At 41.6% G+C, this 1,153,433-nt stretch overlaps 9 protein-coding genes and 1 long non-coding RNA gene across 86 annotated transcripts; 4 read left to right on the top strand and 6 right to left on the bottom strand.

Annotated features, from left to right (window-relative positions):
* Positions 1–58,642: 58,642 nt before the first annotated feature.
* Positions 58,643–80,264, top strand: LOC112059758 (uncharacterized). Of its 4 annotated transcripts, none has more exons than XR_010602053.1 (6): positions 58,643–58,677; positions 60,798–60,869; positions 62,187–62,368; positions 75,200–75,282; positions 76,353–76,588; positions 79,976–80,264. It is a non-coding gene; the product is annotated as an uncharacterized LOC112059758 (long non-coding RNA). The 4 variants fall into 4 exon arrangements; XR_002889034.3 differs by lacking the exon at positions 58,643–58,677 and adding an exon at positions 60,146–60,290; XR_010602054.1 differs by lacking the exon at positions 62,187–62,368.
* A 147,195-nt stretch (positions 80,265–227,459) lies between these two features.
* Positions 227,460–246,146, bottom strand: RNF212 (ring finger protein 212). The gene is made up of 6 exons (XM_065598522.1): positions 245,914–246,146; positions 242,250–242,311; positions 236,618–236,692; positions 233,108–233,164; positions 227,786–227,844; positions 227,460–227,463 (listed from the first exon to the last, which is right to left on the bottom strand). The coding sequence occupies exons 1-6, from the start codon at positions 246,023–246,025 to the stop codon at positions 227,460–227,462; spliced, it is 369 nt and encodes a 122-aa protein (XP_065454594.1). The 5' UTR covers positions 246,026–246,146.
* Positions 246,147–252,376: 6,230 nt separating this feature from the next.
* LOC101940367 (transmembrane emp24 domain-containing protein 11-like) lies at positions 252,377–260,893 on the bottom strand. The gene is made up of 5 exons (XM_005292426.5): positions 259,701–260,893; positions 258,399–258,499; positions 257,396–257,521; positions 255,727–255,873; positions 252,377–252,610 (listed from the first exon to the last, which is right to left on the bottom strand). Exons 1-5 carry the CDS (start codon positions 259,828–259,830, stop codon positions 252,461–252,463), a joined length of 654 nt encoding a protein of 217 aa, XP_005292483.1. The 5' UTR covers positions 259,831–260,893; the 3' UTR covers positions 252,377–252,460.
* A 5,314-nt stretch (positions 260,894–266,207) lies between these two features.
* Positions 266,208–359,253, bottom strand: SPON2 (spondin 2). 8 transcript variants are annotated; one of them, XM_005292424.5, is made up of 12 exons: positions 358,714–359,253; positions 326,947–327,071; positions 281,357–281,477; positions 280,974–281,141; positions 279,848–280,055; positions 273,460–273,523; positions 272,946–273,005; positions 272,546–272,772; positions 271,947–272,170; positions 271,425–271,616; positions 270,717–270,891; positions 266,208–267,304 (listed from the first exon to the last, which is right to left on the bottom strand). In XM_005292424.5, the coding sequence occupies exons 7-12, from the start codon at positions 272,960–272,962 to the stop codon at positions 267,126–267,128; spliced, it is 1,014 nt and encodes a 337-aa protein (XP_005292481.2). In that variant the 5' UTR covers positions 272,963–273,005; positions 273,460–273,523; positions 279,848–280,055; positions 280,974–281,141; positions 281,357–281,477; positions 326,947–327,071; positions 358,714–359,253; the 3' UTR covers positions 266,208–267,125. The 8 variants fall into 8 exon arrangements, with proteins under 8 accessions (XP_005292481.2, XP_065454420.1, XP_065454421.1 ...); XM_065598348.1 differs by lacking the exons at positions 280,974–281,141; positions 326,947–327,071 and adding exons at positions 308,351–308,656; positions 335,475–335,646 and having other exon boundaries at positions 358,714–358,764; XM_065598349.1 differs by lacking the exon at positions 272,946–273,005.
* Positions 359,254–455,722: 96,469 nt separating this feature from the next.
* Positions 455,723–872,402, bottom strand: CTBP1 (C-terminal binding protein 1). Of its 50 annotated transcripts, none has more exons than XM_065597190.1 (14): positions 872,356–872,402; positions 843,169–843,282; positions 804,498–804,596; positions 741,628–741,791; positions 512,286–512,376; positions 510,520–510,736; positions 506,018–506,172; positions 486,460–486,604; positions 479,168–479,374; positions 472,267–472,481; positions 467,804–467,934; positions 465,436–465,563; positions 462,645–462,762; positions 455,723–456,786 (listed from the first exon to the last, which is right to left on the bottom strand). In XM_065597190.1, the coding sequence occupies exons 6-14, from the start codon at positions 510,524–510,526 to the stop codon at positions 456,600–456,602; spliced, it is 1,293 nt and encodes a 430-aa protein (XP_065453262.1). In that variant the 5' UTR covers positions 510,527–510,736; positions 512,286–512,376; positions 741,628–741,791; positions 804,498–804,596; positions 843,169–843,282; positions 872,356–872,402; the 3' UTR covers positions 455,723–456,599. The 50 variants fall into 50 exon arrangements, with proteins under 50 accessions (XP_065453262.1, XP_065453266.1, XP_065453247.1 ...); XM_065597194.1 differs by lacking the exons at positions 804,498–804,596; positions 872,356–872,402 and adding exons at positions 635,298–635,365; positions 864,695–864,853 and having other exon boundaries at positions 455,723–456,783; XM_065597175.1 differs by lacking the exons at positions 510,520–510,736; positions 872,356–872,402 and adding exons at positions 635,298–635,365; positions 864,695–864,834.
* Positions 759,791–762,372, top strand: LOC135983806 (SRRM2 protein homolog rsr-2-like). Its single transcript, XM_065597165.1, has 2 exons — positions 759,791–760,723; positions 761,772–762,372. Exons 1-2 carry the CDS (start codon positions 760,177–760,179, stop codon positions 762,362–762,364), a joined length of 1,140 nt encoding a protein of 379 aa, XP_065453237.1. The 5' UTR covers positions 759,791–760,176; the 3' UTR covers positions 762,365–762,372.
* On the bottom strand, positions 855,493–857,880 carry LOC135984019 (uncharacterized). Its single transcript, XM_065598344.1, has 2 exons — positions 857,029–857,880; positions 855,493–856,102 (listed from the first exon to the last, which is right to left on the bottom strand). The coding sequence occupies exons 1-2, from the start codon at positions 857,429–857,431 to the stop codon at positions 855,648–855,650; spliced, it is 858 nt and encodes a 285-aa protein (XP_065454416.1). The 5' UTR covers positions 857,432–857,880; the 3' UTR covers positions 855,493–855,647.
* On the top strand, positions 872,283–989,244 carry MAEA (macrophage erythroblast attacher, E3 ubiquitin ligase). Of its 10 annotated transcripts, none has more exons than XM_065597210.1 (11): positions 873,102–873,257; positions 879,418–879,690; positions 898,203–898,385; positions 911,668–911,871; positions 955,971–956,093; positions 957,009–957,122; positions 959,140–959,216; positions 976,273–976,381; positions 986,519–986,652; positions 987,429–987,624; positions 988,037–989,244. In XM_065597210.1, the coding sequence occupies exons 3-11, from the start codon at positions 898,278–898,280 to the stop codon at positions 988,130–988,132; spliced, it is 1,161 nt and encodes a 386-aa protein (XP_065453282.1). In that variant the 5' UTR covers positions 873,102–873,257; positions 879,418–879,690; positions 898,203–898,277; the 3' UTR covers positions 988,133–989,244. The 10 variants fall into 10 exon arrangements, with proteins under 10 accessions (XP_005292464.1, XP_023962233.2, XP_023962234.2 ...); XM_065597211.1 differs by having other exon boundaries at positions 873,158–873,257; positions 879,462–879,690; XM_005292407.5 differs by lacking the exon at positions 879,418–879,690 and having other exon boundaries at positions 872,283–873,257.
* Positions 937,552–939,334, bottom strand: LOC135984018 (uncharacterized). Its single transcript, XM_065598343.1, has 2 exons — positions 938,657–939,334; positions 937,552–938,103 (listed from the first exon to the last, which is right to left on the bottom strand). Exons 1-2 carry the CDS (start codon positions 939,195–939,197, stop codon positions 937,634–937,636), a joined length of 1,011 nt encoding a protein of 336 aa, XP_065454415.1. The 5' UTR covers positions 939,198–939,334; the 3' UTR covers positions 937,552–937,633.
* Positions 989,245–1,037,253: 48,009 nt separating the features above from the next.
* UVSSA (UV stimulated scaffold protein A) lies at positions 1,037,254–1,129,549 on the top strand. Of its 9 annotated transcripts, none has more exons than XM_065597161.1 (16): positions 1,037,254–1,037,398; positions 1,039,486–1,039,592; positions 1,040,007–1,040,337; positions 1,049,332–1,049,452; positions 1,050,675–1,051,115; positions 1,052,260–1,052,369; positions 1,053,570–1,053,698; positions 1,073,224–1,073,281; positions 1,074,708–1,074,760; positions 1,077,793–1,077,895; positions 1,097,883–1,098,060; positions 1,100,208–1,100,360; positions 1,112,403–1,112,586; positions 1,113,330–1,113,441; positions 1,119,825–1,120,014; positions 1,129,150–1,129,549. In XM_065597161.1, the coding sequence occupies exons 2-16, from the start codon at positions 1,039,495–1,039,497 to the stop codon at positions 1,129,241–1,129,243; spliced, it is 2,355 nt and encodes a 784-aa protein (XP_065453233.1). In that variant the 5' UTR covers positions 1,037,254–1,037,398; positions 1,039,486–1,039,494; the 3' UTR covers positions 1,129,244–1,129,549. The 9 variants fall into 9 exon arrangements, 7 of the variants coding, with proteins under 7 accessions (XP_065453233.1, XP_005292462.2, XP_042711490.2 ...); XM_065597162.1 differs by having other exon boundaries at positions 1,037,311–1,037,398; positions 1,039,486–1,039,588; XR_010601625.1 differs by lacking the exons at positions 1,113,330–1,113,441; positions 1,119,825–1,120,014; positions 1,129,150–1,129,549 and adding exons at positions 1,100,744–1,101,609; positions 1,110,725–1,110,873 and having other exon boundaries at positions 1,112,403–1,112,476.
* Positions 1,129,550–1,153,433: the final 23,884 nt, after the last annotated feature.

Here is a 1,153,433-nt window from a genome sequence, read left to right as displayed (position 1 = left end):
GGGTTGGAAGAGGCCTCAGGAGGTCATCTGGTCCAACCCACTGCTTAAAGAAGGACCAACCCCAACTAAAGCATCCCAGCCAAGGCTTCTTGTGTCTTGCTTACAACACTCCTGCTAATACATCCCAGAATTTTGTTCGCTTTTTTTGCAACAGCGTTACACTGTTGACTCATATTTAGCTTGTTGTCCACTATGACCCTCCCAGATCCCTTTCCGCAGTACTCCTTCCTAGGCAGTCATTTCCCGTTTTGTATGTGTGCAACTGATTGTTCCTTCCTAAGTGGAATACTTTGCATTTGTCCTTATTGAATTTCATGCGATTTACTTCAGACCATTTCTCCAGTTTGTCCAGATTATTTTGAATTATAATTCTATCCTCCAAAGCACTTGCAACCACTCCCAGCTTGGTGTTGTCCGCAAACTTTATAAGTGTACTTTATATGGCATTATGTAAATCATTGATGAAAATATTGAACAGAACCAGACCCAGAACTGATCCCTGCGGGACCCCACTTGTTATGTCCTTCCAGCATGACTGTGAACTACTGATAACTACTCCCTGGGAATGGTTTTCCAACCAGTTTTGCACCCACCTTATAGTTACATCTAGGTTGCATTTCCAAAGTTTGTTTATGAGAAGATCATGCGAGACAGTATCAAAAGCTTTACTAAAGTCAAGATATACCATGTCTACCGCTTCCCCCCCATCCACAAGGCTTGTTATCCTGTCAATGAAAGCTATCAGGTTGGTTTGACAAAAAATGTTCTTGACAAATTCATGCTGACTGTTACTTATCACCTTATTATCTTCTAGATGTTTGCAAATTGATTGCTTAATTATTTGCTCCATTATCTTTCCAGGTACAGAAGTTAAGCTGACTGGTTTGTAATTCCCCGGGTTGTCCTTATTTCCCTTTTTATAGATTGGTACTATATTTGCCCTTTACCAGTCTTTTGGAATCTCTCCCGTCTTCCATGACTTTTCAAAGATAATCGCTAATGGCTCAGATATCTCCTCAGTCAGCTCCTTGAGTATTCTAGGATGTATTTCATCAGGCCCTACTAACTTGAAGACATCTAACTTGTCTATGACATTTTTAACTTGTTCTTTCCCTATTTTAGACTCTGATCCTACCTCATTTTCACTGGCATTCACTATGTTAGATGTCCAATCACTACCAACCTTCTTGGTAAAAACCAAAACAAAGAAGTCGTTAAGCACCTCTGCCATTTCCACATTTTCTGTTATTGTTTTCCCCCCCCCATCCCCATTGATTAACAGGCCTATGCTGTCCTTGCTCTTCCTCTTGCTTCTGTATTTTTAGAATATTTTCTTGTTATCCTTTATTGTCTCTAGCTAGTTTGATCTCGTTTTGTGTCTTGGCCTTTCTAATTTTGTCCCTACATACTTGTGTTATTTGTTTATATCCATCCTTTGTAATTTGACCTAGTTTCCACTTTTTGTAGGACTCTTTTTTGAGATCAGATCATTGAAGATCTCCTGGTTAATCCAGGGTGGTCTCCTGCCATACTTTCTATCTTTCCTACGCAGTGGGATAGTTTGCTTTTCTGCCCTTAATAATGTCTCACTTTCAATAAAGCTGCCTTCCACTTTCAAAATCTCAACCAGTTCCTCCCTATCTGTCAAAATCAAATCTAGAATAGCCTTTCCCCTAGTAACTTTCTCCACCTTCTGAAACAAAACATTGTGTCCAATACATTCCAAGAACTTGTTGGATAATCTGTGCACCTTTCACACTGGATGGTCCCCCCCAGCCTGGCTTTCTTTAAGTGGGAAATGCAGGCCACAGTCTCTGCAAATCCACACCACGATCTGGGTAGAGGCATCCATGGTCAGGTTGTCTGGCTGGATACAGGCGCAGGTGGAGGAGACAGGACCAGCATTGGCACTGGCAATGTGGACCTTCCTAACCACAGCAATTATATTATGACTCACTCCCTGTTTGCAGTCCCCTGTTCACTAGCATAGTAGTTTTAGATAAGAGCACACTTTCTTGTATCTCTTATTTATCAGACGGAAGTGCTCTGTTCCCATTGAGTTATTCCTGACACCACCTGGAGAGAAAGAAGTGAAGTTACTGCTGCTTTGGGTTCTGAAAAAACCCAGGTAACAGGATCAGTAACTGGTAAAAAGATAGGAAACAAAGGGTAGGAATAAGTAGTCAATTTTCATAATGGAGAGAGGTAAATAGTAGGTTCCCCCAAGAATCTGTACTGGGATCAGTGCTGTTTACCATATTCATAAATGATCTGGAAAAGGGGGTAAACCATGAGGTGGCAAAATTTGCAGATGTTACAAAATTAGTGAAGATAGTTAAGTCCAAAGCTGACTGTGAAGAGTTACAAGGGGATCTTACTAAACTGGGAGAGTGGCCGACAAAATGGCAGATAAAATTTAATGTTAATAAGCACATTGGGGAAAAAAATCCCAACTATCCATAGAAAATGATGGGGTCTAAATTAGCTTTTGCCATTCAATAAAGAGATCTTGGAGTCATTGCTGATAGTTCCCTGAAAACAACCACTCAATGTGCAGCTAACACATGTTAGTAAAAGCTAACAATGTTAGGAACCATTAGGAAAGGGCTAGAAAAAAAAAACAGAAAATATCATAATGCCACTATATAAATCCATTGTGTACCCACATCTTGAATACTGTGTGCAGTTCTGGTCACCTCATCTCAAAAAAAGACATTAGAATTGGAAAAGGTGCCGAGGGGGCAATGAAAATTATTTTGGGTATGAAATGGCTTCCATATGAGGAAAGGTTTAAAAGACTGGGACTGTTCAGTTTAGAAAATATATGACTCTGAGGGGATATGATAGAGGGCTATCAAATCATGAATGGTATGGAGAAATTGAATAGGGAAGTGTTATTTGCCCCTTCATATAATAGAACAACTATGGCATCACCCAATGAAATTAATAGGCAGCAGGTTTAAAACAAACAAAAAGAAATACATTGTCACACTATGCACACCCAACCTATGGAACTTGTTGCCGGGGATGTTGTGAAGGCCAGAAGTTTAGCTGGGTTCAAAAAAGATTTAGATAAGTTCATGGAGAACTGGTCTGTTGATGGTTTTTAGCTGAGACGGTCAAGGACACAACCCCATGCTCTGGGTGTCCCTAAATCCCCAACTGCAGAAACTGTGACTGGATGACAGAGACAGGATACTGACAGTGGCATTGGAACAGTTTTTATAGTGGGGCTGAGAGCCATTGAACAAAACTATATGCCCTGTGTATGATGGAAACCACTTCAAGCCAGGGGGTGCAACCACACCCCCAGCACTCCTAGTTCCAGAACCCGTGGATACTGGGCTACATGGACCATTGGTGTGCCTTATGGCTGCTCTTATGTTCTCATGACATCACTGCCAACAGCATTCCACACTTGTTTCCTTGACAAGCTACTATCACGTTCAAAAAACTACAGTCTGAAGAGGTAAGGGATTCCCCCCCATCTGAATAAGAGAGTGTGTGTGTGTGTGTGTGTGTGAGAGAGAGAGAGAGAATTAACACTGGATGAGTTATACCATCCTGACAAGTGCAAACATGTTCCATAAGCATTGTTAGCAGTCCAATGATATTTCATGGGCCCCCTTGCCCAGCAATAACTACATAAAACTGTTTGTGAATTCTAGATAAGATATTGCCACCATTTGAATGCTTTTGTGAGCGAGTGTACAAATTGATTTATAAAACTTGAAAAAATCATCCCAACTAACAATACACATTTTGAGAATCATTAACCCAAAACATTTGGAAGCAGGTTTGAATTGTATAAAATTGTTTAAATAAACAAAGGTAAATCCCCTCAGGAATGTCAGGCAACAAATAGTGGACAGATTTTGGCAGTAAACTGGCTGCTTCCCACAACTATGGATGACCAGTATTTCCAAGATGCATTTTTGGATTGTTACTCTTGTTGGAGGTACTTTTGTTTTGTTTTGTAGTTAAGCTTTATATTTGGAATCTGCTGAGGCCATGTATAAGAACATAAGAACGGCCATACTGGGTCAGACCAAAGGTCCATCTAGCTCAATATCCTGTCTTCCAACAGTGGCCAATGCCAGGTGCTTCAGATGGAATGAACAGAACAGATAATCATCAAGTGATCCAACAGTGATGTAATAGAAGGGAAACTATATATGGAAGGTAGAAGTATTTTTTCATGCAGTTTGAAATTTTCTACCAACTCTTGTTAGATTTTGGACATTCATAAGAAAATTAAAAGTCTCCTTAATAAACGCAAACAAGTGTTGGGGATGGGATAGGATAGATTTCTTATTTATTTTGCACCATGTAACAAGATGCAAAGCCTCAAATCTGACAGGGAGAGAGTGTAACTATGTTCAGTTCAATACTATTTTGTTATGACAAGCTATACATCTGCTAAGTGCAAAGGGAAACAGAATGTTAAGGCATCTGCCCAGGATACAGGCTGCACAGGTGTGCATTTACAATGATCTCTGATCTAGGGTCACCTTGCTGTCACTGCATCTTTCTTTTCTTTTCTCTCCTCTCAATATTATGCACTGGTTTTGCACATTTCCTTTTGACATAAAGACTATCCCTGACCCCAAAATTGCCATAAGTGTCCAATTTTATGGCAGGGATTGGCAAGGATTCCAGCACTTTTGCCATTGACCTCAATGGAGACAGAATTCCACCTTTGTTTCTTTTACAAGTTCTAGCTTACCCATGACACTGGACTCAGTTCCCCTGAAACATATTGTCCGTGAGGAAAGAATATAGGATGACAGAGCTGTTGAGACTCTACCTCTCTGAGTTTCAGAGGTTCCAGAAACCAATCCCACCCTGGGAAAAGGAGAAGAAGGCAGACTGTGAAAAGTTCCTGTCTTCACTTATGGAATGTGGGCTAAAGTAAGGCCATTTCAACTTGTCCTCTTGAATCCAGATCTATTAGGTCATTTTTCATTCACTCAGCCAGTTTACCTGATTTATCAGACTCCCATTTTAACATTTATTTGCTCCGTGTGGTCTTTTTTACTTTAAATTAAGATTCATACATATTTTATGGTGTTTTGAATATGTGAAGTCTTATGAGTTGTTATTATTAGGCCTGCCTGCCATTTTTTCTTTCAAAACTTTTTTGGACAAAAATTGGCTTTTACGTCAACACAAAAATTTAGACAGGAAACTGAAAACTGAAGAAAAAAAACATGTCCTGACAGGCAAAAAAATTCAATAAAACCAATACTTTTTTGCCCAGCTGGCTGAAAATTAACAGTTTCCAGTTGCCAAAATTTGTGCGGGGAGTATGGGGTTTTAGTTTTCCAAGGAAAATCTGAAAAACTTTGTAGAAAAATTGACAAATGATTTTTTTTCATTTTTGGTTAATTTTTTTGCAGAAAAAAATTCCTTACCACCTTTAATAAACTCTGGATTATTATGATTATTGTTTAGTTTATTATTAAGCTCGGCTTTAGATACCTTTTAAGGATCTCAGAAGTCTATGAATAGCACGTATATAGATAAAAATGTGTTACTCTATTTTTAGAGTAACACATTTTACTGCATTCATACTGTGAATGTTCTGCAACCACTGATTATTTAGAATCGGTGTCACTAGTGTTGCATGGCATTAGAAAGCATTTTTACTTTAGTCTATATTTTATATTATATATATGGGGATGTGTTGTTATATTTGTGATATTACATTTTTATATGGCTCGGTTAATCTACAATGAGTTGGGTTTTAGTTCCTTCTTTGTTTAAAAGATTGTGTGACTCAGGCATGAGTAAACTAGAATGCATTTTCTGGGCATGTTGAGGCTGAAAGAAATGCAACATGAACTAGAAAGAGGACTATTCCGCAGCCATTACAAATCAGCGGCCAAGTGTTTCACATGCAGAGAACTTAGGGTCTGGAGCTGAGTTGCAGGAGTCCTCACAATTCGTACGATGAGACTCTAAAGAGAACTGAGGAGACTCCTAAAACACTGAGAATTGGAACAACACGGACTGTGTAGTGTCCTAATCCAGCTTCAGGAAATTAAGGGCTCAGCTTGAAAAAACTGGGGAGAGCTTAGGTACAGGTGACACCAGAGCTCCCCTGCCACAGGGAAGCCCTCCTGGATTACTCACGGCTTGCAGCAAATATATATTTCAGAGATGAAAAGCTCCTTGCCTCATTAGCAATCCTCTGGGCTATCAAGTCTCCAAAGTCACTTATACCGATATGGAAATGATGGCAGTGTGCTGAAAGGATGGAATACAGATTAATTGAAAATCAATTGATCTTGTCTATGAAGGCAAAATAAGTGCAGCACAAGTTACAAGTACGCATATTTGGAATAGATTCCATACCCCATGTTCCACCGTTATCTCAAACCAAGAATTATAAGCATTATAACAAGGAGTTATAGTTGAGAGTTGAGGATTACAGTTTTCTCATGGACTGTTGTTCAAAACTCCACAGTGGGTAGAGCTTAACATAGTTCGTGATAATAACCAAGTATCACGTTGCCCTGAGCATAAAAAAATGACAGATTCTGGAGCAGGTGGGCAGCTTTAATTATATGGCTCCAAAGGGAATAAAAACTCTGATGGGTTTTAGTGTCTGTCTGATATGAGTCAGTCCACAGTAAAATTACTTGTACAGAGTTGATGAGAATAAAGTATTTTGGCCCATATTTGTCCTTCCACCGTCTCTTTCTGTCTGTCTGTGGCTGTGAGAACTGAGAAAACAAGATCTGTAGGAGGCACTGAGATGTAATCCCGTCAATGACTTTTGCACATGCCACAGACAAAAAGTCGGATCAGGGAAGTGCTTCAACAGCTGGGATTGCAACAGATGTTCTCCAGACAGCTCTGCTACATGAAGATGTAGTACAGCACACAGGTCATGTTACAGGGACAGAAAATTAAAAAAGAATGATTTTACATGCATGGCCGCTGACCCCTGGGAGCTGGCAACATGAGTGACACTGAACAGAACAGGCAGCTGAATCCCTTTCGAAGAAATCTTTACATCCATTTCTATTGGAATCTGTGTCTATATACTAGAAGATTAGTAAATAGCGCCAATGACATGACCTGCAGTACTGCTAACAAAAACACAATGCGAAATCTTCTCCCTATTTCTGGAATTTAGGGCCCTGATTCTATTATTCCAGGTCTGTGCTTGGGGTTTTTCACCTCCTTTTTACCCCCTAATTTTGGAGTTGTATAGGGGCACGAGCAGCCCCTGGTGTAAATTAGAGCAGCCTCAGGGCTGCTCTTATATTATTCCACTTCCAATTCCCCCCTGTTGGTCTAAGAATGAGAATAACCATAGTGCAGGGCACGCTGGCCACAGCTGTGATTGGGACTGGCATCAGGGTCAGTGTAGAGTCCTTACACCAGCATTTATACCAGCTGGAGAGGTCTGCCAAGGTTGTATTTTCATGGGGCCATTTTCTGCCCCCTTTAAGTCCCCTTTGCACTGCCAGAGTGGCATAAAAGGGGCAGAGAAAAACTGAGCATGTTGTCTAGATCTGGAGCCTTTTGAGGGCTGCCCCCCAAAACAGAATTAGATGATCATCGGGGAATTCCTCCCCCCACCATTCTTGAAGATAATGATGGATAGCTCTGCTGATTCCTCCTCCCATCCGTCCTGGTGGGAGCACGCAAGAGTCACGTTTGACAGGAGAGAGGACTCAGCATTGCTTGTTAACTGTGGGCCCAATCACTCTCTCCCAAAGGAGGCGGTTAAGTAGGAGGAGACCGTTGTGATGTTTCCCTCATGGAGTTTCCTCACAAAATATTCCAAGGTGGGGGGGAGGGGATTGGCAGAGCTGGGACTAGGCATAAGCAGGCTAAGCAATTGTTTAGGGCCCCAAGCAGCTCCAGGGGCCCCCCTATTCACCCTTTATTATGTGTTGCATGTGTGTGTGGAGGGGGAATCTTCCTACTTAGGGCCCCCAGTGGGCTAGCACAGCCTGGGGATTGTTCCATCATTTGAGGAGGGAGGGTGGAGAGGGAACCAACTGTGGGTCCAACCACTAAGCCCCATAGATCCTTTGGATGCCCAGGTCATGTCAAGGGAGCCACTGTGGCAGCTCTGGGTCCCTGGAAGCAGGGCCAGAGTTCCAATTAGACACAGTAGGCATGTGCCTCGGGACACCGGCATTCTAGGGGCACCTAAAAGTTAAAAGTGGGTTAAAAGTTCAAAAGTGAATACATACAGCTCCCCTGTGCATGGGTGGGCTCCTGGCACAAGTTGGTGGCTGCCCAGCATGTGGGGCTGGAGCAGGGTGAGCATCCGAGTCAGCCTGCCTGGGGGGATGCAGTGAGCCGTGGCTGGGTGGCTACTGTAGATGCTGGGAGCTGAAGGTCCACCCTGTGTCACGGAGGCAGAGGGAGAGGCATGGCTGGTGCCCCATTCATTTGCACGGGCAGAGCCGGAGCGCGGCTGCTGCGCTGTGATGCGGGCAGGATGGACGACACCCAGGGACCGCTCGCCGTGGGGAGAGATACAGTCCTCCCCTTGCGCCTTGCCTGGGGCGTGTGGGCTGGGCCCCAGCTTGAGGTGGGACCATCGTGTGTGGCGGAGGGTCTCGTTCCTTCCCAGGGAGGCTGTATTTATATTTCCTTTTGTTTAATTTCTTATGGAAAACATGAAGGCAACTGTAGGCGGGGGGGGGGGGGGGGGAAGGGACAGAGGGAGGGGCACTGAAGATGCTGCACCCAGGGGTGCATAAGGTTTAAATCCAACCTTGCCCAGAAGCCAGGGTCCCCTGAAACCAGGCTACCACTACTTCCCCAGATAGTAGTGTCCCTGGTATTCCCTCTGTATGGATTTCAGAGTAGCAGCCGTGTTAGTCTGTATCCGCAAAAAGAAGAACAGGAGTACTTGTGGCACCTTAGAGACTAACAGATTTATTAGAGCATTAATAAATCTGTTAGTCTCTAAGGTGCCACAAGTACTCCTGTTCCTCTGTATGGAGAGATTCCAGCTGTGGAGTGCAAGCTTCTTTGGGAGTTGAAGCCACATCTCTGAAATTTACTCAACACTCTGTAGGACAGGAACATTGGACTTGCCATATTGAATCAGACCCAAGTCCAGCTAGTACAATATCCTGTCTCTGACAGTGGTGTGCACCAGATGCTTCAGAAGATGGCAGAGGAATCCTGCAATAGGCAGTTGTTGAATAATCTGCCCCCCACCTAGGTTTCACCCTGGTCTCTAATAGTTAAAGATTGGTTGAATCTCTGAAGCACAAGGTTTAATATCCCTTCCAAAAATTGTAGTGTCAATAATTATAACTCTAGATATCCATGTAACTATCCAATCCCTTTTTTAATCTTATTACGGTCGTGGCTGCAACAATTTCCTGTGGCAAGGAGTTCTACAGTTACATCCTACACTGTGTGAAAACGTTATTTCCTTTTATCAGTTTTGAATTTCCCATCTTTTAATTTCATTGACTGTCCCTGTTTTTGTGTTATAAAACAGGTAGAACAGAAGCTCCTGATTTTCTCTAGACCACTTGTAACCTGCACACCTCCTGAGTGTGGTGTACTATCCCCTCTAGTAGCACTGAGACCACTTAAAGATTAATGAGTCTGCAACAGGCTGAGCTAACAGCCACATGATGTGGCTTCTAGCTCATGCATTTAGTTCTAGAGGTCCCAGGTTCAATCCCATCCACTGACGACCAGGGTCTGTCAGATTTACACACATTATTTTGTATACTTTATCTTGTTGCCTCATGTTTTTCTCTTCTTAAGGCAAACAATCCCAATCTTTTCAATCTCCCTCCATCTGAGAATTTTTCCAGCCCTTTGATTCTCATTACTCTACTCTGAACTCCGTCCAGGTCTGTAATGCACTTTTCCAGATGAGATGACCCAGTACTGCATACAATATTCCAGGTGAGGTTGCATGATGGATTTATATAATGTCATTATAATATTTTTTGGTATTACTCTATCCTGTTCCTTATGAATCCGAACATCTTGTTAGCTTTTTTACTACAGCTGTGCATTGAGCAGAGGTTTACATCAAGCTGTCTATAACGATCCCTTTCTGGGACTGACGCACTTAATTTAAAACATCAGGATAGCCGAGGGAGCCTGACTGAGACTGGCGCAGGGGCAGGAACAGGAACAGACACAGGCTGGGGCGGTCTGTCAGAACTGTCAGGCAGCTGGGAATTCTCCCAACTAGGTAGCAACATTGAGCAGACTGGACTGGTTGCTTCCATTTGAGGCCTATATAGTTGCCTAGGGGTCACCTGGTTAGGCCCTTGCTTGTGGATTGGCCGGCCCATGGTTAATTGGCATGGGCCTATCATAGGACTCACAGGTAATTACCTCAGAACTCTCCCCAGCTCAGGCTCAGGGATGAAATCACAAGAACTCTACTAGGCATGAGTGGTTTAAATTTTTCCCTACAACGTGTATTATTTACATCAGTCAACATTAAATTTCATTTACCATCATGTGGCCCATTCACCTGTTTAGGTCTCTCTGAGGTTCCTCACAGTCCTCTTTGGTCCTGACTAAATAACTCAATAACTTTGTGTCATCTGCAGCTTTTGTTACCTCACTACTCACCCTCCTTTCAAGATAAGAACTAGTGTAATTATTGTGGCTGTTCAGTGCTGGACTACACTGAGGTACCATATATCCCATCTGGGCCTAGTGACTTGCTGCATTTTGAAATATCAATTTGCTGCAGCACAACTTCTTCTGTCACCTTAGCTTCTGAGAGTGTCTCATCTTTGTTAGCAAGAAAGGGCAGTTCTGGAGTGAGAATCTTGTCAACATCTTCACTGGTGAAGACTGATGCAAATAAATCATTTTGCTTCTCAGCAGTGTCCTTATTTTCCCCATTTCCTCCTTTTAACTCTTGGTTATTCAACAAACTCACCTCTCCTTTCTTAGGCTTCCTGCTTCTGATAGACTGAAGAATCTCTTGGTTGTTTTTGCACCTTTAGCCATTTGAGCTTCAAACTCCATTTTGTCCCTTCTTATTTCCATCTTTCTTACTGCCTGCTGTAATTTATACCCCCATTTATTGGTTTCACTTGGGTCTAATTTTCACTAATTTTGGCAGATTTTTGTTGGTCTCATATAGCCTCTTGAACCTTGCATTTAGCCATAATGGTTTCCCCCTTTTCCTTCAGCGGTATACATGTCTTCTGAGATGTTACTATTGTGTTTCTAATACGCATCTAAGGATTTTGCTTCCTTTACTTTGAGCTTGCAGGCCTTTTTTTTTTTTTTTTTTACTAACCTTCTCATTTTATTGAGGTCTCTTTTTCTCAAATTTAGCATCACTACTTCAGTTGACTGCTGTGTGTTACTAAAAAGTAACTCAAGAATAGCCTCTCCTCTTGTGTGCTCTAAAACGAGCTGTTCCAAAAAGCAACCAATTAAGCGCTGAGAAATTATTTCTGTAAACTTTATCCCCTTGCACCATTGGACCAGTTTGTATGTGGATAGTTGAATTCCCCCATTATTATCATTCCACTGAATTTTGCTGCATCATTGATTTCTCTCACCATTGTGCCCTCAATTGCATTTTCTTGATCTGGTGGTCAGTAGACTAGCCCCAGGATAGGTGAGAAAAGATGGGTGCAGCACATTGGCTAGTGTGACCACATGTCCCGATTTTATAGGGACAGTTCCGATATTCAGGGATTTTTCTTATACAGGTGCCTATTACCCCTCCTCCCCCCGTCCTGATCTTGCACAATTGCTAACATTACCTACCTTATAATATCCATCCATTACATTCTGCTTCTGCCATGTGTACCACTCCAGCAGCAGCTGATCCTCTTGGCTCTTTTCTTGTTTGGTGCATAGAATAATTCACTAGCCTGCCTGTTAATTTTAACATGTTTCAACAATTTCCCCCCTTATTTGTTTAGGGTTTTTTAAGTTAAAGCACACTGCATATGAGGTCAGCACCATTAGGCAGTGAGAAGGTAGCACCTTGGTAGAGTGACTAGACAACCCGATTTTATAGGGATAGTCCCGATATTTGGGGCTTTGTCTTATATAGGCTCCTATCCACCACCCTCTGTCCCGATATTTCACACTTGCTATCTGGTCACCCTACACATTGGTATCTTATGTACTATTGCCAGTCTGATACACTTTAAAAAACAACAACCACCCAATAGTAAATGGAAATAGACTGCCTTGGCTAGTTAGGTAAATATATTAAGCAAGCATAAAAAACGTGAATTCTGTTAACTTGATGAAATGAGGTCACAGGCCCAGATGGATTCCATAACAGCACTTTCATTGCAAAGGGATTCCTTTACACATATTCCAAACATCCCCTCTAATATGAGGAAAGTGTGAACTGTCATGTCTTTACATGATATCACTCTTCTGCTAGCATTTAAATAATTAACCTACACCAAGAGATGATTGGAACTGGAGACATCAAGGTTCCTAATATAAGAGCCTCATTTTGTTGTGTCTCTTGGAGTACGTCAAATTAAGTTACCATAGCAACTTACCATTACTGAACTAACTAATTCCTGGAGTTGGTCAAATCATGAAACAAGTTCATAAATATATTCATGACTATATGGGTTGACTTCACATAACCACTGGGTATTTGTGAAAGTGTTTGCCGGTCCCAAGTGATTTATATATTTTAAGAAGAATAAATTATTCAGCTAAACATTAGCAAAGTCCACACTTGCAGTACAAATCACTTGTTGAAAGGGTTTCAGTCATCCAATCAGAACAGAACCAACACATATGACTTAGCTGACTAATCAGACACCACAAATAAGACAAGTGGCTACCTGTTACTGAACAATGATAATGAACAAACGAAGAAATCAGTTTACAAATGGCCCATAGGCTGAAAAGTGTATGTCCAAATTATTTGGTGAATACTTTTAAATAACAGATATATTTGCAAAAAATCAAGATTGATTCATGAACAGAAAAGAGGACAAAATGTGTACAAATGGCACAACATTTCTAGTGACTAATTCTGTTTTCTCTAGTAATTACAGTGCATTGAAACTTTATTTTAAATTTCAGATCTATATTTTAAACTCAGTACTATATTCTTTATTTCTCTTGCTTCTAAGTGGAGAAGGCCTTGTAAAAGGTCCTGTGTTGACAGTTCTGGGGTCTGGCTGAGTGAAGATTTTTTCCCAAGGGCCTAAAGGAAAGAGTGCAAAGTTGGAACCGCCAGCTGGACTTTAGAGGGGTCTTTAGAAATATTTCCCAACTGTCTGGTGGACACTGTCACTGAGGGCTTAGTTGAAGCAAACTAGCCCTGGAACTTTGTTAATTTTGGCTGAAACAAGACAAGAATTTGTTTCCTTGGGACCTAGGTTTACCCAAAAAGGGCATAGTTTAGCCTCTTAATGGGAAAGAATTGTTGATGTAAAAGGTCATCCCAGGTGGAACTTCTGCAGTTGTCACTTGCGGCTTTAGGAGCAGGCAGCTTTGTCTCTCTCTGGTTTTGTGTGATATCTTTCTTAATTTAAAAAAATAAAATTGTGTTACGCGGCTGCCTTCCAGAACGAATACTGTATGTTTTTTTTCATCTAACTTCTCTGTGTGTATGCCATGAACATAACAACTTCTGTTAGAGCTATGGCAGCTGGAGTCTATTTCGGCTCATGCGTCATTGCCAGAACAGTCAATGGAGTTCTGTTTGCAGTATCTCCAGAGTTGATGAGGTATAAGACAAGAAGAACCCATATTCCAAGTTGAATCTAGAAGACTGGTAGTTAGAAAAGCCATCACGATACTTGTAATCCAAGTGGATGAGAAGAGGGGTCACGGAGGGACAAGAAAAACCTCATCCTGCCGCTGCTACAGAGCCCCTTCACTAGAAAACGGCACTCTAAGGAGCTGGGAATATAGGCAGGGTTGTGTCACACCAGTGACCTTGAGATGAAAAGATCTACCAATCTCCCCTATATTTAATTATTTGAGTTGAATTAACTTATTTTGTTTAATCCAACCACATGACTTAATATGATGCCCAGGGAATGGTTCCCACCTGAGACAATCATGAGGAACTTTTTCTCCTCTGTTTCTGATGGGAGCTGGGAGCTGTACATTTACATTCCCTTGGCATTGGGCATGTTAGAGTTGTTTCCGTGTGAGTGGGAAGGTTCTTTCTCAATCATCCATTAGTGAGTAAAACTTACTCAGTAATATACCTCTAGCAGGGGCGGCTCTCTGTTTTTTGCCACCGCAAGCATGGCAGTCAGGTGGGCTTTGTCGGCATGTCTGTGGGCGGTCCGCGGTCATGTGGATTTGGCGGCGTTTCTGCAGGTGATCTGCCTGTCCTGCAGCTTCGGTGTACCCGCCACCGAAACAGCAGGACCGGCTGACCTCCTGCAGGCATACCACCGAAGGCCGCCTGACTGCCGCCCTCACATTGACCGACATACCACCCCCCGTGGCTTGCCGCCCCAGGCACGTGCTTGCTGCGCTGGTGCCTGGAGCCGCCCCTGACCTCTAGGCAAATTACCAAATGTCCCCACTTCTGCTTTGTGACAACAGGCCGAGGGAATTTCTCTCATGCAGCTAAGAGAATTTTGGAGGCCAGGATCTACATGATATTATAAACAAATCATCGTAAATGCAGCCAGATTTTCGGAGGCGTATCTGAACTGATCCTAAACCTCTTTGCAGCTTACACATCCCTGTAACCGTCAGCAGCAGTGACTGTGCTGCCAGTATTTTAACAAGAGACTCACACAACCTCATTCATCCCAACTCCCTGCAACCTGCAGTAAATCCAGTGGGTGAGGGGGCCTGGGCTTCCAGAGAGGAGCCCTGAGGGACTCGGGAATCTACTCATGTTGGCTTTTTCCCATTGAAAGCAAAGTGTTTTCTCACCACTGCCACCAAGGAGGGACGCCGCACCACTTGGCAAAGAAACTGAGGGCTGGTTTTCTTGATAAAAGCTGGAGTATTGCATCAGATTCTTCCAACTATAAAGAAGTTTGGATTTAAAGCTAGAGCCAAACTTCCTAGCTCAGGGCTATCTCTACTTGGGAGAAGGAAGATCCAATGTAGTGATGAGATTTAAAAACCCCTGAATGCAAAAGAGGATGATAATCAGAATGATTTTGGCCATGCTAGCAGCCTAGACAAGGTTGACAAACCAAAATTAAACATTTTGAATTGGGAATGTCTGAATGTTTATTTTTGACAGAAAACGCCACAATTTTTTGGTTCCAAAATTTCTGAATCAAACTTTTGGTTCCTCATAAGGTTTAATCCTGAGTAGGGATGAAAACAAATGTTGAAATATCAGAATTTCGCACTGGATAGAAATTCTGTTTTTCAATTAACTCTGCTAATCTTATGTGTATATACATAGATATATTCTCTTTGGAATCAAGGAACTAAGTGTAACAGTGTTTAGTTACTCTACATCAATGTCATGCAACTTGAATAACAGCATACGCTCTTTGACAAATTATCTCCAATGTTGCTACAGGCCAGCAAATAACATTCACCAACCAAAACTACAATGAAAATAGACATCCACGTTCCATAGACTGTGAGCACCTTGGAGCCAGGGCTGCCCAGGGGGGCAAGTGGGGCAATTTGCCCCAGGCCCTGCAGGGGCCCCCACGAGAGTTTTCCAGGGCCCCTGGAGCGGGGTCCTTCACTCGCTCCGGGGGCCCCGGAAAACTCTCACGGGGCCCTTGCCCCCGAAGCGAGTGAAGGACCCGCTGCGGAAGACCTGGAGCCGCTCCGGGTCTTCAGCGGCAATTCGGCGGTGGGGAGTCCTTCCGCCCTGGGACCCGCCGCCGAAGTGCCGGGTCTTCGGCAGCAATTCAGCGGCGGGGGCCCTCTGTCGCCAAAGACCCCAGGCCCCCTGAATCCTCTGGGCGGCCCTGCTTGGAGCAGGGACTGTTCTTCTTAAGTGTTTTGAAAATACTGTGCACATAGTGGGCACTGCTATAAATAAAATTAATAATAAATAATAATAATAATATGGTTTCACAGGATCTTATGAGTAAAGCACCTTTGCTGGGCCTTCTGCAAAATTAAGCTGAAACTTAATGTCCACAGAAAATGGTATTAGGAAACATGTCACCCAAATAACCAAAACGAAACCCTACAGATTATCTTCATAAATTCCAAGGCCAGAAAAGTCCATTACGATCATCTAATCTGATCGCCTGTGTAGCACATGCCATAGAATTTCACCCAGTAATTCCTGCATCAAGCTCATAATGCTACACAGTTATATGTAACATGCCAATAGAGAACATTTGCTTTGGGGGATGTCAGTGCTTATTGTTGTGTAATATTTATTACAGCTAGTCAGAAACTGGAATTTCTGTTCTGTGGGAAATGTTGACATTTTGAAATTTGTTCTGGAACAAAAAGTCAAAATTTTGAATTTTTTTGCGGAATGAAAATTCTGGACAATTTTGAATTGGAATATGGAAATTTCTTTTTGAAAATATCAAATCATTTCATTTTGCTAAAATAAAAACATTTCATTTTGATAATTTTGAAACATTATACTATAAAATATAATATTAAAATTAATTTAATAATACAAGTCAAAATGAAATGAAATGCTAAAGTCAAACTGAAACATTTAACTTTAGCTAAATAAAATGTTTTAACATCATCAAACTAAAAATGATAAAGTTAAATGATTTGTTTCTACACTGTGCCATCAAAAACCTCATTAAAACTGACATTTCCTGAGAAATGTTTTGCTTTAAGTGAAACTGAATTTCTGACAAAAAACTGTTTCATCAATTTTTTTTTTTAAAACCAGCTCCAATATGAATGTTGCAGAAGTTCCCTTTGCTCAGGTATAAATGACTACATGAGGTATAAGGCTGGACTGTATTTATTTTTCTGGTGCTAGTTCATACACTTATTTCTGTGCACTGGTGGAGAATAAATTACTGTTATTGACTGGTGAGAATTTGGGTGACAAAAATATAATGGTGTAGGACTGCTAGAGCAGGGGAAGGCATGGATCTGTGATTCCTAGTCAGGCTTCTAGGTCCAGAGCCTGCACATACACAGGAGAGTAGACCTATTGAGTTCAATGGGATTACTCACACGAGTAAAGTTATTTAACTGGGTCAGGGCCTCGCTGTTGTACACTAACGTCCCGATTCTCCTCTCTGGAACTTCATTTTCTAAACAGGGCTAATTCCCCTTGTCTTCAGTGGGCCAACTTATTCCTGATTTGAAACATTCTAGGTGAGAGGAAAATCGGGCCTCAAAACTGTGTGGGTTTGGTGGGGGTATATCAGGGTTATGGCATATCCATAATAAAACCCTGCTGGTCTGTGTGGATTTCTCCTGCAAGGCTTTCCTTTGATTAACAGTTGCATAGGTGCTGACTCTGTGGATGCACCAGGGCTGAAGCACCCACGGAAAAAAAATAGTGTGTGCTTAGCACTCACCGGCGGGCCCCACTGATCAGCTCTTCCCCCTCCCCCGAGCGTGCCTCCTGCCCACCAATGGACCCTGCCGATCAACTCCTGCCCTTCCCCCCCAGTGCCTCACCAAGGAGAGGGGGAGGAGCGGGGGCAGGAACAGGTGGAGTGAGGGCAGGACACGCTCTGGGGTGGGGGTGGAATGGGGTGGGAAGAGGCAGGATGGGGGTGGGGTCCTGGGGGAAGGGCTGGAGTGGGGGCAGGGCCTGAAGCGGAGCAGAGATCGAGCTGGGACAACTTCTACTTCCTTCATGGACATTTGCACATTTACTCCTGATGGTGTGCCCTTAAATGTTGGTCACTGGGGGGTAGATTACAGCTAAATTTCTCCTTTTCTCCCTTGATACAATATTCTGTTGAGACCTCCCCCCGACACACACACATACCTGCCTTGTGAAGTCCCCTGCTTAGAGGGACTCTTGTTTTCTGAATCCTTCCACTCCTGAATCCTTTATCTTTGTCTCAAATAAAATGCACAGCTCGCAGCAATCTGCACTGTACAGTGTGCGCTGCTCTACCTCAGTGCTCCATCCAGACTCCCTGGATTGTGGGGTCCCAGTCCCATGGACCCCAGGGCCACCCGGGGGGGGGGGAAGTGGGGCAATTTTCCCCAGGTCCCCACGAGAGTTTTCAGGGGCTCCCATGAGAGTTTTCGGCGAGTCTTTGGCGGCAGGTCCTTCAGTGCTGCCGAACACACCCGGAGCAAAGACCCGGAGCTTCTTCCACTCCGGGTCTGCGGCGGCAATTTGGCGGCAAGGGTTCCTTCTACTCCGGGTCTTCAGCGGCAATTCGGTGGCGAGGGCTCCTTCTGCTCTGGGTCTTCGGTGGCGGGTCCTTCACTTGCTCCGGGACCTGCCGCCGAAGTGCCCCGAAGACCCGGAGCGGAAGGACCCCCGCCGCCGAAGACCCCAGACCCCCTGAATCCTCTGGGTGGCCCTGACGGACCCTGCCTTAATCCTGCGCTGCTACTTGTAATGATCACTGCCAGAGCCCACCTGTTCATTACTCCCTCCCTCAGTTAGTGAAATGGCAGTTGTCTTGTTGACGAGATCCAGGTTGTTGTGAAATGCTTCAGGCCTAATGACATGTGCTTCCAATCATCAGCAAAGGAAGCAGGAACTGATATTTTCAAGCTGGATGAGCTAATTGTTCTAATCAACAAGTCCTTAAAGCAGGAGAGGTGCAGCTGTTCGGTGGTACTGTAACCCAGCCGTCTCACATGAGGACAGCAGTTAGCTCACAAAACACCACAGGAAACAATAACCAAGAGGCAAAGGAGCTAAAGCAATAAATGGAGCAACAGTGATGGTTTAAAGAGAAAGGCTTCCAGAATACAAAAGGAAGCCAGAGGAGACTCTGACTCCATTAGAGTTGTCTGGACTCACTGGTATGGCGTGGGAGTATCTCTGGCTTGGGGTGAAATCCTGACTCAGTTGAACTCAATGGCAAACCTCCCTTGATTTCAATAGGGCCAGGACTTCACCCCCAGACTCCAGTCTGAGATCTGCAGGAGCATACAGCTGTCTCATCACTGGCTGTTAACACAGAGCTGACATATTTGAATGCATCAGGTTTATTAAGCAACCTTGACTAATCTCTTCTAATTTCTCCCTGTCTCTTCATCATTCTCTGTATCGTGTCTTCCCTGCTGGCCCCTGTGCCCAGAAATCTCTTACCAAGCACTGCCTCTTGCCTCTTGCCTCCTTTAAAACTCACTTCTTTGTGCATTACAGCAACCCAATTGTTACCAAAAGTAAAAACAATTGCTGTGTTAGAATCTTCTCTGGGGTCTTCCAATGCATTTTGAGCTGCCCAACTATTTTATTGTCATTACATGAATTACAGTAGCAGCTGGATCAGACCCCGCTACATGAGGCTCTATGAAATACATAATGAAAGACAGGCCTTGCCTGAAAGAATTTAGAATCCACCTGCATGCATCATATTGCAAGACTGGGGTCCAATTTTGGAACACACACACACCTACTGAAGGGAGGATGAGGCTAACAGTAGTGGGACGGTAGTTACATAGATCAGCTACTAGCACCGTAAATTGGGTTTGTGCCATTTAAAGTGTTTTGTTTGTTGGCTTTGTTTTAATAATAAGATAGAAAGTCAGTGGATTATTTGTAATTTAGGAATACAATGATGCAGAGACTTCTGGAGCTGAGGCCTTATGCTTAGAACACAGGAGACCAAAAAGTAACACACAGCATCTGCACTGGGCAGGATGAATTCCATTCTGGAGAGGGGGGTGGCGTTATGGTGGTACCAGTCACAGACAGAGGAGAGGTGATTACCAGTTTCCATGGACACATTTCACTTCCTTTCGCTCTCTCTCTGTTCTCCCCATCTTCCCACCCTCATGGAATTTGATATCTCATATCTGGCCAGCTCTGCTGGGAGTTGATCTTCAGTCCGTTCCAAAAATGAGGCACCCACAGTGAATGATCATGTTTGAAAATCTCTACCACAATGAATGACTCAAAATTCACCCATGTCGTAACCTCCTTGACTTCAATGGGAATCCAGCGTGACTGAATTTGGCCCAGTGCATGTGATGCAAAGCAAAGATGTTTCTATTTTCTCATCTAAAAATATTAAAATTGAAGGCTATACATGCATTTTAAAAACACCTCTTTAATCCTTGCAGTTGAACTGCTCTGCTCTTGCATTGCAACTGAGAATTCAGAAAAAAGTATTTGACTGAATGAAAGAGAGGTGATTTGCATCATTAAGAAAAATAAGGGGGAGAAAATGTGTGATCTTCAGAAAAAACAACCTACATTGAATGCATCAAACAGTAAAAAGTTGACAAAAAAGGAGTGAATTAAAACTCTTAAGCCACACTTGAAATCACATACGCCTAAAAGTACATAGACAAATTCCTTCCTAACTTTTTTTATATATACATAATTAGTCTTCGGATATGCTTGCTGGAGTGAGCACATTTGTCCCAAGCTCAGGAAACAAATGGGATGATGTAATTGGTTTCTTTCAGTTCCCACTTCACTGCAACTCTACAATACCCTTGGACTTCAGAGGATTAAATTCCTTCCTTGGCATTGGTCCAGTTACTGGTCATTGCCATTTGTTGATTAGCCCAGCATTCCAGAAAACATTTTATCCCCTTCATTAACTCACAATTGACCAATCACATAAATCAGGTTAAGGAATCGTGGACCTGACTACAAAGACGGGCGAGATTCAAAGAAACAACAGATTAAAGAACAGGTTGATTTTGCTTTTATTGAAGGTCTCTATGCTTTAAATTTCACATAATGACCCCCTGCAAAAAAAAAAGAACATTAATTAAACCTGCTAGTCTTTTATTTACTTTTCAAAGGAAGCCAAAATCATTGTTTCTGCGGTAAAAGCACCTTCTTAAAAGCACACAGAAACCTGTTCATTTCCATTACATTTAGAAAATTGTTAATTTACAAATGGCTATATGTAAATGTCTGCGATGGCATTTTTATATGAATTAGCAAATAGCTATGTGGTGTATAGTAGTATTGCTATATGCAGGTGTGACGGGATGTGTACCCCTACCCAGGCCCTGAAGGAGTTATATTGGCTTGCGGGACCAATTAGAGAATCTGGCTGTACCTGAAGGGAGAGCAAGGCCTCACTGAACAAGAAACCCAGATGGAGACAAGCAGGCTGGATTATAAAGCCAGGAAGTTTGCAGCAGAAAGAGGCTGTAGGAAGAAAGTCAACAGTCCCTCTCTGGGAGCAGAGCAGAGGAGAAGTGAAAACCCAAGAGGGAGAATAAGCCCTGGGGTTCTAGCTCTGGAAGAAAGGTCCACCCCAGAGGAGTTGTGGGGAAAGGAAGCCTGAGAGGATGAGGTAGAAAGAAGCCCAGGGAAACAGCAGAAAGGGGTAGGAATGTGCAGATTCTTGGCTGTTTGTTATAGGGTCTCTGGGATGGAGCCCAGAGTAGAGGGTGGGCATGGGCTCCCCTACCATCCACTGGGAAGTGGTGCAGGAGTGTTGGAGACACCAGCCGGACAGTTGGTTCAGAGAGACCTTGTTTCCTTGGAGGGGGAGGACTATACAGTGACCTGGCAAGAGGGCTGAGTCACAAAGTGGGAATACCCTGAGTTGGGGGGGAGGGGGGCATCACAGGGGTAACTGAGGAAAGAGGGCAAGCCCTGATCTCCAGAACAGCCATAAGGAGGTGCCTCCTGCCGACAACAGGTCTGTATACAAAGGAAACATTTTAGAGATACAGGTGCATTGGTGCTGAGCTGTGCTCGATATAGGTATTGTTCACTATAAGCCAGATCCTGTGCCATTGGAGTCAATGGGAGTTGTGTACTTGATTTCACTGGAAGATCAGGCCCTATCTAAATAACAGCCTGCCATCTTTCTGGGTAACTTTCTTGAGTTTAGCTCCAACTTGTGGTCGTTTTTCCTTGACTGTTGCAAATAGCTCATTAGCTCAAGCCCAATGCTTCTCACACCAGACTTTGGTCTGATGATTTGAGCCATGATTTCATATCCTGTCTCTCTCACATACCCTACTTTTTTTGGCAACATTGTAATAGAGGTTTCACTTTAGAGCCATAATATCGTGATGCTGGTCCTTGCTGCTATTGTTGGTATCCTGAACAAATATATTTCCTTGTTCGATTTGGGGAAATATCTCCAAGAACATGAGAGGCGGGGTTTTAAATTGCACAGTCTCCCTAAGGTTCTCTCTTAAGTCTGTGTGTATATGTGACCAAAATGTCTGGATCTGTGGGTAGTCCCAGTAAATGCTCTGTAAAGGTGGGGTGTGATTGATGACCCATTTGCTCACATCCTTTCCAGCCAAAGTTCGGGATTGTTGGGGGTTACTAGGGTATGGAAGTGCATCATCACTTTCCTTTCATGGAGGTTTTTTTTATTTTTTTTTTAAACTAGGTACGTAGGAAGTTATAATGTACAAAGTCTGTTCTGTGTAAGTGACTAAGGCCCTATGAAAAGGAAAATGTTCTTACCATAATATTTTCTTTACCAACAAAGAGAAAATTAGAATTGAGAATTAGCCTAAGATCCTTGGGACTGCCTTTTACTTGTTCAGTGCAGATCAGGGGGAGGTGTGTAAAGTAGCTCCCTGATGCTGAAGTGGCTGGGCTGATGCTCAGGCACAAGTCTAAGCAGCCCTGTCACTAGTCCCCAAGAGGCTGGGTTGCCGGCTGGGGATTGCCGTAAGATAAAGATGCCCCAAATGTGCTCCTGGTTCCTCCAGCATGCTCCCTGTACCAGAGTGGGATGAGAGCCGAGATAAAATAGAACTCGGTCAGCTCAACAACACTCGGGGATTCCCCTACACATGGCCAGGATCCTCAGAGAGGGTTGGTGAAGTTGGCTTATGCCTGCCTTGCTTATGCCTGTTTTATGAGATTAACATGCAAATAATCATTTCAACCAGAGGAGAGCCAAAGGGGTCTCATTTGCAGTAGCTTTTCCCTCCCGGAGTTGGATTTTTAGCAAGGAGGGATCCAGTGGTGTCACATCAGGGATGAATAGCCCTGCCTGAGTTGTCACACAAGGTAGTGCTTTATAGTAGTTACAGCAGGAGAATGGCTGTTAGGACTGTTGGGTTCTCTGTGACACTGCTGCTGCTTGATGGTGTGAACGTGGTCAAGTCACTTAGCCTCTCTGTGCCTCAGTTATATGCATTTTACAGATGGATAAATAACACAATAATAAAGCTCATGCGTAGTGTGGTGGCCTAAGGGTATGGCCCACACTTTTGGTGATAGAGGTCCTGGGTTCATATCCCCAGGCAGCTGGGGGTACACTCTAGCTTATCAGCTTGATGCAGCAGTCAGTGGTTGAAATTGTTTGACCTGTGTTATGCCAGAGGTCAGACGAGATGATCACAATGGTCCTTTCTGGCTTTAAAATCTAGGAATACTCATTTCCCAAGCACAGAGTCCACCCTCCACGCAGGGGCTACCTGGCCTTTCTGCCCTCAGAGGGCTGTGAGGAAATCCACTCCTGATGTCTCACTGGGCTGCCCTTCCACCAATTTGAGAATGGGAATGCCACTCTAGAGAGGAAGCTCAGCTGATGGGACTGGAGAGGTAATCCAGGGCCTGGGAGAACACAAGTATAAGGCTTTAGCCTGGTGCTGTGCCTGGGGGTGGCTGCACCACACCTCTTCCAGCAAGACCAGCTGTGAGGTCCAGCTTCATGGGGGAAGAAGTCCTAAGCAACCACAGTGGGCACTTGGTGACATGGTAAAGGCAAGGACTCAACGCGGTGATCTTGTACTGCAGTCACGTGCTGGCCACCAGACAGGAGGAAGGAGGTAGCCCATCCCTGGGATGGAGTTTGGAAGGAGCAATTTGGGCTGCTATTTTGTTGAGTTACAGAAGAGTCTGATCCCGCTGTCAGCTTTAATTACTGGGCAAGGAGGCCCAACCAGAATCCACTAGGTAGGCCGCTTGTCTTTCTGGGGCTTCAGCCTAAACTGCCAGCTCTGTGCTGTCCACCATTTCCAAGGTGACGGTGCTTCTCTGCGCCATCCATCGCCTCAAAGCTGCTTCCTCTGCTACTCTGCGCTGTCCATTGAACATAATAATGGCCATACTGGGTCAGGTCAATAGTCCATCTAGCCCAGTATCCTGTCTTCTGACAGTAGCCAGTGCCAGATACTTCAGAGAGAACAAACAGGACAGGGCAATCCAAACAGGGTGATCCATCCCCTGTCGTCCTGTCCCAGCTTCTGGCAGTCAGCGGTTTAGGGACAACCAATGTATGGAGTTGTGTCCCTGACCATCCTGGCTAATAGCCATTGTTAGACATATCCTCCAGGAACTTATTTAATTTTTCAAAACATGCCCCGGCAACAAGTTCCACAGGTTGGCTGTGCACTGTGTGAAGAAGTACTTCCTAATATTTGTTTTAAGCCTGCTGCCTTTAATTTCATTGGGTGACCCCTAATTCTTGTGTTACGTACAGGGGTAAATAACACTTCCTTAATCACTTTCTCCACACCAGCCATGATTTTACAGAAATCTGTTATATTCCCCCTTAATAATCTCTTTTCTAAGATGAACAGTCTGTCTTTTTAATCTCTCCTCAGATGGAAACTGTTCCATACCCCTGTTCATTTTTGTTATCCTTCTCTGTACTTATTTAAGTTCTAATATATCTTTTTTTGAGATGGGGTGACAAAAACTGCATGCCGTATTCAATGTGTGGATATACCATAGATTTATATAGTGGCATTATGGTATTTTCTGTTTTATTCCTTACAGTTTCTAACTGTAACAGAGTTGGCACCCACCTTTCACAAGCACCCCACTCTGGTGTGTCCACTGTCTTTAAACCAGTCCAGCCCTGGTATGGGGCTGTATCCCCAGGACTTCCTCCCTGGAAACACTATCTTCCTGTGGCCCTCCCCGGGCTCAGTCCCCGCAGCCAGCCAGGAGCTCCTTCATTGCTCCTCTAGTCCCTACAAGCAAACTGTCTTTGGGTCAGTCCTAGCAGCCAGCTAGCCAGGAGCCTCTGGCTCCCCTGGTCCCTGCCCCCTCTTAGCTGTCTGTGATCCTGTTGCTTTTCCAGCCAAGCACACAGTCCTTCCTTCTCCAGCTCCAAGCAGCTACTAACTGCTGTTCTGGTCTGCAATTCCTTTTTATAGGGCCCTCCTGGCCCCTGATTAGCCATTCCAGCAGCCCCTCTGATTGGTTGCTTCCTCACAACCACTCTATGCTGTTTGGAGGACCTCTCCACTGCTCCTTTCCTGGGATAGGTGTGGAAGAACCCTGAGGCCTCCAGCAGAGGGCCTTTGGGCCTAGTCCACTCCATCGCTCTAACATTGTTAGCTTTTTTGACAGGTGTTGTCAGACAACTGTCCAGGATGACTCCAAGATCTTTCTTGTGTGGTAACAGCTAATTTAGACCCCACTGTTTTGAATTATTTTTTTCCAATGGGGATTACTTTGCATTTATCAACATTGGATTTCATCTGCTTTTTTTTTTTTTTTGCCCAGTCTCTCAGTTTTGAGATCCCTTTGTGACACTCCCCAGTGAGCTTTGGACTTAACTATCTTCCATAATTTTGTATTATCTGCAAACATTGCCACTTCACTGTTTACTCTTTTACAATCATTTATGAATATGTTGAAGAGCATTGGTCCCAATAAAGATCCTTGGGGGACCCTGCTATTTACCTCTCTCCCCTGTGGAAAACTGACCATTTATTCCTACCCTTTGTTTCCTATCTTTTAACCAGTTACTGATCCATGAGAGGAGCGTGCCTCTTATCCCAGAGCTGCTTACTTTGCTTAAGAGCCTTTGGTGAGCAACCTCATGAAAGGCTTTGTGAAAGCTCAAGTACACTACATTGACTGAATCACCCTTGTTCGCATGCTTGTTGACACCCGCAAAGAATTCTAATAGATTGGTGAGGCATGATTTCCATTTACAAAAGCCGTGTTGATTCTTCCCCCACAAACTGTGTATATTGATGTGTCTGACAATTCTGTTCTTTGCTACAGTTTCATCGTTAGGTTTACCAGAGTGTAATTGTCACGATTGACGCTGGAGACTCTTTAAAAAAATCAATGTTACATTATTCTGCCAGTCATCTTGTACAGAGGCTGACATACCCTAATTAGTGGTTTTGCAATTTCATATCTGAGTTCCTTCAGAACTCTCGGGTGATACCATCCAGTCCTGGTGACTTATTACTGTTGAATTTATCAATTTGTTTAAAAACCGCCAGTGTACTGACATCTCAATCTGGGACAATTCCTCAGATTTGTCACCAACCCTCCCCCTCCTCCCCCAATCCCCTCCCCCTCCAAAAAACAGGCTCAGGTATGGGAATATCCCTCGCATACTCTGTAGTGAAGACCGATGCAAAGAATTCATTTAGCTTCTCTGCAATGGCCTGGTCTTCCTTGAGTGCTCCTTTAGTACCTTGATTGTGCAGTGGCCCGCACTGATTCTTTGGCAGGCTTCCTTCTTCTGATGTACTTAAAAAATGCTGTTAGTTTTTGTGTCTTTTGCTAATTGCTCTTTGAATTCTTTTTTTGGCCTGCCTAATTATAGTTTTACACTTGACTTGCCAGAGTTATGCTCCTTTCTATTTTTCTCAGTAGGATTTCACTTCCCATTTTTTAAAAGATGTCTTTTTGTCTCTAACTGCCTCTTTGACGTTGGTTAGTCACGATGACATTTTTGTTCCTCTGACTGCCTTAAAGCTGCTGTTGTTCTGCACTGTCCACTGTTCTACAGCAGTCCCAGATCAGCTCTGAGGCAATGTCTACACTGCAGGCTTCTTGCAGTGGCATTCAGGGTATGGGTAGCTATTGGCTGCAGTGAAAAGCATGCTGCAGCCACAATGCTGTGTGTAGCTACATGGGTCAGTGAATGGCTCTGGTGGGGGAGACAGCGGGGAGCTGTCAGAGCCTTTCCCCTCTGCTGGACTCGTTCACTGTGGCAGGGAAAACCTCTGGCAGTTTCTCTTGCCTGCAGCCCAAAGGCTCTGGAGGCTCCTTGTTGCAGGACTCTCCCTGTGATGGGGAAAGACTCAAGCAGCAAGGAGGCAGGGGGACATTACACAGCTGAAAATAGCACTTCCCAGGCAAGCAAAGAGCCGTGTAGGGTACTTACAGGAGTAAGGAATGTCTTGACTCTACTTGCCTAAGCCATTCCTCACCATCTACACTGCTATTTATACCTATGCTGGGGGCATATAGTATACCCAACATGCTGCTGAAAGGAGCATGCTGTTTAGACATACTTTTCAGATGGAGCAGTGCTATGATAGACCCTTGACAGAGCCCTCATTGCAAGAAGTGCACTCCCCACAGATGATAAAGGCCTCTCTGCCCCAGCCCCCCTTTCCCCTTCATCTCAGTCCAGACTCCCTTACTCAACTGTGCCTGACAGCAGGGTGACCCTCGGCACATTTGCTGTCAATGGCTTGTCCTTGTACAGCTCTACCCCGATATAACGCTGTCCTCGGGAGCCAAAAAAATCTTACCGCGGTATAGGTGAAACCACATTATATCGAACTTGCTTTGATCCACCAGAGTGCGTAGCCCCTTCCCCCTCTTACCCCCGGAGCGCAGCTTTACTGCATTATATCCGAATTCATGTTATATCGGGGTAGAGGGTCAACTGCGTTATTTTTTTTTTGCCTCCAAACTCAACAATTAACTGAATTTTAATCAAAATGTCCTAAACCGTCATATAAAACTGAAATGCAAATAAATCCCAACTCATTCAGTCAATCCCCCCTTGCTCTGCAATAGATGCCGGCAGAGAGCTCCCTCACCAGTGCTGCTCTCACCCTTCTGCAGTTCTTTAGCTTCTTTGGGCTGCTCTTCTCTCACTTCAGCAACAGGTGACAATAGTGACCTTTGTTTTTTCTAAGGCTTCAGGCCTTAGGGCTTACATTGACTTTACACTAAATGCTGATTGATGTTTACTTAATCAATTATCAGAGGGGTAGCCGTGTTAGTCTGGATCTGTAAAAAGCAACAGAGGGTCCTGTGGCACCTTTAAGACTAACAGATTTATTGGAGCATAAGCTTTCGTGGGTGAATGCCCACTTCGTCCGATGTGGGCATTCGCCCACGAAAGCTTATGCTCCAATACATCTGTTAGTCTTAAAGGTGCCACAGGACCCTCTGTTGCTTATTACTTAATCAATGTTACTGATCTATATGTTAGGCCTTATTTCTTAGAACCGTGTGATTCTTCCCAAAAAACCTGAATGAAGGATTTGTGCTGGAAAACCCCTAAAATGTTCCCTTTTTTCCACCTCATTTCATTTCACCTCCCATTACCATTACCTTATGTCAGTTAGTGGTGCATAGGATGAAAACCCTTGGCGAGTTTATGGGTGAATGCATCCAAGAAGCTAGAACTTCTGGCCGTTCTTCTGGAAGGCCTTATGCCAAGCAGACATCTTGGATACATCTCTGCTTTTCTTCTTTTCAGTCTGGTAATCCAAGGTCAGCTGTACCATTTTCAGCTCCAGCTTTCGTATACTTGGGGATAGCAAGTCCCCAAGCATACTAAATCATAGAGGCCCACCAAATTCTATATCAGTTCTCACAACTATGTTGCAAGGGAGACATTCATCCCTGTTCAGAGGCCTCTGCACTACTTAAATCTTTAAAGTCCGGCTCAAGTGGTGCATAAATTTATGCTGGTCCTTTTGAACATGGGGCGATTTCCAACCCTTGTGTGTCCATTTGTAACAATTTTCAAATACTGCATATTCTTAATCAAGAAGTTATTATTTATTGAATAAGCCAATGTGTATGTGTATCACTGCCCTCTACTGGGTAGCATCTACTGGTTAGAAATGACAAAGGCCCTATGATTCTGCCCTTACTCAAGTGGTTGGGGGCATTTCCTTTTGAAGGAGGAGGATCTGAGTTGTAGTTCTATTGTTATCAGGAACTGAACAGCAACCAGGATGCGCAGCACTGTGATATCTTAATAATGAGAGAGTAACTTAATTATGTTGAAGAAACATTGCCACTAGGAAGAAAAATATACTGATTACTAGTAAGAGTTATCAATCTACTTAAATGGAAATCTTGAAGTTTCCACCCATTTCCCACATGTAAATTATGTAACAATAACACCCTGTTTCTCTATTAAAAGCACCCCAATAAGGTTAGATCCTTTCCACCAACATAAGACTTAGTAAAGGTCTGCCTTATCTCAGAAGTAAGGGCACTCTTATGACTCCAGTTAGTGAAAATTCACTGTCTAGCAGAACACAGCAAAAGCAGTAATACCTCTGAGCATGTCAGACTTGATTACAGAAAGAGAAACTGAATACACCGTCCACCTCTGGGGCCTGCAGCTGCTGCAAAATTGAAGATCTCTGAGGTGTCCCCCTGTGCGGGGTTCCCTTTGGAGATGGAGGATCCAGAAGGAATGTGTCTTATTGGTGGTAGCTGAAAAAAATGCTGAGTCTTCCCTTAGCCAAAAGCAACACTGTGAATGAAGAACAAAGGATGACATGTTGCACCTATTTCACCAGAGGTTCTCAAAGCGCCAAAATCCCACAGCAAAACACCTTCATAGTTTAGGGAAATGGGATTTGGAACCCAACAGCTGCCATACTGGATAAGACCTGTGTTCCGTCTAAGGTACTTATATGGCTCCCATTACCATAGTAACCAAGTGCCTACTAATATTCTTCTGGGGGTAGGGAACAACTGTTATTTCCATTTTAGGGGGAGAACTGAGGCACAGAGAGGCTAAAAGACCTGCCCAGATCACACACACACACAGGAAGTCTTTAGCAGCATAGGGAATGGAACCTGGGTTTCCTGAACCCCAGGTTAGCCCCCTAAGCACTAGGCCAGCCTTCCTTTCATGAAGTGGCCAATTTCAGCATCTTCTGAGGAAAGTGCAAGAAATCCTGCAGATGGCAGACCTGAGATCATCTGCCCCTCAGGCAAATTTTCTTCCTGACACCTGTTGGTTGGGGTTTGGGTTATGCCCGGAAGTATGAGGGTTTATACGGCCCTTCAAAACTCTAGAGCTTATATTTGCTTGTTTTGTGTTAATATTTATTAATTGTTATTTGGCAACAGCTCCCAACATAGCACCAGAAGCCATGTTTCCCCTTATACCCATACTGATGATTCAAATAAATGTTTTAAACGGAACAAGGCGGTGGGTGCACGGTGGAACATTCCTAGAAGGAAGTTTGAGAGTGTAGGAGGAAATTTCTCTTTCTGGTGCACTTCTTGGCTTAGGCAGCACAAAAGATTCTTACCCCAAACTGCACCTCGATACATATTTTTGTTGTATATAGGATGGATGGTCTTGTACGTAAATCACTGTCCTGGTGCTTGTGAGATCTACGTTCACTTCCTGGCTCTGCCAAAGACTTCCCGTGTGACCTTGGGCAAGTCCCTTAGTCCCTCAGTGTCCCAATATATAATAGGGAGGGTGGGTTAATAATACTTTTTCTATCCTTTTGTTTTGTCTATTTTAGATTGTAAGCTCTCTGGGGCCTCTAGCTGCTGCAGTATAAATACATACTAATATGTACACCAACCTACATTAAACTGAGGACTACTTTACCTATAGCCTCAAGGTCTTTGCTTCTTGCAAACACAGCTTTGCGGGGAGAGATTATCATCAAGTTCTCCATTTCTGTTTTAAAAATCTGCTTTATGCACATTTGTTCATGTCCATCTCTCATAAAAGGAAACACATTTCTCTTCCTGAAAGAGCAGATGAAAATACCCTCTTCTTCCACCCTACATAATCTGTTTATGTCCTTTTGCTCCCATGTGAAAGGGCATCGTGTACCCTGTTAAAGGCTAGTTTGGTTTATGTCCCTTGGCTCCTCTTCTTGAGGCAAGTGGCATCTTGGACTCAGCTGTATTCACTCCTTTGAAATTTGATGTGTCCCCTGGTCCTGTTGCCTGCTAGATAGAGTGGCTGTGGGCGGTACTTTAATGTTGATATCCCAATTGGTAATCACATGTATTTCAGGAATGCTCTGTAATACAACCTGTCTTATTGTTGCCAGCCAGAAGTTTCCATGAAGTCCATGGCTCCTTTCCCCTATATTGTTTACTCTTTTTTAGTGGGACATAATTACAAATCTGTGTGACCTAAGTATAAGAAGTCATTTGCTGTTCCAATGCTCCACTACAGACACTGAGCAGAAGTGAGGGACTTCTTGAAGGAGCAATTCCTCTTGCCATTCTATGCAGGCTGTCCTTATATATCCATTATTGCCTAGTGTATTACCCAAGGGCAAAGGTCTGACCAACATCTAAGCAGGCACAATGCCATCATAACAGATGGGCATAAATGGAGCAGCCAAGAAGCCATGTATGTGCATCAAATGTGTTTAAGAGCTGGATTCCCAGCCAGGAACGTCGGAGCAGCTGTCCATCCTTAGTTCACGTGCCTATAGTTTAGGGGATCTGCCATTGCTAATCCATCTTCAGAGCTGGTTTAACTTTCAAAAATTAAAAATAGCTTCCACTGCCATGGAAGGAGTGTTCAGTCTTGGCCCATTTAAATCAAGGGGGTTGGGTGCACACATGGGGGGGGGCAGGGTAAAGGAGAGATGTTAGCAAAAAGCATCAACCTCCATCCATCTTTCTGTGGTGGTTCACTGTGGAATTGCATGTGGGAACCTTATGTATCCTAACCAGCTCTGGGCAGGATGGACTAGGCTGGCTTGGGATCTACCATGAGGCCTTACACCAACTTCCATTCCATTGTGTGTGGGGGAGGTGTATGATGCTCCCGTTGAGATTCTGCCACCCTTACGCATGTTGAGTAGTCCCTATTCACCCCCATTGAAATTAATGGGAGTAGTCATGATTCAGGTACAAGTCCATGTACATGAGAATGCTTGAATCTGAAGGCGCCTCCCTCCCCCCACTTCCTTAATTAAAACTGTCTTATTGCTCAGTTGAGCCTCTTCTCACAGCATTTTACCACACCTTTGTGAACTAAGCATAGGGTTTGACATTCTTAGACCCCCTAGGAATGAAAGACTGACATCTCTTAGCTCAGCTCTTCATCCTTCAAAGAGATGTAGTTGCACCTCAGTGGTTTTGTATATAGTTTGCTTCTGGAAAACTTCAGGACGAAAGTTAAAAGGAACTGTAGATGTCAACTATTACCCCTCCTCTGTTCAGAGTGAAGGTGGAGTTTCTGTGAAAGATGTGCTACAAAAATGAAATTGTGTTCTACCTTCATTCCAAGGCCCTGTCTACACTACAACTTTAGACAGTTATTGACCTGCTTAGTTCTAAATACAGTGTGTCCACACACAACATGGTCAATTTAGTGATGATGGCAGCTAATTGTTTCAGCGGCCTAGCATGGCATGTGATTTTCTTTTTCTTACAAGTTTCTAACATTGGTAGTCTATGTAGCAAAATGTGTCTGTATAACTGAGTTGGCTAGTTCTCCTCCTCCCATCTTTCTGTGGGGTCGGACATCCCAGAGTGTATTGCTTCACGTGTTGCTGATGCTCTTTGTATATGTCCTCTGTATACTTTGGCTTCCTGAGGCAGGAGGACAATTGCCCAGATTTTCCCAGAAGGCAACCCTGGTAGTGCTCACTGACCAATGGGGTACCCCCTTGTGTCAGTGCAGGGTGTTGCTGCTAGTTTAGCTCCAGCATTTCCTGCAGGTTGCCTGCCTGCCTTTGGAGTTGGGGCTTCTGTGGCTCAGCCCGTCAGCCAAGCCGCATTCCAGAGTATCATAAACAAGTCCAAAGAGAAATCCCCATGAAACTGAATAATTCTTCTGCTCTCTCAGGTCTCTGAATCTTCTCTTCTCACAAACCCTATCTTAGGTCTCTCTCCCACAGGTCACTGACTCTGCTACCTGTGAGTTTTCCTCTTGTCTTCTCTGCAGTCTCTTCCTAGATCTTGCACACTTTTTTCCAGGACCTACCACAGGGCCCAGTCTTGTCCCTATGACTTTCCTTAATCTGCATACCCCAGGCCCTTCCAAGGAATTGAACTCCCTCCATCCCAGGTCTTCCCTCCATAACTGAGCTCTCTCAGTCTACTTATAAGACCTAGCTCTGCATCTTCTGGCCAGGAGGCTGTTAGTCAATCAGCCACCCACCAGGTGCCGAGCATGACTAATTGGGGTTTTATCCCTGACCGTGGAGGTGTTGGGGATTAAGCCAAGATACAGTGTTAGTTCCCAGCATGACTGATTCATAATGCAAAAAGTCTCTGAATATTTGAAGCACTTTGCACTACTGATTGTTACTCACTCGCACTGCTTATTTCATTTTGTCATTTTAACTCCTACCAATCTCAGCCAAATCTGCTTTTCTGCCTAGCTCACCATATTCCTCAGTGGATGAGTGTAAATATTCATGCCCAACCACTACACACACCTGCTTGTATAGCAATGACTATAAAAAGCAATGTAGAAATGCTGGAATATAATTTATGGAAGTACCTCATCTGACAGGGTCATTGTTACTGCACATTAAATAGTAATCAGCCACAAAAAAGGGGACATAACATGGACTAATAGATTATTGATCACTGCAGATTTACTGGAATCCCTACAAGGTGATCTTCAAAACTTTCTGTCATTGCTTGCAAAGCTCTGGCTTTACTACTATTAATTATTTCTACTGTGTTAGTGTTTAGGCACCCTGAACATGGATTAGGGCTACATTTTGCTAGACATTGTACCCACAAGTAACACAAAGACTCTCCCTACCCTGTAGAGCTTGCAGTGTAGAATGAGGACAATTCACAATAAGTGAGTAAGCAGACAAACAAAAGAGAAGAGGATGTGGAAGCAGTGTTGCCAACTCTTGTGATTTTATTACAAATCTCGGGCTAGTCAGTATTTTTCTTAATGCCCTAGCTCCTTGAGTCAAGTGATTACACAAGAACCACACTTTTGGTAATGGAGAAAAGCTTGAAAATGTGACCTAAATGTAGTCTAAAGTCGCAGAAATCAGAAAACAAATAAAAATAACCCAACATGTATTGCTTTTTGAAAAAAATCTCATGATTCCTAAGCCAACCTCATGATTTTGTGAGGACTGACTGATTATTATGAATGTTCGAGATTAGCAATATTAGGAATGACAAGGTAACAGCAGGGTTTCGGTATCCATAGGCAGTTACCAGGCTTGGCATTCTAGGTAATCTTCAGCTTTAAAGTCAATAGGAATTCCAACTTTGTGTCTGAGGGAAAGGTTTGTGTCATGATAACACAAGATAAGCCGTGGGTCTCAGGAACTTTCTTGCATTGTTCCAGTGCACGGAAAGCATAATGCTCCAATGAATAGCTTACAAGCCAAATTTTGCCCTGTTCTAGGAATACATTAACCAAAATACATGTTGTGTATTTGACCTCCTAGCACTCACCGACAAAGTTTACCTCATAGTTACTATTTTCCTAATAAATTCATTTTAAGGTTTGTTTTTCAAGCTCAAATGGAAAATCCCAAATTGTGTCATGACAAGAGTAAACACTCCTACATGTTTAAATGTTCTGTTTTCCACTACTCTGCTGCCAACATCTGGGGGTGCAGAAAAGAAACCCAAACAAGTTGAGTATGTTGAGAATGAACTAGGACAGTATTGTAGCCAGCTCACTGTGGCCTGTTGCTATGTGTTGTTACATTTATTCAGCTGTTGTCCCCAATCTATACACAAAGAATAGAAAATCAAAGCTTTCACTTTGATCAGTGAACACCATTATCTCTCCCCTGATGAGCTGCTGGAAGGCCTGTTATTTTAATGTTAGAAATGTAATTGGCTTATACAGTGCCAGATATACCATATGCAATTTAAGATGCCTTTGTATCCCGCACATCTGCATACTGAGTGCTTCTGAAACAAAGTAAACATTGTACTTGAAAAATATTAGTGATCATACATCATTTGAGTCTAGGCTTTCACAGTTCTGAACTCAGATTTGTATCTAGAAGAACGACAAAAGGCTTGGGAGAAAACTATTAGGGGCTGTAGTCTGATACTCAGAGCAGTGTAAATCTGTAGTATCCTTGTTGTGGAGAGATTCTGGATGTGTACTGGTCTAATTAAAATCGTAGTATAGCCTTAGGAGTGTATTTGTTGAGCGTGTTTCTACACTCACTCACACTTGCTTTACACACAGTTACTCCACTGACATCAGTAGTTACTCTTGATTTGCACGGTAATGAGAGGAAACTCAGACTCTCTGTATTTGGTCCTAATTTGGATTCTGCCCTATGAACTGGAATTGTAGTTCTCTGCTCCATCAGGGTGTGTGGCTGTGCCTGGCCATGTTTTCCTGGAACGGTCTGCTAACATCCAAGCTTTTATAATGAACACCTAGGGTAAAATCTTGGCACCATTGAAGTCAATGGCACAACTCCCATTAATTTCAATGGGAACAGGATTTCACCCAGGATAATTACCAACCAACACACATGTATGAAAATACTAACATAATCCAAAACACTGACATGATCCACACATGCAGGTGGAAATGAAAATCGCTTATTAAAACCAGAAAGAAAACCAAGGCGGCTTGAAAGGTTTGGTCAATATTTTCACGTGATGAGTGATTTTTGGGTGCCCAATTTGAGCTACTGTAAAAGGGCCTGGTGTTTTGGAGGATGGATTCTCATCACTTTCTGAAAATTTGGGGGCCTTTTACGGTGTCAAGTTGGGCACCCATAAATGGAGATATCCAAAATTACTAGTCCCTTCTGAAAATCTTGGAGCTTGTATCTGTCTTTGCCTGTTCGTTGAGAAAGCTTTGCAGGTCAATCTCCAGTCCTCCAAAAGGACCTCCTAGCCAAACATTAAACTTTCATTGGTATTTTTAGTCTCCGGTAACTGTAGTTAGGTTTTTATGTAGTACTGAATTACTTCTGCTGGGGACTAGAATTTTGAAGTATGTTACAGCATTGCAAGGATTTTGTATTTAAAAAGTTAACAAACAAAAAAAAAGTTCTCTGCAGGCTGCTCAGGAAAAGGTTTTATGAGTCAGTTTCGCACTTCTGGATTGTTGTCTGTTCTTTTTATTCAGTTAGTGACTCTGATTTGTGTCTGTGCATTTGGTCATGTTTTGTAAGACCGGAGTATTTAAGCAACAACATCAGCTTATTAACAGAAGAGGACTCACATTTTCCAAGAAAGAATGCCAAAGTTGGGCCTGCAACATTTGCAGGCAACTGGATTGTTGGCAATATACATGAGTGATAATTCATTGTGTTTCTGCAGCACCTTGTATCCCATGTAGGGATAGCAGAATATATCTGAACAATCACCAATCAAACCTCACAACAATCCGGTGGGGTAGTAGGTAGGGGTATATATTAATAAAATACAGGATTTCCTTCCCCACGTTGAAATGCAGCTGTCTCTGGGATGGAAATCAGCCATATTTTAACAGCATGCAACAACAATGCACGAAAGAGCTCAGAGCAGCAACTGTATTTCTTAAGCCTATTTTCCCGGATGCAGAGGATGACTGAAGCTGTGTGAAATTTCCATAAGCTGACTAGGCAGAAAGTAGGGTGCCTACTGGAAGGTGCTCTGCAATGCACACTTATACAGGACAGGAAATGCAATGCCTGCCTAGGCCTTCCCCATTCCCAGCTGCTCTCAGACAGAGAACCATGAACTTTGATCCTAGAACTCCATGAAGGAGAGAAGACCTTAAACCAGGGGTTGGCAACCTTTCAGAAGCGGTGTGCCGAGTCTTCATTTATACACTCTAATTTAAGGCTTCGCGTGCCAGTAATACATGTTAACGTTTTTAAGAAGGTTTCTCTATAAGTCTATATATTATATAACCAAACTACGGTTATATGTAAAGTAAACAAGGTTTTCAAAATGTTTCAGAAGCTTTATTTAAAATTAAATTAAAATGCAGATCTTATCAGTTTAGTGTGATCCTTGCCCTTGCTTTTCCTTGATGAGTTTTCCAATGTCTGGCACGTATTTGGATACTTTAAGCTGCACAAAGGCTTCTGAGTGATCAGTTGTTCACCGGCTGGCAGGAGGTCAGCGGCTGGAACCCCAGAGCGGCAGCTGAGGTGAGTGGAGCTGGAGGCCGGTAGGGCTGAGCAGGGCCGGAGGCCTGGACCCTGTCTGGCAGGGGACCTGTGCTGGAACTGTAACTGGAAGCAAGGTGAGTGCGGCTGCGGCGGGGACCCCGGCTGGCAAGGGGCCAGCAGCTGGAACCCCAGAGCAGCGACTGAGCGGCTCAGCCCGCCACCTCTCTGGGGTTCTGGCTGCCGGCTCCTGCCAGCCGGGGTCTCAGCCTGCTGCCAGCCTGGGGTTCCTTCACCCAGGAACCCCTGCCTTAAATGTTCAGGCTTTTTGCAACCCTGGACCTCCGTTTAGGATGTATGGGAAGAGCTCTTAAGGGTAATCATGACCCTAGACTTGCATAAAAGAGAAAAGAGTCTATCAGGCCAGTTTCAACGGATGGGGCAGGGATTGGAGGAAGTGGGGATGAAGGAGAAATTGCGACGGAGAGTCAGTGATAGCGAGGGGAGACTAAGAGCAAGGAATAGAAGAAGAGAAAAAATGAGGTGAAAAGGGGAAGTGGTACTTACATACAAGAGAGAGAAACCTTTAAAAAAAAGAAATAATAAAAAATTGCTAGACATCACAGCAATGCAGAGGCAGGAAAGAAGGATGGAGGGATACAAAAGAAAGGGAGAAACTGAGAGTAGTTGATATGAGGAGGAGACAGCAAGAGAGGGAGCAGTGTACCAAAGGGAAGAGAAAAAACAAAAAGGAATGGAGTCAGGGGAAAAGGAGGCGGGAAAACAAAAACGTACTGGAGAAATAATGAGAAGAGGTGCAGAAGGTGAACTGAGAGGAAAGTTACACCTCAATTACATTGAGAAGGTCAGAGTGAAAGGGCTGTCTTTCAAATAAAGGAACTAAAATAGCAAAAGCTAGGGATGACAGGTGATCATGTGGCCCATCCACCTACTGTATCTGTCCACCACATAATGTGTTTTCCCTGGTTGTCGGTTACATAAAGACATTTCTTCTAAATCCTCTTCTTTGCTCCCATCCATGAACTCTCATTATGGTTACCCTTTTAAACAGTGTAAATGAGTGTCAGGCTGCTTGACCCTGCAGGGAGGGACAGATCTGGTCTGCTGACTCACCCTACTGGCCAGATCAGGAGGGGCTCATTAGTTCCATTTAGGAATGTAAAAGACTAAAGGCCAAATCCTGGCCCCACTGAAGTCAATAAGAATTTTGCCATTTATTTTAATTGGCTCAGGATTTGGACCAAGATAGGAAAAAGACAGGAGGTCGTGTAGGGAGAAAGCCCAACTGTTACCCTCAGGAAGGAGCTAAGATTTGTTTTGTAGGAGCAGCTCTGCTCTATTACTTTGTTACCTTATCTAACTACATATTCACAAAGAGAGTGATTTTGGACACTATCCATCTTGTGTGTGTAAAGTTAGAATCAGGGTGGGGACCCTACCAGATGACACATAGTTTTCTGGTGTCCCCCAATTCTATGCACCTCAGGATTTAAGGTGTTTAAAGCCAGATTAGCTCTTCCTAAAACTCATGCCTCCATGACCCCTGGACATAGGGATTATCTATGATATTCAGAGCTGAATCTGCCTTCTCCAGTTTTTTGAGTAAGAACCAAAACCTTGAATCTGAAAATCAGGGAAGTCTGGCTCCAGAACCAGGTCCCAATTCTAAGGGGGAATTGGATAGACAGAGAGAGACTAATGACTTCCCCAGTGTCACACAGTAAATCAGTGGCAGAGCCAGCAGGACAATCCAGGTCCCCAGACTCCCAGTTCTGTGCCCTAACTAATAAACTCTCTGAGAATGCTTTGCAAAGCAGCACCATTAACAAAGCACATGTGATTTCTCACCTGGAAAACGAGATGGAAAAGGTAATGCAATGCACTGGGGAAGAGCTCACAAGAACATCCCTTATACGGGAAGATAGAAAATAATGACTGCAGTTGATGTGATGAGGGGATTAGATTGTGAGGATAATCTGTATATCACTATATGGAGACTTTGCTTCAATGGAAACTGCAAAGAATTATTGAACCAAACTGAATAAAGGCAACAACAACAACAAAAAAGTGCCAAGAAATAAGAAAGAAAGCTCATTTAATAAGACTAAACCCCTCTTCACCCCCGCCCCCCTCCACACACACATTTGCCACAAGGAATTTTAATTGATAAAGAGGCTTCCAAGTTCCAAAACAATTTTATTTGCACTGGTTAGTTTTTCAGGGAGCACATTCAGAAACATTAAAAGCAAGTCCATTTCATTACGATGCCTTAGTCTAATTATATTCTAAACAGAACACCCTTCGATCTGACTACCCAAAAGGGGCAGCTAAAACTGGATTTTTAAAAAATAGTTTTTCCATTTCAGAGAGCTATAAAAATAATGACACTGTTCAGTCCCTAATGAACACTAGCCAGAATTATGTGGCACAATCTCCTTTTCAGCTGAATGTACTTCCTGTTCCATAGTTTTAATGCTCTCTCTTTCTCAGTCTCTCCATTGGTCTCAGGGGACACCAGTTTACTACTTCCTCTAAAAGTGCCCAAAAGGAAATGTCCAGTAGAATTGAATTAATTATTTATTAATGATAACATCTGGGATTTTCCAAAAACGCTCTCATGATTTAGGAGTAGCCATGCCATGACTTGAAAATCTCACACAATAATATGACACTGATAATATATCATCATTTATATTGTAGTGGTGGTCAGGCCTGATTCTGGTAGGTAGTGAGCAGACACAAAGATAGACAATTCCTCCTTCAAAAGAGCTTACAATTCTCAGGCCCCAATCCTGCTCCAGACCCCATGCCCATGTGGAAACCTCCTTATTATGTCGAATCTTAATTGCTAGTGATGAGTGAGCTAGAAAGCACCCAGCTTAACTTTCAGATCCCTGGCTGAATTTGCAGGGCTGGCAAACAGAAAAGGTCTGTCTTGATTTGTAAACAGAGCAACTATGTTTTGAAAACAATAAAGAGAAAACAAATGTGTATCTCCACAGTGTTTCTTTTAGTCATTTTTCTAATTACAGTTAAGTAATAAGTAGCCCAAAATATCCTGCTTTAGTAATTATTTGAGAACTGGGAGCATAAATAATGATTTTCAAGTAACAGATCTTTTGCATCTGACAGAGCAGAATATATCCGTAATTGGTGCATGGCTCACAGCTGAGAAATGTTATCCCAGAATTGAAAGTTTGTCATTAAAACTGCACTTTGAGGCTTTTCCAATGTGTTCAGTATTGGCCTAACTCTGCCCAATGTAAGTTAATTGTAACACTCCCTTTGATTTCTATGGAGCAGAACTTAGCCAAGGCTAAGCAATTTTGAAACAGTTTATTTCAACGTACTTCATGTGTTTGTGAGGCAATGATGTTAAGACAGTAATCAGTATGTTCTGTAAAGTGTTACGTAGGTCTTTGGGTGTGTGTGTGTGTTAATTTAACCCCATCTGAACTGGCATGCCATAGGCATATGAATTGTGCTTGAACCCTGACTTGGAGCGAGTACTGTAGCAGTGAGGGTACATCCAATTCCATGTTGTCCATTTAACCTTTGAATGTTCTGGTGAAGCTTTCACATTATTTGTGTGTGTGTGTATGTGCGCGTGCGCAGCAGGGCTGCCCAGAGAAGGGGGCAAGTGGGGCAATTTGCCCCAGGCCCCGCAGGGGCCCCCACGAGTATGTTGGAGGCTCCCCCCGCCTCCGTCTGCCCCCATCCCCCGGCGTCTCAGCTGGTAAGGGGACGGGGCTGCGAGCTGCGGCCCAGCTGGAGCCAGGCCGCTGCAGCGCTGTCCGGGGCGGCTCCTGGACGTGGCGCACTGAGGCTCCGGGAGAGGGGGTAAGCGACATGGTAAGGGGCTGGGGCCGGGCACCCCCCTGACCCCCAGCCCAGCCCCTCTGAGCTGGATACCCCCCGACCCCATCCACCCCACAGCCCTGACCCCAGCTCTGAGCCCAGCCCCTCTGAGCCGGACATCCCCCCAACCCCATCCCCCCCACAGCCCAGACCCCCAGCTCCGAGCCCAGCCCCTCTGCGCTGGACCCCCCGACCCCATCCCCCCCACAGTCCTGACCCCCAGCTCCGAGCCCAGTCCCTCTGAGCTGGACACCCCCCTGACCCCATCCCCCCCCAGCTCCGAGCCCAGCCCCTCTGAGCCGGACGCCCCCCTGACCCCATCTCCCCACATCCCTGAGCCCAGCCCCTGTGAGCCGGACACCCCTCTGACCCCTTCCCCCCCCCAGCTCCGAGCCCAGCCCCTCTGAGCCGGACATCCCCCCGACCCCATCCCCCCCACAGCCCAGACCCCCAGCTCCGAGCCCAGCCCCTCTGAGCTGTACACCCCCCCTGACCCCATCTCCCCACAGCCCTGAGTTCAGCCCCTGTGAGCCGAGCACCCCCGAACCCAGAGCCCAGCTCCCCACCCAGCCGTGGGCAACAGCAGGACCACCCCCAGGCAGCGACAGCCCATTGGCACCAACCCTCACCATTACCCAGCAACAGCCCATTATGTAATTGCAAATGTATACATACCATTAAAGCAGTTAATGTTTTTAAATAATGTATTTTCAAATTATTACAAATTAATTTTTGAATGTATTTCACTAGTTATTTTTTACATTTCCAAATACATGTTACTATAGTATTGCAACTTTTTTTTATGGAAGGGCCCCCCGAAATTGCTTTGCCCCAGGCCCCCTGAATCCTCTGGGCGGCCCTGGCGTGCAGGGTTATCAAATATATTTGTTTCTCCAGGAGAAATTGAACCAAAGCCTCCATCATGTCATGCATGCCTCCCAATCTCATGGGAGCAAAGTTTTTATTGACCAGTTACCTAACTGAATTTGAATCAGTGACTTCAAGGTGGAAGACTCCATTGTGGGGCCAGCTACTGTAAATTGGTCCAGGTCCAGTGGATTTCATTACAAATTCCAGGGGTCTTCTAATTCCAAGAACTTTGATTTCCAGTGAAAACAGAATAATGGCACTCTTCATACTCGCTTTCTGCCTCAGCCAAAGATTGATACTAATTCATAGCTTTTGCTGGCACAAACCTTTACATTTTTCTTTTAATGTCAACATAACTCCTTTAGATCCCAACGATTTTAAAAATCTTCTTCTGTTCTGTGGACTACTCAGCAGACGAAAAAAAATGCGAGAGAGCTTTTTATAAGGCTTAACTTTGATTGTTAGCCACACTATTGTCAGTCTTTTTTGCCTTGTGGTAAGAACAAAATGTTGTTTTATCAGTATATTTTCCAGTGTATATTTTTTGGCAGGAATGTTAGTTTGTCTCTCTCACTCTCTTTTCCCCCCTCTCTTCTTTTTCAAGAAGCAGAGTTGTTGGACATGGAAAGGAATGCATCTGGCCTCCTGAGAAGAGAAACGCAGAAGGAAATCAGAATTTGAGTGAGTTTTGCAAGGAAGCCAACTCTATTTTGTGTCTATGCTTCCTTTCCAAAATTGCTAATGGTGAATTGTCCAAAACATGTCACTTACCAAAGAATATTGGCACGGGGAGAAAACAATGAGTTATCCTTCAGTAAAGATTAACTTTGCAATATCAATTCTTTGATCTAGTCCTTTGCATGACAAGTATATTCATTTATAAATCCATTTTAAAGAATCTGTGGGCTAAATTCATCCCTAGTCTAAGTCCACTGAAGCCACCAGTGTTACATCAGGGATAAAGTGAGCTGTGTGTTTTTCTTTAAGTTAATATGTATTGATGTTAGTAGTTATTATTTGTATTACAGTAGTGCCTAGAGACCCTAACAGAGTTCGAGGCCCCATGATGTAGATGCTGTACATACACATAGTAAGAGATAGTCCCTGTTTCAAAGACCTTAAAATCTAACTAGACAAAGGAGCAGAGAAAGGAACTACTATCCCCATTTTAAATGTGGGAAACCAAGGCTCAGAGAGGCTAGGGTCCAGAACCTCAAAGCTATTTAGTCACCTAACTCCTATATTGATTTCCATTGGAGTTAAGGATCTAAATATTTTTGAGGATCTGTCCTGATGGACTTTGCCCACAGTCACACAGGGAAGTCTGCAGTAGAGCTTAGAACTGAACCTACATCTGCAAACTTCCATGCCAGAGCCTTAGCTACATGTCCATCCTTCATCTCCCTTTTTACATCTCCATCACTGTTTCATTTCCATTATGTTATTGCTTTAAGGGTCAGATCCTGCTCTCAGTTACTTCAGATTTATACAAGTCTATCTAAGGGCAGAATTTGGCCCTAAATACATACCCTATTTAGTTATTGAAAATGGCACACTTCTCGGAATGACCTTGTACGTAATGCAGTATCAATAGCATCCTAGTTCTTCCAAGTCACACAAGATTATTTTCTAGGTACAAAACTTGGCTCCGTTGTGTTTACACCATAACTCCACAATAAAGGGACTATAAATTAATACTAAATGATTGTAGTAGACCAGTGGTTTTCAATCTGTGGTCTGAGGACCCTTCGGGGTCCGCAAACTATGTCTAAAGGGTCCACAAAAGGTTGTCATTACCATAAAAAAGTGGTTTTTAACCTGTGGTCCGTGGACCTCTGGGGGGGTCAGCAGCTTGTCTAAGATTTCCAAAGGGGTCCGCACCGCCATTCAAAATATTTTAGGGGTCTGCAAATGAAAAAAGGTTGAAAACCACTGTAGTAGATGAAGTACAGTTAGCAAAAATGAACTTCTTACAGTTATATGCCACCTGTACCATAGAATCTCTATGGATCAGGTGCTGGAACAATCTTTATGGTGGGGGTGCTGAGAGCCATTGAACCAAACTGCAAACCTCTGTATATAATGGAAACCACTTCATGCTATGCTACGGATAAGAACATAAGCCCAATAAGAATGGTCAGACCCAGTTTGGCCAGTGGTCCATCTAGCCCAGTATTCTATCTTCCGACACTGGCCAGTGCCAGATGCTTCAGAGGAAAGGAACAGAACAGGGCACTTTATCAAGTGATCCATCCTCTCTCATCCTGTCCCAGTTTCTGGCAGTCAGAGATTTAGGGACATCTGGAGCAAGGGGTTGTGTCCCTGATCATTTAGGCTAACAGCCATTTATGGACCTATCCTCCATTAACATATCTAATTTGGTTTTGAACCCAGTTGTAATTTTGGCCTTCACTGTATCCCCTGGCAATGAGTTCCAAAGGTTGGCTGTGCATTATGTGAAGAAGCTGCTTCTTGATTTCATTGGGTGACCCCCACCCGCTTCTTGTGTTATGTGAAGGGGTAAATAACATTTCCTTATTCACTTTCTCCACACCAGTCATGATTTGATAGACCTCTATCATATCCCTTCTTAGTTGTCTCTTTATCAAGCTGAATACTCCCAGTTTTTTTAATCTTCCCTCATATGGAAGCTGTTTCCTGCCTGTAATCATTTTTGTTGTCCTTTGTACTTTTTCCAATTATAATATATCTTTTTTGAGACGGGATGACCAGAACTGCACACAGTATTCAAGATGTGGGCGTATCATGGATTTAGATAGTGGCGTTCCGATATTTTCTGTTTCATTATCCCTCTCATAATGGTTCTTAACATTGTTACCTTTTTTGACGGCTGCTGCACACTGAGCAATGTTTTCAGAGAACTATCCATGATGACTTCAAGCTCTCTATCTTGAGTGGTAACAGCTAATCTTAGACCCCCGTCATTTTGTGTGTTTAGTTGGGATTATGTTTTCCAGTGTGCATTACTCTGCATTTAGCAACATTGAATCTCATCTGCCATTTTGTTGCCCCATCACCCAGTTTTGTGAGATCCCTTTGTAACTCTTCGCAGTCAGGACTTACTACACCTTCTTTACAAAGGGTAAGAAACAACTCCCTAATAGTGCAGCTCTCCATCTATAATCTAGTGCTGGGGGCAGAGGGCGTTGGAGGGTGGGGAGCATGATCATGCTCTTCTATGCCAGGACATCATCCCTATGAGGCAGTGTGTGCTGTCAACACTCCCTAGAACTCCCAGGGGCTGAATGTCAAACTATGGCTGTTTGGGTGTTGCACTGAGTCTCCCAACAGCCTCTCCCTGTCTAGCACACCAGTATTGGGCTGCAGTATTTAGCCTGTACTGTGGTTTACATAGAGAAATATCTATGGTGACAATGTGATCAAGAAAACATCAAGGAACTCAGGAGATAGACTTCATCACAGCCATATAAAAACTCCATCTGGCAATCTTTCTGGAAAGGTGGGGCCTGTTGAGCTCATTGTTGGATGAAAGAAATCAAAGAAGGCAGGTTCTCTAGGCAACTTATACCGCATTGTGTCAGTGAAAATTATCCAGATGGGTGCTTCTCTTGTAACTTTTTTAAAATCACGGAATACAGGGTCAGAAGGTCATCTAGTCCAACCCCCTGCTCAAAGCAGGACCCATCCCCAGACACATTTTTGCCCCAGATCCCTAATTGGCCCCTTCAAAGATTGAACTTACAACCCTTGGTTTAGCAGGCCAATGCTCAAACCACTGAGCTACCCCTCACCTGGGAATTGGAATATTTGATGGCAATATGATATAATCTTTATTGTCTTGGTGGATTTCTTATTGTTTCTTCAAAATAGTAAGCCGGGGTGCTTGGCCAAATGATTTATAAAAAAGTCTATGCTAGATAGACAGGAGAAAAGGATTGTGCTAATATTTTCATGGTATAAAAGATTTCTTTCAGCTATTACTATCATTTGTATTACAAGTGCACCTAGAGGCCCCATTCTTCAAGGCACTGTACTACATAGACATAGTAAGGGACAATCCTTACCCCCCAACAACTTACAATCTAAGTGGAGAAGACAAAGGGCAGGTGAAAGGCATTATTATTACTATTACGCACATTGTACAGATGGGGAACTGTAGCACAGAGAGATTGTGTCTTGGCCAAGGTCACAGCAGATGTCTGCCGCAGAACCGGAAACTGAACCCAGAGCTGAGTCCCAGGCCCATACTGCAACCGCAAGACCATCCTGCCTACCCAACAACATGTTTAATGCGGTTGCTGTTGCGGTCTCTATGCACACAGAGAGGGGGGAGGGAAAAGATACTTTAAGTCTACGTGACAGGTTTAGAGTAGTAGAAAAACAAAACAAGAAAGACCACCACCTTAAACCTGGGTAGTGAGCTGGGCAGAAAGTCTGATCACTGACTAAAAGATGGCTTACAGAGTCTATGACCTCTGTATGTCATTTATCTTCTAAAGCCCTGATTCTGCAAAGACTTACTCACATGCTTAACTTTATGCACGTGAATAGTTCCACTGAAGTCAATGGGAATATGTGTCTGCCAAAGCATGAGTGTAAGTCTTGACAGGATTGGGGCCCTAGGAGACCAAGGGATATCCTTAAATATGTACAACTTTTATATACAGATATACATTTGCATTTAAAAAAAACCCCACCTCTAATTGGATTTTAAGACCAGAAAGGACCATTATGACCATTCACTCTGACCTCCTACATACCACAGACCATAGACTTTCACCCAGTGACTCCTACATCAAGCCCCATAACAATAGACCAGGAAGCGTCAATTATCAAATGCATTTAAAACACTTTTCATTGTGAAGTAAAGGATTTTGTCATAATTTCCAATGACAAACAACTGAATATGAATTAAATTCCATGACACTTTTAAAAAAACTAAAACAATGACTTGACAAAGCTGTGACTTTTCCCCATTTTCTGCCATGACAACAAGCGGTGTCAACCCTTCCATTTCCCAGTGCCTCTTTCCAACTTAGGGGGATACATTCCAAGGTGGAAAACAGGAATAAATTATTTTGCTTCTTCCAGATCAGAGAGCTAACACTGGGGCCACTTTCACTGGTAGCAATGGCTTGTTCTTTTGCCTTTGGAACTATAGCATTGAACATTGTGGTGAGTAGGCTCTGACCTTTTCTGTTCAGTTGGGAGCAAGGAATGCAAACTTGTTCACTGTTTAATAAATACAGTAAGTGTTATTTTTTATGTGCCTTTTTCTTTATTGTCCAATAGCTAGAAATTGCAAGTGCTCAGGAATAGAAGCAAGGTTGTAGGGGAACCCAGTTCCCCTGGGCAAGCTGTCGTACACATGTACAGGAAATTGAATGCAGAAATTATTGCATACAAGGCTGTTAAAGAAGTGACAGGGTTATAAAACAGATCTTTCAACTGCCACCCATTATGAGCATTCCAATTGTAGAGGGTCACATTTTAATACAAATCTGCTGTCCCAAATTACATTTGTCTTTTCCCATAAACTAGATGTTGCCAAAGTTTTATAAGAAGGTATTGCTTCTCCTTGCCTTAACTCACTTATCTCCTTTCTGTATTCAAAAAAATAGAGAAAAACAAAACAGTGACTTTGGAGAATTTATGAGCTCTTAATGTTGTATCAGTGATGGGGCTTGTTTTCTTGGGTTGATGAAATGTGTGGAATTTTTTTTAAAGCACCTCGTTCTCCGAAAGTGGATAACATGGGACTGCATAAATAGAACACAGAATCGCATTAGGCTTAATGTGAATAATTTATGGTATTAATTTTTCCTCTCATAAGCTGATAGTCCACCCTCTGCCATGTGCAATAATAGCATACACTTAAGGTGAAATGACTCATTTCTAAATAATTGTGACAACAAACTGGTTAGATGATCGTATTCTTAGTTATTACAAGGCATTTTTAATATGCTTTCCTTGCTCCCTCTCTGCTGTTATTCTTATTTTCAAGGCAGCAGATGAAAAGATGTCTCAAGGCCATCTATGGAATTAGATTTGAGCTTACAGGCTAAGTAGGTAAGCAGAGTAACATTTAATTTAATTAGCTTTGAAACAGGTAAAGGGAAAACAAGCTCACAGCCCCATCAAAGAAATTGTATTTCAGAGGCATGTTAATTTGTGGAATCATCTTTCCAGAATTCATCTCGCTTTTGCTGCCAGCAAATCAATAGCCAACCTTAACACCAATTCAGATCTAAATTCCTTTTTTTACTTTAAGCCATAAATACTTAAAAAAAAAATACTGCAGCCCAATTTCTATACTGATAGTTAATGGCTTCATTTGAATAGTCATTATTCTTTGAGACTCAGTAAATCTAGAGGGAAAATGTAAAAGTTTTGTCTTTAAGTCAGCAAATTCAATTATTTCCAGTTTCAGATAGCATGGTTCATACAAACATTTAAGTCCATATCACAGGCAGTACATACTAATTACAATTCATACATTGCAGAGGCTTTTTATGTTATTTTGCAGAGTACTTTTGTGTAATCAGTCAATTAGAATTGTGACCAGAGATCCATATCAGCAACTGATTTTGAACTATATGACTGGTACACTTGAGATTTACATTTCATTCTTTCTGGCTAGGAAGCAATTATTTTATAGTACTATTTTCAGAGACGACACGCTGATTTCTTGACTATAAACACTTTAGTCAACCAAATAGTAACCGAAGAATTTCAACAAAGGGTTTTTTGTTTTGTTTTTTGTTTTAAATACATTCATCTACTAGAGTAATAGGAAATTCTTCCTTGCTGAATTCAATATGATTTTCAACAACATCATATGGTAGCAGAAATAATTGTTGAGATAAATAGTCAATAAATGACACCCAACTTATGGCACTATTGCTGGAAAAAACAATTCTTCAGACCCTCAGATGCTGTAATCAGATAGTTCTATATAAATGTAATTTTTAAAAGAATAGTAAGTTATAACAAAACATGAATCAGTTGCTATTTGTTTTAAATCCCTACATTTAGCAAGTCACATTTATAGCTGCAATTTTTAAAACATAGAAGCTAGAACAACTTCAGATGTTAGCATTATTTCACACTTATACCCATTCACTATGCTCCTTAGATCACATTTCACTAAGACCATTTGTCAGTATAAAATACTTTTGCTATTACTGATTATAGATTTTGAATGCAAATACATTCCCTACTGCTTACAATAGCAGTAATAGCTTTATTTATAGTTAACAGAGGCTGTTGTTGCCTTTAAAATACTCAAATATAACAAAAGTTGATTGAAGTTGATTCTATTTGGGATACATGTTAATGATTCAGCATTGAGTGTAGTTTTTGAATACACACGAGTTTAATAGTTGAGGAAGTGGCATGATCTAAACAGTCTGAACATGGTTCTGGAAGTCAAAAAAGCTAGTTCTGATTTTGACTGCCTCAGTTTCCCCATCCATAAAGCAGGGATAATACTTAACTACCTCCCAGGAGTGTTTGTGACAATTAACGTTTGTGATGCACTTTTATGTCTTCATATGGGAGGCAATATAGCAAGTGCTGAACATCTACGACTATAAAGATTTCCCTACAAGGTATCATTATTAATTGCAATTTTCACATCTCTTGCATGAGCATAAAACTGTAGCATGATTCATTTGCATGCCAGAAATAGCCAAACACTTCAGGTTCATTTCAGATATATGCATATTTGGCCATTCATCCAAATCCCATCGCCACATTCTACTGTGTTATGCTAGAGTAAAGCTAGAATAACGCAGATGGGAATCTGGCCCAAAGTCACAGGAAATTAGGTTGGAAATCTTACAAGTCTGACTTCTCTCACAAGCGTCCACCGGCTGGGAATACTGTGAGAATCGCCTTCTCTGGAGTATTTGGGCACTTTGGCTTCAGGTGCCTTGCAGAAACCAGGAGGTGTGCAGTCCCACGACAGTGAGTGGGTCTCTCTCAATCTCTCCTGTTGGTGCTGTTCCACTTTGTATAAATAATTAAATATTAATTGGGCCAAAGAAAAGAAAAGAAAAAAAAGCAAGAGTTAGATGCTATAGCCTGGTGATTAGGAGCACTCCCCTGGCATGTAGGAAAGTCAGGTTCAAGTCACTGCTCCAATGACTAATTATTTATACAAAGAGGAACAGCTTCTATAGCAGAGGTTGAGAAAGACCCACCCCAGAATACCTAGTAGCCTGGTGGTTAGCACACTGATGTGGGAGAGCTTGATTCAAGTCCCTGCTCCAAATCAGGCAGAGTGGGGATTGAAACATGGGCCTCCCACATCCCATCTGAGTGTCCTAATCACTGGGTATTCTGGGGTACACAGGCCGGCCCCAAGAATTCCCAACCTGCTCACCCCTGGCTGGTTTTCATGTGGGTCAGTTGTGCTTTGAGCAGTTACTGGATAGGCCCCTGCAGACATAAGCACCAACTGCATGGTTGCTCCAGGGCTGGAGGTGAGATAGACCGGGGAAGGCCGAGTCTGAGAATCCTGCCTGGGTTCAGGCATGAGTGAGGGCTCATAGCAGCTGGGGAAGAGTGGTATCAGGACTTAGGCACCCATGGTGATTTAGGTACTTCCAGGAGTAGGTGGCAGCTGAGCCGTGATTTTGAGAATATGAGTGGCACCAAATATTGGACTTAAGAGGCAGTTAGGCACATTAGAACCCTGGTGAATCTAGCCCATTGGCAATGTCTCACATTTGTGAAAACTGAGTGCTTATGAACAGTACCAGAGCTCCAGCAGCGGAGGCTGCATCAGTCATCCACAGACTAGGCCCGGCAAAAGCAGCAACAGTGCAAGCTTCCCTGCCAAGGTGCCTCAACCCTGATCTAGTGTAGAGGTGAGAAGGTTGTCTCGTCTCTGTAGCCAGCTCTCTGCCCACTCTGAAGAAATTGACAAAACAGGTGCCAATTGCAATGCTGGCTTTTCTGTCCACTGGGAGCTGAACGTACAGCACTCCCCTCCTTGTACTTCGCTCATCACACAGCAATTGGGCAATCACCATTTTTGGTCACTACTAGCTTGAGCTGCAGCTGCAGCCTAGAGGTTTGCGGCTCTCTGTTCCATTGCCAATCAGTTGAGCCCTTTGGAATCAAATCTGAAAACTCTCTGCTAGCGGCGTTTTAGCAAATCGCTTCAAATGGAATCATTTAGCCAAACTCACTGGCTGGTGTGACTCCACAGCCTTCAGAAGAGAGACCCCAGTTGTGAATTTGGCCCACTCAGTCAGTGCCCATTTATGGCTATCACGTTTTTCAGATACCACTGCCAAGGGTTAAAATGTTTACATGCCCCCAGAATTCAAATGGATTGGTTGCATGTCAAATGCCAGTGAGAGAGACAGCTGGAGTATCTAAATTGAGTGCTTTGATCTTACTATTTGTAAAAAAGAGATCATTTGGTTTCCCCAAGAAGCACAGACATTTAGAAGATCCATATACAACTCATGCAAGTATTTGATTAGCAACATTTTCTATTCACATTTAGATAGTTTGTATATAATGCTTACTAAATACATCTATCTATATCTATATGTGTGTGGTTATATGTATGCTCACTAATATACATATTTGCCTGTATATATAGAGACACACTAATCTGTTACGTTTATTTGCCAAAAACATTACAGAGGATTAAAGCTTTAAGATTATTTTGAATTTTGTGTTAACACCAATACTCTGAAGTCATCTCCTCTCACCATATGCAAATCCTTAGGTAACACGCTGAGTGTAACCTTAGGTATTCAATATTTTTAAGGAGATGCAGACATGAAAACACAGACTTCATTGTACTTTAATCAGGTCTGACACTGATTCAGAAGAGAAGAATTCTAAAATACGATATTGCACAGGGGAAATATTTCCATTCTTTACAGGAGAGGATTTTGTGGTTAGTCCACAGCACATTTGAAATAGATAGCAGATGTTTGTGACTTCAGGCGGTTAACTTTAGTCTTCCTGACGCACTATCCTTTGCTCATTGTGTCGGAATAAATAAATGTTTTTTGGTACCGGGAAGAAAACAGTTTATTTTAAACATATTAGAGAGTGATTGTATGTATCTGCAAATAAACAATAGTCAGTTCTCATATTGTTTAGTGACAGGTTTATGAAGAATGCCAATATTATAGTTAAAATAATAACCTCCAAGATGAAATAAACATACATTTAATTAAATGTGAGATGAATTGTACAGGAATCTTAACATTAGCATAATGACATTTCTGAGATGCAGTAATATAAAGGAATGTGGTGTTTACAGGGGCTTTCATAAACATGGTAAGAGCCTCTTTGCAATTGAATGATTGTTATTAACATGTAATATACTTCTTACAATGACTCGCTTAAAGAAAGCTTGATAGTACTCTATTTTAATAATTTTCCTTGGTGTCTATTTTCTCCATTAATTTGGAAGCAATATTATATTCAATGTATATCTTTGATGATCAGATTCAGTGAATGATCATTTGTTTCTGTAGTCCTGCTCATCAGCACATGAATTTAGCATCATGATCTCAGTGTCAGGTGGGCAAATATTTCTAGTTTTACATTATCATCAGACCATCCTCCAGCTAGGGTGGTGGAATCTCCTTCCTTAGAGGTTTTTAAGGTCAGGCTTGACAAAGCCCTGGCTGGGATGATTTAGTTGGTGTTGGTCCTGCTTTGAGCAGGGGGTTGGACTAGATGACCTCCTGAGGTCCCTTCCAACCCTGATAGTCTATGATTCTATGATTCTAGGGTTGTTATAAAGAACTGAGCACCTCAAAGTAAGCTTCCAAAAGCATCTCAACCAGCTTCTAAACATGTGGGAGGATCTTCGCATGTCCAGTTTTTGTGCACACAGCTTTCACAACTAAGCATAATTCACAAAGAGATCAAGTAATTAAATGACTGCATGGTCTCTGTACACGAAACTTGGGCATAAAAATATTAAAAAATGAAAATGTGATCAGAGGTGAAAGAAGGGCATAAGGGAGATTCACCAAAAACTGCATGTAGCTGTGGAAACTACAAAGGCCTAATTTAAAGCACAGAAACAGACATTTTCTTTTGTTGATAGTCCATCACTGACGATATTGTTGCCATTCTCATCTATGTTTTCTTTTATAAAACTGGTAACTGCATTTACAATGCCAGTTTTGAGCTCCCAAATAAAGGTCATGCTTTTCAAAGGTAACTAGTGATTTTGGGGACTTATCTCAAGATACCTTAATTTAGGTCTCTATTCAAATGTCTGTTTGTAATTGTGTGTCTTGAGTGATGCACGCAGTTTGGTAGACCCTGAGGCTGAGATTTGGAAAAGTGACCTGTGATTCGGGATGACCAACATGTTACACTTTAAGGGATCCAGCTGTTCAGAGGGCAAGTACTCAGCACCTTCTGAAAAATCAGGTGTCTCAAGTTTCAGATCCCCCCAAAATGGAGGCACCCCAAATCACTAGTCATTTTTTAAAACCTTGTCCACTGAGTTGGTGCATCCAATAAGTTCACTCCTTTAGTTGGTCATCAAAAAATTGGTACTTAGGCCTAGGTCCTCAAAGATACTTATGTGCCTAAGTCCAATTAAAATCAGTGGAAGTGATCTAAATCCTTCGAGACTCTGGGTTCAACTGTCTTTGGTTTCAAAGAAGGAAAGGCAGAGCAAGTTATTCTAATGCATTTATTAACGCACTGTGCTGCAAACAGTAAACTACATACATGATTTTCATACAAAGCAATGAACAGAGGGAAAAGTACCATAACAACGACTGCTGACTAACATGATGTGACACATCAAAGGCTCAAAATAGTACTTCCAGAAACATGTTATTCATTAAATCAGTGGTGCCTGCTATTACCATAGTCATAGGGGTGGGGGGAGGGAGGAGAGGGGAAATAGTGGTTTTCAGTTTAAAATGTTAAATTAGGTGGTTCTAGAATGTGGGGGAGGTTGGAGAATCTTTTTTTCCAGCCAGTTTATTCAGCTTGCACCTGCTTAAGTGCCATAAGAAGGGGTGAGTGGAGAGTCTGAGTAACAGAGCAGAGTTAAGGGTACTCACCCAATAAGTGGGACACTGTATTTTGTAGAATATTAGTGAGTCACATTTCCTCAAATCAGATCAGTGTTGAGTCCTGTCATGATGGGGTCTCAGACTAATTAAAGTGCTTTTTTCCTTGGCCACCAGTTCGGGCAACTGAATTTGAACCCTGCCATTGAATATTCATGAGAAAGAGCTGCATCACCACTGAGAACACCAACCTTCAACAATACTTTTCACCTCAGGAGCAGGTCCTTTTTAAGCCACCCTGTGTTAACTTAGTATTATTTGTTGGTTATACAGTGCCCCAAAGTGGTATTGTAGGGTATTTGGTAAGATGGGTCCTGGCCCCAAAGAGCTCACACCCTAATAAGACAGCATATGGACAAAAAGGAGCAGGGGAGAAGGATGCACCATTCCCAGTTATGTTCTCGCCCTGCAACCAGTCTTTGCAATGTTTCATTTTTTAAAATCTGTAGCATATATTGGCCCAGAACCCCAACTGATGTAAATCAGCTTAGCGCCATTCTCCAGTTTACACTCTTTGCCTCACTTTTGCTTGCTAACCCAATCCATATACCCTTCTCCAGTTGCTAAGACGAGTGACTTCTACCTTCAGGCCGTAGTTTTCTTATTGTTGCAACATGTTTCAGATCTGTTTCAGTGAAGTCTACAGAAGGTCACTATATATCTATGTTTATAAGCACACTTCATTTCTATTATTCATAGAATCATAGAATATCAGGGTTGGAAGGGACCTCAGGAGGTCATCTAGTCCAACCCCCTGCTCAAAGCCAGACCAATCCCCAACTAAATATTAGGCTTGATTAATTACCTTTTTTATTTTCCTCTCAGCTGCTCCCTCTGCATTAACACACGGTAAAAGCAGGAACATACTGTAGTAATGTCCAGCCTGGTGGCTCATGCCAGGGCCCATCTAGTCTGGCATGCTGGCTTCCAGGGTGGCCTATACCAAATGCTTCAGAGAATGTGGCCAGAAAGCCCATAACAGACAATTTTGAAATAACTTGCCCACATGACAAAATGTCTTCTTACTTGGGTCAGGTAATGATTGGTTTGTGCCCTGAAGCATGAGAGCCTATATCCTTCATTGATATTTTATCTATTGTCTCATTATCCAAATCAATGTTCAAGCCTTTTATGAACTTTTCTAAACTCCTAGCATGAGAAATTTCTTGCGGCAATGAGTTCTATTGGTTAACTACATGTTTTGGTTTTTAAAAATAGTCTTTCCTTCTTTTTTTTTTTTTTAGATTTTTTTTACTTTTTGGTTTCATAGAAAATTCCCTATTCTTGTACTGAGAGGTTAACTAGCAGCACCTGATTTAACTTCCCTGTACTCTTCATTAATTTGTATACACTATAATTCCAGTTATCTAAATTTCTTTTATCCCAAAAATCCTTGTTATCTGAATCCACAGTGTACACCAATGTAGCGCTATGTTAGTTAATCACATCCTTTTTACCCAAAATGCATGGTTATCCACAACTTTTGGACTTCCCCCTGACTAATTGGCAAAAAGAAAGTGGCGTTGTCCAGATGCTGAGCATACGCTATGCTAACACACAGCTCTGGTATATTTGACTTGGGCATGCAGTAAAACTGACTTTTGAACGTTATTTGGTCTTTGAGTCAATGATTCCCCTTCTGCTTTTAAACCCAGGGCCTTGAAATGGGACATTAACTGTTGTTAATAGGTCTGAATAAGCTTTGTGGGGTCAACCTCCAAGAACGTATTTGCCCCATCTTCCTTCCAGCCCCTCCCTGCCCATTGCTTTTAAGAACAGTGCTTGCATTGAATTCCTTTCCTTTAGATCTGTTCCTAGTCCCTTCCAGTAATCAATTGCCATCCTTTATCCTCCACCCCCCACCCCCATGCTGGCTTAACTCTGCTGGCTGGTGTGTTTGGGGTGGAGTATTACCAAAGCTCTGCTACTCCTGCCTCTCTCCTTGCCTATCTTCTTACAGTGAGGAGAGGACAGTGGTGGGAGCAGTGAAGGAACATAAAGGAGAATAAACCCCCCCCCCCCCATGGTCTGACATGCCTGCATAGTTTGATTTACAGCATAACCTTATGTGATGTTGCACTCATTCTGCCTCCGTTTCACCATTTGTAAAATGGAGTTAATGATATCAGGGTTTTGTTAAGGTAAATTCATTAATGCTTGTGAGATGCTACCGTGATGCATGCTATAGACATGCCTCTAAATCAATCAGTATTTTTTCCTGTTCTTAAATTGCCACTATTCCTCCTTTCACAATTGAAAATGGAGACTGGTTGCTTTATCATTTCTTTACAACATCCCCCCACCACCCCCATGAATGGATGTTTCAGGGCAGCGCTCTCTCTGGGACCCCATGTACAAATTCCACAAAAGGGATATCACTCCTAGTGCTATATTAGTTATACCAAATTGCAAAACACGGGTCCGGGGGGGGGGGGGGGGGGGGATTCTTTTCCTTTTGCTGCTAAAGCCTATCTGAATCCTGGCTCTGATCCTATTGAGACAGGGAGAAATGAAGTTAAGATCAGAATCTTTATAGCAGTGGCATATCTACGAATTTTATTTTATTTAGACTTATTAAGAGTCCTAATGCAAGCACTAAGCATCTGTTAAAGATAGCACCTAAGGATAACTATCCTTAAGATAAATGACATTACTGCCCAAAGCCATTTCACATGGGACTGCACCAATATCACAAATAACCCTCTAACCCAGTGGTGGGCAACCTGCTGGTGGGCCGCGAGACATTTTGTTGATGTTGACCATCCGCAGGTATGGCCCCCCGCAGCTCCCAGTGGCCGCGGTTCGCCGTTCTCAGCCAATGGGAGATGCGGGAAGCGGCGGGCCTCAGGGACGTGCTGGCTATTGCTTCCCGCAGCTCCCATTGATCAGGAACGGCGAACTGCAGCCAGTGGGAGCAGCGGGGGGGGGGGGGGGGGAGCAAGCCCACAGAGAGTCAACGTCAGCAAAATGTCTCGCAGCCCACAATCAGATTACCCTGATGGGCCACATGCAGTCCATGGGCCGCAGGTTGCCCACCACTGCTCTAACCCCTCATAGGCATATTAGCCACTGCTGACTACCCCCATTTCCCTCAACCTACTCCTCCCAGAAAGGCCTAGGAAATAGATAGGTCTTTCAGCAAAACCTAAAGAGCAACAAATCTGGACTGCTTGAAACTAAGGTGGGGGGATGAGTTCAGAGCCAAGGACCCCACCCAGAAAATTCCCTGCTGGCAGCTGTTGAACCAGGCGCTGTTGGCTGCAGGGCCTCCACTGAAGATAGTTGCCATGAGATCACATGGAGAGACAGGCAGTGATTCAACTAGCCAGCTTTACTGGTCAAACCCAATCCCAAGGGAGCATCACTGATTGCATTGCCGGCCCTAGACACTGCCCTTGTTGTGGGCTGCCCATGGAGATGTCTGTCATATCCCTTGTGCAAATGGTGTTTTATTTCTTGCCAAAACATGTTTCTCAGAGTACGGCTACAGCGCAATCAAGAGGCATGAGTGCAGCACATGTGTACATACCCGAGGTCGCTTTGATCTATCTACATCCAAGCTAGCAGCGTAGCATGGCAGCAGGGATAGCCGCATAGGCTAGTCTCCCGAACAGAACCCTGCCCAGGACCCGGGGTGCATATCTGAGCACCTCGCCCATGCCACCTCACTAGACTGCTGTTGTTACTTGAGCTGGGGTTAATCTAGACAGATCAAAGCTAGCGTGGGTAGGCCTAAACATGCTTCAGTCACACCGTCTATTTGCTGTGCAGACATATCCATAGACTTAATGTTATCTCATGCCAAAGGATTTGAAATGGACACAAGGTTTTGATCCTGAGCAGTGCTGAATCCCTTCTGCAAAGTACTGAACTTTGGTGGGTGATCAACATGACACAGAATCGGGCTCCTTGAGCCACAATTCTTCCTGCCCAGACCCTTCTGCTCATTGATAAAATGGTTCTTAAAGTCACTTCTACATACGCAGGTATTTAGTTTTTCGGATCTCGTCACCAAACACAGTAGCATGGTTCAGTGGGCAGAGCATGCGAGTCAAGTCAGGAGATCTGGGTTCTATTCACAACCCTGTCAGTGATCGGGGCAAGACACTTCATTTCTCTGTCTCCCCTCCCTCTTTGTTTAAATGAGGGCTCTTGAGGGCAGGGACTGCCTGTCACCATGTGCTACAATGAGACCCTAAATCTTGCTTGGGGGCTGTAGGTGCTACTATAACACAAATAATATTCCAGTATAATGTATTCCCTTCATCTGTATTGCACAACGTTTCTGGTGCTGCCCCTATCTAACTGTTCTCATTCGAAGCCAGTTGCAATAGTTTTCAACAGCAATCAGACCTTCTGGCCACATGTAAATGCATTTGAAAACGAGGTTTCATTTAAAGCAAAGCAAGATCACATTGCGATTTACTAACGGTGCTAGTTAAATAATTTATGTTTTACTGCACTTTATGCTTGTACTATATAGCCCAGGTAACTCCACTGACAAGACTTTGTTGCCTCACTGCCCAGAAATAATGATCTCAGACAAATGTATGTTCACTGTCAGCTGGGCTCTTTTTGGTTCACTTGACATGGTTTTGGCAGAAAAGACAGTCAATAAGCACCTACATCTGAGGTCATTGTTGCTATAAAAATTGCACATTCTGTATAATATCCACACCACGTTTTAAAGCTTTTAAAATGTTCTGTCTCATTACTGTGCTACTGTAGGGTTCAGAATAAATCCTATTTAAGCAGACTTCAAATATCTAATCGACACAGGATTTCATGCTGCTAAAGAATATTCATATCACATAATACAGCTGAAAAATTAATATTTCTTTTTAAAAATATTAAGCATCGTTTTTGTGTGTGTGTGTATACAGGATCTGGGCTAGGTCCTGCAGTCCTTACTCAGGTGAGTAATCCATTGAAATCAATATCTGGTCCACTGTATCTTTCATATTTTAGTGTTAAGGCAGTTGCAATTCTGGGGTTTGATTCTGTTCTCAATAATATGATTAGGAAGAGGAATTAAAGTTTTGGACTGTCAGGATTACTATAAAGTATAATAGAATAAAACAGCCATTCTAACAACTGTTTAGAAGAATGATATCCATTTTAAAACTGCATACTTTTGCACTTTTCATTACCAGATTGAATTTGGGAGAGAGGGGAAGAAGAGGGAAGAAAAATAAATGATAGGAAAGAAATGTACTCATAAAAATCTAATTTTCTATCAGTATTAACATAACATATTTTTAAATTACTCTTGGATTATGTGTTTGTTTTGTTTTTGCTTTAATGCTGTTGCATCTGACCCATTCTGTGGAAATTTGAGATTTTGAAAAAAATGTCTCACCCCACATAGGTATGAAAATCCAAAATTTTCATGGTTGCGAGAAGAAACCATTCATTTTGGGTCACTCAGAATGGTCCATTTAATTTTTGACCATTTTGTATAAAATAAAGTAGATTTTGAAATAAAAGTAATTTCAGAATGAAATATTCAAACTTTCAATTCTTATTTTGGGAAACTGGTTTTTTCCATTTTTTGTTCCAAAATGAAATTTCATCAAACATTTTGAGAAAAAATTTGGTTTAGTTGAAATGGTCTTTTCTGATGGAAAACTCAACCATCTGTATTCACAAGAGTAATCTTTGACATCACAAACTGGGAACAGAACCCAAGAGTAAAATCGTGACCCTGCCGAAGTCAATGACAAAACTACTATTGATTTCAGTGGGGCCACGATTTCACATCAAAAGTTATGATTTGACTTCTCTTCTCCTGCCTCAGGCGCACATCGAAGAATGAACTTTAAAATACTGGGTTTCTATTCCTGTGAATATGAATTATTTGCATGACTAAATATTTTCATGATTGCATCAGAATCCAGTTCAAGATCCAGTTTGCTCTTAATGGCTCCCGGTGGGATCTATAACTTTTTAAATGTGTTTTTAGGGACAGAACATTGACTTTAAAATGTATATTAATGGGATGATAATAAATGGAGCATCTGTAACAGGCATTGCAAAGACAGCATTCACTGGGCAATTTTTAAAGAATTATCTGTTGCAGTAATAATAGAAGGTTTCAGAGTAGCAGCCGTGTTAGTCTGTATCCGCAAAAAGAAGAACAGGAGGACTTGTGGCACCTTAGAGACTAACAAATTTATTAGAGCATAAGCTTTCGTGGACTACAGCCCACTTCTATAGACATGCTTTTCTGTCAAGTGCTATCTTTATTTACCATGATTATAAAAATATCGCTGAAATTTCAAAATTATCATAAGGACAACTTTTGATAAAAAAAAAGTTAAAAGATCAGTGGACAAAATTAATAGAACCAATCTGATACCGAGTACTGGTATATTCCCCTTAGGCATCTGTGAAGACAGAACTTATTCTACCGCACCAGAAATGTTTATCAAAACCCATGTTAATTGCCAAAATAGTGAGACTGCAAACTGAAAATCCTGATCATCCCTAACAGAGCTAACATATGATACCCATGTTCGACATAAATACGTGAGTACTCCTATTGAACTTGCTAAGACCACTCACGTACTGAAAGTTAGGTACGTAAATAAGTCGTTGGAGGATCAGAGCCTTAGAGTTGACAAAATGATCTTCCCAAGTAATCAACTAAAAAGAGTCCAGGATAGATTATCCTTATTTTAAATAAAATTATGAATATATGCAATGCCATAAAATGCTCATATTGCTAATGTGTAAAGTTTGTATTGCTTAATAGACTACTTTTATCTAGTACATGCACACCCACGTGTATATAAGTTGTACATCACACTCTTTTCTTAAACTTAAGTTTTACTGTAAATTAGACACTAATTCCTGTAACTTTTTTCTTTACATTGTATGTTAAATGTTACAGTTATTAAAAAAGTACACACAGAAGCAAACATACCATAATATAATAAATAATAACAATAATCAATCATGGAAAGATTAATTTGAATATTGCAAGCATCATTCTCAGCCAGTCAGTTTTCTTTTAAATTGTTTATATTTTTCAAGAAAATACAAACACTGCAATGGACATGAATAAATGAATACAACAATCAGCTACATCCGGACAAAGGAATGCAGGTATATACATGTTTTATGCTTTTAGTTTCTGATTTTTTTTCCTTTTAAATTTTGACACAAGATCTTATGAATTTTTTTTCTAAAATACTGAACTTGCTCTTCTAAAAAAAATTGATCCTTCATGATGGATGTAAAAAAAGATTGTCCTCTGACTACTTTTTGGCTTTTCTGATTGGCCACAGAAAACTAGTTTGATGACTATGAGTCGAATCTGAACAAGATAAAAAAGCTATCAGCTTCTCAATGAATATTTCTAAATGTACATGATTATTCAGAAAGCAACTACATTTGAAATCTTCATTAGGAATTGACAAGTATGTTTTTGGCACAATAATGCCTTTCTGGCTTATCAAGTAAAATGCTTGTTTGGTTTTCTGCTCCCTCTCTCTCTAATACCAGGCCCCTAGGAGTGCTAATGTTTTATAGGCTGTATTATTTCCATTACTGGTGCTTTGGACCAATTTTGGGGGATTTTATTTGGTATCATTTTAAGCGTGATTGATACAAGGTGAAGATCAATGAAAACAAATTCAAGGGCAAAAGTATGGGGTAGCAACATGTCCGCAAAACAAAAAATAAGACTCTGCAACAGCTGTGTGGTATCAGTTTTGCTCGATGCTGCAAAGACCTGGGGCATTACGCAAGCTGACAAGAAAAGATTTGATGCATTTGATAGCAGGTGTTTCGGAGGGATATGTAATGTCAAATGGCACCACTATGTTGGGAACATTGAGTTTCACAAGAGAACAAGAAAGAAGCATATTATATACCTCCTAACAAGGAAGTGAGACTTTAACAGACTGACCATCTAGCAAGCACGGAGCAAAGACGGAGAGTGAGAGGACTTACAGAATGGAGTCCCTTATCTGGGCTTCCAAGTGTATCCTAGGGCAGATCCACTGCTCATTGAAGTCAATGAAAAGCCTCCCTATCTTCTCTGCATCTATCTTGTTAGGCTGTAAGCTCTCTGGGGCAAGGACCATCTTAGTGTTAGCCCTGTTCTGTGCTGAGTACACAGCTGGCACATAAGAAATAATCATAAAAGAGGGAGGAAAAGAAACAATTTAAAAATGAAGGTCTGTGGCCCAATCCTGCAAACCCTTGCTCTCCAACAAACATGGAAATAATGGTTTGATGAAGCAGGCCCCTAGAGTTTGGCAAACGTGAACTTAAGCTGTGCAGGGAAAAGGAGTTAATGGCACACAAAGAGCCCATGTTAAGCCCATGTGACTCCACTGACTTCACTGAGGCTCCACAGATGTCAGCAAGAGAAAGATCTGACCCACAGTAACAATACCCTATTGTTTGCTTTCTCAGTATCTTCCCAGATGCAGATTTTGTGAATGAAAGATGAGGAGCATCTTTTTGAAACTGTTGCCTGAAGAGTTTCAGAGTAGAAGATAATTGAAAACAGATGGGCATGAGACGGTAGAGCCAGGCAATATGGACAAAGCGGACCTGTGCTACAGAAGCTCTAGCAGCTGTTATGACCCTTTAAGGTGCGAAAGAGGCTGTACTAATGTATGGACTACCAGCAAGTTACATTTGTTCATGACTGAATCAAGAAAAGGAAACGTACACCTTCCAAATAGTAATTAGAATCACATTCAAAAAGATCTATGTTGATTTCCCTATATCAAATGATATCGAAAATAGTTCACTGATCAAGCTCGGATTTTGCCTTTTCCTTTATTTATTTTAAAAACCTCTTGTTTCAGTTTTTTCAGTTGTCTAACATACCTCCAGCTGGCATAATATGTTATTGTTGTTTTCATTTGAAAACTCCTCAGATTTCAGTACAAATATTCAATTACTGCAGTAAGACTTTTAAGTGAAGCAATTGAATCTTTGTTAGCCATCAATTTCAATTGCTATTTCCTAGCTGGTATCTTTTTCTTTATTTTTATATGCAGAGCTCAGGACAGGCTCCCAGAAACAGACTTTCTTTGTTAAACTTTTAGTAATAAAAATGTTATTCGTCTGCTGTACTTTATAGCTCACTTTAAGAAAATCAGCGAAGGACAAGCGTACATGATTCATCAAATCATTAAACAGAAAATATTATAATAAAAATAAGAACATTCTTCCGCCCCCCCCCCCCCCAAAAAACATTTTAAATTGAAATGTCCTCAGCTTTGGACATACGCCAGAATAAGTGACAATAATCATTAAGGCAACTCAACTGGCCCATCAAACATTTGGTATTTGAAGGAGTTGAGCTCTTAGGTGCTTGTCACAAAGGAAAGATTCACACACGTGCTAGAAAAGAGACAAAACTGAAGTTTAGCAGAATCATGTGCTCGGGACTAGCAGACTGAGATCGGGGTAGGATTCACACCAGTTAGATTATTATGACAAAATTGATAATGGCATGGGGAAAACTCCCTTTTTGACTTTGAAAGGACCATACGCAATGCTTATGTGCTGTGCCTGAGAATCTATTCACAAACATAGAACGTAACCCCATTGCCTGATGCTGATAGATGCCACTAAATCTACAGTAGTTAAGAAAACCTAGTGGAGGCAGCTGTTTTATACTTAGCAAGTCTCCCATTAGAATGGAGTGGACAATTGTCTGTCTTTCACAGCCAAGGAGAGGGAATGAACTTGGTGCAGGTCAGGAAGCTGAATGGAGCGACGGCTTCTGAATTGCATTCTGATTGCACTGTGCCAAATAAAATATTTCACCTTTGTTCAGTTGGGTTGGGTATACAATGGATAGTCATATGTAACCCTACCTCAAAGGCATTTCAGGGAAACATATAATGTGGATTATAGCCTCTGATGTGATTTAGTAGTATATTATATCTCCCATGTTTACCTATAGTGGAATTGTGTCTCTAATAGAGAGAGGAAAACTAGAGGAGCAATTTTTTCATACAGGAGGGGCCTGATTCTGCACCATAAAGTCATTGGGACCTTTGCCATTGACTTCAGTGGGTGCAGAATCAAACCCTAACTGTATAAGTAAGACATTCTACTGTTTAACAAGAAATTGTGAAATGTTGAGTGGTTAATTAGGGTTGCAAGCTTTCTGATTGCAGAAAACCAAACAACCTTGCCTCGCTTCTGCCCTGAGGCCCCACCCCTCCCCCCCCTTCTCCAAGGCCCTGCTCACTTCATCCCCCCTCCCTCCCTTGCTTGGTCTCCCCCACCCTTGCTCATTCGCTCATTTTCACTGGGCTGGGGCAAGGGGCTGGGGTGTGGAAGGGGGTGAGGGCTCCTGCTGGGGTTGTGGGCTCTGGGATAGGCTCTCAACCTTTCCAGACTACTGTGTCCCTTTCAGGAGTCTGATTTGTCTTGCGTACCCCCAAATTTCACCTCACTTAAAAACTACTTGCTTACAAAATCAGACATAAAAATACAAAAGTGTCACAGCCCACTGTCACTGAAAATTGCTTGCTTTCTCATTTTTACCATATAATTATAAAATAAATCAATTGAAATATAAATATTGTACTTACATTTCAGTGTATAGTATATAGAGCAGTAGAAACAAGTCATTGTCTGTATGAAATTTTAGTGTGCTAAGTTCGCTAGTACTTTTTATGTAGTGTGTTGTAAAACTAGGCAAATATCTAGATGAGTTGATGTACTCCCTGGAAGCCCTCTGAGTACCCCCAGGAGTACATGTACCCCTGGTTGAGAACCACTGGCATAGGAGACAGCTATCTCTGCTATACGTCCACTGGGGAATGCAAATCAGGGGACGTGCAGTCAGTTTCCATTCCCTTTGTGCTGCCTGAACAGCACAAATGTCGCACAGTATACTAGAGAATATGACCCAGAGCCTTCTGAGCTTTCTTTCATTATTTACCTTAAATAGTGTCTGTGCGATAGGTGCTTCTGGGCAAGTTTAGCCCTTCATGGAATATTTGCACCCAGTGCTTTACATCTGAAAAATTTAGTAACTGTTTTCCTTACTCATATCATAGCTGTGCTAGCCATATTATTATTTATTTGTCTTATTGTAGCACCTAGAAGCACTCGTTATACCCCCAGGAATAGGTGGTGTAAAATACCGAACAAAAAGATGGTCCCTGCCCAATGAGCTAACCATTCAAGTATAAGACAAGATACAATAGATAGGGGAGTACAAGGAAACAATGGGGCATATTGGTAAGCATGATAGACAGTGATCTCAGAGCACCAGCAGCCTCTAGGTAAGCCTGACAACATTTTGGGGCAGAAGGTTCATAGGTCTATTTTTTTCATTCCTACGTGCTCTACTTTTACATCTCTTATTCAGCAAAAGTTTCGCCAGCAGCAGCACCTATCTGTGATCATCATGGTGGTAGTCTTGGGCAGACAGGTAAAACCCATTTCTGGAAAATGTCCATTAATTACATGTCATTTTGTATAGCAAGAGCATTGCAAAAATATTGTTTTGGAGGCTTTCATGGTCATCTGGTTCATAGGGTCAGCATGACATAGTGGACTAAGCATGGGATTTGAGGCCTAATTTTCCAATGTAGGGGCACAAATTTAGGCACCCAAGTGAGATCATATTGGCCATAACCAGCTGTGTCTCAGTTTTCTGATCTGTAAAAATACTTACCACCCATTATGGCTGCATAAAAGATTTACTGTGCTGCAGCTATCGAGTCAGAGAGGAGTGAAATCTCCATGGCAGTTTACTGGCTCTACCATGGCTACTCTGGCAAAGCAACCTATCAATACTTAATGGTAAGAATCCCTACTTCAACTGCGGAACTCATGATCACTGGATGTCATTGGGTATGTCTGCACTGCAATTAGACACCCTGTGCCAGCTGACTTGGGCTTGGGCAAAGGGGCTGTTTAAATGCCGTATAGACGGTTAGGCTCTGGCTACAGCCTGGGGTCTAGGACCATGTGAAGTGAGAGAGTCCCAGAGCCTGGGCTACAGCCCGAGCCTGAACATCTACACTGGAGTTAAACAGCCCCTTAGCCTGAGCCCGAGTCAGCTGGTATGGGCCAGCTGAGGGCGTCCAATTGTAGTATAGACATACCCATTGAGGCCAAGAATTGAGAGGATTCAAAGAAGGAATGGACTAGAATTGGTCAAAAATTTTCCACCTCAACATGTTTCTGCCAGGAAACCATTTCCTCACAATAAAAACTTTCTGTGGGAATGTGTTAATTTGGGAGGGAGGGGAGACATTTTTTGATAAGGGTCAAAACAATTTTTCATTCTGAAAATTTTATTCTATGTTATAAATTATAAAAGGAAAAAAAGGAAAAAAATCAGAAAAAAGCATTTTGATTGTATTTAAATGGAACATTTTGATTGACCCAAAACAATGATTTATTTACTGACTGAATTTTTGATTCATGGGAAATGTATTGGCTTTGTCCTGACCTGGAAAGAAAACAAATTTTGAGATGTCAGAATTTCTCATGGAATGGAAATCCCAACTTTCAACCAGCACGTGAACAGACATTAATAAGGATAATAAAGAATATGCAGTTATAACAGTAAATACTAAAAATAACAAAGTTTTGGAAGGGATTAAATCCTCATGCTTCAGGACTTCAGTCAACTTCTAACTCCTGGGGGCTAGGAGGAGACTTATTGCCTTGCAGGGGCTGTCTTACACCTTCTTCGGAAGCAGCTAATGCTTGCCACTGTCACTGACAGGGAGGATACTGGCAAGGCCGGCTCCAGGCACCAGCTAAGGAAGCAGGTGCTTGGGGTGGCCAATACAAAGGGGCGGCACGTCCGGGTCTTTGGTGGGAATTTGGCAGCGGGTCCCTCAGTCCCTCTCTTCCTCTTTGAGCTGCCGCCGAACTGGAAGACAGGGGGTGAAGGACCTGCCACTGAACTACTGCCGAAGAATGGAGTGGCGCGATTGAGCTGCCACCGAAGTGCCGCCGATTGGCTTTTTTTTTTTCTCGCCACTTGGGGCGGCAGAAAACCTGGAGCCGGCCCTGGATACTGGGGAACACCCTGAATCTGATCTAGTATGGCAATTTCTATGCTACTTTTAAGAGGAGTGTGAGGATTTAGTCAGAGGGCTTGATTCACCAGTGCAGATATTCCAGATTTTTTCAGCACATACTCAGTGGCTGGAAATTTGTCCAGAGAGGACAACTGGCAGTTTCAAGGCCCCCAAGAAGAGATAGGCAGAACTGGCCATGGAAGGGTGAGACCAAGACAGCCAGGGAACAGGTTGTCCTGTTTATCCCCTGGGCAATCTTGGCCACTGGGGATTCCTATTGAGTTGCACTCCCCAGTGGAGACCAGTTGTGCAAACAGCACCTGTCCTTGCCTGGTCTGAAGCCGTGTTGCTGGCGCATAGGATTTCTAGGCCCCTGCTGGCACAGACAGCTTGTCATTTGCATCCCCTGGAGTCAGTGGGCATAAATTAAGCCCAATGTTTGTACGGCACTTTGAAGATGTAAAAGGACGAAGGGCACAGCAAAACTAGAGTGAAACTGTATATGCAAGTATCGCTAACGTGCAAAATATTTGTGTGTGTGAAGAATCCTATGAAAAATTCCAGAAATTCAAAGAAATCTATCTGTATGTATGTTTCCATCCCTGCTGTGCTAATGTGAATCGGGAGTCATTCCATTGCCATTAACAGAGCTGCACTGGTGAGAGAATAGAATCAGGCACATAATTCACACAAATCATGTCTGAATCACGCAAATCACATCTCGATTAGAAACAGCTGTTTTTTTTCCAATGCTAGAGACCATCTAACATTTAAGGCTCTGGCTAGGTAAGTATCCTCTGGTACAAAGAAATAGCCGATGCTAAAAATTGCATTATGATCATATGAATTTCCTCTTCCTCAGACCCCACTGCTCCCTCCCCCAAGTCTAGTAGCTGGGCTTGGTACAGGAAGTTCTTGGCAGGGGCAGTGGAGTAGTATCAGAGCAGCAGGATGGCTGCTGCTGCTGCATTCCTGCAGCTACATCACCAGGACTGCAGTGACCAGCAGCTCGGCTTAATCATAGAAGATTAGGGTTGGAAGAGACCTCAGGACGTCATCTAGTCCAATCCCCTGCCCAAAGCAGGACCAACACCAACTAAATCATCCTAGCCAGGGCTTTGTCAAGCCAGGCCTTAAAAACCTCTAAGGAAGGAGATTCCACCACCTTCCTAGGTAACCCATTCCAGTGCTTCACCACCCTCCTAATGAAATAGTGTTTCCTAGTAGCCAACCTAAACCTCCCCCACTGCAACTTGAGACTATTGCTTCTTGTTCTGTCATCTGCCACCACTGAGAACAGCCTCTTTGGAACCCCCCCTTCAGGTAGTTGAAGGCTGCTATCAAATCCCCCCTCACTCTTCTCTTCTGCAGACTAAATAACCCCAGTTCCCTCAGCCTCTCCTCGTAAGTCATGTGCCTCAGCCCCCTAATCATTTCTGTTTCCCTCCCCTGGACTCTCTCCAATTTGTCCATATCCCTTCTGTAGTTGGGGACCAAAACTGGACTCAATACTGCAGGTGTGGCCTCAGCAGTGCCGAATAGAGGTAAATAATCACTTCCCTTGATATGCTGGCAATGCTCCTACTAATACAGCCCAATATGCCATTAGCCTTCTTGGCTACAAGGGCACACTGCTGACTCTCATCCAGCTTCTCGTCCACTGTAATCACCAGGTCCTTTTCTGCAGAACTGCTGCTTAGCCAATTGTTCCCCAGCCTGTAGCAGTGCATGGGATTCTTCCTTCCTAAGTGCAGGACTCTGCACTTGTCCTTGCTGAACCTCATAAGATTTCTTTTGGCCCAATCTTCTAATTTGTCTAGGTCACTCTGGACCCTAGACCTACCCCCCCAGCATACCTCTCTCTCCCCACAGTTTAGTGTCATCTGTGAACTTGCTGAGAGTGCAATTAATCCCATCATCCAGATCATTGGTAAAGATGTTGAACAAAACTGGCCCCAAGACCGACCCCTGGGGCACTCCACTTGATACCAGCTGCCAACTAGACATGGAGCCATTGATCACGACCCGTTGAGCCCGACAATCTAGCCAGCTTTCTAGCCACCTTATAGTCCATTCATCCAATCTATACTTTAACTTGCTGGCAAGAATACTGTGGGAGACCGTATCAAAAGCTTTGCTAAAGTCAAGATATATCACATCCACCGCTTTCCCCATATCCACAGAGCCAGTTATCTCATCATAGAAGGCAATCAGGTTGGTGAGGCATGACTTGCCCTTGGTGAAACCATGTTGACAGTTCCTGATCACCTTCCTGTCCTCCAAGTGCTTCAAAATGGATTCCTTGAGGACCTGCTCCATGATTTTGCCAGGGACTGAAGCGAGGCTGATCAGTCTGTAGTTCCCCAGGTTCTCTTTCTTCCCTTTTAAAAATATGGGCACTATATTTGCCTTTTTCCAATTGTCCGGGACCTCCCCAGATCGCCACGAATTTTCAAAGCTAATGGCCAGTGGCTCTGCAATCACATCAGCCAACTCCCTCAGCATCCTTGGATGCATTAGATCTGGACCCATTGACTTGCGCACATCCAGCTTTTCTAAATAGTTCTTAACCTGTTCTTTCATCACTGAGGCCTGCTCACCTCCTCCCAATACTGTGTTGCCCAGTGCAGCAGTCTGGGAGCTGCCCTTGTCTGTGAAGACTGAGGCAAAAAAAGCATTGATTATTTCAGCTTTTTCCACATCATCTGTCACTATGTTGCCTCTCCCATTCAGTAAAGGTCCCACACTTTCCCTGACCACCTTCTTGTTGCTAACATACCTGTAGAAACCCTTCTTGTTACCCTTCATAGCCCTTGCTAGCTGCAACTCCAATTGTGCCTTGGCCTTCCTGATTACACCCCTGCATGCTCTAGTAATATTTTTATACTTCTCCCTAGTCATCTGTCCAAATTTCCATTTCTTGTAAGCTTCCTTTTTGAGTTTAAGCTCACTGAAGATTCCACTGTTAAGCCAAGCTGGTTGCCTGCCATATTTGCTATTCTTTCTGCACTTCAGGATGGTTTGTTCCTGCACCCTCGATAAGGCTTCTTTAAAATACAGTCAGCTCTCCTGGACTCCTTGCCCCCTCATATTAGCTTCCAAGGGGATCCTGCCCATTAGTTGCCTAAGGGAGTCTAAGTCTGCTTTTCTGAAGTCCAGGGTCCCTATTTTGCTCCTCTCCTTTCTGCCTTGTGTCAGGATCCTGAACTCAACCATCTCATGGTCACTGCTGCCTACGTTGCCACCCACTTCTACTTCCCCTACTAATTCCTATCAAAAGCCTCCCAGCTCTTTCCCTTATCCATGCTACAAAAGGATATGGGAAAGACGTGTTCCTAGCATGCAGCAGGTACAGCCCCAGACACAGATGGGCTTCCCTCACATGTCCTACACCACATGGTTTGTTGCACCTGCGGATGATGGATCATCATTTGCCCCAGGCACAGGAAGCTGTCCCATGGGATTCTGAAGACTGGGCAGAAACTTTTAGTCTTAAAAATGCAGATGGGATTCTCAAAAGTGTTTAGTTGTGGCTTCCTTTTGCTCCCATTGAAAAGAATGGGAGTTTTCGCATTGGGCAGTTGGCCAACATTGCAGACTATTGAGAATTCCACCCGACAAATATACACTACTGCAGTCTTCTAAAAGGAAACCCTTCTTATTTTTCTCTTCATGGAACAACTTAATTAGGCATTTACTTCCACTGACATCAACGGTGCAGGATCGAAAAGAGAGCGAGACTTGGCATAACCATATTTTCCATTTTCACATTGCATTTTATTGACACAACGTGGGTGTCTTTCATATGATTCTACTCTAGAACTTCACTAACACCAATGACACCAGCATAAATAGGTTCTCTTTTTGTATCAGGAATATTGGGCATGGCATAAATCTTCATTTCTTAAACACAGATGTCTCCTCAGAAATAACCTCCAGTATGAAAACTAGAGTCCTATTTTAGGACTATGGGGCCCACTTAACATAGTATCTGAGTGTTTCACAATCTTCACCTCACAATATCCCTGTCCACTAGTTATTATCCCAATTTGACAGAGGGGGAACTGAAGCACAGAGAGACTAAATGATTTGCTCAAAGGAAATCTGTGGCCGAGCAGGGAATTGAACCTGGGCCTTCTAAGGTGCAGGCTCTAACCACGGGATGAGCCTTCCTCGTTTCAGCATAGATTTACCCATTCAGCGTAGCTTTTTAAAGATAAGTATTTCTTTAGAGCTAAGACTGTGCTCAGCCTTGTAGAAGGCTAAAAACAAAACAAGTCCTTGTCCTGAAGATTTTACAGCTTAAACATTTCATTATATGAGAATTTTCAAAGGAGCTGTAGTTTTTTAAATGAGATCCAAGGTGGCAACATCCAGGGATTCTGTACCTTGTCTGTATATCGTAGTTTAGAACAAATATCCATTTGTCTCTGTTTTCAAAAATACTATTAAAGCATCTGTATGTTTTACAACGATTCACTAGGCATTAGTGTTTTTACACGCTAAATGTTTTATGCTGCACAAAGCAAATGTTAAACCCATGCATGTATTAAGCATGTACATGGAATATGTACTGGGTGGCATAGAGGTTTTTATCAGCAAGTTTGGAGTAGGCACGTGACTCACAAGTGGTAATGTCATGAATAAGCAATGCAGGTTATCCCAAAAGTGTGCCAATAAAATGTAATAACACTTCATCATGCATTCTGTATATGCATGATATGTTACAGAAAAAAATATTTTAGGATTTTTTAAAAATTAGGACTATTTTTCATATTCCTCTGCTTATAAATCAAGGTGCCTTAATAGCCCTAAGTCTAATAGCACTGATCCTGGGGGCAGGGGAGGAGGGACAGGGAAATTGCTTTTTCTGAACATTAAAATATTACAATGTTAAATTCTGATAATATCAGAGCTAATGTAACCCTTCTGCCAGGTGAAGCCAGTAGCAGATAGGACTGGGTTCAATATCTTGGGGTTCCTTTCAATTGATACAACACAGAACCGGCTTGAGCCCCCACCCAGTAAGCTGAGAAAATTACACACCACTCCTGAGCACCTCTGAGAGGCAATACTTCCCCACTCGCCAGCACAGAGTCTGAGTGTAGAAAAGAAACTTTTAATAAAAGGAGGGAAGTAACTTGGCATAAATTTGGGAAAACACCACAAACAGGGTTCATAAACATAAACTATGAGCAAAAGACCCAACTTACTTGGGGGTTGACAGTGTCGTTTTCCCCTCAGGTTCTTAAGTCCAGCAACCCAAAAGTCCCTTTAGCGTGCCCGACCCTTCTCTGCACCCCAGTCATAGTTGCTGTCCTTGATCAGTGCATATTCAGAGTTCAAAGGTGCATGTGCAGAGATCACCTCCCACCCTGGATCAAGGTAAGGAGGCACCTTACTTGCTCCGCTGCTCGGGCACTCGTCCGCTGCCCCTCTCTGCCAGCCACCCTGCTGGCTACCTGCTGAGCCTCTCCATCAGCTGCCCTGCTGGCCACTCGTTCACCAGCCAATTGTCAGTCACCTTCTGCTGCCGCCCACCTCTCTGCTGTGACCTCTGCACATCAGTCTCTTAGTAATTTTCAGCTCTTTGCAGGCTGGGCAGAGACACTGCCCCATCTCAAGTGATTTCAGCTCTCAGTGATCAAGCTTTAAAATAACAAAAGAGGCTCCTAATGAAGCCTATTTAGCTCTTCTTTGAGGAGGAACAGGTCAAACCAATCCAGGGACTCCTAGGGAGAGTCCAAACATCTCCTGGCTAGAACATCTGTTCCCCCCCCCCCCCCTTACTTTCACAGGGCTCTGGCATTCAAGCCCCTGGCTTAACGAGGTCCTTTCAGCTGAAGGTGACCTCCCTCATTTGGGACAGGTTAAGCACAGTCCTGCTTTCCTCTGTTCCTACAATAATTACAACATTTTGGTAACAGCATTTCACTACCCCTGCATTCAGCACTAAAGTGATTTGTACCCAACACCAGCCAAAATTGATCACTTTGACACCACTCTATCTGCTGAATATCTAAGCAAAGAAAGAGCAAACTGTATTTACATAAACACACCCAACATTTCTCCCCTTCCCGACTAGCTGTCAGGAAAGCATTCATTCAGACCCTGCTTACACTAGCATGGCTAGAAGTTAGTGCTGAATCTCATGGGGAATCTGAGATTGTTCCTTTTTGTAACAGTAAAGGGCGTAGGCTATCCGAATGTAAAGGTGTGGCATTTTTATGTATAAACAAAAGCAGTCAATGTCTCGGGACTTAGTTTTGCCTTTATTGGACCTTGAGGCAGAGTGGATATGCAAGGGAGACATTTATGTGGCAGTTTGTTTATTCAATGGCAGGTATCCAAAGTCACTTGAGAGGTTAGATGATCAGTCCTGGAGTAGATAGATTAATGGCAAAACACAAGTGAAGCCAGCAAAGAGTGTTATAATAAATTCATTTCCCACTGGATAACACCATCATGTATGTGGAGTGTCTGTATATGGAGGAAGAGTGGGAAGAGAGAGCGGGGAAATGGTATGTACACCCTCCTGCCTGTGTTTTCAGAGCTGCAGTATAAAGTGAGCTGGTTTAAGAATTGCTAAAGTTTTTATAGCTCATACATTCTATTGGACTCTATGAAATCTGGTAGGTTAAACCGAAAATATTCGTGTAAGTGCTAAAAAAGACCTGACTAGCACATTTAGCACAATGGCACCCCCTCTTGCCAGCCATGAATTATACTGAGGCTGCTCTGAGAGAAGAATGCAGCTTCAAGAAGCATCTGTGCATCTGTCCAAGTGCATTGTCATGTTCTCCTCACTCTTGCTGCTCTCTTTCCAATAGTGGTTTTGTCCCAATTTTTTGTTTATTTGCCGTTTCCCCTCCCCAACGTTAGCGAACCTGTTTTGCTGTCTTAAGGATTGGATGCCTATACTGGCTGGAGAAGATGAGTTGCAGTTTCAGAAACCAAGTGGAGAGGGCAGGCGAGACCACGCACATCTAGACAATGCTCCTCTCTTAGTCCCATCTTGTCATTCCCAAAGGAATACCACTAGTTAGAACTACCACTGGGTCCAATCCTGCATGATGCGGATCATCTCCAGGGAGGTGTCATGCACTCTTCATTTTTGCAAAACAGAGGGCCATCAGCCCGTCTCAGGGGGTAATTGGCTCCTTACAGGACTGGGACGAATTCTGCTCACATACCACGATTTATTTTTTGTTATTAACAAGAGCTTGATTCATGAAATAAAATATACAACAAATCTGATTTTGATTCAGATTCTCTATGTGTCAATTAGTGTTCACACTAAAATACTGACCCCCTCTGAATCATCTGTATCACATAAACCCCCGCTGGAGTATTGCAAGTTTTAATTATAATTATCTTCATTTATATCCCTGTATTTGTAATTAAAACTGCTCAGTAATGTCGCCTAACTTAAGAGCTGGTGCACAATTACCTCTACTTGTCAGGATGGCCAAATAATGCTTTCTTCTTATTTGTAAGGAAATTGGAAATTCTGAGGATTTCCTCAACTTTTTCTGTGCTTAACATAAGGCCTTGGTGATAAGGATGACAAGGGAATATTTCAATAATGTTAATATTAAGGAATTAATTTACCTCTACAGCACATAGGAAACTAGACACACTTCTCATTAATGTTAATGAGGATGGTTTATGGTTGTCCCCATTTGCAGTCTGGAAAATATATCCCATGTATACCTACAGTATGACCTGGCCAAATAAATCTGAGAATGAAAAAATGGCTTTCATGCAGACTTTTTGCTTCCTTTGAATTTTTGTATTATCTAAACAAAAACAAACAAAATTAATAGATTCCAAGGCCAGAAGGGACCATTGTGATCATCTAGTGCAGGGTTCTCAAACTGTGAGTCGGGACTCAAAGTGGGTCATGATGCCATTTTAATAGGGTCGCCAGGGCTGGTGTTAGACATGCTGGGGCCTGGGACTAAAGCCCAATGGCTTCAGCTCTGAGTGGCTGGGCTCAGGTTATAGGCCCCACCCCTTGTAGGGCTGGACCCCTTGGGCTTTGGAGACACCCACCCACCTAGGGCAATGGAGCTCAGGCTTTGGCCTTCCCCACCAGGACAGTGGGACTCAGATTTTGGTGGTCTCAGGCTTTGGTCCCTCTTCCTGGGGTCATGTAGTAATTTTAGTTGTCAAAAGGGTGTCACGATGCAATGAAGATTGAGAACCCCTGATCTAGTGTGACATCCTGTATAACACGGGCCCTGGAACTTTCCCAAAGTAATTCCTGTTTGAACCAGAGCATAGCTTTGAGAAAGATATCCCAGCTTGATTTAAAGATTACCAGTAAGGACAATCCACCATGACCCTTGGTAAATTGTTCCAATGGTTAATTACTCTCTGTGTTAAAAACGTATGCCTTATTTCCAGGATAAAGTCGTCTAGCTTCAGCTTCCAACCATTGGTTTAAGTTTTACTGCTGAAGAGCCCATTATCAAGTTTTTGTTGCCCATGTAAGTATGTACAGATTACAATTAAGTCACCCCTTTACCTTCTCTTTTGTTAAGATAAATAGACTCAAGGAGCTCAATCTATCACTATATGGCATATTTTCTAGCCTTTCATCATTCTCATTACTCGTCTCCAAACCCTCTTATCAGCATCCTTCTTGAATTGTGGGCACCAGAACTGGCCACAATATTTCAACAGTGGTCACATCAGTGCTGAATATGGTAAAATAACCCCTCTACTTCTACTCAAGGTTGCCCTGTTTATGTATCCAAGAACTGAATTAGCCATTTTGGCCAGTGTCGCACTGGGAATTCATGTTCAGATTATCCACTATCACCCCAAATCTTTTTCAGAGTCACTGCTTCCCAGGATAGAGTCCCCCATCATGTAAGCATGGCCTACATTCTTTGTTCCTAGATGTATATACAGTAAAAGCTTTGTTATCCAGCATATTGGAGGAATAGGGGGGTGTCAGCAAGTCAAAAATTCCGGTTAAGAGGGAGGGAGTTTGGGTGTGGGAGGGGGCCCAGAGCAGAGGTTTGGGGTGCAGAAGGGAGTCCAGGGTGCTGGATATGGACAGTGCTCACCTTGGGCAGTTCTCCGGAAGCAGTGACATGTCCCTGCTGCTCCTCTGCCCACAGGTGCTGCCCCCGCAGCTCCCATTGGCCATGGTTCCTGGCCAATGGGAGCTGTGGAGGCAGCTCCCGGGGCGGGGGCAGCGCACAGAGCCACCATGGATGCTCTTAGCATTATTTGGCGGAGTCTAGAGTTGTGCTGAGAATGGAAATTCTGTTTGGCAGAGGATTGTGAAATTAGCTTTCATTTCAGTTCGGAGTGAAACTTGAAAACTTCAAAATTCACTGTGTGAAAGAAATTTTAAAAAAAATAATTCGGGGTCAGTCAAAACATCTCTTTTTTATATTGACCATTTTATTTTATGTATTATAATATAATTCAAAATTTAAAAACATTCTAAACAAAAAGTCACCTCCAAAGGGAAAAATCAAAGTGTTTCAGGAATAAAATGAGACTTTTTTGATGTTGCTGGAGCTTCTTCCCTTTTCCCTTACAGAATGAAATTGCAGCCAAAGATACCTGCTATATTATGACAGAATATGGTTCCATCAACATTTTCCCCAAGCAGGTGTAGCTTTGGGACCTACTTCTCATGTGCTGTGATGGATGTGATCAAGCCAGTTCATGTGCTGAGAAGGTCTTTCTAACATCTGTGGGGTCAATTTTGCATCAGAGCCAGAAGGGAATTGCTGTCATTTCCAGTACAGGGCAGGAAGGAAAAAGTCAGCACAGGTAACTATGACCTGACATTCTCATAAAAACAAAAACAAAAACACAACACTAGCGAAATATAGTCTAGATGAAATTACTATAAAGTGCGTGCTAAAACTGCTTGAAAGATCATATTCGAAGAGTAGTTGTGAACGGTTCATTGTCCTACTGGAAGGACATATCTAGTGGGATCCCCCAGGGATCTGTCCAGATTCCAGTACGATACAATAGTTTCATTAATGACTTGAATAGTGGAGTGCAAAGTATGGTTACAAAATTTGTGAATGATATCAAACTGGGAGGGACTGCAAGCAATTTGGAGGACAATATTAGAATTCAAAATCACCTTAACAAACAGGAGAATTGGTCTGAAATCAACAAGATGAAATTCAGTATAGACATGTGCAAAGTACTACACTTAAAAAGAAAAACAAAAAAAGCATAAATACAATTGGCTAGGCAATAGTATTGCAGAAAAGGATCTGGGAGTTATAGTGGATCACAAATTGAATACGAGTCAATGTGATGCAGTTGCAAAAAAAGGCACAAGTGTATGTAAGACAAAGGATATAATTGTCCTGCTCTACTTAGCCCTGGCGAGGCCTCAGCTGGAGTATTGTGTCCAGTTTCGGATGTCGCACTTTGCCTGCCACACTCCACAAATTGGAGAGTCTAGAAGAGAACAATTTAAATGATAAAAGCTTTAGAAAACTCGACCTAAGAGGGAAGGTTAAAAACACTGGGCATGTTTAGTCTTGAGAATGAAGACTAAAGGTGGGGGGACTTGACAATCTTCAAATACGTTGCAGGCTGTTATAAAGAGGGTAGTGATCAAGTGTTCTCCATGTCCACTGAAGGTGGAAAGCTTTTCCTAATATCTAACCTAACTAGAAGTATCAAAAGCACTGGAATAGGCTGCCAAGATATTCCTTGTCATTAGACAGGTTTCAGAGTAGCAGCCGTGTTAGTCTGTATCCGCATCTGAAGAAGTGGGCTGTAGTCCACGAAAGCTTATGCTCTAATAAATTTGTTAGTCTATAAAGTGCCACAAGTACTCCTGTTCTTGTCATTAGAGGGTTTTAAGAACAGGTGAGACAAACATGTGTCAGGGATGGTCTAGGTTTACTTGGTCCTGCCTCAGTGCAGGGGGCTGGACTAGATGACCTCTTGAGGTCCCTTCCAGCCCTACATTTTTGTGATTCTATTGCTCTATGTATGTGAGAAAAGGAGCTGTGTCAGGCAATGTTTTTTGGAGCCAGGAGTAGAGAGGCATGCAGCTGTGTGTGTGTGTGTGTGTGTGCGCGCGCACGCGCATGTGGGGGAGGTCTCCAAAGCATAGTGGGAAGAAAAGTACTAAGGCAAGGTTGAAGTGTCCTGAGATAATGCTGTGTCAGAGGAGAGGTTCATAATGCAGAAGGCAAGTGGGACTTTTCTATCATCTAAGCCAGCTCCATGCCAATGGCTCCCTACTGTAGACATACATGTAGTGCTTTGTTCAGGCTAGTTTTAAATGCCTAAGTGATGGAGCTCCTGCCATTTCTCTTGGGTCGCTACTCCAAAGCGTGATCAAGGAGGGTGATAGCAAAAAGGCAGCAGGATGGGAGGGAGGGGAAAAAAGTTAGTGCATGAGAGTTTTCTGCATGAGGAAGGAGGCAGTGGGAGGGAGCAGAGGTGGTGGCGGAGGGAGATTCAGCATGGGGAAGCTGGTTCTGGAGTGAGGAGGCATTGGGAGGGTAGAGGGAGCAGAGTGTCTGTACCTGGTGAGATGGGAGCAGGTGGAGTGGTTCTGCTCTGGGAGAGAGGCAATGAAGGAGGGAACAGATAGAATGGGTTCTGCCCTAAGTGGAAGGGCACAGATGGGTGTGTGCATGAGCATGCCTCTGATAAAGTCTCTTGTCAACAGTGGTTACTCAACTCTACCCCTCGCTGCTATATAGTTGTACACTATTGACTTGAAATGAAGCTCTGCCAATTGATACCAGCTGTGGGTCTCACCTACAGTCTGATCTGTCACTGCACAGTTAGTATCAGGGAAGGGAGAATGTCTTGCCTAGCTTTAAAGCACTGTGCTGAAACAGGAGCTGACACACATGAAACAGTAAAACTACTTACTTCCTACTGAGGTTAGAGGGGAAATAAGGGCTCCTAGCACCTCCCAGGATCAGGGTATTATGTGCTATGCATAATCAGATCAGAACAGGCATTGCAATGCTGTTGCCACTTAAAAACACAGGTCCATGGAGCAACTCCTATTTCCCCACAAGCTCACAAATATTTTGTTTAACAACAGAAATTCCCGGTGAGTGACAACCATGTTGGCAGGTCACAGGACCTGCTGTTGGGTTATATCATTGTTATGAAATTCATGCTGCTAAGGAACTTTGAGTTGCACTCCATACTGGGAATAGGCCAAATAATCTGTGACTCAAAACGTCTCTCCTCATGGATCACTGAGAACACAAGAGATTTGAGTTGCCCTGGTGGGCTAAACACAGACATGTCAAGATCTCACTAGCACCAAAATATTTGTTTTAACTATCTTGGGAGAGGAATAAGGGCCAATGAGCAACATCTACTGGGTGGACACATTGTTTCCCAGATGTTTCATTTCCTAATTTTATTATTAATTAAATGCAAATATGCACTGGAATTGAAAATAATGGGTATGAAGAACAGTGGGCCAGATTCTGATCTCAGTTACACCTGTGTAAATCCAGAGTAACTCCAGTGAAACCAGTTAAATTACTCCAGATTTGCACGGGTGCAACTGAGAGCAGAGTCTGGCCCATAATCTTGAGAGATGTTTGTCCAAACACAGCACAAACAGATACTTTTGGCTTAAATGACTCCTATTATGAGAACGAATCAGGAAAGAACAAAAGGAAAATCTCCTCGCTCACAGTCTGCACTGAGGTGAAAGTACAGCACATGTCATTAAATGTTTAGCATTCACTGCCAAAGATATCTTAATTAACTTGGTCCATACCTCTCCATCTCCCAAGGCCCAAATGTGGGACAAAGATATTTTATTACTACAGGAATCACAATACTGTATGGATTGATTCCTTTAGGATAAGTTACTATTTTAGTAACTGCAGTCTCATGCTTGTTTATTTCTGATGGAAATTATTATCAACAGTAAAACTGAGGGGGACACACCAAATTTGGGTGGAATGTAGGTAATGTTGGGACTAAAATGAATGTGCCCCCTTGAAATAAGGGGTATTTGAGAAATAGGATAATGGAACTGTCTTATGCAAAGACCAGGAGATAACACAAGGCTACAATAGCTAAGTAAGCAATGTTTAGTTTTTCATGCAACCCCCTGTTGTAATCCTATTCTATAGAAGAAACAGGATTAGAAACAATGAGACACAGAGCTCTAATAATAAATGTTTTTCCCTTCAGAGTTGCTGTTAATTCAGTGAAGAAACACTGCTGGAATACACAAAATGGACAGGGCATAGAATCTGGTTGCAGAGGGCATACGGTTATTTGAGTGTAAGGTACTGGACATGAGAGAGACTTAAGGCTCCATTTGTTATTCTTTTTAAATCGTTATGCCTAAATTAAGCAAATCCACTTTGTGTACACATTGTTACTTCTGGGGGAATTCTGTGTACAAAATTTTAAAGTTCTGCAACATTCTGCATATTTTATTTTTCAAAATAACACAATAAAGTCATGCTGGTTTCAATTATTTGGGTAATTTATTTCAAAATACCTGTCAGCAAGTATGTCTGTAACAATAATAAAAAAGATTCAATGTTTTTGACAAATAGATTCCTTACTTGGCATATTAATACAAAACTTTGAGTAATAATTCATTTAAACTACAATATAGAAATGCATTTTCCGCACCCTCAGCAGCAGTCCAAAGGCTTGGGGGAAATCAGGGGTAATGGAGGAGCTGAGACAGAGGGAAGTAACTGCTGGGAAGGAGCCTGGGAGTGAACCTGAAGCGTTGTTGCGTGTGGGTGGGATAGGTATGGAACAAGTTTTTTTTGGGGGGGGGGGGAAGAGATTGTTAGGGAGTTGGGGAGCCTACCACATGCAGACCTGGCTGACCCCTAGCCTCTTTCATTCAGTCAGGCACATCTGCACCATCCCCATGTGTCCCTGCACCCACTCCCCTGTGCCCATGTGGTCCTGCACCCCCACTCCCATTCAGTCCCTGCCCCAGTCTCTTCCCCCCCACTAGCCTTTCTGAACCCCAGTCTATGTGACCCCCCAGAAGCCCTGTGTGCCCTGCTGTGTCCCCCCCATGTCCCATGCCTCCTCACGGGGCCCCAGGAGCATGTTGCTGTGAGGAATGCAGCATCTCTTCCTCCCTAGCGGCTGCTGGCTGTTCTGTTCTGCCACCAAAGCTGTCCCTGGTGGGAAAAAGGCATAACTGCAGCGTCACACCAGCAGAATGTATTTTCTGCAGAGAAAAAAAATCTGTGGCGGACATGAATTCTGTGCATGCGCAGTGGTGCAGAATTCCCCCAGGAGTAACACATATACACATAAATAGAGTATATTTCACTGCAAAGTTTCAGTTCCGTTTTTTGGAGGGGGGTGAAAATAAAACAGATAGAGATGGGCTCAAACCAAAACCTCAGCTTCAAGAGTCCTAATCCAGATGTGAACTCCAGGGCTGGCCCCCTCTCTTTAATGCATTGAACTGAATGCCTGGAGCAGCACACCTCTGAACTTTGCAGGATATTTGCAGCCTGGAGTTAAACTGTAGCTCAGACCATCTCTTAATTTTCTATTCATCAAAGAAGGCAGAGTTGAAATCAAGTATAGTCAGGAATAAACCACAAACTTCCTAGAGTATGATTTCTAATGCAACTGGCAGATTTTATGTTCTCCTTTAAGGTGTGTGATGTGGCTAAGTGGTGGACTACATCCTCTAGATTTGTCAATCCAGTTTATTCTGGGAACACGAATTCCACTTGAAAAGTTAAACACAATTTAGAGGGGAGTTGAACATTTCAGAGGAAGGTTAAATGCCTCTGAATGGGCAAGGTATGACTGGCTTGTCAATGTGGGCTTTGGTTGAATACGTGGGTGGTCCTTTGCTGAGAGAGGGACTTGTGCCCACAGTTTAGGACTGAGCACCAGGGTTCTAATCCTGGCTCTGCTTCAGCTGTGTGACACTAGCAAGTCACTTAATTTCCCTATTTGCAAAGCTTATTCTCACCTATTTTATGGGGTAAGGTTAAACCCATTTATATTGGAAAGAGGCTTGGATGGAAGGGAAACAGAAGGGTAAAGTGTCACTTGGTTCAACACAGATATGAGTCAGTTTGCTTATCTCTGTGATGTTTAACCAAAGTTGCCAGGCAATCAAAATATGTCTCCTCTACATTGTGCTCTCCACTTTCCCTGCTGGAGAACATACTTTTTCCACTTTAACCAGACCAGACACAGCCCATATTTTCTTAACTCCTAAAATAAATCACCACCCTAAGTAACAGATGCTCCAATGCACGTAGAGATGAATACACGATGGAGACAACAGTCATTACACTCATAACCATGTTTCACCTGTCTAAGTGGAGACCACCTATAGCTTGTTAGCAGTATACGGAGCCATCAGTTTGGCCAAAGTTGACATGGTTGGACTTCATGACTTCTCAAGGTCTCTTCCAGCGTTATATAACATAGAATCTTATAAAAATTGACAAGTAATAAACTCCGACCAGATGCAAAGGATACTCAAGCAGCACATAAAGAATCTTTACATGTGGACACTGTTAGAACAACATACGGTGTCTAGTTCATTCACAATGTTAAGTTATCCCAAAGTGGAGCTGGTCAAATAACCGATTCACAAATATTTTTGTCCCTGATTTAGGAAATCACCTAATTAAATGCTTAATTCCATCCTGTTTCCAGGACTGCACAAGTATGTGCTTGAGTTCTGTCCTGAATCAGGGCCTTTATAAATACAACTGCTGCATTCAGTTCACTATTATTTTGTGGGGTCGTGTTGTGATTATTCAGACATGCCATGTTTGTGAAACTCTCTCAGATTATAGCACTAATTTTGTCCAAAAATATGTACTAGAAGGGTTTTTTTTAAATGCTTGCATCCATTAAGCCTCTAGTTTTAAAAGTTTTGTTCATCCAGAGAGAGAACAAAAGCAACACTGTGTGAGTTGACCAATCAATTACTACAAAGAAAGGATAGCTGAAAATGATTTGTCCAAATTATTTGATGAATACATATGAATAAACTCTTCGGTAGAACAATTCCTTTGAATAAAGTTCCCAAGTGAGTAACAACATCAGGATCAAGTGCCTAGTTTCTCTCTTTCTGCATAGCAATGATACTGCCATAATAATGTAAACTGATAGAAAGCTTTCTCCAGCCAAACACAATAAATAGCAAAGATGGGAACACAGCCTTCTTCCACCCAATTCACTTCCACTGAGGAATGCACTTTGAAAATGAATTGGGACATAATGCTAGCAAATGTCTAAACCACAGCTAATTAGATAGACAAGGTAGGTGAGATAATATCTTTTATGGGACCAACTTCTGTTGGTGAGACAAGCACAGCTATGACAACACTGCAGATAACCACAGGTAAGTCCCTTTTTTCTCTTTTTAAAAAGCAATCAAATTAAATGCATGATGACTACGTTAATTCAACTTTTTCTGGATGAGAGTAATTAAATGCAAATTACACATGTTACTATAATGGTGCGATTTTGCAGGTATATTCACAAAATAAATAAATGGTCAGAAAATGCTAAAGTTCAGGTTCTAACAGGACCATTAAGTAGGCCCTATTGCACATGGGTATCTTCCATGCCCGTTTTTCTGGATAAAGTGTAGTACTATTTCTACCATACACCGTGTTCCATCATCGGTGTGATGTGCAAGACAGCCAAGTTAGCACTGCTATTGGATTCATAACTTTGGTATTTATTGCCTTTTTCCGATTTCAGCTGCATAACCTTAGGAGTGCCTGCATATACATTTGGGCATTTGACAAAAAAATTGTTCAGGGACTACACATTGTCCTAGAGTAATTGAGACAATTATACAATTAATTACCATCAACAGTCAGTAGCCAAAGCCTTTGCCATGTGTCAAGAAACCTTAATATAAGGAGGCTTCACATACTTTGTGGTAGCCTGCAGAGGCCCTCAGGGGGGTGGCTTCAGGTAAAGTTTACCATTACTAGCAGACACCCCCCCCTTGTGCTAGCTCTCAATCAGGGCCGGCTCTACCATTTTTGCCGCACCAAGCAAAAAAAAAAAAAAAAAAAGCCGCCCGGACTGTGCCGCCCCAAGAATGGACGGAATGCCGCTCCTTAGCATGTGCCGCCCCAGGCACGTGTTTCCTCCTCTGGTGCCTGGAGCCGGCCCTGCTCTCAATAGCCTGCGCTCCTGCCCAATGGTACGGCATCAGTTCTGCTGCCTTTTGGACCCCAGGAGCCCTTGGACAGGGGAAAGGGTGGCTCTGAGACTAGCTCCCCAGTTTACCACAGAGGTACATTACTTCCAAGGGTTGTTACCTGAGCCAGTCGTGGGAGCTCATGCAAGGAAAATACTTAACACATTTCCACTGAACTTTATGTCCGCGCAACATAAGTAATAGCAAAAAATGTTTCCCAAGCCATTTCCTTAACTTTCGAGATACCTTGCATGTAAAACTTTGAACTTCAGTTGCAATCGCTCCAGTTTCCCTTGATCATGCAGTATTTAATTTGCATAACATCTTTTTATAGTATTTATTATTGTTTTGGCCCCATTCCGAAACTCTTGTGTTAATGCCACTTGAACATCAGTCTCCTGCATAACATTTCAGTCTTGGAAAACACATGGACCCCCCCACCCCCACCACCACCCAACCCCTTTCTGTCTCCATTTAAACTGCCTTATGATAATACTTGTAAAAAGATCTGATCAGCAGTTTTTCAGCCCACTCCTATTTAATATGAAAGAAATTAGTGGAAAACCTAAAGCCTGGAAGGAAATTTTCACTACTGTACAAAACAAGACATGAAACCTTTAACATAATATTTACACATATTATGTTAACCTTTCAGAAAGTATTTAAGATTTAGCACTGTTGCTTTTAGAGTCTCAAGACAGAGTTTTTCTGGGATTTATTTACACTTAATAAATCTGACCTTGAGGGAAAACTAGGCCTCTACTCTGGTTTTTGTTCCCTTTATATACTCATGTTTACAGACCAACTATGAATTTTTTTAATGTGTTTATAAAAATCTTTAGACTTTTCAATACACATCAGATGCGATTCATACTCCAATGTACAGTATTCTCCCCTCCCCCAGCCTTCAAGGTTGTTACACATTATATCAGTGGTGGCCCAGGATAGCATCTCTGAAGTTAAGAAAGCATCTCAATATGCCTGGTTTATGACATGGCGTTTTGCAAGGCACGATGGGGTGTTCACCCTACACCAGAGCCCTGAAAGGATTATGGTGGCTCAGAAGGGTCCAATTAATCTGATAGGCCACAACTGTGGGAGAGCCAGGGACTGAAAAGGCTAATTGATGGGCTTTGATACCCCAGAAGGGGAAACTGTACAGTTACCTGGACATTGGGCTGAGTCACGAAGAGAGAGCACCCCGAGTCCTGATGAGCAAGAAGAGCTGCAGGGCGAGCAAGTGATGGAAAGGGGCACCAGACCAGACGAGAGCTGATCCCCAGACCCAGCCACAAGGAGGCGTCCCAGTGGAATGAAACCTGCTACACATGGCCATTAGAAATGGTGTCCAAGCACCAAACATACCAGCCATTTATCAGAGAAGTTTCTTCTGCTCCCTCTCACAACAAGTGTCATGGAGTCAAGTGTGGGGCTGGGAAGGGAGACACCCATACATGATTCCAGGTTGAGCAGCGGAGGTGAAGAACGAATCTTAATTCACCATTCAGCAATGTCACCAGCCTTAGATTTGTCTTCCAGCAAGAGAATGGGAACAAAAAAGGTATAAAATCTCTCTGATGAAGAAAAAGGAAATCTTACAAAAAATGGATAAGCTATTTAGATTCCTGGATACCAAGGCCAGAAGGGGCCACCGTGATCATCTAGTTTGATGTCATGTCTGACACAGGCCATAGGACTTTCCCAAAACAATTTCGTTTGAACTAGAGCATATATTTTTTAAAATCCAAGCTTTATATAAAAAATTGCCAGTGATGGAGAATCAATCATGACCCCTTGGTAAACTGTTCCAATGGTTCATTATCCTCATTTATGTCTTATTTTCCATCTGAATTTGGCTTCCGGCCATTGGATAGTGTTATATCTTTGAAGAGCCAATTATCAAATACTTGTTGTCCATGTAGGTACGTACAGACTAATCAAGTTATTCCCTTAACCTTCTCTTTTAAGGTAAATAGATTGAGCTCTGTAATTCTATCACTATAAGGCATGTTTATTAATCCTTTAATCATTCTTGTGGCTCTTCTCTGAACCCTCTCCAATTTATCAACATCCATCTTGAATTGTGGACACCAGAACTGGACATAGTATCCCAGTAGCAGTCGTACCAGCACCAAACACAGAGGTAAAATAACCTTTCTACTGCTACTGGAGATACCCTGTTTATGCCTCCAAGGATCACGTAATCCCTTTTGTCTACAGTGTTGCCCTAAGAGCTACACTTAGAGATGATTATCCACCATGCCCGCCAAATCTTTTCCAGATTCACCACTTTCCAGGATGGAGGAAGAGCTCAGTCATGTATTCATAGATTTTAAGGTGAGATGGAACTATTATGATCATCTAGTCTGGCTTCCTGTATAACACAGGACAGAAAATTTTACCCAATGATTCCTAAGTTAAGTCCAATAACTTGTTGTTGAACTAAAACATCTCTCATGGAAAGACATCAGTCTTGGTTTAGAGACTTCATGTGATGGAGAGTCCTCCATGTTCCTTGGCAATCTGGTCCTGCCGTCAATGAGCCTGGTGTGAAATCCTGGCCCCACTGATGTCAATGGGAGTTTTTCCACCCAGTTCCATTGCAGCAGGATTTCACCCATGGTTCATTATGGACTTCACTCAGAATATTTTGGGATTATAAGTACACAAAAAGGGAGGTGGCTAAAAATCTTCAGAAATTTCAAGAGTGTAATGGGAAGTCATGTAAGTGATTTGGGAAAACATTCCCCAGTTTTTACTAACTCTGACACTAAGGAAGAGTGTGAATGCTCTGCAAAGGGCTGGGGATGGGCTCACTTTGCGCCTGATTCTGAATTCCTTGTGCAACCAAAAATCCCACTGCACAGTTGCAGAATTTGGTCTGAAATAGGAGTATGAGGCAGGATGTTAAGGCCCTGTTCTTCTGCCATTATTCCTTGGGCAGAGCTTCCATAAAGATCAATGGGAGTCTTTCACAAAGTTAGAGTGTAGAACTATTCTAGTGCCCAGAGACCTTCTGTTTGGAAAGCTTTCAATAGTGAGCTGACTAAATATAAATATGAAAAAACCACAACATTTTTACTCACCAAGATGTGTACCAAATCATTGCGCCATCTTACTTTGGTTGTGACCTAAAATGCATGGTGTCATTTAAGTGCAGTTACGAGTAGAAAAGTGACAAGCTCTTTTGTGACATGCTGCTCTCCCCACCTGATAAGGGACCTTCTGCAGTGGTTCTCCATTCATCCTGTACATAGTGATCAACGGCTTGATGTCTAGTTGGCAGCCGGTATCAAGCGGAGTGCCCCAGAGATTGGTCCTGGGGCTGGTTTTGGTCAACAAGAGCAGCAGTGGTGCCTGCAGCCGTACGCACATTACATATGGGTAGGCCCCTCCTCCACTGAGAGGGCCTCCAAACATGACTGGTGCTGTGATCACAATGCCACTCATTGAAACTTGGCCCGGCAGTGCCTCCGTCACATTTTCAGTTTAAGTGAGAGAGGTTCAGATGTGCGTACCATGTGAAAAATGTCTGGGGGTGCCCATGAAAAGAATATATGCCAAAATGTAAACAACATTTCTTTGTTCTGAAACAAGAAATCATTACAAGAGAAAAAAAATGTAGGGCCGCATTTATTTTTACTTATCTTAAAGAGTGTTGCCATTCCCAAAGCAGCCCTGATAGTGCTCCTTTCTCTAGAAAAGACTTGGTTCATTCTTTCTGCAAAATGTATCTCGTCAGCCTCAGTTAATTCATCATTGAGATTTAACAATAATCTCTGCCTTTCTTTCTAAAGATTCTCCATTTTTAACGGCTCTGTTATGTAATGTGCAGCAAGCCAGGAATATCTTGCAAACTTTTGGAAAGGTAGCACTGAAATGTTCCGCCAGGTTTATCTCGGCATCTAAACACCATTTTTTAAATGCCAAAGTTCTTTCAATTACTAATATCTGGTAATTGTTGAGAATCAGTGTAATTTATGCCCAAGAATGTTCAGGGCTGAGAAATTAGGAAAACTTGTCTATATTCCAGGGGATGTCAAGTGTCACTAAAAGAAGAAAAAAGACCGAGGTTTACACATGTCCAGGCACCCTGGGAAAGGTCTCATGCAAGAGAATTTGGAACAAATTTCTGACTCAAGAGAATGCATGGGAAGAGAGAGAGTAAAAGCTCATATCTCCAACAGTTTCTGTAAACAATCAGGAAATACCCAGTCTACGGTATCCATTATTGTTATTCATGTGTGCAAGCATCACAAGACACAGAAGATGACAGTCTCTGGTGGAAGGAGGTTACGGTCTAAGCAAAAAGACAACCCCAAATCCACGAGGAAACCTGGGGTGGGGTGGGGGGACAGGGGTATGTGGGGGGTCAATTTTAGAGCATTCCCTTTTCTCCCCACTCACTTTAATAAAACAGATGGGTGGGTTAGTGTACGTGGGGTTTAAGTTACTGAGTTTTGAGGAGGAAGGTGAAGAGAGAGGGTGGGCTTCTAGTTCACTGCAACAGCGGCCCGGGCATACACAGCAGCATGGAAGAAGGCAAGAAGATAACAGCAAGAAAAGGACGAGAAAAAGAGGTCAGAAGTGGGGTTTAATTAGGAGAGCGAAAGGGGCACAGGGTTAGGGTGACCAGATGTCCCGATTTTATTGGGACAGTCCCGATTTTGGGGTCTTTTTCTTATATAGGCTCCTATTACCCCCCAACCCCTGTCCCGATTTTTCACATTTGCTGTCTGGTCACCCTACACAGGGTAAGTATTAAGAAATGAAAGCAGAGAGATACAGGTGAGGGCAGAGTTGTGCAGAGGTTTGGAGGCAAACATCAGTTTCTCCTCAGGGATCAAGGACAGCCTGTCTTCACTCTCCACAACCTGACTTGCTGGTTTTAAATCTGAGCGCAGGGAGAAGCAGCCAGACTTGGTAGAGTTTTGAGGTCTTTAGAGAGAGAGTCGTTTGTCTGATCTCTCCTTCATACCTTCAGGGAAATAGCAGGAGATAGAAGCCTAACACAAGGCCAAGAAACAAAGTGAACATTAAGCTACACCAGGTGAGCTCAGTACGGGAGTTCAGGGAAAAGGAGGCTTAACAAAGTGTTGATCTGGCCTGGTAACACACGGGATTGGAGTGGGGAAACAGAGCGGATGTTGCATATGTTATTGGGCTCCATACAGGGATAACTGGGTAGCAATTAATGGCTTGCGACATACAGGTCAGGCTAAGTGATCTAATGGTCTCATCTTTTTTTTAACTCCATTGAAGTTAGATATCTGCTCCAATGACCAGGGGCCCAGAGCATATCTTGAGGAGATAACTGAGCGTGAATAGTGCAGCTAAGATATTAACCAGACCCACCCAACAGAGTGCGTAGACCAGTGCAGACAGACTGTGGATCAAGAGCTAATACTTGGCTATTTGACCAAAACTAGGATTGGCCTCCCAGGGCCTTGCCCCACTCCTAGGTTGCCAATGCTTGGGATGAAAGGTACCCGTACACAGAGATCCAAAGACATAGGCCAGGGGGCGGGGTTTGGAATGGTAGTTTGACACAAGTTGTCTCTCTGCTAGGTGGGGTTTAAAGGGTCACAGATCCAAGAGGTTAGATTTCAAAGACGCGAGCTGGATCATTCAGGACACATTTCAGTCCCACCCGAGGAAAACCCCATCTTCTTAGCCTCTTTCCTCACTTGTCCACCTCCTAAGTAGAGCTGCTGTAGGAAGCAGGCTGAGCTCCCGCCCCCTCTCCTCAGCAACCCAACACCATTCTCTCAGCAAGGTAGGGGGGAGAAAGGAGCAAAAAGACACCGGCAGCTCAGGTTAGACCTGCTCCCTCCTCTCCTTCCCATTAGCAACAGGAATGACTCCTCTGCTCTTCCCCTTTCCTCCTCCCTGCAACACCCCACCTGGGAAGTGGGGCAAGGAGACCCTGTTGCTGGCCCCCAGACTTGAGAGAGGGGTGTGAAGAACCCCAGGAGCTGCAGAGGTGAGGTTGGGGAGAGGTAGAACAGGTGGGGGTAGGGATGGGACTAATTTGAGGGTTGGGGAAGAATTAATTGCTGGCAAGTAACAGACAGATGTGGGGTGATGAGACCCTCTCCACACCTCCCTGACACACACACACACACACACACACACACACACACACACACACACACACACACACACACACACACACACACACACACTTGTTTCAGACCACTTTAATCACTGCTGCTAGGCACATGTCTAGGTATTATTTTCTACCCATTTTCAGAGTTAAGACACTTCTGAGTGAGTTGCTCTCAGATGTCACCCACTACTGGATACTCTATTGTGGGTTTTCAGTAAGTATAAATCTGGAGTAATTTTCACATTATTTACTAATTCTTCCCAGCGTGTCTGGAATTTCACTGTTTGCCACCTGCCTGCTAAAACGGTTTGAACGCTCTTTTTTGGTAGTGTCCTTTCTGGGTAGTTGCAGGTCTCTCCCATGTATATAAAATAGAACACAATGGATTAAATAGGGAGGGGAGATATTCAGGGTTCAACCACCTCAATCCCAGAAACCTAGGGCCCACTGGCAGCACACCGCTAATGGGACCCTACACAGAGCTTTAGGCTCCCCAACAGCCCAGCACAGAAATGTCATTATGGCGAGAGAGTTCGACAGTTCCAAAGGCTGTGGTTTGTGTCCTCCAATCTTAGGACAAAGGACAATTATAAACCTTTGCCCCGGCTGCTCTCTTTAATGTTTAGTTTATAATACCATTTTGCACTTCTATATGGATTTCCATGCAAGGATCTAAAAGTGCTTTGCAAACACTGATGCATTTAGATTCAGAATATATATGAAGGTCAGTAAACTTATCTGAGTTCTACAGAATGGGAAATCAAGGAACAGAGAGGTTAAATCATCAAGAGTCATACAAGCATCTGTTGGAAAGTCTGTAGTAGAACCCGATCACCTGTGTCCTAGTCATTTTTGTTGTTATACTGGGCTTGGGAAGGGCATCCTTGAACTACAGGCAGTGCCAAACCTTATTGTAGCCGGTGGGCATGATAGCTATCTTAAAGCAGTAATTAAATGCCCCCTCATTTAGTGATAGCTGAAACAATTGAAGCCACTGCCCAAATAATAGAATACCATGGCAAGGCTGGAGTAAGGGATGAAAGGTTTTCCCTGGGGACTGAATGTAAATTCAGGGGGTGTTGGTGGAGGTCGGTGTGAGTCAGAAGCAGCCAGAGGAAAGCAGAAAGCAGCAAAATGCTAGGAGGAAGAGAAGCACCCTGAGAGAAAGCCAAGAGAGCTTTATGGGCAGAGGGCTGGGTGAAGAGAAGCTGGGAAATGTGAGCATGGAAACTGTTTCCTGTTTGATTCCTACTCTGTTCAGGAAAACAGCACCCAATGTACATTCTTTGTAATTAAACAGGATTGCATCAAATAAATATTTAACTCCATCATCGATTTCTCACCCTAATAGAAACCACCAACAAAGCCCCTAGTATTGGCTAATCACTCAAGCTAGAAAGGGTAAACTATTTATATTACAACAGCACCTACAGGCTTCAATCAAGATCAGTGTCCCATTGTGCTAGGAACTGTACAAACACACAGTAAGAGACTGTCCCTCCCCAAAGAGGCTAAGTGGAGAAGGCAGGTGTACGGCAGGAAGAGAAATAGAGGCACAGAGATGAGGTGGTTGGCCCAAGGCCACCCTGCAAGTCAATGAGTAGGACCCAGGTCTTCTGAATCCCAGCCTAGTATTTTATTCATTAGACTATGCTGCCTCTTGAGCCCTCACCTCAATATTATCTCCCTATCTCCTAGGAAATCTATGCAAGTATATTAAAAACGGTTTGCAGATTTCTTTGCATTTTGCACACCATATTGATTGTGAAAGATAATAATTAAGAGGCTCATATTCGAGCACATTTTGAATTTTAAGCCCCTGCACTCATTCAGATGAAATAACAGGAATAGTTTGCAGTGAACTGTAGTGCAAATGCAATATGAAATGTGCCTTTATGCTGGAGACAATTTGACACATGATCCACTTACCATACATGCAGGTTCAAAAGAAATCTGTTCAGAATTGTGCCAAGTTCTGAAAGTATTTTTGATCAATGTGCTTTGGAATTCTGAAGAACATTAATTCCATATCCTATTCTCCAAAATGTCTGCTTTAGACACAATTTATGAGCATACTTGTCAGGATACATTTAAAACCCTTTAGATTCCCAAGTACAGGAATAAAACACATATCACTACCACCTTCCTTAACATATTAGGATATAAATCAAGTGAGAGAGTCAGGGTTTTCTTAACTAAGGAAAACCATTGCATTTAAAAAGAGAGTTAAGTACTTATTTATCAGTGTACAATGTCTCAAATTCCTTTCTGTCAAGAGCGATTTAAAGGGGATTGTCCTGAGGGGTTGAAATTAATGCACACTTAGCACTGGGAAGTTAAATCTACTTCTTTACTCTGTCTAGTTCTCATATGGAGCCTAAAAGGGTGGGGATCTATTGGCTTCTTGTCCAAACTATGTGAAAATGTCTTAGGAGAAAAAAATTGCTGATAAATTCAGATCATTTTTCCAATCTTCTTGTCTTACCCAGCCATCTATCATCTGTGCAGTTTAGGGTTATCTTAAAGTGCTCAGCCCCAGAGTATCTAGGGGCTGTATTTTATTGGAGATACTTCTTTATGCCCCCTGAAATGCAAGTTTTACTGATTAGCCAGGTTACACCAGACTGAAGGGAGGGTTGTCTTATAAGGTGGATGCATAACTGGTTGATCATACTCAAAGAGTACTTATCAATGGTTCACTGTCAAACTGGGAGGCCGTATCTAGTGGGTGTCTGTGAAAGGGTTCACTTTAATCAGGTGGCACCCCCTTGTGGCTGCTCTGGGGAAATCAGCTCTTGGCTGGTCTAATACCCTCTTCTGTTGGTTTACCAAGGAGCTAACCCCTCTCTCCCCCTCTTCAGGACTCAGCCTTCCGGCCAGGTCGCTATGTAGTACTCCTCTTCCAGGGTAACAAAGTATCTCCAGACCTGCTGTCCAGTAGGTGCTCCTGTGCCACTTCCCAGTGGGTGCTAGGGGAGCCCAGCCCTCCTTCCCTCCACCACTGAGTTCCATTCCAGGGATATGCAGTTATCAAGCATATCAAGCAGTTAAGATCTGCACAGTCCTACCCCTTGCTGCTCTTTCCCTGGGCTTCTTCCTACTCAGGTTCCTTTCCCCACAACTCCTCTGGGGTGGACCCTTCTTCCAGTACTAGAAGCCTGGGGCTTAGTCTCTCTTTTGGGTTTTCACTTCTCTTCCGCGTTGCTCCCAGAGAGGGAATGCAGACTTGCTCCCTACAGCCCCTTTCTGCTGCAAACTTCCTGGCTTTATAATCCAGCCTGCTCCACTCCAGCTGGACTTGTTCAATGAGGCCTGGCTCTCCCTCCAGGTACAGCCAGGTACTTTAATTGACCCCTCAGGCCCACATTAACCCCTTTAAGGCCTGTTTGGGATGCACACCCCATCACTGGAGTGAGTCCTGGGTCGGGTATTTTCATTAATGGCCTGGATAATATGCTTGTAAAATTTGAGGCTGACACCAAGCTGGGAGGAGTTGCAAGCACTTTAGAAGACAGGATTAGAATTCAAAATGACCACGACACATTGGAGAATTGGTCTGAAATCAACAAGATGAAATTCAATTAAAGTAAGTGCAAAGTATTAAATTTAGGAAGGAAAAGTCAAATGCACAAACACAAAATGGGGAATAACTGCCTACATGGTAGTACGGCTGAAAAGGATCTAAAGTATAGTGGATCACAAATTTAATAACTGAACAATGTGATGCAGTTGCTAAAAAAGCTAATATTCTGGGGTGTTTTAACAGGACAGCTATATGTAAGACTCTGGAGGCAATTATTCCATCCTACGTGGCACTGCTGAGGCCCCAACTAGAGCACTGTGTATAATTCTGTGTGCCACACTTTAGGAAAGATGTGGACAAATTGGAGAGAGTTCAGAAGAGAACAACATAAATGATAAAAGAAAACCTGACCTATGAGGACAGGTTTAAAAAAACTGGGTATGTTTGGTCTTGAGAAAAGACACCTGAGGGGGGACTTGATAACAGTCTTTAAATATGTTAGGAGGGTAATCAATTGTTATGCATGTCCACTGGAGGTAGGTCAAGAAGTAATGGGTTTAATCCCCAGCATGGGAGAATTTGGTTAGATATTAAGGAAAACTTTCCAACTATAAAAGTTAGTTAAGCTCTGAAATAGGCTTCTAAGAGAGGCTGTGGAATCCTCATCTCTGGAGATTTTTAAGAAGAGATTTGACAAATACCTGTCAGGGATGGTCTAGGTTTACTTGGTCTGAACTCAGGGCAGGTGAACGGACTTGATGACTTCTCAAGATCCCTTCCAGTCCTACATTTCTATGCTTCTATGACTCCACCTGTCCTTTGAGATTTTGAAACAGGAGACAATGGGAGTTAAGAACACAGCATCTGAAAGATCAGGCCTTATTAACTTTTGCACTTCATCTCCAACACACAGAAAAGAGCTTAGCTGTACCATTCCTTTTTTAGCTCCTTCGGTAGGTCTAATAGTACCATTCAGAAACAGAATGTTGCATTGCACGGAAGACCAAAATTCAGAGAAAGTGGAAAAACTGCACAGACACTTTAGGTCAGGTCTGCCTTCAGTTGTGATGGTGCAGCTCTATGGACTTCCTTAGTAAGTCATTGGGCCAAGCTGAAATCTGGTGTTAATCAGTTGCAACTCAAACAGAACAGAATTTGACTCTATCTTCAAGTCAACAGGGTCCAGTTCAGAGGAGATCACTCTGCCCAGAGCTTGTAAATCACGACATACCTTCAGATTGCTACAGAAACGATGATCATACTGCATATAGTTGTGACACTGAAAAGGAGGACAGTTTTCCTTGTCCATTGCCATGGATGCTTCAGTAGCAGTGCAACCCCCCTCTGAAGAGAACATTGGACAATTCAAGTTTCTGCTTACACTTAAACACCAAGTTTGCTTACCAGGCAGCAGATAGCATTCAAAGGGTCTTTTAACTGCTTCCGATGCCATGATGTTTCTGTGATCCTGTAGTTCCTGTTCAGTTTCCCCTTTCTTATTACTGAAGAGATGACACACCCCTATAAAGGAGAATCTCCCGAATGCCACCCGTTATGCATAGTAGCTTTACCTTTGCATGACCTGTGGGGAGTGTGGGGAGGTGCGGAATGCTAGACACTTGTTGATATCTGAATGAATTTATTATGAGCCATGGCAAAGTTTTTTTGCAGTTCCACAAGAGTCATCTATTCTGTTTCTTTTTCTCAAGGAGCCAGGCTGACAGCTCATTTGGCTTTGTAACTCTTTCATTACATATATGCAAGGTTTTTAAAAAATAAAAAATTCAAGCCCCTGCTCCTTTTTCTGTGATCCTGGGTCAGAATATGTTACAGGAGCATTAATGCCTGGAATTGAGTTGTACAGCGCATCAGTATCTACTCTCTTACTAATCACATGTGAACACAGATATTTATTTCTTGTGATCAAAGGTGAAAATTGGGCTATGAGTAGCATGTTGTCTCTTCTGTTAATCAAAGAGAATAAAGTGTGGGACCCTGAGCACATTCACGTGATTTTATTAAATAAATTCAGATGTATAGCAAGGTAGGGATTTCATTACTTGCAAGGTGAAATGATACTGTTTTCCCAACCTAAGCAGAATTCCCTGGAAAGAGTAGTTTTAAAAAGAGATAGGACAGACCACGGCCGGCTCCAGGCACCAGCACAGGAAGCAGGTGCTTGGGGCAGCCAATGGAAAGGGGTGGCACATTTGGGTCTTTGGCAGCAATTCGGCGGCGAGTCCCCCAGTCCCTTTCGGAGGGAACAACCTGCAGCCGAATTGACGCTGAAGAATGAAGCGGCAGCGGTAAAGCTGCCACTGAAGTGCCGCCAATCGCGGCTTCTTTTTTTCCCCCACTGCTTGAGGCGGCAAAAACACTGGAGCCGGACCTGGGACAGACCATCCAACCCAAGTCAGGATGGCTGGGAGAAAACCTGTACCTTCCACTCAAGTCTGAACTAGTCTGAACACCTTAACATCCCTTGTGGGGTATTCCTCAGGGGTTTTGCGGACATGGTCTTCCCAGAACCATGATACACCATGATCCCAGCAGCCACTTCGGCCCAGATTCACAAAGGTATTTTGCACCTAAGTCACATGGTTTTGATTGTGAGATGTGGAAATGGGGAGCAGTGGTTCTACAGCATGCTCTCTGCTCCCTCTTGAGTCCACAAAAATCACCTCTGTGTCAAGCCCAAGTGTTTGGGGCTCCTTAGCGCTGAAGAGAAGGCCAGGGGTGAGGAGATTTGGGACAGCGGAGCAGCTGTATTCTGGGGTATGGTCCTCTCTGAGCAGAGGCAATATTAGTTCATTCATTAGTTAATGAAACTTTAGACACTATTAAATCCTGCTTCGCAATGCATTTGGAGAGGGAGACCCACATTACAGCCTTGCTGCCATGAAGAAGTGGGGTGCTCGCCATCACTGAGCCAGCTCCCCACACAACGGTAACATCTGCACCCTCTCCCACATACACACAGAGTCCCTGAATCTCAAGTGTTCAGACACTGTCTTCTGCTTCCTTAATGGCTCCCCAAGCCCATCTTCTGAGGTGAGCAGTCAAGGAAGTTCTGTGAGGTTCACCTCACTGAGTCTGCATGACTTTGTTCCTTTCCCATAGCCTTTACCCCTATGGGAAAGTAAAACAAGACCCTATGTTAATGGTTTAAAGGGATATTGTCTGGTCAAATTTGGGTTTGCATAGAAAATAATTGTTTACAAACCCAGAATCTTTCCGAAAAGTTCCCTTAGAAGTTTAGATAAACAAGTAATAGAAAGAGAGAGGTTTTTTAAATAAATAACTATTCCCCAGCAATATTTGTGACCCAAACATTGCAGCCTTGTGCTAATGGCAGAGGGCCTGCAAGTGATCAGAACTAGTAAGAGACAGTGTCGGGCACAGCCTTAAAATTGGATATTTATACATGCTGCAGTTCGGGCAATGGTGCCCATCCCATTCTAAACAGAGAGTACTGCAATGGACCTATTCCCACTGAGCAAGGTTTGCAGAATCAGTTACCAAATCTAGCGCCCTAGGCTAGATAGAACATGACACGGCCCAGGGAGAGAAGATAATAGGCAAGGAGGTGGAAACAAGAGAGAGAATTACACAGGACAAGATCATGAGATTACTAATTTTTGCTTTGTATGCCTCATAGTATAGCTCCCAGGAGCATGATTTAGGTGCTGTGCAGAACAGACAGGCCCAGCCATGCCAGTGCCATATTTATTGTTATAACTTTATTTATTAAGTTAGCATGAGAGCATTTGTATACTGATTGACTCAGGACAAAACACTGATGGCTGTTTCTTTTCTGGATAATCATTCACACAGCGCATTCCTGACCCCAATGTTGTTATAAAAAGGAAGCTAAAAAGTGACTATGGATTTCCTTGACTAAATGATAAGTGCCAATGTGTCACTTTATAAAATCCTAACTTCATTCAAATTGGTTTCCTCAGGACTGACTCACTGCCATTTCCCTAAGCAACAGTCACAGCTGGATCCCAGTGCAATACTTCATAGTAATAATTGCATTTATTCTTGCTGTCAAGGAAACTCAATTGACGTTTTTTGGAAGCCCACCCTATTACCTTTGGCAGCTTGCAAAAGTCAATTTTATTCAACGAATTGCTCATGTGCACACTCTCAAAGGCCCCAGACTTACATTTTTCACTGGAAATCTCACAGTAATGGGTTGCCTTTATTCTTAGCATTCAGGAAACACATTTTAGAGTTTTCTGTTATAAAAAGCCCTGCTATTACCTGCCAAAGCCTGCAGAAGTAAATTATCTTCGCTCAGCTATGCATCTGCACACACTGCAGAGTGAGTGGAAAGAAAGATTCCAAGGATTCAATGAATGCATCCTAACACAAAGCTATCCCTACTCTCCTGTGGGTGCTGTGCATTTACCAGGGGGTCGGGGGAAAGCAAAGCTATGGGCCTGCCCTCCTCTGCACCGGCCTGTAGGGCAGCACTAGTTGATGGGAGGGGGAGCTGGCTACACACTATTAAAGCAGGTGCAGTAACAGGCACACGCATCCTGCCTGCCTGGGAACCCCATCAGATGAGCACGCACTGGGACGGAGAATGCCCCCCAGTGCTCAGCCAGTGGTTGGGTGGCTCCATGCTTCCTCTTACTATGGTCTGTCCCCAAAAAGCACCATCCAGCTCTATTCGATGTAGCACCTTCATACCCTCTAAAGGCTCAGTATCCCCACTTTAGAGGTCTCACCTAAGGATTCTTCCTCCCAACCCCCAGCGAGACTTCCTCCCGGTTCAACCTTCCCCTTCACATGCCCTCTGGCCTCTCTTCCTCACACCCCCACCTCTCAACCCAGAAACAGTCTTCCTTCTCTCCCACCACAACTTTAGTCTTTCAAGATTCCTCCCCATATTCCATGTGTTCTCTCTTTCCCACCTCCCTTATCTTCAGAGCATCTCCTTCCCAGACTGTCACCTCTCACCCTGGGTTTGGCCAGAGCGTCCACTGATTTTTACTACCTATCATCTCCTCAGCTCAGCCACCCTTCCCTAGGCTCTTTATCCTGGCAAGGCTTCCCTCTTCAAGCTTTGGTGTGTTCTGGCTGCCCATTCTATCCATCTCCCTCCCCATCCATCTCCAGCAATCCTTGCTATCCTCTCTCTCTCAGATGTGTGAGAGAGACAGTAGATATTCAAAAAACAAACAAACCAAACCAAACAAAAAACCAACAAGCCAAACCAAGAGTCCTTGTGGCACCTTAGAGACTAACAAATGTATTTGGCCATAAGCTTTCATGGGCTAGAACCCACTTCATCAGATGCATGAAGTGGAAAATACAGGAGCAGATATAAATACATGAAAGGATGGGAGTAGACGTACCAAGCGTGAGGTCAGTCAGTCATTACAAAACCTAAACCTATTTTCCCCAATACTAATTTCCCCCTACTGTTACTCACACCTTCTTGTCAACTGTCTGAAATGGACCATTTTACCACTTCAAAAGTTATCTTTCGCCCCTTCGTATCCTGCTGTTAAGTGAATTGTCTCGTTAGACTGATTCAGAGGAAGATTCAGAGCTCAGAACCGCTGACAACTTCCATGAATGGTTTTGCACTTGGGGGAGGAAATGGGCCTGATCGATGTGGTGCATACCAATGCCCCTAGATTCAGTTGTAATCCACCACTGGGCCACAGTCTTGGGTCTTTGTCTTACGTTACAGACAGTGCTTATGTAACCCACTAGGTTAGTATGGGGCCCTGGTCCCACCCTGTGCCTAATCAGCAGATGATGAAAGTCTGTTACAGCCCAGCTAGGGAGCTATGCCTCTTTATCTCAGATGTTGAGGTAAATCTTGGGTGTGGGTCAGCTAAGAGATAGCCATCACACATAGAATCCTAGAATATCAGGGTTGGAAGGGACCTCAGGCAGTCATCTAGTCCAACCCCCTGCTCAAAGCAGGACCAATTCCCAACCAAATCATCCCAGCCAGGGCTTTGTCAAGCCTGACCTTAAAAACCTCTAAGGAAGGAGATTCCACCACCTTCCTAGGTAACCCATTCCAGTGCTTCACCACCTTCCTAGTGAAAAAGTTTTTCCTAATATCCAACCTAAACCTCCCCCACTGCAACTTGAGACCACTACTCCTTGTTCTGTCATCAGGTACCACTGAGAACAGTCTAGATCCATCTCTTTGGAATCCCCTTTCAGGTATCAAATCCCCAAATCAAAGCAGCTATCAAATCCCCCCTCACTCTTCTCTTCTGCAGACTAAACAATCCCAGTTCCCTCAGCCTCTCCTCATAAATCATTTTTGTTGCCCTCCGCTGGACTCTTTCCAATTTTTCCACATCCTTCTTGTAGTGTGGGGCCCAAAACTGGACACAGTACTCCAGATGAGGCCTCACCAATGTCGAATAGAAGGGAATGATCACATCCCTTGATCTGCTGGCAATGCCCCTACTTATACAGCCCAAAATGCCATTAGTCTTCTCGGCAACAAGGGCACACTGTTGATTCATATCCAGCTTCTCGTCCACTGTAACCCCTAGGTCCTTTTCTGCAGAACTGCTTCTTAGCCATTCGGTCCCTAGTCTATAACAGTGAATGGGATTCTTCCATCCTAAGTGCAGGACTCTGCACTTGTCCTTGTTGAACCTCATCAGGTTTCTTTTGGCCCAATCCTCTAATTTGTCTAGGTCCCTCTGTATCCTATCCCTACCCTCTAGCGTATCTACCACTCCTCCCAGTTTAGTGTCATCTGCAAACTTGCTGAGAGTGCAGTCCACGTCATCCTCCAGTTCATTAATGAAGATATTGAACAAAACCGGCCCCAGGACCGACCCTTTGGGCACTCCGCTTGAAATCGGCTGCTAACTAGAAATGGAGCCATTGATCACTACCCGTTGAGCCCGATGATCTAGCCAGCTTTCTATCCACTTTATAGTCCATTCATCCAGCCCATACTTCTTTAACTTGCTGGCAAGAATTTTGTGGGAGACTATCAAAAGCTTTGCTAAAGTCAAGGAATAACACATCCACTGCTTTCCCCTCATCCACAGACCCAGTTATCTCATCAAAGAAGGCAATTAGGTTAGTCAGGCATGACTTGCCCTTGGTGAATCCATGCTGACTGTTCCTGATGACTTTTCTCTCCTCTAAGTGCTTCAGAATTGATTCCTTGAGAACCTGCTCCATGATTTATCCAGGGACTGAGGTGAGGCTGACTGGCCTGTAGTTCCCCAGATCATCCTCCTTCCCTTTTTTAAAGATGGGCACACCATTAGCCTTTTTCCAGTCATCTTGGACCTCCCCCGATCACCATGAGTTTTCAAAGACAATGTCCAATGGCTCTGCAATCACATCCGCCAACTCCTTTAGCACCCTCGGATGCAGCGCATCCGGCCCCATGGACTTGTGCTTGTCTAGTTTTTCTAAATAGTCCCGAACCACTTCTTTCTCCACAGAGGGCTGGTCACCTTCTCCCCATACTGTGCCGCCCAGTGCAGCAGTCTGGGAGCTGACCTTGTTTGTGAAAACAGAGGCAAAAAAATCATTGAGTACATTAGCTTTTTCCACATCCTCGGTCACTAGGTTGCCTCCCTCATTCAGTAAGGGGCCCACACTTTCCTTGACTTTCTTCTTGTTGCTAACATACCTGAAGAAACCCTTCTTGTTACTCTTAACATCTCTTGCTAGCTGCAACTCCAAGTGTGATTTGGCCTTCCTGATTTCACTCCTGCACGCCTGAGCAATATTTTTATACTCCTCCTTGGTCATTTGTCCAATCTTCCACTTCTTGTAAGCTTCTTTTTTGCGTTTAAGATCAGCAAGGATTTCACTGTTAAGCCAAGCTGGTCGCCTGCCATATTTACTGTTTTCTACACATCGTGATGGTTTTTTCCTGCAACCTCAATAAGGATTCTTTAAAATACAGCCATACAATTATCAAACTTCTCTTAGAACAGCATGGGGCCATTGGGCAGGTAGCACTATTCTATCCTATCTGAGAGGCCCGGACATTTCAGAGCAGGGGTCCATTAAGGGTGTGCAGTGAGTGAGTACCCCAGGCGGAGAAGATCTGTGTTAAATGACTAAGTTCAACTAGGACTGTTTCCCCATCCTCTCCCACACAGAATATTTCAGGCCAGACTCTGTCCACCTCCTGGGCAGCTGCTGCAGGAGAGGGGAAGTTAGATGGAGCTTGTGCCTCCCACAGTTGCTAGGCTGAACTGCAGCTCTCTTTCTCCTACTCTGTGGGGACTGCTTCTGCCTAGCACTGCTAGCCAGCCCAGAAGGGGCTTGGAGGGTTGGGAAGGAGGCAGATCCATGCCAGGCTCAGAAGGCAGTGCACTTCAGATGGGCAGAAGCCTGCTGGGGCTCTCAAGAGCTCGGGGGCAGTTTGCTTGCTAGAGAGTCAATGCCCCTAGGAGCTTCTTCTGCAGTGGCACAGCTCTATGCCCGTTGCGGCTTCAAGGCACAACTGGACCTTCAACCTCAGGCTAGCTAAGAAGCACAATTTTCCAATTAATTTACAATGAAAATTGTATGTGTGAGATCTTGTTCGGACTCCCATAGACCACGGGGCTTCTGTATATTTTACCTATTACCAGCCTGTAGAAAGATACCTGTTCACCTTCAGCAAAAGCCCAAAGGAACAAAAAGTAGAGTGTCCCATGCTGTGTGCATCTGCTAAGCAGGTAAGAGAATCTGAGCAATAAATTTTCAAAAATTCTTTCCTCCTTTGTGAGTCTTAACTAACTGGTTCTTTCTATTGCTGCCATTTCCTCAAAGCCATGGAAATTCATAGACAATATCCCATGACATTGCCAGTCCAAGTCTCATTTGCACGTGCAATCCATGGTATTTGCAGTGTCACAGTGAGGAAATACCAAGAGGAATTCACAGGAGGAAAGATTTTGAAGTTAATTTATATCTGTGTGGAATACCGCCCTTCACACAATCTGATCACTGGGGCATTTAAAACAGATTTCTGTGCTAACCCAAAATCAAATATGAACATTCAGTTTAACATTAATTGCCACCTTTTAGACACCAGAGAAAGATTGCTTAGACAAAATAGAACTACTCCACTGAAATAAATGTACACATCTAAAACTCATGGGGCTTCAATTTATGGCTCTATTGAGGAGACAGTTAACAGAAAGAGAACCTTTAATAAGATACAGAGAAAGATTACACATGACTTTTGACTCCTATTTGTAAAAGAAATTTGATTTGGTAGTTTTGAGCAACAAACTGTACTGGTTAAAGTGAGGGGTTAGCTTCACTCATGGAAAGTTTTATTTTGAAAAGAACAGAAATATGGTAATACACTGAGTCAATAAAGACATCTCAAGGCTGAGAACTGGCAACTGGCAATGTTTTTCCCCTGTAAAATGTTGCCTGGGGGAATTTAAAACGCATAATTCAAAATGACATACCTCTAGACCTTATTTTTTCTTAAAAGAGGAAAAGACATTATTTCCACAGAGTACATTTTTCCTCCCCTGAGTTGGCATAACCAGAAACAGAATTTCCTCAGAAAGAAAATATATCAAATATTTAAGATAAATATGAAAAGTTTTTTTAAGCAATCCATATGTTCTTGTGTAGCAGTCCATTATAAAGGAAGCTTCCTGCTTCCCCCAGAGGTCTGAAGGCACCTGGGAGAAATTAAATGGAAAACATACTGGTATTAGAAAATATTATCAAGTATCTTGGGAGAGCAATGCTGGGTTGCTCACTTTGCTTGAACCGGACCATTGAAAAATATTCCAAAGCTGCAGAAATGTTCCTCTCCCCTCTGTAGCTTTAAGTATTAGTATTATGGCAGTGATGGTTCTGGAGACTTTCCAAACGTATAGGAGAAAGTCCTTGCCCTGCAAAGCTTAAACAAGCCAACTGCTCGGTGACTAGTCAGTTCAATGAAAGCCAGTCTCACTTTCCCCAAAGCAAGCAGTTTTGAGGCAGACTTTGCAGAACACCCCTAGAAAAGGGTCACCTCCACAGATGTCCCCCACCCCCAATCCAATCCACAGATGCCCCTCGAGGGGGCCAGGGAGGAGAGACCCAGGCAGAGAGCTGTTAGTGTAGGATTATTCTCCCCTCTGGAGGCAGTGGATATCATGGATGGGGTTGGTATTGAGAGCAGCACTATCTTCTGCCCTAAGCTTGTGTCCCCTTCAGTGAGATGTGGCTGGCCAATGGCACCATAACACCTAAAGGAGCCATTCTGAAAGGGAAGCCCCAGAAGAACAGCATAAAATAGAGCAGTCCTCTGATGACTCCACAGCTACAGGAGTCCTTTCCCTGCCAATACCCAGCACCTGTACAGTTGGAGGAGATGCCTCCTGCCTCTCATGTAACTAAGTCACTCCCACCATGAGGAGGCAATTAGTTGTAAACTGCAATGGTCATCTCAGATGTTCCTGGCTCCTCTCTCCCTGTCAGTTTTTCCATGGGGGTGGGGGAAGGAGGAGTGAAATGGCCCTAAATTTGAAATGAAGGAACAGCAATGTTGCTGTTGGCTGGTCTGAGGAGATTCCTTCATGTCACACCCATGACCCTAATATTTTACGACAGCCAGAATCCAAGTATATCCTATTTGTATGCGGCTTTCATTTTTGCGTGTTTCTGCTCTTTTGGGGTGGATTTATGCCCCTGGTTCATTGAGATTCAAGATTAGAGGGTTTTTAAAAAAAATATTTGGGAATCTTTTTGGAAGACAGATGCTTGAAACGTAAGATTATTACTGACCAGACTTAACACAGGCAGTCACACATGTTGCTAAATCAAACTGCTGCTGGGAATGGGCGAGCTTTCTGAGACTTGTTTCCAATGGGACATAATGCTGGAAAAGTTTATCTAAAAATTCACCATTAAACTCAATCCTAGAAGTAAAAGGCGGACACACTATTAAATACAGTTGAAGCTGAGAGGAAGTGAGCGGGTGGAATAGGAGTTGAGATATTTTGCCTTCACTAGCTAATGCCCTTCTGACTGTCATTACAGCCAGAATGTTACCAGTACCATATCCTTCACTAGGTCTCAAAAAACAACATTTTTTTAAGGATAATCATGACTGAAAATTAAAGCTCTTTGGGGGAATAAAGAAAGGACTTCCAAGTAATAGAAAATGCTAAATCTGGAAATTTGTTTTTCATGGAAGTAGAAACCTGTAGTTTTATATTCCAAAATGTAATGAGTAGAATTTGGTTTCTACACATGGAATTGTGCCCCCAAATTAACAAATTCCAGACTAAATGCATATTCCAGAACTGAAGAGTGCTTTCTCCATCTGTAAAATGATAAGACAATAAATGCCATTACACAGTCAACATGTACTGTTGTGATAACTGAGCCTAAAAGTTTACCCTACGTTTAATTGTAAAAAGTATATGATCTTATGTATTATAAGAGGTTACAATAACCTAAAACAACAAATGTTGTAGGTCAAGTTGCTTTCAATAATGAATGTTATAAACAGGCACAAGAGAACCAGACAGAAAGACTAAAAGTTAGTCCAAAGGAAAAACAGGCCTTGTTGACATAATTCAAGGACTATGCTGAAACCATGTCTGGTTAAAAAAACAAAACAAAATAATTCATGTACCAAAATAAGTGTGTTGGATATTAGGTCTAATTGGTGGACAAAATAGTGAGGGAATGGGCTATTTCACCCATCACTCCCTATTTTGGTCCTTAAAGAAACAAATTTAGGAAGGAAAAAACAGAAGAACAGACAGAGATTACTGGAGAGAGTTTTACTATAATGGCTGTCACCCTCACCATCTCCTGAGAACCTGGACCTTGTTTGTCCTAGTCCTAAGCGTTGCCCTGACCAGACTGGGATAGCGAGAGGGACCCAGATGACATTGCCACGTCTACCAGCTCTGTCTGAATCCCAGCCACCACCTGGGATGAAATGGGATTGGACTTTAACAACAACAGCTCCAGACCATCTCATCTAACGTCTTCTCTTTTACCCCCAAAGGTCAGTTATCACCATTTTTGTTACCATCTAAGAGACTGTCAAACAAGGGGGTGGGGAGCTTCCTTCAAAAACTCTTTCTAGCTAAAGGGAAAGGGAACAAGGGGTGTTGTTAAAATGAAAGCCTTTTTTGATGCTTTACATTTCAACTGCTTTAATTGTTTTTCTTTCTTTTCCATATTGTTAAAAAAAGGTGAAAGATATTTAATGGTGTGTTTGCCGTGGTAAAAATAAGTAGGCAGAGGTCTCTGTATACCAAACAAACTATTTAACACTCTTTAATGCTGGACAGTGACTGGGTTATTTGAACACTTTTGGCTCATTTGTTTCATCTAAATACATACAATACCCACCGGTATTTTCTACTCTAGATAAGAAAATGTACTAATCTGGATGGTACTATATTTGTTAACTCAAACAGTGACCATTTTACTGACTGGTACTTAAGCAGTTCATGAACAGGAGATGTTAAGATTAGGAAGTGAAAGCCACTAAATAAAGGCTGATTTATAATTTGACCATTCAGCTAAGAGGGTTGCCTGACAAAAGACAGGAGTCTTGTGTCATGATCAGAAGTAAGAATTGGTCTAAGCCTGTTCTCTGGTGGTTGCCTAGTTTTCCTTTAGATGCAGCTGCCATGGAGAAGGGAAGAGGTGGTTTTAGAAGTAGCTCTCACTGCACCAGCCCAGGAGGGGAAAGTTATGCATATTGCTTACTTAAGTCGGGGAGGGGAAAGGTCCCAATCCTTCCCCTTTTAGTTTTAACAACCATCGTGCTAAGTGGATCAGTCCATTAAGGAATTTGAAGATAAGGATTGGAACTTTGAACTGAACTCAGGATTGATCAGCAGCCAAAATAAAGCACAGACTATTGGTGCTGTGTGTTCTTGTTGGTCTGCTCCACTTAGCATAGGAGCTGGTGAAACTTCCAAACTCTGTGGGTGAGACTGGTTCAGACTAAAGTGGCAAGTGTATGGATCAGTGTGGTTAGGTCCATATTTGAGATAAGGAGGCATAGTCTTGAACTTCCAAGAGCTTCTGGACACTACTACTACCTGGTCTTCCTTGAATAGGTGAAGGGTCCCTTATGACTGCAAGATTCCACACTACTTTGATATTTGAAGGCAGAGATGCCTCAGAGGCCAAGGTGATATTTCTTGCCTGTTTTTCCAGATGCTTCCCCTTTTCCTGCCAGCATTCCATTTGCCTTATCCAGCTGGAGCTTGATACAGTAATTTTTCATTTAGAGTGAAGTGTTCCTTTAGATCATGGAACAGCAGGGAGTCCAGTCTAGAAGAGAAGATGTAGAGCAAAATAGCTTTCTTTAGATCATGGAAGTAGTTTAAATACTAGAATCTGTTTGCTCCTGTAAGGCTTGATCTTGCAAGGTGATAGGATGCTTATTGGTTCTGAATAAGTCTGGCCAGAAATCAAGTCGGTTTTGGAAATTTTTTTGACGTTTCAAAAGTTGTTCTGATGCAGAACAAAAACGAGACCTTTTGAAATGTCACAAAAAGGCATGACAGACCAACCCACTACAGAATTGCCAATAGCCAGGTGATTAGGAAACAACTCACCTGGGATGCGGGAGACCCACATTCAGGACCCTGCTCCCAGTCAGGTAGAGCAGGGACTTGAATCTCCCACATCTGCAGGTGGGTCCCCTGATCACTAGATTGTCAACTATTCTGGGGCGAGGTGGTGTGGCGTGTGTCATTTTGACTAGAAATTCCATCTTGGACCTGAGATGTCTTCGACAAGACTTTTGTAGAAATTGCACAAAAATGTCTCTCTGTTTTGGGTTTGACGGTACATCATTTTAACTGAAAAAAGTTTCACCAATTTTTTTCCGGCTGCAGTTCCTACAGCCCTCAACTTCCACCAACTTCAGTCTCTCACAGAAGGGCTCAGCATGTTGTGTGATCTAGCCTCCAACTCTTACCCTTTAATAAAGGGCTATCAAAAAATGCTCTTCTCTCAGGGTAATGTTTCTCCTGCGTTTGTAACAGGAGTTTGTAACCTTCTGAGATGAAGCTTTGAGCTTCATGTGGAATTTCAGGACGGACTCTTTCTCTTGCATGAGATGGAATTCTTTTCATGGCAAGTTTTATCTCCCTTAAATGTTCCAGAAAAATATCAGTGTATTCTGCAGTGCTCAAACAATATGTATTTAAAATCCACCTTAATCTTCTTATGGCACTGATGAAAAATCAAGTGCTGCCTGGAAAGTGGAGGTGTTTTTTATAAGCTAGCCAAGTGCTAGCAAAGTCTTTGTTGGCCAAAGTAATCCAGGCAATCTTTTGCTTGCTGAAATGGTGGAAAAGAGATGCACAATTATCCCAATCTAGTATGGTTTCTTCCTGGCCAATCCCTAATCTGATTTTGCTACCGTTAGCCTGGGCTCCAGTCTGATTTGGCAGCTTCTCATGGGGTAATTCTCTCCTAGTCTATGTCCCCTCAGTTGGCTTTGGTTTATTTTCTCCTCTCTGCAGTGGCTCACCTCACAGAGTGCTGATTAAAAGGAAAGGGTATCTTCTCTTCTCATGGCAAAGTGCTCCAGAGAAGGGAGCTCCTTATGCTGGCTTAGACCTGAAGGACTTGAGAGGCTACAAGAACTCTGGAAGCTATAGCAATTAGAATAGGCAACAACAAATTCACCCCAAAAAGGGAAGATTAAACAACATTTACACATTGTTACAGTTGAAATAACACTGCAGCTAAGACAGCAACCACTTCAATGTTCCATACATGAGAATTAGTTTTAACAGCCATTCCGCTAAGTGGATCAGTCCAATATGGGCACTGAAGGCAAGGACTGGAACCGTGAGCTGAACCCAAGATTGATCAGCAGCCAAAGCAGAGCGTCAGTTCTGGTTCTGTGTGTTCTTGTTGGTCTGCTCCACTCAGGATAGGGGCTGTTGAAATGTCTGTAGTGTATGGATGACCTCTGATCATTCCATGAAGCTCTTCCTTTGCCAAGCAAAGCATGACACCCAAGTCCTGATTAACTCCCTTCGTCAGAGACTGGACCAGGTAGGCAGAATGATCTTAGCGCTGATCAGTTTCTAACCATGGCCCAGGATGTGCTGATGTTTCTGGGGGGAAAGCCAGTCCGGTGGCCCATGAAAGAGACTTGCCAGCCCTGGCAGCACTACTGTCTGGGTGCATTTTTCATGGCTGAAGGAAACTGAGGTTGCGCCAAATGTTTGACCTTTTAGAATGGCTACATCGTTCCTTTTCAGGATTTCTTTACTTTCCAACCCCTTCTCTCCCCGCTGGACAGCCTCCAAAAACAACCCTCCTGCAATGCTCTCCCACGTAAAACACAAAGAGCTCCTTTTACCAACCCGCTAGCTGTGCCGTGCAGAGCACAAAGAAATTAAACTAACAATGCAGCTATGAACTAGCCCATTAGAAGTCAGATTCGATGAAGGTTTTCTTTGATTCTGTCTTCAGATGTCGCTGCCACATCTCCCCTTGTGGAGCCCCCTGAATGCCTCAGTTTCTGACCATAGGTGATGTTGATTATGCCAGTACTTGAAGCAAGCGCTAAGTGAACTTTGACTGTCCCCCGGGTCTTTATAAAGAGAAGTTAACACACCCAGCTGCACAGCTTAGCCCAAAACACTCCCCGCCAGTGTGAAGTCAATATAGCATACACTTAGTTCTCCTTTTAAAATTACTTCTGCTGCCTCTTTGAAAGTGTTTCATTTAGATGTGATTTGTGCATATTAGGCAGGTTCACACAAGGATCACACTCTATTTGGGGAGTTCTCACAATTGTAAAGGGAATACCATAAATATCACAAATAATGGCAAAAACAGTAACTGGCACGATTTTAAGGACGTCCACTGAAATGCAAACTGGAATTTCTTATATATTCGTACATGTAGTAGGCTACAATAATAGTCTTCAGGTGGGTTGATTTCAGACCTCAATGAGATCTACAAAGCCATCCAAGTTTGAAACTACTGCACTGAATTTCTTTAAGATTTTGGATTCATAGATTCTAAGGCCAGAAGGGACCATTGTGCTTGTCTAGTCTGACTTCCTGATCCAGCTTCCCCAAAATAATTGCTAGAGCATATCGGGATGGGTTTGGGGGGGTAATAGGAGCTTATATAAGAAAAAGACTCCAAAATCGGGACTGTCCCTATAAAATCGGGACATCTGGTCACCCTAACCCAGACTATCGCCGCCTGTTTTCCCTCTCAGCAGTCACCCACAGGCTTATAGGCCAATGTGCTGCTCTTATACAGGAGCTTCAGTGCTATACCACCAGGAAGTGACTTATCCCTCCAGCTAAGCCATAGAGCTCAGCTCTTCCGGAGTGAAGAGTCCAAAGGAAACATTGACAAGTTTAGCACACCAGACTCTCGTCAGGCAATGCTTTTCCTCCAAGGTCTGTCCTCTTCTACAAGAGCCCCGCCCGTCCCGTGGGCACTAACTAATCCTTTTTTCCCTTTGACGACAGAGCTGGCTGTACCACCCCTCAAGGGGGCAGCACAGGCAGGAACCCTGGGGCCCCCTGAACTACCAGGCACATCCCTCAGGCAGCGGATAAGGGAACCCCATACATGGTACGCGTTGCTCTAAATATACTAAACAAGGGGCTGTGCCTTTATGGTTATAGTGGAGCAAACAACATGGCACTAGCGAGACAGCGGTGGGAGCACTGAGTTGCCTTGTGTTTCATGAGGCAGGAAAACATCTAATCTAAGTGAAATACACTCACCCACTTCTACAGGTTTCTAGCCTTGGGGCCCTAACTAATTAAGCTGTCCTCATTGTAGAGGTAATTGCCCAGACATTTCTTCCCAGGGCCCCTTCCTCTCCACCCAGGCCAGGCCCCCTCATTGGCACTTTCCTGGCTACTCCTCCACTCTTTCATGCAGTTTCCCCTCTATCCTCCCTAGAGTCCTCTCTGAGCCAGACAGGCTGCCCTTATAAACTCCCAGCAGGCCTGGCTCTTAGTCACATGCTCACCCTATCACATGACCTGTATACTCAGTCCCTTCACCTGGGAAGTTGGGCTAACTCTGGCACAGGTGAGGCTGAGTCCCAAATCCCTTAAAGGGCCAGCTCACCCTGAGACAGGTCAACATCTACCAACAGTTATTGCACTTACTTCTGGATGTGAGCATGGTGGAAACTGCAATACCTCAGACACCAAACTGCAGTAACTACGGTAAATGGGGACTCTGTAGCAGCCACCACAAGGTTATGTTTTTGCAGAACACCGCTGTCACGCGCACAGGCTAAATCCTATTTTTCACGGGTGGTGAACGTTTTAAAAAGAGGTCGTATTCTAGCTGGATCCCGCAATGAACAAGGAGGCAGCTGAGTTGTTTGAAGCTACCGATAATGTTGTTGCGCTTCTTTGAGAAAGCAGGCGGCACCATTTTGCAATTCTGGAGTTCTGGAAATGCGTGGAGGCCATTGAGAGTGCTGTAATTTTGACAGCTATGTATTAGGGTCTCATTAGCCCAGCAGAAGGGGATTTGAGGCAGTGACATAAATGGTATGGAACTGGCAGTAGACAGCCATAGAAAATGGAAGATAAGGGAAGCTGAGGATCAAGGATCACCCCACGGTTGCTATGGAGGACAATGGCTAAGGGCCGTTACTGTTTAAACAGTACATTTGTACTGGCACAGCGGACATCTCAAGTACAGCAATTGCATCTCTCTCTGCTTTCCAACCCCCTACCCTCCCCCTCCAATGATTATTTGTGACAGACTGTATAACAGGGGTCCAGCCCTGGGAGTGTGCAGACCCTCACACAGCTTCAAGGGCAGTTCTGCTCTGGCACACAGGGGAGTGCATGCTCTGTACCATCTATTAGGATGGTGCAATCTGCCTTCCTCAGTAGGAAAGGGGCCAGGGTAAGGACTAGTCTCTTCCCTGCCCTTTTGAGCTAATTTGTACCCCTGGGAGTATCTGAGGGAGCAGTCGCTGTGATCATCAAAGTGCAGAGAGTGCAAAGGGGTCTGGCCCCTGTGCTGTCCCCTCCCTTGCACACGTGCAAAGCCCAGACCTATCTTGCCCTTAGGTCTGGTTTTCTTTATAAAGTAAGGCGAGTGCTAGTGTATTGTAACAACCTGCGAGCACTCATAACATATATTAAAAGTAGGCACAGTCTATCTATAATGCTCTGTCTCCCTTATGTCAAAATACTTTAAAAGAATAAAAGGGAAACAAACTAGGAATCCATTTGTAATTTAACTCAAAATTCATCCATTTTTATAATAGTGTCATGTGGGCACCAGCTGGGCTAGGAGCCCAATAGCAGGTTTCCTTGATGATGGACAAGTAACACCCTTCAAAAAAAAAAAAAAAAAAAAACCTGTTAAATTAAAGCCTACTACTGTTTAAAAAGATCCTAGCTGGTTTGAAGTCTACAGATGTGCAAACCTCAAGTCATTTTCCATTCACCTACTTCGATTGATTAAAGCCTGCAGGTTTGTCAGTGTTTTGTGAAGTGCTCTGATACTAACCAGAGCAAGTCTTACAAAGTCACCCGTATGAAGTCTTGTTATTGGACAGCTAGAGACTGGAAAATAAGAGGGCACCTGCATTTTGTTCCTTCGCCAGTACTGTCAATAATTATTTAAAAATTGCTATTTTTTATTATTGTCAATGAGATCAAAACAAATTTTACATCAAGGTCTTGGGAACAAAGGAAACCCCATTTCTAGAGGAAAAATATTAGTGATCTTGCCCTAATAAAATATTTATATAGATTATTTCCAGTGCACATGAAACAGGGTTTCTGTAGAGTATTAACTACTGGAAGAAAAAATATCTAAAGAAAACAAAAGAAAAAAAATCCCCAAACCATCAGCCCTTAAGCAATTTTATTTTTAATAAATAATTCCCAGTGCCGAACCAATTAAAACCAGGCTACATGGATTTGGTGTGATCTGAACAAAGTTTGCATATTGCTAGATACAGTGAGTTGTTGGGTGGCAGCAGAGAACTGACTAGTGTTTTCACTAAATTATTTTATAATAGAACTGAGTGGAGAAGGAAGTTCTCATTCATGAAGGATTTTGAGATTTCGAAATCTGTCTTCATTCTGAATTGTAACAAAAACTGCGAATTTTGAAATTGTCTGTGAAGGAGAATTATGAAAAAAAAATCATTTCAGGTCAATCAAAACATTTTGTTTTGACAAAATCCTTTCACTTTTATTTGACCCTTTTTATAACGGAATACGAAATAAAAAAAAATACGTAGAAAGACAAGTTGTTTCAAAATGAGAAAAAAAAATCAAAATATTTTGTTCCAAAAATGTCACAGTGAGCTGTCTTGATATTGACAGAACTATTTAGTTCTGAATTACTTCCAAAATGAAATTTGGGCAAAATTGACCTGATTTTGTGAAGTATTTAGATTTCAGCAGAACTGCAAACTCCAGCAGAATACGGTTCTGTTGTAATTTCTCTGTGTTAGAGTGATGCAGTGTTTAAAGTAATTAACAATGTGGATAAGGCCACATTCAGTAAGGTGCTTAAAGCCCTGCCTAACTTCAAGCCCCATCGAAGTCAATGGGACTACTTTTGAGCTTAAAATTAGCGATGTGTTAAGTACCGTACTGAGTTGGGGCTTCAGGGTACGCCTATGCAGCCAAAGGGAAACAAAAACCCCACAGCACTAAGGCTACGTCTACACTATGGGGGGAGATTGATTTTAGATACGCAAATTCAGCTACGGGAATAGCGTAGCTGAATTCGACCTATCTGATCCGACTTACCCCGCTGTGAGGACGGCGGCAAATCGACCGCTGTGGCTCCCCCGTCGATGGTGCTTACTCCTACCTGGGCTGGTGGAGTACGCACGTCGATTCGGGGATCGATTATCGCGTCCCAACGAGACGTGATAAATGGATCCCCGAGAGATCGATTTCTACCCGCCGATCTGGGCGGGTAGTGAAGACAAGCCCTAAGTCTCAGAGCCTGGGTCAATTGACTCAGGCTCCTGGGACTTACGCTGCCAGGCTAAAAATAGCAGTGTAGATGTTTGGGCTCCGGCTGGAGCCCGGGGGCTCTGAAACCCAGCAAGTGTGGAGGATCTTGGAGCCTGTGATCCAGCTTGAGCCCAAATGTCTGCAGTGCTATTTTCAGCCCTGAAGCACAATCCTGAGTCAGTCTGTTGACCCGGGCTCTGAGAGTTGCTGCTGCAAGGATTTTTTGCTGTGTAGACATACCCTAAGACATCGGACGACGACTCCGGAGAGCTGGATTCTGTTCCTAGCTCTGACAGACTTCCTGCGTCACTTTTCAGGAGTGTAGATACTACAGTGACGAGAGCCACAGACAAGCCTATAGTTAAAAATAATGAAAATATTTAATATTCACTGAAGAGTGATAAAATTTAGGGGTCTGAGCACACCTATCTACATAGGTATGTAGCAAGATGTCCAAATATTAAGGTATAGTCTACCTAAATCTGAACATCAAGATCTTGAACCGGTTTAATGTTATTACTGTCCCTACGGACGTGTTAATGAAAACAGACCATAAGCCAGAACATTTTCAGGACCCAAACGATAATGCTATTGCTAAGACCCCAGTTTTCTCTTTGCTCAGAATATATTTCTGCGCTGAACCCTGATTCAAATTTGTAATAAAAACATCTCTGAATTTCCATGGGATTCAGTGAGTTCAAACTATGTGCCAGTAGTTCACTTCCTCAGCTTGTGTCATATCAATCCACAGAGAATCATTCCCCACACATTTAACACCTACAGTTTTATATTACTGTACAAGAAGTCAATGGGAGCACTATGCAGGCATCTGTGGGTAGAATCTAGACTTTAATGTTGACACCCTTCCTGTATCTGCAGATGGTTATCATATCAATGCTATAGTGATCCTTCACTCCAGCTATACATACAGCACCACATTTTAAAAAGTGGTCCCTCAATCTACAAGCACAGTTTTTAAGCATGGTCCATATATATATATATATTTATGTGTGTGTGTGTGTGTGTGTGAGTAGATATAATATATATAGATATATATATAGTATATCTACACACACACACACACACATAAATAAATAAAAACCACACATCCAGTGGGAATTTCCTTGTGTAAATCACACCTGATTTGCACACATTATGTTTGCCTGGAAAAAATTATGTGCACAAAATTGTAAGTGCAAATTTAGAAGCTGGGTTGAGACCACTTTGAAAGTGTGGGTCATGATCCTGCAAGTTCACATACATGTAAATAGTCCAAATGACTTCAGTAGAACTTTTAATGACTGGTCAGGTCAGTACTGGTTTGCAGGATTGGTCTCCTCTTGGCCACAATAATTAGGTATTTTACCTTTTTTGTAATCTTATTGTAGGTCAATCCACCAAACACTAACTCCTCTTTGATGTTTCTCTCTAGATCTCCTCCAATCTTTGCTGTCATATCAATACAGCCAAGTGACATGGGGAAATTGGGCTAGCTAGATCTATACTTCAGTACAGAAAGGATTGTCTTGCAGTTACAGCACTGGGGTTAGATTCCCAACTCTGCTACAGTCTTTGGGCAATTCACTTAGCCCAGCTCCTCAAAGGTATTTAGGCAGCTATGACAAATATCTTTAAGGGTCTCTATGCCTCAGTTGCCCATCTTTAAAATAAGAATAATACTTCTTTGCTCCCATCTTTTGTCTTGTCTATTTAAATGGCAAACTCTTCAGAGTAGGGACTGTCTCACTATGTGGCTGTACAGTGCCTAGCACAATGGAACCATAACCTTGTCTGGAACTTCTATATGTACCACCATAACACAAACACTAAATAATGATATTAATCCAAAGTAAGTAAATTTCCTCTGCTAACCTACTGGTATATGGAAAATACTAGACAGAAGTCTCCTTGATATTGCTTATTTTGTCATTTAGGAAAGTTCTCTTTAATTATTTTTTCTTGCTGAAAGAAAGTCAGAAGTGTGCCAGTTTTCCAAACATTCCTTGCTTGCAATTTGAAAATAGATCTCCCCAGACACACCGCATGTGGTGCATTCTCCGCCTCCTGTGCATGGCATTAAACACGCACCATTTTTCCAAAGAGAGTGCAAATTCTTAATTGTAACAGACTTTTCCAAAGCACAAACTACCTCCTGGCTAATTTCTTTCAGTGGCGTAGTTTATCACTATTCATATACAGCAGTCAGATCAGTGTCTGTTTCATTACTCAGCTGATTTCTCTAGTTAGTTCTCTAGCAGCAGGTGTCCAAAATACAGCTTTGTTTAGTTCTGTCAGTGTTTTAATAGACAGACAAGGCTGCCCTCTGCCCCATTTTTGAATATTGGAACTTAAGGTGCACTAGCTGAAAACTTTCACCCTCTCCCTTCAATATGTCTACAGACAGGAATTTTCAGTTTCTGTACGGTAAGAGAAAGAAAATGCTGTTCTTTTATAAAATAATCAATGGGGATTTCTATTTTGCTTCACTCACCGTAGAGGTCTCTATACCCAGAACTATGATCCTGTGATATAATCCTCTCCCCATCCCCCCCACTTCAACAAAGAAATAAATTAAAAATAAGAGGCCTTGCCCTTGAAGTTTCTGATCATCCATTGAACTTTTTTTTTTAATTACACTTCATTCCCAGATAGAAAACTCTCCTCTTCCATTTATTTTATTGATCCTGAACTGAATACAGTAGAATACCTGTGCAACTGTTCAAATATGTGCCAATACTCAGTCTGTACATGGCATCTGCATTATATTAGGCCAGCACCTGTGAATGGAAGTCAGCATGACATGAACCAAGAAAATCGTTTAAAGGAAGACAAATTCCCATTTGCTTTTCATTCACAGGTTTTAAGGCCAGAAGGGACGATTAGATTATCAAGTCTGACTTCCTGTATAACACAGATCATATGGTTACCCGTGTATTGAGCCCACTAACTTGTTTTTCAGTAATACACATCTTCCGGAAAGGCATCTAGTCTTGATTTGAAGACTTCAAGAGCCATTGCTTCTTGTTATGCCTTTCTTTGCTAGACTGAAGAGCCCTTTAGTGAAGATACTTTACACTAATTCAGTCATCTTCAATGTTCGTTTTGATACACTAAGGAGACGGAGCTTTTTCATCGTAAGGCATTGTTCTCCAGCCCTCAAATCATTTGTCTCTCTCTTTTCTGCTCCCTCGCCAATTATTAAGCATTCTGATTAAAATGTGAACACCAACTGGCCTCAGAATTGGAGTATTGGTCTCATCAAAGCTGTAAACATAGGTAAAAATCACCTCCCTCTGCCCACTCCCGTTTACACCTCCAAGGATTGCATCGACCCTTTTCGCCACAGCGGCTTTCTGGGACCTCATATGAAGCTGCAGTCTCAGATACAGTAACTAGCCATAAAACTAGAAGAATGGCAACATGTACCAGTGTACAATACTGTAGTTATACCAGAGTGATGTTAGCAGCAATTATACCTAATGTATGTGTGTCAGTGACGCAGTAGTTAGTGGCTTGTAGGTGTAATTAAATTGTTGGAGAGGTCTCAGAGCCACTGTAGTTAATGGCTTGTCAGTGTTTCCATTATAAAGTCTGAGTCTCTGGGTGTTTCAGATTACATCAAGAAGAAACATTCAGTATTTTGTTTGCCAGCCAGGATACAAATAGCTTTAGAGGCAGTAAATTAGCCTTCTGAGCCATTTTTGAATGTAAGAAACATTTTCCCAGTTATAGAAACTCTGGGAAGTTTCTGGGCATTTGTCTTACTAAAGAGTAATTGTCTCTGCTGAAAGACCAAGAGGAGAAGGGAATCTATGGCCTTTTTTATTACTTGGAAATGCATAAAGAATATTTTTGTTGTTCATTCCCCGCTTGATCAAGTCTTGTCTTCCCAAGTTTTGCTGGAGAGCTCCTTGGAGTTCCAGAGACCTGTAGGAAAGAGCGGTCTCAGCCCTTAATTGAAAGGCCAGGATGTAAAAATTTAACAAGGAGGCCTCTTCTCCCAGCTGTTTGAAATGTGTTTGAGTTAAATGATTGTTAACAAAAGCAAACAAAACTAGTTTAAATAAATCACTGGGGGGCGGGAGAATAGTGAAAAAAGAATAACTACATTCAAAATTGCAGGGAAACAGTCTTCACACAAACTTTTTTCTTATTGTTTTAGTAAGAAATAATTTTAATACCCTTTTATTAGGAAACCCTTTTTCTAAAGAAAGGATATAAGGGACGTTATGCAGTGTCTTTCACTCAGAAATGTTTGGTTTTAAGTGAAAATTAGAGTTACTAAGCCATACTTTGCTAGCAGTAGCTATCCCAGCATGTGCATGGTTACACTTCATACTTGAATGCATTCAGCTTCATGCCTAAGTCTCACCATGCACACAGAGCATGCGTGGACTGTTGTGACTTAATGCTGTATTATGTCTCTCTCTTTACTGGTGGCACCTTAAATGCATACTTCTCAAAATATCCAGGTGACAGCCAATGTTAAGTGACAACACTGCATGCTCTTATTTCAGAAATGCCATCATTTAGAGTCAATACTGTAGGAATGAGAGAAAAATATGGCAGGCCTCATCCATGGGTACAGAAGGGCCAAACAGAGAGAAGAGTTGGTCAATTCAGTTCTGATGCATTACTAGTTTGGTGCAAGTGTAGCTCCCTTTCAAGAATGGGAGTTAGTATTACAAAGAAGCGGAAAAAAACCCTTAAAAAAGCTGAAGGTAAATTAGCTGCACAGCTTACATTATCAATGGAAATCATATGACTAAATCCTTGCCCACCACACTGTCTGAAATAGACCCATACAAATTAAAGAACTGTCGAATTAGTTTGGCAACATCACTCTTTAATCCTCCCCAGCCCATTCTGATCTGTTAATTAGACACTGTTAGGTCTAATCCAGGTGTGTGCAGGGAATTAATTGGTGTTTAAGTGATCAGAATGCTGGCTCAGGTGTGGGGCCTGCTATCCTGCCCCTAAAGAACTTTCAAGCAAAACTCCTAATCATGCACTAGCATAGATCCCTGTACCCATTGTATGTGCCTCTGAAATTGATAAACGGGAACAAGAACCCTTGCTAGCAAATTCCAATGAGGGATCCAGGCCTACATAACATATGCAGGGCTGAGATGAATATAATCAGTAAATAAAAACGTTTCTGTAAATGTTATCTAGACTGCAGGTTCAAACGTCCTCTCACACACAGGGCTATCTACAGCACTTGATCTGAACGTACATTCCTATTTTACATGAATCAGGAAGCTCCAAGACCCCTAATGGTTATACTCGTCTGCAATATTCCATCTTGCAAAATACCAGTTGTCACTAAATATGTGCAGGAACTAACCAGCTAGTGGGATTTTCAAAAGCGCTCTGTGTCAGCCTGGCTCTGCTTCCACAGGAGTTAATGAAAGTTTTACAGGGGCAGCACTAGGGCAATGCTAAGTGTTTTTGAAAAATCCCATGCTTCATATCTACCATACAATAGGCCCTAGTCAAAGAAGTGTACCTTAAAGTAAGACATCTAAGCTGCCATGCTGTATCAGGATCAGAGATGACAGACTATCATATTGCAATGGTTAACATTTGTCAGTACGTGGTTTTGGGGAAGTTCACATACCCTTATGTTAAACTTTCTTTTCTGGTTTTCATTTACAGCATTTTCCCCTTTCAGATCTGCAATCCTGTATTTTATTGCTTCGATTTTAAGATTGTAGTCGTTTGTATATTCTGAGTCAAACTTTTAGGATATTATCAAAGGTGTTAACTATCGTTGGAAGGACATCCTTATTTAATTAATGATTGATTCTGTTACAACAGAGTAATCCACAAAGGTTTGGCCTTCCATATAATCGGATGTATTTTAAAACTGATTGTTCATTCACAATGAAAGTACAAAATAGATAAAGATATGAAAGCAAGTATATAGCATGACATTAACCAAAGCAGAAAATACAATTTAACTGGACTTTTACTTTAGCTTCCCACGTTGTTTTCAACTTTCCTTGTCTTCTGGATTGATGAAGTTTAAACAAATAGTTTAAAACTACACTAGTTTCCCTCCTTCTCCTCACCCCCATATCACAATCCATCTGTTTCTCCTAGTTCTACTTGACCTTTCAGTGAAGTTATATGGCCAAATTCACCTTGTCTCTAAGTCCATTGATTTCAGTGTTACACCAGGGATGAGTCTGGCCCTTTGTAACAGAGTTAGATGCCTCCTGAGCTCCCCCTGGTGGGGAGAGTTGGCTCTGCAGCACCCTGGTTCACTTTCCCCTCCTGGACTCCTTGATCACTCACAAAAAGCTTTTCTCTCTGCTCCATAAGATCCTTCCTGGCTTTATTGGCATAAAGTTCAAAATAAACAGAAAAGACTCTTCCCCCAACCTGATGCTGGGCAAAACCCCTCCTCCCTGAAGTACTGTCTTAGGATCTTCCCTGCAAGAATCTCCCTCCCAGGCCTTCCTGCCTGGAACTTGTCTGACATCTCAGTGTCTTCTTTGTTTTAGCAAAAAGCAACAAAGAGTCCTGTGGCACCTTATAGACTAACGGATGTATTGGAAAATAAGCTTTCGTGGGTGAATACCCACTTCGTCTGACACGTCTGTTAGTCTGTAAGGTGCCACAGGACTCTTTGTTGCTTTTTATAGATCCAGACTAACATGGCTACCCCTCTGAAATTTGTTTTAGCAGACCACTCCCAGCCTTTCCTACCTGGAGCAACTCACCTGGAGTCTCAGGGCCTTTGCTGCACAAGCCGCCCTCTCTCATTCTCCACAGTCTCACTACATCTTCCTCTGGCTCTGGCTTCCGGGCCCGAACTCTTCCACCTGGTCAAGGGTTTCCTGCAGGAGCCTCAGGTCACAACGGCCTCCTCTGGCTCTTTGTAGGGTGTCTACACTGCAGCCTCTTCATGTTTCCAGGCACACAGATATACCCAGCCTTCCCTATTGTCCACATTATATTAGGGAACATGCAAGATCCCAAGCTAGCTAGGGACAATGTAGGTATGCTCCTGGATGAGTGATCGAACCCTGTACCTGCCCATTTTGCAGTATGGATGCATCAATAGAGACCAGCTGTCTCTATCAGCCCCCATCAAGAGGCTGTTAATGAGGCACAGGTGTGCTAGACCCTATGACACCCTTTAACAATGAATTTCCAACATCACCATCATACCCCATACTCTTGTCATTATTTATGAGGTACTAGACTATGGCATCATAAACAGAAGACCATAATTTCACTGCAGGATAAAGTAGGGGATAGAGCTGATTGGAATATTTTAGACAGAGTGAAATGTCATCACAATAAGGTATTTTGTTGAAGTCAAAATATTTGATAGAGATATAGCAGTTTTGACAAGGTGTTGGTTGGGAAGGTTTTGAGGTCTAGGGCTCTCAGGAAACTTCTGACCAGGATGTAAGAGAGAGAACCTGAGCTTTTCAATTGGAAAACAGACATTTTGACAATTCTCTTTCATTCAGACATTTGAAAAGGTTTGGTTTTGTTCCAATGCAAAAGGAAAATCTCAGAAATTGTCATGAAACAAAATTGTCATCCTCTGGGCAGCTCCGGTAAGGGAGGCACGTTGGTGATGGAGGGCACATCTTCAGGCCAGCTTGCTCCCTTTAGAGAAAAAAACCCTGGGAAGAATCTTGGAGGGGAGAAAATGCTGTGAGTTTTGCCCACTGGGGGATTGCCTCCCCTTTGCCCCCCATTAGAAATGACTGTTCCATCACTTTTCACAGGGTATATGAGTTATTTTATAGATTTCCTTTGAAATTTGGAAGGGATAGTGTGTTTCATTTTGGGCCATTGGTCACCCATGAATCCCTGACACTGCAAGGAGCAATAGCTGGAAGATGAAGCTAGATAGAAATACAGGCACAAGTTTTTAGTACTGAGGGAATTAATAATTGGGAACGTAGCTAGTATAAGATTAATTCTCGATCACTTAGTCTTTACTCATAAAATTGGCATCTAAAAAAAATACGCTCTAGTTCAACCACCAGATATGGCTTGATTCAGGAACTAGTGGGTGAAATTCTATGCCCAGACTAGATCAGGGATTCTCACAACAAAAATTTTGGTGACCTCAGAATGTGGCCACCAACTCTTGCTGGTGGGCACTCTGACAAATTTTCCTAAAATACTTAATTAACTTTAGGAAAAACAAATAAATATGCACATATACATGTCCAAACCATTGTAATTTATTTATGTAGGGTTTTCGTTTTTTTGCAGACTCAATAATAAAAATAATGTACAGTTTTATTTTGGTGCCCCTGGCCCGCACTGCCTCCCCTGGCTTTCCCATCACCCGCTGGGCCCTGCTGCTTCTCTCCCCCAAATTGCCCTGCGCTTCCTTCCATGGCCTTGCATCCCAGGCTCATCCCACTCCTTGACTCTTGATCACAGCACCTGGTAAGGTCCACCCTGCTGAAGAGTGGAGAGAGAGAGTGTGAGTGTGGGTGGGTGCCCACCACTGGAGCCCTGAAGCTGGGGTGGGGTGGGGGAGAGGAGGAGGAGCAGGAGGGAACTGAAGCCTGCCCCTGGCTGCAGCAGGGAGGGGCCGCTGGTTTGCCCCCTCCCCCATCTCTGCCCAAGAGGCTGTTGTTGGCGCAGGAAAAACCCCTGGTGGCCACATGCAGCCTCAGAGGCCACATTTGAGAATTGCTGGACTAGATGATCATAATGGTGCCTTCTAGCTGCATAGTCTATGAAGTCCAATATGCCATGCTAAACATAATCTAGACAGAGTTCAGAGGCAAAGTGTCATTCTGCTTTTGTACAACCCGGTTTTTAGTCAGTTTTCAGCCATATTTACTACTTTCTGTATTTGGAGGCATTTAAAGAATAATAAATTTGAACTTACTGCATGTCGTACTTTATTCTACCAAGAGATCTATTGTTAAGGAACTTTATGAAAGATGTTCAGTGCATTAATAAGCTTTTTGTTGCAGACTGTGTTAACCGTTTAAATACCAGGAAAGAATTATTTGAACATGGAGTGAAAAATGTTGGTTTTTCCACACAATGTTATTTTCTGGAGATTTCCAGAGGAAAAGTGCTAAATGGCACAGTCCTCTGCTGGGATAGTACAGCTCTGCAACACATTCAACCCAGGGCTGTGTGCTAATCACTCAATGTAGCCCAGCGTGTCACACATTATTGATAAATAAAAGTCTAAATGGGATCTGATATCCAGGCTCATCAAAGGGAAAGCATTTTTAAAGAACATTACACCACAACAAAAGCATTCCCAGTAAAGTATCTGGCATTGGTGAATTGTTACAATTCATGCCGATTTCTCAGAGTGCAAGTTACTGAAGATAACATCTGAGAAGTGAAAACAAAACTTGAGTGCACCTGTGAAAAACCAGATTCCATTAGCAACTCCCTTATGAACTTCTATTCTGCTGGTTTGAACTCCTGGCAGTGATATTTTCTGATGATATGAGTAATGATGAAATGACAAACAAATTAAACCAACAGAGTCTCCATTTCATTTACAAAGCGCCTTTCCCATTATTTACCATTGCAAAGGAAACACAAGACCAAAACATCTGGTCCTGTAGCTGGGCTTCCAGCCAAAGCTTTAAAGTCTGCCACTGAGCTAAAACAACAGTCGCCTAATCTCAGCATTGTCCTTAGCCCTTTTAGTGCTCATCCTCCAAAGCTAGACCGAAGAAAGAAAACTTCTCTCAGTGTCTTTTCTTCAGGTGTGGTGCATGATACTGCAGCTGCATTCTGAGGAGGGGGCTGTGGCAGCTTGCTCACAAACCCACCACTTCCTAAAGGCAATGAAGACTCAAGCTGGGGAAGAGAGGTGCTCCCCTATCATACCTCACCGCATGCGGCTTTTTACGCATATACTGTTCTGTGCTTGCACACCACCATAGGAGTCATCAGTGCGAAGTCACAATTGATTTTGGAAAATCTGAAACTTTGTGAGCCCAGAGAAGAAAGAGACTGTGGAAAAGCCTGGAGCTTTCCCCACTGACCTGCATTAAGTTACCTCGAAACTTTCAAGCTTGGGAAGCTTTTTTTCTTAAAACTGGTATCTCAAAAGCTATCGACTCTCTGGCTATCAGGGATTAGGGAGATTTTCATGAGAGGCAGATTAACCCTCATTGACCTACTATGGGGTTTCTTGCACCTTCTTCTGAAGCACCTGGCCACAGTCAGAGAAAGGATATTGAACTGTATGGACCACTGGTTTTGATGCAGTCTGATAATTCCTATGTAGTAAAGACAGCGTAAAAGGGAGAGCCTGCTCACTGGGGGTGAGAGAATATCACAGCCCTTACTCTGCAGTGCCACGGTATAAGGACTTTCTTACTCCCCTGCTCAGGTTGTGACTCCAGCAGCAGGGCTCTCCCTCCCCTCAGGAAGATGCTTTTACCACTGAACTGGCCTTCATGGATCGCAGTCTAAGGTGCCCATCTCTACCCAGTCCTTGTACAGAGAGCAGAGGTGCCTCGCTCGCCCGTCTCCCCCCAGTCCTTGTACAGAGAGCAGAGGCACCTCACTCAGGCTTAGTTCATTGCTTTGTTGTTCCTGTGATTTTTCTAGATGCCCAAAAGTTAGGCATTGCAATGGTCAGCATTGCATTGCCTAAGTTCCTTTGTGACTCTAGCCCTTACAGTCTACCTGTAAAATAACACATAGGGGAAGCCCAAGGTTATGTAATATGCAGCAGTCACAGCACACCATTATTCAGTGTCCTGTGGTCATCACAGCATATGTGGGATTAAAGGACAGATTTGAAAATGGATAATTTAGTAGTCTTGCAGATTTTTTTTTTTTTTTACACGGATCTCCTTCCATGCATAAGGGGTAGCCCAGATAAGAGCACAAAGCTCCAAGGAGTGACCCAGGAAGCTCTGTCTACTAGCTTGTGAGAGCTGAATGGATTGTGGGGCAAAATGATTTGCACCAGGATTTAGCTTTTTATACTCAAAGCTGTTTTCCTAACTGAGCATGCCTGTATTTTTCCACCCTCCAGATGCCACAGCACCTGGAGAAGGACACAGTAGTGGCTCCTCTGAAAGTGATTCAGTGTTAAACCATGAATTTTCTGGGAAGAACTCACTGCTACATACTAGCAGGTCCTGCCACCCTGTTTCATGCACCCACACCACACCTGGGTTCTCATGATCAATTGTCTCTCAGGCACCTGAGTTGACACCACAGTAAACTGCTAACCTGATCCATAACAGCCTAAAATGGTGGAGGAACTGTGGGGAAGAGAGGTGGTTTCTCTTTTCATTAAAGAAAATACACAGCTCCCTGTGAGAGACAGTGATAGCAATGGAATTGCTGTTTAAGTGCCAGTAGCAATTACATTATTAAATAGTTTGTGTGTGACCGCTCTGAAAGGCATTTGTTTTGTTGCTGAACAAAAGAATGACATTCTGATTTCAACACTCTCTTTTAAACAGCTATTACCGCTCTGAATGCTGGGGAATATTTCTTAAATTAGGCATGCCACAGCAGATGTGGTAATGTCAGGCTCAGCTATGCTCACCTGTAAGCCATTTTGTGTAACTTCTTAGCAGACAATCGGAAGTGCCTTTGTCCCCCCAAGACTCATAGCTGACAAAATGAAGCTGAACACCTTGATAAGCTCAATGAAAGCTCTTTTCTTCTTCAAATAGAGAAAACCCAGGCAAGCCCTTTAAGAGAAGAAAGAAGAAAAAAGACCTTGGAATGGGAAATGGGTCTCATAGGCAGAAAATGCATTAGAGGCCTTTGTGTTGGTCTTTGGATGACAATGCTTAAAATGCTAAACTTGGCCTTTTCAAGAGCAGCCCGAGACTGCCAGGTCTGTTCTAAATAAGCCACATTTATGAGGCCAGTATGTCCAAAAGAAACACACTTCATAAAAGCAGAAAATGTGTAAGCCAGCTCCCAGCACAAAAAAAGAAAATCTCTATTACAAAGCTACTAGTATTCAGCCCCTGTATAAACACCATTATCAAAGACATATTGGTCTAAAAAAATAGTACGAAAAGGCAAGAATGCTAGCCAGTTATTTATACATGTTTCCATTCTTCCCAAAAGGAAAAACCACAAAGGTTCCCTTCGCTGGATGTGGAAACATATCTGATAAAGAGACGTTGGAGATGCTCAGCAGTGGGACATGCAGTTACTATTAATATATTAGCTTACTAAAAAGGTATAATTTTTTTTCCAAAGAAAGATCGTATGTGTTCTTCTGCTTCCTGCTCACAAGGGGCAAACAGCTCTCCACGCAGACCTCCAGCCTACAGTATATTGTGGTTTTTCTAATGCAGAGATTTAATTTGTTTTATTTGGCCTTTTCCTTTCAGGGATATAAATCCTAGTCCATCCTAAAGTTGCCCTTAAAAAAAGTCATAACTGAAGGCTCAGGGCTGTTTATGAGAAAAGATCTTGGCCCGGATTTTACCATCACAAAGGCACCCTTTGCTATCAGGCTATTGTCAGCATAATTTAAATAGACAAAAAGAAAATCTTTGTTTGAAATCTTATAAAGAAAGAAAAGCCCAGAAGGAAATATGTTATTCTTTGTGGGAAGAAAGTCCAAATCCTGTCCAAACTCCTTTTGTTTTGATCAGCTATACAGTTACATTGCTGCCAGGGAATGCAGAGAAAACATCCACGCTGTCTAGTTTTCTTGGATAAGAGTTTCACCTGTTTCCCTGGCACTGTAAATAATAATGTCATGCGTTCAAGTTTGGCCTGCTAATCCCCCAAAGTCAAAATGCATGCTTCTTCCTTATGGGAGGTCTAAATTAGACAAGCCATTTTATCAAGTTCCTAACTCACCAGGCCTCTCAGGGTAGGTCTACACGGGGATAAAAGACCTATAGCACAGGCACGGCTGGCCTGGATCAGCTCACTCCAGCTAGCAGGCCTCAGGCTGCTTGGCTATAAAATTGCAGTGATCCTCCCCCTTACGGGGTCCGAGAACCCAGGCTCCAGCCCGAGCCTGAACATCTTCATGGCAATTTTATTGTGCAGCCCAAGCCTGAGTCAGCTGACCCAGGGAGCCGTGGGTCTTTCATTGCAGTGTAGCTCTACCTCACCTGTCACGTCAGAGAATCTAAGTGTGTCTAGGGCCCAAGCTTGTCCATCATTCCCTACTACAGCCTCTAGCCTAGAGAGATCACTTTGTATTACTCATCCTCACCCTACCCCACTGCTAGTCAGTGTATGGGGAGCCCTGTGTTCAGCAAATCACTGAAACCTGAGACTCCCTGCTTCAGGAAGACTAGAGCTGCGAGAGCCCCAGGACGAAAGGTCTCCAAGGATGGGGAAAGGAAGAAAAGGAAGGAAAACACTGGAAATCCTCAGAATCCCACCCCATCTATAAGGGCACCACATAGTGTCGCTGTGGTGTTGTAACCACCAGGAACTTGACGGAGACATTCCATACATAGTGCCTGCTCCAAAGCCTATTAAGTCAATGGTAGTCTTTCCAATGACTTCAAGGGGCTTTGAGATAATCACCAGAGTGCTGGTTAAAGGCAACAAGAAGTGAAGTTCCATTTCTTTTATGTATGTGCTATTTCGGTTTGGAAACTTGCCCATGGTTTGTGTGGTATGATCTACAATATGCTACTGCTAACATTTTGGTTTTCTATAAAGGTAGGATTTCCATTTGTGTGTTCCTGTAAATATGGGCACTGAATAGTTGTCACAGGGAAGTATTTGCTAACATTCAGAAATACCTGTCTTTTATGTTCTCCGTTTGCACAGCACCTAGCACAATGGGGTCCTTGTCCATGACTGGGCTCCTAGGCTCTATGATAATACTAAGTAGTAGGATTCACTAAGACTCAGAAACAGAACAATAGCTGCATATTTTCTCTGCTAGGGAAACTAGCCCCCTGAAAGACCTTGTTGTAGTCGTTTTTACCCAGCAGCCACAGAACCCAGCACAAATACTCTTGCAGTAGAAAAAGAATTAGTGGGTGAAATTCACTTCAGCCTCATAAATCCAGCTGCATGAGAGTGTATGTTACTGGTAGGGCAAAATCTAACCCCAGCAGACAGGGGTGCATTGAATCTAACCCCAGCTGGGACAGGGGTGCATTGAAACCACCTTTTCCTCTCGCTACTACTACTCCAGTCTATGGGCTGAAACAATAGCTGCAGTCCCTCTTCGGTGCTTACCAGATGGTGGGGCTAGTCCTATTGGAACCATCCCGACCCCAACACTCATAGAGAAAGAGTCCCACCTTAATGTTTCAAAGGGTTTTGAACAGGCCCTTCAGACCAAGATAAAATACTTGGATAATATTGTGATGGGTGCAACATACATACCTAAATTAGAGAGAGAAATAATGATGCGACAGATTTAATTCTGGGTGGCTAGACAAATCTGTCTTTAATGTGCAAATCCTTTGCTATGGACATTGTCACACCACCAAATTACTTGTAGTATAATGACTAACTAATTGCTGGAGCACCACACGATGGTGATGTTTGCCCTTTTATCCCATTGAGGTATCTCTTGTTGTGAAGGGGTGTGAAGACTCCAGGTCGGCATTATACACAAGACAGTCAGTCACACACAAAAAAACCCTCAGATTAAATCTGATCTCAAGGACAAAGCTACAATTATTAGTACTCCTGTTTATAAGCGGACGGCTCTAATCTTTTCCTTACAACTTTCCTCCCCCATCTGTTATCCAGCAAGGCAGGGAAGTTGGGAGAAACTATGCAGATGGCTTTAGGGCAACCTACATTTTATACTAAGCAGCATTCTAGCCTGCTATATATTTCATGGCAACATAACAGGGACTTGCCCGCTTTTTCTAACCCATTCTGTCTGCTACTAAAAAGCGCAGTGTTTTTTGCTCTGAAATCCACAAGACAGCGTCTTTCTCTGCCTCCTCCCCTTAACTATGGGCTCCCTTGTGATGAAGGGTGCAACATTTAGTTCTAGTGCCAGAAGATTAAACTTTTGTCCTCTGGGTTTGATACTTGGACAGAGTCACAAAAGGAAATGAGTGCTAAGTGGCCACTGCATGCCAGGCTCTATTGAACGATCCTTCTCGTAACATATGCCAAGAGAGTAAACAAGGGGATATCTGGGGCTTTTGCACTGGGGAGCATTACATTTTCCTAAAACAAAGCTTCCTCAGCTTCACTGTAAGGCTTGACTCTTTAGAGAAGTGAGGCAATTCATGACAATTAAAAAAAAAAACAACAACCCACATATAGCATCCTTATATTCAGTGGGAAGGAAAAGGCAGGCAAGCAATAGTGGCAAGAGGCCCACAGGTGATATGAAACAGATTAACGGATGTGTCTGCAATGCAGTTGGGCAGTACAAAAGGACAGCACAATATTGGGCTGCAGTCACACAGACGTATCACGGAGCAGGGACACAATAGGACTGTACAAGATATTCACCTAGATTCTAGGAGCGAAATCCTGGCCATCGAAGGCAATGCCGCTTTGCCATTGATTCAATGAGGACAGAGTTTCACACCAGATGTCACCAGAAGCTGAGGTTTGTTATCCATCAGAATCAATGAACCACATCCCACGCTTGGAAAAAAGATCCCTGTCCTGGCCCCATAGAGTTTGCTAGGCCTATTGGACAGCCCAGAGGTTTTCCCTTCCCATTCACAATGCAAGTTTCCCCACCATATGCCACCTGGGCAAAGCACTAGGAAATATATCCTTGTAAACAATCCTGTACAGGCTGGTAGATGGACTACATGGCCTCAAGGGTCAGGCTAGCTGCAAAACAACAAGCCTGTTTCATCAAAAAGTTCAAGGTTTTGAAATTTGTCTTGATTCCGATGTGGAATGCGAATGACACCTTTCAAAAAATTTTATGAAAAGAATTGATTGTATAGTGCAGTGCCAGGGCATTTGGGAGAGCCAGGTTCAAATTTCTGCTCTGCCTGATTGAGGACTTGAACTATCCCCCAGGCTATTCTGTGTGTTCTCAGTCCAGAAATTCCCACCCTGGACCTCAGATACCTTCCCAAAGTTTTGTCAAAACAAATGCGTTTCCACAAAACATTTCGGTTTCAATGGAAGAAAGTTTTGTCCGGGAGAGGTCTGTAGGAGTGAGGCAACAACTGACATAAATCATTAGAATATCACAAGAAAGCCCATTCTCCTGAGATTTCCAGGCCAATTTAGCAGACCTTAAGATTCCAGTAAGTGTCTGAATTGAAATTTTAAAGGGGCACTCGCCTCACTAATCTCTAAATTGTGAGATGTACTTATCACCTGAACAAACTGTGGAACAAAAGTCCAGTTAACTTATTGCTGTAAAAGAAATAACCATGTGCCTTGTGTTAAAAAAATCCACAACAAACTCCCTCGCCTTTCTGTTATGGTTATGGGTATATGTAGAGCATCTTCACATCTGTGCCCTAGCTTGGAAAGCCACTGACTGATAACCCTGGGTACTGGGCTGATGGATGCTTTTTGCGGATACAGACTAACACGGCTGCTACTCTGAAACCTGTCATTATGCAAGGCACTGCATTTAGCCGTATGGAGTGGAAATCCATCAACCTCATGAAAAAACTCGTACAGATACAGACAGACCTCAATATATGTTCCATTCTATATGCATCCGAAGAAGTGGGCTGTAGTCCACGAAAGCTTATGCTCTAATAAATTTGTTAGGCTCTAAGGTGCCACAAGTACTCCTGTTCTTCTTCTTGATAAGACAGAGGTGTAACCCTCAGCCTATCAGTTTAACTTCTTTCTGACTGATAAGTGGAACAGCCAAACTGCAGAACCCATAAGCCTATGCAAGAGCACATTCTGGTCCCATTCACATTTAGCCAGTTAGAGGCATGTACTAATTGCTGAGTGGGTAAAAATAGTGATTGTTAAATACTGTAGTGATTAGTCTTTTCAAAGGCAAAGCACCATGAAAATTCATAAGGCACTCAGATGTTCTTGGAAGAATGCCTTGAGGTTTGCTCTGAAATAGGGATGTAAATCCACCTGCTTTTTGAAGTGCCCTTTGTAAACTGGATTTATTTTTCTAGGAAGCCATTGTTATGCTCTGCATAGGAAGCTCTGAGAATAAAGCCCTTGGTATTTCTTACCTCAAAGATTTTAACAGCACACTCCATCAAAGTAAATATTTGTAATTTAGTTATTTAGTACCATTGGTGGTTATGATGCCTTACAGATACACAGTCAGATTTTTTCCTTTAATTACACTCCAGCAATCTCCTTGAAGTCAGGGCTCTACAGGTATGACTGGGAGAAGTTTTTGACCCACATATTTTTAGGCATGTACCCATGTTACATATATTCACTAATGAAAAGAGATATCTTTCCCCCAGTTTCTGAAAAGCCCAACAAGTTGAGTCCAGTCTAATTTGCAAAGGATGGTCATCATTCAAATGTTATTCACTCACATGTTGTGATTTAAGATATCTGTTGTAAGGTGAGAGAAAGGATGGTCTTGTGGTTTGAGAAATGGACTGGGACTGAGAAAATCCAGAATTCCTGCTTCTGCTACAAGTTTTCTTTAGCAAGTCACTCTGTGCTTCAGTTCTGCATCTGTAAAATAGGGTCAATATTACTTCCTTTGTCTCTTGTCTATATAGATTGCAGATTGGTCGTTTAGGTATTAAGATTTTCTCTTATTGTGAGTTTGTACAGTGCCCAGCACAAAGGGGTCCAGATTAGAAATGAGTGAATAATGGATTTTTTTCAGTTTGGAGGCCAAACCAAAAAATCTGAAAAAATTTCAGTTTGGTTTGAACTGCAACTAGTTTCTTTCAAAATTTATGAAAAACTGAGTTTTTTCATTTCATTTTGGCCATTTTGGGGGGTTTCAGACTTTTTAACTTGACCAAATATAAAAATAAAGTGCCATTTCAAAATGAAAATTCAAAACAAAATATTTCAGAATAAAAAAACAACATAAAATGTTTTTAAATAGTTGAAAGAAAATGTTTCAACTTTCTCAAGGGGTTGGGGGTTTTGTTGTTGTTTTTTGGACAAAACTCTTCATTGACCTCAGGTTGAGTTTGAAAATAGTGTCAGAGTCCTGAAAAGTACATTTTTTGTCAAAACAAAAAAAAAACTACTTGCCGAAATCTTTTTGCCCAGCTCTCATTCTTATCTCAGTTTGGGCTTCTAGGCCCTACCACAATGCAAATATTGAATAAATAATTGCGCTGTTATCATTTGGTTGAATACAGTCCAATTTCTATTCTCAACTTATCTCCTTAATGCGTGGAATTCACACATCACCCCTAATTGAGATGAGAACAGACTTCGGTTCCCCATAAAGGTCATTTTAGATGATCTAATTTTTTAGCTCCCTGTCTGAGAAGATATTTCATTCTCTTTCTAATGGTGCAGCCTTTATCCACCAAGAAATAAAGATCACCAGTGTGCGAGCAGATTTTATATTCTATGAAACAATACGCTAAGACGGAATCATGACAGCTAATCCTTGTCATGCACAACTCTTAGTACAAGGAATGTCAGATTCTGAGGATATTGAACAATTACAAAAAATTGTTGGCAACGACATTCTTTGTTTTGAATGAGTGAAGTGCTAATTCCTTATAATAGAACTACCTGTCACGCTGCCACTCGGGAATTATATTCATGTTCCTCCTTCAAGCTTGCACTTATTTGGTAACATGGCAACCTTTATGGAAAATAGTATTTACACGTCTGGCAATTTAGCTGCAATGTTAATGAAGTGGGGAGAGGGAGCATGAAATGGGGAGGGAAGAGGGATGGAATGCAAGTGGCGTGACAAATTTTAAAATCTCAACATGAAAGGCTGTTTCCAAAACCATCTGCCAGGCTGCTGAGGTGATGAGTTTCTAAATGTAAGTCTTTTTTTTTTAAACACTCCATTGAACTATGGAGAAGGCTTTAGTGATCCATCACAGGCACAAGAAACAGAGTGAAAGACTGATTCACGCAGCCTCTTTTCTCTGATGTACTTCGTGCTGAGAATCCTGTCCCAGTCATTTGTTCCTCTGCAAAGTGGATCTAAAGGGTTACCAGATCAGACAATCCATGGTAGAAGCATACCTTCCCTGCACACCCCTGAGTATGCCTCAGACCTTCACTGAAAAGCTTTTTGATGCATGAGTGAGTGCAGGGCCGGCTCTAGGATTTTTGCCGCCCCAAGCAAAAACAATTTTGGCCGCGCCCCCCCCCCCCTGTTTTTTTCTTACCCCACCACCGGCCCTGCCTCAACTCTGCCCCTTCCCCAAATCCCCAGCCCTGCCTCCTCCCTCCAGGCTCTCAAGCCTAGGAGGGAGGGAGGGAGAGGGAGAAGTAGCGTGTGCGCTGCGGCCACTCGGGGTCTCCCCCTCCCTCCCAGGCTCTCAAACCTGGGAGGGAGGGGGAGATCCTGAGCGGCCGCAGCATGCAAAACAGCTGATTCGCGCGCCGCTGCTCCCCCTCCCTCCCAGGCTCTCAAACCCGGGAGGGAGGGGGAGATCCCGAGCGGCCGCAGCGCGCGAATCAACTGTTTCACGCGCCACGGCCGCTCGGGATCTCCCCCTCCCTCCCGGGTTTGAGAGCCTGGGAGGGAGGGCGAGCAGCGGCGCGCGAGTGGCAGCAGCGGAGGTGAGTTAGGGCGGCCGGGGCACATTTTTAGGGGCGGCATGGCCCGCGCCAGAATGCCGCCCCTAAAAATGTGCCGCCCCAAGCACCAGCTTGTTTTGCTGGTGCCTAGAGCCGGCCCTGAGTGAGTGAGATACCATTAAAAGTGGCCCTTGTAGTGATTCGCTCTAAGGAAAACACATATGGAGGAGGCAGCAGCACTTCGCCAGGTTTGGGACCCCTATTCAAAAGAGATTTTTCTTCCGGTACATTCCCCCCATATTATCAGAAGGCCACATTTATTCTTCAGAACAATTTTAATAGGTCTGGTCTTAAACCTGCACGTTAGACCCTTAAAGCCTGAGAACCAGGATATTACAGTTTCCACGCCTGTAAGATGTCCTTGGAAACACTTCACAGCTTTGGTGTTAAGAGCAAGACGTCTTAGGCCCCGATTCAGCAGGTACTTAGGCTGGTACCTATGAGCCGTCCCGTTCAAACTGAATTGGGGTCTTACATTGCAGGTAGAGATGGGTAGGAAGCCTTGGGAAATTAAAAAGTGTTTCGTAGGGTATCTATGTCCAAAATCTTTAAATTCTGTAATAATAATAAATTAATGGAGATATCCCATCTCCTAGAAATGGAAGGGACCTTGAAAGGTCATTGAGTCCAGCCCCCTCCCTTCACTGGCAGGACCAAGTACTAATTTTGCCACAGATCCCGAAGTGGCCCCCTCAAGTATTAAACTCACAACACTAGGTTTAGCAGAAACAACAAAGAGTCTGGTGGCACCTTAAAGACTAACAGATTTATTTGGGCATAAGCTTTCGTGAGTAAAAACCTCACTTCACGAAAGCTTATGCCCAAATAAATCTGTTAGTCTTTAAGGTGCCACCAGACTCTTTGTTGTTTTTGTAGATACAGACTAACACGGCTACCCCCTGATACTTGACAACATGCTAGGTTTAGCAGGCCAATGCTCAAACCACTGAGCTATCCCTCCCTCCATCCCAGCTAATGGACCCATTACTCTGAGTCCGGCCTTCTGCCAGAATGCACATATGTGTAGAAGGGGCACATTAACACAAGGTCGGCGAACTACTTGAAGGAAGCCATGATCTTTTCTTTTGAAATCTATTCATTGCTAGAATTCAGTAGAAATATTTTAAACTGAAAAGAAAAGGGAAAACATGTGCCTACCTGCTAAGGCACTACTTGTAGGGGTTCCAAAAAAACCCAAACCCCCCAAATAAAATAAATACGTTAAATGAAATAGATGATATGTTAAGATCTGAGATACAGTTTGTTAATCAGGAAGTTAGGAGTGGGAGAGAGTAATTTGCTCTTTCCCCTAAGACTATTAGAACACTGGATCAGTTGTTTTCTAAATTGGAGGTATTGTTTGGGGCTAATACTCCTTTACTGCGTGGGAGGAAGTCTATGGGTTTTCTTTAACCCCAAAAAACCACAATCCTAGTGAAAGTGTATGGGAATTTGCTTTCAATTCATAGGAGTTAATGACCAGACTAGCTAAGCATGACCCCAATGGCATCCAGGAGCCTGATAAAACATTGCAGAATTACTTGGTGACAGGTTTAACAGAACCCAGCCTTAGATAGTAGCTTAGGGGAAATGAGACTATGACCTTTTCTGAAGGTAAGCAGGAGACATTATGTGGGTAAGGGGAGAAAAACTCAAAGGTGAATGTCTGGCTTTGCGAATGGTTCATCTGCACCAGTGTATTGGGAGTGAGAAAGACTTGTGAAATGAAAAAGCAAAAGACTAGGTGGGCAGTGACTGGGTAAATTTGAAGTGATGTTTGTCAAAAATTGGAGAAGCTAAGGGGAGGATGTGGGAATGAAAAATGGTACCGAATGTTTCCCAAATATTAATAAGGGCCACATTTTCCTCTGATTTGCATTCCCAGGGTTTCATTCTCTTTTAACTTACACCAGTGTAAATCAGGTGTAACTCTATTGAAGTCAGTGAGAGAAGTGAAAGGAGAATCAGATCGCTAAGCTTTTACCCCTCTGCATCTTTAATACATATACTGTACTCTATTTGTGCATGGAACTTTCATGGTCGCTCTCTATATAACAGAAATGCAGAAAATACAGGAAACAGTTTCAATGCAGATTAGAGAGAATTTTGCCCTAAAGATGTATGTAGCCAGATTAAGTCTTTATTTATTTTTTCTCGTAACAGACTAAGTTAGGGCAATATTTTAAAAGGTATTTAGGTGCATAACACCCCTCAGTAATGAATGTGGTAGCAAGTAGTGTTAGGCCTACTCTTATTAAAGACAAGTTTCAGAGTAGCAGCCGTGTTAGTCTGTATCCGCAAAAAGAACAGGAGTACTTGTGGCACCTTAGAGACTAACAAATTTATTAGAGCATAAGCTTTCGTGGACTACAGCCCACTTCTTCGGATGCATATGAAGAAGTGGGCTGTAGTCCACGAAAGCTTATGCTCTAATAAATTTGTTAGTCTCTAAGGTGCCACAAGTACTCCTGTTCTTATTAAAGAGCTTCACAAATCACCTTGAAGAAGACCTAAGCAAATTTGCAGATTATATTAAACTAGAGAAATTGCAAACATCAGGGTGGACAAAGAAATAACTGAAATGGACTTCCGGAAAATAGAAACTTGAGCAAAGCAATAAGATTACACTTGGTATAATGCAAGTTAGTAGATCTGGGTGAAAATCTCAGTGCTGCCAGGAGGTCCAGCACAGAAGGCAGTTTTGGGGCTGTTTGAGGGGCCAAAACAGCCACTCCCAGAAATTAGAGCCATCCCAGGCTGCTTATGGACTACAACATAGCTCTGAATTGCCTTAGCTCCATGTAATCCAAGCCTGCCGCCGAGCTCCACACCAGCACATCTCCGACTCTGGCGCTCATACAGAGGGCAACAAAGGCCCAGCACGCATAAGCCAAGTAGATTCTTGGATACTTGCAGCACATTACAACTGTTATATGCTGCCAGAGCAGTGTATAGGGGCTGGAATGGGGGACAGTCTGTCATCTAGACGTAACAGAGAGACACCGATTTGTCTTGTGTGGTGGGGAGTAGAGAGATTGCTAATAAAGAGTAAAGCTAGCTTGTCCCAAGATTGCCAATCATTCTTCCTCCCTGCTGGATACTGTTTGACCAAGCTCTGTCACGGTGCCGCATTTCAATGGTTTCAATTCTGTCTGGAACCTGGCAATGCAAAAGATTTTCAAAAACAAAATGTAACAGAGAGAGGAAATAAAAAAAAATACAATGTTGTGGCCTTCCAGAAAGTTTAGGTTTGATTTGGGGTGAAGGTTTTTGGGAGGGCAGCAGGCAAGGGTGGGCAAGGTGATCAGGCCTGGGTCACTAAACCATCCTGTCCTGCTGATTGCACGTTGATCATATCACAACAAACACATTGTTCAGGGTTTCTGTAACCCTGGAGAAGAGAAGATATATAGCACACAGACGCCACAGGAAGAATGTAGCCTAATCAGAGTCAGACAGATTAGAGACAACAATAAAAAAATGAGTTCACTAAGGCAGATGTGTAAGACTGTCTCTGAAGCTGGGAGAACCAGACTAGCTCCTCTGGAGCCTATTGGTGCTCTGCCAGGGGATTCCTTAGACAGCAAACCACCACCTTTGTTGACCAGTGGCCCAGGGAATAGAAGCTCCCTAACTGTGGCAGAAACTCATGATCCAAGCTATGCATGGGCCAGCAATGGAAATGAATAGTTCCTTGTTTACATCAGTGAACAAAATAAAATGTGACTTTTTTTCCTTCCTCTGGAAGAAACTAAGAACATAAAGATGGCCAAATTGGGTCAGACCAAAGGTCCATCTAGATCAGTGTCCTACCTTCTGACAACGGCCAGTTCCAGATGCTTCAGAGGAAAAAACAGAAGAGGGCAATTATTGAGGGATCCAGCCCATCATCCAGTCCCAGCTTGTGGCAATCAGAGGCGTAGGGAGACCCAGAGCATGGGGTTGAATCCCTGACCATCATGCCTAATAGCCACTGATGAACTTATCTAATTCTTTTTTGAACCCAGTTACACTTTTGGCCTTCACAACATCCCGTGGCAAGGAATTCCACAGGTTGACTGCATTGTGTGAAGAATTCTTCCTTCTGTTTGTTTTAAACCTGCTGCATATTAATTTCATTGGGAAAACTCTTGGTTCTTATATTATGTGAAGGGGTAAATAACACTTCCTTATTCACTTTCTCCACACAACTGATGCTTATATAGACCTCTATCATATCCCCCCTCTTTTGTCTCTTTTGTAAGCTGAACAGTTGCAGCCTTTTTATCTCTCCTCATATGGAAGTTGTTTCATACCGCTCATGATTTTTGTCACCCTTTTCTGTAGTATTCCAGTTCTAATATATCTTTTTTGAGCAGGGACAACCAGAACTGCAATCAGTAATCAAGGTGATTTCCGTGGATTTATATGGTGGCATTAGGAAATTTTCTGTGTTAACTATCCCCTTCCTAATGGTTCCCAACATCGTTAGCTTTTTTGAATGCTGCTGCACATTGAGTGGATGTTTTCAGAGAACTATCCACAATCACTCCAAGATGTCTTTCTTGAGTGGTAACAGCTAATTTAGATCCCACCATTTTGTATGTATAGTTGGGATTATGTTCTCCAAAGTGCATTACCTTGCATTTATCAACATTGAATTTAATCTGCAATTTTCTTGCCCAGTCACCCAGTTTTGTGAGATTCCTGTGTAATTGTTCACAGTCAGCTTTGGACTTAACTATCTTAAGTAATTTTGTATCATCTGCAAACTTTGCCACCTCACTTTTTACCCCTTTTTCCAGATCATTTATGACTATATTGAACAACACTGGTTCCAGTACAGAGCTTGGGGAACCCTGGCATTTACCCCTCTCCACTATTCCTACCCTTTTAACTAGTTACTGATCCATGAGAGGATCTTCCTTCTCATCCCATGATGCCCTACTTTGCTTAACCACCTTTGTTGAGGGACCTTGTCAAATACTCTCTGCAAGTCCAAGTACACTATATCCACTGGATCACCCTTGTTCACATGTTTGTTGATCCCCTTAAAGAATTCTAGTATACTGATGAGGCATGATTCCCATTACAAAAGCCATGTCGATTCTTCCCCATCATGTCATTTTCATATGTGCGCCTGATAATTCTGTTCTTTACTATATTTTCAACCAATTTGCCTGGTTCTGAATTTAGGCTTACCAGCCTGTAATTGTCAGGATCATCTCTGGAGCCTTTTTTAAAAATTGGTGTCACATTAGCTATCTGGCACTCATCTGGTACAGCGGCTGATTTAAGCAATATGTTACAGAACACAATTAGTAGTTCTGCAATTTCACATTTTCTTTTTAGTAGTTCTGCAATTTCCTTTAGAACGCTTGGGTGAATGACATCTGGTCATGATGACTTATAACTGTTTAATTTATCATTTGAGTTAATTGGGGCCATTTAAACCAGCCAAAACAAACTTCACATTCAAAAAGTCTTGTCTGGTCTTATAGGGTTTTGATTCTTTCCCTTGGTTTTTTAGATAAGTTGAAAGAGGAAAAACAAATGTTGCCTCTCTGTCCCCAGCTCTCCCACACACAATGGGAATGGTATTACAGCTCTGACATATCCTGGAGGGCAGTATGAAAAGCTTCATTCTACTCTTTATCTCAGTGTAGGACATCATTACCCAGCGAAATACAATACCTCTACACTTACACCTGAAACACAATCTACCCCCTCCTTTCTCTCTCTCTCCCCCTTTTACTTGGAGCTGCTACTCCCTTGCTCCTTTATGTAGGATATTACTTTCACCGTCTGCAGCAGGGAAGACATCAGCTGTTATCTTCCAGCTGATAAAGATCTTTATTTGCTCCTGATGGATTGGAATTGAAGAAAAAAGTTCCTTCTATGGAAGATATGAATAGTAGAGCAAGAACACTGTGAATAGCGCCAATCTAGATGAAGCTATGTATCTCAACATCAGGAAACATGAGTGTGATAGTCTCTGAGATTTTTTGATCACCTGTCAGGCGTCTACATTTGTCTACATTTTTTCTCCAGTGAAAATATGTAATTATCACCTGTGCCACATCTTTTCTGGTCTAAGATCTGGTGTCAGCTTTAAGTGCAGGCTTTGGGCAGAATGTGGATAATAAAGATGAAGATCTATTAATCCTGAAAACCCAGCTGTATTCCACAATGTTTTCTCTTATGAGCTCTTTCCCCTCCTTTCAGTGGGCCCAGTCTTGCCAGGTGTCCAGTGCCCCTGGCATGATGCTGTGCCTCCCCACATCCACTGGTGGGCATTAAGGGCATTCACTCAGCATCTGTCAGAAGGCACTCTTTTTTTTTTTTAAATAAATGGAGATATCCTATCTCCTAGAACTGGAAGGGACCTTGAAAGGTCATTGAGTCCAGCCCCCTGTCTTCACTAGCAGGACCAAGTACTAATTTTGCCCCAGATCCCTAAGTGGCCCCCTCAAGGATTGAACTCACAACCCTGGGTTTAGCAGGCCAAGGCTCAAACTACTGAACTATCCCTCTCCCCCCCTGCACCTTGTAGAATCAGGCCCCTTAATAGACCAAATCTGACTGGTTGCTGAGTACTACAGCTCCTAGCAAAACCAATGGGCTAAGTGCTCAGAGGTATGGGGCACTGAAGTGATGGGAGTTATGGGTACTTGGCAGATGCTCAGCTTTGCCTCATGGGAATAAAGGGCTTCATTCAGGACCCCATTCAAGGAAGCACTTAAGTATAGTCTTAACTTTAAGCATGTACTTAAGCCCCATTGACGTTACAATTATTATGTGTATCGTGGTTGTGCCTCCCTGGATTTGAATGAGACATGGGTTCTCCTATTTCTCCACAATATAGTCCCCATTTTAGCAGAGAGATTGCCAATGGGAGAGCTGACATCCATGAGATGATCTTACCCAGATCATCTTCCCCCCCGCATCATATTACGTCTCTGTGGCAACAACAGCAATTACGTATGCAGAAAAGTAGTATTAGGAAAATATTTGATATATTTTTATTTTCCTATGTGCTTTAACAGCTGCACACCAGTCTGAGCGTTAACTCCATGAGAACAGCCATCACTGAGGACCACCAGCAAGGACGAAGCTTTGGGAACCACAAGGATAAGGCACTGCACTATTGCCCCAGCAGCTGTTGAGTAGATACACACAGACAGATGGACAAGTTCACTTTGGCAGCTCTCTGTGCATCCGTTCAAACACAAAGTATCTCATCTGCTGATAAAGGCTGATGTCTACAGAGTTTGAATTTCAGGGGACCATAGCGAGGGGGTAATATTTCCCACGGAAATATTCTGAAAAAGTGGCTTCCGCTGACAAATGAGCTTAGTTCATGCAGACTCAGCTGGCTGCACAGGACTCATCGCACGTACAGCGCACCTAGGTGTTGGTGACCACACTGAGGCCAAGCAGAGACCTCTTGGAAAACTTGACTGCAAGCCTATAAAACACTCCTCAGCTGCAGCGTTCATCACGGTTGTACTGGGCGGCCTTTGGTGTTTTTCTAAAAGACACTCCTGAGAGCTAAGCACTCCTCCGTGCTGTGGCTTTGTTGGCTGTCACAGTCATGCTGGCTGATCTTGATCACTGAGCAGCCCCCTTTTGCTGACAATCTGTTGGCTGACTATAGTTGCAGTGATGGGCGATGTTGAACATTGAGCAACCCCATTGCTGCTGCTCTGTTGGCCACCACAGTTGACATCAGCCTGTCACTGCCAGAGCAGCTGTAGGCAGGGGTGAAAGTAACTTACAGGACTTACCGGTACTGCCGGAGTCCTGAGGGGGGCATGACCTCAACCGGAAGAGGCGGGGCCTCTCAAGATTTAAAGGCCCTGGGGCACCGACTGTGGCTGGGAGCCCCAGGGCCTTTAAATTAACCCGGGGCTCCCAGCTGCAGAGGTGGCTGGGAGCCCCCAGGGCTCAGGGGCAAATTAAAGGGCGCTGGGCTCCAGCCACCGCAGAGCTCCGGGCCCTTTAAATCCCGGCTCCAGCCCGGCTGCCGGAGCTGCGGGGGGGATTTAAAGGGCTCGGGGCTCCCCACAGCGGCGGGGAGTCCAGAGCCCTTTAAATCCGCGCCGCGGAAGCCAGTGCGGTCCGGCATGGCGTACTGGCTCTTGCCGGTACGCCGGACCAGACTGTACCGGCTTACTTTCACCTCTGGCTGTAGGGATGAAAGCATATTACAATCTGGATTGCATTGTATTAGACGAAGGGATATAATCCTCGCAAATTAGACCGCAGCACGCTGACAGCTGAGCAAGCGCTCTGGTGGTGATTTTCTGGGTGCAGTCAGAGCAGCAACCACTCTGCTGCCCAAGCTAAATGCACTGTCTGAAAAGCATGAAAGCTAACAAGGAAGCACTGTCTAAAGTCAGCAGTGAAAAATCACTTCTCAAACAAAAACTCCCATCAATACAATAAGTGCCTGATTTGCTGCCCCAAGCCTCCACTTGTGCGTGCACAAAATTCAGTGCACACCTATACGTTTCCACACGTTACAGGTGCAAACACGTGAATAATTCCAGCCTCCACACAGAAACATAGGACTAACCACTGTGAATTAGATATTTCTGAGGGTACAAATGCTCCATGTAATCTGCAGTGATCTATCTCATCTGCTGTCCTACCTGCCTCTGAAAGTGCCCCGTACCAGGTGCTTTAGAAGAAGAGACAAGAAACCCTGTGAACAATTGTGGAATCACCTGCTCATACAGGAAGTTTTGCCCCATTCCCAGTCATTCAGTGCTTGATTTATTCCCTGAAGTTTTTATTCCTCATATTATGTTAGGTAAGTTTTTAAAATAACTGGACATGTTCTCATTACGGATTAAATGGACAATCCTTGTGATAGTGAGTTCCACAGTCTAATTCTACATCAGGTAAAAACAATTTTCTGTGTAGCAATTTGAAAATGGCTGCCTTTCAATTTCACTGAATGGCCCCTTGTTACTGTGTTATGCATATGTGCTAGAATTTGGACGTACTAAAACCCAGTTATCCTAATTGTTACTGCTACACGTGCAAGACTTACACTTGTGCATTCAGGCCTTGGAACTGTTCAAGGAGCTTGGCTGAAAACTTGGCTCTACAACAATACAAGATTTGGCTCTTACCACGATTTAATTCTGTAGAATCTTCTCTATATTTTCCTTTGGTTCCTCTGTCACTGTCCCTCTCCCCTTCTCTCCTCCCTCCCCCAATCACACTTTGGCTGGCCCTCTAATGGTAGTTGGGCTCAGACATACCTGATTAGCTACAGGCTCCACCCCCACCCACTCCTGATCAGCTCGATGATTTCTTTTGAAGGGCTGAGAAAACTCAGTTTGAGGTTGGAAGCAGAGGCAGGCTGGCTCCCACTCCTGTGAAAGGCCCTGAAGCAGGGTCCGGAAGGAGCCTGGGAGTCAGAGCTCTATCCCAGAGACAGAGGGAGTGAGACTGTGAGAGGGACTCAAGGAAAGCAGCTGAGGAGTCAGTCTGTCCCAGAGAGGAGAGACAAGGGAGCCCAGAAGGTGGGCTGAAGAGGAGCCCAACTGGGGATGTGTAATAACGGACTTACAAAATTACCCTAATTATAAGCTTGACTGGAAGCAGTGAGCACAAGTTCATACGATGTCACAATAACTTATAACAACTGTTGATGGGGAAAAAGTGCAAAAGGGAGACACACTGGATTAGTCCAAACAAGATGGCCTACTGATAGAACTCGAGGACTGTGTTCAGATCCTGCCTGGTAAACAAGAAAAGTGGGGGACCACAAATCAGTGAACCAAACTTGGTGTGTTGGAAATTAGGCCTAACTGGCACAGAAAATGAGGGGGAGGGCTATTCCACTTACCACTCCCTTTTGTGGTCCGTAAAAGAAAATACTTTTTATGTGAGGAAGGGGAAATCAAGACGTTGCAGTCTGCCAACAACCACTGCAGTGTGCTTTACCATCATGGCTGCCACCCGCACCGTCTTCTAGGACCCAGGATCTACCATAACACGGTGGGCCTTCATTGTCCTCATCCCGAGAGATGTCCTGACCAGATCGGGCCACCATACCCACCTACTTTGGCTAAATCCCAACCACCACCCTACTCTGCTCCCATATATCCTTTTCCTTCTCCGCCTTATTTCTTCTCTTTCCTCTCCCTATTCCTCTATCTAATAAGAGTCTAGCTTAACTGGCCAAGACTACATTTTGCAATACTGCTATAAACCAGAGAGGCAGCTAAAAAAGCAATGCCCTCAACTGCCTGATACTGGTACAAATTTGTCAGGTCTAAGAGTGTGTTCCATGCTTGCATTTCTCGAGTTGTGGGGTCTCAAGTGAGTCCTTTGGTATAACTTACATTGCTCAGGAGTGTGAATAATCTACACCCCATGAGCGATGTAATTATACCGACCTAAGCGCCGGTGTAGACAGCGCTATGTTGGTTGGAGAGTTTCTCCCGCCGACATAGCTACTGCCTTTTGCAGAGGCAGGAGTTAAGCTGACGGGTGAGTTCTCCCATCATCTTAAGAGCGTGTCCATCACAAGCGCCACAGCGGCAGGTCTGCATTGGTGCAGCTGCGCCTCTGTAAGTGCTGTTGTGTAGATGTAGCCTGAGAGTCCACACCAGAGACAGAAGCCACATTTTCCAGCTTTGCTATTCTTCCCTCGCCCGGTGTGTGCGCTCGTCTTCTTTTGTCTTTTAGAAAATGGTATCAGACTTTAACAGCAGCTTCGGCACAGCTCAAATAACCTCTTTTCTTTTCTCCAAAAAGGAGAGTCATTACCATTTTTAAATACCGTCTAAAAAGACTGTCAAATGGGGACAGGATAGGTGGGAATTGGAAAAGAGGGTGCCCTTTTAAAAACTCTCCCCAGCAACAGGGAAAGGAAACAAAAGAGGTTGTTAAAATAAAAGCCTTATTTAACAAATACTTTGCCTTTCAAATCTTTAGCGTTTTGGAGGTATCTTTAATAAAAGGTTAAAAGGCTGTCTAGCGGTGTTTCTCCCAGGGTACTAAGCAGGCAGAGGTTTCTGGATACCAAATCTGGACCCTTGTTTAAAACTGTTTAATGTTAGACAGGTTCAGTGTCATGTTAACACTCGTGACCCTTTGGGCCCATTTAGTCAACTGAAATGAATACAAGAGGTGAAAAGAACCTTCTGTTTGTTTGGGACTTTTTGCTGGGTCTGTTACCCTGAAAGAGGATTGATATCAGAGTGACCCAGCCAGAAGGCTGAGTCATGTTAACCCCTGGGGGAGACAGAAAACCCTGGGCAGGAGTCAGGGAACACATGCAGTGCCAGGCTTAGCCAGCAGGGAGTGCTACAGAGTAGACATGCCCCATGCCACTCCTTTATGTAGATTTTCCCCGAACTCCATGCAGTTGTGCAACAGCAGCTTCTGTTGGCACTGTTAGAAAAATGTCAAGTAAATAGGGTAAAAAACTAAACAATAATAATTTTGCTTCTGGCCTTGCTTTTAGTTTAAACAGGCTAAATAAGCAAGCAAAAAAATGTAAGTGAAAGCACAAGGCTGCCTGCCCCTTTTCCTTCCCCCCGTAGCTGGTAGCCTTGAAGATAAGGGGCTAATCGAGCAAGGGGTTGCTATGGTAACCAAGCAGCTGGAGGGGTGGGGAGGGTGTAAGAAGGAGATGCAAGGTCTGCAAAATAGTAACGATGGCCAAAAGTAACCCCGCTCTTTACCCCTCCCATCAGGTACAAAAGAGGTGGTCTTGTCGACCCCAGACTCAAGACCGCCCAGAACTGAACATGACCATATATTGGAAGAGGTGGTACCAGGAAAGGAGCACTACAAGTATAATTAGGTTTGCCAAGAAGAGGGGGGGTGAAAGAGGGAGCTCCATCGGCATTTGGAGATAGGGGTCAGGAGAAGAAGGGGGTTCTATCAGCGTATAGAATAATCGTTGGGGAAGGGGAAAAGGAAAACTCTATCAGCATATAGAAATAGCCCAACTGGTGTGAAGGGCTTCGAAATATGCTTGCTTGTTTAGCCCCAATAAACCCATCAAATTGCCTGCAGATTGGACTCTGGACTGTTATTTTCCGACAAACTGTGTCTGGGAATTAAGAGGGAGGAGGGAGCTGGACCCCCCACCAACATTTTGGTGCCGTGACTCGGATACACTTCGCTGAATGGGTAAGTAATACGGTAGCAGCCTGGTAAGTCCCCCGCGTCAACTGTTCGCGCAGCTGTTTGACGTGGGTATGGAGGGCTCTTGTGAAGAGAGTTGCAATTTCTTGCAAGCTAAAATAACGAAATTTTAAACAAATACATACAAAAAAATCAGGGTCTATACCAGGTACAGGGGTCAACCTAAAATAAAATAAAAGATTTAAGACAGTAGATCCAGGGTGTTCTTTTGCTGGCACTAGCTTACCTGTAGAGCATCTAGAAAACAAAAGAACCATTTCCCAGCTCGGTGGTGGGGACAGATTATTGCTTAAAAAAATACCCCTTCCTTTTGCACATTTTTTTGGCTTAAAAGCCAGGGTTCTCCCCACGTGCTCAGTTAGTCTTAGCAAAAAATTTAGGGTGGATAAGCCTTAAAAGCTGTTTTTAAATTTTTACCCACCATGGATTAAGAGCTTTGAGTTGATTTTTTTTTTAATTCCATTTTGTGGCATGTGATGGATTTTTACTCCAGTGGAAAGCAATGCAGACTATGAGGTGAGATGCTTCAGTCCTTACGATCAACTCTGTGCTAAAGCTAACGTTACAAAGATGGACAAGGCAGTTTAAACAATTCCTTGCCACAAACTCAGTAGCAATGTGACGATTACAAGCACAAAGATCAGTGAGAGAGCAGTCCTCTTGTGAATGTTGGAGGGCAATTACCCTGACCAAGAAATGGCTTGACCTGAGACATATATAAGCCTGAGCCATGGAGTGGCGACTAGCACTGGCAGTGTTGGAAATTTTTCATGCAGAAAGTTTTCCAGCAGAGGGATACAGCTCCATTGAAACTGAAGTTTTTTGTGCAGAAAAACAAATTGACAAAAATAATTGGTTTCCCTCATAGGAAGTTTTTAAACAAAGTGTTTCAACTGTAAATACATTTTTTAAAAAACCCACAAAAACAAACACAATGAAGTGACATTTTGAATAGGAATAACAATTTGAAGTCAAAAGGGATCCTAGCATAAAATGATGTTCATTTGGCTTATTTTTATTACAGAGGAGTCTATATTACAGCTTGGTGAGTCTGCCTGCTGGAAATCTGGCAAGAGTAGCTAGCCAGAAATTAGTTTCATTGCACATGATCAATCAGTTGTGCATTTTTAACTTTCAGGCCACTAGCCTCAATTCTTTCTTCCACATTTATTTTGGAAGCTGTACAAATAAGTTCAAAGAAAATTACAGGAACCACAGGTTATGGAAATGAAAATGGCACCTAATAGAGTATTCAGGGTCAAAAGCCATCCGTCAGACCAACTTATAAAAAGGAATCTGAAAATTGTCTTTATCCCGGGGGCAATAGGACTTTTCACCATAAAACCAAGTTGTGTACTGAACCAAACTCACACAAATTATATGTTTTCATAGACCTCCCAGATCACTGTAAGGCACATTTCTCACATCCAACCAGGCATATCGGGGAAAGCAGAGCAAGGAAATTCGGAATCATCTGCAAACGTTTATGATACTGGAGAGGAGTTTCTACCCATGGAAAATTCTGTTGAAGAGTCAGAATTTTGTAAATGCAGTGGAGCCTTTTGCAATACTGGGATGCTTCTTGGAGCAGCCAGGGCAAAGAGTCTCCTTGTTACAACCTGCCTCCATCACGAGGGGAGGTCTTACCGTGCCAGCTGGGTGTTAGGGAGTGAACACATTGAGACCGTCAGCCCCTCAAACACTCTCCTCTGGGATGAATCATGAACAAACTATGCAGTCTCTCCAAAGATCCCATTTTTTCCTCAAACATACTGAAACCTTTATTGTTGTTTTTGTGAATAACCCAACAGAATGCCCAATGTGACATAAAAAAAGGAAGTATTGACAATTACAGTGCAAGTCCCACACAACCAGTAGAAACAGGTTCAAATTAGAATTACTAATTTCGTTAACGTATACAATGTATGTCCTGATCCAAAGTCACCTGAAGTCAATGGAAAGTCACTTAATACCAATAAGGCACTTGGGCTGTGTACCAAAAAAATAATTCAATAATTAAAAACTCATGGACCAGGCCCAATGGCCCAGCTACAGAGCATTCCCCACTCCCACCCCTTACCCCAACTAGAAGGGAACAACTGATAGAAAAAAAGGAGAATTTCTACAAATGATCAGGGACAAAATGTGTGAAATTGGAAAGAATTTCAGGCCTGGGGCCTTACATTTTCACCTGTCCTGAGGTATTTCCTGCCCTGCAAAGTGAATGCTGTTGAACAGCATTGATTTCCTATAGAAAGATCCTGCCCTTTCTCCACGAGATGTGGAATTAAGACAAATAAACTGTACGATAAACAGCTTCAAACATTTCTGGGGACTAGGTGAGCATTTCAGCCCTGATCCACAAAGAGACTTAGGTGTGCCAACGCTCAGCATCACAATGCCTAACTTTTGGCACCTAGAAAAGTCACAGGAACAACACTGTGATGCACAAAGCCTGAGTTAGGCACCTAGGCTCCCTGTACAATGAATGGGCAGAGCTAGATGCCTTAGACGATGATCCACATAAGCCAGCATGCTAGGCCATGAACCACCTAAGGTAGCCAATGGGAGATGCTGGTGAGAGAGCTGAGTCCTCCTTACAGATAGAAGAGGTGAAGTGACCTGCTCAGCGAATTAATGAGAGAATTAGGTATAAAACTAACAAGTCCCTGACATCCAGTCCTGTATTCAGTCACTGGGCCATACAGACCACATTCAGGTGCTAAAAACAGACACAGGGGGCCGAAGGTCTTCCTCAAGCAGGAAGCACCAGTAACAAAGCCTACTACTCAGAAGGCCCAGTTCATTTTGTCCTTCAGGACAGCAGCACCCCTTCAATCACAGTGCTGCAGCGTCACAGCACTGCTTGTAGTGGAGACATACCCTCAGGTTATGAAATTGAAATGAGTGACAGTAAAAACTACAGCTGAGATTTTCAAAGCTGCCTAGGCTATGCAATTCCCATTAACACCAGTGTGGTAGGTGATAATTGCTACATTCTAATAAGACGAGCCCTTTGCTACATGCTTATAATGGAGTCAAACTTCACTGGACTTTCACTCCACTAATAGTGAAGTACATTGAAACAATGTAGGGTTTTCACTCCATTTCACTGCATGCAAAGTTTGAGTATAACTAGGTTCGCTACAAGTGTTGCCAGCTCTCATGTCTTTATCTAAACTCTCTGTATACTACTATATCACGTTCCATAGTCCAATATGTTGGCATAACGGGGGCAAAAATCTATTAGCAGGGATTGGAATCAAGCAGAGAGCTGCAGGTTAATTATTACTGACTCACTAGAGCATGTGTGGCTCATTAGACTCCAGCCTGAATATTAGGAAGGTGGGAAAAGCCCATGGAAAGAGATGCTAGGGTCTGGGGCAGGGCCAATGGGACAGCAGCACTAGCAGCAACCAAGCCTGGGAGAAGGATTAGCTTGGGGTTTATATCATGTTATTTTTGAATTAGTGTTTTGTTAATAAAACCAAGCCCCAAAGGGGATGACTGACTTTTTACAATGAGGGTAAAGTTTGTTTGGAACTACAAGGAGACTCCACCAGCTTACAGTTATAATATAATATATGGAGATATACCTATCTCATAGAGCTGGAAGGGACCTCAAAAGGACATTGAGTTCAGCCCCCTGCCTTCACTAGCAGGACCAAGTACTGATTTTTGCCTCAGGTCCCTAAGTGGCCCCCTCAAGGATTAAACTCACAATCCTGGGTTTAGCAGGCCAATGCTCGAACCACTGGCATAACCTAGGCTATTTGCACTCTTCTCTAACCTAGTTGAGCCTTTATGTACCCTAGTCATGATCTTCTGTAACCCGGGCATGACCTTTGAAACCTCAAATTCCTTGTATAACTTCTTTTTTCTTATATTTGTGTCTCTCTTTTAAAACCAGCTGTGTCTTTTCACCAGCAGTGGAGCTTTTCAGCAATGCAACATTATGTAAACATGCATTGATACATCCTCCAAACTTTGTTTTATCAACAAAAGATCAAAAGTACTCACTGCAACCATCAAAGCAACCTAGACTTTCTTGGTGAAAGCAGCCAAGCTCTTTCTTTTAATTGCCCAATAGCAAACATAAGGGGATTTTTCTTTCTTTTACAGTTAAAAATAAGTCAGGAACAGGAGGGCAGTGGTTTAAATGATCTCTTAATCAAATCTGTTCATGTAGGTGGATGTATTTCAAACCTTCCCCGCATTCCAAGCCGGAAGTCAATACTTCAAGCTTTCCCCCCACCGTCTTCCCCCCGCTAAGAAAAGATCTTTATCTTTACAATGGAAACAAATCTTTTCTTTAAAATGTTTCAATAGGCCTTGATTCTGTAAAACAAGCCACTTCTCTGACAGGTGCTTTGATTTCACAGAGTAAGCACGCTAAATAAAAGGGCAGACAAACATCACAGCTGCTTGAGCAAAAGTACCAGGTACAGTTCAGCACATACAACATGTACCTAGCAGTATGGGGGCAGGTTTCTCCTTACTTTGCTTTTTAAAATCTCACTAGTTTGTTGTCTCTCACATATAAAAATTGCCTCGTTTCTTCCCATTTAGGAATTTACTTGACCAGAGTTATCTCCATTTGCTTTCTCAAAGTCTCAGGATGGAACTAAGCACAACTGTCAAAGCTGGCCCCACATCCAGAATCTGAAGTTGTTCAGGTCATGTCCAAGGTTTGCTGAGCTACAGTCTGTTTATTCATCTACTTTCCCCAGCTTAAGCAGCTGCAAAGTGAAACTAAAATCTAATCAAGTTACCAATTTGCCATGCCCAAGAACATTGCCTGCTAAGATAGTCCGAGGGGCATCACCCCTTTTATTAATAACAAGTTACTTTGCAGAGAACAGCAGCGAGATCTAACAAGCCATTTTCCAATCACACTGATTGCTTTAGTTTGAATGTTGCTTCCCTTTCCCCTCCCTTCTTGTACCTCCTTTGAGGCAGGAACTCTATCTTCCTATGTGTTTGTACAGCACTTAATACATTTTTGGGTGCTACTGTGATATAAATAATATTATAAACAGGGCTGCTCAGCAGATATTGATTTGCAATATGAGGGGGAAATCCCTCCCTATGATGTAGCGGGGTGGTATGATAGAAAGAAGTCATGGGGTCTCTACAGCTTTCCATCAGTGCATCCTCACAATAGCCAGGCAGGAAACACAACCACCATAGCACTAAATGAAAGGTCCAGCTAGCAGAATGACCAGCTCCCTATAGTCCTAAGAGAGTGTGGTTTGCTAGTTTGGGCGCTGATCAATTAAGCCCAGACACTGCCCCACTGCAAATGCTGTGATTACTGGGAGGGGGCACAGCCGCTGTTGTCCAACATGTTCCTTTTGGGACCTACGCAGAGTCCCCTCCCTCACACTGGCAGGATGATTTGGGGACTTTGTCACGACTAGCACTGCTCTGCCGTGCAGCCATATTTCATAAAGAGTAATATTTGCCCTTAGAGTGGTATAGACGGGGGAAGGGCTCTCGCTTGTGAAGTAAATGCCAGTCAGCTCAGCTGACCTGAATAATTCTACAGCACACTGGTGTATCTGTGATCTTAAAACCATGTCTCTATTTACAGGGACACGGAGAGGGTGTATTTTCAGTGGATGGAATCACACTGCAGACATTTTCTCTACTTGGATTTTGGCATAAAGGTGGGTACAGCAAAAGAAAAAGCCGAGGGTACAGAAATTTGTTTCTACTATTGTAGTGCCCTGGGGAGAGGTTAGAAAAATATTTGATGTCTGTGAAATCATTTGAAACAGTTCATTACAGTGCAGCACTTGACATTCTACTTACATTTAACACCTTTAAACACAGTTTTAACTGGATTTGCTTGCGTGCACATTTTTAATTACTTGCCTCTCGGCTTGCTGGTTATGGGCAACATTATTCGTGCTAGACCTCGGCCCAATCCAGCATTCTTTGAGCACTTCAGTGGGAGTTTAGAGTGCTCAGAGAATATAAGGATCAAGCCCACTGTCCATAGGGAACAGAACAATTAATATTGTTGCACATGCTGTAAACCAAAAGCCATCGGCTAAATTAATTCTTGGGTGTAACTCCATTGGAATTACACCAGGAATTAATTTGGACTGCTACATCTCCCCTAGTTATGCCATAGGCTCCCCTTTTGGTACTAGGGTGACCAGATGTCCTGATTTTATACGGACAGTCCCGATTTTGGGGGCTTTTTCCTACATAGGCTCCTATTATCCCCCACCCCCGTCCCGATTTTTCACACTTGCCCTCTAGTCACCCTATTTGGTACATTCATAGAGCTGTCAGTGTTCTGTATATTCTCGCTGCCAAAAGCACTCCTTTACAGAAGCATTTTACCATACATCCTGCAGAAAATATTTCTGCAGTGCTGTAATATGTAAAATATATGAAACACTCAATCTAGAAACAGTGGGATCTATCAAAGTCAGATCAGACAGTGACTTGTTCATTCTGCAACACATGTGTGAGCCATTGCTTTAACACGGCACAGAACAAGTCACTTTCAACTCTGTCAGCGTACCAAAAAGAACAGACAAATGCAGTACCGGGGCTGAAGCTGAAAGGATTGGCTACCCTGGGTTTCATTTGCTTGCACATCTGACAAAATGAATTTTAGGCCAGCTGGAATTGCCGGGGAAGCAAGCTGTGTAACTTCAGGGGGGATGATGCTACTATCCCGAGAGACATTTTGGGTGGTAGTTTTATACGGGCTCCAGATCTGCCCTTTATTTAAATGAAAACGGTCTCATATTTTTTCTTGCTGTTAACAATTTGTACATCTTTATTTTTACTCTTCATCTTTTACTGTACCCCAGTACTTTCCATTCCACCAGTGATGCCAGTTTTGATGTCCGATTCACCTTGTTCTCCCATTCCTTTCTCTATGCTTCTCCATTCCCTTGTTGCATTCTCTAACTTGTTCTTCATTTCTTCTTCCCTGCCATCCACTACATAGGGAATGCCTTGCCCATCCCAGTTCACTAAACTTCCTCCCTCTCCTCACTGAAGTCCCTCCTTCGAGATTCCCAGTGTGTCCTGTCTTACAGAATCATAGAAATGTAGGGTTGGAGGGGATCTCAGGAGATCATCAAGTGCAGCCCCTTGCACTGAGGCATGACCAAGGAAACCTAGACCATCCCTGACAGGTGTTTGTCTAACCTCTTCTTAACAACTTCCAGTGATAGGGATTCCACAACTTCCCTTGGAAGCCTATTCCAGAGCTTAACTATCCTTATAGTTAGAAAGGATTCCCTAATATATAATCTAAAATTCTCTTGCTGATGATTAAGATCATTAGTTCTTCTCCTACTGTCAGTGGATATGGAGAATAATTGATTGCCTTGTTCTGTACAACAGCCTGTAAGATATTTGAAGACTGTTATCAGGTCCCTCCTCAGCCTTCTTTTCTCGAAATTAACATGCCCTAGTTTTTTAACCTTTCCTCATAGAGCTGTTTTTTTAACCCTTTTATCATTTTTTGTCATTTTCTTCTAGACTCTCTCCAAATCTGTCTACATCTTTCTTAAAGTGAAGCACCTGGAACCGTACAATGCTCCAGCTGAGGCCTGACCAGTGCCAAGTAGAGAAGGACACTTATCTCCCACCTCGTACACACAGCACTCCTGTTAATACAGCTGTAAAGGGGTACACTCGCTGCAGGTGCACCTCCTTGTGGCCAAGTGGGGTGTAGTGGCTCTCTCCCTGTATGGTGCCCCCTGCTGACAGTTGCTCCAGCACTGCAGTGGTCTCTTCTTCTTCCTGCAACTTGGCCTTCCAGCTGGGCCATGCTTTAGTTCACCCCTTCTGGAGTATCAGAGAGTCCAACCAAGCTATGACCTTACTGCAGATCTTTTGTCTGTCTCTGGGCTCTGTGGTCCTTACATCTTTTATCTCAGGGGGTTTCACCCCATCTTCCTTAGTGGTAGGGGAACTCCAGCCCTCCCTCTACTCTGGGTTCCAGCCCAGGGACCCGGTAGCTGGCAGCCAAGGTCTGCTCTATTAGGTTCCTTGCTGCCTCCATGGACTGCTTCCTACCTCTTCTGTCCCCCAGAGATTGACTGCAGACTCTCTACCAGCAGCCCCCTTGCTTTGTCTTCGTTTGGTTTTTGGCACAGCGACCTCATCCCACAAGGCTACGACTGCCACTTCCTTCATTCAATTTTTAGTCTCCCCCACCCCCCATATTTTTTTTTTAAATAGCCTTTCACTCACTTTAGTATCCTTAAGGAAAACCCCCCTTTCTGCTGCAACCCTCCTGGCTTTATAATCACCACCCAGCCATTCCCCAGCTGGGCCTCATTATCAGTTAAACCCGGCTTTCTCTCAGGCCCATGTTAACCCCTTCCAGGCCAGTGTGGGGTAGACACCCAATAACAATACCCCTTAATGATATTAGCCTTTTTAGCAACCACTTCATATTATTGAATCATATTTACTTTGTGATTCACTATAACCCCCAGATTTTTTTTAAAAGTGCTGCTGCCTATCCAGTTATTCCCCATTCTATAGTTGTGAATTTGATTTTTGCTTCCTAAGAGTAGTCCCTTCCACTTGTTTTTATTGAATTTCATCTGGTTGATTTCAGACCAATTCACCTATCATTTGTCAAGCTCATTTTGAAATCTAATCCTGTCCTCCGAAGTGCATGCGACCCTGCCAGCTTAATGTTATCCACAAGTTTTATAAGCAGACTTTCCGCTACATATTTCAAGTCATTAATGAAAATATTGACTAGTACCAGACCCAGAACTGATCCCTGCAAGACCACAGATGACTGGTGCCTCCTCATACTGGGAGGGCCCACAATCTAAAGGGGAGGACATGTGATCACTCCACATGTCCTCTGTCCAGTGACAGCCCCACCAACCTCTGCCCAGTCTGGGGATGCCATGCTCTCCCCATTCCTTTTCTCCCTGTGCCTCCCCCCCGCACATTTGGCCACTCTCCCTGGTGGGATGGAGCTGCTTCTGCCTGAGAGAGCCTGGCTGGGAGGCAGCGGCAGCCTGCTCCCTGAATGGGCTCGGCTGCCAGGGACAGGGGCCAAGTATGCAGGGGGCTTGGCCTATGTCCCCGGCAGCAGGGCCTGGGTCGGGGCTGGCCTTCTGCAGCCCCAGCTGCTGGGGGCAGGGGCTGAGTAAGCCAGATGCCCCACCCATTTCTGGCTCGCTCATCCCCTGTCCCTAGCAGCCAAGCCCGTTTAGGGAGCGGACTGCCGCTGCTTCCCAGCCAGGTGTCTCAGGCAGAAGCAGTTCTGTCCCGCTACCCACCCTGCTTAGGGTTACCATTCGTCCGGATTTACCCGGACATGTCCTCCTTTTTGTGCTAAAAATAGCGTCCGTGGGGAATTTGTAAAGCACTCACAATGTCCGGGATTTCCCCCTCCCCCGGCAGAGCAGAGTGAGCGGCTGGGAGGGCTGCAGGGAAGTCCCGGGCTGGACGCAGGAGCAGCTGTAGAGGAGCCGGATCCGCCCTGCATTCTGAGCCGGCAGCTCCCTTGCAGCCCAGTCCGGCAGCACTGTGCAGGGCCAGGGACCGGGTTTTGTTGTGCAGGGCCAGGGACCGGGTTTTGTTGTGCTGGGGAGCTCAGCCATGTGTCCGGCTCGGCTGCACAGAGCCCAACACTCTGTTCTGAGCAGCAGGGTAAGGAGGTCAGGGGGCAGGAAGGTTCTGGAGGTGGCAGTCAAGAAACGGGGGGGGGCTTTTTGGGGGGAGTGGAGAAAGTTTTGGGCAGTCAGGGTACAGGTAGGGGGTAGGGTCCTGAGGGGCAGTTGGGGGGGGGTCTTAGGAGGGGGCAGTTAGGGGACAAGGAACAGGGAGTCTTAGGTAGGGGGTGGGGTTCTGGAGGGCAGTTAGGAGCAGGGGTCCCAGGAGGGGGCAGTCAGGGGACAAGGAGCAGGGGGGGAGTGTTTGGGAGTTCTGGGGGGGGGCTGTCAGGTGGCAGGGGTGGGGAGATGGATCGGAGCAGTCAGGGGACAGGGAGCAGAGGGGTTTAGATGGGTTGGGAGTTCTGGGGGGGGGGCTGTCAGGGGGTGGGGAGTGGTTGGATGGGGCGTGGGAGTCCCAGGGGTCTGTCTGGGGGTGGGGGTGTGGATAAGGGTTGGGGCAGTCAGGGGACAAGAGGCAGGGAGGCTTAGATAGGGAGTGGAGTCCTGGGGGGCAGTTAGGGGCAGGGGTCCCAGGAGGGGGCAGTCAGGGGACAAGGAACGGGGGGAGGATTGGGGGTTCTGGGGGGGCGGGAAGTGGGAGGGGCAGGGGCGGGGCTAGGGCGGGGCTCCTCCCGTCCTCTTTTTTTCTTGCTGAAATATGGTAACCCTAACCCTGCTGCCAGGGCGAGCAGCTGAATGGGCCGAGGAGGAGGCACAGAGGGAGAAGGACAAAGCGCCTCTCTCTTTCCCACCCCTGGCAGGCCACTCTGGGGGGAGGGGGAGACTTGACCTTCCATGCCCCCCAAACGTCGCCTCTGCCTTGAGAAAGCCACTTCACTTCTCTGTGTCTGTTTCCCCTCACATCCTTTTTTAATCTATATAAAGTATAAACTCTTGTATTCTCTCTTACTCTGTGTTTGTACAGCACCTAGCACAATGGGACCTGATCTCCACTGGGATACCTAAACACTGCTGCAATACAAGTTGTAAATAATGCAGATTTTTTTTAATGTACCTAGGGAGACCAATTTATTATTTCTTTACAACTCAGCCAACCACCTGACAAGAAAAAAAAATGGGGAAGAGGCTCATTTACATCTGTTGTCTGCACCCACAGCCCATGTGTTTGAGAAAAAATGATGCTTCTTGTTATATCACTCTGAAATAAATGTTCAGCTGCATTTTGGAGAATGTCTAGAAATTGGCAGAAACACTGTGTGGGAATGAAACTGAACTACATTGAAGGCTTCCTATGTATGGCCTCTTTCCACTTTCTCTTTCAGACTCTCTATGTTAAAGAGAAAACAGCCTGGTCAAGTTCTTTAGGACCACTACTACTTTAGGTAAAGAAGTGGCTATTGACACGTCCTTTAATTTCCACAAATATGGGCGAGTTACCTGTAAATCTGCTAGAAGAGAACATCTAAATGGATTCTTAGTCTTGTGCTTCAAGTCTAAATTTTGCTGGAACTCTGCAAGCCTGTGAAGCATTCTGATCCTTTGAAGTACCTGTAGGTGCCTTATACACAGACCAACAACTAGAATCTTAGACCCACCTCAAACATTCAGTTTCTGTTGATATGTAACCCTTCTGCCCATCTAAGTTGGCAGCAACAAGGGCCGGGTTCTGTATCTAGGGGTTCCGTTTCAATAACGCAATGCAAAACCGGCTCGAGCCCCCACCCAGTGACCTGGGACAATTACATACCACCCCCTGGGTGCCTCTAAGAGGCAATACTTCCCCTCTCGCAAGCACGGAGTCTGAGTGTAACAGAAAATGTTTAATAACATGAGGTAAACGACATCAGCATTAAATTGGGAAAACACCACAAACAGGATTCATAACACAAACCATGAGCAAAAAACCCACCCCAGCAAATTGGGCTGTGTCCTTTCCCTTGGGTTCTTGAAACCAGCGACCCAAGGATCACCAAAGTCCCAAAAGTCCAAGAACCCCCCAAAGTCTCTGTCCCTGGTCAGTGCAGCCCCAGAGTTCGGGGGGGGGGGCACGCAGGGTGTTAAGGGGCACCTTACGTGATCCGAGGCCGACGGGGTTCCGCCGCAGCCTTCACCACGAGCCGCTCCACTCCACCAGCTGTCCCGTGAGCTGCTCCCGCCGTCCCACGAACTGCTCTGGCAGCTGCTCCACTCTGCTCACCGAGCTGTGAGCCGCTCAGCTCATCTGCTCCACTTCAGCCATCCCTTGGGCTGCTCCCACAAGGCTCCGCTCTGCTAGCTGCTCAGCAATATAGCTTCAGGCTCCCCCACTAGTTAACACAGCCTCAGTGATCTCAGTTCTTCTGTGATTTCAGCTCTTAGCAATTTCAACACATAGTAGGGGAGCCCCAGTGCTAGTGCACCATTGGCCCAAAGTGAATTCAGCTCAGCAGTCTGTAACTAGACTTGTAATGGAATCAAAGTTAGCTCTGATATTCAACAGTGGAGAGAGGAGAAGGTAGTGCAATTGGTGTTTCAACCCCTCAGAGAGGGGCCCATACCATCAGGTACAAATACCTGTCCCCATCCTCTCTCTATTCACTGGGTTTTGTAACCCATGCCCCTTGTCAAGCAAGTGCTACTTAGGTAATGGTGAAGGACTCACTCAGTCCTTCTGTCATACAACAGTTTCACTGGCCTTGATTCACAGAATCAGGGTAACAAAACTTTATTCTTCTGCCCCAATAACAGAGAAAACTGGGGATCCCACACCAGCCAAAGTAACCACTTTGAGTTGCTGTTGTTTTATGCCAGGCGAGTGGGTGTGCCTATGCAAACAAGATCAGCCCCTTGAGTTCTTTTCCACACTCGCCATAATTCACCACCAGATGTCAGGGTAGAGCTCATCCTGACTCTGCTTACAGATATAATGCAGAGGCAGTGACTAGCTTTTCTTGAGAAAACTATGCAGAGATAAACAAATGCGTATTCGCTACAGGAAAAATAAATACACAAAGAGAATTCTCCCAATTCAGATGGGGCTCTGTCTTCTGAAAAGCAGCAGCTCGGGCCTCCACAAACTGCTACAACTCTGCATCAAACTTGGCCTGAAGGGACTACTTCTAGGGGCAAGAGGTTTGTCAATCTTAATAACTCTGCTGGGACTGCTAATAAGAGTGTCACCTATGAGATGTGGACAACTGTTAATCAGGAATTGACTGAGGCAATAAGCTACTAAACAGCCGTCAGATAGTAACAACTTTCAGTTAGTATCAGTCTGGGTTGGATTTGACTATATCATTCTGTTGTCTTTTGTCTTCTACTTAAGATATGTCTACACTATGAAATTAGGTTGATTTTATAGAAGTTGCTTTTTAGAAATCAATTTTACACAGTCGATTGCGTGTGTCCACACTAAGCGCATTAAGTCGGCGGAGTGCGTCCTCACTACCATGGCTAACATCGACTTACGGAGCAGTGCACTGTGGGTAGCTATCCCATAGTTCCCACAGTCTCCGCCACCCATTGGAATTCTGGATTAAGCTCCCAGTGCCTGATGCAGCAAAAACATTGTCGCGGGTGGTTTTGGGTACATGTCATCAATCGCCCCTCCCTCCGTGAAAGCAACAGCAGACAATCGTTTCACGACTTTTGTCCTGGGTTACCCGTGCAGACGCCATACCACGGCAAGCGTGGAACCCGCTCAGCTCACCGTCACCGCAGTTGTTGTATCAGAGAGGCTTTGAAAACCAGTTTCATGACTGGCCAGACAGGGCCGGCCTTAGCAAGAGCGGGGCCCGATTCCTGGGGGCGGGGCTTGCCGGCAAGCCCCGCCCCCAGGAATCAGGCCACGCTCGGGCCAGGGTCGCGGGATTTGGATCCAGGCTGGAGCCGCTGGGGCCGAGTCTGGGGGTGCTCGGCCAGCACCGCTTGGCCAGCACCGCTCGGCCGGGGCCGGGCCGGAGTCGCTCGGCCGGGAACAGGGACGGCACTCCGGGGCCTGAGCCAGAGCCACCGGGGCCGGGGCTGCTCGGGCCGGGGCCAGAGCCGCTCGGGCCGGGGCCAGGGTGCTCGACCGGCGCCGGGACCGGGCCGGAGCCGTGGGGCCGGGCTGGTGCGCTCAACCGGAACCGGGGCCGGTGCCAGAGCCTCTGGTGGTGCTTGGCTGGGGCCGGACTGGGCCGTGTCGCGCTGCGCCTCCCCGGAGCCCTCCTCGCGCCCCCCCCGCCCCAGCTTACCTGCTGCTGCCCGCCTGCCCCTGCTTCTTTTCAGACTTCCCACGAACATCTGATTCGCGGGAAGCAGGGGAGGGGGAGGATCAGGGGTGCAGAGCGTTCAGAGGAGGGGAGAATGGGGAAGTGAGCTAGGAGTGGGGGCGGGGTGGACCGCTGCGGGGCTCTCTTAGGCACGGGGCCTGATTCAGATGAATTGGCTGAATTGGCCTAAAACCGGCCCTGTGGCCAGGCTTCGGTGTGACAGTTGTGTGTGTTTCTTCTTGATGCAAACCTGTCCCTTTTGTTGATTTTAATTCCCTGTAAGCCAACCACCCTCCCCACTTTGAAATAAAGTAACTATTGTTTGGAAACCATGCATTCTTTCTTTATTAATTAAAAAAAAAAAAAAAGAGAGATAACGGACAAGGTAGCCTGGGTGGTGTGGGTGGGGAGAGGGAAGGACAAGGCCATATTGTTTATTGTAGCCACGCTAAAAATCAAACTGTTTGAATGACAGCCTTCTGTTGCTTGGGCCATCCTCTGCAGTGGAGTGGCTGGGTGCCCGGAGCCTCTCCCCCCCCACACCCACCCCCGCGTTCTTGGGCATCTGGGTGAGAAGGCTATAGAACATGGGGAGGAGGGTAGGCGGTTATTCAGTGGATGCAGTGGGGGTCTGTGCTCTTGTTGGCTTTCCTGCAGCTTCAACAGACACTTCATCATGTCCATTTGCTCCCCTATTAGCCTCAGCATCTCGTCCTGCCTCCGTTCTTTGCACTCATTTAATTCTTTCCTGGCCTCTGCCACTGAATTAAGCTATGCCCTATCAGTGTGGGAGGACTGCATGAGCTTGGAAAACATGTCATCGCGAGTGCGTTTTTTTCACCTTCTAATCTGCGATAAGCTCAGGGACGGAGATGATGTGGGGGGAGGGGTGGGGGTGTAGAAACATTCTACGCTCTACGATTCTGGGGGGACTGCATGGTCACCTGTGCTGCTGAGTTTGCCATGCTGACCAAACAGGAAATGAAATTCAAAAGTTCCCGGGGCTTTTCCTGTGTACCTAGCTAGTGCATCGCAGTTCAAAGTGCTGTCCAGAGCGGTCACAATGGAGCACTCTAGGATAGCTCCCGAAGGCCAATACTGTCGATTTGCATCTGCACTACCCCAAATTTGACCCAGCAAAGTCGATTTTAGCGCTACTCCCCTCGCCGGGGAAGATTACAGAAGTTGATTTTAAGTGCCCTTTAGGTCGACGGAATGGGGTTGGTTGTGTGGACGCAGTCATTTTTAAATCGACCTAACGCGGCTAAATTTCACCTAACCCCGTTGTGTAGATCAGGCCTTGTAAACTCTATGGGGCAGGGACCACCTTTTAGGTCTGTGTTTGTACAGCACCTTGCGTAATAGTCTACTACTCCATGACTAGGGCTTCTACATACTACAGAAATACTAATAAATAATTAGCAATAAACAAAATACTGTTCTCAGTCTCCTCAAATAGGATAGCTCAGGGAAGAGTTTATAGGACTTGTTCAAGGTATCACACACAGAAAGCTCAGGGCAGAGCTGGGTGACAAAACATACCGTTCTGACATCACATCCCTGCTCACACCATCTTTTAAAAAAGTACACATCTATGTTATGCAACAATCTATCCTACTGGAGATTCCTATGCTTCAGGCAGGAGGAAATGGAGGGCCAAGCCTTGGAGTCAATGGGAATTGCAGATACTCAACAACACTCAAGATCTGGCTCAGGGTGCATCAAAACAGTGACATACCCAGTCTTCCCTGAGATAGTCCAGCCTGACCTCCGCAGTGTCCAGAAAGTCATGTTGGCTTACTCATGAAATGGCATCCGTGCCAGTCTTGGAGATGCCAGTGAAATCCAGTGATTATAGAAAGTCCTCTAGGAGTGAATAGGTATAAGAACCAAAAGGAGTCTTTAGGAATTATTGTAAAAACCAACAAGATTTAATATTGGGAGTGAAATCCTTTCTAGAGGAAGTTTTAAAAATTCTATAGAAAGGATGTCATTCTTTATTAAATTCCACTGCCTGATTTAAACCTTTTCTAGAATTTTACAGAGTGTTATATCCTATCTGTGGAATTCTGTAGAAAGGTTATCGCTTGCAATTAATTTCTGTAGGTCTAACCCATTTTTCCTTTGTTAGGTCAAACAACAGTTATGATGGAGTTACTATGGGAAAATGATGTTTGTGAAAAAAGTTAAAGGGTGATTATGACAGTCTGTATCACTATGTTCACCCTTTTTGCAAGATTAGGATAAACTTTGTACAAAGTATGTTGTGTGAGGTATCATTTGAAAACTCATAATTTGCTGATCATTATTGTCCTGGTAAAATATGTGTTGTGACATTGTATGTAAAGTTATGAGATTCTACTATATAACATTACTGAGACATGTTCCAAGTTTAGAAAAGCAGGCACAAACCAGTTCCTCAGAGACAAAAGGCAAAACTGACGCCTCAGCCAGATGTCAACAAAATCAAATGGACTATCACCTGGTTAAGTGGCCATTCCTTGGCAGGAAAAAGGGTGTGAGCAAGAAATGTACATTTTGGCAAAGAAACAGCTGAGGGTTCCCGTCCCAACAGACTTTCTGACTCCTGAACCTCATCTGGAGATAATTAAAAAAAAAAAACCTATAAGAAAGGGAAAAGACAGCCCAAAATACTCCTCCCTTTCTCTCTGCCCATGGCATCAACAACACCTGAAAGACAAGAAAATTATACTGAACTGGGGGATGGGTCCTGGCTGAAAGGAATCCAGACTGCTGATAAAGCATGTGGTGAGCGAAAGCTTTTCCTTTTTTAATTCATTTAGCTTGCTAAGTTAGGTGCTAGTAGCATTTTACCTTTTATTTTCTTACAACCAATTCTAACCTTTATGCCTCATTACTTGTAATCACTTAAAATCTTTCTGTAGTTTATAAACTTGGTTTTTTGTTTGATCTAAACCAGTGTGTTTGGATTGAAGTGTTTGGGCAACTCCATTTGAGTTAACAAGATTTGTGCACATCATTTTCTGTTAACGAGACGATGAACTTTATATGAGCCTGTATTGTCCAGGACAGAGCTGGGCAGTACAAGATGCACATTTCTGGGGGAAAGTCTGAGACCGGGAGTTTGCTGGTGTTGCCCTACAAAGTAGCACTCATTCGAGCTAGCTGGGAGTGATTTACATGCTGGAGGCTGTGTGAGAGCTGACCACGAGTGGTTGCTCTCACAGCAAAGAAGTATAAGAGGCACCCCAAATTGGAGAATTGAGGGGACACAGCTGTCCATGTGTCTAGATTATCCCCTGGGTAATGTCACAGTGACCACGCAAATGATTCATTTTAGGATGCTTTGTGTCTCTCACTAGCAAAAAAGCAGATTGCGGGGGAGAGAAGAGGCGGAAGAAGTAATACCGCTGGTGAATATCACATTTCTTCATTAGAATTTAACAAACAGAATTAATGACAAGTTCAGCATGATGACTGGACACACACTGGACATTTTTTCTTGTCATGGGGCTCTCAGTACTATCACCAGCTACTATTATTATTTTCTCAGTATTATCACCAGCTACTATTATTGCTTTCTTCATCTAGTCTAGTTTAAGAATTCATTACCATTTTGGAATGGGTCTCTAATCTCACATCAGCAGGACATGGCCTTCTGCTTCTGCACACAAGGAAAACCTTTGTCTATTATTTCTTTGTTCCTTGGTCAGAATGAGTGCACTTAGGGAAAGGTAATCAGAATATTCCTAGATGCCTTAAATACTTTGACATGGTTTTGCTCTTTATGGTTGAAGAACAAGGAAAACAGAGAGACTAAGAAAGGGATAGTGCATATTATGAAAGAGGCATATTAAGAATGGTTTTCTTTGCTTCTAGATTGCATCAGGAAATCAATCCCCAAAGTGATCATTGAGCGTGACAATGGAAGTGTATATATATATATACACAATATATATTAATGGAATGGCAGCTGGTGGCCTTGTACAGAAGCAGATGCTTTCCAACAGTCTCCAGATGGCACTTATGCACCCTCTGCCAAACAGTATGTTTTATCAATTGCACCAAAGAAAGTGAACCTGTCATCATTCAAGTCACTCATACAGGGTTTCCTTTCACTGTCCTGGAATCATATGACTTCATTTCAGATGGGCAACAGTAAGAAAGCCACCATGCAAAGAGCAACTGATTTCGATCAGTCACAGTGGAATGGTTTGAACTCCTTTACTTTAGTTCCCTTGAAGTGGTGGCACAGTGAGTGAATGGAAGAGCTAGCAGTCCATTCAGAGTAACGTGAAAGGTAATTTGCTGTATCTTGCCATTCAGATAAGAATAAAAGAACGGCCGTACTGGGTCAAACCAATGGTCCATCTAGCCCAGTATCCTGTCTTACAATAGTGGCCAGATACTTCAGAGGAACAAACAGGGCAATTATCAAGATAAGGATAAAAGATGAAATTCAGTCTTGGCATAAGTGCATACATCTTCTATTGATTTAAATAAGTGCATGCAGTTTGGGGAGAGGTGAGAGTGAGCGAATATATGAGTGAGTGCTTCTGAGGAGTTTGGAGATAGCATCTGAATAATGGAGGGGGGGCATGGATCAGCATTCATGGCACGCTCCCCGTCAGTACCCAGCCCAGGTCGGGGAAGCTAATGATCTAACCGGCAGACCAAATTCCATGATGAATCCTGGTCATGTGCCAGCTGAGGCACATCGTATATATGCTAAGAAGAAAAAGAAGAAGAAGAAGTAATGAAGTGTAAAGAGGTAGTGAATGTGAGTGATGGTGCTTTCTGGTTTGTGAGGGGAAAAAAAGGGTAGGATTGATGGGAGACTTGAGAGAACAGGAAAGATGGGAAACATATACTACAAAATCACAAAGTATTCAAAACCATTTCACCCACTAGCCATGATATCGCTTAAGCAAAAGGAAGATATTAGTGCACAGCTCAAAACTAGTAAGTAGGTAAAATTTTTCTTGAATTACACTGTGGTACTCTGTACCTCAAAGCAGCACCTTGGAACCTCCATATTCACCCCGTCATATAATTATGATATATTTCATAAAAGGCATGACATGTAAGATATAATATAAAAGGCTATGGTCTGCTGAAACTCATTATTCTGTCAAAATATGTATATCATCAGTGTGTAGGAAGTTATGAGATTTTGCTGTATGGTTGTTACTGAAATATGTTGTAAGCTTGTGAGTTGTCTACTGCCAGTTCTCCAGTGACAACAAAGGAGGTGATCCACTCTCAAGAGGGTGTTGACCATTAATCAGCAAAGGAGTTGTAAACAAGGGGTTTACAAAGCTGTAAGAGAGCTGCACAAGCATCACATACTGGGGGATTGCTCAGCTCTGTGACTCAGGAAAGCCCACCAGGACATATCTGGACTAGTGTTTTCCAGGCACCTGGACTAAGGATATAAAATAGGGGACAGTGGCATCATGCCTTTACCTTTCTCCTCCCTCAGCTATGCTGGAAGCAACAAGAATACTGGGAAGACAAAGACTTGAACTGAGGAGACAAGTCCCAGGATTAAAGGGGAACTATATTAAGAACTATAACCTACTTGCAACATCCAGTGCAATGAGAAAAACTGCTTGATCTGAATACTGCCTAGCCTAATAAGGTTTAAGATTTAAACTTTGCACTTACCTTTTATTTTCTTTGGTAACTATCTCTGACCTTTTGTGCCTACCACTTATAATCACTTAAAATTTATCTTTCTGTAGTTAATAAATCTGTTTTATATTTTACCTCAAACAGTGTGTTTTGGTTGAAGTGCTTGGGAAATCTCAGCTCAGTTTACAAAGGCTGGTGTGTGTCCTTTCCACATTGAGGGAGGAGCGGACTGGGTAAAAAACGTACCTGGGTCAGGCTTGATAAGTACAAGACGGTACAGTTCTGGGGTGCAAGGCTGGGGGTTTGGGAGATTTGCTGGTGCCTTTCTCTGAGTGATTCATGATTCAGCAATTTAGCTGAGTGTGGGGCTCCACATGCTATTGTGCTGAGTGATAACAGTGCCTGGAGGGGTTTGCTGCTTGTCACTATATTAACATTGTGAGAGAGAACCCAGGCTGGAGAGTTAAGGGAGCACGGCAGTATCCCAGTCCCAGGTTGTTCCCTGGGGATCCCATCACATACACAAAAAAGGGGTTTTGTTTTATTTTCTTACTGAAACACTATAAAATCTTGTAGAAAATAAGAAACTCATTAACCAAATGGCCAAGACTACATGGCTTAGAAGAACAGTGATAGGCTTTGTAATGTGTATAGCGAAGGTCATGGGATAATGTCTTGAATGTCTCTGGTGACAGTACTAATCACGATGCATTATTAATGATCATTTATTTGGATTGGATAACATGAAAATTTCCAGTGGACCCACTCTTGGTAAGGACTCCATTGTACTGGGTTCTGTACAAACACATGGTAGGACGAGATTCCAAAGAGCTTACAATCTAAATAGACAAGATAGACAAAAGGTTGGCTCAGGGTGAAAGACAAACAAGGAACTCTGGTGAAGGAAGTGGCATCAGTGAACAGAATTTATCAAGGACAAAGGTTAGGAACTGTGAGGAGTGGAAAAGGGACAGCTAGAGGTTGAGAGCCAAAAGGCAGGAGCAAGGGTGCAGTATATGATAGCTACAGGAAGCAGGAAGAGAGAGGAAAGACTGAGTGTGTGTTGCTCAAAAGAAAAGAATAAGTGAAGGGGTGGGGAGAAGGGAGCAACTGGAAGTGGCAGGAGGGGAGAAGCCTGATGCCCAACCCTTGTTCCATTAGGGATGATTTGGTGGAGAAGGGGACAGGATGACAGCTGCAGAAATGGAGTCAGGAGTGGGGAGATCCAGGTTTCAGTGAGAGCCAGCAGATGGAGAGATGGGAGAAAGACATGAAAAGGCTGTGGATGGAGATGGACCCAGCATTCCAGAGGGAGGAAGAGAAGAGGAGGGGGATGGGATTGGTGATGTGAAGGGAAAAGCTATTGGGACAGGTGGAAAGGAGGGAGATGGAGAGAGGGCCAAGATTGGACGAGATATCGCCCAAGGATGATGCAGAAGTAGGATAGATATTTGAGGGATGAGCTGGGTCGGGGAGGAGGGATGAGAGGGAAAAGAAGGTGCTCAGATACCAATGTAGTGGGAATAATATAAAAATAATTGAATAGAGTAGGCAGAGTGGAGGGAACAATGAATGAGGAAAGAATAAAAAAGCTGGTGGGGAGGGAGAAGAGGAAGGAGACAGTGATAGAAATGTTCTGTGATGAGCACAATGGAAGGGTACTGGCAACCTGTTATCCAAATAGTATCAGAAAAACAGGAAATTAAAAAAAAAAAAAAGGCAGTGAATACAGCAACAAACCAGCAAATGATTGTAAAGCAATTTAAATAATGGGTTTAAACAGGCAAATGGTTATCTAAGTAGCCAGAAAAAGCATATTAATCTTAAAAGCACAGAAGCACATTAAAGACTGTTTCTCAGCAGGAATCATAGGAAAATAGGCCAGTTGTGTTTTAATGAACCAGCCACAGGGAGCCTTTCATAAAATATAAAATAGAAATGTTGTAAGAGTATCTAAAATAAAAATGTACACAGAGTATAGTGCCTTTTATTTGCAAATGACCTAAATGATTATGTGCAATATTTGGCCATCTCCATAGTAAGTGCTGCATTATGGTTATAGGAACATGATGCCTTGGTATGGGGGGAAAAATTCTCCGAATGTAATTACAAATTCATGTAACATGTCCTAAAAATACCCCCCCCCCCAAACCTCTTTGCCAAACAAAACAAGAGAAGATATTTGCCTTTGACTGGATATTGACCTATCAAATGTTCCTTCTCTTTCCCTCGCCTTTTTGATTTTTTCCCAACCATCTCCACAAGACTCATTCTTTCTGGTGATTACAATGGAGTGAAGGAAAGGTGCTTTTGGGGCGGGTGGGAGGTAGGGGCGTCGTACACCCCAGAATCCAAATGTAGTTAACTATGGTGTGATTCTCTTTTACACCACTCTGGCAGCATTAAGGGGCCTCAAGAGTGTAAACATATTTATGCTCACTTTAAGGTCCCTTTAACACTGCCAGAGGAGTGTAAAGGGGCCGTAATGTAAATGAGAATCAGAGTCAGAGAGTTTAGTATTTAAATTCTTTCAGAGTATCCAGAATGTCTTCGATAATGCCTCACTTACATGGATAGGGTGGAAGTCAAACTTAAAACATTTCTTCCTTTTTTTAAAGAGTCTATCCATCTGAAAGAGAGGCTTAAAATGGGGAATGTCACTAGAACCAGTGACCGCGCTCCAAATTCACCAGTACACTATCTGCCTTGTATTGCTGCAGTGATGCAAAGCACCTGAAACCCTGGCTTAAAAATTAAGACCAGTAAATCTGGTCACTCAAATGTATCCACTGTAGCTGGGCTGTGAAAGCTAATTCAAACCAGCTGGGGTCTCCCTACACTGGACACTTTTCGCCTCTTAAATCTGTTTTACACTGCTGTAAGTCTGTTGATTTCGATGAATTTATTCTCAGTTTACATCATTGCAAGCGGAGTGCAGTATAAGGTGTATAATAAAGCTCTACTATTATTCCCTGTAGGAGATATGTTTCCATCGGAACAGCAACCCGATGCCCGAATACTCAGTAAGAAACCAGGTTAAATTGACAAATATAGAATGCTATACCTCTGAATTTGAAGGAAGTGAATTTTGTGGCTAACTAGTGACCCCAATGATTGGTTAAGAAAGAGGGTTGATGCATATTGGAGTAACATCCAATCCTCAGTCAGGAGAAAGGAAGGCCATGATGAGTGAGCTGGATGTCTGAAGGAAAAACATTTGGTATCTCCTTATATATGGATAACAGCTCCCATATTGCTAAAATTGTGATTCCAGTAAGTAAGCGTCCAGTTTGTGTTTTGCTTTGGTACATGTTTCCTCAGTAAAATAACTTTGCTTAATAACTGTTAAATATTATATTACTTTACTGCTATGGTGGCAGGGCTAGTTGCACCTCCGTCCCCTTTCTTTTCTTGTCTCTCTGAGTACACCCGTTCAGGTTTTAGGCTTTGGGTCTCTACCCATCCTGAGGTGGAATTCCACAATTCTCCTACCCTTAGACTATGACGTGCATCAACATAAAAGGGCACTCACCTCTTTGAGAGGTTGGGTGTGGTACCAGTGTCCTTTTCTTTACCTTATTGCCCCCAGGAGGCTGCCGGCCAACCGTAGCAGGTCTTCAGTGACGTGATACTCCAACCAAGCCATAAAGTTTGAATTAATCCCTTCTGGGGTATTAAAGAGTCCAATAAAAAGACAATCTATTTGCCCACAGTTGGGTCTTCAGCCCCAGCCCTAACCATTTTAATGCAGCCATTTGTTCAGGCTCCAAAATAAGCCCTGTCCCCTTCTTGGTGTTTACATCACTTTACGTGTGTCCAGTAGGGGAACCCAGTCTACACACTATTTCAGGTTCCAACCAAGGGACCCTTTAAACAGCAGCTACATATTACTCAACTGCGCTTCTCTGCAGCTATTTCCTTGGGCCTCTTCCCACCAGGTCCTTTTATCTCCAGCCCTCTCTCAGGAACAATGTACGCAGGTCCTTCTCTCTCTACAGTCCCAGCCAGCCATAAACTGTGTCTAAATGTTGGGCACCTTTGGCGAGGGAGAAGCACCCTTCTTCCCCTCTCTGATCCCAAACAGGAACTGAACTCCTAAGGCCAGGCAGCTCCTTTTATCTGTCCCAGCATTTCTAGCCTCTCTAGCCCTTGGAGGACCAGGTCTCTGTGGTTTCCCAAAATGGCTGATCCAGAGAGTCCTCTTTAAGCAATCAGGGAGGACTCATATTCTCTGCTAATTTCCTCTCAACTCATTACTTCTTGGGGTAGAGCGGTTGGCCTGTAGCGTCCCTAGTAGGGAGCTGCAGAGGCAGAATGCACCCCATCACAATCCACTGTTCTTAACCTGGAGTTCCAACTGAGTTGTGATTTTTCCCTTGGGAAGTCTGTGCCAAGAGGTACATAGTGAACAAACAGCCTTCTTAAAACAAACTGTTGTTTATTTAGCCGTAGGAACAAACAGTTAGTGAAAAAAGGACTTCAAAACCAACTAGAAGCATGTCTATCTTACCTAGAGTTCAACCATATCAATATGGTGACTTGTGCAGGCCTATCTTCTCCAGCCACCTCCAGCAGATTCCTGTGTCCAAGTCTCATTCCCGCCCCCGCATTGACTCCCTCTCCTGCTGTGACAGTGTTCTTTAAGCCCTGATATGGTTCTTTGTTGTCCTGTGTTTGGGGATCTGCTCATAACCAGTTTTTAGGTAGGTCAGCGACAGAGACAGAATCATCAAAGCTAACAGTTCTGGCATTGTCCCATAAGAATTCAAAGTGTTTGCTGATATGTGGCTATCTTGAGCCATTCTTCTCCTTCCTGCCTGTATTTCAGACAGATCTCTAATGAGTTAAACCAGTATGTTCCTACTGTAAACATCCGAATAACCAGCTCAACGTACAGTATCAATATATAATCACAGGGCAGCTCCAAATCCATCACAGTCACATTTCAATATTGTTTTTGTCGTGAAATGTCTAGTCATGAAATAATTTGTTTAAATATTAAAGCTTCTTACATTTTATTTATTTGCATTTCTAAGGACAGACAAAAAGGGGTCCTATCCTGAGGTCTAGGGGCTCTGGATGTCTATTTAAAAATACAGTCAATAAAACCTATAGACAAAAGCCAGCAGTAACCCCAACCATGCAGTGGTAAGTAACCTAACCTTATAGCAAAGGAGAAATGAGGAAGCAGGCCCACTCCTAACTATTGGACCTCAAGTAACAAGCCTTTCCCTGATCCTAAAATATCAGCTTTACCACATGCCCAGAAGATCAAGAAATATTTGCTCTCTTAGACCAAGGGAAGAAGGTCCCAAATCAGTGGGTTTTCACAGAGAAAGCTGTCAGCAGCCCCTTTGTCTTTTCTTCTTATTTTTTATTTATTAGCAGATCTAATACATTGTTACAAAAACATTTTTATAAATCTAACTTTACAATTCCACCAGTAATAGTCTTGGTGCCTATACAAGTTCCAAAATATAAACTGGCCTTCAGAAATCTGTAATACTAGGGTGATGGCCAACTAGTAAGGTCCTTAGTATTCAAAGAAAGTTCTCCGATTGTGTGGTGAGGAATGATTCTTTCCCAGAAGATTCAAGGTTTCTAGGTAAGTATCCATTTTCCTTTGACATTTTCTAAACAAAGCGTTTCAATTTTTTTACTTGAAATAACTTTTCATTTTGAAATTTTCTTCAATGTTATTAAATTCAAAATATTAAAAAATGCTCCGCATTTAAATGGAATGTTCTGTTTTGGGTTGACTGAAACTTTTCATTTGGCCCCCCAACATTTTTTTTTATTTTTCAATTTGCCAGAAATATCATTTTCAGTTTGACCCAAATGATTTTTTAAAAATTTTCAACAAATTGAATTCACAGAGCTCTAAACATTAATGTTTGGTAGCACCACTTCCCCTTTGGCCAACGTCATTGTAGAGTGGCCTGTTTGACACTTGGCTTGCCTCTTCTCTTTTCCATTGTGGGAGCGCTAAATTGAATCCTCTCTGTCTGCTAATCTCAGCTGTGGTAGTATGGAACAAGGAGAGAGGCAGTCTCTCCAGAAGACACCTCCAAGTTTATTTAGGGCTTTTACAGGTCAAAATCAGCACCTTAAACTCCATCCACAATGCAGATCACAAAACATAGTATGTGCATCTGACTAGATGTCCCATTTAACAGCAGGTTGCTGCATTCTGCACCAGCTTCAGTTTCTGAATAGTTCATGAATGTAGCTTCAAGAATAGTTCATTGAATTATCTAGTCTTGAGGTGATAAAGGTGTCACTGATTTACAGGGTCTGGTCTATGCCCCAGCCTTTAACCAGTCCCTTGGGAGTGTCCCTTTTAGTGTGCCAGACCCCAAAGATCCACACAATTCCACAGAGGCAGGGCTGTGGCTTCCATGACTCTGAAACTGAGCCTTCGGGCGCCAGCAATCCCTGTCCCTCTCCATGGCTCCCTGCAGCCAGTCTAGCCAAGACTGACTCCTGTGGGAGACTTGTTCAAACTCTTCAGGATGCAATGCTCTCAGTGAGTATTTGCAGCAACACCAGGCAGCCTTTTCAAAACAAGGTATTATTAATCACCTGGCATACAAAATCTGAAAGTCCTTAGGGTAGCATAAAGAAGCAGAGGATAGAACTGAGTTCAGGCTGGCGTAAGGTTTAGGAACCATCTTTGCTTCCTCTCTCTGGGTATGTCTACATTGCGAAGTTGTCAACAAAACTTTTGTCTTTCATGGGTACTTAAAAAAGCCCCCTCGTGAAAGACAATAGTTTTGCTGATGCAAGTGGCAGTGTGAACACGGCTTTGTCGGCAGGAGCGCTCTCCTGCGACAAAGCTAACGCTGCTTGTGGGGCTGGAAGTATTTTGTCGGTAAAGGTGCCGACAAAGTACTGACCAAGAGCTTTTACACATTCTGATTTCTAGCGACAAGGCTGTGTCAACATAGCCTTGTCGCTAAAAGCTGCGTGGTGTAGACAAGCCCAGAGTCTCTGTCAGTTTTTCTGTCAGTCTCAGGCTGGTGGGCCCTGTGTCTCAGAGCTCAGCTCTTAAAACAGCCTCCTGAAACCTTTCCCCTCCAGTCCGGGGGCTTTTATTCTGTTTCCTTGAAGAGAGATGGGGGGAAATCTTTGGACTGTGGGTCACTAGGTGTGAATGTCTCAGCCCTGCGGGTTTCCAATGTCTCTTCTGGATCCTCCATTTACTTGTGTAGACTTTATTCAGTTTGTTAATGACTCTGGTCTCCAACTAGGCTGGTATGTGAATATAATACCTCATCCCTTCCCTTTATGCTCAGTACATAGCAATGTAAAGCACAGAGGGAAACTGAGGTATGCATAAGAATCATAAAAACATTATCAAAATTCCCACGTTCCTCACAAAAGGCATGAATCTCTCACCAGAGAGTGAAGTTCTCATCAGAGAGAAAAGGCTGCAATCTCCTGGCATGATTAAAATGAAAAGTTGTTCTGGTTACTGCTAAAAATTGACCATCAAACAATAATTGTGAATTAAAAAGGAATGAATCAATCTCTATATTATCTGTATCACATCTGTGTGTGCGTTTGTTTTAGACAGCAAATCTTGTATGTCATAGTTATGTTACATAAAAACATCTATTGAGCCAATTAAATGTTTTCAGTTAAGTGAAAGGATGTAATATTCTTTCTGTGAAAACCAAGAGGCCTTTCCTGAGGATGGCATAATCCTTTCATGAACAAAATGTCCAAAAATGCAGCTGTTTTCATTGTACTGAATAGCAAATTTCACCCTGGATCACATGTACAAATACATGCAAATATATTTTTCACTTGCAAATACTCACAATGTGGTAGTTTTGCACAGCTCTGAGTTCCTTTCCTCCATCCTCTCTGTTGCAGCTGAACTAATAATCTTGTGGAACTAGGTATGATTAACACTTCATAAAGCTAATTTAAATGTGTTTCTTGTATCACCTTTAAGGACTGGAGGTATCTTTGCCTATAAGTAACGATTTTGTATTTTTTACCAAATACAGGGCTGTGCAAATATGTTTGTAGGTAGCTAATGGTACAGCGCTGCTTTTAGCTGGACTATGAGACTCTTTCTCATTATTATTGTAAATCTAAAAGGCAGCAGAGTACACAACACCCTCAAACTAAACCCTTGACCAAGCAAGGCATCAGAATTGGGCCCCAAATCATTATGGGTCTGCTCCTGCCCCCACTGAATTTAAAGGGAGCAGGATTATGCCCAGTAGGTTTGTTTTCACTGCCCCTGCATCAACAGTAGAGACGGAGTCCTTTACGTTTTATAGCTTTTTATTTTTAGCTTTACTATTGGGTTCCTATTTTTCTATATGTTGCTATCAACACTACTTTTGTGCAAGACAAGGAAAGAAGTAACAGCCAAGAGCTGCTAATTCAGGAGCAGTTTGCAATTTCTAATTGTAAAACAGTCTGTCTTTTTTCCTGGCAATATTAGTGTTTTGTGATTTTACATATACTTGAAATATCCCATGCACATGCACAGAAATGCATCTTGTTCCATGATCCACCTTCAAATTGAGATTTGCCATAAATGTGAAGTAAAACTGTTCCACACAAGTGAATAAAGCACAAACACAATTGCAGCAATGTGTTTCTTACATTTTTCTGGCAAATTATAGAGGTCTGCTTATCAAATTTATGATGTTCTGCTCCTGTAATAAATAATCTATGAAACCATTAAAACTCTGTTTCTCATATGTCATTTACTATGGATAGACAGAACACATGTGCAAACATAATCTCCTTCACAAAGCCAGATACTGTATATAAAACTTCATGGCTTTCATTGTTATCTGTTTATAGTATTCACTGAACCCAGGGAGTTAAACTGTTTGATACATATTTGAGGCCTTGAAAAAAATTGGTTTTCTCCAAGTAGACACAGTCTACCAAGTTCAAATAAGTTATCCTTTAAACAGATTCATTTGAGTTTTGACACAATACCTCTTCTCATCAGATCTTCACTTGGAGCCTACATACCTGCTAACTCCTTGTCACAAAAGCAAGCACACGAAACAAAACCACACACACTAGATTTTTAATTTGCATGACATTATATACATTTGCATAAAGTGCTCCCTGTTGGTGACGGAGTTCCAGCTTCTCCCAAAATGCCAAATAATTCTGTTCCCCTCCAGCCTCATATCTGCCCATCCCCTACACCCATGTCAGTTAATTATGCACCTCTAGCACTCCTATCACCTAACCAATTTTACATCATCTAGCTCTCATATGAACTGTGCACCCCCATAAATAAACAAGGCAGACAAAGGATGAAAAAATGAGGAACAGCGAGATTAATTGACTTTCCCAAGGTTACATTGGGAGCCTGTGGTAGAGCCAGCAATAGAAGCCAGATTGCTTGAGTCCCAGTGCAATCCACAAACCATAAGACCAACCTTCCTCTCTGCAGTAAATACTGATGCTTTTTCAAATATTCATTAATTCAACCAACAAGAATGTTGCTCTTTCTGCCAGCAAACACCATGTCTCACAGCAAAAATCAGCAAAATTGCACTCTGAACAAAAATTGGCCATTTTCTCCATACCAAGTTGCTGTCTCTCTCATGAAAGTTGCACTTCATTGTCATGAAAAACATATCTTCTTCTCTTGACCACATTAAATTATGAATTTTCACTGGCGAGAATATTTTTACCCAGCTCTATTTTTGACCAAGGTAGGAAGAAAGTCCTGTGGTATAAAAGCCTTCTAAAATCATAATACTCACTAACTAATCCCTTGCTACATCAATCCAACTATTTTCCTTGGAGGGAAACAAACATTCTTGCAAGTACAACAGATGACATATGAAATGATAAAAGTGCCCACTGGGTAAATGAAAGATCTCCTTTCTTCTCTGTAACGTGCAGCTTTATAAGTCTAATGTGAAGCTCCGTACTATGCCAGATACATTTGGAAAATATCCCAAGTATAATTTTGAAACTCTGCCTATTTAAAAGTTTTGGCAACTTTAATAATTGCTTACAAAAGCTTCAGCAAAATTGCCATTTTCATGAGGCTTGCTCTGCCAAGAAGTGACAAAGGCAGCCCATGCCATCAGTTTACATCCTCCTGTATTTAATTTAATACTGTGAGCCAAACTTATAGCAATCAATATTGTTTTACCAGGCTAAAAATAAGTAGCAGGTCACTCTTGGGGTAACTCTACTGAAAAGAGTTACACATAGCGTAAATCTGACCCAATGTCTTTTGGCCATGAAAAAAGACAGGAAAAATCCAACTCCATATACAATTAATGCAACCAGTTTATGGCAAAGTTTATGATTTTTCCACACATATATTACAGCTAACTGACAACTAAGTACAGTTGTGAAACATTGTGAAGATAGCTGGAATCAAATGTTTGGGATAAGACCAATTAATAAAGAGATCATCTGTGCTCATATCATGTTCCTGCTGAATGCCCCCATCATATAGTAGCTAAAACAAATCAAACCAGGGATTAAAGGATTCCTTTCCTTAGCACCCCAAGTAAACATAAAAATTTCCCCCATATGGATTGCTGATGCAAAGATGCCAATTGTGGTGATGGCTTCTGTGTTGTCTGTCTATGCATTAAGAACTGCACTGAGGCCACTAAGGCTATATCTACAACAGGGATAAAAAACCTGCGGCTGGCCGGGGTCAGCTAACTTGGGCTCACGGGGCTTAGGCTTCAGGGCTGAAAAATCATTTGGACTGAAGCCCAAGCTCTGGGACCTACGAGGGTGGTGGGTCCCAGAGCTCAGACTGCAGCCCAGGCCCAAATGTTTACAGGGATATTTTTTCAGATATGGAGCCTGAGCCCAAGTCCTGATCCGGGCCAGCCACAGCTGCGCGGGTCTTTTATCCCTGTGTAGATGTACCCTAAGTCACTTCTCATAGGCCCTGAACAGCAACCCTTTGATCACTGCCAACCTATAAACACATTGGCAACAGTGTCTAGAAGTAAAAGACTTCATTTCCTGAAGCATAGCCTCTGAAACATCCGGCTACTAGGGTTTTTTTTTTATGTTCCTGCTCCAAAGCTGTTTGTAGTGACAATTAATTTAGATACTTTAAGTAATGATTTAGTCCAGTTCACAAACCTATTTTTTGAATATCACTTAAAAAAAAAAAATAAAAAAGGAAGAGAGAGCTCCACTGCAATTTATTATTATTTTTCAACATCTAGAGATTCAGTCAAGGTTTTCAAGTATGGGTTATAGGAGATGATATAGTCAGATTGTTACCAGGTTTGCCTGTTGCTTTGGGGTACACTCATTTATTAGGGTTACTCTCCTGAGGAGGGTTCCTGTCATTCTATCAATGTACTGCTTGTGTCACTGGTGTTTTCATACAGAGCTCTACTTCTCCCTGCTGCAAGTTCCCTCCCAATGGAGCTATCCTGCAGGACCTCGGTTCCCCAGGGCTGGGTTCGTCCAGCCCCAGAATCAGACGAACACACACACACATTAACACAGTGCGTCTGAATGGACCGGGTCAATCAGCACGCCCAAGCTGACCCCTTATATGCCCCTGGACTCAGCAGGCTGGGTCAAGCAGCACTTCCAAGCTGCCACCCTCCTATGCCCCAGGTTCAGCACACCCCTATCCCCACTTCCACGTTACAATTGTTCTGGTAGTAACCCACTTGATGAGCAAACCCCACAGGATTTTTGGGCGCTGCAGGGATCTTTAGCTTAGGTAAGAGGAGCATTGCTGCAGAGCAAATGGGGAAGCCAAATGGGGAAGCCAAAACCACAAAATGGGGGAGGGGGGGAAAGCAACCAGCTTAACCATCAAAGTTATTTATTGCCAGGTAATAACCATACAAGGGGAGCCAAACAAACAAAACAGTTACAATATTAAATCTAGCTTAAATTTGATTACAAAAGCCAGGTTTAGAAAACTATACCTGATCACACAAGTCAGGGTTGGAAAAATATACCTAGAGTAGAAAAAAACACAAGAGAGAGAGAGTTGGGTTCTCACCACTCCATGAAACTTCAACTGGTTGGGGTTCCCAGGTTGTGGTGGCAGCCAAGGGTCTGAAGTGCTGGAGCCAGGCAGAGACCACAGCATGATCCGTCAGGAGAAGATGAAGTCCCAATGGAATTGATGCAGACTTTGGATCCAGGCATCAGAACACTTACTTGAGCATGGGTAGGGATTTTTGGAGGGAAACAACAATGGTTCAAGGGAGAACACTAGATTTGTTTATGGGTAAACTTATGGCTCAAGGCAGTATACCAAAGTTGTTTTGTTCAGGCTAGACAATAGGAACTGATAATTCCTGGTCAGGGCCGGCTCCAGCTTTTCTGCTGCTCCCCCCCAAAAAGAAGATGAGTGGCGGCACTTCGGCGGCAGCTAAATCGCGCCACTTCTTTGGTGGCAGTTCGGCGGGGGGGTCCTCCTTCTCTTCTTCCTCGATGGTAATTCGGCGGCAGTTCACAGAGGAAGAGAGGGAATGAGGGACCCGCCGCCGAATTGCTGCTGAAGACCCGGACGTGCCGCCCCGATACCAGACGGAGTGCTGCCCCTTTGAATTGGCTGCCCCAAGTACCTGCTTCCTACGCTGGTGCCTGGAGCCGGCCCTGTTCCTGGTTATGGGTGGTGTTCATTCGAGGGAGTTCACAATGCAATTAGGCAGCTTCACTATTTTGGATACCAATAAAGGATTTATTACTAGAATTGGTCTGAGCTGGGTATGTGAAGGCGTAGGTTCATTAACATCTGGAGCAAAGATTCCCCATCATGCAGTGCTTCCCTGCTTTTCTGGTCCCAAAGTTCAGTGCAGTTCTTGCCTTGGAATCTCCGTTCATCATTCTGTATGCTAATGGAGATGCCTTCCTGTCCCATCTTCGAAGCAGGAGGAGGGGCCTTCATGAGTCAGACAGGCTGGATACTGCGCCCTGGTTCCCCAAGAATACAGAGCTGACAGGTAACAAGACTGCATGTCAGAATACTTAGGCCCAGGTTCAGTGCTTCATTTGTGAAATTTTTAGAGGGTGTGGAACCACAGAATAGTAACAAACCTGGAGACTAAGACAAATAATTATGATATTTAGCGGGTAATGTAATGAAAACCATGGATATATAGAAGAGGGGAAAATAAATTCTGTAAGATTTTATTGAATACATGTAGCATTCGGAAACAGATAATTTGTGGGGTGTAGCGAGGTAAATTTCCCTGGTTTCTCCTCAAATAGATAAAAATCACTCTCCACATTTTGAGAGTGAAATCTAGAGGTACAATTGATATTCTTCAAGATTCAAAGACATTTTTGGCTTCACTGGTTGATTGCAGAAGTCTCTTTAGACATGATGGTACTTGGCTAAGAAACTTATTTCAATAAGGTGTTAGCCCTCAGAGCAAAATGCCTTATAAACTCTCCTGCTTTTTGCAGTTTCATATACTACTTGCTCAGAAACTAGTTGTGACCTTTTCTATCTGTCTAATTGTGATGGATATGACACAGTGGATTAACGCAATAATTTTCCATCTTTGGGATCATGAGTTAAGTTATTAATGTTTCACTCCTTGTACCTATCACTAAACCGACACAGAATTTTGCCCAATTGATTATGGCTGGCTATTTTTATGCAAAGACCAGAAACAATAAGCAGGGAAGTACTATACTGAGTAACTGAGCTCCATTGGCACTGCTAGTTTTTTACTACTATGGACTATCATATTAATGAATATCCTCCCACCCCAAACTCACACATTGGGCCATCTTCTATTCTGTCTCTCTGCTGTAATTCTAGAGTACTCCCATGGATTTAACTGGAGTTACTTACTTTGGATTTACATCCATTTAACTCTATCAGAATCTAGCCAACTGTCAGCGGGTTTGCTCAGACTATAAAAGAGGGCAGAATCTGGCCTACTATCTAACAGTCTGTTTTTTAATTAGACAACTCTCAGCCTCTCTGTATTACAAAGAATATACTGTGCTTATTGATCAAACTCTTAGAATGTCTTACTTTTTTAAAACAAGACCCTCTTTCCTGGCGTGTCTGATTCTTAGGAGCCAGTATGAAACTAAGCTTGGACATTAATACATGTTGCCAGTATTTTCTCCCCATATAATGCCCAGGTTCAGAAAGAGTTTAGAGATTTAATTTGCCTTGCTCAGCTCATATTACAGTTAAACTGGTTCCATCAGTGCATCACGTTCCATGCGTAAAATGGTTTAGGGTTTAAATTTAAAATTCGAATGAGCATCAGAAATCACAACATTCCATATCTCAGACTAGATTAGTTCAAACTTTGCTGGGCAATGAATACAGGAACATAGCAATTTCCATACTCTTGGCCAGAACTGCCAATGGACCATCTAGTTCTGCATCGTGTCTCTGATAGTAGTTAATGCTAGCTGCTTCAGAGGAATGTGCAAGAAATCCTGCAGTAGAAGTTATGCAATAACCTGTCTCCAGGGAAAGTTCCTTCCTAACCCCCAATTAATTAGAGATTAGTTTACGCCCCAAAGCATGAATGTTTATATTCCTTCCAAAACTTTTTTTAAAAAAATTCTTACTACTATAACTTAGATATTTGTGTTACCCATATGTACCCTTTCCCCCCTAGTGGTGGTCTCCAGGCTCTCTTCTTTTCATATCTCCCTGACTATTAACTGGCGTAACCATGTGCAGTAATAGAGAGACAAGATGGACCAATAAAAGACATTACCTCACCCACCTTGTCTCTCTAATATCTTGGGAATAAAAACACTGCATACAACAACGTACAATATGCATATGATATGTTAGTACTACCACGTTCTTCCTACTTGCACTGACACAACAAGTCCTTCTTCTGAATAATCTTCTATCACTTGTTAATTGCTGCTAATTGTACTTTTTTCCTTACTCTATTGTACACCAACAGACCTTAATACACAACTTTAGTGTCTGGGCCCATCACCTTTCTTATACCACCACTCCCCAGTGACTGGAAGGGTGGCTGTTAGCAGTGGCAATGAATGGGAGAATCAGATAGAGGTTTTTTGGGGAGGAAAGATACTAAGGCTAATGTCTACACTACACAACTTTTAGTGACATGGCTGTGTCGCCACAGCCGTGTTGCTAAAAGTTGAGCAGTGTAGCTACTGTTCGTCAGCTCGCTTGCTGACAAAAAACTCCTACCAACGGGTAGAGTTTGCGTTCATAGAATCATAGAATCATAGAATATCAGGGTTAGAAGGAACCTCAGGAGGTCATCTAGTCCAACCCCCTGCTCAAAGCAGGACCACTGCCGACAACGCACTGTTCACACTGGCGCTTGTCATGGCAAAACTTTTGTCTTTTGAGGGAGGGAGGGTTAACATCTCTGAAAGACAAACATTTTGTTGTTCAATTGCCAGTGTAGACATAGCCTAAGTTTATTTGTGCAGAATGGTGTTGGGAAAGACAGTGTGAGGAAGCAACATTTGCCAACCAATACTTAAAAAGTGAAGTGCATGTTACTGATAATGTTGATAATAAACACCTCTTTTTGTATATAGCAATGCAAAGGTCAATTAAAATCCATTCATCTTAATACCCTTGACACAGCTGCCAGACCTAACATTTCTAACATCCATAAGCAAGTAAATCTATATCGAATAAGCATGTCACAGCCTCATAATACAAAATGAAGTTTAAGCTAAAGCAAGTTTAATTTAAAACAACAATGGGCAAAACTGCTGCAATTACGTTTAATATAATATTTATTTATTATCACTAGTTAGATCCTAACCAATATCCATATTTAGCAGGCACAGAATGTCAGCTTGAACTTTAATAAACTTTCAGGGACTGACTCATCGGTGGATTTATCCCAGTGTAAAACTGGAGTAACACAGCCATGAATCAGCCATCATTCCATATTATGGGCCAGGCCCTCAGCTTGTGTAAATCTGAGTAGCTGCAGAGACTTCACAGTCGCTATAATGATTTATACCAGCTGAGGGCCTGGCCCTTTATCTTTTACTTAATTCAAAGTAGACATCAGACATTGTCCCAAAGTGGATTTTACAGTAGGGTGACCAGACAGCAAGTGTGAAAAATCGGGACAGGGGGTGGGTGGTAATAGGAGACTGTATAAGAAAAAGACCCAAAAATCGGGACTGTCCCTATAAAATCGGGACATCTGGTCACCCTAATTTTACAGTGTGATTCTCTGCTAAACGAAGGTCTAAAGGTCTTTAATTTTCAACTTGTGTTCAGTCGCTTACATGACTGATCAGCACTGGGAACTATTTCACAATAAATAAACAGATTTTGTTGGGTTTGTTACGTCAAAAAATACAAAATCTCCCTCAGATGATGATAAGAGTACACCTATTACAACGAATGACATTTAATATCTAGAATGACACAGCCGCGAATACAGGGAATATCCTATCTACCAGATGGCTAAAGGGTGCTACTGACATGAAATTAGACACATGTGCCAGCTTTGCAAAAAAGAACACTTTGTTTCTGCTTGGCCTTGGCACACTTTTAACCCTGGCTAATTTAACATTAAAGCTACACTGGTTGTCTCAGTTCCACATTGTTAAAGCCAGCTGGATATGCCAAAAACTGCAAAGAGAGAAAACTTTTGCCTAAACAAATAATACTGTCACTTAGCATAAAGACTTAATCTTGTTAATGAGCAACAGGTAAGGCGACTACCCTGACTGAATAAATTTTCCAGAGACAATTACATTTAACATATTGCATGCTGATATCCAATAGAAGATGTGCACTGAAATCTTAACTTCACTATTACGCAATAATTCGTACTTAGCTTATGTTTTTCCTTTACACTGATTATAGCAGTCACAGGACATTTACGTAACCATGTATCAAAATGGCATGGGGGTCACTATAGTTAAGGTTGCGTCATGATCTCTGTTTAAACGTCAACATTTCAAGTCCGCTAAAATTAATATGCTGAGTCAGATTTCTTTGAAATTAGTTGTGTCTCAGGAAGGTTCAGAATAGGGTTAATAACCCACATTTGGAGTCATTTGAGCCATGGGTTCCAGAGATGTAAGCCCCACATAAAATAGCCATTTAAAAAAAAATTCTACATGGTGGGGTCCTGGTGTTTTTTTGTTTGTTTCCCCAAAGCTGGAGATAGCACTATTGAGGTGCTGTGGGTTAAAATGGCATTAATCCGCTGAGTTTTATCTAAGGTATTGCGTGGCACTCATTAAATCTTTGGGGGATCCAAACAGAGAATGGTATTAAAGAAAATGTACACTTCTACACTCTGCATACTCCAATACAGAAAAACAGCTAGATGGTTTCCATTGCCACCATTTTATATGCTTTAAAGCTTGACTCTTGCAAGTGCTCTACAATCTGAACAGTTAATTTGATTGATTTGAAATTTGGTGTGCCTCATGGGGATGCAAGGTTGCATTGTTGAGTCAAATTTGGCATCATTTGACTAAGGGGTTCCTGAGTTACAGATCCTCTCCCCCCAAAAACAATTTCCATCTACTACCTTGTACTGTTAAACCGAGAGGTCCTAATGACTGGATGAATCTTGATTGCTGTAAGCTCACTCTTCAACATAACTAAGGACAAGTTAATCACACAACACCACCTAAGAGAAAGGAGTTTTGGACTCATGTTGGCTGGATGTTGCTACAATTTGTGAGTCATGGGTGACACATTTTATTTTGGTGTGAATGTAATCAAAGTCTTTAGTGGAAAATAATTAGACACGTGAATGCTTCCTGGGAGGGGAGGGATGATCAGTGGACAAATAAAGGTTTGGGGATGCAGTGAGAGAAGGCGGATTTATAGGGGGATGGATATAGAGGACGTGAGAGAGGGTAGGGGCTCAGGTAAGGGAGACATGGCACACCTCAGCTCTGCCAGGTCACCCCGGCCACCATGCATTCCACAGCTTTGTCAGTGCACCCCACTCTCCAGTTCTGCTAATGCTCCCCAACCCCTATACACTCCCCAGATCTGTCAGTGCACCCCAACTATCCTGTACTCCAAGTACCCTGCAGCCCCAGCACTGCCAGTGTATCCCAACCACTCTGCACCACAACTTGCCTGCATCTCCAGCTCTGCCAATGTACCCCAATCTGCCTGCACCCCTTAGCTCTGCCAATGGACCCCAACTGTTCACCCCAGCCCCTGCACCCCAACCTTCATGCACCCCATAGCTCTGCCAGTGCACCCCAGCCCCATGGCAGTTAATGCAGAATTAAGGTTGCTTGGTGGTATGTCATACCCTTGAGGAACATTTTGTTGAGCAATGTCTGAATGTCTGAAATCCAGGAAAGACAGTTAAAGTTGCCCATACAAACTCATCTCTGCCCTCTTTTGGCAATACATCCCGTTAACTTTACTCTGCTAATCCCACAGTTGCTGAAATGCACATCTTCTTCATCTCCTATTACAACACATTCACTCTCACCTACAGGATTCCATCTAATACCATTAAAGAACAAAAAGGAAAAAATAAAGCTTGCCCACACCACCTTCCCTCTGTTCCCCTGGAGCTGAGAGTAGCCTGTGAGAACTATTTGAATACACTTCAGGTGTAGTCAGTGTGGCCTTGTCTACACTATGAGTTTAGATTGAATTTAGCAGCATTACATCGAATTAACCCTGCACCCGTCCACACAATGAAGCCATTTACTTCGACATAAAAGGCTTTTAAAATTGATTTCTGTACTCCTCTCCAACGAGGGGAGTAGCACTGAAATTGACATTGCCAGTTCAAATTAGAGTTAGTGTGGATGAAATTCAAAGGAATTGGCCACCAGGAGCTATCCCACAATGCACCATTGTGACCACTCTGGACAGCAATCTGAACTTGGATGCACTTGCCAGGTAGACAGGAAAAGCCCCGTGAACTTTTGAATTTCATTTCCTGTTTGCCCAGCGTGGAGAGCACAGGTGACCACGCAGAGTTCATCAGCACAGGTAACCATGCAGGCCGATAATCGAAAAAGAGCACCAGCATGGACCATACGGGAGATACTGGATCTGATCGCTATATGGGGAGAGGATTCCGTGCTAGCAGAACTACGTTCCAAAAGACAAAATGCCAAAACATTTGAAAAAATCTCCAAGGGCATGATGGAGAGAGGCCACAATAGGGACTCGTATCAGTGCTGCGTGAAAGTTAAGGAGCTCAGACAAGCGTACCAGAAAACCAAAGAAGCAAATGGAAGGTCCAGGGGAGAGCCGCAAACATGCCGCTTCTACGCTGAGCTGCATGCAATTCTAGGGGGGGCCGCCACCACTACCCCACCCCTGACCGTGGATTCTGAGGAGGCGGTACTCTCAGCCATGCCTGAGGATTCTGCGGACGGGGAAGATAAGGATGAGGACGAGCTTGCAGAGAGCACACAGCACTCTGTTCTCCCCAACAGCCAGGATCTTTTTCTCAGCCTGACTGAAGTACCCTCCCAACCCTTCCAAGGTGGTATCCCAGACCATGAACCTGTGGAAGGGACCTCAGGTGAGTGTACCTTTGTAAGTATAAAACATGGTTTAAAAGCAAGTGGTTTTTAATGATTAATTTGCCCTGAGGACTTGGGATGCATTCGCAGCCAATACAGCTACTGGAAAAGTCTGGGTAAAGCGATCATCCCAGAGAATTGGATGGGTGGTGGTGGGGTTTAATTTGGTTTCTGCTGCTGCACGTTAACAGGAAAACCGCAGCACTCAACGGGCTTTGCTTGGTATGGGAAAGGAGGGTGCTGCTTTAATGAAGGTTGCAGAAGCCGAAACACAATGGCTTACCATGGCCACATGCAAGCCGAATTCTGTTGCCCAGCCCTGCGTCTGTGATCTCTAACACCAAAGCTGCAGGCACTCAATATAAGATGCAAAATGCGACCTTGTACCGAAATCACATGTGCTATGTAATGTGAATAGTGTTGTTCACCGTGAAAGAGTATAAGCATTGTTCTGTAAAATGTATCTTTTTAAATACTCCTCTCCCTTTTTTCCCTCCCTCCCGCAGCTGCAAATTTTTCAAGCCTCCCTCCTCCGTCCCAAAGGCTATCTGAGATAAGGCGGCGAAAAAAACACATGCGAGACGGAATGTTCTCGGAAATCATGCAATCGATCCGCAATGAAAGAGCTCATCTGAATGAGTGGAATTACATGGTATCAAAGTACAGGAAAGATGCCAGCAAATGTGAGGACAGAAGGGACAAATGTGAGGACAGGAGGGACGAACGTGAAGAGAGGAGGGACACTCGAGATGAGAGGTGGCGACAGGAAGATCAGAGGAGGCAGGATGCAACACTGGGGCTACTGCGGGATCAAACGGACATGCTCCCGCATCTGGTGGAGCTTCAGGAACGGCAACAGGATCACAGAGTGCCACTGCAGCCCCTGTATAACTGCCCTCCCCAAGTTCCATAGCCTCCTCATTCAGACGTATAAGAACGCGGGGGGAGGGAGGCTCCGTGCACCCTGCCACTCCACCCCAGTGGACAGCCCAAGCAAAAGGCTGTCAATATTTTGAACTTTTGAAGTGGCCTTTTCCTTCCCTCCTCTCCTCCTCCCAAACCTCATCCGGGCTACCTTGTCAGTTCTCTCCCTCTTTTTATAATCAATTAATAAATAATACATGATTTTTAAACTATAGTGACTTTATTTCCTTTGAAAGCAAGCTGTGATCGAAGGGGGAGGGTGGGTTGCTTACAGGGAATGAGTCAAGCAAGGGGGCAGGTTTTCATCAAGGAGAAACAAAGAGAACTTTCACACCGTAGCCTGGCCAGTCATGAAACTGGTTTTCAAAGCTTCTCTGATGTGCAGCACTTCCTGGTATGCTCTTCTAATCGCCCTGGTGTCTGGCTGCGCGTAATCAGCGGCCAGGCGATTTGCCTCAACCTCCCACCCCGCCATAAAGCTCTCCCCCTTACTCTCACAGAGATTGTGGAGCACACAGCAAGCAGCAATAACAATGGGAATATTGGTTTGGCTGAGGTCTGAGCGAGTCAGTAAAGTGTGCCAGCGACCCTTTAAACATCCAAATGCACATTCTACCCCCATTCTGCACTTGCTCAGCCTGTAGTTGAACAGCTCCTGACTCCTGTCCAGGCTGCCTGTGTATGGCTTCATGAGCCATGGCATTAAGGGGTAGGCTGGGTCCCCAAGGATAACTATAGGCATTTCAGCATCCCCAATGGTTATTTTCTGGTCTGGGAAGTAAATCCCTTGCTGCAGCCATTTAAACAGATTAGTGTTCCTGAAGACGCAAGCGTCATGAATCCTTCCCGGCCATCCCACGTTGATGTTGGTGAAACGTCCCTTGTGATCCACCAGTGCTTGCAACACCATTGAAAAGTACCCCTTGCGGTTTATGTACTGGCTGCCTGGTGCTCCGGTGCCAAGACAGGGATATGGGTTCCATCTATCGCCCCGCCACAGTTAGGGAATCCCATTGCAGCAAAGCCATCTACTATGACCTGCACATTTCCCAGAGTCACTACCTTTGGTAGCAGCAGCTCAGTGATTGCATTGGCTATTTGCATCACAGCAACCCTCACAGTAAATTTGCCCACTCCAAATTGATTCCCGACTGACCGGTAGCTGTCTGGCATTGCAAACTCCCACTGGGCTATTGCCACTCACTTTTCAACTGTGAGGGCTGCTCTCATCTTGATATTCTGGCACTTCAGGGTAGGGGAAAGCAAGTCACAAAGTCCCATGAAAGTGCCCTTACGCATGCGAAAGTTACGCAGCCACTGGGAATCGTCCCAGACCTGCAACACTATGCAGTCCCACCAGTCTGTGCTTGTTTCCCGGGCCCAGAATCGGCGTTCCACAGCTATAACCTGCCCCATTAACAGCATGATCTACAAAGGACCGGGGCCCACGGTTTGAGAGAATTCTGTGTCCATGTCCTCATCACTCTCGTCGCCACACTGCTGTAGCTGCCTCCTCCTCACCTGGTTTTTCAGGTCCTGGTTCAGCATAGGGTTACCATATTTGAACATTGAAAAAAGAGGACACTCCATGGGGCCCCGGCCCCGCCCCAACTCCGCCCCTTCCCCTCCCCCGGTCCCACCCCTTTCCCCACCCCCGGCCCCGCCCAACTCCGCCCCTTCCCTGTCCCCATTCCAACCCCTTCCCCAAAGTCTCCGCCCCCTCCCCTGAGCACCCCACATTCCCCCTCCTCCCTCCCAGCCACACGAAACAGCTGCACCAATTCTAAAGTCAGGCACTCCACTAGTATAGACTCCCATGACTTTAATGAAGCTGCTCAGTGGAGGATCTGCCCCGGCGCTCAGTTTTTGGGAGCGGTCAGGACACGCAGCTCACACTGTTCTGTTTCCCAGCTCCCCAGATGCCTTGGAGCACCCAGTTCTCCTCCCTGCCCGGTAAAATCCCGGACATTTTGAGCTATTTAATTCTTTAATTCTAAAACGTAATTCTTTATATGTAGTGAACTTTGTATTTTCGTTTTGGCATTGTGTTTGCTCCTAGGATCAGGGGCAGCCAGGGTCTCCACGTGCTGGGCCCGCCACAAGCCAAGCTCAGAGGCTCCCATTGGCTGGGAAAAGCTCCAATGGGAGCTGTCGGAGCCAGCCCCTGCAAGCCCTGCCCCCACAGCTCTGATTGGGCAGGTATTTCGCAGTGATCCACCACACTGCTGTGTCTCATCACATATGGGGAGCTGAGTGCCATACAGCACACCCCAGCCCCAGGAGCTCTGATCCACTTGCAGGCAAGGCAGCCCGATGCCCATCGCAGCCAGAGCTCTGATCCCTCTGCACACTCCTGCCTTTTTCACACTGCCCTCCCCTCCTCCCCCACCACAGTCAGTGCTTTTTGGCGACTCCCCGGAGCAGTTCCCCCAGCGCTGCCCCCCACCTGTGCAATCAGCGGCGCATGGTACTCCCAGCTTTGCTGGCATCCCTGGCTTACCTTAGAGCAGGCTCTGGTGACTGCTGCTGCTCCCTGACTCTTCGGCTCTCTTTAAGAGCCAAGCTGCCCTAGTGCTACCGGCTTCAGGCACTTCTCCTACCTGGGCTCTAGCTGAGCTGCTCCTGCCAGCTCAGACTGTAAGAGCCGAGCTGCTGGCTTCTGGCAGCCCTCCCCTACCTCAGGACCCAGAGCTGGCTGGACACATCCCTTCCCCAGCTCAAGCCGAGCTGCTCGGCTCCGCCCCCTCAGACTTACAGAGCAGAGCTGCAGGAGCCAGCGTTACCGGCTTCAGGCAGCACCCCCCCTGCCTCGGGACCTTGCACCGTGGGAGCAGCTCAGCTGGAGCCGGGTAGGAGAAGTGCCTGGCTGGGGGCTCGGGGTCCGGAGGCGGGGGGGGGGTGCTGCCTGAAGCCAGTAGCGCTTGCTCGGGCAGCTTGGCTCTGTAAATCTGAGAGAGGAGGCGTGGAGCAGAGCCACAGGGGGAGAGGAAGTGCCGGCCATTTTCCCGGACATGTGTGGCTTTTCAGCAATTCCCCCCGGACGGGGGTTTGATTGCTGAAAAGCCGGACATGTCCGGGAAAAAGAGGACGTATGGTAACCCTAGTTCAGCATAAACTGCACGATAATGTGCGAGGTGTTTACAATGTTCATGACTGCTGTCTTGAGCTGAGCGGGCTCCATGCTTGCTGTGGTATGGCGTCTGCACAGTTCACCCAGGAAAAAAGGCGCGAAATGGTTGTCTCCTGTTGCTTTCACGGAGGGAGGGGTGAGGCTGTACCCAGAACCACCAGCGACAATGTTTTTTGCTCCATCAGGCATTGGGGTCTCAACCCAGAATTCCAATGGGTGGGGGAGACTGCGGGAACTATGGGATAGCTGTGGGATAGCTACCCACAGTGCAACCCTCTGGAAGTCGACGCTAGCCTCGGTACATGGACGCACACCGCCGAATTAATGTGCTTAGTGTGGCCGCATGCACTCGACTTTGTACAATCTGTTGCCAAAAATCGAATTCTGTAAATTCGGAGTAATCCAGTAGTGTAGACATACCCTGTGTTAGGTGTACCTACAGTAAACGGTGGAGGCAGTAGCTGGGTCTGCTTGGTAAAGGTGTGTTTGTGATACGAGGATGTGTGGATTACTTTCGCATGTGTGATAGCTACGATTATGATATGAGGAGATTAATATTTTGCATCCTCTGATGTGCGTGAGCAAAGGAAAGAGCTGCGTGTCTAGTTGCAGGCTCCAGTACGGAGCATTTAAAGGTGGAAATGTGCAGGTTATATAATTATCAGGGCACAGGAGTTTTTCAGCAACTGTGCGTTAATGTGGGGTTTTTTTGCCATTTAATCTATAGTAGAAACTGTTCCAGTTTATAACAGGATTTGCAGTTTGGGTTCTAAGATGAACCAGAACTCAGGTTCAGATTCCATGATGTCAAAATCTTGTAATTTGTTCTAATGAGATTTCAGTCTAAATGGTGGAAAACTTGCAAGATCAGCTGAGTTTATATGATTCTGCCACCTGGAATATTGGAAATCTCACAGGATCATCTGTTTTTGCATGATTTCTTCTATCCTGGGCTTCGAATGAATTGGATCTGAAAATCAAACTCCTTATGGTTTTGGGTTTGGCCTGGAACCAGAACTGTAGGGATGAGTTAAGATGTGAGGTGTATAAAAGGAAAATTCTTCAAAACATATAGTTTGTGGAAAAGCTCTGCTCCATCTTATTTTTAAATAGGAGGCATTATGTAAAACTATCACTGAAAATGAGGTACAGTAGGTAAGTAACATTATTTCAGCTTCTTAGATCAGAATTTGTAGTAGCATATGAACACAGTTTTAGATTTAACAGCTTAAATGTAGGAAACTTATTACTGAAAAGCTACTTGTTTTAATTGTATATTATTTTTATTTTTTCTTATTTGTATAGAACCAGCAATATCGTATGTGTGTAACACCTTCAAAAGATGAACTTGGGATCTTAAATTCATAATCTTTAGTGGACTCAAAAGAGACACTGATTTTATGTCTCATTAACAACCTGAACTACTAACCCCCCTTTGTTCTATGACTGCAGAGATGTTAATTGCCCACTTCATCTCGAAAGGTCTCTTGCAATATGTGTTAACTCCTTATGATTAATAATCTGTTCCACCTTGTATTTAGCTGTGGCTTTCTGATTACCTTTCCCAGACCTGAAGAAGAGTTCTGTCGGGCCCAAAAGCTTGTCTCTTTCACAAACAGAAGTTGGTCCAATAAAAGACATTACCTCCTCTACTTTGTCTCCTACAGATGTATAGGAAGTAGTGGCAGATTAGCCACTGGGCCAACGGAGCCCATGCCCAATTGGAGGGTCCCGGAAAAATGGGTGCCCCTGTGCCCCAACATGCTCCACCCACACGGCACTTCTGCTTGGGAGCTTGCCTCGCTCTACCCATTTGAGGAGCAGGGTCAGGTGCAAAGGCTTGCCCCACTCCCTGGGAGTGGCAAGAGCACCGGGCAGCAGAGCAGGGCAAGCCCCCACACCCCGACCCCGCTTCTCGGCTGGAGTGCCAGGGTGAGGAGCAGTGTGTGTGGGGGGGGACTGCAGGCAGAAGGGGAGAGAGATCTCCTGCCAACATAACACTGTGCACATTAGCACTTATGGAATATTCACACCCCCGAGCAACATAAATTTTGCCGACATAGGCAGTGGTGTAGACATAGCTGTAATTTCCCTCACTTTTTGAGGTGAGGGATGAAGAAGAAGAGATAGAATATGTGTGAAAGAGGTATCCATAGGCTACGTCTACACTACCACTTATGTTAGTATAACTTATGTCACTCAAGAGTGTGAATAAGTCACCGCCCTGAGCAACATACGTTATACCAATCTAAGCGCAAGTGCAGACAGGTCTAGATAATACTTAATCCTGCCATGAGTGCAGGGGACTGGACTAAATGACCTCTCGAGGTACCTACCAGTCCTATGATTGTATGACAGTGCTACGTTGGTGGGAGAGCTTCTCCTGCCAACATAGCTACCAGCACTCATTGGGGGTGAATTCATTAAGCTGATGGGAGATCTCTCTCCTGTCGGCTTAGAGCAGCTACACTAGAGAGTTTACAGTGGCGCAGCTGCATCTGTGAAGCCATAGCCATAGAGGAGAAGGCAGCTTGAGGCACCCGGCCTACAACTTCTATCAGTTAATTTTCCAAATATAATTTTTCAGTTCTTAGAAAAAAATAATTTTTTAGCTGAAAACCAATAACATTCTGGATATGGGATATTGAGTTTTTTTCACAAAAAGTAAAACAAAACAAAACAAAACAAAACAACCCCACAGCAAACAGATCCTTTTCCCCCAAGAAATTCATTTACTCAATATTCCAGTTTCTGTTGAAAAACAGTTTCACTTCACTTCCTTAGCACCTTTGAAATCCCTGCTCTAATTAACATTTTTAATTGCAGTTCATTTTAAAGTAATAATTAACAATAGCAGTTAAAAAAAGTGAAATAGAGATACGTGGGATCTAAGTGTATATGACAGAATAGGGCCCTAAGTAGTGTAGATGGTTGGCACCTCAAGAAAGGATGTTCTACTGCTACACCTTAATCTAATTTTCTTCTAGCCTAACTAAGTCATTTTGACAAAATTACAGTAGATCACTCTTTACCCAAGTAATCAGAACCAGATTATAAAGACATAAAGATATAATCAGACTTTTTGGAAACATTTCAAATGTAAGCTCCATTAGCTACCAACTCACAAATGTTTGTTATCTCTCTTGTTATAAGAACCCAGTTGCCAGAAAATTGGTTAATTATAAAATTATCTGGCAAGATGTATACATACATATCTGGCTAGATGCCAAAGTCCACAGTGTTCTTAGATGCAACTAAAACGGACTCCCATGGTTCACTCAAAAGTGACCTCTACAGAAATTAATGTTTTGGATATTATAACACATTTTTGTTGTTCTTTAGTAAAAATAATCATTAAGAAGCAAATAAATATACACCAAGCATTTCTGCCCAAAGAGTTCACATTGAGTAAAATTCACCCTTTGCAGAAAGCCAGTACAAAGTCTATGCAGAGAACCAGCACAAGGCCCATGCACAACTTTTGTCCCACTGAATCTCTATTTTGAGGCTTGCATGGGAATGAAGTGGTGCATATGCCTTTTGCTAGCATTCTTTCCTTGAGTAAATTTCATTTTCTAGGTATCAGATGCTCACCTGGCATTAATTAACAAATCTTTATTGACTTTAATTAAGCTACACTAATTCTCACCATCTAGCCCCGAGTGTTTAATAGCATAATTTAAGTGGTTGGTCTTGTATTCTTTGCTCAGCCAGAATGTTCACTCTCTTGGGCACATGTAGAATTCAGGACTGACTTCTATGTAAAACTGGACAAAACACAGAAGAAATTGTAAATGATCAGTCCAGGGAAAATATATAAGTAGTATGGTGACGTTTCATCAGAAGTGATCAAAGCAGTAAGATGATGTTATATCTGGCATGTTTAATAAATTGAATACCCATTAAGTAATCATTTAGGTAAAGCAGAAGAATACTGATTAGCATTTCATGAAAACAACTCTGAAAGTATTCTACTTAAACTTTTGTTTTTTATTCATGATCTTAATTAAACTTTTTGGAAACAGGCAGTATTTATGATTTTTGGAAACTAAATGAAACACAGCAGGGATCCCAGTTTATTGCCTACAAAACTATTACCCTTTTAAATGTTCTGACAGGCACAACTAGGTCTTATAAAAGCTATTTCCCTCCCTCACCACCTCTCAACTTTCTGTTACCATTTTAACAACCAATTTAAAAGACTTGCAATTACCTCAACAACACATTTTTAGAAGGCCGATTTTCTAACTGATTTTCCTTCAATTTATTGTCAAGAAAATTGTTACTATGTGAGCTACAGTTTCAATTGGCAGACCTATGTATCTGTAGTGTTTACTTTACAGCTTACAAGTTGATGAATAATGTTTGTAAGTTTGTCATCATCTATTGCGAGAAGATTTTTAAGGAGAGAAATATTTTAGAAAAGAAAATTGACACAAATAAAGAGTGGCTGAGTTGTAATTTAGTGAAATGTTTGTGCATATGAACACTAGTTATGAAGCCATCCTTTGGTCTGGTTTACAGTACCTGAATGGCTGAAAGTGTTTTCACTACTTAAATGCTGCAACAATTAGTAGTAGGGCTTAGAAAGCCTCTCTTGAATGCTGGGGAAAGAGGCGCAAAGGGGTTTTAGGCACCACAACACAGGAATGCAAAAGAGGCATGGGCGGAAATGGCATTCTGCTTCACACACAAATCTCTGCAAAGTTTTCAAAACAGCTGCCTTTCCACTGGCTAGACTGTGAACTCTTTACTCAGTGAAACCAATGGGTCTAGTTGAGAGTAACTGCTCATCAAATCAAGGAAAGCATTCATAGTTTGGATCCTTATTAGTATTCTAAAAAGTTTGTGGCGTGGGCAGAGAGATCTTGTGACCATGGGCATATCTCTTCTGCTCCCCTACCCTAAAATGCAATCTCAGGTATGCCACAGTCATGTTGTTCAAATAGTTATTCCAGCACACTTGCAGAAGCAAGTGAAGAGATATGCCTGCAGTGGCCACTAGTGAACAGGATGGGGATGATGGATACCAGTTGTTCAGGTGTTTGTCTTAAACATACATACATCTTCGGCCCTGAAACTGCAAATGCATGAAGTATTTGAAAAACAAAAATATTTAATTTTACTGTGTTTATTTTATAATCCAACCTTTTCTGTCAAATGTGAGGACTGCATGTTATTATTTCATGTCAGATTCACTGACATGAGAATAAAAATGAGAAGATAAAAGGAATACCATTAAGTATGCATATATCCATGTAAAAGGTTTCCCTACATTTCATTCACATACTTCCTACAACAGCTAGAAAAAAAATGAAAACTGATAAAAGAGCAATTAAAATGCATATTTCATGAATACAGACTCTAAAGTTTTCTTTAAATAATTTCACTCAAAGAGTGCTGTGTCAAAGAACTGACATTGTTATAGACTGGTAATTTAGCACTGAAAACATAGTGTGAGTATTCAATATACTGCACTATAGCCACTTACCTTATTACTTTAGAGTTGCAGTTGCACCAAAAGCAGAGAATATGAAGGAAGCATACAACTGGCAAAATGGTCCCCTCCCCAAAACACACAGATAAGAGACCCTGTATCTAAGAAAATATGCAAACCAAAGTACAATATTAAAGGCTAGAACCTTGCTAATTCACACTTCACTAATCTGTGCACCCTATAATTCTCACACACTCAAAACTCTTCCCACGTCTCAGGAAAAAATTAATAAGTGTACTATAGTGTCATACCATTACTAAGGCTTTGTTGTGTTTACAAAATATATGCCATCCATGCACATGAATTGTTACCAGAAATAATGAAAACTAAACTACACTTGTGAAAAAAGCACAAAGTTCTAGATATGTTGAGGTGCATTACCCTTGCTTTTTAACTATGCCCATTTATTCAATAATTTGCAAAAATCAGTGATTTGCAATAGGTCTCCTGGCCATTAGTGAGAATTAGAAAGGGTCTCCTGTTCAGGGGTATATGGGAAGATGGAGAAAACTATTCCAGAGCTCAAATGACATCAGAAAGTTTGGTGTTTTCATGTGAAACTCTCTTTGAGCTACAAAATACCCAATTACATCTCCACTTGCGTGGGTGCAATTCAGGGGTAAAAGTAAGTTAAAGGACTTACTGGTACGCCAGAGTTCTGAGCAGGGCTGTGGCCTCAACCGGAAGAGGCGGGGCCTTTAAATCAAGACTTAAAGGCTCCGGCTGTGGCTGGGATCCCCAGGGCCTTTAAATTACCCCCAGAGCTACCAGCTGCAGAGGTGGCTGGGAGCCTCGGGGCTCAGGGGCAATTTAAAGGGCCCGGGGCTCTGGCCGCTGCTACCGCAGCGGAGCTCCGGGTCCTTTAAATCATCACCAGAGCCCTGCCACTGCTACCCCAGGGCTCCAGCACCGGGGCCCAGGAGGCGATTTAAAGGGCCCTGGGCTCTAGCCGCTGCAGGGAGCCCCGGGCCCTTTAACTTACCAGCCTGGGGAAGCCAGTCCAGTCCGTCACGGCTTACTGGCTCTTGCCGGTACTCCATACTTTAAATAACTGGCTTACTTTCACCCTGGTGCAATTCCAACAGATGTCACTTGGAGCAGCACTCAAATAACTGAGGGCAGATTGGGGCCAGAAGTATTTCTTGTTACATCAGATGCCTGATAGGACACAGACATTAACGTGAAAATATCAAATACAGTTAAAAAGTCAACATTGCTACATATAATGAGAAATAACCACAGTATCTGATACCACAGTGTGGCTGGCAACCATTACAACCATTTTATGCCTGAAAAAGAAGAACTGGTACTACTGCCCTGATAAAGAGCAAGTGTGAAACCACAGAAAAATCTCTTTTCTATGGAATGGATGAACAGTCCCACACATGGGCAGAAGACGGGATTAAAAAATCAATGTGATAATCCCAAAGCATATAAAAACCAAAGTTCATGGCCTATGTGGATGGCCTCCAACTAGTCTCTGAATCACTGAAACCATCTTTCTTTCACCCTGGGAACTAAAAGGACCTGACATAGACAAATGGACTATTTTATTTGGGAGCCCCTTGGAACCATAATTCTCCAGGGATGATAAGATTTAGAAGGTTGAAAGTACTCAAAGTAGAGTAAAAAGTTTCTCTGACCTGAATATTATCAGTCAATAGCTTCTCCTTTTAGGAACTCTCCTGTTGCCAAGAGGATTAAGGGAAGCCAAAATTATTTCCTGGCCTTGGCCAGGGTGAATGGTGGGAGGGGATTTATTAGGAGACAGCTTCTGTTTAAGTCTCTACAGGAATAGGAGGCCAGGGCTAAAGGAACACAATGCTGATTTGCAGGTAGAGTACTTTCAGCCCGTTTTATCCATGCTGGCCTGGGGAAGAAACAAAATAGAGTTCTGTCTCAGAAACCATGGAAGGAGTGAACTACTGAACTGCACTTCTTCTGATCAGAGACAGATTAAGTACTAGCTGAGAAAGGGAGTGTTATGAATGGATGGTGCCCAAAAATGCTGCATCCTGTTTAGTTACTCTCTTTTGTCAATCTTGTGAAGAGATCTGACTGGCAGAACCTGAGAGTACAGAAATAAGCAGTGGCAATTTGGCATCTTAATCAGCTTGATTGTACAAAATGCTACTTGGCAAGTGTTAACTCACAGACTAAACATTTGTCTGCTGCAGACTTCCCCTCTATTGCAAAGTAATAAATAATTGAGAGGATGCCTTATATGGTTTAAGAGTGTCATCTTGTGAGAAAGGTAAGTGAGAAAACTACACAGGGAATCTCAAGTAACTTGGTGCAGACACTGCAAATAACTGCTATACTTGTAACACAAGCAGTAACCCCAATGACATTTATTACCTCATGATATTCCAATCTAATTTGTTATAAAAATAATACTCGTTTTTTTGTTTACATGTATTTAAAACACCCTCGGTTTATTGGAACTTTCCACCAAGCGAAAATGGATAAGCACCCTATCATTCCTTCCCAAGAGAGTGGGTAAAAGGGGAGGAAAACTCCATAACCTTCTTCTTACAGAGTTTACTCCCCCATTTTTCTATTCGGGGAACATGGATCCCCTAAGATCACTGGGAGGTCTGGTTCCAGGCTGGCTCTGTGACATCCTTGGCCCCACTCCCTAGCAGTGCTCAGTGTACCCATGCTGTCAAGTATCAGGCAGTTGGTAGCTGCTCCTGAGAAGCGGAATCTGCCTTAAAGGAAGATTTCCCAGTACAGAAGACATGAAAAGATAGCACAGCCAGGGGCCATATTATTTTTGTGTGTGTCACTCTGGGGGGTTGATGGGGACTGCCTAGCCTGGCCACTCCCCCCACAGATCCACAGACCCATGAACAGACTGCTATGGAAAAGATTCTGTGGATCTCTGGATCACAACTAGGCCCTAAGTTTGGTTTTGCTCTGAAAAGTGACCCTCTAAAACTGGCATTGTGCAGCTCCACATGTATCATCTGTCAGCAAGCTCCAGATCAAATTTTCTCGGTTAACAAGTAAAAAAGTGCTTTTTTCTAACAGTCAACCTTGCAAACTCTACCTGAGATTGAAAACTCAAGCAGTGTTTTTTTCTGGCTTCTGCATCCTCTACAGTACTAAAGTAATTTAGTTAACTATTCTGCTGATAATATGCAAGGCAGAATAGAGTCTTGCAGCTGCATGACTAACAGGGAGAAATATGGTAAAACTATAGATTTATCAGTAAAGAAGCAGATATGCTTTCCATACATATAGAGTTCAGATCTGTTGATTACAGGTTACTCACCTGTAACAAGTTTTTTCAGATAAAAGCTTGTACAACTCCACTTGGGTACACATGCACTCTCCATACTTTGCCAGGATCTTTCAGTAAGCTTTAGCTCTTGGCGCTGTGTATATGCTTCCTCCTATTACCAGATATTTGTGGCATTGCTTGTTTGGACCTGAGAGTGTATAAAGAGGTGTGGCGCTATCAGTTCCACTACCTGAAAGTCCATTACCTAGACTGGTATGGGGGATAGGGCAGGTCATGTGGATCTGCACATGAAATCAACTAAAAGGCCCTCCGGATACAGGGGAGTAACCTGTTCCTCTCTACTGAGTATTGCCTGAACAGATCCTCATTTCTTTCTTTGTTTCACCCACATTACATCTTGTCTTAAGCTAAAGGCCAGCCTTTTAAAGGATTAGGACCCCTAGAAAGGCAGATAGATGCCTAGTGGGATTTTCAACAGCACTTAGGGCCAGGTTCTCTTGAAATCAATGGAAGTTGGGCCAGATGTTTACAGGTATTTAGGTGCCTAAAGATGCAGTAGGCACCTTGTGGGATTTTCAAAAGTGCTCGGCATCTAGTCCCCATTGATTTCAATAGGACTTAGGCAACTAGGCAATTTTCAAAATTTCATTCCTACTGCATCTTAAGGTACCTAAATGCCTTTAAAAAAATCTGGCCCTCAGATCTTAAACTCTTTGGGGGAACGGTCATTTACTATATATCTGTACACTGCCTAGTACAATGGGGCTATTGGTATAACTGTACAAATAAATACAAATAATAAATATTATGCAAAGGGCACGATTTGAAGCTTTTTACTAGGGCTGCCGATTAATCGCAGTTAATTCACATGATTAACTCAAAAAATTAATTGTGATTAATCGCAGTTTTAATTACACTGTTAAACTGTAGAATACCAATTGAAATTTATTAAATATTTTGGATGTTTTTCTACATTTTCATAGATATTGTATTCTGTGTTGTAAATGCAATCAAAGGATATATTATTTTTGATTAAAAATATTTACACTGTAAAAATGATAAAAGAAATAGTATTTTTCAAGTCACCTCATACAAGTACTGTAGTGCAATCTCTTTGTCGTGAACGTGCAACTTACAAATGTAGATTTTTTTTGTTACATAACTGCATTCAAAAACAAAACAATGGAAAACTTCAGAACCTACAAGTCCACTCAGTCCTACTTCTTGTTCAGCCAATTGCTAAGATGAACAACTTTGTTTACATTTACAGGCCCTCTTCTTACAATGCTGCCCTCTTCTTATTTATAATGTCACCAGAAAGTGAGAACAGACATTTTGCATGGCACTTTTGTAGCCAGCATTACAAGATATTTACGTGCCAGATATGCTAAATATTTGTATGCCCATTCATGCTTCGGCCACCATTCCAGAGGACATGTTTCCATGCTAATGACGCTCGTTAAAAAATAATGCATTAATTAAATTTGTGACTGAACTCCTTGGGGGAGAATTGTATGTCCCCTACTCTGTTTTACTCACATTCTACCATACATTTCATGTTGTAGCAGTCTCGGATGATGACCCAGCACATGTTGTTCATTTTAAGAAAACTTTCACTGCAGATTTAACAAAACACAAAGAAGGTACCAATGTGAGATTTCTAAAGATAGCTACAGCACTCGACCCAAGGTTTAAGAATCTGAAGTGTCTTCCAAAATCTGAGAGGGACGAGGTGTGGAGCATGCTTTCAGAAGTCTTAAAAGAGCAATGCTCCAATGAGGAAACTACAGAACCTGAACCACCAAAAAAGAAAATCAAATTCTGCAGGTGGCATCTGACTCAGATAATGAAAATGAACATGCATTGGTCCGCACTGGTTTGGATTGTTATCGAGCAGAACCTGTCATCAGCATGGATGCATGTCCCCTGGAATGGTGGTTGAAGCATGAAGGGACATATGAATCTTTAGCACATCTGGCCCTTAAATACCTTGCAACGCCAGCTACAACAGTGTCATGAGAACACCTGTTCTCACTTTCAAGTGACATTGTGAACAAGAGGTGGTCAGCATTATCTCCTGCAAATGTAAACAAACTTGTTTGTCTGAGCGATTGGTTGAACAAGAAGTAGGACTGAATAGACTTGCATGCTCTAAAATTTTACATTTTATTTTTGAAGGCAGGTTTTTTGGTACATAATTCTACATTTGTAAGTTCAACTATCATGATAAAGAGATTGCACTATAGTACCTGTATTAGGTGAACTGAAAAATACTATTTCTTTTGTTTTTTTACAGTGCAAATACTTGTAATCAAAAATAAATATAAAGTGAGCACTGTGCACTTTGTATTCTGTGTTGTAATTGAAATCAATATATTTGAAAAGGTAGAAAACATCCAAAAATATTTAAATAAATGGCATTCTATTATTGTTTAAAAGTGTGATTAATCGTGATTAATTTTTTTAATCGCTTGACAGCCCTAATTTTTACCTTACTGGATTGTTCCACTCTTCAAGTTTTGATGGGAAGTGCCTGTGGCATCATCAAAACTAAAAATAATGTAAAAAATAATCAATAGTTGAACTTTACACTCTACCCTAAACTATACTACAGTAAATGAAGGAAGAAAATACACACAATAAGATGTGGGATTGAGAGAAAGCAGGAAGAGGAAGCTAGGGAGCTGGGGAGGTTCTGATCAGATGCTGCTGTCTTTCAAAGAAACTGAAGGACAGGGTAGGGTTGTGGCTCTTGAGATCCACTTGCGCTCACACCTTTGTTTGAGTATCTCAAATAGGGTGACCAGACAGCAAGGGTGAAAAATCGGGACGGGGGTGGGGGGTAATAGGAGCCTATATAAGAAAAAGACCCAAAAATCGGGACTGTCCCTATAAAATCGGGACATCTGGTCACCCTAATCTCAAATAAGTATGAGACTTCAGGGGATTGCCCAGGCAAGTCAAGCTTTTTCTTTTGTGCAGGGAGCAGCTAAAATCCTGGATGCAAGGCATAGGGAAGTGTTGGTACCAAGAGTAGCACTATATAATGGTGGGTGTAAAAAAGAGTGCTTTTTTTCTTTTGCAGCTGATTGATTGGTTGGCCGACTAAATTTGCTCCTGTTTAAATAGTTGTTGTTTAAATGTTGCTGGGTATATTGTGCTGTTTTAAGATTCACTTTTAAGATTTACTTACATCAAAATAAATACACATCCAAAAGGAGTTGGAGTGAGGTTAGGGCCATGCCTCAGATACCCCGTCCTATATTTAGTAGCGCTGGAAAGAGTGCACGTTACACTCCTTTGAAAAAGTAGTGGTGCCACCTCAGGCCTGGTCTATACTGGGGTGGGGTGGGGGGGGATTGATCTAAGTTATGCAACTTCAGCTATGTGAATAACGTAGCTGAAGTCGAAGTACTTAGATCTACTTACCACAGTGTCTTCACTGCGGTAGGTCGACTGCTGACGCTCCCTTGTCAACTCTGCCTACGCTTCTCGCTCTGGTGGCGTACCGGACTTGAAGGGAGAATGCTCGGCGGTCGATTTATCGTGTCTTCAGTAGTTGCGATAAATTGACCCTCGCTGGATCGATCCCTCAGGAGGTAAGTGTAGACATGCCCTCAGAGTGCTCACAACTGCCACTGGAGGTTCCTATGGCTAGTACAGTACATTTTCACACACACATGATTGCAACTGATAACTGAAACTCAAAAAGACACAATTTAGCCCTTTTGTATAATTTGTATTTAAGTAAGGAATAAAGAGCTGAAATACATAGGATTGTAGCTAAACGGGTCAGACAAAAAACTCTTAGGTCATTCAGGCCGACCCCTGCATTTTTCAGGACTATACACTACATCATTCCCACCAACATCTTATCTCATGTATTCTTGAATATCCACAGTGATGGTTCCTTGACCCTATCCCCTGGGAGTCTACTCCATTGCCAAATTATTCTGTTAAGAATGTTTTCCTATATCTAGCCTAAATATTTCTCTCCTGCAGGTCATTGCTCCTTGCCCTACCAGTGTCACTAATTCTCTGCTTCCATTACTATTATTACCTTTAAGGTATTTGAAGACTATAGATCATGCTCTCTCAGAGTATTTTTTCTGAATTTAATTATAGTTCCTTCAGTCTCTTCTTGTGTGTTTTATCTTCAAAGCCTTGTATCATTGTGTTGCCTTTCTTTGTATGATTTCTAGCTTTTTTTTAAACATTCCCTGAACTGAGAGGACCAGAACACTTCACAGCTTTTATACTAGCAAGCCATGAATTGCCTACAAAAATCTGATGACTGAAATTATTTTGTTTAAAGGTAATTTAGCACCCTCTGGTGTACCGTTGCTCTATTGCAAATTTCATTTTAGATGAAGGAGAGTGAAATCTCCAGAGCAACAATACTGTATAAGTTTTCATGTTAATGTTTGTGAACCAATAGTTATGGGTGGTTCAGCAGTTTTATTATTTATGTTTGTATTCAGGAACTTATGGCTCATTGGAAAACTGCTCAGGACTGCAACATGTGGCTAAAAGTTAAACTTCCATTGACTTCAATAGGAGATGCTTAAATATGAGCGTAGTGTTTTGACCTTTGAGTACAGTGTATTACAGAAAACACCTTCTTTTTTTTTTAAAGAAATTCTCTTTCAAATATTTTAATCATTTTTGTGTTGTACAATGCTAAAAAAAACACTAACAAAAAATGACAACATGGGAAGTTAACCAATATAAGATACTCCTTTTTTTCTTTGCTTAGGTCACACATGGTTTCCATTTAAGAAAATTATTTTTGCAAGTAATTAGTCTGTACTGTAAATTAGATCCACTATGATGATGATGTTGTTTTAAATTTCATATGATCTAGTTATAAACTCTTGCTGTAGGTTTCAGGGTTGGATTGGCAGCCACCAAGTGGACTACTAGATAATAGCTTTTGACCAACTTACAATATTGAGCAATTTGCAGCAGAACCAAAAATAATATGAGCATCCCATTTATTCCCAAATCCCTATCAACGTCAATGTAAAAAAAAAATTCCCAAAACCTTACCCCAATCAGTGTTTTGACTTTGAAAAGAGAGACGTTCCAGGGACTCCATGAAGTCCAACAGGAACTTAGCTATTGCTATTGACTTTACGTAGAAGGCACCCAGATACTTCAGGATGGGCAGCAGTATAAAACCCTAAGATAGATACTACCTTAGTAAGGGACCACAGGCATATTTTCCCCTGTTAAAGTATTTTGAAAATATCCTATGCTTGCCACTTGGTGCAATATGGCACATTTCATTGAGTAAATTACTTTTCAGAAGTATAACTAAGCTCGAGAGATAAATTCAAACTGTGTGGGTGAGCATTCCTATAGAAGTTATGCTGCTACCTGGGAAAAGGAGTGAGGAAAGAGAGGACCTCAGGCTGCCTCCTGCAGGCTGTGTGTGTGTTGGGAAGGGGAACTTCATGTTGCGCACCAAAAGTTTTGCTGCTGCCTGAGGGGAAGAGGAGGATCACAGGCCTTCCTCACTACGTGCTGCCTTTTACCAAGTGGGGGCCAAAGAACTCTGAAGGGTAAGAACATTCACTAAAGGAAACCAGTAGGACTGTAGTGCTACCATTCAAAAGGTAGAGGGGGACAAGCTCGGTTGAGGCACAGTTTAGTTAGTTTACTTTTATAATGAAAAATGACTATGTAAATATGGTACCTTCCTACTCACAATCTGCTCCCTGTGTGTATTCAGAGTCACAGCTGCTTATTTTAATGACAGAAAGTTTTTACTACTTTTAATTACTGCTCTGCAGAATCAACAGGTCTAAGAGTGAACTGGATTCTTTCCAGGTGTGTTCAACATCAACAAAACTGCCAACTAAGTTCCATTTGAAGAGCCAACTGTGCAATGTCATTGTGTTCCGTTCTGCCCTCAGTTGCATCTGTGCAATTCCACAGAAAGCAATGAAGTTCAAAAGTTATAACAAAGGGCAGAATTTGGCTTTCAGAAGCCAGAAAGAACACAGCTTGACTTTCAGATCCTGGGATGAGTTTTCAGTGAGATGAGATGGCAGTTCAGAAAAATGTATTTTACTTGTCATCTGAACTAATCTGATATGGAAATCATTGAGACCTATTTAGTATGGAAGCTTGCAATGACATTTTTATAACTTCACCTCTCAGAGGTATTGTAAGCAGAGTGGAAGGATGTACATTAATTGTCATTGTTTTAATGTTAATATCTTTCTAAATCATTCACCTTGGGATAAAATTCTGCCTGAAGGTGAATAATTTGGGAATCTTGTCTGCTATTTGAGTTAGAGAAGAGTGGGGACAAAACTTTCTACTGTAAAATAAATAAAGTAACATAATATTAACCACACATTTCTAAACATGTCTGCAATAGAAATATCTCAAATGTGTAGCTTGAAACTTGCTATGGACATAAGCCTCAAAGAAGCCTTTGCTTGGTTTGAAAAAAATGGTTTTTTTTTAATGTATCAGTTATGAGCAATAGAAAATTGTGTATTGAATTGAAATGGGCTGACCCAGATGTGCTTAAAATTGGATGCTGTCAAAGTTGGAATTGAGATTTTTATTCAAACCAGGGTAGCAGTTTGGATCCAAATTCAGACCAAGCATCTGAACTAAAATGGTGGAAATTTCATAAGAACAGTTGTTCTTCCAAGACCAAAAGCTGTTCTCAAAAGACCTCTATCATCCAGGCACCCTGCTGGTCTCCAGACCCCCATTCATTATTGCTGTGTTAGGTAGCAGACAGACCTCCAGTCTCTTCATGGGAGTACCTGCTGCTCTTCCCCCACTTTACTCTCTGTCTGGCAAGTGGGGAGTGCCAACCAAATCCAGTGGTGGACTTTGTGGAGTATTGAATCTCTTACTTCATTATACTCATGGGCACAGCAGTATCTGCCAGAATTTAAAATCCCAGAAAACTTGTGCATTTCTCTAGTGGAAGCCAACAGTGGTTTTTTGAATAGGAATCAAGATCTGGTATCCTGGATTCAAATACCACCAAAGATTAAGATGTTAGGATCTGGAGTTTTGATCTAGACCCATCTCTAATACAGAGCATGCACACAATAGTGTATATATGCACAATCATTTAAACAAATATGCACTTTGCAGCTACTCGTATACATGGCTAGTTTGAAGTACTTTAAAGAAGTTCTTATTGAATATGCAGTCATGTTAGTCTTGATGCCTGGTTACAAAAGCGTGAATATTTATGCAATAAATTTTTGGTCAAAGATTTTAAGAACAGTAAAAAAATTTCCATTTCCATTTAAAAGAACTGTGGGTGTTAATTAGCACTATTATTTTAAGAGTGCTTTTACCAAGGTGACCAGTTTGTTGTTTTATTCCAATATTACATTTTATAGAAATTACATGTACTCTCCGATGTACACAAACTAGTGGAGGGTTTCTCCAGATGCTTATTGAACAATACAGATTGCAGACATTTGCTTATCTTTCTATTGAACGTCCTCCAAGATTAGTAGATCCTATAATAAGGAAGATTTAAAAATAAAAAGGTATAAATATTTTTACATAAAGTTAAAGAATCATTGCATGCACTTGTTTAAGTGCTTTTAGAAATCTATTTTGTTAAGAAAAATAAGAATAAAAGAATCAAAAATGAAAAATGAAAAATCATTATAAATATTAATAAAAAACAACCATAAAGGACCACATGTTGCTGTGAGTTTTGACAAAGCTGTTTCTATGTATGCAAGTGCAAATATGGTAAGTGATTTTACAGGGAACATGAAAATGAGTCAGTGTACTTGTGAATAGGATTGAGCCCCATACTTAGAATTAGGATTCTAATTGTTTAAAAGACACTAGGGTAAGACTCATCTCAGTTATACTGGTGTAAATTCAGAGAAACCCTATTACACTACATTTAAATTACTGGATTTACACCAGAAACTGAGATCAGACCCTTGTTCCTATGGTTGAAGCTCAAGATATCTTTCCATTATTACAAGTCCAGTTTTCTACCCAATCCTCTATCACCCATTTTTCCTGAATCCATCAAATGCATATGTCATTTCACAAGCCAGATCATAGTCCACGGAAGACATTTCTGGGGCAAATTGCATAATACTTTTGGAAGATATGGGGGTTCAAAAATTAAGGTCAACTTAATTTCTCTTTCTTTCTTTTTGGCTTGTCATATTTCCAAAACTGCTTGGCCTACAAACTCCAAATTTTTCTGTCTGTTGGTCTTGGGACAGAATGGTGCTTCTTACTAGCTTTGGGAAGGAAGCTTGCAATTTTACATCAGAATTGCAATTTTGGGATATATCATAAATAGGGCTGTCGAGCGATTAAAAAAATTAATTGTGATTAATCATGCGATTAAAAAAATTAATCACGATTAATCACACTGTTAAACAATAATAGAATACCATTTATTTAAATATTTTTGGATGTTTTCTACATTTTCAAATGTATTGATTTCAATTACAACACAAGTATCAGAGGGGTAGCCGTGTTAGTCTGGATCTGTAAAAAGCAACAGAGAGTCCTGTGGCACCTTTAAGACTAACAGATGTATTGGAGCATAAGCTTTCGTGGGTGAATGCCCACTTCATCGGATGCACGCATCTGATGAAGTGGGCATTCACCCACGAAAGCTTATGCTCCAATACATCTGTTAGTCTTAAAGGTGCCACAGGACTCTCAATTACAACACAGAATACAAAGTGTACAGTGTTCACTTTATATTTATTTTTATTACATATATTTGCACTGTAAAAAAAAAGTATATTTCAATTCACCAAATACAAGTACTGTAGTGCAATCTCTTTATAATGAAAGTTGAAGTTACAAATGTAGAATTATGTACAAAAAATAACTGCATTCAAAAACAAAACAATGTAAAACTTTAGAACCTACAAGTCCACTCAATCCTACTTCAGCCAATTGCTCAGACAAACAAGTTTAGTTACAATTTGCAGGAGAAAATGCTGCCCACTTCTTGTTTACAATGTCACCTGAAAGTGAGAACAGGTGTTTGCATGGCACTGTTGTAGCTGGCATCGCAAGATATTTATGTGCCAGATGTGGTAAAGATTCATATGTCCCTGCATGCTTAAACCACCATTCCAGAATATGTGTGTCCATGCTGATGACAGGTTCTGCTCGATAACAATCCAAAGCAGAGCTGTTCATTTTCATCATCTAAGTCAGATGCCACCAGCAGAAGGTTGATTTTCTTTTTTGGTAATTCGGGTTCTGTAGTTTCCGCATCGGAGTGTTGCTCTTTAACGACATCTGAAAGCATTCTCCACACCTTGTCCCTCTCAGATTTTTGAAGGCACTTCAGATTCTTAAACATTCGGTCGAGTCCTGTATCTATTCTTAGAAATCTCACATTGGTACCTTCTTTGCGTTTTGTCAAATCTGCTGGGAAAGTGTTCTTAAAACAAACATGTGCTGGGTCATCATCCGAGATTGCTATAACATGAAATATATGGCAGAATGTGGGTAAAACAGAACAGGAGACATACAATTCTCCCCCAAGGAATTCAGTCACAAATTTAATTAACGTGTTATTTTTTTAAAGAGCATCATCAGCATGGAAGCATAACCTCTGGAATGGTGGCCGAAGCATGAAGGGGCATATGAATGTTTAGCACCAACGCCGCCTACTAAAGTGTCATGCGAACTCCTTCTCTAACTTTCAGGTGTTTTTGAGTGCAGTTATGAAACCAAAAAAACCCTACATTTGTAATTTACACTTTCACAATAAAGAGATTGCACTACAATACTTGTATGAGGTGAATTGAAAAATACTATTTCTTTTGTTTATCATTTTTACAGTGCAAATATTTGTAATACAAAATAATATAAAGTGAGCACTGTACACTTTGTATTCTGTGTTGTAATAGAAATCAGTGTAATTGAAAATGTAGAAAAACATCCAAAAATATTTAATAAATTTCAATTGGTATTCTATTGTTTAACAGCACAATTAATCGCAAAAAAATTTTTTAATCAAAGTTAATTTTTTGGAGTTAATTGCGTGAGTTAACTACAATTAATTGACAACTCTAATCATAAAGTTTTCATGGGAGATGTGCACTTTCATCCATGAAGAATTAACACTGAAGTCCTCATGGAACTCCTACCTTGGCTGTACAAAGCTTGTGGGCTAGCTTCTGTGCAGGTACTCCAGCTATCTTTATGATGCATTCAGTACTTTTTATGCTAAAGTGACTCTCACTTCCTGCAGTCACTGCTGAGTGTTTATGTGGGTGATGATGAGTGTTGGGCCCACAGTGAGGGTGAAGTTGAGGTAGGAATTCTGGCAAATGAGGGCACAGTGCTGTGATGGAAATGCTTAGCGATTGGGGAAGGTGATAATATAATGAAAGTAGCAATCAAGACAATTGCTATTAGATGGCCAGGAATATCAATATACATTAAATGCACATAACTGCTCTCTGTTTCCTTCCCTTCAAACTTATTGAGATACAGGACATGTAATTAAAATGCAATAAATATAAAAAATAAAATGTGATAATGTAAAATTTATGTCTTTTCTTGCATCTTCTCTTCCATTTCTTTCTTTCTGGTTTCAGTCTATCCCTCATATATGTCCGAGCTTCTTCTTTCTCTTTTTGTTCTTTGAAAAACAGCATTTCCTTTCCTCTAATTTTGTCTTTTCCTTCAATTCCCTGTTTTACTCAAATGATCTGTTACAGTGTCCATTCTTCTTTAATTCCTTTCATCCTGTCCCTCTTATCCAACCCCACTCACTGTTTTGTACCCCCTTTACTATTTTTCCACCTAGATCTTTCTTTTTTTCTTCAATCCCCACTTCTCTCCATATTTTCTTTCTCCCCTGAGTGTCATCACTTCTCTCTCTTCCATCTCTGGACTCCTTTCTTCCTTCTTTCTCTTACCTGCTAATTATTCTACCCCATCCTTTCTGAATTCCTTCTAGTCTTCCTGCTTAGTCCCAGGGGCTCTCATTCATCAGCTCCTCCACTAGTTCTCTCCAGCTTCTATCCAGACCACTACCAGTTCATTTCTTCCTTGACTCTCAGGATCTACTGGTTTCTTTTCCACACAGTTCCTCTTCCTCCTCAGGACTTCTCAACTGCCCCTCACTCTCCAACAACATCCTATCCATCCTTCCAACTACTACCTACAGCACCTTCATTACAGATGCTTCCTCAGTTTATCCCCACCACTACTGTTCATTCCTGCACTAAAAGAATCTCTCTACATATGCCAGACATTCCTAAATTCATTGTTCAAGGTTCACAGCTGAAACCCTCCTGTCTCTTCAGGGTTCCCATTCAGCCCCACATTTAATACCTTTGTCCTTCCAGGGCCTCTAGTTCATCTCTTCAGAACACTCCTTCTACCACATTTGTATCTCCAGTTCACCTGGTTCATTCCTTTTCCCCAGATCCTATAGAACTACTTCCAGGATACCCCCTTATCTGCTCTGTTTTCTTTCCCTAGTCTTTACCATCACTGAAACTTTGGAGGAGGGAAGGTTTTGATGTTACCACTGGTGATGTTGGGAAAGAGGTGGGTGGGGTGAATGGAGGTGCCAGAGCTGACACCAGCTTCCCCCTGCTACTATCTGGGTGCCAGCTGCAGAAGGACCATAAACAGGCTCATGTTGCCCAGCATCTGAAGCCCCAATAACCCCTAGAGGTAGGGTGACCGGATAGCAACTGTGAAAAAATGGGATGGGGTGGGGGGTAATAGGTGCCTATATAAGAAAAAGTCCCCAAAAATTGGACTGTCCCTTTAAAAACAGGACATCTGGTCACCCTACCTAGATGCCAAGTGCATGCTATTTATGAAAACTAAACTGCAGCCAAATAGAACCACTCGCTCTTGCATGTTTATCATCTGCATCTACAGTTTCTTCAAGAAGGCAAGGCCACCGCTACTGTTGATTTCAAGACTTTCAGAGCATGCCTACACTGCAATTAAACATCTGCGGCTGACTTGGCTCATGGGGTTCAGGTTGCAGGGGTATAAACTTGAGGTGTAGGTGTTTGGATTTGGGCTGCAGGCTGAGCTCTGGGAGTGGGAATAGCTCCAGAGCCTGGACTCCAGCCCAAACCCAAATGTCTACACTGCAATTTTATAACCCCACAGCGAGCCCAAGTCAGCTGACATGGGCTAGCTACGGGGCTTAAGGTAGACCTACATTCAAATAACATTACATTTTTTAAAACCTCTCAGGGTATTTGCCAAAAAGATCAGTGGTAGTAACTTCTTATTCAAGTTTTTTGCCTCGGAATAATTACAGATTTCAAGGGATTAACTAAGGGGAAAAGAAGTACATTAAAGTTGCCATCACAATAGTGATTACTAAATTATTATATATGTAAGCAGAGTCAGGATGAGCTCTACCCTGACATCTGGTGGTGAATTATGGCGAGGGTGGAAAAGAACTCCAGGGGCTGATCTTGTTTGCATAGGCACACCCACTCGCCTGGCATGAAACCACAGCAACTCAAAGTGGTTACTTTGGCTGGTGTGGGATCCCCAGTTTCTCTGTTATTGGGGCAGGAAGAATAAAGTTTTGTTACCCTGATTCTGTGAATCAAGGCCAGTGGAACTGTTGTATGACAGAAGGACTGAGTGAGTCATTCACCATTACCTAAGTAGCATTTGCTTGTCAAGGGGCATGGGTTACAAAACCCAGTGAATGGAGAGAGGATGGGGACAGGTATTTGTACCTGATGGTGTGGCCCCCTCCCCAAAGGGGTTGAAACACCAATTGCACTACCTCCTCTCTCCACTGTTGAATGTCAGAGCTAACTTTGATTGCCTTAGGAGTCTAGTTACAGACTGCTGAGCTAAGTTTGCTTTGAGCCAATAGTGCACCAGCACTGGGGCTCCCCTACTACTAGCTGAAATCACAAAAGAGCTGAAATCACAAAAGAGCTAAAGCTATTTAAGAGCTGAGATCACTGAGGCTGTGTTAACTAGTGGGGGAGCCTGAAGCTATATAGCTAAGCTAACTTAGCTTAGCGGGGAGTGAGCGGAGCGGAGCGGCTGGAGGAGCAGCGAGCAGAGCAGAGCCTTGTGGGAGCGGCCCAAGGGACGGCTGGAGCGGAGTGGAGCGGCTCACAGGTCGGTGAGCGGAGCGGTGCAGCTCACAGGTCGGTGAGCGGAGCGGAGTGGCTCACAGGTCGGTGAGCGGAGCGGAGCGGAGCAGCGCGGCTCACAGGTCGGTGAGCGAAGCGAAGCGAAGCGGAGCAGCTGCCAGAGCAGTTCGTGGGACTGCGGGTGGAGTGGAGCAGTTCGTGGTGAAGGCTGCAGTGGAACCCCACGGAGAAGCAGCCGGTTGGCCTCGGATCACGTAAGGTGCCCCTTAACACCCTGCTCACCCCCCCGCCTTGAACTCTGGGGCTGCACTGATCATGGACAGAGACTTTGGGGGGTTGTCGGACTTTTGGGACTTTTGGGATTCTTGGGTTGCTGGACCCAAGAGACTTTGGGATTGGTGGACTTTTGGGACTTTGGTGATTCTTGGGTCGCTGGTTTCAAGAACCAACGGGAGAGGACACGGCCCAATTTGCTGGGGTGGGTCTTCGCTCATGGTTTGGTCTAAAAACTCTAGTTGTGGTGTTTTTTCCATTTAATGCTGATGTTGTTTACCTCATGTTATTAAACATTTTCTGTTACACTCAGACTCCGTGCTTGCGAGAGGGGAAGTATTGCCTCTTAGAGGTGCCCAGGGGGTGGTATGTAATTGTCCCAGGTCACTGGGTGGGGGCTCGAGCCGGTTTTGCATTGCGTTATTGAAACGGAACCCCTAGATACAGAACCCGGCCCTTGTTGCTGCCAACTTAGATGGGCAGAAGGGTTACATTTTTGGGGGCTCGTCCGGGATCCCCTGGGTCAGTACCCCTCGCAAGCACCTGTTGAGTGTTCCCCTGCATTGGGAAAAAAAAAATTGTGGTTATATTTTGAGGAAATTACTGTTTGTATAATGGCTAATATGTCGGGTTTGTTGGGCCCCGGCCCTGCAGCCTCTAGCTCAGGGGCCACAGCCTCAGCCAATGATTGGACAAAAGCACTGGGGCAAATATTGGAAAAGGTTGTGTTGTCCCATGCTAGGTCAAACTCTTGTCGTGAGTTGAGGTTATTTGCTGGGGCAGAGGAGTTCGAACCCTGGTTGGAGCATACCACTGAAATGCTGCAGGAGTGGGCCGTACCTGATGCAGAAAAGCGAAGATGTCTGATAGAGAGCCTTAGTGGCCCAGCATTAGATGTGATTCGCACCCTGAAGCTCATTGACCCTGGGGTCAGTGTGAAGGACTGCCTAGAGGCCCTTGATCATACCTTTGGGAGTGTAGAGGGCCCTGAAGACAGTTACTGTAAGTTCCTTAATTCCCGACAGCAAATTGGCGAGAAGATTTCAGCCTATATACAGAGGCTGGAAAGACTGCTTCAGAGAGCTGTCATGAGGGGTGCAGTGACTGCTGAACAGATGGATCGGACCAGACTGGCTCAAATTGTAAGAGGAGCTCAGTATCAGAATTCGATTCTACTCCATCTCCGGCTAAGAGAACGACGGGAACATCCCCCAAGTTATTCCCAGCTGATAAAGGAGGTCAGAGAAGAGGAAGAAAGGCAGGCTGCCAGCGAGTTTTGGGAAGCCCAAACATTGGAGCCAGCCGGCACAACACCACTGCAAATGGCCAGTGTACTGATGGTGAGCACCACAGAGGAACTTGCCCAACAAGTGCAGGTCCTGACAGAACGGATAGCTGAACTGCAAAGCACCATTGACCAAGCTAAGACTTCCGGGAATAAGGAGCCTCTGACCGTGGCAATGGAGAAGTCAGCATTTAGAGCCACCATCCCATCTGGGCGAAGAGGGAAAGGACAATTCTTCTGCTACCGATGTGGTCAGGATGGACACAGTGCTGCCAAGTGCCATAATGAAGAAAACCCCTCCTTAGTGTATGGAAAGCTGAGGATCAGTTGGGAGAGATCCGGTAGCTGCCAGAGAGTCCAGGGACGGGGACCACCCAGGCCCGCAGGATTTGAAGATTCCCCCAGAAAAGACTGTCCAGCTGGGATCCCCGCAGGACTGATAGGGCCTCGAGCAGAGGTCATGGTGAAGATTGAAGGGGTGGAGTGTAAAGCCGTGCTTGACACTGGATCTCAAGTGACTATTATATTTCAGTCATTCTACCAACAAATGCTTAGGCACCTGCCTATACAGCCACTGACTGGCGTTGGTCTGTGTGGCCTCAGCATGGATGAATACCCCTACCAAGGGTATGTCATAGTGCACCTGGAATTCCCAGAGGAGGTTGCTGGGGTAAGAGAAGAGGTGGACACAGCTGCATTAATATGCCCTGACCCTAAAGGGACCTCTGATGTGTCTGTGCTGATAGGGACCAACTCCAGTCTCTTCAAGGTGCTCGCGGATTACTGCAGACGACGGGCTGGGGACCAGTACCTGAATACCCTGATGATCCATACGCTTTGTGCTGAAGCCTATAGGAAGATTGAGGGTGCTAAAAAGGAGACATCTGAGCTACCGATTGGGGCGCTGAAGTACATGGGCACAACCCCGTTAGTAGTGCCTGCAAGGACGGAGCAAGAAGTGCTTGTCATGAGTACTCGGCTGAAAGGCAGTAAAGGGGCATTAGCAATGGTAGAGCAGCCGGTTGAAGGAGAGCTCCCGGAAGGACTGCTGGTCCCCAGTGGAGTCATAACCCTACCTGCTGAAGCCCAGGAAAAGGTGACTATACTGATTGCTAATGAAACAAGTCGAGATGTTGTTGTGAAGCAAGGACAAAAGATAGCGGATCTCTTTGAGCCTGAATCAATTGTAAAACCCCAGTGTGAGACTCAAGTTCCGCCAATAGACCCTGCAAAGTTTGACTTTGGAGATTCACCGTTGTCCGAGGAGTGGAAAGATCGCCTGAGGAGGAAACTTTGTGAAAGATCCAAGGTGTTCTCATTGCATGAGTGGGATGTGGGATGTGCAAAAGGAGTAGAGCACAACATCAGACTACATGACTCTCGACCTTTCAGGGAGAGATCTAGGAGGATTGCCCTCTCCGAGATGGAAGATGTGCGACAACATCTTCAGGAGCTGGCTGCGAATGGCATCATTACAGAGTCCCGCAGCCCATATGCCTCACCCATTGTGGTGGTCCGTAAAAAGAATGGGAAAATCCGGATGTGTATTGACTACCGCACCCTAAACCGCCGTACTGTGGTTGACCAGTACACAATGCCTCGAGTCCAAGATGCCTTAGACTGTTTGCTGGGAAGCCAGTGGTTCTCTGTGTTGGATCTTCGGAGTGGATACTACCAGATCCCTCTGGGTGAAGCAGATAAGGAGAAGACAGCCTTCATCTGCCCATTAGGGTTTTATCAGTTTGAACGCATGCCCCAAGGGATCTCTGGAGCACCTGCCACATTTCAACGTCTTATGGAGAAAGTTGTGGGAGACATGAATTTACTGCAAGTGTTAGTTTATTTGGATGACCTGATAGTGTTTGGAAGAACCTTGGAGGAGCATGAAGAAAGACTTCTTAAAGTGCTTGATAGGTTAGAGGATTATGGTTTGAAGCTTTCAATTGACAAATGCCAGTTCTGCAGGACCTCAGTGAAGTATGTGGGTCACATCGTGTCCCAAGAGGGTGTGAGTACTGATCCCGATAAAATAGAAGCCCTCACTACATGGCCATGTCCAAGTAACTACAGAGAACTCAAGACCTTTCTTGGGTTTAGTGGCTACTATCGCAGATTTGTGAAAAACTATGCTACGATTGTAAAACCTCTGAATGATCTTACCAGGGGATACCAGTCCAGCAGGAACAAATCTAAGACCAAGAATAAGGGAAGGTCCCCAAAGCCTCCTGTGCAGAGACACTATGGCCCCTTCGAACCATTTGGGCCACGGTGGGATGAGAGATGTGAAAGGGCTTTTCGAGAAATCATTACTTGCCTAACTCATGCTCCAGTCCTAGTCTTTGCTGACCCAAGCAAGCCATTTATCCTGCATACTGATGCCAGTTTGGAGGGTCTGGGAGCAGTACTGTACCAGGAAGTGGAAGGAAGACGTAAACCTGTAGCCTTTGCCAGCCGAGGACTGTCTGATAGTGAAACTCGCTATCCCACCCACAAGCTGGAGTTCTTGGCCTTGAAATGGGCCATCACTGAGAAATTTCGAGACTACTTATATGGTGCTCAGTTCCAGGTGTGGACAGACAACAACCCACTGACCTATGTGTTAACAAGTGCTAAGCTGGATGCTACAGGGCAAAGATGGGTGGCCGCTTTGGCTAGCTATGACTTCAGCATTCAATACCGATCAGGGAGAAGCAATGTAGATGCAGATGCATTGTCCAGGCGTCCACAGGCACCAGGAGTTGCTGTGATACCCACAGATGGAGTGAGGGCTATTTGCAGTGTGAGTCGCCGGGAGCCAGAGTCCCATGAGAGTCTTCATGGATGTGCTGCTGAAGCTTTGGGCCTGCCCCCTGAATGCGTGCCTTCTGCTTCAGTGAACTATATTGCGTTGGACCAATCTCCTTTGCCCATGCTCAATGCGGCTGACTGGCAGGAAGCCCAGCTGCAAGATATTGGCATTCGTGATACACTACTTGCCAAAAGGGAGGGGCGAAGCCCAGCTGTGGTTGTCCCACCTAACCCGGAGGGTAAACTACTATTGAGAGAATGGACCAAACTAAAACTGATTCAGGGAGTGCTACATCGAGTGACCACAGACCCTTTACAAAAGCAACGAGCACAGCTAGTGCTGCCAAAAGAGTACAGAGCCCTGGCCATGAGGGCCCTGCATGATGACTTTGGACATTTAGGGATGGAGAGGACCCTGGAACTTCTTCGTAGTAGATTCTATTGGCCTCGGATGGCTGAAGATGTTCGCAGGAAATGTGAGACCTGCGCTCGATGTGTTCAAAGGAAAACTCTGCCCACGAGGGCTGCATATCTCAAGAACATCACCAGCACCAAACCTTTGGAACTGGTATGCATCGATTTCTTGTCTTTAGAAGTAGACAAGAGGAATATTGGGAACATTCTAGTAGTGACTGACCATTATACACGATATGCGCAGGCATATCCCACGCGTGATCAGAGGGCCACCACGGTTGCTCGAGTACTGTGGGAGAAATATTTCTCAGTTTATGGATTTCCAGCCCGGATACACTCGGATCAGGGGCGGGACTTTGAGAGTCATCTTCTGAAGGAGGTGCTGAGGATAGCGGGAATTAAGAAGTCTAGAACAACGCCTTATCACCCGCAAGGTGATCCTCAGCCAGAGAGGTTCAACCGAACCCTATTAGATATGTTGGGGACTTTGCGACCAGAGCAGAAAGCAACCTGGAGCCAACATGTTGCATATCTGGTGCACGCCTACAATGCCACAAAGAATGATGCTACAGGAGTCACCCCATATCTCTTAATGTTTGGACGAGAACCAAGATTACCCATAGACCTGTGCTTTGGTGTATCAGAGGATGGAGATAGCTATGAAACTCATCAGCAATATGTATCCCGACTGAGAGAAAAGCTGCGGGATGCTTATCACTTAGCTACATCTGCGGCTCGGAAGAACGCCGACCGCAACAAACATCGATATGATGCTAGGGTACGTCTGCAAGAACTCCAGCCGGGGGACAGAGTTCTGCTGCGAAATTTGGGTATTGCTGGCAAACACAAGATAGCCGACAGATGGAAGGCAATACCTTACTTGGTGATGGAAAAGCTAGGAGACCTGCCGGTCTACAAGATCAAACCTGAAGAGGGTTCAGGGCAGACAAAGACAGTGCATAGAAACCTTTTGCTCCCTGTGGGGGAATTGGTAGGCACCCCGTATGAGATGGGCCACAACAGGGCAACTGGGCAGAACGAAGGTGCTGGACCAAAGCCGCCCTCCAACGTGGACAGCCAGCCCCCTGCAGCTAACCTACCCCCATGCAGCACATCTGAGAGTGAGTCTGAGGAGGAAGACACAACCATGGTGTACCCTGGGATGGAGACAAGATTTCAGTCTCGATCGGCTGAATCAACAGAGAGCTCCTCTTCTTCCACCCTAAACCCCATGGCAGAAGTATTTAGGCCCATTCCTGACACCCCTGAGCCACTGGTGGGACCCCCATGTGATGACACACCCAGGTTATTGGACAGTGGAGACATACAGGTGGAGGATGTCCTGGGCACCTTGGACCCTCCACTGTTAGAACTAGAAATGCAGGGGCCTATGCCAGTAGCCGAGGGACCCTCAAAGGAAACCTCTCCATCCATCGGTCAAGAGGCTGTCCCGCCCACCACGGCAACAGAGATTCTCAATAGACGAGACAGGGTAATAAGACCAGTAAAACGGTTGACTTATGATGCACCTGGGGTAACTAGTGAGGAACCAATATGTTTAGCACACAGGCTTGTGGAAGCTAGAGTGGGCTATCTGAGGCCCTTTGGAGGGAACCAGTGAGTTGTTATAATAGGGAGTGTGATTTGTCGGGACGACAAATTTTCGGCTGGGGGGAGGATGTAAGCAGAGTCAGGATGAGCTCTACCCTGACATCTGGTGGTGAATTATGGCGAGGGTGGAAAAGAACTCCAGGGGCTGATCTTGTTTGCATAGGCACACCCACTCGCCTGGCATGAAACCACAGCAACTCAAAGTGGTTACTTTGGCTGGTGTGGGATCCCCAGTTTCTCTGTTATTGGGGCAGGAAGAATAAAGTTTTGTTACCCTGATTCTGTGAATCAAGGCCAGTGGAACTGTTGTATGACAGAAGGACTGAGTGAGTCATTCACCATTACCTAAGTAGCATTTGCTTGTCAAGGGGCATGGGTTACAAAACCCAGTGAATGGAGAGAGGATGGGGACAGGTATTTGTACCTGATGGTGTGGCCCCCTCCCCAAAGGGGTTGAAACACCAATTGCACTACCTCCTCTCTCCACTGTTGAATGTCAGAGCTAACTTTGATTGCCTTAGGAGTCTAGTTACAGACTGCTGAGCTAAGTTTGCTTTGAGCCAATAGTGCACCAGCACTGGGGCTCCCCTACTACTAGCTGAAATCACAAAAGAGCTGAAATCACAAAAGAGCTAAAGCTATTTAAGAGCTGAGATCACTGAGGCTGTGTTAACTAGTGGGGGAGCCTGAAGCTATATAGCTAAGCTAACTTAGCTTAGCGGGGAGTGAGCGGAGCGGAGCGGCTGGAGGAGCAGCGAGCAGAGCAGAGCCTTGTGGGAGCGGCCCAAGGGACGGCTGGAGCGGAGTGGAGCGGCTCACAGGTCGGTGAGCGGAGCGGTGCAGCTCACAGGTCGGTGAGCGGAGCGGAGTGGCTCACAGGTCGGTGAGCGGAGCGGAGCGGAGCAGCGCGGCTCACAGGTCGGTGAGCGAAGCGAAGCGAAGCGGAGCAGCTGCCAGAGCAGTTCGTGGGACTGCGGGTGGAGTGGAGCAGTTCGTGGTGAAGGCTGCAGTGGAACCCCACGGAGAAGCAGCCGGTTGGCCTCGGATCACGTAAGGTGCCCCTTAACACCCTGCTCACCCCCCCGCCTTGAACTCTGGGGCTGCACTGATCATGGACAGAGACTTTGGGGGGTTGTCGGACTTTTGGGACTTTTGGGATTCTTGGGTTGCTGGACCCAAGAGACTTTGGGATTGGTGGACTTTTGGGACTTTGGTGATTCTTGGGTCGCTGGTTTCAAGAACCAACGGGAGAGGACACGGCCCAATTTGCTGGGGTGGGTCTTCGCTCATGGTTTGGTCTAAAAACTCTAGTTGTGGTGTTTTTTCCATTTAATGCTGATGTTGTTTACCTCATGTTATTAAACATTTTCTGTTACACTCAGACTCCGTGCTTGCGAGAGGGGAAGTATTGCCTCTTAGAGGTGCCCAGGGGGTGGTATGTAATTGTCCCAGGTCACTGGGTGGGGGCTCGAGCCGGTTTTGCATTGCGTTATTGAAACGGAACCCCTAGATACAGAACCCGGCCCTTGTTGCTGCCAACTTAGTTGGGCAGAAGGGTTACATATAGATTGAATTTTTCAAAACTGGGACTTTGCTTAAAAGCAAATATTAAAATTATTAGATTTAAGCTTTTCTATATCTTTATTATATTATTATTATACAAATTAAAACAAAAGGTATATTGATATTATACCCCAAATTTTCCAAAATTATAACTTGTGCATTGCATAATCAATAATTTATATTGTACCTTGAAAACTTTTCAAGGCAAATAATTTCATTTTGATAATTCATAGAATTTACTTGCCTACATGTTGCCTCTGTAGAAGACTGGAGATGGTGATTGGATGTCTTGTTACAGATGTCTGTGAGGAAGGTGGTGTACATGCATACAACTGAGGAGTTCTGAAACCAGAAGTATCCCATAAGCCTATTCTAGTACTTTGTGAGCCAGATGATGAAGTAAACGAATGTCCGTTATGTGGTATTCTTACTGGTGTTGACCTGTTAATGCAATCAGTGCAGTGAAAAGATCTGAGGCATTTTTATACTTCAATAGATTTCAAAAATTGTTGAAGAAATTCTCAAAGTTTATATTTGAAAGGAAAAATGTATTATCAGTTATTGCACACCACACGTGTATTATTTATCAGAATGTTAGACTGTTAGGTGACTTTTTTTCAAACAACTGAAAGACAAGACAAGGGAGAAAGTGATGAAACAGGAAAAAAGGACATTTTTATATTTGTATTATGTATTTTAAAATCAATCTGAAAATGTATAATAATATGAAATTAATTGGTAGCAGGTTTAAAACAAACATAAGGAAGTACTTCTTCACACAACACACCTCCAAAAGTATAACTGGGTTCATAAAAGAATTAGACAAGTTCATGGAGGATAGGTCCATCAATGGCTATTAGCCAAGATAGTCATCCTCTGGGTGTCCTCCAAGCCTCTGACTGCCAGAAGCTGGACTGGATGACAAGTAATAGATCACTTGATAATGCCCTGTTCCGTTCATTCCCTCTGAAGCATCTGGTACCAGCCATTGTGGGAAGACTGGGCTTCCCAGTCTTCCCAATACTGGGCTAGATGGACCATTGATCTAATCCAGTATGGCCATTTTTCTGTTCTTATGATTCAAAACTGTGAATGCAATGCACTTGCATGGTCTGGAACCATATCACATTGTTCTGTGATTTCCACAGTTCATGCAAGTTAAAAAAATGAGTCTTGTCAATATTTGGATGAGAAACTTCAAAGTGAGATGTAGGTGCTGCAGGAAGTGGTTCAGGTGATCCAGTGGGTAGCACTGGTCTCTCTGAGTAATTACAGAAGCCATATCCCAAGTATAATGAATGCAATATTGTGCTGGTGGAAGTGTTGCCTTTCAGATGAGACATAAAGCAAAGCTTTTGGCCACTTTGTTTACATTAGAGACAGATTTTTGTGTGCAAATACCATGACTGCAGGTGCAAAGAGCTATATATGCTCTAACCGCCTGTGCAAATTTTGGAACCCATAGTTTCAAAATCAGGTCCTCTAACAAGAATAAAAACGTGTATAAATTACAGTTAGCTTGCACAATGTCTTTTCTTTTTTGGAAAGGCAAAATACACAATACAGCCTTTACATTACATAGATTTATTATGAGGAAAAGCAAGATTTAATTTCATTCTCTTTACAAAAACTGTAACATCTTGAAAAGCATAAGCTGTATCTAATTACCTTAGAGATCCTGCTATGCTATTTTGACTTGCTGTTAGTCCCAATGATTGACAACCTTTATAAGAAACACTACCTATAATGAACAATTGATTTAAAAACAATATTAAAAATTAAGTACACGCTTTACTGAAGGTATCCTTTTTGGAGACAAAGGTAAGAATCTTAGTTTATATACTTTGGGCCAAATTCACCACAGGTTTATGCCAGGTGGAGAGCTCTGATGACAAAAAGTGAAGGATAGAGCTAGGCAGGTTGTGGCTGCAGAAAGTGACCACAACTAGTATATGTATGAGGGAGTAACATAGTCTTAAAATTGCGTAGAGCTGTGTGAATAGCTAATTTTTCACTTCACTAACTATACCAAAATTTAAAACAAAATTTTATTTCAGTTGACCCCAAACAATTTTTTTTGGAGTTTTTCAATAAATAAAAAAAAGTGTAAGGGTTTTTTTCAACTGAAATAATCTGACAAATTCTACATCCATTTGTGAAATGCTGATCAACCCAACTCTAAATATTTTGGTAAAAAGAGGTTTTGGCTGAAAAAATTGGCCCAACTCTTTTGTTAGTTTCTTTTTCCTGTTGTTGTTAATTAAAATATTAAAATAGCATCCACCGAACTGCTTCAATTCTCCAATTATTGTTTCTCTCTTTCACCCATCCTTTCTTAAGAAGCTTTCTTTAGTTTACCAATAAATTACTTTCTGTATTAATAATCAATTTTGTAAGCACTATGCCTATTGTACCAGCTTGCTTTGATTCACTGAACTTTGTCAACTGCAAACCTTTGTTTTCTTTGGGCTGAATACTGAAAAGTGCAAAGCATTTAATTGTATTGATATTAGAGGCAGTGCTAGCCCATTAGGGGCTCTAAACAGGAATACTCCCTCCCCCCCCAAAAAACAAATAATAAAAAGCGAATAGGGCTCCCCTTGAGCTGCTCAGGGCCCTAAGCAATTGCTTAGCGTGCTCATGCCTAGCACTGACTCTGATTTACATTTATGCTCAGTTTTATTATTTAATTCATTTCATGCATTTATTTATATTTAAACATCATGACAAAATGCTTATCCAAAGCTCTAGACATACAAACATCTTGAAAGGAAAAATGTAGCTTCGGAGGATCTGGACATTTAAATAAAATATGAAATAGATGATAAAATCATTAATGATTACTGATAAGTAGAAATAAAAGAATGTGTATTACAATTACAAAATCGTGTGTACTGCACACAAACTAAGGACTCAATCCGGCAAGGTGCTGAACAATCTAGCCCTGATCCTGTGAAACACTTAAGCATGTAAAAAGCAACAGAGGGTCCTGTGGCACCTTTGAGACTAACAGAAGTACTGGGAGCATAAGCTTTCGTGGGTAAGAACCTCACTTCTTCAGATGCAAGTCTTGCATCTGAAGAAGTGAGGTTCTTACCCACGAAAGCTTATGCTCCCAGTACTTCTGTTAGTCTCAAAGGTGCCACAGGACCCTCTGTTGCTTTTTACAGATTCAGACTAACACGGCTACCCCTCTGATACTTAAGCATGTGCAGAACTTTAAACATATGAGGAATGCCATTGTAGCTCTGGGAGTCTTCGCCTTTGCTCCAGCTTTTTTACATCATGTAAAATGGCTAGAGGAGCGAAAAGGGCCCCTAAAAAATCTATATCCAGCTGGTGGAGGATTACCCTGGTGCAGGAACTGCAGAACCCAGCCCTACGGCTGCCTCCTGAGGACTCCCCCACAAGCTGTGGTATAAGGAAGCATGCTGGGGATAAGACTGGAGGTGAGATGGGCATGCTGGAGATGGGTCTATAGTACATAGCACTGCAGAAGATCTGGGAAACATAGTACACCCCAGGAAGGTTTCCATAACATGGACATGCCTCCAGGGTTGTCCAGTTTACCTCAGGGACCTCTCCAATGCCCAACCCCAGAACAACCCAGTATTGGGAAGGTGCAAAGGTGACTTAAAGCCACCAGAGCCATTCCCCATTCTCACCCTACCTTTGTGCTAGGAGAAATCAACTCTTATGAAGCTTCCAATTTGGACTTTCTTACTTTCATTACCAAGCTTCATTTTTTCCTTTTCACATCAAATATCTGTACTAAGACAATGTTAATCTGTAATAACTAATAAGACAGTGAACTAATCAAGTAAAAGGCTGTGCATGCACCACAAGTAAATCACTTCTGTTTCTGAGCATTACATTAGTTTAATTTTTCTGCAACTATTAACAATGGTTGTTTAGCAAACATTACTTAGTTTAAGGGAGGTCACCCACTGGCCAGAAAAGATAAGTACTGAGCAGACCACTTCATTTCTGCTTCTTAACTAGCTCCTTCTTACTGGACTGATATCTCCACAATACCTTCCTTACAGGCTCAAATCAGCAATCCATTCCTATTCAACAAATCACTCAAGCATGTATTTAACTTTACACATATGCTTTAAACTAAGCATTATAGATATATAATACATTATGTCTAGTCAGGTACTTAAAAAACAAAAAATCTTACCCATACGTCCATCATGAGGTGGGCTTATCAATGACAGTCTTGTTGGACCAGTCACTGTCTCAGGCTAAGTGCATGGAAAGGTATTAATAATAGAATAATACATGTGCTATTTATTAATGCACTTTAACAATAAATTATAGATTCTATAAAACATTAAGGTAAAACATGTAAACTATTTTGATAAATATTGCTCAAATGTGAGACTACGCTTCATGCATAGTGACTTAATGCATAATGGTATGGGTGTATGCATCATTCATGTAGTTTGAATATAGTGCAGCACATATATATGCTGCCTTCATTTTCAAAATGATGCCCATTCATAGTGATTTCTATTTCCCCTCCATGCCTCATTTCTCTACTCAGTAGCCCTCTCAGAATCCTTTTCTGGCAACCAGCATTTACAGTAATTCAAAAAAATAGCTCTTTTCAACTGGGCATCAGAGATATTTTCATTTGACATATATGGCTATAAAGCAAAAATTCTCATCAAAATACTTAAGGATAAAAAAATTACAAGACTGTTCAGACCTTATGTAAGATAAGAACAAGGAAAGATTGGAGGCTAGTGCCACTACAGCAAAAAGTTAAGGTTGTCTGGGTGCCTTAACTGTGCCTTTGCATCCTTTAAAATGTTGAGATTTCTTTTAAGTGTAACCTTACCTCTAAAGTTCCTGCATAAGGACGATTGAGGATGCTTACAACATTCTTGTAATGTTAACATATTGGGATTCATTTCAGAACAGATTTCAAGCATTTTGCTATATAACTTGGCAATGGCATGATGTGGCTAAATCCCTATTTTTTGTATTCAAAGGATGGACTATTAGGATATGTCTACACTAGGGGATTAATCCGAATTTATATAATTCGAATTTTGGAAACAGATTGTATAAAGTCGAATGTATGCGGCCACACTAAGCACATTAATTTGGCGGTGTGCGTCCATATACCTAGCGTCGATTTCCGGAGCGTTCCACTGTGGGTAGCTATCCATAGCTATCCCATAGTTCCCACGGTCTCCTCCGCCCCCCCTAGAATTGCATGCAGCTCAGCGTAGAAGCGGCATGTTTGCGGCTCTCCCCTGGACCTTCCATTTGCTTCTTTGGTTTTCTGGTACGCTTGTCTGAGCTCCTTAACTTTCACGCAGCACTGATATGAGTTCCTATTGTGGCCTCTCTCCATCATGCCCTTGGAGATTTTTTCAAAAGTTTTGGCATTTCGTCTTTTTGAACGAAGTTCTGCTAGCACTGAATCCTCTCCCCATATAGCGATCAGATCCAGTACCTCCTGTATGGTCCATGCTGGTGCTCTTTTTCGATTATCGGCCTGCATGGTTATCTGTGCTGATGAGCTCTCTGTGGTCACCTATGCTCTCCTGTGCTGGGCAAACAGGAAATGAAATTCAAATGTTCGCGGGGCTTTTCCTGTCTACCTGGCCAGTGCATCCAAGTTCATATTGCTGTCCAGAGCAGTCACAATGGTGCACTGTGGGATAGCTCCCGGAGGCCAATACCATTGAATTGCGGCCACACTAACCCTAATTCGAAATGACAATATCGATTTTGGCACTACTCCGCTCATTGGGGAGGAGTACAGAAATCGATTTTAAGAGCCCTTTATTTCGAAATAAATGGCTTTGTTGTGTGGACAGGTGCAGGGTTAATTCGATTTAACGCTGCTAAATTCGAATTAAACTCATAGTGTAGACCAGTCCTTAGAAACTAACTGCTAGAATTTAACAACTAGTGCTTCAGAAAAACATCCTTGTTCTGAAAAACATGCAAGCACTTAAACATGCTGTGATAAATGAAGAGGGGTGGGGGAGGTAGCTCCCTTTTATGGACACCCAGCCAGCCAGTTAGCTATAACATTCTTCTTGGTAGCTGTTCTCTACTTGCTTTACCTGTAAAGGGTTAAAAAGTCTGACTGCGTGCATAGGAGAGCATTCTGCATTCTCCTGGAGAGCAAGGACACGGCTGGAACAATGCTGTAAGAGCTTGCGCCAGGTATGAAAAATCATCAAATCATACCTAGAAACTACTCATTTGAAACCTCAGATATGTAAGTAGATCAGGAAATGTCTAGAAAGACGTGATTAGGTTTATCTCTTTTCATAGAATCATAGAAGATTAGGGTTGGAAGAGACCTCAGCAGGTCATCTAGTCCAACCCCCTGATCAAAGCAGGACCAACACCAACTAAATCATCCCAGACAGGGCTTTGTCAAGCCGGGCCTTAAAAAACCGCTAAGGATGGAGATTCCACCACCTCCCTAGGTAACCCATTCCACTGCTTCACCAACCTGCTAGTAAAATAGTGTTTCCTAATATCCAACCTTGACCTCCCACACTGCAACTTGAGACCATTGCTCCTTTTTCTGTCATCTGCCACCACTGAGAACAGCAGAGCTCCATTCTCTTTGAAACCCCCCTTCAGATAGTTGAAGGCTGCTATCAAATCCCCCTCATTCTTCTCTTCTGCACACTAAACAAGCCCAGTTCCTTCAGCCTGTCATGTGCCCCAAGCCCCTGATCATTTTCATTGCCCTCCGCTGGACTCTCTCCAATTTGTCCACATCTTTTCCATAGCGGGGGCCCCAGAACTGGATGCAATAGTCCAGATGTGGCCTCAGCAATGCCGAATAGAGGGGAAAATAACTTCCCTTGATCTGCTGGCAATGCTCCTAATGCTCCCAATATGCAGTTAGCCTTCTTGGCAACAGGAGCACACAGCTGACTCATACGCAGCTCCTTATCCATTGTAATCCCCAGGTCCTTTTCTGCAGAACTGCTGCTTAGCCAGTTGTTCTCCAGCCTGTAGCGGTGCATGGGATTCTTCCTTCCTTAGCGAAGGACTCTGCACTTGTCCATATTGAACCTCATCAGATTTCTCTTGGCCCAATCCTCCAATTTGTCTATGTCACTCTGGACCCTATCCCTACCCTCCAGCATATCTACCTCTCCCCCCAGCTTAGTGTCATCTGCTAACTTGCTGAGGGTGCAATCCATCCCATCGTCCAGATCATTAATAAAGATGTTGAACAAAACCGGCCCCAGGACCGACCCCTGGGGAACTCCACCTGATATCAGCTGCCAACTAGACATCGAGACGTTGATCACTACCCGTTGAGCCCGACAATCTAGCCAGCTTTCTATCCACCTTATAGTCCATTCATCCAATCCATACTTTTTTAACTTGCTGGCTAGAATACTGTGGGAGACAGCATCAAAAGCTTTGCTAAAGTCAAGATATATCACGTCCACCACTTTCCCCATATCCACAGAGCCAGTTATCTCATCATAGAAGGCAATCAGGTGGTCAAGCATGACTTGCCCTTGGTGAATCCATGTTGACTGTTCCTGATTTTTATTTCTTTATGGCTTGTGGAATCAGCCTTGACACATGCTTAAAAATAAGCATGTACTCAAGCGTTTTCCTGAATCAGGGCCTGGGAGTTTAAAAGTTGCTTTATACAATGATTATCAGAATATAGGAGAACTAAGGTTTGTATACATAGAAATGAACTCACTTTCCTCATTGGGGAAGGTACAGAGTCAACCTCCATGGATTCTATCCTAATAATGCAAAATAAATGTGCATGTTGTAATAATAAATAACAAATGTATTCTAATTAAAATAATATTAGTGAAAATTATATGTTATATCCTCACATTCATGAATGACAAAAAATATATTATTGCAGTATTTATTTTATTATTTTAGTTAATATAAATAAATTCATTTACTGCTCCTTCATTTGTATAGACAATAATATTATTCTGAAATATGAATAAAACGTGTTGTTTTAAATGGTATCAGTTACAGGTTATGAGATCTGCTCTGCTGTGAAAACATTAAAGACAGTGTGGGGTTTGCACAGAAGTAAGTCCATAAAGAATTTGGCTTTAAATTATATAGAGATTGAAATGAAAATATAGGTAGGAATTATGATCCCAATTCAGCATGGCTTAAGTACATGCCTAACTTTAAAGATGTGAGTAGATCCACTGAAATCAATGAAATTACTCAGATGCTTATTGTTGGGCATATGCTTTAATACATTGCAGAACTGAGACCTATACCAGTAATACAACAATATTTAGTATTTAACAGATTAAACTAATTGCATCCAGAATTCATTGGCTACTGTACCATAAATAGCTGTCGTTCTCATCAACTCGTTAGTCTCACTACTGAGGAGAGACTAGATACTAAAATTAGAATATATATTAGTGTTTGGGCTCATAGCCAACAGGACATATACTCTTCTAAAGTAATAACACAAAGTAAATATAAGAGGCTTTGGACAAATACTAATTTTATACCTCTCATTGTTATTAAGGTTTTCTGTGATAATTCATGGATCTGTACCTACATTTCTGAGGTTGATGGGCAGTTGGGATGAAGTGTGTATGGAGAATATCCAGTCTGTTTTGCTGAAGGAACTAAAGTAATTAAACTGAATGTTAGAGCACTGTTACAAGCAATGGTACATATTTAATAATTAATGTTTTAAATTAATACTTCTCTTACTGGAAATGGGATTTCTAACTGTAGAGGAAACTGACGGTTGAGTAGTTTGTTGGGGAGGCCTCATGCTAAATGCAAAACAAAAGTTACAATAGACATAAATTAAACAAAAAATATGTTTGAGTTATATAACTACCATCTATTGCTCTTTTAACATGCCAAAGTTGCTCATAAAAATGCATATGATTAGCTATAAAGTCTATTGTATGTGTATTATATTGTCCACACCAATCCCTCTATGCATAGCAATATCTACTTATGGTAACATCTGGCAGACTATCTTATTAAAAGGCCCAATATTATTAATGTACAAGTAATTACAATTAACTCTGCAACCTTAGTTTTGTGAATTTCCTTAGTCTTTCTAAATAAAGTTTTCAAGAAAAAATATTGACCTGCATGTGTTTATTCATTAACATATCATCCTGCATATGGGATGCAGGAGGCTCTGATGTTTGTGTTTCCACTGGAATCCTTGTTGAGAACAGAAGCTTTATTCAGAAAACCATAAATCACATGGAAAACTTGCCGGGCCCATCAGACTTTTTGCAAACATTTCTAGTTAACAAGGTGAAGTTTTAAAAATTGACATTAAAGTCCACATCATACAAAAATGCTTGTCTCATAGTACAGCAAGTAATTTTCAAATGTACATCCATTCAGATCTGAGTCATTACCTGGAACAAACATAAAATATGGACAGCAAAAAAATGTTAACTTCTTAGAATACTTATTGATTTGAATGTTAAAATAAGAAGCTTGTTTCCTGTCATGTCATGTTCATGTGGGAAGAGGTAGGATAACAGAAAACATCATTCATTCATTTCTAGAAAGTTAAATAATAAATTCATCTACTCACAGAAGTATGTATCATAGGAGACAGAGGCAAATAAGCATGATTCTTTTTGTATTTTAATTTATATAACTTCTTGTTAAACATGCGGTATTCCAAATACAAAGCATACTTCAAACTTATCTTTGCTATGCTAAGCCTCTTACCATTGAATCTGATGTATCTGTTGTGTTGCTTTCTTAAGAGATTCTTCTAATTTTGCAATCTATGACATAATCAAAGACTTATAGAAATTCCATTTGTGCGAAACACAGTTTGATTGTCAAACACATACTTTTATAGAGAGTTTACTGATTGAATCACATTTATTCTTAGATACTATTGCCATACCAGTACACGGAAAGAGTCAGCATAGTAGTGGGTATATGGATCTATTTTATTTCTGAAGATCTACATGTCCATGTTTTTTGACTGACAAACTTAAATTTTGATTCTAGAATGCACTGACATGTTACAAAGCTCTGGTAAAGTGATACTGAGAAGAGAGTTTAAAGGAAGTTTGTTTCTATCTTTCTTCTCATTTTTGTCCCTGATATAAAAGTGGAGTGAATAAGAATGAAAATAAATGAAAAACCCCAATATAAAAGTGTTATCACAGATTTCCTGAGATCTGAAATGCAATTAGCTTTTTAGAGTCCTTCTTTGTACTTTGACTTGATTCAAAAAGAATTTTCAAGAGATACAATAGATTGTATTACACACACAAAATACATTAAAAGAACATTAAGATTTGCAAAGTCAAGCACTCTAAAGGTCACAACTCTGCTAATGAATCATGTGCATGTAAATATGATATTTTTTTCAGTTTGCTTTTGTAGATATCTAGGAAATCAAACATTCATACAAAAACGATGATAAAAGAACATTATTAAGGCAGAGGCCTATGGAAAAATAGTATCAGGTTAGTTGTATCAGGTTAGTCACAGAGAGACAGAGGAAAAATGGACATGAGCAACAATAACAATTGTATTGGTAAAAAAGGAATGTAGAGTGTCTCCAGTATTCGGTAAAGATGTGCGGCAGCATTCTTCACACAGCACCACTTAGCAATTAAACATTATAATGCAGTGTAAGCTTTCCACCACAACTACCCTTATTTTTTTCTTTTTCTGCTTTTTAACAATTTTAAAACCATGAAACTATTTTTTAAAACCAACTTCAAATTTCAACATGTGGCCATCTGCTATTTCCTGTCCATTCTTAAATCATACTGTTTGTTTTAACTATACGGTCAGAATGGGTAACAACTTGGTGACTAAGATGCCTTTTATTTGCAGCGGTTGTCTCTGGCAGTTCTGGACTAGGTGAATCATCTCCTTCTGGTTCTGCATCTGCAGCTTGTAGAGTTTGCGCAGTTGATTGTTCAAACTCTGGAACGAACTGAAGATGTTGATAGTTTCTGTTGAACGCCTCACTATCTTCTCAATAGAGTATGCCAGGGGTCGGCAACCTTCGGCATGCGGCCCATCAGGGTAATCTGCTTGCGGGCCGCAAGACATTTTGTTTACATTGACCATCCGCAGGCCTGGTCCCCCTGCAGCTCCCAATGGCTGCAGTTTGCCATTCCCGGCCAATGGGAGCTGCTGGAAGCTGCAAGCAGCAGGGACATGCTGGCCGCCGGTTCCCAAAGCTCCCATTGGCTGGGAACTTTGAACCACGGACACTGGCAGCTGCCGGGAGGCCATGCCTGAGGACAGTTAACATAAACAAAACGTCTCGCAGTCCGCCAGCGGATTACCTTGATGGGCCGCTTGCCGAAGGTTGCCGACCCCTGGCATAGACTAAAACCAGGGCCGGCACTTCCACTAGGCGACTCTAGGCGGTCGCCTAGGGCGGCAGGATTTGGGGGGCGGCATTTTGCCATCCCCGGCAGCAATTCGGCGGCGGGGGTCCTTCCGTGCTGCGTCTTCGGGGCGCTTCGGCGGCGGGTCCTTCACTCACTCCAGGACCCGCCGCCGAAACGCCCCGAAGACGCGGAGCGGAAGGACCCTCGCCGCCGAATGCTCTGAGGAGGAGCGCTGCCACCTAGGGCGGCAAAAACCCTGGCGCCGCTCCTGACTAAGACCCTAAACTGCATCTCCCCATTCGCCTTGTGGAGTTCAGCTGGGATGCGAAATCATGCACACTGTTCCTTCCAATATGATGGTCTGTCAAAGAGGAAGCTTTCTCATGCATGAGGAATTATGATGAAATTCTGCAGTTTCTATTGTTCCTCTGACACCACGTCAGCTTAATCACACAGAGACAGAGAAAAATGGATACTAGCAACAACAACTTTATTGTAAAAAAAAATAATGTAGACCGTCTCCAGACTTGAGCACTCAGAGAAGATGTGCTGCAGTAATCTTCAAACAGCACCACCTAGTGACTAAGCATGATAATGAAGTTTAAGCTTTCCATCACAATCACGTAATTAAAGAGTCTATCATAGTGCATATGCATAAATAGGTTGAATTAAGGTTGTACAAACAAACTTAATTCTGGCATTTCCTAACTTTGGAGTGTTTGACTTGCAAACTTAATGATGATCTTTTAACATAGTTTTTTGAATATAATTTCCCAGGTTTCTATAAAAGCAAACTGAAAAAAACCTCTGCCCATTGAGCTAATGGAATAACTGGTAGCAATAGCAGGTTATCCTCTGTGACACCCTATACCCCATGTGACACCCTGTACCTCTTTTATATGGTTATTATGATATGTTTTGTAGAAAGTATGCCTTGTGAAGTATCATTTAAAAACCCATAATCTGCTGAACATCATCATACTATTAAGATGTGTGTAACATCCCTGCATTTACAATTATGAGATTTTTACTATATGATTATTACTGAAATGTATTGTAGTATTGGGTGACTCCCACAAACCATTTTCTCAGAGAAAAAGGCACACTGGAAAGCCAGCAAGGTGCTAAAGAGCCATTGCCTCTTCAATCAGACATTCCCTGTCGGGGGAGGGAGGTGTGAACAAGAAATTTACAATTAATCTGAAGGACATCTTGGAGTTCACGTACACAATGGAACTGCCTGGCCCTATGACCCAGCAAGGATTTTTCCAGCACAAAAGAGTTGGAGTATAAGAAGGGGAAAAATTCCTCTAGTCACCTCTCGTCTCTCCAGCTTATATCACTCTACTTATATCATCAATGAATACCCGAAGAACACTGAAGTAAGGGGAGTGGTCACAGGCTGAAAGAAAATCCAGCCTGTGAACTGAGAACTGTGAACTGAGAATTGCTTGCACCATCTGGTGGTCCTCAGAGTTATTCTGAATAGCCCTGAGAGACTTTTGGGAAACTGGCAGATTACATCATCTCTGCTGCCATTTGGAATTATAGACAGTGACTCACCTGTCCATATATTATACCTGCTTTGACCTCTCAATAACTCTCATTTCCTTTTCTTAGCTAATAAACCTTTAGTTAGTTTACTATTTAGAAAAACTGGATGAGCATGGGGAAGTCCATGGGGCCAGATATGCTGCATCCAAGGGAGCTAAAGGAGTTGGCGGATGTGATTGCAGAGCCATTGGCCATTATATTTGAAAACTCATGGCGATTGGGGGTGGTCCCGGATGACTGGAAAAAGGCTAATGTAGTCCCCATCTTTTAAAAAGGGAAGAAGAAATATCCAGGGAACTACAGGCCAGTCAGCCTCACCTCAGTCCCTGGAAAAATCATGCAGCAGGTCCTCAAGGAATCAATTCTGAAGCACTTAGAGGAGAGGAAAGTCATCAGGAACAGTCAGCATGGATTCACCAAGGGCAAGTCATGCCTGACTAACCTAATTGCCTTCTATGATGAGATAACTGGCTCTGTGGATGAGGGGAAAGCAGTGGATGTGTTATTCCTTGACTTTAGCAAAGCTTTTGATACAGTCTGCCACAGTATTCTTGCCGGCAAGTTAAAGAAGTATGGGCTGGATGAATGGACTATAAGGTGGATAGAAAGCTGGCTAGATCATCGGGCTCAACGGGTAGTGATCAATGGCTCCATGTCTAGTTGGCAGCTGGTATCAAGCGGAGTGCCCCAAGGGTCGTTCCTGGGGCCGGTTTTGTTCAATATCTTCATTAATGATCTGGAGGATGGTGTGGACTGCACTCTCAGCAAGTTTGCAGATGACACTAAACTGGGAAGAGTGGTAGATAAGCTGGAGGGTAGGGATAGGATACAGCGGGACCTAGACAAATTAGAGGATTGGGCCAAAAGAAACCTGATGAGGTTCAACAAGGGCAAGTGCAGAATCCTGCACTTAGGACGGAAGAATCACATGCACTGCTACAGACTAGGGACCGAATGGCTATGAAACAGTTCTGCAGAAAAGGACCTAGGGGTTACGGTGGACGAGAAGCGGGATATGAGTCGACAGTGTGCCCTTGTTGCCAAGAAGGCTAATGGCATTTTGGGCTGTGTAAGTAGGGGCATTGCCAGCATGATCGTTCCCCTCTATTTGACATTGGTGAGGCCTCATCTGGAGTACTGTGTCCAGTTTTGGGCCCCACACTACAAGAAGGAGGTGGAAAAATTGGAAAGAGTCCAGCGGAAGGCAACAAAAATGATTAGGGGGCTGGAGCACATGACTTATAAGGAGAGGCTGAGGGAACTGGGATTGTTTAGTCTGCAGAAGAGAAGAATGAGGGAGGGATTTGATAGCTGCTTTCAACTACCTGAAAGGGGGTTCCAAAGAGGATGGATCTAGACTGTTCTCAGGGGTACCAGATGACAGAACAAGGAGTAATGGTCTCAAGTTACATTGGGGGAGGTTTAGGTTGGATATTAGGAAAAAACTTTTTCACTAGGAGGGTGGTGAAGCACTGGAATGGGTTACCTAGGGAGGTGGTGGAATCTCCTTCCTTAGAGGTTTTTAAGATCAGGCTTGACAAAGCACTGGCTGGGATGATTTAGTTGGGAATTGATCCTGCTTTGAGCAGAGGGTTGGACTAGATGAGCTCCTGAGGTCCCTTCCAACCCCGAGATTCTATGATTCTACTATAAAATTGGCTACCAGCATTGTCTTTGGTGTAAGATCTAGGGTACCAACTGATCTGGGTAAAGTGATTTATCTCTTGGGACTGGAAGCAACTTGACTGCGGTGTGATTTTTCATGTAAGTAACCATTTCATCACAATGTCCAGTTTGTTTAAGTGGCAAGGTAGACTGGAGAGTCTCAGGAGTCTGTGACTCCATGGTAAGACTAATATAGTGAGCCAGCAGTTCACATTTGTTACTGGCTTGGTAAAATCTAATTATAGACTACACCACCAGTTTGGGGTGTCTGTCCTGTTTTCTGACAATCTACCCTGAGGTAGGCATTCATGGTTGTGAATCACTCCAGACACCATGACAGGTGCTAACACCCCCCCTCTTAATAAGTACGAAAGTCCAATCAAAATTTGTTTTCTAAATATAAACCAAAGAAATAAGGCACACAAAACAATCCTCCTTCCCACCCAAAGTCAAGCTTAGTTACCTTTCCTCTGTAGTATGCTAATAAGCGTCTTCTGTGTTTTTCTTGAAATTCTGAAATCTAAAAATAAAATTTGTGAATAATGGTTTTCAACTAATCATATGGACAAGTTGGGGGTGGGATAGCTCAGTGGTTTGAGCATTGGCCTGCTAAACCCAGGGTTGTGAGTTCAATCTTTGAGGGGGCTACTTAGGGATCTGGGGCAAAATCAGTACTTGGTCCTGCTAGTGAAGGCAGGGGGCTGGACTCAATGACCTTTCAGGGTCCCTTCCAGCTCTATGAGATAGGTATATCTCCATATTATATTATAAAGTTGAAATCGCTTCAGTTATAGTACATTTCTACAACATGAAGGAAAAAGAAACTGAAGTAATTCCCATTTTTTTATTTTTATATGTTTTTATATATCATTTAGGTTCAGAGCCAATAAAAACACTCTCCAGTTATACACCAGGGTGGCAACTAAAAACTTGTAAAATGTATATGTTTGAATCTGGAGTGGCCTGCCTAGGGGATGGTGGACTTATTTTATTGAGTTTGTTTTTTAAGACCATGTTCAATGACAAGGGAGAAAAAGAGGAAGTGTAGTTTTCCTCCAGTGTTTGCCCAACATTTAATCAATATAGAGTTAAACACAAACACAAATAAAATGGCAATATAAAACATACTATGTCTTATTGGCTATTATAGCTTGTCTTGTAAAAACATATTCTGTTAATTAAAAATATAGTCCGAGTGTGACACATGACTAGAAAGGGTTTAACATCCTGCAAAATAAATAACCCTCAAAAGACATGTGGGAAGATAATGTTTGTGTTTTTGTATATTTACATATGTATGAGTAAGGTCGACAATGTAATCAACAGTCCCCGTCTTTGCTGTATTCTGATAATACAGAGATCAAAAGAACATCCTATCATTTAAATGAATTGTGAACATGGTATATATCAGTATTCGTCTCTCTTTAAAATGTACTGTGAATGGTGGAGGAACAAGTAAATGGCCATAAGTTAATTTGTATAGCCAAGAACCAGTGATGGACCTCCTTCAAAGTCATCCTAATTACCTTTTGTTCCCTGAGGAACTCCAACTTGTCAAAAGACATGAAATTGTAAAAAAGATCTTTGGGTCCTGATTCTGTCATCTCAGATCTGCTTAGGCTTCATCAGGGGAAGTTTGAGTTGCAAGGCTGAGGTCCCAGTTATGCTGCTCCACCCTGAATATGATATTTGGACTTTGGACTATAACCTATGAACTATTTCTAAAAGAACTCTTTGCAACTACAAATCTTACCATCTCTGCTATGAATCTGCACTTAAATGAATTGAACTCATTTCTGTATGTATATTGATCTTTTAACCATCATCTCTCTTTTTTGTTTTTTAATAAAGCTTAGTTTAGTTAATAAGAATTGGCTTTAGTGTGTATTTGGGTAAGAGATGGAATATTCAATAACCTCGGAGGTAATGTGTCTGATCCTTTGGGAGTAGCAGAACCTTTTATTTTATATGATGAAATAAGATTTTCAGAAATTGTCATATTTGACTTAGGTACCTGGATGGAGGCCTGAGGCTGGATCACTTTAAGGGAACTATGTTGTTTGGACTTCTGAGTAACCAGTGAGGTAATAAAGAAGCTGTTTTATGATGGTTGGGTAAATCTAAGTATTGGAATATCCACCAGCTTTTTGGGGATTGTCTGCCCCATTCTTTGCAGTTCACCCTAATTGAGTGACCATAGCTGGCCCCCATTAGGATCCTGGTCACAGTGAGACATCCTACTTAGTTGTTAATACTACGTTAGTAAGTAGTAACTCTTGCTGAAATCAAAAAATAATTTCAAACTACTTGGAAACTGGCATATTGTGGCAAATCTCACTAATATGAAGTAGCAGAGTATAAATTTACACACAATAGTTACACTTGGGTTAAACACATAATATATTTTTCCAGCAGCTGGAAAACTAGGCCATGCCAGGTATTTGTTGTTTTTGCTTTCAGAACTCATTGAAAGGCAGTAAAAAGAACACAACCTAGCAGTGAATTTCACAATTCACAATATTTTATTTGGGGTTTGACAAATCCGATTGTCAAAATACTAATGTGGCTAGGATGTGATCTGTAATGGTCAGTGCAGACAACACTTCTATTGTAAGTGGAAATGTATCTTTATCTTAGGTTTAAGTTGTCTTATTTGTATATTATGTTGTTGTCATAGCTGTGGGGGAGGGGCGGCTAGGAGGAAGTTCAGTCCTGTCTCTATGTGCTTGAGTTGTTACTTGCAGTGTTCCAATAAATACTTTTATTTCTATAAGCAAATATTACAATGCCTAGTCTGTGAGGCCAGGCTCACGGTGGGAATGGGTGTAAGATAAACTGTTAACTGTACATATCAGCTGGGCTGGAAGAGAAACAAGTGACTCTCTATATGCTAATTTCTTGTGGCCATGTCAAAATGGCATGAGGTGTTTTGGCAGTAAAGTATTAGGCACAGGAAAAAAACAAAGGCTTGGGTTGCTGATCAAATGTTACTGATAAAGAGGCTGTGAATATAAAATAGAGGAGAAGCAAGAATAACCAACCTCTCTGTGCCCCTTACAGGGAAAAAAGAAATATATTGTACAATAAAAAACAGAATTCTAATATATTCGCATCTGGGACTTAGTACCCAAGCCATGTGCCATGTCCTAAATGAAACTTGGATTTTGTCACATGAAACTGTTCATTTTCTGGGAAATTAAGAAAGCTAAGAGTTTACTGGAAACTATTGAACAGACATCTGAATAACTGTCTTTTGATTCTAACTGTAGTCTTGAAAATTTCTGAATGGATTCTGAATTGTGCACATTGAAACAGTTTCTATAGACTATTCATCTAGACAACATCCAAATGCTCACATGAGTTTCTACATCATATTTTCCTTTCCCCTCCCTTTGAAACATTTTGTGGATTGTATTTTTTTTTAGCCATAGCATGTGGTGCCAACAGTGATTTAAATTTACTTGTTTAATTTCTGATATAGTCAATATTTGATACTTTTTCATTGCAAATATTTATGCATCATTAAAATAACAAGTAGTGATAATTAGTATGAGATTAAGACACAAACAGTAGCCCTGATGCTTTCTTAAGCACCTTGGAACTGTGTACTGGAGAAAGAAAATGTGGAAGTTGAACTATTCATACAATTTTTCCCTTTACACGGAAGTTAATAGAAGCTGCAAATGGTTAGCACTTTGAAAATCAGGCCATAATGAGTTGGTCAGTCCAAAAATGCCAAAAAACACAAAACGGGAACAAAAATCAACTAGCTAAACGAACAAAAAAACAGAGAAAAGAAATGAGGAAAACTGGAACTGCTAGACCTACAACTATACTGACAATGAGGAAAAAATAGGTTAGGAATGAAGATAAGTCAGTTTCTAAAAAAGAAAAAAAGCACACACACAAAAAATCTGGATTCTGATTGACAGATGGCAACCAAATCTTGCAAAACAAATCTCATAGGACTCACCTGTGTAATTTCTCTTGAATATTTTTTGCATAACATATCTAATCCCATAAACAGTGACTGAATTTCAGGATTTGTCTGCAGAGAAAGAGTAACTAAATGTTACCAAAATAAATGTCTACAATATAGCATTGTAATTTTTTAAAAGACAGAATTAGTGGCTGAAGAAAATGTAGTGGATATCATATTTAGGGTAAAATTTTCAAAAGTGCCTTTATGACTAAGGAACTTAGGTTCCATTTTCAAAAGTGACTTATGTACTTAGGAGCCTAAATTTCATTGACTTTTAATAAGGCACTTTTGAAAATGTTACCCTGTGTACTTAGAAAAACTTTAAAATACAGCATTACATTAAATGTTCCATAAACTGATTGATTGAACGGTTGTACATGGATAATAAATGGTAATGCAACAAGTTGTAGGGTGGTATCCAGTAGGAAGATGCAGAGATTAAGTCTGGTTTCATTCAGTATCTTTTTAATAATCTGGAAGAATTTTTAATAATATATTTAAACACTATAGATAATCTATTAAACAAATGTGCTTCATATATCTAAGAGTGAAAATTTAAAAGTGAACATTCATGGAGAGTAATATATGAAGAAGTGACAGTTTTCTTATCCTGGTATTTTATAAGTGAGGCCCCTAATATAACACAATGGTTTGCTGAAATTTTTAAATATGCTGCATAATTGTGTTCCATATTTTAAGCGCTCATTCAAAAAGTAAATACCTCGATATAGTGGCAAAGAAAACCCTTCCTAATTGGAACTGAGTTTAAAACTGATGTCTGAAGAGCCTGAAACAAGAATTCTGAGAGAAGCGTGAGATATTTTCATTCATCTGTAAAGGGTGCTGACTCTGAAGCCGAAGGACAAATGGTCTACATAGCCATATGAACTATTTCAGAGCTGAGAATTTCAGCAGAAATTACAAGCTAATGTGACTATCAACTATTGTTGGATGCAGTAGCATACATTAAACATTTTATAGTGGGACAGCTACTTGCTGAGGTGGGTAACTTCTCCACCAAATTTTAAGTCAGCTCTGCCCCCAAAAAGTTGGAAAATTTGAGTTCTATCCATTCCCCAGGAAGAAAATCTCAGCTGCCTCCTGAATGCCCAAAAGAAAAAAGCCACCTCTCATAGTTACTTTGGTGCCAAAATCCCCAGCTGTTCCCTACTCCATTATGAAACCTCCTGAGTTTTACTAAAAAATGTCTACAGTGCAATTAAGTATTTTCTCTTAAGAAAATGTGGTGCATTTTAAAATTTGGGGGTAGTGTATAATAAACTGAACTTAATATCAAAATAAATAATACACTATGATAGCTTTCTCTGAAATGTTTCTGGTTCTGTGTTCAGGGACAACTAGACAGAATTTCAATTCATGGATGAATAGATAATGTAAAGAAGTGGGACTGTAAATTTATTAGCTGTTGTGACTTTTTAGGGGAGAGACTAGTCTGTACAGAAACATAATGGAATGACAAATATAAGTGGGATAATGGAGCACTTGCCTATCAAATATAAATGAAAGACAGACTAGATTGTTGAGGCTGGTAAGTAGTGCTATTCAAGAAAGATTTAATAGACTCTGAGATATAATTTCTTTGATAAAATTTTCTTTCCTGAAGCTTCTGCTGGGGCAGTGCCCCTCCACATTGCCTTCTAACATAATGACATGGTTGACCTCCTATTATTTTACCATGTAAATTATGAAGCAGTTATCTAGTTCTCATTGAGTGAATATTTTGTATACCTATATAAATATAAACTAATGCACTCTAACCTATCTTTTATTCAAACTGAAACCCGTGCTAGCAAATCTCAGTGACCTTTATTCACCAATATAAGAAAATAAAATTTCATCCAGTGAGCAACCATCATATTCATACAAGTGCAGTATGCATATTTAAAATGTATTTTATGGATAAGCTATCAAATTTATTTAAGGTTCTAGCAAAGAGAGAGAGGTTCTTGAATTCATGCTAGAAATCTATTAAATGAAGAACTCCACTAGGAAGAGATTTACAAACCATCAAAAATAAGGGTTTGTAACAAATGTTTAGATTATTATTGTATAAAGCAATATAAGATGTTTTTATAATATCCCAAAATAATAAACACTGAGGCTTTGATTCAGCAAAGTACTTAAGCCTGTTCTGAAATAACGACCAGTTTGGTGACTGAAGTACAAAAATAGTAGAAATATAAAGCTATAATGACAACCATGCACTAACTGAAAAATGTGACCCTTCAATTACCCCAAATAAATAATGTAATGAGGAGTTTTAGCACATTTATAGGGCCCTATCCTGATTTCACTGAAGTCAGTTGGGAGTTTTGCCCTTAGTATCAATGGGGTCAGCATCATACCCATAAAACTTACTAGCCATTTTTCCTCTCAGGTCCCTAAATTATGGAGCTCAACCATTTTTTTGTGTGTGTGGATGCTTAATTATCATTCCCATTGATTTACTTAAGCAAGGCTTACTGATCACCACTAGTACCTTTTTAAACGATACAGTAATTAGCTACCTTTCAGTCCTCCAATATAGTAGCAGGTTTTAATGAAACAGTTAATCCTTTTGTTAACTGCTCAGCCACTACACTCTTGAATTCCTTTAGAATGCTTGATGTTTTCCATCCAGTTCTGGTGATGTGTTCCAATTTAAGATTGAAATCCTGGCCCTACTGACTTCAATGGCAAAACTCCCATGGATTGCAATGGAGCCAGAATTCACTATAATTTATCAGTTTGTTGACATCTCAATCTCTGACAGTGATTCATTGATTTACGTGAAAATAGTGGGTGTGACCTGGGCATGTAAATCCCAACATCATTTGTGGTGAAACTGATGCTAAGAAATAATGAAACTTCTCTGCAATGTTCTGCCCATCTTAATTACTCCCTGGTAGTCCAGCAGACCCATGGATTCCTACTTATAATATATTTTTTTAAAACCATTCTTATTTGTTCTTATGTTTTGGTTATTTGCTGTTCAAATTCTTAGGCTTCTTAATCTCCATTTTATATGTTACCTGCCAGAGTCTGTCTCCTTCTGCTGGCTTCAGTTGGGCTGAATATCCATTTTTGAAAGATAACTGTTTTGCTCTAACAACATTTTGTGCTTTGCCATCTAATTATGCACCCTTTTTTTTTGGTCTGTATATGCATGCCTACTCTAACTCTATTTTTGGTATGCTTAAATAGCCTCCATACTAAGTCTAAGGATTTTTGTTTTTGTCTTTAGGGTCTTTTTCATTAGCTTCCTCAGTTAAACCATTTTGAAAGTTCAGTATCATTATGTTGAACTTAATTATCTTGCGATCAGCTATTATAATGAGCCTTAGTGATTCATCTGTTGTTATTCCTTGGCCTGATTCTTGTGTGTTGCTTAGGACTATGTCAAGAAAAGTCTCTCCTCCTGTTATAGAGGACAGTACTAAAACTATTATCATATATTTAAATTCTTATGACTTGAGTTTTATATTCATACATATTCTACTCAAAACAAATACATTTTAGTTCAATAGATTTTATATTATTTTTGGTATAATGGTACTTCCCCCACCTCTACAACCTAATCTATCCTTATTGTATGACTTAGACCTTAATAATAGAGTATTCCATAGCATAGGCTTTTGTTTGTCATGCCACCAAGATTCAGAAATGCCTAGGTCATAAAGATCTTCTTCAATTGCCAGACAGTGTAGTTTACTTATTATTTCCCTTTAAGCTTCAGACATTGATGTTGATATAGATATCTACACACATTTAGGGTGGGGTTTTCAAAAGCACTTAGTGTTGGCTTAATTCTGCCCCACTGAAGTCAATGGGAGTATTAGCATTTCTAAGTATTTTTGAAAATCACACCCTTCGAATTTTTTATTCTGGCTAAGTGCCAGATTGCTTTATCTGACACCCTATTACTTTTCTGTAATGTGCCTCTGTGATATCATCCTGCCCTTCCTCCAGTTCAGCAGTATTTTTCATTCTATATTTTATTCATAAATACAGAGTATTATTGGTTTCAGAGTTGCAGCTGTGTTAATCTGTATTCACAAAAAGAACAGGAGTACTTGTGGCACCTTAGAAACTAACAAATTTATTTGAGCATAAGCTTTCGTGGGCTACAGCCCACTTCATCGGATGCATGCGGTGGAAAATACAGTAGGAAGATATATATATATACACACACAGACAGAACATGAAACAATGGGTGTTACCATACACACTATAAGGAGAGTGATCAGTTAAGGTGAGCTATTATCAGCAGGAAAGAAAAAAAGAACTGTTTGTAGTGGTAATGAAAATGGCCCATTTCCAGCAATTGACAAGAAGATGTGAGGAACTATAGGGGGCCATTTTCTGTGTGTGTATCTATCTCTCTCTCTCTCTCTCTCTATATATATATATTCCTACTGTATTTTCCACCGCATGCATGCGATGAAGTGGGCTGTAGCTCACGAAAGCTTATGCTCAAATAAATTTGTTAGTCTCTAAGGTGCCACAAGTACTCCTGTTCTTTGTATTATTGACATACTTAGTAGATGTATGTTAACCTGTTGTTAAATACTTCTAGGGATACTAAACCCTACTACAAGGCCCAGCAATGTAATACTGATTTCAGCCCAACTCTGCCTCTGTTCCAGGGCCATGATTGCCATATGGGCTTGTAGGAATGCTGTTTTCACTAAGCATGTTCATGATGTCCCCCTTACCCTCAGAAGGAAGGTGTTCCCTTTACCTGGCTGGCAGTTACTCAGGCGAAAATATAAAGTGCCTCCACAACCCAAATATGAATTAGCTAATGAGAAGGTGGTGTCTAGGCAGGAAGAGGAAGGATTAACTTTTCAACCCCATCTTAACAAAAATAGGAAGTGGGAGGCTGCACAGTCCTCTGGTGAGTGAGGGCAAGAACCCCTATGAATACTTCTATTCAGCTCTATCCCCACAAAGGAAAATAATACAGGGTTGAGTGGATTATTAAAAAAGGGAAGGTTTAGGGTGACTAGATGGCAAGGGTGAAAAGTCAGGACGAGGGTGGTGGATAATTGGCTCCCATATAAGACAAAGCCCCAAATATTGGGACTGTCCCTATAAAATCGGGACATCTGGTCACACTAGGAAGGCTAGACCTAATACCCATATATCTAAACACTGCTTGGACTGTACATGAGTTTTTCCTTCAATCCAAGAGCCAGAGTAACTGGTGCAGGTTGCACACTTTTTGTGGAGGGCAAAAAGGCCACACTCAGTACCGTGAACTGTAGTGCACAGGAGGACAGGGTTAATTTACCCGAAATCTGATAATAACATGGAACTTTCTACTTTTTGACAATCACCTCTAACCTTTTACTTTAGTCACCAACTTGCTTCTTGAAGAAGTTGTACTGATTTGCTGCTGACTTCTGGGGTGTACACACGCCAGGCTATATATAGTTGTGTCTGAAGAAATCCATAAATGTACCCTATATAGTAACAGAGCATCTATGACTACTGTCAAAACGTTTGTGAATGTCCATGTACAGCTGACAAACAAAAGGAAAGTATATTGTAATGAAATAACTCTACTGTTAAGGAAACTACAAATTAGTATAAAACAAATATTATGAAAGCCTTAGTTTACCTTTTTAGAAAGAAATATTGTACGGCAAGGAGCTCTACAAATCAAACATTCATCTTTTTTGCCTGTAAAATAAAAATGAATGTCATAGGAGTGTATGTCATACAGCATATGCAACTTGTTTTGATGCTTAGACCTTGTTTGTATCAAGAATCAAAGAGGCTGTACATAATTGCAAATAAAATCATATAAAGAGTTTGATTTTTCAAAAATGTGAACACACAGTTGCACAGGGAAAAATGTGCAATGGCTCCCAGGCCTGAATCCTACAGACACTTATGTATGCAAGCAACTTTATGCACAAGAGTAGTCTCACTGAATCCTGTTGTTTGAGTACTTCTGTTGACTTAAATGAGACTACTCACATGCTTAAATTTAAGTTCATGCTTAAATGATTTGATGGATGAGAACTAACCAGAGGTATGACTTTAAGATATTTTGGGCCCAATTCTGCCCCCACTGAACTCAGTGGGTGAAATTTGTGAAGTCTTGACTTCAATAGAATTTCACCCTTTGTGTTTTTTTTTTGTCAGTGACTTCAATATAAGCAGGATCAGACTTTATTCCTGAGCATAAAAGTAACCATTTTCTAAAATATGTCTTTATTATTTGAAACACATTAACAATTATTCTAAATAGATACACACAATCATAATATTTAAATACACTCATTATCTTCCTTGATAGTTGACTAGATATGTCTTATGTATTTATACAATAGCTATTTGCTTACTGCCTAACATGTTGAGTATCAATGTTTATAATGATGTTTGGAGACGAAGAACACTGTAAAAATGGTATTATAACAGGTAGAAATAGTATCTGAATTCACATCAGTAAAAACCTACACTCTATCAATTTTCTTCTCACTCAGACTTTATTAAGAAGGGACAGATGTGAGACACATTTTAGTTACGTTCAGTTACTGGGGCTGCACTTTGGGCACCTTCCTCTTAAACAAAGCCACTGATTACACCAGGTGCCACCAGACTCCTTGTTGTTTTTGTAGATACAGACTAACACGGCTACCCCCTGATACTTGATTACACTAGCTAATTCTTGAAGAATTTCTTTAATTTTTGATATATGAATTTTTGTTTTTTTCATAAACCCTCAGAAAAACCAAAACTGTTGAAATGACATCACAGTCTGACAAGGAAAGAGAAGAAATGCCATATTTTGTGTCTGTCTGATAATCAATAGGGGTGGCATCCACGAAGGTACTTCAGTGCCTAAACGTCAGACTTTGGTGCCTAAATCCCAGTTTTGGCTTTTGTACAATTCATAGGCACCTAAATTCATTCAGTGCCTAAGTTTTTCAGAGTAAACATTTTCTAGGCACCTATATTTCAGAGTCTGGGCATATGCACTAATGCCTCCCTCTATCTGTCCAGCAGTCTATGTGCTGCCTAAGCTCCAGAGCAATTTGCAAAGCCGGGGAAAACAGGTGCACACAGAGACCATTGACTGGATGGGGTTCCGTTCAAAATGCATACAAAGGACAAGATGGTGCCTGCCTTATAATGTTTAGCCCAGTGGCTAGAGCACTCAGCTAGGATATGGGAGACCTACAGTCAATTCCCCCTTCTCTGCCAGCTGGGGAGAAAGGGAGGGTTTGAATAGGTGCCCCTATTCAAATCCACTGTGGAACATGCTCTAACCACTGAGATATGACATATTCTGATGTGGATGACTCCCTCATATTCTCTTGTTGAAGCAGTGGCACTATTGGATAAATAATGAAAGAGTGTCTGGAGCCAGGGCCTCCCACATACCATGTGGGTGCCCCAACCACTGGACAAGAGAGACATTCCCATGCTCTCTCTCTGGCCCAATGACTATTCCACTGTGAATAAATACTTAAAACATAATTGGGCCATTTTGTGTGGCGCGAGGTGCCTAACTCATTCCCTCAAAGAGGCTTAGGTGCCTAAGCTGCCTCACTCCACGTGGTGTGTACCAATTAATGGACCACTAAGCAGAAACAGGCATCTCCCTGCAACCTGGACTTTTATGCCTATCTCGGAGAGAGGAGCAGGGCCTAGCACACAACTTTCTGGTTAACTTCTCCCATTGGCTAACTTAGGCAGCTCCTTGCCTACTCTGCTGGCTTTTGTGAATTCCATTCTGAAGTGTCTCTCTCTCCCCATTTATTGTAGAAGGAGCCTAAGCACCTAACTCAGCTTTATGGATCACAGAGTTGCTCCTGTGATTTTCTAGACACGTAAGCGTTAGCTGCTGTGACACTGAGTGTTGCAGCGCCTAAATCCCCTTGTGAATCCCACTTTACGAGCTTGATATTTCCAAGAGAAATCTGCCTCCCCTATGCTTCTGCCACAGCTCCTAAATATATATTGTAAGGCTTCCAAAATGTAGCTGATAGGCCAGATGCATAACATGGAGGTCTAAAAATATTGCAGGAACTCCCCCTTTTTAAAACGTCCTGCAGCTCTCAAACAGTAACGATTTAAATGAGGAAAATTTATAATAATAATATTGTAGTGGGGTTTAAAATGTCTGAAGCAACTAGTAAAATCTATCTTATAATGTAAATCCCACATGTTGAAATCTGTTCTAAAATTAAAGCAAAATGAAACAGTGCTTCAGAGTGAATGAAACAGTGCATGTCTGCACCTTAATCTGAATCAGCCAGTGAATGTGGGGACCATATCTGTCTTGCCTCAGACTTTTTACTAAAGCCTCAGATTTTGGGATGCATAAGGCATGATTCCAAAGTATCAAGACCTTGACTAACACTATAGTCAGATAAGGAGTTCTTTAATTCAATTTTTTAAAATTTTAATTTAGAAAACATGTAATATTTGTTTTAACGATACCTAGGGTAAGAAATTTATGTTAGGTGATTTAAAAAAAAAGGAAACTCTCAGGCTTTTCAATTTTATTGGACAAACACCATGCAGCCCAATGATCTTTTGATTATATGAAGGCGGAGGTTGCGGGGGGGAAAGGGGAAGGAGGGATGCGCACAGTCTCCTCATAAAAAGACCTAGTGGCTAGTCTGCTCTGTTTCATACTGATTAAGCTCACACTGCCCTTCAGCCACAAGCTAAGGCTGGGTCTACACTACCTGCCTGAATCGGCGGGTAGAAATCGACCTCTCGGGGATCGATTTATCGCGCCCCATCGGGACGCGACAATCGATCCCCGAATCGAAGCTCTTACTCCACCAGCGGAGGTGGGAGTAAGCGCCGTCGACGGGAAGCCGCAGAGGTCGATTTTGCCGCCGTCCTCACAGTGGGGTAAGTCGGCTGCGATACGTCGAATTCAGCTACGCCATTCATGTAGCTGAATTTGCGTATCTTAAATCGACTCCCCCCTGTAGTGTAGATGTAGCCTAATTTGCTAGTGTGGCCAGCATAGGTGCTGGAACTAGGGGTGCTACTGCACCTCCTGGCTTGAAGTGGTTTCCATTATATACAGAGTTTACAATTTGGTTCAATGGCTCCCAGCACCCCCACTATACACATTGTTCCAGGACCCCGATGGCCAGTCGGAAATATCGCACAGCTCTTGATGTGACCCTGATGGGTTGACGCACCACCAGACCTGCCACCCTCTGCCACCCTCGCTCCCTGCCTGAGCCCTTAGGCCAGGGAGCTGCATGGCCTGGGACAGGGCACGTCTCCCTCTCGTGATAGGCCGTTACCTTTCTGAAGACACGGCTCACAAATAACATGGCCGCAATTGGTGAGGCTGAACCTTGGCGTGGCCGTTCGGGGCTGTCGGAAACACACGTTGCAGAACACCAGGGCAGCCATCTTAATGGGGGAGCTGGGGCACTAATGTGCCCGGAGAGCCCAACCACGATGGAGGCTGTCTCGTCTCCTGGCCTTCCAGCCGCTGCAGGCAGCATTTGGCAGCTGCACCCGGAGCGGTGGCAGTTCGGGTTTGGAAGTGAGTGGCAGTTATGAGGGGAGGGAATTCCAGCTGCCAGTCACCCGCCCCTCCCCCACCCAGAGGGCAGTGAGCGTGTGAGGGGAGATTCACTAACCCCACCCCCCCAAGAGGGCAGTGAGCATGTGTGGGGGAGAGTCACCCCCCCCAAGAGGGAAGTGAGCATGTGTGGGGGAGATTCACCCCCCCCCAAGAGGGCAGTGAGCGTGTGTGAGGGGGGATTCACCCACCCCTCCCCCGCAAGAGGGCAGTGAACATGTGTGTGTGGGATTCACCCACCCCTCCCCCCCAAGAGGGCAGTGAGTATGTGTGGGGGAGATTCACCCCTCCCCCCCAAGAGGGAAGTGAGCATGTGTGGGGGAGATTCACCCCCCCCCCCAAGAGGGCAGTGAGCATGTGTGAGGGGGAATTCACCCACCCCTCCCCCCCAAGAGGGCAGTGAGCATGTGTGGGGGAGATTCACCCCCTCCCAAGAGGGCAGTGAGCATGTGTGGGGGAGATTCACCCCCTCCCAAGAGGGCAGTGAGCATGTGTGAGGGGGAATTCACCCGCCCCTCCCCCACAAGAGGGCAGTGAGCATGTGCGGGGGATTCACCAACCCCACCCCGCCAAGAGGGCAGTGAGCATGTGAGGGGGGATTCACCAACCCCGCCCCCCAAGAGGCTGGTGATCATGTGGGGGGGGGTTCACCCGCCCTTCCCCAACCAAGAGGCCGGTGAACATGTTAGGGGGGAGTCACCCATCCCTCCCCCACAAGAGGGTGGTGAGCATATGTGTGTGTGATTCACCCACACCTCCCCCCCAAGAGGGCAATGAGCATAAGAGGGTTTTTTTCCCTCACTCCCAACAAGGTGGTGAGCAGATGGGGGGATTCACTCACCTCCCCCCACAACAGGATGGTCAGGGGGAATTTACCTGACCTTGCCACCCCACAGGGGCGGAGATCCGGGTGAGGGGCAAAGATTTTCCCACCCTGCTCCTAGCATCCAACAGTGGTGAGAGGGGCAGGATTTATCCACTCCTCTCCCCTAACAGGGCGATGAGGTGGGATGGATTTACTCACCTATGCCTGACTACCAGGTTGTTTATATATATACATTGCCATCTGATGGCATATCAGAACAATAGCATCCATAGCATCCCCGATATCATTCATAAGTTTGTGGGTTCAATAAGATTGTTAATATTAGAGCTGGTCAAAAATTTTCCAACAGAACAGTTTTCAATTAAATCAAAACATTTTGCTGGAATGTATCAATTTCATCTACATTTTTGGGTAATTATCAAAATGTTTTGTTTCTATAATGGCAAAACATTTTATTCATGTAAATTTGAAATATTTCATTTTGACTTAATCATCATCTCATTTGACTTTATTGTTTCCACTATAGTATAATATAGCTGAGATGAACATTTTCTGACCATATTAAAATGAAATGCTCTGATAAAGTCAAAACAAAATATTTTGGAATCTATCATTTTGTGAATAATTCTGAGACTTTGACTTTTCATCGCTATTTGGAATAAATCCAAATTTCAAAATCTCAATTTCCCACAGAATGGAAATTCTGTTTTTTTTTTGTTTTGTTTTTTACTAACTCTAGTTAAAAGGTACCACAGATTGTTTCCTGTGTGCAGCTCTTAACAGAGATGAGCACGCAAATACTGATTTTGTCCATACATGACCAGATAAACAAATAACCACGTACTGGCACAAATGTATTCCTTCTATTACAAATCAGGCTTAAATGATATTCAAGAATCATTCTCTTTTACCTGCTAGAATCCGAGCTCAGGTTCCTTCTGCAGCTGATGATATCATTAACAGTTAAATCATGCTAAGAAAGGCACTTCACTGGTCTGCTCAGCTGCACGTGTTGTTGATATTATCAGCATATGCATGGGAAACACAGATCCCAGAACTGAGGTCCTGGAATGTATGAGACAAAAAAATAATTACTTTTAGAATACCTTTCTTAATTTTCAGAATAGTGGTGGAAACTGTTAGTGATTTATGATCAGTTAAGTGCATTCTAAACAGTTATATGTATTCCTTTTTCATTTGTATTAATGGTGAAAAGACAACAAAAATAAAAATTCCTGCAACTCACAGTTCCAAAAGTGCTTTTTTAAGGAATATTTTGTATTATGAAAAAAGACATCATTCATTGCATCTATTTACTTAATTTTATTAAGCACCTACTGATTTACATCTTTCAATAACTGCATTTCAAAAATACAATGTTAGAAACTCCCCGGTGATGTGTAACAATAGAACAATCAGTTCGGGTTGGACTAGATGACCTCCTGATGTCCCTTCCAACCCTGATATCTATGATTCTATGATCAGTTGCATCTGGCAACTCTTTTAAAAGGAAAAATATTAGAATGTTCAGCTAATTAAGCAATCTAAATAGCTGAATATAGGTAGTATTTTATAATAGAATTTTATCTAGACAAACTTGTTAAATCAATAGATGGGTACAATAATCACAACTAGAGATAGCCAGAAAATGGTAAAACTTTTCCATGAAAATGTTTTTTAATTTTTGAGGATTTTTTTAAAGTAAAAATTGATTTTAGGGTTTTTTTACATTGAGGAAAACAAAGGCATTTTTGGTTGAAAAAAATTTCAATGGAAAATTTTCAACCATCTCTAATCACTACTCTAAATGCTGCTCTGAATATAAGATAGAGAAATGTGAGAACCATAAACTTATCAGGAAGAATTGGTCAGGCTTTTAGGTTGACCTGCTGCTATCCAGCGTAGGCTCTCAAAGGTTTGGATCCATGTTGCTTATTGAAAGAAACATGATTCAGTATCAATTTCTAAATCTTATTAAAAATCTTAAATTAAAATAGAATCAAGAAAACATGTCACCAAAGCCAAGATATTAGTAATACTAAACTAAACTAAGAATAAGACACTATCATATCATAATCTAATCAAGCCAGGTAGTCTCAATATTGGACTGAAGTTAAATCATCAAATTAATGCCAGAGATGTAATCAATCCTTATATAACTTTTAAGAGGGAGGCTAATTGTCCATTTATTTATAAATCCCAAAGAAGGAATTTTACTAATGTCAGTCAAATCAATAATTTGAATCTGGCTAAATAGCTTAATACAGAAACCAAATTATTATCTAATGTTTGAACCACAACCTTAGAGCCAATTATAAAACTTCCTTCTTAACCTTCAGTTAGTATGCTGTGTCTAGACCAGTGGTTCTCAAACTGTGGGTCGAGACCCCAAAGTGGGTCATAGGCCTATTTTAATGGGGTCTCCAGGGCTGGCTTAGACTTGCTAGGATTCAGGGTCAAAGCCCAAGCCCGAGGGCTTCAGCCCTGGGCAGCGGGGCTAAGGTTACAGGCCCCCTACCTGGGGCTGAAGCCCTTGGGCTTCGGCTTTGGCCCCCCCAGTCTGGGGCAGTCAGACTTTGGCTTTGCCCCCCTCCCTGGGGTGGCAGGGCTCAGGCGGGCTCAGACTTCAGTCCCCCCTCTTGTGGTCCTATAGTAATTTTTGTTTTCAGAAGGGGTTCGCGGTTTAATGAAGTTTGAGAACTCCTGGCAACCTTTTCTCATCCAACCAAGTATTATAATATACACTTTAACAGAACACTCAATAATAAACCAATGTTTAACAATCGTGTTTACCAGAAATTACTGATGGTAATCCTAATGGCTCTAGACTTCTAAACACAGAACAAATTTCAATGAGTGTCTTTATAAGACAATATTTAGAGCTCTTTAACCTGGAGAATGTTTCTTTCTGGCACCTTCCCTGTGTGGGCTTTATAAGTACTCTCATACACACAGCTCTCAGCAAATGGATTTTTTTTGGTTTGGGGGCTGGACCAAAAGTTTGAAACACATCCCCGCCCACCTGAAAAAAAACAGGTTTCATTTAAACCCCCAATTTAAAAAAAAAATTTCATTGAAGCGAAACACACAGAAAAAACTTGAATTTAAAATCAACCAAAATGTTTTGAGTTGACCCAAAACAAAATCTTTTGGGTTTTTTGATTTGTTTCTAGTTGACTGAAACATTTGGGTTTACACAAAATGATTGATTTTCATAAGTTTTTCATTTTGATTTGACTTTACAGGTGGTTTTCACCTTTTTTGTGTGGGTGTGTTGTTTTAAAACTGGTGAAATTTAAAAATTAAAAAAAAAAAGAATTTAAAACATAAAATTGACTCATTAATCAAAACTATTAATTGAATTTGACCCGAATTAGGCAAATAGTTTCAGATCATCCCCCCCAAAATTAATTTTTATGTTGCAAAACAATTAATAAAAAAAAAATTGCCTAGCTCTACACACATATGTGTGCACACAACCACACTTTTATTTTCACATGCTAAAAATAAAGGATGGAACAGCTCCCGGAGAATTATAAACAAAAGACTAAACAATACAAAAGGATGAAATATGATACATAAAATTATAGAGGAGTTGTGTTTTCTGGACTTTCATTGTGTAGAAGCTGGAACTGCAGACAAGTTGCCAAATGGTGATGTTCTGCTGGCATAGCACTTCGCACTAGTAGACCTTCTTCGGGTGCAGGGAGAGACTGGTCAAAGGTAGAAATAGCCTGTTTGTCATAACTTCCTCTCTCTCTAAGCTGATCAGTTCTGGAGACTCTGGAACATGAGTTTTTCCTCAGATGGCTCATTGATCTGAAAGTTGAGGCTTCTTGGCCTGACCTTTGATTCTTACGGTTTACAAATTTCTCTCACTCATTTTTCAGTACCTACCTTCAAAGTCTATGGACAAATCAGGGGTGCGGCCTACCTGGGACCCATGCAACTTGGTCTTATCAAGTCTGAATTAGGACATAATTAGCAAGCATCAATTTAGAAAAGTCCTGCTTAAATCACCAGTTTTAAAAATATTTAGTATATTCCATATCCCACAGACTTAGTCTGGGGCCCCTCCCAAAACATAAAAAATTCAGACTCATAGACTGCTTGGATTAAATGTTTTTTAAAAGATTGTATGGGACACATTTTTAAAGCTATTTAGGTACCTAAAGATGCAGATACTCGGATTTTCAAAAGTACCTAGATCCCTAATTCCCATTGATTTCAGAAGATAAACTGTCTGGCCTCTAACCATTGATTTCAATGGGAGTTAGGTTAATATGAATTAGGTTCCTATTAGTTCCTGCTAGTAGGGTCTACATGAGGGCAGACACATTGCACACTGCCGTTCATACCCCCTGTCCCCCGTAGTGCACTGTGGGGCTATGTACACAAGCCCAAAAGCTTGACAAAGAAAAATTACTTTAAAGCTGATCAGGATGAAACCCATTTGAAATATATAACTTTAAATTTTATATAAGGTCTATATGTCCTTACAAGCTATTTTCTTCACAGAAGGAAATAGGACATAGGTTAGTAAGGAAGTAAGTTGCTAAGTGTTTGCTGTGATAGGAGATGCACACCACACGTCTTCTGCTTTTAAATCAAATTCTCCATAAACTATAACTAAATAAAACTTGTCAAATTATAGAAGCAACTCTCTCAACCCATCTGTTAATCCAATTGGAGGGGAACTACATGATTAAGTCATACACTGCAACGCTCCTGATAAATCCACTATGATCAGTACTCAAAAGTAACATCTGTGGCCTCTTAATTAAAATAAAAATAGCTTTCCAACAAAGAAAAACACCGAAGAACTGAAACTGTATCAATAATCTTACATATAAAGTTGACAGTCACAAATCTAGGGATTGCCAGGAATTCTATAATCCAGTCAGACTGAGTAGGATAGTTCTCACCTGTGATAATTTACGTAACTATTCAAGATTATTTGGAGTGTTTATGCAAAACTGCCAACTGGCAGGATGGACTGCCAACTGTATACCATTAGATGTATATATGTATGGTGCTATTCAGATTAAGATATAAACTAAATCTTTAGAAGGAAGTGGGGGAACTACAGTTGGGATTCTGCCAAAAGAAATGGGAGGAGAGACCCAACAGTGTGAATCTGATAGGGGAGCAGGAGGTGGGAGTGGTAATTATTGAGAATGGGAGGCATGAGTGATGCTTGAGAAGAGTATATTGACAATTTCCTCCCCTCCCCTCAATTCATGTACTTCATATTTTCTTGTAATATTTTTCTTACCAGAGGATTACTGTACTACTTGAAAACTAGTTTAATTTCACCTTTTTATGTTAATAAGACATCAAAAATAGTGCATATTTTTGCATTTTGTGCTTTATTAATGTAGACATTATGCATTATATGTTGAATAATTTAGAAGTATATTCACTTCTATCAGTCTTAAACAAGCTTTTTAGCTATAAAGAAATCTTTAAGACATTTCATTTGCCAGACTCCAACTAAGATAAGGATTAATGTTTGTGCAAGAGCCCACCACAGGATATTGCTGTTTGTTTCTTCACTTGTCAATCGAAAGTACTCCTCACGTTCCTGTTGAAAAGAGGGAAAAGGCATAATTATTTGATTTAAAAAAATCTAAGTACAGTATTTGATGCAGCTACCTGGTATCAAGGCACATGTTGTCTGTCCACATACTGGAGAGAATGAACCAAGCCCTATACGATGTTCTCTTCTTAACTATAATCAATTTGATGAAAATAAGAGTTTGAACTTCTTATCCATATTACTTTCAGGGTTGCAAATCACAATTTGAGCACTGAACAACAGGTTATGTAAGGTTGGCTTTTGTGCTGCAGTGAAAGTGTGAGCAGAAGTTTCATATGGTCACAGGTTGGGCTGAGCATTAGGTATAGTTTTTTAAGCACATGCATACTTCCTACTGAAGTCAATGGGACTGAAACACATTCATAATGTTAAACATATGCTTACGTGCTCTCCTGAACAGGGATGGACTTAAGCACAGACTTAATTTTTTCCCTGAATTGGAGCCACAATAAGGCACTTAGGGACCATATATTTAAAGGTATTTATGCATCTGAAGAAGCAACTAGGTGCCTGGAACTAGATTCACAAAAGGGACTGAGTTTTGCAACACTGCAATCTGACCCTTCAATCCAAATTTCCTTCTCTGGGACTTGCTCCAGCTCCTGTTAAAGACAATGACAAAACTCGATTGATTTCAAAGGTATTGGATCATATCCTGGGCTTTATTCCTACTACTAAATTGGAGTAACTTGCATACAACTCCACGCTCATGACTGCAGGATTGAGTTGCTATTTCCATCCTAATAGACTTGGTTTTTTACCTTGTATGTGCATATGCACAGCTCTGCACATGTGCCATGCAGGATCAAGCTCAGAAAGTCTCATGGGGCTTCCTTAATTACTTTTTCTTCTATTTTAGAGAGAATTGTTCTAAATAGAAAAATTAGAACAAACTGCAAAAATCCAGCATTGTTATGCTTAATGAGCTTATAGCTGGCACAGGCACAAAGATTTCAATAATTTATTCAATAATATGCAATGTATAGTAATAACACTCATAGAATTCATTCCTGCATTGCAAACATTCTTCATAGATATTGATCCTACAAATAGTGCATGTGTGCAAAATCGTTCACATCTGTGTTGTTAGAATTGGGGTTTATGATGCTAAGCACCACAGTTAGCATTGTAGTTCCTATTATTAGCAAAAATTACTACTATGCATGCTCAAACAGCTTTTTTACCATTGCAGCTCACATTTATTTATTTCATTATTTTATTTATATACAACTAGATCTTGTAAGTGTCCTCCTTTTCCATCCATATTAGGATTGTTGAAACCATGGCTCAGACATGGACAAGGGAGAACAGTTGCTCTCCTGATACTTTCTCCCTTGCAAGCAACTGGTCAGAGATGTATAGAGTAGGCATAGCTAAATGCTATAATCTAACCCATATTTATTTAATTTTTGTGAAAATAATCATAGAATATCAGAGTGGGAAGGGACCTCAGAAGGTCATCTAGTCCAACCCCCTGCTCAAAGCAGGACCAATCCCCAGACAGATTTTTTGCCCCAGATCCCTAAATGGCCCCCTCAAGGATTGAACTCATAAGCCTGGGTTTAGCAGGCCAATGCTCAAACCACTGAGCTATCCCTGTGAAGAGGAGTGAAACTGAAATTACCATTCTTGTGCTCTGTTAAAAGTGTCTACAAATTGCTGTTACAGATGGAAAAGGGTTAATGTAGTGCCCATCTTTAAAAAAAAAAAAAGGGAAGAAGGAGGATCCAGGGAACTACAGGCCAGTCAGCCTCACCTCAGTCCCTGGAAAAATCATGGAGCAGGTCCTCAAGGAATCAATTCTGAAGCACTTAGAAGAGAGGAAAGTCATCAGGAACAGTCAGCATGGATTCACCAAGGGCAAGTCATGCCTGACTAACCTAATTGCCTTCTATGAGGAAATAACGGAGTCTGTGGATGAGGGGAAAGCAGTGGATGTGTTATTCCTTGACTTTAGCAAAGCTTTTGATACGGTCTCCCACAGTATTCTTGCCGGCAAGTTAAAGAAGTATGGGCTGGATGAATGGACTATAAGGTGGATAGAAAGCTGGCTAGATCATGGGGCTCAACGGGTAGTGATCAATGGCTCCATGTCTAGTTGGCAGCTGGTTTCAAGCGGAGTGCCCCAAGGGTCAGTCCTGGGGCCGGTTTTGTTCAATATCTTCATTAATGAACTGGAGGATGGCGTGGACTCCACTCTCAGCAAGTTTGCAGATGACACTAAACTGGGAGGAGTGGTATATACGCTGGAGGGTAGAGATAGGATACAGAGGGACCTAGACAAATTAGAGGATTGGGCCAAAAGAAATCGAATGAGGTTCAACAAGGACAAGTGCAGAGTCCTGCACTTAGGATGGAAGAGTCCCATGCACTGCTACAGACTATGGCCCGAATGGCTAGGCAGCAGTTCTGCAGAATGGTTTACCTAGGAAGGTGGTGGAATCTCCTTCCTTAGAGGTTTTTAAGGTCAGGCTTGACAAAGCCCTGGCTGGGATGATTTAGTTGGGAATTGGTCCTGCTTTGAGCAGAGGGTTGGACTAGATGACCTCCTGAGGACCCTTCCAACCCTGATATTCTATGATTCTATGGAAGGATTTTACTCAGTCCTTCTAAAACAAATTCACTTTTAGGTTGAGATTAAGTATTGAGAATCTCAGCCCAAAATAGAATTTACTACAAAGTTATGATCATGTGAAAATAGAGTTTAAATTAAAATTTGATGCACATACAACCTGAATTATAGCATTATGACCAGCAAAACTAAAATTAACCAAATGATTTAATTAGTGGAAAGTACTGTAGAGTAAAACTGAGGATTATATAAAGATTAATTAATAATTAATTCTTAGCTTATATACTATATTTTGCTTTATAGCTGCAAAGTGTTTTACAAACCTTAATTAATATGTATTGTTCAGTTTTAAGTAATAACTTACATACGGTGGTCCACTTTAGTTAAATATTAATAGTACTTTTAATAACATTTAATTAAAAATAATACTACAACTAAATATTGTAATATGCCACCCAACATTTTACTTTCCAAATCCAGATGTTTCCATGCATTATTCTTTCATATTTCTATTAGGGAACAAACATACTCTGTGATAGTTTTGTTCTTTGGATATGTGATGAATTTGCTCAATTAGATGTCCGAGTCTAAAGTTAACTTCATTAACTTTGTCCTTGGCTTGAGCGATAGCTTCATCAAGAAAATGCTCTCCAACTCTAATGTCCAAGTGGATACGCTATGAACACAATAACAACAATTATTAGTCCCATGAATTTATAAAAAAAAAAAGTCGTCAGAAACAAAGCGAGGCATAAATAACAAAGGTTTCTTTTTAGCCTTCTTTATAGGAATGGTATTTAACTTATTTATAGATGTCCTTACTAAAGAGATAAGATATTTAAAATGTATATATTTCAAGGTTTTAATCTTTAATTACACAAATTTACATACTTTGTTATTAATGTTGTATTTTATACTAATGCTATTGATTCAACCAGTGTGAACTATTTATTATACTGTGTCCAACAAAGGGGAAAAAATGAACATGCTTAGGGCTACCCACTCTAATTAAAAATTGATACCATTTTCAATCCTTTTTTTTAATACTCTTCCCACTTAGGTTGTAGCTGAAGCAAAGTCAGAAACAGAGGCCTTGGCTACACTTACCGGCAAGTTCGACGGCTGGAAATCGAACTTCTGGGTTCGACTTATCGCGTCTAGTCTGGACGCGATAAGTCGAACCCGGAAGTGCTCGCCGTCGACTGCGGTACTCCAGCTCGCCGAGAGGAGTACCGCGGAGTCGACGGGGGAGCCTGCCTGCCGAGTGTGGACCAAGGTAAGTTTGAACTAATTCGAAATAAGGTACTTCGAACTTCAGCTACGTTATTCACGTAGCTGAAGTTGCGTACCTTAGTTCGAATTAGGGGGGGTAGTGTAGACCAAGCCAGAGATAATGAGAATCAGTCCTAGGTCTTCCACCTGGCATACTATAGCACTTCCAGTAGGTTATTAAATATGCTTCTAAAGGCAATTTTCTCCAGTTACTTCCAAAGTTTAGCTTGGTTTATAATGATATAAAGAACAATACATATATAATTCATGTGTGGCTCTCTCCCATAGATTTTAACTCTTTAAAGTTTATAGAGGTATTGCTCAAAGACACGGGAGCGACAGAAATGTAATAGCTTTCAGATAAGTAAGCTTTTGTACCTGCATCTGTGTTGATAAATCTTTCCCCTTATAACATTTCATCATATTAATCAGGACTTTGAAGCTTTACATAATCAAGGTGCTGTACAAATATTAATTAATCTGCACTGTATTAGACTGACTGTGCCCTGACTCTTTGGATATGAAAGGAAATTCTGTTTCATCTCTTCATCTTCTGAGCTCCAGCATTATCTTTTTCAGTCACTAGGAAATGTCATATATTGGCTAATGAGTCATTTGCCAATCTCTGAGATAATTCATCAAAGCAAGATTCTTCTGGTTTCAAACACTGACCACAACCAAAATAATACAGAATGTTCTCCACTGAATTCAGGAGGTCCAAAGGTCCACCTACATGGAATTGCTTTGCAAGATCAAAGAGCAACATTGGACACATGGATCCACTGAGATACTTTCATAATCCTTTCACTCTTGTCATAAATTATGCTCCTAGACCTCTATACTGTATGTCCATTTGTCTTCCAGAGCCTGTGGTTTAGATACGACAGATATCATCATTAAAAAGAATATTCAAGAAATACTCTTACCAGTTTACTTCCTCCAAATGAGATAAGCTTTGTGGAGTTAGACTGCAAACAGATATTATGCTCCCCAGGTAAGTGTGACGTAAAAGAGAATGTTCCTTGTGGACCATACAATTTTGACAACAGTAGCTGTAATGTGTTAAGTATATTTTTTTAATTTATGAACCACAGATATTAACATAAAAATAAAATGCTATGTATCATACCTCAGAATATTTTAATATTTAAAACTTAATATAAATTATATTATATTATTAATATAAATACAATTAACCTAACTTTCACATTTTATTAAGGGAATAAAAACTAGAAAAAAATGTGGTCTACACTGAGAACTAAAAACTTATCTATAGACACTAAACTAAAGTCAAAATTTTCAAAAATGGGTGTTTAAGTGTAGCTTCCAAGTCCTTACTTTGGCACATAAATAAGTATCCTGATTTTCAGAAGTGTTGAACACCCAATGCAATGAAGGCAGTTGTTGTGAATTGCTGATATATGCATCCTGATGGTTAAGCTAATATTTTTGGTTTAATTTATCATCTCCTTCCTTTCTCCATACACAGCTACTGGCTTTACTATGTTGCTTCAGTAGTCAATACAAAACCACATTGTCTGTATGTAAAATATTGTTTTTTCAACTATATTTTAAGTATTCTTTGATGGCAAGCTTTTCCAAATCTAGATTTAACGCAAAAAGCATTGCCAGATTAAATAAATAAAAGACGACTAAAATCAAGGCACTAAACCCATATAGATACATGAATAAATGGCCTGGATTTCAAAAGTACTGATTACCCTTCTTCTCTTATTGACCTTAATGAAACCAACATGTGCTCTGCACTTTTGAGAATCAGACCACTTATTTAGCTGCTTAAATATGGATTAAGGAACCAAATTTTAGGCACCTATTTTTTTAAATATTGTCCATTCCCCTTAGATAGTATGACCTTCCAGTTCCAAGAGTCAGTACAAATTTCTCCAAAATGTGAATAATAAGTTTTACCTCCTTAGTAGGAGTTGTAATGGTCACAAACATTCCCAAACCAGGCGCAGATTCAAGAAACCTGTGTTCATGTATGTCCCATTGCTGTACCTTGTAACTCCCTGAGAAGACAGATACAAATCTGTTAATTACAAGTTAGTATATTAAATATCTTTCACTTTTTCATTTTACATCAAGTCACTATAAAAACAAAATTAAGTACAAGATAACTTACATATTTAATAGAATTATGATTTTTTCCAGTTCACCATATAATTAGATTGTGGCATTTTGCACCACAATGGAGTGAGCAAGAAGTTACAAACCAGTGAAAGAAAAGTGACAATTTATTATCATTGCCTTGCATGCTCTGGCCTGGTTAGCAAGCCATGGCACATGGCAAATAGTCCCAAAAGTTCAGGTATCCATTACTCAAATTACGTTTTTATGATTGTCTTTCATGCAGCCCCTAGCACTTGTGAACAACAAGCGATCAGCTCTTTGATGGTTCCCTGGCAGTCTTGCATATTTCTCCTTCTCAAATAAGGGCTTTTTGCTTTCTCATTATCTGGGAAGATTTTAATGAACTCAGTATAAAACACTTAGTGGAATGGTCCTTTTTTTTTAGCAGGTCTTGAATGAGGTCCTGACCACTGGTAAACAGAAAATGCAGATCTCACATTGGTGGGGGAGAGTGGCAAAACTGTGCTATAATAGGAGCCCTGGGAGTAATGGTTGACTAAACCAGAATTCCTCCGAGAAAGCACATACTGCAATGGCATCTCCAGCACTGTAGAAATAGGTGCCTTTTGTGCTTTCCATCTTAGCTCAGCCAGCTCTTCTGGTCTGTGCAGAGGACTCTTGTAGCAACCTGCATGGAACTTGGAGGGACGAGCACAGGAGATAGAAGGGAAGAGTTTGGAGAAGGCATCAGGAAGCCATTCTGTGTGCACATAGCTTGAATGCTAGCTGCTGTCACAGCAATTCTGTAACTAATTCTCTTAATAAAGAGCCAGTTTAGATTCAGAAACATGGAGTCCTCTCATGTTATTACTCAGCATGCAGTACACGACACAACTGTAACACTCATGGCTAGCATGGAGCAGTGGCTATAGTGCAATTCCATATTGTGACTGGCACTCATTTTGGGAGTAAAGAAGGAAATGCTCTTTGTGCCCTGCTCACCACACCACCACTCATTCACCTAAGCAAGGCCAGCCACAGGGCTTTGGCATTATATATCAGGCTATCAGCATTAGAACTTCATAGATTAACATTTTAAATATTAAACACATTGACCATCATGTAGCAACATCTACCTACCAGTAATCAAGGTATCACTTGGAATGTCTTCTATTATGCATTTCTCCTCTCTTTCCCCTGAATGAAAATACAAAGCAGGTGAGACAGCAACCCAGAAGCTCAAAAGAATTCCTATTAAGTGGCTCTTCATGATTTTGGTGTATCCTTTTGGAAATGATTAGTTAGAAATGAGCACAGCTCTGTGCTCACTCCTTGTTTGCTGTTTATCAGTGTGGTTTTGGGAAAAAATGTGAGAAAAGACATCTGGCAGTTACTTCAGTTATTTATATATGTGTATGCGCTACCGAATGAGATAAGTAAAAGATAATTTGTGAAGTCTGTCCTACCATGAAAGGAGCAAAATTTTATTCGTAGCTCAGATATATGAAGTTTTATTGGACTAATTTATAATTCTTTGTGTGTGTGTGTGTGTGTGTGTGCACACGCACGCACTCTCTCTCACACACACACACACACGGACTACATTAGGACTGAAAGTGCCACAATGGGAAAATGCAATACTTCATGTTTTTCTGAGTTGTATGCTTTTAGTGTGTTTGTCAGCCTTGACAGTTACTGCTGGGTTTTGGTCCAACAGGTCAGCTGAGTATTCTTTGTGTGTGTATTTAAAAATAAAATCCAGCAAAGCTGCTTTCATAGTCAATAAGATGGCCAGGATCACTAAGTAGTGGAATGTTCCTATCAATGGATGTTGTCATTATGAGAAATCAAAATTGTTTGGGGAGGGGTGTAAATAAATTAAATTTCTCTCTTGCTCCTAAGTTCAACAAACAAGAGAAAAATAAAGATTAAAATAAACTAGTCTCTGCTTCCAATTCCAGCATCACTGCACTGTCTGGGATAATTTCTGTCTATTGAGTTGCCTGGCAACATCTCAAAGTTTTGCTGTGTTATTATTTCTGTTCATCTGTCAAAAGGGATCTCTGTTGTGTATGTGCTAGTGACCAAAAATGCCTTTTTTCAAGGAAAGGTCTCCTTCTATGGCACAGGATCATTCAAGAAAAACAGTATTTTCCATGGAAAGGATGTATTTTGCAGTGCCTGTTGCACCCTCCTCCTTGTGTTTCCTCCCAGTATCCCATTTCCCCACTTACCTCCAGGCTTAGGTCATCATCCCCGGGCGAACCTATTTTAAAGCCCTCCTCACTAGGTTAGCAAGTCTGCCTGCGAAGATGCTCTTCCCTCTCTTCATTAGGTGGATTCCATCTCTTCCTAGCAATCCTTCTTGCTGGAACAACTTCCCATGGTCGAAGAATCCAAAGCCCTCTCTCCGACATCACCTGTGTAACCACACATTTACCTTGACAATTCAACGGTCCCTACCTGGGCTTTTTCCTTCAACAGGGAGGATGGACATGAACATGACTTGTGCCTCAAAATCCTTTATCCCTCTTCCCAGAGCCACAGTGACCTGCTCAAGGACATTCTTTGTAGTATCATTGGCGCCTACATGGAGGAGTAGGAAGGGGGAGTGGTCCTCGCAGACACTCCATCACATCCTGAATTCTAGCTCCAGGCAAGCAGCACACTTCTCAAGTTTCCCAGTCTGGACGGCAGATGGATGACTCCATCTCCCTTAGGAGGGAGTCCTCGACCACCACCACCTGTCTCCTCCTCTTGGGAGTGGTGGTTATAGAACCACCATCCCTAGGACAATGCATCCCATGCCTTCCAGTCAATGTGGTCTCCTTCTGATCCCTTCCCTCAAATGACTCTTCCAAATCATTCTCCGCCATAGTACCTGTGCAGAGAACCCGAAAAAAGTTTCTTACCTCTATCTGCACCGGGGATACATGGGTTCTCCTCTTTCTCCTTCTGGAGATCACATGCTGTCAATTTTCTTCCCCATTCTGCACTGCCCTCTCAGATTCTGTGCCTGCAATACCAAATGCTGCATTGCCCTCTCAGATTCTGTGCCTACAATACCAAATGCTGACTTCTATCCAGAAAATCTTCATTTTCTCTGATGCAATGCAGGGTTGATACTTGGGTCTCTAGTCCTTTAACCTTCTCTTCCAATATGGAGACCAGCTTGCACTTCGTACAGGCGAAGTTGCTTCTATCCTCTGGGAGAAAGACAAACATGGCACATCCTGTGCAGGTTACAACCACTGATCGCTCACTATCCATAATGTCTTTCTTCTAAGAGCCTCTTCAGATGTTATATTTACTGCTCACAGAAGCCTGAAAGGCGAAAACATCCCAGCGAACTCCCATGCGAACTCCGTTTGCCTATCCTCTGTTCACCGCTTACTCGGTTTGCAACTGGCTGCTTTTTTATCAGGCTGCTGGGTCATAGCACTTGGCCCAGCTCAAAGCCTTCCCTCCAATCAACCATTCAAGGCCCACCTGGAACAAAGCACTCCCAATTCACACTTTTCAAACAAACAAACAATCACATGATCAAACAGTCACACTTTTCAAACAAACACATGGTCAAACAGTCCCTGAAACTAGCTCCAATCAAACAAATGGTCACAGCAGACAGACACTCGGCTATTCACCCCACCAGCTCACAACACAGCCCTCCTAATGCAGCACTCACCATAGTACAAGAGCCCCTTCCAGTAGTTGGTTCACTCATGTTCTCCCCAAGCGGACAATTGTGCACTGGACACACACATTTTGGTACATTTATGATAGAGAAGATAAGGAAAAAACATGCCTTGCATTTAGAGTGGAAGGTGGTGAGGCTTGTGATGGCCCTCAGTTCCTATTGGAGTTCCTTCCCTAGTCTTTGCCCAGATCCAAGAAAGCTCTGTCTCCTGCACAGACAAGCTTTATCTTTATTGCAGAAAGTTCCATTGTGCCAGAGGAGTGAAATTGTCGATCACATCCTCATCCCGGAGCTTTAGTCAGTCTTTTAGTTACTGTTGGCCCAGACCACTGAGCCCCTTGCAGATGAAGACTGAGACCTTGCACTTGATATGATATTCCATGAGAAGACAATGTAGGGAGTGGAGGACGAGACAGTAGCCAGTGTTGCTGAGCAGACATGGTGCACTAAAGCACTAAAGGCTTCATTCCCAAGTATATTGCATTGCTGTAGTCCAGCCAAGAGGTGACAAACATGTGAGTAACTGTGATTAGGTCATCGTTTGCCAGGATGGGACAGAATCTCCTAGCAACTAGAGATGGGACAAAGTGTCAGTCGTGGATGCTGCTGTGTGAGATCTTAATATCAGTGAGGAATCCAGGAACATTTCTAAGCTACAGACTAAATTGGCCTATAGCGAGGGAGTACCATCAACCAAAGGAGACACTCCACTGTGGTTGCAAACCTTTAAAAATGCTTTCCTCTGCCTATTAGCATAACCTCTGTCTTGCTTGGGTTCAGCTTCAACCTGTTGGGTTTTTTCCATGAGCTGATGTTGTTCAAATTGTGGGCCATCTTGGTGGTAGTGGTATCATATATTGTGAAAGACAAGCAGTGTATCATCTGCATATTGCTGGCACTTGGCATCTTACCAGTTCACTCTGTGCCTGTATGTAGCTGAATAGAACAAAGACAGAGTTGATCCTTTTGAGACTCCACAAGTGAGGGGTCTAATAATAGAGGTGTAGTTTCTTATCAAAGCTGCAGAGAAGTTCAGGAGGATCAGAGTCTGTCCTCTGCATTGGCTGCAGGAGATCATCCATCAGTTCCACTAAAGCCTGGCCTGGATCTAGATTGTGCCATAAGGTGAGGTGAGGAAAGAACAACTACCAGGTATACTGTAAACCCAGAGTAGTTTTCTGAGGCATATGGCGTTTCCTTCCTTCACTGTGCCAGCCCTTAATTTCCAGGAAAGGACACCTATCCATAGAATTTTTTGCAGCCTTTGTCACAATCTGCAGATGACACACGTGGATATCTTTGTGATGCCCCAGTATCACAGTGTCCTCTACAGTTTCCACAAGGTGAGCCACAAGATTCTGGGAGATTCAAGTGCTTTCATAGTTGACTTGCAAGGATACATTTGTTTCACAATAGCTGCTTCAATCGTTAATAGACAAATACAGGCATTTACCTCAGGATTCCCACCGCCTGTCTCAAGGGACTATCCTTCATCCTGATTTGGGGACACAAACAGCAAGTATGTGAAAAGCAAAACCTTCAACACAGCAGATTTACCATACAAATAAGTGACCATATCCTGCAGGCTAGGAAACCTGGTTATAAATGCACCCTTATGGCCAAGATTGAGTCTGCTCAACAGGCAACTCCGGCCAACAAAAGGCATGTGCAGGAACGCATCAGGGAAACTCTTCCCCAGCCCAGGAGCACCTGTTCCACATCCCCTGGTGTAAACACACATACCAGCATAGTACAATGAATATAGGAAAAGCAAATATTATTTACAGAAGGATGATTGGAGCAAAACAACGTGAGGGAAGATAGGGGGAGTGGTAAAACAGTGTTATATCCAAACACAAGGCTCCACAGGTCCAGTGGTACCACAATACAAAAGGACAGACACCAAGCAATGTGTCTACACTCAGAGTCCAGGAACCCTGGGCAGAGTTCCAGTATGGCAGTGAGTATTGGGTGCTCCTGCTGGTCTTCGGCGCCAGTAACCTTTCAACAATAAACCTCTCCGGTCCCTTTTCTGCCGCTCTCTGCAAAGCCACACAGAGCGACAGCCTCCCCACTTAGCTAGCGACAGCCTCCCTCCTTATGTCCAATGCAAGGTCACATGCCCCAGTACTCATGGCCCCATCCAGTTCTGGGCAATTGTGATACTGATTCCAGCTCCGGTTTGTCCGTCTCAAGTGATTCTTCCTTACCATGGTGCTCCTCCTGGCTCCTGTCCTGGGGCATCCCTGGTTGGTCACTCTGTCCCGCCCAGGCTTCGGGCTGGTTCTTGGCTGCTTCACTATGTGAGGGCCTGCTTGATATAGTCCTTCTCTCTGTAGCTACAGACAGACCTACCCTGTCACTTTATCTCTCTCCACACCCCTGGAACAACCAGCACTTCCTCTTGCTACAACAATCAGCACTCCCTCTGCCTCAGGACAAGGTTTTAAAGGGGCCATGCTCTCTAAACCCCAAGAGGGTTACATAAATGTCATAATGGAAGCGGTGGTTGAGTGCTTTTGAAAAAACAGCCCCAATTTGCGGATGCTGAGTACTTGAAAAATCTGCCCTTTATTATATATTTCATGTTGTCATAAGTTACAGCTGTTGCCATGAGATCCCGTGGAAAATATTACAAGTTCCTTCTTATCCTCTCACTCCTAGTGTTTGTAACCATCACATATTATGTTTTAACTTAGGGTTCTATCATCAGTCCAGTAACATGGACTAGTAATAGGATTTGGAGCCTTTGGCCGTTTATCAGTCAACAGTTCAAATTCTGTCCAGGCCACTAATAGGAATGATGCTGGAGGCTGAATTCATCCCTTGCAGCGACATGGCTGTCTCACAGAGCAAGATGACCCATTGAAATGGGGCAAAGAGCAATGAGAATGGATTGGGGAAGGGGCAAGGGAACAGAATAAAAGCAGAGAGCATACTTCACGTGTATATTTTAATACATTTTAAAGTTGTTCTGATACCCTGGTGATGGATGTAATTGTTTATCTAGGTATTTATACAGTTAAATAAAATAAAAACCAAAAACAGAAAATAAGGAAGACTTCTGTATAGAAAATAAAGAAAGAATGGAAAAGGACATAAAAGTAATACAGAATGTGGAGAGACCTGAGAAAAGTTCCTTTCTCTCCAAAATCAGGATATTTGAGAGCTAATGAACCTGTAAGAATGTGGACACAGGAGGAACATGGAGAAAAAGAAGATGTTATAAACAAGAATAAGTGAAACAAGGGGGATGGAGGACAGGAGAGTGATAATCAGAAGAATGCAAGGCATCAAGAAATGACAAAAGTTTGTTTGTTTTTTTTAAATACTTAGCTGTATTCAACTGGAGCCGAGTGTTTGTTTTAATTGTTTATTCAGTGTTTGGAGGACCAGTATGTACTATGCTGATAAAAGTTCTAATTTCTTCAGGACTCGTCAGGATCCTCATCTGAGTCCTATAAAAAAAAAGTGTCAGAACTTTTAAGTGTTCCTGTACCTAAAGAGAATGCAGTGTGCTGTGTCCCTTTTAGTATACAAAAATGGTTTTCATAGATGGCATGTTTCAGAATGAACCTGCCCGGCCCCATCCAAGATCTTTCTTGTTCATATCTGTGCCTTTCTTATTTTTGTATATTTTCTAGGACAGTGCACTGTAGACCTATAAACACCAACTAGCTTAAAAGTTTTCTGTTGAACTCTTATATTTCAAAAATCCTTTCCCTATGTTATAACTAAAAACTCTGCATAACCCACGTGCTATCATTTTTTCAACCAATTAGCTATTTGAGTAACAAAATTCAGTCTGGAACAGTTTTTGATATATTATGCTTTGTGAAATCCATACATAATTCTGTTTTGAGTCATTTAAAAACAAATCTATAATTTCTCATTTATGCCTCAAAATTTTGTGATTTTTACATAAACAAATAATTCACATCCACATATGCTTTTAGAGAAACATGGACACATTTATTTCATACATGTAGAAAATGGTATAACTTATAGTCAGCTGAACAGACTTTACAATTTTTCACCAGTTATTTCCCAGTCAGTTTATTTGTGTAGGGATCCACACCAAAGATCAGTCAGTTTTTAAATCTGGAAAACTGATTCAACTCAACTGAGTTCAGTGGCTCCCCATTAGTATCCAGACTTTTGAGTGCTTATATGAAGCTTCTGAGCTGAGTAGTTTTGTAGTTGGCATTTTTCCAATGTCTGAGGAAAAACAAACCTCTCGCTCTGCATGCATAGGATTCAAGACAAGTTTACGCAGTTATTTTATTGTCCTAACTATGTTACAATATCTGGTCACTCTGGTTTATATAAGTGTTTTCCAAAGAAGTGTACTCAATTAAACATGATAAAAGAAGTCAACATTAATGCCAATAAATTATAATAAAACATAATTTACAGCAACATAATAATTAGCTTTACAGATATAAATAAACAAATTTAAATCTACAAATTCTAATATTTAAGAATGTATGTGATAATCTAGATTGTACTCAAAAGATTTGTTAACATAAATGAACTGTGCAGTATGTCCAAAATTTTCTTTCCTGCCACTAGATGGTACTGCAAGAACTTACACAATATTTGTAGAAAGGAATGGGTTCCGTGGATTTTGTTTTGTTTTCCCTGTAAATGATCAAAAACTGTTGGACTAAAATTAAGTAATTAAAAAAAGTCTTGATATCAAACAATAGAATCAGCATCCAGTCTAATTAAACATTTCAATAAAACATTACAACATACCTGAATTATAAGGAATAGTGACTGACATGGAGTATAGATTCAACTAAATCTAACCTTAATTTAAATGATCTAAATTATCGTCTATTCTTTATTCCATTGGAAAGGAGATTTCAGACACAATTGTCTGGTTCACATTCTGTTTCTTCATCCAGGTTTGGACAAGGAGTTCCATTATTGGCAGGTTGAAGGCGTACATAACGAGTTCTGGTTTTGGTCCCTATCTTTCCACAAGTACCTCTGCAAAGACCCCAGGAAGACCACAGTGAAATCTCACAGTCCAATGGTGTTTCTGTAACATATATAAGAAGAGGTGATTTGACAGAAATATGTGCTTAAGGCAAACACATAGTTGGTAAAATGTACAAAACTATTAGCAAATTGTCCTTACTTATATAAATATAAGGCTGATGTTTGTTTTGATACATGAAGAATTTACTATCAGTTACATTACTGATAATATTAAAAAGATCTACTTGAAAAAACAGAATTAACATGATTTTAATTTTACATTCCTTTAATAAAAGCCATATGTTGTCTAGTAAATAAAGACATCGGTTTTCAGCTCCTGAAAAGGTAGACTTTTTTACTGTCATGTAGAGGTTGTTTGAGGTACTGCATTAGTTATGGTATAATACTTATTTAGTTGAGAATTTAAAATGTTCTTTTCATGGAAAACTTTAAAATGAGCATGCTCTGAAAATAGAATTGTATTTTATTGTCATCTCATTACTAATAACTCATTTGCCCTTGCATGGCTTGCTGGATAATACCAGGATTAAGATTTTTATCAAGTTTATTTATATACTCTGGGACTTCTTTGTATATATTGTTCCTATTCATTTCATTTTCTGTTTAAGTCCTATTCTATTCTTCCTCATCAGTAAAGAAAATGCTAATTCTTTTTATGACTAAATCTTCTTGTAGTTAGTTTTTGGCAAGAAAAGGTAAAGCACCTTTTATACACACAGTCTTCCCTTTGCCAATAAAATAAATTGTATAACTAAAAGCTTTTTAATACTAATATCCTTTACATTTACTACAACCAAATAAATCAGAAATTCTGTAAAGTAATATATACATATATACAGAATATATATATGAATGATATGTAAGTTATAAAATTCGTAAAGAAAATAGACAGATACTCTCTCCCTCTGCAGTTAGGAGGAAATATGTCTGTAGTCGCGGATCTCTATAGACCTTGAGTGGATGGGGAACATGGTTTGACCTTTGGTAATTAAATCTTTCCTTATGCCTGTGGAGTAAGTTTTTTATATGGATTAAGTTACTGGTATATACACAAAGTGGAGACTTCTGACTAGGAATGTCCAACAAATGCTTTACTTACAATGAATTGCTGTGATTCAGTCTGTGTTGCTCTTATTTTATAATATCTCCTGAATTACTAACATTTTTAATGGAGTAGAAAAATGGACTTGTATAGAAAGCTTAAAAGAACTAAATGTTTAGTTTGTCTAAACAATGACTATTATCTCATCAAATGTATTACAAATATATTACATAACCTGTTATAGTTTGCTACTATTTACAGCAGTGGTTCTCAAACTTTTGTACTGGTGACCCCTTTCACACAGCAAGCCTCTGAGTGCGACCCCCCCCTTATAAATTAAAAACACTTTTAAAATATATTTAGCACTATTATAAATGCTGGAGACGAAGTGGGGTTTGGGGTGGAGGCTGACAACTCGCAACCCCCCATGTAATAACCTCATGACCCCCTGAGGGGTCCAGACCCTCAGTTTGAGAACCCTGTTTTACAGTATCTGCTATGGGGATGCCCAGTATTGGAACACTTGAGGGTGGGGGCGGGGGGTTTAACCTACACTGAGGCACATTAATTAACTTTGTGGGGAAGTTAATACAGCATGTTGCTCTAGTTAGAATGTCCAGTTACTCACATTTATGGGGAATTAAATAAAAATTAAATATTAATTAAATAAATAGTCTCTAAAAATACCATATTGTGACTTCCAACTCTTGGATCTTAAGCTTTCAGGACAAGACAAACCCGTCTGTCTTAGGCTAGGGAGCTGAGACCCAAGAATGAGAATCCTGCATGATATCTTCAAAGTAGCATACTAAGGACCCAGTTCAGGAAGCACTTACATACGTTTTAAAGACCATCCCTAATAAGGAAAGCACTTCAGTACATCTTGAGCTCCTTTCCTGAACTGGGGCTAGAGTAAATAGTAATCCCTTCTCAAATGTTGTGGAGGAAAGGATATTATTCTATATGTGATTTGTGTCACCCAATTTGAATGATGGATGATCAGCTCTTGTTTACTAAGAAAACATTTTTTAAACTAGAAATCTGCTTGTTTTAAATGTACAAGTCAGGCCTTATTAACCATGGGGAAGGTAAGTTTTCTTTATTTATTAATTGTGAGGAAATTTGTGAAGCCCACCTTATGGTCCAAACTCCTGGCACAGAGCCAAAGCCAGAGAAATAGACTCTCCAGTCCCAGTCTGAAGCAGCTGGCATGCACTTGGGCCGTGGTTGCTACTACAGAATATGCAGGGAGTGTGTCTCATGGATCTCTCCTGTGCAGGATTTTGGTCTCTGCACAACTTTCTTAAGAAGTGCTCCACGTTCCCCTTTTCTATGATCCTGTACAGAGAGTCACCAGAGGGTGCATAGAGTAAGCCTGCACAGGGCTCTCTACCATCTGTCCTCTTTCCTCCAATCAGAGGGGATGTAGCATTTATGCTGAGTTTGAAGCTTAGAATTTGTCACTAAGACTGGGTCAAATCAGTGCTATGAACCTTCACTTACATGAGCACTATTATTCACAGACGGTTTAAAAAAAGAATGCTGTGGTGGGATAAATATATTATTGTTTGAAATTAAATCTTGGCTTCACATGAGCATTTCAATAAAAATTTCAAACTCTCCTCGGGTACCTTGTTCTGTAGGTATCAGTTGCCATCATAATTCTACTCAAGCTGGTGAATTTTGTTTTCTTATTTCATATCACTATCAAAATACTTCTTACCAAGGAGAATATAGTAAATATAATCGTTTTGCGCCATTATGTAAGAACTCACAGGAAGGAAGCACTTTCTTTAGGATTTGCACAGGATTTGGGGAGCTGAGAGTCTGACAGAGTATCCCTTTCACACAGGACTGGTGGTTCTGTGGAAGTTCTATGGCTTGAATAAGACATGTGGATCTAACCCAAATCTGCGGATCCCTGGCCAGACATGAAGGCTTCCCCTCTCCCTCCCCCCATGTTTCTTTCGGTATCCTCTTCCTATGACATTTGAACTAGTTTATTGCCTTTACTGTTATTGTGGTCTCTGGTCTCTGTCACAGAGGGCCCAATTCTAATCTCACCTACGCTATGTTTACACTTGTGTAACTCCATTGGCTTTGGTAGAATGACTCCCAATTTATGCAGGTGTAAGTGATATTAGAATTAGATCCAGAGTACAGAGGAATAGTTAATGCTGTTCCACAAGGAAAAGGGTACAAAGAAATATAATGATCAGCTGCTTTTTGACTGGGCATGCCCCCGTTTTCTCTGCAGTTGCTGAAGCCTGTAGCAGGAATATTCCACATAACCCTATTCTCTTCCACAAGGCCTGCCAGATTTGAAGTTTTCTAAAATTTTGCTTCTCTTCTTTGCTGCTCAGTGAATGGGAACAAAAGGATCTAGTTGATCAAAGTACTAACCACTTACCTGAGACAGAGTCATCTATTTCATTGCCTACCGCAGTCAGGTTAGGCTGAGGACCAGGAAGACCCAGCTGGTTTCTTTTAAGTTTTACAATGGTTACTCGAGCAATAGGTGGCAAACTTTTTAGCTTGGGATAATAAAATGAGTTTGCTGGGTGACTTGGAGAGGAACAAGTGATCTATGAATTAAAAATAAAAGGAAGTTTATAGAAATAATATTGCCATGTTAGTAAGGATAGAAATTTTAAACAGAATATCATGTCTTAATTATATTCCTGGGCAAGTAAAACTCATATGAATTGGGGGTGCACAGTCTTTATCCACCCGAGAACCACAAAAAAGCTGTGATTTCTTGTCATGAAGATAATCCCACTAACTTTTGTGGAAGGATTCTGGGACTGAGATCACACAAGAAATTGTGACTATTTTTGGATGGAGATACTGGATGGAGGGTAGTCAGCATGCACAATAATGCTTGGAGCAGGTTGATGGAGGAGACAAGAAGTTGTAGGTAGGGAATGCTGGCAGTGGCAAGGATACAGACTGGGGAATAATGGGTGCTGTAGTAGATGTGGTATTGTTATAAGGGGTCACAGAGGGTGCTGTAGTAGATGTGGTATTGTTATAAGGGGTCACAGAGGGTGGTGCTTCAGCTTCTCTATTCTTTCCCACTCCCGCAAGCACTATATGTATACAACATACACACACTTACCTCTGTAACAGTATCCTGTGGAATAGTGGCAAAGTTTGGTGAGGAAAATGTGAAACCACTGTCTGTTCCAGCATCATATGGAAAAAGTTCTACTGTTTCTTGTTCTTTCCAATGATCTCCCTCACATAGATTTAGACTGTCAACACCCACAAACCAATCAGGGCTGGGCACAATTCGTACAACAAAAGAAACCTAGGAAGTGAAAGAAAAACATCATAATAATTAACAATCACCTGCCAGTCTCTACAGGCTTGGATAGCAGGAACTTCAGGGTCCGATTTCTAGTATAACAATGGGTCAAACATATTTCTGACTATTTTATTTGAGGGTTTCTAAAAGAACATATTCCAGTATGCTTTTTTATTTGATTTTATGTTCATAAAGTTCTTTAAAACTGGATTATCTTAGCAATTCCTTGCATTATAGTGGTAGCTATCAGTGGCATTTCAAATATCTCCTTTTGCATCCTACTGGCATAAAACTAGTAAGCAACCCTTAAAATGAAAATGTAAATGTACGTACTAAGGAGTGTCTTGAATGTGCTTCTAATTCCGCGAAGGTTTGTCCTGTACCACTGGAAATGGCAGGAGCTGAGAAGATTCCATGCACACTTTGAATTTTTTCTCCAGCTGCTTCTATTTCCTTCATTAATGTCCATGCTTCACCCTTTTCAGCAAAATCACGCACACCATTGCTGGCATATTCATCCTTTTTCCACATGTTATAGTCAGAACTATGGGTAACACCTATTTAAGGGAACACATTGCTCAATATAAAAGTCTGTTTTGGATTATCGTAATTGCTGCAGTTTCTCTGTTTTATTTCTGATGTGGAACAATTTGGGTATTTACCTTTAGGATTTTCTAAAACATTTAGCTTATCACTGTTTACTTCAGCCGTAGCCGATTGAAAATTGAAGCCAATTGAAAACCGTTGTAGATTCTGTAAGTATTTTGGATGCTGCAAGTTCTGTATGTTATTGTTTATCTGTCAAGCAACATTAGTTTTGACTTTCATTTTACTAAAGGGAATTCTCAATAAATTCAAATAAAGAACAAAAAAAAGTAATCACAACTGTAGAGAGTTTTATCTGGTCTTGACACTGTGCACATTTCACTTACCTAGCAAGGAAGACCACTGTGCTGGAGGCCTATAAAGGGGATACTGCTTAGGGAAAGCAGCCTGACTCCATTTCCCTACAAAGACTATGCTGTACTTAGCAACTTCCTCTGCTGTGCAAACAGAATCATCACCCACAGGCAGACAGCTGGTATAGCCTAAAATTGTTATAAGCAGTGTCCAGATAACTTTACAGGAACTGCAGCCAAGCATCAGGTTTTCCATTTCCCTACACATGGAAAGAAAAAAAAGTGTCCATGTTAGCCTTATTAGTCACTGTAGATTCAAAACTGAATAACTGTAACCCAATGAAATGTAATATAGCGTAAGTTTTGAACTAGAAGAAAATACACATCCAATGCATTTAAAAACTTAATGCATCTAAGAACATATAGGACTTACAGAGTTGAAGTTTCCATGCAGTATGTTACAAAGCTGTAACTCTATCTCTGACAACTGTTTCTAATGGAAAATAAAAAAATATCTTAAACGTGTTCATGGTAATGAGTTTGAGGAAACATGTTTTTGATTTTCTTTTAAAATCTTATTAGAATCTTGAATTAATTTAGACTAGTAAATGCTTCTGTAAAAACATTAATGATACATGTATTATTTTAAAGATAAAATTAAATTTAAAAAGCATGGAGAAGTAACATAAAAGTTGAAGCAGAATTTTTAGAACAGATTTAAAGTCAAATACATTACAAATATAATTCATTACTTTGCGATCATATGTGCTATGAAAAACATTTAAAAATTAACATAATTGCAAACATCCTTGCATCAGACTGAAACTCAGTTATTTAAAATCCCGCTTTTTAAATGCTTTTGTCCTTAGAGAAAACTGCATAAACATAATTGAAACACTAATAGTTGTATAATACAGTAATTCATTAAAAGAGTTTTGAGTACTCACTAAATGTTTCCTCTGGAGCTCAGATACGGTGAGAGCACCTGCTTTTGCTGGCAGCTGAGCTGTTCTGCAAGAGAGGACAGTAGGAGTCTTGCTATTTATGCCTGAAGAGGGTCCCTTTGGTCCAACAGTTATCGTAACCTTTAGACTTTCCAGTTTAACAAAATGAATTCCATACTGTAGCTTGATTTTTTTTTATGCACTACCAGAATCTCCTGGAAGCCAGTTACTTCAGGTTGCTATTGGAAAATTGTGATGCTGACTAGACACAGAATGTTTTTTAAAATTATCTTAGATTATTACCCACAACTCAGGTTTTCCGGGGACTGTATAGTTCTCTGCACATCTTATTAATGCTTCTAAGCTATAAAAATGAACGGAGTCCAAAACTAAAATTGTTCTGGTGGAAATGCTTTAAATGAGAAGCATATTTCCTTGTACGTTTTATTGTCTGACAGATGCTCCTTCCAAACATTTACAGAGAGTGCTCTCACTCTCACATACCATATGTACATGTTCAAATAAGAAGGTGAAAACAGCTAAACAAATCTAGGGAAAGAGACTTAAATCATTTTATATAGTCACACATATCTACCCTGCAAATATGGATTAATTTAAAATAGAACAGTATATATCTTTGTTGTCAACAATACTGTACACTGTATGATGAAAAGGCTCTAATATTTTGGTTTATTTGGAAGGTGTGGTTTTTGGAAGCTTCTTTGAGATTTTTCTTAGCTGTCTCCCCTTTAAAGTAAAAAATCCTAGATAACCATCTTAGTAGTAGTTAAATCATATATATTATTTAATGAAGTACTTACACTCACATCACTAAATGTATTTGTTTTCTATGCAAAAAGCTATAGATACCAGGGACAGTTAAGTTAAACAGCTAATACTCATTTTTAATTCTTTCCCCACTGCCTTTCCAAATGCCCTTAGGAAAAAAGGGTTTGTTAGAATGCCTGGAAGTGTGACTGATCAAGAGTCAAGTACACATCATGAAAAATGACCTGCCAGGAGACCTTCCCATTTAAATTGTGGGGTATCTAGCTTGAGCATGTCCTCTGATCACAAGCATTAGAGCATGGGACAAAGGCAATTATTCCTCAGGTAGCAAAACCCCAGTTATTATGGGTTTATAGGTTAAACCCTGCATTTTATATTCTGAAAGGAGGCTTGCAGACAGCCAGTTTTAGCTTAAAGGCACTACTAAAATTAGGGATAGATTGCCCCTTCCATGGGAAGTGGGAAGGAAAACTGAGATTTGTGTCATGAAGTTTACCTAGATTATTCTGCCTGGGGAGTGGGGTTTATAATGAGGCAGCTGAACAGAGGAGGTGTCAGCCACCAGTACCCACAATTCCTGAATATGTAGATGGATTTCATGAAATTCACTGGAGGCTAGGGCCATCTGTCCATGGTGTGATCCAAGGACCTCTTGATGCTGACTGGCAGAGGGCACAGAGGTGCATAAGGGTTACAAGGATCCCCTGGATCTGGTATTTACATTCCAGTTCACCAGTGGGTGTCATGTAAGGTTCTTCTTCGATTGATTGCAAATGTGTATTCCACAAAGGTGTGCACATGCCTAGTGCGCCAAAAGCCAGAGAACTTTGCTGAGCAGTATCCGTTGGGGCAACACACATGCCCTTGGAACCCCATAACCTCTCCCATGGCTATTTAAGGGCCACACCACTCCAATTCCCCTCAGTTCTTTCTCACCACCAGAGCATTCTATGTGGTATAGAACCATAGGATTGGAAGGGACCTTGAGAGGTCATCTAGTCCAGTCCCCTGCACTCATGGCAGGACTAAGTATTATCTAGACCATCCCTGACAAGTGTGTGTCTAACCTGCTCTTAAAAATCTCCAATGATGGAGATTCCACAACCTTCTTGGGCAATTTATTCTAGTGCTTAGCTCATGCTTTGCTATCACAGTACTTTTTCTGTGAATGCATGTGCATAGTTATAGAAAGTTACAGTAGTACCCTTAGTATTTAGTTAGTAGTAATTTAGTTAAGGAGAATTTAGCTTGGTGCAATGCCCTCGCCAGGTTTTAAGCACTGCCTGTTGTGTGGGGTGGTTAACCCTAAACACTCGGTACTTATTGTGCCTTGGAGATCCTATGCCCAGTCCAGAGCAAGGTCAACAAACTCTTTGGTAATCTTGCCTCCCAAGCTGCCCAGGCTGGAGACACAGACTGATGTTGCTCCATCTGAACTGGTTCATCCTGAACCGTTGTTCAGCAGCAGGTATTGATGCAGGAGATCCGATTGGCTCTATTTTCTTCCTCTTCTTCCTCACCAGATGATTCCACAGTGCTGGATTTGTTTTCTCCTGTGTCTGAGGATTGTAAGTGTTGTCAAGAACTCGTGAGGCAAATGGCTACAGGGCATTCAGGATGAGTTTGTTCAGTAGAATAGCCATAAATTGGTGGACATTATTCAACTTTCGGCACCAGGGAGGGTAGCTCTCTCTATAAATAAACCTATTTTGGAACCCACAAAAGCCTTGTGGCATACCCCAGCTTCCTTACCTCCTATAGCGAACCATTCAGGTAAGTGGTACTATGTCCCCATGCAGGGGTATCAGTGTTTTAAGTCCCATTTGGCTCCTAACTCTCTTCTTGTAACAGTGGCAAATGAGAGGTTGTGAAAAGGGAGGTATAAGTTGACACCTAAAGAAGTCTAAGGGGTTAGATTTAATGAGAAGGAAGATTTATTTTATCTCCTCACTATAGATGTGCATTGCTAATCAACGGCCTAATCAATAATAATACGTATTATCAACATATGACTTTGTCAACTGGGATGCGGTGTCCAAATTTACATATAAATTGCCAGAATCCTCCAGGGAAGAGTTTAAAGCCTTAATTGTGAAAGATCATCTAGTTGTTAAGACCTCACTGCAATCAGCACTGGATGTGCTGGACACTTCCTCCAGAACTATGGCCTCACCGGTAACAATGAGAAGAGCCTCTAGGCAGGGCCAGTTAGACAGGCAGAACTGCAGAGTCTCAATGCATGTAGGGAGGAGGGGTTTAGATTTATTAGGAACTGGGGAACTTTTGGGAAAGGGGGAGCCTATACAGGAAAGATGGGCTCCACCTAAACCAAAATGGAACCAGACTGCTGGCACTTAACATTAAAAAGGTTGTAGAGCAGTTTTTAAACTAAGGTCTGGGGGAAAGCCGAATGGTGCGGAGGAGCACATGGTTTGGACATCCCTTAGGAGAGGGATAGAGAATCTCTATGTCCTAGTGAGGACGAGAGGATGGAAAATGATAAAATACAGGCAGGATCTGATCAGAAACAGTCAAATAAAAAAGAGTCCCATTCAATTACATCGTGTAATGGCAGACAGCTAAAAGGAGACAAGTTTTTAAAGTGTTTATATACTAATGCTAGAAGTCTAAATAAGAAAATGGGTGAACTAGAGTGCCTCGTATTAAATGAGGATATCGATATAATAGGCATCACAGAAACTTGGTGGAATGAGGATAATCAATGGGATACAGTAATACCAGGGTAAAAAATATATTGGAAGGACAGAACAGGTTGTGCTGGTGGGGGAGAGGCATATGTGAAAAAAGCATAGAATCAAATGAAGTAAAAATAATAAATGAATCAAACTGTACAATAGAATCTCTATGGATAGAAATTCCATGCTCTAATAATAATATAGCAGTAGGGATATATACTGAGCACCTGACCAGGATGGTGATAGTTACTGTGAAATGCTCAGGGAGATCAGGGAGAATATTAAAATAAAAAACTCAATAATAATAATGGGGGATTTCAATTATCCCCATATTGACTGGGTACACGTCACCTCAGGACGGGATGCAGAGATAAAGTTTCTTGACACCTTAAATGACTGCTTCTTGGAGCAGCTGGTCCTGGAACCCACCAGAGGAGAGGCAATTCTTGATTGATTCCTAAGTGGAGCACAGGATCTGGTCCAAGAGGTGACTATAGCTGGATCGCTTGGTAATAGTGACCATAATATAATTAAATTTAAAATCCCTGTGGCAGGAAAAACACCACAGCAGCCCAGCACTGTAGCATTTAATTTCAGAAAGGGAAACTACACAAAAATGAGTAGGTTAGTTAAACAGAAATTAAAGGGTATAGTGCCAAAAGTGAAATCTCTGCAAGCTGCGTGGAAACTTTTTTAAAGACACCATAATAGAGGCTCAAGTTAAATGTATACCCCAAATTAAAAAATATAGTAAGAGAACCAAAAAAAGAGCCACTGTGGCTAAACAACAACATAAAAGAAGCAGTGAGAGGCAAAAAGGCATCCTTTAAAAAGTGGAAGTTAAATCCTAGTGAGGAAAGTAGAAAGGAGCATAAACACCAGCAAATGAAGTGTAAAAATATAATTAGGAAGGCCAAAAAAGAATTTGAGGAACAGTTAGCCAAAGACTCAAAAAGTAATAGCATTTTTTTTAAAGTACATCAGAAGCAGAAAGCTTGCTAAACAGCCAGTAGGGCCGTTGGATGATCGAGGTGCTAAAGGAGCACTCAAGGATGATAAGGCCACTGAGGAGAAACTAAATGAATTCTTTGCATAGTTCTTCACAGCTGAGGGTGTGAGGGAGATTCTCAAACCTGAGCCATTCTTTTTAGGTGACAGATCTGAGGAACTGTCCCAGACTGAGGTATCATTAGAGGGGTTTTGGAACAAATTGATAAATTAAATATCAATAAGTCATCAAGACTCAAATGTGAAATTGCAGAACTACTAATTGTAGTCTGTAACCTATCATTTAAATCAGCTTCTGTACCAGATGACTGGAGGATAGCTAATGTGACGCCAGTTTTTAAAAAGGGCTCCAGAGGTGATCCTGGCCATTACAGGCCTGTAAACCTGACTTCAGTACCAGGCAAACTGGTTGAAACTATAATAAAGAACAATATTGTCAGACATATAGATGAACATAATTTGTTGAGGAAGAGTCAACATGGTTTTAGTAAATGGAAATCAAGCCTCACCAATCTACTATAATTCTTTAAGGAGGTCAACAAGCCTGGGGACCAAGAGGATCGAGTGGATATGGTGTACTTAGATTTTCAGAAAGCCTTTGATAAGGTCCCTCAACAAAGGCTCTTATGCAAAGTAAGCTGCCACGGAGTAAGAGGGAAGGTGCTCTCATGGATCGGTAACTGGTTAAAAGATAGGCAACAAAGGGTAGGTATAAATGGTCAGTTTTCAGAATGGAGAGAGGTAAATAGTGGTGTCCCCCAGGGGTCTGTTCTGGGACCAGTCCTATTCAACATATTCATAAATGATCTGGAAAAAGGGGTAAACAGTGAGGTGCAAAATTTGCAGATGATACAAAATTACTAAAGATAGTTAAGACCCAGGCATACTGCGAAGAGCAAAAGGATCTCTCAAATCTGGATGACTGGGCAACAAAATGGCAGATGAAATTTAATGCTGATAAATGCAAAGTAATGCACATTGGAAAGCATAATACCAACTATACATATAAAATTATGGTGTCTAAATTAGCTGTTACCACTCAAGAAAGAGATCTTGGAGTCATTGTGGATAGTTCTCTGAAAACATCCACTCAATGTGCAGCGGCAGTCAAAAAAGCAAACAGAATGTTGGGAAAAATTAAGAAAGGGATAGATAATAGGACAGAAAATATCATGTTGCCTCTATATAAATCCATGGTATGCCCACATCTTGAATACTGTGTGCAGATGTGGTCACCCCATCTCATAAAAGATATATTGGAATTGGAAAATCCAGTTCAGTAAAGGGCAACAAAAATGATTAGGGGTATGGAATGGCTTCCGCATGAGGAGAGATTAAGAAGACTGGGACTTTTCAGCTTGGAAAAGAAACTGCTAAGGGGAGATATGATTGAAGTCCATAAAATCATGATTGGTGTAGAGAAAGCAGATAAGGAAGTGTTGTTTTCTACTTCTCATAACACAAGAACTAAGGGTCAAATTAATAGGCAGCAGGTTTAAAACAAATAAAAGGAAGTATTTCTTCACACAATGCACAGTCAACCTGTGGAACTCCTTGCCAGAGGATGCTGTGAAGGCCAAGACCATAACAGGGTTCAAAAAAGAACTAGATAAATTCATGGAGGATAGGTTCATTAATGGCTATTAGCCAGGATGGGCAGGGATGGTGTCCCTAGCCTCTGTTTGCCAAAAGCTGGGAATGAGCAACAGGGGATGGATCACTTGATGATTACCTGTTCTGTTCATTCCCTCTGGGGCACCTGGCACTGACCACTGTGGGAAGACAGAATACTGGGCTAGATGGACTTTTGGTCTGACCCAGTAGGGTCATTCTTATGTTCTTATGTTACAGAAATCTGCCATAGCTCCCAAGGTTCAACAAAGTATAGAGGACTTTACCTTCGATGGTCAGTTCTTGTTTTCCAAAAAGACTAATGAGATGCTGCATTCCTTTAAGGACTCTCCAGCCACTGTTTGTTCATTGGGGGTTATACCAGAAGTTAAGAGTCATCATTATGGAGCTCAGCAACAGCAGCAGCAATACTGTCAATATTCCCAGCAGTACTTCAGGCAGATGGCTTATCCTGCTAGGCAGCAACACTTCTCCCTGAGGAGACACAAGACACAAAGGAGAAGGCCCTCTGGTTCCAACTTCAACCAACAACCACCTCATCCTCCATCAGCTTTGGACAAGCTGCCAATGTGACTCTCCTCTCAAGGGCAGCATACCAGTCGTCAACTTCCTGACCATATTGCCTCCATTTGGGAACAGGCTGTCCCACTTCTACAGTACTTGGGAAACAATAACCACAGACAAATGGGTCCTAAGAACTGTGATCAGGGGATGTGATCCAATTCTTGTCCATCTCCTGCTTCCCACTCCTCTACCCTGTCCCTTTTCAGGAACCCCTCTCATGAGTCACTGCTTTGTCAGCAGATTCAGACTCTGAGATTCAGGATCCATAGAAGAAGTTACCCTTCAGTTTTGGGAAAAGGGAGTCTACTCATGTTATTTCCTGTTCCCCAAGTCCAAGGGAGGGCTGAGACCTATTCTTGGCCACTGGGGTATCAACAAGTACATCAAATATCAGATTCAGTATGGTAACACTAGCTACAATCCTCCCTGCATTGGATCAAAATGACTGGTTTGCCATCCTCAATCTGAGAATTCCTACTTCCACATGGTGATTCTCCCAAGCCACATGAAGTTTCTTATAATGGCAGATCAACATTATCAATACACAGTCCTCTGCCCCATGCATATTTACCAAATTCATGACTGCAGCCATAGCCTATCTCAGGAGAATGAGGATTCATGTCTTCCCATACCTGGATGATTGGTTAGTGAGGGCAAGTTTGAAGACCAAGTCCTTAAACTTCATTTCATGCTGAATCTCATCAATTTGTTGGGACTGATTTTGAACAGGGGAAAGTCAACAGAAAAAAACTGAGTTCATTGGGGCCATACTAGACTACAAGTTGGAGAGCTTTTCCCCTGCACAAGTGATTCCAAACAATTAATCACCTGTGTCTGTCCCTCCAATCTCATCATTCATGTGTGCCTGGGCATAAGCGTTTATTTAGTCCACCATGGGAGATCCACTTCAAAGCTGGTTAAAATCTGTCTGTCTATCTCTGGAGTTCCCAGTCATTGGACAGCTTTGTCTGAGTGCCACTGGTGATCCTGGAGTCCCTAGGGGGATGGACAGATCAAAACAATGTATGATAGGATATATCCTTTGCCCATCCTCCACCGATCAAGACTACAGTTACTGATATCTCCACAATAGGTTGGAGACTGCATCTAGAGACTTTGAAAGCTCACTTCAAGCAGCTTTGTCAAGAAGCAATAAAGTTGTGGCTTTTTTTGCATCAAGGAATGCATTATTCTCATGGCTGCCCACTTACCAGGGGCCAGAATCAGTTGGCTGATCACTTCAGCAGGAATTTCTCCCAGAATCATGAGTAGCCCCTGAAGTGCAGTGTTCTGAGGCCCATCTTCCGAGAATGGGACATTCTGTCTGTTTACCTGTTTGCAATAAAAAACAAGAAAAAAAAAAAAAAGAAGTGCCATCAATTTTGGTCACAAGCAAGTCTCAGTCCAGGCTCTTTAACCAACACCGTCCATCTGAATTGAGGATCAGCACTGCTATATGCCTTCCCCCCACAATCTGCTCATACTGCAAGTTATTCTCAAACTGAAGCAGATTATTCCAAACAGATACTCATTGTGCCAGCTTGGCAAAGACAATGTTGGTTCTCCAAATGTCATAGTCTAACTGTTCGGCCTTCCACACCTCTTCCCCTCCTTCCTGACTCAACACCATGATCAGACACCCAACACTGAACACTCTGTACCTCATGGCATGGAATCTGTGTGTTTAGATGAGGAGGAAGGTTGATGTTCAGAAGCACTTCAATTAGTCCAATTTAATAGTAGAAAACCCGCTACTATCTCTCTCTATTCTGCCAAGTGGAAGTGTTTTTTAGTTTGGTCCAGTCTCAGGGAATTCAGCCAATGCTAGCCTGCATTCAGGACATTTTGGATTACCTGATACATTTTAAATCCTCAAATCTGTCTCTCAGCTTGTTGAGGGTCCACTTAGCAGCCATCTTGGCATTCCATCCTCCAATCCAAGGGAAGTCAATTTCTTTTAACTCCATGGTAGTCCAAGTTCTAAAAAGTATTGTCCATATCTTTCCACCTGTGAAAGTTCAATTGTGGGACCTCAACACTGTACTAACTGCCCTCATCAGACCTCTATTTGGCCTCAAGCAAGTTGTTCTCTGTCCTTTTTTCCAAAAGACAGCTTTTCTTCTTGCCATAATATCCACAAGGAGAGTAAGCAAACTGCAGGCTCTAACAGCAGGGGCTCCACATACACAGTTTTTCATAGACAAAGAAATAGATAAGTTCATGGAAGATAGGTCCATCAAAGAACAGTGACTGAGGTTAGAGCACAGATGGAGACTCATGGCCCCCCAGAAATGACAATTGACATACATCAAGAAGGCTGGTTGTAGGCTCTGGTACTGATGCAGGTACCATTGAGACCAGCTCCAACTAAGATATTAGACACTCTACCTTAGAGACAGCCTCAAACTTTATTGGTATCAATGACACCAGAAGTCTATGCAGTAGTATGAGATTTCCTTTGCCTTTTGGTTCTGGACTCCCTTTTGCTGCAACAGGATTTGACTGGGATTACATTGGTGCTACAGTTGGTATCACAGCCAGATGACCTTCTGGCACCATCAACATTGCATGCAGCATCCCCAGCACCTAAGAGTCTTCCTGCACTGACCTTTTCTTTTAAGCAAACAGTACTACTTGGGACTTAACTGATCAAAATCTCCTTCTGTACTGAAATATAGACCTATCTTTATTGATTGGTCATCTACAGCATTAACTGGGGATGGATTCTTCTCTCAAGTACTGGAAAGACTTGCAGGGGGACTTCTTCCCACTGTTCACCATCTCTTCACACCTCCACCTTCTATAGTTTCAAGGCCTTCTCCCTAGTCATTCTTATGCTGAGTGAGGAAGGTTTCCCCTTACCCAACCTGTACTGTGAAGGTTTGGGGACACACTAAAAAGGCTTTCAGGAAGGGTTAAAATCTGCAGGATTTATGATCCCTTTCTTACTCTCCGCCTGCACTCTATAACAAAATGGTCACTCAGGCAAAACTATAACTACTTCAAATACCTATTTTTTTCCACCTGACTGTGACTGGGTGCCTGGAATAGGGCTCATAATAATCACGCGGTTGCCAATCCTTTAGTTATTAAAAACTAAAGGTTTAATAAGAAAAAAGAAAAAAGAAAAGAAAAGAGAATTATAATATACATACAAGTGATTGCAAGTCATATACATACAAGTGATTGCAAAGTCCTTATATCAGGTTTGTAGCAGAGATGGAATAAACTGGTAGTTTGCAAAAGTCTCTCCGAAATCACCCAAACAAATTGGGGGTCATCAGTCCTTGTTAAAAATCCAGTCCAGAGAAATGAAGACCAAATGGAGATGTCTCAGGTGCCTTAAGTCTACAGCCCATTGTGAAGAGTTACTTGTCCAAGATGGAGTCCAGTGTGACATGAGCATATAACATGTCCATAGATAGTTTACTGAATTACAGGGGGTGGCCATTGGCCTCCTCAGAGTCTGAAGCATCTACAGGAAGACCTACTGTGTGGCTGTATTCCCTCTAAGCTGCGCGGTCACACACCCACCCAGGAGTGAATGTAGTGCTGCACACTTGGTTAGCAGAGCCATGCACAGCGGCGTGTTCAGGTGCCCCTCACCATGCAGCTCTTCAGCCACGTTGCTCCTGCCCTCTGCCTTGCAGCCCCTGGCAAGCTGCTCCCAGGGTCCTCCTGCTTGCTGTACAGAGTGGCGAGAAGGAGGGGCGCTGATGTCAGTATCCCCCTCCATACCTCAACCTACCCATGTACCCCATCTCTGCAGAGTTGGGGAGAGGGGCCAGGGATCAGATGTTGTGGTCTGAGCCTTCTGGTGTGTGAGTGCTTTAAAAAGACAGCACACGGTCTCTCATAGACTTCCCCAGCAGCCAGCACACACACAAACTGTTTCTGTCTCTGACAAACACATACACGCAGTCTCTGACTCACACACACACAGACACACTCTCTTTCACCCTCACCTCCCAACACATACTTGTATTATTGTTGTTACTTCTTGGTACTTCCTGCAATTTCATAATTTTATTTCTCTCTTATGCTTAAATTTAATTCTTTGAGTAGCGAATTCTAAAATGCCTAACCAGTCCTGGCTGGAGTAATTATCCCTATGGTAACTTTTAAAAATATACATTATATCTAGGTTTTTTGTTGCTACTGGTGGTGCACATCTGCACATTACTTCGATATTGGTGCATGTAACAAAATTCATTCCGCACATGGATGGAAAAAATTAGAGGGAACACTGCTGGGTGCGATGAGTTTCTTCAATGGTCCATTGTTAGAGTGAAGTGTTCTTAATGGGACATCAGCACATAACTGTCTAGCCTGGGTGTAAATCTACTTGGCGGGGGGGTGGGAGGCGGGAGTGTCACCCAGGAATACAACACATGTGTAAGATACAAGCATATAGCCAATATTCATAATTTCAGATACAATGATGATACATGCATATGCACAGGATAATCATACTTAGCAAATCATAACTTTTCCATCGACACCTTATATGACATATTTTGTACACGATTTGTTGTAAGTGTATAACAGTGGTAGAAACGATACATCTTTCTTATACACAGCATCACGCTGGCAACCGACGTTTGGTCAATCAGAGGAAAACTCATCCAGCATTCGGTTGTTAGGAAACTGCTGACTATAGAGTCCCTGTGTCTTATTCCCTTGAATAATAATTGGGCTAGACACAATCAGACTTTCTAGCTTTGTGAAAGGATCTCTCTCACAATGCTTAATTCAGCAATCCATAGTTGCAGAAAATTGTGGATTTCTACTCAAGACTAGGGTTTACTATTCATGGCTGGAAAGCCACGTGTGCCAAATTTCTGTAGGTCAGCAGCTGGAGAAGAAAATTTCTGTGGGATCAGAACCTATGCTTGCATTCCTTCTTCAATTTTTATGCCCAGTTAAAGAGCAGCTGAAGCCTCGTGGAAATCTTTGGAAAAAATCTTCCATTTAGAAATCCTTTTGCCTGTATATAATATTTTCTTGTTTTTTTCTTTCCTCTTCTGCATCAGAAAAGTATTTTGTTTCTTAAACTGATGTCTCCCTCCAGCATACCTATCTTCCATCCATATCCAGCCCTCTTTTTACCCTGAGTTCTTGAGAGCAAGAGAGTAGACACACGAGGAGTTTAAGGTTTATTTCAATACAGGACTATGCCTAGTGTTTTAGCTTACATGTGACCATGCACAGCTTCTGCTCAGTCAATGGTGGTGGAGAGCAGCAATGTTGCAGTTCCTGCTGTCCACACAAGGTTTTGCAAGGTCAGTGTTGGAAAATACATAATCAACTGATGTGTGGATAATTTGTGACTTTGCTGTAAGAAACATTTTAACTCTAGTCATAATTTTAATTCTAAACCATTGGGTTATTTTTACAAACCTAAAATAGCAACAAAACAAGAAAATAGCTTAAAATATCCAGGATAGCTTTGTAAGAATAGCCAATATCGTGTTTAGTCAGTGTTTCAACTATCAATTTATACAATATGGAAAAAAATGTGTGAACACAGTAAGGCCAATTCTGCCCTCAGTTACCTGGCTGCAGATCACATTAAAGGGTGCAAACTCTACTTTGATCAAAGTAAGCTGAACCTATGAAATGGAGGGCATAGTTGTACCCCTTATGTAAGAAGCAACAGGAGGAATGACATAAATAGTGATGATGACACTTATTATATGATGAAAATAAGGAAACAGGGATTAAATTAGATCTGCCATTTCTTAGGTTTGTTTGCTTGCTAACATCCAAAGCAATAGAATGAGAAATCCCCTTGGCTTTTATCCATATTCCTGAACTATTGTCACCTATTAAATATTTACAATAAGATCATCCAGTTTGCTGCTAAAGAATGTGTGCGCATCCTTGAATATGCACAAGCTGTTTTAATAAGCCTATAAATATCTAGCATTTCTCATCTTCCAATAGAAATATCAATCTGAACTACTTCAGAGCATTTATACACCCATACCTTCTCTTGTAGTTACCATGGATACACATACTACTATGGATACTCAACAATGCCAAAAGGTTTACATTCAATCGGAGTCCTTCAGTCTGAGTTAAACAGTAAAACCTCAATAGGAGTGAAGTACGCAGCAGAATATTTTTGTATGAAAAATAGTGGTGTAGTACTAGAGCCTTCTAAGAAGCACATCACATGAAAAGGAGATCCTGCGTTATGTTGTGATGACCTAGAAAAACTCTGAAATGAACTGAACATTTAGATGGCTCCAAAGATGAAGGCTAAAGCTTACAGAGCTGAGTGAAGACCAATGGGACGCTATCGCCATAGTTTTTAATTTGCTGTGTTTGAAAGACTAGAAGCGATGTGTTTTGCACAGTTCACTGAAGAAAAAAAGATTTGGACAGAATTCAGAGTGTTTTGCATTGAAATTTAATTAAAATAATTTGACAGGATACTCAAAATAGCATACATCCACATAATGTAAACATGATCTAAAGATTAATACATTATTTCATGTCCATAATTTCTAGGTTGCACTTGGCAAACAGCATGGTATAAGGAAAATTTATTCCTTTTATTTTATTTGTTTTATTCCACTATAGTAGCTTTTGCATTCACTGAGCCAGTTAAAGAGGGTAATTGTTTGGCTTTTCATCTGCATCATTTTACATTTTTTTAAAGTTTAGTTTTCCTTGTTCAGCTTTTTCCCTCCACCCTTTTCTCACATTCTCATCTTGCTAATGGATTTTCCTTCTTTCTAATCCTCAGATGTTTGTAAGTTCACTAGTTGAATCTAAGGCAGGAACGTCATTTCATGAGGTGCATCAGAGATAATACTCTACAAAATAGTCTGGGGGAAAAAAGATAATTCAAAATGAGTTTGTGGTGAGAGATAACAGGGCAGAAAACAACAGTAAGATCATTCACACAGTGAAAAGTTGCTGAAGTTAAGGTATTTTTGTAGAAAACTTCTGTTTCGTCTTCTAAAAACTTCTTTGTTGAAATGGAGTAAGCCTCTGGTGTTACATGTTGTACCTCCTTTTTGCTAGTGAACCTTTTTGCAGGGATAAGTAGGCATTAGATAATACCACTTATACACGAAATATGCTATTTATTAAAATATGCCAGTCCTTTATCTCTTTGGCACCACTCCACAAGACTACCAAAGCTAATCTATATTGCTAATCCACTCATTACCACAACATATTTCACTGTTGAACATCTCTTGCTTTACAGGCTAATTAAGTTTGTTGCCATCACTTTTTAAAGCCAGGCTTAAATAGTATTATAGAAGAGAGGGATCAATATTAAAAAAATCAAATCAGTTTCAGACCTGAAATAATAATGCACCATGGAAAATTAACTGGCTCTTTCATAGGCTCAGGATCTGGATACAGATCTAATCCATGCATAAAAGGGGTTTTATGCACCACTGTATACTGACCCTCCTGTACCTGTTTAAGAATCAAAATCAATACAGAATAGAGGGTGAACCTGGAGTGGGGAAGGTTGGGCCAGTAACAGGGGATCACACGTTTTTCCTCGCTAGCTCTATGGAGATTACTCAGAAAAGGTAGTTCAGCTGTAGTCTATATTACATTTCTCTTAAGCCCTCTCCACACCAAGGAATGTCCCTTCAAGAGTGATTCTGGGGATTGTCATTACCAGAGGATGGCTTGCAAAGGGGGCCTGACTTGCCAAGGAGATCAGAGAGTTTAACAGAGACATAATTTTCTAGGATTATGCTTTAGGAGGATCTCAAACTACTTTGTCCTCAGGGGAAGGGGTGGGGCGAGAGGGGAACCATAGCCCATTCTGTGGACATAAATTCCATCCCCTCAGAATGGTTTGTGGAAAACCTCATGAGGAAATTTTCTTCACACCAGCATCCCCCATAGGTATTTTCATGGGACTGGATGACCAGGGCATCTTAACATGCTGTAACATCAGCTTCTTTCATATTGATATTCATAAAAATTGAGAGGACTGGTAACAATATCCCATTGGATGTTTTAGATTGGAATAGTCTGCCAATGGTAGTCACATCATTTAAGACATTAAAACTGGACTAAACAAAGTCCTGGAGCATATAAGAATATTAAAAAAAAAAAAAGAAAGAAAAAAAACTTCAGGCATCAGACAAAGTCCATTAATTTTGTACGTGGGAGGTTCTTGTTGGGAGTTTAGGTTCAGATACTGCATACATATATATTTTTGTCATCACTGCGTTACTTGGATATGAAAATGATCCAATATACATTGAGAAAAGTTAGAGCATTTGTTAATTCTGAACAGAGAGACCAGTTGAATAAGACAGTGGAGGAACTGTGATATGCCATATATTCAAAAGCATAAGAAGGTCTTAGAAGTGGTAAAGAAGAGGAGCAACTACAGTGTTGTGTAACAGAAACTAAATATTGTTTCTAATCTTCGTCTAGCATCTCAAGCTAAAACAACTTGCGCTTCTTCAGAAAAAAATTATTGGAGAAATTTTTCCAACTGCTCTTTGCTTCCCAACAAAACTCAGGGGACTGCGAAAGAAGAAGTCATATTTTCTAAGTAATGATTTATGCCAGGCATTTATTGCCAGTTTTTTTTGTTTTTTGAAAAAACAATGTTTAATTCTGAAATGGAAGAAAAAGTGGACTATCCATTAAAGCAATAGGCTGCATAATTCCTTGTAACTGTTGTTATTGTACTTTCAGTGTAGCTGTAATCATGTTGGTCCAAGGAAGAGAGAGATAAGGTAGGCAAGGTAATATCTTTTACTGGACTACCTTATACCTTTCACCAACAGAAGCTGGTCCAGTAAAAGATATTACCTTGCTTATCTTGTCTCTCTCATTATTGTATTATTACATATTTCGTAAGCACCAATAGTACAAAATACTGACAATTTTGACTTTGATTTTAAGATGGCATTGCCTAGTAGTGATAAAAACTGAATTTACCAAAGTAGTTTATGATTAATTGTATTTTCTCTGTGAGTTATATATATTGCAATTAGAAACTGATGTTAATTTAAATTCCAAATTAAGCTTCCAGTGCTGCAGGAATTAGTTCTGATAACTTACCAAGTAGTTCTTACTTCTGAGTGATTTCTGAATCAATGTGCCTGTCTGGTGCTGGACTAGATTCTATATTCAGTTACGGTGATATAAATATAGTTATTTTAGTAGAGGTGCCCGAGGATTACAGCAACGTAACTGGTCAGAATCTGGCCTGCTGTCTTTCACATGACATGTAAAACTGAGATCCTGACTTCTTTTGTCAGTAAAGATTCCATATCACTTTTCTGCATAGTAGACACATCATATATCAGTTGTCCTGGCCAAACTGTAATTTAGATAATATTCTACCTCTGAGTTCCTCCTTCAGATTCAATTAAAGAAGATATTATTTTTTTACTTCCTGACCTAACCTGGCGGACACACTGTTAAACTACTATTGCATTTCACTTTAGAGGTCGCTGCATTTTAGTGGTTGGGCAATGTAGTCCCTACCACTTATATCCCTAACATGCATGTTGTGAAGCTTAACTAACAAATGTTTGGAATTCAGTTGTAAGCATCTCGGTCCCAGGATATTAGAGAGACAAGGTGGATGAGGTAATATCTTTTATTGGACCAACTTCTGTTGGTGAGAGAGAGAAACTTTCAAGCCACAAAGAGCTCTTCTTTAGTTCTAGGGATATGTCTACACTACCCGCTGGATCAGTGGATCCCCGAGTGCTCCCCCGTCGATTCCTGTACTCCATCTCGGTGAGAGGCGCAGGCGGAGTCAACGGGGCGCGGCAGCAGTCGACTCACCGCGGTGAAGACACCACGGTAAGTCGATCTTCAGTTATTCACGTAGCTGAAGTTGCGTAACTTAGATCGATTCCCCCCCTCCCCCAGTGTAGACCAGGCCTAGGAAAGGTATTCCAAGCGTCACAGCTACATGCAAGATGGAACAGATTGTTTAGCGTAACTAGTTAGCACATAACTCTGATAGACACTAAAAATCATGGACTGAACAGAGACACTGGATTTATGGCTTATTACAACAATCTAACCCTCTAATCCCCCTTTTTGTCCTATGACTGAAGAGGTATTAATGGGTCACTCTACCTTGAATGATCCATTAGAACATGTACTAACTACTTATGCTAAACAATATGTTCCATCTTGCATTTAGTTGTGACCCTTGGAATACCTTTCCCAGACCTGAAGAAGAGCTCTGTGTGGCTCGAAAGTGTACCTCGCCCACCTTGTCTTTCTAAATGTTTGGAAAGCACTTTGAGATCCTTGAATGAAAAGAATAACTAGAAACAAAAAAGTATTAATATTTAATAACTGCTAAGGTTGGATAGGCACAAAGACTGGATAAAGAGACTTCAGTGATGATTCCCACTGCCCTCTTCCTCAACCCTCGCCGCCCTAGTTAGCCGTGTGGATTATAATAGGTACCAAAATCTCTTGTATGTAATTGGCACGCCTCTAGTATTTAGATGAATGTAGAGCAGTATGAAAATGCCCGAGTGCCTAAAATACCTGAAATTTGTCAACCAAATAAATAGCCTAGTTTTCAGGGATAGTGAGCACTCAAAACTGCAACTAAAATAAATCTGGGTTTTGTGTATACGTGGAATGTAGGACCAAGCCCTTTGCTTTTTTGTTTTTTTTTAAGATAAAGTAACCTAAATGGTAAACAATTTTCTAATTCTTCTTAACAAATTTTGTAGGGGGGGAAAAACCACCAGGAAAATCAACTTATCTATGGCACAATGTAATGTGACATGATGTGAAAAACAATTTTTCCTTTTTTTCAAGAATTCCTGAAGAATCCTGTCTCCTTATAAGAGGCCTTGCTAGTCACTACCAATTGAACTCAGTCTTCTCTCAGCATGTCCTCCTTTTCACTTTGGCCAGGGCCGGCTCCAGGCACCAGCTTCTCAAGCAGGTGCTTGGGGTGGCCGCTCCGGAGAGGGGCGGCACGTCCAGGTGTTCGGCAGCAATTCGGCGGACGGTCCCTCACTCTGCCTGGGAGCGAAGGACCTCCCGCCGAATTGCCGCCATCGCGATCACGCCTTTTTTTTTTTTTTTTTTGGCTGCTTGGGGCGGCCAAAACCCTGGAGCCGGCCCTGACTTTGGCTATGTAGAAAACTGGGTCAAGCATTTGCTTTCCCTGTTGTTCCAATCCAGAGGCCAATGTCTTTAAAATATCTGAAAACTGACTTTGGCATTTCTTTTGGCTAAACAGCTTTCAGTGGATTAGACTAAGTATGGAAGCACCCTGACTTTTTCCCTATTACTCCCCTAGGGAAGAGTCAGAAATACCAGGACACAAACAGCAGAATAATTTCAAAATGTATTGATTCTTCAAGCTGTAGAGCAACCCCAGCAGCAACATCAATGTTTCTACGCGAATAGCTATTCCAATAGTTATACAAATAGCGTTACATAAAAATACACATTTCCTTGTCTGTACAACCAAGTCGCCCTTCCAAGATCGCCCATCAAGTACAGGAAGCTGCATTCAGTGCTACTTATATGGAAATGGTTGTGCTTGATATGATTTTTTCCCCATCATAATAAAGTTAATTAACGTGCCACTTACATCTGTGAAAATGATAGTGTGCTAAATCCACGTGTGACTCTGCAAAGTAATTTGTACGTAAAAGTAGGTATGTTGTGTCACTAAGCTGAGCCCAATATCACAGATGTAACTGCATAGTTTGGAATTATTTACATACTTCCTTTGCCAGGCACTTTGGCAACACCATCAGTTTTTGGGAGTCAGACTGCCAGGGTGAATCTGAATGAACCACTCATTGCCAACCACTCTGTGGGTACCAAGCAGCTCCCCATCATCTGCAAACACCTTGGGACATACCTTGAACTGGGATAAGCAGAAGAAAAGTATTAGGCAGCTTTGCAGTTTCCAAAATAGCTGGCAAAAATTTGAAGTACCAATATGGTCTATAGGCATACAAGGGATCAATCAAATATAATAATTCTGCAGAGCAGAAGGTTGTGCATCTTTAAGGGAGCCAGGAATCTGGAACTCCATCCTCTCTTTTTTTTGACTGTGTGCAATCAGGCTGTCTGCCATACATTTAAAGTTGGAGGGGAGAGAGATGGTTAGGCTCTGCATCTGTGGCTACCTAAAGAGATGGGGGGCAATATTATATTGATGCATAGGTACGCAATATTCAACACTGTTACTGTAACTCATACATTTACTTTGCTGAGATTTCAGTAGAATTCTATGGGGGCACAAGTTAGAAGAGGTTTTGGCCCATTATGTGACTGGGAGTCTGCATGTGAATTTGTAATGTAGAACCACTACAAACTAGTTACATGATGAACGGAGTGAAAGATACAGTTTGTTATTTGTCTGTGGTTTTGCCCATTATGTATTAGGTTCTTTCCAGACAGGCAAAATGTTAAAAGTCCTTGCCCCAAAGAGCTAACATTCTGAAGATAGACAAACAAATAGAAGTTAGTGGTAATGGGAAACATGAGAGTATGCTATTAAATCTCTGTCTCTGACCGATATCATTGCAAGTTAGAACAACTTGTAGAATTTACCCAGCAAAGTGTCTTTCCAGGATCCCTTATCTATTATAGCAGCTGCCCGTCTCCTGCTACAGAATCCAGCGCATAGCAAGCCTGACCATCTAAATTACATCATGAAGTTTTTATTAGTATTAGTTATCTTTATTTCTGAAGTGCTTTAGATGTACATGGTACTTTACAAATACAAGGTCTTTGCCCCAAAGAGCTCATAATTTAAGGGTCAGACCGTGTGAGGTATAAGGCACCCTCAAGTTCTAGTGAAGACTGAATTAAGGGCACCCAGCACCACCAGATAGGCTCTGTGTTAGACAATATACAAAAGAATGGATGGATATTTTAACATCTGTTGTTGATGTTTGGTACAATTCCTGTAGTCACTTCTTACAAGATTTTATAAAATAATTATCTGCCTAGTTTCAAACCTTAGCGCCCAAAGCCATACCATCTGAGTGCCTCACACTATAAAGACATAATGGCGATCTCTCGATCTCTCTCTTCCTTCTACGGAGATAAATAATTTTTTAAAATATAAAATGTGTGAGTGAGCTGATGTATGTACTATTGGAGGATAACTCGAAGAGCTGGGTTTGAAATTTAATTCTGAATGCAGTAGGGGTGGAGGAACAGTTTACTCATTACAACTCTGTCGGTTCAGTCTGAGAGGAAGGACCTGCTCCTGAACCATTTAAGTGCATTTCTGTTCATTCTTGCAGCCTCTTGAAGGCAGAACAGGTATTTGATGATCAATTCCTCTGAATGGGACAGACAGTTCCAGCAGGATGCACTTCCATTGTGGACACTAAAGAACAGGTGCCCTCTCTGTATCTTGCCTGGTCTGAAACCTGTTTAGGAGCGATCCAGGCTGTTGGATGTAGATGGTGGTGTTGAAGAATATTTTTAGCTAGCTTCTCATTTAATTTGCTTCGATGGTTGGAAACTGGGTGATAGTTTGCAAGGTTACTGGTATCAAGTGGCAATTTCTTTAATATAATTCAGATTATTGAGTGTTTTAAAATGAGAATTAGATTTCCCTCTTCAAAGGAGTTGTGCGGTCCAAAGGTTTGATTGTCATGAGTATGGGATAGCCATGTTATTTACAAATGGCAAAGCAATAGTAAACACTTAACCTTGAAAATTCTGAGTTTCAACTATTTTTCTCCCTTTGCAGATGGGAGGCAATTTGGCCCCATGTTAGGAAAAGAATGACAGCAAGATTAATAGAGCCTCCAAATCTGGAAGACTTAAAAAATTGAATGAAAGGATTTGTTTTAAAACATGGAAAAATTAGATATGCCAAACTGACTGATATCTAGGAAATGTTAGAAGATTAAACAAAGTAAAATATGAGTTTAATTATCAATTATAAAGGAAGAACATGTATTTTTTACTTTAAATACATTTTTTATGAGATGGGACTAATATGGAATATTCGTTTTGAATCTTGTAAATCACATGCCAGGCTACACTAATGAGGCAGATGGGAGGCATATTAACTACTGTACTTACCCTAAAAGAATGGGTGAGGTGTTCTGTAACTTTCCGAGAAAACACTAAGGGGAAACAATTTTAAAATCCCATCTGCTCTAATTTATATATTCTGACTAACGGGCATTGGAGAAACTTCTAATGATATCAGAAATCATTGTGGCATCTGGAAAATCTCTAGAAACAGATTAATTTTCTAGAGTTGATGTAAGCATATCTCCCATATTAGCCATGCTATTTTGTGCAAGTCATCATTATATGTATTCTCGGTAGAAAATGTATATTAAAATACTGGTATAATGCTAGTAGTTTATATTTAGCAAAGCAAAAAGTAGAAAAGGCTGTCAGTTAAAAAAAAATCCTTGCATGAAGGAACATAGCAAGATAGTGTAAACTCCTAGTAATGGTAATTGGGATCATAACTGCGGGCTTTGAAATAGAAACAAGAAAAATTTGATATAACTAGAGAAGGAAATTATTTTTTACTTCTAAAATCCCTCTAGATACTTTGTATTCATCTGCTGAAGATCTACGCTATGATTTTAATTTAAGTACTTCAGCATCTGCTGTTTGTATCCTCTATGTCTAAAATCCTGGCATGATATTCCGGTGCATGAAAAGTTTATTAGGGCACTGCTGTAAACTCAATGTTGTTTTCAGCTATAAATTCTTCTGCTGAGGTCTCGTGAGTAGATACTGACATATAGCCATTATTTTCATCTGTCAATATTAACCAATGTGTCTGAGGAAGTGGGTGGGTGAGGGGGAAACCTAATGGCACTCATACTGCTGCAGCAGATAACTCAGAGATACGTGCTTGATTTTGTCTTTACAATGTTAATAGAGTTTATTTCATACACACAGTATTATATATATAGTATAATAAATTTGTTAGTCTCTAAGGTACCACAAGTACTCCTGTTCTTTTTGCGGATACAGACTAACACGGCTGCTACTCTGAAACCAGTATTATATCTGTAGATTCTGGAACAGATACGTTGGTGAGGTGACACAACACGATCCCATTATTCAGGTTAGAAATTTTGTTCCGCTGACACAGTAATTCACATTGATGTGTGACATCTCTTGCAAGTTGTCATTAAATTAGAATGTTGACATGAGTTAATGTGATAGCATGAAATAATCAGCTTTGCTCTCTCCTAATTATTTGGGGTCCTTGAAGTATTCACCCTTTTATTCTGAGGCAGTTTTCCTCTTTATAATCTCAGTCTCTTTCAACTCATCACATATGAGTAGGTTTACATTTAATTTAATCTGACTCACATACATTCAGAAACAGAAGATGACATTTTTAGTTTCCATTTTCTCGAACAATAAACTATTTAAAAAGCAAGAAAGAGAGGCAAAAGAGTGGGTGGAAAGCAAGAAAGTAGAGGAGAGAAGAATCACTTGTTTCCTCTCAAATCTAGTTCCTAGAAAATCAGAATATTTGCTATAAGACTCCTAAGGTAGGACCAGATTTTCAAAGTTGGACATGTGTTTGCTGTTTTTGTGTTCTTCAAAGCAGACTAAGATTTCTATGGCATCTAATAAATCCATTATTTAATTAGAATGTTAACCCTTCCTTTCCAGCTGGTTGGGGAAGATATTATAGTCAACCCACCCACATCTTTTCAGACCAAAAAAACAAAACAAACCCACACACATTGGCAGGCCTTGTAAGGTGATAAGCTGTTCTTAAAAGCAACTAGAGCCTGATTAAGCCACATGTGTTGATGTGTCATTCCTAGGCTACACTCTAGCCAATCCACAAGTCAAGAGCTGGTCTGGTGACTCTCAGGGCAGGGATATAAGCCTCACAGAAGAAACAGCAGCTCAGTCTGCTGAACATCACTTCCTGGTCTGGAATTGTCCCATGCTTGTTAGTGGTAACAGACTCCACAAGCCCTAGCCGGCTCCAGCTTTGCTCTTGCTCCAGTCCTGCTCCTGGTCCAGCCTTGTTCCAAAAGCACATTGGGCTCCTGATTCTGGTTCTGACCCCCCATCCCAAGCTCCAGCTACTAGGCCTGACCTTCTCTAACACGGTTTCTAAAAGACTTAGCTTTGTAGACAAGGAAACGAAAACCCCACTCCCCTTCTTGGGGAGTAATCCAATGTTTTAAAGAGCAGTAGAGTGGAAAGATGGTACAGTGGTTAGGGTTTCAGCCTGGGTCTTAGATCAGAGAATCAAACATCAGTCTTCCATCACAGATTTAGGGCCAGATTCTCAAAGGTATTTAGGTACCTGAAGATGCAGCTAGGTGCCTAGGTGAATTTTCAAAAGTGCCTAAACAGGTTGATTTAATTGATTTTTATGGGAAGTGGTCATTTAACCTGCTTAAATGCTTTTGAAAGTCCCATTAGGTGCCTAAACACCTTTGGGAATGTAGCCCTTAATCTCTGGGCCTTAGCTCCAGGTTCATTGAACTTTACAGAATACTCAACCTCAATAACTTGAGTAAAATTAAGATGTTAGTACTTCCCTATCTCAGAAGCATGTTGTGAGGATAAATGCATTAGATTGAGTAATGGGGGCAATATAAGTACCTAGAGACAGTTTATGCATACATAAATCTTGATTAAATATAGGCCAAAGCCTAAAATTGCATGCATGATTTGCTAATGAAGTTATAATTGTCTGTGCTAATTAAGCAATCAGTTGCATGTCCATCTTTTGATAATAAATTCTAGTATATCTTGCTAATCAATGGTATATTAGCTAATAAAACCTAGAATTTCTGACTTATGGTCCCATGTAAAAACTGCTACACCAAACTGCTTCCAAAATGCGACTGTACATTTCAAGAGACTGCTCCCTTTGCTTAGATTTATATCTGAACTTGTTTATAGCCTCACTGACGTATGTTCACAGAATCATAGAAATGTGCGGGTGGAAAGGACCTTTAGAGGTCAGCTAGTCCAGCCCGCTACACTGAGGCAGGACGAAGTATACCTAGACCATCCCTGAAGGTTGTTTCTCTAAACCAGGGGTCCCCAACGCGGTGCCTGCAGGCGCCATGGCTAAGTCTAAGTCTAAGTGCGCCTGCGTACTGGCCGGTGGACGAGCATCCGCCAAAATGCTGCCGACAAGCAGCGTCATCCAGAGGCGTCGACAGAGACATTTCAGCAGTGACGCCTCTGGATGACGCTGCTTGTCGGCGGCAACACCTATTGACATTGCCGCTTGTCGACGGCATTTCGGTGGATGCTCTTCCGCTGCCACGGTTCTCCGTGGATCATCGTCTGGCCACTGCTCTAACCTGTTCTTAAAGCCCGCAATGATGGAGATTCCACAATCTGATTTAGAAGCTTATTCCAATGCTTAACTATCCATATCGTTTTTCCTAATACCTAACCCAACTCTTCTTCCTGCAGATTAATCTGATTACTTGTTGTCCAATCTTCAGTGGACATGGAGAACAACTGGTCACTGTCCTCTTTATAACGGGCCTTAATATAGGTAAAGGCTAATCAGGTGCCTCCACGATCTTCTTTCCTTAAGAATAAACATGCCCAGGTGTTTTAGCCTTTCCTCATAGGCCAGATTTTCTAAAACTTAACATGTGTGTTGCTTTTTTCAATTTGTCCACATCTTTCCTAAAGTGTGGCACCTCTAACTGAACACATTACTACAGTGGAGCCCTCACCACTGCTGGGTAAAGCAGGACAATTATCTCCCTTGTTTTAAGACATTCCCATTAGTACACTCCACTATATTTTCAGCCTTTTTAGTAACTGCATCACATTGTTGACTCGTATTCGATTTGTGATCCACTATAGCTCCCAGATCCTTTTTCAGCAGTACTACTGCCTAGACAGTTATTCCCCAGTGTGTAGTTGTGAGTTTGATTTTTCTTTCCCAACTGTAGTACTTTGCATTTGTCTTTATTGATTTTCATCTTGTTGATTTCAGATGTCTTTTCCAATTGGTCAGGGTTATTTTGAATTCTAATCCTGCCCTCCAGAGTGCTTGCAACATCTCCTAGCTTGGTATCATCCACAAATTTTATATGCATAATCTCGACTCCATCATTCAAGTCATAAAAATATTGACTAGTACCAAAGCCCCGTGGGATCCCACTAGACACATCCTCTCAGTTTGACAGCAAACCATTAATAACTACTCTTTTAGTATGGTCTTTCGATCAGTCGTGTGCATCCACCTTATAGTAATTTCATCTAGACCATGTTTCCCTAGTTTGCATATGAAAATATCACATGGGACAGTGTCAAAAGCCTAACTAAAAATTAAGATATCACCTCTACAGCTTCCCCTTATCCACTAGGCCAGTAACCCCATCAAAGAAGGAAATTAGGTTGGTTTGGCATGACTTTTCTTGGCAAATTCATGTTAGCTATTCTTTATAACCCTATTATCCTCTAGGTCGGAGCTTAAAAACTGATTGTTTAACAATTTGTTCCAGTATCTTTCCAGGTATCGACTGATATATAATTCCCCAGGTCCTTTGCGTTCCCCTTTCTAAAGATAGGTACTATGTTTGCTCAGTCCTCTGGGACCTCACCTATCCTCCATGAATTCTCAAAGGTAATCATTTATGGATCTGAGATCGTTTCAGCTGCTTCTTTAAGTACCATAGGGTGCATTTCATCAGGCCATGCTGACTTGAATACATCTAATTTATCTAAATATTCTTTAACCTGTTCTTTCTCTATTTTGGCTTGCTTTCCTTTCCCCTTGATGTTAATAATAATTGTGTTAAATATCTGGTCACAATTTACCTTTTTAGTGAAGGCAAACAAAATAGGCATTAAACACCTGAGCCTTCTTGATGTCTGTAGAACTGGAAAAATAAGTCAGATTAACATGGTTAAAAAGTTGCGTCTTATTTCCACTTTGAATGTTTCTAACTTCATCTTCCAGCCACTTGCTATTTTTATGCCTTTGCCTAAAAGATTGAGCCCCTAATATCAGAATTTAGCTTTGTGGTATAAGATAAGACGTGAGAGAGAATGATCACAAATGTTAGTCATGTTGCTTAATGCTGTTCTGGAAGGTGTTCAGATAATATGGTGATGAGGGCAATATAAGAACCTACAAAAATAGACTATTACCTTAGGTTTACCTAGTTCACTGCATTTAGCTGTATTATAGACAGAAATATTAAGTAAATTGTAGTACAAAAGAAATTTTAAAAAGTAGTATTTTATAACAAAACAGTATTCTTTTAAGTGAATTCTTCTGTGTTCTAATAGTTCAACATCACTGAAAAAAATGCAAGTAAATATAAATTTTGTCCTGAAAACAAAGTGTGTGGTTGTCAGTTTTTTTTTTTTTTTTTTTGGTTTTTGCTAACACATCATAAACTCATCTTAACAACTGGGATTCCCAGCAATTAGCCTACTGGAGTAAATACAGCTGCCAAAGCAAAATTATGTCTAGAATTCCAAATACACAAAATTAACCCATCAATGGATGATGTATTGGAATTAATGAAACAGTATGTGGTTTTCAAACTCTGTGGAAAATTAACCAATTTTTTATCGCAAAGCTAAATCTGAAGAATTTAAACTTTTTTCCAATAAATCAACTTATTTAAATAGCTACAATTTGTATAGAAAGAGGATGTATTTGTATAGAATACTGTTTTTTAAAAACAACATTTCTATTTCATAGGTGGTTTGGGGATTAGCACACAGAATAGACGAAAGATGATATTCTTCTACAAGAGGCATCTCAACATACAAACGTAATATTCATAGCCCAGAATCCCCCCACACACACACACACAAAAAAGTTGTCATTAAGTCCAATTTAAGGATACATTCTTTGATCCAAATGAAAGATTTCAGTAGATTGTGGCCTAACCATGATTTGGAGTCTTTATTTTTGTGTGTGGAGCACAAGTTTACCCTGAGGGGGAAAAAACAGCAAGATGTTTCTCATTAGAAAAGCCTCATGGTTACTGCCGCAGCTGCAGCTCTGGTTTCATTCCAGAGTTTGAACTCCCAAGAGACACAGTAAAGAACAGCTATGGCCCAAATGTTATCACATCCTAAATACAAAATCGACACAGGAAGAAGGAAGAAGTTTGATTTCTTCACTAGAAGAAAATCTTCATTTCAGGAAAATAAACAAGGTTATACAGTTAAACCACTGTTAAATAAAACAAGTTTCTAAAAAAAAAAAATGGAACTTTTCAAGATTTTGAAAGTTTCAGATTTTTCCATTCATTCCAGTTGTGGGATGCATTTCCTATATCAGGCTCTCTACTTCCAAACAGGAGACCCAGGCTGATTCAGTACTATATCAGCAAAATGTCAGCTACCACTAAGAGACAGTTACAACTGTTCAATTCTTTTTTACTACAGAACCCATACATAAACAACCCACATCTATAGATACCCCAGGTGTATGTACATGTCCCCCCCACCAAAAAAACAGTGGTTATATCCATGATCCATGTTATAAATTATAGAACAAAATGATAAAATGTATTTATCATGAACTTTTAACCACCTCATCTGTATTCTGCCCACTAATCCATCTCTCCTCAGACTACTAACAAGCCAAACCTCCGAACACTTCAAACAGTCAGGAAGCCTCCACTGGTGGGGGTCTGTGGGACCCAGACTGAAACATAAAGGTGATTTACAGAAAGAAAATAATTGAATAATTGGGCTCAGGAGATTTCGGTTTGAAAGGGTTTTGTTCTGGGATGAAGACCATGGTCAACAATGCCACTCCTACTCCTATGACATAGTGAAATTTTCTATCATAAGGATAAAGTTTGTCTACACAAGAGACAGTTTTCTCGGGGATTGTCTGAGACTGTGGAACAAACTCCTACAGGTTCTAAGGACCATCACAGACTTTGCCAAGCACAGGACTCACTTATTCTAACTTGCCTTCTCTAAGCTAAAAACATAAGCCCCTGTGGCACCTCTCTTCCAAAAATACCCCCCAAGAAAAGTACTTATGTATATTGAGGGGAAAGGTACTAGCCAAAAATAGGTCCATAAGATATTGAAAATAGCTCAGATTGAGCATCCTTTAAAATCGGTCTTCAGTAAGAAAAAAATTGTAGAAATGATCCAGCAATCAGCTTCTGTATATTTTGGTTTGATTGTCTTTCCACTTTTCCATTTCTATTACAGGTTTTCATGGTTGCCACAAATCTCTCTCTAATGTATTTTGTCTTGTTCTGCTAAGCCTGCCACTTCTATTCTTTATATGACTGAGTCAATCATTCTAGAGTCAGTGCCTCCTAAAACCATCAGAAGAGCACCCCCCTTGCAAATGGTTGATGTCAGTCCCTTATAACACTACAAAGGTGGCATTAAATCTGTTATAACTAAACACTTAGGCAGAATTGGTAATTAACAGACAGCAGACTAGACTGTTTGTACAGCACCTAGCACAATGGGGGTCGTAATTTATGACTAGGGCTCCTAGTTGCTACAATAATACGAATCTGGATCTTAGTTTCACCTGACTTCAATCAACCTACACCAAAGTAACCAAGTTCAGAATCTGGCCCAATCTTTTTGATCAGAAAAGAGAACCTTCATGGAAAGTAGAACAACTGGTCTTAGACTGGTTCTAGTGATGCTCTCCTGATCAAATGTAACTGTGAAGAGATAAATCTGCTGTACATTATTGCTGCAGGTAGTAATTTGTTTTGAACTCAAAGACAGCAGCAAAGAGATTTTGTATATGTTGTATAGCAATTAAAATATTGAAACAAATTTTTAAAAGCATACATCCAATGAAACCTAGAGAGAGAAAAAAGTCTCTCATGTACTTAATGCATCAAAATAACTCCAAATGTATTGTGTCAGAAATTAACTGTTCTCCTTCATAAATGCCCAGAGCAAGGAGAAAACATCACCATTACATGTTATACTATTTAAATGAATATGTATAATCCATACTGTGTACTCCAATCATTTAATTTTTTTACTGATGTAATTGTAAAATATGTTCCTCTTGCAGTCTTAAATGGGAATGGAACAGATGGTAAAACTTGATTAAGGAGTAATTTGTCCATTACTCCTTGGACAAGGAGTCTATGTTGCCAATGATTCCTCACTCTAACAGTATCTCATTACAAAGCGATTATGATTTGGTGGGATAGACTGAAAGGTAGTAGACCTTGAGGAAAAGTTTACGATCCTAGGGAATTCACTGTGGCAAAGTTCAACACAGCAGGGCTCCTCTATATTAGATTTCTGAGAAATCAAGAACAATCAAGAGAGATTTACGCTAAGATTTGCTGCCTTTTCTGACTTTCCAGAGTTGCTTGACAGAAAGAATATTCACATACAAACAATATACCGGTATGTCACACACAGTAATAAATATGGAAGTGTAACTCAGCATGAGTATCTTTGGACAGAAATCTCTGAGCTTTTTAGAAAGTTTCACTGGCCCTTAACTGTTTTTCATTGTGGCATAATTGCCTTTTTTTAAACACTATAAAGATTTTATAAATTACTTGTTAGAAGTATGTTTAAGAGGTGTATAACAATATTTTGGTTTTCGTTGTTGTACCATTCTATATTATTAGACATTACAGTAAATTTGAGTTTATCTTCAGTAAATGTGGATGTTTTCTAACAACATAAGAATGGAGATGCACATTCTTTTTGTGTAAATATAGCTGCAAGTCCAAAGGATCTATCCTTGGACTAATCTAAAGATATTTTTAATGATCCTGGAAAGAGGGATGAACGAGGAGGCGGCAAAATGTGCAGATGACAGAACTGAGATTAAAGACTGTGAGGGAATTGGCAAAACTAATTGCACAACGGCAGATGAAATTCACTGCTGACAAAGCCAAAGTAATACACATTGAAAGGCATCATTTGACTTACTCATATACCTTACTGAGTTCTAAATTAATTATTTCAGTTCAGAGAAAAGACTCATGTTATGTGGACAGCTCAATAAACTTCTGTTCAATGCAGAGTGATGGGTTAAAAAAAAAACCACACCACACAATCAAACCAAACAATAAGGATACATAAAGAATGGTATAGAACAGGGATTGGCAACCTTTGGTCTGCGGCCCGCCAGGGTAAGCACCCTGGCAGGCCGGACTGGTTTGTTTACCTGCCGCGTCTGCAGGTTCAGCCAATCGCGACTCCCACTGGCTGCGGTTCGCCGCTCCAGGCCAATGCGGGCGGCGGGAAGCGGTGGCCAGCACATCCCTTGGCCCGCGCCACTTCCCGCAGCCCCCATTCGCCTGGGACGGCGAACTGCAGCCAGTGGGAGCCGCGATCAGTCAAACCTGTGGACATGGCAGGTAAACAAGGTTGCCAATCCCTGGTATAGAAAATAAGAACATTATAATGGCAATATATAAATTGATGATATCCCCTCACCTAGAATATTGTGTTCAGATCTGGTCACCAAATCTCAGAAAAGGAATGGCAGCAATAGGTAGGTAGTGAAAATTATTAGAACAGTGGTTCTCAAACTTTTGTACTGGTGACCCCTTTCACTGGAAAAAAGTTTAAATTCTTCAGATTTAGCTTTGCGATAAAAAATTGGTTAATTTTCCACAGAGTTTGAAAACCACATACCCCTTTGCACAAGCCTCTGAGTGCAACCCGCCCCTTATCAATTAAACACTTTTTTATACATTTAACACCATTATAAATGCTGGAGGCAAAACAGGGTTTGGGGTGGAGGCTGACAGCTCGCGACTCTCCATGTAGTAACCTATTGACCCCCTGAGGGTTCCCGACCCCCAGTTTGAGAACCCCTGGATTAGAAGCATGAAGACTACTGTATGATGAGAGATTAAAAGCATGAAGATTTAATTTAGAGAGTAGATATGATAAAACGTTGTCATTTAATGGTGTAGAGAAGGTAAATCTGGTGCTCCTACTTACTGTCTCATAATACTACAACAAGGAGGCATCCAATGAAACTGAAAGGCAGAAAGTTAACTGATAAGAGATTTATTTACATTAACCTGAGGAATTCACTGCCACAAGATATCATTGAGATTAAGAATTTAGCAGGATTGAGAACAGGATTAGACTTTTATAATGATAATGAGACTATCCCTGGTTACACTGGGTAGGATGACTTATGTAAGGGCTATAAATCCTCACAACATAAATCAGCCACTAATTACACTGCTCTACAGCCAAAATGCTTCTGAAATAAATGTAGTCAAACTTTACTAATTCTGGGTCACTGAGAACGAAAATGATGCTTAAAATTGTTGATTGGCTCTAGTTTTCAAGATATGCTATTGGGTCAGTATATACGACCTTTGACTTGGGAATGGCAGAGGATAAGTGAGTTATAAAGGGAAGGGATCTCAATTTAAACCAGAAATGACTAAAATACATCTTTGACTGGATCTATGAATAAATCTATGACTGGGTTTGGACAGTACTTGCTTTTTAGGCAAAACAATGAATGATGCAATCTGAAGCTGGTATTGCGTCATACATGATATGAATTGCATCATGTTATTCCTAGAAGTCATGGATGATGCAATCATAACGAAGCTTACATCACTCTGCTGAACAAATTGCCCTACATCAGCTCTAGAAATCATACAGTGTCGTGCTCTCTTATTTGTCAGTGTTTGATTTTGCAAAGGGACACATTTCTGTTTAGCCAAAGTGAGCAGAGATGCCTCATACTTGTGTGAACAGCGCAGATAACTTCTGCTATGTTTGTGGTGAAGTGCCTTTTGCATCACAAAAGCGCAGTATAACCACTATGGTTAAGAAAGCCTATCACCTTTATTTTGGCTGCAAAATTGGAGATCAGGACAAGAGGTGGGCCCCACACATATGCTGCAACACTTGTGCAACAAATCTTCGCCAGTGGTTGAACAGGAAAAGGAAATCTATGCCTTCTGCAGTGCCAATGATTTGGAGAGAGCCAACAGATCATACCAGCAATTGTTACTTCTGCATGGTGCCTCCAGTTGGGAAAGGTGTGTCAAAGAAGAAAAAGTGGACTGTGCATTATCCAAACATTCCATCAGTTATACGCCCAGTACCCTACGGAGAAGGACTGCCAGTTCCTGATGCACCAGAATCATTCTCACTTGAGTCAGACAAGGAAGAGGAAGAGGAAGAGGATGAAACTTCTGGTCCTGAACCATCAGTGTCACAGGACCCACATTTTCTCCCATCCTCCTCCTCTGAACCACACCTCATAACACAAGGTGAACTGAATGACCTTGTCAGGGATTAGGAGTAAGAGTAAGGCAGAGCTGTTGGGCTCCAGACTACAGCAGTGGAATCTCCTGGCAGGTGATGTTAGGGTTTTCATGTTCCGTGACCGTCAAAAGGATCTTGTCCCATTCTTCTTCATGGAAGGTGATCTTGTAGCCTGCAGCAACATCGATGGTGTGATGGCAGCCCTCAACATCATTCACGATCCAGATGAGTGGAGACTGTTCATTGATTCATCGAAGACAAGTCTTAAAGCTGTTTTACTGCATAATGGCAATGTTTTGCCATCAATTCCAGTTGGTCATGCAGTCCATAGGAAGGAAACCTATGACAACATGAAACAACCTTTTGAGGTGCATAAACTATGACCAACATCAGTGGCAGCTTTGTGGCGATTTGAAGGTTGTTGTTCTCTTGCTTGGTCTGCAGACTGGATACACAAAGTACTGCTGTTTTCTCTGCAAATGGGATAGTCGTGCAAGAGATTCCCACTACATCAAGAAAGATTGGCCACTCCGACAGTCATTGGAGCCTGGGAGGAAAAGTGTTCAGCATCCACCACTTGTTGAATCAAGGAAGATTTTGTTACCACCCTTACACATCAAGCTGGGTCTGATGAAGAACTTTGTCAAGGCCATTGACAAAACACAAGCAGCTTTCAAGTACCTCTGTGGAAAATTTCCAAGGTTAAGTGAAGCTAAGATAAAGGAAGATGTCTTTGTTGATCCTCAGATTCATGAACTTCTTTGAGATGATGCATTTGACCATGCACTACGTGGCAAGGAAAAGACGGCATGGAAAGCCCTCCAGTTAGTGGCAATAAATTTTCTCGGAAACAACAAGGCAGACAACTACAGGTTGTTGGTGGAAAACTTCCTCAAGGCATACAAAAGCCTTGGTTGCAACATATCACTAAAGATACATTTTTTGCACTCTCATCTAGATTTTTTTCCACCGAACTGTGGAGCAGTGAGCGACGAGCATGGCGAGCGATTTCACCGGGACATTGCAACAATGGAGAAACGCTATCAGAGCAAATGGAGCCCATCAGTGCTTGCAGACTATTGCTGGACAGTGACAAGAGATGCTCCATTTAATGAATACAAGAGACAAGCCAAGAAGTGCTGAGTAGACACTGAATAGGACTAAACTATGTACATAATAGCTTTTTGCCTTTTGTTTCATTATAAATTTTATTTATAGAACCCTTTTGTTGATTTTTAAAGTGCTACATAAACAGGACAGGTGAAATATTATCATGTAAAGCAACCATAAACACATGAAAAGAGCTAGGTTTACAATTTATGATTAAAACTCTACTATCTACACAATATACATAGACATAAAATGTAAAAACTTAAATATCTTAGAAACAGTAGCCAATCAGTTGTTTTAATTGTCATATTTGAATTCAACACATCAAAATACATAATAAATAACACATTTTATCTCTGAAGCAGACGACTTCTCAAAAATTGTAGACCAGTGTTACAGAGGTTAGAGACACTTCCTTCATGCATAGGTTATTCCACAATTTTCTATTATAGAGATCCTTGCACCTTTCTCTGAAGTAACTGGTACTCTCCTCCCAGCCCTCCCTACTTTGTCACCATTGATCATCCCACCAACCTCCCTGCCATTCCAGCCTAGAATCTGGGCACCATCTCTGGTCCCTTTGTGTCTCTTGACCCACACATCCAATGCAAGCTTTACTGCCCCCTCCCCTCTTGTTGGCTCATATTACTTGTATAACGTAGACCAGAGGTTCTCAACCTTTTTCTTTCTGAGGCCCCCCCAACATGCTATAAAAACTCCACGGCCCACCTGTGTCAAAACAACTGTTTTTCTGCATATAAAAGCCAGGGCTGGCATTAGGAGTAGGAAGTAGGGCAACTGCCCAAAGCCCCATGCTACAGGCCTCCCCCATGAAGCTACATATCTTAGGCTTCACCTTCAGCCCTGAGTGGTGGGGCTCAGATCCCCAGACTTCAACCCTATGCAGTGGGGCTTTGGCTTTCTGCCCTGGGCCCCAGAGAATCTATTGCTGGCCCTGCTTGGCGGACCCTCGGAAGCCTGCTCATGGCCCTCCCAGGTGGCTCCGTACCCCTGGTTGAGAACCACTGGTTTAGACCACAGAAAAAGTACATGTATGATAGAAAAAGAAGTTGCAAAGAAGAGATTATGAAAATTGTCAAATTTATTTCAGGAGCCCCTACTGACAATCTCCAGAGGAAACCCTATCTTGTCTGAATATTTTCAAAGAGGCCTCCTCTTCTTCTAAGACACAACACTTCTAAGAAAGGGCTAAGAAATTTCCAAAACTTCTAAGGCAGTTTCCAATGAAGATAAAATATTCTAGAACTGGGCTATTGGTGGTTATGTGAAGTCTAATTTGCTAGCAATATAACAGTGCTTACTTTATGCTGCATAAGTAAGTTAATTTACTTTTCAAAATGTGGAAATTAAAAAGTAGTGTTTGATTTAGAAACTCAGACATACATACTACTAACTTCCAGAGGGAAAAAATATCAAATGAAAATTTCATCTAGAGAGCTACACATATGTTCTAAAAATTTGACATTAAATACTTTTCTTTTTAGATTTCATTGGAACTAAAAGGCTGATTACTTGGTCTGTGGAAAATTGGACTAGCATTAGAAAATATACTGTAGGGAACAATCCTGCATTGGCAGAGGATTGACAAGATATCTTCCTGGGGCTTTTCCATCTTTGTTTATTATGACACTTGCCAACCTATGTAACTTTTCAGCCCTGTGCCAAAGTTCAACTAATTGTGTTCAGATATTCCCTATTTGTGAAAATACAGGAAAAGCACAACTATGCAAAAGTGGAGAAAGGAAAGTTAATTTAAAATCGCCCTATTTCTGACATAAGACAGAGGTCTGCATTTACTGTTATTTTGTCCGTTTTACTCCTTCCTCCATGCAAAAGTTGGCTGAGCAAGATCATTTTGGCTTATGGATACTTTTTCAGCATGCACTCACCTGATGACAATGGAAAGATTTCGAACTGTGAAAAGTTTCCCAGCATTTAGCAGAATGAATCATGGAATCCAATATATTAGAGATGGAAAAGACCTCTTAGTTTCTCTGTTCCCTCCCTTTTGGCTGCAGGATTGCTCCTTGCGATGTATGGTCAGATCCTCGGGTACCCTGGGGCTGCTTCACACTGCACCCCCAGCAGCATCTGGCAACAGTGCCATGATAGAAGAGGGCCAAGGATATTCTCTCATTCCCTCTCCTAAAGGCTTTGTTCAGTCAAATGTCCTCTGAAGGCCAATGAGAGTTTTGCTTGAGTGATGTGAGAGAAATAACATATGTCAGGTAAAACAATAAAAAAAAGTCACAATACTTTCTTTCTTGCAGATCTTTACTGAACTGAGGCCAATATTAGCCATTTGTCTGCCCAACACTCAAACATTTTACAGTTCAAGAGTAAAAAATTAAAATAAAAATTTAAAATCCCTTTTGGGAGGGGTTGACGGAAAGCTCTCAAATATTGTTCTTTTGATGCTGTTCTGCAGATGTTTTCCATTTCAAACTTTGTCTACAAACATTTGTTTATTAAAATTGATGTTGTTACCTAACTGGCTTGTACTTAAAGCCACTGCAAAATAAATGTTTTTAAAAAGTCCCACTTAGGAAAGATGCTATGAATCATTTTCATTTTTGCTAGTTCCAAAGTGTGTCACAATTTCTTTAACAGTGCAAGAATCTCTGAATTACTTCCAGATTTTCATATTAATATCTCTGGAATCATCTGGAGTTCATCACAAATGGGTCTGTTTCTAGTATTAATGGTAACTTTTCAAAACATGCTTTATACATGGCATGTGGGTGCTTGATTGGAGCATTCTGCTTCTCAGATCAGCCTCATTATCTAAACCAAACCAAATTCTAAAGGGTCCAGAGCTTCCTCTCTGAGTCTGGTATGTCCATGAAAAGCTGACCATCAACCAATATAGAGTTATAGTTTTTCTACATATCAAGCGGCAGTAATATTTCATTTCCTGAGACACCGTACGCTGCAAGAAAAAAAAAAGCTACTATTGTCAGTGAAAAAGCTAACAATGGAATGTTTGCCTCCTAGTGCAGGTTAGACTATTTTGTTCTATTAATCATGCAATAAAAATGTATACAGAATATTTTGAGCCAAACTGTAGCCTTCTGTGTAAAAATCCATAGTGTAGGCAAAAGTAAGCATAGCATCCGTGGCATCAAGGCCACTGAAGTTCCTCTAATCATTTCATCCAGATTGGGTGGTTTAGTTGGGAAAGTGGCCCTCCTAGCCTGTGGATGTCCCAGGATTCAATGGGAAATTCTGCACATTTCAGGGTATCAGAAGAGCTCTAGTACATTAGAAGGATAGCCCCATGCCTCTGCACAACTTATTCCCCTAACAGCCTGGCTGCCTCTGAAGTTATGCTCCCATTGGTTTCCCCACTCATGTCTAGCCCAAACTCTGCTTCAGGGGACAGTCTGAGAGCATAAGACAAGAGTCCACAGAAGTTGAAGCTGACAGTATCGATATGATCTCACACAGGTTTGATGACAACAATCTCACAATCTCTGCATTTGGAAGAGGAAGAGGTCATGAAGTTTCCTTGCTCTACAACAACTAAGGGAGCTTTTCCTCCTTGATTGCCCATCTAAAGCAAGGGGTTCCTATCACTATTGAAAAGGTGTTCTTAACTCCTCCTCTAACCAGCACTATGGGAGAATCTGCCCAGAAGGTCTCTTCTCCATGTTTAGGCGACCTTTTTAAGAACTTTTCTTGGCTGGCTGTGAGTGTGATCCCTGCAAGAAGTTTCCATGCCTTGGACATTCAGGGATGTTGGCTGCCTCTCTTAATGTCATTTCCAAGGTTTGGGTGGAACAAAGTCTGACTTCACCCCAGGCAAGCAGAAAGGAGAAGCACACAAGAGGCTATATTAGGCTTTATGTGGCCACCCCTTGGAACTTCCCCTTCAGAATAGGAAGCTGCTGCTGCAGACCAGAAGGTGACAGAACCCCCATGGGGTAGCACCTGCAAAAGCATCCGTGGGCTCACAAGAGCATAATGGAATAAAAGGCTGCTTACTTAACAAGCAGCAATGTCTGAAAACAACCTCAACTAGGGATCCAGTGAAAAACTGCCCTCCGGGTTTTTAAGAAGCACCAATTGTTTGCTTCAACCCACCTCACAGAGCAGGTCTTTCACTACTCCCCTTTCTACTCACCTACTAGTGGCCAATTCTGTCTTCACACAATCTGAGCCCTATTTGCATGAGAGCCTTCTCAATTATAGCCCAATTGCAGTAAAAGCATTTTGATTTTTGGACTAGATTCATATGGGGATTTAGGGCATGTAAGAGGAGCCGGACTCACCCCTGCGGCGCCTCCTGCTGGTTAAGCAGTTTGTCCAGCGTCTGGAGCGCCCTCTGCAGGCCGGTGATCCGCCTGTCCTCTTCTGGCACCCGTGTCCCTCCCAGGACCCGGTGCCCCTATTACTGGGATGCTGCTCCCTAGCAGTACCCCACAGATCTGGGTCTCCCCTCCCTGGGAAACCCCCACCCACTATCCCCACCTTGCCTCAGCACTAGGCCACTCATCATTGGCAAGGTTGGGTTGGACCTGCTGCCTTGGCCTAGCCCTGGGCTGCCCTCTGCAACCCCCAGTACCCCTTGGCCTTCTACTAGGCCGCAGCCTGGGGCTTTCCAGGCTGGAGCTCCCCAGCTCCTCAGCCTTTCCCCAGCCCTGCTCCACTCAGGTACCCTGTCTCCCCGCAGTCAGGCCTTTTTCTCTCTGAAGGCAGAGAGAGAGAGAGAGACTGCTGAGCTCCTGGCTCCCAGCCTTTTTGTACAGGACAGCTGAGGCCTAATTGGGGCATGGCCCAGCTGCAGTAGCTGCTTCTCCCTGCACCAGCCTTCTCCCAGGGCTGTTTCAAACCCCTTTCAGGCAGGAGCGGGGGTCCACCCCGCTACAGGACACCATCCACAAAACCAAGGATCAGGCAGTGTTGGTGGCCTCCTTTCCCTGCTCTCTTCTCTCCCAGATGAATGTCCTATCCACCATATTATTGGCTATTTTAAGGTAGGTCTGTCTCACGTTGAATCAATTCAGCTTTATAGAACATACTTGAACAGTCATTGGGCCTGAGAGAGAATGACTCTACAGCCTAGTAGCTAGGGCACTCATCTGAGAGGAAGTACACCTGGCTTCCAGCCCCTGCTCCAGATTCAAACCTGGGTCTCCAACATCCCTGGTGAATGGCCTAACCACAGAGCTTTTGGGCATAAGGGCATCTTCTCCATTTTGTAAGTGCCACTTAAATCCCCATGTGAATTTAGTCTGAAAAAAAAATCAAAAGGCTTTGTTTTGATAATGTCCAAATGATGTGTTCCAAACAAAAGAATAAATTTCTGAAAGGTCAAAATGAATCATTTCAACATTCCTGAATTTTTTCCAGCTGAAACAATACAACAAAATCAACATGAATTCACAAAATGTTTTCTTCTTCTTCTTCTTCTTCTTCAACACTTAGCTGAACAGTCAGCCATAATGATAGTTTGCCATTTGGTCTGTTCCTGTGTGGCCGCAAGGACTTGAAGGGCTGAAAGTCCAATGTTGGAACAGACTTGATGCACCCATGTAATAGGGCGCCTGCCTCTGGGCCGCCTCCACTCCTAGGTCGGTGGAATTGTATCCCAGATGGCGACAGACAAAATGTTTTGGTCAACCAAAATATGCAATTTTCGGTGGCTAAAAAAAAGTTGGTCAAAATATTTTGCCCACCTCTATTCATAATCTCCTGCAAATATAATTATCTCCATTTTACAAAGAGGTTGTGACTGTCCCAAGTCACATAACCTAACAAAAGAACAAACCACAGATCTCCTAACTCCCATTCAGTGCGCTAGCTGCTAGTCCATATTCTTCATGGGCTATTCTCAGACAAAGGTATCTGCTAGTATGGACATTACAGATACCTTCCTTACAGAAATTTCTTCTGTTAGGAAAGTGAGCAAGTTGGGACCTCTGTCAATGAAGGAAGTATCTTCAATTTGTCTTGCAGAAGATGGTATTTAGTTAAGATCCTGACTTTGTATACAACCAGAAAACAAAAAGTTCCACTTAAACAATTTCTCTCTCTCCCTAATATTTGTTTCAAGACCAAATATTGTTAGAAAAACAGCCAGTTTTATCATCTATCTACACTGGACCAATGAGTGGAGAACATCAGATACTTATACCTCCAAGGGTCTCAAAAATGTTTGAGAGACTCCAGTACTAATGCTGTCAATGAATCATATCAAACATATGGCAAACATTCGAAGCATTCATTATAGGATCCCTCATAGGATCTTCAAAATATATTCTGCAAGAGGCTCCTGAAAACCTTACGTCTTTGCACATTGGATTTGCACCACATCCACTGGAGATTTCCAATTCTTTCAACACATACTACATAACTGACAATCTCCTCAACCAGTGTAGTCTTTAGTCATTCTGGCTGCCATTGATCCAAACTAAGCAAGGAAACAAAAATTGGAGAAAGTAAATTATTACACTCCATTTTCATTTCTCCCAGTTGGGTTTATGTTGCCATACATTTAATATTTGTTCCCTCTGTAAGAATTGGCTCTTACTACTGGATACATCCCTTGAGTATTGTCCAGGTCAGTGGATGACTGGCAACAAGAAAAAAAAAAAGGTTTCTTTACCTATAATTTTTAATTTCATAATGAAAAGCCTGCAGTGGGTCTGAAAAGCCCCTCACTATATAAAAAGCTGTTATAAAATTAAGTTTGTCTGTTATACCTTAAACCTATTAATCTAATAATCTTTAATGGTCCTTTTGTTTCTATCTAGTTTCAATAATCTTCAATGGTTGTTTTTTATTTTATTTTTTTTACCTAGTTTTTGTAGTTTCAACTTTGGAATTCAGCAAAGCCTTTCTGAGCTGAAAGGAAGGGGAGGAAAATTTTTAAAAGCCAAATTGCCTCCACTGTGATGGAATGAGTAGGTCTAGTGCCGAGAGATGTCCAGACCACTGGATGTCCACCACTATGAAAAACATAAATAGGCGATTCCCCCCTCCCCACTTCTTTACCCATCTCTCATGTAGAGAAAGCGACAGAATTACATAAAAACTGGTACCTCCCTGCAGATACAACAAAGGAAAACCAAGGAGTTTATCTTGTTTAATTCACATTTGACATCAATGAACTGGTATTTGAGAGTACACATTAAAGAGCACCATTTACAAATGATACCAGTATAGCTCAACTCCGAAAGCAAAGGACCCCGTGAGTCCAAAGAAGGCTTGAAAAGTTTGTTTCCTTCTTATTTAACTATCATCTTGTAATATAAACTAAACTGCTTTGTGACTCAAAATTACAGTAAGAGCCACTGGTTAAGAATCCAAGATTTGCACAACACCCAGAATTCAGACAACATATTTTTTCAAAGATGTAACCATATTTCTTTAACTTAAATGTCTGGTCATAAACACAACTTGGCATCACTAGCGTACCATAGACTATGTTACCTTTTTATCTTCAATTCATATTTTAAATATACAAGATAAATCTAGGCACCAAATCCCTGTTGCACTTTTATTCTGACCCAATAAAAAAAACTGAATCAATTGATTAAAGCTGGAAACAGATATTCTGACCTCAACATAATTAAAACACCCTGCAAGTTATACAGCGCAAGACCTGTTGGCTCTAGCCAGCGCTTATTAAACATATTCTGTTCTTTCCATAAAACTATAACTTAATTCTCTGCCTATGGTTTCAATTTGTTCAACAGTCAGTATCAATTGCCAGCATTATTTTTCATTTTGCATGAGGAAAATATAGTTGAATTTCATGTCAAGCAAAATTGTCGAGTTTTTTATTCTTTTAAATCCTTTACCCCATTCTTTCCAGTGGAGCTGCAGTTTTTCCTTTCATGGTGCCAAGTTAGTGCCACTCCAAATACAGGCTTCTTTTTATTACAGTTTTTATGTACAATAATGTCTCTTCGGCACAGCAATAATCCCCCCGTGCCCCAAGGGAGAAGATTGCAGAAATATCATCCTAAACTATCTTGCTCTCTGCTTCATGAAGTGCAGGACTAATGAAGATCAGGAGGTCAGCATCTGTCTGGGGCCACCAGAACCAGCCATTGTGACTCCCCTAATCTAAATCTCTTGATCCTGCACGGTGCTGAGCTCTCTGGCCCTGAGCTAGCAAAACCTTTAAGTAATCCATTGGAGTCAATGGGACTACTCAAGTGCTGAAAATTAAGCATGTTCTTAAGTACTTTGTTGGATTATGGACAGATGTACACAGAGTATGACAGGACTGAGACCTGGATGATTTGTTTCTCTCTTCTATAGCAGGACAGCTGACAAGTTGCCACCAGTTCTGCACATTACCACAATGTTGGCATCAGAGGAAGATTTGCTGCTTTAGGGAGAAAACCCAAGGTGAAAATATAGTCAGAGGAAATCTATTTTAAAAAGTTACAGATGAAAGAAAACACTGGGTGATCTTTTACTATGTCTAACTAGTGATAGGCCCATCCTACAAGTTCAGGTCCAAATTCAAGCTCTCTCAAAATTCAAGGCATTTAGAGCTGAGATTTCGGTTTTTCCCATTTTAGAGATTAATGCCAGCTCCAAAGTTATGGTCCAAATATGAAAGTTCCCAAAGAATGGTGTTTGGTTATAATTTTATAAAAAAGCTACAAATCCAGATTCTGAGTAAACACCCTATCTTTATATTCGTTTTCCTTATTCAACAATCTGATTGCTCATTGTCACTGAGCTGGCTGTGAATGTGTCACCCTGTAATTTGGGGTATTTTTCAAGGCAAGATACCCGAGGTACAAATATAAAGCCCATAAACCACCAGTTGGAAAATATATCCTTTGGCCCACATATAATTAGTGATTTGAAGGAATGAACATAGAATGTGGAAAAAGGAATTCCGGAGTTCTAATTCTGACTGATATTAACTTGCTGGGAGGCCCTTCATTACTTTGTCTCAGTTCCCCCATCTGAGCATGGGACAAGGTCTTCTGTAAACAAAAACTTAATTAACTGACAAATATGGCAAGAAAAAATTTGACATACAAGTGAAAAGTAACTACAGGCCTGATCCTGGCAAAACACAGGTCCTGATTTTCCACTTCTTGCCACCTTAGGTTATCACATTTGTGCAAAGTTGGTGTACTCATAATGGTTGTATTTTACACTCACTCTGCACAGATGTAAGTGACTACACCAGGTTCAAGGCAGTGGAGAATCAGGTAATATAGTTCTAGGTTTATACTTCAAGTTTGATACAGAGCATTTGAAAGTTCCCCTCATCACACATGAGAAACCACTTTAATGACTGAATATGTGTGATGCTTATTAGTTCAGTATACTATATGCATTTTTGCTGACTAAAGGCTTGATCCTGTCCTCATTGAAGGCATTGGCAAAGCTCCCCTTGACTTTAACGGTGCAAAATCAGGAGCAGGTTTTAAGTTGCTTGTAGAGGTTAAAATTTTTTTTATTTTATATACAGAGAGAGAAAAAAACACTTGTACACATACACAGACACCTCCACAACACAGGGGAATTTGGTTTTCTAATTTCTAGTTCTTTTTCACTACTGTGCTGAGCTGTCATACCTAACATCGTCATTTGGCAGGATCCTGGCAGGAAAGCTAAGTCATATTTTCCAACACATTTCCTGGATCCTGATTTTAGAAAAATTATTGATATACTGTGAAAAGATGAAGCTCCTCTTTCTACAACTGGATTTGCCATTAACAGCTAATGTCTACAGCAAACCGATGAATGACCTTTCTTGTTTGTTTTTAAGAAAGGAAACTGATCTTTACATAGCTCAGAGTAAGACATTCAAAACAGAATGGGACAGAAAAGTTAAAATATTCCATCTGGGGAAGTTTCCTGAAACATCCTGGGGCTGACTCTTTTGCCTGGCACCTTGTGACATCACTTACACCAATGCAAAGTGGGTTAAAATGCTACTGTTCTTACTGGTACTTCATTGGCACTGCATCTCACTGTGATTTCCCAGCAGTCTGACTGGAGTCCAGCACCTGTGGCTAACCTTTCTCCCCAGGCTCTAACAGCCTATAACCAGTTACCAACCAGCCTCCACAAAGCAAAGTCCATTTATTCTTCAGGCAAAAGCATCACAAAGAAAACATATAAAACAACAAACAGACCTACCCAAATGCTAAAAGCTTACTAGAGGTCCCCCCCCCATCTCCAACACAGGACTCTAGTAGGGGGTCAAACTTTCAAACCTCTCAACCAGGTTTGCTTTTTTTGACTAGAAGTTCATGTCAGGGGTGATGGGGATGCTCTACTCACCACTGGACAGCACTGCCAACTGGAGGTTCTGGGGATTACTTTGGTCTGGCCAACACCCCTTCCAAGAATTACACCCTGGAAGTTTCTCCTCTGCAGTCCCTCTCACTCCAGGAATCGCAGTGTTCTCTTCATGACTCAGCTCTCCGGCTAGGTCACTATTGTGGTTTTTCCTTTTAGGGGGAGTGTATCAAGGTTCCCACTCTCCAGCAGTCTTCCATTTCACTGCCTCACAGTGGCACTCTCTCAGTGGCTGGCAGGGGAACGTGAGTCCACCCTCTACTCAGGTTCTGGCTCATGGACCCTCTATACAGCAGCCGAGGTCATAGAATCATAGAAGATTAGGGTTGGTGGAGACCTCAGGAGGTCATCTAGTCAAAGCAGGGCCAACCCCAATTAAATCATCCCAGCCAGGGCTTTGTCAAGCCGGGTCTTAAAAACTTCTCAGGATGGAGATTCCACCACCACCCTAGGTAAGCCATTCCAGTGCTTCACCACCCTGCTAGTGAAAAAGTTTTTCCTAATATCCAACCTAGACCTTCTGCACTGCAACTTGAGACTCATAGACTCATAGACTCATAGACTTTAAGGTCAGAAGGGACCATTATGATCATCTGGTCTGACCCCCTGCATGCTGCAGGCCACAAAACCGTCCCTACCCTTTCCTTGACTCTGCTGATGAAGTCCCCAAATCCTGTGTCTTAGTGACTTCAATTGGCAGAGAACCCTCCTGCTAGAGATCCCTGCCCCATGCTGCGGAGGAAGGCGAAAAACCTCCAGGGCCTCAGCCAATCTACCCTGGAGGAAAATTCCTTCCCGACCATTGCTCCTTGTTCTGTCCTCTGCCACCATTGACAACAGCCTAGCTCCATCCTCTTTGGAAACCCCCTTAAGGTAGTTGAAGGCTGCTATCAAATCCCCCCTCACTCTTCTCTTCTGCAGCCTGAAAAAGCCCAGTTCCCTCAGCCTCTCCTCGTAAGTCATGTGCCCCAACCCCCAAATCATTTTAGTTGATCTCCACTGGACACTCTCCAATTTGTCCACATCCTTTCTGTAGTGGGGGGGGGGAGCAAAACTGGAAGCAGTATTCCAGATGTGGCCTCACCAGTGCAGAATAGAGGGGAATAATCACTTCCCTCGATCTGTTTGCAATGCTCCTACTAATGCAGCCAAATATGCTATTAGCCTTCTTGGCAACAAGGGCACGCTGTTGACTCATATCCAGCTTCTCATCCACTGTAATCCCCAGGTCCTTTTCTGCAGAACTGTTACTTAACCAGTCGGTCCCCAGCCTTTAGCAGTGCATGGGATTCTTCCATCCTAAATGCAGTACTCTGCACTTGTCCTTGTTGAACCTCATCCAATTTCTTTTGGCCCAATCCTCCAATTTGTCTAGGTCACTCTGGACCATAACCCTCCAGCGTATCTACCTCTCCCCCCAGCTTAGTGTCATCCACAAACTTGCTGAGGGTGCAATCCATCCCATCATCCAGATCATTAATGAAGACGTTGAATAAAACTGCCCCCAGGCCAGATCTCTTGGGCACTCCACTTGATACTGGCTGCCAGCTAGACATCGAGCCATTGATCACTACCGTTGAGCCTGACAATCTAGCCAGCTTTCTATAGACCTTATAGTCCATTCATCCAATTCAATGCTGGCAAGAATACTGTGGGAGACCATATCAAAAGCTTTGCTAAAGTCAAGGTATATCATGTTCACCACTTTCCCCATATCCACAGAGACAGTTATCTCATCATAGAAGGCAATTAGGTTAGCCAGGCATGACTTGCCCTTGGTGAATCCATTTGACTGTTCCTGATCACCTTCCTCTCCTCTAAGTGCTTCAAAATGGATTCCTTGAGGACCGGCTCCATGATTTTTCCAGGGACAGAGGTGAGGCTGACCAGTCTGTAGTTCCCCAAATTCTCCTTCTTCCCTTTTTTAAAGATGGGCACTATATTTGCCTTTTTCCAATCGTCTGGGACCTCCCCCATTCACCATGAGTTTTCAAAGATAATGGCCAATGGCTCTGCAATCACATCAGCCAACTCCCTCAGCACCCTTGGATGCATTGCATCAGGCCCCATGGACTTCGGCATATCCAGCTTTTCCAAATAGTCCTTAACTAGTTCTTTCACTACTGAGGGCTGCTCACCTCCTCCCCATACTATGCTGCCCAGTGCAGCAGTTTGGGAGCTGACTTTGTCTGCAAAGACCAAGGCAAAAAAAGCATTGAGTACTTCAGCTTTTTCCACATCATCTGTCACTAGGTTGCCTCCCCCATTCAGTAAGGTTCCCACGCTTTCCCTGACCTTCTTCTTGTTGCTAGAAATCCTTCTTGTTTCCCTTCATATCCCTTGCTAGCTGCAACTCCAATTGTGCTTTGGCCTTCCTGATTACACCCCAGCATGCTCGAGAAATATTTTTATACTCCTCCCTAGTCATCTGTCCAAGTTTCCACTTCTTGCAAGCTTCCTTTTTGTGTATAAGCTCACTAAAGATTTCTCTGTTAAGCCAAGCTGGTCGCCTGCCATATTTGCTATTCTTTCTGCTCATCAGGGTGGTTTGTTCCTGCACCCTCAATAAGGCTTCTTTAAAATACAGCCAGCTCTCCTGGACTCTTTTCCCCCTCATATTAGCATCCCAGGGGATCCTGCCCATCAGTTCTCTGAGGGAGTCAAAGTCTGCTTTTCTGAAGTCCAGGGTCTGTATTCTGCTGCTTTCCTTTCTTCCTTTTGTCAGAATCTTTAATTCGACCATCTCATAGCCACTGCTGTCCAGGTTGCCACCCACTTCTACTTCCCCTACCAATTGTTCTCTGGTTGTGAGCAGCAGATCAAGAAGAGCATGGCCCCTAGTTTGTTCCTCTAGCACTTGCACCAGGAAGTTGTCCCCAACAGTCTCCAAAAACTTCCTGGATTGTCTGTGCATTGCTGTATTGCTCTCCATTCCTTGCACCTTGCTACTTGCTACCGTTCCGTGAACCTCTTCCATACTGTCTAGCTCTGCCCATTCCTTGTGGTTTGCCAGTCTTCTAACTCCCCACCCCCTTCTAGGGAGCAATTGTAGGCTACCTGTCCCTGTAACCTCCAAGGAGAGATTGCAGACTTTCTCAGCAGCCCCCTCAGCTGTCAATTTCCTGCTTTTATAAGTCCAGCCCAGCTCAGTCTCCTCAGCTGGACTCTCTCACTCAGTCAGGGGATTACTTAGCCACCTGATTCCTCCCGGCTGTGGCCTGCTGGGTTAATTAGACCTCTTTTTAGTCTTCATTAACCCTTTCAGGGCAAGTGTAAAGTGAACATCCCATCACAAGCAGGTCAGCTGTTTCTTTACACAGTTTGCGTCTTTGATCTCTGACCTCCTGTAACAGGTAACTTAGTCAATGCCTCCTCTCCTTCAAAGACTGGGCTGAATAACCATTTTTGGAAGATTTGCATTATCCACTCCCCCCTCCCACTTGGAACTCCCCAGGAAACAAGCTCAGCAAGCCAGAACTCCTGAAAACATATTTAACACTTAATATTGTTACAAAAGTTCATGACCGTCTGGCACATTTCAATATCATACTCTTTTGAAGATCTCACACATCCCAGGTATCATCTCTCTCACGAATCACATTTTTGGCTTTAAGAAGAAGGGAGGAGGGAGGGATATTATGAATTATGGGGGAGATTTTCAAAAGCATGAAGTGCACTTAGGTGCTCAACTTCCATTAAATATCAGTAAGAGTTGGACACATCTCCCATTTGTGCCTTTGAAAATCTTCCCTTATCCTTTGTGGATTTACTGTACATCTTCAAGTGGTTCAATATTTAAATGGATAGATAGTTGATCTATATGGATCAAAATCCACTTGATTAGAATGCAAAAGTGCCATATGAGCTTTAATGCTTAACAGTGATCAAGTCAGTCTTACTCTCACTTGAAAGATGGCACCTCCAACAACACAGTGCCTCTGGCATCTTGACAGAGCATCCAAACAGATTAACCTGGGTCACTGAACAATACTAGAGAGGGAACAGTTTGTTGTTATAGCAAAGGGAAACATTTAAAAGTAAAAAAACAGAGATTCCATTATAATAAATTAGCCATAATGGGCCAAATTCATCTTTTAGCACAATTTCACTGAAATTAGAGATAAATTTAATCCAGTGTTAATTTCTTCAATGAACTAGATAGGAGGAAAAAAGGCAATGCCAACCCTGTTAACTAAACATCCATTTGTGCCTAGTAATTTCTAGAGATTGTCCAAAACACAGTTTATCCTTGAGAATATATTCCTCTAGTAACGCTGCCAAGAACTTCCAGAGCATGGATTATCAGCTTTGGATGTGGGTATAATTTATGCACCTAGGGCCCCATTCCTGCACCTCCGGAGATCAATGGGAATTTTGTCATTGATTTTAATGAAAGTACAAGTAGGCCCCATGCTTTTGTGAAGATGAACTTGTTGTACTATTCACAAATTGGTATTCTTTTACAGTTATGCCAGATGGCTTCTGTTCTTTCCCTACAGAACTGTCCCCTTTTCAAATGGCTATTACAGTCTTCAGCCATATGCTGGATAAGATTCCTGCAGTGCACTAAATCAACTATATGTTGATTACTTTCATTTTCACACTGGTTGCACGCTGGAGATACATAATGCATTTTCCCATTCAATTTACAACTTGTTAATGTCCAGATCCTGTACAGAACTTTGTAAACACAAAAAGCAACTGTTGTTCAGATCTCGTCACTAATGACTTTCCCATCTGTTGGCTGCTGGTCAAGCACAGCTTGAACAGTACTTTGCACAATATGTGGAGAGCACAAACAACATCCGTTAACTATCTTTTGTAACTCAGACATTATATTTTTGTCAAGATATATAGCCCTTCCAAAAATCCAGGTTCACAGAATGATCTGCTACCTTGTCTATCTTACGCTGTATGTAAACAGCAAGGATTTACAAGAGAATGCCTCAAAAGAAGTTTAAAGAAACAAATAGTCAAGAGCAGCTTGAAATCTTTTTATGGCTCACACATACCATTGCATGGTAATGTATTTGTGAAATTCCTACAGAAATTACTCAGCTGAGGTAAATGGTATGTCATAAAATATTGAGCACAAAATTGCCCAAGCCAAAGAAAATGTTTTAGCCTGCAAAATTCTGAGCACCCTTGCACCAATCTAGCAAAGAGCATTCTTAGCTTTAAACACAAGTAGGGTCCAGAATGTTCAATATCTTGAAGGACCAAGTCCATAAAGAGAAAGGGTCGGATAAAGTCCCTGACGGGGAAGTTATGGAATATCCAGAGCCAAGAAACAGACAGCTTAATGATGAAATTTTCTTTACTTCCCCCCCTACTAATAAATCACTGAGACATGTTTGCTGCACACAATGTAAAACAGGTACATTTTATCTTTTAAATTTCACACACTCACACCCCTTCTTCTTGCTTTAAGTGTTGAATATTTGACAAAACATTTTAACTTTGTACCATGCATGCAAAAAACTCCTCTCTCACACAGCAACGGACTCTACCTCAGGAGAACAGACCTGGAAATGTTTGTTTTGTTTTTAAGGGTTTGGGGTTTTTTGGGAGGAGGTTAATTAGGTAGATTTTGCAACACAGGAAGCAGGAAGGGTGAGAATATGGGTTAGCAAAGTAAAACCTTGTTTGTTTGCTTTTAACCGATATTGTGAAATTATGAATCCAGGATATTGGTGTTTTTTTTTTCCTGAAAGTCCAAGAAGTCAGAACTCATCCACTTGGCACAACTATGACTTTAAAAAAAATGTTTGCTTTGACTTGAAAAGATCAGTGTTTGATGGACAGAGAGAGGAGTTAGCAGGGTTGGATTAAAACACAAATAGAAACTAGATGTGATATAACCAAGTAGCTGTAATCAGTGCATTCAGGGCCTGATCCAAAACTCATTGGAGTCAATGGGCAGGTGGGATGGCTGAGGAATGCAAGGTGATATTTTCCACTCCATAGAGGAGTTGTGTGTGCATTCAGAGACGTTTAGTACCTACTCCCTTGTTTAGAAGGAAAATACTTTTAGATCCACTATATGAAATGCAAGCTACCCTAAACCTATCCTCCATGAACTTATCTAGTTTTTTTTTTTAAACTCTCTTATAGTTTTGGCCTTCACAACATCATCTGGCAAAGAGCTCCACAGGTTGACTGTGCGTTGTATGAAGAAATACTTCCTTTTGTTTGTTTTAAACCAGCTGCCTATTCATTTCAGTGTGCCCCCTAGTTACATGAAGGAGTGTGTTACATGAAGGAGTAAATAACACTTTCTTATTCACTTTCTCCACACAAGTCAATATTTTATAGACCTTTAGCATATCCCCTCTTTTCCAAAGTCACAGATTTTGTAAACTCTTCTCATAAGGAAGCTGTTCTATACCACTAATCATTTTTGTTGCCCTTCTCTGTATCTTTTCCAATTCCAATATATATATCAATATATTCAATATATATATATTGGAATTGGAAAAGATACAGAGAAGGGCAACAAAAATGATATATATATATTTTGAGATGGGCAACTAGATCTGCACTTAGTATTCAAGATATGGGCATTTCATGGATTTATATGGATGTATTATGATATGTTCTGTCTTATTTATCCCTTTTCTAATGGTTCCTAACACTGTTAGCTTTTTTGACTGCTGCTTCACATGGAGTGGGTGTTTTCAGTGTGCAAAGAAAGGGAGGACACTGTGGCCTGTTTAAAGTTCATAATTAACTCATTTGGTTACGTCTTGTTACATAAATTCTATCTTAGGGTTTTCTATAGTCCCCACCCATGTAGTATTTAAGTACTTCCCAGGTAAATTACATCTGCAGGGCAATGTCCCTCCCTAGTGGACTTCATGAGTCTGCTACTTTTCTCACTTCCCTGGTATTGAAGTACCTACATCTTTAATTATATAGCTCTAGCATGGATTTTACAGGCCTGTTAGTGATAGGTCACTTTTATAGAGAAAAAGGGATACGTCAACCAGATACACCTATTTTCCTCTTCTCATTTCAGCTAATTTCTATTCATTTTTAGGAAAGCTCTTTGGATCCATTCAGGGATTATTTTTGCAGCTACTTGACCTTTTGGAACAATTTTAAGACAAGGCTCAGCATAGCGGAACCGAGTGAGGGAGAATCACAAAAATTCCCTTCTCTGCCCGCTTCATCCAGGGTCCTCCAGATCTACTCCCAGGTTAAATTATAGCAGCCCGATGAAAATCCCAAAGGGTCTAGTTCAGGGATCGGCAACCTTTTGCACGCGGTGGCCAGCACATCCCTTGGCCCACGCCACTTCCTGCAGCCCTCGTTGGCTTGGAATGGCGAACCACAGCCAGGGGAAGCTGTGATCAGCCAAACCTTTGGACGTTATAGGTAAACAAACTGTCCTGGCCCACCAGCGGATTTCCCTGACGGGCTACGTGCCAAAGGTTGACAATCCTTGGTCTAGTTCATGGCAGTTAGTACATCCCTGTCCAACTGACCACTTCCACTTCTTTAGACTGTATATCCAAAATGTATCAATTTACACCATTATTTATACCCTTCCAAATAGAATCATAGAAGTGTAGGACTGGAAGGGAACTCAATAGGTCATCTAGTCCAGTCTCCTGCGTGGACAGGACTAAGTATTGTCTATACCATCCCTGACAGATGTTTGTGGAATTTCCATCATTGGAAGATTTTAAAAGCAAGTTAGACAATCTCTCTAGGTAATTTGTTCTAGTGCTTAACTACCCTTACAGTTAGGAATATTTTCCTAATGTGTAGACTAAATCTCCCTTACTGCAATTTAAACCCATTACTTCTTGTTCTGTTCTAAGTGGATAAGGAGAACAATTTATCACCCTCCTCTTTAAAACAACCTTTTACATACTTGAAGACTGTTATCGCATCTCCCCTCAGTCTTCTGTTCTCCAGACTAAACAAATCCAATTTTTTCAATCTTTCCTCATAGGTCATGTTTTTCTTCAGTTATTTTTGTTGCTTTTCACTTGCCTTTTTCCAATTTGTCCACATCTTTCCCGACATGTGGTGCCAAGAAAAGGACACCAAATTGAGGCCTTATCAGTGCTGGGTAGAGTGAAAGACTTACTTCTTGTGTCTTGCTTATAACACTCCTGCTAATACATCGCTTTTTTTGAAACGGCATTATATTGCTGACTCATATTTAGTTTGTGATCCACTATAACACCCATATCCTTTTCTGCAGTGCCCCATTACCATAATATCCCAAGAAACAAGAAACAAAATCAAAACAAACCAACAGTCTCCACGTGTGCTTTCCCTCACTACTTCCTTTGAAGCAGTCAAGGACCTTTGCTTTCTTCTGCTATTGCTTTGGAAATTCCCAGTTGAGTAAAAGTTTCAACAGAGAAATCTACAGTAGTTTAGATCAATCTTGCTCAGACAAAAGCCTATCATTGTAGCAGGGCTAAGGTTTAAAACACTTTTCTATGCTCACTGCAGTCTACTCCTCCTAACAGATTAGCCAGGTTACAAGCATACTTCCGCTCTAGTTCTGACATCCCATACTACTCCCAAGAATGTACCTACACCACCTTATGATTTTCAGTCTATTTCTTTTTCCTTCTCCATATATTACAGATACAAAATGAGCTCAAGCCATAATATTTGGCGCATCCCTTTGTTCAGAGGTTTTCAAAGATGCTCAAATACCATGGTGGTGATGCATAAGATAGATACAAACAAATGTAGTTTGTTGTTGAGTACCTGGAGATACTCAGTACAAGAGCATCAGTTCAACCTGAGTGGCAGTCAAGCTGGTAGTGTCTGATATGGCGTGGAAGTTACGTACTGTCAATCCAGAGTTAGGAGGTTTCCATATGTTCTGTTGCCCTTTTAATTGGTATTCTTTTTCTGGAACGTTCGGAGTCTTAATTTATGACTCTAGCCACAGCCAGTTTCTTTAAATGTAACACCCTTGCATAATAGCCTCTTTTCATAGTTTACTGCTGTTTTATTTGCATCTCCTGGAAGAATGCCATTTAATAATATTTTTAAACCACCCCTAGGAAGAGAATCTACTGCCCTCAAGGCACCTCACTGAAGTTTGGAAAGAGAACCCAAGAGTTCCAGCTACACCCCAGTACAACATAAAGCACTTTCTTTTATGGGGTCCACATTACAAAATACACACCAGGCCTGTTTGCTGGCATATTTTTAATTATCCTTTTTCTATTTCTGAGATGTTTGTGTTGCTATTTTGCCCCTGACACCACTCTGAGGTTTCTCCATTAAAATCCAGAGGCAGAGTGGGAAGCAGGCTGGATCCATAAATATTGCAGGATTACCTCATCTAGCTCAGGCAAGCTCTTGAAACCTCACAAAGCAGCCTTCTTTCAACAGTTGTTTCTCTTCCCCCCCAGTTCTTACAGTAACAATGGCACGTATTTAGCATCCTACTGTCACTTTTCTGTGCCTGTTTCCTGTCCTTTTTCTGATTCGTCTAAATAGACTCTAATTTTTTTGTATTTGTACAGAACCTAGCACAGTGGGGTCTTGAACTCAGTTGGGCCTCTGAGTGCTATCATAATGCAAATAATAAATAAACAAAATAATAATAATAATTAATGTTGCAAATTAAAGTACACATTCTCTTTAGGAACTGACAATTTGCTGCCTGCACAAGGTATTTTTGGGCCATTTGGCCCAATTTTTACTCCTGGTTGTGAATTCTCCTATTAACATGGATTTGCAGCTCATGGGAAAGAAAGCTTAGACCGTGTAGCAAATACATAGTCTTCCTCCAGGGAGCAGTGCCTGCAGATCATCCTTCCCTCACTTGCATTCTTGCTGAGACCCATATTTAGTACAGAGGTATTTGACTTGTGTGCAATAACAGTCTGGATAATTGTGGTTGTGAGGGGTTTTTTGTTTTTGGGAAGTCAGTAAACATCAAGTGCAGTTCCCATCACACACATAAGAAATATAAACTAGACTCTATCTGGAAAATATCATTCTGACTGCATTTAAAACAGAAAAATCATGTCACGATGATTCATTGCAACATAATGACTTAAAGTGAATAAGTTGATAATGTGCAAGCAAAAATAATGTATTATCCACATATTGCACCAGCTAAGAGCTTGTAGGTATCATGTGCCATTGAGACCCAGCTCATATATGCCATGCTGCATGTACTGGGAGATATTCTATACATACAGAGACTGCCTACCTTCTCCTGAATCCAGCCATGGGCTCTGTTGGTGGCTTAGCTATGTGGTAGGAATGTCTGCCCCTTTCCTTGGTCCAACCCCAACTGAGTTGTAGGGCTCTCTGCTTTTATACTTCTGGAACTTCCTGCAAAGAGGGTGGGGTTAGCTGTGCCAAACAAGGTGATTTAACCCCCTTTGTACCAGGGTGAGGCCTACAAGCCCCCATGCCCTTCTGCATACAGGCTGTAGTTCTGTCTGGCACTCAAGAGAGCCTCATGAGGGACAGGGTGAAGACATACATGTAAAGGCCACGCAGGTTCTGACCCACAGTCAGGATTCAGATTCATTTTTATTCATCTTTTAAGTGAGCATCCAGCTCATGAAAGGTCCCGATTGGCAGCCATCAAGGCTTTAGGGTATGAACTATGAGTGGTGATTCCTACCCATGTAGAAGTAACCATGGTGGCGCTGCTTGAACTAGCACCTAAAAATAGCAGTTTGTCAGCAGCAGCATAGGTGGCCACTTGAGCTCACCACCCAAAGTACAAACCCACCCGACTCCCCAGCTATGTTCTCAGGTGGCTAGCCACCGCCCATGCTGCTGTGGATGCACTACTGTTGATAGGCACCAGCTGGCAGAGAGCTAGTTATCTTAGGTTAACATCTATGAGAGCTGGGAGTCACACCTCCCAGCTCAAACATAGACATAACCTAAGGCTACATCTACACTACAGGGGGGAGTCGATTTAAGATACGCAAATTCAGCTACATGAATAGCGTAGCTGAATTCGACATATTGCAGCCAACTCACCCCGCTGTGAGGACGGCGGCAAAATCGACCTCTGCGGCTTCCCGTCGACGGCGCTTACTCCCACCTCCGCTGGTGGAGTAAGAGCGTCAATTCGGGGATCGATTGTCGCGTCCCGACGGGACGCAATAAATCGATCCCCGAGAGGTCGATTTCTACCCGCCGATTCAGGCGGGTAGTGTAGACCCAGCCTCAGGCACTGGAACAGGTAGCATATGGACAGAGTTAATACGTGCGTTCCCGGCACTGCCCTAATATCAACATATTCCAGTCTCAGTAACACCAATGCAAATGTACAGTAAACTTCAACAGTTTTACTCTGAATTGACATGGCATCACCTGTCCCAGTGTATCTCAATCCTGTTCTTGTAGGATCAGTACATGAGAGGCAAGAGAACTTTGCTTTCAGTGCCTGTTCAAACCTTGAACTCTATGTTGAGATCAACAGTGCTCGTTATGTTGAGGGCACCTCTCTACAAGGAAATAAACTGAGGTCATCAACTCGTTCCACATAGGCTAGAAAAGAGATGTCATTTGATAATGATTTTGAAACAATATTGAGCAGCAATGAATTCAAACAAGCAACATTGGGGATAAATTATGAGGTCACTTACTCCAGTGTAAAGACAGAGTTATCACACGCAGTTACTGTACCTTGACACTGGAGTAAATGACATCAGAATCTGGCCCTAACGATAAAAAGCTACATAATGTATCCCATTACTAACTGCCCTCGGCCAACCAGGTCCTCTATTTTTCCTGCTCTTTATGATATATGAACTTTCATTGTTTATTTTACATTTCAATGGACAAACTGAGAAAACATTTCTGAAACTCTTCCAGACTTTATGACAAATGCAGAGATTAATATGTAACCCTATGAAAATGGAAATAATGATGCTTTTCCTTCACTTCAGATGTAAAGTTCTACATAACAAAGTATAATTATTGTTATGAATCAACTGCGCAGATGTCACAGGGATAACACAATAAAGTTAATCCATTTTAACTTTGTAATAATCATAGTTTACAGAAATGTTTCTGTGTAGTTAACCACCAAACTCCAGGAGTGGGATTTCAATAAAGTGCCTGACCAAGTTAGGTGTACATCTCCCACTGAAAAAAAAAAATCAATGAGAATTGGGTGCCTAACTCCTTTAGGCACTTCTGAAAAATCTCAATTTATATTAATTGTATTCTATAAAAGTACTATATAATGGACATGGGTGTAAGAGGAACAGAATGTCTCTCAATACACTAGAGCATTAAAAAACAGCTGGTGAGAGTGCCACATTGCCCTTTGAAAGGATAACATACCCTACTGTGAGATATTGGATGAAAGATTCCATAACATCAATGGATGGATTATTGCAGAATACAAATTCCAGTATTCTGCTGGCATGTACAACATACTCCACCCCCAAAAGGATGCAGAAGTGTAAGGAGATGTCCTGAAATGGTTCAAATCCTTCCTTTACCTCAGCAGCAGAATCCCTCCAGTCTCAATCCTCTACCCCAGCGAAACTCAAACTGATGCTTGAGAGATACAAGTGGATCTTTAATGTATTTCCTGTGGCTCTTTGCAGAACAGGATATTAAAACACCACATGATTTACTTATTAACCAGTCTAAGTTATTAACCAATCAGGATGCTTTTACTATGTCATTAACCAATTGAAGTTGATAAAATAATACCTAGTCAGTTATTTTGCTGTGAGAATGTATATAGATAGATGGATAGTAAATGAAACAATACATTCACGCTACTGTGGCTTTTTCGAGATCTGAGAATCACTGATCTACGCCGTATTATTCAACATGTGTATTAAGCCATTGCAAGAGGTATTGAGACAACATGAGATGGGATTGAAGTGCCAGCAGCAGATGTATAGCTCTCTGTCTCTTTTACATCATATGAAAACAGCACCATCTCCCAGATTTCTCAGTGACTAGCCAAAATCATAGAATCATAGAATATCAGGATTGGAAGGGACCTCAGGAGGTCATCTAGTCCAACCCCCTGCTCAAAGCAGGACCAATTCCCAACTAAATCATCCCAGCCAGGGATTTGTCAAGCCTGACCTTAAAAACCTCTAAGGAAGGAGACTCCACCGCCTCCCTAGGTAACCCATTCCAGTGCTTCACCACCCTCCTAGTGAAAAAGTTTTTCCTAATATCCAACCTAAACCTCCCCCACTGCAACTTGAGACCATTACTCCTTGTTCTGTCTGCTACCACTGAGAACAGTCTAGATCCATCTTCTTTGGAACCCCCTTTCAGGTAAAAAGAAGAACAGGAGTACTTGTGGCACCTTAGACTAACAAATTTATTAGAGCACAAATTTATTAGAGCATCCGAAGAAGTGGGCTGTAGTCCACGAAAGCTTATGCTCTAATAAATTTGTTAGTCTCTAAGGTGCCACAAGTACTCCTGTTCTTCTTTTTGCGGATACAGACTAACACGGCTGCTACTCTGAAACCTTTCAGGTAGTTGAAAGCAGCTATCAAATCCCCCCTCATTCTTCTCTTCTGCAGAATAAACCATCCCAGTTCCCTCAGCCTCTCCTCATAAGTTATGTGCTCCAGCCCCCTAATCATTTTTGTTGCCCTCCGCTGGACTCTTTCCAATTTTTCCACATCCTTCTTGTAGTGTGGGGCCCAAAACTGGACACAGTACTCTAGATGAGGCCTCACCAATGTCGAATAGAGGGGAATGATCACATCCCTCGATCTGCTGGCAATGCCCCTACTTATACAGCCCAAAATACCGTTAGCCTTCTTGGCAGCAAGGGCACACTGACTCATATCCAGCTTCTCGTCCACTGTAACCCCTAGGTCCTTGTCAAGGCTGTATCCCCACTTTGAACTTTAGGGTACAAATGTAGGGGCCTGCATGAAAACTTCTAAGCTTAACTACCAGCTTAGCTCTGGTCCGCTGCCACCATCCCAAGGCTAATTTCCTTCCCTGTGTAGCCTTGAGAGACCTTCACCAATTCCCTGGTGAATACAGATCCAAACCCCTTGGATCTTAAAACAAGGAGAAATTAACCATCCCCCCTTCTTTCTCCCACCAACTCCTGGTGAATACAGTTCCAACCCCCCTGGGATCTAAAACAAGGAAAAAATCAATCAGGTTCTTAAAAAGAAGGTTTTTAATTAAAGAAAAAGGTAAAAATCATCTCTGTAAAATCAGTATGGAAAATAACTTTACAGGGTAATCAAACTTAAAGAGCTCAGAGGACTCCCCTCTAGTCTTAGGTTCAAAGTACAGCAAACAAAGATAAACACTCTAGTAAAAGGTACATTTACAAGTTGAGAAAACAAAGGAAAACTAAGACGCCTTGCCTCGCTATTTACTTACAAGTTTGAAATAGGAGAGACTTGTTTAGAAAGAGTTGGAGAACCTGGATTGATGTCTGGTCCCTCTCAGTCCCAAGAGCGAACGAACTCCCAAACAAAGAGCACAAACAAAAGCCTCCCCCCCGCCCCAAGATTTGAAAGTATCTTGTCCCCTTATTGGTCCTTTGGGTCAGATGCCAGCCAGGTTACCTTAGCTTCTTAACCCTTTACAGGGAAAAGGATTTTGGAGTTTCTGGCCAGGATGTATTTTATAGTACTGTACACAGGACAGCTGTTACCCTTCCCTTTATAGTTATGACAGTCCTTTTCTGCAGAACTGCTTCCTAGCCATTTGGTCCCTAGTCTGTAACAGTGCATGGGATTCTTCCGTCCTAAGTGCAGGACTCTGCACTTGTCCTTGTTGAACCTCATCAGATTTCTTTTGGCCCAATCGTCTAATTTGTCTAGGTCCTTCTGTATCCTATCCCTACCCTCCAGCGTATCTACCACTCCTCCCAGTTTAGTATCATCTGCAAATTTGCTGAGAATGCAGTCCACGCCATCCTCCAGATCATTAATGAAGATATTGAACAAAACCAGCCCCAGGACCAACCCTTGGAGCACTCCGCTTGAAACCGGCTGCCAACTAGACATGGAGCCATTGATCACTATCCGTTGAGCCCGACAATCTAGCCAGCTTTCTAGCCACCTTTATAATCCATTCATCCAGCCCATACTTCTTTAACTTGCCGGCAAGAATACTGTGGGAGACCATATCAAAAGCTTTGCTAAAGTCAAGGAATAACACATCCACTGCTTTCCCCTCATCCACAGAGCCAGTTATCTCATCATAGAAGGCAATTAGGTTAGTCAGGCATGACTTGACCTTGGTGAATCCATGCTGACTGCTCCTGATCACTTTTTCTCCTCTAAGTGCTTCAGAATTGATTCCTTGAGGACCTGCTCCATGATTTTTCCAAGGACTGAGGTGAGGCTGACTGGCCTGTAGTTCCCCGGTTCCTCCTCCTTCCCCTTTTTAAAGATGGGCATTACATTAGCCTTTTTCCAGTCATCCTGGACCTCCCCCGATCGCCATGAGTTTTCAAAGATAATGGCCAATGGCTCTGCAATCACATCCGCCAACTCCTTTAGCACCCTCGGATGCAGCACATCCAGCCTCATGAACTTGTGCTCGTCCAGTTTTTCTAAATAGTCCCAAACCACTTCTTTCTCCAGAGGGCTGCTCACCTCCTCTCCATACTGTGCTGCCCAGTGCAGCAGTCTCGGAGCTGACCTTGTTTTTGAAGACAGAGGCAAAAAAAGCATTGAGTACATTAGCTTTTTCCACATCCTCTGTCACTAGGTTGCCTCCCTCATTCAGCAAGGGGCCCACACTTTCCTTGACTTTCTTCTTGTTGCTAACATATCTGAAGAAGCCCTTCTTGTTACTCTTAACATCCCTTGCTAGCTGCAACTCCAATTGTGATTTGGCCTTCCTGATTTCACTCCTGTATGCCTGAGCAATATTTTTAAACTCCTCCCTGGTCATTTGTCCAATCTTCCATTTCTTGTAAGCTTTTTTTTTCCATTTAAGATCAGCAAGGATTTCACTGTTAAGCCAAGCTGATCACCTGCCATATTTGCTATTCTTTCTACACATCGGGATGGTTTGTTCCTGCAACCTCAATAAGGATTCTTTAAAATACAGTCAGCTCTCCTGGACTCCTTTCCCCCTCATGTTATTCTCCCAGGGGATCCTGCCCATCAGTTCCCTGAGGGAGTCAAAGTCTGCTTTTCTAAAGTCCAGGGTCCGTATTCTGCTACTCTCCCCTTTCTTCCTTGTGTCAGGATCCTGAACTCAACCATCTCATGGTCACTGCCTCCCAGGTTCCCATCCACTTTTGCTTCCCCTACTAATTCTTCCCTGTTTGTGAGCAGTAGGTCTAGAAGAGCTCTGCCCCTAGTTTGTTTCTCCAGCACTTGCACCAGGAAATTGTCCCCTACACTTTCCAAAAAATTCCTGGATTGTCTGCACGTGGACTAATAATATCTGGCTAAAGCTGAACCCAGACAACACTGAGGGAATGCTAGTAAGAAGAAAGCCTTCAAAATAATTTTCCTCATCCGTATCACCAGGGCCGGCTCCAGGTACCAGAGTAGCAAGCAGGTGCCTGGGGTGGCCAATGAAGAGAGGGGCGGCACATCCGGCTGTTCGGTGGCAATTCGGCAGCGGGGCCGTCAGTCCCTCTCGGAGCGAAGGACCTGCCGCTGAATTGCCGCCGATCGCGATCACAGTTTTTTTTTTTTTTTGGTGTGTGCTTGGGGCGACAAAAACGTTAGAGCCAGCCCTGCATATCACCTCCTAGTTTTTAAGGCAACTGTCCTCAGATTGATAAGTTGATCTATAGCCTTGATGTCCTTTTGGACTCCTTAATGCTACTGGAATCTCAAATAGGGACAATAGCAAAAAAACAGACTTCCTTCTGAGACTGGACTGAAGATCTCACCTATTATACCAGTCACAGACCCATCCACAGTGATCCACACATTCGTGACATCAGCTCCGGGCTTTGTTATTGCAATTCTAACCCACAAAAAGCTCCAAGTGTTTATTTTTAAAAAGGCAACCTCCCATATGTTTAGCAGCACAAGTTATGGTAAGCACCACCTTGGTGCTTCACTCTACACCAGCTCGTCACTGAATACAGAGGCCTGGATCAAAGTCTCTGCCTTGATATTCAAGGCCCTTCATAGATTTTACCCTACCTACCTGAGATATCTGCTCTCCTCTCAAAGGACAGCTACATTCCAGTGGAACCATGAAACTATTGGCCACTAAGGGAAACTTCATAAGCAGAAACAGAACTTTCACAGGGACTGGACCAGTCCCGTGGAACTGACTCCTACAAGAGATAAGCAAGTGAACCTCACCAGATTGAAAATACACACAAACAACACTATTCAATAATGAAGCTATTTCTAAGAAAGAAAGAAATACTTGGCAGGTAGTGGGATACTATGGTGACTGGGGATATCTAGGTAGGTGGTCATATAGGGCCACAATTTTCTCTTTCTGCTCAGATGTGCTAGATGCAGGAATAAGGAGATTACAAAGATAGTTTTTAGACACACAGGTTAGGCTATGTTAGCACATATGTGAATAAATGTGCTAGTTATTCCCAGGGCACCACCCTAGTCCGGGATGTACCCAAAGGGCCAGTTTTCCCATTTACACCTCTGAGTATAATAAAGGGAACAGGGGAGACTGAATAATCAAGCCCCACAGTATCAACTTAGATGATATCTAAAAGCATTTAAGAAAACAAACTCCTTTTAGCAACTTGCGCTTAGATGGTCCATAACAAAGCTGAGTCAAAAGTTATAAAAATACAAATCTTTCTTACAAATGCCCTCTCTTCTGAGTCACCTTTTTTTATTTTACTGTGCTGGGATTGTTTTATGATCCTTTGTGTTCCAGTTGTTGCAGGCTAGTGGGCTGACAAGAACTGTGCCCCATTTATGCATAGGAAACTTTGTAAGAATTTCTGCCTCGTAGCTGCCCCTGTCTTCACTTTCTTCTGAGGGCAGCTCTCCAGCATATTCAAGTGAACACCATGATTTGCACAATGAGTAACTGAAAAACCTAACAATGACTGGTAATAGGCAATGCTCAAGGAGGTCAGGAGCTTGTTTTTTTTTTTAATTACTCCTTTTTTTTGGCTGCTTAGTTGTTTTGCTTTACTTTTTCCTCTTCTGTGGTTTTGACTTCTATTGAAGTAAGAGTTTCCTTCTCTTTTCTTGGATGCTGAGATGGAGGCGGTCTGATTCCAGAGAGAAGAGATTGAGTTCTGCATCTCCATGAACTCCAGTTAGTTTAGGGTTAAAAAACAAAATGAGGAGCGGAGAGGCCCAGTTGCAACATTTGTATTAGAAAAATAATTTTACATTCTCAAAAAGTCAAGGGGAAAAGTATAAATACTATTTTATTTGTAATAGGACTATACTTTACAAATGGCTTGGTTAAAATCAGGGACAGTTGAGGTCAAAGTCAAGGCCAGCTGAGTTCTGTTTCAGCTGCTCACAGGCTTGGATGTGTTGGGAGGTACTGTCACTCAGCAAGGGGCAGCAGCCTTGTGGGATAGCACCAGATAAGTCAACTGAACTGTTGCTGCTCCAGCACTTCCTTGCATTTTTTGTCTACACTAGAATAATACAGTGAGAGTGGGCAGGAAAACAGTGCTTGGCCTTGCTCAGAGCAAAAGCAACCCATAACACTTGTGAACAGCTGCAAGCAGGTGTGTATAGACATGGTATGTTACAGGTTTACTAGGAGGTTAGAATGGTGCTGGAAACACAAAATGCTGTCATGTAGTCAGACAAGGTCTCACAAGACAAACTCTACCTCTGTCCAGCAGAAGAATTAGGATGGAAATCTGTGAGCGCTCATGGCCTTTTCAGCCCTTTACATGGGTAATCCCTGCATGGGGGAATCTGGAACCCTTAAGGCATGCCCCAAGTAAGCAACATGAAAGATTTCCAGGGAGAGACCTCTGGGCTAGCAAAGCAGAATCCTTCTGTGGAGTAAAAATAAGATTTGGGAAATAATATTTGGGAATAATAAGAAATCTCAAAACACAGCCTACATTTTATTTTAACTGTAGTTTAGCTTCATCTACGTATACTCATTGACTGCAGGGAGCAATGGACAACCATTTTCCAGAAGTTTCATAACCTGCAGTTTTTAACTCAAAATATTGACATATTTCCATTTAAGATAGGTAACTGCCATGGAGGTGTGAAAGACTAGACACCAATATTTGAGATTTTAAATCCAGCATTTGTAGTAACTTGACTTTGGCATTTAAAAGAATTTGTTTATGTGATTAATTACTCAAGCTAAACAAGATGACAAAGGTTTCATATAAGTAACAGAATCTAAATAAGCTTATTCAGCTTATTTTACTGTGTGTTTAGCTGATGTTCTCTTTTGTTATCATTCAGTAGTAGTAGATGCTTTATCATCTTCAGGTTTGGTGTGGAATCTAGGGGGACAATGTAAAATAATACACTTTCCAGTTGCTTTAGTATGATTTATTTTCCTTAACATAGGATAAGTTTGAAAGCACCCAAGCGTTTTATTTGTTACACTATACGCACCAAGGATCATAATCCCTCCTTTTCTTCCACACTTCTGGCACTTCAGAGGGCCAATATGGTCTAGTGGAATGAGCACAGGACTAGGAAACCCTGTTTATAATCCTGCAGCTGCCTGGGACTTGCGTTTAAACTGTAGGTAAGTAACATTAGGCCCAACACGGTGAGGTGCTGAAGCCCTCAGCTCCTACTGAAGAAAATGGAAATTGGTGCTCAACAAGTTGCAGAATCAAGCCTTTAAGCTGCCCATGTTTCCGTTTCTCCATCTGTAAAATGGAGATAATTATACTCACCTCCTTTGAAAGGTGCTTTGGTGTTTACTGATGGAAAGTGCCATATAAGAACAAGAAATGTTGAATTATTAGTATCCATAAAGCACTTTGCAGGTGTAAATTACTCATTATAATTGGCTCAGATTATCCCTCAGAGATGCACAGATGTGGAGAACTCTACACACATGGATTTCACCACTCCCACACAGGAAGAGGGCTCAGTCACCTCCACAGAACTTTCCCTTCCCCTTCTGACCCTCTGGTGTCCAGGCTATGGGCAGGGGTGGGGAGCACACACATTATCCCTTCCACTGCCCCTGTGGAACTGAATCAGAAAAGATAATATGGCTTCAGACTGTATTATTTCCATGGAACTACTCCCTTCTCCTCACCCCATCTGCATCCTGAAGCAGCAGCTGCCAAGGAGAGTCCCCTGTAGCAACTGACTTCTGCAAGGGAAGGTGGAGGCTAGAAATGGTGTGGATACACAGACGTACCATCTGGATGACCCTGGCCACCTACATTTATACATTGGTATCTACAAGCTTTGGGGACAGAGTCTGTGGCATTTTCCACAATGAGGTAAACCCCAGCCCCTGACAAGATGATGATTTGGAGGATGCTCACAGATATTTCCTTCCCTAGAAACTCCCCCCGCCCATGGGTTTTGTTGTAGGAGGGGGTGATCTAGACCATTCTTATTATGCCAATGTGAAGAATTCACAATGAAATTCAAAAGGCTCAAAATCTGAGCTTTTCCCACCCTTTTACTACTTTGCACATTTGTGAGTAAGATTTATTACCTCTTGATGAAGATAGACTCCCTCTCCATGTAGGCCTTGGTTTTGAAAACTTAGACACTCAGGGGGTGACCTGCTGCTGTTTTTGATGGGCCCAGGTTGGGAGCTACAGCAGCAAAGCATTGTGAGGCACCCAAGACTGCAGGGCAGGTGGACACAACCACTCACTGATCTGGATTGCACCCCAGAATGCGATAGCCTCTTATTTACTTTGTTCCCTTTACGCAGTTTCCTACAGGATGGATTCAACACATGCAGTACCTTTTTCTTGATGCAGCTTGTTCTTTCATGAAGTCATAAACTCTGTTTGCATTCACTGCTGCCCATCTGCTGTCAGATGCGGACTGCATTGCGCCATTTAAGTAGATTAACTTTCTTGAGATGGACCTTACTACAAGTCCCTTTTCCAGCTGGATACAATAATCAGGTTGACTTACACTAGCCAACAAGAAGTTTAATCCTCAATTCCTACATCTTCCATAAATCTGTCTACAGAGAGCCACTGCTAGAAATTCTTTGTAGTTTGTCATATTTTATAAAATCCGTTGAGCCTGCCCCTAGTGTTTTGACTTTTTGTGAAGAACAGAGACTCTCTTGAGGGAAAATTTGAACCTTGGCATTTATCTTTCCATGCATTCAGATAAGCAGTTGTGAAAGCTTCTCTCACAGGAATATCATTCCAAGGAGATATTTGCTTTCTCTGGACTGACAAATTTGACAGCTAAATATTGATATAATCGTGCAGTGTTAGTCAGCTGGAAGTCTGTCTGCAAACAGGGCCTAGTCCTATCTCATAATAACGGCCATACTGGGTCAGACCAAAGATCCGTTTAGGCCAGTAGCCTGTCTTCCGACAGTGGCCAATGCCAGGTGCCCCAGAGGGAATGAACAGAACAGGTTATCATCAAGTGATCCATCCCCTGTCACCCATTCCCAGCTTCTGGCAAAGAGAGGCTAGAGATACCATCCTTGTCCATCCTGGCTAGTAGCCATTAATGGACCTATCCTCCATGAATTTATCTAATTCTTTTTTGAACCTATTATAGTCTTGGCCTTCACAACATCCTCTGGAAAAGGGTTCCACAGACTGACTGTGCGCTGTGTGGAAAAAATACTTCCTTTTGTTTGTTTTAAACCTGCTGCCTATTAATTTCATTTGGTGGCCCCTAGTTCTTGTGTTATGAGAAATAGTAAACAACACTTCTTTATCTACTTTCTCTACACCATGACCTTGTCATGACCATGTCATGATTTTATAGACCTCAATCGTATCCCCCCCCTTAGTTGTCTCTTTTCCAAGCTGAAAAGTACCAGTTTTATTAATATCTTCTCATACGGAAGCCATTCCATACCCCTAATCATTTTTGTTGCCCTTTTCTGAATCTTTTCCAGTTCCAATATATCTTTTTTGAGATTGGGCAACCACATCTGCACTCAGTATTCAAGATGTGGGCGTACCTGATATTTTCTGTCTTATTATCTATCCCTTTCTTAATGATTCCCAACATTCTGTTCACTTTTTTGACTGCCGCTGCACATTGAGTGGATGTTTTCAGAGAACTATCCACAGTGACTCTAAGATCTCTTTCTTGAGTGGTAACAGCTAATTTAGACCCAATCATTTTGTATGTATAGTTGGGATTATGTTTTTCAATGTGCATTACTTTGCATTTATCAACATTGAATTTCATCTGCCATTTTGTTGCCCAATCACCCAGATTTGAGAGATCCGTTTGTAGCTCTTCTCAGTCTGCTTGGGACTTAGCTATCTTAAGTAGTTTTGTATCATCTGCAAATTTTGCCACCTCAACTCAGACAAATGTCCCACTGAAGTAAATGGGAAGCAATGTATTTTATTGCACCAGCTTCTGTTGGTAAAAGAGACATACTTCTGAGTTCCACAGAGCTCTTCCTCAGGTCTGGGAAAGGTAACTAGAGTGTTGGTGTGTTCTGGTCTGTGGGGCTTGTCTGAAGACCAGAAGAGGGGGGTTCAGGAAAGATTTGTTTCAGAATGTGGTCCCCTTCAAGTATGGGTTGGAATTGTTTGATGATACCCCATTTAGGGGGTTCCAGTATGGGGTGGTAGGTGACAACTAGGGATCTGTTGTCAGTGGGTTTTTTCCCCTGTATTGAAGCAAGTTCTCTCAGGATATTTCAATGGCCCATCCATGATGCAATCTACTTCTCTGGTGGAGTGTCCTGTTTGGTGAAAGGCAGTTTTGAGTGTGTTAAGGTGTATATTCTGGATTTTCTCTTCAGAGCATATTCTGTGGTATCTGAGTGCCTGGCTGTAGATATCAGAATTCTTGGTGTTTTTGGGGTGGTTACAGGATCTATGAAGGTAGGTGTGGTGATCCATTGTTTTTTTGTATATGGTAGTCTGTAGGGTTATATTGTTGAAGCTGATTATGGTATCCTGAAGTTGATGCTGTGTGGGAGTGTTTTAGAGAGTTTGATGGATGGGTGGTGGTTGTTGAAGTTATGACGGGTACTTAGGTTGTCTGTCTAGAGGATGAAAATATCGATATAGCTCAGATATATCACTGGTTTTGTGTTGCATTTTTCCAGAAATTATTCCTCAAGGAGGCCCATGAAGAGGTTGGCATATTTATTTTGAATGGTTTCTTGCAAAATGTGTTACTGAACAATCTGTTCCATCTTGTATTTACCTTTCCCAGACCTGAAGAAAAGCTCTGTGGAGATCAAAAGCTTGTCTCTTTCACCACCATAATAAAAGATTACCCCACTCACCTTGTCTCTTTCATTTCATGGGCCCAACACAGCTACAACAAATACTGCAAAAAAAAGATAAGCAGAAGAGACAATGGCAGGACCGGCTCCAGGCACCAGCATAGCAAGCAGGTGACTGGGGCGGCCAATGAAGAGGAGGGTGGCATGTCCGGCCGCAATTCGGCAGCGGGGCCGTCACTCCCTCTCAGAGCGAAGGACCGGCCGCCGAATTGCCACCGATTGTGGCTTTTTTTTTTTTTTTTTGTGCTTGGGGCGGCAAAAACGCTAGAGCCGGCCCTGGACAATGGGAGGGATTTTCAAAAGCACTTAAGAGTACAAGTGACATTGAAGGTCCCATTAGAAACTTGTGATCCTGAGTCAGTTAACCACTTTGAAAATCTTTTCCATTTTTCAGCTCTAGATTGGATTCAGTTTCAGGCTAGAATTCAAAGTCAGAGGCCAAGAATGAATCAGATGTAGGATTCAGGCTTCCATTCAATTGCACTGAAATCTTGCAAACTGTACTTGTAAAAATTTGGCTCAAAGTGACAGAAATCCTGTGAGATCGGATGTTTTGGCACTATTTTAGCCATCTGGGGAGAAGGCTGTTCTTGTCTGCGCCCAGAAAGACACAAGTGATCTTTTCTGGTTCTGAGCGTGTGATGGAACCAAAATAATAGGGACTGGAGGTTTTCTTTTTGGTGGGGGCAGGGTGAAAATGAAAATGAACCAGGGATTCAAATCCAGACCTCCCTGAAAATTGATGGATTTAATAAGATTCAAGGTACTGACCCATCTCAAGTGAATAATGATTGCAGAGTCAGGTGCAGACATTCTAGAAGTTCTATCCCAAAACCTTAATGTTACTTTTGCCTGAGAAAGTATCAGGGGATGCTATGCATCCGAAGAAGTGAGGTTTTTACTCACGAAAGCTTATGCCCAAATAAATCTGTTAGTCTTTAAGGTGCCACCAGACTCCTTGCCTGAGAAAGGAATGAGTAGGAACTCTGGGATTTGGCCCTTGAAGTTCATCAATAAACTCTTCTAAAAGGTATTTGAGCTTAAAATACAGTAAAAGGGAAATAATGCATAAAGTGCACTGACCTCTTTTTGATAATCCTGAATACACATCCGGTGCACGAATCAATAATTCAGCACAACAATAATCAAAGAAAGGTAACAACAAGGAGAGTTGCAGGGGTGGGGGCACAGGACCTAGCCATGCAAGACTTTGCTCACTTTTATCATCGCCACACAACATACATAGTTAAACAACTGAGCTACAGACTTTAAAAAAATGCCATTTCTTTTGGAACTAAACTTAAAGAGCAAAACAAAAACATCACGACCTTAGTAGCTAATCCCTATTCAGCCTGGCTCTTTCCCTTCATTCTGTTAGATGGTATTGATTTCTCTAGCTCTGGTTTAGATATTTAGGTATTTTCCACAAGACAGCTTTCCTTCTCATATTTTTTTAATTTTGCCTGTCATAGGCACTTTTTTCTTGTTAACGTCAACTTTTGTATTTAAATAGGAAAATATATTGTCAAATTAATCCAAAAAACAGAACTCTGTGGATCACAAAACTGCTATAAACCTCATACCATTATTTACTCTCCAAACAGACTTCAGCCTTATTAAACAGAAGCCATAAATTATCTTTTCAAATACAAAAAGAAGGTTGTTCTTCACATAAAATTGAAGCCTGATCAGGATTACTGCATTACACCTGAGACAGATGATTTTAATTACACCTCAGCCAGTGAAAGACAGGTCACTTCTTCAATCATTCCTTTAGATCCAGCATGCCCTCTGGATGCGTTAACTGAATGAAGTAGTTCGCGGAGAGGGGGGAGAGGGGAAATCGGAGCATGATTATTTTCTCCTCTGTCAGTAAGGCTGTAATCCAATGCCTACTGAAATCTTTGAGTCTCTTTCCATGGGCTCTGGATGAGGCCCTAAATCAGCAGCACATCTCAATGGGCTGTGTTTATCTGAAAGGAAGCTATAGGGGTTGCACATTACATCAGCTCAGGAAAAGCCCTGGAGTTTAGGGGTGCACAGTTCACAGGCACCAACAGAAGTAAAAGAAGGAAGAGATCCCTCCCTCGCTTGTGTAGTCATCTATCAGCACTTAGCTATCCTGTCCTATGTGCTTATACAGTTCCCATTGCATCTGAGCCCTTCACAATCTTGGCATATACTTGTAATACTCCTGTGAGGTAGATAGTTACCCCTTTGCCAAATGGGGACAAAGGAAGAAAGAGATTAAAGGCTAGATTTTTAAGATGTAATGAGGCACCTAAAGATTCATGTAGGCACCCAGTGGAATTTGCAGGCATTAGAGATCTAGCTGCATCTTTAGATGCCTAGATACCTTTAAAAATCTATTTGTAGATCATTTGCTCAAAGGTCACATGCAGTCAGTGGCAGAGCAGGGAATCCCCAATACTAGGCTAGCACCCTAACCACTGACCCATCCTCCCTCTGAAGGCAAAAGGAACCTTAAAAACCAATACTTCAGATTGAGTGGAACCCTATATTCCACTAGGCAGCCTGAAGAGGAACAAAGGAGAGGGATTAACTCAAAAGATGTTCTAAACCTGCAGAAGGTAGGGAACAGAACCAATTGGGTATTCTCTCTCCATCCTAGGTCTTGCGATCACCCCTGCAAACCTACTGTGAGTGGAACTGGGGAGCAGCTACTGTCCACAACAGACACTTCTCAAGATTCCCATGGATTCTTTCCCCTTCTCCCCCAAAATCCATGCAGGAGTTAATGACGCTAAAAGCAATATTAACTCCCGAAAAATCCTCTCCACTGCTTCTGGTTCTCATACGCAGGGGATGCAGTCATCAAATCACAGCACCACCTCTGGAGGGAAGGCCTACAAACCAGTGACCTGAGGTAGTCATTAGGACAGTCCTATAGATACTGGGAAACCGTGTAGCATGAGGAAAATGGTCTCAAGGCTGATAACCTTTCACTCTAAGGGGATCTCTACAGATAGCCATCATGCCAGTACCACAGATGCTTTCATTTCGTTTTTCCATTCCCATGAAGGTCACATAGGACCTGTGGTATCTCTCACCCTCGCTACAGAAGTATTTATTCCAATATACTGTCTAGGGCTTTGTATAGTCTACTTTTAAATGGCTCAAGCAGAAGGAATATATTGTTGATATTGTCATTAAGTAAATGTTCCCAGTATTCAGCTGCATTTTCCTCTGTTTAATTTTATTACTCCTATTTCCATTACTGCCTTTTACCAACCTAATTCTTGGTGCATACTTGTAGACTATGATGTCCTCCCACCATTTAGCCAAGTGTTTTTAGGCTGAGTGTACTTTAGCCAAACCCAAGATAGGGCTGGATTGAGCAACCTTTCATGCATTACTTCCTGGGACTGGCAACTATTTGAACGTTATTTTTTTGTGAAAGAGGCTTTTGTTTAAAACTTTTTAAAGAGACAACAGATGTTGAACCAGCATGCTTATGTTGAGGACTTCACCCAGTTGTGGTTGAATAAAAAATACTTTTTTTTTTTAATGAACTCACGAATGGCTTTTTGGAGATGGTGCCTGAGGACACCCACCCACAAAGGGACCATGTAATTAAATACAAAGCTTATTTGTGTATTGAACGTGCTAGATATGATATTCAAATGTGCAATCACATATTTCCATCAGCTGCTGGGTCTCTTCATTATGCTGAGTGCAGGCAGCTCAAATTCACTCAGTTAATATGGTGACCTTTAGGATACAGAATGCCAGCCATGTCCAGCATTTATCATTTTAATAAAATTGAATGGATCATGGCCCAAATATTAAAAAATGTTAAATTAATAAATATGTAGGGAGCTAAATCCATATGTACGCACCTAAATACTGTCAAAGTGGATTGATTTTCCAAGGTGCTGAGCACTTGCAACTCCCATGCACCTTTGAAATTCAAGCACCTTTATTTAGGTGCATAGCTTTAGACATCCAAGAGTGAAAATTTTGACCTAATCATCCATTACTGTAGAGTATGGAACAGTGACACAGATCAGTCTCTGGCAGTACCATAGTGGTTGCAAATCTAGTCTTGATCTGCAGTCTGACAATGCAGTTATACAATTGTCCTATTCTCAGCTTCAGGGTTCAGTTTTCAAAAGTCCCACTTTCAAAAGAGACAGGCATTTAGGAGCTTCAGTCCCATTGTGTTATGATGTGACTTGGGCTCTTAAGTGCCTATGTCTGTTTTGAAAATGGGATTTAAGCACTCCCAAAAGCACACAAGACCCTAGGTGGTTGTGAAAATTTTACTCCAAATCTCTATTCAGTTGTTAGGGCTAGTGTTGTGTTACATGGTTGTGAGAGTCATCTTGTGAATTGTAGAGTTGGGGGAGATTTACTGAACAGTTATAATTTTTGCCATTTTCCCTCTGATTTTTGTATCCTTTACCATTACAAACCATTCACCTAGTTATAATACTACCACTCTTCAAAACTAAGGGTAATATCTGTTATGCAGATGTCATAACACAATCCCACAGTTAAAGATAAACCAATGTAATGCATTAATGATTTAAATTACCGCATAGGAGCCTAACACCAGATTCTAAATGCTGAGATACCATCTACTATATACTGTGGAGTTCGGGGCCTGATCCAATTCCCATTGAAATTAATGGAAAGTTGGTTTCAATAGGAGTTGGATCAGGCCCTAACTGAATAAGTCAGCATACATCCTCTTTATATAGATGCAGGTGTTTTAGCTATTGATGATTAGAGGATTGTACTACACATCATTTACTAAGGTAACACTGGTCTACAATTTTTGAGAAGTCGTCTGCTTCAGAGATAAAATGTGCTATTTATTATGTATTTTGATGTGCTGAATTCAAATATGACAATTAAAACAACTGATTGGCTACTGGTTCTAAGATATTTAAGTTTTTACATTTTATGTCTATGTATATTGTGTAGATAGTAGAGTTTTAATCATAAATTGTAAACCTAGGTCTTTTCACGTGTTTATGGTTGCTTTACATGATAATATTTCACCTGTCCTGTTTATGTAACACTTTAAAAATCAGCAAAAGGGTTTTATAAATAAAATTTATTATGAAACAAAAGGCAAAAAAATCTATTATGTACATAGTTTAGTCCTATTCAGTGTCTACTCGGCGCTTCTTAGCTTGTCTCTTGTATTCATTAAATGGAGCATCTCTTGTCACTGTCCAGCAATAGTCTGCAAGCATTGATGGGCTCCATTTGCCCTGATAGCGTTTCTCCATTGTTGCAATGTCCTGGTGAAATCGCTCGCCGTGCTCGTCGCTCACTGCTCCGCAGTTCGGTGGAAAAAAATCTAGATGAGAGTGCAAAAAATGTATCTTTAGTGACATGTTGCAACCAAGGCTTTTGTATGCCTTGAGGAGGTTTTCCACCAACAACCTGTAGTTGTCTGCCTTGTTGTTTCCGAGAAAATTTATTGCCACTAACTGGAAGGCTTTCCATGCCATCTTTTCCTTGCCACGCAGTGCATGGTCAAATGCATCATCTCGAAGAAGTCCACGAATCTGAGGACCAACAAAGACACCTTCCTTTATTTTAGCTTCCCTTAACCTTGGAAATTTTCCACGGAGGTACTTGAAAGCTGCTTGTGTTTTGTCAATGGCCTTGACAAAGTTCTTCATCAGACCCAGCTTGATGTGTAAGGGTGGTAACAAAATCTTCCTTGATTCAACAAGTGGTAGATGCTGAACACTTTTCCTCCCAGGCTCCAATGACTGTCGGAGTGGCCAATCTTTCTTGATGTAGTGGGAATTTCTTGCACAATTATCCCATTCACAGGGAAAACAGCAGTACTTTGTGTCTCCAGTCTGCAGACCAAGCAAGAGAGCAACAACCTTCAAATCGCCACAAAGCTGCCACTGATGTTGGTCATAGTTTATGCACCTCAAAAGTTGTTTCATGTTGTCATAGGTTTCCTTCCTATGGACTGCATGACCAACTGGAATTGATGGCAAAACATTGCCATTATGCAGTAAAACAGCTTTAAGACTCGCCTTCGATGAATCAATGAACAGTCTCCACTCATCTGGATCGTGAACGATGTTGAGGGTTGCCATCACACCATCGATGTTGTTGCAGGCTACAAGATCACCTTCCATGAAGAAGAATGGGACAAGATCCTTTTGACGGTCACGGAACATGGAAACCCTAACATCACTTGCCAGGAGATTCCACTGCTGTAGTCTGGAGCCCAACAGCTCTGCCTTACTCTTGGGTAGTTCCAAATCCCTGACAAGATCATTCAGTTCACCTTGTGTTATGAGGTGTGGTTCAGAGGAGGAGGATGGGAGAAAATGTGGGTCCTGTGACATTGATGGTTCAGGACCAGAAGTTTCATCCTCTTTCTCGTCTGACTCAAGTGAGAATGATTCTGGTGCATCAGGAACCGGCAGTCCTTCTCCGTGGGGTACTGGGCGTATAGCTGATGGAATGTTTGGATAATGCACAGTCCACTTTTTCTTCTTTGACACACCTTTCCCAACTGGAGGCACCATGCAGAAGTAACAAATGCTGGTATGATCTGTTGGCCCTCTCCAAATCATTGGCACTGCAAAAGGCATAGATTTCCTTTTCCTGTTCAACCACTGGCGAAGATTTGTTGCACAAGTGTTGCAGCATATGTGTGGGACCCACCTCTTGTCCTGATCTCCAATTTTGCAGCCAAAATAAAGGTGATAGGCTTTCTTAACCATAGTGGTTTTACTGCGCTTTTGTGATGCAAAAATCACTTCACCACAAACATAGCAGAAGTTATCTGCACTGTTCACACAAGTACGAGGCATCTCTGCTCACTTTGGCTAAACAGAAATGTGTCCCTTTGCAAAATCAAACACTGACAAATAAGAGAGCATGACACTTTATGATTTCTAGAGCTGATATAGGGCAATTTGTTCAGCAGAGTGATGTAAGCTTCGTTATGATTGCATCATCCATGACTTCTAGGAATAACATGATGCAATTCATATCATGTATGACGCAATACCAGCTTCAGATTGCATTATTCATTGTTTTGCCTAAAAAGCAAGTACTGTCCAAACCCAGTCATAGATTTATTCATAGATCCAGTCAAAGATGTATTTTAGTCATTTCTGGTTTAAATTGAGATCCCTTCCCTTTATAACTCACTTATCCTCTGCCATTCCCAAGTCAAGAGTCGTATATACTGACCCAATAGCATATCTTGAAAACTAGAGCCAATCAACAATTTTAAGCATCATTTTCGTTCTCAGTGACCCAGAATTAGTAAAGTTTGACTACATTTATTTCAGAAGCATTTTGGCTGTAGAGCAGTGTAATTAGACAATTTACTTGCTACCAGCAACTGAAATCATCATCATAAGCCTAATTAGAACTAGTTCTTAGCATTAAATTGTAGACCATTTGGTCTGATTTTTAAGGTAGCTCTCAATCTAGCCTCGGATATTGCCAGCACAATTCTCTGCCTGTAATGAAACGTGGGTGCAAAATTTCTGGTGCAATTATTTACATCCCAATTGCATGCACTTAGAAGTTCAGCAGCTTGATTTGCAGAGGCAAATAGACACCTGTAGTCCTGATTCCAAGTCCCTTAATCTAAGCCCCAGACCATACTTTGTAACCTGCAAGGAACATTGTCAAGAAGATGGTAATGGTCTTTTTGTTAGAAGATGCTATTCCTTCTCTTGTCAAGGCAATGAAGCATCTTAAAAAGCTTAAATCTGGACTTCAAGGACCAGGGTGCAAGTAATGCTGTAATTTCTCCAGCCAAAATGAAGGCTGTGGAAGTCTTTCCACGGATTTTCATGAGAGTTGGATCAAGCCATAAATACAACACATATCCATACACCACGAATGACAAGGAGGCTAAAAGATTTTGAGATCTTAAAGAAAGCTGTGCTGATGATGCTATGGAGCCAATTACCTAATGAACTGAAGTCTGTACTGGACTGAACGTTTCTATGAAACTTCTCCCATTTATTGGACTATAGTATACTTTCTGATTCAGGACCCATCCTTTAGACATGTTGATTTGTGTGTCCTGTATGTTTTGCTGGCATTTTTCTTGCAACTCTGTTCAGAAACAATGATCCTAATATTCTCTCTTTTTTTAAAACTTTTGATTCTCTGTTTAAAATGACTGCTGCTTTGGGGGCCGTTGCTGCCTTGGAATCTGTACTTCTTGTGAGATGATGTATTGCTATTTTTGTTCCTTATTTCCTGTTGTGCTGGAGGATTTGTTTATGTATGGGGATTTGTTCCTGGGCACTGGATGGGGATTTAGTCTATTGAAGGAATATTTTCTGGAGTTGAGTGATATGTCGTTTAGCCATATTTCAAGCTTCCAGATTTCGAGCTTCTGCTTTTTACATAACTGACAGCTTTTTCAAATCTAGCTGTTGTTGATAAGTGTACTATGATGTTTTATGATGTATCTTTGCTCTGCCTGGTTCCCTTATGATATTAATCTTTTATGTGCCTCCCCTTGTGTCCTTGCTGGGCAGGACATTGGCAAAAAGGTAAGTGGGTCTTCTGTAATACTTTATTGATTTATAGTTAGTGAGCGAAAGGATTATATTCTTATAATTGAAGACTCTGTTTTGAGTCTGATACTTACATACAAACTCACAAACTGGCAATTTATACAAGCTGAGGATCTGCTCCATGCTGCTTTTGAAGTATATGCATTGAAGATTCTGTTTATTCACTATTTGACAACATAGCGCATGCCTTTAAAACTGGTTATGATTTCACATAAATAAAAACCATGGCTATGGACAAATATGGGGGGAAACTTTCAAAAGCAGATAGAGTATTTTTAAAAACAGCTGCTTGGAGCTTTAAAACTACTCAATTACCCCTTAGCTGTAGCAAAAGTTAAAGAAAAGAAACTGGCTGAAAAGGTGTTGCATCATGGACTCACCATGAGTAATAGTAACATTAAAAAAAATCAGTATCTCTTTTCTATTTAACCAAACATCAAATACCTAAATCAGAGGTTAGTACTTGTGAACATCCCTTGAAAATTCAAAATACATAAAATTATCCTCTTCAGAAAACAAAGAATAATAATAGACCCATGCACTTGACCATGGTTTTTTTTTAGAAGTATCATTTAATTCTATGGTGTCCTTGGTAAAGTCAGCAGTCCTCTATGCAGTCCTAAATTTGATCTAGCAGGAGCATAGATAAGATGATCCAATGTGTCTTTTCCTCTCTCTAAATACAATAATTATTATGTGAATATAATATTGATATATACACATACACAGACTTTATTTTGTAAAGGAACTAATGTTTGGCCAATTTTTCAAGAGCACATATCAGTAATATCCCAAACATATCAAACTGAGAGCTGAAGTGGGTAGTGACTGAAAGATAAGGCATTCAGAGCATGTAAAATTAACTAAACAAAAACGTTATGTATGACTCTAAGTAATGTTATTCTTTTTTCCTAACCCTTAAATAGAGTTACTAAATGATATTTCCAAATTTAGTTACGATATTTACAAATGGACTAAAGTGCACAATTACAGAGGGACACTGGCTAGGAATAAGGGGAGAAGCACATAATTTAAATTCATATTGGTGCCAGCACAGAGCAAATTAACTCAGTGTTCAAAGTTTATTACTGGGGTATTTTTGGTCAAGGGGAATTCTCTTCTTTCCCTACGAGACAAGTCCAGAGAAAGCGTATTTTAATAACATCCTCCAATTCTGCCATTCAAGACTTCAGTAAGCAGTCAGGACAAGTTGTCCTTTCTTTTTAAAATGCTAGGAAATAAATATGTAGCTGAGTTTTGCTGGGAAAGTGATTTTCAAAATAGTTTGTATGGACTTCTCAGTTTTTAAAAACAATTTAAAAAAAGAATTAGTAGGTGTACCCTGAAATATATGGTTCTTACTAGAGGTCACTTAGAATCAACAGCACTGACCCCTTAACAAAAGCATCTTAAGGTATGACAAAGTTAATCATGGGATTGTCAGTTTTTATAACTAAAATCAGGAGGAGCATTTTCTAAAGATTGTCATTCTGGAGTCAGTTGTCTTATTATTCTCAAAAGAGTTCTCTCATCCTGGGAGCTTTCCAACATCTAAGTACTTTGCTGTATAGTATCTGTCACATTGCATCCATCCCCCTGTATCTGAGTAGAGAACCATTGTACAACTGTAGGTTTCAGAGTAGCAGCCGTGTTAGTCTGTATCCGCAAAAAGAACAGGAGTACTTGTGGCACCTTAGAGACTAACAAATTTATTAGAGCATAAGCTTTCGTGGACTACAGCCCACTTCTGAAGACATGCCAAGTAGTAAGTAACCCCAAGAAAATCAGATGGATGATCATGATTTATAGAAAATTAAAGAATTATTTTTGGCAGAAGCATACTGAAGCCTGTATAAAACTGATCTGCGCAGGGGAAGGATGAGTTCAGAGAGTAACGTCAATCCAGAGAATCACAGTTGGATGAAGACAAGCTACTGGCTTAGCAAGATTTTGATTGAAAAAAAAAAACAGCAAGGAAATATGTAGATATTGCTAGATTCCATAGGGTCTGATTCTCTGTTACACTAAGGATGCGTCTACACTGCAATTGAGAGGTGCATTTGCAGCACTCGTGGGCATACCCAGCATGGGTGGTGGTTTGGGCTAGCTGTCCAAGTACAACCTGCATACTCGAGCGTAACCTGTGCCGCTGCCCATGCTGTCACAGCTACCCTGCTATTTTTAGTGAGCTAGTTCCATCAAAGCTACACGTGCTGCCCTCACCCTTCCTGATTGCAGTTTCGTGTGTTTAGAATTGCATCATTTCTGTGACGAAATGTATAGAATTCAAGCCAAACAAACAAGTGAGAACCAATAAGGTCAATCTGCAGGCCTGTGGGTACTTTTTATTTCTCGGTCTTTGCTTGGGAGGAAAATTCCCTACCAAATGACCTTTGGGCTCCAAAGCAACATAGTTAGCTTAACTTTTCATGTTATGGTGCTAGTATTTACGGGCTAAAACAGAGCATTCACAAACAGAATGCCTGGGTTCTTTTCCAAAGGCAGTATGGGCCCTTGGGAAAGTCACTTAGGCCAAAATATTAAATCTCAGGAGTCTAATGCTAGGGCCCTAAATCCATATTTTGGGGATTAAATAAGGGTCCTGCATTTTTCAGAGGTGCCAAGCACCCAAACCTCCCACTGAAGCAACTGATCGTCTCTTTGATAAACTCTGCTGGAATTGTGGATGCTCAGAATCTCTATAAATAAAGAACCCTTGTTTAGGTGTCTGACTTTAGACCCCCAATGGCTTACTTTCTCTGTCCCTCTATTTGTATCTATAAAATGGAAATACATTTTAAAACTAAGTGAGATGAATATATTATATTATATAAGAGATTAATTAGGGATCTAAACCTGAAAAAAAGGGGTGGGAGATTAAAACTTTTAAGTCTGCCCTGTAGCGACACTTGAGGGGGGAAATGTATAAGAGAAGGGGAAAAGCGAATGTGTCTTTAAAAATAAGTTAACTAATTAGGGACGACAAACACTAAAATTTCTTAATCATAATTGTATAATTATTGCAGAATTAAGGTTGTCTGGGTGGGTGCCTTAAATGAAATTTTGACCACATGGAAATCAATGAGAGTTTTGCCATTCAGTAGGGTCAGGATTTCACCCATACATACTTTAACATGTTTGGATTTTTTTTTTTAAATGCAAACTTAACTGTGAATATCCTGGGTTTGTAATACTCAGTTTGAGTATAGTTACAACATTCCTTTAATTTCTTTAACCTGAAATTACTGATATGGACTCTAAAAATTAACTCAATTTTAAAGTGTTTTTTTTCTTTTGGATATGTGTGTAAATTGCTTGATCCTGAGCTCTTAGAAACTTGTTGATTAAATGTAATCCATTTCATTTGCATAGTATGTGTGAAACATTGCTGCCTGGTTATCAGCTATCGGTCCCTTGTTTCCAGGCTTGTTTTTGTCACTATAGTTCCTATATTTAGAGTTGCATGTTTTTTTTCTTTCAACAGTTCTCTATATATCTCATTTTGCAGATTGTTTTCACCAAGATCATGAATAACTAGGTATATGATAGTCTGTTTTATAACCTGTAATCAGAACTGAAAATCATAATGATGTTGTTTGCACTATTATAGTTTAAGATTGCATCAGTCTTTCCATTTTAAGACTCTACTTTTAAGGACTGATACCTTGGACACTGGTTTTACATTGGTGCCAAATATTTTTGCAAATTTTCAACAAGAAAGAATGTTTAATTTTTAAAGTTGAAACAGTTCCATGATCTCAGGGAAAAAAACCTCTCTCCTGTAACAAAAAAATGTCTGTGATTTTACACCTCTTACTGAACTAATCATACTTTAGCCAAGGAAGGTTAGATGGGATTCCTTTCAAAACCCTGTAGTGCTGGTCCTGTGGGAGATGAAAGGATTAACTAGAGAGTGACTGAAAGTACTTCCTTTTCATGGGAGCATAACGTGTTGCCTCCGAATAGCTCCAAGGTTTTTCCTGCCCTGAGGAACAAAAGAATCAAACCTCAATCTTTCATGTTGAAGAGCATTAATGATAGGACCACTGTCTCACATACACTGTCATCTGAAATGTTCTAGGCCTTGGGCCGGATTCATACCAGGGTCGTCTTCTAGCAGAGCTTCTGGCAGAAGACCCCAGTAGCAGGAAACCCTCCAGGAGAGGAGGTTGCATGGGTGTAGAGTGACCAGATAGCAAGTGTAAAAAATCAGGACAGGGGATGGGGGTAATAGATGCCTATATAAGAAAAAGCCCCCCAAAATCAGGACTGTCCCTATAAAATCGGGACATCTGGTCACCCTACATGGGTGAAATGCAGCAACAACTCCAATCTGCTGGGGCTGGAGTGCTAAAGGGATGGCAAGGCCTGAAAAGAAAACCTGGTAGGGTGTCTAAGAGATGTTGAGAGGTAGCCCTGCATCAGCACATCTTCCACTTGTGGGACATCTATGCAATCTAGATTGTAAATCGAAGTTGCCCTCCCAGCAAACCATTAACCAGAAAATGTTGGAAGCAGCACTGCCTGTCTTCTCCTGTTCCTTCTATGCCTTTAGCAGAATAGATCCACAGTATAATTTCACTAAAAGTAAGCCCCCCAAACTCCCAAGCCTTGTGTCATTTGCCTAGTAGGCTTATTTAAATTCAGCCCATAAGCAGCAAGGCCACAAACAAAGACCAGCTTCTATCCTTTCAACTAACCCTCTCCCTCTGCAATGCTGCTGATATTGATGATCTCACCACTTAGCCTTCAGCTATTCTTGACCTTTCAGATGTTTGCTGTGCTTTACGCCATTCTAACTAGTTTAAAGCAGGGGTCCCCAACGCAGTGCCCGCGGGCACCATGGCGCCCGCCGTGGCGTCTAAGTGCGCCCGCCTACTGGCCGGCGGACGAGCATCCGCCGAAATGCCGCCAAGAAGCAGCAGCATCCAGAGGCGGCGCTGCCGATTTTCGGCAGCATTTCGGCGGTGACGCCTATTGACATTGCCGCTTGCCGGCAGCATTTTGGCGGATGCTCGTCCGCCGCCACAGTCCTCCGTGGCTCGTCGTCTGGCACCTGCCAGACGAAAAAGGTTGTGGACCACTGGTTTAAAGTATCCAAAAGTTAAAATGGTTGGTAGGGCACCAGCCTGAGGCTCGGGAGGCATAGTTTCAATTTCCTGCTCCACCCCAGACTTCCTGTAAAATGAGGACAATAGCACTGTCCTACCTCAGCAGGTCATTGTGAGGATTAAATACATTACATTCTGAGGCTCTCAAATAATGCAGTAACAGGGGCCATATAAGTGTGATAGATATAAATCTCATCTGAAGCTTCATCCAAACTGCATGAGCCCCTTGGGTTGGAAAATTAGGCAGAAACCTTGTGAGAATAGACTTTCTCCTGAGATTTCCAGCATTTTTACTTCTGGTACCAGATGGAAATACAACAAGACAGACTCTTGATATTTCAGCACTTCCAATTCTGGTCCCGCCTGGACAGAGAGTATGACAGTTCTTGCTTTTTTCCAATCAATGTGACCATCTCTCCTCACCACTTTAATGAAATACTTGGTTTATAAAGCCCACATGATTTTTATAAAGGAAGTAATGATGCTGCTATGTAACACGTGAGTTTGCCCACGGAGAGAGCCATATCCGGATGTCAATTTTTATGCACATTCCCACTGAATGCAATGACAGTAAAAGCACAAATCAGTCAGTAGCAGAATACTGCATAACCTTCTATGGATTTTCTCCAACTCTCTGTGTAGCATGACTGAAGTTAACATATAGGGAACATCTACTGCGTTTGAACTAGATACCTTAGAACTAGGTTCTTTAGAAATGCAGACACACAGAATGGGAATGGGAGTTGCAAGTAGTTTATAGCCCTACAGCTGTAACACTGCTTAATGTAACGGATCAGTTAGAGCACTAATAAAGATGACAGATAGATGCAGATGCAGTGGGCCAGATGCAGTGGGCCAGATGCAGATGCAGTAGGCCAGATGCACCAGAACAATACTGTATTTTTGCTATATTTGTTTGGTTTGTGAAAATCTGGGGCCTGATTCTCCTCTCTCTAAGTTTTACAGTGATGAGATTGTCAAATGGGGCAGATCCTCAGGTAGGGTTACCATATTTCAGCAAGCAAAAAAGAGGATGGGAGGAGCCCCGCCCTAGCCCCGCCCCTGCCCCTCCCACTTCCCGCCCCCCCAGAACCCCCAACCCTCCCCCCGTTCCTTGTCCTCTGACTGCCCCCTCCTGGGACCCCTGCCCCTAACTGCCCCCCAGGACTCCACCCCCTATCTAAGCCTCCCTGCCTCTTGTCCCCTGACTGCCCCAACCCTTATCCACACCCCCACCCCCAGACAGACCCCTGGGACTCCCACGCCCCATCCAACCACTCCCCACCCCCTGACAGCCCCCCCCCCAGAACTCCCAACCCATCTAAACCCCTCTGCTCCCTGTCCCCTGACTGCTCCGATCCCTCTCCCCACTCCTGCCCCCTGACAGCTCCCCCCCAGAACTCCCAGCCCCCAACCCCCCCGCTCCTTGTCCCCTAACTGCCCCCTCCTAAGACCCCTCCCAACTGCCCCCCAGGACCCTACCCCCTACCTGTACCCTGACTGCCCAAAACTTTCTCCACTCCCCCCAAAAAGCCCCCCCTGAACTCCCGACCCCCCCCATTTCTTGACTGCCCCCTCCAGAACCTCCCTGCCCCTTCTCCTGTCCTCTGGCCCCCTTACCCCGCCGCTCAGAACAGGGTGTTGGGCTCTGTGCGAGCCGGACACGTGGCTGCGCTCCCCAGCACAACAAAACCCGGTCCCTGGCCCTGCACAGTGCTGCCGGAGCCGGGCTGCAGGAGAGAGCTGCCGGCTCAGAATGCAGGGAGGGAGGGAGGGAGGGGGGGAGGAGCTCCCCTACAGCTGCTCTGGAGTCCAGCCCGTGACTTTCCTGCAGCCCTCCCAGCCGCTCGCTCTGCTCTGCCGGGGAGGGGGGAAATCCCGGACATTTTGAGTGATTTACAAATTTCCCCCGGACGCTATTTTTAGCACAAAAAGGAGGACATGTCCGGGTAAATCCGGACGAATGGTAACCCTACCTCAGGTACAAGCCAGTCACTTTGCACTGCTCCAGGGGTGCACCTCAACCCTAAAGCCAGCAGATACAGCCCCTTCAGATTTGTCTTGTGTAGGTGGGTCCTCAGGCAGCTTAGAGCTGCCATAACAGTTCGTGTACCGCACTTCTCCCTGTCCTCTGTAACAGGTTCTTGGGTTTCTTAGTAGCTAGCACAGGTGGTAGCAGCCTCGTGTGTTTGCTTCATCCTACACCAGCAATGCAGGGCACTAGAGACAGTGTTGACACGCGCGAGATTGATGCGAGTGATTTAGGTGATGAACTGAAAGCCCTTTCAAGATACATTTCAGCAGGATCAATTCCAAAGGCTGTTCTGGAATATATGTGCACAAATAAGATGACCACCCTCTTTCCAAATGCTTTTGTTGCTCTGCGCATACTTCTAACACTTCCTGTAACAGCTGCCAGTGGAGAACCTAGCTTCTCCAAGCTGAAGTTAATAAAAACACATCTACGCTCCACAATGACAAAGGCGAGGCTGGTCAGCCTTGCAACCATCTCAATAGAGCATAAGCTGGCCCAGACTGTGGACCTCCAGGAAGCAGTTCAAATCTTTGGAACCAAGAAGGCCTGGAAAGCACCACTTTGATTATTCAAACAGATAAAAATGCCAGTGTTTACTATGCAGACAAGAAAAGTTAAATTTGCTGTTCAGGCGTTTGAAAGTTAGAAGTGTTACTTAACAACTTAAAATGCCTTGTTCAAAAATTTTAGTTCTCCTTTATTGGGGTAGGTAGCAGAGCAGTACCATCAGAGGAGAAGAACAGGACAAAGGCAGAATTGAGACCTTTCAAAGTTTTGGCCCAAGCGAGGGAGCATGGGGACGTCATTTGAGCTCCCTGCCTCAGGTACCAAAATGTTGTGGGCCGGCCCTGAATACCACCCGCACAGGAGATGCCTCCACACCCTACGAATCACAGAAAGGATCTCTGGCACCACAGTTGAAGTAGGCTGGGGGTCAGGCCAGAAGATCCACAGAATCACTTTGGCAGTGCTCCAGTAAACTCCTGACTCCATGCAACTGGTGCAGAGGCACTGTGGCCACTCTTCCAGCTCCTAGACTGGAGTAGCTACTCTAAGGGACTGTGCAGCAGCCCTGCACTCTAATTCTGGATTGGACTTGGCTAGCTGCACTGCACTCCGCGTGAATAGATCGTGAGCACTGGGGCTGTATGCAGATGGTGTTGATTTCACCCTAAAATAAAGAATACTCGCCTGAGTAAAGCTTTGCAGAGAAAGGCCCTTAATAAGAGTCTTTTTTTTTTTCTTCGCAAACTTTACACGTGAAACCCTTGGGAAGGTGACCCAATCTAAGCAGAGAGCTCAGAAACATTTGGGGATAGATTCTGTACTTCCCCTGTAGTTTATTGGTGAATTAATTCTAATATATTCAAATTACATCATGAAGTGTAATGTAAAAATATTTCACAAAGGGTATCTTAACAGGGAGTGAAAATCTAATGAACAGTAGTAATTCAGAGAAGGAACCCTCGGTCTATCTCCTGTTTATTTGGAAACATTCTTGCCTTAAAAACCCATAAATATATTAGTGTTTTTATGGCTCAAAATCTTTATTTTGAAGATTTTTATTATTCTCTTACAATAAACGTAGATTTACAAATGTTTTAAGCTAAAATGGATCATTTACTACCAACGGTGCTTCAGGCACATCATTGATTAATCCAAGTGTGATAAAACAACCTTGTTTTTATTATTCTCTTAAAGTCTGAGTAAAATCTGCATACTTGGAAACAATGAAGCAATATCTTGGTCCAGAGCTATTGGAGTATGAATTATTCAAGTCTAGTTTTTTTTCTTTTACATTCATGAATCCCCAGAATGCTTTTATAAAATATATTAGTGCGAGCCGTGTTTTTAATTATTAAAGACAAAACAAATCAGAAGGCGCTGTATATGTGGAAGGGGGTCAATGTTTTATTTGTCTTCATTTTAGAAGAAGTATGAATCTCCTTTGAAGTAAGTTATTCAATATTTGCAGTATATTTTAAAGTTGTGGTCCACTGAGAAAGAGTACAGTTTTCATAGCAATGTTCCTCATTTCAAATCAGTTTTGCAAACAAACCTCTTCTTACATCCTGTTAGACTGGAAATACCCAAGATATACCCATTCAAGAGCAGCACTGGCAACTTACCAGAAGCCTGTGGGCCACAACTCATTTTGAATAAATGCAGCCAACTGCCAGAGTAGAAATCTTATGTGCATGTGTTCTCCAGAACAAGGTTCTCGCAGCTAAATTAAGTTAAATTCTTAACTTGATTGCACAGACATTTATGAACAGGTCCATAGCCTTAACTGCTGCAAAATGGCATAGGAATGCACTAGAGGTACTTTGTAGAACAGGTCAAAAAAAGCAAACACACACAACAATCAATCTACTCCTGGATCCTATTATTTGTACTTAGTGCCTTCTCCAGCAATACCTATACAGCTTAGTGGTGCTTTCGATCAACCCCAGGGATTGAACTGAGAAAACATGGTTCAGTGGCTAGAGCACTGGAAATTCAGAAAACCTGGCTTCTATTTCTGGCTCTGCCACTGAACTGCTGTGGGACCTCAGGCAAATCACTGCATCTATTGTACCTCTGTCTCTCTTCCACCCTCCTGTCTATTTAGATTGTAAATTTCTTCAGGGCAGACAACATTTCTTACTATGTGATTGTTCTAGGCACTATGCAATCAGACCTCAGTCTTGGGTGGGATTCTACTGTAATGATAACAAAGACAGATTTTTGAAAAATTCATCATCTTCTGCCCGTAACCATTTCACTTCTTGCCTTTTTGCTCCTTAAAGTATGCTTGTTTTCCTTACCCATAATTTAGCACTTAATACAAGAGTGACACTCATTTAGTCAGGATGCTACTGCATGCATGGGGCTATGATCATAAGCATACATAACATCAGTTAAAATACACCACCTTTTCTGTAATAAAGGGAAAGAACATAACAGGAGTTAATACTTACCAGATGGAGGGCAGGGAGCTGCAGCACGCAGCAGTCAGTCACAAAATGGCTGCAGTTTCTTGGTTCTGCTCATTTTAAAGGGGCAGCCCCAGAAAGACATGCTGGAGAAAAGGATCCTGTAAAAAGACAACTAACTGAGAAGAGGTAGATCCAGATCCACAAGGGGATTCGGTATTACTACACCTAACTTTTAGGTGCCCTGAAAATCACGGGACTCCACAAACCCTGGGTCTGGCGCTTAGGCTCCCTATACAATACATGGAGAGAGATACGTATCTGAGAATGGGATGCACAAAAGCCAGAACACTAGGTGAGCAGTCACCTACGCTAGTCAATAGGAGCCACCATCAAAGAGGGGTGTGTCTTAAGTAGGATTGCCAACCCTCCTGGTTTCGCTGGGAGTCTCCCCGAATTGGGCATTATCTCCTGGAGGCTACTGAAGCCAAACTGGGAGATTTTAGGCTGCTAAAGTCCAGTGGCACAGCAGGTCTAAGGCAGGTTCCCTGCCTGCACTGGCCTGAAAGCGGCCCCCACACCCTGGGGGGCCAGGGGTCTCCCCGCCTCGAGCACAGATTCCGCAGTTCCCATTGGCCAGGAACTGCGGCCAATGGGAGCTGTGGGGACAGTGCCTGCAGGCAGGGGCAGTGCGCAGAGACTCCTGTCCCCCATGGGGGGGCCACAGGTGAAAGTGTGAGAGTGGGGGAAAGCGAGCAACGGAGGGAAGGGGGACGGAGGGAGGGGGCGGAGCCTCAGAAAAGGGGCAGGGCTTCAGGGAAGGAACGGGGCAGGAGGCGGAGCAAGGGTGTTTGGGTTTGTGTGATTAGACAGTTGGCAACCCTAGCCTAAGCCCCTTCTCTCTCTCAGAGTTAGGCCAAGTCTACACTAAAAAGTTAGGATGAGCCAGCTACGTCACTCAGAGGTATGAAAAATCCACCCTCCTCAGTGATGTAGTTAAACTGACCTAACCCCCAGTTTAGACACTGCTTGGTCAACAGAAGAATTCTTCTTCACCACTCGGGGAGGTGGATTAACTACAGTGACAGGAGGACCCCTCCCATCGCTGTAGTGGGAGTCTACACTGAAGTGCTACAGTGGTGCCACTGTAGTGTTTTAAGTGTAGACATAGCCTTCGTCTCACCTAAGTCTAGCCTGCACCTATCTCTACTTGCAATCCCCAGCTGGGAACTCGCTCCTGTAGGCAGGTACCTAAGCTGTTCTTGCAAGAATGCTAACACTAACATGGCACAAAACAGAGATGAGTCTCTCCGGTTGCATCTCCATGAATGTGGAAATAAGCTTGGTTTTGAAGTGCCCCTGTAACAGATAGGGCAATTTTTTTTTTACCTTAAACGTAATTCAGCTAGGTTTTTCAAGGATAAGTATCTTTGGGGTCCATTGTTCTAAATGCGAAGTTTATGTATTATTGTGGGCCGAGATTGTATATAACCTGGCTAGGATGGATATGTGATGTAAGGCCTGGACGATTAAAGGACATTGTGCTTGGGCAAGGCCATGATGTGGACTTTATGAAGTGCTAAATGTTCATATCTTGTTATATTGTAATAGTTTGTGAAGTTATTCTTATATTTAGGTATCCAGTGACTTAAATATATTACAGAGATCAAAATGCAGTAGAGGATATGAAAGGAACTACCAGAGGAAAAAAACAACCAGTTGTGTATTTACAGGTATGCTCCAACACAAAGTAACATCCAGGGGTCTGAAGATCATTTTCAAGTGCTTTTGATGGGATCTGGTATATGATGTAAATTCAGTTTTCCTATTGGACTATCTAAACTTTGTATACTAGGACAAAGACAAAGGCAAAACAAAGCCACAACCTTTATGAGCATTCCCTAGTAGCTTGGGGTTAGAATGTGTCTTCCTCTCCTTTGAGCAGCCTTAAGACAAGGACTTTTCCAGAGCATGGAAGTGGAACAACCATAGCTCTGAGCCATCATTTGACCCTGCAACCCTAGCCCCTCCCCCGAGCCCTTTGACTGGAGCAACAGAGTTATGTGTAGCGAAGATCCAAAGTGGAGCCAAGATCAAGAAGTGGGACAGAGCAGAGGACAAGCTCCTCTCTGAATTATCATCCCTGGATGACCTAATGGGCATCCAGCCTTCCATAATAAGCTACAGGGTATGAGTCAGACTCTGGCTATTGGGAGGGAGGAGGAAACATTACCTGGGAGCAGGATATCCTATTGCAGAGTTCATTCCTTTGCTCCAATAGAAATGGCCACTCCTGAAGACAGGACACTGGACTAGATGGACTATTTGTCTGATCCAGTCCAGCAATTCCTGGTAGGCATGCTCAGAGGCCACATCGAACTACACGGTGGGGGGAGGAAGCCCACCTCCTACCTAACATTTAGCTCAGTGGTTGGCTCTCATCAGGATGTCAAAGGCCTCCCCCTTCTGCCTGATAAGAACAATAGACTTGAACAGGGCTCTATCACCTCTTAGGGGAGTGCTCTAACTACTGGGATAGGCAGGGGTGGAGCTTCTTCAGTCTCTCCCAATAGAGTTGTTCCACTTTAATTAAATATTAAGAGAGAGTAAATGAGAACTCTATAGCGCAGTGGCTAGGTTCCTCACCTGAGAGGTAGCAGATCCCTGTTCAGATCCCTTCACCTCATCAAGCAAAGGGGGGACCTGAACCAAATCCCAGGTGAGTGCTCTAACCAGTGGGCTAAAGGTTATAAGAGAGGTCCTCTTCCTCTATTCTCTCCTCTTCTGCCTCCAACTGTTTTGTGTGGATGTAAGTGCCTCTGAGCACAGGCCTCAGGCCCCACCCCCCTGTTAGGAGGAGCAGCACTCCATTCGTGGATCACTAAGCAGAGACTGGCACCTCCCTGTAGCCCAGATATCGGTGCGATCTCCAAGAGAGGGGCAGGGCTGAGGACACACCCCTCTTCTTGGCATCTCCCAGTGGTTAGCTTAGACAGCTTCCCCCCTAGCATGCTGCTTTGTGGATCCCATTCTTAAGCACCTCTCTCTCCCCATTCCTTGTACAGAGAGCCTGGGCACTTAACTCAGGCTTTGTGAATCACGGTGTTGTTCCTGTGATTTTCTAGGCACCTAAAAGTTAGGCGGTCTGACGCAGAGCACCGCAACGCCAAGTCCCTTTGTGAATCCAGGCCTACCTGTCAAGAGTTATTTTAATGTTCTGTTCCAATTATTTTATTCCTTTTAGCCCAAATAATCATTTTCTCTGATGGGGAGTCATGCATTACAGTTTGTGAATATATTATTATTAAACACCAGTAAAAAGATTGAATGTTGCCTGCTTTTAAGGTATTTATTTAACAGGAGCAGGAGACAGATATCCGATCAATGAGTACCATCCATACCCATCACCACGGTATGGGAGTGCTATTATCCTATGAGAATGTTCTCGTCACTTGTCTCTCTCCTGACTACTAATTCTCCTGACCTTACTCACATTTAGTACTCAGGAAGGAAACCTGTTGAGTAAGTGTGATGGGGTGGACTAGGCCCAAAGGCCCGCTGCTGGAGGCCTCGGTGTTCTGCCATACTCATCCCAGGAAAGGAGCAGTGGAGAGGTCCTGCAAGCAGGCTAGAGTGGCTGGAGGGGGAAGCAGGCAATCAGGGCCCAGGACGGCCATACAAAAGGAGCTGCAGAACAGAGCAGCAGTTAGTAGCTGCTTGGAGCTGGAGAAGGAAGGACTGTGTGCTTAGCTGGAAAAGCAGCAGGATCGCGGACAGCTAACTGGGGGCAGAGACAGGGACAGGGACATGGACTAAGGGAGCATTGAGGGAGCTCCTGACTGGCTGTGGGGACTGAGTAGGGATTGAGTCTGCGGAGGGCTGAAGGAAAAGAGTGTCTCCAGGGAGGAAGCCCTGGAGATATGGCCCCATACCAGAGCTGGACTGGTTTATAGATTGTGGACACACCCAACCAGAGGGGGCTTTCGTGAGAGGTGGGTGCTGACCCTGTTGCAGTAAGGGTGTCAGAATCAGGCCCCTAAGAGAATATTGTCATAGGATAATGGCACTCAGATAGAACATAACAAGCTTAACCTCTATGTGGGCCTTATAAAAAGATATCAAAACTAGAAATCCTGTCATTGACTTCAATGGGTGCATTTTCTGAGTCTGAATGATTGTGCGTCAAATTCCACAGTCCTTAACTGAGCACAACTCCCATTAAATTCAAGGGAGTGTTGCTTGATTAAGACAAGGAAAAATTTACTCTTAAGAAGTAAATCTTAAGCCAGTCCAGCCTTCTAATAAGGAGGAATATTCCCTAATACCAGCTTCATTTGTGGAAAATATCAATTATTTTGTACCATACCTTAAAAATAATCCATATTGCTCTTGACTTACACTGAAACTAGTAAGGGAAACCTCCATTTGTTCATTTTATCAGGGCTTGGGTAGCCTACCTGTATAAAAAGCAGGTGGCTAATTAAACAAAAAAACAACCCTAAGCCCAGCATGGAATTTCCTCCCGTTTATTTATTGATTAAACCATCTCATCTCAATTCAAGGAAGGAAGACAATTGACCATTCAGGTCCATCTCTTGATTAATCCTTTCACATTTAGCTTTACAAATTACTAGCACTTTAAACTGTAGGCTTGAACGGTCTCATGCAAAAATTTGGCAGCTGTTGGGTTGCAAAGATTATAACTACAGGAAAGTTATTCCAGCAAGAATTTTTTTTAATTGAAAAGTGATTTAAATATAGCATTATGGTCTGGGGATATATAATCTTTCCAGCTACCAAATCTATGAGCTAACATGACTTACTTTATCAAGTTTAAATCAGTATGAAATTGATTAAATGACCTGGCAAATTTTGTTGCTCAGCTTGGGAGAAGAAAAGCCCAGTGCAATGTTTCAACAGCTGTTTCATTGCTTGCCCATTACTTAACACATAACTACAGCTGTTTGTATGGTTAGGCAAGATACAGATATTGTTTTAAGTTATGATTATAACTGGTAAATAGGTTTTGACTAAGGGTATGAAAGCAGCAACATTATTTTGTGTTTAAATGTTTTTTGATTGGGACAAACAGTCAGTTATCTAGCCAATGAACCATGAATAACTTGCCTGTGTACCATACGGTTAACAGCTGAAAGACAGGTGTTATAAAAATATACTGTGAGAGAAACACAGTAGTGAATTGACTAGGTGACCAGATGCCAAGAATTCCAGGGTTCTGATCCTAACACCAACTTTCTAGTGTTCTTGGGCAAGGTACTTAGTCTATGATTTTCAGAGGTGATGAGCACCCACAACTACAACTGACTTCAGGCACACAGTTGACAGCTCAGTAACTCTCCTTAACTTCTCTGCTTGTTTCCCTGTCTATACAAGGGGAGAGGAGTTACCAATAGTAAATCTTCGCAAAAACTCCCATGAGTAATTAATGAATTAGTATATTCAGCTGGTTCTGCTAGTTTTGATACTATAGTCTAACCATACTACTATAAAACCTGTACAAGTCCCAATTTTCAGAGGTTTATAACTCAAATTAATATACTAATGCCAATGTATTTAAAATTCTCATGAATTGTTCTGATGAGAGGTACTGAATCTCCTAACTAAACAATCTGTGCAAGGCCAAACTTTCAAATACTGATGCCAAAGTTGTGGTCACAAGCACTAAATAAATAGTTGCTCATGCAGTTACCCATTTCACAGACAAGGGCAGCTCCCAGACTGCAGCACTGGGCAGTACAGTATGGGGAGGAGTTGTGCAGCCGTCAGTGGTGAAAGAACAGGTTAAGGACTATTCAGAAAAGCTGGACATGCACAAGTCCCTGGGGCCTGATGCAAGGCATCCAAGGGTGCTGAGGGAGTTGGCTGATGTGATTGCAGAGCCATTGGCCATTATCTTTGAAAACTCATGGCCATTGGGGGAGGTCCCGCATGATTGGAAAAAGGCAAATATAGTGCCCATTTTTTAAAAAGGTGTCATAACTATAAAGGGAAGGGTAACCGCTCTCCTGGCTACAGTACTATAAAATCCCTCCTTGCCAGAGACTCCAAAATCCTTTTCCCTGTAAAGGGTTAAGAAGCTCAGGTAACCTGGCTGACACCTGACCCAAAGGACCAATAAGGGGACAAGATACTTTCAAATCTTGGGGTGGGGGGGGGAAGGCTTTTGTTTGTGCTCTTTGTTTGGGAAGTTGTTCGCTCTTGGGACAGAGGGACCAGACATCAATCCAGGTTCTCCAAATCTTTCTGAACAAGTCTCTCATATTTCAAACTTGTAAGTAAACAGCCAGGCAAGGCGTGTTAGTTTATCTTTGTTTTCTCAACTTGTAAATGTACCTTTTGCTAGAGTGTTTATCTCCGTTTGCTGTACTTTGAACCTAAGGCTAGAGGGGGTCCTCTGAGCTCTTTAAGTTTGATTACCCTGTAAAGTTATTTTCCATACTGATTTTACAGAGATGATTTTTACCTTTTTCTTTAATTAAAAGCCTTCTTTTTAAGAACCTGATTGATTTTTCCTTGTTTTTAAATCCAAGGGGTTTGGATCTTGATCCACCAGGAGTTGGTGGGAGAAAGGAAGGGGATGGTTAATTTCTCCTTGTTTTAAGATCCAAGGGGTTTGGATCTGTATTCACCAGGGAATTGGTGAAGGTCTCTCAAGGCTACCCAGGGAAGGGAATTAGCTTTGGGATGGTGGCAGCGGACCAGATCTAAGCTGGTAGTTAAGCTTAGAAGTTTTTATGCAGGCCCCCACATTTGTACCCTAAAGTTCAGAGTGGGGAAGCAGCCTTGACAAAAGGGAAGGAGGATAATCTGGGGAACTATAGACTGGTCAGCGTCACCTCAGTCCCTGGAAAAATCATGGAGCAGGTCCTCAAGGAATCCACTTTGAAGCACATGGAGGAGAGGAAGATGAGGAAGGAACAGTCATCATGGATTCACCAAGGGTAAGTCATGCCTCACCAACCTGATTGCCTTCTATGATGAGATAACTGGCTCTGTGGATATGGGGAAAGCGGTGGACGTGACATACCTTGACTTTAGCAAAGCTTTTGATACGGTCTCCCACAGCATTCTTGCCAGCAAGTTAAAGTATGGATTGGATGAATGGACTATAAGGTGGATAGAAATCTGTCTAGATCATAGGGCTCAATGGGTAGTGATCAACAGCTCAATGTCTAGTTGGCAGCCGGTGTCAAGCGGAGTCCCCCAGGGGTCGGTTTTGTTCAACATCTTCATTAATGAACTGGATAATGGGATGGATTGCACCCTCAGCAAGTTCGCAGATGACACTAATCTGGGGGGAGAGGTAGATATGCTAGAGGGTAGAGATAGGGTCCAGAGTAACCTAGACAAATTGGAGGTTTGGGTTAAAAGAAATCTGATGAGGTTCAACAAGGACAAGTGCAGAGTCCTGCACTTAGGACAAAAGAATCCCATGCACTGCTACAGGCTGGGGACTGACTGACTAAGTGGCAGTTCTGCAGAAAAGGATCTGGGGATTACAGTGGACGAGAAGCTGGATATGAGTCAACAGTGTGCCCTTGTTGCCAAGAAGGCTAATAGAATATTGGGCTGCATTAGTAGGAGTATTGCCAGTAGATCGAGGGAAGTGATTATTCCCCTCTATTGGGCACTGGTGAGGCCACAGCTGGAGTATTCGTCCAGTTTTGGGTCCCCCACTACAGAAAGGATGTGGACAAATTGGAGAGAGTTCAGTGGAGATCAACTAAAATGATTAGGGGGTTGGGGCACATGACTTACGAGGTGAGGCTGAGGGAGCTGGGCTTATTTAGTCTGCAGAAGAGAAGAGTGAGGGGAGATTTGATAGCTGCTTTCAACTACCTGAAGGGGTGTTCCAAAGAGGATAGAGCTAGGCTGTTCTCAGTGGTGGCAGATGACAGAACAAGGAGCAACAGTCTCAAGTTGCAGTGTGGGAGGTCTAGGTTGGATATTAGGAAACACTATTTCACTAGGAGGGTGGTGAAGCACTGGAATGGGTTACCTAGGGAGGTGGTGGAATCTCCATCCTTAGAAGTTTAAGGCCAGGCTTGGCAAAGCCTTGGCTGGGATGATTTAGTTAGGGTTGGTCCTGCTTTGAGCAGGGGGTTGGACTAGATGACCTCCTGAGGTCGCTTCCAACCTTAGTCTTCTGTGATTCTATGATTTCAGCACACAAAGATTGTACATTCACATTTTACAGGCTCAACCTATATTGCTCGCCATTAAAACATCAGCCTTTGCAACATTTACTACCCAGCAATTTATGAAAAGACAGAATTATCCCAATATGTAGAATAGGAAAGTGAACACTGGCAAATCTTTACTATTTAATGAATGAGTCACTGACTGACAGCACATTGGAAAATTAGGCCAATGTAGAGTAGAACTAGGAGGAAATATTTGTAATCAAATATGGGGGAAAATATGTTGAAGGCAGGGCTGCCCAGAGGGGGGGGCAAGTGGGGCAATTTGCCCCAGGCCCCGCAGGGGCCCCCATGAGAATATAGTATTCTCCAGTATTGCAACTTTTTTTTTTAATGGAAGGGGCCCCCGAAATTGCTTTGCCCCAGGCCCCCTGAATCCTCTGGGCGGCCCTGGTTGAAGGGGAGCATGGGGGAGGGAGGGAGGGAGAGAATCAGATTTAAGATCTTTTCTCTCCTAAAATGCATTGTAAGAGATTTAAGAGACAAACAGTACATTAAGTTGGCTGACATTTTGAAAGCTGCAACCTCAGCACACTGCTTCAAGTTTCCTGCTGACCTTCGCACTTTTTTATTCTTTGAAACACGTCTATGATTCAGTGCAATAGATTTTAATATACAGACACCAGAGCAAAATGTTTCAAACATTCATCAGTATGAATAACTGCTGCTCGCTAGTTCTAGAACACTCACTTTTCACATTATAATGAACAATCGCTTTCACTCTAGATTGCTACCGTCCATTCAGAATATTTATTTATAATAAGTGACGTCAGAGCCTACAAAGGGATTTCCCCCCCCCCCCATAAGAGAGTACCATTTTAGATTGAAATTTTGACTTACTGCACCAAAACAAAAGATAAGTTGGGTGGGGGAGATTTTTGATCACTTTAATGAGTTAAATGAAATTAAAAATTGAAAAAATATAACTTTTGGTTAGACCCTGTTGAGAGGGACACATCACATTCCGTGGAAAGCTCCCATTTTATTGGCTCTCAGTCTGGTTTGGGTCAGTCTCATTCACTGGGAATAAATAAACTAGTTCAGTGAGGAGGAAAACAATGCTACCTCCACTCTTACATAGACCTAGTTGTGTCTTTATTGAATTTTCCAGAGGGAGTCTCTTTTTGTGTGTGGAAGTTTTTTTAAATACACAAACATTTGTCAGCACATGCAAGGAGATGCTCTTTGGAGCAGGTAGTGTGTCTCCCCTCTGCATGTGTACAGCACCTAACACTGTGGGGTCACAATCCTGAGGCATCTAGGTGCTTCTACAGATTATTTATTTAATAATCAAAAGGAATGCACCTTTTGGTGATGTCAGCATTGGATAGAGAGAGATGCCAAACCAGAAACTCTTTATACAACCTCTTCCCAAATTTTGGTGGGGAGGGAGCTGTGATTCAATAGCACCCCCTGTCTGAACTAGCTCTGTTCTTGGATTTTCAAACACACAACTATCTAGAATTTCATAATTATAAAAACAAAAAACCTACCAAGTAGCCAGTTCTATCCAGAGGTTTCATGCAGGATTTTATGTAGTATTGGTCCAGTCCTGCTCACACCGCCATGCAATTGTTTTGACTTCCATGGACTTGCAAAGAGTATGAGAGCAGAACTGATCCCTAAGGTGGTAACTTGTAGTCATGTAAAATGGTTGGTGCCCAGTTCATTGCCAGCTCAAGCACCCATAACAAAGTGCTGAGGTTCGTCCTCTAGTTAGTTACAAAAAAACAAAAAAAAAACCACCCCAGAATACACTGTTTAACCTGATGTGCATTCACACTCCATTACTGGATTCATTTCTTAAGGCAGATACTGACACTCAAAAACAGTGCAAGCATGTAATTGGAATAAGGAATTGATCCAAATGAGAGATGCAAGGCACTTCACAGCTGCCATCGTGCATAAATCATAGAATCACAGAAATGGAAGGGACCTTGAGAGGTCATCTAGTCCAGTCCCCTGCACTCAAGGCAGGACTAAGTATTATCTAGACCATCCCTGACGGGCGTTTGTCTAACCTGCTCTTAAAAATCTCCAATGATGGAGATTCCACAACCTCCCTAGGCAACTTATTCCAGCACTTAACCACCCTGACAGTTAGGAAGTTTTTCCTAATGTCCAATCTAAACCACCCTTGCTGCAATTTAAGCCCACTGCTTCTTTTCCTATCCTCAGAGGTTAAGAAGGACATTTTTTCTCCCTCCTCCTTGTAACAACCTTTTATGTATAGTAACTCCTCCTCTCCAGCGGCCAGAGAAAAGTGGCACTTTCCCCTTCCAAGCCAGCTGGAGAGAAGTGGCGCTTTGAAGGGGAAAGCGCCCCTTCTCTCTGGCTGCTGGCTGCGCGGCTTCCCCTGCTCCTCCTGAGTGCTCTGGCCCGAGCTCACAGGGCCGCATTCCAAAAGGGGATTTAGAGCTGCAGGCCAGGGCCCTGGGGCCCCCTTAACCCAGGGCCCTGAAGCCCCTAAAGACCCTGCATTCCGGGTGGCCCTGCCCACCGGGGAGAGGGGGGGCAGCTTTCCCGCTCGCTCGCTCCCTTCCTTCCAGAAAGTCCTAAGTGCTGCCAAACAGCTGTTTGGCGGCAGGGGAAGCACTGGGATGGAGGATTATAGGGTGAGGAGGCGGAGAAGAGGAACTTGTGCAATGCTCCCTTGTAAAGTCAGCCAAACGTCGTTATAAGGGAGCATTGCCAACTTTAAACGAGTATGTTCCCTAATGGAGCAGCAACGTAACTTCGAAACAATGTTAAGCAGGAGGACGTTAAGTGAGGAGTTACTGTACTTGAAAACTGTTATGTCCCCTCTCAATCTTCTCTTCTCCAGACTAAACAAACCCAATTTTTTCAATCTTCCCTCATAGGTCATGTTTTCTAGACCTTTAATCATTCTTGTTGCTCTTCTCTGGACTTTCTCCAATTTGTCCACATCTTTCCTGAAATGTGGCACCCAGAACTGGACACAATACTCCGGTTGAAACCTAATCAGCGCAGAGAAGAGCGGAAGAATTACTTCTCGTGTCTTGCTTACAACACTCCTGCTAATACATCCCAGAATGATGTTTGCTTTTTTTTGCAACAGTGTTACACTGTTGACTTATATTAAGCTTGTGGTCCACTATGACCCCCCAGACCCTTTTCCACAGTACTCCTTCCTAGGCAGTCATTTCCCATTGTGTATGTGTGCAACTGATTGTTCCTTCCTAAATAAAGTACTTCGCATTTGTCCTTATTGAGTTTCATTCTATTCATTTCAGACCACTTCTCTAGTCTGTCCAGATCATTTTTAATCCTATCCTACAAAGGCTGCACTTGCAACCCTTCCCAGCTTGGTATCATCCACAAACTTTATAAGTGTAGTCTCTATGCCATTATCTAAATCATTGATGAAGATATTGAACAGAACCGAACCCAGAAACGATCCCTGGGGGACCCCACTCATTATGCCCTTCCAGCATGACTGTGAACCACTGATAACTACTCGCTGGGATTGATTTTCCAGCCAGTTATGCACCCACCTTATAGTAGCTACATCTAGGTTATATTTCCTTAGTTTGTTTATGAGAAGGTCATGCAAGAGAGTATCAAAAGCCTTACTAAATACCAAGGTCCACCTGTGCTCTACCACAGCCAGGATGGTTCTAGCTTCAGGGGAGAAATGTCTCCTTTCCAGCATCTCTCAGAGTAGCCTTTTTTACAATGCAATATCGGGAATGTTGTATAGAAGACAGAGTACAGACTGGATATAGGCATTCATGGCCAAATACATTAGAATGCACAGACTTATTTGCAGAATTCCCTGAAAATGATGGTCAATACTGAAAATTGTTCTCTGTAGGAAGATCCTTAATTTGCCAAGAGTTCCACTGACTACAGGATGCAGAATCAGGGTCCATTTTTGAAACTCCTTCTAGTGGCTGCAGTGATAGGAACTACAGCAGACTCCTCCTGAAGTAAGAGAATCTCACAGAAGACTTTTCTGTTCCAGTTTCTCAACACACAGAGAAAAAAAATAAAGATCAGCTACAGGGAGCAGCAGCCTATGTTCACTGAGTCAAACATTCCAGGCTATATCCCTGCTCTCTGGAGAGAATCATTCACACAGAGAAGATTAGTGAAAAGGATTAGCATGCAGCAGGATTATCCACACACACAGTTTAGTCAACTAATAAAACACTATCTTTGTGTTTGCTGCCTCTCAGCCTGTAGGTTTCTCAAATCCTCGTATTTATCCCTTTAAGCACCACCATACTTTGTGGAATGCAGAATACACAAATGACAGATACATTTGCAACTGATCTCATGTTTGTGTCATCTCCAATCAGCCACAAGATGTCAGTGCTGTAGAACATTATTATTCTTATATGTGAAGGAGCATCTGTCTATGTTGCTTTGGGTAGCTGTCAGTGCTCCGTTGTACTTGTAAGAGTCAGTGAGTATACCCATGCCATAACAGTGTGGGACAGTAAATGAGATTGTGCTGCCCAATGCAGTTTGTTATTCAATAATATTTTTAAAAATGCAACACTTTGCAGCACTCTCCTAGAGTGAAGCAAAAGTTATTCTAGCCACTTTCACAGCCCCTAAAACAACTCATGGAAAACTTGAACTAGGCAGACATCAAATGTGTAAGATACTGCTAAGTATGCATCAGCAAAAAAAAATTCCAAAATTACACAGCACGCCATTTTATGATAAAAAACGTAGATGATCCAAACAAAGAAGCCACCATTCTGGAGCTACTACTTCTCAGCTAATTAGGAAATTAGTATAGAAGACCACAAGCTACTAGAGTTTGACAGTAGCCATACCAAACCTATTAAGTACCTACTTAGGTATAATAATGTCACACCAAGTTTTGCATATAACCTGGCTAACCTCTGACTCCTACTTGTTTACAAATAGGTTTGTATAGGCGCCGACTCCATGGGTGCTCCAAGGCTGGGACAGAGTGGGGGGGGGGGGGTCCAGCATGCTCCCCCACCACCTGGGAAATTACAAAGTCAGCACCTAGGCTTGCATCACCAAATACCAACTTGACTTCCAGGCACCAATGTAGCAATGCACTTTTACATCACTATGGTAATTCCTGTTTGCGTGATTTGCTTGTGTAAGTTCACATGTGTCCTGTATACCTGTTTATGTAAATTTACCTGTATAATTTTGGGGATATTATCTCTGCCTTCCTCTAACTAATTCATTTGATTCAAAAGGAAATGGTCGAATGAGTATTTTTTAATATGTTTTCACAGAATGCAGCAGAAGGTATCAGATACAAGGTATCAGACTAAGAAAACAGTTTGGAGAACTAAGAAATCTAAAGGCAGCATGTGCATGGTGAGGCTAGAGGAAACAACAAAATCCACAGATGCGGTAGGTGACTGGAGAGTCCTAGAGGCATAACAGACCACAGCTCTATCAATAATGAAGGATGCAAGGAACAAGAATCAGTCAATATGGCTTACCATGGCCTGACTCAAAGATGCGAAGGTTATAACTGACTCTCCACATTCTTGTTTGACTTTAAGGATCCTTCTGCAATAACTTCTATGAATTTAACAGAAAATAAGAACCTGCCTATACCTTAGCCAATGTCAGGATCCTAATAAGGACAGTCAGGACCAAGGGTCAGAGCCAGGTCAAAGCCGAGGCTGGGAGTAGCAGAGGAGTTGAGCATCAGGTTCCAGGCCAGGGTCAATACCAATGGTCAAAGTCCAAGTCTGGTTTCAAGATCTTGAGCAGGGGGCAAAGTCCAAATAAGCCAAGATCAAAGCCAGGAATTTGCAAGCAGGAAAGGCAATAGCAACTACAGGAAATCCATCCCTTGTGTTTATACAAGGCAGGGAGCTAATCAGGAGCTGTGAGACGGCTGCCTGTCAAACCCCTTGAGGTAGAACTTCCCATAGTCTGTGTCCACAGCAGGTCATGGAAAGTAGCACACAAGTTGGTTATGGATGGCTGCCTGGAGATATTAGCTGCCTGGCAGCTCTACAGGCCTTGGTTCTAGACCTGCAGGACCTTGCAGCTCAATCTTTCAGATTGGTGACCCCTTATTTGAAGTAAACACCTTTCATGACTTCCTGATGCCACCATTGCACCCTTCCCCCTCCCCCCCCCCCAAAAAAAAGTCTGATAGTGTTGAACTAGCTTCTCTAAGTGTTGCTCTTTCTGGGGCCTTCTCAGGATAAGTGCGATGCAATATATTCTGGGATGTTCTGGACCTGCAACATCTGAAAGCATCTAGCCAGCCTAGCAAAAACAGATACACCTGTTGACACCGTACAGTAGAGACCTTAGAGAGGAAGAAGTTGGGGGTCAGGAAAACTCCTGCCAAAACTTCAAGGTGTGAGGGAGTGAACAGGGGTTATTTGGTCCAGCCTATGTGCACATAAAGGGCAAATATCAGTCTGAGAATGCAGAGTCCTATGAATGGAGAGATTCAGAAACTATTTGAGGAAGGGTAGCCAGGGATGGAGGGGGGAAGGATCTAGTTGGCTTTGAAAATGAATAGGACGTGGATACAGATTACTGGCTTATAAGGTTTTATGCTCCCAGAGGCCAGACTCTGACCTGAGTTACACCAGTGTAAAGATGAAGCAGCCCCATTCAAGTTAGTACTAGTGTAAGTGAGATCAGAATCTGGCACCCTGTATTTTTCTCTCTCTTAGGTCTGCATGGTTTTTTGGTGAGCCGTGTCTTTTTTATTGCTCCAGGGTTTGGGGAGGTTCTTTTTTAGAAAAAGAAAAATCTAATTTAGATTTTAAATTATAAAAGGGCAAACTGACTGCATTGCTTAATTCAGTTTCACATGCAATAACCTTTCAAATGGTGCTTGAAAGTCAAGTCAAATTTCAATATAAATGATATTGCCGGGTTAACATTAATGTGCGAGACACGGCCCTTTATGTTTCACTATCATCCCCTTGAATGTGTTGAACAGTCATTTTAATAGAATCATAAAAATCTTCATTTTCCTCTTTGTAGACTTAACCAAGGCCAAGCGCAGTACAAGAGGTACGCTTCAGTCTCACTCATAGGGCCTGTGATTATTTCAACACCTCATTTCTTGATGCTCTTGTGTATGCAAATTACAGGACTGCTAAATGTTTTTTAGAAATAGTTTTACGTAAATACTGTCTAAATGAGCTTTTTCCTTGCTTATTTCTTCAAATAAATATATCAGCATTAGGGACCATAGGCAAAAAAAAGAAGGATTCTGTTAAAGCTATGTATGACAATCTGACTTTAAGTGAACCGTTAGTGCCATGAATTAAACAAGGACCTTGGAAAGGTAGTTCAATGCTTATCAGTTTGTGATACACGCTTGCCTTTTTATAAGAGAGATTTAAGTCCCAAAAGAATTTTTTGGGGGGGGGGGAGAGCTATAAATGACTGAAAATAGGGGGGTAGAGTGGAAGTGTCATCTCAGCCTTAACCATTGTGATGCTTCAGTCAAGAAAGGAATATATTGAAATTGCAATGAAGGGCAAAATGAGATGCAAGAAAGCAGGTGGAAGGGAGAGCCAAGCTCAGTTAAGCAGCCTCAGTGGCAGTGGGCCTGATTCTTTGTTACCCTGCACCTTGTGAAGTTATTTACAGCAAAGCATGGGGGGGAGTAACACTGCCATTGTGAGGTGGTAGCATTTTATAGCCTCTTTGCACTCACTTTGCCATGATGCATACAGCTACCGGAGGTGCAGGGCAATGGAGAATCAGGCCCACGCTGTTCCCAGCTGGATGATGAGAGGCAGTCCCTTGGGAAGGGATAGCTCAGTGGTTTGAGCATTGGCCTGCTAAATCCAGAGTTGTGAGTTCAATCCTTAGGGGACCACCTAGGGATCTGGAGCAAAATCAGTACTTGGTCCTGCTAGTGAAGGCAGGGGGCTGGACTCAATGACCTTTCAGGATCCCTTCCAGTTCTATAAGATAGGTATAGGTCTCCATATTTTTTTTTATTTTTTAACCCTCTGACTAATTAACAAGCAGTATCGAGCAGTGCGGAAGGGAATCTGTCTCATCTATTCTTCCAAAGCCAAAAATCACAAGCTTTCACATCAACCTCACCTAAATACACACTGTTCTGTAGCCCAAAGACTGAGTTTTAAAGTCACTGACATACCAATATATTTCCATATAAATTATGATCCATCCAAGTGCTCAGGCTAGCTGTGGAGGTAGGAGCAGGTTTCTAACATCCTTCCTGAACTTCTGTTCCCACTCAAAAAAAAACAAACAAAAAAAAACTTGCAGTGACTGAAATATCTCTACAGAATAAATGCATCACTCACACAATTCTTTGTTCTATATACAAGCAAGCTGTGACTACCTAGGCAGAATGTTTGTGATTACTAAGTACTGTAGTAGTCAAACAAATTGGATTAATTTGAAAAACAGCTTTCTTGTCCTAAATACATGACTGCAACATTTCTTGCCATCTGGGCAACTGTTTGGAGTATTAATCAGCAAGCAAGAAATCTAGGTGTTATACAGACACATTCAACCCTCTGATACGCATGCATAACTCCCATTGATCTCAGTGAGAGTTACATGGGTGCATATTTGAATTGCATATTTGTCAGAATTGAATCCAGAAACAAGCCACGCCAGTTATCACTCACTTTATTGTGCCACACCAATACTCATCCCTTTGCCGATGCTATGGATACTTCACATGGTACCATACAGCTTCTCCTTGAGTTGAGCCTGTGGTTTCCAATTGCCTCCTGAGGGTTCCTACTTCCCTCACAAGCTTAAAGGATGAGTCTCCATGTCGTCATCTCCCTGAATTTTCATCTATTGCTTGCTCAGCTACACACACCTGTTTCTGTCTCACCATCAGGACTTAATGCTCTCGCTAAAAGGAGTAGCAGAGCTTAGCCTTCTTAAAAGCATGATAACTTTATGAAGGGAAAAGAGCCATCATACTGATTTGCCAGTATTCTCCATGAAATTCAGTCTTCAATTCTTTGTACTGTTGCAACACCATAATTAAGGTTGATTTCTGAAGGGAGTTAAAGGTCTGTTTTAGACAAGTGCAGGTAGCTATACCTATTAAGATTGCACAACACTTTCCATTATAAGATCCTGGGTTTTTATATCTACCAATGTGACATATGCCATCATGTGCCAACAATGCCCCTTTGCCATATACATTGGCCAAATGGGACAGTCTCTACACAAAAGAATAAATGAACACAAATCAGACATCAAGAATTATAACATTAAAAAACTGTCAGAGAACACTTCAATCTGCCTGCACACTCAATAACAGACTTAAAAGTGGCAATTCTTCAACAAAAAAACTTCAAACACAGACTCCAACGAGAAACTGCAGAACTGGAATTAATTTGCAAACTGGACACCATCAATTTAGGCTTGAATAAAGACTGGGAGTGGATGGGTCGCTACAAAACCTAATTCCCCCATACTAATTTCCCCCTACTGTTACTCACACCTTCTTGTCAACTGTTTGAAATGGGCCATGCTGATTACATTGCCCTCATTACCACTACAAAAGTGATTTTTCCTCCCTTGGTATTCTACTGTTGAGAATAGCCCACTTCCACTTTAATTGAATTGTCTCATTAGCACTGACCCCCCCACTTGGTAAGGCAACTCCCATCTTTTCATGTACTGCGTATATATACCTGTCTACTCTATTTTCCACTCCATGCATCTGATGAAATGGGTTTTACCCCACGAAAGCTTATGCCTAAATAAATTTGTTAGTCTCTAAGGTGCCACAAGGACTCCTCGTTGTTTGCTGATACAGACTAAACACGGCTATGACTCTGAAACCTGGGGTTTTTTGTTGCTTGTAAGTGCCAAACTTTAATTGTTGGAGCTGAAACTTTCCAGGCCAGGTGTCTGCCTTGGACTGATTGTTTTTTCCCCAGAAAACAAAGCAAAAACAGTTCAGCTGTTTCTAAGAACACGGTTAGGGGAAAATATGTTGTCTTGCCCATGTTAAAAATATTCTATCAATCATTTAATTGAGAAACTCTAAAAAGCAGGAACTTGCCCTGGGTTTATTGATGTGCCTTTTGCTGTCCCTGTGAAAACCTATCCAAATTTGGCCAAGTTATGAGCTTCTGAAAAATCTCAGCTTGCACGCTGTGAGTACAGACATGTTAGCGTCAGACAGCTAAACTGTCCAGAAATTCTGTAGGCACTGAGCACCATATCACCATTTGTAATTTTATATATATATCTCGATTATGTAGCTTCAGAGATTTCTCTGGTGGCATCTCTTTTGCGTTTCCTTCACAAGTATTCCGAAAAGCTGAAGTACTCCTGGTTGCCCTAGGTGATTCGCTCAGTCAACATACCTCTTCTATAAAGAGGTGACCCAACTGAACACATTGTGCTTTAATGAGGTCTAACTAGCCAGTGCTTCATTTACATGAGTAACCAAACTGATTCTTCAGATTTTTAGCCTATCCCTCTGTTAGTTCATACCAGTGGCCTGTCTGCAATGGTTGCAATAAAGAATGCAACCAGTGGGTGGATAGCTTTAAGGATCCTTCTGCAATAACCGTTAAATCTCTTTCCAGAAGATTCTCTGTTTAATGTGTGTTCTCTATGCAACTTAATTAATTTTGTTTCTACATTACACTGCAATTTTTCTTACCACTTAGTCTTGTGAAGTAACCACTACAGCATGCTACCACTATTTGACATCTTACAAAACTTAAAATGAAACTCAAGAGCGCACACAAGTCATTTGGTGCTATATAACCTTTGACTAACCAAGTGGTTTTGTGTCTTATGGAAGGCCCATGTTTACCACAGCCTTAAATATAGAAAATGTGACTTCTTGTAGCAATCAAACAAATTCCTCCTTCAGAATAAGGCTACATCTACAGTTGGTGCTAGGGAGGGTATTCCCAGTTCTTGCAGACATAGGCGGGGTAGCTCTGCTCAAGCTATTGCTGCAGTAGCATGGGCCATGGCAAGTGATGGTGTGGGCTAGCCACCCCAAGTACAAACCTGCCCAGACTCCTTGGGTACATTCATGGGGCAGCTGCCTCATGCTTCTGCTGCTACCACAGCGACACTACTCTTTTTTTTAGCAAGTAGAGCGAGTGCGGGCACTTCTAAGTGGGCAGGGAATCACCCCTCTCCTCCAAATGGAGCCATAGTCAGTCAAAGGCCAGGTTCGGGGCCTGAATTTTTGGGTGCCCAACCTTAAAAGTTTCCAGAAAGCGCTAAGCATCCACCCTTTGAAAATCATGCTTCTTTAAAGTATCTCAAGATGAGCAACCAAAAGTGCTAATCGCTTTTGAAAACACTGGCAAAATATACAGGAAAAAAATTTAGGTTGGCCATCTGACCTGGGGGTCAAAAAAGGCAAATAATATGTAATATAATATTCTATAAGTCACTGGTGTGCCCTCACCTGGAACATTATTTTCATTAAAAAAAGAAGAACAGGAGTACTTGTGGCACTTTAGCGACTAACAAATTTATTAGAGCATAAGCTTTCGTGGACTACAGCCCACTTCTTCGGATGCATATAGAATGGAACATATATTCTATATGCATCCGAAGAAGTGGGCTGTAGTCCACGAAAGCTTATGCTCTAATAAATTTGTTAGTCTCTAAGGTGCCACAAGTACTCCTGTTCTTCTTTTTGCGGATACAGACTAACACGGCTGCTACTCTGAAACCTGTCATTATTTTCATTGCTGGTCCTCACTCAAAAAAGGATACAGTAAAACTTGGAAGGTCCAGTAAAAAAAGGGCATTGAAAATTAATAGCAGCCTGGAAACCCTTCCATAGGAAAAAAAAAGTTACAGAAATAGGTCTTAAGTTAGGAAGGAGAAAAATAAGAGGTGACAGGATAGAAGTATATAAAACAAATGAACAGTTTAGAGAAGATAGATTGTATCACCTGTTTATCTATTTCTAGAATACCAGGACAAAAGGACTCCAATTACATTTAAATGAAATAAAAATGATTCAAAGACATAACTGACACAATGTGTAATTCACTTGTGGAACTTGCTGCTATGAGATGTCATGAAGGCCAAGAGTTCAGCATCATTCAAAAAAGGACTAGACATTTACAAATAAGAATATCTGCAGTTCCACTAACTGGGATAAAAATGGATAAAGGAGATCAATTCCCAAGCTTTAGAACAAAAATCTATCACCGATTGCCTGGGACCATGAAGGAATTTCTTCTTAGGCAAATTATTTAAAAGACTAATTGGACACTCCTCTAGAAAAAATGTACTACTCGTAACAAGCCTGCATTGGTAAGGTGGATAGACCAGCCCATTTAGTAGGTCTTTTTTCTCTCTCTCCACTCTCCATGACAAACAGCTCTCTAAGTACACTTAATCCTGACTCAGTGCAGGGATGGACTGGATGACCTCTTAAGGTCCCTTCCAGCCCTACATTTCTATGGTAGCAAGGTGAAGCTGCTGTAATGTCCTGTATTGTACAGCGGCTCCCTTAGTCGACTACTAAATAAGATAATACAAAGTCATATTTCCATGTTTTGATATGTGCATACCCCATTCTTTATGCCAAGTTTCTCCATGTTATTTTGCAATATTTAGTGTTTTATACAAACAGCTATAATATACATTAGTAAAATATTCATAGAGTTTAGAGATAAAAAAGTCTGTTGGGTATAGTTAGTCTGTCAGTCAACGCAGGATTTTTCCCAATAGTATATTTTCTAGTGCCTTTTCCATAGGCAAGTGTCTAGCATCTTGACTCAGGGCATCCTCTGGCTTCAATCCCAGTGAAAGGAATGGGAAATTGAAGCCATTTTGAATGGGGAGAAGAGTTCATGAGTTTGGTGCCAGAAATTAGATGATGGAGAGAAACCTCTTAAAAAGTCAGCGTGACAAGTGATGTCTTGGATGAAACTGGGCGTTACTCTTGGGGACCTCCAGGCTGAGAGAGACATGTAACACGCTGACTAGTTGATTCCTCTGTCTACAGGAAGTAGGCAAACTCATCCCCAAGCATCTGAGGTCCAAACCAGTTTGAATCCTGGACAAGCCCCCACTTCCATGACAGCCAACATCTTACCCGAAACATCTGGGATTGAATCGAGGAACTTTAGAGCCACACACTGTACAGCATGTGACGAGAAGTAAGAATGTGAATGGACTTGTTTTCATAAAATGGAAGGAGGCACTATGGAGTACAGTAAGCACCTTGAAAACGCTGATATTCTGCACGCTGTCATATTTGCCTACCCTGTCATTTGCACATTTCCCTGAGAAATGCTGCACATAATTTGGTAAATATGAACTACTACAGGTGGAAAATTACAGTTTTAATTGCTTGAATTGTATATACAATGCACACACAAATCACCTGGCATGTAACTAGAAGTCTGCAAAAACCTGAGTTCCATGGGTTAATCATTCACACTGTGGGGGTAGCACAGGAGTATTTTTAAGATTGCCACAGCATATGGGAATTTCCCATGTGCATTTCCTGCAGGTTTCCAAGAAATAGCCTCTCTGTTTGGCTCAGATGATTTCGCAGTTGTTTACATAAATCCCATATGAAATGTCAGGGTCACATTTTTCAGCAAAGTCAAAGAAAATAATTTGTCATTCTGCTGTCTGAGCACACACCAGTCCAATTCCAGCATTAGCCAACTTGCTTTACTTGTTTGTTTTGTGGGGTATTGTACTATATGGCAAAAAAAAAAAAGCTAAAACTTTGCTTGGTTAAATCATTGTGCAATCTTTTGTACCCAACAGCCTAATAGAGTGTGTCGAAGGCATGAAATAAAAAAATTAGCTTCACATCTTCTAAGGAGGGATTGTTTTCTACCTTTTAAGTTTATTTTTCTGTTATTCATAAGTAATACGGCAGAACCACTGAGAACTCAAAGAAATAAATACAGCAGATGCAATGGTTCTTTAAGTCCATTCGCAAATTGCAATTAAAAGGCCTTTTTGGGGAGGTGCCTTATCATAGAATATTAGGGTTGGAAGAGACCTCAGGAGGTCATTTAGTCCAACTCCTTGCTCAAAGCAGGACCAATCTCAAGTAAATCATCCCAGCCAGGGCTTTGTCAAGCTGGGCCTTAAAAACCTCTAAGGATGGAGATTCCACCACCTCCCTGGGTAACCCATTCCAGTGCTTCACCACCCTCCTAGTGAAATAGTGTTTCCTAATATCCAATCTAGACCTCCCACACTGAAACTTGAGACTATTGCTCCTTGTTCTGTCATCTGCCACCACTGAGAACAGCCTAGCTCCATCCTCTTTGGAAACCCCCTTCAGGTAGTTGAAGGCTGCTATCAAATCCCCCCCTCACTCTTCTCTTCTGCAGACTAAACAATCCCAGTTCCCTCAGCCTCTCCTCATAAGACATGTGCCCCAACTCCCTAATCATTTTAGTTGCCCTCCGCAACTCTCCAATTTGTCCACATCCTTTCTGTAGTGGGGGGGGGGGGGAAACTGGACGCAATATTCCAGATGTGGCCTCACCAGTGCCAAATAGAGGGGAATAATCACTTCCCTCAATCTGCTTGCAATGCTCCTACTAATGCAGCCCAATATACCTATACCTATCTCATAGAGCTGGAAGGGACCCCGAGAGGTCATCAAGTCCAGCCCCCTGCCTTCACTAGCAGGACCAAGTACTGATTTTCCCCAGATCCCTAAGTGGCCCCCTCAAGGATTGAACTCACAACCCTGGGTTTAGCAGGCCAATGCTCAAACCACTGAGCTATCCCTCCCCCCCTGCTATTAGCCTTCTTGGCTACAAGGGCACACTGTTGACTCATATCCAGCTTCTCATCCACTGTAGTCCCCAGGTCCTTTTCTGCAGAAGTGCTGCTTAGCCAGTCAGTCCCCAGCCTGTAGCAGTGCATGGGATTCTTCCTTCCTAAGTGCAGGACTCTGCACTTGTCTTTGTTGAACCTCAATCAAAAAGATTTCTTTTGGCCCAATCCTCCAATTTGTCTAGGTCACTCTGACCTTAATCCTACCCTCCAGCACAGGGCCGGCTTTAGGAAGTGCGGGGCCCGATTCAAATACCCGGCGGCGGTCCGGGTCTTTGGTGGCACTTCGGCGATGGGTCCTTCACTCGCTCTGGGTCTTCCGTGGCACTGAAGGACCCGGCGCCGAAGTGCTGCCGAAGATCTGGACCGCTGCCGGGTGAGTAAAAATTAAAAAGTTAGGCGCTCTTCTTTATGGCGCGGGGCCCTCTTAGGCACGGGGCCCGATTTGGGGGAATCGGCCTAAAACCGGCCCTACCTCTACCTCTCCCCCCAGTTTAGTGTCATCCGCAAATGTGCAGAGGGTGCAATCCATCCCATCATCCAGATCATTAATGAAGATGTTGAACAAAACCGTCCCCAGGACCAACCCCTGGGTCACTCCGCTTGATACCGGTTGCCAACCAGACATCGAGCCGTTGATCACTACCCGCTGAGCCTGACAATCTAGCCAGCTTTCTATTCATCTTATAGTCCATTCATCCAATCCATACTTCTTTAACTTACTGGCAAAAATACTGTGGGAGACCATATCAAAAGCTTTGCTAAAGTCAAGATATATCACGTCCACCACTTTCCCCATATCCACAGAGCCAGTTATCTCACCATAGAAGGCAATCAGGGTGGTCAGGCATGACTTGCCCTTGATGAATCCATGTTGACTGTTCCTGATCACCTTCCTCTCTTCCAAGTGCTTCCAAATGGATTCCTTGAGGACCTGCTCCATGATTTTCTTATCTCCCACTGAAGTCAATAGTGAGAAATAGTGACCAACCCTGGAGTCAGTAGCAATTGAGTCAAGCACCCCACTGCCCTAGGTTTCCTTAAAGGGCTGATTAGTGTCTTTCTGCCAGTTAGACAGCCTGTTTCAGCAGGCAATCTCTTCCTGGTGTTGACATGTTTGCCGAACTTGCCTTCTAAGCCTGTTAATAAAATAGCATTTTAAATTATGGTAACATCTTCATGAAAAGTGAGTTGGCTGCCCATTTAATGACTGATCCTCCTTTCTGTGCACTTCACTGGGGAACAGTTGTCCTGCATCTTATCCCAAATTTATATCAAAGTGCCATCTGAACACCTCCTAAAATCAGACCATTAATTGCCTGGTATTTTGGTATTTTTTTCTGGAAGCTTTCTCACCAGGCAGATGCCAGGGCTCAGATGGCAAAAGGGCTTTGAATTTTTATTTGGATGGGACTAAATTATTTAGAAAGCCATCTTAGCTATTTTAGTAGCCTTTGGAGAGGAGTGTAAACAGAATGCCATTTCTACTCTGTACCTGTCAGAGAGACTTAAACTGTGCTTAGAGATATATTGAGTGAAATCCTGGCCTTATGTAAGTCAACGGGTTTTGATGATACACACAGCCTTTTTCTAACACTGTTTTAAGAAAGATTCCTGAATATCTTCAGGGGCCACATCCCCCAAGAGAAACTATACAATGGCCACAATTTTGAAGAACGACAGTTAATATGTACTTCCATTCCAAGAACTTGCAGAGCACAGTATAGCTGATTGCCACAACCCACGTATACAATGAGATTTTCTTTCAAAATTACAAGAGGGCACCTGGAGATTTTACATACTATGAGCAAATGCTGAATTTTGTTTCAGTCATCTAGATGACTCTACCTTGACAGCAGAGAGCATAGCATTACAGAGTCCCTTCCTGTTTTTTTTCTTGCTGACACAGGTTGGCGCCAATGCAGTTCTGAGAGCTGGCTCAGAATCACTTGTAAAAAATAAACCTCTGTCTCAATAAATTATTTAAAACAAAAACTCTAGAAATATGACAAGTGGGTAACAGATGGTATAACTGACGGTCAGACTTTAAGGAAGCAAAGAGACCAGAATGTATCCTGCTGTCATGTGTTACACTCTCAGATAGCCTAAGTACTCAGGACAGATATTGCAACCCCATGCAGTATCTTTGAGGACCATTGTACTACATTTATGAATGATGGATGGATGATTATGGGGAAGATTTACCACAGCTCCTCCAGGAACCAAAAGTAGTGTGTGGGGGGTAGGGAGGGAGGTGGCGGAGGGGGGGAGGGAGGGACAGATAGTTGCAAGTCATTGAGACTAAAGAACTCTAGGGAGATTTGCATAGACAGGTTCAAACTGGGCTTTCCAGAGACTCAAAGAAAGGGCTTTTGGTATGAAAATGGGGCCTTCTTTCCAGTTCAGCAAATGATCATGAACTCCTTCTCCAAGAAGAACAGGAGTACTTGTGGCACCTTAGAGACTAACAAATTTATTAGAGCATAAGCTTTCGTGGACTACAGCCCACTTCTTCGGATGTAGTGGGCTGTAGTCTACGAAAGCTTATGCTCTAATACATTTGTTAGTCTCTAAGGTGCCACAAGTACTCCTGTTCTTTTTGCGGATACAGACTAACACGGCTGCTACTTTGAATCGTTCTCCAAGGGTCCCCAATCTTGCTGAAGGGTTGCTAGGACTTTGGCCTAATAGGACACCAATACAAGGATGGGTGACGCCTGGCAAGCTTTTACACTGGGAGCTTTAACCCAGATTTCATGCCTGGGAATGTTTGTTGGGGCTTCACAACATGGGGTTTAACTGTAGTCTTAGCAATCCCAGTCTCTCTCCAGTCAATGAATGTCTCCCTATTCACTACTACTTTCCTCTGCCACTGGGATCAGAGGGATCTGCACCCAGGAGGGTGCAGCATCACAAGTGGGTGATGCTTTAAGGTGTGAATGGCTTGGCCATTGGTGGATTGGCTAAGTGACTCCAATTCCCTCCCATCAGAGATGCAGTTATACAGTTAATTCCATGAGGCTGGGGTGGAGCTGGCCTTTCCAGCCCTGTACTGGTCCTCAGTGGTCAGAGTGGACAATCCCAACTGGCTACAGATGGGACACCACTTTTCCCCACTCACCCTGGGATTTCTCAGAGTTGGCTTCCTTCCCCCCGTCCTCTGATCCCATTCCAACCTTATCAGATTTTCTGTCAAACCCAGGCCAACTATCCACATAATGGTTTATTAACCATGATTTTAGGCCAGGGTGACAGAATTTATAGTATTGTTCTAAACCCATTAATTCATAGGCCTCATTGACCATGGTAACCCCCCAACCAATTCCCCATTTTCTTATGTAACCCCTAATTTGGGATGACACCACAGCATAGGTCAAATTCTCTGAAACATCCTCCCATACACTTCAGGGGTCAATTTAAACTTTTGCGACAAAGCTTGTTTACACAGCCTATAGTCTTTATGGTCCTGTCTTTCCATATGGGTGAAAATGTTTAATGTCTTCATCCCCAACAGTAGTGGAGCCAAATATCGTACCATGTTCTCCTGCCCCACCTTGTTTAATCCACACCCCATTTCAAAAGCATTTAGAAACACATCCATGTCATCCCCTTCCCTAAAGCAAGGAAATAATTTGGAGTCTATACCACCTCCCAGGACAGACACAGGGGGTCTGGCTCCACCTATCAAATTAGGGTTTTGCTGGCTGGCACAGTATCTCCAAATCAAGCTAATACTGACTGTGACATTGTCTGATTAAAATATGACCATTATAGTTAATTGTTGCAACCACTGTTATATATTTGCACTAAATCTTGTACAAAATGTGGCATGTAAGATGTCTATGAAAAGGTTATGATTTGCTGGTTATTATGCTATTTGTACGCATGTATCAGTTTTGTATTTGAAGTTATGAGTATTGGCCTCTTTTCTGCCCCAGCCTCTTTTCTGCTCCAGCCTATGGACTATGAACGTATATTAATGGAAGCATTCTAACCAAGGAATTGAGGACCTTCCAATGATTTGGAAGCAGCCAGAGAATTGACTTAAGCCAGCAGTTTATTCCATCACTGCTACAAGCCTGAACCAAGAACTTTGCAATTATTGTATGTATTTGATTCCTTTAACAAATTTTAACTCTCACCTTTCTTTCTTTCTTTCTTTCTTTCTTTCTTTCTTTCTTTGAATAAACCTTTAGATTTAAAGCATTGGCATCAGTGTGATTTTTGGCTAAGATCTAAGTTATATATTGACCTGAGTGTGTGACTTGTCCTTTGGGATCAGAAGAACCTTTTATTTGAAGAGATGGGTTTTAAAGAACTACACATCTCTAAGTCTCGTGTTTTCGGTGGTAATACAAGGACTGGAATGCCCAAGGAAACTGCTTTTATGACTTCTTGTTAGCCAGTGTGGTGAAGCAGAAGTTTACTTTTGTTGCTGGTTTGGTATATCCTATGGGGGATTAGCCACCAGTCTTGGGGCGTATCTGCCCTATTTATCAGCAGTTTGTCCTGAATTTGGCACTCTCAGTTGTGGCCCACTGAGGCACAGAAAATCTCCAGGCATGACTACTGAACAGCTTTAAATGTTACTCTCATTGCTTGTCGCACTCTCTTGCCTCATGCTGATGCTGTTTCTCCCAGTCCGCTTCCTCTCACTTCTGGCCCACAAGCATCTGGGCTTCCAGATACAGGCTGTCCCTCTCCATCTGCAGCTTCTCTGGCTCTGTCTGTGGATCTGTCCATGGACTCTGCTGCAGTCAAGCATTCAATCTGGAGGGCGCATGGGTGCTGCCTCTGTCAGCCTCTTCCCTGCACAGAGGCATCTCCAAGATTTCTCCCACCTCCTGTTCTCTCTGCCAGTGGGCTGGATGTTCCCTGTGATCCTGGACCATCATTCCTTTTCTGGTCCTTAGAGTACAGCAGATCAACCAGCTGGACCTTCGTCTGCTCCTCAGTGTGGAGCTGACTTTCTCTGCATATCTCAACCAGCTGACTTCTTTTCGTCTTTTCATAACTCATTTTCCCCTGTCTCTCTTTTCATTATTCCTTTCCCAAAGAGGCTATGAGACACTTCTCTCTGTGCCTTTCCCTTCTACAGTACTTGCTTTCAATGCTTTGGGACTTCACTGGAAAGTTCCCACTGACAGATCACATGTGCTGCCACCATATATGTCAGAGTTTCAGGGCTAACTTCACCTTTGCCCTCTCCCTCCCCTTAGCCCCCCTTGGTCTTCCTCTCAAGCACCCATTTAAAGTTCCAGGCTCCCACTCCAGCCATCACCTCTCTCAGGCAGAGACTCATGTCTGTCTTGCTCCAATCTGAGGGTTTAGGTCCCTCTACACCTAACTGTGATTTCCCCAGTAGATCTGACCTTACAAGATGTCCCCCATCAGTCTTAGGGGCCCCAGTAGGCCAACGTCCCTTCAGCAGGATTAGAGCCCCTTAGACAAAGGGTTTGTCTATTTGCCAGATCAGAAAGAATGCCCATGTTAGTTCAAACTCTGCCTTCTTATACCAAAAGCCTTTTCTTTGTTTGAGTCCCTGGAAAACCCAGTTTGAACCAGTCTATGCAGACCTCTTTGGGGGGTGGTATTTCCCCAGAGTTGTTTAGTCTCAGTGACTTGCCTTAATCACCTCCCACTGTTTTTAGCTCCTGGAGCAGCTGTGGTAACGCTTGCCAATGGAATAGAATGCAATCATACATAAACCATTCATAAATTGAATACAATAGTCCCCAAAGATAACGCATGGTGTTGCAATATCTGTCACTCATACTAACTGAAGAATTTGATTATAATAAGATCGCCTTCCTTATCTGAAAAGAATATACATACACTGTAAGTGCATACTTATCCCCCCTTTCCAGGGATTGACTCTTTTGGTAACTTAAATAAATCACAACATGAATCTCAGTCTAAACTTTCTCCCAAGCTTGGCAGTTCTTCAGGTTTTCCCTGCATGCCCTGTCTGCCCTAGACAATAGTTCATTCTGCCCTCAGAACGGGCCCTATTCCCTCTAAGAGCTAATGAATGAGTATGACTCAGTAGTATTTACACTGCACCTTCATTGTAGGGTTTGAGGTCCTAATTATAGGATGACTCAGAAGAACCCATAATCAAATGTTTAGATAATATTCCTGTTAAATTCCTTTCCCTCCCTCCTCCTACCACATTTCTCTCGCTTTCCATAGCTGTGATTTTTAAGATACTATTACAGTCTGCCCTACTACAGGTCCCCCTATTATTTCAAAACACTACCTCACCCAATATTCAGCCATTTAGTTAACAATTAGCCAGATTTATTTTTCAATCAGTAGTATTCTGTACCAGATCTCCTAAAAATACCTGAGGTGTCTCTGCTGTTTGTTCTGAACGCTATTAAATATGAATCCCTTCATACCAAGTCTTGCAGTGTTGAAACTGCTTGGACACATGAACATATCATTCAAGCACACTGCCATCATTTATAAGCCTTTTGAAGATCAAAGAGTCATGTCTAGCCTTTGAAGCTTGCCTCTTTTAAATCTAGCTTCAACATTATTGAAGAAGTCTTTCAAAATCTCTGGTTTTATTTCAGACCTTTGTGACTCTCTCTCCCCATCCCCACAACCCTAGTTCCAACTTTGGGGTGGCCACTACACTTAAATGCAGTGGAATCCTACCACAATGGCTCCTAGGCTTTATGGTAGATGTCTTTCTGTTCAGTCCCAGTGATCAGCCAAAGCTGCTGGATACCACGGAACTGTACGGGTTCGCAGTGGGGTAGGAGTTATGAAAGGGCAACACAAGGTTCCGTATGAACGGCTTTAGCACATGCCTGCCACAAGATGCTCTACTCACTGCTGGGTGGCACCTCCTTCTGGTGATTCTTGGGATTAGCTCCAGCATCCCCCTTCTTCTCTTCCACCATTGCCACTCTCCCTCCTGCCCATGGAATCACAGTACAGCCCTTTTGTGACTCAGCCCTCCAGCCGGGTCACTCTGTGTTTTTCCCTTCTGGGGGAGTCTGTCAAAATCCCTCTGCACCAGCAGCACTAGGCAGTCTTCACACCAGCCGCCCGGACTACATCACTGCCGCAGTGACTTGGGCATTCTTCCCATTCGCTGCCCCTAGCAATATCACTCTGTAGCAGCTGGTAGGGGAACCCAGGCCCACCGTCTACTCTGGGTTCCAGGCCAGGACCCTACAACAAGCAGTTACGGTCTGTGACTACCCCAAACTTCCTGCTCTCGCCCTGGATGACTTCCTACCGTGCTTCTCCAAGCTTTTCATTCTCCAGCCTTCCTAGTCAGACAACCCTTTCTCACTGGGTTCCTATCCCCTTTCCTTCTCCCTTACCTCAGGGAGCGAGAATCTGCAGGCTTTCCCCCTGCTGCCTCCTCATTGTTGCCAGCAGCCTGGCTTTATAGGAGCCCTGCCTATTCCCTCACAGGTGAGCTTCCTTCAAATTAGCATGCCTAAATCTTCCCCATGTGCAGCTTAATTGGCTGACTGGACTCACCTGGCCTAATTCAACTCTCTCAGGGTCCCTGTGGGGAGCACACCCCATCACAGTGCCTTATGGATCCCAGTCAAAAAGGAAATTCAAGAGGAGGTGAAAGGCCTCAACAAAGTTTTTGGGGAGATGTTAATTATTATTTTGGAGAGACGGCAGTATGCAGTATGGAAAGGCAGTTTTTCCTCCCTGCTTTTCTGCTTTCTAGATAAATCCAAATATGAATCTGATCTGAAGCATGGTTTCCAACACGCTGGAAAATAAAACCAGTCTCTGACGTAGTGATATTTCGGCCCGACTACAACGCATGGTCCTAAGTAACAGTCCTTTTCAGGCTGCATGGAATGAAACACAAAGACACACATTTAGCATTCTACAGCTTCAGGAAATGCCAAGTCCTTAGAATCCAAAAAGTGAACTGCAATTTAAACAATAAGAAATCATAACCACAAAGTAATGACCAAAAAAACACAAAACTAATGAAATAATACATTCTCCTCATATCTCATTAACTCTGCAGTGAAAAGTGCTATTAGACAATAATCCTAATTACATGTACAAACTTCTCTCTCCTTGGAATACAAATGGGAATTCAAACCAATTTAACAATATGCCTGACACCGTGAACGAGAGAATAGTCCCATCTATTTACATCTTGTATAAAACAGAACTGTGCTTTACAACAGTGTTTTTGTTAGTGCCTGAACAACTGGTAAACTCCCCACGGCTGCTTCCTTAAGAAAAGTCAGATGTATATAAATTCAGCAGTGCAGACAAGCCAATAGTCAGCAAATGCAATAGCAGAACTATTATCTATTTTCAAAAGACAATATAGAAGAAGCATTTTTTAATTCGTATGATTCCATTATTAAAAAACAATTGAAAAGGCACAGGTGGCTCAGTATTATCCCTTTGAGAAAACACTCGCTTATGCAGAAGCTCTCTGCCAGGCGGAAATTCTCTCAGACTCAGGCCTGGTCCACACTAACCCCCCATTTCGAACTAAGGTATGCAAATTCAGCTACGTTAATAACGTAGCTGAATTCGAAGTACCCTAGTTCGAACTTACCGCGGGTCCAGACACAGCAGGCAGGCTCCCCCGTCGATGCCGCGTACTCCTCTCGCCGAGCTGGAGTACCGGCGTCAACGGCGACCACTTCCGGGATCGATCCCAGAAGATCGATCTCTTACTGCCAGACCCGGAGGTAAGTGTAGACCTACCCTCAGTTACAAAGGACATAGACATACAGTGACTGGAGCACTTCTCCCTCCAAACAATTAAACAACAAAACCAACTGTGAAAAGCTCTGGGAGTCTGAGACCCCTGTCCCCATCCTCCATGGTAAATAAAGGATAAGTAATAACCTTAGCATAAAGACAACATTTCACACTACAGCATAGCCTGTAAATAGGAATTATACGAATCTCTCTGAATTCTTATGGATCCCACAGTTTAATGCTGTACAATGTGATTCTGAAAGATTAAGAGAGAGTAATTATTCTCTGTGATAAGGCCTCAGAGAGAAACTGTCTACACTACGTGGGAAAGTCGATCTAAGCTACACAATTTAAGTGACTTTAGTAGCGTATCTCAAGTCGACGTAGCTTAGATCTACTTACTGTGGGGTCCACACTATGCTATGTCAACGGGAGACTCCCCTTAGTCTTCTCGTTCTGGTGGAGTAGAGGAATTGACGGGCAAATGATCTGCGGTCGGTTTAGTGGGTCGATCCCCCAGTAAGTGTAGACAAGCCCTGGGGTGCTTTGCTTTACAAATGCTGTAAGAACTGCTTGTCTCTCAATACCTGGAGTAAACTACTTGCCACAGCCTACAACTCATTGCATCACATAGTACAAGGCTACCAAAGAATTAAGATTCTAGCACTATATGAAGTCTACTCTCACACCAGGTAATTGTCAAGGGGGGGCAGGGTGTGTGTGTGTGTGTGTGTGTGGTAGTAGTAGTAGTAGTAGTAGTAGTAGTAAATTTCAGAAAATCTCGAGGCATGACTACTGAATAGCTTTAAATATTACAGAGGAATTGCTTATGGGATAGCTCAGTGGTTTGAGCATTGGCCTGCTAAACCCAGAGTTGTGAGCTCAATCCTTGAGGGGGCCACTTAGGGATCTGGGGCAAAATCAGTACTTGGTCCTGCTACTGTAGGCAGGGGGCTGGACTCAATGACCTTTCAGGCTCCCTTCCAGTTGTATGAAATAGATATATCTCCATATATTAACCCTTCTGCCAGGTGATGCTAGCAGCAACCAGCGGAGTGGGTTCAATATCTAGGCGTTCCTTTTCAACAATATAGAACAGACTCGAGCCCCAGCCCAGTAACCTGGGAAAATTACACACCACCCCTGGGTACCTTTGAGAGGCAATACTTCCCCACTCGCATGCACAGAGGCTGAGTGTAGAAAAGAAACTTTTAATGAAAGGAGAGAAGTCACCTGACATTAATTACGGAAGATGCCACTAGCAGTATTCATAAACAAAAAATTGTGAGCAGGACACCCATCCCAGAGTGCGTGGGGCAGTGTCTTCTGCCTCATGTTTTGAGTTCTACAACCAAAAGTTCCTTTTCTGTGCTCCTCTCTGTTCCCTCACCATACCCCACTCACCGTGGTTGTCCTTGGACAGTGAGGACCCAGGGTTCAGAGGTGCATCTGTGTGAGTTCACCTCCCACCCAGGGAAGAAGGCACCTTGCTTGCTCCGCCATCTGAGCACTTGCTCTGGCTGGCCACCCCGCCAGCCGCTTGTTCTGTTAACCACCTCGCCAGCTGCTCGTTCGCCGACTGTCAGTCACCTTCCACTGCCACCTGCCTACAATCATTTGAGACAAGAAGAACCAGATGGCACTTCCTCTGGAGACCATCAGAATAGTGCCATTAATTGCAGGCGGGGTCATGGGTCATCATGGTCCTGAATCTTGCAACTTGTTAGGCATATGAACATCCCCATTGAAATCAATGCCTAGCCAGGCTGCGGCCTGTCAATTTCAGTTTCTGTGAGCAGGGGAAGTTTATTCGGTCAGGGATTCCTTCTCCTGATTGTCCTGCTGCCCATCTCTCCATGGCCTGCTGACTTCAGGGGGAAAAGCCTTTTGTGGCAATAGACTGGAATGCTGAATGGTGCTTCTTCAGCTTGTGCTATGAGCACTCTCTTTAAAACTCCCACTGCTGGACATGGAAGCTGGTTTGATATGAGGAGAGGAAAGACCCTATTTGGACACAGACTGGCTAACCTAGTGAGGAGGGCTTTAAACTAGGTTCGACGGGGACAGGTGAGCAAAGCCCACAGGTAAGTGGGGAACATGGAGACCGGGGAGATGGGTCGGAAACGAGAGGGAGTGTGGGCTATATTGTCAGAGAGAAAGGAGGGTCAGAACAAAACTGGGAGGAAAGATCAAACCAGTATCTTAGATGCCTATATACAAATGCGAGAAGTATGGGGAATAAGCAGGAAGAACTGGAAGTGCTAATAAATAAATACAACTATGACATTGTTGGCATCACTGAAACTTGGTGGGATAATACACATGATTGGAATGTTGGTGTGGATGGGTACAGCTTGCTCAGGAAGGATAGACAGGGGAAAAAGGGAGGAGGTGTTGCCTTATATATTAAAAATGTTCACACTTGGACTGAGGTAGAGATGGACATAGGAGACGGAAGTGTTGAGAGTCTCTGGGTTAGGCTAAAAGGAGTAAAAAACAAGGGAGATGTCATGCTAGGAGTCTACTACAGGCCACCTAACCAGGTGGAAGAGGTGGATGAGGCTTTTTTTAAGCAACTAACAAAATCATCTAAAGCGCAAGATTTGGTGGTGATGGGGGACTTCAACTATCCGGATATATGTTGGGAAAATAACACAGCGGGGCACAGACTATCCAACAAATTCTTGGACTGCATTGGAGACAACTTTTTATTTCAGAAGGTTGAAAAAGCTACTGGGGGAAAGCTGTTCTAGACTTGATTTTAACAAATAGGGAGGAACTCGTTGAGAATTTGAAAGTAGAAGGCAGCCTGGGTGAAAGTGATCATGAAATCATAGAGTTTGCAATTCTAAGGAAGGGTAGAAGGGAGAACAGCAAAATAGAGACAATGGATTTCAGGAAGGCAGATTTTGGTAAGCTCAGAGAGCTGATAGGTAAGGTCCCATGGGAATCAAGACTGAGGGGAAAAACAACTGAGGAGAGTTGGCAGTTTTTCAAAGGGACACTATTAAGGGCCCAAAAGCAAGCTATTCCGCTGATTAGGAAAGATAGAAAATGTGGCAAAAGACCACCTTGGCTTAACCACGAGATCTTGCATGATCTAAAAAATAAAAAGGAGTCATATAAAAAATGGAAATTAGGACAGATTACAAAGGATGAATATAGGCAAACAACACAGGAATGCAGGGGCAAGATTAGAAAGGCAAAGGCACAAAATGAGCTCAAACTAGCTACGGGAATAAAGGGAAACAAGAAGACTTTTTATCAATACATTAGAAGCAAGAGGAAGACCAAAGACAGGGTAGGCCCACTGCTTAGTGAAGAGGGAGAAACAGTAACAGGAAACTTGGAAATGGCAGAGATGCTTAATGACTTCTTTGTTTCGGTCTTCACAGAGAAGTCTGAAGGAATGCCTAACATAGTGAATGCTAATGGGAAGGGGGTAGGTTTAGCAGATAAAATAAAAAAAGAACAAGTTAAAAATCACTTAGAAAAGTTAGATGCCTGCAAGTCACCAGGGCCTGATGAAATGCATCCTAGAATACTCAATGAGATAATAGAGGCGGTATCTGAGCCTCTAGCTATTATCTTTGGAAAATCATGGGAGACGGGAGAGATTCCAGAAGACTGGAAAAGGGCAAATATAGTGCCCATCTATAAAAAGGGAAATAAAAACAACCCAGGAAACTACAGACCAGTTAGTTTAACTTGTGTGCCAGGGAAGATAATGGAGCAAGTAATTAAGGAAATCATCTGCAAACACTTGGAAGGTGGTAAGGTGATAGGGAACAGCCAGCATGGATTTGTGAAGAACAAATCATGTCAAACCAATCTGATACCGTAGCTTTCTTTGATAGGATAACGAGCCTTGTGGATAAGGGTGAAGCTGTGGATGTGGTATACCTAGACTTTAGTAAGGCATTTGATACAGTCTCACATGATATTCTTATCGATAAACTAGGCAAATACAATTTAGATGGGGCTACTATAAGGTGGGTGCATAACTGGCTGGATAACCGTACTCAGAGAGTTGTTATTAATGGTTCCCAATCCTACTGGAAAGGCATAACGAGTGGGGTTCCGCAGGGGTCTGTTTTGGGACCGGCGCTGTTCAATATCTTCATCAACGACTTAGATATTGGCATAGAAAGTACGCTTATTAAGTTTGCAGATGATACCAAACTGGGAGGGATTGCAACTGCTTTGGAGGACAGGGTCATAATTCAAAATGATCTGGACAAATTGGAGAAATGGGCTGAGGTAAACAGGATGAAGTTTAACAAAGACAAATGCAAAGTGCTCCACTTATGAAGGAAAAATTAGTTTCACACATACAGAATGGGAAGAGACTGTCTAGGAAGGAGTACGGCAGAAAGGGATCTAGGGGTTATAGTGGACCACAAGCTAAATATGAGTCAACAGTGTGATGCTGTTGCAAAAAAAGCAAACACGATTCTGGGATGTATTAACAGGTGTGTTGTGAGCAAGACACGAGAAGTCATTCTTCCGCTCTACTCTGCTCTGGTTAGGCCTCAGCTGGAGTATTGTGTCCAGTTCTGGGCACCGCATTTTAAAAAAGATGTGGAGAAATTGGAGCGGGTCCAGAGAAGAGCAACAAGAATGATTAAAGGTCTTGAGAACATGACCTATGAAGGAAGGCTGAAAGAATTGGGTTTGTTTAGTTTGGAAAAGAGAAGACTGAGAGGGGACATGATAGCATTTTTCAGGTATTTAAAAGGGTGTCATAAGGAGGAGGGAGAAAACTTGTTCACCTTAGCCTCTAAGGATAGAACCAGAAGCAATGGATTTAAACTGCAGCAAGGGAGGTCTAGATTGGACATTAGGAAAAAGTTCCTAACTGTCAGGGTGGTTAAACACTGGAATAAATTGCCTAGGGAGGTTGTGGAATCTCCATCTCTGGAGATATTTAAGAGTAGGTTAGATAAATGTCTATCAGGGATGGTCTAGACAGTATTTGGTCCTGCCATGCGGGCAGGGGACTGGACTCGATGACCTGTTGAGGTCCCTTCCAGTCCTAGAATCTATGAATCTATGATATGTGGAAGAGAAGTTATCCCTGCACTTACTTTTTGCTATGGGGATGCATCAGAATTGCAGATTTATTCTCTTTTCACTCTTCTGGAGTTTATTTTTCCTGGCTCAGAACACATATCTGAAAAGTATACGGGGACTGTATTTTATTGTACAGAGGCCTGGTCTACACTACAGGGTTAGGTCAATGTAAGCTGCCTTGCGTTGACCTAGCTGTGGAAGTGTCTTCACTGAAATTTGTCTCCCACCCACGTAAGCATCTCTCTACGGCGATTTAGTAACACCACCTCCCCCTGCAGCATAGAATCACAGTTGATGTAATTAGCTCGACGCAGTGTCAGTGCAGACACTACATTGCTTACATTGATTGTTACGGACTTTCAAGAGCCATCCCCCAATGCCCCACACTGACAATGCAATCAGTACAAGTGCTCCTGGCAAGGACACGCTCCACCGACACAAAGACCCAAGTGTGCACGCACACCCAAGCGATTTAATAACTGCCGTGGCTGTATGCTGACGTAAGTTAGGTCAACTTAATTTTGTAGTTTAGACATGGCCTTAGACACTACAGTAGATGTGGCACCTGGAGAGAATGGCTAAAGGATCACCAAGGTGGCTTGTGCCTAGGAAAGGTAGCTTTTGAAATATCTTAAATTAATCTGCTGAGACACTTTAGGATAGACTAGATTTTCTTTCTAAGATTCTAACTTAGATTAATATCCTGCCATGGGAGGAGAACAGAAAGTTTAAAAAAATATTTTAAATAACTTCCCTTGGAGCCACAAATGAGTATAATCTCCCAATATATTGTCAAAATATCTATCTAAAGTACTTATGACAGGTTTCAGAGTAGCAGCCATGTTGGTCTATATCAGCAAAAAGAACAGAAGTACTTGTGGCACCTTAGAGACTAACAAATGTATTTGAGCATAAGCTTTCGTGGGCTACAGCCCACTTCATCAGATGCATAGAATGGACAGACTCAAACGAGAAGCTGCTGAACTTGAATTAATATGCAAACTAGATACCATTAACTTAGGTTTGAACAGAGACTGGGAATGGCTCGGTCATTACAGTAATTGAATCTATTTCCCCATGTTAAAGTATCCTCACACCTTTGTGTCAACTGTCCGAAATGGGCCATCTTGATTATCACTTCAAAAGTTTTTCTCCCCTGCTGATAATAGCTTCTCTTAATTAATTAGCCTCTTACAGTTGGTATGGGTACTTCCCCCTTTTCATGTTCTCTGTATGCATAAATATCTTCTTACTGTATGTTCCATTCTATGCATCCGATGAAGTGGGCTCTAGCCCATGAAAGCTTATGCTCAAATAAATTTGTTAGTCTCTAAAGTACTTATGTTGTTCCTATTACTGTAGTGGCTGAGCACTTCACACTCTTCAATGTTTTTATCCTCACAAATCTCCATGAGCTCGGACAGTGCTATTAGCCCCATTTTACAGATGGGGAACTGAGGCACAGACACACTAAGGGTAGCCCAGGTTCTTACCTGGGTGTTGCCTCAAGTTTCCTCCCATCCACACACTAAAACTTCTCACAAAAGCTTTCACACCGGGCTAGCTGGCCTGGCAAGGGAGTGGGTTAAAGCCTGGCTGGTAATTTGCCTTTGTTGCAGTGAGGTCGCAAGCTAAACCACTTGAGTGCAATCCTCCAGTGCCTCCCCACAATTCCATTCCTGTGCCCAGGACAGACAACTTCTCCCACAATTCACCTGGAAAGAATCTTAGAGCAAAACAACTAACTGCAGCATAAAGAACCATGGGATGTGTCCCAATAATCCTAGTAACACACACGAGCCAATCACCTGGGCTAGCTCCACAGAAAAGGCATACCCTAAGTGACTTGGCCAAGGTCACACAGAAAGGCTGTGGCAAACCAGGGGACTAAAGCTGGCTCTACCGAGCCCTAGGTGAGTGGCATAATGTTCCCTTTAATGACAACTATTTTATGGCTTAAGCCAGCATGGGAAAACTATCATGAAAACTAATCAGCCTCTACTCACCCATCTTAAAATGATAATAATAATGATAATTGTTGATGGTTCAGATGATTGGTCAAGAGGACAAATGAAATTGTGTAATGCTGATTTAAGTGATTTTTTTAAAAAAATGATTGTGGGATTTTGTCATGGGATCTTTTAATTTTCTGCCTTTTGGGGACAGTAATTCCCTTAAAGAGAATCACCTCAAGGTCAGGCACATCCAAGTCTGCTTTCGACACCCTCCACCACACACTCTTCCACACACTTGTGGCTATTAATAAGTGCTAGTCATTTGGTGATGAACCAGAATGTTTCTGATTTGGAGAGAGAAGTCGTCTTCACAGGTACTGCTAAAACTACAGACTTTTCCTGAGACTAACTCAGGTACTTGGAACATAAGAACAGCCGTACTGGGTCAGACCAAAGGTCCATCTAGCCCAGTATCCTGTCTACCAACAGTGGCCAATGCCAGGTGCCCCAGGTGGACCTAACAGGCAATGATCAAGTGATCTCTCTCCTGTCATCCATCTCCATCCTCTGACAAACAGAGGCTAGGGACACCATTCCTTACCCATCCTGGCTAATAGCCACTAATGGACTTAACCACCATGAATTTATCCAGTTCTCTTTTAAACGCTGTTATATTCCTAGCCTTCACAACCTCCTCAGGTAAGGAGTTCCACAAGTTGACTGTGCGCTGCGTGAAGAAGAACTTCCCTGTATTTGTTCCAAACCTGCTGCCCAACAACTTCATCTGGTGACCCCCAGTTCTTGTATTATGGGAATAAGTAAACCACTCTTCCCTATCCACTTTCTCCACATCACTCATGACCCTATATATCTCTATCATATCCCTCCTTAGTCTCCTCTTTTCCAAGCTGAAAAGTCCCAGCCTCTCTAATCTCTCCCCATATGGGACCCGTTCCAAACCCCTAATCATTTTAGTTGCCCTTTTCTGAACCTTCTCCAGTGCCAGTTTATTTTTATTTTTTTAGATGAGGAGACCACATCTGCACACAGTACTCGAGATATGGGTGTACCATCGACTTACATAAGGGCAATAATACATTCTCTGTTTTATTCTCTATCCCCCTTTTTAATGATTCCCAACATCCTGTTTGCTTTTTTGACCGCCTCAAATGATATATTATTCTTATTTGCTACAAGTTGTTAGACAAGAGACTAATGTTGGATATTGGCACACAGTATGGGCCTTATTCAGGAAGATACTTAAGCACATGCCTAACTTTAAACATATGAGGAGCCCATGCTGAAGTTCCTTCCTGATTGGGAGTCACAGAATGAAATGTGTGGTTCACATTTTGGAATTGCTTAGCACTAAGCCCTGTGAACAGAAACTGCTGATTTTAGCCCAGTTCAATAGCTTTCTATAAAATAGGGCAGTGACAAACGGCAGGAATTAGAATGACTAAGACGTGAAATAAAACAGCCTTTCAATACTAATGGAAAAATCCCAGCTAGATGTTAAGAAAACATTTTTAAATTTGGGAGGCTGGGATGATTTTACCTAAAGAAGTAATCAAAGCTCCCTCACTAGATATGGTAACGAAAATGTTAGGTATAACACAGGTAGATCTGTAGTTCCCAGCATGTCCTCTGGACAGACGTCCTAAGCACCCGCATAGATTTCCACCACAACTTCAACAACCACCACCCATCTATCAAACTCTTTCTCATCAACTTCCTGGACACCACAATCAGCTTCAACAATGGATCCCTACAGGCAACCAGATACAAGAAGGACACCAACCACACATTCTTAGCTGTCACCTACCACCCCACACTGGAACTCATATGAAGTATTATCAAAAAATTCAAACCCCACATTCTGAAGAAAAAAAAAATCTTTCCTGAACCCACTCTTCAGGCTTTCAAACAACCCACCAGCCTTGCCAAGCCCATCATCAGAAGTAAACTCCCCACAGACCAGGACACACCAACTCAAAGTGGCACCAGACTCTGCCATAACAACACATACAAAACCTGCAGGCATGTCTCCATATTTGGGGTCGGGAAGGAATTTTCCTCCGGGGTAGATTGGCAGAGGCCCTGGAGGTTTTTCGCCTTCCTCCACAGCATGGGGCAGGGGTCGCTTGCTGGAGGATTCTGAGCGACTAGAAGTCTTTAAATAATGATTTGGGAGTTCTACAGCTAAGTCAAGGGAGAGAATTCTTCCAGGAGTGGGTGGGTCAGGTTTTGTGGCCCGCATCATGCGGGAGGTCAGACTAGATGATCATAATGGTCCCTTCTGATCTTAGAGTCTATGAGTCTCCAGGTCTATGATGATCAATGTCCTCACAATACACCTTTCAAGATCCATGGGTCCTACACATGCCTATGACAACATGTGATGTACCTCATCCCGATCATCAAATACCCCAACAACAATAACTAGGTCGGTGAAATTAGAAAATTGCTATGCTCTTGAATGAACTCACACAGAAAAATAACAGACAAAAATCACACTCTCTCACATGGGTAAACACTTTTCACAAAACTATAACTCCATATCTGACCTGTCAGTCCTAGTCCTCAAAGGAAACCTGCACAACACCTTCAAAAGATGAGCAGTGGAACTTAAATTCATAATTCTGCAAGACACTAAGTGCTTGTCTACACTACTGTTTATGTCGATATAACTTACATTGCTCAGAGGTGTGAAAAAGCCACTCCCCTGACTGATGCAAGTTACACCAACCTAAGCACCGGTGTGGACAGTGCTATGTCGGCAGGAGACGCTATCCCGCTGACATAGCTACTGCCTTGCATGGAGGTGGAGTTATGCCAATTGCAGAGTTCTCTCCTGCCAGCATAGAGCGTCTTCACCAAGTGTGCACCAATGAAGTGCTTCTAGTGTAGACTAGCCCTAAATATCATGGTCTCTACAACCATATGTAACCTACTAACCTTCCTTTGTCCTATGACTGTAGAGGTGTTAATTGCCCACTTCATTTCAAGTGGTTTCTTGCAACATGAATTAACCCCTGATACATTTAACAATCCCACCTTGTATTTAGCTGTGACACTTTGATTACCTTTTTCCAGACCTGAAGAGTTCTGTGTAGCTCAAAAGCTTGTGTCTCTCACCAACAGAAGTTGGTCCAATAAAAGATATTACCTCTCCCATCTTATCTCTTTAGAATCAGGAGAAGTTAGGTGCCTAATGTGCTTAGTTTTGGGAGGGGGGGTGGGTGTTTAAATCCCACAGGGCATCTATCTGCATCTTGAAGTGCCGAAACACCTTTGGAAACCAGGTGCTACGCCTTGATCTTACGCTCATTGAAATCCATGGCAAAGCGCCCACTGACTTTAAATAGTGCAGGATCAGGACCTAAGATCCTGGAATTCTCTGCCTTCTATTCAGCTCTGCCTGCTTTAATCAGACATGGAGGTTGGGATGTTCTATACTCCATTCTTGAGACCCTGTGTATAGAATCATATAATAGTAGGACTGGAAGGGACCTCGAGGAGTCATCTTGTATCTGTGTGTATCTTCAAGCCTAAAGATTTTTAAAAATGCTTTCATTGGTTTGCATTAGAAGGTAGACGGTAGGATTAATAGTTGTTCTTCAAAGCTATAAACTGCCTGGTGTGTTTTCTCAGACTCTGAGCCATGAGTTACTGCTGTAATTAGATCCAGAAGGAGAGACCATAATAACATTCTGACTTGATTTCCACTGGCAGAGCATTGATTAAAAGAGCTACATAATAAATGAAAGGCATTTCAGAATTGCACTGTTGATATCTGTAATTTTTTTATAATTAGAAAAGCCTACCAAAAATTGTATATTATAATTACATGCATTATTAATCCTGTTCTGTTATAATAAGAATTATTCTATGATTACAGGTTGCAGAGAGTTTTTCTGTAATTTTTTAAAAAAGGCACTGCAGTTTGGGTTACACTACAAAGCCTTTTTACAGCGCAGATAAATTGGGCCATATTTTTTTCAAACTAATGCAAACCAAATGATCTATAAGTTCAAGATAGGCAAATTCAAAGAGGAACAAACAATTGAGGGGTAATGTTTTTGCCTGTTAGAAGTCTGCTGTGTAAGAAAAATAATGTTCAAATAGCCTCTTTTATATGTTGCTTCTGAACAAAAGTCTTAAATACCTAACAGGCAAAGAGGGTAAAACAGGGCATTTAATGACATTTTTGAACAATTTGGGGTTAGCTTCTTTTGAGTAAAGTCACCTACATACAGGATTTTATTCCTGAAAAAAAACTATTATACTGTAAGTTTATTTAATATATAATTTTTTCAGCCCAATTCACCATGAATAGGAATACTGTACTTAATTTAGACTACACAAAGATTCTCAGATTATTTACTGACAAAACATCCAGGAACACACATTAGACTGTGATTTTTGGTTAGGCCCATGTTTTTCAGGGACCACGGCAAACCTCAAAGGTAAATTACAAGTTATATGAAGCATAATGATCAGTTACTTACACAAGTAGTCCCACTGGTGTCCATTGAATACTCCTATGAGTAACTGGTCGCCAGTGTAAATAAAGGGGTTGCAATCAGGCTTTAAGTGATTTATCTCAGTTCTGATTTATTACTAGTCTAATTCATTGTGGCTTGATATAGCAGATAAGACCCAGGCTCCATCATTTTTTCCCCAATTCTCTGTCCCTGCATTGTTAGATGAAGGGTAATTCTAAGTAACATTTTAGGGGAACACTATCAGAACAGCTTATACCCAGTCTCTCTTTTGCTGACATAAAAATATTTATATAAATGTGATACAAATGGCAATACTTTCATCTTTAATATCTGGGGTTTTTTACCCACTATTTAATTATAGTAACAAAAGTTGATGGTATACATTGCCCTTAAAAAAAAAAAACTTAAAAACTAGAGGCTTGGTGTAGTACCTCTGCTCTAAAGGTCATGTACATTTTTTGTGAGAATTCAGGAGGATCTCACATACTACTTTTGGTAGATTTATTATGTGAAGCCCATTCAAGTGGATTTTACTGCCTCCACTAAAGGGTGATTCAGGTTTGAACGAAGTGGAATGACCAGATTGAGACTAAGTACAGAAACAGACATGGAAATGGAAGCAGAGTCATTTGCCGTGTCAAAAGCACCGTGAACCTTCCCAAGTAGCACCCACAAGCTTATCTCTACTACCACCACCCAAATTAAACAACCAACACCAAGCAAGAAAACACCTACTCAGCCAGAGCCAAGCATCTTAATCAGTTCTAACAAAGGCAAAGCAACAAAGAGCTATTTGTTATTAGCCACAAACCTATCCAGAATCAGAGGGGTAGCCATGTTAGTCTGAATCTGTAAAAAGCAACAGAGGGCCCTGTGGCACCTTTAAGACTAACAGAAGTATTGGGAGCATAAGCTTTCGTGGGTAAGAACCTCACTTCTTCAGATGCAAGTAATGGAAATTTCCAGAGGCAGGTATAAATCAGTATGGAGATAACAAGGTTAGTTCAATCAGGGAGGGTGAGGTGCTCTGCTAGCAGTTGACGTGTGAACACCAAGGGAGGAGAAACTGCTTCTGTAGTTGGATAGCCATTCACAGTCTTTGTTTAATCCTGATCTGACGGTGTCAAATTTACAAATGAACTGGAGCTCAGCAGTTTCTCTTTGGAGTCTGGTCTGAAGTTTTTTTGCTGTAAGATGGCTACCTTTACATCTGCTATTGTGTGGCCAGGGAGGTTGAAGTGTTCTCCTACAGGTTTTTGTATATTGCCAATCTTGATATCTGACTTGTGTCCATTTATCCTCTTGCGTAGTGACTGTCCAGTTTGGCAGCAAACAGAAAAACATAAAGAAAGAGCTCTCCAACCTGGAGACTTTCATAAATAACCAACCCTCCACACAAATGGACTTTACTAAAATAAGACAGGAGATCTACATTACACACTTCACCTCTCTACAAAGGAAAAAGGACCGTAAGCAGTCTAAAATCCTACCTGCCACATGGGGCCACAATAGGGGTACCCCTAACTCACCCAGCAATATCATCAATGTATCCAGCTACACACTCAACCCAGCAGAATAGTTGGTCCTATCTCAGGGACTCTCTTTTTGCCCCAGCACCCCCACGAACATGATACAGTTCTGCGGTGATCTGGAAGCCTACTTTCGCCGCCTCCGACTCAAAGAATACTTTCAAGATAACACTGAACAGCGCACTGATACACAGATACCCTCCCACCAACAACACAGGAAGAAGAACTCCACATGGACTCCTCCTGAGGGTCGAAATGACAGTCTGGACCTATACATAGAATGCTTCCGCCGATGTGCACAGGCAGAAATTGTGGAAAAACAACATCGCTTGCCTCATAACCTAAGTCATGCAGAACGCAATGCCATCCACAGCCTCAGAAACCACCCTGACATTATCATCAAAGGAGGTGCTGTTGTCATCATGAACAGGTCTGACTACCAGAAGGAGGCTGCCAGACAACTCTCCAATACCAAATTCTACAGGCCACTTTCCTCAGATCCCACTGAGGAATACACTAAGAAACTGCACCATCTACTCAGGACACTCCCTACACTAACACAGGAACAAATCAACATACCCTTAGAGCCCCGACCGGGGTTATTCTATCTACTACCCAAGATCCACAAACCTGGAAATCCTGGACGCCCCATCATCTCGGGCATTGGCACTCTCACTGAAGGACTGTCTGGATATGTGGACTCCCTACTCAGACCCTACGCCACCAGCACTCCCAGCTATCTCCGTGACACCACAGATTTCCTGAGAAAACTACAATGCATTGGTGACCTCCCAGAAAACACCATCCTAGCCACCATGGATGTAGAGTCTCTCTACACAAACATCCCACACACAGATGGAATACAAGCTGTCAGGAACAGTATCCCTGATGATGACACAGCACAGCTTGTTGCTGAGCTCTGTGACTTTATCCTCACACACAATTATTTCAAATTTGGTGACAATATATACCTCCAGACCAGTGGCAATGATCCCTCACTTTCACAGACCTTGGGAGGCCGGCCAGCCCTCGCCCACACACAACGCGCCAACCTTAAGCATATTCTCACCAGCAACCACGCACCACACCATAACTCCTCTAACTCAGGAACCAACCCATGCAACAAACCTCGATGCCAACTCTGCTCACATATCTACACCAGCAACACCATCACAGGACCTAACCAGATCAGCTACAACATCACTGGCTCATTCACCTGCACGTCCACCAATGTTATATATGCCATCATGTGCCAGCAATGCCCCTCTGCTATGTACATTGGCCAAACTGGACAGTCACTACGCAAAAGGATAAATGGACACAAGTCAGATATCAGGAATGGCAATATACAAAAACCTGTAGGAGAACACTTCAACCTCCCTGGCCACACAATAGCAGATGTAAAGGTAGCCATCTTACAGCAAAAAAACTTCAGGACCAGACTCCAAAGAGAAACTGCTGAGCTCCAGTTCATTTGTAAATTTGACACCATCAGATCAGGATTAAACAAAGACTGTGAATGGCTATCCAACTGTAGAAGCAGTTTCTCCCCCCTTGGTGTTCACACCTCAACTGCTAGCAGAGCACCTCACCCTCCCTGATTGAACTAATCTCGTTATCTCCATACTGATTTATACCTGCCTCTGGAAATTTCCATTACTTGCATCTGAAGAAGTGAGGTTCTTACCCACGAAAGCTTATGCTCCCAATACTTCTGTTAGTCTTAAAGGTGCCACAGGACCCTCTGTTGCTATCCAGAATCGTTTGCTGTCAGAACATGTGGCAGCAGGAGGTCTGGAAGTGGAAAGGACAGTCAAATGCAAAGCTGTAATTTTCTCATCCCTGATGCTATTATGCATCATAATAATTTTGCCTTACTGGGAATGTCACTAGTACACTAGGAACCTCAGCATTAGTTCTTCCAGAACTAACACCAACCTGACAGGACCACCCAAAACTAGCTATTACCAGAAAAGCTCCAATTTGGCTCCTGCAAGTAGGATGTCGTTCAGAGGATTAAAAACAATGGTTATAGGTGGTTCTGAATTCATTCCAGGCAGTGAGTGTTGATTCTGGCAGGCATTGACTGACTCATGCTTGGTTCCACCCTGACTCTATGCATTGCAATTTAGGGTTTTGTTCTAGCTGGTTACAGAGGATTTTGAATGGCTACCAGCTGGTTAATGGTTTTTCTGCCTTGGTTACATTTGGATAAAGATTTTCACCTCTTGGTTACAGATAATGGAAAGTGGTTTTTCTTAATGCAGACCAGGCTGGATCATGTTGTTTTCATCGTGAGAGAAAAGGCATTCTGGTAAGTTATAGGAAGGTTTCATGAGTTTATAGGCTATTTCCATTTTAGCTCAACTCTTTACTCCACCCTATTAAAAACACGTAAATGCCCAAGCTGGTGCTACCATACTAATCTGTTGATTTCATTCTTCACCACCCCCTTCCCTGCAGAGTCAGTGAACATGCTTTTTTTAAAAAAAAAAATTTGTTTGAAGCAGCTTTGCCAAGCAAATTTCCTTTCTGGGACAGACAGTCCACCACATTTGGCCTGCACCCCTGTTCCTCCCATGTCTATCTTCACTAGAGCACGTCAGGAATTTTGCAATCAAATAGAAATGCTAATTCATCAAAACCAAAACTTTTTGTGGAAAAGGATGAGTTTTGAGAAAACTTTTGCTGGGAAGGATTCTCGGGTCCAGGATGACATTTCTGGTCACAACCAGAGAGAGACAATAAGAGAGAGCTCAGAACAGACAATAATTTGGTGGTTAGAGTACTTGCTGGGTCCAATCTGGAGTAGAGATTTGAACCTGGTTCTCTCACACCCCACTGGAGCACCCTAAACACTAGTCTGTTACCTGTTCTGGGGTGAGAGGGGATCTGGTTTTCATTTTTTTATGAAAAAATTTGAATGGACTCAGTTTTGTCCTGATGCAGAACAGGATTTTTTTTGAAATCTCAAAAATTTAATAGGACAGAAAAACCATTTCCCACACAGCTCTAATCTTCACTCCTACTTGGACAATCCTCTGATGGGAGTAAAGGAACTCATTTTTAAGGTCCTGATCCAAAGCCCATTAAAGTCGATGGAAAAGACTCCCAGTGATTTCAGTGGGGGCTGGAATAGTCTTTAAAGTGATCATGAATGAAGCATGGAGAACTTCCTGTGAACTCCCTTGGATGAATATACTGCCTAATAACGGGTACAGAGAAGTCCTGAAACGCCTCATATCAATCTCTTTATGTACACTCTGGAAGCAGAGGACAGACTGAAAGGTAATATTTTATAATAGAAGTATTTCCATAAGCAAACCAAAGAAATTTCAGGTAAAAGGGCCTGGTGAGAATCTTCTGCCAACTAACTTCAGCATTAGATGGTCACTTGCAGAGACTGCAGTGCCAATAGAATGCTAACGTGTCCATCTGAATTTCATCTTCTTTATTGACTTGTTCAGACTCTTGAAATCCAAGACAGCTTCAGCTACTCCTGACATTTTCCTTGCTATGGAATAGAACCCTGAGCACATTTCACCGTGAGGAAAACATTCTAGGTCCCTGAGCTCTTGCAGTTGAGAGTGTCCCTTCAGAACAGTTTGATGATTCTTGTCATCCCTAAGCATTAGAAAGGGAATGAAGAAACAATGTGCAGGAGATATCCTGTTCCCTAGGTTTAATTCTGGAGTGGAAGGTGGCGTTGCATCAATTTTATGATCTAGGCTTCTTTCTGGTTTTTCACCTCTAGGTCTTGCCCTTTAAATAAACTGAGCCCCTTCTCTGGTATCTTTATTGGCAGTGGGAATGTAAAGCACTTCTAACCTTGTCTGAGGACTGGTAGCCCTTCCTGTATTTTGCTACAATGGGGAGTGAACATTTTTGTTTGTCTGTATTATCAGCCCCCACCTTACCAAGCTCCCTGAACAGAAGATTTGCATTCCATAGTTATCCCATGTCCACTTGGTTTGCACATTTGAAACCTATATTCTCTACCAATGTTCCTATTATGAACAAGAGACTAGGGTCCCACTATATGGGGGAACATTATAGCTCATTTCACTAGGAAGTCTGATTTGATATTATCCCAGGACTTAGGGGTGTTTTCATCAAAGACCCTGTGCAGATTAATGGGGTGAGTTTCCAGAGTCCAGAAAGCATGCTTTGCTGATGTGCTCCTGGGCACTGACGAGCAGCCTGAATTGTTTACATTTTCTTTTCCTCATAACTGGTATCAATACTGCAGTTTGAGCTCTAAAAGATTCTCTCATTCTTAAAGTAAGGCTAAGGCCTTGTCTACACTACCAAGTTTTGTTGACAAAAACTGCCTTTTGTCGACCAAACAATGAATATGTACATACTGTGATGCAACTTTTGTTGGGAAAAATGCCCATTTTTGGCAACAAAATACAACCACCCAGATGAGAGACATACATCTTTTTCCTCTAAATTTTTCTTGACAAAGTGCCAGTGTAGACACCACGCTTGATTTCATCACTTTAATTGGCCTCCAGGAGGTGTCCCACAATGCCCATCCTGACCGCTCTGGTCAGCAGTTTCAACTCCACTGCCCTGCAGCCAGGTAAACAACCATCCTCCTCTCCCCCTTAGAAGCCCCAGGAATTTTTGAAATTCCATTTCCTGCTGGCTTGGCATGGAGAGGTCTCATCGCATCTTCCCAGGTGACCATTGCTGGTTATCGCGCCAAATAAACGCTCTCCCACTTGGACCACTGCTGAGCTGTTGGATCTGATCAGTATATGGGGAGAGGAGGCTGCGCAGTCACAGCTGCACTTGAGCTGTAGGAATTGGGATACCTACAGGCACATTTCTCAAGGCTTGTGTGAAAAGCATAAGCGTGCGCAGCCCATTTCATTAGGGTGTGCACCAAGGGAGCCCCACCCTAGCCCCGCTCCTGCCCTGCCCCCATCCACTCCCTCCTATTTCCTGCCCCCTGACTTCCCCCCTCAGAACCCCCAACCCCCCCGCTCCTTGTCCCCTGACTGCCCCCTCCTGGGACCCCTGCCCTAACTGCCCCTCAAGGCCTCCACCCCCAACCTAAGCCTCCCTGCTCCTTGTCCCCTGACTGCCCCGACCCTTATCCACACCCCCGCCCCCAGACAGACCCCCAGGACTCCCACGCCTATCCAACTGCTACCCACCCCGAGAGGACCCCCAGAACTCCTGACCCGTACAACCCCCTGCTCCCTGCCTCCCCCAACCCCTCTCCACACCCCTGCCTCCTGACAGCCGCCCCTCAGAACTCCTGACTCATCCAACCCCCCCCCAGTTCCTTGTCCCCTGACCAACCCCTCCAGAGACCCCTCCCACTAACTGCCCCCCAGGACCCTCCTTGCTCCCTGTCCCCTGACTGCCCTGACCCCTATCCACCCCCCATCCCCTGAGAGACCCCGGGACTCCCATGCCCCATCCAATTCCCCCTGCTCCCTGATTGCCCCCTCCAGAGATCCCCCCGGGATCCCACCCCCTATCCAACTCACCCTGTCTCCTGACTGCCCCCACCCCTTATCCAATCCCCCTGGCCCCGGACCCCTTACCATGAGATGAGGCTCCTAGCCTCCCTACAGAGCCAAACACTGCCCCACGGGAGCGCACAGCCCCGGCCCCCAGAGTGCTAGGTGTGCGGCGGCATGGCTCCAGGGGAGGGGGGAGTGTGTCTGACTCCTCGTGGAGCCCCGGCCCCCAGAGCGCTGCGCGCGGCGGCATAGTTCCAGGGGAGGGGGGAGCATGTCTGCCTCACCATGGAGCCAAACGCTGCCCCATGAGAGTGCGCAGCCCCGGCCCCCAGAGTGCTGCGCGCGTGGCAGCATAGCTCCAGGGGAAGGGGGAAGGCGGGGGAGGGGCCGGCGACTTGCTGCGTTCGGCCGGGCGCTCCGGCCCGGGAGTGCGGACCCCACAGCTTACCGCGCCAGGGAGTGGAGCCATTTGCCCACCCCTGCATTACCCGGCACACCCCGTGCGCATGCCTATGGTGAAAAGGGCTATGATCGGGACACGCTGCAGTACAGAGCGAAGATAAAGGAGCTGAGGCAGGCTACCATAAGGCAAGGGAGGCAAACTGTTGCTCCGGTGCTTAACTTAAGACCAGTCACTTCCAGTGGTGAGCTGGAGCCGGTTCGCACCAGTTCGCAAGAACCGGTTGTTAAATATAGAAGCCGGTGTAGAACCGGTTGTAAAGGGGCCGGCAGGTGGGCAAACTCTGGTCCGCAGGCCACATCCGGCCCATGGGACCGTCCTGTCCGAACTCCCAGCTGGGGAGGCTCCCCCGCTTCCCCTCCCCCTCGCAGAGCCCCAGCGCACCGCGGCGCCAGCACTCTGGGCAGCTCTGCAGCTCCTGCTGCTTTGAGCAGCATGGTAAGGGGGCTGAGCCGGGGCTGGGAGAAGGGGTTGGATAAAGGGCAGGGAGCGGTTGGAGGGGGCGGAGATTCTGGGGGGGCAGTCAGGGGATGGGGAACCCGGGGGGGGGGGGGTGGGTAGGCATGGGAGTTATGGGGGTCTGTCGAGGTGGTGGTGGATGGGGTTGGGGCGGTCAGGGGATGGGGAGTGGGGTGAGGTCCTGGGGGCAGCTAGGGTGGGGGGGGTCTCAGGAGGGGGCGGCCAGGGGACAAGGAGCAGGGGGGGTTGTGAGTTCTGAGGGGAGCAGTCAGGGGCAGGAATTGGGTTGGGGTCGGATGGAGGGGAGAGAGACAGGCACGTGGGGCTTGTACTCACCACGCAGTTTCCTACCGGGTCTTTGGCGGCGGGGGGCGGGGTCTTCACTCGCTCCAGGTGAAGGACCTGCCGCTGAAATGCCGCCGAAAACCCGGAGTGAGTGAAGGGTCCCCCCACCGCCAAAGTGCCACCGAGTACCTGGTAGGGAACTGGTTATTAGGATTTTGGGAGCTCATCACTCGTCAGTTCTATAAGGAGCTGGATGCTATCCTCAGTGGCGACCCCTCCTCCACCACCAAGAGCCCCTTGGATACTTTGGCAGGCCTGGAGGTGGCAGAAAGAGGACCTAAGCCGGAGGACAAAGTTATGGATGAAGAGGTGTAGTTAAACAACGAGGCGTAGCTCCCAGCAGGGTCACCCAGTGGGGCAGGCAGCCAGGAACTGTTCTCCATTCCAGAAGGGTCTAGCCAGTTTCAGCAGTTGCTCTCCAGCAAGCAAGAAGCAGGAGAGGAGATGCCTACTAAGTGGCTTGTGGTTTGTGTAGTGGGAGGTGGGTTCAGGGTATAGAAATGTGGAAGGCTGGCTGTGTTTCTGTGAGTTGCACATTTCCCTGGGTAGCTAATCGGTACGGCGGAACAAGGTGTTGATGCGTGACGAGATCTCACGGGAATCCTCCACTGCAGACTGTGGGTGGGCAAAGGTATGAACTCATGTGTCTGGTAAATGCCAGGAATATCAGCATCCACTCGAAACAAAGTCATTGCGGACCCAGACTGCCTATCGATACCAGTGTGGGAAGATAGGACATTTCAGCAAGAATGCCATTGTCTTCATTCCAGACAACAGATTTGTCAAGACACTTTCCCTAACACTCCTGTCCTGAGCATGGATTATTTCAGTACAATCTCACAGCATTAATCAACTGTTTTGCTCCCGTATGCTGACATTTGTACCCCGGGGGACATGTTGCACTCTACTGACACTAGATACTAGTCAAGCCATGACAATTCTGCCTGAATTGCTGACCTAAAATGGCTTCTATCATTTCTAAGACGTGCCCTTGGATCCCTTCTAGGGCATAGCTAGCAATATCTGAACAACCTTGGAAAGCGATCCTTGTGCTGACTTGTCTTAAGACGCTGCTGATTGTATGATATTTGCTGTATAGCTGCAAAATTATGGTGCAAGCCAATATACCCGTTCTTTGAATACATTTTTTCCTTTGTTTTAAGCCTTCAGATTATTAATGACTGTGGTTCTTCCACTCCTGACCCTATTATTTGACCCCCTATCCCCACTGTGACAAGCTGTGCTGAGCCTGACACGTTGGGCTGTGCATCTCCATTCATACATAAGGTAAAATTCAGTAGGAATCTAGGTCTTCTTACCGCAGAAGCTCAGACATTCTTCTTTGTCTGTGAGTTGTCCCAAATGCTACAAAACCAGACAAACAGGAAACAGATATATGCCATCATGTAAATATATACAGAATTCCAGCAGGGTCTTTTGTAAGAATTGGTAAAAAGAGATTTATCAAAGGAAAAAAGGTCCAGCTAAATGTAGTGATCAGCTCTGACTGTGGGGAGAAAGGCCCATTCACACCAGAACGTGAAAATACGGCACACCTTACACCTCTACATTAGGAACAGAGCATCCATGTTCTTGAAGGACTGGACTATGATGCTTAGAGGTTGTCCTGTAACACAGGACTACACCATTAGAACAGAAAAACACATGCCAAGAGACTGTGAATGGATATGCATTACTACATTAATATTGGGCCTAATGTAGCTTGTCATGCTCACAGGAGATGTCCCATTGACTTCATTGAGTAATGCAAGCAGGATTTGGCCCATTACATTTGCTGTATTGTGATGTTTTAATATATTTACAGTCTATAAGCATCTACATGGGGAAGAGACTTCAGATCATACAGGGCTCTTCAATCCGGCAGAGAAAGGCATAAAGAGAACCAGTGGTAGGAAGCCGAAGCTAGATAAATTCAGATTAAAAATAAAGCATAAATTATTCACAATGAGTTTAATTAACTCTTGGAATAACTTTTCAACAGGAATAGTGGGTTCTACATCACTTGAAGACTGTAGCTCAAGACAGCATATCTGTCTCAAATATGTATTGTATCTCAAACACAAACATGTATTATATCTCAAACAGAAGTTATGGGCTTAATGCAGAAATGACTGGGTGAATCCATGAGGCCAGACTAGATGATCACAATGGTTCCTTCTTGCCTTAAAATCCATAAATCTATGAAATCACTGAACATTAGAAACTATAATTTTGGTTAATTCATACATATACACTCAGAAGCAGCATTAGCGCATTGGGGTCCCTAAACCATTGTTTAGTCTGCTTATGTCTAGAGCTACCACTGCCAATACTCGTTTTATGACACTGACACCTATAAAATTTAACGGCTGGTGCACGATTCTTTTATTTCTGCTAAGAGAAGTTCATTATTTCATTGGGAGAAATAGATGATGTAATTTACCTTGCAAGTTACTAAAACTTAACTCTGCTTGTGGGTGGATGCATGCTTATGTGTTGGCATGCTAATGAGATTATGAAGTACAAATCTTGTTGTTCATTAGAAAGTCCTGGAATAAAGTGATTATTTTAGCTGAATGGTGCTGATCTTTCCTGATTATTGAACATGACTCCTGCTTTTCTTTCTGAATAAAATGATCCCATTTATGGATCTGGAGACCCAGGAAGCAGGAAACTATTGGCTTATTTAATTAGGCAGCCTGATCCCAATAATTTTACTCCCTGGCTCAGAGTTGGTATGTTAATCAAGGACACAATGTAAATTAATTTTCCATTCAAACAAACTATCAGAAATGATATGTGACAGTTGCCTGAAAATCATCAACAACAGGAGATTTTTTTTTAAAAGAGATTTAGAGCTCCTCAGGCTCTCTCAGACAGAGAGGATTTATTGAGAGACGCCCTCAGCAAGCAAAGGCGTTAATGTGGCTGCTAACAGCCTCCGATTACACAGGGTGCCCTTAGCAGAAATAATATTGTCAAAGAAATATAGATGGCAGCTTTCTTCTGCCATAACCGAGCCTCTAATAAGAATGTGAAGTCTACTAATCTCCCTCCCTCGGAAGTTTCAAGTATTTTAATGGTACACAAGTAGGGGAAGAACAATGTGACAACTGAAATGTGCCACTCAACACCCTTTGTGAAAGGAGACTATACCACTGTAAGCAGAATTCCTGTTGACAGATAAGATAGGGATGCCTCCAGAATTGCACACCTTGAAGAAGGAGGGAGTAATTCTAGACAGAGCTCAGCATATTCCTTAGTTTACTGAGGTAGTGGAGACGCAGTCTCCTTAACCTCTCTGATTTATTGTTGTGGATGTGACAGCGTCATAGGAGTTGGTTTAATTGTTGGGAACTGTCTATAATCATGAAAACAGGCTCACAACGTTGGTGTCACAGGACATGCACATGTGAAGATGTGCCAAATGCTGAAGAGCTTTAGCTTGACAGGGTTGAGGAAACATCAGTTGGCAGGAGGCTTTGGGAGGAAGAGGAGAGGGATTCCATCTCCATGTTCTATTATGGATATACACAACATGCCAATATGGTCTGCAATCACAGCTATGGCTGGGAGCAGGGCTTAGGGCGCCAAGATTTGGGGGCGCCAAAAAGCGGTGCCCCCATTTTTTTTACAGCGTTCCTCCCCAAGCGCGCGATAGCCGCTCCACTTCTCCTACCTCCCAGGCTTGCAGAACCAATCAGCTATTTGGTGCCGCAAGCCTGGGAGGAGAATTAGAGCAGGGGCGGCGTGCTCGGGGAGGAGGCGGAGCAGAGGTGAGCCGGGGTGGAGAGGTGCCGCACGGCTCCCCGGGCTGGGTGGGGTGGGGAGCTGCCGTGGGGGTGCCTCAGGGTGGGGGAGGAGCTGTCGCAGGGCTCCCCACCCCAGCTCACCTCTGCTATGCCCCCTCCCCAAGCACGCCATCGCTGCTCCACTTCTCCCGCCTCCCAGGTTTGCGGCGCCAATAAGCTGTTTGCGGCGCCAATCAGCTGTTTGGCACCACAAGCCTGGGAGGGGAGGAGAATTAAAGTGGGGGCGGCATGGTCAGGGAGGAGGCGGAGCAGAGGTGAGCTGGGGTGGGGAGCTGCCGCAGGCGGGGGGCACCTCAGGGCGGGGGGGGGGGGGAAGTTGCCGGGGGGGGGGAGCGCCTCAGGATGGGGGGGGCAGGGAGTTGCCACAGGGCTGGGGGGGGAACTTCCTTGCACTGGCCCTGGCTGGTAGTGTCTTTTTCATGTGAGGCTGGTGAGAAAGCTGTGACCAGTCCTCTAGGATGCAGTTCCTTGCCACAGTGACCCACATCATTGTCATCTCTGGGCTGGAAAATGCTCTTATTGTGTGTGCCTTTGGGGGAGCGGAAATCTAGAAGCTGATGCAGAATGCATGATCATGAAATGTTTCTTGAGTAGAATCGGTCAATGTTTTAAGATAATGGGGGTGTCCTATGCACTGCACTGGCTTCTAACTTACTTCTGGATGAAGTTCAAGGTGTTAACCATGAGCATCTTTGAAGCCCTAAATGTTTTGGGATACAGTTTTCTGAGCTCTTCTCTCACTATGTCCCACCACAGAAGCTGGGATCTACTGGATCTCTCCCAACAATACTGTTCAGGAGAAGCCACAGGAGATTCTGAGCCCTTCCCTATGGAACCAGGCTCCCCACACAGTCCATTAGACCCTGATTCCAATGACCATCAGGGCACAATTCAAGGCTTATCTGTTCAAATAAGCTTTTGACTGCTTGGCATTTATCACCCACCAATTCAGTGTCTTTTTGTACATTCTGTGTCTCCCCCCCCCCCCATAGCACCTCTAGTGATCAGGGGTTAAAATAAACAAGCAACAAATGTCAGTATTATCTTTGCATTGTAGAGTTCAATAGATATCTTCATCTTTATGGCTTTGCCACCGGTATATGTGGTCTTTGCTTCACTGATCTTGTCATCCCTTACTATTTGACGAGAGAATGTAATGGAGTAGAGTGCCTTCAAAAGCAAAAGGGGTCAACCCTGCAAACCTGATACTTACACGAGTAAAGGCTGATCATATGAGAAAACAACGATAGGAGCATGTCTTTACTTTATTCCTTTTGAGCTTCTTATAGTTCAGTTACAGAAAGAACGCGAGGGGAAAAAATAACAAGACAAACAAATATAGATCTACAGCTCAGCGTTCACATTCTCTTGTTAACAAGTTTACTTTCTTTTCCTAACTCAATAGTGGCAGTGGCCAGTCCCCCACTTAGTTAACCCAGCGATGATCCATAAATCAGATGAAAGGAAAGCGATTTTTCTAAATCAAACACAGGGAGGATGATGTGATTACAGTTGAGCAAATATTTGTTCCGATTGTTATAGGAGGCCCAGGTATATTTCACAGAACAAAGCCTTCATGGGCTGAGAAAATGCAATTCACTGAAACTTACTGGCTGTCTCCTGTGCATACTACTTACTCCCCACTGAATGGAATCAAACCTGCTTGAGCATTTATGATTGTCTTGCCCTCTGGTGGGCAGTGAATCCTTATATTACTACAGCAAACAGAGATTCTCCTTTAGTTCAGGTGGTAGGTGCCTGACTTTTGGGGGGAAGAAGATCCAGAATTCTGATCTCGATATTGGGCATAGTGTGGTATTGCTGATGCCCCTAGGGTCTGATCATGTTTACACACACGTATCATTGAAGTGCACACCATATGGGATAGTACACTTCACATGTATATCTAAGTACTTCTATGGCCCTCATTGCCACAGTGCCAGAATGACTGGCTTAGGTCTTTCTTTTACAGGACATCACTTACATAATTTGAGGAAATGGACAAAACTGAGGAAATGTGCTGTCTGGGAGAGTACGTCCTTTAAGCAGTGCATGTAAACTTCTCAAAACCACTGAATTTGGAACAACTGAGCCACATTATCCTCACACACATCAATATGCCCATAAGAAAACAGCAGGGAAAATTTCATTTTGTAAGTTTTACCTTAATGAAACATTTAATTAATGGGGCCTTGGAAACATCAGTGAGTGCAGCATGCAGTACTATGCTAGCTGTGTGGAACAGGTCCCTGGAGGCATATTGGTCAAGAGCCACATAGGTACTTAAGCACCTAAATCTGGGGTTTAGACACTTAAGTATGGGGTTCAGACACCTAAGTGCAAGTTTTAGGCTCTACTGCAATTCACAAAACTCCTGCAAAACCTTACAGGCACCAAAACTCACTTGGTGCCTGTGTTTTCAAGGTAGAAATCCCTTAGATGCCTAAGTTACTGCCTCTGGGCTTGGGCCTTGTGGCCACCCTCTAGACCTCCAGGTGTCTAAGCTCCACAGCAACCCACGCCTAGGAGGAAAATAGGCATTCACCTGCCTGCCTCAGGTGCTGCACCTGATCCAGGAGACATGCTGAGTGGCTGCCTATTGGACAAGGTCCCCTTCAAAATCTGGCAGGAGGATGAGATGCTATATTTGGTGCCCACCTACCCGACTTTTAGGCCAGTGGTTAGAACTCTTACGTGGCATGTGGGATACAGGTTCAATCCCCCCCCACCCCACCTGAGGAGAAGAGAGGATTTGAACAGGGTTCTCCCACACATCTCAAGAGAGTGCTCTAACCACTGAGCAATGGGATATTCTGATGTGGGGACTAAAGAGTCATTGGAACAGAAGGACTGGGTTCTGGTGATTTCTGTCCTCCCACGTGGGTGCCTTAACCACCAGGCTTTAGAGTCACTCTCACTCTCTGGCCCAATGACGGAATAGCTTCAGCAGAAGAGACTGAGGGATCCCAGGTCAGAATATCCCATAGCGCCATGGTTACAGACCCCACCCCTCTCAGGCAGTGAACCTGGGTCCCCCACATCCAATGCGCTAAAAGTTATAAGGTGACAACCACACCCCGGTCTTGTGTGGAGTTACGTTGGAGCCTAAATTATTCTCACAAGAAAAAGCTGAGGTGTCTAAGGGCTAGTCTACACTGGCAATGCTAAAGTGCTGATGTGGCAGCGCTGTAACGTGCCTGGTGTGGTTGTTACGCAGCGCTCTAAAAAAACCACCTCAACAAGGGGCACGGCTCCCAGTGCTGGGCACGGTTTACACTGGCACTTTACAGCGCTGCAACTTGCTGCGCTCCGGGTTTTTTTTTTCACACTGCTGAGTGAGAAAGTTGGAGTGCTGTTAATTGCCAGTGTAGACAAGCCCTAAGCCTTCTGACTCCAACAGAAGGGTTTCCATTCATGGATTGCTAAGCAGAGATCAGCACCTATCTCTGGGAGGGGGCTTAGGATACACCCCTCCCAGAAATATATCCCACTGGCTAATGTAGATGGCTCCCTGGCTACCATGCTGGCTTTTGTAGATCACATTGAAAGGCACCTATCTCTTCCCATTCACCGTATAGGGAGTCTAGGTGCCAAACTTGGGCTTTGTGGATCACAGCATTGGAACATCTAACTTTCAGGCACTTAAAAGTTAGGTGTTGCAATGCTCAGAGTCATAAACCAGAGCTTCTTTGTGGATTCCAAGTCATTGTACCTATATTCCATGCGCTGCATTGGCTTCCCCCGGGCACAATTCATAAATTCATAGATTCTAGGACTGGAAGGGACCTTGAGAGGTCATCGAGTCCAGTCCCCTGCCCGCATGGCAGGACCAAATACTGTCTAGACGTTGGTTTTGATCTCTGAAGCCCCGTATGTAGAACCCTGCATGGAGACAAAATTTGTATCCGCATCCGATCCGTGATCTGCAAAAATGGTCCGTGGATATCCGCAGATTTGCGGGCCTCTATCTGTATGGTTTTGCAGATGATTACATGAGAAACTGCAAATCATCTAACGCGCTCTTGGCCAAAAGTACAGATTTAACCTTTGAGGATGGGAGGTGGGATGTTCTCAATGGAAAATCCCCAGGTTTGGACATTGCTATGTCAGGCACCCTTCCAGAGCGCCATTTGTTGGACTCCAGTCCATAGTGTGAGGCTCATCGTTTCAGCCAAGAATTTCCTCTCCTGAACTAAAGTAGTGTATGATATTTTCCACTGGCAGGGACAGTGAACAGGGTGACGAAACTACTGCAGCCCATAGTGGGCAAATGTAGACCGATATTTTGTATCTAAAGCACCTGGGCTATTATATAAATGCAGACGAGTTGTGTAATTCTTCTGTGCATCAGTTCAGATATCTCTAAAATTGGAATGAAAAATACTTCCCCTCCCTCTCAGGGATGTTGAGAGACTCATGTTGTTACTATCTATAAAACACTATGAGATCATTTGTTAGAAGGTGCTAGAAATGCAAAACAATGAGGATGGTAATAATAATAATAATAATAATAATAATAAACAGTGCCATCAAGAATATCAAGACAATACACAAAGTCTGAAAGCTAAGAATCTATAGGATTTGGCTTTATCATGACAACTTCCTAAATAAAGATTTACTTTATTCCCTTCCTCCACTGTTGGTCAATAGGGCAGGAACTCAAGAAGCTAGAAAACACACTTTTCAAGCAAAGGTACACCATAAAAAAAATTAAATATCCAAAAGTCAAGAAACAATGGGGAAGATTATTTCCATGAATTGATGTTATAAAATAACACTTGTTTTTCTGAATAAAGTTAAAATCAGTAATTAAATCAAACTGTTGCAGACCAAATGCTCTGATTGCCAATTCAGGTCCATCGAGCCAAATGCAGAAAGACTGGGCTAAAATTGTGTTACAAATATTAACTATTGTAACACATCTATGACCACTTAGGAGCTGATGGTTATGATGGAGCTACATTACCACAGATAGTCTGGAGTTTCATAATGACAGCAAGGATAGAGGATCTCAGTTCTAACTCAGAAAGCACAGGCCCTGACCATTAGAGATGAAAGAAAATCTTCTTCAGCTTTTAGCAGTATGGAAACTATGACACAATGGAGCAGTTCTGAGTCTGTCCTCTAAAAGGAAGTAGCAAACAACCAAACACATTAGCCACTTCATCTCACTTTCAGTGATTCCCAAATATTAAATTTAATTGATGGCAAAGAAATTACAATGTAACTATGGCCAGTTTTCAGTACTGCACTCTCCTTTGATACAAGCTCTGGCCCCAATCCTGCAAACACCTGAGCACATACTCAGTGTTAAGGATGAACAGTGCCATTGAGGTCAGACACACCACTCAGGTGAGCAGAGTTAAGCATGTGCATAAGTGTCTGCTAGAACTGAGGCTTAAACACTAATCCTGCAGGATTTGTTACAATAGTTAATATTTGTAAAACAACAGCTGTAAAAATAGATTAAAATTATTTGTTAACATTCTAAAAACAGCTTTAATGGAAGCTGCAAGTAAGGACATTTTCCTCTCATTTTCTATCTTTTTTTTTATGTCAGTCTCCAGCACAACAATTTATTATACAAGCAGATTAGGTCTAGTATGCATCTGTTGCATAGATGGTTTTGAATAACTGCCTAGCTGCCCTATTTACATCCATTACATACATCCATGCTGCAGACAAAGCAGGGTTACCCATGAAAAATTGCTCTTCTGATTACTTAGACCTTTCAAGACTAATTCTCAAACTCATACATTTCAACTAGTGAAACAGATGTTACAAAAATTAATAGATGGGTTTAATGATAGATAGATAGATAGATAGATAGATAGATAGATAGATAGATAGATAGATAGATAGATAGATAGATAGATAGATAGATAATCAAAAAAGTAGGATACAGCAGTTTAGATCAGTCACCATCACCTTTCAGTACATTTTCCAGACATACCTCCAAACACCTCTCCGCTCTGGAGAAGTTCAAATCCAGATCTGCATTTTGCAGCTGACCCCATACTCTGTAAGAGTCCAAAACCACTGTGAGTTTTCAGAAAGTGCACATGAGCATCTGCACCTAAACTATGCACTTCAAGTTCATCGCTAATATTTTCTATTGTTTTGCCCATCCTAGGGGAGTTTGGGCTTCTTCTATTTCCCTTGGGAGACTCACCCTCACTCTTCTAGGTCATACCGCATGCAAGTTTTCATTAGCAGTTAATTCGGTTTCATCATTGCTTCAGGGCAAACATCTGCTTGACCATCTCTGCAGGTACAACTAACTGGGCCTGCAGGGTGGAATCAGACCCTAGATTGCTTATAAACTGTGTAGATAATTTCTGAGCCATTAGAGATGTGATAAATGAAGGGGGTGGGGGGTAGCTCCCATGTGGGCTAGCTCCCATGTGGGCTGACACCCACCCAGCCAGTTAGCTATAAAATCCCTGTTAGTAGCTGTTCTCTACTTGCTTTACCTGTAAAGGGTTAAAAAAGCCCATAGGTAAAAGGAAGGGAGTGGGCACCTGACCAAAAGAGCCAATGGGAGGGCTAGAACTTTTTAAAATTGGGAAAAAAAATTTCCTTTCTCTGTCTGTCTGTTGTTCTCTGGAGAGAAGAGAGACAGAGCAGAGACAGGGCTGGACTATGCTGTAAGAGCTTTAAGCCAGGTATGGAAAACCATCAGATCACACCTAGAACTACTCATTTAAACCCCAGATACATACGTAGATCAGGGAATGTCTAGGAAGATGCAATTAGGGTTCGCGCTCTTATTTCTTATTGGCTTGTGTAGTCCTCTGTGCTAACCCCCAAATGCTTTTGTTTTGCTTGCAACCATTAAGCTGGACCTCAAGAAAACCATTCTTCATGCTTAATTATTATATTTGCTCCTTTTAAATCTAGAAATAACCTCAGTGCCAGATGTATTTTCTTTCTTTTTGTTTTTAATAAAATTTACCTTTTTTAAGAACAGGATTCGTTTTTTTGTGTCCTAAGAGGTTTGTGCATATGCTGTTTAATTAGCTGGTGGCAACAGCTGATTTCCTTGGTTTTTCTTTCTCAGCTCTTCCGCGGAGTGGGGGGGGTGTGTGAAAAAGCTTGAGGGTACCCCACAGGAAGAAATTCCCAAGTGTGCCTTTCTGGGTTCTCTAAAAAGGGGTTTTTTTTGCACTTGGGTGGTGGCAGCATCTACTCATCCAAGGTCAGAGAAAAGCTGTAACCTTGGGAGTTTAATACCAGCCTGGAGTGGCCAGTATTAATTTTTTTTTTTAATTCTTGCAGGCCCCCATCTTCTTCACTCAAAGTGCCAGAGTGGGGAATTAGCCTTGATAAGAGTCAATATTGTTGTTTCTCATTCTCTACAACAGGAGGAGGAATTTTTTTTAAAATACTACTTTAAAGTAAATTAAAGCTACAATAATAATTAGGGCTGTCAATTAATTGCAGTTAACTCACGCAATTAACAAAAAAATTAATCACGCTTAATCGCACTATTAAACAATGGAATACCAATTGAAATCTATTAAATATTTTTCGATGTTTTTCTACATTTTCAAATACATTGATTTCTATTAGAACACAGAACACAAAGTGCACAGTGCTCACTTTATTTTATTTTTATTACAAATATTTGTACTGTAAAAATGATAAACAAAAGTACTGTTGTGCAATCTCTTTATGTGAAAGTGTAACTTACAAATGTAAATTTGTTGTTGTTGTTACATAACTGCACTCAAAAACAAAATGATGTAAAACTTTGGAGCCTACAAGTCCACTCTGTCTTAGCAATTGGCTGAACAAGAAGTAGGACTAACAAGTTTGTTTACATTTACGGGAGATACTGCTGCCTGCTTCTTATTTACAATGTCACCTGAAAGCGAGAACAGGTGTTCACATGGCACTTTTGTAGCTGGTGTTTCAAGGTATTTATGTGCCAGATATGCTAAACATTTGTATGCCCTTTCATGCTTCAGCCACCATTCCATAGGACTGCTTCCATGCTGAGGATGCTCGTTAAAAAAATAATGCATTCATTAAATTTGTGACTGAACTCCTTGGGGGAGAATATGTCTCCTGTTCTGTTTTACCCACATTCTGCCCTATATTTCATGTTATAGCAGTCTTGGATGATGATCCAACACATGTTCGTTTTAGGAACACTTTCACAGCAGATTTGACAAAACGCAAAGAAGGTACCAATGTGAGACTTTTGAAAATAGCTGCAGCATTCAACCCACGGTTTTATTGGAGTATAAGCTTTCATGGGTGAATGCCCGCTTCACCCACGAAAGCTTATGCTCCAATACATCTGTTAGTCGTAAAGGTGCCACAGGACTCTCTGTTGCTTTTTACAGATCCAGACTAACACAGCTACCCCTCGGATACTTGAACCCACGGTTTAAGAATCTGAAATGCCTTCCAAAATCTGACAGCGATGAGGTGTGGCGCATGCATCAGAAGTTTTAAAAAAGCAACACTCAGATGCGAAAACTACAGAACCCAAACCACCAAAAAAGAAAATCAACCTTCTGCTGGTGGCATCTGACTCAGATGATGAAAATGAACATGCGTCGATCCACTCTGCTTTGGATCATTATCGAGCAGAACCCATCATCAGCATGGACTCATGTCCCCTGGAATGGTGGTTGAAGCATGAGGGGACATATGAATCTTTAGCGCATCTGGCACGTAAATATCTTGCGAGGCTGGCTACAACAATGCCGTGTGAATACCTATTCTCACTTTCAGGAGACATTGTAAACAAGACATGGGCAGCATTATCTCCTGCAAATTGTAACCAAACTTGATTGACTGAAGTAGGACTGAGTGGACTTGTAGGCTCTAAAGTTTTACATTGTTTTATTTTTGAATGCGGTTATTTTTTTGTACATAATTCTACATTTGTAAGTTCAACTTTCATGACAAAGAGATTGCACTACAGTACTTGTATCAGGTGAATTAAAAATACTATTTCTTTTGTTTTTTACAGTGCAAATATTTGTAATCCAAATAAATAGAAAGTGAGCACAGTACACATTGTATTCTGTGTTGTAATTGAAATAAATATATTTGAAAATGTAGAAAACATCCAAAAATATTTAAATAAATGGTATTCTATTATTGTTTAACAGCATGATTAATCGTGATTCCTTTTTTTAAATCGCACAATTAATCACGATTACTTTTTTTAATAGCTTGACTGCCCTAATAATACATTCAAATGATAAATTGAAAATAACATCTGTGCAGAATTTCAACACCCAAAAGCATGGAAATTCAGAGTTAAGACTGAATCTCTGTACCCAGGTATTGAAGGGACTTTAACCAGTGACAGGTGCTGTCTATGGAACACAGCAAGTTAGAGAGACAAAGCTATGAGTTAAAGAGACTATTTCAATCTTATCTTAATTTTATGAGTTTTAATCTGATCTTTAATGTTATCAATGTTATTGTTTATGGTTTAATTAGATATAGCTACAAGTAGTCAAGCGAATAGCTAGTGTCACATTTTCTGACCTCAAGACTGGAAAGTTACTATAGCATCTAATTCAATGGCAGAGCCAGGATTCTACCTATACGTTCAAAAAGGCTGCAGGTTAGTATACTCTTCCATGTTTACAAATCTGCCCAACATCTGTACAGCTGGTAATACCCTGAGATGTTTACATTCTGAAGTTTTAAAACTGATTTTTCCCCCTCTTTTCTAAAATCACATCTAGCAGCCGTCAATTTGATAGTTTCAATATTTTTCCTTGTTTGTTAAGGTTGCATTAATTTGCATGGGCTGTTACGATTCAATCTGCACCAAATTGATAATGCCACCTAATGGTTTGAATTTACATGCAAATAATACAAGCATCAAAGGTTATCCAGGAGTTTGAAACATCAGAAATAATCACCGTGCACTGAATAAGATCCTATGAATAATGCAGGGGCTCCAACATCCTAGTCATGGGAGCCTTTAAGATCTACATACACCAGTCTCTTCTCTGGAATTATAAGTTACAATAAAAATACTCTGTAAGGCACCACGTTTAAAGCACATGAAGGCTGCTGTCTAGTAAGTTTATTTAACTTATTTGCATATAATATTGCTTTTCCTCTCAGCAACTGTTGCACTGAAGCGTAGATAGGTCATGCTAAAACCGTAGCTTTTGGTAAACAAACAAACAAAAATGTGATAACTACTTAATTAACATTCCCCTCCCTCCCAAATCTGTAATCATCTGAGGGGAAAAATACAACAAACACCACACATACACACACTCCAATATTAACAATTTTCATAAAAAATATTTTTTTTTTAAAAAAGTCCATTTTTCAACAACCATCTTTTCATTTTTAAAATGTTGACCAGCTCTATTATTAACCCCACTTAATGTGGAATGAGGGTAGATCACAAGTTAGGCCCCCTACTGTCTATCAGAGGCCATCCTTTGCCTAGTATAAATGCTGGCCTCCAAAATTTCCCATCAGTTCTCTCCTGAATGCATTAGGTGCAGGAGCTATGCTACATTGGTGCTCTCTCCAATTCTTCTCTGATACTCATCAGATACTCTTTCATGCTCACAACCCTGCCTTCCAATGAGGTCCTGTTCAGTGCCCTATAGAGTTTCAGAGGGCCTTTCCTTGAGTACTCAGGTACATTTCTGCAATGCTTTGGAACCTGTATTTCTCAATGCTTTAACCTCCATTTGCTTTGATTAAGTACTTTGATGCCTATTTTCTCAATAGTTCAGCACCTGCCTTGGTTTTTTAGCTCCCCTTTTCTTGGTGGTCTTGCAACTCACCGGTGGATGTACATGACAGGTTCCCCTCTGTGCTGATCAACAAAGGATAGCTCAGTGGTTTGAGCATTGGCCTGCTAAACCCAAGATTGTGAGTTCAATCCTTGAGGGGGCCACTTAGGGATCTGTGGCAAAAATCAGTACTTGGTCCTGCTAGTGAAGGCAGGGGGCTGGACTCAATGACTTTTCAGGGTCCCTTCCTGTTCTAGGAGATGGGTATATCTCCATATATTATTATTACAGCCCCCAGCTACTGACGTTTGATTCTTTAGCACAAGCTATAGCAGTTTATGCTTCAAGCTCCACAAGTCTCTGGTTCAATGCCCAGTGGGTGGGTTGTGAGTGCAGCTCTCCCCCTTTGATGCCTAGCATTCCAGAACCTGGTTTTGTTTGGTCTGTACTGAGCCACAAGTGATATATTTAGAGATTGGCTCAAACTGCAAAATTCAGAACCAGATCTTAAACTAGCAAATCGGGGGGAATTTGGTCCCGGGTATTGATTGAGCCCCATCTCTAAATATATTTATTATAACAGATAAAGCAGGATCTTGTTTGAATAGACAGGAAATCAAGAATTAAGGTTGAAGCCTTGGTCCCTGATTCCCATTAAAAGAAAACAGGTAGCGTGGTGAAAGAGAGCATTTCAGCCTGCATGTAGCAATGTCCTTCAAAAGCTTCTTTATATCAAGACATTTACAATTATTTCTGTGCAGAATTTAGGCATTAATTTAAAGAAAAAATCATTCACAAATTATTATAAAATAGCCATATTATGGGAACAGCCAGATTGTAATGACTCATTCAGAACACACTGTTATATCCATACATTCAGACATTCAATAGCAGAGACAAATTGTGGCTTGGGGGTTTACAGAGGCATTCTGACAGCGATGGCAGCAGATTACAAAATTCATCCTTTAGACATCAAATACCCAATTACCAACATCATCAGCATCATCATGCGTGCTTTGAACAACAAAGGAGGAGTTGCTGTACATCATTTTTCATTTCTTGATAGATGAAGAATGATATGGTAATGCATGTTGCAACTGAATGCATTGATCTCAGTCATTCATAAACAAAACATCATGTTAAACAACCAGGGTGGTGGTTATAGTGGGAGAGCAGGGAACTCACCAAATCTTTGCATCCACACACATTATTGGTCTTTGCACGGATGTGTGTGTATGTGCCAGTGCAGACATGGATACAGAGAGTATGTGCATAATGTGTGTTTATGCAACAGGAGTGCATGTATATCTCCATGCTAAAGCCAGGGAAGTGTTGAAGGAACTGCTAACACCAGCGTGCTGAAATTAATCAGATGCTACAGTCCTAGTTCTGTCTTACCTTTTCTAAAATACTGAATTACCTGAGTTAACACAGGGGTTGGCAACCTTCGGCATGCGGCCCATCAGGGTAATCCGCTGGTGGGCCATGAGACATTTTGTTTACATTGACCATCCACAGGCACGGCCCCCCGCAGCTCCTAGTGGCCGCGGTTCACCGTTCCCAGCCAATGAGAGCTGTGGGAAGCAGCGTGGGCCACAGGGACGTGCTGGCCACTGCTTCCTGCAGCTCCCATTGGCCAGGAATGGCGAACTGCAGCCACTGGGCGCTGCGGGGGGGCCGTGCCTGTGGACGGTCAATGTAAACAAAATGTCTTAAGGCCCACCAGCAGATTACCCTGATGGGCCACGTGCCAAAGGTTGCCGACACCTGAGGTAACCTATTGAGCAAAGCAAACTAGAATAGTCATTTCAAATGAGACAAAGTTAAAAGGTTCATTGGGGAAAGGAGATTTAACAACAAAATAAAGGAAAATGAAGAAAATAACCAAGATTGTCAAGCTGTCTGAGGCAGGGAACATCTTTTTATTCTGTGTTTGTACAGTGCCTATAGGGTGACCAGATGTCCCATTTTATAGGGACAGTCCCAATTTTGGGGTCTTTTTCTTATATAGGCTCCTATTACCTCTCCCCACCCCACCGCCCGTCCCAATTTTTCACATTTGCTGCCTGGTTACTCTAAGTGCCTAGCACAATGCGATCCAGGGCCATTCCTGGAGCTTCGAGGCACTTCAGTAATACAAATAATAAAGGGCTAAACTGTAGCTGTGTCACAAGTACTGAGCAAGAAGCAGTGTCTAGCAGCACTGTCCCAGGAGCAGATTTACAGAATGGGGAGTAATAGCTCAGCAGAAGCTGCTGCTCTCCCTCTCTCCCTGCTACCTAGGATACGTATAGCCAGCCGGAAGCAGTGAAGGGGCTACTGGCACCACTTTTAATTTCCTGGGCATGTGCATTAGTTGAGCCTGAATCTGCTCTAACATGGGAGGAGTTTACAACAGATCCGAAATAATTAACACATAAAAGGAAGCAAACGAAACATAAAAGCAGCAAACACAGAGTCAGGGCATGACAGACCCAAACATGCATGAATGGATTAAATGAACAAAAAAAGTAACAATTTAAGGAATTAAAATCATCCACTGCAAAGAACTCCCAAAGCATAAGAATGTTCATAATTGAAAACTCTAAATAATTGTAATGAGCTTTACCTCCCTGAAAGATAGTACATTTTGTGATTTGAATTAAAAAACTACATTTTATTTTTTACATTTATTTTAGAAACTAACTGGTGACAAAACAGGGAAGACAGTTAAATAGAAGCAATACTTGAACGTAAAGGTGGGTTCTCCTGCCCTGAATGTGTTTAATTTATTGCAGTGGAACAAAACTGCTTCATTTTAAACAGTTAGGTGAGATCTGCGCAGACTTGATACTGACTATTAAGGCCCTGAGTCTGTAATTGGATTGTCTCTTTGAACCCCCACACCAGTACGAAGCCCAGTGACTCCAATGGGATTCTATACAGATAGGAGGTTTTGCCAACACCGATCTGATAGCAAGGTTAAGAGCTAAAATGTTTGAGAAAAGTAGACATTTTAGTAGCTCATGAATTAATTATTTAAAAGTTCCAACTTGGTAACAGAAAACCAAGAAATGACACATGCTTTCACTGCGAATGCACAATAAATGGTTCCAAGAGCACTTTGGTTAGCAGCAAAACAAGCAGCTGACTTGCACTAAAGTAACAAAGTGGATGGGTAAGGTGGCAAATATACTAGAATGCCCCACAGAGGACAGAGCACTTAACAGCATTGCCCTAGTTCCCATTATTTAGTCTAAACCTTGCTAACTGTGGCTGAAAATGAATTTGAAGTAGTTACAAAGGCAGCTGAAAGCTCCGTTTACTTCCTTCTGGGTGTCTATATAGACAGTTACACGTAATTCCAACTAAGTGTTCATACTCCACCTCTGCATAACTGCAAGGGTCAGCAAAGAGACAGACTATTTTTGAGCAGATGCTGCCTTGCTTACACTGAGAAACACCTTATTCCCTCTGAAACGTGGCGGAATCAGGCCCTTATAGATTACAGAATGCCTGTAAGTTACACAAGACAGTTACACAGGGCAAATGACATGGAAACCATAAGTGAGGATGGAATGATTTGCTTCATCTGAATAATGGTTAAAACAATACTAGAAGTTTATCTCATTAGCAAGTAGATGCTAATTCTCTGACACTTTTACATGACAGTTGGGATGTTTCTGAGAGGTATAGGCCCAGTTTTCCCAGGTGATTAGTGATTTTGGATGGCCCATTGACATAACTTTAAATGGTGTGATTTCTAAGAGGTTGAGTGCTGGGCACTTTCTGAAATTCAAATCCCTTTAAAGTATGTTAACAGGGGCACCCAAAATCACTAGTCACTTTTAAAAGCCATTGCTACCCTGTTTCCCCGAAAATAAGACAGTGTCTTATATTAATTTTTGCTCCCAAAGATGCGCTAGGTCTTATTTTCAGGGGATGTCTTATTTTTCAATGAAGAAGAATACGGTACACATTTTTTTGCCTTATTATCGGGGAGGTCTTATTATCGGGGGGATGCCTTATATTACAACGAGAGGCAAAACTGTAAGTAGGCCTTATTTTCGGAGGATGTCTTATTTTCGGGGAAACAGGGTAGTAACTCTTATGGCTGCATATGAGCTAGTGTTAAAGAAACAGATATGCAGGTCACAGAAATTCAAACACGGCAGTGACTGCTCTGCACATGAACAATGCTCAGTATGTATTTCAGTATGTGCAGGGAAAACGGCGTGCTAACCAAAAAAGTGCAAACAGAGGTTACACTCTTGACAAACACTGGCATCTGGATTTTGGAATAATTGCAAAGGGTAGCCGGGTAAGTTTCAAATGAGAAAGTCTGAACCGTCTCCACAACTGTGGGTGTGAAAGTTCCAAGTGAAACTGGACTTTTCTGAACTTCTGTCTGAATTCTCCAGGGGGGAGAGGGTGGGAATGACAAGATGATGATTGTGGCTTCCTGATGCTGCTCTGCTTGGCCTCGCTATAAATTAAGGTTGCTAAGGGCAACTTTAACTTATACCACTAGCATAAATGTTCCTGGACGTTATGCCAGTTAAGAACTAAGCATTGTGGAGCACCTCGTTCACCACATCCCCTCCCTTTAACATGCACCACGCACATCTCCTTTGACCCACTGTCTCTCGTTATGCTGGGCAGTGCAGCCCCAGTGGAAAGGCAGGCGGGTGATGGCATAGGCACAGAAGACAGCATAGCTGCCCTACACAGGAGAAATTCTCCCGGGGATTCTCTGCTGGTTTGAATTCTCTTTTCCCTGGTTACACAGCGCCAGGTGAGCTAAGCAGACCCAAGAATCCAGCCCCTTGTGTTGTATACATGCCTGACTCTTTCAGAATGGCTGGAGGTGTCGAGGGAAAAGGGGGAGATGACAGTGTGAAAAGTGAGCCACCAGATCTACTACCCCCCATAGTAAAAAGCAACAGAGAGTCCTGTGGCACCTTTAAGACTAACAGATGTATTGGAGCATAAGCTTTCGTGGGTGAATGCCCACTTCATCGGATGCATAACCCCCACTATCCAGGAAACATTTACTTGTTCATACCAATAGTTCAACAAGAATACTCCATCCCTATGTCGGGAAGGTATATGTATTACCTGAGGGAAGGAATAGGAGGAAGTCATTGGTCATGTGACTGATGTGAATGCTACAATTGCTGTACATACTTATCTACTTCAACACCGCAAAAACAGAGAGCTTAGCAGAAAGTAGCTTTGTTGGCAGACACTTTTGATGCACCAGCAGTTACAGATTTCCCACACAGGCAAGTAATCAGGGTGAGGCAGACAGCATCACAGGAAAGTGCTTTTATATGCTACAGATAAAGACTCTGACTGAAAGGTTTACTTGATAGGAATGTGGGGGGGGGGGGCCGGGGGGAAAGGAGGGAGGTGACAGCACTGAGAAAGTTATCTCAGTTTCAAAGTATAGCCCAAAAGCTGTGTTCGAGCAGAGTCTATCTGTGCTGGCCATACCCTGTCAACCGTGGTCTAGATATACCCTCACTTTGTACAGATGACAGACCAGGAGTAAAACTTTCAAGAGCACCTAAGTCATTTAGGAACTTAAGCCCCATTCTCCACAGTGGTAACTACAGCCCTTTGTGTTGTATACATGCCTGAGTAGTTATCAGTGGTTCATAGTCATGCTGGAAGGGCATCAGTTCTGGATCCAGTTCTGTTCAATATCTTCATCAGTGATTTAGATAATGGCATAGAGAGGACACTTGTAAAGTTTGCGGACGATACCAAACTGGGAGGGTTGCAAGTGCTTTGGAGGATAGGATTAAAATTCAAAATGATCTGGACAAACTGGAGAAATGGTCTGAAGTAAATAGGATGAAATTTAATAAGGACAAATGCAAAGTACTCCACTTAGGAAGGAACAACCAGTTCGAGTGTAGATGTCCCGCACGCTCACGGCGCTGTGCATGTGACAGAATGGCACTGGCACTATTCATTGCTGTCTGCAGAGGATTTTTTGTTTAATACCAATAAAAATGTGCTACTGCCAATCAGCCAGAAACCTCAGCCATTGTGCACTCCTACAACCAGGCTGAGCACCCAGAAGGTCCCTGTCTCTTCCGAGAACCAGTGGCATGTACTAGGCCCTTTCCAGCACCGTGTATGGAGGGGAAACAACTCTCTTCACCCAGGACAGGTGCTAAGACAGTTACCTCAGAGTCCTTCAAAGTGAGAATTCAGATTTCTTCTTGCCAAAGTCCTCCACAGTAGGTAAACCCAGCTAAACAATGCCCAAATGCAAGGTCAAGCAGAGACCTTTGCATCTCAGGACATTCCCCTCCAAACTGCAGAATGTTCTCTGACTTTCTCTGTCCTAAGCTGATTCGCTGTTTGCTCCAACCCTCCCCCGGTCCTTCAGTCTCTTAACCCCAGCTTCCCTCCACATCTGCTCATCTTACCATCTTCTCCGCTGCCCTGACCTCCTCTCCCCTTTCCTCCACTTTCCATTTAGTGATCCCCTCCTATGTAACATCCCCCACCTAAAGAAGTTGTGGAACTAATGTGACATTTGCCGTTAGCCCATTGTTCATTCTGCTTGCATGTTCTGCCCCTTCCCCTACGCTGTCTTCATCATTTATACTGTCTCATTGTTTCCTTGTCCTTCCCCATCTGTCTATATCCATCTGTTGTTTCTTGTCTTATACTTAGATTGTAAGCTTTTGGGGATGGGGACTGTGTGTTCTGTGTTGTACAGCACCTACCACCACAGGGTCCTGGTCCATGACTGTTAGGTACTATGATACCACAAAGAATAATAATAAAATAAAAATCCATTCATCTTAATTAAAAGTAGAGTTCTGACATGCGACATAAAAGAAAAATCACAACACAAGTGATATTTATAAATATATCTGATCACTAACTATTAGCAAAATGCTCTAGACAGGCACAAAACATAGGTTACAAAGTACAGCTATGTATCAGCGGGGTAGCCGTGTTAGTCTGGATCTGTAAAAAGCGACAAAGAGTCCTGTGGCACCTTATAGACTAACAGACATATTGGAGCATAAGCTTTCGTTGGTGAATACCCGCTTCGTCAGACGCACTCCACTACATGCGTCTGACGAAGTGGGTATTCACCCATGAAAGCTTATGCTCCAATATGTCTGTTAGTCTATAAGGTGCCAAAGTACAGCTCTATCACTTGTAGCATAACTAAACTATAGCTGAACAAAGCTAGTGTTGCTCAGTCTAAAGGCGGACAGACATCTTAAGTTTTCAGAATCTCTGAAAGTCTAGAGCAAGAGAAACCTCTGTAAATTAAAATAGTTTTCCTTCGATGTGGTGATAAAAAGGTCAGTCATATTTCATTGTGATATGACATCATTGTTCTCAACAGTAATTCAAAGCTTTTCTTCTTGTTGCACCACTAAATTTAACTTTCCATGTAACACAGGCCCCAATCCTGCAATGCTTTAAATACATGCTTAGTTTTACGCACGTCAGGAGTCCCACTGACTTCAGCAGGGCTTCTCAAGTGTGTGAAGACATGCACATGCATTACCCATGGCAGAATCTGGGCCACATTGATTTTGGCTAGCTTCTTACTTCTCTTCTTGTTGCCGTTTTTTCAAGAATATCGATGTGCATTTAGTACAAATATTTTCCCTACACCCGCAAAAGAATCCCAATTAAGGAAAGCCACCAGTTCACATAAAATCATACTAGAAAGACAAGGTGGATGAGATATCATCTTTTACTGGACCAACTTCTGTTGGTGAGAGAGACAAACTTCAGCTCTGAAGAAGAGCTCCGTGTAAACTCGAAAGCTTGTCTCTCTCACCAACAGAAGTTGGTCCAATGAAAGATATTACCTCACCCACCACGTGTGTCTAATATCCTGGGACCAACACTGCTACAACACTAAATACATAAGATCACTCTAGCTTTACTGATTCTTCTGAAACCCTATTTTGAGGTAACGTTCCTTTACCATAACAAATGGCAGTACTATAATTCTTTTGTGGGCTGTTATACAGCATAATTTATAGACTATTCTATAAACCCACAGAGATTTCTATGCCAGGTCAAACTCACTTATTCCAGGAGGCAAGGTGAACTTTCCTCATTATCTATCAGGGCTGATATAGTAAGAGAACAACAATATGAATAAAGAAGAACAGGAGGACTTGTGGCACCTTAGAGACTAACAAATTTATTAGAGCATAAGCTTTCGTGGACTACAGCCCACTTCTTCGGATGCATCCGAAGAAGTGGGCTGTAGTCCACGAAAGCTTATGCTCTAATAAATTTGTTAGTCTCTAAGGTGCCACAAGTCCTCCTGTTCTTCTTTTTGCGGATACAAACTAACACGGCTGCTACTCTGAAACTTAACAATATGAATGTAACATAGGATAAAAAAAATCAATTCTACTGATTGAACATTTAGATAAACAAGGGCTGGGAATCTGGAGAGTTTATGCAAAGGAAATCTCTCTCCTGAAGAGCCTGTAAACTCTGCAGACATAAGCTATGATGAACTTTAGTGCATTTAACATTTTTTTCCACAGATAACTTGATATGCTCAAGTAAAACACTAGGGACCAGATAGAACTTTCACCAAACCAAAAGTTTTGATTAACTAGGGTCTGGATAATCATAGTTCCCTTGCAGTGGCATGGTTGTTGCCTACATGAATTAGGGTAGCTTTCTATCTTCCTACCCATGCCTGATTTACATTACAAATGAAGATTATTCTTGAAAATATCCCCAGGAATTACTTTTGTGAGAGTCAAACAAGTCCATGTTAGAACACTTGATTCAAATTCAAAACGTCTGCACAAAATTGGAGGATTCGGTTTCAGCCCTGGATGTCTCAGATTTGTGTTTACACTCACCTTGAATTTTAAACAATAAAAATCTTCAAGCATCTCTAATTAACCAAAAGTTATTGGGTACAATACAGAAGCTGCAGTGTGAAATTCTATGTCCTGCGTTATGTAGGAAGTCATAATTGTCCTTCTGGCCTTAAAAATCTATGAATCGATGAGCACCAAGGAGATGCAGCATAAAAGGGCAGCAGCAAGTTAAACCTCCATCAGACTTATAACATTTACACGTATGTTGCTGTTCAAACAAGCCAAAATGGAAAATGAAGTATTGAAGCACTACTGTATAAATGAGACAGTGCTGAAAATAAAACAAACCATCAAATCTGTGAGATCCTTAGCTAAGGGAGTAAGTACACCGAACGCATGGGACCTAAGGCTGTGTCTAGACTTCTCTGCAAACAGGCTGGAAATCCCACAATGCAAGTTCCAAATAAATGAGTGGTTTTATCATATTTGGATCTGAAAAGTACTGTTCACTAGTGACTCCTCGCTTCCGGCCTATTTTAGGTACGCGGTGTGGAACCAAACGCACATGCAGATTGCTAGGTGCTGTGCCATTTTAAGTGTTTTGTCAAACAGTAGTGTTGCATAGGCTGAGCTGTTACAGAAAACCATCCAATATATACTGTGGTGGAGTAAGAAAAACAACTTGGTGCAGTAGGTGTTCTAAATTAGGTTCTCAATGTCTATTCAATAGATGTATCCCAAAAATAGTAAAAATTTCCAAAAACGTGTCACTCTGGGACATTAAATTATATTTACTAAAGGTCAATATGACACCAGGCCAGATAGACTCCATCTTAGACTTTTGATGGTGGTAACAGAGTATATAGGGGAACCTTTAACAGAAGATACTTATCAGATCTGACCTCTGGAAAATCCTCTTGCAAACTGGGATGCTAGAGGTTCGACATCCTCCCTCACATACCAAAGAATGCCACAAGAGGCAGGTTATATTTAGATGTAGACTAATACAAACAGGCACTCATTGCCTACATCTGTGAGTGCATTTATGTTCTAAAATAATAATTAATCACAGTTTAATGTCATATGGTCAGCAACATGAAGCGTTACTGGATAAGGCTACATGTTAGTCACGTGTATTTTTAGTAAAAGTCACAGACAGGTCACAGGCAGTAAACAAAAATTCATGGCCTGTGACCTGTCTGTGACTTTTACTATATACCCCTAATTAAAACTTGGGTAGGGGGCCACATGTGCTCTTGGGGTGGTGGCCTGGGTGTGCCGTGGGTGCTGGGGAGGGTGGGCAGCGGCACGCAGCCTGGGACCCCTGCTGGTGACGGGGGGAGGGGAGGAAGAAGGAGGGGCTGGCAGGGGCTCCCTATCTGGCTCCGCATGTCCCTGCAACTCCTAGGTGGCGGAGGGCCCAGGGGACTCCGCACGCTGCACCCGCCACAAGTGCTGGCTGCACAGTTCCCATTGGTCGGGAACCGCAGCCCCCCGGCCCCTCTGCCTAGGCCAGGAGCTGCAGGGCCATGCCTGTGGGAACTGGGGAGCCCCTCACCCCGAGGTAAATGCCCCCCCACACACACACCCTGCAGCCCTGTCCCTAGCCCCGAGCCAGCACGGGCCGCTGCAGAAGTCACGGAGGGCATGGAAAGTCACAGAATCCGTGACTTCCGTGACAGACTCACAGCCTTATTAATGGATGATACACAAATTTATAACTGCCATGTGCCACAATAAAGAGCTCAGACTCAAAAGCCAATCCTCAAGCAATTACCCACTCAACACACAAAACCATAAAACCCTTCACAGTCAACCCATCCTATGTAGAGAGAACTGAGCAAAGAAATGGGTCTTAAATCCTACCTTAAAGTCATCAATCTCAGGCACAGGCTGAATGACAAGGAAAGTGAGTCAAGGAGACTCCACTAGGAATGTCCTCTCTCATTCCACCTGCAGAGGTCAAATTTAGGGACTGTTAACAGAAGCTACCCAGCTATCTGAACTGTTGGGTGCACACATTGGGAGAGACTGTCTCTCAAGGTATGTCTTCGCAGAAGAATTAACTTGAGTGACCAGCATCCAGGTTAGCCTTGCCAGGTTGTGAGCAGCCAGACTGCAAAACCAGACTCGAGTTACTGTATCCTTACTGCTGCTCATGTGTTGCTGGAACTCCATATCCTATGGCTCTTTATACTGTAGTAAGAGTAGATATTCTATTCTTTTCCATTGAGTTGGGGAAGAACTTGCCTGTCCTTCTGAGCACACAGAGAGAATTGTGGGAAGACATTGGAGAATTATCAGCACCGGAGTGATTTAACCTGTAACCTCACTGCAACACAAGCAGTTCACCAGCCCAATTGAAAGTGGAACCTGGACTGTAAACCTTACTGCAGAGAGAGAGAGAGAGAGAGAGAGTGAGTGTGTCCACACTATATATGGGTTACGTAGGGAGGTGGTGGAATCTCCTTCCTTAGAGGTTTTTAAGGCCCGGCTTGACAAAGCCCTGGCTGGGATGATTTAGTTGGGGATTGGTCCTGTTTTGAGCAGAGGGTTGGTCTAGATGACCTCCTGAGGTCCCTTCCAACCCTGATATTCTAAGATTCTATATAAAATTGCACTTAAAAGCAAATGGGAAGCCACTTTAACATTCTGAAAACGTGTATGGTTTTCTCACCTGAGTTAGAGATGTGAAGGTCTCTACTAGCTGATGTTCCATGGCAGACTTCAAAGGGAGCTCTCAAGTGGATCTCATTGCAGTGGCCCAACTGTGATCTTCATCTGTCAGCGAACCTCAGCAAAAGACAAGACTCAGAGGCTGAGATGATGCACTTATAGGAAAGGCAGCTCCATTATTAGTCACAGACATAGCTCAGTCCCCAATCTGACTGCACCTGCTCTGAAAGGGTTCCCTTAGCAGGATCCTCGAGAATACACGGGCATAGAGAACAAAGGTGAGGTCTACATCTGAGTGTAATGATCATAACCTATCGGCCAGAGGTGGATGGAAGAGGAAGTGTCAGGCAACCTGGAGGAGAATGGTTTAGCTTAGTGGCCAGAGCAGGCACCAGGAACCAAGTGTTGGAATCAGGAACCAGAACCATGGGTCAAGAACTGGAGCAAGCAGGGCAGGAGTCAATGAGGGGTTCAAGGCAGGGATAGGACAGAGGCAAGGCTGGGTGGCAGGGAGGAGCAGCAGGAACAAGGCAACACAGGAGCAGTCATAGGGGTGGGCATGAACACTGAGCAGCCAATGAGCTGCTACTGGCCTACTGCCCCTCCAGCCAATCAGGTGGGATGACCAATCAGGCAGCCCGCTGCAGGCCATCTGTACTGATGAGGCTGCCTGGAGGCTAGGCCCTGATTCCTGACAGAAAGCTCTTGGCCACCACTACTACTTATTCTTCTGGGCGTAGGTCCAAAATAATCTGTGGATTGCAAACCTCTGTGACAAAGGACTAGCACAAACCCCCAGACATTGAAAACTCCTCAGAGTCTTCTCCCTACCCACCAGCATCTCCTGGGTCAGTTAGCTTCAGCTACTTCCCCATACCCGGCCCCCTCTCTCATTCTATTCTTGACAGACAAATATTTCAATATAAACACTCTCATGGGACCATCGCCAACACCACACAATTAAATCAAACCCCGTGGGCTGCTGTACTGAGGTTCATTCTAACAATCAACTGCACTCTTCTGCCAACCATGCAGACAAGGAAAAGCTGGGTGGCTCCACAAATAGGACACCTAATACATCCGTTGGGGCAGCAGCCTTGTCTTCCTATGTGTGAACTATCCAGTGCACCCATGCGTCCAGCTACTTAAGTGTGTACAGGGTTAATTCCATTGAATAACACCGACTTCCTTAAAAAGAAACTGCCTTCCTGTAGGCCAGACAAACTCTTTAGTTGCTGGGATTGTCTAGTGAACAATACATAGTGGCTCTAGTAGTCCTAAAAAATGACCTATTGCCATGAGACTGGAACACATCATAATGGCCAATCTTTGGCAAATATGCATGCCACGTTCCATGTCATGATATGGTGGTAAAAACCTTGCAATCTTGTCTTCACTGATGTTCCCAATGGTGCAGCTGAACCAACGTTAACACCAGAAGGAATTTTACATTAAAGTTTCCTTGTATAGACAAGGCCTAGGAGTGTTGCTATTGACTTCAGAAGAAGCAGGATTTAGTCCACCAGTTGGATCATACTAATGTCCTGATACTGCAAGGGAATTCATCCAGCTAATTCAGCTCCTAATGGCCGATGCCCTTTGTAGGATAGGAGCCTACGCAGCATAGTTCCATTTTGCATTACAAATCAGTGTTTCTACAGAACCATATTTATAAACTATCAGAACCAGTGCCTTCTTCGGTTATATCATGTCTGACTTTAAATCCTCTAGCAGTTCCTAAGAGATTTGCTTTGCCATGGTAGCTATTGGACAGGGGACTGACTCTGCTGTGGGCACTGCTGCAAAGTAAATTAATTTAAGCAGGCCTAGTGGTAATTCAACGCTGAAAGAGAAATCAGTCACCTGTAAACATCTCACACTGCTACTCCTCTGAATTTTGAGTTGTGTGTATGTGTGTGCATGCGCACACAACTGTCTTGTTAAACTCTCAGGTAACTATAGTATAGTGTATATATCTTTATCAATACACAACTATATTTTCTTCTTTCAAAATTCTTTACCTTTAAAATACACTTTCTTGTGGTATTTGGAACAGCACCTGATGCCAGTAAAAAGGCTACAGTGTGAAACTTCTGTGGACATGCCAAGTGCGAACTAACTTCCTGCCAGGAAAAGTTCTAGGAAAGTAAATTTTAGACAATGTTATCAGTGCCTGCCAATGCTCAGTTCTAATATTTCTGTCAAGTGCAACAGGCTTATGTTAATTTTACTATGTTCTATCAGATTTACATACCTTGCCTACTAGATTCCTCCTTTGGAGAATCCTGCATGATACTGATTTATTTTAACCTCTGTTCTGTGGCATATTTTTATTTCTATATTTGGCATGTTTGTAAGGAGAAAGAATCATCTATGGGTTTATGGGCATGGAACACCCACTAAAATATTCATTTGGAAAGTTACAATGTGTATTTTATTGGTCTGTTTAGTTAAGTGTCAAATACCATGTTTTCCTCTTTGTAGGCATATAATTTCTTGCCTAGTTTAATAAAACCATTTATATTCATCTTTACCGATTCCACTATCATTTTTCCTTCCTCAGCAAAGTGTATAATACAAACACTTTCATTGTGTGTTTGATCTATGCTATTTACCCGGATCTATTTATCATTACGATGCGTCACTATATTATAAAACATTCAGGCCCATTTATCAACACGACTAAGCTTCTGCCATGTACGTTTCCTCAAGGGAAATAAAGCAACAACAAATATTTTAATGCAGCTCACTTAACAGTGCAAATAATTATAATTACAAAATCCTTAAGCGTGCTTCTTCCATAAGTGGCACTTTTTGCTTAAAATTGCTTTCACAAATGTTGTCAAATTAATACTTTCTATTAATACAAGGAGGCTGCATTAATTGGAAGAAACTAAGTTAGCCTATTTCTTAATGTTTTTACCTGGATAATCTCTTGAGAACATTAGGGCCTTATTTGTGAACTCATTGCTATACTATTGCTAATAATACATGTTAAAAGAAGGATATGTTTATAAATAGTTTATATAGGGTTATCATCATATCATTAATTCAAGTCCTGCGGCAATGGGGGTGTGGCGAAGCGACAGGTGGAGATGACCACTGGAAGTCGTAGCCACAATCCTGAACGTAGGTGGCCTTGGGACTAGTGGCTGTTCAGTGCCGTCCTGGGGCAGCAGAGAAGTTTGGCAGCATCCTAGGCAATTGAGCAGCCCTTTTTAGGATAGCACTGCTCACCCTTTTTAAGGAAAGGGGCTAGAAAAGGTTCCCTAAACATTGCCTGCCCATAATATCTGACCAGACTACCATGGCTGGCAGATCATCCTTCAGCGGTCGAAAAACAATAAAGAAGAAAAGACTCACCCTAGGAGAGTGGAATATCCACACCCTTATTGACGGAGGCGATGCACGAAGGACTGAGAGAAGAACAGCTCTTGTCTCCAGAGAACATGTCCGCTCTAACATTGATATTGCAGCACTGAGTGAGACTAGACTGGCCAGAGAAGGTTCCATCAGTGAGCTAGGAGGCGATTACACTTTCTTTTGGAAAGGAAAAGCAGTGGATGAAAACAGGATCCATGGATTTGCCATAAGAACATCACTCCTGAAACAGCTTCCTGACCTCCCTGTTGGCCTGAATGAAGAGTTCATGAAACTTTGATTTCCCCTGAATCGTTTACGGCATATCACTCTCATCAACGCCTATGCACCTACACTGACCAGCACAGAGGAAAACAAGGAGCAATTCTACTCTGACCTGGACTCCATCATCAGAACAAGCCCTGCATATGACAAACTCATCCTGCTGGGAGACTTTAACACTAGAGTTGGTAGAGACAGCAGTGACTGGAGAGGTGTGATAGGATGACATGGAGTGGGAAAGATGAACAGCAATGGACTCCTCTTGGGTAAATGCGCAGAACACAGTCTGTTCATCACTAACACCATCTTTAGGCAAAATGATAAATATAAAACAACATGGATGCACCCACGGTCCAAACAATGGCCCTGATATACTATGTTATCACCCGCCAATGAGACATCCGTGATGTCAGAATTACCAGAGCCATGCGTGGTGCAGAATGCTGGACAGATCACAGATTGGTAAGAGATTGGTAAGATTGCTGAACCTACATATAGTCCCTTCACAGCGCAAGCACCCGAAACTTAATAGAACAGCCTTCAACATAGCAAAGCTCAAGCATGCCCACTATCAGGTGCAGTTTCAGCAGTCACTTGATGACAGGCTTTTTTCCTGCCCACCAATCAGAACATTGGAACCAGTTTAAACATGATTATTGACACAGCTAAATCAGTGCTGGGGCCAAATAAAAGTGTACACCAGATTGGTTCAACAAGAACAATGAGGACATTTTCAAACTCCTAAGTGACAAGCATAAAGCATTTGTTGAATGGCAGAATGAACTCACTTCCATCTCAAAGAAAGATAGGGTTAAGTATCTACAGAGTAAGGCCCAGTCTGAACTAAGGAGGATGCAGGATGAGTGGTGGGAGGGGAAAGCTGCAGAAGTCAGCAGCTGCAGAAGTTAGCCAGCAGCAGGCTGGCTAACCTAGTGAGGAGGGCTTTAAACTAGGTTCACCGGGGGAAGGAGACCAAAGCCCTGAGGTAAGTGGGGAAATGGGATCCTGGGAGGAAGCACAAGCAGGAGAGCGCAAGAGGGGAGGACTCCTGTCTCATGCTGAGAAAGAGGGACGATCAATGAGTTATCTTAAGTGCCTATACACAAATGCAAGAAGCCTGGGAAATAAGCAGGGAGAACTGGAAGTCCTGGCACAGTCAGGGAATTATGATGTGATTGGAATAACAGAGACTTGGTGGGATAACTCACATGACTGGAGTACTGTCATGGATGGATATAAACTGTTCAGGAAGGACAGGCAGGGCAGAAAAGGTGGGGGAGTTGCGTTGTATGTAAGAGAGGAGTATGACTGCTCAGAGCTCCGGTATGAAACTGCAGAAAAACCTGAGAGTCTCTGGATAAAGTTGAGAAGTGTGAGCAACAAGGGTGATGTCGTGGTTGGAGTCTGCTATAGACCACCAGACCAGGGGGATGAGGTGGACGAGGCTTTCTTCTGGCAACTAGCAGAAGTTGCTAGATCGCAGGCCCTGGTTCTCATGGGAGACTTTAATCTCCCTGATATCTGCTGGGAGAGCAATACAGCGGTGCACAGGCAATCCAGGAAATTTTTGGATAGTGTAGGGGACAATTTCCTGGTGCAAGTGCTGGAGGAACCAATTAGGGGCAAAGCTTTTCTTGACCTGCTACTCACAAACAGGGAAGAACTAGTAGGGGAAGCAAAAGTGGATGGGAACCTGGGAGGCAGTGACCATGAGATGGTCGAGTTCAGGATCCTGACACAAGGAAGAAAGGAGAGCAGCAGAATACGGACCCTGGACTTCAGAAAAGCAGACTTTGACTCCCTCAGGGAACAGATGGGCAGGATCCCCTGGGAGAATAACATGAAGGGCAAAGGGTTCCAGGAGAGCTGGCTGTATTTTAAAGAATCCTTATTGAGGTTGCAGGAACAAACCATCCCGATGTGTAGAAAGAATAGTAAATATGGCAGGCGACCAGCTTGCCTAAACAGTGAAATCCTTGCTGATCTTAAACGCAAAAAAGAAGCTTACAAGAAGTGGAAGATTGGACAAATGACCAGGGAGGAGTATAAAAATATTGCTCAGGCGTGCAGGAATGAAATCAGGAAGGCCAAATCACACTTGGAGTTGCAGTTAGCAAGAGATGTTAAGAGTAACAAGAAGGGTTTCTTCAGGTATGTTAGCAACAAGAAGAAAATCAAGGAAAGTGTGGGCCCCTTACTGAATAAGGGAGGCAACCTAGTGACCGAGGATGTGGAAAAAGCTAATGTACTCAATGATTTTTTTGCCTCTGTCTTCACGCACAAGGTCAGCTCCCAGATTGCTGCACTGGGCAGTACAGCATGGGGAGAAGGTGACCAACCCTCTGTGGAGAAAGAAGTGGTTCGGGACTATTTAGAAAAACTGGATGTGCACAAGTCCATGGGGCCGGATGCGCTGCATCCGAGGGTGCTAAAGGAGTTGGCGGGTGAGATTGCAGAGCCATTAGCCATTATTTTTGAAAACTCATGGCGATCGGGGGAGGTCCCAGATGACTGGAAAAAGGCTAATGTAGTGCCCATCTTTAAAAAAGGGAAGAAGGAGGATCCGGGGAACTACAGGCCAGTCAGCTTCACCTCAGTCCCTGGAAAAATCATGGAGCAGGTCCTCAAGGAATCAATTATGAAACATTTAGAGGAGAGGAAAGTGATCAGGAACAGTCAGCATGGATTCACGAAGGGGAAGTCGTGCCTGACTAACCTAATTGCCTTCTATGATGAGATAACTGGCTCTGTGGATGAGGGGAAAGCAGTGGATGTGTTATTCCTTGACTTTAGCAAAGCTTTTGATACGGTCTCCCACAGTATTCTTGCCGCCAAGTTAAAGAAGTATAGGCTGGATGAATGGACTGTAAGGTGGATAGAAAGCTGGCTAGATCGTCGGGCTCAACGGGTAGTGATCAATGGCTCCATGTCTAGTTGGCAGCCGGTTTCAAGCGGAGTGCCCCAAGGGTCGGTCCTGGGGCCGGTTTTGTTTAATATCTTAATTAATGACCTGGAGGATGGTGTGGACTGCACTCTCAGCAAGTTTGCAGATGACACTAAACTAGGAGGCGTGGTAGATACACTAGAGGGTAGGGATCGGATACAGAGGGACCTAGACAAATTAGAGGATTGGGCCGAAAAAAACCTGATGAGGTTCAACAAGGACAAGTGCAGAGTCCTGCACTTAGGATGGAAGAATCCCATGCACTGCTACAGACTAGGGACCGAATGGCTAGGTAGCAGTTCTGCAGAAAAGGACCTAGGGGTCACAGTGGACGAGAAGCTGGATATGAGTCAACAGTGTGCTCTTGTTGCCAAGAAGGCTAACGGCATTTTGGGCTGTATAAGTAGAGGCATTGCCAGCAGATCGAGGGACGTGATCGTTCCCCTTTATTCGACATTGGTGAGGCCTCATCTGGAATACTGTGTCCAGTTTTGGGCCCCACACTACAAGAAGGATGTGGAAAAATTGGAAAGAGTCCAGCGGAGGGCAACAAAAATGATTAGGGGTCTGGAGCACATGACTTATGAGGAGAGGCTGAGGGAACTGGGATTGTTTAGTCTCCAGAAGAGAAGAATGAGGGGGGATTTGATAGCAGCCTACCTGAAGGGGGGTTCCAAAGAGGATGGAGCTCGGCTGTTCTCAGTGGTGGCAGATGACAGAACAAGGAGCAATGGTCTCAAGTTGCAGTGGGGGAGGTCCAGGTTGGATATCAGGAAAAACGATTTCACTAGGAGGGTGGTGAAACACTGGAATGCGTTACCTAGGGAGGTGGTGGAGTCTCCTTCCTTGGAGGTTTTTAAGGCCTGGCTTGACAAAGCCCTGGCTGGGATGATTTAGCTGGGAATTGGTCCTGCTTTGAGCAGGGGGTTGGACTAGATGACCTCTTGAGGTCCCTTCCAACTCTAATATTCTATGATTCTAAGTCCAGCATTACGCAGATACAAACAATGCAAAGATGTTCTTTGACTCTCTCAAAGCAGTCTACGGATCATCTAAATCAGGGACTGCCCCCTTGAAGTCGGCAGATGGCATAACCCTCATCGAAGACAAGGAGGGAATCGTACAGAGATGGATTGAATACTGCAGTAGTCTACTGAATAGACCATCCACTGTTGATCGGCGTGTCCTTGACCATTTACCTGTATAACCCATCAAAGAGGATCTCAATCTCTCTCCATCATTTGAGGAAGTTATAAAAGCCATCAAACAACTCTGGAAAAGCCTCTGGAAAGGATGGTATCCCAGCAGAATTGTATAAAGGAGCAGGCTCAAAAGCTACTGAGGTGTTTCATGACATCCTGAGTAGCATTTAGGAGGAAGAAGAAATGCCACAAGACTTCAAAGATGCTATTATTGTATCACTGTTCAAAAACAAAGGCAGCAAAGCTGACTGCGGAAACTACAGAGGCATTGCTCTCCTCTGTATAGCAGGCAAAAATACCAGCTTGCATTCTACTGAACAGACTCATTGCAAACCTATCTGAGGAAAAGTGCAGTGTGGTTTCAGACCAGGTCGTAGCACTATGGACATGATCTTTGTCATAAGGCAGGTCCAGGAAAAATGTTTAGAGCAGAACATGAAAACTGCATACAGGCTCATCAACTTGACCAAAGCTTTTGATACGATCAACAGAGAGGATCTATGGGCTATTCAACATAAACTGGGCTGCCCAAGAAGGCTCATACAAATCATCTGTCTGTTCCATGACCATATGACAGTGCAAGTACTGACCATTGGTGACTTTTCTGATGCATTTGAAATCTCGAATGAAGTGAAACAAGGCTGCGTACTTGCTCAAGTGCTGTTCAACTTGTTCTTTGCTTGTGTTCTCAGCCATGCAACAAGGGACTTGGATCAGGGGATATACATCCGCTACCAACTCAATGGCTCCCTCTTCGATCTTCCAAGACTCAATGCTAAGACCAAAACACTGGAGAGGCTTCTCATCGAGGCACTTTTTGCAGATGACTACGCCTTGATGGCTCATAGACAAGACAACCTTCAGGTCATCATTTGGTAGATTTTCTGAAGCATCCCAGCTCTTTGGCCTCACCATCAGTCTTGGGAAGACAGAGGTCTTGTTCCATGAAGGCGCCACTCCAGGGGGCTCCACAGCCGACCTGGTGGGAGCTTCTAGGGGAAAAGCTTCCTGATGACCATGCATGCGGCATGTGCACACCTGATTGGAATGGATGTGAACAAGCACTTGAAGAACCACCACTCCCTTCCCAAGAGAAACCCCAGCAGTGGAAGAAGTACTGAATGTGCTATTGAAAGCCACTCTGGATACTGTCCAGAGGGTGAGAGTTTCATGTCTCAGAGCTTGATGAAAGACAGGTAGAGGTGTGTCTCTGAGAAAAGTGCAGCAGTTGGATGTGAGCCACCTGGCCTAGGGCCTTTAGCAAGATATCACATGCATTGCAGCCCCGATCTTTCTCTGTTGTTCTCTTTATGATGCCTGAGATCAGCAAAGCCTCATCTAGTTCACAGGAGAGCAGAGGAAGGCCATGAGCAGCGTGAGTGGATAGGTGAGAATGAGGAGAGAGGCTAGGCTAGGCCATACTCACTGAAGCAAAGGCAGTTCAGGTAAGGGAGAGCCAATCAACAAGTCTGCTGCCGCCGCTGAAAGTAGAGGAGGAAAATTAGAAATTTCAGTTGAGGTCCCCTTGAAGCTTTTAGAAAAGAGAAATGTTTCTCCGCCTGTTATTATGGACATACAGGTTAATATTATTTAACTCTGAGGATACAGCACGTGTCTCCTACATGTTGTATTGTCTGGTTGCACTGATAAATATTCACCCCTGCAGCAAGATAGTATTTTAAACAGTTTTGAATCAGTGAGGACAGCTGCCAGCTGACAGTTTTATGGGTCATGCCATTTTGATTGCAGTGGTTCCTCAAACAGTGTCATTCATTCAAATATCCTTTTCTTTCTGCAGCTCTGTAGAAGGCTGCACCCCAATCTATTGGGTATGGATTTGGCCACGGTGATCCATGCATTTGTGACCAGTAGGATATAGTCAATATTGCAGTGCACTGGACTTAGAAAAACATAATGATTGGCCGAGCTACCTGAGGGCCTGCTTGACTCTCCAAACACTCTTGACCTCCCTGTCTGTTACAGTCCTCTCAAGCTATAGAATGGTGACAAGGCTTTCTCCGCAACTGGCCCAGCATTGTAGAACTAACCGCTGAGAGATATCAGACTGGCCATGGATCACAGCATGTTCAGAATGGAATGTGACACTTACCTCTTTGGCTTCATGGCACAATCTTTTATAAAGGGACTTCTCCAGGTGAATGGAAAAGAAGGAAACAGTGATCTGTACATGTAGAACTGGTACAATTTTTTAAGCACTTGGGCATCAGAGTGATGAGCTCAGTATAAGATGGAGAGAGAGAGAGGTAGGTTAGCAAGGAGGGAGGAAAAAAAAGAAAAGATGGGAAAAGAACGGGGGTAACAAAAGATATAGAAAATAGTTAGACTGTGGCATGGTCTTTCGAGTGACATGGTAGGTGCCTTTAACCTGAGACATTTCAAATTGCACTAGAAAATATCCAGTAGTGAACAATCTTACACTGTCAGGTGAATGGGCTGCGTAAACTATATGCAGACTTAGAAACTACTCATCCACTTGCTCAGGACAAGGGATTTCTCTCATTTCATTTGGTTTATAATTTGGTTTTGCAGACAGGGCACTAAGATTCTGTTTTGGCTCTTCACTGACCTGCTGTCTGACACTGGGCTGGTCATTTCACCTCTCTGTGCCTCAGTTTACCTCAGTCCATTTATCTGTCTTGTCGTCTTAAACTGTAATATGTTCAGAGCAGGGCCTGTCTCTCCTTATTCGTTTGTACAGCACCTATCACAATCTTGGGTTGGGGGCCCATAAACACTACTATAATACAAATAAACAACAATAAAAGATCATCGTTGAAAGAACAAGCAAGTAAACTTTGTGAATGGGCTAGCAAGTTTTAATGACAATCTCACAAGGCTCTCCTAATAAATCTTTTCTCTCTAATTTCTATCTATCCCTTTATACAAAGAAGCTGAATTCCCATGCTGAAATAATCTTAGCAAGATTTTAACTCCCACATATCTGAATGGCTGATATGTAATTAGAAATGAGGATATTCAGAGAAATTCTAACTGCATATACTATGTAGGTAGTACCTAGATATGCCAGGACATCTTGTAAAACTACTATTTATGGGGTAGCATAAACAGTTATATACCCATCACATCTAAATGATTGAACTAGTTATAGTTTTACGCAAAGTGTCTGTTTTGCCACCTAGTGGTTACTATTGAGAAATTAATTGTGTTCGTACCTCCATCATTCCACTTCTGGACACAGACAAACACAGATAACCTGCTAAATCTGTAAGATTTTGGAGATCAGGAAAACATGAAACAGTCAATGAGCAGCAATTAGAGAAAAATTACAGTTAAAACGAACTATAACATTTAAAACATACACAGCACTTAAACACAGCACAGAAGTTCCAGTGTTAGCAGATCAGAGCCTGAATACAGCCACAGGTTAAAACAGTCACTAATCTCAAAGGTGGGAATTTTAGAAAGCAAGGATTCAGCATTCTGAATTTGTACCTGTTCTAACTAGCAAAGAGCTGCCTGAAACAGAGTTTAGATCATGCCTCATAGTGAAGCCAAAGTTTTGGGGCTGCATTCAGCTGTGGTTCAGAAGACTCAGATTTCAGAGTCTGGTTTCGATGAACACTAGCACGCAGAGCCTGCTGCACCAAGAGCGAGAAGCCAAGCGTAGCTTTCTCTGGTTTGTTACTTTTTACAGCACCATTGACTGACATCTCCTGCCCCTAGAACAAGTGCAGCGGAAACACAAGCTTTCTTTCCTACCACTGACCTCAACATTGAGAGATGGGTGCCCAATTGTGGTGATGTGGACACCTGTCTACTAAGAGATGGGGACAAATTAGTTTCCCATCAACAACTGGTTCCGAGATCCTGCATTCCTAATGCAACGTTTCTCAACGGCAAGGCCTTAAAATGCTGTCACTTTAAACCTCTAGACATCCAGCTGAGAAGCAGCTAGTCCAAACCCCTGCTACAGTAACAAAATGTCCATGTATAGTCCAAACTCCCAAAGAATCAACCTATTTCTTGGCTCAACCCTTTCCTGGGGTTCCACACTACTTTTCTCCATCTCTAGGATCAAGCACTCTCCTGCCCAACCAGTCTGCCTGAGGCTCTAGCCTCCAAGAGTCTCTGGTGCTTCAGCCCTTCACAGGAGCCAGCCTACCAATCTGCTCCTTGTAGTTTCTTCACCAGCCTAAACACTCTAGTTATAAGGCCCAGGTGTCTGTTGAGTTATCGCCTGTTTCTTTTAGTCCTGTCCTCTCTGGCCACCCAGGTGAAGAAAAAGTCACCCCATCACATGAGAGTAATTATTTATCCTAGGTGGCTGTTCTCTAGCATTTGGAATTTTTAATAGATATTGGGGTATTTTCAAATGTGCTAGGTGATTTAGGCACCTAAGTGCCAAAGTCATTTAGCAGCCTTTGTCCCATTGATTTCCAATGAGTCTTAGGCCCTTAGTGCCAAATTTTTAAAAGCATCTAGAAGATGCAGATAGGTGCCAAGTAGAATTTTCAGAAGCACCTATAACAGGGTAGGTGCCTAACTTCCATTGGTTTCATTGAATGTCCCATTGAAATGGGAACTTAGGCTCCAAAGATGAGTACTGGCTGAAAGTTACCCTCAAATGGCTATTCAGTGAACTATGTGAACAAAGATATTGGTGTCAGTCTAGACCTTAATTTACAGCTGTTCACATCACAAATACATGATAAACCGTTAACAACTGGTACCTTTGCTGACTGTTGATCAGATCCCTCCAGGTCAGGAATGAAACATTGTTGGGATCAGAACAGTGTAGGAAATCTTGCACTGCTGCCACCAGAACTGGACATAATATATGGAGATAGTTCTTCAGTCTCTAATGTTAGTTATATATAGCTCCTTAACACAAGTGAAGTCTTCATTTAAAAGAGAATGACTGTATTGGCATTATAAACTCATTTCAGGTAGCCTGTAAAAACTCAGAATGTGGAATGCATGCAGCAATCCAAAATGGACACAACAAGTCTCCCTTATAGAGTTTCCTTATTTTTCTGTGGGGCTGAACTTCTATCTACCACATTAGTTACTTGCTACAAAGCTGTGCCTCTATATATTGGATTTACCGGGGGGGAATTAGCCGAAAAGCCAAACTGTGTGGATCAATGTTTTTTTTGTATCTCTGTACTCCCTCAGCCTATGCTTCCTACAGCCTGGATGGGATTCAGTGACCAAAACGATTGTTCTGTGGAAAAAAGGCAACTCCCCAAACCTTGAATGCTGGCTCTCTATTTTTTTAGGGTACCTTTAAATCTATGCTACCGTAGATGCATTTAAAAATATAAAATTTTTCCTGTTTTGGTTTCTCGAGCTGAGATTGTCAAGTTAGTATTTTCCAACCACTTTTTGTCCTTTTGCGATTGAATTTGAAAGACTAGGACAGAGAAGCAGTTAAATAATATTTTGTAGGTACCATAAATTTTCAAGGGCTTGGCCTGCTCAAAGAATAATCTATAGTGTCTTGGAAGTGTTTCAGTGGATTGCCTTGCATTATCTAGACCATATTTTACTTTGTATAGTGTCCTTGATGTGCGGTGTCACAAAACGCTTTACAGAGAGAGTGTCAGCAGAAACAAAGGCAAAGAAAGTTTCAGAGATTAAAGAGACAAAGTTCTACAAGGAAGGTTTGGGGGAGAAAGTTCCACAATGATATGCGTGATTCCAAACTCACAAGAGGCTGGATATGTGATCAGCGTGCTAGCGTGCAGAGAGCTCAGGGAGAGTTGAAAACCAGGTCAATACTGAATTGAATTTAGAGATGGACACTCAACAATGAATGTGATCTATAGGAATACTTTTCAATGACAACGAGTATTCTGATTACAGCATTCCAGGTCTCCGGAAAATCAGGGAGAAATTATTTCAGAATAGTATGAGAGAGAGAATTGCAATAGCTGAGGCACGACGTGATTGAAGAGAGATACAGTAGGGTCAAGGTAAGGATGAATTCTTTTAACGGTGCATGGGTAGTGATAGGCAGATGAATAATCAAGGGAGATATGAGTAAGAAAAAGGCTGAGGTCAAGGATAAAGTCACTACTTCTGGTACTTAAGCACATGCTTAACTCCAAATCAATGGGACTGAAACATATGCTGAAGTGCTTAACAGAATCAGGGCCAAAGTGATAATGGAGTCAGTCATAAGATAAAGAGGGCTTTTTAAAGTTTTTGAAGCTTGCATGACTTTGCAGGAAGTTCTGGTTAGCTGAGTAAATAACAGTCAATACAGGCATGTAGATGAGAGATATAGATATCAGCAATGAATCAGGAGAGATAAATTGTATGATTTTGTTTGCAGGTGAATAACCACAGTTAAAGCTAGATTCCAGATGAGAAGAAGGCCACAAACAAAAGACACTATAAACCAGAAAGAACGCTTGACACAGTGCATTTGGGGAAGAAGGAAAAGACGCCGGAGAGGCGGCTTGATTACGATGTGTAAGTACATTCTCTGTGAGAAAATATTCAAGACTGATGGCCTTTCCGAGAGGCAGGCTTTAGTCACAGAGAAGTTATTGGGCTCAATATAGTGGTAACTGGGTGAATGCAATGGCTTATGATATGCAGGTCAGACTAGATGATCTGATAGTCCCTTCTGGCCTTAACATTATATGAAAAATACCATGTGCCAGAAAACTTTTCAAATTAGCAGAGAAAGGCCAAACAAGAACCAATAGCTGAAATCTGAAGCTGGACAAATTTAAAATTGGATGGAGGGCACAGATTTTTAATAGGCAAGGCAAGTAACCACTGGAATAAACTACGACGGGAAGTGGTAGATTCTTCATCTCTTGATGTCATCAGATCAAGACAGGATGCCTTTCTGGCAGATATACTTTAGTCAAATACAAGTTATTGGGCTCAGTGCAGGAGTAATTGGGTGAAATTCAATGGCCTGTGTTATACAGGTCAGGCTTCATTATTTAATAATTAGCTCCCTTCTGACTTTAAAATCTATGACTGAATCTATGATCAGCATGAGAGGTAGGAGTTGGCGGAATAGAATAGATGACTGGCAGTGCCATCTTTTTACTCAAGAAAGAGAGAGTATTGAAATATCTATTAAACATGAGAAGAAAAAGGGATCGTTGACAGAGGTAAGGAATAAGCTGTTAAGCACTCAGAGTTGGGAAGTCCCCGGGGTATGAAAAGCACTCTTGAATCATTCAAGGTGGGAGTGCGGGATCAGAAAGTAACAGAACAACACTTCCTCCAAAACTTTGTTGAGGAAATGAAGCCCTGAAGTTGGTTATTATACATCAGGGTGTTTAGACTGTTAGCCCAGTAGCTACTGATGTTTGTAAAATAAATTTGTATTTTGTATTCTATAAAGAACAGGAAATAAGTAATTCAAAGATTTAAAAAAAAGCTAAAACCCAGGAAGCTTGAGGGTCTCTAGCTCACAGATAATTTACAATTCAACAACAAGCTAAAGTAACACATATTAGTATAAAAGAACTGAGCATTTAATTGGAAAAGGAAAGTCTTACACATTGCATGCATCAGTGGAGTTGCTTAGTCTCTGATCCTGAAAACACCTTCTGCACAAGCTCAGTTTTAAACATAGAATCACAGAACTGGAAGGGACCTCGAGAGATAATCTAGTCCAGTCCCCTTCACTCATGGCAGGACTAAGTACTATCTAAACCAACCTGACAGGTGTTTGTCTAACCTGCTCTTAAAAATCTCCGATGATGGAGATTCCACAACCTCCCTAGACAATTTATTCCAGTGTTTAACGAACCTGACAGTTAGGAAGTTTTTCCTAATGTCCAACCTAAACCTCCCTTGCTGCAATAAGCCCATTGTTTCTTGTTCTAGCCTCAGAGGTTAAAAAGAACAATTCTTTCCCTCCTCCTTGTAACAACCTTTTATGTACTTGAAAACCGTTATCACATTCCCCGCTCAGTCTTCTTTTCTCCAGACTGAAAAAACCCAATTGTCTCAATCTTCCGTCATAGGACATGTTTTCTAGACCTTTAAATCATTTTTGTTGATCTTCTCTGGACTTTCTCCAATTTGTCCACATCTTTCCTGAAATGTGGCACCCAGAACAGGACACAAAATTCCAGTTGAGGCCTAATCAACGCTGAGTAGAGCAGAAGAATTACTTCTCATGTCCTGCTTACAACACTCCTGCTAATACATCCCAGAATCACGTTTGCTTTTTATGCAACAATGTTACACTGTTGACTCATATTTAGCTTCTGATCCACTATGACCCTTCCACAGTATTTCTTCCTAGGAAGTCATTTCCCATTTTATATGTGTGCAACTGATTGTTCCTTCCTAAGTGGAGTACTTTGCATTTGTCCTTATTGAATTTCATCCAATTTGACCATTTGAATTTTAAATCTATCTTCTAAAGCACTTGCAACCCCTCCGAGCTTGGTATTGTGCGCAAACTTTATAAGTGTTCTCTCTATACCATTAACTAAATCATTGAGTATTCCCATCAAAGCCAATGGACCACATATATGCTTGCTGTCAAGCACAAGAATATTTGCAAATCTGGGATTTAATTTCTCCCTGCTGGGGATTAACTGCATGCTCTACACAAACTCTTTCCCCTGCTCTATATATTGTTGCCTTAATTTCTCTTTTGTTGGTCTATCTACTGATTCACTGGGAAAAAATAACTTGACTGGTCTAAGCTGCATCTGAACACATGGCCAATGGAGGTGTAAGATAGGGGCAAGTCTTGGTATCCCAAGGCTATCACCCTGACTGGGCCGGTCTGTGATTTAGTGCCCCCCAAAGTTATATATTTACTTTACTTTCATATATGCCAAAGCAACACTTGGAGATTTACAAAGATTATTCCTGAACATGAACTATTGGATTCGAAAACCAAAATCCTACTCACATCATAAGGCCCTGTGTGATTTTCTGCAAGTTCTTAGCCAGGAGACTAGCTGGAATTGTCTGTGCTGCAGTAACTTGCAGTATTACCTCTGTGCTTTCTTGTGAGGGTGTAGAAATGAGCTTGTTATTGCCATGGTAAACAGGCAGTGAAATCTTGGCCCCACTGATTTCAAAAGCAAAACTCCCATTGACTTCAATGGGACCAGGATTTCACTTTCTGACTTTTGATTTTCTCTACTCAACATTGTGGATAGTTCTCTGAAAACATCCACTCAATGTGCAGCAGCAGTCAAAAAAAGCAAAGAGAATGTTGGGAATCATTAAGAAAGGGATAGATAATAAGACAGAAAAATATCATATTGCCTCTATATAAATCCATGGTATGCCCAGATCTTGAATACTGTGTGCAGATGTGGTCACCCATCTAAAAAAAAAAAAAAAAAGACATATTGGAGTTGGAAAAGGTTCAGAAAAGGGCGACAAAAATGATTAGGGAATGGAACAGCTACCATATGAGGAGAGATTAATAAGACTGGGACTCTTCCCACAGTATTCTTGCCGCCAAGTTAAAGAAGTATGGGCTGGATGAATGGACTGTAAGGTGGATAGAAAGCTGGCCAGATCGTCGGGCTCAACGGGTAGTGATCAATGGCTCCATGTCTAGTTGGCAGCCGGTTTCAAGCGGAGTGCCCCAAGGGTCGGTCCTGGGGCCGGTTTTGTTTAATATCTTTATTAATGATCTGGAGGATGGTGTGGACTGCACTCTCAGCAAGTTTGCAGATGACACTAAACTAGGAGGCGTGGTAGATACACTAGAGGGTAGGGATCGGATACAGAGGGACCTAGACAAATTAGAGGATTGGGCCGAAAAAAACCTGATGAGGTTCAACAAGGACAAGTGCAGAGTCCTGCACTTAGGACGGAAAATCCCATGCACTGCTACAGACTAGGGACCGAATGGCTAGGTAGCAGTTCTGCAGAAAAGGACCTAGGGGTCACAGTGGACGAGAAGCTGGATATGAGTCAACAGTGTGCTCTTGTTGCCAAGAAGGCTAACGGCATTTTGGGCTGTATAAGTAGGGGCATTGCCAGCAGATCGAGGGACGTGATCGTTCCCCTTTATTCGACATTGGTGAGGCCTCATCTGGAATACTGTGTCCAGTTTTGGGCCCCACACTACAAGAAGGATGTGGAAAAATTGGAAAGAGTCCAGCGGAGGGCAACAAAAAATGATTAGGGGTCTGGAGCACATGACTTATGAGGAGAGGCTGAGGGAACTGGGATTGTTTAGTCTCCAGAAGAGAAGAATGAGGGGGGATTTGATAGCAGCCTTCAACTACCTGAAGGGGGGTTCCAAAGAGGATGGAGCTCGGCTGTTCTCAGTGGTGGCAGATGACAGAACAAGGAGCAATGGTCTCAAGTTGCAGTGGGGGAGGTCCAGGTTGGATATCAGGAAAAACTATTTCACTAGGAGGGTGGTGAAACACTGGAATGCGTTACCTAGGGAGGTGGTGGAGTCTCCTTCCTTGGAGGTTTTTAAGGCCCGGCTTGACAAAGCCCTGGCTGGGATGATTTAGCTGGTAATTGGTCCTGCTTTGAGCAGGGGGTTGGACTAGATGACCTCTTGAGGTCCCTTCCAACTCTGATATTCTATGATTCTATGAAAGGAGATGACTAAAGCAGGATACGATAGAGGTCTATAAAATCTTGAATAGTGTGGAGAAAGTGAATAAGGAAGTGTTATTTACTCCATCTCATAACACAAGAATTAGGGGTCATCAAATGAAATTTATAGGCAGCAGGTTTAAAACAAACAAAAGGAAGTATTTTTTCACACAATGCACAGTCAACCTGTGGAACTCTTTGCCAGAGGATGTTGTGAAGGCCAAGACTATAATAGGGTTAAAAAAAAGAACTAGGTAAGGTTCATGGAAGATAGGTCCATCAATGGCTATTAGCCAGGATGGGCAGGGATGGTGTCAGAAGCTGGGAATGGGCAACAGGGGAGGGATCACTTGATGATTATCTGTTCTGTTCATTCCCTCTGGGGCACCTGGTACTGGCCACTGTTGGAAGACAGGATGCTGGGCTAGATGGACCTTTGGTCTGACCCAGTATGGCTGTTCTTATGTTCTTACATGTTTGCAGAGAATAAGGCTCCATAAATAAAACAGATATGGTTTAAGGAAGATTACTTTTAAGATTTGCTTCCTACCATTCTGAGTTTGCTTCCTGCAGTAGCTAAAAACAAAAGCATACAAGATAAGAGGACACCTGAAAACAATATCGAAGTAAAGGCCAAGTGGCTCCACCCAAAATCCAACATACCTTAAAATGGTTCTGCAGTTTTGAAGGACGTATCGGCAGGGTTTTCAATGTAATTTTGTCATGCCACACCTTTCCATGATCATAGAGTAAAAGAAACCAAACAACACACAGTGTTTATGTAGAACTTCCACAAAAGAAGTTTATTATTTTGTTACTCTTGGGCCCCCTCTGCTGTCTCAACAGCATAATAAATATTGTTACCATACTGTAGCTGATGATGCTGGTGCACAAAACGAGGAAGTAAATCAAAAGCTATCTTAATTTCAAACTTCATTAGAAACACAGGGTAAAGATCAACATTTATGAAATGGAAAGGGGAAAAATGGCATGGAAAGAATTTTTATTTTTCAAGCTCCCAAGAGGGTATTACAAACAATGGAGAACAAAGTAAAGCTAGAAATGAAATACTTGACAGCATCCTTTAAAAAATTACATCTAAGAAACCTAATAAAAGTTGAATAAACAGTTACTAGAAATAAAAATTTTTACACATATGATATTTGTCTGGGATTTTTATTTCTTTAAAATAATTCATACAAATGGTTACAGTCACAAACATGATTTTAACCAAAAATATTGCTAGCCTACCACATTACCAGGAAGGAATCAATGTAGGCAATGAAATGCTGCTACTTTTCAGTAGTCTAGTGCCTTTTTCGCAAACCACCAATAATATATACTTTAACTGGTGACAAAAAGCACAATGCTTGTTTATACAAAACCTTTTTTTTCCTCAAAATCTCTTTGCAATGTTGTCTTCATTTTGAAATAAGGGAATTCATGCCAAAATAAGGAGAAACTGTTTTTTCTTTTGTTTACTAAATCATTCTAAAAAATAAGACAAGCAGGTAGAAAAAACAATGCACTGTGTGGCGTAGAAAGAAAAATGGGAAAAATTCATTGTCCTGAGAAGTTTGCCAACTGCCTCATTTTTGGGCATGTTTTAACATATAAAAGAAAGGATTTTAATCTCAAAATTGGTTTGTTGAATGCCTCCCTTATGTGTTTTTTCCTTGTTGACAGCTAAGCAAAACAAACCCTTTTTAATGTTCTAAAAACTGTACACAGACAAGTACATTCATGATATAATTAACTACTAACTTCTCTTGCTTAACAAAGAACCCATAGGACACAGAAACAGTGAATCAGTCCACTGGACAGGGACAAACTACAATTTATACGGAGGAAAAAACGTTTCCGAATCTTCTTTTTGTCTCCCACCTTTTCCTTGTATACTGTATATTGGACCAGTTTCTAAAACAATTATTGTCTCCTCCTGTAAGTTCATGGTTTTGCCTTTATTCAAAATCCAGATTTTTTCCATACACTCTCTGAAGTTGAAATCTCCAATGTTGGGAATGCTGTTTTCTTAGGCTACAATTGGTCACTTGGGTGGTCTCTATCAGCTTCTGGTTTGACTGTTTGGCCGGGGGAAGGAGCATGTGGTGGATGGGCCACAGCAGGAAGGCCGTGTGATAAAGACATGGGGTTGGGAACTATTCCTTCTACTGCCGTAGGTATGCCAGCTGGAGCCACGCTTACAACACCTGGGGGATACCTGCTAAGAGAGGAAAATGAGAACAATTAAAATTCAGAGATGGCTGATGGCAAAGCCCACCTGGCCCAGGAATTGTGCCATCTTCAAGGAGAATGGCAACGATTTTTGTTTTGTGTATGTAAAGCTCAGGATGATGGCATCATATGCAGGTGTTGTTAATAAGATAATCAACGCTTTACTTTAACCAGATTAGAAATGGGAATTTGCTAATCCCTTCAGATTCCTGGCTTGCTGGTTCATCTGACAGCATGAGTGACAACATACGTATCAAAAACAATAATGGAAAGATCCATTCCGCTCTGACGTTATGATCCTCACCCTTCACAGTCACTGGGAGTCTTACCATTGACTTCATTGGGTGCCATGACCCTATCTCCTTATTTTCCTTTCGTCATGGCTTGTCTGAATTTCTCCTTTGGGACTGAAGCATACCAAAGGATTCTTTTGTAAAGTTTTGAAATCAGTTGAATGGGTTTCAAGATCATGTGAATCTGAAACAATGTCTTTCTTTTAAAATAAACGTACAAACTTAGCCAGCTAGGACTGTGTTATAAAACACGGTGGAATATCTTAGCCTATGAGTAGCCTCATTTAAACGAATGGGACTACTCATGGAGTAAGGCTCTATTCAGTCTAAGGGTGGCAAAATCAGGCCCTAAAAACTTGATTTGGTTTTTGAACTTCAAACTTGCTAGAGACCTTCGGTATGTGGGAAGGAATGGGGGTCCCAAATAAAGAACTGTGAAAAGTTCTTCAGTGCTGTTACTTTTTATGGACAAGCATCAAGGTTAAATATTGTAGAGGTCTGGAAGAGATGAACATTTTCAGTCTGGTTTTATGGTGGCTGTGATATTATCAGGACACCGAACATGGTGAATCTGCAGCTCATGATCTCTAGATTCTGTGCTGCTGACATTTAAACAACAGCTATATATGTCTAGCCTCTTTTGTGAGGTTACCAAAAAAATGTTATTCTTCAGCCAAATGCCTACGATTCACCTTTAGGGGTTATCTCATACCAGCCACGTATTGTATCCTATAATTCTCTCTCCCACTCCAATCATAAAAACATGCACTTGTCTTTTGTTGTCTTCAACTAGCATTTTGTTACCCAAGGGCCTTAATGCTTATTTTAAAAGCAGCCACATAATCTGCAGGCCTATTACTCATTTAGACTTAAAAGGCAGGAATTACAACTGGAGCCTATTGAAACTTTTCTAAATATCAGGGTGGAATTTGGCTCCACTGGCCAGCAAACTCAGAGGAGGGGAAGCAGAATGCAAGCAGCTTTTCTACTTCATCACCTGAATCCCATAGAAGATTCCCATCACAAACACCATACAACTAAAGCTCTGAATGGCTTTTGCGGAGGACATGGTAGGCCAGGAAGTTATCATCTGTTGCCCTGGTCACTTTGGTGGAGGCTTCCATAGATGATAATGTTGTTCCTAATGTTGGGATATCTGTTGATTTAGAGGATCATACCATCTGTAGGCCAACAAATTTAATTCCTCATCCCCCACTCACACCCAACAGGGTACCTTCCATGGAACTCTGCAAGTGTTAATTTACAGAGCGCTACTCTGCCCCTCCAGAGAGTTTATTCTAGAACTAATTGGCAACTGCAAATGAAATTAGTTCCTACTTTCAGTACTGCAATTTGAATCTTATTAAGTCAAATTTGCTTCAAAGCCTATGAATACCTTACAACTGGGTACTGTTTTATTTATTCATATTTAATTTTGAAAAGGGTTTATTCAATTGTGTTTTGTACAAAAAGTAAAATACATACCATGAGAGGACAATAATTCTCAAATTAAAAGACACCCCCAACATAGCAGCCCTTGCAACAAAGGTTCTCCAGCTTCCAACATCAACCCCTCACAATCTGCCGATTCCTCAAATACTCATGGAAATACACTGTCCTGTCAACATGCCCACTCAGTCAACAAATCTGGTCTCGACAAATCAGGAAGGGAGCAAATTCCAAAGTTGTGTTCTCTTCACAGAAAATTTCCTTCCAGAAAGCCTCTACCATTTAAACCATATAGGTTCTAGGTCAGGAGTCTCTACTAATCACAGCTTTGTTATGAACTTGGTTTGTTTCAAACTCTGTGGAGAAAATCATGCATTGCCTGCAGAATATCACATCACCTTTAGTGTTTGCACAGTAATCCCAAATAATACTGGGTAATAAACTGTCCTGTGATCCAAATTCTGACCTTCAACCCCTCTTACCAGAAAAATGTTTCCTATAAATCTAACATCCAAGAGTCATACAATTACTCTTTTGTCCTGAATCTAAACTGTGCATTATATCAACCAAAATACTGATAACATGTCTCTTTGCTGATGCTACACTTTGCCTCACTAATACTGCTCCTGTACCCTCAATTTATTTTGCCATGATCTTTTGATAAATTCTGTCTCGTTACTTTATTTCCCCTGATTTAACTATAACAGGGTTATTCCAACCTTTTAATCAATCTTACCTTTAAACACATGCCATGTAAATTCAGCAGTCATTTTATATATGCATCTGGCATTTGTAGCCCTCTTTGCTTCACTGTTTCATTCTCTCTTACACTGTTAATCAGCAGATGCATTCTATCCAGAGCTTTACAGTCCCTCTCTCCCAACCCTTCACCTCTGGCATCAATAATCCAAAAAACAAGCCAGGTAATTGTGTCAAACTAATCTAATTGCCCCAGCAGAACCAAGATGTAGCTAATCTCACCTCTGTCAATCTGCTCCCCGCCACATAGCACTTTATACCAAAATCTCTAACCTTCTGACCTGGGATTAACAATCAACTGCTGATCCATTTTCAGTTTAATCCACTTTATTATTATTTACATTGTAGTAGCACCTAGAGGCCCCAGGCTTATTGTGCTAGGTGCTGTAAAAACACGTGACAAGAGAATGTCTCCATCCCAAAGCGTTTATAATCTAAGTAAAGATTCTCTCTTCCAGGCAGAGTGTGTGAATCACGCTTTAAATACTCTTTAACATGCTATTCATTGTATAATTTATTCCAGTATAGGTCACAACAATATCTAAAGTATGGTTATGCTATTCTTGTCTTGTATCTGTTTGAAGGCAGAAGACATTTCAACATCTGTAAACTGCATGATTTCTGTCTCTACTGTGGGCCATGTCAATGTATCTGGCTGTATCTTGCACTTTGTGTCACAGTAAGCAGAGGTGTATTATTTAATAAGTAGTCCAATAATGAATATACAACAATAATACACCGCAGTGTATGCCTCTACTTTACCTGAGAACTCAGACTATTACATATAGGTTGGTTCCTTCCCATTTCTCTTGCATAATTCATCAAACTTCTCGGAACATCATTAATCTTTGCTTCTGGAAGAGTAACTACAGTCCTCTTTGCCTGACCTTCTTAACAGACCAACTATTCATGTTTAGCATACAATAAATGAGAGATTTCTTTTCTGCAGGATATTATGACTTTCAAAAGGCATTTGATCTGGATTATGTTCAGCTGGTAATCGCTGAATGTTCTTATTTGCTTGTAATAACAACAGATTTGATTCACTTAGGAGTTCTATCCCTTATCACTATTCAAATAATGATATTTCCAGGATTAAATGTTCTTGTTAGTTTTAGTCCACCATATTTGCATTTTATACATATAAATGATCATCCACATTCTTATCCACATGTTTTTTAGCACATCTGAAAAATCATGCTCCTAGTGAAAGACTGCACAACTCAACTGGCTGAATGAAAGTCTCACACTGGAAAAAGAAGATAAGACAGAAATACTTGTTTCAAACCACCAATTTAACTTTTGTGTTAAAAGCAGCATGGAATTTAAAACTAGCAAGGACTGTTACTGAAATTAATTATTTCATAAAGTCTCAGTTTCAAATCCATATGTTTTTGTATCACCATAACCAATATGGAAATTGTTCCCATTGGCATTTCTTAAAGAATATCCTACATTGGTTTGTACAGATACGATTGATCAAGTAATTTCAGAAACCTTCCTCCAAATTAAGAAATTGTACAGTACTTTCTTCTCAATCACTCAGTAGTATTGCCCTCTCTACTGAATTTAGCAAATCTTAACTAAATGCAAAAGCTGTTTGTATTTATGGAAATATTACAAATTTTCCTTTGAAACTGGCAAATGAAGTTGTGAAATGTTTTAAATTTTTACCACGCGTTTGAAGAAAAAAAAATGAATGCATGAACTCTCAATTTTCCTGTTCCTAAAAATATTACTCCAATTAAATACATATTAAAGCTCTGTTCCTGTCAAGTCTTATGAATGTGCTTAACTATCCTCTAAACGAAATTATTCCATGCATACAGTTACACCTATGCTTAATTTTCTGTCGAGGCAAGTAAAAATAGCTTTATTCTTTGATATGTTGTATTCTTGTACTTAGAGCAATGGATAGGCACATTTAACAAAAATAAATAAATTACAAATTGTTCTGATCTGTATGTATATATCAAGATTTTGATCGAAACAAAGTTAATATTTTCCTTGAAGCACAGAATACTTGCCAATATATAGATGATGGCATTGGACCCTGAGACCTGGTTCCTGAAGGTATTTAGGTACGTAGGTCCCAATGGATTTCAAATACCTATCTATCTTTCAGGACATGGTCCTGTCAGCCCAAAGCTACATTCTGATTAGTCACTTGGATATTTCGGATGATGTTACAACTGTGCTGGTGTACAGCTAGGGCTTCATCACTGACACACACAGACATACACACACAACATCCCTTCACTCATTATGAGGGAGGGAAAATGCTGATAGGGAGGGCAAAGAAAATAAACAGCCCTTGGAGCATGTGGGAGGAAAGGAAGCTGGGGAAAGATAAGGAAAAAAAGTGAAGGACTGAAGGAGAATTATGACAGTTTTGAACTGCCCCCTCCCTCAAGACACTGCTTCACAGCAGCAGTTTCGTGACCTTGTAAACCACTTTCAACCCAATTCATAGTGTAAAATCTAAACTAGGAGTTGCAAGACTGGGCATCTGCTTTTTATAAAAGTAAATAGCTTGAAATTGGTTTGGAGCCATGAACAGCCACTGTTAAGGCATCAGCAGATAAAGAGACGGAAAAAAGCCGTCAAAACAGTCCCAGGAATTTACAAAAGAGATAAACTAAGCAAACAATAGAGATATTCAAAATGGTAGTGAAATAATATTTATAAACTTCTGCCTATTTTATCTTATCAAGGTACTATGAACTACTACTTACAGCGGGAGGATATACTGACTAGTCCCAAAAATGCTTTGCAAAGAACATTTAAAAAATAAATGAAATGTACAATTAAGACAACACTCTCTCCATATACGATTATAATAGCAAAGAGCTACTCCAGAAAGTGCATTGGTGGGCTTTTTATACACATCTTAAGGGGTTAAAAGCAACTAAGATGTGTACCAATAGCTTATTAACGTAACCCTGCTGTGGCTTACAGCCATATTACCACCTTCAGCAAAATGAACATTAGCTTCCACTGAACTGATTGCAGCCAGTCAAGATTACTTCCCTTTCACATACCATCTGCCCTGTTCCAAACATTGGCATTGGTGCCTTCTGAAGAGGTAATGAATAGAAGCATACTGACTCATTTCATCACTGATTTCAGTCAATCATAATCATGTATGTAGCAATTATATAGTAATAAAAATCTCTCTCTCTCTCGCTCTATATACACACACACACACACACACACACACACACACACAGGTCTAATCCAACAATAATTTCACAAAACCCTTTTATTAAATGGTGACTTTTCTTTAAGCTGGAATAGTTGTCTCTGAGATAAAGAGACATTTCCTTTTCTATTTAAGTATCCTTACCTGTATGCAGCACCATTAAGCTCTGGATGAACAACTCCTGGATCCATGCTGGCCCAGGGTGTAGCTGCAGTCAAATGATCTTTGTTAACACAGTTTTTCAGGCTGTCTGGAATACGACCTAGAGAATGGGTAGGAAATATATCCATGTTTTATTTCATGTTGTATCATGTATACTAAATAATAAAGTTTAAGTATACGATATGGTATAAATAACAACACATATTATAAATCTCTGGGTTGCTTTTGATTACTCTCTCCCACATCCAGCCTCTTGCTAAATCCTGTCACTCTTTTACCTGTGTCATCTCTAAAGTCCATCCTTCCTAAATTGCAAAAACCTGTATCCATATTCTGACTGTCCTTCGGCTCTAACACTGCAGTCTTCTTCTCTCAGTCTCTGACCTTTTCTTCCTGCATCTGTCCCGGTAATAGCGAACATACACTTCTGAAAATCTGGGATGAAATCATACTTCCATTGCAGTCAATGGGAGTTTTGCCATGGACTTGAAAGGAATCAGAATTTCACCCCGGCCTCTTATTTACCCTCTTTCTTACTCAAATTCCTCCTTAAATATCCATAGCACATTTTCATCTCTCAGTCGCCAAGTATTTCCTACATCTCTAAAGGAAAATTTAAGCACATCTGATGATTGCTCTCTCTAACCACTTCCTTCAGCATATTTGCTTAGACTTCATGCAGCCTTCAAGTTACAACTCTTCAGCTTTTTAGGGCCAGATGTAACATTAACTGAAGAAAATGGAAAGACTCCTCCCAAATCATTTCAATGAGTGCTGTATCAGATTCTTGAACATCAGTTTTGGGATGATCTTGGTTCCCTGCTGTAAAGTAGATGTTACTAATCCCGCTCCCATTGAAGTAAATGATTGTATTTCCATTGACTTTAATGGGACCTGGACTGGATCCTGTCTCTTTTTTTTTTTGGCACCTATCCTGCATGCATCCTCCTTTTGGGGAATTCTGAGACAAAAGATTCATTTAATTTCATATATTGATCTTTTCCAATCAATAGATTAGCCTGGCTGCCATTTAGACATCAGTCCCCTTTGCTAACATTTATTTTGGACTGTAGTTTATTTTAAATGTATTTTGCAATCTTCTTTCGACTTGTGACTTTGACTTTTCTGTGTCACACTCCCTTTTTTCAGAGCTGATCTACATTCATGTTCTGTGGGCGTTAGGTTTTTTTCCTTACCCATGCTTATTCCTTTGTACTTTTTTCTACAGCACAACGACACTAGTATTTTTTTTTTCAAATCTGAATGTGTTTATCTTCAGATGGCACGCATATTACTGAGACATGCAGTCATTTATTATATGGTCTTTTTCCAATTATTCTCTCTCTCTCTCCCCCTCCCATGGCTTTCATCTACTCAATTTCACCCCATACTTTCTGTATCTTTTCTACACTTGTTCTGCTGAAATCCAATGTCTTCTCAACACCCTAATGTTGGCTTCATTTTAATCTTACTACAAACGATGTGCAAAAGGTTAAAGTGACAACAGCTTTAATATAAATCAATGCTTTCTAACTTTGATATTACAACCATCCTGTTCCAGAGCCTTTCCCATGCACATTTGTGTGTGGGCTATTGTAAACTTTTAATATATGACCACCTGGTTCCTCTGTTTAGCTAACTGATTCATATCCCATACCCCAGACCTAAGAACGACTGCCACCACCAATGCTGTCTCACTGATTGGCCATCCTAGAAATGTAAGGTGGTTTGCACATCCTATCCCAGAGATCAAGAATGTAACTCTTATGCAAAAAACCCAACCTCCATTAATTTATGGCACTAGAATCCCCGCCAGCAGAGTTTCCTGAATTGCACAGAAATGTGTTGGCACTCAACCACTGTGCAAGTGAAATAGATGGGTCTTAATATCTGCAGAGCACTCAAATCTGAACTGCACAGAGACAAAAAAAATTACTAAATTCTAAAGAACTGACAGCAGTGATTAGTGAAACCTTTTCCAGCACACAAAACGCCACCGTTTATTTTGGACTCTATGGGATTCAAATTGAAACCAAGTTGCCCAAACTTCTCCTTATTTTATTAGTATTTCGTATTGAAGGTTTGACAGATTTTTCCTATATAAACAGTTAACATTTACATGGTTTGCTGTGATACTGGAGTTATTAGGAACTCAGAGTTGAAGTGATTTTTTTATCCTCGAAAATTACCCCTTCAGATGCTGGAATCCAAGATGCATTTAAATACAGACTTGGATGAATTGTGGAAGGTAGAGAGAAGCCAAGAGAGAATAGAACAAAAGAAACAGCACCGATGATGGTAAGTGTCAGAGGACAGCTAAGAAAGGCTACAAAAGGGTGGCTTCAGACCTGAAGAAAAACCATGGAAAAGGTCACTAGACACCTCCAGCAAGAAAAAGAGGGTGATTTTGGTGACAGGGTACACTCTAAATCATTTGGAAAAATAATTAGGGCTGTCAATTAACGGCAGTTAACTCAACCGATTAACTCAAAACAAATTAATTCGATTAAAAAATTAATTGCAACTATTTTTTTTAATTGACTGCCCTAAAAATAATTATTTCCTGTCTCATTACTTCTGTTTATTACTGCAATGTACCAAAACAATTAGTAGCGCTGGGCAGAGTTGGTGGGCAACTCCTCCTTGCTTGAAGAGGTAAAGAAAACCCAGTTTGGCCCACCTTAATTTCGAAAACTCCAACAAAGAGAAAAATCGATATATTTGTTTAATCAAGAAAATATTCAGTGAAGGAACAAGTATGGGAAGTGAGTACCTGTGATAGCCCTACGGATCTCTCGTGCTGCTTCCTCCCGCATCTCAATTGAAGCTTGTTCACTGTACCAGGCTGCATGTGGGGTACAGATCAGGTTTGGTGCATCCTTCAATGGACCCTGACTAAAGCTAAATGAAATTTTAAAACAAGATCAAATGACAAAAATACACGTTTGGGGGGGAATGGGGAATGAGGGGATTTTTGCATATTTTTAGAATTAACAGCTACAACCACAGGATGAACTGTACCAATACTTTTGGGGTGGATTTGTTTTTAATTTTACAGTTAATTTGATATATTTCTAGTTGTGTAAGTAACAACTATTCTCCTTGGACTCAAGGGGTGGCATAAAAGAAAAAGCAGCACTAGATTCTGTCCAGTGCCACTCACACTCAGATAGAGAAAAGGATACGGTGAGCCCAACCCCAACATCGGTTCAAGAAATGACTCAATTTGGGTCCATTATGACAAAATTTATCATCATTTGTACACCCCTAAACAAAGCTTTGTTTCTTTAAAGAGACACTGTTAGCTTGAAATCTATTCAATTAAAAAAAAAGGAGTTGAAATTAGTTCCAGGTAATACACTTGTCTGTATCCCCCTGACAATTTTTTCCTATTTCACATGTTCCTGTTTTTAATTAGTTTCTCTCTCCTGTTGCAGTGTGAAAAACCCACCTAACAATACTAGAGATGGACTAACTGACTGACTATCCAGGGGAAGCAATGAAACCGACTATACAAAAAGTGCTGTCAAATGTACAAACTAAAACGGAGAAAATAGTGACACTTTCCCCCTCCAATTTCTTTCAGTTATAATAATCTTGAAGTGTTACTTGCAACAAGAGGAGAGTAAATATTTTTAGAGAGAAGTCTGCTCTCAGAGTTGGCAGAAATTCTTAAAGTGACAGACTTCATCTCTAGTTTAAAATACCTGCCAAAACTTTCTCCAATATAATATTTGCACAACAACGGTTAGTCTCTACGGACTAAATGTTGTCCTCAGACAACACACACTGAAGCCCAAGGAAACTATGGCCCTGATCTTGCACTTAAATCTATGTTGATGGACCCCTGAACCTATAGGGACTCCCCACTCTAGTCAATGGGGCTTCTTGTGGGTGCAAGGATTTGCTTGTGCAGATCTGATGGCAGGAATGGGGATATTTGAAAGCAGAATTTTGCCCCATGGATATTAGACTGTGGTTTTGCTCACGGTATTGCTCTGTTGTAATGGTTACACTTAGAAGTAAACAAATGCAGGGCCAGAATAAGAATTTTTTTTTTTGGTGTGGCATCCTGTATACTACAGATGCAAAGACTACACAGGGAAGGACCCTTTATCACCATTTGTAAAAGGGTTCTCTCAGATGTCTCAGACATCTGATGAGAGGAAAATCACAAACCAGATGTCTCTATAACCTATCCTCAAGTCCTGAATCTGTTCCTCTTCAAAGAGTTATGAGGATTGTAGAAGTTTAAACCATCTAATAAGAAATACAGGCTTCTTCCTGTCTGCATCCAGCAACTGCACGATTGTCAGTTCCTAGGTTTAATCCATTGCAAACCACTCTCAAACTCAGAGGTCAGGCTCAGGACTCATAGAAAGACTGTAATGGTATTTTCTGTGTTTAAATCATACCACCAAAACTACTAACTGGAGACACTGGTACATTTGTGGCTGCAACTGTGGACTTCCTAATGGTATTCAGCAAACTAAATAGAGTGTCACCAACTCTACTAATGGTAGCAAAAATATCTGGACTCTGGTCATCTCTCTCAATTCCACAAACTTGCCTGCTTATAATTCTCAGGTACCCAGTAGAGAGAATCTGGATGGATACGAAATCTATGCAAGGAGGTGTCAAGGTCACACCCATACACCTTCATAAAAGGATAGTTTTTCCAAAAAAATCTCAATTCCCCCCACCTTACTGAAGAGTACTTATACCACCACTAACTTTCCTCTGGCAGGGAGAGCTGGCCAGGCCTTCCTCCTATCAATGACAGGAGAGGAGTGTGTTCTTTTCCAGGCCGTGAGGCACAAGGCCATGCCCAGCCTTTGAACTTGGGTTCTTGGTGCAGGGCAGTGCATTTCACTACTGAATTACCCCCCATTACATTTTTTTAAATCTTGTATTTAACTTTTTTTCTGCTCCCTCCTGACTGTGTACAAAAGCTCCATCTGCATTTGCATTAATCCAGAGCTGCACAGATGCATATTGCTTTACTAAGGAGGATTCAACTACTAGGTGGAAGGAACGCTTCTTTGCTTCATTGCTGTTGGATGCATCATGCACTAATACTTAAAAATAAGAAAGTGAACAAAATATAAAAAAAAATAAAAATAAAAAAAAAGGAAAAGCACCTGAATGGTTCTGACTCATGTACATCTAAGGCTGCCCCTCGTATCCTTCCTTCCTTCAGGGCCTGTGCAAGTGCTTTTTCGTCTACTAACCCACCTCGAGCTGTGTTGACCAGGAAAGCCCCTTGTCTCATCTAGGGAAAGTTAAAAACAAGGATGATGAAATAAAAATAAATGAAATAAAATCGTTGTGGCATTATTATTTACTCAAAGGAAGCATCCATTACAACAAAGGCTATTCAACTGGATTAACCTATCACCAGTTATCTTCCCTTTCCATTGGAAAGTACCACAAAATTTGATGCTTCAAATGTAAAATAATATTTCACAGCACTTATAACGTTTTGTTTCTTATAAGTAGGGTGTCTTGTAACAGAACCAATGCTTTACATACTGTGCAGTACACGACCAGAAGAAGTAAACATGCAAATGAAGCTGACAGATTGTTTTATTTTATTTTTTTATTTCACTGTGAAATTGTACGAGACGGAAGCTATTGCACACTGCTAAACAAAATCACATTTTGTGGGTTTTAAACTTTTATGCAAATGAAAGGCTAAATGGATCTTTTAGAAAACTCAATGATTTTGCATCTTCCAAGACTTTTTGATTTAGTTAACAAGATGTAGAAGATTTATACTTTATTTACTGCTGATACTTAAACTCACTTCCCCCTCCCCATGAGACTTTTCAAATCAAGACCCAGGAAATTCTTGTTTTATTCAATTAAAAGGCACTGGAATGGTATTGGCTGGGAATGCTGTGAGCTTTGGCAAGAGGCTATAAACTGCGTTGCTCAGATTAGCATTATGGTCCTCCACACTCAGTCTCAGCTACAAGACTTCATGTCATAATGTAATCGCAACATGAACACAAAATGGAGATTTAAATTAGAAAGATGATAGCCTAGAATGAAGGTGGGAATAAAGACTTCAGGGTCTCAGGTCAATCAACACCAATACTTAAGGATCCATAGCATGTGTCCCATACATAGGCCCCAACCCTGCAAATATTACTTCTGGGGGAATTCTGTGCCAAAATATTAAAAATTCTACACCACTAAAATTTAAAGTTCTGCGCACAATATTTTAAATTCTGTAAAATTCTGCATGTTTTATTTGTCAAAATACGCAATATAATCATCCTGGTTTCAATTATTTTAGTAATTTATTTAAACTACAATACAATGGATGGAGAATGGGAGTGGGGAGCATTGGAGGAAATCTCCAAACCCCCTCTAATAGTAATATAGCTAGGTTTGACCCTTTAATTCTAGTTATTAGTCAAAAAATATATGCAGCCATATGCTCAGTGTTACATCACAGGCAACTGAAGAGCAAGTGAGGGCTGAGGAATCAAAGTAACAATTTATATTAGCTACTGACCATCTCCAGAAATGTCAGCAGCAAACAGTTCATGGAGCACATTTTGATCCGACATTTTTTCAGTCCAAAAATTTAGACCAGCTCTAATCACTAAAGCATCTATAAGCATTTATGATGCCATTCTGTCCTTTACACCACTTAGCAATGTAAAGGAGCCTTAAAACTTTTACACTGTTTTAAACTCCTGGGGGGAATTCGCTAAGAACAGTGGGAACAATTCACTATGCAGGCAGGCTGCTAGATTCTGCTCTGCCTGAGGGGGACAGAGCCTGCCCCACAACTACCTCCTCAGAAACACACCAAAGCCCTGCCCTTCCACACCGAGCATGTTGCAATAGCAAGTGAGAGGGACAGATACGTGACTGCCCAACCCCACCGCCCCGGCAGTGATTTATGTCTCTACCGGCTGGTCCAGGTGCCCGAACTGACATGCCTGCATTGACTGAGAGGGGTGCATGACCATTCTTGCAGTTTCCCTTTGTTTCCCCATCAGAAGTCAATGACATAGAATTGCCCCCAGGAACAAAACATTTCCATGCATCAAAATGAGCACGGTAGAAGTGTTTGCAGGATAGGAGTCATTAATAAGGATGGGTGCCCAAGTCCCCATCTTGAGCTGATCCCATCATCACAAAAACAACAAAAAACGATTTTTGAATAATGAATGAACTTTAAAAACTTATTCTAAACGCGCAAAGGATTTTTACAGGATCATCAGTTGCTCTTTTGCAACTAACACCACCTGGGCTTGAAATGCCAAACTGATGCACAGTAGGAGTATTTAAAGGAAAAAGAGCAAGGGAAGGAATCTCCTCAAAGTCGTTTGATAGGATGGTTGGAAACAAAACAGCTAAGATTTACGCGTATCTGGTAAGATCCTAACAGAATTCACGTACTATATTGGCCAATCCACTCGCTCGAACCATGGTCTGACCCCTCTCACCAGCAGTCTTTTAGCCCTGCAGGGGGACATCTACGGATTCCAGGGAAGCATACGTGTGCACTGCCCACTTCAGCACTCACATAAAGTGACAGGACGCATTTGGCCTTAAGTATCGTGTAGAACATTTATATATCCTCTAAAGAGCTTGGAAATTTTAATCATAGTGGATACCACCCAAATCCCTTTTCCATCCACAAAAACCTTCCTTGACTTTTCATCTCCAGTGCTATTTATACAGCTGTAAAGCTAGTAGTAAGATAAATCAAAACCAAACAGAATGTGGATGTATAATTGTATTCTAGAGGGAGTGAGCTACGTGAGTCACAGTCAACTGCAATGGTAGTTGCAGATTAGGAATGCCTCTTTTCAGCTATCCTAAATTAATCCTGTGTATAATAATTGCAGTCACAAGAGATATTGCAATAAATAAAATGTCTCCTTTACAAATTTGTAATGTGATGAACAGGTAAAGATGATTTCTGCTTCAGGAAAAGAACATTGAGCACTCATTGCCCTGGACTCAGTTTACTTGAGCTACACAGGAGATGGAAGGCCAAATGTGCTGGCTGGGCAATACACCAAATAATTTAGAGGCTAAGTCAGCCTAACAAGGAAAGAGAGGCTCCTTCCTAAACTTTTCAAAGAGATTTCAAGGATATTCAATTTAAAAGATCCATTAACATGCAGTTCAGGTTGCAACTTTCCCCTTTGTGCATATATAAATGAGACCTTTTCATTATATTAACACACAACACTGCATAATGTGGCATATTTTATCATTGAAGACATATAGGCCAACTATGGCATATGTAGGTATAAAAATGATAGCTAATTTGATAATTTATATATATAAAAATTAAGTCAACTGTCTTCTAGATTTCAGTGGTTCTCCATGTGGATGCAGGGGTTTGCCCGCACAGAGCTTCTTAACATACTAGGACCTTTCTGCTCAGTATTATATGATAATGTAATGAAAGAGTAATCATAATGTACATGAGTGTAGTATAAGAATCTATACTGAACAGAACAAAAGTCTAGAATGAAGACGTGACAGAGGACAGCTTTCTTTGCTCCCTTCACACTGAATTTCCTAGCTTTTGCGAGTTTTAAACTCAGATGATCTTCTATTTGGATTTTTCTACATAGAGTCAATTGTCCAATTAAAGTATCTATTATTACATCTCATTAACATTAGGGCATGATCCTATGAGATGTCGAGCATCCTCAACTCATACTGAAATCCCAATGAAGTCCATGGGAATAGCAGGTATTTGGTATTTCTCAGAAGCCAAACAATCATCATTTTAATTCAGTAGAGATATCTTTCATAGAACTTTTATGTGTTATCAAATTCATACAATAAATGTATAAAGAGCACCAACAATGCAAAATGAATGTACAGGATTTCTTAGTTCAAATTACCATTTTTACTTATATAATTGCCACACTCATACATTAAAAAAAGCTACACCTTTTAAAATACATTATATATACCAAGGTTCGAGGCAGCAAATAAATATTGAATGCAAAAACCAAAATGTTTACCTTCTGAATTTCTCCAAAACAGAACAATTGCTGCAGTTCTACATTTGGATATGGTTTATGTATTTAGTAATTTTAGAATGCTTCATCCCAAGACCAAATCCATTTTATATATTATTTTCCCCAAATAACCTACTACTGTAGTGTGAGCAATTATCAGGGAAACATTCTGCAACTATTAGGAATTAACACAAGGGGTCGCCAGTTAGTCATGATCCTTAAGTTAGGGATACAGAAACTCAAACTGTAATTGAAGTATAAAAGTGAAGTGCAACTTTTGTTACTAATATAAAGAGGATGTATGTACCTGAAGATACAACAGAAGTGCTTTTAAATACATGTCAATGAATCGAGCAAGCATAACACACTATTTCCACAAAAGAGAAATTAGCAAGTAAAATGAATGAAAAATAACACTGTATAAGATATCATCTATTTCTTAACCAAATATAAACCTGCTTAACAAAACAGTGAAATAGCAGATGGAAGAGAAAATTAATACAGATCTGAATTTGCATGTTTACATGGAGAAACTTTACAGTTTGCAGAAAATCAGTAATTATAAAACTACACCCAACCTACATTTGGATAGTTACCTGTTTAATGGTGAAGTCATTAATAAGATGATGATTGTGTTCATTCAAGTTGCAGTGCAGGGTTACACAGTCACTGTGAAATAGCAGGTCCTGTAAAGTGCTCACCCGCTGCAGTCCAAGAGCACGTTCAATGCCATCTGAGAGGTATGGGTCATAAAAAAGAACACTAAAGCCAAAGGCCTTTGCACGTAGTGCTACTGCTTGCCCAACACGTCCTAGAATGACACAGACATACAAACAAAAGAGAATGTTTCTGGTAGGAAGTGGCATACTTGTATAATTATTGTTACAAAACATGTATGTGGTGCTGTAAACTTACATGGGATTTTACAGAACATAGAAAAGAGACATCCCATGTCCCATTAGAAATTCTCATTACATAGCTTTATATTTAAGGATTAGTTTATGCCATCCCTGACCAAAACAAAGCAACAAGACTGCTCCATAAATATAAAAAAAAATGGCAAGCTGTAATGCCAAAAGCTGGAATGTATGGGATCTATGGGAACCTGGATCTGCTTAACAGGTGGCACCATTTGCTGGACGTGCTGATGACAAATCACTGATGTTCCGGACTGTTCCCTGCAGTGTAATTGTTGCCATGCCAGTCCCAGGATATGAGAGAGACAAGATGGGTGAGGTAATACCTAAAGAAGAGCTCTGTGTAGCTCGAAAGCTTGTCTCTCTCACCAACAGAAGATGGTCCAATAAAAGATATTACCTCACCCACCTTACCCTGCAAAGTACTCATTTTTGCCCATGTCTGCACAGTCAGTCAGTTCTAATAAAAAGTTGTTAAGTGAATGTTTGCAATCTGAGTTAATACGAAATAATTTCTTTAAAGTTCCCTCTCTGCCTGAATTTATGACACACTACACATCAAGCTGTGACAACATGATTATTTCAGAAACAGTTCAATACTGAAAACATTCACATTTTTGCGATTGCTATTAGCAGATGAGTCTACCCTCCCAACTTGGTTTTCGGTTTATGCAGTCTTTAAAATTCTTTCAGCTCACCTGACTTGCCCCTGTCCCTGCCCCCAGCCCCACATGCACTTTCTGAGATGGTACTTTCCACTTTTACATCCTTCTTGATGATGGACTTATTCTGTAATGCCTACAAGAAACCTGCCATAGGTCTTTTATTTGTTCATTATTGATATAGCTAAACCATAAACAAAGAAGCTCCATCATAACATGCACTAGTCCTGTTAAGTAGCTGCAGTGATCATCTTGTGTTTAATATCTGTACTGCATAGTGTCTAGAAGCCCCACCGTGGTAGGCACTGTACACTCATCTATAATGAAAAGACAGTCCCTAGCCTAAAATCAACTCCTAATCTAAATACAATCTACCATATTGCCTTAGTTCTCCCTCATTTACCCTTTCTTACCTCTCTTATTATTTCCTTAAGTCATGTTTTAAGTTGGTTTGAGGAAAGGATCCCACCTTGCATGTGTACTGGGAGGTCCTCATCTCACTTATTATAACACACCGATAAGTAATATAAAGCAAGGTCATGGGACTGGCATGTGCTGTGTGAAGAGAGTTTGGGAATACGAATTTTTGAAGAAATACAACTATTTGTACTGTACTGTACTTTATACTCAGCTATCAGGCTTGTTGAGAATTTGAGACATCAGGATATTTCAGAAGTATCAGAATCACCAGACTCACCAGGAAAGCCAATGCTCAGCCTCAAAAATATCAACGGAAAGTTTTATTTTGTAACATCTGTGTCTACTCAAAATGCAACAGAATAAGATAGGAAAATCCCATGTCTTTCCAACTGTGTTTTAAGGGATTTCCCAGTGTTCTTCAGTTTCTTTTTGAAAAAAACAAGAAGCCACAAAAGGAGGTTTCTTCTTGACCATTTAACCTGAACACAGTAATTCTGGAATGTCTGGTGATGGATACATTTAGAATATTGAGCAGTCAGTCAATATCACTGGTGCTGTATGCTTTTCCCTGGGGACTTCTACTTTAGACAAAGTCTTCAAAACATATTGAAATAAAAGACTGTGTATACTAGTTGTTTGCTTTGAGGATCTGTTTATAATGCTTAATATGCAGCAAGGGAGATTTAGGTTGGATATTAGGAAAAACTTTCTAACTATATGGGCAATTCAGCTCTGGAATAGGTTTCCAAGGGAGGTTGTGAAATCGCAATCATTGGAGGCTTTTCAGAACAGGTTGGACAAGCACCAGTCAGCAATGATCTAGGTTTACTTGTTCCTGCCACAGCACAAGGAGAATAAGATGACTTCTGGAGGTCCCTTCCAGCCCTACATTTCTCTGATTCTTTGAAAATCAGAAATATCGCAAACTTCTAGTATAATTAAAATATTTTCAAGATTCAGGAATAGCTCAAGTGTACATCAGTGTACATAATCTGTGAACAGTAATTTCATAAAGAACAAAGTGTATTACATATGCTATCTTCCTGTACCTCTCTTAGGAATACATTATGGGTAGGTCTATTGGAATGGATTGACCAGTTTAAAACTGAAACCTTCTGTTCGTTACAACCAATCTTGGTGTATAGACTAATATAGTAGAGCCTTCTAATGCATGTGGGGAGCTTCCCACTGAAATCACTGAGAGCCACATGTACGTGTGTGAGGGAAGAAACTGGCCAACAATGATTTAATGGGAGAAAAGTTTGCTGTAACTGATGGTCCAGATTTAACCATAATCTCCGTACAAGGAACAGACTGCATCATGAATTGGCCAGGAGTTTAAGAATGTAAGAGCAGCCACACTGGGTCAGACCAATGATTCATCTAGCCCAGTATCCAGTCTTCTGACAATATCCGCTGCCAAATGCTTCAGAGGAAATGCATAGAACAGGGCAATTATCAAGTGATCCATCCCCTCTGATCCATCCCTAACTTCTGGCAGTCAGAGGTTTAGAGACACCCAGAACATGGGACTGTGACCCAACCATCTTGACTAATAGTGATGGATAGACCTATCTTCCATGACCTTATCAAATTCTTTTTTTGAACCCAGTTATAATTTTGGCCTTCACAACATCCCCTGACAAAGAGTTCCACAGGTTGACTGTGTTGTGTGAAGAAGTTCTTCCTTTTGTTTGTTTTAAACTTGTTGCCTATTAATTTCCTTGGGTTTACTTTTGAAATTACTGTCAAACAACACACCACAACTCTACAGCCTGCAACAGCTTTCCTTCCTATCCTGAAAATGTTTCTAATAAATAAGTCTAGTTTAAAGAAATTACCACAAGGGTTAGTTCAAACTGTACATCAACATTTCATTAGTAACAAAATGATAAGTATAGACAGCACGGGTGACATTCTGTTCCCCCACCCCTTGTTCTACTAGCCCCTTATACTCGAGAGAAGTGGAGTGTTATTGAGGGGTGTGGTATTTGCAGTACGCAGATAATGCTAACTGTATATTGCCATCTTGTCTGACATTGGCAATGCAACTCAGCACCTCAGACAACATCTAGCTGAGACTGAGGCATTGGTGAAAGCAAGCTGTCTGAAGCTGAATCCTGACAAGACTAAGAGGATGATGGAAAGCAGGAAGCAGCCATCGGTAATATCGTCCCCTTTGATTGAGGGCGTGCATCTGCTGCTGGTCACCAGGGTTTGCAACTAACGGGTGATTTCAGACTCCCGGTTACAGCTAAATGATAACTGTAGCAGTAACCAGATTGGCTTTCTATTAATCCAAGTACTTCTATGCTCATCTTCAAGAATATCTAAATGCTTTTACCATCTGTAGCTGGCCAGGAGGTTGTGACCTGTTCTTTCAGATACAAGCCTAGCTACTGTTATTCATACCTTTGTCACCTCAAGATTAGATTATTTTAACATATTCTATATGGGGCTACATCTTAAAACCATTCAGAGACTGAAGCTGATGCAGAATGTAGCACCTCACTTATTAAGTGGGATATCGCATGCGCACACATACACACCATAATATAGTGTATATTATATGACAACATATACGAATACTCTGGAATCTGCAATGATTGCCAGTTGGTCTCTGGGTAAAGTAACAAAGAAATAAGGTAACACAGAAAGCTTGAAATAATGTGGTATTATTTATGTAGCATTCAAAGGATGCTACACACTTTCTAATGACACAGAGAAACAAAAACCCAGGCCTGAGAAAATTACAGTCTGAACAAACAACAAGCAGATGAGAAATGGGATGCAAGAGAAGCAAATGATTGAGCAAAACAGTGTTGTTCAGTAAACTTTTTGCTTGTTTTACTTCTCTCATTATCCCTACAAGCTGAGGGAGGGTGGAGACTGGTTAATAGGCCTTGTGGAAGAAGTGAGTTTAGAAGAGGGATATGAAGAAGTGCAGCGGGAGGCTTAGCAGAGTGAGAGTGAAGGGGTCAGAAGTAGGGAGTTTGTATGAAAGAAGGCACAGAGAAAAGAGAGGGTGAAGGAAATGAAAAGGCCAGTGAGTGATGCAGGTTGGCCAGATCAGAGGGGGTGGAAGAGATTGGTTTGGGCTTTGGAAGGACTGACTATGTGGAGAGCCAAAAGGCAGGCAGGAGCTAGTCTTAGAGCTCTTTGGAAGTGAGAATAAGGAAGGGCATTTCTTGTGAAGAAGGCAAGAAGAAGTCAGTGAAAGGATGTTAAGAGACCCTGGACATGGTAAATGTGGCAGACACGTCGTATTATCCATACAGGACATCTTTGGAATGATTGAAGGTTGAGCTAAGATGATGGTAGTTAGGGTGACCAGATGTCCCAATTTGATAGGGACAGTCCCGATATTCAGGGCTTTGTCTTATATAAGCGCCTATCACCCCTCACCCTGTCCCGATTTTTCACACTTGCTAGCTGATCACCCTAATGATAGTGGAAAGATATAGCAGTGGTTGAAGACAGGGATGAATATGGACAAAAGTGAAGAAGACATTTTGGAGATGTAGAGAAAAAATTCAGCAGGATTTAGCAATGGCATCAAGGTGGCACGGAAGTAGGAGAAGTTGGGACTAATTTATTTTACATGTGCAGCATTTTCTATAACAGCCTTTCATGATTCAGCAGTTGTGATGTCAACACATTTCAGTAATAAACTGAAACAAAACCAAAACGGAGACAAAACCAACTAGGACTGGAACTGACAGCTATGATAAGCAGCATCTTCTGCAGAACACACGGTACCTTAAGGCCAATATGCTGGTGAACAAGTTTTAGATTAAAATATATTTGCAAACTAGTGACAGATAACTCTTTCATAGAATAAAAAATGTAGGGCTGGAAGGAACCTTGACAGGTCATCAAATCCAGACCTCTGCATTGAGGCAGGACCAAGTAAACTTAGACCATCCCTTGCAGGTATTTGTCCAACCTGTTTGGGTTTTGTTTTTTTTTTAACCTCAATTATGAGGATTCCACAACCTCCGTTGGAAGCCTATTCAAGAACTTAACTATCCTTATAGTGAGAAAGATTTTCCTAATATCTAATTTAAATCTACTTCGCTGCAGATTAAGCCATTTACTTCTTGTTCTACCTTCAGTGGACATGTAGAACAATTGATCAGCGTTCTCTTTATAAAAGCCTGCAACATATTTGAAGACTTATAAGGTCCCCCCTCAATTTTCTTTTCTCAAGACTAAACACACCCAGTTTTTTTAACACCTTTCCTCTCAAGTCAAGTTTCCTAAACCTTTTATCATTTTTGTTGCTCTCCTCTCCCCAATTTGTCCACATCCTGCCTGAAGTGTGGTGCCCAGAACTGGACACAGTATTTCAGCTGAAGCCTCCCCAGTGACAAGAATAATTCCTCCCATGTCTTACATACGATGCTTCTGTTAATACCCCTAAATGATATTAGCCTTTGTCGCAACTGCATCACATTGTTGACTCAAACTCAATTTGTGATCTACTATAACCCCCAGATCCTTTTCAGCAGTATTACACCTAGCCAGTTATTCCCCATTTTGTAGTTGCATATTTAATATTTCCTTCCTCAGTCTAGTACTTTGCACTTGTTTTCAATGAATTTCATCTTGTTGATTTCAGACCAATTTTCTAATTTGCCAAGGTCACTTTGAATTCTAATCCAATCCGACAAAGAGCTTGCAACCCCTCCCAGCTTTGTCTCATCTGCACTTTTTATAAGCATACTCTGTACTCCATTATCCAATTCACTAATGAAAATATTTTATGAATCTTGCAGGACCCTTTCTGGTATGTTAAAGATAACTGTAGGAGGGAAAAAAGTAACGCTGAAATAAGCCCAAATGGAGTATTGGACAGCAAGTTAAATAGGATTATGCAACGTAATACGGCACCAAATAAGGCTAATCTGATATTGGGATAATTAGGCAGAGGCCTCGTGATGGAACAGGGAAGTTATATGATTTATATGATTCTGCAGCACCTGTGTGTCTGATTCTCAGAACGATGTAGAGAAATTCAGGGTTAGAACAACAACAAAATTAGATAGGTTGTTGGATGGACTGACTAGGTGGAAATATTAAGTGATGATTTAGGAAGGGGAACAAAGTAACCACCTATAAATATTTGAAAGTTATAAAAATCAAGGATGGAGAAGTACTATTCACCATGATACAATGGAGTATGATTAGAAGTAATGGGATGAAATTAAAGAAGAGAAAGATTAAAACTATCAGGAGAAAACTATTAGATTTTGAAGTAGTCTTCTAAGGTAAACAGAGGAAGCCCCATGAGTTGGGGACATTTATAATTTTTATTTAGCATGGGTATTACTTGTTCAGCATACAAGCTTGGACAAAGCGAATATTCTGCAAGGAGCAATCCTGCACTGCAGGGGATGGCTTAAATGACTCATCTTTTCCATCTTCAATTTCCACAATTCCATCACAATGGGTAAAAAAAACCCTGAAAATCAACTGTCTACTCAGAGTCAACATACCTAATCCAATAATGCCCAAGGTTTCCCCTCTAATCCTGGCAGCTCCAGAAGCAACTTCCCGAATCTGCTCAACACTCTGTACTCTTGTTCCTTCTCGCAAGGCCTGGTGAAGCCAGGTGGTTCGCCTGTAAAGGTTCAGGATGTGGCACATTGTAGAATCTGCTGTCTCTTCTACTGATGCAGCTGGCACATTACATACCGCAATTCCTGAAAGAAAAAGGTTATACATTTACTGAATATGTCACACACTCTTTTTTCCCCCCTCACTCAAAAGTCACCCTAGAGTTTACGGAATAAATTATTCTAGAGTCAAGGATATTGTAGATTTACAAATATTTACAATTGATATTTTCACATGCTGTTTGTATGAACATCAGAGTTCATGGCTTGAATGATAGTGGCAGGACTTGTTACAATACATAATTAAAGTGTGCAAAAAGCTGGTTTTGGAATTCGTCACTATTTAATATGTTTTAAACTTTACAGGAGTAATGAAGAGATGCACTAAAAAAATTCCAAAAGGAAAGTTGCAAAAGGGATATTGTCTGGTAGTTCAGTCCCCAAAACCACTACTAATAGAAACATATTTATGACATTTCAAAAGTTTTCACAAAAACAAAAATTCTTTGAATGTAAACATCTCTGTGCAAAAGTGCAGCATCTGGTTAATGCATGACAGCACGCAAGTGCAGCTATGTAATCTATTTCCATTATCAAACCTATTTGTTAAATGTATGATTTTTAATCTTTTTTTTTTTTTTTTTGAGGAGGCTAGTTAAATGGAAATTAAAAGGTACAGTTTCCAAAAGTGAAATGTCTGCAAGCAGCAGGGAAACGTTGTAAAAACACCATAATAGAAGCTCAACTAAATATATACCCCAAATTAAAAACCTGCCACCATGGATAAACAACAGAGTAAACAAAGTGGCTAGAGGCAAAAAGACATCCTTTAAAATTGGAAGTGAAATCCTACTGAGGAAAATAGAAGGGAACATAAACACTGGCAAGTCAAGTGTAAAAGTATAATTAGGCAGGGCAAAAAACAATTTGAAGAGCAACTAGCCAAAGACTCAAAAACTAACAGCAATTTTTTAAGTACACCAGATGCAGGAATCCTGCCAACCAACTAATGGGACCACTGGACGATCAAGGTGCTAAAGGGGCACTCAAGGTAAGTCTGGCCATTGTGGAGAAGCTAAATGAATTCTTGGCATTAGTCTTCACTGCAGAGGATGTGAGGAAGATTTCCACACCTGAGCCATTCATTTTAGGTGACAAATCTGAGGAACTGTCCCAGACTGAGGGGTCATTAGAGGAGGTTTTGGAACAAATTGATAAATTAATCAGTAATAAGTCACCAGGACCAGACGATAGTCACCCAAGAGTTTTGAAGGAACTCAAATATGAAACTGCAGAGCTATTAACTAACTGTGGTGTGTAAATCAGCTTCTGTACCAGATGAGGAGGAGATCTAATGTGACACCAATTTTTTAAAAAGGCTCCAGAAGCAATCCTGGCAATTACAGGCTGGTAAGTTTAACTTCAGTACCTTGCAAATTGGCTGACTCTATTGTAAAGAACAGAATGATCAGATACATACATGAACACGATTTGCTGGGGAAGAGTCAATATGGCTTTTGTAAAGGGAAATCACATCTCACCAATTTATAAAAATTCTTTGGGGGTGTCAACAATTGTGGACAAGTGTGACCTAGTTTATATAGTGTACTTGGACTTTCAGAAAGCTTTTGACAAGGTCCCTCATCAAAGGCTCTTAAGCAAAGAAAGCTGTCATGGGATAAGAGGGAAGATCTTCTCATGGATCAGTAACTGGTTAAAAAAAAAAGTAGGAAACAAAGGGTCGGAATACATGGTCAGTTTTCGGCATGGAGAGAGGGGTAAATAGTGATGTCCCCCAGGGATCTGTACTGGGACCAGTGACATTCAACATATTCATCAATGGTCCGGAAGAAGGGGTAAACAGTGAGGTAGCAAAATCCGCAGACTATACAAAACTACTCAAACAAGTTATGTCTAAAGCAGACTGCAAAAAAGTTACAAATGGATCTCACAAAACTGGGTGACTGGCAACAAAATGGCAGAAGAAATTCAATGTTGATAAATGCAAAATAATGCATATTGAAAAACATAATCCCAACTATACATAGAAAATGATAGGGTCTAACTTAGCTATTACCACTCAAAAAAGATTTTTGAGTCACTGTGGATAGTTTTCTGAAAACGTCCGCTCAATAGGCAGTGGCAGTCAAAAAAAGCTAATATAATATTAGGAACGGGATAGATAAGACAGAAAATATCACAATACCACTATATATATCCATGGTATCCTCAAACCTGGAATACTTCATGCAGTTCTATGAGGAGAGATTAAAAAGACTGGGACTTTTCAACTTGGACAAGAGACAACTAAGATGGGCTATGATAGAGGTCTATAAAGTTGTGAACGGTGAGGAGAAAGCAAATAAGGAAGTGTTATTTACTCCTTCACATAACAAAAACAAGGGGTCACTCCATGAAATTAGTAAGCAGCAGGTTTAAAACGAACAAAAGGAAGTACTTCTTTACACAATGCACAATCAACCTGTGAACTCGTTGCTAGTGGATGCTGTGAAGGCCAAAACTATAATGGCGTTCAAAAAAGAATTAGAAACATTCATGGAGGATATGTGCATTAACAGCTGTTAGCCAAGCTGATCAGGGATGCAACCCCATGCTCTGGGTGTCCCTAGCCTCTCATTGTCAGAAACTGGGAATGAGCGACAGGGGATGGATCACTTGATGATTACCTGTTCTGTTCATTCCCTCTGGGGCACCTGGCATTGGCCATTGTTGGAAGACAGGATACTGGACTAGGTGGACCATTGGTCTGACCCATTATAGATGTTCTTATGTTCTTTTCATACTGAGAAATCCATATTAAGGCCTGATCTTACAAACAGTTATGCCCATGAGTAGTCTCGTTAAGCTCAATGGGACTAATTCGTGTGTAAGTGTATGGAGGACCAGGACAGTATGTTTATTTATGGCCTCTCAATATATTTTTGCTGGAGATATTTTATTAGCTATATAACATGGACATCGTGCTATGTGTTTATATTAGCCAAGGCAAAGTCAAGACATGTGCCTTGCACTGGCAACAAAAGAGGTGAGGTTTGTGCTGGTTCTTAAACGGCATTAGTTAGACTCATAGAAGGTTAGGGTTGGAAGAGACCTCAGGAGGTCATCTAGTCCAACCCCCTGCTCAAAGCAGGGCTAACCCTAACTAACAACTGAATCATCCCAGCCAGGGCTTTGTCAAGCCCTGTTATACAAGAAAGCTTTGTTTATATAAACTAATGAAGATCTCAAACTATTTTAGAAATATTAGTGAAAGCTCACCAGGCCCCTTCTGGGGAGGTATGATTATATCCACTTCATACATGGGTAAAGTGAGAGACAGAAAAGAATGGCTTACTCAAGACTGCACAACTAGTGAGTGGAATTGCTGTGAACAGAAACAGGAGCCCTGACCCTCAGTCCCCAAGCTATCCAGTAAAGACACACCCTACCTAAATCTTCATATAGAGGTGCTGAGACTGCTCCTACAAGGTGTTTGAAGATAATAGGAGTTTATGGTGCTAAGCACCTGGCAATAGCTGGTCTGTAGTGAGCAGGACATGGAGGCAAGAAGGTGAGAGAAAGTGAGAGAGAGACTCCTGCTGACTTCAACAGAAGTCAGATTGGGCACCAGAGATTGAATCCAAAATCCTTTGTGATCAATGGCAGTTATTCCCCAAAATGGAATAGACCCCAGGTGAGTTGGCTTTGCCACTATGGACACATTTGCCACCTTGCAAGAGTTTTCCAGACAATAATTTCCTTGCAGTACTCAATATATGCTTCATAGTTAAGAAAATAACTTTTTTTCTGCAATAACCCTAGCGAATGTTGTTTACTTTAAAAAGCTTTTGTCCTGCTTAAATGTTGCCTCTTCTCAGCTACTTCCACGTACGGTATGTTCAGTGACCAGATAGCAAATGTGAAAAATCAGGACAGAGGGTGAGGGGATCTTATATAAGAAAAAGCACCAAATATCGGGACTGTCCCTATAAAATCAGGACATCTGGTCACCCTAACTGTATGCGCCCTTTCTATTTACCAGCTGTGACTCCTGACAAAATTTGTGTTCAGACTGCTGATGATTCCTGTTATACATTTCAATGGAGATGAATAAGTACTTTTTTCTTCAACAACTAGTAGGGCATTTTTCACTGTAGATATTTGTACATAAATAAAAATTAAATAAGCTGCTTCAGCTAACAAAGGACCATCCACTTTGGCTTGAGGGAATAATGACAACCTAGCTTTAATATTATGAACGTCACATCTTATGAAGCAAGAGAGACAGAACAATATTCTCTTCAATAATAGGAACAATGTCACTAATTTGATAAATTATCATCTCAAACCCTATTTATCTACAGTGTAAATCCAAATTTATTTATTCTGCTGGCTTGCACCTTTATTGACTTTTGAGATCAATAAAAAAAAACCTATATCAGGTTGGCCGCATAACTATTTTTCCTTTCAGTGCTGTGCGGAATCATCTGCTGAGTCACTGCTCTTAGATTTATTATGATAAAACAGCTTCCTTTGCTGGCATATCATTCTTGGCATCCTGCTAGCACGAACTGGAGTATGAATCCCAACATTGTAAAGGAAAGAGGCAAAATGAGTACCCTTGTTTAACTGGAGGATAAAATTACGTTAAACATATCATATTAAATGGCTTTATTTGGTTATACAAGAAAAAAGTGCCGTTTTCATGGAACAAAAATACAAATTCATAAACATATATTTTAATGCCCAGCATCTACCAAACACTGCTTTCTACAGAGTTAGAAATGTTTCATGACATGTCTGAAGAAAGAAACAAGGAACTACCACTCACCTTTCAGCTTGCTGGAACTTTCCTTGCACATCGTACAGTTGTCCCTAGAAGGCTGTAGGGAGAAGGGTCAAGTAACCTTTCACCTAAGTTCTAGAGTTTCTTTTTCCCTTCTCCCACCTCTAAATAGTTTACTACATATAGGCAGTTGAAATAAGGAGCAGCAACAGGAGGAGAAGAACAAGGAGAAAGTGGACAAGCACAAGACTTACCAAAGAGGAACAAGGGTATGGCCTTCCCACTGAGAAAACAGTACTATATTATTATTATTATTAGGTGGGTGGGTGCAGAATAGCTTCTGTGATTTCTTTGACACACTTTTCCCCCACACTGATCTCAGTGGTCTGGTTTACACACACACACACCCCTAGAAAGCCCAAGACTAGTTGGCTCCAGCCAAAGCCCCAGCCCTATTTGCCTTCTATAGGCTCATTCCTACCTCCCTGATTACATCATCTCCTCTCAGGTTTTTCTCAGCACATAAGCAGGAACTCACAAGCTTGTGGAAAAAGTCAGATTTTTTCAAGTTTTTCCATGGGAAACTCTTGGTTCCACCTTTTTTGTGAAATATACATCAACCAAAAATGGCAGCAGTAAAAAAATTCTCATGTGATCTCCACTAAGTAGGCTTCTGATAAAATACCTGGCATTTACAACAGATTATTCTGAATATTGTTGCTACTACCACAAGACCTTACTTCCACTGCACATTTCATCAGCAGATGAAAGTGGTTTACAAACAGTAATTAACTCTCCCATCACCTCTATGAGGTATGTATTATTTATACCAGTTCTGCAGAGGGGGAACTGAGTGACAGGTAGGTTAAGTGATTTTGCAAGTAATGGTAAGTCAGTAGTTGAATTCCAGTCACTAGCTCTAGCCAGATGGAGCTTAAAAATCAGACTTTCAACTTTCATCCAGTTTTTACTGACTAAAAAGCAAAACCGACAGTCATTTCATTGGGAGGGGACAATTTTATTCACTGAAGATAGGCATGGATCAATACCCTGGATCCTAATTTTATAGCTTAAATGAGTCTAATCAGAGCCTCAGACTTGAATGCTTAGAAATATTGCAATTTAGCATTTAGATCTGAATCAGAACATTCCCAAAGTCTGGGATGTTCAAGTTTGGACAGTTACAGATAGGTTTGAGTTGTGAACTTGTAACCCAGCAAGGATGCCTGCCTGCATGTACAGATCATATTCTTGCCTGGAGTCCCATTTGCTTCAGTAGGATTCTGCACATGTAGAAACTTTTGCAGGACTGGGGTCTTAATTGTGAACCCAGAGTTAGGGTTTGGACCTAGTATTTTGCTTCAGGCCCACCTCTATGATGTAAGATTACAAACGAACATGTCTGTGTTCATCACAATGCATATGTCTAACCTCGTTAATGGAGGTTCAAGGTAGGCACCAAAGGGAGAACAGCCCCCTAAGCATCTTCAGATCTAACCTGCTCCTGAGGCATTTGTCACACTAGAAAAAAATCTATTGTAACTATGCCTAACCTGTAAAAAAAAAATAGAAGCCAAGGAAACTGGTGGCTCACTCTTATTTACTAACAAACAACCCAGTACTACAACCACTTACTACTTCAGTGGGACTGACACTACAATAAGTACTACACGAAGTAGTAAATGTTTGCAGGACCTAGTCAAAAGAGACAGGAAGAAAATCATCAGGTAATTTGTTCCCAGTTTATTCAGAAAAATTGAAGAAATAACCTGGAAACTTGTAATTTGAGAATATAGCTTTGTTTTTGACTGTTGTGAATCAAATAACAGTTCAAATCAGATTGCAGCTTTTGAATAATGGGAGAGTGAAGATCCTCTCCCCAAAATTCTCCAGTGGTTTAGTTTATTTTTCATGTAATTACAACTGATTCTTTGATAAAACTGATATGCCTGATTTGCCTACCAGGAAAAGCTTCTGAACTAGATCTTACAGTCCAAAACACAGGTACTAGACCATAGGTAATGTTTCATTTTATTTTTAGTATGCCATAATACTGACAGAATTATACATTGTGACTGGATAACAGTCTGTAGCAATTTAAATAGAAAGTCTCCTGTTTACAGTTTTTAAAAAAGTCTGCTCTTAGTCTTGAAATGTGTCTTGAATAGGCAGACTGCCATCCTGTCACAAATACATTATCAGTTAATTAACTAATGCTAATATCACCATAATGATTCTTGAACACTTTGATGAGAAAATTATACAGCTTATATATTATGTTAGCACAAATTATACAGCAAATGTTGATGCAAAGACTTAGATGCTATCACATTTCTGGAGGCAACTATAACATGTTCAAATAAAACAGTGTCTTTAATAATCATACCTAAATCCCCAGCAGATTTGATGTCAATGTTATCAAAACCACTGCCAATTCGGACAATTATTCGAAGTGCTTTGAATTTCTCCAGGTCTTCTCGTGTTAAAGTGATAGTGTGATACATCAGTGCACCCACTGCTTCATTTAGTACCTAGAATTTAAAAAAATAAAAATAAAAAAAAAAGAACAAACCTTGCTTCATGTAATCTGATTTTTTTTCCTTTTCATTGCATTTGGGTTTCATCATGTATTAAAATTTGGCAGGTCTGAAGGACTCTGTAATAATTACAAAAAATCAGTTTTATTTTTAAAAACTTTTCTCTGAATATTTTCAAGCATTTTGGTAGCCATATCTTTTTTCACTATAAAATTCTGCAAAAGGGATATGCTTATTAGGAGTCCTAGTGATTTTGATGGTATATCCAAGTACTTTCCGGATCGCAAACCAATACAAGCACACAATTTAAAGACTCAGAGGACACAGGTTGGACACCACTACATTATATCTGGGCCTGTTCAGGCTACTGTATGGCAGTAGGGGGGAGACTGACTGGGGGGCTGGGAAAAGTGAGAGACATTCTTTATGGAACAAGCGGCCTTTTGTTTAAACCAGTGAGCTCTGTGCGTGTGTGTATTTATTTACCAGCCATGTGGTGGTAGCATCAATGTAACAAACAGGTGTGCAAGTGACTAATCTTTTTGTATTTTATTTTTAAAGTTCAGGACTCTCCTAGAGCTACGGACAATTGGGCAGGAAAACGCGAAGTCAGATGGTGATCACCAGTAACTGTATATTATTTCACACTAACTTACTTTCTTGATGATGTTAACACTCTTTGCACCTAGTATGCCATAAGATTAAAATAAACCATTAAAAATCATGATTAAGGAGGAAAATATTGAGCTCTCAAAAAGCAAACTAGAGAACTCTGAATTTAGACAAAGAACTCCTGTGCTAATGTTAGTTATTAAAACTATTCCTGGTTGTTGGATTTCACCTAAATAAAGCTCATCTGAAGTGCATTACAAACCGTATAGTTACTAATGCAAAAAGACTAGTTACTAAGGAAGGGTCTTATGCTTTGAGAATACATGTAGAAAATACATTTAGTGAAGGAGCTCACCCATTACTGAAATTACTTACATTCATAGAAAGAAGGCGAAAAGGTTGCAAATTGCACTAAAAACGAAAAGACATGGTTTTTCTACTTTTATATATAAAATATGTAAAAGATGAAATTATAATACAAAATAAACACAGAAGGCTTTAACAAAAAACAAAACAACAACAACCACCACCACCTTTAGAAAAATCAGCCATGCTGCAAAGAGCTGACTAACTTAACTAGAGCATGCATGCCAACATATATCTGTAAAGTACCATTGGGACGATGGTGATGGGTGCATTAGAACTAGATTAGTATAGCATAGCATATTATAGTATAAAGTCTGTTCTGACTGTTTTTCAGCATTTCCTGTTGTCGTAGAAATTCCTGTCCGTTCCAGCTAATAATTTTATTTCCCTGTAAAGGGGTTTCTATACGCTGTAATGTTCAGCTAAAGAAAATGAAGCTTATTCTAGGTACTGTAACATGCAGCACGAATAGTCAAAGACAAACTGATGTAATTTTAATACAAAAACATCAGCTAGTGTCAATGTCAGTAAGATAGACAGATATAAAATATAAAGCTGGAATTTCACATAAGGTCAAATGGGGCAGTCAGAGTATTTTCTCTCTTGCTCTCTAACATGGGCTTTTTTAACTCCCTAAACTAGAAATGTGTAAAAATAGCATGGCTCCAGAAATGAAAGTGGATATAAAAAATGAAATGGCCCAAATGGTACCAATTAAGTATATGTCCATCTGCAGTCATTCTTGCTTCCATCGGATATTTTATCCTGCCACTGTGCTTTTTCAAATAGAAAGGGTTTGTTATAAAAGGTCAGGTATAGGACCTTCTGCTACCTGCCCTCTATTATAGGCCAGTATTTATTTATTTATTTCCCTTTCGTGGCTGACACACCAATTTACCTCCATTAGAAGCTGTAGCAAACTGCCTGCTTCAAAGTCATTGTGACATTCCTCTTTGGACTGGCTCATACGGTTTGCAATCAGAACTGGACAGCCAGGTCTTTCAGCTCCTCCTCCTCTTCCCCACAAAGACTGCACCAGCATCAAAATGTATTAAGTCCTCACAGGCCTTAACAGAATCTGTGCCACAGATGTGGTGGACATTTATGTTTTAAAGACCTTTTCAAATACTGACTTGAGTGCTGACTGTCACAGAGTGTGGGGGAGTCAGGGCCCTGCACCCCCAATTCCTGCGATTCACCGTGACTCTCAGCCAGCCAGTAAAACAGAAGGTTTATTAGATGACAGGAACACAGTCCCAAACAGAGCTTGTAGGTACAACTAGGACCCCTCAATCAAGTACCCAGAGGGGTAGGGAGCTTATCCCTCAGCTTTGGGGTTCCCTCTGTTTCCCCAGCCACTTCAAAACGAAAACCCCTCCAGCAGTCTCCTTCAGCCACTGCCCCCGGCTCCACCCCCGGCCTTTGTCCAGTTTCCCGGGCAAAAGGTGTCACCTGGCCCCAATCTCCCCCTGGGCTCAAGTTACATGCTCAGGTATCCTCACCCCGGTATCCCATCACCAATGCAGACAGTCTCAAAACTCCCACGCAACATTCCCAGGTCAACCCGACCCACTCCCTACTCCGTCACACTGACTACTTAGGGCTACAATTCCTCTTCGTTTTCCTAATTATTTGTAATTATACTTTAGCACTGAACTATCACAGCCGTTCTGGGTAACATCAGATGTTCACCACCATAAGAGCTTTCCTTTGTAAGTTTTTTGAGGGGAGATAACCCTTAATGCCTCCCATTTATACAAAAATCTAACAGCCTTAGCATAACGTGCTAAAAGCTTCAAATAACCAGGTTGGGAGCAGCATTCTGACTGACTCTGTGGATGAGGGGAAAGCAGTGGATGTGTTATTCCTTGACTTTAGCAAAGCTTTTGATACGGTCTCCCACAGTATTCTTGCCACCAAGTTAAAGAAGTATGGGATGGATGAATGGACTATAAGATGGATAGAAAGCTGGCTAGATCGTCGGGCTCAACGGGTAGTGATCAACGGCTCCATGTCTAGCTGGCAGCCGGTTTCAAGTGGAGTGCCCCAGTGGTTGGTCCTGGGGCCGGTTTTGTTCAATATCTTCATTAATGATCTGGAGGATGGTGTGGATTGCACTCTCAGCAAGTTTGCAGATGACACTAAACTGGGAGGAGTGGTAGATATGCTGGAGGGTAGGGATAGGATACAGAGGGACCTTGCCAAATTAGAGGATTGGGCCAAAAGAAACCTGATGAGGTTCAACAAGGACAAGTGCAGAGTCCTACACTTAGGACAGAAGAATCCCAGGCACTGTTACAGACTAGGGACCGAATGGCTAGGAAGCAGTTCTGCAGAAAAGGACCTAGGGGTTACAGTGGATGAGAAGCTATATATGAGTCAAAAGTGTGCCCTTGTTGCCAAGAAGGCTAACGGCTTTTTGGGCTGTATAAGTAGGGGCATTGCCAGCAGATCGAGGGACGTGATCATTCCCCTCTATTCGACATTGGTGAGGCCTCATCTGGAGTACTGTGTCCCCTTTTTGGGCCCCACACTACAAGAAGGATGTGGAAAAATTGGAAAGAGTCCAGCGGAGGGCAACAAAAATGATTAGGGGGCTGGAGCACATGACTTATGAGGGGAGGCTGAGGGAACTGGGATTGTTTAGTCTGCAGAAGAGAAGAATGAAGGGGGATTTGATAGCTGCTTTCAACTATCTGAAAGGGGGTCCAAAGAGGATGGATCTATACTGTTTTCAGTGGTAGCAGGTGACAGAACAAGGAGTAATGTTCTCAACTTGCAGTGGGGGAGGTTTAGGTCGGATATTAGGAAAAACTTTTTCACTATGAGGGTGGTGAAGCACTGGAATGGGTTACCTAGGGAGGTGGTGGAATCTCCTTCCTTAGAGGTTTTTAAGGTCAGGCTTGACAAAGCCCTGGCTGGGATGATTTAGTTGGGAATTGGTCCTGCTTTGAGCAGGGGGTTGGACTAGATGACCTCCTGAGGTCCCTTCCAACCCTGATATTCTATGATTCTATGATTCAGGACGTAATGTAAACCTCAACCCTTATTTTTCTTTGTCTGGTGCTCATATATTGCTGGATTCTGCTCAAACCCCATTGTAGTCAGCAGAAAGATTCCCATTGGCTTCAATGGGCTTTGGATCAGACCCAGAGTACAGAGTGAGAATACAATCAGCTAGGGCTCATCAGACAACCCAGGACTTCATCTGAGCCATATTACAGGGATAAGACAAATACTTTTCTTTTTTTGCAATGTTTTTTCAAATGATTATTTTATACTTTTTGGGATATAAACTAATATTAAAAATACTGTTAAAGCATCACCAGAGAGTAATGCATTTAACCTGGTCCTACAGGCTGTAACCATGTTAAAGCAGCATTCCAAGATTGATGTGATATTGACAGTATAGCTTTCAGTGGACACTAGGGGTTTCACAAAGAAAGAGAAAAAAGGAAGATTTACATTTTTAATGGGCAGAGTGCTCCAGATCTTGCCCTGGTTATTTGTGGCATCAGTATATTTATTCTACAGTTATTTGATTTGGGTATTTGTTATTTGTAGGTTGCATTTAATTCAAAATTTATGATCAGCAATCTGTAATATACAGCAAGACTACAACAAAACATGTAAAGCAACTGTAATGGCCAGCAGAGTGACCTCACCGCACATTAAGTGGCGGAGGCCGTTTTCTGGATTGCTGGAAAAGGTGTGTGCCCCTTTAAGGGCGAGAGAGTCAGGGAGTGGCTTTCTGCTACAGCTGCAGACCAGCTCAGTGTGGGGATGCTGCAGCTGCATGGATCTACTTAGCCCCTCTCCCCAGGTGACCGGAAAAAAGGGGGGACTATATAGGTCCACGCAGCTGCAAGAAAAGCCCTCTTGTACCTGGACCAGGCAGAGCAGCACCCACCCTCCTATGCTTGGAAGCGGTGAAATACCAGGTTTGGTCAGGATCCACAGAGGGCAATGCACTCGTCATTCCTTTTACAGGGTGGGAGGGGGTTGGGAAAGAATTTCCCCCTCACCATCAGTTTAGGCAAGCGGAAGTGTGTGTGTGTGTGGCGGGGGGTCGCTTTCCACACAGCAGGTTCGGGGGGACTTAGTTGGGTGAACAGGAATAGGCTATGATGTCACAACTCATTATGTAAACATGGACAGATGTCCAGTGCAGGAACTCCATAGGGACGGGATACAGGGATGAGATCAAATGAGTTGGTAAAGGATTTAAAGGAGGTATTCTTTAAAGGAGCAGAAACGGGGTGGTGGTGTTCGGGGCTCCTATGACTAGTACGGCAGGGAGCCAACCCCACCCTTTAGATTCCCCCTTAACCCTCTTCCCCCTTAATCGGGGGAGGGTAGTGGGGAAGGGGGATGGAGCTGCAGGTTGGCTGGGGTCCACGATGGGAAAGGGGGGGATGGCTGATGGAAGCCCCCTGGGTGTTTATTGAAATGATTATGGAATTACCTGCACTGTACACTTTTATCTGCCGGGTACTTCCAGATATTTAAGAATAAAGTTGCGGCCTAATTAAACCACATCCAGTGTCTCCTGTCCTTCCAGCATATCTGGACAATGGCGCAATAGCTCTGAATAAACTTAACATTACAAAAACTGTCAAGAAGCACTACCCATGCAAGCAGGACCTGATAGATTACCAAAAAACCTGTTCGTTTGTGTTGCCTTTTTATGGTTTCAGTTTCTCAACAAAAAACTAACATCTGAATGTTGATTTCAAATATAGACCTCTGCAGTGCATTTCACTGCCAATAATCCACTTGCCCAATGGTATAACTTTATGCGGTAAGGACCTAAACTAATGCTCACTGACTTCTATTGATTAGTGGCACTACCTTAGGACCTAAAAATCGTTACACTTAATTCAAACTATATGCACATATATACACCCCCGCACAACACACATTATGTTATATATAACATTAAAAGAAGTCTGCCTTTACGCTTTCATGTTTACAACATAGTAAAGACTTAAAATTTCTATTTCTATGGTAGATTTAAAAAAACAAACAAAAAAAAACCCACCAAAACAATTTGCCTAAATTAAACAGGGCTGGCCTTACCATGAGGTGAACTGAGGCAGCCGCCTCAGGTGCCAGACTCTGGGCGGGGGGGGGGGGGGGGGAAGGGGAGGGAAGAAGGGGTGCCACTAGGACCCAGAGTGTAGAAAATTGTGTCTGCTGCTGGTGGATATGTACTCTCTCTGCTCTAGATGCACAGAGATGGTGGAGTGCTGTGCTGGAGGAAGGAGGGCACAAGAGACATAACAGGCAGGCAGGAGAAAAGGTGAGAGGGAATAACAGAAAGCAGCAGGAGCTGCAGGGGGAGGGAGAGAGAGAGAGGAGGAGCCTCTTATGAACCTCTCTAGCACCCCCAGGAGCCTGGACAGATTAACACCAGCTTCTCAGGGAGCTTCCTGTTTCTTGCTGCTTCCCTGAACGTACTTGAGGAGAACAGGCAGTCAACTGAAGTAGTAGGAGCCAGTTAGGCCCTTAAGATGCTGATATCTTCCCTCACTCAGGCCCTGCTATCAGCCTGCTTATTTGTCCCCTTCAATTGAGTGTTGAGAGCCACTATAGCTGGCACAGAACAGCAGTCATGAGTGAAAGAAGAAAACGCCCCCCTGGGGCTGCATTCAGAAAAAGCAAGAAAGCAAAGGAAGCTTTTCTATCTAAGGAGGAAGGAGCTCTCTTGAGATACATAGACACAAATGTTACCGGTGAGCCTTCCAGCCCCAGTGAGGATGTGTGTGGTGAGGAGAGGCCTGATTTTCCAGTCAGAGTGCGGGTGACCTGGCAGCTACTGCAGCATCCATATCTCCATCTCAAATGGATGTAACCATGCACATTCCTGAAGAAAAGTGTACATCAGAGAAGAGTGTGATGGAGGCGCAAGAAACAGCTGCTGCTGAGTTTAGTTCCTTAAGGCTAGATGATACAGGACTATGGACCCACTTGAGCAGTAACCTGAGGGACTTCCTTTTACTGCATGGACCACAGCATGTGAAAAACTTCATGTTCCCCAAAGACAATGAAAATAGAAGTTTCCATCAAACACATTACTGCCGTGAAATCCCCAATGGTGACAAAGTGGAAAGGCCATGGCTTATATACTCAAAAACCCAGAATGCTGCATACTGTTTTTGTTGCAAACTCTCCCATCCTAATGTTCGAGCCACAGTGGGTTCTACAGGAACAAAGAACTGGAAAAATCTGGCTAGAAATCTGGTATGCCATGAGAAGGCAGCAAATCACCAGAGAGCATTCCATAGGTGGAAAGAGCTTGAGATGAGACTAAGGTTAAAGGCCACCATAGATGATCAGCATCAAGAGAAGATTGCATCAGAGTCTCTTTACTGGCAAAATGTTCTGAAAAGGCTCATTGCCATTGTGAGACTGCTTACTACCCAAAACCTAGCACTGCGTGGCACTTCAGATCAGCTGTATGTGCCAAACAATGGAAACTTCCTTAAAATTGTGGAGCTGATGGTGGAGTTTGATGCTGTACTCCAGGAGCATCTAAGAAGAGTCATCACCCAAGAAATGTAGACACACCACTACCTTGGAAAAACAATTCAAAATGAGATCATACAGTTACTGGCAACTAAAGTCAAACAGAAGACTGTGGCAGATCTGAAGTCAGCAAGATATTACTCTGTTATTCTGGACTGCACGCCTGACATCAGCCATATGGAACAAATGATTTTCATGGTGTGTTTTGTAACAACAACAGAACCTAGTGAAAATGTCCCTGCAGTGGTGACTGTCAGAGAGCATTTTCTAGAATTTATTGACACTGATGATACTACAGGAGCTGGTATGACAAATGTGCTTCTTAAAAAGCTGGAAGATACAGGAATTGTGATAGCTGACATGAGAGGTCAGGACTACTATAATGGTGCCAACATAAGAAGAAAGAACAGAGGAGTGCAGACATGGATCCGAGAGTTAAACCTCGAGCTTTTTTTGTCCCATACAGTTCTCATTCATTGAACTTGGTGGGCAGCGATGCAGCATCAGTTTCCAGTGAGGCTGCTGAATTTTTAAATGTAATTCAAAGTATTTATGTATTTTTCTCCACATCAATTCATCGATGGCAAATTTTGAAGCAACATCTGGGAACATCCTCTCCGACACTGAAACCACTGAGTGCCACACGATGGGAAAGTTGAGTAGAGGCGATAAAGCCTATCAAACACCAAATTGGAAAGATAGATGGTGCCATAGTTGCCATTATGGAGGATAATGCTATGTCAGGAACTGTTTGTGGGAGAACAGTGGCAGAGGGAAATGGAATCATCAGAAACATACATAACTTCAAATTTCTGTGTGGCTTAGTGTTGTGGCACGACATACTGTTTGAAATAAATGTTGATAGCAAGACACTCCAAGATGTTGACCTTGATATATCTGGAGCAATGGAACAACTGGACAAAGCAAAGTCATACCTACAGTCTTATGGGTCAGATGAGGGATCAACTCCAAAGGCTGTTCCAGAATATATGTGCACAAATAAGATGACCACCCTCTTTCCACATGCTTTTGTTGCTCTGCACATACTTCTAATGCTTCCTGTAACAGTTGCCAGTGGAGAACCTGCCTTCTCCAAGCTGAAGTTAATAAAAACACATCTACGCTCCACAATGACACAGGAGAGGCTGGTCCTTGCAACCATCTCAATAGAGCATGAGCTGGCCCAGACTGTGGACCTTCAGCAAGAAGCAGTTCAAACCTTTGCAACCAAGAAGGAACAAAAAGCACCACTTTGATTATTCAAACAGATAAAAAAATCCAGTGTTTACTATGTAGACAAGAAAAGTTACATTCGCTGTTCAAGCGTTTGAAAGTGTTACTTAAAATTTTTGAACAAGGCATTTAAAGTTGTTAGTTCTCCTTTATTGGGGTAGGTAGCAGAACAGTACCATGAGAGGAGTAGAAAGGGAAGGAGGCAGAATTGAAACCTTTCGAAGTTTTGGCCCATGCGAGGGGGTATGGAGGCATTATTTGAGCTCCCCGCCTCAGGTGCCAAAATGTTGTGGGCCGGCACTGAAATTAAACCACTGCTTCAATCCCAGAAATAATTGACAGTCCATGCAACTGCTTTATCACTGTAGTCAATCTTAAATCACAGTCTCTTAGTACACTTTTCCCTTAGTACACTTTCTCTAGTGTTTAAAATAAAAAAAGCCCTCAGTTTTTAAGGAAACTTCTTTTCAGGCTACATAGTTTGTATGCATGGATTCACTTGTGTTTTCTATTAATAAATCTAGAATTATTTAACATTTAAACTCAGTCTATTAGAAATGCAAGCTGGATTGAAACCATCTTCACTGGAAGATTCATTATGCCATGAATGTCACTGACAATAACATAGCAACACAGTAAGCATAGTCTTAAAAAAATAAAATAAATAAAAAAATAAACAGAGATGCAGAAAAGAGAAATCATCATCATAATCACAAGCATTTTTGAAGCACAAGTGATCCATCGCTAGTATGGTATTGAAAGGAGCAGTGAGATGCTTGCTGATAACCAACTACATTACAGACTCTAAGCTGTCTGCAAGGTTGATATCTTGCTTCTTGGGCATGGCAGCAATTTTAAGAGTTAACTTTTTACACTGGCAGTCTGCCCTGGTGCACAGTGTTTCACAAGATCTGCAATGTTAGCACATGCGAATGTGACTGCGGCTAGAATATAGGGGTCACTTGCTGTTGGGATGCACCACATAACTAGGGTGACCAGATATCCCAATTTTATAGGGACAGTCCTGATATTTGGGGCTCTTTTTAACATGAGCTCCTATTATCTCTCACCCCCGTCCCATTTTTTCACACTTGCTATCTGGTAACCCTACACATAACACCTGATCGGACTAGATTTACTAAACTTACTTATAACTGTTAAAAATCTTTCATTAGGGGCCTGATCCAAAGCCCAATGAAGTGAATTTAAAGGCTCCCATGAACTTCAGTGGGCTCTGGATCAGATCCAAGGTGAAAATTCATCCAGCAATATAGATAGAGGTCATGGAAGATCCCCAATATAGCAAAATCAGAGGTTCCACTTTGGTCCAGATATGGAGACTTGACTCCAAGCCCTCCCTGTGGGTTGGAGGGTGGTTTCCAACCCCCTAAGCTATTTTCTCACCCTTAAGGTGCCAAAGGGCTCATTTCCCCTTGAGGGACTGACACAAAACTTTTAAATATGTCAGGTTTCAAAATAAATCCACTCTTCCTGCTCCATTTTTAAAAACCATTATGCTTTCTTTGTTTGCTAATTTCTAAAGTATTTATGGCTCAAAGAAGGGTCAGCTACCACTCGGCTCATATTCTTCTAGTTTTTAATCCTGCAGTAAAATTATACTACGGTATCTGTGATATCAAAGTAAACAACAATGATGTTATAAATGCAAGATTATGGCTTCAATGTAGAATCAAAGCGAAGAAGCTAGCGGTGGAGTAAAATGCTTTTATTCATACACGAATATAAGATAAAGAGCAAATCAAAGAAAAATCATTTATCAGGTCCTCAAGGAATCCATCGCAAAGCACTTGGAGGAGAGGAAGATGATCAGGAACAGTCAACATGGATTCATCAAGGGCAAGTCATGCCTGACCAACCTGATTGATTTCTATGATGAGATAAATGGCTCTGTGGATATGGGGAGAGCGGTGGACATGATATACCTTGACTTTAGGAAAGCTTTTGATACGGTCTCCCATAGTATTCTTGCCAGCAAGTTAAAGAAGTATGAATTGGGTGAATGGACTATAACGTGGATAGAAAGCTGGCTAGATGGTCAGGCTCAATGGGTAGTGATCAACAGCTCAATGTCTAGTTGGCAGCCGGTATCAAGCGGAGTGCCCCAGGGGTCAGTCCTGGGGCTGGTTTTGTTCAACATCTTTATTAATTATCTGGATGATGGGGTGGATTGCACCCTCTGCAAGTTCACGGATGGCACTAAGGGGTGGGGGGGGGAGAGATACCATAGAGGGTAGGGATAGGGTCCAGAGTGACCTAGACAAATTGGAGAATTGGGCCAAAAGAAATCTGATGAGGTTCAACAAGGACAACTGCAGAGTCCTGTACTTAGGATGGAAGAATCCCATGCACTGCTACAGGCGGGGGACTGACTAAGCAGCAGTTCTGCAGAAAAGGACCTGGTGATTACAGTGGATGAGAAGCTGGATATGAATAAACAGTGTGCCCTTGTTGCCAAGAAGGCTAATGGCATATTGGGCTGCATTAGTAGGAGCACTGCCAGGAGATCGAAGGAAGTGATTATTCCCTTCTATTCAGCATTGGTGAGGCCACATCTAGAGTATTGGTCCAGCTTTGGGCTCTCAACTACAGAAGGGATGTGGACAAAATTGGAGCGAGTCCAGCGGAGGGCAACGAAAATGATCAGGGTGGTGGGGGACATGACTTATGAGGAGAGGCTGAGGGAACTGGGCTTATTTAGTCTGCAGAAGAAAAGAGTGAGGGGGGATTTGATAGCTGCCTTTAAACTATCTGAAGGTGGGTTCCAAAGAGGATGCAGCTAGGCTGTTCTCAGTGGTGGTAGATGACAGAACAAGGAGCAACAGTCTCAAGTTGCAGTGGGGGAGGTCTAGGTTGGATATTAGGAAAAACTATTTCATTAGGAGGGTGGTGAAGCACTGGAATGGGTTACTTAGGGAGGTGGTGGAATCTCCATCCTTAAAGGTTTTTAAGGCCTGGCTTGACAAAGCCCTGGCTGGGATGATTTAGTTGGAGTTGGTCCTGCTTTGAGCAGGGGGTTGAACGAGATGACCTCCTGAGGTCTCCGCCAAACCTAATCTTCTATGATTCTATGACACAGTAGAATAATACTAGCAACATCTAGTTTTGTATTGTATATTGTTTAAATGTTTGCTCCACTATGAAAGCTCTCCTTTGAGATAATTTTAGCTCAACTCATAAGAAATTTTTTTTTTTTAAATTTCTACCTTGAAAACAATCATTACATATTTCTGAGTCCTATAAAAATGGAATTCAACTGAATGTTAACCTTTTAAACTTCTTGAGCTTTTACATTAAACCAAAAATAGGAAATGTAACATTTTGGTAAGTGACTTTATTTTGTGCTTTTGACTGGAGCAGTGAGATGCAACAGTTGCTTTCAGCAAGATTTTGATGCTTGAATTGTATGCTATGTGATATAATAAAAGTCTCCTTTCCAAGGGAGCATGCAACTCTTATTAACTTTACTGAGAATTATGTGCATACATTATAAGGAAAACCAGAAGTGATTTGGTTATTTGATTTTCAGCATAGCAGTCCAGTGAGTCAAAAAATCCAATATCTAGTAGCCTATCTACTGATAATGCATAGTTAAAAGAAAGTGAAGAAGTGTATGCAGTTTGAACTGAATCCTGAACCTCAGTCCAGAATATAAACTTTGTTTGTAAAATGTGATAAATCAGTCCTTACTGCTGCCCTCCCACCTTCCTTTTTGTGACCTGAAAATTTGTGGGGATGACTTAATTTCCATCTCTTTTTGCTTGGCCTAGATTGTTTTTCTAGTTTCATATCTCACATGCTCTGAGGGCTTCCCTTTGGCACTACAAAAAGCACCCTGAGCTGTAGACTGTAACACACTGATTGGGAAGCCCAAGAACAGTAAAAAAAGTTGAACTCAGGGAGTTCTAGGCACCACAAAAGCACAAGGGATCGGCTTGACTCTGTAATTCTTTTAACAGGTGCACAAGACAAATCGTGAAAGTGGCTGGTAACAGAGAACTCAGAGATGTCATGTATGCCAGAAAAGGGATATAAATGGCAAACAGAACTGAACGGGAAGGGGGATCTTGGAACTGGGAGAGAAGGGACAGGTTGCAGGTCTACAGAACAGGTCGGACGGAGGGTGTACTGCAACTGTGAAGGAAAGGGATATTGCATGAGCCTGGAGTATAAGAATGTGAGCAATGTAGCCTTCTGTGTGGTAGAAGAGAGGGGAGAAAGGGGAAGAATGCTGAATGACCCAGGTAGGAGATAGGGAAGCTCAGAGATTCAGGTAATGTTTTGAAAGAATCTTTGGATGCTTGGATATTTGGATAACCAAACCCAAAGTATTTTAAGTTAACGCACCACAAATTATATTCAGGGAAATCACCTACTCCAGGGATGGAGAAAACCTGGCAGTTTAATGGAGATTGCGGTCGAATACAGGTGGAGCAGTGTTATATTTTGTACCTTTGGGAACACTTTGAGATGGTTTCATTAGCGCAGAGACTACCTAAAAGGCATATTTCGCTGCATAAAGAAATTAGACAATTATTTACTGGGAATAAGAGCAATAAAAGTTCTGTAACAGATTTGTTTAATGAGCAATAGCTTAAAATCATTTTTACATCTGAGTGTGACTGAACGGAGCCTCCCTAATTGGATGCAAGGACTCTAGGTCCCAATTATCACACACTCCATATTACTTGGTTTGAATAAAACACTGCCTTTGGCAAAAGCATGCTGCTTAACTCCACACAGTCATTGTTTAGACAAGACTTTGTTCTCTGTACAGGTGAGAAAAATCAACATTTACAATAACATGCAACTCCAAAATCAATGTTTAAACATGCTGACTGACGGTCTTCCCAGCAGCAGTGATCCATGATGGTTAGTGAACATAGGGTAAAAAACTGAAACAGAAAATTCCGGTTTGCTGTTCTGCCATATATATGTATCTTAACAATCTCTGAACAAACGTAATGAGTTTTCCAACCCCACATTGCAGCTGTGCTTTAAAAAAAGCCTTGGCACACGGTCAGTAAATGTGGCATATTTTTCAGGAGGTGTGAAGCCTCCACTACTTCACAATCCTACCTGTCCTCTCAGGCCCGCCTACAGCAATTCCAGGCCCCAGGGGCAGGGCCATCCCTAGGACGGTGTGAGGCCCGGGGCAGAACTGACGTATCGGTCACTTCTGGGACCGACCACGCTGGCCGATCGTGCACCCTGCAGGGCCCAGAGAGTTTGCCCCGATTCGCCGCACCCTGGGATGGCTCTGCCCAGGGCAGAACAGCCAATGGGCCCCCTAGATAGGCCTGACATTTGGGCGGTGCTGCGCCTGCGCTGGCTGGTGCCCAGCGAGCTGCTGCCAGCTGCGCTGCTGGGCACACCCTTCTGGCACGGACAGGGCTTCCACATGGCCGCCCAGCTGCCTTCGCTGCCGCCAGTACCACCCCGCACGCGCCTAGGAGTCTTGCAGCCCACCCGGGCGATTTAAAAAGGCCCGGGACTCCCAGCCGCTGCCGCGATAGCAGCAGCTGCGAGTCCCGAGCCCTTTTAAATCGCCCGGGTCCCTCAGCAATTGTCCCCTTTGTCCCCATCCCATTCCCCTCTCCCCAGTTGGCAGCCCTGTGTCCTCCAAAGTAGCAACCATGGGGGTTTGTGGGCCAGTGTTTTGAACATGAGAGTTTTGAAGTATCAGGAACACAGAGTTCTAATACCAGCTCATACACTTGTGGTCTTGAACTAGGCACTTAAACTAAAGTACAGAAGTTATCTGTAAAATGGGAATGATAATACCCACAACCTCATACCGGTGTTGTGAGGATTACTTAGATTATGTAAAGTGACCTGTCCAAGAGAAGCACTATAGAAGAACTATTTTCAATCATTACAGTTGAAAACTACTAGATTTGAAACTTTTTTCTGGTTTGAGAGGTTTTTCCTATATTAGTGTATGGGGAATAACAGGAGAATGGGTAAAGTCTGGTAATGTTTGCCCATTGTTTATTATTAACATCCCACTTTCCCCACCTACAGACTGCCCTCCAATCCTGTTGCTTCTCCCTATCTGCTCTAAAATCTTCCCCTCACACTGTTACACCTCTGATCTTCACCCTGCTTTCATAGCAGACCGTTATATCTTTCAAAAAAACAAGTAATATATGAAACAGAAAATCTGTTTTTATTTAGAAAAATGCTTTTTTTGAGATCAGTAAATTACTCCCTTTTCCCTGGGTTTCTATTATCTCTCCCTCTTCCTTCCTTTCCTCCATACCCTAAAATGGTCTTCTTTAGCATCAGGGTACGGTAGATGTGAAAAAATACATAATTTGAACAACAGAATAATTTAGTGGCGCAGAGTGACAGTTGTTAGTATGGCCAGAAATCTGAATTTAAAGCGTGAAACTATTATTGACCTGTTCAGCAAATCACCTTGTAATTTTCTTTATTTTAAGACTGTTTTTTTTAAATGGAAATACTGAAATATTGTGTTACATTTAAGATATAAACTTCATAGGCAACATTAACTCCATCCTAATATTGTGCTGTGTGAGAATTTAGTTTTTAAACATTGTGAGAGAAATATTTTTTGTTTGTAAATCATCATGCACAAATATAGCGTAATGTAAATAACAATATGGATACTTTAGAGAACAATTCTGAGAGGTGCTGAGCTCCCTCTTGTCCCACTGAAGACAATGGAAATAAAGGATGCTCCACACCATGCAGTACTGGGCTCTTAATAAGTGACACAATTAATTTCAGTGTTCCTATGGAGCTTCAAATTGGGATTTGTTACATAAATTCATTCTGTGATCCTGAGTACTAGAAAATCCAAAATGTGAACTTTGACCTTTCCATCAGAGGTCACCAAAGGTCGAGACTCTTCATCAGATTTCAGTCACCGAAGTGCCCTTTTCAAGCTATAATTTGAAACAAGTGCCCCTTTCAGCTACGATTTTGAACTTCTGAATGCTCATTCCGTCTGGACCACAGATTAGAACAAATACATTTGATATTTCTCTGAAAGGTCATCAGTCCAACAATTTATACAAATTTCTTCTGTGAGGTGTTTTTGTGGGGTAGGAGACTTCCAATTTGGAGAAATTAAGGGCATTATAGGTCAATGATTCTATTGATTGGATTTTAGTTAAGAAATCACTTGAAGGTACGAGGGCTGCAGGTGCCAACATAAACAACCACGTCCACCTGAAGGGTGGACTGTTATCTAGAAAAAAAAAATCAATCTAAAGAATATTTATGTTCTTTGCCCATCACATCTCCTCCTAGCTCCTTATCAGTTGGATCCAGCTATTACTCATATTAACCTCCTATGAAGATGGCTTGAGGTAGGACACAAAAATGAGGAGCTTAGAACAACTTTTTAAGGACAATTTAAAATAAATGTAAAGCAATATGCATTTCGGTGTGTTTTAAATATGGATGTACATAAAAACAGAAAACCCCCAAACTTGGTCAGATTAAAATATATATATTTTTAAATTAAAGAATAAGAAATGGCCTTATATATGTTACAATTAATATCTTAGATCCTTAAAAATTAAATACAATTTAAAAATGTAAATACATTTTAAATATTTATGATGTTGTTTTATTCTTCTGCATTTCTCAAATCATCCAAAGAAGAAGAATGGTAAATCTCACATTTGTTTCTAGTAGTTTCTAGTCAATTACACTTTTAGGTTCTCATGTACTTGCACAGTGTTGAAATGTCTGAATTGAAAACACTACCTAGAAATATTTATTTGTTTCAATGGGAATTAAAAAGAATCATGACTTCATTTTTGTTTGCCTTAGGTTTTTGTAAAATGTGATTATTGTTGCAAAACCAAAGCTTATTACAAAACCTAAATTCTGGGACATATTTAAGTTGATATTGTCCCTTAAATTACCAAGAGGAGACATTTCTTCCAAAACATTATTGATTCTCCATAAGTGGAGGGGGGGAGAGGGGGAGAGGGAGAGAGTGTACTAAGGGCCTAATCCAATGACCACTCAAGTAAATAGAAAAACTCCCATGGACTTTAATGGGCATTGGTCAGGACTAAAAATTCAGCAGCTCGGACCCTTAACTTATAATTTATAATCTTTTATTAAAAGATAGCTCCTCCAGAAGCATGATTTTTTTAAAGTGGCTTCTACTCTGTGGGAAATCAACTGCGTATTGAAGAAAGGATATTCAGAAAAGTGAAATGTGGTCTACTTTTTAGAGTGAGGAATTTATTTCTCTTTCTTCTCTCCATATTAAGATTACTTTATATCTCAAAATAAATAAAAATCAAATCAATCAATGGGAACTGAGTCAGAGAAACTAAGACAACATTGATAGCGCAGGAAAACAATATTTAAGATCATTCCTGATAATGGTTCTGACAAAAGTGGACTATGGTACAATGACTTTTAAAAGCAAGACAGGAAGTCCAAGAATCCACAACAGAGATATCCACAGAGGAACTATTTATGCAATTGAGGAGTATGCAGCCATTCCTCTGTTGAACATTTCCATAAGAAAAAAAAGAAAAGAACATTTCCCTTAAACATGATAAGAACGAGGAATACAAGTCTGCACTGTTGATAAGACACAAAAAATTCTTTAGACTTCTCTATATAGTAGCAAAACAGCTAGTACCACTATGTTTAAGGATATCATCAAGCTTTCCTTTATAAATTCTAATTTTCAAGAGTTTAAAACAACAAAAATCATTTTTTGGATAGAAATCTGATTGCTAAAGAAATAATGAGCACAACAGTTGGTTGATTTGATTATACCAGAAAGGCACTGCATAAAATAGGAGTCATTCACTTAATAACTGAAAGGAAACAATTATTGTTTGTACTTTCAAGAGCTCTCTTTAATATACAGCCACCTGAGGAAGGATTAGGTCTTTCTGACATATAAAAGTTCTCACCTTTTAAAGGTAAAGTTAATTGTTCAGTTACGGTTTCAGTTTCTGTCTAACATTTGAAAAAAGAGCCATTAACTGTCACATAATATTACAATTATTCGACAGGGACAAGACCAATAATAAATTTGCAAAAGAGCATGAACATTAGCTCAATTCAATACACAGACTGAATCCCTAACATTTGGGACATATTCAGCCACATATCGCTCCATCTGCATCAGGGAGCAGAGCTCACTGCAGCGGACGCAGAAACACTTGCTTAGCTGCGCAGACCTGGACTGTCCATCAAGTTAGCGTGTGAGCCTGCACTAGCCTGCCATTACACCTCCTTCTGACCTTCAGGGGGCAAGGAAGGAAGATATCCTTGTGGGGTGAATCCCTGTTTCCTCATCTAGTTCTCCTCTGCTACCATGCTCATTGTATACGGTACCGATTTTTGGTAGCTGGAAGACAAGTTTTCCTTAGTTCCCAAGTTGGCAATATTGGACATCTAAGGCCCTGGTCTGTTAGTGAGTAGCAAGAGTAGCAGGGTTTATCCCCATCCTCTTGCTACTGAAATAGATGAGTGAGGTGCTTCCTCCCCTAGAAAATGCCAGGGAGCTTGGGTGGGGAGCAGGCCTTACCATGACACCAGTCCCCCAAGAAGGAATACAGGCATACAAGACAGGTGATGGCCCCAGATAATGGTCTCTTAATAAACCTGGAAAGCCTCCCTTCCCCTCCCCAGGCTGTTTCGCAGGTTCTTGAACTTTCGGGGGAGGCCAGTTAAGTGGCTGATAGGAATGTCTGAATTGGAATAGCAGCTTATTCACCCAACCCCAATACTAATGAACCTTTTGCTAAAATTTGTTTCAGCAATTATTTACTGCAGTGTAAATTCTCAGTACATGAGGCACCCACCCAAAGCTTGAGGAGACCTATGGCTGAGAGGGGAATCTTTATTGCTTTGTAAGTTCTCCGTTTATATGCTATAATACTAGTCCTTACAATATACATACTGTTTCTCAGTTACTGTAATTCTTTCTCTGAATGAAATTTTACTACATGTAGTGGATGGATACAAGGCCAATGTCCCATCTAAGGCACAGTGCCCAGGGCTATATTTCTCGGTGTTTGAATAAAGGTTTCCGAGGGAAACGGTGGGGGCGACGGACCTGTCTGGTTTTAAGATTAAGTTAGATAAGTTTATGGAGGGAATGGTTTAATGGTAAAACATAGTAGCCAAGGAAAACCAAGCAATGGTACGTAAATAGTATAATGGCCAACAGGGGTCAGACTAGAGACTCTTGCCTACATGCTTGGGGTCTTACTGATCGCCATATTTGGGGTCGGGAAGGAATTTTCCTCCAGGGTAAATTGGCTGAGCCTCTGGAGGTTTTTCGCCTTCCTCCGCAGCATGGGGCAGGGATCACTAGCAGGAGGGTCTCTGGCAATTGAAGTAACTAAAACACAGGATTGGGGACTTCAACGGCAGAGTCCAGGGAAGGGTTTTGTGGCCTGCAGCATGCAGGGGGTCAGACCAGATGATCATAATGGTCCCTTCTGACCTTAAAGTCTATGAGTCTATGAGTATTTTTCTCTCCGTTTCCCCTCTATATGAAGTTTGCCTAATTCCTGACCAATTTGGGTATCTTTTCAATTGTTAAGCAAAATAGTGTAACTTACATGTTCTCTTGTAACTGTAAGAACACTTATATTATACTTGCCAACCAGGAGTGTGATTGAAATGTTTTACCTTTTCATGAATTTCTTGTGTGGACTGAGCATCACAAAATGCCACTGTGGCTACATCCTTCAGAATAGGCATTTCTACTGTACAATCCCTGCCATCCAGCAAAGCTACCAAAGGGCGTGGGTGCATGGGCCCATTCATGATCGGAGGTCGAATGCCTACAATGAAATAGAGAAACAGGATTATTTATAAATCAAGAAAATGCAATTTTAAAAAACAAATGAAAGTTAACCTCTATATTTGTATGATGGCAAATAAAGATTTCAAGAGATAAAAGCCATTAAATCAGGAACCGACTTATTCTCAGCAGCAAACAATAAAATAAAGAAAACAAGAAAATGCTGGAAAGCAGCCACTTGATAGGTTTGCGTGGCTACATTCTGAGGCCATCTAGTAAAAGTACTAGAGCAGCCTCAAGATCCTCGGCCCTGAACTGCAAAAGACTGAAAACAACAAGGAAAAAGTACAGTCATTTGCTAAAGACAGGCCCTCGCTACACTACTGAGTAGTATCTGTACAAATCTTGGGTTAGGTGTCACGCTGACAGATTTCACAACTTTGCAATCTTGAAATAGCATGACAAAAATATTCTGCAAGCCTGTGACAGTGAATCTGATAGAATAACGTAACATGCATTCAGTTCACTGAGCATTCAGTTTATGTTTACAGATAATGATTTGCCGAGACTGAAATCACACTGAGAAATGATTAATTCAACCCTGTGTGATTTGCTGAAGATCCAATGTAAAAATTCATAATGCTGACCTAAAGAGTTCTTTTTTAAAATTTATGAATTTCCTAAAATTCTTCTGTGCGATTTGTCAAAATAAATGCATCAGTACTTGTTTTTTTTCCTAAAACAAAACCAATAGCAGTACTTATGAACAACGGTATGATAACAAAGAAATATACATATTGAGGGGTGGGGGAACGAATGAGTTAAGGATGCAGCCTTCATTTTCAAGATTCCAAGACGCTAGAAACAAAAAAAAAAAAATATTGAAGAAACATCATGAAAACACTTTGCAAATCTTTTTAATGGCATAGAAATTATAAGTATGCAAACCCAAACATTGAATCTATCTCCCCTTGTAAGTATTCTCACACTTCTTATCAAACTTCTGTACTGGGCTAGCTTGATTATCACTTCAAAAGTTTTTTTTCTCTCACTTAATTGGCCTCTCAGAGTTGGTAAGACAACTCCCACCTGTTCATGCTCTCTGTATGTGTGTGTATATATATATATCCTCAATATATGTTCCATTCTATATGCATCCAAAGAAGTGGGCAGTAGCCCACGAAAGCTTATGCTCTAATAAATTGGTTAGTCTCTAAGGTGCCACAAGTACTCCTGTTCTAATTGAGGAAAGATTCCTGTAACCTTCAATAATATTAAACCATTACATTTATAGGAAAATGACTCTCTCCAAGAGACAAGGAAAAATGAATCCCAGAGGTAGGGAATACTGTAATCTTTTCCCCCAACAGTACATACGGTTTGAACTACTGCAAGAGAAGCAGTCTTGAAATTCCTCATGTATCCATTATAATTTCTGTACATTTGTTGTAGTATGAATTTTATATGCTTTGCATTCGCTAAACAATTGCTCTCTTGCACTAGTTTTAAGACTGAGGGGGGAATGAGGGTCCCTGCCCCCTCCACGTCTGCACAGGTTACTTACTTCATGGGGCAGAGTGTGGGGGGCTCAGCAGCCTCTGTGGGACTGCTATTCTGTCTACTGTACAGGTGGGTGGAGAACAGGGGGAGCCCTGGCTATCCCGTGGAAAGGTGCTGGCCAAAAGAACCAAGTTGCTGTGGAGGGGGATCTACCATTGGCCCATACCAATAGTGGATTACTTCCCCACTAGTGCTGAAGTGCCGAATGGGAGTGGGGGAAACCAGTCAACAAATGGTGACTCAAAATCACAATTCATTCTCTGGTCTGTTCCTGGGGCAGTGCGGCTACTTGTTGCCCCTTACTCGGCAGCTTGTAAATATACAGTCTAGTCCTACAGTATGATTTCATATTTAAGCCATTTATTTACTTGCTCAAAGAGTTTTACCTTTGAAGAAAAAAAGTATTAAAGTCAGCAACATTTAAATCCACTTAATACTCTTTCCAATTATTCCTATATTCATGCTTTTTTAGATGGCACGAAAACCCTTGAGAGGCATCTAGAAATAACTCTTGGCTTCAATTTAAATATTACTAGATATTTTTGTCCTCTTTTCAAAAGCAAACAGCAGCAGGATCTCTCAACCTTAGAGCAGGAGGGCAATGGATTTTTACAAACCCCTTCATATCTGGTCACCACTTAAATCTGTTTGGTCCCATTGCCTTCCCAACAGACTGGTCATGCCAATGGAGTTGTATGATTATATGGCAGTCCAACATCTTGACAGATGAAAGGAGGTGCGACAAAGTTGCTCTGATAGTGGTGCTTAGCAATGGAGTAGGAAAAGAAAATGGAGTAGCACTGTGTTATTCACAGAATAGGAGAGATGGCAAGGCATCCACCAGCAGTGGCGCTCTGTGGATGAGATATTAATGAAAACCCTTCTCTCAAGAAAGGACCAACCATATCAATTTTCATTATTGATTACAGTGGGTCTCCTCCTTGGTAAGACAGCAGGGTTCTATTTAGTGATATTTCTGGCAAAAACCACCAAGTATTTCAGTGCTCATTTTAATATACATGTACTTGGATCAGCTTCAAAAATTAAGTATGATTGAAACAAAATGTAGACCTTTTCTTTTTGGCTCTTCTTGAATCATGAATCTAGGACAGCCTAACACTCATTTGCACCATCCACAAAGGACCATGTGTTATCCTTGATATTGGTAGTATTTTCTTACAAATACATCACATGCTAGTGCATGACAAAGAACGTGAACCCGACACGAATATATAATTCAACACCACAAATTTACTTCCACTACCCTGACAACTGCTGATCCTTTTTGGGAACTTCACTGAAAGTCCCCACTGTAAATGCACCTGGAACGCTGCCATGCTTTCAAAGTAAAGTAACTTACAGAATCACTGCTGTTATTCTGATATGTAACCCAAAGTGTAATAAAGTACAATTACACTTTGAAAAGGAACTGTAAAAATAATAATTGTGGGATTCCAAGTTTATTGCCTCTCTTATCAACTGGTCATGTAACGAGTAAAAGCTGTTTTTTCTAACCACCAGTCCAGCAAACCTATCCTGGGTCTGAGAGACAAATTGGATTCTTTTTGGCTCATGCCTCATCACCAGTAATAAAGATACTTGCAACTGGAACTTTGGACCAAAACTACTGATGATGAACAAGCCAATATATATAACTCAGAGGATCCCTCTAAAGCATGTCTCTCTCATCAACAGAATCTGGTCCAATAAAAGATATTATCCCATCCACCTTGTCCCTCTAATAGTTTTGCAACACTAATATGAAAGTAATAAAATTTATTTTTGTCAGTAGGACAGCAGATATGACTCTGAATAAACACAGAGAGCAGAATGGTTGAGTAAGAAAATGCCAATTTTTCAGTCACTTTCCAGACAAAGCCAATCTTAGAGTTCACAAAATACTTAACTGCTAACGCAATAGAAAACCACTTTTTAAAATAAGGATTCCTCCAAAAGGGGATCATTAAAAAAAATACACATGGGGCCTGGTTCTGTTTTCATTTATGTCAGTGTAACTCCATGGATTGTAACTGAGTTATGCCTGTTTAACATTGGCATAAGTGATATACCAGACTCAGGCCCAAGATATAAAAGGAAAGGTAACAAAAATAACTTGAAGCACACTTCTACTCTACAGAACTTCAGACTGGGTGTAGCCAGTAGTGCCCTCAGAGTTTAAGTCTAACTTGTGACCTTGACCATGAACACACAGCTAATCCTTTGTTTGCCAAAATCCTCCCTAAATTTCAGGCTAGATTTCCTGTTGCACAACTTCTCAGCATAAATACCATATCACTGAACTACAGACAATAACTCAAACACTTAAGTGAATTTACAGTAATTTCATCTCAATGGCAGTGACAATTTAAAGTTTACATTTGAAAAACATGGTTTCACTATGAATCAGAGTCTTCTGAACAAGAAACCATTTCTTCCATCATTCGGGTGCTTTCTGTCTATTTCTTATCTAGAAATGTCATGGTCTGCCATGTATCTGGTCTCTGCAGCAAGCCCTCAGAGTGTCAGGATAAAGAAATGAGTAGTCAAGAGCAATAGTTTCCGTGCTTGTATTAAAATAAAACATTCAACTTAATGCCAAAAAAAAGAATGTGGATAAATGGGATTCTTCAACCACAAATACTAAACTCCAATTTAAGAGCCAATTTTGCTTGGTTGGCTTTTCCAGGTATAGGATATATCATAATACAGGTAGAAGAACTTTCAAACCATCTATCTCCAGATCACAGCAGCTTCACAATGTATGATCAAAAAAAAAAAAAAAATCTCAGTTTATCCTAACTCCAAACTTTCAGGAACCCCTACCAACCTGACATTTCTTAATCTGAGCTTGATTTCCAGGGTCATGAATTCGATTTCTCAATGCTTTACAATCTTCAGTATTCTCAGGGAAAATAGCATCCTGTCACTTGATCCTCATTTCCATGTCTTTAATTTTTCTTGCGGTCTCCTGTAATCTTGAACCAAAGCTTTTAAACTTCTTATCCACTGCAACCTCTGTAGCCTGGATCGTGTTCAAATTTTTACTAAAAATTAAACACAAAAAATACATTAAAACAACATTAAGGGTCTGACTCATACTCACAAAAGCGAGGAAATTCAAAGTTGAAGCTTCTCACTGCATCCTTACTCTTCCCCCTTTCACTTCTAGTTTTCCATCACCCCTGCTGTGCGCTGCCATCATCCATTAACATTCCACTGAAATCAATGGAATGTTAAGACATACATGGAACATTCAGCAGCACAGCAGGTGCACTGTAAATGGACATACCTGGAATGTTCAGAGCAGTCATGTGACAAACTTTTTGCCTAGGTGTTGTAAGGTTCTGAGGACAGTTTGTGATCTCCTGTACTATATGGTGCTGGAAAAGCCAGACACAGTGGTGTGCATTAAAGATGGAGTGAGAAGACTTAACTCTGAATTTGCTGGTTTTGGTGGGTATAAGTCAGGCCCTTAATGTTATCTAATGTATTTAAGAAAAAAAGTCTACTGCTAACAGCTCTAAATTCAACAGGCCTCAATCCAGCAATCACTGACACAAGTCTGTCTTGTCAATACATCAGATCATTGAGGCCAAAGTTTCAGCACCACTACAAGACAATTGTGTCAACAACTGTTCATGTTCTACTGAAATAAAAGAGAAATAATACCATAGTACAATATGCATACCCATGCACAGTCACTACACGTGAAGAGTAACTATTACATATGGACACATAACAGTGTCTTTTACAACTGAATATTAGGATGATTATTTAAAAAAAACAAAAAAACCCCATTCAAATCTAGTGTGAAGCCAGTTTTCAATTGCAGAATCTGACACAGGGTCAACCTACTACACAAGCAATGTGAGTGATTGCTTGGTTCTTCACACAGACTTGGGGATTAATGACCTGATCACCCGCTCTGGCACTAAGTTTGGAGGGGAAGGCATCTCACGCCCAATTCCCCTCATTCCCCTGGTAGTTGTGCCCTACAAATCAGCCATCCAGCCCTTACATGAATCCACAGCATTTATTTTTCTTATTCTCTGGTAACTTAACAAATGGATAAGCCACCCAAAATTTGTTAAACAAAAATCCGAACACACACACACATACACACACACACACACACACACCATCATTCTTGAACGAAGACCTTGTACACCAATTTTCAGCAAGGGCTTTTGGGTGACATAAAATGAAAGGTAGACGTAAACGTTGATGCTAAAATGAAAAATTCTCTGGGTCCTGGACAGACCATCTGTATTTTAGTCACTGATCCTTTATTTTAAGCACTTTCTCAGCAACTATCATATATAAAAAAAAAAAAACAACCCTAAGTAAAGTAGTCAGAGTACACAAATAAAGGAAGATGTCTAATCAGGTTATCATTTGCAGCCATTCATTGGCATTTAAAAACAACATAGAAGAAATAGAAGAAAAACAGCTATTAAGATTAACAATATTATTTTTACATTTGTCTGCCATTGTTTAATGTAACTACAAGAATCATTAATTTTTGTCAAAAAAAGCATCGACGTTAAAATGAAAGGGACACTGTCAGGTTTGTAGGCCCGAGATTTGACCTACCTTTCATTTTCTTATATCTGTTTGCAAAGTCCATGTAATTCTTTAAATGTGTTTTTCTTTTTTCAAAACAAATGCTTCAATTCTCTTTTTTCTGAAAAATATATCAATGCCAAAAAGCACAACACTCATGAGTAACCCTATAATAACAAACCAGAATGCAAGTGAAAAGGGGGACGGGGAAGGCACTGGGAAGGAGAGTTTTCATTCTCAAGCTTCCAGGGGGATATGATGAATAAGTATGTAAAACAATTATTTTATTATGAAAACTCCCTTGACAATGTCCTTTTAAAAGAACGTTTCCTATTACACTTGTCTTTTAAAACGTCAAAGTGGTTTTAATTTTAAACAATAAAACAAACTATTGAACACTCCCCCCCCAACTCCCAATTAAATTAATAGTTAAAGAACACCACACTATCAAGACATGCTGGGCAGCCAGGTAACTCATGAGCTTGTATCTGTAACCTGTGCACCTAGTTCCCTATTCCCTTTTGTTTCATCTCACTTTTTTCCATCTAAAATGTAAATTCTTAAGGGTAGGGAATGTGTCTAATTTTTCTGTGAAATATCTAGAAGACTTGTGGGCATTATAATAACAAAACCCTTGGTAACTTCATTCCTTTCCTTAATTAATCTAAAAATGAACAAAAAAAATACATCTTATAATATGACTACAGAGTTGTCATAAATTAGGTTTGCTAATAGGCCATTCGTTTTAAAATGAGTAGAAAAATCCGAAATTTTACAATTCTCATTTGTGGTCTCGCAAGACTAACTTGTAGGAAAATTAGAAATTTTGGAATTTATTTTGGGGCCACATCAGTATGTGTTTGTAGGACATGTTCTTACATGATCCTGTTGCATTCTGATAAACCAAATTCAGAGAACAGGTAAATGGCAATGTACTTACAAATTACATACTGCCTGTAAACTGGTCAAAGAACTGGGTGTAAGAGAGAAAGAGGAAAAGTAGACTACCATGCACCATGTTGATATTCAGGGATACGTAAAGTGCATGTAATTTACATACCATGAAATCCTGGCCCAGTTGAAGTTAATGGCAAAACTCCCATTGATTTCAGAGGGGACAGGATGCTAGAAAGGAGGTTTATCGAGGAAAGTAGCAAATAGAAATACCTAAGAGGAGGCAGTAGTGAGCCCCACAAATTTCCACTAGCTGGCAGATGAACTCTTCATTTAATTTCAATGGAAGTTCAGAGATGTAACTAGTATATAGGGACATAAGGGCCAGATAAAAAATTTATTGAAATTGATGCAAAGAATTCCATTCTCTTCAATGGGGTTTGGGTCCATCCCTAGAAATGCAGATGCAGCAAAGTACTTAAGCACTTGCTTCACTTTAACCATGTGAGTAAGTCCCCCTGAAGTCAATGGGGCTATTCACCTGCTTAATAAAAAAAACACATGCTGAAGTGCTTTGATGGAGCAGTGCCTAGGGTCAGGAGTAACAGTGATCTATGGATACGAATGTACTCCGCTTTCTGTTTACCAAATTTGGGTAAAAATCAAGTACTTTTGTAAAAAACATAACAGACCCAAAAGGTGTGGTTTCTGGATCAGTGCTCACCTGATGATGTGCAAAGCAGTCACACATACTTGTCCTACATCCTCTCGTTAATTGTTTTGCCTGATACACACCCCATTCCTTCTCATTGGCATGTATGTTACATTCATTTTACGTTACTTTACCACTTACACCCAATATATAGCCAATGACACCAAAATGTATATCATTGCAATATTTGGCCCAGTGATTTTTATGGGATTGGGATTCACATATACCACAACTGGATTTTGCCCTGTGTGAGGAAGTCCCACCAGCACTCAGTCAGGCAGTGTTAAACCAGGAAGATGCAAAGGATCTAATAACAGGACACTATGTGACTACATGACACATTTTTCCTGTTGGGCAAATCCAAACAAGACGACTCAGTGGTCCTTCTTAAATAGACAATATTTCCACACAGTTACCAGACAACAGTGGCTGTGTCACTATGGACACAAAAACTTCAGGCAAACTTGTCACAGGGTAGAACAAAAAATTAATTCCCTCAACTGTTCAACATATTTTGCAACCCTTAAGCAGAAGTAATGGTTATGTAAATAGGAACAAAATAATGGCCTGACAAAATAGTCTATTCATTAAACATTTACTTCAAACAGCCACATGAAATCCGGCTGGCACCACCTTCACATCTGTCACAAAAATCACACATGTTAATGTCTCTGTGCTATGTATGCTATGATGATATTCCCAAAGTTAACTAGAGCTTTTCAAAACAAACCTTGAAACAATACGAATCACACCTTTGTAATGTCAAATTAATGAATGGCAATAACACAATGTGTGACTGTAGAGAATGTTTTAATTGTATTATCATGGTGAAATAACCCAACATGCTCAGAAACAATTACATGAAAGAGGCCGTATCAAAAATAATAATAAAAGCACGGTAAACCAGCTAACTATAGTGTATGCTAAGTGCCAACATTTTGGAGCTGCCATTTTGAAATGACAGGAACTTAAAAGCAGGCCTCATAAAAGCAAAACTATTTCAAGGACAGAGCTTTTCATGGACATGCAGGTTTCAATACCAAATCACAGTAAAGACTTTGTTAGGTTTTATCATTGACGTGAAAAGAAAAGGAGGGAAGAGAAGGACATTAGAGATGTTTGACATTTGTTATTTTGATATGGTTGGATATTTGCAATAATGAGGTATTTGCAGAATAAGGTATTCAATTTGTGAAACTGAAGCTTTCTACATTTGTGGCCATAGTCTCACTAACTATAGATTCATAGACTGCAAGGCCAGAAGGGATCATTGTGATCACCTAGTCTGAGCTTCTGCATAACGCAGGCAACGGAACTTCCCCTAGAACTAGCAACATATACACTCTACAACTGGAGCTTTTACTTCCATAAACCCCCAAAACTTTCCAATCACCCTGATGGAAAAGCTAGAGACCTATGAAAGCACTTTCTGTTCCAGAGTCACAACTAAATTTCCTATGTACATTCCATGGGTCCCACCTCCCTTCTCCCTTCATGCTTTGAATTAATAAACTATTAGGATCTAGAGGAAGACAGAAAAACAAGTTGCCTGTTCATTTTAATAATTATTATTATTTGCTGTTTGTTAATTACTGAGTGTGCTCAATTCTGCACAAGTCCCAAATATCAAGACAGAAGAACCTGCCCTGGAGAATTTACAATTCAAAAGACAGAGGAGCGGACTTCAATGGAACTATGATAATTCAGTTTACATCAGCTGAGGATTTGCTACTAAAAGGCAAGATGCATTGGAAGGCCCAGAGAAAGGGACTGCTTTTGATTATTTGACCTCCCTACATCAGCCTATTTGTCTTTTCATTTTGGGTCTGGTAGAAGAAGTGGGTCTTTGCGGAAGTCAGGTGGTGAAACTAGTTTTACAGACTAGTTGCAAACACTATTGCAAGATGAAGTCAGATGGTTTGCCTCCTTCACGCAGTTTTAATTTTAGGGCCACACTGGAGCTGGACATGCACTGCTGTATATAGGATTGGAGAGGCAGAAGAGTGCCAGGAGCCCTTCACTTGCATCTCTATACGGGGCCATTGCAGTGCCTTCCTTAAGCATGGATAGAATAGTGCAACTACTAGCCATCTCAAAACTTGGAGTGCAGCAAGGGCAGGATCAGGTCTCTGACTGACCAGAAGAGGCTGGCTGGACATAGGTGGAAGGAGAAAATGCATATTGCTTCCCACCTACAGGTGGTGGAGCTGGTCTGGCAGAGTATAATCCGAGGGAGTTCTAGGAGGAATTCTGGCTAAAGTCTTCCAAATTTCTTACTTGCTACATGAGCTGCAGGGTGGCTCTGCAACACCCACTCCTGCAAGGGTTGTGGCTTAAGTCACAATCTTGTTTATAACTAGCAGGAAACAGGGCTGAAACATAGGCACCGCAATGAAAAAATTAGCAGGCTTTAAATGGCTTTAAATTTGGTCTTTATTTTCTCTGTAGTCATGGTCACTTTCTAATTACTGATTAATTAAAGTGTCCCAAAATAAAGAATTCAACAAGAACACCATGCCACATGACCCAGCAACATCCCTGAGAAGCTCCAAATGCAAGCATTGTATCCCTTGTATGAATCTATTGCCACTTTCCTGTAAGTGGAATACCTCTGCAGTAGGCTCAGAAACTGCATATTTTTATATTATATTATAAAAAAATTAAAAACCCACCCTTTATTTTAAAATATGTTGTTTTATAGAGGACACGGTGGGAAGTGCACTTTCAGATGGTGGCACTAAGGGAAGTGGGCGTATCTTTCTTTTTTAAAGGTTAGGCAACTCCTACTGACATGAACAAGAAAAACAATCTGCTTCAACAATTGTACTAAGAGCAAAATGATTAACTCTCCTAGTCGTTCCAACTGCAATCTATATTATGCCAAGATATATCAAGGCACTTTACCAAAGGAGTATCGGGAATCTCAGAAGCAGAACCTTTCATCTCTAGGAACGTGGTTCAAATCTGACCCAGGCTGGAGAAGCATGGCTGAGTTTCTCTATGAAGTGAGAAGAGCTGGTGGTCTCAGTCTAGCTCTTAGTGGCAACTGCCCATATCACAAAACAAACAAGTAGCACTGTCCTCTACCATGGTGGTTATCAACCAGGGGTCCAGGCTTCGGGGGGGTCTGCCAACCAGGGCCAGTGTTAGACTCACTGGGGCCCAAGGCAGAAAGCTAAAGTCCCACCATATGGGGCTGAAGCCCAGGGCCCTGAGCCCTTCCACGTGGGACTGATGTTGAGGCCTGAGCAACTTGGCTTCCTGGGGGCCTCCCGTGGTATAAAGCCCCAGGTAATTGCACTGCTTGCTACCCCCTAATGACAGGCCTGGTTTTTATCTGCAGAAAATTAGTTGTTGTGACACAAGTGGGCTTTGGGAGTTTTTTATAGCAGGTTGGGGAGGGGGGGGGGAATTAGAAAGAAAAAGGTTGAGAACCCTCGCTCTACCACAACACCACAATTAGCACCCACTGCTGGCAATTGATGAAGACTGGGTGGTCATGTAAAGTGAATTTAGGATGCAACATACTCAGGTACCTTTGTCTTTTGATTTGTTGGTAAAACACCATATAAACTTGAGCAACTGTGCAAATGAATAGAAAATAATAAACCTTTCCCTCCCTCTAAAGGCTATTCCCTCCAGAAAAGTAGTAAGGCATATTATGGGGGCAACACAAGGAAGTTTTCATTACCACTCTGTGTGCTGCAGGTATTTTGTGAATAGAAGATGTCAGTTTATAGAGCTGTCAACCCAGCAGCTCTCATGAGAACTAATTACCCAATATTTTAAAGACACCACCGAAGATGCATGACAACATTTCACAATCCCGTCTGTAATGATGATTATTCTCCTTTGTGCTTCTCTCTGTGTATATTAGGTATTGGACAGGGATACTGTATCAGGCAGGGTAATCAAGGTGGGGCCAAACATCAAAGGCTGCTCCACCCCGCATCCCAAACACGAAAAGCAATTTCTACAACAGCACACCTGTACTTTGACCTAGAACGTTAAGAGGCACTCCTTGTTTTTCTTATCAAAAATGCTGAGAAAAAACAAAATATGGGGCTTTGGCAAACCAAATCAGTTTTACCATGTTGAGGGGTTTTTTTTAGATTAGCTGAATACACTGAAAAATAATACTGAACTCTTTTACATTTTGAACACTTAACTCTCATCAATGTCTTTAAAATGTCACTTCTTAAGATTTTGTTTTTAGGAAAGCTTTTGTTGTGATTCATCCCCCCTTCAGCTAAATTCACACAGATATTTGTGGCAGCAATCCTCCCAGTGAAAAAATAATGACTCTTTTTGGGGATGGGGGAAGGGAAAAGAAACAAAAATCTCTCCCCAAAGATTTGCAACTAAAACTTTGAAAAATCCCCAGGCATTTAAAAAGATCACTGTCATTAGAAACCTCCACTCAATACAGTATTAAGGCTTCTGTAAATGAGGACAATAAACTCTCTCAAATTACACTGCATTATGCTCTTCTGCATGCCAAAGCAACTCCATCAACACTGATCCAGTACAAGGGGCTCTAATCTTTAAAGCTCCTTTAATTCCCCCCCCCTGAAGACAGTGACCTCTTTGCTCTTCTCTGTTAATATTAGGAAAATAGTTGATGATTATTACAAACCAGAGGATAGCTCAGTCTTAAAAAAAAGAAAAAAAAATCTAAGAATCTGAAGGATAAAGGAATCAAAGACATCTTCCATCCAATATATTCCGTAGGCTAACTCATGCTAGCTGAGCCAAATCTTCAGTACACAGAATTTTTTAAAAGATGTTCATTCTGAAGGTAAGCAAACAGGATGTATAAAAATGACTAGTTCACTGAGACTGGGCCAGCAACAACAGTGTAACAGCCAAATAAAACAGGCAGTTTACGGCAACAGCTTGGTTTAGATTACCAAGTTACATTTAATCACAATATAATAAATCATACCATGATGTGAGATAAATGTTCTAGTGAGTTTTTCTTCACATGCAGTTTAGAGTTTCAGTTATGAAGGGGCTGGTCCCAGCACCACAGTTAAAGTTGTGTTGGAAAGTACAGTTAAAGTGGGGACGTATTCCCATGATTTGATGAAAGAAGCTAAATACTTCCTTCTCACACATACCACTTTCTAAAGGGTTCTAGATGTGATTTTTGTGAATGTTTTAAGTGTTTCCACTGACTTGGTTAAAAAAGTTGGAAGTATTCAAAAATTACCTATTTTTGAATTTTTTTTCCACTGGCTTTTTGATGTTTCTTGTAATTCTTGATGTTCTCACATGGTTAAAAATGGTTAAAACATAGAAACTTCCCTAATGGGACTAGTCACATGTGTAAAAATACTTTGTCTGCAGGATAGGGGCCTTGCATTGTAAGCTTCTTAGGCCACAGATCATGTATTTACTTATTTCTGTGAAGTGCCTAGGACATTTCTTGGTGTTTAAAAACCCAACAGTCGGGGAAAATCATATAAAATGGGTTACCGAGGGCTTGTCTACACAGTGGAATAATGCGCTCTCCTGGGGTGTGATTTCTAAAAACCATCAGCATGTTGCACATCCCTTGGTCTGTGCAGAACCTGCAGGTGCACGCTAAAGGTTCCCTAGTGTGCTTTAACATAGCACTATTTCACACAGCACTGCATTGAAGTGCACCTGCAGGGTTTACATAGACCAATTAATGCACATTACCCCACCAGGTAGACAAGCCCTGATTCTACTCAAATCAATTACAACAGAAGATCCATTTCTGGACAATGTGAACAATAAGCCTTTTCTCTTTCATATCCTGAATTGCTTGATAAATTAAAATTACAGCTATAATATTGTATATTCTTGTTTTTGAGCCAGAAATTGGTTGTATTTTAATCCTGCTGGAACATGAAAACTATCTAATTTGATTCAGAAAATGTTGAAAAACAAATCCAATCTTACAATCCCTAACAAATGGAAGCTAAACTGTCAGTCACCAGTATCATTCTGACATCTTCCAGTCATTGTTTATCTTAAAAAAATAAACTTATTAAAGCCTCTGTGTCTACCAATCTGCAGGCAAACACTTAGGAAATCTGCCCACAGCATACATGTGCGTCATATAAATGTCATCTCCCCCTCTCTAATTGAAACTTCTGCCTCCTCAGTGACAGCATAAACCTTCTGCAGAATTAGAAAGGTTATGAAAAACAGAGGGCAAACAAAAACTGACCTTAATGACCTCCCTTCAAAATAAAGAACAGATTGGGTAGTAACTAGGTAGGATGCTAGATTGATGTTACTAATTTCTTCCCTGTAGTTGCAAAAAAGGCATTTTCCAAAGTAAGAAATTGTAATTGCTCTTCTGCTGTATGCCTACATGATATGCTTCTCTGAAGCCAAGAACAAAATGTGGGTAGCAGGAAAAACAACAATGAAGTACTCCAAAAGTTGCATAAAAAAAAAAAAAAATTGGCCATTGCTTTTCCAAAAAACAAACTGCTGGCGCATGTACTCAAAAAAGTTTGGAATCTTTTGGTTATTTTCCAAAGGTGACCAAACCCCCACCAATTTAATGGAAATAAAATCAAATCAGACCATTTGATACATATTTTTTAGTATTCTAAAAGAGCCACAGCATCAAGGAAGATTTTGGACAGCAAATGCAGCAGCTTCCCTCCCCTTGAAATTTCAGGAAAAGGGGAAGGGGGAAGAAAAGGCCACTTGGTTGGCCAATACAAGTGAATAATTGTCAGAAAATTCCCCCAATTCGGAAAGTATTATTGCCATCTTCCATAACAAACAAGAAGATGGTGAGGATAATCCTGCTGGCGAGGTCCAGGAGGAAGAGCAGCAGACCTTCTTCACTAATTTAATTTTCCATATCACTTTGGACGTTCAGCCTATGATTAACTGAGAGAACAACTGAAAAGTAACTGAATCAGTTCAGGTGTTTTCATGGTGGCAATTTACAAAGGAAGAGGGAAAAAGCTCTAAAGTAAGTTAGTACGGCAGCTTTCTAGCATTAGCTACATGCAATGGCTTTACGCTTACTATTAAGTATTTGCCTTTCGTTTGAGACAACAAATATCCCCCCTCACCCAGAGTAAACTCTGAGCCAGTTTTAACTCCTGTAGTGTTTTCCCCATGGACTTTGACCAGATAGATTAACCTTTAAATTCTTTATGTCCCAAACAACTTAGATATGGGTGAAGAGCTATTACCCATCGTTTAACCTGTAGTGTGAAAACTAAAGAATCTTGAAAATACCTATGGATTACCTTTCTTGGAGAAATTTTTACATCTGTGGAGTAACTCAGGGGAGAAGATGCTCATTTAACAAGGACTGTAGTAAAGGAACTGAGATGGAACACAGAATTTACAGTGGAAATCCCTGATAATGTGGTAGTATTGTCCAATTGCTAAATGCTTCTGGAAGCATATTTCACTTCACTGTTCTTATATCTTTGAAGCACCAGTTAATCTTACCCAGGATTAGCATTTTTGGTTGTGATAACGAATATAATGTATTGTGAATACTGATCCTTTTTGGCCTCTCGCCACTGAGCTATTTCTCATTGCTAGACTAGCAATCACTTTGGACTGGAAGGCTTCCACTAATATTCCATTCACTAAATGCACTTTCAAGTCCTGGAAGCTCATCATAATAAAAAATGATATCTTTTATACAAAACTGTAACAGGGGAACTCCTCATTAAACGTATGCAGCACTTATGCCTACAGGACAACCAGGACAGGGCCCCATTCTGTTAGGTACTTTACAAACAGAGAAAATGACAGTCCTGGCCCTAATACAATCTAAAATATATGGAATATCCAAAACCTATAGAAGTCAGTAGACTTCACAAATTTTCCCCCTTAATAGCATAATCTCTCTTCTGGTAAATATAAAAAGCAATATTAAAGTTATGTTTTTACACATCTGTTCTCTGGGCAGCCTCCAGAGTTCTGTTATAAGCAATGCTATATAATGTGAATCTTTTATCACATGCCTATATTTAACTTACTTAAATTAAAAAAGATTAAAAATGGAACTAAAGAATAAAAAGAGCAATTTTTGTGTCAAAAGTTACCTGGAGGAGAAGGTGGTTGGTGGCTTAGTACTATCAGTCTCGATCCTGTAGTTACTGCAGTCCATGGGAGTGTTCTTATGGATATCAATGAATGCAGGATCAGACCCTGTCTTTCAGATCTAGGTACTTCAGTTCAAGTAAGTAACATGTAATATTATTTTGGTGATTTTATCCTAATCTTTGGTAGGCATCTGCATCATAAAACTACAACAGACTTGACATGACTGGCAGCTGCTGCTCAAAAGAAGTCCAGAAATATAAGGAGTATTTCTCATCAGAATTGAAGTGCATTGGGAGAATTTTGTGGGTAAAACTTGTACATATCTTGCTTGAACTATGTATAGATAGTGTATCATTCCCTCCCTTTCACAAGCATTATATCAACTGGAATATATTTAAAGACATATTTTTAAATAAATAAAACATACAGCACAGACTACTGGATTTAGAATTTGATGACACATTCATGGAACCTACTTTTGTAAATATGTGGCCAACGCCATGCAGAATACAGTGACATCCATGCAAGAGGTACACTACACAACGAGGACGACAAGATTCCTACAGCACTTCAAATTCGCTCCTTCACATTTTACCCCCAAAGAAGTGAAAGCTTCGCCACTACAGCAAACTTAAATATAAATGAAGCCCTAGAAAACACACTGTATTATTTGGAACACCAGCAAGATACTTCCAGGGTGGAGGGAGGGAAGTAATTTACACCAACCAAGAAAGGGGTGCATCTTATCTGCCCCCGTACCCAGTTAGCTCCACTGGCCAGTGCATTGTGAGGGGAAGGGTGGAGCCTGTCCCTGACTGCTTCTCACTCTTTTCTACCTGCCCACCTGTGACTTGCTCACAGGGAGGAAGGGGGAGGAGGAGGAGGAAGGGGGAGCAGTGGGATGCAGTCAGTCACACAGGAAGTTGCAAGATCTAACTTCTTTTCACAGTCACATTAGTGCTAGTGAAAAACTCTAGTTTATAAAATGCTGTGAGCAAAAAAAAAAAAAAAAGGGGGGTTGGGGGGAAGGTTCTTCCAAGTTTCTTCTGTGACTTCTATCTTTTAGCTCTAGCAAAGCCAATTTCAAAGAACGTAATGGAAGGCTCAGAAAGGTCTCAGAAGAAAGATCTAGTATGAAATAAACTAGTATTTTTATTTGGATGCTACAGGGTCCTAAATAGCCCATATTCCTTTCAAGTTATTTAAAAAGAACATTAAAACATGTAAATTGGGGACTTTTTTCTCTATTGTTTTTCTGCACCTTGATAAGTGTAATGATATGAGGGGAGGGAGATATGGCTAGGCAGAAATGAACCCCATGGTTGTAGTGTAATACCAAGGAACTAGTAAAAAAAAATGGATATAATAAAGAGTAATAATCATACAGTACTTTTATTGCAATCTGCCAAAATTTTAAATAGACATATCATGTGTTAACTAACTGGGCTGAATAGCATGAAATTCAGTTTACACTAATCAGCAAAAGGGGAGGAGAGAATGAAATAAGTGGGACGTGCATTTTGTTTTATAGTACAATAATGCTCCTAAGTCAGACCACCGGATTGGTTATTACATGTGTAAATCGGAGTGGAATATCTATATTATCCAGCAAATGCATTCATTTTCTGATCATTCAGTGAGTGACCTTTATGAACCTGTTACTCAAATAATTCACTTGAACGTTGAAATGGAGTGGGCCAGTGTGAATTCTTATTCCAAGAAGCTTATGCAGTTCTTCAGCCAGTGTCTGTGACTCTCTCATACATTAGAATGAGGCTAAATTTCGCCATACAGAAAGTATGCTTAACTCCACTAAAGACAACAGAGTTGCACCAGGCTGAATTTGTACCTAGACGTTTATATGACCTACCTCTAAAACAATGCCAATTCAAACAAAACTAATGAATGGCTTTTTGTCCAGCTTAATCTTAACAATCTGTAGATATGAATAAACAAATATCACTGATGTCTGCAAAACGTGATACAAGTGACATCAAAAATGCCATTCCAGACAACTTAAAGTTAAGTGGAAGGAAGTAAACTGGGTACCACCCACTGTGGGAGGTAATGTAAATAGTCTGACTTGATTTCGGGAACTAGCGATCATCATTCCATTTGCAAGAGGAATGAACTATTCCCTATTTTCTCCAGTATCCTGATTGTCTGATGGTGAAATCTATTTGTTTTTCCTGAGAAGCAGTCGCTGAAGTGTTCCACAGTCAAGTCAGAAAAGACATTGCTGCAGTAATCATCACAAAAAGCCTGTAACACGAGTTCGCTAATGGCCATAAATAAGGTATTTTTGGGAACCGCCTTTGATTTTGCCAAGAACCTAGAAGCCTATTTGGTACAAACAACCAATCATGATCATAGTAAAATACTACAGCCTCAATGAAGTGTCTCTGCATAGGACCCAGTAAGTCTTTGCTAGAGAAGAAAATGTAGCCTCAAAGTTTTTTTTTTTTTTTAACTAAATAAGTAAATATACTATGTACTAATTTTCAATGCAGTATCTCTGCATAACTAGAAAGCTCCATGTGCTTTCTGGGTTTAAACTAATTAAAGGGGGAAAAAACGACCCACACATCCTTCCAGTTAGTTATTCATATTAATTGTTTTATACTGTACACTAATACAGTAACCACTCTGAAGAGTATTAACCTCTAATATTTTAGTCTTTTAAAACAAATATGATAATTTTCAAGGACAGAGGGAAAGGTAATTTTATATAGCACTGCAGAGCATGCATACATTAACAATGGAGAAATGATGAAGAATTTACAGGGCTTCTATTTTCACATTCAAAAAAACAAAGAAGTAACAAGACAGTAAAAGGAAAACACCTATAAAACAGCACCACAAACAAACGTTTTCCGTGCCAGTGGAGCACAGAAATGTATAGAAGTCAACAAAAAGTAACCTGGAAGTAACCTACTTTTTATTTTTATATATATACATATATATATAAACAACACACTGCCAATCAAAATGCTCATAATTCATAACTATTTTACAATAACAGAAGAGGACTTGACTACAATGCAATTTAAGGCATGTGTGGTATATGACTAATGGCACTTTTCCACTAAAGTACTTTTAAAAGTTGCCATTTTCTAGTACAAAGGAAAATATCATATTGAACAACTAAACTAAAAAAGCATTGAAGATTAACATCGACTGGACTAATTCTTACTGAGAGTTTTTACTTGCTAGACATGTAAGAATAAAATTGTTATTCAGTGCTTACAAAAATACCACACCCTGCACGTGTTATTCATTGAGATTTTATTTTTCTACCTCACATACATCCTTACTTTTCCCCCTTATTCATGTTGAGAAGTACCTTACTCGGCAATTAATCAATAGGGTAACTCACAAAGTAAGCTGGTACTCTACTGAGTAAGTGTAGCAAAATTAGGTCTGCTATGAGTTGTCTAAAAATTATTAAATGACAAAACTGTAGCATTTCAAAGCCACAGCTTTTCTCTGTTACCCAAGGTAAGGAAGAGAGAATGTTAAAAAATTATAATTAAGATGTGGAATTATAAAATTATATCATGTAGATGGATTAATAGGTTTTCAGTTTGCATATTGGTAAAAAGGCACTACTACTTGGTGTGTTACAAGGAAAAAAATATTTAAAAGTTCATTCATAATTTAGAAGCACAGTACAGTGTATATAAAATAACTTTAGTTATTTTAAACAATGTTAAATGGAAATGGATGCCAAAGATCTAAGAGAAGCAAATTTCATGGTAACACTGACATTTATAAGCAATACAGCAAGATGATTCAAATGTTTGGTCTCTACAGCCCAGAGAAATGAATAAATAAAAGCCACCAAATAAAAGATCCATAAAACTTGCATTATAAATTAACACAAAGTAAAGACAGAATATTAAATTTGTTTCCTATTGCCCTCTTAATTTCTTTTATCAAGTAAACAGCATAATAACTCTTTCCCCCCCTTTCTATTTAGTTCTTGAGAACATATTAAAAGATATTACATCGAAAACTGGAGGAAAATTACAGTCGTAGAAGTGGCAGCTGGGATTTCCCAACATTCACCACTAATGCATTTTGCATGTATTTGTATTTTATTTTTATGTCTGCATTTTGCATGAATATTAAATGTCAAAAAACTCCAAATGCCGGCACTAATTCAAAGCAGGTTACTATACACACACTCAAATGAACATACAGATAGTTAGTGTGTGTGCACACATGCATACACATTAAAATGCGCACACACACACACACCTATTGCAGATGAGAATTCAAAGTTTATATAATATAAAGTATTCTTAGATCCATTTACTACTTTAATCCATGCACATCAATGGATAGAAGGCACTAATTACAGTCCTACCCCAAAATGCATATTTAATGAAAGATCGGGAGGGGGGAGAGGGGGAGATTACAAATGACTTTTTGCCCCTGGTAATTTATAATGTTGTAGACTTGTGTTAGCCAATGACATTTCCTTGTTTTCCCCTCATCAGCAACACCTCTAAAAATATTTTCATGGAAAGAGTTCGACTTTTTGGCATAAATGGACAATGTGCCAAAGACCTGATCCCAAGATGACTGAAGCCATTAGGGAGTCTTTCTATTAACCCCAGTGGGCTTTGGATCAGGCCCCAGATGACTGATGCATACTGTAGGTTCACAACTTTGTGTGTTTGAAATTCACTATAAGCCATTTTCTTTTCAATCTTCAACTGTAAGGACAGTCCATAACCAACTAATCAAACTCCTCTGAGGGGTTGGAGGTACCTGAAAAATGACACTTTAATTCGGGAGGTGGCGTCACCCCTACAGCCTGACCCTGTCATTATGAAAACTAATCATGTGAGGTGGTACACCGCACCCCCTATAATATCAGCAATTTGCTATCTAGGGCCCTGATTTTGCAAAGACCTCCACACATACTCAATTGTATACATTCTGAGCAGTGCTACTGAAGTGAATGGTGCTACTCACATGGGTAAAGTTAAGCATGAGCGCAAGTCTTTGCAGAATCAGGGCCTAAAATTGTATCCATTTGTGCAGTATTATTCCAAGAGTTCAATGTGAAATGGAAAAAGGAACAACTTTGTTTCTGATTTCCTATTAAACATATTAATATTTTAAAGCAAATCTACTACTTGAGATAGTACTGGAAAATCAGATCTATTATTTAGTACAGAACAGGAACAGCACAAGCGGCAACTAAGTACCGGGTAAGCCTCTACACACTTCCTTGCCAATATGAAAGGACCACTTGTGCCAGGTGAGTGAGGTGTAAAGGTAGTTCAGCTTCTCAGCAATCTCTTTCCTGAGATTGAATCTACTATTGCAGGGATAGGCAACCTAGGGCACGCGTGCCGAAGGTGGCACGGGAGCTGATTTTCAGTGGCACTCACACTGCCTGAAGCTTCTTAAACATTTTATTTACTTTACATACAACGATAGTTTAGTTATATATTATAGAGACTTAGAAAGAGACCTTCTAAAAACATTAAAATGTATTACTGGCACACGAAACCTTAAATTAGAATGAATAAATGAAGACTCGGCACACCACTTCTGAAAGGCTGCCGACCCCTGTACTATTGTAAAGACACCTATCTACTTGGTTTTTGACTGACAGCACTAACCAACTCATATCACATTGTACTTCAAGCAATCAGCAGACTATATTGTTTTCTCACTCGGTATCACTTTGGGCAGGATCTGAACCACTGACAGATATAAAAAGTTCCATAATATTTACATATAAATACCACATACTAAAGAAATAAGAAACAACGGCAACCGTGCAGTAACTGGGAAGGCAAACAGCACAATTATACGTTCAGCAATAGTTCTCAAAGAGCCTTTGATAGTAGAATCTATTTGTATAACTGAAAGAAAGAATGTTGGCCAGCATATGGACGATATCACATAGAAAAGGTATTGTGGAAGCTCTCACTTTCTACTGGCCAACCTCCAGATGAAGATATAAAGAACTTCAGTTGCAATGTTTTAGCCAAATGACAAATATTCTCCAATTATTTGCACTACAATTTCAGCATTAGGTATACACTGAAGATTTTATTTGGGACTTGAACCATTTGTTTATGGCACAGAGGTAACTGGACGACCAAGTGTGTTGTATTAAAATAAATTAAATGGTCTCAAGCTATTACCAAAAAGACTTTAGCCTACTTCACAAAACCATTATAGCCTCTGAAAAAAACAGCACTGGTTTAGCAGTGATGCTTCTGCCATTGATAGCAGCATGTACTGGACAATCTGGAGTAGTAAACAACATTCAAGAGTCGTCTTCTTGATTTCAGCTACCAGATACTGTGCCATGACACGGATCTGATAAAGGGTGGGACAAAAAAGCTCCTGTTGGAAGCCTGATGTTTTTCTCTGTGTTCTGTCATGCGATCAATGAGGGGGAATTGTGTCCTGTTACAGATCCGATTCCTAAATTGGCCTTCATGTGCCCCTCTGCAGGAAGCAAAGCACAGGAGGAAGCCAGACGCAGGAGCAGTGTGGAATGGAGAAGATCCTAAAACTAAATCCCCCTCCCCTCTTTAGACAGAAGCTATTTCTCGGGCCATTTTCCATCTGGTACTGATAAAGTAGCTCTTTACTTAACAGTCATCTCAAAGTCTTGAATGCTCATACAATGTGCGCACTCACACTACAAGAAATTATGTTCTCTCCTTCCCTTCCAGAGTTCAACTGTTAAGTAAAATTAGCATGTCTCCCAGTCCAAATTTTTGCATCTCAGCAGGCTTAAGAGTACTCAGAACTAGCAAAACAGGGTTGTAGTGCAGTCTAGTGACTTTACCATTAGTTTGTTGGTTCCCTTGCAGATTTGTCTTGGCAGCTTAATTGATGAGGTTCTACTTCCTGGTTTGAACATAGAGATCTTACCACCAAAATTTAAAGAGACGGCACTACAATGGTAGAAAGCAGGTTTTCAGTTTGACTTGTGTGTGTATATTATTTAGAACAGAATGCTCCGTCCATGCTAGGGCATAACTATTAGGTCAGACCACAGCCTCACTTTTTGCAAACTGTATTTATTTTATATTAATTTAGATTTTTAAAAAAGTCAGTCAGTCATATGCAGGCTCTGAGCACAAATCAGATACAAATTGCAATTAGTTCACCCCCTCTACTAAGCAGCAGTTCTAAATACAATCATCCTCAATTTGTTTGCCAACACTACCTTTTCCCCCCATCTCTCATCAGTGGCAGGCCAAAAGAGCCATGAAGCACTCCACCTCATTATCCACCTTCAAATCCCTCCTCAAAACTCTCTTTGGCCATGATACCTACAAAAAACTTGACAGCAGTTAGGCTGCTGGTGTACTGTCACCAATATTGTCTCAATTTTCCTTGTACTCCTCCATCTGCCTGTATCCATCTGCCGTCTTTTGGCTCATCATAGATTGTAAGCTCATTTGGGCAGGGACTGTCTTTTTGTTCAGTGTTTGTACAGCTCCTAGCACAATGCTGTCTGGTCCATGCCTAGGGCTCCTTGGTGATATGGTAACACAAAATAAATAAATAATTCACTGAAAGGCAGCAAATGTGACTATTTCAGAACAGGTGCAAGAGATATTCCAGAACCCCAGAGTTCACACAGAGAACGCCCTGCCAGCTTTGTACTGTATCCAGGGGAATCTAGCAACACCACCACTGATGTCAATTGTGGCAGCATATCACAGCACATTTCACAGGGATTCAAGGTAGGCTCATGTTTCACAGTTAGACTGGGCTGGTCATGTGTTGAGAGTGGACGACACCATGCCCAAGCAGTTGCTGTATGGTGAACTGAAAGTGAGCAACCATATCTGAGGCAGCCAAAAGAAGTGCTTCAGGGCCACACTGAAGCACAACTTGAAGCATGCAACATTGATGATGACAACTGGAAGTCATCAGGAACAGAGAGATCACGCTGGTGAGAAACAGTCAACAATGGGGTTACAGTAACTCCCCACTTAACGTCCTCTCGCTTAACGTTGTTTTGATCTTACGTCCCTGCTCAATTACAGAACATGCGCCATTTAAAGTTGTGCAATGCTTCGCTATAACATCATTTGTCTGCCTGCTTTGTCCACAGGTCCCCTATGCCCCCCCACAGTACCACCTGCCCACCGGCAGACCCTGCGGATCAGCGCCTTCCCTCTCCTCCCTCCCGTGGCAATCAGCTGGCTTGCAGTGTTCAGGAGGGAGGTGGGAGGAGCAAGGACTTGGCACGCAGGCTCTCCCTTCCTCCCCCGCCCTACTGAATGCTGCAAACGAGCTGATTGCCATTGGCAGGAGTCAGGGGAGGGAGGCGGAGCCTGCGTGCCGAGTCCTTGCTCCTCCCCGCCCCCTGAACGTGGGTGGGCCGAGTGTTGAGCCCAGTGGCGTAGCCAGGTTCTAAGTACAGGGGGAGCAAATCTAAAAAAGGCACCCCCCCTGGCTCCTCCTCTGGTCATGCCCCCCTGGGCTGCTCCTCCAGCCGCTCCACCCCCCCCCCCCTTGGCTGGCTCCTCCAGCCACGCTGCGTTGTGCGCCTCCCCCCCACCCCCATGGCTCCTCCGGCTATGCTGCGGCCATGCTGCACCCCCCCCTCAGAGGGACTCGGTCCGGGAGGGGGGGGCAGGCGCGGGGAAGGGGTGGCGGGCGGGGGCTGCTCGCTTCTACCAGGGGCTGGGGGGAGCGGAGCAATGGGGTGGGCAGCAGCTGGTGAGATCCCCTCTCCCCGGCAGCTTCCTGCTTCCCTCGGCCAGAGCAGCCCAGCATTAGCAAGGGGCGGGGTATTGCTAATGTTGAGCTGCCCAGACCGAGGGAAGCAGGAAGCTGCCAGGGAGAGGGGATCTACCCGCCAGCTGCGGAGCACTTGGCCGCCGAGCCCTGAGCTACCTCAGGAGGCGGCCGTGGCAATGTTGGGGCCGCGCTAAGCGTGGGGCACGATGGCAGAGGAGCCGGCCCCTTCGCTCCTTCGGCCGCGCCCGCTGCCCCCCCCCAATGGCTCCTCCGGAGTCCGGCCGTGCTACCCGCCCCCCCTTGCCTGCAGGAGCCCAACGCCGGCCCGGCAGGCGCCGCTTTTGAAAAATTTGCTGAGGGGAAGCGGCTTCTTCCCCTGAACCCCCCTAGCTACGCTCCTGGTTGAGCCCCCTGCCCCTGGTGCTTGCAGACTTGGGGAAGCTGCTGCTGCCCAACATGCTTCTCCTAGCCTACAGCACCTTCAGCCTCCTTGTCTGCCTAATTGTCTCCAGTGCCAGTGGGCTGTGCCTGGGTGGAGTAAGGCGGGGGTACCTCCCAACTATAGTACTGTACGGCAAAAAAATAATTTCCCTGGAACCTAACCCCCCCATTTACATTCATTCTTAAGGGGAAATTGGATTCGCTTAACATCATTTCACTTAAAGTCACATTTTTCAGGAACATAACTACAACGTTATGTGAGGAGTTACTGTACTCAGCTCGAGATTACTCACCATATGGATCTTGAGGCACAGAGGCAGAGTTGTAAACATGGGCAGATTCAGTGGGCACAGGCTGTAATCCCTTCCTCGATATCAAGCTACGTATGTGCTCAATGCAGAAAGGACTGTCACTCATGCCTCAGCCTACTTAGACACAATTGTATTCACAAGACAGAATACCGTCATCAATTTTATCTTCAGTCATGAAGGACAACAACAACAAAATCAAAAAGAGGCAGTCTCAAGTAGCCCAACCCCAAGAAACTGAAGGCTTGATTTTGATTGAGGGGGCGCATAAGTTAGTCAATGAAAAGAAGTAAAGAAGTAATCACCTTAGGTCTTGTCTACACAAGAAAGATGCACCAGTTAAACACAAAATATGTTAAACTTGTTTTACTTAAGCTGGTGCAACCTCCTGTGTGTGTATACTTACTTTGGTTCCTCACTCAGCATCTCACAGGATCAGGCTCAAAGTCTGCTAGGAAAGGTGAAGATGTGACTGCTTTGGTTTCAAGAGTGGTTGATTTTGGTTTAGCTTAGACTGATTCCTAATCAATTTAAGGTCAACTGATTTAAGTCTGGTTTAAACTGAAATAAGAGAGTCGACACAGGGGTTCACACGGGATTAACTAAAACAGTTTGAAATCAAACCTTTAGTTAAATAAGTGCAACCTTCTCATGCACACAAGGCCTTAGACCTGGGCTGAGACCGTCACAACACCTGAATAGAGTTACTCATTTACTGATGACAGGAAAAAATAATCAGGACTTAATACTGCATTTGAAATATTTTCAAATGTACATTTGAGAAGAAATCAATTATGCTAACTTTAAGACCCTATTTCTGGATAAAAAAAATGCATCCCAAAAAGAACCACAGTATATTTAAGTAATACTAGCACAGGTAGTGGTACAGATTTAACTAATACTGTACAAACTTTACTTTGCCCACAATACAGGCAAAAGCTCTCTTTTATGTGCTTTTCTTCCTTCTTTCCATTTAGTGAACACAAAAGAATATTGTCCCCCTTCCAACAAACAAAACACCACTTTTCCTAACAGAGCCATACTGCTCAGTGTGTTCAGAAACAGACAGATTAAGAGGCTTAAAGTAGGCCAAGAGAGATGACACTCACAACGTTATTAAACCAAAAGTGAAGCTGTATGATGTTCACGGTATTTTAGGCGCTAATCCTTTCCAGCTGTCCATTTACAATGCACTGTAATGTTTAGATTATTTGTGTGTGTCCGTAAGAAACCGAGGCCAGTGGTTTAGGAGTCTCTATAGGATCCCAAATTCTATACCTAAACGAGGGACCAGTTCCTCAGTCCACAGATAGTGGGCCAAATTCATCCCTGGTGTAATTTCAACAAAATCAATGGAGTTACCCCTGGAATAACTTAGCATGCCTGATCCTGTGCGGTGCTGAGTGTCCTCTATTCTCAGTGACTTCACTGGGAGTGGAAGGCACTCAGCATCTCACAGGATCAGGCTCAAAGACTGCTAGAAAAGGTGAAGATGTGACTGCTCTTCACGGTCGCACCAAGGCCAATACCCAGGCTTGTCAAGCAGCTCTGTCAACTGAATGGACAGAGCAAGCAGCTAGGGTTTACATCTTGGACGGCTGCAAGATGATCATGTGATGGAGTGGGTTAAAAATGGTGTGTGTGTGGCTGGTGTAGAAGAAAAGATAATATTTAGCGCTGAAAGGAACTCCACTTGGATATAAGGGGCTCAAACATGCACCCCTTGAACAAAGAGATGGTGAGAGAGAGTCTGGTCAGAGAACTAACAAGGATAAACAACATGCACTACTCACAGCGAACAGCAACCTATTATGAAAGTTTCAAAAATTTTTAATACTGTGGGAAACTAAAACTCCCCTGCAGTACCCTCGTCATAGCTAATTTGTGATTTCCTGTACTCACAGTACTAACAGCACAATAGAGCCTCTATTGTGAGCCTCCTCCTGCAAGCATTCAAAAAAAGCAATACATTCTTTTTATCTAGACAGTGGAGTCTCATATACATTCTGCTCTACCCAGCTAAAAGGTTATTTTCTTAGATGTTGCTTTTGCGCGTAATAAAATCTGCCATCTAGTTGCATCACGTTCAAAAACGGCACAGGACAAGCAGCAATGGTGTTTTAGGAGCCAAACTGCTGACTATGAAGCTCAGCAAAGGAGGCTTAAGCAGCTACATAAGGATTAGGGGAAGAACAGGAGAGGTTTCTAAATGGAGAACTGTCCCAAAATTTAACACACTGAGATGAACTTCAAAACAGCAAAGCCACTGAGGGGGGTGGAGAATCATTGAGAATCCCCTCATGGAACCAATGAACAAAAGTTACAGTAATATTAATTATGCATGGGCACAGAGGGGAGACTATGCCCTTTAGCATACAAGTTATCGAAAATATTATTAAGAACCTAGGCTTTGGGCCACCAGTTTTTGTAAAAACATTTTGAATACGATTACAGAATAATACTGGATGTTTCTGAAGAATCCCAAAGTACATTAGAAACAAACATACAAAATTGCTTCAAAAACCAGTAAAACATAGCTATAGGAGGGAAACAGAGCTCACTATAAAACAGTTTAGGACAGACAGTGAAGACTACCTTAAGGGGTAATTTTAGATTGGCAGAATATAATTGCCGGAGTTAGAATTTAGCCAGGGCTAACATGCCAAACAAAATATGCCACGGGATCTTTGGCCAAGACCTTAATTTTATGTCTCCTCCAGAAAGCATTTTGGTAAGAGGGAGAACGATGCAGCTAGCATATTCCAACCAGCACAGGAATGCACACATGCAACACCAAACTGACGTCAACCAGTGAAATAATTTCTTTCAATCCTGCTCATTTTAGGAACAGGAAAAATCAACATGAGAAAAGCTGTGATACACGTTAATGCTATTCAGCAAAGTACAAGAAGCACATTAAGATGTTCAGTAGACCACAAATGTGAAAATGCTCATTATCTGGGTGAAAATGAACAGTTTAACATATCTGGTACAACACATTAAAGAGAAAAAAAAAACATTTAAAGATCAGTTTAAGAGTTTGGTGACTGGCTTGTAGTTATCTCTACCAAACACTTTTGTCCTGCATGACTCTGCAAAGATTAAGGCTACATACTGAACAAGGCCACACATCTAATGAAACATGACTCATCTGGTAACTCTGATGAAGTGCTATACACTACAGTTTCAGGTGGGAGACATTTTCTTTTTTCATTATGAGGTTGTTGCCCTGTGAACGTGTAAAGACACAAAGGTATTTTTGTACCACTCATATTACAAATATCGGGCCAATTCTAAAAGTTCACATTCAGACAAAACTGCCATGGAAGCCAACCGGAATTTTGCCTGGGAACAGTGTGATTTCAAACGAAGTAAGGACATTTGGATTTGGACCAATAGCAATGCTGCCACTGGCTGCCGCCCCTAGCTGCACCCTGTGACTCTAACGGGAGTCACAGAAAGTGCAGTGCGAGGAAATGCTGCCTCAGGCAGCGTTCACTTTCGGCAAATTCTCCTGTAGATCAGCCACGATCTGGCTGGAGAACATACGTTTTAGTGTAGCTCCTTCCTGGTTCATTTGTTCAAACTCTGGCTCACTCATAGGCCACAGGGACATTTTGCAGAGGGAGGAAAAGTGGCTACATATAGCAGGGGATGGAAACTTCCTGCACAGCTGCTTCTCTTCTGGGCCTGGCCCCACCTGGCTTTTTTTTTTTTTTTTTTTTTTTTTTTTTTTAACATTATCTCCCCTGCACACCAGACAGTCTGTGCAGTGGTTACCAGATAGGCCACTGCTTGTTTGTTGTATTTTCCCCTCCAATTATAGGGCAAGATTATGCACAGCCTCTGCACACACGTGCAATGTGGGGAAGAGATTGCAAGCACCCTTGCTCCTTTGTGCCTGCTTCATATGGCTAGGCAGACTAGTGCTTACGCTTAGGGAGCCATGCAGCCTTAGCATAACCGTTGACACTAACCTCTTCTAAAGCGGGGCCACGCCTGAGCTGGCCTAATGCAGAGGGTAATGGAAGGTGCACCTCCCTTTCAGAACAGTGATCCTGCTCACGTGGCAGTGTCCTGAATTAGGCACAATGCCTCCACGAGCTCCTTCCAGAGTGGTGTACAATCATGCACCACCCCACCACAGGGCCAGGTACAAATGCTACAGTTTGCCCAGAATCTTTAAATAAATATTGGGGCTCTTTAGGAGGCCTGTTACTGTACATCCCACAACAACAAAAACCGTATTGTGAACAGGAACTGCGAATCCTGACTCAGTAAAGCAAGAATTTTATTTCGTGCATTTCATATTTTCACATCAGAACCCACACATAAAAGACATGAACAAATACTAATAAGTGACCATTCTCAGAATGAATTCTGTGAGAGGCGCAGAGTCAGAAAGCATGAACAACCTTCATTCCACACTTATGTAACTTTGCCAGGGGGGAATATAACAAGTTGAAAGTGATTTGGGTACTGACAAGGGACACCCACTGACCTGTGCATATAGCTGTTTTAAAAGACTACAACCCATTCCATAAAATATCTAAAACCAAATAAAATTGCAGAACCACGACTTAACTTATACTTAAACACTAAAAAAACAACCCCCATACCCCATGTATTACAGAAGTAAAAGCTTCCTTTGAAAAAATTTGAGTTTAAAACCATTGTAAATGTCAGTGCTCTCAGCCAATGTTAATCTCATTCTTTTACCAAAAACATTTTGACTAAGTACTGAATATTTAATTTGTTTTTTTTTAAGCTTTCCCCTGTCTCATAGTCCTGGCAATCCTGCTTTTTACAAACTTCTGACCTTGATGCCTCACATCATAGTCACCATCTTCCTAGCTAAGGATGACTGGATTTAAGACTCCAAAGTCTAGGAGGAGAGGGGTCACAAGGGAACAAAGTAAATATTTCCATGTCCTCCTGAAGAGGCCTGATTGAGTACCTTTTATTTTATGCTACTACTTGCTCGAGGCAATAAAATTTTCCTTGTTAAGTATCAGAAATGTGCATCAAAATATGGGAAGTGTTATACACAAAATTAGAAAAACCAATTATATCTATTAGACACTAACTGGATAATTGCCAGTTGGAATTATACAAGAAACATGATGATTTCAGGTAAGATACTAAAAATGTTTTTTAAGGGAGACAAATGAGTTTTCCTCATAAATAAATTATTACTCTATTATAGCAAACAAATTTATGTTTCACATCAAAAATAGTTAAACTTTTCATTTTACTTAAGTTCTTGGGAAAATGTGGTAGGTTTCTTATAAAAAGGGACTTGTATAGATTTTCATTTCTTTACCTTACTAGTTATCGTATTTCTTTACGAGAACAGTCACCTTTTTTGTAGGTGCTGGTTATTGTGGCAAAAACTTCATCACACCTAGGGAAAGGTCTTGATTCAGACCCCTTTTTGGTCCAGTGGCACAAAGAGGGCTGAATCTGCCCCTCCAGAATACTCCATTTGCAGAGGCTAATTTAACAGCTCTATGCAAATTCCCACCCAGCCCAGGATGTATAGGGTGAGCTGGGGCAGGAGGGAATGTGGCCAAAGCACAATTCACTCCAGCTATTCTCGGACAGTGTAATAGCTCATAGAGGGCAGTCAGAGGAGTCCTGGGGCTGTTTTAAATTGTGCTGGGGACTGTGCAGGTCCCTGGCCAGGACCAGAATTAGGGAGGCTCAAAAGTGGTTTAACCAAATTAAGTGCAGTAAAGCAGTACCAAAGATTCTGGCCTCCAATCTTTACAACCCCCTAAGCAAAGTGTTAAATCTAGAACAAGCTCTAGCCTCCAACCTGCTCACAGTTTGAGATTTCCTTAGTTTTGCTCCCATCAGATGCTGTCATCACAATGTTGTACATCACTTTAAGCCAGGAGAAATTCAGATGGTAATGGACTCCTAATTCACTCCCTGTACATTAGTCACTTAAGAGGGTGGGATGAGACTATTTTGGAATGAACAAAAATTCAGTTGAAAATATTACTTCTAGAACTGAACACACACACACACACAAAAACACAACTCACAAACAATCTATAGCATCCTACTGTTACTTTAAGTTGCTAATTATGTTAGTAAGAGTCAGTTTATATTTTTTATGTTTTGACAATCTGAAAATGGCTAGTTTTATAATGATATGTAAAGAATTTCTGCTACACATTTCTAGTCGGACTACACACAAAAATTAGCTTAAATTGCCATCTTTGTTTTTGAGTTGGTAAGAGAGGAGGAATATGAAAGTAACCATGAATTTTCTCCTATCCCTCAGTGATGTATGCTCGACACCCTCATCTCTACAGTATGAATTTAGTTAATAGACTGTGCGTATAAGTGTATAGCAGGGAGATAAGGAGAAAGAGGTCTGGCCTATAATTTTTATCCTAACCTTACATTCTAGGCCACCTTTTATTCAATGTCACTCCATCCCGACTTTCTCATTAAATAAATAATTACAGGGACCAGGCCGTTAGGCAGTCTTAGATGAAACTGCAATGTTGCTATGGGATTTGAAAGCCTGACACACACTATAGCCCAGAGACTAAGAGTATCATCTCATCAATGTTCCCAGCTGGCCCGAGAAGCAAAAGCCCCTAATATTGCTCTTGAATCCAGGTCTCTAATTGTAATCCACCCAGAGTTCCTTGAAGAAACGCAGCTATTACAAATTAATAGTGGGTAAGAAAGACAAAATGGAAACTAGCAACTGTAGCCCAAAATATTCAGATGACTTTGAATGAACAGGGAATAGCGCTTTTCATAGAAGAAAGAGAGAGAAAGGCCAATCTTTGTGTGTCTTTTCTTAAATACAACTGAAGTCAATGTATTATCACATGCTCACTGGTCATTCAAAATATCTAATTAACAACCTAATAATATTTCATTCCCTAACAGCCATATAAACACATTTTAGGAAAACACTGAAGTTTTCCCAAAGGGTATAATCCTGGCTAATTATCTAATTGCTGTAGATGTTCTTAGTTGACAGAGATGGATTGAAACCATGTTTAAGAATGTTGGAATGCATGATACAGTATCCATATGATAACACATTATGGTGGCAACCTAATTCTAATCTCTTTAATGAGATTTTTGAGCTAAATACTGTGACTGTTGCGTTCACATTATAAATAAAACTATAACTCTAAGAAATACAGATTAGTATATTAAAGCATCAGGCATTCTGAACAGGGAATAGCGACAATTACTCTTCGATGGTGCAAAGACCAAAGTTTAAAACAAAAAAAGGGTAACAGTCAAACTAACATATGTAAGGACATTCTGAATTTAATTTGTCACATTATTAACAACTCAGGTATCATAGCACATATGGCATGTCACATCTCCAGCAGTTCTAACACTGAATGTTTGCATGCTGCAGTTATCCCAATCTACATACCACAAGATTGAATTTAAAAATCCACAAAACAAAGTTTATTTCAAAATAGTAGCTTCAGTAACTGAATTATGCTAGTAAGTGTAACTATATTTTTAGGATTAATTTGTTATCTGCTAATTCATTTATCAAAACAGAGGTCACCTAAGCTACTGTAAAGAGTCACAGGATTTTATTAGAAGAGGTACAAACAACAGACTCCATACATTGGGCCAAATTATGCTATTTGTTCCACCAGTAGAAATGCCGTGTAATTCTATTACTCTATCACTCCAGATTTACACCAGTATAAATTAGAAAAGGTTCTGGCTCCCTGACTTTATTTCTACTATTTGTGTGTGTATATATAGACACACACACACATATATAAATACATACATACAGTGGTTAACTGCAAAGAGGTAGCTTCTGTCTGGATGGCCAAAGTAACAAATTATATAATATTTAGATTATATTTAAAAACATCACAAATAAACTGGTGTAATTTTGTTGCCATGAGGTGGTGGAGGTAAATAAAAAGCAATATTATTACAAATAAAAGTTAGCAGTTGGTGTTACTAATTTTACACAGATACTATGAGGAGGTTTAGGTTACGGCACAAATATGCCACTAAATTAGACCAAAAATACAGAACAAGCAGGTATATTGTGAAAATATTCTCTCTACCGGTGTAACTTTCTCCATATTAAGCTTATTTTATTCTGCTTTTATTATTTACTAGGTAAGCTAAGATATTCAGCAGACGCATTTAATGAGCTGATCTTTCCATCTAAAGCAGTAATGATTTATATATGACTTGTGTTTATTAGTGTTTTCTGGTTCCCTTTCTGCAGGAATATAATAATGAGATTGAAGTATTAAAATACATGGACCTGACTGCTTGCAAAGAGACTAGAATTCTAAATAAACATACTTACATTTTCTGAGATCCAGGGAAAGGAATCTCTGTGATGCATTAGAATCACACACATACATCCCAAATACTGTAATTCGTTTTAATTCACTGAAAAAAAAGTACACATTCACTACAGTCCTATTAAGCCCCATTAATTTAAATGAGGCTAAAAGGGTGATTACCTCGTGGCTGTTCCACGAAGGACTAAAAGCAAACATTCTTCTTAATAAGGGCAAGAGTTGTTAAAATATACACTGAAGTTCAATGATTTAATTTAAGCCACAACAGGTGAAATTTTTAAAAGTACTACTAGTAATGTCTAAGGCTACATACAGTCTGCTTCACTATCAAGAGTGCAAAGGCAGCCATCTGATTTTAAAAATATTTAAAAAAAACAAAAGAAACACAACAGACAATCAAATCTACACAACAAATGAAGTTATTATTTTTGTTCTATAGCTTTCTCTTTGGGAATCACTCGCTGTTAGATTCTATATTTTGTTGTTGCTGATTTAAACAACATCTAACAGTTTTCAGATTAACAGAAAAATGTTAAGCAGGCAATTTGAAGCAAATACTGTAACATCACCCCATGCATATGATCTGTCTTTACCCTCAACAGCAGCAGCAAGCCATAAATGCATTTGCTAGCATTTTTTTTTTTTTAAGGAACTCAGATTTGTGGAGGAAAGCCTTACCTTACAAATAAATAACCTGCCCTCACACTTAGCAAAGTCATTTCAACATTCAGGCCGTAAACAGTTTTTTTACAGTAATAAAATGCTTTTTAACTTCCTGTTGATTGAAAAATTAGCACAGCCTTTTCTACATGGCATTTTACCTGCATTCTACTGCAGTTCAAAGCCAAGACACTGTTTAATCTCTGAGCATGTGTAGGGTGAAAAAACGAATTAAAATCATGGATATAGATTTAAGGCTATTTTAGTGCAGACTTTTTTTTCCCCTACGGGTGAAATATATCAACAGCCAAGTTCGAGTCCCTTAACTAGGCTTCACCGAGTCTGCTGTTTAGATTTTTATTTTTTTTTTTTTAAATCTCTCGATTCCAGCAGTTACTAGGCAAAGTTGCTCGACAGACAATGTCTGGCCATCCGCACCTCTCATTACAAATAACCGTATATTCGCTAACAAGTCTAGATTAAAAAAAAAAATCACTCACACACAAAGCGAGCAGGCAGCGAAGGGAGGGGGATGGGAGGGGAAGAAGCAAAGCGAGCCTTTATGTCCACACATACATCGATGCCTCTTTAAAGCAATCTCGCCGAGGCAAGCTGAACAAAATAGACAGTGAAATCGTTACCTAGAGGCAAGCCCTTGTTTAGTAAATGAGAACTTCCCATTGAGATAGCTGTCCAGTCTCCCTACAAAGAGAACTTCAGTCCAGTATCACCAAAAAAAAAAAAATCCTAAGCATATGGCGGCTACTTCTATTTTCCCCCGAACTAACACACAGACACACACAGACACACACACACAGCCTCAGCGCTGCTGTCTCTGGAAGTGGGAGAGGCACAGGCAGGCGGAGCTTAGGACAGACAAAACTAATCTCTTGTTTCCAAGCACGGAAGTGCAATCAAAAGGAAACGGACGGGAGGGAGAAAGCGAAAATACTAAAGTGCTGCTGTCCCTCTGTCAATTTAAAAACAAAAGCAATCGGGGAACACATTTTCACAGTTGCTTATTAGCAACAGACAGGAAAACACACACACACACACACACAGAGGGAACCTGGAATTACTTTTATAGCATAGCAAAACTGAGTTATACTATATTTTAGCAACTGAGCTGTTTGCAAAGTTTCACAGCATAACTATATGCTGTGCTTTCGCTTTACACCCACAGAACAAGTTCTGATTAATGCCTTTTTATATTCTTGCATTTTATTATGCAATTTGGTTGAGGATTTCTCCCCCTCCCCTATACAGGAAGGATGATTTTAAAATAAATAATTTCTTATTTTCTAAGGGCCCCACCCTAATGGAAAACAAGAATAAATGTATCTTAGCTCATAGACCCCTTTCAGTGGCTCACACTGAAAATAATTAGGGCCCAGTTCTGCCTTCAGTTACCTTGGGGGACATCAATTGACTGAAATGGGAATGCACCAGTGTGAGGGCAGCATTTTGACAAAAAGTATCTTAGGAGCCAAATCCTGCCATTCTTCACTATCAAGCATATTCCACTAATTCTAAAATGCCCACTTAATCGCTGTGCTTTGTATGTCCCCTTTCTGTGTCTGGTCCACACAGAACGTGGGTCTGTTACAGCTGTCATCTGGAGATCCTGGCTCTTCAGCTCAAGCTTTATGAATGTATTTTCATGCTGCCCTTGTGAGATGAGGGGCTACTGTCCCCATTTTACAGATGGGGAAGTGAGGCACAGAAAGATTAAAGTAAAAAGTATCCACTAACATTAGTGCTCAATTTGAGACACCTAGCACCTCATTTTTCAGGGTACTTAGCTTTATATAGCACTGTATATGCTCAAAGTACACCTCTCACTGAGTGCTCAGCCCTTCTGCAAATCAGACACCAGGGTCTTAAATCGGACAACCAGAAAATTAAGAACACATGATTAGTGACTACCTGTGAAAAGTTTGGTTTAAGTAATTTGAGTGGCATCATATAGGAAATCTGTGGCAAAGGCATGGACAGAATACCAATTCTCTAAAGCAGCATTCAACTACCTTGATCATGAGACCACCCTTCATTTTTCTGCAGTCCCCTGCCTTCATTCACTACACACCTTCCAGCTTCCACAACAAATGAGACAGGGGTCCAACAGACAACAGTCTCCTTTGCTACACAACACTAGTTCAATCCAAGAGCAGGTGCTTCCTTATAAATGAATGAAACAGATGTACTGTGGAAAAAAAATACTATGTGATCCTATAATTAAAGACTGTATTATAATGCATACTACATGGGGCTGAATTAAGGCTGCACAGGGAATTTATCTGTTAAAATCTAGGAAGACTCTACTGATCATGTATGAAGTGCTGACACAAAGGCCATCCCACCTGCCAAATTTCCTGCTACATAGCTTTCCAAATAAAAAGTTGTTGGACTTTTTTAACATTGGCAAAACAGAGAAATATTTTCCCCTATACTTGCTCTCAGAAACTGCTGAACCATTTTGACTGATTTTTTTTCTTTCAAAAATGCCCAAGGCAGACACTCCGCATGTAAAATTTCAGCCCAAATGGTTAAAGTTTGCCAAAGTTGTAAGCAACTGAAAACAGGGTGTTATAATGGGAAGCATCAGGGGACCTTAACAACAAGTGGTGCTACCAGCCCTGACTTTAATAATAATGATGATAGAAGTTAGTGGAGTCTATGAGGTAATGCAGAGGCACAGGGTTTCTGGAAAGATTCTGGAGGATGCACATCTTGGAAGAATCAAATGCATTACCCATGATGAAATAAATCTAGCAGAAACTTTAGTAGCTGGAAATTGCAGAATTCCAGTCCTCAGATGAGGAAAAAACCCACAAACCTGATGAATTTGACCAGTGCCCTATACATCACATTACATCTATTACAACAACGTACATTTATGTAATATTTTCTCCAATATTATGGTTCATAAATTAATCTGCTGTATACATTAGGCAAAGTTTTTTGTATTTTAAATTTTCTTCCCTTGTTAATTAAAGTTTCAAGAAAATATAAAGAACTCCACTAACTTGCAGACACAATAATAAACTCAAAATGAAAACTGTCCAATATTCATCATGTCTTCCTTACCACAAAGTTGCAATCAGCAGAATTCATAATTAAAATATATCTAAGCAAGGAAAATGTTACCAATTAAATATTATTTTCTTCATGAAAGAAGCTTAGGAGGAGGATGGAAAACTAAAGATTTTGTAAAGATCTACTGCCTGGCTGGGTCAGCTGACTTGCATAATGCAGTACACACTAAACTGTATGTGGAAGGGATCTATGAAGAATACAATTAACTAGCATAATGGCCGTGCACTTGCAGGCCTAATCATTTACTTGGACCGGAGCTGTAACCATGGATCTATCTGATTCATAAATAGCTACCACCTTTTCTGGAGTCCTTTCCTTTTTTCTGCCTACAAGTCAGAAAGTAGAGTCTATTATTTTAATCATTTTACAAACTTTAATTACACTATCAATTTAGCTCAGATTTCAAAATGCTTAATGTTTCAGTCAAGAACAAATGCTAGAAATGGAAACATTTTCTTTTAACAGAAAGCTCTGACAAATTAAAACTGACCACGGTATCGCTTTCCAAAAATAAACCACCAGGTTTGTATCTGCAGTACATAGAGCACTGTAAACAGGCTTGAGAAACCAGTTTCTGGAGTACTGTATTTTTTTTCCCCTCTGACAAGTGTGCACGCACACACAAAAAACAGGTTGCAGATTTTACCAACTGAAGGTAACAATCTACATTTTAAAGGTATGGAAAGGAAGAGGACAATGTGTCAGGATTTGATTGGATTAAAATATAACTTTAGTTCTAGTGTTTGTGTGTCTGTATATAATATATATATATAATCACACACACACACTTGCAATTGCGGGTCTGATCCTGCGATTAAAGTCTATTGCAAGCTTCCATTGGCTTCAATAGAAGCAGGATCAGACCATTAATTATCCAAGAAAGTTCAACTCCGATCCAGCCTCTGGGTTTCAGTGAGGAAAATTCATTCATTAAGAGGAAGTGAGTTTGCTGTATTTATCTCTGCCTGCTGTGTTATTCCATGTCAGTTGAATTAATCAAAGTTACTCCATCTCCTCCTATGTGATTTAATACTTTTCTGGGATGATCATTATGATATCATTACTGCACCTTTAAACCTTAGGCTCCTGGGTGATTTCCTGCCACTGGGAAAGGGATAGACAAGATTACAGCCCTTTGTGACCACCTTCAATGCTTTGGAATGGTTTCATTGTACTTAGATGCCATGGTAATAGGTATATTAGAAGTACCTAACACAAATAGTCAGAAGTACCTATTAGATAGTTGTCATAGTAATTTACTGTGCGTTGGTAATAATAACACAGCAAACCAGATGTCCAGATCATGCTCCTACACACTCGGGGGGCTGGAAACTTTGTGTGGTTCCTTCCACAGAATTTCCTCTGCATTCTTGTGTCCCCATAGAAAAAAGCGAGGGACCAGCCTCCAAATGCTTTGGATCTCAGGAAACTGTTGGGAGCACAAGTGAAGCACCTAGCCTTCCATAGCAGGCCCTTGCATCTCAGCCCCAACTCCCTGGTAGTTTGGCTCTGCCCAGGCCCTGCCAGGTGGTTCCTGTCTCAGGGCATTCTCCAGTGAGGAGGGGAGCTCTACTAACTTTCCTCCTGCAGCACTGGGGGCCGGTGGGAGCTCAGCAGAAATGGATGATATGCATTCTCCAGTGAGCCCAATCCCAACTATCTCCCATTTGTCTATCACTAGGGCACAATCTGGGCCTGAGTTATTCATGTGGGGTTTGAAAAATATATTTCTAGTGGTTGGTTGTTTTATTGACATTTGTGCATGTTAATAAATGGCAGAATAATGAAAATATTGAAGCAATATATATCAGTTTACAGCTATAGTAAGTTGCAACATGAAGAGTACATATATTACTGTTGCAACACTAAAATTACAGCATGATTAAGTAAGTACTCTGCAAAAATACAAGCAGGCATTGCCAGACAGGTGTATTTATCTGTTACAGGAGTCTCTCTGATTGCCAATATGGGCATGAAGATAACTTGAGGAATAATTAATAGCACAATCAACATCAGAAGTAGAATTAGAATTCAATAATATTTTTACCAGGGAAACATGAGAAACAGATACAGCCAAGACCATTTTCTCAGTGGGGTTGCACAACTGGGCAAATGTTCTGAAGTGGAACTGTTGTTTCAGGGAGGGGAGTGTGGTACAAAATATTATGACAAGGGGAGTGCTCTAAGTGAGGATAAGTTGGCATGAGGAACAGATGGAGTATTCAATAACAGGAGGTTATTAATACTACAGTTTGGTATTCTCTACACTACTTCACGAAGGGACTCATGCGCTTGCTCTTTTCTTTTTGTTTGTAGGCAGACTAACAAATTACATGGATTGTAAGTAATGCTGTACTTTTTCCCCACAGAAAAATTTGCCTTTCTATTTCATGGAGGAAAATTTCATATTTCACAGGAAAACACTGAGGACCAGATCCTCTGTTGGTGTAAATCAGCATAATTTCGTTGGTTTCAATAGAGCTATGCTGATTTAAAACTTTTGAAGATTAGAACCTAAATTTTGTAGACACATTTTAATGGCCAGCATCAAATAAAGAATAATGTACTAGAAATGTTGGGAGGGATAGCTCAGTGGTTTGAGCATTGGCCTGCTAAACCCAAGGTTGTTAATTCAATCCTTGGGGGTGGGGGGCACTTAGGGATCTGGAGCAAAAACAGTACTTGGTTCTGCCTAGTGAAGGCAGGGGGGCTTGACTTGCATGACCTTTCAAGGTCCCTTCCAGTTCTAGGAGAAAGGATATCTCCATTAATTTAATTTAAAAGCATCAGGACATACCTGAAAAGAGAAACAAAGACACCTCACCACCTTTTAAGTTATTAGAGCTTTACTTTATTAATAATCATGTTTTTTTCCTGAGGACTTGTGGGGAGGGAGGGTCAGATACTTTTTTTTCCTCTTTCTTTCTCTCTTTTTTTTTTTTGCAGCTGAAACAAGAAGCCAGTGTTTTCTTTTCTCTCTTATACTGGTCTCAGTGGTCTGGTTGTAGGCTCACTATGAGCGAAACCAAGAGCAGACCAGCTGACTCCAAACCGGGCTCCATACACCTTACCTTGTATACGCTCACTGAGCCTTCAATCACAGTTGCATCTCTCAGACTATAATCAGCACATGCCCAATATATGAGAAATGTCCACAAAATTTAACATTTTCTGTGAAATCTTTGATGATTATAGAAATAGTATTTTGCAGTAGTGCATTCTGATATGGTAGTCCTATGACATTTATTCAATGGTAGATCTATTTAACAACATATTTAACTATATTTCAATACTGAGTGGTGTTGGATTTTCCAGGTCACCAAAATCAGTTTCTTTGCTTCTTAAGAGTCAGCTTTTCTTGCACAATGAGTACATATGCGGTAGGGGGATAATATATTGTTTAAGAGAAGTATATCTGTTAAGAGTTGTATGTTTCAATTAAGCACTAGACATTCCGCAGGAATAGACCTAATCACAAGGGCATGACCTTGGGGTATTCACAAATTAGAACACACAAGTGTGCTTTCTCAGAAGGTAGCGGAAGGAGGAAGTTTTATGTATTGTATTTTAGCAGTGATCCAACATATTCTGTGATTAATTTTAATATGAAGAATGGGGTTCTACAATGTTTTTAGTTTCTGTGATGGGATTTATTTCAGATATTCCTGCCCCATGTTGCACTAACATACAAACTTTCCTTATTCTACTGTATCAGTGCTGGGTATTTCATACAGGCCTCACTTTGCCTCACTATAAAACTTGCACTGTTCAGATGAATTTTAATGTTTCAGTCATTTTAAGACTGTCACAAAATTTTGAAATCATGGAATTTACAATTAACATTTGAATTAAATATCATAACTTTTATGGGTAATAATTCATGACAATACCATGGGGATATCTAATATGCACTTCCTCCAGAAACAGAATGCTGTTGGGTAAAGCAGGGCTCAAATGTAGTCTTGTAAACAAACTAAACTAACTAAAAGGCTTGAAAACATAATATTAATAGAAATTATGTAATGAGATTTTAAAAAATTATTTCAAGCAATTACACTGGTCTACAATTTTTGAGAAGTCGTCTGCTTTAGGGATAAAATGTGCTATTTATTATGTATTTTGATGTGCTGAATTCAAATATGACAATTAAAACAACTGATTGGCTACTGTTTCTAATATATTTAAGTTTTTACATTTTATGTTTATGTATATTGTGTAGATAGTAGAGTTTTAATCATAAATTGTAAACCTAGGTCTTTTCATGTGTTTATGGTTGCTTTACATGATAATATTTCACCTGTCCTGTTTAGGTAACACTTTAAAAATCAGCAAAAGGGTTATATAAATAAAATTTATTATGAAACCAAAGGCAAAAAACTATTAAGTGTCTACTCGGCGCTTCTTGGCTTGTCTCTTGTATTCATTAAATAGAGCATCTCTTGTCACTGTCCAGCAATAGTCTGCAAGCATTGATGGGCTCCATTTGCCCTGATAGCGTTTCTCCATTGTTGCAAAGTCCTGGTGAAATCGCTCGCCGTGCTCGTCGCTCACTGCTCCGCAGTTTGGTGGAAAAAAATCTAGATGAGTGTGCAAAAAATGTATCTTTAGTGACATGTTGCAACCAAGGCTTTTGTATGCCTTGAGGAGGTTTTCCACCAACAACCTGTAGTTGTCTGCCTTGTTGTTTCCGAGAAAATTTATTGCCATTAACTGGAAGGCTTCCCATGCCGTCTTTTCCTTGCTACGCAGTGCATAGTCAAATGCATCATCTCGAAGAAGTTCACGAATCTGAGGACCAACAAAGACACCTTCCTTTATCTTAGCTTCCCTTAACCTTGGAAATTTTCCACGGAGGAACTTGAAAGCTGCTTGTGTTTTGTCAATGGCCTTGACAAAGTTCTTCATCTGACCCAGCTTGATGTGTAAGGGTGGTAGCAAAATCTTCCTTGATTCAACAAGTGGTGGATGCTGAACATTTTTCCTCCCAGGCTCCAATGACTGTCGGAGTGGCCAATCTTTCTTGATGTAGTGGGAATCTCTTGCACGACTATCCCATTCGCAGAGAAAACAGCAGTACTTTGCGTATCCAGTCTGCAGTCCAAGCAAGAGAGCAACAACCTTCAAATCACCACAAAGCTGCCACTGATGTTGGTCATAGTTTATGCACCTCAAAAGTTGTTTCATGTTGTCATAGGTTTCCTTCCTATAGACTGCATGACCAACTGGAATTGATGGCAAAACATTGCCATTATGCATGCAATAAAACAACTTTAAGACTCATCTTCGATGAATCAATGAACAGTCTCCACTCATCTGGATCGTGAACGATGTTGAGGGCTGCCATCACACATCGATGTTGTTGCAGGCTACAAGATCACCTTCCATGAAGAAGAACGGGACAAGATCCTTTTGACGGTCACGGAACATGGAAACCCTAACATCACCTGCCAGGAGATTCCACTGCTGTAGTCTGGAGCCCAACAGCTCTGCCTTACTCTTGGGTAGTTCCAAATCCCTGACAAGGTCATTCAGTTCACCTTGTGTTATGAGGTGTGGTTCAGAGGAGGAGGATGGGAGAAAATGTGGGTCCTGTGACATTGATGGTTCAGGACCAGAAGTTTCATCCTCTTCCTCTTCCTCGTCTGACTCAAGTGAGAATGATTCTGGTGCATCAGGAACTGGCAGTCCTTCTCCGTGGGATACTGGAGGTATAGCTGATGGAATGTTTGGATAATGCACAGTCCACTTTTTCTTCTTTGACACACCTTTCCCAACTGGAGGCACCATGCAGAAGTAACAATTGCTGGTATGATCTGTTGGCTCTCTCCAAATCATTGGCACTGCAAAAGGCATAGATTTCCTTTTCCTGTTCAACCACTGGCGAAGATTTGTTGCACAAGTGTTGCAGCATATGTGTGGGGCCCACCTCTTGTCCTGATCTCCAATTTTGCAGCTAAAAGAAAGGTGATAGGCTTTCTTAACCAGAGTGGTTATACTGCGCTTCTGTGATGCAAAAGTCACTTCACCACAAACATAGCAGAAGTTATCTGCACTGTTCACACAAGTATGAGGCATCTCTGCCCACTTTAGCTAAACAGAAATGTGTCCCTTTGCAAAATCAAACACTGACAAATAAGAGAGCACGACACTGTATGATTTCTAGAGCTGATACAGGGCAATTTGTTCAGCAGAGTGATGTAAGCTTCATTATGTTTGCATCATCCATGACTTCTAGGAATAACATGATGTATTTCATATCATGTATGATGCAATACCAGCTTCAGATTGCATCATTCATTGTTTTGCCTAAAAAGCAAGTACTGTCCAAACCCAGTCATAGATTTATTCATAGATCCAGTCAAAGATGTATTTTAGTCATTTCTGGTTTAAACTGAGATCCCTTCCCTTTATAACTCACTTATCCTCCGCCATTCCCAAGTCAAGGGCGTATATACTGACCCAATAGCATATTTTGAAAACTAGAGCCAATCAACAATTTTAAGCATCATTTTTGTTCTAAGTGACCCAGAATTAGTAAAGTTTGACTACATTTATTTCAGAAGCATTTTGGCTGTAGAGCAGTGTTATTTGTGATTCAAGCATTTCCCTAACAGTATTAATCCCAACATTGGGAAAACTGTCCTAATGCATAAAATCAGAAAGTAAAACAGGTTATTAATAAAAGTAAAATTGATTGGTCTATTTTCATTGTTCAAGCTGAGTGAAATGCAAAAAAGGTAAAGTAACAGTATAAATGGTGAAAGTTAAAAATATAATTTCAATAATCAAAGATACTATATGCAATACAAGTAGGACAGTTATTTAAAACTATGATTTTAATATGGCCATGTCTCTTTAAAAATTACATTTCTCCCCCCCCCCCCCAAGCCAAAAATCAATTTTCTTGAGATTCTTTGATCTCTAACCTAACCCAATGGAATTTAATGGTTTTCAATACCTTTCTTACTACACCCATAGGAAATTGGAAGCTGTCCCATTTGGATTATATGTGCTAACTCTAGTGACATCTAAAGAATAGAAGACAACTTCCTCTGATGGGGAGAGTTTCCAACAGGAGGAAGTTAAGATTTTCTTAACATGAAAGTTAACATGAAAGGGGAAGACCACTTGGGGGAGCAATTCTCGAATGGTTCTGGGGATGAATTTGTAAGGGGAAAAATGAAGGAAGAATCAATTACTAAGGCCACTGACTCTTAAAGAGAGTTGTTGGCAATAAGAAAAGTCAATTTAGGGGTCAGATAATATAGAGGGATCTTGGCTAACTATAGAAAAGGAGGCTCAATGAATTCTCAAAAACAGATTAAAATTCCATTTAAGATGAAGTTCAGTTGTCTTAATTTAGTATTGGCAAATCATCCAGGTAATGGAAAATGTGGATTCTTTCCCTTCTCAAAGATGCAACAAATATGGCCAAGATCAGTAAATACTCTGGGGACTCTTCTGGAAATATGAATTGCCAATACAGAAATGGAAAAGTTTGTGATGTGCTGGATGAATGAAGAAATGGAGTTAAGTTTCCTTTACACCAATAATCACAAAAGACTGTGATATGACATTAAGTGTATTGCTAGATTAAAGGTCTCCAACCTCAATCTTGCCCTCTTCATAAAAAAGAGTTAAAAACACAGGGTCAGGATGGGATTAAATCACCCACATTTATTGATTACCATGGAGTAACAGGAATCAATTCACTGGGTAAACTCACCCAAGGGTACAGAGTATATAGCGCCAATCAAGAGGAGTTTGTGAACTATCTCCAAGAAGGCTTATGTTCTGGTTGATGAAGAAGAGAAGTCATGGCTGAGGGGGAGAAGAAAACTATAGAGCACTGTGATTGGATGACATCCATTGCCCATCTGTTCATAGTGGAACAAGTCCAGACCTGAAGATACAATTGCAGCCTGCCCCATATGACTGAGTCCCTTCTGGACCGGCAAAGCTTCTTTGGGACTTGGCATTATTTGAGGCAGAGGAGAAATAGCATTTTCAACTATACCTATGTCCAGAACTGAAGTACCCTATGGAATTTAAAGAGTTAAAGGTATTTGTAGCCTAGTGCTATCCCTGGAAGGTTTGTATCTGTGAGAGGACCAAATTTTATCCCTCTGCTGACAGAGAAACTGGAGCTTGTTCAAATCTCTATGAATTGCAGAGACAGCAGACTGAGGCTGTTGGTGCCAGCGAAGCCCTTAAAGAAACAGGTTTAGGAATTAAAAGGGAAAAAAAGCCTAGGATGGACCCAGAGTCATGTGGGTCTGACCGCCATCCAGCTGTCCAGTCCAAGATTGAAATCTCATATTCGAAAATTCTGTTATATATAATGAAAGAAAATGATACTTTAACAAAATGAATTGCCACTACATTTACTTCCATAGAGGAAGATTCTGGCATGTTAGCATTGAACAGTAGTTTACTTCTCAAATATGACATCAGTGGGATTACTCAGCGTAAGTATGGTTGACAGATCCAGTCCCACACTGATTTGTTTTCAATGTGTGATTTCTTTTTAAAATGACAACAGTGTAAAACAGATGTTCTTTGTTATGATGTACTCCATATACACAGAAATAGCAAGTAAAATGACAAAGGCACAATGAAAAATTGAACCCATTTGAAGAGACTAAAAAAATCCAGAAGGTTTGTAATGAGCTATAACAACTCTAGAACCTCTACCTCTTTGAATTCAGTTCAGGTTGATAGTAGCTAGGGTGACCAGACAGCAAATGTGAAAAATTGGGACGGGGTGGGGGATGGGGTAATAGGAGCCTGTATAAGAAAAAGACCCCAAAATCAGGACTGTCCCTATAAAAATCAGGACATCTGGTCACCCTAGTAGTAGCAGAAAGAGTTACTATCTAATGGCTGTTCAGGGGCCTATGTGAAATGAGTAAGTGGCCTCAAGGAAGTTTCTATTGGGGTGTGTCTACAACTTTGTTGGTAGTCTCAGCAGAAGCTGAGGACTCAGGGGACCTGGAGGACGAAATTTAGAAATATGTAAGTGGTGCAACTTAGTTTTTCTTATACTAACTTAGACTTCAGCCTACTTATGTCCACTAATACTCTTAAAGTTTAGGGTAACCAAATTCATATGGCAAGGAGCCAGAAGAAGGTAAAAGTTATAGTAGAGTACAAACAAGGCCGGCTCCAGCGTTTTTGCCGCCCCAAGCAGCGGGGGGAGGGGGGAGAAAGAAAAAAAAGCCGCGATCAGCGGCACTTCGGTGGCAGCTCTACTGCCGCCGCTTCATTCTTTTCGGTGGCAGGTCCTTCCCTCCGAGAGGGACTGAGGGACCCGCCGCCGAATTGCCGAAGAGCCGGATGTGCCGCCCCTTTCCGTTGGCCGCCCCAAGCCCCTGCTTGCTGCACGGGTGCCTGGAGCCAGCCCTGAGTATGAAATATATCCAACTGAAACTTCAGTTTGACTTTGAGGAGGCAGAATGTAACTCTCCAATATGGAATATACATATATATGATACTGGGGCTAACTCCTCTACCCTGGTGAAAAGTACTTGGGATTCTTGCTGATCACATATAATCAAAATCTTGATTTTTCATCGCCTCTAGGAAAATAGCTTCTCCAACAAAACAGTGCCCTTATGACCAACAGCATTTCCAGCAACACGGTACTAACACTAAGTGGCTGCCAACTACTGAATCACCGCACCACTTCCTGAAACTCCCTGGGTTTTCTTTGGCATTCTCCTTTTGAAGCACTGACTGATCAAGTCCAACCCAAAGCTGAAATAATGATTAGATCACAACCTAAATCTGTATGGATGCAGAATACGGTCTGTGACTTCGCAGCTACTGTTATTAACTCAAATATTACAGTAGACATAGCATTTGTATTTGCAGATTAGGTATATATTTGACACTGTGACATCAGTGTGTTTTGGTTATTTAAAATGACAATGAAACCCATCCAGAGATAATTACATAATTATTTCAAGTACTGTATTTAGTGAGCTACAGTAGAAATGAGTACTGAAATCTGATAGCACAGAAGTGCTTTACTAATTCATATCATTTTTTCTGTGCCTCTTTTAAAAAACTATTCATAGATTATTATACACAAGAGTGAACATAATTTATAAAGAGAATTCTGAATTGCCCACTCCCCTGGGCCTAAATAAATAAATAGGAAAACTACACGGAGGCAAAAATAATAGCAAAAAGCAGCATATGATAAAAGTCCAGTCTACAGTTATAACAGATGAGGAGATTTAATATTTCACAGATATGCATACACACCTATTATTGTCTACATACACACACATTACATAGTGTGTGTATACATATACCAGCATAACATATACATCTACAACATTATGCACACATACATGCCTCGCTCCGCCCCCAGGTATTCATTTAGCTAGTAGTCATGCATTCCAAGGGAAGATATTTTCTTGGGGCATCTATCTTTCCTTTCCTTTCTTTTTTAATAACAGGAACAAGTGAAAGTAGAATCTTGTGTGCCTTTTTACCCACTCATCCCTGGACAGCAGCCTTGATTGCTGAAAAGGAAGCTAAGAGAAATCCTTATTGCTATGCAATGCCTCTAAGAAACAATTACAAACTAAAAGAAAATCCATTTATACAATCATTTACAAGATGGTACTGTAGCTTTGTGTCCTCCACGTATATTGAAAATGTTAGCTTTGAATTTTTGAATAATGTAATGAAAGAACTAACTAGGCTGCTGTCCTACACAGCCCTACAAACACAGGGATTGACCTTGCCGTTCTTACTTAGGTCGAGTAATGTCTTATTATGAAAGTAGGTTTCAGAGTGGTAGCCGTGTTAGTCTGTATCAGCAAAAAGAAGGAGGAGTACTTGTGGCACCTTATAGAGAATCGGTGATCACTGATACCAATTTGTTTACTAGTAGTATTTATTGCCAAATACTCTATAGTACTTTGCATTAGACAAAGTCAGTGCATGAAGCGTATCACTGCAGTATGTTCAGGGCCGGCTCTAGCGTTTTTGCCGCCCCAAGCAGGGAGAAAAAAAAAAAAGTCGCGATTGCGATCGGCGGCAATTCGGCAGCAGCTCTAGCACCGCTTCATTCTATGGCGGCAATTCGGCGGGAGGTCCTTTGCTCCCAGAGGGAGTGATGGGCCGAACTGCCGGACCTGCCGCCCCCCTCTTCATTGGCCGCCCCAAGCACCTGCTTGCTATGCTGGTGCCGGCCCTGAGTATGTTAAAAGTAAGGAACACTTTTTTTATCTTAACTTTATTACTGTTTAAACTCTACAAGGGCCTGTCTTCACAAAGCAAAGAAACAGCTGCAGGGATACTGATTTCATGAAGTTATTTGCTGAATGGTTGTCCTTGCAGTGGTTTAGCTCATCTACACAGCAACACCATATTTGACAGAACTGTTTTGTTGCATCCACAGGCAGTGTACCTTATAATCACTGTTGTACGAGTGCCTTCTGGACTCGTGAAACTGCTGTCTCATAATGCCCAGAACTGTTGGTGATAACAGGAACTTTGGAGCATTTTTCAAAAATTAGGCACTGCAGTGTGGGATGGATTTTGAAGAGTTTGTGGAACCGGAGCAACACTTGTGGTTTCCTATACACACTGGGGGAAAAAAACACTAGAGAGTGCACCATTCAGCAAGACCTAGGCTAAAGACTCAATTCCAGGTGTTGCAAAACTAACACTTGCAAAATGCCTGAAACAACTATTGTTTGTGGATGCAAGGTTTTGTACAAGTGTTGCAAGATGAAAGTGTTCCAAACAATGGTTTCTTATAATAGTTTTCCGCTTAGTGTGGAGAGCTCTCAATAGAAATTTAATACTAGAGTTAAAATCTAATATTCTAAATATACCTAATGTCTGGCCTGCTGTAAACAAAAAGCTGTAAAATAAATACCAAAAATAGTAATATGCCCTTTAAAATTAATTTTAAATCAAGGAATGGTCTTAACTTCTAAATACAGGTGTAATGACTGAACCATGCTATTTATCTTCCTGCTTACATTTTCTTCATTTACTTCATCACTATAGACCTGACTTATTTTAATATACATGCTGTCTATAAAGCAATAGAGTATATATTACTTTCTACTTGATCACTATAGGGCTGTATCCATTTGAAATGTTGCATGGCAGGTCATAAATATACATTATTAAAACAATTAGTATCAGTGGCACTAATGCCACTAACACAGTAGTGAGCAAGTCAGTATTTGAAAGATTTTACTTTAACAACCTGTTCTACAAAACATCTTAGAGCTCATTAGCTTTTACCTCTAATACCGTTCCTTTCCTATCCCAAATTCTGAGGTGCTATCCTGGCCCTATGTACTCCTCAGTCCAGAAGAACTGAAAACCTATTGATTTGAGAATCACTTTGTCAATTTGTATTAGTTTGTTCACCAAACTGCGGGATCACAGTAAATGCTTGTACAGCATGATAGGAGCAGCAAAGTTCAGGCAACCAGACGTGCATGCATAAGAAGGAAATACTAGTTTGTCTTTGGGAACAGGGTTGTAATGTTTTTAATTAAAATGATTTGATATGCATGTTACACATTGTGAATAGTACAAGGTACCTTACAGATATAATGGCTACCTTATAGAGAAGTGTAATTTGGTTGCATTTTTGGTAGACAATATAATCTACTGAATCATAATAATAAATAAATGTATGTAACTAACATATACATGACTATATTAGCTCTTTCTGCAATGCAGGAGGAGACCTGGAAACAAGAGAGAACAGTTTGAATATGCTTGTACTGTGCTGATCTCTAACTAAAGTGGCTTCTGAGACCCATGACCCAGAAAGGTTAAAGTTTATGTCTTTCCCAGAGGCTGCACCTACATGATTAACATTACAGAGCAACCTACATCAGAAAGAACTATAACAAGAGAAGACTAAGCAATAATTCATGGAGATAATAAATGGGTTGTATAAGAAAAAAAACTATTCATTTCAAATAGAGTAGTTTGATCAATTTACCTTTTATGTTTGCTCCACAACTCCCTTCTCAATTTTTTTAGTGGTTTGAGAAGAAAAAGGAGGATTTTTTTTTTTTGCATGTGTGCGCACTCTTTTAAAATCAAAACCAGAGCCAAGGACTTTCAATCTAGTCCTGAACCTCTCCCGAAAAGAGATTTCCAATTGTGCTGAAATCTATGGAGGTTTTGTGATGTGGACAGATGTCTACCAGGCACTAGGTTGAGGTCAGCTAACTCATCTCATTTATGACCCAAGTCTGATTTGAGTCTAGTCTCCAGACTCTAAAGGTCTGGGCAATTACCCTCTGCCTCACCTAACTCCTTAATTTCTTTCTCTTTAAAAAAATTGAAAGGGGAAAAATACAAATAAATCATTTGCTTCACACAAAATTACCCGGAATGTTTTCCTAATCAACACACACTTCTGCAACACAGGGCTGACATGATGCTCATAGAACAGAGATATTTTTGGTGATTCATCAGAATTATTTCTCACAATATATTCTCTGGGTTTTGCATGTAATCTGACACTTAAAAGGTAATTGTCTATTATTTCCCAAACATCTAGCCACAAAGATAGCAAGTATTCATACATAAAACACATTCCAAAAGCAATTTTACTATATTAATTGAATTAAACTGCTGTACGTTGTATATATTTTATATAAACTATATTCTCAATAAATATTTTTCAACTACTTATTTCTTTAAACATCCAAAGTTAGATGCCATTTTGATCTGATATCATTTATACTGCTAGAGGAAAAGATAAAATTGGGTCTAGCAAAGCTGGAGGCAAAATACTACAAAGGATGACAAATATTCCTGGTGTATACATCAGTGGAACAACTGACTCCTAAGGGCACTGACTACACACTGCTGGGCACAGAATGGATTCAGAGGAGACTCCATATTCCTTTGTTAGAATCAGTTCATGTAAGATCTGCAACATTCAACCAGCACATTTTACAACCATAGCTTTCTGCCCTAATCTCCCCTCACCACTTCCCCCCCAAAATAAAACCTGCCAAAGATGCATGAGTGAAATGTTTGCACAATGTGGCTATTTTTTAAAAATAGCAGTTTAAGCTGCTGTATTGATTTTTAATACTAAATTTTCTGAATCTTTTCCCTTTTGGTGTGCTGCAGGGTAGTCTAAATTTCTACATATCTCAATCCAATGTTTTGTCACCAATGTTTCCTTTCAGTTCTAAAAAAAAAAAAAAAAGGTTCTGGACAGGCTCATTAGTAGCTTCCATTTGCCCTGTGGAAAAATCAGGAAAATGTGTCACTGTGCATTATTGTATTGTCTCCATAGATCAAGATTTCTCTTAGTACTTTTAAAATTCCACTAACGGGAACAATTGCTTTGAGCATTTGCTACTTTGCCCGGTATACTGTAATCAAGTAGGACACTAGAATGAACTAATATTAACATGGTGTATTTCACATTGGTTTTTTATTCTTTTCTAACTATGACTGGGGAAAGAAACGCACTGAACAATTTTTAAGAACAAAATTACATATTACACACAGCATATAGATAACACTGGAGGGAACTGTAAGATGTAAGGCTATGCAAGCATCAAGGGATTTAGTTATCATCAAGGTAACTACAAAAAGGAATTACAAGTGGCTTGTGGTATCCGAAGTCTAAGATAGAGCTTTAGATTACAGTTCTCCTGCACTGTATTCTTACACACTGAATAAGAATAAATTACAATTCCATAGTCTGTTTATGTATATACAGTTGTTTATTTCCAGTGTAGAAGGACTGCTTTATGCAGAAAATAAAAAAAATCCTAAATTGTGATTTTTCTCGAGAGAGAGTTCACGCCAAACGCCGCCAGATAGAATTAGGAATAAACTTTCTGCACGGGCAGGTTAGTCAGAAGTGCCCACTAAACTCTTTCTTGCACCTGCCTCTGAAATATCTGATACTGGTCAGCGTCAAAGACAGGCTACTGGCCTAGATGGGTCACTGGTCAGATTTGGTGTGCAAACTCCTGGTTCCTAAATTCCTTCCTTCGTAGATAGATGAAATGTAGAAGTTTTTCAGCTGCAATGTGAGTTCCGGTTCTGCAGGTGTCCAACCAAACCCAAGTATCTTGGTATTTTATTTGCATTTATATCTGTCAAGGACTTTTGTTGCTTCAGGGAACCACTTATGGAGTTCAAAGTAATACGAATACTTGTATTTGATATTCCAAAGTAGTCAAAGCTGGACATTATCAATGAGTTGATCGTCATGGCCTGGTCTGCATGCTGCTGAGCCTCAGGTGGAAGTTCTGGTAACCATTTCTTACGGGTATGTAGAAGATGTGATGAATCCAGAAGGATTTTAGAGATACATACCATCTCGCCATTTGGGGCACAGATGGTTTCAGTTGAGGGTGATGATATGCTGTTAGTTAATTCTTCAAATGCCAACATCATTGTCATTTTGCTTGGGTTTAGCGCCGCCATCTTTCCTTCATCCAAATTATCCTCTTACTTATGCACTGGAAAACACCTGGGAGCTTGTGCAGCTTTTATTGGATGTTTAGAACTAGGTATTTTCCAACCATTTCTGGCATTTAATTTCTGACATTGACGTTAATGACTCTGTCCACATATCTATTCAAGTGATATCATCATAGGACCTAATCACATCAGCCATACCATCAGGGGCTCCTTCACCTGCACATCTACCAATGTGATATATGCCATCATGTGCCAGCAATGCCCCTCTGCCATGTACATTGCCCAAACCAGACAGTCTCTATGCAAAAGAATTAATGGACACAAATCTGACATCAGGAATCATAATACTCAAAAACCAGTGGGAGAACACTTTAACCTGTCTGGCCATTCAATGACAGACCTGCGGGTGGCTATCTTACAACAGAAAACCTTCAAAAACAGACTCCAACGAGAGACTGCTGAGCTGGAATTGATATGCAAACTAGATACAATCAACTCAGGACTGAATAAGGACTGGGAATGGCTGAGCCATTACAAACATTGAATCTATCTCCCCTTGTAAGTATTCTCACACTTCTTATCAAACTGTCTGTACTGGGCTAGCTTGATTATCACTTCAAAAAAAATTTTTTTTCTCTTACTTAATTGGCCTCTCAGAGTTGGTAAGACAACTCCCACCTGTTCATGCTCTCTGTATGTGTGTATATATATCTCCTCAATATATGTTCCACTCTATATGCATCCGAAGAAGTGGGCAGTAGCCCACGAAAGCTTATGCTCTAATAAATTTGTTAGTCTCTAAGGTGCCACAAGTACTCCTGTTCTTTTTGTTAATGACTCTCACGATCTCCTCCTCTGGATTTGCATCAGGGTTGAATAGGACTGGGAGGGGGAAAGGAGATGCTGGAGAGCTCTATTGGTGAAAGCTCTTGTGATGGAGATAAGGCTGCTCATCATTAGGAGAAAAGGGTAATATTGTGGAACTCAGGAGAGCTGTGTTCAGCTCCTGCCTCTGACATAGTTTTTCACTGTAACCTTAGGTCAATCACATGAATTCTCTGTGCCTTGGTTCCCCACCTGTAAAATGAGAATAACATTTTCTGACCTCAAAGGCGTGTCTAAGGGTATTTGGGGGTGAGAGGGGCAGACGATGTACCTTTGATAGGGTTTCCTTCTTCTTCCTCCCTGTCTGGTGAATTCTTAGTAGTCCAGCAGGTCTTCCATTTATTCCATGTCTTTTACTACTGTGAAGTCCCACAGATTTGCAAGCATACAAGACTAACACCCACCTTAATGGAATTACTATGTTTTGGAAACATCAGCTAGAGCAGCCTCATGTATCCAAAAACTTATGGCTCTTGTAGCAGACTCACTGATGAGTTTCATATGGGTAAAATAACCCGTTTTTATATTACAAGAACTAGTAGATAAATCTGAGCATAAGGGAAACAATTTCTAAAGATCTAGGTTTGGGAACTAAAACATTCTCTTCTCACTGTGTACTTTGGCCCAGATCCTGCACATAGGTGACTTTATGCACTGAAAATGGTCTCGTAAGTCAAGGATCAGACCCTCTGTTTCTTCCTACTATTCTTGGTTTTTTGTCACTTCATAAGCGCTAAAACGACCCCACGTTTAGCACATGTCCCCTCTCTCAACCGTCTACAAAAACATTCCTTTCATGAATCCTTATGTTAAACTCAACTCCAAAATAGCCTCCCCAACTTCTCACAGTTGAACTGTTTACTCCTATGAACTGAATATTGGAATTTGATGATTACTTCCTGGGGGCAAGGAACTTATGTTTTTGTGATCTGCAAAGTGCTGTGTGCACTAACAGTGCTGTATGTTTAATACTGTAGTTCTGAGACATGGAGCAAGGCACAAATGATGGGTTGGTCCACGGTCATTCACAATCAATTCTATTTATGATGAAAACAGCAGTTTTTTGTATTCTGTATTTTAGTGGGCTGTATTTTGTAGGCTAGAAAATAAACATTTATTCTTTAAGGATCAAACCCCGAGCCCATTGAATTCAATAGAAGTTTTGCCATTAACTTCAGTGCGAATAGGGCTTGACCCTGACATATAAACATAGAAAATCTGCTGTGAAATTTTGAAATTATTTACTGTTTAAAATAACAATAATTAATTCAAGCTAACTTCAGCTTCTCAGATGTGAATAAAAAGATGTAAGAACAGCCTACAGAAAATAAAACAAAAATCATTATCCAGACAAGTTTTTTTCAGTCTGTAAAAATTAAGAGACTAAGGGGATTTTAATTAAGCATGTAATAAATAGGAATGCACAGCATAGGTCTGTGTGCCAAAATGAACTCTAATTCACTGTTGCATTAGAAGGTTGAAAGATTTTCAGTAATATAAATCCATATTTTATTAACATGTTTGTTGTAGCTCAAGGAATAAAATATAGCCTCTTAAAATGAAGTTTTAAATCAATGTACTGTATATTAACTGTTGGACTATTTTAAAATTTACAATTGCAGATAATTACAACAATCTGATGACATAAATTGTCCAGGCTAAATTATCCCGCTACAATTGAGCTACTTGTAGGGGGCAGTGCAGAGGCACACCACCTCCCCAGATGCTCCTGGGGCAACATACTTTTAGGAGCAGAGTGGCAGCTGTGCAGACCTAAAATTGGGTGCAGCCAGGGGTGAAAGTAACTTAAAGGACTTACCAGTACGCCGGAGTCCTGAGCAGGGGTGTGGCCTCAGCCAGAAGAGGCGTGGCCTCAACAGGAAGAGGCGGGCCCTTTAAATCCCCGCCCGAGCCCGGCTGCTGGAGCTCCGGTGGCTCTTTAAAGGGCCCGGGACTCCCCGCAGCGGCTGGAGCCCTGGGCCCTTTAAATCACTGTTGTGGAAGCCGGTCCAGTCCGGCACTCCATACTGGCTCTTGCCGGTATGCCATACCGGCTTACTTTCACCTCTGGGTGCAGCACACATGCAGCTTCACAGACCAGCATAGAGGGAGGATGGGATCATAGTTCTGACCCTTCCTCACCCTCTTCTTCTTGTTTCACATTTTACCAGTTAAAATTAACCCAATGCCAGTTAAATTTGATGACTGTTAAAGAAGCTCAGTGGATTTATTTGGCTAAGAAAACAAGTTCTTCATTAGTTGCGTTTACATCCCCGTCCTACAACATATTCAGATTAAGGAGTTACTTTTAACAGTTATCCATGCTTAATACTTCAGAGATGCAAGGTTAACCACTTCTCATTAGCACAAAGGTGGTACAGATGCTTTCTAGGTCTTCTCTTGACTGGAGATTGATCTAGAGATCTGACTAATAATGTACCAAATTCAGATGTGACTTACAAATTCAGTCTTTCAGAAGGAATTTGGAATGACTCACAAATATAGATTTTGGACAGCCCCCCAAAAATCTTAAAACTACTGTTTATTAGTGCATAACTAGGTTTTTGTGCTGAATATCATGAGTAATCACATATGCTTTAATTTCTTAGTGTTAATTAAACTGGTACATGCTAAAACAATCTATTCTGATTTGACCATATTTATTGATATATTGCATCTTTCTAAATCTCACTTTTGTAATGAAAGCTATTACTTACATGATGGACCAGATCCTCAACTGACGTAAATGTGCCCATTTACATTAGCTGCAACGTTATCCCTACGTATTTGCATATAAGCCAAAATTGATGCCAAAGCAAGGCAACTTTGGGTGGAAGTATGAGAAGGATCCCATTAGATGCAAGTTAAAGAGAAGACCACCAGTCCTACTCCAGCTCATGACAAACCAGCTACTCACACTCATTCTTCAAAGCTTTTTGAAATGTTGGAAAAGGTTAGTATAAAAGGTAAAACTATTCTCACATAACTTTAACTTCTTTGACCAGCATATATTAGCAAATCTATTGACTGACCTCTCTGACCTTCGTAACAGCACAGATATTATATGTTCACAGAGATTAATTCTTCACCAGTGTGAACATGGAAAATTGTATAAAGATTGGGAGTGTGGATTTTATCTGATGTATGCTCATTGAGGGAGAGGGGGAGGCCTACTTCAATCTTGAGCTGGTGAGTGCAGAAGACAGGGGTGGGATGAACAGGGCAGTCTGTAGGCAGGTCATTGTTTTTGTGAAGTGCTTATGTTAGAATTAGTGTTGATGATTTACATGGCATTCATACACGAGTGCATGCAGTAATCAATATATGCTGTATAGAGATGCCTTAAATTCAATGACTTTCAAGCCATGTTTTTCAATAAATAATCCACTATGTTTTTCAAAATGTGTAATGTGACTTGTTTCCTAGATTTATGTATCTGATTAAATATTATACCAAAAATTGATTGCTCATATGTCTCTCATAATGAAAACTCATTTTGTCTTGCATCTTTCATTGCTAACCTTCATACATCATAACCTTTCATTTACTAAAGATCAAGTAACTAATTAAAAAATTGGATGCTCACAGATTTTTTTCACAAGTTCTGTATTTCTAGCCTGTTGGAAAACATGGGCAATTTTAGTCTAGTGATCTATTTCTAGATTTCATACAGAAAAAGAAAAAGGTTATTGTTACAAGATGTACTTTAGCAAAGTTTATAAACATCTACTGCCGTGCTTTGAGGAAAGGATGTTAGAGCCTATCCAAAGGGAAATTATGGCTAGTAAGAAGCGTGTTGGTGTCCAAAAACCAACTGGATAGCTGTTTAGGTCTCTTTTTAAAATCGGTTACCCTATATTTAACAATACAATTTAACCATTTTGTTACAGATATTCACATAGCAATACCTGTTGTGATTCTTCCATACATGACACAATCTGGTAGACATACAGAATTTAGCAGTATTTCCTAAAGCATCTCTATTAGCAAGTATGGAAATATCATGATTCACTGGTATATTTTCAAAAAAGCACTTTTTGGAAAGCTTCATTATATACTGATTCACATACATGACATATTTTGCTCAACACCTGTACAGATACAATGAGAAAGTACATTGCACTTTAAAATTTGCTCCATGGAAGCCTTCTTTTTCATGTTAAACAATCATTTTTAAACCAAGGGTGTGCAGCATTATGTACGTAACCTTATATTGAAAAACTTAAGTGGAAGTCTGAAGTGTGATTATATAGTTTAAACAATTCAATATTCCTATAAAATGAAGATCAGTTTAAATTACGCTAATAGTCATTAACATAGCTGACATCTTAATAGAGATCAATTTTAATCAGTTTAAATAAGAATGTAACTCATGTATTGCATTTTATCTGGCATTAAATAAAAACTAAAAACTATTACAAATGAAAAATGTGGCTGTGTGATTATCAAATGTTTTCACACAAATAATGTCTGGAAGTGTTAAAGTAGAGATGGCATAGTTATAACTGTGATGGCACTTTCATTCCTAATCCCTATTTTTAGATATAATAGAATTAAAAAATAATTGTTTTGTATTAAATGTGTTTGCACTTTATCTTCTCAGCCCCCACGGATCAAACTGCAGTTCTGTCACCTAAAAGAAGACAGGATCTAGGTAGGTTCCTATAGGGTTCTGAATGGAAGAAGAAACAAAGACCAGAATGGCACTAAATCTGGGGTATTTTTAAATTTGCAATTAGCATATCTATAAGTTGTCAGGATGGATGGCTCTGTTATTTAAGCTTCTGTCTCTTTTACATGAAAAGGATAAAAGTGTGACTTTGCCATTTAAAATTGTAATGAAGTGCTTTTAAAGGTGTTACCTAAAATCATTAGGAAAGCAAAAAAGGATGCTAAGAGATATGAATGTATGATCTTTGTTTTATCCATCCTGAACCACAATAAAAGGATTCATTTGAAATGGGCCCCAAGGTTGCTATAATTTTGGAAAGACAGAATTTTACTATAAACCAATAGAAGAAAAAATATATAATTATTTTAACTTTCCACAGGACAGAAGATGTTTAATCAGGAACTTATTATATATGTTGTTTCAAAGTTAGTAAGATGATCCCCTGATGTACATTTAAAGTAACTTCAAAGGATAAAATGGATTAATTAAATGCTAATATGTACTTTGACATTTATTGCAAAAAGATGCACCTGGGAGAGAGAGAGAAAAAAAAATCTCCCTACTTCAAGGAACCCATCCCTAGGTTACACTTCTGATAGGCAGGAGATGCAAGAAATCAGTTTAAGTGATGGAGTTAATCAGGTAACTTTTTCTCTTTGAAATGAGCCTCAGAGCCAGTTTTGAGGGTCTAACTGTGGATTCCTGTTAAAGCATGTATGTTTCTAACTATATTTATTTAATGCTTTCTCTCTATTCTGCAATTTGCCAATATCTCTGATTTCTTTATTTAAAGCACCTGCCTGTAGTTTGAGGCATTGTTATACAATTAAAAGACACAGACATCTAGACAAAAACTCTATATGATAAGGGTTAATGCACCTTACATAATGGTCTACCCATCATCAACATAAATATAAATTAAAAACAATAGCACAAACGCACACTAAACTCCTCCACTCCTTCTCTAAAAGCTCGAGAAAAGAATATGAGCTTTAAAGCATAGCCTGGATTTGTTAATCTTTAGGGTTTGTCAGACCAGGGAAGGGAGCAAGTTCCAGAGTCCAGGGCAATGCCCTGTTGCTAGCTAGCCTTTTCCCCTTTCATACCAGAAGTCTATTAGCTCACCTGGTTACAGCTGCCGATATCACCAGGAAAGACAGGCAATATCTCATGTAAATATAGCCCGAACAATTTAGGGCTTTATAGGTTAACATATATACGGTTATATTTAAGCTAAACTGAAATAATATAACTTAGGGAACCCAACTCTATATTTCCACACTTTCTCCCATTCCTTTTAAAAATGTAACCTTAACTTTGAAGTGTTATCCTGAAGTAGAGAAAGCAGAAAAAGGCTTTAGATACATAAACATCATCATCAAATGCACATAACCTACTGAGGATTGTTGTGCCAGCCAGAGTGACCATGATTGATGGCATCATACCAGGTGTAGAGTGAAGTTCCCATATCTGGCTCAATTCTGCAAATTCATGAATCTCTGTGGCAGCCCCAGAGGTGATGCCAGGCAAGATTAGGGACCGACAGGAATGAGATTGGCTTGTAGTTGCCACACTCAATGTGAGCTCCTTTACCTTTACACGGATGCCATCTTTCCATTCTGTTGGTACTCTGCCAAATGCCCACACTTTTAAAAACATTTAATGCAGGCCAATGCTCACTGGTTCCAAGGCACCTGTAAGCAGCTCAGATGCAATACCATCAGGTCTAGCAGCATGTCGATTCATTATCTTTTGGATGGCCTTTCATACATCCTCGAGTAATGGAGGCTCAGTGATTGTCCCTGGGTCTGCAGCTGTACAGTTTGCCAGATCATGTAGCTCTGGACAGTCATCATCAGATGCATGGTTCAGCAAGCTTTCATAATGTGCCTTCCATCTGTACAGGACCTCATCCATTAATGAGCAGGGAGAGTCGTCTGGTTTCATGATGGGAAAGGCTGTTTATGGTCGCCAACCAGGCATGTGGTAGCTCTGTAGGCAAGATGTAGATTGTTGTGCTTTAGGCCATCATCTGCTTTGATGGCTAAGGAATTTATGTAAATCTCAGAGTCACATTTTGCCATTGCCTGGAAAATGTCTTTCAACCTTTTACATTGTTGGACATTTTCTGCTTGCATACTTTTGCCTTTTTTGGTAATACAGCAAAGGCCTCTTCAGAAAGTCAAGGTTTGTTGCATAAGCTGATTGGTTCAGCGGCAGTGTGTGATATAGTATTACATATACCATTGTAGGCAATTTCCACGTCCTCTGACAGGGTACTGAGGGCACATATGTAATCTTTGATGGCCGGTGTGTATTTCATAGCTTTAACAAGATCCTTTGAAAGACGCTGGGCATTTTACTGTTGGTGGACATCTGGCTTGCAAAGAGTTGGAAGATGCAGTGAGAGCTGAGTGACAACTAGTCTATGGTCTGAATTTGTTGATGCTTCTGCACTGCGAAAGACACAATGAGATTTCATTGTGCAATGATTTCTGATGAGGATGTGCTCAATTTCTTCCATGGCATGTCCACTGTTTGAAACCCAGGTTGTGTGATGGTTATTGAGGACCCCATAATAGACAAATCCTTGGCAGCACACAAGGTCAGAAGCCAAGTGTCACTGTTATTTGGGGAATCCAAACCAAAAGGACCTGTCACACCTTGTTCGATCACTGTCAGCCACAGCATTGACATTTCAGAGCACTAGCAGCATGTCATGTGACACTGACTAGATTTCTGCTGCTAGCTGGTGATAGAATGAATCCTTTTCCACAGATGATGGATCTTCTGTTGGCACGTAAGCTACAACAGATGAGTGGAAGCTGAGCATAAAGTGTGAGGAGATAAGGTTCCAGGTGGTAAGATCTGTGCTAGAAATTGTCTAATAACCAGTGTAACACCCTGAAGTCTGGATGACCAGAATGGAGGAAGGTTGCTCCTTCCGCAGTGACTTAATCACTTTGTGTCTCGCAAGCCTCGGTGATGCCAGCAGTTACCATCTTGTTGCAGGGGAGTTCTTTGAGAAAGGCAGTCTTGTATCCAATGCCATTTCGGACTAACACATTCCACACAATACAGAACACACTTCTGAGGTCTGGTTTGGACTTCCTGTGAGTTGGGGCTATGAAAGCTGCACCTTCCCTGAGGGAGTTTGGGGTGATGCCTATCATATCCCACCCTTAAAGCAAAATTCTCTCTCAAGTCTAGGATTACAAAAAACAGAGGAATGAGTTCTATGCAACCACAGAGCAATATGAGAAAATATACCCTTAGATGTTCAAGGAGATCCGGTAAACTGTCTGATTTTGAACCAAGAAATTTCTTCATATAGAAGCCCATTTCATGTTGAAATTGAAGAAATCTTTGTGTTACTAATAAAAAAAATCCATCTCATTCAATAAGAAGCTACTATTTACTTGTGCTTGGGGTTAAAACATATAAGGAATGCAGATTTCCAGAAAGTAAATGTTTTGCCTTTTGTTGAGTAATTGAGGTACTCGGATGTTGAAAATGAGATTTTAAGCTTCTGATAGGTCTTTCTGATATTATTGTTATATTATCATCAATTAATTGTATTGCAGTTGAGCCTCAAGACCCAATTATGATCAGACCCCATTGTGCTAGTAGTGTGATCAAACACAAGAGGATGTTGGCCCTCCCTGTCTCAAAGAGCTTACAATTTAAAAAGCCAAGATACACAAAGAGAGAGAAAGAATGAAACATACAAACAAAATGATCATGTGATAATAGACATATCTAATTAGTTCATGGTGTGGGTTTTTTATTTTATTGTTTGTTTTAATATAATTGCACCTCAGCTTACCCTTCTACTTAGCCATTATTAGTTCCTTTTTTGTTTTAAAAAAATATTCTGTCTCTTCTCCCTTCCCTCTTTCAAATGACCTGTCTCTTCAAGGGTACCCTAAGCAAAAGTTCCCTCTACGTCATTTCCCCTTAGCTCTTCCCTCCCCACAAACTGAGTCAAAAACATCCAACCTATCAGAATAATGGAAGAGAAAACTGACAATGAAGTCCTCTAAGGCTTGGTCTACACTAAACCCCCAAATCGAACTAAGGTACGCAACTTCAGCTATGTGAATAACGTAGCTGAAGTTCAAAGTACCTTAGTTCGAACTTACCTCGGTCCACACGCGGCAGGCAGGCTCCCCCATCGACTCCGCGGTACTCCTCTCGTCGAGCTGGAGTACCGCAGTCGACGGCGAGCACTTCCGGGTTCGACTTATCGCGTCCAGACAAGACGCGATAAGTCGAACCCAGAAGTTCGATTGCCAGCTGCCGAACTAGCGGCTGGGTATAGACGTACCCTAAGCTTCTGCAAGTCCCACTTCAACAGGTTCCCTTGGGGAGGGTGCATTGAACCCATCAACCTCTACAGCTACTGTGTTCCCCTATCAAGTACACCTCCAGCATGTCCCATATGGTCACTCTGTCCTCCCAATTTCCTAGGAAGTATGTTGCCACGGCATTACCCCAGCTGGGATGAAGGGCTACTCTATACTCCTAAAGACTAAAGAGTCTTCATGACCACCTCTTCCATTATCCACCTCTTCACATTTTCCAGGCTACCCTGCCCCCATAATATTCCACATGGACTAATGCATATTAACATTATCTAAATATCATTATTAACATTGCCTAGATATTTGAGCTATATATACCCATTACAGGGTTCTAAATTAACTGTAATAACCCCGGAAAGGAACCTGGGTATCATTGTAGTCAGCTCAATGAATACATCTGTTAAATATGCAAATACAGTCAAAAAAGCAAACACTATGATAGGATGCATAAGGAATAAGATAAAGAATAATACAGAAAATATTATACAAATTAACTGTACACGCTAACGTGGAAGAAATGTACTGTACTGATCACCCTATATCAAAAAGGATATTGCAGAATTGGTAGGGGATCAGAGAAAGGTAAAAGAATAATTAGGGGAGTGGAAAAACTCTCATGAAGAGAAACTGAAAAGATTCAGAATGTTTATCGTAAAAAAGTATAAGAGGGGACATGATAAAAGTATGTAAAATAATGAATGGTATCAAGAAGGTAGATCAGGAGCTTCTGTTCTCCATGTTTCACAACACAAAAACAAGAAGACATTCAATCAAACCGAAAGGCAGCAAATTCAAAACTGATCAAAGGCAATTCATACTCCTAGACTGTATAACCCATTGTCACAGGATGTTGTTGAGACAGATAACTTAGTAAGATTCAAAGAGTAAATAGATGTTTATATGGATAACAAGAGTGTCCAGAGATGTAACAGTTCATTATTAAGTATTATTATTATTTGTACTGTGGTAGCACCTTGTTGCAGCCTTGGACTAGTACTCTACTGTGTTAGGAGTTGAACAGACAGACCAAAAAAAGATCCCGGTCTCAGAGAATTTACAATCTAAATAGTTAATGCAAAAATAAATGAATAAAATAAAATAAATTGTTTTGATGGGATAAAAACCTCATGCTTCAACCAATCTCTAGGGATTAGGATGAGACCTTCATGGGACAGATTATTCTACAATTGCCTACTGCAGGATTTTCCTTTGAAGCATCTAGTGCTACCCACGGTCGGAGACAGGATACTGGATCAAATGGACTATAAGTCTGATCTAGACTGGCAATACCTATGTTCCTATGTTAGCAAAGTTATCTGCTTTTATGACAGAGCATGCTTTGTGGAATAGACAGACACAGACTAGACATACCAAGCCTGGAATTATCATTCCAAAAGGAAATAATACTGCACAGTGGATAAAGTGAGACAGAAAGTTAGTTTTAAATAAATGCAATGTTTAGGTAATAAAAAATACAAATTCAATCAATGCAGAGTGGCCTATCCCCAAGGATGTTTAAACAGGTATTTTATCATTGTCATAGAAAGCAGAAGCATTGCATTTTAATTGCTAATTGCTATCACCAGATAAAGCACTTTTTCCAATAACTGAAAGCACAAGTGTAATGATTAAAATGTACTTAATCTCACTAAGTACCAAATGCATTCAAATATACTGAAGTAATTTTTATTTCTAAACAATTTACTAAAGATATTTGGTAAAGGGCAATATCTGAGTAATCCATACTTTATGCTGTAGGTCAGAGGTGGGCAAACTATGGCGCACGGGCCACATCTGGCCCGCAGGACCATTCTGCCCGGCCCTTGAGCTCCCAGCTGGGGAGGCTAGCCCCCGGCCCCTCCCCCACAGCCTCAGCTCACCGTGCCGCCAGCGCTCTGGGCAGCAGGACTGCAAGCTTCTACCAGGCAGCATAGCAGTGTGGCTGGTTCTGGCCGCGTGGCATGGCTGGCAGTCCTGATGCTCTGAGTGGCATAGTAAAGGGGCGGGGAGCGAGGGGGTTGGATAAGGGGCAGAGGGTCCTGGGGGCAGTCAGGGGACGGGGAACAGGGTGGGTTGGATAGGCGTGGGAGTCCCTGAGGGCTGTCAGGGGGCGGGGATGTGGGTAGGGGTCGGGGCAGTCGGGACAGGGGGGTTCGATAGGGGGTAGGGTCCCAGGGGTGCAGTTAGGGGTGGGGGGTTCCGGGAAGGGGCGTTCAGGGGACAAGGAGCAGGGGGGGTTGGATGAGTCAGAGGTTCTGAGGGGGGCAGTTAGGGGGCAGAAGGCGGAGGGGGTAGGGGCCAGGCTGTTTGGGGAGGCACAGCCTTCCCTACCCGGCCCTCGATACAGTTTCGGAACCCCAATGTGGCCCTCGGGCCAAAATGTTTGCCCACCCTGCCGTAGGTTGTGTTTTCATTCTTACTGTATCAAAGAGGAAACCTGGGAATTAAATTCACAAGATATACAATATGGTTCTTTCTAAATAGAACCCCCCACACACTATTTCCCTTTTAATGTTTCCAAAGTAAAGATGATGCTTGTTTAACACTTCCACCAAACAGCACACCTTTCTGAAAGTAAAGTATCTAAAATCCCATAGTCATGGATGGCAGTACTTTGTTGTGTTACTTGTGAGAACAAGAAATGATCAATCTCTATAAATGCTTTTGCTGAATTTTGCAGCATAAACAGACATATTCTATGATGTATGGCAGATCATAAAAACATAAGAATGGCTATACGGCAGCAGACTAATCATCCATCTAGCCCACTATCTTGTTTTCTGACAGCAGCCACTGCCAGATGCTTCAGAAAGAATGAACAGAACAGGGCAATTTCAAGTGATGCATCCCCAGTTGTCCAGTCCCAGCTTCTGGCAGTTGGAGGTTTAGGAAAATCCAGAGCATGGGGTTACATCCCTGACCATCCTGGCTAAGAGCCATTGATGGATCTATCCTCCATGAACTTATCTAATTCTTTTTTGAAACCAGTTATACTTTTGGCTTCACAACATCATATGGCAATGAGTTCCACAGATTAACTGTGCGCTATGTGAAGTTGTACTTCCTTATGATTATTTTAAACCTGTTCCCTATTAATTTCACGAGGTGATCCCTAGTTCTTGTGTGATGTGAAGAGGTAAATAATTCCCTATTCACTTTCTCTGCACTATTCATGATTTTATACACCCTTAGTCATCTCTTTTCTAAGCTGATCAATCTCTCTCTCCTCATATGGAAGCTCTTCCAGACCCCTAATCATTTTTGTTACCCTTCTCTGCATCTTTTCCAATTCTAATATACCTTTTTTGAGATGGGTCAAACAGAACTGCATGCAGTATTCAAGGTGTGGGTGTACCACAGATTTATATAGTGGCATTATATGTTCTGTTTTATTATCTATCCTTTTTCTAATGGTTGCTAACATTCTATTAGCTTTTGTGACTGCTGCTGCAAATTGAGCAGACATTTTCAGAGAAATATCCATGATGACTCTAAGATCTCATTCTTGAGTGGTAACAGCTAATTTAGACCCCATCATTTTGTATGTTTACTTGGAATTATGTTTTCCAATGTGCATTACTTTGTACGTATGAACACTGAACATCATATTTAAATATATTTTATCTTGGAGTAAATAAATATTACATTGAAATATAGTCACTGCTACTGACTAACACAAAATGCAGGTGGACAGATGAAATGTAGTTCAACTGCCTGGATATACCATAAAATATTCTTAAATAAATTCAGGGCCTGAATCTTGACTAGCCTATATGTAGTTTACAATTTATATCATTTCAAAGTAAGCTACAATAAACGTCATATTTAAACTATGGTTGATCTAATTTTAGTCTTGAGGGTAAAGTCATTTTATTAACCTCACGGTTATATTATAGTTATAATTAGAATACAATCAGAGTAAATCTTTTCAAAAACCAAAGTACTAACTTCAATCTATTTTTAAAAACAAACGACCAGGATGCATACAAAACAGTATCAGAAAACACTTCCCCTAACATCAAACAAGGTTTGAGAAAAGAGTTCCTAGTTCCATATCTAATCCTTGTGTGCTACCCAGATCTACGAAAGAAGAGGTTACTGACCTTGTGCAGTAACTGGAGTTCTTCGAGATGCGTATCGCTGGTGGTGCTCCAATCAGCTGGTGGTGCACCTTTGATCAGAGATTTTTGGTAGCCTGCACATCATGCGCCCCACTCATCCACATGCCCTGCACCAAGGTTATATGGGGCTGCATGGGCGAATCGCCTTCTCCACCACAAAGGGAGACTTTGAAGCAGAGGGGAAGGAGGGCGGATAGTGAAGCACCCATAAGGACACACATATCAAAGACTTCCACTTACTGCACAAGGTGAGTAACCTCTCCTCCTCCTTCAAGGAGTGTCCTGTGGGTGCCCCACTTCAGGTGAATCCTGAAGCAGTACCCTCATTAAGGAAGTGGAAGGTTTGGAGCAGAGTCCAATAAAGAAGAGACAACTGCACTGCCTAAAGAAGCATCTGATCTTGCCGCAGGTATCAAAGTGTAATGATTAGAAAAAGCATGAACAAATGATTGTCAGTGAAAATGAGGTAGGATCAGAGGCTAAAATAGGAAAAGAACAAGTTAAAAATTACTTAGACAAGATAGATGTCTTCAAGTCACCAGGGCCTGATGAAATGCATCCTAGGAAAACCCAGGGAATTACAGACCATTCAGCTTAACTTCTGTACCCAGAAAGATAATGAAGCAAATAATTAAGCAATCAGTTTGCAAACATCTAGAAGATAATAAGGTGATAAGTAACAGTCAGCATGGATTTGTCAAGAACAAATCGTGTCAAACCAACCTGATAGCTCTCTTTGACAGGGTAACAAGCCTTGTGGATGGGGGGGAAGCGGTAGATGTGGTATATCTTGACTTTAGTAAAGTTTTTGATACTGTCTCACATGACCTTCTCATAAACAAATTAGGGAAATGCAACTTAGCTAGAACTACCAGCAGGTGGGTGGAAAACTGGTTGGAAAACCATTCCCAGAGAGTAGTTATCAGTGATTCACAGTTATGCTGGAAGGGCATAATGAGTGGGGTCCCGCAGGGATCGGTTCTGGGTCCAATTCTGTTCAACATCTTCATCAGTGATTTAGATAATGGCATAGAGAGGACACTTATAAAGTTTATGGATGATACCAAGCTGGGAGGGGTTGCAAGTCCTTTGGAGGATAGGATTAAAATTCAAAATGATCTGGACAAACTGGAGAAATGGTCTGAAGTAAATAGGATGAAATTCAACAAGGACAAATGCAAAGTACTCCATTTAGGAAGGAACAATCAGTTAGAATCATAGAATATCAGGATTGGAAGGGACCTCAGGAGGTTTTCTAGTCCAACCCCCTGCTCAAAGTAGGACCAACCCCCAGACAGATTTTTGCTCTAGATCCCTAAATGGCCTCCTCAAGAATTGAACTCACAACACTGGGGATAGCAGGCCAATGCTCAAACCACTGAGCTATCCCTCCCTCCCTCCTATGTGTATGTTGCACACATACAAAATGGGAAATGACTGCCTAAGAAGGAGTACTGCAGAAAGGGATCTGGGGGTCATAGTGCACCATAAGCTAAATATGAGTCAACTGTGTAACACTGCTGCCAAAAAAGCGAACGTCATTTTGGGCTTTATTAGCAGGAGTGTTGTAAGCAAGACACAAGAAGTAATTCTTCCGCTCTACTCCGCGCTAATTAGGCCTCAATTGGAGTTTTGTGTCCGGTTCTGGGCACCACATTTCAGGAAAGATGTGGACAAATTGGAGAAAGTCCAGAGAAGAGCAACAGAAATGATTAACGGTCTAGAAAACATGATCTATGAGGGAAGTTTGAAAAAATTGGGGTTGTTTAGTTTGGAAAAGAGAAGACTGAGAGGGGACATGATAACAATTTTCAAGTACATAAAAGGTTGGTACAAGGAGGGGGGATACAAATTCTTCTTCTTAACCTCTGAGGATAGGACAAGAAGCAATGGGCTTAAATTGTAGCTAGGGAAGTTTAGGTTGGACATTAGGAAAAATTTCCTGTCAGGGTGGTTAAGCATTGGAATGAATTGCCCAGGGAGGTTGTGGAATCTCCATCATTGGAGATTTTTAAGAGCAGGTTAGACACCTGTCAGGGATGATCTAGATAATATTTAGTCCTGTCATGAGTGCAGGGCTCTGGACTAGATGACTTCTCAAGGTCTCTTCCAGCCCTATGATTCTATGATCAAACTGATGCTCCACAGATGTCTGCAATTGGTATATCCTTAAATAAGGCTATAGACGTAGATAGTGCCATTGTGCTATGTGATTTTACTCTTGAAGGGTGCTGAACATGAGTTTTGTCATAATCAATATTTATACAACCAGAGATCCATTTTGATAACCTTTGTTTAGAAATTAACAAACCCTTGTTTCTGTCTGAAATGGATACAAACAGTCCAGGAGATCTTCTAAATGGTTTGGTCCTACTTAGGTAGAAGGCTAATGCCCTCCTGTCACTAGGGTATGGAGTATGGTTTCTTGAATATTCCAGTGCTATTTTGGGGGAAAAACTGGGAGATGAATGGTTTGATTAATATGAAATTCTGAGAACACCTTAGGTAAAAATCTTGGATGTGCTGTAACACCATTAAGGCCCCAAATTGTCCCACCCTTCAGGCAGAAGTGATTGCTACCAGGAAGGCTGTCTTCATTTATAAATTAATGAAGAACACATAGCTAGTTGCTCAAAAGGAAGTTTCATAAGGCAATTAAGTATATAAGGTTCAAATCCCATCTTGGAGTGGGATTTCTGATTTGTGATAAAGCCCTTATGAATCTTGCTGTAGTTGGGTGAGCGAAGAGTGAACACTCCCCTATGTGTATGTGAAAAGCTGCTATTGTTGCTAAGTGAACCCTAATAGGATTCATAGAAAGAACCAATGTTTTCAGTTCCAATAGGTAATCCAATAGCCTGGGAAGAGGAGAGTGAGTCAGCAAAATCTGATGACTGTTACACCAAAGTTAATATTGTTTCCATTTCTGGAGGTAAGTATTTAATAAAACGTGTTGTACCTCCAGGGCCGGCCCCAAGCAGCCAAAAAAAAAAAAAAAAGCTGCGATTGCAATCACGATCTACGGCAGCAATTCAGTGGGAGGTCCTTCGCTCCGAGCGGGAGTGAGGGACCGTCCGCCAAATTGCCACCAAACAGCTGGACGTGCCGCCCCTCTCCGAAGTGGCCGCCCCAAGCACCTGCTTGGTAAGCTGGTGCCTGGAGCTGGCCCAGTGCACCTCTAAGAAGCAAGAAATCTCTATTTCCAAGAACCATCGAGGACCCATGCTTGGAGCCTCAGAATCTGCAGGTTGTGGTGAAGTGTTTAACTAGCATTCTGGGTCAACAGACAAGGACTGATGAGAAGCCTCAACAAAGGGTGAGAGGTGAGTCTGATCAAATAGGGGTACAAGCCCGGTCTTGGCCATGTTGACGCAATCAGTATGACTCTGGTTTGATCTCATTGAGAACCTTAACAGTAATGGTGTTGGTGGATACACAAAGAGGAAATCTTTTCATCCATGAGATGAGGAACGCATCTCCTATGGATTGGAGTTGAGCCCCCGCATTGAGCAACACTGGACACATTTTGTGTTGGCTGCCATGGAAAACAGCTATCATCCACCACTGGGAACCCCCAGGCTAAGAATGTCTTGTAGAGGACTCTGGAGTTCAGTTCCTATTCATAATTTTAAAAGAAATGTCTGCTGAGGCTGTGTTCAATCGTGTTCGAACTCAGTACCAAGACTGTCTTAGATTACTGACTCCTCTTCAACTAAGGTCACTGTAACCTTCTTGTGAGACGGTGATGAAGAGCTTCTTGGAGTTTACTTCTTACCACCTTCTGCTTAGAAACAGATGTAGATGAGGAGTTCAATATCACAGAGTACTTGGTACCACCCACCTCTCTAATAATCTCTAGTAACTTAGATGTTGATGTAGGCGGGGCACTAGCTAAACTGGGAGTTCTGGGAGTGTGTACAGAGGGGTCCTCTGCTTCTGGGTGCAAAACTGGATGTAAAGCTTGCTCCATCATTAGGAGTTTAAACTTAATTTCTCTATTTTGGGGGGGGATCCCTATCTTTTCAGGAAGTGCAGAGCTTTCACTTATGGGGCATTTGAGTATCACCCAGACACAGCAGAGGCACTGGGAGTGTCCATCACTTACTAGAATAGCCTCAGGACAGGAGAGGCACCTCTTGAATCCTGTGGCGCCTGGCATTCCCAAGCAAAACTAATGAAAATTTAACCCCTAGAAGGGGAAATCTCTGAACTATTTAACTATCTCAGTGAATAAAAAGCTGGGGGGGGGGGGGTTGTTTGCTTTTCAAGAAAGAAAAAACAAAAGGAACAATTGTTCCAACAACTATAATGCTATAAAAACTAACTATAAGGTCACTATCTGAGAAAAAGTTATATATTTGAGAACAGGAACACAATACGCTCCGTCTTGGGACAAAGGCAGTTAAGAAGGAACTGAGAGGGGCTCTCCTGCAAGCTCAGCGCAGGGCACGAGAATATGTGGGGCATATGCACAGGCCAAACTGATCAAAGGTGGAGCTCCCAAAGGGACACTACTCAAAGAACCACCTTTGCTATCAACTTTGTTTCTGTTATACATCTTCAATGCTACTTTTACTATTGGATTTTCAATTTGTCTTAATGGTCTGTGCTGTAAGTAATCAATATACCACTAGAAGGAGTAAAACACAGCATTTCGAAGGCAAGCAGCAATCGGATTGACATCATCAACATGAGGATGTTATAGATTAAATTATAACAATTTTTAAAAAGCTGAAAGGGTATAAGCTGAAAAGACTAAAAACTAAGGGAAAGGAAAAGTAACGTCAAGAGAATGTGTAAAAAAAGTGTACAAATATTGTGAGAATACAAGCTTGACTTATAAAGGATTTCAGATACCCTCTATTAAAGAGCAGTACAACATAATTCAAAGTTATTATAATATCTGCACAGTTACACCAGGTTCCTGATTACTTTGAGACAACAAAGTAGCTATATGTGAAAGGAAACTGTACTTCAACTCACAGGTGCCGGCTTCCTCTGGGCCCCGGGGGTGCTCAACCCTCCTGCTCTGCCCCAGGCCCCACCACTGCCCCGCCTCTTCCCACCCAGTTCCACTCCCTCCCCCAGCACATCCCATCCCCACTCCTCCTCCCGCCCAGCGCCTCCTGCATACCACGGAACAGCTGATCACGGCAGCGCAGAAGGTGCTGAGGGGGAGGGAGAGGAGTTGATCAGCAGGGCCGCTGGTGGACAGGAGGCACTGGGAAGGATGGGGGGAGCTGGCTGCCAGTGGGTGCTAAGCACCCACTGATTTTTTTCCCGTGGGTGCTCCAGCCCTGGTTTATGATTTCTTTACTGTATGTAAAAATCCTTCCTGTAGGTCTTTTATGTGATGTATATTATTAATAAGTTTTCACTCTACTACTGCATAAACAACCTACCAGAGAACAATAATTAGTCCTAAATTGCTCCAACTCAGCCACCTCTTCCTAACTTGGCCCTGAAAGAAGCCCAAGGACAAATGAAATGAAGGACAAATCTGTACCATAACAAGCTTACAAAACCTTTTTTTGATCAAACAGACTAGCCCTCCTTGAGGTAACTATTTTGAGGATACAAAAATAAGTACTATGTCCATCCTAGACATGAAAATGGAGGTACAAATATGGTTTGAATACTATAGTACAGCTGAACATCCATGAAGTTCTTCTTCAAAGTTTCTCTGCTGGTACAGAAAAAAAATCATTACGATTGCAATGTAATAATTTAGGCTGAAAGAAAGATTGACCTTGGGGAAAAACCTAATGCACTTTTACAATGGGGAAATTTCCCAGAAAGTTTTGTGGGATAAGAATCTATACTCAAGGCAGCCTGCAGCTCTTCACTTTCATTGCTCTGGAACAAGAATAATCGTAAGAGAGTGACTTTGTTTAATGGAAAATTAAGGATGACATCTGCTTAAAGGTTGAAAGGAACAAAATGAAAGGTGAGCTGTGTAGGAATTTAACAATATACACACACACACACACACACTTACACTTTAACAGAGGCACTCATATAACATCATACTGGCTATCTTCCAGTGCTTCTTCAGGGTTTCATGGTTAATGTGCACAGCCCATTTGACACAAGCAGGAATGGCTGTGCTGCTGAACCCCAATGTAAGCGATTTTTAAACCAAATATAAATCTCTAAAATTAAAAGAGAATAAGAACTCCTCTTCACTATGTATCATTGCAAAACAAAACAGATTGGCAGCTGGCACTTAGCTACTCTGATTCCAGTTCTGGGGAACCCACAAAGCTAATCTTATTTATTTGTTAGTCAGCAACTACATGAACCAGTGGAACTAAATGTCCTCAACAACAAACTGAAACATGAACACTTCTAAATATCAGGGTTTTACAGCTGTTCATTTTTTTTTTTTTTACTTCCATCATTGCTCTAGAGTCTGTCTGAGCCAGTCCTTGGCACAATTCAGTGCAGAGGTTGGCTTATTTGAGGCAAGAGATGACGAACAGTTTTCGGCATCCTGAGCAATGAGATAATAGGCTTGGCATTAATAGTTGGTTTCATAGATGGCAAGCGTACAGAGCAGGGAGATACTATTGCTGCTCTTCCATATTTTTGCCTTTTTCTCCCGGTAGGAAAGAACTCTAAAGAAGCTATTTTATTGTATTCACCTGCTTGGCTTGGTATGATAATTAACAAGTTCATATGATGAGAATTACTTCCAAGTATGCATGCACTGTGAAATGTATTTGAAAATACTGTTTAACACTAATGTTGATATTTCTGAGCCTCTTCTGGTAGTGGGCCATCCTGCTGAAAAGTGAAATTTATGACACAAAACACTGAGTTCATTCAGCATAAATGGCTGTAGATTCATTTTTAACCTCTTTCAATACTGTCTTAAAATAATCAGAAGGGTAATTTTTAAAAGTTACAGTGTAAAAATTTTGTTTATATATTTACATATTTGTTATTCTGCTTTGAAGCCAAAATTAAAACAGGATGAAAACTGGCTTACTGTGTTTTGTATTGAGGTTGTGGGACAATTTTGTTGACTATTTTGAATAGTGCTCAGGAAAAGGTAATAATATGTTAGAGCGAAGACACAGTATAACTACTATATTTACTATTGGTAAAAAACATAATACAGCCCAGAATCGCTCTTTTCTAAGGAGGATTGCAAGACATAAATCAATATTACCAAGGTGGGAGTTTTAGAAATGCATAAATAGACAAACAGATTTTATCTCAGCTTCATAAAGGTTTGTGTATCATTTCATTGTTAAGAAAAGAAATTTTAATTTTACCAGCGAGCCACAGACTTTAACCAGCAGCTAAACCGACATTGCTGAGGCAAGTAGGCTTGAAATAAGATCTACTCATTTTGTGGCTGTGGATGTGTATCATGCAGTTCATTTTCGTGTCTGAAAGATACAGGAATGTGCAAGAATCCTCTGGGCAAATGCAGGCTTCTCAGAGGTTTATATGCCCTAATGTTTCACAGGCATGGAGCTTCCATGTAGTATAAAAAGTATAAGGGTGCTCATGTCGTATATCTGCAAGTGAAAACAAATTTGGCAATCTGCATTTATTGCTGGCAAGTTGCCCAGCTGAGAAATAATATACATTAAACATTCTCCAAACAGTCTATTAATTATTATTGGTATTCTAGCAGTGACTAGAGGTTCTAGCTCTCATGAGAGCCCCGTTGTGCTAGACACTGTACAAACACAGCCAGAGAGACAGTTACACTGTTCAATCAAAACACATAAGACAGGAAGGGAAAAGAGGCATGGAGAGGTGAAGTGACTTGACCAAAATCACACAGCTGGTCAGTGGTCAAATTGAGAATGGAAACCAGATCTCCAGAGTCCTAGACCAATGCCCTATCCATCAGACTCCCCAACCAATGATGCTGAACAGGAAACTTGGATTCTCAGATCAGAGGTCTGGGGTCTATGCTGGTGAGGCACTACCAGCTGAACTATCCAGGCCTTACTCTTGCACATTGGAAGGACCCTTATATATGGAAGGAAACGTATTTTTACAATGAAAGGGAAAGTGTCAAGTGCCCTTTTAGTCAGTTTAAATAATTACTAATGGTACACAATTCCTATAGAAAACTTTGATTAATGGTAAAACAAAACAATTTCCTTGGAATAAAATGTGAGGAGAAAAATTACTGTTTTGTATTTTTGGGACCAAATGTAAAGGCCAGGCTTTTGGGGATTTTCTTCAGGGGTAGAATTTTTCCACCTATATGTGGAAATTACTTCTACTCCATCAGAGGAACAGTGGTAATGTTTCTTTTTAATTTACAAAAACAACAAGGAGTCTGGTGGCACCTTAAAGACTAACAGATTTATTTGGGCATAAGCTTTCGTGGGTAAAAACCTCACTTCTTCAGATGCAAGATGCTGTATCTGAAGAAGTGAGGTTTTTACCCACGAAAGCTTATGCCCAAATAAATCTGTTAGTCTTTAAGGTGCCACCAGACTCCTTGTTGTTTTCGTAGATACAGACTAACACGGCTACCCCCTGATTCTTTTTAATTTCTTATTCTTAACCTTTTAACCACCCATGAAAATCTTTCACCCATAGTTTGCAAAAGTCACCCAGTCAAATGTCCGAGACATTCTAGATTGGGAGTGAGCAATACCAGAGAGCAATGTCAGACAGTTTGGGTTGGGCGCTTTTAGCCAATTTTTGTTTACTGTTCTCACATGCAGACAGTTTGGGGTTAATAGCCTGCAACTGAGAAACACGGATTGCTGTGAGCACAGCTCATTATATTTACGGAGCTGCCTTTTGAGACCACACCACTGAAATTATTGGATTCCAACTTGGCGCAGATTTGGAATTCTGCAAGGCATTTAGCTATGGAAAAGGTATTGGGATCAAGAGATAAAATATTGTTGGCTGTGACACTGAAGTTCTTAATTCCAGCTTGAAAAACGGAGGATATGGAACAGCATTTGCAAAAGAAGCCAGATAAGCTGGTTTTCAAAGAGTCTCTGCAAGTACACATCAGAGACACTTCTGCTCAGCCCAGAAGTATCTTTCTGCAATTCAGCACCATTCCTCTGCCTGATGGGACAAAAAGTATCAATGCAGTGCGTATATACGTTGTTTCATAGGTATCAGGGTACATACTTGTGGGAAGAAATAAACACAACTGCGTTCCTTTAAAAAAAAAATCTACCAATGTAAAGGAGAAAGATAGGAAGAAATAGCTATTGCTTCCATCAAACACCACTAATTTAACAGCCCAACTCATACAAACTTTTAAAAAGTATATGGGGTATAGAAACACACCGTATATATTTAGGATATTTTTTACATTGAAAGCACCTTTTATGCCCAACCATCATAGAAATCGGACTCAAAGTGCTGCAGTGCTGCTGTCCATGCAGCAGATCAATTAAGAAAACTGATTACCTTGGGAAAAGAGGTATAGCATGGTAATAAAGTTTTTTCTTTTGTAATTTATGAAAGCATGCTCCAACTGATGGAAAATTATAATGGCTCTGAGGAGAGCAGCAAATCTCAGCAGTGTAAGAGCCCAAGGAAATCAGGTTTCATAATATTGAACAAAATCAAGAATTGGTATGTCCAAATGGAAAAAATCTACTGACTTCTAATATGATCTCAAGTAGAACCATATGATGTTAGATTTTTTTTCACCCAATACACAGAACTTTCTCTATGTCATTTCCAGAAAATGCAGGCAATCTACACTGGTCACCTTCATCAGCGGTTTTTATTTTTTGCTCTAAAGAGCACATTCCATTATGCGTGCCTGAGAAAAACAAAGCAAGCATTAAGGGTTGGTGCAGTACTTTAACCATGTATTAATAGTCATTAATTTCTCTTAATTTACCCTATTTAATCTCATCAGAAACGCCTTTAAAAATAAAAATACCTATTGAACTCTGTACAAAATTGCTCACATAAAACTGTAAATCTGCCGATAAAAACATCTAACTCACATGACTGATTCATGAAATGATTCTGTGGAATAGGTACAGAATTATACTGCAAGTTTTAACACCTTTCAATTAATAGTCAAATATGTAGCAAAGGAAGGATGAACATTAATAATCTACTTCAAGAAAAGAAAATTTATAGTGCATGTACACACAGAGAGCTAGCAAGATATAAAAAGTAAATGTGTTCAAGTGATACACACACTAAATAACTGCCAATAAAGTGTCTACTTGGGAATGCTTTTTAATAATGTTTCGTCACCTGTATCTGAATGCTCTGCAAAGAAGAGAAACTGACACCAGTATTGAAGATTAGGAGTACATCTACTCTGACTAGGTAATTTTGACAACTGGATATTCTCTCTTTCTTGTCTTCCACAAATTATCCATCTCCTACAATTGATGTGATTTGGCATCTACTGTGATTAGCTTAGTGGTCTACCTGACTTCTCAGCCACTCATCTAATGGCCTACAGTCCCCTACAGGCCCTCCGAGCACAATTTACAACTTTTTTGGTTTGTTTGTTTGGACAGGGACTCCCTTTTTGCCCTCACCAATAATATTTCAGAGGCATGATAAAAGCCTAATAAAAGTTATTTAATTCTTCCAACAAACTTTCGGTAAGAATGTGACCATCTAGGACTAATGTGAATGGGTTAGTGGTGGAAGCTCAAAGGAGTAAGTCACAAAATAAAGAAGTAAAGCATTAACTTGAGAATCTGGTAAGTTTGGGAGGTAGGAGGACACATTTGAACTGCAAACATGGAATGTGTTTGAGGCCAAGAAATCAAGTTGACACTTTTTTTTTTAAAGTTCAATTGTTTATCTCTTAAGAGTCTCCCAAAAAGAGTCTACAACTTTATATTATTATATGTCTGAACAATAGGTTGAATAACAGTGAAATTAATTAAACTTAATAAAAATTTTCTAGGTTACAGTTATAAGCAGATAAAAACTATACAACCTGAAAGAACTATAACAACGTTCTATACTTGAATTTAAAGTAGGGGAAGAACTATAGCACAAGACAAAAGTCTCTTTACCTAGCAGAATCTGAAGAGAAAAAATAGATGAAAAAATGCCCTGTTTTCCTGTTTGTGTCATAGTAAATGTCCACAGAGAAAGCAAAACATCTGCCTTCAGATCCCTTTGTGATCAGACTGTATGGTTTCTAGTTTCATCTGAACGGTGTGAAAGGATTTCAGACTTGACAGTGTCTAGGCATGGGTGTGTTTTAAAGAAAATGTGTCAGACCTGTCCATAGGGACTAAAATCACCTTCTGCCTTCTTTACCATGAAAACTGAGCCTCACCGGCAGCTCTAACTCCCCACACACTGTCCCCTAATCACACAAAAAGGAGGTAGGTTGCCTTCCACAGCAGGGGACCTTTCCAAGACATACAGGTGTTTTAAACACACAGTGATAATATGTTACAAAAGTTCTAGGAGGCCAGGCCATTAATGTCAAAAATAGATTTTAAAGAGAAAATGTTTTGGAGGCTAATTTTCTGAGACATTTTGATTAACGGCAAAGATGCCCCAGAGCTAGGATAGAGAGGTGAATGGGAACAGGGTTGAAATCTTTAGATGAATTTCTGATGTATTTGAAAGGTCACATCAATGGTATAAAAACAATATTTTTAATACAATGCTAGTAAACATTTGCTAACTAATATTACACAAAAAGAACAATACCAAAAAAAATCCCCAATACGCTGAAGGACTGGATGGGCCAGAGTATTGGAAATTGTATTGGTTACAGAGCCAAGGTCCACAGTGCAAATCTGATGTAGGCTGCTAGCATACCGAAGTCATTCCATTAGCGTATAGGAGGGATGTTTAGAGGCCTGTATTAAACCAGCTGTTTGTATTTTTGTGGCCTCAGTTCAATTCCTAGTTGATGGATACCTGCATCACTGGAATGTTTTGAGGTTCAATCCAGACCAGTAAGCGATTGTGTCACCACCTGCCCTGTAACCTTGGGTGTCTCTGTGGTGTTCAGTCTTAGTTCAGAGCCCTGACACCAGTAGCATGGTCACAGCATCACCCTGGCTTCCACCAGTCTTGGTTACTCCTTGTAAGATGACCCCAACATCCTCCAGTCCTGAATTTCCCCCAAACTGTCTGCCCCGTAGTGTCCAGCCCTTCCCTGGCTTGCTCACAGAAGTAAAGTTTACTGTTCCTTTAAGGAGACAGTAAACAGCAGCTCATTAGTTTAAATGGAGTTTGACAAACATTCTTATTACAATCAAAGCACTATGTTGGTTTATTTTAAAAGTAAAGCAAATTTATCACTGAAGAAGGCATAGATTGATGTGATATCAGGCATAAAGACAGAAAGGGTTATAAGCAAGCAAAACCAAAAATATTCTCCTAACATTAAATCCTGATTTAACAAACTGAAGTCTTGTTCAAAAAAGCAGCATTTCTCTCCAAGTCTCTTTTCCAGAAGTGGCTGATCAGCCTTTCTATCTAAGAACCTTTACAGAGTCCAAAGAGCTTGCTTTTTTTGTCTCTTCAGGTAGAAGGATAACTTAGGGGCTTACACCCCCTCTTCCTTACAGACCAGTAAACCTTTGAAATGTATTCTCAAATAAAGTTTCTTTTCTCCTGCTGACAAGACATGCCGTGTCGTATGGTGAAGCCTTCATGCTGGTTCCTCCCGCACTGGTGATAGTTGAGTGGTTATCTCCCTCCCTCGTTAGCTTGATGGCTTTGTTCACCTTTTATGTTAATACATTTTCAGTGTCTCTCGATTTATCTCGGAGACACATTCAAGCAGGTAGAGCCATATTCCTTTCTCTAGGGCGAGGTGCCTGATGTCCTGCCTAGCACACACTTTAAGAACATAATATCAGCACATTTGTAATTATGCATATGTTGCCTGTACATAAGCCATAAAATATTAATGATCAGTGAGTTGCAAGTTTTCCAGTGACACATTACATGCCATCCTTTCAGTAAATATCACAACAACAGTGGGCCAATTATCACTGGAGTGCTCGGACGGTCACAGTCACAAGAATCACCGTCACAATTAGCTCTGTGCACTAGTTGGCAGTCTCAACAGGACTGAATGGGAATGGAGACTGAATTACCTTCCACTCTTAGTGGTCCTGCCAGATCAGTGTTGAGATACAAGGGAGGGGAGGAGAAGTAGGAGTTACAGTGGACGAGAAGCTGGATATGAGTCGACAGTGTGCCCTTGTTGCCAAGAAGGCTAACAGCTTTTTGGGCTGTATAAGTAGGGGCATTGCCAGCAGATCGAGAGATGTGATCATTCCCCTCTATTCGGCATTGGTAAGGCCTCACCTGGAGAACTGTGTCCAGTTTTGGGCCCCACACTACAAGAAGGATATGGAAAAATTGGAAAGAGTCCAGCAGAGAGCAACAAAAATGATTAGGGGGCTGGAGCGCATGACTTATGAGGAGAGGCTGAGGGAACTGGGCTTATTCAGTCTGCAGAAGAGAAGAATGAGGGGGGATTTGATAGCTGCTTTCAACTACCTGAAAGGGGGTTCCAAAGAGGATGGATCTAGACTGTTTTCAGTGGTGCCAGATGACAGAACAAGGAGTAATGGTCTCAAGTTGCAGTGGGGGATGTCCAGGTTGGATATTAGGAAACACTATTTCACTAGGAGGGTGGTGAAGCACTGGAATGGGTTACCTAGGGAGGTGGTAGAATCTTCTTCCTTAGAGGTTTTTAAGGTCAGGCTTGACAAAGCCCTGGCTGTGATGATGTCCTGCTTTGAGCAGGGGATTGGTCCTGCTTTGAGCAGGGGGTTGGACTAGATGACCTCCTGAGGTCCCTTCCAACCCTGATATTCTATGATTCTAAGTAGCTTGCATTGTTCTTTCTTGGACTGTAATAACTCTGTGGATAAAGTGAAGATTCCAGGCTCTAGAACTGACAACCCCCAGCACTAAATTCAATTTTAATTTTTATAAAACAACAAAATGAAGGTGTCATTAACTTGTGATTAAAAGAATGAAAAGATCTTCAACTACGATAGAAAACTGCCTCTTTTATAAAAACAACAAGGAGTCTGGTGGCACCTTAAAGACTAACAGATTTATTTGGGCATAAGTTTTCGTGAGTAAAAACCTCACTTCTTCGGATGCATAGAGTGCATACTTGCCTCTTTTATATAACCCTACCAAGTCCCAGTTTAGTTATTAACCTAGGATTTGTCCACATGATCACTTAGTTCACAGCACGCTGGGATGCAAATCTACCCTGCAGTAAGTATCCATGTGGACCCTGCTGCTGCACACTAAAAGTTCCCTCATGCATTTTAATCTACTCCCATTTCAAAGCAAGGTAGATCAAAGCGCACTAGGGAATTTTCAGTGCACAGCAGTAGGCTCCGCGTGGACACTTAGTGCACAGCAGGCTACTGTGGAGTAGATTTACACCCCAGCTTGCTGCGAACTAAGTGTTCACGTAGACAAGCCCTTGTTATTAAACAAAATAGCTGACCATATACATAAGTACTAAAAGAGAGAAGGAGAAGTGTGATGGTCTTCAAATACCAGAACAGCCTATCATAGCAATGAATCGGTAGAAGGCAGGTAAACAAGGGACGGAACAGTACTAGGAAAGCTCATGAACTCAAGGTACAGGTTATTGTTATTATATGAGACAGTGAATTCAGGTCAGAGATGGCGAGAACAGAGAAAATCTGCCTACAAAAGGAGATGTAATAGAGCTCTCCTGGCAAGATCCTTCAGTCTTCTTCATGTGATTGGAGAAGTTCCTTGGCTTTGTCAGAATCCTGTATCTGCTGGCCAGTTCAATACTAATGCAGAAGACTTGGTAAGAATGAGCTCTTTGAGGGCAAAAAGCCCCACTCGCCTTTCTTATCTGTGGCGTAGTGGTCCATCACAGACAAAAAGAACCCGTTCCTCTATACTGGTGGTACTGGAGCACAGAAAGTATTTCATACTTTTTCATTTTGTACTTTTTTTTCTTAACATTATCCTGTTTTGGTAAAAGTGAATGGTTAATTTTGGGAAGGATGAGAAATGGTGAGAACACAGGGCTGTTGGTATGCTGTGCCACCATTTAATTAAATTATATTTTTCTTTTCGATGAAACAGCACAAAAGTAACTTTGAAAATGAGGCCGCACACCTGCATTTAATTTTCCAATACATATTTACTCTCAAAATTCCATGCATGTGAAATATCACTGTGCCTCCATGAACAACAACTGTTATGTAGGTGATGTACATCCTTTCCAGCTTGTTTTAGCCTATCACCACATGGGCTGACCTTTTCCAACATGTGAAAAGATTGGGAGAGATCATGCAGCATCACAGGCACCAGTGCCACTGATGTGCTGATGACATCTTCATCTATATCTTTTTTTCAGAGGACACAACCAAACACTGTTATGGAGATGCCCTGCCCAAACATGTATTTATTGAAGCCAGTAAATGGCTCTGCACCAGTGGCATATAAAGCCACAAATATTCACACTTCAAAATGTTAAATATGATAAGATAGGGCTTGTAGACATATACAATGTATGTATTATAAGTTCTCCCACAAAGATCTACCCTCAATGCATGTGTCTCTAATGCTTTATTTCTTAGGATTAGGGTCTTCCAAGTAAAGGGGCTTTCTGGGTTTTTTTTTTTGTTTTTAGTTGCTTTCCTTTTTGTTTGTTGTTAACTAAACTACCCTCTCCAAGTTTAGGTTTGCACACACCACGCTGGCTCAGTGGAAATTAAGTCACAAACAAAGAATTTCTGGTCAAATGTGAGAATTTTGTGGGGAGCAGGATGGTTTGGGTATGGGTGTGTTTTCATACATTTCCCAAAATATCTTTTGATCCACACTGTTTAATAAATACAACTCAGACATTTTAAAGTCCCTAAATTATGTATTACAACCAGATTTGAACTTTAAATTTAACAACAGAGTACAGCAGAGTCAACTATTTTTAAGGTTGAAATATTTCATATTGGGGTGTTCTACCACATTAAAAAACAATAAAAGCTATGCAGCTAATTATCTACAGAGGTAACAAAACTGTTAAACTGCACACAGATGTTGAGCTGCACTAAAAGGATAGTTATTTTGCCAAAATCACTGCCAAATTAAAGTTCCTATTTGGAAACTTTCACACACTTGTGTCTGGTGCAGCTGCAGCTGTTTAATTGCACATAACTTTTGTTTTCCCCTTTCTGATTGTTATTCAAATAACATTAAAGTGCAATTACAGCAGAATGAGAATAACTGGTCTCTTAAAAGTTCAAATTGTGGAAGAACTGTTTTAATTTAATTCAATAAAGTATTAGAATGATGAAATAGATGTATACGTTTGTATGCACAAAAAATGTTCTCTTTATACACATGTATGTACATACAATACAATACACCTACTACATATACACTAGGGACAATTTTCAAACTTGGATGCCTAAATTTAGACATCTGAAAAAGGTCCTGATTTTCCAAGATGCTGATCAGACATGGATCCCACTGAGTAAATGGCAGACACAGATGCTGAGCAATGTACCTCTGAAAATCAGGCCAATTTGATTTGCCTCACATTAGAAACCTAATCACTCAATCCTGCAAAGATTTAAGCATGTGATTACACACATAACTAATCCTACTGGACTGGATTCTCTCTTACGAAAAGGACCTTTTAGCAGTGTAAATATGTAAATTATATTGAAAATATATTGCTGTGTAAATGAGAGTCACAAGTGTACAATCACTCATGCCCTTAAATAGGAAGTTTTAAAATGTTGTCCTGTACCCTTTAGAAAAGTTAAAATAGTAATACAGATAAAAAAACCTAATGGATTTATGAGACTTTCAACCATGTGCTGATATCAACAGAAGAATATTTCAATAGAATTTTTAACACTTTGAGATGATATAACCATATAAATGTGAAACATTTATGTTTTACAGTGCTGGTAAACAGAAGTGGAATACTGATGCATGATTTCAGTATTAAAAATTTTCATGATGTTATGCTTTAAAATTGTAACATCTCACTATACAAAAAATAGAAAAGCAAAAGATATTTAGCTACCTATATTCTTAAATTTAGGAAGTAAAATTATCCCTTTAAAGGAAGATTTCTTTCTCAGGGCCATTATTTTAAAGCAATTTCATAAAAGACAGAAGGGTTGTTTGGGGTTTTTTTGCTTTTTTAATCTGAGCATCATTATCTGTATAACCCAGTACAGTTTTGAGAGATTGGACCTATTAATGGACCTTTTCTATTCAAATGCAAATACAAATAGAATCAAGTACAAAATTTGAGTTTATTCAATTTTAGTCGATTCTGCTATTTTCGGTATTTTGTATGCAACAGGGCAACAAGAGAGACAGTGCTGTTGCATCTGAGAGATACTCACACGTTCGTATCTAATTTGCAAGATTTTCTAAATGATTACCCAGAGAGTTATTATTAATTACAGACAGAGGACCCAATCATGCAAATGCTTACGCACATGAGTTGTCCCACTGAACACAAGGGGGCTGCTCCCTTGCACATTTATAAGTGTCAGAGCCATGTATAAGTATTTGGGCACCAGTCTGAAGCATACCAAATCAGCCCTCCCCACTCCCCACCTCCACCCTCAGTAACAAGCTTTCTACATCATCCACCTATATTTTCAAATACTGTAACCCTAAGCAGATATTTCTTAATTTTCTTTTCAGTGCAAAGTGGGGATTCCTCTACATTATCAACTCTTTTATGGCAGGGCTACAAGCTGTACCTCATTGCATATTTCCATTCCTATGGTTCTGCTTCCCAATTTATGTTGAAACATATTATCCTTAGTCTTAAAGCTTTACAACCTAAACAAAAAAAATTTTTTTTAGAAGCCAGCTTGGTTTGGGTATCTTTCTAGTCCCTTCAGTATACACAGTAAAACGCAGTATCAGAGAATCTGTCATATAGATCAGAACATTGGTCAGTCTAGTCCATGTCCTTCTCTGGAAGTGACCAACCACATGACATTTTAGAGGCAAGAGAACTCTAATATTCTCCATGGAAGAAAAAAAAATCATTCCTGACCCACCTGGTCAGTCATCTTATATCATAAAGCCTGAGGTTTTTGATTACTCCTATTATATTAGTTTCCATAGCTACGTTAGTCGTCATTAAACTACCCAGCTCTTTCTATCTGGCCACCTGTGAAGTAGCCAGATTGTAACTACAATGCATATAGTCCCCTATTTCAAGGGGAATATTAATGCTTTTTGGTTGAAATGGAAACTTACCTTACATTAACTGGCTCTTCTAGAGGTTTTGTCCATATTTTATATATATATTTATATTTATATATTCCACTCTTGGTATGCATGTGCCCTATGTGCTCAAGTTCGGATTCTTTTACCCTACAGTGTCTGTTGGAGCCATACTTCCATCCAGAGTGTCCTCAGGCCTCCCACCCACGTGCATAAGTGGTCGGACAATCCCAAACATCCCTCAGTTCCTTTGCCAATACAGAATCTAAGTATTAAAAGACTCCATAGTAGCAGGAAAGGAGTGTGGGCCATGGACTATATATATGGACAACCCATCTTGAAGAAACGCAGTTACTAGAAGATAAGCAACTGTTTCTTCTTGCGTGTGTGTGTGTGTGTAAATATATGTATATATATGTATTCACACACACACACACACACACACACACACACACACACACACACACACACACACACCAGACTTGGTGACTCACAAGCAGTGACATAGATCACAGGAGGGGAGTACTAGGATTGTAATACAGCTTTGCCAAAATGATCATCAGACCTTGCTGCCTCCACTTCAGTGTTGGGTAAAAATAGGTACTAAACCCCCATGATGCTGCCCAATAAATTTCTAAGAATCGAACACTTCTCAAAGAACCGGTAGAAGCTGCTTGAGCCCTGGTGGAGTGGCCTGTAACTTTCAACGGTGGGTCTAGCCTAGCTATCTCGTAGTATAATTCAATGCAAGTAACATGTAGCTATATAGCCTGACCCTTTACACTCAATCTGTATATGCTACAAATAACACAGGGGACATACTGAAAGGCTCAGTTCTATCTAGATAGAAGGATAGCAGCCTAAACACATTGAAGGTGTGAAATTTAGCTTCCCCTCTGTTGGGGAAAGAAGACAGGCAAGAACTTAGGGTGAGGATTCAAGATCACACTGTATATACAAAATATAGTTTACAGAGCTCCCAACAAAAAGAACAGGAGTACTTGTGGCACCTTAGAGACTAACAAATTTATTAGAGCATAAGCTTTCGTGGACTACAGCCCACTTCTTCGGATGCATGCTCCCAACATGAGTGCTTGTATTTCTCACCTTTCTAGCAGATGTTATTTGTACCTGAAAGGCTGTTTTGATGGCTACATGGAAAAGGGAACATAGAGCTAGGGGCTGGATGACACATATGGGCTCAAAGGGTAGATCCATCAACCCTGTCAGCACTAAGTTGATACTGCAGGAAGGGGGAGGCATTCTGATTGAAAGGCCGTATACAGGTGTTCTTCTCCAGAGTTCTAGCTGCCTTAGGGTGTGTGATCCTGAATTCTTTAACAACAAGTAGTTGGTATCTCAGGAATCTAAACATCAGTTGGAGATAATGGATGTTGCTGGATCCACATAGTAAATCTCTTCAACTTGTCAGCGTATGTATGCCTAGTGGAGTCCTTTCTAATGAGGATAAGCATTTTCTGAACCTTTGAAGATTACATGTTGAGGGAAAAGAAATCAGATTGGGTGTCAGTGTCTCTTTCAGAGCTCTGAGGCCTAGGGTAGTAATAAGTGTGCCCTAGACTCCCTCTCAGAAAGATAGGGATCAAATTACCTAGACTCTGGGGAATGTGTTGGTGATCCCTCTGTTGTCAGGAGGAGAAACTCTCTTGATGGAGCAGTTCTAGTTGGAGTGCCAGGTAAAAGCTCAGTGTGAGCTCTAACTGACAACACTGATGAGCTTGGTACTGCGCAGGAGGTAACTGGAGGTACAGTGGGTGGAACTTTTACCACCAGTAACAGAGTTCACTTTGGTACTGCACAGTGAAATATACCAGCACCATAAAGGATCTCGGTACTGAGAACGCTGGAACTGTGGGCAGATGAACGGAAGGCACTGGTATGTTGGTACTGGATGACACATGAAGCTCTGAATGAGTTAGTACTGAGACAAGGTGACTGGTTCCTGTGGGGGCACCAGAAGGACCCTTCTTGGGCCCTAAGCTACTCTTTTCTTTAGCAGAGTGAGGGAATTTCTCTCAGAGTTAGGACCCAGCCAGGGTGACATGGATCTACCTGCCTGAGAGAAGCAGTGCTCCTTTCAACCCGACCTCAGAAGTTGTACTAGTTGAAGAGGAGGATTTCTCAGAGATATGACCCTCAAATCTACAAGCTCACAGGAACACTTTTTAAAGGATCTGAAGAACCGACTATTGGTATCTCTAGTAAAAACCACTTTCTCTTTTGCCTTTGGTGTTCTCTTTGACAACTTGCAAATGGCACAAGAATGTGCCCCTTACTAAGGTACAATAAACATCAGAAGTACCACCATGCAGCGGCATTACTGCCTCACAAGGACAGTTTTTAAAACCTACAGACTTTTGTTCTGCGATAAGAACTCAATCTGCTACCAGTAAAGTCTCGCCAAAATAAATAACTAAAAAAGGAAACACTGTGAAACACACTGTGACTAAAGACTAATTAGTAATTAAGCGACTATCAAAAGCTATTTACTACTATTTACACAAGAAAAGGAGATTGCACAGTGAACAAGAAACTCAGACACTGCTTAGGTTCCGACTCCTAGGAACAAGCAATAAGAACTAACTAAAGGAAGGTTGGGGTTACCTTGCCCTGTTTCCTTGAGTGGGAGACGCATGGACACTCAGGGTACAACACTAACAGATTTATCCAGTAACATACAGCATATCCTTAGTCAGAATAATAATAGATTTTAACTCCAGATTTCTTCACCAATTATACATACCGTATAGCACAACATTCAATGTAATCTTTATAATGAGTAAGTTTAAGGTATTTATAGTACCATAACTGTTACGGAAGATTTTCAGAATCCAAACCAGTGGTAATTAACTGATTTGGGGGATTTTGGGGGTATCAGGAATAAATTAATGGGGATAGCTTTTTTGTTTAATAAATTATTAACACATAAAATCTATCCTTCATAAACATGGATGGATTTTAAACTTTGTATTTGTGACAAATTTTTAAGATCTTAGAACTCTAGGCAGGATATATTGTTCCTTAAAAGAAAGGAAAAAGCCTCTAAAACAAGCACACCAAGAGATAATTGCCTATTTTAATACAACTAAGGGGCATATTAATTCTTTTACTGTAATAGGGGTTATAAAAATACTATTCTATGCATTTTAATGCTGCCATCACTGTAGCAGAACAGTATTTTCCCAGCGTTGCTCTGCATTGTTGTTTCAACCTCAGAAAACAGATGAAAAATACTGAATCTTAGCCAAAAGCTGAATACACCATTATCTCCTTTTGCACAGCTGCATACACATATCGTAGTCTAGAGTGGTGTTTTCTACCATTTTGTTTAGGGCTACAAAAAATATCCTAAAGGCACAGACAACCTGGAACTTTGCTCAAAGATGCATGAAACTAAATTCCTTTTCAAGACATATAACTACTTTATAATGCCACATTACCATACTTGTAGTTAATAACAGACGGCTGAACTCTGAAATATTATTGTTAGTTTTTGTTCTCTGCTCATTCCAGTTAGTTTAGCCAACCCCTGAAATTGTTAATCTTCAATTTTAATTTTTTTCAAACAAGATAAATAAATGAATAAAATGGACATTAATTCAAGCTAAATTTGTAATGTAATTCATCGTTTTCTGCATAAATATCTACATAATGTCATAATGAATATTACCATAATGGAATTAATGATCTACTACTGTGCTCACTACAGTATTGGTCAGTATCAAACATTTTCAAACTGAAATAACATTAAAATATTCAATGTATCTTTAATAAGTAACAAAATTGTCACTAGTTAAACCATCTACTTTCATTCACCAAAACCTGCATTATCGTGAGTTTTTAATAGTTTATTCTTCTTGGTGTTTGTATTGTAAATACCAGTACTAGGATTAGGCATAGGACAGGAAGTTGGGAGATATGGCTTCTGTTCCCAACTTTCTTTCTGACTCACTGTGCTGTCTTGGGCAAGTCAATGAACCAGTCTGTTTCAGTTTCCCTATATGTAAAATAAGGCAGTAATAGTTATCTACCTACTTCACAGGGTGGTTAATTAGCATTTATAAAGTGCTATATGAATTCTATGTACTGTTATTAAAAAGGATAGAAGAAATGATTATATATTGGATTCTGGTTATTAGCAATCCTTATCATCAACATTTTCCCAAGAACCAATCCCATCCCACTGACTTTCATGTTAACAGAATTTGGATATTAGCAACTGGAATACCGTTTATTGACAACTTTATTAGAAGAGAGGTTCCACTTGTAATGAATTTGCTGGCTCTGAATCCAAGGCAGGACATGAATACTCATGCACATCTCCAAGACTACAGTGCACAGACTACTGCTGTACATGCTTTATGCTTTACAGCTAACAGAATGGTAAGAACCATTAAGAAAGGGATAAATAATAAGACAGAAAATATAATGTTGCTATATAAATCCATAGTATGCCCACCAAAAGACTGGGAATGCTCATCTTAGAAATGAGACAACTAAGGGGGATATGATAGAGGTCTATAAAATCATGACTGGTGTGAATAGGGAAGTGTTATTTACCCCTTCACGTAACATACTAACCAATGATCTCCCAATTAAATTAATAGGCTTTAGGTTTACAAAAAAAACACAATGCACAGTCAACCTGTGCAACTCTCTGCCAGCGGGTATTGTGAAGGCCAAAAGTATAACTGAGTTAAAAAAATAATTAGATAAGTTCATGGAGAATAAGATGGTCAGAGGAACAACCCCACGCTCTGGGTGTTCCTAAGCCACTGTCTGCCATAAGCTGGGACTCGATGACACAGTATGGATCACCTGATAATTGCCCCATTCTGTTCTTTCCCTCTGAAGCATCTGGCAGTGGCCACTGTCATAAAAGACAGGAGATTGGGCTAGGTGGGCCACTGGCCTGACCTGGTATGGCCACTTTTGTGTTCTTATGCATGTGCTTTATTCAGCATTCATAACACACTGAAGACTGTGCTGCACAGTTGTGCATCTTTCCTGTATGTCATGTCTTCCAAACATACGGACCTGTCTCTTGCCAATAAAATTCGACTTCTGGTCCCTACATGAGCCCGGTGCTAAGCAAGTACAAGTAGCTGACAACTTTGATATCTCAAAATCTGTTCTTTTGCACATTCTAAAGAATAGCGATGACATTTTGAAGGAGTACAAGATCAGCACAAGTGGAGGCTGCAAGCATCAGTGTGAATGCAAGGAGATGGACACTGGTGAAGCCCTGTGGCTCCAGTTTCAGCATAAGCTTGGCCAAAGTGGTCTTCTCTCTAGGCCTATGCTGAATAAAGAATGACTCCTAGCTGGCAGCAGAGCAGGGGAAGAAGTTCAACTTTTCAGACGTTGGCTCAGTCAATGGGAAGTCCAACACACTATGGTTCAACATATGGAACGCAGCAAGAAGCAAGATGCTGATCTTCTGGTAGAGGCTGAATGGAAGGTGGAAATCCTACCCAGCATTCTAGATGAGTTTCACCTGTGTGACATCTTCTGTGTTGACAAGACTGCTCGCATATACTGGGGCTTTCTGGACAGAGGCCTTGGTATGCTGAGGTGAAGAGTTTGCACAAGGCAAAAAAGCTATGTACCATATTTACATTGTTGTGGTGTGCAAAAATGGATGGCACGTGAGAAATGGCCTCTTATGGTTATCTGAAAGAGTGAGAGCCCTCACTGTTTCCCTACAGAACACCCAAAACTGTCTGATCTACAGGAACTCTGATAATGCTTGGATGACTAGTCATTGTTTCAAGAATGGCAGAAGAATTGGACCAGAAAGTTGCACCTACAAGACGGTCATACATGCCTGTTGATTGACAAATGTCCAGTCCATTCATTCAATGCAGAGCAGTTGCACAGTTGGTTGAATTTTTTCCCTCCCAACACAACGTCACTCATGCAGCTGACAGATATGGATGTCATTAAAAACTTAAAAGGCAACTACTGTGCTCATCTGAATGTCTATATCATTGCCTCTCTCGATGCTGATGCACACCTTTGAGTGCTGGATGTTTCAAAAACCACAATATTCCTTGATGTACTCCATCTCGCTAAGGAATCTTGAGGCACTGTTCTCCCCCAGACTGTTAACAACTGCTTCAGAAAGAGAGGGTTTATTCTACCACAGACAGTGCTGGGCTGATGGACATCAACGTCCTGGCCAACATTGCCATTCCTGATAATCTGACAGCAGAGGGATTTGAGGTCATTGTTGAGTTTGATGGTCATGTGAAGACAGCAGGTGAGCTCACTGATGTGGAAATCTAAGATAGCCATGGCTGCTGATCACCCCCAGGTCGAAGAGCCACATGCAGATAGTGAATCAGCTGAGGAACCCAAAGTGCAAGAAGAGTTTCATGCCATGGACATTTTCCACAAGATATGCCAGAATTGTGGCTTTGAAATTGGCTACAAAGCTGTGTGCAAAATTGATAGGGATTTACAGCTGAAGGTGCTTTGCCCTTTGCTTACTGTAAGGACAACTGTAGTATATCGTTGCATAATTGTAGAACTATATATATCTATATGGGCTGTCAAGCAATTTAAAAAATTCATTGCAATTAATCGTGCGATTAAAAAAAATAATCATGATTAATCATGGTATTAAACAATAGAATATTTATTTAATAGAATATTTAAATATTTTTGGATGTTTTCTACATTTTCAAATATATTGATTTCAATTACAACACAGAATACAAAGTGTACAGTGCTCACTTTATATTTGATTTCAAATATTTGCACTGTAAAAAAACAAAAGAAATAGTATTTTTCAATTCACTTAATACAAGTACTGTAGTGCAATCTCTTTATCATGAAAGTTAAACTTACAAATGTAGACTTATGTACCAAAAAACCCTACATTCAAAAATAAAATATAAAACTTTAGAGTCTACAAGTCCAATCAGTCCAACTTCTTGTTCAGCCAATCACTCAGATAAGCAAGTTTGTTTACATTTGCAGAAGATAATGGTGCCTGCTTCTTGCTTACGTCACCTGAAAGTGAGAACAGTTGTTTGCATTGCACTGTTGTAGCTGGCGTCGCAAGATATTTACATGCCAGATGTGCTAAAGGTTCATATGTCCCTTGATGCTTCAACCACCATTCCAGAGGACACACGTCCATGCTGATGACGGGTTCTGCTCAATAACAATCCAAAGCAGGGTGGACTGACGCATGTCCAGCTGGGTCAGATGCCACCAGCAGAAGGTAGATTTTCTTTTTTGGTGGTTTGGGTTCTGTAGTTTCTGCATCGAAGTGTTGCTCTTTTAAGACTTCTGAAAGCATGTGCCACACCTCATCCCTCTCAGATTTTGGAACGCACTTCAGATTCTTAAATCTTGGGTCGAGTGCTGTAGTTATCTTTAGAAATCTCACACTGGTACCTTCTTTGCATTTTGTCAGATTTGCAGTGAAAGTGTTCTTAAAATGAACAACATGTACTGGCTCATCATCCGAGATGGCTATAACATGAAATATATGGCAGAATGTGGGTAAAACAGAGCAGGAGACATACAATTCTCCCCCAAGGAGTTCAGTCACACATTTAATTAACACTTTTTTTTTAAAAAAAAAGAGCATCATCAGCATGGAAGCATGTTCTCTGGAACGATGGCTGAAGCATGAACAGGCATATGAATCTTTAGCACATCTGGCACGTAAATATCTTCCGACACCAGCTACAACAGTGCCATGCGAATACCTGTTGTCACTTTCAAGTGACATTATAATTAAGATGTGGGCAGCATTATCTCCTGTAAATGTAAACAAGCTTGTTTCTCTGAGAGATTGCATGAACAAGAAGTAGGACTTAGTGGATTTGGAAGCTCTAAAGTTTTACATAACTGCACTCAAGAACAAAACAATGTAACAAAAAAACCTACATTTGTAAGTTGCACTTTCATGATAAAGAGATTGCACCATAGCATTTGTATGAGGTGAATTGAAAAATACTATTTATTTTATCTGTCATTTTTACAATGCAAATATTTGTAATAAAAAGTAATAAAGTGAGCACTGTACATGTTGTATTCTGTGTTGTAATTGAAATCAATATATTTAAAGATGTAGAAAAACATCCAAAAATATTTAATACATTTCAATTGGTATTCTATTGTTTAACAGTGTGATTAATTTTTTAATTGTGATAAATTTTTTGGGTTAATCGTGTGAGTTAACTGCAATTAATCAACAGCCCTAATACACACACATTTCCTTTTTGTTTTATACATGTGTCATGTAAGCAACTGACTGGGAGAGAGCATAGAGTCTGAATGTGAACAGAATTTACCATATTTCAGCAATTACACAGGGTTAGCTTATGTATTAAAGGAAACTAATTATTGTTTGTTTGGATGTTTATTTTTGTAATACTGTATCTTACAAAAATGAAATACATAAATGTATTTCAATGCCATGCTTCTAACACTACAGTATATTGTTGTTCCACACTGATACATCTATCTACACACACACGCGCGCGCGCGCGCAAACACACAAACAAATAGGGGGGCTTTTTGCTTATTGGTTTATTCGCTTATTGAGTAATGGCAACATTTTGCTGGGAAGCAAGATGTTGCTAATAACTGGCATCCACTGTATTATATCAGCTTGGATTACTGTTAAATTGTGGGAGAAAGGCCATTGTATTTTACTGATGAAGATGGAACAAGAAAACTACAATGAGATAAAGAGAAGATGCTGTACAATCATTTTTAACTGTTACACGCAAAGTCCTTATTATTTCTAAGTACTAATACTATGCCATAGAAGTGTAACTATCTTTTGTAAGAGAGTCTTAAACACTTTAATACCATCAATGAAGTAATCCTCACAACACTCATGTGAGGTGCATATATAATTATATATATATTTTTACAGATGGGTAAACTGATGTATAGATACCAAATTTGGTGCAACTCTTGTATGGTATTCCATGTAAATTCTTTAATGAGCTAATTTGTGTATTTTCCAATAATTTGTATATACCTGTAAATTTTAGTTTAAAAAATATGTTGATTTTATGATAGTGAAGGGCATAGGCTTGACAGTCCTGGTGAACTAAGTCCTCTGTTTATCTACAGAGCAGTAGCAGGGCAAGTTTCCCCCACACACTCTGTTATTGGCATGTCTTACCCTGAGCTTGGGGAGTGGTGAGGGTGGAGAGGGGAAGGTCTCCCTCTAGGAGAAACAGGGCTAAACTCAATCTTCCTGGTCCATACTGTCCTTAAGTGTCTTTGGAGAATCTACTAATTAGCTCAGAGCTTATGGTGAGTTTGTGATATAGGAGCTGGAAATGAGAGTTACTCAACTCACCTCATACAGAGACCACTAAACATCCATTAGATGGGGACAACTTTAATCCCTAATGAGCTGGGCTGGATTCAAACTGGTGAAAGACTTTGTAGCTCATTAGAAATGTCATGAGGCAACCAGTTTCCATAAAAAGTCATATATTAGGGGGTTCAGTGTATATTAAATATGGAAAATCCCAGATCCTGTTTCTAGCCGCTTGATTGTACTCACGTGTTACATTTTTTATTATTTTATTTTACACGAGAGAATGAGAAAGGGGCTGTAACAATCACAAATACGTATTTCATTTAACAAATTTTTGCTCTGTCTGACAAGAAATAAAGGTAGTTATTTGTATATCTGTATAAGAAATAAGAAGGCATGTGGCACAATCATCACGTGACCCATAGAGTAATGGTTCTTTGTCCACTAAATACTAGTTTTACTCATGTACCTAAGTTTTAAATATTTTATGGATTTTTCATTACATATTATCCAACACTTATGATATACTTAAGTTTACACATAAATAGTTCAATGGGAGTTAGGGGAAGTTAAATTGACTTGGTTATTACATGCCCATCAGCAGGTGTACTTGGGCACATTTAAAAATAATTAATAATGCGTGCAGTATGGACTAAAATATTACCCACTTCAGTACCCATCCTTCACCAAAACTCTTTAATTAAACAACAACAAATTCCCATGCCCCAAAAACAACACATCCCCTTCTCAAGATTAAATATATTGGTCTTGCACATCATGTTGAAGGTAGTCATACTCAGGCTTTGGTAAGCCACAAAAGGAAGAAAATTCCAAAGCAGTTACTAATATATTTACAATTTATATTTATATCTGTATGAAAAAAATTGATTTAGTACCTGCAAACTGATCATCACTGGTCTATATAAAAACGTTTTACTGTTACCCTTCTCATCCTCTCTCTCTCTATTTTATTTAACACTCATTGCCTCTGGTCTTAAACTGAAGTCTCAACCCTTCAAACACTTATGACATACTTAAATTTACAGATGAATAGTTCAATGGAAGTCAGTGGGAATATTCATCTACATCTAGTTCAGCACAAGCAAGGTGAATTGATTTAAATCAGCAATTTTCATCATATTTTACATTTGCATTTTTCAGTTATTTTTCTAAAGAAAGGTTGATTCTAATTGGTTGGTAACCATTAAAACATGGTTATAATTAAATATAATCCTCACACTAAATGTGGTGCTTCTTTTTGCTAACCAGGAGGATACATTATATCTGTACACCTTTATTTAATCAATTATATAGCTTAACTTAAATGTATTCAGATCCTTAAAATTTTTACATTTTTTATTATGTTAGAAAATGGTGAATGATTCAGATCTTATTTATAAGATGGTTAATTTTTCACTTCTAATTTATGTAATGCTGTATTTGGGTGGAAATTCAAATTCAATTTAAAATGCCCAAAACAGCATCTTTATTTTAGTTTAGTTTAATAGAACTACTTTAAATGTGCTAGATACATAAGCAAAAAAGTTTATCAAAACATGTTTTGGATTTAAAATTAACTGACTTATTAAACAAAGGAAGTATTAACAGTAGTTAGTGAATTGAACTGATTGCTTCTGATCACTATGTCCTTCAGGATTTTAGAACTGGTAGATCTCATCCTCTGACACCATATTTTTATTCATAGTTTGGAAGAGGAAATCAGGCTTTCTGCTTTTTCAATTCCCAATTGCTTTCTTAACTTTCAATGAAATAGAGAGACATTGGACTGAACTAGATGAATAAACTGCTGAAGTAGTGGCCTGCAGAAGAGGCTACTACTGTCAAAAACTCATTCAGCACTTCAACAAACTCTGGCTCCAGGTGCTTAGCCAACGACTCAAGCCACTAAGCTGGTGGAACTTTCTTTAAAACTTGGCAACAAACATAAAATGATTAGTGTATATATATATATATTTTGGATTTAATTTTAATATAGATAAGTTTGAGCCTTAACATAGGTTCACAACACTGGTATTCGCAAGAAAAATCTCTACTATATGTAGTATGTTAATATTCTTTACCATGTCAATATTATCCTCTTTAGTAGAGATTTTTCTATACTATACAGTACAAGAGAGAAAACCAAACTCAGGCTCAAAGGAAAGCACTGGTTTCCACAGTGAAATATTTCTGTTTATTATCAGGGTTTACCAACAAAAGGGCCTCCAGTTATTCATGTTCAAACACCTTCATTCAGTGGATTACATCAAAATTTCTTTTCAGATATCTATAGAATATGATCATGGGTTACTTGAAACACTATTGCATCCATTTAAGTGGTCTCTGATGTGCTTTTACAGCTGTAGGCTAAAACAGATATTAACATTAAACAACTGGTTCAAATTACAGAAGGAAACTTAAATAAAACCTACCACACCTTTGTTCTCACTTCTGAAGGTAGGCTGGCTTTTATTCCAATACATGTTGTATTTTCTGGTTGTCCCTTCTGATTTAATTGGGAATATCACATCACTCCATTTTAGTTAAACAGTTTTTATGTCAATGGTTGAAAATCTGCTGCAAAAATCTATCAGTTGCCACAAAACTGTGCTCCAAAATTTAAACTTTCCCTTAAGATAAAATTAGGTTTCTAGCCCTAAAGTCAAGAATGTTAACTATTTTGCTGCTGATCCTTTTAGCAACAATATACAGCTAATGTGCTTATTCCTCTGAGGCTAATTCAAGTCCCTTATCTGAAACCAGTAACTTTGGACCTGGCTCCATCAGAGACCACCTCTCTATTCATGACCAGTGAAGACAGCAGCACTCTGAGACAACATAGCTAGCAGTACTCAGGCCAAAGGCTGAAAGAGCCCAAGATAGGACGTTCTTCGTCAATGATCCTGTCTATGGAAAGGCTGACTAGAAGAGATAAGAATGACCACAGGCCAAAACTGGTTTCAGAGCATGACAGAATACTGACCGTTTTGCAGAAATCTACCTGAAATAAAGACACGCAATTACATTAATAGGGAGGAAGAGAGGAAGAGAAGCTGCCTAACCTAAGAGAAAAGAGCACAGACTACTAAATTTTAATTACTGTATTAGGTGCTCAGGCGTTAGTGTGATCTGTGTCCCAGAAATACCTCAGATAGAATCAGATCCATGACGATCACGGCCCACTATGAGCAGACGAGGCCTCAGAATTAAGACGTGGGCTGAAGCCAGGTGGCTGTGCTCGGGGAGCAGCCAGGGCTCTCTGAGATATCAGTGAGAGGTTACTGTCCAACGGGAGAACCAGGTTGCATAGTCCAGGATGCAGGTAGGTTCAGCAGCTAGATGTCAGTCTCGGGGAAGGCAGTAGATGAGCAGACAAGGCGCCTGGACAGGCAAGTAAGTAGTGGGCAGACCAAGAGACAGGCTTGGCTAAACAGGTTTCAGGCAGGTCAGAAGACTGGCTTGGGTGAACAGGAGTTTGGTCCCAAAGGAGGGTGGGGCCTGGACAGCAATAGGCCTAAGACTAGCTGCTCAAACAAGGAGTGTGGCAAAACCAAAAAGCTTTATTATACCAAGTTCTGCCCAAGCAGCAGTCTGCTGCTGGTCAGCTGATCCTGCTGAGTCAATACATGTAGATCCTGTTTGTAGGGTATAAACTGTAGTTTAGAGATTTGACCTTGCACATGGTGGCACAGAGTGTAACCTGGTGGACCCGGGTTTGAAATCTATAGCACCTAACCATTTTGCTTCAGTCCATTATAGATAGTGGTCCATCTTGGGAATTCATATCTAGGTTTAGTCTCTAATCATCCGTGGCACTTAGGGTCTTCATTTACACCTATACAATGTATATCTAGAATACAACTATTCTGAGCTGGTTAGATATTACACCCATTTTGCACAGGTATGAATTACCACACAAGTTGCAAGAAAATGGAGAAATAGATGTGTGTTATTTTGATTTGGGGTTTTAGTTCCAGCTCATCTCTAGTAATGTCTCTCTCTCTGTGTTTTATTTTTTTTAAAAAATGATACACTTAAATGGACAGGATCAGAGCAGAGATTTAAAATAGAAATGTTTACCAGAACTGAAAGATTTCAGAATGAAGCAACCATTTACCTGAAAGAATGTTATATGCCAAGTCTGTCCACAGACAAATTATTTTTCCTGGTAGGTGGGATGGTTTAAGAAACTTCAGGTTGTTTTCTGCGCAGACTATGAGCAACAGTCTTTAACTAAGGAGTGGATCTCTTTTCAACCCCGTGTCTATTTCTGAGAGCAGTAATGAAGGAACTTTGACTTTACAAAGTGCCTTGGCCTTTCAACTTATTTCTAGACTGTTTAAAGGCACCTGGGGTTCCAGCCTCAATCAAGTATCCCATGCAGAGACTAGCACCTTTTAGGAATATCTGTTTGTTCTTATGGTCAAATCCCTTTAAGAGATTACTGTCCTCAATACATCAATTGGGTGACTTTGGTATCTAAAGGACAACATTGTATTTCTAGATTAGCTGAAAACTAAGCTCTTGTTGAAGAAGGAAGTAAATCAGACCTTTGATGCAGAGTCTGACCTATAAGACAATCTGCAGGCATAAAATTAATAGACAGCACAGTGCTTGGACTGACTCAGAGAAATTCACCCCTGTACGGATGACTAGCACAAGCCCTATACACTACTTAAATACCCTTAAGACATACTTTTGAGGGCTTAAGTGGTACATTTGTACCCCTTCCATAGAGCAGGTGACTTTTCAACCTCAGAGAGCACTTTTGGTGGACAGAGCACACACAGAGACCTCAATCTTGCAAACATTTACATGTGTATAATTTAAGCGTGTGAGTAGTCTCGCTCAGGTCATGCATAATGACTGTTGCCAATATATGATGGACATATACGAACACCCATTATTACAGGTACGGCTGGTTGCACCGCCTATTGTTAAAGTCACCATACACTTCCCAATATAAGATCCTGTTTTCAGTTGCTTAAAATTTTGCCAAACTTTATCTGTTGGGCTGTAATTTTCCATGTCATTCCCCCCCCCTCCTCCGCCCCCCGAAACCTTCAGACAAAAGAGTTAGCCTCATTCTTGGAAATAGCTCATGGAAAAATACATTGTTTTGCAACATTAAAAAATTCTGGCTACCTTTTCTTTGAGAAGCTCTACCACCCCCATGCTTGGAAGAAGTAAACTAAAATTTGGCAGAGACAAAGCCTTCTTGTCAGGGACGTGCCTTTTGCTGTTCATGTGAAAACCATCCCAAATTTGGTCACATCATAAACCTCAGAAAAATCTCAGTTTGCACATGCTCCGTAGAGATTTAAAATCTAGCAGTTAAAATCTCTGAAGTTTCCATGATCACTGAGCATGCTCCAGTCTGTTGTGCCTCCTTATGCTGACCAGACAGCACATCCACCATCCCCACTGAGCAAGTTTCATCCCCCTCACAGCTCCTACATGTGTTTGGACTGAGCATGTACCATCCACACAGAACAATTCACCATGCTCCACCTCAGGGCAACAAGAGCTCAGATTATTAATTATTATTAAATCAAACTTTTCACATGTGGTCACTAATTGTATGTTCTTCATTTTTTGGGTATCTGACTTCAGACTCTGGGGTCTGATTTGCAGAAGTGCTGAGCACTCACAGTGCAACTGAAGCTAATGGGAGCTGTACTTTAAAAATATAATACACTAGTCATACCGATTTTGAGGACAGTTTATACTATTGGGTCTTCATATGGCTCCATAGACCAATTCTGGAAGAATAACATTTATCTCACTGATCACAAAGCTATTTGCCTGGTTGTGTTGCTTAAGCTGTGTGTTGTTTCCATACCCGCTGCTGTGCTTCCAGCTGCACAATGTGGTTCTTCTCAAAATCATGAACACCTACCCTTATGGCATAGTGCCATTTGATGCAGTCAGTCACCAGTTGCTCGAAAGTTGAGTGAGAAATATTTGTCTCATGCAGATTTTGTTTCAGAGTATCTTTGAAGTGTTTCATCTGCTCTCCACTCTTATGGTTGCCAGAACTTAAATTCAGAATATAGAATCTGTTTTGATAGACGGGTCTCAGGCATAGAAATTATATGTCTAATCCATCTGAGTTGGGTGCAAATCAAATGAGTCTTGCTACCGTGAACCAGCTTTTGCCATAACTTCCATGTTGAACACCCACAGTCCTGCCATTTGATTCCCAGCAGTCATCGTAAGTGTTGCAAATGGAAACTGTCAAGATTTTTAATGTGCCATTGATAATAAGTCCATGTTTCACATCTGCAGAGCAATGTCATGAGGACAACAGTATTGTAAACTAAACTTTTTTTGTTTTGTTTACAGACAGATTCTGTGTTGCTTCCAGGTTTGGTTATAAAGGCAACCATATGCGGAGCTAGCTTTCTTAATTCGTGCATCCACTTCGTGATTCAAATATCAAGTGCTATAGAATGATAAGTGCTCTGAAAAAATAAGGTCTCGGCATCTCAAATTGGGCACCCAAAATTAGTGGATACTTTTGATTTTAATGTCTCTATTCCTCAGCTCCCTATCTGTGCATTAACCACTCAAATATTTTTTTAAATTGAAATTTAAAATAATGTGCCATAGTCTAATAGCAACAAGCCACGCTGGGGTCTATGTAAAAGTGTTACACTTCTTAGGTGGTTTATGGCATGAAGGCCATATGCCTAGTAGTAACACATTAGCACAATCAAGGATCAGGGTGCCATTATGCTAAGCGTTGTAAAAGCATGTAACAAAAGCAGTCCCTACACCAGAAAGCTTACAATGTAAGTTTATGACAAGACGCAAAGGGTAGATAAAATAGGCAAACCGGAGTCAGAAGATGAGGGGAAAATAAAATGAGCAGGATGTGCAAAATAAGTTGCAGTCTCTCAGCTCATCACCTGCCATTGCCATAGTTTACTAATGCAAACCTTGCTGTGTATTATTGTTATAACGGGATTCATAGGATGTAGCTTAATTGAGGAAGTAATGCGTTTGCTAGAATGATCGTCATTTGGCACTTTACTTCTATTCTTACACAATAGCCAGTAATTTATGAATAGGGATTATCACCATTTTATTAGGCAGTCTGATTTTCTGAGAATACAATGGAAGGGAGGGGTTCCTTTTATTTTTTAATCAAAGTTAGAATTTTATTTTAAAACTATCTTAAAAGTATGAACACATTTAGGGAGAGTCTGGTCTAATACAGGCTGAAGATTCTGATATTTTTGTGAAAGTATGTGTGTGCACAGGGGAGCAAGGAGGAGGGGTGTGTGTGAAGAGAACTGAGGATGAAGACATAGAAAAAAGTTTTTCATAACTGATTGCAAGTTCATGTAGAGGTACAAAAGAGCATCACTGAGAACTTTAAAGATTATAAACAAATTCTACAAGAGGGACTTAACTTCCTTGGAGATGGAGAGGTTACTTACTTTGTACAGTAACTGGAGCAATTTGAAATGTGTATCCCTATGGGTGCTTCGTTTCAGGAGCACATGCGCCCCATGTGCCTTTGATTGGGGGGTTTCAGTAGCAGTGCCCATTCAGCCTGCACGTGAGTTCCAGGCCTCCTTGTGCCCTGTACTGAGGATATAGACCGTGCAAGTGAACAGCCCCCATTTCCTTCTCTGCCACAAAGTCCCAGGAGACTGACCTGCAAGTTTGTACCAGGGCATGGTGTTTTAGAAAGCGTGAACTGATGCCCAAGTTGCAACTTTGCAAATTTCAGCATCTGGCATGTTTTTCAACAGCACCTTGGAGGTAGATTGAGATCTGGTAGAGTGGGCAGTTACTCCAAAAGTAGGCTGAACATTAGCAGTCTCGTAACAATTTAGAATACACCTGGAAACCCATTTTGAAAGTTTTGTGAGGAAATTGAGGATCCTTTTGATCTGTCCACAGAGGAAAAACTGTCTCAGATTTTCTAAATGGTTTCATTCTGTCCGGATTGAAGACTAGCATTCTTCTCATACCCAGAGAATGAAGGGCATATTCTTCCTGGATTGGTGTGGGTTAGGGAAAGACAGCAAGAAAATGTATGACCCAGTTAATGCAGAAATCAGATGATAATTTTACATAGAAATTTGCGATGTGGTTGTAACAATACCTTTTCCTTTAAAAAGACTGTAAAGAGGGAATCTGCCATTAACACCTCTAATTCTCCAACCATTTTGGCAGAAGAGATCAGGGCCGGCTCTAGGATTTTTGCCGCCCAAAGCAAAAACAAATTTTTTTTTGGCCGCCCCACCCCCTTATTTAATTACCCCACCCCCGGGCCCCGCCTCAACTCCGCCCCTTCCCCAAATCCCCAGCCCTGCCTCCTCCCCCACAGGCTCTCAAGCCTAGGAGGGAGGGAGGGACGGGGAGAAGTGGCGCCGCGCCGCAGCCACTCGGAGTCTCCCCCTCCCTCCCAGGTTTGAGAGCCTGGGAGGGAGGGGTAGACTCCGAGTGGCTGCGGCGCGGGCGCCGCTTCTCCCCCTCCCTCCCAGGCTCTCAAGTCTGGGAGGGAGGGGGAGCAGCGGTGCGCGAAACGGCCGCTCGGGATCTCCCCCTCCCTCCCAGGTTTGAGAGCCTGGGAGGGAGGGGGAGACTCCGAGTGGCCGCAGCGCGCGAAACAGCCACTCGGGATCTCCCCCTCCCTCCCAGGTTTGAGAGCCTAGGAGGGAGGGGGAGACCCCGAGCCGCTGCGAGGCGCGAAATAGCTGATTCGCGCGCCGCTGCTCCCCCTCCCTCCCAGGTTTGAGAGCCTGGGAGGGAGGGCGAGTAGCGGCGCGCGAATCAGCTGTTTCGCGCGCCGTGGCAGCAACAGCGGAGCTGAGCTAGGGCGGCCGGGGCACATTTTTAGGGGCGGCATTCTGGCACCGGCCATGCCGCCCCTAAAAATGTGCCGCCCCAAGCACCAGCTTGTTTTGCTGGTGCCTAGAGCCGGCCCTGAAGTGATGGTCACCAAGAATGCCATTTTCATAGGCAAAGAACATTTAATTTATGGTTTAAATTGAGGCTTGTTCGTGAGGCAATTAAGGACCAAGTTCAAAATCTAAATTGAAGTAGGTCCTCTTATTTGTGGAAATAGCTTAATCAGTCCCTCAATGAACCTTGCCCCTGTGAGATAAGCAAACCCTGAAAATCCCTCCAGAGGTAAATGGAAGGCTGAGATTGCTGTCAGATGAACTTTGACAGAAGGCCTTGTCTTCTTCATTCCAACAGGTAATCAAGAACAGGTACGTGAAAATTCTGGTGCACAAATTAGTGATGAAATCTCCTCTACTTTTGAAGATGACTAGCTCTAGTAGAGACCTTTCTGCTGTTTAATATGAATTGTTGTACCTCTGTCAAGCAGGAAACCTCTATCTCCAACAAACATTAAGGAGCAAAGCTCTGAGTTGAAGCAGGCCCAGGTTGGGATGGAGAATCTGGCCAGACTACAGGATAACAGATGGCAAGTAGCTGGGCGTAGTAAAGGCAGGAGCAAAGCATGACGAATCAGGTAAGGATACCATACTTGTCTTGGCCAAGTTGGTGCATTTAGAAAGACCCCAGTTTTATCCTGCTTGATCTTGTTCAATACCTTCAGGAGCAGTGTCATCAGAAGACATGCACAGAGATGGCTAAGAAGTGAGAAGGATATTGATGACCCAAAGCCCTTCTAGAGCAGAATTTCCTGCACTTTGCAATAGCTGTTAGCAGAAAGAAGTCCACCTCTGGGAACTTCCAGGTTAGGAAACTATGCTGGAGAGTCCAAGATTGGAATTTCCACTTGCAATCCAAACATGCAGGCAACACTCTCTATCATGACTTCAACAGATTGTACATTTTCTTTCCTTCATCAAGAACCACAGACATTGCTCACTGCTCTTACTTCCAGAAGGTTGCTGTGGAGGAGAGATTCTTGGGCTGACAATTTGCCCTGAGTAGTGTGTATCCCTAGATATGCTTCCCCCCCTCCAACCACCTACAAAGGATACATCTGAAGTTATGGTGACAGCTGGAGGAACTGGGTGAAGGGGAGTCCTGCACATACTTTGGATGGGTCCTTCCACCAAATGAACAATTCCAGTACTCAAAGAGGAATAGATGCCATTATGAGGGTTCTCAGGGTATCCTGAGAGTCACCTTGTTACCTCTCGCCCGCCACCTCCATCATGAGGGAGATTGCTTGTGCTTAACTGGGTTTCAGCTCCCCAACGCCACCAACCTGTGAGCCACCCAAACATTCTCCTATGGGCAACACCAGCCCTTGCTTTGCTTTGCAGGTGAACAATAGGTGCACCCCAGTCCCCAAGTGTTCCCCTGTGATATCCAGCCTCTGATATTAACTACTGTAGTGGGGTGGACACCCGCTCCTGCCCTGAGGGGTTGGAAAAGCCCTGCAGAGGGCTGGGGCAGGGAAAGGTAAAACCCTGGCTGATTGGGGGAAGTGGCTGCAGCTGGGCCACACCCTAATCAGAGCTCAGCTGGCCTGTATAAAGAGGCTGGGAGCCAGGAGCTCTAGAGTCTCTCTCTGCCTTCAGAGAGAGAAGGGCCTGGCTGCAGGGCGCTAGACACAGAGTACCTGGGTGGAGCAGGGCTGGGGAGCTCTGGCCTGGAAAGCCCCAGGCTGAGGCCTAGGAGAAGGCTAAGGGGTACTGGGGGTTGCAGAGGGCAGCCCAGGGCTAGGCCAAGGCAGCAGGTCCAAACCCAACCTTGCTGATGATGAGTGGCCTATACTGCAGTCTGCCCCAGAGAGTGGGGGCTAGTTGGTGACTGGCAGTGGCCTTATCCTGAGGTGAGGTGGGGATAGTGGGAGGGGGTTCCCCTGGGAGGGGAGACCTAGCGTGTGTGGGTATTGCCAGGGGGCAGCACCCAGAGTAAGGGGCACTGGGGTCCAGGGAGAGACACAGGTGCCAGAAGAGGACAAGGTAGATCACCGGCCTGCAGAGGGCGTTCCAGAGGCTGGTGAGCTAATTCCCTGGATGACCAGCAGGAGGCGCCGCAGGGGTGAGTCCGCTCCTCTACAACTACCCATAGAATTACCAAGTTAGCTGTCCCCAAGGGACTAGCGTACACACCAGATTGTATGATTCAACTCAGGATCAGCATCTTGCTTAACATCACAGCACTTATATATAGTGAAAAGGATAAATTTATTACCAAAAATTCCTGACAGTGAGTCAGGATGATGGAAACAAAAGGTTAATCATAACATGCTTTCTAGAGATGAAACTTAACTATTAGGTTTATCTCCTGTCTTATAAAGTTTCTCTCACCCAAAGCCTTTTGCAGCATCTTCAGCCAAGGCTGGTTGTGATCCCACTTCCATGAATGTAAACACACTGCCCATTTTCTTCCTAGGTCCAGGATAAAGGAATGTTTTCTTTGCTTTCTATTTATATCCTCAAAGGTATCTGTCGGTTCTTAAAGTCAAGATAACCACCTGCAGCTTATTTTTCCTGTCTACTGCTTTCCTGTTGATTTCACATCTTTGTTGACTTGATGTGTAAGTGGATATCCATTGTGTTAGCTTACAATGCTTAATTTACTTCTCCACAGGGAGACAGGTGAATAAACACCTCATCTGATAGAAAACCTTTTAGTCAACCATGCCTTGATACAGACTTTAAAACATATTTTCAGTATATATACACATAACTACTTACATAGTACCTGTACCTACATTTCATATTATTAAGGATTAGTACAACCCTAGCTTTCACTTAAGACCTCTCTAGTGAACCAGAATGCACATAACAGCATCAAGATATTCTTGTAGCCCCTTTCCCAGTTGGCATTAAGGATTCTTGGGTTAAAACCATCTTGTCTAAACTCTGTTTGTTCAGAGCATAAACGGTTCTGAGCCATTCCTGGCAGCAGTGAAGCTGTAACCTGGAATGTTGTGTTACAAAGGTACAAGCTGCCACATGCCTTACTTAGAAAGAGGGCTGGCGCAACCCATTAGGTGACCTAGATGGTTGCCTAGGGTGCTACAATTTGGGGTCCGGTGACCGCGGCGGTATTTCGGCAGCGGGACCTTCTGCCGCCTCTGTGGGGGGTGGCATTTTGGGCAGGACCTTCCGCCGCCTAGGGCAGCAGAAAAGCTGGCGGCGCTCCTGGCTAGAAACTGTCTATGTTTGTGGGCTTATTTCAGTTTTTGAAATTGTTTGTTAGTGTTGTAAGCCTGTATATGGGGCGGTAAGGTCTGACTGTTATGGCACCCAGAGAAGCCTCTATGAAGTCTAAGTGGACTTTTTGATGGTGAGCTGAAGACCTAACCTGTGGAAGAGGGAACTTTGTTGTAAGGAGTCGCCTTTAAACAGCCAGTCACTGAGATATGGAATGACAATCATACCCACTTGATGAAGGGGTCAATTCAGGATGATGCTATGTTGCCATGCTCTTTGATGACCTCGACAACCAGGGAATTATGTGGCGGGTTTGCAAATAATTTAGTGTTCTTAGCTGTAATTTAATACTTTTTATTGGCATGTTTACATGTCGATGGTGCTGTTGCCAGGGACTCGATGGTCTTGGCAGGTTCCAGTAGAGCCTTGTTCACTGGCAAGGCCACATGAGCAGAGGCTGTTGTACTTCAAGTGTCTAAGAGCTTATGATGTCACTTTTGGATCTCCTTTAAGGGGATCTGGAATGAGTCAGCAATTCATTTTATCATCTCCTGAAACGGTTTAAAGCCATCAACCAGAGAAGATGGGGGAGGCATTATCACCTCATCTGGTGAGGATGAGGAGCTGTTAGTTTACAGAGTGACCTCCTTGTCTGCCCTTGCCTCTTGCTCCTCAAAAGACTCCTCCAATCACTGAGGCTCTTGATGAGGGAAAGCTGGAACAGGAGACACCTCACCTCAATGATGCCCACAAGAAAGGCCAGGAACTCTTGAAAATTGATGACAGGCAGCCCATAGGTCCTGATGGGGGCTATAAGTCAGAGGTGGTGGCATGCAATGCTGCATATGTAAACTGGAAGGGGACTTCACACCCTTGGATCTTCTCTCTCCGTAAAGGTATCAGGGGAGATGTCACTATGTTGGTAGACAGGACAACCTTGCACAGAGATCTTGGAACCTGAACAAAGATCCTCATCATAGCCTAAAGGAGAAGCTCTGCCTGGCTCAGAAGGTACCAGAGAAATAAATGGTTCCAGGAAGAGATCCAGTTAGGTGATCTCAGTACCAACAGCCATTCAATATCCATTAACAAGGGAGACTCTGGCTGATCTGAGATGAACAAATCTCTTGAGAATCTAAATTCTTGTGGTAGTGGATGGATTCATGCCGAGAAGGGGCAAGGTTCTGTGGTCAGTATGGAGGATGGCATTTATTTAGATAGTTCCTAAATGGTCCCAGTATGGTGGATGTTGTTGATACCGAGGATGTCGACTGCTTCAAAAGGTACTGAAATAGTGAAACCCATCTACTTAGACTTTTAGTGATATCAATGTAGTGAGAGCTGCTTACGTAGGTACCAGAGGTAATATAGAAAGACTGAACCCTCTGTGAAGCTTTCTTAAAGCAGAGTGGTAGAGATATCTACTGTCTGGGAATGTGTCTAGACAACTTAGGTACAGAAGTATGCTTGGTGGCCTTGGCTCCTCAAAGTCTTAGAAACACCCCTGGTACTGGAGAAGCCTGGAGCCTCAGCAGTACTCCTAAGTGGAGTACTTTACATTGGTCCGTATTGAATTTCATTCTACTTTCTTCAGACCATTTCTCTAGTTTGTCCAGATCATTTTGAATTTTAATCCTGTTCTCTAGAGCACTTGCAACTCCCCCCCAACTTGGTATAATCTGCAAACTTTATAAGTGTACTCTTTGCATTATCTAAATCCTTGATGAAGATATTGAACAGAACCGGAACCAGGACCAATCCCTGTGGAACCCCACTTGATATGCCCTTTATATGCCCTTCCAGCTTAACTGTGAAACACTGATATCTACTCTCTGGGAATGGTTTTCCAATCAGTTATTCACCAACCTTATAGTAGCTCCAGCTAGGTTGTGTTTCCCTAATTTGTTTATGAGAAGGTCATGCAAGACAGTATCAAAAACCTTACTAAAGTCAAGATATACCACATCTACTGCTTCCCTCCCCATCCACAAGGCTTGTTACCCTTTCAAAGAAAGCTATTCGGTTGGTTTGACACAATTTCTTCTTGACAAATCTATGCTGACTCTTACTTATCACATTATTATATTCTAGGTGTTTGCAAATTGATTGCTTAATTATTTCTTCCATTATCTTTCCAGGTACTGAAGTTAAGCTGACTGGTCTGCAATTCCTCGGATTGTCCCTTTACATAGATTGGCACTACATTTGCCCTTTTTCAGTCCTCTGGAATCTCTCCCATTTTCCATGACTTTTTGAAGATAATCGCTAATGGCTCAGATATCTTCTCAGTCAGCTCCTTGACTATTCTAGGATGTATTTCATCAGACTGGTGACTTGAAGACATCTAACTTGTCTAAGTAATTTTTAACTTGTTCTTTCCGTATTTTAGCCTCTGATCCTGTCTCATTTTCATTGGCATTCACTATATTAGATGTCCAACCGCTACTAACCTTTTTGGTGAAAACAAACAAAATTAATTTAACACTTCTGCCATTTCCATATTTTTTTGGTTATTGTTTCCCCCATCCCTCATTAAGTAATGTGTTTCTCCTCGACTTCCTCTTGTTTCTAATGTATTTGTAGAATGTTTTCTTGTTACCTTTTATGTCTCTAGCTAGTTTAATCTCATTTTGTGCCTTGGCCTTTCTAAATTTGTTCCTACACCTGCTTGTGGTGTTTGTTTATATTCATCCTTTGTAATTTGACCTAGTTTCCATTTTGGTGGACTCTTGTTTGAGTTTCATATCACTGAAGATCTCCTGTTTAAGCCAGCTTTGTCTCTTGACATACTTGTTATCTTTCCTACACAGTGGGATAGCTTGCTCTTGAGCCTTTAATAATGTCTCCTGAAAAAAACTGAGAACTTTCTTGAATTGTTTTCCCCTTAGACTTTCTACCCATGGGATCTTCCCTACCAGCTTCCTGAGTTTTCTAAAGTCTGCCTTCTTGAAATCCATTATCTTTATTGTGCTGTGTTCCCATTCCTTAGAATCATGAACTTTCACCCAAGCTGTCTTCCACTTTCAAATTCTCAACCAGTTACTCCATAGTTGTCAAAATCAAATCTAGAACAGCCTCTCCCCTAGATGTTGTCTCCAACACATTCCAATAACTTGTTGGATATTCCAGTCATATGTTTTTCCCAAGTGTCTGTGATGCCAACTATGTCATAGTTGTGTTTATTAACTAGCATTTCTAGTTCTTCCTGCTTATTCCCCATACGTCTCAGATTTGTATCAGACATCTAAGATACTGGGATACTGAAGCAGGCTCCTTATTAAGAGAACTCAAACTTCTCTTCTTGGGAATGTTCCTCGTACCTTCTGAAGTCTTATCCCACAAAGATCTGGGCAAGTGCAGTATCGATATTGATGGGTCAATGTGGTCACTTGGAGGCCGATGTATGGGGCATACTTTAGCCTGGATCTAAGGCTGGGCGAAAGGAGCGCTCCATCCCAATAAGCCTAAGTCCAATATCCCCCCCCCCCCCACAGCTCTGCTTTTAAAGGCTGAGCCAATGTTGCATGCTTCCCCCTGACAGTGAATGCAGTGGAAATGTCATCACTGACCTGGATGAACTTCTGTTGGTGAGAGAGACAACAGAAGTTGGTCGAATAAAAGATATTACCTCACCCACCATGTCTCTCTAATACCCTGGGATCGACACAGCTACACTGCATATATGATAGATTCCTGGCAGACGAGGCAGTGCTTGAGTCCAGGGGATCATGGCATACCATGGCAATGAGGAGGTTGTCCCTTGAGGAGAACCCCTCAGGCAAGGGGAATGATGGGAGAAGGGTTAATAAAAGACCTTTAAAGAAACTATAAAATATATATCATTAAAAGAGGAAAGCTAAATAACTGCACTAAACTAAAACTAAAGAACCCTAAGGCTAAGCTACAACCAATGCTAGAAGCTGGCATTCCACCTCAGGTAGACATAGTTGAGAAGGAGCTGGGGTGGCTCATCCGCACAGCTCTCTATATCCTTGTTACAGGGCATGAGGAGGTCTCGAGTGCATGCGTTGGCTGAAAATTTCCAATCAAAACCATATTGGAGCATGAGCATCTGAACGGGCGCACTCATAGGGGTGATACTTGAACAACTGAGTTTTCTGATGTCAGCAACAAAAACGTGGACTTCAAGAAGTTTCGTAGTATTTGATAGGTTTACACCCTCCCCCCATTCAGTGTTTCAAAGTATTTAATATTCTAAAATATTGTAGAATATAATAAAACTTTTCAATATTTAGACTTTGATAGTCCAACCTTTTCAAATTGATTTAAGAATTTACATTACCTTAACTAATAGAGTAGGTTATCAGATGAACTGGCTGCTGGGATACAGACTCTGGGTATGGATATAGTCCTATTCCTTTTTGAAAGGGGTAAGAAATACTGCTCTGCCAAATTTAGAATCAATATTTTTAAAAATACATGGTTAACTTAGCCTTGTTATACAGTTCACCCATGTCCACCACTTGTATACAGATCATAACAAAACACAGACACATACACAGGTAAATATAAAGAAATAAGAATTAAACATTAATTTTAATCTTAAATGCGTCCATTTCTAAATGGTCAGTGAGAATAATGGTTAAATTTCTTTTTAAGAGTAAAGTAAGCCATTTTCTGGAAACATATTGCCCGATCTTAATGTACTAATTTTACAGATTTTTTTTCATTTGTATAATTTTGATTACCTTCACATTATTCATTTTCTACTTTGAGGCCATGCAAACACATTAAATGGTACAGTGTTCTAGGAAAGTATATTGGGGGGAAAAAACAGTCAAAATTAGGTTATTTGGTAAGAATACAGAATGTGGCATGTGACAGGATAATAACACAATTAGTCCCTCTTTCTGCTGCTTTTTTAAAAGATAGAAAATAGGCTTGATTTAGAAGAGCGTTACGATAATGCATCATACTGCAGGTACAGATTTTCTGAACACTAATTGTAAATAATGAGGAAGGCATCTATAATGAATCAAGTCTGTTTCTGTTTTCCCCTACATTTCTTTTATACCTACAAAGTGAGTTGGGGGGGGAGGAGTATGGGGAAGAGGTAGGAGTGGATGGATGCCTACTGAAAACATTTTGATTTATTCAAAGTCCAAAAGTTAAATGACAGTGTCAATCTAGGTATTTTGAACTTGCCCTCAGACCTAACTCACATAATTATGATGTGACTTTTTTCAAGCTTGGTTTATTTGCAATAACTATTCAGTTGGTGAAAAATGTTCATGGTATCTTTAGTACATTTTTGTAAAGAGAGAAAACCCTATGTTTGGCTTTCCAAGTCACTGATATTTTCATTTACACACATACTTAAAATATTTCCCTTGAGTTTTGGTTTTTGCTATTTGGGACTCTTTTTATTTGAGAACTCAGAGAAATGGCAATTAGCTTCAGATCTAAATGAATAATGCATTTACATTTCAGATATGTATGACAATTCATTTCTTCAAGTAAAAACTGGATTATTTTCTGTCCCCCATTTCTAACCTCTGCAAATAGTTTTGCACTCATTTAAATCCTGAACACAATTGAGTATATGACTAGAGACCCAGGTTAAAACAATAAGATTTGCTTAGGGATACAAAACACTTTGATCTGAATTTTTGTCCTGGGCTGCACTACTAATTGCTTTTGGACTTTGCAAGATGACTGGAATGTCAGTATACTAAGGTTCTTTTCTCGGTGTTATTAACGAGAAAAATATTTTTTATTCTGACCATAACTCCAAATGTGCTGTGATTTTTACCACAGGGCTTTTAAAACATTTTTAAATTTTGAAAATATGGAACTTAAGCAAACTTACATTGCTTATAGAAAAAATAATAATTTTTTAAATAGGAGGAGTTTGCTCATGTGGACTGTAATAATATTCTTGCCTTTGGTTTGGCAATGACTGCTAATATGAAGAGGTTTTTTTCTACTATTTCTATCTAACATCCCTGTGCTAGATCTCCTTCCCACAAAACAACTCATTGGCTTAAACCTACAGAAAAAAAACTGTAATAATTGGCACTTACCAGAAAGTCAATAGATCCCTTAAATATTTCCATGAGTGTATACATTTGTTACACATGTGTGACTTTACTCATGTAAGTGTTGCCAGGATCAGGTCCTTGGCTTATTCATAAAAAAAAGGCTTAGGCAGTAATGTATCCAGTCAAGCACACACTCACAAACTTTACATTTTCCCTTACAAAAATCCTTTTCTTCTCTCTATACATGTCACTAAGGCCTTGTCTACACTAGGAGGATAATGCAGACATAGTTATACCGATACAGTTAACTGGCAAAACCTTCTTTGTGTGGATGCAGTTATACCTAGGGTGACCATATTTCCCTAAACTGAAAACGGGATGAGCTGCTTGGCATCACTGCTCATCCCCCACGGCCACACAAACATCCCTCCATACCCCCAATTGAGCCAAGTAGCAGAGATGGGGGCAAGGAGGAAGAGGAATGGATCTGGGCTGGGATCTGGGCAGCACAGCACAGTGTGATTGTGTGAGTATGAGTACATTTGGGCTCAGAGCCAGGAGGTGAAGCTATTGGACTACGATCCAGTTAGCAGTGTGATGATGCCCCTTTGGGGGTTGGGATAGCAGAGGGGCAGGGAAGGAGACTCCAGAGATACCACCTGGATAGGTGGGGGAAGGCCAGGATGAAGGGCTGCCATTTCAGATTTTGGTATGGGGGAGGAGCTGACTGAGGAATTTGAATTAGATCTCTGAACATGCTGCCCTCTGATTGGGCTGCAGAGTGAGCACGTGACATCCCATCACTCCCTGATTGGAAGAGTAGAACATAGCGGAGCCACATTCACCAGGTTCCTGTCCTCCTTCCCCAAACATCACCACGGCACCACTCACCCCCTGCCCCCCAACATTCCTCTGCACCCTCTGGGAGGGGGAGGGCGTGTCCCACTTTTTTGGCAAAACTGAGCATTTGTCCCATTTCCTGTGACAATCTTGGACTCTCTAGCATAGTTTCCATTTCCTGTGACAAACGCCCAGTTTTGCCAAAAAAATCACAATGTCAGGGACAGGGCTTAAAAAGGGGACTGTTCCTGTCAAAACGGGACATATGGTCTCCCTAGTTACACCACAGTGTATAAGTGTCCTTTTACTGGTAAAGAAATCACACCCTAACTGCCATGGCTATATTGGAGTAACTTTTAAGGATACGCGAATTTTAGGCTTGGTTTGTATTAAGGAGAACTCAGCTTCCTTTAGAGTTCAATTAGTACTGGTGTCTGAACAGGTCACCGTGTAACCCAACGTAAAGCAACCTGATCATCCTCTTCTAAGAGACTAAAATACACTGGGCCTGACTGATCCTGAGCGGATGAAAATTTTCCAAACCTCATTAACTTCAATAGAACTAAGCTAATTTATACCTCCTGAGGATTTTTTCTATTGCATCTTCCATTGCTTAAGAAATATCATACCTGATCAGATCAATGGCCCATCTAGTCCAGTATCCCATCCCTGACAATGCCCAGCTGCTTCAGAGGAAAGTGCACTTAGCCTCATAATGGAATAGAATGAACTACCCATTCAGATAGAGGTTGGCTTATGGCCGGAACCATGAGGTTTTATATTCCTTCTAGATCCACCAGATCATCAAGTGAGAGAGACTGAGATCTGGGCCTGATATTTCACCTTCTAGAACAAAGGGCAAGCACTGGGACACCAGGCTTGCCAACCTTTAATTAGTTTCAAACATGATGATAATTCTTTCACACATAAGGATAATCAGTTCTGTTCCCATAATACATATAAGGAATGTGCTACAAGGTATGTTTTTTTTAGTGTAATAACAAATGCCAGAGTACAGTATTCTCCTCTGCCTGAAGAAAGGAGGATATAAGCATTATAGTTTTCAATTGAAAATCAGTACTAAAAAAGTACACAAAGCAAAGTGTAGTAGACTTTTTCCTGCAATTAAGCATAGAGGTCTGCTCAGGCCTAATTTTAAATTCCGACCTGAACCCGACCAGCCAATCCAAATCCAACCTGAGCCCAAGTGTTGAGTTGTCTTCAGACTCAACCTAACATGAACCCAGCACTTCCCCCCAAAACCTCCGTCATTGCCACCTCCTCACCGGTGCACGGCCTGACAGGGGTTTTCCACTCCCCATGCCTTATGGTCACAATCATTCTCTGGTTGCCTCCTGCCGGACTGGTTGATGCAGCGGTGACTGCGTGCCCCGCTCCTGCCTGCTGCTGCTGCCTTGCTGCACTGCGGAGTGAGCACGTAGATGAGTTGCACTGTCTTTCAACCCACAGCACACAGAACGAGGAGGCAGCAGCAGCTGGCAGGAACAGGGCATGCAGCCCCCACCGTAGTGACCCCCCGAGAGTGTGTTGGGTTGTTTTCAGACCCAGCTTCAAGCCCACACTTGTGGTTGGGTCCCCTTGGGTTCAGGTCAGGTTGCAAGGCTCTAGTTAAGGTAACAGTATTTCAAAGATAACAAAGATAAGATAACATGACCCACTGTAGGGAGCAGCAAAGAAATTGGGGGGAGGGATAGCGCAGTGGTTTGAGCATTGGCCTGCTAAACGCAGGGTTGTAAGTTCAATCCTTGAGGGGGCCATCTGGGGCAAAATCAGTACTTGGTCCTGCTAGTGGAGGCAGGGGGCTGGACTTGATGACCTTTCAAGGTCCCTTCCAGTTCTAGGAGATAGGATATCTCCATTTATTATTATTATTATTAAGCACACAAAATGCACAAATAATTAGCAGGTGTTTGTGCAGCACCTAGCACAGTGGGGTATTATTTTGTTATAAATATTAACTAATAAAAACACTGAAGGTAAAATCCTGACTCTACTGAAATCAATGTAGGTGTTCTTGCTGACTTCAACAGGGCCAGAATTACACCATGAATATATATGCAATATATATAGGTCTTTTTTCTCCATTCTTAATTGAAGATGCATAACTGTTAAAATTAAGGCCTGCCCACTTAGCCATTGAGGTTTTCAGTGTCTGTCTTCTTACCACCCTTGTATATGAACACTTTGTAATCTATAATGTATTTACAATCATAACGCTCCTCTGAAGTAGGAAAGTGTTATCCCCATTTTATATGTACAGAACAGAGGCAAAAAAACTCAGTGACTTGACCAAGGTCACATGGGAAGTCTGTGGCACAGTGGGGAATCAGACCTGGAGTCTCAGAAGTTCCAGACTAGCGGTCTAACCATCAGACCTTCCTTCCTCTCAATGAATTGAGGGAAATAGAAAATCATTAGAAAAATAACACATTCCAAAAGCAGAAAATGGTCAAAAAAAGAATCAACTGGCTAAGCAGTCACCCAAACAGGAACAAAATAAGAGTGTTACTGGGCCATCTAGAGACTTACAGACATTCAGTAGTGCTCTGGGTACAAAAAAGCAGGCATACTCCACAAGACCCAGGAAGAAAAAACTTTTCCATGCAAGAAGCAAAACCTAGTGATGTAAAATGTGAGAAATTAATTCCTATACTACTTATTATGCATTAGAATCATAGAATCATAGAATATCAGGGTTGGAAGGGACCTCAGGAGGTCATCTCGTCCAACCCCCTGCTCAAAGCAGGACCAATTCCCAACTAAATCATCCCAGCCAGGGCTTTGTCAAGCCGGGCCTTAAAAACCTCCAAGGAAGGAGACTCCACCACCTCCCTAGGTAACAAATTCCAGTGCTTCACCGCCCTCCTAATGAAATAGTGTTTCCTAATATCCAACCTGGACATCCCCCACTGCAACTTGAGACCATTGCTCTTTGTTCTGTCATCTGCCACCACTGAGAACAGCCAAGCTCCATCCTCTTTGGAACCCCCTTCAGGTAGTTGAAGGCTGCTATCAAATCCCCCCTCATTCTTCTCTTCTGCAGACTAAACAATCCCAGTTCCCTCAGCCGCTCCTCATAAGTCATGTGCTCCAGACCCCTAATCATTTTTGTTGCCCTCCGCTGGACTCTTTCCAATTTTTCCACATCCTTCTTGTAGTGTGAGGCCCAAAACTGGACACAGTATTCCAGATGAGGCCTCACCAATGTCGAATAAAGGGGAACGATCACGTTCCTCGATCTACTGGCATTAGTGTCTTTCTGTTACTTGCTACAATGCTATTGCACTTCACTATTGCATGATCATCTTAACACACTCTTTTGCCTTAATTACTTTGTTTCAGTTTATCAAATATACTTTTGGTTTCACTTTTGCAGTCTAGTCATCAGAGCCATCTAGCATACTTCAGAGTGGAGCTTCTGGTGTAGATTTCAACAATGGAGATGTGGAGGAAATGGTAGTTTTATTCAATTAATAAGCAATTAAAGTGCTTATTTTGTATATTTTAATTGAATTCTAATTCCCATTCAAGTGCAACTTGACACAAATCATGAGTAAAGGTTAACTTGTCTAGTAAATAAGAAATACATCATTCTCCATTTTCTAAAAAATGTAGAAATTAAGCATCTGAATAAAAATACATTAGGCAATATAACTGCATAAATAAGCGTGCATGGTTACAGTGCATCCCTGTGGCTGGCAAAAAGAAGTGCAAATTTACTGTAAAGGCTAGTTGTAAATACTCAAATCAACGTGTTCTAAGACTTATACCAACCAACGGGAATGAACCTTTCTTTGAGAAAATAACCAAAACAGTACAAACAGAAAACATAATTAAATTATTTAAATCCAGTTTTCCTGCTTGCTGATTTCAATTAATCCACCCTGATTTCATCAGATAAAAAGTATGTTTTCTAGCACTAATCATGTAATGTAAATATATGGATTTGTACCATAAATAAAACATTGTGTAATAGTGTCTCTTAAAATAAGCTTTATTGTTCTTTTCATACTGCCATCCTTTCTTTATTTTTAAATGCAAGTGAACACCCTAGCTATGTATGTGCAGAAGGATATGATGAAATAGGGAGTTACTAGCTGTGCCTTTTAGCTATGAATTTAGGTGGGTAAACTTGTGCAAAGTGCTTAAGCAAGACACGTATATGATAGGAAGAACAATCCGAGTGAGGAATTAGGACCAGTTTTCTCAAATCCAGTTGCAGAGCTCAAGGAAGTGAATGCCATCTTGCAAAAAAACGAGTTTAGTATACCTTAGGTATGTGGATGGACAAGTCTATGTAGTAACATGACTATCACTCATTTTCATTTGTTAAAAAGTGACTAGTGATTTTGAGTATCCAACCTGAGATATCTTAAAAGGCCCTTGTTAAAAAGTGCTGAGTACCCATCCTCTGAAAATCATGTCCCTTTAAGTTGTCTCAGATTGCACACCCAGAAGTGCACGCACCCCAAATTATTCTTCTTCCTTAAAAACATTGGCCCATATGCAAATCTTAACACTGTGTAAATAACACTGCATTCTTCACCAGCCAATAGTGCTATTAGACTGAATTAAGAGACAGTCCACTATAAAGTCATTGTAAAGAAATATTTATCATTCCATATTGATTAGTTCTTTTAATGAACACTATAAAAACATTTGCCCATTCTTACAATACTTCACTAGAGATTTTTGAAGTCACCTTATTCTATTCCAACTGACAATAAATCTGTTGTTCCCCTAACTCAACTCAGATGGTTTCTACGACAAACAAGACTCTTGTCCACAATTCAGTTAGACACATTCAATACACAGTCTGAAATAGCTCATTCTAGAGAAAAAAAACAACTTCATTTCTACTAAGAATACATACTCATTTCTTATGTCAGAAAGAAGACTGGTATATAATTTAGTACATATTGCAAAAAACCCACTACTCGTAAATATTGTTTTTTTCTTCAAAATAATCTTGGCATTCTGAGCTACAGAGGCTGATGATTTGTCTAGTTGTAACATCTGTCATTTCAAGAAAACGAGTGTTTATAGTAAAATAAACTTCTCTAAACACACTTTACCTGATGTACAGTGGATTTTTTTCAGGATAATCAATTCACAAGTATGTGTGTCTCCCCATCTATGCAAATTAGAAGCTGGATTGGGCAGTGAGAACTAAAGGATACCTAAATACACAAGAATACATTTACAAAACAATGCAAGATGACTTAGATGTGCAAGAACCAGTATCTTCAATGGGTTTGTGAAGCTAAATCAATAGGCACCACTTAGAAAATATAACTCTCAATGAGGAGTTTGAGTAATACAACTACCAAACTACCTCACTGTATCTTAGATCTTTTGTTTTCATATAAACTACAAAGACAAATCCTGATTATATGTGGGACTATATCTTGATTATTTATTAGCAGTCTGCTTCACCCTATATGCATGGATTAGGTCCCTATTAGGTTTTATTCTTATTAGGTAAAATTAATGTATTTGGTGTAAGCCAAATAGAAAAAAATGAGACCATTTTAAAATTGCCTAAGGTCACTTCATGGGCAAAACAATGTATTTAAACTGAAGAGATGACAACATGTTTAATATGACTCTATAGAAATTGCTTCCCTGATGACAATACATTAAAATCCTCATTGAATATTCATAGAATTTTTGACAAGACTGAATGACATATAATCCTAGCCTCGGTAAGCATTGACTTGATATTCTAACTGTCTTAGAATAGATGCCACACTAACCAGGTCATCTTTGCATTTCTTACAAAGCCAGAAACAGCTGTACAAAAAACAATTCAGTTTCCAGTTTTTAATATCACGTTAAGCTGACACAAACAAAATAGCAGGAAGAAAAAACCACATTAAAAACTTCACTATGTATGTGAGAAGGGGGGACGGAAGGAACACATTGTTTATCATAACTGTAAAATGATAGACCAGAATAGTAATAATTTATTTATAGTATGGCAACAGAGAATTAGAAAAATAGCAAAAAGGATCCTTGAAATGACTTTCACTTATTGAAGTATGACCTGTGCATGATAAATAGGTAAGCAGAGTTTAAATGATGTGAAATGTGTCAATTCAGAATGCATTAGGATGCCATTAAGAGACAGGAACTTAGACATAGGAAAAATATTAAGATGGATAGATCACTTAGCAAGAATAGGACAGAGAAGAATTTAGTTAAGATATTGAAAAAACAATTTAATACTGATACCCCTGTAGATCTTGTGAGATTTTTCGCTCAAGAAGAAGTCTGTTATTTCTTTGTCTACTATTCTATTGACTCCTCTAAATTATAATTACCTAGCTGCTTCTGACAGAAAACAATAACCTTTCTCTTGAGACTAATACTTTTCCATTATACACACGTAAAGTAAAAGTCTTGTTTGTTAAGCAAATAAGAAAATTAATTGCAGAGAAGTCTACCTATGGTATTGTTGGAGTTTGATGAATACTGTGCTTCAATCACATACAAACTGTTTTGCAATTGGCAATTTTATAATGCAAATAGTGGTTTCTAATACAGGCTTTATGTTTTCATTCCAACGTCACACAAACTTTATAATGTAATTTAATAGATTTTTGGGTAGACCATAGTAGCAAAGCACTTATCTGTAAAATGACATTCTGTGCTCCCCTTATTTTTGCTGAGTCACACAGGTGCTGAATCCATAGGTGCTCCAGGGCTGGAGCACCCATGCATGGAAAAAAACTGTTGGGTGTCGCCAAACAGCTGATCAGAGCTCAGGGAGGAGCTTGGGGGAGGTGGAGAGCAGCGAGTGCAAGTGGGCAGGGGCGGAGTGGGGGCAGGGCCTTGGGGCAGAGCGGGGGTGGAGCACCTCCAGGGAAAAGTAAAACTCAGCGCCTATGCTGAGTCGTAACTTATTCCATGAATAGTCCCACTGAAATAAATGGGACAAAAACCTGTGCAGTAAGGTACTATGGAACTGTAAGGGTGGCAGAATCTAGCACCAAGTCTCCAAAACAGCAAATTACATAAAACCACTCATGATGGGTAGCATTTAAAATATACTGCCCTTCTGTTAAGCCTGGAAACAAACATTTTAAAATAATTGGACAAAAATATAAGATGGTATTACAGAATAACATATATAGGCTCAAATGGCACTGTACAATAAGTGGAACAGTGGCAAGGTTCAAAACATCAAATTGATATTATTTTGCATGTGAGCCTTGCACTGGCATCTGGTTAACAACTCTTGCCAATTTTCCCAGCCCCATGTTTAAAGCTAGTTTTGACAGAAGTCCTCAGTTGTCTATCTTCATTTTAGGACCTACCATTTACCTGTTTTCACACTATTGCATTCTCACATTTATTTGCCATCAAGGCACCTTATCTATGGCTACCATGCAGAAACTAGTAATAATCCAGAAACAGCCTGGCAGAATGTATGCCAAGAGTCTAGCGTGGCTAGCAATTCTCATCAAATCCATCATTTCCACAAAGCCTATAAACATGACAGGCAACAGTCTAGAGATTATTCTTGAATCTGGGCCTCCAAAGTGCCAGCCTGCTTCAATGCCAAACAAGCCTGCTGATCAAGAAGTATTTGCATACTTAATAGTTTTCCCGGTCCAAACAGCTTACAAGAAATTTTTTCATTCCTTCTGAACATTAAAAAAATTGTTTTAATCTACAGTGAAGAAACATTTGGAATTAGAGGGAATTTTGTGAAGCTAGTGCTCTTCCCCATGCATATAGGTAATATAGCTTTATTAAAAATGTGACACTCAAAAGAAATATTTAAAAATTATTCAAGGTGAGTCTTCTGGGTCTCTGTAAAAGCTATGTATAATTTCAAGATGAAAATCTGAAATGGTTCGGCCTCAGAAAAATTATGGGCCACATCCCCGGGTGGCGTAGGATTGGTATTGCTCTAATCTGAGACAGGATTTGTAGGGCTCTATATACAGGTTCTTACACGACACCCATCATAGTAATATTTGGGCCTCTGAGTGCTTTTTGTAATATATATTTCACTATTTGCTTTTGGTATACTTTGAAAATACAAATAGGTTGATGATGGTAAGGTAAACATCAGCCATTAGTTTAGAATATAAAGAAAATATTTTTAAAAAGCACTGACTGACTAACTCTCGCATTATACACCATCTTAAATAGCTGATATCTTCTGACCAGGAGCGGATTTACCATGAAACAAACCGTTCGGTGGCACAGGGCCCCCAACGACAGGGAGGCCCCCAAAATGCAGGACAAATCTCATCTGACAACCTGCCCCCAAGTCCCAGCCGGCAGCGCAGCAGGGCTCAGGCAGGCTGCCTGCACACCGGGGTTGGTGGCCCTACGCCGTTCCTGGAAGCGGCCGGCTGTTGGCATGTCTGTGTGCCCCTGGTGTGGGGGAGGTGGCTCCACGCACTGCCTCCACCCTGGGCAGTGCACGGAGATCCACTGCCCCCCTCCCCCTAAGGGGTGTGCAGAAATGTGCCAGCAGCAGGGCTAAGGCGGCTCCCGACCTGCTCTGCCTCTCTCCCTCTGCACCACTCCCGAAAGTGGACAGCATGTCCCTGTGCCCCCTGAGGGGGGGAGGAATGTCTCTCCCCCCCATCCCCCTCCTGCACCCCTGCCCCAGCCCAAAGGCCGCACCCAAACTCCCTCCCAGAGCCCGACCCCTCACGCACCCAAACTCCCTGCCCCAGCTGAGAGCCCACACCCCTCACCCCCTCCCACACTCCAACTCCTTGCCTCAGCCCAGAGCCCGCACCCAAACTGTCTCCCAGAGCCCAACCCCCACACCTCCTCCTGCACCCCAACCCCCTGCCCCAATCAAGGTACCTCACGTTATTTTCATTTACGTCCCATGACTTATAATATAGGAGGAGGAGGAAGAAAAAAAGAATGAAAAAATGAGGGGTCGGGGGGAGATAAGAGCAAATGTTATTTTTTTGGCTGGGTCTCGAGGGGGGCCCCTCGAAAATGAAGCTGCATACAGGCCCCACTAACTCTAAATCTGCCACTGCTTCTGACCTGTCCTTGGTTAGGCTGACCTACATGAAATTTGATTCCAACAATGCATTAATTTCCTGCTGAACACAGCATTGCCTTCAATAGGGAAAATCTATTTAATAAATGGACACTGACAACTCTGCTTTAGGCTTAGAACAGTTTTTTAAATTAACTTCGGAATTTAAATTCCAACTTGACAAGAGAAAAAAACTGATTTTAATTCAAGTTTGGTTTCGGAATGAATAAGCATTATTCTGTTTGGTAGGATCCACTAAAACAAACACTCACATTTTCCTCAAACCAGTAAATGGCACATTTTTTAAAAAAAAATCTCTTTTATAAAGTAAGCAAAGTCGGTTGTCACATTACTTGTTAAGAATAAAGTTACTCATCATAGTTTCCGTGGCAGTGGAAGCAATAGTTAAGGCTGAGTTCCATTCAATATTGTCATCTTCTCAAATTGCTGGGGCTGAAATTTCTCCATGCTTGTATTATGGGCTGGATTCTGTCTGCTGATAAAGCTTATTTTGTATTACAGTAAACAGGGAATTAACGCAAAAATTAATCACTTTAAAATTAAGACAGACAATGAGTATGGCTTTATGGCTGTCAGTATATGCTAACTACTTATGCTAAACAATCTGTTCCACCTTGCATTTTGCTGTGACGCTGGGAGTACCTCTCTCAGATCTGAAGAGCTCTGTGTGACTTGAAAGCTTCTCTCTCTCTCTCTCTCTCTCTCTCTCTCTCTCCCCCCAACAGAAGTTGGTCCAATAAATGATATTATCTCACCCACCTTGTCTCTGTAATATCCTGGGACTGACATGGCTATAATTACACTGCATACTTCAGAGAAAGACAGTTGAGGACCCCTGGGGGAGATGGTTCTATTATCATACAAATTCACTTTATTCTGACCCATGGGGATGCAAAGGAGAGCTGACACCTAGGTAGGTTTAAAGAGTTTTTGAAATGCTGAAGGAATTGAAAAGACAAATCTTGATTGGATGGTGCATGTATATGTGTTACATTATAATGTCTTCAATGTCTCTAATATTGGGAAAGGGACAGAGATTAGATATTGCATCTACATAAACAGAATGTTATGAATAGAATTTATGACTCCATAGAAAACATGCACCTACTATGGTAATGTAAGAGTCATATACAACACTTCAAAGTAATGTCAAAGATCGTTAGGTATATAAATCACGAATGAGAGAAAGGAGGATGACACAGAAGTGCGCACATTGATTAGAGATGGGCTTCTGAGAGATGGTGATTCTAACAGAAGGTGAGTGGGAACTAACCTGAAGATGGAATGACATGAACCGCTGAGCTTGAAGATGTAAGTAGTTACTAATTAAATCATGCTGATGATACACAGACAGTAGTTAAACCTGTAACTAACTGCAACTAATTTAGCCACACTGTTGCCCAGAGTTAGACTAGAAATACTTTTATATGGTATATTTTTTATTTAATCTGTTTTTCTCTGTTGTCTAATAAACTTTTCTTAAAGAGCTGTTTGACCTTGGGCTGTTTTAATGATAAATTTACTGTGGTGCATTCTAATGTGAGGTAGAGGGGACTCTGGACCTAAGCATTAAGCTTGGCTTCTGAAAGGCACAGACCAGGCTCCTACTCCATAAAGACTCTGGCTCCAGCTCTGGTTTCAGTCAGCCAAAAGTACAGAAAAAGCCTACAGAAAACAGATGAGAGGTGAGCGTGAGGAGCTAAAGTGAGAGCTTGTTCTCAACTCAACGAAAGGTTTTTGGAAAGTTTGAGTAGAATCGTTTCAATTTTTTTTTTTTAATTATGAGTGAAAATAAAATAGAATACATTCCACCTGAAATTGTGTTTACCCAACTAAAAATGGCTCAGTTTACAAATCTTACACTTGATTTGTTTTATAGAACTTGCTAAAGAAGGAACTAAAAATCCAGTTTAATCTTTAGAAAACAGGTCTGAGATTTTTAAAGTACTGAATATTTTCTATTTAGTCTTTCACAAGAACCTTAACATAGAGTATGTGGAACACTGCACAGAGAATCAGGCCTGAGACGGGCCTTCCTCAGGTAAGGAATACTATGTTAAAGATGCCTTTGCATTTCTTACATCTTCTTACTTCTTTATTACATAAAAATAGGGAAATTAAAAAACAAAAATTAACACAACATTAAGGTGCCTGTGACAGGGTGGACTGTCCCCGCACTGGAACTGAGAGTTAACCCTTCCCTGCTGGCAGAGGAAGCCACGTCCCTGAGGCTCTGCTGGGCATGCTCCAACCGGGAGTTAAGCATAAAAGCCTGCAGAACTGCTCAGTCAGGGCTGGTGAAGAAGGACACACAGCAGAAGCTCCAGCCCAGGAGCAGTTGCAACCCTTACAGGAGAGAGCTGAAGAGCCAGGAAGCGGGCCCAGAGACTGGCGCTGTTGGAACCCCAGGGAGCACCAGGTGCTGAGGAACCTGAAGACCCTGATGCCACAGGGACTGCTACGTTTGGAGGACTGATAGGAAGTGACCCAGGGAAGGGAGTGGTATCTCCCACCACTCCTAGGGCAGCGTGTTGCGGTAGGATTCCCCGCTGACCCGTGGCAGATCACGCCATCACTGACAGGGCCCTGGGTCGGAGCCCGGTGAAGATGAGTGGGCCCGGGCTCTCCTACTGGGGGTCTCTAAACCCGTACCCCCTTTTTTGTCATGACATAGTTCACTGACCCCTCTCTCACCCCAAAAGAGATAGACGAACTCCGGCCGCTGGGCCACGCTATCCTACGAGGGGAAAAGAATTGAGAGAGACTCTGGCCCTGGGGCCCCACTGCTTTAGGAGCACACTATAGGGACTCCAGCCACTAGGCCGCGCTATCCTACCCAGGGAGGTGGATTTGAGAGACTCTGGCCATTGGGCCATACAGCCCTGACTACCGGGGAGGTAGTAAGACCGACATAGATGCAGGAAGGCGGGGTTAACCTCACTCCCCCTTGAATCAAAGAAAAACACAGAAAAAAATTTTTAAGGATAAAAACTGTTTATAGAGCACCAATTGTTGCAGCCTATGGCAGATTCTTTTGGGGGACTTGGATGTGTTCTTCTATCCTTAATACAAAACACAGATTTCCCTTTAGCTAAATACAATCTTTGGTTTTTTAATTTGAATTACCCTGATTTACAAACAAACAAAATTGGTTTAAATTACAATAAAAGTTTGTGAATGATGTGAATTCAAGAAATAATTTATGAAGATTAAAAAAACCTCTTGAAATCTAAGAGCTTATTTTCAGCACAGGAATAATTCAGCCACATTTTACATATATAGTATTTTCTAGTTATACTTCTATTGTTCACTGTAAATCTTTAAACACTATATTACTAACAAGCACCAGTTGTGCTAGTATAGGAGTTAACATTGCAGAGCCAGAAGTTTGTCTGCTTCATTTCTAAGCCTTAAAAAGCAGCATGAATTTTGTGTTTATATAACAAATATTGTGTTATTACATTAGCAAAGTTTGTCACTTATACAATGTGAAAAAGTAACTACAGTAATAGATTTAAGGTAATTTTAGCATCTGAGTTAAAATTTGTTGTACGGAAGAATGAAGTTTAGACATTTCCCTCCCTCCCCGCAAAAAATAATAATAATAAAATAAAAAATCATCTTCCTCATTTGCTTATACTGAAAACTAGGAATGACTTTTCTTTGGTGGAAGTGGTAGATTACTGCATGTCTAATAATTCATCTTCAGTGCTTGTCCATGTGCAGCAAACATAGATTTGACTTCCTTTTTTTATGAGGGGCTTAAAATCCATGCAACAATACATTAGAAATATATTAAGGGACTAAAACTAGCTGGGTATTAAGCGGTTTTCAAAAAAAGAAAGGATAAACATTTCACTATTATGCACGGACAAGCACTGAAAATGGTAATGCCATACAGTTAAAGTTTTAAACACTGTCTTTAACACACAGCAGATACTTAGATGTCCATTTTCCATTATTTGCACCTGACTGTTTTTAACCCACAATTTTGCCAATGCAAACAAACACAGGTATACGTTGAGGGACCAGATTGAGAACTGTGAAAGTTTGGCTCTTAACATTCAAGAAAAAAAAAATCTATATTTGCTTTATTTTCTCTTGGTAAGTGATGTCATCTTTTTTGAAATATGAGAAAGCATTTTGAATAGTGTAAAATAAATACTGTTACCTAAATTCTGTTTATGTTGATGCAATATCTAATCGCTGTCCCAAGAAACACCCTTTTCCTGCAGTAATACCAACATGAGGGGCCAAAGTGTGTGTGTGTGTATTTGTGTCTCTCACACACACACACACACACACACACACACACACACACACACAGCGTGCCCGAGATAATGCACTTCACTTAGGGCTGGTCTTTACTACAGGGAGATCGACGCTGCTGAAATTGATTTAGCAGGTCTAGTGAAGAACCACTAAATCAATGGCAGAGTGCTCTCTGGTCAACCCCAGTACTCCAGCTTCCCGAGAAGATTAAGGTAAGTGGACAGAAGAGCATCTCCTGTCAACGCAGCGCACTGAAGACAACCTAAGTCAACCTAAGCTATGTCGACTCCAGGAAGCCACAACTCATCTCAATCATGCAGATTTGTGGGGCTTCATAGAAAAGGGAATCCCATTCCATGCAGACATATGCATCTTTCTGCAGGAATGGCAGTTCTGTTAATCCCCTGCCATGCTGCTATTGGATGGGTCCACCTGTGGCTGGTCAGTGGCAACTTTAAAGGGAGACAATACAGCTCCACTGTATTATCTTTTGTCACAACATTCACAATGAAATCCTCAAACTCTCCAGGATCAATACCTTGGAAAAGGGGTTCACACCTACTCCACTCCCTCCCTGAACCATGCAGTTGGGAAATAGGAGGCCCAACTCACTTTGGCACCTGTAGCCTTTTCCTCTGGAGGCCTGAGACAGTAACTGGTTAGTGACGCAAAAACAGCTTTAAGACAAAGTATAGTTCAATCTTTCACTCAAAGATTGAATAGTTAAAACCACAAAGGAAACAGGCAGGCTGACGCCAAGAGATCCCATAGGGTTTCCATCTCTGACTGAAGCTATTCCAGGTGATTCCTCCCTCCCCCTCCCCAACATGACAATGTCATTTTCTTAAATTATCCCATTAAAATCTCCCAGCTTGCTTTCAATAGTCACTGGGAGATCCATGCAAATTCCGGGAGACTCCAGGCCAATCTTGGATGGTTGGCATCCCTAAGTCAAACTGTGGTTGGACCGCATGCTTCCACTCAGAGTGATGTACAGGAAACCAGGCCTGTCAACTGAGGGGTGCACTCAAGAAGAACAAAAAGGATTCTGTGGTGCAGCTCACCCAGTAACTATGATAGGTGGTGATCCTCCTGAGTGTACTTGATACTACAGCCTTAGCAATTTACACTCATAATATCCCGTATAATTCTGGCTATAAAATTGTCAAAGAGATGGAAACCATGAAGCTTGACAGACAACATGCTCAACAGTATCTTCTTTCTTTCTTTATCCTCCTTCAACTTCAAGTGCATAGGGCAGCTATCAGTTTTCAACATTTATTGCAGTCTTGTGCTGGTCTGCTCAGACTTGTGTGTGTCATGTTGATGAATTTGGCTTTTTTCTCTATTCTGCATAATGTTTCTCTCTGTCGCCCTCTTTCTCTCTTCCTAGGTGATGTCCACATTATCACTTGATGTGGAGTCATGTTGGTGGCATCCTTAAAGTATGTTCTAAATATGTCTGTCATTGTCTTTTTACCACGTTTGGTGCTTTAGTTTGGTTTGCTCTACTTAGTAGACATATGTATAGTATTTGCAGCATATAACCTGATACAATTCCAGTAATCTAGAGGATTCATATCAGTCATGAGGTGTTCACAGCACATTTTCACAGTCAAGCAAATGGATCACAACATACTTATTAAGTAGTAGTAATTGAATTATCTGTTCTGTTTGAGTCAGTGCCCAAGGAAGGTGCTACAGATAATCATTGACATTGGTGGTAAGTATTTGAAACTTGAAAAGATCAGGGACAAGCATTAATAGAATCTCACATCATCTAGAAAGCTATCTGGTAAATCTACTGTAGGGGACAAGACTGGATTCTCTCATTTTCTTTGGCAGTGCTACTGATTATATTCAGGAAGAATCTCTTATAGGGAAAACAGTACAAAACTTCCCAGGGCAAATCAGTATGCTCAGCTTTACACACATCACATTAGTGATTTAGTAACATTTGTTTATACACCACAAAGATCCCTGCAAGCAGCTGCATGAAACATCAGATGAGCAAAGTATAACAGTGTCTAAAGTCTATTCTCTAAATTTGATGTTAGTTCAGTCTGTAAAAGACTGGATGCAGAAGATGTTGCAGTTTTATATTTGAATCTGCTAGACAGGAAACTCCTACAGTTTGCCTTGGTTATGGACTTGAAGATCTAATATGTCTTTTCTGTTTCTTTCTCTTATAAGCCAACATTTTAAAAGTCAAATGAAATGCCTATGAATTTTTATTATTCAAGCTGCCAAAGAAGGAGAGAGAAACATCTTCAATCTTTTGGCAGTGTCCACTGCATTAACTGTCAGGATAGAATAACCACCAATCAAGAATACAAGTTCACTGGGAAATGTATTTAGACACTAATAAAATAAAAACATTTAAGGGGATTTAAAGGCAATCAAAGACCATCTCCCCATAGCAGGCTTAAAAAAAATCTCAAATATTCTACAGTAGCTAATGGACAAAGCATAATGGCAGGCAAGTTTAGTTGTGTTATGAAAACACTGACCTTCCATTCAACTACCAAAGACAAACCACCATCAGAGACGGGATTCAAAGACTGAGATCATGGAAGCACTACAGAAGAGAAAAATATAAATCAGTCAGGGAAAATTCAAGTTCAAATCATTACACAGACTCTAGTTTTTAAATGTCCTCACTTTCCCATCCTTTTTATCAACACAGGAGACTAGCTTAAGTAAACAGAAATCTTAGTCCTGATAAAACAAATTACTTGTGTCTTCTTCACCAAGCATGAGCTATTATGAAGATGTCTTCCTTTAGTCCAATAGGCCTTTTACTTCTATGCTCTCTTAACTTTGTAGCCTTGTCTACATTAGAGAACTTTTACAAAAATGTGCTATTACTGGAGAGAATCCTGAAGAAAGCAACAAAAACAAAAATAAAAGCTTTAGAAAACCTGACCTATAAGGAAAGGATTAAAAAACTGGGTATGTTTAGTTTTGAAAAAAAGACGACCCAACAAGTCTTCAAATCTGATAAAAAGAGCTGTTATAAAGATGAGTTGCTCTCCATGCTCACTTAATCTGCATCAGATTTGAGTTAGATATTAGGAAGACTTTCTAACTCGTGTTAGATATTTAAGCTGTGGAATAGGCCTCAAATCAGATTGTGGAATCCCTATCATTGGCGATTTTTAACAACATGTTGAACAAATACCTTCCAATGGTTTTCAACCTGTGGGTATCTGCAGACTATGTTTAAGATTTCCAAAGGAGTCCACACTGCCTTTTGACATTTTTCAGGGGTCAGCAAATAGAAAAAAAAAATTGAAAACCAGTGGTCTAGATCTATTTGGCCCTGCCTCAGTGTAGGGGGCTGGATTTGATGACGTCTAAGGGTTCCTTCCAGCCCTACATTTCTGATTCTGTTTACTCCCATGTCAGCTCCATCAATGTATACATGATTAGAACTCCTACTGTAGGTGCTACTCCAGGTCCCAGAGATGTGTTCAGCATTGTGTCAACTGGAAGTAGGTCGGGAAGAGTCAACTGTGGGTCAGAAGATGAGAACTTTGTCTCGCCATCATCCAGATCAGTAATATTTGAAGTAGGGTAGAAGAGCTAGCAGTTTCTCATGATTAATGGCCATGCTGACTCCTAAGACAGACTCCTAGACATGGGATTGTGATCCCTACTGGAACTTTAAGTTGCTGTCAGGATATGATGCTCCTCACTTGGATTTACTTGGGAAGCAAAAAGGGCAGAGTTCAGCCACTTCAAAGAAGCTAATTAGGTCTGATTCAACAAGGATGCCATCTCTGGTACAAAAATATCTACCCTGTTCCTAATTGTGGGTTGGAAGCTCCTTTGCTCAGAGGAAACTGCTTTGTTATCTGAACATCTTTCTGAAATGAGACATTTAAGTGATCTCCAACATATATGGCTCCACGAAGAGCCAGAGAAAGCCTCAAAATCAGAGTGAAAATTCTCAGCTTGTTCAAGCATGATTAGAAAGAGCAGGTAACAGAGACATGTAATAATTTTCTGCATGCGACACCTATGGGCATTTCTTTCTGGTAGAACCCATCACAGCTCAGTGGATAAATAATGTAAACACGATAAGTTGCCATAAATGGTTCAAATATACAAAAGAGAAAGATGGCAGAGCAATTTCACCCTGACTTACTCCAGCAGAGGAAGGAAGCAACACTGCCCTGTGGAGGAAAAGGGAAAAAGTTAGCCAGCAGGTGGGTGCCAAAAAGCTCTATTCTCATTGGCTGGTATCTGCCTATGAAACATACAGAGGATGAAATAACTCAACACTCTTCACTAGTTTAGTGGGTCACAGAAGGCAAACAAACATACTCACTCCAAACTTAGACCCTTTCCAACAAACCTTCACTGACACATTTTTAAACTATGAATTGTATGTACTATTCCAGGTTTATTTTTAATAAACATTAACACAGTTTTCTGAGATACTCTATGATGATACCTGCAAATCTATATTCTGTAGTACAAATTAAAACTACTTCTCAAGCATAAGATTGGGATTCTAATGCATAAACTGAATGAATTTTAATTCATGGCTAATTAAGTGAAATTTAATTCATAATTCATTTCATTTTAACTCACAAATTCTCACTCATAAAGAGAAAGTGTGCACCTGACTCCCATATTGCAAGTCAATATTGTTAATCCCTCAGGAAATCACCACTCAAAATCTCCTTTGTCTTGTCTATGCTACAGGGCCTACAGCAGTACAGCTACAGTGCCACAGCTATGCTGCGCTAACCCCATAGTGTAGACGCAGCTTACAGCAACCAAAGTGGTTTTTCCAATCACTGTGGGTAATCCACCTTCTCAAGCCATGGTAGTTAGGTCAATAGAAGCATTCTTCCATTGACCTAACTGCATCTATGCCAAGGGTAGGTCAGAATAGTTGTGTCATTCAGGAATATAGTTATGTTGATCTAAATTTTAAGTGTAGACCAGGCTGTACGGTAAAAGTGTCTACGTAAATAGATTTTAGGAGTAACATCTGCATAAGACCGAAGCATGTTTCCAAACAGTTGTCAATGTGCTAATTCCTTAAGAACCAAAGGAAACGGATATTCAGGTCGTTTAGTCAGCTAGGCTATTTTAATATTTCTAGCAATAATTCTGAAGTTGTGAACCTGAATATTTGAAGCATGTATAAAGACATAGAAGCTGCTAAGAAAATCAGGTTCGACTTTGGCTAACAAGTCTTATACTGAAAAAACCACACAAGGTGGTAGATGTGTGTGTGTGTGTGTGTGTGTGTGTGTGTGTGTGTATGTAGGTGAGAGGGATTTCTTTCCTTCTTTATGAATGACCTGACGAGCCCTCCACTGAATGAACAGTGATCTCAAGTAGCAGGTTTGAGTTACTATAAATGGGCATTGTGTATTGTATATAAACAACCATTTTTGTAGATTTTTATATTTACAATACTGTCAGTGAATATTTAAAAGAAAGTTTGGGCAGCTTGCATATTCATTTATGTTATCTTGGAGCAACATTTATAATTAACTTTCCTTAAAACCCTGATGTTATTGGTTTCACCATATTATTCCCAAACCACACTGTACAATCAAGAAGTAGAAGCTGGGCTGGGAAAAGATTTTCCAGCTATGAGTCCTATGAATAAAAATTAATTAATTAATACTTTTCACTTAGAATCATAGAATATCAGGGTTGGAAGGGACCTCAGGAGGTCATCTAGTCCAACCCCCTGCTCAAAGCAGGACCAATCCCCAACTAAATCATCCCAGCCAGGGCTTTGTCAAGCCTGACCTTAAAAACCTCTAAGAAAGGAGATTCCACCGCCTCCCTAGGTTACCCATTCCAGTGCTTCACCACCATCCTAGTGAAAAAGTTTTTCTTAATATCCAACCTAAACCTCCCCCACTGCAACTTGAGACCATTACTCCTTGTTCTGTCATCTGGTACCCCTGAGAACAGTCTAGATCCATCCTCTTTGGAATCTTCTTTCAGGTAGTTGAAAGCAGCTATCAAATCCCCTCTAATTCTTCTCTTCTGCAGACTAAACAATCCCAGTTCCCTCAGCCTCGCCTCATAAATCATGTGCTCCAGCCCCATAATTACTTTTGTTGCCCTCCTCAATTTTTCCACATCCTTCTTGTAGGGTGGGGCCCAAAACTGGACACAGTACTCCAGATGAGGCCTCACCAGTGCTGAATAGAGGGGAATGATCATGTCCCTCAGTCTGCTGGCAATGCCCCTACTTATACAGCCCAAAATGCTGTTAGCTTTCTTGGCAACAAGGGCACACTGCTGACCCATATCCAGCTTCTTGTCCACTGTAATCCCTAGGTCCTTTTCTGCAGAATTGCTGCCTAGCCATTCGGTCCCTAGTCTGTAGCAGTGCGTCGGATTCTTCCATCCTAAGTGCAGGACTCTGCACTTGTCCTTCTTGACCCTCATCAGATGTCTTTTGGCCCAATCCTCTAATTTATCTAGGTCCCTCTGTATCCTATCCTTACCCTCCAGCAAATCTACCACTCCTCCCAGTTTAGTGTCATCTGCTAACATGCTGAGGGTGCAGTCCACTCCATCCTCCAGATATTTAATGAAGCTATTGAACAAAACTGGCTCCAGGACCGACCCTTGGGGCACTCCGCTTGATACCGGCTGCCAACTAGATATGGAGCCATTGATCACTACCCGTTGAGCCCGATGATCTAGCCAGCTTTCTATCCACTTTATAGTCCATTCATCCAGCTCGTACTTCTTTAACTTACTGGCAAGAATACTCTGGGAGACCATATCAAAAGCTTTGCTAAAGTCAAGGAATAACACGTCCACTGCTTTCTCCTCATCCACAGAGCCAGTTATCTCGTCATAGAAGGCAATTAGGTTAGTCAGGCATGAGTCGCCCTTGGTAAACCCATGCTGACTGTTCCTGATCACTTTCCTCTCCTTCAAGTACTTCAGAATTGATTCCTTGAGGACCTGCTCCATGCTTGTTCCAGGGACTGAGGTGAGACTGACTGGCCTGTAGTTCCCCGGATCCTCCTTCTTCCCTTTTTTAAAGATGGGCACTACATTCGCCTTTTTCCAGTCATTCGAGACCTCCCCCCATCGCCATGAGTTTTCAAAGATAATGGCCAATGGCTCTGCAATCACATCCACCAAATCCTTTAGTACCCTCGGATGCAGCGCATCCGGCCCCCCTGGGCTTGTGCTCGTCCAGATTTTCTAAATAGTCCTGAACCACTTCTTTATCCACAGAGGGCTGGTCACCTTCTCCCCATGCTGTGCTGCCCAATGCAGAAGTCTGGGAGCTAATCTTGTTCGTGAAGACAGAGGTAAAAAAGCATTGAGTACATTAGTTTTTCCACATCCTCTGTCACTAGGTTGCTTCCCTCATTCAGTAAGGGGTCCACACTTTCCTTGACCACCTTCTTGTTGCTAACATACCTGAAGAAACCCTTCTTGTTACTCTTAACATCTCTTGCTAGCTGCAACACCAAGTGTGATTTCGCCTCCCTGATTTCACTCCTGCATGCCTGAGCAATATTTTTATACTCCTCCCTGGTCATTTGTCCAATCTTCCACTTCTTGTAAGCTTCTTTTTTGTGTTTAAGATCAGCAAGGATTTCACTGTTAAGCCAAGCTGGTCACCTGCCATATTTATTATTCTTTCTACACATCGGGATGGTTTGTTCCTGCAACTTCAATAAGGATTCTTTAAAATACAGCCAGCTCTCCTGGACTCCTTTCCCCCTCATGTTATTTTCCCAGGGGATCCTGCCCATCAGTTCCCTGAGGGAGTCAAAGTCTGCTTTTCTGAAGTCCAGGGTCCGTAATCTGCTGCTCTCCTTTCTTCCTTGTGTCAGGATCCTGAACTCAACCATCTCATGGTCACTGCCTCCCAGGTTCCCAGCCACTTTTGCTTCCCCTACTAATTCTTCCCTGTTTGTGAGCAGCAGGTTAAGAAGAGCTCTGCCTCTAGTTGGTTCCTCCAGAACTTACACCAGGAAATTGTTCCCTTCACTTTTCAAAAAACTTCCTGGATTGTCTGTGCACTGCTGTATTGCTCTCCGAGCAGATATCTATGTCATCCACACTTTATAAGTATTAGACTTTTAATCATACCGATTGGGAAACTGGTAATTTGAATTGCTCACAATCACAGAGGAAGTCTGTGGCAAAGCTAGGAACAGAACTCAGATCTTCTGACCCACTGTTGTGCATTTTGACTAACAGATGATTTTTTCCCCTCATCTCTGGCAGGAAACTAAGAAATGACAGTCTGTAATTCTTATTTCCAGTTTGGTTCTTCTGCCATTTCCCCCCAGGCACAAGATTTTAGAGGGAGCAGATTGGATCTGCTCCATTTCCCCATGTCTCCAACTCACCGGGTATAGTGGCTTGGGAATTTCTGGTTTAATTTTGGGATTACATCTGATCCATATAAAAAAAAATCTCCACAAATTTGGCATAACTTCACAAGACTGGCAGTTTCTTCTCAAGAAAGTTCTAGAACTAAGAATAGTTATTTTAGCTAAGGGCTATTAGCCACTGATGAGCGAAGTGAGGAAGGTTGGACAGCACCTGCCTCCATTATGCATTGATTTGAGCACAATGCCATCAAAGCAGCTCACTTTCTTCATTACCAAACCCTGAATAAAATATTTTATACAATTTTTTTTACGTTTCGAGAGAGTAATCCCTGTGATTGTTTCAGGGAAGATTATATATTAGAGGGCTGGCAGCTAAGGAGACAAGATATGCTATAACAAGGAACATAGAAAAATATTTAAGTACAGAATAGCATTTCTTTTTTAAATTTTTTATTTATGAAACCACTATTGCATACCGCAATATTTTGCTAAGTCTGACATGATTTTTTAGATAAGATGCTCAGTCTAAAAGTTACAGCACTTGTGCATTATAGGGCACTTTGGAACTTCAGAAACTAAAAGTACCTCTACCCTGACATAACACGACCTGATATAACACAAATTCGGATATAACGCGGTAAAGCAGCGCTCCGGGGAGGGAGGGGGGGGCTGCACACTCCGATGGATCAAAGCAAGTTCGATATAACCTAGTTTCACCTATAACGCGGTAAGATTTTTTGGCTCCCGAAGACAGTGTTATATTGGGGTAGAGATGTAGTAGTCATTAAAGATAAAAATCTCCAAGCAAATAATATATCAACAGCTATATTTCTTTCTAATATGATTAAAATCTTTACAGGCACCATATTTTCAAATTTCTATGCAAATATATGGAAGTAAAATGAACCTCATGTGCATAAATGCTAGTATTTTACATTTGACAGATTTCCATGTTTAAAGTTCTTTAAAAGTAGGTGCTTCTTTTAAAGTATTTTACGCTGCTTAGAGTAGTATCATTACCAATTTCATATATTTTGAGAGAGAAGAGAAATAGACAAGGTGCTATTTTTCATATATAGTGTATATGTAAGTTCTTTGGGGGCAGCGACTCTCACTCTCTCTCTTTATATACATAGACGTGTATAAGCTTGGTTGCTCAGGCAGCCCTGGCTTGAGGGAAGCCTGACCAAATTCACAGTAGTGCCCCAGAATCTGGAGCTGATGTTATTTTGGTTATATTGATCTGCCCCCAAAAAGTTAGTCTAATTCAGATGAATATGATCAAAATAATCTCAGTACCACAGCTCCAGCTTCTGGAGGCAGCACTGTGAATGGGGTCAGTCTACCCTCAAGCTAAGGATGCCTGTGCCACCAAGCTCTGATCAAAGGGTGAGAGCCACTGGAAGCCTTGGTGAGCATGTTTTTCTTATCCACGGTCTTCAAGACAGAGTGAGATGTGTGAGGGGTTTCCACCGCTTCTTCACCAGCAGTTCCAAATTAGGTTGCAAGAGTACAGCAACCCTGTTAGGCAGCACCAGCTATTTTCCCATAGGAGCCCTTGAAAGAACTTCATGCTTCCAGGAGATGGACCAGGCTAGTAGTGGAAAGAAAATATATGGAATACTCAGTTGGGTTACTCTTTGAGAATGGAAACTGCTCGTTCTAACACATTTTTTCATTTTTTGTTGTTACAGTACATTCTTTTTGATGTTTTTAATTTTGCCTGGACAGACTCACTACTTCTGAACTCTGAAGCTGAAAAAGCAAACTGCCAAATCATAAGCATATCTGGTAAAGAGGCTTTGTAAATTCAATGTCGCTTTATTTAGCTTGGATTACGCCTACATTTCATCATTTAACTGAGAATGCATTATGTTCATTAAAAAAATCTCCATACAACACATACATAATGTTAAAAAAAAAAAAAAAAAAACCAACAACAATGACTGATCACCCACTAGCTGACAAGTATGTTAGTTCTTGTGAGTTAAAATGAGAATGTGTGTTTCAGGACTGTTTGCTTAAATGTAATTTGAGTTGCACAGCAATTTTTACCACTGTGATTCTCACATATGGTACAAAGAGTATCCTGCTAAGTATTGTAAAATGTGTAATTACTTGAGTTAATGTTGATTTAACTTCTATTTTAATGTTCAGAATCTCAAATTAAGGTATCTGGAAAAATTAAAAAAAAAAAAAAAAAAAACTTCAGTGATGTGTTTCTCATTAATGGACTAAAAATTGCAACAAGTCCTTAATAGCTGCTTAAGCACTTGCAATGACTCAGTTAACTACAGAATAACATAGATGACAAAAATCGGTGGAAAAGGAATCTTTCCAAATATACAATACTTGGGAAGCCTGACAGTCAAAGAAATTGCCAACACTCTTTAGGAAAGCTGAATCCAAGAAAGAAAAACTGAGGCATTAACACAATCCAGATAACATTATTCTCTAGAGTCTTTGTAGGGATATCCTTTCACTCAGTTAGCAGAAGCTCAAAAAGAAAAAACAGAGTAACAGAAAGGACTCTAAGTTCCAAAAGTTCCAAATGGAAGGAAGGCTGATAAAAGATAAGAACATACGAACGGTCATACTGGGTCAGACCAATGGTCCATCTTGCCCAGTATCCTGTCTTCAAATAGTGCCAAATGCCAGGTGATTTAGAGGGAAATGAACAGAACAGGTAATTATTAATGATCCTTCCCCTGCCCATTCCCAGCTTCTGGCAAACAGAGGCTAGGGACATTTCAGAACATGGTTTTGTATCCCTTCCCATCTTGGCTAATAGCCATTGATAGATCTGTCCTCCATGAACTTATCTAGTTCTTTTTTGAACCCTTTTAAGTTTCCTTTGAAAAAAAAAATTTTTTTTTGGTATGTTGGTGGTGGTGATTGCTTTTGTTTTTGTTTGATTTTTCCTTTTGCTCCTCTAGGAGATTCTTAGACACAAGAGTCCTCTATTTGCAGGCCCCAATGCCAGGGTTTCACAAACTGTTGGAATGAACAAAGAGTAGTGTTTAGAATAGAAGATTACAAGCAATATCTGATCATACTTTATGTCCATGAGATAAAATCTTTATACACAGGACATGTAGAAAGTGATCAGTATGTAAACAGTTGTGAAGGAATATCAAAGAGTAAACATACACAATTAGTAACAAAGATGGGATAACTGAAGGCCCAAAAGCATTTAAAAAACCCATACAGAACTTTCCATCTCCTCTCAGGAAATGAATTAAGCATGGAGACTAGCTTTTCCAACTGTATGCAAGGAATAGCATTATCATACCTTTGCATAACAGACCCTTATTCAAGGCACAGAAAGAAAGTCAAGAACAAATTCTATACATAAAAAGGTCATATTAAAAACAGTCTTTCCTGAAACATATGAAAGGATTAGTGTAACAGCTGGCTCCTTCCAAAATATGAGGATTCATCAGACAGTTTACTCAACCAGCTGAAATGGAGAAATTATCCCGTGTCAACCCTCAGGTTTCTTAGTGCACTGTATACTACAGAAACATTTGTACTAACTGAATTCCCCAGTCAGGTTTAATATTTCAGTGACAACAGCCATCAATATGGGAAATTCACCAACATTCAGTCATCAACCAGATGCTGAAAATAATAGAATTCTTTATTTGCCTAAACCGTTATATTCTATACAACTTAAATTGTATGATTAAATGTCAGAACATTTTTAAGCAAGGTGGTGGGGTGGCGGCAGAGGGGGAAAATTCTAAGGTTTTAAATGCTAATAGTTGCAATTCCAACCTTTAAATCATATAACCACAAAGAACAATGTTGCAGATTACTGATAAGGTAGGTTAAAAACGTTGATTACGTTTGCCATATATTGCAAACCACAGTAAAAGCAGCAACTGACAGGATTGTTGATGAATCTCTTTTACATGTACTGATTCATGCTGTGTGGGTATGATTTTCTATTTCCTTTACTAAAATGATCTCTCTTGCTTTCTCTCTCTCTGTGTATGTACCGAACTAGCAACACCAACCCACCACCACATCTTTTTCTTCTGTCCACAGGTATTTCTTTTGTAGTAACAACCTTATCCTATGAGTGACTGAAATACAATTCTTAAATTAAACACAACAACCTGCAGCAAAGAATCAAAGAATTCTTCCCCTCCCATCTACAAGGATATTATTTGCAGTCAAGGACGAGGCGTGCCATAGTGTGATGCATGTAATAAAATAAAGTGTTTATAATAGTATCACATTATACATATATAATTACAGGACAGCTGCATTTCTCTCCTCTTTCTGATCTTGCCCTTACCAGTCTCAGTGTGGAACCTGTGTACACTACTTCATTCATATCAACCACTTATCGACCTGAAGGATGAACTGGCTTTAGGGCACCTACACTTCTTCCCTTCAGAAACCTGCAGTCAGTGATAAATGACCAACCGCTTTCTTAAAACAAAACTGTTTTATTTAATGGCTTGAACAAAGCATTAGATAAAAAGACATTTTAACACAACAGACAACACGTTTATTTAATTCATAGACTTCAGGGCCAGAAGGAACTAGTAGATCACCAAGTCTGACCAGCCATATCTCTCAGGCTATTAAATTTCACCCAGTTACTCCTGTACCGAGCCCAATACTTTGCACCTGACTAAAGCATAACTTGTCAAAGTATATCTTCCAGAAAGGCATCCAGTCTTGATCTAAAGACATCAAGAGTTAGAGAATCTACCACGTCCCCTAGTAGATTGTTCCAGTGTTCAATCAGCCTCACTATTAAACATTGATACCTAATTTCTAAATTAAATTTAGCTGGCTTCATTGGTTCTAGTTATTCCACTCTGCTGGATAAAAGAGTACTTTATTAAAGTAACTGGCATTTTCTCTGCAAAGAACCAAAGAATGAATGCCTGTAAATGGTTGGCAATCACGTAGTCACCAAAAGGTTTGGTACTGTGATAAGATTGTCAATGATGGACATTGACTGAACATCCAGTTAGACCATCTTAAGGAACTAGCCAGATGTCCATTGGGGTAGTGCTCATTTGCAAGGAGGCTATATCCTTTTGAGATTTGCCTTGATGATTTCTCCTCAAGAAGGTATTCACACACTGTCATCAAGTAACCTCTCAGTCTTCTTTTTGATAAACTAAACAGATTGAGCTCTTTAAGTCTCTCATTGTAAAGCATTTTCTTCCGCTCTTGTTCTGCATGTTCTCCAATTTTGGAACTTCCTTTTTAATAAGTGGAAACCCAGAACTGTAACAGTATTCTTGTACCTCACCAGTCATGCAGAGAGGTAAAATCATCTCCCTACTCCTATTTATTATTCATCTGTTTATACATCTAAGGATCGCATTGGCCCTTTTTGCCATAGCATCACACTGGAAGATCATATTCAGTTGCTTGCCCTCTGTAGCCCCTAAATCTTTTCCAGGATACAGTCCGCCATTCTGTAGGTATCACCTGTATTCCTTGTTCCTAGATGTAATCGCCTCTAATCCTACACTTTCCTACAAACAGAATTAGATAATTAAGTTACAGGAACTGAACATGAGCAACATTCTCCTAGCAAGTCCAGATCCTCCGGTGTGGGTGTGTGTTTGTGGCCCTCTAAATCTGTTTCCTTTTTGTTCAGACTGGACTGGGCCCTCTCCAGAAGCATTAAATCTACTCGCTTTGTCACTGTCTCTTAATGACCCTTAAGTTTAAAATGTTAGGTGACCATTACAAAGGGCCATTTCTCTCTTTCCCAAGGTAGATAAGCTCTGCTATCCTGACAGATCCCTAAAATGAAATATCCACCCCTTTGTACTCCAAACACACCATCTTAGTGACAGATCCAGATACAATATTACTAATGATTAAAGAGCACCCCAACATTCGTCACAAATACACATCAATTCTGTTCAGTACTAGAGGGCAGTCATTTTATATATGGAAGATTGCAGCCTTTAAGCCTCTTAATTAACATGGCTAATGATCAAATATCACCCCTTGAATAGCAGGGTTTTTTTCCAGTTAATATTATTTTTGCCATCTCAAGGTACATTAACTGGAAAATTGGCATAATTTATTATCATTCTAACAACAGAAAATGTGCCAAATTTAGCATAAGGGTTTTCCCAGACATATATCTTCATTGACTCAGAGTCTACTTTTCTGCTATGCATTCAATCTTCACAAAACATTTCATAACTTTTAAATTTTCCTGCTGTCTGCAAAGACAAAACAAGGGGTAAATGATTACCCACTTTTTCTATTTGAACAGAAGTGTTCCAAACAACAAATTGCACAAAGATAAAACTCAGTATACAAACAGATTTTACAATAAGTTCTATGAAATCTACCAAATTATGCTACTGTAAACGTCATCTGTCATTGGAACAAAGATATAAAGCTGTAAATGACTACTTTCAAAATTATAAAATTACAAATTTCAAAATGCAGTTTGTTTCATATGACTGAAGTACAATATTAATCCAAACTCTGATAACAGATATCCTACCAATTTTTTTATTTGTTTTACTGTATTTTTGTTTTGTTTAACACATGAAGGTGCCTTCGAATGGCACTGATCTGCATTTCTAGATAAATTCCCCTTGTTCTGTAATTTACCTACATAACCTCTGAAAACCCTGTAGTAGTGCATAGTAATATTTGATTTTTAAATTGACGGTTGGGCTCAGGATTCTGTACTCTCTCTAATTGCCTAGGTTCAACAAAGTAAGATATATTGGTCTGAGCTTGTACATTGTGGAAATCTGTACACGGTCATGAACCCGGAAAAACTGATTTTACACACCTTCCATGGGCTTCCTCAGTGCAGAAACCAGATTAGATGTAAAAGTGCCTCCTTTCCTGGTGTAAATAGCTACCTCAGAGTAATTTGCAGTTCACTACGTAGATATAAGTTCACTGAAATGTCATGTTTATTTCTTTCTATACATCTAGGTGTTTTCACTTTGCCATCTCAACAACACCGTCCAAAGCAGTATCCAGTGACGAGACTGCAAAACACTCCTGCGTCTGCTGCTGAACCTCTCTCTTATGGTGGTAAATAGCAACAAAGCTGAGACTCATTCATATTGGGGTTTGCTGCAGCAATTTTAATGTCTATATATTTTATATATTTGAAGAACAAAAACATTTTGCCAACAATTGTTTTAAAAAGGTGGCCTAAAAAGGTCACATGGCTAAGATTTTTAAAATACATGAAGAAAAAATGTTTAATATTTTGAGCAAATTATCTCTACTTAACACCCTCCCCTCCCTTTTCCCCTCCCCCCTCCCAGAATTAATAATATTAATTGAAATGGGTCAGAAATGCTGGCTGATTAAACCCATAATATGCAGTGATATCAGTGGAGTCTTTTGTGCAGCACTCCACTTACATTTAAGTCTTTTAAAAATAAATAATTGCTTGCTCAACTCTCACTGTGGCCCAAGAACCCCTTAATGCCAACTGCTATTAGGTGAATAGGGTTACAGGAATGTCCTGATTCTGAACTACATTCTGGTTCAACAAGTCTGTCAAGTGAGGTCTTAAAATGAAAGTCAGGGGTCACACTATCATGAATAATATTTTGACATGTATGTACCGATACTTCATAAAGAGTTATGTGTATATACTGAAAATACGTTCTTAGAGTCTGCATCAAGGTACGAGTCACCAGCAGAGGCGAAATAACAGGTTTTCTGTCTGTCTCTCTGTTGGGACGTAAATTAAGCATTGTTCGCTAACAGAATGGATGCCCATTTACAAACAAAGACAATGAAGGGATGTGAAGTAGCACATAGGAAAAAAAGGCATGGGTGGTTACACTGTCTGAGTGCAAAAAATGAATTTTGCGGCTATAAGAAGCAGCCAAAGATGACACTCCCTCATCCTGCACCTAAGAAATAAACGAGCAATGCATGTACAATGGGATCTCAGCCAGCCAGCTGCAAAAGATGTTGGATGAGAAATTTCTTCAGACAGGAGATTAACCTTTTAGTTAAATTTATTCTCTAGAAAACATGTGATTTTGTTTTATACGTGACCATTTGGTTTCCAGTAGCCTTACTCACGATCATTTAAACCTTTGACAATACACTTAGTCTTGTTTTCACTACAAATATACCTAAGTGCTGTGATATATGCAAAGTGCTGATCCAGAGCTGAAGCTTACACACTGATTAATTTGGGGGACAGCAGACCTGGTATTTCCAAGAGTGGTTGGTGAATAAGGGACTGGACACTACAGGGGATTGCTTCAAAGGGATTCAGGGGCTGGGGTGCATATACTGTTAACCTGCAAGGCAAAGTGAGGACTGGCAAAGCCCAGAGAAGAGTGCTTGAGTGACTAAAAGGCTGATGGTGTTAGGAAGCTGACACCCAGATTAGCACAAGCAAAATTCCATCATGATGAAGGCAGGCAGTAACAAAGTGACTCATTAGATCCCCACTCAGAAAACTTTAGCAAAAGATGTTGAGAACAAACACAGTGTCTGAGCCAGACTAAAAAAATTCATCACATCAATATACTATCAGAACCTTTGTAGCTCTTTTAGGCACTGGTTTAGCAGTTGATCCTTATTCACCAAAACAAGCACTTGTTTAAGTCCCACTGAAGTTAAGCATGTGCTCAAGTGCTTTGCTGAGTTCTGGCCTTAGAAAATACTCCCTTTTAGGATTACCATATATTTGCATTCACTGCTCAAACATAAATAATACCTCTGATTAGACCATATTAATAACAGTTGTTTAATACACAATATTCTAAGACCAGCATACACAGTTTATCACTAACATTACTTGGTTTTCCACCCAAAATATCCCTGGTTAAATCTGAATTTTAAAAATTGTGTGATTTTCTGTACAGAAGTCAAATACTACTACTGGGAAACAATCACATTAAAAAAGGAAAGAAGACATGCATGTAATAAACTAAAGCTAGTACTTGAGGCAACTATTTTTATTACAATTTAGCTGTTTGCTGTCACTACTGTCCCTGATGCCCATGGAAAGTGACAAGTACCACTTTCAAACCTTAAGGGGAACAAAAAGGAAAGTTTTCTCCTACTAATCTTTCCAACAAATGTAAATACTCTATTGTACTGCAAATAATTCTCCTCTGTGTGTATAGCTTAACCTCCATGAATAGAGAAATGGTGTTAAGATACGGAAATGCTACCATGAATCAATAAAGCTAAACTATTTTCTTTCCAGATTCCTTTAAAGTAAAACTTCTAAATGACTTGATATTTTGTAGGAGATTTCCTTATATTCATTGAGTAGTTTTTAGATTTTTACCCTAACATGTTACTGACTAAAAATTACAATACAATTAAGCCTGATGAAAATAGAGAAAAGGATCATCTCTTTATTGATTATACAGCTTATAAACATACATGCATTTATTGAATGGAGTTTAGATTTTGTGGAGAACTATTATCCCTCAGGTTTAAAAAGTGAGCAACAAAAGACTAATGCCAAAAGCCATAATAAGAGACTATCACTATCTACCACAAGTAACTTTCAGTTCTAGTCATTATCTTGTTTCAAGTTCAATATAAACATCTATAAACTGTGATTGAAATTACCTGTTTGATGATGCTCAAAAGAGAAACCCAGTTAAAAAAAAATCAACTTGTTACAGCAGGGATAAAATACCTTAGAAGAAGCCTAGCTCAGTACATTTCAATAATGGTGCACATAATGTAGAGCAGTGGTCCCCAAACTTTTGAGGGTCACATCCCCTCCTTACTTAGGTGGAGGGGTAGAGCTAGGGCTGGGCCAAGGTGGGAGCAGAGCTGCAGCTGGGCCTGCAGCCAAATGCAGATCCGCTCCTGGCCCTGCCCCCAGCCTGGACCTTGGGCCAGGAATGTAGCTATGGCCAGTGGCCGAGGCTGAGGACAGGGTGAGGCCCGGGAATGTGGCTGGGTGTAGGATTGAAGCAGAGCTGGGGGTGGCGAGAGGCTGGGTGGCGCTCCCTCCCCACCCCTCCTTGGGAGCTGGCCAGGGCCCCGCCACACCCCAATCCCCGGATGTTCCTCCTAGGGTGACCAGACGTCCCGGATTTTATCGGGACTGTCCCGATATTTGCTTGTTTGTCCCGCGTCCCGACCAATGTTAGGTCGGGCCGCTGGACAAACAAGCAAAGGCTCCCGCGCACAGGCAGAGCCACGCCCTCCTCCCCACCCCAACTCCGCCCACTCATCCCATTGGATCCCTCCCCAAATCCCCAGCCCCACCCCCTCACTTCCGTATTGGATCCCTCCCCAAATCCCCGCCCCCAGCCCTGCCCCCTCACTTCCAGATTGGATCCCTCCCCAAATCCCCGTCTCTTCCCCAAGCACGCCATTCCTCCTCCCTCCGCAAGCGCTGGAGGGAGGCCCAGGAGACGCAGGAGAGCGCGGAGTCGGGCTGAGTGTGAGTCCGGCCTGGCCCCAAGTGCAGGCAGGACTCAGGCGGGGCGGTACCTGGAGGAGGAGCAGGGAGGTGGCCCGCAGGGCCAGGCGGTGGCTGTTCTCCCCACCTGGGCAGCGGCAGGAGGAAGCGGCTGCTGGCCAAGCACGTGGCACTCGGTGGCTGCGGCTCTGGCTCTGGCGCCCGGGGAGCCAACCCCCCGAGCCCTGGCCTGCTGCGGCGACCCAGCAGCGCACACGCTGCGCCCAACCCCTGGCCAGTCACGTCTGGGCTGGCTGCTCAGCTGGTGCAATCCCGCAGGCGGCCCCGGGGCGGAGGCAGCGACAGCCTGGTTCATTCCCTGCGGGACCCGAGCGGGACGGGGGGCTGGGGCCTGCTCCGGGGCCGCCCGCGGGATTGCACCGGGGGGAGGGGGTGCTCCGGCGGTTTTTTTTTTTTCCCCTCCTCCCCCCGCCTCCCAATATTTCAGTTTTGACATCTGGTCACCCTAGTTCCTCCACGCCCCCCTAGTGGGACATGCCACACAGTTTGGGGACCTCTGGCGTAGAGCATTAAAACACAATTTTACATCATAACTGTACAGAACAATTTAATTCCAGAAGAGTACATTACATTAAAATATCCAATAAATATTGAGAAATCTATCAAACCTGCACTCACATTTATAACAGCTGAACAAGTGCAATTATTGTGTTACTATTGACCCCCAAGTGAAAGAAGAATGAAAAACAATTTCAAAGTGCATCATTGAGTAACCCCCCCTCTTCAGCAATATAGTGACCATCTACAATCTCAAAAATAAACATAAATTAAGCAACAGAGGGTCCTGTGGCACCTTTAAGACTAACAGATGTATTGGAGCATAAGCTTTCGTGGGGGAATACCCACTTCGTCAGATGCAGTGGGTCTGACGAAGTGGGTATTCCCCCACGAAAGCTTATGCTCCAATACATCTGTTAGTCTTAAAGGTGCCACAGGACTCTCTGTTGCTTTTTACAGATCCAGACTAACACGGCTACCCCTCTGATACATATAAATTAAAAGTTTCATGTGAAATAGAGATTTTATACCTCAGTTAGATACACTGAACTTCCCATCATGTGAGCTTTCAGAATACTGCACTGGGCAGGCTGTGAAGGCAGCTTTAAAAAAAATAAAGGGGAGTGGGGAAAGAGATTGTATAACCCACTGGGATAAATGCACGATACAAGCTCCCCTCTGTGCTGATCCTCAGCGGATATGAGTTATTGCAGTCCTCAGCGACAGAGCCACGGGTCTTTAGCTCAAGCTGTAGCCACTCATGATTTCACCTCTGGAGGTTCCTGGTTGAATCTTGGTGTGCTACCCAAGATGGCATCCATCATATTTGCACCTTCTTTTACTTCTTTATGATGTATAAAGAAGGCCTGAAAGCTTTTGTTTACAATGTATTTTTTCTTTTTGTTGATGTCAGCTGTGTCATTTATTCTTCCCTTTTTTCTGGAAAACTTCTTGGATAGCTCAGATATATGGATTGGGAACTTCCTCATCCTTTAAAAGAAGGGGCTGGGATACTGAATATTTAAGAGAGAGAGCTTTTGCCCCCTAATTGTTTGAGTTTAATATACATATTAATTACAACAAACAAAGAGCTTTGAACAGACTAACTAAAAATGACTTTCCCTGAATTAATCAGGTTTTACTTGCACAGTGTCTTCTGTTTTCATAAACATACTTCTCCTTTGGTTGTGCATATATAGTCTCCCAGGAAAACAGGAGAAACAAAATACGAATTTTACATATAAGAAAGCAAACAATTTTTCCTTATAACCAACAAAACCATCCAGACCACCTTTACAACATTAGGCATTAATCCACTTTTTTCTCCTTTGCAGATGATCTTTTTAAAACTACAATCAACTCATGACAGAAAGAGAATTCTGCATAAGAATGGAAACAGAAGCCTTGACTCAGCTACTTTGTGCCCACACATGACACTCTAATTTGAGGATCTAAGAACACAGCAGGTTAGATTCACAGTAAGTGGGCACATATGGTTGGTGCTAAGGCTATAATCTAATTACAAAATCAAAACACCCAGGCTACATACACAATATCATATACAGTGTTGCTGGGGATCTTCTAGACAGCTATATGTGCATCAGTTCTTACTGTCATGGGGTGTGGCTGCTTCATAGTGCCCTCTTGCCAGCTGAATGTGGCTCTGACAGCGCTCCCTGCACTCAGTTTCCTTCCCTGAGGTGCGTCTCCTCGGTTATTCACACACCTGTCTGTGCTGAGACATGGCTTAGAACTCCAGACAACTCACAAACAAACCGAACCCCTTCCAGGATAGCAAGGAGTCCAAAATAAAAAATCCCAACAGAAAGGTTTTTCTGCCCGTTAGGGTTTTCTATTCAGCTCGCCCTCTGAGCCCAGTTCCAAGCCCCTTTCTGGTGTACCTGCAAGAGTCTGTCTGTCTGGTATGGAGCATTGGGCCATCAGGCTGGTTCCCTTAGAGCAGTGGTTCCCAAACTGGGGTTCGTGAACCCCTGGGAGTTCACAAAATGTTACAGGGGGTTCTCAAGAAAAAATTCCCTAATGGCGGACAGAGCTGTCCTTAGGGACCCTGGGCAGTATGGGGCCAGCAGCCCAGAGCCCCTGGACTTCCAAGAGCTAAGCAGATCAAAGCAAGCATGTCTACCACACTGAGGAGATTTAAACTTCAAGACTCCTTATAAGAAATGGAAAGGGAGGTGGATATTTTTTGCTGTTTTTAAAATTAAATAGGCAGCTAGTATTGTTTTTAAAATTATTATGAAGAACAAGTTTAAGCTTTGTTGTAACGTGCGCTGTTTGCCTGGACCGCTCAAGACCTGAATGCTTGTGTAGGAGGAACTCTTTGAGTTGGCTTCTTAAATACCTTCCTGCTGTTTCACATCTGATACTCCTTGAAGAAACGTAGGAGCCTTGTCTTATAACAGGCTTATTCAAAGTGATACAAGCTACGAAGTGAGATATTGGAAGAGTGTTGCTGTTTTCATAACGTAATAAAAATACTGTAATGATAAATAATAATTAAAAATAAATAGTGTGTAATAAGCATGTCATAAAACAAATTTTATATTTCAAAGATCACTGCTTTCGTAATTTATACTCAGGTAAAGGAGAAAATCCCTGGAAATAGTCATTTTTAGGAGGGGGTTCGCGAGACTTGACACTTTATTGAAAGGGGTTCACAGGTTGTTAAAGTTTGGGAACCACTGCCTTAGAGTATCATTCTTCACCCCTGCTGGGCTCTGCTCCTTATCTTCTTCCCAGCCCTGGTATAGAGCACCTGTGTCCCCAGGCTAGTTCCCCATGAGTACCCAGTCTCCTACAATCCCCAGCTCAGGACCTTCTACAGAAGCAGACCTGCTCCCTATGGTACTACTGGCAAACTGATCTCTCTCAGCCCCATTATAAGCCCCAGGTGTCTCGTAAGCAATCACCTGGCCCCTCATGGCCCTGCCCCCTCAGCCTGGAAAGCAGCTGATTATGACATTGGTGTGACTGGCTCCATCTCCCCTTAAAGGGGCCAGTCACCCTATAACACGTACAACACGACGGACCTGAGAAACTGTAACAGTCACAACTCAGTTTTCTCAATTAACACCTCAATATTAACATTATTAGAGTTACTATTGTCTGTGCTTCATTATTGTTATGCAAAGGATCCCAAAACACAAAGATAGAAAAATTATACTGTAGCTGCCCTAGACTTCATTACCATTAATAATTATTTTATAGCACCAAAAAGCATGCTTGGTGCTTAATGTACATCAAATACACGAATGTAGACAATTATTTTTACATATGTCCTTGAACTTTTATTCCATTTTTTAAAATATCAGAATTTGTAAGTCTTGTCTAAATAGTGCTTAATAAGTATATTTAATCCCAAATGCAGTTTTGCATATTGATATGTGATTTCTTTGAAACTATACTTGACTCCATTTTAAATTTTAAATTTGCTCCTCCTTCCCAATCTCCAATCTTTACTAAGCAGCAATAACATGGATACAACTATATCCGTGTGATTAGGACGCAGTAGCTAAGGTTACATTAGCATTGCCATTGCATATACACCTTCTTTCAGGGGACCGCAACTGAGGCCCACAAAATTTGTTCTGGTTTGAAATTTGGCATGCAAGATCCCATCTTGGAAATGCGGTTTTCATTTAGTTCCTTCTTAAAAATCATAGAGGTGAAATGAGAAATGTAGCTCAGTTTAAAATGTATTTATATTAAATTATGAAACAAAGCTTTTATTAGAAAAAAAAAACAAAAAGTGGCAATTAAATTTTTGTTTGTTTGTTTGTTCGTTCCAGTTCAGGTGGCAGCTAGGGGATTTCTCATGACTGCAGCCTCTTTTTTTCTGTTCCATCCCTTTATATATCTTTTGCACAACGTGGGAATCCTTTGTCCTTCTCTGGGTTCCCACCCCTCCTTCTCAATGGAAAAGCAACAGGCTAAGGATGGATTCCAGTTCAGGTAACATGATCACATGTCACTGTAAGACTTCATTACCCACTTGCCAGCACACAGGTATACAGGAAGACTTACAAGTAAACAGAGCCATCTACAATCAATTGTCCTGGTTAATGGGAGCCATCAAAATTCCAAACAACCATTAATAGCCCACACTTTGCATAATTACAATAGGTCCTCAGAGTTATATTTCATATTTCTAGTTTCAGAGACAAGAAAGATACATACATAAAAATAGGATGACCACACTCAGTAGATTATAAACTTTGTAATACCTTACAAGAGACCTTTTGCATGAAGCATATTCCAGTTACATTATATTCACACTCATTAGCAAATTTTCATAAAATCATATACAGTGCAACGTCACACCCAGTCCTGTGTTTGAATTGAAGTAACTGTTAACTCCAGTTAATTTGGCAAGGTGCTGGGTATTGTCCTTTTAAAGGAGAAAGGGAACCTTATTACAGCAGCAACACATTTTAAGGCACCCAGGATTACAGGACATGCAATGACAACCTTTCAATAATCTGGATTGCATTCCAAAACCTGATATCTATCCTTGTGGATTCAGCTGCAGGGCTGTGGCCTTATAAATATAGAAACAGTACATACTGGACACACAAATGGAATCACTTTACTCACCACTGAAGTGCTGCCACCTTGGTTTATAACAAAATAAAAATCAACGAGACAAAACCATAGACATAGTTTGACTTCTATATTTGGGGGAAAGGGGGACAGCTCCAGCCAGGACACCAGGGCTGCATGGGGAGGGGGGGCAAATTCTGTGCCTGCCCAAGGCTTACAGTTTGGAGAGGCAATGCCCCCCATGTCCCTGGCAAACTACACTCATGGATAGAACACAAAGAACAATATTGTCAGTATTTGATAGAAGTCAGCAAATTCAACTTAAAGCTTATCTTCATCTGGTAACTAAAGGGCACAAATGGATGCCTAGAGGATGCATGGAATATGGAACATTCACTGTGAAATTTATGTCTTCTCTTTGTGTCATAAATGTAATGTTACCAATATGTACTCTTTTGTATTTGATATTAAATATTTAAAGTTTGTCTAAAATGGGAGGTAACTGTTTAAGGGGGAGGAGGTTTGAGTTTTCCAGTTTCTTAGCTTACAGGTGTTAGGTAATTATACTGTTAGGTCACATTATACTGATGGCATTTAGGATTTATTTTAAAGCTAGTGTCAATGGTGCCTAGAATATTTCCATAAATCTAAATTTAAAAAAATGAACATATGTACACAGTAGTCAAAAGAAGAAGTCAACATTAGACAACAGTTACCATACAGTGGCATCAGGGACTGTAAAATGTATTTCTTACCTGTCAATTTATTTTCTATAAAATCAGGAAAGGAGCACTGGACTCTTTGCTCTGCAGGGAAATAATATTTCCTGGTAGAGAGGGAGACTAACTCTGATATATCCAATGCTGTGGAAAGGTTACACTGGAAAATGTTAATTTTTTTTTAAATGGTGACCACTGTAACTTTTAGTTAATGAAAATATTAAGCAATTGATTTATAACTCCATGCCTCAGTTTCATTTGCCTTCATATTTTCTCACCTCTTGAGCCTAAATCTGAGAGGAGAGTAAGAGGACTTCCGTATTGGCAATGCCACCTACTAATATCTTGCCTTTTTAGTGGTGGAAAGTCTGTGAAGAGCTTTACTTCAGGGTCTGCTTTCCTGTGACATACACAACTGATAAATTGATGATTAATAGAAATGATCTGACTCAACTTTCCTCAAGATTGTACATAGCTCTTAAAAACAGTTAAATAGTGACAAAAGAGCTACCACAGAATGCATCTGCTTATACAAGCATTGAACTTACTAGCCACTTTGCAATTCTCAACTGGCATTTACAACTCGCTTTATAAACACGAGAAACAAAATGCAATCAGGGAAAGAAAAAAATCTGTCTCTAAACATCTCTGTTTTTTTTCCATTTTACAGAAAATATCCATATCTGAGTGTAGTTTCTCTCCACATATAGCAATACTAGGTGTAATAAGATGGTCACTACTGCCCCACTTTGAAAACATAATAAAAAAATCCTGAATGGGGTCTCCATCCAGAGCAACAGAGAGGCCAAGTGCATGAAGTAGCACTGCTTTATTGACTGGCAGTGAAAATGAAATAGCATCACCATGGAAACTCATTTACTACCTCCTTCCTCAAGACAACAAGCAATAGCTCAGATGAGATATTTTAGGAAATCTATAAAAAGAGAAAATTGTGTTCTGTACTTTCCAGTTATTTAAAATGTGTCAGCAAAGTATGTTTTCAGGAAATGTGTGGATATCAGTTTCTTTCACAAAGTGAAAAATAATTTTATCACAATACAATAAAGACTTCTGGTGAATGTCTGACATCAATGATTGTTCTGAAGTTTTAACTTCACACTTTGAAATTAGTCTTAACTACTCTCTAACAGTGCTCTAGAAAACAGTGAGTTTTTGAAACTTTTTCTTAATGAGATAAAGATGACCATTTAAAGGGATACTGACAAATTAAAATCAAATTAATTTTAAAAAGTGTTATAATAATTCAGATGTTATACCAATTCCTTACTCCCCTGACCAATTTTTGTCATGTTTTCCATATACCACTTGTTCCTCTGTGTCAAACCCACACAAACAAAAGGGGAATCTGACTGTACAGAAGCAACAAGGAAACTGACTTAACAAAGCACACAAACTGGGGGAAAATAGAGATTTTTTTTCCATTAATCTCTTTTAGTCAGGATAACCTAAATGTTATTTGCAACAGTAGTATATGTAACATCTTCAGAAATAATTAGATATTTTTGAAGTTGACTGTTTCCCTTTAATGGAAAATAACTATATTTTCAGTGAAGATCTCATGTTTACACATAAATCTCTTTTAAGTAATAGATTAAATACAGTATGAAGCTATTCAAACTGTAAGGCATATTATTTACAATAAGTGAAGGTTTCTGAATTAAAATCGCATATTAATTAATCCACATATTACAGCAAACAGAAATTCCTGTAGAAAACCTCAAAAACTATTAAACTGATTTGATTTTCATAACATCACCTCATATCAGCTACGAACATAACCTAAAGCAGTTCCAGCTGCTTTACATACACTTGAATAATTATTGAAACTTACATGTTTGACGCACCCCTGAAGGGTCCCAGTTGTATTGTAAATGTTTTTATTTTGGTTGGCAGAAGTCACTATGCACTCACTAATTTAGTATCAGCTTTAATAATAATAATCTCACTAGCATATCAAACAACCCATATTGCTGCATATCCCCAAGGAAGGCAATGGCTGTGGGAATCCAGTTAATCAGTTACCATCTCATGTTTTCTTAACTCTCTTCAGATTAGGGGACTGCAGTAAGAAAGCATTCTTAGCACTGACCCAGGTGCACCTGAAATTGGGCCATTTACCAGTATTAAATATCACAGAGATTTCCTGGAATAGCAGTCAGCAGTGAAAAATCACTATTCACCATAAAAATGGTTTAACTATTTAGGTATCATTTCCAAAGAGAACAAACACTTTAGGGATTGATGATGAAGTTTCTTAACATTAGGTACAGCAGGTTATGGAAACAGACAGCTACTAATTTTTCTTTTTACAGCCTGAAGTTGAATATTTATTTTCACAATACAGCCTTGTTACCATTCACCATTCAATAGGTATGTATGTTTTATAAGTATCAGAGGTTCTCAATTTTTTATCTATTTTCATAACGCGGACACCTTCCAAGTGGTGAGATTGTCTCCAGAGTTCCTCCCCTTCCTTTCATGACCACATAGTGCATCTCCCCTCCCAACTTCCCATGATCTTATTTATGTATACACATAATCTTACACAGTGATATATATGCCCCTGCTTACTCCACAGACCCCACTGGCCACGTTTCCTCTCCAGCAAAGGAACTCTGCAGTGCTGTGCAGCATTGTGGCATTTATGAGGTTCCTGGAGTCAAGCTCCTTTCTCTCCACTATTCAGAACTCTCCTGACCACTTCCCCCCTCCCCCCCACCAACCACTCCCTGTGCTTCCCCCTACCATTGCTCAAATCCCTACCCTCATCCAAGCTCCCTGCATCCGCTGCCCCAGACTCGACTCCTCTCTTTTCTTCTGAAGGTTTCCTCTTCTATCCAGCCCTGCTCCCATGACATGATCCCCAGTTTCAAGCTTCCTCACCCCCCTCTTTTTCCCCCGCAGTGACTTGACTTCTCCCACTCCCTTTCTGCAAATCACAGTTTCTACTATTATCTTTACTATTCTCCTGCCCTTAGCCCCAGTTCTGAATACCAGCTAGATGGTGGTCGCTATCAAGCTCCACCTCACCATTATAAGCCATGTTACCTTTATCCCTGATTCCAACTGCCTTGTTCCAAAGCCAGCCTCATTTGGCTTCTGCGTGCTCCCTTGCAGGAGCTAGTGCTTACAGCAGGTGTGCAGGAAGCATGATGGTCCGGAGTTATGGAGCAGGCACTGCAGAAAAATATCTTGCCGAATTGAGGATCTACGTTTTTGGTCTGATTTGGAACAAAGCCCAAAACTTTCAAAATCAAAACATTTTGTTTTCAAAATTTCAAAACAAAGCTTTGCCAGGTAGGCTGACAGGGAGCCTAAAAACCCTGGCTGAGCCAGGTCCTTAGTACCACATCAACAGTACTGGGATCTTGAACAAAACTAGACCAAGCCAGAGAGATTGAAGACCTTGGTGCTACAATATCAGTGCCAGGACCCAGGGCCGGCTCCAGGCACCAGCCGACCAAACACGTGCTTGGGGCGGCACCTTGGGGCAGGGCAGGGCGGTGCTCGAATTTTTATTTATTTTTATTTTTATCTTTTGGATTCGGCGGCGCGGTACTCGGAGGGGGGGTGGGGCTTCGGGCGGCGTAGTGCTCGGAGAGGAGCGGGGGCTTCGGGCGGCGTGGTGCTCGGAGGGGGTGGGGCTTCAGGCGGTATGGTGCTCGGAGGGGGGCGGGGCTTCGGGCGGCACGGCACTGGGGGGGTGGGGCTTCGGGTTGCGTGGTGCTGGGGGGGCGGGGATTTCGGCGGCGCTCGCGGAGGGGGTACGGTGGGGCGGCGCTCTTCTTTTTTGCCTGGGGCGGCAAAAAAGTTAGAGCCGGCCCTGCCAGAACCTCAGCCAGATAAGACTGGGGACATGAATGTTGCTTAAGCCAGGCATATATCCACACAGACTGGAAGATATCAGAGTTGATGCTGAACTTACACATTACTGGGCTTAACTGACTGGGCCTGAAGAGTCTCCCCCTTCAGTAGCAGAGTGTGAAGCGGCCAACCTGGTCCTGAGGACAATCCAGACAACACCTGAGTCTGATGGGTATCATTGCTTCTTTTGTTTTCTACCTAAAATACTCTGTACTAACTGTCAGTCTAACTAAACAAAAATAGCCCCTGAAAGGGCAGAAGAAAAAGAAAAAAAACAATGAGAGAAATGTCGAGAAGACTGAGAGAGATCCAAGCTCACTGTAACTTTGGTGATTAACAAGGGACCTGAAGGGCAGTGAGTCGGTTCCCCTTTTACACTCTTGGGATCCTTTATAAGGGGTGGGGGTGAGTGCTCTGATTCTGCAGCTCAACACCAGGAGGTACTGATCCTAGAAATCGGACTACACAGAGGCCACATGAACAACAGGCAAGTAATATGTAATTGACCAAACAAGTATATAGAAAAAATAATGAGTTTTTGCAATTTTGCAAAACACTCAACATTTAAGGAAATATTTTCCCTGAAACACACAATGCTTTTTTTTTTAATTTGTTCCAACCAGAGATTGCTACCCAGAAATTTTAAATGTAACTTCAGTTTACTGAAGTACAAAATACCACATATTTTGATAGCTAAAAGGCTAATATTTACATTAAAGTGTATCTTAGCTCTTCTGCATCCAATTTCAGAGGAAAAATAATGGCAAAATATGGATTAACCATTTCCCTCCACTTTATATTTTTACATTAAATAGTTAAATTTAATCATATTCAACTCCTGTCATCCCCATTAGGCAGGAAGACAAGTCTGAGAACACCTCCGACTCCTACTAACAGAGAATGTCAACACCTCCTTTGATGAGTGGAATCTACTATCCTCCCCAAAACATACAATAGCATGATTAGTACTAAAGACATCACAAATTACCTCCCAGTACTTAACCTTTTTTAATCAAGAAGCTAACAAAAAACAGCTTCCAATGATACTATCAGCTACTAGTATTCTGGAACCTTCTCAGTAAAGCATGCACAGAGAATATATGTTGCTCTGATAGATGGCTTCCTCTTGTCCATATACAGGGGAATGCTATCCATACACATTCTGCTGTCTGTCTCTGAAATCTAATACCATTCATCACCAATTTCTCCTCTTCTCCTTACAAGAGACTGCAGGGGTGAAAAGAAATAACCTTCAACAGCTTAGGTACTTCCTCTCAGACCACAATTAGAAAGTCATTATGGTGAACTGTAACTCTATCTCCAAACCCCTCATTTTGGAATTCCACAAGACTAAACCATTTTCTCTCCCAACATTATTCAACGTCTTTATGAAACTACAGAGTGAGTTGATGAGATAGCAAGAGCTGAAGTGCCAGCAGTACAGCTCAGTGCTGTCTGTGCACAGCTCCTTTGTATGAACCACAAATAGTACCTTCTCCCAGCTCTCAATGCCTAGTCAAAATTAGTATGTTGATGAAAAGCAGCTGGCTAAAGCTCATCCTTGCACGACTAAAATAATGCTGTTAGGAACAAAGAAGCACTTTGAAATTTGCCTTCTTTACTCCAATGTCATCTGCCCTCACATTGTTAAGTAGGTCAACAGCCATGGGGGCCCTTTACGACTCATGGATCCTACTGAATACCCCATGAGCTCTGGTAGCAAAAACTACTTACAGTTATCTGTGACTAGCCAGAAGATTGTGTCCCATCTTACTGGTCAGAGACCAGTGATCCATGCATCTGTTACTTCTAGGATTCTTTTTTTTTTTTTCAATTCATTTTATTGAGGAATGGAAGCCACAACCTCAAAAACCTCCACCTGAAAAAAAATGCAGCAGTCCATCTAGTTACCAAAACAGATCACTGTAAATTCATCACCACAGTGATCCATTCTCTACCATAGGACCCTATGGAAAACTGAGTCCAATTCAAGGTCTCTAACCTGATATACAGAGCCCTCCATGGGACTATCAGTGCTGCTATGAGATTGCCTATTCCTCTGCCGCCATGACTTCTGAGACAGCTACTGGAGTAAGTAAACTATCAACCAGTAGAGGGGAACTCATGGGTGTGGAAGACAGAACCTTCACAGGAACTGGTCCTAAACCATAGAACTTACTACTGCAAGATATAAGAGTGACTACAAACCGCACTGCTTTCAGAAGTAAATGCAAAGCTCATTTCTTCAACGTAGTTCTCCCTCAAGTTGTTCTCAATGCACAATCTACACAGAGGATACAACACGTACTCAGACAAATGAAGCAGGAACAAAAGACACTATAAACTAATCAAGCCATTACTCCTACATAATTGGCCTCTCAGAGTTGGTAAGACAACTGCCACCTGTTCATGCTCTCTGTATGTGAGTATATATATCTCCTCAATATATGTTCCATTCTATATGCTTCCGAAGAAGTGGGCTGTAGCCCACAAAAGCTTATGCTCTAATGAATTTGTTAGTCTCTAAGGTGCCACAAGTACTCCTGTTCTTTTTGCGGATACAGACTAACATGGCTGCTACTCTGAAACTTAAGAAGAGACAGGTCATTCAAGAGACACTCAGAGTTTATGGCAATAAGGGTCTTGTCGATAAATAGATAACCACAGCAAAAGCTCTCCTGCATGTAAAGCAACTATCTATTCAGGGAAAAAGCCATCTTTATTAGATGCAGGTCACTAAACATTCACACAAATCCCCAACATCATCACCCCATATGGTCTATGAGTTACTACATTTCCTGCATCAATTAGTAATACAGTAATTGACCTTTGTGGATCTGGACTCTACTGCTTTGGGACTTGTCAGACTGATGATTTAGTTGGAGATTGATCCTGCTTTGAGCAGGGGGTTGGACTAGATGACCCCCTGAAGTCCCTTCAAACCCTGATATTCTATGATTCTATGATTTGATGGACAATGGAGTCCCTTCCCCTCAGCCAATCAGATCATGCTGGGAGTGGAACTCAAGACAGGAGCCATCTTGCCAGGACTGGACAGTGAGGCAACATCTGTGGTACTTGGCAGAGCCGGCTCCAGCATTTTTGCCGCCCCCAAGCAGCGGGGGGGCGGGATGGAGGAAGCTGTGATCGGCGGCACCTCAGCGGCAGCTCTGCCGCTGCTGCTTCATTCTTCGGCAGCAATTCGGCGGCAGGTCCTTCCCTTCCGGAGGGACTGAAGAGCCCACCGCCGAATTGCCGCCGAAGAGCCAGACGTGCCACCCCTTTCCATTGGCTGCCCCAAGCACCTGCTTGCTGCGCTGGTGCCTGGAGCCGGCACTGGTGCTGGGGGAGCGAGGGAAGCTCCTGGGATCTGACTAGAGGAAGGAAAGACTGAGTATGGAGTCTTTCACCTGGGAGACAGAAAGGCACTGGGTGAAGAGATGACAGAGACCCAGTACACCATGGTTGGAGTGAATGTAAGACTGACTTTTACACAGACTCTCACCTCCTTGCTCTATGCCCCTTAGTGGTCACTCTAAACATTCATATAACACAACACAGCCGAGGAAAGGTAAAGCCTGTGTGAGGCCTGTAAGGAGTCTGGGGGAAAAGGCCAGAAGAAGCAGTGCGGAAAGGGAGTGTTGATGAGGAATCTTAGTGGAACCCAGTTAACAACCAGAGGTAGCCGGGTTAGGGTTCAAGAAGGCTTGGGACCCAGAAGTGAGCCCTCCTCCATAGGATTGTAGCAGGCACTGGCTCCAGTAGTGCCAATTCCAAGTGCTCAAAAATCATGAGAGTCAGGCCACCCAAAATCATAAAGATTTTTTTAACTGTTTATAAGCCTTTAGGGTGAACTTGGGTCCCATTGTCAAGGTTTTCTCTGCAACTATGCGAGCTAGAAACTTATTTTAAAAAACCTCCTGAGATTCTCACATAATCAGACGATTCCAGGCGCTGAGGCTTTAAGAAAAGGACCACATAATTTGAGACTTGAGATAAAAATCACACGTTGGTAACATGTTTGTTTAAAGTTCCAGCCTGCAGAGTGGAAAGCCTGGGGCGTAGTTATAATTTTGTTAATTGTGTTATTCTCTAAAAAGGTTAACTATGTGTTTTCAATGCTGTTTAATGTAATACCTTTTATTGAATTACCCAGTGTTCCCAGTAGCCCTTTTCTAACCAGCTCTCTGCCAGATTGGGAGTAAAGTTCCTTGTTGGTTTGTTTTGTGACCCCTGCGTGTGAGTCTCAATCTTGTGTGAACCCACCAAGTGTTAAATGCCCACATGGCTCTAGTACTTGGTGCACCTTCAGTGCTTGCCTCTGGAGAGTTTGTGCTAGTGTAGGTCATGGCTACTGACTCAAACCAATGTTGTGTGCACCACTGCTCATGCAGATTGCAGCTTATGCCGTCCAAGATAAGAGGGCGGAAGGGGTCAGTTAAAATACTTTCCTTTCTTATATTCCTCATCCATGACTTAAAAGATTTATCCATCAACTGTTGCACTTTACTAATTTCAGATTTCTGTTTCAGAGCTGACCAATTCTCACCACTCTTCTGCCTGTACTAACAGTATACCTGCCATTCTAAAACCTTCGCTATTTAAACTGGCATCAGGTAAATCAATTATACTTGTAGAAATAGTGATCTAAAAAATTCTTAACCTGGACTTAAATTGTGCCATTCAATAAAAAACTACAGAAAATACAGTTTGCCTTGCTAGCTAACTAGTTTGTTGCCACTGTTTTGTTTTAAGAACATCTTGCACATTTGTTTTTCCTCCATTAGCTCCTGTTTCCTAGCATATCCTTCTGGACTATGACTCGAGACAGCAATTTTTTTGACTCCAGATTCCAGTTCTTTTCCCTGCTCTATCTAGATAACTGAGGGTTATATCAGTCCCCTTCTCATAGTAAGGCTTCCTGGTCTGTTTTTGTTTCCCTAGTTAGACTAGTATGCCCTCTGTGCAACAATTGGCCTCCTACTTCCAAAACAGCAATTGAAAATCTCAGGGCAGTCATCTCCTAGAGCCCACTAATCACAAACTCCACCGTGTCTCTCTTACCCAGATGCCGCCTTTCTGAGTAGCAGAAACAGCACTAGACCAGCTCACAAAAGAGCCTCTCTTCATAGTTATTCTGTGATTTTTCCTCAAGGAGAGATGAAGAAGAAAACTTCCAAGCTGCTTGTCTGCCTGAACTTGTTCTCCCTTTTTTCATATGGGTGTAAAAACGCCTGCTTTTTTAAAAAGGATCTTGATCCAATTCTCTGGGTGGCCACAATACTATTCACAAAGCTGTACTGACATAATCAATGGTACTGGTGAATAAACAAAGTTGTTTTGTCATTATATGGCACTGTATAAGTTGAAGCCATAATTGGTAAAGACAGGCATGTTAATTTCTGCCCCATTCAAAACACAAGGGGGGAAGAAAAATCAATGTTTGGCAATTGCAAGAACACAAAGTCAGTAGATGAAATAGCATTTTTTCAATCTTCTAAACCAGCATTACAAACAATAGAGAATAAAAGTAAACAACTTTAAAACATTTTACTGTTCATTTAAGTGCTCAATTTAGACAGACTACTTAATCTAAATAATATTTAATATTACAATAATGCTCCATTGCCCTCAAAATGTATTAAGACTATTAAATATGCATGTGAAGCAGTAGCTCATGCTGGTGTATATCCAACATGAACTTTTTAAAATGTACTTCCATCCTTTCTACTTTAAGGAACAAAGATATTTAATAAATAGGTCAAATTTACAATCACCAACAATCATGAGAAATGCTGCAATAATTTGTATTCACTATTTTTATAATAGCTTACTATTAAGTTTGCCATAAAAGGTTTTCCACCTCTATAAGGAACATAGGTATGATAAAAAATATTCCAGTGCACTGGAAGTGAGCATACAGAAAACTCACTAGCCATCTGAACACCAGTTTTCTTCCTATTCTTGGTATGCATCAGTGCTCCAACACAGCAACTACTGCCCAGTAAAGTGCCTCAAAATTATACAGCACCTGTAGAGCAGCCCAATACCTTAAAACAACAGAATTTAGAGAAAATCTGCTACTTCTTCCATTTTCATACACAATTAAGTTTAAAAGTTAAACATCAAACTTTGGTTTCCTATCGATAGGAGTAAAAAGAGCACACATGCTAATTTAGAATTAGGACCCATTTCAGTGTTATTTACATTTGCATTTTATCAATTTTATTTATTTTCCATCAGAAACTATAGTCAGATAGTCCTTGAAAATTAAATGGACTGGATTATATAATTTCTTCTCTCCTATCTATCCTTTACCATGGGATTCCCAAAGACCTCTGATGTCCCAAAGACCCCCTCTCACCTAACCACCTAAGAGGCTAATAGGCTGGTTGTAATAGGATGTACATATGAAAGGATGAAATCTTGTGCCTAAAAATCAAGTCAGTTCATCATCAATTCTCCATTAATCCCTTATAGCCAACTTGTTATTATTCATAGGACGTAAATTACCCCCCCCCCCTTTCCAACTACACGTATATTGGGAACCCCAGCCCATATTAGTGGCCTACATTTTGACTACTTTATCTAACCTCCAGATGTCCTTGCAAAAATACCAACCAACCAAAACAAAACACAAAAAAACTTGCCACTAGAGGTTGCTAATATATTCCTTAGATTGCAGAATCCAGAAAAAATGAATGGATTTACTGAACTAACAATGCACTGAATTAGATGGAAAGCCTCAATAACTACAAGTATAAATTCCATATTCCACTTCTCTGAAAAACTTTGAAAGCAAGACTTAACAGAAAATGCGTGTTGCTCTTTTACTATTTCCACAAAACTCAAGTGAGAAGCAAAATTTATGACTAGGAAAATTATAAAATGTGTTTTAACTTGTGAAGGCTTGGAGCAAGAGACAGAGAAAGTTAGGTCAAATCTTGGATAAAATCTCATAGACAAACTGCTTTTCTACATGGGGACATAAGGAGATCAATGACTCTAAAAGAGGACAAAAATGTGAAGACACTCATTTACCTTACCATGTTTAATAGGAATTCTAACACAGACAACTACATTGTTTTTAGTACTGGGACAGCTTTCTGACAGATTCCTTCTAAAAATATTAAATAAAACCTAAAAACAATAGCAAAATAAAACACTTCTTTCTTCAAGAGCACCAAAAGTAAAAGATTTGAGTAAATACTGCAATAGATCCATATCAAAGTTCTCTTTATATGGTTTAACAGTGAGCACTATTGTGTAGGGGAAAAGTGTTAAAAGTTGGGAATGTTCATTATATTCATTTAATTTAGATCTGAGTAACAGTTATGCCTGTAGGACAGAAACAAACCAAATGGAAAAGGAGAAAATGGAATAATGTATAGGGATTAAAATATGCTTTGGTGCCTTAATCAATTGACTCCTGTAGGGATCTTTTCAGGCTTTGAGAAAGTATGAACCAGCCCTCTGCACCACACTTACCAAAATAACCTGTTGCTAGTAAACTCCAAAAGGATTAGGTGAAGTTGCCACAACTCCAATTTCTCTAGGAAAGACTGTTCTCTAAGACTTCTATTGTTATGACAACATGGTTTGCTGAAAAATAAAAAAGTACTTTGCACTTATTTTAGTGCTTTACATTTTCAAAGCAGGGAAACTGAGGCCCAGTGGGGTTTGTTGATTTACAAAAAGCCACACTGTGAGTCAATGGCAAAGTAAGGATTAGAAGTCAGGCATTCTTGTCTGTCAGCCCCATGCCCATTTCTCTAGACCACACTGCTTTTCAAATACATAATAAGATGTTTATTGCAGCCTAACCAAAGTTTCTTGAATATCTGTTGAGTCAATGTCTGTTTCCTGTATGCTGTTGGATGTTTATATAAGACAGTATTGCTTTTAATCTCTATGTATTTGCTTTATACATGCCTTGAAAACCAGTATACGTGCCTTAAGAAAACGAGCATTTTTTTCCCCACAAAATGAATCACTTGCCTTATGCCACTGATTTCTATGTCTGTGTTACTGCAACAGAAATGGTGGAAAAACATCATTCTTAAAGGTGTGACCTTGTCCATTTCGATTCTTTTAAATCAACATGGGGATTTTGAAATTTCAGTTATCCAAAACAGAAGATAAACTTGTCATTTTTTTCTTAGGCTTCTTAGGTTGGGAAGCAGGTGTGAAAGGAATGAACTGGTAATGAAAATGATGTCCATTACAATAAGTTACAAGAAAAAGTTCATGAAATTGGAGTCCTAAAACAAGAAAGAACTTGTGCCTTCTAAAACCATGAAGAAATCCCTTCAGTGAAAAGATCAGGTTTTTAGCTTCCATTTTTAAATACTGAGAAACTTCCTTTGCTTTTTCTCAGTGGCAGAAACTGAACAGAAACAAAATAAAAAAACATGTAAACCTTCTAATATTATGAACCTTTCCTTTAAAAATAAATTGCAGTTCTTTTTATTGTTGTATGTAATGCTGTTCTTGGCCAAAAGAAAATGGAAAATTAATTATCAATATTCCTCAATCTTTCTTCCCCTCTGGGTTCAAAGGAAGAACCTATTAAAGAAGCACCCATTAAAGCTCTCAAAAACACCTCCGGTTTGATTTCCACCATTCCACTCCACTGAAACTGCTCTCAAAATACTAAATGACCTCTTCTTGTGCCTCTACTACATCCTCATCTGCACACGTACAAAATGGAAAATGACTGCCTAGGAAGGAGTACTGTGGACAGGGATCTGGGGGTCATAGTAGACCACAAGCTAAATATGAGTCAACAGTGTAACGCTGTTGCAAAAAAGGCAAACATTATTCTGGGATGTATTAGCAGGAGTGTTGCAAGCAAGACACAAGAAGTAATTCTTCCGCTCTGCTCCACGCTGATTAGGCCTCAACTGGAGTATTGTGTCCAGTTCTGGGCACCACATTTGAGGAAAGATGTGGACAAATTGGAGAAAGTCCAGAGGAGAGCAACAAAAATGATTAAAGGTCTAGAAAACATGACCTATATGGAAAGACTGAAAAAAATGGGTTTGTTTAATCTGGAGAAGAGAAGACTGAGAGGGGACATGATAACAGTTTTCAAGTACATAAAAGGTTGTTACAAGGAGGAGGGAGAAAAAATGTTCTCTTTAGCCTCTGAGGATAGGTCAAGAAGCAATGGGCTTCAATTGCAGCAAGGGCGGTTTAGGTTGGACATTAGGAAAAACGTCCTGTCAGAGTGGTTAAGAACTGGAATAAATTGCCAAGGAGATTGTGGAATCTCCATCGTTGGAGATTTTTAAGAGTAGATTAGAACTAGACTAGAAGACCTCTCAAGTTCCCTTCCAGTCTGACGATTCTATGATTCTATGATTCTATGATCCTAAAACTTTCAGTGGCCGTTGAGACCACTGACCACTCTCTACTTCTTGAAATACTGTCCTTCATTGCCTTTCAAGGCTCTGTCCTTGCCTAGTTTGCTTTTTACCTCTCTGATCATTCCTGCTTTGTCTTCATTGGTCCTCCTCTTCCTCTCTCCTTTCAGTGGGCATCCCCCAATGCTCAGATCTTGATACCCTGTTCTTCTGTCTCTGCACCCTGTCCCTAGATATTCTCCACAAGCAAAATATGATATGCTTATCATCTTTATGCCAACAACTTGCAAATCACCTCTCCCCTAAAGATGTCTCCCTCCATCCAATCCCACATCATGGCCTGTCTTTCTGTCACCTCTTTGTTGATGTCCAGCTGGCATATTAAACTTAATATGGGCAAAATTGAGCTTTTTATCTGTCCCACAAAACTTTTACCTCTCCCAAATTTCTCTGCTAATATGGATAACACCACCATTCTCCTAGTCATTCACACCCATAAGGAAGGCCCTGTGTAAATCATGTTGTTGTTGTTCTTTTTTAAGTCATGGCAGCATCACAGGCATGAGAGAGAAAATAAAATTAACAGTCCCACAGTTCCCACAAGAGCTTTGCTCACAAATAAGATGGAAGAGCCCTGGCACTTTAAGGGAATTCACTTCTAGACCCTTGACAAATCCCTCAACAATGAATTCTAAAACCTTTAAAATCAAACATCTAGTGATCTCAAAACATTTATTTAACCAAAATGTACCATATTCTGAGCATAGCTGTAAAGGAAAACTGAGTTTCATTCTTTCCCAAGCAGTCACAATCCTATAGAACTCTTCTAAAGTCAGCCTGTCTCTTTGACTTTCCATGCAAACGAGGGTTGGACACCACAAAACTAGGTCCAAAGTAGGGAAGAAGCCTCAGACGGGGTTTAACTGTCATGCCCTAATGTCTGACAACCTGCAGATTCTGGACCTGAAAAGGACTACTAGAACCTCTTCTACCTGATTCTGCTGAATTTTCAAGACTTTAATGAAAGAAATGAATATACCCCACAACACCAAGCAATAATGTATTACAACCCACAGCCAGATGTAGATGCAAAAGCATTAATTCTCAAGCTATCTGGGTGCAAATCAAATAATACATGTCTTCCTCAGGTGTCTGCACATGCAGGAGAACACCTGCAGATTTCGCTCCCATTCCAAGTCAAGATGATTCTGTCTGGTGAGTCAGTCAGCCCATGTCCTGGCTTTCTTCTGTACACAAATAGACCATAATCAGCAATGATTTATCTCCAGCAAGGAACACAGCTCAACAGTCACTGTGAGCAGCTGACTGCCTCTGAAAGTTCCTTGCTTGGTTAGATAAGTCATTCTCTCATAGACTCATAGACGTTAAGGTCAGAAGGGACCATTATGATCATCTAGTCTGACCTCCCGCATGATGCAGGCCACAAAAGCTGACCCAACCCCTTTCCCTTGACTCTGTTGTTGAAGTCCCCAAATTCTGTGATTTAAAGACTTCAAGTCGCAGAGAATCCTCCAGCTAGCGACCCCCGCCCCATGCTGCGGAGGAAGGCGAAAAACCTCCAGGGCCTTTGCCAATCTACCCTGGAGGAAAATTCCTTCCCGACCCCAAATATGGCGATCAGTAGAACCCCGAGCATGTAGGCAAGATTCTCCAGCCAGACCCTCATTAGCCACTGATACTATTTACCAGCGATGGCATGCTGTTGATTTGACTAAAATCACGTTATCCCATTCCCTCCATAAACTTATCTAGCTTCTCTTTCCCGAGGCCCAGTCCCCAGCCATTGTGTATCTCTGTTGTCATAGTGGGCCAGAATATGCTGCTCCAACAGACTGACCAAGAAGGATGGGCCAAATTTCACTAGAAATTCCAAAAAGCTGAAGTTCAGGCACTTCTTCCTTAGAGAAAGCAAATCTTCAAACAGAAAAACAAACAAAAAACAAAACAAAAACAATTTGGGTGGTAATATAAGCAGAGGATGTTGGGGTTATAAAATCCATGTACAGAGGGTATCAAAATCCTGGATCAACCAGTTCAAGACAGGACAAAGTGTGCCAATAATTATGAAAAAAGAACTACAGGTGTCTTAGGCGCATTCTGAATCATGGCACCAGTGCAGTCCACAAAGTATCCCTACATCATGATCATCTGAGACTAACCATTTGGCGCCATCGGGAAAAAGGCAATAAAATCAAAGAACATGAAAACTATCTTAGGAGAGCTTAAACAGACAATACAATGGGTCCCTGTGGAGCCTCCCATCGGTGCTACTGCTATGTTTACTCCTCATGATCCAGTGCAGTGAGTTTTGGAGAATGAGCTTTGTATACCCAGAGCTCTGTGAAAATAAATGGAGGCCCTTAAATCAGAAGTTCTTAAACAGAGCCTGAAGACTGTAGGCACGTCACAAGGTGCCGTCTCCTCTTCCTTATTTCCAGATATTAAAAATTGATTAGTACACAGGCAAAAATTCATTAAGTACTTTCCTCCTAATGTACATATTAATGTTCCATGTAAGCAATATTGACATAGGGATGTTATGGGATCACCAATAGAAAAGATGGTCAGCATGATCACAAATGGGAGAGCAAGTGGACCACAAGACAGTCTCTTTAATATGGGATCACCACTACAAAAAAAAGAAGGAGAACTTTTATCATAAGAAATCTGATCTCGCTCTTTGTCTGCCAGAGCCCTGGTCAGGGTACATCACAAGTTGCTGACCTGGTCCTGTTCAACAGAAGATTTTGATCCACCATTCCCCTAACCATTCCAACAACAGCACAGACACACTGCACTGGACTAGTTCTGCAATTCTTGATACATTATCTGTTCCTTTACTCCACCACCTGTTGTATTTCCATTTTAACTCCACTCCCACCTGGTTGGCATGGCTAGGTAGAAGACCCCATTGCACACTCAATCTTGACATTCAACAGGGGACTCCCAATTGAGTGGCTTCCCAGAATTTCCTTAAATTGGTCTTCTTTATTGTGGTACCTCTCATCCCCAAAGCAACCAGGTTAAATTGCTGTTGTCCATCAGCCTGACCCACTTAACTGAAATACAGAATCTGGGGTGGATTAAGAAGAGGAGGGAAGCTGCATGCTTTGCTTCCTGGTTAACTCCTCTCTCCACTATTTTTCTCTTCCTTTCCTTTCTTCTCTATTCTTCTTTTCTTTCTTTCTGCAAAAAGCGTGATCAGATTAGGGAAAAGGAAAGCTGGATAGGCCTGAGCTGAATTGCTCCATGCTTCCACAAGTGAGGAGGTAAAATGATTGGGAATAAGGCTGTGGAGCTCTGTAGTTTTTATTTTCCAAAGGTAACTGTAGGTCTTTTTTCCCCCTACGTGAATCATGATAAGAGGAGACATAACTTAGAGTAAAAACTTCTGTAGGATTTGGGTAAGGTTGAAAAAGGAGTGACATGCAACAGCAATTATTTGAAGAGTGAGAAGCAAATTCTAAAAATAAAAAAAGTAAAACAATGTGTACTATTGATTCTTCCCAGAAGTGAATTGTTGTATTTGAACAGACTGCATTAAATCTGCTATTTATTTTTTCACATATTAGTCAGTGTAGAGACTTCATGTGAAATTCATAAATAAAAATGTCATATATACAGTGGTGCATACCAGCTTACAGATCGGTTAGAGTGTGTGCTTTTAAAATAAAGAGAAAGGGCATTTAGCGCTGCCTCATGAAGCATGAAAGGGAATCTGAAAGGAATAAAAAAGTGTGACCTTAATACAGTAACTTACTGTGTTATGGATGCTCTTGTCTAAAAATTCACGGACATTCCCACTTTAAAAAAAATTAAAACAGTTTTTAAATGACAAAAATGGACAAAAATTATGAAAAAATGGACTAAATTCTGCCATATATTTCAGAATTGTGTTCACATCTAATTCAGCTAAGAAAGGCCCTTAGTAATGAATACATATTAGGTATACCTTCAAATGTACATATAGAGCTTAGGCTCTCAGATAGAGTTCTTCTTGATGCAGTGTTGGAAGCCATTTCCTTGGTATTCAGGCATTAAGCACCGTGGAAGAGGCTGCCAGAAAAAAAAATCCCTCACCACTATTTGTAATATGGCTAGTAACCCTTTCACCTATCACTCTTCTAAAAAGCAACTCTGGAATCTGAATTGTTTAGCTGTCAAATTATGGCTCCTGAGATATAATGTTGCAACAGTACAAGTATATAAAGAGAGTATGTTTTAAAAATAAGGTCTTCGTTTTTTTCTGTTTGTTGTGACCTTGAGCAACCAAGAACTACATTTATTAAAATCCTTTGGTGCTGCTAATATGCAGAAGCTAAACAGGTGATACACATGGACTTCTAACTTTCACCTTTCCCACTACCAACCAAACCTAGTAATAAAAGTTTGTGTTTTTTAAACTGTTACTTAAAAAAAAAAACAGTGTCCTTCAGTAAATGGTCTTTCCATCCCAGTAAGCTTTCAAAAGGAGTTGGGATCACTTTTATTTATTTGGTGATATGCTGAAAAAGATATGGAAAATAAGCAGCATATAAATAAAATTACTATTTGCCCAAGGTCCCTACTTGCTAATCAGTTACTCAACTTTCTATCTCCTGCCAGGTTGCTGGGATTTTTAATGATTTTCCACAGTAAACTGACTTTTTTTCTGAATACTTTGGTTTCCCAAGGAGCAATGATCCTGAACTTTTGGGGTTGCAGTGACCCAGACGGCCATGGAAGAACTAAAATTGACCCCTATATGTTCTATTCAGAAAATGAATAGTACTTTAAACAGGATCATTTAGAAAGACTGAGGAATTTTTAAATTAGTCTCTGAAAAATCTTAATGTTGGTCAGCTAGATAAGACAACAAAAATCCTCTCCCCCCCAACTTGTTCTATTTCAAAACACAGGTCCAGATCCTTTGTTTACAAATTAAGTCTCATAGCCAGGATATCCCACAAAGGGAAATCAGGCATTTCACATCCATATATAATACTTTATAAATTTTCTTTATTAAAAGGACACATATATACATATTATATACACATACAAACTTACAAATGAAAGGAATGCAAGCAGCCATGAAAAAAATGAAAATTGCTGTAACAGAAGCAAATTCAGCCTTCCCACAGGACAGAGTCTACACTAAAAACATAACACACAGAAGAATAAACCCCAACCATCTGGAGTTCAACTCAGTAGGCAGATGCTGAGGAAAATACATACAAAATATAAGCTACCCATAAAGAGCCAAACTAACCTAGGTGCTAATCCAAAAAAAGGAATAAAACAATTTGAAATGAACTATAATCTTTGAATCAGTCTTCTACTACTTTGTGAAGAGGGGGAAAACAGAAGGGAGTGGAAAGAACAGCAAAATGAACAGTGATTTAGTTGAATTTATCAAGCTTTTTGCAATGGACTCTGTTGAAGCTTTATGGGAAGCAATACGTTTCCATAAATCTAAACTGGGCTCTTTTCTTTACAAAATTAGCTTCAAAATTAGCTACAAGTCTATTTCAACATGTTATTTCTTTAAAATCACTACAACGAGACTTGCCGCCCCCACAGTCTATCAAAGGGGTGGAGAATTTTATATGGAAGAAAAACATTTCTAAAATTATAAAGAGAAACAACAGTTGCTAGTTAGTTATTGTGATTCTCATAAGCATGTTAAATTCCTTGATGTTCTGAAATTTGACACTTTGTAGCACTAAAAATTTATGTAAGCAAACTTTAAAAGAATATTATTGAAACAAGCAGTTATTTGCCATCTCTTTTCATTATACAACATTAGAAGTTGGATACTATAGAAGATTTAACTGTATTATATACAAAAGCAGCGCCACACCACTGAGCACTTCATTAATTAAAAGCCAGAAAAGGAAGTTTGCTAAACGAAGCAAATGTTCTTATCGCTTCTATCTATATTCATTAAAACTGACAGGAAACCAAATATCACCATCTGTCTACTTGCAATAAAGACACTAAAAACAGCTTCAGGCTAACAGAATAACATAAAACAAAGTATAAAACTGCAGACTTTAAAGTTTCATTTGTAAATGGATGAGAGAGAAACTGACTTTGAGTTGGGGAGGGAGAATGAGGGGACAAGGAGGCATTTTGCACAACACTGATAAAGGATTAAATATTTTAGAGTATGTTCCACTGCTAGTCTAAAGCTCTGCTAGGTCAAGTATGAACTTAATACTTGCTTGATATTTGTCATTGAGATCACTGGTTCGGGAGAAAGACAAGCGTTATATATTAGCTCATCTGCCCATTTAGAGACAACCTCTAGCAAAAACATGCCTGAAATTATATTAGACGCATATGAACTGTAAAATTTCTCCTATCTGAAAGCTAGAACAGACCCAGATAATACATTTTTGTAATTTTGTTAGGTACTGACACCTTATGTTACAGTTACAAGATAAGAAGGTACAATTTATGAAATTATTCATGTTTTTGATATCATTGTGATGCAGTAGCTCGGTAAAGAAACTGAAATATGATTTTATGAAAGCAAAAGAGGATCACAAAGGTAGTGACTTATATTAGAGCAAAATACGGCTCACACCAGCAGCCACAGAGGTCAACAGAAGGTCATTGCTTTAAGGTAGTTTACAGCAGTTGTATACTTCCTACATTCTGGTAATTGCCTTTTTTGGCACTGTAGGAGAGAAAAGGAAAAATAAATAGATGGTAATAAGATATTTAATGAAGGAAATGAAAATAAACTACTGCTAGTATTTTAAACACTCGTATTTCAAAAACCATAGCTACATATTGTTAATTCTGACAATGCTCTGTCTGCATTTTCCATAGCAATGAAAATGACTTTCATTCAGTCTCAAACTTGCATTAAATATTACCTCTATATACACATTTAAAGACTAAAATGATTAAAATAATGTAAAGTTGATGCACACAACAAAAGCAGGGAAATTCATTTTTAAGACCGCCATTCAGTCTTCAAATCAGCACCTGTTGTGCCTAGGTATTGAAGCACATATAGCACATTGTGCTCAGATTTCTGTAGTACCTAGAACTGACATAACTGATTGGGGTGGGAAAGGAGGAGTAATGGAGTAAAGAGCAACGAGTTTTACTATTATGTCTCTCAAGCCTAATATTATTGTAAATTATTTTTGTGGTTTAATTTTCTCAAGTAATTCATACATTCAAAAAAAGAAGAAAAGGCTCTCATTAATATCCTATGAGACTAAAGGCTACTTTCTGATACAATTTCATTGGACCAATTACAGTTCTTCCACTGTTCCATTTTAACAGCACTAATAGAGCCATTAAGAGCTCAATGGAAGTATGAGAGACATTTCAAGGTGCCAGAAGTACAGTAGTATGCATGTTTAGTAAAGAAACCACTAAGAAATTATACATCATAATAAAGTCTTTGCTTTACAGTAATACCTTACACCCAATGTGCAAATGCATAATCTATTTTCCCCTCAGATTCAGGAATTTTCCTTTGAAAATGCATTGACTCCATGAGTAGTAGCAACAATAAAATTCTTTCACTCAGATTGTAACAACATATGTGTAAATGGAAGGGTGAATACTTTCATGTTAAGAACAGAATATACAGACAATACATTTATTAAGTCAGCTTTAAAAGGCTGAAGCTGGTGGATGTTTGTTAATGTGAGGATTTTGTATAATATCCCAATAAACAGAAGAGAGTATTGTTATTGTAATTAAAAAAAAATACGCATAGTGTTTTCAGTGGACTTGTTCTACCAACCTATGGCTAAGAATTTACACAGTAAAAATAGTGAACACATATTCCAGAATACTATCCCTTAAAATATTTTATTTTATTCTTATACACTTCTTTAGAGCTCAGATATTTTTAATAATTTTAATGTGAGAGAGAAGGGGGAGAGGGGAAGCCTGTGTGCCAAGTCATTGCTCCTCCCCTCTCCCTCCCCTGCCTCCTGCCCACAGCAATCAGCGTTCAGAAGGGAAGGGAGAGAGGGAGGGAGGAAAGAGGAGCGAGGACGCAGCGTGCAAAGTAAAGGGGAGGAGGTGGGGGGGAGAAGAGGCGGGTCAAGGGTGGGGGCTTGGAGGAAGGCGTGGAGTGGATGGGCCAGGGGTTGAGGCCCCTGCCACAGCAAAGTCAGTGCCTGTGCTTACAAGAACAGAAAGAGGAGCAGCCGGAAAATCCATCCTCTTCCACTCTCTGACTCCACCACCTCAACCAAGCTTCATACTCAGCGGTGATGATTGCAGTATTAAACTGTTTCTTTAAAATTGTTTAAAACTTATACCTGTATTAAATTGCTTGTTTAAAATGTATATAATGCCTTTTCGTCTGGCAAAAAAAAAATTCCCTGGAACCGAACCCCCACCATTTACATTATGGGGAAATTGGATTTGCTTAACATCGTTTCACTTAAAGTCACATTTTTCAGGAACATAACTACAACGTTAAGTGAGGAGCTACTGTATAAGTCAAGAGACAACAGATGGATACTGACAGACTGGGGAGTACAAGGAGTCAGCATGATAGGCAGTGGTCTCGGTGCACCAGCAGTTACTACAACATTTTAAGCTTTCAAATTACTCCCTTCCACCTATTTTCTTCCCAGCTTCTTATTCATTTATTTTTATTTCCCGCTACTCTATACGCTGATATGTCACCTCCTCAGTCTTTTTCAGATGCCTGTTTTCCTTCAGTCTTATTTTTCTATATTGCGCAATAATCTTTCCCTCTTTCCTCTTCTCTCCTGGTCTCCCACGTCCATTCCTTTCTTTCCCGTGTTTTCGTGCTTCCCTTCACATTTCAGTCTCTTCCTTCTTTCACCTTCCCATCAACCCTGGTGGTAGAAAGAAGAGGGAAGCAATGGAGCGGGGAGTGTGTTTTTGGAGTGGGTAGTACAGAAGTAGCAGTTAGTGTTAGGTTTCATAGCATTGCTCCTGATAATTATGGCACCACTGCATAACTGTCCTAACACGGCTACCCCTCTGATACTTGTCCTAATAGAAGTCTGAGTTTAGCAGCCATTAAAACAAGTGTTTCTGTTTAGGTGTAAGGAAATCAGTGAGAAATATGAAAATATGAAAATTGTAGAAACCTGGATTTTATCATACCTGCAATTATTCCAACAGTTTTAGTTTTGTGGGAATATTTATGCCTGTTTTATGCAGGAGGTCACACAAGATCATTACAGTGGTCTCTTCTGGCCTTATGATCTATGAATGTGTAACAGTCTCCCTCTTTCATCATCCATACATTAGGTTACTATGTGCATGTCTTTGTTCTGGTGAAAGTGGGAATCAAATGTGTCACCTCAGAGGGAAGTAAAGCACTCTGATTTGGGGTTTCTTTAAGAGTCATAGGTCATCATAGGGTTTAGGGAGCCTCAGAATAAATACACATATCCAGCTGACAACAGAGACAGCTTGAGCCAATACCGTCTCTGTGTGGATGGGTAGAAAAGCATCCTTCCTATTAGCATAACGAAATATAATTTTCTTTATTCCCAAGGAAACATTTATAATTGAACATATTAAACATGTAAATACTTTCCTAATGTTTAATTATTTTCAACAGAAACAGAATGGATAGTTAGTGATTTTATCTGCTGACAGATTTAGCCTATTGATAACCATTTTGAACACTCATTCTCAAAATATAGTGTCCGTGGCTGCTGAACAATTAATTTACAAGGTAAACTGTTTGGGAAATTACTATTGCTTGATCCATTAAAGGATCTAGCATTTATTTAATTAAGATTCCAAGGAACCTCAGCAGAAAGTTTCCTCAAAAGGTACATTCAGTTCTACTTGCCAAAGTCTTTGCACTCTGCATCCAGCCTTAGAGTCTAGGTTTAAGTAACACCCTGCTTTTCTGCTCTAGTACCACACAACAAGTCAGATCTCACCAAACTCATATGGAAAACGGCCTACACTGATGATGCCCAAAGGACTCAACTGAACATTCTCAAAAAGAACGTTGATACCTATGGCAACACTCCCAGAAGCTGACTCTTGCAGCTCATTTTATCTAAAGACACACACATGCTTCTGTGTTATGGCCTGTGCTTCAGTAAGAAAATTTTGGTGGCTCTGGCATATGAGGGCTGAACTCAAGAGAGTAAATTTTTTTCCCTACATCACAAGATTGTATTTATCTTTTAGGCAGTATGCCTAGCTACAATACCTGTTTGTCTTGAATGTATAACCTATTTCAAGAGTTTAACAGTTAGACAACAAGCACCACAGACAAAAAACAAAAAACAAAAAAACCACACACACACACACACACACACACATACAGGCATAGTACATAGGTACAATACTGCACTAAATTCTTTTGAACGCAATGTTCCCATGTAGGAATATTGCAACAAACGTTTATCATGAGCTTCTGAGACGTTAAATCAACTCTGAGCTGGATTAACTCTTTGCCCCTAGAAATGCGCTTTTCTCAGCATGTATTCTGAAGGGAACAATGGAATGTGCCAGAACTGCTGGCAACAAGCAATTAACTGAATGGGGGGGGGGGAACAGTGGGGAAAAAAAATCAGAGAGACAGTTTTTGGCCCACAAGAATCATGTGAACTGGTGTATGTGTGAGTGGGTAGAAATTGTTTAAATGAAGTCTCTGCTGACATCTTGGTTATTGAATGGTTACCTATAGTATGAGACACATGAAGATTTTGCATGACTTAGCAAACTATAGTAAAAATTTAGGGGAATGGGAAGGAAACCTGATGCTTGGTCTTCAGTTTAAGAGTATGGTACTAATATATCACAATGGAACTCAGACGTTATCGTTAATAATCTCCATAAATAGGTACTAGAAGCTAGGAAGATACAAAAGCTATACTTCACAGGAGATAAAACTAATTTCAAATAGTAATTTGACACTTTTTACAAACATATGTCAAAACACAAGCAATAGAGTTTAAAATGTAAAGATATATAATATATATTAAAAGAATAGACAAGACAGCCCCTTCACTGATTTCCCTTGCCCCATCATGTTGCCCAGGGGCCTCAATAGCATATGGACATATTTGGCAGAGTGGCTCCACTGGGATCCAAATGGAGTTGCTGGGGGCCAGAGATGTAGAGATACGGGACTTTTGGGTGGCTTTAACCAGTAACAGATCTTGAACAGGCCGTGGAGCTTACTCCATGGAGGTGCCAGGCAAACTCCACTCCCACTTATCCTGATGGGACACTGTGGGAAGGATCTCCCCAAGAAAATCCCTCTAGGAATTTTTGCCCCAAAGCTCCTTCCTTACCATGGGAGGGGATAATCTAAGTGTCATGTTTTCAATCTGAAATGTAAGGGGAGGGAGGCCTGAGGCCAATATTTAGAGGGTAAAGTTGTGCCATAACTGCTTCTATTTATTTTAATGAAGGAGGACAACAAAGGAAGGAAAAATTTCAGGCAGTCACATGACTATCTAATTTTCCTGCTGCTAATGTCTATCAATTATTTTCAGGTTGCTATTCTTAGTACCATTTCTAATAAACTATAACAAAAGGCAAAAATTATCAGCTCTTCCGTGCCTCAAGAGATGTTAATACTCTTTGTCCATGAATAATTTTACAAATATTCATCATACCCTTAGAACATATAGCAGTGTGGTCACAGTCTAGAAACATCCTCAAGCAGATGCTCTTTATCTGTATAAAATAGTGTTGGAACAGCCACACCTCAGTTTGTTGACTGAAATTATAATCTGTAGCTTTTATTTTCACAAGTATCTAGTCTATCAGGGTGGGCGAAGGAAAGTTTTATTTTCCACAGCATCCCACAGCAAGATACTCATGTAACACTCTAGAAATCTTGCCAAGAATTCTTTTTTATGTTTGCAGCTATGATGTTGTTGTCAAAACATTGACCTGTAAAATAATATATTAGTAAGAAGAGAAATAATAAAATACAGGGTGGATTGATTTAAACCAAAATAATTTAAAATACCAATTGTAATCATTATTTAAATAACCAAGCCGGAAATCTTGATTTAAGTTATTATTTTAATCATGTTTTGCATTTGTAGTTTTTAGTTATTTTCCTAAAAAAGGTTGATTCTCAATGGTTGATATAATTTAGTAGTTCTTTTTGCTAACCAGTAGGCTATAGTATAGTTACACACATTTATTTAAGCAATTATATATCTTTACATTTTTATTATATTAAGAAATAGTGAATGACACATTTCTTATCTACTAGATTATGATGATTATTAATTTTTTACTCATGATTTGTGTCAAGATGAGTTTGGCTGTAACTGAAATTGAATTCAAAATACACAAAAACAGCATTTTAATTTTTTTTATCAGTTAGCTAAAACTACCTTAACTGTGCTGAATGCATAAGAAAAAGAAGTAAGTTTATCAAAACATTTTTTCCATTTACGGCTAAATCATTTATTAAACGAAGACATATTATCTGTATCAGAGGGGTAGCCGTATTAGTCTGGATCTGTAAAAAGTGACAAAGACTCTTTGTTGCATATTATCTGTAGTTAATTAAATGAACTAATTGTTTCTGGTCACTAAGTCCTTTGATATTTTAGAACTAGTAGATCTCATCCTCAACTCGCAATCAGTTTCTCAACTTTGAATGAACTAGTCATTGCACTGAACTAGTTGAATAAACTGAAATGAAGAAAATATTCTCTCTGCACCTGCAAAAGAAGCTACTGATGTCAAAAACTGATTCAAGCCTCCAAGAAATTCTGGTTCCAGGTGCTAGACAATAACTTTCTCTAACATTTTGGCTGCAAATATGTATGGCTTGAATCCTTTTTTTGTTTTGTTTAATTACAATGTTAGTAGAGCATAGTTAGTATAGAATCATAGAATATCAGGGTTGGAAAGGACCTCAGGAGGTCATCTAATCCAACCCCCAGCTCAAAGCAGGACCAATCCCCAGACAGATTTTTGCCCCAGATCCCTAAATGGCCCCCTCAAAGACTGAATTTACAACCCTGGGTTTAGTAGGCCAATGCTCAAACCCCTGAGCTATCCCTCCCCCCACCTTAATCTAGGTTGCCATCATTTCAAATTAAATTTTAAACTAGTTTTATTTTTATAAAGAAAAATCTATTTAATACAAAAAATCCCATTAAAATAAAAAATTCTTTTTAATTCTTTTAAAAAATTCACTGATTTTTCTCCACCGTTACAAATGATTCAGGAAAGGTTGCTCACTAAAATAAGAGTTCTCCCAGTTGAAAAGCAGTATTCTGTATTCTTTAGTGATTTAGACAATATTGTGTCTTCAAAAATAAACAAGGCTAACAGTTTCACAGCCCAAAAAGAATCAACTCATTAACAACTACATAGGACCTCACAGCTGAGGAGCTCAAAGTATACCAGAAACATTAAATAAGATATATAATACTCCTTTGTATTCTGATTATTCCCATGTTACAAATGGGTAAATTGATGCAGAGGGTGGTTAAATGACTTGCCCAAAGTCACATAGCAAGTCAATGGTAGAGCTGGAATTTAACTCAAAAGGTTTTACTCTTTTTCCCGTGTTTTAGCCAACAAACTAAACTGCCTCACACATAACATATGATGAAACTTCATTATAATGATGACTATATGTTGGACATAATTTTTAAGTTTGACACATCAATTAACAATAATTTTCAAATATCAATACAACTAGCAATAAAAAACAACTAGCAATAAAACCCGCCTGTCAATAGTCAATGGAATACTAGACTAAATATCTGAATATTTTTTTCCTACCCCCTTTCATCGTGATATAGTGAATATAATTTTTATGTTATTTCAGCTGCTAAAATCCCAAAGTAAAGATAACACATAGATCCAAATACTCCCACCCTTTCACTGGCGAGAACCTTGCTCTATGAGAGTATCCTCCTTAATTCCACTATGAGTAAGGGTGACAGAAACTGTCTCACAGTATCCAGCAGTAAGCACCTAGATCCAACAAAGAAACTAATCTGGGAAACTCTCCTCAGTGTTCAAACTGATACCGTTCCTTTAGCTTTCCTCTGCTTATATACTATATTGTGAAAATCCTGTTGCTTAGCTACTATGACAACAGCAGCAAGCAATAGAACACAAATGAAAAAATAAGTCAATAACCATGGGTTATAAGATGTTCTGGGTTTGAGCAAAATATCTAATTCATTATGGAATATTCACTAAAAACAATTAAGAAAACATTTAATTGGATGTTTAAGCAGTCAAAAGTCAGGAAATAAAGTTAAGCCTATACCTGCAACTGTAACATCACTCCTTCGGTGTATATATTATACCATAGACTTTAATTTTGTGATCACATAGTATTTTTTTCAAATTATACAATGTATCATACATATTTTTCATGCTTGAATAATGATCAAGTATATGGACAATGTAAATTAATTTAGGTTGCTTGTGCATAACAAAATAATGTAATTATTACCCTATATTATTTTATTTAATCTGTAGCGTGCTGTGCAAGTACTGTTTACCATGTATAAGTCACAAAAATGACTCATGTACAGATGCTACACATGTTATTTAAGTACGTATGTTGCAACTGCATCCACAGGCTTCAGTCAGGCTCAGGCCCCAAGCATTATACAACACATACGAAGATATGGTCCCTGTCCCAAAGAGTTTACAATCTAAGACAAGTGGCATATGTAGGGTGAGAATAGAGGGATACAATCAAATATATACAATTTTATAAACATATATACATTTACAATTTTGTAACTTATTATAAATATGCAAAATGCCAACTACCCCCATCTGCCCTGAAGCCTAGCACTCATTAATCGGTTGACTGATGATCAGCACCATTGCAAAGGTGGATGTAGAGGAGAGATCTGAATTAGGAGATGGTAGTGGCCTTACAGATAATTCCAACTATGGAATTTATCTAGTTGGATATCATTGGAATGCCTGACCTTGAACAGTTTAGGAGTTCCTTAGGAAAAAGACCTTCTCCTCTGAACACAAGCATCTGCACAATGCCAGAACAGGGCCTCTGTTCCACTGGAGCTTATAGATGCAGACCTGCTAAAGACTGTGGGAACAGGACTTCCTGCACTCTTTAGCAGGCAGTGGTAGATTAAAACATGGGCCCATGGGGCCCTGGCAAATTTGGGGACCCCTGCTGGAGTGCTGGATAGGGTTACCATATTTCAACAAGCAAAAAAGAGGACGGGAGGAGCCCCGCCCTAGCCCCGCCCCTGCCCCTCCCACTTCCCGCCCCCCCAGAACCCCCAACCCTCCCCCCGTTCCTTGTCCCCTGACTGCCCCCTCCTGGGACCCCTGCCCCTAACTGCCCCCCAGGACTCCACTCCCTATCTAAGCCTCCTTGCCTCTTGTCCCCTGACTGCCCCAACCCTTATCCACACCCCCACCCCCAGACAGACCCCTGGGACTCCCACGCCCCATCCAACCACTCCCCACCCCCTGACAGCCCCCCCCAGAACTCCCAACCCATCTAAACCCCTCTGCTCCCTGTCCCCTGACTGCTCCGATCCCTCTCCCCACTCCTGCCCCCTGACAGCTCCCCCCCAGAACTCCCAGCCCCCTACCCCCCGCTCCTTGTCCCCTGACTGCCCCCTCCTGGGACCCCTGCTCCTAACTGCCCTCCAGAACCCCACCCCCTACCTAAGACTCCCTGTTCCTTGTCCCCTAACTGCCCCCTCCTAAGACCCCCCCAACTGCCCCCCAGGACCCTACCCCCTACCTGTACCCTGACTGCCCAAAACTTTCTCCACTCCCCTCCAAAAGCCCCCCCCCCGTTTCTTGACTGCCCCCTCCAGAACCTCCCTGGCCCCCTTACCCTGCTGCTCAGAACAGGGTGTTGGGCTCTGTGCCAGCCGGACACATGGCTGAGCTCCCCAGCACAACAAAACCCGGTCCCTGGCCCTGCACAGGGCTGCGGGACCGGGCTGCAGGAGGAGGAGCTGCCGGCCGGCTCAGAATGCAGGGAGGGGGGGGTGGGAGGAGGAAGCTGCTCCGGAGTCCAGCCCAGGACTTTCCTGCAGCCCTCCCAGCCGCTCGCTCTGCTCTGCCGGAGGAGGGGGGAAATCCCGGACATTGTGAGTGCTTTACAAATTCCCCCCGGACGCTATTTTTAGCACACAAAAGGAGGACATGTCCGGGTAAATCCGGACGAATGGTAACCCTAGTGCTGGAACCTGAGTAGAAGTGGAGGGCCAGAACGGTGGCCCCGCCCCCTGCTCCTCCTCTTCCCTCTGCGGCCCCCGGCCAGGCCAGAAGTTGGAGCTAGGTGATTGTAAGAGCTGCCTAGGGAGCCCTGGTCACTGGACCTTCCACCTGCCTGGGGTGGGAGACTGGGAGGCCCAAGAACAGTCCCTGGCCTGTGTCCCCGCCCCCCAGGACAGGCTATCCAGGGCAGGTGGAGGATCCAGAGCTGCCTCCAGCAGCCCAGGCTCCCTGGGCATCATCTCTTAACATGGCCCAGCTCCAGCTTCTGGCCTAGCCAAGGGGCAGAGTCTCTGGGGGGAGAGGAGGAGCAGGAGGCAGGGCTCCATGGCAAAGGAGGAGTGAGGGACCCAAAAGTTCTTTCTGACCAGGGCCTCAATAAATCTTAATCCACCTCTGTAGCAGGTCAGCAACTATGAAGACTATGAGGAGAGGGCATGGGGTAGAGGGAAGATGCAAGGCCAGTCAGGGATCAGGGATCTTCTGGGGCCTGAAGGATCAACTAATATTGAAACTGAATTCATATTGGAAAATATATACATCAACTACATCAAGTTTTCTACAACATGAAAATCGTTACACATACGATGAATAAAAATTTTCTTGCAACTTGGTTTTAATTCCCCTGGCTCCCCAAACTTCAAATCACCTCCATACATGCCAAGGTATACCACTCCTGCCATAATGCTCGTGCTTTGCAAACTAAGCAATCACAGAGAGAACCACTAGTCCCAAAAGTTTCTTAAACACAGTACATTGTGACAAGAGGAGTGTAAAAATCCTTCTACTCTCAGACTATTTCTTTACTTAAAACAAATCTGGCAGCAGAAAAATCTGCACATTGTACTTCATAATAAACTAGCAGCAAGTGATGTAGGGGTTAGTGACAACATTAACACATTACTACTAAATGAAATGGGAAAATCACAAATCTTTAAAAACTCTTCATCATCCTTGTTTTCAGTGGTCACTGAAAGTATGCATTTAAAATACGGAATGCAACTACTGAATTAGGTTACTACTTCGGTGACAAGAATACTGTACGCTAACATTATAACTTCATATTTAAATATACATAATTTTTTAATTGACATTGCAGCTAAAGGTTAAAGTTATCAATATGTGGCATGATAGTACAAACAGAAACAAGTATCTCATAGAAATAATTTACCTAGCAACATCTCTAGCAAGAAAACACTATACAACACATGGTTTGAATTTAAACACACAAACACACACACAATTAAAGCTCTGATCCTCCAAACACTTAAATCTGATGTAGTAACTTGAATCATGTGAGTAGTTCAATGAGACAATTTGTGATTAAAGTTATGCATGTGCTTAGGCCCGGATCCTGCAAGGACCTCTGCCGGGGCAGACCTTTGCACCTGCATGCAACTCTTTGAAAGTCCTGGAGCCTGCTATTATCCAGCTATTATAATAAAGAAAAATTACCAAGATTGTAAAATTGGCTGAGAACATCATTATTTTAATCTGTGGAAAACAAAAACAAAACAAAAAAAATCCAACCACAACAACGACTAAAAATCTCTATTCTCATGTTTGATCATTTGGAGAACTAGCTCTCCAATTAACTTTTTCCTTTTAGTTACTTTACAAAAGGAGGGAAAAGATTCTCTCTCATCTGGAAAATAAAGGAAATAGTTCACATTTAACAACAACTATAAGTAAACAGAGGGCTCAATAGCAGGCTAGCCAGGGGCACAGAGGAAGAGGCCTCAGGCTGCTACTCTGCTCCGGGAGCATCCAGTTCCCCTGCTGTAAATTGCACTGGGACTATACCTGGGGCAACACATGCCGGCGGGGATGTTGTGGGAGGGAGCAAGACTCTGTCCCTTCCCCTCACCTGTGCCTCAGGGGCAGGAGCAGCGCCAGGGTTTTTGGCGCCCTAGACGGGGGTTCTTCCGCACTCCCAGTCGTCGTCGGCAATTCTGCGGCAGGGGGGGTCCTTCCCCGCTCCTGGTCTTCGGGGCACTTCGGCAGTGGGTCCCGGAGCGAGTGAAGGACCCGCCACAGAATTGCCGCCGAAGACCCGGAGCGTGGAAGGACCCCCCGCTGCCGAATTGCCGCCAAGGGCGGCAAAATGCTGCCCCCCCCAATCCTGGTGCCCTAGGCAACCGCCTAGGTCGCCTAAATGGAAGCTCTGGCCTTGCTGAGGGGGAGGGGGGGAAATATCAGCTCTGCAGAGCCTGCATCCCTCTCCTGTGCTGCTGCCCATGATGTAGGTAGCTAGTGTGATGCTGCCATGATAACCTGGCCACAGTTTGGCTTAAAATGATTAGAATTCCATCATTTTCTATTTGCATTCAAAAATCCTCAACACAGATATATAATTCCATGTACTATTATTCTTGTTGTTCTATGAAGAAATTTTGAAAGGTTTACTTTATATAAGTATATAGCCAAAATCAATGTCCATGCACATTAAAAACTGGTAAGAAGATTATATTTAGTATATATAATCTTTTTAACACTTTAACTAATGAAACAGTTGTATTTTCTTTGAAAGCATGTGATATATGCATAAATATCAGATTAAAGAAATATAATTGGTTCTATTAAATAAAATATTTCATTCAGAATAAAAGAGAGACTTTATATGAAACCAGCTGAATTGCTTATGTATACAAATGGTCATGATCACTTAGCTATAATAGGCTATTAACATTTCCACCTTTATATAAAATCAATTGGAAATACGTAATTTCAGAAAAAATAATTGAACTTGCATTATATTCACTGGTGGGAGGATATTGCCCTTTCCTTTGCATTTGTGGACAGCCCTCTTGCAGTGGAATGGGTGCAGTTTGTGTTACTTATTATTAAGATTTTGAGACCCCATACAGGGAACATGCAGCCCTCTATACATTCTGGCTTCCTGTGTAGCAGCGCACAGCTGAGACTGGGTGATAGGCTAGGAACAGTGGATTTGCAGCAGTGCAGATCCTCTGGCTACTTCCCACACGCTGCTTGTGGCAGGGAGCAAAAATGTAGATTCTGGTCCTGCTCTGAGGCTGGACTGTGGCTCCAGCCTCAGAGCAGGAAGATGAGTGCTTCCTCCCCAGCACCGGAGTAACTCTCTAGTGTTTGGGCCAGGATGTGGGCCAATTTAAGGTTTTAGGCCTAGAATAAACACTAAATAACTAGGGGTGAAATTTTGACTACAGTTAAATCAATGGCAAATCTCCCATTCACATCAATGGAGCCAGGATTTTACCCTAGATATCTAATTTAACATGGACACTTTAAAGGCCAGATTCTCCTGATTTCAGTATAAGTTTTGCCTAAGAAAGATGTTCAAGTTCTGGTCCTTAACCTTAAATCAGACACTTGGTGGCTTAACATTTGCTGTGATTTACCTGTGTCATATCGAAGTCAATTCGTGAATGTAATGCAACTTCAACTATTATCTAGTGCTTGGGAATACTACTGAGTGTGGGAGTTTTGCCTGAATAAGGAATGCAGAATTGAGACATTTACTGAACAGAATACATTTTGAGGATACTCAGTTAGCCTACTGTAAGCTTTCACATTATCCCAATCGTGCAAGATAAAACTAAAATGCTGAAAAAATTACTATGCCATAAAATATTTGGGAACTTGTTCATTCCTAAAAAGTACCAAGATCAGAAGTAACCTTCCTAAAATTAGACATATTAGGGAAGCTTAAAGGTTAAAACTTTCAATGAAAAAAAAAAACATTTATTCCTCTGAAATGCATGCGGAAAAAACACAGTATAAACAGATGCCTGCAAGTTTACCAAGCAATTCCCCAGAAAGGAATGACAAGACCAGAAACATGATACAAAAGAAAATAAATGCAATACTTTCCCTCAAACTATAAAACAAGAGTATTTGCAACAGGTCAGGAAAAAATCAGCAAATATAAAAAATAATCCTACTCTCTTTTAACTTCATTTTTATTGTTTAATTTAAATAAAGGTAAAATAAAACACGTTCAGATGATGAAACACAAACAAGTTCATTTCTAACTAACTATAAGTTGCTGTCTGATATTGCAGAAAAAGTATGAAATTGTGAAACCAATTTTCAACAGTTAATGGATTTTGCTTTTCCAGCAAAGAATCTGATGATCTAATTAGATTCTAAGTTATTGTTTGTAAATAAAACGTACAAACCTCAGTTTTTAAATGATTAGATAAATGCACAGCACTGATAAACTCAGCCTTCATAAAGTTGATTTTGGTCAATTTTCTACCACTTAATGCTGCGTTTGGTATCAATAACACATAATGAAGAATATACATAAAATTCAAATCCCAGTTGCAATCTCTCCTCAGGACACTAGTACAAAGCTGAACCAAATCAAATGAAAACAGTTTTGTTTCAAAAATAGTGACAATTGCAGCCCAAATAAAAACAATTTTATCAAAGCTCTGCTTTTTGGCATTTCACATTTTAACAATGTGTGCTCTGAACAAGGAGGAAGAAATCAGCTCCTGTTATCATTTTTGCGTGGGGCTGTCCCAGTCCTGCCCTCGAGGCAAGCTCTCTGCACAAACTTCTGCTAAACAATAGCCTTTGTATATCCTCATATGGACATTTACATAAAGGGTTTCTATTCATACAACAAAGAATCCCTTCAAAAATCGATGCATTTCCAAACATATGAAAAATATTTATGATCTCTGCTTCACAACAATAGAACAAATCAGGATGTGTCATTTTATGCTGATAAACCTGTGCCTCAGAGTTCAGAAAAGCAGAAAATAACAGCTCAATCCCGGCACAGCTTGTGCTTATTAAATATACAAGCCACCCCCTTTTCATCCTCTTATAACACACTGGCAGGAGAACTGCCCAGCGTGGGATCAGAGGCACCCCACCCTAGGCTTTTCACATCATAAAAATGAATCCAGCCTCATTATGACAGTCAAGGGAGACTATTTAATATTTGCTGCTGATTATGTAGATGAAAGAATGAAAGCAAAATGAAAGATGATACAAACCTTGCATCCCCACCTTCAGTTTTTCAACCAGAATATGCTAGTGCTTGTGAAAATATGAAGCAAAGAGGCTCAAGACCAATCAGTGTATACAGGCATTCCAAGTTAGCCAATCACAAGCACTTACCATTGGATGTTAGCCAACCATATCATAGCTCATTACTCAGTCAGACAGCAAAAGGCTGGGGGAGGGGAAATAATAATAATAAAAAACCCTTTCAGAGATGGCTAATATAATATAAACTAGTCAAGATTAAGAAATAAAGGCTTGTCTTTGTGTTACACAGTAAGATTCCTTTTTGTCTGAGAGAAGCAGTCAGAATGCTATTTTGCATTTTCTAAAATTTAAATGATAAATTAAAACTTTAAGAGGCCCTGCTGCAATTGCATTACCTCTGTACAGAAAGGGACTGAAAATGAACACTGATTTCCATTTAGTGTCAGAAAAGGTAAATATTTAGAAGAGTCCAAAATGTTACTCCAAATTAAAAAAAAGAAAAAAAAAGAAAGCTTAATCCTAATAAAATACAGGATCATAAAGGAGAAACAGAGTGGCTGTTTACCAACAATTTTTTTCACATATCAAAATGTATACAACACATAAAGATTCTAACAGATCATGTATTCATATTGTGAACCCAACTTGGCCTTTTGAAAAAAAAAAACCACGTTATAACCACACAACTACATTTTGGCACGTTAAGATTTACATTACCTTACTATGTGGAAAATTACCTTATTTATGTGGAAAATTCTAAAGCAAATGTAAATTATCCTCTTAATCAGTAAGCCAAATCCAACAACTTTAGAAAAAATAACTGCATTATCCCATCAATATTCTCCTTTTGATTGTTATAAATTAGACACTAACCTTTAAAAAGTCCCATCTCTTTAAAAAGTCATTCGCTAATATCTAGTTCTAAAAATAAACTATTGAGTCCACACAGCTTACTATCGGTAAATCTTAAAACCAGAAGGCTAACTATCATAAATGGGTAAATAGAAAAGCTCATACTGTTTCTTTGTGCTTCACAGACCCCAAACTTTCATAGGTGTGAAATTAACAAAAAAGAATGAGCAAACTGGAGTGTCTCCTTTATGATGCAACCCTTCTTTCCATCTCTCTCCCCAAAAAATAAAAATCATATTTGTTGCAAACTCTTGCTTAAACAGGCCATGTTATTCATTTGTTCATAGTGTTTTCAGAAGTACTGATGACAATCTACTTTAGAAAGCTTTTCTTTTACAAATCAAGAAAGACATATTTCTAAGGTGCCCCAACAGCCAAGAACTCTGTGTTGCTAGTAACTGCTGACAGGCAACCAATAATAGTGACAAATTATACATTCATGGCATCTGCAACAATCGATAAACTGACTCACCAAATTAATAAAATATAGATCACAAAGCATACATTTTTATTAAAGAATAATTTCATGATAACCAAGTAATGTGGATGCTTCCAAGCATAAGATTTAATTACATGCTGAGCAAATCTGGCATTTTGTGATAAACTGCAAAAATAGTCTTTGCAACAGCAACTGGGAAAGAACATTGCTGACATAGTCTATAAACATGTTTTATAAAGCACAAACCAATATAAAAAAAATCACTGAATGGTGGTTACAGAATCCTCTACCATATCCACAATAATAATTACTTTTTAGAGTTCCCTTGTTCTATAATTTATTTTTGCTAACATCTTGTTGATTTTTGTGTTTAAAATAATTTTTAAAATTATTACCTACCAAGGGGCATTATTATACTTCAAATAAATTCTTAACGAATCAGACTTCTTAACAGGGATCATTACTGGGACATACACTTTCTCTAGTATAATTATTATAATGAGAATACATATTTCATAGATTCCAAGGCCAGAAGGGACTATTGTGATCAACTAGTCTGACCTCCTGTATAACACAGGGCCATAGAACTTCCCCCAAAATAATCCCTACAGCATCTCTCTTAGAAAAACATCCAATCCTGATTTTAAAATGGTCAGTGATGGAAAATACACCATGACCCTTGGTAAATTGTTCCAATGGTAATTACTCTCACTATTGAAAATGTACTCCTTATTTCCATTCTGAATTTGACTAACTTCCAGCCATTGGATCATGCTAGATTAAAGAGCTCGTTATTAAATATTTGTTCCCAATGTAGATACCTATAGATTATGATCAAGTCATCCCTTACCCTTCTCTTTGTTAAACAAAATAGATTGAGCTCTTTGAGTCTCTCATTATAAAGCATGTTTTCCAGTCTTTCAGTCATTCTTATGACTCTTCTGTGAACCCTCTCCAATTTATCAGCAGCCTTCTTAAATTGTGGGCACAGAATTCTGGCAGCAGTCAAACCAGTGACAAATACAGAGATAAAATAACCTCTCTACTCCTACTCTAGGATCCCCAGTTTATGCATCTCAGGATTGCATCACCCTTTTTGGCAACAGCATCACACTGGGAGCCCATGCTCAGCTGATTATCCACCACAACACCAAATCTTTTTCAGTCCCTCATCCTGTAAATATGGCTTACATACTTTGTTCCTAGATGTACAGATTTACATTTAGCTGTATTAAAAAAAGCATATTATTTGCTTGAGCCCAGTTTACTAAGTGATCCAGATCTCTCTGCATCAGCGACTGTCCTCTTCATTATTCAACACTTCCCCAATTCGTGGGTCATCTATAAACATTATCTGTGATGATTTTATGTTTTCTTCCAGGTCCTTGATAAAAGTGTTAAATAGTGTATGGCCAAGAACCGATTCCTGCAAGACTTCACTAGAAACACACTTGTTCAATGATGATTCCCTGTTTACAATTACATTTTGAGACCTAGCAGTTAACCAGTTTTTAATCTATGTAATGTGTGCCACATGAATTTTTTATCATTCTAGTTTTTACTCAAAATAAGGATTGGGAATGGCTGAGCCATTACAAACATTGAATCTATCTCCCCTTGTAAGTATTCTCACACTTCTTATCAAACTGTCTGTACTGGGCTATCTTGATTATCACTTCAAAAGTTTTTTTCTCTTACTGAATTGGCCTCTCAGAGTTGGTAAGACAACTCCCACCTGTTCATGCTCTCTGTATGTGTGTCTACATGTCTCCTCAATATATATTCCATTCTATATGCATCCGAAGAAGTGGGCTGTAGTCCACGAAAGCTTATGCTCTAATAAATTTGTTAGTCTCTAAGGTGCCACAAGTACTCCTGTTCTTTTTGCGGATACAGACTAACAAGGCTGCTACTCTGAAACCACTCAAAATATTGTGCAGTACCAAGTCAAACACTGTACAAAAATCTAAATATATTACGTCAACATTATCAGCTTTATCCCCCAAACGTGATTTTTTTTTTGGTGAGATTACAAGTTAGTTTGACAAGATCTATTTTCCAAAAACCCATGTTGATTTGCATTAATTACATTTTAGTTCTGTATTAATCAAGTCCCATATCAACTGCTCCATTATCTTGCCCATGATCAATGTCAGGCTGATGGGCCTCTAATTACCCTTTTTAAAAATTGACACAGCATTAGCTTTCTTCCAGTCTTCTGGAACTTCCCCAGTGCTCCAAGACTTATTAAAAATCAACATTAGTGGTCCAGTGAGTTCAAAACTCTTGGATGCAAGTTATCTGGAAACGCTGATTTAAAAATGTGAAACTTCATAGCTTATGTTTAACATCCTCCAGAGAGACCAGTGGAATATAAGTAATTTTATCACCATTTGATGAGACTAAATCTGTTTTTTCTCCAAATACAGAACAGAAATACTTATTGAACAGTTCTGCCTTTTCTAAATTATTATTGATAATACTACCATTTTCACCTAGTAATTGACCAATACAATTGTCAGGATTTTTTGTTTTTATTTTTATTTTATTTCTGATATATGTTTTAAAATCCTTTAATTATCCTTAGCTGCTGGCCACAGATTTCTCCTTGTGTCCCTTTGTTTCCCTTATCAACTTTCTACAATTCTTAACTTCTGATTTATATTCATTACTATCAAATTCCCATTTCTTCCATTTGTTATATATTATTTTTATAGCTGCTTTCTCTTCCCATCTAAACCAGGTCAGTTTTTTAACCAGTATGGCCTTCTTCCTGAATTGGGGGATTGTACCTTTTTGGGTCTCTAGTAAAGTTTTCTTAAATAATTCCCAATTAACATTTTTTTAATTAAATGCTTCCTTCCAGCTGATTTGTCTCAGAATTGTTTTCAGTTTTGTGAAACTGGCAATATTGAAGCACAGAATCTTTTTACACATTGAAATTCAACATGTAGCAACACTACCCACTTTATAGTAGGAAGTAAAGATGACAATAGCTTCAGCATCACATCTAGGGTTACCATATCTAATAAATAAAAAAAGAGGACCCTCCACGGGCCCTGGCCCCGCCCATTTCCCCACCCTAGCCCCGCCCCAACTCCGCCCCTTCCCCACCCTAACTCCACCCCCTCCTCCCTCCCACTCCCAGCCATGGGGAAAGGGCTGACCCAGCGCTACCAGCTTCACGGTTTGCCAGGCAGCCCCCAGACCCTGCGCCCCTGGCCGGCGCTTCCCCAGCACAGCTGGAGCCCGGGAGGGGAAGCGTCCAGCCGGGGGCGCAGGGTTTGGAGGCTGCCCGGCAAACCGTGAAGCCGGAGGCGCTCGGGCTTTGGGCAACCCCTATGCCTCCGGACCCTGCGCCCCCAGCCGGGCACTTCCCCTCCCGGGCTCCGGCGGCGCAGGGTCCGGAGGCACGGGGGCTGCCCGAAGCCGGTAGCGCTGGCTCGGGCAGCTCGGCTTTTAAAGTCTGAGAGGGGAGGAGCGGAGCAGCTCAGCTGGAGCCCGGGAAGGGAAGTGCCTGGCCGGCGGCTCGGGGTCCGGAGGCGGGGGGGCTGCCCGAAGCCGGTAGCGCTGGCTCGAGCAGCTCGGCTCTTAAAGTCTGAGAGGGGAGGAGCGGAGCAGAGCAGCCGCAGGAGGGGAAGTGCCCGGCCGGCATTTTCCCGGACATGTTTGGCTTTTCGGCAATTCCCCCCGGACGGGGGTTTGATTGCCGAAAAGCAGGACACGTCCGGGAAAAACCGGACGTATGGTAACCCTAATCACATCTGAAGTTTGTTCGGCTACAACTGTTTTGTCACATAAACCCCCAGCACAAACTCAAATCAACAGTTATTTAATGTATAAAATGTCTACAATGCAGACTGATGTCTGTGGGACTTTCCAGCAACTATAATTCTTCAATGTAGGCTCTGATACTTTGAACACTTATGTACATGCTTAATTTTAAACACATGAATAGTTCTATTGAAATCACAATTGGGCCCTTAAACAGGCTTCATCCAAAGTTAGAAATCCTCTTCTAACTTTAAATCCAAATCAAAGACTGTTTTTAATGCTCCTGTTTATAAATATCTGAAGATTATCTGTGTAGTGTCCTGAATCTGGGTGTGACAAATGGATTTTTTGTTATTGTACTATAGCCAACCAGATGGATGGTACTTCTTTTCATTAATAATGAAATGACCATATTTTCATAGATGTTTAAGGCCAGAAGTGACACATCTAGTCTGACCTCTTGCATGACACAGGCTGTAGAATTTCACATAGTAATTCCTGCATCTAGCCCATAATTTGTAATGTGTACTCTGACTGCAATGGAACTCTGAAAATCCTAGTTGTCCCCTCTTAGTAACAGTATCTCAAGAAATAAAACATTTAAAACATTGGAACTCCTGTGGTGTGAGCATTACCAAATAAATCTATTGCTTGATCTTATTGTTGTTACTCTTATTCTCTCTTCCCCATGCCAATGCTAATAATCAATCTACAACCTATGCCTTGGCCTCTGATTCTACTATGGGTAGACCCCTGCATCTAAAGAGAGCCCCACTGACTTTAATAAAGCTGTGTGGGTGGATGCAGGGGTACCCCAAATAAAATAGCTTCCAGGAGTAGGACCTTAAAAAGCATGATTTGTACATAGGCATGCATACTATGCTCATTATTGTGAGTTTGGAGAAATTTATGGCAGAAATCCTGTCTTTTATTTATCTGTTAAAGCAGCACATTTATAGTGTTACATAAATAACAAAGTAATTCAGATGACTTTGTGAACAATATCTGGAATAGTGCACACTATTTTTTCTTATTTATTTGTATTGTGGTAGTGCCTAAAACGACAATCAAGGAGTGGCACAATCACTGTGCTATGATCTACCTGTACACATGTAACAAATGGACTGTCCTCTCCCAAAAGAGCCCACAATCTAACAGGTGACTACAACAAGCTGATGCTGGGGGCGGGGGGGGGGGGGGGAGAAGGGAAGGGAGAACAAGGCAACAGTGAGACTATTATGATTAATGCAAACAGCAGCAGTTACGGTCTTAATAAGCAGGACACATGACCCCTGCCTGCCTTACAGTACTTTGAGAATGACCACACCACACATTAACCAGGGGGCTGTTGTCTGACTTGCTGGAGGAAGGTGTGTACCCTTTTAAGAGAGACACGGAGTGATTTTTGCAGCAGCTGCAGAGTAGGCTGTGGGCACATTGATCCATCCCCCTGAGGTGACCTGAAGAAAAGGGAGGTTATATAAATACATGCTGGGCAAGAGACGCCCTCTCTTACCTGGAGCAAGCAGAACATACCCACCCTCCCATCCATGGAAGTGGTGAAATATTAGTTTGGTCAGGATCTACTGTGGGCAATGCACTAGTTGCTCCTTTCTCAGGGGGTTGGGAAGGAATATTTCCCTCACCCCCAGATTGGCCAAGGCAAGGGGAGGTCATCCTCCCCACAGCAGGTTTAGGGGGGCTTAGTTGAGGCAAACATGGACTGGAGTTACGCTATGGTGTCACAACTCATTATATTGATGTGGGGCAGATGTCCAGTGCAGGTACTCCATAGGGTAAAGGATTGGTAAATGGATTGGTAAAGGATTTAAAGGAGGCATTTGTTAAAGGAGTGGAAATAGCAACATTCAGGGCTCGTACATCTGGCACAGTAGAAAGCCAACCCCCCACTCTTTTATAGCTCTTTTATTCCCTCTCACTCAAGGGAATGGTAAGGTCCCACGCAGTGGGTGGACTGGGGGCCAAGATGGGAAATGAGGAGGGCTGATGGAAGCCCCCTGGCTATATATTGAAATGATTATGGAATTACCTGTACTGTACATTTTTATCTACTAAGTATTTCCAGACAGTTAATAATAACGTTGTGGCTTAATTAAGCCACATCCAATGTCTCTTGTCTATTTTCTGGCATAGCAGGATAATGAAAACATAATTGTTAGGAGAGAAAATATATTAATGTCTCTCCACACAGATTTTAGATGGTGACAGAATTCATAACCCTATGAAATAGTCTCAAGACCTTCTGATCCCAGGCCCATGAGAAAACACTATTCATAAAGTCAAAATCTGTTGTATTCAGTGGGTGTATGGAAGAGTTAAAAAGATTCATCCTTTACTTAAAATGCAAGTTTGGGGTAGAATATACTCATCATTTTGTAAAACTGCCAATGCCAATGACATTCCTTCTTTACTGCTATAATCTTCATCAAAATCTGAAAATATGCATGGTTAACATAGCAGATATTGCAGGGGTGCCATTTTCACATCAGATGGGAAAAAAGACTCCAAAAAATATATATGAATCAAAAAACAACTGATGTTATACTGAAGTTTAATGAACTCATTTAATAAACCACAAGTTTAATCAGAACAGCAATTGATAAACATAGTAACATTCTAGAAATAACAGGGGAGATATGGCCTATATACTAGTCTAAATTTCCTTCTCTATTCTTTCAAAGAGACATTTATGCTTGCAATTGCATTAAAACATTCCACATATTCGTTACCTTCCAATTTTAAGATATTTAATCCATTGGGAAACAGAAGTATGTTTAACAAATTTATTAGAGCATAAGCTTTCGTGGACTACAGCCCACTACTTCGGATGCATACGTGGGCTGTAGTCCACGAAAGCTTATGCTCTAATAAATTTGTTAGTCTCTAAGGTGCCACAAGTACTCCTGTTCTTCTTTTTGAGGATACAGACTAACACGGCTGCTACTCTGAAAGAAGTATGTTTGGGGAAGGGGCTACCTTTTTGTTTTGTGCATATATTGCAATGGGATCCTGGTCCACAACTAGGACTCGTAGGAGCTATGGTAATACTAATATTTAATAAATAATAATATAAATAAATAATAATCATAATGAGGTCTTGCTTTCCACCCCAGGACACAAAAGACAAGATGGTGGATATGCAATGGCTAGTCTCTGGCATTTGGCTTTAACCCATATTTCTGGCTAACATCCTTAGAAGAAGAAAAAAAGATGCCTGCATTTTGCGCAAAACTAAAGGTAAAGTCTTTTGCACAGAATGATATAAACTGTAAGGTAAACTTATGTACCTAACTCATAATGCAACAGCTCTGAATAATCTCATCTAGACAGGAGAGCAAAGATACATATGCCCAAATTCAGCCCTAGTACAAATGGGTACAGTTATCACTGAAGTCAACAGGAGTTTCACCCACGGACTCCAAGGCTGAATTTGGCCCCTTACTTACAAAATCATGGAGCATTCCAACCCAGATCTTCATAAGTAACATGTTGTTAAGGTCTTTGTATTATTCTCAACTTTTGATTCTGCTGCATGGGTTCATTAATTTTCAGAGGCAAGCGATACACTATACCTCAGTTACCTGCACTTCTCTTTGATTGCTTCCTGTAGTTTATAAAGCAGATGTCTGTAATTCTCTCCAACAGTATACAATACCTTTTAGGAGGCCTGAATTAACTCATATTTAACTTGGCATTCCAGAAAATTGACAACACTTGTATCTGCTGACAGCTGATCTGTAGCTTATTTGGAACTGGATAATCTTGGTATTTCAAAGAACTGACTGTAGTTTAGTAATCAGGACTTCACTGATAAAGGCAGAAAAGGCTTACTACTGTATACAGCATATCTGCCTTTGGCACTTTATATTTCTTGAAATTCCTAAAACCAGTTCTGTTAAAAAAAAGTAAAGCGTTCTTAGAAGCATTGCCAATATGAAGGCTTTAACCATAGTGTTCTGCTTGTACCTGTCTGTCTCTTCATAGAATGATCAAGCAGAATCTCTTTAAAGCAGTTCAAGAGAGTCCTTGAGGTTCAGGATCTAAGAAAAGCAGTTCTGAGGGCAATCACAAACACACTCAGTGAACAGCTTGCCCCAAGGGACAGATCCTAGGTTTGAGTAGTCCAGTGTGGACAAGTACTTATTGCCAAAAATATGGGTTTTCTGGGTAAGGATGGCCAGTGACCTCAGGGCTTTATGTTTAGGTCTATCCTTTAATATGCTACATTTAAATTTAGAAACAATTTATTGTATGGAGCCTGAATTTTTCATTCTGAACAGTTTTGCAGGCCCTAGTCTGACACGCATATTCAAGCCTAACTAATGGCAAAGTTAATCAATCTTCAGATGGATGTTTTGCTTTCAAGCTGGCTGAAGTAGGGCAAATAGTTACAGTTCAAACGAAATAAACTGTGAATTTTGACACTACCCAGCAAAACTGGTCTGCTGTATTGATATTTGTGAACTTTGTATAGTTTTGTATGTGTTGAAGTTGGATAAGTGAAGAGACTGCTGGCCAATGCGGAGGCTTTAGACAATAAATCATCAGCAGATCAGACAGCTTTAGAACTGTGTGTGTGTGTGTGTGTGTGTGTGTGTGTGTGTGTGTGTGTGTGTGTACACGTACATGTAACCTTAACAGGAAAAATGTTTAATTCTACCAAATTTTAATGTACACTATTTCAATATCAACAATAGTCTTAAAACAACATTATGGGTCTATCTTAAAGCTACAAAAGAAATTATATCCAGAGATGTTTCATTTTCAGTTCTTGTTATGCCTAGGCGAGGAGCTACCAGATAGTTACAAACAGTGGATAATATTAAACATTACCACATCAATTACAAAATAACTGAATTCTGAACTTCATTTACACCTATAAATACTCAACTTTATTTTATTTATTGTATACAGTAATGCTCAGGGATGTTAAATTTAATTATATTATGGTCACTATTACCAAGTGGCTCAGCTACATCAATGATTCTCAATCTATTTACCATTGGCCACATATGCAGCTCTCTCTGTGTTATGTGGGCCGCATCCACACAATATATATTCTACCTGTATGGCCCTGAGGATATCACATGGACCACAGCTGTGTGCTGATTGCTCTGAGCTACATTCACCTCTTGAATCAGATCCTGTCCTCCAATTAGGACTAAATCAAGAATTGCCTCTCCTCTTGTGAGACTTCCAGGACTAGCTGATCCAAGAATCAGTCATGTATGGTGTCAAGAAACTTTCTCTCCGTATCCCGTCCTGAGGTGACATGTACCCAGTCAATAGGGGATAGTTGAAATTCCCCATGATTATTGAGGTTTTTATTTTTATAGTCTCCCTAATCTCTCTGTTCATTTCTCAATCACCATCCTGGTCAGGTGGTTGGTAGTATATCCCTACCATTATATTATTATTCAAGCATGGAATTTCTATCCATAGAGATTCTATGGTACAGTTCAGTTCATTTAATATTTTTGCTACATTTGCTTTCTTTAACATATAGAGCCACTCCCCCATCAGTATAACATATTCTGTCATTCCAACATATATTGTATCCTGGTATTACCATGTCCCATTGATTATCAAGTTTCTGTGATACCTATTATATCAATATCATTATTTAATATGAGGCATTCTAGTTCACCCATCTTAGTATTTAGACTTCTATCATTTGTATATAAGCACATATAAAATTTGTCACTTTTTAGTGGTCTACCACTATGTGATGTAGTGGAATGGAACTCTTTCATTTGACTGTTTCTCATCAGATCCTACCTGCACTTTATCATCTTCCATCCTGTCCTCCTAATTAGGATATAGAGAATGCCCATTAATAGATCCTCCCCTAAGGGATGTCTCTGTCCGAACTGCCTGCTCCTTGGCAACTGTCAGCTTTCCCCCAACACTTAGTTAAAAAGCTCCTCTATGATTTTTTTAAATTTTACATGCCAGCAATCTGGTTCTGTTTTGGTTTAGGTGGAGCCCATCCTTCCTGTATAGGCGCCACCTTTCCCAAACAGTTACACTTTCCTCTTCCTATCAAACAAAGCACTAGAGAAAAGACTGACTAAAAGTATTAGCATGATGTTTCCATGAAAGTGATCTCCAGTTAAATACTTATGTTGATATTTGCATTGTTGTCATTTGTGTTTCAGTGTTAACAACCATTGGGATGAAGAAGAGCAGTTCATGTATCTCAGAGACTTGATCTGTTTGCAGTCTCAATAAAACACTGTATAAGTGTAATTTGGATCACATTCCAAAGGTTTTTCTGTGTATGGAGTATGTGTGCAGGTGTCTGGGTTGGAGATGTACAATCATAAGGGTTAGAAACTTACTTTTAAACATATATACAAAACTTTAAATTCTGCAGACATTTTGGGGGCCAACAGGGAAGTATTGAAATAGTGTTGTGACTCACCTCAAGTTCTCAATATTTGTACAATAGTGACAAGACACTGCAAAAAAATTCATGTTTTTGAGGACATATTTATAGTCCTTTAGGATAAAAGATTTCTAAGTGCAACAATCTAAAACTGTTGTTCCAAAGTCACCTTTTTAATACTACACACACCACTCCCACTGGTTCCTACACACTTCTCTTCTCCTCCATCTGCTGAATGAAAGATCAGTCGATGAGGAAGAGCAGCCTCCATTGTGTCTGAAGCCTTTCACAGCACTTATAGTACTTGGATTATTTTGACAGTATGGTTAACTTTTATTTAACACAGAAGGAAAAGTCAACTGAGTTTAAGAAAACAGTTAAGCAGTCTAAGTAGCAAGAGATGATCTCTGTAGTTCTCAGAACAGATAGACATCTTACAGACAAGCAAACTATTATAAAGAAATAGTCACTTCCAGATTAAACTAGTTCTGACTAGTTCAAACTAGAGTCTCAAGGTGCAAAGTAAACAACTTTGCCTTTTCAATAACCCTAGCACTTCTAGCAAAGTAATAGAACAAACACATGCCATTCAAAACAATGATATTAATAGTTTATATTTCTGCAGAACCTTACTTCTGATAAGCTCAAAAGAGCTTTAAAAACAATTAAATTTGTGACCTAAGAAACTATTTGTATTCCTGTTTGATAGGTGAGGAGACTGAAGCACAGAGCGATTGAATTGCCTAGGGTAATACAGAAAGGTACTGTCAGAGCAGAGATTAGAACCCAAATCTCCTGATTCTAAATCACATAAATTCCAGAACTAATATTGTGAAGAGCACATACCTCAGTTTCCAATAACCATTTCAATACAGTAAGCTACCCACAAGTCAGAACAAGAGACAGCAAGATAAACATAGGATTTAACAATAAAAGCTATATTACAAATAAAGGAAGAGGAAAAAAGGATTAAAGTTAGTGTTTTCTTTAACACCAACAGGCTACAGGTACATCAGACAACCAACTGGATGTGCTCAAGGAAGGTGGCTCTAGTTCAGTCTCTTCTCTAAACATGCATACAACTTGTATTACTGTAAAATACATTAAATGTAGGTTATTACATAATGTCCATATGTAACACTGTGATATTGACATGGGTGATTCTAGGACAGGTTATAACAGAATTGCTTTTAATTTTATTATTATGAAATGGATTTATGCAATTAGAAAATATTATTGTGTCATTGTGACATATTTTCCAAGAAAAATGTATGAGGCTAACAAAATGAATGTACTTTTAAAAAAGGGAGGGGAAAAAAGAAAAAAATATTCAATATGCCAAGATGACTCTGCTATGAAATTTTATGGCGTCATAATGGGAGAATATAATTCTATCATGTAACATCAGGCAATCCAAACCTACACTGTGGAAAAGTTGGTGATTAAGGGGATTCTCATGAATTTTCCTGTATACTATGAAATTGAAGCTTTCACTTCAAAAACATGTTTCCAGCCCTTCTGTTTGCAAAACAGATTTCATGACATATACTGATGCACGGCTGTCTTAAATCTGAAGCCAAAAAGACTGAAGCAATAATACCTCCTGAGATGTAAACCTCCTACACTCATTAACCACTTTTCTGCTAGATACATGTGAAAAGATAAAATGCCCCTTCAGATCTTCTGGATACTACTACTACTTTTGTTTTGTTTCCTTGGGCATTTTTTGCTAGAGTTTCTTGAACACACACTATCACTAATCAAAGACAAAAGAGAAAATGTTTTTTAAAAAGGTGAAAGATTTAAATAAAGTGACTCTCTGAGTGTGCACATTTTATAAAAATGGGATGGCACAGGTGACCGTGGGATTCCAACTTTGGAGAATCTGGAAGGGATGGAGAAAAGAGATAGAAACAAGGAGCAAGAGAATAGATAGACATAAGATACTAATGTTGTATGAAAACAAGGGAGTGTGATTTTGAATTAGTTTACTGCTACCGTTGCAATACTGATACTATCCATTGAGAAATCGTATTTAATGCAGATTATATTGTTAAAAATATAGGGAATTATTGAAAAATATAATCACTTTTAATTAAGGCAGGGAATAGAAAGCAGATGGATGGATAGCCTTATTGCTGACTTTTCAGGAAAACATAAACAACATTTAAAATGCCAGCAAACTTCATTGTGACCTTGGTGCATGGGAAAAAAAAAAGGTAAATGTAGATGTAATAGAGTCAACTTACCTTTGAAATGCTGAGGGACATGAGAGAAAATTGGAAACATAACAAACTAGAGAGTTTTTTTTCCAGAGCTCAAGTCTTAAAAAAAGAAATGCTGGAAGACAATTCCAATGCTATCATTCATACGGTACTGGAAGTACCTTATTCCAGCTCCCCAAAAAAGTGCTGGAATGACAATCTAGTCCCCCCAAAAGTGCCAGAATGGCATTCCAGAGCATTCCAGCATGACTCAAGCCCTGTATTTTCCCATCCCAATTACTGTAACATACCATTGGCTATTATACTTGGAAAAGGGACAGAGATTAATTCACTTCTTAAGGCAGTAGGACAAAATGCAAATAACTATTATGTTAACATCATATTTTCTTATTTCCCTCCTATAACTGCAAGGGTTTGGGGCCTATGTGGGTGAGGGTAGAGAGTCTTAGACCAAGGCATGGAACTAGGTCTAATTCATTTTTTATTTAATTTGATCTTTTCTCAATCTTTCTAATGTATACTTTAATTGATTTAAGAAACGTATGGATCTTAGACTATTTATGGGACACACTACTACAGTCTAGCATTTGAAAAGGAAAAAGATCCCCCTATTTCAGAGGAAAAGATATGAATGGGGAATCTGTGTTTAAGCCACACTCAGATTCTCAGTCAAATGCATGAACCAAGAAGTTCACCCTCTAAAAGTGCTCTGGCTGCAGTCAATCCCTAACCTTGAGTAGTGTCTGTGGTCTTTGCAGGGTGACGGTGACAGAAAGAGAGTCTATAAAGATGATAAAGGTTCTCCTACCTGGAATGTGGTAATAGTTTGGCTGCAGCTTTCTGGTCATATTCAAATTTGAAGAAGAGAGACTTTGGTTCACGTTTTCACTTTATTTAAATACAACCCAAAAGTGTAATTGGTGCTTTACAAACATATAATAGATTAGTTCCTTGTCTCAAAGTGATTACTGTACAATCTAGATAGTTAACATACTGACACAGGAATAGGAGAATGGATGAAACTTAAGATTTTCTCCCCTTTCACTTCTTATTCTCCGTTTTACATTTTTTAAACAGCATCATATGTTCGATATGTATTTAAATCTGTTTTCTCCCTTTCATAGTTTAATTAACTCAAACATTTTTTCCCCTCTTATTCTTCATTGATTCACGGTGTATGCAGCACCTCACCAATCTTGGAAGGTCCGGCCTCACAGGAAGTCCTATTGGAATGCCCAAGGCATGCAGTTGCCTGATTGGCTCACACCCATTACTTAAGCCAGGAAGTGGCTGGGGTGCACTGTCCAAGCAGTCGCACAGCATCTATGTCGCTACTGCGTCAGACCTTGCTCTCGCCTGTCTCCACCAATCTTCATCCAGTCCCTGTTCCTGGTTCCTGTTCTGCTCCCAACCTGTTCTTGGTCCCCACCTCGCTTCTGCCCTTGCCCTCAGCTCCTGCCTTGTTCCTGCTTTGTGCCTGATCCTCGCTTCATCTCTAGCTCCTGACCCTATGCTCTGCTTCTGACCATTGATTGCCAGTTCCAGTTCTGACCTTGGCTCGTCTCTTTGCTACCGTTGCCAACTTGACTTCCGACCACTAGGCCTAAACATCACTGCTCTGACCGCTAGGCATGATTGCCTATGCCTAGGTTTCTAACTCTTTGTGACCTTTAGTGTTTCTCCCAGCTTTCTCTTCACACTGCTCTTCTGATAGACACCTCCTTCCTTTGCCATCCTTTGCCCTTCAAAAATGAACAACTGTCCCTGGAACAGGAGCTCTGCTGACACAAGTGGAGTCTCTGGGCAGATTCCTGAGGCGGTGACACAAGGTTACCATGTTGTTCCTTCTGCCATTACCAGTTTCATCCTCCTAGGAGTTTCAGGGATTCTTTCATAGGCCTCCTCTGGGAAGCTGGTACTGGCTCCTGGCACCGCGGTGCTTAGTAATTGGGTGATCTTGGGACTCGATTTTCCAGCTGAATTTGGGCCCAGTGGAGGGGTTGGCTGACTTGATTTCTCGTTTCTTTTGTTTCCTACTGCCTCATTATTAACTCTTGAATCAACTGCTTCCTCTTTGAAGATGCCTGCTAGTTTAGTGAGCCATCTGGGCGGCCTTTTAGATTTGGAAATATCCTTGTATTTCCAGTTAACTCTGATTGATCTTGTATCCTTGAATTTCCATTTGGAATTCAAAGCTGTATAATTTGCCTACATTTGAAACTACAATTTTGGTTCATGATTCAGTCATTTCCCATCTTGATTACAGCAATGGGCTTCTTTCTAGGCACCTCCCCCAAATATCGACAATCTACGAAAAAGTCCACCTTATTTATCACTACTCTCCTGAAATTTACATTCACCTACTATTTATTCAATTACATTGGTTTCCATTGAAACCAAGGCTTAACTTCAATACATTATTGCCAACTTAAACTTTTAAATCCTTGAAACTTTGACACTTCTCTCATAATTTACATGTGGCCACCTGCATCTCTTTATGTTTTCCATCTTTACCATCTGCCTTCTGCTCACATGGCACCCATCTTGTGGAATTCCTTACTCTGTGATATTCAATAAGCTTATAATATAAAAAGAATGGTTACTTAACTTACAGTAGTTATAATTCTTTGAGATGTGTTGTCCACATGGATTCCACTATCAATGTGCATGTACCCCATAAGTGAGAGATCATGTTCTTTTGGCCAGCAGTGTTCATTAGGACCATGCCTGGACTGTGGTGACTGCCTTGTCAGGTGAATAGGAAAAAATTGCCATTAGAATCAGAAGACATTCCATCTCCTCTTGCTGTTCTTCCTCACTGTTGCATTCCTGTTGGTGCCTACTGCCTCATTTGTGGGATTAGGATAAATGACCCTCTTGAATAAATCCACGGTGGCTTCTAGGGGAGTGAGATCTAACACTTGACGGGGGGGAGGTACAAGGAAGTTTCCTAGATGAGTGCATACCCAAGGGAGCCCAAAATGGTCAGAATCTGGAGACTATGGGGATAGAAACCAAGAAGAATGTTCCCCACAAGATCCCTGAGGTCTGTGCCCATAAGAGCAATCCCCGAAATGTTCATCTCGAACAGAGGAGCTACCTATCAGATGTCTTGCGGCTCTCTCAAAATTCACTCACAACTTTAATAGGAGAGCTTGTCAGTATCACCATAGTATTAATAATTGGTAGAGAGGCAGTAGTACTTATAATGACAGATAAAGAGAGTAAGGGTAACTTCAGTTGTGTGGTCCCTGAGAGATTACTTGGTACAGAGAATGTCTTGGACACCGAGAAAGTCAGTGCCATAAACATCTGGACCACTGAGACTGACATCTGACTCATGGGCCAGTGAGGTTATCGGTATCCAGTGTGCCAGTGCCAACATTGGTACCAAGGAGCTGGTACCAGGGGAAGTGGGGACTATGGATTCAGGTGGCACAGTGGGTATTCTGTGACTAGCCAGAGCCAAAAGGCATCAAAGGAACCTGATCTGGACCAAGGATTACCTTTCAGCTGAGTGGCACGAGCTGATACAAAGACATGATGGGTCTTCTGACTAGACACTAGAGAGGATGACTTTTGTGTATGCTCACTCCAGGAGTGATGCTCCTGTAACAAATACAGCAATTTCCTGTAATATCACTGGGAGAGCTTATTGAATTAACTTTAAGTATATTTAGTATATTTAAGTATATTAAATAAATGTTTTATGTATTATTGTGGGCCGGGATTGTATGTAACCTGTCTCTAGGTGGGTAGATAGGATCTGAATCCCAGGAAGTGTTATGAACTTTAAAGTACTATCTTGAACAATGTATCAGACAAGAGTGGGCTTTTGGGACAAACATTGTCAAATGGTTTGCCTGGGGAATCGCTAGTAATAGGTGAATGCAAATTCTCCACCTCTTGCTAAAACCCAGCCTTTTGAAGCTGTACCCTGAGGAAATGACCATTGTTTGTTAATTACATGTTCCCAAAAATCTACATATCAAAAGACACAAACCATACAAGGAACTACTTCTTCTGGTTCTGAACTAAGGCTGTTATATACTTGTAACCATAGAAAAATCCCTCGGTGGGGTTTGAAGGATTGACTTCTACCAGAACCTTTCTTGGAGTTGGAAAGTGATCTCTGGTAAGCATATTAGCATTCATATAGGTTCTTTTATTGTTTTAATATGTTTTTTCTGTAATGCTTTCTCCTTAAGAATAAATGTACTTGCTTAGAAAGTGCTGTGTGGTAACTTAGCTGCAGGCAAGTAAGCTGTTTATAGCCTTCAAAGAAAAATCAGTGCACAGACACTGACCTGTCTAAGCTTTCTGGCTTGCTTGGAATATCACAGTGCAGGCAGGGAATTATGCAGTGTAAAAAATCCTCTCCGAGAGAGAGAGAGAGAGGAGAGAGAGAGAGAGACGTGATTCTTTACCCAAGAGAGATGATGGCTGAGGAGTGAGGAACCTAGACTGAGTGCCCTAAAGGGACTTTGGAGAGAGACTACAGTTGCCCTGAGCTGTTACAGCTCCTTCCTCACCCTTTCTGGTGACAGCTCAGTGTTGCAGATCTTGACTGTTTTGTTAGACTCAGTAATTGAGGGATTCAAGCTTTCTGATGAAGAATGAGCTTGGGATGTCACTGTACAACTGCAGTTCACACGAACTCAAGTTGAAAGTGACTGAGCAGGCTTGGCAGGATTTTTAGCCTCGGGCTCTGAAGAGACACTCAATGAACACTCTAAAAAAAAAAAGGAGAGAGAGAGCGCGCGCGCTTGGAATGGGTTTTCCGAGTCCTTTTCGAAAAGGAATGGCAATTGAACATGTGATCCTCACTGAGGCAGAAGAGACACCTGAAGTGTCCAACACTGAGCAAAATAGCAACCTCGTAAGAGGGATAAGAACATAAGAATGGCCATACTGGGTCAGACCAAAGGTCCATCCAGCCCAGTATCCTGTCTACCAACAGTGGCCAATGCCAGATGCCCCAGAGGGAGTGAATCTAACCGGTAATGATCAAGTGATCTCTCTCCTGCCACCCATCTCCACCCTCTGACAAACAGAGACTAGGGACACCATTCCTTACCCATCCTGGCTAATAGCCATTAATGGACTTAACCTCCATGAATTTATCTAATTCTCTTTTAAACCCTGTTATAGTCTTAGCCTTCACAACCTCCTCAGGCAAGGAATTCCACAGGTTGACTGTGTGCTGTGTGAAGAAGAACTTCCTTTTATTTGTTTTAAATCTGCTGCCCATTCATTTCATTTGGTGGCCCCTAGTTCTTATATTATGGGAACAAGTAAATAACTTTTCCTTATTCACTTTCTCCACACCACTCATGATTTTATATACCTCTATCATATCCCCTCTTAGTCTCCTCTTTTCCAAGCTGAAAAGTCCTAGCCTCTTTAATCTCTCCTCATATGGGACCCGTTCCAAACCCCCTAATCATTTTAGTTTCCCTTCTCTGAACCTTTTCTAATGCCAGTATATCTTTTTTGAAATGAGGATACCACATCTGTACGCAGTATTCAAGATGTGAGCGTACCATGGATTTATATAAGAGCAATAAGATATTCTCCGTCTTATTCTCTATCACTTTTTTAATGATTCCTAACATCCTGTTTGCTTTTTTGACTGCTGCTGTACACTGCGTGGATGTCTTCAGAGAACTATCCACGATGACTCCAAGATCTCTTTCCTGATTAGTTGTAGCTAAATTAGCCCCCATCATATTGTATATATAGTTGGGGTTATTTTTTCCAACGTGCATTACTTTACATTTATCCACATTACATTTCATTTGCCATTTTGTTGCCCAATCACTTAGTTTTGTGAGATCTTTTTTGAAGTTGTTCACAGTCTGCTTTGGTCTTAACTATCTTGAGCAGTTTAGTATCATCTGCAAACTTTGCCACCTCACTGTTTACCCCTTTCTCCAGATCATTTATGAATAAATTGAATAGGATTGTCCTAGGACTGACCCTTGGGGAACACCACTAGTTACCCCTCTCCATTCTGAAAATACCATTTATTCCTACTCTTTGTTCATGGTCTTTTAACCAGTTCTCAATCCATGAAAGGATCTTTCCTCTTATCCCATGACAACTTAATTTACATGAGAGCCTTTGGTGAAGGACCTTGTCAAAGGCTTTCTGGAAATCTAAGTACACTATGTCCACTGGATCTCCCCTGTCCACATGTTTGTTGACCCCTTCAAAGAACTCTAATAGATTAGTAAGACATGATTTCCCTTTACAGGAACCATGTTGACTTTTGCCCAACAATTTATGTTCTTCTATGTGTCTGACAATTTTATTCTTTACTATTGTTTCAACTAATTTGCCCGGAACTGACGTTAGACTTACCAGTTTGTAATTGCCGGGATCACCTCTAGAGCCCTTTTTAAATATTGGCGTTACATTAGCTATCTTCCAGTCATTGGGTACAGAAGCTGATTTAAAGGACATTGATTGTCCTCACTCCACCAGGTTTCTGTGATGCCTATTATATCAATATCCTCCTTTAACATGAGACACTCTAGTTCACCCATCTTATTATTTAGACTTCTAGCATTTTAAATCCTGGGGATTTAGTCTCAGCCATAGAGTCTAAGTATTTGTTACCAGGGATAACTTCTAATCTAATAGCTAACAATAATAAATTAGGATTTTATATAACAGGCATAAATAAAAACTAGTAACGACAATAACTAATAAACTAGCATAACAACTAATCACACAGGATGCAGGGAAAACATTCACTGCAGGGGTTCTGTCTTGCTGCTACAGGCAGTAAAAAAGGAACTAAGGGAAGGTTAGGCTTGCTCTGTCCTTTATGTTGAAGGCGAAGGACAGGTGGTGAGGACATCCAGGGTGGAGTGACAGCGCTAAATGATACTATGGGTCAAAAGAGTCCAATCTCATGCCCATGGGGCACATGTTGACACATCACTCACAGAACCTGTAAATTTAAAACTTAAAAATTCTTTGAGTGGGTCAACAAACATGTGGACAAGGGTGATCCAATCAATGCAGTGTACTTTCACTTCCAGAAAGATTTTGACAAGGTACCTCACTAAAGGCTCTTAAGCAAAGTAAGCAGTCATGGGATAAGAGGGAATGTCTTCTCATGGATCTGGTTAATTGGTTAAAAGACATGAAACAAAGAGTAGAAATGGTCAGTTTTCAGAATGGAGAGAAGTAAAGAGTGGGGTGCCCCAAGAATCTGTACCGGGACCAGTGCTGTTCAACATATTCACAAATGATCTGGAAAGCAGAGTAAACAGTAAGGTGGCAAGGTTTGCAGACAGTACAAAAATACTCAAAATTGTTAAATCCAAAGCAGACAAAGGGATCTCACAAAATTGGGTGACTGGGAAACAAAATGTCAGACGAAATACAATGTTGATAAATGCAAAGTAATGCACACTGGAAAACATAATTCCAACTATACATACAAAATGATGGGGTCTAAATTAGCTGTTACCACTGAAGAAAGATTTTGGAGTCATTAGGGATAGTTCTCCGAAAACATCCACTCAATGTGCAGTGGGAGTCAAAAGAGCTAACAGAATGTAAGGAACTATTAGGAAAGGGATAGATAATAAGACAGTAAATACCAGAACGCCACTATATAAATCCATGGTATACCCGCACCTTGAATACTGTGTGCAGTTGTGATTGTCCCCGCTCAAAAAAGATATATTAGAATTGGAAAAAGTACGGAGTAGGGCAACAAAAACTATTAGGAGTACAGAACAGCTTCCATCTGAGGAGAGATTAAAAAGAATGGGACTGTTCATCTTAGAAAAAGCGGGGGCATATGATAGAAGTCTGTAAATAAATAAAATAAATTAATGGAGATAGCCTGTCTCCTAGAACTGGAAGGGATCTTGAAAGATCATCGAGTCCAGCCCCCTGCCTTCACTAGCAGGACCAAGTACTGATTTTGCCCCAGATCCCTAAGTGGCCCCCTCAAGGATTGAGCTCACAACCCTGGGTTTAGCAGGCCAATGCTCAAACCACTGAGATCATGAATGGTGTGGAGAGTGAATAAAGAAGTGTTATTTATCTCTTCACATAACATAAGAATCAGGGATCACCCACTGAAATTAATAGGCAGTAGGTTTAAAACAAACAGAAGGAAGTACTTCTTCACACAACGCATAGTCAACCTGTGGAACTTCTTGTGAGAGGATGGTTGTGAAGGCCAAAAGTGTAACTGGGTTCAAAAAAGAATTAGATAAGTTCATGGAGGATAGGTCCATCAAATGGCTATTAGCCAAGATAGTCAGGGACGAACCCCATGCTTGGGTGTTCGTAAGCCTCTGCCTTGCAGATACTGGGAGTGGACGACAGGGAATGGATCACTTGATAATTGCCTTGTTCTGTTCATTCCCTATGAAGCATCTGGCATTGGCTACTGTTGGAAGACAGAATACTGTACTGGTCTTGATGGACCTTTGGTTTACCCAGTATGGCCATTCTTAAATAAGTACTTTATAGCCTTAAAATGAATAAATTCATTTTTCAACTATAAATGGAAACAACTGCTCTTTAATTAACTCTCAGAATCAATTAAAACATATCCCAATTGTAACATCAGAGACTTTAAATAATTTACCACTGGATTCAGGAGAGATAGCAAGGAATCTTGATACACTACTTGACTGCAAACATACTTTAATACAGCACATTTCAGCAACAGTAAAAAAAAATCAAGTCATCATCTCAGAAGTCTTGCCTAAATTAAGATACATCTCTAACACTTGAGGCTCTGAAAATCAGGTTCTTGTTTTTATTTCTTCTTGACTATACTGAGGTAATGCCCTTTCAGCAGACGAGGTTGATATATATTTATTGACAGCATCCAAGATTGTTAAAAATTCAGATTAAAACAGTGATCAGTGAAACAAAGAAATACAATGCTATAATCCCTTTCACTGAGCTATTTGTTGAGAACATAATTAAATTACAAATATGTATTTTGACATTTAAATATATTCCATCATTGAGCTCTGGACTATATTATGTATTTGCTATGTATGTTACAAGATGAAGGTTTGCTCTCTGTTCCCAAAAGCAGACATGGTTGGATCTTATCTCATTATGTGCCAGTACTCTGGAACCCACTGCCACTTTGTGCATGAGTGAGACAGACTAACTTGCTATCAATTTTTAAACAAAGTTAAGACTTATTTGTTCTCCAAACCACTTGGTTAAATATTTCATGCTAATTGGTATGTAGTTGTGTACTGTGATCTCAGAATTTGTCTTCATGTTATTTGGTTTTACTGTATTTTTCGCACAGTGCTTCAAAGCACTGAAGAACAGACCATAGACCAATCCAAGAAAGAGGGATTATTTAACAATAACTTTTTCTTTGAGAGTGCCACCTCTGCCTACTCCCACTTGTGGGATATGGTATCTCTGGCAGCAAGCTGCAGATTTTGTCAAGCAAGGATTGTCTGTTGGGCCCATTCAGGCCCTCATGGAAGATGCTGATGGTATAAAAGCAGGAGTGGTCCCAAATATGCTTCAGTTCCTTCCCTAATTTTGTGATTCTTTATTTGAGATTCCAAATACGTGGGGAGGGTGGACAAGGAGTGTGAACATGCAGAGGCAACATTCTCGAAGAACAACACTTACTGGTAAGTAACCCGTCTTTCTTCTTTGAGTGGCCTCTACATATTCCCACTTGTAGAATATTAGCAAACAATACAAAGTTGGAAGTGGGCTGAGCTGTTGTAGGTGAACAAGGACTGCGAAACTGACAAAATGAGCATTAGATGTAGATGCAGGTCAAGAGAATATGGTAAGTGACCACCATTTCACTATCCCACATGGGACTTCGGTGAGGGACATTTAAAAAAAAAATACATATAGACCTAAAAGCTTTCAAGTCCTGTGAAAAAGATAGAATGCCTGGAATAGATGCTTCCTTCAGGTTACCTAAATACCTTTTGATATATGTAGATGAGTAGACAGCTGACAAGTCTTAACAAGGATATAAAAGTGATTTATGGAAATATAGACAGGTTAGTGGTCTGTTTGAGAAGACAATGGAGATGACTTGAGCTTGGGGATGAGGATTGAGGGCACTGACCAAGTCACATTTCCCATATGGACTACCATTCATAGAGGATTAGTCATTTGGTCTGTTTATCACCAAGTCCAGGCAGCAGCTACGGTTGTCAAAAATTTTCTCTTCTCAGCTGTGTGGTACAAATTATATTCTGAAAGGTCCGAAGAGCTTTGAGAAACAAAACTCCAATCCCAATTCAAAAAAGATATATGGACCAGAGGGAATAGTCCCTGGTAAACTAAATGAATACATCCCACAAATGGTACTCACAAAACAATCGAGTATAGATATCCAGATTCCTTCAGTGCAGTAAAGCAGTTACCTCAAGAGACTCTAGTGGTACATGGAGTAATCGATCCATAAACTACTAGGGTACTGCAAGGTGAGAAACGACTGTTGCCCCCAGCATGTGAGGGTGGAAGCTGAAATCACAACCCCTGCCACTTAGCAGAACTCATAACATGGTCCTAGAAGCCAGGGTGTTCAGGATTCTGTGGAGATTCTGACTCCAACCTGAAAACAAAGATCCAGTAATCTGGAAGTTGTTCTAACGTCAGACCTAGGATGTTTGAACAAACTACCAAGACTAATTTACACTTATGGCAACATCTGCAGATGGATCTCCTGAACCAATGGACTAGAAGGAGTAGAGATGAATTCCTGATTCTAGTCAAGAAAAAAGACGTTGTCAATTACACTGACAATACTTCCTTTGTAACTGGTGTCATAGACATGACCTGAAAAAAAAAAAGTTATCATCCAGTTACACTGTTAAGGAAACTGTAGAGCAAAATCTATACACAGACATGAATGCTCTGATGTCTGAGACAGAGACGGTCAGGATAGCAGTATTCTCTCTCTCTCTCTATTTGTTTTTAAATGATGGTTTAAAAGCAAAGTATCTTATGATATTTGTGGCTAACTGGACTAATGCAACAGAACTGGGATTTGTCCTGTGAAAGGAGCTGATATAATGACAAAGTCACCTCATGGATAGCAGTTTTCATAGGCTGTGTTTGAGGAATAGCACTTTTGCAACTTCCTGGTGGTATCCAGGGTTGTGAGGCATCTCGTACCACTTGCCCTTAGCTTCAGGAAGCCTCATCTGTGTCTGCTTTGGGCCAGCTCCCCAACTCCACCAACCACAGGCAACAAGCACTCCCCTCAACCTCACAGGCCTTCATGTTGTTTTACACATTTGTGACTGGCATACCTCAAAACTCGAGCTGTCTGAGCATCTCCCTGGAGTGTCCAACCGCTAGTCCATTGGACACTTACAGTGTTCACAGCTTGCCAGTTCCACCTTAGATCATCATTTTGCTTTACACACAGCACTTCTACATGCTTGTAGAGAAATTAAGTATAAGTTTTTTTAACAAAGCATAGATGGTCAAGTAATAGCAAGTATTGGAAGCAAGTGGTTACATATAAAATAAAATCATGACATGCATTCTAGAGCCAAGATTTAATTAACCAGTTACTCTCATGTCTAACCAAGTATTGCTCACCCAAAACCCTTACAGCACTTTACAGCCAAGCTGCCTAAGACCCTCTTTTCACGAGACAAACACGCTGTCAGCTTGCCTTCTCAGTGTAGGACCCTGTGTATATAACAGAACAATCCTTTGTGTTTATGAATAATCAGGACATCCCCTGCCATTTATTTCACAATCTCTTATTTTGCCTGTGGCAAACAGGCATACATTGTGAGGCATACAATACACAAATAACCAGGCAGGGAGAGAGATGTCTGTTACCTCCTGCATGAAAGGAACATTTCTGAGGTATGTCACCTCCTGGTGACCTCCCTTAAGTCATATTTTTTTAGTTTAGATACATAACTCCTTAAATATTATCCATGCAGACATTTTGCAATGGTTATGATGACCAGTAGGCTGTGGGGTCTTCGTAGAGACCTCACTCCACCCTTTGGTGAACTATTATGCATATATCCGACCCACAAAATCCCTATGCACCCCCTGTGCCCTCTTCCAGTTGGCATCAAGGGATTCCTGGATCACATCACTACACATCAACAACTTCAAAGAATTAGCCTTTTTAATCTCAGTTGGGACTGCTAGATTTGCAAGTTAAGTGCTTTCCCATTGGGCACTGTCACTACACAAGTGGTCAGGTTCAGGTAAATTCATGGAAAAATCATGGAGCAGGTCCTCAAGGAATCTATTTGGAAGCACTTGGAGGAGAGGAAGGTAATCAGGAACAGTCAACATGGATTCACCAAGGCAAGTCATGCCTGACCAACCTCGTTGCCTTCTATAATGAGATAACTGGCTCTGTGGATATGGGGAAAGCGGTGGGAGTGATATACCTTGACTTTAGCAAAGCTTTTGATACAGTCTCCCACAGTATTCTTGCCAGCAAGTTAAAGAAGTATGGATTGGATGAATGGACTATAAGATGAATAGAAAGCTGGCTAGACTGTTGGGCTCAAAGGGTAGTGATCAATGGCTCGATGTCTAGTTGGCAGCTGGTATCAAGCAGAGTGACCCAGGGGTCTTGGGGCTGGTTTTGGTCAACATCTTCATTAATGATCTGGATGATGGGATGGATTGCACCCTCAACAAGTTTGCTGATGACACTAGTTGCGGGGGAGAGGTAGATAAGGTGGAGGGTAGGGATAGGATACAGAGTGATCTGGACAAATTGGAGGATTGGGCCAAAAGAAATCGGATGAGGTTCAACAAGGACAAGTGCAGAGTCCTGCACTTAGGACGGAAGAATCCCATTCACTTGTACAGGCTGGGGACCGACTGGATGAGAAGCTGAATATGAATCAACAGTGTGCCCTTGTTGCCAAGAAGGCTGACGACATGTTGAGCTGCATTAGTAGGAGTATTACCAGCAGATCAAGGGAAGTGATTATTTCCCTCTATTCGGCACTGGTGAGGCCGCATCTGGAGTATTGTGTCCAGTTCTGGGCCCCCTCCTACAGAAGGGATGTGGACAAATTGGAGAGAGTCCAGGGGAGGGCAACAGAAATGATTAGGGGGCTGGGGCACATGACTGATGAGGAGAGATTGAGGGAACTGTGCTTATTTAGTCTGCAGAAGAGAAGAGTGAGGGGGGATTTGATAGCAGCCTTCAACTACCTGAAGTGGGGCTCCAAAGAGGTTGGATCTAGGCTGTTCTCAGTGGTGGCAGATGACAGAACAAGGAGCAATGGTCTGAAGTTGCAGTGGGGGACGTCTAGGTTGGATATTAGGAAAAACTATTTCACTAGGAGGGTGGTGAAGCACTGGAATGGGTTACCTAGAGAGGTTTTTAAGGCCCAGCTGATTGCCGATAGGTAGAACAAGTCTGCAGGTCCAGTGATCCAGCATTAGCAGATGATAGTGGAACAGACTCCAAGAAAACTGTTTATGGCCTGTCTTCAAAAACAAGGCATTAACCAGTATTTAGATCCTAGATGTCTTAAATGAAGAATAGCCTTGTATGATTTCCAAGTCAATAAGTGGTGCAGCACTGAATGAGTCTCATTATATAGTGGGTTTTGTTAATCAGCACCTGGGAATAGGTTTCCAAGATTTCAGTGGTAAGGATGTCTCAGCACCCAAAGGCACCTAGGTTAAAGAACCCAGCTGAAGGGTTTCAGAGCCAATAAAGGCTATTCTGAAGTTTCTATTAGGAACCCCAGCATGGAAAAGTGAACATTCCTACTGATTTTGTCCAGTAGGAATCTGATAAAATCAGCACTAAACCCAGTACAATCCTGTGGGACCTGGGAGGCTCAGCTCAGAGTTAGTTATACCAGAATTTCAGGGCCAAATTAGGTTGACTTGGAGGATCTGGAGACTTTGGTATTGAATCGAGCAACCAAAATGGACCCCGGGACCTCAGCACCACATTGATGATGCCAGGACCTCTGCACCAAATTTAGCTCTATCTGGGGGAACCTGGGGACATCAGTGCCAGAACCTCAGTGCCAAATCAAGCCAACCTGAGGACCTGGTTCTGCTTTGACAATGCTGGGACATTGGGACCAAATTTACATCTACCCAATGATACCAGGGATCTTGGTGCCAAATTTTGGGAATCCTAGGATCTCAGCAATATTGTTTTGACAATGCCAAATTTGGCCGACTTGCAGACTTCAGGGCTGCTTTGACCATGCCAGGACTTTGGAACTCATGAGAAAGACAAAGCTGAAAGTGCCGAATTAGGTGAACCCAAGGGGAATCCAAAGCCCTGAGTGCTGACTTAGGCAAACATGGGAGGAAATGAAAGCCCTACACACTGAACTCACCCCAACAGAATTGGGGATCTGAATTCTGGTTTAGCTGGGCACAGAGTCATTAAGACTACCAGGTATCCAAAATACCAGACTTACACATTGCCAGATTGAGTAGACAGGGTCTGCAGAGCCACCTCCACCAGTAGGGATATATGAGTAGCCCTCCCACTCCTATGGGTCATCCAGATCATACCCATGCCTGACTCTTATTTTTCTCACTGAAGAAAGCCTGTGTTGTTTAACTAACAAGAAAAAAAAGGCTAACAGGGCAAAATAAAAGAAATAAGCCAATGAGGAAAGCTTGAGGACACTGTGTGTAATTCAAGCTTGCTGCACCTTCAGTGGTTAAAAAGGAACTAAAGGGTGATGGGAGCCACTCCCCCTTTTATACCACCAGAATCTTCCTTGGGGAGAACCAAATGGCAAAAAGAGACATTGCTTGCTAGAAATAGTCCACAGCTCAACACTAGAGGCACCATATCCCCCAGGTGGGAATGTGCAGGAGCCACTCAACAAACACAACTTGCCTTCTATCTATCCAGTACTTATATATGGCCAGGTCTACACTAACCCCCTAATTCGAACTAAGGTACGGAACTTCAGCTACGTGAATAATGTAGCTGAAGTTCGAAGTACCTTAGTTCGAACTTACCTTGGTCCACACTCGGCAGGCAGGCTCCCCCGTCGACTCCGCGGTACTCCTCTCGCCGAGCTGGAGTACCGCAGTCGACGGCGAGCACTTCCGGGTTCGACTTATCGCGTCCAGACTAGACGCGATAAGTCGAACCCAGAAGTTCGATCGCTCGCCGCCGAACTACCGGGTAAGTGTAGCCAAGGCCTAGGTCTCATCAGTGTAGTACCTGAGTCTCTTCAAACCCACGTTCTTCTTTATCTATCTAAGGAACTTACTGACACAAGTGATACAACATCAGAATTGTAGATTGGCCAGTAATTTTCCATTAGTTAAATATTGGTGTATGCTTCCCACTGCTTTGTACAATGAGATAATATTTGCTCTTCAGTGGTTAACTGGTTCTTTACTCTAGGATTACTCCTCGTTTACATTCTGAAATTAATCTTCCAGTGACTATTTATAAAATCTTATCAGTAACTGTCATATCGCATTAAAAGAAGACCCTATTATCAAAATGTGAAACTCTTCTAATTCTGTACATGTACTAGCATTAACCATTTGCATAAAAAAGGTTAACATTAAATTTTCTCATTTTTTAAACAAAACTGAGATATGCAAATTATAAGACAAAACCATGCCAAGTTTAAAAATCTGAAGTCTGCATTAAATCATAGGTGAGAAATTACATTAATTTTTCATATGCCAACACTATTATAAAGAAGTAATAAACATTCTACATATTGTATATGATCCTCAGAATTCTTCTCAGTACCAAATATTTTCTTTAATGGAATGATTGTCCATGCCAAGATGGGATAGCATCAAAAACAGAATCTGAATAAACTCTGGGCTCAAGCTCTTTGAGCCAATGAAGAATGAGCATGTCAGTGTTCAGCATTGCTATTAATCTCTATAGAGGGATGGAGAATACTCATCACATTATTGCATAAGCATGGCCGTCCCTCTCCTCTGGCCTAAAACAACTGATTAGGGAGTTTGCATATTCCATTCTTCCTGATGCAACTGAATGCAGACTGGTGACATTTTTGCATGGGGAGGAGCATAAACAATCTCTGAGTAAATCCAATCTGGGGGAAATTGTTAAGGATGACTGACAGTTTGAGTTCTGATTTCAAAGGACAGGGAAAGAGGGCCACCATTAAAGTAGAATTAAAAAAACGAAAAGGGTTTTGATGTCAGATAGCTCGTTCTGAAAGAAAAAAAAGAGGGTGGGGCGGAAACCACAAAAAGCTACTATATGCTGAGTAGCAAAGGAAGAAGGAAAGGAAAGTGTGTATTTCAGAAATGCAAATATTTTAATATTTCAGGAAGGCAGTTATGAAAACTGAAAGGATGTATTATATATAACTGAAATATACATCTGTGAACCACAAAAATTACTATGCTCAAAATAATAGTTAAATAGTTACGATCACCAACCATAAGGTTTCAATTTAACTGTCATGCAATTCAACTGCTCAATATTAAGGTGTCAAACCTTTAAAAATTATTCTTAATGAGGGATGCAAAAATCATCATGAGTTCAGAATGTACATTTCTACAAAAATACGTAGGCAGTGTAATTTTGTTTCTTTTTTCCTCTCTTAAAAGTGTATACATTTAAGGAAATGTATTGCTTATGAAAAGTGCTGAATTAACAGTCATGGAAAATGAAGTCCTCTTTATAGTTACAAAGGTAGAGCACATGCCGTGGTAGTTCAGGACCCCATACACTGCCATTTTAATGTGTTTTAACCCTGACACAGAAGGACTGAATTAAGGAGGCAAAGGGTAGCTTAGTCTCCACGCCCACTAACTCTTGGCCTCTGTTAACACTACTACTAACATTACCAAGGGTTTTTTGGTGTGTGTGTGTGTTTTTTTTTAATATATGTGTACATTTGTAAAACAGTTCTAGAAGTCTTCACAAGAACAGATTCCAGATGAATGATTATTATATTAGTCACTATGTGAATTAATGTCAAAGTTTGGTTACTTTAGACAAAGATAAGAAAGTTATCTGAAAAGAATGCCAGACATACTACAGTAAGGTACCTATACATAAAAGTGTGCCGGGGGGTGGGGGGGGAAGAGACATAAATTCCACAAAATATATGTTGCATTTCTATGCTGCAGATACTAAGGCAAAGCCAAAGAAGCCAATCATATTGAATCTATTCCACATCTCATCACCAGCCAGAGATTCCAGCTGGCAGGAGCAGCTAAGGAAGCAGCCAAAGCAGGGTCTGCTGTGCTGGAGAGGAGGGGGTAAAATGGAGCCCAGCCAGAGATACTCATTGGACACAGAACTGTGCAGGGGACACACTCCACACACATTCTGGGGAAACTAGGACCCAGGTGGCATCCCAGTCCCCTCCCCCGCCCTCAATGTAGTCTTGGCAAAAACAGCAGAGAGGAACCAGCCGGAGAACCCAGTCTTATGCAGACTGGCTCTTTGCTCCAACCCTCTCCCTTCCTCACAGTCTCTTCACCTTAGCTTCACTTCACACCTGCCTTTCTTTTCCCCTGCCCTGTCCCTCTGACCCTGTCCCTTTAATGTCTCCTCTTGCCTTTGCTTTTCTTTCCATTTACCTAATGCCCTCCTAAATAAATCCACCCAGATAAATAAATACATATATAAAATAAATAAATTAAATATCAGCGGAACTCATTATGTTCACAACATGCACACAGAGAAATTAAATTAAAAAAATCTTAAAACACTCTTGCTGGAAGGTTGCAATGTAATCCTTTTTTATTTCTTAGAATTCAGAATAACACACAAAGACCAAAAACAGAGAGAGAGAGAAAGGAGGCTGCTCCCTAAAACAGAGAGGTACCTTACGCTCTGAGTGGCTCTCTACAAAGTGACTGTGCTTAACCCAGAACACACGCCTCTCTAAGGAGTACCCTAGCCTGCAAGCAGGATTAGGAAAATCCTTGAAATTTATCAGTAACAGCTTGTAGTTTTTACACAGTTTTTAATACACCACAGAACTAACATAACATCTGCTATCATCACATTGTTCATTCTGCTTGTGTATTATCCTTTTCCCCCACCCTGCATCTATCTTGTCTATTTAGATTGTAAGCTCTTAATGGAAGGGACTATATACTACTCTGTGTTTGAATAGTGCCTAGCACAATGGGATCTCACTCTTGGTTGGTCCTTAAGCACGACCATAGTAATCATGATTAATAATAACAATAATCACAACTCTCTGTAGTTCCTCCATTACACCATAGAGTGACGTATTAAACCTTTTAGGCCCCTAAAGTCACTTAACTTACCAGTTGTTTCTCCAATCTCATTTCCCTAACTGTTCTTCAGATGACCAGTGCAAAAGAAAAGCTTCAGGATTTAAAAAACAAACAAAACAACCAACCTATAACTGCAATGTGTTATGTATCTGAGTAAAGACATTGAAAAAATCTGCAGTCTCAGAGCATGCAAAAATATATTTATGTGAGGGCACACACAACACTTCCCACAGAGACAGAGTTTACAAAAAGAATATTGAGGAATAAGTGATTTGGGGGAGTGGTGAAAGTCTAAAAGGGTGGCAATAACTTTAACTTTCAATTTTTATAGCTCCATTTGTCTGCCCAAAAGCTCTCACTAATGTCTTCTCCCTGTGGTATGATCCCCGGTTCAATACGGTATGTCGACAATTACAGTATTTTAAACCTTTCCCATTGGCAAGTCCCACACTGATGAAACTATTGCAATCACTGTCCTGGATTTGCAACAGCACCTCTCTTACCTGTTAACCAGATCTGCAGATGTCCAGTTTAAGGATGATTTCATATGAACTATCAATTTCCAGTGTCTTAATGAAAGTATCATCACAGGAGAAATTAACTCCGTACACTAATCCCCCAACGTTAAAAATTGTGCCATCTTAGAGAGTTCTAGTAATATGGTTCATGTAACCGTATTAGAAAAGCATTAAAATCAACAGAGGGATATTATTTGTTTAGTAACAGCACTTATTCTACATCTACAGAACATTCTAACAACCAACTAAAAGACACTTATTTCAACTTTGATTACTACTGCCTTAAAAAAAAGGCTTCATTAGTAAAACTACTGTGAGAAGAAATAGTTGTGCAACATCTTTTATTGATGCAGTTTATAATCATCATCAGTTAGAAACTTAATGGTTCTATATTTAAACCAAAAGGAAGGATGATATTCTATATTAATATAACCAACTCACTGTCCAAGAGAGCTGTTTAAATTACTATGTGACTTCAAATATGCTGTCAGTTTAATCAGTAATGTTACTGTTATATCCTGTAGCAAACTCTCAGGGATAAAAGAATCCATGTCCTTTACGCATGATAAAACCTAGTGACACAGCAAAATATTGCTACTGCAGTGTCCTCAAGGTATGCCCTTTGAAGAGTCCTATACTGCTTGCTCACAAGTGCTGCAATAATCCATTAAGTAAAAATCATTTACATGCACAAACCAGCCTAACTGCTGAATCATGAAGGAAGCATACAATAATGACATTTTATAGCTTTTTAGCATAACTGTGGCATTATTTTCTTTCAAATTTTCTATGTAAATACATTTCATTTATTTCTTAAAACAGCAACAATAGTCCCGTGAATAACCAACTATTACTTCTAAATGTTATTATCAATAATACAGTAATAATAGCAGCGTATATTTTGCATATTCCTAGCACTTTCCATCCTGTTCTAAAATCATTTTATAAACATTAATGAATTAAGCCCACAAAGTAGGAAAGTATTTTCCTCATTTTATATCTGGGTCTGTAAACACAGTTAGTTAATTCTGTCCAAGTCTCTGAATCCAAGTCCTGTGCTCTAACCACAGAATCCTCCTTCCCCTTTATATCAGATCAGTATGGATGTGTTAACAAATACACTCACTTCTGGGGCTTCAGAGCTGAGCCCAAAGGTCCACACTGCTGCTTTTAGTGCTGTAGTGTGAGCTCTGCCATCATGAGTCTGTAGACGCACGCTCTGAGACATGTTGCCATGGATTATTATATTGCAACACCTAAAATGTCTTTTTAAACTACCTCAAGGGTGCCTTGAGCAAATGGATAGGTGCCCTTTTTAGCAATTCTATACATCTAAATAAATAATTTAAGATGACCTTCCTTGGATAGTTTCCATTTCTATCACCTTTAAATGAGATTGTCAATAGTGAATGTAGCATTATGGGGGATGACTTTTATATAATGCCATTTTAACATTTTTTTGTTTATTTTTATCCTATTTTTAATTCCGCCTAAAATTGTTCTCCATTTTACTACTACTGCATATTGAGCAGAATTCTTCATTAAGTTTACAGGAAGTATGTATCAATGTGTACAAAGCAGTTGAAAATATTTCTTCCACTGTGCACTAAATTGCATCTATTTGGGCAGAATTCTTTAGTTTTAAAAAGATTTTTCTGCCAGTACCAACTGTGTTAATGAAACTTCTTCAAATGGCTTACAGATCTTAAAGTATCTACACCAAGAAGCCATAATTTTGCCAATATCTGCAGTTGCTTCTGAACATATTTGACCAGTGTTACTAGCAGCCGCTTAGATCCCGCCATTGTTAATATTTCGTACGTTAACAGGGTCCTGTACAAAACCAGCATTAGACAACTATAACTCCCTTATAACCTCTGTGAAGATCAAATTAGAACAACTTTGAAATTTGTTGGGTGGAAACCCTAACATTAAAATATAAATGAGTCAATGGCTCCAGTTTGGACTTAATATTAAAATACCCTCGCTAGACTTTCTTCATACACATTTAAAAATAATGGTATTATAGGACGTCTACAAAATGTACGGTGTTAGAATTACAAATAAAGACGCATATTTGATATATCTGGTACAGGGGGACTCTTTGTGCATATGTTTGAAAGTACCTGGATTAACATTCTGGCCCTATTGAAGTCAACAGTAGAACACTCAATGGGGCCAAGATTTTACTCATGGCCTCAATGAGGTCAGGGTAGATGTATATGCTATAAGTAATACTACCCTTTGGATGAGTATTCTATTGACACCAAACCCATTTTCATTAGAAACAAATCCCTAATGTTTGAAACTATCAGAAGCTCCTACAAACTTGTTTGACTGACAAAAAAAAAATGGAACAGCCATTATTGGAAAGCACCAAAAGCTTTCCAGAGGAGTAGAGAGAATAATATGCTACGAATGCCAAGAACATGTTAATGTCTTGAGTTCGCTCTTCTACACTGTTCTGCTTCATTCTTGCTTTCCTGGCTCTCCCTTTCTCTGAGTCTTCAGACTTTCTCAGTAGAATCATGTCCCCCCAAATTTGCTATGTAATCCTGTTTTTTAAATAAATCAATTTACTTTAAAATCTGCAGTGAAAGCATCTGTGCAGTTTTTTATGGGTTTTGTGGGGACTAAGCTTTCATGTAATAAAAATAAAGATGCCATCTTGTGCAATTAATCCAGGTGTGAATTTACATCTTTTTCTAATCCATTCAAACCTCTACACACATTATTCAATGAGGTGTTCTCTTCTAAACCAATTTGGGACCATATAAATGCTGGCATTTTTAAGCTTGGACAATCTAAATTACTGTCTACAGCAGACTTTGAACTATGTTAAAAAACCCTGGGTGCCTATAATGTCCCAATTAGACTACCGCTAAAACTATTTGATAATATAAAGCAAGCTCTCTTAGTATATAAGATATATTTGCAGTCCAATTATAACTTCAAAATTATACTGAATGGGGCAAATACCCAACAGAAACCCTCGTACGTGCTGGAACTAAGGGTGCTGCCGCATCCCCTGGCTTGAAGTGGTTTTCTTCATATACAGGGTTTATAGTTTGGTTCAATTGCTCTCAGCACCCCCACTACAAAAATAGTTCCAGCACCCCGTGGAAACCCTGCAGTTCTGTACACAAGTTCTCCTAAATCATTTCTTTACCTGTTCCATTTATTTTATAAGTGAATTGCTGCTCTAAAAGGAGGAAGGAAGACAAATGTTTTTTGGGGGCAGGGAGGGAGCCATATAAGGACAATGGAACTGACTGGCTTGAATTGGAGAGGGAGGGTGGATGAGGGGAATTTAATGTGTTTAATTTAAATGAATGAATGAATGAAGATATGAGCCTATGAACACACTGATCACTTTGCTTTTATGTTGTACCTCTTTCCCCTAACCTTCACCTGCCTTTGTCTTTTTAGCAGACTACCTTTATACAATAAACTGTACAAAATACAGACTCTCACCAAAGACAAAATTAATGATAAAAAATTAGAAGTAGAACTGAGAGTTGTTACAAACCACATAAGAAACTCTGAGAGGAACAACTATGCAATCAGTGTGACAAAAGAGATTGAAATAGAACATTTTCTATTCCAACATACACAGGAGTGTGAGAAAGAGGCTTCCTAACTAGTCCAGGAAGAAGGAGGGGGTGGTAGAAACAGCACCAAGATATGTAGCAAATTGCCAATAAATCAGAAATAGACTGAACGATAGACTAAAGGATGAATCAAACATATTACAGTGAAGCCTAAATAAGGCAGATACATCATATATTGTATCATCCTCAAACAGATGCTCTAAGGAACACCTTTTAAACTCTGGCAACACTTGTATAGATTGTCATGTCAGAGTTTTGAATTTAAAAACAGAATTTGTCCTCTGTTTAGATACAGTTAAAGCTAAACTAAATTCAGACATGGTTTGGCTGATCACTGCAGCCAGAGCCAAACACTTAAAACTATTTCAAAACCACCTTTGAGTATGAAGTGAACAATAATTGTTTATATGTATAACAATTTATACTTACATAGAGCCTTTAATCCCAAGGGATTCCAAAGCTCTTGACAAATTATATAGTCATCATATAACACCACTGAAATGCAGCCACCTCTGCAATGGAGGGCTGTAGTCAAGTGGTAGTAAGCAGCACACTGAAAAACAGTAGGAGGACGCAGACACCTTTGGTGCAGGACACGAAGGAAAACAGTTACATGCTTACAGTAAGTTTTGTGGGATCTTTAAAGTCCACCCAGAGCAGAAATTAACTTTGTGTTTAAGGTATTATCAGAAATACACATACACACTGACAGATAACTTGTATATACTCGATCATAAGCCGGTCGTTTATAAGCCGACCCTATAATTCAGGAGTAAGTAATTCAATGGATAAGTAAAAATGGAAAATTTTTATAACCTGTTCATAAGCCGACCCTATAATTCAGGGGTCAGCAAACTTTGGCTCCTGGGCCATCAGGATAAGCCGCTGGAGGGCCGAGATGGTTTGTTTACCTCAAGTGTCCGCAGGCACGGAGGTAAACCTAAGTAAACAAAGTGTCCCGGTGCGCCAGCTACTTACCCTGATGGGCCGGGACAGCAACTGGTGGGGACATTTTTTGGGAGGGAGAAGTCAGGGGAGAAACCCTGGTGACCACCCCCCACATGATCCCATCCCATGCCTTCCCACCTTATCTGGGGAGGGTCAGGGGAGAATGTCTCTGACCTGGCTGGAGCTGCTCCGGCAGGCTGGCCAGCGCGGCTGCAACCTGCTCCGGCAGACCAGACCAGGCGGCGTGGCTGCAGCATGTTCCAGTGGGCTGGGCCGGGCGGCACAGCCACAGCTTGCTCTGGCAGGCTGGGCGGCGCGGCCACAGCCTGCTCTGTGGGGCAGGGCCGAGCAGCACGGCTGCAGCCTGCCAGCCCCGGAGCAGCAGCTGTTTCAGAGTCTGGGGGGAGAGCAGCATGGCCAGAAGCAGAGACACACTGGCCCCGCCTCTTCTCTTCTGTTTCTGCTGGCTGTTAGGGTTACCATATCTCATAAATAAAAAAAGAGGACCCTCCACGGGCCATGGCCCCGCCCATTTCCCCACCCCTAGCCCCGCCCCAACTCCGCCCCTTCCCCCACCCTAACTCCGCCCCCTCCTCCCTCCCACTCCCAGCCAGGGGGAAAGGGCTGCCCCAGTGCTACCAGCATCACGGTTTCCCGGGCAGCCCCCAGACCCTGCGTCCCCAGCCGGCGCTTCCCCAGCGCAGCTGGTGCCCGGGAGGGGAAGCGCCCAGCCGGGGGCGCAGGGTCTGGAGGCTGCCCAGCAAACCGTGAAGCCGGTAGCGCTCGGGCTTTGGGCAGCCCCTATGCCTCCGGACCCTGTGCCCCCAGCCGGGCACTTCCCCTCCGGGGCTCCGGCGGCTCTGCGTAACTTACACTGTATAAGTTACACAGAGCCAAAGAGGAGCAGAGCCTCCGCAGCTGGAGGCTCTGCTCCTCTTAGGCTCTGTTTAAGAGCCGGGCTGCCCCAGCGCTACCGGCTTTGGGCAGCCCCCGTGCCTCCGGACCCTGCGCCGCCGGAGCCCGGGAGTGGAAGTGTCCGGCTGGGGGCGCAGGGTCCGGAGGCAAGGGGGCTGCCCGAAGCCGGTAGCTCTCGGGCAGCCCGGCTCTTAAACAGAGCCTCCAGCGGCTGGGGCTCTGTGTAACTGACACTGTGTCAGTTACACACAGCCCCGGCAGCTAGAGGCTCCAGCCCCCGCGGCTCTATTTAAGAGCCGGGCTGCCCGAGCGCTACCGGCTTCGGGCAGCCCCGTGCCTGGAGACCCTGCGCCGCCGGAGCCCGGGAGGGGAAGTGCCCGGCTGGGGGCGCAGGGTCTGGAGGCAGGGGGGCTGCCCGAAGCCGGTAGCGCTCAGGCAGCCCGGCTCTTAAACAGAGCCGCGGGGGCTGGAGCCTCCAGCCGCCGGGGCTGTGTGTAACTGACACAGTGTCAGTTACACAGAGCCCCAGCCGCTGGAGGCTCTGTTTAAGAACCGGGCTGCCCGAGAGCTACCGGCTTCGGGCAGCCCCGTGCCTGGAGACCCTGCGCCCCCAGCCGGGCACTTCCCCTCCCGGGCTCCGGCGGCGCAGGGTCTCCAGGTACGGGGCTGCCCGAAGCCGGTAGCATTCAGGCAGCCGGGCTCTTAAACAGAGCCGCCATTTTCCCAGACATGTTCCACTTTTTGGCAATTCCCCCCGGACGGGGGTTTGACTGCCGAAAAGCCGGACATGTCCGGGAAAAAGAGGACGTATGGTAACCCTACTGGCTGTGCTGCCTCTCCTTGCTCCCTCTGTTGGGGGGAGGGGCTGTGTCCCACCTTTCCCTCTCTATACCCGTTCATAAGCCGACCCCCTTCTCTGGTGCTTCCCTTTTTTAATAAAAAAATTCGGCTTATGAACAAGTATATACGATATGAAGTATTCCATGTATTTGCTTTGGAAAGGTGAAGGACTGAGGTAATTCAACCAGTGTTTGAATCTCTGGTTCCAGGTACTCCAAAGCTGATGTTTAGACAGTTATATTATAGCCTCAGGCTACCATATGATATATTCTCATATCTAACTGTGATTTATTAAATATATATCACAACAGGATTTGACTCCTACTTTCACTGGGTAAAAAACAGATATTTGGCTAGTAATCTTCAATTTATCATGATAAAAAGTTTTCAAAATCTGATTTTAAATGTAAAAAACAAAACCTTAATAACTTGATTGCGTGTTTTAAAAACAGTTTTCTTAAATAAGCATCTTTATTTTTTGTGTACAGCTGAGACGCTCCTACTAGTGAATTTTGAAAGCATTCCAAAACAGTGCAACTTATTTGTTCAAACTTTTAAAATGAGGCATGTTACATGGGTGTATACGTACATACACGCACGTGTCATACACACACAACCTTAGGTAATACAGTTATGGTGTATGTTTTAAAGCAAAAATTTGAAAGATACTCGCATCTAGCACCTGGAGAAATAAACATTACAACCTGGAGCACATCATTGTATGATAGCGTGTGTAGAGTGGTTGCACTTAAAATGCTTCTTCTGTTTTGAATGATAGTGGCAGCTCCAGTGGTATTCCTCATCTCCAGGAAAGAGAATCTCTCTCAAACCTGTAGAATCCTTCAAAGAGGAATAAACTTCTCAAGTGCCAACACAGTGTGTATCTTTGTATATATGCATGCCAAATACACAGAGAACAAGTGCCTCATTTATACTTTCACACACTTATTCTTTTTAAAGTATATATATAGAACTGTTAGGGAACAAGATTCTACTCTTCTCAACATGCCAAGCTAAATCTGAAATAAAAAAACAGATACAAAACCAATGCTTAATGTAGTTAGTATCTATTTACTAAGCAGGATTTTGTTATGTCAGGGTGTTCTCTGCTCGTAGACCTTTGTTTGGCTAACTAGATATCCTGACAAAGGAGGGCCAAACACAGCCCCTTCCATAGCTAAATCAATGACTGGGGATGCTCAACAGTCATGAAATATGGCCACTCACCCAGGATCTGAATTCACATAACCTGCACTGTGTTGCTATTAGGCTGTTAAGCCATTCCAGGAATTTTATACTTTTATTTTGCCGTGACTAAGAACAGAACATGTTTAAAAATGACATGACTAACAGTAGAAGCTGGTGACATCTGAAAGTGGGCAGGCTTATTCCGAGGCTTGTGCAGACCACTGAAGCACAAGGCAGACATTGCCTACCCTGCCTGCTCTTGATAAGCGCTCTTTGTTATTCAGCTATTAGAAAGTACGAAACTAAAATAGCAGAATGGGCTAATGATGTTGGGTACATTTCTAAGAACAGCAGCATTTGCCATTTGCTTGAAGCTTTTGTTGTTACTGTTTTCATTCCTTTTTTTTTTTTTTAACATCACAGCCTAATTCTAAAATGCTTCCCCACTCTCCACTTATGCATCTGTTACAAATTTTCTGATTGTTCCTAATCCAAGTTTCCTAGCAATAGTTATATCACTTTGCAAGGAGGTGCCAAGTCCACCATGCTGTCAGGAATGCAGCATTATTTACATTGGGACCAGGACTGAACCCACTGAATGACAAGCACCAGAAACAAGGGTACAAATAATAAACCAGGAAAGAGTGGTAAAGTGTTTCTACATAGATCACAGGTAAGGAAAAAATTAAATTTGCTGTTAGGTAACAGACAGCTTCAGCTTGGGTTCACACATGGTAAGTTACCCATAGAGAGAACCACAGATGGGACAGTCCACAAAGTTAGGCGATTGCATCTTGATATGGTTATCACACATCTTGCCTGGGTCATTCCTTACCCCTGGCAGCATGTAGAACCACAGGCCGATATGAACATAGGCTCAAATCAGTGTTGCTTTCACAGCATTAGTGTTTTCTCTTTTCCCAGCTAAAAGTTTATAGGACTATGGTTTGTAAACAACGTTGTGATCTTTAGCTGAAAAGAACTACATAAATGTCAGTCAGTCTAAAAGAGTGGTTCTCAACCAGGGACCCTGGAGGTACTCATTGGTTTTCCCGGGGGTATTCAACTCATCTAGATATTGGCCTAGTTTTACAACAGGCTACATAAAAAGCAATAGCGAAGTCAGTACAAACTAAAATTTCATACAGACAATGTCTTATTTATACTGCTCTAGATACTATACACTGAAATGTAAGTACAATATTTATATTCCAATTGATTTATTTTATAATTATATAGTAAAAATGAGAATGTAAGCAATATTTCAGTAATAGTATGCTGTGACACTTGTATTTTTATGTCTGATTTTGTAAGCAAGTAATTTTTAAATGAGGTGAAACTTGGGGATACCCAAGACAAATCAGATTCCTGAAAGGAGTATAGCAGACTGGAAAGGTTGAGAACTACTGGTATAAAAAACAAATTTTTTAGTAAAATTAATGCAAAAAAAGAGACACGTGATACTAAAATCACGACTTTTTAAGAAACACTAAGCGGTGTGGGAATAAGATAATTATAAGATAATTTTTGGTGCTTAAGGGAATAATAAGATTAAATTGAACAAAACAAAATTTAGGCTGGACATTCGGAAAAAAAATCAGCAATAATGGTCAATTAGACACAGGTGTCCAAGCGGAAGTGGTCGATGCCCCATTTGTCCACCACCAAGAAAAATGCATAAAACAATCAGAAACGTTCTCTAGGCCAGGGAATAATCCCAAAATGTCAGGGGGACGAACTAGTGGGCAGGAATGTCAGTTTCTATTAATGCAACACCAAAACACGTCTCAGAATAAAAGATCAAATAACAGATATAGCCAAAAAAGCCACTTTTTCCTCCTACATTTGGCTAGAATAGTGGGTCCTTTTTCTTTCTGATGGATGTTACTACCATATCATTCCTTTGTCACCTTGCTGTAATGAGCACAGCAAGGGGTGCACAAATGTATCATTCAGGAACTCAACTACTGCAGAATACTACTGCATGATTGTTGATTAGCGTATCAGTCTGGGAGCACACAAAATTGGTGCTCCCTTAACACGAATGATAGGGAGATGCTGACAGGAAATCTTCCATGAGGGGTCCTCACCTAGGGAATACACTCCAAAGCTCTTGGATTTTTTTAACCTTCTGGACATGCAGCAAAGCTTGTTTTTTCTTACAGACATTTTGGGGAGGATGGAGGTCTATAGAAGGAGGGGCTGAGACTGAAGCATGATGTGGCAGGGGAGTGTCTTGAAATATTGCTGTGTATTATTATTAATTATTTCTCTTACACCAGTACCCACAGGCTCTAATCAAGGATCAGGACCCCATTATGGGATGCACTACCACTGGCATTGAACAAACTGGTAATAAGAAGACAGTCCCTGCTCCAGAGGGTTCACAATCCAGATTTATAAAAAAAGGTGCAACAGGTGAATTAGAGAGACAAATGGGATTGGAGGTGCAGCTGAGAAGACAAGGTAATGATAAAACAAGCATATATTGCATCATGTGCAATGGCCTCAGGTTGCCCACCATTCTCAGGTAGCATGTTCTGTAGGCATCATAGACGAAGTAGCCTTGTGTAGAAAGTTTCTGCTTTTTCTATTGTGAGTCTACAAATTGGTACGTGTATAAGTGGAAGTTTGTATCAAAATATTTTAGCAATAAAATTTAGATTTTTATTACTGTCTTTTAATATTGGGAAGTGCATAGAGCTGTGGAGGAGATGTGCCAGGCCAACAGAATAAAATGAATAAATAAATAAAATCTAAGCCTATCTTAAATTGACTGAACTTCTAAGCAGCAGTTTTGTGCTATCCTAGGAAATATCTGGAAAACTATTTAACGCAAATTAATAATAACATTTCAAAATCATAAAGACATACCCATAATATAGATACACCTCTACCCCGATATAACATGACCCGATATAACATGAATTTGGATATAACGCGGTAAAGCACCGCTCTGGGGGGAGGGGGTTGCGAACTCTGGTGGATCAAAGCAAGTTTGATACAACACGGTTTTACCTATAATGCGGTAAGATTTTTTGGCTCCCAAGGACAGCGTTATATCGGGGTAGAGGTGTACTTCTAACACCTTTCACAATTTTTTTCTGGGTTAGTAGAGGTAAGGGAAATATATATATATATATATATGAAAACACACACACACACACACACTTTTTTAATTGACTGTGTGGGGGCGGGAATTTCCACTGCAAACTTCAGATAGTTCAGAGGATGCAGGAGCTGTCATGCTAAGATTCCCATTCACAGAGGCACAATGCTAAGGTTGTAGGTGTCAGTATGATATACAAGGTGGTTTGCTATTCAATACAGTTATGCAGGCAGCATCTTTATGTGAGCTTCTGTGGTTGTCTTTGAAACTCATAGGTGCAAAAGAAATAAAGTGGAGAGGAAAAGGGAGAAAACCTACCATCAGCTCTATAATCCAAAAACAGTAATCTATGAAAATATGCCATTTAAGTGTAGGCACTAAGTGGGTTGCTAGGCTGCCAAGAACTGCCAAGCAACAAATCACAGCATGTACAGTTTAAGACAATCTTATAACAGAGTGTGCTAGGCATGTTTTATTGTTAAGAAATCAATAATCTAAGTTGCGATAATCAAGTGCAAAATATGATCATATTTTTCCCAGGGGGGAAAAAAAGTAATAAATCATGATTAGTGCATTTTCTAAGTAAAATTCATACCTATTCTTCAATCCGCTATAAAATCAAATGAATTTCAATATTAATGAACAAAGCCACTCACACTGCACAACATGTAATTAAAATTCCTACTACTTCTATTCGAGCTCCCTCTATTCACTGCCCCACCAAATTATTAAAACAAAGCAGTTACTATGGTAACTAATTCATTCTTTGCATTATTATCCTGTTTCTAAACATCACAGCCTCACCAGTCTGACTTACATGCCCTAAATTCCAGTTTGATATTCTGAACTTTTGTGGTGATTGTCAGAAAAGCCTTTTAGGATCTATGCATTCATGCAGACAAGGATAGCTAGAGTGCAGCTGCTTTTGTTTATTGCAAGCAGAAATAACTGTTACTAAATTATTTGAGTTTGATAAATTGATCGTGCTCGCATGCAAGTGCCGAACAACACTTAGGGAACAACCATGGGAGTTTGCAGAGCACTAAACAGAAAGAGGCAAACATGACCATCTGCAGGTTAGATAAACTGGAAAAAAATAAAAAGTGCAGCTGGCACATGTTGTGGAAACTAAATAACACCTGCCTAAGTGGTATTTGATACCCAGAAAACACATGGGTCTGATTGGTTCAATCTTCACAAAAAAAGAAAAGAGTGAGTCAATGAAGAATGAGAAACAGTAATAAAATTTCAGGGGAAAATATTTTATTGGCACTTTAATAAAATTCCGTTATTTAAATGTATACAAGAGGCTAAAACTAAAGATCTTGATAGTGTGGCACTGTGATCAATCATGCTTACACTTATTCTTTTAAATTCATGATAAGTGCAGTGTTAATTTATATTTCTTTCTGTTCTGTCATCAAATATTTAAAATGTCTGCCCAAAAAAATCTGATAGGTTTAGAGGAAATCAGTCTTTCCCCTTCTTCCCTCTTCTATTCACATCTGTACTTTTTTGGTTTCTTAATGTGGTTATTTAGCATGTCTCCAAGTATTCACAGAGTCACCAATTTAAAAGTCTCCAGTGCTAAAGCTATCTTTGCTACTGTTGTAACTCATCTATGTCAGGTACTTTTGAGAAACATGCTTATTTGGCCTACAATGGGTGTTCAATGTACATAATATATAAACTGATTGATACACATACACAATCTTTGCGCTTCATTTTTTCTTTAAAACTTTTGTAACCTAAACCAACAATTTGAATGTTTCAGTAAAAGAGAAATCTTCTCAGAATATGCAATGTTCATTTAGGTTTTTTCCTTTAATGTTTTTTCTGTTTTGTTGTTAAAACAATACTTTTCTTTTCATTAAGGGACGCTGTTCAGCACCATTTAGGGCAAAATGGCCATTTAAGCCAATTTTCTTTTCATACTAGTAGCAATGCAACTTGTAATAAGTTAGCAACATCGTAATAGCTTAACTATTTGCAAATTCTAAATCTCTCTTTAGGTGGCACTTAATGAAGATTCAAATTAGAAAACCGATTTACAGAAGCAATCTTAATCCAAAAGGATGATGAAACCATCTTTCTCTGTGAAATGTGACTACATACTGCATATTAAGAACACAATCGAAAATCATGTGCTCATGCACATAAACAGTACCATTATATATATAACGTTTTGACTGGGGAGAAAGAAGAGAGTGAGGGAAGGTAAATGCTCACTAATGAACAAACTAAAACTATTTTACCATTCTGTTCTCAGCCTACTCATACTAATAGCATACTCATTGTACTAAGAATTCCAAAATATGCTTTACCTGAGTTTATTGCTCTTAACCTCTTTGCTGCAATCTGAATTCAACTGGGCATTTTATGATTTTTTTATTTTGTCTAAGTTTATTGACAACATACTTACAGATTCCTATGGGGAAATGAATCTAGCAAAACAGTTTGGAATTGCTCCAAAGTGTTCTGAAAGTAGTGTGACATCAGAATGGAAAAAACTATTAGTTTAAACAGTTTACTTTTAGAGTGGCCTGAACCTGAAACTGGGTTATTCATTGAAAATTGAGATTGGATTATCTACAGAAAATTCAGATTGCCTCAAACATCTTCATTAGTTACAGTCGAAGGATTTGATGGCTATTCTACAGGGAAAGATTTCTGCAGCTTTTACTGTCTGATTTCCAATTTAATTTGTATTAGGTTGCTGGGGGAAATGGAAATTTTTCCAGTTCCGAATTTTTACTTATTTATTAACTAAGGATATTTAAGTTTACAAGATGGCATTTTTCTGTAGGTCAATTGGTACTTCTCATGGAGGAGCGACTTTCACTTGGAAAAAACAATAAAATATTAGGGATCTTCTAGCTCCCTCTGCTGCCCTAATCTTTCAATAAAGCTTCCACAGTCAATCACACAACTAAACATTCCACTGTAATGCTTTCAGGAAAATGACTTTTACTAAATATGCAACGCAAATTCACAAGACTAATATCTGTTAGTGTGTAACACCGTGACCACTTTCTAATATGAAGTTTTAATCTAACTTGCAAATTGTCTATACATTTTGTTTTTTCATTTCTTTTATAATAATCTGTGTGAATTTACAAACTAGAAACCTAGTCAGTACACACATTAAATAACTATCTTGATTCCATAAAACCTATTCTTATTCCACAGAATATAAAAGTGTTCAAGTGATCAAAACTGATTTAAGAAAAGGTGGAAAAGTAAATGAAGTAAATTGTATAGTATATTTCCTTTTTCAAAATTGTATTTATTTATTTTGGTATCTTACTGTACAAATTTTGGCAATTCTGCTTTGATTTGAGGTGGAGCATATATAAAAGGAATTCCCTAAGAAAAATATCTGCAAATTTACCATTATTCCATCATTAATACATATTAATTTACACTCATTTAAGGCTGGGTGCTTCCTCAGCTACACACAGTAAATAAAGTAATTGCCATAAGCAAACATTTTCAAATTTGGAGGCCTCAAATTGGGCAGCTAGGTGCATACTGGGTAACCTAAATAAGTGGGCTGTTTTTCAAAAGCGCTGACCATCTGCGGCTTCTGTAGAAGTGAATAGGAGGTGTGAACACCCAGCACCTCTGAAAAATCATCCCGCTTTAAATAATGTATCTAGTTATGTATTTAGGTGCCTAATTTTAGACAACCAAGTTAAACTATATGAACAAATCTGATTTTTGATAATCATAGAGGCATCTCTCTCTCTCTCATTAATGTGGACAAAGATACTGGCCTAGGTCCTAGTTTCACATCTTATTTTCTGAACTGGAAAAATAATATATGCAGTTCAAATAGGCTCCATCAGTGGTTAGTTTTTAGAGACTATTTGGTATTTGGCAAGTCTGATGCTTATTACTCACAAGGAAGGTGCCACACACTGTTCCTATAGATGCATAATAAAAAAGCCTGGATAGGGCATGTTTTCAACTTCAGGTGCCCATCATTCAAGAAGAGTATTGATAAATTGCAGCGCGTTCAACGAAGAGCCACAGGAATTATTACAAGGAGTGGGAAATATGCCTTATGGTGACAGACACAAGGACCTCAATCTATTTAGCATAACAAAGAGTACCTTAAAGGGAGACTTGATTACAGTATATAGGCAACTACATGGGGAACAAATATTTAATAAAGGGCTCTTCAGTCTAGCAGAGAAAGAGCTAACATGATCCAGAGGCGAAAGATGAAATTACACAAATTCGGACTGGAAGTAAGGCAAATTTATAACAGTGAGAGTACTTAACCACTGAAACAATTTATCCAGGGTCATGGTGGATTCTGCATCACTGATCATTTATAAATCAAGATTGGATGTTTTTCTAAAAGATCTGCTCTTGAAATTCTTCTGAGAAAGTTCTATGGCCTGTGTTATACAGAGGTCAGATTAGATTATCACAATAGTCCCTTCTGGCCTTGTAATCTATCAATCTATGAACCAGGCTCCAGGCAAGAGACCCAGAGACTACAGATCCCCTCTCCCAGACCCAGGCACCTCCAGCTGCCTCCCACCGTGGTCTGTTGAGTTCCCAGCAAGCTAAACATAGCTTGACAAAATTGGCATATCATTGTGACACTCCAGCAATGGACAGTAAACTACAGACAGTTTTAGAATGTAAGCAAATATACTGCACTGTTTACAGTTGTTACAATATGCAGTACAATAATAGCCTAATTAGAGCTAACTAGCCTTCAAGAAGCCAAGAAACATACTTCAAATTTTCCAAATTACACAAAAATGAACATATTTTATTTTTGCACTGTGACACTCTTCCAACTGTTTTGCCAAATGTATACTATTTTCAACTATTCCGTTCAGACACCAGTTTCATGGGAAAGGGGGACAAAGGACAATATAATTGGTAATTAATTAATCGTTCACATTCTTAAATGCCCATTTATCTTCTAGGAAGAAACTGCTAAATGTTACCTCACAATTCTTTAGGTGCTGACTCACCTTACAGGTTTCCAACACAGGGTACTCAGACTGCACACAGTTATACATGCATGTCTAAATAGCACTCATAATTACAATGCGGTGGGTGAAAGGCTAGAGTTTATCTTTAATTCTTTGGCATTTTCAAGCGACAATATTCCAGTTCTGTCATTTAGAGATATATCAGTAATTTATAAAACAGCATATAAGCTTGAATGACCAGGTTCATATTAATGTTTTGAAAAGTTATTCAAAAGAACATGGCATGCCATCTTACAAATTGTGAGCATCTAATTTTGAAAATCAGGCCCACAAAATTAAATCCACTGTTGTCCCTCCCCCAAAACTACTTTTTGTCACATACAAATCTACAACTAGAACACTACTATTCTGTCATTTTAGAGAACATTTCTTCTCTAAGTACTAGCTGACACCAATGCAAAAGAACATTAAAATTAGCATGTTACAAAAACAACTTTTGAAATGCCACATAGCTACAACAGCAATAACTAGAGACATTATCCTGCACTTAAGTGGATTTGACAGTGAAAAATAAATAAGAGTTTAAAAAATATTGTGAAAATGTCAGACATTTAGAAATAAATATAATAGAGAAAACAAATAAGCACATTGGAACTGATAAGGAAGAAGGCTGACAATGAAGATGAACAATCTTTAAACAGCTGTGTAACAACAGTTTCTTGCACTCTGTAAAACATCTTTACACATTTTTGTAAAATGTTAAATATTTAAGTAGTTCTATAGAATGCCAGCATGTCCCTGACAAAAATGTAAACTCTGTGCATTTAGCTACTGAATCCTAATAAGGCCACATTTACTTTCTCTTCTGTTCCACTATTCACTATAATTCACAAAATCGCATGGATAGCGAACATCACATAGAAAATTCAACTCACAAATATGATCCATTGACAAAATACAACTCTGATGTTTTGAAAAGCAAAACTGAATTTCTGTAACCATAAAGCTGTGGGAAACTACTTGTGCCTCAAAGAGAGGTTAACATTTTTAATATAAAAATTCAAGCATCCCTAGTCTTTTTGGATTTTTCGGTTTATAGATATTTCATATAAAAACACTGCACAAATTTTCTCCAAACCTATTTTGATGTGAATCAAAAAGCACAAAACACCAGTGTAGTCTCAGACATTATACAAGAATAAATTATTTGTGGCATGAGATAGACTGACTGATCCAATTTACTAAAATCCTTCCAAATGACAGGCTGGCTCTTTTTTCTAGTACTGATCATTTTAAATATATTTCACATCCTGTGCTATCTGAAGAATCAGACAGTTTCTTGAATTTATTGGAATTTAACCTGTAGAAGAACATGAAAGAAACCACCCTCCTTAACAAGCATGTCTTAGCACACATAAGTAAAAAGAACCTTCTGGTTCACATTATAAGATCTATCCTTTTGCAAGGTTTGTACAGAATTTACTAAAATATCAAGCTGGGAATGGACTGCCTTTAATGCACAACAATAACATTGGAGCTCTAGCACTAGATTTGTCTTCTATGGCTTTCATCTCAAAAGAATAGTTGTGCACAGTTATGATCATCTCAGCCCGTGATTGTGAGTCTATCATGAAAAACCCACACTCAATCAAAAAGAAGTTTAATTACTGTAAGAAACACAGTTCCAACCCCCAGCAAGATCATTAATTCAAAAAATTGGTTAACGCAGTCACATAGATTGCAGTGTCTAACCTTCAAATATACGATCTAGGCGTTGCCGCTTCACTTTGTGTTTGTCCATAAGAGACATGAGAGTTGAAGTTCAGAGAATGTTACCACGCAGTTTGCTGCCAAACTCTTCAAGAATCAGCCACAAATACAATTATTGCTGTATGTTTTTCAAAATGTCTGATCGCCTGCAAAGAGAAAGACATATCTGAAACTACAAAATGCAGGTAAACATACTCAGATTTTTCATCTTATTTCAAAATTAGTGATCTAAATATAAATTTAGACAGGTCAGAAAACATACAAGATTCTTAAAATACATTAGATAACTTAATATTTCAAAATAACCTTACTTTTGCAACATGTATAAATTGTAAGTGTACAAATAAAAGCTTAAAAACTCAGGATGGGAAGAGTTCACAGAAAGACACCTCCTCTTTTACTCTCATTTGGTTGCCTAGTATGCATTTTTACCCACCTAATACACACTCTTTCTGTTCACATCTAGGATCGATAATTTATTTTAAAGCATTTACAGGTCAGTCCAGTCACTCATAGGTACATATTTCCCAACCAATTAATGAAATTACTATTTTCAATGCCCACTCGCAATGCTGAGCATAGGCATTCCATGTGATAACATTTATAACAAGTGAGGACATGACCCTTTCATGCTTTGACCTTTTAAATCTTACAATAAAAGGGTAAATCAGAGTTCAATCCATAGAGACTTAAGGAACCAATTTTAGGGCATATTAAATAAGAGGAAATGCAGCACAATGACAATGCAGAATGCCAAATTCTGTATCAACTCAAATGGCAATTAAGTGCCAACTTTATGAATGATCAGATAAATTATCTGGCAACTAACATAACTATCCACTTTTAAAATTCTGTGTAACGGAGTAAGATATGCAAATAAGAACAATAATACTCAAATATTTGTAAGGTTGTTGTAGCTGTGTTGGTCCCAAGATATGAGAGAGACAAGGAAGGTGAGGTATTATCTTTTAGTGCACTAACATCTATTTGTGTAAGGTACAAGCTCCTGAGCGACACACAGATCTTCTTCAGAACTGGGGAAGGAAATCAGAGAGTTCAGACAACTCTGATTTCCTTCCCCAGACCTGAAGAAGAGCTCTGTGTAGTTCAAAAGTGTATACCTTTCACCTGCAGAAGTCAGTCTAATAAAAGATATTACTTCACCTAACTTGTTCCTCTCAGTACTTAGATATAACTACATGTAATGAGTCGGTGTGGCTCCCCGCCGCCCCGGAGGAGGAAGAGCCCATCCGGAGGCCGGAGTGGGCGGAGCTAGGGAGCTCTGAGCTCGCCCCTCAGGGGGTCAGGCGGTGACCCGGAAGTATAAAGGCTGGCCCTCAGAATTCAGTCAGGCCCCAGCCGCCGGAGAGACCAGACATCTCCAGCCTAGCTCGGGGCTGGGAAACCTCCGCGGCCCGGGGCGGCCGCCAGGAGCCGCCGGGCCTGCCCTGCGCCCGCTACCCGGAGGAGCCGCCGGACTTGCCGAATGATCCCTGGCCTGACGAACCCATGGTCCAGCATCTCCCCGAGGCAGACACAAGCCCCCAGGTAGGCCCCGAGGGGGAGTGTGAAAGTAGCCCGGGAGCAGCCGACCGTCTGGCTGCAGCACTGCCAGAGCCTATGTCAGTGTATTGCAGCCAGGATCCCCACTGACGCAGCAGCGGGCCTTCTGCCGCTGCTAGGGCCCCGGGCTGGGACGCAGTGGAGTGGGAGGGCCTGCGTCCCCCTGCCACCCAACCCGTGGGTGGCAGTCTCCCCCTCTCCCAGGCCTGTTGAGGCTTAGGCCTACTATTGTTGCTCAGCCCTGACTGAGGGTCTGAGCTCCTGACTCAGCGCTGGTTGCCCCGCCCTGACCTAGGGCCTGGGCTTAAATACTGCTGCTTGCTGCTCAGCCCTGACTGAGGGCCTGAGCCCTGACATAGTATTGGTGCCCGCCCTGAGCCAGGGTCGGGCTTACTGTGTCTTCCAGGATTGCAAGGGCTGCCGAGGGAGACTCTGCAGCCGGACAAAGTACCTAAGCACCAGTGGGTAGTGAGCCGGTGTGGCTCCCCGCCGCCCGGATTGGGTCGAGCCCCGGCAAACTCTTGTACACTACATCTTTCTGTTTCTGTGACATTGCAACAACAGTCTGCATCTTAAGCCAAATCACACAGACCAGAAAAGACAAGAGGTTAAAATACCTTAACAAAATATAATCAACATGCTACATTCCATGAAATTCATATGAATAAACAGAAAAAGGAAAAGTATGAGAGGTTGACTATACAGAGTGTGATAATGCTCTCACTTTGATTCCCGCTTTCAAATACTAAAGAACACATCAAGTGCCAAGGTTACAGAACATTATGTCAAGAGCATAACACAGCCAATTAGTTAATGATTAGACCTTTTCCTGCTTCTTTATATTACTTACCCAACAGCTTTGAACACTGTTGGATAGCATTACAGTCGTCTTGAGAATTAATTATTCTAGAAATAAATCTATCTGCTCACTGCTTTCTAAAGGTAAAACTTATTTTTAAAAGCATAAAGCTATTGTGCATATTTCATAAACTAGTCATATGAAGAGTTCATGAAATTGGAGACAAGTAATAAAATAAAGTGAATTACTTTAAACGTAAGAAATTACACTTATTTGAATTAAAACAAGCACAGGCATTTATCCAAGATGTTCTGAGTACATCTAGACTGTAACAAATCTACTTTATTAGTTATTAATTATTATTATATTCAGTCCTTTGCTTTCACATAAAACAATTTCAGGAATAAGTGTGCCTATCATCCTCCTTGCTCAATTTCTATCCCCTTCTCCACATTCCTCCAATGGTTTCCTCTTGCTTTGACATCAGATTCATGTTCCTTGTCCTGTATTGAACAAATGCATAACACATTCCAATTCCAACCTGAGGTGAAATCCCACCATGTATATTATGGGTGATGTAATGTCCATGAAGAGTGTTGGAGCCCAAATGTAAGAATAAGTCAAGTCTTATTTCCAACGCTATCCAGTGTTTTGGAAAGGGTTTTTTTTTTTTCATTTTATATCCCAAATGGAATAAAATAATATTGATTATTTCTCTTATGTGCGGGATTCAGCATTCTTAAATAACGGGTGTGACTGTATCAGTGACTGCATGTCTGGGCATTACACCAAATCCAACTGAGCCAGCAATCTGCAGTAGGTCTACAGGCTTTGAAAGAAGCAACTGCAAGAAAAGCAGCTTAAATTACTCATGTGATGAAGTATCCATTATCCTATTTATTTGGGCCATCCAGCACAATACTAAACTTTTAAAAAAAATTGTAGATCTTTTATGTCAATAAACTACAGATACATAGAAAAAACATTTCATTTTGTCCCCAATGCCAGCATAAGCAATCATAAAGCCAATGTAACTGATTATAAGAGGCTCTCTCCCATGTAGAAGGTGGATCCTCTGGTGGTGTAAAGTTAGCATAAGGGCTCTTTTCCCAATCCACTCCTTCCTGCTGACAGAACAGACTTGTCTGGGGGTTCCCTACAATCTCTGAATCCTAAACTGCTGCATTGGCTCACTGGGGCTGTTAGCAGCTGACATAATTTGGTACAGCTCTCAGGCTGCTATAATTTATGCCAGGGTACCAAGATGACACAACAGGCTCACTACTGGGGGAGTGCAGCAGCCACCTTTGCATCCTGCCCTGAACTGTGCTGTATGCTCCACACCCTGAGTTAGGGATATAGGCCACAAACCATGACCCTAATCCACTGTAATATCATATCCATATATACTGTGCACACAAGATGTGGGACCTGGATTTCACATGTAAAATGTAAAGCAAATAAGATATGAAACTTTGAGAAAAAACACACTTTTATTATTAAAACCACTTCAACACACCTTAAAGCTTAAGGAAGGTGAAACTGTAAATGAGAAACATGGAAACATAAATGACCCAGTACCAGAGTGTTAGGCAACACAAAACAATCAGACTTACATGAACTCTATGTCTCAGGTTTCATAACAGGGGACTTGGAAACCTGACCCCAGCTTTGCCAGAGCTAACAGAAGCCAGGTATGCCAACCTGTAGCCAAAGCTGTGGAATATTGTGGCTGAAAGTATGGTTGAGCTGTATTACCTGCTCCACACACACCCTCTAGGGGCACCAGCCTCCTTCCCCATATCCTCCCCAAATGGGCTGTGAGAAGCAAAGAAGAATCTCCTCAGGGCAGATCCCGCCCACAGGAACAGACAGGACTTCCCTAGGAGCAGTGAGTCAGGATAGACCTAGCTAGGCAAATAACTAACAAACAAATATTTTAAAAGAAAAACTACAATAAATAAGATGCAATTCTTTAACAGTAAGGGTAATTAAGCATTGGAACAATTACCACGGTAAGTGGTAAATTCTCCATAACTTGGAGTCTTTAAATCAAAATTAAAATATCTTTTTAAAATATATGCGCTTTGGTTCAACCACAAGTTTCTGTGCTACACAAAAATCACTGGGTGAAATTCTATGGCCTGTGTTATGCAGGAGGTCAGATTAGATGATATAATGGTCCCTTCTAGCCTAAAAATCTTAGAATCTGTTTATCTGTGAAAATGTGCATCTTACTGATCAATTTGCTCGTATATTGCATCTTTTTCCCTTGGCCTTTGTCTTTCTTGTCTATTTAGACTCTCGAGTCTTTGGAGCAGAGATGGTGTCTTTTTTGTGTGTGTAGTCATAGCACAATGGGGTACTGATCCTGATTGGCACCTCTGGGAACTACCACAATACAAATAAATAATACATTTTAAAATCCTACGGATCTTTACCATGCTTAAAATCTTGCCTTAAATTTATACCTTTTTATGAATCATCCTATGTAGGATCACAGGCCTCGTGTTTAAAATATTTAAAATTTTAAATATTTTCTTTAATTTTTATCTTGAGTGGTTCTTCAACAAACAAAAATAAATCCACTGGCCATGGCAGAAACAAAAATAATTTCCTGCAAATATCAGCCATGGCTAGATGTTTAGTCATTCTGATAATTTCTATCATTTACTTAACTTCCCACCTTATGAACACCTATATACCTAGTCCACAATGTATTCTTTGTTATGTTTAGCTATCCACAAAAAGGTTTTTCTTCTGTAGTCACTCTATGTAAGAACCCGAATGACAATAGTAAAAACAGACCATCTGTAACCCGTGATCTACAGTTGATGCTGGTTGAAAGTGTTACCCAGCTGTTTTCTCTCTTGCAGCGGATCCGGTACTTTAAAAAAATATATCTAAATCATCATGTTAATACTAGTAGTTTTTCTTCCACATGTAATTAAATCATATTGGCTCATTTGTTTTTATAGGTAACAAGTTGTCACACGTTTTTAAAAAAACGTTTTGATTAAAATTAAATGCTCACGTTAACAACATAGTTATAATTCTACACCACTGCCCGAGAATGTAAAACATAATGAGACTAACACACAAAAAACATGACATGGGAAGCATTTTCAGGCAAAACAAAGTTTTATTATTAAGAGTGCATCAGTTACTGCAATTACTAAACCACAACATAAATAACTGAATTCGAGAAATTAACAAAAGATGCAAGCCATATTGTCTAATGAATTAAGACTCATACCACAAAACACTAAATAGTATTTAATAGTAGTACGTTTCTGTAGTTCAGTATTACAAGACAAAGAGTGGATTCGAAATGACCCATGTCTACACTGGAGCTTGATGTGTAATTACTAGCTTGGTTAGACATACCTATGCTAGCTCTGATTGAGCTTGTGCGCTAAAAATAAAAGTGTAGCCTTGGCAGCATGAGCTGCAAGATGGGCTGGCCACTCCAAGTACATGCCTACGGTCTTGGATGGAATTGTACCCAGAGTGGCTAGCCCATCCGGTTGCTCTTGCACAAAATATATCAGTGTAGCTATGGAAGCACTCACTTGATCAGAGCTAGCATGGGTACGTTTACTTGAGCTCAAAATTACACCTCCAGCTCCAGTGTAGACACTTCAGGAACCATATTTACAAGAATTTGATACAGAAAGACATTTAGGGTTTCAGCAGGAGTGCTGCATCAAAAAAAATAGTCTAAATTTTAATTTGGTAAAGATTTCTGGAGATTTCAAATATGCAATGTTGGAAAACAATATAAGGAGCTTTTCTTTCTCTTTCAATTTAAGCAGTGATTCTGGTGTTTACAAACATTTTTCTAATAAGACAGGGCACTAGGAATTGTAACCTAGTGCGCCCTGCAAAAGATTTTTACTCATGCTTAGACTTAGATGGAGTATAATATACTCATGCTTAGACTCAGATGGAGATTTAGTTGGATACAACATTTTAGAGGGAAGGGACAAGCAACCCATAAATTGGAATTTATTGCATTTAGGGTGTAATAACAAGCCTCTGAAATCCAGAGTGGTCCTGTACTGTGCTCCTTGTGTTTGGAGAAAAAAAGTAAAGATTCTGAGAATGGAATCTAGCCTAATAAGAATCTGAAGTAGAGGAGAAGAACTCCAGTTACTGTACAAGGTAAGTAACCAGACCTCCTTCTTCGAGTGATGGTCCCTTTGGGTATTAAACTCAAGGTGACTCACAAGCAGTATTTAATAAGGAGGAGGGCACAAAGAACCATATTGCATCACAGATTTAGCGGGTCTGGTGAAGACACGCTAAGTCGATGGGAGAGCACTCTCCCATCAACGTCTGTAATCCACCTCCCTGAGAGGCAGAAGCTATGTCAACAGAAGAGCATATCCCATCGACATATCACGGTGTAGACCACACTATATGTCAACCTTAATTACATTGACTTCAGTTATGAAACTTACATAACTGAATTAGCGTAACTTAGATCAACTTACAGAATTAGTGTAGAGCAGCCCTAAGATTGGATAGGCTTCTGAAGTCAATGGGCAAGGATCCATAGGTGATGGTTATATTGGCACTAATGACACTGTGTCGTGGGATCTCTCATAGGTAATGGATAACTTACGGGAACTTGGAAGAGTGTTGAAGAATGTCCAAGTGAACTTCTCTGAGATCCTTCCTATCCAATGAGAGAAGGAAGACAGAAGATTCTGGAAGAGAATTGTTTACTAGCTAGGGGTTTAGTTTTGTGGAACACTGGTCCACCTTCTATGGAGATAGGGAGTTGTATAGTCTGGATAGGTTCAAGATCAGTAGAAGGGGAATCAATCTTCTCAGGGACATGCTGGCTAAAGTAGTCAGGAGGGCATTAAACTAACAACAAAAGGGGAGGGTAAAAAGAGGGAAGATATATGCACTTATTTACCAAAAAATAGCGATAATGAGAACAAACTTAATCAAGGAACCAAAGGACACGAAGAGAATTCTTGAATTGCCCATACACCAATACTAGGAGCCCAGGTAACAAACAAGAGCAATTGGAATTGATCATTTATGAGCATAACTTCAATCTAGTTGGTATTACTGAAACTTGGTAGGAAGGGTCACCTGAGTGAAATGTTAAAAATCAATGGTTATAACCTATTTAGGAAAGAAAGTGTGCAAAATGGGAGGAAGAGTGGTGTTACCTATTTCCAAGTCATTGATAACTCAGAAGAAAATTATCTTGAAGGCTTATGGATCAAGATAAAACACAAGATGGGGTACTAGTTGGTGTCTGATACAGACCACCAAATCCCACCAGGGAACAGGATGACGGGCACCTTACGCATCTATCTATAATGCGCGGGGGGGAAAAGCTGCGTGATCACGGGAGACTTCGATTTGAATGACATATGCCAGAGGTTTCATGCTGCCACTACTAAAACATCTTTGGAATTTCTAATTATAGATGACAATTTCCTAAGTCAAAAAGTGTTGCAACCAACATGGGAGAATTCTCTATTAGTCCTCACCGTGTCAGATAAAGAGGAACTGATCACAGATCTTAAAATTAATGGTAGCTAAGATACAAGTGACTATGACCTGATCACATTTATAATGTGCAAACAGAATAAAATCCAGGTGAGTAATATATACACTTGGTGTTTTAAAAGGGCCAGTTTCTGAAAGATGAAGAAAATTATGAACCAACTCAGCTGGAAGGAAGAATTTTAATCATAAAAATGTGAATAATTTGGAAATGGTTAAGAACATTATTCTACATGCCCATAAAGGTACTATCTCACCATCGAGGAAGAAGGACATATTGGTTAAAAAAAAAACCATCCTGATTTAGATAAGAAGTGAAGGCAGCTATAAAAATAATATATATAACAAATGGAAAAAAGAGAAATGAGTAGTAATGAATATAAATCAGTAGCTTAGTAATTGTAGAAAATTGATAAGGAAAGCAAAAGGACACAAGGAGAACTCCATAGCCACTGAATTAAGGACAATAAAGAGGAGTTTTAAGCATATTAAGAACAAAAAGAATCCTAAGAATGGTACTGGTCCATTATTATAAATAATAGAATTAACAATAATGCAGAAAAAAACAGAATTGTCCAATATATATTTCTATTTCTGTATTTGGGGTCCCATATTGAGGTAGATTTCAGCACTAGAGGAAATGTTCTGACAAGCTCCTTCAGAAACCTTACTGTAGTTGGATGGGGAAAGACTTGTTCGCCAGAGGATGAAAGGTGCTAAGTGCACTCACAAGGAACTGAGAGACAACTCTAACATTTTCAGAGAGAGGTGTAGCCCAGAATAATAGGGATCTCAGAACCCTCCGGGGATAATTGATGATGCTGAAACTATATACCAGGGTGGCCAAACTTACTGGCCCTCCGAGGCACATACAACAATCTTCAGAAGTTTGAGAGCCCTGAGAACCCCCCTCCCTGCTGGGCAGAAGTCCCTACTGTACCATCCTGCTGCAAGGCAGAGGTCCTGAGCTTCTTTCCCCCCACCCCCAGTCTGGTAGGTGGAGAACGGGGGGACACGGTGTGATGAACTGGGACTGTTCTTACTGTGGTCTTTGAATGCTGACAGGGGAGTGTGGCTAGGATAGTCTGCATTGGGGGATGGGAGACTGACCGATGGAGAATACCTGAGCATGTAACATGAGAACCCAGGAAGGGGTTAGAGGCCAGCCTTTGCCCGGGAAACTGAACAAAGGCTGAAGGAGTTAGAGGACACCTTTGCCCGGGAAACTGAACAAAGGCTGAGGGAGGGGTCGCTGAAGGCAGAGTTTCAGGAGCTGGCTGGAGAGCTGGCTGGAGAGCTGGTCAGACGGGGCTCTGACCTCGCAAGGGGACTGGGGCGCCCTGGGACCCCAAGATGGACCTAACTGAGGGGGGTCCTGTTGTCTGTGCCTGCAAGACCGGTCTTGGACTGTATTCCTGTCGTCTAAATAAACCTTCTGCTTTACTGGCTGGCTGAGAGTCATGGTGAATCGCAGGAAGCCGGGGGTGCAGGGCCTTGTGTCCCCCCACACTCCGAGACACACGGGGGCTGTGCAAGCCACACTTTAATGGTAAAAGAGCAGCATGTGGCTCACGAGCCACAGTTTGGCCACCCCTGCCATATACAGTAACTCTTCAATTTTGCTGTATAGCATTTTCTCAAGAAGTTTTTTCTGCTATTGCTAAGGATGGACTAATACAGCCTCTGAGCATGCTCTCCCAGTCTGTCATCCATCCAAATAGCAAGCTGCTAGATGCAGAAATGCTGGTTTGGGATGGAGGATCTTGCCCCTGTCCTGCGTCGATAGGCCTGGTAAGAGCTGAATTCGGACGCATGGATGCAAGGAGGATACCAGTGAAACAAAGCCACATGGGAGCCAGGAGGATCACTGACACTGCCTTGTTTGATTTTTCTCAGGACCTGTGGTAAGAAAGGAATGGGAAGGAATATGTACATTAGTGATTCTGACCATTGTATTAAAAATGTGTCCCCTCTGGAGTTGTGGCCCAGAGCTGCACAGTAAATCAGATGTTTCTTGTTTTCGTGAGGCTCAAAGAGATCCCATGACAGGAATCCCCATTGCTGAAAAATGCACCATACCACCAACTTGTGTAGTTCCCACTCATGGTCTCTGGAGAAATGCCTGCTGAGGCTATCTGCCAGAGTCTTCTGCACTTCTGGAAAGTGTACTGCAGAGAGGGTAACCTGGTGATGTATGCACCAATTCCAGAGATTGACTGCCTCTATGCAAAGCAGGGTGGACTTTGTCCTTTCCTGTTTGTTGATATATTAAACTGTTCTCATATTGTCTGACATGACTTGAATGTGCAGGGTTCAGATAAACAGCAGGAACCATTTGCAAACTTCGGGCACTGCATGTAGTTCTAGCAGGTTTATGGGTAACTTTGATTCTAATGAGGTCCACATACCCTGTGCTGTGTAGAGCCAGATGGGCTCATCAACCTGGCAGGGAGGCATCTGTAAATTAATCTTTTCATGGGTGAGCAGGGGATGAAGGGAACACCTACATACATTGCCTTCATGTCTTCCCACTAGATAAGTAAAATCATAATTCTGTGGTTGAGCAAGACCCCCTTGTCCAAGACTGGGCTTGCTTGGCACACACACGGACCACAACTACACCTGTAAACTTTGTGGATGAAATTTTGCAAATGATTTCACATCGGTACATGAGGCTGTCTGTTGTCTAAGGGATATCTATGTGGAAATAAGCATCCTTCAAATCGGGAGCTGTAAATCCGTCACTTTTGTTTAGCAATAGGATTATAGAGGCCAGGGTGATCATTCGGAACCTCAGTCAGCAGAAGAAGCCATTCAGCTGTCTGAGATCTAGTATGGGCCTCCAGTCTCCTTAGAAATGAGGAAATATCTTGAGTAAAATCCTTTTCCCCTGTGGTGGAATGGTACCAACTCTATAGCTCCCAGGTGAAGCAGGGAGTCTATTTCCTGTCGGAGCATCCTCTCATGAGCGGGGTCCCTGAAGGAGGATAGGAAAGGGAGTTTTGGAGGGAGGGAGGATGGAGAGGAACTGTTGTATAGCTGGTGGTGGTGATTTGCAAACCCATCTGTCTGATGTTATATGATGCCATGCTGTAGAAAATTAGCTAGGTGGCCACCAGAAGGAGGTCCTGCAATTATCCATAGTTGTCCGGTCAGGTAACAGTGAGGCTGGCATGACTACTTCAGTTGGTAAGGTCAATGATAACCCTGCAAGAGCTAATGGTTCCACTCAGTCAGGTTGTTCCTCTTCCTGAGTGGGTTCAGGTTCTTCCCCACACAGGGATACATATCACAACTTGTGTTCTGCCTGTCTGTATTCAGGATGTCTCATATATGGATCCCAGGGATAATGTGGTAGTCCCTGGGAGAAGATACCATTGGTCCTGAGCTTGGTAGTCTCTCCTGTTGGACTGGGAAGTACCCAGGAGATCTTACAGCCTTGGTTAGGGCTGACTTCCCACCTTGATAAGGCCAGTGAAGCCATCCCACTGATCCCAGATTCACTGGAGAAGTATGGTGGCCTCTGTCAATGGAGTACGAGCAGTGGTCTTACTATGCATTGGTTAGTAGACACTACCAATGCCAAACTAATGTGTGGGGATCTGTCTGGCTAAGACCGGATTCAAAAAGTATTGGCGATTCCAGGTCTGCTTAGATTAGAAGATCTTCTGGGATAGTGTATCTGTCCTCTGTTGCAAACAGAGCTTCTGTCCTCTAGTGATACTAGCAGTGCTGGTTTTAGGCAAAACAGCAGTTCTCAGTACCAATGACTCCTTTTCCATGAGAACACGTATCATCAGTGTAGGTGGTGTCCACTTGCTCCTTTCCCTTGCAAAGGAGGGCCCTCCTCCTTCAGCAGTTCATGGTCTTAGAACTCTCTTAGCTCTCAGTGCCAAGGAACTGGTACCACGCTCCTGACTTCAAAGGCGACGAGGAAGAAGTCGTCATCTTCTTAGATGAGGAGTTAGCGGAGGATTTTTTATGTTTTTTTTCTTATAAGAGTGTTCACCTTCACCCTCCTCATGTCTGCCCTGTTTGCTAGAGGTCCTTAACTCTGCTCTCTATGTTCCAAGAACTGGAGACAATTGTTGTCAAACAGGCACTCCTGTGTGTCTCTGCCCACTGTACAGGGCAAGGGGGGCTGGGGGAAGCTGACAGACTGGGGTTGGACTGTGGTCTCATCAAACAATCCACTAGGAAACTTCTAAGTCTGAACTCACAGGTGGATGGGTTTGGCAAGGGAAAGACCAGCAGATATTATACTTGGAGGAGATATGAGCTTCCCTGAGACAATACAGAGAAGTGCAATGGGCAGGCCCAGGGGCAGACCACACAGATCTTGTATTTGGGGATCTTGGGCATACTAGGCACCCTGTAGGGGCAGAAGTCCTTTGTTCCTAACACTTACTCTAACGTATTGAAAAAAATGTCTACGAAAGGGTACAACTATTTCCACTAGAAAACAAAGAATGCTAGCTAAAGCTGTGGACACTGGAGAAGTTCTGTCCCAGTACATGGGTGGTAGACAGGAAGTGGAAAGGTGGTCGGTCTGCACCTCCCCTTATACCTTCAGCTCAGAGCACAAGGCGAAGAAGGGCACAGCTAGCAAACATCTTCTGGTCTCAGGAACATGGAGTACATACATGCCTTCAGTGGAATACACAAAGAAGAACTAAGTGTTAAGAGAAAAAAAATGGTAGTTGCATTGGTCTAAGGAATCTAAAGTATTCCGAAGTAATGCAATCCCCATTATTCAAAACAGCTCGATCTAGAGGACTTGATTACAAAATATCTCTCCAGGAAAATTAATTGAACCCTTTCTGATTTAGAATACAGGATCTTTTTTATCAAATTCTTTGCTAGTACAGAATAGAAAGAGTACACAAACAAGTGTTATTACTGAAAAACTGAAACACCACTGGTACAATTAGTAGGCCAATAATGATGGACCCCCTCCTTCTCCTTTTCTAATGCAATTGTTTGAAATCAAATGCACCATTCTTGATAGTTGGGGGGGGGGAGGAGAATTTTTATCTCTAGCTTGTACCCAATGGCCACAATCAACAGATTCCCAAAGCCACTTTGGATAGGTCCAGTAGGTCAGTATGGAAAAGTCAAAAAGTTTCAAAGGCCTGAGATAAATGTCTTTTATGTTAATTTAGCCCTTCTGCCCGTCAGAGTTGGCAGCAACAAGGGCCGGGTTCAGTATCTAGGGGTACTGCAATAAGACAATGCAAAAGCAGATTAAGCCCCCACCCAGTGACCTGGGACAATTACATACCACGCCCCTGGGCACCACTAAGAGGCAATACTTCCCCTCTGACAAGCGCAGAGTCTGAGTGTAGCAAAAGCCTTTTAATAAAGGAAGGAAACAATGCGGCATTATGTTGGGGAAACAGGATTCATAACACAAACCACAAAAGACCCACCCCCAGGTAAGTTTGGCAGTGTCCTTTTCCCCTTAGGGTCTTAAGTCCAGCAACCCAAAAGTCACCCCCACACACACAGTTTCTGTCCTTGGACAGTGCAACCCCAGAGTTCAGAAGTTCATCTGCAGAGTTTACCTCCCAGCCTGGGTGGAAGGGGGGGGAGGTATGGGGGCACCTTACATGCTCCACTGCTCGGGTCAATGGCCGATTGCCATGCCTCTCTGTGGGGTTCTGCTACAGTCTTCACCACCAGCTGCACCTCTCCACCAGTTGGCCGTGCCGTTCTGCCAGCAATCCTGCTAGCCACTCCTCTCTGCTAGCCATTCACCAATATGTCTTCAGGGCCCCTCCACTTAACACAGCTCTCTGTGATTTCAACTGTTAGTAGGGGAGCCTCAGTCCTGGTGCACTCAGAACCACTATCCCAAAGTAGGTCTAATGTTTAGACTAGGTATCAGTGATTTCAGCTCTGCAGCATGTGACAAGACTCCTAATGGAGTCAAAATTAGCTCTGTTATTACACACTGGAGAGAGAAGACGTCAGAGTGGGGTTTGGGGCCCACACTACCAGTTACAAATACCTGTCCCAGCCTATCTCAATTCACTGGGCTTTGGAAGCCATGTCCCTTGCCTTAGTTGAGGGTGAGTCCCTCAGTCATAAAATGCCAAGTACAGTTCTACTGTCCTTGATTCATATAACCAGGATAACAACACTTTATTACTCCTGCCCCAAAAACAAAGAGACTGGGGATCCCACAGCAGCCAAAGTGATCGTTTTGGCAAGTAGTCCCATCATGCTAAGCAGGGTGGGTGTGCCCATGCAAACAAGATCAGCCCCTGAAGTCCTTTTCCACAGCTCACCACCAGATGGCAGGGTAGAGCTCATTCTGACTCTGCTTACATTAAAAAGAGCTCTACAACTGTAATTTCAAGATTCTGCATTTCTGATGTCAATAATGGACAGTAAATATGAAGTTTGTATAGAACAAAAGAACTTTGGGTCTGAAACGAGCAATGCTTTCTCATAATGGGAGATAGTGAAGAGGTATCCTTCTATAGTTCACTGAAATTATACATGATGCATTACATTCAACAAATGTAATAGCAATCTAAAATTAAATGTACCATTTAAATTATTAAAAATTGATATTAATATTACAACAAAATTAATATTTTGGTGCCTGAAATCTGATTTCTAAATTCTAAACATTAATGCATTTTTATATAGTGTTTATTCATTATTTATTATTATTATTATTAGGGGTTCCGAAAGAAACAATTTTTAAAAAAAATCTAGTAAAGCACCTCAAAATAGAGGAAAACAAAGAATGCTTGTGCCATCTAAAAGCTAACAGAATTTTACTAGCGTATTTCTCAAAAATGTGGTGATCTCAAGACTGCTAACACAATTTAACATTAAATATTTTGTTCTTAAATTTTCCAGAAAGGCCCATTTAATTATTGTAGTCTCTTTTGAAAACACTACAGTAAGCTTTCCCATAAAATCAAGTCAAGCCATAGTATAAATTTATCACACTTCTTATTATGTACTGAACATTTTTCATGTGAAACTTTCGGTAAGGCATAAGTAAGGCAAAACAAGGCATAGTGAACAGAATAAGCAACTGATATCTGCTGCTGAAGAGGAAGTGTTCAAACCAGACTTTTGTAAGAAACTGGAAGGGACAAAGACTACAATCCTGCCTTGCCCAAAAAGCATAATGTTGCCAAAACACACACGTGTTTTATGTATGTGTATCAAGCAGCAAAAGACATTGTAGTTAAGCAACTTTCCCTTACCATTAGATGTCACTACAGTCAAAGAGAAGCTATGCAAGAAGCTTCAGCAAACCTCAGGATCAATAAATTAGTTACAATCAAAACTAAAACCTAATGAAATGCAGAACTGTAATACCGAAGTAGATATATGCATATATGTGGAAAAAGATGACTATCTTATAATGAGATAGTATAAAGAACAACTACAATTAAGGGGAAAAATAATGATCAATATAAACTTCCTTTTTATGGTAACCATAACCTTTGTTTCTATAACAAATAGTAAAATGGCATTATTAGCTCCAGATCTGTCATGAGCGCATGATAACATTACCTGCAATTGTGAAGATGATAGATTTTGCATGTTCTTTTTGTCATTCCTGTGGGCCTTACTTAAGGCTCTTTTTCATAAGAGCCGTGTTAATTCTGGACTGTAGGACTGCACTCATCATCTAATGCAAATGTATGGCTATAAAAGCACCATACAAAGAGAAATACCAATAACTGAAATATATACATCACTTGAGCAAAATGTCCATTTGGCCAGCCTATACATTTTTAACTTAAAAAAATAAAGTATAAATGGCTGAGAAATAGTCCAGATATTCTTACCCTCAATTAGTATTTCAATAAATTATTTATTAGATCCTGCACAACCATTTCCGAGCAAATGGCAGGGGAGTAGTTCCATCCTTACTGCCACACAGACTGGACAGAACCTAACATTTTTGGATTGAAGAAGCTAAACCCAGCTCTGCCACTCGCTTACTGTTAGACCTTGGACAAGATCTCTCCTTTCCTCATTTTACCCACTGGTAAAATAACCAAATATGTATAATATTGATCTATCAGAGACCAGTATTGCAATGGTTAATTAATGTTGTATAAAGCACTAGAAGAGTCTCAGATGAAAATCATAAAAAAAAGTGATACAAGTGAATTGTAAGAGTAGCAGCAAGGAAAGCTGAGCAAAGGGTTAAATAAATCACTTCTATATTTTTTAAAGTTTGAAATACAAGAAAATTAAATTGAAATGAGACCATTCTCCTCACAATTGTTCTTGAAAATGTTGAAGAAAAAAAATAATATTCCATCACCTCTGTTGAATTAGATAAAGGCAGACAGTAACTCTGTAAATGTTCTAATACCAATAACTGATATCTTGGTAATCCTGAAGGATGATCTCAGACGATATTATTGAAATTAAACATTCTCTTCAAAACTTGAAAGAGTAGATTCGCAAGACTTGGATGATATGAATCAAGAAGCTAATATAAAAAATGGATGAAAAAAACATTCAAAAAATATAAATGGTAACAAAAAACACTGGGTAAGCAGGCTGGAGTACACAGACCATATTCCTGGTTTTAGCAAAGAAAGGGTTAATGGCCTACTGGGAAGAGCCACAAGTGTTTAAATTTCTGACATAAACAGTCAGAAGGGAGTGAGACCAGCAGGAAGAAAGGGAAGATCTTCCTTTATCTAAAGAGGTCAGTTGAAAAGAAAAAAGAAAAGTGGGAGGAGTGGAGAGAGGAAGACGATATGTACTAGGGAAAGATCCTTCTTCCTCCCAGCTGTTCCCAGCCCCTGCTCAGTGTCTTTGTAAACAGTGCAAGCAGTTGTGGCCCTAAGCTAACGGCCTTTACCCAGGTTAGCCCTTTACCTGTCACAACCCATAGATAGGATCTGCATGCCCTTTCACAGACAAACAGAAAAAATAGGTCCAGAAGAAATATTAAAATATTGAACTTTCCAGTGGAAGTAAAATTAGAGAATCCTCAGATTTAATAAAAAAAGCACTGCTCAAAGTGCTGGACCTTCTCCCAAATTTAGTAGGATTTGAAAGGGCATAAGTCGCTGGCACCTACACTGACATCATAGTTAATTGCAAGGATATTTATTATGCATTTGTCAGCCATCAGAATTAAAAGTGGCAAGCAAATTTGATTACAGGGTCAGCTTGTAACATTGAGCAACAGCATTTCCAGATAATTTTTCTATGACCCCCAATGTGATAGAACGTACCTGTGTCCACACCCTACTGTAATAATCTTTGTATAAAGCATGCATTGTAAGATATGATCTGAAAACTCATAATTTGCTGGTCAATACTGTTCTGATAAAATATGTGTGGCAACATTGTACATGAAGTTATGGGATTCCACTGAATGATGATCTTAACACATGTTCCAAACGGAAGATGGCAAACAGGTCTGTCTCAAATAGGGTGACCAGACAGCAAGTGTGAAAAATCGGGACAGGTGGTGTGTGTGTGTGGGGGGGTAATAGAAACCTATATAAGAAAAAGACCCAAAAATCGGGACTGTCCCTATAAAATCGGGACATCTGGTCACCCTAGTCTCAAACAAAGGAATGTGTGCTCTGCCTAATTTACATTTAAGCAGTAAACAGAGTCAACAAGAAGGGAAACAGAAGTTCCAATAGGTGAAGAAGAGCAGCAGGGAAGATCTTTTCCTTTAGACTCTCTGTCTCCTGAATCTCAGCTAAAAATGTTTTTCAAGAGTGGGAGTGACACTATAAAAATAGGGACAAACACCGCAAGGAACCCCTCCCCTCTCTCTTTGTCCATTAATTCACTGCATGAGAAGGGAAATAGGAAGAAGTCATTAAACAGAAGAAGGGGTCCTGGCCAGTAAGACAGTGGAGAGCATGTGGTGAGAAAAACTGCTTTGAATTTAACATAGTTTGTTAAGTTAGGCATTATCTGTGTTTTATCTTTATTTTTCTTGTAATCGTTTCTGACTTTTATGCCTCATCACTTAATCTCTCTCTTTTTAGTTAATAAATTTGTTTTATTGTTTTATCTAATTGAGTGTGTTTAAATTCAAGTGTTTTGGAAACTCCTTTTGGGATAGCAAAATGTGTGCATATTATTTCCACTAATGAAATAAAGGACCTATATACATTTGTATTATCTAGGAGAGGGCTGGGTAATACAGGACACACATTTCCGAGGGGAGGGGTAATCTGGAGCCTGGAGTGTGTTGTGGTCACCCTGCGGTATAATTCAGGCTGGTGAGAGTCTAGGGCCTGGTCTACACTACGACTTTAATTCGGATTTATCAGCTTTAATTCGAATTAACCCTGTAACCGTCCACACAACGACGCCATTTAATTCGATGTAAAGGGCCCTTTAAATCGATTTCTGTACTCCACCCCAACGAGCGGAGTAGCGCCAAAATCGATTTTAGCAATTCGAATTAGGGTTAGTGTGGCCGCAATTCGATGGTATTGGCCTCCGGGAGCTATCCCACAGTGCATCATTGTGACCGCTCTGGACAGCAATCCGAACTCGGATGCACTGGCCAGGTAGACAGGAAAAGCCCCGCGAACATTTGAACTTCATTTCCTGTTTGCCCAGCGTGGAGAGCACAGGTGACCACAGATACCTCATCAGCACAGGTAACCATGCAGGCTGATAATCGAAAAAGAGCACCAGCATGGACCGTGAGGGAGGTACTGGATCTGATCGCTGTATGGGGAGAGGATTCAGTGCTTGCAGAACTTCGTTCTAAAAGACGAAATGCAAAAACTTTTGAAAAAATTTCCAAGGGCATGATGGAGAGAGGCCACAATAGGGACTCTGAGCAGTGCCGCGTGAAGGTCAAGGAGCTCAGACAAGCCTATCAAAAAACAAAGGAGGCAAACGGTCGCTCCGGGTCAGAGCCGCGGACATGCCGCTACTACGCCGAGCTGCATGCAATTCTAGGGGGGGCTGCCACCACTACCCCACCTTTGTTCGTGGATTCTGGGTCGGGGATAGTCTCGACGCCTGAGGATTCTGCCGATGGGGTAGAGGAGGAGGAGGAGGAGGAGGAGGAGGATGAGCTTGCAGAGAGCACACAGCACTCCATTCTCCCCAACAGCCAGGATCTTTTTATCACCCTGACTGAAGTACCCTCCCAAGCCTCCCAAGCCAGTACCCAAGACTCTGACCCCATGGAAGGGACCTCAGGTGAGTTTACCTTTTAAAATATAAAACTTGTTTTAAAAGCAAACGGTTTTTAATGATTACTTTGTCTGACTTTGCATTCGCGGTCAGTTCAGCTACTGGAAAAGTCTGTAGCTACTGGAAAAGTCTGTTAACGTGTATGGGGATGGAGCGGAAATCCTCCAGGGACATCTCCATGAAGCTCTCCTGGAGGTACTCCGAAAGCCTTGCCAGAAGGTTTCTGGGCAGTGCATCCTTATTCCCTCCTCCATGGTAGGACACTTGACCACGCCATGCTTGCAGCAAGTAATCTGGTATCATTGCCTGACAAAGCCTGGCAGCGTATGGTCCCGGTGTTTGCTGGCATTCAAGCAACATCCGTTCTTTATCTTGTTGTGTAATCCTCAGGAGAGTGATATCACTCCTGGTAACCTGGTTGAAATACGGGAACTTAATTAAGGGGACAGAGGTGGCCGTTCCTACTGGGCTGTTTGCCTGTGGCGGAAAATAAATCCTTCCCTGCAGTTAGCCAAGCGCAGATGGGAAATTGGCCCTGAGTTTTTCGCGTTTGGCTAGCAGGGATCTTCCCTGTTACCAGCCACGCGGTGGGGGGAGGGGTACCGTGATCATCCCAGAGAATTCATGGCGAGGGGGGGGGGGGGGTTAGTTTGTTTTCTGGTGCTGCTGAATGTTAACAGAAAAACCGCAGCACTCTACTTGCCTGAAGGGGCCCAGACAAGCCCCACCACACTGCCCCCCCCCCAACTGGCTGAGATTGGCCAGGCTTCTGCAGCACTCTACAAGCTATGCTTTGTATGTGGGAAAGGAGGGTGCAGAAGCTGTAAAACAATGGCTTACCATGGCCGCATGCAAGCCGAATTCTGTTGCCCAGACCTGTGATCTCTAGCAGCAAAGCCACAGGCACTCAGCATTAAGAGGCAAAATGCGACCTTGCACAGAAATCACATGTGCTATGTAATGTGAACAGTGTTGGTCACCGTGAAAGAGTATAAGCATTGTTCTGCAAAATGTAGCTTTTAAAACAATTCTCTCTTTTTTCCCCTCCCTACAGCAGCTGCAAATTCCTCAAGCCTCCCTCCTCCATCCCGAAGGTTATCACAGATAAGGCGTCGTAAGAAGAAGACGCGGGAGGACATGTTTTCTGAAATTATGCAATCCAGCAGGAGTGACAGAGCTCATCTGAATGAGTGGAAGGAAACAGTTTCAAAGTATAGGAAAGAAGTCAGTGATCGTGAGGACAGGAGGGACCAACGTGAGGAGAGGAGGGACCAACGTGAGGAGAGGAGAGATGATCGAGATGAGAGATGGCGGCAGGAAGACCAGAGGATGAAGGATGCAACGCTGGGGCTGCTCCGGCGTCTGGTGGAGGTTCAGGAACGGCTGCTGGAAAACAGACTGCCGCTTCAGCCCCTGTTCCACCCTCCCCCCTCCCCATGTTCCGTATCCTCCTCACCCAGACGTGTAAGAACGCGGGGGGGGGAGGCTCCGTACACCTTCCCATTCCACCCCAGTAGACAGCCCAAGCAAAAGGCTGTCATTTTTTTAACCTTTTCTTTGTGGCTTTTTCCTTCCCAGCAATCCTCCTCCCAAATACCACCCGGGTTCCCTCCCTCTTTTTCTAATCTATTAATAAATAATAAATGATTTTTAAATGATAGTGACTTTATTTGGTTTGAAAGAAAGCTGGGGGAAGGGGCAGGGTGGGTTCCTTACAGAAAATCAGTCAGTAAAGGGGGAGGGTTTTCATGAAGGAGAAACAAACAGATATTTCACACGGTAGCCTGGCCAGCCATGAAACTGGTTTTCAAAGCTTCTCTGATGCACAGCGCTTCATGGTGTGATCTTCTAATCGCCCTGGTGTCTGGCTGCGCGTAATCAGCAGCCAGGCGATTTGCCTCAGCCTCCCACCCCGCCATAAAGGTCTCCCCCTTACTTTCACAGAGATTGTGGAGCACACAGCAAGCAGAAATAACAATGGGGAGATTTCTTTGGCTGAGGTCAGAGCGAGTCAATAATGAACGCCAGCGACCTTTTAAACGGCCAAATGCACATTCTACCACCATTCTGCACTTGCTTAGCCTGTAGTTAAACAGCTCCTGACTCCTGTCCAGGCTGCCTGTGTATGGCTTCATAAGCCATGGCATTAAGGGGTAGGCTGGGTCCCCAAGAATAACTATGGGCATTTCAACATCCCCAACGGTTATTTTCTGGTCCGGAAAGTAAGTCCCTTGCTGCAGCCCTTTAAACAGAGTAGTGTTCCTGAAGACGCGAGCGTCATGAACCCTTCCCGCCCAGCCCGCGTTGATGTTGGTGAAACGTCCCTTGTGATCCACAAGTGCTTGCAGCACCATTGAAAAGTACCCCTTGCGGTTTATGTACTCGGTGGCTTGGTGCTCCGGTGCCAAGATAGGGATATGGGTTCCGTCTATTGCCCCACCACAGTTAGGGAATCCCATTGCAGCAAAACCATCCACTATCGCCTGCACATTTCCCAGAGTCACTAACTTTCGTAGCAGCACCTGAGTGATTGCTTTGGCTACTTGCATCACAGCAGCCCCCACAGTAGATTTGCCCACTCCAAATTGATTCCCGACTGACCGGTAGCTGTCTGGCGTTGCAAGCTTCCACAGGGCTATCGCCACGCGCTTCTCAACTGTGAGGGCTGCTCTCATCTTGGTATTCTGGCGTTTCAGGGCAGGGGACAGCAAGTCAAAGTTCCATGAAAGTGCCCTTACGCATGCGAAAGTTCCGCAGCCACTGGGAATCGTCCCAGACCTGCAACACTATGCGGTCCCACCAGTCTGTGCTTGTTTCCCTTGCCCAGAATCGGCGTTCCATAGATAGAATCTGCCCCATTAACAACATGATCTCCAAAGCACCGGGGCCTGTGGTTTCACTGAATTCTGTGTCCGTGTCCATGTCCTCATCATGCTTGTCGCTGAGCTGCCGCCGCCGCTGCCTCCTCTCCTCGTTTTTCTGGTCCTGGCTGAGCATAAACTCCACGAGAACGCGCGAGGTGTTTGCAATATTCATGAGTGCTGTCTTGACCTCAGCGGGCTCCATGCTTGCCGTGGTATGGAGTCTGCAGTGTTCACCCACCCAGGAAAAAAGGCGCGAAAATGGTTGTCTGCCGTCCGTTGCTTTCATGCAGGGAGGGAGGGAGGGAGGAAGTGAGGCTGTACCCAGAACCACCTGCGACGATGTTTTTTGTCCCATCAGGCACTGGGATCTTAACCCACAATCCCAATGGGCGCGGGAGACTGCGGGAACTATGGGACAGCTATGGAATTGCTACCCACAGTGCAACGGTGCAGAAATCGACGCTAGCCCCGGTACTTGGACGCACACCACCGAATTACTGTGCTAGTGTGGCCGCACTCATTTCGACTTTATACAACCTGTTTCTCAAATCCGAATTATCTAAATTCGGATTAATCCCGTAGTGTAGACATACCCTAGGTGTGATTGGCAGGCTGCAGTACACACATACAAAGATATAGCTGAGAGTGATTTGCATGCTGAAGGCTGTTTGTGAACAATCCAGACTAGAAGCAAGAGCAGCAAAGCACTGTAAAGGGCACCCCAGGGTGGAGGGCAGGGTGACACAGCTACTCATTAGTTTAAATTGTACCCTGGGTATGTCACAGCCAGGTCTTGACAATCCTTGCAAATGTTGTGCAGTGAGGCTCAACTATGTTAGGATCACATGCTTTATACAAAGTTTCCTTGAACAGCACACCATTTCAAAGCTTTACGGGCCAAATAAGCTGAATTCCATTACTAGGGTGAATATTAAAAATATGGGTCAATTTAAAAGTAGTCAACATGAATTTTATAAAATGTAACAGTGAACTTTGCTAGCATACACACCAAGCTTTTAATTTTCTTTTCTCTCTCATTATTGCACTATGATCAGTTGTTGACAAATTAAAAGCCAACACAAAAGACTGCAAATATTTTAAGGAAAAATGTCATGAGTTCCATGCTTACTTTAAAAAATATTCTACCCTTTCATATAATGTTAAAAGTCATTTTCTCCAAACTTAACCCCCAACTAGACTCCTATGAAAAGTTTCCACAGTGTACAAAATCTTGTTAAATATAATTGATTGTTAAGGTAAATTTTTTTTTAAAAAATCAATAGTATGAAAGTAATGAAGTTACTGTTCTAAAATTGTTGATTAAAAGAAAAGTTTAGAATACGTATTTTTTTTTCTCTAACTTGGAAAGTTTTTTGTGTGTTAAATCCAACTTATAGTAGTGAAGAATAACATTTCTCTCATTTAAGAAAACTCACAGGATTCTATTTTTATGTTTAAGCTGTTATTAACATTAGGGTGTCTTGTATGTCTTCACTACCAGCCGGATCGGCGGGCAGCGAGCGATCCAGCGGGGATCGGTTTATCGCATCTAGTCTAGATACGATAAATAGATCCCCGAGTGCTCTCCCGTCGACTCCTGTACTCCAGCTTGGCAAAAGGCGCAGGCAGAGTTGACAGGGGAGCAGCAGCAGTCAACTCACCGTAGTGAAGACACCGCGGTAAGTTGATCCAAGTACGTCGACTTCAGCTACGTTGTTCACGTAGCTGAAATTGCTTAATTTAGATCGATTCCCCCCCACCCAGTGTAGACTTAGTGTGGACGTGATATATCTTGACCTTAGCAAAGCTCTTGATAAAGTCTCCCACAGTATTCTTGCCAGAAAGTTAAAAAAGTATAGGTTGGATGAATGGACTATAAGGTGGATTGAAAGCTGGCTAGATCGTCGGACTCAACGGGTAGTGATCAATGGCTCGATGTCTAGTTGGCATCCAGTATCAAGTGTAGTGCCCCAGGGGTCTGTCCTGGGGCCCGTTTTGTTCAACATCTTCATTAATGATCTGGATGATGGGATGGATTGCACCCTCAGCAAGTTCGCGGATGACACTAAGCTGGGGGGAGAGGTAGATATGCTGGAGGGTAGGGATAGGGTCCAGGGTGACCTAGTCAAATTGAAGGATTGGGCTAAAAGAAATCTGATGAGGTTCAACAAGGACAAGCGCATAGTCCTGTACTTAGGACGGAAGAATCCCATGCACTGCTACAGGCTGGGGACTGACTCGTTAAGTGGCAATTCTACAGAAAAGGACCTGGGGATCACAGTGGACGAGAAGCTAGCTATGAGTCAACAGTGTGCCCTTGTTGCCAAACAGGCTAACAGCATATTGGGCTGCATTAGTAGGAGCATTGCCAGCATATCGAGGGAAGTGATTATTCCCCTCTATTCGGCACTGGTAAGGCCACATCTGGAGTACTGCGTCCAGTTTTGGGCCCCCCACTACAGAAAGGATGTGGACAAATTGGAGAGAGTCCAGCGGAGGGCAATGAAAATGATTAGGGGGCTGGGGCACATGATTTATGAGGAAAGGCTGAGGGAACTGGGATTATTTAGTCTGCAGAAGAGGAGAGTGAGGGTGGATTTGATAGCAGCCTTCAACTGTCTTAAGGGGGTTTCCAAAGAGGATGGAGCTAGGCTGTTCTCAGTGGTGGCAGATGACAAAACAAGGAACAACGTGATGGTCTCAAGTTGCAGTGGGGAGGTCGAGGTTGGATATTAGGAAAAACTATTTCACTAGGACGGTAGTGAAGCCCTGGAATGGGTTATCTAGGGAGGTGGTGGAATCTCCATCCTTAGAGGTTTTTAAGGCCCAGCTTGACAAAGCCCTGGATAGGATGATTTAGTTGGGGTTGATCCTGCTTTGAGCAGGGGGTTGGACTATATGACTTTCTGAGGTCTCTTCCAACCCTAGTCTTCTAGGATTCTATGTTTGTTGGTCAGTAAACCAGGAGCAGATCCATGTTGCTTGAGAAGTCTTCCTGAATATCCATGGTCTTTTCAGCAAAGTAGGATGATAGATCTTTGCAGTTATCAACTTGGATAGGAATTTAGGATGGGATTTAGCAGCCTTAAGGGACGCTGATAAGAAAATTCTGCAGAGACGAGGTGCCAGAAGAAGGAATAGCAAAATAAAAAAGTGTTCGTATCTGGGGCAGGATCTGCTTCAGTCCACAGGGTGCCATCCTTTTATCTTTTCTTAGAAGGAGCCACCATGTTGAAAAATAATATTGAGAGGAGAAGCAAGAATTGCCTCTGGTGAGTGGGCTGCTGCAGGGGATGCCAAAATCCTGCCAAGCACATTGGCCAGACTACCTGACTGAGCAGAGGGAATAAGCAGCAGCCCATTAGTTCCAGACTAAGGGGAGCTCAAGCAGAAAGCAAACCATTTGCACAATACACAGCAGAATAATTAAATTTGTATGGTATTTTAAGTCCATATAGTCCAAGTATTACTACAATGCCTAGTGGGACAGGTTAATGTATTTGTTGCATAAAGGTCAGATTTTTATAGAAAATATGGACGTTTAAACTGTTAGATCAACTGGAAGGTTAGGCAACAATAAGAGGAAGCTAAAACTGCAGTGTCTTTGACAGCCTATTAGTTTATTTGTTTATGTTTTGGTGGATTAAAAACTTTTTGAAGATATCATCAGACATTTTGTTTTAAGTACAAGGTATGCATTCTTCTAGGTCAAGATTTCTGTATCACAGTCATCTGTAAGACTGTCATGGGCTCTTATATTTATTTACAACAATAAGCTTCAAAACAATGGGTCCAATTCACAAACCAAATAAACCAACCGCATCAAGATAGACATTCTTCTCTCTGCAGGGCATCCTAAATTCTTTGTTTTTCTTTTCCACCTGCTCTAAATGTATCATTATTATTTTGCAGCTATCTCAGATAATGTGATTGGTTTCTTCTACTACTAACAAAACAAACACAGTAAAAAGCAATCACCTTGCTCCCTTTACTGTCTCCAGGCAGCATAAAGCAAAAGTAAAGAATACTATCACCAAAAACATTAGAGAAGACAGAAGAAAAAAAAACAAAGGAGCTGAAATGTGCAGTTTCCTATTTATCTCAAGACCACAGTGCAGGCCAAGATTAAGGCTGCAGTGCCAGGTAGGGTTGCCAACTTTCTAATCCCACAAAACCGAACACCCTAGCCCTGCTCCTTCCCTGGGACCATGCCCCCTTCCCCACACCTTCCCCGAGGCCCTGCCTCCCTCGGTGGCTTGCTCTCCCCCACCCCACTGTGCTGGGGCAGGAGTTTGAGGTGCAGGAGAGGGTGAGGGCTCTAACTGGGCGTGCAGGCTCTGGGGTGGGGCCAGAAATGAGGAGTGCAGAAGGGGGCTGCAGGTTGAGGCAGGGGGTTGCGGTACAGGGGGGGTGAGGGCTCCATCTGGGGGTGCAGGCTCTGGGGTGGGGTTGGGGTGTTTGGGGTGCAGGAGGGGGCTCCAGTCTGGGGGTGGGTCAGAGGGGTTCAGGGTTTGGAAGGGGGCTCTGGGATGGGGCAGGGGCTGAGGGTTCCATCTGGGGGTGCAGGGTTTTGAGTGGGACCAGGGATGAGGGGTTGGGGTGCAGGAGGGGGCTCCAGTTTTGGGGGCTGCAGATTGAGGCAGGGGGTTGGGGTGAAGGGAGATGAGGGCTCCATCTGGGGGTGGGGGCTCTGGGGTGGGGCCAGGGATGAGGGGTTTGGGGTGCAGGAGGGGACTCCAGGCTGGGGGGTGGGGCAGAGAGCAAAGCCTTGTGTGGCCCCCCGCCTAGAAGTCTGATCTGTTGGCCGCTTCCAGGGTGCAGCACGGAGCCAGGACAAGTAGGGACTAGCCTGCCTGAGGTCTGTAGCACTTCCGACCGGACTTTTAACAGCCCAGTCGGCAGTGCTGACCGGAGCTTCCGGTCGAAAACCGGACGCCTGGTCACCCTAGTGCCAGGACAGAGGATGCTGCTCTGCGTGATTGGTGCCACCTCATTTGCCAGGGCTTTTTTTTTTTTTTAATCAAAAATGATGGAGCAGTCACTAAATTTACCATGACTGCTCCATGATGTAAACACTGTAGATCTCCATGAAGACAATCCTACTGCTCCTACTAAAAATGGAATTGGAGAGATCCCAGTTCTGCAGTTTACAAGATAACAATGTCTCCATATTTAACTTTGCTGTTTGTACAGCAAGCCATTGCCACACTACATGAGAGAGAATTGAGTCTGACACCGTGGAAACACATTCCACTTCAAATGAACTTTTTAGCCATTTTGTTCAGGAGACCAGAACCACAATTCCTCTTCAAAATGTCATGATGGCTTAACATCCGCAACTCCATGAACTGTCTCACTCACTTACTGTGTTGTCTAGAGTTACCTGAGTGACTGGTGAATGCATAAGGTCAAGAGGGCCAAATGTTTACAGCATTATAACAGAAACCAGAGGCTTGCAAGAAGGCTGGAGCAGCTTTACTGCACTGCATTTTCTGTGTGGAGTGCAGTGAGAAGTGCAGGCTCACCAGCAAGCCAAAACACCTTTGCTGAGATTTCCTGACTGAAAAATATGTGAAATAAATTCATAGAACATATAAAGTGTCGAGTGAAAAAAGATCCAACTTAGAACTCAACCTGTCATCATTCCAGCCAGCAAGAAGGAGCTACTTCTCCTGTGGCAGACAGGAAACAACTGATCAGTAGCAGTCCGTAAGCTGTTGAAAGCAATGGCATCAGCATTTTATTTTGTATTCCTTTTTCTATCTGCTGCAAGAGAAGCTCAAACCAATTTGTCCAGGCTAGCATAATGGGACATTGAAGAAACTTTCTCTTCTAATGTTCACACTTTCTCCTTCACTGGCATTAAAATGTAACATTGCAGCCTTAACTTTACACACTGGACAATAGGCATACAACTCCGACCAACATAAAAGCTTTTTCAGTAGTTGAGTAGTTAGCCAAACTGCTGAAAACTAATGCAATACCAGTTTTGCCCTACAAAAAACTAAGGAGTATATATGTGTCAGTCAGCGAGCCTCTATTGGCTTTAATCCTGGGATTGTGAATTTGCTCCAACACTATTTCTAGCTGAAATTCTATACACTCTAAAATCGGTTTAATCCAATTGCATTTCACATGTGCTAATTCAATTGATATCATAAGGATAATTATCACACTTACATTCTGAAGCAGTTCTAACCTGCATTTCCAATCCATATGATCAAGCGTCTGGCTTTCATCAATTACTATTTGTTTGTTGTCTTGCCCAGTATGAAAGAAGCCAAAAATAATTCTATGGCTGCAAAATGTTTTTTGACTATACAGTTCAAAAACCAAAGTTAACTGGCATCTACAGTCAGTCACATTGTAGGAGTTACATATACGTCAAAAGAATCAAGACTTGATGGAGAGAACGTGTATACATCACTGTCCTATATTGAAAAATTGACAACGATATGCACTTTAAAGATATAAATTCTGAGTATTACATACCAGAATAAGCTAACTTGAAAATAAATTAATAAAAAGTTATAAAAACTGGGTATCCCAGAAAGTATGGATATTAAGACATTAATGGATGTTTATACTAATTGGTCGTTATTGGGCTGTTTTTGCCTGATGATTTTATTTCTCCAGTAGTAGCTAAGAGAGTGTCCACAAAGAATAAAAATTCTAAAACCTTTCCTCCAGACACTTCTAATATTGTTTGAGAGCAGCCTTCTCTATATAGAATAAATTTTGAAATAAACAAGATTAGGAGTTTTGTGTTCCGAGACTGGTTCCATTGATACCCTTACCATTCTAAAACAAAGGAAAAATTGTGCTCAGGATAAATGAAGTCTTAAAACAGATTAAAACATCTGCTCAAGTTCTACCTGGTCTGAGGTATTTTTAAAAGTCTATTTAAAGTTCCAAAGAATTACCCTTAAACAGGGAGTAAAATGCAGAATTCTCAGATAATTCAAAATTCAACAACAGATGGCACAAAATATTAGTGATTCAGTTATTTGATGTTGGCATTTGGTCAGTTCTTCGCTTATTATGGACTTTTAATTCTGATTTAATTAATTAATTTTCTTAGTAAAATTATAGGGTCCTATTGGTGCAGGAATTAGAAAATGCATGGATAGATGGGGTTTTATATCATATCATACTCACCATTTATCTATGTAAGATTTTGAGAAGAGACTCCAGGCTGAGAGTGTTTGCCATATTCCTTTAGGCCCCAATCTTAATCCCACTGATTTCAACAGATATAGGATGAGCCTTTATTAAGCAAGTACTTAATGGTGGTATGCTAGGGAGTTGAAAATTTTAACAGGTTAAGACCTCAAAAGACATATGGGATCTGATTAGGATACTTGCCAGCAGATTGGGATAAATCGCAATAAATTTACTGGGGGAGGGGGGGCCACACCCTGAGAATTAACTCTTTTTGGTGTAATATTAATAGCATTTTATGTTCAATCTGTATAAATAATATCCAAGGCTACCCTAAAAGCTAGAAAGTCAACTGGAAAACAGCAGTTAGAACTATGACAAGAGTTCTTTATTTCCTCCCCTTTCTCCCCCCATCCAAACATGTCTTCTCAAAAGGTGCTGTTCTGTAAAAGAATGCTAGAGGATAGTCAATTCTTGTAAGCTCTTATCAAATGACACTGACAATGCATATACTTAATAATGAATTACTATTTAGAATAATTCTTCAAACACCTTCAATCTAAAATCCAATTTGTAATCTGATGCTTTAAATTTATTTAAAAATACACAAGCAAAAAAACAGTACATGAATTTAAGTATGTATAAAGTGAAGAGAAATGAAAAATTCAGTTATGTTTTGGGCAAACTTGACAATGTCTCTTAAAAGGAGAGTTCCAATGATTTTTAATTTTTGTTAATGGGTATGAGATTTCAAATCACTAATACAATACCCGTGTAGACTTAAAAATTGCCAGAAAATACATCTGAACGATTAGCTGAAAAAGTTGCCAAATCTTAATATAAAACCTTCAGGGTTCTTTATTTCCCCTGCTGCAGCTGATGACATTACTAACATCAAGCAGTGTAAAGAACACAGCTGTGCTCTGCTTTAGATGTTATTTATGTCATCAACTCTGTCAGGGGACACACAGCACCCTGAAGGCCTAAAAATAACTCTTGGAAAGTCTTTCAATTAATCTATCAAGGTATGTATTGGCAATTTAAGTCTACACTTGTATTCTGTGTGAGACAGAAAATCAACCTTTTTAGAATTAATGCTTTTTAAAGAAACGTTTCTGTTCATGTTTCTATTTGAGTTCTAATTCTGCAACAGAGAACCATCACTGATAAGTGATGTAAGATAATCGAGAAATATATCGGTCAGATTCATGGTAATATAAACTAGTTTTCCTTCATTTCTTCTCCCAAACTGTTGTGTAAAATAACTCTGCCACTTTTTGCCCCTGTCAGCACTTTAGAGGTTGTTATTTCTGTGATGATACAAATGATGCCCATATTATAGTGGAGCAATTGCTATTGTTTTTAAAGCTGCATAATCATTCCCATGAAAACAGGGTTAGAATTTATTCATAACTTTTTGAAATTGACCAGTGATGTTTTACAATTCTTTTATTAGGTTCCCAATTTAAGACAATTACAGTCACCTGATTTTCAGAATGCACCGAATACCCATCCTCTAAAAATCTGACCTTGGTGTCTCAAGTTGGGCATATCACGGATCACTTTTGAAAATTTAGGTAATTGATGTCTGCCACAAAATGAGTATTTTGGAAAGTTTGAGCAACAAGGAAAGGGAGAAATATGCACTTTTCTTATTGTAAGTGTTTTTGCAACCTTTTTTTGATTTAATTTAATTTAAATAATATGTTCAAAAAAAATCACAGTTTGTTCATAAACAGTTTACTTTAAATGAGGATTTCTCACTAAGTTTGCAAAGCACATAGCTGAAGAGAACCAGACTATATCTATATGCATAGATTATTTAACTGTACACTGAAAACAGAGAACATGGACAATGACTGAAGAAGCCATTGTAAAAGTCACTGCAAACTTGACAAGTTATCCAGGGGCTTTCCACTGGTGTGCTACCAAATAGTTCCAGATTATGCAATTTATTTTTTCATTTTTATAGACTTTCACTCTGGCCCTCTGGACATATGCATTATGATAGTCTCTTTAATTGCATGAGCATGTATTTTTCAAATACACAATCTAAATAATATTTTTTCTTACAACCTGAGATACATTGAGAATCTTTTTTATCATCATCAAGCTGCTGGATGGCATATGGCTCTTGGGGCCACAGTTCCTGAATTCAAGTCCCTGAGGTGCCATGCCTGGGGGACTGAAAATTATTTTTTCTTTTACAGGGCTACTAGCCTAGTGGATGGGGGAAAGCAGTAGATGTGATATATCTTGATTTTAGTAAGGCTTTTGACAATCCCGCATGATATTCTCATAAGCAAACGAGCAAAATATGGTCTAGATCAGATGAAATTACTAAAATGTGGATGCACAAGTGGTTGAAAGATCATACTCAAAGAGTAGTTATCAATGGTTCACTGTCAAACTGGGTCTGGTACTATTCAATTCTTTCATTAATGACTTGGATAATGGAGTGGAGAGTATGCTTATCAAATTTGAGGATGACCCCAAGCTGGGAGAGGTTGCAAATACTTCAGGGATTGCAATTCAAAATGACCTTGACAAATTACAGAATTTCTCTGACATCAACAAGATGAAATTCAATAAAGGCAAGTGTGAAGTACTACATATAGAAAGGAAAAAACAAATGCACATCTACAAAATGAAGAATAACTGGCTAGGCTGGTAATACTGCTGAAAAGGAAATGAGGATTATAGTGGACCAAAATTGAATATGAGTCAATGATTGATGCAGTTGCAAAAAAAGGCTAATATTATTCAAAGGTGTATTAAAAGGAGTGTCGTATGTAAGACATGGGACATAACTGTCCCACTCTAGTTGGCACTGGTGTGGCCCCAGGTGGAATACTGTGTCCAATTCTGGGCACCACATCTTAGAAAATATATGAACAAATTGGAAAGAGTCCAGAGTAGAAAAACAAAAACTATTAAAGGTTTAGAAAACCTGACCTATGAGGAAAGGTTAAAAAAATGGGCATGTTTAATCTTGAAAAGAGAAGATTTAGTGGGAACTTGATAACAGTCTTCTAATATGCTAAAGACTGTTATAAAGAAGATAGTGATCAATTGTTCTCCATGTCCACTGAAAGCAGGACAAGAAGTAATGGGCTTAATCTGCAGCAAGGGAGATTTAGGTTAGATAGAAAGTTTTTTCTAACTATAAGGGTAGTTAAGCTCTAGAACAGACTTCCAAGGAAGGTTGTGGAATCCCTGTCATTGGAGGTTTTTAAGAACAGGTTAAACAAACACCTGTCAGAGATGGTCTAGGTTTATTTGGTCTTGCCTCAGTGGAGTGGACTGGACTTGATGACCTCTCAAGCCCTTGTAACCCTACACTGCTTTGATTTTTATTATTAGTTCTGGAAACACTATTTTTCATTCTCCTAATGATCCTGTACCTTTAGTGACTTAGACTTTTTATAATAAGTTCTTTTCTCTTCAATGTATTTAAATAATTTAGTGTGCAGCATATACTATACCCTTTCATATTCAATCAGTCTTGCTTAGGCGTATTTCAAGCAAGGAAGCAGTTAACAATGAAGGTAACGCAACTGCAAACCCACATGTATACATACAGCATCAAATTATCATCAGTATTCTTCTATATTGTTATATAAAATCGGGAGTATGATGATTACTTACAATTTACTATGCATTTTTCAGATAAATCACTTTGATGGATTCTGTCTGGCCTACACAGAGTACAGCACAGTACAACATAGGCAAATCCATGCACAAGATTGTAGAAAAATGCTATATGCAGCGTTGTTGTAGTCATCTTAGTCCCAGGATATGAGAGAGACAAGGTAGATAAGGTAATATTTTTAATTGGACCAATTTCTGATGGTGAGAGAGATAAGCTTTCGAGATTAAGAAAAATGCTGTGGCACTGTTATCTGAGAAACAATATTTGGTCCTTGTAATTAAATACTGCATCATAATACATATACAGAAGAGTAATAATCATGAAGATAAAACTACCAGAATTAAACGTGTTTCGCTTCTCTTTAACAAAATCTTATAAAAAATACACACCTTTGCAAACCAAATAGCTAGCAAGTTTGACAATTTTGAAGTAAAGAACAAAAGAATAAGAATAGGGTAGATAGTAGATGTGCTAACAAATGGATGCATATAAACCTTATATGCAATTCTGAATTATGTAAGCTAGGACATACTTTTCACTGCATATCCTAATGACTAAAATAGCTGTGGCATGAATTAATAATAGGAGTCTATAAAGGTTGAATTGATACTGACATCTGGCTATTACTACTATAAATGACAGATTAATGGACAAAGGCATGAGATCCCCAAAGTCTTTTTAGATATTTAATTACAAAGGAAGTAACTCCAATTACCAATAATCATATTAATTAGCACAGTTAAAAATCCCATTGAGCAGTAAATGATTTCACAGGAAATTTTGGCTATAACAATGACAAGTTAAGTAATAACTTACACTGCTGCTAGCACAGAATAAGTGATTTAATGATCTACATAGAAAGTTTTATTGTACCGAGATCAATATCTGACCCCTATTATAGACTAAAAGCCATGCCTAAAACCAATTATAAGAACCATTGTTGGGAGTCTCCATTACCAAGATACTTCCTCCTAAATTGTCACTCAATAACAATTAAATAGATAATGTAAAAACGTTTATTATTTCCGCCTCCCAAGAGCATTACGACTGTTGATATTTAATGTTGTTTAAATCAACAGCAAATCTTTAGTGCTTGACTTTTTGGGTGATGGAGAAGAAGACAAGACTTTCTTTGTTAGAATCTCTTTCCACATTGAACTTTGCCTTAAAAATAATTCAATGAGCAAGAGTATTAACTAACAATTTGCTATTTCCTTTACAATAAATGTGATAATTCAACAAAGAATGCAATGAAGATATATAACTTCTTTCCAAGCCAGGTACTTACAAAAGAGCAAGCACCTCCCCATTTCAAAATGTAAACTCCATCTAATTCCATTTATACCTTGCAATACTAATCAGCTAGAAGACTAAGTGATAAAAGATAATGGTTTTAACCTAGTGGTCTAATCCCTCCCCCTCCATTTCTCTCAAACAGCAACACTAACAGGAGTAATAATCTAGCGCGTCCATTAAACCCATCTTCCTCCAAAATTCTTGCAAAAACAAGGAGTTATTACTTGAAAAGGCAGGAACAGGGGAACTAACCAATCCTATCCCAACTGCAGAACTACAGAGGCAATTAGGTGGGTCCACGGAGTGGGTAATCTGTGTCACAAAAATCTGATTTCCATGTAAGAAATTACTCTAACCATACATTCACCAACCAGATTGGAAGAGCTCTGTACAATGGCACCACTTCAATCATCAACAAACAAAACAGTGAAAGAAAGGGGGGAAATTGTTACTCCCCTTCTCATAACCGTTATTCTTTGAAATGTATTGTGTATGTCCATTACGCTGTAGGTGTATGTGTGCCATGTATGCCAGTGCCAGAGGGTTTTCCCTAGTGGTAGCCACAGAGGTGCCCCCTGCCAACCTCCTTCTGCTCACTAATGAGGGTAGAAAAGTCAGAGTCACCCCACCTCTTCTTCAATTCTTTTGCACCAGAACCAATAGTAGACTCCAATGCATCAGGGAAAAAGGGTGAGTCATGTAATGTACATATGCAATACATCTCAAAGAGTAGTTACAAGAAGGTAAGTAACCATTTTTCTTCTTCAAGTGCTTGCATATGTCCAATACATTGTAGGTGACACCCGAACTGTTACTCCAGAAGCACAGAGTCTTATCGGAAGAGTGACTGTATGGCTGCCTTCCCTATATCCTCTCTCGATGCAGTGGACAGTATGTAATACCTAGTGAATGTATGAATCAAAGACTGCTCTACAGATGGCCATAACTGGGACACGTGCCACAAATGCTGCTGATGTTGAATGTGAGTTTGTCAGGAGCTGTTACTCCTTTGTCAGCATAACACATTGCAATGCAGATGGTGTTCAATTTTAAGACCCTCTGCATTGTGATCAGAATGCCTCTCATATGTTCTGCATAAGAAACAAAGAGCCCGAAAGCCACCCAAAAAGGCTTTGTCTTATCCAGATAAAAAGCTAATGCTCAATGAATGTCTAAGGTGTAGAGCCTCTGCTTGTGCACATGTAGTTTTGGGAAGAAAAATGGTAGGTAGATAGACTGATTCAAGTGGAAATCAGAAACCACCTTTGAGAGGAATTTGGGTTGTGGTCTCAGCTGAACCTCATCCTTGTAGAAAACTGTGTATGGTGGATCAGTATCCAATCCATTCAGTTCTCCCACCCTCCTGGAGCAGGTGATGCCCACTAAAAAGACTACAAAACTACTAAAGATAGCTAAGACCCAGGCCGACTGCAAAGAGCTACAAAAGGATCTCTCAAAAGAGGGTGACTGGGCAACAAAATGGCAGATGAAATTTAATGTTGATAAATGCAAAGTAATGCACATTGGAAAGCATAATCCCAACTATACATATAAAATGATGGGGTCTAAATTAGCTGTTACCACTAAAGAAAGATCTTGGAGGCACTGTGGATAGTTCTCTGAAAACATCTACTCAATGTGCAGCGGCAGTCAAAAAAGCGAAAAGAATGCTGGGAATAATTAAGAAAGGGATAGATAATAGGATAGAAAATATCGTGTTGTCTCTATATAAATCCATGGTAGGCCACATCTTGAATAGTGTGTTTAGATGTAGTCGCCCCATCTCAAAAAAATTGTATTGGAACTGGAAAAGGTTCAGAAAAGGGCAACAAAAATGATTAGGGGTATGGAACGGCTTCCGTATGAGGAGCGATTAATAAGACTGGAACTTTTCAGCTTGGAAAAGAGATGGCTAAAGGGAGATATGATTGAGATCTATAAAATCATGATTGGTGTAGAGAAAGTAGATATGGAAATGTTGTTTACTACTTCTCATAATACAAGAACTAGGGATCACCAAATGAAATTAATAGGCAGCAGGTTTAAAACAAATAAAAGGAAGTATTTCTTCACACAACACACAGTCAACCTGTTGAACTCCTTGCCAGAGGATGTTGTGAAGGCAAAGACTATAAAAGGGTTCAAAAAAGAACTAGATAAATTTATGGAGGATAGGTCCATCAATGGCTATTAGCCAGGATGGGCAGGAATGGTGTCCCTAGCTTCTGTTTGCCAGAAGCTGGGAATGAGTGACAGGGGATGGATCACTTAATGATTACCTGTTCTATTCATTCCATCTGGGGCACCTGGCACTGGCCACTGTTGGAAGATAGGATACTGGGCTAGATGGACCCTTGGTCTGACCCAGTAGGGCCATTCTCATGTTCTTTTTCTGACAGGTATAGAAACAAGAACAATGCTAAAGGCTCAACAGGAGGGGCCATAAGAGCAGACAATGCCAGATTGGCAGGCAGAAATAATCTATCAAGACCTTTCTGAAACCTGGTCATAACTGGGTGAGTGAAAATAGTTTTATCGTTTGTGAGGGTGAGACAGAGCCCAGTCTACCTGAAGACAGAGAGCAGTGGTCCAGGGAGAGGACAGGCCCACTCTGCCCAGAAAGGAGTGGTGATTGGCCCCTAAAATGCAGAAGATAGTGATGGGGTCACCCACATGAGCTATCACCACAAGCAGGGGTGGACCCAGTGTGAGGAGTGAGCCACCATGCAGTGACAGGGCCACGAGGGGACCCCATTTGAGGTGTATTTAGGCCCCTAGATTGCCTTTGTCTAGTCCTGATTACTAGTACTACTTATTCTCAAACAAACTACAGGAAGATGTAAATTATACATTAATTTAATTATCAGATTATGCCAAATTAGGAGTTACTGTAAACAGTGGAGGACAGTGGAATACTATAGAATTATCTATAGCATTTAAAGGATCAAGAAAATGCTAATTAGACAAAATTCAATTTAGATAAATGCACGTAGGGACTAGTAATATCAGGAAACAGGATATATTATCGGATAAAGAACTAATACAGTGAAAGATCTGGTATGATAGATTCAAGCTTGTAGTAAGTATCAGGGGGTAGCCGTGTTAGTCTGTATCTACAAAAACAACAAGGAGTCTGGTGGCACCTTAAAGACTAACAGATTTATTTGGGCATAAGCTTTCGTGAGTAAAAACCTCACTTCTTCGGATGCATCCGAAGAAGTGAGGTTTTTACTCACGAAAGCTTATGCCCAAATAAATCTGTTAGTCTTTAAGGTTGTAGTAAGATATTCTGACAGGGGTGTTGCCTGATTTTAGGAGACTAATATTATTAATTTGGATAGTATGGGTTATAGGCTCGCCAATTAATTTGATTAGAAAATAATAAGGTTTTTGTTCCAGAATCAGACTACACAGAGGTTGCAAGGGCCCTTGGGAGTCTGACAAGGAGACTTACACTGAGACAAATGTAGCCTTAAAGACTTATGGAATAGTACTCAAATAGTAAACAAATGGTCAAATAATTAGAGTTATAAATGCAATACTATTATTCTAAAGGTACATGTGATATTATATACTATAAAACTTTTGATTAATATACTTACACCCTTTCTTGATAACCTGCTGGTAGGAGACAAAGGACCAGCCTCACCTCTGGCATGCCAAGAGGGTTTTAGTTCAGGTTCCTCAATTTCTGAATGGGAGGTGCAGAGCTTAGGAGAAGCTACAGACTTAAGAACTATTGAAGCTAACTTAGAGTTCTACTTAACTAACTGACAAACTTACAATTAAGAACTAACAGACTAATAAACAAAGAAGCCTTGAAACTTAGAAGTTTTAGAACTCAGAAGCTTAGCAAAACTGGAACTTAGAAGCCTCCTTGGCATGGTGGGTTACCCCTCTTATAGAGCTTGAGTACCTGAGCCTGCCTTCAATTTCCAAACTTAGTTTTCTCACCCACAAAATGTTAGGGTACACTTACTCCATAGGTTGGTATGTTTGTACATATTGATGACATATACATACATATCAATAACATTAGCTTATTTTTACATCTGTTATTTTTGTCCTAACTGGTTCTTTCTGTTCTTTCCTTGTGGTGTACCTGTTAAGTTTACAGAGGGTATGAACTTAGGAAGCCCCCGATGCCAACCTGCTTCAATGCATCCTTTATTTATTTATTTATGTTAAAGGTTACAGCCACATATGGACCTTATGCTTTAGCTCATCACCACCTATTTAGGTGAAAGATCCTAAAGATATGTATGCTAACTTTGCTACGTGGGTAAAAGGTCCCTGACATATGTATGCTAACTTTGCCTTAGCTCAACATACAGGATGTGGCCTATAGGTCCCTTGTGTTACAGCCAAACTACTTTAATATAAAACTATTATAATAAAACAAACAATCAAACCCATAAGAAAATAAGAAACCTATAAGAAAAGATATATAGGTAAGCAAGCAGGCTAGCCCTATAGGCTACAGGAGGAGGGAACCACCACCTCCCACCCAAATAGCATAATTGAAAGATATACATAATTGAAAGAGACCTGTATAAGGCAAGAAAGATAATAATAATATCCCTCTATACAGTAATCTGATAAAACTCAATTTGGGGTTAAGCTGGGGATAATGGCATAAAACGGGGAACAACTATTGCCCTAATCCTACCATTGATCTATTCACAAAATGCCCAAGGACTTTACTGGGACTTTCATACACTGAACAATATTAGGGACAAGCTCAAAATAGAAGTGTGACAGGTTGAATCACAGAACCCCACCTTGGGAGCTGCCAACTGATGTGCCAAGACTATTTCTGCCCCTGGCTTTCCCTGCCAGCTCGGGACCCCAGCACCCTGTCTTGTTGAGCCAAACACGCCTGTCTGCTCCAACACAGACCCAGAGTCTGAATTACTTGCCCCAAAGCTGCAGACTTGACTGCAAGCAGCTAACAGAAGTGTTCTTATCTTTAACACTCAGATGCCCAACTCCCAATGGGGTCTAAAACCCAAATAAATCAGTTTTACCCTGTATAAAGCTTATACAGGGTAAACTCATAAATTGTTTGCCCTCTATAACACTGATAGAGAGATATGCGTAGCTGTTTGCTCCCACCAGGTATTAACACATACTCTGAGTTAATTAATAAGTAAAAAGTGATTTTATTAAATACAGAAAGTAGGATTTAAGTGGTTCTAAGTAGTAACAGACAGAAGAAAGTGAGTTACCAAGCAAAATAAAATAAAACAAAACACGCAAATCTAAGTCTAATATACAATTGAGTACAGATAATATCTCACCCTGAAAGATGTTTCAATACATTTCTTTCACAGACTGGATGCCTTCCTACTCTGGGCACAATCCTTTCCCTGGTACAGCCCTTGTTCCAGCTCAGGTGGTAGCTAGGGGATTCTTCATGATGGCTCACCCCTTGTTCTGTTCCACCCATTTATATATCTTTGCATAAGGCGGGAATCCTTTGTCCCTCTCTGGGTTCCCATCCCCTCCTTCTCAATGGAAAGACACCAGGTTAAAGATGGATTCCAGTTCAGGTGACATGATCACATGTCACTAAGACTTCATTACCCACTTGCCAGCACACACGTATACAGGAAGACTTACAGATAAAACAGAGCTGCAGTCAATTGTCCTGGTTAATGGGAGTCATCAAGATTCCAAACCACCATTAATGGCCCACATTTTGCATAATTACAATAGGCCCTCAGAGTTATATTTCATATTTCTAGTTTCAGATTCAAGAGTGGTACATTTATACAAATAGGATGATCACACTCAGTAGATTATAAGCTCTGTAATGATACCTTACAAGAGACCTTTTGCATGAAGCATATTCCAGTTACATTAGCGTATTTTAATAAAATCATATAGAGTGCAACCTCACAAGAAGAACAATGATAAATTAGATGGCTGTCAACTACTGGCTACAAAGATAAAAAGACTGTAGGGTATGACATCTGAAGAGATATGAAATGAACTTAATATGCAAGTTCAGAGAAAAGAAGATGAGGATAAAATAACCACATTCACATGCTTGAAAAGTAACAAAAAATGAAAGGCATTATTTACATTGGTTAACAGAGCAGCACTCTGGCCAAGATTTCCAAAATGATGATTGATTTTGGGTGCCCAACATGTGACAATGTAAAGTGACCTGATAATCAGAAAATGGGTGTGCTCAGCACTTTCTGAAAACCAGGCCCATTTGGCAGATCTTAAATTGGGTACCCAAATACGGAGGATCCAATGAAATCACTAGTCACTCACATTTGAAAATCTTGGTCTTAATTCTAGAGAGGAAAAATTAAGTTAATACATCAAGGGAATAATTTTATTAGTAAAGTCAAATAAACAATATAATGGTTTGCCAAAGGAAGTAAGGCAACATCATTAGAGGACATAAAAGTAGACTAGACAGACATATCAGGGTTTAGTATAGAACACTGCTACACTAATGAAGGATGATGTGCCAGATGACCCAAGAGGCCATTTCCAATCTTATCACTAGTATTTTTAACATCAGAATTGGTAATTCCAATTTGTAAATAAAGGGCATGCTCAGTACACTGCCATCCTTTAGCTTACACAGAAGGGGGTTTGGCCAGTTGCATTCTTGAGTATCCCAATCCCAAAATCTGTGTTACCCCACATCTGCATATGGAGAGGAATGAGCGAAGGACTGCAGGGTTGAGCATTGTTATCTCGGAAACTTGTGGGGAACATGGAGAAATGGTAATGGAGCCCCAAGCTGTATTTACTTTTGTGTGGAGTCACTCTTTGCAGAAGACCACCTTCCCACTTTAAAAGGAAAGTCTGGAGACAGCCATCTGACAGCCAGAAGAGCAGTGGCTCCAAAGTTAGCAAAACCTCACCGCCCTGAATTATGAAGAAACCCCATGAAAGAAAAGTGATGAATTCTATCCCTCTAGTCCCTTCCCACAGATTTTCTATGAGGTGGAGGACCTCCTCCCTCCCCCACCCACCCACCCACGGCATCCAGGAAACTTTATGCAAGAAAACTATTAATATGATATTAATGTTCTAAAGTTAAGTGCCAAAAGTCAGAAAATGTGAAAATTAAGGTTGATTGTATCTTGGCTTTCCCCTTTTGGGCATACACTTTGTGCTAGTTACATGATTACAGTTTATGTACAATGCAGGTATGAATCTAATATCATGCAATATATATATTGTATTTCCATTATTTCTTGAGAAATAGTTTGATCACAAAATTGAAGCCTACAGCACAATGCATAAGTATATGCAAGGGACAAAGTTAAGATGTTTTAAACCTTTATTTTTTGACTTTCCTGACTTCCGATTACTTAAAATATGCCAATTGAATATAAGGTGCATATGCTGAAAAACTGGTGCCTAAATTTTGGATCCTAAATTTACATTTCTGCAACTAAATAAGTAAACTTACAAAATAACTTTAAAAATCAGTTTCTGATTTAGGTGGATAATATTTTTAAAAAATATTGTTCTAAGATTTTTACATTTAATAATAAAAACTAACCCTCATATCACACTTTTAATCCTCAAAGCACTTTATAAATATTAATTAATCTTCATAAAACCCTTGTGAAGCAGGTAAGTATTATTACCCATTTTTCACTGATGAGGAAATGGATGAAGAGAGATTAGGCAATTACCAGTGCTGTAGAGGAGTCAGTGTTGAAATACCAGAGCAAGGATTAGAATTTAGGGAGTTCCTGCATTCCAGCACTGTAGTCACATCAACAGAGAGGACCTCTCTTCAGAAAAGTTGTCTGCTCCTTTATGGGAGTAGCACAGCTACCAGAAACTTCCTATTTAAATGACATGTCTACGCCTTCCTTGTTTATTTAATCAGATTATTAGGTCCTGTGTGTGGAATATTTTTCATGTGCAGACCTAGATCTAGTTTATCTTTGGAATTTGACAACACCGTCTTCCCTCCCAGTATTTTAAAATTTGGATTTCACAAATTTTGGGACTAAACTTTCCTCTTTTGCTCCCACTCTACAAACTTTATTTCAAATGTGCATCTTAAATTTTGTATCTTGCTTATGTGAATCTCAAATAAAAATTAGTACACAGTAAAATAATTAGTATATTGAAACTAGATTTATAGACAGACAGAACTGCACTGTAACACAAGAATATGTAAGTTCAGTCCTGGGGAACACTGAAATTTAAAGTGTTCTGAGACAGTATGAGACTTGCAACTTGCTGATTATCAGATCAAAATCCACAAACTTGGAAAAACAGGATGACTTGGATACATGCTGGTTTAAAAATATGCATATCAGATTTCTATGTTAAAGCTCTAATTGAAACTAACTGAAACTAGAAGATCAGTTTTAACCACAACTCCCCGAAGGGGAGGATTATTTTGTGCAATATCACTTTCTAATGAAATGAAAGAAAATGAGAGAGCAAAATAAAGGTGTGTGAGGTGGACAAAGGAAGTTAGTTTTTCTTTGTTGAACTTACGCAAGTTACACTTGCAAGGAAAAATCTTTATCACTATATAAAAATTTGCAGCATATGATATTATAAACAGAAAACAGAAAAAAGTACTATAATTAAAAAGAGTGAAAATAATTTATGCCAATATAATCAACTTATCAAACTGGAATTAATGAATATCTACTGTGAATGAATACGCCACATAACAGTTCTTGGAAAATCAAGTGTGCCATTTAAATAGTTTAATAGAGTGTTGAACAGAAAATCAATTACAACGACCTAGAAACAACAGGCTGCATCATCAGGAACAACTAGAAAGAAATAAAATGTATTACAATTAAACGATAGATAAGTCTAAAAGTTAAAAAACTGTAAACTCTTAATATAAATTTTAAAACTCTGGGTAAGGTTTTTTAAAACACCTAAAAAAGCCTAAGTACCATTTTCAAAAGCTACTTAGGCACCCAGGCGTCAGTCTCATACACAGTCAATTAGACTTAGGCACTTTTGAAAATTTTGTCCTCTATAATTTATATTATTTAAATGCAGGAACATTATTTGAATCTAACGTTATTACACCATTTGCTTTATACGAGCACATATACCGTTGTTCCAGCATAGTCATCTGCCCCTCAAAACACTGCCCAGTAACCAAACAGTCACCAACCAAAAGGCAAAAAGTGTTAATTAGGCTGTTTCGATATCCGTGCTGAATTAGCACTATCCAGCCTCATATTTCCTTTCTGTGAGCAACTGTTTCTCAAACTATTCTGTTAATGAGTTTACTTTGATAAATTAAGATTTTAGCTTAAAGAAATGCTTTCAAGAACAATTTTTAGTCTTTTTAGTGCTAAAGTATGCAAACTCAAACCAAGACTTTAATTTATGAATACATCTGTCCAACAGTTAGGGAAATGTGTAAATGTATTATGCAAAATATCATAACAGAATAAAAAGCCAAAACAATGAATGAAGAATTAAATGGGGAAAAAGTTTCTCCATTTCTATTGGATAATAAAAAAGTAAAATTTAAAATGAAGGCACAATTATGAGCTTGAGACGAGCAAGGGCCTTCTTTCAGTGGTGCCCAAACTTTTCCTGTCGCCCTCCCACCTTACCAGTAAAGAAATCTGTCCCTCTCTCCCCACCCCTTTACTGCCCAGATGGGTCAGCAGAGGAGCTTGGGCTGAAGGCAAAGAGGAGCTGGGGCAGAGTGGGGCTGGCGCTCTCTCCCCACCCCCCCTGTGGAGTCTGGCTTGGGCCTTGCTGCCCCCCTCAAACATTGGGGGGCACGCCCCACAGTTTGGGGCAGGAGCGGCGCCAGGTTTTTGCCGCCCTAGGCAGGGGGTCCTTCCGCGCTCCCGGTCTTCGGCGGCAATTCTGCAACAGGGGGGTCCTTCCGCGCTCCCAGTCTTCGGGGCACTTCGGCGGCGAGTCCCGGAGCGAGTGAAGGACCTGCCGCAGAATTGTCGCTGAAGACCCGGAACACGGAAGGACCCCCCACCGCAGAATTGCCGCCGAGGAAGGCAAAATGACGCCCCCCAAATCCTGATGCCCTAGGCGACCGCCTAGGTCACCTAAATGGAAGTGCCGGCCCTGGTTTGGGGTCTACTGGCCTATTTCAATAATACCATAAACTGCATTAGAGAGAGTTCTGTAAAACAGTGCAAAGTAGGAAAAGCATCAATATACACTATAATTTCAGGGGAATCAGAGATCCCGTACAATATCAGAGGCAAACCAGGTGATTAATCTAGGGAGAGTCTCCTCCATCTCCGGCTCAGTGCTTCCCCCTCTGGCGGTGGGGTGTCTGGAGTAAATCAGCCCTGCTCCAGAAAGTGTTCATTTTCCCACTTGGGGTTTATTTGTCAATATTATCCAGGTAGGCCTCACGGCAGGCCCAAGGAGTACTCCTCCACCAAACAAAAGAAACAAATTCCCAACACAAATCAAAGAGGAATACCTATTCTTACTCCCTGGGGGAGGGGGGGCGTCAATGGTAGCTATGTTATTAGCCCCAGGGTGGCAGTCCTTCCCCTGAACAGGCAGTCAGGTAGCATCCCCCACCCTCCCGGAGAAGCCTCTCTCTCTGCTGCCACTAGCCCTGCAGCAACTTGTCTCTCTTCCTCTGCTCTCACCAGAGGAGGGGTTTTTAAGGTCTCAGGAAGCCTTTATTTGGACTCACATGTCCTTGAGTTGACCTGAGGTAATCCCTTTTCAGCTTATAGGGGAAAGGGACTTTAATCATGCTCTAAGTAAAACGTTCAGATAAACGTTATTAACATTAAACATGATAAACTTGGTAAAGAAATATTAAAGGTAAATTCCACATTTGGGAGAGGTTAGAAATAATGTTTATTACTGAAAATAAGGGTTAACAATGAAAATATAGTTACACCACGTTAAAGAGACACTGATACCTCACTGAAAATCTGAAAAAGTCTATTAGAAAAGATCCTGCATATTTATAATTTCAGGCGAATGAGAGGACAGCTTTCCCTTTCAAAAAATAATACTTGCATGGAAAAAAGCCCTCTGTTGATTCCAAGATCATCATTCCTGTTTATTCCAAACCTGAAATTATAATGCAGTTTGTGACTTCAAAATAACCTCTGGAGCATCTAATTGTGAAGTTACACACCGAACATTTTGGCATCAAGTTTAGCATAAGAATTAGGAGCAGATGAACCCTTAAAGGGTGAAGACATTTTCATGCAAAATTTCCCTTGTTATAAAAACATCAGAAAAGAGTTTTAAAATATACGTAGTATATAGAATAGATTTGGTACCTATTAAAATATGTACAGCATATTTTATATATATTCATTGCATAAGGTATAGTTAAGATTCTAAATATACATTCATTTAAAGAAATTTTAATTGGAGCCCACTTTCCAGTTGTATAGGAGTCATCATGTATACATGTAATATTTTGGTGTTGATGCTCAGAAAATATATATATAGTAGGTAATGTGGCAGCATATGTAACTTCTGTGCATTTAGTATCTTCATGGATTTAAGACCACAAATATAATGTATTTTAACTTAAGTTACTTTTTAAACTTAATTTCCTTGGTGTGTAAAAGAAAACAATTGATTGCATATTCAAATAAACATACCACATATATTTAGTTGACTGCAATGTGGGCAAGTGCCTATCACTCTGTTAATCTGAAACTCACACTGCACAAAGTCTGTACGTAGCAAGTGATATTTTGAAAAATAGATTATTTAAAAATAATCTAAATACAAAAAGAGTATCAGAATATCCCTTTGCTGGGAAACAAACAAACCGACCAGTTACCTACCGTTCCGTAACTGTTTTTCTTTGAGATGTGTTGCACATGTCCATTCTGCTGTAGGTGGGTGCATGCCTCGTGCACAGTCAAAGAACTTTTTCCCTCAGTGATGCTCATCGGGGAGGGGAGGGACAGGAGACTTGAGCACCCTGCAACGAGCTGCTGAGTCCGCCGCATCCAAACTGTCATGAACAGCTGTCCTTGCCAGCAGCTTCACTCTCATGGTAGAGGAGGGTAACTCCTGCCTGGAATCCGCCAGTAGCCTGTCCTTAAACTTTAAGATGTTTTCCAACAGAGTGAAGTTGTACAAACTTAGGAGGACTTGTTGGTTAGCAATCCTAAGCGGTAGGCCTTCTGCCAAACAAAGCTTATAACCAAACAAGTACAGCCTTTTTGATTCCCTTATTCTTCAGAACTGATGCTTTGTGCCCCTGCCTCTCCTGCTCACTAGCTATTGTCATCACCAAAGAGCACAGGGGCTAGGTGAGGGTAGAGGTGTTCAAAGCCCTTAGAAGGGACACTATCTCCTCTCTGCCCATTTTGCTGTAGGTGGGAGGAAAGAAGGCGTCTGCCGAAGTGTTTTAACCAGTCCTCCAATTGCTTCATTAATTGGAAGTGCTACTCTGGAGGTGCAGCAGATGTTAAGATGTCCACTAGCTTGTGGGATTTCTTACGGACCTCCTCCACTTGAATGTCTACAACCCAGGCTGCACTTTTAAGGAATTCTTGGTGAGCCTTGTAATCCTCTGGCAGTGTAAAATCGCTAACCATCTCTCCAGCCTCATCTGGTGCTAAAGATGAAGACACACCAGTATGCTGAGGCAATGGTTGATCTGTCTCTTGTGGAGAAGGAGATGTTTGAGCAATTTCCAGTTGCTTGGTCCCAGTACCATGCATCAAGGAAGGTTATGTGTGGTACCACTGATCCTGGTGCACCCTCAAAGAAGCCAACTCGGATGTGGAGAGGTCCTAGTAGTGGGGGGGAGGGACACCTTGCGGCATCCAGAACAGCCACTGATATGGTGGTAGGGAGCCCCATGGTTGTGCAGGCTATTGCCCATTACAATGTGCCCACAGCTGGAGCTATTGACATGGCTCAGATGGAGGACACAAAAGACCCAACCTCAGAATCTGATGAAGATGGCTGAGTCCTGTGACAACAGTGGAACAGAACCCATGGGGACAGGACACAGATAAGGCAAACCCAGAGATGGCAGTACTGGGATTGTTAATGGTGGCTTGCCCCTGAAAAGTACCAGCCTCCTACACACCAGAAGTGGCATCAGTAGTACTGCATGTTCCTGTGGGGCTGGTGTAAGGACTACAGTTGCCAGTACTGACTGAAACCCTTCCTGCACTGCCAGTGACACTTGTACCAAAAGATTGAGTAGATCTCTAGTAGCAGCGTAAGCTTGCGGAGTCATCAGTACTAGAACTGGATCCTGAGTTTGGTGAATAGAAACTTCAGTGTTGGCCTCCACATGCTTGGCAGACATTCCGGAGTCAATGAACCCTCTTTGCTTTCCCTCCGAGTCCCTTGCAGAGGCCTTGCTTTTAGCTGGCCTCAGTACCGAATGTCTTGCTGGGTGAGGTACCATGTCTTTGGGAGATCAGTGTCTCTTCTTTGGTACCAGAGACATCGAACATGGAGCCGAAGACATCTCAGGAGGCACACTCTGCACTGATGGTACCCCGTTCAGTGTGTGCTCTGAACCCGACAGGTCCAATGGATAACCCTTGCTGCTGTACCTTTTTTGGAGCACGGCTTAAATCCTCTACTAACGTGACACTTATCACTGATGTGGGACTCCCTCAAATATTTTAGGCAGCTGGTGTGTGGATCACAGACTGGCATCAGTCTAGCACATGACCTGCTGGACTTGAACCCCGGGTGAGCTCAAATGTACCAGTGCTCTAATCTAATTTGGTCCAAAATGGACCTAACAGCTAAAAACTTAACAATAATGATATACTAAATCTGACTAAGTACTAAACAAGAAACAGACTATATACAAAGGATGAGGGAGATACCTTTGTGACACAATAAGTGGAAGTGCTCCAACCATCACTGGCAGCAAAAAAGAACTGAGAGGGGTTGGGTGCAGCTCCATCCTGTTATACTGGCATGTAAGGGTGCACTGTGATAGAGGGTGCTCAAGCCATCCCAATGGGGACCACTGAGGGAAAAAGTTCTGCAACAGCTGTGCATGAGGCATGCATGCCTCTACAGTGGAATGGACACTTGCAATCATTTGAAGAAGAACATTATTTTCCCACAAAGAGCTCACTGAGAAAATAGCTCAATGAAATTTTACCAAACAAAAAGAAACTTCATCTTTTTGACGGAGAATAAGCATGAGAAGCTGCAGTCAAAGGACAATTAAAGCAAGTTATAAACACCTAACTAGCAGCTTATAAAGGAATCGCCTGCTCAACTGTAACTATAATAATGCTAACACAACACTATAATCAGTGGAAGACCACATCTTAACGAAGAGATTGTCTCAGGGATTCCTCCTCTCCTGTTAGCAATTGTGCAGACCACCTGCCCTCCCATTCATGATCGAACAATTTTTCCCTACGGTAACTGAAATTCTTCAAGATGAGCTGTCCACACAGATTGCAGTCTTGGTGTGTATAGGCCCCATGTAGGCAAGATAAAAAAGGCATTCCAGAAAACATCTAGCCATTGTGTATCGAGTGGGAAAAAATCTTTTCCAACCCCTGCAGGTGGCCAGCTGAAGCCCTGGAACATGAAATTTGATTACAATCATTAGTTTAATGCAGAGCTGCAAGTGTTATGAGCATGTTGAGGCAATGCAGGCAATCCCATTTTCCTTTGCCATGAAAGAGTGGGATGAATCACAGAGTGGGATCCATAAACCCACAGACCCCAAGGATAGAAGAGGCCACCCCAACCATCCAACCCAACCACATACACAGCCTCCAGAGCCTCTCAGAAAAGCTGGAACAAATATTATTTGGAAAGATATTTGACCTTGTATATCAGTCTGGTCAAATGTTTACTTTTGTAGCAAGATGTCTTGAACTACAGCAGAACAACTCCTTCATGTGCCTGTCATCCAGTCAACATCCAGGGTGTCAAGTGCAGGATTCAGCCACTGGTCTGTGAGACCAAGTCAAGCAGGATGGGAACATAAAAATGCCCATACTGGGTCAGACCAATGATCCATCCAGCCCAGTATCCTGTCTTCCAACAGTGGCCAATGCCAAGTGCTTCAGAGGGAATGAACAGAACAGGTAATCATCAAGTGATTCATCCCTTGTCGCCCGCTCCCAGCTTCTGGCAAATGGGAAAGGTGTTTGGCCTCCTTACCAACAGATTCAGTAAATCCAAACACCAGAATGGTCTGGCCCATGCTGGGACTATCATGATGATGCAGATGGCATCTTGTCTCAGTTTCCTCACCACCCTGAATATAGGTGGAAAGGCACACATCAGACTGGGAGTCCATGGAATGATGAATGTTTAGTTTCTTCCGGAGCAAAACCTCTGGCATTTTTTGTAGTAACATGTCAGAAACGGGTCCACTTGTGGAAACCTACATCTGAAAAAGATGCTGTGGAGGACTGGTCTTCAGGGACCATTCATGATTCTTAGAAAAGTATCTGATGGAGTCGGTTCATGAAGGTATTCTGTAGCCCAAGAAGGTGAAGGACCACTAGTGTGACCTGACAACAGATGATGACAACAATGGCTCATGTTGATGTCAATGTATGTGACATATGTGCAAGATCAGACCAATTTGAAAACCGCAAACATGGTTACAAGATTGCAGGCTATTGTATCCTTATTTGGCGTTGTTCAGGTTTTTCACATAAGTTGTTAATGTGCCTTGCCTCAAAGCAGTTAAAGGCGACAAGACAAATCTGCTACCACCGTGCTTTGCCATGGGCTATTGCTTCCCAGTTGCTAGGGTCAACCTGACATGCTTTCAAGTTTGACTTCCGCATACCTTTAATGTTTGTACTGGCCACCATGAGAATGGGTGCCTGGCTTTAGCGGACCATAAAATGTGACCTTGAGAAGCCTCAATTCGGCCATATGGATAAGACGCCCACACCAATGCTACTGAGCTTTTACAAGCATGATTTGAATGCCAGACAACTGACAACCATTAAGGATTTTCATATTGGTAATCTTGTTCCATCACTTGAGCCTGCAAACACACTGAAGACAGTGCATACAGAGATGATCAGATTTCCTAATGTGGCAGAGATATGTTGTCCATGTCTCACAACCACATAGAAGCACTGTAAGCATGACTGCCCAACAGACATTTAGCATAGTGCTTATTTTGATTCCCTATCATTCCACAGGATGTATGACGGAACTTCAAATGCAGAGGAGGCCTTGGCTATGTGATGAGTAATCTCACCATCAGTTATGGCATTCTGTGACAGCATACTCCCTAGGTAGCAAAACTTCTCCATGGATTTGAGGAGCGTTGTTGATCTTAATAATTGGGCAGACTTCTGCATCCCCCGGTACAGGTTGATACAGTACTTCAGTTTTCTTTAGGCTAACTGTGAAACCAAAATGATTGACTACACAAGTCACAATAAATTAAATGTCATCAATTGAGTGAGCAACCAGTGGACAGTCATCAACAAATAAAAGCTCCTCAATAAGTAAATCTGCCACATTCATGTGAGCACAGAAGTATTGCAGATTTAACAACTTCTCATCTGTACGCCACTGGATATATACCCCTAGGTCAAGGTCATGAAATGCATCCAGAAGTATAGCTGAAAAAAGATGGAAAAGAGTATAGGAGCCAGCGTGCAACTTTGTTTGGTGCCATGGTGACCAGAAAGGAGACATCTCGCCATTTTTCACCAATCTGGTCATCATCCCATCATGGAAGGAACAAATGACAGAAAAGCTTTGCAGGGCATCCAAAGATGAACAAAAGTTTCCAGAGTCTGATTTACAGAACCAAAAGCTTTAGCTGAGTCAATGAACACCATATAAAGACCACACCTTTGCTCCCAGTACTTTTCCTGAAGCTGACATGCTGTGAAGATAACATCGATAGTGCCCCATGCAGACCAAACTCCACATTGAGATTCAAGGAGAATGGTTTCCACAAGATAAGTGGAAAGTCTATTCAATACAGCCCATGCAAGGATTTTCCCAGTCACAGAGAGTAGGGAAATGCCACAGTGATTATCACAGTTTCCCCTATCATCCTTATGTTTATAAATGTGGACAATGTTGGCATTCTTGAAATCCCGTGGCAATAACTCTTGCTCCCAGATAATGAGCAAGAGTCATGTAAGGTGCCCTGCAGTGTGGTAGAAACCTCTGTTGGAATGCCATCTGGTCCAAGTGCTGTCTCTTATGACATCGGCTTGATTGCTGTTAGTCTCATATAAAGGTGAGAGCTAATGAAAGTTTTTTTTAAAATGGGTGTTGTGGAAGACCTTTAATTGCTTCCTCAGAAGGGTGACTAGAAAGCGAACTGAAATGTTCCATCCGTCAGTCAACTATTTCTTTTTTGTCAGAGCTGAGTGTGCATTAGGGGTTATACTGCTGCATCTGGAGCCATACGCAGCACAGAGGCCAGCAAAAAAGCTTTTGCTGCTTTGTGGTCTGCTGCCAATATTAACTCCCCTGCTTTTCTTTCCTTCCACTGGGTTTTCATTTACCAAAGTCTGGTCTGAGCCATCTGTTTTGCTTGATGATATGCAGCCCTCCTAGCTGCTGAAGCCTTGTCCGCTCTGTAGGCTCGATGGCTAGCACACAGTGAGTTCTACAGCTGACATATTTTGGGAACATTCTCATCAAATCAGTCCTGATGTTTCCTCTTAAAGCCAAGAACTTTAGTAGCCATATTATATGTCATGTCCGAAAAATGCTTCCAAGCTGTCTCAACATCCAATGAGGCTTCTGTAACTCGGTGGGGGAGGGGGGGGGAGGAAGGAACGAGGGGGGAGAATTCTTCCATGAGTTTTGTTGTAATTCAGACTGTTTGTCACAGTTTTCATGCTTGAAATATTGATTTTCTTCACCGGCTTAAGCTGCTGTCTATGTTGCTTGAGAGCAATACAGACGGACATTTGACTTTTCACAGAGCTTTGGTCTAACAAGCAGTCAGGCCTCTCATGATGAAAATGAGCCTGACATCCCTGAGATTTCTTTGCCATCCACTATCAATCATCTGCCAGTGTTTTTAACAAAGGTATATACAGGTTGTCTTATATCAGCTGGACTGTTGAAACATGTGTTGGTGATAACTAGGCTGTACACAGTGCATTTGGAAAGTAGTAGCAAGCCGTTTGAATTTGCATTACCAACTTTGTGACAACTTATCACATTGCCCCACGATGCACAGTCACAACCAATCCTGGCTTTGAAATCACCTAAAGTGATCAGCTTATCATTACATAAGACTGATCTGATAATGTATCAAAGGGTTTGATGGAAGTCCTCCTTACCTTCATCTGGATGGATCATTCTGCACATGCGCTGATGACAGAAGCAAAAGAACCTTTAACAAGGCCAGTGTGGAGAAGCATAAGCCTGTCATAAGTGACTCAAGTTTGAAGGCAATTGAAGAGCGGATGGAAAACCCCTCATCAGAGCATCAGTGTTCATCCTCAGATTTGCCAGTTCAGTAGAAGGTGTAACCAGCACCCACTTCTTTTAGCTGTGACTAAACCTTGTCTCACAGAGTGCAGCAATGTCTACATCGTACCATGCCAATACTCTACCAAATATAGCAGTTCTACACTCAGGTCCATCACTTCTTTCAAGGAAACATTCCAAGTTGCAAAATTTATTTGGATCTTCTTTATATTTAGACCACAGAAAAAGCGGGATGACCATTCATGTGCAGCACTCAGACAGGTTTGGGTGAAGCAAGCTTTATTTTGGGGACCTTTCTCCACCCCATTCCCCATCGGACGAAAGCAGTGCTGTCCTTACATAGGACTGCTCTGACACCTACAAAGGATACAAACATGGCCTCTGCTCCAGCCTACTATGAATCACCATCACTCCAAGGCTGCCGCTGTGCAGATTCTAACTAAGGACTTCCAGTAGCAACCTTTGCCTGTCCCCTATCACCACAAATCTTGGGTTCAGAGGCTGCAGAGCCAGTGTTGCAGTGCTGAATCATCTTCACTGTGACTGGATTATATTGGTAACATATACACCAACCACAAAGATGTATGGCTTCCTGGCAGAATGGAGAGAATTTGGATCCCCCTCACCTGTTCAACAGTGCATCACTGGGGCGTCGTCTGCAAGCACTTTTGTCAGAGCCTGAATGACGGGCAGAAAAGTCCCGCACGCAAGCCAAACAGCTCTGAGTTCCAGCACATTTATGAATAGTATAGCCTCCAGAGGGAACCATTTTCCTTGAATTCCCAAGTAGTCAAAATGCACTCCCTAGCATTGCATAGAAGTGTCCATCACTAGAGTCCTTGTGTGATGTATAAACCTTCCACCAGTTGCACAGGAGTTAAAGAATTGTTGTGGGCTGGCCCTGCTCCTCTGGACCTGTCATCAGGGGTGGAGTAAGGGTGTAAAAGCAGGAAGTTCCAGACAGTTGCTGGGCAGATCTGGGAGAAAGTGGACTGCAGTTCTACAGCTCCCAAGAGAGACTCCAGGAACACTTAAGGGAAACTACCCTCAAAGTCCCACTGATCCGACAGGGAGACAGCAGACTCCAGTATACTGGCTAGTAGGTTTGTCAAGCCCCAGTGCAAGCTGTTAAGTGGTCAGTACTGCTATCCTCAACCCATCCCAGAGACAGGGAATCCAGATTATATTGAAACACAGTTAAGACTTTTCTGCTCAGTTTAGTATCTCTGAGATTCTTGTTTATACAGACTGAGGCACCCCGTGGGTTTTGCAGCACCCAGACAGCAGGAGGTGTTACCCCTGAGATAAAGGGAAGGGTTTTTTTAAGTTACACTCATGGGTGGCCTAAGCAAGATGGACTTGGACAAGCTACTGTCCAAGTGGCTGATAGAAAGAAGAATCAAATGAAGAACTTCAGCAAGAAAGTACTAATTCATGCACATTTGAAGGTAAATGGTTATTGTGTGAGATGATCAGATATCAAAGACTCTAAATGCGATCCTCTCTCCCCAACAATCAAAGAAAGAGCCCCATGGGTGGTGACTGTGCCAGTCTGTTTTCTGTGAGAAGAAGCTATAAATATGGGTTGAGGGAAAGATCCTGCATTTCTGGACTGTTTGTACTCTTAGTGGGAAGGGTACTGAATCCAAAGCAAAGATCTCCGAAGACAATCTGGGAATAGTGAGGAGAGTTTGGGGAAACTGGCAATTTATTACATCTCTGCCACCATCTGGAATTATAGACTGTGACTCACCTGTACATATATTTTACCTGCTTTAACCTCTCAATAACATTTACTTTTCTTAGCTAATAAATCTATAGTTAGTTTACTACAGAATTGGTTACCAGTGTTGTCTTTGGTGTGAGATCTAGAATGCAACTCAACCTGGGTGAGTGACTGGTTTCTTGTGACTCGGAGTAACCTGGGATATTTGTTGATTTTTGGTATAAATGACCATTTATCACTAAGTCCAATTTGTCTGGGTAACAAGATAGACTAGAGCAGGGGTGGCCAACCTGTGGCTCTGGAGCCACATGCAGCTCTTCAGAAGTTAATATGCAGCTGCTTGTATAGGCACCAACTCCGAGACTGGAGCTACAGGCACCAACTTTCCAATGTGCTGGGGGGTGCTCACTACTCAACCCCTGGCTCTGCTGCAGGTCCTGCCCCCACTCCACCCCTTCCCGCCCCCTCCCCTGAGCCTGCCATGCCCTGCTCCTCCCCTCCCCCTTCCCTCCAGAGCCTCCTGCATGCCACGAAACAGCTGATCAGGAGGTGCGGTGAGGGAGGGTGAGGTGCTGATCGGCAGGGCTGCCAGTGGGCAGGAGGTGCTGGGAGTGGGGCGGAGGGGAGGGGAGGCTGATGGGAGGCTGCTGACGTATTACTGTGGCTCTTTGGCAATGTACATTGGTAAATTCTGGCTCCTGCTCAGGCTCAGGTTGGCCACCCCTGGACTAGAGAGTCTAAGGGGACTGTCTGTGGCTACCTGGTAAGAGACTTATGATCCAGAAGTTCACATTTGGTACGGCTTAGTGAAATTCAATTATAGAACACACCACCAATTTGGGATGTCTGCTCTGGGGTAGGAACTCATGGTCATGAACCACTCCAGACAGCATGACACATGTGTTTGTGGAATAGTTCACGCACATCCTACTGTTAGGGGAAAGGCCTAGGTGTTAAAACATTGCCCAGAGATGTTAGCGGAAGGGGTCCACCTCATGGAAAAATATATGGCTACAGATGCCCTACAGACAGCATCCTGCAGCAATAAATTAAAAACCAGATGACCTGACCAAACAGAACCTGGCACTGTTAGTGGAGACACACCAGCTCAGCATGGGCCCCTAGAAAAAAAAAATTACAACCCTGGGCTCTGATAGGAAAATCCTGCAAGTCTTTAAAGATGAGAAAACTTTACAACCCGATCAAAGGGCACAAGTACAACAACTTGTGGAATTGTTCCCTACAACGCTCTTGTCTGGTCCAGAAAAAGTCCCACTTGATCCCCCATCACATTGGAACAGAACTAGGACAAAAGGGGAGGGAAAACCATCACCTCTTACCCGGAAAATGTGGGATGTTGTCCATCAGGAACTTCAAGCAATGTTAGCTCTGGGAGACATAAAGGTGTCCTACAATGAGTGGAGGACCCCCACTATCCTCGTCCCTAAGACAGACAGGGTGGTGCACTTCTGTATCAATTTCTGCAAAGTCAATGTGGTATCTAAATTGGATGCCTACCCGCTGCCCAGGGTGGATGAGTTGATGGAGCAGGTAGGGGTGGCTGAGTACATATCTGCCCTCAGTCTTACCACAGGGTACTGGCAGATCCTCCTGATGCCAGACTTCAGAGAAAAAACAGTTTTTTTCTATACCATTCAGATTGTACCAGTTCCATACCATGCTGTTCAGGCTGCATGGAGCAACTGCAACCATCAAGCTCTGGAAGGATAAAAACTTGCAACCCAATGGGCAATATGCCACAGCCTATCTGGATGACATTGTCATCTATAGCCAAAGTTGGGAGGTACACTTGGTGGCAGTACTTCAATCCTTCGTGAATGCCGAACAGCCAATCTCATCAAATGCAAAATAGAAACTGTGAAACTACGTACTCTGGGTAAGTAGTAGGAGGCAGCCAGCTGGGACCCTGGTGGACAAGGTCCACACTTTGATGACCTGCCCTACTCCTTTGACAAAAAAACAAATGTGACGATTCCTGGGATTAGCCAAATTCTACTGATGTTTTGTACCAGGATTTGCCACCATTGGATCCCTCTTGACAGAGTTCATAAAAGATGGAGACCCCAGGAAAATTCAGTGGAAGGAAACATGTGACAGGGCCTTTAAGACACTTAGAGTGCCCATGCAGAGAACTGATCCTTTTTAATATAGATTTTTAAAGTAGTTCCTGTTACAAACTGGTGCCTCAGATACTGACTTGGGGGAAGTGCTTTCTGTGACACACTGTACCCCAGGTAATACCCTGTACCCCCATATTCACAACTTGTATATGGTTAATGATCTATTTTGCACAAAGTATGCCTTGTGAGGTATCATTCAAAAGTCATAATCTGCTGAACATCATGGTCTTATTTAAAGATGTGTATCAACATTGTATATGAAGTTATGAGATTTTGCTATATGTTTGTTACTGAAACATGTTGTAATTCTGGGGAATGCCCACAGCCTCGCACCTCACTGTCAACAAAGGACTGACCACAGGTGTTAGAAAACTATTAGCTACTGAAGCAACCATTTGCCATCAGGGAGAACTGTAAACAAAAAAATTTGCATTTCATCCTCAAAACATCTCAAACATCATGTACGCAGAAGGTGTGAACAAGAAATGTACAATTCACCTGGAAGACACTTTGAATCTCACGTACACCACAAACTGATTTGTCTGCACCCCAGCAGGGGGGTAATCCTCAAAGAGGAGAAGGAGGGTATAAAATAAGAGACAATGGCTTCCCCATGACCTCTCCTTCCCATCTCTACTCATGGGAGCAAGATCATTTGAACAACAAAGAACCATCATTGAACTGGGGTGGATGTTCCTAACTGGAATACTTTCCCATTAGCGTGGACTGCTGAAATTTTTTGTGTGAGACACACCTTTTTGCTTTCAAATCATATTCAACTTGGCAAAGTTTAGGAATTAGATTGCAGTTTTATCCTTTTATTTTCTTTTGTAACCAATTTTGACTTTTAGGCTTATATTACTTAGTAATTTTAAGTGATTCTTTCTCTACTTAAAAAACTTGTTTTAATGTTTTATCTAAACCAGTTTGGTTTTGGTTGAAGCATCTGGGGAATCTCTACTCACGTTAACCAAGGCTGTAACAATAATTTTCTTTGATAAAATGACAGACTAATTAATGAACTTGCTCTGTGCAGCAGTGTGCTGGATGGTGCAAGATGCACATTTCTGGGATGCAAGCTTGGGACCGAGGGACATGCGTGCATCCACCTGTGTCTATTCATGTATTCAGCTGGTGGCTGAGAGTGAACAGAGATTGGAGGGATTTGCTGTTCACTAGCAAGTCATTCTAAAAGACAACCTAGGCTAGAGAGCTAAAGGGGACACAGTAATACAACAGTTCAGGTTTCACCCTAGGGGATGACACAGTCTCTCAAAAGTTCAATAGGGAGGACTATCCAATACTATATATCAGTAGGAAGCTATTTTTCCAGACAGAAAACATACTCAGTCATAGAAAAACAGGTTCTAGCTGTGAGACGGGCAATGGACTCCTTTCACTACTACTTATTGCGAAATCCCTTTTAATTACTGACCATGCAACACTCCAATGGTTGAAAGCAATGAAGGAGACAACCTTCAAATAATTCATTGGTGTCTGTCACAACCCTACAAGTTCCAGGTGTATGACCCAGCCAAACCCATCAGTATACAGAATTTTCTTCTCCTGCAAGAGGGGACACACCCCTGCATGACTCTGTTACCCCGATCCTGATGGGGAGGGTGCATGATGGGTTGTATAAACACCACGGCGGTGACAAAAGAGTTAAAGAGCTGCTGTGGACAGGGCTGGCTCTGCCCCTCCAGCTCTGTCAATCATGCCAGGGGTGGAGCAAGATAGGAAGTTCCAGACAGTTGCTGGGCAGAGAGAGAATATAGCAGCTCTGTGATTTCCAAGAGGAACTTCTGGAAAGCTTCAGAGAAACTGCCCTCAAAAAAGTCACACACTGATCCTACAATGAGACAGCAGCCTCTGGTACACTGACTGGGTAGGGTTGGTTCAACAAACTCCAATGCGAGCTGTTACGTGGTCAGTACCACTATCCTCAATATCTTCCGTGGTTAGGGAATCTGAGACTATACTGAAAGGACTTGGTGACAGGAAGCCAGAAGCCCCTCCCCTTCCAATAATTTAGTATAACTGAGACTCCTGTTTATGCAGATGGAGGCACCCTATGGGTTTTGCAGGGCCAGCCACCAGGAGGCGCCTGTCAAAAACCTGAGAACTGAGACATCTTGTCAGTAGTGATACTGAGAAGGGCACTTCGCTGCATTCCAGGATTGGATCCACCTGCCAATTAAATGAGGAATAGGACTTCTTGAGGAATTGTGATTAAGGGGTCCATGCTGTACCTGGTGGTCAGATACAATGATTTCAGCTGTTCTTGCAAAGGTCAAAGGTGAAGTCTGACATGTTGCATGACATAAGTGCATGTCACTATATGCACCATGACTCTGAGGTAAGTCCTTACTAGTGTGGTGGGATGAGCCTGGAATAGCCTAATGAAGTCCATCATAGTCAGGAACCTCTGTTGAGGTAGGTATGCTTTTGCTGACTTGTAATCTAATATAGTTCCAATTAACTGTATATTCTGAGTTGGAGTCAATGTAGATTTTTCTCTGCTGACTCTGAGACCCAGTGTGGCAAAGATACTTTTGTGTCTTTTGAGGGGAGTTAGACATTTGCTGTCAGGATTTTATCCATACCACCCTGTCATCAACACCGAGATGCACCTGGATTCCTGGCCTCCTCAGGTGGGCACCCACCACTGCCAACATTTTGGTAAACACTCATGGGGCCATAAATATTCACCACTTGTGGGGAATAGTAAAGCTATGGTTGATAGAGGTAGTGAGGCAGAGGACATATAGGTAGGCAGCAGGAGGGGGCAGGTTCCCTCTGACTCCCAATTTATCCGTCAAGGATTCCCCCCTTAACTCTGCCAGACTCCCACTGTTCCATCCATGGGGGTGAATGGATACATTCCAGGGAGGAAGTTCTGCTCTGTCCTTCTGAAAGGGAAGGAAGAAAATGAAAGCACCTCTTCCAGCAGACAGGCAGTTCTGTCAGGCACACCTTGTCATGGCACCAGTACCAGGGGTGGTTTGGTAATGACCTCCTGTAGCTGCTCTGGTATTGTCCCCACTGAAAGGTGTCTGGACATCCTGAAATGCAGAGATGCCAATGTACAGAGCCCTCAAACTACCTAGGGCAAGATCTCAACTCAGTACAGATGAGCTTTTCGGTTCTAAAGTGCTAGTTCTTGGCAGTGAGGTACTCAATATCAGAGCTCCCAGTACCACAGGGATGGTGACAATAGCAACCAGTGCTTAGCTGTTGGCACCAGAAGCAGAGCGGTGCTTGGTGTAAGAAGAAACTGTCAGTGATAGTTTGGCTTTTGGTGCAGGTGTATCAGGGCAGGATTCTACTTTCAGGCTTTTCGAAGCATGAGCCTTGGGGAATCTTTCTGTCCCTTGTGACAAGAGAGGGAACAGTGCCTGTCCTGGTCCCTGGAGCAGTGTTCCTTGCAGTCCCTTTTTAAAGATGTCAGCAAGATGGCTGATGACTGGGCTTGTTAGAGGTTACCCCAAAGTTTGGGTGGTATCTCAGCTCACCAAGGCACTCAATGTGTGGGATGGGTCCAGTACCTGGAGCTTCTCAGAGGATCTGTAAGGGTTTGATTAGGCATGCATGGACCTCTTCAGGAGAAACAGTTTCAAGTTTTTCTACCTTTCTTTTTGAGTTCTTCTGGAGAAGCACTTGCAAATCAAATACTGCTCTGGGGCATGGCCCTCTCCTAGGCATAGGGCATGGCTATCACTCACTGGCATCATTGTGTTGGAAGAGGGACAAATCTCAAACCCCAGCTATTTAGTGTAGGCCATTTTAAGTTCTTGTAGAGGAGCAGTCCTTGTACAGGGGGCACATATAGGAATAAGGAAAACCTATGACTACTCTAAGTTTAGAAGTTTGGGGTTTTTTTATATGCCAACAGGCAATGAAAATTTACCTTACTAAGATTAAGCTATTAACAATAACTAATCCTAACTATAGAACTGCATCAGCTAAGGCCTGGTCTACCCTTACAAATTAGATTGACCTGCTACATTGCTCGAGGCTGTGAAAAATTTCACGCCCTGAGCATCATAGTTAGGTCAACCTAACCCCCCCCATGTAGTTGTGGCTAGGCTGATGGAAGAATTCTTCCGTCAGCCTAGCTACTGCCTCTTGGAGGGATGAATTAACTACGGTGATGGAAACCCCCCTTCCATCAATGCAGGAAGCATCTGCACTATGGCACTACAGCAGCACAGCTGCAGTACCATAGCCAGGCTGCTGTAAGGCAGACTAGTCCTAATTCAGTGGTTCTCAACCAGGGGTACACAGAAGTCTTCCAGAGGGTATATCAACTCATCTAGACGTTTGCCCAGTTTTACAACAGGCTACATAAAAAGCACTAGCGAAGTCAGTACAAACTAAAATTTCATATGGATAATGACATTTATTTTGCTCTATTTACAAAGATTGGGGGACTGGTAAATAGTAAAGGATGACAGGCCAATACTACAAACAATCTAGATTGCTTGATAAGCTGGTGTAAGGAAACAACATACTTTTCAATATGTCCAAACGTAAGGCCGTACTTCTAGAAACAAAGAATGTAGGCCATACTTACAAGATGGAGGGGACTAATCAGGGAAGTAGGGACATTGAAAAGATTTGGGAGTCATAGTGGATAATCAGCTGAACACAAGCTCCCAGTGCAATACTCTGACCAAAAGGGCAAATATATCTTCAAATGCATAAACAGGAAAATATCATGCCAGAGTGGAAAGGTTATATTACCTCTGTATGTAGCACTGGTGCAACCACTACTAGGATACTGTGTCCAGTTCTGGTTTTCACAATTCAAAAAGGATGTGAATACCTTGGAGAAGATTCAGAAATGAGCCACAAGAATGAATAGAAGGTTGGAAAAAAACGTGCCTTATAGTGAGACTCAAGGGGGTCTACCTATGTAGCTTAAAGAAAAGATTAATGGGTGATTAACGGGTAGTCTGTAAGAACCTATGGAACAGCAATTTGATAATAGACGGTGTCACAGCCTTACTAGAGCTCCCACAGCTGGACACTAACCAGGCAACTGTGGTTTGGGTCCCACCACATTGTCCCATGTGTTCTTAAGCTTTACATCATCTGAGTAGGCTGTAGCACTGTCTCTTTCCTTGATCTCTCTAGCACACTTCCTAGGCACAGGCTCTGTCTGTTTTCCATCATGGAAATGGAATCCTGTGGTCCAGCTGTCCTAGGCACCCAGGTCCAGTGCTGTGTCCCCCCCAGCCACACTCCCCAGTAGCGTAAGCACATCCCCTCTGGAGCTCTAACCTTGTAGGCACTGTGGGTTTACAGTTAGCCTCTTCAGAGACATGTGATTGTGGAAGCAAACAGGCTTTGCAAAGGGCTCTAAAAACCAATCACTCTACTTTAGCTAGCATACAAATACACACACCTAGACAATTTCCTATGGTTACACTAAAGCAGTTTTACTAAGGAAATGTATATAATGGATTTATTGTGGTCTTTCAGTTGTGTATGTGAGCATGGGTTACACCTGCATTTGGCATGATGGTTGCAGAAGATTATTAAATTAAGATCACTATTAGATGAAGATCAGCCAATCAGCTTCATTACTAACGGTCAAACGGCACTGCTTTTACATGGCATGAGAAGTTTTTAAACCAGAATGAAAACTTACATTTTAAAGTTACATGTTTAATATTTAATTTTCTAGCACGAAGATTTATCCTTTTTACATTACCTCCACTGTACATTTCCCAAAAAGGAATCATCTGACAGTCATATTTAATTTTGTCTCTTCACACATTAAAGGATTTCATTTAAACCAACTAAATACATCTGCACTTCTTTGTGCAGAGGGCAGGGGGGTGGGAAGCAGGAAATACAACCTTAGCTCTTAATCCATGAGCCCCAGTAATTACACTTATATGAGAGTATTTTTCAAAAATAAATAAAATAATGGACACCTGTACTCCAGTCTGTCCAAGCAGTGTTTTTTTTAATTCAGAATATTTTATATTCAGCAGTTGCTAAATACATTACAGTATATACTGTATTGTATATATACATACCATACAAAATAATTTGTAACTCTTCTCAAGGGGTCATTATACTCATCCTGCCATTTCACTTCAGAAATGACAAACTATCTGGCTGTATCCCTGCAAAAGGAGTTTTATCTATTAATAGTATGATTATACAGAAATGATTTTAATGTATTTACATCATTAGCCTTTGTGTAAAGCCGATCTTTTAAGCCTCAGGAATAAGGCTAGTTCTGTGTCAGCATATACGCTCCCACAACAAAATATTAAATTCAAAACTAAACAACATTGTTAAAACAAGTATTAGAAGAAATGAGTTGAAAGATTATGTTTCATCCATAAAAATCTTAGTTCAACTGGAAAAATTTCAAGAATAGCTTTAGAAAAGAAAAGTTTGGTACAAAGGAAGAAAATATGATTAAACAAAGAGAATGGGAAAATAAAAATAAGGGAGGAGGATAGTGTAATGGAAGGTCAGGTGCACTAAAAAGTAACTAAGTGGATCTCAGGGTAAAGTATTGTTTGGTACTCACCAAAGGCCAAAAAAGCACCCCTCAAAGACAAAAGGGGTGATTTTGAGAGAATAGTTGTGTGGTAATTTTATGTGGTTTGTATGAAGCAGATCAAGAATGCTGGAAGAGAAAAGAGTAACATGAAACTCCAAATGTGTAAAAAAAAAAAAAAAAAAAAAAAAAAAAAAAAAAAACACACAACACAACACACAAACCACACACAAGAAAACACCAAATTAAACCCCCCAAAAGTAAAACATGAGAATATCTACTGTGAAGTCTATCATTTAAATTGATTCCTATATATGCTGGTTTATATAATGTAGTACTAATCAAAAATATCAAACTGACATAATTAGCACAAGAGAGCAATAAAACAAATCAAATTAATTCTAAAACTAAGTATTAAAGAAGAAAGTCTTCAAATGTGAATTAAAACGATCACACAAATATGACAGGTAATGCTGGGTAAAAAGTTACATCAAGCTAGTTCAGGGCCCAATCTCAATTCTTATTCAGGCAAGATACACAGTGACATTATACTAATAAATACAGATTCAGGTTCAGAGGTGCTGTACTTAGAAAATGCAAGTAGAAAAACTAAGCCTAATGAAGGATATAAAATATTAGAAAGATTACAGATCTGAACAAAATCCTGCCCAAAATAATAAAATTACTTTACTAATAAAAAAAAGGAAAGACACAAATCCAAGTTGGAGATCTGGTTAATATGTTTTCTTGCCACCTTAAACTGAGTAAATATTAATTTGCTATTGTGATCTAAAGTATCCTTCAAATATTGTATACCACACACTCAATGCCACAAAATTTGTGTTGAGCACTTTAAGACATTAAATTTCAATATTTATAAAAATAAATTTAGCAAATGTAGCAATAATACTTCTAAATTACAGAACAAAGTAGCAGAATCACCACCAATTTATAAGGCAAACAAAGAGATCCCACTGGAGAAATTTGTTGTAGATTGAGAGGACAAAGAGACGGATATCATTTGGTAACGGATGCTTTCAGCACCTAAAAATACATCTCTGTCTTAAAAGTTACAATCAATTAACACTGATGATACCTATGGCTTTGAGAACCAAAGCTAGTAAAAACATAACTCATCTCAAAGCCAAAGCAACTCTCAAAGAACCAACATCAGTCATTATGAAAAATCAGTTCTTAGAGCACGTACTTGCAGTTAAATGATTATAAATTATGTAAAAGGTTTGGGGTCTTTTACAGTTTAATATGAAGACAATATGTAAAATTAGAGAAAAAACTGACACATTCCACATACAATAAACTCTAGGGTTCTACCTACTTCGACTGTAAACCCTCCAAGACCGAGACCACTCTACTTTCTGTGTTTGCGGATCACCCAGCACAATGGGACCAGTGACTAATCAAACACCAGTTCTCATTTCCTCTTTAATCTTTTGACTTCTCCCCTTGTGTCCACTGGCTGCAGTCTTGTGGGGAGAAGGAGAGGTGTAACTTCTAGAAACTCTTTATACTTCACCACCTCTCCTTAGAGGTTATGGGGCTCTCCTCCCCTCAAGGAGGTCTATACACAATTACTCATACAGCCATAATCTTAACAAAAACAGATTTACTAAAAAGAAAGAGAAAATGGAATGACAAGAAAAGAAACCGTTTGCTTAACAAATCTAGACTTATACTTCTCATAAGCTAAACTAGATAAAGCACTCTTCTTAACTGAGTTGCAGAGACAAAAAAGAAATGTGACTAGATAACATCCCTTGCAAGCAATCCCCTTGGACTACTCTTTTGTCAGCCTGTCAGCATCACTTAGTGTCCAGAGAGCAACTCTCTTGCTGTGTCCTATACCCAATTTTCAAGTCCCTGTGACTGGGACAGCTCACATGTTCAGACATACAATTCCTGGCCACCCATGCATGCCTTGTGTGATATAATCCATTAACAAATCAGGATGAGGTTTGATTAAAATTTACATGCAGGATCTTTTCCTGTTTAGGAGAAAAGCCACATGATTAGTGCCTCCTAATAACCTCTGGGAGTTTCCGCCGCCTTTCGGTCTCCGAGGCTGGTATGTCAAAAGACCTAGTGATTTCCATTTGTTTTGGTTAAGTATGGTGAGCAACTTTTGATCTGTACCATTGTTCTTTTCTATAGATGTTATCTCACACACTCAATCTGAATACTCTCAGTCTCCATCTCTGCTGAACAGAGATAAATGAATTTTTTAAAGGGTCACTTCAAAGTTTATTAATTTACCTTACCATAAAATGTAAATTATTGACAATCCTTAGATCCTCTTGTCAAAGTCACCACTCCCAATTACGGCCTTTGCACTATGACAATATAAATATGCATTACTATTGACTGAACATTAAAGATCCCATAGTACTTTTTAATTAGACAACAGGTTAAGGCACATCTATACTACATGTGGAAGCTTCTTCACTGGAGGTTTTCAAAAGGAGGCTGGATAGTCATCTGTCTTGGATGACTTAGACACAACAAATCCTGCATCTGGAGCCCCACCAGTTGGGGCTGACAGCCAGAGCCGGGCAGCGGAACTACAGCTGCCAGCCCCGCCAGGTGGCAGCCCAGGGGCTGACAGTTGGAACACTCAATGTAATGTCCACACTGACACTGCATCGACCTAACTACACCAACCTAAGCACTATACCTCTTGTGGAGGTGGAGTTAAGTTGGTGTGGTCGGTGATTTACATCGGCGGGAGTAACATTGTAGTGTAGACACTTACAGAATTAGGTCAATGTAAGCTGTCTTACGTTGAGATAATTCTGTAGTGTAGATCAGGCTTAAGTCTTGATTTCCTTGACCAAATTTTTCTATCCCTCCTCCTACATTGAATGCAGTATGTTGTACTTTGGCTTATAATGTGACTAGAACCCTCTGCTCCAGAGGAAGCTGCAGTACTTCAAGTCTGTGCACTTGAAGCAACTATCACTGTGGTATCTAAGAACCAAAAACCAAATGAAGCAAGTCCCAGGAACCAGGAATAGAAAAGCAACAGCCATATCAGCAGTAGCATACCTTCATGGTCTCCTGGAAGCGAATGATATTGTCAGATTCTGACTTATTAAATTTCAGCAGCGGACTCTATTTTCTGTTCACTGATTGGCTATTTGCTATTATCTCCTCCTGTCCCATAACTCCTAGCCCTCTTCTCTCTGCCTACCAAGCTCTTCACTAATCTTCCCCCCACTAAAATATAAATAATTTTAATTGAAGGTCCAATACAAAATGCAGATTGTAGAGGATTTTTGGAATCTGAGAAAATAAGGCACCTTATAAATTAAAATGATTGGAAAAAAGGGGCTCTTTTACCTCTCAAAATTTCACATATGATTTGCCTAGGTTAATCCCCCAACTTTTATGATTTTTAAATGTTTACTCTCTTTCTCCTTACCACCTAACTTGGTAACAATAGGAAAAAATTCTCTGAGATGCTTCTAACATGGTCCCGTTCTGCTCTTATTGACTTTAACGGCATAGCACTGGACCCTATCTCACTTTTACATCTACACAAATTTCTATTGTCCAACTGCAGTTAATTAAAACTGGTATATCCACCCTTGGGTCAGACTGACTCAAGGTGTCCCAGAAAGAGAGGTGTTTCCACCAGGAGGACAGAAGGTAATGTTGTTGCTGCTCTCTGAAGGCTTCCACAGGGTCCAGGGGAGCAGCTTTAAGTTCTTTCAGGGGCTTCCCAGGAGTGCCATTCAGAGAGGCTGCTCAGGTGATATGCTGAACCAGTGCATCTCCTGACTGGCCTGGACACTTTTAGGACTGTACTGGACCTCTGCACCCCCCACGGCAGCCATAATCTTGCCTTGCCCAGTGAACTTTCCACATTGAGGGCACTGCAGAAGCTCTTGTAGCCCTGGACAGAATCTGGCCCTTCTTAAAAGGATTAAGAGTATGTTAAGTCAATCATACATGATCAAATGCAAATATACTGAATGAATTTCTAGTGGGATAGACTGGTTTCCATGTGTGTACACCAAAACAACAAACTTATGCCAAACATTCACCTCAAGACGTTTCCACCCCCTTTTTCACTAATGTTTTCGCAAAAGAAGTGTAAAGAAATTAATATATTATGTTTAAAATACATATTTTGATCAATTTCAATTTCATCACAATATATTTAAAAAAACAAAATGTGCTTCTCTGCAGTTGGCGAGTATAAAAACATCCTTAACAAAAATGAAATATGGTCAGATCTTGTAGTCTTTAGTCTTGCACAACTCACACTGAAGATAAGGGAAGTTCTAATTGAGTAAAATCTCATAATCAGATCCTTCATCTGATTATTTGGGGCTCAAGTTTGCCACACTTACATTGACTAGTACCTTATTCCATGAGTAGATACACATATTTCAATTCGACTTTGAATGGAGAAAGTACTTGATGTGAGTAAGACTGGCAGATTTCGGCCTTATTATTTGATAACAATTCTCTAACAATTATTCCCAAGATTCTGCTGGTTCCTAGAGATATAGTATTTAATAGAGATTGCCTCATGGACACCTCCCTTCCTATTGGGAATCATGCAAACCATCTCCTCTCCCAATGGTAATCATGTAACCTCCTTACGTCAGCTACAGCAGTTTCTTACATGGAAAAGTAATAGGAGGAAAGTATGTTTATAACTTTAGTGATAAGTGTTCACTCATTTTTGGTAAAAGTTAAACCATACCATTGTTTTTGTTTTTTATTATATCTCCCTGTCCCATCTATTCTGTTTTTACCAGGTGGAAACAAAGTCGAGATTCAGCACTATGCGATCAGCCAGCTTTCTGCAGACCAGTTGAAAAACACCATATCAGTTATTCCCATTTCTTCCTATCATAAACTATTGTGTAGCATTGCTGGGCACTGTGAAACAACTACTGCATTTCACTTCAGAAATGCCTGTACTTAAATTCTGGCAAAGTGATTCATTTCTCTGGATGGATGGATATATTTAGTTCAACCTTGCAAAATAGTCATGAAATTTTATTAGCTAGAGCATAAAATCTACTTGCCCTCCTCTACCATGATGAAAAAATAAAATGATAATTTATTCTCCCTCATGAAAATACAATTATTCACCTCAAGCAAGCAGAATTTTGCAAGGCCAGTTTAGAAGTGCCCAATACATACAGGTCTCCAAGAGTGATGTTCACCCACTATGGTTAGTTCCATTAACATCAACAAAACTATATACATAAGTAATGTTCACACATCTAACTAAATGTTGCAGAACCAGGGCTATAGTTTATATATAATATTTTGCACAAGGTTTGAGAATAAATTCAAATTCTGTGGAATGATGTAATTAGGATCCAACTCACAAGAGACCTGTATGTTTTAATTGTAGCTTCAGGCAGTTGGAAAAAAACATAATGCCCCAAAATTATGACCCAGTTCTTCAAAAGAGCGTATGCCAAAAATGGACATAACCATTGACTCACATGAGCAAGAAATAGGTTTTGTGGTCTGTGTATATGCATACAAAAACGCGCAACCAATTATGAAGATTCGGCCCATTTCACCTGTACATTTATCTTACTGGCACCAGTTATATCGGTGTTTACTTGAATCTTTCCAAATATATTTTCATCTCCCTGTTACAAATTACTTTGCACTATATTTACTTTAAAAGAAGGAAAAAAACTACCCAAGATACTTCAAACAACATTTGTGCTGAGAAATTCTCTCTGATTTAGGCTAGTCCTTATCATAGATGTCAGAGGTAGAAAAGACCTATTAAGTCATCCTAATACAGAACTATTCCCTAGAGTGTATTCAATTGTGATTCATCCCATTGCCTCTTGTTTCTGGATGTAATAAAAGGGTTGTAAGTACAAGCTGCAAATGTGCAATATAGCATACAATACACATTTTGGAATTATTGGACCAAAATGTTAAGCAGTGCAGTACCACAACCAAAACGCAACATAAAATGGAGCAAAATCCTGTATATTTTTTACTTTTAATCTCTATTGTATATCTTTTCCCATTTTATCTTTCTTGAAAAAGAATTTACAGATTAAATGTTAGATTTATTTGCAACATATAGCTTTATATTTGGTACTCCAGAGTTACACCTCAGGATCATGTTTGTTTTCCACTGACCTCAATTCTTATTTAAATTTTATATGTGGATTACCACAGTCTAAAGTGTAATAAATAATAATAGTGTAATAATGTCTATTTAACTTATATTTCATGTGTTTAAGTTTTGGTTTCTGACCTCATATGTAATTTAATATTTTATATATGCACACACACACACACACGTGTAGCACCTAGCACATATTTGAAGTTATATCAATAACAATAAGTAACTTGTCCACATCTACAGATAAAAATATTCTGGTATTTGTAAGGAGAAATCAGTGTATATAGCAATGTATAATAGGTGTTTCTAGAAAACGTCAGGTTCATAATTTTTCTACAGAAAATAACTGTAAATTTTAACATTTGTCAAAGTTTCTTCTTTAGGAACTCTACCCAGAATATGCTGCTCTTATACTCTAATGGTGAGATTTTTCAATGTGTTTAAGGAAGTTAGGCGCTACTGAAAGTCAATGGGACTCTAGCACCTTATTCTCTTAAATGCTTTTGAAATTCTCATCTAAAGTTATTAGTAGTACATATTTTAATCTTTAGCTACATACAAAGTGAAGGCACTCTCATACATTTCTTCCTTCTCCCTCTATTGAGTTACTAAACTAAATAAATAACTATATTTGTCAAAAAAAAGCACAGAACACAATAAACCATAGTAATGGACAATTAATGCCCATCTGTAAAAATATACTATAGCTCCATACTATGAGAGGGTAACCAAGAACAGGATTTACATTTCTGTGCTTTGCAATATCTGAGTCCTAATATAACTTCAGTTATCACTAAATGTACTTAGGATTACCTAAATAAAGTCAATAAGAACTTTCATAACCATAAGATAAACTTCCTCCACATTCAATGGTTAGCAATATTCACTAGGTCCACAATTTTACTCTCTTACAGGCAGTAAACAGAATAAACACAAGTTACATTTTATTCTGCTTTATCATCACCAATTTCATTTGATGTAAAATGGCAAAACTGCACATTTGAAAAACAAACATTAAGAAGCTATTGTGCTGTTATATCATTTTGTGTTTTTTATTTCCTCATTGTTTATTGCTAGGGACATTAGATTATGTCATCACAAAAACCTGTAACTTAAAGTGGAACATAATATAGCAGGGAAAAATGAATACAAGAAACAATACGACTGCTTCTATGAACATATTACTAGTGATGAAAAAAATGGGAAGAAAAATGCAGAAGATATATATGGAAATAGATCTTATATTTAATAAGTTGCCCATGAGGCATCATTAGGTGTTTAAATAATAAAGCTTAGATAAAAGGTTAGAAATGATAGTTAAACATTTTTTTAGTTCATACTGCTGGCCCTATTTACTTTTTGTACCCATTTTGTTTCTCTATGTTGGTTCTCAGCTGTAATTATATTATCCCCAGTCATGCTGAGACATTACATTTTTGGGCACTACAGAAAAATGTAAGATAAACAGGTTGTTCTAGTTTGTTGTTTAACTATTTTTGCTACTGGTGTTATTTCCACTAGACTAGCATAGTGGATGGATCATTCAGCAAGAAATCAGTTAACATGTTAACATCAGGAGCATGACTTCAATGCGCTTTGGATCATGCTCTATGGTAATAGTTGTCCTGGTATTCTTCTTAGTACGTCTACAACCTCAACGTTTAGGCCCCATTGGGAGTTGGGCATCTGAGTGCTAAAGACAAGCACACTTCTGTGAGCTGTTTTCAGGTAAACTTGCAGCTTTGGGGCAAGTAATTCAGACCCTGGGTCTGTGTTGGAGCAGACGGGAGTGTCTGGCTCAGCAAGACAGGGTGCTGGAGTCCTGAGCTGGCAGGGAAAACAGGAATAGAAGTAGTCTTGGTACACTAGGTGGAAGCTCCCAAGGGGGTTTCTGTGATCCAACCCGTCACAACTACATTTCAGCATATTTGCCCAAGAAGGCGGATTGTCCCTACTAATACAGCTAAGGGATACAGTTTATTCTACAAATTTGCTACAGTTCACCTTTAGAATTGGCTTTTATTGCAGACACCTAATAAACCACAAATTTTGACCCCTGACCATTCACGATTCTTGATTCTCGGTTTTCCAAGCAGATGCCATTGTCTCATTCCTAATAAATAAAGACCCTGTGTAAATCAGTTTCACACACTACATGAAAATCGTGAAATTAGCCTGATACTGTGATTTTCTTCCAACAGCAGGAAGGCAGAATTGCGCTAATCCAGATGCTAAATCATGGTATTGGGCTAATTCAGCTGCTCCGCGGCAGGCAGGAAGTGTGTCTCACCACATGTCGCCAGCTGTCTAGATCAGCCTGGGGCAGGGATCAGGACCCAGCTAACTCTGTTGCCTCTTGTCTGGCAAGTGCAGAGAGGGTAGCACTGACAACATGTGGCAATTAGGAACCCCAGCCCAGCCCTCCCAACCCCACAGCAGCCCCTGGCAGGCCCAGAGGACAGATTGCAGGAGTTAAGACCAAGATCTGCCACCTGGAGCATGAGCAAGTGTGTGATGGGGCCCTACCACGGTGAAGGGAATCAGGCAGGGAGTATGAAGGGGGAAGAAATTCATTGTTCATGGTCTCTCCTCTATCCCACTGTTGGTGGCAGAGCCACCTCACACACCTGCTTGTGCTCAAACTGGCAGATCCTAGTATCAACTCCTGCAGTATTTCCCTGCTCTCCCTGCAGACCAGTCAGAAAACAGAAGCAGCAGCAGCCTTGGCCAGAGGTGGGCTGGAAGGATTGAGTGGGCAAAAGGAGAGGAAGAGTAGCATTCTATGCCAAAGAAGGCATCAACTGTTTCTGAGTCATTGATAACTCAGAAGAAAATGACCTTGAATGCTTATAGATCAATGTCCTAACAAATAAAGCACAAGATGGGGTATTTGTAGGCATCTGCCACAGACCATCAAGTCACACTAGGGAATAGAATGACTGGTGCCGTAAGCACCTATCTATAATGTGTAGGGGAAAAAAAGCTGCATGATCATGTCAGACTTCAGTCAGAGTGACACATTCTGGAGGTCTCATGCTGCCAGTAGTCAAAATCCTTGGAATTTTTAAATATTACACATGACAATTTCCTATCTCAAAATATGTTGAATCCAACAAATGGGAATTCTGTATTAGACCTTGTCTTAACTGATCACAGAAATTATTGGTAGCTTAGGTGCAAGTGATCATGACTTGATCACATTTATACTGTGTGTCACTTTCAGGTGACATTATAAATAAGAAGCTAGCAGCATTATCTCCCATAAATGTGAACTAACTTGTTTGTCTTAACGATTGGCTGAACAAGAAGTAGGACTGGGTGGACCTGTAGGCTCTAAAGTTTAACATTGCTTTGGTTTTGTGTTCAGCTTTGTAACAAAACAAAACACAAAACTATATTTGTAAGTTGCACTTTCACGATAAAGAGATTGCACTACAGTACTTGTATGAGGTGAATTGAAAAATACTATTTTTGTTTTTTTACAGTGCTAATATTTGTAATAAAAAATAGTGAGTCTTGTACCCTTTGTATTCTGTGTTGTAATTGAAATCAACATATTTGAAAATGTAGAAAACATCCAAAATATTTAAATAAATAGCATTCTATTATTGTTTAACAGCACAATTAATTGTGCAATTAATCACGATTAATTTTGACAGCCCTAATTTTATTATTAAAAAAAATACAAAGAAGGGCTATTTCTTTTCCATTTAGCTGTTTCTTCCAAATCCTCCTGCACAAATCCAGACAAGAGAGTTACTTCCTTGTACTAATATGTGTGGGCTAATACAATAAGGTATTTAATTCAACAGCCTTATATTGGTAAATGATAATACAAACAACTGCAAGACAATGTCTAATCGTCTAATATTAACTAGACGTAAAACTCAAACAAAAACAGAAGTGGAATTTTGGCCTGAAAAAATAGATTAGATAGACGGATAGATATAGATAACAGGTAAGATATTTCCCTTCGCCAAGTTTCCCTAAATCAGCCAAGACAAGTGAAATTTCATATCAATGAGTAGTAAAAGCAGGCCTTGAAAAATCCACTTGCCCAGTGCAAGAAGAAATCTTCCATAGGCAAGTGCTTCTTTATGTATGGTTTTTAATTTAAAAAAACACAACAAATCAAAAAAGGTTTTGAGCTCTATGGTTGAGAAAAATACCTTTCAAATGTGAACCAAAAATAACCTTTACACTTCTTCTCAAGTCTGCAGAGGAACAGCTTAATTGCTACCGTTCTTAGGGGGTTGGAGGGCAACTGCTACTGTTAGGGTACCCAATGTACAAGGGGCAGCCTGGTATTGTTTGAAGCAGGATGCCCTAGCAGAGGGCTGTCCTCCCACCCCTTCCACCATCTGAAGTAGGGGAGGCTATGAAAGTTACTGCTATTTGGAGCAGGGACCCTGGCGAGACCAACTATCCCAGGAGAAGGCTTTGTATGGGAAAGGACTTCTGACATCCCAGAAAAGGATTCTGGGGGATGCTGCCTCTCAGCAGAATGGTCTGTTGAGGGGTGGCAGTATGGACATTCACACACAGGGCCCTCTACCGGGGTGGCAGGAGGGGCCCACATGCAGAGTCGTCTCTGCCAGGGTGGCAAAAGGGGTCCAACTCAGACTTCTATGCCTGGTGAGGTAGTGTTGGCAGGGGCAGGCAGACCAACACTTGTGGTCTTCAGGCTGGCCAGAGCCTCCCTAAACTAGAGCCCACTCTTCCCTCATTTTGGGCAGACTGGGATCTGGTTCTGGAGGAGGCAATCCTCGGTCTGCTCTTTTCTTCCGCCCCAGCAGAGGGCTCCTTTTGTGGGCCCAGTATAAATTGATTTATTAGGGAGGGGGATGTTCAGTATTATTTGATAGGAATGGTGCAGAATTAATTGATTTATTGGACTCTGGTAGCTTTGCATACATTGATTTTTTTTAAGGGGATAGGGACAGCCTAGCATTAGATATTGATGGAATGGGCAGCATTACGTTATTGAGAGAGAATGAGGGGAGGAAAGGGGGAATTAATTGGGAAGTAAGAGTCCAACCACTGGTAGACTTGGGTTTTAGGATCCAAGTAGTGGGGAGTACCTGACTAGCAGAAGACTGGTGGTCCTGGCTCAGGTTTAGGGTGTGCCTTGGGGACCTAATGTATTTTGGTCTGAGAAGCCCAGCCTCATCATATTCCCCCAAGCAGGATCGGAGTATCCACATTTCTCCTGAATATTTTTTTAAACTTAGAAGCAGTTATATTATTTCACTTGAACAATAAAACTATGTAACAAAAGCTGAATGATAGAACAGCTAAGAGCTTGCCTGACCCAGTTCTGCAGTGGTCGGTCCTACTTTCCCAAATACCAATCGATTCCCCTTTTCAGAAGTACCCTCACCTTACGAGCGCCTCCAATTTCAGCACTGACAAAACTACATCATAGAACAAAATGAAAGGGAAACAAGGCATAAAACACTGATTGCTCTGACTATTATATTTTCCTTCTACAGTGTCTTTCATCAGGGGATCTCAAAATGCTTTACAAATATGAATTAAGCCTTCACAACCACATGAGTTAAGTAAGATTGGAGAGATCAACTGAACAACAACTGAAATGCAATCACTTATGGGGTGAATTGAGCAGCACAGCACACTGTACAACAGTATGGAAATAGTTAAATATTCGTTTGCATAGTCAGGTCATTTACTTGCGGGGGAGGGGGGCGCACCCAGATTCTATTCCCCGCTCCATAAATATTTACACAAAGTAAGACACCTTCATCAGGAGAAATTGAGAGAGTTCCACCCCAGCACACTCTATAGTCCAGTGATTAGGACACTCACCTGCAATGGGGAAAATCCACACTTAGATCCCTACTCCAAATCAGGCAGCATGGGGACTTGAACCTAGGTCTTCCACATCCTGCCTGAATAGTCAAACCATGGGGCTGTAGGGTAACAATGGGGACAACAATACCACCACCACCACCTCTAGTGTTTCCAAATTGCCTTTTAATAGCAAAATAGTTAAAATGCTCCATATCGAAATCAAACATTTAATTTCAGGTCAAATTACTTTTTTTGACCCACAATGATTTTTTCAGTAGTTTCACCTAGTCAAACAAAACAAAAACATGCCTCAGCCTAAACTTAAATTATTTCCCCCTGTAACGGGGTGGCTACCCCCACTCCTGCCGGGAAGGGCTTAAAATAGCCCTGGCAGAGGGCTGCAGCTCTAAAAGCTAGGCTGATTGGGAAAGTAGCCACAGCAGGACCACGCCCCAATCAGGCCACAGCTGGCCTCTATAAAAAGGCTGAGAGCCCGAGGCCAAACAGAGTCTCTCTCTGCCTTCAGAGGGAGAAGGGCCTGGCTGTGGCAAGCTTGAGACAGAGTACCCGAGTGGAGCAGGGCTGGGGAAAGGCTGAGGAGCTCCAGCCTGGAAAGCCCCAGGCTGTGGCCTAGTAGAAGGCCAAGGGGTACTGGGGGTTGCAGAGGGCAGCCCAGGGCTAGGCCAAGGCAGCAGGTCCAAACCCTCCTTGCCTGTGATGAGTGGCCTATACTGCAGTCTACTCCAGGGAGCGGGGGCTAGTTAGTGACTGGCAGTGGCCTTATTCTGAGGTGAGCAAGGGATAGTGGGTGGGGGTTCCCTAGGGAGGGGAGACCCTACTACTGAGGGGTACTGCCAGGTGGCAGCACCTCAGATATAAGGGCACTGGAGTCTGCAAGGCCTGCAGGGGGTGCTCCAGGATGCTGGAAGAGCTAATTCCCAGAAGTCACCAGCAGGAGGTGCTGCAGGGGTGAGTCTGCTCCTCTACACCCCCCCTAATTTGGCCAGTGGACACAAAACTGTTAATTCTCACAGTTCTAGTCAGGACCCTATTTTCAAGTAGAATCCAAAAGACATCACTTCAAACGCAGCCCAGTGCCCATACTTGGGCACAAGTACTGACTCAGAACAAAATTGCTACCTACTTCCTGCAACACCTGCATGTTCTTTGGAGGTCTGACAGGATCAGAGCACACGATGACAGGTTCCATACCCAGCACACACTGTAAAATAGTCCTTAAATGAATATAAAGGGTTTTGAAAAGCCAATAGCTAAGAAGTTTGACTAATACTTATCCTTGCAGCACCTTTTCCTATTTTATCCCTCAACTGATACTCTTCTAGTGTGCTTTCTCACCAAGATATAATCCTCTTTTAGTTTTCATTCCATTCCTGAAGCTCTTCCATCTGTTTTGACTGAATTGCTATATCAATCTTTCTCTGTGTTTACAATATCAAAAGCTTTCTTGGATAATTTATCAGTCTCTTGGACATAATCTTCAGCCTCTATGACTATTAAGACAAAGATTTCTTTTAACCTCTCATAGGGTTACCATTTAAAAAAAAAAAAGGACACTCCACGGGCCCTGGCCCCGTCCCTTCCCCACCCCAACTCCGCCCATTCCCTGCCCCTTCCCCAAAGTCCCTGCCCTAACTCCCCCTCCTCCCTCCCAGGCACGCAAAAAGGGCTGCCCAAGCGCTACCGGCTTCAGGGTTTGCCAGGCAGCCTCCAGACCCTGCGCCCCTGGCCGGCGCTTCCCCAGCGCAGCTGGAGCCTGGGAGCAGAAGCGCCCAGCCAGGGGCGCAGGGTCTGGAGGCTGCCCGGCAAACCGTGAAGCCGGTAGCGCTCGGGCTTCGGGCAGCCACCGTGCCTCCAGACCCCAAGCCGCCGGCCGGGCACTTCCCCTCCCAGGCTCCAGCTGCTTTGCTCCTCCCCTGACTCTTCGGCTCTGTTTAAGAGCCAAGCTGCCTGAGGGCTACTGGCTTCGGGCGGCCCCCATGCCTCTGGACCCTGCGCCGCTGGAGCAGAGCAGCTGGAGCCCGGGAGGGGAAGTGCCCGGCCGGCGGCTGGGGTCCGGAGGCAAGGGGGCTGCCCAAAGCCAGAGCGCTCGGGCAGCTCGGCTCTTAAACAGAGCCGAAGAGTCAGGGGAGGAGCAGAGCAGCTGGAGCCCGGAAGGGGAAGTGCCCAGCCGGTATTTTCCCGGACATGTTCGGCTTTTTGGCAATTCCCCCCGGATGGGAGTTTGATTACCAAAAAGCCGGACGTGTCTGGGAAAAACCAGACGTATGGTAACCCTAACCTCTCAGCATGAACAATAACATTTTCAGAGTTAAGATATTAGTGGATGTAGAAAAAGGAGATTTTTTGTCCTCAGAGCTTTCGTGAAAATTGACACAAAGTAATGGTCTAGAGCCTAAATAATTCATTTGACTGATTATAATATTTTTTCTTTATCACAATGTTTCTTGGTAACCAAAATGGCACTGCACACACCACAAGAGGTCAAGTTGGGCCTGAGAATTTTCCTCTGCATTTTATGTCACCTGTAGCAGAAGACATGTTCAGATGGATACTAAGCATGAAGGATGGAACCAGAGTCACTCTAAATTCAAACAAGTGATTTTATTCTCCAAAAAAAAAAAAAAAAAAAAAAGTTGTGATTTTTTTACCTTTAAATAAAGATCACTCAAAAAAAATCTTGTTTTACCTGAGTTCTGAGAGAGAGAGAGAGAGAGAGAGAGAGAGTGTGTGTGTGAGAGAGAGAAAAAGAAATAACATCTTAGCTAACCAACACTTTACACCCAAATTTACCTCTACTCCATTTAAACCTAATCCTCTTATTTATTTTAGAATTATATAGTATTTACACATATACACGTCAGGAAGACCAAATAACTTTTAAATTTGGTCACAGAGCTTGCTCAAGATATTAATCCCATATAATTAAGGATTTCAGCAATATTCTAATTCCTCATTTGGAGTCTTTTTCACATTAGAGCCTCAGCAATTTCAAAGGTATGATGAGCTTTAGTGTCAAATGCCAGAGCTTGTTTGGATTTAGAAACTGGAGTATAGTATTTCTGCCACACTACAACTCCCACTGGAGGCAAACACAAACTATCTTGTTGAGCTTTTACATCAAAGGTTTCAAGTGTGATCCTGAATTTTTAGAACTTTAGGCTTGATTTGGCCTATTTGAGTTTGGCTCATTGGAGTCCTGTTGGTTCTGCTGAGCCCCCTTCCTAGTTGTGGTCCAGTTTTTAATCTTTTCAGGTCTGTATAAAACTGCTGAATACAGATCTATAGTGCTGGATTTTCAAAACTGGATTTCCATTTTTGCAGGCAATGAATTGTCAGGAAAAAGCATGAATGAACTGCAGGCACCGTTCACTAAAGCAGCAAAATCAGAGACACACTATGAAAAAAAAATCAGACTCATTGTGGGAAGAAAAGGGAAAGTTATTTTACAGTAGAATCCAGAAAAGGCAGTTAAAACTTTGCAAAAGTGTTGCTAATGGTGAAAGTTAAAGTTGATATTTCCTTTATAAATTCCTATTTCAAGGACCCATAACTTGTCTCTCAAATGACAATGGATTAAAGTGTGGCAAAAATGGACAGTTGAGTCCAATTTGATTTTTCCAAGATGTTCCACAGATCACTTAAAACCTCTTTTTAGGTTTCAAGCAAAAAAAAAAAAATTGTGGGGTTTCAGATTTAAAGAGTTGGTTGAAAAACTAAAATATTTTAGATACACCAAGATTTTCATAAATGGATATGTAAAGTTAGACTGACTACATCCTGAAGACACCAAAAGGAAGTGGCAAAGAAATACTAGTTTACAAAGTAGAACCCACAAGCAATGGAATTACATTGAAGAATGAGAGTCTTGTTTCATACTAAATCCATAATTAAGGCAAGCTGCTTGAAGACCACCATCAGTCCATGATTAACATTCTTATAGTCAGGCTCATCCCCTTTTAAAGTAGTCCTGTTTCCTCAAAATAATGTTTCAATTAAATTATTTTAATATAATTTAATATTTCATGGCCCTGAGAACATGCTAAATATTTTCTAGCCATTTAAACCGTTACAAATTTTACCCCAAAAAGTTTTCATTCTCAGATCCTTCTTTTTCAACCCTTTACCCTGTCTGGATAGTAAGGTTCACTTAAATATTACTTGTCATGGTGTGGTTACTGGGATTGCAAAATGTCTGCCACCTCTGTACTCCACTATTGCCACTCGTCACACCAAAATGACCACTATGTAAAAGCAGGCTGTAAACTCAGATTGGTCTTCTTTAAGCAAGAGAAGAAAGCATCCTTCAGAAATATAGGGAGGACAGATTCACTCAATTTTAGTCTAACCTGAGACAGAGACCTAATTTCCCAAAAATAAATAAGTGCAGTGGGTCTATGATCTTCTGTGTCACATACATCCAGTCCTAGAATATTCCTGGAAGTCCTATAGGTCCTCCCACCAGCTGAGGTGTCAGCTATTTTGAAAGCTTCTTTTGAAGAAAAGTCAAGCTATGCTGAGGTAAAACCTGGAGAACAAGTGAGCTGCAGACTAACTTCTAGGGTACATTACCCCTTTAGAGATGTGCCTCAGGATACAGGACTGCTGATTATCATTGATCAAAGAGATTGATCATTTATGCTGTCATAATGGAAAGAAGTTTAATGCCTGATTACAAAATACATAAGGGTTTTGAACAAAGAAATGTGTACACTTATAGTACACTATCAATAAGGCTACTACTAAGGGCTTGTCCACACAGAGACTTAGTGTGCAGCAAGCCAGAATGTGAATGTACATCACTCTAGCCTACCACATACTAAGCCACAATGTGAACCCTACTACTGCACATGAGGGAACTTTTAATGTGCGATAGCAGAGTCCACACTGCCACTTAGTGCACATCAGGCTAGAGTACTATAGATTTACAACGTTGCTTGCTGCACACTAACTGACTGTTTAGACAAGCCCTAATAAAGGAGCTGTGCTTTTAATCCTTGCAGAGCAAGTAGTAGAATTGCCAACTAGTAATCAGATTGCTTATGTTTACATTCTGGAACTGACGTCTGTCAAACAAAAAATACACATATACAAAAAGAAATAGGAAAAAACTGTCTAAATGACAACTATGAAAAAATATCTCCCCTAGGCAGTACTAATATATTTTTTCCATTTATATTTAAATTTACTATTTTTTCCTACATATTTCTGTTTGATTCCACATTTGTTATCAAACCTACAAACAATATTTTAAACCTTCTTAAAAAGTCAAAGAAACAGTTTCATGTTAGTAAAACTTAAATTACTTATATCAACTTGCCAGCAGTCATGACATACATTTTACACTACATATTAAATCCTTATTTTACATTGGTTAGCTCTTTTACATAAGAATGGCCATATTGGGTTAGACCAATGGTCCATCTAGCCTCATATGCTGTTTTCCGACAGTGGTCAATGTCAGATGCTTCAGAGGGAACAATCATCGAGTGATCCATCCCATTGTTCACTCCAAGCTTCTGGAAAAGACCATGGTGTTGCATCCCTGGCCATCCTGGCTAACAGCCACTGATGGACCTATCCTCCATGAACTTTAGTTCTTTTTTTGAACCCTGTTATAGTCCTGGCCTTCACAACATCGTCTGTTCCATACCCCCAATCATTTTTGTTGTCCTTCTCTATACCTTGAATTGCATGCAGTATTCAAGATGTGGGCATACCATGAATTTATATAGAGACATTATGATATTTTGTCTTATTATCTATCCCTTTCCTAATGGTTCCCAACACTGTTCGCTTTTTTTGACTGCGCTGCACATGGAGAAAATGTTTTTAGAGAATTATCCACAATGACTGCAAGATCTCTTTCTTGAGTGGTAACAGCTAATTTAGATCCCATCATTTTGTATGTATAGTTAGGATTATGTTTTCCAATGTGCATTACTTTGCATTTATAAATATTGAATTGTCTGCCATTTTTGTTCCCCACAGTTAGAAGTACGACATACCAAAGATAGTAGTTCTGCAATTTCATATTTAAGCTCCTTCAGAACTCTTGGGTGAATAACATCTGGTTATGATGACTTATTACTGTTTAATTTATCAATTTGTTCCAAAACCTCCCCTAATGACACCTCAATCTGGGACAGTTCCTCAGATTTGTCACCTAAAAAAGACTGGCTCAGGACTGGGAATCTCCATCACATCCTCAGCCATGAAGACCGATACAAAGAATCCATTTAGTTTCTCCGCAATGGCCTTATCATCCCTCATTGTTCCTTTAGGACCTCGATTGTCCAGAGGCCCCACTGATAGTTTGGCAGGCTTCCTGCGTCTAACGTCCTTACAAAAATTTGCTGTTACTTTCTGACTCTTTGGCTAATTGCTCTTCACATTTTTTTTTTTTTGGCCTGCCAAATTATACTTTTACACTTGACTTGCCAGAGTTTATGCTCCTTTCTATTTTCTGTAGTAGGATTTAACTTTCAATTTTTAAAGTAAAATTTTTTGTCTCTAACCACTTTTTACTTTGTTTAGCCATAGTGGCACTTTTTTGGTCCTGTTACTATGTTTTTACATTGGGGGGGGGGGGATACATTTAATTTGAGCCTCTATTATGGTGTTTTTTAAAAGTTTCCATGCAGCGTGCAGGCATTTCACTTTTGGGACTGTACCTTTTAATTTCTGTTTAACTAGCTTCCTCATTTGTGTAGTTCCCCTTTCTGAAGTTAAATGCTGTGGTGGGCTTCTTTGGTGTTCCCAGTCCATCCTCACAGGGATGTTAAATTTAATTATATTATGGCTGCTATTATCAAGCAGTTCAGCTATATATACACACACCTCTTGGATCTAATCCTGTGATCCATTTAGGATTAACTCAAGAATTACCTTTCTTCTTGTGGGTTCTAGGACTAGCTGCTCCAAGAAGCAGTCATTTATGGTGTCAAGAAATTTTATCTTTGCATGCTGACAGAAGCAAAATGTTTAAAAAGGGAACAGAGTAAACAGACTAGCAGACTCTCTATCCATGACTGCAAATTACCTTTTTCCAGCAACTGATGCCTATAAACTCCAGTATCTAAGAAGAACTTAAAAGTGATCACAAGTGGTCTCCAGGTGGTGCCACATGCAGGGGAATGAAAAGATTTTAACTCAGCAAGCAGAGTCAGTGGGAAAGTACTTGTACCCAGGAGTTTCACACCAATCAATGTATTGCGAAGCTGCCAGTCAATTTAAAAGAACAATTCAAAAAGAGAAGGAGACAGAGTTTAGAAACTAATAACTCATTGGTGATGAGTTGTTAGTTTCTAAACTAATTACCAATGGACAGTAAGGGTGGGAGACAAACATTTAATTTCCTCATTCTGATGGAAAATAAGCACTAATTCAAAAAAAGTTACTCTTGAAAGAAAGAAAATTGTGGACTCGGTAATTGAAGAGTAAAGAAAGGATTGAAAGCAAACATGGAAATAAATTTATGCATACCAAAGTAAAATATACTTCAAAAACAAAAAAGGTGCTGACCCAGTCAAACTAGGAATTGTATACAAAAAAAATTTTTTTTAAAGTATTCAACAGGAAAAGGTACATGTAAGTTAAACACATTTAATAGAAAGAACAGGACAGATTAAAGAATATGGGCAATATAAAAACCAAAGAGGCCAATTTTGCTGCTGCTACTTATGAGGAATTCCCAATGTCATGCTCCACAGAGGTACCCAAGGTTGTGAGACACCTCATGGCTCCCCGCCATTAGTGTGCAGCAGTCTTGTCTGTGCCTGCTGTGGATCCGCTCTCTTAACCCACCAACCTCTGGCAGCACAAGTGCTATTTTCCAGGTGCCCACAGGCCTCACTCTCTCTGTACAGGTAGTGAAAGGCACACACCAAGCATTCCCTGTACTGTCCAGCCCCTTATCAACTGAACACTTACAAAATTACCAGGCCTGTGATTCCCAAGGGAACAATACACACCAGCTTGTAAGATTAAACTCCATCACTTTGCTCAATACCCCAGCACTGAGATCTATTTATAGTGAAAACAAAAAATAAGTTTATCAAAGAACAGAGATTCAACTTATAGTGAGTAACAATATTAAAAACAAATTGTTACATATAAAATAAAATCACAACAAGCTTTCTAGAGACTAAACTTTAACAAGCTACTTAATTCTTTGCTTAGCTTATCTCTTTACAGCATTTTCAACCAAGCATGGGTGAAATCCCTTTTTTAATTAAGCAAACATTGCTCCCCTTTTACTTCCTCAGTGAAGGGTGCCAGGGTGTCTTCTCTATCCCCAAATATAGTAAAACAAACCTCTTAAGTGCACCTCAAGATAAGGCTCTCTTCCCCTGTTTCTCTTCCTGTTGGTTTCTTACTAAAGTTCTTTCTTACAGTCCTTCATTTACATTCATTTCAGACTAGTGATAGGAGGCCCACTGTGAATGAGACAATACTTAGTTTACATGTAAACAGATGTCTAAACATCTCTGGTCTTACAGAAAACCGATTTTTCACCGGGGCTGGTCACCAGCCCCCATACTTAGACTTTAAAAACATATTTTCAGTATACATACATAACTCTTTACATAGTGTCTGTACATACATTTCACAATGATACTGATGACTGGTATGACACGGGCTTTCATTTGAGGCCCCACATGACATTCTTTGGTGAATTGGTAGACACATACCAGAATCGGGAGATTCCTGAACTCCTCTGCACCTCCTTGCCAGTAGGCATCAAGAGGTTCTTGTGTGACATCCAAATACTTCAAATGAGATTTTTACCCAAGAAAGGGCTGCAGAATCCGTTAATAAAATTTTTTTAAAAAAAATCAAAGTCAGAGACTGAAACAAAAACTTTAGCAAAGATTATTCTAAAGAAGACAGGATGTTATAACTAAAATAAAAAAGAAAGGTTAGTGATGCAGGCAGTGACTATATATGATGGTCAGGGTAATCTGACAGGAGAGACCTGTTTTTAAAAACAGTTAATTCTCTTTGTGTCTATTTGAGAAAAAATATGAGAATTTAAGGCAACCTCCATCAGCAGGAATGAAAGGTAAAACAAACAGGCTTTCAATACGAGGAATGATAAAGTTCTGTTAGAAAACAGCTGCAATATGCAAGCCATTTCAGAAATGCAGTTGTACCACAGTTATGTAGAACTAGATATTATTTAATCCAGAAAATGGGAGTGTTTTAAGGCAGAAAAGGCATTATGGTTCTAGATTCCTGTGGACACTGTGGCTCTTGAATATATGTGTGCAACCCATGTAGTGTTAGCAGAGGCAGAGTGTATTAAAGCAGCAGAGGTCAGAATTTAACTTTCTGAATCTGGTTTTAAATAGTAATGCCACAAAGCTAGTTCCTGAAAAGGCTGAGGGTATCAGCTTAGATGGTTTGGACATGAGAAAAGAAGACTGAAAGAATGTATAGGAAACAGAGTGCTAAATGAAGAAGTGGAGGGTAAGAGAGGGGTTGGAAGAACCAAAACTAGATGGAGGGCATACTAAATAATGTGATTAACTGAAGTTCGAGGAACTGCTTCAAGACAGACTGGAATGCAGAAGAACGCAGAGAGCTGACTCCATACAGATGGGACTAAGGCAAGATGAGGAGGAGGAAGAGCAAATTATTGGGGGGGTGGGGGGAAAGGGATGCAAAGTCAAGGTTGTGATATTCCCCAGCCTGAAAAGATTTTTTCCTCGCAAATGGGGAGATAAAAACAAAAACTGATATCCTGGATCAACACTGAGCAAGCTGGAGAGGTCTTCTAAAAATTGAAAAATATATACATATAGCCTGTGCTCTGGGTAGTATGCTTCTATAATTTAGATGAAATTAACTATAACAGAACCCTTCAATGAAAAGGGATTTGGGGTGGAAATCAGGATCTTTAATTTTAAATGCTAGAAGAGAAAAGGAACTCAGGATTATGTTTCATCAAGCCATATCTCAGCATCTTTTTCCTGTTCTGGGCTCAAGCTATGGACTTTGTATTTCAACTTAGTTAAGTTGGCTAAGTAATGGGAAGGTCCCATAGTTTCAATTTGTGCTTGTGTGGTTCCAATTCTTTGTTGTTAATTAGAATACGGATTTACATTGCCACTGTCAAAGTGGCATTACTAATATGTAATTAGAAGAACAGGAGGACCTGTGGCACCTTAGAGACTAACAAATTTATTAGAGCATAAGCTTTCGTGGACTATAGCCCACTTCTTCGGATGCATATAGAATGGAACATATATTGAGGAGATATATATACACACATACAGAGAGCATAAACAGGTGGGAGTTGTCTTACCACCTCTGAGAGGCCAATTAATTAAGAGAAAAAAACTTTTGAAGTGATAATCAAGCTAGCCCAGCACAGACAGACAGTTAGATAACAAGTGTGAGAATACTTACAAGGGGAGATAGATTTCAATGTTTGTAATGGCCCAACCATTCCCAGTCCTTATTTAAACCGGAGTTGATTGTGTCTAGTTTGCATATCAATTCTAGCTCAGCAGTTTCTCGTTGGAGTCTGTTTTTGAAGTTTTTCTGTTGTAATATAGCCACCCGCAGGTCTGTCACTGAATGACCAGACAGGTTAAAGTGTTCTCCCACTGGTTTTTGAGTATTTTGATTCCTGATGTCAGATTTGTGTCCATTAATTCTTTTGCGTAGAGACTGTCCGGTTTGGCCAATGTACATGGCAGAGGGGCATTGCTGGCACATGATGGCATATATCACATTGGTAGATGTGCAGGTGAACGAGCCCCTGATGGTATGGCTGATGTGATTAGGTCCTATGATGATGTCACTGGAATAGATATGTGGACAGAGTTGACATCGGGGTTTGTTACAAGGATAGGTTCCTGGGTTAGTGGTTTTGTTCAGTGATGTGTGGTTGCTGGTGAGTATTTGCTTTAGGTTGGGGGGTTGTCTGTAAGCGAGGACAGGTCTGTCTCCCAAGATCTGTGAGAGTAAAGGATCATCTTTCAGGATAGGTTGTAGATCTCTGATGATGCGCTGGAGAGGTTTTAGTTGGGGGCTGAAGGTGACAGCTAGTGGTGTTCTGTTATTTTCTTTGTTGGGCCTGTCTTGTAGGAGGTGACTTCTGGGTACTCGTCTGGCTCTGTCAATCTGTACAGACACATGCCTAGAACCCCGACCAGGGGTATTCTATTTGCTACCCAAGATCCATAAACCTGGATATCCTGGACGCCCCATCATCTCAGGCATTGGCACCCTAACATCAGGCTTGTCTGGTTATGTAGACTCTCTCCTCAGACCCTACGCTACCAGCACTCCCAGCTATCTTCGAGACACCACTGACTTCCTGAGGAAACTACAATCCATCGGTGATCTTCCAGAAAACACCATCCTGGCCACTATGGACGTAGAAGCCCTCTACACCAATATTCCACACAAAGATGGACTACAAGCTATCAGGAACAGTATCCCTGATAATATCACAGCTAACCTGGTGGCTGAACTTTGTGATTTTGTCCTCACCCACAACTATTTCACATTTGGGGACAATATATACCTTCAAGTCAGCGGCACTGCTATGGGTACCCGCATGGCCCCACAATATGCCAACATTTTTATGGCTGACTTAGAACAACGCTTCCTTAGCTCTCGTCCCCTAACGCCCCTACTCTACTTGCGCTACATTGATGACATCTTCATCATCTGGACCCATGGAAAAGAAGCCCTTGAGGAATTTCACCATGATTTCAATAATTTCCATCCCACCATCAACCTCAGCCTAGATCAATCCACACAAGCGGTCCATTTCCTGGACACTACTGTGCTAATAAGCGATGGTCACATAAATACCACCCTATACCGGAAACCTACTGACCGCTACACTTACCTACATGCCTCCAGCTTCCATCCAGGACACACCACACGATCCATTGTCTACAGCCAAGCTCTAAGATATAACCGCATTTGCTCCAATCCCTTGGATAGAGACAAGCACCTACAAGATCTCTATCAAGCATTCTTAAAACTACAATACCCACCTGCTGAAGTGAAAAAACAGATTGACAGAGCCAGACGAGTACCCAGAAGTCACCTCCTACAAGACAGGCCCAACAAAGAAAATAACAGAACACCACTAGCTGTCACCTTCAGCCCCCAACTAAAACCTCTCCAGCGCATCAGAGATCTACAACCTATCCTGAAAGATGATCCTTTACTCTCACAGATCTTGGGAGACAGACCTGTCCTCGCTTACAGACAACCCCCCAACCTAAAGCAAATACTCACCAGCAACCACACATCACTGAACAAAACCACTAACCCAGGAACCTATCCTTGTAACAAACCCCGATGTCAACTCTGTCCACATATCTATTCCAGTGACATCATCATAGGACCTAATCACATCAGCCATACCATCAGGGGCTCGTTCACCTGCACATCTACCAATGTGATATATGCCATCATGTGCCAGCAATGCCCCTCTGCCATGTACATTGGCCAAACCGGACAGTCTCTACGCAAAAGAATTAATGGACACAAATCTGACATCAGGAATCAAAATACTCAAAAACCAGTGGGAGAACACTTTAACCTGTCTGGTCATTCAGTGACAGACCTGCGGGTGGCTATATTACAACAGAAAAACTTCAAAAACAGACTCCAACGAGAAACTGCTGAGCTAGAATTGATATGCAAACTAGACACAATCAACTCCGGTTTAAATAAGGACTGGGAATGGTTGGGCCATTACAAACATTGAAATCTATCTCCCCTTGTAAGTATTCTCACACTTGTTATCTAACTGTCTGTCTGTGCTGGGCTAGCTTGATTATCACTTCAAAAGTTTTTTTCTCTTAATTAATTGGCCTCTCAGAGGTGGTAAGACAACTCCCACCTGTTTATGCTCTCTGTATGTGTGTATATATATCTCCTCAATATATGTTCCATTCTATATGCATCCGAAGAAGTGGGCTATAGTCCACGAAAGCTTATGCTCTAATAAATTTGTTAGTCTCTAAGGTGCCACAGGTCCTCCTGTTCTTCTTTTTGCGGATACAGACTAACACGGCTGCTACTCTGAAACCTTTTAATATGTAATTGGTCAAGATAAAAAAAGCCATTGAGGAGGTTTTGGGTAAATGTAATAGTTCTTATGTTTTTGATCAAAGTCCTCCTTGTGAACAGCAAAAATATCAATAAACTTCTTGTAATTACATATATTAGTGTGTGTGTGTGTGTGTGTGTGTGTGTGTGTGTGTGTGTGTGTGTGTGAGAGAGAGAGAGAATCATCTTGCAAGCGTCTCCAAGTGCAATTGGGGTATCAATCCTTCTTTTTCAGTCAACCAACCACGAGGCTGACGGCAGTTGCAGAGGCATTTTTGAACTTCCACAATAGGTTTTAGGATTCTGTTTCATATTACTGCTTTTTCAGTGAGGTTTTAATAGCATGCTCAGCATCCATACTTCAGAAGTTTAGGATGACTTCACCTGAGAATGTGTCATACTGTTCTCTGGATTCTGATATGGCACCTTCAGTAGTTTGGATATAATATTCTGCACTTTTCTGTCAGTGTAGAATCACTAGCCTTAAGTAGGGGCACCTTTTCCCCCCCATAGGGATGCTTGCAGACATTTGGAGTCATTCCTCAAATTTCACCAACAATCCTGCTTTAATTTCAATTTTTTGGTTCTTCCTTTAATTTTCTTCTATTTCTTCATTTGCAACACCTAGCAGTGGACCTGTGAGTTTAAATCCATCTGTAGGGGTATATCCAGGACAAAGTGCTTCAGTAATTTCTTTAAATTGCTCATTCTGTACAACCTTTTACATAATGTTAGTATAAGAGAGGTTACAACTTTCTTTTCAAGTTGAAGTTTTTGTCTTTCAAGTTTTTTTAAATGGCAAAATTGCTGATTGATATTTGCTATTGTTGGGTGTTGGAAAAGAAAAGAGACTGCTTGGGGATAAAGTAAATGTTGAAGAGAAACAGGAAGGCATCAAAAAGGGACTTAAATTATCATCATGGCTGCATTTTCAAAATGTCTCATTTGCACGATCAAACTCACCAATGTTCTGTTCTTCCACTTTAATAGACAAAGTTTCATTCAATGGCATATTTAATCTTGAAGAATGAAAAGAAACCAATTTTCTGCACTTACTGAGATGAGCAAGTCTCTTTTCAGTCTTGTTACTTAACTCCTGACAAGGTTTACATTTTTCTTTAGATGAATTATCTATTTTCATTACTTCAATACATTCACAGTCACTTGTTTCCTATCACTTCAACTTTTGGCATGTTGAGTCACATGAATTCATACCCTAGTGCTTGGCAATCAGTAAACGCTATTCACAAGTGTGCAGTGTCAATAAGCAGTTTTCACACTTACTAGTTAGAATGAGAAACAATCACCTAGTGAATTAAACCCCGTGAAGACAAACATAAGATGAATTGTTAAGTTTTATACAGAACCATATTACTGGATGCCCTTACACACTTTCAAGAAGTATCTAAATTCCAGCAAACCAATCCTTGAATAATACATAACTTCACCCGCTCACCTCTTCAGCGCTGAATCTGCCTAATGGACAAACCCTCTCTCCAATCACTGGCTTTACCCACTCTTTTCCTATATAGGCTTCTAGACAGTTTTATAGTCTCCTAAAAGGCATAATTAATTACTTCCATAGTAATATTTTAGAATAGTTATAACTGTTCTTTCAGAAACTAAAATTATGTTTCTAATATTAAAATAAAAAAACTCATATACCATATTCATTTAAATACTTCAAAGTGACATAAAATTTCAAAAATGAAACTCCCATTTAATTGTTCCCCCCCCCCCCATTTACAAAATAAGTATTAAAATATAAACAAACAAAATCAACCACCACAAGCCAACACCATCACACTTGGTTTTTTACAATCCTGTAGGAAGTTTTAAGTGCCGTTGTCATTTTTTACAAGCTCAAACGTAACAAGCTTAGAATCCTTGCAATAATAGAATACTAAAAGAATAGAATATCAAGCCCAGGACTTTTATATTTAACTTTATAAGAAAAAGCTCTGTTCTAGTAAGCACTTTAACTGAATTCAAAATTATTTAGGAGGGAGACAGATTTTAGTAGTAGAAAAGAAAAACAATAAATACATTTGAGATTTAAGATATTTGTTTCTGTAGTTTCCCTGTAGCCATTTCCATACTTAGGTTAAAAATCTGGTAGGAATCAAATCATGAGTAATTCCAGTACTACAATGAGGTTTACAACATCTTCAAGTACAACACGCAAAGACATTTTAGAAAAAAAAAAAATTTACAGTCCAGCTTCCTTAAAACATTTGGCGCAGGGCACTGGCAAGACAACATAAGCTGTAATTTAAGACTCATTAAGTAACTGTGTATGCAGGTGTTTTTATACACTGTACCAAGTTTCAATTCCAACACAAGAATGGTAACACAAAATGCTAGGGAAGGGAAAACAATGAGATTTTTCCTACTTGTAATTTAATTTTGTTTGAAGTCACTTGATGTCAGTGTGGACCAATGTACTGTCTCACATCCCCTTGATTCATCTATCTGCCTGGTCACCAACAGTCACAACTCTTCCTGCAAAGTAGCACTTCGTGGTTGCTGTGTAAGATTGTCTCCAGTCAACTTCTTCAGACATTACTCAATATATTAATTTGTTAATGAACACTGCAATCTTTGCAAATGCTAAACTGAACTATTTTCTGGGCCAAGTCAGAGAGCAATTCAGCCTCATGTATGGTATCAGAGACCAATCCCAATGTGAATACCTACTCTCACCTCCTGTAAAACACAGGCCATAGAACTTCCCCAAAATAATTCCTACAGCAGATCTTTTAGAAAAACATCCAATCTTGATTTTAAAATTGCCAGTGATGGAGAATCCGCCACAACCCTTGGTAAATTTTTCCAGTGGTCAATTATTCTCACTGTTTAAAAATTATGCCTTATTTCCAGTCTGAATTTGGCTAGCTTCAACTTCCAGCCATTGGATCATATTATATCTTCTTCTGCTAGACTAAAGAGCCCATTATCAAATATTTTCTCCCCACATAGGTACTTATAGGCTATAATCAAGCCACCCCTTCGCCTTCTCTTTGTTGAGCTAAATAGATTGAGCTTCTTGACTCTCTCTCAATAAAAGGCAAGTTTTCTAACCCTTTAATCATTCTCATGGCTCTGTTCTGAACACTCTCCAATTTATCAACATCTTTCTTGAATTTTGGACACCAGAACTGGACACAATATTTCAGAAGCAATCACAACTCTTTGTTGTTCATTTGCAACACCTAGCAGTTGACCTGTGAGTTTAAATCCATCTGTAGGGGTATATCCAGGACAACGTGCTTCAGTAATTTCTTTAAATTGCTCATTGTGTACAACCTTTTACATAATGTTAGTATAAAAGAGTTTACAACTGCAAAAATTGGGGGAGTGGTAAATAATGAGGAAATCAGTCATGGATACAGAGTAATCCGGATAGGTTGGTAAGCTGGACACAAGCAAACGATGTGTGTGTTTAATATGGCTAAATGTATGCATCCAGGAACAAAGAATGTAGGCCATACTTCCAGAATGGGGAACTCTATCCTGGGAAACAGTGATTCTGAAAAAGATTTGGTGGTCTGTGTGGATAGTCAGCTGAACATGAGCTCCCAATAAGATGCTGTGGCCAAAAGGGCAAATGCAATCCTTCGATAGATAACCAGGGGAATCTTGAGTTGGAGTAGACAGGTTATTTTACCTCCAGGACCACCCAGAGGATTCAGGGGGCCCCTTCCATTAAAAAAAAAAAAAAAAAAAAAAAAAAAAAAAAAAGTTGCAATACTATAGAATACTATATTCTCGTGGGGCAAATTGCCCCCCCCCCTCTGGGTGGCCCTGTTTACCTCTGTATTTGGCACTAATGCAGTGGTGCTGGAACACCTTTTTTTTTTTTTTTTTTTAAACATAGTAGGGGTGGGGGAGAGTATGCTGAAAGCCACTGAACAAAACTGTAAACCCTGTATCTTATGGAAACCATTTCAAGCCAAGGGGTGCTACTGGGAACTTGGCTTTTCACCTGGGTGCTGCACTTAAAAAGTCAGTCACCCTTGTACAGTAATGATGGTTCTTCGAGATTGTGGGTCCCTATGGGTGATCCACTGCATCTGCATTCCTGCGCTGCTGATCGGAAAACTTTGATAGCAGTGTCTGTCCAGTCCCTGCATGTGCTGCTCCTTGCCTGCCACGAGGCTAGCCGGCATGCACGGGCAATCCCTCCTCAGCTCCTTCTCTACCTCAGAGTCAATTCCTAGAACTCTGAAAGTAGAGGGGAGGAGGGTGGGTCATGGGGCATCCATAGGGACACACATCTTGAAGAACCATCTTTACTGTACACAATGAGTAATTTCTTCTTCAAGGAGTGTCTGTATGGGTGCTCCACTGTAAGTGATTCCTGAGCAGTGCCCATCACTGGAGGCTGGAACTTCTGAGTGGAGTCTGATATGGATGATAGTACTGTGGCACTGAATTTGGAATCTGCAGCCAAATCCCCCAGGATGGCATAGTGGTCTGCAAAGGTGTGTGCAGATGCCCAGGTAGCTGTTCTGCAGATTTCTGATATAGGGATAACCTTGGAGAAGTCGACAGAGAGGACTTGGAGAACACTCTGGGGATCAATGAGAGGCCAAAAGGGAGTACTCTGTATCGGTAGTGGTCTTGGCCTAGTATGAACCTGAGGTAACGTCTGTGGATCGGTATGATCGAAATGTGGAAGGTATGCATCTTGGAGGATGAGGGCAGAGAACCAATATCCTTTTTCTAATGCTGGAATGATCATTGATAACATGACCATCTTGATCTTCTGAGCCTTGGTGAATTTGTTGAGTGACCTGAGGTCCAGTACGGGTCTCCAACCTCCATTTTTCTTCAGTATCAGGAAGTAACAAGAATAGAAGCCTCTGCCCCTTAGATGTGTGGGCACTGGCTACATGGCTCCTACTCTGAGGAGATAAACAATCTCCTGATGTAGCAGGCTCTCATGAAAAGGGTCCCTGAAGAGGGATGGGGAAGAGTGTTTGGGAGGGGGAAGGGAGGAGAAATGGATGAAGTATCTATCCCAGATGATCTCCAGCACCCATTTGTCGGGTTTGTCTGTTCCCAGGTGCTGCAGAACAGAGAGAGACTGTCTTTGAAGGGATGGGTGGGGTTTTCCATTGTGATGCAGCGGTGAGGAGAGTGTTCCAGGGGCAGTTCAACCAATCCGTCAAAATTTCTCTTAGAGGTGGAGGGTTGAGAGGAAGTTTGCTGAGATCCCGATATCTTCTGTCTTGGTAACCTGGGCTGCTTCTTCTGGGGTTCATATGGTCTCTTTGAATATTGAGATGAGTACTGTGATGAATGAGGCTTGAATGGCAGCTGAGGGCTATACTTTCTTTTGTACCCAGGTGTATAGGTTCTGAGGGTTCGAAGAGTGGCCCTTGAATCTTTTAATATGTGAAGGGAAACATTGGTCTTATCGGCAAATAATTTTGTCCCTTTAAAAGGGAGGTCCTCCACTGTCATTTGGACCACCTTTGGGAAGCCAGATAGGTGAAGCCACGAAGCCTATCTCATCACAATGGCGGTTGAGATAGAACGAGCTGCCATTTCAGCTGCATCGAGTGCAGACTGGAGAAATGTTTTAGCTACCAGCTGGCCCTCGTTGACTAAAGCTTTAAATTGCTCCTTATGAGAATTGGGGAGCTGTTCAATAAGAACTAAGCTTGGCATAGTTTTGATAGTCATATTTAGCCAATAAGGCTTGATAGTTCACCACTCTGAACTGGAAGATGGCCAAGGAGTAAGCCTTCCTGCCAAAAAGATTCAGGTGCTTCCAGTCCTAGTCATAAGGGGCGGACTTAAATTGGTGTTGGTGACCGTTAGAATTAACTGTGTCCACAATGGTTGAATTGAGAGGCGGGTGTGAGAATATAAATTCTGGCACTTAATATTGCTTGCAAGTTGGAGGGACGGATGAGGGGTCTGCCATATCACCTTGGCGGGGTCTAGTAGAGTCTCATTAACAAGGAAGGCCACTCTGGAAGAGGTGGAGGATATAGAATGTCCACCAGCTTGGGTGTGACTCAGTCACCTCTTGTAGAGGTATTTACATCTTTACAAAAAAGATCCAGCGGCTATCGGTGCTGAGAGGCTCCATGTCTAGCCAGGGGCAGTTGAGAAGGAACTGGGGAGGGATCACCCGTGCATGCTGGCTAGCCTCGTGGTAGGCGAGGAGCAGCGCATGTGTAACACTGACAGACCCCGGACGTCGGCGGGTGGGATTGAACCTGGGGCCTCTGGAGCTTAGTGCATGAGCCTCTACTGCATGAGCTAAAAGCCAACTGGCTGTTATCTAAGGCTGTAGAGAAAGCTCATTAATCTCTCTCCTCCCCTCCCCCCACTAGAGGGGACAGAACACCACACCCAGGAGGTATGTGGGTTATACATGCATTAGCTGGACAGACACTGCTACCAACATTCTCCGATCAGCAGCACATGGACAGAGACCCACCTATAATGGAGCATCCACGGGGACACTACTCAAAGAAGAAAAACAGGATTCTTCATTTTAGTTTTCTTCTGGTTAATAGCTATCTGGTAAATTTTTGAAGCCCTGATGGGAGTGCAGATGTGAGAGTGGGTTAGTGGAAAAGTGAATTGGGAAAGAGGCTGATGGGAATATTTTAGAAAAGACAAATGGAGTATTGAGAGGTTTTCTTTGCCGGGGGGGGGGGCAGTTTGGAAATGGAAAAGACATATAATAATATGCTTTGTTTGAGGAAACATAAAGAGATAGGAATGACTTGATTAGTTTGAGTACCTACATGGGGGACCAAATATTTGATAATGGGCTTTTGTATTAGCAGTGAAAGATATAACATGATCCAATGGCTAGATGTTCAAGCTGGAAAAATCCTGACTGGAAATAAGACATTTTTAAAAGTGAGGGTAATTAACCATTGAAACAATTTAAGCATTGGAACAATTAACCATGGGCTGTGGTGGATTCTATACTACTGACAATTTTTAAATCAAGATTGGCTGTTTTTCTAAAAGATCTGCTCTCGGAATTTTGGGGAAGTTCTATGGCCTGTTTTGTACAGAAAGTCAGACTAGATCAGTTATTTTCTACCTGTGGTCCACAGACCACTGTGGGGAGCCACAGAGTATGTTTAAGATTACTAAAGGGGTCTGCACCTCCAGTCAAAATTTTTTGGGGGGTGCGCAAATGAAAAAAGTTGAAAACCACTCGATGGGATGATGATCACAAAGGTCCCTTCTGGCCTTGGAATCTAAGAAATTCTTTAACTTCATAATTACAGTAAACTCATGAGGACTTTGGAAACATCTACACAACTCTAGAGACAAGACAGCAGGCCAGTCAAGATAAGAAACAAATTCATGTCTGTAGATTCAGTATGCCCAAAAGCTGTGTGTTTTGGTCCTTAAAACCAGATTTTTTTTTTAAACTAGCAACAGTTTTCTAGAAAGAGCTAGCATGCTCTGGGGGGAGATTTTGTATGGCACATAAGGGATTTAAGATTTAATTGATGTTCCTAAATCACTTAGGTGCTTTTAAAACTCTCTCCCCTTCATAACCATACACAAATATCCATGCACAGATTTAGAAAGCAGAGGACAAGCTGAAGGGAGCATAAAAACTATTTGATTCTTAACAAATGAACTGATAGACCCAACTTGACAATTTACAGCTTCATGACTATAAAGTAGTAGAATATGCAAATTATTGTTGGCATGGTAACTGCCCAAAAATACAACATATAAGTACCGAGAAAGAATAATTTTGGCTAAAAGTTATTCTGTCATAACAGATCACAATGCGGATCTCCAAGAGACTGGACTTAAAAAAACAAAAAACAAAAAAACCACAACCACACACACCTGGCCTACACAATGCATGACAACTTGGGATATCTTATACCGTACTAGTTGCAATGAAGATGGAAATCTAGGGAAAAGTGACCAAAAACCAAAATAATGGAACCAGGACATAAGATAAAGATAAAAGCATAGAACAATAGTCTCATAAACCTACTTTTAAACAAAATTGGGGGACTGGTTGAAACACTGTTATTTAGGCAATAAGCTTTGATCTCAAATTAAAATGCATGTATGAAAATATTGCACCCTTCTTGTCAACTGTTGGGAATGGGCCACATCCACCCTAATTGAATTGGCCTCATTAGCACTGACCCCCCCACTTGGTAAGGAACTCAGATCTTTTCACTTGCTGTATATTTATACCTGCCTACTTTTTTTTACTCCATGCATCCGATGAAGTGGGTTATAGCCCACAAAAGCTTATGCCCAAATAAATTTGTTAGTCTCCAAGATGCCACAAGGACTCCTCTTTGTTTTAGCTACAGTATTATCCTAAAGTACTGAAAAGAGTGAAGGAATGATTAACTTGGATGAGATCAGCAATGGCTTTGCTAATGATTTTCATCTAGGAGAGCCACAGACAAACTAGATGCTTTTTTCTCCCTATAATTATTCCAATAACCCAGGTAAACTCCATCATAAATTATTTTTTGAGCACCATTCCCAATCCTAAAATAGTCATAATAATAGACAAACTATGATTAAAGAGACAAGGTGGGTGAGATAATATCTTTTATTAGGCCAACTTCTGTTGGTGAGAGAGACAACTTTCAAGCCACACAGAGCTCTTCTTCAGGTCTGGAAAAGGTACTCCCAGCATCACAGCTAACTGCAAGATGGAACACATTGTTTTGCATAGGTAGTTAGCCCATGTTCTAAGGGACCACTCAAGGTAGGGTGGACCATTAACACCTCTGCAATCATAGGACCAAAAGAGGTGGTTAGTGGCTTGCAGACAGTTGTAATAAGCCATAAATCCAGTGTCTCTGTTTGGTTCGTGATTTTTAGTGTCTAGCAGAGTTATGAATTTAAGTTATTAAATGAACTCACAGGAAGATAATAAAAGACAAAAAAAAAAAACTCCAACAAAAAAACCCTACCCTGTCACCTGCACAAAATGATCACTCTATATCTGATCTATCAGCCCTCATCCTCAAAGGAAACCTGCACAACACTTTCAAAAGATGAGCCTGTGAGCTAAAATTCATAACTGCTGGGCACTAAAAATCATGGACTAAACAGAGACACTGGATTTATGGATTATTACAACAATCTGTAACCCATAAATCCCTTTTTTGTCCTATGACTGCAGAGGTAAAAACTCTAGCTTGAATGGTCTGACACGGGGTCCACACAGCTCACGTGAGTGCCTCCTACTGGGTGTTTGTGTACCTGCTCTTCTACAGTGCTCTCTACCAGCAGTGTCCTCTTTTTCAGGTGGGTTTTTAGTGACTCAGCCCTCTGGCCAAGTAACACACAATTTGTGGGTGAAACAAAACAGACTCCTTCCAAGGTAATCAGTCCAACAGGGCCTATCCCAGTACCCTCACTGGTCTTCTGCAGCACTCCCTGGCTAATTCTCAAATAGTCCCTGCTCTGGCATGGAGCAGTGCCCCCAGGACTTCCTCCCTGGAAACTCATCGCTCTGTAACGACCCCCGACTGACCCCAGCTCTCCAGCTAAGTCAATCTTTCTGTTCAGTTCGTCCCCATTTTGGGATCTTCAGCCTCTTAAAGTTCAATATATATTGACCCCTTTGGGGTCTTCAGGCCCTTCCCTGGGTCTATGTAAACTCTCTTCTCAGGGCACTTAGCCTGCAGCTGGTATGGGGCTCACCCACTACAAAGGGTCCCAACCCAGGGACCCTAGAAACACCAGCCACTTGCTGCACCCCTTTAACTAACTTGTTGCTTCTACTGTTCTCTGGGTCATTTCCCTGGGGCCCCAGCATATTCAGCTTCACCCTTACCTCGAACTGAAGTTGTGCTAGAGTCCCAGCTGCCAGCCAGGAGAACCTTCCTTGCTCCCTGGGTCTGTGCCAGCAACTGCTCTGTCCAGACACTGTAACTGCTGCAATCAGCCAGGAGCACTGTCCTTCCTTCTCTGGCTCCAGCCAACAACTGAATCTGTTCAGCCCCAGCAGCTCCTTTTATATGAGCCTGCTGGGCTCTGATTGGCAGCTTCCCTGAAGCCTCTCTACTCTAATTGGCTGCTTCCCACATAGTCTCTCTCAGCAGCTTGGAGAACTCACCTCTTCTGCTCTTTCCTTGGGGCACTGTAGAACTGTGAGGCCTCCAGCAGGAGGCCTTCGGGCCTAGTACACCCTGTCACAGGCCCCTTATATTATATACTAAATACTTATGGTAAACAATCTGTCCAACCTTGTATGCAGTTGTGATGCTCAGAGTACCTTTCCCAGACCTGAAGAAAAGCTCTGTGTGGCTCGAAAGCTTGTTTCTCTCACCAACAGTAATTGGTCCAATAAAAGATATTACCTCACCCACTTTGTCTCTCTAATATCCTAGGAACAACACAGCTACAACTATACTGCATACAAACTATGAATAGTCAGTTAAAAGGGGAAGAAGACTCAGTACTTAAACTTATTAATTTTGCTAACCAGATACCTAAGAGTTCACATTTCATTTTTACTGAATATATTATCCACAAGCACCTAATGGAAAGAAATTTCTCCAATATAGACTTAATTAATCTTTATTTAATTTCTCTTAGGTCCACATCTATTATTAATAATTATTTATATTACAGTAGGACTCAGGAGTCCCAATCAAATACAAGGTTTTAAAAAGCAGAAATTTTTTAAAAAGAAACCTTTTGATACTTATCCATTATAGACAGAAAAATAATCACAAGCTTAATTTAAATTAAAACAAAAACCAAAAAAATTACAGGTAGTTTCTAAATCTGGATTGGCCAAGTTAAATGAGTCTCAGCATGTGTCAACATAAAGTCCCACTTCCCCCAGTTACTGCTGAAGTAAGCTGTTGTCCTTGGGCCTTTCCACACCTCAAACAGATATACTGTGTATCACAAACATCCCAAACAACAAATTACTTTTTGTCTATGAACAAACAACTCTATAGTACAGTGATCATATAATTCATAGTAGCTCGGGATACCAATGAAGACCATTACTGAAAATGTATTATAGGCCAAACTGCAGAAGTCGTTTTTGATTGCCATTAAAAACTTCCTAGTAAAAATCCTAAACAGAATTATAAGGGAAAATGAAATTCAGAACCAATACACAAGTCCTAAAAACACTATCTTAATTTCACCCTAGTGACCAATTGGCCATAAAAGAGAAACTGTATCTATGACATGATGCATTGCTTGATCATAGAGACTAATCCTTACTGATTTCAATTGAAGCACTAAAAGGAAGAGACAATGTTCAGGTTTACTGATGCTGAGCAATTACTGTACTAGTGATATGTCATAACACCAAACAGATGTTAACAATGGTTTTTATTGCTAGACAGTGTTTTTCCCTTCTCTGCTACAAAGCTTAATAATAGGTAGGATAGAGGTAGAAGTTATTGTCTAAACATTCCATATCTATGGCCTCTTTCTAGTCAAACCCACAAAATCAAGATAATTCAGAGATAAGACTGCCATACATGGCTATATTGTGCCTACACACTCGCATATGAATGTGGCTCTGTGTCAGAGAAATCCACAGCACTTAAGCATTACAATTATTTTTAATAAAATAAACTGTAGCCAAAATGAAACTCTGTCAGTCAGATTTTTGCCATGTTCTTGTAAGGCAAACTTAAACCCTAGAAATCTGGATTCATGAAATAATGGCCACACTAACTATAGCTCCACAGTCCTTTAAAGAGGATTTTTAATTTCTCATATATCCAAAAATATTACCCAGATTCCTCATTATTCTGCTTTAAAATCCCTGACTAAAACCAAATTCTGAGACTTTCCAGGATTGAGATTTCATAATAAAAGCACTTTTCCCACATCTCTACCAGATCACCTGAAGAGTTACAATGCCTACAATAGCCATATTTGTATATCTAGACAAGGAATTGAAGTTTTAATTTATTGGATGCTTTTGTGTTATCTGGCATAACCCCCAACTTCAAAACCAACACAAGCTTTTTTCTTTTAGCACTGGTTCCTAAAAGGAACAATGACTACATGTTTAAGTGCAAACAATTATTTGCTTAAAAACAATTTGAGTACCATTTGAATGATTCTCAATTTAAATTTATACAGATGTGACATTGTATAAGGTGATCTACACTCAAAGCTACACCAGGAACTGAAGTGACGTCGTCTCCCATTTTGATAGTTTTGCTTACATCTTGCTTCTGTATATAAAGTATTGCCACAGACCCTGTGATTAGTATGGGTGAAAAATTATGTCTCCCTTGTATCCCCAAATGCCTAGAGAAGAGATTTTGAACAATTCTCCCCAACCATGTATTTGGTCTCGCTCACTCAGCAGTCCTCCATTGGTCTATGTAAAATAGTTTGGACCCTCGTATGTTTAATTAAATCTGCATGCTTGTTGGTCTGACAACACATCCCTAACAATCTGTTTCATGAGCTCTCTCATAGTTTATTTTTGCAGTTGAACATAAATACAAATGATTAACAGACAATTTAAACCCACTTATATCTTCTTATAAAAGTAGAATTCCCTGCTCTGGGAGCCATGCCCACTTGCACCACAGAAGCAGCCACTGGATAAAGATTTGGTGCCCTCAGACTCCTTCTCTAGAACCCTGAACATTGCATCACAGTCCCAGATAAACAACTTCCAAAGCTCAAAGACCCACTATAAACTAGACCAAACCCCCCCCCCAAAACATTAACAATATGCAGGAGTGTCTAGGTAATGCCCTAGACCAGAGAACTTTATTGTTATAAGAAGATACATTAATGGTAATTTTATATTGTCTATTCTCACACAGAATTAATCCTCTCGTCTGCAGAAATAGTTATTAGGCCTCAGCAAGCAGTCTACCCAAGAAAGAAGTGGGAAGGAAGAACTGAAGCACACGAGGAGACAGTCAAGGACAGACCCACTACATAATCCTACAAACAAATGCAGCATCTGAAGAAAGTATCACAGTGTTAGGTGAAGGAGTGTATAGATTATCATGTGGCCACTTGGCAGATCTCACCATAGAATGCTCTGTTCGTTTCTGTTTAAGAGAAAGAGACAAATCTTTGAGAGAAGGAGGATAAAGCTTTCCAGTCTTCCTGTAAGACTCAGGATAGCAGACCAGGCTTAGAGATCCTTGTTTTTACCACCAATGAAAAAAACAAGGCAACTGATTGCCTAAAAAGCTTTGACCTATCTTTGAGAATTTGATCATTCTGCAGGTATCCAAATGATGATATCTGAACTTTTTGAGGTTAAGTGAAACTACTTTAGGTATCAGAGTAGCAGCCGTGTTAGTCTGTATCCGCAAAAAGAACAGGAGTACTTGTGGCACCTTAGAGACTAACAAATAAATTTGTTAGTCTCTAAGGTGCCACAAATACTCCTGTTCTTTTTACTTTAGGTAGGAACTCTGAAGTAGTTTCAGGTACTTCTTTTTGTGGAAAAGACTACAGTAATGGGATTTTAATGTACAAGACATTCAGGTCACTAACTTTCTTGGCTGAAGGACAGAAATCAAGAGACAATTTTAACAGAGAAAATATGAGGATGAAGTAGCTATTTGTTGAAATGGCTCGTCCATACAATGGCCAGGCACAAGGTTAAACATCACTCCACAACAGGAGTTCTAATAAGAGAAGAGAGTTTGTTACCTGTTATCAGGGATTAAAATAAAATGCTGGACTCCTTTTGTAGAAGTGACCATGAGCGATCTCAAAGCTGCTCTTTGACCTCAAAGAGTCATGGAGGCTCAGTTCTTGCTGAATCTGACAAACAAAAATCAGAGAGAGGTTTTAGTTGAGACTGATTAGATCTTCAGGATACATTCAATTTCCTCAAACTGAAAAACCAACAATAACAAGAACTTTTCTGCATTGGAGCAGAACCTTCAGCAAGTCATCAGACAATCCAAACTGTTGGTGATCTATCCTCCCAAATTCCAAGTTTTTGGGGGTATGTGTCTGGGTCTTGCTCTTGCTATGGGCCCTGCAGTAGGAGAACTGAGAGGAAACGTCTCTTTTATAGTCAAGTGCCAGAACGCAACTATCAAAAACATACTGGCTCTACCTAACAATTCCCGTAATGGTTCTCAAATATGAAGCTGAAGAGGAAAGACATACATCAGACACGCTGATCAGCCAAATTGGAGTACCAATGTGACAGAGTGGGAATTTTCTGTAATATTTTGTATGAATATTGTGTTAGCCTCAGTTTCCCTTATATTCTGCATTGTTAACTAGGTGGAGGGAAAAGTTTGTTTACTCTCTGCAGAGAACCAGAGATGCACGTGACAGCTGTCTAGCTGTCTGGGGCCTGTGCTCCATGTCCATGGGGAGTCCGAGAAGACAACGGCCATTCCAATTGCCTGGATATTTGGTACCTAGCCACTAACGCCCTTAATGGTCTAGACCCCTAAAAGAAGCCAGTTATGTTTGCCTGGGAACAAGAACAAAGGACTGAGGAGGCACCTGGTGGCGGGTTGTTAGGAGTGGGCTGCGGAAGTTTGAGATTCTCCTGAACTCGAACAAAGGAGTCATAGGGCTCTGGGTTGACCAAGATGGACCATGCTGTATTTTTCTGTTCTCTGTGCTAACCAAGGACTTTCTACACTGTGTTCCAGACATCTAATAAACCTTACTGCTTTTACAACGCTGGCTGAGAGTCACTGCAGATGATGAAGGTGAGGATGTATTGCTTCCTTTGGGTGTACAAGTCTCTCTCAGGAGTCCAGCTCAAGCTGACTCACTGAAAGGAGCTCACGACATGAAGCAGGGGTGCTGAAAGCTATGAGGTCCAGTCTGAGGAGATGGTGAAGCCAACTGACTTATTCTGGTGAAAGAGCAAGATTCTGGGGCGGGGGAGGGGGGTGTCTGGCACACTGAAGTGGTCCTCCCAGGTACTGTTCCAGAGTACTTGACCTGGGGATTCATGACAACCTATAATGGAAAAGTCTTTCTCCCAGTGCAAAAATATTGTTTTCTTAAGATAAGCATATCTATTTAGAGAGTGATAACGGGGAGGAATCTTGGGTGACACATACGACAATTTCCTGCAATATCTTGGATAAACCTTACTGAATTAAGTTAAACTTTATTGAATTAAGATTAAGTATTTTAGGAGTTCATTGCATTAAAAATGCAAATGTTTATTATTATTGTTGAATAGTATGTAAATATCTCTAAGGAGAGAGACCCGACTAATGTAAACCTTGGGAAATGTTATGGGCTTCAAAGCACTCTTTGAAACAATGTGCTACACAAAGTTAAATGGGATTCCTAGGAAATACTTGGGTGGAGGGGAACACAACTTCTCACCTCCAGAGCCATCCTTTTGAAGCTGCATCCTGAGGAGAAAGCCTTTGACAGCTGATCACCTGTTACATGAAGATCAAACCAGAGGCCCAAACTGGATAAAGAGTGAAATCACAGATTCATGGAGGTGCTTGTTGTGAGTTAACACTGTTATGAACACTTGCAACCACAGAAAAACCCCTCAATGGGTTTCTCAATGGGTTTGAAGAACTGCTCACGATCTAGAGCCCTTCCTGGGGGTTAACTCTGATAAGTTTATTAGCATGCACATAGGTTCTTTTATTATTTTAATATGTTTTCTCTGTAGCACTTCTATCTTAAGAATAAATGTGCTTGCTTAGAAAGAGCTGTGTGGTAACTTAACTGTGGGTAATTATACTGTTTATAGCCTCCAAGGAGAAAAGCAAAGTACAGAAACAGATCTGTTTAAGAAGTCTGCCTTGCTGGGGACAAGGAACTGTGCAACCTGGAAAAACCCTGGTTAGGAGGTGACAGCTGGGGAGCCGGAAGCCTGAGAGTGGGTGCCCTTGCTGGACCATGGAGGGGGAATACAGGCAGAGTTGCCCTGAACTGTGATACTTGAGGACCCAATGCACCTGCTCAACCAGTCAGCTTGTGTGTTAAGATACTATAGCTAGACTCATAGATATGGCTGGAGACCACCTGCTTTGATGTGGCAGCACATGGTGATCTCTTTCATTAATGAGCGCTCTTAGCACTATTGTATTTGGGACTACAGAAAGTCTGATTTACCTCTTAGCCCCTGGAATGGAAGCATCTATTAAAAAACATTTCAATCTGATGTAATAACAGAAAAAAAGAGTGTGCCTTACCCAAGTCCTTAAAAATTTTGTCCCCAGGGCAGAAGTGTTTTGCCTTCTCATTCTGAGGACATAGGTGATTTACTAGGAACTGAGTATCAGAGGGGTAGCTGTGTTAGTCTGGATCTGTAAAAGCAGCAAAGAGTCCTGTGGCACCTTATAGACTAACAGATGTATTGGAGCATGAGCTTTCGTGGGTGAATACCCACTTCGTCAGATGCATGTAGTAGAACTGAAGTACCCTTTGACTTGTGTCCATGAACTTGTTTAGAAGACTTGGTCTTCAATACTGCCTAATACCAGAAACTCCTGGAGATGTCATCTGCATTCCAGGCCACCACCTGAAATGTCTCCTACTATACTAGTAGAGTGGATAAAAGGTTCTGAGCATCTGACTATATGACAGGCTGAATAGTACAGACATGGAAGGGCTACATGAAAACATTTGAAGTCTGTAAATATGCATTGACTAGTTAACCTGATTCTGCAATTGAAGAATAGAATTGAAGCCTAAAAATCAAAGTGAATCTCTCAGAAGCATGAATGAGCTATCAGAAGGAGAAGATCCCATCAATGAAACACACTGCACCCATTCTTAGGAACGGAAAGAAATAACTATAAGCTGATGAGGCATAGGAAGCAGTACAACATCTTAGAAGCTTATTCCATTTCAAGGAGAATCTTTTAAGTTTAAGTGCTCCTGGAAAATTAAGGAAATTAATACTCTGCTGAAATTAAAGATAAGTAATCAAGGAGATTAAATGAAGGGATGAGGAGCTGGAAAGATTAGGTCTCACATGAAAACTTATGGTTTTGCTCCTGACTATAATGATGAACTCGCCTTCGTGTCCCTGAATATGGAGAGCTTACTTTGGTTGGCAGACTATCAAGGACTTCGCAACTTCACTTCCACAGATTTCAGTGGTACATGGGTCAAAAGTAACCCTAAAAATAGAGGAAGCAGAGAGACTGTCACATAAAAACCTAAGGGCTAGAGGTCAAAAATTCCCCTCTGTAGCCTGCAGTCATCACAGAAGCAGCAAATTGGGGCTGTGACACAGTATCTCAGGGAAGGAGCCTGGAGCGTGCCACATCTCTATCAATGGCTGTTTTGGTGGTGACTGTGGTCATGATTACCCGACAGTTGTTTCCCTAGACCAGATGATTCACTGTGAGATCAGCACTAACATGCCTCATCTAGACGTCGACAAAAGTCAGATTTCATCAACAAAACTGTGCAGGTGTATACACAATAATGCTCCTCCTGCCAATTTAACTCTCCTGCTATGCTAACATAATAAAACCACCTTGATGAGCAGTGCAGAGCTTTTTGCGACAAAATTAGAGTGATGCCATGTCTGTGTAGACACTGCGCTAAGTGGCCTCCAGGAGGTGTCCCAAATGCCCATCATGACCGCTCTGCTAAGCAATTTCTATTCTGCTGCCCTGCAGCTAGGTACACAGGCATGCGCCCCTCCCACTATAAATCCCCAGGAATTTTTGAAATTCCATTTCCTGTTTGCTCAGTGTGGACAGCTCACATCGGATCGTCCCAGCTGACCATGCAAATGGGCTCACATATGGAGTCCACTGGAGTGGCTGGATCTGTTGGGTCTCTGGGGAGAGGAGGCTGTGCAGTCGCAGATCTAATCCACCCATAGGAACTTTGACACCTATAAACAGATTGCTTGTGGCATGGATGAGAAGGGCCATGAAAGGGACATGCAGCAATGCTGTGCTAAGATAAAGGAGCTGAGGCAGGTGTACCAGAAGGCAAAGGAGGCCAACTGTTGCTATGGTGTTGCGTCAAAATCATGCTGCTTCTATAAGGAGCTGCACGCCATCCTCGGCGGCAACCACACCTCGACAAGCCCCATGGATACTTTGGGAGGGCTGGAGACAGCAGCCAGGAGAAGCAACTCTGAGGACAAAGTGGTGGACGAGGAGGTCGAGTTGGAAGAGGATGTGGGACAGGGGACAGGCTCGTCCAGTGGTGTGGGGAGCCAGGACCTCTTTTTAATTCTAATGGGGTCTAGCCAGACCCAGCAGTCCAGGTCTGGCATGCCTGAAGCAGGAAAGGGGAACTCCGGTAAGTACTTTTTCTTTGATAGTGCATGGTTACATGAAGTAGAGGTGTCACATGGCACATATGGCAAAAGGGATAGAAATTAACACCACTAGGTACTGTTAGCCTCTGCTTTGCATTCCCAGTGCAGCTACGCAGTGGAGCCATGCAGAAAAGTTTGTTAATGCAAACTGAGATCTCTTGGGAATCCTCCATAGAGATCCCTAGGAAACTTTCCTGCCTGCAGATACTCTGCAATCCTCTGCCGAAGGTTCCTTGGCAGAGCTGCTTTGTTCCTTGCCCCATTGTAGAAAACTTTGCCACACCAATCAGCAATTACTTCTGCAGGAACCTAAGCAGCACACAGGCGTGCAGCATACAGACCCAGTCTGAAGCTGCACACATGAAGGAAATGCACCCTTGCATCTTCAGTAACCTTTAGTAGTGTGATTTCAGCTTCAATCGCCCCCCGCCTGTGGAAAATGGTGCCAGTATTCAGAATACAGTCCTCATGTACTGTACTTATCCCCTTCTGAAATCACCTAGACCCTGTCTCGTCTTGCACCCCCTACCCCAACCCAGGCAGAACTCACCATGTTTAGCACTCAGGCCGTGCTGCGTGCTTGTTAAATGAAAGTGAGAAAGAGGTGTATGTAACTTTTATGATTCAAGACTGTGAGTGCGCACACAATACTGACCCTGTGTATAGTTTCTTTTGCTTTTGCAGATTGTGCTCTTGAGGGCCAGCTTCTACACGCTGGCGGAGTGCCTCCATCACATAAGGAGGAAAATGAAAAGGAGTAAGAAGGACACGTTTCAGGAATTGCTGCAATCATCAGATCAGGCTGATAGCAAGCACAGAGCGTGGAGAGAGACAATAAACGAGAAACTACAAATGGACGGCCAAAAGAGGAGACAGGGTCAGGAGCGGATAATAAAGTTCATGGAAGATCAAATAGAGATGCTGAGGTCCCTGATTGAGCTGTAGGCAGAACATATGCATGCTTGACTCCCCCTAAAGCCCATGCCGAACTGCATTGCTTGCCCTCCCCAAACTCCCCACACACATTCCTCTCACGTCCCCGGCCCGTGGCAGTACCCCTTGCACTCCATTCCTAAGGATATTTTCCATAATGACAGCTGGACTTACATGAAGCTGTGAGATCCTCACTTCAGCGAGTGCTGTTCACTGTCACGTCCCTTGTAAGAAATCATAGAATCACAGGACTGGAAGGGACCTTGAGAAGTCATCTAGTCCAGTCCCCTGTACTCATGGCAGGACTAAGTATTATCTAGACCAGTGGTTCTTAACCTTGACTGCAGCCTGCACCCCTTTGGTTCTCAAAATATGTTCTCGCACCCCTTATCAAAAATCAAAATGTTCTCGCACCCTTAAACCTAAATATATTTTTTGTTTGTATATTACAGTAACAGTTTAAAAATGTATAATGTTAATAAATACATAGGTTTGATGAAACAAAGTAGTTGTACTTACGTGCCTGTGCTTAATTTGTGTTTTCGATGATTTACCTTCTAAAAAAATCTAGCATGTCTCGCATCCCCAGGGGTGCGTGCACCCCAGGTTAAGAACCACTGACCTAGACCATTCCTGACAGGTGTTTGTCTAACCTGCTCTTAAAAATCTCCAATGGTATTTATTCATAAAGCATATCATGTGAGGTCTCTACTGAAAGTTTGTAACTTATCAATACTCAATCACTGCCAGATGTGTGTACAGTTGATATTTAAGGAATAATGTAACTATGTTGACAATTATGCCCTTGTGGTCTTGTAGTGAGTGAGAGTCACCAGGGAATAATATGTCTTGGTGATGGCCCATTCAAGCTGAAGGGAGTTGTCACTCCTCTGCGGCTAGCTGATTATGTAATGTATTGCTCAACTGTCTACCTTTGCACCAACCCAGAAAAGTCAATGGAAAACCATCAAAGACAAACTATAAACATTGAAACCACTTGGAAGCAAAAAGGAATATATGACTGCGAGGTAATCACCCTGTGCATGAAAAGACTGATTCACATATCACAGGGTAGAGAAAGACACACTGGATCCATTCACTGAGGAGGTACCTTGATGAACGGGTACGCTTCATGAAAGTCTGAGTCATAGCTCTCTGGGACTAGCAAGTGCTGTGAAAGACTGAACTTTAGGATCAGAATCCACATTATTAGATAGGAAAGGTACTTGTCAATAAGTGTAGGCCCTTGTTCATGTTTTATGATTTCATTTTATATGTAACTATTGGTATCCATCAGTCACATTTGCTTTTATTGAATCTCTATTCTTTCTTAAATAAATTTCCTTTTGTTTTTCTATAACTGAACTCAAGTGCTGTGTGCGATACAAGAGTGGTGGTAAGGTAAAATTGGTAAACTGGGATACACTCTTTGGAAACAGTGGATCTGGAATTTCTGTGGGTATACAATGGTCAGGGACTGGATACCACAGGGAGATAGTTTCCAGGGATTTAAGGAGAGGCTGGTATAACCAGGCTAAAACAGGGCTGGTACAGAGCTAACACCTAGCTGGCACCTGCAAAACTTCCTCATGCTGGAGGCAGGTGGCAACAAGATGACTCACAGCCCTGGGTGCCCTGAGAAATGTGACAAACATCTAAAGTAGTACTCAAATACAAAGAAGTGTCTGCTGAACAGAATCACTGTTTAGCCCTCCTGCTGGGCTGGACTTGCTTTCCTTGCCTGCAAATCGCCATCTCTTGCTCTCTAACCTGCCTCCTCCCTGAAGGTACCACATGTCCTTCAAGCAGCACAGTGGGCCGCTTGTGAGGCAGCTGGATACCAGCAGATGCTGCCACGCACATGGCAGAAATAGGCGGGTGGACCAACAGTCCCGGCCAGATCCCTTCCCGAGGCAGTCAGCTTGGGTGTGGGGACTGGGAGGCGAGACCCCTACTTTGCAGCATAGTATTTCCCATAATTCTTTGTGCATTGCATTCGATTGGCTTATCGGTGGCATCTGCATGTTCGAACAACTTTATTGGTATGCACAGTGTTAACATATGGTGAAGCACAAGTTTGTTCGTGACCCTTTCATACATTCTTGCGACCCACTTTTGGGTCGTGACCCAAGGGTTGAGAAACACTGCTTTAAATGATCACATACTATTTTTTCCATAAGACCCCTAACTCCTGCTACCGGCTCCACTGGTGACATTGTGACACAAACCATTAGTGCCAATTGGCAAAGAGTTCACTGTTCTTTACAAGCAACTCCTGTCAAACTCATTATACCGGCACTGCAAGGTATTTACATGCCAGTTATGCTAAACATTCATATGCCCCTTAATGCTTTGGCTATCATTCCAGAGGACATGCTTCCAGGCTGATGATGCTCATTAAAAAAATAATGCATCAATTAAATTTGTGACTGTACTCCTTGCGGGGAGAATTGTACGTCTCCTGCTCTGTTTTACCCACATTCTACATATATTTCATATTATAGCAGTCTCGGATGATGACCCAGCATGTTCGTTTTAAGAACACTTTCACAGCAGATTTGACAAAATGCAAAGAAGGTACTGATGTGAGATTTCTAAAAATAGCTACAGGACTCCACCCAAGGTTTAAGAATCTGAAGTGCTGTCCAAAATCTGAGAGGGACAAGGTGTGGAGCATGCTTTCAGAAGTCTTAAAAGAGCAACACTCTGATGCGGAAACTACAGAACCCAAACCACCAAAAAAGAAAATCAACCTTCTGCTGGTGGCATCTGACTCAGATGATGAAAATGAAAGTGTCAGTCCACATTGCTTTGGATTGTTATCAAGCAGAACTCATCATCAACATAGATGCATGTCCTCTGGAATGGTGGTTGAAGCACGAAGGGACATATGAATCTTTAGCGCATCTGCAACATAACTATCTTGCAATGCCGGTTACAACAGTGCCATGCGAACGCCTGTTTTCATTTTCAGGTGACATTGTAAACAAGAAGCAGGCGGCATTATCTCCTGCAAATTGTAACTAACCTTGTTTGTCTGAGTGATTGGCTGACCAAGAAGTAGGACTGAGTGGACTTGTAGAATCTAAAGTTTTACATTGTTTTATTTTTGAACGTAGTTTCTTTTTTTACATAATTCTACATTTGTAAGTTCAACTTTCATGATAAAGAGATTGCACTACAGTACTTGTATGAGGTGAAATGAAAAATATTTTGTTTTTTACAGTGCAAATATTTGTAATAAATAATAAATATAAAATGAGCAGTGTACACTTTGTATTCTGTGTTGTAATTGAAATTAATATATTTGAAAATGTAGTAAACATCCAAAAATATTTAAAATAAATGGTATTCTCTTGTTGTTTAACAACGCGATTAATCGCAATTAATTTTTTTAAATGCGTGATTAATCACAATTAATTTTTTTAATCGCTTGACAGCCCTAGTAAATAGGTTTCTGATGTTAGGGGTGAAGCCATCTTATTTACAAACAAAGTTCCTGCAGGCTCACTACATTTCTTTTGGCTGCTCCACCAGCCAGGAGGAAGGGATGTGGAAAGGGCACTTAGTGCTGCTCATTGTAAGTAGCACCCCATCATCTGATACACACTAAGGATCCTTTGTGATATGTTTAGGTCTCTTCTTGCACATAAGAATTCTAGAAGGGGATTCTTTAACCAGGAAGAGACAGCTAAAACTGATTGCATCCCCTTCCTGACTTCTCTGCAAACTGTTAAGATCTGTACTTCTAATTCTATATTGCAAAATTGAGAGGTTCAGGCAATTTGATAGAAAAATTAGGCTTGTGAATCTTATTGCAGGAGCAAAATTTTGACCACTTCACCTGTATGTCCGGTGCAGAGATAAATAGCCTCGAATTCTTGAGGGCATAGTCCAACATACCATTCAAACATCTGGATACCATAAAGGGAAGAACCATTATTCTTAATTTAAATGAAAAATACTACAATCATCATTCTGCTGCAAATATATCAGTGGTCAGAGCCACAAAGCCAAGTAGACTGGGACAGAACTTCTCCAAAATAGTCACTAAGATTGAGGGATTCCTGATCCCTATTATTTAAACTACTAAAGGGTGGGGGAAATTATATTTATAGCTTACTTTAGATGTAGGTAGTTTCTTCACAAATTTCTACCTCTTTGAATGTGTGTCATACATTAGATGATAGCAAAAGACGCATACGAACAAGAGTTAGTATATATATGAGATATAAAACTATGTTGTACTGAGAAAACTCTCAATAATTTTTCCAGTTGATATTTCTATCTAAAATATCACAAAACAAAGTCTAATGTAGTCTGAACTTTAAATACACTGCTAATATTGAGTCTGTGAAAGGAGAGAGAAGAAAAAAGTCTCTGAATTGAGTATGAAACCTTGCACACCAATTCCATTATATTTTGTACAATTAAATAGAGAGAGAGAGAGAACACTTTTATTCGTAAAGGAAAAGAGGAACTATCCTTCCTTTATGCCTCTTTGGGGCTGGATTGGAGAGATTATAGTAATTTGGGGAGATGAAAAAGGTTGTAGAGAAACTCACTAGATTAACTTTTGAAATTCTGATTCTAAAACAATTTTTACTTTCTGCAATGTAACTGCCTAGGAGAAAAATAGTCTGCCAAATCAAACTTTTCCTCATTATTAAAGGGAGTGGTAAGGATGCAAAAAAAGGTTCTGGAGACAAATTTGAACAGATGCTCTAGCACTGGAGGAAGACTAGATGGATTTTTCCTTAGAATTTTTTGTGACAATAAGATTTCTTTTGGGGGAATGCATTGACCAGTGCACTCAAAGCCATGTGATCACTTTTCACTGATCAGAAATTCCCCTTACTTCTTTCCTTTCTTACTTCACATTAAGAGATATCTTTGGGTATGTCTACACTACAAAATTAGGTCGAATTTATAGAAGCTGGTTTTATAGATATTGGTTTTATACAGTCGATTGTGTGTGTCCCCACATAAAATGCTCTAAGTGCATTAAGTTGGCAGACCGCGTCCACAGTACTGAGGCTAGCGTCGACTTCCGGAGCGTTGCACTGTGCGTAGCTATCCCACAGTTCCCGCAGTCTCCGCCGCCCATTGGAATTCTGGGTTGAGATCCCAATGCCTGATGATGCAAAAACAGTGTCACAGGGGGTTCTAGGTACATGTTGTCAGGCCCCTCCCCCTCCGTCAGAGCAACGGCAGACAATTGATTTGCGCCTTTTTACCTGGGTTACCTGTGCAGACAACATACCACGGCAAGCATGGAGCCCGCTCAGCTCAGCTCACCGTCACCATATGTCATCTGGGTGCCGGCAGACGTGGTACTGCATTGCTACACAGCAGCAGCGAATTGCCTTTTGGCAGTAGATGGTGCAGTATGACTGGTAGCAGTCATCGGCTATCTGGGTGCTGGCAGACATGGAGCTGCATTGCTACACAGCAGCAGCTCCTTGCCTTTTGACAGCGGATGGTGTATTACGATTGATATCTGTCATCGTCATATTCCTCAGTGAGTTCAATCAGAGGCACCCGGGAAACTTTTCAGCAGATTCCTCTAAGAAATACTGAACCAAACTTTCCACTCTGAGCATCTGATTCTTCATTTTGTTTCCTGGAGACCCGGCAGTCCTATTGAACCGTCTTGACGATGATGGCTAGCAGTCGTAGTACAGCATCTTCTGCCAAGCACCCAGACGATACCGATGGCTATCAGTCATGCTGCACCGTCTGCTGCCAGCTTAAGATGTAAAAAATAAATGGACCAGATTTGTTCTGTATTCATTTGCTTCCCCTTCCCTCCGTGAAATCAACAGCCTGCTAAACCCAGGGTTTTGAGTTCAATCTTTGGGGGGGACCATTCTGTGTGACAGTTGTTTGTGTTTCTCCCTGATGCACAGCCACCTTTGTTGATTTTAATTCCCTGTATCTGTACGCCATGTCATCACTCGCCCCACCCTCCCGCCCTCCGTCAGACACTAGTTTCGCGCCTTTTTTCAGCCCAGACGCCATAGCACTGGGATCATGGAGCCCGCTCAGATCACCACGGCAATTATGAGCACTATGAACAGCACGCACATTGTCCTGGAGTATATGCAGAGCCAAAGCAAAACCAGGACCAGGCGAGGAGGCGATTGCAGTGCGGCTACGAGAGTGATGAGGAAATTGACATGGACATAGACCTCTCACAAAGTACGGGCCCCAGCAATGTGCAAATCATGGTGTTACTGGGGCAGGTTCATGGCGTGGAATGCCGATTCTGGGCCCGGGAAACAAGCACAGACTGGTGGGACCGCATCGTGTTGCAGACGTGGGACGATTCCCAGTGGCTGCGAAACTTTCGCATGCGTAAGGGCACCTTCATGGAACTTTGTGACTTGCTTTCCCCTGCCCTGAAGTGCCAGAACACCAGGATGAGAGCAGCCCTCACAGTTGAGAAGCAAGTGGCGATAGCCCCGTGGAAGCTTGCAACGCCAGACAGCTACCGGTCAGTCGGGAATCAATTTGGAGTGGGCAAATCTACTGTGGGGGCTGCTGTGATCCAAGTTGCCAGGGCAATCAAAGACCTGCTGATATCAAGGGTAGTGACTCTGGGAAATGTGCAGGTCATAGTGGATGGCTTTGCTGCAATGGGATTCCCAAACTGTGGTGGGGCGATAGACGGAACCCATATCCCTATCTTGGCACTGGAGCACCAAGCCACCGAGTACATAAACCTGTAAACTAAACTAACCACCCCACCCTCCCCTCCCCGCTTCGAGCACCGCTTGCAGAGGCAATAAAGTAATTGTTACTTCACATTCATGCATTCTTTATTAATTCATCACACAACTAGGGGGATAATTGCCAAGGTAGCCCGGGATGGGTGGGGGAGGAGGGAAGGAAAAGGACACACTGCAGTTTAAAACTTTAAAACTTATTGAAGGCCAGCCTTCCGATGCTCAGGCAATCATCTGGGGTGGAGTGACTGGGTGGCCGGAGGCCCCCTCACCGTGTTCTTGGGCGAGGAGGCAATGGGACTTGGGGAGGAGGGCTGTTGGTTACACAGAGGCTGTAGTGGCGGTCTCTGCTCCTGCTGCCTTTCCTGCAGCTCAACCATACGCTGGAGCATATCAGTTTGATGCTCCAGCAGCCGGAGCATCGACTCTTGCCTTCTGTCAGCAAGCTGACTCCACCTATCATCTTCAGCCCGCCACTTGCTCTGTTCAGCCAGCGATTCAGCCCACCACTTCTCCTCTCGTTCATATTGTGCTTTTTTGCACTCTGACATTGACTGCTTCCACGCATTCTGCTGTGCTCTGTCAGCGTGGGAGGACATCTGGAGCTCCGAGATCATATCATCCCGAGTCCGCCGTTTTCTCCTTCTAATCTTCACTAGCCTCTGTGAAGAAGAAACATTTGCAGCTGGTGTAGGAGAAGGGAGAGGTGGTTAAAAAAAAAAAGACACATTTTAGAGAACAATGGGTACACTCTTTCACGTTAAATTTTGCTGTTCACATTACACAGCACATGTGTTTTCGTTACAAGGTCGCATTTTTCCTCTTATATTGAGGGCCTGCCGGTTTGGTGTGAGAGATCACTCATGCAGTGCCAGGCAACAGATTTCGGCTTGCAGGCAGCCATGGTAAGCCACAGTCTTTTGGCTTTTTTAACCTTCTTAACATGTGGGAATGGTTTCAAATAGTAGCGCCCTCATTTCCCATACCAAGCACCCATTGGGTTGGCCATTTAAAATGGGTTGCAATGTAAAAGGAGGGGCTGCGGTTTCCTGGTTAACATGCAGCACAAACCCAACTACCCCCCCACACCCAATTCTCTGGGATGATCACTTCACCCCTCCCGCCTACCGCGTGGCTAACAGCGGGGAACATTTCTGTTCAGCCGAGCAGGAATGGGCACCTCTGAATGTCCCCTTAATAAAATCACCCCATTTCAACCAGGTAACCGTGAATGATATCACCCTCCTGAGGATAACAAAGAGAGATAAGGAATGGATGTGGTCTGCATGCCAGCAAACACCAGGACCATACGCTGCCATGCTTTGTTATGCAATGATTCCAGACTACGTGCTACTGGCCTGGCATGGTAACGTGTCCTACCATGGCGGACGGGATAAGGCAGCCCTCCCCAGAAAACTTTTGCAAAGGCTTTGGGAGTACATGAAGGAGAGCTTTCTGGAGATGTCCCTGGAGGATTTCCGCTCCATCCCCATACACGTTAACAGACTTTTCCAGTAGCTGTACTGGCCGCGATTCCAGGGCAAATTAATCATTAATCGTTAAACATGCTTGCTTTTAAAGCATGTGTAATATTTACAAAGGTACACTCACCAGAGATCCCTTGTGTGCCCTCAGGGTCTGGGAGCACGCCTTGGGTGAGTTCGGGGGTTACTGGTTCCAGGTCCAGGGTGATAAACATATCCTGGCTGTTGGGGAAACCGGTTTCTTCGCTTCCTTGCTGTGAGCTATCTTCATTGTCTTCTTCATCATCTTTCTTGTACCCCGAACCCGCTTCCCTGTTGCGTGTTTCTCCATTGATGGAGTCAAAGCACCCGGTTGGGGTAGTGGTGGCTGCACCCCCTAGCATCGCATGCAGCTCCACGTAGAAGCGGCATGTTTGCGGCTCTGCCCCGGACCTTCCATTTGCCTCTCTGGCTTTGTGGTAGGCTTGCCTTAGCTCCTTAATTTTCACGCGGCACTGCTGTGCGTCCCTGTTATGGCCTCTGTCCTTCATGGCCTTTGAGACCTTTTATAATATTTTGCCATTTTGTTTACTGCTACGGAGTTCAGCTAGCACTGATTCATCTCCCCATATGGCGAGCAGATCCCGTACCGCCCGTTCGGTCCATGCTGGAGCTCTTTCGCGATCCTGGGACTCCATCATGGTTACCTGTGCTGATGAGCTCTGCGTGGTCTCCTGTGCTGTCCACGCTGGGCAAACAGGAAATGAAATTCAAAAGTTCGCGGGGCTTTTCCTGTCTACCTGGTCAGTGCATCTGAGTTGAGAGTGCTGTCCAGAGCGGTCACAATGAAGCACTGTGGGATAGCTCCCGGAGGCCAACAACATCGAATTCCGTCCACACTACCCCAAATCCGAACCACAAAGGCGATTTTAGCGCTAATCCCCTCGGAGGTGGAGTAAAGAAACCGTTTTAAAGGGCCCTTTAAGTAAAAAAAAAAAAAGGACTTCGTCGTGTGGACTTGTCCAGGCTTAATTCGATTTAACGCTGCTAAAGTCGACCTAAACTCGTAGTGTAGACCAGGCCTTTGTTCTTACTCTCCATTTCTGTGTCTTGTAGAGGCCTGATAAATGAGAAACTAACTGCAGAAGATTAAACCCATCTCACTTAGGTTCAAGATATGGACAATCAACTGTCTATATGACTGATATAACTGCCGATTCCTCGTTCCCTCACTCCAGCAGTGGGAAGAGCAGGAAGAGTAGTTATTCAGAAAAGGAGCAGGCATCGAAAAAGATTAAAGTAATGTATTGTACTGTCCACTTCCTTCTCTGTTTTTCTGCCCCACTGCAGTATAAGTATAATATAAAGCAGCAACAAGTATATATCCATGCAATATAAAAGTCACATACAAGAAACTTACATGCCATGTGGTTTCTTGAATGGAAGCAGTAAGAAAACTAGTGAAATGATGAAAAAAGGAAAGGTTCTAACAAAAGGGCACCCAAAAAGTCATTAGCTTTCTTTTTTAAAATAAGGTTTCAGAGTGGTAGCCGTGTTAGTCTGTATCAGCAAAAAGAACGAGGAGTACTTGTGGCACCTTAGAGATTAACAAATTTATTTAGGCATAAGCTTTCCTGGACTAAAACCCACTTCATCGTATGCATGCAGTGGAAAATACAGTAGGAAGATATATATACACAGAGAACATGAAAAAATGGGTGTTGCCATACCAACTATAATGAGACTAATCAATTAAGGTGGGCTATTAGCAGCAGGAGAAAAAACACTTTTGTAGTGATAATCAGGATGGCCCATTTCCAACAGTTGACAAGAAGGTGTGAGTAACAGTAGAGGAAAAAATAGCATGGGGAAATAGTTTTACTTTGTGTAATGACCCATCCACTCCCAGTCTTTATTCAAGCCTAATTTAATGCTGTCCTGCTTGCAAATTAATTCCAATTCAGCAGTTTCTCATTAGAGTCTGTTTTGGAAAAATTTTTGTTGGAGTATTGCGACTTTTAGGTCTGTAATTGAGTGACCAGGGAGGTTGAAGTGTTCTCCGACTGGGTTTTAGCCCACGAAAGTTTATGCCCAAATAAATTTGTTAGTCTCTAAGGTGCCACAAGTATTCCTGATTTTTTTTTTTTAATAAGTTATTTATTTTGCCACCTTTTGACAATAGCAGAAAGGAGGAACACACTTCAGCCTGCAATGGCAACAGTCAAATCACAACATAGTGATTTATCATGACTCCATTACTTCAGTGAAGAAATAAAATGAAGATGGGTTTCTTGTCTGACAAGAGGGCACTAGAAAGGGCCATCTTAGAAAGGCAAACAAATGCATTAAGAATGCAGTAGAAGTTGCAAGGATTCTCTGCTTGCAAGAAAATGAAGATAAGCGTTATTGTCAAGTAACTTAGGCTCGGAGTTTTACCCACGTAATAAATGTTATAATTTACTAGGTCCAAAGTGTGATCTAGATTCTAATTTTCAAAGCTAAAAGAACTCTATCATTTTCTTACTGAGAAATCTAAATAGCAGGCACTATTTATATAGGACAAATAATGCTTTTCATATTCCTACTGAACTCAAATTCCAGGAGTCGTGCAGACATGGCTAATATTGTTGTACAAACAAATTTACAAAATGTAGCCATGTTAGCTTGCTCGCCATAAGGAAAAAAAGCCTGTCAAATGGAAAATTACTGGGAGAAAATTATTTTCAAACTTCTAAAAGGGTTTTTATAAACAAGTTTATATATATATAACTTGTTTATAAAAACCCTTTTAGAAGTTTCAAAATAATTTTCTATATATATAAATATATAAAAAAAAATAAAACAAGTCAGAGTCTCCATTTAAATTATTTCCAGTTGTTGCAAACTAACAGTGTTGCAATGATAGCAGTTTCAACCAGGGACCAAAGACTGATTCTACCAACAAAGATCAGGATAGTTTTGACAGATATTTGAAGCAGAATGACACAAAAGGAAGGAAACTATGGAATCTTCTTAAAATGACATTCAACTGCTTCAATCTGGCAAGGGGGCATATTGATTAAACTGATCGGTCCTAAGCAAGTCATAAACAATGAGTACTGTTGTAAACTACGGTAAATGACCATATATTAGATGAAAACTGTACAGGCTGAGAAATCAGTCTAATGCTTTTTAAGTTGTTTGGTGCATACCTTTTCAAAATAAAATTATCCAGTATCCTTTTATATCCAGTCTAAGATCAATTTACACAGGACTCTATGATGTACAAATAAATGTGGATGAGCACCATTCCTCCTCCTTTCCTCATTGTCTTAGATCATATATTTAAAGTGCACCTAGCCTAAGGGACAGTTTATAACACTTCAGAATGTCAGTTCAGTTTGACTGCCATATCCATTCTATATGATCAAGTTACAGCAGAAGATACTGCAGACTTGCAAAACTTAATCATGTTCTTACTCTAAGCATTTGAGCAGACACGTTGACTTCAAAGTGTTGACTATTTAAGATTAAGTACATGCATAACTTGATTTGCAAAATCAAGACCAAAAAGATTCAGTAATCCAGTACAGTCAGACAGCAGAAACTGAAAAGGCCAGAAGTTGTGGTGCGGTGGGAGGAAGGGGGACAAGGGAATGAGGGGTTGGGTTTTTTTGTTGTTGTTCTTTTTTAAACATCCTTTAGCCTACAACAAATTTATTGTTAAATTTACTTTTCTAGCAAGGAGTCTCAGCCAGCCAATCTGAACAAGTCAACTAAAAAATACACAAAATTTTAAATTTTAAAACAAAACAAGGCTTTGTTATTACAGAGCTATTTGGGATTGAGGAAATACACCATTTGTGCGTGTTACTTCATTTTAAAAGTACTTATTGGATTTTTAGAGATAACCCCCCTCAACTTCCAAATCCCACCCTCACAATTTCTCCCTTAAATCCAAGTGTCAAAATTAGGATTAAAAATCCTAATTGCACACACACCAACATTTTACCTGGGCTGTTTGCTAGTGTGTCATCAAGCCACTAGTCTCTGGAAATTTTAAATTTTGGATGCCAGCCCAGTTGCAAATAAAAAACCTTCATATGAACCACCACCAAGAAGTCACATGACCTCCATGGGCGGCAAGTATAATAGGCCAGGGAAGGCTAAACTCACCTACCATAGCCTGTGGCCCCACCCATGCTCCACCCCAAGACCCCACCCTCACTCCCCGTCTCTCTATGCTGATGGGGTCTAAGCTTGGGCTGGTGGCCTGGAGTTTGGGGCTCAGCTGGCGGCCTGGGCTGGTGCTTAGGCTGGCCAGCGGCCCAGGGTGGCTCAGTTTGACCCAGGGCCTGGGCCGGGTCTCGAGCTGATGCTCAGACTTGATCGGGGTTTGGGACAGTTTGGCTGGGCTCCTCCTGCCACGGGGGTGGAGGATCTCGGGGGTCTGGCAGGCGGGACCTTGGGTGGAAGAGGCATGGTTGGGGGAGGGGGGGGGGGCTAGCCTCCCCGAAGGGATGGCGGTTCACCCATTGCCCATGATGAGCGCATACTAATGAGAAGCCACAAGAGCTTTCCATCCCATGTTGTCAATAAATAATACTTAGCTCTTATATTGCATTTTTCATCACTAGATTTCAAATACACATTACACAGTATTATTATTCCCATTTTACAGAAACCAAAACTGATGCACAGATAAGTGACGAGATTTGCACAAGTCACTCAACAAGCTAATGACAGAGCCAGGAAAAGAATTCTTGTCTCCTGAATCCCAGTCTATTGCTCTGTTTACTAGGCCATACTGCATCCCATTCATGACATATGTCAAATATATATACAGTGTTGTGTTTAAACAAACAAAAAATAGATAGTATAAACTCTGAACAAAACAACATAAAAAATGTGAATTGAATGTACAAGTGATTATGTATGTCAATTCATTTGAGTACAAGACGTATTTGAAATTAAATTTTTTACTCCTGGAAGAAATCAACTTCTACATAAAACTAGCAACTTTTATATAAAATAAAAATGTATGTCTAAAATAAATAAATAGGATACTCCCACTCTTCAAATAAAGAAAAAGCAACAAAAAAACCCTCATATACACACGCACACCATGCAAATAAAGCATGTAGAGCATAATGCAACTAATGGTATTTCTTAAATGCTATCGTGAAACTGCAATAACTGTTAAATATTATTTTTGTATTGTAATACAGTTTCAGCAATGTGACTCACACTACTTTGTAAATATATTTTAATAATTCTGAGCACTACTCTGAACAACCTTCCAATCTAAGCAGTTCAATTTCATGTGTTTTCACTGAATGCTGTTTCATCAAGATAATTCAGGGCTTTCTAACCACAGGTATCATAACAGATACCAGGAGTTGGGAGGAGAAAGAGTGGGATTATGTCCTGACACAGGAGGCTGAGAAAGAGTCCCAATAAAACATTTAAGATGCTTATAAGGTTTGCTATTGATAAAGTCCAGGGTGGACCACATGCTGACCTACTAGTTCTACTGTGTACTTTAAAAAGTTGAATCTTCCATCAGTACATTAAAAGTGTATATCTTTTTTTTAAACAAAAATATTTTAATTTGTAATAATAATAATAATAATAATGTTATCCCCAAACTTTATCACAATAGATTAACCATTAAATAAAAATTTCCATATTCTTTCCATATTCCACTCCATATTCCACACAGCTAATCAGTAACTAGTATCTCTACTTAGCCTCTCTTCTTTGTCCCATTCCTTCAAGAATCATTATGATCAGCAACTTTTCTCCAAATAAATAAGCATGACATTCCTGTCCATATCACCCTATGAAATGATCTGCTCCATCAGCTGAAACACTTTTGCAAAAAGTATAACATAGCACCTTAACTTCATCTCAGCTGAAGCAGGAGTAGGAACATGGTCAAAGTCTGTTAGGCTGTATTCTTAATTCCCATAATAAAGACTGGCCATAATATTAAATTTCTGGTTTTATTTAAACTTCTTTCACCACATAGGCCATTTTCCATTAGATACCGTCAACATTTTAGAAAGCGATCAAAAATATTTATACAGGGATCATATTCATGTTTTAAAATACAGAAGCCATTCAAAGCTTTATTTTCAGACAATAAACAAAAATGCTTTATTTCAGAAAAACTAAAAAAAAAAGTGAATACAATGCATAGAATGACAGGCTTTACCCATATTGTTACTTGGTGACATGAAAATCCATGCAAAGTTTTTTATTTTGCTTTTGTTGGGGCAGGAAGGTTCTTTATCATTATTAAACATATAAAAGATTGATTCCATTCTCTTATGTGAACACTTATAAAATTGGCTGGTGAACATTCAGAACCAACAAGAAAGATCCATTTATAGAATTATTACGACTATACACTACAACAAAATGTTTACCTCAATCCTGCCCCTCCTTAAAAGCCTCTTCAATGTTAATTCCCAGAGCAAGGCTACAGGTCTTCTGCTAAAAAAAATTAATCTCTAGATTCTGTAATCCTTTTCTCTTTAATTTCCAGTCTATGAAGAGAAATGATGAGATTCACATATGCATAGCGAGTGTGGATTTAAGTAACTTTCCATCTCACCATAGGTAACACATTTGATATAAACAGTAGCGTTGGACATTGAATCATTTTGTCCTTTAAGATTTAAGGTTTTATATTTGTATGTCTTGATATGTTCAACAAGCATGCAATTTTATAAGCAAATTGTTTGTATGTGGTTAATAGACAAATTACATTTCAATATATCAATATATGTGACATTAAGATTCATCATTCATCTCTGCAGGTTATTTCTGGGGGGAGGGGGCAGAGAGCGAGCGTTTTCCAGGTTCATCAGTGATTAAAAGGTTTAAATGTGTTACTACTAATTCTGTTTAAACGATTTTTCCAACTACTACCATTCTATGAATATTTCTAAAGCAATTCCTTGTTAACCTTTTCATTTGTCTGTTTAAACTATTCTATTATACTTTTTTGTTTCTCATGGTAACCAATGTTATTTGACTTAACAGAAGCTGTTCAAATATTTAAAGGCACTCCGAGATGGCAGGAGTTTATCTAGGAGCATACATGTTGTGTCACATATATTCCTTTCCTCGCTCTTATTTTTATCTTTCCCCCCAGAAATAGTAACAACCAAAAAGGATACTAACTGGACATATTGTATCAGGAACGTGTTCACTTCATCTGCTTATGTTAAAATTCAAGTTACAATGGGCACATTTAGAAATTACAAGCTCGGTAGTTAAAACAGATGCTTCTGACGTTCCTTCATATGTACTGTATCCCTCTGCCAATACCGTCAAGCGCAACGCAAGAACTAAAGTATAAACATCTGCAACACCTCTCTGTTTTGTTAACATTCTTTTACACATTTTACTGCTAACTCCAAAAAAGGAGGATCGACGGTGTAAAAACAGTGAAATTGGAAACATCTGTGAGATAGCTACGGAAAACGGAATGAAACATGAATAAACAAAAACATGGCGAAAGTGGCCTGGGGTTGTTACACTGTCAGATCATTTTTCCAAGCCCAACATCAAGGCTTTTGTTACAACCAAAGCGGTCATTTGCATGGAGAACCAACAGGGTTTCTTCTTCTTCAGCGTTTCCCAGATCGTAACACACACTCGCTCTGTTCCATACACACACAGGCAAATCTTCCCCGTTGCAAACAAACAATACAGCGAAACACACACATTTTCGCAACTGCGGAATCTACAGATTACAAACAACACTCGGCATACTTAATAGTTTGGTGCTGAGACGTAATTTAGCCATAAAATAACAGACAAACCTTTGGAGCGCTGCCCCAGCCGGAGTTCCTCTCCCTCTCCCTCTGCTCTGCTGTTACTGACAAGATCAGGCTGAGATTAACAAGTCCATGCTACTGAACAATCTTACTCCTCAGGTTATTCCACGCACTTTGTGTGCTCTAAATAATATCAAACTTCTCAAAAAGTTTAAAAAATAGTGAATGAGAGAGAAACAGAGCACAGTAATGGGAAAGCAGATAACATTGTCCGTGCAATTATTACAGCAGCACGAAGGACACTGCTCTATAGTTTAGGCTGTGTCAGCACTTCCATCTAAACCCCTATTTTCAGGGGGTTATAACTCAAGCCAGCAAAAAATTGCTCTTAGCTAAAAAGGGTGATATTTTTCTTTTTTATATTTTTAAAACATCCATTTAGACTATTCAAAAAGTTGCAGGGGCACAAAAGTACACCTATTTTATCAGCTCTGGAAGTCTTATTTGCACTTTTTCAATATAAATAAAACATTCTTTTTTAAAAATAAAATTTCACAGACCTTTGATCTACAATGTGAATCTGGCACTTTACTTTTTATAAAAACACATTAATAAATATTAATATTTGAAAACTGGGTAGTCTGAATACACAGTAACTTCTAAAGAACTTTTAAGTGACTGTGTTGGTTAGTCCTGGAGATACTGTCTATTCAAAGAGCTGGTCAGCACAGAGAGTGGCCCTTGACAATGTGCATCATCGCTAATCCTCTAAGGCAGCTTTGTAAAATTCTACTCACACCACTTGCTGGAAGCAAATACTTTTTCTGACAGGCAAGTAGTAAAATGTCCTCATCATCATGGTAAGGTGGCTGAACATAATTTTTGTTTGCTCTGCAATGGCTACTTTACAATGCTGCTCTAAGGGGTGACAGGGCAAGCCAATTTGTACTCTTGTTCAATCTTTGACCAATCAGAGTCATTGACTGAACTGGTGATGGTTTTATGGTGTGGATAATTGACCCATGGAAACTTGACTAAGATGGACAGCTTATTTCATATAGATGACTAAACAGCCAGGAGACAGTTGCAACTTTATAGCTTTTGCTTTTAATGTACATCTTTATTAGGATTGTTCATCCTATATACCCATAACCAAGGAACAACAGCCCTTTCATAATTACAAGTCAACTGTCACAACTGCAAAACAAGCATTGAATTCTATTCAAATACTAGTACTTTTTTTTGTAAAATGTAAATATACATGGATTGACAGGTCAACGTAAAACACCACCTTAGATAAAGAAACCAAAGTGTACATTCAGTTATCCCTCAGTTCAATGGAATGCATATAAGCCAATATAACCCTCATCTCACTAATGCAGAAACTCAGAATATCACTATTAAGTCATTCAAATTCTGTCATTTTGCTTTCTACCAGTCCCTTATTCTGAAGCATTACTTTTCATTTTAAAATCCCCTTCAAATCAAAAGATATATTACAGAAATAAATATGTGGCCAAAGGCTATGACAGTCAATTTCTTGGGGCTATATTCTCCTATCAATAGGCAGCGTTAGTGGATTCAAATCTATTCAAACACTCGCAGTTAGCAGTCCAAGGAGGAGTGTGGGTCATTATTTCTCCAAAATACTATTCCTCTCAACTTCCCAAAAACATAATGGTTGCTTGAACATCCACCAAGAAGTATTTGAGATCCATATAGTCCATTCTGCCTCTTCTCTGCCACATATAAACACTCTCTCACTACCAAATCATTGTACACCTCTACCTGGATATAACGCTGTCCTCAGGAGCCAAAATAATCTATACCGCATTATATCGAACTTGCTTTGATTCACCGGAGTGCGCAGCCCCGCCCCCCCCGGAGCACTGCTTTACCGCGTTACATCCAAATTCATGTTATATCAGGTCGCGTTATATCGGGGTAGAGGTGTATATGGCAAGTCACTCTAATACAGAGTGGGGGAGGGATAGCTCAGTGGTTTGAGCATTGGCCTGCTAAACCTAAGGTTGTGAGCTCAATCCTTGAGGGAGCCACTTAGGGATCTGGGGCAAAATCAGTATGTGGTCCTGCTAGTGAAGGCAGGGGGCTGGACTTGATGACCTTTCAAGGTCCCTTCCAGTTCTAGGAGATGGGATATCTCTATTAATCTAAGTGGTGTGTCGAGTCTTCATTTATTCACTCTAATTTAAGGCTTCACGTGCCAGTAATACATTTTAACATTTTTAGAAGGGCTCTTTCTATAAGTCTATAATATATAACTAATCTATGTAAAGTACATAAGGTTTTTAAAATGTTTAAGAAGCTTCATTTAAAATTAAATTAAAATACAGAGCACCCCGGACTGGTGGCCAGGACCCGGGTGTGAGTGCCACTGAAAATCAGCTCATGTGCAGCCTTTGGCACACATGCCATAGGTTGCTTACCCCTGCTCTAGTATGAGCCATGTCTCCATGTTATATATAATATTGTGCACACTGTTAATATTATTATTTGTTCACAATTTCCACCCTAGAAAAAGTTAGATCTCCCATCCTCCCATATAGCTGAGATTAAGCCAACTGGATGGTCATAATATACACATTAAATATATAATTAACAATATAGTTACTTGCCAACAGAGTAAAAACGAGGCTTCTGTTTTAGTCTACTAGGTAGTATGTAGAGTATTTAACATATTTAATAGGACTGTCAATTAATAGCAGTTTTAATCACACTGTTAAACAATAGAATACCAATTTAAATATATTAAATATTTTTGGATGTTTTTCTACATTTTTAAATATATTGATTTCAATTACAACACAGTATACAAAGTTGACAGTGCTCACTTTATATTATAAATTTTATTACAAATATTTTCATTGTAAAATGGCAAACAAAAGAAATAATATTTTTCAATTAACCTCAAACAAGTACTGTAGTGCAATCTCTTTATCATGTAAGTGCAACTTACAAATGTAAATTTTTTTTGTTACATAACTGTACTCAAAAACAAAACAATATAAAGCTTTAGAGCCTAGAAGTCCACTCAGTCCTACTTCTTGTTCAGCCAATCACTAAGACAAACAAGTTTTTTACATTTACGGGAGATAATGCTGCCTGTTTCTTATTTACAATGTCACATGAAAGTGAGAACAGGCATTCACATGGCACTTTTGTAGCCAGCACTGCAAGGTATTTACATGACAGTTATGCTAATCATTCATATGCCCCTTCATGCTTCGACCACCATTCCAGAGGACATGCTTCCATGCTGATGATGCTTGTTAAAAAAATAATGCATTAATTAAATTTGTGACTGAACTCCTTGGGGGAGAACTGTATGTCTCCTACTCTGTTTTACCTGCATTCTGTCATATATTTCATGTTATAGCAGTTTTGGATGATGACCAAGCACATGTTCGTTTTAAGAACACTTTCACTGCAGATCTGACAAAACACAAAGAAAGTACTAATGTAAGATTTCTAAAGATAGCTACATCACTCGACTCAAGGTTTTAGAATCTGAAGTGCCTTCCAAAATCCGAGAGGGATGAGGTGTAGAGCATGCTTTCAGAAGTCTTAAAAGAGCAACACTCTGATGCAGAAACTACAGAACCCAAACCACCTGCTGGTGGCATCTGACTCAGATGATGAAAATGAACATGCGTCGGTCCGCACTGCTTTGGATGGTTATCGAGCAGAACCCGTTATCAGCATGGACGCATGTCCTCTGGAGTGCTGGTTGAAGCATGAGGGGACATATGAATCTTTAGTGCATCTGACACATAAATATCTTGCAACACTAGCTACGATTGTGCAATGCGAATGCCTGTTCTCACTTTCAGGTGATATTGTAAAAAAATAAGCAGGCGGCATTATCTCTTGCAAATGTAAACAAACTTGTTTGTCTGAGCGACTGGCTGAACAAGAAGTAGGACTGAGTGGACCTGTAGGCTTTAAAGTTTTACATTGTTTTATTTTTGAAGGCAGTATTTTTTGTACATAATTCTACACTTGTAAGTTCAACTTTCATTATAAAGAGATTGCACTACAGTACTTATTAATTACAACTAACTGTTCATTCCTATTAATAAACTATTTGAAAAGGATGATCAAAACCTGGAAATACAAATTCAAAACAAAATAATGAATCTAATATTTCTTTTTCATGTCATCCAGCTAGAGGACAGAGAGAAAGAAACAAGTTATGGCCATACACATCCTTCTTAATATACCCCAAATTTACACTTCCTGGGTTTTGTAAGAATTACACAATGATACTATTTAAGAGCTAACCATTGTATACACAGACTTGTTTTGCATTAATCACAACTCTATTAAAATTCAACTTGGGCTCCATAATTTTGGAACGGGGTAATCAGAGGAAACTTCAAAATAAAGATTATTATTTTATCATTAAAATCAAAGATCCATTTCTGTATATGAATGTTTACAACAACATAATTCATTGATTTTAATTTCAGCAAGAAGTTACTGACCACTCAATTTTCTTTAACATAAATTTAAATATTTGAGACATTAGATGATTAGTTTAGTTCTAGTCCACACAATCTCTATGCCACTACTTGCATGATGAACTAATAGTTGCAACAACCTTAAATTGAAACATGCCAACAATGCACATATAGGCTGTATAAATATTTAACCATGCCACCTAGAACGTAAATTAGTTGACATTCAACAATTAAAGCTCTCTCTCTGAAGTTGCAATATTTAAAGGTTAAAGATTAGACATGCTCCCTCTTGTGTTAAACTAAGAATGCATGCTGTTTTCTGTGACATGATGGTGGCTCAGCCATCTGTTTCCATTGAGCAAACCTCTTCAACTTTGACTACTAATTTCTGACTAACATTCACCAATAGTTCTACAGGACAAAGGTTGACTCACTTTGCACACATATTCATATGATCACTTTATATTTGTGAAATACTGTCATTTTGCATATTGTTGAAGATCACCATTAAGCATAAAATCACATTATCAAAAATATGGTACAATTAAGATTCGTAAACATAACTAAATATACATAGCAAAATAAATTACATGTATATATATATATATACATAGCAAAATAAATTACATGTATATATATATATATATAATGTTCAGTAGCTACATATTTCACACATTAGCCTAATTTACAACAAAATATCCACCGTTTGCTAATTTTTCTTTCCATGTCCTTAGTGCTAATTAACTACTGAACTAGTCTAGCATAAAAGTTTCTGCTAAAGAATCTTTAAAAAATAATGTGCATATATTTCATATCTACATGAAGAAGATAGGAAGAACATGATAGTGCTATGTAAAGGTGTGTGTACATACTATCTACCTAACTCAGGCTCCAATCTTTCAGCTTGACCCACTGAAACCCCTATATCTGCATGGAGCCTCAGTAAAGACAATTGAGGTCCAGCCATGCAGATCCAGTTGCAGGATCAGGCCCGTAGGGCAGCGTTTCTCAAACGTGGCCACCAAGGGGTTTTCCTGGACAGAGACGGGGGAGAGGGCAAAGCATTGGTCCCTTCCAGCAGTGCTGAGGGGCTCCAGGGGACGGCTTCAGCCAACCCCCCCCCCTTCAGCCATGGGACTCTAGGGGTGGCCTTCAGCCCCCCTTTCTCCACCAATTCAGCCGAGGGGCTTTGGGGGAAGGCTTCAACCCAGGGCGGCGGAGTTTCAGCAGGGCCGGCCTTACCAGGCGCCATGGTCAAGAAGCAAGAAGTGGGGTGAGCCTGGGGTGTGAGGCTGTGGAAGGGAGCTCAGGCTAATGGGGGGGGGGAAGAGCAGGGCCTTGAGGGCAATGGGGAGTCCCGAGGGGGCCAGTGAGGAGCCAGGGGAGGCAGCAGTGGCTAAAAGTGATGGGTGGGGGGGGCAGGGGAGGCAGCAGGGGCCGCAGCAGGGGCCAGAGGCACCAAAATACAACTGTACTTTTTTTTTGTTTTTAAACTAACATGATTATAAACAGGACTTTGTACCTAATGGAGGGAGATAGGATTTTAAACGTGATTTGCCCTGTTAGTTGTGGTCAGTGCTAGACTCCATGGTAAATTTAACTACAACCAGTCACACATTTTTAATCATCCCTTGCCTTGTCTACACAAGGTAGAAGGTCCAGTTCAAAATCATGTTTGTTATAATTTATTAGATAACATGTTTTAAAACATGCTGTATTTTCTAGCCTTTATTCGAGTATATTTTGAAATTTTAACACTATTAAAGTAAACTGTGCTCTTTTTCTTGGCAATATTTGTGGTTTTCATTAAATACAATGCTCTAAAGATTAACAGAAATAATGCAGCTAAACTTTAACCAGGAAGGGCAGCAAAGTCACTGTCACTATTCATGGATGTTTCATATACATGCACTTTTAAACCTTGGACCATCATGTTAATCAATAAGGTACACTTCTCAAAACGTAAGGGTCATACAAAACAGCTTCCTGCACCACTGAAGTCAATAGGAGTTTTGCCATAGACTTCAATGGAGTAAGAAACAGCTTATAATAACCTTTCCCCTCACATCCAACTTTTGGATCAGTGGTTCTCCATCTTTTTTTCATTCTGCAGGCTAATTCCTCAGAGGAAGATTTTTCTCAAGGTCTCATGGGTCATCTCTAATCCCAACCCACTAAAGTGCTCAGAAACCAGTTATGTGTGTTATGTAGGATTCTAAAAAGGATAGCCTCAAAATGTTTCATTCTGCAGACCACAAAGAATGGTTCTCTGCTAGTCCTCAGATCACTATCGGTTCAGGTCCTGATTCTGCTAAAACGCCCATGTGTCTGTCTACTCCCACAGGAAATCAAGGGGAGTAACCATAAGAAAAACTGCAGGTTCTGGCCCTTCTGGCATGGTAACAGCCTAGTTGCCAACCCTCCAGGATTGTCCTGGAGTCTCCAGGAATTAAAGATTAATCTTTAATTAAAGAGGGCATGTGATGAAACCTACAGGAATACCTCCCATCAAAATTGGCAACCCACTAACAGACAGGTGCCGAGTGCAGCGGGATAGGGAACTATTTCCTGTTTAAGCCTGGAACAAGCACCGTTTCCAGCCACAGCTGGGGCAAGAGGAGGGGAGGGGGGTCAGATCTTGCTCTCCCCGGGGTTACTGCTCCAGGCAGGCGGCCGGGGGACTCTGCTGGCTGCGCCCAGGACTCAGCCAGGCTGTGGACGGCAGGCTCCTGGTGAACAGCCAGCGCTTGGCCACGTCTGAGGCCAGGTGGCTCAGGGATGGGCACGGGGCACCTTCCACCGGCCGCGCACAGCCGACGGGGGCGAGCGGTTCCCGCGGCGTTGTCCCAGCCGCAGGAGGGAGCGAGGGCAGCCCTGCCCGCCCCTCCCAGCAGCGGGGCAACGGGGGGCGAAGCAGACCCCCCGAGGGAGCTCCGCGCTCCCCTCCTGCCGCTGGGGCAGAGACTTACGCAGCTCGGGGGCGGAGGATACCACCAGCGGCCCAGCCGGACTGGAACCTGCCGGGGGAGAGCCCGGAGCCTGCCCGCCCCCAGCGAGAACCGCCTCCCTCCCGGCGCCTGGGCACCCGCACGCGCCCCGGCCAACGGCTGTGGCTGCCCCGCCGAGGGACCGGGACCGGGTAGAGGAGAGTCGTGTCCCCCGGGAAGGGGGATAAGATAGGGGGAGTCCCCGCTCCAGGGTGAGCTGAGGGGGAAGAGGACTCACTCTGTCTCCGTTATTTAAACCTCTTCCCGCCGCCTCACTCCCGCTCCGCCCTACGCGACTTACTAGGGATCACCCCCTCCCCGTCTCCCCACGCACAAACTCCGGCAACAATCGAGGCGGCTCACAACAACCCGCCCTTCCCAGCCACACTCGCTCCCCATTCGCTCATCGCTTTGTCCGTCGACGTGTCTGCTGCGTGCATTGGCCCCTCTGCCTGCCAATCAAAGTGCACACAGCTGGAGAACCCCTCCAGGCTTCGCTTGCGGTGCATCCCGCCCCTCCGGACACCTTGTCGGGTAGTTAAAACCTCCTCTTTAACTCACCATAAAAATGTACTTGTACGTCCCGCCCAGCCAAACAGAAAGGAGATACTGATTGGGCCGAATGAATGATGAATGATTGGGCCGATAGCTTGATTGGAAAATAAAACTGTCAATCGTAGGATGTAATCCCCGCCTACGGGAATGCGTAGCTCTCCCTGATTTGTCTCTGTGGCTAGTCCCAGTGCCATGTATCATCCAATCAAACACGCTTTCACAAGTTAGAGGGCGGGACAAAGCCTATGAAGTGATAGATGCGAAAGGGGTGCAACGATTGGATGAATACTCTCTCCCTTTCTTTTCCACCACTACTGTCCAGTGGCTCATACCACCCGGCTTTAGGAGGGGGAGAGGTAATCTGTTGGTTTAGCCCGTCTCCATCAGGGACGAGAGGGGCGGGGGAAAGGAAGGAGGAGGAAGTTCTTTATTGCCCACCATGCAACGCGTGCTGTAGGTAGCTCTTTTGGGCTCTGCGCGGGGAGGGGGCGGGAGGAGGTTGGTGCCCAATCCAAGATGGCGGTGCAGGAATCAGCTGCTCAGCTCTCAATGACTTTGAAGGTGCAGGAGTATCCCACTCTCAAGGTGGGTACTAGGCATCCTGGGTGCCTGTGAGGAGGGGAGGGCCAGGCTGGGGTTGGGCGAGGTTGTTAATGACTCAGTTGGGCAGGGCTAAAGGGAGCTGGGGGCTTGACAAGCTGTGGTCCCCCACCCCCTGTATTATAACTCCCTCGGGCCCCAAGGTGTGTAACGTGCGGAGACCCCAGTTCCCTGGACCCCTTTCAGACCTCCCTCCCCGCCCCCATCTTCCTTGCCCTCTACTCATAAGGGCTATTTTCTTTCTTTTGATGTTGGGGGGACGTGCCTGGAATATGGTGCCCTCCCTGGGCAGTTCCATACCCTGAAGATGTAGGTGGGGTGGAGTCCCCAGAGCAACAACAAAAATTAAAACGATTGAAGGACTGGGGGGGCTGACTTAGGAGAAGGAAAAAGCTGAATATGCCATGGCTAAGATGTGACAGAAGGGTGCTGTGTGGGGAGGGGTGTGACTGGGACAGACTGGAGGGTGCAGAGCAGTGAGAAGGGGGCTCGGAGCATTGATCATTTAGAAGGAATGTTTAAAGGAGTTAGAACCGTGTATCATTGTTAAGAGGTGGACGGGGAGGAGGTGTTAATATGGTTCCTTGGCATCTTGATTTCCTAAATATGGAGATGAACTGCAGGGTGTCAGGGGATAAAAATGATTAAAGGGACTGGAGAGCTTATAAGGAAGAAAGAGTTAAATATCTATAGCTTGGATGGATATACTAAAGGGTTGGCTGATGTAGTAACCCAGTGTATCTGAAGGGTGTTAACTCCCCAGGTGGGAGGTGAATTGCATAGGCTGGCCAGACATCATAAAATGAGCAAAGAAAAATCTAAACTGACCATTAAGGGTAAATATTGCTGACAATAAGATCTGTTGAACTGGGGAATAGTCTCCCAGAGGAAGTGGTGGATTGATCATTTAGAATATTTTTTATATATATATTAGATCAAGTAATTCAACTGCAGTTGAATTTACTGTCGGGAACTAATCTTGCGCTGGCTAAATGGGAGTCAGGAGAGATGAGCTGGTCTGCTTAATAGGCCTTATGTCTGATTTAACTAGAATATAGTTTTCCATATAGTGTGTATCAAAAACGTTATACAAAGTAAACTTTTGAGCTTAAGTCATGTTTTACTTTCATATAGTGTTGTGTGCTTGGTTTTTTTGTTTGTTTTTGTTGTTTGTGTTGTAGGTTTCTGCCCATGTTCTTCCCGTCTGTCTCTTGCTCTTCCCTTCTTCCTCCAGTCCTACCTCCTCATTTCCCCTTCACCCTTGGGGACTAACTTGATTCCCATTTTATATCTGAAGATTTATTTTCCCTGTCATCCTGAAGTACTTAAGGCTTGACAGTATGTGGGTTAAATTTTAAGTCCCCTTAGAAAGGCACAGCCAGCAACAATGTTAAGAAATTCCTAGACAAAGAAGCCTCTTTCAATGGTTTATTTATTGATACATTCATATTGTGTTTAGACAGTCTTTCATATTCCTCAGTATTTACATGTAGTGAGAGTCAATTGTTTGCTTTTTGTGCTCTCTTTATAACATTTAAGGCTATCTACTAAGTGTCGCCCATTTGAAGAAGAAGGCAGTCATTTTAAACTAGTTTTAAGGCATTTTTCAAGTCTACTATTTACTCTTGAGATGAGGGATTTTTGCAGCATTTTAATGAGAATGAAATATTCCTTGTATTGTCATGAAATATTCAAACTAAACGGCTTAGTAAACAGGCTTGTATTAACAGTGTTAAATGTCATAAGGGCGATGTTTAAATGGCACTTAATTCTTTTTGTGTTTTGTCTCTTCCCCCCACCCCTCAGTGCTCCAGAAGCTTCCTTTCTGTTTAATATTAGTTCTTATTACAAAAAAAACTCTTGAAGCAGTCACTATTTAGTTACCACTTGCATTTATCCCCTTACGTTTCCTTGACTGTGGAGATTTCAAACCATTATTCATGCTAGAGAAAACAATTTTTTGGTAGAGGTGAAAACGACAGAGTGAATTTTCATCTCTAGTTGGTTGTTAAGAACTTAAAACAGTCTATATAAAACATGCATATAAACTTATTATGGTAACTGTGGTGGCAGCTATAATATTTTGTTACCCATCTGTGGACACTGGCAATTTTCTCTAATTGATGCAAGTAAACTATAAAGGATGTCAGAACTACATTTATATCCTTCCTGTTTCCTCCCTTTAACTTGCTCATGCCCAAATCACTAGATGATAGTAGTTGTGTAATAGCTCTACATTACAGTATGTTCCATAAGAGTGCCTTTCTTGGGAAGGAGTGCTTACGACTCTCTATATAGGGAAAATCCCTCTTATTGCTAAATTGTGGTCAATTCTGGAGTGGAAGTGCATCAACATTCTGCTTCAGCAAATCTGCACGGTATTATTTTTCAAGGGAAAGTAAAGTGACTTACTCAGCTGAATCTACAGGAGTAATTTAAGTGTATAGAAAGAATGTAACTACTTATGCTGTCTTCCTCCTCAGGACATGAGAGTTACTTGCTATCTTTCCCCCAAAAAGTTCCATTGATCTCTAATAAACCCCACTGATAGGGAATTTTGCTTTACATCTCATCTGAATGCATAATACATGAAGCCTCCAATATGCACTGATAAAAGGAAATTAAAAGGTGTCAACACTCTGAGCATGGTATTACAAAGGAATCTCACAAAACTGGGTGACTGGGCAACAAAATGGCAGATGAAATTCAATATTGATAAATGCAAAGTAATCCATATTGGAAAACATAATCCCAACTGTACATATACAATGATGGGGTCTAAATTAGCTGTTACCATTCAAGAAAGAGATCTCTGTGTCATTGTGGATAATTCTCTGAAATCATCCACTCAATGTGCAGCGGCAGTCAAAAAAGCAAACAGATTGTTGGGAATCTTTAGGAAAGGGGTAGACAATAATACAGAAAATATCATATTACCTCTATAAATTCCTGGTATGCCCACATCTTGAATACTGTATGCAGATCTGGTCACCCCATCTCAAAAAAGATATATTGGAATTGGAAAAGGTACAGAGAAGGGCAACAAAAATGGTTAAGGGTATGGAACAGCTTCCATATAAGGAGAAATTAATAAGACTGGGACTTTTCAGCTTGGAAAAGAGATGACTTAGGGGGGAGAAAGTGAATAAGGAACATAAGAACATAAGTGTTATTTACTCCTTGTAATACTAGAACTAGGTATCACCGAATGTAATTAATAGACAGCAAGTTTAAAACAGACAAAACGAAGTACTTCTTCACACAACTCGCAGTCAACCCATGGAACTCTTTGCCAGAGGATGTTGTGAAGGTCAAGGTTAACTATAACAAGGTTAAAAAAAGAATTGTATATATGTATATAAATGTATATACTCGATCATAAGCCGGTTCGTTTATAAGCCTACCCCACAAGATGGATAAGTAAAGATGGAAAAATTTTATAACCCATTCATAAGCCGACCCTATAATTCAGGGGTCAGCGAACTTTAGCTCCCGGGCCATCAGGATAAGCTGCTGGTGGGCTGGGATGGTTTGTTTATCTCGAGCGTCCGCAGGCACGGAGGTAAACCTAAGTAAACAAAGTGTCCCGGCGTGCCAGCTGCTTACCTTGACGGGCCGGGACAGCAACTGGTGGGGAAATTTTTTTGTGGGGAGAAGCTGGGAGTCAGGGGATTAACCCCTGTGACCACTCCCCACATCAGCCCATCTCTAGCCCGGACCCCTACACTCTCCCCATCCCATCCCTTCCCACCTTATCTGGGGAGGGCCAGGGGAGGATGTCTCTGACCTGGCTGGAGCTGCTCTGGCGGGCTGGGCGGTGCGGCCGCAGCCTGCCAGCCCTGGAGCTGCAGCTGCTTTGGAGGCTCTGGGGAGAGCAGCGTGGCCAGAAGCGGAGACACTCTGGCCCCGCCTCTTCCCTTCTGTCTCTGCTGGCTGTGCTGCCTCTCCTTGCTCCATGTGTTGGGGGGTGGGGCTGTGTCCCACCTTTTCCTCTCTATACCCGTTCATAAGCCGACCCCCTTCTCTGGTGCTTCCCTTTTTTACTAAAAAAAATTCGGCTTATGAACGAGTATATATGGTAGATACATTCATAGAGGATAGGTCCATCAATGGCTATTAGCTAGAATGGGCAGGGATGTAAAATCATGCTCTGAAGTGTTCCTAGGCTGTGTTTGCCGGAAGCTGGGAATGGGCAACAGGGGATGGATCACTTGATTACCTGTTCTGTTCATTCCTTCTGAAGCACCTGGCATCATCCAATGATGGAAGACAGGGTACCGGGCTAGATGGACCATTGGTCTGACCCAGTATGGCCATTCTTCTGTTCTTAAAGTAGTGGAGCTGGACTCAGTGTAGCATTCTCTGATGGAAGGTACCGAGTTCTTCTGAGCTGTGCAGAGTAGTTTACCAGTACACCTTAAGTGGGACAGTGGGAGAAAATAAATAGATATACTGTATGTTGTTCCCATCCTGCACTCAGGCCAACTTTGACTGTCAAACAAAATCCTGTATATAAATTAAGGTTCTAATTATGTCTTGGATTTGCTGAAATATCCAAGAGCAATAGTCAAGTGACTTACAATATCATCAGAAACTTTTGAGGGAATAGCTGCATTATTATTTCAGTGGGTGGGATTTGGAGAGAAGAGGAGCAGAACAGAAGAGGCAAGACTTCATACTCTTTAACATGTACTTGATACAGAATAGATGGTACCAAAAAAAAAAAAAAGAGGATTTGCAAAGTAGGAGTATGATCTTGTGGTTATCTGCAAGCAACCCCATCCATTTTACTAAATAAAATATGTACAGAGAAGTGGGTAGTCTGACATACTATTGCTGTTTCTCTGCAGTTGGGCTCTGTGCAAGCATTCTCTAAATTTTCCTATAGCAATTTTTTGAAGTAACTTTGATGCTGAAGAACCTTCAGGCTTTGGATCTAATGGGACCCACTCCTTTGCCCTGGCAATAAAGTATATTTGTTTAGTACAACAAAAGTAAGAAAATATACTTATGAGCAGAGACATGCATAATTTTATAAACAAATTTTAGAGTGACTATGTACTGTAGATTTCATTTTCTGACTTCAGGTAAGCTGTTGCACCTGCAGAAAATCATTTTAAATATGGAATTTCCTGATGCTTTGAGGAGGAGGGATCCTATTAGCATTTGCTTCAAAACAGGACACTAATAATTAAGTTGAACTTGTAGTATATTTGCTTGTAGTCCTCTTCCCTCCTCAACAACGCTTTGTATCACTTTTGTTTCCAGATTATTAACTCTCTGGCATTGGCTTCCTATGTTTGTACAGTACCTAACATATTTGGCATCTCTGGGCACTCTTAATAATTGTAAAATTATTTGAATTAGTGAAAGCTGCTAGAAAACAGAAGTAAAGGAAACTTATCAAATTCTCTTCGTTCTTGCTAAATCCTGAATGAAGAGCATTTCAGAGCTTAAGCGTCATGAAACATAGTATAAAAATACATGCAAGCTTTCTTTGTCCTGCATTCTCTAATCAGTTCTTGCTTCCTTAGTGTTTCTCGCTTTCTTTTAAACCCCTCCCCATGATCCTTTGCTACAGTAATCCATGTATTAATCAGTATCACACCTTATCTCTAGGCCTATACATTTGGCAAACAACTGTTTTGGCAGCTATATATTTGCTGGCAGGACATGATAGCAAAATCATTCGGTGCCTGTAAACATAAGATGTGGCCTGCATGATATACTTGGCCTTTCTTAGCCCAGGGCCTGAAAATATACTATGTAGAAATACTGTATGTTCATATGCAAGGATTTACATATAAATTAGTGTAGCATATTTCACAAATGGTAAAATTGTCATACCTTTTTGCTTAAAGCAAGATGCAGGCGGATGCTAGGACACCTAAGTGCCACTCTGAGGCCAGATGGCTTTAACTGGCCCAAACACCATGCGTTAACTGCTGCATAACCTCTCTACTTTAATTATCTTCTTAACTTTCATAAACATACACTGTATAAATGAGCTAACTTTGGTTTTACAAATTTCCTTCACAAACCAGTATAATCGTCTTGTGTGAAGTGCTGTCACTTGAACTACGATGGAGTTGAAGGTTATTATATGATCCAGTAGGAGTTGTGGCATTATTTATTTGTATTACAGTAGTACCTATGAGGCCCTAACCAAGACTGACTCCATTGTGTTAGGCACGTCCAAACACATATTGAAGACTGTCTCTTTCCCTGAGGAGTTTGTAATCAAGCTATACAAGACAGGCAAAAGATTGGAGAAACAGATGAAGCGACTTTGGCTTTCTCAACCATGGAATGCTGCTCCAGGAAGGATGACTGCTGGGAATAGATGTGGTTCATGTGACCAAGAAGACGACCATCTTTGGATACACTCACCAACCTAATGAGAAGGGCTTTAAACTAGGTAAAAAGCCCATAGGTAGTTTTTTTGTTTTTGGTTTTTTTAAAGGCAATTTTAAAATTAGATGTTGTGGGAGGATGGGAAATGGAAAATTACAATTGGGTCATAGGATTAATGAGGGAGAACCGTGAGGGAGTTGATACAACACCTTAGATGTTTGTACACAAATATAAGGACTATGGCAAATAAAGAGGAAGAACTGGAAATATTAGTACTAGGGTTGTCAAGCAATTAAAAAAAATTGTGATTAATCATGCTGTTAAACAACAGAATACCATTAATTTAAATATTTTTGGATGTTTTCTACATTTTCAAATGTATTGATTTCAATTACAACACAGTATACAAAGTGTACAGTGCTTACTTAATATTTATTTTTGATTACAAATATTTGCACCGTAAAAAACAAAAGAAATAGTATTTTTCAATTCACCTAATACAAGTACTGTAGTGCAGTTTGTTTACCATGAAAGTTGAACTTAAAAATGTACAATTATTTACAAAAAAACCTGCCTTCAAAAATAAAACAATGTAAAACTTTGAGCCTACAAGTCCAATCAGTCCTACTTCTTGTTCAATCAGTAACAGAAAAAAGTTTGTTTACATTTGCAGAAGATAATGCTGCCTGCTTCTTGTTTACAATGTCACCTGAAAGTGAGAACACGTGTTTGCATGACATTGTTGTATCCGGCATCACGAGATATTTACATGCCACATGTATTAAAGATTCATATGTCCCTTCATGCTTCAACCACCGTTCCAGAGGATGTGCGTCCACGCTGATGACGGGTTCTGCTCGATAATGATCCAAAGAAGAGTGGATATCATCAATGTTCATTTTCATTATCTGAGTCAGCTGCCACCAGCAGAAGGTTAATTTAATTTTTTTGGTGGTTTGGGTTCTGTAGTTTCTGCATCTGAATGTTGCTCTTTGAAGACTTCTGAAAGCATGCTCCACACCTCATCCCTCTCAGATTTTGAAAGCCACTTCAGACTCTTAAATCTTGGATCGAGTGCTTTAGCTATCTTTAGAAATTTCACATTTGTATCCTCTTTGCATTTTGCCAGATTTGCAGTTAAAGTGTTCTTAAAAAGAACAACGTGTGCTGGGTTATCATCCGAGACTGCTAGAACATGAAATATATGGCAGAATGCAGTTAAAACATAGCAGGAGACCTACAGTTCTCCCTAAAAGAGTTCAGTCACAAATTTATTTAACATATTTTTTTAACTAGCGTCATCAGCATGGAAGCATGTCCTCTGGAACGAAGGCCGAAGCATAAAAAGGCATATGAATCTTTAGCACATCTGGCACATAAATAACTTGCGATGCCAGCTACAACAGTGCCATGCGAATGCCTGTTCTCACTTTCGGGTGATATTGTAATTAGGAAGTGGGTAGCATTATCTCCCATAAATGTAAACAAGCTTGTTTGTCTTAGCAATTGACTGAACAAGAAGTAGGACTGAGTGGACTTGTGGGGTCTAAAGTTTTACTTTGTTTTTTGAGTGCAGTTATGTAATAAAAACCCCTACATTTGTAAGTTGCACTTTCATGATAAAGAGATTGTACTACAGTACTTGTATGAGGTGAATTGAAAAATACTATTTTTATCATTTTTACAGTACAAACACTTGTAATAAAAATAATATAAAGTGAGCACCGTACATTTTGTATTCTTTCTAATTGAAATTGAAGAAAAACAGCCACAAATATTTAATACATTTCAATTGGTATTCTGTTTAAAACTGTGATTAAAAAAACTTCAATTAAAATTGCGATTAATTTTTTTGAGGTAATCACATGAGTTAACTCTTGTGATCAATCAACAGCCCTAATTAGTACATGAGCTAAATTATGACTTCATGTGACAAAGTGGGAACTTTCTGTAATATTTTTATGAATTATTTGAAATGACTTTCTTGACTTGAGGTTAACTAGTGGGTGCAGAAGCGTTCTAATGCCCTTGTTGCGTTGAAGATGTTCGTGTCAAGTAAGTGTCTGGGGTGCTCTGTATGGGTCATTAGGGATTGGCTGAAACTGGTCAATATCAGTGGAGGATTTGGAAAGACAATAGGAACCCCAAGGACTGAGCATTGACACTTATCTGTGGGAAACTCAGGCAAGCAGAAGATGTGAATGCAGCCTGGGTGTGCAGGAGGAACATAATGGACCGCAAGGTGATCAGAGACTGGGACAAGAGCTGGCCTTTGAGAGACATAGCAGCTGTCACCTGGGACTGACAAACAGAGCGAGCGAGATGGAGACAGACAAAATGGATGCTGCAGCAGCGTGACTGGGTAAAGCGCTGACTTTAGTCAGCCTGAACTCTTGTCTTCACCTTTGCTTCTCCTTGCTAACCTAAGGACTTCCCGGTTCTGTATTCCAGTTGACTAATAAACCTTACTCTATTCTGAAAAGGCTACCTGGTGTCACTAAAAATAGATGTGGAGGTCTGATTCCTCAAGAGGGCAAAAAGTCTCTGAGTAGGAATCTATCTCAGTTGGACTTAGTGGGCAGAGCTCCCTTTGTGAAACTGAAGTGCTAGAGGCTCAATCTAGGCGATGTTGAGGTTGTGTGACCCACCTTTAGGAGAGTGGGACCCTTGGGGATCTGGCATACTGAAGAGGTCCCTCCAAGGAATTGTTTAAAAAATGGAGCATAGTACAGATCCTGTGGAACTGGCATCACTGAGAACTGATGGGATAGATATCATGACTGAAATATTGGTATAGAGGAGTAAAGCTTGTTCAGGAAAAAGGGAAGGTGTTGCATTATACATCAAGAATATATACATTTGTTCTTAGGTGAGAGATCAGTTGAAAGTCTCTGGGTGAAGGAAAAGGGGGGGGGGGAAACAGGGTATCATGGTAAATATACTCTAGTCCACCAAATCGGGAGGAAGTGAATGAGGCATTTCTGGAACAAATAACAGAAATATCCAGAACACAAGACCTGGTAATAATGGAGGTGGTGGGGGGACTTTAAATACTCAAACATCTGCTAGAAAAGTTATATAGCAAAACACAAAATCTACAGTATGGTCTTGGACTATACTGGGGACAACTTTTTTTCCCCAGAAAGTGGAAGAAGTAACAAAGACAACCATTTTAGCCTTGATTCTGACCAACAGGGAGGAATTTTTTGCAAATCTGAAGACTGAAGGTAATTTGAGAGAAAGTGATCATGAAATGACAGATTTCGTGATTCTACGGACAATAAGTGAAAGCAGCAGAATAAGGACAATGGACCTCAAAAAAGCAGACTTTAACAAACAAAGAAACTGGTAGGTAAGGTCCCTTGGGAAGAAAATCTAAGGGAAAAAAAGAGTTGTGGAGAGCTGGCAGTTTTGCATAGACAGTGTTAAAGGCATACCAGCAAACTGTTCTGGTTGAAGGAAGAATAGTAAGAGGCCAATATCCCTATAGCTGTTTAAGGACCCCCTATCCACCACAAATCATAAAAAGTGGAAGCATGGACAAATTGCTAAGTATGAGTATAAATAATCCGTTAAACATGTAGGGACAAAATCAGAATGGATAATGCACCAAATGAGTTAGATCTGGCAAGGGAATTAAAGGCAAGAAGAAGAGGTCCTATAAATATATTAAGATCAAGAGAAAGACAAAGAAAAGTCTAGGTCTACTTACCTAGCAGGGAAAGAGAGCTAATAATGGATGACACCAAGAAGTCTGAAGTGTTTGCCTGTTTTGCTTGTCTTCACTAAAAAGGTTAATTATGTTCAGATGATTAGCATAATAAATATTAAAAAGGGGGAAGGAGCATAAGCCAGAATACGGGGGGGAAAAACGGGTTAAAAATATTTAGATAACTGGTGTGTATTCAAGTTGGTGTAAGGCCTGACAAAATTTATCCTAGAGTATTTAAGGACACAATCTCTGAACAGTTAACAATTATCTTTGAGAACTCATGGAGGATTGGTGAGGTCCCTGAGGACTGGAGAAGGGCAAACTTAGTACCTATCTTTAAAAAGGGGAACAAAGAGGACCCTGGGAATTAGACCAGTCAGTCCTATCTTGACACCTGGAAAGATACTGGATCAAATTATTAAATAAATAATGCCTGATTTTCAGTGGCATTCACACTGCCTGGGTCCTGGCCGCCGATCCGGGGGCTCTGCATTTTAATTTAATTTTAAATGAAGCTTCTTAAACATTTTAAAAAACGTATTTACTTTACATACAATAGTTTAGTTATATATTATAGACTTACAGAAAGAGACTTTCTAAAAACGTTAAAATGTATTACTGGCACGTGAAACCTTAAATTAGCGTGAATAAATGAAGACTTGACACACCACTTCTGAAAGGTTGCCGACCCCGATTTACACCATTCTTGACAGGTGTTTGTCTAAGCTGTTCTTAAAAACCTGCAATGAAGAGGATTCCACAACCTGCCCTTGAAGCCCATTCCAGTCCTTAACTATCCTTATAGTAGGAAAGGTTTTCCTAATATTTAACCTAAAATCTCCCTTGCGGCAGGTTAAGCTGATCGCTTCTTGTCCTATCTTCAGTGGACATGAAAAACAATTGATCAGCCCTTAACACATTTGAAGACTGATGGGGGACCTGCAGAGTCCCCCAGACCGGTGGCCAGGACCCAGGCAGTGTGAGTGCCATTGAAAATCAGCTCACGTGCCACCTTCAGCACGCGTGCCATAGATTGCCTACCCCTGTTGTAGATATACTTGGTCTTGCTTCAGTGCAAGGGACCGGATTTGATGACTTCTTGAAGTTCTTTCCAGCCCTACATTTCTGTGATTCTGTGACTTGCTTAAGGTCACACAGGAGGACTGTGTTAGAGCCAGGCGTTCTACTTGACTCTTGACAGCGAGATATCTTTGACAAAGCTTTAAAAAGTGTCTAGTGGAACTTTGCTTTTAGAAGGGGAGTCAAAGATGGCAGCTACTAAAAAAAAAAAAAAAAAGTGTGGTGGGAGTGACAGTTTCCACCACATTTCTAATGTATGCCACTACACAAACCCTAAGATTGATGACAGTTGGATTACATAAGGATGCAAGAGATCATTGTACAACAGCAAAATGATCTAGCAAGATGTTGGCTGAATTTTGTAAATGAGAAACTTGCACAGAACGAAATAGGTGACTAAAGGAGATTGATTAAATTTTCTTGTATAATTGTTCCTATGGAAAAGTTTAATCCCCCCAAAAATCTGTATTTGATTTGCTTCTTTTGTACAAGTGTGTATGTTAGTTGAACTGTGTCAATTTGTTATCTTAGGCCAGGTCTACACTACCCCCCTAATTCGAACTAAGGTACGCAACTTCAGCTACGTGAATAACGTAGCTGAAGTTCGAAGTACCTTAGTTCGAACTTACCTTGGTCCACACTCGGCAGGCAGGCTCCCCCGTCGACTCCGCGGTACTCCTCTCGCCGAGCTGGAGTACCGCAGTCAATGGCGAGCACTTCCGGGTTCGACTTATCGCGTCCAGACTAGACGCGATAAGTCGAACCCAGAAGTTCGATTGCCAGCCGCCGAACTAGCGGGTAAGTGTAGCCAAGGCCCTAGACACTATTAGTTCATTCTCTTGAAGTGTTGAAATAGCAGACAAAATTCTGAGCAATATTGAGTGGTGACCTTTTATTTTTTTTATATAAAGATAGATATCTCTCAGTGTCCAGTTTAGAGCAGCTAAAACCCTTGAATAAAAATAGTATTAAAGTGAAATAGTATTATGAAACTGACATGTTTTGTAACTGAGGGAAGTTCATGTTTTGCACAACATTTTTTTCCCCTAAACGTCATAATTTTTGGAAAAATCTCACACCCTACCACACAGACTTAGAAAATTAACATTACTGCATAGGAAAACTTAGTCCACCTTTGAACTTTGGCTCTTAATTCTTGATATGAATATTTGTGAGAAATAAAAATTTAAACCCAACCACTTGTCCTAGGTCTCTTATCTATCTAATCTATCTGTCTAATCTATATTTATTTATTTATTTATTTTATTTATTAGCCTTTGATTAAAGGTAGGCCAGCAACTCCGGGAAAAATTATTACTACTGTAGAGGAAAACAGTGGGTCATGGTTTAGTGGGCTGATAACAGGGCTTGGAATCAGAAGAATTGGGTTCTGTTAATGGTTCTGCAAATTAGTGGCAATATAAATTACTTTTCTAACCCATATGTAAAATAGAGATAATGCCAGCTCAACTCTGTGAAATAATCTGAGATTGACAGATGAAGTGCTGTAGAATACAAGTGATAAATTTATTGCATTACTCCTACACAAAAATGCTTTACCTATTGCTGGTCCACAAAGTAATCTAGTCTCATGTGCAGAATAAGTTACTCTATCTGAAGAATGATAGATGAGGAGTACAGTACTATTTTACATATCCTGTCCAAGTGTGTGGACCTTATTTGCTGCTCAGACGTGTGTCCTGGATGGGTTGACCTCTATTTTGATTTTGGGATTTTTTTTTTCTTGTTTACAATTAAAGTATTTAGGAGGCATTGCATTCTGCCTCTGCTTCTCTGCTACTGCACCTTTCCTCTTGTGCACAACGCTCCTAGCTCACTCTTTCACATTTCTGCTTTTCACGACTGTCTCATTACTGCCACTGTTTGACTTTGTCTTTCTCTCTTAGTTGCCCAGGAAAATTTAACCTCTGTCTTAATAGACCAAAAAGGGTGTGGCCATGTGTGTGGCTTTTTTTTTTTTTTAATTAATTAATTTTTTATTTTGGTTGAGTTTAGTTTATCTTGAATGAAAAGCCTGTAAAGATGCAGGCTAACACAGAAGCATAGGCCAAAACATGGCCAGCTAACACAGCTTCAGGCACGTTAGCCTGTGTGTTTATAGTGCTTTTAATTTGTGTTAAGATAACGTAATTGGGGGAAAAAAAACCTTTGTTTTTCCTGTCAAAACAGGGTCTTAGATGCAATGTTTTAGGGCTCTCTATTTATTTATTTATTTATTTATTTATTTTAAAATCCCCTTAGTGGTCACCATTAGACTGGTTTGTAATCATGTGACTGTAGTGGTCAGTTTGTGGATTCTCTTAACTTTACTACTACTACTAATAAAAGTAGTGTTTGTACTGCACTAGCACCCAAAGGCCCAAATTGGGATCAAGAACTTTTTTGTTAGGAAGCACAAGAAGACATGATGCCTGGCTCAAAGAAATTAAAATGTGTCCAGGATCCTTTTTATGCTAATTCTTTAATCACTGGATAAGCTGACCGGGCTAATCTGCTGACCCACATTTAGTAAGGGAGCACGTGAAACTGCAACCTACCAGTCCAATTTTTGTTTCTCTATATTTTGTCCAACAGTCATAGAATCATAGACAAGTAGGGCTGGAAGGGACCACAAGAGGTCATCTAGTCCATCCTCCCTGTGCAGAGGCAGGAGTAAGTATACCTAGAGTCCTAGACCATAGACCATCCCTGACAGGTGTTTGTGTAACCTGTTCTTAAAGATCTCCAAGATGGGGATTGCACAACCTTCTTAGGTAACCTGTTCAAATGCTTAACTATTCTTGTTGTTAGGAAAAAAACTAATTTTTAACTTGAATCTCCCTTGCTGCAAACTAAGCTGATCGCTTCTTTACCTGCCCGTGGTGGATTTGCAGAAGAACTGATTGTTAGCCTCTCTGTAACAATTTTTTACATATTTGTTGACTGTTATGTCCTCAGACTGTCTTCTCTTCTCTAGACTAAACATGCTCAATTCTTTCATTATTTCTTCATAGGTCATATTTTCTCAAAGTCTTATAATTTTTGTAGCTCTCCTCTGGACTCTCTCCAATTTGTTCACATATTTTATTGAAGTTTGGTGCCCAAAACTGGGCACAATATTCCAGCCACTGCCTCACCAGTGCTAAATTGAACAGGTAATTACCTCTCGTGTCTTAAGACGCTCCTGTTAATACATCCCAGAACTATGCTTGCCTTTTTTTCCCCTCACTATCACACTGTTAACTCCTATTCAACTTGTCATCCATTATAATCTCCCCAGATCCTCTTCTGCATTACTGCTGCCTAGCCAGTTATTCCTGGTTTTGTGTTTGTGCATTTGATTTCCCCCCCCTTCTAATTGTAGCACTATGCACTTCATCTTGTTGATTTCAGACCAGTTCTCCAAATTATCAGGATCACTTTTGAATTCTAATCTTGTCCATCAAAGTGCTTGCAACCCCACCCAGATTGCTGTCATCTGCAAGTTTTTACCAACACAGTCTCCCCTCCTTTATTCAGGTTATTAATGAAAATATTGGATAGTACAGAGCCACTACAGACTCTTGTGGACCCCACTACATTTGCCTCCTCCCCCCCAGTTTGACAGCAAATCATTGATAATTACACTTTGAGTCTGAGCTTTAACTCAGTTTTGCATCCATGTAATATTTCATCTAAATCATATTTCTGTAGTTCGCTTATGAGAATGTCATGTAGGACACTGTCAAAAGCCTTAGTTATGTCCAAATACATCATGTCTACAAATTTTCCCCTTTCCATTAAGCCAGTAACCCTGTCAAAGAAGGACGTTAGTTTGGTTTGGCGTGACTTGTTCTTGACAAATTCATGTTGGCTGTAACTTATCACCCTATTATTTGCTAGGTGCATACAAATTGAATGTTTAATAATTTGTTCCAGTATTTTTGAGTATTGATGTTAAGATGACTGGTTTCATTCTCAATGTCCTCCTTCCCCTCCCCCCCCCATCCTTTTTTTTGAAGATGGGTACTATTTTTGCTCTTCTCCAGTCTTCTAAAATCCCACCCATCCTCCATGAGTTCTCAAAGATAATCACTGCTGGTTCAGAGATTGCCTTGGCTAGTTCCTTAAGTATGCTAGGATGTTTCTTCATACACTGCTGACTTCAGTAAATCTAACTTATCTAAGTATTTTAACCTCCTTTTTCCCTATTCTCTCTCCAGATTCTTCTCCCTTGCTAATATGTTAAGCAACTGCCCCATAAACTTACCCATGTGTGTATGTCTCACTTATATGCACTTGTCTGTACACATGTACTTTTATATTAATTAGCATTTGGACGTCTTCCATACCTAGAAGCTTGTTCCGTTTTTCATCAGTAACTCTATTAACGTTAAAGAGCACACATGGAGACATCAGCAAAAGTCATGCTCACCATGATTAAAGGTATTGTGTTCACATCACACTTGCCCTAGATACAAAAACATAAGGCAAGAAGCTGGATATTGCACATGTATGAACTCATTCTGGTACCTTTTTGTTTAAAGAAGGGGGGAAAAAAAGTCTCTTGAGACTTTATTGTGGTTTTGACATTGCCGTGCTAGTAGTTGCAGAATCAGTAACTCATGCCAAACAGCTTTACTAACAAGGGTGGGAAAGTTCAGATATCTTTTACAAAACTACAGATGTAAGTGAAGAGTGGTTGCTTCAACTACATGACTTGATGTTAGGCCAAAACTAGAGATTATTTAAAACATGCGCATGTCTGCGCGCACACACACGTGCACGTGTGCGTGCACACACACACACTTGATAGAGTTGAAAAGTTCTGTTAAAAAGGACTAACCATAACAGAGAAATTGTTCCACGTCCTCCGATTTGTGACTGCATGGAGCACACTCCTTCCCTTTATAACTGCAAAACAGTCCTGTGACGACAACTTCTTTTACGTATGTGGAAAAGTAAACCTTTTGAATTTTTAGCTATCAATCTTGTACTGTAACTCCTCACATAAAGTCGTCCTGATTAACTGTTTTGTTCTTACGTTGCTGATCAATTAGAGAACATGCTCATTTAAAGTTGCGCAATGCTCCCATATAACATTGTTTGGCTGCTGCCTGCTTTGTCCACTGCTCGCAGATAGAGCAGCCCATTAGAGCTAGCTGGTGGGGGCTTGGAACCAGGGTGGACCAGCAGCCCCCCCATCAGCTCCCCGCTCCCCTAAGTTCCCTGTGCAACAGCCACCCAGCAGGCAATCAATTTACATTAATTCTTATGGGGAAATGAGATTCGCTTAACATCGTTTCGCTTAAAGTAGCATTTTTGAGGAACAACTCCAACGTTAAGCGAGGAGTTACCTATTTAATTGCCATGTTTTGTCCTCCCCCGTTTATTGTTTATCTTCTCCACCCCTCAAAAAAAAAAAAGGCTGCTTTGCCTTCTGGTCCCGTTTTATTCCTCTCCTTCTTCATGTGCTTCCCTGGATATTCTTCCCCTCTGCAGCTCCTGTCCCATTGACTCCTATTTCCTCTTCTCTTACCAAGTAGAGTAAGTTAGGTTGACTTGTTATTTCCAGTTGTAATTACAGTTCTCCAGCCTCTCTTCTACAATGGGATTCTAATGAGCGGGAGGAAAAGAAGAGCCAGCACCGTCTTATATGATCAGCCTGCTTACCCCAGACAATTTGTACTCCACAGGATCAGTTTGGGAACTGCTGTACTGGAGGACTAGTATAAATGTACTTTCATATCCGTTTCGTGTGTTGTAAGAGGGTGGGGGCATGTCTCTACTGCAGCTCCTAGCTTTCTCTAAGGGTCGTTGTGAGATAAATGGACACAATTACATGATGTCAATTTTGTTATATGTTGTCTGGGAAAGCTATGAGCAACAGACACTGAACTGTTTTAACTGCTGTTTCAGACAGATAACAATACATCAATTAACATTTGGAATGCTGCCTTCAACAATAAAGGGCTAGAAATGTAGCACTTATTAAATCTCAATAAAATAAGTTTAAATGCTGCAGACACAACTCCCCTCCACATCCAGTCCACCAACACCAGAAAACTTTCTCTTGCTACTTGTGAGTGGATTTTTTAAGCCCTTCTTAAGTGCTCCAGGACAGTTTCACAAATGGGAGGGGGGTGAGAAAGGGCAGTGCTTTAGTATTTTTTTTTCTTTAAGGCTGGGGTTTTGTTTTTGGTTTTTTTAAGAGCCCTCTAAGACATCTTTCTATGGTGTGTTAATTTCCCTGATGGATTGGGTGCAGAAATGCTATACCCAGTGCCTAGATGAGAGTTTTCTGGCTGTGACTCAATCCAGATGTGAGGAGTGGGGGAAGAAGCTGAAAAATTTGGCTCAGCTGTATATCTGCATGCCTGCCAGAGCGTAAGAACACCATTTGTAAAACACAACAGAGGGTCCTGTGGCACCTTTAAGACTAACAGAAGTATTGGAGCATAAGCTTTCGTGGGTAAGAACCTCACTTCTTCAGATGCAAGTAATGGAAATCTCAAGAGGCAGGTATAAATCAGTATGGAGATAACGAGGTTAGTTCAATCAGGGAGGGCGAGGTGCTCTGCTAGCAGTTGAGGTGTGAACACCAAGGGAGGAGAAACTGCTTCTGTAGTTGGATAGCCATTCACAGTCTTTGTTTAATCCTGATCTGATGGTGTCAAATTTGCAAATGAACTGGAGCTCAGCAGTTTCTCTTTGGTGTCTGGTCCTGAAGTTTTTTTGCTGTAAGATGGCTACCTTTACATCTGCTATTGTGTGGCCAGGGAGGTTGAAGTGTTCTCCTACAGGTTTTCGTATATTGCCATTCCTGATATGATTTGTGTCCATTTGTCCTCTTGCGTAGTGACTGTCCAGTTTGGCCAATGTACATAGCACAGGGGTATTGCTGGCACATGATGACATATATAACATTGGTGGACGTGCAGGTGAATGAGCCGGTGATGTTGTAGCTGATCTGGTTAGGTCCTGTGATGGTGTTGCTGGTGTAGATATGTGGGCAGAGTTGGCATCGAGGTTTGTTGCATGGGTTGGTTCCTGAGTTGGAGTTGTTATGGTGCGGTGCGTGGTTGCTGGTGAGAATATGCTTAAGGTTGGCAGGTTGTCTGTGGGCGAGGACTGGCTTGCCTCCCAAGGTCTGCCTCTGGAGATTTCCATTACTTGCATCTGAAGAAGTGAGATTCTTACTCACGAAAGCTTATGCTCCCAATACTTCTGTTAGTCTTAAAGGTGCCACAGGACCCTCTGTTGCTTTTTACAGATTCAGACTAACACGGCGACCCCTCTGATACTTGTAAAACAGAGACACAGCTTGAGGGTGGTGGTAGGTCCTAGGCTGCTAGTAAGTGCTCGGGTAGCAGCTGTGGCCAAGCACTTTTTTCCATTTAGGCCTACCAAGATGGTTGTGACCTTTCTCTCTATGGCAAGGTTCACCTCAATTATCCATGCCTTTCTCATCTCCAGAATAGATTGTTGTAATGTGCTGCCCATGTGGTTACACCTTGAGATCATCCCTCCTATAGCATACTGCCAGAGTCCGGATTAGTAAACATCTGAGCTAAATTTTCCTCTCATTATAAATAAGAAAGCTGCTGGCATGGTGTTGTGGAACTTGGTTTCCTTACTGGGTGTGGCAGGGCAACATCCCATCCCTGTCCTCTGCTCTCTCTATGCACCCTTGGAGACATTCAGTTGTCAAACACCTCCGTGCAATTTATTTACATTTGTTCTTCCCACCACCTGGCAGATCCATACATCATAATTATTTAGGCTTTCAGTTTCACCTCAGTTCTCTGCTGAGGAGAGGGAAGATTGCCCTGCTAGCCTGCCTCTCTCTTCCCTGTACTTCCTTCTTGTGCTGCCTTATACACCTCTACCCCGATGTAACTTGACCCGATATAACACGAATTTGGATATAGCGCGATAAAGCAGTGCTCCGGGGGGCTGGGGCTGCACAGTCCGGCAGATCAAAGCAAGTTCAATATAATGAAGTAAGATTTTTTTTTTTTTTGGCTCCCGAGGACAGCGTTATATTGGGGTAGAGGTGTACCTCCTCATATCTGGGCCAATTTGCTTGTTAGTCCTTCTCCAGACCATTTTAATCTAATCCTATCCGGTCCACCCTGGGGGGAATTAATTGGTGTTTAAGTGACCTGAGTGCTGGCTCAGCTCTTGGTTCCCAGCACTCTGTCATATTCCCCTAGAGCTCTGATTTTTAATCTCCTAACGCATGCTATAAAGCCCATCTCTTTTCCTCCTCCAAGGCTTCTGGGGAGAGCATGGGCTGAGATGGATATAAAGAGACTGCCAGTAAATATGTTAATTTTGTGTGTGTTTTAATTTGTAAGATATATGCTAGAGCAGTGAATTGGGTGCCTATAGATGTATTTGAAAAAGTCAGAAAAGAGAAAAATGGGCTTGGGAATTGGACTCATACAAATGGGTGTGAGGGGTGGCTATAGAAATTAAAGGACTGTTAAATACACTCAAAACAACTTAACTTTCAGTTGTAAATATATTATTTCTCAACTAGACTGAATATCTAAAATGTGGAGGTGCTGACCTCAACATGATGAGAGAGAAGTAGAATTTCTCCTTATTGCTACTCATGGTAGGGTGTTTGCACAATTAATAATAAAACCTTGCATGCCCCATTAACAGGTTCTGCAGCATTTTTCTTCTGAACTTCATACCCTTCTATATATTCTTGAAATGAAAAAGAAATAAGATGCAGATTTGTAAAAGTCAACCAGCAGGACAAATTGTTACTAAAGAAGTGTTGGTGTTGGGTTTTTTTTTTTTTTTTTCAGATTCACTATTTTATCTCAAAATTCATATTTGATGTCTTCTTGAAGCATATTCCTGGAGTCAAGTGAGAATCTCAGCTTTTTTAAAACGAAAGTTCCAGCCCTCATATTTACAGAGAAAAGTTTGAAAATCTGACTGACGTTCTCCATAGCACAGAAACCGGAAAGGAACTAAAGAGCTTACAATTTATTATTTTAGAAAGATGTTTTGTTTTTCTTTTGAGGTCACTCATGATTTTTGAATGGTTAGGTTTGGCAACAGTACTTGCTTCTAAAAGATTGTGCTGCAAAAAAGGCCCAAACAGCATTTTGTACAGACAGGGTGCAAGTAAATCAAAAACAGTTCTGCAGAATTGTTTTGGACTTTTAAAAATAACATGAGTTTTTGATGTGGCATGTATAGATCAGCTGCAGCTGAATGCACAGCATGACTTAGAGTAGAATTGGGGGAGAGATCCTTGCAAAGGATGCTTAACACACTCTCCCAATCCAGTTCCAGCTCTGAACCCTGAGGACTGCTTTAATTTGCACAGGCTGCCAGCAGCCCTAAGGGGCTGAAACCATAATCAGTGTGCTGGGAAGCCCTGGGACCTGGTAACGCCTTCCCTTCCCCCAGCACAGAGCAAGTAGCTGCCTTTTCAACCACACCTCCACTGTCCCCGAAGTCAGTGGTTCTCAACCCGGGGTCTGTGAGCCATTTCAGGGGGGCCCCACTCCTGAAACCTGGAGCCCCAAGCCTGAAGCTGCCCCCCCAATCTGAAGCCTGGTGTTGGGCTGGGAGCCGCATGGGACTGGAGCCCCCCAGCGTTCTGTGGGCAGAAGCCCTGAGCCCATGGGCAGAGTTGGGGGGCACAAGAGTGTTCCCCCCAAACTGCAGTGCCTTACCCAGAGTATGGCAGTCCGGGGGCAGCTCCTCCTCTCCTCCAGCCCCCCTGATGCTCAGCCCTCTAGCCAGGTTGTAGATGGGAAGCCAGAGCCAGGCAGAGTGGGGCAGCTGCTTCTCTGGCTGATGGTGCCATGGAGTGGGCAGCTATGTCTGCTGCTGGTGCCTGCTCCTCAGCTCCTGGCCCCCTTTGACTACTCATGCATCTGGTAAGAGTCACCCAGGTGGGGGGACCCGACTCTGTGGCCGGAAGAGCCCTCTGGGAGCAGCCACTGCAGGGGGAGCCCTCCTGGCATACAGCCCCTAGCTATCCTCCCTGTAACTTGAGCTACCCCCCCGTGCCTGCACCCCGAGCTAAGCTCCTTGCTGTATGCAGCCCCTAGCTACTCCCCTACCTGCATCCCGATCTAAGCTCCTTGCTGTATGCAGCCCCTAGTTACCCCCTGCCTGCACCCTGAGTGGTTTTCAAATTTTTGAGCTGAGTTCCCCCCCCCCCCTTTGAGTTACATTTTTTGGTTGCGTGCCCCCACAGGCTGGATGGCCTGCTGAGGTGAGTCAGGTGGTGGAGGTGGTGCTCCCTTCCTGGACCCCGCTGTGCAGAGCTGGCCCTTGCCCCTCCAGCCCTTGCCCCCTCCCCCCCAGAAGTCAAACTAAGCCTATGCCCAAGGGGTTGTCCTCCCACCCCCCGGCCCCAAGTCCTGTGCCGGGCTCTGGAGTTTTTATAGCATGTGAGGGGGTGGGGGGGCCTCAGCAAGAAAAATGTGGAAATCCCCTGCCCTAAATTATGCTGTGCTTTCCTTAGCTGCAGCTGGACTATACAGTATATTAAAAAAACCCCACTAATTTTAATGCACATCTTCTCAAGTACAAAAAAATTCTACAGAATCTTGTGATTTTGTTTTATATTTACCTGTGCCATTTGTGCTGGAGTGGTATAGGGAAACTGCCTCGCTGGCCCTTCATTACCTATATTGGAGTGATCCACTCACTATATAGGCTTGAAGCCTGCTTTGTGCTGCAAAATATGTCCCCTACTTTTATAGTGATAATTCTCTTGTCAACAAGCTGCTTTTTTTATGCTTCGTGTAAGTATTTTATGTTTGTGTTTTCAGGATAAAAACATACTCAGTCCTATTCCATTGACACTTTTCATTTTTTAACTCATCTCCACTCCTAAGAATCTAACAACCCCTCTGTTCACTTATGCAACTCCCTTTAACAGGCGCTACTGAAGTGCAGCTATTTCATCTTTAAGTCTGTTTACAGCCCAGTGTGACACCATCTTAGACTGTAATGATTCTCTTAATTTTCCCTGGATTTCAGGGCACTCGTCAAATCTTGTAAATGCTTATTACAGCATCTGCCTTCTCAGTAGTGCTGTGTTGTCCAATATGCTGCTGTTGCTTTGTTTTCTCATTCCAGCAGTTTCTCAGTGACTTTCTTGTGATATTAAGAGTCAGACTTACTACCATAACTGTAGCTAACTCCTTCGCTGCCTAATTATTACTTGAACTTTATTTTGACTTTCTATTTAATTATTATTAAAATACTTTCTGTAAAGTAAAACTAGTGCCAGGAACCTGATTTCTTTTGGATGCTATCTAAAGAATGCCAGACATGAGATCTGGCATGCTTTCCACTTGGTCCAAACTCACTCACCCTTGAATCCAAACTAGAAGTGCTCCACATGTGAAACTTCCATTGGAGGAGTTGAGATTTGTGCACCCCCATAGGCATTTACAGGATCAGAGCTTTATTTGCAAAGTCCATTTAAGGCTCTGTGTGGATGAAGTTTCTGAATATGCATTAAAATTGTCATTTCTTCTCAAACGGATTGAGAACTGTGACCCAAGGACCTCTTGATGCTACTGGCAGGGGCATAGGGGTACAAGGATCCCCTGGGTTTACCCAAAAGGGTCATGTAAGGTCTCTAAGGAAGCACTGTACCACACTGGTTATCATAATCATTGCAAAATGTATGTATGGAAAATAGTAAGGAGTTGTGTGTATATATGCTGAATATTATGTTCTCTATGCTTTGTAGTTTAAAGGCAGATAACATACCTTGCGACAAACTTCTCCAGACCTGAGGTAGGAGACATTTATCTCCCTGGTGGACTGTTGTGTATTCTGTGTCTCACAGTAGAAGTCTATTAGCGTATTCAGTCAAATGCTAATGAAGAGCATGTGAGACTTCAGAAGGAAATTAACAGGACCAAGTAAACAGCGGGTGGAGAGGGAATCGTGTTTTCAGGTGAAGCTCAAAAGGTCTGGTCTGATATACCTGGGGGTGCAGAGAGATCCACTGGTATCCCTTAGTTGGTGAGGAAAAGCTGTCACTGGACGTGATCTCATGAAAAAGTGATCTTAGTCATCCTGACTGAAAATGTTGGGGGTGGGAAAACAAGTCTTATGAGTTAAATTTATATTCTGTAGGAAATGAGAATGTCTTATGAGTTAAATTTAGACTAGAAAACATATTTTGTTTATATATTTATTATTGTTCCATAGTTTTTGTTTTATATGTAGCCATTTGTTTCTGATAGTCTTACTTTCTATCACTTGATTCTCTGTTCTTTGATAATAAACATATTTTTGTTTTCACTATAAATATATCTAAATGCTGTGTGTTAAGCAGAGTGGTAATCCTCAATTGAAACTATGCACTGTTCCTTAGGGAATAAAGCAGTGGTTCTCAAACTTAATTGCATCGTGATCCCCTTTTGACAATAAAAATTACTGCATGACCTCAGGAGGGGGAATCGAAGACTGTGCCTGCCAGAGCCCCCCACCCCGGGGGGCGGGGGGGCGGGCAAAGCTAAAGCCCAAAAGGGAGCATGTAACCTTAACCTTGGGCGGTGGGTCTTGGGCTTCAACCCTGGGCAGTGGCGCTTGGGCTTGGGCTTCAGGCTTGCTGGGCGCGGGGCCAACGCCAGCCTTGGCGACCCCATTAAAATGGGGTCACGACCCACATTTTGAGAACCCCTGGAATAGAGGATCTGAGAGTTCTGTGGGCCCTCCAGGTGAATGCTCAGGGGACTCGGATTGACATGTGCCTATTACTAACTTGTACAGAGACAGCAAGGCCTGTCTAGGAGGCCTGTGTTGCCAAAGGCTGGTGGAGTCCAGAAGCTGAGCCCCAGCAGGCACAGACAAGACTCTCTCATGCTAAGGGCAGGTAGTAGAGAGGTGCCTCACAACTCTGGGTATCCCCCCGTAAGTGTCATACCAACCCTACAACAAGAACTCACTGTGCACAGAACATTGTAGAGAAACTTTGGGAAGGAAATGAGCTTGTTTTATTTAGATTAACAGGAGCTTCGCTTTTTTTTGTTTGTTTTTTTAAGGAAATAGGGAGAGCAACCTAATAATTACATTTAATCTAATCATTTACTCGTTATATGTGCTAATTTCTATACTGAGTGAAATAATAACTTTTATTTGACATTTAGCTTCTTTTCTGCTTAGATAGTTCACAAACAGATCTCTCCTCACTTTTATCCATTATTTGAAAAATATCCAATAGACTTTCATTATAATTTGTATAGTGGCTACACCAGTTGAAACTGGGGGGAGTGGCATTGTGCTAAGTGCTCTATGTACACAGTCCTTCCTCCAAAAAGCTTATATGCTATACTGAAAAAAGAGACGGAGTGGGGGAAAGGAACTGTAACTATCATTGTATAGATAGGTTTCAGAGTAACAGCCGTGTTAGTCTGTATCCGCAAAAAGAAGAACAGGAGTCTCTAAGGTGCCACAAGTACTCCTGTTCTTCTCATTGTATAGATAGGAACTAAACAGAGAGAGAGAGAGATGAAGACTAAAACTTTCAAACTCACTAGTGAATTTGGGTGTGCATCTTGAGACAGTTAGAAGGGGGTCTGGTTTCAGAGGGTGGACACTCAGTGCTTCCTGAAAACATAGGCCCTCAAAGGTGTTTCAAGTTGGGCACAAAAAGGGAGCACACCACATCAATTGGGGTGGGTTTTTTTTTTTTTTTTTAACAATTTGGACTCAACTTGTCCACTATTGCACAGAAATTGTCTAGCAGAGATGGCTGTTTAAGTACACTAATTCTTAAGACTTAACAATTTTTATTTTAGGTACCTTATGAAACACTGAACAAACGGTTTCGAGCTGCACAGAAAAATATTGATCGAGAGACGAGCCACGTTACTATGGTTGTTGCAGAGCTGGAGAAGACCTTGAGTAGCTGTCCTGCTGTGGATTCAGTTGTTAGTCTCCTTGATGGAGTAGTTGAAAAGCTCAGTGTTCTGAAAAGAAAGGTAACTGGTATTTCTGCTGTTTATTATATCTTCATTTCTCATTTCAGAAGATTACCTCTGTCACGGTGTTAAGTTACCCCACACTTTTATTCTTGTGGTCCAGAAATAAATATTAATGGCACTAGAGAGAGCCTTTAAGGCTATATTGTAAAGCAAATACCAGAAAGTGATTGTTCCTTGCTTCACTGTGCCTATGAAATTTGACTTTGTGTCCCATGATTTAGTATCACTAAATCTCTTAAAGTAGAAATATGTATATTAAAAATGGTCTTTTATGAATAGTCAACACAGAAGTGTTACATACCGTCTGAGACATTGCGATGACAGGATTTTCTCTTGTTTTATATATCTAAACCAGTAGATGAGGCTTCTCTGACAGTCCTGGAGACTGAAGTTTTTTAGCCACAGAAGAGGTAGCAGCAGTCAGTTGAGTTAGTTGCATCACTCCACTTCCCAGTAGAGAGCTTTCTGCATCACATCACCACTAAATTATATTAATTGGCACATTTGTTGACCATTTTGGGGGACAGGCCAAGGATGGGAAGAGCATGAAAGCTGAACTACCCTCTGAACACCAGAGGACGTTCTTGCGGGTCAAAGCTGAAGCATTTTGACAAGATAATGTTGAGTTTCCAGAACTGTCAATTACACACGTCTCATGAGTATTAAATCCACAGATTGGGATGGTGCTGGGAGAAGTCACGAAACGGCAAGGAAACAAAAACTTAACTTTATTTGCTGTAGCTGTTCAGTTTTAAAATCTGTCAGAGTATAGTTCAGCAATGTCTCAGCCTCTGCCTCTTTTTTAGGTTATTGCCCTCTTAAGAAGAATAAACTGTAAGTCCGAGACCTACAAAATGTACTATGTACTAAATCCCTGTTTTTCCATAGGAATGTTACCTCTTCAGTCTGAGACAAATCAAAACTCTTGTATTTCTACCTCCAGAAATACAGCAGAAGAGTGAGAATAGGTTTCCCCTCCCCGTACTTTGGAGCAGCACTTTAAAAGATCAAATGAGCATTATGACAACAGGCATGGTGCATTAGAGACTTGAATAAGTTTACAGCAGACCTTGTAGAGCCTTGCAAGGAGACTGCAGCAAGTGAACCTTGAAGGTTCACAATAAAAGTAACATTCTGACGTGCTCGATTTGTCAGGGGAGGTGGCTTTTTGGTTCTCTCTATTTTTTTTTAATTTCTTTTTATTTTATTTTTTGGTCCAACTGTATATTTAAAAGGTAACCTGCAACGGGTCTTTTAACACTTGGGTTGGCAAACTGTTCCTGACTTATGATGTATAAAGAAGGACTGGGAGTGGTGGCTTTTTAAAAAAAAAAAAAAATCCTGCTTGGTGTTTTACTTTCAGAAGTAACAGGAATGTCAAATATTGTCTTCCCTGGTTTTGCAGGAAGATTTCTGGTGGAGGCAGAAGGGCTTTGGTAGATGTATCATGAAGTCTCACACTGGAATGGAATAGGTAGTGGAGTAGAGGTGTTGAGTCTTCATAAGATATCCTTCCTTCCAAGCGGTTAAGCATTGAAGTTAAATTGGTATAAACAGACAAACCAAAGTTTGACTAAAGAAATTCCCCAGCTTTACTGGTTAGTTTCTCGTGATATTACAAACTTACTAATTCTTCAGTCACCATAGAGTTTTCCAAGTTTGAAATTATATGGATATTTAATGTAGAAATTCCCCCATCCTTTTTAAATACAGGTAAAAGGATATATGGCCACTTTTACCTATTCTGGTCTTCATAACATATATTGTGCCCTCTTTTTATGCTTCCTGTGCAAGTCATCTTAAAAGTAAGTTCTCCAAACATGGAGAAGGTGAGTGGGATTGTTGACTTCCTCAAAATGGTCATATAAGCAAATGTTTCCTTTTTGAGATCAATATTTCCAGTTCCTTTACTTAAAGAGATCAAAATAGAAGATTGGGAATTAGAGAAGTCCTCTCCTTCTAATCCAGAAAGATCGTGTTCCAAAAGGAGTGTGTTTTTGTTTTTGTTTTGTTTTTTTTGCATTCTTTCTGTTACAGTTGCAGCCAAAGGCCCCAATTTAAGTTTGTGCTGGATTCTGTATAAACCGAAAGAGAAATTTCCTGCCCCAAGAGCCTTCTTGTTTTGGTTAGTTTTAAATTTCCCAGGAACAAGGATAACATTGATAGTGAAGGCTTACTGGGGGGAATCTCTGGAGCACAGCTGTTTCAATTTAGGCCTCCTTCAGCCATCTGTTCTGAAATGGAAGCCTTAGAATGGCGAGAAAACTCAAGAGATTAACAAGATATCACATCACCCTTTTCCAGAGGGATCCATAAAGTTTCTGACATTTGCTTTCACATCTATGGCATTCAGTTTGGTTATCAGAACAAATTTTGGCTTCATCCATGGAATGTTGATAGCTACTCCTCTTTACCTGAAAAGTCACATTGCATACTTGCCTGTGAATCAGTGAAGAGTCACACTGGATTTTTTAAATTCTATTGGGAACAAAAGGAATCCTACCAATGTCATTGGTCCGTTACTAAATGGAAATGGTAGAATTACCAATAATTATGCAGGAAAAGTAAAAGTATTTAATATTTCTGTTCTTATTTAGAGAGAAATATGAATTGGGAGACAGATATTGTCTATCATATGACAATTCCATCCCATTAATGTCTCTGGAGAATGTTAAACAGTAGCTACTAAAGTTAGCGATTTTTTTTAAATCAGCAGGTCTGGATAACTTGCATCCAAGAGTTGACTGAGGAGCTGGCTGGGCTATGAAAGTTGATTTTCAATAAGACTCGAAAGACTGGAGATACTTCAGAAGACTGCAAGAAAGCTAATGTTGTGCCAGTGTTTAAAAAGAGTAATCTAGATAGGCTTGTTATCCTGACATTGCCCTTAGGCAAGATGACAGAGAGGCTGATATGGGAGTCGATTAATAAAGAATTAAAAGAGTAATATAATTAATACAATTAATCGCACTCAACATGGTGTTGTAGGGGGTGTGCATACCTGAAAGTTTACAGATGACACACAAATTGGAGAAGTGTTAAGTAATGAAGAGAACAGGTCACTGAAACAGAGCAATCTGGACTGCTTGGTAAACTGGGTGCAAGCAAACAAGGTGTTTTAATGCAGCTAAATGTAAATGTATACATCTAGGAGGAAAATGTAGATTATATTTCCAGGATGGGGACTCCACCCTGTGAAGCAGTGAGTCTGAAAAAACCTTTGGGACATTGGTGGCTAATCAGCTGAACAGGAGCTCCCAGTATAACACTGCAGCCAAAGGGTTAAAGCAGTCCTTTAATGCATAAACAGGAGACTCTTGATTAGGAGTAGACCCGCTATGTTCCTCTGTATTTGGTATTCATGCAATCACTGCTGGAATACTGTGTTAAATTCTGGTATCCACACTTCTAGAAGAATGTTGATAAATTGGAGAGAGTTGAGAGAAATGATTAAAGAATTAGAAAACATACCTTAGACTGAGCTCTGAGTCTATCACTATATTTCACTTAACATAGAGAATATTGAGGGATGACTTGATTAGTCTGTATCTATATACACGGGGAATAAACATTTGATAATGGGCTAATCAGTCTAGCAGACAAAGGGTATAACAACACCAAATGGCTGGAAGTTGAAGCTAGACAAATACATACTGGAAATATGGCAAAAAAAATTACACCTTGAGAGTAATTAACCGTTGGAACAATTTACCAAAGGTCATGGTGGATTCTCCATCACTCTTCTTTTCTCCTCCTCCTCATCTTTTTCTTAGCCCATCAGTCAGCTGTAGCGATTGTTCGCATTTTGGTCTGTTTCTGTGCAGCAGCAGCAGCAAGGGCTTCACGGGCCAAAAGTCCAATGTCGGAATAGATTTGATGCACCCACGTAGTGGCGGGGGTCTGCCTCTGGGCCGCCTCCACATCTTGGTTGGTGGAATTTTATCCCAGATGTTACAAGCCACCCAGAGAACGGCGTTCACTGGAATGTCTTGTGGCATTCTGGCGACATGTCCAAAAACCATAAGACACCAGCTGCAGACAATAGCCCCGTTAGTCTGTAACTAGAGCAACCATAAATGTCTGCATTATGAATGCCCAGTATATAATATTGGTATTTTCTGTGGAAAGCCTCCATTTTTGCCTAATCTGAGCAACGTAGTGTCCATGTTTTGCAACTGTACAGCAGTACGGAGAGGATACAGCTCGAATAGATCCTGAACTTGGCGGTTATGCTGAGATGATGTTGAGTCTATATTTCTCGTAAATGACCCATGGCAGTCACTGCAATGCCAATCTGATGGAGAACCTTTGTATGAGAGTTGAAGGAACTGGTGAGTATAGAACCCAAATAGCAAAAGCTGGAAACTGCTTTGTCTGTTTTCTTATTCAAAGAGATTGGAGTCGCAGGTGGACCTGATCCTAGCTTTTGAAGCTTTGTCTTTGACTATGAAACATGGAGGTTAACTTTGGCCAACTCCTCTATTTGCTGGAGTGCCTTGCGAAACTTGTTCGGGCTCTGTACTAGAAGAACATCATCATCCGCGTAGTCAAGGTCTGAGAGCGAGATCACTGAACTTAATGCCTATGGATCTTACAGAATGTGGCATTATGAAATCCATTGCCCAACAAAAGAGTGCAGGGGCCAAGACTCAGCCCTGCCTGACACCAGATACTGATTTTAAATGTGCTGACATCCGATTACCCAGATGTACACGGGCAGTGGTTCCATTATGCAACTCACTAATCAAGTCCAGCAGAGTGGTTGAGACACCTATGCCCTTTAAGGCCTTCCATAGCATGACTCGGTCAACTGAATCCAACCCAGCCTTAAGATCAACTACATATTTTTTGAACTCACGATGTATCTGTGACAACAAGCAGAGGGCCAAAATGGCATCTAATATGAACCTGTTCTTTGTGAAGCCTGACTGTTGGAGGTGACGCTTCCAATGTAGCAGGGGCTCTAAATGCACCAGCAGAACATGCACAAACAACTTCCCTAGCATGGACAACAAAATGATTGTTCTTTATATCTAATGTTCACTGCACAGTCTCTTGCCCTTATAAAGTGAGATTACAATAATGTCCTTCCAGGTGGTTGGAAAGGTTCCAGTTCTCTACATCAGATGGAAGATGGCCACAAGTGATTCCGCTACAGGGCCAAAAGCTGCATTTTAGCAGCTCCAGCGGGATACCATCAGCGCCAGCTGCACATCTGTTGTTCAGTTTGCAAATGGTGCGCTGGCAATTTTTAAAATCAAGACTGGATATTTTTATAACTGACACGCTCTAGGAATTAGTTTGGGGAAGCTCTATGGCCTGTGTTACGCAGGAAGTCAGACTAGATCAGCGATTCTCAAACTGTGGCTCAGGACCCCAAAGAGGGTAGCATGGGGTCGCCAGGGCTACTATTAGACTTGCTTGGGACCAAAGCCCGAGCCCCAGCGCCCAGGGTCGAAGAGCAAGGACTATGCCGCCTCTGCACCCCCCCCCCCCCATCCCTTGGGGTGGCAGAGCTTGGGTGGGCTCAGGCTTCGGTCTCCTCTCCTGGGGGTGTGTAGTCTTTTTTTTGTCAGAAGTGGGGGGGTCCTGGTGTGATGAAGTTTGAGAACCCCTGGACTAGATGAATCACAATGGTCCTTTCTGGTCTTGGAATCTAGGTATCTATTGGTGAAGCTGTAGTAGAAGTTGCAAAAAGAACACACTTTATCCTTGACTAAAGCACTAGGAAAAGATGTGTACTATGGCCTTTTCTGTCTGTAAATTTATTCTGATAACTTTACAGCACATTCTTCCCAAAAAATCTAATTACAAAATAGACACAAGAATCTGGAATGTAATTTGAATAAGTAGCAAGGCTAGACAAGAGCCCAATAGCTCATGCTACAAAGAATCACAGCATGACCACTATTCTCTTTAGTATGATACAGTAGCCAGGCTGGAGTTTCACTGAGGAATAGCAACATGTATCTTGGGATGCGCCTTCCTGAGATATCACTTTTCTCTTCCGGTCATTCTGTCACAGCTGCAAACAACAGAGATGCTGCAGTTTCCTCGTAAAAGAAAAGAGGGTGCTGCCAGGGTATCATCCGCAGCAGCCCCTTGACTAAAGACTAGCTCAAATTTGACCTTCTTGCGGAGGTGGATTAACTACGCTTTAACAGGAGTCACTCCCCCATTGGCGTGTAGCGTCTTCACTGAAGTGGTGCAGCTGCACCGGTGCAGCGTTTTAAGTATATATCTGCCCTCAAACCTCTGCTTGATACTGAAGATCTTCTTTCCTGGCCTTGCTTATTTCAATAGCGGGAACTGTCAGAACCAGGAGGGTCACTTTGTGCTGATGGTAAAATGAAAACCACCTCAAACTTCAGACCTTGACTCAAGGTCTGACAGGATTTAGTCTCTCATTTTATCCTGAACAAAAACATCCAATGAACTGTGGCATAACTTGGCCACAAAGGGCCAGATTCTCAGATGGTGTAAACCAGTGTAACTCCATCAGCTCTAATAGAGCTATGTAAATTTACGGCAGCTGAGGATCTGGCCCAAAGACTGTAAACATTGACAATCTTCAGTAACAATAGCACTGCTGGCTTCAACTCTTATTGAGGTGGGCTAAAGGCTGCTATAAATCAGTGGACAGGACAGTCTGAATAACAGCAAAGAGCTCTAGGCACATTGCACATCCTCAGGGCAGGTTTATTAACCAAGAGAATACATGAAAGGTTCAAAATAATACAGAACACTTAACAGGGCCTTTTCGCACTTTACACATCTAGGAAGGGGGAGAACACTGCACTTTCTTATTACTGTCAAGAGCCCCTTCCCTGGTGGTCTCACTGCTAAGGGTCTGCAGCTGCTATTTGTGTCAGGCGCTCCTTGCAACCTGTAGTCACATGAACCACATCATGTGCTCCTTGAACTCACTCCCCCCAGTTTTAAGGGCTGAGCCTTGGAACACAGTGGAGGGATGTGTGCATGACCGGTAAACTCTTCTTTCTTCATTGAAGAAAGGTTCTCCGATCCTAAAATGGATCTACAGCTGGTTTGCAGCTTTCCCTTCCCTGTGGCTCTGTTTGTAAAATGGGGTAATAGTTAATTTCTTCATAATGTGCTGTGACATCTACGGATGAGAGCTCGGTATTTATTTTGCAGGCAGAACTCAGATATCAATCATTAGCTCAAGGATACATCCTGTTTGCTTAAGAGCCTGCCAGTTTGGTTCTGCCTCTTCGGATACCTTAGAGCTGCAGATCCTTGGATATAAAACTCTTCAGAACTGAAACCATGAAAGTTAACTTTCTGGTGTGATTGGACGTTAAGCTTCAACTGTGTTCAACTTTTGAGCAGATTTTTGGGCTAATCCACTTAATTCCTGGCTACCTGCACTACAGCCAGACATGTCCTCTTGCATCCCTTGCTTGATCCCAGTGTGACAGACAAAGCATATGGGGAAAACCTGCACCGCTTCCTGGACAGTGTGTTCTGTTATATTTTGTGGTGGGGGGAAGCCCTCTCTCACACTTCAGACCAGCTTGGAGTAGGGCTAGCTAGACTTCCTTGCTCTGGTTAGCAGAAACCCGTGTAGAGCTGTAACGGTGTACCCCATAAGGCTTCATGGGAATATTCTGATGAATGTATATATGATATGTGGCATAAAACTATTCCAATTATATGTTACATGGCATATCTATGTAAAGGTTATGATCTACTGAATACATTTCTCCTATTTGTATGCATGTATCAATTTTGTACTTGAAGTTAGGAATATTGGCTGTATACTTGCTTGATTTCTAAGCAGCCTTTGTAAAGCATTTGGTCAGCTTCTTGAGAAAGGAATGTGCAAGTTAAGTGCCCAGTCAAGAAGCACTTAAGGGACAATGGATCTTGGGAGGCTCCAATTCACATAAGAAGTCTACTTTAGGACGTTCAAGGTAGCAGGGAAACAATGGCTGCTGCCTGTAAAAACGGAGTCATGCATGGACATATGATTTGCCCACGTGACTCCAAAACTCCATCTTGGAGCTGGACTTTGCATAGGAGAGAGGAGGGGATCTCCACCCACAAGAGAGAGTCTACTTAAACTCCTGGGGGAGACCTCCATTTTGTCTTCAGCTGACTCAAGAGATACCTGAAAAAACTGGAACAAAGGACAGTAACTACAGAGAGTGTGAGTGATTGCTGGACCCAGACTAGAAGGAGACTAGTCTGTAAAAGGAAGCTTACTGGGTGAGGTTTTTATCTGTATTCAGTTTTCTTAGACATAGACTTGCATGTTCTATCTTATTTTGCTTGGTAATTAACTTTGTTCTGTCTGTTATTACTTGGAACCACTTAAATCCTACTTTCTGTACTTAATAAAATCACTTTTTACTTATTAATTAACTCAGAGTATGCATTGATACCTGGGGGAGGGGGGGGAGGGTAAACAGCTGTGCATATCTCTCTATCAGTGTTAGAGGGCAAACAATTTGAGTTTACCCTGTATACGCTTTATACAGGGTAAATCAGATGTATTTGGGGTTTAGACCCCATTGGGAGTTGGGCATCTGAGTGTTAAAGACAGGAACACTTCTGTAAGCTGCTTTCTGTTAAGTCTGCAGCTTTGGGGCACGTGGCTCAGACCCTGGGTCTGTGTTGGAGCAGACTGGAGTGTCTGGCTCAACAAGACAGGGTGCTGGAGTCCCAGGCTGGCAGGGAAAGCAGGGGCAGAATTAGTCTTGGCACATCAGTTGGCAGCCTCAAGGGGGTTTCTGTGATCCAACCCATCACAAGAGCTAGGGAGTACTAGCAGAGAATTGACAAATGGTACCTTCCAGCTTTTCCTTTCCCTGCATTTACTCATGGTGAAGGTCAAGGCAAGCAGTAGCCTGTCACTTGTTGCTACTTGCATTTCCAACAATGGTCCCTTTTGGTTTTTCGGTGCAAGGTCATGGACAAAAAACATGTTCAGGCAAGGACCCAGTAAACTACTGAGACGGTGGTAAGGGACCCTCTAGCCCGATTTCATTAGCTTTCAACAGTCCACGTTTTCGATGTCTCTATGGGGACATCTCTGGTGTTCATGTCACTGGTTCTGTTGGGGAAGCCCCAGTCCTGCATTTCTCCCCTGCCTACCCCTTTAACCAGCTGACCACGCTTCCCATCAGTGACTCCCTAAACTCATCTCTTCAACAAAATTGCGGCAGAGGCACCCAGGAAAGTATGTGTCCTCTCCTAACAGTCCTGACAAGGGGATCAAAGTGGCAGCAGCTCTGGTTCCAAAGTAAATTCAACCAAGGAGATGCATACATCTCTTCAGGTGAGTCATATAGATAATCTTGTTTTTTCAGATCCATTTCCTCTTCAGAAATGTAATATCAAGCCAAAATTCTTTTTTTTTTTTTTTTTAAATGACAAACATCCTCCTTTGCTGAATAGGAAATGCTCATGACTTATTTACCAAGAGTCTGAGTTTTTTGTTAGTTTTTTTTTAAATTGTCTTGGCCCCTACACTGAAAAATTCTGTAGTAAAAATGACTCACACTAGTGAGTTGGAGTTACCTCCGTTACAGTGAACCATTTTCTCTTAAGGAGTAATGAGGATTTTTAAAGTTTGGATTGATATAACAGGTCGAACTAGAGCCAGGTGTAGATCAATCTCTGATAATTTTCATATGACTTTACATTGTGCCTCTTCATATAATCTTGTGGTGGGTCTACCCACGTGTGACCTCTGTTTTCATGGGACTTTGTATCAAAGCCTCCTTTAGAAACTTTGCATTGCCCTTGGTATAATATTATAGACCCTAAGAATAGAATAAGATAGAAGAAAAATTTCTTTTTGCTAGCAGTAGAACAAGAGCTCTCCCCCCCCCCCCACTCTTAATCAATTGCCCTGTTGAATGAATGAGGTGTGGATGAGCAAGGCATGAAAGGCAGCACCTCCAGACAGCCTCAACCCTTGGAGAGGGGCTGGGAGCCAGACCCAAGGACAATAAAACGTGTCAAGTGGGCTCATTAAAGACAAGCAAACATACTGACGGCCTCGGGGGTTAGAAGCAAGCATCTTCTTTTGGAAACACCCTCTTTGCAGCATTGGAACAACACTCAAAAGAAAGCAGCACAAAGGACCAATGGACACAGACACAAAGTTTGAATCTGGTATAGATTTGCATAAGAGGAAAGCTGCTATAAAAGTGAGGTGTCTTGCACAGGACCCCGGGTCTCGTCTTGTCAACATGGGAGCATCGATCCGGATCGGCAGAAGCCCGGCTCCACCCCCTCCCCCATCTAACTCACCTGGCCAGTGAAGTTAAGGGGAGCAACTAATTGGTAACAACAAGACGGAGTGGATTTGTGTGTGTGTGTGAGTGTAAGTGTAATATATATTATATGCATATAATACAGTGTTAATGAATACATGTATCACTAATAAATGTGGCGTTTTGTCTTATTCCCCCTGAAAAGATCCTGTGCAGTACTTTAAGTACAACACAGGCTTAGTGTGGACAAGAACTAGGGAAGTTTTCGTAGTGGCTCTGTTAATGCCCTGCAATTGGGGCCCAAGACCAGGCGTTCCAAAACTGACCTTCCCATGAATAGTCTGTGAATTCTAGTGGATTTCCATTTGAGACCATGAAACTCCTCTCTTTAACGGGGGCCTTTAGGAGAGAGAGACTGGAGAGTTTAAACCAGTGCATCTACTGCTTTCCCATTCTTAGTAATGAGATATTTAATTATAACACATCATAGTAAATAAAACTGCTGTTGACTGCTTTCAGTAGGTTGAGCACATTGACTTATTTTGTGGAATCTGAATTGGCTACTGGGGTAATGTGCAGCAGTCACAGGTACCTAGCCTCAAGTTGCAAATGTGGCTGTAATTAATTGCCAAGTGAAACATGCAGCATGATTAATCAGCTATCTAATTGTGATAGGGTTGGGGGAGAAAAGAGTGTGATTATGTGGTAAAAATAGTATTGTTGTGGAAAGAGGCTTTCATTGTGCTGACTCTCTGAGCTAGGCATTCTGTAAGAGTGGCTGGGAAAAACTTGTCATCCTGGCTTGCTTAAGGTAAAACTAGTAAGTAAAGGTTCCAGCAGTAGTAGACCCATGTTGTCAGGAGCACTGGAGGCAGGATACAATCTGCAGAAATCCTTAACAAGTGTTGTAGAATAAAGATAATTCCTAGTGATTTAACAAAGATGCTGAGACTTGACTGTAAACTGATTTGAGATCCTTGATTGAGAGATGCTGTGAGGGCCAAATCCTCTCTAAGTCCCTTAGTGCAGATCCCAATACATAGCTCCACTGCTGTAAGACGACAAAAGAAAGCAAAAATGGAAAGGCTGTACAGGTTGCTCTGCAGTAGTCCCCTGAAGAGTAGCATAGCTCCATGGGGAGGAGGAAATGAGGGCAGACTCTAGGTGCAAGACCAGTGGGTTTCAACTGTTGAGATCCATTGTCGTCAAACTTGTATGGGACTTATGGGGAGGATGTGGGGGGCGGGGGGGAAGGGGATGCATAGTAAGACGTGGCAACTGCTACTAAAGTGGTCACATTTGTTTCTTCCATTTTGTAGCCCATGGGGCTAGCTTGCCATAGTATATAATCTGTTTTTCTTTATTGGTTTGATTATATTATTTTCTTGGTTTATGTTTTGTATTGAATAATTCCAGTACACATTACTTGATTATACTTGGCTGTAATGCAAGGAACCTACAGGCCTGTATCCTGTATGATTAGCTAGAGCAAAGTAGCATAAGTGTTAATAACCTTTGGCATAGATAAATGGCCTACCACAGGTGTTCTCAAACTTCATTGTACCGCAACCCCCTTCTGATAACAAAAATTACTACACAACACCAGGAGGGGAGACAGAAGCCTGAGCCCACCAAAGTGCCACTACCCTGGGTCGAGGAGCCAAAGCCCGAGTCCCACTGCCCCAGGCAGGGAAGGGATCAAGCTGAAGTCCAAAGGCTTCAGCCCCAGACAAGGGGGCCTGTAACCTGAGCCCCTCCACCCCGGGCTGACTCCCTTGGGCTTGGGCTTCGGCCCTGAGCCCCTGCAAGGCTAAGCCAGCCCTGGCAACCCCATTAAAATGGGGTCATGACCCACTTTGGGATCCTGACCCACAGTTTGAGAACTACTGGCCTACCGGTTATCCCTTTTGACTTTGGGGAACTGAATGGAGAACTGAATGTGTTTAGCAAAATTCTGGAACATACCAGTAACCACAAGGTAGACCGCAAAGCGTGGAAGTAATGATGTAGGCCAAAGGTAACGGTTTCGAGGATGAGATAATCAATATTAATATGTATGATATGATATTAACATGTTAGAATATGCTAGCCTATAGAGTAAGTGTACCTGAAGATTTATGTGGGTGGGGAAATAAGATTTGGGCATGGAGGGTTGGGTATTAATATGAATATTCAGGACAGTGCCAGGACTATATAAGAGGGCAAACCACCATGCGGAGGGGTCGCTCCTTCTTTATCTTCTGTTAAGCTATCTGCTCAGCTTCTGCAATATAGCTCAACTACTCAACACTCGAACCTGATCTCTACCAGTTTGGGATTGAGGAGCCTGGACCATTGAACTCATTAAGCATGCCAGAGACGAGGCTCATCCTCTGTCTCCCACTATCAGGTTTCCAAGGAAGGGTGTATGAGTATGCTAGTTTAAGTAGCCTTTTAGAAACGGGATGTTACCACCAGGGACTATATAACTGTATTACTACTTTGGGGCTCTGTGGTTTATAGCTTTGATTACTCTCTCATTTATTTTAAGAAAGATTTTGAAAATTTGGTTTTGTTCTCAGTGGGAGTGTCCTTGCCACACATCCCAAGAGTCCATGCAAGACATTGAACTCCCCATGTTCTCTGATTTTGTAGCCTGAATTTGGGACAAGAACCTAAGTATCTTCTGGTCAGATCATTGGCAAGCCGTAATAAATTAGCCCTATAAATTCAGGTCAACAATTTAGAAAGATTTATACAGCAGTAGCACCTAAAAGTCTCAATGAGGCTGGGCCAGACTTTGAAATTTCCTGTACATAAGTAGAAAAATACAACTGAACTGGTAAAAAATTATCTTGGTAACATAACCTTTTGTAACTCATAGGCTACTATATGGATTTTTTGTTTTGTTCTGGGCAATGTGTAATCTTGTTTGTTTGGATTCGTACACATTCTACATATTGTACAGTAAAGGTTATATATTGCTTTAAAAGTCACTATTCACTGCAGCTGAAATTGGTTTAATTTTTAATTGGATAATTCTTTCTTAAATTTAGGCAGTTGAATCGATCCAGGCTGAAGATGAGAGTGCAAAACTTTGTAAACGCAGGATTGAGCACCTTAAAGAACATAGCAGTGACCAGCCAGCTGCTGCAAACATGTGGAAGAAAAAACGTATGGATCGCATGATGGTGGAACATCTCTTGCGCTGTGGCTACTACAATACAGCTGTAAAACTAGCCAGGCAGAGTGGTATTGAGGTTGGTACCAACTTCTGTTCTATATAGATTCTTATATTGTGCTAATCGTTATGATATCTGAGTGTCAGTTTGTATTAAAGAGAGATTAGTGGAATTTGATCAGTGATATGTTAGCTATTTTGTGTACTAGAGTATGCCTGAATTCTCAATATTTTAGTTAAATTAGTCTCTAAACCAATTCTCTGGAGTCTGTTCTCTCAGTATAGGTTTGCATGTTTGTGTGTTAAATAGAAGTTAGAATTGGAGTCATAGTGTTGAAGTTATAAAATTAAATTAATTCCTAGACCAAGGCTCCCTCTTTCCCCCCCCCCCCCAAATGTCCTCAAATGTGCTGTTACATTTTTATTAAAGAATGTCAGACTGCTGATTAAGCAGTTAGTGGAGCTTTCCATCTGTCCAGCCATACTTTCACGATTTGTGAGGTGATCAGGCTGATCACAATAACATACGCTATCTAGAGTTCTATTGTACCATACTACTATTAAACATCTTTTGGGGCACGTTGGATTATAAATACTTTGGAATAATTCATTTAATAGTTGTCTCAAGGTTTTGTAGTCAGAGTGTCTTCCTTCCCCCGATTTATGGTTTTGCTCCAAAGCAGCAATTTTGTGCATTTTATTTATATTCTCTGGTCATCTTTCACTTTATTTTATGTGTTGCCTTCCTCCTACTTACAAGTTTCCATAAAGTTGCTGAATCATGTTGCCCAATAACACTTCAGGGTTTATACGCTTCATGTTCCTTTGCATGGCTTATGTATGCAAGGTGCTGAGTTTTATACTGGATCCTGGAAGGCTTTTGTGCTCCACCAGCAACTGCAACTCAGAGGAATATGAAATTAATATTTTAGGAAGAAGCTGGTTGCTATGAGAATTTGGAGTCTTTCTCCTTAGAAACTGACTTATTTTTGTCTTGCTGAGCTGTGGGGGTAAGTGCCATTGGGACTCAGAAGTGCCCTGGCTCAGTACTCTAAGCTATATTGGCACTTCTGACACTAGACGGACAGTGACTGTTACTGTTTAAAAACGTATTTCTGAGGAAGAAGGTGGTGGTAGTTTTAGCAGCGTGTGTGGTTTTCTGGTTTTGTTTTATTTTGGAGGGGACGGAATATTTTTAAACTGGACACAGTTCAAAAAGGGGGAACTTAGTTGCTAGCCATACCAAAAGCTACAGCATTAATGTAATTGTTTGTTTGCTTCTGACTCCAACCTATTTCTTAGTTCCGTGGCTATTTCAACCAATCTGATCTTGTTTGGCCTGCAATGTCTTCAATAAATATGAAAATGAAGGCGGGGGGGAGATGGAGAAATAAGGAAGTGAAAAATGAGTAGAAGAATCTTATCTAATGTTCATAGGCATCTCTTCGCTCATGAGGTCATTGGTTAAGAAGGGCCATGTAACAAGAAGAAGCCTCAAAAATAAAGTACTATTGTTCTTGTATCATGTAGCTACAACTGCATGATCTGCAATCCTGTTGGTCTTCTGCTGACAGGAGGTTTTCCTCCATTGGAACAGGAGCTGTAAGTCTTCTGCTGCATCATCATGCCTCTGTATGTACCAGATGTATCTACACAGCAGTAAAGAGGTTAAGGAGATTACTTCCCCTCTGTAGCAGCTCACTTCCTGTTGAGCATTAATTAAACTGAAAAAGCATAACATTGGTTTTGAAGTGAGGATGGCTAGAGTGGGACTGTTCTCTAATGCATTGCAGGAGTAAGCAGAATACTTTTTTGTGATGCCTCATGACTTTCCACTTCCATCTGCTGCATAGATAACTATTAGCAAATGTGAAAACTATTTTTGGATTAAAATATTTGAGTTCATCAGCACCTGACTGCTGCCTTCAGTTCTAAACACTTTTAATTACCTAATGTCTGAATCATTTAACTATTGAAGAAAAACTTAGTAGTTTGAGTAGAATGAACAAAAAAGTCGGTGACCCTAAGACCCGCTCAATGCCAACTGGCAAAGGGTTCATTGCTTTCAACAGCAACTCCTATCAGACCTAACATATTGCTGTTGTAGTATTTGTCTGTAAAGAAGGTTGTATGAGGTGTCAAATGATAGCGTATATTTCACTGGTTATTGTAAATGTTCTGTGATGTGTGTATGGATGATAATTAAGTTGTATGCTTGTACTAAAAATATATTTTAAATCCTATAACAAGGCAGGGTTGATAAACAAGTTTGTCCTAGACAAAGGAATGTTGATTTACCTGTCTGTCTAGGTCTCTGATGTAAATCAAGCTTTGAAAAATCCAAAACACAATGGGAGCTGCGTTTTCATGTAAGTCAGCAGGAAAAGCCTGGTTGACAAAGGGATGTGAGATCAGCGTGGGAAGACACTGGAGACTAAAACCACAGGGCGAGTTGTCTTGTGTCTAGGATCAAAACAATGAGTTTGGAGAAAATATAAGTAAAAGCAAAAGGACTTTTTGTTACCTACTTCACTGAGGAACACCCTTGGCAGATGGGGATGATTCATGGAGAAATCTGGATCACGCTTTGACTGAAAATCAGCAAGCTTTGCAGAAATGGGGGAGGGATAGCTCAGTGGTTTGAACATTGGCCTGCTAAACCCAGTGTTGTGAGTTCAATCCTTGAGGGGGCCACTTAGGGATCGGGGGCAAAATCAGTACTTGGTCCTACTAGAGAAGGCAGGGGGCTGGACTCAATGACCTTTCAAGGTCCCTTCCAGTTCTAGGAGATGGGATATCTCCATTAATAAATAAAAAGTCTTTGAGGATGAGAAACCATTTTAGACAAAGGAGAGAAGACTGCTCAAGTTCTTCCTCAAGTAGTTGCAGCCACATATTCCATTTATGGTTGTGCGTTCCCAGCAGTTCAGAGCCAGAGAAATTTGCCTAGTAGTACCTATAGAGGGGCGGTGCTCGAACATCATGGCTATAGCCCCTCCTCTGGCTTTAGCCCCCCTCTCCCCTCCACTTCTGTTGCTCTTCCCTGACTACATGAGAGAGTGCACCCTGACCCTCCCTCAGTTCCTTCTCACCACCCATAACTGGAGTGGGAGCTCTGTGTGTTCTCAACCTCTCAACTAAGTTAATTTTGCTCTTTTGTGTATAGTTGTTAGTAACCTTAGTGTTAGAGTAGTGTTAGTTGTAGTAATGTTTCCCCCTCGGTGGTGCCTTCACCGGGGTTTAAGCATTGTCCTTCATGTGGGGGAGTGATCCCCAACAGCAGTCCCCACTCACAGTGCTTGCTCTGTCTTGGCGAGGCCAACATCAAGGAGCATTGTGCAGTCTGCAGATCATTTAAGAAACAGACTCAAGTGGCTCAGAACTTCACTGGAAGCACCATCCCAGAGAGAGGAAGTAGATGGGCTCAGGGTTCGACCGTTCCACACTTCCTGCCCCAGTGTTTTCCAAGCACCCGTTTTGACTCCTTGGTCCAGAGCACTGTTCTAGTCATTGCTCCTCCCTCCTCATCTTCTCTTCTTCCCTCCCCCCCCGGGACAGGCTGGCCTGCTTTCACAATGCTTGGGCTCAATCACCATCAACATCTGGGTCCTAAGCACCATCAAGTCCAGTTATGCCATCTAGTTCCTCTCCACATCTCCTCCCCATCTTCCCTCCCCGCCCCTCTGATGAGATATTGCTCCTCAAGCAGGTCCGTTTTCTGCTTTGAGAGCAGTGGTGGAGATTCCACCGGAACACCAGCGTCACAGCTTCTACTCCTGATACTTCTTGGTACCCAAATCCAAGGGAGGGTTTCAATGTTTTTAATGAAGTAAATACTAATGGGAATTGTGTGATCATGGGAGACTTTAACTTCCCAGATATAGACTGGAGGACAAGTGTTAGTAGTAATCATAATAGGGCTCAGATTTTCCTGGATGCAGTAGCTGATGGATTCCTTCACCAAGTAGTTGCTGAACCAACAAGAGGGGATGCCATTTTAGATTTGGTTAGTAGTGAAGACCTCATAGAAGAAGCCCTCATAGTTGTAGGGGGACAACCTTGGTTTGAGCTAATGAGCTAATTCAGTTCAAACTAAATGGAAGGATAAACAAAAATGGATCTGTGACTAGGGTTTTTTATTTCAAAAGGGCTAACTTTAAAGAATTAAGGAAATTAGTTAAGGAAGTGGATTGGACTGAAGAACTTGTGGATCTCAAGGCAGAGGAGGCATGGAATTACTTCAAGTCAAAGTTGGAGAAACTATCAGAACCCTGCATCCCAAGAAAGGGGAAAAAATTCATAGGCAGGAGTTGTAGACCAAGCTGGATGAGAGGCGATTAAGAAAAAGCAGAAAGCCTACAAGGAGTGGAAGATGGAAGGGATCAGCAAGAAAAGCTACCTTATTGATGTCAGAACATGTAGGGATAAAGTGAGAGAGGCCAAAAACCATGTAGAGTTGGACCTTGCAAAGGGAATTAAAACCAATAGTAAAAGGTTCTATAGCCATATAAATAAGAAGAAAACAAAGAAAGAAGTGAGACCGCTAAACACTGAGGATGGAGTGGAGGTTAAGGATAATCTAGGCATGGCCCAATATCTAAACAAATACTTTGCCTCAGTCTTTAATGAGGCTAATGAGAAGCTTGGGGATAATGACAGGATGACAAATGGGAATGAAGATATAGGGGTAAATATTACCATATCCGAGGTAGAAGCCAAACTCGAACAGCTTAATGGGACTAAATCGGGGGGCCCAGATAATCTTCATCCAAGAATATTAAAGGAACTGGCACCTGAAATTGCAAGCCCATTAGCAAGAATTTTTAATGAATCTGTAAATTCAGGGGTTGTACCGTGTGACTGGAGAATTGCTAACATAGTTCCTATTTTTAAGAAGGGGGGGGGGGGAGGGGAAGTGATCTGGGTAACTACAGTCCTCTTAGTTTGACACATGTAGTATGCAAAGTCTTAGAAAAAATTTTGAAGGAGAAAGTAGTTAAGGACATTGAGGTCCATGGTAATTGGGACAAAATACAACGTGGTTTTACAAACCAACCTGATCTCCTTCTTTGAGAAGGTAACAGCTTCTTTTAGATAAACTAAACACAGTGGATCTAATTTACCTCGATTTCAGTAAGGCATTTGATACAGTTTCACACGGGGAATTATTAGTTAAATTGGAAAAGATGAAAATTGAAAGGTGGATAAGGAACAGGTTAAAGAGGAGACTACAATGGGTCAGACTGAAAGGTGAACTGTCAGGCTGGAGGGAGGTTACTAGTGGAGTTCCGCAAGGATCTGTTTAGGGACCAATCTTATTTAATCTTTTTATTACTGACCTTAGCAAAAAAGTGGGAGTGTGCCAATAAAGTGTGTGGGTCACTTGCTGGAGGTTTCTCTGCACCTTGAAGTCTTTAAACCATGATTTGAGGACTTCAATGGCTCAGACATAGATTAGGGGTTTGTTGTGGGAGTGGGTGGATGAGATTATGTGGTCTGTGTTGTGCAGGAGGTCAGACTAGATGATGATAACAGTCTCTTCTGACCTTAAAGTCTATGACTATGACTCTTTGACCCATTCTTAACCTTAGCGGACTCTACAAATATATCAGGAACATGAGGTTCTGAATGGTCACTCTATTTACTATCCTCCCCACATCGTCTCAGAATGACTGGTTTGCTGCTTTGGACCTTCAGGATGTTTTACTTTCTGTGGCTTGGCAAAATTGCCACATGAAAGTTCCTTCGTTTCATCATGGCAGAACGCCACTTTCAATATGCAGTGCTTCCATTCACCCTCTCCTCTGCCCTCTAGGTTTTTATCAAATGCATGGTCATTGTTATGGTGTATCTAGGAAAAGAGGGAATTCATATTTTCCCATATCTAGATGACTGGTACTTTTGAGGGACAGATCCAGAAAGGAAGTTCTTGCTCACATCAGCACCACGCTGCGCTTGCTCGACCATCTGGGTCTTATCCCAAATACCGCAAAGTCAACCTGGGCTCCTACTCAAAAGATCGAGTTCATTGGGGCTTTGTTAGTCCACAATATTGAGAACGTTTCTGCCGATGACTGTTTTTAGCTAATTCACCACTTTTGCCTCTGTCTGCAGTCTGAGCATTCCATGACTGTTCAGGCATCTGAGGCTCTTGGGCCACATGTCCACTTGCATGCAGGTAGTCCAATTTTCAAGGTTGTGCCTTTGCCTTAGATGTGCCTTAGATGTGGCTCAGGATGGGTCTGTTGTCCTGCTTGTCATTCTCTAGACAAACTTGTTCATCTCCCTCCTCTCAGTGGTGGATGCATCCAGAGAACATTTGCCAATACTTTCCCTTTTGTCCAGCCCTCGCCAACCAAGGCGGTTGTTACTGATGCCTCACAGATGGGTTGGGGGTCATGCCTGGAGTTGCTGAAAGTACTGGGACTGCACTCGGAGTGGGAGAACTCACCCCATATCGACTTGCTGGAGCTTCAGGCCATCTACAATGCATGTCATGCTTTACAGCACCATATCAGTGACTCAGTGGTTCACGTACTTACCAACAATACCACTGCAATGTATTATGTGAACAAACAAGGGAAAGCACATACCAGGTTGCTCTGTTTTGAGGAGATCAGAGTGTGGTAGTTCTGCATTGAGGAAAACATTGCTCCAATAGCCATTCACTTGCCTGAGGTTCAGAATCATCTTGCAGACCATCTCAGCAGTTGTCTTCAAGGACCATTTGTGACTTAGGGAAAATAAGTGTCCTCTGGGTCATCTTCACTTCTTGGGGCATCCCCATTTCAGTGACCAACAAGAAATGTTGTGTGTTCTGTTCTCAATGGGGCCTCAATGCAGGCTCCTTGTCTGATGCTTTCTATCTCAGCTGGCAATCAGCTTTCCTGTATGCCTTTCCTCTGGTCCCAGTCATTCCTCAGTTCATTCTGAAGATCAAGGCAGATCAGGCCAAGTTCATTCCGATAGCTGAGACAGTGTTGGGGTTTTCCAACCTTCTTGCGCTGTCTGTTCAGGTTCCCATACTGCTTCCACACCATTTCCATATTGGACATTTGCAGGGCTGCTTATGTGGTAGTCAATACATACATACGTTCACAAACCATTACACCGTAACAGCATCTTCCAGAGCGGCTTCCAAGACCTGCCTCTTTGGTGCGAGGAGGTACTGCTTGTTAGTCACCTAAGTGGAATACATGGCTGAAGAAGAAATGGTTACTTACTATAATGGTGGTTCTTTGAGATGTGATGTAGGCCTGTATTCCATGACCCACCTTCCGTCCTCTCTGCATTGGAGTCTCATTTCCAGGCATTCAGTGTAAAGGAACTAGGGGAGGGTTGGGGCAGTGCTGCCTCATGTAGCCAGGGGAGGGGCTACAGCCATGAGGCACGAGCACTGCCCCTCTAAGGGTCCTGCTAGGCAAATTTCTCCGGCTCCAATGAGCTGGGTGCGCACACATGGAAGTGAATATGTATTTGCGTCACATCTCAAAGAACAAAAGTTACAGTTGGTAACTGTTTAGTCTTAGCATGTTATAGTTTTTGTTTTATTTGTAACCAATTCTCTTTCCACTATTCTTTCTCAGTATCACTTAAATCTGTTCTTTATTAATACACTTATTCTTGGTTTTATTACAAATTCATCTCAGTGCTGTAATATTAAATGTGAATCCTCAGCTGCACCAAACAGGTTGGTGTGTACACTGTCCCTTTTGGAGATAGTGAACTTGTGAGTGTCCTATGATGGGCTGGATAGTACAGGGGGATGCCCTTCAAGGAGGCTCAGGGATTGGGTGCACCTAAAGTTTACCTGCAAGCCCCAGTAAAGGCCGGCAGAGCTTCTGCGCAGATTGTTTAGGTGGCTAACAGATTAGTATGACAGGGAGCTGACCTTCAGTTTAGCACCGTCAAGTCTCTCAGTGAGTCAGGTGAGTAACACAGAGACTCAGTCCTGAGTGCCCAAAGGGAGCATTGTACAGTCCTTTTTATTGGCTTTTGTCTGGCCAAACTTTATATGTTAAAAGTTAAGACTGAATTGCGTGGAAGCTAAATTTTGACAAAATGGGGTCAGGTTTCCCATGTAGACAACCTCTCATTAGAGAAAAGTGAAAACACTAATGCAAAGAATGTCTGTCACTTCTGATTCTTTTGAAGTAGATCTACTGCTGTTTATAATTTTAAGAGTTTTTTGAACAAACTGACTTCTCAGTGAAACATAAGACCAGTGCATTCTTAAGTGAACCAGAATTTAATTATAATCAAAGCAAACTGTTGCTCAGCAGAAATACTCTGAAATCTTTTATTGAGGTCTTTCATGTTGTGGTGCAGACTAAGGGAATGTTAATATTCAGTTGTTGCTCAGAATTTCCCGATTTACCAAGCAGATATGGTGGTCTCTAGATAGTTTTATTTTCTGTAGCAGAATAGAGGCTACTGCCTCATAGAACAAAGTGATGCATAGTTCTGTAGAAGTGACCCTAATGGGATTCTAGCTGAAAATTTGGGGGGAGGAGGAAATAGTACAAAGGCAAGAGAAGACTGAACTAATTTGAATCAAATAGGTTAACTACTTTCAGTAAAATTCCCTTGAACTGCAAATTTAAATAAGTAGTATTCACCTGCCAAAGAGTAGGCAGATGGACTTCCTGACCCTACAGAGATGTATAGATAGATATAGATCTCTCTCTCTTTCTCTTCCTCTCCCTTCCCCAATCATACATTTTTCTATACCAAAAATCAGTGGAGTAAATTTTAATGCATAGATCAGGGGTCGGCAACCTGGGCTGGTACCAAAAAAATGAGGGATTCAGGGTGCTGTTCCGGGCTGGAGCAGGGGGTAGGGGTGGGGGCTCCAGTTGGGGGTGTGGGCTCTGGTATGGGGCTGGGGATGAGGGGTTTGGGGTGCAGGAGGAGGCTCTGGGCTGGGGCCAAGGGGTTCAGAGTGCAGGAGGGGGTGCAGGTTCTGGGAGTGTGTGTGGGAGGGGGCTCAGGGCTGGGGCAGGGATGCAGGAGGGCATGCAGGCTCTGGGAGGAAGTTTAGGTGTGGGAGGGGGCTCAGGGTTGGGGTGCAGGAGGGGGTTTGGGATGTGGGCTCCTGGAAGCGCTTCTCTCAGGCGGCTCTTGGAAGCGGCTGGCATTTCCTTCTGGCTCCTAGGCGGAGCCTGGCCCGGGCAGCTCTATGCACTGCCCCTGGCCGCAGGCACCGCCCCCACAGCTCCCGTGGCCGTGCCTCCATGTAGGAGCCAGAGGGAAAACCCAGTCGCTTCCAGGAGCCGTGCAGAGCCAGGGCAGGCAGGGAGTCTGCCTTAGGCCCGCAGAAACTGTGTGCCCAGGACTGGTCTAACTGCTTCTAAAAGATGCATAAACATGGAATTCACAAACTGCATCCTGATATAGAGTCAGGCATCCAGAGAAGTTGAGAGAGAGGGGGAATAGACGAAAGGGTTATGGGACTCTCGCCTTTCTGACAGGAGAAACTGCAGAACTGGAAGTAATTTGCAAACTGGACACCATCAGATTAGGCCTGAATAAAGACTGGGGGTGGTTGGGTCATTACAAAACCTAAACCTAATTTCCCCAATACTAATTTCCCCTTACTGTTACTCTCACCTTCTTGTCAACTGTCTGAAATGGGCCACTCATTACCACTTCAAAAAGTTATTTTTCCTCCCTTGGTATCCTGCTGTCAATTGAATTGTCTTGTTAGACTAACCTCACACTTGGTAAGGCAATTCACATCTTTTCATGTATTTATACCTGCTCCTGTATTTTCCACTCCATGCATCTGATGAAGTGGGTTCTAGCCCACGAAATCTTATGGCCAAATACGTTTGTTAGTCTCTAAGGTGCCACAAGGACTCCTCGTTTTTGTTACCTTTGCAAAACGCCCCCAGACACTGGAGTCTGGGGGAAAAAAGACCTGCAGGTGTCCTCTCCCATCTGGATTCATCACAGAGGTAGAGTTAAGGAAGCAGATTAAGGAGAGGTTGAGTTGGAGAAAAATAAGAGGTTCTTATTTGCCCAAGCTCTTTGTAAACCCTTCTTCAGGTTTTTGCTTTAGCCCAGGGGCCTCCTGCAGTGGTCAAACTGCCTGCTCACAGAGGGTGCCTACATGTCTACACGTACAGCGCTGCAGCAGCACAGCTGTACCAAATGGTCAGAGAGACAAGCTTTTGAGCCACAGAGCTCTTCTTCAGGTCTGGGAAAGGTACTCCCAGCATCACAGCTAAATGCAAGGTGGAACAGATTATTTAGCACAAGTATTTAGCACATATTGGGACCATTAGAGGTAGAGTCTGCAGTCATAGGACAAAAAAGAGGGGGTTACTGGAAAGAAGGAATACACAAAATCTAGCAACTATTTTCTACCTGTTACTGTAACTAGATAATGGGGGACATGTCCACATTAAGCAACAGAGAGTCCTGTGGCACCTTTAAGACTAACAGATGTATTGGAGCATAAGCTTTCATGGGTGAATGCCCACTTCGTCGGATGCATCCACCTCATGGTGTTTTCCTTTCTGCTAGAGAGCCCACTAATGTGGACATGTTTCAGAGGGGTAGCCATGTTAGTCTGGATCTGTAAAAAGCAACAGAGAGTCCTGTGGCACCTTTAAGATTAACAGATGTATTGGAGCATAAGCTTTCGTGGGTGAATTGACCCACGAAAGATGTATTGGAGCAGATGTATTGGAGCATAAGCATCCGACGAAGTGGGCATTCACCCACGAAAGCTTATGCTCCAATACAGCTGTTAGTCTTAAAGGTGCCACAGGACTCTCTGTTGCTTTTTACAGATCCAGACTAACATGGCTACCCCTCTGAAACATGTCCACATTAGTGGGCTCTCTAGCAGAAAGGAAAACACCATGAGGTGGAAACGCACATTTTTAGCTTCCAAAGCAGGGGTAGGCAACCTTTCAGAAGTGGTGTGCCGAGTCTTCATTTATTCAATCTAATTTAAGGTTTCGCGTGCCGGTAATACATTTTAACGTTTTTAGAAGGGCTCTTTGTAGAAGTCTATATTATATAATTAAACTATTGTATGTAAAGTAAACAAGGTTTTCAAAATGTTTTTAAGAAGAGTCATTTAAAATTAAATTAAAATGCTGATCTTACGCCACCAGCCTGCTCTGCTCGCTGCCAGCCTGGGGTTCTGTTCACCTAGGCCGGCAGCGGGCTGAGTAGGGCCTGTGGCCGGGACCCCAGACCTGGGGGTGGGTGTTTCAGGGGTCAGGGCAGAGGGCTGGGGGAGGGGGTTCAGGGCAGAAGGCTGGTGGGGGGCAGGGAGGGGGGTTCAGGGATCAGGGCAGAGGGCTGCGGTGTGTGGGGGGTGTAGGGCAGAAGGCTGGGTGTGGGGGGGTTCAAGGACCAGGTCAGAGGGCTGGGGGCTGGGCGGGGGGTGCAGGGCAGAAGGCTGGGTGTATGTTGGGGTGGGGGTTCAGGGCAGAGGGCTGGGGTGCTCGGCTCGTGGAGGTGCTCCCAGCCCCCTGACCTGAGCGGCGCATGGCAGGGGGCTGGAAGGGATATGCCCTGTTCCACCCCCTTCCCCCAGGCTCCATCCCTACCTCTCTCTGCCTCCTCTACGGAGCTGTGTGCATGCTGCCGCTCTTCCCCCCTCCCCCTCGCTAGGGCCATCAGCTGATTGGCACAGGGAAGGAGAGGAGGAGGGGCAGGAAAGCATCACGCTGGGGGAAGAAGCGGGGGAGGAGGGAAGCTTGGCTGCCGGAGAACCAAGCTTCTGCCTCCTGCCCCTGCAGGGGAGAGTGGTGGGCGGGGGGGGCTGAGGGCCGGGACCACGTCAGGGGAGCTGCGTGCCACTCAAAATTGGCTCGTGTGCCGTGTTTGCACTCCCAGACGGAGCCCTCACCCCCTCCCACACCTCAGTGAAAATGAGTGAGGGTGGGGGAGAGTGAGTTATGGGGGGGTGGAGTGGAGTGAGTGGGGGCAGGGCCTCGGAAGGGGCGGGGCAAAGGTGTTTGGTTTTCTGCAATCAGAAAGTTGGCAACCTTAACTGTTGTGGAGAAGGGTGCTGGATACCTAGAAAACTTTAAAGGCTTCAGAGCTATGCAGAAGCTCAATTTAAGGGGAAAAAATAAAAATAATAAAATTCTTCTGGCATGCAAAATGTTTAAATACAGATTATCCTGAAAACGGGAAATAAAATAATACTGTACATTTAATGTGTAGCAACTAGATTCCTTTCCCTTTAAAAAAAAAAAAAATCCATGATTTTTAGTTGACTTTCCCAAGTGATATCAAAATACAGTCAAGGACTGAAAATGTCTGTGTCCCCAAATAATGCTGATGGAAAAATATGGGCTGCTCACATTTGTTCATTTTATAGAGATTGTTGTTGTTTTTTCCTGACTCCCTAATGAGCTGATAAATAGTTCGGGTGGAGGAATAAAAGCTAGATTGTTAAGAATTTTTTTTATATAATGGCATATAAATGAAGCTCATCAGTATTAGTTTGTTAGACGGAGTAATAATCTTATTGTGATTCTGTTATGACCTTGGACTGCAAAGCCAACATCAGAAATGCATAGTTTTATTTGCAAATTCATATACAGATTCAACTTGCTGGCAGAGGTGTCTGTTAATTTAGGCGTTGTATTTCCATGTTCTGCAACATTACATATTATAATTACATTTTTGTCATTCATCAACAGTAAAATCCGATTTTAGTGAAACAGTCTTCTAGTAAGTAATCTGTAGAACAATCAGTAGCAGTCACTTTCAGAGAAATGTGATCCTTCGTCTTTTGTTTTAAATAAAATATTTGTATACTATGTCAAGAATTTTTTTTAATGATGAAATGGTCCCTTATTTTTGGATTTACGAGACTAGTGAGTACAAATGTGCAATATGTAACATAGGGTGCTATTCAGCAGTGAGATTTCTGTGGGTTTTGACCATATGACTTGGTGTTTCATCTTTCATTATGTGTTAAGATTAATGCTGCTGATTCTAGAGCAGGGGTAGGCAACCTATGGCACACGTGCCGAAGGCGGCACGCGAGCTGATTTTCAGTGGCACTCACACTGCCCGGGTCCTGGCCACCGGTCCGGGGGGCTCTGCATTTTAATTTAATTTTAAATGAAGCTTCTTAAATATTTAAAAACCCTTATTTACTTTACATACAACAATAGTTTAGTTCTATATTATAGACTTCTAGAAAGAGCCCTTCTAAAAATGTTAAAATGTATTACTGGCATGCAAAACCTTAAATTAGAGTGAATAAATGAAAACTCGCCTCACCACTTCTGAAAGGTTGCTGACCCCTGTTTTAGAGGCACTCAAATTTTTCATCCTATTCTGATCATACTTTTCATTTTGGTTTCATCTCTTGTAGAGTGCGAATAAATGTTTTTCCCCTAATACCCTTACTATGTAAAATGTACAACAGGTGGGATTTGTTTGCTCAAATCCAGAGCCCTGCAAATCAGCAGATATCCACTTTATATCCATGGACCATTTTTGTGGATCAGATGTGGATGCAAATTTTGTATCTGCACAGGGATCTACTCAAATCCATTTCGGTGCACCTTACTGATTCTACTCCCCCTGGCCTTCCCTTCCCCCATCTCAAACCTTTTCACATGATTGTGTCTCCTGTTGAAATACTTTCAAAATGGATACCTTTCAAAGCACCATGGTAACTATTATGAGAAGCTGCTGTAGCAAGAGGCTGAAAATGGGAGTCGCTGTATGAAAAGAGTTGAAGTCCCCCATCTAGTTCATCTTGTCCCCCTTCCCTATTGCATCATGACAGTATTGATTCCCTTATTCAGAAACCATTCCTAATGGAAAAGTATACAGTGGTCTGACCTTGAATATCTCAAAAGATACCTTCTGCAAACACTTGTGACAGTGTATTCTACTGTCTAATTTTAATTAAATTTTCATTCAACTATTTTAACTCTTTACTTGCTCCTGGTTTTTGAATGCTGTTGATTTGTCTTAACTTAATTTTACCTACTTTTGGTCAATTGCCAGGTCTTTCCTAGACCACTTTCTTTCTTTAGAGGGAACATTCTTGTGGTCAACTTTTCATACATCTCTTATTTTTTCCATACATTACCCTATTTGTTTCCTTGTTCTAAGCTCCTTTATTCTTTCTTATTAAATATGGTTCCCCAAAACTGAAGACTGTTTTGTCAATTGAAAACAAAATGGAGAAGAACGTGCATGAATCACATGTAAGACCCTTATTGTGTTCACCACTTTTAAAAGTTAGCCTTTGCCTGAGTTGCCTTGCCCCAATCTTATTGTGGATTTCCTCCCAAATGGGAGACTTGAGATAGGTCTTGAAGTTGACTTAAAGCCACACTTGAGTGCCCAGCTGATTTCTTGAGTTAATCAAGACTGAACAGTAATTATCCTGTCCTTCAAAGCATGGTATTGATGAAACCTCCCAGGTTTGTATCATTCAAGAATTTTATCTCTGGTTTCTTTTAAGAACAGCTCAGCATTTAATGAAGCTAATGGATTCTTCTGGGTTTCCCCACTGGCTGAGCTGAAAGTACATTTTCCCTGTAAAAGCATAATTCACACTATTGAGGCACATATTCAGGATAAAGGCATTCGCTGATGGCTTAATGCTTACAATTGCCAACAGATGTGATCCCTTGTAATAAACCATGTGACCTTAATTTCCCATTGTTTGCCAGCAGGAGGATCTTGCAGATAAGGCGTCACTTCTATTTTCTAAAGGCTGTCATCTTCTACTTTGGCAGCTTTCCCTGCTAAATATGGTATACCACATTATAGTGGCACTCTGCTCATCCACAACAGATCGGCAGCAGTACCGGCATGTCCAGAAACATGTATGTGCCCCAAGTTTGAGCACTATTAGGTCTGCCAAATCTCCTCGCACAAAGGGTGAACTGGCAATTCATGCTTACTCTGCATGCCTAAAGTGAAGCAGGCATTTTAATCTTGGAGTTGAATAAATTTTAAAATAATCTGCAGTCATACAACAGGATTTGTGGGGGGGGGGCCCTCTGGTGAATCAGGAATAGTATTCTGTGAAGAAGGAAGGTATTGTAATACATGACTAGATGTAAAATTCATATGAAATGATTGCTTCAGTAGGATATAAGTACAGAATAATTAGGAAAAGTTACTTAAGTAAAAACTCAGAAAAATACCTCACATTTCAATGGTGGGGGCGGGGGGAAGTGTTACAAACATGTAACATTCAGAAGTATATATCTGTAAAAAATTTGTGTACATACACATACACAAACTTAGATATGAAGATGTACCAACTCTTAACATCTCATTCACAAAGAATAACTTGTAAACACACAGGTATATTTTATTAAACAAAGAGGTAATGTATTAAACGTACATGAAGACAGTAGGTGAGAAGTTCATATTCAGTGCTGACACTTTTCTTGAAGCCTATTTAATATATATATTATGCAGAATGGACAAGTGAAGAACTGTCTTGCATTCTTTCCAATAACATGCAGAAATGAAGACTTTAGCATTGCCTTTGTGAGGTTTTTTTGTCTTTAGAACACCTTCATGAAATTACTGTATTGTGTGTATTATTCTTAACTTAATGAAGACTCCACCCACAATTCTGTTCTCTGTAGGAAACCTCCACTGATCTCTCCTTGCTGAATAGCTCTGTGGGATGTGAAGCAATGATGTCTACTGAATATAGAAGATAATTTAAGTGTCACAAGACTCAAAAGTCCACTTTTGCCAACATATTAAATAGAAACCAAGAAAGAGGATAAGCAGGAACCTTGAAATGGGATGTCCTTCCACAAAGGCTGATGTGCAAGAGAGGACCAGTCTGGCATCAGTAGTAGTTACATGTAGTCTACTAATTCAGTACACCTCTACCCCAATATAAGGTGACCCGATATAACACGAATTCGGATATAACGCAGTAAAGCAGTGCTCCGGGGGGGGCGGGGCTGCACACTCTGGCGGATCAAAGCAAGTTCGATATAATGCGGTTTCACCTATAACGTGGTAAGATTTTTTTTTTTTTTTTTTGGCTCCCGAGGACAGCGTTATATCGAGGTAGAAGTGTATTTTTATTTTTTATGAACGTCCCATTTTAATCAGTAAGCTTCTTCCCTCATCCAGTGATTGGGGTGGGCAGGCTGATTTTGTCTGTCTTCAGATAAATTGTCATGAGAGATGGCTACCTAGTATAAGGAATCATTATTTTAATTTTTGTAAAAAGGGGAAAAGTTCCAAGAGTTAAAATGTGGAAATAGGTTAGGACTCTGCATGAGCTATGTGGTGTCAATTTATTGAGATTGGTTTTCTTTATTTTGCTCTCTTTCTGTGTCTGACATTACAATAACAGCTTCTCTGAAAAATGTCTTCTGTGGGGGCTAGAAAGCAGGACTTTTTGATTAACTGAAGGAAAAATGATTGTTGATCTTGTGTTTTGCTGTCCTTACCAGCATGTTGCAGCTTCTTGTGTAATGACTGACTAGAAGCTGTACAGTAGATAGGTGAAATAATCAAGATTTATACAGAACTCAGTTTTACCAAACTATCCATTTTGTGTAGCTATTAGCAGAATGTAAAGCCATATTTTGGTATTGGACTGGTTAGCTTAATTCTTCTTTATAAAATAACTTGGGGAGACAAAATGGATCACCTGACTGTGAGTGGTGTACAGTAATAGAGGGTGCACAAAACTTTCAAACTAGTTCATAATTTTGATTGCAGGACTTCCTAACTGAACATATATTCTCTCTGCTTCCAGTCAAGCCCTGGTAAATCAGCCTGGCTTAGAATTTTGTTTTTTGATTCAAGCATAATAAGAGGGAAAGGGGAAAGTAATACTGTCAGCGTTAAAATGAGAGAGGAGTAGGTCAGGGACACTTGCTAGAAATATTGTATTTTTGGTAGATCTTGTCATTTGGATGTTTGCTATTTAAAATGAGGAAATATCAGGATATTGAACAGGATGTGTGGTTTGAATGTAATTCTGGAAGTGGGGAAACAAGAACACTTGGCCTACAAGTTTGACTGAGAAGTTTTGTCAGTTATGCTTCTGTGAGGTTTTTGACTTTATCCATACACCACTTCATAAGAATCTTCCTATTTTCCCCCTTGTCCTCAACAGACCTGCCTCACAGTGGGGTGGATGAGTTGGACTTGATTGGCTGCCATAAGTGGATTGGCAGTTAAATTTTTTGTTACTAGAGGCCCTGTTGTTCTAAGCACTGTAAAATAAGTTGTTTAATAATAATAATGAAGAGATGGCCCATGCCCCAAAGAGCTTAAAGTCTAAATATATTAATGTCTTCTCTATTGGCCCCTTTTTACAAAAATTAAAATAATGATTCCTCATACTTGGTAGCCATCTCTCATGACAATTTATCTGAATACAGACAAAATCAGCCTGCCCACCCATCTAACTTTTCCCAAGTTCTCCCACTAGCCTGGTTAGTCATTCTGCTGTCAGGGTGTAGTTGTTGGCACAGCCTTGGCAAGGAGCTGGCGAAGGTGGTGAGAAAAGGGTTCCAGTTGCTGAGCTCCTACCCATCCAGCAGGGACATATCTTCCTCTGGTAGCAGGGAGAAGACCACTAAAGAAAACAGCCAATGCAGAGGTGAGAGGGGAAGCTGAAAACTGGGAAATAGGAATAAGCTTATTTCCACCTCCTGAAGCCCTTTTATGAGCCCCAGAGGCTTCATCACACTGTGCTTGCTTGACAGTTAGCTGTTTGCTTTTGTGTGTCCACATGTTACATACTACTGTGTGGGGTGTGGCCAGTTACTGATCTGTAGAAGTAGCTGAGTCAGGAGGAGGGCGATTTTGATAAGACAACTGCTAATGTCCCGATTCACCATGAGTTCCCTAAGCAAGGCTGGCAAAAAAGGGCTAATGCGATCTTTGGACATATAAACAGAGAAGTAGGAGTAGTGAGGTGATTTTCCATCTGTATGTGGCATTGATGAGATGAATACTGAAATACAGGACACAGTTCTGGTATCTGAATTTTATAAAGAATATTGCAAAATTGGAGATGATGCAGAAAAGAGCCAGAAAATAATTCATGGTCTGGAGAAAATGCCTTATAGTGGGACTTAAATACCTCAATCCCTTAGTTTAGGAAAAAGAAGATTAAGAGGTGACTTGATTACTGTTGTTAGTACTTTCACAGGGAGAAAATACCATGTACTCTAAAGGGTTCTTCAGTCTAGTGGAAAAATGCACAAGATCCAATGCCTGGAAGCTGTCACCAGACAAATTCAAGTGAGAAATATGTCACATGTTTTCAACAGTGAGAGTGACTTAACCATTGGAACAAACTACTGGGGAAGTGGTGGATTCTCCATCTCTTGATGTCTTCAGATAAAGACTACATTCTTATCTGGAAGACACAAGTTATTAGGCTCAATACAGTGGTAACTAAGTGACATTTAATGGCCTATGTCATACAAGAGGTCAGACTAGATAATTCTGGCTTTAAAATCTATGAATCTCATGTATGAATAATTTGCTAATGAACAAATAATAGTTCCACAGCCCAAAACTAATAGTATGTGTAATCTATTTGAAAATTATTTTATCCTAAAAATATGAATTTTCTGTGTGTATTTGCAATTTAAACAGAGGCAAAAAATTTAAATGATTACTCACTTGCAAATTATTAAGGCATCAAGCAAACGTTTTAATTTTTCAGCAAGACTATTTGCTGACAGGCAAATCTATATCTTCTATGTACAAAAGTGCCAATGTGTACATTATGCAGTACTGCAGAATTTTAAACAAAACCTGTTCTGGTCTCTTTGATCATCAGTCTATGGTTTGGCTATTCTTTGTTTGCTTTCAATAACTTACTGTGCAAATGGCTTTGGAGCAGGACGTTCATTGAGTTTATATTTTTCTCTATAGTCCTTTTAATATGCAGTGTAATAGCTTTATGAACACCATTGTTTGTTTGTTTCATGAGCATAAAATGAATGACTGAGAGGAGGGAGGTCATCTATTGTTTAATTTGTGCTTCATTTTGACTATCCTTCTCTTGTGGCCCAATCTTACCTTGATGTTCCCCAACCATTTCTGCCTCTACTGTGAACTCTTCTTTTGCCATAGTTCTCTTGATATCTTGTACTTCCCTTACACTCCATCTATGTTGAGATGAATTATGCTTGTTGTTCTTTTTGAACACTATGAAACCAGCTCAAGGGAGTGATTCTTTTTTATCAGCAGGATTCTATTCACTCCTCTCAGTTGGGTCAGTAGGCATAGGAGCCCCCGTTGAAATGTCTGCCTTCCCCTCTGTGATGACATTCTTCTCTCTCTACCCCTCTTCTTTCTCCCAGCCCTTTCCCCATGGGCAATACTTCTTTGGCACATGTTTGTTTTTCCTGCCTCTGCTGGCCAATTCCATTTTATTGTTTCCCTCCATGTGGGAATGTATATAACTCCCTGGCTCCTTTCATCCACTTCCCTCCTACAACGTGTAGCAACTTGTAGTGGTGCAGCATTAGTCAGGGTATGCTAGACTTGAACTTGAACTTCCCACATGAAAAGTACACAGAAAACTTAATCTGCGATATGTTTAAGTGTAGAAGAGTAATAATAGTGAATATTTACAAGCAGAGTTCAATGACCAACTTAACCTAACTTCGTAGTTTGCTGCCTCATCCCCCAAATTGCACCTAATTCTGGGTTGCTAATTAAAAAGCAGTTGTATAGGATGTGGCTGATAACTTAAAGCTTAAAAATAAGCTCTAAAATACGTATGGTAAGAAGTCATTTATCTTTGATTTAAACTGTTATGATATCACAACATGGTATTAGACTCCTACATTGTATATATACTGTGTATATTAGCTAGAGAGCAGGGGTCGTCAACCTTTCAGAAGTGGTGTGCCGTGTCTTCATTTATTCACTCTAATTTAAGGTTTCGCGTGCCAGTAATACATTTTAACGTTTTTAGAAGGTCTCTTTCTATAAGTCTATAATATATAACTAAACTATTGTATGAAAAGTAAATAAGGGATTTAAAATGTTTAAGAAGCTTCATTTAAAATTAAATTAAAATGCAGAGCCCCCCGGACTGGTGGCCAGAACCCAGGCAGTGTGAGTGCCACTGAAAATCAGCTCGCATGCCGCCTTTGGCACACGTGCCATAAGTTGCCTACCCCTGAGATAGGTGAACACTTGATTTTTGGTCCGTATTTGAAGAGCACCAGAAAAGCTTTTGTACTATCTTCATGGGGTTGTTTGTTTTTGTTTTAAACCGACGGTACATATGGTACCATGGTACATATACGTTATATACGTAAATGCATGTTAAATATAATCAGACTTGAAATTCACACTCCTTGTGATTTACTACACACAACTCAGTGTTTACTGGCATATTTTCAGCACTTTCGCAGTGCCAGCAAACCATGCTTACTGTGCTACATATTAATGTACTCTTAATATATTAAGAGTCACAATAACATAAATTGCTATGCAAGTATGATTTTGATAAATGGAACACTTAATCCTTTCTGAATATGCTAAAATGCCACAAATGAGCTGTTTCACAACAATTTAGTGGGTCTCTTCTATAGAAAGTTATTTTATAAACTGGACAGGAGTCTCTTGTTTATCTGTTTACAAAATCTGTTATCTCTTCCTATTTGAACTTCATATTACAGCTCTGTTTTGCTGTGGAAAAACTTTTTAATTTTGCACGAATCATGATCTTTTGAGATGAAGCATCTTGTTTTATGAAAGGCCATGGTGCAGGAGCTGCACTGTTACAAGTAATCATACAAGCCACCAATTAAACAGCACATATCACAGTAAATGTTGCCTGTAAAATAAACGTGTTCAATAAAATTGAATTTGGTTTTAAGAGCCTCTGTAAGATTAGTACTTGAAATACGAAATATATATTGACTTTTGTCTCTTGCAAGTAAATACTCAGGCAAATTATTTTAGGATTTTTCAGCACCAGGGTTTTTCTTGGCTTTTTCAAAACTTTGTATGAGGGAAATGTAGTCCAGTTGAAGCAGGATACTTTGGGGAGATTATTTGACTCTATCCCCCCAACTCTTAAAATACATCTCAGATTAAATCTCCCTGTTTTCTTTAGTTTTAAACTAAAAACTCTTAAATCATGTGGGCCCTACAAAAACTAAAAATCAAAAATCTATTCTTGCTTTCTTTTATGGAGAAAATACATCTTCTGCTGGTTAGAGTAGTCTAAAACCATTTTGGGTCATTCTGAACACACTGTCCCTGTTTCATCCAAATAGTATGTGTCCTATTTTTGACATAATTAATCACAAATAGGATCTTGCCATTAAAAGACATTTGGTATTTAGAATATTGGCTGACAGTGTTTATCTTTAATCAGAAATGCCTAATTTACTGGCCAATTCAAAGGGCCTTTACTAGGCCTAAAATTACAAAATGACATTTTTTTATATTAATAACTCAGGAGCACAGTAATCTTCCTTAGTCACCAAAACATGACTACTTGTTGCAGACAGTGACACCATAGAGCAAGAAGATTTTTGTTTTAAAGTTATCTTAAAGTGAGCCATTTAGTCAATGTTGGGGTTTCTTAGTGGTGGCGGCTTTTTAAGGATTGTAAGTGCTTCAGGACAAGGGCAGAAGTTTCCTGTATATGTTGGCATATTTTGGGTGCTGCCTTATTATAATTATAATGCAGTTCACAGTTAATGCTGAAAGCATTAACTTGCTAGACCAACTTGCTTGACAGGTAGTTTCACGCTAGACACTTTGTCATTTAAAAAAAAAAAAAAAAACTAGCTGAAACTCCAAAATAAAATGAAACACAAGCGTGTTTTTTTTGTTTTTTTTTTTCCGTGTTTAATTTCTATCAGTAAATGCAAGAGTGAGAACCCCTGGAGTGAATCACAGTGATATTCATGATACTGTCATACTAAAAAGATGGCTTTTAAAATACAAATTATTTAAGGGTAAAACCCATAGGGACCTAAAACTGACATCTCTTGAGTAATGTTACTGAATTATGTTAAACTGCTGTTTTACCCTACAAAGAGGCTGCATCTTAGTAGCAAGTGAAGTGTATATACCTTATATCTCTTGAATAATGTAAAGCACATTTAAGAAACTTCAGGAAAAAAGACACCTATAAATACAAGTACTTTTGGTTAGATATATGACCACTGATTGTGTGCATCATTGGAAGTTTTTGAAAACAAGTTGGACAAATACCGATCAGGAATGGTCTAGGTACACTTGGTTCTGCCACAGTGCAGGGAGCTGGACATCATGACTATTCAAGGTCCTTTCCAGCCCTACGTTTCTATGGGTATGTCTACACTACGAAATTAGTTCGAATTTATAGAAGCCGGTTTTATTGAAATCGGTTGTATACAGCCGATTGTGTATGTCCACACATAAAATGCTCTAGGTGCTCTAGTCGGCAGACCGCGTCCACAGTACGAGGCTAGCGTCGACTTCCGGAGCATTGCACTATGGGTAGCTATCCCACAGCTATCCCACAGTTCCCGCAGTCTCCGCCGCCCCTTGGAATTCTGGGTTGAGATCCCAATGCCCGGATGATGCAAAACAGTGTCGCGGGCGGTTCTGGGTACATGTCGTCAGGCCCCTCCCTCCCCCGTCACAGCAACGGCAGACAATAGATTCGCGCCTTTTTATCTGGGTTACCTGGGTTACCTGTGCAGACAACATGGAGCCCGCTCAGCACAGCTGAGCTCACCGTCACCATATGTCCTCTTGGTGCCGGCAGACGTGGGACTGCATTGCTACACAGCAGCAGCTGCTAACTGCCTTTTGGCGGTAGACGGTGCAGTAGACTGGTAGCCTTCATCGGCGATCTGGGTGCTGGCAGCCGTGGGGCTTGCCTTTTGGCAGTAAATGGTGTATTATGACTGTTAGCCGGCCTATTACAAGTCGGGTCATCGCACGTTAGCAGAGTCTTCCCCGAGCAGCCGATTGTGCAATAGGCCTGAAGACCATCGTCATACACTGCCCCGTATTTGCTGCCAAGCACCCAGAAAGATGCCGAGGGCTATCAGTCACGCTGCACCGTCGTCTTAAGATGTAAAAAAATAGATTTTCTCTGTATTCATTTGCTTCCCCCTCCCTCCGTCAAATCAACGGCCTGCTAAACCCAGGGTTTTCAGTTTAATCTTTGGGGGGGACCAGTCTGTGACAGTTGTTTGTGTCTCTCCCTGATGCACAGCCACCGTTCTTTATTTTAATTCCCTGTGCCTGTACGCCATGTCGTCACTCGGCCCCCCCTCCCTCCTTCCCCTAGGCCGTCAGATACTACGTTTGCGCCACAGCTCGAGCCGAGAAGCGGTTCGCGCCTTTTCTTTGAATTCTGGGTTGAGATCCCAATGCCCGGATGATGCAAAACAGTGTCGCGGGCGGTTCTGGGTACATGTCGTCAGGCCCCTCCCCCCTCGTCACAGCAACGGCAGACAATAGATTCGCGCCTATTTACCTGGGTTACCTGTGCAGACAACATACCACGGCAAGCATGGAACCCGCTCAGCTCAGCTGAGCTCACCGTCACCATATGTCCTCTGCGTGCCAGCAGACGTGGGACTGCATTGCTACACAGCAGCAGCTGCTAACTGCCTTTTGGCGGTAGACAGTGTAGCATGAGTGATAGCCGTGGGGCTGGCAGCCGTAGTGCTGCATTGCACCAGCCCCTTCCAGGCGATGGTATATTATGACTGGTACCCGTCATCGTCATACTGGTATGGCTGTCAATCATGGCCACCTGGGCAGACATGCTACTGTTTTGATGATGACGGTTACCAGTCATAATATACTATTTTCTGCCAATTGCCCAGTATTGTCTGCTAAGCACCCAGAAGAGGCCGAGGGCGATGCTGGGTGCTGGCGGACGTGGGGCTGGCAGACGTGGGGCTGCATTGCTACACAGCAGCAGCCCCTTGCCTTTTGGCAGATGATGGTATATTATGATTGGTACCCATCATCATCGTATTGGTATGGCTGTCACTCATGCTGCAGCGTCGGCTGCCACCTTAAGATGTAAAAAATAGATTTGTTCTGTGTTCATTTGCTTCCCCTTCCTCCGTGAAATCAACGGCCTGCTAAGCCCAGGGTTTCCAGTTTAATCTTTGGGGGCACCATTCTGTGTGACAGTTGTTTGTGTTTCTCCCTGTTCCTGTACCTGTACGCCATGTCGTCACTCAGCCCTCCCTCCCTCCCTCCCTCCCTCCCGCCCTCCTTCTCCTGGTCCATCAGATACTACTTTCGCGCCTTTTTTCTGACCAAGCGCCATAGCTAGCACTGGGATCATGGAGCCCGCTCAGATCACCGCGGCAATTATGAGCACTATGAACACCACGCGCATTGTCCTGGAGTATATGCAGAGCCAGAACATGCCAAGGCGAAACCCGGACCAGGCGAGGAGGCGATTGCAGCGCGGCGACGAGAGTGATGAGGAAATTGACATGGCCATAGACCTCTCACAAGGCACAGGCCCCAGCAATGTGGAAATCATGGTGTTACTGGGGCAGGTTGATACCGTGGAACGCCGATTCTGGGCCCGGGAAACAAGCACAGACTGGTGGGACCGCATCGTGCTGCAGGTATGGGACGATTCCCAGTGGCTGCGAAACTTTCGCATGCGTAAGGGCACTTTCATGGAACTTTGTGACTTGCTTTCCCCTGCCCTGAAACGCCAGGATACCAAGATGAGAGCAGCCCTCACAGTTGAGAAGCGAGTGGCGATAGCCCTGTGGAAGCTTGCAACGCCAGACAGCTACCGGTCAGTCGGGAATCAATTTGGAGTGGGCAAATCTACTGTGGGGGCTGCTGTGATCCAATTTGCCAGGGCAATGAAAGACCTGGTGATAGCAAGGGTAGTGACTCTGGGCAACGTGCAGTCAATAGTGGATGGTTTTGCTGAAATGGGATTCCCAAACTGTGGCGGGGCCATAGACGGAACCCATATCCCTATCTTGTCACCGGAGCACCAAGCCACCGACTACGTAAACCGCAAGGGGTACTTTTCAATGCTGCTGCAAGCCCTGGTGGATCACAAGGGACGTTTCACCAACATCAATGTGGGATGGCCGGGAAAGGTACATGATGCTCGCGTCTTCAGGAACTCTGCTCTGTTTCGAAAGCTGGAGGAAGGGACTTTCTTCCCGGACCAGAAAGTGACCATTGGGGATGTTGAAATGCCTATCGTGATCCTTGGGGACCCAGCCTACCCCTTAATGCCATGGCTCATGAAGCCGTACACAGGCAGCCTGGACAGGAGTCAGGACCTGTTCAACTACAGGCTGAGCAAGTGCCGAATGGTGGTGGAATGTGCATTTGGACGTTTAAAAGCGCGCTGGCGCAGCTTACTGACTCGCTCAGACCTCAGCGAAAAGAATATCCCCATTGTTATTGCTGCTTGCTGTGCGCTCCACAATATCTGTGAGAGTAAGGGGGAGACCTTTATGGCGGGGTGGGAGGTTGAGGCAACTCGCCTGGCCGCTGATTACGCGCAGCCAGACACCAGGGCGGTTAGAGGAGCACAGCAGGGCGCGGTGCGCATCAGAGAAGCTTTGAAAACGAGTTTTGTGACTGGCCAGGCTACTGTGTGAAACTTCTGTTTGTTTCTCCTTGATGAACCCTCCAACCCCCCCCCCCCCCCGACCCGGTTCACTCTACTTCCCTGTAAACCAACCACCCCACCCCACCCTCCCCTCCCCTCCCGCTTGCAGAGGCAATAAAGTCATTGTTTTTTCACATTCATGCATTCTTTATTAGTTCCTTACAGAGGTAGGGGGATAATTGCCAAGGTAGCTGGGATGGGTGGGGGAGGAGGGATGGAAAAGGACATACTGCATTTTAAAACTTTAACTCTTATTGAAGCCGAGCCTTCTGATGCTTGGGCGATCATCTGGGGTGGAGTGACTGGGTGGACGGAGGCCCCCCCACCGTGTTCTTGGGCATCTGGGTGAGGAGGCTATGGAACTTGGGGAGGAGGGCTGTTGGTTACACAGGGGCTGTAGCGGCAGTCTCTGCTCCTGCTGCCTTTCCTGCAACTCAACCATACGCTCGAGCATATCACTTTGATGCTCCAGCAGACGGAGCATTGCCTCTTGCCGTCTGTCTGCAAGCTGACGCCACCTATCGTCTTCAGCCCGCCACCTCTCCTCTCGTTCATGTTGGGCTTTTCTCATCTCCGACATTGACTGCCTCCACGCATTCTGCTGTGCTCTATCAGCGTGGGAGGACATCTGCAGCTCCGTGAACATCTCGTCCCTCGTCTTACGTTTTCTCTTTCTAATGTTCACGAGCCTCTGCGAAGGAGAAACATTTGCAGCTGGTGGAGGAGAAGGGAGAGGTGGTTAAAAAAGACACATTTTAGGGAACAATGGGTACACTCTTTCATTACAAGGTCGCATATTTCGGCTTGCAGGCAGCCATCGTAGGCCACAGTGTTTTGGCTTTTTTAACCTTCTTAACATGCGGGAAAGGTTGCAAACAGCAGCGCATTTCCCATATCAAGGATGAATTGGGTTGTCCATTTAAAATGGGGTTTCAATGTAAAAGGAGGGGGCTGCGGTTTCCCGGTTAACATGCGGCACAAACACAAGTAAACCCCCCCCCCCACACACACACACACACACACGATTCTCTGGGATGATCACTTCACCCCTCCCCCCCACCGCGTGGTTAACAGCGGGGAACATTTCTGGTCAGAATAGCAGGAACGGGCGCCTCTGAATGTCCCCCTTAATAAAATCACCCCATTTCAACCAGGAGAGCTTTCTGGAGATGTCCCTGGAGGATTTCCGCTCCATCCCCATACACGTTAACAGACTTGCTTGCTTTTTTTTTGTAATGTTTACAAATATTTACAAAGTTACACTCACCAGAGGTCTCCTGTGTGCCCTGAGGGTCTTGGGTGAGTTCGGGGGTTACTGGTTCCAGGTCCAGGGTCACAAACATATCCTGGCTGTTGGGGAAAACGGTTTCTCCGCTTCCTTGCTGCTGTGAGCTACCTACAGTACCTCCATCGTCATCTTCCTCGTTCCCCGAACCGTCTTCCCTGTGTGTTTCTCCAGTGAGAGAGTCATAGCACACGGTTGGGGTAGTGGTGGCTGCACCCCCTAGGATCGCATGCAGCTCCGCGTAGTAGCGGCAAGTTTGCGGCTCTGCCCCGGACCTTCCGTTTGCTTCTCTGGCTTTGTGGTAGGCTTGCCGTAGCTCCTTAATTTTCACGCGGCACTGCTGTGTGTCCCTGTTATGGCCTCGGTCCTTCATGGCCTTGGAGATCTTTTCTAATACTTTGCCATTTCTTTTACTGCTACGGAGTTCAGCTATCACTGCTTCATCTCCCCATATGGCGAGCAGATCTCGTACCTCCCGTTCGGTCCATGCTGGAGCTCTTTTGCGATCCTGGGAGGACTCCATGACGGTTACCTGTGCTGATGAGCTCTGCGTGGTCACCTGTGCTCTCCACGCTGGGCAAACAGGAAATGAAATTCAAACCTTCGCGGGTCTTTTCCTGTCTACCTGGTCAGTGCATCTGAGTTGAGAGCGCTGTCCAGAGCGGTCACAATGAAGCACTGTGGGATAGCTCCCGGAGGCCAATAACATCGAATTCCGTCCACACTACCCCAATTCCGACCCGCAAAGGCCGGTTTTATCGCTAATCCCCTCGTCGGAGGTGGTGTAAAGAAACCGGTTTAAAGGGCCCTTTAAGTCGAAAGAAGGGGCCTCGTTGTGTGGACGTGTCCAGGCTTAATTCGGTTTAACGCTGCTAAAGTCGACCTAAACCCGTAGTGTAGACCAGGCCTATGATTCTATGATAATGCGGAAAAGCATTTGGCCTTTGGTTTCAGAGTGGTAACTGTGTTAGTCTGTATCAGCAAACACAACGAGGAGTCCTTGTGGCACCTTAGAGACTAACAAATTTATTTGGGCATAAGCTTTCGTGGGCTAAAACCCGCTTCATCGGATGCATGAAGTGAAAAATACAGTAAGCAGTACTTTGCTAATGTGTGACTCCCAGAACTGGACATAATACTCCAGCTGAGGCCTCGCCAGTGCCAACTAAAGCTTGTCAATTACCTCCCATGTCTTGCATATGACCAATGGTTCTCAACCCACAGCCTGCGGGCCGCTTGTGGCCCAATCAGCACACAGCCGCAGCCCATGTGACATCCTCAGGGCCATACAGGTGGTACGTATATAGTTTGGATGCAGCCCACATAACACACAGAAAGCTGCATATGCAGCCCACAGTGGTAAATAGGTTGAGAGCCACTGCATATGATAATCATGTTAATACACCGCAAAATGACATTAGCCTTTTTTGCAGCTACATCACATTGTTGATTCATATTCAATATGGCGATCCACTATAATGGATCCCCAGATCCATTTCAGCTGTGCTGTCATTTACGCAGTAGTTCTCCATTTTGTAGTTGTGCATTTGATTTTTTTTCTTTCCCAAGTGAAGTACTTTGCATTTGTCTTTATTTAACTTCATTTTGTTAATTTCAGATTCTCAAACTCTCAGATTTGTCAAGCTCCTTTTGAATTCTAATCCTGTCCCCAAAAGTGCTTGCTACCCCTCCCAGCTTGGTGTCATCTGCAAATTTTATAAGCATACTCTCCACTCCATTATCCAAATTACTAATGAAAATACTGAATCACACCAGACCCAGGACTGACCCCTGCAGGATCCCATTAGATATGTCTCTCTCCCTACCCCCCCAGTTTAACAGCAAGCCATTGAAAGCTACTCTGAGTATGGTTTTTCAACCAGATGTGCACCCGCCTTATAGTAATTTCATATAGATTACATTTCCCTAGTTTGCTTATGAGAATGTCATGTCCAAAACCCCTTAGTAAAATCAAGATATATCATATCTAGTGCTTCCCCCTCCACTAAGCCAATAACCCTGTCAAAGAAGGAAATTTAAATTCATTTGACATTATTTGTTCTTGACAAATCTATGCTGGCTATTCCATATAACCCTATTATCCTCCAGGTGCTTACAAACTGATGGTTTAAAGATAGGTACTATGTTTATCCTTCTCCAGTCCTCTGGGTCCTCACCCATCCTCCAGGAGTTCTCAAAGATAATTGCTAACGGTTCTGAGATAACTAACAGTTAGTTCCTTATGTACCTTAGGATGAATTTAATCAGGCCCTGCAGATTTGAATACAGCTAACTTATCTAAATATTCTTTAACAGAGTGGTTTTCCAACTTTTTGTATTAGTGACCCCTTTCACACAGCAAGCCTCTGAGTCTGACACCCCGCCCCTCCTTATAAATTAAAAATGTGTGTGTGGAGGGTGTCAATTTAATTTAATGGGAACTCGGGGCTTGCAATCCCCAAGTAACCACCTTGAGAACCCCTGCTTTAATCTGTTCTTCCTTATTTTAGCTTACGTTCCTTCCCCTTGTTGTTTAATGTTAATTGTGTCCAGTATCTGGTGGCCGTTAATCTTTTCAGTGAAGTCTGAAGCAAAATAGGCATGTGACGCTTCAGCCTTCTTAATATTATCAATTATTTGCTCTCCTTCCCCACTAAGAGGGGACCTACACTTTTCTGCATCTTTCTCTGGTTCCTAATATATTTATAGAACATCTTATTGCCTTTTATGTCCCTTGCTAGATGTAACTCATTTTGTGCCTTATCCTTTCTGATTTTTGTCCCTATATGCTTCTGCTATCTTTTGTACTCCTCCTTAGCAATTTATCCATGTTTCCATTTTTGTACAATTCCTTTTTGATTTTTCAGGTCACTTAAGAGCTCCTGATGGAACTATATTGGCCTCTTCCTAGCTTTCCTTTGCATCGGGAATGTTTGTAGTTCGTGCCTTTAGTATTGTCTCCTTGAGAAACTGCCAGCTCTCCTGAACTCCTTTTTCCCTTAGGTTTTCTTCCCAGGGGACCTTACTTACCATTTTTCTGAGTCTGTTAAAGTCTGCTTTTTTTGAAGTCCATTGTCCTTATTCTGCTGCTCTCACTCCTTCATATCATTAAATCTATCATTTTCATGATCACTTTTACCCAAATTGCCTTCAGTCTTCAGATTCTCTACCAATGCTTCCCTGCTAGTTAGAATCAAGTCCAAAGAGGCTGTCTCCCTGGCTACTTCCTCCGCTTTCTGGAACAAAAAGTCCCCAGTATATTCCAGGAACTTATTGGAGATTGTGTTTTGCCCCATTACTTTTCTAACAGATGTCTGTATAATTAGTCTCCCATTAGTACCAGAGCTTGTCTGGATTTTTCTGTTTGTTCTAGAAATGCCTCATCCATCTCTTCTTCCTGATTTAGTGGCCTATAGCAGACCCCATATCCTGACATCATCCCTATTTTTACCCTGTTTATCTTTACCCAGAGACTCTCAATTGGTCTGCCTCTTACCTCCTTGTGAGCTTCAGAACAAGTGTATATATTCTTGATGTATAATGCAACCTGCCTTCTACCCTGCCTTTTCTTCCTGAACAAGTGATACCCCTTTATACCAATATTCCAGTTATGAGGCTTATCCATCCAAGTCTCCGTGATGCCAATTAAGTCATAATTTAGCTTAAGTAATACTTCTAGTTCTTCCTGTTTATTCCCCAAGCTCCTTGAATTTGTGTATAGACATCTAAGATCTTGAGCAGATTCCCCATTTAGTTCTACTTAATTAATAAAAGGGGAAATTGGGGAATATAAAATATAAGCTAGGAATTGTTTTAAAAAAAAGAGAGAGAGACAAGGAAAGCAAAAGGGGAAATTTATGGCCATAAGAGTTAAAGATAAGAAAAAGTTCTTAAAATATATTGGGAACAAAAAGAATTCTAACAATGGTATTAGACCATTAGTAGATGGAAATGGTAAAATTGTCAATAATAGTGTAGACCAGGCAGAAGTAGTCAATAAATATTTCTGTTTGGGAAAAACATATATGGTAGTCTTATATGGTGATTAATCACTTTCCATTCTAATTGTAACTCAGGAGTATGTTAAACAACAGTTACTAAAGTTAGACATTCTTAAATCAGCAGGTTTGGATCAATTGCATCCAGGAATTTTAAAAAAGCTGGCTGAGAAGCTTACTGGGCCATTCATGTTGATCTTCAATAACTCTTGGAACACTGGGGAAGTTCTGGAAGAAAGCTAATGTTGTGCTAATATTTAAATTGGCTAAATGGGACTATTTGGGTAATTAATTATAGGCTAGCAGGCTGATGTTGATCCCCAGGCAAAATAATGGAACAGCTGATATAGGGACTTAATTAGTAAAGAATTAAAGGAGGGTGATATAATTAATACCAATCAACACAATTTTATGGAAAATAGCTCTTGCCAAATTAACTTAATTTTTTTTTTTATGAAATGATTAGTCTGGGTGATAAAGGTAATAGTATTTGTGTAATGTACTTCTTTAAGGTATATGACTTGTTACCTTGCAATATTTAGATTTAAAAAAAACTAGATAAATTAGAACAAAACAAAATTAACATGGAAAACACGAAATGGATTAAAAATGGGCTGGCAGGTCGCAAAATGCATTTGGAAATACCCAATTGATGATGATTCCCTAAGTTTCTAGTGGTGTCCCATGGGGATTGGTTCATGGCCATGCACTAATTAACATGGTTTTTTGTTGTTGTTGTTTTTTAATCAATGACTTGGAAGAAGATATAAAAGCATTACTGAAAAGGTTTGCACATGACAAAAAGATTTTGAAGGCGTGTTAGCTTAGAAATATTTAAAAAACATGCTATACAGGCAAAAGTTTCTAGTGTGGATCTGGCCCCAATGTGCAAGTTTGCATTTGTTTTCTACATAAAATATAAAGTTCATGTGATGGACAAATGAACTTTGTAAATGTTTTCAAGAAGTCCTTTTTAATTTATATTCTTGATTAGGTAAAACGTTGTCTTTTTAATCCTATCGTTTTGTTTGGAAATCTGTTTACTTTAGGGACTAAAAAAACCAAAACAAACAAAAATTCCTGAAAATGGAGCACTCAGGACAGCTCTGAATGAGAAGTGAGGAAGAATAATATGGGATGGTTTTGAAGAATAACATGCAAGTGTGTGGGGGAGGGTTTTGACAGCTGGTAAATGAATATTCATGTTAGGGGAGGTAAGGGGCAGGGTTCACTGGGAGTTCTCCGATCTGGTTGAAGGCCGATTACTTCCCGTATTGACAGGCAAAAGGGGTGGGGGGTTCTCTTTCAGTTGAGTTAGCTTAAACACAATTGGGAAAACCACACAATTTTTGCCTCTCAAGACAGAAGCATTGGCCTGGTCTTTACACCTTTTTTTCCTAGTATTCTGACTATGAGTTAGTTAATATAGTAATTAAGATGTGATAAAATTCTAGTGAAGACAACAGTGGTAAGCAAACACCTTCTTTTCCTCATGTGGGGACAAATCTAGAGACCCTGTTAATTTCATTAGCATAGTTGGCCAGTAGCTCCTTCGGTTTATAAAATGCAATACTGTTGTTAGGGACATGGTCATCTACTTCATGGAGTTGTAAAGTGGCACTAAGGAAGATGCCTTCTCTCTGTCCTTGTCCTTAGCCCTAAAATAAAAAATACAATACAAACTACAAATACTTTTATAATATGTCTGCACAGGTTATGTTGTTTGTGTGTTTAGAGAAACAAGGAGTTTCAGGGCTGGATGTCTAGCCTCTCTTGCATTGTTTGGTAGGGTATCTGTTTTTTAAATAAAAACACAAGGATGGGAAAATGAAAGGAAATTTGTAGATGGGTTAAATCTGATCATTAAATTGCATGTTAATGCATATTACATTTGACACATACTGTACTTGGGATGTGAAAATAGCCTCATAACACTATCAGTTCAGCTGTATCTCATTCGGTCTTTTTAAAATGAAGCGCCGCTCCAAGAAGTGACTCTAAAACAGGAGTAAGCAACCTTTCAGAAGTGGTGTGCCGAGTCTTCATTTATTCACTCTAATTTAAGGTTTCGCGTGCCAGTAATAGATTTTTAACGTTTTTAGATGGTCTCTTTCTATGAGTCTATAATATATAACTAAACTATTGTTGTATGTAAAGTAAATAAGGTTTTTTAAATGTTTAAGAAGCTTCATTTACATTAAATTAAAATGCAAAGCCCTCCCCCTTCCCCCCCCCCCCCCCCCCCCCCGGATCGGTGGCCAGGACCCGGTCAGTGTGAGTGCCACTGAAAATCAGCTCGCGTGCTACCTTTGGCAGGCGTGCCATAGGTTGCCTACCCCTGCTCTAAAATGTGATCATGGGGTTCCATGTCTCGGTTACAAACTCTCAGATCACGTTTGTTTGGCTTGCATGTAAAAAGACAGTATTTCATGCTGTCAGCCCTGCAAATTCGGCCTGGAAGCTGAAAGTCGGTGTTCCTTTTTCAGTTTGAGCACCTTGCCAGTAAAACTTTTTATTGGCCAGATTCTGCCACCTATACTTGGGCCTGCTGGAGCAGTTTTCAGTGGGGTTCCATGAGTGTAACCAAAAGCAGATTTGACCCACAGTTGGAATTTAACAGTTTTGTTGCTGTGTCATCAGGAATAGTTCTGCAATTGATTTTAGTTCTGCCATCTGAATTGGAGTAAAAAGTAGTAAATTATTTTTCATAATTAGAGTATGATTCAGAAAACAATGAGAGCAGATTGGTAATGATTATATAGCCTCTCTTCTAACCATAAATGCACTTACAAGAGTGGAATGAGGGGATTTAGGTTCACAGTATAGTGCCTGGAGCATGCCACCATTATGGTACTGCATGTAAATCAGAAAATATTTGCACCAAATGTCATATTAAATAGAAACAAAATGTTGTATATTTGGAGAAAAGACCACTTTACTTTGCCAAGTAACTTTGCTTTTCAGCTTCTGCAGAATTGGTAATAAAAAATAGTCTTCTAAATCAGCCAATAAATAAGTAAATGAAATAGGATATCTCCATTAATTTCTTTTTTTTCTATCTCCTAGAACTGGAAGGGACCTTGAAAGGTCATTGAGTCCAGCCCCCTGCCTTCACTAGCAGGACCAAGTACTGATTTTGCCCCAGATCCCTAAGTGGCCCCCTCAAGGATTGAACTCACAAACCTGGGTTTAGCAGGCCAATGCTCAAACCACTGAGCTATGAGGCTCCAACATGGCAGTGGGGGAACACAGGTGCCTTGCTGCGCGGAGGTGGGTGATCACCCTGTATGCACCACCCACATGCACATCGGAGGTGAGGATGCACCCGACCCTGACACAGTGCAAGGGGCAGGCCTGTCCCAGGGAGGGAGTGCGGGAGGGCTGGAGGGTGGACCCTACTTCCCTGCAGCCAGTGGCCTGTGCTTACTGCTGCCATGCTGGAGCCACCACGTTTATTTATTGATAAATAAGATTTGCAGAATTTTAAATTTTTGGTTCAGAATTCCCTCAGGAGTAGCAGGTGAACCAGCTCACCAGGGTTACCAGCCCTGCCTCATATGCACCAGGTGTGGGCAAGCAGGCTCAGCCCAGCAGGATCCAAGTGTGGAGGGGCTTAGTGTTGGGGGAATCTAGGTGTGGGGTGAAAGGGACTCTGTGTGGGGCAATCTGGGTGCAGGCAGCTGAGTGTGTGGGGGTCCTGGTGTGTGGGGGTCCTGGTGTGTGGGGGATCTGGATGCACAGGGACTTGGGGGTGAGGGGCGTTTCTGGTTGCAGGGGCAATGGGACTTTGAAGGTGGTTGGGACTCAGCAGGAGTGATCTGGGGGATGGGGGGGATGGGACTCAGTAAGGGAGGTTGAATGGCACAGTGGGGTGGGCTGGCTGTTGGGGGAATGGGGCTTGAGGTGGTGGTGGTCCAGGTGCAGCTGGTTGGGGGTCCAGGGGCAGGGGGTTCATAGGGTGGTCCAGGTGCATAGGGGGTGGGGCTCGTCAGGGTGGGGATTGGAGTGAAGAGGGCTCAGCAGGGGATGGTCTTGGTCAGGGAAAATGCGCATGCCCAGCCGGGACTAGCAGCTGAGCCCGGCGCAGGGGTAGGGGGGCCACTGGCTGGGGTGGGACTGAGGAGGGAGGAGGTGGGGCTCGGCAGGAATGTCTGGGTGCAGGGGGGGCACCTCCGGAGCCAGGCGGTGAGGCTGGGTGAGGTGAGGGTTTGGGTGCGGGAGGCTTATTGGGGCATTCTGTGCGCAGGGGACGGTGAGGCTTGTTGGGAGAGTATGGGTATGGGAGGGGTCCAGATGCACAGGGGTTGGGCAGACATGGGGTGGGTCTGATCTGGCTGCATCCCCCTGTGGTAATTTACCCTTCCGCTGGCTGCTCTGGGTGCTAGAAACAATGCGCCCCTGTTGCTGCTGCAGAGAGGGCTCATGACTGCTCTTGGAGCTTCCCTTTGCTTCCCCATCAGGAAGTCATTTTTCTGCAGGGAAGCAAAGAAATCTGCGCTTGACATGAATTTTGTGTGCATGTCCAGTGGTGCAGAATTTCCCCAGGAGTAGCATAAGTTTTATGTGGATTTGGACGCTGCCTACCCAAAGCAATGTTTGCACATCTTCCCCAGCCAACAGGTCTACTCCTATCCATAAGTTAAATACATGCATACACTTGCAGGGCCAGTACCTTAATGTGAATGTTCTCGTTTGATTTTTTTTTTTTTTTTTTTTCCCCCATGAAGTTTCTAGCAACTTCAGGTATTCTGGGGATGATTTCACTATATAAAAATGGAATACAAATAAACACACACAAATCTCTCTTTATTCCATAGTGGTACATAAACTAATCATTCCATTTTATTCTCTGAACTCCTTCTGCCTCCCCCCCGCCCCCCGCTCCTTAAAAATATTGCAATGTATTCTGACATGAAGCAATATTAGCTTGTGCTGAGGAAGGGAGGCCAAATGGGTAGGGCACTAATCTAGGACTTGGGAGACCTGAGTTCAAATCCCTGCAACACACTGACTGTGGGTAAATCACCTTAATTTCTCTCTGCTTCAGTTCCCCATCTGTAAAATGGGTATACTGCTTCCCTATTGTATTGTAAGCAGAAATATATATTAAAGACTGTGAAGCACTTTAAGATCTACTGATGAATGTTGTTATATAAGAGGTAGGTGGTATTATTTTCTATCTGTTAACATAGGGTGATCAAAGTAAATCATCTGTTGTAGGTTTTATCCTTAGCACTATGCCTAAGATGTCCACCAGTGACCCAGGAATGCATCTTTTCTTATGGTTTACTGCTTAATTAAATGTCGTAGTCGTCTTCTTCTCCTATAATTTAGAAGTTTTACCTAGTAATTTAATTTACATGACATCTAGTGCAGTAATTGTACAGTTCTTTCCTTTGGAAATTGACCTTTTACTGCTGTAATATCTTGTGCCCTAGCATTTTACCCAGTCATTGAGCAAGACAGACTTGCATTTATTGATAAAATTAAATAAAATTTAAATTGCATGTTCTGAAAGAAATCCTGTTTTAATTAGATGCCACTTCAGTCCTGGATGTGTTTCCTCTCATAGAGGTTGCCGATACTTCTTGTGCAAAATGAAGGCAAAAAATTTATGAAATCTTTTTCCTTTAAAAGACCATGTTCAATAGGAGAAACACTTAATTCCTGAAATGAAAAAATTAATACATTGGAAAATATTTAAGTTATGTGGTTATTATGAGCCCTTTACTGGAAATGTACTTTTCAGCAAGAACATAGTATTTGTATGTAATACTTTGATTCATGTAAACTGAAGAAGTGTAAACACAGAGGTTGTTGCTGAGTCTAACTTTAACTCCATTTTTGGTTAAATGAGCTTTAGAAAAATGAAATCTTACACATTCTATATCTGCAACTCCTTTTACCTCTTGACATTTCTTTGAGGGTTTTTTTAAGAGAATGGACACAATTTACTATGGTCCATGCCCATGGAACTTTAAGCCACCATTGATGATAGTGAATGATCACTTTTTGAAAATCAACTATTTGTTACAATTAGAAATAAAATGTTTGGGAAACGGAATCTTTTTTTGTAATGCCATCTCAACTTGAAATTTATCCATGGTGATGTATAAATTGGAGAGTACTACAGGTTTGAGACGTGTTTCAAAACTGACATAAATACTTTATATTTCGTAGAGATAGGGGAATGTGGGTGTGGAGGTCAAGCAGGCCCCAAACCGTGGTAAGATCTGTTGTAAGTATTGGAACAGCTTCTGATTTTGTGGGGGCCCTTTTGTCCGGAAAAGCAGTGAACCAAACTACCCAATCAGGGAGGGCAGCTGCAGGCATGAAACTCATTTTTCACTTTTTTTTAAAGACAGAAAAAGTATTCAGTGCTTTGAAATTGAAGATTTGCTTCTGCATTCTTAATGGTAATTAAAATAAGCATTTGTTAATTTTTTTTAACATTTAAGCATACAATCTGATGCAATTTATAAATGCACATGTACTGCATTCTAACTGTAGATAAGTTGTAGTGACGCTTTGCTATCACTTCACAAAGGCCAGCCTTTAAACTTTTTTTAGAAATTTTAAAAATTGAGATACTTTGGCCTGACATTACTTTACTTTAGTTTTACAGAGGGGGGGATATGTATGTATTCCACCTGGATATCTGCAAATTCTTCCATGGACAATGGCCACCACTCTTAACTTGAAAAGAGACCATTTCTTTGGAAGAAAACTCTAGGACAGTAATAACAGGGAACACTTGCAGAACTAACATGAGCAATATATTTTCTGGTTGTGGTGCCTGCAGGTATTGTCTGGCCTTGGTAACTTTCAACACTGATTGTGCCATTTTCTGCCTAAAATAAGTTTTTTAAAAAAGGCTTAATAAGACATCTATAATCATGTTTGATAGCAGTTGAAGAAGTCTGCTAAAGTATCACTTTCCTGATTAATAAGTATAATAGAAGATATTTTTTCATCAGCAAAGCAATTTAAATCTCAAACACTAATCTTACGTTACTTTAAGGAAGCCTAACTTAATTTTATGCTAAGGCTTAATTATTGGCTATAATAAGTTGAAGGACAAGATAAAACAAAAAGTGATTTCTTTTCTGCTTAGCATACCACAGAGCTCTCTAAACCATACAGAGAAAGAAGCTACTGTTTGTACTGTACAGAGAGCAAATGGTGAACATTAAGAAAATAGCAAGCATCTTTGAACCATGTCGTCATTACAATGTCATCATTACATATTTTAAGATATACTATATGTGCCAGTTTTTTAGCTATTTTTTAATATGATGACCGATGGCAAAACCTCATAGCATGATAAGCCAGTTTTATTTCTACATTCATTGACTACTTCTTGCTTTATGGTGGTCTATGTCTAAACATCATTGGTTGCACTTTGCTAGTGATTGGCTAAGGGAAAAGGATAATTATGCTATCTAAGTTGCAGGGGGTGGTTATAATGGTAACAGTGGATAACATTGAAACTATAATTCAGTAATTGTTGACAAGGATCTCTTTGACTGTTGAATATTTATTGCTTTTAAAATATGTATGGAATAAACATAATCAGTACAAATATGTATAGTGTCCTATAATGAAATATCATACATTTTCTATGTTTACTGAGCATTAGTAAAAGTACAGATACAATCATAACAGAAATCAAAAGGAGAATTTGTCACCCGATTCATTTATAATCCAGTTATGCACCCGCAGTACATTTTATTGCTAAATGCTGATGGCAACTGTCACATTCCGCGGTGCAATCCAGAGGTTGTCACCACCTGCCCTGCAATCTTGGGTGCCTCACAATGCTTTGCTGTTGTAACTCCCAACCTGAGCTGCTCACAAACAGCCAGAAATATGTGGGTCGCACCCTGAGTTTATGCGTATAGTTACAGCCCTGGCCCAGCAACTCTGACCCCAGCAGCTTGTCAGCAAGACTTCAGTCACACTCTGACTTCCAGCAGCTTTGGTTACTGCCCGCAGGGTGACCCCAACACACTCCCAGTCCAAACTTTTCCCCAAAAGTGTGCGTTCTTCACTGTTGAGCCCTTTCCTGGGCAGCTCTGATAATAGAGATCTGTTGCCCCATAAGGGGTCAGTATTCAACAGTTTGCTACTTTAAATGGAGTTACCAAGCAGTTCAGTTTATATTAAAAAAATAAAACAAGTTTATTTAACTACAAAGAGAGCGATTTTAAGTGAGTACAAGGTATTAAACTCAGAAATGGTTACAAGAGAAAATGCTTTCTAGTAGTGCAGATTTAGCAAGTTAGATTCGGTTCAAGGTAAAATCCTTACCACATGTTCCTAGCGACGTTGCAGCCAAAAAGGCAGCATGCGAACTGATTTTCAGTGGCACTCACACTGCCTGGGTCCTGGGCACTGATCCGGGGGGCTCTGCATTTTAATTTAATTTTAAATGAAGCGTCTTAAACATTTTAAATCCCTTATTTATTTTACATACAACAATAGATTAGTTATATATTATAGACGTATAGAAAGAGACCTTCTAAAAACATTAAAATGTATTACTGTCACGCGAAACCTTAAATTAGAGTGAATAAATGAAGACTCGGCACACCACTTCTGAAAGGTTGCCGACCCCTGGGCTGGTTCCTTTGCTGTCTTAGCTGAAAGAGAGAGATCGGGAGACAGAACTTAGGAGTTTTTTGCCCCCTCACTTTTTATAGTCCAGTCACCCTTTGAAATGCATTTATCTAGGGGTAACCCTCAGGCAATGTTCATTCCAGCTGTGAGGACAGAGACCTGGAGTCTCATGGTGAAAGAGGTACTCTGTTCTTGTTTGTTAAAATGTAGATCAATCTGTTCCTGTCCCCCTTCATTACCAAAGAATGGCCACTTGAGAGGTGATTGGCAGTCAATGTTGATGACATCTGTCTAGAGATATCAGCTTGTCCTTTGTCTTTGAGAAACTGGTTTATCCATTTCCCAAATTAGTCTGGTAAAACACATTGCAGTAATAATTTCAGCTTATGTTCATAACTTTAATCCGTATTTCATACAGCCAGGGCCAGCTCTGGCTTTTTTGCCGCCCAAGGCAAAAAAGCCTCCTGCCACGCCCCCCTTCCCCCGGAGCGCGGCAGGGGAGGGCGCCGAGCCCGGCTGCGGGCCGCTCTCCCCAATCGGCCGGAGCCCTGGGGGGGGGGAGGGCGGCGAGCCCACCGCGGTTCCGCTCCGCTCTCCCCGGCAGCCAGAGCGCCGGGGGGAGGGCGGCGAGCCCGGCCGGGGCTCCGCTCTCCCCGGCGGTGAGCCCGGCCGGGCCTCCGCTCTCCCCGGCGGCCAAAGCGCCGGGGGGGGGGCGGCGAGCCCGGCCGGGGCTCCGCTCTCCCCGGCGGCCAGAGTCGGAGCGCCGTGCCGCCCCGCTCCAGGTGCCACCCCAAGCACAAGCTTGGTGGGCTGGTGCCTGGAGCCGGCCCTGCATGCAGCCATTACATAAGAATAGTGATTTGTTTCGTTAGTTTTTAAATGATACCTCACAAGGCATATTTGCACAGAGATTATTACAATACTGTGTATGGTTTGATTACAGGGGTTCTCTTGGTCACAACATTATGAAGTGAATAGATTTCCCTTGATAGCACTCATTGTTGATTTATATGGGAAAATACTTGAACATAAAATCATGGGTCTGGTTTTATTATGGGCCAGTCAGTTTTTCCCATTCTTACCCTAGTACTCTGTTAACATAAGGATCTGCCATTAGGTCACCTTACTTCCATTCAGAGGAGTATCATACACACAGTTCTTTTTGAGGCCTCTGTCAAGGTTACTTTGAATTACCGGCAGGGATGCTGACCACACCTACAAAACTTCATCTCATGAATAGTAGTAATAGTCTTCAGTTACACCCTAACTTGGCATCACTTCAGCTTTCATCAATGCAGTGGCAAAGGGAATAATTTTGTTTTATATGCAGGGAGAGGTCAACAAAAGTCTCGTGCTACATCTGATTCTGATTTCACCCTGATGTAAATCAGGAATAACTTCTGTACGTCCATGGATATCACAGGAGGGTAAACTAGTGTGGGAGCAGAATCTGGCCCTTTAATTTATTCCATTATACTGTAATTAATTTGATAAATGATAGTTGAAATTTTAAATTATGTAGTTGTATTGAAAACTTTCTCTGTGGATGTTTTACCAAGTCTTGGCTTAATTTATAGACATTTTGCAGGAGTGGGGAAAGTTTTAGAAAAAGGTTTATACTTACTATTTCTAAGCAAATTATATGCAACTGTGTAAACAGGCCTGTGGCCATGACAACCTCCACTGCAGTTCTGGTTCTTTTTTTCTTAGGTAGTGTCAGTATTTAAAATATCATAAATCTACAAGGAAAAAACCTACATGATAAATGAAAAATAGGATATAAACACAAGTTGGGTAGCTGTATCATTTGTATAAAATCTCAGAATGTTCCCAGCAGGAAGACTGAGCTCACATACTTTCAGCTGTTCTGTTTTAACAGGTGAAAATACCATCTTCTACTCTGACAGTGTCTTTATTCACTCGAGCTATTCTGAATATCTGTCATATTCAGCATATTTAAATTGTACGGTTTGCAGCACATTGCTTTGGAAAGTACATACACTTAAATTTGGTGGAACAAGATCATTTTATGTTAATACAGACATTCCTAGCACTGGATTATTGTGTTAGCAATACACAGAATTGTACAGTTCCCTACAGAGTGTTTTCTTCCTCTAAGTATGAGCTGTCACAGCATGACATATTTATGCAGCTCAGAATAATCTCCGAGAATGCGAATTCAAAATGGACCCAGTTCATCCTAGTTTGAAAACACCCTCCTAAACCCTTTTACCACAGATGCATGAAGAAATCCTTTAATAGCATATGTCTTAAAAAAATACACACATTCAGTTGCATTTGATTAGGTCTGTTTGAGTGTATAAAGCTGATGGTGTACAGCTGTACAGTAACAGTTAAAAGTCTGCCCTATGCAGGTTAATAATAGGTTGTGCTTACCACAAGCAGTGTTTTTTCCCCACTTTCTGTGAGCTGTCTCATGTCACTCAACAAAATGGAATTTTAATACTGTAACTCGTACTTCTTGTTTAGTCACTGGGATCAGTAGGATGTTGCAGTCTGAATAATTGTAGTGCCAATGCAATTGGAAGGCAAAGTTTCGAACTATTAAGGAACTAAAAGAAGCATATGGAAGTGTCAAAACTTTACAAGCTATTGATGGAAATGCCACTAGTTGTAGGTAGCTGTTTGGAACTAGAAAGGCCCAGAGTTTCTTCCTTTTATGTAATTCTGCTAATTAAAGAGTGGGTATCAGACGAGAAAATATTAATGCAAACATCTGTTATAATTGTTCACAAATCATTTTAGTGACACATTGCAAAGCTGAATCACATTGAATGTGATTGTATACAACTGAGCAACTTAATATTTTGAAAAATTAACTGAAGGAAAAGGAATACTCCTAGAAGTCTTAACACTGTACTATGGATTAACTCCATTTCTTATCAGCAGGGACTTTTATTCAGCAAAACTGTAGTGTCACTTCCTGCACCATGTTCTAGTCTAGATTTTTATGCATTTGCTCTGTCTGCAACCTGACAACTCCCTGCTCTTTGTAAGTTCATGGATTGTTTATAGAGAATTAATCCTTAAACTAGAATTACCAAGTATATATCAGTGGAAGGTTGGAGTGACTTTAAAAAAAAATGTAAATTTAATGCTTACAAAAAGTGATGGTTTAATAACACTGGAATCTGCAGCCCTCTGTCCACAAAACAGGCACAAATACGGAAACGTCATTACAAACCTCCCATCTCACATTGCCCTACTCACAACTTCACTGAGGCTGCCAAAGTGGGAGCCAGTTGTGATGCTAGTTCTTCAGATATGGGCGTCAGTGGAAAATGGTCTGTATCCACCAAACTTGTATCACACATACTGCTAAACATAGGTAGAAATATGACTTTGAAACCATCCTTTTCCCCCTCTCTTCCACGCCCCCCTCCCTCCCCCCTTTTAAGGAAGCTTTTCCTGACAGTTCTTAGTTTAAGTAAAGCTTATGTTTAAAAACTAGCTAACTGGAAAATATGGCTGACTTAAGTGTAAAGGCTGAAAGCTTCTGTCTGTTATCGATTTGTTGAGAATGGTGTAGAACAGGGGTAGGCAACCTATGGCACGTGTACCAAAGGCGGCATGCAAGCTGATTTTCAGTGGCACTCACACTGTCCAGGTCCTGGCCACCAGTCCGGGGGGCTCTGCATTTTAATTTAATTTTAAATGAAGCTTCTTAAACATTTTAAAAACCTTATTTACGTTACATACAACAATAGTTTAGTTATATATCATAGACTTATGGAAAGAGACCTTCTAAAAACGTTAAAATGTGTGACTGGCACGCAAAACCTTAAATCAGAGTGAATAAATGAAGACTCAGCACACCACTTCTGAAAGGTTGCTGACCCCTGGTGTAGAAAATAATTTTAAAGGGTTAAATTTTGCTGCTATTATATTCTCACCTGTTCCTTTCCTTATACCTAAAGAGTGATAGAGACCTTTTGCCTCCTAGCTTTCTGTGGTTGTTTTGTGCATGCAAGTGCATACATATGTACATGCCTCCTCCTGAATGAGGTGTGCAATGTGGATCTAGTGCAAAATCCAAACCTTATTAGTTCCAGAGACAGGCCTTAGCCCCAGAGTTTTGAGGGTTTTCTATAAAATGCAACACTGGCTTGAATTCTGAAACTGATCTCCCTCTCTTCCCTCCACCCAACAAGTTTGGGCCCATCATATTTTTCCATTCTTTCTATTAGGCCTAGTACATCTGCTTGGTGTGGGTTTTACTTTCTCTGAATCAGACAGAAGAGACCCGTCAGGAGCCTGTGTAGAAAAGGATGCAAGGAGAGTAGGGTTGAGTGGACAAAGGTACATGAAAAGAAATGGAGGGAGGGAAGGATTGTTGGCAAATGTGTTAATCTGTAAGAAGTATTAGCACTGTTTACAGAGCAGGAAGGCATCAAACTTAAGACAGTTTTAAAATTTGCTCTCTACTTTGACAGTCGTACATCAATGAATAGAGAATCACAGTTTTTGAGAAGACACTGTAACTACTTTATTTGTAGAGGAAAATGCTTCAAAGGGCAAGATGTTTTTAAAATTATGTACATTTTAATATGCATATCACAAATTAGCTCCTAGTTGTAGCTATGAAGAATAGGATTTTATGGAGCAACCTCATTTTGTAAATAAAGCTCAACTGGTCTTACTCTCTTTTTTTCCTTAAGGACTTGGTAAATATTGAGATGTTCTTGACGGCTAAAGAAGTGGAAGAATCTTTGGAAAGGCAAGAAACTATGACTTGCTTGGCTTGGTGTCATGATAACAAATCCAGGCTCAGGAAAATGAAGGTATGGAAGTGTAATGCACAAAGCTTTAACTTAATGTACATTGTCATGGTTGTATGAACTCCTTGAATATTTGATTTAGGCAATTGAGTTTAAATGTTGGGTCTGAATGATGACTTAGCATGTATTAAACTAAAGATCCTAAGTACAAAATAAATCCCTTTAGTATATCTAAATCAGGGCAGTTGTACCCACTTACACCAAGGTTAAATTTAACCCTGAACCTAGGTCCTTTAGATGCAAGATTTTCCTTGTCAAATTACAGTGAAATAACATAACAATATGACCTTGCTTTTTAATGTGATTTACAGAAACTTAAATGCAACGGAGTATAGTCTCATCTTGATGCATGAGGACTTATGTGCATAACTCCTTTGCATCCTGCTGAGAACATACTTCACAGGGTGTATATGAACTTGTCTTTTAAAAATGTGGAGAGCAATTGAAATGCTAAACCTATATCCTCAAGCTTAACACAGTGGGTGAAATTTACTTTATTAAAAAAGTTTTATCCAGCTATGATGCCTTAAAGAAAAGAGTTAACTTGAAATATAAGATGCAATAGTGCTAAGTTAGAATGTAGTTTTCTCAAAAAAGCTGCATGTAATCTAGTAATGAGCAAAGTACATTTCTTTCCAGCCCTTGTACGCCATGAACTGAAGATAAGGAGTCACTCCATGTTTATCCATATATAGTTAGTTTAAATTCCCTTGTCTTTAAAGTTGCTTTTAAAAGTATGCTGTAATCTTTTATAGGGCTTGCAGAAATCTGTTTTAACTGATATTAACCAAAACCCCTGCCTCCCTCAGAAAGGTGTTTTGTGTCTTCTTTGTTTTTTTTAAACTAAGCGCTTTCTTTAACCAAAAATGTCTGAGTGCACTTAATGACAAGCAAAGAGTGACGTTCTCTGTCACTCAGGGGCGCCAAAATGAGAACGAACCGAAGATGGGACGCAAAAGTAAATCGGCCTGTGATTACTCTAAAGAAAATGATGATCTTGTTATGGAAACCATTAAAGGAAAACCAGAATTGGTATGTAAACACTGTTGCATAATTATACTGCTCAAGAAAACCTTGTGTAATGTTAATATGTTAAGTAACGTAAGAAATTAAATCCGAAGTACTCTTAATTTTTTTCATCAGCAATATTCAATGTAAAAATAAAAACTGGGAATAAAACAACTTCCATGTCCCCCCAAAAATCTATTTCTGCAAGCCCTACTTTACATAAAAGCTAAGGCTATGAGAGATCAGAGTTGGAGGAAATCACTATGCTTCTTTTTGAAACACACAGGAATAAATTTCTGTCCAGTGTAAGGCAATTTAGCTGCTTATTAATGTTAACTTGTTAAATCCTTGCCCACCTTCCTGCAAGTCTAACCAAAAGCTAAACTGGAGAAGAAAGGGTGGGGGCGGGGAAGAAGTCCTGCAGTCCCATTGAGTTACCACTCTTGTGAGTAGGGCTGTTAGATTGTGTCAAAATTTGTGCTATATTGTAATGAATCTGAAATCTACTGACTACATAGGGCTTTTTAAGTTCTGACAGTCTATAAAATCCAATTTAGCTATTGGCTTGCAGTTCACTGGAGGACATCTACACTTCTGAAGACTTTTTTTCCATGTATCTTAAAGGGAGGAAGTATAGGTCTAGAATATATTATCTGTATGGGGATGATTACTAAAGAGTGGATCTTTTTTAAAAGATACAAAAAATAAAGTAGTCTAAAATCCCAAATGAGTGATGATGTGCAGAGTTAAGTAACTGGATATTTTAAAACAAAGCATCTGAAAATCAGCTCCTCTGTTTTGTCTGCTAATTCAAATTTCAAGAGTTTTGCCTAGAGCAAAGGTTAAGAGTACAGGACAATGTAACTCTGAAAATCTTGTGGAGTCCTTGCTTCTCTGGACAGTCAGGCTTGAGAGTTTAAAAAGAACCTATTTTCAAACAGAGTTTTCAACAATTACACTTTAAAACTATGTATTCCATCAATGTGATGTTTGAGTTTAAATTTCTTTACAAGTTTCTAATTTAAAAAAAACAAAACAAAAAAAACCAAGGTTGTCATAAATGTGTGCTGCACCAAACAGTTAACTGACCCAAATTTGGAGCAGTTCAAATTCCTGCTGATGTCACTGAGGAATTTCGATATTACTATGCAGATAAACAATAAACAAAAGGCAGCCATTCACTAGAAACATGGGGGGGAGGAAAATGTGTGCTGAATGGAGCAGACAAATTTGTGGAATACATATTTATTTTTCAATTTTCAGAAGGGGTGTGTGTGTTCTTTTTTTTAAAGATAATAAAGTAGTTGACTGTGTCCCTATAACGAAGCATAGTGAATTGTTCTTTTCAGAGAGAGAGACTTTTTTTAAATTCTACATGTTCAAAGTTTTCCTATAGATTTTTGTAAACCTGTGCTGAATTTGATTTAAAGGGACACTGTCAGCTTACTTACCTTTTCCAAAAGCAGGTAAATGCAACTTGATTTTAGTGTGAATAAGATTGTCTTTAGTATGGCTTTTAAAACACTGTTCTGGGTTCTTTGGGGGCAGGAAAAAAGGGCCCTCAGTGAGCTAAAATAACGTGCTGCTTTCATGCTAACACGAACATTCAAGTAAACATTTAGAGACCTCTTTGTCCCAACAATCCTGCACAATTCCATTGTGTCTCATAACTAAGAGGGTTCCTCTGCCTTAAGTATTACTTCATCTCAGAAATTTCTACAGTATGTGCTGTCTTAAAGTTAGAATGTAGTACAAAGCAACACCACTGTCCATTCACACACCCATGAGGATTGTGGCATCCTTTAGTCATCAGGACATAACTGGTCCCAATTACGACAATTTATTTTGGAGGAGGGTGAGGAGTAGGAGGCTTTTTGTTTGCTTTTAGGGAATTTTATGCCAGCATTAAACTATTTTACCTGCATGAATACCTAAAAGCAAGCAAAGTTGCATGCCATTAACACTATTTTGTGGCATACTGAGTACTTTGTGCAATGCTGCTTTGGCCCCATCTTAGACCTTGTCTTGTCTTTAATCTCAGAGCTGTCTGGAGTTCAGCCTCAGGATTCAGGAGTTCATTGAACTCATTCGACAGAACAAGAGACTGGATGCTGTGAGGTATGAAATTAGGATGTTTACCAAGCAATTTTCGTAATAAGAACATATTATGCTTCATAAGAAACATGTGACTGTTACTGAACACCCAGAAGCTCTACTGCAACAAATGGTCTTCTCAGCATTGTTATTATCAAACACTCTCTTGGGATTTACTAGACTACGGTTCATATTGGATTATGTGGAGTTCTAAGCACAGGCTATCATTCTAGATGCACAATTACAAACTTTAAAATGGTTACTGAAAAGAAAACTTTCTGGCTTTGTAAAACTTCAAAATTCAAAAGCAGTTATCAAAAAAAATACTTTTTTACACTGTTGGTTTCTTGGTGTAGACAAATGCTTCTTATAACACACAGTTCAGTTTGCAATTACTATAGTAATCTCGAGTACAAACTAAAAGAGGGTAGATGGGATTGGCTTGCACAGCCAAACTTTCTGTGTCTCAAGGAAAGACGTTTCTCTTTTTATGTGGACTGGTTGGAATCTGATTTAACTTGAACATTTTAACCATAAATGTTCACGTGTGTAAAACTGGATATAGACTGTTTCAGCTCTGAAGCGTTTTTCATTATGTAATCTTTATTAAACCCCATTAAACTTTAGGATTTATTTGAAGTATTTTAGTTGCTTATTAAATGGATTATATTAATACTTTGCATCTCTACAGTGCCTGTTATCTGAGGGTCTCTACTGTGTTACAAAAAATAAGACTCTCTTCACTTCTGTGAGGTATTTAAATGTTATACGTATTTTATGTAGGAAAAGACAGTTCATGCTTGCCCAAGGTCTTATGAGTCAGTGACCGTGCTGGAAATAAAACGGTGAATTCATGACTTGTTGTCCACTATTCTAATCACAAGACAACTTTCTTGTCTCTGGGTAAATACTTCTTTTTTTATTGGGTCAGGAAGTAATGTAAAATGAATACGCATTTGAGTCAGTGGTCTCAATCTAAGGTGTTGGAATAATGTTTCAGAACATGAAACTGATTCTGTTAAAATCAATGGGATGCCTGTGCTGGGACCTTGTGGTATGCAGATATGTGATAATATTTTGAATTATTCTATTACTAAGTTACTGCACAATAAGAAAGGGTGTTTCTGATGAGTTTAGAGTGGTACAGTTATAATTACATGACCGCTTCTACTGCATTTTGTTTACTTAGTGTTGCTTTATAAAATCTTGTTGAAACCAACAGGATATTTGCAGGATACTTGCATCATTTGCTGCCATAACGTTTTTATGGTAGGGATCATGCAGTTGTAATGTATACATGGTGCATCATTGAAACAAATAAAAATTCTCAGCATTTTTAATCAGAACCTCAATTTTTAGATACAGAACACTTTTTTTTTTATTAGATCCAAATGGAATACTGTATTGTCTTCAGAAGGGAGGAAAAAGCAAAGTGGATTCTTAATTCTGGGCTACCTGTGATATTCTAGACTGATGCCCTATTGTAACATTGTGACACTGTTATTGCTATTTTGTCCTGTGTTAACATGTCTGAAATGTGACAAATTATGCTTTCTGCATTATCCAGGTGTTGCATAGTCAATTTGCTTTTTGCATAACCGCCAGCTTCCTGTATCAATGTGCAGCAAGCACTGGAAGAGAGCAAACAAAGCAATTTTGGAATGTGTTTTATTAAGAATACCATAACAATATTCCAATGAAATATACCATATGAATATCATCATAGCCGTTCATCTACAGCTGTGTGTACTGGAGAGAACAGCGTCTGTGCACTGAACTCAGAGTATTTCACAACATTCCTTGTCCTCTAGTTCCTGCTGTGCTTTCGCTTGTTTAGTATTGCAAACCCCAAATGTTTAAAAATCATGCATATTTTTAAAAAATAAACATTGTTTTGGTGTTTACGCTTTGGGGTATAATTGGGTGGCGCTTTCAAGTATTTCTCTGCAACTATGAGGGCTAAACTTTTTTTTCTTTTCATGAAAACTAAGATTCTCACAATCACTGGATTCCAGGAGCTGGGCCTTTAAAAAAACAAAATGAAACCTACCAAATAACATCAGACTTATGATAAACTAGTGAGAGTTGGCAGTGCTGCTAGTCACCCATCTCTTTGAGATGACAGCTGTGAAACTTTTACAGGAATTGGGGGGCCTATTGAGACAATCTGGCTTTCTCCAACCATGGCCTGTCACTGGAGTGATGGTTGGAGTGGACCCCTGCCTGAAGGGGGAAGGTCATAGGACTCCTTTCCCTCTCCTGCGCCACCCAGGAGGGGTGGGAGTTCAGGGGCCCAGTGTTGGCTTCAGCATTTGGGGTATCTACTTTAGTAGATAGGCCATAGCTGCTACATTCTTCTCCTGCCACACACACATCACTCTGGTGGTGGTGTTGGTAGGGCCTCTGGAGCAATGGGTGAGTCAATACCCCATTGAGATTTTATTTTATTTTATTTTATTTATGATGTATAAAAGCTGAGGTTCTAATATAAGCACATGACTCTAGGAGCTAGAGCTCTAGGGATGAGCCTATGGTGTTTGTGACTTAATTAGGACCTGACTAGAATTTCATTTTCTAAAAGACTTTTATGGAGCTCTGGGGATACGGTTTCAAATTCAAAGGTTGTGTGAGATGTAGTGTGACTAGACTTTCCATAGATCTACTCTCAACCATGCTACTGACAAGTAAGAGTGTGTCTGCTGTTGTAACTTGCATGTGAAGAATGCAAGAAAAAGTTAAAGTAGCCCTTAGTAAGTTTGTGCTGGCCTCTTTAAGTCCTGTCTACCTTCTGTTTTCAGCCAGGCACAACAGGTGGATAGTTCCCAGGGTGCATGGGAGCTGCAGACTGCACCTCAAAGCATTATAAGTATATAGGCAGTGTCATCCCTTTGATAAAGCTGAGACCTGGAGGGAGAAGGAGCTGCTCCACCAAAGGACTGCAAAAGAAGCCTTGTAAGGAATTGGGTAACCAATAGGAAGAGCCCATTGTGGAGAGGAAAGTTGGTCTGTATTGGGACTTTAAGAGCCCTAGAGTGCGGCAAGGATGAAGGAAGAGGCCTTGGGTGAAGAAGCAATGTGGACTTGAGGTCACAAGTAGATACCTGCTTCATTCCAGGTGCCCAACACCAGATCTTGTGATGGAAGGCAGGTAGAAGCTCCCCTTCACCCACCCATATGTCATACAGTGTGGGTAAGAGAGATTGGTTTAATTCTTTTAGAGGAGTGTTGAAGCTAATTTAGTCTTAGGTCGTTTCCAACGGGAACGAGGTCATTCTATCTGCTACATGAGTATAACAAAGCTGAGCAGAAATCAAAGACCTGCAGCAGTTTAGACAGACTTTTTAAGTTATGGTTGGACATAATGAAGGGGAGCCTATGAAAGAAAATGGCACTGTAAAGGTATGTAAAAATTACTGCCGTATTGGGAGGTCTCTTCTCAATGAAAATCTCTTTGGGGTAAACTTCAGTATTAGAGCTCTGTTCTTACGTTTCCCAGGCCTAGTTCCAACTCCAGTCAAATATGCTGCTTATTTTAAACTTCCACATCATTTCTTTCCTGCTCAGTCCTATCTCTGCCAAAATCTTCATCTCTCTCTTTCCCCACTCAACCCAATATCACTGCTCAACTTCCTAAGAATCAGCTTTATTTAATTTGTAGAATGTTTTTGTCTTTTAAAACAGGTTTTTTTTTTTAGAAAATGATGCCAGTCTTTACGAGCATGGATACTCCATGTGCTGTCATTTAGACACCAGCTTTGATATGGCTCTCAAATGTAAGAAATAATGTACAACCTTTGTGGGGAAGCATGAAGGGCTCTCAGATAGTCTTGATCTTTTTTTCTGAAGCACATGCCCTCCAGATCTGTTGAGTACAGTGGTGTCTTTGTGCTGTATGGCTTTATTGCCTACTTCTGAATTGCTTCTATGCCAAGCTGGCTGTCCTGCATCCTGACAATGGATAGTCATGCTCTAAAAGCACTATTTTCATTGTTGGGAGTGCAGCTTCCTTATGTTACTCAGAAACCAGACATGGCAGTGGTGTAAGCATAGATAAAGTGGTGATGGGCCCAGAACAGGAGCAAAATGGAGAAGGTGTTTTTATTGTGGGTCTGTGAAAATGTTTTCTTCCTGGCACTGCTTTAGGGCTTGCACTCATGGCTAAATCGGCACTGCTGTGATCGATGCAGTGGTGTCAATATAGCGGGTCTGATAAAGACAAACTAAGTTGATGGCTGAGTGCTCTCCCATCAACCGCTATACTTCACCTCCCCGATAATGGAAGGTAAGTCGGCTGGAGAGTGTGTCCCGCCGACACAGCACAGTGTAGACACCGATGGAAGTTGACCTAAGTTACATCAACTTCAGTTACGTAACTCGCATAACTGAAGTAGCGTAACTTAGGTCTACTCACCGCTTTAGTGTAGACCAGCCCTTAGAAAAGCTTCTTAAGGTTACCCCAGGGTTGGTGGAAGGAGGTTGCTTGAGATATAAAATGTATTTTCTGTTGTTATCAGAGCAAAGTTTGGAACATAAACTGATCTCTTGTTTGACAACACAGTATATTGTCAACACTAAATAACCTAGGCTGGGGTGCACTAGAAAAGTAGGTTGGTTTAACTACATTGGCCAGGGGTGTGTGGTAAAAAAACACCCATGAGCAGTATTAAGCTGACCAAAGTCCCCATGTAGACAGCGCTAGGTCGACGGAAAAATTGTTCCTCTGAACTAGCTACTGCTTCTCGGGATGGTGGATTACCTGCACTGATGGGAGAATCCCTTCCTCGGCTTAGGTAGTGTCTACACTGAAGCGCTACAGCGGCACAGCTCTGCTGCTGTAGCATTTTAAGTGTACACAAGCCCGTAATTCATGATTTGCTGTACTGCCAAACCAAACAAACTAAATGTAGCTGTGTCTTTAAACTGCATTAAGTTGGCTTTGATTTGGTTGCAATTTCAGCAGAATGTTCGTGGAGATTAGGGCTAGACCTTTTCTAAAAACTCACTGTTTGTGCGTGCTGTTGTGTAGAACAAAGAAAATAAATGTTAGCACCAAAGGCTAAAATTCTGTGCAACTTGCTAGTGAGTCCCTTTCCACACTTTCTAGCAGAGAGGAAGTTTAGGTGTGCTGGGTCAACCCAGCCCCGGTGGTGTGCAAAATCGCCCACCCATACATCTTTAGGTAGTGATCTATGAAAGACTCGTGTTGCATCTCTCTCTGGAAGGAGAAGAGTGACAGCAGGGAACCACATTGACATCACAAACTGTTCTTTGGGCTTCTCTTGCTAAAGGTGTCTTGATTGTTTGTGATGGTGGGGAGGATGGTAGTAATTGGTCAGGGGAAAATGGAGTGAAACAGGAACTGATTATAATGAAACAATTCAATAAAAATACAATACACTAACACTATATAGGAGTACATACTGTGTGTAAGTGCGCAAAAATATTTGGGGTGAGTTATAAATTTCTGTAGTTATATTCTTAAGCTATATTGAGGGAGCCTAAAGCATTTGTAACAGTGCCCTTTTGTAAAAGTCCTATAAAATAAATCTAAATGATTAGAACATACATGGAAAATCTTAAAAATAGGCCCCCCCCAAAATTCTAAACATATGGAAAATAAGAGGAGTGTGTGTTAGGGATGGGGAAATCAATTAGATAAAATAAGTAAAAGAAAATAAAAGCTAAAGGTTACGGAAAGCAAGCTGTCAAAGGCAAATGACCATGAGCATACAACTAAACTGCTAAGGCTCGAAACAATAACTGTGTATAGTGGGAAATTGGCAATGGCAAGGAATTGTATAACAAACCTTCCTTCTTCCACAGAACTAATAAGACACTTGCCAGTTGTTACCCTAATCATTTTGGGCCCCAATTTGCAGTGTGCTCTGTTCTTCATTCAGACTCCAAGCAGGCATGGAATAATTTAAAGGATCAGAGCTTTTGCTTGTCTATTGTGTCCTTTTCCCCTCTTTCCTCATTTTGTGCCCTGGCACAAAGCAGTCACAATCAAGAAAAGAAAAGATACTGTGTGTGTGTGTGTGTGTGTGTGTGTGTGCGCAGCACACAGCCTACTGTGGGCACCACACCAGTATGAATAGTATCTAATAATTAAAATAACTTCATTTACAGGGAGCTGTTTAGATATTCACCTGTCTTACAATGAGCACATAAGATTTTCACTAGTCTTTCAGAAGAATGTACTATATTGGAAAAAGAAATGTCCAATATAGTAAAGGGAATTGTTCCCCTTTGTTTCTAATTGCCCAACAGTTGCCCACACCTACACTACAAAGTCAGTGTATGAATTGTCACTTATTTGAAATACTACTTGTGTGGGGTGGGAAGAGGTTCTGTCCTTTATTTAAAGTTTGTGTTTGAATTAATATTTCCTAAGTTGTATAGTATGTCTATAAATTGAGTTATCACCTTAACTTGTTCTGCAAGTGCATATTTTAAATCATTACAGTGGATTTTTAAGGGCAAAGTATATACGTATTCTATATAAAGATATTTAATTGATCCTGAATCGCAACAGATGCAACTGGCAATTAAAACTTTTCCCGTTGTAATAGTTCTGTCTGAATCGTTTTGAGTTTTTTATTCTGACTTAAGAAAAAGGGGAACTGCAGAATGTCTTTGTCTAATTCAGTGCTTTTGATAGCACTGATTCACTCCTAGCACTATGCATTCTGTGTTCAACATCTCACTGCAAGCTCTAAAGAAATTTGCTTTAGAAAATACTGTTAACTAGTGGATATTTTGAACATTTCCTGTCTGATTTGTTAACTTTAAAACAAATATTTTCATGAATAACAAAGAAAATTTGAAAACTAACTGATTTTGGAAGGTGTAGTATAAAAATTCTGATTGCTTTTAGCAAACCACTACCACTTCTGTTTTTATTAGCTTGCTTCTGTTAAGTGCCTGCAGCAGGATTCTTTCTGTATTGTGTCCATGATGCAATAAATAGGTCAGGCATCCATTAGAAAGCAGAAAAAGAGGCTGTTTACCAAGTAGTTTCCTGTATGAGTGGAACTCAGAGAGCTGACATTTTGTTGAAACGCAGCTGGTGTTTAAATAAGTTTGAAAGCTTTGCTTACTGCCTGCTGAGAACCTCTAAAGTGACATATTGCTTTTAGGATACAATTGATGTGAGCTTTAAAAATATATATCTTATTTAATAACAATGTTTGAATTTCTAAAGCTTTTTAGAATATGTGTGCACACTGAGTTGCTCCAAGGTTGTTCGTCAGAGTGCTCTTGAAAGAGCAAGTTTGAAGAATATACAAAAACTGTTTAATGCTAAGGCTGTGACACGAAGGTAGAAAATTCAAAGTTTGGGTTAATACTCTGTGCTTAATTCATGGAGCCTTTTACAAAAATAAAGGCAAAACCTTTTACAAAACATGTGAGGGATATATTAATGCTAACTTCACTCTTTCTGGCTGTTGTCAAACTTTTACACCTATACTTAATTAAATATGCAAAATTTAGGGATTTTCAACACTGTCAGGATGCAAAAGATATATACCCACTAGTGATGGGTAATCATGAGAGGCTTTATTCAGATGCTGATAAAGGCTTTTTGTAACTCAACTAGATCTTAGCTGGGGGCAGGGGGAAATAGTGCTGTGTACACAAGGAGAAAAGGGAGATAGTCCAATTCATTTTCAGATCCATTTTTGCAATAAGACTAGGGTTGGCCAGAGTCTTGGTTTTCCTCATTCTGTTTTTGTTTTCAGAACAGGTGGATAAGTGGAATAACTTCATGGTGCTTTTTCAGTACAAACTTATTTGACTGCTAGTAAAGGGGTTCGAGATAAGAAAGCTGTTCTAACATGGTCCATCGAGCAGAATAAAGAACATGTCCTCCCTGATAATGCTTTACATTCGGTGTTCAGTTATTGCCACTGCCTGATTAATATATTCAGTCATATAGTGCGTAGAGATCCATGTGCCTTGTATATCTTGTAACTGAGTGTACTGCAGCTGTAGTTGGAGTAGTGACTGAAGCGTGAGTTTTCATTTTCTCTTTGATTTTCTCAGTCAAATTTGCTCTGGTTTCTGGTTTTGTGTCAAAGTACACACACACACACGTGCGCACGCTATGATGGCATAGAAGTTATATATAATTACTTCTATGTCATGATAGGTATGTCAACTTCACAGACAAATCAAATAAAAAACCAAGGTCCTTGCCCCCAAAGTTGACAACTCCTCCTGGGATTTGAGCAAACTGCTCTTTCTGCCTATAACACCATGATCTGCAATGAGAATTTAGCAATTTTGGTGATGTATTGGGCAGAATAAATTTATAGCGCATTCTGTCATAGTTGTATTGATTCACCTGTGTTAATGATAGTAAAAACTTGATCCATCAGAAGAGTAAGAGAATGTGGTGTTCAAGCCACTCTGATGTGCCATTTTTACAGTTACTTTCTTGACTGTAGCAGCCCTTTAAAATTTGAACTCAACAGGATAGCCCTAAGAGATACTATAAACATTTCAAGATGATGTCTTCACTGAGTTCTTGGGAAGGAAGGAGTTTCACTTGGCTAGGTTCAGTTAGGAATCTGAGCTTTCATGTGATCAGTTAGTTCAGTATTCTTATCTGCCTGCAGTGTCAATTAAGAATTTAAAGGAGTAGCCAGTATATAATCTTTGGGGTTTTTACTTTAATAGTATAGATGCTGGATGAAGCTCATTGAAATCAGTGGCAAAACTACCACTGATTTCAGTGAGGCCAGAATTTCACTTGCTGTCTTCTGTAGCTGAAGGAATTGTTGTCAGTATGGTGTGATAGGATACAGCCTTTCCTTGAGTGGTAATTATTGATGGTACTTGGTCAGATTGCTGACAAGAGACCTGACTAATCAAAATTACTTTCTTTTTGGATAGAAGTTTAAATATTGTACAACACCCTTCTACCATCCACAGTATTAAATTATCTCTGTATGAGAATCCATCATGTTTGTCTTCTGCTCCAATAACAGTTGCAGAAATTCAGTGAATCAAATCTCATGCTTTATCTTTTCATGGCATGGTATGTATGGGAGCATAAGAGATGAAGTAAGACACCTATGGAAGAGGATTGACAAAGTTGACACAGAGGGATGGAGGCGATAGCCTGCATGCTATTTGTCCCACTAGTTTATCTAATGGTGTTATATCCTTGTGTGGGAGAACTGCCCCTTACTTCACAGCAGGGGCTTTGGAGAGTCGTTGGGCAACAAACTCACCTCCCTTTTCTCAAGGGCTACTTTGCATCTATTTCTAGTCTCCCTTTTTGCCTGGCTGAGTAATGAATTCAGCCCTTAATTGGAGGTGGGGGCCTTAGGAGAGGAGGTTCTAGGAGAGGAAAGATTTAAAAAGGGGGGAGTGGGGAATTTGAGAAGAAACTTATCAGCTGGCAACTACAGAAACAGGACCGCCTTCGTCTTAACCCAGTGTGAGGAAATGTTTGAGATTTTTGTATTGGTTTCTGTTTACTTGCTCCAATCTTCTGCAATATGGAGTAGTCACATTTAAATAGATAAATATAAGAAACAAATAAGCTTTGCTCGCTGGCTTATGCAGATGTACTGAATTGGGAATACTATTTCATTCATGGTTCCCTGAAAAAGACCCTGCATACTCAGCATTAATTCTGGCTTGTTTTTGCATGTGCAGTGAACTTGGGACAGTACTTGATATCCCTATCAGTTTGCCTGGCACATGTAATAGTGAGTGATATTTGATTGGAATGCTCCCACTAAAAGTGAATTATCAAAAAGAAAAAGTCATAATGGGTAGTTTTATAGACTGCTGCTGAACGGAGGTGCCATTTTCCCTTTGGCTCCATAACTAATAACAATAATTCTCAGCTCTTTGAGTGCTGGTCCCCATGTGCGTACCACTGGCTGTACATGCACTCCATGTGCCTGAGACCAGAAAATTCTTGCTAGTAGTGTCTGTTGGTCCTCGGCATTCTCTCTCTCCTTGTGCTGTGATCCAAGGGTATAAGACATGGTGTGGACTGAGACCGAACACTCCAGTGTCCATGGTCTGACCCTTCAGTGTCATTCCTATAAATATTAAACTGTAAATATTGTAAACTCTTCTTAGTTTTGTTAATTTTAGATAGCTAGATTTTGGGGGAGCACCACCCTCTCCCCCTTCCTGGCATGGTACACTGATTAGGCCCGGGATTCATGTCTCCTGCCTGTTCTTTCCCAGTCAGTGATGACCACCAGAGGTGCCTCTGCTGCGTTAGAGGAGCTCATATCTCCACTAAGTGCAGTATCCACCACTCCTTCCCAAACCCATCAAGTGTGGGAGTTTAGGAAGCAACTTGTGGAGCAGGCTATCAGGCCTTAGTCATATCTGAGCTGTGCAGACTCATCTGTATAGCGGGCTGAGGTGTACCAAATGGCAGGCTTCAGTGATTAAAGGTCTCCCCTTCAGCGCCATCAGTAGGAGCAGGACTCAGGACTATTGATACTGAGTAAAGAGAGGCATGAGCATCAGTCAGTACGGTCTTTGGTACTGATGGACAAATGATTACCCCATACATCATCCGTGCCAATTCCAAAGGTTCATAGAGACAGAATTTATCATGTTGACAAAATGTACCACTTTGCAGGACATCACCATTCTGCCAGATCTGGAATCCTCCCCTCTTATCTGAATTGATTCTTCCAAGGGAGATTCTGACACTATCTCGCCACAAATATTATGGAAGAGACTGTTCTTCTATTTCTTCTACCAGCTGGTATCATTCCTCAAACAGTTCTGACAGCAATGGGCTTGGAGATGGATCCCACAGTTTCTTCATCAGGTGAATCTGGCATGGGGGAGAGACTCTCGACACTTCCTCCAAGGGATGTGAGCCTGAATAGAGGCTCCAGAATCTCTGGGGGTCCGTCATGAACACATAAGATGGGATTGCGTCCCCCCCCCCACACACACACACCCCTCTGGGACTTGTGGTACCTTATGCCTTTGAGTCCACTCCCACCCATGATAGATCCCTCTCCCTGGCCTTAGTAGGGACTGCGGAACCTGTACATGCATTATTCTGAATCAGTCTGGTCCCACAAAGACCATCACATCCCTCTCCTCTGAGTAACCAGCCTGAACTATCCCCAGAACCCATGGAGGAAGAAGAACCGGACCCAGTGTTACAGTCAGGTACATAGTCTTCCTCTCCTGACATCATCCTCTTCCTCCCTGCTCCAGCATTAGTCTTCACCAGACAATTATAAGAAATTCAGGAGTTATGAAGGATTGATGATGTCCTTCAGATCTCCTTGGAAGAAGTCAGTCATCCCACAAATTCATGGACATTTTGCAAAGTACAGAATGTACTAGGGTTGCACTCCTAGTCAGCAAGGCTATCCTAGACCCAGCCAAAGAGCTATGGGACACCCCAGCAACATGTGCCCCTTGTTTAATAGGGCAAAGGAGAGATACTTTTTCTCCCATGGGACCAGAATTTCTCTTGACTCATCCTGCCCAAAACTCCCTAGTGATTCAGGCTGATACAGAGAGAAGTAGAAAACCATCTATCAAGTCTGTCCCTATAGACCAGAAAGCCAAATGCTTGGACCTCCTAGGGAGGAAAGCATTCATATCTACCAGCCTCCAATTCTATATAGCCAACTATCAGTCCGCACCACCCCTTATATTCTCTGATCAGAGAACGAGGAGAAAGAGAGCAGAGGGGTGGACCAGCGGACAATACTGGCAAGAATCTTCCGTGCTCAACCACAGGGAGTGCATGTGTACCCACTGTGGAATACAGATAAGGGTCACACATCTCAAAGAATTCCGCTTACAGAAAGTAGGTAACCTTTCTGTTTTTATTAATAGCTTCTTTAAAAAAGCAGCCTGCTCCCTCTCCTCTCCCCCAACCCCCAAAATCCTTTTTATTTTCTATAGGGTATCTGGTAACCTTGATTCTGTGCTTTGTATAATCAATCCCTTTAAAAAGTTATTGCTTTGGTGCAGCTGTGTACTCTTGGCCTCCTAGTTTTCTTTTAATACATTGAGGATTGTCCCCTTTTCCAAGTCATCAAAGTATACTGCTGCTACCATAATACAGTCAGTATTCAGAGAACAATATTTGCCTTCTTGAAATTACTCACCCAAAATAGGGAGATGTGTAGAGTAGAAACAGTCTGTCCTATATGATTTCCATTACGTTGTGGTTTGGGCTGGAAGAGGAAGTGGGCATACTGAAATATTGCTAAAGAGTGTTCTCATGGTATTGATGATGCAGCCAAAACCCAGGGTAATGTGTAGAGTCTTATAAAATTCTTTTTGAACATAACTTTCCAAACCTCAGTTGGAATTCAAGATGAGCAGTGGCAGAATGCTTTCAATTTACAGTAGTATTTTGAAACTGGTTAGCTTTTTTCTTTTTGCATTTTTAAAAATTTTTACTCCTGGGGGAATTCTGCGCCAAAAAATTAAAAATTCTGTGCACAATATTTTAAAATTCTGCAAAAATCTGCATATTTTATTTGTCAAAATAACACAATATAGTCACTCCATTTTCAATTATTTGCTGACAAGTATTGTGAAATAAATTACCAAAATAATTGAAAATGGTGTGATTATGTTGTGTTATTTTGACAATTAAAATATTCATAACTTTGCAGAATTTAAATTTTTAGCACAACATTCCCTCATGAGTACCAGGGTTCTGGGTGCAGGCAGCTCAGTGGGGGGGGGGGTTCTGTGTGCAGGGGGCAATCTGAAGGCACAGGGGGTCAGTGCGGGGTTGTGGGTGCAGGAGGAATGGGACGCTGTAGGGGAGTCCAGGTGAAGGTGATTAGGGCTCAGGGGGTAGGGACTGGGGGAGTGGGGCTTGGTGGTGGTGGGGTCAGGGAACAGCTGGTTGGGGCTCAGTGGGATGGAGGTCTGGGTGTAGGGGCTCCTGATGCAGGGGGTGAGACTTCGCAAGGTGGGGGACTAGGGAGTTCAGTGGGGGAGGGGGGTGCTCCTGATGTGGGAGGGGCTCAGTGGGGGGCTTCCAGGTGCGTGGGTGGGGGAAGGGGTCACTGTATAGGGAGTTGTTCCCCCTGTCCATCCGAACCCCCAGGCTCCCCCACTTAGCCTTACCACCACCCCCATACACCCAGAACCCTCACCACCAAGCCTCACCCCGTGGTGCAGAGCTTCAGCCCTGGCTGCTCTGTGCAGGGGAGGGGGGAACTCCATCTCCGTCCTCCTTCTCCGCCCACCCAGCTGGGACTAACGTCCCTGGGTGGCTCAAGCATCCCCAGACCGCCATCCCTCCAGTGATTTACCTGTCCCCCAGCTGCCGGGGAGGGGTGAGTGAGCACTAGTGCAGCTTCTCTTTGCTTTCCCACAGAAATCATTTTCTGCAAAGAAAACTTGGAGCGGGGAGGAGGGGGGCTTTTTTCTGCTGTGCCGCAGTGGTGCAGAATTTCCCCAGGAGTATAAAATGGACAGAATTATTGCAGCCTAAAGCAAACGTAATACCTTGCACTAACATAACATTTCTGAGCAAAAGCCCTCAAAACACTTTACAAAGATGTTTAATTATTCTCTCCATGTTACAGATGGGAAACCAAGGCACAGAAGTGCCTTGCCCATAGTCAAAGTGAGATGACAGGAATCGATTTCAAGGCCAGAAAGAACCATTGTGATCATCTAGTTTGACCTCCTATAGAACACAGGCCATAAAACTTACCCAAAATAATTCCTAGGGTGTATCTTTTGGAAAAACATTCAGTCTCTGTTTAAAAATTGTCAGAATCCACTATGACACACGGAAAATTGTTCCAGTAATTAATTACCCTCAGTGTTAAAAGTTTACACCTTATTTCCAGTCTGAATTTGTTTAGATTCTGCTTGTAGCCAATGGATCATGTTATGCCTTTCTCTCCTAGAGTCAAGAGCCCATTATTAAATATTTATTCCCTACGTAGGTACTTATAGACTGTAATCAGGTCACCCCTTAACCACAGATCTCCTGACTCTGTCACATGATCATCAGTCCACTAGACCAATCAGCACCGTACTGAAAATAGGGGTTTATGGTGGAAGTACTGAACTAGCTCTGTTAAAGGTTAGCAGATATTACTGTAACTCGCTCACAAATATACTGCTTTGTTTCTTAATTGATTGGTTTTTAAAATTTCAGCTCTGGGGGGGGGGAGAGAACTGGACATTCATAAGATGACTACTTTAAGTGTGCTGTACAGAGGCTTCCTGAGAAAGGTCCTAAAGTATCTGCAAGCCCTAGTAACTTCATGTTTCTCAAGGGGCTTTTAAATGTTAATCCATTCAAACTTTTTTAAAATCACTTTGTTTTACTTTCAATAAGTTATTTTGGTTTGTTCTCTAGCCTTAGTAGACAAAATTTGTTTGAGACACAAGGTGGGTGAGGCAATTGTTATATTTGGACCAAGCAGTGAAGGAGACAGATACAGGGGGAAGCTGATTTAAACACAGATATCTGCTGTGGTGACTGTATTGTCTGGCAACAAACAGAAGTGAAGCTCTGCTCAGAGTACAGAGTGCCTAAGCATTTAAAAGAGCAGGACATGACATTTCTCCACCATATTTTAAAATGCTTCCCAACTATATATACGTTGTCATTATAGCTCAGTGGTTTGAGCGTTGGCCTTCTAAACCCAGGGTTGTGAGTTCAATCCTTGAGGGGGCCATTTAGGGATCTGGGGCAAAAATCTGTCTGGGGATTGGTCCTGCTTTGAGAAGGGGGTTGGACTAGATGACCTCCTGAAGTCCCTTCCAACCCTGATATTCTATGATTCTATGAAAACACAATATAAACTAACTAAAAGTTGTGGGTGGACTACCACAGACTTTCAAGTTGCAAGGGATTATTCTGCCCTGTACTTGCAGTTCACTTGCTAAACAATTTATAAATTCAAGCACACCGCTGATTTTCACACACTCTTGGTGATGTGGTGGTGGTGGTATGGTATTGTTCTAGTCAAAAGGAACAGTCGGTGGTAAGGAATCAACTGGCTCTGGTACCAGAGTTCTGTCCAACAAGTCATTGACATTAGGAGTTGTATCAGGAGAAGGTTCAATTGCAGGAACAGAAAATCCTACTGGAACATCCCTGGACTCTGGTACTTGTCAAGGCTGCAACTAGCCCATATGTCGTTTCCTTTAAAGTACTATTGGATAGTTTTTACCACACACAACAAATGTCCTGTACATTTTACAAGTTCTCTAGGTATCCATTTCACTACACAACTATAGTTGAGAGTCCACATTAAGTCTCCTACTTGAAAAGAACAATGGCAGGTCTCACATCATCGATCAGTTTGCCTAGCTTGGGATCTGGCAACATGTAAGGTAACATCCGGATGTAGCAGGTCCAAACAGGTACACAAAGATTGCTTCAAAAAAGAGTTGCAAGTGATTCCTGGGTAGAACATGTGGTGTGTTCCTGTAGACAAGCAAGAAATTGTCCATGATGATGATGATTCAAAATAGACTTGTTGGCTCTTAAGACATGCTTAAGTGTCTAGACAAAGTGTTCCACTAATCTTTGTGTAGCAGAATGGTATACAATGTGCTGAATTCCATTTGAATGGAATTCTTCTGAACAGAATTGAGGTCCATTGTCACTCACCAACTGTAACAGTCGACCATTTAGGCTAAACAAGATACAAAGATGTGCAGTTATGTTGGTAGCTGTAGTAAATGGGTATCCACTATGACCAAAAACATACAAGCTTCAAATGGTCCAGCAAAGTCGACCTGAATATGTGATCAAGGAGTCTCGGGCCGCGACTAAAGGTGTAGACAAGCTGAGCCAGGATCATGCTGAATTTGCTGACACATAGTACAGCACTTTGCCTTCCTCTCAATGTCTTTGTCAATCTCTGGCCACATGACTCCGGCTTTGGCTTTCATCCATACATAAGTGATTTCAGAATGATCACTCTCAGGCCCTGTAAATGCAATAGTGATTCACAGATAATTCATGTGACTGTGAATTGTGTAAACTGTGGGTTTTTATGATCAACACTGTACCCTGTAGTACCATTTCTTTCATAAAAGAAATCACACTGAGATAAAACATTTTTATCTGAGGTTTCTTTGGGTTGACAGAAGCTTGGATATAGTAGGTGTAACAGCCCATCAGCATTGCTGGGTTGAGTCCCTTTATGGAATTGAATAGTCTAGGAATGAGCTAAAAATAGCAATGCCCAGCATTGCATGCAAGCAGCAGCTAATGACAGAATTCCATGTTTTGTTCCAAAAATTGAAGTTAATGAGCGTCAGCAAGGTAAAATGTCTGCTATGCAGATAGGTATGGAACTTACAAATTTTGAAGATAATGCTGAGAACATTATGGATGGACAGTTCTTGCTGGATTTGTATATAGTTCTTCAGGGGCCGTGAGTCTTTGTGAAGAAGGCAATTACTTTCTCTCTGCCATCAGGAAAAATGTGAGAAAACTGCACCCATTCCATATGGTGAAGCATCATAAGCTAATTGCAATGGTACCGAGGTGTCAAAGTACATAAGAACTTTGGCTGATGTCAGTTCTTTTGCTTCCTTAAATGCACATTCACGTTCTTTAGTCCCTTTCCCTTTTTTTTGGCATGTAACAATTCATGTAAAAGTGCCAATACTGTCGCCAAATTAGTCAGAAGTTTACTGTAGTACTTAATCGGTCCTAAGAATTAATATAACCGTGACATGTTCTCTGGTGGAAGTGCTTGAAGAATCCCTTCTCTTTCTCTGGTGATTTCCTTAAACTGATATTTATAGTGTGTGATAAGTATTACTGTAATAGAATACATGCTGCAATGAAATAAATTCATGGGGGGCCTAGAAAGTTATGCGATAAATTCTTGGAGATTAAAATCATTCTTCCATTCAAATCTGCGGGATGTATTTTCAAGCACTTTAAACACATTGTCATCTTTGGATTTTGTGTACTGAGTGCATAATCTACAGTTAAACCCTCTTTATTTTTTGTAGAGAGCCTTTGTACAGATTACGTAAATGCATTTATCTTTCAATAAGAAATCAATTCAAGTGAGTTTATATTTATCCAAGTGTTCTAAATTTGAAATTTCAGACATGCAAGAAAGCATTTCAGTCAGGCTGAAGGAAGTCAGCTGGATGAGGTCCGACAAGTGATGGGAATGTTGGCCTTTCCTTCAGACACTCATATCTCCCCCTATAAGGTAATTTATATTTTTATATATAATATATAAAATGTATAGGTTGCAAATTGCAAGGTAAGCAGTGGGACAATGTATTGATAAATTGTATGTTCATATATTCTTGTGTGTTTAATTTTCACTGCTTAGTATCCATCCTATAAAATATCCACTATAGTCCTTAATTTTAATAATGTTTGCTTGTAAAAATCAATCCAACTAAGTTCATTTTATTAATTGCATGTTTAAATCCATTACTTTGTTGGTGGAAAGATTATGATGACAGGAAGTATCTAAACACAATATTTGTCTAGTATTAAAACTAGTGTGACAGACCCAGACCAGTGGGGTACAGGAGTCTGGTAGAGGGCAAATATACTGGTCACTGGATGAGTAGTTTTCTGTTCCCTGAGTGACCAGAGCAGGGGCTGCACTAGAGTAACCAGGAACCTGCTAGAATCAGTTAAGGCAGGCAGGCTAATCAGGGCACCTGGGTTTTAAAAGGAACTCACTTCAGTTTGTGGGGCGAGTGTAAGGAGCTGGGAGCAAGAGGCACAAGGAGCTGAGAGTGAGAGGGTGTGCTGCTGGAGGACTGAGGAGCACAAGCGTTATCAGACACCAGGAGGAAGATCCTGTGGTGAGAATAAGGAAGGTGTTTGGAGGAGGCCCTGGGGAAGTAGCCCAGGGAGTTGTAGCTGTCATGCAGCTGTTACAGGAGGCACTATGGACAGCTGCAGTCCACAGGGCCCTGGGCTGGAACCCGGAGTAGAGGGCGGGCCCGGGTTCCCCCCAAACCTCCCAATTGACCTGGACTGTGGGTTCTTCCAGGGGGGAAGGTCTCTGGGCTGTTCCCCAACCCACATGGTGAATCTCTGAGGCAGGAAAATCCGCCAATAAGCGCAGGACCCACCAAGATAGAGGAGGAACTTTGTCACACTAGGTGTATAGATATAGTAATTACTGATAGTAACCACACCCAGATTTGAATTGACAATGACCAACAAACTTCCTGCAAATCATAAATACTTTTTACATTACAGTCCTATTTTGATTATCTCCTTTGCATGCAGAAAGGAAAACCTGCTAAGTGAATATAGCTGTACTGTTGGCCATTTTGTATAAATCTTAGCTGAACAGACAAAGCAAAATACTTAGTAATATTTTAGTTAGAAATAAATGCATTAAATTAGTAATAAAACTTAAGGTGTTGGTAACAGTATTTTTAAAAAAAACCTTGTTAATTTCAAAGGCCTGAGAGAAAATAGATTGGATCATATTCCAAAAGTCTCTCTTGAACTATACTACAGGGTAGAAAGTGTAAAGCAGTTATTTTTTAGGATGACCTTTTTATTTACCAGAAGGCGAATGCATGTGCATCTTCATGAAACTCTGCTTAGCTGAACAAGCAGAGAGTTTAGACCTTTGTGGAGCCTGTGTTTTGCTGCAAATCTCAGTTTGGAGAAATGCAGAATTTGAATGAGATGGTAAAAGAAAAAAAACTGATTTATATAGGGTCATATTATACTATCAGAACAAAAGACACTGCAAATGTTATGGTGCAGGCTTTTTTCTGGAAATTATAAAAAAGGTTTTTATGTGCTGGTTAATGATCATTTTCATAAATTGAGAGTCAGGAAGAGCAGACATGCACTGAAACTCAACACATAACAAAATTTCACCCTAGTTTAGCCTTCAGTATTTTAAGACTTAAACCATCGTACAAGTCTTCCAATGATTCATTGAGGAAGAACATTCCAGTGCTAAGGGATATATACTGAAAACAGAGTGTGATGAAGGATTTAAGATTCATTTCATAGGTCTCTTAACATGCTATTCTGGAAGGTCTACTAAACTAGGGTTACCATCCGTCCGTATTTCCCCGGACATGTCCGGCTTTTGCGTCTCTAAATAGCCGTCCGGGAGGAATTGGTAACAAGGTTAAAATGTCCGGGTTTTTTTCTCCCTCGCCTCCCTCCCTCCCTTCCATGCAGAGTGTGGCTGCTGATTGGGCGGCTAGGCCGATTGACCCACTCCCATTGGCCTCCAGCAGCCAGAGCCCTCCCCTGCTCCCCCCTCCCTCTCTCTGTAGTCCTCTGTAACACACAAACAGACCCACGTGGAGCCAGAATGGTAAGGGGAGTGGGGGTGCGCAGTTAGGGAGCGGGGGAGTGTTGGATGGGTCCCCAGCCTCCACCTGCCACCCCCCCTCCGTGCATCCCCCCCTCGGTGGGTCCCCCATTCCTGTCTGCCTGCTGGCTCGGCAGTACATGCAGACAACTGCTGTCTGCTGCCCCTGGGTCCTAGTGCCCCCATCCACTAATGGGAAGACAGGCTGCCCTTACCCTGCCCTTCCACCCTAGCCCTGAGCCTCTCCAACACCCCAAACCCCCCAGCCTTCATCCCCACACACCCTAATCCTCTGCTCCATCCCTGAGCCCCCTCCTGCATCATGAACCCCTCATCCCCAGACCCACAGCCCTCACCCCTGCATCCCCTCCTATCCCCAAACTCCCTCCCAATCCCCCTCCCTCTTCCCACACACCCCCTCCTGCCCTCAAACTTCCTCCTAAAGCCTGCACCCCCTCCCTTTGCACCGCCTCTCACCCCCAAACTCCATCCCAGAGCCTGCACCCCTCACCCCCTCCTGCACACCCACCCCCTGCCCCAGCCCGGAGCCTGCACCCAGCACCCAAACTCTATCCCAGAACCTGCACCCCTCCTGCACCCTAATCCCCAGCCCAGGACCTGCACCCCAGACCTCCTCCCCCCACCCAAACCCCCTCCCAGAGCCTTAGGCAGGTGGGGTGGGGGGTTCTGGGCACCACCAAAATTTCTACAACCCTGCCACCCATGCGAGTGGATAAGGGTCAGGGCAGTCAGGGAACAGGTAGGGTCCTGGGGGGGGGCAGTTAGGGTAGGGGGTTCTCAGCAGGGGACAGTCAGGGGACAAGAAGCAGGGGGGGTTGGGGTTCTGAGGGGAGCAGTCAGGGGGTGGGAAGTGGGAGGGAGTGGATGGGGCGGGGCTAGGGCGGGGCTTCCCCCCCCCCCCCCCAGTGTCCTCTTTTTTGTTTGTGGAAATATGGTAACCCTAACTAAACTAAATGCTAAATAGATCAACCTTTTTTTTCCTCTTTCAGTGAAATCAATTTTCTATATCCTTGCTGCTCTTACCGATATTGCAGCAAAATAGGTCTATCATACTAAGGTCCTCTTTATTAGCCAAATCTCAACTTGCTTTCGAATACCTTGTGGGCATTATAGAAATACTCTAACCCCAGAGTGGATTGTTTTAACTCAGAGTGATTCACATAATGATTAAAATCCATGATTTAAAACTAGGTGTCTGACTTGATTTAACTCACCAATTTTAATCTTGTTTGGCTTTTGTACTTCATTTTTCTAAAGAAAAGTTGATACTCATTGGATGGTGACCGTTAAAACACATTGCTTTGCAACTAAATATAACCTTTACACTAAATTTGGTGCTGCTTTTTGCTAACCAGGAGGATAGACAATATCTATACATATTTAAGCAATTATATAGATTAACAGACACGCTTAAGTTTTACATTTTTAATTAGAAAATGGTGAATGACATTTCTTACGTACTAAATTCACTTTTTACTTGTAATTTGAGTTGAGCTGCATTTGGATGGAAACTAAAATTCAACTCCTAGTTTCTCAACTTCGAGTGAATTAGTGACTGACTTGAACTGGCTGAATAAACTGAACTGGTGAAAATACTCTCTGCAACTTGCAGAAGAGGCTACTGCTGTCAAAAGTTGGTTTAGCACTTTAACAAACTCTGGTTCCAGGTGCTTAGCCAGTGATTATACCAGTTCAGTTGTTTGACTTTCTTTGAAACTTGCCAGCAACCATGTAGTGCTTATTATAATTATTATTTAAATTCAGTACAAATAATACTATGTTTAGAGCTTAACATAGGTTGTCATTATTTCAAATTTAATTTTAAATAGATTTATTTTTTAAAAGCTGTTTAAATAAAAATCCAAAAAAATTTAAATCAGCTTTGGTCCACACTGACTCTATCCGGTGCCTACATTCCTGATTTATGTAAGAGATGCTCTTAGCGCTAAGTGCTTGTTCAGGCAGATTGTACTGAACAAATATTACTTCAAGGATTATTTTTATATAAAAATCTACATAAAGTTGTGATGGGGTGGGAATCACCACCTCGGCGCCTCCTGCTGGCCGTGCTGGGATTTAACACTTGGTTGCCGATGCACCTTCCTCTAGTGGTGTCTCACCGCCGTCACTTCTGCTCCACCTCGAAAACCTGCATGGCTCCCTGGACCGCGGCATCCTCTTCTGGGCACAGCCCTGAGGCTGTGCTCCACTCTGCTTTCTCTCCCCTTCCGGGGGAACCAGCTGTCTGTAGTCTATCAACTTGCCACTGTGGCCTACTGCAGCCTTCAGTCTAGCCCCTCACCTCAAGGGGTAAACTGCAGTCTGAATACTGGCCATCCTCCCTGTGGCAAGTGGGGGAAAAAGGTGGGGGGGGGGCAGGCCCACCCGCTACTCCGGGCCCCGACTCAGGGACCCCATAGCCAGTGGCCATGTGCTGCTGCTCCTCCAACTTCTGCTGCCTATTTCCTTGGGCCACTTCCAGGTAGCCCTAGCCCCTTCCTGGCCCTTTGTATCAGGGGCCTCAGTCTGGCAGTCCTCAGACTGGAGCTCCCTGTTGCTCCCCTGACCTTGCCCAGCACTGCTCTATCCAGCATTCTCCTCTAAGGTAATCAGTCCTTTTCCCTTGCACTCCAGGGAGAGACTGCCTCTGCTCTGTTGAGCAGCCCTTCTTATATGGCCCTCCCTGGCCCTGATTGGCTGTTCCAACAAACCTTCTCCTGATTGGCTCTCTACAAGCCCTCCTCTCAGCATCCCTGAGGGCTGTTTTAACCCTCCATCTATCTGTGTGGGGCAGCTGCCCCACCAAGATATTGACAAGAATGTTGGGTTGTTTTTTGCCTTTTGGTATAGCTCTCAGTGGCTGCTCCCTACACTGGGACCTCTTTTGATGGTTTTCATTGTTGTTGACTTTATAAGTGCCTAGAATTAATCCTGATTTAAACATCTTTGGAATTTGACTTGTATCCAAGAAATAATATTCAGATCATCTTTTAACTCAGTAGGACTTTTTTCTTTAGCCTCTTTGACATCTTAAAATGCTTTTCTAGATTATAGTCACATTAATGCAGACTATAAAGGATATTTAAATAATCTAGAAAATCTGTGGACCCTTACTGAATCCGCTATCAAAATGTATATCAATCATTAAATATAAAGTGGGGCAAGGGACATCAAACTGGGGAGAGGGGTAGGAGACTATTTTTTATATATTACTTATGTTTTCCATAAGTAGCAGATTGCTTTGGAAACTGTTTCAGACATTATTTGGAGGTGACACTGCCAACCACAGAAAAGCTTCACAGCCTCCTAGTAACAACATATCAGAAGTCTCAAGTCTTCACCAGTGATTTGTTGACTATGTTAACAAGGGGTAAAAAGAATAATTTCCCCCTTTTTAACCAGTAATAAGCCATGAACCAGGGTTCATGTACTCTCAGAGAAGGAGGAACTGGGGAAAGCTATTTAAACAAAAATGTTTTCTCAAAGCAATAATCAAGGAAGAGGGTAAAATCACTGGGCATGCAGTTTGCTGGAAATGTTTGATCTTCCTGCCTAAATATATGCAGGGGAGATTTTCAAAGGCACAAAGAGAAGTTAGGCTCCCACTGAGTTTTTGAAAATCTCCCTCTGTTGCTTTGTAACTGTCATCAGTTTGGTACAGGAATAAGGATTTTTTAAAAATATTGAATGCCTAACACAATCTCACGCACCTTCCAAAAGCAACTTTTTTTTTTTAAACTCTTCAGAGGTATATGTATGAGCCCCAGAAACAAGTAATCTCTTGGAGAGATGATTTTAGGAATTTCCAGAGGGGATAAAGTTATCAGAAGTAGAGAACTCAGCCCAACCATTCCTGCAATAAGATGGCAGAATTTTATCACTGGGCTAAAGGGCGTCTTCTAGTTTAACTGTGGAATTCTGTGTTCAAGCACTACAAAAGGATATCTGGGTACAACATAAGTAAAGGCAAGCCTCTATCTGCCCTCCTTCCTTGTCCTTACTTTGGCAGCAAACTGTAGCCTTCCATAGCTTTCCCAATTTCAAGGGAGATCTACAAGTTGATGCCCAAACTAAATTGCAGTAGATTATCAAGTCTACTAAATTATTTGGCAGAGTACTGTGTATTTCATTTGCTTCCAGTATCATCCTAAGTCTCTGTTCCTGGCAGAAAAACTGTAGAAAGATTAACTTTACATTAGCTGGCTATAATACAAAGGAAGCAGTTTTTGATATGTAAGCATTGTTGCCCAGCAATTATTGTCATTACATATCCTTCAAGTTGCATATAGCAAAACTTGTTCAGAGACCGTTTAATAAAGTTGGGGACAGATCTTTTTTTGCCTTTTCTCCTGGTAATGGAGCTAAAAATCTTTAGTGAGAAGTTTTTGTGAACTCTTAAAATGGTGAGGGAGTCACAATCTATTGCTTAAGCAATAAACTATCTAGTAGCAGTGTCTTCTAGCTAGTGATGTCATACTTACCTTATAGTGGTTTATTTCTACATTCCATTTCCATTGATACCAAATTTCTTCATTTCTAAATGATGTGTAGTGTATACAGGTGTGATATTCTGTGTGCTTAGTTTATTTCTAAAATGTGACCCCTGTAGAAGAGACTTCATGTGACAACAACTTTGGTTACACATACAAAGAGAGGGAAGGCGTGTTTAAAAAAAGGCCATAGAAGATGAACTCATTCGCTTTGTGTGACATACATAAACTCATGGAGAGAAACTAATAAGCAATATGTTTCCATTTTGCTTCAGAACTTTTCTAGCCAGAATATTGGAGTACAAAATAAACTTTATTTTTGTGAGTCATGTACAGTTCTGCAAATGCTGGTCATGATGTGTATTCTACTATGGGTACACATGCACTTCATGCACCGGAGAATGGAGAATTCTAGCAAGGAGTGTCCCTTGGTCTGCACCTGTGCGCTTGCTTTCCTTGTGCTCTGTGCCAAGGGTCCAAGGGGCGGTGTGGACCAACACCTCTCTAGTTCCTTCTTACTGCTGTATGGCCTGGCTTGGAATCTCCAGTGTCCAGAATTGACACTTTGACAATTTTTTCATGCAAATATTCCAAAGTTTTTATAGTTTTTTGTAAGTCTGGTTAATAATTAGTTAGAATTCCTACTTTGGGAAATCTGGCATGGGACTTTTCTTGAAGCCTGGGCATAATCTTTGTGTCTCCTGCCCCTGCATATTTTCAGTCAGCGATGATCACCAGTACTGCCTCAAAGAAACTTATATCTCCGCTAAGTGCGGTATCTGACACTTCTTTCCCAGTCAAACATGGCAGGCAGGAAAACTCTAGCTTCAGAAGCACCTAATGGAATGCACCATGAGGCTCCAGGCTGGATAGACCTCCCTGTACGTCAGTCTGAGACACATAGAAGTGCACCTCTTAGCTTGGTGTCTGACTCAGGAGTGGGAATAACTAGAGTGAAGGACCATTTGTCTGGGCCTTCTCATGAGAGTAAGGGGCACTCTGCTAATCGTAAAAACAGATCCCCTCCTAGATTTACTAAGAGAAGGGATCCATTCCCAACCTCATTCAAGCCGGGCAAGTCTTCGCACATGGGACACAAGGACTTAAATCCTCCTAAGCCATGTGGCCATAATCCGAGGGCATATAGGATGAAAGCTCCTTCAATACCATTCGCTGCATCGTCATCGAACACCAACCATGGCACCAACTAAGACACAGCACTGGGCAATGTGAGGGAAATTGGCATTTTACCTTCAGAGAATAAAATAGATCAGAAAATCACCTAGACTGTTAGTTGCCATAGCAGAACAAGCCAGATGACAAGCTGTTTCCTCCCAGAGGATATCCAAGTGGATCCCTGGCTATATCCTATTTTATCAGCTGCCACACCTTCCTCCCCCACAGAGAGTACAGGCTCTCTCTACAAAAGCACAGGCAGCCTCAGTAACATCACTTCCGGAAGTATATCTGCTTGATATTTGCAAGGCAGCAGCGTAGATTTTCATCCACACATTCATGAGGCATCATGCCTTGGACCAAGCCTCCTCCACTGGCATCCTTTAGGACAGTGGTTCTACAAGCAGCCATGTCCACTGAAGGCAGGACAAGAAATAATGTGCTTAATCTGAGCCAGGGGAGATTTAGGTTAGATATGAGGAAAAAATTTCTAACTACAAAGGTAGTTTAAGCTCTGGAACAGACTTCCAAGTGTGGAATCCTCTCATTGGAGGTTTAAGAAGAAGTTGGACGAACACCTGAAAGGGATGGTCTAGGTTTACTTGGTCATGTCTCAGCACAGGGGGCTGGACTTGACCTCTTGAGGTTTCTTCCAGCCCTGCATTTCTGTGATGCTGTACCACCTGTATCCTCACACCTCCTCTGCTGGGTAGTGCTTGTCATTCACTCACAGTGGAACACACACAAGGACCAGCATTCAAAGAAGAAAGTGAAGTTACTTAGGGTACGTCTTCACTACCCGCCATATCGGCGGGTAGCAATCGATTTATCCGGGATCGATATATCGCGTCTCGTTAAGACGCGATATATCGATCCTCGAACGCGCTCACCGTCGACTCTGGAACTCCACCAGAGCAAGCAGCGGAGCGCAGTTGACGGGGGAGCCGCGGACGTCGATCCCGTGCCGTGTGGACCCCAGGTAATTCGATCCAAGATACTTCGACTTCAGCTACGCTATTCGCTATTCAGATATGCAACTTCGCGTAGCTGAAGTTGCGTATCTTGGATCGATCCTCCCACCCCCACCCCCCCAGTGTAGACCAGCCCTTAACCTTTGTAACTGGGGTTCTTCAGGATGCGTGGGCCTTATCTGTATTCCACTACCTGCCCTCCCTCCCCTCTGCTTCAGATCATCTCTGATTTGCAGTAAGAGGAAGAAATGGAGAGGCATCGGTCCGCACTGCTCCTTTATATACCCTCAGAATGGAGCTTGAGGAGAGCAAGGGTTCACATCAACAGACACTATTTGCTAGAATTGTTTGGTCTCAGGCACATGGAGCACATGCGTACCCACAGCTGAATACAGATAGGGACCACACATCTCAAAAAACTCCAGTTACGAAGTGTAACGTCCCTATCTTATTTTCATGAAAATGAACTACTTTGTAGTTCTTTTTTGTTTGTTTTGTTTGTTTTAAATGTACTCCACAGGGTTACAATGTACTTGTAAGGATGCACGGTGGCGGGGGGGAATTCTTTAACAGAAACAAACTCATACCATACATTTTCTCTAAACAAAAATTATGCTAAGCTTTCAAATTAACAAAGGCTTTTCTCTGAAACTAAACACCTTTTCTGTTGAATTTTAATGCTTAAAAAAAGACTGAGCTGTATGGCCTGAATTAGACTGTTTATTACCATCCATGTAGTCCTGTCTTGCAAACAAAAATGAGCAGGGTTAGCCTGACTTAAAATGGAAAAGTTCATGCCTTTTCAACAGACATTTGCTCAGTGGCTTTAAAATGGACATTCCAGAGCATTCATTTTTTCATAAATGGGCCAACATTCCAGAAAATTAAATACTAACAATGGTAGCAGGCATTAAAGAGCCTACAAAAACTCATGGGTTTGTATAATCTCCTTTAATAGAAAAGGAGTCGAAAATATCTAGAACCACCCAAAGATCATTGGTTTTGGTGGGGGCAAGGCCGAGTTTATATGCTGTGTGCGCAAATACAAAGCATCTTTGAGAACAATCATTTTCTTAAACCTTTTCTATAAATTGATTCTATTGTGTGTTCCATATAAACTATAGCATTTTCTTTGAGCCAAGGTGTCATATTTATACAACTGTATTTATATGTATAAAGTGGAAAGCGTGTTTTAAAACTGAGACTTGTTTTGTAAAACATTTTTACTTTTTCCTAATACACCAGTGTTATAAGGTGCTATCTCTTTATTTTATGTTAATTTCAGTCATGGGAGTGTGATATGTAATTTGCTACTTTGAAACAGTTTTCTGCAAGAACTATATTGAAAATACTTACCGCTGTGTTTTTTCTACCAGGATCTCTTGGACCCTGCACGATGGAGAATGCTGATTCAGCAGTTTAGATATGATAATTACAGACTACATCAGCTGGGGAACAATTCTGTTTTTACTATAACACTCCAGGCAGGCCTTTCAGCTATAAAAACACCGTATCCTTTAATGCAGAATACCAATGTGAAAAGCATTAAAAAAATTGCCTTGTAGACAAACTCTTTGAGGAGTATATGTGAAATTTGAATACTTTCACTTTTCATTTGTAAAATGTGAGTATAAATGGGAATATCTCTGCTAAAACAAAAACGTTAGTAAAAACAAATGGAGGCAATTAAAAACAAAATGCGCAAAAAAAAACCCCACCCTAAATACAATAGATACTACATACAATGTATACTGTGGTCTGGTGGTTTGACCTAGGAATAACATTTGCGGTGGATGTTGATTAGAATTAAAATGTAAAAAGAATTCCTTTTATTATCATAAAATACTCTTTATCCTAGTGCATTGTATGTGAATATACAAGGAAGTGTGCTAAAACTTTGAATTTCTTAACTAGGCACTCCCACAGAATGTTTAAAATGGGAATTCTGACCATGGCGTTCATACTCACAATAGACAAGATTCTTGCAGATCCCTCTCCCACATCAGAAGCTCTACCCCTACTAAGTGCCAGACACTTGCTGCTCGCTCTTGATTTTTTTTTTTTTTTTTTTTTTTTTTTTTTGAAATGTACAAAATCAGCTACCCTTTATGTGCTTGTGAAGTTGAAACAAAGAAACTCATGGGTCACTGAAGTTCTATAAATTGCATAAGAATATGTACTTCACCTGTACAGCAGAGAAGTTATCAGCCATTTTCACTCTGTGCCATAACAAATTAACTCTTGACTCATTTGATGACTATTGTTCTTTGACTTGCTGTTAAACAGACAGTGTTATAAAGAGGATGGCAGTTCAAAAAACCCAGACTGCCCCGTGTGTAGCAAATCTCTGAACAAGCTGGCTCAGCCTCTGCCTATGGCACATTGTGCCAACTCCCGACTAGTCTGCAAGATTTCAGGGGATGTAATGAATGAAAATAATCCTCCCATGATGTTGCCAAATGGATATGTGTATGGATACAATGTAAGTGTTTCATGTAGGGACTCCTGGAAGTCTGAGCTGCAAGTGGGTGTACTTCCTGTAGCATATGAGAGCTCTTGAATTTGTCGGAAGGCAAACTTGAGGCATCTTGTATGTTTAAAGGATGGGGTGAACTATTGATTCTCACAACATTGTTTTAAGAGACTTTATTTTTAATATTTGATCAGCAAATTATTAAATATGAATTTAAATGTGAAACCAAATGGGGTTGGGATGAATCTTTAAATCTTAAACACGAAAAGTGACTGAGCAAGGTTTTTGTGAAATCTTTACACTCCAAAGTAGCGATTACAAACAACATCCATTTTGTTCGCTAACTGTTGAAAATTAATGTATTGACTAGTTATGTTTACTGTTCAAAATCTGATCACTCTTTTCATGGCTCTTTTTTCAGTCCTTGCTTTCTATTCGTCAAGATGACAAAGTAATTTGCCCAAGAACCAAAGAAGTCTTCAACTTCTCACAAGCTGAGAAAGTCTATATCATGTAGGTCCATAAAATACATGATGAAGTGCCGCTGGAATTTTGACACAGGATTTATTGGCATGCCCAGGAGAAGGGGGCCTTATGTGTGGCAAAGAAGCAAAATCTGCCACCTTGGGGATCAGACCTGTCGGTGGCATTATTGTTTCTTGCGACCAAAGATCAATGAGCAACAGTACACACTCTTAAAAAGAGAGGAAATATGACTTAAGTTTGTACTTGGGAAAAAAAAAAACAAATTTTGATTGTTAGCGTTTTGTAACATAAGGTAAAAAATTGGACTCATCTCAAAAATGCTTTCATCTTTCAAAGGAGAATTTTCTTTAAAGATGGACATGTGCACTGGGGGAAACGTTACAATAGATTTGAAACTAAATCTGTTTTTCTTCCCTCTGTTTTTCTCAATTGTCCAAGGCCCTTTTGTTAATTATTGAAGTTTTCTCCTTTAAGCTGCTCTTTGCCTTCTTTTCTGATCCTCTTGTGAAGTAATAATCCTGAATTGGGTCGTTGTAATTAGTTCCATGGGAAGATACTGATGTCATTGACACAAGACTGGCTTCACTGGAGGATCAATGAGAGACTGGTTTGAAGGAGTATGAAATCTTTTTTTCCCCAAACCCAAATATTTTAAGGAGGTTACATAAATATCAAGAGGAACGGAGAACATTTCAGACAAAATACACTGCTTGTTTGGATGTTCTTTTTCCAGTTTACCATAGTGTTAAAGTCCTTCTAAAGTATTTAGTTATGTGCATAGGGTTCAATATCAAATCATTAGTGCTACTGCCTTATTTCTTGCTTTGAGAATGTACTCACATGAAAATCAGCTGGTATCCTTAAGTGTTGGGCGAAGTTTTGGAAGATGCCTTGCAGGATGATTACATAATTTTAGGGTCTAAATAGTATTAATTACTGAAACTAATAGTTCAGTTTTAATTACTACAGAACACACCCTTATGACTTTTCAAGAGAATAAACCATTGTAGTTTAAACAAAACCATATTGTAGAGGTTTGTATTTAGCGCTTATTTTTGCATGTTGATGTTGATTAGCTAATAAAAGATTGTACATGTAAAACCTGTTAATAAAAATTGTTTTCCATTTCTTAATGATACAAAATTAGAAAGCTGCTTTGTATTTATAATGCAAACAAGTTTCTTTCCTGTTATATAAGGACATCTCTGAAAATGGAAGTTCCCCTTCTTTAGCAGCCATCTTGTGGAAAAAAAATTCAGGAAAATCTTTGGTCATAACAATTTTCTTCAAGCTTCTAAAACTGAGCAACCTGACCAGATCACCATCATTAGTTTAAAATTATCACTGTGTATATGATAAGTACTACAGTTCACAGCCTTATCCAAAACACCATTCAGCATTTCCTCGAATAAGGTTATCTGATATTCTGGTGGTCTGTTAAAATGGTTTTGGAGGATATATCAACACAATAGTTCCTTAAGCACTTCTGAACAGAACCTCCTTCCAAGAACATGCAGTTGTATGGCATCTGCAATGTTTCACAGTTACGGATTCTAATCCTGTATGTGGCAGCCAGTCTGTGGAAGTGGGTAGATAGAGAGGGAACCTCTAGAGAGGTGCTGAGAATGGAGTGTTTAAACACACACGTTATTGATGCACATGAGCTAGTGCAATTATTGTATCACATAGGTGTAAATTTGGCAGCAACTCCTATTTTCTTGCCCTCTTGTTGGAAATATTTTCAGTTTCATACAGTGTCTGCTGAGGAAGTATTTCTAGAAGTAGCAGAGAGATGCACTCCTGTGGGAGGCAGAGGGAAACGGACAAAGAAAGTGCTGCATGGGTAAATCATAGATACCTATAAGTATCAATATATGTTTGTTAGGGCTGTCGATGAATTGCAGTTAACGTATGCGATTAACTCAAAAAATTAATCCCGATTAAAATATTAATCGCGATTAATTGCTTTGTTAAAAAATGGAATACTAATTGAAATGTATTAAATATTTTTGGAAGTTTTTCTACATTTTCAAATATATCAATTTCAATTACTACACAGTATACAAAGTGTACAGTGCTCACTTTATATTATTTTATTACAAGTATTTGCACTGTAAAAATTATAAAAGAAATAGTATTTTTCAAGTCCCCTCATACAAGTACTGTAATGCAATCTCTTTATCATGAAAGTGCAACTTACAAATGTAGATTTTTTGTTACATAGCACTCAAAAACAAAACAATGTAAAATTTTAGAGCCTACACGTCCACTCAGTCCTACTTCTTGTTCAGTCAATTGCTAAGAAAAACAAGTTTTTTTACATTTACGGGAGATAATGCTACCCACTTCTTAATTACAATGTCACCAGAAAGTGAGAAAAGGCATTTGGGATGGCAATGTTGTAGCTGGCGTTGCAAGATATTTGTGTGTCAGATGTGCTAAAGATTCATATGCCCCTTCATACTTTGGCCATCATTCCAGAGGACATGCTTCCATGCTTATGAAGCTCGTTAAAATAATGCGTTAATTAAACTTCTGACTGAACTCCTTGGGGGGAGAATTGTATGTCCCCTGCTCTGTTTTACCCACATTCTGCCATATATTTAATGTTATAGCAGTCTCAGATGACCCAGCACATGTTGTTCATTTTAAGAACTCTTTCACTGCAAATTTTACAAACTGCAAAGAAGATACCAATGTGAAATTTCTAAAGACTTAAGAATGCGAAGTGCCTTCCAAAATCTGAGAGGGATGAGGTGTGGAGCATGCTTTCAGAAGTCTTAAAAGAGCAATATTCTGATGCGGAAACTACAGAACCCAAACCACCAAAAAGAAAATCAGCCTTCTACTGGTGGCATCTGACTCACATGATGAAAATGAACAGGCATTGGTCCGTGCTACTTTGGATCGTTATTGAGCAGAACCCGTCACCAGCATGGACGCACGTCCTCTGGAATGGTAGTTGAAGCATGAAGGGACATATGAATCTTTAGCGCATCTGGCATGTAAATATCTTGCAATGCTGGCTACAACAGTGCCAAGCAAATGCCTGTTCTCATTTTCAGGTGACAATAAGAAGCAGGCAGCATTATCTTCTGTAAATGTAAACAAACTTGTTTGTCTGCGCGATTAGCTGAAGAAAAAGTAGAACTGAGTGGACCTGTAGGCTCTAAAGTTTTACCTTGTTTTATTTTTGAATGCAGGGGGGGGGGGTTGTACATAATTCTACAGTTGTAAGTTCAACTTCCATGATAAAGAGAGTGCACTACAGTATTTGTATTAGGTGAATTGAAAAATACTATTTATTTTGTTTTTCACAGTGCAAATATTTGAAATAAAAAATAAATATAAAATGAGCACTGTGCACTTTGTATTCTGTGTTGTAATTAAAATCAATTACATTTGAAAATGTAGAAAACATCCAAAATATTTAAATAAATGGCATTCTATTATTAACAGTGCGATTAACAGTGAAATTAATCGCAATTAATTTTTTTAATTGCGCGACAGCCCTAATGTTAGTGTGAATCTAGGGTTGCCAACTGAGGCACAGAAAAAACAGCTGCTCTCTGGGTGGGGCCAAGCCCCAGGGCTGGGGAAAACCATGGGGAGGGATTGAGCTCTTGGAAAGCTACTCGAGATTTGGAGGCATTTGGGGGCGGGACTAGGGTGCCGGTTCTCCTATTGGCTGGTGTCTGCCTCAGGCAAGCTACCCACACAGAGCAGGATGGGTGTAGCTGGTAGCTGAGATTGTGCCAGGCATGGATCAGCAAAATAACCAGCACATTACTTCTGACTGGCAACCAGCAAAGTAGTAGAAAAACCAGCCAGGCTTGTCAAAAAACAGGCAGGTGGTAACCCGTTGAAGCAGGAATTGAAACACTGAGCTCAGTACATTCTGCCCTTTAGAGCATTAGCACATTACTCACTAACCCTCCTCTCTGAAAGAGCAGCACTGCTGAGATCGAAATGGAACTGTGTTCTGTTGTCTTGGATGGATTACTACTGTACACTACTATAGGTGAGAGTGGAGGAGGAAAGCTTTTTATTATTTTTTTTTAAATGAGTCAAAAAGCAATTTCAGACTTCTCCCTCCCCAAATAAATAAATGCAAAAAACCCCAAAGCGTATACATTGAAATGGGAATTAGGCACCTAACCTGCTTAGGTGCCTAGTGGGATTTTCAAAAGTACCTATCTGCATATTTAGGCACTTAAATGTTTGAGAATCAGGCCTCTCATCCTTCAAGTTTTTAGATTTAGATTCCATCCTTCCCCACCTGGTTCTTATTCATACACTAGAAGAGTGAACACAAGCTTTCCTACTTCTTTCAATTCCCTGTTGGTTTGTCAACCTTGAATAAACTAGTCCAAATGAAAGAAATACTCTCCACCTGCTAGCTAAATTGAAACCAAAACTCATTAAGGCAAAAGCTTTTCTCCACTACAGAAACTGAAAGTATTTACATTTGGGGAAATGTAAATACCAATATTTTGCTCCATTGTAAACACTGAAAATAACAGATACTACAGCTGCAGTATTTGACAGTGTGACCTACTATCTATAAAGCTTGAGTTGACCTCAAAAGATAAAGATGTTTACACCCTGATTCTGTATGTAATTTTAAAAGCAGCACTGTTTAACTGTTTACATAATTTGATGACAACTCATTGATGTAGCATATATATTTTTATTTAAATGATATTTAATAGATTACAGTAACTTTAGACTTTAACAGACTGTCGAATACAGGGGAATGATCACGTCTCTTGATCTGCTGGCAGTGCCCCTACTTCTACAGCCCAAAATGCCGTTAGCCTTCTTGGCAACAAGGGCACACTGTCAACTCATATCCAGCTTCTCGTCCACTGTAACCCCTAAGTCCTTCTCTGCAGAACTACTGCCTAGTTGCTTGGTCCCTAGTCTGTAGTAGTGCATGGGATTCTTCTGTCCTAAGTGCAGGACTCTGCACTTGTCCTTGATGAACCGCATCAGGTTTCTTTTGGCCCAATCCTCTAATTTGTCTAGGTCCCTCTGTATCCTATCCCTATCCTCCAGTGTATCTACCACTCCTCCCAGTTTAGTGTCATCTGCAAACTTGCTGAGGGTGCAGTCCACGCCATCCTCCAGATCATTAATGAAGATACTGAACAAAACCAGCCCCAGGACCGACCCTTGGGGCACTCCGCTTGATACCATCTGCCAACTAGACATGGAGCCATTGATCGCTACCCGTTGAGCCCGACGATCTGGGCAGCTTTCTGTTCACCTTATAGGCCATTCATCCAGCCCATACTTCTTTAACTTGCCAGCAAGAATACCGTTGGAGACGGTATCAAAAGCTTTGCTAAAATCAAGGAATAACACGTTCACTGCTTTCCCCTCATCCACAGAGCCAGTTATCTCATCATAGAAGGCAATTAGGTTAGTCAGGGATGACTTGCCCTTGGTGAATCCATGCTGACTGTTCCTGATCACTTTCCTCTCCTCCAAGTGCTTCAGAATTGATTCCTTGAGGACCTGCTCCATGATTTTTCCAGGGACTGAGGTGAGGCTGACTGGCCTGTAGTTCCCCGGATCCTCCTCCTTCCCTTTTTTAAAGATGGGCACTACATTAGCCTTTTTCCAGTCATCCGGGACCTCCCCCGATCGCCATGAGTTTTCAAAGATAATGGCCAATGGCTCTGCAATCACATCCACCAACTCCTTTAGCACCCTCGGATGCAGTGCAACTGGCCCCATGGACTTGTGCTCGTCCAGATTTGCTAAATAGTCCCAAACCACTTCTTTATCCACAGAGGGCTGGTCACTTCTACCCCATGCTGTGCTGCCCAATGCAGAAGTCTGGGAACTGACCTTGTTCGTGAAGACAGAGGTAAAAAAAGCATTGAGTACATTAGTTTTTTCCACATCCTCTGTCACTAATTTGCCTCCCTCATTCAGTAAGAGGCCCGCACTTTCCTTGACCTTCTTCTTGTTGCTAACATACCTGAAGAAACCCTTCTTGTTACTCTTAACATCTCTTGCTAGCTGCAACTCCAAGTGTGATTTGGCCTTCCTGATTTCACTCCTGCATGCCTAAGCAATATTTTTATACTCCTCCCTGGTCATTTGTCCAGTCTTCCACTTCTTGTAAGCTTCTTTTTTGTGCTTAAGATCAGCAAGGATTTCACTGTTAAGCCAAGCTGGTCGCCTGCTCTATGTACTATTCTTTCTACATATCGGAATGGTTTGTTCCTGCAACCTCAATAAGGATTCTTTAAAATACAGCCAGCTCTCCTGGACCCCTTTCCCCCTCATGTTATTCTCCCAGGGGACCCTGCCCATCAGTTCCCTGAGGAAGTCAAAGTCTGCTTTTCTGAAGTCCAGGGTCCGTATTTTGCTGCTCTCCTTTCTTACTTGTGTCAGGATCCTGAACTCAACCATCTCATGGTCACTGCCTCCCAGGTTCCCATCCACTTTTGCTTCTCGTACTAATTCTTCCCTGTTTGTGAGCAGCAGGTCAAGAAAAGCTCTGCCCTTGGTTGGTTCCTCCAGCACTTGCACCAGGAAATTGTCCCCTATACTTTCCAAAACTTCCTGGATTGTCTGTGCACCGCTGTATTGTTCTCCCAGCAGATATCAGGGTGATTGAAGTCTCCCATGAGAACCAGGGCCTGTTAGTTGCCAGAAGACAGCCTCATCCACCTCATCCCCCTGGTCTGCTGGTCTATAGCAGACTCCGACCACGACATCACCCTTGTTGCTCACGCTTCTAAACTTAATCCAGAGCCTCTCGGGTTTTTCTGCAGTTTCATACCGGAGCTCTGAGCAGTCATACTCCTCTTTTACATACAATGCAACTTTTCTGCCCTGCCTGTCCTTTCTGAACAGTTTATATCCATCCATGACAGTACTCCAGTCATGTGAGTTATCCCACCAAATCTGTTATTCCAATCAGATCCTTGACTGTGCCAGGACTTCCCGTTCTCCCTGCTTGTTTCCCAGGCTTCTTGCATTTGTGTATAGGCACTTAGGTCAAAGAACATAAACTCCAGAAAATGCCAGAAACACCTCAGCTCCAATGGGGTCCCGTACCTCTGGTTGAGAACCATTGGCATAAAGGATTCCAGGGCTTTGAAGTTCTAAGAACTTTATACACCAGCACCCACAAGGAAACATTATAAGCCTAATCTGGCCTCTCAATTCTTCCCCTCACCTGGCCTGGCAGGATGATCACAGGAAGAGAAGCAGGGGCTTTAGGAGAACACCTCCTTCCCAATGTTCGTTCACGTCCATGCCTGCTTCCCACAGACACTCTGGTGTGTCCAAGCAGGCCTTTTGATGGGACGCTTGGGGACGATGTACCAGGATGGAAATTGGATTTAACGTCCCCAATATTTGCAGACGGTTTATCCCATTTCTAACAGGCGTGGTCCCATATTACAACAGACAGCTGGGTGCTAAGCACAATAGCAGTGGGATATACCCTTCAATTCAGTATTTTCTCCCCCTCACACCTCCCCTCCCCATCCCTCTTCATGGACCCTTCTCAGGAGCAAGTTCTAGCCCAAGAGGGGCAGTCTCTCCTAAGGGTGGAAGCTCTGGAAGAGGTTCCTCCAGAGTTAAGGGACTGAGGGTTCTACTCCTGATATTTCCTAATCCCGAAACCTAATGGCAGTTTCAGACTGATTCTGGACCTGTGAAAACTCAACAGATACATGAAGAAGCTAAAGTTCTGCATGGTCTCCTTCACTTCCATCATCCCCTCCCTAGATTCAGTGGACTTTGCCCTTGAGTTGGAGGATGCTTACTTCCATATCTTGATTTTTCAGGGACACAAGAGGTTCCTCAAGTTCATCATGAACCCTGCGCACTACCAATTTGCGGTTCTCCCGTTTGGCCTGTCAGCAGCTCAAGTGTTCACAAAGTGCATATGGTTGTTGCAGCCTGCCCGAGGAGATGAGGGGTTCAGGTCTACCCTTACCTCGATGATGGGGCTGGTCAAAAGTTGAACCAAGGACCAGGTGGAGTCCGATATAAAGTTAATCCAGCCAACATTCCAGGATTTAGGTCTGCTGATAAATGTGCAGAAGTCTACCCTCTCCCCGGTTCAAAGGATAGAGTTTATTGGGGCAATCCTCGACTCTGTCCAAACCGGAGCCTTCCTCCAAGAAGCACGGTTCCAAGCAATAATGATGCTTACAGAGAGCCGCAAAGATCACCCCATCATAACAGTGAGAAACTGCTTGAAGCTTCTGGGCCACCTGGCCTCCTGCACCTCTGTGGTGCAGCATGCAGAACTTCGACTCAGACCTCTCCTGGCATGGCTGGCATCCGTATACTCACCAAAACAACACCATTTGGACACAGTTATCACAGTTTCCCCATCGGTGAACACCTCCCTCAACTGTTGGCTAGACCCACTAGCGGTTCGCATGGGAGTCCTGTTCTCAAGACCCCAACCATCAGTGTCTCTCTTTACAGGTGCTTCAGTGATGGGCTGGCGTGCTCACTTGGGTTTCCTCAGAACTCAGGGCCTCTGGTCTCTAGAAGAGCTCTCACTGCACATCAGCGTCAGAGAGTTCAGGGCAGTTCACTTGGCGTGCCAAACATTCCTGCCCCATGTTCGGATATATGTTGGGAAAATAACACAGCGGGGCACAGACTATCCAACAAATTCTTGGACTGCATTGCAGACTACTTTTTATTTCACAAGGTTGAAAAAGCTACTGGGAGAGCTGTTCTAGACTTGATTTTAACAAATAGGGAGGAACTCGTTGAGAAATTGAAAGTAGAAGGCAGCTTGAGTGAAAGTGATCATGAAATCATAGAGTTTGCAATTCTAAGGAAGGGTAGAAGGGAGAACAGCAAAATAGAGACAATGGATTTCAGGAAGGCAGATTTTGGTAAGCTCAGAGAGCTGATAGGTAAGGTCCCATGGGAATCAAGACTGAGGGGGAAAAACAACTGAGGAGAGTTGGCAGTTTTTCAAAGGGACACTATTAAGGGCCCAAAAGCAAGCTATTCTGCTGGTTAGGAAAGATAGAAAATGTGGCAAAAGACCACCTTGTCTTAACCACGAGATCTTGCATGATCTAAAAAATAAAAAGGAGCCATATAAAAAATGGAAACTAGGACAGATTACAAAGGATGAATATAGGCAAATAACACAGGAATGCAGGGGCAAGATTAGAAAGGCAAAGGCACAAAATGAGCTCAAACTAGCTACGGGAATAAAGGGAAACAAGAAGACTTTTTATCAATACATTAGAAGCAAGAGGAAGCCCAAAGACCGGGTAGGCCCACTGCTCAGTGAAGAGAGAGAAACAGTAACAGGAAACTTGGAAATGGCAGAGATGCTTAATGACTCCTTTGTTTCGGTCTTCACCGAGAAGTCTGAAGGAATGCCTAACATAGTGAATGCTAATAGCTAGAGGCTCAGATACCTCCTCTATTAGCTCCTTGAGTATTCTAGGATGCATTTCATCAGGCCCTGGTGACTTGCAGGCATCTAACTTTTCTAAGTGATTTTTAACTTGTTCTTTTTTTATTTTATTTGCTAAACCTACCTATTTAGGTTTAGGGTAGGTGGTAGGTTTAGCAGATAAAATAAAAAAAGAACAAGTTAAAAATCACTTAGAAAAGTTAGATGCCTGCAAGTCACCAGGGCCTGATGAAATGCATCCTAGAATACTCAAGGAGCTAATAGAGGAGGTATCTGAGCCTCTAGCTATTATCTTTGGAAAATCATGGGAGACGGGAGAGATTCCAGAAGACTGGAAAAGGGCAAATATAGTGCCCATCTATAAAAAGGGAAATAAAAACAACCCAGGAAACTAACTGGTCTGTAGTTTAACTTCTGTGCCAGGGAAGATAATGGAGCAAGTAATTAAGGAAATTATCTGCAAACACTTGGAAGGTGGTAAGGTGATAGGGAACAGCCAGCATGGATTTGTAAAGAACAAATCATGTCAAACCAATCTGATAGCTTTCTTTGATGGGATAATGAGTCTTGTGGATCAGGGAGAAGCTGTGGATGTGGTATACCTAGACTTTAGTAAGGCATTTGATACGGTCTTGCATGATATTCTTATCGATAAACTAGGCAAATACAATTTAGATGGGGCTACTATAAGGTGGGTGCATAACTGGCTGGATAACCGTACTCAGAGACTTATTAATAGTTCCCAATCCTGCTGGAAAGGCATAACGAGTGGGGTTCCGCAGGGGTCTGTTTTGGGACCGGCTCTGTTCAATATCTTCATCAACGACTTAGATATTGGCATAGAAAGTACGCTTATTAAGTTTGCGGATGATACCAAACTGGGAGTGATTGCAACTGCTTTGGAGGACAGGGTCATAATTCAAAATGATCTGGACAAATTGGAGAAATGGTCTGAGTTAAACAGGATGAAGTTTAACAAAGACAAGTGCAAAGTGCTCCACTTAGGAAGAAAAAATCAGTTTCACACATACAGAATGGGAAGAGACTCTCTAGGAAGGAGTACGGCAGAAAGTGTGATGCTGTTGCAAAAAAAGCAAACATGATTCTGGGATGTATTAACAGGTGTGTTGTGAGCAAGACACGAGAAGTCATTCTTCCGCTGTACTCTGCTCTGGTTAGGCCTCAGCTGGAGTATTGTGTCCAGTTCTGGACACACCGCGTTTGAAGAAAGATGTGGAGAAATTGGAAAGGGTCCAGAGAAGAGCAACAAGAATGATTAAAGGTCTTGAGAACATGACCTATGAAGGAAGGCTGAAAGAATTGGGTTTATTTAGTTTGGAAAAGAGAAGACTGAGACGGGACATGATAGCAGTTTTCAGGTATCTAAAAGGGTGTCATAAGGAGGAGGGAGAAAACTTGTTCACCTTAGCCTCTAAGGATAGAACAAGAAGCAATGGGCTTAAACTGCAGCAAGGGAGGTCTAGGTTGGACATTAGGAAAAAGTTCCTAACTGTCAGGGTGGTTAAACACCGGAATAAATTGCCTAGGGAGGTTGTGGAATCTCCATCTCTGGAGATATTTAAGAGTAGGTTAGCTAAATGTCTATCAGGGATGGTCTAGACAGTATTTGGTCCTGCCATGCGGGCAGGGGACTGGACTCGATGACTTCTCAAGGTCCCTTCCAGTCCTAGAATCTATGAATCTATGTGGCAGCAAGAATGTTTCAGTTCTCACAGATAATGTAGCAGTGATGTTTTATAACAGGCAGGGAGGAGTGCGTTCCTGTCACCTGTGGCAGGAAGCACTTCGCTTGTGGGAGTTTTGCATAGCCCACTCAATCCATCTCGAGGCCTCCTGTCTGCTGGGATCAGAGAATGAGATAGCAGATCCTTCTCCAACCACCACGAATGGTCCATTTGTCCAGAGGTCGTGAACACCATTGTCCAGAGGTGTGGATCTCCCCAGAGAGATCCGTTCACAACAAAGCACAACAGGAAGTGTCTCCAGCTCTGCTCCCTCCTGGGTCACAGCCCTGGATCTCTTGCAGACACCTTCCTCCTCCCTTGGATGGGTCATCTTTTCTATGCATTTCCTTTCCTTCCTCTCATACACAAGGTCTTGCTGAGCATCAGAAGGGACAGAGCACGAGTCATCCTGATAGCCCCTGCCTGGCCCCGCCAGCATTGGTCCACCACACTCCTAGACCTCTTTGTGTATCCAGACCTGATCTCTCAGGACCTCAGCTGCCTGCATCACCTGAACCTTGAGTACCTTCATCTGACAGCCTTGAAGCTCCATGGCTGAACCCCTCAGAGCTAGCATGCTCAGGGCAGGTCCATGAGGTCCTACTAGGGAGCAGGAGGCCATCAACCAGAGCTAATTACCTGGCAAAGTGGAAGAGGTTCTTGATCTGGTCTACACAGAAGGCTGTCTCACTTACGCAATCATCAATACCATTCATTCTGGACTACTTACTACATTTGAAGCAACAAGGTCTAACCATGTCATCTATTAGGGTCTATCTGGTCACAATCTCAGCTTTTAGGGTCTATCTGGTCACAATCTCATAGGTGAATGGCTGTTCCATGTTTTCAAACAGCATCTGTAATCAGTTTCTTAATAGTCTTGAGAGATTGTACCCTCAGGTATGTCAACCAATTCCTCCCTGGGACTTCAACCTGGTATTATCAAAACTGACAGGACCCCCATTTGAGCTGCTGGTAACGTGCTCTCTTCTCTACCTGTCCTGATCTTCTTAGTGGCCATTACTTCTGTCAGAAGGGTCTCAGAGATCTGGGCCCTCACTTCAGAACCACCATAGATGGTATTTTTCAAGCACAAGGTCCAATTGTGTCCTCATCCAGATTTCCTTCCAAAGATGGTTTCATAGTTCCATAGTCACCAGAATATCTTCCTGCCGGTTTTCTATTCGAAACTACATACCAACAAGGCAGAGCAGAGGCTCCACTTGCTAGACATCAGATGTGCACTGGCCTTCTATGTAGAAAGGACTAAGCCATTTCCGAAAATTACTTAGCTATTCATAGCCGTTGCAGACAGGATGAAAGATCTTCCCGTCTCATCCCAGAGAATTTCATCATGGATCATATCCTGCATCCGCATATTCTACGACCTGGCAAAGGTTCCTGCCCCACCTGCCCTGACAGCACATTTCACAAGGGCCCAAGTATCTTCAGCAGCATTCGTAGCACAAATTCCTATCCAGGACATTATAGAGCAGCAACGTGGTTGTCAGTTTACACTTTTGTGTCTCATCCAACAGGCTAGAGACAATACTGGATTTAGCCGAGTGGTGTTCCAATCAGCATGTCAATAAACTCCGAACCCTCCGCCTGCGCAACTGCTTGGGAGTCACCTATATTGGAATGGACATGAGCAAGCACTCGAAGAAGAAGAAATGGTTAATAACCTCTCTGTAACTGTTGTTCTTCAAGATGTGTTGCACATGTCCATTCCAAGACTCTCCCTCCTACCCTTCTGTCAGAGTTGGCTGGCAAGAAGGAACTGAGGGGGCTGCAAATTGGTAGGATCCTTTATACCAGTGCTGTGAGCACACAACTCCAGGGGGCACCAGAGCCAACCCAACGGATACCACTGAGGGAAAATTTTCCAGTGGCTATGCTCGGGGCAAGCGCACCACTACATTGCAATGGACATGTGCAACACATCTCAAAGAACAAGTTACAGAAAGATTAGTAACCATTTTTTCCTATAGGAAACTTGTCTTCAAAGCATACCTATTTTACCATTCATGCCAGCCTTTTTCTTTTCCAAACTTCAATCATTACCATTTGATCTTATATCTTCCTTCTCCAGGATCAAGGTAGCAATAGCATTGGCCTTAGGGAAGAAGGAAATTCACTTCTCCTCCTGGATAATTTTTTTTATCCGGTTTCTGTATGGGGGGAAGATGAAGCATACACAATGCTATGGTTTCTGGAGTATCTTGGATTCAGGATAAACACAGACACATGGTACCAACAAACTCAATCATAGGCCTGGGATGAGGATGAATAGTATCGGGTGTCAAGTCTCATTTCAGAAGAATGTTAACAGAGATGAAGATGGACATAATGGAAAACAAGTGGTGTGTCAGAAACAAATATATAAATCTTTCTGGAGCCTGATGGGAATTCTGATCTCATCTATGCATGCTTCCACGATCTGGCATTCATATGAGCCACTAATTCTGGGTAATCCCTCTGCATCTCTGTATTATCTGTTGGCAGAGATCTAGTTCTGGTTGTATAATCTCCATTCCCACAACTGGTGAATGCAGAAAATCAGAGGGTTTTTTTTGTTTGTTTGTTTGTTTTAAGGGATCTTCCTGATTCAGTTAAAGGAATGGGGACCAGAAAGAGACCACATCATCCACCCACAATCTCAGAGCATTGTTCCCTCTGTGGATAACAAACGTGTTCTTTGCATATGTCCTTTACACTATGTGTGTGTGCATCTCGTGCACTGGTACCACAGAGTTTTCCCTAGCGGTACTCGTAGGGGCAGCCATGCCTTCACTTTGGTGATCCTCATGCTCTAAGCTGAGGGCATAAAAGGCAGAGCCATCCCACCCATTCTTCAGTTCCTTCTTACCATCCATTGCCAGTGGTCAAAGTATACTGTGTGTGAGATCATTCCTCTTGTGAATGTGCCTTTATAGCTAGTTGTTAGCTTTGTTGTAGTTAGCGGTACTAGTTTTGGTCCTTTGGACCCCTTTTTCTTTCTTTTCTTGTCAAGAGTCAGTGGACTCCAGGCTCTGCCTGGTACTGGTGGAATCTATGTCAAGGTTCCTGGTTTCAAGCCATGCTCCCAGTGTCACAAAGAGATGCCCATGAGGGAGTCTCACTCTTGCTGTAGAAGTGTGTGGTTGAGGATCACATCAGGGACAGGTATCCGATCTTCCAGGGCTTCAAGACTAGAACAAACAAGCAAATAGAAGAGCATCTCAGATACATCCTCATGGAGGCAATTCTTTAACTGGCATCAGAACTGGCTCAATTGGGTTGAGGGAGCTCCTCAACTACTCCTTCTGGGAGTTCTCCCCCAAGCTTACCTGCAGACAGAAGCAGAAGAATATCTCCTCTCACTGGGGCAATCCTCAAAGAAGCAAAAGCACTGGGAGCACCCTCGGCCTCCAAAGCCTAAGAATAGGATGGTTTCAACTTCCTCAAAGTCCTCAATACAGTACTCCTCGGCGCAGAGGTTAGCCACTCTGGTAAGCTGCATACTTAGGATGTTTGCCGAGCCCTGGCTTTTTCCTGGATGGAACAAAAAACCCTTTGGGGTTTCTTCCCAACTGTTTGACTCCTATACAGAACAAATGAGAGAACCTCCTGCCACAGTGCGATGGCTTTCCAAATAGATCACCAGTTGCATTGTCATGTGCTACAAGGCTGGAAAGGCGTAACGAGTGGGGTTCCGCAGGGGTCTGTTTTGGGACCGGCTCTGTTCAATATCTTCATCAACGACTTAGATATTGGCATAGAAAGTACGCTTATTAAGTTTGCGGATGATACCAAACTGGGAGGGATTGCAACTACCTTGGAGGACAGGGTCATAATTCAAAATGATCTGGACAAATTGGAGAAATGGTCTGAGTTAAACAGGATGAAGTTTAACAAAGACAAATGCAAAGTGCTCCACTTAGGAAGGAAAAATCAATTTCACACATACAGAATGGGAAAAGACTGTCTAGGAAGGAGTACGGCAGAAAGGGATCTAGGGGTTATAGTGGACCACAAGCTAAATATGAGTCAACAGTGTGATGCTGTTGCAAAAAAAGCAAACATGATTCTGGGATGCATTAGCAGGTGTGTTGTGAGCAAGACACGAGAAGTCATTCTTCCGCTCTACTCTGCTCTGGTTAGGCCCAGCTGGAGTATTGTGTCCAGTTCTGGGCGCCGCATTTTAAAAAAGATGTGGAGAAATTGGAAAGGGTCCAAAGAAGAGCAACAAGAATGATTAAAGGTCTTGAGAACATGACCTATGAAGGAAGGCTGAAAGAACTGGGTTTGTTTAGTTTGGAGAAGAGAAGACTGAGAGGGGACATGATAGCAGTTTTCAGGTATCTAAAAGGGTGTCATGAGGAGGAGGGAGAGAACTTGTTCACCTTAGCCTCTAAGGATAGAACCAGAAACAATGGGTTTAAACTGCAGCAAGGGAGGTCTAGGTTGGACATTAGGAAAAAGTTCCTAACTGTCAGGGTGGTTAAACACTGGAACAAATTGCCTAGGGAGGTTGTGGAATCTCTGTCTCTGGAGATATTTAAGAGTAGGTTAGATAAATGTCTATCAGGGATGGTCTAGACAGTATTTGGTCCTGCCATGCGGGCAGGGGACTGGACTCTATGACCTCTCGAGGTCCCTTCCATTCCTATAATCTATGATTCTATGATTCTATGATAAGGCCAAGGGCATCATGACCCCAAAGAAGCTGTCTGCGCACTCAGCCTTCATGGTGTTTCTGGGAAACATCCCTATTGTGGACAGCTGCAGAGCAGCAATATAGTCTTCAGTCCACACATTTGCTAGACATTACACAATTACTACCTCATGAAGGGAAGATGCAAAGGTGGGGAAAGTGGTCCTACAGTCCCTCTTCCAATGAGACTCCTAGACCCACTCCATCAAAAACAGCTTGGGACTCACCTAGCGTAATGGATGTATGCAATCACTTTAAGAAGAAGAAATGGTTATTTGCTTCTCATAACTGTTGTTCTTCAAGATGAGTTGTATATGCCTGTTACATGACCCAGCCTCCTTCCCCAGTGCACTGGAGTCTATCATCTAAGATTCTAGTACAAAGAAAATGGAGGATCGATCGGGTGGGCTCTGCCCATTATACCCTTGGCTTGGAGCATCAGGGATGCGAGGGCAGAAGTCTGGCCACCCCATGGGTACCGCTAGGGAAAACTCTCCAGCACTGGTGCACAAGACATGCACACACCTAGTGTAATGGACATATGCAACACATCTTGAAGAACAGCAGTTACAAGAAGTGAGGTAATTTTTCTGGTCATGACAGTCACCATGTCTGTTGAAGTTTTCATAACTGGAAAAAATGTGATCAGCCCTACTCCTGAGATAAATTATCCTGTTCTGGGCAGAGCAAAATTTCCTATCTGTGTACACTCTCCACCAAGAGGGAGCTGAACACCAAGACTTGCATGGCAGAAGTGGGTTTAGCAGAGTGGTTGCTGCACCTAGAAATATTTTGCCCATCCTGAATCAATTTGGTAGTCTGGTGACTGAAACATTTTGCATCTGGAAACACTAAATAAAGTGCCCTGCAGCCTCTCACTGTGTCAGGACCTGGGATGTGAGGTGGTGAATGACCTCTTGCAAAGCTGGGCAAGGTCTCTGCTATATGTCATCCCAACATTTCCACTGCTCCCTAGGATCATACAAAAGATAGGAACGAGAGATTGGCAGTGATAGTGTTTATGCCTTGCTGACTGAAGAAGCAATGGCTCTCAGGCCTGATTAACCTAGCCTTGGATCTTCAGATATGTCTCTTTCACAGAGAAAAAAGAAGAACAGGAGGACTTGTGGCACCTTAGAGACTAACAAATTTATTAGAGCATAAGCTTTCGTGGACTACAGCCCACTTCTTCGGATGCATATAGAATGGAACATATATTGAGGAGATATATATACACACATACAGAGAGCATAAACAGGTGGGAGTTGTCTTACCACCTCTGAGAGGCCAATTAATTAAGAGAAAAAAAACTTTTGAAGTGATAATCAAGCTAGCCCAGTACAGACAGACAGTTAGATAACAAGTGTGAGAATACTTACAAGGGGAGATAGATTCAATGTTTGTAATGGCTCAGCCATTCCCAGTCTTTATTCAAACCGGAGTTGATTGTGTCTAGTTTGCATATCAATTCTAGCTCAGCAGTTTCTCGTTGGAGTCTGTTTTTGAAGTTTTTCTGTTGTAATATAGCCACCCGCAGGTCTGTCACTGAATGACCAGACAGGTTAAAGTGTTCTCCCACTGGTTTTTGAGTATTTTGATTCCTGATGTCAGATTTGTGTCCATTAATTCTTTTGCGTAGAGACTGTCCGGTTTGGCCAATGTACATGGCAGAGGGGCATTAGAATTAATGGACACAAATCTGACATCAGGAATCAAAATACTCAAAAACCAGTGGGAGAACACTTTAACCTGTCTGGTCATTCAGTGACAGACCTGCGGGTGGCTATATTACAACAGAAAAACTTCAAAAACAGACTCCAACGAGAAACTGCTTAGCTAGAATTGATATGCAAACTAGACACAATCAACTCCGGTTTGAATAAAGACTGGGAATGGCTGAGCCATTACAAACATTGAATCTATCTCCCCTTGTAAGTATTCTCACACTTGTTATCTAACTGTCTGTCTGTACTGGGCTAGCTTGATTATCACTTCAAAAGTTTTTTTTCTCTTAATTAATTGGCCTCTCAGAGGTGGTAAGACAACTCCCACCTGTTTATGCTCTCTGTATGTGTGTATATATATCTCCTCAATATATGTTCCATTCTATATGCATCCGAAGAAGTGGGCTGTAGTCCACGAAAGCTTATGCTCTAATAAATTTGTTAGTCTCTAAGGTGCCACAAGTCCTCCTGTTCTTCTTTTTGCGGATACAGACTAACACGGCTGCTACTCTGAAATCTTTCACAGAGGAGGTCTGCTATTTCAAGACCAATCGTCCATTGGCCCAGACAGATTTAAAATGAATACTTGGATGAAGTGATCATTGCTCCCCTGGACCCCAAAAGAGAAGTCAACAAACAGGACTTATTCTACTGGCTGGTGCAAAGTCCATAATCATGTTAAAACAAGTTAAATATAACCTATCCTTCAGGAGATCTTTATTGTGGGTGTGTAAGCGTGTCCAAGCAAAAAGGTCAAGTCTCCGCAGTATATATTCTCAGCAGGTTCAAGAAAAGGACATTTGTACCAACCCAAATATCAAATGCTTCCTTAGGGCACCATCCTTATTTCAACCCCATAAGGTCATAGAACCTCATTCTGTCCCTTACAGCGCTACCCAGATTGAACCCCTGGAGGAGGTGTTGTAGATTAGACCTCCTGATGACTACTTTCACTAATCAGCTGAGATTATTTTATTTGAAATTGGGAGCTCTCTCCAATGAAACCAATATTGTATTTTGAATTCAGACAGGTATTACTGAAATATTTGAATTGAATTATATTAAACTAATGATGTGATCTAAAATAATGCCTTTAATTTTAAACCTTTTCTTTTTAACAGTCTAAACTGGTAACCAAGTTTGTGTACCACCCTAAAGGAATTGCCAGGGAAAGCTGCACTAGCTTGCTTTCTCGTGAAAGGACATAGATACAGCCCTCTGATCAAGAATAGACAAGTAAGCAGTAAATCTTCGAAAACAAAAATAATATTTAGGAATGAGTGGTTACAGTAAAAGAAGAGAGATAAGTAGGAACAAATACAATAAAGGTTACAGTTACAGGAGTGAAGCAGTACAGCAAAGAAAGACAACAATACAGTAACACTATCAGTTGTTATAACATAACAATATAACAATGTAATCATTCACTTAATACTCTATAAGTTAACAATATAACAATTAAGCATATAACAATATATCAATTAATCCTTCAATACTAAATATTAAAACTAAACATCCAGGAAGTGCTGGCCAGGCGGTTTCTAGATGGGTAGAGGAAGATCACACTCAGACCTCACGCACTCAGCTTTATTTACAATCGAAACCCATATGCTCTAGGACATTAAGCAAAAGGCAATTACACTTAGAAAAAGCTTCTTTCAATTCCCTCGGAGACCATCTCAAAACGTCTTTCTGCTCTGTCTCTAATTCGGGAGCGTTATCGTCTGCTGTCGGTGAATGGCCGTTGAGTAGCTGCTGCTGCCGCTTCTGAGGTAAAAAGCACTGTGTGTTGGCAGAGACAGAAGCCTGGTTGGTAGCTGCTGCGGTGGCCTCCTGTTGGCTGGGTAACAGAAGCGTCCATTGCCCGGGGCAACCTCGGAACCCTGGGTGGGCTGCTGCAATAGCTGCTTTTCAAGCAACGTTCTGCTTTGCAGGGTTCCGCTGATGTTTCTCAGGTGGCTTCTTCTGTGCAAGCGTTTTCTTCCTTGTAGGTGCCTTGTATCTTCCCCTTTCTTCTAGATCCCTGATCCCACTACAGGGTTTGGGCTGTCGGTCTAACATACTATTTGTTCTCCCAAGCTCAGCCAATCAGCTTCCAACTTTTCTTAGCTCTGCCCTTGATAGGTAGCTCCTCCTCCTCCGTGACTTCTATGGGGCTACAATGTATCTTTGTGGGACTTTGCTGATGCAACCCCATTCCTCTATTGTATCACCCGATAATGGTGCGATCCTACCTCCTGATTGCATGATCTCTATTGGCTCCCATGTATTCCTGTGGGGTTTTTCTTAGCCGACCTTTGGATGAACCTTAGCCAGTTCAGCTGACCTTTGGATGAACCCTAGCTAAAGTCCCATGTATTCCTATGGGCTACAATGTATCTCTATAGGCTTTTGCTGAGTCATTCCCCACAGGAGGATGATACAATACCATCTCCTGATTGCATCATCTCTATACATTCTTATGGGCCTCTATGTGTACCTATGGAGTCTTTCACTGCATCACCCTACAGCTGTCATTACAGGATTTTCTTAATTTAAACTACTATTAATTTCTATTTAATTAAAACCCTATTCTTAAAACTAATTACTAGTCTAAACATGCCAAAGGGTCCTGACACTACCACCACCCTTTTTATGTCCAATTAAGGAAGTTGTAATTTTTCCAAAATTTAAACCCCTTATGAGGTCTTTCTGCAAACCTTCAATTTAAAGTGATATAAGGCTTTTCAGGCAACTGTGGCAAAATCTCTTGTCACATAGGTAGTTCTCACTCTTGTCATAGCATTCAATCCCTTAATAATTTCAAGAAATAGTTCTTCTTCAGATAAGCATCAGAGTCTAGTTCTTGGGAGCACTGACAATTTCAGGGCATAGTCATGTCTCCAGCATTGAGATTTTATAGAAGGCTGTTAGGTCACCAAATTCTGCATATTGGTCATCCAGTCTTAGCCAATGCCATTTCCTTTCTTTTCTTCCTTCCTTTCCTTTCTTCCAGAAGTCTTCTTCACACTTGATAGAAGAGAGATTCTATATACAATCTACCTCACTTTGAATTTACCTATGTCAAGGCTGATTCACCACTCTGGCACTTCAAGTGCAGAAGGTGGGGGCTCGCAAAGATTTTAAAAATTAATACTGGCCATTCCAGGCTGGTATTAAACTCCCAAGGTCACAGCTTCTCTCTGACCTTGGATGGGTAGATGTTGCCATCACCCAACTGCAACCACCCCCCCCTTTTGAAAACCCAGGAAGGAACACTTGGGAATTCCTTCCTGTGGGGTTTCAGAGTAGCAGCTGTGTTAGTCTGTATCCGCAAAAAGAACAGGAGTACTTGTGGCACCTTAGAGACTAACAAATTTATTAGAGCATAAGCTTTCGTGGACTACAGCCCACTTCTTCGGATGCATATAGAGTGGAATAAATATTGAGGAGATATATATACACACATACAGAGAGCATGAACAGGTGGGAGTTGTCTTACCAACTCTGAGAGGCCAATTAAGTAAGAGAAAAAAAACTTTTGAAGTGATCATCTGTTATTTTCTTTGTTGGGCCTGTCTTGTAGGAGGTGACTTCTGGGAACTCGTCTGGCTCTGTCAATCTGTTTTTTCACTTCAGCAGGTGGGTACTGTAGTTTTAAGAATGCTTGATAGAGATCTTGTAGGTGCTTCTCTATCTGAGGGATTGGAGCAAATGCGGTTATATCTTAGAGCTTGGCTGTAGACAATGGATCATGTGGTGTGTCCTGGATGGAAGCTGGAGGCATATAGGTAAGCTTAAAACTACAATACCCACTTGCTGAAGTGAAAAAACAGATTGACAGAGCCAGAGGAGTACCCAGAAGTCACCTCCTACAAGACAGGCCCAACAAAGAAAATAACAGAACACCAGTGGCTGTCACCTTCAGCCCCCAACTAAAACCACTCCAGCGCATCATCAGAGATCTACAACCTATCCTGAAAGATGATCCTTTACTCTCACAGATCTTGGGAGACAGACCTGTCCTCGCTTACAGACAACCCCCCAACCTAAAGCAAATACTCACCAGCAACCACACATCACTGAACAAAACCACTGACCCAGGAACCTATCCTTGTAACAAAGCCCGATGCCAACTCGGTCCACATATCTATTCAAGTGACATCATCATAGGACCTAATCACATCAGCCATACCATCAGGGGCTCGTTCACCTGCACATCTACCAATGTGATATATGCCATCATGTGCCAGCAATGCCCCTCTGCCATGTACATTGGCCAAACCGGACAGTCTCTACGCAAACGAATTAATGGACACAAATCTGACATCAGGAATCATAATACTCAAAAAACAGTGGGAGAACACTTTAACCTGTCTGGCCATTCAATGTCAGACCTGCGGGTGGCTATCTTACAACAGAAAAACTTCAAAAACAGATTCCAACGAGAGACTGCTGAGCTGGAATTGATATGCAAACTAGACACAATCAACTCAGGATTGAATAAGGACTGGGAATGGCTGAGCCATTCCAAACATTGAATCTATCTCCCCTTGTAAGTATTCTCACACTTCTTATCAAACTGTCTGTACTGGGCTAAGTTTTTTTTTCTTACTTAATTGGCCTCTCAGAGTTGGTAAGACAACTCCCACCTGTTCATGCTCTCTGTATGTGTGTATATATATCTCCTCAATATTTATTCCACTCTATATGCATCCAAAGAAGTGGGCTGTAGTCCATGAAAGCTTATGCTCTAATAAATTTGTTAGTCTCTAAGGTGCCACAAGTACTCCTGTTCTTTTTCCTGTGGGGTATCCTCAAGCCCTTTCACCACCACCCCCCCTTCCCCGGAAGATCTGAGAAAAAAACAAAGGAAATCAGCTGTTGCCAGGAGTTAATTAAACAACATATGCACAAACTTCTTAGGGACACACAAATCCAATCCAGTTCTTAAAAAGGTAAATTTTATAAAACCTAAAAAGAAAGGAAATACATTTGGAAATTAAGCTTTTTCCTAGATCTTAAAAGAAACAATTACAAAAATTAAGCATCAAGATAGCTCTCTTGAGGTTCATCTTAGAGGTTACAAGCAAAACAAAAGCACAGAGGAGTCCACAAGCCAATAAAAGAAATAACCCTAATTGTGTCTTCCTAGACATTCCCTAATTTACTTTCATTTCTGGGGTTCCAGATAAGCAATATTTAGGTATGATCTGATGGTTTTTCATACCTGGCTTAAAGCTTCTCACAGCATAACTGCTCCCTGTTCCCCTCTTTCCTGGAGCAGAACAACAACACAGACCAAGGGAAGTTTTTCCCAATTTTAAAAAGTTCTAGCCCTCCCATTGGCTCTTTCGGTGAGGTGCCCACTTCTTTCCTTTTATCTGTGGCTTGTTAACCCTTTACAGGTAAAGCAAATAGAGAACAACCACCAAGAGGGATTCCATAGCCAAATGACTGGCTGGGTGTCCATAAAAGGGAGTTACACCCCCCCCTTCATTTATTACTACCTATTTAAAGGATGAATTTGCTTCCCATCCTGGAGGCACACTGCTATGAAAATTCCATGGTAATGGATCTGTGGACAGCCACAGAAAGAAGAAAAGCTGAGCTTTTCCAAAAATGTCCTTTCTAATAAGATCCCCAGATCCAGTCCCCCTGGGAGACAAGCAGTTCTTCCAGAAATGGAGAGAGAAACTGACATCCACTTGGAATTTACCATGCTCTGCAGTAGGACAAATTTGTTTTTATCTCAAAGTTATATTTAGCATAATCTGTAATTTGGGAAAGTAGGTTTGAATTATCCTGGTTGTGGAAGTTATATCAACTGGAGGTAGGGTTGCCAACTTTCTAATCCCTGAAAACCAAACACCCCTTCCCCGCAGCCCCACCCCATGCCCCACCTTTTTCTCTGAGACTGTGCCACCTGCCCCACCTTTCTCTCCCCCCCCCCCCACACTCGCTCTCCCATTCCCCGGGACTCACCCGCTGCCTGCAGAGCCAGGCTGGGAGGAGCTGACGTGGAGCCTGCCTGTCTGCCCAATCAGGGCACAGCAGGGGTCAGTCCCTGGAGCGAGGGGCCGGGTGGGGAAATTGAGGCACAGCAGGGCATCCGGGTCCCCGGAGCGAGGGGCAGGGTAAATCAGGGCACAGTAGGGTGGGGGGGGCAGACAGGTTTCCTCCTCCTCCCCCCCCCCTCGGGCAGCACCGGTACCTACTTTGGAGCGGTGTGAGAGCCAGCCAGTTCTCTCCGCCAGGCTGGGGGGTGGGAAAAGCAGCTAAGCAGCTGCTCCTCTTCCCACCCCCTTGTGGTGGAGGCCGGTTATTGCAGGTAACTGCTGACCAGACGCTGCCAGTTTCCCTTTTCGACTGGACATTCCGTTCGAAAATGACACCTGGCAACCCTAAGGAGGGAATTTCAAGAGGCAGGGTATTCCCCTTCTGCCAGTGGCTGGCAGGTCTGGTTCTGCTCCCACGCTGCGAGCAGACTGCTGTACTCATTGTAACAGATCTGTGAACCTTATTACTCCACAAACGGAAATGTTTGTGTAACGTGGATACATTTTCCTAAAGGAAACAGAATAAAATAAAACATGGAAACTTAGCCTGATTCATCATGATGAAATTCTAGTTAGTTTCTAATGCCATTTTTCTTAACTTCTTAGGTCTCTTCTCCTGTGAGGGTGCATGTAAGTCATTAACAGGACGGGGAACTATGAGAATGTACTGAAGGGAGAAAATACAATACCAATTGCAATTTTTTGTAAAAGAAATAGTCTCTTACTACACATGCCACTGGTTTTCCTATAGTGCCATCTGCTGGTTAAGATCATGAAGCACCGCTCAAATAATCCAGTTTGAAACATTACATAGCAAGAAATTACTATGAAAAATACACTCGAGGATGTCACCTCAATAAGATCTGTGGAGATGGTCTAGGTTTTATTCAGTCTTGCTCAATGAATCCACAGATGTATAGAAAATATATAGTATTAAATGTGATTTGTAAAAATACAATGTGCTCTTTCCTTGGAGAGAGAAATAGAATTTGTGCTGTGGCAAATTGCTGGCACTATTATGAGGGGTCCCATGCTTTCTCCTCTTGTGGGAGTTGAAGGTGCCATTTCTCACCCCTGAACAGGGGTATCAACTGTCCCACTAGTGTCACAGAAAAGGGGAGTGGAGAGGGAGGGACCCAGGCCCACCCTCTACTCTGGATCCCAGCCCAGGGGCCCTAAGGATAGCAGCAAACCACTTGAACTAGTGATTCCTTCCCCGGGGCTACTTCCCTTTCTGGCCCTTCAGCTTGTAGGGCTTCCTGCCCTCTCTCCACTTGGGCCAAGTTTCTCCCAACCCCTTGTGCCTGTAGAGTCCCTCTGCTCTGCACAAGCTGGGTTTCCCTTTACCTAGGGTCTTGGTCTTCTGACCCACCACAGCACTTCTCCAAACTGCTCTCCCCTCCTACACCAAATCACTCTGCTTCAACTCTTTCAAACTATCTTCCTCCAAACTGTTCTCTGCTCTAAAACCACTCTGCTTCAACTCCTCCCGCTGTCTGATTGAAGCAGGGGGTTTTATCAGGTGACTGGCTTCAGGTGTTCTAATTGGCTTAATTGGTTTCAGGTGCTCTAATTAATCTGTAACAGCCTCTCTTCCCTCTACAGGGAATAAGGCTCTCTTCATCCTGGGGCTTACATATCTCCCATCAATCACTCACCTACTGCCCTCTGGCCATGCTATATCACAGTGGCTATAGCTAATTATGAATATTTTTTCTGGAGGAGGGGGAGGGAAGTCAAGGGCTCTGAGTATAGTGCCGTCCCTCTGATTTTCCAAAGTACTTTATCTTCCCCAAACCGTTGTGAGGTAAGTAACTATTAATTATACTCATTTGTCCCTGGCTCACAGGGTATCAGTGACTTACCCAAGACCATGTAAGAAACTGGTGGCAGACCCGAAGATAGAACCTTTTCTATAACTTTAAGGTGTGAGATGGTTTGGGGTTGTTATTTTTTTGTCATTATCTAGATCATTCCCCTGTATCACCCATGAAGTTCCTACACTACCGCCATACATTTACCTTGTCTTGTTTTCACTAATCTAAAACCTCTGCCATTTTCTTGTTTAGCATAGAAGGGTGTTTCCCAGTATTCAAACTATATCATCTTATGTTGAGTATGTTGAGTACTCAGCGCCTTGCAGGACTGATCCCTTTGTCAGATGCTATTGCATAGTCATTCCCAGTCAGACATGTGCACATCCCCAGAACACTGTTTGATCAAAAAGTAGGATGTTCTGCTCGAAATATCTCACCTCTGATATTTACTTTAAAAATGCATGGATAATCTCTTTTTTTTTGCATTGATGAAAGTAATTAGGTGGTGCAAAAAAGGTAGTTTGTCTTTTTATATCTTAATATCTTTTTTCTTGCAGAAAGGTTGATCCTGCTCTTGGGAATAGAAAACCTTAGAAATCTTTATCCTTTGGGGTCCTATTAACTGAGGTAGTCTTCTAGATCTCATTCCCCAAGAACTTGTGAATGTCTAGATGCTGAATTACTGATGCAAGGCCCTGCATACTGGGGAAAAGTATTGATGCTTTACCCCCTTGAAGAGGAGAGAGGCTATTTACTGCTTTTATCCAAAAATTAGTTCAAATTAAGATTATGCTGGTTGCAGGAGTAGAATTGGTAATCTCAATTTGTGGGTAAAGGAACATTGCTGAGAGGCACTGTAGCTAGGGACTAGGGGTCAGAACACCTAAATTTCCCCCATTCTGCCACTTGCTCCTTGCATGACCTTCTGTAAGTCACTGCAATCTCCTCCCAACTACTCTGTGCTGCAAATTGGGAGAGAGCATTTCAAAATGGATCATAGATTTGATGCAGTTCAATAATACTTTGGCAACACGTGCATAGGTCACCTGAGGGTGAGCAGGGAATCAAGGGAGGGTCTTCTCCAAGGCTGTGGCTTCTGCCCTGGCCCTTATGCAACTCACCTGTGTGCAGAAATGGTCCTCTCCCTCCTCCCCAGTGACGGCACAGTGGCGCGGGAAAGTTACCCTTAGTGGGGCAAGAAACAAAGCAGTTCTGCCAAAGAACCTGTGGCAGCGGATTGCTTATATGTGAGCGTTTCGTGGAGATCTCTGAAGGAGATTCCTGTGAAGTGAGGGAGTCAATCAACACCCTGTTCCACTGCTCAGATTAGGCATGTGGTGGTACGCGCATCATACAGACACAAGCCTGCTTTCTGCAACGCTCCTGCCCCCAACAACTCACTTCAGCAATTCCCAAAATCAAAGCAACTTACCAGCTGCCTCCTCTCCTGTTTGCACTTCACCAAGCTCCGACAGCTGTGACTGGCTAGCCTCCTCCAGGGTAGAGTAAAGCTCCTGGTTGCATGCATCTCTGACCTCCGAGTTGTCCTCTGCCTCTGGGTTCCCCTCCCCCTCCACATCCTTGTCCAAGATTACCTCCTCCTGGCTTGGTCCACTCTCGACTGGCATGCGAGCCACCGAAGTATCCACAGTGGCCTTTGCAGTCGAGGTGGAGTCACCGCCGAGTATCACGTCCAGCGACTTGTAGAACCGCCAGCTCGTGGGCACAGCACCGGAGCAGCGGTTTGCCTCCCATGCCTTGTGGTAGGCATTCCGCAGCTCCTTCACTTTGACCCTGCACTGCAATGTGTCGCAGTCATGGCCTCTTTCTGTAATGCCTCGTGAAATCTTTCCATAGGTATCATAATTCCTATGGCTGGAGCGCAGCTGGGACTGGACAGCCTCCTCTCCTCAAATGCTGATGAAGTCCAGCAGTTCGGTATTGCTCCAAGTGGGGAATCGCCTGGTGCATGGAGCAGGCATGGTCACTTGGAAAGATGCGCTGAGACCACTGCACGCGTCACCGAGCAAACAGGAAGGGGACTTTCAAAATTCCCAAGGAATTTAAGAGGTGGGGCTCACAGTTGGTCACCTGAGGGCAGGGCAGTAGAGCTCAAACCGATGACCAGAAAGGTGAGAACAGGCATTGTGGGACACTTCCCGGAAGCCAATCGCAGCACTGTAATCGACCAGGATGTCTACACTGGCACTACGGCACTGTAGTCCCGGCACAGAAGTCTCGTCAAGGTGGTTTTTTTTTTTTTTAGAGCACTGCAACTGTGCAGTTTCTGCAGTGACTTGGCAGTGTGTACACCTCGAAAGTTACACTGCAGAAAGCTGCTTTACTGTGCAGAAATTTGCCAGTATAGACAAGGCCTTAGACAGAGCTCTTCTTCAGGTCTTGGAAATGTACTCAGAGTGTCACAGATAAGTACTAGGTGGAACAGATTGTTGAGCATAAGTAGTTAACACATATTTCAAGGGATCATTCAAGGTGAAGTGGCCCATTAACATCTCTTCCAGTCATAGGGGGGGAAAGGAAAGGCGGGGAAATGTGTGTGGGGTGTGATTAGTGGGTTATAGATTTTTGTAATAAACCATACATCCAGTCTCTGTTCAGTCCATGATTTTTAGTGTCTAGCCCAGTTATGAATATAAGCTCTCAGGCTTGTCTTTTGAAAGTGTTGTGCAGGTTTCCTTTGAGGATGAGGACTGCTAGGTGAAATATAGAGTGATCGCTTGTCAAAAGTGTTCACCCACAAGTGATGGGGTGTTTTTGTCCTTTATCATTTTCCTCTGTGAGTTAATTAGAGAGTGTAGTGATTGTCTGGTTTCACCCACATAGTTGTTGCATGGGCATTTAGTTCACTGGATGAAGTACATCACATATGGTGATAGGCATGTGTAGAATCCCTGGATCTTGAAAGACATGTTGTGGGGGGTGTTGTTCCTTGTAGCAGTGGAGATCTGTCTGGAGGTTTTCCATCTGTTGTTCTGGCAGGGTCTGGTGCCACTTTGAGTTGATGTGTCCTGGTCTATGAGGAACTTGCTCCTGATAATGAGCTTGGCGAGGTGGAGGGTTGTTTGAAGGCCAGAAGAGGAGGTTCAGGAAAGATTTCTTTCAGGATGGGGTCCCCATCAAGAACGGGTTGTAGTTGTTTGACGATACCCCAGTGGGTTGCAGTGTGGAGTGGTGTGTGGTTGGAACGGGTTTTATTTCTGTGTTGAAGCAGTTTTCATGGGGTATTTGGGTGGTCCATTCTATTATGTGATCTATTTCTCTGGTCCCTGCTTGGTGAAGGTGGTTTTGAGTATAGGTGTATATCCCATTACTATTCCAACTAGTTTACAGGTATTTATTTATCTAGATTGTGAAGACCCAGATTCCTTCATCTTCACATATGTAAAAGTATAAACTGTTGTGACAGAGCGAACAGTTGTCACAGCCCATGCATTTCACATCAATCCGAACAGGTTGCCAAATATATTGGTGGGTTAATGAACAGACGATGTTTCTGCTTGAGAATAGCTGTTTAAATATAGCACTTATTCCTTATGGGGTAGTTTTGAGCTTTCAAATAACTGCCATTCTTTTGCTAGAATCAAACCTATGGTTAAGAATCTATTCATCCCATAGAGAAGGTCAGTATTTTCTTTGTAACCCAGCTGGCAAAAACTCAGTGACAACTTAATACCAGTATTTATCATGTTTCAGAACAGATCCAACTTGTATCTTTAACCTCTGAAACCGTTACCGCAACTCTAGATCATCTGCAGGGAAGATTTCCTGTGCTTTGCACCATTTCCATTTTGGCAGGAAAGAAAGCCCTCCTTTTTAATTTCATATCATTAAGCTGATAAAGTGATTTCAAAAAAAGTTCAGCAGGATTTATTTCTGTCTAGCATGTTATAACACGTTTTTTTAAGCTGAGAAAATTGCTTAGACAATTAATCACTTAATCAAATAGTGGAACTGTCTCCTACTTGGATTTTTCTCTTTATTGACCCTCCCATAAATTTTAATACCACATAAAAGTTTGAAATGATCCTTTCAAGATCTGTCTGTTGCAGTGCAGCTTTCTTGATCAAAGATAATTGTGCATCAGCACAACTCTTGCAAGCTGACACAGGTACATGTTTTATAAATGTCTAATAAACTAAATAATGCAGAGAATGTGTATTGTTTCATTAAATCTGTAGTAGGAAGTCCGGCCTGAGGGCCTGGGCCAGAAAAGAACTCAGCTGTGAACCACAGACATTGTATCGTTACAGATAATACCATTTTCCTTATTCTAATAAAGTTCCTTGTTCAGTGATAGAAGAAAATGTTTATTTTATATTTAAAATTTTGGTGGAGTCCATTATATAGAGCAATTACAAGCAGTGCAAATTGACAAGTTTTCCAACACTAGTTTATTATTGCTGTTAATCTTTAAGGCACAGGGCTACCAATCTATCAATTTTTAACCCATTGTCATCAAGTTTATCAATACGAGTTGCAGCATTGAACGTTTAGAATACTGAACTTTACACAGTCTGATTACTCTGCTGATGTCGTGCTGATGAGAGAATGCAAGTAAAGTTTTTCTATCTGAATACCTCTTGTGTTTTGCTGCTTATCAAACATTCCAAGAGATCAATTGAAGATCAATTGAAATGTAAATACTGAATAGCTCATCTCCAATAAGTGTTTCACATCACTTAATCAATTTGAGTGCACATGGTCAGCTAAAATCAAGCACAAGGGAAGATGAGATCTTGGCCATCTCCAAGTTTTTATATATATATAAATAATAATATATATAATATATAATCATTATTAGTTTCTCCAAGTACTGTCAATTTATTAAGCATGCACCTTCTCTTTTAAATATATATGGAGATATACCTATCTTATAGAACTGGAAGGGACCCCAAAAGGTCCCTTTTCTTTTATCAAAACTTGACTTAGCTTTGTAAAGAATCACATGTGAACCCAAAGGGGGAGAAATCCGTTAGGTAGAACTGGACTGTTAATAATCTGGCTCCATTTCTAAACAAACAACCAAAATCTCACCAAACTAATCTTTATGAATGAAAGAAATGTCTAAAAGTCCATTTTTATTTTGACATCATTGGTTGCTATTTTGATCTTCAAACATACTGTTTATTTTTAATGTAATTCTTTTGAAAGTTCAGAATGGTCCAATACTCTGAAGTCAATGGCAAAAATTCCATTCCATTGTTTGGGGGTTGGGCATCCTGTTTTTCTGCCTATATTGAGTCAAGAGAAAGGGGATACAGTAAAAGATCCCACAAGAGCTCTCGAACCCAATGAGCAGTTGTTCAGTACTAATCTTTGACTTAACTCAGAATAGAAGAATATGAAAGAGAGAGAACCTAAAGACTCAAAAATTTCTTCTCCCATCAAGGCATCTTACCTTCACTTGAATCTTCTCCAAGCTCTCTCCTTCCTTCTTTTTTCTTTAAACTCTCTCTCCCCATCCCAAGATCCCCTGCACTTCCTCTCAACCTCTCACTTATCAATGGGGCCCACTATACTTTGCAGTGTTGACATGTACCCACAATATATTCCTGTGTAAATACTCCTCACCACCAATGGATGGTACAGATTATCATACGTAGATTCCTGACAGGGCAGTACCCTCATGGATCCTCTGTGATACTGTGGAGTGTCACTGTGCCAACACCAAACCAACAGTTTGCTTAGGAGTGGAGATTGAAGAATGTGATTGTGCTGGTCTGTCTGTTTTCTGGACACTGCTGATCTCACAGTACAACAACAAACATGAAGTAGCAGAATTGCACTACTATTAGTAGTTACCCAACAAAACTGAGACTTTGTATGCTTGGGGGAGTAGTGTTCATCCTTGCCTCAGCATATCAATCTGATAGTGTTTGATTCCAGGTTGTGTTAAAGTACCAAGAACATGTTAAATAGACATATTAATGGAAAATGAATACAGATACTTAGTAGCTGTGACCTTTGCAGCAAAGAAAATTATGCAGGAGTGTTGGTTGCTTTTCAGCCTTTTATCAGGCCTGCGCAGACGAAGGAAGTATGAAAATATTTGACTGGCAGGCACTCACCCCTCTTGATTTTTCTTACTTATGTAGGTGTTTTTTTAAATGACTCTGCCGTAACTGGGATTTGCCCAAGGGACTACCGTGAATGAATTACTCAATTGAACATTTATTCATTGACTGAAGATTTGCAAAACCTTATGGCTCTTTGTGGGGATTTTTTTTAACTTCATGCACAGACAGGAAATTGGTGCCTTTTTAGATGTTAACGATGCTGCTTGCAGCTCAGTTTGAAATATTGTTTATGGATAGCAAAACCAATGTTAATTCTCCAGCAATAAACTTATAGGAAGCAGTCGTTAAGGTATCCTCAATCAAATTAAGAAAAGATGTGTAAAACAAGGAGGGAAATCTTGAAAGATTAGACTAATTGAGATTAATTCTGCAGCATTTTGTATACATTCCATATGGAAATCTACTGCGTGTGGGGTGGCAATGAATGGAAAGGAGAAATATTATGCAAAGCAAGATGTCACCGGTTTCATATGTCAAATCAGGAATAACAGAACCATCTGCAGTACTTTAATTAATATATTCATTGTGCTCTGTGTGTATATGAGAGAGAGAGAGAGAATTTATTACTTGGGAAGGGTGCTGGGTGGGGAGCTCTATTTCTCCAAAAACTGTACAGGCAGCAGCAGTGTAAACTCACTTATGCTGCTGTGACAATGTGGCTCAACCCTGGCCTAGTAAGAACATCTTCAAGGAACAAGAGTAATTTAAGATAAAATTTTCACAAGTGACTAGCGATTTCAGATGTCTCAATTTCAGTGAGTAGGTGCTCAGAATTTTCTGAAAATTGAGCACGTTTAAAGCATTGCAAATTGGGCACCTAAAAATTAAAGCACCCAAAATGACAAGCTTTAAAATCTTGGCCTCAGTTTCTGTGGCCTATTTGTCTACTGAGTGAAATACCAAGAAGGCCAACTGTGATTGTGGTTCTTGTGGTGCAGATACTAGTTTGAATTACTATAGTTTTCACACTGAAAGAGCAACTCTACTCTGAAAAATGACTCTAATTCAAGTAACTTCTGCTGATTTTGTTGGGAGAAAAATAATTTTTTTTTGCTAGTTTTTAATTTTGTTGGCCTTGAAGACCTTCTTTGTGAAGGAGTTGGGTTCTTGTCCATCTTGTGCATCATCCACAGAATTGTTTACTAACCACTTACACCTTTGCGACCCCATTGGAGACAGGGCCGGCTCTAAGATTTTTGCCACCCAAAGCAAAAACAATTTTGGCTGCCCCCCCCTTATTTAATTACCCCACCCCCGGCCCCGCCTCAACTCCGCCCCTTCCCCAAATCCCCAGCCCTGCCGCCTCCCGCCAGGCTCTCAAGCCTAGGAGGGAGGAAGGGAGGGGGAGAAGCGGCGCCGCGCTGTGGCCACTCAGAGTCTCCCCCTCCCTCCCAGGTTTGAGAGCCTGGGAGGGAGGGGGAGACTCTGAGTGACTGCGGCGCGGGCGCCGCTTCTCCCCCTCCCTCCCAGGCGCCCAAGCCTGGGACGGAGGGGGAGCAGCGGCGCGCGAAACGGCCGCTCGGGATCTCCCCCTCCCTCCCAGGTTTGAGAGCCTGGGAGGGAGGGGGAGACCCCGAGCCGCTGCGGCGCGCGAAATAGCTGATTCGCATGCCGCTGCTCCCGCTCCCTCCCAGGTTTGAGAGCCTAGGAGGGAGGGCGAGTAGCATCGCGCAAATCAGCTGTTTCGCGAGCCGTGGCAGCAGCAGCGGAGGTGAGCTAGGGCGGCCGGGGCACATTTTTAGGGGCGGCATTCTGGCACCGGCCATGCCGCCCCTAAAAATGTGCCGCCCCAAGCACCAGCTTGTTTTGCTGGTGCCTAGAGCCGGCCCTGATTGGAGGTCTTGGGGTTGCCCAGATGTCAATGACATCACTTGGCCAGTATTCCTTTTATGATCTGTGAAGTGTGAAAGGAAAGGATGCAGCTTGACTTTCAGAGGCCAGGCTGTATCTGCTGAGCTGGCAATTAGAAAAAAATCTTCTTACTTGTAAACTGAGCATATTTGATCTGAAAATCATTGAGGCAAAATCATAGAGCCCCTTGCTACCTTATAAAAAGTAGCTAATTTGAAAGATGGTGTGAAAAATCCACAAAATATTCAGCTAACACTTTTAACTTGCAGCACTTTCAATACTGCAAAAGCAATCTATTTATATGGAAAGGAAATGTAAATTCGAATTATGGGGATTAAAACACGGTTAAAATACTGTGTGGAAAATATTTTAACATTGTTCAGTTGTTACCAAAATCATTTTTCAATAAGTATTTATATGGATTTTCCAGTTCTTCTCGGTTGCCCTAGTACCAGCATGCATAAAATAGATAAATATAGTTGTAGACACAGGAGCTTGATCCTGTAGGACATCAATCCTTTAACAGGTGTGTTGTGAGCAAGACATGAGAAGGCATTCTTCCATTCTACTCTGTGCTGGTGAGGCCTCAACTGGAGTATTGTGTCCGGTTCTGGGCACCGCATTTCAAGAAAGATGTGGAGAAATTGGAGAGGGTCCAGAGAAGAGCAACAAGAATGATTAAAGGTCTAGAGAACATGACCTATGAAGGAAGGCTGAAAGAATTGGGTTTGTTTAGTTTGGAAAAGAGAAGACTGAGAGGGGACATGATAGCAGTTTTCAGGTATCTAAAAGGGTGTCATAAGGAGGAGGGAGAAAACTTGTTCATCTTAGCCTCTAAGGATAGAACAAGAAGCAATGGGCTTAAACTGCAGCAAGGGAGGTTTAGGTTGGACATTAGGAAAAAGTTCCTAACTGTCAGGGTGGTTAAACACTGGAATAAATTGCCTAGGGAGGTTGTAGAATCTCCATCTCTGGAGATATTTAAGAATAGGTTAGATAAATGTCTATCAGAGATGGTCTAGACAGTATTTGGTCCTGACATGAGGGCAGGGAACTGGACTCTATGACCTCTCGAGGTTCCGTCCACTCCTAGAATCTATGAATATATGAATCCCAGGCAAGATAATGGAGTGGCTGATACAGGACTCAATTAATAAAGAACAAAGGAGGGTAATATAATTAATGCCAAGCAATATGGGTTTATAGATCCTGGCAATAGACTTAAACTTCTGTAAGGCATTTGACTTGGTACTGCATGACATTTTGATTAAAAAACGAGAATGATCTAAATTAACATGAGAAAGACAAGGTAGCGTAAGTAATATCTTTTATTGACCCAACTTCTGTTGGTGGAAGGGAGAAGCTTTGAGCTTCACAGAGCTCTTCCTCTGTGGTAACCAGAATGCCCCGGCTAAATACAAGGTGAGACAGATAGTTAAGCATAAAGGGTTTGCGCGTGTTGCACTTAATAACTCTGCAGGCATAGGAGGGTTAGCAGGCAGTAGGCTTTGTTACAAATTGTTGTAATGAGCCATAAAACCATTGTCTCTGTTAAGTCCCTGGTTTTTAGTGTCCAGCAGAGTTATAAATTTAAACTTCCAGGCTTGTCTTTTGAAGGTGTGTGCAGGTTTCCTTTGAAGGCGAGGATTGAGTGGTGAGATATGGAATGAGTGCTTTGTGAACAGTGTTTGACCATGGGTGACAGAATGTTAACCCTTCATTGTCCTACGACTGCAGTCTTATTAACTGTCCACTTCATTTTAAGTGGTCTCCCACAACATGTGTGAACCCCTTGTGCTTAACTATCTGTTCCACCTTGCATTTAGTTTGGATACTCTGGTTACCTTCTCCAGACCTCAGGGAGATCTCTGTGAAACTCAAAAGCTTGTCCCTTCCACCAACAGTAGTTGGTCCAGCAAAAGATATTACCTACCCTACCTTGTCTCTATTATAGCGTGGGACCAATACAGCTATACAAACACTGCAAACATAAAATTAATATGGCACATATTAAATGGATTAAAAACTGGCTAACTGAGAGGTCTCAAAATGTAGTTGTAAATAGGGCATCATCATCAAGCGGGTGTGTTTCTAGTGTGGACCCATAGGTATTCGTTTGGGGCTCTGCTCTATTTAACATTTTTATCAATAATCTGGAAGAAAACATAAAATGATCCTTGAGAAAGTTTGCAGATGAGCCAAAGATTGGGGGAGTGGCAAATAATGAAGAGGACAGGTCACTGATACAGAGTGATGTGGATCGCTTGGTAATCTGGGTGCAAGCAAACACTATGTGTTTTAATATGGCTACATGTAAATCTATACATCTAGGAACAAATATGTAGGCCATACTTCTAGGATGGGGGACTCTATGCTGGGAAGCAGCGACACTGGGGAAAAAAATTGGGAGTCATGGTGGATAATCAGCTGAACATGTGCAATGCTGTGGCCAAAATGGCTAATGCAGTCCTTGGATGTATAAAGATGGGAATCTTGGGTAGGAGTACAGAGGTTATTTACCTCTGTATTTGGTACCGGTGTGACTGCTGGTGGAATACTGTGTCCACTTCCGGTATGCACAAGCCATGAGAATGATGAAAGGACTAGAAAACGTGGCTTATAGCAACAGACTCTATTTATGTTAAAAAAGAGAAGTTAAGGGATGAATTGATCACAGTACCTACGGGGGTTGTTCCCCGTGGCTATCTGAACTCAAAGCTGTGGTAACTAATCTCTGTTTTCCAGGTGGTGTCAGGAAATAAATCAGAGGGGGACACAGCACCTCTGTCTGATAAATGAGAATGCCAGAATGCTTTCACTCAAAAATCCTTATTTTATTGAGTACAAAGCACACATCAAAACTAGCAATAGTCTAGCACCCCAAATATAGTTACCCAAAGTCTAAGGTGGCATCAATAGAGTCAGCAGCAAAGTTCTGGTGGCCAGCCTTTCTTCTAGCTGTTGGGGAGTTTGATGCCAGTTTCCTGGCTTGTAGAAATCCTCTCAAACTTCTCTTCTCCAGAGCACACTCTAACTAAACTCTTTTATATGTAACTCAAAACAAAGCATTCATAATAACAACGAATAGGCTGGGATATCCCTAACAACAGCATAAAAACTCATATTTTCTACTTATAAGAAAAGCAGCTTCTAGTAAGAAATTTACAAACACAGGCACCCAGAATCAAGTTTACAAACACAGGCACCCAGAATTCACATCCCTCCCCCTTCTCATGAATCTGTCCTTGCTAGTAACACACTGCAACTGTGTAGTTGTTTTTGTCCGCCTAAGCAAGGCCAGATTTTCCAGATGCTGTGATGTCCTCACTTCCAGCTTATGGGGACTAAGTGCACAAGATATTTGTGTATTAGATCTGTCATAACTATAAAGGGAAGGGTAACAGCTGTCCTGTGTACAGCACTATAAAATCCCTCCTGGCCAGAGACTCCAAAATCCTTTTCCCTGTAAAGGGTTAAGAAGCTCAGGTAACCTGGCTGGCATCTGACCTAAAGGACCAATAAGGGGACAAGATACTTTCAAATCTTGGGGGGGGAGGGGAAGGCTTTTGTTTGTGTTCTTTGTTTGGGAGTGCGTTCGCTCTCGGGACTGAGAGGGACCAGACATCAATGCAGGTTCTCCACATCTTTCTAAACAAGTCTCTCCTATTTCAAACTTGTAAGTAAATAGCCAGGCAAGGCGTGTTAGTTTTCCTTTGTTTTCTCAACTTGTAAATGTACCTTTTACTAGAGTGTTTATCTTTGTTTGTCCTGTGGCACCTTAGAGACTAACAGAAGTACTGGGAGCATAAGCTTTCGTGGGTAAGAACCTCACTTCTTCAGATGCAAGTCATCTGAAGAAGTGAGGTTCTTACCCACGAAAGCTTATGCTCCCAGTACTTCTGTTAGTCTCTAAGGTGCCACAGGACCCTCTGTTGCTTTTTACAGATTCAGACTAACACGGCTACCCCTCTGATATCTTTGTTTGTTGTACTTTGAACCTAAGACTAGAGGGGAGTCCTCTGAGCTCTTTTAGTTTGATTACCCTGAAAAGTTATTTTCCATACTGATTTTACAGAGATGATTTTTACCTTTTTCTTTAATTAAAAACCTTCTTTTTAAGAACCTGATTGATTTTTCCTTGTTTTAAGATCCAAGGGGTTTGGATCTTGATTCACCAGGAGTTGGTGGGAGGAAGGAGGGGGAATGGTTAATTTCTCCTTGTTTTAGATCCCAGGGGGGTTGGAACTGTATTCACCAGGAGTTGGTGGGAGGAAGGAGGGGAATGGTTAATTTCTCCTTGTTTTAGATCCCAGGGGGGTTGGAACTGTATTCACCAGGAGTTGGTGGGAGGAAGGAGGGGAATGGTTAATTTCTCCTTGTTTTAGATCCAAGGGGGTTGGATCTGTATTCACCAGGAGTTGGTGGGAGGAAGGAGGGGAATGGTTAATTTTTCCTTGTTTTAAGATCCAAGGGGTTTGGATCTGTATTCACCAGGGAATTGGTGAAAGGTTTCTCAAGGCTTCCCAGGGAGGGAATCCATTAGGAATGGTGGCAGCGGGACCAGAACTAAGCTGGTAGTTAAGCTTAGAAGTTTTCATGCAGGCCCCTACATTTGTACCCTAAAGTTCAAAGTGGGGATACAGCCTTGACATGGTGGCAGAGCGGTGGGATCATTTTAAACCCAAAAGCCAGTAAGATTTTTTTTTTCCTTCTAGCTGCTTGAAAAGCCGAGCTGGAGGTAGATGCATATCTTATCTCTCCTTGCCTGAAGGCAGAGGTGTTAAGTTTTTTTAACAAGGTCCTTTGTTAAGAGAAGGGTTCAAATGAGCAAACAAACGACAGGGTAAAAGGAATTTACAAGCTGAATTTTTTTTTCTTTTTACATCCTCGGGAGTAGCTAGTTAGAAAGTCTCTGTTAACTCAGCAGCAGCCAGAGCTGAGAGCTTCCCAGTTTCAGTCAACTGCAGAGGGGGTGACCCAGCACAAGAAAACAGGAAAATGACTACCAAAGAAGTAGCTAAAAAAATAGAACTGGCCAAACTAGAAGCAGAAGAAAATGAAAGAAAACATCAGAGACTGCTTCAATTAACAAAACTCAAGACAGAGCAGAGAGCAAGAGAAGAGAGAGCCAAAAAGGAGGCCCATGAAAGAGAGATGGAGCTGGAAAAAGCCAAAGAGGAGGCTCCCAAGAGAACTATGGAGCTGAAAGAAAAAGAGATGGAGGAGAGAGAAAAAGAAAGGAAGCATGAACTGGAAGTAGCAAAGGCTAAGCAGGATGCACCAGCCAATCCTAACAACCCCCCTCCAGGTACCACTTCCCATCCCAGAAAATTCCCCACCTACAAGGCAGGCGATGATACTGAGGCCTTCTTAGAAAATTTTGAAAGGGCCTGCCTTGGATACAGCATCATTCCAGACCAGTACATGGTAGAGCTGAGGCCGCAGCTCAGTGGACCCTTAGCAGAGGTGGCGGCTGAAATGCCTAAGGAATACATGAACAGTTATGAACTTTTTAAAAACAAGGCCAGAATCAGAATGGGGCTAACACCTGAGCATGCCCATCGGCGGTTCAGAGCCCTAAAGTGGAAACCCGATGTGTCATTTACCCGGCATGCCTACCACATTGACAAAAATTGTGATGCCTGGGTGTCAGGAGCAAATGTTAAATCTCTGGAAGATCTGGTTTCCCTAGTAAAAATGGAGCAGTTTTTAGAGGGTGTTCCTGAGGAAATAGAAAGGTACATCCTAGATAGGAAGCCCAAAACTGTAACTGAGGCGGGGGAGATTGGAGCCAAATGGGTGGAGGTGGCAGAAAAGAAAAAAACTAATAGCAGTTGGAGCGAATATCAGAAGGGGCAAGCCGAAACAAAACCTTACCACCGGGGACGACCCAAGGCCCCACCCACATCCCAAGGGAAACCCCAGACGCCTTCTCACTCCACCACACCAGTCTCCACCAACCAACATCGCCCCGGTGATACCTTAGCAGGGCGATGTTTTAAATGTAATGAACTGGGACATATAAAGGCTCACTGCCCCAAGAACCCCAACCGATTACAGTTCATTACACCCCAATCACACCAAAGATCCCCAGACCCAGATGCCTCTCTCATACCCTCAGAACGAAGGGAAACCTTGAGAGTGGGCGGAAAGAAGGTTATCGCTTGGAGGGACACTGGGGCACAAGTGTCAACTATCCACCAATCCCTAGTGGACCCCAAACTCATCAACCCGGAGGCTCCAGTGACAATTCAACCCTTCGTGTCATAGTCTGTAACCTTGCCTTCAGCCACGTTGCATGTCCAGTACAAGGGCTGGTCAGGAATGTGGACTTTTGCAGTCTATGACAATTATCCCATTCCCATGCTGCTGGGGGAAGATTTGGCCAACCATGTGAAGCTAGCCAAGAGGGTGGGAATAGTCACCCGCAGCCAGGCTAAGCAAGCTTTCACCCCCATCCCTGTTCCTGAGCCGTCCACCAGGGCCCCGTCTGTGTTACCAGAGACCCAAACAACAGTGGTGGAACCGGATCCACTGCCAACGACTGCAACAGCCGTAGTGGATCCAATCCCAGAGACCCAGCCAAAGCCAGTCCCAGAACCGGAACTGGCAACACAACCAGCACCAGAACCATTGCCAGCACTGAGTCCAGCGCTTGCAAACCCGTCTACAACTCCAACGCCAGAGGGCACCAGCGAGCCTGACCTGGCAGAAGCAGCAGATAACCCTACCCAAGAGGCTCAGCCAGAGCCTGAGATACCACATAGTGCACCAGCGGACAGTGGATCACAGTCAATGGAAACAGCCCCAGCACCTGCATCGGTTCCAGAGGGACCAAGCCCCAGTCCACAGTCCAAGGAGGAACTGATGTCTCCAGCATCAAGGGAACAGTTCCAGGCCGAGCAGGAAGCAGATGACAGCCTTCAGAAAGCTTGGGCGGCGGCGTGGAGCACCCCACCACCTCTCAGCTCTTCTAACTGATCCCGGTTTGTTATAGAACAAGGACTTTTATACAAGGAGACTCTTTCTGGTGGGCACCAGGAAGACTGGCATCCTCAAAGACAGTTGGTAATTCCCACTAAGTATCGGGTAAAGCTCTTGAGCTTAGCCCATGATCATCCCAGTGGCCATTCTGGGGTGAACAGAACCAAAGACCGGTTGGGGAAGTCCTTCCACTGGGAGGGAATGGGCAAGGACGTTGCTAATTATGTCCGGTCTTGTGAGGTGTGCCAACGAGTGGGAAAGCCCCAAGACCAGGTTAAAGCCCCTCTCCAGCCACTACCCATAATTGAAGTCCCATTTCAGCGAGTAGCTGTGGATATTCTGGGTCCTTTCCCAAAGAAGACCCCCAGAGGAAAGCAGTACATACTGACTTTCATGGATTTTGCTACCCGATGGCCGGAAGCAGTACCCTTAAGCAACACCAGGGCTAAAAGTGTGTGCCAGGCATTAACAGACATTTTTGCCAGGGTAGGTTGGCCCTCCGACATCCTTACAGATTCGGGAACTAATTTCCTGGCAGGGACCATGGAAAACCTGTGGGAAACTCATGGGGTGAATCACTTGGTTGCCACCCCTTACCACCATGAAACCAATGGCCTGGTGGAGAGGTTTAATGGAACTTTGGGGGCCATGATACGTAAATTCGTAAATGAACACTCCAATGATTGGGATCTAGTGTTGCAGCAGTTGCTTTTTGCCTACAGGGCTGTACCACATCCCAGTTTAGGGTTTTCACCATTTGAACTTGTGTATGGCCGCGAGGTTAAGGGGCCATTACAGTTGGTGAAGCAGCAATGGGAGGGGTTTACGCCTTCTCCAGGAACTAACATTCTAGACTTTGTAAGCAACCTACAAAGCACCCTCCGACACTCTTTAGCCCTTGCTAAAGAAAACCTAAAGGATGCTCAGGAAGAGCAAAAGGCCTGGTATGATAAACATTCCAGAGAGCGGTCCTTCAAAGTAGAAGACCAAGTCATGGTCTTAAAGGTGCTCCAGGCCCATAAAATGGAAGCGTCGTGGGAAGGACCATTCACGGTCCAGGAGCGCCTAGGAGCTGTTAACTATCTCATAGCCTCCCCCACCTCCAACATAAAGCCTAAGGTATACCATGTTAATTCTCTTAAGCCCTTTTATTCCGGAGAATTAAACGTTTGCCAGTTTACAGCCCAGGAAACAGATGACGCGGAGTGGCCTGAAGGTGTCTACTACGAAGGAAAAAAGGATGGTGGCGTGGAAGAGGTGAACCTCTCCACGACCCTTGGACGTCTGCAGCGACAGCAGATCAAGGAGCTGTGCACAAGCTTTGCACCAATATTCTCAGCCACTCCAGGACGGACCGAACGGGCATACCACTCCATTGACACAGGTAATGCTCACCCAATTAGAACCCCACCCTACCGGGAGTCACCTCATGCCAAAACTGCTATACAAAGGGAGATCCAGGACATGCTACAGATGGGTATAATCCACCCCTCTAATAGTGCCTGGGCATCTCCAGTGGTTCTAGTTCCCAAACCAGATGGGGAAATACGCTTTTGCGTGGACTACTGTAAGCTAAATGCTGTAACTCGTCCTGACAACTATCCAATGCCACGCACAGATGAGCTATTGGAGAAATTGGGACACGCCCAATTCATCTCTACTTTAGACTTAACCAAGGGGTACTGGCAAGTACCACTAGATGAACCCGCTAAGGAAAGATCAGCCTTCGTCACCCAGGCAGGGGTGTATGAATTCAATGTACTCCCTTTCGGGTTGCGAAATGCACCCGCCACCTTCCAAAGACTTGTAGATGGTCTCCTAGCGGGATTGGGAGAATCTGCAGTTGCCTACCTCGATGATGTGGCCATTTTTTCTGATTCATGGGCAGAGCACCTGGAGCACCTGGAAAAAGTCTTCGAGCACATCCGGCAGGCAGGACTAACTGTTAAGGCTAAAAAGTGTCAAATAGGCCAAAACAGAGTGACTTACCTGGGGCACCAGGTGGGTCGAGGAACTATAAATCCCCTACAGGCCAAAGTGGATGCTATCCAAAAGTGGCCGGTTCCAAAGTCTAAGAAACAGGTCCAATCCTTCTTAGGCTTGGCTGGATATTATAGGCGATTTGTACCCCACTACAGCCAAATCGCCGCCCCGCTCACAGACCTAACCAGAAAGAAACAGCCAAATGCAGTTCAGTGGACTGATGAGTGTCAAAAGGCCTTTAACCAGCTTAAGGCAACACTCATGTCTGACCCTGTGCTAAGGGCCCCAGACTTTGACAAACCGTTCCAAGTAACCACAGATGCGTCCGAGTGAGGCGTGGGAGCAGTTTTAATGCAGGAAGGACCGGATCAAGAATTCCATCCTGTCGTGTTTCTCAGCAAGAAACTGTCTGAGAGGGAAAGCCACTGGTCAATCAGCGAAAAGGAATGCTACGCCATTGTGTACGCGCTGGAAAAGCTACGCCCATATGTTTGGGGATGGCGTTTCCAACTACAAACAGACCATGCTGCGCTACAGTGGCTTCATACTGCCAAGGGAAATAACAAAAAACTTCTTCGGTGGAGTTTAGCTCTCCAAGATTTTGAATTTGAAATACAACACATTTCGGGAGCTTCTAACAAAGTGGCTGATGCACTCTCCCGGGAAAGTTTCCCAGAGTTAACTGGTTAACAATTGTTCTTGGAATGAAACATATTGTTAGTTTTTATATAATCAGTAGTATGTCTAAAGGTACATGTGTCTTATTAACTCTGTTTTCTCCTAGAACTCCAGGAAGAAATCACAGCCAGTGTGGAACCGAACGTCCAACACTATCTGTGATTTGGGGGGCGTGTCATAACTATAAAGGGGAGGGTAACAGCTGTCCTGTGTACAGCACTATAAAATCCCTCCTGGCCAGAGACTCCAAAATCCTTTTCCCTGTAAAGGGTTAAGAAGCTCGGGTAACCTGGCTGGCATCTGACCTAAAGGACCAATAAGGGGACAAGATACTTTCAAATCTTGGGGGGGGGGGAGAGGGGAAGGCTTTTGTTTGTGTTCTTTGTTTGGGAGGGCGTTCGCTCTCGGGACTGAGAGGGACGAGACATCAATGCAGGTTCTCCACATCTTTCTAAACAAGTCTCTCCTATTTCAAACTTGTAAGTAAATAGCCAGGCAAGGCGTGTTAGTTTTCCTTTGTTTTCTCAACTTGTAAATGTACCTTTTACTAGAGTGTTTATCTTTGTTTGCTGTACTTTGAACCTAAAACTAGAGGGGAGTCCTCTGAGCTCTTTAAGTTTGATTACCCTGTAAGGTTAATTTCCATACTGTTTTTACAGAGATGATTTTTCTTTAATTAAAAGCCTTCTTTTTAAGAACCTGATTGATTTTTCCTTGTTTTAGATCCAAGGGGTTTGGATCTTGATTCACCAGGAGTTGGTGGGAGGAAGGAGGGGGAATGGTTAATTTCTCCTTGTTTTAGATCCCATGGGGGTTGGAACTGTATTCACCAGGAGTTGGTGGGAAGAAGGAGGGGAATGGTTAATTTCTCCTTGTTTTAAGATCCAAGGGGTTTGGATCTGTATTCACCAGGGAATTGGTGAAAGGTTTCTCAAGGCTTCCCAGGGAGGGAATCCATTGGGAATGGTGGCAGCGGGACCAGAGCTAAGCTGGTAGTTAAGCTTAGAAGTTTTCATGCAGGCCCCTACATTTGTACCCTAAAGTTCAAAGTGGGGATACAGCCTTGACGAGATCAAATCCAGTTCTCTCGTAACGGGACAAACATTTGATAACAGGCTCTTCAATTTACCGGACAAAGAGATAAGTTCCAATGACTGAAAGTTGAAGCTAGACAAATTCAGTTGAGAAATAAGGAGTAAATTTTAAGTGAGGGTAATTAACCATTGGAATAATTTATGAAGTGTCAAGGTAGATTCTCCTTCACTGGCAACTTTTAAATCATGATTGCATGCTTTACCTCTAGTTCAAAAGGAATTATTTTGGGGAAGTTATAGGACCTGTGTTATATAGGAGGTCAAACCAGATGATCACAATGGTCCCTTCTGGTCTTGGAATCTATAAGCAGATACCACTGCTTTTCTTTAGTTATAACTAGGGCCCTATCAAATTCACGGTTGATTTTAGTCAACTTCGCGGTCACAGGATTTTAAAAATAGTAAATTTCACAGTTTCAGATACTTAAATCTGAAATTTCGCAGTGTGGATCCCAACCCAAAAGGGGGTGATGGGGGTGGTGGTGGTGCAAGGCTATTGTAGGGGGCTTGTGGTATTGCCACCCTTACTTCTGCACTGTTGCTGGCGCCAGTGCTGCCCTCAGAGTTGGGCAGCTGGAGAGTAGCGGCTGCTGACCAGGCACCCAACTCTGAAGGTAGCACCACCACCAGCACAGAAGTGAGGATGGCATGGTATTGGGGGGGTCCTCACTTTTGGGGGGGGAAGGGCTGGCCTTAAGGGTGGGCAACATAGATGACTCCTCAGGGTGCCGTGTTTGTGGGGGGGGCAAGGGGGAGGTTTCTGTGGTCAACACACACACACACACACACACAGAGCGCCCAAGGCCCCTTTAACCCCTGAATGCTGGGCCCAGAGCCAGGGAGGGGCAGAGCCAGGAGCATCCTGGCCGAGGGCTCCTACCGTATGCGGGGCTCCACTGCTGGTCCTGGCCAGGCTGGTGAGGGATGGACTTCCTCTTCTTCTGCAGGGACCACTCCCACCTCTAGGAACCTATCCTGGCTGCAAGAAGCTCTGCACCTGCTGGCTGGGAGCCCAGCTCTGAAGGCAGTGCCATCACCAGCAGCAGTGCAGAAATAAGGGTGCCATGATATTGCCACCTTTACTTCTGCGCTGCTGCTGGCTACAGCGAGGCCTTCAGAGCTGGGTGGTCAGCCAGCATCCACTGCTCTCCAGCCAGGTAAAAGCACACAAAGGACCAGATTTCACAGTCCCTGACGTGTTTTTCACGGCCATGAATTTGGTAGAGCTCTAGTTATATCACACATCTCCCATTCATCTCTTAAGTAGTTGTTCGTACTTGTTATTTGCATTATAGAAGTGCTTAGCGCTCTCCCCCCCCCCCAGCACTGAGGAGTCATTGTGCAGGGTGCTGTATGTACACAGAGTAAAAAAGATGGTCCCTATCTAAGGAACTTCTAATCTGCATATGGACAAGCTGTAACAGGTGGGTGGTGCACAAATTAAGGAAACATAAAAATAGCCATTTTTTACCATACTGCCGGCTCATGTAGTCCAGTTTGCTGTCTGACACTGGCTAGTATCAGCTGCTTCAGAGGAAGGTTCAAGAAACAGTTATGGAATAATCTGTCCATACGGAAAGGTTTTTTTTAACTTCCTCCGTTAGAGACTGGCGTATACTCTGAAGCATGAGTTTACATCCCTTCCATTTTTTTGTCTTAGTAAGTGCTTCTGGATGTTCTTTAAGAGGGCAAATCAAAGGTAACAATGACAGGAACCTGGGGAAATGCAGTGAGTGTTATGGGCATAAATTGCAGGTTTAATTTTTTTTTCTTAATATAAATGAATTAATCTTTAACTGACTACTAGCCATTAAGAGATTTGGTCAACAGTGGTAGTAGAATTAATGTCTTTCACGTATACAAGAGAGAAATGTGTGCTATATCCTCAATGTGTACTGTAACTTGGAGAGGTGCAACTGCCTGACCACCTACTAATTGTAACTAGTGGTGACAATCTGTGTAACAAATAAGGGGGAAAAGGCAAGATTATGGAACATGTGTGGAATGAGACTGGAGAGAAGAAAAGTAAATCAGTCAAGTTCTGTTAGGGTGTAGGCAGATGTACTCCACACCCCAGACACCCAATCCTGGGCATGTGTGGGTTTTTTGGAATTTTTGTAAGATTTAATAGCCACATACAGTATGAGCTATCCAGCTGCCCTGGAGTCTAACAGCTAACACCCTCAATAGTTTTTACACTTGCATTACATTTTACTGATTGGAAAACTGAGTCACAGAGAGGTTAAATGACTGGCTTTGTTCCACACAAGCTCGTGCCAGAGCCAGGATCAGAATTTAAGAATTCATTTTCCCCAGGCCTATACTCGGTCCAGTGGATCAAACCTTTGTAAATTTACAAACAAGCAATGCAGAAAATAACAGATCACAGTGGGTGAGTGCATGGCTCTATAAAGTTCAGACCCTAGTGCTTAGACCTGGGAGTCAAACATTCTGCTTTTCATTCCCATTCTGCCACTAATCACCTGGTGCAACCTTTAGACAGGTCACTCATTAAAGACCTGATTTTCAGAAGTGATAAAACTGCTGTCTCAACAGCTCCCATTGACTTGAGTTGGACTTATGTATGCTTAGACCCATTAGCCCAGCGGTTCCCAAACTGGGGGTTGTAACCCCTCAGGGGGCCACAAGGTGGTTACAAGGGGGTTGTGAGCTGTCAGCTCCATGGGGCTGACATCCCCGAGCTCCCATTAAATTACTCCCCCCATTTTTAATTTATAAGGGGGGGTCACACTCAGAGGCTTGCTTGTGAGAGGTCATCAATGCAAAAAGTTTGAAAACTACTGCATAGCCTCTCTATACTTCATTTTCATTATTTGATTAAATGGGGATATCAAACTCTCTCTGTGGGTTGAGAGGCTTATAGTAATGGTCATAAGGTCTTTTTAGATCTTCAGCTGAAAGGCACTGTATAAGGGCAGTTAAATGCAGACTTTAATGTGAAAAATCTGAAAACTACTTTTTATAAACTATCCTTTTCTTTCTTTGATCAGGATCCGTAACTCACTTTATATGTAAACTGTCCTAGTCTCCAAAGGCCACACAGCAACAACCCTTTCATCACAAAAATCCTATAATCCCAACAGTCTTCAAATTGAGGCATAAAAGTCTCCTGAACTGTGGAACAGCTTCCCAAAGGAAGTAACAGAAGCCCCATTATTTGCATCACAGAATGACAGACTGGACTAAGCACTACAAAATGTACGGTAGGGAACAACCCTGAAGTGGCAGGGAGATTGACTAGATTGGATCTCATTGTTTATTCCCATCTCTAACTTGACAGTTGATAACAGCTCTAACGGCCCATTTGAGACTGCCTTTCAATTTACTGGACATACAGCAGCCCTACAGGCCACATCTTTTCATTGCAGTCTGCGCAAGAAAATTCACCTTACAATGCAAGTAAGAGGGGGTTGGGCTGGGTACAGAACTGTGAACAGGCACTTGTTTTTCTCCTCCTTGCTTCAACTCTTCTGCATTAGCTTCCTTAAGGGGCTGGGGTTTGCACTGGAGTCAGACTAATTTATATTGCTGTACGACTAACATTATTCAGCAAATGTTTAACATAAAAATTACTGTGCTAGGTCCCCAGATTCAGTATTTAATATTGTTGTCTAAATTAAATTAATGGTGGAGCTAAATGAATCACAGCAACGAATATCACAGAAGATAATGTGTTAGTCACAATATGCAGATTGTAAATTAATGCAGAGTGATTTAAAGATCTACTGAACTGTATGGACTATGGAACGGATGAAACTGAGACTGGAGTCCTATATGGTGGAAGGATATCAAACACCAGAAGGATTAATGATTTTAATTTCTTTTTTGTAACTCCAGAGACCTTGAAGTTTTTCAATCTAAAGTTGTGCAAGAAAATCCCCCTATCTGACCCCAGTTGTAAAGAAATTCATCCTCTGAACCCAACAGAATTTCCCCCTTGAATGAATTTAGTCGCTGCTGAAGACACTCACAGGGCCCAAAATCCCAGCAAGGCCTCTGAAATATCCTCTTGTAATTACTTTTGGACCTGGCCTGCTCTGACACCATGGTGTCTCCAAACCCTGGCGCATCTCGTGTTTGTTGAAGGTCGCTGCAGTCAGCTTTGCCATCTCTGCGGTCATCGCCCTTCCCTGCCCCATACTCTCACCACCCTTGGCCCACAGGCAGCTGCGTGCCCCCTACACCCCTGTGTCTCTGGGCCCTTGGCCCACAGGCAGCTGCGTGCCCCCTACACCCCTGTGTCTCTGGGCCCTTGGCCCACAGGCAGCTGTGTGACCTGTACACCCCTCGCCCCTGTGTCTCTGGTCCCTTGGCCCACAGACAGCTGTGTGCCCCCTACACCCCTGTGTCTCTGGGCCCTTGGCCCACAGGCAGCTGCGTGCCCCCTACACCCCTGTGTCTCTGGGCCCTTGGCCCACAGGCAGCTGTGTGACCTGTACACCCCTCGCCCCTGTGTCTCTGGTCCCTTGGCCCACAGACAGCTGTGTGCCCCCTACACCCCTGTGTCTCTGGGCCCTTAACCCACAGGCAGCTGCGTGCCCCCTACACCCCTGTGTCTCTGGGCCCGTGGCCCACAGGCAGCTGTGTGACCTGTACACCCCTCGCCCCTGTGTCTCTGGTCCCTTGGCCCACAGACAGCTGTGTGCCCCCTATGCCCCTCGTGTCTCTGGGCCCTTAACCCACAGGCAGCTGCGCGCCCCCTACACCCCTGTGTCTCTGGGCCCGTGGCCCACAGGCAGCTGCGTGCCCCCTACACCCCTGTGTCTCTGGGCCCGTGGCCCACAGGCAGCTGCGTGCCCCCTACGCCCCTCGCCCCCATGTCTCTGGTCCCTTGGCCCGCGGGTGGCTCTATCCCCCGTCCACTCGCCGCCGCCCCGACTCCCCGCAGAGTTGGGGTCTCTCTGCACCCCGTTCCGGCCCGCGCGCTCCCACGCTCTCTCCAGCCAGCGCCGTGCCGCGAGCTCGCGGCTCCTTCAGACCCCTCCCCCAGGCCCATCTCGTGCGGAGACTCGGCGCACCCGAGTGACGGTTATGAAACGTCATCCCGCAGCGGCAGGCGTTTGGCTTTGTGAAAGCGAGGTCAGGGGGTGCGCGGACACCGCCCCGTTTCCGGTCCGCGGGGAGCGTCGGCTGGAGCGCCGGTATGGGGCGCGTCGCTGGCCGGGCGGGGCGGGGGTTAGGAGAGGGGAAGGGGCTGGTTTGTATCCTGGGGGTGCCCAGAGCCATTGAACCGAACTGTAAACTCGGTATATGCTGGAAACCACGTCAAGGGGGTGCGGCAGCCCCAGCACCCCTAGTTCCAGCACCTGTGGGGGGGGTCGGTCTCTTGTGTGGAGCTGGCTTCCTCCATCGCTGCGGGATACTATGGCCCTGTCTCCCTCAGCCCCGGGGCGAAGAGGCCTGAGAAGCAAAGCAGTACTGTTAAAAGTGGATCAGTCACTTAATCAGTTCCCTTAAAATTCCAGGTTTCAGAGTAGCAGCCGTGTTAGTCTGTATCCACAAAAAGAACAGGCGTACTTGTAGCACCGTAGAGACTAACAAATGTATTTGAAAAAAGAAGAACAGGAGGACTTGTGGCACCTTAGAGACTAACAAATTTATTAGAGCATAAGCTTTCGTGAATTACAGCCCACTTCTTCGGATGCATATAGAATGGAACATATATTGAGGAGATATATATACACGCATACAGAGAGCATAAACAGGTGGGAGTTGTCTTACCAACTCTGAGAGGCCAATTAATTAAGAGAAAAAAAACTTTTGAAGTGATAATCAAGATAGCCCAGTACAGACAGTTTGATAAGAAGTGTGAGCATACTTACAAGGGGAGATAGATTCAATGTTTGGAATGGCTCAGCCATTCCCAGTCCTTATTCAAACCGGAGTTGATTGTGTCTAGTTTGCATATCAATTCCAGCTCAGCAGTCTCTCGATGGAGTCTGTTTTTGAAGTTTTTCTGTTGTAATATAGCCACCCGCAGGTCTGTCACTGAATGAATGACCAGACAGGTTAAAGTGTTCTCCCACTGGTTTTTGAGTATTTTGATTCCTGATGTCAGATTTGTGTCCATTAATTCTTTTGCGTAGAGACTGTCCGGTTTGGCCAATGTACATGGCAGAGGGGCATTGCTGGCACATGATGGCATATATCACATTGGTAGATGTGCAGGTGAACGAGCCCCTGATGGTATGGCTGATGTGATTAGGTCCTATGATGATGTCACTTGAATAGATATGTGGACAGAGTTGGCATCGGGGTTTGTTACAAGGATAGGTTCCTGGGTTAGTGGTTTTGTTCAGTGATGTGTGGTTGCTGGTGAGTATTTGCTTTAGGTTGGGGGGGTTGTCTGTAAGCGAGGACAGGTCTGTCTCCCAAGATCTACTCTGAAATGTATTTGAGCACATCGGCTGCGTAGAATGGGACATATAGTAAGGAGATATATATACACACATACAGAGAACATGAAAAGGTGGGAGATGCCTAATTAATTAAGATGAGCAATTATCAGCAGGAGAAAAAAAACTTTTGTAGTGATAATCAAGATGGCCCATGTCACACAGTTTGACAAGAAGGTGTGAGGCTACTTAACATGGGGAAATAGATTCAATGTGTGTAATGGCTCAGCCATTCCCAGTCTCTAGTTAAGCCTAAATTGATGATATCTAGTTTGCATGTTAATTCAAGTTCAGCAGTTTCTAAATCTTTGAAATTTGCGTATATCCACCTGCCTGCTCAAGGTGCCTTTTCCCCTTCCACCTAAAGAACAGGTACCTTATGAATAATGCTGTGCACGCCCCAATACACTTACTGGGATCGTGTCAGGAATGCTGTTGAGCTGGTCATGTCAACATGGGTAGAGTCTTAATCGCTTTCATTGCCCCTCTGAAAAGACAACTTCCCCGCTCGTCTTTTGCCAAGGCATAAAATTATGCCACTTGTCACACAGGTTCTTTGTGGTTGGTTTTGGCAAGCATATCTGCTCCCAAGCTATGATAACCAGAAACTTCTATGCTTAAACTCTGTACCGTTTTCTTTTTATTTTAACATCATCTTAATAAAATTCTTAAAACTGGTCAGGTCAAGATGAGGGTATAAGCACTAGTTCAGGTAATGTAGCGGAATACCAAATATGCTGGTCTGGCAAACATTAAATATATATATAAAATACTAGTCAAAATATTAATGCCAGGCAAATAAAATGTGATCTTATTTTTCTTTGTCTTACAAGTTTCCGCAGATGGACCAAAAGCTCTCTCAGCTGGTCGAGGACCTCACAACCTCAGGAGAGCCTCAACTGAATCCAGAGAAAATGAAAGAGCTAAAAAAAATCTGCAAGTATGAAGCGTGGTTAAATTCTTTAGTTGAGGAACATACTGGCACAAGGCTGTTTTCTAGCATTTTATCATCTTACACTCTTTCATATAAAAAACAGGTCACAGTGACCCATTAGTCTGGCCTCTTCCAGACTCTTCTTTTTGCTTTAAGCAACACTTTGGAATTGATTGTTGCCTTGAAAATTTAGGGAAACTCATGGAATGAATAATGATGGTGGGTTTCCTCCAAAACTCGTTAAAAGACTCCTAGTGAGTTTTTTGGGGATGATTTTTTGCGGGCTAAATATCTTTTAATCTCATGTCAAAACAGAAAGCTTCCTTTTTTTCTGTTAAACAATATTTTTAATCCATAAAAGGACAAACTCACTTGCTGATGGTTGTACTTGTGTTGATAATGTTTGTTACTTTTTAAAAGGTCTTCAGATGAACATATTAGTCATGCGTATCATCTACTGATGACACAGCTGAATCAAGAACATGCAGAGATACGCTTCTCAGCTTTTCAAATTGTGGATGAGCTCTTCACCCGGTCACATCAGTTTAGGACCTTAATTATTTCAAACTTTCAAGAATTCTTGGAGCTCACAATTGAAACAGACCATGAGCAGCCTCTTCCCCCACCAAAAGAAGTAGCACAAAAACTGAAAAAAACAGCCATTAAATCTGTACAAGCTTGGCATGAAAAATATGGAGAAGCTTACAAGAAACTCTCCCTAGGATACCATTTCTTAAAACAGAACAAGAAGGTATTTTGCCTGTTTACTTCTGCATGTTTACTTCTCCACATCGACTCATTAGGTTCTGGCTTAGAAAGATAAGGCTGATTTCTGGCAGATGTTGATTTCTCCACTGTAAGATAATATTAAGGGATATATGCTGGAAACAAAGTTGAGCTTTCTTTCTTTCTTTCTTTCTTTCTTTCTTTCTTTCTTTCTTTCTTTCTTTCTTTCTTTCTTTCTTTCTTTCTTTCTTTCTTTCTTTCTGACAAATGTGTTGAATACTGTTTTTTCTTGCTCACTTCTTTGTTGAAATTTAGTTACCTTTCCTTCTTCCCCTCCCCCCCCCTGCAACCTAAGTCCTTTCTAAACTGCTTAGGACTTCTTTTTTTTTTTTTTTTTTAAATACGAGACAACCTGTAAACTCTTCCTACAACATGTCTTATTTTACTGCTTCAGATTAGAGTGTAAATACCCTATTTGGATAGGTCTTTCCGTGTGTTACAATGTCTAAAGCTCATTTCAACACAGATTTTATTTTTCTAGAGGTGTAAATCAAAGGCAGTAACAAGAAATGAGATACTATAATATATTTTGTATTTCTTGGTTTTTTTTCCTGTTCACCTTGCAAAGTTTATATACTACTTCATATGCTACTAATCAGAGCGTTAAATATACCCTTTCTCTATTGATGCTGGAATATCAGTGTTCACTCTTTAGCCACTATCCTGTTGGATCTCATTAATAAAGGAACTCATTCAGTGCCACATGATCTCTTGGGGTTCTTCAAGATTCTATTTCTTTAATAACCTTCCTGTTCAATGGGTATGTGACTTATTAGGTGGGCTAGAGGGGATGTGTAATTTGGGTTTCAATACATGGATGATGTTTGGCTCTTTCCATCTCAGCTGAAGCCAGCTGGTGTAAAGCCAGTGCTCACATGTGGTTAGATTAATAAATTATAAGGTTAGAAAGGACCATTGTGATCAACTAGTCTGACCTCCTGTATCACACAGGCCATAGTACTTCCCTGAATTAATTCCTGTTTGAACTAAAGTATATCTCTTAGAAAAACATCTAATCTTCATTTTAAAATTTGATAGTGATAGAAAATCCACCACATCCCTTGGTAAATTGTTCCAGTGGTTAAATACCCTTACTGTTCAAAATTCAGCCTTAATTTCAGTCTGAATTTGTCTTGCTTCAACTTCCTGCCTTTAGATCTACTAAGGGACTAAGTAGTCGCAGGGTGGGGAGAGGGAGAACTTAAGTACTATCATGGATCAGAAACCAGATAGTTAAGAACACAATTGGTCAACCTTCATTATAGCAAAAGGCTAATAATGGGATGGCATGTAGTGCTGTACTAGGACTGGTGTTTAATAATTTGAAAAGAGGATGAATAGTGACATGAGAATTTGGAGATGAAACAAAACTCTTGGTTAGTTACAATTAAAAAAGGCTGAGGAACTTCAGAGGAACATACCCGAGCTAATGAATAGGTAACACAATGGCAGATGAATGCAAAGTAACATTGGAGGAAAATTGAACTACGCATACATCTCTTGGGGTTCTAAAATAACTATCGTTTTAGGAAAAATACTAGACACCACTGTGGACAGCTCCTAGATTATCAAGACAGAAAGAGACCATTATGATCATCTAATAATCTGACTTACTGTATAGCAGGCCATAGAACTTTATTCCACCAAGCCCATACCTTTTAGAAAATACATCCTATCTTGAGTTGAAGACTTTAAGTGACATATTCCACAACATCTGAAGATAAGTAGCTGCAATGGCTGATTTCCTTGACTGTTAATTAACCCTGTTATTTCTAATCTGAATCTGTCTAGTTTTAATTTCCTGACATTGGATTTTATGCCTTTGTGTTAAATTAGAGACTTCTACTAATACTTCTGTTCCATATTTGTAGACCATGATCAAGATGCCTGTTAACCTTCTCTTGGATAAACTAAATAGATTGGGTTTCTTGAGTCTTGCTGTAAAGCAGGTTTTCCAGACCTTGAATTATTTTTTGTAGTTTTCTTTCCAGTTTGCATAGGTACCAGCACTGAACACACAATTCTAGTAATGGTCTCACTCATGCTGTATACAATTATAATACTACCTCCTACTTCTAATCAATATCTTCTCTATACTAATCTAAGGATTGCATCAGCTCTAACAAAAACCTCTGCTCAATGTTCAGTAATAGTAAAAGAAGCAAAGAGAATTTTAGGATATGTAAGGAATGGGATCGAGAACAATTAAAATATTTTAATGCCCATTTTATAAATCGGGGCATGCTCTCACTTTGAATACTGTTAGATCCTAGTCACTATGTTTAAAAACTGGTAGAATAAAATTAGAGGACGTTCTGAGAGGGACAATGAGAATGACTGAGGCAATGACAATGACTGGAGGCATGCATAAACTCTGGAGACAGATTTACCCTATTCACTGCTCTCACAGTACAACAACAAAGAGATGTTCAGTCACATTGAAAAGAGTGCAAGATTGATAAAAGGAAATATTGTAACATAGTGCATAACTGGCCTGTGGACTCACTGTCACAAGATATTCAGTCTGGCTAACAGCTTAGCAGGACTGTAAAAGAATTGGATGCTTTATCTGAATTACAAGAATATCTAGGTTTGCAGTGTTGTTGTAGCCGGATTGATCCCAGGATGTTAGACAAGGTGGGTGAGGTTGTATCTTTTATTGGACTAACTTCTGTTGGTGAAAGAGGCAAGCTTTTGAGCTACACAGAGCTCTTCCTCAGGTCTGGGAAGGGTACTCAGAGTGCCACAGCTAAATACAAGGTGGAACAGATTGTTAGCATAAGTAGTTAACACACATTGTAAGGGACCATTCAAAGTGAAATGGCCCGTTAACACCTCTGCAGTCATAGGACAAAAAAGGAGGTTACAGATTATTGTAATAAATCATAAATCCAGTGTCTTTATTCCATGATAGTTAGCGTGTAGCGAAGCTATGAATTTGAGTTCCCAGGCTCATCTTTTGAAGGTGTCCTCAAAGGAACCCTTTAGGACAAGGACTGAAGAAAGTTTCTTCTTCGCCAACAGAAGTTGGTCCAATAAACAGTATTACCTCATCCTCCTTGTCTCAGGAATAGCTAGATTCAGAATAGTAAATATTTAATTTTATATATATATATATGTTTACACACATGCACACAATATTTTCATATGTGTGTGTGTATATGTGTGTATATGTATATACACATATATATATATAGTGCATGTGTGTAAACTGTTGTTGTTAAGGGTTTAAGACATCCTTTAGTTGTAGGGGATTGGGAGGAGATTTTCCTTGTAAGTACATAATCCCATAACTACGTACTGCAACATTTCTTATAGCATTCTCTAAAACAGCTGGCATTTGCTACTGTTGGAGACAGGACACTAGATCAGATGGGTCGCTGGTCTGATCTACTGTGAAATTCTTATGCTTAACAGTGGTTGGGGCTATCTGACTGCTCCTCAACCTGAGCAATACTAAGCTAATAATGCTTGTAAACGGTTACAAAAATGGTTGGCTGAAGTCACTTTGACTCCCTTGCATGCATGAGGGAAGCATAGCTACTGCCTGTACCACGTACCCCCAACCCAGGGGTGGGGGGATGGTCCAAGTGGACCACCAGCTGCATGTCTATGCATATAACATAGATAACAGCACTGACCGAGAACACTTTTTCAATGTGTTGGTCTAAAGTTTTCTTTTCAGATGCATTTCTTGCTGCAGTTACCTACGTCTGTCACCTTATTAGTGGATCAGTGCAATAGCACAGTATGTGCCTGCCTAATAGTTTTGCAAGTTGTCTCACTAGGAGCATATTATGTATGTAGTCGTCACTGGCTTCCAGTTTGTTCCAAAGTGGTGTTTTGACTTATGCAGCTGTAAATATCTTGCATCCTAATTAAGTACCTAGCAGACCACTTCTTCAATTGCATAATACTTGACATTTGCAATTAATAGAGGTGGTTTAGCTGACATTCAATGATTTAAACAAAAGGGGTCTATTGGGAAGGGATTAGGGCTTGATGCAAAACCCGTTGACTTTAATGAGCTTTGGATAAGGCCCTTACTCAAGGGCATTGGATTCTGAAATGTTTTCTCCCCTTTTTGGTGCCCTACCCTTTGTTTGGTCTAGTAGAGCCAATGTATTGACCTTATAGACCTTGCAGTATGGTCTGTCTGTGTTCTTCCAGGTGCTGGAGGAATTCCAAATGTATAAATATCTTGCTGCCTCTCCCCCCAATAAAAACTTACAATTTTCTTCACAGCTTATTTAAGCAGCAACAATTTGCTTAGAGCTGTACATATAACAAAGGAAATTAAGGACCCTGCTTGGAGGCAGCTTGCAAGCTATAGCCATAACCAAAGATTTTCTGTCTTTATAGGCAGCTGATTTAGAATCTGAAGCTTTAACAGAGCAATATTAACCAAATCACTGATATATAGGTAACTTCATTAATTGGATATAGAAGTTACATTGCTTCATTTTGCTGCCCCACAAGCATTGATTTCCACACATCTCCACTCCCATGTAGCTGAGTATTTTTAAACCTATTGATACTGTCAGGAACTGTACTGGTTAATAAACTTAATGCAACGTGTAACTTTTTCTGATCAGAAACATTTCAGAGTGGTGGGGGTGAGGGGGGAAGAGGGGGAGAAGAGGTGGACACCGTGGAAGAGCATGTTCTGAAGGCCACAGATCTCCACCTCTGCTCTGCCCATTAGTAATGTAATCACTTGCTTATTTACCCAAAAGGCTTGAGATAAGATATCCTTATTGACAAAGTGGGATTCAATTAAAACTAGATGTACAAAGATTTTTGCATTTATATCCATAAGTGTGTAATGAGGTGTTGCGTTGCGTATCTGTTAGTGCATTTGAGTGATACAAGACTCCTATTCAGATTAAGTAGCGCAGTACCCTCAACCCTTTTCACTTTGAGAAGGGCATGAGTAGAATTAAGAGCTGAGCGTGGGGTTTTCTGTGTGCTGTGAAAGCTATTATAACTGGGCCTACACATTTACTCTGTGAGCTTAACTGTAAAAAGTATGTGAACATGCATAAGATGTCACAATAACCTAACAGATGTTGATGGGCGTGGAGAGGAAGGGGCCAAAAGGAGACAGACTAAATTAGTCTAAACAAGGAGGCCTATTGCTATGGTTCAAGAACTATGATGAAATCATGCTTGGTAAAAACAGAAGTTGAGGAACTGGAATTTCAATTAATCAAAATTGGTGTAGGATATTAGGCCTAGTTAGTGGACAAAATAATGAGGGGATGGGCTATTCCCCCCCCATCACTCCCTTTTTGAGTCCTTAAAGAGAGAGACTTTTTTTTAGGGGGGGGAGGAATATAGAAGAATGGAGGGCCGGGGGTGGCTACTGAAGCGAGCTTCACCATCATGGTTGCTATCCCAACCATTTCCTGGGATCCTGGGCCTTTGTCATCCTAATTCTGAGAGATGTCCTGACCAGACCGATGCAGAAAAAGGGACCCAGATAACATTTCTACCTCTACCGGCTCTAGATGAATTCCAAACAACACCTGGGATAAAATGGGCTCAAACTTTAATAACAGCTACAGCCCATCTGAACTAACTTCTCTTTTTTCTAAAAGGATAGTTCTTACCTCCTGGGATACCCTCTTAAGGGAATGTCAAACAAGGGAGTTCTCCTTCTAAAAACTATTTCCAGCAAAGGGAACTAGGGATGTTGTTAAAATGAAAGCCATATTTCATACTTTACATTTCATATGTCAACTTTTTTCCTGGTATGAAGGAGGCTGAGGTCTCTGTACCAAACCTTGTTTAACACTGTTTAATGTTAGATAATGATTGGGTTCTGTTGACACTTTTTGGACCATCTATTCTATCTAAATTAATACAACAGAGCCCAACTCCTACATCACTGGGCTGATAGTTATACACTATGTTGTTCCCAAGATTGAAGTAAACATTTTTCTGTTAGGGAATAGCTTTTTTTTTCTTTTCCCCCTTTCTTTCTTTTTTTCTTTCTTTTTTTTTTTTAATATATCATTTAAGCAGGCCTGAACTGAGTAGGACTGTGTGCTCCTCCACCTCAAATTCTGGTATGTTGTTCTGACTAGCATGAAGGAAAAGGCATCTACTGCTGAGACCAATAGAGGCAGAACAATTACTCAAGTGGCTAACTCTGATCTAAACAAGGAAACCCAGCATAAGTTCTCAAACCCACTGAGCTAACACAGAGTAATTCTATTTTAACTTTTTAGATGCTCTTTCCCTATGTCAGGGGTGGCCAACCTATGGCCCGCAGGTGCCCACCAGAGCATTTTATAAGGCCTGCAGCCTTCAACACAATATACTAATGGCTGATTCATTAGCGTTTTGTCATCACGTTTACATCATTTTAATTTACACAAATGTGTAAATAGATTTCAGAGTAGCAGCCGTGTTAGTCTGTATCCGCAAAAAGAAGAACAGGAGTACTTGTGGCACCTTAGAGACTAACAAATTTATTAGAGTATAAGCTTTCGTGGACTACAGCCCGCTGTAGTCCACGAAAGCTTATGCTCTAATAAATTTGTTAGTCTCTAAGGTGCCACAAGTACTCCTGTTCTTCTTTTTGTGTAAATAGACAATACCGTACATAGAAACAACCTATCTATAAATCAATACAGGTGACTTTAATTCTTATTAAGATATGTAGAATCTGTTTGGCCCACACAAGGTTGTGCTTAGGGTTATGTGGCCCTCCTGTATAAAAAGGTTGGGCACCACTGCCCTATGTAAGGATGAAACTGCTCCATGAGAGGTGTCACAATGAGAACACAGGATTGGGATGTGGGGAGTCTTGGGTTCTAATTCTGATTGTGGCACTAGCTCACTGTGCAAACTTTTCACAAGTCTGAAATCGTATTTAAATGAAATGTTACCTACTAATGTTAGATGCACTCATTATAACAAAGATCAGAGGAAACTTTCTGGGTTTTATTTCCATTTATTTACTTTGTATGTCTGACATCCCGTATACAATTTTAATTGTTCACTGAAAGAGCCCCACAGTGTGGGGAAAGAAATATTTCCAAAAAGGAAATGTGATTTTAAAACCATTAAGATTGATGAGGGGAATCAAAATCAGATGTATTCATGCAACTACCTTTGTCTTTCTGTAGATATAGATGCAATTGCCCCCTTAAATTTACTATATTGCAAGTCGCTCTGTGTGTCAGTTACTTTGTAAAATTGAAATATTGCCTACCCCACCACTTGACTTCAAGAAGCTTACAAATATTAGTTAAGTCTCACTTCATTCCTATGGGGTACATTAGTATTTGATACACAAGAAGATTAGGGCCTTGATAGAGCAAAATACGTATGTGCATGTACTTAGACTCAAAGCCCTGTGGTTTGTGATTAACTCCCATTGACTTAGGTAGAATTTAAATCTGTGCTTAAAGTCAAACAAATGTGTAAGTGCTTTGCTGAATTGGGGCTTAAGTAATGTGCCAATGGTTGCATAGAGAGTGAATGAGAAACACACATGACTGGACAATAGTGTGTGAAATCCAGGACTAGGAACAGACCTAATTTTCCTGATCCCTGGCTACTGAAGTACAGGGGCATGTTGTAGAGGAGAGGTTCTTGGAGGAAGCAAAAGGGGATGCTTGTTGGCTGCACACTTATAGTTTGATCTCCAAATGGTACAGGCATTTATTGTGTGTGTCAGATTTTGCTCTCCTACTATAATTACAGTCATGTGAAAAAGGGCGGTGTTTTAAAGCACATGATCTTGAGGACCTTGTGTGGTCTTTACGTCACAGCAAAACAAAATCTCAGAAACGTCATTTTATTTTGAAATATGGTTTATTTCATGTACAACCATTATGACCAAAGAAAATTTCATCTGGATGTGCAGACTATGAATTTAGCATCTGGGGAGGGATTGCTAATTCCATTAGAATAATAGTTCCTAAGTATTCCTTGCATAGCACTTTACAGTATAAACTAACATTGAAGTTAATGCATTGTAGAAGAGCTCTGTGTGGCATGAAAGCTTGTCTCTCTCACCAATAAAAGTTGGTCCAATAAAAGAAATTATCTCACCTATCTTGTCTCTCTCATTGAAGTTAATGGAAGTTAGTTGATGGTACTCAGTAACTTGCAGGATGAGATGTCTCATGTAGCTAAATTATAAGGTCTAAAGCAACCAAAAGCCAGCTTTTTCTTAATGCTAGCTCATAGATTTGTACATCAGAATATAATTTTTAGAAGGAAAAAAAATTAAATTTTCAGGCCTTTTCATGAGCAAATTAAAATAAAGCAAAAAACCTAACATTTAAAATTAATAAAATCAAAACAGTAGTTGGAGCTACTGTAAGGTGCATGACTTACATTGTGTTCTGTACTTCAAAAATAAGAAATAAAGGAGTAAAATAAAAAATAAGATTTTTGAGAAAAATCCACCAAAGCCAGGAAATTTAGTGTAAAAGCCAAAATTCAGTGATTTAACTCACTGCATGTTGCAGGGGATATGGCTTGATCCTGGATTGGTTGGTTTGCTTGCATGCAAAGTTCTTGGGAAAAGTGTGTGCAAGTAGCAGTTTTGGCTTTTACTCTAAAATTCTTGAGTTATATGGGTCAACCTAGCATTAGTTTTGCATATTCTCTATCTAGTTCATATGTGACACCTCTCCCACCCCCCTACTGTAAGTGAGGGCTTCCCAAAATTATAAAGGGTGCATCAAGATAGATTCCTTTCTTTGGCCTTGGACAGCAGAGAGAATGTTCAGGTTTCTGCTTCCTATGATCTCATTTTTCACTAATAAAAAATGTTACCATAGTTATAGATTCTGGGAGAAGGGGCAATAAAAGGAAGTACTGTAGAGAGACCCACTGATTAATGATGTTAGAGGATATTTAATCAAAGATAGGAATCTTGGGAGTGTTTCTGTATTTCTTACAATGAATATAACAGTTTTCTTCAATTCCTCCTCAGGTGGATTTTCAAGACGTAAATGTCAGAACTCTGGCTGAAAGGAGAAGGGAGGAGGAGAAGCAGAAACGATTAGATAACATTTACAAAGAGAAAGCAAAAAGAGCTGAAAAAGAAATGGAAGGTGAGATGTTCTGAAAACTTTAAAGTTTATTAAGGAATTAGGCTATATAAAATACAGCCTCCAAGAAAGCAGCTATCCACGTGGTAATGGGCTGTAGAAGTAGACGAGGAAAGTAGTGCATATGTAGACATAATATAGGGTAAAATAAACAAGTGATGTAGTACCAGGAGTTCAGGTAGAACGTGGGGTGATACAAAAGAAGGTAATTAAGTGTCTCGGGCCCTGATTCAGTAAAGAACTTAGATATATGTGTAAATTTGAGCATGTGAAGAGTCTTGTTGAAATCAATGGCTGTATTCACATGCTTAAAGTTAGTCATGTGATTTAAGTATCTTCTGAATCAGGGCATCGAAAAGGTGTTTCATGTAGAGTATCTGTTTCAAAAGGCATTGCTAAATACCACTGTAGGAATCCTGTACCTGGTATAGGAGGTCCAGCAAAAGTTCCATGGATATCTGTGCATATTGGAAAGCTGTTTCTTTAAGCAAAGGTTTTAGAGCTAACTAATTTCTACAAAACTGAAGAATGAGGGTGTGTGTGTGTGTGTGTGTGTGTGTGTGTGTGTGTGTGTGTGTGTGGTGGAGACTCTTACCTTACAGTTTTTAAGTGTTGGCTTCACTTACAAATACTTTTTGCTTGTGCATTATGAATACTTGTGTGGCTGTGCACTATGAACAGTTATGCGTGGACATGGAATTTAAAACTGAGTCTTAAGTTTCCTTAAGTCATTTTCAGCTGAAATGTGTCTGGGTTGTTACTCATAGATGCATCAGTAACCAGCTATAACAGCATAACTTCCAGGACTGTAGGATTCTTACCCAGTGACATTGCTGAGAATAACCTTACCAATCCATCTGCTCTACTTCATATTTTATAAAACAATTAAAAGGCCATCTTTGATAAGTGCTCTGAGATTTTCAGATTTTCGGGAGATAGGAAAGAGAGTTGTTTCTATTTTGTACCTCTTGAGACCAGAGAATAATATCAGTTTGATGTGGGGGGCATTTGGAGAGGAGAAATGCACATGGGTCCTCATGCCTGCCTAGGAATATGTTACTGATTTAAAGATAAATGAATTGCCCCTTTGGCAGGTATACTTACATTGTAAGCATTGTACTGATTCCTCATAGTGGGGAACGAGAAAGCGAGTTTGTTCCACTTCTGAGCTGTAGACATTTTGTATCGCCTGGAGCAATATTCTAAAACAATTATCTCCTGACAGAAATGTCCCAGGAAATCCAAGACACACTGACAGAGATGGAGAATTGTTTCCGGCTTTTGATGCCAGATCCATTTGACTTCACTGTGAATGATACAGAGTTAGACCCTGTCACGGAGAGGACTGCTAATGAGGACAAACCTACTTCCTCCTTATCCATACAGATAGCAGATCACCAGCCATCTTTGCTTGGACATATGGATGATGAACAGCCTTGTTGCAGCAAGGACCTTCCTTCTGTTTCCCCATGTCTAATAGCTGGTAGAAACAGGGACCTGAACGAAGAGTTGGGGCTGCCTGAGCAAAAGGAAATAGACAGAGGGGAACGTTCAGAAGCTGAAATAATTGCTGCTGCTGCCACCGATTATGATGACTATGAAACCTTTGTTAGGAACCATGGGCTTGGTTCTCATAAATACACTCTCAACCTTGAAATCTCCACAGGTACCTAGTACTGTACCACACAAACAGCTTGAGAATGTCTGTATGTGAAGTTGTGAGCCATTAACTACAAAACTTAATATTTTATATTTCAGCCCTCTCTAGCAGATCCCCTGCTACGTCTGGCCACTCATCTCGTAACCCTCCTTCAATGCAGATTGTGTTGGACGTGATTTATAGATTTTACTAATCAACCATTTTGGTTAAGATTTAGTATATGGCACTGTTAATGTATTACAGCACCTAGAATAAGACAGGTTTCCTGTCCTGAATTGCTTGCTTTCTGTTTGCAGGATGTATATAACTTTATTTGGAGGGGGAGAGGAAGGCTGTGTTTCAATGCTTTCAGCACTTACCTCTTTAAAATTAGTGACCTTAGTCATGACCCTACAATAATATGCTTGAGTTATAGTGGGGAAACATTTTTTAATATGGCAATCAAACTCTCAACACTTTGTAAAGACTTATCATAAAATAGTGAATAGAGTGCTGGTAGCAAGGATTTTAAAATATGATTCTTAATATCATTTCAAGAGGTTGAGTTATTTGTAGAAAAGCCTGGCTTGACTTTTTAAAAGTCTGATACCTTACAGTTAACTGTACATGTGCATACAGTTAACTACAATTTCACATGTAAATGGCTGGTAAGATATATAGCTGGCCATTTCTGCATACATGTGTAGGAATTCTGAAGGCTTAACGGGCAGTTGCATTTTTTGCACAGGTAATTGCATTCCTGTCATTTTGAAAATCAGGCTCCTAGAGTTGTTGTTTGGGGTAGTGACCAACTTTTCATTATGTGTGTACTGTACCTAGCACAGTAGGGTCCAGATCCCTGATTGGAACCTCTAGTCACTATTGCATTACAATTATATCCTTGATTCATATGGTAATGCCTAAGCTGTGTTGGTTTAGCATCCCTTTTTCAGAGTTATGCAGCATAATGAAAGCATTTTCCCTTCTTTCTCTTTGGTCTTTGGGTTAAGTATTTTTAGCATTAACGCTGAACATAGTAATCTTGTGATTCATCTCTGAAGAAATCAATTATGTTAGAAAGTTTCATGTTGTGCCATCTCCACTTATTGTAGGTTCTTATTGAAGATGCTAAAGACATCATGCTTGTGTATTTTTCCTCCCTTTTCAACAGATGTGAAGGTGCGTGAGAATGAAGACAATACTGCCATAATAAACAATATCATAGATGCGCACAAACTCATCAGAAATAAATTCTTGCCATCTGTGCAGTCTTGGATTCAGGTGAGATGACTTCTGCCAAGAAAAATAAAAAAAGCTCTTTCCCCTCTTTTGCTTGCTTTCAGCCTGTCTTCCATAAAATGCTAACACTTACTATGAAACCACGTAATTTGGGGACCCACATAGAGACCATCTTGCAAAAAGTTACAAAAGCCTAAAGATGGTGTGGCTGCACCAAACTCAGCGTCTGGGTGCAAACTAAAGACTCGTGCACTTATGTGTTGAATCTTTGGTCTGTGCGTAGGGCAAAAACAACAATAAGCAATAAAAGTGTGTGAGGATAAAGTCTGAAGAAAACTAAACAAAGCAAATTAAACTGAGGAAAAAATTATTGTTATAAATATGTGAGGTGCGGAGGGTGGTAATAATTGGCTAAATATAAATCTGAGTTAGAAACTGTCAGTGTTGCATCACTTATATTTGAGTGCGTTCAACATTGCTTAAGCTACCTAGCACAGTGCACAAGTTTTTCATTTTTGGAGATGTCAGTTTAAATATGGCCTATATGGTAGGGTTAAAGTGAAAATGAATATGTCTTTAGGAGATAAGTCGACTACTCTGAAACCTGTCATTAGAAAATCACTTATTCAGCACAATTGGTAGTCTATGCTCAAGTGTCCATTGCAGGGGATAGCAATTTTGTATGGTGAGGTCAGGAGCGGCGCCAGGGTTTTTGGCGCCCTGGGCGGGGGTCCTTCCGCATTCCCGGTCATCGTCGTTGTCAATTCTGCGGCAGGGGAGGTCCTTCCGCGCTCCCGGTCTTCGGGGCACTTCGGTGGCGGGTCCCGGAGCGAGTGAAGGACCCGCCACAGAATTGCCGCTGAAGACCCGGAGCGCAGAAGGACCCCCCGCCGCCGAATTGCGGCCCCCCCAAATCCTGGTGCCCTAGGCAACCGCCTAGGTCGCCTAAATGGAAGCGCCGGCCCTGGGTGAGGTGCACTCACAGAGGAAAACTTATAGTGCACCTGCCTACTCCTTGGTTGACTCTAGCTGCTGCTATCAACTCTTACTCCCCCAGTTAAAAAAAAAGTTTTTGAAAGAAGTGCAGGTAAAAGGAGAGAATTGGGATCACCAGTGATTGCTTAGTATAGGAGCAAACTGCTTTATTGCATGTCATGTTACAAATGGACAAAAACCAAGAATTTTTTTTCTTGAGGATGTGTGTAGCAGAAATAATAAGAATGTATATCTCTTGCTTTGTAGTTGTTCACCAGAGCAGGAATAAATGATGGTTGTCTAAGATGTGCCATTGATTTTAAGAATAAATTAGAGACTGCTATGGAGAAACATAAGGAAATGAACATTGACTATAAAGAGAGGAAAAGAAAAGTGGTGAGTATTTTAAATTAAACATTTTTTTGAGAAGACTATCAAACACTTGACTTGCACACAGAAAAATATAATGCTGTCTAAACATTTCCTTGTAGGCCCTAATTCTTGCAAAAACTTAAGCATGTGCTTAGCTCGATATATTTGAGTAATCCATTTGACTTCAATATGACTACTTCATGAGCCAAATTAAGCACATGCATAAATGTTTGCAGAGTCAGGGCCTTCATTATTAGATAGGACATTAACACTGGTTGTCTTAATTTTTTTTATACAGTGAGGTAGTAAAATTTTAGAATTCTCTTTAGTCCCAGTTTCTTCATGTACAGTTTGTATTCTGTCCTTTTGTTCTCTTCTGTGTTGGCGTTTAGTGTTAATGAAGGAAGACATACATATTGTTATTACCATTTTATTATTTTGAAACATACAAAACTATGCCAACACCTCACAAGTCAGAAAAAAAGACATGGTTCGTGATTTACAGTGCTTACATTCTACAGAGGTTGGGTAACAGACTTGAAAGCCTCTCATCATAATTAGCTATCACATGGTGCTTTAATGCTCAGAGTGTTTCACAAAGGTTATTCCCAGTGAAAATTTTGTGAGATGAGTAAGTTTTAATATCCTCATTTTACTATGCCACAGAAGAAGTCAGTTAGAACTAACTACTATTTTACTATGTGAGGAAACTGAGGCAGAGAGATTAGATGATTTGTCCAAGGCCACAGAAGAAGTCAGTGACCCCATCTATACATCTAAAACAACAGAGTTTACTAAGAATTTTTAAACTTGTTTGTGGTCAAATAGTGCTTGTTAGGTATAAATGGCGAAACTATATTTTTAAAAAACTAATTATTTTAGCTCAGAGTGTCCAGGAGTAAAACATGGCTTTTAACTGGGTTATAATACAGTTTCTATCTGTCACGGCAGGCTAGACTAAATTGTTAGTCTGATTCAGCCACAGTGAAGTTCATCAACTGTTGTTAAACTCTGTTTGGCTGTATAGACAAGGCCAGATTTGGATTTTTGAATTTCTCGGTCCCAGCACATCTCCCTGGTACAGAAGGGTCCTGGCTATGTATACTACTCCAGCTACAAAAGCCAACACTGAATGAACGGTAATATTCTAGAAGACTCCCTTACCACTGCTTTCCCTTCAATGGGATGTGCACATAACCAGCTATGGAGGAATCAGCATAGTTGCTGCAGTCCCTGTTGTCATTTTTATGGGAAAGGCTGCACATGCTGGCCCTCTGCCCAGAATATTGGCTACTGCCTTTTTTGTAAGATTTGAAAGACATTCAAGCCTTCATTCTATGAGTAGTGGAAAATAGTGCTGTTACCATTCTTGTTCACCATTGTTTGGTGTCAGAGTCAAACCTTGCAGAGCATACAGCTAGGAAAAGGGAAATATTTAATAATTTGCTTATTTTGAACACACTATCATTTGACAACTTAATAGAATTTGAGGTGTGGAACCTGTTAAGAGATGTTGGAAAATATGGAAGAATTACTATTCATTTTTCTTTCATGGCGAAATGCCCAAACTTTTTCTTAACTAGTGCTTAGCTACTTAAATTTAAGCTGTGAATGAGGAACATAATGAGCTGCAGAAGCATTTTCATAAAAAGCCTTTGGTTTCTCTACATGTGGTGGATTGTTTAGTTGAAACTTACTTTTAGACGGAAATTGACAACAATTTAAAAAAAAATGTAAAAATCCAAGTCCAATGGTCCAGCAAGCAGCAAGGCCTATCAAAAAAGAATGTTGTGCCCTGATCTTGCTAGGACTTACGCCCATACTTAACTTCATACAGTGTGAGTACTTCCATTGGCACTATTCAAGGTCATGAACATCAGCCCATGTGTAAATCTTTGTAAAGTTGGAGCCTTAGTTCTTACTATAACAAAGTCTTGCTGTCTTTTGGTGGTGTCCTCTGTATGCCTGGAGATAAGAGAAATGTACTGATATTCTGATCGTTGAGCATCACTGCAAAGATCAGGACATTAGCAGATTTTACATATAACTGCTAGCACACTGAGTCTGCAGAATGGCATAGCAGGGGGTGTAGATATGCACCGTGTGCAGAAATAAAGAGAGACCATGCAAGAACTGAAGAGAAGAAATGAACCAAATAGCATGGTTACTGTGGAAAAGATCACTTGTAAGTTTCCGTCTGCTGTAGATCTGACATAAGCTGTATGTTATGACAATTGATATCAAGTCATTGTTATGTACCAGGGAGCAATTGCAATCTGCAAAGTAAATTGTGCTAGATGAAGATTATCACACTAGGTACAGGAGAATTGTTTGCATATCTGCTCATCTCCTTAAGTGTTGTCAAGACTCCCTATTAAAGTCATGTCTGTATCTTTCAGGGAGAGCATATTTTATTTTAGTGGCAACACCAAAGTGGCAAAATGTAAAACAGAAGGTTAGGGACTTACAAAATTTGCATCCATGACTGCTGCAGTGGCAACATCGGAGGATTAGCACTATTTTTATGCAGTTACTCTATTCTTTAATAGACCAGCAAGAATGGAGGCTCTATCAAGCATTGCAGCCTGGCTCCTCAGATCAAAATGGGTTTGTAGTCTTAGCTATCCACGCCTTTGCATAAAAGATGAGAGCAGTCACTCAGTACTTCTTTGTAGTCTGCACTTGGAAGGAATTTACAAGTATCCCTTTGCTAGGGATATAAGTGTACTTTGCTAGGTCTATGGTCAAGATGTTAATGGAATTGATCCTTAACTGTTTGAATAAGGGAGTTGGTACTAGCCTTCCTGATTCTTTGAAGAATTATCTTTTTAAATATTTTTTTCTACTCTTGGTGAACATAGCATCTAGAGTAGTAGTTATCAGCCTTTATATATTTTGTGTGGTATCACCAGTGTTGCAAACTCTTCTGATTTTTATCTTGAATCTGATGATACTTGGTGTTTTTTCTTAAAGCCCCAGCTCCTGGAGGCAAGTGATTACTTAAGTAATCAGCTTTCATTTTTTTAGGCAAGTTTTTAGTCCTCCTGGTTGCAAGTCCAAAATGCATCCTAAAGGCTCAGAACCCAGAAGACAAATAAAAAGAATCCAGTGTTTTATTTTTAAATCTCTCATTTTTTAAAGCTAATTTCATGATTTGTTGGGCCCTGCCTTGTCATTTTTGAAAGTGTGGGGTGGCACTATTGTATCTTCCTTGCAATCAATGGGCATTTCTGCTTTCTCCCTGCTATCCCCTTGAACCAGTCCACAGTTGCCACCCTTTTGTTTTTTCAGTTCTTTCTCATATATAGGACCTTACCATATTCACGGCCATGAAAAATGTGTCACGGACTGTGAAATTGAGCTTCCCCCATGAAATCTGGTCTTTTGTGTGCTTTTACCCTATACTGTACAGATTTCATGGGGGAGACCAGCATTTCTGAAATTGGGGCTCCTGTCCCAAAAGGGAGTTGTAAGGGGGTTGCAAGTTTATTTTGCGCTGCCTTCAGAGCTGGGCGGCCAGAGAGCGGTGGCTGTTGGCCAGGCGCCCAGCTCTGAAGGCAGTGCCTCGCCAGCAGCAGCACAGAAGTAAGGGTGGCAATACCATACCATGCCACCCTTGCCTCTGCGCTGCTGCTTTCAGAGCTGGGCAGCTGGAGAGTGGCAGTTGCTGACTGAGGGCCCAGCTCTGCAGGCAGCAGCGCAGAAGTAAAGGTGGCAATACCATACCATGCCATCCTTACTTCTGCGCTGCTGCTGGCGGTGGCTCTGCCTTTAGAGCTGGGCTTCCGGTCAGCAGCCACTGCTCTCCAGTTGCCCAGCTCTGAAGCCGTGCCGCTGCCAATATCAGCGCAGAAGTAAGGGTAGCAGTACCTTAACCCCCCCTACTTTTTGGGTCAGGATCCCTATAATTACAACTCTGTGAAATTTCAGATTTAAATATCTGAAATCATTAACATTACGATTTTTAAAATCCTATGACCATGAAATTGACCAAAATTGACCGTGAATTTGGTAGGGCCCTACTTATATATACATATGCTATCTCTGATCTTTCTGTTTTTCATCTGTTTTCCTATTTGCTTTCTGCTCCCTAGCCTCCCTCCTACCTCCAGCAGTTTCATACTGCTCAGGGTGCATGTTTGAGAAAATGTGGTGGTGGTTTTTTTTAAGCTCTGTAGCTGGAAACTTGGTAAGAGAGGGTTGGGAAAGTTCTTTAAATGCTGGTCCCTATGGTTATAGTTATTTGCACAGATTTACCTTCTGTCTCTACCTTCAGCTACAGCCATGGGAGGAGAAGGAAAAGAACTACAAATGTTGCCTGTATCCTTTGACTGTCCAGAGCCAGCTGTCTGCCCCCCTTGGTGTTGCCTTTATAAATATTATTGCATTAGCCGTATATCCTGGCTGTCCAGATTCAAGTCCCTCTTGCAGACGTTAAATAGCCATCGTCATATTTCTCATTCTGTAAGAACTTCTATTGTTTAAATTGGGGCAGCCTGACCACATTAGTCAAGGATAACCAAACACAAGGATTACCATTGGTACTCTTCTGTTAGTGAAAGTCCTTGTGTGCTTACACCATAGTTAAATTCATATAATCAGCGATTATTCTGGGACTGAGTTAGATGTTTACATCCCTTAAGAGTGTCAGATTTTGAAAGTATATATGAGAGTTTTAAAGCACTCTGTGTGAGAATCTAAATTATGATTGAAATGAGAGAGGGGGTAAGAGGAAAGCACTTGCATGACAGGACATGTTGCATTATTTTCTCTCTTTTTGTTAAGACTCTTCAGAATAATCTCAGTGCCCAGTAGAGGGAGTGCATACTGCATGCTGGACATTTTCCTTTGCACTTCCTTTATCTAGAGTAGGTCATGTCTTAGTGTGTACATGTTTTCATGTAAACTTATTACAGCAGTATTATGTCAGATCTACTGTAATAAGTTAGTTCTCCGCTCTATTTAGGTGAATTATTGTAGTGTCACAGTTCTAGTTATTGGCTGAGATTGGTATTTATAATAGAAACACCTATTTTTAGAGGTTTAATGCTGTTTTAAGCATAAATTGCTTATGGCTGGAACTTTGCTAAAATATTTCCAAACAGGGAATAATTTGTTTTTATTTTTATATTGTTGGTATGCATGGCTTTTGTTCCTTTATTTATTTTAAAACAGATGTTTGGATTTTTTAAGATATTTTTCTTAAAATGCCAGATTTTGCAGATGTTTATACCAGAATTGCTTTGCATATTTAAAAGTTATAAAAGAAAAATCCATATATTGCATCTTAAAAATCATGCACAAGTATGATGCACATCTACAGCATTTCCATAGAGACTAATGATAATACTTAACATTTTAATAACATCTCTATTGAACAGCATAGCATGTTCTGTTGATGTCTTAATTTTTTTCACATGTATCTATAATAACCAATAAATTATATTTAAAAATGTAAGAAATGTACATATGTCAAACGAGACTAAAATGAGTGTTTGAAACAAGAGCCAGGAAATTTGCCGGTACTCTACCTCAATTATGTATGCTGTGCAGGCCAAAACATTTGTTTTCTTCTGCATCCCCTTGTGTGTGTTTTTTTTTAGTTTAGAGCTTAATTTAAAACTGTGTTTTGGCTTGTCTTAAAATGTCTTCCTAAAATGGACTAAGCAGTTGTTTGTGCTGTTATGATTTTTACCTTGAAATAGTTGACTGGACTACGATTTTATTTGTGAAAGGGGGAACACAACTGCATCTGGTTTGTTTACAATATGTTGTGGTGGAGCCTGCAAAAAAGGGGAAGAAGGGACTATTGATGGTAAATCAGTTAAAAACAACAGATGACCAAGGCATTTAGAATGCACTAATATTAATAGACTGGCTGTGTTTTAATGCAGCAGAATAATGTAGATTTGAATGACAGAGAATTTGGTAAACCCATACAATTGGCAAGCTTTTGGGGTAATTTGAGTTTGCTGCAATAAAATTGGATAGGTGGAGTTATGCCAAAAGTCTTCTAATTGCTTGTTAAAGACTGAACACCCTTACCTCCCATGAGGTTGTGTGTTCAGCAATTCTAGAACATGTGTTTTATTTTGTCTTGTTAAACAGTCACGTTTAACCAGTCTAAATGCTTTTTAATTGTTTCATTAAGACACTGTTCCTCAAATAATCTTACTTTTGAATAAAGTTCTAACTCTTCAGTAAGTTCTACTGTTTGGATGTGGGTTGGGGATTACTACGTTGTAGATTTCAGCGTAACTCTTTATTGCAGTGTAGATGAGATAGAATCATAGAAATGCAGGGCTGGCTGGGGCTTTGAGAGGTCACCTAGACCATCCTCCTATGCTGAGGAAGGACCAAGTATACCTGTTCATAAAAACCTCCAAAATTGGGGATCCCACAATCTTGGTAACCTATTCCAATACTTAACGATCCTTATAGTTAGAAAATTTTTCCTAATATGTAACCTAAATCTTCCTTGCTGCAGGTTGAGCTGATTACTTCTTGTCCTACCTGCACTGGATGTGTAGAACAGCTAATCACCGTCCTTTTCGTAACCCCCCTTAACAGAAGACCCACTCAGCCTTCTTTTCTTCATGTCCAGTTCTTCTTTGAGTGATTGTACATATCCATTCCAGTGTTGGGATGTGTGTGTACCAGTGCACAGTTGTGCCACGCTGAATGGTACCGCTAAGGAGACAAACTCTGACAAGTGCCCTCTGATGCCTCACACACAGCACGTAGGTATAAAGTGTGCAGTTGCCCCCAACTGTACTCAGCTCCTTCCTATCGCCTGTGACTGTTATTGGAGCTCCCTTTCCTTGCTTCCGTAAACCTTTAGTCAAGTGTGTAAATAGTGCCCATTGTAGTCTGTATAGTTAGTGTAGTTTAGTATTTAGTTAGTCTAGTGTGTGCATCTGGCATCCAGCCTTGGTACTGGCCCTGGTACCGGAGATATGCCATGTTCTCTGGGTTTCAAGCCCTTCCACTCTTGTGGAAGGCAATGCCTAACAGTGACCCTCATCCCAGCTGCCTTAAGTGCTTGGAGGATGCTTCAATGAGTATTAAATGTAGTATTTGTAAGGGCTTTAAGCCCAGTTCCAAAAAAAAATCCAGGACAGCCAGATGGAAATATCTGCTGCTGGAATCAGTGCTGTGTCCTCCATCTGAACCATCTACCTTGGTCCAGGTACTGAGCATTACCAGTACTGAGAGGTAGATCAGCATCACTGGTACTAAAGAAGAGGCACTGTAAATCAGACTCGGTCCCAGGACCATCAGCGGAAGCAAAGAGGTTGAGCAGACTCAGGTGGAAGCTCAAAGAGGAGGCACTCCTCAGAGCACACCTCTAAGCAGAGGAGTTCAGTGACTCCAGACCCCACCACAGCTAGTCTCAATGGGCCTCCTGAAGTACCATCTTCGGGATCACCTCACATCCCGGCACTACAGAGTGCTTTCCTGGTACTGTCTACGTCTGAGACATACGAGGCTGGAAAAGAAGTGTTGAACCTCTGGGTACCACCATCACTGGCAGTTCAGGAGTCTTGCTTGGCACTGGTGCCCAAGATATTAACTTTAGCGGCTTCACCTCCGCACCAGGCAGGTCCAGCTGATTGGGCTATCATGGTATCATTTAAGAAGGTTCCGTCTAGGGCAAAGCCACAGATGATCTCCCTGGCTCCCCTTTCTTCAGAGTCTGGAGTTTCCTTCCTGGTACTGACCGGTATGGCCCCACCATGGTCGCAAGAAGAGGATTCTTCATCAAACTCTGAAGTGAAATCCTGTGTCCCCCAGCCAAGCTGATCACCAGGAATATACCATCTGCCTGCCTGGTTTTAGCTTCCGTATCAACAAGGGGCTTACTGAAAGAACTCTTAGGCCTTCCACAATTGTGGACCAGGGCTGTACCAGTGGCCCATTTGACACATATGGAGTTCCCCTCTTAATCGAGAGCATCCCCACATCAACGTCAACTGGCTTAATCTACTGGTTGTCAGGAGCATTGACACTGCAAACACCCTAGCATTGGTACTGAGCCCATCACTGAAGGTTCAGGACCCCTCTCACAAGTATCTATGAGAGGAGAGGGAACTGGGCCAGACCGTGGTACCATTGGTATCCTCTTCCTCATCCTCTGATGAGACAATTGTGGCAGAACCTATTTTCTGCTTTCTGACAATAAGATGCATCACAAGTTATGGCCCTGGACATCCACAAGCTGATGGTCATCTTGGCATCTATGGCCCAGGCTAGAATTCCTCTGCTTACTAATGATGCTATTTTGTAGCCTACCAAGATTCTTTGGCAGACCCCGTTGCCTTGCCAATGACTGCAAAAAGAGTGGAGATGAGATACTATGGTCCCTCTCAGGGGTTTGAGCATTACTATAATCATCCCACTTTGGGTTCCCTGGGTCAGCAGCCACAGAGAGAGGGGTGAGGGTTACCATGCATCAACCCCAAAGAATAAAGAGATTGAGAAGCTGGACTTATTTAGGAGGAAGCTTTGTTCCACAGGCCGGTTACAGCTTTGTATTGCAAACCAGCAAGTTTTGCTGGGGCATATGATTTCACCCTGTGGGATACAGTTTCAGAGTTCAAAGACAAGCTCCTAGATGATGGGAAATTAGAGTTCTTTTTCCGGCCCAATGGCTGTAAGATTTTTAAAGGGTTTGGACAGAACTTTTTCTGCAGGTACAGAACTCTATTCCAGCCTGGAGCCTGAATCTAGTCTTAACAATGCTGATGGGTCCTCCTCATTGAGCCTCTAGCAATATGCTGTTGCACCTATCAATGAAGATGGCATTTTTAGTAGCCATTACAACAGCCAGGAAAGTCGGGAAGTTGAGGACTCTCATATCAGATCCTCCTTATATGGTTTCTACGTGGACAAAGTCTACCTTCGTCCTTATGCAAGTTTTCGTACGAAGGGGGTCTCCACTTTTCATGTTAACAAAGCAATTTTCTTACCAACTTTCATCCCAAAGCCTCGTGGTAATAAGGGGAGGAGAGATTGCATGCTCTGGGTGTTAGAAGAGCTTTAGCATTTTATCTGGAATGAACTAGACTTTCAGGTTCTCATCTCTATTGTTTATTGTATTTACAGACAGAATGAAGGGCAATCCTGCTTTCATGTAAAGGATTTAGTTAATGGATATCCAGCTGTATTGGCCTGTGTTACCAGTTGGCTAACATGAATCTCTGGATAGAGTGCTGGGCCATTAAACTAAGTTCCAAGCAACCTCTGCAGCTTTTCTGTCTAACGTTCCTATATTGAACATTTTCAAATCTGCAACCTGATCATCCCTGTTAATACACCTCAGAATGATAGCCTTTTTTGAAACTGCATCACATTGTTCGCTGTTATTCTATGTATGATCCACTAATAACTCCCACGTCCTTTTCTGCAGTACTACTGCCTAGCCAGTTAATCCCTATTTTGTAGTTGTGCATTTGAATTTTTCCTTCCTCTTACATTACAAGGTCATTTTGAATTCTAATCCTGTCCTCAAAATTACTTCTGACTTGTAACCTAAGTTCCCTGTAAGCTGCTGGACCTGCTGCGGTGGGGAGAGGGACCACACACACACACACCTCGGACAGTACTGGGTTTATAATGGCCCAAAGCCACGGACCATCACTGGCGTTCCGGACTGTGGACAGACCTGCCACGGCCGGGGGAGAGGCACTCTGCCCAGCCCACCCAGGACCTGCCACGGCCTGGGGAGAGGCAACCCAGCCTGCCCTGGAGCTGCCACGGCGGGGAGAGGCGCCTCTTCCCTCCAGCCCAGGTGCTGCTGTGGGGGGAGAGAGCTGGGGGGGGGGGAGTCCTGTCTCCCCGCTGTAGCCCCAGGGCAGCCTGCACCCCAAACCCCTCATCCCCAGAGCCTGCATCCCCAGCCAGAGTCCTTACCTGCCCTGCACCCGAGCCCTCTGCCCCAGCCCTGAGCTCCTCATCCCTGTCCCCACTCCAGAGCCCACACCGCCAGCCAGAGTCATCACCCAGCTGTGAGCCCCCTCCTACACTCCGAACCCCTTGGTCCCACCCACACCACATTAATTTTGTTATGTGCACCAATATGTAGGTGCTGTGTCACACATCACCTCCATATTGGTGCACATAACAAAATTCATTCTGCACATGCGTGGGAAAAATTAGAGGGAACACTGCTTGTAACTCCTCCCAGCTTGGAGTCCTCCACAAATTTTATATGCCTACTCTCCACTCCATATCCAAATTGGTAATGAAAATACTGAATAGTACTGGACCCAGAACAGACCCTTGTGGGGTCCCACTAGATATTATGTCCTCCCAGTTAGACAGTGAATCACTGATAAGTACTTTGAAGATGATTTTTCAACCAGTTGTGTACCCACCTTACAATATTTTCATAAAGATATTTCCTTAGTATGCTGCGTGTCATATGAAACTTACTAAAATAAAAATATAACACTTCTACTGCCACTAAGCCAGTTAGCCAGTAACCCTATCAAAAAAGGAAATTAGATTGAATTGACATGATTTGTTCTTGACAAGTGTATGCTAGCTATTCCTTAATAACCTCATTGTCCTCTTGGTGCTTACAGATTGATTGCTTAATAATTTGTTCCAGTATCTTTCCAGGTATTGAAGTTAGGTTGATTGGTCTATAATTCCCTGAGTCCTCTTTGTTCCCCCTTTTAAACATAGGTACAGTAGAACCTCACTTAACACTGTAGTTATGTTCCTGTAAAATGCGACTTTACGTGAAACGATGTTAAGAGAATCCAATTTCCCCATAAGAATTAATTAAATGGGGAGGTTAGGTTCCAGGGCAGCTTCCCCTACTCTGCAAGCACCAGGGGCGGGGGGCTCAACCCTCAGCCTTCCCACTCCACCCTTTCCCCCAAACCCCCGCCATTGACCCGCCTCTTCTCCCCCCCCACCTCCTCCCCCTTTACTTCGCACGCTGCGTCCTCCCCCCTCCCTCCCCTCCCTTCTAAACGCTGCAAGGCAGCTGATTGCTGCATTCAGGAGGGAGGGGAGAGGCACGCCGAGCTCTCGCTCCTCCCTCCTGCCTCCAAAACACCGCAAGCCAGGTGATTGCCGCGGGCAGGAGGCAGGGGGAGGGGGAAGGCGCTGATTAGTGGGGTCTGCCAGCAGGCAAGAGGCACTGGGGATGGGGGGGCGTAGGGAGGCTGCCAGCTGTGGCGAAAGCAGGTAGCCAAACAACGTAAGAGTGGAGCATTGCACAACTTTAAATGAGCATGTTCCCTAACTGATCAGCAACATAACAACGTTAAGCGGGACGACTTTAAGTGAGGAGTTGCTGTATTTATAGAACCTCTTCTTATTGCTTTTTCTTCCCTTGCCAGATGTAACTCATTTTGTGCCTTAGCCTTTCTGATTTTGTCCCAGTATCCTTGCTCTGTTCTTTTGTACTCATCCTTAGCAGTTTGTACATGTTTTTCTCTTTTTGATTTTCAGATAATTAAAGTACTCCTGATGGAGCCATATTGGCCTCTCGCTATTCTTCCTGTCTTTCTTCTGTGTCAGGATAGTTTGCTGTTGTGCCTTCAAAATTGGCTCTTTGAGAAATGCCAGCTCTCTTGAACTCCTTTTTTTTCCCCCTTAGGTTTTCTTCCAATGGAACCTTACCTATCTGTTCTTTCAATTTGTTAAAGTCTGCTTTTCTTTTCAAGTTCACTGCCCTTAACACCATGTGTCAAGTGTGTTGGCGACTACCATTTGGAAACATGTTCCCCTGATGTAGAAGAAATTAGAGTATATGATACAAAAATAACTGAGGGAAAAACTGATTGCTGCTTCCAGTTTTCGTTTTATATGTTGTCTAGTTTGGCCTTACAACAATGTAAAGTCTTATCTATGCTACAGTACTTTGGGGACATACTGTGTACCATGGGAAAATAAAATTAAGGCATTTGGAATATTTATCTAAGTGCCTTATGCTAATCCCAGCAAAGCATCCACCTTATGTTGTTGGCATTATGCAGAAAAAGAATAAACAGGGTGAAGTATTTCCCATTTATGGCATCTTGTAGATGTCCCTGGACAAAAATGATAAGGGGTGGTGCTCTGGAGGACACAAAGTAATTTTGACAACTCTTTGTCAGATAGACATTTCCACTCCTTATATACTGCAATGTCTTTAGCAAAGTGAACAACAGGACTTCTGCATTTCTCCAAAGGTATCAAACTGTTAAACCCTTTGCCATCTGGGAAAAGCCTTTTAAAATAGTGCATCTCCTCTGACAACTGAGAACATGACCTCTAATAAGGTAACCAAAAGGGCCTTGTGGTTCTTTCCCTAGACAGTGGAATTCTCTTCTAAAATCATACAGGTTTAGTAGATTTTAATGCCTGAAAGGAACCAGTGTGATACTCTAGTCTGACATCCTGCATCACGCAGCCATAGAACTTCACTCAGTAATTCCTGTATTTCCCCCCTCCACTTAGAGAGAGGGGTGTGTGTGTGTGTGTGTGTGTGTGTGTGTGGGAGAGAGAGACACACACTTATTCTAAGGTCAAATGGAACAAATAATGAAGGAAATAGCAGATAAGAGGTCCCTCTTGGAGTATCCTTGACAAGGCTCCTCTAACAATCCCCACCAGTAAATTCTTCCCAGCCACATATTGTCTTCTACTAGTCCTGTTTTAGAGGTGTGCTGATTAAATTTGATGATTCTACGAACTTGGGAGGCATCACCAATACAGAGGAGGATTGGAACACTACACAGGAAGATCTGGATAACCTTGTAGACTGGAGTACAAGAAATGGGATGAAATTCAGTAGTACAAAATGCAATCCCTGGGCAGGACATTTTCATTGGAAGGTTTTGGGATTCCTTCCCCTCCCCTTAGCACAAGAGAGAAAGCTCTGATGTTTGTCCGAAGGCCTCTATATTTACGTAGGCTTTTCCTGAGATGTGGGTTGGATGGGCAGGCTTTTAATTTTTGTGTTCTGTGGGATAGTATGTGTCTTGAAAATTTTAATGGAAATTAAGAAATATTTAATAAGCTCACAATATAAATAGAATTACAAATAAAATGTTTCATCCTCTAACAAGTTATCTGTGTCATTAACATATTGTGTGGTTTTGATTAAATAAATATAATGTAAAATATGCATTATATTATATATTTGTCCAAAAAAATATAATAGACAGTAGATAGTTCCTATATAAAAACATGAATTCCTTTCCCCCTCAGTTTTAACCTTTGGATTTATATATCCAAGGTCTTCATATTTTTTCTTCATCAGTTTTCAAAAAGACCATTTTTCTCTTGGCATAACTGATACTTAAAAATAAAAGTGATGTAAAACTGTGTAGTACTCTAAACAGGGCTTCCTTTTCTAGTCTTATTTGGGTAGTTTCATATTTTTCTCTTTCAGATCTGGATATTGCTATGAGTATATATTGTGCCTTGTATTGGATATAATTCTGTCTGCCTGCTGTTAAGTTTATTTTTTAAAAAAATCTTGTCATGCAAATCTAATACCCTGTTTCCCCGAAAATAAGACATCCTCCGAAAATAAGGCCTACTTACAGTTTTGCCTCTCGTTGTAATATAAGGCATCCCCCCGATAATAAGACCTCCCCGATAATAAGGCATCCACCGATAATAGGGCATTTTTCATTTCTGAAAAATAAGACATCCCCTGAAAATAAGACCTAGCGCATCTTTGGGAGCAAAAATTAATATAAGACACTGTCTTATTTTCGGGGAAACAGGGTAATGAATTCTTACAAGTTGCAACTGTGGTGACCTCTGATTCCTGTCTCATCAGCCAGCCACACAATGCGATTTGGTGGATCTTTTTAATAGAGTGTAAAGTAAAGTAGGTTCTCTCTGCCACTGAGTTAACCCGTAAGTATTTAAGTTTACCAGGGCTAAGGTGTCATCTCCCTGGATTCCTTTCTTAATATTGAGTAGTGTGCTCCAAAGGTAGTATATGTGATTTCCTCCCCACTTCTTTGGTGTGCTATTGCTGTTATTTTAAATAAAGTTCTCCCTGAAAGGTAGGATGATAATGTGCATAAAATGTATTTACAGAGATCAGTATTGATAATTAGCTACGTGCATATTTACAGAAATTAAAAAGAGAAAATTATGCAGGCTTTTAATAGCAGTAAGAGAAGTTATGATTAAAAACTAATACTTTAAATAAGTGTGTATATATAGGAACAACAAAGTAAAATAGTTATTACATCTCTACCCCGATGTAATTCAACCCGATATAACACGAATTCGGATATAACGCGGTAAGGTTTTTTTTTCCTTTTTCTCAGTCTGCAGAACTAAGTTGGCTCTGAATAACAAAGGAATGAGAATAAATATTAAAAACCTTATATCAACTTTTTAAAAAGACTTTGGGGCCTTGAAAATTAGGTCCAGTGTTGCTAAAACAAACAGGACTACTTAACCAGTGATGCATGATACTGGAAAGCCTAGAAGCTCACCCGAATCTCAGCTCCTTCCACCTGTGTGCCTGGAAGCTCAGTGGGTGAACCCCAGAGAACTAGCCTGCTCAAAGCAGGTCTGTGAGATTCTGTTAGGAAGAAGAAAGCCCTCCACCAGGGCCACATATCTTGCAAAATGGAAGCGGTTCTCCATCTGGTCATCCCAGCGGTGTGTCTTGCCTACGCGATCGTCGCTGCCATTTATTCTAGAGTACTTGCTGTACTTGAAACAGCAGGGCCTATCTGTTTCATCAGTTAAAGTTCACCTCGCTTCCATCTCGGCTTTTCATCCTTGGGTGGACGGCTGATCCATTTTTTCAAATGATACATCTATCCATTTCCTTAAGGGCCTAGAGAAGTTGTACCCCAGGAGCGAGAACCTGTCCCCCTGGATCTCAACCTGGTCTTATCAAGGCTTACAGTCCTCTTTCCCTCCCCCCCGTTCGAGCCGCTGGTAACATGCTCCCTGTTATCCCTTCTTACTTTGCCATACTTCTAAAAAGGTGACCACCTTAGATGCCATTACTTTGGCAAGAAGGGTCTTGGAGCTCCGTGTCCTCACTTTGGAGTCACCAGACACCGTGTTCTTTAAAGATAAGGTTCAGTTGCATCCTAACCTGGCTTTCCTTCCAAAGATGGTCTTCTAGTTTCATATCAATTAAGCTATCTTCCTACCGTGAAGCCTCATGCAAACAGGGAGAAGCAGAGACTTCACTCAAATGTTAGATATGCACTAGCTTTCTACATAGAAAGGACCAGACCAAAATACACCCAGCTGTTTATAGTAGTTGCAGACAGGATGAAAGGTCTCCCGATCTCGGCTCAGAGAATTTCATCGTGGATCATGTCATGTATCCACATGTTATGAACGGGCGGGAGTATCCTAACTGTTGGTTCCATAAGGGCACAAGTTTCTTCAGTGATAATTCTAGCACAGGTTCCTATTCAGGACATTTGTAGAGCAGCAACTTGGTTGTTGGTGCACATATTTTCTTTTCACTATGCCATCGCTCAGCAGCCAGAGACAATGCTGGATTTGGCCAAGCTGTGTTGCAGTCAGCATGTCAGTGAATTCTGAGCCCACCACCTATACAACTGCTTGGGAGTCACCTACATTGGAATGGACATGTGCAAGTACTCGACGAAGAAAAAATGGTTAGTAACCTTTCCGTAATGGTTGTTCCATGAGATGTTGTCACGGCTAATTCCCCACTCTGACACTTCAAGTGCAGAAGGTGGGGCCCCGCAAGAATACTAAAAATTAACACCGGCCACTCCAGGCTTGTATTAAACTCGCAAGGTTACAGCTTTTCGCTGACCTTGGATTGGTAGATGCTGCCACCACCCAAGTGCAGAACCTCTTTGAGAGCCCAGGAAAGCGCACTTGGGAATACCTTCCTGTGGGGTACCCTCAAGTCCTTTCACCCTCCCCCCCCCCCCGTCCCCCGTCCCCCAGAAGAGCTGAGAAAGAAAAAGGAAATCAGCTTTTGCCACCAGCTAATTAAAAAACATGTGCACAAACCTCTTAAGACACACAAATCCAATTCTGTTCTTAAAAAAGGTAAATTTAATTAATAAATAAAAAGAAGAAAATATATCTGCGAACTTAAGCTATTGCTAGATTTTTAAAAAAAAGCAACTACAAGGATTAAGCACCAAGAATAACTTTTTTGAGGTCCATTTTAAAGGTTACAAGCAAAACAAAAACACCTGGGGTTAGCACAGAGGAATCCATAAGCCATAAAGAAATAAAAGGAGTAAACCTAATTGTGTCTTCCTAGACATTTCCTGATCTACTTACATATCTAGGGTTTTAAATGAGTAGTTTCTAGGTATGATACTGATGGTTTTTTCATACCTTGCCCAAGCTTCTCACAGCATAACTGCTCTCTCCGCCTCTCCCCCAGGAGAACAGAGAGACAAAAGGGGAGTTTTGTTTCAATTTTAAAAAAGTTCTAGCCTTCCCATTGGCTCTTTTGGCGAGGTGCCCACTCGCTTCTTTTTACCTATGCATAGCAATGAGACTTTTTAACCCTTTACAGGTAGAGCAATTAGAGAACAGCTAGTAAGAGGTATTTTATAGGTACTGGCTGGCTGGGTGTCCATAAAAGGGAGCCACCCCCACTCCCTTCATTTATTACAGATGTGTTGCATGTGTCCATTCCAAAATCTGCCCTCCTACCCCTCTTATGGTAGTTGGCTGGAAAGAAGGAACTGAGGGGGCGCAGAGTTGGCGAGGCCCTTTATACAGGCACTATGGACGCCCTGCACTAGAGCTGACCTGATGGATACCATTGAGGGAAACATTTCCAGCCACTGTGCTGGGGGCATGCACACACCTACATTGGAATGGGTGTGTGGAACACATCTCGAAGAACAACAGTTACTGAAAGATTAGTAACTGTTTTTAATTAGATTCTGAGATGTTAGGTTGCTCTAAGTAAGAAACTATTACACACTCCATTGAATGTGAGTTTTATGAAAAATTCAGATTACACAAGTGATAATTTGGCCATTTTTTTCTAATGTACAACATTTAAAGCATTAAGTGTTCAAAAAGTGACTACTTCCATGACTCCTGCCCAAGACATACTGAACTCTGTCCGTGTACAGCATTTTCCTAAAATAACTATTTTGTTACACCCACCAACATTCCTGATCGCCTGCATTTGCTGACCTACATTGCACAGTAAATGAATAATCTGAAAACGATGTATGCTTAATTAATCTGAATCATGCATCACTAGGATATAAGATAGAAAAACACTTAGACTACTGTACTTCGTCAGAGAGAGAGAGAGAGAAAAAGAAAAACCACACTGTAATGGAGTCACTTGTGTTGCGGTGTACATTAACAATTTAATGTGAAGACTCACCAACACTGTTCCTTTTGCTTTACGGCTGGGTCTGAAGTGTATCCCCTTAAACATCCATTTCCAACTCTTGAGCAATTCGAAAAAGTATGAAAAGGGCATTCCCAAACAATCTTGTATCAAGTTGCCCAGATTTGCCTACTTACTATTGAGCAAATACAAATGGAAAAGGAATGAGAAGGGATGCTTTTGCTGATGAGCACAAAATGCAGTGTTTGGCTAGGCTTCAGATATAATTTGCAGGCATTTGAATTTGTATTCAAACCTTAGTGTGTTTTTCCCCCCTCAGAAATGTAGCTTTTCTAACAGCCTATATTTATCTAGTACTACAGAGAAAAATCAAACATGATTTTGAAATATGACAAAATTTCAGCATTGATATTTCTGTTTCGACGTGTTTTAGAGGATACAAAAGGATGGGGATAGAAATGAAGTTAAAAAAGACTTTCCCAATAAAATATGTTTCATTGTCAGTTATTTAAAAAAGCTTTTTTTACTTTACCAATGATTGCCTATTTGTGACACAAAACATCCCTGTCCCTCATTTACGATTACTTAATTATATTTTATGGTGTTCTTGTGGCTGTATACAAAATGTGTTCCTTTAAGTTGCACCTTCAAACGTGTTCCACTGTGATAAGTATTATAGTTCCTTGGCCAAAATCTTCTGACCTCTAGAAAAAATGTGTAGTTGGCTGTGAGTAGATGCACATGAGATATTGGCATGGTGGAATAATTTGCAAGATCTTCCAGTGAGAGTATTAGCATATAAATAGCAGATGCAATGACGACCATCACAGCTGAGTACATTTAATTTTTAGTTTATAAGATAGAATGGGTTTTTAAATGCATAGCCATCAAGCCTGCTGAAAGACAAATGAAGTTTAGAGTTCACTTGTCTGAGGATGCCTTACATCATTTTTTTTTAAAAAGGGAAACAGAGACACATAAAACAGAGCACAAGTGATTTCTAGGATGAGAAGTAATTGAGATTGCAAACCAAGTTAATTAGACCATACAAAATTTATTTAATGGTCCCAGCTGTAGTTTGCAAGCAGTGTTTTAGTGAGTAAGTAGATACAGCTTCTTTACGTGTTATGTCTTTTTCTCTTTCCTTTCTAAAATAATTAGTAACTCCTGTACATTTAGTTTTATAAACTGATTGCATTATATATTTTAGATATTGTATTGCTTGTTTAACTATGAATGTGGAGACTCCGTTTTCTAAATCCTCTTAATGTAGTAATCAATATAAAACTGAGAAAAGGACCAAAGGCTTCATATCTTGCAAAGTATTTTGTTGCAGGTTTTTTGTATTTGTGTGGTTTGCTAGCATTTAGGATAAATGAGCAATGCATGTAACTGGATGGGTGATTATAATAAGATACATTAACTCATTGGATATACGGTAGGGCATAGGCTCAAAAGTAGAGAGGAGTCGTGATGAGATTTCTGCCAGCACACTATATCTTGTTTTGGGCTCTTATTTTTTAAGAGAGGCCTCAGGAAGGAAGCATCTGATTATTTTTTTCCCCTGCTAGAGAAGGACTAAGTACACTTAACTGACTAACTACAGAAGTCAGCACTGCTTTAACCTACTGCCATTGAACATGCAGTAGAATTATAAGACATCCATTTTTCTATCCCATTCCTAACATTCTGAACAGATATAGTAGGAAATGTTTCACTGTGGCCTATGAATTTTGAAGTTGGCTTCACTAAAATCAACACTATTCTGGAAGGGAGGGTCTATTCAGGAATTCTGTCATTTTAGAAAAATGCTACTTTATCAATTGGGTGGATATCTTTTATTTTAAATTTAAATTAATTTAGTGCTTACAAAAGATGGATTGACAATATTCATTTGAAATAATTCATTTATCCACAGAATATGTATATCATGAGCAGTGACAGTTAACTCTATGTTTGAGGGACTATCCTGTAGTATAAGAGAAGGTAGTTTACTCTCCATTACCGTTCAGATCTGGCTACTAAGTTGATACTGCCAACAAGGATGCCAGTTGTGATGATGGCTTTTGTGAAGTGGTCTCTTCTCAACTGCTAACTAGACTGAGAACACAAATATTTTACCTGTTGTCTGGTAACCACTTTTGGTGACTGCTGACCTTAGTGGGGATTTAATTCTGTGGCCTAGAAGGGAAAAGCTTTATATTCCAGTATCCATCACCTGACTTATATTATATTTCTGTTCAGATATTGAGGAGCACAAGAAGTAGCACACAGATTTCTGATCTGCATGCCTCAACACTTGGTAATTTATCAGTTTTGTTGCTTCATATACATTGTTTTGAATTTTTTTAAAGTGTCTAAATTTATCTGCCATAAATTCCAAAAGGCACATATTTCAGTGAATTGCACCATTTAAAATGTTAATTTAAATGTATATCCTTGTGAGCTAATTGGTAATTTGAGGCTGCCGTTGTTAAGAAATTAATCCAATTTAAAACTGGTTGCCAAAATTTACATTTCTTATTACAAAAAAAGTAGAGAAGCATCATTAGGATGGCTCACATTTCATAAAGCATTTATGCTGTTCAGGCTGGGAGCAACAAAAGGGCTGTATGGAATAAATGCTCTTAGCAGGTGCTGGGGAAATGGAATTTATATCAGTGACTTCTCTGACTAAAGTAATGTTGCTGGGGAGTTCTCATCTGACTGAGTCAATTGTAGTGGAATGGAAGGGGAACAAAATTGCACGAAGGGAATGATATAGATGTAATTAATTTTCTTCAGTCCGCTGATGTGTTAAGAAGTAACTAGTCAATGTACGGTACCTCACAACTTTTGAATTTCTAACTACGATTAACCTCGCTACATATTTGAGAACCAAAAGGAAGATAGAGCTGCTTGTTTAAAATGATATAAAAATAAACCATGTTACGTCTGTTAAGAGGGAAAAGGAGGCTTAATTCCTAATAGTTAGCTAAGCAGATAAATATTTTTACAGGAAAACTAAATTTAATAAAAGTTCCCAGTGAAATTCAAGGGTGCAAACAATAAGCATAATATTTTATGAAAATGACCCTCATATTTAAAATCTGGCATTATATGTTATGCATTGTAGCACCAAGTCCACATCTACCTTTTAGAAAATTAAAACACATAAATTCTGTTTAGTGTTTGATATGCACTGCACTAGCTGAAAGCCATAATGCCCCTAAAACCTTGGGTTGCTTTTCACCTTTCATAAATTCCTGGGTAGATTCTATACAAAAAATAATTTTCAGCTCCGTGGCTCATTGTTATTCAAACTTGATTGATCGTCGTCATTTACTCAGTGAGGAAGTTAAGTGCTCCTGTCATTTCCAAAGAGTATAATTGGGACGTTTCACAGGTCAGCGATAGTGACAGGTTTCCCTTTTGATTAGTGTTAGACTGATAACAAAAATTACAGTTTCCTATGATTAATGTTTCCTATAGTACCTAAATGCGCAGTTCATGGATTGTACCTAAACAAAGTGAATTTGCATCTGATTATGCCTTTTCACAGCCGGGCTTTTTGTGTGCCTCGAAGTTTTTGAGATCATCCAGGTATATAAGGATGTTGCTCCTGGTTCAGTTTTTGAGTCAGCCATGTGTGATATGCAGGTTGTTTGGTGAAACCTCTTCATAGATAAGTTTCTCAAGCAATATAGAGGAAATAACTTTTAAATTTCCCTTGTTTTGTTTGTTTTAAGACAAGTTCTGTGTCCTGAAGTCTTGCCCAGGTTTTGCAATATATATAATGTATGTAAGTATTTGAACTAAAACGTCTCCAATATCCTAGACACAAAGTAGTGGATTTAGGCTAGATTATCAACCTTAACTAAGTTTTATTTTTGATTTTTCATATTTTGCACTAACAAATTCTAGACTGAGACCATCCATAACAAGCTTTAGTTTGGTGTAATTTGTTTTATAGCTGACTTAGAAATAGGAACTGAGAGTAGAAAGTCTCTAACAGGACAAACAGGCAGCTCTAACCAGCCAGAAGAGAACTAATTTGCTCCCATCTCCTAAATTGCCTTTAACAAGTAGAAAAGGGGAAAAAATAGAACTTTGAAGCCACACTGCTAACAAACTAGTTCCTTTTCAGTCTTCCAGCTGTTCATGTTGTGCTGAAAGCAAAACCCTACAATATTTCTCTTTCTAAAGGCCATCTGAAAGGTCTTCTAAAAGCTTGAAATTTAAAAATTGATGTGCCTCTTTGGTAATTGGCTAACCCAGTCTGCTGGTGTGTTTGGCTGTAGAGCACTTGGCCCTTTCTGTGTTGAAACCCTAGTTTGACTTCCAGTCTGGTCCATGAGAGGTCAGATGCAGCATGTGTCTGTCTTGGCCACACCAGGCAGGGATGAACTGCTTCTTTCCTTAAGATGAGGAGGAATAATTGCAGTGGGAAGTGAAAAGTAATTTAAAACTCAGAGCCCTCCAGCATGCCTAAAACATGGCAACTCTCTGCTGATTAGAGGTAGTGATGGTGTGGCCAACGGGACGTCCGTGGTTGTAGCTACGTATTGTTGACTTCAGGGCTGGTTTCAAACGAGTTTCTGGGAATTAATATTAAATCCAGAAAATAATTAGGGGAAGAAAGGTACTGTTTGGTTATGATGCACTTGATAAATCTACTGTCCTTTAGTACTTTTTAAAACTTAGGACTACAGTGTTCTGTGGAAAGAGTCAATTAAGAAACAAAGAAATTGTCCTCTAAATTTCACTTACTGAAGGCTAAATAGCAGTGTCAACAGCAACTGGACGTTTTTTGTTAGAAATGAGCTTCAGTGTTGCTTATAAGCAATGCTGATGCAAAGTTTTACTAAGTTTGTTGATTTTTAATATACTCAGTAGACTAAGGTTTGGTTTCCAGGTTTTTTTGGCTTCAGAATCTCAGTATGATTTAGAGGAACTCAAGTGTGCAGCTGTGACACACGATTAGATTAGTGAATTACATTGGTAAAATTCTGCTGCAGGGGGAAATTGCTTCTTCCTCCTGTGCTTTCTACAACTAGTACCTGCATGAGAGAGGTAAATGCAGTGGGAAGGAAATTAAAAGCAATAATCCATGGTGGGAAAAAATTATCATAGGTGATCTAATCCCCTATTTCTCTGTTGCTTTTGTTTACTTCAGGGAATTTGAATAACTGTGATTGTGAGACTGTTCGTTTAATGGATCCTTTGCATTGTTTCCCAAACGCATAAAAGCATATGGCAAAACTACAACAACTCCTGTATTCTGTGACATGTAAATCTCTTAAAATCTCCCCAAATTGGGCAAGAGAAATAAAATACTAGTGATTGGCAGCATTGCTGTCTTTTTAAGAGACTACCAGAATTTGGGGATTTTATAAGTTAGCTATACAAATTCTCATTGAAGAAAAGGCAAATGGTTTTTGCCCAGATAATAATTGTTGAGGGGAAATGTATTGGTAGATGTATGTGAAAGAAAGAGGCATTGGAGGAAGGTTGTAGAGTCTCATTGGCATACTCATGGCAAAAAAATAGCTGAAATAAAATTTAGGAAGCTGATAGCCTCTAATATGAATTAGTTGCTTTGATTAATTGAGAGGAACTGCATTTTTATTTTTCGACTACTCATAAATATTCCATTCTATGTATAATATGGGCTATACATGCATATATTTTAAAAATCCCAATAATTTCAGTTCCTTAGATTCCACATAGTAAGGTTTGCAACCTAATGATGTAATTGTTTAGGGTCTTTCAAATCCGATAAGATACTTATGTATTGCAAGTATTTTTTTCTTTTAAAGCTGCTGTCAAAAAGTAAATACAGTAGAATCCCTTTTAATTGAATCCCACTTAATCGAGCCACAGTCTTATATCCCAATCTCCCATATCTACTGCAGACTTCACCGCAGTTTGGGTTCTCAGACTGATATGCAGTGAAGGCCCTTGGCCTGCTAAAAAGAATTGTTCCTAATGTTGGCTGGATTCTTAATGCAATCATATATCCCCAAAACAAAGTGATGCAAACAACACATCTGTTGGCTTTTCAGAATGGCTTGATTTATTAGGGTTGTATTAGTTTCAGTGTGTCTCTTTTAAAATTGTCTGGACAGTACTCTCTAAACTGGGGAAACCATTGTGAATGTGGATGCCCTCTTCAGACAAATTGGGTATACTGTAATAATTATCTTATTTTAAGATCCAGGGTCTCTGGGACTATGTAAAAATATCCCTCCATCCATCCAGGTAACATGCCTCAATAAGTCCCAGAATAGACTCCAACTCTGCAAAGGGAAGGAAAGTAAAATGGCATGACATTAAGGCAAGTTTGAATGTCTTTGATTTTATCAGAGTTGAGGCTGCCAGCCCATCCTTTGCTCATCCTATTTGGCCTGTTGTATGTGTTGGGGAAGTGTACACAGTGGGTGATCTTACATAACGTGCTGAATGAGTTGAACCAACAAAACTAGGCTAGGCAGTGATCAGGCTCTCTATCACTTGCTCATTAAGTCAAGATCTTAATGTTGTTTTAACATTTTTTTTGTATTCTATAGTTTCACACTTTCTCACACTTCACCAACTGTGTGTCTTCTAATGGATAAGAAAACCTTTAAAGAAGATATCTCTTAGGGATTGAAGATGGCTTTAGAGATGAAATGTAAAACAAGGGGTCTAATCTTAGATGATGATTAAATGCATAATTAGGGGAATACTTTTGGCTCAGAAGAGCCTCAGTAGTGGGCTGTCTTGCTGTCTGCTAATATTTTCAATATGGAGGGGAGAAAAAATAGTCTCATTTTCTGTATTTTTTCCCTGTAGATGAAAGTCTCCGACAATGAAGATGATGAAGATGAATTTGTGGAGGTCCCTGAGAAGGAAGGTTATGAGCCCCACATTCCAGACCACCTGCGTAAGGAATATGGTAAGTTTGCCCAGCTGTGAAAAGCTTTATCCCTGCATGTTACTGCTGCAGTAAAGTAAATAAACAGCTATTATGAAGTAATAAAGTGATCAGTGGTGTGGGTAATCTCTCTGACTGCTGTGAGGAAGTCATTACATAGATAGGGGAGCAGCGATTGGCTCTAGATAAACAAATACTTTCTAGGAGGAGAAGCAACTGAGACCAGGAGCTTATTTCATTCAGCCATGTTCCACTATAATTTAGAGACAGAAGCTGCTCTGTATGTGTGTGTGCATGTGTGCTAAAAAAGGATATTTATTTACTCAGAATAGGGTGGTAGGAGAGTATAATTGTAAACAACCATGGCTTAGAAATACTGAGGATGTTTTGGTGAAACAGGATAGGATTTTGTGCTGCTTGCTGCAATTATAGCATCTGCAGGCACACAGCCACTTACCTTGCTGAGGGTGGTTAAATGTGGCCCACAACCTAGCCTCTCTCCAATGTGGGTGTCATTGTAACAAAAGGTTAAGTGGAGCTCAACCTCTCAGTACTTTGTTGTAGTGTCACTAAAGGAGTCCTAGATGACAAACAAAATATAATCTTGTTCTTGTCTGCTTCATTTAAATTTAGCATCCCTCTTTTCCAAACACATTCTAAAGCTTTTTGAAATAAATGAGTATTTGTAAAGTATACCTATAAAGTTGACAGGTTAATTATTGGAAAAAGTTGATCTAAAACAGTTAAATTCCAGTACATTAGTCCTTGTCCTCCCCAGGTAATGCTTCGGAAGTGACTGGAGTTTTACTTTTCTGTAACTTTGTGCATTTTGAGCATCAGAAGCTTTTGGTATAGAGGGGATTGCTGCCATCAAGTAAAAGTTAAAAATCCTTGACAGTGTAATAAGTTTTTTGTTCCTGCCTCACGTAGCTGCGGATTGTGAGGCTGACTAAAAATGGTGCTATGTTATCTTAAAAAGAACAGGAGTACTTGCGGCACCTTAGAGACTAACAAATTTATTAGAGCATAAGCTTTCATGGACTACAGCCCACTTCTTCAGACTAGTCCACGAAAGCTTATGCTCTAATAAATTTGTTAGTCTCTAAGGTGCCACAAGTACTCCTGTTCTTTTTGCGGATACAGACTAACACGGCTGCTACTCTGAAATATGTTATCTTAGACCTTGTTGTATGAGTGGTTTTTTTAACACTCTTCTTCATGTCATATTTTAAAACTTCTGTGTAATTTGAGCTGTTTGGAAGTCAGTCTGCAGCTTTTTAATGTAGAAAGCCAAATCTCTCTCTTTCGTAATATTAAAGTGTGTGCATTAATGTTCCCTTTAAATTTTTCCATCCATGTGCAGAATGAATTTTGTTATGTGCACCAATATCGAGGTAATGTGCGGATGTGTGTCACCAGTAGAAAAAAACCCTAGATATAATATATATTTTTAAAAAGTTACCAGAGGGATAATTAGTCCAGCCAGGACAGGTTAGGCATTTTAGAACTCACTACTCAAAGAATTAAATTTAAGCGTAAGAGAGAAATAAAAATGATGAAATGCATAGACCAGTCAAAAAACTAAAATAACAATACTTTGAAAGAATACAGTTACAGAGAATATATATTTATTGCGGGAAGTATCAAGAAGTAACAGCAATAATAATACAAGTATGCATAGGGGAGCTTGAAAGAGAGAGAGAGAGTGTGTGTGTGTGTGTGTGTGTGTGTGTGTGTGTGAGACAGAGACATGTGCTGCCCCTTTAAGTAGATTGGCATTCACCAGTCTGAAGCCTGCTTATTCAGACACAGCAGCAGCCACCAGCAAGCTCCTTCCCACATCCCACTCCTCAGCCCTGTCATGGCCCCCCGCAGATCTGTGGAGATAGGGTGTCCCCCTGTAGCCTGACATCAGCGCCCCCGGCTCTTCACAGCAAGCAGGAGGCTTCTGGGAGCAGCTGGCCAGGAGCTCCAAGGCAGAGGGCAGGAGCAGTGGGGGGGTGGGGCACTTGGTAGTCTGCTGGGTAGCCGCGCAACTTAGAGGGAATTTAGGTGTGCATATATAAATCGAGAAAGTGGCAATTAGTGACCTTGTACTTTTGACTGTCTCATACCATGTAGACTGACTACAGTGTGTGGGAGGTCTGCAGTAAAGTTAGCCTGCTTGTCTGCAGTAGTTAACAAAGTCAGCTCAAGGAAACCTCAAAATATCGAGTCATGCTAGTGCCTCAAAACCAAGTGAGGCCTCAAACAGGATGAGATCCCCATTGTGCTAGGTAAACATATATGAAGATGCAGACCCTACCTTGGAGAGCTCACAATCCTAAAACCAGCAATATATGAAGGGTGGGCAAAAGGGAGACAATCAAATATTTACAATATTTATATATATGATCAGTTTTTATAAATGTTAATGTAATTACATCAATGAGTAAATAAGCAGTTGCCCCAACTGCCTCTCAACTTAGTTATATAAATATTGGTTCATTCTGAGTAGGCATTGCAGTACTAGTGGGTCTTGAGAATGGACTTGAAGGAGAGGATTTGCACTAGGGATGATGGGGAGTCTGGTGTATTTTGCCTGGACTGTAACAAGCACTGGAACTTGGCTTCCATGTGTGGTTTAACAGCAGCCTGAAGATTCTTAGCATAACATATAAAAGGTCAGTTTAATCCTCACCACCTTCCATTCCAAGTGCAAAGCGCATGACTTCTGCCTGGCCTCCTCTATCATAAACACATAGCAATGTGTTCATTGAACCCCACAAAACAATGCCATATTGAAACAAAACAGTTGCACACACAGTTCTCCCTGTGGGAAGAGGATGAGAGAATGAACAAACCACACGTGACAGCTGTTAGTCACATCGTTTAATGCACTTACTGGAAGGTGCTCAGATACTGCATTGATGAGAACTTGTATGGAATAGAATAATCAGTTCCCTATTTCTATAAATATTGTAGCTAATAAAAAGATACATTCTTCTACTTTTTTTTAACTGAAGAACCAAAATGCCAATTCCCCCTTCCTCCCCAAATCTGACAATGATATTTTGTATGTATATATATCTGGGTAGAAGGTAGGGGACATGCTTAGTATGAACTTCATAGACCTTTATTTGATTTCTTTTAAAAGTTTGTTGCTAGTAATTATTATTTCTGTTGTGTTCCTGAGAGAATATGGGCTCCTTCTCTGGTGGGAAAAAAATACTGTTTTGAGGCCTCAATTCAAGGAAGAATCCTTATTCAGAAAAGCTCTTAAGCACGTAGGGATGGATGAAAACATATACTTAAGTGCATTTGTAACTTACTGGGCCAAATTCTGCTCTGTTTCCATAGTGTAACTATGGAGTAATGTCATTGACTTCCATGGAATTACTCTGGATTTACACCAGTGTAACTGAAAACTGCATTTGCTCCACTGAGTTCAAATCTTGTTGGGCTTATATTTTTAATCAAAAGATTTCTAAAAGTTACCTCTCCCAGTGACATGGTTCACTTTTACTAAATCAGAAAAAGCCTGATCAAAACCAATTTATATGCACTAAAGGGCCAATTTAGTATGGCCCAGTTTTTTAAATGTACTGTATTTAGGCATTCCTGTGCTCAGCATTGCAACACCTATGTCTCATTTTCAAAAGAAATTTAGGCACTTAGGAGCCAAAATCTCATTAACAGTTGATAGGATTTAAACTCTTTAAGTGCCTAAATCACTTTTGAAAATAAGACATAGGCTCCCAAATCAGTTAGGTATTGCAATGCTGAGCAAAATCTGGGCCTAAAAGAATAAATCATGTGCATAGGAAAGATGTGTGATGTGATAGCAGGAGACTCAACTGTGTTGAAGGGTTGAATATTTAACTAAATATAGACATTTGTTTTTTTCAGATACAAAAGGGTTAAAATCGTCCCTGGTAAACTCTATTGAAATCAATTGAATTATCCCAGCTTTATACAGCTGAAGTGTTATTTTGGTAGCTTTGTTTTTAATTCATGTGAAATACTTTGCATATAGGAAACAATGGAATTTTACATCTCAGTTCAGAAGTCTAATGTGTTTGGAATCTCTTAACTACAGCATATTACACCTTCAATTTTAAATATGCTCTTACTGTTCTACCAAAAAGTCTGAATAATTTAAAGGTTTTTCCCCCCTCTATTCTGCATCTGAATAAACAATGAAAGTCGAACAGCTCCTCAAATTAACGTTTTATGTAATGTAATAAAACAAAGATGTAATACACAACCACTGAAATTTATAAAATGGTAATCTAAATGTCATATCAGAAAGTCAGTTAATTCTCTTCCATTTTCCCAAAGAGAAATGAAAGTATTTACCAGTGAAATGAATTGCGACTTCCAATACCATTTTTGATTGCAAATCTATATTTGTTGTTCCACTGAGATCTAAAAAGTTTGTGCCAAGGGAAAATTTATTTTGGAGAGAGTATATAGATATAAATGTTGCAATCCCAAAAAGTTACAATAATATTTAATGGCTAAGATAAGGAGCTGAGTTTTAGCATGGAACTGTAGGATGGGGGGAGAAATAGACAAGTCAATTTGAATCTCCATGTGTAAGATGAAATGTAAATTTGTTAAAAGAATTTAGGTGATTAGGTAACTGAAGTGTGAAGATATATCCCATTAGGGGTGTCATGCCAAATTAGCATTACCAGACTTTTAACGACCTCCCATTTGTATAATCCCTATTTACACTTGCACCTGATGTCTGTAGTGGGACAAGGGGCCAACCATTTTGCAGTATCACAGTCATTCTAAATGTACTGTTATTAAAAGAAAAATGTCAGATACTTGTATAAGACACCCCAGATTGTTAGTTCATCTAGAAAAGACACATAAGTTCAGATGAAAAGGAATTAATACAGAAAATTACCAGTATAACTTTATTAGAATTGATTTTGATACTTTGCATTGAAAATAGTATCACTGCTATTGACTTATATTTTTTCTTCCAACGACTGTAATACTGCTGGAATGTTGCTAACACGGTAAAAGTTGGGGCTCTATTCATTTAAAAACAAATCTGGTCTCCTAGCTTGCATAATGTGATCTTACTGGGATAGACTAAGGCCATGTCTATGGTACAAAATTATGTTGACGTAAGTTACATCAGCATACAGTCACTGCAGTTATTAAACCACTTGTGTGTGTGCACACTTGGTTCCTTGTGTCGGTGGCGCACGTCTTTACCAGGAGTGCTTGTATTGATGCAGAAAGCAAATGCAGTACACAGTGGGTAGGTATCCCACTGTGCAACTCACCACCTTCTAGTGCAGGGTCTTTTGGGAAGTTCTTGCAGTGCCTGATGGGGACGAAACAAGTCATGCAGGGGTGACTGGGAGCATGGGGCCAACTTTCCATAATTCAGTGTTCTCCATCCCACAATTTTGTCTTCAGCCCAAAATATTTTGTGCCTTTTTTGTTTTCTTTTTTTTTTTTTTCCTTCCAAAATGCCATAAAATCGCCTGGCTCTCCTCTCTGTCTGCCACCTCTGACAGAAGCATGGAGCCTGCACAGCTCTGCACTATTATTATGAGCGTTGCAAGCACAGGGAGCCTGATCCTGCAGTATTTGCAGAGCCACAAGAGAACCCGCATTGAACAAGGCGATTCCTTGGAGGCTAGATTGTTATGGGACATAGAAAGAAACAATTCAAGGTTGGTGGTGTTCATGGAGCAGCTGCAGACAATGGAGCGCTGGTTCTGGACCCGAGAAACAAGCACTGACTGGTGGTCTCATATTGTCATGCAAGTTTGGGATGATGAGCAGTGGCTGCAGAACTTTCGGATGTGCAAGGCCACATTGGTGGATCCGTGCGCTGAACTTGCCCTCCAGCGCAGGTACACCAAAATGAGAACTGCACTGACAGTGAAGTGAGTGGAGATTGCATCATAGAAACTTGCAACTCCAGATTACTACTAGTCAATCGGGAATCATTTTGGAGTCAGGAAATCCAGTGCAGTAGCCATTGTCATGCAAGTGTGCAGGGCCATTAATTGCCTTCTGCTACGCAGGACTGAGACTCTGAGCAATGTGCAGGACATAGTGGATGATTTTGCAGCAGTGGGGTGATAGATGGCATGCATATCGCTGTTTTAGCACCAGAGCACTTTGCTACAGAGTACATCAACAGAAAGAGTTACTTTTCTATCGTTATGCAAGTGCTTTGGAATCACTGGGAACCCTTTATTGACATCTATGGTGCGTGAATCTTTAAGACTATCTCAACAGTAAAGTGTGCAAAAATACAGAATAGTTCTCAAACACAGAAACCGCTCTTTAATATTTAAGTTCAGTCTTCCCAGTGCATGGAAGGATAAGAAGAGCTTCCCACCAGTGGCTCCAATGCACTCCCCCCTCAGTATTTAAAAACCGAAACTTCCTGTTATAACATTTAATTAAAAAAACAAAAATCCTTTTCACCTGACAGTAAGAGTTCATATAGTGAATACCAGTAAGTAATGGATGATCGCATTTGTAAATATTAAAAGATTAATAACGGGTCATACACTTCAGACTGTCTTCAGAAAATTGTATTTGCAGTTGTGCATGGTGGACCCTAATCTCTGCATAATAGCAAATGTATTTTTGCAAGTGCAACTTGTACGCACAATTTTTCTAAAAATCTGGCCCTTTGGCCTGTGCCTACCAAGATGTGCAATTGATGGATATAAAAAAACACTCTGACAGTATAATAGAACTGCGAGTCATTCCAGGCAAAAATAGGAAGGGAATAAAAAATATGCAAAAGTAAATTTATAATTCTTCTGATGCACTCAGATTATTTTATATATTCTGTAAGAGCAAGCAGTCTCAACATTTTTTAAAAAACGTTTTAGTGAATGATCATGAAATATACTAGATATGTAGTCCTGGAGACTGAAGTCTGTTATCCACACAACAGGAACAACATGCATGGTAATAGAACAAGCTTTGCCATGCTATCCTGACAATGTGGCTCAATCCTTTTGCGGAGGTACCACCTTTAGGGGTGCAAGGGTAGTTCAGTCTTCATGCTCGTTTAGTTCTTCGTCTCTCAGCTGAAACCACCAAACTCATTCACCAAAACTGGTAAAGTAAAGTTAAGAGTATGCCTTACTAGTTTTTTTTGTCCAGTCTAGTTTTAAAAACTTGCTTCCTTTGTGCGACTATATGATTGTCAATTTTCCAGTATTTCTAAAAATTAAATTGAATCATTGCATTGCATGCTAACCCACAAAGATGGTGTGAGTATTAGTCTTCCCTTTTAATACGTGGGTGGTGGTATGTTCATCTAGAATATGGTTAACGCAAGCACAGTGCTTCCTTTGTGGTACTGTGGAAGCAATAGCTTTAACCTTTAGTCGGTCTTCTATACATATTATCCAACTAAATTTGTACTTTTGCCATGCCAAGTCTTTTCTAGTCCTTCATGCCCATCTCCCTTTTTGATGCAGAGTGAGTTGAAGAGAGCCAGAAAGCAAGAAGATCATATTAGTAAATTGCTTATAGAAACACTTCTGTGCTTTTACCTTCTATCTAAACCAAATTCCAACTGTAAACGTTGTTAGTAGTATTGGTATAAAAGATTTACGGTGTTATTTCGCTGTTTATAACAGAACTCTGTGCAGAACCAAGGCTCTCATATCTATCACAACATGGAAAAAAACCTCTTCCTCTGTTTCAAGATGTTAACCAAGGCATCTTCATACAAAAGCTAGCAAGCATCCATTAGCTCTCTTCAGCTCAAATCCCGTTTTTCCCTTGCTCTGTCAAAAATGTGAATGATGGAGCAAGGTCTTCTTGGAAACCATGAGAAACAAACAACCCACTTTGTATCAAGCTTTTCTCACTGCAGCATTTGAGCACCCCTTTGTTTCTTACCTGCTGGTAAGAAAAATGTTTTGATTAGTTTGCAGGGGTTTCTCTTGGTGTGCGTGTGTGTGAAGGACTTAGTTAAAAAAATTTTTGATGGTTTACATTTAGTTTTAAAAGTGGTGAGGTCTGTGGTTATTGATTCTTATCTCTTGTGGAAATGAGTTCCATTGTCTAAGTCCTGCTGCCGTGAAAGTTCTGCACTCATTAATTTCCCCTTGTTGGTTGACGGTTTCGTTGTTCCAGTAAAGTGGAACTGCTATAATAGGTCACAGTTGGGGAGGGGAGAGGAGGCAATCTTTCATGTGGCTAGAACCAATCCCATGGAGGAGTTAGACTGTCATGACAATGACCTTGAACTGGACTGTGCTTAAGTAGTTGTCAGATCAAAGAGGTGAGTATTGGAGTGAGGTGATTAGTGACCTTTGTTGTCAATGGGATGCTGTATCTCATAACAATTGGTTGCTTTTCATGATGTGGCTTTGTGCCTCAACATTGAGGAGTTTTGACCAAGGCTGAAGGTCATGAATGTATAGATCAGTGTGGGTGATAAAATGGGGCACAGTCTTCTGAGCAGTTGCATATGGAAGTGAGTATTTTTATGCTATAACTTTGGTAACTATCCAGTAACTTTGAAGAGCCCAAAATGATCATAGAAGATTAGGGTTGGAAGAGACCTCAGGAGGTCATCTACTTCAACCACCTTCTCAAAGCAGAAGCAACCCCAACTAAACCATCCCAGCCAGGGCTTTATCAAGCTGGGCCTTAAAAACCTCTCCGGATGGAGATTCCACCACTTCCCTAGGTAACCCATTCGTGCTTCACCACCCTCCTAGTGAAATAGTGTTTCCTAATATTCAAACTAGACCTCCCCCACTGCATCTTGAGACCATTGCTCCTTGTTCTGTCACCTGCGACCACTGAAAACAGCCTAGCTCCATCCTCTTTGGAACCCCCCTTCAGGTAGTTGAAGGCTGCTATCAGCCCCTCCCCCCCCTTCTCTTCTGCAGACTAAATAACCCCAATTCCCTCAGCTTCTCCTCATAAGTCACATGCCCCAGCCCCCTAATCATTTCCGTTGCCATTCGCTGGACTCTCTCCAATTTATCCACATCCTTTCTGTAGTGGGGGCCCCAAAACTGAATGCAACACTCCAGATGTGGCCTCACCAGAGCTGAATAGAGGGGAATAATCACTTCCCTCAATATGCTGGCAATGCTCCTACTAATGCAGCTCAATATGCCATTAGCTTCTTGGCAACAAGGGCACGCTGTTGATTCATATCCAACTTCTTGTCCACTGTAGTCCCCAGGTCTTTTTCTGCAGAACTGCCACTTAGCCCTAGGCTATAGCAGTGCATGAGATACTTCCATCCTAAGTGCAGGATTCTGCACTTGTCCTTGTTGAACCTCATCAGATTTCTTTTGGTCCAGTCCTCCAATATGTCTAGCTCACTCTGAACCCTATCCCAAGGCTGCTGACCAGTTTCAATATATGGAGGCAGATGCTCTTGATAGTGTGGAATTTTATAGAAAAAACAAGATCCTTAAAGCTCTTTTTCTTTTTCTCACCAGCAATACCTCAGACCTGCCTGGGTTCAGCTTTAGCTAAATGCTGATTTTGGCTAGGCAACAAAGATATTTGCGTTGTGCTGCTTGCTTATAACACACAGCAGATGTAGAGATGGATGTCGTCTCCATAATGCTAGCACTTCAGTCCATGTTGTCTTGTCAGCCCCTCTAGTGGCTTTGTAGAGATAATTGATTAATAACATGGGGGACAGAATTAGGCCCTTGGGGATTCTTAGAAGTCTAGGAATTGTTTCTCATTCAGATTCTTTGGATTTCAGATAGCTCTTTGCAAAGACTTCTTTGATTTTTTTTTTTTTTTCCAGGAATTGCTAAAAAAATTTTTTACACTTCCTTTTTCAGGCTCAGATTCAGGAAAGCACATGCCTTAGCTAACTTCCAGTAGGGATGCTTTCCTGAATCAGGGACTCAGTCACTAAGGGATTGTACGTTCTCCATGTAACTCAATAGTTTTGTTTAGCTAATATCGTAGGTCTAATTCATAGATTCTAGGACTGGAAGGGACCTCGAGAGGTCATCGAGTCTAGTCCCCTGCCTGCATGGATATGTTGTGGATCTTGAGTTTCATTCTTGGGATCTGGACTTCATAAATTCTAAGTCTTATTTTTCTTCAGTTGAGTGTAGCTGCATTACAGAACTCAAAACCCTCCTTCCCAGGCTCAATGATCCTGCTCTGTGCACCTCAGGACTAGGAGCTGCACAGGGGATGTCGCAGTGCCCCTCAGGTTATGTGCAGTCATTCTTCAGAAACTTGGAGAAGACCAAAGTAAACAGACATTAGAATTAGAACATTAGAATTCATAGTCCCATTCTCAGAAATTAAATTCAGAACCAAGAGCATGATAGAGCTACAACATTAGCAGACCAATTAGTCCATTAGGTTACATGGAGAATTTACAGGCAGTTATTGACTTCTGTAGGGGAAAAACCCAGAGCAGTTATTGAAAAGGGAGTAAGAAACAGCATTACCCCCTGCTTTCTGTACCCTGCAGAATTTAGGAGCCTCTTCCGCCTCCCCCCCCATTAGAAGACAACAGTATTAACATACAATTCATTATCTTCATTCAGAAGATATAATACCTCTGATTAAACAAGCATATTTTTTCTTTTTTTTAAGAAGGAAGTATAGAGTAAAGACTTTTGTTAAATTAAGATTAAGGTTGCTATTTAAAAAAATCTTCAAAATTGAGGAAATGAATAGTGAAGGTTACTGACTACATAATTAAAATAATACTACCCTTAATAAATGGTTTATCAGAAATCTACCTAGAGGTGATAGTCAATATTCAAATTACAACTTTGACTTTGATCCACTATATACAAAAAATTTAAACAGTTTTTCCTCAGTGCATGCAATTATTAGAAATATTTTAGCTGTTAATTTAAAAGTAAAATTGCTACATTACATTAATGTTAAAAAAATCATATTCAGACAAAAATATCCCTTTTACAGCAACCCATAAAGAAAAATAATTCAATATATTTTAAGTCAATATAAAATATACCTAAGAATTGAATATAAATTAAATATTTGCACATTTACAGAAAAACATGATTAAAATTTTTCTACTTCCAGCAAAATGTTAACATTGTTTCTTTCTCATATATACGAAGGAGTAGATTATGAAAATCCTTTCACACTTCCATGCATGGGTCCCTCTTGTAAGTAAGGTCCTTCTGAAATCTGTAGGCCCTTCCTCAAGTTGGTGACTACATTCATCTCCTACTGAAATTCATAGAAGTTGAAGGTGCTGAACACTGCACAACACAATCAGCATCTTGTAGGTTTGTCCACAGGATTAAATTTACAAGGGGACTGTTCACATGCACATTAATAGGGTGGCAAATTTGTCACAGAGCAGTCGTGGTAAATTTAATAAAAGTTGCAGGTTCAGGGGGATATAGTGTGTGAAGTCATTGGAGTGCTCTCGTCCTAGACTAGATTAAAAATGGGGTAGAGATAAGGTTATAATGAGCATTAAGGTTATAATTGTTAGCATGTCTGTAATTGTTTTGTCAAACCACATAAGATGTGTAATGTAATTTAATTTTTGTATTTAATGACCTTAGCTATTAATTATGTTTTTTATAGCTTAGGATTTTTAATGTGCAGTTATAACAACTTTAATGAAAATTTGTTAGTGAACATGTGTGCATTATAGGGGGAGTTGGTAGTGACCTTTATATTTAGGTTGCCTAACACTCTTCATTATAAAAGATTCTTTCAACTTTTCTTCAGGAAGCTCTGCGTATGTCCATGTGATGCATTGTTTTTATCATGCTTATGATTACCTCGCTTGCACTCAGTTAAAACATCTACATTTGCCAGAATTATATCTAACATTTCAGACCTCCTAGCACTTCGAACAGCTGCTTTGGGGTTTTTTTTTGTTGGGTTGGTTTTGTCAGATACCTCATACACCTACAGGACTAGAAATGGGTGCCATCAGAAATGGAAGATTCTGAGCTTCCCAGTGCAGCGTACAATACTTGGAGCCCTGGAAGGCTCCAAGATACTGTTAAACCATTTTAGATATTTTTTTAAAAAGCTCTTTTCAGTCATTTTTAGAAACTTTTAAAACCATTTAGCTTTTTCTTTACCTCTGAGGTCTGTATAGCTGAAGTCATGTTACCCAGGGAGCCTGCCTTTAGAGGTGGAAGGATAGGAGCGAGGATTCCAATAAAGTGGTTTAAAATAAAGCAAACTCTAAAACACTTCTGAAATGAATTTCAAAAATACATGATGCAATGTGATATGAAAAGATTGTAGCACCTGTTGGGGATGATCTGCATAATTCAGTCAAGGTTTCATCCCTCATGAGTAATGGAACCCTTGCAAATAATGAAACCTTTACAATACATTATCACAATCATAATTTGTTTACACACACTGTGTATATGCATACATAGATATTATAGGCTGGACTCTGAACCACTGAAGACAATGGAAGCTTTGCCATTTGTTTTTGTGGGCACAGGTTCAAGCTCTCTGTGGGAGTACTTCTGTGTATTCATATAGAACTTGCCTTGCAAAATTCTCTTCACCCAGCTTACTGTATTTGGTGAGTAAAAATATCTTTAGTTTTTTCATGATCATGGTGGTAACGGGTGAGAGAGTAAATATTATACCCAACCTGGTAAATTTCCCTGAGAGTTTTGTGTGTGTGTATATATTAATATAAATTACACATACTTGGCTTGGGTAGGACTCCTTAAAATGTGAAACAGAAATTAAATATTATATTTCTCCAGGAAAGTTGCAGTCCATAATACTTGTTTATATTCTATCTCCGTTTTTTCAATTAAATGTAGGTGAATCTGAAGTAGTTAGATTTAGTCTAAATCCACACAGCTGAGGAAACCTGTGCTCTTTCTTTCTCGTTTCTTTCTCTGAATTTTGACTGAGGGGCTTTTATCTCCTCCTAATCCCACCATTTCTGTCAGGACATAATCTCTTTCTCAAATTTACATTTTAATTACAAGGCCAGCTGAACTAGCTAAAATCAATAATGTCAGCATTCAGCAGCCTAACTTTCAGTTGAAACCCCAGCCTCTCTATTTCCTACTATTGATTTATCTCTTGAACACTGTCTACTTTATTGCTTCAGGCAAATAGGTGCCATTTGGTCAATTTAAACAAAAAGGGGTATTTGGACATTTTTATGATTCTTTCTAAAAGCAGATATTGGAACAAATTTGAACCCAGGTACTGTACTTCTGCTAGATGAAATACAGGGAATAGTTGAAGTCTATAGAGGAATTTTACTTTTAAAATCACATTCAGTGTCTTGTATTTATAACACAAATATAGAAGTTTCATCTATCTGCTTTGGGGGATTCTTGCTTTATCTTGTCACCAAAACTAATTTTATAAACAAATGTTAAAATGTGTACACTATAACAGTATTTGTTAATGCTGTAATAATGTATTTACCTTTCACATGTTTAGCCATCTTTCTTTTAATGGTTTAAAATAACAAATCAATGAAAAAATATTTTGTTCTTGCAACCCTTCAGAATTCCTGTATTGATCTTTTGGTTGTGATTGTATATATCTAAATGTCACATTGTTCATTTATCTCTCCTGACGCGCGCGCGCCTGTATGTGTGCGCCGGTCTAACTCAATGTGATAAGTGATTGATTATGCTTTGCATATACAGTGTAGGAATCAGGATTACAACTAAAATTTTGGAACAAAATTTGAACTTTTTTTTTAAATGGGTCTTTCCCCCCCCCCTCGAGTATAGAACTGCTAAACTTTTTTTGAATATTAGCAATGACTGGAATATAATGCAAATGTCATAGCTGTGACTTTAAATGGTGCTTTCCAAAAAGGTATTTTTATCCCCATTCCAACCTGTTTTTTTTAATCTGGTCAAAAATTGTTCTGTCCTACATTCAAGACATCATAAATGCTTCTGGGCTAATCTTGTTCATATCAAAGGATTTGTATATTATGACTAGTTGTATATTGTGAAGGAAGTTTAGCTAGAGCAGTTAAGACTTGGGGAAGTAAAGTACCCTTATAACTGGGGAGTATGTCTACACTACAAGCATTGCAGAGGCACACCTTTAGTGCAGTAGCTATGCCACTGTAGTGTAGACACTTATTACAGTTGATGAAGGGTTTTTTCCATTGCTGTAGTAAATCCCCGCAAGAAGCAGTAGCTAGCTCGATGGAAGAATTCTTCCGTTGATGTAGCTGGGTCTACATTGGAAGTTAGGTCAATGTAACTATGTTGCACCGGGCATGAAATTTTTCACATCCCTGAGCAATGTATAGGTATAGACCAGGCCATCTTTTATAATGGGATTGGTTTGGTTGTGCTTTGTTGCAACGCACCTGTTTGTTGGCAAACTTCCTTAAATCACTACAGCTGATTATGATAGACGTTAGAGATGGGAAAATTCTAGTCCATCTTCTTCTGTAAACCCTTCTACTCCTGCATAGTTTCTTTCAGTGTAATGTTAAGCGCTGTTCTTCTTTGAGTGCTTGCTCAAGTCCATTTCAGTGTAGCTGTGTGCTCACTCCGAGCACCGCTGCTGGAAAGTATTTCCCTCAGTGGTATATGTCGGGTTGGCTCTGATGCCTATTAGAGTCGCACCCTCATAGCGCCAGTACATAGGGCCCTGCCGTTGCATCTTCCCCTAAGTTCTTTCTTATTGCCTGTGACAGTCGCTGGAACTTCTGCTCATCCTGTGTTCATGAAAGTACTCTCCTTGGTGAACTTTGCCTTTTCCTGTATATAGTTAATTATAGTAGTTAGAATTTACAATTCAATGTTATTTAGTAGTAGTTAGATTAGAACCTTTGTTATTGGGGTTACCACTTCCCTGGCACCAGGGCATGCCTTGGTTACCCGGGACCCTTGTGTACAGCCCCTTGAGAACACAACTACAAAGTGAGTTTGCAAAGATGGATCTGCTGTTCACCCACTAGTGGAAAATCAAAATCACTGCCAGGTGGGTTATAATTGAGGATACCAATAGCCCTTGTTGCTTCAGGTGTAGCAAGTAGTTCAGAATACATGGAACTGATGATCACGTGAGCGAGACCCTTTCTGCGCTGTCCAGATCGACTTTTCCATTTTCCCAGGTATGTGGCCCTAGTGGATGGTTTTCTGTTCTCTAAAAGAACTTCTTGAACCAGACTTGAGCATGCTAACTCCAAGGGGTTCAGCCCTGGAGCTCCCAGGCCATAAGATGGAGGGACTTGAGGTTCGGATGATGTAAGCATCCATGATCCTCAGAGATGAGATCCAGAAACAGAAGTAGGCTGATTGGTGTTTCCACCAAAAGATCCAGAAGGGTGGTAAACCAGTGCTGGCGAGGCCAGGCCGGGGCTATCAGGATCAGGTTTGTGACTTCCTCTCTAACCTTCAGCAGAACCTTGCATATGAGAGGAAAGGGGGGAATGCGTAGTAAAGATGGTCTCGCCGGGGAAGGAAAAACGCTTTCATGAATGAGCCCAGGCTGTGATTCAGAAAGGAACAGAACTGAAGACGCTTTCAGTTGTGTCTGGTTGCAAAACCGGCGTATCGGGGAGTTCCCCACCTCTAGAAAACATTCTTTACGATATCCGGCGGATGGACCATTCGTGATTGGAGAAAGACCAGTTGAGGCAATCCGCTAACTTGTTCTGTCCCTCAGGGAGATAGGAGCCGAGGTGAATTAAGTGGGATATGCAGAATTCCCACAGGCAGAGAGCTTCCTGACATAGGTGGTTCCCCGTTCAAGACCTTAGCAATGTGATTTCTACTCTACTTGTCATGGAAGGTAGACTTTCTGGTGGCCATCACCTCGGCCATAAGGGTCTCGAAGATTAGGGCCCTTACTTCAGAACCTCCATACACGGTCTCCTTTAAGGATAAGGTCCAAATGTGCCCTCACCCTGCCTTCCTTTGAAAGGTGGTGTTGCAATTCCACAATAACCAGGACATTTTCCTCCCAGTTTTCTACCCAAAACCACATGCCAACAGGCAGGAACAGAGACTTCATTCACCAGATGTCAGGTGGGTGCTGGCCTTCTACATAGAAAGAACTAAATTATTTAGGAAGACTACTCAGCTTTCCATGGCAGTGGCAAACAGGAGGAAAGGTCTCCCAATCTCAACCCAGAAAATTTCTTCGTGGATCACTTCTTGTATCTGTGTGTGCTACAACCTGGTGAAAGTCCCTGCTCCGGCCCTGATGGCACATTCCAGAAGGACACAAGCGTCTTCAGCTGCATTTGTGGCACAGGTTCCCATCAAGGATATCCGTAGAGTGGCAACATGGTCTTCAGCCCAGTTTTGCAGCTCACTATGCCCTCACTGAGCAGGTCAGCAACGATGCTGGATTCGGCAGAGCAGTGCTACAGTCTGCTTGTCATTGAACTCTGATCCCTCTTCCTACATCTGCTTGGGAGTCACCTACATTGGAATGGACATGAGCAAGCACTCAAAGAAGAAAAAATGGTTACTAACCTTCCATAGCTGCTGTTCTTCGAGATGTGTTGTTCATGTCCATTCCACAACCCGAACTCCTACTCCTCTGTCAGAGTTAGCAGGCAAGAAGGAACTGAGGGTGCAGCAAGTCCCTATGTACTGTCACTATTAGGGCGCAACTCCAGGGGCCACCAGAGCCGACCTGACGGATACCACTGACGGAAAAACTTTCCAGTGGTGGTGCACAAACCTACATTGGAATGGACATGATCAACATATCTCGAAGAACAAAAGATACGGAATGTACCGCTTTTTTCTTCTTCGAGTGCTTGTTCATGTCAATTCCAATCAGGTGTGTGCACGTTCACAGTAGCTGGAAGATTTTTTTCCCCAAAGCAGCACTTGTTGGTTTGGCCTGGGCACCACCTGGAGTCGTGCCTTCATGGCACCCAATATGATGACCCACCACCCCCTCAGTTCCTTTTTGCTGCCAGTGATGGTAGCTGGGACCATCCGGTAGTCTGGTAGTATAGTTTAGTAGTACTTTAGAAGTTTCAGTTACGGGTGGTTCCTGCCCCCCCCATTTCATGCACACTCCATTTGTTACCGGGGCATGCCATGATCCCTGGACTTTCAGACTTGTCAGATTTGCGTGAAGTGCATGCCAAAAAGTGACCCCCACACGACCTGTTTACGGTGCCTGGGTGAGGGTCACCAGAAAGACTGCTGCAAGAGCTGTCGGGATTTCTGACCAAGAACCATTAAGGAGAGAGAGCAGCATCTCAAAATTCTCCTTATGGAGGCAGCTCTCCGACCTCAGTTGGACCCAGGTCCCAGGGACCCTGCTCTCAGCACCTTGTCTTTGCCGCGAAGCCCTCCAGCTCTGTCTTTGAAGGATCCGGTGCCAAAGAAAGATGCTAGCAAGGAAGCTTGGCACCGGCATCGAGCCTCTCGGGGACATTCCAGCCTTGGGCACCAGTCCCAATTGCCGGCTCAGAAGAAAAAGAGGTCGGAGAGAGGCCAATCTCCCTCGGATGGCGATAACCTTGGCCAGGAGGGTGTCTGAACTCAAGGCCCTAACCTCAGAGCCCCCTTATATAGTGTTCTATGAGGACAAAGTGCAGCTCAGACCTCATTCTGCTTTCCTCCCGAAGGTTGTATTGCAGTTTCACATTAACCAAGACATCTTTCTCCTGGTGTTCTACCCTAAGCCGCACTCAGTAGATGTCTGCAGGGCGCTAGCTTTCTACTTCGAGAGGACGAAGCCGTTCAGAAAATCAGTCCAGCTATTCTTGGCTGTGGCAGACAGAATGAAAGGCCTACCCGTGTTGTCACAACGCATTTTGTCATGGATCACATTCTGCATCCATGAGTGCTACAACTTGGCGGGAGTTCCCGCACCCCTGATCACTGTGCACTCCACCAGGGCACAGGCTTCATCAACAGCATTCCTGGTGCGGATCGCTACTCAGGAAATCTGCAGAGCAGCAACGTAGTCCTCCATACACACTTTCTTTGCGCACTATGCGATTACCCAACAGTCCAGAGACGATGTGGCCTTTAGACGAGCAGTGCTCCAATCAGTGGATGACTCCGACCCCACCTCCTGAACGTGGACTTGTGAGTCACCTGATTGGAATCAACATGAACAAGCACTCAAAGAAGAAAAAATGGTTACTCAACTTCTCATAACTGTTGTTCTTCGAGTTGTGTTGTTCATGTCCATTCCAATATCCACCCTCGTACCCCTCTGTTGGAGTAGCGGGCAAGAAGGAACTGATGGGGTGGCGGATCGGCAGGGCTCTGTATTAGGCGCCATGGAGGTGCGACTCCATGGGGGCGCCCAGCCCGACCCTATGGTTGCTGCTAGGGGAAAAATCTTCCAGCTACTGTGCACGTGTGCACGCACATACCTGATTGGAATGGACATGAACAACACATCTCAAAGAACAAGAGTTACGAGAAGGTGAGTAACCATTTTTTTTAAAAACACTTCAGTGATGATCTCCACAATGTTCCTTGAGAGGCTGTTCTACAGTCTAATAGACCTCCCTGTTAAGATTCCAACCTTTAGCCTATATTTTCCTCTGCTCATCCCATTATTTTTAATTATCATTTCTCTTATCTAGCTGGTTTCCAATAAATTTTGCAGTGCTCATATCAAAGCCAATTAAAATGAATTTTTACATAAGATTTTTTTAGACAGTGTGTCAAACACTGTCACTTGCCCAGTGCTCAAGTTAAGAAATGGAAGGAATAGGTGAGCATGCTAGATGTTCAGTGCTGCCAGTTAAGAAATGAAGGGTGGGATAGATGGTGGGAAAGACTTCAAGCAAACTGGGTTGTTTTCCAGATGAAGGCTGCAACAGCTTGCTCAAACTTTCCTTCCCATGGAACAATAGTTTTTGTTGTTTTGGTCTTACAGTTTGTACTTGGGTTCACGTCTCTTATAAAGATGCTTACTTTATTTGTTTGAAAAGTGAAAATGTAAACTATTGGATAAGTGCATGTCATCAGGTCTTCCTCTACTGGCTGGGCCTCCTGGAGAATCAGAGCCTATTACTACTATCTGCTAATGGAGCTGCTGTTTCAGTTCAGCGGGTAGAGGTCTATGCTTTTGATTTGTCTAATCTAATCTAATTTTCACTAATCTTAACTGTCTGTCTGCCTATGTAAAACAATTATATTGCCCCTATCACTGCAGTAGCTGAGCTTTTGGTGCTGAAGATCTTGCAGTGGGTTTGTTCCTCAATCATGTCAGATTGTCATAAGGATGCTGCTTTGGTGGACATGCCCTGTGCTTCTGCAGGCATCACCAGGTTGGAGGAAAAGCCTTGCCACACAGCTCTTTCTCACTAGCCATGCTCCCTAACTAGCTGTGGTGGTGGTAAGGTGGAGGTTGTTGTTGGACCTGCTATGTCAGCTCTACACCACCAATGAATATCCCTACATCAGAGTTATCCCCTGTGACTGGTTGTGCCAAGTTTAGGTCTGCTTTGCACAGGGATTGTTACACCAAAGCAACCACAGCACAGGGGAGCCTATGGCTATTAAGTCTGTTTGTTTTCTTTCTTCTGCTGCTCTGCAACTTTGTTTTTTTTGCATTTCTGTATTAGATAGGGAACTTATCTTTAGCATCACTCATGGATATAATATTCATAGTTCCTTTCACATACTACTCTGCCTTGGATTAGCAGTGAGTATGGTATGGACCCTGAGAGGGCTGATGTGAGAATATTACCAGCAACAGTCATGTCAAAAACAATGTAGCAATTTGGACATCTTTTTGTTGTTTAACTTTTCTTTCCTGGTGGAATAATACAATGTCATAATGAGGTTTTACAGTTGATAGGGTAATAATACTTGTTTGTACCAAAATAATAATAATTTTCTCCATAGTAGAAATAGTACTGTATCTACTGGCTTGTATCAGTAACATGCTGGTTGATGCCATTGCAACAAAAAATAGTCAGTGATGTAGCCACAATCTATCCACTGCTTTGCTAGCCTTACCAAACACTGTGGTGTAGTTGTAAGACTTTTCTTTTTATAGGCATTATTTTTCCCCTTCTAAACATGCTGTTTTTTTGTTGTTGTTGTTGTTGTTTTTTCAGGGTTGGAGCCCCAATCATCTCCGAAAGCATTAGCAAAAGGAATGGTCGTGAAGCCAGCTTTGCTGAGCTTCCACTCCCAGTCAAAAAAGAATGAAGAGGAACTTGATCCAACCTGTGCTGCTGCAACGTTGAAGCTTATCCGAGATAAGCTACCTAAGTTACCATCCCTAAATACCAGGTCATGATCATTTTATTTGTTCTAGAAATATCACTATGATGTTCCTTGACTCTGTTAGCTACAAAAGCACTCCCAGAAAGTACACCCAGAAACGGGGCAAGCTAGAAGAGATTAGGCCAAGCTGGGGTTTGTGATCCCTCAGGGGGTCTCAAGGTTATTACTTGGGAGGTCACAAGCTGTCAGCCTCCACCCCAAACCCTGCTTCGCCTCCAGCATTTATAATAGTGTTAAATATTTTAAAATGTGTTTTTAATTTATAAGGGGGGGGGGTCATACTCATAGGCTTGCTGTGTATGAAAGGAGTCACACCATACAAAAGTTTGAGAACCACTGGATTAGGCTATAAAATATTACTTATTTGTATTTAAAATAATAATTTTTTATACCCAGTCTTAACACGTGCGTGATTAGAAATGTAGGTTTTGCTAATAATTTTTTATAGATTCTTTAGAAAATCTATTACTAAGAACTTATCATGGGGATCCCATCCAAAAAAAAGGTTCTGTTTGCTGGAGGAATGTTTTGGTTTGCAAATCCTAATACTAGGTTAGCAAATAAATAGTTTCAAAAGCCTTGGATTTCCTAGTGACTTACTATGTCATAAATGCCAGCTTTTGAGGCCTGTCATACTGATTTCAAAGAACTATCGTTTGTCAATCCTATTCAGAGCTTGCTGAAATTTCAGTCCTAACTATGAATTCCAGTAGAATCTCAAAGTTACGAACACCTTGGGAATGGAGGTTGTTAATAACTCTGAACAAAATGTTATGGTTGTTCTTTCAAAAGTTTACAGCTGAAAATTGACTTACTACAGCTATGAAACTTTACTATGCAGAAGACAAATGCTGCTTTAAACCATCTTAATTTAAATGGAACAAGCATAACACAGTTTCCTTACCTTGTCAAATCTTTATTTTTAAACTTTCCCTTTATTTTTTTTAGTAGTTTATGTTTAACACAGTACTGTATCGTATTTGCTTTTTTAATTTTTATTTATTTATTTATTTTTGTCTCTACTGCTGCCTGAGTGCGTACTTCCGGTTCCAAATGAGGTGTGTGGTTGACCAGTCAATTCATAACTGTGATGTTCATAACTCTGAGGTTTTACTGTAGTGGTAGATTGATATGCCATGCTTGCAAATTTGTGAGGGTGGACCCTAGTATTCCCTGTGACTGGAGTAACCTCCTAATGGACTGGCATCTCCCAAAATGACACTTGTACAGTGTAAAAAGCTAGCAGAAGCTGAAGCACAACCTTGCAAAGTACTGTACTCCATTAGTTTTCTGGAGGGTTTAATCAATACGGCAATAACAAACTAAACTTAAAAATTTAGATTTCTAAATTGAAAAAAAGACACGTTTATGTGTTTTAATACTATAAGTTAGTGAGACCATCATAATTTGGGCTACTGAAGTGCTTAGGCTCTGCAACTTCATGTTTTGGGTTTAGTGAATTATCATCTAACATTGCATAACTAGTAGTGTGGCATTCTTTAGTCAAATAGTGGAAGGCCATCCCTTTACTTGCTAATGATGCACCTGGTAAAAACCCCTTTATACCAATATACTTTGGAGTACTGTGTTTGAGTACAGCTGACAACCTTACCTTCCTCTTGTCTTTATACACTTTTGTCCTTCTGTAACACAAAACTTCTGCTAAGGGAAAGGTTGAATTGGTGGTGTTGCTGAAAACCCCAATGGTGCAAGTCTGGGAGATGGAATGCTGTGCACACAAAACAAGGATGTTGCAATCTATGTAATGACAGTACAAATATGGACATAAATCTACAGAAGCAAGACGGTTCTGAATTAGGTTTGCAATACCACCCTCACTGTGCCTTCTGTTGTACTACACCATCTATGATCCATTATTACATCACATGTAGACCTTTAGGTTCCCACAAGACTGGGGAAACATCTTTTTAAGCAGCATGAGCTGGGTGTTCTGATAAGCTTAACTATATATTGTGCTCTGCTTGTATGACAGCATCACGCTCTATATCCTAAAGAACAAACCAAGTAAAGTAGATAGTAGAAGTCCTAGTGGATCTTAGATAACGTGAGTGTTGGTGCAAAAGGTTAGAAAAAGCAGGGAAATAGTTGTGATCATTATTGTTCTCTATTGACTTTTTATTATCTTTCTCCAGTGCGTCTGCAAATCCCGAGCCAGCAGCTTCAGGAGAGCTTGACAGTGAGACAGGAAAACTAGAAGAAGAAAGAGCTAAAGCTCCTATAATACCCTTTGGATTAGATCTTTACTACTGGGGACAGGACCAGCCAACTGCTGGCAAAATTCTCAAGTAAATACAGTCTGATTTTTCTTTTAAGAAACAAAAAGATTGGTTTAGGCTGAAAGGTTGTGCAGGGGGATGAACCCTACTGCTTCTTGTAATAATTACTTTTCTCCTTTCCTTTACAATAAGTGATCCATAAACATTCTTAGTAACTCTAACTTACAATTATATGTATTTTGAGAGGATAGGATTTGAATTAAGTATTTTAGTCTTTCAAAGCATATCTGTATTTATGGTAGCACCTAGTCCAGTTGAAATAGGGGTCCCAGGGGCTAGCTACTTTACAAACACAGTACGAGACAGACCCTGCCCCGAAGAGTGTGCAATCTAAATAAATAAGACAGACCAATGGTAGAAGACAGGAAGAATTATTATTCCCATTTTTATAGATGGAGAACTGAGGCACAGAGATCAAGTCATTTGCCCAAGGTCACACAAGACATCTGTGAGCTGAGAACTGCACCCAGATCACCTGGGCCCCAGATGAGTGCCTTAACAATACAACCATTGTTCTTACTTGTTTGGGAAGGTGCTTTGCTTTCTTGTACACAAAGTGGTGCTAGCTTTGTGGCAGAACCAGCAACACTAGGACAGTTTACACCTGCACCTCAGAGATTTGTTTCTGACAATCTTAAAGCCTATTCATAGCCCTGGCATTTTTATTAATAACCTGGCATTCAAAGACTTCTTCCATTTTTTGCTCACATTGTAGCTCATGGGTATGCATCTGCTCTCTCCAAACAAGCAGGAGATTTCCATTTCCCTGCCAAAGAATGTATCAGTATCTGCTGCAGAAATTGGCACTGAAGCACCACAAAACTGTAGGGCCTGTAAATCCCACACTGGGTTAAAACAAGTAAAAGATTGGAAGTATGTTTGTGTTGCTAATCAAAAAGGTAAACTCTCATGGCCTCCCTGGTATTACTTCGAGTTTGTTTTCTTACCAAAGCAAAACAGCTTAATCACAATTAGCTTTGTGTGGATATCTGTAGTAATAATGCTGTACAAACAAACCATAAATGCTGCAGCAGCATGAGGCCTGGGGGAATATCATCATCAACTTTTCCACATTTGTGCAGAAATGTGGAACATCAGTTTCCCTGGCACAGGGTCTTTTGTTCTGCCTTACATTACAGATGGTGCTAACACATTTTCTCGTTCATACTGCACTTTCCAGAAGAACAGCAAACTTCATGTTCGCTATTCTTCCCTAACTCGTTGATTTCTAATGCCTTCTTGGACAGAAGCTCAAATGGTAATTGATTTCTTATTGTCTTTTGTTACGATTCACCCGATTTGATTTTGCTCACAGAGGTAACATTTGCAGAAAATAGCAATAGTAGTGGCAGTGTTTCTGTGCCCCAAATCATGTAAAACACTGCACTGACTTTGTGTTATTCAGAGGCAATGAGCAGTCACTATAGGGAGTGAAATTTGACACAGCATGATGCTTTAACACACTGCCTCCCAAGGCCATCCCATCCTATGAGGTGAATTCTTTAAAGTCTGTAGAATGGTAAAGGTTTTCAGTAAAGCCGTAAGATGTATTTGTCTCTGAGACTGCCCAAAGAGTGGAAAGGCTTTATTTTACATTGGAAATGAGTTATTCAAGTCAGAAGTGAAATCAAAAGCATATTTCACTGCCTGTCTGCCTAGTGCCTGTACTGTTTTTATTTTTATGCTTCCCAATAAAATAAAGGGCACACTTCTAAACCTTATAGCTTATAACTACAGATATGCCGATCTAACCAAAGATAATTTAAATAACTTGCACACACATTATACCATTGACACCTGGGTAGAATATACTAGCTGAAAAAATTAGGATAGACATTGCCAGATCCTTTGACTTTATCTGTGGTAGAAATAAATACCTCACAAGATGCGTTGAAAAATAAAGGAGGGGATATATGCAGCTTTTGTGTAGACTTGTCGTTTTTTAAATCAGAGATAGAAAATCTTCAGCCTTCAGCTGTTTCACATTATAACTCGTTAATAACACTATTTTGAGAGTTTCTACAGGGAGATATAGGTGGTATATCTTGACTTTAGTATGGCTTTTGATACTACCTCACATGACCTTCTCAAAACAAACTAGGGAAATACAACCTAGATGGAGCTACTATAAGGTGGGTGCATAACTGGTTGGAAAATTGTTCCCAGAGTGTAATAATCAGTGGTTCATGGTCAAGCTGGAAGGACATATCAAGTGGAGTCCCTCAGGGATCAGTTCTGGGTCCGGTTCTGTTCAATATCTTCATCAGTTATTTAGACAATGGCATAGAGAGTACAGTTATAAATTTTGTGGACAATTCCAAGCTAGGAGGGGTTGGATTAAAATTCAAAATTATCTGGACAAACTGGAGAAATGGTCTGAAGTAAATAGGATGAAATTCAATAAGGACAAATACAAAGTATTCCACTTAGGAAGGAACAATCAATTCCACACATACGGAATGGGAAGTGACTGCCTAAGAAGAAGTACTGCGGAAAGGGATCCGGGGGTCATAGTGTATCACAGGCTAAATGAGTCAACAGTGTAACATTGTTGCAAAAAAAGCAGGTATCATTCTGGGATGTATTAGCAGGAGTGTTGTGTCCACTCTATTCTGTATTGATACAGCCTCAACTGGAGTATTGTGTCCAGTTTGGGCGCCACATTTCAGGAAGGATGTGGACAAATTGGAGAAATTCCAGAAAAGAGCAGTAAAAATGATTAAAGGTGTAGAAAACATGACCTATGAGGGAACATTGGAAAAAAATGGGTTTGTATAGTGTGGAAAAGAGAAGACTGAGAGGGGATATAACAGTTTTCAAGTACATAAAAGGTTGTTACAAGGAAGAGGGAGTAAAATTGTTCTCTTTAACCAGTGAGGATAGGACAAGAAGCAATGGGTTTAAATTGCAGCAAGAGTGGTTTAGGTTGGACTTTAGGAAAAACTTCCTAACTGTTACGGTGGTTAAGCACTGGAATAAATTGCCTGGGGAGGTTGTGGAATCTCCGTCACTGGAGATTTTTAAGAGCAGGTTCAATAAACACCTGTAAGGGATGGTCTAGCTCAGTGGTTCCCAACCCACAGGCCACTTGCCCAATCAGCACGTTGCTGCGGCCCATGTGACCTCCTCAGGGCCATACAATTAGTGTGTGTGTATATATATATTGTGTGGATGCATCCCACATAACACACAGAGAGCTCATATGCGGCTCACAATGGTAAATAGGTTGAGAACCACTGGTCTAGATAATATTTAGGGTACGTCTTCACTACCCACCGATCGGCAGGTAGTAATTGATCTATTGGGGATCGATTTATTGCATCTTGTCTAGACGATCCCCGAACGTGCTCCCGTCGACTCCGGAACTCCACCAGAGTCGACGGGGGAGCCGCGGCGGTCGATCCCGCGCCGTGAGGACCTGAGGTAAATCGATCTAAGATACGTCGACTTCAGCTACGCTATTCTCGTAGCTGAAGTTGCATATCTTAGATTGATAGATCGATCCTCTCTCCCACCCCACCCCCCAGTGTAGACCAGCCCTTAGTCTTGCTTTGAGTGCAGGGGACTAGAAGACCTCTCGAGGTCCCTTCCAGTTCTGCAATTTTATGCTTCTATGAGATTGTGATTATCAAGAAGCTAATTTTTAATGGGTGTTTAATTTAGTCAGGAGCTGATGTACATTAGTCTTTTCTCAAGGAGGTTTCTAGAGTGGACTCTACAAAGAAGTTGGATTAAACTTTATTTTCAAAAAGTATCCTCAATGTTTAGCCCAATGACAATAGCCCATTAAACTGTTATAAGAACCCTTAAATTCAATATATTCTTTCCTCCCTCTGTATGTGGAGCTCCTATTAATACCTCAGTTATTTACCTGGATTGAGGACCGATTGTCTCTTAGTGCATTGGTTCTTAAACTGTGAACTATAGAGTTCTTCTTCGAGTGCTTGTTCATGACGATTCCAACCAGGTGTGTGCGCGCGCACATGCACGGTAGCTGGAAGATTTTTCCCCTAGCAGCATCCGTCAGGTCAGCCTGGGTGCGCCCCGGAGTTACACCTTTATGGCGCTCAATATAGAGCCCTGTCGACCCGCCACCCCCTCAGTTCCTTCTTACCGCCAGTGATGGTTAGCTGGAACTTCCCTGTGCTCTTGTATTGACAAGCACATTTAGCAGTTTCTTACATTGTTCTTCATTAGTTTTCCATTGTTGTTAATAGTTAGTAGTTTGTTAGTGTTAGATAAGTTTCCTTTTTTGGCGGAGGAGGAATCCCCTTCTATGCTTTCCTGACACCGGGGCATGCCGGGGTCTCTGGGCTTCAGAGCCTGCGAAGCCTGTGGCAAGTGTATGCCCAGAAGTGATCCTCACACCTCGTGTCGAAGGTGTTTGGGAGAGGGCAGTCAGAAGGATCGTTGTGCCATTTGTAACACCTTTCGGCCCAGGACTTTAAAAGATAGAGAGCAGCGCCTGAAGGTCCTGTTGATGGAGGCAGCGCTCCACCCCTGGTCCAACCCTGGATCATGGACCCTGCGCCAAGTACCACCTCCTCTGTGCAGAGTGCTCCGGCACCATCAGCACGAGCACTAGTGTTGGGTAAGGATAAGGACTCACTGCACCATCCCGACTCCACTCGCGGCTCACATGCCGCACACTGACATCGTTCACAATCGCTGGTGCCACAAAAGAGGAGGAGGCTGGAGAGCGGTCGCTCTCCCCCTGCTAGGCCTACGGAGCCTGCCGCTGTGAGACCCGAGTTGGGCCACACTAGTGCTGCTCCACCAGTGATGGTCGTGCCAACTCCTGCCTGTGTGGAAGGGCAGTTGAGTCCGGACCCTCCACGCTCGCTGAGGCTGAGCTGTGAGCTGCACCTCCCTTTGACACCAAAGGTGTTTGAGGTGGTCCAAGAACTGCTTCACCTCAAGGCACCGTTCTCTCCTCCCAGACGGGACAGGTCACCGGCACCGGTTGTTCCCCGGGCTCTTTCAAGGGGAAAGCCTGCTATGATGGCCTGCTGATCTCTGACCCCAATGCGCCACTCCCTGGCACTGGAGTAAACCCAGCAGCCACGCCAATCCCCAAGCCCTCGGCGCGAAAGCTCGGTTCCTAGAAGTACCACTTCCCCGTGGTCATCGTTTTCAGACACCTCAGAATCGGAGTTGGGCTCCTATTGGTCCCGGAGGAGTAGGAGCAGACGGTCCACATCAACTTGGGACCGGCACCCATACCCATCACCGTGGGCTGCCCAATGGCAGCCAACGGTGCAATGGCCCTTTTGGACTCCCTGGGCTTTTCATCAAAGCCAAGGTCACAGCCAAGGGTCTCATTCCAGGGTGACGTCGGTGGCCGTGGCCTCGTTTGTACCCCCACTAGCACCGCCAGGGTTGGGGATAGGCCCATTACCACCCTGCGCTACCATCTCAACGCCTCTGGCGCAGCTAGGCCCAGGGGGGAACTCCGGTACCAGCAGCAACATTGATTCCAACGTCGAGGATGGCATTGGCACAGATGGCACTTTCGGCACCGGCTGCGCCTGTGTCGGTGTATGCAGCCCCTACACTGAGGGGCACGACACCATCTGGGTCAGCACCAGCCCAAGAAACCCAGGTGCCGTGGGACCCCTTGGGTGCGGAAGAAAGGGACCAGCCACCCCTCACGGGGATCTCTTCCTCGTCCTCGCCAGGTGAGGCGTTGGCAGGCATGGCAACAGCCCCAGCCTGCAGGGTTCTGCAGCACTTGTTGCGGAGGGTTGCCCAGGGCCTGGGCATTCAGGTAGAGGAGGTAGTGGATGATGCAGATCCAATAGTGGACATCCTCGCCCCCTCCCGTCCTGCATGTATTGCCCTGCCCCTCGTAAAGACCATCTCTGACACCACAAAATCCATGGCAGACCCGAGCCTTGTTGCCCCCTACGGCTAAGCACAACGAAAGATGCTACTTTGTACCGTCCAAGGGTTATGAGCATTTATGCACGCAATCCCACACCTGACTCTCTCGTGGTTGATGCTGCCAACCAATGTGAGCGTCAGGGCTTCCAGGGACTCTCCCCGAAGAATTGGGAGGTGAAAAGACTTGACCTTTATGGGAGAAAGGTCTACTCCACTGGATACATACAGCTCTGCATTTCAGATCAGCAGGCCATTGTCAGCAGGTACTGCTTCAACACATTTGGGGCACTGGCTAAATTTGTGGAGCTGTTGTCGCAGGACTCCCGCGCTGAGTTTTCTGCTGTCGTGGAGGAAGGGAAACTCATTTCCAGGGCTTCGCTACAAGCCGCACTGGATTCAGCGAATGCGGCTACTCATGTCATGGCCACAGGCATAGCTATGAGGAGGGACTTCTGGCTTCAAGTCTTGGGCTTGCCATATGGGGTCCAACAAACTATTCAGGACCTCCCCTTCGAGGGTTCAGCTCTGCTTTCCGAAAAGATGGATAAAAGGCTGCATAGCCTAAAGGATTCAAGGGCCACTCTCAAATTGTTGGGCCTCCATTCTCCCGCTACACAGCATAAACATTATGCTGCAATCTCCTCCATAGTTCTACCAGCCGCAGAACCGTCAGGACAGTTCATGGAGGAGGAACAGGAACAGCAGAAGGCGGCCGTACCCATCCTCAGGCCAGGGCTCTGGCCAATCTAAACCACTCTCTTGGCCGAAACAGGCCTTTTGAAGGTGCGTTTAAGGACACCGCACCAGATCCCCAGCAGGATCCACCCCACCGTACCTTCTCGTCCCAACTATCCCCTTTCTACCGTGCCTGGTCCTGTGTCACCTCAGACTGTTGGGTGCTCCGCACAGTAGAGAGAGGATACTCCATCCAATTCTGTGCCCTCCCACCCTTCCATCCCCCTTCCCCATCCCTCTTCAGGGATCCTTCTCACAAGCAGGGGCAGTGGAGGAGGTTCCTCAGGAGCACAGGGGCAAGGGCTTTTACTCCTGGTATTTCCTTATACCAAAAGTCAAAGGCGGCCTCAGGCCCATCTTGGACCTGTGAAAACTCAACAAGTTCATGAAGAAACTCAAGTTCCGCATGGTTTCTTTGACCTCAATCATCCCATCACTGGATCCAGCAGGCTGGTATGCTGCCCTCGACTTGAAGAATGCATATTTCCATATCGCAATCATTCAGCCCCACAGGAAGTACCTAAGGTTTGTGGTGAACGATACCCACTACCAGCTTAAAGTCCTTCCATTTGGCCTGTCAGCTGCACCTCGAGTCTTCACCAAGTGCATGACAGTTGTCGCCGCGTTCTTGCACAGGCACCAGATACAGATGTTTCCATACCTCAACGACTGGCTGACGTAGGGCCGCTCCAGGACCCAAGTGGAAGCTCAGGTCAGATTCATCAAAGCCATCTTCGACAACCTGGGTTTTCTTCTAAACGAAGCAAAATCGACTCTGTCCCCCATCCAGAGGATAAAGTTTATAGGGGCAGTACTAGACTTGACCCAAGCCGGGGCATACCTGCCAGAAGCAAGGTTTCAGGCCCTGACAGATATCATTCGAGGTATCAGACAGTTTCCCACCACCACAGCAAGAAACTGCCTGAAGCTTCTCGGACACATGGCTGCCTGTACCTACATGGACTCAGGCTTCGACCTCTTCAGTTGTGGCTCGCGTCAGTGTATATCGCCCAGCCTGGGACAGCTTGGACAGGTTCATGACCCTGCCTCGCCCGGTCATCGACTCCCTCATCCGGTGTCTCGACCCTCAGGAGGTGTGCTCAGGGGTCCCCTTTACCAGTCCGCAGCCGTCTCTCTCGCTAGTGATGGGCGCAGAAGGCTTAGGCTGGGGAGCTCACCTGGGAGACCGCAGGACCCAAGGTCTCTGGTGTCAGGCAGACCAGGTTCTCCACATCAACATCAGAGAGCTGAGAGCAGTGCGCCTAGCATGCCAGACCTTCCGTACACGCTTAACGGGACATTGTGTATCAGTTATATAGTGGTGAAAGAGTTGGGGGGAAAATGGTTTATAAGGGCATAGTAAATGGAAGTGCTTATGGCTATGCAGACATCAGACCATTATTTAAGCTCAACTCCCTAAAAGTACCAGGCATCTTAAGGAAAGCTACAAAGAGGAAGACAACAGTTTTATTACATTCAAAAATACTGGATACAGATTTTTTTTTTGGAGGGGTCAAGTTTAAATATCAAATGAGGCTGTCTCTCATATAGGGAAAGTTGGACCATATGCATATCATGAGTACCTCTTCACTCTAGCATGAATACAAATATTTGATAATTTTAGAAAAAAAATCACACCACCAGGGGGCATTAGAATTTTACTGCAAGTTTATGTAAGGCTACTTTGTGTGTAGCAATCTAAAATATTAGTATGCTTTTTTTAGGGATCCTGTCACTTCATTGTGCCTTTATAAAACTGTTGATACAGAGCTTGAAGTCAGTCCTATTTTAGGGAATTAAAAAAAAAATCAAGCACAGCAGAATGAATCAAACTTAATGTATTATTATCCATCACTTTACAGCCCCACTACATCATTTGTAAAGCTAAAAAATACTTTATTTTTCAAGAGTTTCACTAAAATATTTATATATTGTAAAGGGTCTTTTCTTGGAATGTTTTTTTTAACAGTGAGAGTATAAAGACATTTTTGTCGTAAATTACAAGATGCATAGAATCATAGAAGATTAGGGTTGGAAGAGACCTCAGGAGGTCATCTAGTCCAACTCCCTGCTCAAAGCAGGACCAACCCCAACTAAATCATCCCAGCCAGGGCTTTGTCAAGCTGGGCCTTAAAAACCTCTCAGGATGGAGATTCCACCACTTCCCTAGGTAACCCATTTGTGCTTCACCATCCTCCTAGTGAAATAGTGTTTCCTAATATCCAAACTAGACCTCCCCCACTGCAACTTGAGACCATTGCTCCTTGTTCTGTCACCTGCGACCACTGAGAACAGCCTAGCTCCATCCTCTTTGGAACCCCACTTCAGGTAGTTGAAGGCTGCTATCACCCCCCCCCCCGCCCTTCTCTTTTGCAGACTAAATAATCCCAGTTCCCTCAGCCTCTCCTTGTAAGTCATATGCCCCAGCCCCCTAATCAGTTTTGTTGCCCTCCACTGGACTCTCTCCAATTTGTCCGCATCCTTTCTGTAGTGGGGAGTCCAAAACTGGACACAGTACTCCAGATGTGGCCTCACCAGTGCCAAATAGAAGGGAATAATCACTTCCCTTGATCTGCTGGCAGTGCTCCTACTAATGCAGCCCAATATGCCATTAGCCTTCTTGGCAACAAGGGAATGCTGTTGACTCATATCCAGCTTCTCGTCCACTGTAATCCCCAGGTCCTTTTCTGCAGAACTGCCGCTTAGCCAGTCGGTCCCCAGCCTGTAGCAATACATGGGATTCTTCCGTCCTAAATGCAGGACTCTGCACTTGTCCTTGTTGAACCTCATCAGATTTCTTTTGGCCCAATCCTCTAATTTGTCTAGATCAGCCTAATTTGTCTAGATACCCTCCAGCATATCTACCTCTCCCCCCAGTTTAGTGTCATCCGCGAACTTGCTGAGGGTGCAATCCATCCCATCATCCAGATCATTAATGAAGATGTTGAACAAAACCGGCCCCAAAACCGACCCATGTGATACTATGCTTGATACTGGCTGCCAACTAGACATCTAGCTGTTGATCACTACCCGTTGAGCCCAATGATCTAGCCAGCTTTCTATCCACCTTATAGTCCATTAATCCAGTCCATACTTATTTAACTTGCTGGCAAGAATACTGTGGGAGACCGTATCAAAAGTTTTGCTAAAGTCAAGATATATCACGTCCACCGCTTTCCCCATATCTGCAGAGCCAGTTATCTCATAGAAAGAATCAGGTTGGTCAGGCATGACTTGCCCTTGGTGAATCCATGTTGACTGTTCCTGATCACCTTCCTCTCCTCCAAGTCTTACTACAGTGAATGTTGAAGCTAGTCTTGCATTGTAAAACTGATTTGGATTCATCCCCCTAATATTGCCACAATTAAACGAATCCAATTGTTATATGCCAGGATAGAATGTTTCTGAAACATATGAGGCAACTTTTATGAGGAATTTGTAAGATAGGAAGATTTAAAAATTAAGTTTCACCACAACTGTAAAATAATTTTTAGCCTAGAAATGCTGAGATTCTAATCTCACTTATGCCGGTGTAAATAGGGAGTAACTCCACTGTAACCAGCGAAGTTGAAAGCTGGTATGAGATCAACTTCAAGTCTTCCAAATTTGTTCTAATGTTTGTTAGGGAGGACTCATTTGGGGCCCAGTTCAAAACACTTAAGCACATTGACTTCAGTGAGACTTAAGGACATGCATAAGTGTCTTTCTGAATTGAGACCTTAGTTGTTAATAAAAGCGTCTTCCTCATATATTAGACTATATGGAGTCTACAAAGTGCAGAGGGCTTCATTGCTGGGAAGTGACAGACAGGGAACCACATGAGTGCGAGGAATAGGATGGAGGGAGACAGAGCCACCCAGAGGCCAGTTATGGGAGTGATTGGGAAGGAGAGAACCACGTGCAGGTGACTACAAGTGCACAAATCAAGTGGATGTAAAATGTCCATGGCTGCCCAATATGTACATAAATTCCTTATCAAGACCTCCTTCATTCCAATATTCCCATCTTGTATGCAAGGTGTGATGGATGTGGGAGTTGTGAGCAGAGTGAAGGTTCTTTGGGATCACTGAACTTAGGGCGACTAGATGTCCCGATTTTTATAGGGACAGTCCCAATATTTGGGACTTTTTTTTATATGGGCTCCTGTTACCCCCCACCTCCTGTCCCGATTTTTCACAATTGCTATCTGGTCACCCTAACTGAACTGCATATTTCTGTCTTTTTAAGACATTGCCTTAAAACTGTTTTTCCAGACTTTCTAATATTTTGTGTTTTTTGAGAATAGAACATCATTCAACACGTAGGTCCTCCCCCTCCTTAAGTAATAGATGTTTACTGCCTTTGCTCCAGGGTAATAAAAGGGTTTTGGGGTAGGGGTTATTGGGTTTTTTTTTTGGCCTGGAAATAGTTCTGCTTTTCATACAATGACTATTTTTCATGAGATCTCTCTAGTTTAAAATAAGTTTTCAGTATATTGCCTTTAATTTCCTCGAGAAACTTCCTGTAAATACTTGTTAGCTGATAGCAGTGTCAAAACGAAGAGTTAGCTATTGAACCTAGAAGAAAAATTGCTACAAAGTTCAGTTGATAGTTGGCTCTATTCCCTAGTCTACAGTATACTGCAGTCACTCCAACCCCTGCTCCTTTGCTGCTAATAAAGAGCAAAACAAACAAGCATGAGAGCATACACTGAACAGTAGCTTAACTGTTTGTCTTACTTTATTTTACCTCATCTGCTACACAGTAAGGTTATCGAGATAAGGTTAGTGTTGACCATGGTATTATTTATTTTAAGAAGTTTTTGGCCCACTTTGACTTCTAAAGCCAATTCGCAACTGTAATTACAATGGTGGGCAGAGGCAGATTAGGGGTTTATGGGGCCGTGAGCCAGAGCAAGGGGCCCCTCCACATCCCTTCCGCCTGCAGTCCCCCTCGTCCCCCCTGCGCTCCTGCCAGGGAGCGGGGTCAGGGTGCGGGTGTGCCCCAGTTGGCCATGGGCACAGGCCCCATTGGCCTAGTGGCTAATCCGCCGCTGGGTGTAAGGTGATAATATTAAATGGGAAATTGGGGAAGACAAGTTGTTTGGAAATGAAGGACACCAGTCAGTCAAGCTTCCACAACATTTTAAGAATGTCTACACAATATAGCAGTTATCACTAGAGCTCTAGATTATTATAATTCATTAATATATCTGTGTGTGTACAAGGAGGGAAAATTTTAACAGCCTACCAGCTTGTAAGAAGCTTAATTTTTTCCTGAGAGAAATTGTTGTTAAATTGTTAAAGACTAATATGCATGTGTTTTTTAAGTGCTCTTCTGCCTACTGAGCCCAGTTCTTACCCAGTTGGTTCCCGTGGGGTTGTATCGGTTCACAGTAAGTACAGAACTTCGTTTATGGGCGAAAAGGTATATCTGTGTTCTTTATTTTGCCAGATTTTCTTCTCAACATCGATTTTGGGCACCCAATGAAATGGAGGAAGAGGTGGAAAACAAAGAAGTAGCCAAAATGTTGAAAAGTAGATGCATAACTTTTTCTGGCAAGTTTGAACCAGTGAAACATAAATGTCGAGCGCCGATGCCTGACGGGAGACTATGTGAAAGACAGGATAGGGTTAAGGTGTGCACTTAATATCATAATTTCACTTAACTAGGTATTTATACCATGCTCATTACTGTGGTATCTGAGCATCTGACAAGGAAACAGTGCCCAGTAGTTGTTTGCTGGGTGGTTCTTCCTTCTCCTCATTCAGTGCAGAAGTGTGTTTGACATTAGTGGCTTTTTCAAAACATTATAATCCTTATTGTTGAGGGGACAGCAAAGAGATGGGCTTTTATGAGAGATTAGGTTTTTTTATAAAAGCATAATTTTACAAAACTTAAATTATTGGACAAATTTGAACAATGTTTCCTTAACATTAACATTTTGTTTGACTATTACAGTTCTTACTGTGTTTGCCATTATTAAAGGGTGCAAATGGGTTGAAATACTTAAAATGGAATTCCTATATGTTAAAGGATTTAGCTTTAAAAATACAAATGCAGAATGAAAACCCTGGTTCCAGAGATGACAGGGCAGCATTCTGTCTGTAAAAAGGCCTGTTATTTATTGCCGTTATACTCGGAGTTCATTTCATTAAGGGCTCAATCCTGTGAGGCTGTGAGTGCCTTTAACTCCCACTGAAGTCTGTTTATGGTTTCAGTGGCAATTTAGGGCTCTCAGCACCTCATAAGAGGTGCTCATAATCCGGTCCAATATGCCATACAAAGTGTATCCTTTAATTCCAAGAATTGACTACTAGCAACATGAGATTACATGGAAATGTTTATTCTCTAACTCGTGTCATTTTTTTCTTCCCTCAGTGCCCTTTCCATGGGAAGATAATCCCTCGGGATGAATCTGGGAATCCTGTTAATCCAGAGGACAAAATGAGAGAGGAAAAGAAGAGGTTTGAGAAGCAGGCAGAACAGCCAGGTTTGTGTGAGAGATTAATTGGAAAGGTGTCATAAAGTGTTCGAGGGAGCTGAGAGGTTCACTCTGAACATAAGCATAGATACTGAGGGTGCTTGTTTACTATATCCATTCACTGAAGTAATCTTGCTTTGTAGTCATAACTTGATACTGTAACAGACAAGGATTTGGAAGAAAACTATGCAATATTAAGATATGATCAGTGTGACCATAATTCACTGAACAACTAAACTGTTATCAGGCCATCATGTTAGCTAAGTAATGGGTTGATGCTAGAAAACAAGGTTAAAAGTTAGGTTTTGGGTGTCACAGTTCTTTGGGTTATAGAAACATTGGCCCAAGACTGTCAAAAGCAACTGTGATTTTTGGCTGCCCAACTTGAAACAGAAAGTGCTGAGCACCTGCCACCTGAAAATCAGGCCCCTGGAGGGTGTCACAGATTGGGCACCCAAAAATAACTAATTCTTCCTCAAGTTGTGTCCTTATGGGTGTTCCACTGGAGGTGTTTTTGCGTCCCTGCGCTGCTGATCAGAGAACTTGGTAGCAATGCCAGTTCGGCCCGCACATGAGCTGTCCCCCTCCTTGTGCTCTGCCACAAGTCTAGCCAGCATTGCATGGGCAAAGCCTCTTCAGTTCCTTCTCAACTGCCCATGGCCAGAAACAGAACTTTTAGCTGTCTATCAGATTAACTCTCTAAATACTTGTTCATCATTCCTTTTAGTTTCTTTTCTGACTATTACTTAGTTTGCTTTGAGTTCTTCCTTTTGTTCCTTTAAAAATGTTTTAAAAAGAATGTTTTTCATTTTAATTTCAATTTTTATTCACCTCTTCCTCTTTCCCTTGTCCGTGGACCATCCCAGGACAGGGTATTCCTAGTTCACCAGGCTTTGAGAGGTGTCTCAACTGCAAAGAAGCCATCCTGGTGATGGACGGACATTTGCATTGTGTGGAGCATTGCCTCCTGGAGAACCATGTTCCCCAGAAGTGTGGTTTATGCCACAGTTGAAACCTCGGTCCCAAAAGAACAGAGAGCTGAGGCTTTAACTGCCTTCTAATGGAAGCAGCTCTTCAACCGCCTTCAGACCCACATCAAGATTCACCACAGCCCTTTATATCCAAAGGAAGTGAGCCTAAAAAGGCAACAATCAGCCATTCACACAAGGCTTCTAAAAAGAGAGTCCTCAGAGTGAAACCCGAACCAGCCCAAAAAGATCACCAACTTGTTCAGTATCATTGGTACTGATGGCACAGAAGCCATCCCAATGAGCACGTTGGACTGCCTAAGGACCCGATGGCTACAGGCAATGAAACATCAGTACTGACTGGGTGAGGCAAAGACCCTGCCTTGGGGAAGATTCCATTGGTGCAGATGATGACATCAGTACTGTCAATGTATGCCAAACACGGTTGGAGCGTTTAACCAAACTACATTACCAACTCCATCAATACAGTTGTCCCGGCATTAACCACCACCACCGGTACCGGTACCTGTGGCACCACAAGACTTCAGATACTCGAGAGACCTCACAGTGTCTCATGTACCTGAGTCTCCTCTACTCAGTACCAGAGCCCCGGTACCAAGTTTGCCTTGAGCTCCAGATTCCCCTTTGGCATCAGGCTGTGCAGCCCCCATCTCCAGTGGGGAGTCAGATAATGAGCAGGAGGAGGTAGTCTCCCATCGCTCCTTTCAGTACCTTATTGAGCCCATTACGAATCTGACCCTCAGCCTCCCTGGTATGGTCAAGCATGGTACCAACCACTGGGACTCTTCCCACCATATCAGTGGCCTTACTGGGATCCGTGGTAGGCATATAGACATCATGCCTCCCGAAGTTCTAGTATGGCCCACCAAGAACCTATGAGGCACCCTCTCTCTGCCTCTGTATCCACAGCCTCCTGAAGAGATGAGGGAGGAACAGGAGGTCAACACTGAGGAAGAGGTTACGCCTCAGACTAACATCTCATCTTCCTCACCAGATGAGGCAGTGATGTCCCCTCCACCATCATTAGCGGATGACTTTAAACTTTTTCAAGACCTAGCTCAGAGAGTGGCAGACACACTGCAGTTACCACTACAGGAGGTTACAAAATCACACCATAAATTGCTGGACATTCTGCACTTTTCTTCCTCCTCAAGAGTAACTCTTCCCATCAACAAGGCTCTCTTGGACCCAGCCAAAACTATATGGCAGACACCTGCATTGGCCCAGCCAACCTGTGAGCAGGCCGATAAGAAATATTATGTACCAGTGAAGGACACAGAATTTATTTTCTCATCCACCCCCTAATTCGATCATTGAGGCTGTGGTAAACTCCAGAGGCCTTTCATTGATTTAGGGAGGAACACATGACATGCTTTCACCAGTATTTGCTAAGCAGCAGAGAAATGTTAGGAATTGGGAATGTTGAGTTCTATTCTTGTAGAATACAGCTGTGCCACTGTAGGACTTTAGCATAGACATTACCTGTGCCAATGAGAGGGGTTCTCTCACTGGCATAGTTAATTCACCTCCCCAAGAGGCAGAATCTAGGTCGACAGAACAATTCTTCCATCGACCTACCGCTGTCTACATCGGGGTTAGGTTGGCTACTTTTGTTCCACTCGTTTTTAGCACAAGAGATAATACCATGGGTCTAAAGGTCCTGGCCCATGGGTCAACATTGGCACAGGTAATGTCTATGCTAAAGTCCTACAGTGGCACAGCTGTAGCGTTTCAAGTGTAAACTAGCCCTAATGCTCTGGTGTAAAAAAAATCACTCAAACTGAAAACTATTGATTTTTTTTTCTGTGAAATTGACATTCCTCTAGGCTAGACATAATACTTATTTTTATTACTGTCAGTGTGGTGCTGTTGGTAACACGCTCACCTCTGGCCCAGAAAGATGTGTGCTTTAGTCCCACACCAGTTTTGACATTACTTTGCTGCCCTAGTGAATGCCATTTTTAAGCTGAAATGTCAAACTGAGCTCCCTTCTGCCCACCATTCTCTGCCTGTCTAGTGGGAAGCTAAAGAAACTATGTCACTTAGTTTCCTGGCTAAAACTTCCATTCATTTAATTTAAAGAAAGTTTCTAATGTCTGTGTATTAACTGTTGTTGAGAATATTTGCTCATTGGTCTTAGTATTTGGTTTATTAATTTTTGACTATAGCTAAGGACTTTTAAATTAAGATATGATGTATTGTTTTAACCAGTGTTTAAAAAGTCATGTCTTCCCTGCAAGTGACTTGTAACAGCATTACCAAGCATGTCAGTGTAGCTGTGAGGATTGTGCACATGTTCACAACGCAAGGTAGTTTAGAGACTAAAATAACCCACCTACTACACATACTTTGTTCTTACAGTTGGCACTGTGATTCCACACATTAGTGACCACACACTGCAAAATAAGGATCAATCATGATCAAGAGTGTAGTTCATTCACTGCACAAAGACACTGACTGTTGGGTGTTTCAGTTATGTACAACAACAGTTTGTGGGGGAGAGAGGAATAGCATGCACTTATTCCACCTTCTCCAGTAACCTGTCCGTTTCCTAACTAGGCTTGTAAAGCTGAAAGAACAGGGTGTTTAAGCAATGAGTGGCAGGTTTGTAAAGATGACAGTAAATAAGATGTGACTTTTTAGGGGCCAAGGAAAGGTGCCTTTACTGTTCTAAAATAATAAACACTTCCATTCCTTTGCCAAATTAAACTGTTTTTATTTTACTCTTAAGTACAAAATTGGTCCTTTTACTAGTAATTTCTGATACATGCCAGAATGTAAAGACTTCCTGAGGGAATGAATCTGGTTCCTTTTATTTAAATGTATATAGATCTAATTAATGTTTGCTGCTTCTGATTTCAAGTGCATGAATTTGTAATGGATACTCCCAAGAAGTCTCTGCTTATCAGAAACTTTAGGCTAGCTCAGATCACTGGTTTCCTGTGTTCTTCACTCTACTGGAAGATAGATTAATTTGTATCCCCATGTGACTGAATGGAAAAACAATTATGATAATGACCAGCGTGTGTCTTGGCAGTATGGTCACTACTGAGATCTTTTTAATAAAAAGTGAGGCTTGAACATTATTAAATTAATACTTCATTTAAAGTATTAGATTCTAGCCATATGTTCACAAAACGGTGCTTTAAGCTCTTTGGCCCTGAAACAATGAATCATGAGGGATTACACTGACCCCCTAATCTGCAGTGTTCATCCTTTTCCAATAGTTCGCACACAGGAGCAAATTAAGTGCCTATTTTTTGTGTCAACCCTGAAGAGTATCTGGTTTTTCAGCCCTTAGTGACTTGTTAACAAACAGGTATCAGGACAAGCTGGTGAAGGCAGGCCGCTGGCCAGTCAGATGTGAAATAGCATCTCTTTACTAACTACAGTATTGATTCCCGCCTACCCTTGCAAACTGTGTAATTTTCTTTTCCCTGCTGCTAAACTCAGTAACAATGTATGAAGAGCTTTAGGGGCCCATCAATGCTCAAAAAGGCTGCTCTTCCCTGGCATTCTATTGATTTTTCTCAAAGGCTTTTAAATTGCTCCTTCATTTTACTCAAATGCTCATTTCATCTCTACTGGATGCCGGCATTTTTTCGTTGTGTTTAAACAATTGCTCCATTCACTGGGTTCCTAAACTGTGACGCCTTCTTATTACTGGGAGATAAACTGTTTAGACAGTTTTCCTTAATCTTGGATTAATCGTTCCTGTATCTGAATTGTGCTGCTCTGTATTCCTTCACTTCAAAAAATAAACTCTGTGAAGTCTTCTGATCTATCAACTGTGTGGGTTCTATTTTCTCCCTTTATACTTCCCTTTCTCAGTTCGTTCCTACCTCTGCTTTCTTCATCCTTTTGTTTGTGCATAATGTTAATCTCGCTCTGCTTTTTTGTGCATAAAATTGATAGGTTAGATCTATCCTTTCCCTGCACAGATGTGTTAATGCTCCTGAGCTGTATTTTAATGCTGCTATGGGGAATATGTTACCTCTGACCTACCTGAAACAACATAACCTATATTTTTGTCATAGTTCATGACCACTTAAGGTACACAAATGAAATTCTAGGCTTCTTTGTTAATAATAGTTAGCACCTTTGATTTTTTTTCAAAGCTCTGTACAAATGTTAAGTAAACCTAATGCCACCCTTGTGCTATTGCTATTCACAGATGGAGATATTGATCAAGAAAGGTTAGGTGACAAGCCCAAGACTAGTTGACAAGTTATTGGCAGAGTGAGAACTAGAACTCTGGCGTTCCAGGATTCTAGCATGTTAGTCAGTGTGCTGCTTTTCAAAATTATACTTGCACTCGTTTGTTTCCAATCCATAACTGGATTTTTCTATTTTAAGTTTAATTTTCCCATGAATTTGAATTATTTCCAAATGTAGACTGTCTCTTTTGCCCTGACCAACACCATAATCCTACCTGTTTATATTACATTATTATTCTATTAATTACACCTATTGCCCCAGTCCAGGATGGGGACCCCATTAATCTAGACTCTGTACCAAAAAGTAATGACAGTCCCTTTCCCTAAGAGTTTATTTACAATCTAGGTTACTTAGGCCTTTTCCTATTGTGGCACTTAGTAGGAGGAGGAGGAGTAGTAGTAATGTTAATGGTTATTCTAGTTCTGAAACTTTTAAGGCTTTAATAAAATATCAACAGAAGTTTTTGACAGTGCTAAATTAACTCTAGTGCTGTTGTAGGAAGAAGAACGTTGGATTTAGACAATTTAAATTTGAAATGGTGGGATATTTCAGAAGTGAAGGCTTTTCCAGATTCAATATTGAGAGGATGGGAACAAGATCATATTCCTTTTGTTTAGAGTGTGCTATCTAGTCTGTCCGAAATTAGCTACGCATTTTGAAGCAATCTTAATTCCTGACTATGGAAATGCTATTGCATATCTAAGCAACCACTCTTCTCCAAACATGAAATATCCTGGGCACAATTTTTTTTAAATTCATTTTCCCAAAATTTACTTTACATGATAAACTCGTGAGCTCAGACTGGCAGCTTCTTGTTAGATTAAATAATAATAACCTCAGTGTTTAGGCTACTTCTCCCATGTGAAGTGCATTCCCTGGGATTCTGCTGTTGCTCTTTTACAAGAAGTTGACTTAAGCCTTGCATCAAGAACTGTACTAGCTATTAGGAGGAGATATTAGGAGGTATGCCCAATCATCTTGGCCAGGATTTCTTCCCAGAGATCTGTGCTGTAGATTAGTCTTCTTGCACCCATTAGGCTATATAACTTAGTTTTCAGACTAAAATCCTTACAGCAACGTGGTTCTGCCCTCCTTGTGAACAGGCCCTAATACCACTGGAAACTCACAAGTTTTAGATGGGATTGTCTGATCTTTAAAATGTTTTTTTTTTCCCTCTTTAAACAGAGTGGCAAGACCCAGAATTCATGAGAGAGGTTGAAGCAGCTACTGGAGTAGACCTTGGATCCTCTAGATACAGTGGGAAAGGAAAAGGAGGGAAGAACAAAGGGAAGAAGAGGAAATATCCAAATCTGACAGACTTGAAACAGGAGGCTAATACTTCTCGTTCACGGCTGGAGAAGAAAGTCTTCAATAAGTAAGATACTTACCTTATTTGAAACCCCCAACCCCCACTTCATTGCCTTTTTTTAAATTTTGATTTTAGTAGCTGTTTCCACTGGAACAAGCAGTAAGAAGCCCTCACAGCTCGCCGCAGAAAAGTGGTTCCTTCTGTCTGCCAGAGAGTGGGCGCATGGGGCAACAATAAGCTAATGAACAGGGTTATTCCTCAGGGAACACTTCACCACTGGCATTTATAAAACTGTATAAAGGCCATTTATAAGTCTTCTGCTTGCTTTCCTTGAGCCTCCTGCTGTGTGGCATTTTGCTTCCTCTCTAAAATGTACTTGTTAAATGGCTTGTGTCTGTGCAAGATGTATAGGATTTGAGAGAGAGAGAGTTTCAAATGACATGGGATACATTTCTGTAGCCTCAGTTTCATAATCCAGAATTTGTGATGTAACTCTATAGTAAGTGGCTCAATATTTCTTTATAATTCAGTAGTTTAGATGTAATGTAAGTCTAAAAATAAGGGATGTCCCTCTTCATACAAACAATTTAGAGGTGTGCTCAGGGGTAAGGGTGGACAGCATTGACCAATAAAAGGGCCTATGTTCGAGCTGTTTTGCTTTTGCCTGCAGTGGAATCTTGGTGCTGGTTACTGGGTTGATCTCCCCCGACCTCTGACCACTTGCTAGGTTTCCGAAGGCCATGTTTTCTCCCTTGCCTCCCATGTTACCATCCCCATTACCTTCTTGACCTTAGCGTTGGACTTTGACCCCAGCTATACCTTAGCTGGACAAAGGTACACCACCTCCCAGTTAAACATTTGTGATCTGGGACAAAGCAGATCCTAGAGCATACAACCAGGTTTGTATTTTCCTAGACTTCGTTCCTTCTCAGAGCAGTAGTTCAGCTGGGAAGGGTTGTGCAGGGTGGTAAGAAGGAGGGTGGTAGCTGCACACCTATTAGCTGTCCCAGGCTGCACAAAGTGGTCAATAGACTAGAGTAAATGGTGAAGTTGAACAGTGATAGAGAAGAAAGTCAAGCTATAGAGTATAAAGGGAAGTAAAAGACTAAAGGAAATGTGTCTCAAATGGTCTTCAGTTTCTCTACTAGTCTTATCAAGGAGGGGAAAAAAGTGTCACACTCTGTCCTCCCTCCTTTGTTTCTTATGGCAGGCTGCCACACTGCTTTGCTGTTGCTCTTTTTTACCTCAGTAAAGAATTAGGCATTGGGGTCCACTAAATGTGCAGTAAACCGGTTAGTAAAATAAGCAATTAAAGATAATTAAAGCTGTACAGATCTATGCAGTAAACTTAAACCTGTGCCTGTGTCACACAATAAATAAGAACTTGGTCCAAAGCAGCCAAGGCTGGGAGGAAAGGTTGGTTACTGATCTTCTCCCCTAAACTCCTAGCTGACAAGAGACATGCTGGCCATTCAGGCACACAGGGTAAAACTACTAGTAGCCTCTGTTCGTTCTTATACACTAGTATTCATCAGGCTCAGTACCTCTCCATTGTAATTGAAATGTCATTATAGTCTGAAAAGTACTTGGTAAAAATAGAGCATTTCTCAACAGATCTGCCCCTAGCATGTATTCAGAGTTCTAACTGCTTACTTCCCTGACAAAAATAAATGTACTAGAGTTTATTCTTGTTAGCCCTAATAAGCCATTGCAGCTATGGGAGAAGGAGCTGGAGCCTACTCTGTTTCATGTATCCACAGAATCGAAGGCTGAATGTCAGTTATAGAATTGTTGTTAGTGGTGATGATACAGGTCACAGAGAGTACTCAGATTGACGTTCAGATCACAGGTTGTGTTTGCAGGGCTGGCAAAAACCTTTCAATTGGACAGCTGGGATCTGAAAATCACCAGCAAAACATGGAACCCGTTGATATTCTTTTACAGGGTCACTTTTCACAGGTTAAGACTTGGCTGAATTTTCCCCCTAAACTTCACCTTTTAAAAATATTACTCTGTGGCCCGTTTGTTTTTGAAACTTATAGCTAGTTTCTGCATTCTCACCCAAACTTCCTCCCCCAAAAATCTTTCTTCACTTTTATAGCCCAAGTCCCATCTTCTTGTGTTACTAGCAGCACAAGCAACATGAAGGGAGCTGAACCATTGTGACCTGGGCTGCTACTGTTCTCATCCTGGCCTGTTCAGGGACTTGGGGAGAAGCACCTCTGCCGTGCAAACCAGCTGAAAAGCTGGTGCAGGAGAGTAGCACACAGCTGGAGAGTTCAGTGCCAACCAGCAAGCAGTGAAGCTGAGCCTCTGTCCCCTGCCCAAATTCCTGTAATCCCCCTATGGGCCTTTGTTAGTGCTTCTAGGAGGGGAATCTGCTGTCTCTCTCTACCTCTTCCGAAGAAGTGAGAGTTGGAGAGTTTGCATGCCCTGCTGAGAGAGAGGCCTGGGTGCAGATTCACAATACTGTTTCCATTCCTCTCCCGTTTCCTCCAACCTACTGCATTCAGGCAGTCACTGCTGCCCTCTGGTGCTGCTGGGGCCACTTTTGCCAACTGCATAGGAAACTGTCTGGACAAGAGAGTATGGGCTGGCACATTTCTCTTTAAAGAGAGCAAATTAGTCAGGGGTCCCAAAATAAGTAATGTTTGCATGGATGTGTGCACATATATATTTAAAGATTAAGATTGGTCATTTTTATATTATCACCTTCACTTACTGCCTGCATCTACTGCTCTCACTCAAGGCTAACTCGAGGGAAGTTAACTTGAATGTCAGTAACTTGAACCATCACTACAGTGAAGACATGCCCACAGACAAGGGAGGGCTCTGCTGTCATAGACTTCCAATGGAAGGCGGCATCCCATCATCCTGACTTACAGAACTGTTTACTTAGTTTTAGTCTTGTTAAGGAGGAAATTAGACCTTTTTCTTTTTACAGAGATTATTCTCTTGTGAGGCACTCTCATACTGTGATGATGGGTACCATATAAGAACTTGGATAGAGAAACTTCAGCATGCTTCAAACAGGGTAGCAGTTGATGTGCCTAGAAACTTTCAGACACTGATTGGTGTGACCAACACAAGTGAAACAGAGTAACCAAATTATCAATTCAAGAGGCAAAGTACTAAAAAACCACTGATGCTGAACTATTCTGTCCAGAGCATCAGACTGTGTTAGTTAAACACCATCCAAGGGATAGCATTTGTTTTAAAATTCTGCATTTTCCCTTGTTTGATGCAGTGGGTATTATAACTTAAAAAAAAGATTCCACATTGCTTTTCTGGCTTTTGGTCAAAAAATGGCACATTTTCTGTGAAATTCTCATATTATCTGGTCTTCGTCAGAGAAGTCAATAAGCCATAAAGTTCTACTAATCCGAATTTCACATCAGCCTTTACAAAATAAATTCAAAAAGCTGTTTTTAGTTTACTGTGCTTTGTGCTAATGATTTTGAGTGTGTGTGTGTGAGAGAGGCGTGGGGAATCAAACCTGTCATGTTTTAATAGGTTTCATGGTTTGCAGCACTAAACAAGATGATAACCTTGGCTCTTTATAACAACCCCAAATTACTTGAAATGTACAGGTGATAAACCCAGGCTCTAGTCTGCCAATAAAGTTAAGTGAAATAGCACACAGATCATCAGAGTGGGATCTCATTTCATTTACAGTATCGCACAACCCAGTGGTGCTAATGTAAAACCTACATGACATGAAAGTGTCAAGGCCACTGTGCAGTGCTAAAGACTCACTTTTCTCCTACTAATTAGATAATATTTGAAGTGCAAAACCATGATCACATTTTTCTTATTCTGGCAAGAACAAAGCTACAATCCTTGTTAACTTTGCTGGTAGTTTTTGTTAAAGGGAACACTACTTTCAAGGTGTTTATTTCAGAATATTGACGTCTGTTACAACTGCTGCTGAGAAGAGCTTTACCCTGTCCATTTAAAAGCAGTATTAAGAAGTTTCTTCTGTTTTCAGAGGTTTCAAAAAGCTTTTCAGAGTGAAGCAGTTAGTTATACAGGGGCAATTAAAGTGCGTCTCATGGTGCTCGGCTACCATGGAGATAGCTTGGGTGTAAAAACCCAGCTAGAACAGAATAACACTAAGACGTGACCCTGCAAGATGTTGGGTGCCCTCTATTCATTGAGTTCAATGAGCACCTTGGAGACCAGGCCCTGGTTCTACAAGACATCCTGCAGTCACCCTCACCTGTCGTCATTATTTGTATTACCGTAGCACTAGGAGCCCTAGTCATGGCTTTGAGATAGAAATACAGTCTGGAGAGAGTAGGTATCCTAGCCCGCAGTATGTGACTGTGATGGTTCTCAAGGCACTCAGGACTGCAAATCACCTTGTTACCTCCTGCCTCCGGAGTGAGGAAGTCTTTCTTGTAGCTGAGTATCAGCTCCCTGATACCACCAGCCTTTCATTCGCTCAAGCACTCTTCTTTGGGCTTTGCCAGCCCTAACTTCGCCTTGCATATCAACAATAGGTGTGTGCCATTCCCTGAATCCCTTTAAATCATTCCCCTGTGATATCCAGCCCCTGACACTGGCTACTCACAGAAATCTCAGGTCCTCTGTACCCAGAGGTGCAGTGTCCTTGGTTTACCAGTTTTACCTTACACCACCGCTTCTTTAAACTGCACAGCACTTGAGGACATCTGATAAAATAAAAGTAGGTTTATTTTAAAAAGAACAGAGATTTAACTAGAAACAGGAGAGAGTGGGGGAGAAGGAGACTGCTCGTGCTCAGCAGGCACCACTCCGGGCATATAACATTTAATGCCTGACCACCAGCAGGCATTAAAGATCCCATTCTACTTCTTGCAAGTATAGGAGTGTTAGCTGTACAGGTCCTGGCTAGCTTGAGTTGTGGACAATTATCCATCCTGCCTCCATAAAGTTACCCTGCTAGATACGCTTCTTTGAGTGCTTGCACATGTCCAGTCACAGTGGGCGGGTATGCACGCCACGTGCATAGTTGTCAGAGAACTCTTTTCCCTCAGAGGTACCTGTCAGGGTAGCCTGAGCGCCCTTTGTCCCCACACACCACTGCGTGCTGGTGAAGACGGTGGAGCTGCCCCCAATCTGCTCAGTTCCTTCTTACTCCCATTGATGGCTGTTGGAGCAATCTCAGACTTGTCATAAGTGCTTCCCTCACTCCTATCGTACATCTACATATACATATTTGTTGTTAGGAATTAGTTAAGTTGAAGTTAGTTTTAGCAATATATTTTAGTCTTAGGTCTTTTTTGGAACAGTTTTTCATCTTTTGGTACTGGGATTGGTACCAAAACAATGTCACTCTCACCAGATTTTAAGTCCTGCAGGACTTGTGCTAAACCTACGCCAGTCAGTAACGAATGTTTGGGAGAATTCCACATAAGTGACAGATGTCACATTTGTAAGAGATTTAAGCCCCATTCAAAGAAAATAGCGAGCCTCAAATGTTTACTCATGGATGCAGCACTTCACCCTCCATCAGACCCATCTCACGTGGAGAGCACCCCAAGTACATCAGCTTCGGTATGGAGTGCACTGGAGATGTCTGCAGCTCCTTCGTCTCTTCTTTAGGCTCAGTATCTTACTTGGGTGTGTCCGTGCCAAAGCCAAATAGAGGCAGAGCTTCTACGAGACATTTTGGCAAGAGTCACTCGTTGGAGCATTCTTCAGCTAAAAAGGGATCACTGCCTCTGGAGCCTGTGTGAGGTCTGTTGAGGGTGCCCCTGAAGATCTCTAAAAAGCAACAGAGGGTCCTGTGGCACCTTTGAGACTAACAGAAGTACTGGGAGCATAAGCTTTCATGGGTCAGAACCTCACTTCTTCAGATGCAAGATCTCTGTGGCAGAGCCATCAGGTATTGTCACTCCCAACCATCTGCAAGGGACCTGCTTAGCCTCTTGATATCAGTATCCCTGGAAGTGCAAAAAGGTTTACAACCAGTAGTGATGCCTACAACGCCTACCTCACTGCTTCAGGGACCCACAGTACCGTTATCCGCCAAGCTTCCGTAAAGGCCAGTGCAATCAAAAGGCAAGCCTCCAATGATATCCCCAGTACTGCCATCTCCGGGTTTGGGCTACTTATCCCCTAGTCCCATCTGGTTCTGCCTCCCTCTCCCACTGTTGTCAGACATTTCGGATTCTTTCTTTTCAAATTCAGAGATGCATTCGTCTGTGCCCCATCCAAGACAGAGGGCATACCTTCCATCAGAGACTTGGGGACCGTGAGTCACGCAACAGTTGCAACACTGGCCTTCCCTTAAGGGGCAATGGTCCAGTCAAGGATGGGCCCCAGGCCCATATCAGTGGCCATTCCATCATGTTAACCAGGCAATATACTTGCCAATGTTCTTCCCAAAACCCCATGCTCATAGAGATAAGGAGAAACTTCATTTGTTGGAGATAAGAAGGGCTTTAGCTTTCTTCCTGGAGCATATTAAGTCCTTAAGGTCCTCCATGCAGTTGTTTGTTACAACTGTGGACAGAGCTAAGGGCCAACCAATTCCCACTCAGAGAATCTTATCCTGTATCTCTTCATGCATTCATTTATGCTACTAATAGGCTAATATAACCCAAACAGATAGGGTATTGACACGTTGCACTAGAGCGCAGGCAACTTCAGCAGCTTTCTTGGAGCAAGTGTTGATTACAGACCTTTGTAAAGCATCATTTTGGCCATCAGTGCATACTTTTGCTTCTCATTATGCCATTTCCCATCAGTGCAAGGACAATTTCGGATGGGTTGTCCTACAATTGCTGTTCAGGTAGACTGACCCCACCTCCATGTTTATCTGCTTGTTTGTCACCTGTAGTGGAATGGACACAAACAAGCACTCAAAGAAAAAACCGTTACCTACCTTTCTGTAACTGTTGTTTTTTGAAATGTGTTACACATGTCCATTCCACGACCCTCCTTCCTCTCGCTATTGGAGTTTATCCAGTATGAAGGAACTGAGGGGATCAGGGGAAGCTCTGTCCTCTCATACCAGCACACAGTGGTGTGTGGCAACAGAGCTGCCTCAACTGGTGCCACTGAGAGAAAGTTCTCCAACAACTGTGCACGAGGTGCGCGCACGCGCACACACACACACTCTGAAATGGACACGTGCAACACATCTCAAAGAAGAACAGTTACAGAAAGGTAGGTGTGATGGGCTGGACCCCCGTTCCGGGGTGCCACCTGATGTATTGGGGTCCCACTGAGCCTGCCCATTCCACCAGTCTGGGCTCCCTCACCCTGTCCTGCGTGCACGTACACACACAGGTAGGGACACGCTCAGCTGTAGAATCTCACAGAGTCTGCAATCAGCTCTGTGTAGGAGGACTCGGCTCAGGGAATTGCCCAGCGCTCTGGTGCACACACCCTCTGGAGTGTAAACCCAAAATTATATTGTCTGGTGCAGTATAGAGATCTATACAGCGTAAGCTCATGAAATTCGCTTCCTCCTTCAATGTGTAGGAAGATATGCACAGCTTTTTGCGCGCCCTCCGCCCCCCCCCCCCGTTATGAATTGCACAAACTGGATCTTAGAATAAACAAAAAACAAGTTTATTAACTATAAAAGATACATTTTAAGTGATTATAAGGGATAGCAAACAGAACAAAGCAGATTACTGAGCAAATAAAACAAAACATGCAAACTAAGCTTGATACGCTAAAGAATACTGGCTACAAATAATAGTTTCTCACCCTAAATGTTGTTTTAAGCAGGTTGCAGAATTTCTTTGGGGACAGACAGCTCTTGCTTGCAGCTTAAAACTCCAGGTATATCCTTCATGGGTCAGACACCATTCCCAGATCGGGCTCAGCCCCCACCCCCCACGTTTAGTTCCTTTGTTTCTTCAGGTGTTTTCCTTCCTTCCTTCTTGGGCAGGGAGGCAGTGGAGAAGAACCAAGATTAACTCTCTCCCCAGCCTTAAATAGGATTTACGTATGGTGGGAATGCTTGGTTTCCTAGCTTGACCCCCACCCCCTTTGAGTGGCAAAATATCAGAAGTCCAAAATGATGTCCAGTACCAGGTGACATGATCACCTAACCCTGAGTGTCAAAGCAGCAGCCCAGGAAACTTCTCAGGAAGGAGGGAGATTAGTATCTTCAAAGTCCTATTGTCCTTCCTTATGGACCATCCAGGCTGTTTGCATACTGTCTGGTGGGCGTTTCCCAGGTGAAAACAAAGTTGTAATTATTACATAGTCAATATTTCTAACTTCTGATACCAGAAATAATACATGCATACAGATTGGATAATCACATTCAGTAAATCATAACCTTTCCAATGATACCTCACATGACCCATCTTGCATAAAACATACCTTAGTTATGCCATATTCATATCATAACAATATTTCTATGAAGAATATGGGGCATAATGTCACAGTAGGTAACCGTTTATTTGCAAGGTATTATCCTCCACTTTCTTTCTAAGGTATTGTAGTGTTTGTATGAGTTAAATAGCTGCCATATTCCATCTTAGAAGTGGGATAGGGGAAGGGATAAAGAGATTCCTTTCCTTTATATAGTAGTAAAACATTTGGGGAACCTTTGAAAGGAAGGTTGGAATAAAGTGTGTCTTTTTAATTGAACAGCAAGCCCTTTAAAAGGCATCTCTAAATAAGATATTCACCTAGTTTTGAGTTTTGGTATTGTAAAGTTCTTTTCATAAGAAAAACTACTCTAAGAAATGTCTTTGCGATAAAACTTCTTGATTCTGCATTGCATAGTCTCTCCCCTTTCTAAGAGCACTCTCTGGGATTTCAAAGGTGAGATTTTGCAGAAGTGCCGTTGGAGCACAAGTGTGATTGAAAACCAATGAGACTTGTGCCCCTAAGCGATTTAAATGCTTCTGAAAAATCCCACTTCAAATGTTTGTCTACCAAGGATGGTGCTGTAATGAGGGTAGAATGTACAACCATTAAACTGAAAGACTTTAATTTGTTTACTCCTATTAATAAAAACCACTGTTGAATTTAAACTATTTGTATTGTTGCAGCTAATTTAGTTAACATGACAGATTTGTTCTGCCTCATCAGTGCAGTGCCTGATTAGTGATTAATCATACCTCACTCCATTTTTTTGCTAACATTAATAAACATTTCCCATGACTCTACATATAGAATCAACTTAGCTGTTAACTTGTTTTCATCCACCTCTTGCTTTTTTTTTTTTTTTTTTTTTTTTTTTTTTAGAGGGGCCATGAAACGGGTGGTGAAAGCAATGAATCGAATGGACCAGAAGAAGCATGAGAAGTTTGCAAACCAGTTTAACTATGCATTGAATTAAGTTGCAAGAAAACAGAGGACCAAAGAGGAGAATTAACAAGACTGCAGCTGTACAAAACATTTCTCAAACACCTTTATATTCAAACTAAAATATTGTGTTCTACATTTTTACTGGGGTTATTTTTTAATTAGTGTCAACTTCTGGTAACTTATTAATATTCGATAATGAACATGAATTTTAGCAAAGATGTGTCTGTACATAATTGAATGCATTTAACAATTTGATAACGACTTGGAATTTACATTAAATGGAACAAGCTTTATGGCTTGTACTTATTCTAATTAAAATGCTCAGATATTTTCCTTTCCTAGTGGACTGATTATAATTTTTACATTTCGGTGTCAACAAAAGAGGCTGTTTACAGTTTGCTGTGACAGGAGAAATCCTTGCTGAAGGCAGGACCCAAAGCAATTAGATCTGTGCAAGCGATCACTGTAAAATGTATTGCTCAACCTCTGGCTCTTGAGCCTGGTCTGAACTCGAAAAGTTTACCATTCTAAGCACCATCCTGCCCCTAGAATGCCTGTAAAAACGCCATCCCCACGTCCAAAAGGATTCCAACCAGGTCTAAGAACCACTTCAGTCTGATTAGTTTTAGTACCAGTGTGGAGTTGCTGAAATAGCTCAGTTAGTCGTCCTATTATCATCCCACAGTGCATCTGTGGCCTTTTCAGATGTTCCAGACCCACTCCTTCTGGGAGTTGTGCCACAACCTGTAGGGTAGGTACCCAGAATGCATTGCAGTTGAAATGGTTTAGAAGAGCACTACTGTGGAGCAAAAGTATGAGGGTTTTTAAAGTGATTCTACAAAAACAACAAGGAGTCCGGTGGCACCTTAAAGACTAACAGATTTATTTGGGCTACCCTCTGATAAAGTGATTCGGCAAGGCTAATCTGAAAGCAGTGAATTGCTTGTGCTTAAACAAAGTCTGTCCAACCACTTCATTTCTGCCGGATAGAAATGGAGTTCACGTGTCTGATGGGCGCTTTACTTGCTATGGCTGCATCTCAAGCAGGGTGAATGGACCATTGATCCAGCATTGAACACAAGGCTACAAGGACGGGCAATGAAGTGCTGAGCGAGTCGGGAAGGATGTGTCGTTTAAAGTTGTATTTTCATGGGTACTACATAAGAGTTTTTGATAAAATACTGAATCCAAATTGTTTCTCCTGCTCTGAATGGTGTTCGCTTAGCCTGCTTTCGCCTGTTTCAGGTGCTTTTCGAAGTATTAAAGAAATTAAAAATCTTCAGTCTAGCTGCTGACAATAGCTAATTTACAACTGTGGCAAATACATATCTTGACATGTGCAAGCACCGCTTGGAAAGCAGTTAATACTGAATCTTGATCATTTATCTTGCAGTGGTTTGCAACTTGGGAGACTTATTTTTCTCTGTGGTACAAGTATTTAGAAGCTGTAGTTTCAAATCGCAACTAAAGTTCCAGATATTTCACTGGGAAGTTGGAACCTCTAAGGCCTTGACTACACTAGGAAATAATGTTGTCAGTTAGGCCGGCTGACTTGGCAATGAATGCAATTTAACTGTAAGCATAGACAAGAACAAATTATGATCAACACTGGATCAGTTGAATCATAGAATATCAGGGTTGGAAGGGACCTCAGGAGGTCATCTAGTCCAACCCCTGTTCAAAGCAGGACCAATCCCCAACTAAATCATCCCAGCCAGGGCTTTGTCAAGCCTGACCTTAAAAACCTCTAAGGAAGGAGATTCAACCACTTCCCTAGGTAATCCATTTCAGTGCTTCACTACCTTCCTAGTGAAAAAGTATTTCCTAATATCCAACCTAAACCTCCCCCACTGCAACTTGAGACCATTACTGCTTGTTCTGTCATCTGGTACCACTGAGAACTGTCTAGATCCATCCTCTTTGGAACCCCCTTTCAGGTAGTTGAAAGCAGTTATCAAATCCCCCCCCCCCATTCTTCTGCAGACTAAACAATCCCAGTTCCCTCAGCCTCTCCTCATAAATCATATGCTCCAGCCCCCTAATCATTTTTGTTGCCCTCCTCTGGACTCTTTCCAATTTTTCCACATCCTTCTTGTAGTGTGGGGCCCCAAACTGTACCCAGTACTCCAGATGAGGCCTCACCAATGTCGAATAGAAGGGAACGATTGCGTCCCTCGATCTGCTGGCAATGCTCCTACTTTTACAGCCCAAAATGCTGTTTGCCTATGCTAGCATATGAAACATTAAAGTGGTTGATTCAGAAGGCTAAGTCGTGTTTGAATGCTATCTAGGTGATAAGATACTCAGTGATTGTCATACAGCAGGAAAGAATAGTAGTGGTTAGGGAACTGGCTTAGGATCTGGGAAATAGGAGTTCATGTCCCTGCTCTGCCACAGCCCTCCTTCATGATGTTGCAGAAGTCGTTGTGCCTCATTTCATCTGTAAAATAGGGATTTAATGCTTCTCTATCTCATAGGGGGTGTTGTGAGGATAAATGCTTAAAAGATTGTGAAACGCATGGAGAATTACTGTTGAAAAGCAAAAAGAGGCATCATTATTATTACATGCAGCTGTAGGATCTTCTGGACTAATGTCCACCCCAGTCACAGCAGGGGCATAGCCAAGTGTGGGCCCACTTATCTAGTCCCACTAACCCATTCCCGGCTCTGCTCCCGCCCCAGCGCTTGCCCAACTCCGCCTGCTGCGGGGGTCGGGGTGCACGCAGAGTGGGGCAAGCCCCGAGCGCCAGGCAGGGGGGAGTGCATAGATGCGCATTTTTCCAGGGCCCCTGGTCAGAGCGTCTATCACTCCCCCCAAGGGGCTGGAGGAGTGGAGAGGCTGCCCCAATCGCTCTTACCGCCACCCTCTGTTATTACCCACCCACCCTAAGTCAGGGCCCACCCAAGTGTCACATCCTGGCTACGTCACTGAGTCACAGTTATCGGTTCTGATAGTAATATTAAAGATTTCAGTGGCCATAAAGATTGAGAGCCTCCTGCTTACAAAACAGCAGTTTCTTTCCCCACACCCCACAAAAGAGAGGGGCACAAGGGCACTGTTCTTCACTGTGGACTTGAGTCAATACCATAAAACCCTTGGAAACACTAGACCCACTTCAGTTGCTCCCTGCACCGTATACGTTTTTTTCTTCATTTCTTTAATAACCCCTTGCTTTGCTTTTTCATTTGATTTTTCTGAAGGGAGACCAGTAGATTTAGGCTGCTAGGTAAGAGATTGAAGTCCAGGACCTCCATCGTCGCATTCTCTGAAATGCTTCCAGTTCCACACACACGGCCTGTTAGACAGGCAGAACTGTAGGATCTCAATGCATGGGTAAGACAATGGTGTAGGGAGGAGGGTTTTAGGTTTATAAGGAACTGGGGAACCTTTAGGGAAAGGAGGAGCCTATATAGAAAGGATGGGCTCCACCTAAACCAAAACAGAACCAGAGTGCTGACATGTAAAATTAAAAAGATCATAGAGGAGTTTTTAAACTAACCACTGCAGGAAAGACGATAGGTGCGGAAGAGCACATGGTTGGATCGGACATATCCCATAAGGGAGGCTCTATTAAGAGGGATCCTCTGTATCCTAGTGAAGAAGGGAGGACAGAAGTTGATAAAGTACAGGAAGGAATGGAAGAGAAACAGTCAAATGAAAAAAAGTCCCATTCAATTACATCACATGAAGGCAGACAGCAAAATAAGGACAAATTGTATAAGTGCTTGTATACAAATGCTAGAAGTCTAAATACTAAGATGAGTGAACTTGAGTGCCTGGTATTAAATGAGGATATTGATATAATAGGAATCACAGAAACTTGGTGGAATGATGACAATCAATGGGACATGGTTAATACTAGGGTACAAAATATATAGGAATGACAGAGTAGGTCTTGCTAGTGGGGGAGTGGCACTATATGAAAGAAAGCTTAGAGTCAAAATCTTAAGTGAATCAAATTGTACCATTGAAATTCCATGCTTGAACAAGAAGAGTATAGCAATAGAAATATACCTTGATCAAGATGGTGATTGTGAAATGTTCAGGGAGATTAGGAAAACCTCTTCCCCACCCCTTCTTGGGAGCCACTCTCGTGAAAACATTTTCTAACAAAAAGTGGAATCTCTCTGACATCAAGTTTCAGAGTAGCAGCCGTGTTAGTCTGTATCCGCAAAAAGAAGAACAGGAGTACTTGTGGCACCTTAGAGACTAACAAATTTATTAGAGCATAAGCTTTCGTGGACTACAGCCCACTTCTTCGGATGCATCCGAAGAAGTGGGCTGTAGTCCACGAAAGCTTATGCTCTAATAAATTTGTTAGTCTCTAAGGTGCCACAAGTACTCCTGTTCTTCTTTTTTCTGACATCAAGGAGTGATAGAGCGGGTTCCTCTTTGGTACCAAGGGAGAGGTTTTTTTACTCAACATATTACCTAGTCTCCAAGAAGGGTGATTGGAGACCCCTTTCATCCTTTACCATCTCAACTGCTTTATTTGCAAACTCAAGTTTTGCATTGTCATGTTGGCATCTATATTTCCGTCCCTGGAAAAAGACAGCTCTCGACATGAAGGATGCTTACTTTCACATGGGCATTCACACCACTCTCCAACATTGTCTCAGATTTATAGTCTGCTCTGACCCCTTTCATTACATCCTTTCCGCATTGCTGCCACCCCCAGGGTCTTTACCAAGGTGTTCTCTGTCATAACTGCTTCTATCAAACTCTGTGGTTTCACAGTCTTCCCCCTACGTCGATGATTGAATCCTTGTCACCAGGTCATGCCAAGAGGCCCATGTGTCAACTTTGACAATGCTAAACTCCTCTGAGGGTCAGAGTAAACACCAAAACATTTGTTCTCACCCCTACACAGACTTTGGACTTCAACAGAGCATCCTTAAATTCCATCACAGCAAGGGCTTATTTGCCAAGAGACTGGTTTCAGACTGTGAATGTTATCGTAGATCAGATCATAACCAACCCCAGAAAGCTTCTCAGACCTCTCTCTCGCTTAGGCCATCTGGCCTCATGCACTTACGTCACGCCTTTTGCAAGACTATACCTTTGTTCCCAGAAGTGTGGCTTCAAACTGTATATTCGCCAAGCCAATAGTCCATGAGCACCATAGTGACTGTTCCCACCAAAGTGATATTGTCATTGTCATGGTGGAAGAACCCCTGTCAGGTTTTTGTCAGTGTTTCCTTCCTTGCCCTCGCAGTAGACAGGCCAATCATTACTGATGCATCCCAGGTGGGGAGCTCACTTGGACAACTATACAGCACAAGGCACTTGGACATCTCAAGAATCTAGGCTGCATCAATGTTCTAGTTACGAGGAGTTTGAAGAGCTTGCAAAACCTTTCTCCTGTTCATTCATGGTCACAGTACCCTCCTAATGTCAGACAACTTCATAATAACCTTTTACATTAACAAACAGGGAGGAGCGGGATCTGCCTCCTGGGTGCAGAAGTGGTCAGTCTCAGGAACTGGTGCATTGGCAACCAGATTAACCTGTCAGCTGTCTACCTCCCAAGAACCCAAAATGTGCCAGCAGAGTCTCTCAGCAGACACTTTGCAGCTGATCATGAGTGGAAATTTCACAAAATCTGTGGTAAACACTATTTTTGCTCTATGCGGGACCCCCATCAGGGACCTGTTAGTCTCCCAAACAAACAGGAAGTGCAACATACACTATTCCAGAGGAGTCCTGGGTCACCACTCACATGGCAATGCTCTCCGTCCATGGTTAGATCCTCTGACCTATGCCTTTCCTCCACTACCACTCAGAGGCAATCCTGGCAATTATAGGCCGGTACCAGGCAAACAGGTGGAAACTATAGTAAAGAACAGAATTGAGACACAGATAAATATGATTTGTTGGGGAAGACTACTCAGATTTTGTAAAGAAAAGTCATTCATCACCAATTAGAATTCTTTGAGGGGTGTCAACAAGTATGTGGATAAAGGTGATCCAGTGGATATAGTGTACTTGGACTTTGACAAGATCCCTCACACCAAAGGCTCTTAAAGAAACTGAGTAGTCATGGGATAACAGAGACAGTCCTCTCATAGTTGAGTAACTGGTTAAAAGATAGAATAACTAGTAAGTTTTCACAATGGAGAGAGGTAAATGGTGGGGTCCCGCAAAGCTCTGTACTGGGACCCATGTTCTTCAATATATTCATTAATGAGCTGGAAAATAGAGTGAACAAAAGTGGCAAAGTTTGCCGATGCTACAAAATTATCAAGATATTTAAGTCCAAAGCAGACTGTGAAGAGTTACAAAGGGTTCTCACAAAACTGGGTGACTGGGCAACAAAATGGCAGATGACATTTAACATTGATAAGTGCAAAGTAATACGCATTGAAAAAACATTATCCCAGCTATACATATAAAATGGTAAATTAGCTGTTAAAATGGTCAATTAGCTGTTACCACCCAAGAAAGATCTTAGAATCACTGTGGATTATTCTCTGAAAATTTCAGCTCAATGCACAGCAACAGTCTAAAAGGCTACCAATGTTAGGAACGGTTGTAATAACGGGGCCTACAAATTTACCCTCATTTTAAGATCAGTTGTAAAAAGCGCATGAAAGTTCATAAAACGTTACAATACTTTCTATTAACATTTGTATTATAGATTAAGTCAAGTTGCTTTCAACAATGAGTGTTATAAACACGTGCAAAAGAACCAGAAAGAGAAACTAAAATTAGTCCAAACAAAAAGGCCTACGCTGATGTAATTCAAGGACTATGTTGAAGTCGTGCTTGGTAAAATCGGAAGACGTGGAACTGGAAATTAATGAACTAAAAATATGTCAAATATTAGAAAAAATTGGTGGAGAAAATAATGATGAGATGGGCTATTTTGCCCACGATTCCTTTTGTGGGTCCTTAAAGAAAGAACAGATGGAGAGCAAGGACACACGGAAGCTACTGAAGCAAGCATCACCATCATAGCTGCCACCCGCACTGTCCTGATGGATGCCCTGACCAGACCGGGATGACATCACACATCTACCAGCTCTAGCTGAATCCCAAGCACCAACTGGGATGAAAGGGGATTGGACTTGAACAACAACAGCTCCAGCCAATCTCAGCTAACTTATCTTTCCCTCCAAAAGGACAGCTCTAACCATCTAAGAGACTGTCAAACAAGGGGGGTGTTTCCTTCTAAAAACTTTCCACAGAAAGGGAAAAGGAACAAGGAACAATGTTAAAACAAAAGCCTTATTTAATACTTTACATTTCAAATTCTGTAACTGTTTTTCCTTGTCTTTATCTTTTATTAAAGATTTAAGGGATTTTTAATGTTGTGTTTTCCATGGTACTAAGGCTAAAGTCTCTGTATAACCAACCCAGGAGATTGTTTAACTCTGTTTAATGTTGGACAGTGATTGGGTTATGTTAACACCTTTGGTCCATTTATCTCATCTAAATTAGTACAACAGAACTTTTAGGAAAGGGATAGAAAATAAGACAGAACAGATCATAACGTAAATCCATGGTACGCCCGCACCATGAATACTGTGTCCAGTTCTCGTTGCCACAGCTCAAAAAGAATACAGTGGAACTGGAAAAAGTTCAGAGAAGGGCAACAAAGATGATCAATGGAATGGAACAGCTTCCCTACGAGGAGAGACTAAAAAAATTAGGACTGTTCAGCTTACAAAAAAGATGGCTAAGGGAGGATATGATAGCCATCTATAAAATCACAAATGGTGAGGAAAAAGTGAATGAAGAAGGATTATTTACCCTTTCCCATAATACAGAAAAAAGGATCACCTGATAAAATTAATAGGCAGAAGATTTAATACAAACAAGAGGAAGTACTTTTTCACACAGCATACCATTAACCCGTGGAATTCCTTTCCATGGGAAGCTGTGATTGCCAAAAGTATAATGGTTCAAAACAGAATTACATCAATTTATGGAGGATAGATCCATCAATGCCTATTAGCCAAGATGGTCAGGGATGCAACTCTGTGCTTGGGGCAACCCTAAACCTCTGACTGCCAGAAGCCAGGAGGAAAAGATAGCTGGATCACTCCAACTGCCCTGTTCTGTCCACTCCCCCTAAAGTGCTACTACTGGCCACTGTTGGAGACAGGATACTGGGCTAGTTGGACTATTGGTCTGCCCCAGTCTGGCAGTTCCTATGTTCACTGCCACCTCCATTTTGAAGTTGGATTTCACCACTTCCATGTGGGACCTATTTTGACACTTTGCCTTGGAAGCTAAAGGAACCTGAGGGGTTTCGGAAAGCTCTAAAAAATACACGCCACTATAAAATGCCTTTGCACCAGCCCAGACGTCTCTGAACGTTGCCATGCATTTCCCCCTCATTCACAGTATTCTACCTGTGTATTTAGGAACACATTTCTCCCCTGCCAGGTTAATCCATCATCCCCTAACCTCAGACTATTTTACTATGAAGAGAATTCATGGAGCCAGCACATACACACCAGATTTCAAGATCATTTGCATCTGTAACCATCCTCTCTGACTTTCTGTCAGAGTTTTATACCAGCACCTATCATTGGAGTATCGGAGTGCCACCCACTAATTAGCTTGGCCAAGCCAAGGCCCAAGTAGATTTCAGGAAGCCTTCTGTTCATCTCCCTTTCCTGGATTTGGGGTCTGTTTTAGGAATAGAATCCCTCCTTCAAAATCTATCAGCCAAAGTTTTCTCTCTGGCTGTTGCCTATGAGTTGTCCTCGCTCTTGCTTCAGTAGAAGACCTTTTGAGGAGCAAACAGAAAGAATCTTCCAGAAGCAGCCAATCTACTCCTCAGACCTGTCAGTTCTCTCGTCTCAGCTATCAACTCCCTTTCCCCAAATGTCAGTGATTTACCACCAAAAATTCACCCGTCAATCAAATACTTCCTGTTGCTGAATCTTCCCCCCATCCTCCTCCTCCTCCCTGGCTCCCTCATAGTTACTGAAAAATACCAGCATTAATCACTATGTAATAGTACCACCTTTTCTAGCCAAACTTTCCTGGGTATTTTATATGCCCATTGCTTCTTAAAGGGAACACACTCAAAGAATCTCTGTGCTGTATACATCTCTCTAACCTAGCCAGCCTCTATTTCTGTCAGCTATCTTACAGCTCTTCTTATTTCTGTCTGTCCCTTATAATCTAAGCAGTATCTACAGTCTCACCTGTATATCCCTCCCTGGCCCCAATCAAATTTGCAAATCAGGAGACACTAATAATTGACTAAGAGGCTTAATTTATTTCCCCAGTCATCCCTGCAATTCCTCCCCAGCCCCACTTCTAGAAGAAAGGTTTTTAAAAAGCTTTAAAGGAGGGGAACCGAATGGGCCTAGGGGTTACTCTGGAAATGTGGACATATTTACACCGGGCCCTGAGCCTGCAAACACTTATGTCTGTGAGTAACTTTAAGCTCAGTGGAGTTCTTCACATGTGTAGGTGTTTACAAAACTGGGGCCACAATGAGCCAGTCATTGGCAGTGTAACTCCACTCAAGGCAGTGGTATTATGTTAGGGGTGATGTGGCCCATTGGGTTTATAACTAAAAATCAGTATATACTGCCAAATATCCCTGCTCAGGCATCTTCCTTGCTAGATTAAAAGAAATGGTTGGTTAGTTGTTCATCCACTATCAAGAGTTAAAACATTCACGCTGATCAATTTAGAAGGGAGCTGTGGGCTCCATCTGAGGATTCCACAGGCTTTTTTTTTTTTTTTTAAAGCCCTTGACTATGCTCTGGACATTTCAGTGTTAACAGTAAAGAAGGGAATAAACTCCAGTAACTGAGGGCCAGCCTATCACATACCCCAAATAATCTAACAAAAAGCAAACAGCATAGTAGGGAACTGTCTGATAGTTTCCATAACTGGGTATGTACAATTGCAAGTAACTGGAAGCGTAAGTTATGCATGTGCACTTGAATGTGTAACTATGAACACTTGGACCATACCAAAACAGGAGAGTAGCTGTAATAAAGGTTGAGTGTTTTGCCCTCCTGGAAGGATGTGGTGGCCTCTGAGCAGGGAACAGCTATGCCTAACAGCTGTACTGTTTTAACTGCAATGTAAGGAGGATTGATGCCATCTGTATCTTTCTCTGATGATTCTCACCTGAACATGCAACTTGCTGCTGGGGAGCGACTTCTAGAATGCCAAGATAGCAGCCATGAGTTTCCTGCTGCTGCCTGGGGTCTGAAGGAAGGGCTCGGCAGAGGGTGAGGTTAGACAACTGATCATTTTCACTGTTAACTTTTGTGGGTTTGAAATAGAGTGAAAGAAAGGAAAACGTGTGGGACTCATCCCCACTGTGCCAGAGCAGTCTTTGGGGTGAGTGTTTGCTGGGGCTGTGCAATGCAAACATGAAAGGTCAAGGTGTGGGGTTCGCTTTTTATTAAGCATAAATTGCTGAAAGCAAATATCTTTCTGTACTTTATTTTTCAATAGTTCTGTCTTGGGAAAGAGGTGCACGATTGCTTTCCAGGGTCCCTATTTCTAACCTTGGAAATTCATGATCAAAGGATGATGACCACGCAGTTTAAGGTGTCATCTAAACTTCAAAATAGATTGACACAAGATGCTAGGAAGGAGGCTGAGTCCCCAACCCTGGGTTTGCAAGGAAAAGCAGCATTTTGTGTTTGCTCAAAGGCAGAGAGAAACTCAGCAGGGGTGGAGGGAATGGGAATGGTTGAGAGTGGCTGCAAATCATGCAGGCAAGAAGGCTATAAACAAGGTGAACCTGGCATTTGTGAGATGTCTGACTGAAAGCTATCCTCCTTCAGGCTGGGCACTTTTTAAAACTACTGACCCAAGATGTCAGGGCCTCATTCATCCCAGGCTGCAACCTCAGAGATTTCAGTGTTTTTTTACAACTGCAGCTAGTTGTGGTTTTAGCAATCTGGTCCTAGCTGTAGTTTTCAATCAGGAAGCTGTAACCCCTCAAGTTTCTTAGTTGTGATCTCTAGAAGTACATTCTTTCCCCCTGGGAGCCACTTTGGGCCCCCATCCTGCAAGGGGCTCTGTAAGAACATGGGATCATACTCCAAACTTCTCCATCTAGCATCAGGGCACTAGTGGGTTACCATAAATAGCCACCAAGAAGGACAGCGTCTTTTATTAGGGGGGAAAATACATTTTCCATTGAATAGAATGCTAAGTGGCTGATAAGCATGCTATTGACCAGGCCCTGACACTCGGCATTATTGTCAAATCAGCCCCATAGCAGGAAGAAGTGCTGAATCTCAGGAATCCATCCTGAAACTAGTTGAGTAGCAGACAGTGTAACTTAAGGAGCTGCTCCCAGCTGGGATTGAGGGTGTAGCCTAGGGTTACCATTCGTCCGGATTTACCCGGACATGTCCTCCTTTTTGTTCTAAAAATAGCGTCCGGGGGGAATTTGTAAATCACTCAAAATGTCCGGGATTTCCCCCCTCCCCCGGCAGAGCAGAGCGAGCAGCTGGGAGGGCTGCAGGAAAGTCCCGGGCTGGACTCCGGAGCAGCTGTAGAGGAGCCGGATCCGCCCTGCATTCTGAGCCGGCAGCTCTCCCCTGCAGCCCGGTCCAGCAGCACTGTGCAGGGCCAGGGACCGGGTTTTGTTGTGCTGGGGAGCGCAGCCACGTGTCCGGCTCGGCTCGCACAGAGCCCAACACCCGGTCTGAGCAGCAGGGTAAGGGGGCCAGGGGGCAGGAGAAGGGGCAGGGAGGTTCTGGAGGGGGCAGTCAAGAAACGGGGGGGGCTTTTGGGGGGGAGTGGAGAAAGTTTTGGGCAGTCAGGGTACAGGTAGGGGGTAGGGTCCTGGGGGGCAGTTGGGGGGGTCTTAGGAGGGGGCAGTTAGGGGACAAGGAACAGGGAGTCTTAGGTAGGGGGTGGGGTTCTGGAGGGCAGTTAGGAGCAGGGATCCCAGGAGGGGGCAGTCAGGGACAAGGAGCGGGGGGGTGGGGGGCTGGGAGTTCTGGGGGGAGCTGTCAGGGGGCAGGAGTGGGGAGAGGGATCGGAGCAGTCAGGGGACAGGGAGCAGAGGGGTTTAGATGGGTTGGGAGTTCTGGGGGGGGCTGTCAGGGGGCAGGAGTGCGGAGAGGGATCGGAGCAGTCAGGGGACAGGGAGCAGAGGGGTTTAGATGGGTTGGGAGTTCTGGGGGGGGCTGTCAGGGGGTGGGGAGTGGTTGGATGGGGCGTGGGAGTCCCAGGGGTCTGTCTGGGGGTGGGGGTGTGGATAAGGGTTGGGGCAGTCAGGGGACAAGAGGCAGGGAGGCTTAGATAGGGAGTGGAGTCCTGGGGGGCAGTTAGGGGCAGGGGTCCCAGGAGGGGGCAGTCAGGGGACAAGGAACGGGGGGGAGGGTTGGGGGTTCTGGGGGGGCGGGAAGTGGGAGGGGCTAGGGCGGGGCTCCTCCCGTCCTCTTTTTTGCTTGCTGAAATATGGTAACCCTAGTGTAGCCAGGCAGGGTCTGTCCTCATACAAACACAACTGTGCACACAACATAGCTTAGACACAACTGCACTTGCAGCTCACCCACTGCTTCTGAACACATTCACAGGGCTACACTGGGAGGTGATATAAATGAGAGTATAAGTTATGCAATGGCAAAGGGGAGGAAGAATTGGAAGTAGAAGTGGGTGGCAACCTGGGCAGCCATGACCATGAGATTGTGGAGTTCAGGATCCTGACACAAGGAAGAAAGGAGAGCAACAGAATATGGACCCTGGACTTTGGAAAAACAGACTTTGACTGCCTCAGAGAACTGATCCCCTGGGAGGCTAATATGCGAGGGAAAGGAGTCCAATATGCGAGGGAAAGGAGTCCAGGAGAGCTGGCTGTATTTTAATGAAGCCTTATTGAGGGTGCAGGAACAAACCATCCTGATGTTCAGAAAGAATAGCAAATATGGCAAGTGACCAGCTTGGCTTAACAGAGAAATCTTCGGTGAGCTTAAACACAAAAAGGAAGCTTACAAGAAGTGGAAACTTGGACAGATGACTAGGGAGGAGTATAAAAATATTGTGTGAGCATGCAAGGGTATAATCAGGAAGGCCAAAGTACAATTGGCGTTGCAGCTAGCAAGGGATGCGAAGGGTAATAAGAAGGGTTTCTACAGGTATGTTAGCAACAAGGAGGAGGACAGGGAAAGGGGTGGGACCCATACTGAATGGGGGAGGCAACCTAGTGACAGATGATGCGGAAAAAGCTGAAGTACTCAATGTTTGTTCTGCCTCTGTCTTCACAGACAAGGTCAGCTCCCAAACTGCTGCACTGGGCAGCACAGTATGGGGAGGAGGTGAGCAGCCCTCAGTAGTGAAAGAACAGGTTAAGGACTATTTAGAAAAGCTGGCCATGCACAAGTCCATGGGGCTGGATGCAGTGCATCCAAGGGTGTTGAGGGAGTTGGCTGATGTGATTGCAGAGCCATTGGCCATTATCTTTGAAAACTCGTGGCAATCGGGGGAGGTCCTGGACGATTGGAAAAAGGCAAATATAGTGCCCATCTTTAAAAAAGGAAAGAAGGAGAATCCGGGGAACTACAGGCCAGTCAGCCTCACTTCAGTCCCTGGAAAAATCATGGAGCAGGTCCTCAAGGAATCAATTTTGAAGCACTGGGAGGAGACGAAGGTGATCAGGAATAGTCAACATGGATTCACTAAGGGCAAGTCATACCTGACCAACCTGATTGCCTTCTATGATGAGATAATTGTCTCTGTGGCTATGGGGAAAGCAGTAGATAGCTCAGTGGTTTGAGCATTGGCCTGCTAAACCCAGGGTTGTGAGTTCAACCTTTGATCTGCATTTAGGGATCTGGGGCAAAAATCTGTCTGGGGATTGGTCCTGCTCTGAGCAGGGGGTTGGACTAGATGATCTCCTGAGGTCCCTTCCAACCCTGCTATTCTATGATATATCTTGACTTAAGCAAAGCTTTTGATACAGTCTCCCACGGTATTCTTGCCAGCAAGTTAAAGAAGTATGAATTGGATGAATGGACTATAAGGTGGATAGAAAGCTGGCTAGATCGTCGGGCTCAATGGGTAGTGCTCAACGGCTTGATGTCTAGTTGGCAGCTGGTTTCCAGCGGAGTGCCCCAGGGGTAGGTCGTGGGGCTGGTTTTGTTCAACATCTTCATTAATGATCTGGATGATGGGATGGATTGCACCCTCAGCAAGTTTGCGGATGACACTAAGCTGGGGGGAGAGGTAGATACGCTGGAGGGTAGGGTTAGGGTCCAGAGTGACCTAGACAAATTGAAGGATTGGGCCAAAAGAAATCTGATGAGGTTCAACAAGGACAAGTGCAGAGTCCTGCACTTAGGACAGAAGAATCCCATGCATTGCTACAGGCTGGGGACCGACTGGCTAAGTGGCAGTTCTGCAGAAAAAGACCTGGGGATTACAGTGGACAAGAAGCTGGATATGAGTGAACAGTGTGCCCTGTTGCCAAGAAGGCTAAGAGCATATTGGGCTGCATTAGTAGGAGCATTGCCAGCAGATCGAGGGAAGTGATTATTCCCCTCTATTCAGCACTGGTGAGGCCACATCTGGAGTACTGCATCCAGTTTTGGGCCACCCACTACAGAAAGGATGTGAACAAATTGGAGAGAGTCCAGCGGAGGGCAACAAAAATGATTAGGGGGCTGGAGCAAATGACTTATGAGGAGAGGCTGAGGGAACTGGGATTATTTAGTCTGCAGAAGAGAAGAATGAGGGGGGATTTGATAGCTGCTTTCAGCTACCTGAAAGGGGGTTCCAAAGAGGATGGAGCTAGACTGTTCTCATTGGTACCAGATGACAGAACAAGGAGTAATGGTCTCAAGTTGCAGTGGGGGAGGTTTAGGTTGGATATTAGGAAAAATCTTTTTCACTAGGAGGGTGGTGAAGCACTGGAATGGGTTACCTAGGGAGGTGGTGGAATCTCCATCCTTGGAGTTTTTTAAGGCCCGGCTTGACAAAGCCCTGGCTGGGATGACTTAGTTGGGGTTGGACTAGATGACCTCCTGAGGTCTCTTCCAACCCTAATTTTCTATGATTCTATGAAGATGGGATGCCACAGCAGTGTTTAGGTAGCATGGTGATGGATGCCTTAAAAACCTAAGGGCTGGATTGAGAGTTGAACTGCACACCCATGCAGGGGAGTAAGCGACTGCTAAAGCAGACTCCCCTTGTAACTTACCCTTCTCATCAGCATTTAACTTACACCCTTGTTTCCAGGGCTGGCTCCAGGCACCAGGCACCCAAGCACATGCTTGGGGCGGCACCTGGTAAGGGGTGGCGGGGGGAGTGTGGCGCGGCATTCCGCGGGGGGGCGGGCTCCGGCGGTGCGGCGCGGTGCTTGGCGGGGGGGCGGGCTCCGGGAGCGTGGCGCTCGGTGGGGGGGGGCGTGGGCGCGGCGCTGGGGGGTTTCCGGCGGCGCTCGGCGGGGGAGGGGTGGCGGGCTCCGGCGGCGCGGCGCTCGGTGGAGGGGGCGACGCGGGCGTGGCGCTGGGGTGGGTTCCGGCAGCACTTGGTGGGGGGCGGGGGCGGGAGCGGGCTCCGGCGGTGCGGCTCGGCGGGAGGCGGGCTCCGGCAGCGTGGCGCTCGGCGGGGGGGGCGGCGGGGGGGGCGCGGCGCTGGGGGGGGTTCTGGCGGCACTCGGCGGGGGGCGGGGCGCGGCGCGGCGCTTGGGGGGGGGGGGGTTCCGGCGGTGCTCGGCGGGGGGGCGGACTCTGGGGGGGGCGGGCTCCGGCGGCGCGGCTCGGCAGGGGGCGGCGCTTTTTTTTGCTGCCTGGGGCAGCAAAAAAGTTAGAGCCGGCCCTGCTTGTTTCTATCCCCTATCAACTTCTCACAGTCTACATGCCACCAGTCTCTTCTAACTAGAGAGCAGATCAACCCTCCTGGGGCATAACTCTCAGGAAGGGGCTAAGGAGGACCCAGTGGTTCTAAGAACATAAGAAGGACCATACTGGGTCAGGCCAATGGTCTATTTAGACCGGTATCCTGTCTTCTGACAGTGGCCAGTGCCAGATGCTACAAAAGAAGTGAACAGAATAGGGCAATCATCAAGTGATCCATCCACCGTAATCCAGTCCCAGCATCCCAGAGGCCAAGGGACACTTAGAGTTGCATCCCTGACCATCTTGCCTTATAGCTATTGCTAGACCTATCCTCCACAAACTTATCTAATTCTTTTTTTAATCCAGTTATAGTTTTGGCCCTCACAACATTCCTTGGCAACGAGTTCCACAGATTGACTGTGCGTTGTGTGAAGAAGTACTTCCTTTTGTTTGTTTTAAACCAGATGCCTATTAATTTCATTGGGTGATCCCTGGTTCTTGTATTATGTGAAGGGGGCAAATAACATTTCTAGGTTCTCTACATCATTCATGATTTTATAGGCCTCTATCATATCCTCCCTTAGTCATCTCTTTTCTGAGCTGAATATTCCCAGTCTTATTAATCTCTTCTCATATGAGAGCACTTCCATATCCTTAATAATTTTTGTTGCTCTTCTCTGTACCGTTTCCATTTCTAATATATCTTTTCTGAGATGGGGCATCCAGAATTGCATACGGTATTCAAGGTGTGGGCGTTCCATGGATATATATATATAGCGGCATTATATTTTCTGTCTTAATATCTATCCCTTTCCTAATGGTTCCTAACATTCTGCTACCTTTTTTGACTGCTATTGCACACTGAGTGGATGTTTTCAGAGAACTATCCACAATGACTCCAAAATCTCTTTCTTGAGTGGTAACAGCTAAGTTAGATCTCATCATTTTGTATGTATAGTTGGGATTATGTTTTCCAATGTGCATTATTTTGCATTTTTCAGCATTGAATTTCATCTGCCATTTGGTTGCCCAGTCACCCAGTTTTAAGAGATTCCTTTGTAACTCTTTGCAGTCTGCTTTGGACTTAATTTTCTGCAGTAATATTGTATCATCTACAAACTTTGCCATCTCACTGTTTAGCCCTTTTTCCAGATCATTTATGAATATATTGAACCACATAGGTCCCAGTTCAGATTCCTGGGGGATACTGCTATTTACCTCTCTCCATTCTGAAAACCAACCTTTTATTCCTACCCTTTGTTTTCTGTCTTTTAACCAGTTACTGATCCATGAAAGGACCTTCCCTCTTATCCCATGACAGCTTACTTTGCTTAAGAGCCTTTGGTGAGGGACCTTGTCAAAGGCTTTCTGAAAGTCCAAGTACACTATATCCACTGGCTCACCCTTGTCCACATGCTTGTTGACCCATCATAGAATTCTAGTAGACTGGTGAGGCATGATTTCCCTTTACAAAAACCATATTGACTCTTCCCCAACAAATCATGTTAAAATGTGTGTCTGATAATTCTGTTCTTTGCTATAGTTTCAACCAGTTTGCCGGCTACTGAAGTTAGGCTTACCGGCCTGTAATTGCTGGGATCACCTCTGGAGTCTTTTTAAAATATTGGCATCACATTAGCTATGCTCCAGTCATCTGGTACAGAAGCTGATTTAAATAATAGGTTACATACCACGATTAGTAGTTCTGCAATTTCACATTTGAGTTCCTTCAGAATTCTTAGGTGAATAACATCTGATCCCAGTGACTTATTACTGTTTAGTTTATCAATTTGTTCCAAAACCTCCTCTAATGACACCTCAATCTGGGACAGTTCCTCAGATTTGTCACCTAAAAAGAATGGCTCAGGTTTGGGAATCTCCCTCACATCATCAGCTATGAAGACCGATGCAAAGACTTCATTTAGTTTCTCCGCAATGGCCTTATTGTCCTTGAGTGCTCCTTTAGCATCTCGGACATCCAGTAGCCGCACTGGTTGTTTAGCAGGCTTCCTGCTTCTGATGTACTTAAAAAAAAATTGCTATTACTTTTTGAGTCTTTGGCTAGCTGTTCTTCAAACTCTCTTTTGGCCTTCCTAATTATATTTTTACACTTCATTTGCCAGAGTTTATGCTCCTTTCTAGTTTCCTCACTAGGATTTAACTTCCACTTTGTTGTTTAGCCATGGTGGCACTTTTTTGGTTCTCTGTTACAGTGTCTTTAAAAAGTTTCCATGCAGCTTGCAGGGATTTCACTTTTGACGCTGTACCTTTTAATTTCTGTTTCACTAACTTCCTCACTTTTGTGTAGTTCCCTTTTCTGAAATTAAAGGCTACCATAGTGGGCTGCTGTAGTGTTTTCCCTGCCACAGGGATGTTAAATTTTATTATGTTATGTTCACTATTACCAAGTGGTTCATCTATATTCACCTCTTGAAACAGATCCTGTGCACCACTTAGGATTAAATCAAGAATTGCCTCTTCTCTTGTGGGTTCCAGGACAAGCTGCTCCAAGAAGCAGTCATTTAAGGTGTTAAGAAATTTCATCTCTGTATCCTGTCCTGAGGTGACATGCACCCAGTCAATATGGGGATAGTTGAAATCCCCCAGTATTATCGAGTTTTTTGTTTTTATAGCCTCTCTAATCTCCCTGGGCATTTGAGTCACTATCACCATCCTGGTCAGGTGGTCGGTGGTATATCCCTACTTCTATATTCTCATTACTCAAGTATGGAATTTCTATCCATAGAGATTCTCTGGTACAGTTTGGTTGATTTTAAGATTTTTACTTCATTTGACTCTGTTTTCTTTCACATGTAGTGCCACTTCCCCACAAGCATGACCTGTTCTGTCCTTCCGATATATTTTGTACCCTGGTATTACTGTGTCCTGTTGATTATCCTCATTCCACCAATTTTCTGTGATGCCTATTGTATCAATATCCTCATTTAATATGAGGCACTTTAATTCACCCATCTTATTATTTAGACTTCTAACATTTGTATATAAGCACTTAAAAATTGTCACTTTTTAGCTGTCTGCCATTACGTAATATAATTGAATGGGACTCTTTTTCATTTGACTGTTTCTCATCAGATCCTACCCATATTTGATCTTCCGTCCACTTCTCCTTACAAGGATATAGAGAATCTGCATTTATAGATTTCCCCCCCCCAAGGGATGTCTCTGTCCTAATCACGGACAGCTTCTTTTACTCTGTTTAGCCATGGTGGCATTTTTTTTGGTCCTTTTACTATTCTTTTTAATGTGGGGTATATGATGGTGGTTTTAAAAAGTTTCCATGCAGCTTGCAGGTATATCATTCTTACGACTGTACCTTTTAATTTCCATTTACCTAGCTTTCTCATTTTTGTGTAGCTCCCCTTTCTGAAGGTAAATGCTACTGTGGTTGGTTTCTTTCATATGTGTGTACACACACACACACACCACAAGAATGTTAAATTTAATTATATTATAGTTGATTTTAATTATTTTTTTTTTCTGTTTGTGGGATTGTCCATCACCCATGCAACAGACCATGGGGCTGGCCCCAAATCTTTCAGATCCTCTGGGATCCAAAGGCGATTAGTGTCACGCTGTCTGGAGTAGCTTACGTGTGTAAGTGCCAAGCTCAGGGCAGACTATCCAGGAACAGGGCACAAATCAAGTAACAAGCATGAACGCCTAAAGCACTATAACAGCCTTAACACAGAGACACAGACAGTCCCCTTGGTCACTCCTGTCTATTTTGCCACCCAGGCAAACTTGTCTTTGTGATGGATGGTCCCTTACATCAAAAATCACAACAATATTCAGGTTACTCTCAGTCTCCAAGGACCAGTCACTTTCCTCAGGTCAATTATATCCCAGATCTCTCACCAAGGCAATGAATGTAACCAATCCTGTAATAAACTAATTAAAGATTTATTAACTAAGAAAAGAAATGAGTTATTTACAAGGTTAAAACTTGTAACATATGCACACAAATGAGTTACAATCTTGGATTCCAAAAGATAATAGAACTTCTATAATAAGCAAACTCTATATGTCCTTTAGGGCTAACCCAGACAAAACAGCTTATGCTTATTGAGTCTTGCCCCTTTCTAGTCCAAGCAGCAAAAAAGAACCAAGTTTTCTCCTTGTCAGGGATTTTTTTTATCCCCTTCTCCACAGTGCCCAAGCTGATGGGCTGAGTTCATGCTCAGGTCTCCTCTTCCTGGAGGGAGTGAGGAGTGTAATTAACAAAGTCTTTGTTCTTTTGATGTCTCACAATGGCTCATTTTGGTTTCAAAGGCCTTCTCATTGGGCAGGACCTTCATCATTTGCAGGAAACCAGCATTTGCATTAGAGAAGGTTTCTTTCCTGTCTGATGAGCTATACAGTTACCGAGGTTACAAGGCAAACATTTGCTATTGCTTGAGGCTAATACATGCAGCATCCTACAAGCTATTCACAAGGTCTGAACGCCAAACACCTTCTTACAACCCTAACACCGATCTTAACCACACTGACATACAGGGGAGCCAGACTGGTTTCCAGCTGTGCTGTTGTCAGTGTTTAGTAAGGTTGCCACCTGGCCTGCCAGCATCACAGCATCACATCCATCCTCAGGCTTTGTGCCCCACACCAGCCCTCCTACTTCTTGTCATTCCAGCTCCAGTGGTGCCACGCTCCCAGGGACTGCTGGCCCCAGGACTCCTCTTAGAGAAAGGTGCCCCACCCTGGAACGGAATTCATGGGAAAGATGATAATATAGCCTGGAGCTGGGTTGCCTTTCCCAGGTAATCTCTGGGAGGCGGGAGGGAGACAATGTGCATCTAGCTAGCCTAGCTCCACTCCATGCATGGCCACCCAGACCTGGCCCCCTCCTCCAATGGATCCCAACGTGCTGGATTGCCCTCTGTGGGGAAGAGGTGAATGCAGTACTGTGGAGATAGCCAAGGCCTCCTGTTACCATGCCCTCTCAGCTGTGACCCATGCCAGGCCAATCTCAGGTCAGACTGTCAAAAAACTGGGCAGACACTCGTACACTGGGTGGTATATTCTATAATTAGATTGAACCAAACCAGCAGTGTGTGCTCTTGAATTGCGACACCAGCTTTATATGGAGCCACAAACAGTCCCTTAGACACTCCAGCCTATATTATCACCCAGACAAACTGGACTTCTGTGATGAAAGGTTATTAAAACCAAAAATCACCACCCGTTAGGTTCTTCCAGCCTCAGGGGGCAGTCACTTACCTAGGTCAATGGATGCTCGGGACCTTACACCAAAGACAATGATGTAGCCCAGCCATTAGTAAACTAACTAAAGAGTTATTAACTAAGCAAAAGAAATGAGAGTGACTAATAGGTTAAAGCAAACAAAATACATTACAATTGGATCAAAGCATGTAGTCCAAAATGATAGCAGGGATGTTACATCTGCTAGATTTCTACAAGTCTCTCTGGGTTGCCCAATAGGAACTTAGTCCTTTTGTTTGAAATTTCCTCAGTTAGAATTCACCAAAGATGGGGGATAGGAAAAAGGTGGCCAGAGGCCTTTGTTCTCCCCTTTTATAGCTTGACACTTTTTGCTGAGAAAATCCTGGCTGTGTCATGGGTCAGGCAGTTCCATGGAGTACGTGCTTTGCCATCAGTCCTTCATATGAATTGCAAATTTTGCTGGCACCTCCTGCGTACGTGTCATTTGAGATGTCTTCGGGAATGATATGCGGAGGATCATGTTTACAGTTCTTTTGTTATCCCTGAAGAGCTAACCTGTGGGCATTTCTCAGACTTGCATGTTTGAGTTACAAACATATAGCAAAATGTCATAACTCCACCCACAATGTTGATCTGCACATTATGGCAAGATAATAATAGTCAGCAGATTATAACTTTTCCAGGATCCCTCAGAAGGCATACTTTGTGCAAGATTTATCACAATTTTGTTACAGTAGTGACCATATTGGTGTAGATGGTCACCTTTTCCTTTAGACCGCATCACACCTCCTTCCACATGAGAAGGGCAGGACCTGTGCACCTCTCCCCACAGATCCGGGGAGCACAATCTGGCTCCCACCTGCTCTGTCTTTCTCCGCTCTTGTGAATCTACTTCAAGAGCGCAGCCGATTGGAATCCTCCTTTGCAGTTCTGAGGACTGAGCCCTTTAATGCACTGAGCATTACCGTAAAGCCCCTATGTGGAGCAATAGTGCTTTTTTGCATTAGCACTTAGAATCTGGACTCCTGGAGTCCAGGGGTTAAGGAAAAAGCTTATTAAAAATGTTTAAATGTGGCGCTAATTAACGTAGCCATAACAAGCAGCATTAGGTGTCTGGTTACTTCTGAAGGGATTGTTGAATAACTATTTCTGCCGACATTCCAATTTGCATAATGACAAGGTGTTGGCGTTGCATCCACCATTAATTTGCTTTATTTATAATGCCATTATGGAGCTCTCTTATCCCCGTGCACTATAAAAAGTATATGGAAAATATGATGAACGATGCTGCCTGTTTGGAAATTGTTTAGGATATCTTGAGTTTTGTTTTTAATGTTTTTGTCATTAGCTGAAAACTACAACAGCCCCCAGAGAAGCGTCTGTTACAGGCAGTTAGAAGGGCTGAGACCAGACGCTGCTTTACAGTGTGCATGAATCTTTATTTTACAGAAGGGTGGGGGGAGGAGGAAGATGCGGGGGGGTGATCATCTGTGGTATTGAGCCCCCTTGACTCTTAAAAACCACTCAGCACCTCACAGGATCGTGCCTAAAGCAAAAGACTAATCTGGTATGTCACTCAAACATTTATCAGAGGGGTAGCCGTGTTAGTCTGAATCTGTAGAATTGCTCCCAATACTTCTGTTAGTCTTAAAGGTGACACAGGACCCTCTGTTACTCAAACATTTAACTCTGAATGGTGGTGGTGGTGGCGATGGTCTCCTATGGAACTTTTCATCTGTGAATCTCAAAGCTTTACAGAAGTGGGCAAACATCATTATTCCCATTTAACAGATGGGGAAGCTGAGTCACGGAATGGATGAGTGACTTGTCCAAGCTCCCACAGAACAGCAATTGCTATGCCATTAGTATTTCAATACCTGATTCTCCCCTCCCACTGGATTTACACTTGTGAAACACTCCTTACTTCAATAGAGATGGCTCCTGATTTACACCAGTCTACATAAGAAGAGAGACAGGTCCCAAATCTGGCCTCTGCCAGTCATGCCTCAGGAGATGCTAGGAATGGAAACTGAACCAGATGTTTCATTTGCTTCCTGTTGTTTTCTAGATCTTACCTGAATGACATTTCAAACTGCCTTCTGCATGGGAGTGACAGAAAGATATTTGCTCATAGGTTACATTAATTTTGTATTGGGCATACACCTTTTTTTTTACTAAAACTTGCTTTCACAGAATCCTTTTGCATTATTTACACTAAACAGAAGGACACTGCTTCCTTCAAACCCATTTTATCTAGCTCTGGCTTCACACAGCGTGTGCTCAGCCTATGGGAAGTGCTGCTGCTGGAGGTCATAGATTCAGTTCCTGCCACTGAATTTTAGAAATGCTGGATAATTTTTTGATCAATTATAATTGTAGTTGAGTATGGGGAAAAAATAAGGATAACAAACTTTGTGCTGCTCTCTGGAGAGATGAAGAAGAAACTATCCCATGGACAACACTGCACAATAGGTCCAGGACATGTTCCGTGTTTTGTTTGTTTGTTTGTTTGTTTGTTTGTTTGTTTTACCACCACGTGAAAAATCAGATATTGGCTACTCTTGAAGACAGAAGACCCAGTTCAAGAAACCAGTAGTCTGATCCAGTGTGGTGAACTGTACATTCCTCCTCTTCTGCTGCTCACTTGTAAACCAAGGGCAAATGGGGAGCTCACAACTACAAAACTTCACAGCAGGTGGATGCTGTCCCTCCCTTGAGGAGGCCCGTTTGAAACACGGGCACCCAATTAGGATGTTGAAATCCTGGATTTGAAGGCTCAGATGGATGCTTAGGCATGTCAATGCCCGTTTTACAGGCCTCAATGGTGATTTGAACATCTAAATGCAGGATCTGGTTGTCCTGTAAAAATGCCCTTGTTTGAAAATTGGGCCCAGTGCGTGAAATTTGAGTTTGACTTACTGCTGCTCAGGCACATGAGTGAAAACAGCTCTGCTCAGTTGACCTGATTATACTTCCTGTATCACAATGCTAGCATATCTAAAGATGGGGACTTTTTCAATGCCTCTCACAGTATTCAGGGATATCCCTGCTAGGTGTTTGTCAATTGTCTTCTGTAACCTACTCTGGATTTATTTCCAGTTATGCAGCTTCTACCCCAGGCTTCTGAAGAGACTTTGCCATATTCTACCTTCTAGCTGTTCTTGCTGATGATTTTTATTTCTGGATGTCAAGTTCAGAATCGGTTGCTCTTGAGCATCCCCTGGTGGTCATTAGAA

The sequence above is a fragment of the Chrysemys picta genome, chromosome 5, assembly GCF_011386835.1.
Source record: "Chrysemys picta bellii isolate R12L10 chromosome 5, ASM1138683v2, whole genome shotgun sequence".
NCBI classification, from domain to species: Eukaryota; Metazoa; Chordata; order Testudines; family Emydidae; genus Chrysemys; species Chrysemys picta.
This window is presented reverse-complemented; position numbering and strand designations above follow the sequence as displayed.

Excerpts from the sequence above, each read along its gene's own strand:
- LOC135984018 (XM_065598343.1), bottom strand. The coding sequence starts at position 939,197 with ATGGAGTCCTCCCAGGATCGCAAAAGAGCTCCAGCATGGACCGAACGG. Across the intron at positions 938,104-938,656 it reads GGGCACACAGGAGACCTCTG|CTGCAAATGTTTCTCCTTCG; the intron begins GTGAGTGTAACT and ends CTCCTCCACCAG.
- SPON2 (XM_005292424.5), bottom strand. Across the intron at positions 272,171-272,545 it reads ACAGTGGTCTTCCTTGCTAG|GTGTTACCCATAGTTCTGAC; the intron begins GTAAGTGAAATG and ends TCCCTTAAATAG. Across the intron at positions 267,305-270,716 it reads AATAGATGACTCTGTCTCAG|AAACACCATTGGACTGTGAG; the intron begins GTAAGTGGTTAG and ends TATATGTTACAG.
- RNF212 (XM_065598522.1), bottom strand. The coding sequence starts at position 246,025 with ATGGCTGCCCTGGTGTTCTGCAACGTGTGTTTCCGACAGCCCCGAACG. Across the intron at positions 233,165-236,617 it reads ATTCAAGAGAAATTACACAG|ATTTCAGAATTTCAAGAAAA; the intron begins GTGAGTCCTATG and ends TTTTATTTTTAG. Across the intron at positions 227,845-233,107 it reads TAGCATACTACAGAGGAAAG|ATTGCAAAATTAGAAGAATC; the intron begins GTAACTAAGCTT and ends ATTATGTCATAG.
- LOC135984019 (XM_065598344.1), bottom strand. The coding sequence starts at position 857,431 with ATGAAGGACAGAGGCCATAACAGGGACGCACAGCAGTGCCGCGTGAAA. Across the intron at positions 856,103-857,028 it reads GGGCACACAAGGGATCTCTG|CTGCAAATGTTTCTTCTTCA; the intron begins GTGAGTGTACCT and ends CTCCTACACCAG.
- MAEA (XM_024106465.3), top strand. The coding sequence starts at position 872,930 with ATGCGAAAGGGGTGCAACGATTGGATGAATACTCTCTCCCTTTCTTTT. Across the intron at positions 957,123-959,139 it reads TTAAAGGAAAACCAGAATTG|AGCTGTCTGGAGTTCAGCCT; the intron begins GTATGTAAACAC and ends CTTTAATCTCAG. Across the intron at positions 986,653-987,428 it reads CTTTCAGCTATAAAAACACC|ACAGTGTTATAAAGAGGATG; the intron begins GTATCCTTTAAT and ends GCTGTTAAACAG.
- CTBP1 (XM_042855560.2), bottom strand. The coding sequence starts at position 741,685 with ATGTCTCTTATGGACAAACACAAAGTGAAGCGGCAACGCCTAGATCGT. Across the intron at positions 472,482-479,167 it reads CTTGGGCATTATTGGATTAG|GACGTGTTGGGCAAGCAGTA; the intron begins GTATGTTGACTC and ends GTGTCATTCTAG. Across the intron at positions 462,763-465,435 it reads GATCCGTAGGGCTATCACAG|GTCGTATTCCAGACAGCCTG; the intron begins GTACTCACTTCC and ends CCCATTCTCTAG.
- UVSSA (XM_065597161.1), top strand. The coding sequence starts at position 1,039,495 with ATGGACCAAAAGCTCTCTCAGCTGGTCGAGGACCTCACAACCTCAGGA. Across the intron at positions 1,040,338-1,049,331 it reads TCTTAAAACAGAACAAGAAG|GTGGATTTTCAAGACGTAAA; the intron begins GTATTTTGCCTG and ends ATTCCTCCTCAG. Across the intron at positions 1,100,361-1,112,402 it reads ACTGCTGGCAAAATTCTCAA|ATTTTCTTCTCAACATCGAT; the intron begins GTAAATACAGTC and ends TTATTTTGCCAG.
- LOC135983806 (XM_065597165.1), top strand. The coding sequence starts at position 760,177 with ATGCAGGCTGATAATCGAAAAAGAGCACCAGCATGGACCGTGAGGGAG. Across the intron at positions 760,724-761,771 it reads CCCCATGGAAGGGACCTCAG|CAGCTGCAAATTCCTCAAGC; the intron begins GTGAGTTTACCT and ends CCCTCCCTACAG.
- LOC101940367 (XM_005292426.5), bottom strand. The coding sequence starts at position 259,830 with ATGAAGAGCCACTTAATAGGAATTCTTTTGAGCTTCTGGGTTGCTGTC. Across the intron at positions 258,500-259,700 it reads AAGTGATACCTTGATTACTG|GGAGTTACAAGGTACAGCAA; the intron begins GTAGGTAGATGT and ends CTGTCTTCTCAG. Across the intron at positions 257,522-258,398 it reads TTACAACTCCTACTAAGGAG|CTACTGTTGTCAAAATTGTA; the intron begins GTAAAACTTATT and ends AACACATTACAG.